At 33.2% G+C, this 1,153,433-nt stretch overlaps 18 protein-coding genes and 1 long non-coding RNA gene across 21 annotated transcripts; 8 read left to right on the top strand and 11 right to left on the bottom strand.

The window, feature by feature from the left end:
• Positions 1-246,523: 246,523 nt before the first annotated feature.
• On the bottom strand, positions 246,524-365,738 carry LOC147078735 (uncharacterized). 2 transcript variants are annotated; one of them, XM_085960408.1, is made up of 6 exons: positions 365,402-365,738; positions 331,532-331,762; positions 306,258-306,386; positions 298,842-298,956; positions 255,089-255,264; positions 246,524-246,939 (listed from the first exon to the last, which is right to left on the bottom strand). In XM_085960408.1, exons 1-6 carry the CDS (start codon positions 365,478-365,480, stop codon positions 246,839-246,841), a joined length of 831 nt encoding a protein of 276 aa, XP_085816534.1. In that variant the 5' UTR covers positions 365,481-365,738; the 3' UTR covers positions 246,524-246,838. The 2 variants fall into 2 exon arrangements, with proteins under 2 accessions (XP_085816534.1, XP_085816535.1); XM_085960409.1 differs by lacking the exon at positions 246,524-246,939 and adding an exon at positions 250,432-250,647.
• On the top strand, positions 280,280-1,149,731 carry LOC147078717 (uncharacterized). The gene is made up of 3 exons (XM_085960503.1): positions 280,280-281,343; positions 1,145,635-1,146,943; positions 1,149,553-1,149,731. Exons 2-3 carry the CDS (start codon positions 1,145,974-1,145,976, stop codon positions 1,149,729-1,149,731), a joined length of 1,149 nt encoding a protein of 382 aa, XP_085816629.1. The 5' UTR covers positions 280,280-281,343; positions 1,145,635-1,145,973.
• Positions 377,461-399,494, bottom strand: Sec6 (Exocyst complex component Sec6). The gene is made up of 11 exons (XM_085960398.1): positions 399,313-399,494; positions 395,608-395,756; positions 391,118-391,313; positions 389,798-390,052; positions 388,752-389,033; positions 384,572-384,754; positions 383,533-383,691; positions 382,340-382,447; positions 381,979-382,158; positions 379,862-380,254; positions 377,461-377,775 (listed from the first exon to the last, which is right to left on the bottom strand). The coding sequence occupies exons 1-11, from the start codon at positions 399,394-399,396 to the stop codon at positions 377,527-377,529; spliced, it is 2,238 nt and encodes a 745-aa protein (XP_085816524.1). The 5' UTR covers positions 399,397-399,494; the 3' UTR covers positions 377,461-377,526.
• Positions 402,493-420,465, bottom strand: LOC147078733 (odorant receptor Or1-like). Its single transcript, XM_085957660.1, has 8 exons — positions 420,116-420,465; positions 416,202-416,342; positions 414,301-414,469; positions 411,087-411,286; positions 408,750-408,849; positions 407,384-407,488; positions 405,893-406,048; positions 402,493-402,549 (listed from the first exon to the last, which is right to left on the bottom strand). The coding sequence occupies exons 1-8, from the start codon at positions 420,463-420,465 to the stop codon at positions 402,493-402,495; spliced, it is 1,278 nt and encodes a 425-aa protein (XP_085813786.1).
• Positions 430,481-455,207, top strand: LOC147078732 (endoplasmic reticulum disulfide reductase DNAJC10-like). The gene is made up of 17 exons (XM_085960397.1): positions 430,481-430,619; positions 431,375-431,456; positions 433,546-433,717; positions 435,519-435,732; positions 439,382-439,494; positions 439,996-440,091; positions 440,411-440,620; positions 441,863-442,072; positions 443,378-443,504; positions 444,382-444,594; positions 445,594-445,700; positions 446,999-447,164; positions 448,169-448,308; positions 448,452-448,588; positions 449,991-450,110; positions 451,047-451,134; positions 453,110-455,207. Coding segments are annotated over exons 2-17 (2,352 nt in total). The 5' UTR covers positions 430,481-430,619; positions 431,375-431,454; the 3' UTR covers positions 453,347-455,207.
• Positions 460,010-467,678, bottom strand: LOC147078731 (uncharacterized). The gene is made up of 6 exons (XM_085960396.1): positions 467,460-467,678; positions 466,707-466,862; positions 466,074-466,125; positions 465,726-465,987; positions 464,159-464,396; positions 460,010-460,611 (listed from the first exon to the last, which is right to left on the bottom strand). Exons 1-5 carry the CDS (start codon positions 467,580-467,582, stop codon positions 464,234-464,236), a joined length of 756 nt encoding a protein of 251 aa, XP_085816522.1. The 5' UTR covers positions 467,583-467,678; the 3' UTR covers positions 460,010-460,611; positions 464,159-464,233.
• CPT2 (Carnitine palmitoyltransferase 2) lies at positions 476,836-491,056 on the top strand. Its single transcript, XM_085960404.1, has 9 exons — positions 476,836-476,905; positions 478,321-478,932; positions 479,372-479,550; positions 481,655-481,925; positions 484,772-484,968; positions 485,958-486,127; positions 487,728-487,841; positions 489,226-489,530; positions 490,524-491,056. Exons 2-9 carry the CDS (start codon positions 478,328-478,330, stop codon positions 490,648-490,650), a joined length of 1,968 nt encoding a protein of 655 aa, XP_085816530.1. The 5' UTR covers positions 476,836-476,905; positions 478,321-478,327; the 3' UTR covers positions 490,651-491,056.
• LOC147078729 (uncharacterized) lies at positions 508,127-519,743 on the top strand. The gene is made up of 5 exons (XM_085960394.1): positions 508,127-508,259; positions 508,573-508,718; positions 511,830-512,213; positions 512,767-512,921; positions 514,259-519,743. The coding sequence occupies exons 2-5, from the start codon at positions 508,596-508,598 to the stop codon at positions 514,401-514,403; spliced, it is 807 nt and encodes a 268-aa protein (XP_085816520.1). The 5' UTR covers positions 508,127-508,259; positions 508,573-508,595; the 3' UTR covers positions 514,404-519,743.
• Positions 519,895-529,542, bottom strand: GABPI (zinc finger DHHC-type palmitoyltransferase GABPI). The gene is made up of 6 exons (XM_085960393.1): positions 529,135-529,542; positions 525,607-525,855; positions 522,788-522,856; positions 522,502-522,678; positions 521,772-521,875; positions 519,895-520,031 (listed from the first exon to the last, which is right to left on the bottom strand). The coding sequence occupies exons 1-6, from the start codon at positions 529,338-529,340 to the stop codon at positions 519,952-519,954; spliced, it is 885 nt and encodes a 294-aa protein (XP_085816519.1). The 5' UTR covers positions 529,341-529,542; the 3' UTR covers positions 519,895-519,951.
• Cap-D3 (Chromosome associated protein D3) lies at positions 605,713-646,807 on the bottom strand. Of its 2 annotated transcripts, none has more exons than XM_085960402.1 (17): positions 645,952-646,807; positions 643,538-643,698; positions 640,966-641,085; positions 640,115-640,258; positions 636,757-637,017; positions 635,577-635,723; positions 633,826-633,978; positions 632,463-632,638; positions 628,543-628,693; positions 627,710-627,901; positions 625,766-625,982; positions 624,798-624,984; positions 615,439-615,791; positions 614,423-614,505; positions 612,569-612,754; positions 611,692-611,829; positions 605,713-607,464 (listed from the first exon to the last, which is right to left on the bottom strand). In XM_085960402.1, the coding sequence occupies exons 1-17, from the start codon at positions 646,589-646,591 to the stop codon at positions 607,384-607,386; spliced, it is 3,390 nt and encodes a 1,129-aa protein (XP_085816528.1). In that variant the 5' UTR covers positions 646,592-646,807; the 3' UTR covers positions 605,713-607,383. The 2 variants fall into 2 exon arrangements, with proteins under 2 accessions (XP_085816528.1, XP_085816529.1); XM_085960403.1 differs by having other exon boundaries at positions 643,538-643,694; positions 645,948-646,731.
• Positions 662,195-682,082, top strand: Cpr97Eb (Cuticular protein 97Eb). Its single transcript, XM_085960392.1, has 3 exons — positions 662,195-662,355; positions 666,221-666,491; positions 680,098-682,082. Exons 1-3 carry the CDS (start codon positions 662,341-662,343, stop codon positions 680,712-680,714), a joined length of 903 nt encoding a protein of 300 aa, XP_085816518.1. The 5' UTR covers positions 662,195-662,340; the 3' UTR covers positions 680,715-682,082.
• LOC147078725 (uncharacterized) lies at positions 703,873-724,843 on the top strand. Its single transcript, XM_085960391.1, has 6 exons — positions 703,873-703,918; positions 705,244-705,401; positions 713,211-713,334; positions 718,650-718,781; positions 720,770-720,922; positions 724,067-724,843. Exons 1-6 carry the CDS (start codon positions 703,898-703,900, stop codon positions 724,601-724,603), a joined length of 1,125 nt encoding a protein of 374 aa, XP_085816517.1. The 5' UTR covers positions 703,873-703,897; the 3' UTR covers positions 724,604-724,843.
• Positions 731,793-735,238, bottom strand: LOC147078724 (uncharacterized). Its single transcript, XM_085957649.1, has 2 exons — positions 735,180-735,238; positions 731,793-734,283 (listed from the first exon to the last, which is right to left on the bottom strand). The coding sequence occupies exons 1-2, from the start codon at positions 735,198-735,200 to the stop codon at positions 731,908-731,910; spliced, it is 2,397 nt and encodes a 798-aa protein (XP_085813775.1). The 5' UTR covers positions 735,201-735,238; the 3' UTR covers positions 731,793-731,907.
• LOC147078723 (uncharacterized) lies at positions 795,088-844,938 on the bottom strand. Its single transcript, XM_085960390.1, has 2 exons — positions 844,775-844,938; positions 795,088-798,100 (listed from the first exon to the last, which is right to left on the bottom strand). The coding sequence occupies exons 1-2, from the start codon at positions 844,793-844,795 to the stop codon at positions 796,649-796,651; spliced, it is 1,473 nt and encodes a 490-aa protein (XP_085816516.1). The 5' UTR covers positions 844,796-844,938; the 3' UTR covers positions 795,088-796,648.
• Positions 898,627-907,088, top strand: Tbp (TATA binding protein). The gene is made up of 4 exons (XM_085960405.1): positions 898,627-899,019; positions 903,856-903,992; positions 905,239-905,482; positions 906,647-907,088. The coding sequence occupies exons 1-4, from the start codon at positions 898,762-898,764 to the stop codon at positions 906,920-906,922; spliced, it is 915 nt and encodes a 304-aa protein (XP_085816531.1). The 5' UTR covers positions 898,627-898,761; the 3' UTR covers positions 906,923-907,088.
• LOC147078721 (uncharacterized) lies at positions 930,947-940,684 on the bottom strand. Its single transcript, XM_085960407.1, has 5 exons — positions 940,594-940,684; positions 940,409-940,466; positions 940,001-940,134; positions 939,641-939,811; positions 930,947-931,593 (listed from the first exon to the last, which is right to left on the bottom strand). Exons 1-5 carry the CDS (start codon positions 940,606-940,608, stop codon positions 931,075-931,077), a joined length of 897 nt encoding a protein of 298 aa, XP_085816533.1. The 5' UTR covers positions 940,609-940,684; the 3' UTR covers positions 930,947-931,074.
• eIF3k (eukaryotic translation initiation factor 3 subunit k) lies at positions 944,795-948,763 on the top strand. Its single transcript, XM_085960410.1, has 4 exons — positions 944,795-944,865; positions 945,021-945,240; positions 947,151-947,370; positions 948,533-948,763. The coding sequence occupies exons 1-4, from the start codon at positions 944,813-944,815 to the stop codon at positions 948,685-948,687; spliced, it is 648 nt and encodes a 215-aa protein (XP_085816536.1). The 5' UTR covers positions 944,795-944,812; the 3' UTR covers positions 948,688-948,763.
• LOC147078719 (uncharacterized) lies at positions 959,950-971,556 on the bottom strand. The gene is made up of 2 exons (XM_085960504.1): positions 971,480-971,556; positions 959,950-960,697 (listed from the first exon to the last, which is right to left on the bottom strand). The coding sequence occupies exons 1-2, from the start codon at positions 971,554-971,556 to the stop codon at positions 959,950-959,952; spliced, it is 825 nt and encodes a 274-aa protein (XP_085816630.1).
• Positions 1,136,478-1,139,689, bottom strand: LOC147078718 (uncharacterized). The gene is made up of 2 exons (XR_015071892.1): positions 1,139,513-1,139,689; positions 1,136,478-1,137,657 (listed from the first exon to the last, which is right to left on the bottom strand). It is a non-coding gene; the product is annotated as an uncharacterized LOC147078718 (long non-coding RNA).
• Positions 1,149,732-1,153,433: the final 3,702 nt, after the last annotated feature.

The following is a 1,153,433-nucleotide window of genomic DNA, read 5'->3' as shown; positions in this document are numbered from 1 at the left end:
AATTTTTAGTGAAACGTTTGTCGACTCGCGTTAATTTACGGCTATCTTATTTTTTCAAAAAAAGAAGATTATTTTTAGTAGCATTTAAGTATTTTCTTTTACTACTAACTGTGCTTTCTCTAAAGGTTCTGTATTAATTTTTTTTTTCTAATTATATTTTATTTATTTACATATCGTCATCTTACTATAAAATCTCGAAAGTCTCTTTGAGAAGAATGTTGAGGGGAAGGAAAAACCTAATACAAACAATATTTTAAATTCCTCTCTAATCGATGTGAACACTGGTTGTGAAATACGAGGTTTTAATTCCATGTTTGAAACCACAAGACCTACGAGTTTTTAAAATGTGTCGATAGATGGATAGCATACTAGTCTAGAGAACCGAGGCTTTGATATGATTTAAAATGTTTTTTTCTTTAAATTTTGACGAACAATCTTCATTTTTCCATAATATCGGACTTGCGAGGTCTTTTAGGAGGACTTACGAGGTCTTAATAGTAAATAAACATTATTAAATGATGTGAATTAATCGTTGAATAAAAAAATCGGTGTGTGTATACTTATGTACGCGCGTTAGAAGTTATACTTCTTTGGCGTAACAAAATAAAATAATCGCACACCGCTTTAGTCAAAATTCAAATATTGAAACAGTTAGAAAATAGTTTTCACATAAACTAAATATGTAATACCAAACAAAAGTAACGTACATATCACACTTAAAAATATTAAGCTTAGTTTTGACAGCTTATCACATATTAAATGGAGTAGGTACAATTCACAACGCGAAAGAATATTTTTCACCAAGCAAAATAATCCATACTCCTTATTCTATGGTCACTATGATCACATCATTGCGCGAGACGTCATGTTTCAGATCTGTCAAATAATAAAGTATGATATAAGATAGAATTGAGGTTTTAATAGCCCCATATCAATAAAAACTAGAATGAAGGAGGGCCGCTTATTGGAGGGCCGCTGGTTTATTTCTAGACACTTTAACTTATATCACTAAATAAATTATTTAATTTTTTCCCGTTGTTTTTATTTTATTTTGATCAACAATCATAAATTCGTTTCCTAGGCAACGGAACAATTCTTCGTACATATAATAATAAATTCACTGCCTAGGTAACGAAATAATTCTAAACTAAAATATTATACTGTACCTATAATCGTCACGATTGCACTATCATACTGTGGCGTAAAGGCAGTGCGTTCGGCTGATAGCCGAACAATCGGTAATTCGAATCCAATCGAGTGGGTTTTTTTCGTGTGGTAAAATAAATTATGTGTTACATGTCACACGCCAAAAATACACTCTGATCTGATTTTCCAAATGTGCCTAAAGAAATATAACTTCAAAAAATAGTTAATAATTAAAAAAAAAAATTATTGTTGATGTGATGATAAAAATATATAATTCCAGTTGCATTCGGTAACAGTGTCAGAGCACCAGCCTTTATCCAGCCGATGAATAAAGAATTAGTAACTGAAAGAATTGAGCGCCCGTAAAATTAATTGCATTTTAACATTTGAATACTGCGCCGTCCGTGTCTTAATGAATTCACCTTTGTTATGGTACAGGAGCTCTTTATGGGCGAACCTTCCCTTAAAAATGTATTCAGAGCAAGGATGCGTCGGTGCTGGGGTAACCGTAATTTTACACCGCGCGAGCTACATTTAGAATTCATATTTTTTGTGCGTCCTTTGCGACAAAAATGGCAATTTTATTGTTTCTATTTATATAGAGTAAGAGTAAGAAACGCAGATATTCTACTCTGTTGGTTATTTCCAGGACATCTGCTAGTTTTCGTTTAAAATTCGAATTATTTTATTTAAATTGATATTAAAATGATTCAAAATTATATCTGAAATATTAAATTCAAATACACAGCTCGAACCAATACAGTGTATTTTTATTCGCAAATTTAGATTCTCTTCGCTAATAATAGTTAGGTATGTTACCACGATTGACGTATTATTATTAGGACCAAGTATGTGAAAAATATGACACTGTCATCTCCCTCCATTTTCGAAAGTAAAAAGATGCTGTCACTTTTTTTTCCGTCTGGGTTCGGGACTTGGAGGTGGACAAATAACACACCGGAATTGTGGTCAGAAACGACGAGTTTTATTTGTGTTAATATCTACTAGGTTACTACATTTTATACACTTTTTTTACGGAGGAAGAAATGTATATGAGATAACGATTTGGCTGTTTGCAGCGTTCTGTCGCGCCAAAAAAAACCGCCGCTTACGAAGCGATACCAGTGTGGCGTTGCAAATATAAAATTTTGCCGCCAACCATGTACAACGTTGCCGAATTATTATTATTTATTTTCGTAATCAACCCTTACTATTTGTCGGCTTGGTATCGATTAGAGCTTCTCCAGATTCACAGAGACATCTCCAAATGGGGACCATTTGGGAGTGTATCAACACCTACAAAAATTTAGTCTGCTAAAATCATTCTACATATATATTTTTCTTATTCTTTCATAATAAACAGATAGGTAAATAAATAAAAAAGTGAAGGAAAAAATAATTGCGTTAATCTGTATTACTTTCTTTTAAGGCGAAGTCTTTACCTACCAGCGCATCTATTCTATACACAACACTGCTTTTGGCCGCCACGGCAGCTATCTAGGGTAGGTTTGTATTGAAGGATTAGCACTTATTGTAACAATTGCAATAAGTTAGCCGTCTAAATAGTCAAAAATGTATATCTCGCTCTAAAATTTAACAATGCCAAGTGTTGTTAAAACATACCACTTATTGTAACAATATTACAACTAACTTATTGTAATTGCTACAATAAGTGCTAATACTTCGATAAAAACCTACCCTAGATAGCTGCCGTAGCGGCCGAAAGCAGTCTTGTGTATGGAATTAATAGATACGCCGAGGCACCTAGCGGGAAAATACGAAGCTTGCAATTTGAGACATTTTTCTGATAATTTACAAGTTCAACTATATTCATTAATAAATATGTATCTGAAAACTTTAAAAAGAAATATATTTTTTATTTAAGCCAAAGATAAACTTACAGTTTTAAAAAAATGTTATAAAATGTGAATTTGTCAAAGGACACCATCTTATTATTACATATATTTTATGGCCATATTTATTATTAAAATTTAGTTTATTAAGTTTTCTATGCTGTAGGTACCTTTTTTTCTAATGTTGACTAATATTTGACTAATTCATAGTTTTAATATTTTTTATACCTATTAAAAAAAACATCGATTTTTATAAAAATATAAATATGTATAACTTGAAATCCAATTTATTTATATCTAATTGAGCTTCAATATTGAGAACATATCTAAATAAGACGATGGCGTAGAAGAGTTGATAATAATTATAAAAGTCGCACTTTAACAAAATATAGGACTATTGTATGAAATATTTTTTTGTAATTATTCATCTTAATTATCTAAGTAATAATATCACGCTGTTTTTTTGCAATCAATCTATTAAGAATAATAAAATTGATAGCTTTGTCTTTTCGCAGGTATTCTTCTTCTTCTTATTGTGCCATCCTCTAGCGGAGGTCGGCCACCATCAAGGCGATCTTATATTTATCGTCTGCTACCCGGAACAGTTCGGTTGAGCTGCACTCGTACCAATCACGGAGGTTCTTAAGCCACGAAATGCAGCGCCGTCCTCTGCTACGCTTCCCATTGATCTTTCCTTGAATGACAAGTTGGGGAATGCTGTATTTTTGTCCTCTCATAATGTGACCGAGGTATTGTAGTTTCCTGGTTTGGTACTACGTAGAACTTCTCGGTCCTTCCCCATTCGATTGAGAACTTCAACATTTGTCACCCGGTCAGTCCAAGGAATTTTGAGGATGCGTCTATACAGCCACATCTCGAAAGCTTCAAGTCTCCGTGACATCTCTTGGTTTAGCGTCCATATTTCCATACCATAGAAAAGAATTGAGAGCACATAACAACGTACCATACGCAGTCTCAGACCTAGGTTAAGATCTCGATTGCTAAGGAGGCGTCTCATTTTGAGGAAGGCGCTCCTTGCGATCTCAATTCTAGTTTTTATTTCCTGAGACTGGTCCCATTTCTCATTGACCCATGTACCTAAATATTTATAATGGGTCACACGTTCGATTGGTTCGCTGTTAATGACAATATTTGTGTTGGTGTCTGGTGTCGCTGTTTTTGATACTAGTAATAGTTTTGTTTTCTTGAGGTTCATTTTTAAACCATAAGAATTACTGACCTCATTAACCTTTTCACCAGTTGATGTAAACTCTTTAAACTATCAGCAATCAGCACAGTATCATCGGCATATCGTTTATTGTTAATATGTTTGCCATAACCATAATACCCACCGATTCACCTTGTAAGGCTTCCTTGAAAATAGCTTCCGAGTACATGTTAAATAGCAAAGGTGACAATATACAACCCTGTCTTACACCAAGACAAATTTTTACCTCTCCACTGATTTCGTTTTCAATCTTTATATTCGCTGTTTGATTCTAATATAAGTTAGCTATCAGTTGAATATCTCTTGCATCGATACCTTTCTACTGTAAGAGTTCGAGAAGTTTAGGATGTCTAACAGTATCGAATGCTTTCTCGTAATCGATGAAACACATATAAACATCAACATTAACATCTAGGCATCTTTGCACTAGAACATTCAAGCTGAAGAGTGCTTCGCGAGTGCTCAAACCACTTCTGAAGCCAAATTGTGTGTCATCCATGTCTTCTTCGCATTTTCGAAAAATCCTATTATGGATGATTTTTAATAAGACTTTTAACATGTGGCGCATCAAACTTATTGTTCTAAACTTTCTGCACTCCTTTGCATTCGCTTTTTTTGGTAGAGTGATGAATGTCGATTTTAACCAATCATCGGGAATTATGCCCGTTTCGTAAATTTTATTAAACAAATAACGAGAATTTCTTATTGAACTTCTTCTAATAATTTTATCATTTCGTTGTAAATATTATCAGGGCCGACAGCTTTACCATTTTTAGAATTTCGTATTGCGTTTATTATTTCTGGCTTGTTCACATTCATTAAAAGTACAGCCAATAGGTCCCCTATCATCATCAAACAGATTTTCGATATATGTCTTCCAACGAGTCAGCTTCTTTTCTATATCTAATATAATACACCCATCTTCGTCTTTCAAGATAGTTGATGAACTCTCCACTTTTACCTTTACCAATCTTTGCGTTGAAATCTCCTATAATTAAGGTAACTTCATTATCTTTCGTCGATTTTAGAATTTCATTTATCTGTTGATAGAATTCTTCTATAAAATCGTCATCTTTGTCGGCAGTTGGAGCGTACATTAGATATAAAAGATACAATTAGGTACATTAGATATAAAAGATGTAGTTAGGTATAATTAGATATAAAATTTTATCTATTATTAGTATACAAACAATATTTAAAAATACTTTTTTCAGATATTATAGTACATATTTAGGTTGGTATAAGAAAGATATAGATACGACATTTTTAATGACACGCCAAGATTTCACGAAATTGAATATGACAGTGTGTGTTTCTAATCCCTCCATTTCTATTATGACATCAAAACTAATATGGTTCCGTTACGAGCTTTACTTACATGTTCGCTGTTCGTAACAGTCAATGTATGTAATAATTGAGACGGTGAGCATTGAAGTGCACTAGCAGACAAGTTAGGTTCAAAGTTTAATATGGTATTGTAAATTCTACATACCTAACTGTTTTCCATATTCAGTAAATGAGTTATTATTTTTAAATAATAAATTTTTATTAGTCCAATAAACAACTTGATGCGTAAAATTTATCAATTTGAAGATTTAGCTTTCGACTTTTCACATATAAATTATTTATATATTTAGGGATCGATGTGGAAGAAGGTAATGAGCTGATAAAGGCAGCAGTAGTGGAGATGGATGTAAATATTCATTGTGCCGATGTAGAGTATAGAGATTTACCAATGGTCGGAGTAAAGATTAACGGTGTAGAATAATCGGGGTGAGCTCGTGCTCAGATCGAGCAGCGATCTGGAGCGACGACTATCAATTTACTGTTAAGTAGGTGACTGTGTTGAGTGTCAAGTCAGGAGTGAGTATGTTGAGTGACGGACTCGACTGGAGTAGTGCGTCGAGTGACGGACTCGAGGTGAGTGGTGATGAGTTATGAATCGACCTCGCTATTTATACAAACAAAATCAATACATTACAAGAGATATTGTGGCAATTAAATAAATCATTATAGACTATTTTTTACAGAGTTTTCTCGTCTTCCACAAAGCCTGGAGACATTTAAGTTCCTCAACGTTTTCAAAGACATCTGCAAGTCGTGGCTCTACTTTGTGTCTCTCAAATTTAAGGCATTATAGTACTATATTGTGTGCAATGTCTTCCTAAATATCACATTCATCGCAGAGCTGCAAATTGCTTCTCCCCATAAGGACGTCATTTTTTCCCATTGTGTATCCTGATCATAGTATCAATATCAATTTGACCACATTATTAAAAGTATAAAATCTTTGAATTAAGTTATAAAGCTAGTTGCTTGTCCTTGACAGAATTTTAAATTGGCTGATCAAATTACTCTAAGATTATATTAAAATGTTTAGGTGCTTTTACAGATGCGGGCGATAATATTGTGAAATGTACTACACATGGAAACTATATTTACTATAATGACTACAGATTATTTAGGCTTAGCTCCAAAACATACACGACATTATTTATTTTGACCTTTACACAGCATTTGGGCCTTTAATAAAATTTAATAAAAAATATATTGTATGTTTTTAGAACAATAAAATGGTGCTATTTTCATACTGAAGAAAGATTTACATAATAAATTATATAAGCATTTGTATTTCATATAATCAATCGATTGATATGATTCGATAACACCTCCTAACATATTATTATATGCTGCCTCGATACAAATTTTAGTCTCAATTTGCTTTCTATATTGCAATTTTATGTAACTGAGGCTTTCTTAGTTTTATTTGTAATATACAATTATTAACTAATAGGAATCGGACATGTGACCTACTGTTCAGTAGCTCAATATGACAAACGATATAGCGAAGTAATCGCATATTTTTAATAAGGAAACATATCTTTCCGTCGTATATTGACCTTGAGGCTATCCATAATATCGACATTTTGAAAAATGTGATGTACATGTCCGGTCAAGGGTAGAAAGAAGACTAATTTGACAAATGATTCACGAAGGAAAACCTTAGCGACAAGTAGATATCTTCGAACGGAAAATAAATTCGTTTGAAGTTCACAAAAAAATACCATAAATCAAAAATGTATTCCGTTTTCCTCCTCGTATTATGGTGAATCTATAATAAGATTTCCGCTGAGCTGAAATGTTTTCGACTGTTTTACGATGGTCCAAATAAAAATGTCTTCAGAGCAAATTAGGTAAATTCTATATTTTTCTTTCCCCTATCTTTCACATAATACATATAAAGTAGGCATACATGTTTGCTCCATCTAAGGCCAAATATATTTGTTATAACTGACGTTGGTATTATATTATATTTTTACGTATTTGATGTTATGACTTAAGGGCCCACGTGCCGTATAAAGGTCGAAAATTAAGAATTTGGGGCATATTTTTAGGAATTTCATACATTCAACTTAATTTTTTTTTTACATACCGTGAACATTATAAATTTAAGATGTTCATAACATGTCATTTAAAAACAAAGAAACAGTGTAAAGAAGAAATAAATATATGCAGTATCACAAATACAGTATGAAAAGTAAAGTAAAAAATACAAAAATTGTAATATATTATTATAATATGTATAAAAAAAATATTTACTAAGTGGCACTGTCACCTCTCAACAAAATATAGTATTATTAATTTTCTATAATACTATTTTGTATATCATACTCACTCACTCATCGAGTATATTACGCGACGCACTACTATTGTCGAGTCCTTCACTCGACATAGTCAACCGTCATTCTACTCGAATCAAGTCTCACAGTTATCAGTTATCAGTTACCGATTCACTGCGGAGCGTTTAATTACTTTTTATTTACCACATTTAAATAACATGATAATTATATCTAATGGCTATAATCAATCTTTTGATCACATCGATCTCACCGGTACATCATTACCCGCGATTATATTTTCTCTTTATTGAAGTATTATTGTATTTATAGTATTCTTGTATCGATCAATAAATTCTCCTCCAAACATCCACGCAACAACGATTTTCTATCTCCTCTACATCATTTACTGCCAAAGTGGTGACCCCGACGTAATACCTAGCATGATAGATACCGCCAAACTTTAATATATAATTAACTATTTCTTTTATTCAACGAATAATTCACAATATAGCCAATAGAGAAAATCTTTTTTGAAAAAAGTAAGACACCCGGCAGGATCAAACATGCGTCTTTTAGGTATCGCACCTTGTGCATTACCACTATGCTAAATAGTTCAAATCTGTCGCAATTAAGCATGGCAGTCAGTAGCATAGTGGCAATGCACAGGGCGCGATACGCAAGAGTATTTTCAGAATTATGTATGTTTAATATATTAAGCGTCGGCCTATAGCGTCGTGAGACCCAGGTTCGAATCCTGGGTCTGGCAAGTACACGTATTGTTTTTCAATTGTTGTGTATGAGTCAGAGTATGGACCTAAAAAGTTGAGCAAGTGGCTGATATCCATTTCTCGTAAAAACAAAATCTGTTAATACAATCCTCTACTCTGTGGAGGCACATATGATCCTGTTAGAATCGGACATGGTCGGAAAAAAATATATGAAGTCTACTTAACTATTATTTTCGGTAATAAATCAATTTACTTAGGTACTTTTCTCAGGGAGTTTTTACCACTGCTAAGCAATGTAAGTATGAATTTACTTAATAGGTCTGTATAGTGTAGTTATAAAATCGTGGTTGCCTTAGTGCTTTATATAGTATATAAAATAAGGGATGTCGAGCCTTCGCCCCACGGGTGCATTAAAAATATCCTTTGTCTCAAGGATAAAGTGTTTTTGCGGGACATTTGTCGTTGGAAAGTTTGAAACGTGTCTCGGCACTGTCCTTCCAAATAGCCGAGTCTCTTTTCTTTTCTTTTCCTTTTTTTTTCTTCTTTTCTTTCTCTTTTTAGCGGGATGTGAGTCATCAACTTTTTACGTTATAGCGCTCGTCGCATTGTTTAATAATGAAAGAAAAAGAGACATTATTATTCAACATAATATTATATTATCTAAACAATATTAACCTTTTACGTAAGTAATAATATTGTGTTAAAAAATCTTACACGGCGTTACCATACTAGTTTTAAAATATGAACAAACTATGAACGTTTTGATACGCCAACGTATGTTATATTATTTATTCTACCTCACCTACCGGAATTGTTTTCAAATGCCATTTCATAACGTGCTACACTCGCACCAGTGACTAAGGTTGCCTGTTGAAGGTATGTAGGCTATGGTATATAACTGAAAAAATGTACTATGACAACTATATTTTACAGTAGATACCTACTTGAAATTGATTTTTTTTTATCTTCAGTATTTTACTGAATAAAAAATATAATTGGTGGCGCTTTTAGCAGTGGACTGCAATTTCAACCAGGATCCCAGACACTGACCTTTTTATTTTGGGGGGGGGGGGTGGCGCACGCTGGAACCGGTTCAGAATTTCATTCTCACGATTTCACTTGGTTTTGGAATAAATGATGATGAAAAGTTCAGGATGGATGATAGACACGATGTTCGCTCAAACCGTATCAGATTTAGCGCAACGAAGGTCAAACATATGCGTTTGGAGTCACTCTGTGGTTCATGACGGCTAAGCTATTACAAGCCCGCATACGATAGCGTTCTTGATGCCACTCGAGCTAACTAAATGTTATTCACAATCACGACCGATTCATGACCCGTAACCGCTGGTTGCCTGGTCTTGTGACAATAACAAAGGATTTGGAAGTAGGTGGGAAAAAGGAATGAGGACTAGCATAATTGGCCCAACCAACAATATTTGACTTTTTATAATAGAATTTATACGAAAAAAGACGATATACACTAAAATAGATATTTAAAAAAGGGTAAAAACCCAACCGCTTCAACCACAATTCGAACTTGCTTCCCGAAACAAACCGGTTTGCGCGGGTAAACTTGTGGTAAAGCATGATCGTCTAGCCGGTGCTTTAGGCTTTATACAACAAGCCTCAAGTCACGTAATAGAATGTTACTGATTTTGACATTGTGTGTATGTTTTTTTATATAATACGTGTGTAATTATTATTTGTGTGTGTTATGTGGGTGATATTGTACTAAATTATTTAAAGATTTATATGATTGTGTTGATTTCTGCCTACGTATTAGTTCCAATACTATAATAATAATGTCCGTCTAGCCGGCAGTCAATTTATAATACATTCCTACATATTATAAGACAACTGATATCATTAGAAAATCATATTATTTATTTTTTGAATATGAAATAATCAAGTTATAGGCATTAAAAATATTTTATTTATTTATTTGATTATTTGAGAGAAACATATAAAATTGTGTAAGACAGAGCGAAACAGGCAGAAAACGTATTTAAAACACGTTTCAACGCAAATTCTAAATTTAAAAATCAGAGGAAACGTTTATTTTAATCTCGTATTTTTTCAAATTTGATTTTTTTCTAGGTTTTCACGTTATGTAGGTATGTTCAATATATGCAATGATATATTCTCAAAATCTTGTGAATTATTCATTTTGAATAAAAGAAATAGTTTATTGAAAATAGTTAGCAAGTTCATGTAGCCGTTATACCTTAAATATTGGGTTAATATTCCTTGATTTAATACACGAAAGCCGATAGTCAATAATAACGCAATTTGATAGACATTTCATAATAGCCTACTAGTTTAAATTATCGTTATTGGATAAGAGTCTCGTAGCATAATTTGTTACTGCACAGATTGGCGCGACACCAATGGTTATACGGGTTCAATCCCGTCGAGTTTCGTGTATTTTTTAAATTAGATTTTTTCTAGTGTATGTATCTGAAGTGTTTTCAAGTTATGTATGATTAACTTCTAAGTTTAAAATATTAATTGTCTTGTAAAATAACACTTTTATGACATATAACACTTCTCCCTTTGACCACGGATATTATATAATTTTATAAATACAAGAGCAAAATAATATTACATTATAAAACGAATGAATGTTTGCATGAATCTTATTACGAGATCGAGTTTACTTAAATAGTTTCTCGCGAAGAAATCTCGAGCAATTCATATCTTGCTAGTTGATAACACAATATATTTGAGTGCTTATTAGTGACTTCCTCATACTTTGTAACTAACTGCGAGCATCCTCTTTTCTCGCACTGGGAAAGGAAACTTTCGCTAATTGAAAATAATAGACGAAGTTCGCTGAAGTACGTAGTGAAGTAAGTTCGTAGAATGAGCTTTAAGAATACGAGAAAAGTTGATTTATAGTAGGTTCTCATGATATCGCCGTTTCCCTGTGGAGTAGTCGGACACACTCGGATATATGGAGCCTACTTTATCAGGATTTTGATTTATGTACTGGATACGCGTCTCTCGTTTTTGTCTTACTAAGGATCACTCAGTCATGATACCGTTCCTAATGTAATTGTTATTAAATAAGTTTCTGAAATAATAATATGGACCATTAGCGAATCTTTAAATTAAATGGAATTATTATCGTTCAGAAAACAACAATTTTAGTTAAGAGAAAACTTTAGTGAAACGTAAAAAATCGCAAATGAATATAACAAAATATAGTACATTTGAATCTGTGATTAATTGCTAAATAATTTTTCGAATTTTCTTTATATATATACAGTATAACCCCTATTTTACGTTTTTTAAGGGACTGAAGAAAAAAAACCTAATTGGAGGGAAAATGTAAAAGGGGGGTATTGAAAAAAAAGAACATGTTTCTAAAAAAATAACGTTTTATTAAAAAACAACATTCAATTAAAAATTTTGTTGAAAATTTTTTTATTTTTTATTAAAAAATCATGTATATTAGTTTGTTGCGTTTTTGTTTTTTTGTTATGTAAAGACCAATCACCGTGCGCCATTCTAAAGACACGGAGTTTTCCCTCCAAACACCTTACGCCGTTCGAATGTCACGACCCAATCATTGTCAAGCGCACGTAACTAATATTTCCGACGTAAATCGCGGGAAAGAAAAACGTAAATGCGGGTATTAAATGTACTGAAATCCATCGGTACTGAAAAAATTACACGCAATTGCCGGGAAAACATGAATTCCAGGCACGTAAAAACGAGGTTATACTGTATATAAAAAATATGTATGTGGAAGGCATGGTATAATAATGATGATTGTGCAAACATTAGTGTTCGCTATATTTTTATACGATGTCGAGTCATGGACCCTGAAGGCACAGGAGCGGAAGGCAATTGATGCCTTCGAGATGTGGTGTTGACGCCGAATTCTTCGTATTTCTTGAACAGAGCACAGGACTAACCTATCAATCACCGAGAGACTGCTGATAAAGGAATGACTCTCGATAATATGTCTGACATGCATTCTGCATTTTTTGGACATATTGTCCGGCGCGGACAGGACAGCCTGGACAGACTGGTGATTTTGGGTGGCCTTCAGGGAAGGCAAAGCAGAGGAAAAGCGTCGGCGCACTGGAGCAACAAAGTGATGGTGGTGACTAAAGGCACCATTCATTCTGCCCTGAGAAAGTCTTGGTCACTCAAAGGATGACAAAATTCAAAGGTGGTCATGATCGTCAGCCACGAGGGTATGACCAAGAAGAAGATCAAAGATTCAGAGGTTTTTAATACTTTTCATACTTAGGTATATCTATTTATTTTTTATTTTTTACATTACTATTTAAAATATGTCAGCTATAAATAAATTGCTAAATGATTGCCTATGGGCTGGAAACTAGATATATACAGTCTGAAAGCTGTGCACGTTTTTTATAATATACTAGCTGAAGTACCCGGCTTCGCACAGGGTCGCTTCGAGGTTATTATTTTTTTAATATTAAAATATCTGTGTTATACAATATGGCAATATGAAAATAATTCTAATAGGAGTAAAGGTCAAACAAAAGACCACTAAATTAAAATCGAATCCAAAATATGCAAACGTTATTAATGTTATTAATATGTAGTAAAAAAAAAATCAAAATTGCATGGAACAAACAAACGACAAACGTTGTATTTTATATAATACTAATTTAGAAACCTTCGCAGGATTGCGCACAACAACTGACAAAAGTTTCATCGCAATCGGATGACTGGTATAGGAACGCATACGAATAGAAGAAGAAGATGATTATCTAATTCAGAAATCTTCGTGGGCATGCGCACGACAACTCACCAAAGTTTCATTGTGAATAGAAGAAGATAAAATAGAAGAAGAAGAAGAAGATGGTTATTCTAATTCAGAAACCTTCGCGGGGCTTGGCACAATTATTGACGAAAGTTTTAATGCAATCGGATGAATGGAATAGAAACGCATACGAATAGAAGAATATAAAATAAAAGAAGAAGATGGTTGTACTAATTCAGAAAACTTTACGGGTGTTACCACAACAACTGATGAAAATTTCATCGCAATCGGATGAATGGTATAGGAACCATACGAATAAAAGAAGATATAATGAAGAAGTAGTAGAAGAAGATGGTTTTTCTAATTCAGAAACCTTTGCGGGTGTGCGTACAATAACTGACGAAAGTTTCGTCGCAATCAGATGAATGCTATAGGAACCATACGAATAAAAGAAAATATAATGATGAAGAAGAAGTAGATGATGATTTTTCTAATTCAGAAACCTTTGCGGATGTGTATAAAATCACTTTCCAAAATTGCATCGCAATCGGATGAATGGTATAGTAACGCATACGGGACACATAGAAAGACAGACAGACAGACAGGCATGCATACAGACAGACATTCATTTATATATATAAGATATAGCCTATACTCTTCGCGGAAGTGCAAGCAATAAGTTAACAAAGTTTTATCGCAATCGAATGAACGGTATGGCAGCGCATACAATACGAACAAACAAACAAACAAATATTAATTTTTATATATTAGATTGGTCGATTAGTTCGTGAGTTATACCCAAACAAACATACAAATACCGAGCATTATTATTAGTGTTTATATATTATTATCAATAGCCATCATTCCAAAAAACATTAAATAAACAATAATATGTTTACTCGTAATGTATTTTTCCCAGATTTGTTGAAATTGATTGAAAAAGTAAGTTAGTACTAAATAAATTATAATTGTTAAACCGCGCAATTTAAAACGATCTTTTGGCAAAACTCGAAACGATTGTGAAAAGAAAACAAATAATTTACAACATTGTTTCATAATATTAACCGACTGTTTATTCTGTAAAAGTTTGTTTCGTATAACTTTTCGAATTGTGGTAAAATGCGCGAAATTTACAAAGAACGATAATGTGTACAAGAAATCAGATTTCTTTGTTGAAAAGTATTTATATTTAAATATTATTACAGCTTTGTGGATCTGCGGTCAAAGCTACCAGTAAATTTCCGGCAATAAGAGTGAGTAATTTTAAGAATAACATTAAAGAGATGTCCCAACTTCAACATCAAGTTTAAAATGTCGATTAAGGGGATTTCTATCGTTTGTTCACTGTATAAGCAAAATCGTTTACCTTCCCGTGAAAGCATATTATAAGCACTTCATAATTTTTCAACACATGGTAAATTTAATGATCCTATTATTCTAGTAATCTTTTTCTAATTATTTATAATTTGCAAGATATTATGTAACCTTTTCAAACAGACGGTCACAAGACCAAACATTCATTCTCTTGAAGCTCGTAGGTCACTTCTGCTCTTAAAGCATTTTTCCCTGCTCTCACGTGGTATAGTTTCCAGTCACGATATTATAGAAAATTTGAGTTTTTATGCACCCGTCAATTACAAGCGTGGTCACAGCCATGTCCTATTTTGGGTGAAAGCTGTTTCCTCGTGTCAGACTCACCAGGCACCAATAGCGAGGGCTATGCGGCTGGTCAATGCACTCCCTAGAGATGTAGACATTTTTAGCGATGCATTATGTATAAAATTCTATTTTATTATTTAATTTGTATTTTTTTGTTTTTATTTTATTTCTTTTGTATAAAATTATTTTTTGCATTGTTATTTTTCTTTCCTTGTTTTTTTCTCTAGTTGATATACTTGTATTTTTTATTCTAAATGTCATGTTGTGAACGACTTGAATTAATACTTTGTTATGTGCGCAACGTGTCTTTTTTAAATAAATAAAAGTAATAATTTAATAATATTTTTAGAGATATGAATTTTATAAATGAAATATCTAACATAGTACGAAAACGAATAAAAAAATAATCCTTCCACTTTTTTCAAATCTTCGCCCTTCGAAATCGTGGTCTGACAAAATTCACGTGTTGTTTTTCAATATCTGTTTTGACCTAGCGAGAGCTTGGATTTTACAGGTTTGAACAAGTGACAAAATCTATATGTAATAATATCTCGTAAAAATAATCTGTTAGGATCTTATTTGTAAGGCTGCCGAGATGCACACGGGATTGTACAACCAATTAAAAACATAGAAATAGTTTCCCCACTAGATTTAGCGTAATTTGATAATGTTTGAATAAAATTCTACATGAGACAAAATATTATTTGTTATTATTTATTCTTTCGCTGTTATAATGGACAGGCTAGACGGCAGCGAATTGCCTCCGCGCTATAGTTTGTGCAAACTACCTTACAGTGCTTTTCGGTTTGCGCTAGCTACCGTTTTCCCGTCCATACATACGGGCTTCCCGATACAAACCGGTTTGCGCAGGTAGGTAAAGCACGAGCGTCTAGCCGGCGCTTACGAATCATTTAATATTAATGCATTAATTAATACAAATATTTACTCAAAATCGGTGTAATTAGCGGCATTATATTGCACAAATTTTCATCACGCCAGATACTTTTTAGAACATAATAATATTATGTAATATATGTCACATTTTTTAAATAATTTTATTTTGTAGGCATAAAAATATACGTAACAAAAACCAAAATCATGTTTAACTGCTTTGCTCATAGGAAAAGACCTTCTCTATAACATTTACCTTGAACAGGTGAAGAATTATATATGTATATCTGGGACTACACCACAATGTGGTGTACCTACCTATATTAATTAAATATTATGCAGTACCTATTCCACATTATTTAATAACAATCATAACCGCTTTCATCCGTTGCAATCGGACTTCTATTACTAATTGACACAAATAATGCTAGATTGACTTTCGTGGGAAAGTATTAAAATAATACCGTGCCTACTATTCGAAATATTATAAAATACTATAACTACCCTGAACAATCCGGATTTTAGGATTCATATTCCGGTATCATTAATTGGTTTTATGCAAACTGGTGGAGTTCTCAATATCTTGAACAGTCTGATATGTAGGATTTTCTTCTCCGTCAGTACATCTAAAAAAATCAAGCAGTGGAATATTCTGACCTCAGAGTAATAATATAAGGAGAGTGGTTATTGTTCGGTAAAATTAAGCCGTGTCTTTTCCGTACAACTCATGGTAGATCCTCAATTTTATTATTATTAACTTAACTATGAAACATCTATCAAATTTAAACACCACATAGTTAACCACTAACTTTATGTTTAACACAAAAACAGTAAATTTCAACAACATATGCTCACAGTTTTAAAATGAAGTCATTCGAATCAAAGGTCAGTGCCTGGCATCCTGTTTAAATCGCCACCCTAAATCCACAAGTATCCTTCAAAATTACAGTCCACAAAAGCTTATCCACAATATTTACCGGCGACGAGCAAAAAAATATTTAATTCAGCCGTTCTATCTTACTCAAACGCATATTGCACAAGCTAAAGAAAACATTTGGCAGCGCTGGTGGGGACCTATTTCTTTTGTTATTTTTACAAAAATCATTATTAAAAATATGGTCGCTTAATACGAGTAAACAGAAATCCAGAGAAAAGAACAACAGAAATGGGAAAGCGACAATCACGGTTCATAAGCGATCACTAAGTCCGAATCACTTCGCCAACAAGCCGTATTTTTATTCTCGCATCGCAGAATCTCAAACATAACAAGATGTTGGATATTTCGTTCGGTTCGAGTGTTTGCGCAAAAATAAAATAAAGAAAAGTCAAAGAAAGGGCAGGTTCAGTCGAGTGAATACTTTGAAATGCATGTGAAGTATGTTATTATTGTATACCCTCACTTTGTATTGTGTTTAAAAATAAGTCATTTAATTTTTCTTATATTTTAAAATGATTCATCATCATCAGCCTGAATCTATCCTCTGCTGGATGAAGGCCTCTTCAAGTTGCTTCCACTTCTCTCGGTCCTGTGCATTGCGTTGCCACGTACTTCCGCAGAACTTTATCATTTCATCGATCCAGCGGCCTCTAGGTCTACCTTGTGGACGTTTTGTACTTCTTGGATACCACTGGATGACTAGATTTGTCCAACGATTGTCTCTTCTTCGAGCTATGTGTCCAGCCCATCTCCATTTAAGGCTTTTAATAAACTTTATTACATCGCAAACCCTTGTCTGCTTCCTTATCCACTCATTCCTCTTTTTGTCCTTTCGCGTTATGCCCAGCATGCACCTCTCCATACCACGTTGTGCTACTCTAAGTTTCTGGATCTCTCTTTTACTTAGGGCCCATGTTTCACACGCATATGTCATCACGGGAAGCACACACTGGTTGAACACTTTGCGCTTTAGGCACAGTGGAAGGTCACTTTTGAAGACATTATTCAGGCGGCCAAAAGCACTCCAGCCTAGCTTTACTCTGCGAACAATTTCATCAAATATACATCCATCTATAGATACTTGTTGTCCCAGATAGATGTAGCTTTTCACCTGTTCGAGCTGAGTGCCATTGATGAGGATCTCTTTTTGGCCTGCAAAGCAGTTGAACATGACTTTCGTCTTTGTTACATTTATTTTCAAACCTACTTTGTTGCTTACTTCAGCGAGTTCCTGCATTCTGCTTTGGAGGTCTTCTGAGTCTGGCGAGAAAATTACTATGTCATCGGCAAAGCGCAGATGACTCAGGTATTCTCCATTTATGGGGATCCCTTTGTCATTCCAGTCAAGTTGCCTGAATAAGTCTTCAAGGGTAGCTGTAAATAGTTTAGGTGAGATTGTATCACCTTGTCGGACTCCTTTGCTGATAGGAAATCTGCGCGATGGTTTATGGAGATTTACAGATGCTGTTGCGCTACTGTATATATTATTGAAAATATTTATATAGCGTCCAGGGATTCCTTGTTTTCTGAGTGCGTCGAGTATTGAACATTTCTTTATCGAATCAAACGCCTTCTCATAGTCTATAAAACCCATGCATAGTGGCAGTTTGTATTCCTGGTACCGCTCTATGATTTCTCTGACGACTTGGATATGGTCCATAGTGCTGTATCCTCCTCTAAATCCGGCTTGTTCTCTCGGTTGGTTCTCGTCTAGTACATTTTGCAGACGGTTTGAGAGAATTTTTGTGAACGTCTTGTAGAGAATAGGGAGTAGACTTATTGGACGATAATTTGCTAGGTCTTCTCTGTCACCTTTTTTGTGAATAATGACAATGCTGGCATTTTTCCATACCTCTGGGACATCCTCTTTGCATATGCAGGCTGTGAACAATTGTGCAAGTACTTCATTTGCATCCTTTCCTGCTTTTTTGAGGATATCTATCGTTAAACCGTCTTCCCCGGGGGCTTTCCCACTTTTCATGTAATTTAAAGCATGGGTTACTTCCCAGGATGTAATTTCGGGAGTATGGTCTTCCGAATTTCCATTTCTCTGAAGATCTAAGTCTATAGTCGTATTGTCAGTGTCATCACTGTAGAGATCGCTGTAGAACTCTTCAACTCGGCTTAACAAGTGTTCCCAATTTCTGACGATAGAACCATCTTTTGCTTTTAGTGCTGTGATTTGACGTTTTCCTATCGACAAGCATTGCTTGTTTTTGTTTAGACTTCTGCCTGCTTTCACAATTGCTTGTATGAGGTTTACATTGAATTTACGAAGGTCTTCTCTAATCTTCCTTCGGAGGGTTTTGCAAAGTGATGAAAACTCCATATCGTTTTGTGCCTGTCTATCGCTCTTGGTTTTCCTTCTCTGCTCCATAAGATTCAATGTTGCCTTCGAAAGCTTGGTGGAAAGTGTAACTTCTGAGTTTTTTACGCCTATTTTTTCTGCACATTGTAGAATAATATTCGTTATATCCTCCGCGTTGGATAGGGAAACGGTTTCGTTCTCATCTAAGAAAGCCGATAGTGCATTTTTGAGTTCATTTTGGAATTCAGTATTGTTCTGCAGGTATACGCGAGCATTTGACTTCTTCTGCAGTTTGGATCTTTCTGATTTGACGTTCAATCTTATCTTACATCTCACCATCCGGTGATCACTGCCGGTGTTAAACTGATTGATCACTTTACAGTTTAAAAATGTATATTTTCTGTCAGTGAGGATGTAATCGATTTCGCTGGTCCTTCCTGTCGGGCTTCTCCACGTCCATTTACGTGTAGGTTTATGTTGAAAAAAGGAATTCATGATGTGAAGATTGTTGGTTTCAGCAAACTCCACAAGCATGTCCCCTCTACCATCCCTTGAGCCATGTCCGAAATGTCCGACCGCTACGTCATCTCTTTGGTATGATCCAATACGTGCATTGAAATCTCCCATTATGATGTTGAAGTGGCATTTACTTTTATTTTTCAAGGATGTTATTTCCTCGTAAAACTCTTCCACTTTTTCATCAGGATAACTCTGTGTCGGAGCATATACTTGCAAAATCTGAATGCGGTACCTAGCATTGATTTTAAGTATCACGCTTGCGACCCTGTCAGAAATGCAGTTGAACTCGACTATGCGGTCCCTCCAGGCTTTGTTGACAACAAATCCAACACCGCTCGTGCGTCCTTCATCGGTTCCTTTGGAGTACAGCACATGTCCGCTTTGTAAAGTAATAATACTCTCACCTTTACGCCTTACTTCGCTGAGTCCGACAACATCCCAGTGGATATTCCGGAGCTCTTCTTGAAACTCTACAAGTTTGGCATCGCTGGACAATGTTCTTGCGTTATATGTAGCAATGGTCATCTGTTGGCAGCCTTTTCCGGGTCTCCGGGGATTTTTAGCACCCTCTGCCTTCCTTCGCTGATCGCTGCCGTGATCAGTATCAGGTTGGCCTCCGGAGAATGAGGGCCGGGTTCTAGAAGTTTTTGTTTTCATATGAAGGTTTTGGACATAACACACCACGCTGTCCAGACGGGTTGGTGTGTGGTTTTTCTGTCTGGGTGATCCTTCCCGTAGCCAAAGGTCTCTCGTTTTAAGGCGCCAGAGTTTCGCCTTGCACTCTTCTCTATTAGCTACAGATAGTATGTTGCGTTATACAGCACATTATCTGCATTGCCCGGGGGACGCCACGCGGAGGCTAGAGATAGGATTTGCTGACTTTCTTGGACAGTGGCGTCTCAACATTTTTTAGAAGTATACCTATTGGCATCGGTATACATCATTGAGGCCATAGTCATAGACTCGATTAGAGTAAAAAGTATATTTTTTTTAATATCAATCATATTATAAAAAAACTAAATATACATAATTTGAAAATATCTCATACATAATATACACACAAGAAAAAATCGTTTTGTAGAAGAAAAAAAAATACGACAACCGACGGGATTTGAACAGTTTTACAAAATTTCGATTTTTTTCTAGTATGTAGGTATATTATGCATGAGATGTTTTAAAATTATGTATATACCTACAGTATATATAATATAGAATGTTACATTCTGAATCTTGTGTCTTATTTGTTGAATAAAAGAAATAGTTTACTAAAATTGTTATTAGCAAGTCTAAGTACGTTAGAAAAATTAAATAATGGAGTAATCCGCGACGTCGGTTAGTAATTAAGGTATTAATTGATACCTACCTTAATTTAATATACTAAAACCGTTAGCCAACCTTATAACGCAATTCGATAAGCATTTCATGTAAAACATACTGGCGCGAATCCAGCAGATACAGGTTCGAGTTCCGTCGGGTGTCGTATTTTTTTCTACCAAACGATTTTTTCTAGAGTGTATAATATATATGCATGAGATGTTTTCAAAACTATGTATATTCAATATAATTATACAATGTTACATTATGAAATCTTGTGTCTTATTCGTTTTATAATAGGTTATTAATAGTTTATTATAAAAAACATTTATACCTTGACTATAATAAACTGACGTTTCGTAACCATATAGTTATCATTTTTACAAATGCTGTGCTTTGTCTTGCGTACTTCCCGGGTCTTCTCGGACAATACTGTATTAAAGATTCTTTCGCTCGAAGCCAGCTTCAGAATGGGTCGATTTTTTGGGCCCCACATTAGTTGAAGTTTGGCATTATGGTGGAGCGAGTTCAAAAGAATTTTTTAAGACTGTTTTACTTGGCTGCTATCCTTGGATTATCCAACTGACTTTCTCTTAGGCACGCCAACATACTGTAGTCTAAACGCTAGAAAATATCATATCTGGCCACATATTATTTTTTTCCGACTTATAGGTGGTTAAAATGAAAACTCTGTTATTATTGGTAGTATTGACCTGTGTGTCCGTGATATCTTAAATCTATCTTAAAAATCAGGAGTGTCAGTTGTTTATTCTGTCGGGGTGCAAAATTAGCCTATCGTCGATGATGTCAATTGGGAGGCCAATATCTCTGTTCAACCAAATCGCTTCGGATATTGATACATTCCTCCTGCGCAAAAGGCATAAAAAGCAAGTGACGTTTAAAGCCCTGCATCGTGCGTGCACCGCACGGCTTCTTGCAGTGTGCTCCGCGACTAGTGGTTTTGCTTTACGGTATTGGGTCATGCGACCTTACGAAGGTTCAGAGCAGTCATATACAGATCTTGGATAATAGCGACGGATACTGGGTGTTTACGGAAGGATAAGAGAGCGGACCAAGCTGCCTCTCATCACGATGAGATGCGACGATGTAACGTTGGATCTAGTTGTCATGTGCTGAGCATTACTCAAGAGAATTTCAACTTAGCTTGCCTGTTTTTCAAGATACCACATTCCAACATCTTGAACGGTCGCTATATACCTCAATAGTGTGTACGGCAGAGCTACTCTATGCTAGCATGACCAGAGAATATGCAAGAAGACTGGTGGGTTCTTTCTCTACAGGGATTCTTGGAGGCGCCGTTTGGTGTCCCATATGCAACAACCCCTCATCAACGACCCTCGTAGTCAAGTGCGTAAGGCGCTGGACTTTCATCCAGGGGCCCCGAGTTAGATCTTGGTGAGGTCACAATATATTTATCTGATTTTCTCAAAGCCTGTGTATTTGTGATTGTTTCTCTTTTATTAGTTAATACATTACTGGAATTGAACCCCATGACCTGATGTAGTATTAAAAAAGAAACAAATGATAAACTAAGGGAACGGACATGGTTGAAGAAGAGGAATAAATAAGTAATTTTGTCATTAATGATATTCTTGTTTGACAATAATACCACAAGTACCTATATTCCCGTCGAATATAATCATTATTTTTTTGAGTTTTACTTTTTTTATTAGAGGTTTTTGCCTTTGATATCAACCAACATAGGTACCAAAAGTTTTCATTTAAATATTGAAAAAACAAAATCGATTATCGTATGTAAATTTATAAAATTCGTTATCACTTTGTATCTTTCACTCTGGAAAATTGTTACTTTTTCTGCTCTTTTATGGATTTTATACGTATTTATCGTAATAATATGGAAACATTTATAGAACTTTTTCTGTATTTTGTAATCGTTTAGAAATTAAGTTAGTGAAATAGTATTAATTACAATACGAAAATACTATTTTTTTTATCCACGAAATATTTTCGAAATTTAGCAGTGGAAGCTAGTTTGCTGAGGAGCAACATGTCCTTCAAAGAATTAAAAAACATTTCTCTAAAATAACTCTATATTTGCCAGTGGCGAAGGCTTGAGGTAGGCTGTTAAGATTCGACGTAAATTGTGCTCACTAAACTTTGTCAGTCATACTTATTTGTTTTCGTTGAACTAAGAATACAATTTGCAGATGGTGACAGTTAGGTTTTTAAATTCAATTAAATCCTGCCTAAACCAAAGTATAATAACTTAGGAATGCTATGGACGATCCGAAAAAAACAGTGCACACTTTTTCAATGATATTTAATTGTGTTCGTTAAATTATGAATATATATTACAGGTGGTGTTGGTTAGTTTTTTTTAAATTCATTAAGCCATGCCTATACCAAACCGTAATCGATAAAAAATATTCTTCTATATATAAAACATCTAAAATTATGTATGATTGAATGGTATAATTTTAGATATTTTATAGATAAACGCATATTTTTTTTACAGTTATCTATTGATGCTTGGATTGGGCAGGGTTTAATTGAATTTTAAAAACTAACAAACACTATCTACACATTGTAGTCTTAGTTAAATGAAAACAAATACGTTTGACTGACGCAGTTTAGTGTTCACAATTTATGTCAGATCTTTAGTGCCTACTTACACCCTTTGCCACTGACACTTGCACTAAAAATGTAGCAACACGAAAGTTTTGATAAAAACGTTTCTTTGAGATTTAGCACACCAAAAATGATTACTGGGAACATCACAACGATTGCATAAATTATTACATTCGTGCAATTTCGTCGATGTAGTTATGTAGCGACTGGCAGTCTGAACGAAAATAATAAAATATTACCAATATGAAATTTTTATTATTCGCTCAAATAAACTTTAATTTAATCTTGTATTCATTTTCAGCATAATGGCAGCCTCCAAAACCTTTTTCGATGATAGACTGGCTTAATGTGTTTTGGTAATCTTTCAACCCCTAACAAAAAAAATCTGTCTTATTTTTAAATTGAACAGAATCCACAATCGGCAGAAAACATGCCAATTATGTAAAGACCTGTTTATATGTCTCAGTATCAGATCAGTACTACCGACATGGATATATTCTAGGAAAATCGGCCGAATCCGTATCCAATCATAAATATGATCGGTTAATTTTTTTTTACGTCTTATTATAGTTTAATTGTCAGTTTGTATGCCTATATTTATTACCGGCATAATATTTTTTCCAGGTGTCAAAAATCTAATATATAAAAATTAATATTTGTTTGTTTGTTCGTATTTTATGCGCTGCCGTACCGTTCATCTGATTGCGATAAAACTTTGTCAACGTATTGCTTGCACTTGAGCAAAGGTTATAGGCTATATCTTATATATAAAAATGAATGTCTGTCTGTCCCGTATGCGTTCCTATAACATTCATCCGATTGCGATGAAATTTTGGTGAGTTGTTGTGTGCACACCCGCAAAGGTTTCTGAATAATTATAAAAACCATCTTCTTCTTCTTCTCTTTCATTATATCTTTTTTTATTCGTATGGTTTCAATACCATTCATCCGATTGTGATGAAACTTTGGTGAGTTGTTGTGTGCACACCCGCGAAGATTTCTAAATCAGTATTATATAAAATATAAACTTTGTTGTTTGTTTGTTCCATCCAATTTTGATTTTTTTTACTACATATTAATATTATTAATAACGTTTGCATATTTTGGATTCGATTTTAATTTAGTGTTCTTTTCTTTGACCTCCTATTAGAATTAGTTTCATTATTATTTTACACAGATAAAAAAGATAATTACAAATGATTTTTTTTAAATATCTAAGATAAATGTATCCACGAAGCGACCCTGTGCGAAGCCGAGTACTTCAGCTTGTAATATATAAAAAAAAGTATTTTTCAACTTTTCTCAATTTTCCTACCTAATTTTTGTGAATGACAACACTCTGACTCTGCAGTATAATATACTAATGGTGCATACATTTTGATACCTCATTTTAATAAAGAAACAAATCAAATTTTAAAGATTTTGAGTTAATAAGGCCATTCGATATAGAAAAGTCTTTATAATTCAGCAAAAAAAAGAGTCAAAAATTTCTTCAATCTGTCATAAAATAGAATAACTCTTTCTGAGATTAATCAGTATTGCCGTTATATTATACTGAAATTTACTGGTTAATTCCTTATTAAACCTTACAATTTCATTGTACATTGCTGAATTTTACTAAAATAAATATAAAAATCCTACACTTTCGTCAAAACCAAAGCTTTAAAATTAAAATGAGAATTTCTGCAAACAATTCAAACGTCATTTATCTTGCAACAATGTTTTTTGAATTGTTCTCTTATTGAACTATGGTATCGATTTGAATTACTTCTTTAAACTGTGATAACTCAAAACTAATATACTCCACAACCAGTCAGAATCAGAGTGATGAGTTATTTGAGACAATTTTAATAAACGAATACCATTTGTGTGAAAAAAACTGGTTTTGTTTATTGTGACGATAAACTATTTCTAATGTTTCGATTTTGATAATATAATCCAATGTTCCTATTACGCAGGATTTCGCGGTATGGAGGATGATAAATCGGATACCAACCAGAGTAAAGGCCATATTCCATTGGCAGACGCACAGACCCAACCCGATCCAACGATCGACGCCAACCGTTGTCGCTAGCTATTTGCAATTACACACAACGATTCAATCTCGTTGGTCCTTGATTTGATTGGTTAAAATAATACTAGTGTTGCTATTATTAAAAATATAGGTTGAGTGAAAACTAGATATTTCTTAGATTGGTGGCTACACTGAACGCATTCCCGCGCAATTTTACGTCAACAAAACTGAGCTGTCAGCTGTCAAACCTAGCGAGCATCAGATCTGTTAAAATTTATGCGGCCGTTTGACATTTATAGAAAGTTTGTATACTTATTGTTAATTTACATCATGAATAACTGGGCGAGCTTGAATCTCCAAACCAATTGAGTAATTCGAATATCGAAATCGAATAATCCAAAGACTAATTTATTGTAGCAAGTATGGCTATATTTCAACTGGCTCAGGCGGTCAGGACTCGCCGTAAACGAAAACACTTGGTCAAAAGTTGGCTAACTGAAGAACAGCGTGATCGCCATTGAATATGGCGGATTTTTTTACGTTCCACACTATATCTTTGGCGTGTATTTATTCGACGAGGACTGTGTCCTCGGTGATACTCCATATATATTTTTTAAGTTTTCGCCATCTTGTAGTTGTTCAGTTGAAATCGACCAGTAGAATAAAATGAACGACCGTTTGCATGACTCAGGCGCATATTCGGCTATTTTCGTACGCTTTCGGCAATCTTCGCTTGATAATGAAAGGATCGCACGACGGATAATAGAAAATTTTCCACTTTCGACCCGATCGCTCACGATCCTTGAAAACCATAGAGAATAGAGTTTGACAGTCGTGGCAGACGATCGGGCCAGACGCAATCTGCCAATGGAATATGGGCTTAACTGAACCAAAAAAAACACGTATATGTGGGAATACTCCGATGATCTTTGCTGCGAATGTTCGCTGTCGGTTCATTGTATCCAGATGCAAGATCGACAATATGTTTAAAGCCAACGAGGTGACCATTACAGTAACCAAAGAGTTGTTGGTAAGAGTCTAGGTGAATATCTTGGACGGATACGATAAAAGATGTAGATAACATATTATTATGTACAAATACAAAAAAAAAACCTCCAAAAAAATTTACCGATTGGTACTTGGTGGCCCTTTCAGCAGTGGACTGTAATAATTTGAAGGTAATGCTGGTTGATTCCGGATCTAGGGGGGTTTAACAGGATACCAAACACTTACCTTTTATGATGCTGATGATGATGGCTTCGTGGTCTGGTTGCACTATCGCTCGCGTGGTATTGTTTGTTGGGTTACCCGGTGCGCGGCACTTGATGGTAGACTGTTGATGGATGATTATATATGAGCTTGATGAATGATGATGAAAGGTTGTATGAATGGTGAGAGCCAGTATCACGGCTTGCCAGGTATTCAGAAGTAACGCTTGGACGACGGTCACACTACATCAACCTGACCTGGCCGTGGCTCACGAACAACTTTTGAATCAGTGTATAATATATTGAATTAATCAATAAACAGTGGTTAAGCGAGGACAGGCCAATACGCACCAGCTGTCTTGAGCTAACTGAGCTTAACTTTCAACACTGTCGATCATGATCCGTGACTGGTAGTTTTGTGACACAATAATTGGGGATTTGAGGTTGGTGGAAAGAAAGGATGAATGAAAATATAAATGGCCCAACCAGTACTTGAAGTGGCATCCATCGTAACTAAAGTGGATATTTGTTCAGTAATAGCGTCGTCACACATTAACAATAAAATGAATACAATAAGTAACAAAATAATTATATAAAAAAACATAACGGATACTGATCATAAACTGAAACGTATAAATAAACCTCTATGTAAAAGTGTATGGAGACTACAGCTAGATAAGCACTGAACTGTGACGTCAGTGCTGTGTATAAAATGCACCTAAAGGTTTAAAGAAATGGAAAACGCCGTCCGATTGCTCTAAGCCGCCGCCATGCCAGGGGCCACAATAAAAGTAAGACATCCGATTTCTTCAGCATGACTTCCTGGCTGCTACATCAGAATCTCCGCCTCGTCTCCTTTTTGCTTCTGCTAAGCCTCACCTTTTGTTTATCCTGAGCTGCCTCGTCTTTGGGCGGATATACAGGCAGCGATTTTCCTCGTTCGCCGGAAGGAGTGAGATAAAGAAAAGTCTGCAGCAATCCGTTTTGTGCGTTGTGCCGCTTCTTGTTCAGTGGCGGACATAATAATTTATCCAACAAGAAATAAGTACTACAAAAAATGGTGCAATTAATTTAAATACTGATTAATAAACTATTAAGACGTATTGCAAATGTAGTTTTATCATTACAAAATTACGAAATATAAAGTTAAATTGCACTTATACAACGTCATTATTAAGTGTCATTGTACTATGGGTATTTTTCTTAGAAAAACCTTTGTTTAGACGAATTTTTGAGTGTTTTTTTTAAATTAAATCATGGTTTAGGTACGCTGTTTAGTTTGGAAAACATATATTATATGTAAATAAAATTCACAAATAATATTATCAATGTCCCAGTATTGAACAGTAACAACTCAAAAACGTAGTTTTGAGATAATTATGTTTTAATATTTTAATATTTTACAATACACAAGATTTGACAAATTTTAAAAGCAAACATGTCAGAATATATCTATTTGAAATTGAAACGTATGGTCAGTTTTAAATGGAAACAATTCGAAATGGATCTGCACAAAACTGGTTTTGTTTGAAAGTTTGTAAAATTTCATATTGGTTTTTTGTCTCTCAAGGTATCTAACTTTTTTTTTGATTTATTTCTATACAAAACAGGAAAGAGCTCGTTTTTAGTAATATTTTGATACCAAAATTATGGCGTTGTTGTATATATTACGGGTGTCCTGTAGTAAAAAGTATTATTCTAATTATTTGTCTCCATAATCTGATATATTATATCTTGGATGTCTTACAAAGGGATTTCTTAAATATTTTTTTACTATAAATGATTGTTAATAACCACTTACGCAACGTATGGGGCAGTGGCGAGAGGTGAACGTAGGCTGTTAAGATTCTACATAAATAATAGTGCACACTTAACTTTTTTGTCATACCTACTTACTTATTTGTTTTCTACCACTAAACTAACAAACACTGTGTACACACTATGGTCTTAGTTCAATGAAAACGAATACTTTTAACTGATTAAAATATATAGTATGCACCATTTATGTCGAATCTTAACAGCCTACCTCCGCCTTTCCGCACTAGTATCAGGTCCGTGCTCTGGCTCTAAATACACATATGACTTTGTCAGACTTGGGATCCGACCCGAACACCCACAACTCCGTACATCGTTAGTTAATACTTGCTTAAATAATTATCTCAAGTATCACTGTAAATTGTTTGTGAAAATGTATAGTGGAAACAAAATACAAAATAGTCTTATTATTATGACGTACTTATTTTACTCTCTAGAATCTCTTATTAAACAGCATTTTAAAACTAAAATATTAGAGAACGTTCTTAATATATATTTTTTAATCTAGATTCTTGCATTTGATCTTAATATAAATTAAAGTACGTAAGGCAGATAAGTTATTCTTTTACGAATATGATTAACTATAAGAAATAATGTAATAAACAATTAGTAAAATCCTAGAAAATATCTTCGCAGAGTGTGATTCACACACGTCATGTTTTTCGTTTGCTAAGTGAGGGTTCTGACCACTCACTCTGCTATCTATTAAAATATTACTTTAATAATTGCTACCATCTTTGTAAATTAATGTACGAAATTTAAAATACTAATTGATAGATTTAATAAAAATGCTACAGTCTTAAATCTTAGTTAGTTACGAGTAATAATAATTATTGGCAAGTAAAATTTTCATTTTGTACTTCGTGGCTCATGAACCTCCGTAATAATTGTTACGAGTGTGGTTTTTTCTGAACTGTTTCAGGTAGACGATAAGGTGAATTTTGCAAATGGTGGCCGACATTAGACAGGGGATGGCACAAGAAGAAAAACATGTACAAGGACTTCAAAACAGAGTTAATAACCAATGCACCTGCTATACCGAATAAAAAATGAATACCGGTTTTTCGGTATTTCATTTTAAATACTTACCGGTATTCGTGAAAAATATTTTTTCTCAAGGTCGAGAACTTTTCCGCTCATAATGATTAATTCCATTTAGAAACCAAAGTCGAGAAATCTTTTTTTCGCTCAAGGCAAATTTCATCATAAAACCCGAAAACTTTTTTTAAACGTCCAAACCAAAGTTAAAAAAATATCTGGTGGATTTTTTGTTACCTAGCATTTTGTCAGATGAGTCAGTTTATTAATTTTTTCTGCTTTCTTAATATCGAAAATACCGATATTTTGACAAATTTAAACCGGTATTTCGGTATCGATTAATAACGGAATACCGGTTTTTGGAATAACGGTATTGCAATCCCTAAATTTAATGTATCAACATAAATAGTCCAAACACTTGAGGTAATACATTATATTATATTAATACAGTTTTTAGATTTGCTGTATTTTTTATCTAAAGAAACATTTTTTTCTAACCAAATAATATCTTTTTAGTATGAATGTAAAATAGTAGTATCGAATCTTAGTTTTAGTTTGATTACAGTATTGTTTGTGTTCAAACTAAGTGTTTTTCCATTATTTTTTTTTTCTAATCAACTCCAACATTATTCGATTCTTCATTATAGAGCAGTGGTTCTCACATGTGGCCGCACAATTGTCATTGACAGTTCTATGAAAACGTCTGGTGGCCACACCAAATTTCACCTTTGTTGTGATTGACACAAATGCGTGAAATTTTATACTGGCAGAAATGTCAGAAACTGACTATTTCACACATGATCTCATCACAAGAACACAATATTATAGATCATTTGAGCATGGAAAGAAATTTAAGACAAGTCATGTGTATGCCACCAATTTTATAGTTTAATAAATATATTTTTTTAAATATTATTCTGTAAAGCGCTGGTGGCCGCACATGAGAACCACTGTAATATAGATTATAATAATACTACAGTATATTTGATAATTGCAGTAAAATAAAATTGTTTTAAGCCCACTGTATAAATGAAGAGATAAAATAACATTTATTACTACTTTACTTTACTCACTCAATTATAAAACAATGTTTCTGTCAAATATTATAATATTTTGACGTGTATCTGTCCATTTCAAGACTACCACTGTCAAAAAGACAAACCTTATCGAATAGGTAATGCCTTTGAGTGTTTCAGCGAGATAAAAATGCTGCAACGGTGCCCGTGTCATATTTAACCGTTTAAAGTCAGCGGATTAGTCCTCAGGCAAGAAACGTTAAGACCTCTAATTAATTATCAACTCAGTCTTTGTGTCATACTGCTGAAATATTTCAGAGGAAAAGGGAAACAGTTGACAGTATTAACCGTCGGAGGTCTTTCTTTTCTGAGAATGTTTTTTTTATGTATAATATAATATAATGCGTGGACATTTTCTTTTTACATTGGCACGTGTCCGTGAGTAGGTACACGTGTTATATTTTAACATTATCATGATTATGGTAAAACTTCTGTTATGATTTATTTTTAAAAATACCAAAATAATCCTTCAACTAAATAGTAGTTAATGACTCGCAGTACACACAGCTGGTTGTCTTTCAATAATAGTCAAAACATCAATTTTATATTGGAATGAGACTTTAAACAATGGGGTGACTTTGAAATCGGGACATATCAAACGTAAGTGACATTCACAATGAGACATGTTCGCTTCAGACAATTACGTAAGCCACTATTTATATGTATTAATAGTATATACCAGTAGTGGCGAACCTGTGGTACGTGAGACGGGTTGACAAGGTGCGCGTATGTTTTATTTTGAAAAGAAAAAAAAATACTTACAATAATAATAAATGACATATCGCATTGTATAATAAAAAGCAGGCAAATACTCTTCAAGAATAAGCATTACGTTTAATGTAAATTTATAATTACATAGGTCGGTCCTTAAACTTAATGCGTCACATATAATATTATCAAACTAGCCTCATCAGGCGGCGGGGAAAGCCGCACTGCGAACCTCTGATTTTGATCGATTTACAATGCTTGAGACCACTCTAGTGAGAGAACTACAGTAACAAACGATTTCATTTCTATCCACAATAATGGCTGTAGAAAGAAAACGAAAAAGTGTGTAGAAAGTGTAGAAAAAAAAGAAACAAAAATTTGGTGGAGCTAGTACCCAGTAGTAATTTTATCAGTTTCAAAATTGGTGGACCAAAATGTATGGCGCAATTGAGAGTGGTAAACCTATATTTGTGCTATGTTCTGTGAGTGGTGTTTAGAACATCATCATTTTTAATGAAATTCTTAATAACCATTCTTCTCCCCCATGAAAAACTAATCGACACGTCAGACAGTCGAAAAATAATGTTTGTGAAATTTTGGCAAGCGTATGTAAAAAGGTTCGCCAACCCTGGTATATGCATATATAAGTGGTGTAGATCATTAATTATTACATTAATCATTGCGGAGAAATCGAATTACAGAAAAGTTAATTTATCTCTGAACGATAAACAGTGGACACGCCCAGTTTTGATCGTTAACTACTTAGTAGTTAGATATTTCATATTAGAAGCGTTATAAAATTCAACATTTATATATACTCTCTCAAAGAATATTTTAAGAGAATAGCCAGAAGAAAGATAAAAAAACATGTTGTCCTTGTATTATGTAAGTATGTATGTATGTATACATATTATTATTATTATTTGATGCTCTGTAGAAATAAAACTATTTTTTGTTCGAACCTTGAAGAAAGAATTTACGACTCGTGTAATAAAAGTGATGTCCCATTTGTTGACTTGACATTTGTAAATACTAGATATTCTGTCAGTCAGAGAATGTTCTCTAAAACAAAAAGAAAGATTGCCGTGAAAAATATTCATCTTGTTTAGTTTGATAGATGTTTTTCTTATAAGAAGGATCATTTCAAATAATATGGAAAACGTGGGCGAATAGTTTCATAGATAATACTTAAATTTCAAATCTTTTTAATAAATTTGCATACAACTAAAAAAAATATGAAACACTCGAGTTCTTTTTACGGTATATTATAATATAAAATCAATGTCGATTTTTGTTCAATTTTCTGTTAAAAGAATTAATAAATTGATTGCAATTAATTAACACCATTAATTCCCAATATTACGATACCATTGTTCCCAGAATGGACGATTTTACACCATCTGAGTGTAGTATTTTTATTGTTTATAATCACTAATTATCTATTTTTAGGTTTTGACAATTATTTATATTATAATAATATGCTTATCGAGTGTGTTATTATTGACAAGGTAGGGGGTTTTTTACAAACACTTCAACTATTCATAATTTGTTTGATCTATATTTTTTATAGTGATCCTTGACTTAATAGGTAGGTGATAAAGTTTTTCCCACCGAAACTAGTCAGGCTTGTTAGAATCACACTGCAGAATACACACTCCCAGGTGAAGGTGAATGGCCAACTGACGGAGGGCTTTGAAGTATCTCGGGGTCTTAAGCAAAGAGACAGATTGGCTCCCATGCTGTTCAACTTAGCCCTCGAATCCGCTATCAGAAAGTCTCAAGTGTACAGGAGCAGCACTATATTAAGCAGACCGAGCCAACTGGTTGGTTATGCAGACGACCTCAACATGATGGGCAGATCCATACAGATTGTGAAGAAAAAATTTGACCACCTCCAAAGGGCCGCACTAGAGATTGGCTTAAGAGTAAATGAAAACAAAACTAAAGTCATGGTACAAAGCCGACAAAATCAGAGTAGGCTGGGCCAAAGTTCCAGTTTTGGAAACCATCAATTTGAGGTTGTCAACCGGTTCACATACCTGGGTTCAAATATTACAAAAGGGAACGAGGAACTGGAAGAAATGAAAGCCCGTATAACCGCTGCGAATAAATCGTACGTCCCATTGCTGCCCATATTGAAATCCAGAAATGTCTACAGAAAAACTAAGACCCGGCTCTATAAAACCGTCATACGAACAGTCGTTGCATACGGGTGCGAGCCATGGACGCAAAATGTGAAAGCAGCTGAAACGGTGGATTGCTTTGAGAGAATGATCCTGAGGCGGATAGACGGACCCATGAATGATGGTGGGGAGTGGAGAAGTAGGTACAACACGGAACTATACCGCTTATACCAAGATTCAAAACTCTCTACCTTCATAAAACTCCAGAGGCTAAACTGGGTAGGCCATGTCCAGCGCGGATACCTGAGTCACGGATACCGAAGAAGATCCTCGAAGGAAACCCAGGGGAAAAGGCCAGTAGGAAAGCCACGCATACGATGGGGTGACGACATCACAAAAAATGCCAACCAGCTGCTAAAAATCATGAACTGGAAAAAATTGTGGAGGACCGTTCCGGCTGGAGGCCGGCGGTGGAGGAGGCCAGGACTCGACTTGAGCTGTAGCGCCATCGGAAAAGAAGAAGATACAGTGTTTAACTACTTTATTGTATTGATTTGTTATGTAAGTTAATTGTATTCGTTTTCAGAGTATATTTGCCTTTTGGTGAGTGTACATAGTGCCCGAAGATGCCGAAAGGCGAAACCAGGATCACAAAAAACGACTGAAATGACAAAACTTAAATTTAATCCATTATAATTTGAATTTATTTTGTTCACATTCTTTCACCTCAAATCGAACACTTCTTCTAACATCACCCACCTGATACTTTAAAGACGTTTCGTGACGTATTCTGGTATCGATTTAATTCTTTCCTACGTGCGAATTTTTGCTATCAATGTTGGAGAAGTTTCAGTGTCAAAAATAACCACTGTTGAGTTAATTCGTAAGTGGGTAATTTTATTTATCTCAATAATAATTAATATTTTTGTCGGAATGAATTAGAAAATGTTAGCGTTATCGCTGCGTTACGTGGGTTGCCCACAAATGGGTAGAAAGCTATTGCACTTCTTCCCTAAAATTACGCTAAATACAAACGGTGTTTTGCCAACTTCCACTTCCGGCAGATTAAATATGCAAGTGCTGCTTTTATATGCTATCAAACGTTCAAAGCTCCGACACCAGAGCGTCGCGATGCCGAACAAGTATCGTGTGAAGCCAAAGCTCCGACGGATGTACTTTCCGATGTTTGTTGAGTGTCAACAAAGAATAATTCATGTAATTTATATGTTCAACTTAGACTCTGCTAACAATTGAAGCGCATTTGCAACCATTAAAACTTGGTTTAGAATTAATGAAACGTCCATTTTAGATTTACAAATAGCATACAACAAAGGTAATTAGCTGGTAAAGATATCATTCATCATCATTTACAAATATTTTGATTTAAAATGCATTTAACATTTTTTTTTTATTCAACGGATAAAGACTAACCTAACCTAACATTACATTACATTCTTAAATATTGTGAATTATTTGTTGAATAAACAAAATAGTTTTTAAATATTATTCCTAGACTAAAATTTGATAAGATCCTGACGTCGGCTAGGAATAAAGGTAAGTACCTACCTTAGGAGGATTAGACAAATGCAAGACAATCAGTTAATAAAAATAATCAGCGCCGCTGAACACAATAATGGATCATTTGAAAATAAACCTTATGTACAGAATATTAGAAACATGTCATAATATAACACTGAAGTCTATTTACTCGACTTGGTTACCATTGCACGTGTAAGCAGTGGCTGCTTGTGGATATTATATCTCGGGGTGATGCGGTTGATTAAAAATAAAAATAAATGATTATTTGGATTATATTTTACTATTGACATCAAAATTATTAAAATGTTTTTATTTCAATATAAAATTGATTATTCTGTCTGTTTTCCTTGAAAGAAGGTCTATCACCTTTTAGTAGCTCTCGACATCTGTCGCGACTCGCGCCGCGCGTCGCTACTATCTCAGAGCCGCTGTCCCGACAACGTTCACAACAAGAAAATACTGTCTAAGCGGCAGTACCAGACTAAGCTCTGAGCTCCCGCTCCCCGCGCCCCGCCTTCACATATTCGAGCATATTCTAACGAAAGTGGTACTGCGTGAAATAACGCGATGCATCACTGTAATCGCGGTTATGATAATTATTATTGGATGTATCGGTGCCCGGGCAAGCTTAACACGCTTAAATAATATTGATATTTGCTTGGGGGTGCTGCAGTACCGCAGTGCACATGGACGAGCCGTGACCGCCGTGTAAGTATCCGTTAAATTCTCAGCGACTCAATTTATTGAATATACATAATTTGAAAACATCTCATGCATACACACACTAGAACAAAACTTTTTGTAGAAAAAATACGACACCTGAAATCCGCTGGATTCGCGCCAGTGTGCTTTTCCGATTAAGTTATTAAGTGATTAATCCTACTTAATTACAACGATTTTAACAAGTAGGTAGTTGTTACATGAAATGCTTATCGTAATGCACGAGATGTTTTCAAATTATGTATGTTCAATATAAAGAATGTTATAATATTATGTTATAATACTAATATTGTGCCTTATTTGTTGTATAAAAAGAAATTGCATATTAAAAAAACTCAATTTATTATTAACTATACAATTTTAAAATCTACCAAGTAAATGCTATCTCAATTAATAAAATATCTTACTTAGACGACAGAAAGATGTGCTTTTGACGCACGTATTCATTCTTAGCCAAAACTGTTAGTAGAAAGGCTTACACAAAGGTACAAAGCGGGTGTGCATGCTTTATGGTACAATTGATAACAATCCATCCCCTGCGATCATATTCAAAGTAAAATCAGCCCTTTCGCATCCACCACCCGAAATTAATTGTTAAGTCTACCCTGCATCTCCAGCGTGCTGAATGGATTATTTAAGTTGACTCATGAGAATAGAGTGTTGAATTTTCAAATACTTACCCTTCTTCTTTGGCTAGGCATAGAATCGTTACGATTTCATTGTTTTTGTAAAGCACACATTGACGCAGCCAAGTTAAGCGCTTGCCGAAAGCTCACAAGCCCGAAATGAGTTTGAATGTACCTATACTTCGTTTTGAAAGGTGCCTAATTGTTCAACCGTTTTAGAAGTTTAAACTAATATAAAATTTTACCTATAAATTGTAATGTTGACATGAATTTCATAGTTTCCAAATAAGTTGCTACTGTAATAGTGGGAGAGACTTATAATAATACTAATATACATGGTAAGGTTTTAATCTTCGCCCCAAGGTAGAGCATAATAATATAGGCTTGGGTTGATTTTTTGGCTTCCATATTAGTTGAAGTACGGCTTCGATTTGGGAGTCATAATATATTCGTTGAAATAGTAGGAACAACGAAATTTACAAAACGCGTGACGTATATACACAATGATGGTTGCAATTATGTTGCTCAAATGGTTGATAATTACTGTTGGCAGCCGCATAGATACTAACGCTGGGCTAAGAGATACCCATGCTTGTGTGTATGTGATAGTTTTATGCTAATTCATATTATTTTTTGTGAATATGGAATAACACAAAGCACACATAACTATGTAATTATATCAATTAGTTATATCATCAATATCCACAAATATTGAAGATTTTGGAAGGCGAATCTTGGATTACCAAACCCAACTCCTATCGAATGGTACAGAATACTCATTAACTAGAATATATGTTACACGAGTTTTAAGATTGCCTAAAACACTAACAAAAACTACACAAAATTGTTTGTAAAAATAAGTGTAATAAAGACTTGTTTATTACTGAACTTTATTTAAAAAATATAAATAAATGTAATGTTTTTCATAATAATTCCCGAACCGGAGTGCCATTTTTCCATTAGACGGATCGTTAATACGTCCAGTACTCAAAACACGCCTGGCGTGTGGCCATTAGATACATATACATTCACTGCTGACCAGTTAATTACTACATTTAATTATCATGATAATTGCTACACGCCAGGCGTGTCTTGAGCACTTACCGAGTTATGGTAAATAACTGGTCGGCAGTGAATGGGTTTGTGTCGAGGATTTCACGAACTGGAGCCGCGCGTCGATGCGTTTCGATCCATTTCGAGCGCTGAATTCATGGTACCAGGCTTTAGAGTTTAGATATTATGTTAATTAAGTTTAATGATGCAATTGCTAATAATAGTAAGAAATCCATTGTGTTAATTCCACAGAACAGAAAATTATTTGTGAGTTCCCTGGTTTATTCACATTTCCATATTTTAATATTTAAAAAAATATAATATGTCCAAATTACAACTGCTACATATTATATTATATTTTGTTGAAATTCAAAAATTACACTCACCTACATAAACTAAAAGACTTCGGGATTATATTCCATTTTGGTATTCAATGGACATGAATAATTTTTAGCATTAGTGGAGTCCAGACTATTTGCATTATTTCTAAGTGCGAAATTATGCAGGTTAGCCGGGTACTATCCCAACAGAATAGAACAGAGCCAGACTCGGGCGTGAGATTCGCCTAGACGAGGAATAATTGAATAAGTTTGATGAGATACATGCCCCACTGTGATCCCCATACAAATAATATGAACAAAATTGAAACAAAGTAACCAATTTTTCTATGAATAAATTCTTACTTAATTTCCCCGTCTGAAATAATTAATTTGTTCATGTTTTTACAATTCGTGGGGTTGCTGCCAAAAGTTGGTAAGTCGATAATTTAAAGAATTATAGTTTTTCGCACCATATTATAGTAAATAAATATCGAAAGTATAGTACTTTTGGCGTATTTTGAATGACAAATTAAATATGTTCATCTGAAATGGATGTCAGCCACTTGCTCAAACTATTAGGTCCACACTCCGACGTGGCTTAAGCGTCGGCCTATAGTGTCGTGGGTCCCAGGTTCGAATCCTGGGTCTGACGAATACACAATACATATTGTTTTTCAATTTGTGTATGAGTCGGAGTATGAATGGACCTAACTTATTATTTATAAAAATATATTTTGTTATTCCATCTATTATCATAAATATATGAAGTTTTAGTCTCGGTGCAACAGTCATTATCGTAATATCACTCAACATAAATCTTTCTGGCGTATTATTTATACGAGTACCAAGCCCACTAGGGATTGCAATATCGGTATTCCAGGATTTATCGATACCGAAATACCGGTTCAAATTCAAAAAATTCAAATCACCTGTACAAATTTTCAAATGCCAACAGAATTTTATGAAGGTACTTAGATACATTGCATGTACATCTAACATCAATGTGTTTTTTACCTGTATTTATGGATAGATACTTCCAATTTTTCCATATGTTTTAAAGAATATCGAAAAAAATTTAAAATACCGAAAAACCCGTATTGACATTTTCATTCGGTATTGCAATCAATCAATCAATTCAATCTTTTAAGTCAATTAACCCTTCATTGATACATAGCAATTAAAATAAGTTAATGGTGGGCAATTTGTAAGTAATTGAGAACGTTGAAAAACTAAACTCTGTTGTCACAAAACATAAGACGTTTTACAAAGTGAACGAAAACCTAACCACAGAAAACTTACATAACAGAACCCATAGTTAATGTAGTGTATTATATCCAAGCACCCCATATGAGAAATGTAACTACCTAGGTGAGGCTTTAGTCCAGTAATTCCTCAACATAGGCTGATGATTTAACAGTTATTTATGCAAATGAGCCGGTTAGATTTGTAGTAAATACTCATAAAGAACGTACCAGTAAAAATTGACATTCGAGGTCAAATTTTATATTCGACCTTTATTCAACAATATAGTGTTGATTCTATTAATTATGTATATATTATTATTTAGAAATGGGACATAATAATTCCATTAAGGGTTTCTGACATTGAATTATAATTTAGGAAAATAAATGTAATGTTCTGAATTATTCATATTAAAATACGTTTTTTATTTAATTTGTAAATTCTACAGCTATCCAGAGCTTACACATTTTAGCTAGTAAAACAAACGTTTATTTTTACCATTATAATGGATTGTCACTACGTAAACACCATTTCTGTTTTAATTAATACTGTCGAAATCACATCCACCATTAGTTCCCCACATACCACAAGTATCTACCATTAGACCAAAATTATGATGGATAGTAGGTATTAGATATTTTTTATTCAACAAACGAGATTAGACATAAATAATTTGGAAACAACCCTAAAACATACTTCTTTTCAGAGCGTTGGAGCGGAGCTCGGAGCAGGAGTACGGAGCAGGAGCACAGAGCAGGGGAGCAATGAGGTTTTATTCGGAGCACCGTATATTTGAATTGCTCCACTGCTCCGGATGTTTTTACTATTATTAAATTTTCTCACATATCGATATGGATGTCGACTTTGGAAAGGAAAAAGGGCGTAATCCACATAAATCAAATTTTACAGGAGGCACAAAATCGTTTTTGTTATGGCTTTCGCTCAAAGTTAAAATACAAAATAGACATAACCTTGAAGTGCATGTTAATTAATAATTTGGTTTATATATCCCTAATTTGATATTAATGATTGAGTTAAGTAAAAAAAATCAAAAAAATTATGGTTAAGTCGTTTTTCCCACGTCACTTCCTTCTTTTTTTTTTAAATTTCTAGCTAAATTTAGATAATAAATCGGCATTTGCAGCACACATCATTTGGACACATTATGTATTTAGTTATTATGCAATAAAACCTATTTTGAAAAAACTGAGGGCAACGCCCTTTTTTTTTTTACAGTCGATATGCTATTTTATAATACGTCCACTGCATATATTAGATAACTGATAAGAGCATCATGCATCATTCTCCAAATCAGTAATAAGTGGATTCGAATCCTGAGACTCAATAAAATTCGTTTAGTTTTCATATCCTGAACTTTAACCTAGGCTATAATTTACACTATGTTAAATCTTGTATTGTGTTTCATCCCCGCACTGGAAAAATGGTAATGGACCATTTACCCTTTTATTCAATTTAATTTTCTAAGAAGAATTTCGAGTTGTTGTAACTTATATTAAAATATATTTCAATATACCCGAGTTTCTCGAAGCAACTCCTACGGGATTTCTTATACATAATCTATCTCAATATATAACGATTTTCATTTGTAGTTGACATAGACATATTGCCTACGTAGGGTTCAATTTTTGAAAGCCTTTGTTTTTTTAGCATAAAGCCAATAAGGAAGTGTAAAGACACTGGCATGCAGCCTTCAGACTTTACAGCTGCTAAAACAAAGCCTTGCCAGTCCGAAACGGAGCTTTAAGTTTTCACGACCATCATTTCAGCATGAAAAATTATCTGTAAACACAGTACTTTAAGTTGCCCGAGTTTAAAATCGCGAGAAACATGAAAACGGACAGTTTATAATTCGTTTAAAGCTTTATTTGGGTTACTACACTATACAGTATAATTGTGTATTTTCTTCTTCATAAAATACGTACTAAAAACAAACTGGTTTTTTTCAACGTCCATTCAAACCTAAACAATAAAAAACCGCTACGGCTATGTCTATTAAAATATTCAACGGCACGGTTTAATACGTGCTAACCTCAAATAAACTAAGACGTAGGTATTTATGTTAAAAATGTTTTTAAAAGCGACTGCATCGTTATCAGTGATTTTATATACATAGTTCTAGATTAAGGCGATTCTAAAATTTCTAATTTATTCAGCCATTTTTTAAACTTACACACTACTTATTACAAACACCTTCTTGGCTGCACGGCGACTTCGGTATTGGGTAACTGCTCCAGAGACATTTCCACTCATAAAAAATAGTGATGTTTTACTTGTCCATAATACCAGCGCATCTATTCTATACACGAGACTGCTTTCGGCCGCTATCTAGGGTAGGTTTGTATTGAAGCATTAGCACTTATTGTAACAATTACAATAAGTTAGCCGTCTTAACAGTCAAAACTGTCTATCTCACTCTAAAATTTAGCATAGTCAAGAGAGGTACTATTAAAACATAGCACTTATTGTAACAATCACAACTAACTTATTGTAATTGTTACAATAAGTCCTAATACTTTAGTGGGATAATTAATTTCAATGTCCATTCATTCATATTTTTTAAATAGATTCTCACGTCCACCACATTCCGATATTTAACTGGGCAGGCCGGTTATTGCGACTTAGTTTCCACGAGTGCTGATTACGTCAAATTCAGTATGTTTTTGGCACCATGCGGCCAGAATGGATGTATCATGTACGCCATTCACAACCATACTAAGAAACTTCCAGCTCCACTTTGAAGGGCGATTCTCGTTTATTATGTCACAGAGTACGCTCAAGTATTTATTTGCTCTGGAAACATTCCTAAGGCTTAATGCAGGAGTTTATATATATTAGCTAAATATATATAGCCAAAAATTAATTGCATGTATTTTTTTCCAATGAAATTTACATAACTATACATAACATAACATAGAAAACTACATAAATATTATATATTTGACAAATAAATATTACTTCTATTTTTCCAACAATTTCTAGCCAATTGATGAAGAGAAGTATTAATGAAGTTTTAAATATTTTTAGAAAAAATATTATGCAATTATGTTTTTATTAATATATTATATAAATTTTAATGTGTGTGAATGTTGTACGCAAACAATATACAATAAAAAAGAATGGCAATTTAATAAGTGGTATCATTAGAATTTAATTTTTTCAACCAATTTTTAACAGTTAAAAAAGCATGTAGAATTTCCTATTTCTCCTTTCTTTCTTTTTCCATGATTTTAAATTGTATGCCTCCCTTTTTAAGTATCTGCATATGGATATATTTGTAAACCGATTTGATTCGGAATCCCTGCCTTAAGACATGCATTGATGACATTTTATAAAAAGTAATTTATGATAGAAATACAAAATGAAAATTAATCTTGATATTATTTAATAACAGTGTTTATAAAATTTATAAAATAAACAAAAGAAACCCACAATTAAATAATTACAAGATGAAAAGAGCGTTTTATATACCTACAACGTTTTTAAATTTTCTGTTGAATTATTATGCTCAATATGCAATAAACAAACACAAATATAGAATACTGAAATGTCATTTTGACATTTCATTTTGATTTCCATAGTAACGCACGTATATATTAATAATTTAGTTGCTAGGACCACCCCTTTAGCAACCAATAACTTTTTACGGATTTTTCTGAAATAACTTTCCATATAAAACAGAATTAACTGAAAATGAATTCAATTCTGCTTAAAGATGGCTAAAAGTATTAAAATAATGCATTGGCATCGTGTTCTAATATATTCTAAAAGTTTCAAATGTCTAGCTAGTCGGGAAGTTAGTTAGAAATCGATTGCAAGATTTGTACTGGACAAACAACCACCGGACATAGCTAATAAAAACGTCGTAAAATATTTGAAACGCATTGGTTATATTTTCATATTGCATTAGTGCGTGATAAGCCTGTTATGAGAAGACAGTTTTTATCCAGTAAAAATGTTGACTGCAACCACGTAGGTAATTAACAAATTTTGAATTTTTAATTTTTCTAAATTTTTCTTTGGAAACCATGCCATATGGAGTGACAAAACTTTAAGGGTGAAGATGTGCGTGTTGATGCTGGTGATGATGCCGGATGATGTGAAAAGCGATGAATGAAGACTTGTAGTTACCGGATAAGATGGCGAGCTTAATTTTCGGATTGACAAATACAGTTTACATAGATACAATAAAGTCAATTATATAAAAAAAACTAGTGACATAATATGTAGCTCGAGACTTGGCGATACTCAGTGACTGTTACACGATCAATATAAAAGCGAATTGAGAAATTCATTCAATCGTGATAGCCTATGTATTGAACTCTTCGCAATTGAATAATGCTGATACTGAGTATCCCATGCCTTCGATGAGAAGTACATTTTAACATAATTAATATTACTGAAGAGTAAACGTTCTTATTTGCTATTGGTAATTAGATTGTTGATCGCCAAATACTTATTGAGCAGCAGAAAAGATTCACGAGCAGCACAATAGTGAAAAGCAAGTATACTTTCAAGAAATATACTTAAAAATTGTTTTTTTGGAGAATTATTGGACGAAAAATACTTGAGCTATTAAAACTTAAGATGTGACAATATTTTTTTAATATTTTCTTTTCATTTATTATTAGGTCACCTGGTTCAGTGGTTCAAACTCGTTAGTCAAAAGAGCCAAATATCAACAGTACAACAATTGAGATTTCTTTTGAGAGCCAAATTTCTTAAACTTTAACTAAATAGGTAGGTACACTGTTTATTAACTTAATAAACTTTTAAGTCCTAATTAAACTATAGGCACACTGAATAAAACTTGATACCATACTTAATAATGATCTTATTTATAAATAAAAGGGATTTCAAGCTATACACATTTATATTTTTATAAAAATCGATGTTTTTTAAATAAATATAAAATATATCAAAACTATGAATTAGATTTTAATAATAAATATGATCATAAAATATATGTAATAATAAGATGGGGTCCTGTGACAAATTCACATTCTATAACATTTTTTTTACAATCGTAAGTTTATCTTTCACTTAACATTAAAAAAAATCTTTTTAATGTTTAAATTACAAGCTTCGTATTGTTCTGCTAGGTGCCTCTGGTAGGTAAAGATATCGCCTTAAGCTGATTTAGATGAGACGTAGCGTCTACCATGAAATATTTTTTTTGGATCCACTGATCATCCGTTAGTTTTGGATAGTGAACATTTTTCTCAAGGTTGGTTTAATTTCTGTTAATAAGAAAGCGAAACGTTTTAAAACGTTTCCTCTTGATAACCAACGTGCTTTGTTATGCAGCAGAAGATCTGCGTACCTAGAGCCGAATGCAGAATCTAAGAAATCGTTCCTAAGGATAAGTCGCCGAAAAGGATGACTTAACTTAGGTAAAGATATCCATAATTTAAGTTATTTTAAAGAAGCACCAGGTCACTGATATTAAAATATATAATAATATACAAATAAATTATCACGAACATGTATCAACTTACCTATGAAACGTAATACCATCTTCTTGCTTATCAGTACGGCTACCATATTTTAATACAACACACAGAACCATCTTTCCTACTTAATTAACTAAAAATATTTACCACTGACTTTATGTTTAACACAAAAAATACCAATTTAGCAACACGAGCTACGACGCTACGTGAAGCGATTCACCGCAATTTGTCAGCGATACTTTTGGAAACTAACTAAAACATATGTAGACCTTTTATCTTACTCTAGCGCGTGTCGCAGAGATTATAAGGGTGCCGAATACTTTCTCACTCGCACTCATGCATCGTTTTTGTTCAGGCCTTGGTCTGCACACAAAGCGCTTCTAGATGAATGATGCAATGGTAAGCAAGTATCTCGTGATTATTTTTTTTTAAATACAGGTAACTTTATGCTTCGAGAAGGTAGGTACTTTCGTGACGTTCATACGCACCTGCACGTGGTCATTTATTTCAGAGCCGCACTCAAGGGTCCAAAGAGCCGCGGTTTGCCGACCACTGATATAGTTCAATAAATTTCTCAATGTTCTATATTTTATCACAAAAATTAAAATAATAATTAATGTAATAAAACTATGATGCATGTTTTTTTTCACTTTTATACTTAGAAAGTTTTTCAAGTCTACGGTAGGTACATTTTAAATGTTGTCACATCATAGAATAACAGCTACAACTGAAATAAAGGCGTCGGAAAAACTTCTTCTGAAGACAATCTAAAATAAACTTGTATTTTTTTCCTAATGGTTTCAGATAATGGACTCATATCTGAGAAGATGTGAATAATGATAGGACATTTAAATCGTAGTCCATAAAATCTACCCTAATGTCTAGCATAGTATTATACCACAATATAGTATATTCATTATATTGTTTTGTAGGTACGCACTGCCAAAAAATCATTTCCGTTTCAACGTACAAAAACACACACAGCATTATGAAAATATAACTTTCCCTCTGATTAGTTTTAATAGCTTCATACTGTGGTGTAGCACCGTAGGTAAATCGTAGAGGGGCTGCGATGGCGTAGCAAGCCTCCCAGGTGGCCTCGAGACCTCCGGGAGCTTTAAGGCCCACGCGGTCGGGTGAGCTTAATTAAAATATTGCGCTGAAATATGTCATACATAAGCTCGCATGTATATGTACGTACACATTATATAAGTTTGCATCTAGTCATAGTTTGTACAGGTATACTGCGCGTCGGGGGTGAATATTACATGCGAAATTATGCAAATGGCTCCACATCGGATAATTCTTTTATTTTATTACCCATTGTGCTGTAAAGGAAACAATGAGTTTAACGTGCAAACAACCTGAATAGATACGCCAATTAAACTTTAAGAAGTTATTTGTTTCAAAATGATTTTTTAATACAAAAATTATTATTAGTATTAAACAACAACACAAGTTTTTTATTAACAGTGAACCCAGTGACGTCCCGTAGGTGTAGGCAGATTGAGCATCGCTTGGGGGCGGCAGTTACTCGAAGGGCGGCAAATCGAGGAGAACCATTTGGTATATATAGAAATAGCTTCATAAAGTTAGTAATAACGGAAAAATCTTTCCATTAAAAAATCAGCTTACTGATAATATAGTCTATTGAAGCAGAGAGGCATTTAAATTAGATTTGGATGACATAATTACTGACTTTGCAAAAAAAAAGGCCAGGATTTTTTATTTTATTTTAATCGTTGAGTGCTGATGAGTGTTGAGACTATTATTAAAATAGTGTATTTATGATTAAAAGTTGGTTTATATTAAATAAATACCAAGAAAAAATATTTTGTTTACATGTACAAGGTCACAGGTGGTGAAAATGGTCTGAAAATAATAAATAATGTATTGCTAAATGGTACAAAACAAATGTGTCAGAAATATCAACCAAATAGGACCTTAGATTGGTGATTTGGGTAAATGTCTATCTTGATTATATTATATTTATTCCCCTTTTATATGTAAATTTAATTTTGTATGTTTTAGTGGTATATAATTTGATAGTAATGTACATTTATTATACAATACATTTCTTAGATATTGTAGTAATTAAATGATGTAAAAAAATACTGTATAAAAATAGGGCGGCATTTTGGCGCTGCCTAGTGGCGGCATTTTATCTAGGGACGTCACTGAGTGAACCAATTGAACGTGTGACCTAATGAGAAATAGAACCAGTCTCGTGAAATTAAAATTAGAATTTAGATCACACGAAGTGTTCTCAAAATGAGATGCCTCCTTAGCGATCGATACCTTAACCTAGGTCTGAGACTGCGTATGGTACGTTGTTATTTTCTCTCAATTCTTTTTTATGATATTGAAGTACGAACGCTAAAAGAGATGTCACGGAGAATTAAGGCTTTAAAGATGTGCCTGTATAGACGCATCCTCAAAATTCTTTGGGTGACAAATGTTGAAGTTCTCAATCGAATGAGAAAGAACGGAGAAATTCTGCGTAGTCCAATTACCAGGAAACTACAGTACCTCGGCCACATTATGAGAGGACAAAAGTACAGCTTTCCCCGAATTGTCTTCCAAGGAAAGATCAACGGTTATTAGTGTAGCAGACGATGACGCCCCATTTCGTGGCTAAAGAACATCCGTGATTAGTACGAGTACAGATCCACTGAACTGTTTCAGATAACATATGAAAAAGCTAAGATCGCCCTGATGATGGCCGACCTCCGCTAGGGGATGGCACGATAAGAAGATATACATATTAAAATGACCAGATTCTCCATTTCTCTCAATATTTTCGGGATATTGGCCATTTTATTAATACAATCAATATTAATAATTTATATAATCAAAATATTAAACATACATGTACGTAAGTACAGTCGAATTTAAATACTGTAAAAATTGTTTGTCAAACAAGAAATGATTCTTCTTTTAACCTTACTAATACGGCAAAAAGGACCTCTGGGAGAAATCTAATTATCATAAACAAAGTATAGTTTTTAATAATGATATTCCTATATTGTTGCGCTTTTCATAATGGACTGTATTTTTGTGACGGAATGATTGTGATGGTGGATGTGGATGCTAGGGGGGAGGGTTACGTTAGGATGCCAGGCACTGACCTTTTATGATGTTGATGATCTTTCTTTGTGGTCTGGTTGCACTAGCATTCGTGCGATATTGTTTAATGAGTTACGCGGTGCGCTTGACGGTACACTTTTGATGAATGATAAATGAGGTGAATAATAAGAGCCGGTATCACGGCTTTACAGATATTCGAAAGTATCACATGGACAAGCGTCACACTATATGAAACTGACCCGGCCGTGATCCACGAATAACTTCTGAATCAGTCTGTATATACGAATTAATCAATAAACGGCGGTTTGGCTATAACAAGCCTACACGCACTTGTTGTCTTGAAGTAACTTGGGGTAACTCACGTTATTTAATCACAGTCGACTGATGACCCGTAACTGCTGGTCACCCTGACTTGCGACAATATCTGGGGATTTGAGGTAGGTGAGAAAAAGCGACCATAATTATTGGCCCAACGTTTTGCTTATATTCTAATTATTATGCTGAAATTGCCTCCTGATCGGTGGAATTTCAAGTAGATACTTCATTTTAAACTTAAATATAAAAAATAATTCACATGAATTATATATACGGGTTTATAGCTGAGAGGCTAAAGCACTCACCCAGAAAGCGAAAAAGCTTGAGTTCCAATCAGTCCAAAGTATGTTTCTGAGGTTTTTCAAAATTGGGTTTTTTCTATAATAAAGAATCTAACATTGTTAAAACACTGTTTATAATATATTCAGTATTGAATAAAAAAGATCTTTTTTATTTACCTTTAAGATTTAAAATGATGAATATTCGCGCTCATTTATTAATATCCGTTCTGATATAATAATTAGTTAGTGGTACCACCTGCTTTGTTAAGGAGGATTCGCGGCAAAAAGTTAATAAGAGCGATTCCTTCAAAACTTACCTCAGCCTGTTTCTAGGCCATAGACACTAAGGAAGGCCATAGATAGTAAACAAGGTCTACCTTTGTCTAAGTACGTGCGCCAAGTGCCACCTACGTTTTGAAGCATACCATATTAAATATTCATATTCGGGACACGTTTTTTATTAAATAATATGTCACACTTGTTACTCTGAGACAAAATTGCTCTAGAAAAGATGTTGCGTGATAATATTTTGTTGTCATAATGTATGTAAAGCTTTAAATATTTATGTTGTTATGTAAACATATACAGAGCGTTCGGCTAGAAATTCCGCCCACGACCAATTACAAGAATAACCATTTTTTGAAACTACGATCTTTTATGTGTCTTGATATCCCGGACGCGTCTTGCCAAACTCTACTAAGGCAGAGACAATTTTCGTCCCTATATCGATGTAGCTTTGATAATATGATTTTATTATTGGGAAAGAAATGAGTATTTTTTTTAGAATAAATAATATGATTATCTAAGTCGTTACTTAATCACATTTAAAAGAGTGTTAAAAATATTAACTTAATTAATTATTATTATTATTAATTATGATAAGTCTATACTTATTATATTATTAGTATAGACTTACCATTATCGGTTTTGAAGAACGACATAGGCACAGCGAGCATTTTTTACTCAACTAAGGGTTATTTAAATCGCTCTCCAGTAGGTATGCGTATACTGGAATTTGTGAAACGAGATTCGGTCAGCGAAAAATAGATGCCATAGCTTTCTTAATTTGTGTATACTCAGGTGTCACTATGCAATATAGCGTATTTGATTTAATTAATTATTTTAATACCGCGTAATCATCATTATGATAGGACTTGAGTGACCCGGTCTGCGAAAAGTAGACGCCAGAGCTTTCTTAATCTGTACATAGGTGTCACCGTGAAATAGGGCGTATTTAATTTACTTAATTAGGTACTTTAATACCGCATAATCATCTTTATGTTATTACATAATTTTTATAACCATTGCTTTATTTATTTGTATAATAATAATAAATATCTTTATAAAATAGCGACGGCTGTAGATGAATAAAATAAATAATTAAATATTTAATAAGCACTTCATCTAATCATGTAATGAAGTAGTTATATATTATTATGTCCAATAACACAAATATCTAACGTGGATGTGGAGATGATCCCTACGAACCCTTAAAGTAGAGCCGCTCGTGTACCCTCATATGCCACTTGTACTTATTTGATTAGCAGCATTTTTTTATTACTGTAAATAATTTTGAAAATAGATATAGAGAGCCAAGCGAACGTACTTATATATATAAAACGACCGTAACATTGTTCAATACATTGGACGCTGAAGACGCGCCCAGCCCGTAACGATTAGGTGGCCATTCGATATAATTAGCATGCTATTTAAATGTGGTAATTTAAAAGTAATTATCTAGTCAGCAGTCAATGTGTGGTGACTACACAAATGCTAGGTATATTAATTGCTATGTTAGCATTTCCGAAAATATGCAATGACTGCCACCTATTAGTCATTCGGTTTATTTATGTCGTATAGGTAATAGTTATTCGCGTAAAATTATACTATACAGTTTTAAAAGATTTTTAATTTAAATAACAATGCTAAAGTGTAGTGTTATTGGCTGTAAAGCATCAAGCAACCAAACTGACAACATATAGATACGGTTTGTGTACGAATACGTTTAACGGAATCACTTCACAAAACGACGTCTATGCACGGGTTTCCGAGCTTTCACGGGTATATTTTTTTGCTACCCATCAGGCAGCTTTCTGTGAGCTTAACATTTTAATTATTAAACTACCAAGAAAGATACTCCTACACGCGAAATAAATTAATCTTATATTATATTATAAATAATATACAAAATCTTCACGCAGTACAAAGGCAGTAATGAAACTTAGCAAGTATCTATGTGAGTATTATTAATATTACAATATTATTTATGCCACGTCTGTGGTATATTTACTTTGATATATCAACTAATAAGAAAAATCTCAGTAACTTCTTTATACCTAATAATACATGCATATGATGACATTTTATAAAAAGCAATTTATGATACAAAATGAAAATTAATCTTGATATTTAATAACAGTATTTCTACAACGTTTTTAAATTTTCTATTGAATTGTTATGCTCAATATGCTCAAACTTGTACTTGATATGAAGTAAAAAAAAAACAAACAAACAAACAAATATAGAATACTGAAATGTCATTTTGCCATTTCATGTTGATTTCCATAGTAACGTACGAATATATTAATAATTTAGTTGCTAGAACCACCCCCTTAGCAACCAATAATAGTTTTTTTTACTTTTTACGGATTTTTCTGAAATAACTTTCCATGCAAAACAGAATTAACTGAAAATGAATTCAATTCTGCTTAAAGATGGCTAAAAGTGTTAAAAGAATGCATTGGCATTGTGTTCTGGTATATTCTAAAAGTTTCAAATGTCTAGCTAGTCGGGAAGTTATTTTAAAATCGATTGCAAAATTTGTACTGGACAAAGAACCACCGGACAATCAAGAATACGAGCTAATAAAAACGTTGTAAAATTGGACTGAGTGAAATTTGAACTCACACATTTCACTTCCCGTGTGAGTACTTTTATCTATTAGCTATCTATCAATCTATCCTTATTGCGAATGCTTCGATACTGCATTATTTCATTGGGTGTATTAACTTGCATCAAAAATGGCTACCAAATCTGATACTTTAAAATTATGTAGGCCCATATTTTCAACAAACAGAATCTTACCAGGGCTCGAAATGGACCGGAGCGCACCGGAGCGCCGTTCCTGTTCCTGAAACCGGTAAAATTATCGCTCCGTCTCGTGGAAAAACGAACGTCTGAGCTAGATAGGCCATATAATTGAAAATCTAACATACTTATTTTTATGAAATACACAAAAAAATTGATAACTATGTCTTCTAACTATGCTAACTATGTATTGTTCTTCAGAAAACTGTCGTGCGCTCCGGTTCGTAAATTTTCCCATTTCGAGCGCTGAATCTTACTAATATATATATATATATATATGATATATTGGGGTTGTACATTACATGACGTCACGCACTAAGGGAGGGGGGGGGGGAAAGGTCTAATATAATTTGATGATTTGTGATGAGGGGATTAGAGGGCTGTAGAAAATTTAGCTTCACAATGCCAATAAAATATAAACTATTTTTTCCTGAAAATAAGCAATGTATTTCTGGAGACATTGTACTGAAATTAAATATTTAAAAAAAAAGTGTTTTTTAATGAGGGGGTGTTAAAAGGGTGACCTTATTTAGACAGAGAATCAAAAATTTTCTGATGAAGTCAGACGAAGAGGAATTTAAATGTATCGAAAATCGTGTGACATTGAAAAAAAAATAGTTAATAATGTAAATTGATGGTTACTTATTTTAAAAGGTTACATGTAAGTTGTACGTATGCAGTTCATCGTCGGACACTTATTCGTGCGCCGCAGTACGTGAAACATGAGTTCGTATAACATTTTATCAAATGGCGAGTTCTTTGTTGAACATTTCACCGTGGAATACATTTGTACATGTCTTACAAAATGCGGCGATAATTTGCAAATAGTACTGTTCCAATTAGATTAACCCTAACATAACCTAACCTAACCTAACCTAGTAGAGACATCTCATAAAATCCGCCACATGTTGTAGCATACATACAAATATACTACACGGTGAAATGTTCAACGAAGAACTCGTCATTTGATTAAATGTTACACGAACTCATATTTTACGTACAGCGGCGCACGAATAAGTTAGTGTCCTGCGGTGAACTGTTTACGTACAGATTTCCGGATACGATTTTAAAATAGATTCACTGGATTGATGTTTTTTCTGTTTTTTTAGTAGGTTATGTTTCTGATGTACCTATGTTTTTTAAACAGATATAATTTCTATAATAAATAATCTAGCATTCTAAAATTTTGTGTATATTCATTAGGTATTGAATAAAATAAATAATACATCAAATCACATATTCGGTATCAGTGATCACTTAAGGCTATACTTTAGCTGGGGCACGGTCTAAAACGATCGTGACTACGCGACGCGAAGATTGTGCAAATGACGCATGCAGAACAAAACATAATGTGTCATAAAAAGTCAACCTGCGTCCATTTAATGTTATGTTTATTATTCTACTACTAATAATAATAATATATTCATTGACATGTTTTCTTTTTGACATGTAACGTTTTTTAGTCATCTTTACACGATTTAAGAATTAATTCCCCCGTCGCCATCACAAACCAAATTGACGTGTTCACAGCTCGACTTTCGCTCTCCGATTGCCAGCCAGTCCGAAATTTCGTCGCATCTATAGTTATTATTTGCCGTTTCACTGAAGTACCGTCTTAACGTAACGTAGGTACAACATTACGGTCATTCTCATAACCGTGGGATCGCCGAACCTATATCCGTGGAAAGAACCATAAAACAGAAAGAAATTTTCCTATATTTTACCTAGCAGCGTATAAATAATTTTTATTCCTACAAATGACAATTAGTATTATAATACAATAACAGGTAATTAATTATCAGCAATGTATTTTAAAAATTACCTTTAGAACAAACATTTAATATATTCACCTATTGTTATTTTAGCGGACATTAAATTATATAAATAATATTAAATAATAAGAAAGCTAAAATTATTATTTAGCCACTTTACTGCCCTACTAAATTTCAAAGGCATCCTATACCTGGATGGAAACAATAATACCCCTATTAGTTATTAAGTCACAAGGCATTTTAATATGCTTTAAATTGTGTATTCAAATTATTAAGGGTTTCGTAAAATAAAAGAAAAGTAAAATCACACGTACTCTTGTCTACTCATTATATTTTGTGTCTTTCCACGTTATGCCCAATATGCCCATTTCGCTATTCCACTTTGAGCTATTCGTCATTTTTTGATTTCTCTCACAATAATCTCTTACCATGTTTCATATTATACATAACCATCATCAGCCGGGGACGATCCACTGCTGGATCAAGGCCTCCTCTAGCTGCCTCTGCTCTTGTCGGTCTCTAGTTCTTCACTGCTACATATATTCACAGAACTTTATGAGTTCATCTATGCAGCGGGTTTTAGGGTATTTATGTGGTGGTTTAGTGCCCCCTGTGTACCATTTTATGACGGCATTTTCTCAGCGGTTGTCCGTACACTCATCGAGTGACATGTATTGCTATTTCATTATTGCTTTCGACTTCTATCACATTGCGTACTCTTGTCTGCGTCATTATCTTTTGTGGTCTTTCCGCGTTATGCTCAACATGCACGTATCGTGATGCCAGGTAGCGTTACTAGTATTTTTTTGATTTTTCTTATATTAAGAGCTCATTTTTCACAATGAGACGTGAATAAATTTCATGAAATAATATATTTTCTTAAAATAATTAGAGTAAACCGTCATACGCACAGTCGTTGCATACGCGTGCGAGTCATGGACGCTAAATATGAAAACAGCTGAAATGGTGGACTGCTTTGTGAGAAAGATCCTGAGGCGGATATACGGACCCATGAAGAATGATGGTGGGGAGTGGAGAATTAGGTACAACATGGAATTATACCGCTTATTATACCAAGATTCAAAACTCTCCATCTTCATAAAACTCCAGATGCTAAACTGGGCAGGCCATGTCCAGCACATGCCTGAGTCACGGATACCGAAGAAGATCCTCGAAGGACACCCAGAGGAAAGCCAGTGGGAAAGCCACGAACACGATGGGGTAATAACGTTACAAAAGATGTCAACCACCTGCTAAAAATCAGGAACTGGAAAATACGTGCGGAGGACCGTACCGGCTGGAGGACGGCGATGGATGAGGCCAGGGCTCGACTTGAGCTGTAGCGCCATCGAAGAAGAAGAATTAGAGTATTATTTTAATACAAAAAAAATAATTCTTAACAAAGCATTTTAATGATGACTACTTAAACTCAATTATATTATTATTTATATATTCATATCTGTTCTAGTCTGTACAGCAAGATGTATAACGCTCAATCGTGATATTTCTTTTTAAATTCATTTTTTGCTCTGCTTAAAGCTATTAATATTCTACGCTTTAACAGGTTTCTTGTATAAAAAAAGCATAACTCGAGATAAGTATTTTATTCATCTCACTGTCTTGGCATTCTCTCGAATGACATCCTACTTATTATCGGCATCTCTTGATTTTATTTAAAGGCATAAATCTAATAATAATTTCAGAATTTCTTCGCATTCGATTCCTTCGCAGGTGACCTAAATCATTTTTAACCGTTAATTTAAAAATCAGACGTCATTTTTTTTAATATGTCTAATTTCTCACTTTGAAAAGATCGTGACATATCTATTGAGGATACCGTAAAATATTGATGAAATTATATGAAAGCCATCATATCATAAAAGCATCAAAAGAATACTAACAATATATAAAATCTTTGAAGATGGTTTTAACCAGAGATTCTGAAGAAAATCTTCTTCTTTAATATAAATATAGTCTAATTAAGAATTAGATAAGGCGTATGGATAAATTATCTCCTAACCATTTTGCATTGAAGATTTATTTGCGGTAAGTTCACTGCAATGACTTGACAAGACATAACACCTTCTTAACCTTCCCTCTTTTTGATTGTTCCTTCGTTACTAAGGATTATGACTACCTTTGAATGTTGTCTTCTTTTGAGCGACTAAGATTTTCCATCCCTCCCGATTAAGGATTCCAATCCCGAGATCCCGAGCTATTTTCGATACCTATGAATCCCGGGATTGGTAAACATAATCCTGAAGATTTCGGGATTGATTTTTTTATTAATTTTTATGGATAATAAAATGAAAACGAAAATAAATCAGAAAACATATTTATAATAACAAATAACAAAATTAGAAATAAACTAAGTTTGATTTATACCCATATGTAAGTTTCCGATTCATTATATTTTTTCACATAAACTAATAAAAATGAGAAAGATTGGAAAAAACAATGCTTCGCACTTTTAACAAAGTAATTCCACCATGATCTCATACGTTTTACGGCAGTTTCATATTTGGCTGACTTTTTAGATTTATGAAGCGGAAAGGCCATACACCACTATTTTAAATCTCGCTAACCCATTCATTAAGTATTTACTATCAGAAACAGCAATCTCATATTAAATTCACATTAATATTTATATTACAATATTATTTACTCCATAAAACTTATGTATTTTAAAGATTGAACGTACACAATATTAACAATAAAAATGTCTTAAATAAAATAAATTATTTATACTAAATTTATTTTTGACCAATTAATCAATATTATTTGTAAATATAAAAAAATATATTAACTATGGAAAAAAAATGCCAATCCCGAGATTGTCAAATTGTAATCCCGAAATCCCGGGATCAGAATTTCGGCTCGGGATTGGATTCCCTTCTCCCGATTATCTGTTTCTATCACACACTTGCACACTTTTTCAGTCATACTTATTTGTTTTCGTTGAATTAAGAATACATATTATTACTGATAGCTATTAGATTAGCTCTACTTTACTCTTAGATTAGATTAGCTCTACTTAAACCAAAAATATTCTTCAATCTATAAAATATGTAAAATTACGTATGGTTTAAGAGCATAATTTTAAATATTTTACTGATGAAAAACGAATATTTTTTTTAGTGTCATCTACCATGGCTTGAAATTATTAGGCAGGGTTTAATTTAATTTAAAAAAAAAACAAACACTCTCTACACATTGTAGTCTCAATTCAATAAAAACAAATACGTTAGACTGACAATGTTTAGTGTGCACTATTTATGTCAGATCTTATTATCCTACCCCCACCCTTCGCCACTGGAAGCAATAATGATAAAATAATAAATACAAACATTATGAAATACTTAGAAGTAAGTCGAATAATCTAAGTAGACCTTATTTTAATAAATTATAAAACAGCGTCCACCAAACTCATCCTCACGTAGGTGGAATATATCAATAACCGAAGCGATTTTATTGGGCACAATTAATTTCTCCCCGCCCCATTGCTATGACCTGCCTGCCTATCAACCTGCCACTGGTAATGCCAATTGGGAGGGCGATAACTATGTTCAACGAAATTCCTTCGGGTGTTGATATAATATTTCACTTGCGTGAGGGTGAGTTTAGATGGACGCTATTTTATAAATTCTTAAAATAGGGTCTCCTTAGCAAACTCGCTTTCATTTCATCAGCATCACATTGCAGTCAGTTTCATCAGCATCACAAAAAGGTTTGTATTTTGCAATAATTGACCCTAAGACAAAATCCTTGTTCGTACCTACACGTCATTGTCGTCGTAATAACATCACGAAGGAAAGATATAATAATCCTGCATGTTCGCTTTCTCTCGGTTAGCTTATTGCGAAGACTAGCAATAAAAATATAACACCTCAGTTTTTATTGCAATCGCACATTACGGATAAGTGCACTTTGCGGTGATGTGATATCGGATAGTGCAGCGAAGCCAACGCGAGATGGCGACGCCCTCCCGACTGAAAGCGACGCCATCTAGCGGCGAGCCCGCTCCCGACACCTGTTGTCTCTCAGCTAAGGAAAATAATCTTTTGTGCATGAAAATAATCTGTCACGATCGCCAACTGTATCTCTATATATATAAAAATCTCGTGTCACGATGTTTGTGGTCGCACTCCTCCGAAATAGCTCGACCGATTTTTATGATTTTTTTTATGTATCTCTATATACGAGTATATAAAAATCTCGTCTCACGATGTTTGTGGTCGCACTCCTCCGAAATGGCTCGACCGATTTTTATGATTTTTTTTATGTATATTTGTTAGGTATGAGAATAGGTCAACAAGTATATTTTATACCGCTAGGTGATTAGGGTATCTCTATCCAGAAAAAATTTTCTTTTATTTTTTTGACATTTTTTTTTTGTATTTTTTTTATCATTTGGCATCAGAAAATACATATAACTCCAAATTTTAGAAATCAACAACGACAATTGGAACGGAGCCAAGCGCGCCGGTTCGTAGTTAACACGCGCAGAGCAAATGACCGACAACGCCAACAAGTACATCGAACATTAACATCCGCTTCGTTCCTTCATCTCGCATTCGAGTACGAGCCAGATATTGCATATTCCGCTCATCCGAAAGTGCTGATTGGTGCTATGGACAAAGAATGTCTCCATTGTCATGCGCTCAAATTCAAACATGAGTCAGCCGGGATGTGTTGCACATCAGGAAAAGTGCAACTACCAGAAATTGAGATACCACCAGAACCATTGAACGGCTTGCTCATCGGCACGGTTCCAGATTCAAACCTGTTCCTAAAGTCCATTCGCACATTCAATTCATGTTTCCAAATGACTTCGTTCGGAGCAACAGAAATAGTTCATAATACTCCGGCAAATGGTCAACAATTCCATTCTACATTCAAAATCAAAGGCCAGGTATACCACAAAGTAGGCTCATTGCTGCCAATGCCAAACGAACCACATATTTTTTTTACAAATCTACTTCATGGACGGTGAGGACATCAATCGTGTGGATTCACGTTGTGGCTACAATAACCTCAATTCGCCTAATGCCAGGCGTATCGTCGGCGAACTGGACGCCCTATTGAATGAGCACAATGAATTATTGAAATTCTTCAAACCACACATGCACGAATTGCAAAGTGACAATCACGCTATTGTCATCAATTCTGATAAAACATCAGCTGGAGAGCACGTGCGTCGATTCAATGCACCTGTTTTTTACGACATTGCTGGAATCATGGTTGGTGACCGCACATCGACGCGAGAATTCGTGATTCTAAGAAGAAACAATAATCTGGAGTTCATCGCTGACACACACCGTTCATACGACGCTCTCCAATATCGCTAATTTTCTGGTAGGGACAAGACGGATATTGCATAAACATTAAACAACGAGATCTTGTCACAGGTAATTCACTCATTATGAACATCATTACTCATTTTGAATTGAGAAAATGAATGGTTGGTGTTTTTTTTTATCGGCGGTCATCGCCTACAGCGCTCCATTCCTCTTTCTGTCATAGATCCCATCCCCACACACGTACGATACATTCGTTATTTTTTATTTAACAACCAAAATATTTACTAGAAATAATTTATATGGCAGAACAACGTTTGCCGGGTCAGCTAGTAATATTATATTATTCCAATTTTGATTTAAATTTGCATTTGTTCGATTTATAATATTCATTGTTTTTAAAGTTTAAAAGTTTAAAAGAAACAATATTAATTTATCTTCTTCATTTTGAATTTAGAATTTCTAATAGATTTTCAGGAATGTAAAAATTATCTCTAAATATGTTTTTTATTCTGCGATAGTAGAGTTATATAATGTTGAAACATGTTACGGTGTATGAAACCGCATTCGGAATTATGTTTCTATAGATAATACCCATTAATCCTGAAAATTCACAGAGCGAACGCCCATGTTAAATACATATAGGTAATATTATAATGTTTTTGAAGCAACATTGTTTTTGTTAATTCTAATTTGATTGACTCATTATATTGACAGCTGGTTCGGGTTATAATAGTCGACCATTCCAAAGAAGGGTTTATATCATCGACATAAACGTGAGTGCAATTATTATTAATATATGAAATATCTACATAATATGCTTAAAAAAACATAATCATTGATTAGAAACGCCAGGAAGGTTTTTTTAGCTTAATATCCTCCCCCTTCTTTTCACGTATATTCCTCCTAAACCTGACTCGTCTTATCATACTACGCTCTGACGTGTCAGCCACTATATAAGTCGTACTGTATTATTTTTATTATTATTAATTTTCATGTTCTCACCAAAATCACCAGTAAATCTGCGGTCTTCATGCTCAAATCTCAAGACTGATGTGGTGTTTCATTATGCTGTGTATCGTGCGGTATACTTCTTTCATAACACAATCAAGGTAGATAATAATATATAACATTATATTATATTTTTAACAATTTAATATGTGTGGACGTGGACGGTCAAATAAAAAATTGTTTTAATTATTGTACTTTTACATTACATAATAAGTAACTTACTTTCTCTTCTTCTGTCAGCAATTAAGTATTTTTTAAATCTACTTCACGGCTACTCTTTACAATAATTGTATTCCTAATTTGTATCATATTATGTGTTGTGGCGCATTGGCCAATTCATATTCAAACAATATTCCAGTAATTATCTCTACTCCTTTGGATTTCAAAAAAACTTGTACGCTGTCGTGGCTACTTGCCTAAACTGTACTCACCCGTTCAGTAAGCCAATCGATGATAAATATTTGACAAAATTATATATATCATGAACTTACGTGATAACTTAGGCAAACGCTATTAGGTATACTTAGACAGATTTGATCATTTTAATTATTTATAAACTAGATTTCTAAAGGATTCTGATTTTAATTTGTATGGAAAAAATTGACCCTTCAATGCTTAGACTAGTAAGTGAAAGACATTATTTTTTTAAACCCCTTAACGTTTGATTTAATACGTTGAAAAAAAACTCTCCCCTGACTTCGGTGGGTTGACGATAAATTATCACAGGAGTTTATTATGAATTAGTAAAAGGCAAAGTTTTGTACACGTTTTTCACGGCTGTCCATTCAGAATGGCGCTCTGGCCAGCTGTTTTGTCTGAGCTTTTTCGGTGATTATTTTATTCAACTGAGCTTTTTCGCACTGCAGTACTGACGCTGAAAACTCCGTAAGTTTTAATTAATGACGTTTTGCAACTGAGTAAGTTTAAATTATATAAAAAAAACTCTAATTGTACATATACAGAAAATTAAAATTAACATTAACGGCCCACGTGCGCCTTTAGGTCAAAATGGAGTTTATAGTTCAAACCATTAGTAAAATGGTTTACTATTTAAATAATAGAAATATTTACGATAAAAAAATATATTTATAATCTCTGTGATCCCTAATTAGGCAATGGGCACGATTACCACATTTTAACGAAAAACGATTTTTTTCGGTTCGGTACATGTATGTACTTACTTAAATATGACTATATTTTAAGACATTAGATCGAGAGGCTTAAAAGAATATTATTTTATGTAATAAAAATACTTTATGCAGTCATCAAATGCTTAAAATATATATAAAGGAAAATAAGGCTTCGAAATTATATAAATAGATTATCTACAACATTTAAGGAATGTCCAGGCTTATGCTCTGAAAATACCATAAAAGCTCCATTTTGACCTACATGGCGCATGTGGGCCCTTAACCAGTTAAATAATTAATAATACAACGTTAACCAATTAAATAGAGTCACATAATCATTTGTACATCTTTTCTTTTGACCATGTCCGATCTTAATAGGATCATAATAATATGGGCCTCCACAGAGTGAAGGTTTATATTATTTTTACGAGAAATGGACGCTAACGACTCGCTCAACCTATTAGGTTCATACTATGACTCCAAACACAAATTGAAAAACAATATGTGTATTTGTCAGACCCTGGATTCGAACCTGGTACCCACGATATTATAAGCCGACGCTTAAGCCGCTCGGCCATCGTGGGGCATGTATATACTGTACATAACGGAACACTTAAAATTTAGGAAATAAAAACGAACGGTAGGCTAAATAGCATCATTATCATCATTATCGAAACTGCAAACTAGCTTCCTCCTTTGCTGTAGCCTCGGAGGTGCTATACTTTTCTACAAAGTGCAACCACCGCAGTCTAGATTTTCCAACTCTCCCATGGTCTGTGGAAGAGGATTTCATTTTGTGGTTGGGTGTTTTACATTCGTGAAGAACATACCCAATGGACTCACCACACTTTTTTGTTTGAGACGTTAGGGGATCATCGCATAACGCGTATAATTCGTGGTTGTAGATTAATAATAAATTTAAAACCACATTTTTGTTCATGTTGAAGGCAAATATTCATCACCGTAATTTAAATGGCACTTTACTCGGTTAAAATCAAATGCCGCCTATTCAACGCTTGCATTCTGATAGTGTTGCTTTGCGGTAGCAAGTCATGTCACTTTACGAACACTCTACGCAACTGAGCTTCGAGAACAGATGTTTGCTGCGGTTTACTGGGAATATGACTTTGAGACAAATAAGGAGTTAAGAGAGTGGTCCAAGCAGCTTCTCATCACACATTGATGGAGCGTATGAGTGTAGTAAAAGTACAAATTTATAAACCGTATACTTCTACCTAATAGTAAAAAATATTCGTAACGAGCAATACTCGAACCTGCACCAATGTGCTTTACCGATATTTACAATCATTAATACAAATCACGCCGATATTTATAACTAACTACGCGTCCAAAGTATTTACGTAATATCGCTACTTAATGGTACTTACACTTTTTCGAGATGGCATCAGGATCTTTATTTTAAATATTTTAACAAAAAATAACAATTTTTATTTTAAATAACCTTACTTGCAAAATCATAACGCTGTCAATAAATTAAAACATTGTTCGTATGCGTTCTAAATTATTAACATAATAATATTATGTAAATAAAGTTTACTACATTCATAGTCTTGTATAGTATTTGTTTTTCTTATGTGTTTTTTTTAATGTTTACCTACTCCAAGTATTGAAGAAAACGTTTTATATATATAATGGAGGCGAAACATATGAATAGACTTTTTTCTTTTATCTTGCATACGAAAATAGCACTTATGACAAACTGAAACTTGCTTCAGCAACTTTGATAGAAATACCACATAAGGCCAACTAAAAGAAGATTTAACATATTTGTAATTACTTTATGTGAGAACAATATTGATTTTAAAATAATAATATACAATGATATTGTAATATTTTAAGAAATTTACGCCTTTTGTTAATTACTTAATACCTTGACAGAAGTCAAGCAGTTATTTGAATATGTTTTAAAAACTTTAAAAGAATATTTTATGAAGCAATAAAGTTTACATCAAACACCAATTTTTCTACGAAATAGAAAAAAAAACGACGCCGTAATTGGAAAAGTATCCACAAAAAAGCCTGCAATTTAACGATCATTAATTTCCCTCCACATCCCTTTAGAATAAATTGCCAGCCAGGGCCGGTCTTAGATTGACCGAGGCCCGCAAGGGTGGACATGCTCAGCGTAGGTCAAAATGGTGTTTTTATGGTATTTTCAGAGCATAACCCTGGACATTCCTTAAACGTTGTTGAAAATCTATTTACATAATTTTGAAGCCTTATTATCCTTTATATTTACGAGTATTTTAAACATTCGATGACTGCATAAAGTATTTTTATTACATAAAATAGTATTCTTTTAAACCTCTCGCTCTAATGTTTTAGAATATAGTCATATTTCAGTACGTCCATGTGAAGTGGTGCTAAGATTTTTTATATTTATTAATTTTTGAAAGCATTTATTAAACATTAGTAAAATTTGTGTCGCCATTATTATAGTGAAATATTTACAATAAAAAATTATATTGATAATCTCTGTGATCCCAAATTTTACAAGAATTAGGCATTATATTATTCAAAAAATGGGCAAGATTTACACATTTAAAGATACTGATTATAAGCTATGTCTTTGACCATTCAAATGTGATAAACATTCTATGAATAATGTTTGCTTTATAATAATTATTGACCTAATAATAAGGTAGTATTTTTTTGAAATACACCATTTCTATTGGCATTTCCCAGTGGCTAAGCTAAAACATACGACCATAGCCATACATTGACAAACGATAAATGAAGTAGGGAGTAAGATCATGTTAACACATGACACGAAACAAATTTATGTATGAATTAAAACAAACACAACAGGTACTAAGTATGTTCTTATTCCACTCAGTGTATTAATAATCATGATCGGTTTCATCCGCTTCAAAGGGAGTCATCAACTGATACAAAATATACAATAATACCGATATGTATAAGTGCTAACTATATGCAAAAAAAGGCTTAATAATTTATAAATCATCATCATCAGCCTGAATCTATCCACTGCTAGATGAAGGCCTCTTTAAGCTGTTTCAACTTCTCTCGGTTCTGTGCGTTGCGCTGCCACGTACTTTCACAAAACTTTATCATTCCATCGATCCAGCGGCCTCTAGGTCTACCTTGCGGACGTTTTGTACCTCTTGGATACCACTGGATGACTAGATTTGTCCAACGATTGTCTCTTCTTCGAGTTATGTGTCCAACCCATCTCCATTTGAGGCTTTTAATGAACTCTATTACATCGCAAACCCTTGTCTGCTTCTGTCGGCTGAGGATAATTTATAAATACATAACAGAAATTACACTTTCAGATTCCTAAATAAACGAGTCTAAAACTGAATTGCTCAAGACATTTTTTTCTTTTGACCATGTCCGATTCTAATAGGATCATAAAATAGGCCTCTATATGGTGGAGGTTTGTATTAACATATTTTTGTTTTTACGAGAAATGGATGTTAGCCACATGCTCAATATATTAGGTCCATATTCTGACTTTAAACACGTATTGAAAAACAATATGTATATTTGCCAGACCTAGGATTCGAACATGGGACCCACGACATTATAAGCCGACGTTTATGCCGCTTGGCCATCGTGGGCGTCAAGACATTAAATATAGCATATATTCAAATGGATTTCAGTTTTGAACTATTCGATTTCGGTAGTTTTTTGCGACTCGGGTTTCGCCTTTTGGCATCTTCAGGAACTACATGCACTCATCAATGGTAAATGAGCACTGACAACTAATACAGTTAATTCTCGCTAATATAATAAATTAATAAGTACAACAATAAGAGTAAAAACCTTATTACCTAACTACTAAGTAAAGAATCAATAGTATAAAAAAACAAATTATGAATAATTGAGTCGCTTAGAATCATAACTCACATATTCCAAAAATCAAGTTTTGAGATAATCGCTAAAAACCAACAGAGCACTATTTTTTGTAATTAGAAGAACAGTATTGAACTCCCTAGAATATTAATGAGTGAGAGAATCGAATAACTTTTTTTTTTAAAAATATATATACCTAATACTCCTAACGTTGCAGACATACAGCATACTATGAGAAACAGAGCTCCCCGATTGGTTAGGAAGGCGTTGGTGACAAAACTCTATTCTTTGAAATATACAACATATTACACCAACAATGAACTTTGTCAACGATTTTCACATGGTTTAAATTGACTTTTAATACTCAACTATTTTTCGGTATATAGATTAATTCATTTAGAATCACTTGGCATATTTAACTAAAAAATGACAAAATTGCAATATGTGAGTTATGATTCTAAGCGACTCAATTGCAGTGTTTGTAAAAACCCGTATCTAATAGATAATTTATTAGATACCTACTGCATAAATCGTCATTATTGGAAACAATGGCACTAGGTAGCATTATATTCACACTGTTATTCTACCAAAAGTCAAACAAACATTTTCACCGCGTACTCCCACTGTCGAGGTCCCTACATATTACATTCTCTAATTGGGCCCCGCATTCTCTAGTAGCGGCCCTGATGCCAGCGGATCACAAAAGTTTAGTAACCTCAAAGTTAAACCGAGCGACAAATCATACAGCTACTGGTGCAATATTCAGTCAACGGGAGGGAAAAAAATATAATAAATAACCACGTGTATCCTTTTAAATTACCTGTGCCGCGGATCGCTTCAAAGGACCACGTGCCTACTTATATTTGTACTCGTATCCCATGCCTTGTTACATGTGAAAAATTGCCTTTACGCTTGAAAAAAGGGCTCTTTCGGGAATAACAGCATTTTTCAGGTGTTTATGTTTTATTTCTTCAGCTTTTTATGCTTTAAAGATGTGGCTTGACTCCTAAAAGAAATTCTTGAAACGAAATGTTACTAAAATTTAGTCCACTTTAATGATGACTTTCTTATTATTATTGATTTTAATATAACCTTGTGTGCATTTTCAAGGTAATAAATAAACTATTTTTTAATAGTTCACAAGACTTGAAAAATTTTCTTTCTGAATATACAATACACATAATTTACTTATATGTGCCATTTTATGTATTAACAAGAATAATTATTTTTTGGTTACTTGACTCTGCATGACTATCTTCACAGTAATCGAGTCGAACTGTTTTGTTCTCTTGGCTCTTTTGAATTAAGTTGCTCCAAAATGACTTAATGTATCCGGAGGACTACTTTTTACTGATATAATCTCTCTCGAATATATTTTTTATAACTGTATCTAATATTTGATTTTGTTTTGTTTTTTGTATCCACCTGCTATTGAGACCATCATATATTCTTATTGTGCTTATTTTTCTGTGATTGTATTGGTTAACCGTTATACATATATATCTATATATATATATATATATATATATATATATATATATATATACCTCTATATATGATTTTTTTATATCTATATTTCAGAAATTAATTTAAGCTGCTTTAAAATTGAAACATATAAACACAATGTAGATAGCTACCGATGAATGAGTATCTTTATTTATAAATTAGTGTTCACAAGCATAGTGAACTAAGTCCATTCTAGTTATGTTTGAGTAAGCTAAATTTAAACATAATATTTGAGTATTTCTTATTCTGTAAGGGTATGAGCGGCTAGACGCCTTTTGGTTTGCCTGCGCGGTATAGTTTGTGCAAATAATGTGGAACACTTTTCAGTTTGCGCGAGCTACAGTTTTCCCGTCCGTTTCCACGGGCTTCCCGATACAAACCGGGTTGCGCAGGTAACAATATGAACCGACTGCAAATAGTCAACTGCAGAGATTTGAGGACAATGATGTCAACATATAGGTATTGAACCTGATTTAAACTAACTATTTGTAAAATACCATAGTGTAATTTTCTTGACATTTAAACTAGATTTTTGAAATTGGAAAGCTAAATAAATATTTTGGTGACATTTTAAAATAATAATTACAATTTTATTTAAGAGTTAGATTTTTCTAAAATAATATTATTATTTTTTAAATACGGCTGCGAAAGTAAACCAAAAATATTGGGAAACTATGATTTAGAGTATTTAGACAAGTATTTAAATAAGTATTTATATTGATAAACAAATTTTAAACTCAACAGGTAGAGTGATTATTATGCACCTGTAATAATTATTATATACAGAATCCAAAACAAGAGGTTAAAAACTCAAGTCCAGCGGCTTAATCGCGGTCTTTTGAATCGAAACACAACGGAATAGTCAAGTTTATCGTGTTGTGTCTGGAACAAATTTGATTGTAATTAGTAACACTGAATCAGTTAAGAGAACTCACCAGACACTGAAAAGTTATGATGCCATTGATCGCGGCGAAAGTTTGTGAATACTTGGTTGAATACATGAATACAAAAACAAAAATTGCAGACTTGACGTCAATTTACGGTTTAAAAATAATTTTATTGTTTTTTAGTTTACACAAAATTTAAAATATATAATTTATTATGTTCATAATATTTAGATTATAAGTGTAGGAAATATTTTTTTCCAAAGCATTAGTAAAGTTATTTACATTAATTTACTGATTACCGCCAGTGACGTCCACTTCGGGTAGGTAAATCATATCGTATTATTAAGGGGCAGTACATTAAAAAGAGACGTCAAATTAAACATGGAATCCAAATATTGCCTATAACTTTTAAGAGTAGATTCCGTGGAGACGTTAAATTTTTCGCCTGCAGCGCTAACATTCCTTCAATATCTGCGGGTGTACTATATCAACATTTTATGAATTTAATTGCACATTATGTTAACACATTATGGACACAGCCCTCGGTGATTAAAGTAATCACGAAGATACGCTTCACGTGGCTGGGACATGACGTGTTCTGGATGCCACCAGAGAGTGTGACACTACGTACCCTCGTGGCACAACCTCAAGGTTACATCGTGACCACCATAATCGGCCCTTACATTCACTGCAGCGGTGCTACAATGCTGAATGTCTGGCGTGAGAGTTGGACTGAGGGAAGTGGCACTAACTAATTGTTCTATGGTGAATTCGCAGCCAAGCTGCATGGTTTTCGTTTGATAGAACATGGGCCGGAATGCACATGTGGGCACGACCATCAAGCCGCTGAACATGTCCTCTAGGACTGCCCGTTGATGGGCTCCGACCGAGCGGAGCTGTTTGCCAGGGTTCGTCCACACGCAGGCCCGATTGGCCACACCGACTTGATATCAACCAAGGCCAACTTTGAGGCATTTGGAAAATTTGCTGCGTAGTAATATGGAGGACGGAATAATTCCGATCCCTCCTTAGATTCGTCGCTTTCAACTTCTGACTCCTCTATTTCGGCAGAGTTTCAGTACACGGGTACAGAGGACACGTCATGTCATTAAAGATGAATGACGGCAGAGCAAGTCAAGATTCTTTTTATTTTCTAAAACTCTTTCTTTAAGCACTAAGGTGCATGGTTGCTACATCAGTCCCGTGCAGCATCGCTTCGGGACAAGGAAGTGTGGCACTAAAATCTTTTCATTCTGACACGTTTATAGCGTAATGGAAGGCGGCTGTGCACAAACCGCGGCTGCATTATACATGGCGGGTGGAGATGGGGAAACTCAAATCATCGTCCTTGTCCTTCCCCAATGGCAACATGGTAAAGAAATTGTAGTAGTATGTTAATTGCAGAACTAATGGAAGTAATACAGAGGATAATGAAATTACATGCGATTTTACTTTAAATTACATGAGATAGTTCCGAGTGACAATTTTAATACTATGTAGGAGTTCTTCGAGATTTTACAAAATTCTCGAAGGGTTCCGCCAACCAATGTTGAATTTCACTGGTATAAGCGTGCAAATTTTATTTCGAGTTACAATGGAACAACCAAATAATACAGTGTAATGAAGTTGCGCATATTTTTAATCTTCTTAAAAATCAATGAAAACGGTTTGGCTGTACTACCTTAAAATAAATGAAGCTTTTCTCTGTCGCCTGTGAATAATATTTTGACTACAATGAATTATGCTTACATTTCATTTCGTTTCGTTTCTCTAACGAAATAATCTTGCACTGTGAAGGATTTCGAATTGACCAATTTTCATAAAGGGTCATTCATCCATCACGCAATTCGGATTTATATTTTGGGGGAAATTATTAAATTTATGACTTGCACGTGTGGCTATATTTGTTTGATTCTTTTCTAAGCTAAAAGCTATGATGGCATTCAAGATATTATTAATTTTAATAAATTACTTAATAAAATATAATACTGTACATATTTATAAATAGATTCTTTTTAATCATTATAATATAATGAAAAAACAAAAGAATGGCGATTGATTAGTTTGAAAGCTTTTTTAAAATTAGAATTTGTGGCGTTTCCCGCAATACTTTTTGTGCCATATATCTCCGGGTGATATTATAATATAGATTAAATTATCTATCTAATAAAACCGCTTTAATTCTTTGTATAAGATGAACAAACCTTAGCACCTATTTTTTCAAAATACATAATTATTATGCAGAAGAACTCACTGCCCAATTATGTAACTTCACCGGCTACAAGCCTGTGATTATTGTTACTTTTGACTTTGTCTCTACAGCCCGGGGTGATTTCTGGCTGTCTTCGACATTACGTACCATCATCTCTTAATCTTTTTCTTTGATTGCCTCTTGTATCTATACAACAAAAGTCTGGATAGTCTACTCCGTACAGCATGGTCCCTACATCCTAAAGCGGGCCCTCAACACTATGCGTAAGGTTAAGGGTAGTAATATGTTCTACAGTAGTGTTCTCCAAATGGATTCCTCGAAACCCCTGAGTTCCGCAAGTTAAAATTAGGGATGTTCCGTGTGTATTTAGCGATTTTTGTATTTTTAATAATTAAATCCACTTGAATTATTGAGTTGTAGGCACTCGTCATCATATTATGGCGTACTTACTGATCGCGACCCACTTGTTGTGGTAACTAACTAATTTGCGACCCTTCGCCATATTGGGTAAAAAGCCATTTTATATTAGTGAGAATCAATTATCATATCACATCACATTACATTGCATAGCCACATATTTTTCAGTATAAATTTATTAGTATTAATAGCGCCGCAGGCGACCTTTTTTACTATTAGACCAAATGTGTGGTGTGTGTTTATCTCACTTGACCCCTTCTTAACCCGGGCCCCCAGGCTAGAGCCCTGTCAGCCCCCTCCCCTTGTGGGGGCCATGCCGTACAACCACCGCACCATTATTCCTCCAGCTCTTCTGACGTTAAACTGTATACCGTATGTAAATCGTATGTTATGTTAAATTCTTACTGGAGTGACGATAGTCAATTAGGTATTATAAACCAAATCAACGAGCGCAAAATAAAAAGGTGCTTTTTTGTCCGATCCTTATAAGATCATATGGGCCTCCACAGAGTGGAGGTTTGTATGAACAGATTTTGTTTTTACGAGAAATGGATGTCAGTCACTTGCTCAACCTATTAGGTCCATACTCTGACTCATACATAAATTGAAAAACAATATGTGTACTTGTCAGACCCAGGATTCGAACCTGGGACCCACGACGTTATAAGCCGATGTTTAAGCCACGTGGCTGTCGTGGTAGCTATACTAAATAACAAGTAATTGTAACAATAATTGTCAAATTTTATTGTTATATAAACTTTTTTCATTAATTTAACATGGTTGCTATAAAGGTTAATAGTTATTACGTCACAAATAAATACTATCATAATTCCATGATCATATTACATTATGCATTCCACTACGAGGGGGGTCCTGTAGCATCTCTATCAACTTAATCATTACACAGGCGCATTACACACACATACACAACTCCAAATCAATATATAAACGGAATTCAAATATGTTCACACATGTTTCACTGATAATCTACCTACAACCAATCCCACATAGTCATTGAAAAAACAAACAAAAATTTCACCCTGAGTTTAAATCCAGACCCTCCTGATTTCGAAATCACAATATAGACACTATCAATAATTGTAATAAATGGGCGCAACTATATTAAAAAATATGTTACGCAAAACGTATTTTTTATATATGGAATATCATTTCCTTTTATAACATGATATAACAGCGTTATTAAATATTTTCCATTGCTAAACCCTGTTGAGTCACATTACTTGCAACACGGTTAGTTCTATATTATTATTGTCGATGGCAGCAAATCAAAAGCACACAAAGGATCATTCCACATTGCGCGGGGGAAAACGATTCCAGTTCAGAATTTTAAATTCAAATTGCGAACATCACACAATAATTTATTCGATATGGCAATAAAAACCCCCGTTCACAGGATACATCTGTTCTGGAATCAGATATTGTCTTTTTATTTATTTATTCTTACTCACAGTTAAAACAGCAGAACTCTGGAATATTTCACAGATAACCGTATTTCAATGCGCAATTGGGTTCCGTGGCTGGGGTGAATTATTGGTTATCTTTCCATAGATCTACCGTTATTTTAGTTATAAATTTACCAAGAAATGAAAATGTTATGAAAAATGTATTGCATAAATTACTCTTATGTGTGCAATTTTATTTTCAAATATATTTCATATTAATGTCCCCATTTTCAACAAGATCCAGTGACCTGATGTTGTATGGCTGTATAATGAATAAAATTTCATCATTTATATATTTATTTGACTATAAGTGGTGCATTCACTATATTATAATAACAATTTATATAGTTTCAATAATTATAAATTAAGAACAATAAAAAAATACAGGACATAATTATAAAATACTAGCTGAAGTACCCGGCTTCGCATAGGATCGCTTCGTGGTTATATTTATCTTAAATATTTAAAAAATAATAAGAGGTAGGTAATTATTTTTTTAGTATTAAAATATCTGTGTAATACAATATGGCAATATGAAAATAATTCTAATAGGAGTAAAGGTCAAACAAAAGAACACTAAATTAAAATCGAATCCAAAATATGCAAACGTTATTAATGTTATTAATATGCAGTAAAAAACCACAATTGGATGAAACAAACAAACAACAAACTTTGTATTTTATATAATACTAATTTATAAACCTTTGCAGGTGTGCGCACAACTTCTGACAAAAGTTTCATCGCAATCGGATGAATGGTATAGGAACCATACGAATAAAAGAAAATAGAAAGAAGAAGAAGAAGAAGATGATGATTTTTCTAATTCAGAAACCTTTGCGGGTCTGCATACAACCACTTACCAAAATTTCATCGCAATCGGATGAATGGTATAGGAACGCATACGGGACAGACAGACAGACATCCATTTTTATATATTAGTATAGCCTATACTCTTCGCGCAAGTGCAAGCAATAAGTTGACAAAGTGTTATCGCAATCGGATTACAATTGTAAAAAGATTAAAGGCAAATTTAATATCTCAACACAAAAAAAAATATTTTCTGCTCTGCTTGATTACTTGAATGGAAGTATTGAACATGTCAATATATGGAATAAAAGAAAATGAATGGTATAGAAATTCTTCTGTATGTATTCACATTGAATATCAGACCAGTAAAATTGAGTTTATCTAATAAACAGAATTTAACATATAATCATTATAATCATCGGTAGCGAAAAAAGTCAAAGTGTATCACAGATTTATCCATGGACTTCCTCAATCTCCTGATATATTATCGTCTGGCAGTTTTTTATTACCATATATTAAAACATTATCATCATTGATAGAGCATCCAATACAGAGCGAAAATTTTGATCCCGGGATTTCGAGAATACAATTTGACGATTCCGGGATTCCGAGACTGATCCCGGGATTGGTATTTTTTTCAATAGTTAACATAATTTTTTTATTTATGCAAATAACTTTGATAAAATCGGGGAAAAAATCTAGTATAATTTTAATACTGTGTGCTTACGTTAAATCTTGGAAATGCATAGGTTTAATGGAGTAAATAATATTGTAATATTATTAATAGAATTATATTATTTAAGAAAAGATAACAAATACAAAAATATAAGTTCAATTAAAATAAAAAATAACATGTGTCACTATTCATTCGTCGATGTGCTTGTATTAAATTCAATGAGAAAATTTAAACACACATTCATAAGATTCGGCGTAAAAACAAGTGCGTGCCTGCACGTCGTCCTTGGCACTGACGGTCAGAAACCGTTCGCGTGCTAGCACGTCAGTGGCGTCTAACTGAATAAACGGATTTATTATTTTTTCTGGTGTTGTTACGATTTAATATGGCAGTAAAAATGGTTATTTTTATTATCCGTGAGAATCCAGCGATTCCCCCTGTATGTGACATGTGCAGATACATACATGTCACTAACATAAGGATTTTGTACAAAAATCAATTGATTGTAATAATTGATAAAAAAATCAATCCCAAAAGTTTCAGGATTGTGTTTACCAATCCCGGGATTCACAGGTATCTAAAATTGTCCGAGATCCCGTGATTGGATTCCCTAGTTAATGATGAGGAAATTATTTACATCATGATATATTATGTTGATATTATTGATACATTCAGAATCGAATATAAATCTCATATCTCTATCATATCATATTTTTAATCAACAGTAATGCAACAACATAAAAAAAAGTTCTCATATACGTCAATGAAATCTCGCACCCTTGTTCTTATTTCAAACGTATTTTAAGCTTGATCCAAAGTATTCCTAAACAGCTGTCATAGTATATCGATTCAATGATTATATTGTGTTACTTTTAACTTTCTGATTAATAATCTCCATGAATGTGTGTTAGTTATTAAAAAGCTTGTTTTATCCATTTATTCGGCTTACTGGTAATAAACCTTGCTGTTAATACATTATATTTAATTACTAAGTTAAATAAAGCTCGAGCGCTTTCAATAAGCAGTACGATTCAACAACGTTAAACTTTATCTATATAATTAATATTTTTTGTTATATATTTTTTTTTAAACTTTTCTTTACGTAGTTGTTCTGTAATATTAATACAAACAACGTTGATTTCCGTTACCAAAATTATATTAAATAATTTATCTATTATGTTTGCAGTTAAACACGATTTTCAATCCTGAAATTAATACCGGCATAAATAATTAAGGACGCGATATTATTATTTCTCGTATTAAATTTGCAAACTTGCAAGAAGATACACAGAGATATTGTGAGTCGTAAAAGCCTCCCCTCCCATCTACAATTTCCACCCTCTTATATGTGAATTTGAAGTGAGGCACATAATACATTTAGCGACCCTCTTAACTGCGAATGCAAATATCAGACAAACCAACTGACAATCAACGCCTGAAACTATCTACATAGATTAATCCAATTTCGTGTACTGAATTTACCCTCCACTGCAAGGCTCCGGTACGGAAACAGTATAATACAACCATAATAATACGCAATATAATATAATTACAAAAGGAAAAATATTTTTTTTTCTTCATTGCAAAAACTGAAAAATATGTAAGTAATAAGGTTTTATTTAATTAGTCATAAACAAATTGATTTAACCATTGTCGATAATGAATGTAATAGCATGACTTAATCAAGGCTCGGTTAATTTAATAAATTTCAAATGTTCCGCCATTTGTGGACAGTACGCAAAAACGCCAATAGAGGCAGTTAAAGCGGCGAATAAATACTTGTAAGTGAATCGTAGTGCTAGAGTCTCTCGTCCACGAGATAGTTAGATAACTGATAAAATGCCCAGATTAATAATACAGAAATACGAAAGCCAATCGCCATAAACTAAGACTTAGAAGGCTGTTTTAGTCTTCAAATGTTGCCAATATTGAATGCGCGTTTGTTTTACGTGACATACTTTTTTGCATAGTAGTTATAATACAGACCTAGGTAAGTATTGAAAATAACATATTTTTAACACGTGATTATGTTAATCCCACATTGTTCCACACCTTATAATCATACCTACCTTCTTACAGCCACACTCAGAAGTAAACTTCTTTTTATGTCAAGGTTAATGAAATTGTAATTTTCCCTCTCCAAGCCTCCATAGTTTTTGACTACAAATAATATCATAATTGTGTCATAATCATATATGTAGTACATATAGATGTAATGTTAAGTTATAATATGAATATGTATAGCATGAGCATGCATCCATCCTGATTAGTGATTATTGATAATCATGTCACCTATGCTATGTCAAAGTGGAATAATAAAAAGAAAATTATTGTTAAGTATAGAACGCCCACGATGGCCGAGCGGTTACCGCATCGGCTTATAATGTCGTGGATTTCTGGTGCGAATCCCAGGTTTGGAAAAATCATATATTGTTTTCCAATGTGCGTTTAGCCCCATTCATTGATTTGGAGTTTTCTTGTTACCCGTTCAATGTTTCCATATAGCGGATAAATACACGATGCAAACTATATCATCTGGAAATGTCCTAAAATGTGTACGGAAAGGGAAGAGCTTAGCACGTATTGTAACAATTACAATTAGCTGGTATTAATTGTTGCAATAAATGCTATATTTTAACGGCATGCCCCTTGGCTGTGCTAAAATTTAGAGCATGAGCGATAGAGAGAGAGCGAGAGGGAGACAGTTTCGACTGATTAAACGGCTAACTGATTGTTAAAATTATACTATTTCAATACAAAATGTATGTACTAAATACTAACACATTATCACGTTAGCACGTTAGCGGTCGATAGTCGCCTTTTGTATAGAATAGACCTGCTGGTCGCCAATTTTGTTGCATTTAGAAAATTTGCGACGTCATATTTCCAACATGAAGATCTCTTCACTTAGATTGTTTGGCAGTTTTGTATTAGCTTTTGTTACTTACTACAATTTTTTATTTTACCTCTACCTGATCCTCTCTTCCATGAGTAATCTTAATTTATAGTCGTGTAAATTCATTCAAAGTACATTTGACAAGACTTGGTAACTGCTCCTAATAATTTCCTGGTCATAAAATTATGCTTTACACTAAACGTTGGGTCTATTGATACGCCCGATTAAGACTTAGTGTAGTTTGGTGGGGCCTTAACTTTAATGACTGATTGACAGAAGTTATGTAAAAAATTTAACTTGCGAGCAGAACCGATTAAGAGCAGGTGTGGTGCGGAGTGGTCTGGTTTGGTGGTCCATTACTACAATTATCCATCCACACTTCAATTATCTAATAGGTTGAGCTAGTGACTATTTCTCATAAAAACAAAAACAAATCTATGTAGGCTGATATGATATTTTTAGGATCGAATATGTAAAAACTGTAGTTAAGGGGGGACATGCTCGTCGAAGGTCAAAATTGAGTTTTTATTGTATTTTCAAACCATGATCCTGGACTCACATGTTCAAACACGCACGTCAATATAATTTTACTCCCTACTTCAATTATAGTTTATCAATTTATGGCTACGGCCGTATGTTGTAGCTTAACCACTGGGGAATGACAAAAGAAATGGCGTATTTCAAAAAAACACTACCTTATTCTTAGGTCAATAATTATTATAAAGCAATCATTATTCATAAGATGTTTATCACACTTGAATGGTCAAAGACCTAGCTTATAATAAGTATCTTTAGAATTATCTTCAAATGTGTTAATCTTGCCGATTTTTTGAATAATAAAATGCCTAATTCTTGTCAAATTTGGGATCACAGAGATTATCAATATAATTTTTTATCGTGAATATTTTACAAAAATTATCTCGTAATAAATTATACTAATGGTTTTATAAATGCGTTTAAAAATTAATAAATGTAAAAAATCTTAACACCACTGCACAGTTATGTACCGAAATATGACTATATTCTAAAACATTAGAGCGAGAGGTTTCAAAGAATACTATTTTATGTAACTAAAATACTTTATGCAGTCATCAAATGTTTAAAATAACTATAAAGGATAATAAGGCTTCAAAATAAAATAAATCGATTATCTACAACGTTTAAGGTATGTCCAGGATCATGGTTTGAAAATACAATTAAAACTCAATTTTGACCTACGACGAGCACGTGGGCCGTTAAAATATTATCACTATAAGTATGTGTACTAATTTAACTTCGACTTATGGGCAGATATTTTTTGATGATAGGCATTAGCTTTTTTATGGTAAGCCAGTACGCGTGACGGTTTACTATTCAAAAAACCCATACATTGTTGCTAAAAAGCTCTTTGTAATTAAAGTTGTATTAACCTTGTACGAGAATAATCAATAATATTAATTTTGTGAAATAGCAAGCGTTTGCAAGGTGGCTCTATAAAAATGGTTGACTCACGCAAACAATGGAGGATGCATTTGCACATATTGTGTTTGAATTATACACCTACATTCATGAAAGCTGAATTATTTAAAAGTTTTTTTTTATAATAAATAAACCTTTAAGGAAAAAAATTATTTTAACATAATATAAATTAGATATTTATTTAGGTGTTATTAATACCATAGTATACGCTGGTACAGAAGAATATCTTTGAAATAGTCATGAGAGGTATTTTTTTTAATTATGGACAGTGATGTTAAATTTATAAAATCAATTGACCAAGCCCTAAAAGAGAAATATGTTGAAAAATAAAATTATTTTGTTCCAATAAAAGTTTAGTTTACTTGATTTGTAATCAACACTCAAACTACTCTCGTTTTGACCTCCAAAAACCTTACGAAATACTAAACAACAAAAAAAAAAACACAAGAACACTACACAAAATATTTAATTCTGGCCATAAAGAAAATTAAAGATATAAATGAAGGAACATAATTGACTACACATCAATGTTACTAACTCTCTCAACCACCTTGTACGAAAAAATAAGGGCATAGTTATTTTAAAAAAAATCGGTGTGTGTAATTATGTACGCACGTTAAAAGTTATACTTCTTTGGCGTAACAAAACAAAATAAGCTATTACCTGAGTATATTAATATTACAGTGGGTTAGGTTAATGAAAACGTACGCGATTCATATATGTCTCATATAGCACATTGTATTGGACCAAAACTCATCTTTGCCATACTGCGGTTATAATCGATTCAGAAGTGCCCATGATGAATTAATATAAAATCAAATTTTAATATATTTTTTGAATTATTTACCAACTCAACATTCACAGAATTTATTTATTTATTGATATATAATTTTACTCATAAATAAGACTTACATAAATATAGCCTCAAATCTTGTTACACAATCTTTACACTGAAAAATAAATATACACTCAAATATAAATAAAGTTTTATGAATATAAATTAACAGTGTAGAATGTTGTATTGAACGACTAACTAAATGACACTATGCGCATGCGCATGTACCCCTGAAACCGAAATGAATATAATCATAATAATAAATTATGTATTGCATCGGCGCACGCAACTTCGTCACACGCCAAAAACTACCCTCATATAATATATAATAATATTAATAATAACCTGGTAGTTATGGGTATACAACCAGACACGTATTATTTTCTTTCAATGACACTGCAGCACAAAGCGAACCTTGTAATTCCTGACTTGGATATTTATTGAAAAATTACAAATTAATCACGGTTACTAAGTTATATTAGTTCATTCTTCATAAGCAGGCTTTAAGCGCATGCAATAAATCATTACTCACCTGTCTCTGAGAGGTCTAAATTCACTGGTGTGTATGGTATGGTCGGCTAACTGTCGAGGTATGCATTTAAATGTTCACGGGGATTAGCGAGAGGGGGGAGGGGGTAATGGCGGCAATTAACCCGACGCCGTGACGCGCTCTGGATAATTTAGCCGAACCAAACGGCGCGGGCGGCGGCGACCCCGAATGTAACGAATATACAGCGCCGCGCTGAAAGTCACTCAAACTACGAGGCCCTGCACAACAGACTACATTCATTTAAAATCAACTTTGTCTCGTTTTTTTAGGCGGTAGAGTGAATCAATCTGGTGTGTCATGAATAAACGACACAGCCGACTTGAATAAAAAAAGCATACGGATAGACTTGAACCACCAACGCTTCGATCTGCAGTCGAAATCTCTACCACTAAACGCTTTACCAATTAGGTACGCCCCTAAAGAGTGAATACTTTTAGAAAGCAATAAGTAGGTACTATAATTTGAAAATATCTCTTGCATATATACCCACTAGGAAAAAAAAATAGAAAAAAATACGACACCCGACAGGACTTGAATCTGTAACCGCTGGATTCGCGCCAATGTGTCCGTTGGTGATTAAAGAATGAATTGATTACCTTAATTTAATAAACAAAAACTAATAGCCAACATTATAACGCAATTCGATAAGTATTTCATGTAACAAGAACGACTGGTTAAAATTGTCGTAATTAAGTAGGATGCCCATAGCCTAATTGAAAAAGCACACTGGCGCAAATCCGGCGGTTACATGTTGAAGTCCCATCTGATGTCGTATTTTTCTCTAAATAGATATTTTCTAGTGAATATAATAATATGCATGAGATGTTTGCAAATTATGTATGTTAAATATATAGAATGTTATATTCTCAAATATTGTGCCTTATTCATTGAATAAAAGAAATTTTTATAATTTCACATTTTCAAGAAGCTTCACTTCTATCGTTCATAAACACTCCGTTGTACACGTTGCACAATTTGTATCTTCTCAAAGATGCATTATGTTATTAATTTTAAAAAAATCGGTGTGTGTACTTATGTACGCGTGTTAGAAGTTATACTTCTTTGGCGTAAAAAAACAAAAACAAAACTTGTGATAACATAGATTCTTCGACTAGCTCTTAATTATGTTGTTAAATTACACACTCAAGAAAAAGGACCGCTTATTGGAACGCCGTTGGTTTATTTCTATACACTTTAACTTATATTACTAAATTATATACTTATGTATTGTTGTTTTTATTTTTAAAGTAACAACTGCCACTATGACGTTTAATAGTTTGTTTACGTAAGGAATTGCAAATGATCGACAATAATAAATTCGTTGCTTAGGCAACGGAACAATTCTAAACTATAATACTATACTATTTATACTGTATAATCGTTACGATTGGAGTATCATACAGTGGCGTAAAGGTAGTGCGTTCGGCTGATAACCGAACAATCGGTGGTTCAAATCCAATCGAGTGCGTTTATTTTTTTGTGAAAAAATCAATTATGTGTTACATGTCACACGCCAAAAATACACTCTGATCTGATTTTCTAAACGCACATAAAGAAGTAGGTATAACTTCAACAAGGTTTCCAAAAAATACATCATTATTTTTTACACCATAATAGGTCACAAAATCAAAAATTACAGCATACATAATTATGTCTACTGACTTTAATGGCAATCAAACCCGAAACCCTCGATGTGAAAAGTTAATGCTTTACGATTTGGACTAAATCAGAATATACAAAGTATTTGCAGATTTTATCGATGTCTAAAATATAACAAATTGAGTAAATATTGAAATATATTTTTAATCTTTTAAGCTTTGGCACGAAACAAGACAGAATCGCAGGAGCACTGGAGGGCAAGTTTTGAACGAAGTATCATAAAATATGAAAACCTGCTTGAAAACTCGAAATAGCTTCAAAAGTAAGAATAGGTAGTGCTTCGAACGGTGTCCAATAATGCAACGACAATATTGAGCGGACATTTATGGTTGCGTAAGAGTTTGCATTATATTTTTGTCTATGATCACATGACAACCAATGACAGTTCGAGATAACATGTGAACAAGAAAATAACGCCAACAATGTCATATAAATTTATAGTAACTTTAAGTATTAGAGTTAATCTTGGCAATAAGGCGTAGGTCAAAATGGAGCTTTTATGGTATTTTCATATCATAACCCTGGGCATTCCTTAAACGTTGTGGATAATCTATTTATATAATTTTGAAGCCTTATTATCCTTTATATTTATTTTAAACATTTGATGACTGCATAAAGTATTTTTATTACATAAAATATTATTCTTATAAACCTCTCGCTCTAATGTTTTAGAATATAGTCATTTCAGTACATCCATGTGCAGTGGTGTTAAGAATTTTTAGGTTTATTAATTTTTAAATGCATTTACAAAACCATTAGTAAAATTAATGTTAACATTATATTGTAACATATTTACAATATATTATATTTTATAATCTTTGTGTTCCCAAATTTGACAAGAATTAGGCATTTTATTATTCAAAAAACTAATTATCTTTTTTGCAGATTCCCTTTCAAGATTTTTTTCAGTGTCCTTCAATTCCAATTCGCCATCGGAATTGGAATTGTGTTTGCTCATTGTATCCGTATTAACGAAATATGACATAAGCTTGTGACATACAATTCATATTCTAACACTTATAATTATTATGATTTACAATTAATAATGATTATGACGGCGAATCATTTATGATAACCTAAGTTCTTTCTCGGTGCTACGAAATTTGACCTTCTTAACAAATGTATATTCCTATCCCTCTCCCTTTTCATATAGATTATAGAACAGTGGTAGCGAACCTATGGCACGCGAAATGATTTTTCATGGGACGCGTTTGAAGTGAAAAAAATACCTATAATAATAATAAATGACAGATCGCATATATAAAAAATAGTAGGCAAATACTATTCAAGAATAAGCATTACGTTTAATGTAAACATATAATTTCACAGGTCTGTTCTTAGGGCCGTATGTATGAGATTCCCAAGCTATTCAACCGATTTTCCACCATATAGCGTATAGCACTGTTTGTGACGTAAGCAATCTGACGTCACACGTCATTCAAAATGGCTGCTTCATCTGTCACTTTCAAATGTAATTTTAATAATGCATTCATTACAACAAAGCTTTAAGCGTTAAGTTTGCTTGAGGCCCTCGTTCATTTTGTAGACTCTGTAAAAACATTTTCGAACTTTAAAAACAGTTTCTAGTCGTGCTGTTTACAAAATACGTATATTTTGATCCATAGTATATAATCTAGATAGTAGGCAGCTGATACAATACTCTCGTATTTCGCTTACATAAAAAAACGCAGTATTTCTCATGGAGAGATAATATGGATTTACGTAAGATTACGATAAAATACCTCCGCTAAACGACCGCAAAGATAGGTACCTACTGCTGTATCTGGCATTAAAATATGCAATTGGAAGAATTGGAAGCATTCTGCATTCTTTCAAAATATTATGGTACCTACCTACCTAGTTAATAATTGTAAGATAACTGTAACAAAAGTCTCAAACACACTGGTAACATCAATAGTGTCATACGGTGATTGGTATACATGATATTATTATGCAGAGATCATTACATATAATTATCTAAATCAATTTTCATTTCTTTCATTTATCCTTGTTCCGTTTTGACATCTCATAATAGAAGTGATTGAAGTAAAGTTAGTCATAATATAACTATATGTATTGCCACCAAATGGAAATGTTTACTGGGAATACTCTATCCTTTCCTACATTATAATTATAAAATAAATGTGATAAAATAACTGATAAATTATTTAAAGTTCATAATAATTATTAAATTTATATGGTACCGTTCGCACACTTTCAGACACATTTACAATTTCAACATTTTAAATTAATGATCGGGAAATGAAATTTTATAAGTTTGCCATTATATGGACGCCATGACACATTATGACGTCACATCGTGACGTCGCTAAACAACGGATTACATTTGCACTCATGCATACAAATGAGCAGTATTTAGCCTATAAATTATTTGGGAATCTCATGCATACGACCCTTAGGTTTTATGCATCACATATAATAATATTATCGTATTAAACTCATAAGGCGGCGGGGGATGCCGCGCCGCGAGCCTCTATTTTTGATCGATTTACAATGCTTGAGACCATTGCAGCGAGAGAATGCCTCATCTGATCGGAGAAACTCTGGTGTCAATTTGTGCATAATATATAACCAAACTAATCAATAGGTATATTAACAAACATTTTCATTTCTACCCACAAAAAATGATTGCACCAAATAAGAAACAAAAACTTGGTGAAGCTGGTAGTAGTAATTATTATGGCAGACAGTTTCAAAATGGTGGACCGAAATGTATGGGATAATAATTGAAAACAGTGATCTAAAACATCATTTTTTAACAAACCGAACTAATTTTTCGTTATAACTGCTCGACACTCAGACAGTTTTTTGACACACGTACGTAAAAAGGTTCGCCAACCCTTTTATATAGTAAGAAGTAGCCAAATATTTTTTGTGACTTTGGGATCCATACCAGGCAACTAATAACCTATTAATAATTATTATTCTTCAAGATTTCATTGTCAATAATACTTCTCTAATACAATCAACAAGGTACTATAAAAATAATATAATGTATGAATAAACTTCGCACCTACACATTCGTTTAGTGCGATCCCTGAAGTGAGCTTGTCTTTTAATGTAAACGATCATAAACAAGAACCTAATCCTTGCAGTTTCTGCTTCACAAACTACCCCAGCAACACTTTATTTGTTCAGCTGCATTAAATTACCATCAATTTCAAGAACTTACAACCGTTTATCTCAGAACGAGTAAATAGCCAAATAGCATGTTAATTTAATGTGAATTATTAGTATACACACTTTACAAAACCAAAAATATTTTATTAGTAACCTACTATAAACATAATAGTAAGCCCAACTGTTATGTTGCAGTAGCCAAGACTCATTCATTATTAAGCGATTATTTAGCATTTCTCTTTAAATTAATTAAAATAAAACACAATCTTTGATAATAATTCTACTTAGTTTAATAATAACCAGGATCAGTTTCATCTGCTTTCAAATTACGTTCTGAAATAATACAAAATACATAGACAACATATTTGGTTAACAAATTTTAGAGTCAACATTATTTATTGAAGATATAGGCCAATCGGACTAACGTTCTACCAGCTGCAAGCAGTAGCGAAGGATGGAGGTAGGCTGTTAAGATTAGCCATAAATAGTACACATTAAACTATGTTAGTTATAGGTATTTTTTTTTATTAAACTAAGACTACAGTTTACAGCTGTTGTTAGTTTTAAAAAAAATCAATTAAACCCTGCCTAAACTAAACCATAATGTATAAATGTGACGCATGAAGTCTAAGGACCGACCTATGCAATTATATATTTAAATTAAACGTAATGCTTGTTCATGAAGAGTATTTGTCCGCTATTTGTATACAATGCGATCTGTCATTTTATTATTATAGGTATTATTTTTATCTTCAAACGCCATAGGTTCGTCACCCCTGCCATACTGAGTGTGGTATAACAGATTAGAGATCTCGAGTGTGGAAAATATGGGATAAACTTAAACACGTGTTAAAGAATGTACTATTTTTAATATGTAGTTACGTCTGGAGCATTTTAGTTTATGACGATATAACGTGCTTTCAAACTTTGAGAACAGTCGATGCGGTTTTTTTCATTTGTTTTGTAGCGATCAGGCCATAAAGAACCCTGCTTCAGAACTTTGGTCCATGGTGATGGCTTTTACATTTCTATTTTTGAATGAGCTGTTCTGTGATATAATCATATTATGTAAGCACCTACTTTGAATGCATAAAATTAATATTAATATTCCAATAACAGTTATGAAAAATTCAATAAATTATCACTTAATAAGAAGCCAATTAAAAGTCATTACGAAAATAAACCTCTGATTCTTAAAAAAATATATACACAACTTCAATGAATATGTATTACTAACCATATAAATAATTCTAAGATTAACAAGTTTTATTTATAATATCTTTAATTGACAGTTAACACCGTTAAAGAAAACAAAGCTTTTAATTATCATTATCAAATACCTATGCCATTTATCTTCTAAAGGCGATGTATAAATATGGCGGCATACCTGACCTATCTTCCGTAATAATATTTTTGTAGACGTAACCAAAGAACTTTTAAAATGTACATATTATTATATTGTATGGAGTAGATACTCGTAGTATTTTATTCTCACCTTCACAAAGCTCCTGATATCTACGTAATTACACATTTTATTTTTTTCAATCCTATGCGAAAATATACAAAGAGAATGGATGAGTATGTCATTATAATAATATAGGATTGTATTTTAAATTACTAACAAGTGATACATTATTCAAGTAAAAATATGAAAATACAAAGGCGTTAAATGCAAATGTATATAATATGACAAGTACATAGCATACAGTCGCGGTCAGTCACCTAACTGTCATGTAGAATATACGTTTAGCATAGAGGTATTATTAATTTAAATATACATACGTCAGTGTCAAAGACCATTTACTTAGCATTTACAAATTTACAAATATTTTTAATTGTGAGCATTTAATAATATAATACCCGAATAAAATATTCGTGCAGATTAATTAATTGTAGTTTTATGACACATTCAATAAATTTAGTTGTAATTATAATAAATTCATACCTACCTAATAGAAAACGAATAGCTTTTTAAATGTATATAACGTGAAGGATAGCGCTCGATATGTAAAATTTGATGAACCGGAGCGCTCGGTAATTAAATTTTATATTATGTTATATAAAAATAAGCGTGTTCATTTTTTATTATATTCCTATCTAGCTAAGACAGTCAAATGAAATAATAGTCGTAGAATGAAAGATTAAGACATGAAAATATTGTTACCACTGAAGACGAAACACGTGCTCTATGATACTTCATAAAAAATATTTGTTTACTATGGACTCCAACAAATTTCGTATTCAACTTCTAATAACTATATGTAGAATAAGTTATTTAAATTACTTTTTAATGATAAATTCATGAACCAGAACGCAATATCTATTTTTTCCATAAGAATGAGCGATAATCTCTCAGATATAATGGACCAAAGCTATACTCCGGTGTACTCTGCACCATTTTAAGCCTTGCGTGAAGCCTAACGAAGGAACAAAAAAAGGCTATTCGAGTATTAAAAAACAAAATTTTCCGAATACCTAGACCAGTTGAAGGAAACCAAAGGTGGCGTATCCGTACGAATGCTGAACATTTTACTGCCAATATAGTTAACATCTTGAGGGTGCGAAAACCCTCCATATGTTTATTAAAGAGCTCCAGTAGGTATACGATACCTTGGCCGACTGGAAAGAAAAAAGTGGGATAAAGATGTTTGAAGGACAATTTTGCAATGGGCTATTAATTGACCTGAACGGTCTCTATTGACAGCTTCAGTAAGTAAGTATTGAATAGTATTGATTAAAATTAGTAGCATCGACTATATACTATAAAAAATGTATAGGTACCTAATATAAAATTGTTATCTTTGTCGCTAATTATTGATAAAGTGTTTTATTGTGTATGTATAATATGGAATTATCAAACGATAATGAGGTCTCGAAGACAACAGTAATGATTAACTGCTTCGTTGACCCAAAAGCGATCCTCATCAATGGCATTCAATTCGAGCGCGTGAACGCATGCGTGTCTCGGAAACAAATGTCTATTGACGATATGTGACGAGATTGCTCGCAGAACTATACTGGAATATATCGTGTTTAAGCGCCTGAATCGTGTAATCGAAATGACCTCGCATTGTACCTAAAGTGTAAAGTGACTGACCAAGAGTAGACCTTACATAGGCCACTATGTTAAAGGTACCATACTTAAATACAAAAGCCGATAGCCAATAGTAGCTCAATTTAGAAAGCCATTCAGAGAGTATTATAAGAGCCATTAGTTAAAATGTGTTGTAATTAAGTATGATACCTTTAGCACGGTGGTCAATGTGCGTGGGCGCGAAGCCCGAGAGATGCAGTTTCGATTCCTGCGGGGTTCTTACTTTTTTCAAAAAGATTTATTCTATTGGTTATATTATATTTTCTCAGAAGTGTTTTCAAAATTATGTATGTTACATATTATTATTCGGAGTCGATTCAGATTTAATCTGACGGTGATAATATTTTTATGTGTATAATGTAACTGAAATCAAGTATTAAATTCAGTTAACACAACACGACAGTTCAATAGCAACTACATTACTATCCTGTAACATATCCACAGTCTTGTAAACAGCATAGAGATAATGAAACATCATTAACGATACTATCACTCTGCCGTCCAGCCATCTGGTATACTTTTCAATTATTTCAACTTAAATTAGTTTTTGTAAATGAATTAATATACATATTTTTATATTATTCTATTGCAATAAAAACAACAATTATACGAGTTAAATCATCGTCAATAGCATATTCATCTGACTGAAAGGAGATAATTTGGAAAGTCAGAAGTAGTATTTGAGGTTAGTTAAAAGCTACCCGGTCGGAGCTTTTGCTCTACGAAAGCTAACGAGGCGGTAAAGAATATCGCGCAATTAGATCCATTAAAAGTTAAGGCGCACCACTCAACGGTCGACCGGCCAACTACCCAAATTAACATTCTTAACACTCTCGGTCGAGTCAAAGAGTCATTTAAATAGTCTTTATCGACCCTCATCATTTTTTTCTAAAGCGATTAGTAGTAAACACTTTATTACGTATTCAGAATAATTACAACTCATTTCGAAAGCTGCTAGACTGAGAAAAAATGCCACTACCAACTACAGCATACGAATAAAAAATAAATGAAAATCAATTTTAAACTAAGTACCTACACTTATGAAATATATATATACCTATATACTAGCGCCTTTATTATATTGCACCTGCTGCAAGTATGTATCGCGATAGGATATTTGAGTTGTTGTTACGTTGGTTATTATATGCATCTAGACCAGTGGTTCTCATGTGCGGCCCTGGTGGCCACCAGAAGATTTTTCTGCGGCCAGTATTTAATTTAATTAACTAGACTAACGTTAAATATGCATTATTGGAAATGAGTCATAACCAAGTAGTACTTAAAAAGCAATTTAATAATAACACCGTTGACAAATATAGGTCCAAGTTATACGTTGACCAAGAATCATGTCAATTCAAAGAATTGGCAACAATAATTGCTTTAATAATATTGTCGATTTTTCCTACTACTGTATACTGTGAAAAATCATTCAGTGTAATGAACTGCATAAAAAACAAATATCGAAGCCAGTTGACAGGTGTAAACTTGGAAGCAGCCATGCGGCTCGTATTGGAAAAAAGGGGAATAGAGGAATTTCCATTTGCATTATTTTTAAATAAATTGATATGTACTGAAATGTTCAAATGTCTTTTATTAAACAATGGACTTGTATATAAATGAACTGATCCATTTTTTTAGTAAATAAAATTTAGCTTTAATTTTTTCAATCACAACAAAAGTGAAATTCGGTGCGGCCACCAGACGTTTCCATAGAACTGTCAATGTCAATTGTGCGGCCACAGTTATATTTCACGTGAGAACCACTGATCTAGACATAGAGTAAGCAAGGTAATATTCAATAATCCATTCCCGATATATTTCACTCGCGTTGGGTACACTGGAATAACGACTCAGATACTATTGGTCGCGTAGCAGCTAGACGCCTCAGGCCGTAGTCCGGATGGACGCCGCAGAAATGGATTTTTTTTTGAACGCGCAAAAATATTAGTAAATTATTGTGTGCACATTTCGCTTTCTATAATATTAAAGAAAATGTAACCATATTAACATGACCACTATCTTTAAACATCAGTGCAGTGTTTCCAGATCGTGGAAAATTTTAGGAGTAGAAAACAGAAATAGTGAAAGGAAAATATTATTAATTGAATTGGCGTTTATGTAATAAACTCCTTTAGATTTAAAAGAAAGTTATTTTTGTTAATTCTAATTTAAATTACAGATGAATGAACAAAAATAACTTTGATAAATAACTTAAATTACCAAATCATGCGGAGGACGATTCTTTTTATGATTACGATAAAAATTAATGTATAATTGCTTTAAAATATACCTACAACAACATTTTTTTTGTATTTCTTTATTGATTATTTCTCAAATGTGTCTGTGTATTCATACTTTATGTTAAAAATCCCTATTTTTCACTTGAATGGTGCTATGATTTTTATACCAACAAAAAAATCGTGGCCCTTTGAATATAATATTCAGTGTTAGGGGGAGTACATTTAAAAATGTATATTATGGGTTATTTAATCCATATCATTTATATATATATATATATATTATTCATGGTAACCGAACGCAGGTAATCGGGGAGTATGTTTAAAAGTATGCATATAGCATAAGTTTGGTATCATGACTACCACGTATGGGGCGCATTTATTGTTACAGTCCCAGGCGAAAATACATCTTGCTACACCTCTGGGCACTATCATACTAAGAATGCTTCTTACAGCCAAGAAATACTGCAGAATGCAACTAAGTGAAAAATATGTTTCAATCATTTGATTGATACAAGCGTCGTTGTTTGATAAAATGCACATGGCGACAATTAAGCTCGGTATAACAACCTTCTCTGAGCTTAAAAGCTCTCGGGCTGCCCGCATTATACTCATTGCAGCGATAAAATGAAACAATGAACTTTTATGACAACGATACTTTTCAAACTGGCGTAGCAATGCACACAAGTGTATCACTCTCTCTCATACAAACCACTCCACGAGACCGCTTTTCCATTAATGAGAAAACGTTTTTAATAACGCTGAAAAAGTGACATGCAATAATAATAACTGTACTGTGTGCCTCCCCCTATCGACTGCATACATCTGGTCTAAATGTAATTTAAATAACGCTTTCCAGCGACCTGTTTTCATTATTTATTTATGTTCCACGTATATGCAAATTAATTGTTTTAATTTCTGTAATGATTCCTGAATTTCAGTTAGTACTGATGTGCAATTAATAAAAATACTTGAATATCGATAATATGACCAATGGCAATTATTTTTTAATGTAATAGCAAAGTACTTATAAATTAATAAATTATTAGTTTTATTTTTTATTACAGGTAATATAGTACGTATTTTACTAACTATCAACAATGTTACCAATCGATACCAATCCATTGTAAAAATACCATTAAAATTTTATATATGACCCGTTTTATAAAATTATATTATATGATAGTATGTTAATAATTATGTATCTAATATGAGTCTATAAATAATTTCCTGCGGATCTATTCTATACAATATATATACATACTATAGGTTTCTATCGGCAGCTTTCGAGGGTAGTTTTTCATTTTTTGAATCGAAGTATTAGCACTAATTGTAACAATTACATTTTAATATAGTTGTTAATTAGAGCGAGGTAGACAGTTTTGACTGTTTAGACGACTAACTTATTGTAATTGTTACAATAAGTGCTAATACTTCGATACAACAAATGAAAAACTGCCCTCGATAGATAGCTGCCTATAGCGGCCAGTAATAGCAGTCTTATCTATAGGATATATGCGCTGATCTAGATTTCCCTCTGATTAGCGAGGGGCAAAACATCGAGAGCGTCGACAGCTTCAAATACCTTGGGGCAGACATCACTGGAGATGGCGTTTGCAGAGAGAGCTTCTTAATCCGAATGGGAATGGCTGGAGCAACATTCAACTCGATACGGAGTGTCACGATGGACTCACGATGGTACACGGTCAAAACCAAATGCCGCATATTCGACGCTTGCCTTCTGACGTTGCTGCTTTACGGGTAGCGAATCATGACACCTTACAAAGTCTCATAGCTATACTGACCTTCTAAAACTGATGTTTACGACGGATACTGGGTGTGCGGGTAGTATGACCTAAGGGACATTTTTAATCTTCCCTCTGAGGCAGACGAAATAGCTCCGGATTTATTTATTAAAAGTGGAATAAGTACTAAAAAGAATTGGGTTTTATTATATTATTAAATCAATAATATACCTACACATAATGGAAAGGTACTTGGAGAAATATAATAAAAAAAAATATCAAAAAATCAAAATATAGGTAGCTCTTTTTGAAACCAATAGCCCCAATTACTAGTAATATAAACAAAACTCAGTATCGTACAACGTTTAGTATTTTGGTATTTTTAATGTAACAAAAAAGCTCTAATCTAAAAAGGATAATTAATATTTTGAGATGAAGTATTATAGAACTATGCTCAGAATCTCCTGGACTCCTAGGTATAACAACTAATCCATCATTAGAGATAAAAGGGAAAAATCTTTCAACCATCTGTTAGAAATAAAATCTTCAGTTAATTAATAGTGACCACTAGAGAGTTTGAACAGACTGGTCATTGTTGACAGCATAAATAGAAAAAGAAAAGAATTTTTTCTCCAATCAAATCATAAATGCGACCAAATCTTTATTGGTCTCCGCAATTGGCTCAGCTGAGTCCACGGAGAATTTTATGCAGAATAGGATTTATGTACTAATACCACGTAATTCTTAATAATAAGGCAATAACTGTGAGAGAAAAATTACTAATAATTTCTTTAGTAAAAATCCTTTTCAAGATAATATAATATGCTAATTCAACAAACAAAAAGTTTAATACACTGCCACACTACACATTAATAAGTAGTTTTCTGTCCATAGATAGTACACCAAAAAGAGGTTAGACAATATCACATCGTAAAATAGTAGACAATATTAGACACGTTTCGTTTTCTTCTGGGTGTGCTATCAATGCAATCCTTGTCCAACCGAAGAATGTTTGCTCTTTTAATGCATTTTTTTTACTTCTTTGTGGGTTCATTTACAATCTGTCTATACGTTAAAGTACCCATCGATTTTTATTTTCCCGCCAATATCACTCGTAACTCTGCGGGCTTTGTGATACCCCGTCGCAGGGTGGATGAAATGTTTCATGATGATCTGTACTGTGCGATTAGCCTTTTTGTAAACTTACTATAATCTTCTTCTTTCGTGTTTTATATTACTTGTTATTAGTAATTAAACCTTATTTTAATTTATATTCTCATAGTGTTTATAATTTTATATTTTATTACATATTATGGCGCATTGGCTGTATAATACTCTTTTAATAGTAAATGTAAATATTTTAAATATATTGATAGTCAAATTAACAATAGTACAATACATGTAATCTCGTAAGGAAGTCAGCATTAAATTTGGTACACCGTTTAATTAATTCTAGGTGGGTGCTATAATTAGATAAAGACAAATGAATTATCAATAATACCGGAACCGAGTTAACTAGTCAAAGCATGTATGTCGCGTCAGGCCATAGACGAGTTAACTCGTGCATTTTTGTAAACGCCATACTGAATATAAACTGTTTGTGCATATTTTCTTAATAATATTTATCATTTTAGTATGAAAATAATCACGACAAACTCGAAAAACATGTTGGTTTGGTAAGTTTTCAGAAATATTTATCATTCTATTCCTATTTCATATTTTTAATGGTTTTATTTTATTCCAAAAATAGCTGGCCTACAATAGTGTCAACCTAGTACAAATTGGCTGGCAGTGATAAGGTGATGCGAGTAGCTTTTTCCAATCCTTAATCAAACTTAAATTGATTGATTTTACACAATTTGAACATTACAAATTTATAACATCATGCTTACAACATCACATGAAAAATAAAAAAAATGGTTAGGTTATTTATTGCCAATACTTAAATAAAGGATAGCCTAAAACACATAAAAAAATTAAAATAAAATGAGTATATTTTAAGAATTATTTATGAAACATGTTGGCGTCGGGTACGGGTGTAGGCTGTCTGCTACAAAATCCGCTCGCCGCCTTAGTATCGTAGATAAAGACGTACTTTTTCTACACAGTCAAATCATCGTTGTCCAGTTATCTTAACTCTCATTTTCTCTTCTGGTCCATTGAAAAGGATCCATTCGATTTGTTACGTGTCTTCCATCTTTGGACCATATGTACATCGGGATTGCCCTACTTTGACAAATAATTCAATATAATTATTATTATAGATACTTATAAGAAATATTCAGATATTTATATTTTAAAATACTGTCATATTGTGAATATAATGTGACGGCAATGTAATTTATTATCACAGTAATATAGTGAACTAAATAAGAAGTTGATAGGTATCTCTAAGTACTTACTGAATATTCTTCGAGTAGTTACTACATCTGGACACGTATCTACCAGTAGCGAAGGGTAGAGGTAGGCTGTTAAGATCGGCCATAAATAGTGCACATTACACTTTATTAGTCATACATATTTGTTTTTATTGAACTAAGACTACAATTTACAGATGGTGTTGGTTAGTTTTTAAAAATTAATTAAACACTGCCTAACCAAACCATAATATAATGTTGACTTTCACGGTTTTTTTTTATCGTAATAGATTTTTGGGTTTCCACCGCGTGTACTTTCTCCTTCTTTTCTCGACGTTTCGGGCTCGTTGAATGAATCGAGATGATATGTTTTATGATGAAGGATGGATGGAAGAAAGAATGAAAACGTCGAGGAAAGAAGGAGAAAATATACATGGTGGAAACCCAAAAATCTATTACGACAAACCATAATAGTTTTGGTATACTGTGGGCGATACGACAAAATTGTGCACACTTTTTCATTCATACTTATTTGTTTTTGTTAAATATTAAGAATACGTTTATTATTACAGGTGTTGATAGTTAGTTTTTTAAATTCGTTACGCCCTGCCTACACCAAACCATATTAGATAAAAAATATTATTCTGGCTATAAATATCCAAAGTTATGTATGATTGAATTGCACAATTTTAGATAGATATTTTATTGATAGATGAGTATTTTTTTACTAACATTTATTATGGCTTAGTTTCACAGGGTTTAATTGAATTTTAAAAACTAACCAATGCTATCTGCATATTGTAGTCATAGTTCAATGAAAACAAATACGTATATTCCTCCACCCTTCACCACTGGTAACTACTATTATATTTACTGAGCTGAAAGTAAATTCATAATTGACCACACATTGAAATGTCTGCATTTTTTCTGACATATATTCCGATATACCCCCAAAACAACATTGTAATGTATCTTTGTACGTTACAACTTTAGAAAATAATTCAAAAAAGGGTAAAACAAAAATTAGACTCAGTCATTGGAGCGTGTTCACAAAGTCGAGAGTCAATCCCATTTGTAGAATGGACTCGCTCAAATTCGTTTTTCCTTAACCCGCCATGCATAATAATACCGATGGAAACTGTTTTTTTCTCATTTTGATTGAAAGCCCGTCTGTAGTGCAGCTCATATTGCTAGCTAACCATACAAGAAGTGAGCTTTATCAAAAATTATTATAATATACCAAATAGACGTATGATATTTTGTTGTTTGGTGTGTAGATCCAACATCTATTAATTTTGTGCAGAAGATTGCGCCGTGTGTGTGATGTGATATATTTTCGGGGCACAATTGAAATAAGACACAGCGTTGATTTTCTTGGGTTTATATTGTAGCACTACATTTTAGATTATAGATGTTTGATGCACGGCATTAAATAATAGTGCCACATTGGTATTGATGTTATGTTACATAAGATTTACATTATGATTTTAATTGTATTGGATATTCACTGAGTTGCGCGTGAATATTAGACTGTACAGTTCTACCCCGGGTATGCAACTAGGGATTCCAATCCCGGGCTATTTTTGATACCTATGAATGCCGGGATTGATAAACATAATCCCGGGATTTCGGGATTGATTTTTTTATCAATTTTTATGGAAAATAAAATAAAAGCGAAAATATAACAGAAAAAATACTTTAAATAAAAAATAACTACATTAGAAATAAACTGAGTTTGAATGAAGTTTGATTTATACCCATGTGTAGGTAGCCGATTCATTTTATTTTTTCACATAGATTATTAAAAATGAGAAAGGTTTCAAAAAAACAATGCTTCGCACTTTTAACAAAGTAATTCCACCATGATATCATACGTTTTACGGCAGTTTCATATTTGGCTGACTAATTAGATTTATGAAGCGGAAAGGCCATAAGTACGCCATGATTATTTGTTTTACTATTTTAAATCTCGCTAATCCATTCATTATGTCTTTACTATCAGAAACAGCAATCTCATATTAAATTCACAATATTATTTACTCCATTAAACTTGTGTATTTCCAAGATTGAACGTATACAATATAAATGTCTTAAATAGAATAAATTATACTAGATTTATTTTTGACCGATTTTATCAATGTTATTTGTAAATATAAAAAAATTATATTAACAATGGAAAAAAATGCCAATCCCGGGACCAGTCCCGGGATCCCGGGATTGTCAAATTGTAATCCCGAAATCCCGGGATCAGAATTTTGGCTCGGGATTGGATTCCCTATATGCAACTGATTTGTTAACTCTCATTTCCGCTTAGTATTATTGTCTGTATTATACAAATGACCACAGACAATAACACGTCGGTTTTAGAGTTGGGTAAACCTCTGCAACTCCACATGATTTGTAAAAAAAGATTAATTTAATTTAATTATAGTTAGGTAACTTATTAATTAATTAATATATTCTAGTAATATCATTAATAATTTTAATACGATATAATATAGTACAAAATTTTGATCACCATAGATTATCTTTTTAATGTGAGCTTTATTATTGTCATTGAATTGAAAAGAATCAAGGTCCAATAACATTATATTATTTTTTGTTGTTCATGCATACAGCATTCGGAGGCTTTTCCGACTTGCTATATCGGCAAATTCAACAAGTTCATCCGACGTAAGTGGAAGGAAAATTCAAAGAACCGAAAGCCTTTATCCAGCAGTGAATCGATCCCATCCTCAATCTTTACTTACCGCCAGTGGTAATATCGTCGTTTCAATGTTATAGCTTTGGAGTGCACATTTTAACATCGCCCATACCTGTGGGTAGAGTTGGGTATTTCCCGAGAAAATCTCAATCTCGAGATTCGGGATTTACAGAAAAGAATTCTCGAGAATTCCCGAGATATCGAGAAAATTTCAAAAAACTTGTAAAAAATCCTAAAATCAGTGTAAAAACAGATAAAAAAATATGATTTTTTTTTAAATTGAATTAAGACGACAGAAATAGAAGTAGGAAAACAAAAACCATGTGTTTTTGGAGTTAGCTCCAAAAACACATGGAAAAATAAAATGTGGATTCTAATCCGCATCCCATGACACCGTTAGCCAATATATTACCCCTCGGTTATCGTGTGTGTTAATTTTAATGCATGCTTTAATAATGGAAACAACTATTCGTAACTCTGTTTTCATTCACCATTCTATATAAACGTGTAACCATAGATCAAGAGTGGACTCATATAACGCACAAGCCCCCATTTACCGTATACTACTTACAATCACATAAATTCTATAATGGGAAAATAGGAAAATCTGTTGGTTTTATTAAGCACGTAGACCATAATATGCATGTATATTATAACAAATAAATAAGTAATGAAAATTTTTACTTATTATTGGAAGCTTTGTAGAGACTTATGCTAGAAACACATTACCATCACGTCCCGTAGATTATATGCTATCATCATCATCAGGGGCGTGACAGCCTGGTGTGGGTCCTGGCCTCCTCCAGCAGCTCTCTCTACCTGTCCCTATCCAGTGTGGCCGCTTTCCAATTCGGTAACCTCAGAATACGGCAGTCACTGGCAGCTCCATCCAACCAGCGAATCTGTGGTCTGCCTTTTCTTCTACGCCCTATTGGATTGCTGGACATCACTCTCTTTGCCGGTTCATTGTCATTCATACGGTGCACATGACCTAGCCATCGCAGTCTCCCAATCTTAATTGATTGAACTGCGCTGCAATCTTCGTACAGCCCGTAGAGCTCAGTATTATATCTTCTCCTCCAATTGGTGCCGTCCTTGATCGGTCCATATATACGACGGAGAATTTTTCTTTCAAAGATTTTCAGGGCTCGTTCATTTCGCAGAGTTAATGTCCAGGCTTCCGACGCGTAGGTGAGCACTGGCTTTACAAGTAGTGTCTTGTAAAGTGTGCTTTTAGTTCGGCGAGATAGTGTGGGGGACTTAAAATGTCTTAACAGGCCAAAGTAGCATTTATTCGCAGACATGATTCTCTTGTTGATTTCTTCTGTAATATCATTATGTCGAGTTACAAGAGATCCAAGATATATGAAACTGTCGACCGTATCAAACTTGTATGCACCAATATCTAACTTTTGTGGGCCTTCTCGTGGTGTGACATAGACTGGCATGTATTTAGTTTTTTAGCGCCAATTCTGATATGGCAATGATGTCGATATCATCGGCATACGCCAGCAGCTGCACAGTTTATGTGCTATAACTGTCAGAATATTTAATAATAAAAACTGACAACCTACAAAAACCCAAAATGGGCCCAATAGCTGGTTGAACTGACTTGAACAGCTCTTTCCTTTCCGTACACATTTTAGGACATTCCAAGAGGATGTGGTTTGCATCCTCTATTTCTCCGCCATATGAACATGTTGAATGAGTAAGAAGACCGAGCTCGAAGAGCCTGCCAGCGAAGCCAAAATGTACAGTCAAGAATTCACTAGTATAATGTTCTGGAGTCAGAGCGAATATCTCCATTCGCCATTTGATATTTGGAAGAAAACATATATGTGTGCCTGTCTTTGGTGGATCCAGTGTCACTAGATGGATAGTAAAGTGAGTTAGAATAATTCTGCATTCAGCTGACGAGTTATTATCGCAAAGGTTTAAAACACACACTATTGGTGCAAGTAAATCCATGCACGTATACAGGCGCTATTATAAACAGTATACGTCATATTATTCATTGTTATACATAATTAAATTGCATGATTTAAAATTAAAAAAAATCTAAATGTCACCAAACCAAATCCCAGTTAAGTAGCGTGTCATATTATTTTATCAACGCTGTATATTATTTGAATAAAATATCGAGGGAAAATCCTAATATTTATTTACTTCTGTCGTATCTAGAGCAAAGCTTTAAGTGCTTTAAAAGTTGACGTGGCACACGCCATTCGTTTGATAAGCTAACAAATGTTTAAAACAACCGGCTGCATGAAAGGGATTATCCACCAGCAATGAGAAGTTATGCATTTTACTTGCAAACACTACCATACTAAATGTACCGAGAGTAATCGTAATCATACGTTTGACTTTTCTTCTACACTTTATTACACAGGCGAAGTATTTCTTTTTATTATTTTTTTTCTCATATTAGCACTTATGTACATATAGCTATACATAAGTGCTAATACGGTGACAATGCATTATTTTACAATTTCTGGCGGTCTGGTGGTTCAAACATGTGATCTTTTAGCAATAATACGTTCCTCCAAAAAAAACTAAAAATAATAATATGTTCGTTAGTAAACTACTAAATGCTATCGACTTAATAGAATTTAAATCAGAGGGTTAGATCGGGTCGTTTTTTGAATTGCTCAGCTCCAGCTCCGCTCCAGGGTCTGCTCCGCTCCGGGTAAAAAGTTTTAATAGGTACTATATTTATTATAAAATATAAAAACAGTAATTTTTAAATAAGGTTTATTATTCGTCCTTTTCATTTTTAATTCTATTAAACAAAATTCCGACAGCAAATTGTATTTCATTATATGCCTCTTCTGTCAAAAAAGTGAGGTTGTTTATCACTCGGCAGTGTTACCGAATTTCAAATAATTCAATTGTTCCAAACTGTCAAATATAATATTTCCATTGGATTTTACGACGAAAATTTAATAGTAAAAAAAAAACATCCGGTGCAGTGGAGCAGTACAAATTTTAGGTGCTTTGGCTCGGATCCTGGTCTGGGTAAAACCCCATTGTTCCACTGCTCCGTGCCCCTGCTCCGAGCTCCGCTCCAACGCTCTGATTTAAATTTAAATTAAATTAGCAATAGTATTTCTATTTGCGTCATTTTTTGTAACCTGTGTTTCGCCTTTCAGCATCTTCAGGCATTATACGCAGTCACTAATGCTAAATGCATACTAACAAAGAATATTTATATTATCTTATAATATATAATATGTAAAATATGAGGTACCAAGGCCATCTGTAGTACTTGCATTTGTATACATATTAACGAAGAGCTCATAGCCCTTCATCATGGGTCTGAAGGAAGAACGAAAAAAAAAATAACAGGGAAAAATAGGGCTTACACAGTAGCTTCTCCTTCGAATTGATGGAGTCAACAATGCAAAATATTTTATGATTCTTGTCGCTTTACAGGAAGCCAGCGGCAAACAAATTTAAAAAATTGCCGATATACTGGATTATTTGATAGGTTTTCATTCTTGAATTCATGAATTTTGCCAAAAACAGCTATGAAAATTTAACACGATTCCCGCCTGGCTTTCTGTAAACTGACTTCTATTTTATTTTTAAATCTCTGCTTATAGAGAGGGAACTAAATGAGCCTCTCTTTTGTCTCCTACTGTAAAAAAATCAGTTATTGTAAAAAAAGCCGTAGTAAATAATACATTAGATACTCACTATTAATTCATTCATGAAGTGCATTATAGTGTCAAAACCCATAAACAATGGAACTGGGTAAAAATTACCTAATGAGAAACGTCACTAAATATGCGTACCTATTATATATAAAATAAACAATGGTATAATCCATAATCGATAAACTGAATTCATCAGCTGTGGCACAATATATCTGACTTTAAGAAGACATATTAGTTAAACATGTGTACTTACTGGCTACAGTATGCAATAATTAGTATCGTACCTAATTTATAACACCGCGTCACTATATTCTGAATATATCTATATGATAATTTATTATAACACACCACTGTCTAAGTGTCGATTGCTATTAGGTTTTAGAACGGTAGAAATAATCGACATAAAAAACAAACGACGGTAAGATTTGAAAAAAAGAATCAAAAGAACGCCACATTTTTAGAGCAGTATTGCCAACTCAAAAACTGTCATAGACAAAGTGTCACCAACACTAGTTATTTTCGTCTGTTATAATCGTGTACAGCGGGTCTAGGACGATTTGGCACCGGACAACTGGACGCCACGGAATTCGAAAATAAATAGACGTTAGGTACTTATAGGTACCTACTTTAAAAAAAAATATTCAATATTATTATTTATACTTCAATGATTATATTATGATTTAATATCTGGTAAGAATGTAAATATGCAGACGTAAACAATGATTTAATCGTGGATATCTTTAAGTTCCAATGAAAAAAGAGTTTTTTATTTTATATATAGCCTTAGGCAATACATTATGTTAAGAGTAAAATGAATTCAAACTACTAAGTAGTAGATAGAAACTGATTAAAATACCTCGTCTATACGTGTATACGACAGTGCGGCGCCCAATTGTCCTCCAAAAGGAGGGGAGGTTTTCGGATGTGTGGTACCTCGCTGATGATGTAGATGCTGATTTACCGTCTCACTTCTTCTTCGGGGACATATTGACACTTTTTTGGGTTCTGGGGCGTGTAGTCAAAATTTATAGTCACACCAATAGATGGCGCCAATAATTATATGGGGCATGCTCTTGTATGGAACTTACGAATCGTGTATTAGGCTTTAGAGATTACAATATTGCATTAGTTACAGACCTACAAACTTATCTGTAGAATGGCCAAAAATGGAACTACGAATTACCATAGGACACCATTTTGAAAAGTCATTCGAATGTCAGATTCTGTCCAGTTGCGAGTCTTGATTGGGTAGTTTTCGACTGTGGCTCCCTCATCCATTCTTTAGATAAGTTTTTAGGTCTGTATATTTATTTGTCAAGAGAATAAATACTTAGCATAATAGCGCCTGTTGTACACGTGCATGGAATTCCTATCGGCAATCGTGCTTATGTTAAACTATCATGACAATAACTGTTTACACGTAAAAGTGCTGACTGTCTCTCCAATCTCATTCTTCAAGAGTAAGCGAGACGCGAGGTTGTCATTTTATACTACTATCTGACAGGTCGTATTGAAAATCGGTTAAGCTCAAAATGAGAAGTTCGTTTTTTTACTGACATGTTCGCCCCTATCGCTCTACTGCGCAGGCACAGATCGAAAATAATCTTACTTGCGCGTAATAAATCATCATAATTCGGAAGCTTCCGAACTTCTTTAATTTATGCACGCAATCTTGCCAATATGTTTCCCCATACACTTTGTTACTAAACACAGTACATCCATGCACGTGTAAACGGGGTATAAGAAACAAACTAAGGTAAGATTTGAAAAACAGAAACAAAAGAGCGTCACATTCTGTAGTGCAGTATTGCCAACTTTAAAACTATTATATACACAGCGGAAATATTTTTTCATCAACACTATTATTTTCATCTATTATAATCGAGTAGTACCTTCGTGAAAATTGCTTAGAATATTGTACGAAACAATAAAAATGATAATATTAGTCAATTGAATATCCTACATCTTGTGAATTTTTGTTGTATTTTAACACAAGGAAACTATTTATATATTGGAAATCATTAAGTTTTTAGCGGAATCTAAATTAAGTTTTCGTCGGCAGGCCATGTAGAGCAGATGTCACTTCGACGATGGAATGATCGGCGTCGCTTTCGCCGTCGAGACGCCTCAAACGAACTCTTGCACAGAGACAATATATTATGCATGTGTTCCTACTACTAGACTTAGAATATGTGGCGATTTTCTAACATAGAGACGTCTTATATTATTACTAAACTTATATTGACTTCATCTGTGATCTGTGTAGAACAATTATTTTTTATTCAATGAATAAATACATACGATTTGAGAATGTGGCATCCATTAAATTGAACATGCATGATTCGGAATACCTCAGATACATACGTCATATATATTTGTTATATAACCATCATTAAAAGTCACAAAAGATTGTCTCGAATAATAACGAAATTTCAGAAATATCTCGAATGCATTGTTATTGGTAAATTCAGTAGTGATCAAGTATGATGCTGGTGGTTCAAATGGTAGAGCACATAAAATCCGAAATTCAATAACCATATCCTGACCGGTAAATTGTACATATTATTATGCGTTTTTAGCCATTTCAATTTTTCAATTTCAATTTATTTATTTTTACATATTGTGGACATTACAAATTATAAGTTTAAGACGTTCACAACATGACATAAAAAAGAGGTAGAATATATCAACACCCGAAGCAATTTCGTTGAAAATAGTTATCGCCCTCCCAATTGGCATTACCAGTGGCAGGTTGGTTCTGCACCTTGGGAGAATAAACAACTGATGTTCTCTATTTCTAAGATAGTTATCAGGGACACACAGGTCAACACTGCCCAGAATGGCAGAGTTCTCATTTATACCTCGTATATGTCGAAAAAAATACATAGCTAAATAAAGATTTCTTCTAAATTGCAAACTACAGTATGTAAGCATGCCTAAGAGAAAGTCAGTTGGATAAAGCCACGGATAGTATCCGTACAACCTCAAATAAAGGAGTCTCAAGAATTTCTTCTGAACCCTCTCCACCATAAGGCCATACTTCAACTGATGCGGTGCCCAAACAATAGACCCACTCTCAAGTCTGCTTCGAACTAAAGAATTAAATAAAAGTTTTAATACCGTAACATCCGAAAAGACCCGGGAAGTACGCATGACGAAGCCCAACATTTTAAGCGCCTTGTTACAAATGGTAACTTTATGGCTAATAAATGTCAGTTTACTCTCAAACGTAATGCCAAGATCCCTTACAGATGAAATTCGTGACAGAACTCTGCCATGCATCGAGTATTGGAAAAACAACACTTTTGAGGCTCTGGTAAACGACAAAAGATTGCATTTATCAATATTGAATTCTAGTTTGTTACGCCTGCCCCAATCTAATATATTATCTATATCAAGTTGGAGCTGACGACAATCGTCCAAGGTGACAACTTCCAAAAAGAGTTTCAAGTCATCAGCGAACAACAAAAACATAGCATTTTTTATTACCAATGCTATGTCATTTATAAAAATCGTGAACAGCAACGGCCCTAAGTTTGAGCCCTGAGGGACACCAGAAAATGTGTTAAAGGTCTGTGACTGATAAAGGCCGTACGATATGTATTGTTGACGGTTCCTAAAATAACTCCCGAATAGCTTCAAAAATCGATCAGACAATCCAATAAGTTGGAGTTTTTCCATCAGGACATCATGATCGACTTTGTCAAATGCTTTCGAGAAGTCATTGTAAGAACAGTCAACCTGGTGACCTCTATCCAGGGCCGATGACACATAATTGGTAAATACCATCAGGTTAGTTTCCGTTGATCGGCCTGCTCTAAATACTTGCTGTTCATTTATTATAAATGACTCAATTTTTGGAGAAATCATGTTGTGCATGATCATCTCAAGAACTTTTGCTGGTGCAGAGAGAACAGCTACCGGCCTGTAATTTTCCACCGATGACTCTGTACCACTCTTATGGATTGGAGTAACCTTCGACATCTTCCACGTTTCCGGAAAGATACCTGTCTCCATTGTAAGATTATAAATATATGCAAGTGGGCCTTTGACAAAATCAACACACCCCTTTAAAAAAAATGTAGGGACGTTATCAGGTCCCAAAAAGTGAGTATTTTTTAGTTTTTTCGAACAGCTTGCCTCACTCTCAAGCGATAAAGGCTAAACATTTCATAGTCGCGTTGACCATGTTCAGCCTTCCAAGCTTTGTGATAGCAATGCTTGATCTGAATGTCCCCAATAATCTCTCGAGAAAACCACCTCGGGTATCGCCTTCCACCACGACATGGCGACTTCCTTGAAAAACATTCATCAAACACATTATATACAGTATTATAAAAGAATTGTACCGCCTCATTTACATCACAAATCCCGAGCAACTCACTCCAATCTACTTCACTCATTAATGAGTAAAGTAGCTCGAAGTTTCCACCTTCAAACTTCCATCCCCTGCACCGATCGGTTTCATGTGAGGGTATGTCAGTTCGCAGCGGGCGAATCGACCGAAACCTGAGCACAAAAACCAAAGTTGGATGATAGTCATCCTCCCGTACAAGAGGGGACATCCATCGGGAAACTGACAAATTGATGTTGCTGAATACCCTATCCAGAAGCCCATTACTAGAGTTAGAAATATCATTGTACTGAGAAAATCCAAAAACAGCGCACATAAATTCCAGGTCACTATTGACCCTTTCACCGTTGCGCGCTGAAGTTAGATTAAAGTCTCCCAACACAATAATACTTCTGTCTCTAATCAAGTTGACACTAGATAGCATATTCCCAACAAAACATTTATACACCTCCACGTCACTGGCTGGAGGAAAATATACAACACAAACGTAAATAGTGACTCCATCACAGGTTAGTTTCACCCAAAGGTCCTCATTTGGAGTCTCTAAAGCATGGACACGTTCGGCCTTCAACCCCTCCATGCTTCTAACCCCCAAAAGACAGCCTCCACCCTGCCTGTGGCCTGCGCCGGAATCTCGATCCCTCCTAAAGACTAAGTACTCACTTCCAAAATATTCGCGATTAAAAACACTGTCATTAAGCCATGTTTCAGTTAACCCTATGACATCATAGTCGTCAGCCAAAACATTTCTCAAAAAATCGACAGCTTTTGTCTTTAAGCCACGTACATTTTGGTAGTAGAACAATAATTGCCTTGGGCAATTATTATTTTCATTGTTAAGTCAGCTGGTTGGGAGCCGTGGTGTTTCAATTTTTGACACCCATTCTTTAATGAATGAGTAACGTGGCCAATTATCAGGCTTTAGAATCAACGTACTCAGTTTAACAGACATACCATAGTTCACCATGAGATATTGTATCGGAAACTGACAGCCATATAGCATTGAGATCAAATTCATGTCTAAATAAAACACTTCAAAAATACGTAATAAAAATGACCGAAACACATGAGAAAGACAGAAGAAAATTGTCATGTAAGTAAGTTAGAAATACAATTAAATTATCGTATTTATCCGAATCCCGAATCTCGGGATCCAGGGCTCCCAGACAATTTTTGATACATATGAATCCCGGGATTAGTAAGCATAATCCTGAAACTTTCAGGATTGATTTTTTTATCAATCATAATCAATTGACATGCGTACAAAATCAGTATGTTAGTGACGTGTGTGTACCTGCACATGTCACATATCACAGGGGGAATCGCCGGATGCTCACGGGTGATAAATAAGCACGTTCTGCTGCCATACGCAATCGTAACAACATCAGAAAAATAATAAATCCGTTTATCAAGATAGACGTCATGGACGTGCAGATACGCACTTATTTCTACGTCAAATTTTATGAATGTATGTTTTAATTTTCTTATTGAATTTATTTAATAATTAATAATTAATACAACATCTACGAATGAATAGCAATTATTATTAGAATCTCGGAATGTTTGTGAATTTTATAATGTATTGTATTTATTGTCAACACAATATGTTATTTTTTATTTTCATTGAACTTGTATTTGTTATCTTTTTTTGAATAAATAAATAAAACTGATTTACTCTCACATTAATATTTATATTTCAATATTATTTACTCGATTAAATTTATGTATTTATAAGATTAAACGTTCACAATTTTAACAATAAATATCTTAAATAGTAGGTATAAATTGGACTACAATTTTTTTACCAATTTTATCAATGCTATGTATATGTATAAAAATGTATATTAACTTTAAAATAACTATTTATTTTATTCAACGAATAATTCATAAAATTTAAGAATGTAGGTACCATTCTTATTATTGAACATACATAATTTTGAAAAGCACATCTGAGAAAATATATTATAACTAATAGGAAAAATCTTTTTGAAAAAAGTAAGACACCCAGCAGGAATCGAACCTGCATCTCTGAGGTTTACACCCTGTGTGCATAGAATTATTCGTTGAATATAAGAAATGGTTAATTAAAAATTATTAGCAAGTTCGAGTTAGTTACAGCATAAAATATTGGAGAGATCCGTGACATCGGTTAGTAATTAAAGTAGTATGTACCTACTTTGATTTAATAAACAAAAACCGATTGCTAATAGCAGCTTGATTTGGAAGAGCTCTGATGAGCGGGTATTAAAGGCTAGTAGTTAAAATTTGTCGTAATTAGTATGTCACCAAGAGATGCAGGTTCGATTCCTCCCGGGTGTCTTACTTTTTTCAAAAAGATTTTTTCTATTCGTTATAATATATTTTCTCAGAAGTGTTTTGCAAAATTATGTATGTATACTAACTATTGAAAAAAAATGCCAATTCCGGGATCGTCAAATTGTAATCCCGAAATCCCGGGATCAAAATTTTGGTTCGGGTTTGGATTCCCTACTCGTACCATTTCTGATGTCCTGTTTTTTATTAGTAAAGTTCTTACCACTCCAACCCGCGCTTCGCCCTCGGATATATAACCACAGAGGGAATATGTTCATATGTTAAACATTACTCAGTTCTCACAGTTCGGATGGGTGCAATCTTTTATTCACACGAATAACGTAGAGACTTGCCCGTGACCCCTTGTCATGCAAATACACTCCAGAATCGCTACTCAAAAATCTCGAGTCAGAGAATACAAAAAGATTGCAAAAGATGTTGCAATGGGGAAGATATTGACTGAGCGGAAGTACGGCCGCGGTGAATGAATAAATTTTACATGAATACGTTTGATTTTCATTCCCATATTGTATAACCTAATATGCAGGTTATTTTAAATAATGCAACTTCTTGTCAGCCATTTTGATTCTTCATTTCCGAATATATTATTTCAGACGTCATCAAACTTCGGCACACGTTTTTACGCGCGTGCTGTCCATTAGAAATATTGAAATGAAAAAACAGTAATATTTTTTCAGTTAGTGCTTATTATAATAATATATTACCTAAAAAAACACTGTAATACAACTGTAGAGGTTTACTCAACTCTACAACTGACGCTATGCTCATTTATATAGCATAGACAATAATTCGAACAGGAAAATGACAGTCGATAAAATAGTTGCATTTTAGCCTTTCAACAATGTAGTCAATTTACGTGCGCAACTCCGCGTAATATTAAATCTAAATTCAAATTATAATATAAACCTTCTAACTCAGCATAATATAACAATGTGATTGTTAACTAGTCCTTTATTAGTGCCGTGTTTATCCCAACTTTAATTCTACAATATAAAACCATGAAAATATCAACACCGTGTATTATTCAACTGTGTCCCGAATATACCATATCTTGCACATCCAACGCAACCTTCCAGACCAGATATTAATAACATCGGGGACTAATAAACATCTACATTACCCCCGATACAACTACGGAAGACGGAAAGATTCTGATAATGACTCTTTCGATTGAAAAAAAATACTCGAATCTGATAATGGTGAGAAAATATTTGATGCTATTAGTTTCAAAGTCAGTAACCTCCAAATTTCGCCGTTTTAAGATATTCGCAAAAAACCATTTCAGAGGTAAATTTCAAAAGTAGTCAACTCAAAAAATATGCTAGATCACTTATCGAAAGTGTTTCACAAAATTTAATTTTCAGAAATTGCCAAATTCAACATTAAAACGTTTAAACAGCCTACTAAATATTGGACTCTTTTTTGATGGTAGACAAATCCGGTATGTTTATTTTCAAACAGCATCAAATCTATTTCAACCAATCACGTCATTACAAAGCCAAGTGGCATCTTGCTGAATGTCATACATTATGAAAGTGATCAGAGATCAGATCAGATCAGCGATTGTTTTTTGCTAATAAATACAAACGTTTTAGGAAGGAGAAATGAAACAATTGTATTTTCTCACTTTGTCAAATAGTGGATTTTACCAAATTTGAAGACTACTTTCTGATTTAGGACCACTAAAATACTTATTATCTTTATTTCAAGGTAGTACCTATATAATTAGGAAAAGCGAATAGCGAATTAAAATGTCTATAATATCATTAAAATACGAAATCATGTATACCGTAAGTCGTGATATATGAAAAATAGCGCCAGGTTAATATGAAAGACTTTGTAATTAACATCAAGTTAACATATATTTTACCAGCAAACGAAACTGGATTGCATATTTCATGAGTACCTACGATTAAAAAGTACTTACAGAGTTGGAACCAAAAAAATATAAAAAAATCGGTGTGTGTACTTATGTACGCGCGTTAGAAGTTGTACTTCTCTAGCGTAATAAAACAAAAAATAGCAAAACAAAATATTATTGCAGAATGTACCTACTTTGGAAGAAAAAAATCTCAAAACTTAAGTTTGAAAAATTTAGCAAACCGCTATTTCAACCATCTTTTATTAAACAGATGACTGTACAACTATTTCGTTAACAATAATAATTTATCTCAAATCAAAAGTAAAGCATAACCTATGTCCCGATTTAATGGTTTAACTGAAACGTGATATTGGCTTTTGTGATGAAACATAATAATTATTATTGTCTTCAATTATTATAAACCGCTAATAAATAAATTGACATGGGATATATGTCAAATATTATCATAAACTGTAAAAATGTGTATTTTTTTATGAAGTGTCTAAATATTGTAAATTTACAACATACCATTATTTGAATTATTTACCAAATCCAAATTCACAAAATTTATTTATTTATTGATATATAATTTTACTCATAAATAAAAGTTGCAACATTCAGTCTATGTCATACGCCAAATTAATGCGTTACAAAAAGGAAAAATGGAGTTTACCGACTTTGAAATTAGTAGCCTCATTGTCAATTTGCGTGTGCCGTGGGACGAAACACTTTGAATACCACTGCAATAATACAAATAAAATGTCGTTTAGTATTATGATATAAGCTGTTAAAAGTAATATCTTCATTATTATGTAGATTTCATTACATATAAAAATGATTAACACGCGCGAAAATTCGGCAACACATTTCAACAATGAAAATATTTCATACTATTATGTCGCTGAAAGTCAAGTAATGTAGTATGTAATAATAATACATTAATTTCCTGATATACTGCGAGAGCCCTGAAAAATCACCAGGGCCTGAAACCATTAAAAGCATAAGCAATTAAAACTTTTACACAATAAAAACAAAGTATCAGGAAAAATACACACAAAGGCATAAATAAAATTTACATATTTATGAGAATTGCCAGTCATATCATGAACGCATAAGCGACAAAAACATAAAATAGGATAAAACAACAAACACAACCATTACTGTCCTTTGATAATATTCATATTCGCAACAATTTTTCATAATTTGCATACAGAATGTAAGACCAATAAAGTTTCCTTTTTCTTCGTATAACGGATTACAGTTTGCCTTTACGAAAAACTGTTTCTTATAAGAAACGCAAATTTAACAGACAGGAATTGTTAATAATGTTGACTTCTCAAAGGAATTTTTTGCATACAATATATCAGTCAATAAAACTACAATATCATACCGCACATATTTTATATACAATATTAAAAAAAAAGTTTATTAAATTATTAGCAAGAGTGCAAGTACGTTATAATTAAAATTTGGAGAGACCCGAACGTCGGTTAGTAATTAAGGTACTCAATTATTGATACCTTGATTTAAAACACAAAGCTGATAGCCCAAAAATTTTATCAATACTTCAAGATATAATTATTTCGTTGTAATTAAATATGAATAGCTTGCTTAATTGGTAAAAAAACATTGGTACAAATCCATCGTATCGTAACTTCAAAGGTTTTTTTTATTAACTTTACTGAAACTGTAACCATTATCGGTACAAACAAAGAGAATAGAGAGGGCCGAATTTACCACAGGGCTAAAGGGGCTATAGCACAGGGCCCTCAAATCGCTTCAGGAGATGAAAGCTGCAAAATAAATTGAAATAATACCATATATTATTAAAATAATTCGGCCAAACAGATACAATCGTTTGTGGGCGAATCAATTCATAATATTATAATATTGAGGAAATGTCATGTTTCATTTCACTTTTCTTTTTACGATTAATATACTTATTAAAAAAAATGTATTAACGATATTTATACGTGGTGAACATCTAGTTATAACCCATTTTATTAATTGTCATGAATTACGACAAAGTAAACGCTGAAAAAATACAGATGCTCAAAAAGTAATAGTTTTTCATAATTTTCAAACCACCGTATTTAAAATGAACATCAATACATTAGAGGCGATTTTTAAATTCTTCATTCCCTCAATAATAATATAGCCTTGATTGGGCCAATTATGGTGACCCCCATTCCTATATTTTCCTCCTAACTCAAACCCTCAGTATTGTCGCAAGTCCAGGCGCAACGCAGTTACGAGTTAGTAGTGATCGATTATTAATATGACAATGTCAATCATTCATCAACCGTGCGCTCATAAACACATACAACCCAAACTATTTTTGACCATCAAGTGCCGCGCACCGGGTGACTCAATAAATAATACCGCGCAAGTGCAATCAGACTACGGAGCAAGATCATCTACAGCATAAAAGGTCAGTGCCTGGCATTCTAATATAACCCCCCCCCTCCCCCACCATCCACATCCGTCATCACAATAAATCAATTACAGTCCACTATGAAAAGCGCGACCAAGTCTGTTGAATAATTTATAAGTAGTAGAAATACATACAAATATCTACAGTGATAACATTTTAAAGTCTAATAATTACTCCCCACTTCTCACGGTTTTCCCATTAAAAACACCTACCCCCAGTGCTGTCCTTAGGTTAAATGCCACATCCTACCATTGTTTTATTTAAAATTTTATAAATCCATTTAAAATTCATTTGTATTATTCTTTTTCAGCTATAAGTTTTCATCAATAATTCAAATCAATTGTGAAACGTAGTTATATTTTAATTTATTCAGTAATTTACCGCCCCTAAGCAATGGATGACCTGCCTTATCCTTTAGGACGTCGCTAGCCACCCCCTCTACTGAATTAGGTACAACTTTCAAATTTACCAACTAGCACTTTATCACATAATTTCGTAAATTCCTATGCTCATACTTTACAAACTGCACCGTGTAAGCGAAAGGCGTGTCGTAAAAGAATTTTCATTCATAATGAATAACAAGTTAAGTAATAAATACATTTTATATAAAATGTTTTTTATTATCTTTTCAATATTCAATTATGGCAAGTAGTCTTTCAACAGGCTATAGCAGTGATTCCCAACCGCTCCGCGAGTAAAAAGTTGAGTTTGTCAGGGTTTATAATAATATCCCATCATAGTTATTAGGTAGGTACTGAACTAAAGCAAAATCCACAATGGAATAGCTATAAGAAGGAACAAAAGTTACTAATATGTCGTGCGCAAGACATTCTAAGAGAATCATTACGAATAATACCTACAAACTTTTGATGGTAGATTGACTACGTAGAGATTATATATTTTTTTAAATAATTGTTTATGTTTTAAGCGCTAATGTTCACATAAATTTTATTCATAATTTATAGATTTTTCATGCATATACAAATGATTAACGGCCCACATACTCGTCGTAGGTCAAAATTGAGTTTTTATTGTATTTTCAGACGATGATCCTGGACACTCCTTAAACGTTGTAGATAATCTATTTATATAATTTTGAAGCCTTATTATCCTTAATATAATAATAAGGCTTCAACATTATATAAATAGATTATCTACAACGTTTAAGAAGTGTCCAGGATCATGGTTTGAAAATACAATAAAAACTCAATTTTGACCTACGACAAGCATGTCCCTCCTTAAGATATTAACATAGAAATTGCAGTAAGTGTGTAATAAATTTAGATAACATATAAATAGTAAGGATCGCCATTTTAAGTCTGCTTAAGTATGTCACTGCCTACTCCCTTAGCACGGCTATTTTATGGGGTCCCGAAAAAACCGCCCGAACCAAAACCGCCCAGACATTGCCGCCAGAACAATTTAGAAATGAGATAATTTTATTTGTACAAAATATATTATATTTTAGATAGGTACACAAATAAAATAAAAACATACGAAAAAAATATAAATTATTTAAAATTAAATTTCAATATTATGTAGGTATGTGCAGGTAAAGCTGGTGATTTGAAGTTAATACTCGACGAACAGCTGCAACGGATTAAATCTCAAATTACAGTGATTATCGTAAGTATATAAATTTCTATCGATACGCAATTCGGAAGAACCAAAAAACCACTTGTCTTACCTATATTATATTTTTTGCGGGCGGTTTTGTCTAGGCGGATTTTTCCGGGCGGTATTGACGAGCACTGGTACGGGCGCATTTGGTTTGGCGGCAATGTCTGGGTGGCAATCCGGGTGGTTTTGTCGGGGTGCCCTATTTTATACTTTATCACCCTGGACCTTCATCTTGTGTATCATCCAAGTAAAAGTTCCGCAAAATTTTTAAAAAAATTTTAAGGGTCCCACCAAACAAAAAAGAAATGGTTAACAACCACCAATATATACTGACAACACAAGATAATTTTTTGCAACATGTAGCAATTTAAAGGGCCGTTAAAAATAATATAAGACCGACAATATTTCTTACAGCGCAAAGTCTATTCACGTATTCTCTTTAACCATTATTCACTCCCTTGTTCCTCTGTGATTAGCATTCTGCGGGAAAAAACAAAGCTATTTTTTGTCTGCTCGAGACCACTGGCGCATTATTTTATTATTATAACAACGAAGTTACTCTCTTGTAAAGCTTGAATAAGCCTCTATTGCCAACTATATTTTTGAAATAATAACATTAAGCAAGAGGGTGTGTTTTGGCTTTTTTGAGTTATGACGTGAATATAATATCAGGAACCAACCTTCACTTTACACCAAAGCTACTATATCCTCTATTTTTAGAAAGATTTAGTTCCAGTCCGGTCATATAAAGATTTCGATAAGTATTGTGTTATTATGAAAAATGAAGTAATCCAAATCAAAACATAAATCTTGTGGATTATTCGTTGAATAAAAAAAAATGTTAATTAAAAATTATTAGCAAGTTCAAGTAAGTTACAACACAAAATATCTCGTGACGTCGATTTGTAATCAATGTAATACCTACTTTGATTTAAAGTACAAAAGCCGATAGCCAAATGTAGCGCAATTGTGAAAATCGCTTCTTCTTCTTCTTTCTTTCTTTTACTTTTTTTTTCTTAGGGTATTAAAAGAGCCATAAGTTAAAATTCGTCACAATTAAGTACGGCGCCTTTAGCATTGTGGTCAATGTGCACGGGAGCGAAACCCGAGAGATGCAAGTTCGATTCCTGCGGGGTGTCTTACTTTTTTCAAAAACATTTTTTCTATTGGTTATAATACATTTTCTTAGAAGTGTTTTCATAATTATGTATGTTCAAAACACAAAAGTTTATTATCACAAAAAAGTTTGTAATATTTAGTTAAGGTTGAAAAAAAAAATGGTTTAATAAAAATTGTTAGCAACTTCAACTAGACGTTATGACTAAAATATTTGGCGATAGCCGGGCATCAGTTAGTAATTAAGGTAATTAATATTCCTTGCTTTAATACACAAAAACCGATAGTCAATAATAACGCAATTTGATAGGAGGCTCGTAGCATAATTGGTTACTGCACGGGTTCAAAGCCCGTCGAGCATCGTATTTTTTTTTCAAATATGTTTTTTTCTAGTGGGTATATATCTGAGGTGTTTTCAAGTTATATGTGTTTGATAAATTAATTGGACGCAAAAACGTGTATAGTGAGTTATAGGTAAATATGTAAAAGTATTGAGAACATAAACGATATACAAACTGGTAGTAGGTACCTAGAGCTTTTTAGTTGCCATATGGAAAAGTATTGCTTGTGCAAATCACACAGTGTATGCTCTTTACGAATTAAAAAAAAATATTGTACACTATATAGGACACACGATTGTTTCACGAATACATCAGTTGCAAAACAAATATAATTACCTACCTATTTTTGAATTTTCTGGATCCTTTATGGGTAAAGTATTACCAAAAACATTACCTACTACATTAAAAAACTAAAAAAATCGGGTTCAGTGTTCTCAGAATTCGCATCACACGGTCCGTTCTCAGTTCTGTGGGTCTATTGTATGCACAAGGCAGCTATCAACGGTAGTTTATCATAATATTTACGTATTGAGGTGGTTAATTGTTACAATAAGTTAACAATGTAAAATTCTAAACTTAACTATCAAAAAATGTTATGTTTTAACAGCCCCTCTATTGGCTGTGAACGGTTCGTCTTAGGTAAGCGCGTTCGGCGGCGCGTTGAGCGGCGCGCGCAACTCAAACGTAATAACCGTATAAACGTATAACCAAAAAAAGACTTTGTCTACGAACATTTTCACACACAGTTTAACATTTGAGTTGCGCTCGCCGCTCAACGCTTCGCCGACTTCGCCCACGTAAGACGCCCAGTTAACGTTTAGAACAAAATAGACAGTTTAAACGGCTAACTTATTGTAATAATTATAACCCTCAATACATAAATATGATAAACTACCTTCAATAGCCGCGTTGTGTATAGAATAGACCCACTAGTGCCAAAATAATGAAAAAATGATAGTGTTGCATTTTCAGCTATACATTGAAGAAAGAAAGTCTGTGGAAAATTTATCACTGACAAAAATTATTTTTTTTTACCAATTATTATCTGTTTACTTCATGGTTGCTGCATTTTTCATGAATCGACAAAAAGAAAAATCTATCCGATACCAACAATTACTGATGTTTTCTTAAGTGTACTAACATACCTACTGTTGTTTAGAAGTTATACCCTGTTTACACGTGTGTGGATTTACCGTTGACAGTACGTAAAGTATTATCGTGGTCATAAGAATTAATTCCACGTGTGAACACGTATTATCGTGTAAGTTGCAAGATTGCATGCTTCAAAAATCAAAAAATGGATCAAAAAGTTATGCAGTTTCTGAACTTTCACGCGACAGTTGGAACTTGTGCGATGTCTGCGCAGTGGAACAATAGTGGCGAACCTGCCAAGAAAAATTAACTACACCGGTTAATTTTCATAACCTGTCAAATAGCACCATAAAGTGACAACAACGCATCTCGCTTACGTTTATAATATAATGACTAATGAGATTGGCAAGACAGTCAAGATTTTACGTGTTAATAGTTATTATCGCGATAGTTTGATTTACACACTTCCGGTGACAGTAAATAACATGTGTCAATAATAACTAAACCGTTTTCGCCAGTGCACCAATGGCATCAGGTGATAGACGGATTTATAACTTTCTAGCTACTGATTGACTTTAAATTGCGTTCGATTCCCAGTGGTCAGTTATGGATACCTAACATGATAGACAAATAAAATATTATATTATGACTATTGAAATTTATGACTAATTGGATGAATATTAATTTTATAGGCACCTGGGACCTATCGGAGCAATTTCTTTAAGAAAACTAATAGCACACAGCTGGTGAACATAAGATCAGAAAATGAAAATCGATCAATGTAAAATAGCGTGCCCGCGGGCGCAAGTATACCCACAACACAATTTGATTGCTGCATGTGTTGGAAAATAAATAATATGATGTTTTAAATATAAAAATCTTACTTTCGTATTCAATATTGAATTTAACAAATAGGATCAACGGTAAGCGTAGTAGAGGACAACGCCGCATTTCATGGTTTAAGAACATCAGTGATTAGTATGAGTCCAGCTCCACTGAACTGTTCCGGGTAGCAGATGACAAAGCTATGATCACCCTGATGGTGGCTGACCTCCGCTAGGGGATGACACAATAAGAAGACGAAAGTATATTAAATATATATAGTTATTGGCATTTTATAACACATAAGCTGTTAGAGTATATGCTTCATAACTTTGCACTCGGGTTATATGATGAAAATTATATACTAACCTAATAAATTCTAAATAATTACAAAATAAAAAGAACTTTTTATATGCCACGTTTTTAAATTTTCTGTTGAATCATATAAACTTGACAATTCTATGTATTAATAAAAACTTTTGATTGTACTTGATATAAATACTGAATAAATATAGAATACAGAAATGTCATTTTGACATTTCATATTGATTTCCATTGTAACGCACGTTATATTAATAATTTAGTTGCTAGGGCGCACTTAGCAACCAATAATAGTGAGTAGTAAATATTACTTTTAACGATTTTTTTCCGAAACATACAAAAGAGAATTAACTGAAAATGAATTCAATTCTGCTTAAAGATGGCCAAAAGTATTAAAAGAATGCATTGTCGTCATGTACTGATATATTCTAAAAGTTTCAATTGTCTCGCTAGTCGGGTAGTTAGTTAAAAATCTTGGACAAACAAGAAAAATATTGTACTGCACAAGAAAAAAAATTGTACCGGACAAACAAGAATACGAGCTAATAAAAATGTGGTAAAACATATATTTTATATGTATTATCTATTTATTTATTTTTTACTACATATTATTTTAATATAGGTAAATATCATTTGATTTAATTTTATGCGAGATAATCAGGCAAAGAGGCATAATATTAGTGTAGTAAAATGTGCAAAAAAGTGCAAAAGTTATAAAACGTATACTCTAATTGAGGTTTCATAGCGATGTCTGAGTACAAGTACAAAATTATAGGTGCCAAAGTGAAATAAACAAAACACTATCCTCAAGTTAATAACGAAGTTATGGAAAAACAACTTCCCTAGAATTATCATCTTATTTCCCAGATATTCTTGTAAATTAAGATAAAAGCTCGTTTTTTATTATACGTTTCTGTTTTATACAATAAATAATTACAAGATAAAAAGAACTTTTTATATACAGAGTTTTTAAATTTTCTGTTGAATCATATAAACTAGACTTGCTAGCTTAAACGATCAAAAAAACATTGTACTTGATAGAAATAATACTGAAATGTCATTTTGACATTCATATTGACCCCAGACTCCTAGCAACCAATAATGGTGTCGAAATAACTTTTCATACAAAACAGAATTAACTGAAAATGATTTCAATTCTACTTTAAGATGGCTAAAAGTATTAAAAAAATGCAACAGCATCGTGTTGTTCTGATATATTCTAAAAGTTTCAACTGTCTAGCTAGTCAGGAAGTTAGTTTGCAAGATTTGTACCGGACAAAAAAACCACCGCACAAATAAGAATACGAGCTAATAAAAACGTTGTAAAAACCGGCCTGTGGCGCAATTTTACATTATTCTTATTCAATTATTCAATCATTAAAAAACTGTGCTTGCTCGATCAAAAACCAAACATTTAATTGTTATGCGTAAAATTGTACGAAAATATTTCCATTCATCCAAAATTACTGAAGTTTCATTGGGGACATGACGTAACATCCACTCTCTTTTTGATGATATAATAAATATTATGTGCCCCTTATCAAAAATCAGTAGATAATAGATGAAAACAAAAAAAACAAATGAATCATTAATAAATAAATTAAGAATGAAGGGGGGGGTATAGATCGAACCGGTTGTTGAAAATTTAAAATCCCACCACTGGTAGGTACCATCGACATCAAACAACCAAGTATTACAATTACTTTGAACGTTACTTATCTGTATTTTATAGGTAAGAATCAAATTTAATATTGTACCCAAGTTTAATTTTACGGCTACCCTGTTAACCCGTAACTCTATATCCACGAAAGGCAAACGATTTAACTGCTTCGACAGAGTTTATTTCATTATAGGCAAATATTAGTTAAGTATACCTTGAAGTTAAATCGATAATTATGTTTGTTTTTCACCGACGTAATGTTATTTTCCCCTTCGATTCCCGGAACAACCCCCCAGCAGTTTGCGGTATTCTTGGTGCTTAGCCCTAACAAACCCTTGGCTATAAACCACATATGACGTGCTCGGGGTGGAGCGCCATACTATAATAATTATAATATATAGATAAATATTAGAATCGAGAATTTATTATTCAGTATTTCATAACACTAAATTGGCATATGGCAAAATTATTATTATATTATAATATTCTATTGGATATTATTTAACATACATATAATAAATATGCATTTATTTTTTATGCAGGCACTATATAGTATTGTGGCGATCAACCAGTCCTGTGAGAACCAAACTATGTCAGCAAAATCCATGACATACGAATCTATCGCGATAATATTATTTAATTATTTTTATATACATTTTTCAGAGGCCGTCAGCGATATCGGTTAGTGCCTTCTCAATGAGAAACGTGGACGGCGAAAAATAAGATCCGTTTATTACATTCAAATTTCTCACGAATCTCATTACCAATTGCAAATAAAAACTTTTATCTTATATTTAATAGGTAAGTTTTTCTCATCGAAGGTATGGGATACTCAGTGTAAGCATTATTCAATCGTGAGGAGTTCAATAAATAGACGAATGAATAAATATCTGACTCCGCATTTTATCTTAGTAGAGAATTGTCTCTCTGTATCATCGCGCCTCGGACTAAAAATATATACATCGCTGTTATTTTCTAACATTGTATCAATATATCACCTTATTAATTGTGTCAATCAATCAAATAAACACGCAACTGCTCTCAACAATCATACTTCAGTTCATCACTCATCTCCTCATCATACATTACTATCATCCACGGACTTCCAAAGTGTTTCCAAAAGATTCCCAAAAAAGTATCTACATAGAAACATATGATTTTTAAAAAATATTAATTTTCACAGAACTCTCTGGTATTGGTAATGGTATTAAATTAACATTTCGCCGTTGTTTTCACGTGAACAAAGAATGAAGATGAAATTTATCATTTCACAATAATTAATAATTGAGTCATACCTACCTACAACAAAAAATACTATCTAATATATAAAAATCAATATTTGTTTGTTTGTTTGTTCGTATTTTATGCGCTGCTATACCGTTCATCCGATTGCGATGAAAGTTTGTCAAATTATTGCTTGCTTGCACTTTCACGAAGAGTATAGGCTATATCTTATATATAAAAATGTCTGTCTGTCTGTCTGTCTGGTAGTCTGTCTGCCTGTCTGTCCCGTATGCGTTCCTATACCATTCATCCGATTGCGATGAAATTTTGGTAAGTGGTTCTATGCAGACCCACAAAGGTTTCTGAATTAGAAAAATCATCATCTTCTTCTTCTTCTTCATTCTATTATCTTTTATTCGTATGACTCCTATACCATTCATTCGATTGCGATGAAACTTTCGCCAGTTGTTGTACGCATACCTGCGAAGGTTTCTGAATTAGAAAAACCATCTTCGTCTTCTTCTGCAGCATTATATCTTCTTTCATTCGTATGGTTCCTATACCATTCATCCGATTACGATGAAACCTTCGTCAGTGTTGCGGTAACACCCGCAAAGGTTTCTGATTTAGTACAACTATCTTCTTCTTCTTCATTATATCTTCTTTTATTCGTATGGTTCTTATACCATTCATCCGATTGCAATGAAACTTTGGTAAGTTGTCGTGCGCATGCCCACAAAGATTTCTGAATTAGAAACTCATCATCTTCTTCCATTCGTATGCGTTCCTATACCATTCATCCGATTGCGATGAAACTTTTGTTAGTTGTTGTGCGCATACCTGCAAAGGTTTCTAAATTAGTATTATATAAAATACAAAGTTTGTTGTTTGTTTGTTCCATCCAATTTTGATTTTTTTTACTACATATTAATAACATTAATATCGTTTTCATATTATTTTGGATTCGATTTTAATTTAGTGTTCTTTTGTTTGACCTTTACTCCTATTAGAATTATTTTCATATTGCCATATTGCATTACACAGATATTTTAATACTAAAAAAATAATTACCTCTATTATATTTTTTAAATATATAAGATAAATATAACCACGAAGCGACCCTGTGCGAAGCCGGGTACTTCAGCTAGTAGGTAATAAATTTGGTCATCACTTAAATTTTGTATGTAACATTGATTATAATATTATAATTACTAAGATATAATAAGGTATAACAGGCCACCGTGTTGATAATAAACCAAATCTGGTGGAATATTCTCACTATTTTATCAAACGCTTTAAGCTGTCGGCACTATTGAAAAATTCTAGATTCAACACCATAAACCAGATGTTAATTTTGAAATCTAGATGGCAATCCAAAAATGCGAAAGCCTCTTTCTCGAGCTATACATGCAAAACAAAAGTTTTATGCACATACGCAAGATTCCATGTTACTCTTGCGACTTTCAATATACTGCAGAAAACTTTGCTTTTGCATTACAGTTTGAAATAATTAATTATTTAACATTTTGTCGACAACATACTGATTTAACAAAGTTTTAAATTTAATTTCCGTGTAATATGATGCTACTGCGTTCCAAGCTAATGCGCAGACACTTGAAATTCATTCTGTAACAAAACACTAATAATACCAGTGTTGCTATACTATAAATAACTAAATAAACTTGGTGCATATTCCAAGAAATGAGAAGAACGCTGGGCTCATTTGAATGGAGCGTACTGCATGGTATTTTTGTCAAGCAATTTCAATGACAAACGTGCAGATGGAAATATTTCAAAGATATTATATAAATATTGTTCCACAATCTCCACACCATTTTAGGCCACGTTAAATGGATAATTAATATCAACTCCACCCTTGATGTCAAATATCCGCACACCTCGTGGGGGTTTTGTAAAAACCAACATCGTGGTCTGTGCATATAATAGCAAACAAGCGCGATTTGCAATCATATTGCATACCTATCTAAATATAATAAATTATTAATTTTTAATCTAATAATAAAAAAACACCAAATAAACATAAGGTAATTTTTCATATTAAGTAAAATTTTACTGAACGTTATTTAAAAATAAACGCTTATGATTTTTAAATCGTTTTTTGTGTAGTTTTCCAGTGCGTTTTTTTTTAAATAAAAGCTTTCAAATAATATGTACCTTTATAAAAATTGAAAAATAAAAAGGAAAATGCTTTATGTATATTATTAGAATTTAATCGAATACAGTTTGATCGAATTTTTTATATTTCTCGATAAATGTCAAATGTAAAAATAAATTATTACTTGGTAAGTAAGTATAATAAAAATCTTCGAGTGCAAATAAATTTTATTTTCATAAAATCATTAGAGTGGTTGAATTGGCCATTACAGAAATGAAATAGTGTCCTCTGTATATTGCTTGATCTATGTTTCTAACACGCTCTACTTAGATGGTTAAGTCTTGATTATACGTACCTTTATAAACAGGTACTAAAGATTTTTTTTAAATATTAACCTTAATAGCAGTTCAAAATACACCGTCTTCCCAAATCCTTAAAAATAGCATTTTCTTTAACACGTGAAAATTTATAGCTTTTTACAGCCTCACCCATAAGGCCAGGGCTCGAAATGGAACGGAACGCACTGGAGCGCCGTTCCGGCTCGTGAAATTTGTAAAATTATCGCTCCGTCTTCGTGGAAAAAATATGTTGACCGTCTGAGCTAGATGTGCCATAGAATAGAAAATCTGACACACTTATTTTCATAAAATACACATACGATTTGATGACTATGTAAATATCTTCAGAAAATTTGTCGAGCGCTCCGGTTCGTAAACTTTTCCATTTCGAGCGCTGCATAAGGCAAACCACTTATTCTTGTGTTCCCTGGTACCAACGTCATAATAATTATCATAAGCGTCCGATAACCCAGGTTGGGTCCTAGCTTCCTCCAAAAATATCCTTCATCACCCCCTATCCTGGGCCAGTGTCATCCAGGTATCTGTCTACACCTACCACTCTAGCATTTTTGTTGACACCCTTTGTACCAACGTTTATAATATTAATTTCAGTGTGTGTACCAACTGAACTTGAGTGCCTGTATTTGAGAGCATCATTTTTGGCACTGCAAACTTAGACAGTACTTGGGTTTGTTTCGAAGTTCTTGGTATATGGTGCTAATTAGAGGTGGGAAACTGGTCGATTTTGAAGACTAAGTATACTTACTACCAGTATAAAAAAATACTTAGTATCGAAACTTGTTCCAAAATACTTACTAGTATTTAGAATACTATATAGACCGTTTGGCGTGCGTATGAGACATAAGTCTTATACTCAACGGAACTAAAACCAACTCCATATTAGTATTTGAAATATCGGCTTCAATAGAATCGCTAAAAATACACTGTACTAGGCTTTTTTAAATGTCCCATTTATTATAAAATTTTAAACATATTTTAAATTTATGAGTTGTTTTTCTGAAAGGTTATAGTGTTATTCTTGTTAACAAAAATGAATAACAGTGATTTTTTTTTTAAATTTTAAACATGTTTTGAGCCAAGCCATACAATCATACAATCAAATGCATAGACTAAAAATTTAAAATATACTATTGTTTTCATGTACTATCTCGCTCGGGCTCATTTAATCTTAATAGTGTTGAAAGACTACCAACTGGCGAGCGACTCGCCATGATGTCATCACAAGTTTTTTGGAACAAGTTTATTGGGCCACACATACCGAGTATGGGTAGTTTCTTCCGAGACTTGAGTACACAAACTGGTGACAGTATTTTCAACCACCTCTAGTGCTAATGCGCGGGCAAGATGATAGAAAGGTAAGATCAACAATCAGTATGTAGGTACATGTTTTAATCGCTTGAAAGCACTTAACTCCGAATTTATGAACTAATTGACATATTAATCGCATACGACAAGTTATAATTAATTTAAGTTTAAATCTAATCTTTACTTACTAAACGTTGTGTTTTTTCTTAATGTGTTTTAATTAAGGATGAAGACCGAAGTCCGTTCTAACCCTCAATCATCCTGAACGCTTAACAAATACCTCAAATTGCGTTATCAATACAGCCTATCTATATGAACGTCTATTTTTGCATGATATTAATTCAAACCATGGAAATAGTGTTGGGTTCATTTGAGCCGAGCGTGCTGCGTAGTATCTTCGGACCCATCAATGACACACGGGGTGCAGAAAAATATACAACTACACGCTGTACGCTTTGTACGGGGCCCGTACATCGTATATTCCTTCAGATCGAGCCGCATCAGATGGATAAGCCACGTATATAGGATAGACGACTGATGCATGACAAAGAAACTGACATTCGGAATACCAAAAGGGAAACGAAGACCCGGTCGACCTTGTACAAGATGGAGGATATTGTTTCGAGTTGGATTTTAAGATATTAGGCATCCTTAACTGGAGGGTTATAATACTAGGAAGAAGATGATGATATTAATTGCAGTTTATTGCAAGATATTATCTTTCTTTAAATGCGCAAATATAAGATAATATGCTCGGATTAAGGATGTTATATGGCCCTCCACAGAATGGAGATTGTTTTTGCAAGAAATTAATGTCATCACTTCTTCAACTTATTAGGTCCACACGCTGACTTCAAACACACATTGAAAAATAACATGAGAATTTTCCAGACCCGGAATTCGAATCCGGAACCCACTACATTTTAAGCCTTTAAGCTTAAGCGATATCATAGATAATTGTTATAATGTTATGTATCTTTATTGCTTATTATAACTATTTTTGCTTGGTTTTTGTGTATAATATTTAGAACCACTATTTAGAAATAATGATATGCATTACTCATGTATGCTACTATTTAGTTATGACGCACTGGTGTGATGATAATATGATATCAACCAAGGCCAACTTAATGGCATTTGAAAAGTTTGCTGCGCCGTATGGAGGACGGAATATTTCGGATCCCTCCTTAGATTCATCACTTTTCCTGACTACTCTGCATCGGCAAAGTTATCGGCTAAGGGTCGTATGCATGAGATTCCCAAATACTTTATAGGCTAAATACTGCTCATTTGTATGCATGAGTGCAAATGTAATCCGTTGTTTAGCGATGTCACGATGTGACGTTATAATGTGTCATGGCGTCCATATAATGGTAAACTTATAAAATTTCATTCCCCGATCATTAATTTAAAAATTTTAAACTGTAAATGTGTCTGAAAGTGTGCGAACGGAACCATATAAATTTAATAATAATTTTTTTTTTTTTTCGACCATGTCCGATCCTGATAGGATCATATGGGCCTCCACAGAGTGGAGGTTTGTATTGACAGATTTTGTTTTTTACGAGAAATGGATGTCAGCCACTTGCTCAACCTATTAGGTCCATACCCTGACACACACAAATTGAAAAACAATATGTGTACTTGCCAGACCCAGGATTCGAACCTGGGACCCACGGCTTTATAGTCCAACGCTTTTCAGTTATTTTATCATATTTATTTTATAATTCTACTGTACGAAAAGATAGAGTATTCCTAGTAAACATTTCCATTTGGTGGCAATACAGACAGTTATATTATGACTAACTTCACTTCAATCACTATTGATGTTACTAGTGTATTTGAGACTTTTGCTACAGTTATCTTACAATTAACTAGGTAGTATGAATAATGCAGAATGCTTCCAAGCTTCTCAAGCAAAAGTTTGTTGTTATGAATGCATTATTAAAATGACATTTGAAAGTGACAGATGAAGCAGCCATTTTGAATGACGTATGACGTCTGATTGCTTACGTCACAAACAGTGATATACGCTATATGGTGGAAAATCGGTTAAATAGCTAATAAAAAAATTGGGAATCTCATACATACGGCCCTAAGACACTTTATTTTTAAACTCTTTCTTTAAGCATCAAGGTGCATTGTTGCTACGTTAGTATCGTGCAGCTTCGTTTCGGGATAAATAAGTGTGGCACTAAAATCTTTTCATTCACATATTTATAGCGTCATGGAAGGCGGCCGTGCACAAATCGTGACTGCATATACATACCGGATGGAGATGGGATAACTCAAATCATTGATGTTAGTTAAGATAATTTTATGGCGATATCTCTGCATCTGACCTTAAATTTTAAAGAGTTACTTACCCATCCAATGCCGTGTAACTCCGGCAGCGCTCCCTATGAATCCACCGCAATAAAGCACATATGACGCACATACTCGTATGTTAGAGGGGCGCAGGGGAAAGAGAGACGGTTAAATAAAAACCACTTTGAAATGTGGAATCGGGGAGGCTAGAGACCGATGAGACCGCTCTGCCATTTCTGCACGTCTCTTTATTTTTTTGATTGCGCATCTGTATTCATATGAATCCTCTGAGACCTTGGTGCGAACAAAAAAACGCGATGGCAATTAATTAACTCCCTAATAATTTGGCCATGTACTCATGACTCGAAGAATGAACATTTACGCGGATATAATAAAATATTTGCTGAAGAGAATATTCCGTATTAAAAAAAAGACAAAACAAACATCGCTGTATAATGTAGTGATAACTCCTACTAGCTGGATCCAGTATTGGGATGCTCAGCAGACTTTCATTTATTTGGAATTTCAGTGGAGATACTTGGATCACATACCTAATTATTTAGCAGTAAAATTAAAGAAAATACGGGACTTGAAATTAGATACATCTGCGCAGAGCAGTGCTTTATTATCATTTATTCAACAATTGTATGATATTATTATATCAAAAAAAAAATGGTTTATTAAAATTATTAGCAACTCTAAGTGCTTTATAAAAATTAAATAATGGAGTAATCCTCGACGTCAGTTAATAATTAAGGAATTAATAATTGATACCCACCTTAATTTAATATACTAAAACCGATAGCCAACATTATAACGCAATTCAATAAGCATTTCATGACTACTAGTTAAAATTGTCGTAATTAACTAAGATGCCCGTAGTTTAATTGGAATGATATACTGGCGCGAATCGAGCAGATACAGATCCCGTCAGGTGTCGTATTTTTGTCTACAAAAATATTTTTTCTTGTGTGTATATGCATGAAATTTTTTCAAATTATGGATTTTAAACATGAAATGAAAAATGAAAACGTTATTTTTCATCACCTCTAAATTCCTCCGCTTACCTGTAATCAAATCAAAATAAAATTTTATTTATTTTACATACCTATAGTGAACAAATTATAAATTTAAGACGTTCACAACATAACATTTACAAAATAAATGGTATCAAAACAGTATATATTATATACAAATAAATATATGCAGTAGAAAGAGTAGATACAAAACAAGGTAGTACTAACACCAAATGAGCTAAGTAGACCATATTTTAAGAATTTTTAAATCTATGACCACCTACGCATCCTCACGTAGGTGGAATATGTCAACATCCAAAGCGATTTAGTAGAACAGAGTTATTGCCCTCCCAATTGGAATTACCAATGGGATCTTAGTTCTGCAGCTTGGGATAACAAACAACTGATGCCCCCGATTTCTAAGATAGCGACACACAAATATCAATACTGCCAAGAATGGCAGAGTTCTCATTTATATGGCGTATAAGTAATGCACGTCTGGCAGACCTGTCTACATTATGTAACGCACGGGTTTCCAACCTATGGGTCGCGACCCTAAGTGGGGTCGCCGGCTGAAATAGTAAACATAAAAAATATTGATTTTGAACGAAATTGCACCCATGCATTGCATAGTGTGACAAGGGCCAAACAATAAAATTGGCATTTTGTGTTAGTGTTGGGAAAGTATTTCTCTTATCCGTAATTACGAGGTATTTTATTTTCTGGATTATCTGCTGATAGTTGACGGAGATACTTATTTTACAAGGTTCCAACTAGGAATTGCAATACCGAATGAAAATACCAATATCGGTAAATTGATATTTCCTATTGAATTCCAGTAGTAATACCATATTATATGGAAAAATTCTGCCAATAGATATATATGTATAATTATTTCATCATTAAATATTCGCCACTAGGGCAGGTTACTAATAATTATACAAACGAATAGTATTTAACAGCGAATTCAGATACACCTAAAAATATACCTGACAACTTTTAAAACCCGCGAGTGACCAGCGAAAATATTTGGATAAATTTATAATCAGGGAAGTAGGTACCTACTTATAATGTAAATATATTTCGCAAATCTGCACGTGTCATTTCTGGTCAACAAGGACGTCGAAGGGCAACGGAAGTAAACCAGGCAACGCGTAATCCGACAAAAAATACAGACCTGTTAAACCTACGTTAATTTTAATACATTTTTTTCCACTTTCAATACCGAATACATCGATATTGTTTGATTTTTAAAACCGGTATTGCAATCTCTTGTTTCAACTGAATCGGTTCATTTTTAAAGTTGGTATTACACATCCAATTCACACACGTTAGACGCAATCACAGAATATTTATAACGTATAATATAATTTATAATATTTAACTAATATTTTTAGCGAATTTTGATGCTGGTTAAACGACAATTTCAACCATTGTATTAAATACGTCCTAAGTTAAAATTATATTTTAATAAAAAATCTATTTTGCTTTTTTACAATTTATCAAGTCGTGTGTCACTTTGCTTTTATAAAATGGGTTCACGATTCGAAAAAGGTTGGGAATGTGTGCTCTAACGCAAGCAATCAATAATTAAATAATACTAAAAGGAAACATTACCACAATACTATGAATGGAAACTTCTCTTGTAAACTTTATCTCTATTAAAATGATATCAATAATTTTAATTAAAACCAATTCAGTGCCCCAGGTGCGTGTAAAATATCATTGACACCCTATGTTGCTAAGTAATGAAATAATAAATTTACTGTAAAGATATTGTACGTGATTAACGCCCCTGTAAAAATCATTGTATACTGTCCAATAAATCAAAGCTCCCCCTGAATTGATATTTGATAGGGGGGGCTTTGTTGTGTAATTCTTTTCAAAATATCGATTGAATGTGTGAGTGATAATGACTGTTACATCATAATCATCGACTGTTTCATAGAATACCTACCTTACTGCCTTTTATATTTTTATACCAGATACTCTTACTTCACATTATGATAATATTCTACTACAGTACTCTCTCAGTAATCCGCCACCCTAAAATCCAGACAAGTGTACAATTAGTGAAAGCGGCGGATTATTTATAGTGCATACATAAAAATATGGTAAAAATTAAAACATGTATTTCGTGAAAATAGCTTTTTGAGAAATTTTTACTAGCAAATAACAGTTTTATCTATAATCAAAATCAAGTATTTACTAAATTATACATATTTATAAACTAAGTTTATTAACTATATATTAAACCAGGGGAGGGCAAACTTTTTGGATGGAGGGCCAAATTCAAGAATTGAAAATGAACGGCGGTCCGCAAGTTAAATACCATTTTTAGATATACACTATTTATTATCACGAAAAATAAACATTTAAAAAAAATTGATGAGAAGAATGAAACTGTTGCTTATTTTTTTTAATTCAGGTGTTAATTTTGTAGTTGATATTCTCAAAACTGCTTGTAAATGGGCATCGGCGATATTTGATCGTATAGAATTTTTATTGAGGTTCATGATCGAAAATGTTTGTTCACATTATATAAATTGATCCAAAAATAACGAACATTTTTCTTGCATAATCTTTAAGTTGGTCGAATTTGTCTGAATTAAGGGCATTGTAAAATTTGGAGATTTTTTCACGACGATGCAATTCTCTTAAATCAGTGTCATACTGCTGATCAATAATCTCAAGTTGTAGCTTTGTCGGTACACTATCAATATCTATTGAAATCGATGTTCAACGTAGAAAATAGTGGTTACATAGTGTGAGACGAGACGCAAGGAAGACGTACTGAGATAATACATTTACGAAATAACAAACTCTTCAAATTTTTCATTTATTGTCAATATTTTTTAAAAAATTATAAAAAAAGTTATTCGTAATCAGAAGTACAATTAATGATGGCGGGCCGCAAAAAAATACCCGGCGGGCCGCAGTTTGCCCTCCCCTGTATTAAACAGTAAATTACTTGACACAACCAGTTGTTCAGTGAGGCAGATATTCTTGAATGGCTTAGGATTCCTGGCTTTCCCTATGACCAAAAGCTTTAATTTGTGTGTCCCGGTTGCTTTGAAGCACGGCATAATTGTGATATGGTCCTTGGGCACTTTCCTCCCTGGTACATTACTTTCTTTGCGATGAACGTACGTTTTACGAAGGAGAAATTTCCAAAATAAACCCGTCTCATCTTCGTTGTATTTTTATACGCGGCGGACCACTGAATTTGACAATCGAATACCAGCGAATTATTGAGCTTGATTTAGGGCTTTCAATTAGTAAAAATAACGGCGGATGATAGTAGTTGTCGGATAATCGAGAGGCGGATTACTGAGAGTATACTCTACTACTTCTTCATGTTCGATCCGTAGAAGGTCATATGGGCCTCCACAGAGTGGAGGTTTTATTAAGAGATCTTTTGTTTTTACGAGAAATGGATATTAGCCACTACTTGCTTAACCTAAGCTAACTTGACCTATAAGGTCCATACCCTGACTCCAAACGTAAATTGAAAAACAATAGTTTTGCTAGATTTCAGAATCAGCCTAGTCTACCTTTAGGTATTTTTGACCTTTTTGTGAATTTCTGAAGAACTACTGCTTTCTAACATTTCTGAATTATCGAAATGTGAAACTTATTAATTTTAAATATTCTATACTCGAAATAATATAAACTTTCACCCTTGTGACTGTGTACTTAAGAAAACAAAAAGCTGTTTTATTCCTATTCATCTGTTATGGACTTGGCTGATTTTGAAATCTAGCGACACAATATGTGTATTTGCCAGACTTAGGATTCAAACCTGGGACTCACGATATTATTCGTAGACACCTAAGCCGCTCGGCCATCGTGAGGCCAATAGCGGAACTTAAAGGTCAATACATTTTTTACATAATATATAAATTGGACTATTTGTATTATTTAACGATTTATCTATGGTCAATAGAGATTGTTACATTCTCAAATATTGTGAATTATTAGTTGAACAAAAAAATATTTTATTATATTTTTTTTGCAATGATTGGTTTTTAAACTTTCGCTGAAGCTATTAGGCATATGCCAATGCTCTGTTTTAAAATACAAATTGAAATAACGACAAATCAATTTTATAATGGTGAACCATTTCAACGAACTGTTATGTCCCTCAGAGAGGAGGCAAAGGAAAGAGGTAGCATGGGTTGACAAGAACCTGATGTGGTTTGATGGTGTTATCCTTTCTTCGACTCCTTACCAACGACTGGACTTCTGTGCAACTCCTGAGTAGTATTCACAGCTGTTGCACAGACCGTCGTCTTGAAGGTAATTGTCAGGTAATTTACCTTCAAGGATGTATTTAGACTAGATAGCGAGAATATAATTGGAAAACAATAACATTTCACGAAAGTTTATTCAACCAAAATGCAAGTAGATAATACATTGGACAGATATACGCTATACAAAGATTTAAAAATAATAGACAAGGGCGCGAGGTGCGTATCACTTTTTATGCATCTTTTGGTGATAACATTTTAATTAGTTTATTGACGTCTTGTGTGTGAGAACCGGCGTAGGTTCATAGTCGAATGACTGTCTGACGCCTTTACACGTATGTTTATCAAGTTAGAATATTCTGTAGGTACCTACTGCAGTATATTACATGTCTATTGTTTATTAACCCTTATAAACTTGCAAAGTTTGGTAGGTATAACATACTAGTATAACAAAACGATTCACGAATTGAGAATTGTGTGTTTGACCTACTACTCCACTGCAGACGATTAACCATCAACCAACCCCTGTAAATGAAAAAAATATAATATATTAAATTCTACATTAGACATAATAATTAAATTGAAGAGACCGACAACCGATAGTAATTGTATAACGGAAAAGCAGCCACAACGCGAACAGCGGCTTAATCGTATCTAATTGCGCGTATAATAAATCACAGTTCCCCACAATAATTAACAATACTTTATTGGGGGATTTAGTTGTAATGTTGTGTCAAAAAGGGGTCCTGACTTCATGCAAACAAGACGATCGGGGAGCCAGAGGTGGAGAGAGACGGCGTCATATCCCAAGGTGAGTTCCGCAATATTTTCTTTTCTCTGTTCCCCCTTTCCTAACATTACATTTTATTGGCTGGGCCTCACCATTTCTCCGACCAATACTTAAGATGATCTATTTTTCTTCGACTTGAAAGGGTTATCAAAATAAAGAAAATTTATAAATTTAGAAAATAAGAATTTTGATATTTCCATTATTTGTATTATATTATTATATTACACACACCAATCTTCATCATATTAACATAATTGGTTCTACAGCCCGAAAAGTTATATTTAGATGCACGTCGCGTACTATCACACGACGTTACAGTAAGCTGCCGCTATGGAACAACAGTGTGTAATTTCGTGATGTTAAAAATGTTATCACACCGATGCTCCCATCCCGTAGCACATTTTGAACCTTTAAACGAACACTGTCAGTTTAAAATCTGCCGAAATCACCACAACAACAATGAGGTCACCTCACGTTGTACTGCACTGCATCAACACCTGCATGACTCAATACTCAATGAATGTTTTTTATTATTTTCTACATGCCTACACATTTTTGATTCATATCAAAATCACCTGTTTTTTTTGTTTTTAGCGGTTGGCACAATGTATTTTCTATAAGAATGTTGTCTATTATATATTATGGTCTGCAGGTTGGTTTCTGTTCAAAATATTATCTATGGATATAATATCGCAAGTAATATTAACGTACGCACACATTGAAACTGCTAAAATTAATTGAAATTAGCATGAATAATAATTCAAAATACAAATACATTAGAGTTTTCACTCTCGATAATTGAATTTACAGAGGTGCTTAGCGTTTAAAATATTCTGCAAAATGACTAAACCATAAACTAAAGTTTTCGCGAAAGTATTATGCATTTTTTTTACAAGAAATTGATGTTAGCTACTTACTCAACATTTTTTTAATATAAAATAATGGAAACACAGATATAAACTATATTATTATTTATGAAAATATATATCATATCATAGGAAATGCAGAACGCAAAATGTTTCAATTTCTCTAAAGAACGGATCAATTACAAACTTCATTGAAAATTTACTGATTATATTAATTATCTGTGGTAGAGTGCTAAAGGGTCCAATGTCAGAATTATCGATTGTTGACAATAATGCAATTTAAAGTTTTTGTTATTTAAAAAATATTTTTTTTTTTGTGAAATTAAACGAAGAACTTTATACTTATATAATTTATAAATATTACGTTTGAATCTATGTGATAAGTTGTGAGCATTTTTTATTTCTTATATTTTAAAATTTATACATTTAAAAAAAATAGAATTGACATTGGACGTTTTGGTATACATCTAGTTATTGATGGGACAGTAAATAAATAAAACTAAAAGGTCAAATGTTAATAAAAATGCTATATGAAAAGGAAAATTAAAACTAAATGTGATTTTTATATTATATTTCTATTAAAATTCGGACATCTTCTGAGCAACCGGAAAGTCCTTCATCCCACCGGATAAAAATTAGAGATATTATATAATTATTACACGTGTTATTAAAAGAATCATTTGAAAAAGTGCTCTAACCACAGACATCTGATGTACCTACACAAATATGGCTTTATTCTCAATTTTATCATTATAACGTTTACAATCAGTGGCGGCTCGTGGATAAGATATTTGGGGGTGCTGCGGTTGAATAAAAATAAAAATAAATGTTTATTTGGATTATATTTTACTATTAACATCAAAATTAAATATAAATAATTAATTATATTAATTATTAAAATAAAGAACTTTCCATAAATTGCTTGCAGAAATAAATTTTAATAATGTTAATAAATCATTATAGCTATATTTCTTTCCTCGCTGTGGCGCGCGTGCTCATGTGCGACGCAGAAACGGTGAAATATTGAAATCGAACTGTCTGACCGGCAGTACCGATTAGGCTTCCAGCTGCGAGCACCACTCTCCGCGCCCCACCTTCGCCCACTCGAGAATATTCTATTGAAATCGGTACTGTGCAAAATCAAATACCTACCGCGGTGCATGATAATATTATTGAACATTGGATGTATCGGTGCGCGGGCGAGCTTATTACACGCTTAAATAAAATTGATATTTTCATATTATAGTCTACATAAATTTATGTATATTATAATTATACATTTTTTTCAATTTGCTTGGTGGTGCTGCAGTTTCGCAGTGCATATGGACGAGCCGCCACTGTACAATAATTATATTTTATGTAGTCGTTAAATGTAAATTAATTTCTAAGGTGATAAAAGACAAGGTATCATAATGACATATTATACGCTTTTCCTACAAAGCCTACATATTATTAAGACTAAACTCGCAAAGACGTTTTTGAATTATAATTGCCTCGGACAAGATCTTACCACGTAACACTGCGGTGAATCTACCGCAGTCACTTTAAAATTAAAATTATACCCAGGTAATATTGAAAAGTTTTCCCACTTGGAGCGGCGTTCCTCGTGTGGCACCCCTTACTTTCCCAGCGACACATGTGAACATTTAAACCATCCGGCAAAGTGGATTCTTAGATACCTCCGCGGGAATGTTTTATTACGCTTCCATCGGAGGTAACATGCTGAAATGTTATCATGTATGCATACTGAAGGGGATGTGCATTATACACTCTTTTATCAACGTTAGTTTTTAGATTTGCTGCATACCTTGCAATATCCGTTATATGTAAGTTGAACGTATGCAGTTCATCGTGGGACACTTCTTCGTGCGCCGCAGTACGTGAAACATGAGTTCGTATATCATTTAACCGAGGAATACATTTGTACATATCTTACAAAATGCGGCGATAGTTTGCAAATAGTACTGTTCCAATTAGATTAAGGCTATAAATACCTCAGTTGAGGCATGGTCTAAAAAGATCGTGGCTAGGCGATGCGCGGATTGCGGGTCGCGTGTGCAAATGACGCATGCAGACCGAAATATAATTTCTCATATAAATCCAACATGCGTCCATTTAATGTTCTATTAGTAACAATAATAATATATTCATTGACATGTTTTCTTTTTAAAGTAAATGGGTAACGTTTTTAGTCATCTTTACACGATTTAAGAATTAATACCCCCGTCGCCATCACGAAACAAAATGACTTATTGACACCTCGACGTTCGCTCACAGACTGCCAGCGAGTCCGAAATTTCGTCGCGCCTATAGTTTAAAATTATTTACCGTTTCATTGAAGTATCGCCTTAACCCTAACCTAACCTAACCTAACCTAGTAAAGACATCTCCACATGTTGTAGCATACGTACAAATATACTCCACGGTGAAATATTCAACGAAGAACTCGTCATTTGATTAAATGTTACACGAACTCATGTTTCACGTACTGCAGCGCACGAATAAGTATCCTGCGGTGAACTGTTTACGTACAAATTTGCGGATAGGTGCAATATCAGACTTCACTTGATTCATATTTATACCTGTTGAAAGATTATTTGATATTATAAAAGTATAAAAAGTGTATAATATACACTTTTATTATTATTTATCACACTATTAATTATATAATCTCTATATATATAAAAATCTCGTGTCACGATGTTTGTGGTCGAACTCCTCCGAAATGGCTCGACCGATTTTTATGAATTTTTTTATCTATGTTTGTTAGGTATGAGAATAGGTCAACAAGTATATTTCATATCGCTAAGTGATTAGGGTATCTCTATCCAGAAAAATTTTCTTTTATTTTTTTTGACAATTTTTTTTTTGTTTTTTTTTTATTATTTGGCATAAAAAATACCTATAACCCCAAATTTTCACCCTCCTACCCCCACCCTCCCATTTTTTATTCGTGAATTTATTATTTTTGTATGAACAAATTTAACCGTCGTTCGTATTTCAAACAGAACTAAATTATTTATGTTGTTGAATGACAGATGGCGCTACGTTCGAGAAGAATTCAAGAAAAGCGTCGCGTCATTTTGACATTTCATTCGGCATACCACAACGCAGTGCGTGAAAAATTTTGTACGATTTATTTTATTTATCTATTTTTATGTGTGTGTATTACAGTGCACAATACCAGCAAGTCGCAAGGGGGACAATTTGGGCCGTCGAACGAATAAAGCAACAAACATGCGAAATAGTAGAGCAGAAAGAACAGACGAACAAATCCAACAAGATAACAAAAACGTGCGTGTAAGCATGTTGCAATTGCGTGCATCTTAATCACAAGAGGCACGAGCTGAACGAAATCAACAATGACAATTGGAACGGAGCCAAGCGCGCCGGTTTGTAGTTAACACACGCAGAGCAAATGACTGACAACGCCAACAAGTACATCGAACATTTACATCCGCTTCGTTCCTTCGTCTCGCATTCGAGTACGAGCCAGATATTGAATATTCCGCTCATCCGAAAGTGCTGATTGGTGCTATGGACAAAGAATGTCCCCATCGTCACGCGCTCAAATTCAAACATGAGTCAGCCGGGATGTGTTGCGCATCAGGAAAAGTGCAACTACCAGAAATTGAGATACCATCAGAACCATTGAACGGCTTGCTCATCGGCACGGTTCCAGATTCAAACCTGATCCTGAAGTCCATTCGCACATTCAATTCATGCTTCTAAATGACTTAGTCCGGAGCAACAGAAATAGTTCACAATACTGCGGCAAATGGTCAACAATTCCATTCTACGCTCAAAATCAAAGGCCAAGTATACCACAAAGTAGGCTCATTGCTGCCAATGCCAAACGAACTACATACATTTTTACAAATCTACTTCATGGGCGCGGCGGTGAGGACATCAATCATGTGGATGCACGTTGCGGCTACAATAGCCTCAATTCGCCTAATGCCAGGCGCATCGTCGGCGAACTGGACGCCCTATTGAATGAGCACAATGAATTATTGAATATCTTCAAAGCACACATGCACGAATTGCAAAGTGACAATCACGCTATTGTCATCAATCCTGATAAAATACCAGCTGGAGAGCACGTACGTCGATTCAATGCGACTGTTGTTGATGACATTGCTGTAATCATGGTTGGCGACCGCACATCGACGCGAGAAATCGTGATTCGAAGAAGAAACAATAATCTGGAGTTCATCGCTGACACACACCGTTCATACGACGCTCTCCAATATCCGCTAATTTTCTGGAAGGGACAAGACGGATATTGCATAAACATTAAACAACGAGATCCTGTCCCAGGTAATTCATTCATTATGAACATCATTACTCATTTTGAATTGAGAAAATGAATGGTTGATGTTTTTTTGTTTTTATCGGCGGTCATCGTCTACAACGCTCTATTCCTCTTTCTGTCATAGATCCCATCCTCCCCACATACTTACGATACATTCGTTATTTTTTATTTAACTACCAAGATATTCACTAGAAATAATTTATATGGCAGAACAACGTTTGCCGGGTCAGCTAGTTATATTATAATATAATATATCGTCGCCATAGAATGTCACGGTCCACACAATCATAAAGCTGAGAAATCGGGGCGCTAAGGTTTTGTGTGACAAAAACAAAAAAGCTAACATTTATTATTATTGAACTTTTTTTGTTTTTAAAGATAGAACGGTGAAACTTTGAATATATCATTATCATCATCAGCCTGAATCTATCCACTACTAGATGAAGGCCTCTTCAATCTGCTTCCACTATTCTCGTACTTCCACAAAACTTTATCATTTCATCGATCCAGCGGCCTCGAGGTCTACCTTGTGGACGTTTTGTACCTCTTGGATACCACTGGATGACTAAATTTGTCCAACTCTAAATTTATACTTTATAATTATTATCTCTCTATTATTTTGAATGAATAACTAAAAAATATAATATATTTTAGAAGTTATGTGTGTTTCTCTTGACCTATATTGAAATGTATAGTTGGTATACATGTGTGGTAGTCAAGAAAGTTTGATGGCTCAAATCCATTGACCACACCATCTTTAATGATTTTAAAATGCTTTTGTGTACTCAACTCATTTTCGCCAAAATTTTGATTTGACTCCCTTAACATCTACGGCAACACGCGGCGTTGGTCGAATGGTAACTGGCTAATTGGGATGTGTTTGGGAGAAATAAATAAATTGGGAAGGTTTATGTTTGGGAATTTTTGGTGGGAGTTTTGCAACAATAATTGGCGCAAACACTTATACTTATTAAAAAAAAGAAAATAATATTAGGTTATGTTATGTATTATTAGGAGAGAATAAACCATTATTTACATTTCATATGTCAGTAGTCCATGGCTAATCCCTCTATTCCTATGAATTTGACACCCACTCATCCGTATTTAGTTAAATCCAATTTACCATGGTCCAAGGTTTTGAAGGTTTCCATGGCTCTCTTTATTATTTAATGACCCAACCTAAAGGGAACAAAGCGCGCCAACATTCCTCAAATATTGAACACGCGTTTTGTTTACGTAACAAAAATTAATGCATAATTATTGTTGAAAATAATATATTATTCTTTAACACAATATATTTGAGTTTACCCCATATTTCCGTAACCTGTTATACTACACCAGCGCATCTATTCTATACAAAATACTGCTTTCGGCCGCTACGGCTGCTATCTAAGGTAGGTTTGTTTCGAAGTATTAGCACTTATTGTAACAATATTACGATAAATTAGTTGTAATGGTTACAATAAGTGCTATGTTTTAATAGCACCTCTCTTGGGTTTGCTAAATTTTAGAGCGAGATAAACAGTTTTTACTGTTTAGACGGTGAACTTATTGTAATTGTTACAATAATTGCTAATACTTCGATACAAAAAATTAAAAACTACACTCGATAACTGCCGATAGCGGCCTATTATAGCAGTCTTGTGTATAGAATAGATGCGCTGGTAGGATAAGACAGTTGTCATTAATTTAATGTTCCCTGTAGGTAGAAACCATACTTTCGTTTAAAAACGTTAAAGTCATAATTTAAACTAAAGCTATTTTACTAGGAAAATTCAAAAAATATATGGAACGTAAAAATAATAATACAGCCTTATCCCGTTTTAGATACAGCGCTGTATCCATGAATGCTCCCACCGTTGCATGTTTTCCTAGCACGAATGATACTCGACGGGTGGAATCACATCGCTACGCGGCACACTTTTCTTTTGTATTCATTGAAAGATTAATGAGTCGCAGAAGGGGGGGCTCAGGAGTATTGTCGGGGGGGCAGGAGAGCTGTAAAAAAGTGAATCGGTGTAGTAGGTAGCTGGAAAAAAGGAATGAACGATGGCGCGAAATGTTGCCAGTCATTATTGGGAAATTTTATTTCTATTGAATATTATGTTTTGCATATTTTCTAATTTATTTTCAGTTAATAAAACTCATTCCATAAATACTAATTATAATTCTACATCTCCGAAAACCTTTAAACAAAATTTATAATGTAAAAAATTCTTGAATCTTGTGAATTATTAGTCGTTGAATAAAAAAAATGTTTATTAAATAAATTATTAGCAGGTGCAAGTACGTTATAACAAAAATGTGGAGAGATCCTGACATCGGTTAGTAATTAGAGTAAATTATTATTAATTTTATTGAAAATACAAAGCCAATTGCCAAAGCAATAACGGAATTTAGAAAGCATTTCAGTGAGAAATTGTAAGAAACACTACTTAATTACAACGTTTTTCTTAGCTCGTATTATTATTTGTCCGGTACAAATCTTGTAATCGATTGTTAACTAACTTCCCGACTAGCTAGACATTTGAAACTTTTAGAATATATCAGAACACGATGCAAATGCATTTTTTAATACTTTTAGCCATCTTTAAGTGGAATTGAATTCATTTTCAGTTAATTCTGTTTTGTATAAAAAGTTATTTCGACACCATTATTGGTTGCTAAGCGGACTGTCCTAGCAACTAAATTATTAATATATACGTGAGTTACTATGGAAATTAAAATGAAATGTCAATATGACATTTCAGTATTCTATGATCGTTTAAATTAGTCAAGTCAAGTTTATATGATTCAACAGAAAATTTAAAAACGTTGTATAATATAAAAAAGTTATATTTATCTTGTAATTATTTTATCATAATTACATAGGATACACATAGCTTAGCGGTCAGTGCACATTTAAATCCCTGGGTGTCGTACCGTCAAATCGGGTAATTCTGCCTAGTTTCACTATCACATTTTGTTAATTTATTTTCAATCTTCGTTTTTTGTACTAGAGATTAATTAAAATATAGTTTTATTTGTTGCATACACTTACTACTGTGGTCCTTAATTGTTAAAACAATAGATTTAAATTATATTGAATTCATTTTATTAGATTCAAAATTTAGGCAAGATTACCTCATACTTGGGGTAGAATTGCCTGCATTTAAAAAAAAACTTTCTTCTTGTGGTTATAATAATATATTTGTCACAGGTATTTTCAAAGTATGTTAAGTACAGTAGTATTTAATTGACCTATGAACGGTACTATTATAAGTATTTTTGCCACCCCAGCCACGTAGGAGAGCAATTATTAAATATGATTTGAATATTACTACAGTACTTGAATATTGCGCATTCAGCTCAGTAGGGTAGGGTTGCGCCTTCGTAAGGTAAAAGAATTATTAATACCTAGTAATATTGGCTGCTCGTTCAAAGTGAAACTAAAATATTATTATGTTTTTAAATAAAAATTACATTTCACCCCTTGTGAATCGGGGTAAAACATGTAAGATTGATATAGGGGAGCTTTCGGGCTTGAGTCTTTGGACAAAAAATCGACGAACATAAATGTGTAACGGATTAAAACGTCGGGCATTTTGTTTTCTTTCGTTTGATATATGAGTACGTATTGTTTGAAGTGATTCATTTTGACGATAAGTATGTACATGAAGAACAGAATCAAATCATTTTAATATGAGTATCGTATAGGAAATATAGGTAATAAATTGTTAATTGTATAATTATAATCAGGGCTTCAAACCGTTATTTTTATTTTATTTCGGTTTTCGTTCGGGTTCAAGTAAAAATCTATATATCGGTTCGGTTCCGGTTTTCGGTTCAGCTCCGAGTGATTAAATTTTAATTGTTTTTATTTGTATTAGAAATTTATTTTCTACCAGTTTATGGTACTTTTATGATATCCCGGCGCCAAGCTCCAAAAATAATGGTTATATTGCAGCCAAGGCCTAAACAAAAACGAACCATAAGTGTGAATGAGAAAGCATTCAGCACGCTTATATCTCCGCAATATGCGTTAGATTAAGATAGAATCTCTACGGCTGAATTAAATATTTTTTGGAAACGATTTGAATGATTACATTAATTTAAAAACTACGAGCAAGTGTTGCTGAAATGTATTGTTTTTCTTTTAAATAATATAAAGTTAGTGGTAATTATTTTTAGTTACTTTAGTAAACGATATGTTTAACTATGTTGTGTTTAAGTTAATAATAGGTAATATTGAATTGAGGTTCTAATTTCCGTTATACGCGAGAAACACGGCTTCATTTTGCCGAACAATAACCACTTTTTATATTATACTCTGAGGTTGCAGCGCACGGCTGTAGCCATTAATTTTGAAAATAATATATTATAAATTATGAGAATTATGTCGAGATGTATCACACGATCGTGAACGATTTCTTTGCGCCTTAAATTTGACATTCATATTTCAAATGATAACAACAGCATTTATTTCGTATATATATATGTAATATGCTGATAGAATTTGTGTTTCTGTCAATGAATATAGCGTTGACAACTGAAATTAGGGAGTAAGGGCCGTTTCACACGAGACATCAGTGTCTCGAGACGCTGCATTTACACATAAATGAATGGGTCAGATCAGTGCATTCAGACGGAGACACTAGTAATATGTCGCGTTCATTTATTTGTATATGCAGTGACGTCCCGTAGGGGTAGGCAGATTGAGCGTGGCTTGGGGGCAGCAGTTACTCGAAGGATGGAAAATCGAGGAGAATTGGAATACATATAAATAGCTACCGAATAACGAAAACACCTTTCCATTAAAAAATTCAGCTCACTGGTTTTGTCGGGTTTGCGATATCTAGTTTACTTCCGTTGCCTTTCAACGTAAACGGTGACTAGAAACGACACGTCCAGATTTGCGAATAATTACAGTCTGATATTTTGTTAGTAATGTATCCATACAATACATTTCTTAGAATCTCAGATATTGGACTCATGAAATAATGATAAAAATACTGTATAAAAAATGGGTCGGCATTTTGGCGCTGCCTAGGGGCGGCATTTTATCTAAGGACGTCACTATGTATATGCAGTGTCTAGAGATACCGGTATCCAGACACAAGTGTCTTGTGTGATACGGCTGTACGGTGTTTGAAGATGTGCCTACCGAACTGAAATCTCATCTCTTGATTATATCCACTGCAACGAGCCCAAAACGTCGAGGAAACAAGGAAAATCTATTAAGATATAAAAAAAACCTCAAAAAAGTCTCAAATATAACTGAAAAAACAGATTTTTTCGGTTCGGTTCCGGTTTTCGTTCCGACAAAAATAATGGTTTTTCCGGTTTTCGGTTCAGTTCCCGTTCGAAGCCCTAATAATTATAATACTATTATTAATTTAAAAATCCCACCTAAAATCAAAACGTATTTAATTTCGATTAGATAAGTAATTATAAATATTCTTAACTCAATAAACTGTCTAAATCTTTAATAATGGTTAGGACCGATTATTTTCATTATTCAATGTCTGTTAGAAATCCGCTAGAATACGTCTTGACCAACGGAATATTTCAATTAATTTAATACAACACTCGAAAGTTTCCAGGGTACTAACTCTAACCAAAACAGTCCGTAACGAAAGTTGTTCTCAGTATAAGACTTTAGAAATTATTAGAAGCTCGAATAGGTACTTAATTATTCTAGGAAATCGTAGACGGTAGCTTAATCATTTTAAACATTGTAATAATATTCCTTACACTAAGATGCACAATAGACTGTTGTAATACAAACAATTTAAGGTTGTCTTAAGCATAGTTTTGACAATCAAATAATTTAATTATTCTATGGCTACAGGCTGGAAGTTTTCAAGACGTTAGCGTTAACGGTCTACTAAGAAAATTTTCTGGGATGATGACGTCATTAATTAGTAGAATTTAAAACAAGTTGATAACCCAAGATATAGTTACCACCAAATGCAGAATAGCTGCATATTGTTTCGACCATACAATATTATATTCCGAAATTATAACATATCGGGGATCACTAAACTTATCAAAAATCGATACTTTTATGGTTGAAATCTTTAAAATCTACATTTTTATATTTGTAATTTCACAGAATATGTAATTAATTATCTATAACTAGAGTTGGGTTTCGGGAATTTCCCGACTGGAATTCTCGGGAAATATTCGATATTTTCCATCTCGAATCTCGAGAATTGAAATTTTAAACATTTCGGGAAATCCCGGATCTCGAGAATCTTTTCTCGGGATTCGGAATTTCTTTATTATCAAATATTAATTGAAAAAAAACCGTTATATATATGAAGAAAGCGGACAGAAAACACAAAACGTTCAAGGACTGATCGCGGCATTTAACACAATTAAGCCAACGTCGACTCAACATGAGCGCAATTTTTGGAACATCAGGGAATTTTGTGTCTCAAAATCATATGCGATTGTCTGACGCAGCGATTGACAGTCTGTGTTTTTTGAAATACTATTTTAATAAGTAATGTTTTGAATTATTTTTGTTTTCCTACTTCAATTTTGTTTGTCTTCTTAAATAAATAAAAAAAAACATATCTTTTTGGAATTTGTCTGTTTTACACTGATTTTAGGATTTTTACAGGTTTTTTTTTAAATTCGCCGATTTCTCGAGAATTCTTTTCTGGAAATCCAGAATGTCGAGATTGAGATTTTCTCTGGAAATACCCAAATCTATCTATAACTAAATGATTTTATCGTAATTGATTTTTTGGATTTTCACCGCGTAAACTTATTCCTTCTTTCCTCGACGTTTGGGGTTCGTTGCAGAGGCCACTCTCAAGAAATGTGTTATGAATATACATAACTTGAAAATACCACTAGAGAAAATCATATTTGAAAAAAATACGATGCTCGACGGGATTTGAACCCGTATAACCACTGGTATCACGCCAACTGTGCAAGTTATGTATGTTCAATATATGGATTGTTACATTTTCAAAACCTTGTGAATTATTCGTTGAATAAAAGAAATTGTTTATTAAAGATATATTATGATTCAATTTTCAATTATATAAAGGTATAATATGACGCACCAACGCCAAACGCCTTTTATTCTCGTCATTTGTAGTACTTGCGTTTGTATAACTATTAACGAAAGGCTCATGGTCCTTCGTCGTGGATCATGGGGAAGAAAGAAAAAAAATAGGGTAAAATAAGGATTACACAGTGGTTTCTCCTTAGAATTGATAGTCAGCACTGCAAAGTCGAATATAATGCGGTCAGCTGTTAATATTAAATTTAATGAGCATCTTTCGTCTCATATTACAATTTTTACAATATTAAAAAATCTTACAAAGAGATAACTAAACTGCAGTTCAATAAGTATCACTACGATTGAAATTCACAGTTTCGTGCCGCAGCCTGAATACAGTGGGCCTTGGGTATAGTCTAACAAGGAGTGAAAAATAAGTATTTACACCAAAATATGTGTAAAGAAAGTTTTGTTTAATTTAATTTTATTGTCAAAAAGAAAAATGTATTTCACGCATGATATTTTCATGATAACTGTACATTTTACAACGTTTTTATTAGGTCGTATTCTTGTTTGTCCGGTGGTTGTTTATCCAGTACAAATCTTGCGATCGATTTTTAACTAACTTCCCGACTAGATACACATTTGAAATTTTTGAATATATCAGAACACGATGCCAATGCATTCTTTTAATACTTGTTTAGCCATCTTTAAGTAGAATTGAATCCATTTTCAATTAATTCTGTTTTGTATGAAAAGTTATTTCGTAAGAAATCCGTAAAAAGTAAAAACTATCATTGGTTGCTAGAGGTCTGGGGTCCTAGCAACTAAATTATTAATATATACGTGCGTTACTATGGAAATCAATATGAAATGTCAAAATGACATTTCAGTATTCTATATTTATTCATTACATATTTCTACCAAGTACATTTTTTTTTGATCGTTTAAGCTAGTCAAGTCAAGTTTATATGATTCAACAGAAAATTTTAAAACGTTGTATATAAAAAGTTATGTTTATCTTGTAATTATTTTATCTATAGTTACCAATTTAATTATAATATATAATATTTTATATAATATAATTATTAATAATTAATACTTCCTTTATACAAATGTTGCATAGTATATAGTAGTACGTGGCATAAAAAATTATTTGAATAATAAAACATTCTATTCTTTGAAAAACTTCTTTTGTGATCTCAACAACTAACAAGCTGGTAAACAATTATCGCATATTCCACAAAGCACAGCTTTTACAATAGAAAACGATAAAAATATAAACAAAACCTACATTGAAAAGTCTTCCAATTATGATTTTCCGAAGGCATTCAAACGTCATCTCTACATAAAAGTGTTCACAGGTAGGCGAGATTTGCAAACCAAAGATAAATAACTGTTCACGTTGGAATAACAAAGAAATAACTGGTCGTTATCGAGCAGTGGTATGCCAAGGAGTTAAAATACATATATCATACGAATTTAGATTTAGTTGAGATGTTGTAGATTATTCGATTATTTCTTGAGTTTTTATCTCATTTGGGCGGCATTTATTACTATGTCAACCTATTACGATTCGTTCAACCATGCTTAAACCTTATATGAATAGTTTTAATTAAACGATCGTACAGATTCGCATATAATTGTAACTATCTTAAATTTAATCAGATGTTTTATTTTTTTTAAATAAAACGGGAAGAGTCTCTTCATCCGGATTCAAAAAAATTGCTATCAGGCTTTTCTTTAACGAACTGGCAAATAAACACTAAGTAACATACTGAACTGTATCTTGGCTTTGACTCGTTTGAAGATTTGATCAAAATAGGGGATAGGGAATTTTATAACAGTTATGCTCTTAATGTAGCATTTACCTTAGGCCCATTCTACATGAGTAGATGAAAAGTCGCAGGTTACCGGCCACCGACTACCACTTAATTTCGCAATCTATACGTGGCCAGCAGATTACACATGATACAACCGGTGTAGCGATACAGCCTCCTGAGACGTTCTGACCAACACCACCTCTCCAAACGTACTCACTTTTCTAAATCGTTCCCTTGATCCTTACAGCGCGAACGCCACAGCTGTTGTGTCCTGATTAGGGTGCCATTAGATATAATTACCATGTTATTTAAATGTGGTAACTAAAAAGTAATTAAATGCTCTGCAGTGAATCGGTTAAAACAAACTCATTACGTGGGTTATATTAAGTTGTGGAGAATTGGGTACAATGATTTGATGTACTGCCCGCATTAGGATTCTAATATTCCCACTTTCATAAAACTCCTGAGGCTGAATTAAACACGCCAAGTACAGTACAACCCATAGATCCGGGTGCTAAAAACGGTCCGTGCTGAGATCCCAGGAGGATGGAGGCCAGAAATACACGGACTTAATGAGGGGATAAATAGCAACGGCAGAACCTTTCTCAACGCAGAAGGTCGCGCTGGCTAGAGAATATAATGAGGGAATAAAAATAAACATAACCATACGCCGAAGTATCAATATATTTTACAGCCATTGGAAATTGTTATTAATTGCTTCATAATAAATAGTTTAAAAAAAATAATTTCTCTCAAACGCGTTTACATACAACAGTCTAAAACGACGATGAACATTTTAACTTATCTTTTTATATCGTAGACTTGTAGAGTAGATGTAAATTATCACTGTTTTCATTATGGTACTTATTTTTATTCATATCTTTCGGCTCATGTTGTGAAAATCTTGGACTTATATGTATGTAAATACATAAATTATTTAATATTGAAAAAGCTAAGTTTTCTTTGTAGCAGGATACATAATAATATATTCCAACTCGCGATTCCCCAGATCGTGCACGTCAATGGAGTAGCAAGGTAAAACAGAAGTGATGGCGCCCGTTAGGTCCTTCCCCCGGGGGGCTGTTTGTGATGCGAGCACTCCTTTGATGGTGCAAAACCAACAGCTAACAATACAGCCCTCCAAGGCTCCTCGATGCACCGGTTGCGCTACTGAATGCACTTGTGACATGCCACTGCAGATTTCGGTGAGCTTTATTGAATATTTTTCTAGTATTTTAGATAAAAACTGTCCTAAATATAGTTTTTGTAAGTATTATTTAAATCTTGCCTGTTAAAAAGGACACATTTTTTTAAAACCTCAGAAAAATATATTTTTTTCCGACCATGTCCGATCCTAATAGGATCATAATTATGGGCCTCCACAGAGTAGAGGTTTGTACGAGAAATTAATGTCAGCCACTTGCTCAACCTATTAGGTCCATACCCTGACTCACACACAAATTGAAAAACAATAAGTATACTTGCTAGACCCAGGATTCACACCTGGGACTCACGAAAATATAAAGAAATATATATATAAAAGAAAAATATATATTAGCGGAAAAAATTACACGACCTGAACAATGTTTCGGATGCTATTGTCAATGAAGAATGCTTATCTATTTGGCATACGCCAAAGGAATATTCTCAATTCACTCAATACCAATAATTATATTTAATATTTGCGCTCGAACCTAATTGCGCACGCCTTTAAGGGTGTTTGCCACAAATTATTCGAGAACATTGAACCTCGCACTAATAATTAAATATTAGTTTATAATAAGCAATTGAAGTATTGCAAATCATTTCACAGTTGAACTGTAATTTGAAGTTATTGTTACAAGTGATAATAAATCTGACAATATACTGGAAAATGAAGCTTTTTATTATTTCCGACTGTAATGCTTCAATTACACTATACACGGCGACAAATTTAGTCTATGGTTTCATCATTTTGCAGAATATTTTGAACGATCACTATATCTGTAAATTCAATGATCGAGAATGCCAACTCTATGTATTAGTATCATGCTGATTTCAATTAATTTAATAGATAATATTTTGAACAAAACCCAACCTTCACACTATAGATAATAGACAACGTTCTTATAGAAAATACATAGTGCCAACCGCTAAAAACAAAAAACACTCGATTTTGACATGAGTCGAAAATGTGTAGGCATGTAGAAAATGATAAAAAATGTTCATTGAGTCAAGCGGGTGTCGGTGCAGCGCGGTACGCGTGAGGTGACCTCATTGTTGTTCTAGTGATTTCGGCAAATTTTGCTAACTAACAATGTTCGTATAAAGCAGGGATGTCAACCTGGTTCCTACCACCCACTAGCAGGCGTTCCAGCTTTCATGGTAGGCGGTAGGGGATAAATAAAAAAATAGATTTAACTACAGTAAGTTGTTGTATAAAAAAATATTCTGCCAAACTTAGCGAAAGTCTGACATAAAGCATTTGGTAAGTAATTATTATTATATGCTTTAATTTGCTGTAGCTGTGCTTTATAAATTTTACAAAGTAAAGTTACTTCCCTACTTTATAACGTTATAAATCACCATTACTGTAGAACCGGTGGGCGGTTAGACAATTTTACTACTAATAGAGATACAAAAGTGGGCGGTAGGTGTAAAAAAGTTTACTACCCCTGGTTTAAAAGTTCAAAATGTGGATGGAAGCATCAATCTGATAACAGTAACACGCTTTTTTCCCGTAGCGGCAGCTTACTGTGACGTCACGTGATAGTACGCGACGTGCATCATTATATATTTGACGCTTTACTCTAACAATGTTAAATGTTCGAGAACAATACGCTCCAAAGACAAAAGAAAATAATGGCATTTAAAAAGTTTATAGACTGTTACCGAAAATATGATACTTTCTTACACCTTTGTCATAATAATGTACAATAACGTGAGTCTCGAGACAGTATCGTGTCATGAAGTAAGACACGAACATGTTTCAGCCTCGATCTGAAATATTCGTCGCGACCGTACCACCTCTCTAGGAGACACGGATTTAAGGCTAACTTCTGGAGTTACTACCCCTCGCGTCGTCTGCGTACGGGTACTCCCTACGAGTGCCTCCTAGTTATGATTGTTTCCGCTTTGCTCTAAAGACATCAAAGCTTTTTAAGGCTTTATCCGAAGAAAGGCTTTGCGGCAGATGCGCCCTCTGTTGTAAGCTTTGCTGTGAAAAAAAATGTGTATTCCACCGACCCCACTCGCGCATATATGCTTCTCCCTCGAGATGCCTCAGAAATATTTACATGAAAACGAAATTTCAAACGCGGTACGCATTCCTTCTTACTCCAATCATTTATACGCGGCTGGTTCTTATCTGCCCACTAACTCTTTGCGAAGTTTAGATATTAGTTGTAAAATAATAAAATCCAACATAAAATCTTTTTTTAATTCGTAATAATATTTTGACATTTTGTTACAAGTCTGTTTACGGGAAGCCAGGCGGGAACCACGCTAATGTTCATAGCCGATTTTGGGAAAATTCATAAATTATTCAAGAATGAAAACCTAACCTAACCGAACAAATAGTCCAGTATATCGGCTATTTTCAAAATTTGTTTGCCGCTGGCTTCCCTTAAACCAGGGGTCGGTAGTTTATCAAGTGAGAAGAGCCAAATTGTCAAGGAAACATGATAACAAAGGTACCAGAGAGCCGCATATATGTAATATACCTACATTATGTATATGGATATGGATTTTTAGGGGGGGAAAGTTCAAGATTTTTTATAAAAAAAAATGATTAGAACGGTGTCCATGCATCGCTTTTTTACTATACCTGGCAAATAGCTACTTATGTTTAATTGGATATATAAGTTTATTTTTTATTTGGTTCATAGATGACAATATTTGTTCACATATATGTAGAGCCAAAGATTGTGAGAATACCAAAATCTAGTTTTTTTAACGTGTTATATTATGTTTCAGGCAAACTATTCCACATTGTATCAAATATTATAGTTTCTATTTTAGGCCGTTGTTTTATAGCTGCTGTCGACTTGTGCTGAGAAATCAAATTGGATCTCTTTCTTTCGAGTTCTGCCAAGCGGCTGGTCAGATCTGTGAATTTGTTGCTTGACAGATCCTTGCTTTTTTAATCTATTAACTGCATCTGGAGTGAACCAGAATATGTGTAGAGTAAAGAGTGGTAGAGAGTATGCCGTACGAGTCTAAGTTTGTTCGGCGGCTCCATCTCATAAAAGTTATAAGGCTGCTTGAGATGATGTGAAATTGGAGCTTATGTCTGAAGAGCCGCAACCGTATATGCAAAGAGCCGCTTATGGCTACATCTGCCTTAAAACAACAAGAACCCATATTTTTTTTAAATAACATTAAATAATAATATTATATTCTTATTAAATTTTTAACTTGGTGAAATGGCTAAAAAACAACGATGATGTGTCTGACAGTTCTATAGTTGGCAACACTGCTTAAAAATATATTAATTCGCTCTTTTGTTTTTTTTTAATCTTATACCTTCTTTTGTTTCATACATAATATATCGATTTTTCCTTTTCCTGACAGTGACAAAATTATACACGTAACAAAACGTAATCTTGTAATCTATCTAGCTTAATAAAAGCAAATTGATTATTAATATTCCTAAATATGGTAACAGAACGTCGCGAAACGTAAGTTCTATAGGAAAACATCTCAAAATAATTTGTTCTAAGATAATGGCGTTTGAAATTTTTACACAAATTCTCATTTCAATGATAAAGCCTTGATTTTTTCGCAATGAAATTTTAGAGTTTAACAAATAATCAACACAGACATTTTTGTTTATAATTGAATTATCGATTAATCCAAGAAAGTGTTATCCGATTTTATGACACATTGAAAATATTTTAGATATTTTTTTTATTGAATTATAAAGAAAATACCTTTCTATATCTAATGGCAGGTTCTTGAAAATCTTGAAATTTTGAGTTGTTTCCCTATAGAACTAGGGTATCGCGTCGTTCACTAAATAGTGACAAATAATACAAATTTGACAATTTCCAGATAGGTATCCAAGTTTTATAAGCGCTTTCGCTTAGTCACTTTACAATTTACTTATTTTAATGAAAAATACCAAATTTATCATAAATTTAGCAAAGACCACATAATGTTCACATTAGATAATATGACTATTAAAAAAATACATAATTGAGATAAATTTAATTTCAAAATTATATTTTCATTTAAATTAAATTATTATAATATAAAATTGAAAAATTGTAAATTGGAAATTGTGATCAATCAAATTTCTCCAGACATTTATATTTACCAATGTATACATCTATATGTGGAAAAATAAAAAAAAATATTCATAAACGAACTGCCCATAAACAACCGGGTCTATCTGAGTTGTTTTATACAGATTTTATTATTTTACATATAAACAGAGACTTCTTTAGATTAATCTTTAAGTAATGTGGTTGAAAAATGAACTCCATTTACATTTGAATTGTTCTGTTAACGTTTCTACTTTAATATTATTATGAGAGGAGTCTCCTGGTCGGTATAAATCGACGAAGCCGATTTCATTATAATAAGTGAACAAAACAAATAAAAATAGCGTTGCTGTCATTCGCACTATGCACTGAATAAATATCTATAATTCAATTATAGTTGAAAATTATATATTTTGGTATTTCGTTAATATAATAGGGAACTGTTTGCAAACTAAGTAAAGATTTATTGGATGATTTTAGAAGGCATTCTCGCTATTTGGATGACTCTTCATTGATATGGGATTAAGCGATTTTAGGTAATCATTTTTCTATTTTACATTAGGCACGTTCTTAAATTAAAGATGCCAGTTTAGTTCCTAATAATTATCAATAATTTTGATATTTTTCTGTAAGTCCTTGGACGGGATTTCCACCTAGGTTATAATAAAATCATTATTTTGTCTTCTTTTCCGCGTGCCATCTTCTATCGGGGGTCAGCCACCAATGTATGCTACAAAGAACAATTGGATAATCAATTCAGCGGGTATATTCTATACACAAGGCGACTATCGACCGCTAAAGTGATAGTATTTATTATATATTATGTATTGAGGTTATTGTTACAATAAGTTAGCCGTCTAATCAGTCAAAACTGTCTATCTCGCTCTAAATTTTATCACAGCCAAGAGAGGTGCTGTTAAAATAATATAGCACTTATTGCAACAATTACAAACAAAGTATTGTAAGTGTTACAATAAGTGCTAATACTTTGATACAAACCTACCCTAGCCTTGTGTAACTATAGAATAGACCCACAGTTGCCGTTTAATTGTCACAACATTTATAATTTATTATTTTTTTGTAGTCGTTATGTACAATCCGTTTAGCAAAGTAACACCGTACAAAACGACATACCAGTTGTTATTCGTGAGACGCCTTATAATCGTAAACAATTTCGCTTTGACAGCATCACAAGGAAGACTGACGGACATATGAACAAAAAAATTTACACTGACACGTTACTACTAAATAACGTAGAATGTATAATATTATTACTATCGACCGAAGGTACTTGATGGAATTGGAATTTAAATTCAAATGGATTTAAGTTTTGTACTACTCTATTTGAGTCGTTTTTTGCGACCCGGGTTTCGCCTTTAGGCATCTTCAGGCGCTGTGTACAGTCGCTAAAAAATGGACGATTTTAGACCTCTTGGGTGTAGTATTTGTTATTATTTACAATTCGGTTTGACGATTTATTATACGCTTATCGAGTGTATTGATGAGGTATGTGGTTTTTTACAAACACGTCATAATTTTTTTGTTATATATTTTTTTATTGGATCCTTGACTTAATAAGTAGGGCAGGGGTCGGCAAACCTCGGCTCGCCAGCCACATTCGGCTCTTTGGGTATTGGAGTGCGGCTCTTTGCCAAATTCCCAATTCCCAATTTTTGCAAAATTCACAATTTTATTATATATTTATATTATTTAGAATTACATTATCGCGAGACTAATTTTTCCTCCGTGATAGTTGATGCAAGAAGTTATGATTGTTGTTGTTTTAAATCCGCCATTGTAAAAGTCGACAAATTAATTTTTTCTCCATTTTATATTGATACGAGCACTTTTGAAATACAATTTTATTAGTGGTTTGAACAAGCAAAGAGTTATGGAGCTTCAAATTTGTAGGTCTTGCCACCAAAATTGAGGATTTGGAGAGACAAAAATGCAATTTAATTTCACAACACAAGTGGAGCGCTCTAAAAGATCTACATAAGGTAGATACTACGATTTTTCATAAATGGAATAGCTTTGCTAACTCATATTCGGTCTATATAATATGTATGTGAACAATCATTTTCAAACATGAACAATATAAATAGCATTTAGAGAAGCCAAATAACCGATGAGAATTCGGAGTCGCGCCTGAAATTAAAATGTACAAGTTACATACCAAACATACAGAAACTCTCCAAATAAATGCAAGGATGGTCATTATTATTCACATTAGTTTTAAGGAATGCGTGAAAATTGTATCTAATTCATATTCTGTCAAAATTATATTTATAATTTCAACAATAAAAATGTACGTTAGTTTTATTCGGGAAATCTTCTTCGCTTAATAAATCAACAATTATAAAATGTAAATAATTCATTTAAATAAATCATACTTATAAAAATATACGTATGGCTCTCGAATTTTTTTTTAACCGTTGTGCCACTCATATTTGGCTCCTTTAGACCAAAAGTTTGCCGACTCCTGAGGTAGGTGATAAGTTTTTACCTACTTTATTGTATTGATTTATAATATAAGTTAGAGTTAGTAGTGTTAGTTGTCAGTCTGTGCTTGCCTTTTAGTGAGTATACACATTGCCTGAAAATGCTGAAAGGCGAAACCCGGGTCGCAAAAAACGACTCGAATGGAATAGTACAACACTTAAATCCATTAGTAGTAAGTATACGTAAAAAATATTTTATAACAAGTATTACTTTTTACTCTGTGTATTTTAATATTTCAATACTTAATCAATTTACAAATAATACAACGGATATATTAAATTTTATTATATGGCAACTCCCACACAGCCGTTCGCAGTGATTTATAATGTACTGATCAAACATTCCCGGAGTATGTATCTACATACATATTTAATTCATAAAATATTGCCAATAATGTCGCGATGGCTACGTACGAGCATTTCTGGCTTCGTCTTTATGGAACCACCATTACGGTCGGAGTTGAGTGGCAACATAAAATGAGTCGATAAACATTTATGACAAAAAATATTCTTCGATAGTATTAAAAGCCTTTAAAACTCACTTTTATACCTCTACAAGAAAATCGTTAAACGGACCACGAGTTTCGAAATCAATACCATTAGCTGGTAAGTGTCGAGTTGTTAAAACATGATATTAAAAATATTAGACATTTTGTGAATCCCTTCAACCTATACTTTCAAAAAGGTCTCTCCAAGTTGTTTCAATTCCTCTCATAATTCCGGGCATAAGAGGAGGCGACCAGATAAGTGATATAAACACACATCACAAATTATCTCTAATAGTACAAAAATTCGCCTGCGGTGCTATTTTACTTCAATAATATTATTATTTAATGTTATATGGTTGTACGATACAATTTTTTATTGTGTATTTATTACTCGACAACTCCATAATTCAAATGGATATATTAAAATATATAATAAAAAAAACACTAAAAATACACATCAATTTTACCGCGTACACCATTTGGAACACGCTACTGTAGAGCGTGACACTGCCTTTATCTTTAACGATAGGTAGGGGGGCCCGCTTCAGAATGTGGGGGCCATGTATCTGACATACCTAAAGTTTCTCACTATGGACGTTATACGGCAATCCTGCCCTCGACTAATAATTAATGCCATTAATATTGCGAGAAAAATATATGGATACTCTGTTGTATTAATCTTCGGTCGTAACATTAATAAGTAATCGTTAGAAAGCATTACATATTAATACACCTACCCACTTCATTCTTACGAAAAAGAAATAGTCTTATTCTAAGAGTACCTTTTTCACGTCTATCCGAAGTTAGTCAAAATCCAAAATGAAATAGGATACAATATGACTTGGTCCTTTAGTGCTCTCTAGATTGCCCGGAGGTGTATCCTTCGATATATCTGGACTGACGCACTTATTTTTCAATCACCGCACAATCCACTCAGCCGGCCCTAACCTCTCCCTGGGCCGCCATCCTCACTCCGCCGCTGATCGCTGCTTCCAGAGCTGTATCCGCGATTTATTTGGTCAATAAATGGGGGATAAAAATAAACACACTTATTTGTTATCCCAATAATAATGCATCAGTAAGGGATGAAAATTATTACATTACATTAATATATTGAATAATTAAGTTTTTTTACATAAAATGCTACTGGCTTTTATGACATGACATGTGGTTACATGTAAATTGTACGTAAAACATTTCACCGCGGCACAGTTCGCCGTCAGCTGTCCGGTATACGGTCTCCAATTTTATTAGTTTCAATACGAAAATTCATTTTTCATAGCAGATTTTGGCAAAATTCATAAATTTAAGAATGAAAACCTAACCTAACCTAACAAATAATCCAATATATCGGCTATTTTCAAAATTTGTTTGCTGCTGGCTTCTTGTAAAGTGTAAACCGACATGAAATGTATTTCATTTAGACATGAATTTTATGTCGACCCAAAGAGGTTTGACGGTCTTTAATATACGGCCATATTTTTCCGATACAGCATTTCACGGTGAAGTGTAATACGGCGAACTGCATACGTAGAAGTTTCCGGATACAATTACATATACGGTATTTTCGTCCCTAATTAGATTGTGTTTTTTTTTCACAAACAAGTTTAGTAACTCTTTTTTAAAGAATATATCTTAAGTGTAATTCCAACATGTAAATTCAGCTGCTATTTTTTTCAGGTGTGTGGAATAGAATTTCTTGCCTACCTCTATTCCATAAATAGATTTTAATAATTTTATTGTCTTCTTTAGTAATATTAACTATATACACCTACCACGTGGAAATTTTTTGTTTTTTATTAATACCTACATCAACCACTCGAATTATAATTTTTGCCTAGTGGCTTTCTCATTGTTGTACCTAGTATAACCTAACCAAAAGAGGTGTAGGGAGGTCAATACCCTACCATCCACATGACTCGGCAGAAAACCATTAATTTATAATTACAATGTATCTTGCAACATAATATTGTTGAAATAGCAAAATAAGCGATATATGTAAATCAATCAATTTTTAACAGAAAGCTAATTTAGCAAAATAATTCAACAATTATATTAATCAATTATTTATAATTTACAAAACGATTTATCATGCACAAAAATTGTTTATATGAAAATCTATCTTGCTTAATTAATTAAAAAGTGCATAATTGTCAAAATTAAAATCAATTATTTATAAACGAGCCATGCATTACACAACAAACCACGATTATCAAAATATTCAAGTAGTGATAACAGCATTTTCTATTGTATCGAATCACTATAAAAATACTAATTACATGAAATCAATATGTCAGTCAGTTATCAAAGATTTAACCGTAAGGTTATCGTTCTGCTCCGCCCGATCGACTTCGCAATTCGTCAGAACGCATAATCGTAATTTCACCCATCTAAATTATAATCTGTAAATGTACCTGTAATAATTAAATTAATGTTTATTTGGAAGGGTAAATAAAACCAGGGTTCATTTAATTTACGCATCACTCTTCTTATTATTGGAGTCAAACAAACCTACCCTGCCTGTTCCTTATTCCATCTCACTTCCTCAGAGGAAAGGTTAAAATAGTATTCAAGTTTTTTTATTAAATTATCTTTTTTATTCAACGTATATTCATCCCAATTAGATAAGATGCACATAGCTTAGTTAGTAGACCACATGTGCGAAAATCCCGTTGGGCGTCGTATTATAGTAAGATGTTTTCTCATCATCATCAGGGGTGCGACAACCCGGTGTGGGTCCTGGCCTCATCCAACAGCTCCTTACACCTGTCCCTATCCAGTGTGACCGCTTTCCAATTCGGTACCCCCAGAATACGGCAGTCACTGGCAGCTCCATCCAACCAGTGAATCTTTGGCCTGCCTCTTCTTCTACGCCCAATTGGATTTCTGGACATCACTATCTTTGCCGGTTCTAACTAAACTAAACAAAACAAACCAGAAGAGGAAAGGTTACAATAGTATTCAAGTTTTTTGTTAAATTATCTTTTTTATTCAACGTATATTCATCCCAATTAGATAGGATGCACATAGCTTAGTTAGTAGACCACATGTGCGCGAATCCCGTTGAGCGTCGTATTATAGGAAGATGTTTTCTAGTGGAAATATATTTTACATTGTGTTTTCAAATTATCTATAAGGTTTTTATTTTATTTTAGGTAATGAAAGTGGCATAGCAGTAAAGCATCTTTCTCGTGTTTGTCCAAGTCCACTTCTTGGGTGTAGGGATTGCAATGCCGGTATCTCAAAACCGGTTTTTTTTTTGGTATTAAGTAAGCACACTCATTTTACGTTTTTGAAAATGAATTATAAGTTATATGCTGCTAAAATGCAAATATGAATTGAAATAATAAAAAAAAATATCCATCAAATATAATATTAACTATATACCTAATATTATTTTTAAATAGAAAACATGTGTGGCAAATGTTCAATTATTCTATAAATATTTATATTTACAATAATGTTGAATTTATGAAGCTTTTCCCGCATCCGGACTTATTTGCACTTCATAAACTAGCCTTTTTGAGGACTTAAGCTAAAATTATCAATATATTAAAATTACTTGTAAAAATTACCAGTTCTACAATACCTACATGTTTTTAAATGTCAACATAATAATTGTAGACAGCGCTCGAAATATAAAAGTTTACGAACCAGAGCGCTCGATATTTTCTGAAAATATTAACATAGTTATCAAATCTTATGTGTATTTTATAAAAATAAGCGTGTTATTATTTTTATTATTTGGCTTATCTAGCTCAGACGGTCAATTTTTTTAAACTATGTTCACGAACCGGAACGGCGCTCAGATCCATTTCGAGTCCTGATTGTAGATATATAGACTTTTGCTATAAAATAATATTTTACAGAGATTTTAATAGCTATATTATTTACTGATAAGTACCTCTGTTTTTTTTTATATTTTTACGAATACCGGTACCTATTCAATAATAAATGCCGAAAAACTTGTATTGAAATTTTTATTCGGTATTGCAATCCCTAATTGGGTGAAATATATGGATACCACACGGTGCTTTCAAAAAATCAGTAACTACCGATCGTCTTGGCAGAATCACAATATGAACCATTTTTAACGATCTTCTGAGATACCAGAATTTTCTTTACCAGAGTATAATATATGGTATTTAGTAACGCTGTCTATCATGCGGTTAAGCCTTATTGCGAATGGTGTACTTTTTCGAATAATTTAATTTTTGTGCAACTAATAAATGGGTTAAGTTTTAATTGCATTGTTAATAATTGAGGTATTGTACTTTTAATGTATTATTAATTAATCATCTCCTTTTTTGTCTCCAAATCTTTTTTTTTGAAATAGGTACTGTATATTGTTATAGCACACTGATCAAACAACTGCAATGCAGTGAAATTTTAAGAAATAAATTTGTAGCCTGTTAAATAAATAAAAATAATTGTACTATGAAATGATAAAGTTTAATAAAACTTCTGTTAAAATTTTAATACTTCAGTGACAATTTTTTACTCTTCAATTCCAAGCAACGCCTTTTCCATAGTATCACATTCAAAACACGTAGAATATTGTGTGTATTTTTTTTCCTTTCGCAAACTAGAAGCAAAATATTGTTTGACATTCAACATGCAAAATGTCAGTAATCTACATAAATGAATGGCCTCATAAAACACAATTCATTTGAAGCATTAAAACTATTGATTTAATGTTAATAGAGATCAGTGTTGTCATTTTACTAATAAACGTCGAAATAAATTAGCATTTTGTTAATGAGTATTCGATGCGAAGGCAACATTGTGCACAGTTAATAGGGTGACCAAATAATGTGATTTCATTTCACAATAAAGCTTTCCGATAAACTTACTGACCATTCAAATCACAATTGTTTATATAAATACACTTTATTCATATTCATTTTCAAACATGTTGAAGAAAATATTTTTCTATGGAAAGCTTAAACATAATATTATTAAGATATTAAGCAAATTACAAATTATTCTTTAATTGAGTCAGCATTCATATGATAGAATTCTATTTTACAAAACAATAATATAAACGATATTAAGTTGTACAGGAAATTAATTTTAAGTCGACAGCTGTTTCAGTTGTAAGACCATTATCAAGACTAAAAATAAACGACTTGTCTACGCTTAAGTATGAATCTCACAAAATGTGACGGAATGATCTCTCTACCTCAACCTGGGACTATTCAAGAATAATAAATACAATACATAGTACAAAGGAGTTCATACAAATTGTGAAAAAAATGAGGAAATGAGAAAATGGCACTTTTTATATGGAACAATGCAATAGAAGGGTTTACATGAAGTTGTTACATGAAATACTTATCAAATTGCGTTATGTAACAACTACTAGTTAAAATCGTCGTAGTTATCTAAGGCGGCTGTAGTTTAATGGTAAAAAATACTAACGCGAATCCAGCAGATACACGTTCAAGTCCCGTCGGTCGTCGTATTTTTTTTCAACAAAAACGATTTTTTTCTAGTATGTAATATGCATGAGATGTTTTCAAATTATGTATATTAAGTAGGTATATAGAATCTTACATTCTGAAATCTTGTGTGTTATTCGTTGAATAAAAAAATAGTTTATTAAAAGTTGTAGGATAAATAAATGTGTGTTTCATCATTTTGTTAGTATCGGTTTTTCATCGAACGTATGTTTAATGAAATTAATGTTGCTGTGCTGGTACAGTAATAACAGGGAACGTTTATTGGCACCTTCCACACTTGTTTACACGCATGATGTAAAATAAATCTTATCATAACATTATGTGTGAAAATACGAAAATAGAATACACTATAGGTATATTATATATCTACATACAACAACAGACTATATGTAAGCAATTTATTGATTTTTAGATACGAGGATATCATAAACTTCCTTTACTATATGGGATCATCTTTTTCATTTGTTTATAAACAACGCATATACCATAAAATATTAATATAATAATTATAATTAATGACAATAATATCATATCACATACATAATCGCATTATAATAAAATTAATTAATAATTAAATAATATTATTAAACTATTTCTTTTATTAAACGAATAAGGTACAAGATTTCAGAATGTTATAGATTATTGCTGCCGATGAAAGAGAACTCACAGAGCTGTTACACCGGGTAGAGGAAGAGAGTCGCAAATACGGCCTCCTTATTAATAGGAATAAGACCAAGTTAATGGTTGTCGATCGGGCCAACCTTCTACCAACACCAAGTACACTCCAAAACCTCTAAACAGTCGACGAGTTTGTATATCTGGGATCGACCATCAGTGGAAAGGGCGGATGCGAAGCGGAAATAAGAAGGCGCACACAGATTGCAAAAAATTCGATACCACGCCTTACCACTATATGGAAGGATCGGGGAATTTCGATTGCCACAAAAATGATACTTGTGCAAACATTAGTGTTCTCGATATTTCTATACGGAGTCGAGTCGTGGACCCTGAAGGCAAGAGAACGGAAGGCAATTGATGCCTTTGAGATGTGGTGTTGGCGCCAAACGCTTCGCATTTCTTGGACGGGCACAGGATGAACCAGTCAATCATCCAGAGACTGAAGATAAAGGAACGGCTCTCGACGATATGTCTGAGAAGAATTCTGCAGTTTTTTAGACATATCGTCAGACGCGGACCGGACAACCTGGAGAGACTGGTAGTTTTGGGTAGCCACCAGGGAAGGCGAAGCAGAGGAAGAGCGTCTGCGCGATGGAGCGACCAAGTGAAAGAGCTGACTGGGGGCACCATCCATTCTGCCCTGAGAAAAGCGGAAGATCGAAAAGGATGGAAAGTCTTCGTCGCTCAAAGGATGGGGAAATTTAAATGTGGTCACGATCCTCAGCCATGAGTGCACGACCAAGAAGAGATACATTATTTGAAAACACAGGTATCAAATTACTAGTTAAAAAATACAAAAAATACAAAAAACATTACGTAACATAATACATATATAACAGAAAACATAATTTGCTATAATGGTTGAATGCCTGAACGGATGTATTGAACATGTTTATAGACAAACAATCACATTCCCTTTCACATTGGCCCAAACAATACGAATATTGGAAATCTTTGATGCGTGTTGAAACACTGACACTGTGTATATAGACGCCAAACATTTACCAGCCATAGACCACACGACGCGTATGCCACCCTCTTCACAATGGTGGCCACCACGTGATCACATACATTCGCCGGACCATTTTGAAGAGCCAGTATTACAGAGAGAACGAATCGTTGTTATTGAATAATGCATTGAAAAGTTTGATTTATGAAAATCGAGATGAAATGTGTAACCATTTTTCATACGGACTCGAAACTGGACCATACTCAAGAGCTAAGGGTAGTCGGTGATTAAATCAACCATAGAGTCAATTGAAGTCAATTTCAAATTTCATAAACGTCCTCCACGAATCTCTTTCTTGAGCTCTTTCTCCTTCTCTAGCCGGTCACGCTCAGCCTCTCTGTATCCCTCCTGACGTCTTCCACTCATCTTACCTGAGGCTTTGGGAATGACCCAGAGGCCTAGTGCGTATTCTCGTTAATTTAAAAAAATATATGGAAAGCTCTAAATCTATTGCATTTAACAATAATACGATCTGCCCAGCTTTCATTTATTGTTCGAAGAGCTTATTAGCATTAGTGCGCATGCACCATCTTTGAAATTTTCCAAAAAAAATATGTACAACTTTATTTCCGAATAACATCGCCTTCTATTGATTCTTTATCAAGGTTATTAGCTTTCATACACAGGCAGATCTCATGGTTTCACTACCGATTGCAATACCGGTATTTCAAAACCGGTATCTCAGTATTTTTCGATACCAAAATACCGGTTTTAAAAATCAGACAATACTGAAATATAACAAGACTACATTTTTGTCGGATTACGCGATGTCTAGTTTACTTCCGTTGCCATTAGACGTGTAAGTATAAAAAAGTGCAATAAACTTATAAAACATTAGGTGTAATTGTCTGTGGGGTACATATACATCTAAGAACACTTCTTTATGTAAATTTATTGAATGATATTTCGAAGACGAAAGTACCAATCATTCAACTATTAAGTATTTGTAAACATCAACACCAGTACCTTATCTTACCTTTACCTATTTTTAAAGGTTTACATATTATAATATGTACGTATTTAAGAGATTTTTTTATCTATTTATTGGTAGATAATTTTTTCGTATATTTCACGAATAACGGTACTATTACTTACCGGTATTCAATAGTAAATACCGAAATACTGGTATTGGTATTTTTATTCGGTATTACGATCCCTAGTTTCACTGTTATACAGTACAATTAATACCTGGGATCATGTTTAATGGTTTCCGCAGTCTACCGATAAGTTCTAGGTTAAATTATTCTTTCCGGAGATATTGGTTGCTTAGTAATATGTACAAAAGAACTTACTAACTAATACTAAATAACAAGTAAGCATTTTTAAATGCAAACCAATTAAATTATCATTGTTTTTTTTATAAAATAACATGGCTACATTAACAAAATTGACTGTCCTTTCCTATATTAGTAATAGATGGCCCAGACAATATTTCCCAATTACAAAGCATGCTAAACTGGCATTAACCATGTTATTTAGTGAATATTAATATTTCGCGATTGTCAAAGCAAATTTTGATTACGTTCCAGTATAAACTATACGCCGAAATGACAGTTTGGTACTTTTAACAATGCCTATCAGAAATATCAGTCAATTATTTATTGGCTTCAAATTATCAAAACTAATAATAATTTATTAATATTAATATATTTTATCAAAACAGCAGTTTCAATAATAATTAACAATAATGAATATATATATTATTTATTTGAAACATAATTTTAATACAGATTTTTCCGAACACGCCAGTGGAATACTATATTATTATGCACGTTAACGTGATAATTTCAATATCAATTAATTTGACATGACATGAAACATTATAAAGAAAAAAAGTAATAAAAACGATATAAATGAAAATATACAAAGAGAACATAATATAAACATACAAAAGCAGTACGTACACAACAGCAGAAGTACACTGAGTTTGTTAAGAAGACCATATTTTAAGAATTTATAAAATATCGTCCACCTAAACTCACCCTCACGCAAGACGCAAGTGGAATATATCAACACCCGAAGCAATTTGGTTGAATATAGTTATCGCCCTCCCAAGGCAAACAACAAAAATACGTTGTTCTATGATAACGCTGTTTGAAAATTTTGCACAAATTCTCATTTCAATGTTAAAGCTTTGATTTGCGGCACATTTATGTAAAGCACAATTCACAGTTTAACAAATAATCAATCCAGACATTCCCGTTCATAAAGAAAAGACCATTCTATATCAAATGGCTATTCAACTCAAAACCTTGAAATTTTGAGTTGTTTCGCTATAGAATATAGAAGTTGGGTATCGAAATATATTAGAGTAGATAGGATTCAATGATTTTTACAACGTTTTTCTAAGGTCGTATTCTTATTTGTCCGGTGGTTGTTTGTCCGGTACAAATCTTGCAATCGATTTTTACTAACTTCCCGACTAGCTAGACATTTGAAACTTTTCGAATATATCAGAACACGATGCCAATGCATTTTTATAATACTTTTAGCCATATTTAAGTAGAATTGAATTCATTTTTAGTTAATTCTGTTTTGTATGAAAAGTTATTTCGATACCATTATTGGTTGCTAGGGGGTCCTAGCAACTAAAATATTATAAATAATATATAGTGCGTTACTATGGAAATTAATATGAAATGATATTTTATTATTCAGTATTTCAAGTACAAATTTTTTTGATCGTTTAAGCTAGTCAAGTCAAGTCAAGTTTATATGATTCAACAGAAAATTTAAAGACGTTGTATATAAGTTCTTTTTATCTTGTAATTAATAAACTCTTTTGGCTGGCGGAACCGCTGAAGCATTTTCTAAATTCTAATTGATTTAAATTTTGTTCTCTTTCAAATTGATTCACTTTATAATGTACAATCTCTATAATTTTATACTTATCAAGAATATTTTTAAGATTTCTTATTATTTTCTTGATTAATTATTCTATGCTATTTGTACATTTTCCATTGGTAAGTGTGAATACATAGTGTAATATGATGCTGAATGGCGAAACTCGGGTTGAGAAAAAAAGCAATACAACTTGTAAAAATATAATATCTTAATTAATTAGATTTTTTTACAACAGAATCAGAGACTGCAAAGTTGTGGCATGAAAATAAAATATACTTTTAAATTTTGTCTAATCCATAATGTAGCAATTAATTATTTTGTAGGTGGGTATTTTGGTTTCAATATTTGGTTGCAGTAAAAGTTTTTGAGGGAATACTGCACCATGTCATTTGAATGTGTAAAACTTTTCAGATGTAAACAGCACTATGTAAAGAAAACATCATTTATTTTGGGAAACAAGTGCATTTTCTTTTAAATTTTCCTTGAATATCGTAGAAAAATACCTCAAGTATGACTAAATCAAGTATCATAACAAGTAGTATAAGAGAACCATTGGTATTCTATCAAAAACTTCATGAAAAAACTTTAAACAGCCATTGTGAAAAAGTGCGATTTTTGACATAGTGTAGTTTACCTCCCACGTACAAACTTTCAAATAAGTATACAAATTACGAATATGTAAAGAAAAAATGTAAACGGAGAAAATCGGTAGGTCTGTAGCCGGAGGACATCTTGGTTGACGAAAGATACTTAAATAAGGTACCCACTGTGACACAAGGGTTTATGTTAGTTTACGGCGAATAGCAGGAAACTCTATATGATTTCGACTCGAGGGGGTTGGTAATTGATAATAAGTACCTACTTCGTTTACGGTCAGAGCCTACCAAACACATTTATTTCCGTACTAACGCCCACGAAGGCCAATGCGGCTCAGGCGTCGCCTTATAATGCTTATAATGTCTTGGGTACCAGGTTCGAATCCTGGGTCTGGCAAATATACAATATTATATTGTTTTAAATTTGTATTTGGAGAATGGGCGTAATAGGTTAAGCAGGTGGCTAACATCAATTTATTGTAAAAACAACAATCTTTTAATACAAACCTCATTATATGGAAACCCATATTATGATCTTACTAAGAATGGAAATGGTCAAAAAAAAGGACAATTCACATTTATAAGATAATCAAACACGGTTATGGAATTTATTTTTAAAGGGGCTCGAGATGACAACATAATCTTTCACCTAAAAAAAAACAAGCTTGAGGAAGTTTTAAGTGGAATGCTTGTTCGTGTTAACATGGACTCAGGACAACTGATTTTTCACCCCTTCTCAGGTATATGAACTCGAAATGCATATGTCATTCACTTTTTCCATAAGGCATTGTCTTGTTAAAACGTTGTGAGTTTTAAACAAAAATAAAACTAACTCTGATTCATCAATAAAATATTTTTCAAATTCTGTTAATATTAACAACCATCATCTATAATTATTGAGAAATTCGCTGTCTTAAAATAAAGGCTAGTTAGTACATTATATACATCATTTCAAATCGAAAGTTATGTATTTTTCCATTAAGTGTATTTCTGAAGTCTTATTGTTAATACAATAAATATATATTTACCGTCAATTTTCCATTGAAAAACTGACAGTAAATTTAAATTAAATCTACCTATCTAAATGTTTCAACGTTATTATTTTATCAATCTCAATTTTAGGAAAAATCTTTTATGTAGAATTTTCCACCATAACTATATTTGTTTGTTTGTGAATCAACATTTAACACACCTCATATAATTTCAGGTAATTTTAAGAGCCTTCATTTCCCCTCTCCTCTCTTGTTTGTAGGCTGTTTATCATTTTTCTTTTTTCATTTTCCTGCCTAAATAATGTGTTTCATTTACAAACGAATTCCGCTCATGGCAACTAAACATATTTCAAGCCCAAAAAGCTGACTTTTAACACAGTGAATTCTAACAATATTATTTTTATGTTCATTTTGTGTTGTATTTAGACACACGTTACCTTTGTGGTGGATAATTGTTACGATACAAGTAATTTGATGGTTAAATTGCGCGTAAAATGTTATTTATTTAAAATATTTTCTGCATAATTCAATTCAATTTTTTTAACATATTGTGGACATTACAAATTATAAGTTTAAGACGTTCACAACATGACATTTAGAAACAAAGAAATATAAAACAGTATTACATAAAAAAAGAAATAGATCAGTATAGAGATAGATAGTAAGTTATTAAACAGTAGAAATGTGTACATACAAAAAATATAAATTAAATCTCACTCTACATCATATCAACACCCGAAGAAATGTCGTTGAACATAGTTATCGCCCTCCCAATTGGCATTACCAGTGGCAGGTTGGCTCTGCACCTTGGGAGAATAAACAACTGATGTTCTTTATTTCTAAGATAATTATCAGGGACACACAGGTCAACACTGCCCAGAATAGCAGAGTTCTCATTATAACCATTAAGTACAATATCTCCAACACCCTATATAGAACTACTGCTAGATGATGGACTCCCTTATCTCCTTCCAATCTTCTCGATCCCTAGTTGTTCTCTGTCACATACTTCCACCAAACTGTATGAGTTAGTTGATCTAGCGAATTTTGCTAGTGTGGTATTTTTTTTATTAAATTACAAATTCTTAACTGAGGTTTACTTAGTTATACAACATGATATCTGCATACCGTAATCTTTCGACTTCCAGTTACTTTTCACCAGACAGGCAGAGTAGCGAAACGAGATTTCAATGTGAGAGAAATAGTGGTGGCGTTTTCACAGTTTCGTTGTTCCTGCTTCACAAACACGTTACTACTGTCATATATAGGGATTCCAATACCGGGATCCCGAACTATTTTCGATACCTATGAATCCCGGGATTGATAAACATAATCCCAAAACTTTCGGGATTGATTTTTTATCAATTTTTATGGAAAATAAAATAAAAACTAAAATATAACAGAAAAAAATACTTTTAATAACAAATAACTACATTAGAAATAAACTGAGTATGAATGAAGTTTGATTTATACACATGTTTAAGTTGCCGATTCATTTTATTTTTTCACATAAATTAATAAAAATGAGAAAGATTGGAAAAAACAATGCTTCGCACTATTAACAAAGTAATTCCATCATGATCTGATACGTTTTACGGCAGTTTCATAATATTTGGCTGACTAATTAGATTTATGAAGCGGAAAGGCCATAAGTACACCATGATTTGCTTTACTATTTGAAATCTCGCTAACCCAATCATTTAGTCTTTATTACTCTCAGAAACAGCAATCTCATATTAAATTCACATTATTATTTATATTACAATATTATTTAATCCATTAAACTTATGTATTTCCAAAATTGAACAGATACAATATTAACAATAAATGTCTTAAATAGTATAAATTATACTAGATTTATTTTTGACCGATGTTATCAATGTTATTTGTAAATATAAAATTTTTATATTAACAATGGAAAAAAATGCCAATCCCGGGATTGTCAAATTGTAATCCCGAAATCTCGGGATCAGAATTTTGGCTCGGGATTGGATTCCCTGGTAATATACTTAAGGATTGCAATACCGTTATTTCAAAACCGGTATCACAGTATTTTTTTTATACCAAAATACCGGTTTTAAAAATCAGACAATTCTGTATATTGAAAGTGGAAATAAAATGTATAAATTACCATAAAAAAATTACCAGAACTATATTTTGTTTGCCGGATTACGCGATTTCTGGTTTACTTCTGTTGCCCTTCGACTTCCTTGTTGACCAGCAATAACACGTGCAGATTTTAAAAATACATTTGCATTAAATGCAGGTACCTACTTCCGTAATTTTAAATTAATCCAAATATTTTCCCGAGTCGCTCGCTGGTTTTGGAAGTTGTCAGATGTATTTTTAAGTAGATATATCTAAAATCGTGGTTAAATACTGTTCGTTTGTATAATCATGAAGAAAGTGCCAATAGTTCGACTACTTTCTTCTTTTGACCATGTCCGATCCTAATAGGATCAGTGGGTCTATTTTATACTTATCGAACACTAAATTGATAAATAGTATCAAACTTAGGGTAGGTTTGTATCAAAATATTAGCACTTATTGTAACAATTACACGAAGCCGGTTTTTATTGTTGCAATAAGTGCGATATTTTAACAGCAGCAAGATAGGTGCTGTTAAAATATAGCACTTATTGCAACAATAAAAACCGGCTTCGTGTAATTGTTACAATAAGTGCTAATATTTTGATACAAACCTACCCTAAGTTTGATAATATTTTTCACTTTATCACTTTAGCGGTCGATAAGCATAGAATAGACCCACATATGGGCCTCCACAGAGTAGAGGTTTGTATTAACAGATTTTGTTTTTTTACGAGAAATGGATGTCAGCCACTTGCTCAACCTATTAGGTCCATACCCTGACACACACAAATTGAAAAACAATATGTGTACTTGCCAGCCCCAGGATTTGAACCTGGGACCCACGGCCTTATAGTCCAGCGCTTAAGCCGCGCGGCCACCGTGGGTGTTAATTGATACTTTGTGCTATATTGATACGACTACTAGGTATTTGTAAACATCAGCATCTCTTAAAAGTTTACATATAAAATATATTAAGTATATACCAACCTATTTAAATATTTTTGCTATACAATATTTATATTAATCATGTAGTATTTTTTGTATTATAATATTTATTTTTAGTATCAACAATTAATAGCTACAACATAATATATTCTAGAAAATACTTTTATAATGAAATGGATAATAATAAAAATAGTCTGTAGTAAAACAAATATAGTATAGAAAGTCTGCATAATTAATGGAGGGCCGATTCTGAGTTGTTAAAGAAAATAAGAGAAGAAAAACAATCGGATGTTTTCTTTTCACAGACAAAACATAGAAAAACGCAAAAATCCATCGATAAAAAGTCCATTTATTATTTTCGCCCGAACAAACGGCTCGAAGCCAGCCTTTGTTATTTCAATAATTCTCATCAATTCAGATCGTTTCATTTTTGTTTCAATGAAAAAGTGGTTTTTCTTTTCAATGTTCTATTATTTCAATTATAATGCATTTTCAGTACACTAAACGCTACGTACCTAAAGGTGGAGGTAGGTTGCTAAGATCCGCCATAAATAGTGCACATTCTTCTTTGTTAGTATTGCGTATTTGTTTTTATTGAACTGAGATTACAATTTACAGATGGAGTTGGTTAGTTTTTTTAAATTCAATTTATTAAAACCTGCGAAAACCATGCCTTAATAAATAATTGTCAAAAAATACTCATCTATCTATAAAATATCTAAAATTATGCGATCGAATCATACATAAGTTTGGATATTTTATATATATAATAATATTTAGTTTTGTTTAGGTAGGGCTTAATGAATTTAAAAAATGAACCAACAATATGTGTAATTGTATCCAACAAAAACCATTATTATGTAATAAAAAAGTATGCACAATTTTTTCGTTTCACCCAAAATACACCAAATTTATTATGGTTTGGTTTAGGCAGGGTTTCATTGATTTTTAAAAACTAACCAACGCCGTCTGTAAATTGTAGTCTTAGTTCAATAAAAACAATTAATACATATAGCTAACAAAGTTTAATGTGCACTGTTTATGAGGGATCTTAATAGCCTACCTCCACCCTTCGCTACTAGTACCTTTACATATTTTAAAAATATACTAAGTACAAAAAAAATTGACACAGAAATACGTACGAAATATTTTGTGTTTTAAACATATAGTGATATCAATTAACGTAATAAATGGCTAAATCAAGCATCAAACATCCTATTATCGACAGAATTAGGCATACACATATAATATTAACTCGCTATCATGTTTGTCAATTCAAAACCAAACGATTGAAAAATGCTTGATCAGTATCCTTGTCCGACACAACACAACAAAATAATACTATGAACACGTACCTACATCCCATTGTCACTTGTCACTTCATCTGCTTAGTGACCTCTATCACATCGCGTACTATTGCCTGCTTCCTTATCCATTGGTTATTTTGTGGTCATTTTGCGTTATTCCCGACATGCACCTTTCTCTACCACGATGTGCTACTCGTAATTTTTTGGATTTCTCTTACATTAAGGGCCATATTTCACATGCATATGTGAGCAAAATGGGCCCCACAAGGGGGTGGCTGACAGGGCTCTAGCCTGGGGGCCCAGCGTCACGAGTAGACCAGATAACTGAGATAAACACGGACCACAAATTTGCTCTAATAGTAAAAGCGCTCTTTTATGTCAATATTATTAATAATCAAAAATATTTGGTTGTACGATGCAATATTTAACTGTTTGCTGATACTCGACAACTCCATAATTCTAATAGATTTATATTAAAAATACAAAAAATCACTAAAAATACACCTTAATTTTACCGCGTACGCGTATACCATTTGGAAAACTCTACTACAATGCGTCACACTGCCTTTACCCTTAGCGATAGGTAGGGGGACCACCAAACATCCTAGTCTGGAGGCCCGCTTCAGGATATGGGTACCATGGTGAGCACACATCGGTCGAAGACTTTACGCTTACGAGATAATGGGATGAAAAGCGATCCTCATCTATGGTTATAAAATCGAGTGAGTCAACAACTACGTTTATATTCGACAACAAATTTAATGACAATTAATTGATAGCTAGTATAACCAAAATTGGAATACAGTGCATTTTAAGTACCTGAAACTATAATTTATTTTCAAATGTGACTTCCTACTATTGTGCTTTAGTTGTAATAACATACAATAAAATGTAGTAGTTACTTATTCCACATTATTTAATAAAGATCAAGAACAGTTTCGTCCACTTTAATTAGACATTATCAACTGAATTTGAACTTGAAATTGAACCAAACGAAACCGGTCTTGATCAGAGGCGTGGGAAAGAGATTTTCTTAAGATTGGCCAAGAATACTGTATTGAATTACAGTAACTACTGGAGAAGTTGTTACTGTAATTTGGTTCAAAAGAAGAAGATGCAATATATATTAAAAAAAATCATAATACAATTCATTCAAGATTTTACGACACTACATGCACGTATATAATGTCCGTGTCAACACCTAAGTATACTTTCGTAAAATTATATATTATGCGACTATAAACAGATACTTAGAACCTATAAATAAATGTCTCCTGTATAGAAAAAGTGTACCTACAATGAAGTCTTTACTATGTAAAGCAAAAACTTTAAGTTTTCTATTGATCTTCACACAGCGTGAATGACAAATTGCAGACACGCTTCAAAACTACAACTTTATGCTGAAACTTATGATTTATTTATGAAACTAAAATAAAAAACTGCTGAAAAACGGAGGTGATAGTTTTCAAAACTCATCTAGACAAAGAATATTTTTGCAAGCCATCAAAATCATCGAGAGAAAACTTTCAATCAATATGCCATTTTTTGCGATTGCGATGCAGCGAACATAGATTCAAATTCTTAGAAAAAAATTTCATCAAGTAAAATAAAAAGCTGCGAAAAGTTTGCAAATTACCGAAAGCTTTAGAAAGCTTGCAGCTACATCAGAGCTTTTCGTGCCGCCTGAGAATTTAGTATTGTTTCATATAAATGTGAGGTGTTAATTATTAATTACGTAAAATATGATTATTTTATTGAATATCAAGTAAAAAATATCAAGGGACATTATTTTAATTCTTTGGTACCAACGTATTGAAAGTATTGGGTAAGGTGCCTAAGGTAAAATGCTTTGCTGGACACGCATGACTACGTGCAACAAATGCTTTGAAAAAATCTCATCGTGACTTCCTGACATCCTGGAAGGCTGCTAAATACCACTCATGGTATGTATACTAATATATGTGTCGCTAGATTTCAAACTCAGCCAAGTACATAATAGATGATTAGGAGAAAAACAGCTTTTTGTTTTCTCAAATATAGTCACAAGGGTGAAAGTTTATATTATTTCGAGTATAAAATATTTAAAATTAATAAATTCCACATATTGATAATGCAGAAATGTCAGAAAGCAGTAGTTCTTTAGCAATTCACAAAAAATTCCAAAAATACCTAAAGGTGGACTTGGCTGATTTTGAAATGTAGTGACACATGTAATGAAGTTACGGAATGCTGGCATAGAGAATACGTATGAGACTTAAAAACTATCAATATATTTTACCTTAAAATTAGACATGGAAAATTATTGGCAATTAATACCTTCGAAATGTGGTGTTGGCGCTAAATGCTTCGCATTTCTTGGATAAAACACAGGACGAACCAGTCAATCATCCAGAGACTTCAGATAAAGCCCTCTACAATATGTCTGGGACATATTCTTCAGTTTTTGGGCATAAAGCAGCCATGTCTGATTTTTAAGAAACTCTATATTTTATGTAATTATTTTAAAATTGCTTACTTCATAATAAACAACCTCAGATTCGCTTGAGATACCACGCAAATCGCTGCTGATGAAAGAGAACTCACAGAGCAACTAGGGTAGAGGGAGAGATTCGCAAATACGGCCTCCTTATTAATAGGAATAATACAAAGTTAATGATATTAATAATATCAACCGATTCCATTTGAGTCGTTTTTTGCAAGCCGCGTTTCGCCTTTCGGGGTCTTCAGGCGCAGTGTACACTCACCAAAGGCAAACATACGCTGACAACGGACACTCTTAAGTCTAGGTTATATAATAAATCAATACAATAAAGTAGGTAAAAAATCCACTACCTACCTATCAAGCCAAGGGTTAACAATAAAAAAAATATACAAAAAACAAATTATGAATAGTTGAAGTAATTAGTAAAAACCCATATCTGATTAATAACAATACACTCAATAAGCATACTTTAATAAATCGTCAAAGCCTAATAATAGATCATTAGTACTTATAAACAATAAAAATACTACACTCAAAAGGTGTAAATCGTCAATTCTAGGAACAATGGTAACGTATTGGAAATTAATGGAGTTAACTAATGAGATACTGGTCTTTAAAAGTCATTAGTTAAACAACCAATACTCAATATACTCCTATCTAGTAGGTACCTACTTTTACATTATATATTTTTTTAAATAATATCATTTTTTTTTTAGTATACATAATATAAACTCAAAAGCCCTGAGAGAAGTAGAGGATCGAGAGGGATGGAAAGCTTTGATTGCTCAAAAGATGACAACATTTCAAGGTGCTCATGATCCTCAGCCGTACGGGATCGACCAAGAAGGAAAAAAATATAAATGATATAAGTATTTCGGTCACTACAACCTTGAACACTTGAACCAAGAACGAAAATTTTATCTAACAATCCAATATGATGCTGAAAAATAAGTAGAGAAAAAATCAAGAATATCACGAGTTTTCGGGAATATCGAAAAACTTTAAGCCAAGCCGCGGAGAAAGCTGCCAATGGTCAAAAATCAGTTAGGACATAGTACCTACTCGGTCATGAAGTCTCAATAAAGCGGACTAAACTATACTAAATTTAAAATGATCAATTCACAATCGATGCTATGTAGTTTGTGTTTCAGAAAAGCTTCTAAACGAAGCTTTGAATGATGTGATTATTCCGTCAAGTTGTTGCGTACGTTTGCAGCTTTCAAAGGTTACTTTTACGTATAAAGCTTTGACAACATGTTTGCCTTGCATCACTTCTGCTGAGGTTGCTCCAATGATATTCAATCTATCAAAATACAGTATCGCCAAAATAATGCGGGCTATAATTGTCTCGTATAGAACATTGTGTAGCTACCGCACTTTTTGCTGGTGTATTTTATCGCTAACGTCAGCACTCGCCGTGTGGCAAACAGTAAAAAATGAGCAAAATTCGGGGGAAAAACACAACGCATTCGTTCGATGGATGCATTATTAATTACTCTACCCTTTGACTGAGCACCAAATTCGAGCTGCATTCAATGACAGCTTTTAGTGTACTCCATTTTCTGTGAGTTCAGTCATTGTTTGAAACAAATTACTGTCAGCAGTAAACATACCATTGTTTATAAACTTTGTATCTGAACTGTAGCAGAACTGTAGTTACTTTTTTACTATTCTGGCTACATATGATAGTAGAAACAAATCTAAAATTAATTAATAATTAATATAATATATATATATATTTAAAAACAATATTCACTGTAAATAATTATATAATAATACCTATAATAAGGCTTACCATAATTATGAAACTCTAAACTGGGACAGGAACGAAGGGAATGGGCGACTGGACTCCGGACAATTGGACGCCGCACTGTCGTATACACGTATACAGAAAGTAGACGAGGTATTTTAATCAGTTTCTATCTACTACTTAGTAGTTTTAATTCATTTTACTCTTAACATACTGTATTATTTATTGCGGATTGAAAATTACCATGCCTAAGGCTTTATATAAAATAAAAAACTCTTTTTTTCGTTGGAACTTAAACATATGCACGATTAAATCATTATTTACGTCTGCATATTTACATTCTTACCAACTATTAAATCATAATATAACCATTTAAATATAAATAATCATATTAAATATTTTTTTAAGTACCTATAAGTACCTAACGTCTATTTATTTTCGAATTCCGTGGCGTCCAGTTGTTCCGGTGCCAAATCGTCCTGGACCCTTTTTGTGGGGATCGATGAGTTGGAGGTGATGAGGTGATAAAGGCAGCAGTAGTGGAGATGGATTTAGTGTTTATTATGTTAATGAAGAGTTACAAAGGATTCCAATGGTAGGAGTAAATATTAACGGTGCAGAGTAATCACGGTGAGCTCGTGTCAAGTGACGAGTCAGAAGTCGGTGCTCGAGAGAGGAATGTCGAATGACGAGTGTCGAAAGCAAGTGACTGAGTCGAGTGACTGGACTCGGGTGGAGTAACGAGTTATATATCGTCCTCGCTATTTATACACATGAAATCAATACATTACAAGAGTCATTGTCGCGATTAAATAAATTATAATAGACACTGTTGATCAAGGTTATGATTGTGGAAACTGCTGACAATCGCTTCCGTTACTCCGATTTGTTTTGAAAACAAAACAATGAATATCGAAGTATGTCACGCTTGTAATGCTAGGTGGTATGATTACGACATTTTCATAGAAGCTACCCCTATATAAGAAATGGGTAGTACTGATTACTAAGCTTTGATTGCATCTAATTTGTTGACAAAGAATTCTCGTATATAGGTACTACGTAAATGGAAATTTACTGCGAACACATACATATGAATAATTTACTTACAAAGTTTTACAATAAATTCTCACTATTTTAGCAGAAACCTTGAAACCGTGGCATTGTTATTAAATAATATTATGATATATCGGTTAATAAACATTGTACGTTCGTGTTCATTAAAGGTAGGTAGAGACCAAAATCAAAGTGCCGCGTTAAAAATAGGTTTTGTACTTGAGTGATATCGGTCGTTTGAGTTAGCCATTGTTTTCATTTAAAACCGCAGTATTTTTATGTTTGTTTATTTATTTATATTTTCCCACGGACCACCGCAGCACGTATAAAATGAAAGTAATTGCTTCATAAAGGAAAGTTAACGAAAATTAATATTTTCCGTCGACAGCGAAGTGAGCGCTTAAACACTCTTTTATGCTCTGGCTGCGTTAATAATAGTGCTTTTGGAAAACGTGTATATTAATTCGAAATAAAAAGGCAGTAATAATGAAAACGTAACATGTTGCAGTAAAAATATGGCACGCATTTTTTTTCGATCACGTAACGTGTTAGTTAGTAAGCTCGCTACAGAAACTAAACAGTGGCGTAGATAAAATGCTGAAATATAAAAATAGTGTAACCTTAATATAATACCTACAAACTAGGGAATCTAATCCCGAGCCAAAATTTTGATTCCGGGATTTCGGGATTACAATTTGACGATGTTTTTTTATTTATACACATAGCATTGATAAAATCGGTCAAAAATGTCATGTCAAAAGACATTTAATTTTAATATTGTGTACTTTCAATCTTGGAAATACATGGGTTTAATGGAGTAAATAATATTGTAATAGGTAGATATAGATAATAATGTGAAAGTATTTTTATTTACGTATTTAAGAAAAGATAACATTCATAAAATTCGGCGTAGAAAGAAGTGCCTGCCTGCACGTTCGTGGCACTGGTGGTTGGGCGCAGTTCGCGTGCCAGAACGTCAGTGGCGTCTAGTTGGTTAAATGAACGAATTTATTATTTTTCTGATGTTCTTACGATTGCGTATAACAACAAAAAATGGTTATTTATTATCCGTGAGCATCCGGCGATTCCCCTGTGACACATTTCACTAACATAATTTTATACACATACTAATTGATTGTGAAAAAATCAATCCCGAAGGTTTCGGAAGTATGTTTACTAATCCCGGGATTCATAGGTATCTAAAATTGTCCGGGATTCGGAATCGCGGGATTGGATTCCCGACTATATACCATCCACTCGGCAGAGACCCTCGAAGCGAGATTTTAATTCGAAAGGGTTGCCTATATCAAAATTAAATATTCTGATATTGATATATTCCACTTACGTGAGGTGAATGTAGGTGGACGTTGTTTTATAAGTTTTTAAAATCGGGTCTATCAACATAAATCACTCAGTGTGCTTCCATGTACTTTAATTTTTATTAATTATTATTGTATTATTTACTCATATCACCCAGTATTTTTATTGGAAAATTGTTAATACCTACTTTATTTCATGTCGTGAACACTTTGAATTTATAATTTGTCATGTTCATTATTTATAAAATAAAATAAATACATTTAAATATAAACGGTGCCATCTTCGGCATTTGCTTTGACGTCAAAAAAATCACATGTGGTATTATCGTATATCATACTGATTCTATGATATCTGTTAAAATTTTATATATCTTCATTAAGACAAGTGTATAAGCATTTGACATCAGGACTACGTACGGGTGGCTGCCATCCGGTTGTAAGCTGAAAATTACGTCCCACCCCCCATCCCAAAATAAAAAAAAATCATCAAAACATGTACTTATATGATAAAAAAACTAATGCAATGTATTAAGTACTTATTAATTAATATGTTTAAATAACTAAATCGAACACAATTTATAAATAATAAAATATTCACGAAATGAATTGCGTCGCATGCGACTTTTTTACTATACGTAAAACAAACTTGTGATCCGTTATGACTTATTTTCTGGCGGCTAGTCATATCAAAATAATATGTTTGCAAAAACATTTTATTTAATATACTATCACACTGATCCATCCTATTGAGTCTTTGAAAGAATGCTTTCCTGCTATTATTAATTATGTTCGGTGATTTTAAACGCCTAAACAAGAATATAGGTAATATTTTACATGTCGCTTTAACTCTTCGATTTGCTGCTCGGCCGTAAATGCCAGTAATCCAATCCAAACCAAACGGCAGTAGATCACATACATATTATGAACTTCATATATTTCATAATAAGATTCAGTTTATGTAATTGAATAAAATATAATTTTAATAAAATCATTTAAGTTTTTCGGAATTTTGTCGCCCGGGTGTTTCGCACCCCTAACACCCACTGACTGTATCCGTTTATACACCGCTTATACGCTCATAAACTTTAATTACATAAATGTACATGAACAGAAAAATCATATTATATGGCACACAGTTCAAAATCACATGCGGTTTCAGTCTATGAATGACCTCTTACATTCGATTATAATCCGAACGAATCATCACTTGTAAACTCAGTCAATAAAAAAACAGTTTGAATGCGTTATTGTCTTTACACACGAAGAAAATTTCAACTAGGTACCTACTTGTAAGCATATAAATTAACACAGTATGGAGAAATCCCATTGGAATGAGATGTTTATTCATTGACATGCAATATAGAGCCCCAAAACTTGTGTGAGGTGAAGTTGTGAGGTATCGATTTTTACCCATTTTGTTTAATACGCATAAAATTGTAAGTCTGAAGAAGTGCCATGATAATTTTATTTTTATGAGATTTTTTCTCATTCAAAAATGCATTAATATCGATTGTTGTGATTTCTTTATACATTTAAAGAAGTTAATACCATAGTTCATTAAATCATAACAACGAAAAATATTTCAACTTCAAACAGCTTTATTGTAAAATAAACTTTTCAGGAAAACGACTTTATGCATCGATTTGTTGTATTAATTTCATTTTTTACTCCCATATCTTCTAACGTCCCTCTTGAGTTTTTTAGTATTTTCTATAAGCTTAATAATCATCCTTCACTTTGAGAACCACTGGGTATAATTAATAAAGATGACGGTGAAATTAAAATAATACGTAAAATAATTATGATATTATCTAAAAAAATGTATTTAACTAAAGTTTTTTTCAGTTTTCAAAAACGTGCTTAAATAATAATTGTCGTATAATGGAGTTAGTACTTACCTGTGACGGTTACTCCAGCCGTGATATTTTTGAGTGAAATATATGAAAATCATTGTCGGGTATGATATGCATTAAATAATGACATATGCATTAAATGGTTTTTCCATACGTACATTTATTTTCACAATATGTCAATTAGGTTTCCGAATGCAGACTCTAGTTTATACGGCAAATAAAACTGCTGGACAGATTCGTATGTAAATAATAAAAAATGTATAAGCTAAGTAATAATCATGTCATATTCTTTCAGTTATTTTTGTCATTGCGGTCATACATTATTTATTTTGTTTTTTTTTAATTAAGAAAATATTACGATTACTTTGACAACATTATAGTATTAATAATTACAAGATAACAAGAACTTTTTATATACAACGTTTTTAAATTTTCTGTTGAATCATATAAACTTGACTTGACTAGCTTAAACGATCAAAAAAAATGTATTTGATAGAAATAATACTGAAGTGTCATTTTGATATTTTATATTGATTTCCATAGTAACGCACGTATATATTAATAATTTAGTTACTAGAACCACCCCCTTAGCGACCAATATTAATGGATTTGATTACGGATTTCTTCCGAAATAACTTTTCATACAAAACAGAATTAACTGAAAATGAATTCAATTCTACTTAAAGATGGCTAAAAGTATTAAAATAATGCATTGGCATCGTGTTCTGATATATTCTAAATGTTTCAACTGTCTAGATCAGGGGGGGGCAAACTTTTTGGATGGAGGGCCAAATTCAAGAATTCAAAATGAGCGGCGGGCCGCAAGTAAAATACCATTTTTAGATATACACTATTTATTATCACGACAAATAAACATTACAAAGAAATTAATGAGAAGAATGAAACTGTTGTACATTTTTTCAAATTCAGGTGATAATTTTGTAGTTGATATTCTCAACACTGCTTGCAAATGGGCATCGGAGATATTTGATCGTTAAGATTTTTTATTGAGGTTCATGATCGAAAATGTTTGTTCACATATATAGGTTGATCCAAAAATAACGAACATTTTTCTTGCATAATCTTTAAGTTGGTCGAATTTGTCTGAATTAAGGGCATTGTAAAATTTGGAGATTTCTTCACGACGATGCATTTCTCTTAAATCAGTGTCACACTGCAGATCAATAATCTCAAGTTGTAGCTCTGTCGGTACACTATCAATATCTATTGAAAATGGACCGCGTACTATTATTGCTAAACTTGTCTCAATTTTTCGGAAGTCACCAAATCTTTGTCAAAAATCGTCATTCAGAGCTTTAATGATTTTACCATATTCTTCAAATTTATATTCTGGTATATTCAGCAACTTCAAAGTTGGAAAGTGGTCCACGTTATTATTCGATATTTATCGAAGGAATATCTTGAGTTTTAATTGAAATCCATTCAAACTTTTTACCGTATCATGGGCACATATTTTTTTTCCTTGCAACGCGTCACGATGTTCAACGTAGAAAATAGTGGTTACATAGTGTGAGACGAGACGCAAGGAAGACGTACTGAGATAATACATTTACGAAGCAACAAATTCTTCAAATTTAAATCTATTTCAATATTTAAGTCAATATTTTTTAAAAATTATAAAAAAGTTATTCGTAATCAGAAGTACAATTAATGATGGCGGGCCGCAAAAAAATACCCGGCGGGCCACATGCGGTCCGTGGGCCGCAGTTTGCCCACCCTGGTCTAGATAGTCGGGAAATTAGTTAAAAATCGATTTCAAGATTTGTACTGGATAAACAACCACCGGACAAATGAGAATACGACCTAATAAAAACGTTGTAAAAATACAACACAATATATTAGTAGGTAAGTATGTACTTATGACACACCAAATAATAAAGATTATTATTATTTTTTCATTTTTATAATGATTTATGTTGTTGTTTTTATTTAATAAAACGCAATTTTTTTTATAGTACTTATGAATTGACCATGAATTGACAGTTAACAAAATAAAAGAAAAAAAATGATTTATGTGGTAAGTATGTCATTTTGTAGGTACACCCACTTGGTAAAATGGTTTTTTGGTACACGTTTTTATTTTATTTATTTTTTTACTTATATTTACATATTTTCTTGTTAAAAATATATGAAAAATTAGTGTTACTTTACAATCATGTTGTAATTTTATAATTAATTGGATGTTTTGATATTCTTTTTATCAATAAACTAAACACTATGTCAACCTGTACACCTTAAATAAAATTTAAGATAAAAGTTCTTTATAAAGTTAGTGGATATACCCTCTCTTTCTGGCATGATTAGCGGATTCTCAGTGTTCACTGTTTGAATATTTAGAATCTATTTTTTTTTTCGATCGTTCTGAAGATGAATAATAATTATTAACAGTTGTCGACATAAATAACTCAAATTATGTAAAATTAGATAGGTAACAAAAACCGTATTTCGAAACCATCCAATTATTTTGTTATAATACACAATAAATGCTTTATTTTCTTAAATCTTTTCTTCGAATAAATTGTGAAGTCTCAGAACTGAACAATGCTCTAAAATAATAATGCAATTGACTGTTTCCTTATTTCCTCGCAGATGAATACAAATTACGTCTTAAATATAAAATGCCACTTGGAATATTTGAATGCCTGCAAGTAGACAGCTTAGATAGAATGCATTTAGAACAGTGAAGTGTACTTGCATTCAAAATTATACTGGAATTAAAATGTAAATAATAAGGTATTACTTACAAGTTGATTGTTTAGTTCTAAAGTTTAGGTCAGTCATTCACAACGTGGGTTTAGCGAGTTGTGCCAAGGGCTATGCGAAAATCATAAAATCATATGATTTAATTAAACTTGAAACTATTTTGATAATGGGGTAATCACAAGGTTTAACCTGGCCTATTTTAGAACAGTATAATTTTTTAAAATTTAAGGTTTAATATTGCGCTATAGTTATTATTGGAAGCGAGAGTTATACGTCGGATGGACATTTTTGTAGCAATAAACAGTGGCGGCTCGACGACTTTCTAGGTGGTGGGGTTTAGCCATTAATTTACTTGTTCATATTATTCATTATTTACCTAGCTAGTATATTAATGAGAAAATAAGTCATTTTTTAGAATAAATAATATGATTATCTGAGTCGTTCCTTAATCACATCTAAAAAGCAAGCTTAAAAATATTAACTTGGTTAATAATAATAATTTTTATAGACTTACCATTATCAGTTTTGAATAACGACTTACAGCGAGCATTTTTTACTAACCTAGGGATCATTTGATTGCTCCCCAGTATGCGTATATTAACGCTAATGCATTCACTTCCTTTGTAGAACGAGATGTGTACCGCGGCGACGGGATTAGAGTGAGTGATCCCCAGCCAGCGAAATATAGACGCCATAGCTATCTTAATTTGTTCATAGGTGTCATCGTGAAATAGGGTGTATTTAATGTACTTAATTAATTATTTTAATATAGCGAAATCATCATTATATTGTTATTACATAATTTACAATCATTGCGTTATTTATTTGTATAATCTTTCATTATTATTATCCTAAGAGATTTTGGAAAACTCACTAACGGCTCATTTAAGCGACATTTTATTGTTATTTTTACATCTTCACTTCAAAATGTGCGCTACCGATTCATCTACCGTTTGAATTGACCACATTTCACAAATTTTCAATGATTTTACAGGTACTTGACGTTTATATCCGATATTTTCTTACACACCGTATACGATCGCCATATTTACTGTCCACGCCTGTCAGAATGACGTCTTTGTCGCTTAAGACCTTCTAATCCTTTATTTGACAAACGAATTCGATTATTTTTATTCAAATATCGTAATGTAGGCATTGGCGCACTTTTTTCCGGTGAAAAAACCATAATTTTGGTACAATTTTATACGTATAATATCTTTTGACAGCGGGGTACGCCACTGACGGCCATTTCATAGATAATGTGATATTCCAAATTTGATTTTTTTTAAATAATTTGTGGCTGTTCACCCACTATTTTTGTTATTGAATAATTACCTAGGCTACTAATTTCCATACTAAAAAAGTTGCCATTGCAAACAATGAAAGAAATTAATACGAATTGTTATAGTTATCAAAATGTGTGATATTGTATAATATCTACCTATTTTTTTCGTCCCTATCATCATCAATCTTGACCTATACACTGCTGGATGAAGGCCTCCTCAGCCTTATTCTACTCCTTACTTACACATGAATTGTTATATTTATCAAAATCAGTGATATAATATTATTATCTACCTATCTATATATAATGCCATTATTATCACGAGCCTCAATAAATCCACTGCTGGATGAAGGCCTCTCTACGTTGATTGTATTCTTGACAGTATTTAATTTCTAATGTTATTTATCTACATATTCATATCGTCATCATAATCATCATCATCATCATCATCATCAACTAGGATCAATCCACTACTGGATGAAGGGTTCCGCAACCTGATTCTACTACTATCGGTTTAACGAATTTGTGATATTATACCTATTTCTATCATTCTTATATCATCGACCTGAACCAATCCACTGCTGGATAATGGCCTCCCTAGCCCAGTTCTACTCCTTTCTGTCATATGAAATGCTGTATTTATCAAAATCGGTGATATTATATTTAAAAACATATTCATATCGTCATCATCATCATCAACCAGGATCCATCCACTGCTTAATAAAGACCTCCCTAGCCTGATTCTACTCCTTTTGTCATATGAATGTATGTATTTATCAAAATCTGTGATATTATATGTATCTACACATTCATATCGTCATCATCATCATCATCATTATCATATATCTGAACCAATCCACTGCTTAATAAAGACCCACTTAGCCTAATTCTCCTCCTTTCTGTCATATGAATTTTTGTATTTATCAAAATCGGTGATATTATATTTATCTACATATTCATATCGTCATCATCATCATCGACCTGAACCAATCCACTGCTTAATAAAGACCTCCCTAGCCAGATTCTACTCCTTTCTGTATTTATCAAAATCGGTGATATTATATTTATTTAAATATTCATATCGTCATCAGCATCATCAACCAGGATCCATCCACTGCTTAATAAAGACCTCCCTAGCTTCATTCTACTCCTTTTGTCATATGAATGTATGTATTTATCAAAATCTGTGATATTATATGTATCTACACATTCATATCGTCATCATCATCATCATCATTATCAAATACCTGAACCAATCCACTGCTTAATAAAGACCCCCTTAGCCTAATTCTCCTCCTTTCTGTCATATGAATTTCTGTATTTATCAAAATCGGTGATATTATATTTATCTACATATTCATATCGTCATCATCATCATCATCATCGACCTGAACCAATCCACTGCTTAATAAAGACCTCCCTAGCCAGATTCTACTCCTTTCTGTCATATGAATTGCTGTATTTATCAAAATCGGTGATATTATATTTATCTACATATTCATATCGTCATCGTCATCATCATTCACCTGAACCAATCCACTACTTAAAGACCTCCTTAGCCTGATTCTACTCCTTTCTGTCATATGCATTGCTGTATTTATCAAAATCGGTGATATTATATTTATCTACATATTCATATGGTCATTATCATTATCATCATCATTGACCTGAACCAATCCACTGCTTAATAAAGACCCCCTTAGCCAGATTCTACTCCTTTCTGTCATATGAATTGCTGTATTTATCAAAATCGGTGATATTATATTTATCTACATATTCATATCGTCATCATCATCATCATCGACCTAAACCAATCTACTGCTTAATAAAGACCTCCCTAGCTTGATTCTACTCCTTTCTGTCATATGAATTGCTGTATTTATCAAAATCGGTGATATTATATTTATTTATATATTCATATCGTCATTATCATCATTATCATCATCATCATCATCGACCTGAACCAATCCACTGCTTAATAAAAACCTCCCTAGCCAGATTCTACTCCTTTCTGTCATATGAATTTCTGTATTTATCAAAATCGGTGATATTATATTTATTTACATATTGATATCGTCATCATCATCATCATTGACCTGAACCAATCCACTACTTAAAGACGTCCTTAGCCTGATTCTACTCCTTTCTGTCATATGCATTGCTGTATTTATCAAAATCGGTGATATTATATTTATCTACATATTCATATGGTCATTATCATTATCATCATCATTGACCTGAACCAATCCACTGCTTAATAAAGACCTCCCTAGCCAGATTCTACTCCTTTCTGTGATATGAATTTCTTTATTTATCAAAATCGGTGATATTACATTTATCTACATATTCATATCGTCATCATCATCAACCAGGATTAATTCAGGGTTCCGCAACCTGATTCTACTACTATATTATACCTATTTCTATCGTCCTTATCATCATTGACCTGAACCCATCTACTGCTGGATAAAGGCCTCCCATGCCTGATTCTACTCCTTTCTGTCATTTGAATTGCTGTATTTATCAAAATCGGTGATATTATATTATGTCTATTTATATTTCCATTATCATTATATTAAAATCCAACACCAAGTCACTATGACGAAAAGCTGTCTGCAAGACCTAGCGAGACAGACTGGCGAGAGCCAGCTGGCTCAGCTAGTAATAATTAATATCTCTAATTGCGACGGGTTTAAATGGATAAAATAAATTAAATAGTTGTATTAATCACGTAATTAAGAATCTAGCTATATTAAGACTAGGGAATCCAATCCCGAGCCAAAATTCTGATCCCGGGATTTCGGGATTACAATTTGACAATCCCGGGATTCCATTCCATTGTCCATCCAATTCCATTGTTAATATAAAATTTTTATATTTACAAATAACATTGATAAAATCGGTCAAAAATAAATCTAGTATAATTTATACTATTTAAGACATTTATTGTTATTATTGTATACGTTCAATCTTGGAAATACACAAGTTTAATGGAGTAAATAATATTGTAATATAAATAATAATGTGAATTTAATATGAGATTGCTGTTTCTGATAGTAAAGACACAATGAATGGATTAGCGAGATTTAAAATAGTAAAGCAAATAATCATGGCGTACTTATGGCCTTTCCGCATCATAAATCAAATTAGTCAGCCAAATATGAAACTGCTGTAAAACGTATGATATCATGGTAGAATTACTTTGTTAAAAGTGCGAAGCATTGTTTTTTCCAATCTTTCTCATTTTTAATAATTCATGTGAAAAAATAAAATGAATCGACAACCTACACATGGGTATAAATCAAACTTCATTCAAACTCAGTTTATTTCTAATGTAGTTATTTTTTATTAAAAGTATTTTTTCCGTTCTATTTTCGCTTTTATTTTATTTTCCATAAAAATTGATAAAAAAATCAATCCCGAAATCCCGGGATTATGTTATTTGGATATAGATTTGGATATATATTATATTGGATGATAGCTCGGGATCCCTAATTAAGACAATGATAAAAATATCGGACGTGTATTTTTAATATTATAACGATGTGGGGATAGTCCCTATTACGAACCCTTGGTAGAGCCACTTCTGGCAACAAGGAATGAAAGAATACCCATCATACAAAAAAGGTTTGGAACTTCTGGTCTAAGTATCGAGTTAGAAATGGCAATACTTTTAGTTACCACCTTTCTCATGAATTTTTCGCATATTTACAATTAATTTTGACATTTTACGTAAATCAATCAGTATACATTACTACAAAACGCCATAGAATCTATATAATATAACAGGGATGGCGAACCTATGGCACGCGTGCCACCAGTTATACGCGAGATGATTTTGCATGGCACGCGAATGTTTTATTTTGAAGAGAAAAGATATATTACTATTTTATATTATATATTTAAAAAATATATTTTTTTTTTAAAGTTTTACAAATAAATACTTATATACTTACGTAAGTAGGTACTTACTTATATATAATATTAAAAAATAATGACGACATAGCCATCCATATTTTCTTCGGTTTTTCATATTATGTTTAGGTACCAATCGATGCGGAAACGGAAACGACGAAATACATCCATAAATAATGACAAATCGCATTGTATAAAAAATTGCAGGTAAATCATTTTGAAGAATAATTATTACGTTTTGTGTAAATATACGATTGCATCGGTTGGTTCTTAAGAACAGGGAATTAAAAATAAAAATACACAATCAACAAACCTTATGAAATTAATTATCGGCAGTCACTCAAATATAATAACTGCTCGTTATTTTACCTCAAACATAATATCTAAAAATGGAAAACCGCTCATTGATTGAGAATATTATATGAAAGAAGAGTGGTTTAAATGCTTAATGATATCTTTGAGTGATTTGGAAACAAGAAAAAAAATATTCAAAGAATAAAAGATATGCCTTCGGCTAGAAATACGGTGAAAGATAGAAAATCAATAACTCAATTGTAATTTTAAAACCTTAGAACTCTTCAAAACTAATTTTTAACTAAAGAAAAAATTTCGCTATAAAAAAAACTGCTTGGCACGTCAGACAGTCGAATAATATTATTTGGGAAATTTTGGCACGCGTACGTAAAAAAGGTTCGCCATCCCTGTAATATGATATTTCGTTAATGTCTAGCTAACTTCATGAATGCCCAAAATAGACAGTGGTAAATGTACTATTTAAGTGCATAAAGGCGACTACAGTTTCGAGAGCGAAAAACGTCGCACTATTTTTTAACTTGGCCAAAAAATGTTCAAAAAACTTCTTTTCATTGGATTCGGTGTTGGCTATCGATAAATAATTCATGATTAATATTTTAAATCAATAATTTATTAAAAAATTTTCGACCATGTCCGATCCTGGTAGGATCATATGGGCCTCCACAGAGTAGAGGTTTGTATTAACAGATTTTGTTTTTTACGAGAAATGGATGTCAGACACTTGCTCAACCTATTAGGTCCATAACCTGACAGACACAAATTGAAAAACAATATATGTACTTGCCAGACCCAGGATTCGAACCTAGGACCCACGGCGGTATAGTCCAACGCTTAAGCCACGCGGCCACCGTGGGTGTAAAAATTTAGCACTTATTAAATATATCCACACGACACTTCTAGTTTACATTAATTATTAGTCCTTATTGAAGAATCCATAGAAATCCAAACAGGTAATGTAGTCGCTGTTTTAGATAGTCTTGAGGTATCCAGGGGACCGGAGGATATTTTATATACTTGGGGAAACCTAGTATATCAACAGGCTTATAATTATTGGTTTTTGGTGTATACATATATTATATAAATGTACTTATATCGTTTAATGTTACATCTTTTATTTTGTTTTACTCGTTTATTATTACAATTGTTTACCTATATACTAATTTTTATTATTATTATTAAATTTTGTACTATCCCATTTATGTCGTTTTTTGTGACCCTGGTTTCTTGGTTCTCTTGACCTTTTCACCAACTTCAGGTACTATGTGCACTCACCAATGGCAAATGCATACTGACAAAAATTTAAATCCATTAGAATTTAAATTCAGATTCCATCAAGTACTTCGGTTGGTACTGTTGGTAGTACCTACATATTAATATTATAACGATCCTTGTCAAAAGGTTAAAAAAATGATTATTTATATAATAATATTAATCATAAAAAAAAAATTCAACATGTTTCAAATTAATATGGTCGTAATATGTACATACATCTAATGTACCTACTGTAAACTAAAGATTTTAGGTCAACTTATTAAAACACAACAGACGATCGACCGAGATTTATTAGAGAGGGTGAGTTTGGATTGATGTATTCTAAAACTGAATTTATCACATAGTGGACTTTTGAGTATACTATTATAAGGTGACATATTATTATATTGCTATAGAATGGGCGACAAGGACATCGCCATCCGGTAACAAATATTATTGGTTAACTATTTCTTTTATTCAACGAATAATTCACAAGATTTAAGAATGTACCATTCTAATTATTGAACATACATATATTATATTTTCTCAGAAATTTTTTCAAAATTATGTATGTTCAATAATTAGAATGATACATTCTTAAATCTTGTGAATTATTCGTTGAATAAAAGAAATAGTTAATTAAAAATTATTACCAAGTTCAAGTAAGTTACATCATAAAAATATTGGTGAAAGCCGTGACATCGGTTAGTAATTAAAGTAGTAGGTACTTACTTTGATTTAATAAACAAAAACCGATTGCCAAAGTAGCTGGATTTCGAAGAGCGCTGATGAGCAGGTATTAAAAAGGCCAATAGTTAAAGTTTGTCGCAATTAGTACGTCGCCTTGTAGGGTAGAGGATAATGCGTGGACGGGGCGTAAACCCAAGAGATGCTGGTTCGATTCCAGCTGGGTGGCTTACTTTTTTTTTTTAATTTTTCTATAGGTTATAATGTATTTTCTTAGAAGTGTTTTTCAAAATTATGTATGTTAAATATTATTGGGTTGATAATAAAAATGGCACTTTTGAAAATTACCTCCTGATTTAACTGATAATCAACAGGTTAACTTTGCTGATCATAAACCAATATCTATAATGTCAATAGGCCGATAGTAAAATATAATGGAAATCGTTATAAAAACTGCATTACAATATTAAATATACCCATTTATTCACTGCATGCTTTTTATTAGCTATAAAGTTATTTTTCATTTTATGGCATGATAGTATTATTACCACAACAGATGGGGTAGATACTTACATTTTTTTCTGAATGAATAAAAATTTATAATCGTAATGGACAATAAATTTAGATTTTTATTGGTTTACTCACAGTGTTATTGGTTTTGATAATAGGTTCTCATATTAAAATATTTGCAAAAAGAATTTTCTCTCAAGTAATATCTACTAGGATTTAGGTTAATAAATAACCATATTTAATTCTGTCCCATTATACTGGCTAGACGAAGTTTCAAATAGGCTGGATTATCTGACTAAATTGCGTATGAATTTATATATTCAGCTACTAATTTAGAAGACATAATACATGCATCAAAATAATATATTAAAGTGTCCACGGCTAACCAGTAGCATTCGAAGCCGTTTGTTACGATTTTGAATCTCCATGATACACAATGCCTATGTAACGTTGCCAATTTAACGTTTTTCTTGCCTGATCTAACATTTTTCGATAGGCAACTGGCTTGTGGCGTTTTCACTATCGTTTTTAATGTATTTAACACATTTAAAGATACTTCTAAAGATACTGATTATAAGCTATGTCTTTGACTATTCAAAGATTTAAGGTTTAAAAGGTTTAAAAGAATACTATTTTATGTAATAAAAATACTTTATGCAGTCATCAAATTTTAATGTTTAAAATAAATATAAAGGATAATAAGGCTTTCCAAATTATATAAATAGATTATCTACAACGTTTAAGGAATGTCCAGGGTTATGATCTCAAAATACCATAAAAGCTCCATTTTGACCTATGCTGAGCATGTGGGCCGTTAAGAGATTATCATTTTGGCAAATTTTGGCATTCTTATTTTTTCAATTCAATTGAATTTATTTTTCAACATATTGTGGACATTTCAAATTATAAGTTTAAGACTTCCACAACATGACATGAAACATTATTATAAAGAAGAAAGAAAAAGAAATGTAATGAAAACGATAATATAAAAACACAAAAGCAGTGAAAATACAATTATACATCTATAGAAGTTCAAAGAATTACGCCGAGTTTGCTAAGGATACTCTATTTTAAGAATTTATAAAATAGCATCTACCTAAACCCACCCTCACGTAAGTGGAATATATTAACACCCGAAGAAATTTGGTTGAACATAGTTATCACCCTCCCAATTGGCATTACCAGTGGCAGGTTGGTTCTGCACCTTGGGAGAATAAACAACTGATGCTCTCTATTTCTAAGATAGTTATCAGTGCATCTATTATATACACAAGACTGATTTCGGCCGCTATCTAAGGTAGGAAAGTATCCAAGTATTAGCACTTATTGTAACAATTACAATAAGTTAGTCGTAATTGTTACAATAAGTGCTGTGTTTTAACAGCACCTCTCTTGGCTGTGTAAATTTTAGAGCCAGGACAGTTTTGACAGTTCAGACGGCTAACTTATTGTAATTGTTACAATAAGTGCTAATATTTCGATTCTTTCCTACCATAGTTAGCTGATGTAGCGGCCGAAAGCAGTCTTGTGTATATAATAGATGCGCAGGGACACTATTGCCTATTTTGGTTGTTCAACTACTGGAGTCAAGCTAATAATATTAACAGAATCAAATTATTTACTACGGTTAGTAAGTTATATTACTCGTATCTTTTCCGTTTCCTTTCTACATTGTTATTAAGAGACTTCATTTGTTCTAAATTTGAAACGTCAGAATGAACTATAGACAACAAGAGCACGTGGCGGCTCTTGTTCGAAAAGCGCGCGCGTTTTTCGTTCGAAAGCTCGCCCTTTAAAAGAGAGCCTTCTTAATTGTTTAACCGCCCATGCCGGGCATTATAATCTCGTTGAAAATGAAAAGTTGGTACGGCCTTTCACAGCGACCCGGCGCACTCTCCTTACCCCTTTCCACGGCCGATGACTAATGAAGGTACGTCACCGCCTCTGAAGATAATCTATGGTCCTAGTGGAACACACAATTTTAATTTTCAAGAATTAATGATGGCAGTGCGATGACGTCACGCTTGCTGTTTCGTTTTTTTTTTAATTTAATTTTTCAGAGACCTATTTTTATTCGAGATCACGCTGATTACTTTATGAGGTATATTTAAACTCAGCGTATAATAAATATTGTTTCTCGAATTCGCTCTAAAATGAGCATACCTATTAAATATTACTACTTCAATCCCGGGATTTTGAGATCAGTATTTCCAGCTCCGGTACCGGGATTAGTGAATAGGATTTTTGATAAAACAATATACCTACAGATATTCTTAAATTTCGTACACAGGGTTGCCAGATTTACAAAATCACAGATCGGGACATTCATTATTTCGAACGAAGTTAAAGAATTAGGCATAAATTAAGAAAAAAATGCATAATTTTAATTAAATTATAATAAATGTACATAAGTACCTACATTATGTATTATTACAGAAGAGAACATAATATTATAAAAAAATAATCACATAATAATTCGCAGGAATCACAGTTATTAAAATATATTGATTAGATACAATAAAATTACAGGAATAACAAATTGATTTAAGTGCAAAATTTAAACAGTTTTATTAAAAGAATTTTTCCGGGCTTTTAACTTGTTTCAAAATATGTTCGCCATCTTTGCTCGATAATTTTTTTTAAAGTCATTACAATAATTGTAATCTCGCTGATGGTTTGAAATTTTATTCATAAAAGGTGTTACGCCTGGTTGTAAAAAAACATTACGTGAGCCTTCTTAACTATGTAAATTTTTGTACATATTATACAACTTTTGTTAAGTCGGGATTTTCAGAGGCACTGAGAGACTCGGGATTTGTCTGTTGAACTCGAGAAAATCCCGCTCAAATAGGGACGTCTGGCAACCCTGCTCGTACACGACTAAGTGCATATCGTCAGCTGAATGCAGAACTATTCTAACTTACATATGAAATTTTTGAGGAGAGAGTTTTTTGAAACAACTTACTGAAATTATTTATTATCTTTATGGATAAATGGATGCATCATATTTTAGTAGGATTATTGATGAAAAAATGGTGCATACACTTGTCCATATGAATAATAAATAACTGAAGTAAGACTGTTTCAAAAAACTCTTCTACAAAATATTTCAAATGTGAGTTAGAATAGTTCTGTATTCAGCTGACGATATGGTGAGAGGCAATCGTCAACTCAACATCAAGACTAATGTATAGTATGTATAATGTGTAGTGTATGTACTCCCACACTTTCGCCGTTCCATGCCCACAGTCCACTCATATCGACAGCCACCACCCATAACGACGGTCGGTCGGTGCAACTCGAAACGACGGCCGATAGGTGAGCAAAACCACATTCAGCTCGTGCAGGTCGTGTACTGTCTGGGAATAGAGAGAGAAGAATCGGAGTAAAATAATTGTAGTACTGCTGCAGGAGTAATAGGCGTGGTAAGGTACGCATGGAGGCGAGAGGGGATCATTGTACATCAATAACATCTAGTGGCTATCCCACCGACAGGCCCTCGTCGTGGGTGGTGGCTCTTAGAACCAATAAATGTATTTATAAAATTATACAGTATTGGTTGGCTTGGATAAATTTCATAAACGTTTAATCCCTAACAATTATCCGTATCTAAATAACGCTCACGATAGCCGAGCGGCTTACGCGTCGATTCATAATGTCGTGGATCTCAGGTTCGATTCCCAGGTCTGGCAAATACACATATTGTGTTTGGAGTCAGAGAATGAACCTAATAGGTTGAGCAAGTGTTTAACATCCATTTCTCGTAAAAACAAACCTTTCCTATCATTATGTAGAGAACGATAGTATCATAGTGGTGCAGTGCGTAATGCGCTGGCCTTTAATCAGGGAGCTCCGATTCGATCCCGGTAAGGAAACAATATATTGAGGTATATAATTTACCCAAAGTCTGCGTGTTTCACTTCTATTACTAAATACACTATTATAAAACTCTTCTGTCATTGGGCCGTTGTAGTGTTAAAATAATAAAAGAAAAGAAAGAATAAAAAAAACCTACTCTGAAAATTCCTGGTTTTTCTGAAAAGAAAAATATTAGATTAGGTAGGTACCTACTATACCTACCTACATAACACGTATTAAACTTTACCTTCGTGGACTTCTTATTTCAATAAAATTGGTTTTATCGACAGCTGTCAAATCCAGGTATACTTTTTACTTTATACTGTCTTCTGCTAAAATAGCTTTTTTTATATAAATAAAAACAAACAACATTACATTTACAAATGATAACGTCATGAATAATGGATGTCTATATCAAGTAAATAATTTTTTACATTTTCGAAAACACTTGTTGATTGCCAACGCGTTGAGAAGTTTGTAGTATTTCCAGGAAGTGAAATGTTTACCCACACTTCCAGTATCATTTTCAAGGGGGTGGTTTTTGAAATAATAATTTCCCTTGTGGAATCGGAGGCATATTTGAAAAAGCGACATAATAATCATGCTCGTGCAAAAGCCTTGGAAAAACGTAGCAATCCAAAATAATTTATAATATCTATTGATGGAAATTTTAGCATAACCAGTTTGAAATGTTTACGTACAATATCAATTAATTAGATATTATGCTAATCGACCCTTTTTATTTATATGAAAATGAAGCCTTACAAGGTGAATCGGTGGGTATTTTGGTTAATAGGCAATGACATTATTAATCGACGCACTCAATACAGTAGCTAGCAAGTAAATTCGCGCATTCGCATGTATAGGTAGACGTCACGCAATTTCCATTATGCGATATCACGCATCGGGAATTTATAGCAATATCACCTTTATTGTAATGGCGTTAGAGTAGTGTTTTTAATGTCAATGTTCATTTGAGCGAACCCGTTTGAACCGAACCATTCGGCAGACCCAACAAAAAGCATCAGGAATTTATAGCAATATCACCTTTATTGTAATGGCGTTAGAACAGATTATGCCATTCGGCAGACCCGACAATAAAGTGAGTGTCATTTTCTTTTCCATATGATTCGTCCATATTAATGTCATTGTTAATGGGCAACATATTAAAAATATACGATATGCCGATGATCTGTGCTGATTGCTGATAAGTTAAAATAGTTTATATCAACTGGTAGAAAAGGTTAAGGGCCCGCTGAAGAGCCCGCCGTTCAAATATAATTCAGTATAAAAAGGACCTCGGCGTCGTAACTACGTCAATTTAAATCGATCTTTTCGCAAAAATCACTAATCATCGGAGATTTTATTTCAAGAAATATTATTATTATTACTGATAATTTCTGCCGCGCGGAGAATTATTATTATTTTATGAACACCTGCGAGATGAAGCCGATCAGAAAACAGGGCTGTCAAAATAATATTAAGCATTCATATTTTTTAAATGTTAATTTCATCATGGTTTTTAATCAAACCTGTGCAAGTACGTACTGATAACTTGGGTGGATTTTGTAGCAAACATACTATTGATATATATACGGGTATATTATTATTATAACCCAATTCAAATTGAACATAGGTTGATACTCAAATAAATAACCCCAGGTCCATGCCACTACGTGAACCACAGTGGATATTAAGCCATTTCCACACTGGCAACCTCATTAAATTTTACGATACTTACCATAATTGCTTAAGAAATTTTACAATAATTATCGTAAAATCTAACGAGGTTGCCAGCAAATTAACTTGTTGCCAGTGTGGACCCGGCATTAGATGCACAAAACTTAAATAATATATATTATAAATAAAAATTTAAAATTATAAATATATATTATGATTTATGTCTTCGACAGCCCTGATGAAATAAATGTGAAATATGAGTCGGATCAGTCACAGAGCAAATTTATTAACACAAACAACTTTGACACGACCTTTTTATATTAACTAGTAGACCAGATATTATGGACCACATGTTAGAAAATCATATTTTCAATTCTCAAGGCCAATTCTGTAGAACGTCCTCTTAATGAGGTCTATTACTAGTATCAAAAATAGCGACACCAGACACCAACACAAATTTTGTCATTAACAACGAACCAATCGAACGTGTGACCCATTATAAATATTTAGGTACATGGGACAATGAGAAATTGGACCACTCTCAAGAAATAAAAACTATAATTGAGACCGCAAGGAGCGCCTTTCTCAAAATGAGATGCCTCCTTAGCAATTGAGATCTTAACTTAGGTCTGAGACTGCGTATGGTACGTTGTTATGTTCTCTCAATTCTTTTCTATGGTATGGAAGTATGGACGCTATACCAAGAGATGTCACGGAGACTTGAAGCTTTTGAGATGTGGCTGTATAGGCGCATCCTCAAAATTCCATGGACTGACTGGGTGACAAATGTTGAAGTTCTCAATCGAATGGGGAAGACCGATAAGTTCTACGTAGTATAAAAACCAGGAAACTACAGTACCTCGGCCACATTATGAGAGGACAAAAGTACAGCATAACCCAACTTGTCATTCAAGGAAAGATCAGCGGTAAGCGTAGCAGAGGACGGCGCCGCATTTCATGGCTTAAGAACCTCAGTGATTGGTACGAGTGCAGCTCCACTAAACTGTTCCGGGTAGCAGACGATAAAGATAAGATCACCTCGATGGTGACCGACCTCCGCTAGGGGATGGCAAAATAAGAAGAAGAATAATTTGGGTATGGTCCCAATATTTAAGCTCGATTTGATATAAATAAAAATGATTTCAAGTAATACACATTTATATTTTTATAAAAATCGATGTTTTTTTAAAATAAATATAATACAAATTAAAACTATGAATTAGTCAAAAATCTGTATGAGAAAAAAATTAAAACTTATTAAAATAAATGTTAATAATAAATATGACCATAAAATAATATAATGTAATAATAACGTAACTGTTTACGAAAATATGTAACAAATAACAAATTCACTTTTTTTTTTACAATTATTGTAAGTTTATCTTTGACTTATAACAAAAAAATATTTTTCTTTTTAATGTTTTCAGATACATATTTATTAATTACTACAGTTGAAATTGTAAATTATCAAAAAATGTCTCAAATTGCGAGCTTCGTATTTTTCAATGTTCAATGTGTCCAATGCGTAGACAGAGAGAGAGAATGTGTATGTGTGTGTGCTGTGTTGTGTTGCGCTGCGCTGCGTTACAGACAGACAGATAAATCAAGACAAATAAATAATGTAATTAGTACCCAGTGAAGTATCGATGTATTTTTGATATCCTAACGCATGATGAAAAAACCACAAAACCTAAAACATTTATGCATCAAAAATGAAAAGGCACAATAACCATTCGAAATAATACTTTCCCATTAAATATGTATTATTATGTTTATTACTCGTAAGTGGCTCGGACTTTTGATCGAATCAATAGATAGAAGAAAAAAAACTCACCCCGACTTTTACTAAAGACCCGCAGTCAAACACAATAGAAACTTTTGCGTACAAATTCACAGGGGTACAGTATTTATAACGTAACAGTCGCTTCGGTTAACATTTTCGTATTTTGGGTATTCCCCTATTTTGATGAATAAATACACATTTCACTCCAAAAAGTGTGAGTAAAAACAAACATGACTAATGGAAGCCCCTCTCTCCTTTCTCTTGATCGTATCACCTATTTCGAAGGCGATATCACATAATGTGATAACACGAAAATAACAATAGACTTGAATATATTTTCTCACTTTTTCTATGTAGCACTGCAAATTATTAATTATCACCTAATTCAAAACAACTAGAAAAGAATCGTGTGCAGATTAATTGGAAGAACTTTTAATGAATACAGCAATCTTCAGTATAGTAGATAGAACCTTGATATAACAGACTTCGGATATAACGAACAAAACATCTGGTCAAAATGTGAAAATTGTTAAAAACATCCTGTTAATGCTATACATGTTTATATCAATCATACCACGCTTCTCGAGTTCGTTACTTGACACAGTCACCTGCTTAACAGTAGATTGGTAGTCATCGGAAACCAGATCACGGCTCGGTCTGAGCACCTACCTCACTGCGATAACTCCACACCGTTATCTTACTCCGACCATTGTAACTCTCTCTTCTCTGCATCAAGACAACAAGTATCTACCTCCATTTCCACTACTGCTGCATCAATCAACTCGGCCGCCTACCTCCTCACACCTTCGCCAAATATTTAAATCTAAGTGTCAGCGCTTGTAAAAAATACTCTACGCGCCATGACAATCATGTCATATCTCTCGCAATTCAAGTCATAATGCTATCCTGCTCATAGACTGAACGTAGCAATGACGTTTGCAACGCTAGCCGCTAATTCACACAGCTGCACAGTAGTTTAATTTGTTTACTCGAACTGAATGGACGCATGTATTACTCCACTCAATAAGGTTACAATGGTTAGAAGTAGATAAGGTGACCCAGGGTATTATATCATGACTGAATAACAGATGAAAAGTAATGATCTTGGAAAATGAGGATGGAAATGAAGATATCGAGGAAGAAGAAACAACACGGCCAAAACATAGTTATCAGTGACAAGGTTACATCTCGATGATCTAATAACATTTACTGATTATTCATCAGGTAAAGAAATTCAACTATATCACATGCCTTTTCGTAATTTCAGAGAGTTGGTTTTAAAAAACAGCAAACATAACTTGATTCTTTGTTCAAAGCAGGATTACCGAAACCAAACATTAACATCATTCCACAACGGGTGTGTCTGGATATATTATCATCCGAAGACGAAAAAACAGGATTTTGTTTGTGTTTTTATAATAACGGACTTTCGGCTTAAACGGACACGCCCTCACCCGCATTAATCCGTTATATCGAAGTTCTACTGTACTGAGAATAAAAATCTGAAAACTTTATAACATAATATTATAGGTGAGTCTCGTGGTGCAATGCGCAAGGCGCTGGCCTTCCACCCGAGAGTTCTGGCTTCGACCCGGTGAGGACACAATATTTATGTGTTTTCTCAAAACCTTATTGTTTGTGATTGTTCAAAATTACTAACAACCACCTTGTACGAAAAAGCAAGGACATGGTTATTAACAATTTAAAAAATATATAAGTATATAATATTATAGTAGGATACAATAACTTTGTTGGTTATTATCACCTAACGTTTTAATACTCTATGCTATAATAACATAAAAGGATGTTTGAGTTGACATCGATACATTTAGCGAGGCTGCAGTACTGAAGAGCTTTTCACGCTCCTCGCCAAAGGAAGTTGTATAAAATTACTTTATAAAAGGAATTCAAGTGGCGGCCTATTCCAGGGGTTATTTGCCATGTTTGGATAACTCAATAAAGGCTAATATTCTCTCGATCACGTGTGTTAGTGGGAGAAGCTGAATTTTCAGAAATAATATTCTTTTCATTCGTCAAGGGTAAAATGAATTACGTGTTCTATTTTGAATACAATATATCAATGTGGGTTTATTTATTGAGAATCTGTCAGACGTTTCATAAATTTTCAGAATGTATATTTATTTATTCCATAGGAAAACATACAAAATAATAATATACACTTTACGTAATTGATGAATAATAAATACATATTAAGTACCTTCTACAAAATACATACATTTAGTTTAATAATTACTAATTACATAGGATTAAATTATTCTACTCTTTACTTAAATTGGTAGTTATATTATCGTGAAGACCATGATATTGGTAATTTTGCGGTGTTAAAGTAATAATATATACGTATGGTGCTAAACACACGTTTAGTGTAACACGTAGTCCGTGTCTGGAGCAGTAGTTTATCATATTTATGTATTGTTACAATAAATTAGACGTCTAAACTGTCAAAACTGTCTATTTCGCTCTAAAAGTTAACACAGCCGAGAGTGGCGCTGTTAAAACATAGCACTTTTTGACAGTTCAGACAGTTAACTTATTGTAAAAATTAACCGCCTCAATACATAAATATGATAAACTACCCTCGATAGCGGCCCATAGCGGCCGATAGCAATATTGTGTATAGAATAGATTTTTACATGTCCGATCCTAATAAGATAATAATATGGGCCTCTACATTTTACAGGAATTTAAACATTTACATCCTTAATGACCAGAAAAGTTGCCACCGATCCGAATAGCATGGAGAATTTAGGGGGCGGTCCTGTCCATGTTTTTATGTTCAAAATACATTATACGAGGGTAGGTCAATAAGTCCTTAGAAAAGCCGACAGGTGGCGCGACTAGTACTGTAAGCGGTTTGTTTTCATGCAGCGGCACTACCGATTCAGTATGCTGCGAAGTTTCAATCAGATTGGTCGGGTTGTTGTGTGTTTCTCGTACATTTAAAAAAAAAATTGCTTGTGGAAAATGGAAAAATGGAAAATGGAGAAAATTGAGGTTAGAGCTGTTATTAAACATTTTAATATAAAAGGGTTAACAGCAAAGGAAATAAAAAATGAGTTGGATTTAGTTCACGGCATATCTGCTCCTTCACTTGCAACTATTTATAACTGGTTAAATGAATTTAAACGTGGTCGTACATCAACAAAGGATGAACCACGCTCAGGACGTCCTGTAGAGGTGACTACACCAGAAATGATCAATAAAATCCACGATATGGTGTTAAGTGACCGAAGATTAAAGTTGAGTGAGATAATTGAGGTTACAGGGATCTCAAAAGGTAGCGTCATTTCTATTTTACATGACAAATTGGGCATGAAAAATATTTCTGCAAGATGGGTGCCGCGTTTGCTCACAGTCGACAATAAACGCAATAGGGTGGTGGCCTCTAAAGCCCTGTTGTCGCTCATGCAACACAATCCGGATGAATTTTTTTGTCGCTTTGTGACTGTAGATGAAACATGGATACACCACTATACTCCCGAGACGAAAGAACAGTCAAAGCAGTGGATTGCGAAGGCAAACCATGTCCAAAGAAGGCGAAAACCGTAAAATCAGCTGGTAAGGTTATGGCTACTGTATTTTGGGATGCACGTGAAATTATTTTCGTTGACTATTTGGAAAAAGGAAAAAAAATAACAGGGGATTATTATGCATCTTTATTGGACCAGCTAAAAAACAAAATTGAAGAAAAACGGCCTCATTTAAACAGGAAAAAAATCCTCTTTCATCAGGACAATGCCCGTGTTCACACATGTTTACGATCAATGGCTAAAATTGAAGAATTGAAGTTCGAATTGGTCGACCACCCACCGTATTCGCCAGATTTAGCCCCCAGTGACTTTTTCCTTTTCCCAAACTTAAAAAAATGGCTAAGTGGACAACGTTTTTTTTTCAAATGAAGAAGTCATCGATCGGACAAATGCTTATTTTGAGGACCTTCCGAAAACTTATTTTTCTGACGGTTTAAAAAATATTGAGAAACGTCTAACCAAGTGTATTGAGCTCCAAGGAGATTATGTTGAGAAATAAAAAAAAAATACAGAAATAAAAACTGTTTTAATGCTTTTTTCTAAGGAATTATTGACCCACCCTCGTATAACCCGATTTATAATTCTTCTTCTATCAATTCCGTCCATAAGTTGGGGCATATAAACAGCACGCCCTGTAGCTCGCCAATCTTCTTGCTTTTTCCCAGGCCCTTAGCTCGCCGTATACAGTATTTAGCGGCCTTTCAGAACGCTGGAAACCAGTTGGCTTGAAGAACAGGCTAGTTAGGTAGAAACTCTTGTAACGCAGTATATCGCCGAGCCAGGGTCAACGTCGCTTCTTCACTCCCGATGTGATGAGTGGTTTCTTGCTTCTATCTTCTCGTTACTTCTAAATTCATACCAGCATACGCCCAATATCCGCCATAACATCGACTATCGAATCTCAGTATACGGTTGCTCTGAGCCATCTATGGCTCTAAAAGTTTGGGAAATATTCTCCGGTATAATACCTACAATCAATTTGATTGAAATATTTGTATAGTTTTTTATTAATTGATTTAATTAAAATCATTACAAATCGTCGCCATGCTTATTACTTACTCACAGTGCTATTAAGATAATATAAATAGTTCATTCGTAAAAAAAATGTGGAAGAATAAAAATACGGGTTAAAATACATACATGATGAAATTTCTATATTTCTGGTGAAAATAATTACAAAATATTAATTAACGGCCCACATGCTCAGCTTAGGTCAAAATGGAGCTTTTATGGTATTTTCAGAGCATAACCCTGGTCATTCCTTAAACATTGTAGATAATCTATTTATATAATTTTGAAGCCTTATTATCCTTTATATTTATTTTAAAGATTTGATGACTGCATAAAGCATTTTTATTACATAAAATAGTATTCTTTTAAACCTCTCGCTCTAATGTTTTAGAATATAGTCATATTTCAGTACGTCCATGTGCAGTGGTGTTAAGATTTTTCAAATTTATTAATTTTTAAACGCATTTACAAAACCATTAGTAAAATTAATGGTAACATTATATAGTGACATATGTACGATAAAAAATTATATTTTACAATCTTTTTGATCCCAAATTTGGCAATAATTAGGCATTTTATTATTCAAAAATGGGTACGATTAACACATTTGAAGATAATTCTAAAGAGACTGATTATAAACTATGTTTTTGACCATTCAAATGTGATAAACATCCTACGAATAATGATTGTTTTATAATAATTATTAACCCAAGATTAAGGTAGTATTTGTTTGAAATACGCCATTTCTATTGGCATTTCCCAGTGGTTAAGCTACAATATACGGCCGTAGCTATAAATTGACAAACGATAAATGAAGTAGGGAGTATGATTTGAGAAACCAGCTGACCGCAATGTCTAAGGACTACGAGATATTTTGATGAGCAAGCATTCGATTTTTATGTCATTGCCTGTAATACAAACGCTGATGCTAGATGAAGCAATAATTAATAGTTACTTATTGATTTTACGTTGTCAAAATTCATGCTGACCCGGTAAAGGTAAAAAATAATAAATTACACAATTTTCTTATCACGATACAGGAAATGTAAAAACTTTTGTGGTTAATAAAATATTTACCGACCCAGAAGAAAATAAGATAAATAAATTTCTTTACAGATTTTAATATTTTTTTTAAACACTTTTTATAATAATCATGCTTATAGTCGTACCAGTAATTAAAAAAAACTACCCTTTTCGAGTACAGAGAATCCAGAATTGGCTTTTATTGGCTGGCTAAAACAAACTATGTATAGTAAAACAAAAAAACTACGGGAATAAAAGAAAACGGTTAGGCATTATAAAAATATATGAACATTGTGATGTAAATTCTATTATTTATTGGTAAACATAAGTCCACTTTATATTATGTATATTACGAGTCGGTTATTTTAATTAATAAACTGCTGTGTTTATTTAACAAACCGTGTAAATAAATAATTGTAAATTGTAAAAAATAAATAATAAATAAAAAGTGGCGAAGGGTGGAGGTAGGCTGTTAAGATTCGACATAAATAATGCACTCTAAATTTTGTCAGTCAAATTTATTTGTTTTCATTGAACTAAGAATACAATTTACGGATGGTGCTGGTTAGTTTTTTTTTAATTCTTTAAGACCTGCCTAAACCAAACCATAATCGATAAAAAAAACTTTTATCTACTATGGCTTGGATTAGGCAGGGTTAATTGATTTTTAAAAACTAACACACACTGTCGACACATTGCAGTCTTCGTTCAATGAAAACAAATATATTTGACAGACAAAGTTCAGTATGCACTATTCGTGTCGCATATTAACAGCCTACCTCCACCCTTCGCCACTCTCATTTATAATGTCAAAGATATTATTTCTTTTTGTTATAATAATAGAAATTATCTAACGATAGCTTAAAGATTGTTTTAAAAAGAGACTTGTTGACTGATAATAAAACTTGACATACGAATGAATCGGAAAAAATATAACTTTTTATAGGATTAATCGTAATCAAAACTGACAACATTTTTTTCATTAAAAAACATTCATAAACAAAAAATTTCAACACTATTTTTCGTATAATATCATCATTCATCACTAATTAAGGGATGGGAAGGTTTGAATTTGGATTATGAATACTAATCCCGACATCTGTGGATCATATTTTTTTCCCGCAATTACAATCCCAAAATTGTCACCATATTGGTTCCACCCTTCGCCACTCTCATTTATAATGTCAAAGATATTATTCCTTTTTGTTATAATAATAGAAATTATCTAACGATAGCTTAAAGATTGTTTTAAAAAGAGACTTGTTGACTGATAATAAAACTTGACATACGAATGAATCGGAAAAAATATAACTTTTTATAGGATTAATCGTAATCAAAACTGACAACATTTTTTTCATTAAAAAACATTCATAAACAAAAAATTTCAACACTATTTTTCGTATAATATCATCATTCATCACTAATTAAGGGATGGGAAGGTTTGAATTTGGATTATGAATACTAATCCCGACATCTGTGGATCATATTTTTTTCCCGCAATTACAATCCCAAAATTGTCACCATATTGGTTCATGTGTGCAAAATTTCAAAGTCTCTCTAGAGTGGAAAGAAAACCGTCGGCATTTTAACGAAATGATTCCAAAGAAATAAGATATAGTTAAGATTAAGGGATGAGTAATTAAAATAATTAATTATCAACATTAAGTTTGTATAATAGTACTGGTACTTATGTGATTATTATAATATATTATATGTATGAGAAACACACACGGAAATAGAAAGACCAACACCTGAATCTTTCAAGTAGCCAACACCATATTTGAAACGATGAACAATTTCATATATCTGGGATCCTCGATCAGAATTTTTTGGATGAAAGAAAGACCATGAGGTAAGTACTTAATAATAAATTAAAATAAACATTTTTTATTCAACGAATTTCACAAGATTTAAGAATGTATCATTAATTTATTGAACATACATAATTTGAAACCACTTATGAGAAATATATGACTAATAGACAAAATCTTGGCCCCTAGTAGGATTCAAACCTACGCCTCTCAAGATTCGCGCCCATTTGAACTGACCACTATGATATGCATGTCTTATCTAACTGCGACAAATTTAACTTGGTTACTTTTTTACAATACTCTCTAAAGCTATTTTAAATTAGGTACCTACCTTAATTACTAACCGGTGTCAGGATTATTCCAAATTTTTATTATAACGTACTTGCACGTGCTAATAATTTAACAAACTATTTTTTCATTCAACGAAAATTGACAAGATATAACGTAACATTCTTTTATAGAATAAACATGATTTGAAAACACTTCTGATAAATATATAGCTACTGCGCTATGGTCAGTGCAGGCGTAGGTTCTAATCCTGCTGGGTGTCGTATTTTTTTCTAAAAGATTTTTTTAGTTACATAATATTTTTTCACATAATATTATGTAAGTATGTTCAATAATATATTAGACATTAATACATGCATAATATCATGTAAAATTCACGATGAAAAATGTTGCGAATTCTCCAAAATTACGAGTCAATTGCTAACTACAGTGAAAAATTTGTGAACATTTTTCACTATTTACTGTTATTTATTAATTACAATAAAGTTAAATTCTGAATTCTCTGCTACAAACGATAACATTAAATTTACAATAATAACCTTTTATGGTACCTACCTAGCTAATAATATAATATGTTATGTCATGAATTCTTCGATGAAGAAATATAGGGCATAATAATATCATATACATCTGTTTTATAAAGTCTACAGATCGTCTATACTTAGCTCTCAAAGACACCACGAGTTATTTTAATTTTAAGCCGGCCCTTATATGGTACATCTCAGATTATTGTACAATGTAGCATGTATGGCCGAGTCACACACGTGTAGGGATTGCAATACCGAATGAAAATGTCAATACCGGTTTTTCGGTATTTCTTATTGAATACCGGTATTTCTTAAAAATTAAAAAAAACAGAAGTCGGTACCTACTTATCAATAAAAATATAGCTTTAAAATCTTTTAAAAATATTATTTTACAGCAAAAACCTACATTTATTATGTTGGCATTTAAAAATATGTATTGATCTTAATTGTAGAACTAGTGATTCTTTACAAATCATTTGAATATATTGATAATTTTAACTAAATCCCTCAAAAGTTCATCAAGTACAAATAAGTCCGGCTGCAGGAAAAGCTTCTTAAATTCAATGCTTGTACAGTCATCAATAATTATAGAATAATTGAACATTTTTGTCATGGATGTTTTCTATTTCGAAATAATATTATGATAATTCATCGCGACAATTACTTCGGTAGGTATATAAATATATTTGATGAAATTGGTTTTATTATTTTCCACCTTTATTGGATTCACTCAATATATTTTCATTTTGGCAGCACATGACTTATAATTCATTTTCAAAAACATAAACGAGTGTGCTTTCTTAATATCGAAAATTCCAGTATTTTGGATTTTTAAAACCGGTATTTCGGTATTGATAAATACTGGTTTTGAAGTACCGGTATTGCAATCCCTACACACGGGACGACCGCTTTACTGACATTTCAGAAACCAGGTGGCAGAAGAAATATTAAATGGTGACGCATAAGGTGGATGTATAATGTTGAGCACGGCCTCAAGATACCGGGGGTAGAAAAGAATGATTAGGAGCGGATTCTGGAGGCGACCGTGATACACAATAATATGTTATTTAGCTACTAACTGTCAACGCAATAATGAATTAACATCGCTTCACGATAACCAATATTGTCTTTATTTGCTGTCACAAATAACGAATTGTACGTATGTGATTTGGTTGAATATGAATTTTTATCATATTTTGTTTTTTTTTAACTCACCCTGTTCATAATATTATATACGAGCACATATGAGAAAATCGTGGAAGTAAACTTCTTTAGAATTTGAAACATAGGGAAAGTTTTCAGCTCAAACGTGAAATTCGTGAAGAGATTAACTTTCACATTGTAGAGCCATATTTTCCTATTTTATACGCGAAAATAATATGAAAGAAAAACAGAAAGTCTTTAGAATTTACAGAAAATATCGTTATATAATACAAAAATTTACAATGCTTTTGGTATTAAAATTGCTGTGGTAATTTTTAAACTACACTATAGTAAGTATGACAATGAAAATTGACTGCACACAACGAATTTGCAATACAAGAGGGAGTAATGATACGTAATGTTAGTGATAGGAATCATGTTCCCCACAAGGGGAGGGGGCTGACTGGGCTTTAGCCTAGGGGCCAGAGCTTAGGAGGGCCCAAGCGTGGTGGGTCGACCAGTTAAGTGAGATAAACACACACCCTAATGTGTGAAAATAAGTCGTCCGCGGCGCTATTTCACGTATTTTTAGTGTGTTAAATGACTAGTAAAAGAGGATATTTCGTCTTTTCAATTCTAAGCTATCCTAAACGCCAATTTTTTTAAATACGTTTTTTTACATCAATTGATTCTCTGTGAAATTTCCAAAATTTCTGTATACACCTAAATGCATAGGATTATACTGAATTTAAGAAACAATTATTTTCCTGCCATTTCTTAAGTATCCTAAGTGACATTATTTGCCAATGTATTGAATTTTTCATAAATTTGAAATTGGAAAAAATTCCCCAAAATTTATTGTAATTTGAAACACAAAAAGATATTTTTTAATATTTCGATATTACAGAACTAAATCGAATTAAGTATAGGTTCATAATTTCTAAATTTCGCTTTCCTGCACATTTTATGATTTGGCGTTTAGGATAGTTCAGAATTGAATAGACGATTTATTCAAAATGGCGAAAGGTGGTATAACTACATATTTCCGATAAAACTGTCGCGATTAGTGCTTCATAATTAATATGACGTTGAGTGCTGACAACTCAATAACTCGAGTGGATTTATTTAAAAATATAAAAATCGTTAAAAATACATGAAATACTCTTAATTTTACCGCGGAATACCATTTGGGGAACACTACTGTGAACATCATACTACCCTTAACCTTAGCTATAGGTAGGATGACCTGCCAATCATCATGGCCATGGGTCCGCTCCAGGATCATAGGAACTAAATCTTATATCTTAAGGCTATACCTCAGTTGAGGCATGGTCTAAAAATATCGTGGGTAGGCGATGCGCGGATTGCGGGTCGCAGGTGCAAATGACGCATGCCGAACGAAATATAATTTGTCATATAAATCCAACATCCGTCCATTTAATGTTCTGTTTATTGTTTCCTCTGGGATTGCCCGCTTATGGAACTCGAACGAGCGGAGCTGTTTGCCAGGGTCCGTCCTCACACAAGCCCAATTGGCCATGGAGATCTGATAGCAACCGAGGCCAACTTTGCGGCATTCGAGAAATTTGCAGCGTCGTATGGGGAGCGGGATAGTCCCGACTCTTCTGTAGACTCATCCATTTCAATTCGTGACACTCAGTATGCGGGTACACAAAGCGCTTAACGTCAGCGGATAGCAAAGCCAGTCCAAAAAAAAAATCTTTCTTAACTTTATTCTTTAAGCACTACGGTGCATGGTTGCAGCATCAGTCCCGTGCGGCTCCGTCTTGGGACGGAATGAGCACTTAAAATCACTTCTTTCAGACACGTTTAAAGCGTCATAGAAAGCGGCCATGCATATCCACGGCTGTGCATATATGACGGGTGGTGGTGGGAACTTTAACGTATGTTCTATTAGTAACAATAATAATATATTCATTTTCATGTTTTCGTTTTAAGTTAAGTAAATGTGTAACGTTTATAGTCATCTTTACACGATTTAAGAATTAATACCCCCGTCGCCATCACGAAACAAATCGACGTATTCACACCTCGACGTTCGCTCTCCAATTGCCAGCGAGTCCAAAATTTCGTCGCGCCTATAGTTGAAAATTATTTGCCGTTTCACTGAAGTATCGTCTTAACGCCATCTATACGTCGTGTCAGTAATGATAAAGTTGGTGGCTTCATTTTAGATGTTTTCATCATTGCACTGATATTAGGTTTAATTTGCTAATTTTCGTGAGTCTTAAGCGTCAATTACATTGAGCTTCTTCACGAGCTATTTGTTGGTGAATTTAAAAGCGGGCGATTCATCTACTGCGATTTGATGATTACACACAAACTTTCCATTCGCTGAGAAGCCACAAACCAGCGACTATTTTGACAGAACGTAGTTCGTTTTTTTAACGGGAGGTTGCTACTGCGCTCTACTGCGCAGACGCAGTAGGCCCACACGCCGGCATGTAGCATGTAAAGTTGACCGGTTTTAAACTTTTATCGGTAGAGTGTTTACAACCTGTTTGTTAGCTTGTTCTATGATTACACTGGGCGACTTTACAGGCAGATTATAAATTCGCCAACAAACAGCTCGTAAAGAAGCTCAATGTAATTGACGCATTAGGTAAGACTTGGGAGAGCTTTCATCAGGACATTTAAAGAAGAGAGGTTCGAGTCCTACTTAATTGGCCTTTTTTCAAGTTTATTTTTACTAATTTATTGTATTAGTTTCTAAGACAATTTAACTATATCCTGTAGGTACCAATTATAGATAGGAAATATATTGCAGAATACTGATATCATATTGAAATATAATAAAATCAAATCAAATCAAATAAAATAAAATAAATTCGATGACACCGCAGAAATTCTAAATCGATGCGATAAAATTTCGAAACGATCCAATCAAATTGTCAGGCAGGAAGGGGGTGGAAGAAATTCATAACGATTTGTTTGAAAACATATCCTCTCGATTTGTAAGAATCCCGGAGCTTTCTCCTGATCCACTAGATTGCAACAGGATATAAGCAGTTGTACCACGTGATTATTTATTGATCTTCGGGTGGAAATGACCTACGGGTTAAGCCTTCAATCTTTCGCGTCCCCTTTTTACCCTTTTGCAGCATCCTGAAATATTTAAACCTTAATAATAAAAGGCGGATTTGCAATTTACGGACGAAAAATTCAAATTTGTAGGCCTGATCTTGTTATTTTGCTTGTTAGCTCTTTGTTTATAAATATATGTAGCTGTACTCAACCATTTTACAACGTTTTTCTTAGCTCGTATTCTTATTTGTCCGGTGGTTCATTGTCCGGTACAAATCTTGCAATCGATTTTTAACTAACTTCCCGACTAGCTCTAGACATTTGAAACTTTTAGAATATATGAGAACACGATGCCAATGCATTTTTTAATACTTTTAGCCATCTTTAAGTATAATTGAATTCATTTTCAGTTAATTCTGTTTTGTATTAAAAGTTATTTCGACACCATTATTGGTTGCTAAGCGGATGATCCTAGCAACTAAAATATGAATATATACGTGCGTTACTATGGAAATCAATATGAATGTCAAAATGACATTTCAGTATTATTTCTATCAAGTACAATTTTTTTTGATCTTTAAGCTAGTCAAGTCAAGTTTATATGATGCAACAGAAAATTTAAAAACCTTGTATATAAAAAGTTCTTTTTATCTTGTAATTATTCTCTACTAATTCAAGATATATTCAAATCAAATAAATTACGTATAGTTTTCATAACTTTTTTATGAAAACTATCATCATGCTTGTAATACGTGTTTAGCTTTATTATTACAAGTATTTTGGTTTACGTCCGCGCTAGTAAAAACATATTTTTCGCGACACCCAACTACGCCAGTAGTCTAGAGGCAGAGCGCAGAAGCTTCTATAGTCACGTGGCCACACTAAAAAATACATCATATTATTGTGTAAAGTTACAGTTAACAAAAAATGTGACACTATCATTTTAGAGTAATCAATCATTCAATATAGGTCCAGCCAATAAAAATATATTCTACGTTAAACATCACCATCAAATTCGATAATCTACAATAATAAAGATTCAAAAACATTTAAAATTCGAACACTGCCAGTAGTTTTGAATCATCAAAGTTTACCTAACCATATTTTTACGTACCATATTATTAATGGGGGTCCGTTCGGCAGCGTACCTTTGTCAGGAGGCTATAGTAGGGCAGTTTCCAATAATCAAAAGTCCTAGAGGAGAATAATCGTGTAATTTAAAAATTAAGATAGCTAAAGCACTGTGATTACAAGACACGAGTATTCTAGCAGGTATAGCTGATAAATCTCAGTGAAGATTTGAATTTATACTGCAAAGCAGCTTATCCTATTATGGCTCTCTCTCTCTCGATTTTGTCAATATCTCGGGACAGTAGGCTTCTTCCTTCTTCCGTATCGACTCGCTGATTGTGAGGTTATGTGAGTTATATCTTTCTGGATATGTGGCCAATAGCTAAACTTTTTGGAGACATACTTTATAGACACGGTCTTTCGGATTATAATTTCATAACGGAGATATTCTTTCTCTATTTTGACCTTGAAACTCTTAGCATCCACCTCCGACACCACATGCCTTACGTCACAAAAACGAGAACTGTATTATAAACGCTATATGCACACATGAAAATCATAACAAATATAGAACCTTCTACCCATTTTGACGGCCAAATTTATGTTTAAATCATATGTCATCGATGACAATAACGGCAACTGACATGGGTTATGCCATGGAGAAGTGGATCTTGTACCTGTATCAGAATAAAAAGGACTCCAATATTCCCACATTAGAACAGTGAAGCTGAACATATCATTTTTTAACAAAAACAGAAAATTGCCAAGCAGTGATGTACTAACAGTACATAAATTAGCACATAAATTACACAAAAATTAAAATTTACCAATTTATGGAAGAATGAAAATGTTTAAAATGATAAAGAATTAAATGAATTAGTAATGATTTTGGTTATTTAGCTGTATTGCCCGATGTCGCTAATTATTACAGTTAGCAGCTAACTGAATTTTTAATAGTAAAAATAAATCCGTGGGTAAATCTGAATGTTTAAGTGAAAGTTTTTACTAAAATCGAAAGCCTTGGGCGGACGGGAAGATTGATTTCGTTAATATAATTAAATTAATAATATTTTATAATGTATGTTAGGCGTGGTACTCGCATGTTAAGTACACATTAATTAAAAATGTATATACAATATAATGTATACACCAATTAAAAATAATAAAAAGTCTGAACATAAACCTTTATTATAATATTAGTCCGATTCGATTTTTTACAGAGTCCTCATTTACGACGAAATTACAGTCTCTTGCCGTGTCCTGAAAAGACGCAAAAAGATCATCGAGCAACCATTACATGGTGTGCAAAAATTAAGAGCGCACATATATACTAAGAAAAAGAAGTAGAAGTATTTTTTGGTCTCCTATGTAGTCGTTTTACCAGCGATGAATTTTAACATATTCCGCATTAGCGCATTTCAAAAATTCATGTTTGAATTGAACAGTTCAATTTTGTTTATATTCAGATTAGCTTCATATAGTATAATACCGTTATCAGTGCATACAAGTTTGATACGGTCGACAGTTTTATATACCTTGGTTTTCTTGTAACTTGACATAATGATATTACAGAAGAAATCAACAAGAGAATCATGTCTGCGAATAAATGCTACTTTGGCCTGTTAAGACATTTTAAGTCCCGCATACTATCTCGCCGAACTAAAAGCACTCCTTATAGACACCTATAAAGCCAGTGCTCACCTACGCATCGGAAACCTGGACATTAACTATGCGAAATGAACGAGCACTGAACATTTTTGAAAGAAAAATTCTCCGCCGTATATTTGGACCGATCAGGGACGGCACCAATTGGAGGAGAAGATATAATGCTGAGCTCTACGGGCTATACGAAGATCGCAGCGCAGGTCAATCAACTGAGATTGGGAGACTGCGATGGTTAGGTCATGTGCACTGTATGAATGACAATGAACCGGCAAAGAGTGATGTCCGGCAATTCAATAGGGCGTAGAAGAAGAGGCAGGCCAAAGATTCGCTGGTTGGATGGAGTGACTGCCGTGTTCTAGGGGTACCGAATTGGAAAGCGGCCACACTGGATAGGGACAGGTGGAGGGAGCTGTTGGAGGACGCCAAGACCCCCACCGGGTTGTCGCGCCCGTAATGATGATGAGTATAATACCGTAACAAGTATCGTTTCACACAATAAAATTTGCGAACGATCAATAGCACCTCTATAATATAATACGGTGGCTTACATAAAGGCGCATCAGTTTAAGAAAACTTTGACTTAGGGTCTAGGGTTTTAATGTTTTTAATAGGTATGTTTCGATGGTCATTTATTATTGTATTATAATCAACTTAATGTTTTAAGATTTCGATGCATGCTTTTCGAGAAGAGTATAATAATGTCCTGACCTGAACGGCCATTACTGAAATAGCTGGATGCTCAACCAAAGTAACTAGAAATCGGCGATACTGGCTCGTCCGGAAAGGTGAAAATTTTATGATATAGTTAAGATAGTTAAGCTTGTAGTGGTAAAAACACGATGATTGTTTCGAAAATCGTATATTTTAGTGGAGTTTTATAACCACATTTAAGTAATATTTTTTTAGCTAAGGGATGAACGTCACTGTACCAAAACAAGTCGGCCCGGATTCCGAACGCTTTCATTAAATTTCCCACAAGCTAAAAGTACCTCACGGCGTTCCTAAATCCAATTTTAACATTCTACATTCAGTTTTTTTCTTCGTCTCTTTGCGAAATCCTTCGTGCTTACTCACTAAAATGCGCTTAATACACTTTGCATAAAAATCGGATTGTCGATTGAAACGTTACATCGGCAGTACCTGGCCATTTGCTTTCCTATTTCATTCGGAAGAAGATTACATTAGTTTAGTCTCCCCTAAACTGTGAGTTCCAGGTAACAGCCAACCTAAGAATATTTTTCAAACTATAGAGACTTAACTACACGTCATAATAATGAACAGATGTCCCTATATGACCGCACGATGTAAATTTGTAATAATAACCATAACAATACACAATATAGTTTTGTACTATTCCATTTGAGTATTAGATGGAATGGTACAAAAACGGAATATGCAAATGGAATAGTACCTACAAAACTTAAATCCATTAGAATGTAAATTCGAATTTCATCAAGTAGGTACCTTCGGTCGATAGTATTAATATTATATATTATATATACTTTTGTATATTATTTCTGATATGTACTTAATTACACGAAGCAAACGGACATCAGTGTTCTATCAAAGTTCTCATATCTGTCAAATCTCATTATACGTATGTTTCTTCTAAAATCCGTTTATCGTCAGCCTGAATCTATCCACTGCTGGATGAGAGCCTCTCCAAGCTGATTCCACTTCTCTCAGTCCTGTGTGTTGCGTTGCCACAAACTTCCGTAGAACTTGCAGACGTTTGTACCTCTTGGATACCACTGGATGACTAAATTTGTCCAACGATTATCCTTTCTTGGAGCTATGTGTCCAGCTTATTTCTATTTGAGGTTTTTAGCAAACTCTATTACATCGTAAACCCTTGTTTGTTCCCTTATTCACTCATTCCTATTTTTGTCCTGTCGCGTTATGCCCAGCATGCACCTCTCCATACCACGTTGTGCTACTCTAAGCTACACAAAAATGATAAATCTGGTACAAATCGACATTGTTGAATGAATCAATCAATAAAGCATATCGGCGATGTGACGAATATATAATTATGATAACCTACCCCAGTCGCGCACACAAGGGGAGGTTATTTAGGTTAATTGAATATTATTCGTCAGGACCTGAAGATTGTAACCAGGATAATTTCGCTTTCGAATAGCGTATAAACGGGCTGGCCCCACTCCTCTCAGCATTCGACACGCAAGACCTTTAGCCATTAGATTAGAAGACCCGTGGCAATCATGATCTAATGCAGCCAGGGCTTCGAACCGGAACTGAACGGAAAACCGTTATTTTTGTCGGAACGTAAACCGGAACCGGAAAAAGAATATCGTTTTTTCGGTTCGGTACATGTTCAAACACGCGCGTTAAAATGGTCTTACTCCCCAGTTGTCGTAGGCGCAACACGTCTTACATCTTGGGTCTTGAACAATACAATATACCGTCAGAATGCATTGTGAGGCGCTGGGCGTACACTTTGAATACCACAATACCACTGCCGTAGCATAATATACAATATTTTTTTTATATAAAAACTATGAATATATTAAATATATTTTTTTAACTGCATCCAAACGAATTCATAGGTTTAATACATACAGTCGTATCGCCAACTTAGTGAGGTCACAGGGGAAATGATTTTCAAAGTTTTGAGAGATACTGCATTAGCCGATGCTCAAATAAAACGGATATTAAAGTTTTCAAACTGAGTAGTTAAGTACTTATCAGGCGCTCTGCCAAACGCGTAGAGCTGCCTCGGAGCCGGTGTAGCGCCGTAGAAGCGTAGAGGGTGCTACGCCGAGAAACTTGCGTCGGATGTATTTCGGAGATTTATAAAGACAAACTATTTACGAAATAATATGCCAAGTTTAAATGACTTAAATAATCTGCATTGTGTTTTCTGCTGGATTATAAATACACACTGACAATATACTCTTGCAATTATAGTATCATCATCAATGTTGTTCAAAAATACTTTTATTTAGGTATATTTGATAGACATTGGACTTGATGGCAACACCAAACCATATTACATAGTCTTAATCGGGCATAACACGGACCCTACATTTTAATGTGGAGCATCAGCAATTTGTATAACTGGGAATATCTTAGAAGCAGTTACCCAATACTGAGGCTACCGCACACTCAAATATGCTTTGACTGAATTTATATAGTGTTATATAACATACATAATTTTGAAAACACTTTAATATTTTATAATCAGTAGAAAAAATCTTTTTTGAAAAGAAAAAGGAATCGAACCTGCATTACTTGGGCATCGCTGCCACGCACATAAACAACTATGCTGAAGGAGTATTTAATTGCGACAAATTTTAACTAATGGCTTTTAATATTCACTGAAGCGCTTTCCAAATTGAGCTACTATTGGCGATCGGCTTTTGTATTTTAAATCAATGTAGGTATTACTTTAATTACTAACCGACGTCACGGATCACTCCAAGATTTCTTCAAGAGAGTCATTCTTAAATATTGTGAATTATTATTCGTTGAATATAAAAATTAGTTAACTAAAAACTAACGTTGATAAAAGAATTTATAATGCACTCCAAGATTTTTTGTTGTTGTAACTTGCTTGAACTTGTTCAATAATTAGAATTTTACATTCTTAAATAGTTAATTATTTAGTATATGACTAAAATTAGTATGTATAGAAGAGAAGTATTAACAATAACAAAACTTACTTTTGTGGCGATCGGTTTAGATGGCTCGGTGGACCCTGTGAGTATCTAAGTGAAGTAACTTGATCAACCTTTCCCTATCTGTACACATTTCAGGATATTTCCAGAGGAGGTAATCCTTCAGCTTTGTTCCTTGTATCTTATAATAATATATTATCATTAAATTCATTTATTTTTGTTAAGTCTCCGTGCCAGTATCTCCATAGCACTTTTTATTAAATTACGTATTTCATTAAACTCTGTTAAAGCTCACTTGAGAGCGTGGACTTGACCCTAAGACTTGGGTATCTGCTCTTGAGACATTCCCTAACGCAATGACATCCCTAGACAAAATGTCGCCCTTGGGCAGCGCCAAAATGCCGCCCCATTTATTATACAGCATATTTTATCATCCTTTCATGTCTCCAATAACTAATAAATGTGTTGTGTAAAACATACAAAATTATATTTAGATAGGTATAGACACTTTAGACACTTACCCAAATCATCAGAGTCTACAGTTCTATTTGTTCTGGCACATTTGGTTTGTACCATTTAGCAATGTATACACAGATTTATTATTTTCACATGATTGTTACTAAGCTATTATTGTGCCACATGTAAAGAAAATAATTTATATATTATTATACTAAATGATTCTACTCGATTTGCCTCCCTTCGAGTAACTGCCGTCCCCAAGCGAAGCTCATTCTGCCTACCCCCACGGGACGTCACTGCCTTAACGGCCCACGTGCTCGTCGTAGGTTCAAACACGCACGTTAACATAATTTTACTCCCTACTTTAATTATAGTTTGTCAATTTATGGCTACGGCCGTATGTTGTAACTTAACCACTAGGGAATGACAAAAGAAATGGCGTATTTCAAAAAAACACTACCTTATTCTTAGGTCAATAATTATTATAAAGCAATCATTATTCATAAGATGTTTATCACACTTGAATGATCAAAGATATAGCTTATAATAAGTATCTTTAGAATCATCTTCAAATGTGTTAATCTTGCCGATTTTTTGAATAATAAAATGCCTAATTCTTGTCAAATTTGGGATCACAGAGATTATCAATATAATTTTTTATCGTGAATATTTTACAAAAATTATCTCGTAATAAATTATACTAATGGTTTCATAAATGCGTTTAAAAATTAATAAACGTAAAAAATCTTAACACCACTGCACAGTTATGTACCGAAATATGACTATATTCTTATACATTAGAGCGAGAGGTTTAAAAGAATACTATTTTATGTAACAAAAATACTTTATGCAGTCATCAAATGTTTAAAATAACTATAAAGGATAATAAGGCTTCAAAATTATATAAATAGATTATCTACAACGTTTAAGAAGTGTCCAGGATCATGGTTTTAAAATACAATAAAAACTCAATTTTGACCTTCGACGAGCATGTCCCCCCTTAAGGTATTGCTTCGTGGTACGCTTAATTAAAAGACCGGGTGTGGTGCGAGGCGAGTTGGTTTTGAGGGTCCATATTTGTGTTATCATCCTGTTTTCCTCTGCCACACGCACATTTCGGGCAGGTGACAAGTCCATTCTCATAAGGTTTTCTATCGAAACGACTATGTGCATTTATGCATTTGTGCATTATGATTTGATAAATGATTCGGAGCCAAAGTGGTTATCTCCATTCGCCATTTAATATTCTGAAAGAACAAATAATATGTGTATATAATATGACTACCCTTGATTTAGGCGTCCCACTTTTCATGCCAGGTCTTTAACGCCAAATCCAGCATCATTAGACGGATTGCCCGTTTTCTGATGGACAGTTTTTCGGTGTAAGATGAGAGAAGTTCCTTCACGATGACGAATTCATATTAATATTATATCGTCACTGTTCTGGCAAAAGACACTAATTCGAAAAAATTACATATTGAGTTAGTTATACCAAAATGTTCCTTATTTCAAACTTTACCGTCTGGAACCCTTCTTAATAAATAAACAGTCTTTATTTTAAAGTCATCCTTTTTACGATTACTTAATAAACTCACATGATAGACCATTTCAAACATTTTAACAACTTCAAAGTCAAATTACCCAAAACTAGTATTCTCCAGTTAGTGTGTTCTGCCAGAACAGAGACGATATTATCTAGACATACATATTAATGCTGAAATCTAAAAAATGCATTGGAATATGTAATTATATTTTATTAATTTTTTAATACCAGAGTATTAGGAAAACACGAGTGATTCTATTATGTGGTTTATTTTTAGTATTTGCTGGTTTAACGTTAAAAGTCTGAAGTTGTTTTTATTTTATTTTCTGTCTCCAATAGAGAGATAAGAATCAAATTCTCTACTTGATTGAACCGATTAAATGAAAATCATTTATACTTTTAAAACTACATTGCTTAATTCCTATACTTTTCTTTTATATTTCTAACCAAAAATTGTAGAAGTTGTTTCATTTGGTAAAATGCATAGAGATGGGTAGCTACCTTCTAGAAGTGATTATGAAAAGAAAACTTTTTCACTAGTCTGGCTTAAGACAATTCAAGAGTCCAACAACTTTCTTTATCATAGAATTTTAGTTTTAACTACTGAAAGTCAAATTGGAAAGCGTATAAATTCTATAATATATTTATCATTTAAAATCTAATAAGGTTTTAATCTAATTACAACAGTGTATAGGTATAGACCGTCATGCTTAATAATATTATGTATTAACTTGGTTATTGTTTGCAACTTGAAGATCCTGCTCATTTTCTTAATCCCGCAATCTCGGAATTTCAAATGTTGGATTCTCGAGATTATGCTGTATATGATTTTTGATAAAATCTGTTTTAACACGGCAGTTAGTTTAAAAATAAATACACATACTTTTTATAGAAATTACAGCCAGCGGTACATTATCAATCAGGATATCGCTAGTAAATGTAAAATTTCTAGGTTTTTTTTTTTGAAAATGCTCATTCATATTGTGGCAAGGCTACAAAGGCATGCGGTGACTTTTACTTTTAGGAATAATGTTGTAAGAACTACATATAGGTATATCTACTGGCAGGCTGTCAGCGAAGTAGTATATAGTATTGTGAAATTATAGCTATGCAATATTTTAAATTTACAATAAATTCACATTCCTAATATGAATAATATAGAAAAGATTTTTTCGATTGGTCATAATATATTTTCAGAAGTGTTTTTAAAATTATGTTTGTTCAATAATTAGAATGTTACATTATTAAATCTTGTGAATTATTCGTTGAATAAAAGAAAAACTTAATTAAAAATTATTAGTAAGTTCAAGTAAGTTACAACAAAAAATCTTGGAGTGATCTGTGACGTCGGTTAATAATTAAAGTAAAACCTACTTTGATTTAACATTCAAAAGCCGATCGCTAATAGTAGCTCAATTTGGAAAACGTTTCAGAGAGTATTAAAAGATATTAGTGTTAATTGTCATTTAATTATGACTCCTTTAGCATAGTAGTCTATGTGCGACGGCGCGATACCCGAGAGATGCAGGTTCGATCCTGTCTTACTTTTTTCAAAAAGATTGTTTTTATTAGTTATTATAATATATTTTTTCATGAGTATTTTCAAAATTATCTATGTTCAATAATCAATATAGAAGAGCTTAAAAAGGTATTGTTAAGTAAATTGCACATATATTCACCACACCTCAGTGAGTATCAAACACAAAATGTTAATTTTGGATAAAATTTAACTTGTTTTTTGTCCAATTCCGGGATTTAAATAAAACTAATCCTGCTTTTTCTTTTATGTCCAGAATTTTAATAATTAATGTTGAGTTCCTGTAAAAACTCTATTCCTCGATATTGATTTTACATGTTAAACAATCTGTTCTGAATAAAATCAAAAATAAAAATATTGCCGAAATAAAAATATCTGCCGATAACATCATTTTCATTTTTATAGAAACCAGAACCAGGGAACAGAATGGCATCAAAATGCCAAGTACTTATTTCGTACATAATTGGGATGTTATAAAAAATAATGGTTTTTTAATGTCTTTATAGAGACACATTTATTATATTATATAAGTATTAAGTTTAATTAATACACATTTTCTACGTCATACCTATTTTATAAATAAAAAACAGCTTAAAAAGAAAATATGTTTAATTACATAGGTTAATCTATATCCAGAATAATATAACATGTACCTTATCGATAATCATAATATATTATTCTGTAGTTAAAATACAATGCTTCGATCCAAATACATACGTATATTATATGTATATATATATTATAGTGTGGCCTCAATGGATTATGGTATAATATAATAGAGTTAAATTATTTGATTACGCAGGAGCGGATTGCGAAAAAAAATACTGAACAAATATATTGGAAATCGTAAACAACAAACGACATTGGTTGAGCTTTTTAAGTGGACTGTAATTATCTTAAGGAAAGATGAAGAGGTCGGATCTAGTGGTGGGGGCGATGGAACAGAATGGCAGACACTGACCGTTGTGATGATGTTTGATGATTCCGTGGTCTGGTTTCAACTGTCACTCGCACGGTATTGTTGTTTTGGGTCACCCGGTTCGTACACTCACGCAATTTGTGACACAATTTTATGGATTATATGTGAGGGTGTATGAATGATGATGATAGATTCTGAATGAGTCTGTATCTATTGAGTCAATCACTTAAGCGACGGAAAGCTATTATAAGCCCGCTCACACCCGCTATCGATATGCAACTGCATGTTCTTTGTAACACCGTCTCTCATGACCCGTAATTGCTTATTGATTGTCTGGTGACAATAACACTGGGGATTAGGAGGTGGGTGAGGAGATAAGGATTGGAATGGGAACATAAATGGCCCAACTAGACATTAAGACATTAAGACATTGTCACTGTCCACTGTCATAATTAAATTTAAATCCTGGGGTCTTTTTTTAAACAATAAATCTAAAATTCAAAAACATAAATGTGATGGACTATTAGATGTTTTGGGATTTTGCTTATACTATTGTTTAGAATTCACATTAGCTTGTTTCGATTAAGATTTCTTAACTAAGTGAATTTAATTTTTTTATTTTATCAAATGAATAGATATCTAAACCAAATATAATTACATATCAGAGAAACCCTAGAAAAAATACAGAGTGGGATTCAAACACACATCTTACACTTTCTAAGCGAAGGCTATATAATAATAAGTTACCAACCCACCTGTATACATTGTAATTTTAATTTTTTTTTCGTTCTATTTACTAATAGTACGTCAAACTCCGCCACCAACTTTGATGATTACGTTAATTAAAATGATGTTTATAGCTGGCATCAGAAGTTATCCGAAATTTGTTTACAACGTCCATGCACTTTTTTACTATCGACTATTTCTATTTTTCCCAGGGGGGGGCGAAACATTTTGCTAGCATGCTGTTGGCATGGTAAAAATTACCGCATTTCCAATCGATCTGTGCTTCGGTCTTAGTTTTATTAAAGAGCTCGCGAACATTTGGTGAGTTTTTTTTTCAACATTTTTTTTTAAGTTAACAGACTGTTATAATAAATTATATTCTTTTTAGTTATATTGTATTATGCCTATATGTTTACATTTATAAATATTGTAAACTTGGGTCGGAAAATTAGACAATTTCCCAAAGTCTCATGCTACCAATCCGCCCCTGATTACGAGTACTTACTTGGGTACTTACATATTTTTTGCAAACCATAAAGAATGGCAACAAAAGTATATTGCAGACATCATTATTGTGAAAGTAAAGACGTTGAAAAAAAAATGTGAAAGGGAAGAAAAGCAACGTCCATTTTTTATTTACGCAGTTTCAAATGTCACGATAATCAGACTGTGTATTTATAATTTACATTTTTTTAGGTCAGCTGGAAAAGCTTTACGAGTATCTCCTTATAAAATTAGAAACAGTAATGCAGGTTTTTTTTATGAATGAATAATTTTATTCACTCATTTCTAGCCTGTGTTAAGAAGGATTCAAAGATTATGAGTTAATTGTGTTTAAAAATTGAAACGCCATTCATACACAAAGTAGTATTTCCTGTATCAAAGACACGAAAACCATACAAATCTGCCATTGATGTAAAAAAAAAAGTAAATTACATAAGCAGTGCATATCATATTCCTCCATAGAGTAAAAGTTATATTAACAGACTTTTATAAGAAATCATTGTTAACCATTTGCTCAATCCATTAGATCCTTGCACTGAATCAAAAATATATCGAAATAAGTAGGTACTTACGTATTTTATGTATCCAGCCGTGGAATCATATCATGATACACGGCTTCAGAGATTGTTGAAAATTAATATTATAATTAATATATAATTAATATATTTTTCCTTATATATTACATAACTACATAATAATTATATGAAGAGCCTTTCATTACATATAATTTTGCAGTCTACTTTCGTAATTTCCGTTAGATGGTACGTGATATTATAATATATGAAATTGTATATAGGTACAAAAAAGGTACAGTGAGCTAAAAAATAATATTTTCGACAAATCTTAATTTTACACGCCCTTAATACTACCACATGGCTGAACCGTAACGTGTGGGTGCCGAGTTCGAATCCTAGATCGACAATTTTAAATAATAGTGGTTTTATGGTATTTAAGTGGCTAACATCTATTTTTCATCAAAACGAAAATTTGTTAAATCACCAGTCTCTGAAGACCCATATCATGATCCTGTCAGGATCGAATCGATCGATCTGTTATACAACCTCCCAAGTTTCAGAATATATTATACCTACCTACCATACTCTGCAAGTTAATAAAGGTTAATAAACAACAGCCATGTAATAAGATGCAATACCTACAGAATTACTCTAACTTGATAAACACGTGTGTGGGGCATCAGACCGTCATAGCACCATGGACCCACACCGGATATCACACACAAAACGTCAATAAACTAATTAAAATGATATCACCAAAAATGTATAAAAAGGGACACGCACCTCGCGTCCTTTGTCCATTATTTTTAATTCTTTGTGATGCATATATGCGTATATCTGTATTATTTGTACTTGCATGTCCGTTGAACAAACTTTAATGTTTTAACTTTCGTAAAAGCTTATTGTTTCTTGATCATCTTCTCTCCATTTAGTCTAAATACATCCTTACAATTACCTTCAAGACAACGGCTTTTAAACGTAACAGCTGTGAATATTACTCAGGAGTTGTACAGAAGCCCAGTCTTTAGTAAAGAGACTAAGGAAGGATAACATCATCACACCACATCAGGTTCCTGTCAACCCAAGCCACCTGTTTACCTTGCCTTCTTCCCTGAGGGACATAAAAGATCGATGTAATGTAATAACAATTATTGACTTAACGCTCGATGGTTTTAGGAATTCTCTCTTTTATTGCACATGTTTGCACACAGGTGCTCAATAAGTGAATTGACTCTACAATAGATAATTTACATACAAATGTGAATTTGACAGATACTCAAGCCAAGAAACTCTGTCACAACGCCACCGCATGCGCTAAAGGTAAAGAGTAACCAACAATAATTACAAAATCAGAATAAATATATATTAAAGTTTGAATGTTAATGAATATACAAATATAGATATCTCTTATTAGTATGCAAGTGCTAAAATCCGCTCTAAGTACTGAGCAATCTCCAATGAGATTCAGAATAGGTTGCGCGTCGTATTCCTTCATCTACAATATAACGTTAACACGACCGAAACACTAATTCCGAGACACACATACCACGACAGTTGAACATTACTCCGCTTCACGGGAATTAATTGAATCGTGGGAATCCATGGTGAAATTTGCAGTGCAGTGCACAATACCATACTCGTAGGTACCTAATTCATTTTTTTTACTTTGTCCGGGTGAAATACTGAGATAAAAGTAGATAAATACGCATATTGACGAAATAAACAGTTTTTTTCCAAAACGTTAGAATAGGCATCAATTTGTCTATTTATATCAGAGGTAGTCAACCTGTTCCCAGCTTTCATGGTAGGCGGTAGGGGTTTTAAAAACATTTTCATTATATTTTGTTTGATCCTCCACAAAAATCGAGCCAGATATCCAGTATTTAGTTTTGCAGCATCAACCTCAGGGATCTCATTAATAATTTAATTAATTAAATGTAATTTTATCAGACTTCATGCTTCTATGTATGCAAAGTATAAATAAAAAGATAGATTTAACTACAGTAAGTTGTTTAATAAATATTTATTCTGCCAAACTTGGCGAAAGTCTAACATAAAATATTTGGTAAGTAATTATTATTATATGATTTAACTTGCTGTAACACTATTTTATATATTTTATAAATTAAAGTTACTTCCCTACTTTATAAATCACCATTACTGTGGAACCGGTAGGCGGTTAGACATTTTTACTACTCACATAGATACAAAAGTGGGCGGTAGGTATGAAAAGGTTGCCTATCCCTGATTTATATGAATATCCAGCTAGTGCCTTTAGACAATTAGGTACGACAACGATTGGATATAAACGTGTACTCTACCCATATCTCACCTTAGCACTCTTCTGACCAATTTAAATACTTGTGATGAATTGCGTTATTTTTTATATATATTATCTTTATTTTCTTTTATCGTGTGAACTGTCAATTCCTGGTGGAAATGCATTGTACCTATATATAAAATAAAATATTGTCTCTGACTTCGACATTGTCAATGTCCCTTTGAAGAGAACGAAGCCGGTCCTGACTAATAAAAAGACGTGGAACTAGTACTTACTACATATTGTATTTTATTTCATTAATAATAGGTATTCTATTAAACTTTTTAGAACCTTTTGAGACATGTCCCAGCCACGCGAAGTTCCCTGCGTGATTACTTCAATCACCGAAGGCTGTAAACAGTGTAAACTGTAATGTTTTTGACGTGGTCTTACCAATGTACCCGTACGATTCGGCGGAGACTCAACGGAGCTAAAAACCGAGATCTTTGAAGCTTAGTAAGATGCCACGTCTCACAACCACACAGCAGCACACACGCATTGAACAAAATTCGCACCGTGAGTGTAAAACCAAGGTATGTGCAAATTACATGGTTTGGAGATATAAGGGTTTGAAGTTTTCATTTGGTCAGGATAAATAGAGTTTCTAAAATAAAACCATAATATTTGGTGTATGTGTACATTATGACATGTTCTTTTATTTGTTTTTTTTTATAAATCCATCAAAATTACAAGTTTTAGCAGTTGCTATGGTTTTACACTTTCATGACGCATAGAAAATGTTGATATTTTGCAGTTGCCTGAATTTTGTTGAAATGTGTTGTAGAATACGTCTGGATGCATTATCAAAGTCTAAACACTGAATCATTTCAATAATAATTGCCTGCTATCACAACAATAAAAACAATGCCACGTTGCATACACCAAAAGAATGCGTCTCATGCTCGGGTTTCACAATTAGTCATAGATAATGTAAAACCGAATCATGTGCAGATACTATGGTTTTACATTAACAATGGAAGTAAATCTTTGTATTGTAAAACCTAAATATCTGTCTTTTTTTAAGACAATTATTAAGTTTGCAGTGACTTCACTTTTACATTATCAAGTTCATGACTTTTGCAGTTGTTTTGCATTTAAGACTCGAAATTGAAAAATTTGCACTTGCTATGGTTTTACACTCACGGTGCGATTAATGATATTTGGTCTTCACAGAATACAGCCTTTACATCCATGCGACTCGAAGTTGGGTGAATGCAGATCCCTCCACCCCCATGCGCATTCCAAGTTCACTGAAAAGACTGCCATCATCAGCAACTGTGGCACCTAAGTATTTGAACATGGTCACCAACTCGAAGGGCAGCGTCAAACCCGCATACAAAACAATTAAAATATTATTTAATAATTCGCTCCTTCAGGACGTAAGAATGTAGGTCTAAAGCGCAAAATATATTATGGTGCATGTCGCGGACTAGCACGTGACGTCACAGTAAGCTGCCGCTACTGGAAAAAATGTATGATATCGTTTTTCTTGGTGTTTAAAATTTTATCAGACAGATGGTCCCATCCCGTAGCACATTTTGAACGTTTAAACGAACATTGCCAATTTTCAAAATCTGCCGAAATCACCAAAACAACAATCTCACTCTGAACCGCACTGCATCGATACCTGCATAACGTTTTGAACGTTTTTATCATTTTCTAGATGTCTACACTTTTTCGAATCATGTCAAAATCACGTTTTTTTTAGTGATTGGCACTATGTATTTTCTATAAGAATATTGTCTATTATCTATGGTCTGCAGATTGGGTTCTGTTCAAAATATTATCTCTGGATATAATATTGCAGGTAATTTTAACGTACGGACACGTAGAAATTATTAAAATTAATTGAAATTAGCATGAATAATTAATAATAATTCGAAATACTAATACATTAGAATTGGCACTCTCTATAATTGAATTTAGGGAGGTGGTGATCGTTCAAAATATTCTGCAAAATGACGAAACCATAGACTAAATTTGTCGCCGTGACAGCGTGACAGTGACGCGACATGCATCTCAATTTGATCACAACTTAATGAATGGATAGAATCTAGGGGCGGCAGGTTATATGAAAGTATGGTGAAGCAGGCAAGTATGGTGAAAAAGTATGGTGAGACAGGCTCGTAATCAATTTCCACGTTAACATTATAATTATATGGGTACGTTATAATGACCAAAGTAAATCCTTCGTGATGCCCTGCATTTTTTTTATCGCGTCGCTATTTCTCGTAAGTTGTCGGCTATTGTTGTCCTGCTTCATTCAGTTGTATGAGAAAACTGATTCCTTGCCCCTCTTTTTATTTAATACCTCTATGGATAGAATGATAGCGAGATAGCGTCCAAGTATAGATTTTTAAACATTTTTTTCTATTGCCTGATTAATTGATATTAGCGCCTCTCCGTAAATTTGTCTAGATACGTCTCTGAACCGCAACCCAATCTGTATGCCATGTAGTATCAAGCGTGTGCCATCTTATCAAGTCTAATCAGATGCCACTTATTCCGTACGAGTTACCTTGGATTGTCACCGAGTATTTAGCGGCATTCGCGATGACTTCCAGCTACCATTTTGGATTTCCGCGCATCACAAATGTATCTAATTATTGTGATTCCGTATTATTATGCCGGCAGTATTTACGCGGGAAAGCCTTGGTGTCAATGTTCCTGTTCAGTGATTAGCGAATTCACGATTCAAATTTGGAACGAAAACAGAACAGGCGGGCAAATGGGTTTATAATAGGAATAAACACAATAATAAACATACCTACAATTAATAATAGTATATTGTTCACGCGTTGTGAACGTAACTTACTCCACAGTAAAATTACTTCCATTTTTTTTCTTTAATTACAAAAATAATAACATGTTGTAAATAAATACGTTGAAAAACACTTATTATGTAATATTATAGTAAGTAGTAATTCCCAATAGGGGTGCAACAAAAATTTACAAAAACTGACAAAAATGTACATCTTGAAACCAATTTTATTATAGCCTAAAACAGTTAAGTATGACCTATTTTTAAACAATTAATCATTTTTTAATTTTTACTTTGGTTAATGAAACATAGCGTTATATATTATATTATTGAAATGGTGAGAGATTTCATTGTGGATTAAGGATTTTAACGAGCAATGAATGTCACCTGGTGGCTCTCGTGGTACAGTGGGTAAGGCGTTGGCCTTCCACCCGAGAGTTCTGGGTTCGATTCCCGGTCATGACAAAAACATATTTATGTGTTTTTCTCAAAGCCTGGGTGTTTGTGATTGTTCAAAATTTCTAACAACCACCTTGTACGAAAAAACAAGGACATGGTTATTAATAGACTTTAAAAAAAATGGATGTCACCTACTTGCTCAGCCTATTGGCCCCATGCTCTGAGGACTAACATCTGAATATTCCTGGCCCGAAATTGGAATTCGAGACACATGACTTCATAAGCGGAAGCGTTACCACTCGTCCATCGCAGGTGCATGACTATAACTAGTTCAATAATTTAATTATAGTTAGATTGTTCTGAGAATGCATTGATAGCTCGTAACAACTTTCAACACCAATAACTCTAAAACTGTACAACTAACAACTTTATTTACAAAGGTATTAATCCTCATATTTCATATCAATTCATATAAAGAGAAATATCCTGCATTTTACAAACATGCGCTAATGATGACTTCGCTATTTGGAAACACTTATACGTGTGAACAGCTTTTTAGTCGGATGAAGCATATCAAATCCCGAGTGAGAACACGAATCACTGATGTGCATTTGGAAAACTGTTTGCGTGTATATAGGAACAACCTCACTCGATATCGATATTGATGCACTTAGTTCTGCCACACAAAATGAAACTTCTCACAAAAAGAAACTTTGTCAGTCATACGTATTTGTTTTTATTAAGACCACAATAATTTACAGGTACTGTTGGTTAGTTTTTAATCTTTTTTTTTGCATGAAGTATATGAATACTAAAAGAAGTGTTTTTTAATTGATTATCTGATGAAATAAAGCTGATATTCTGTTTAATAAACTTTTATGCGAAACCAAGCCATAATAGATAAAAGTCAAAAAATAGTCGTCTGTCTATAAAATATCTAAAATTATGCAATTAAATCATACATAACTTTGGATATTTTATAGATAAAATAATATTTTGTATCTTGTAGTTTGGCTTAGGCAGGGCTTAATGAATTTTAAAAAAAAACTAACCAACACCATCTGTAATATTATTCTTCTTCTTCTTCTTTGCCCATATCCGCCCCTTAACTGGAGCATATGGACACCACGCGGCGCCTCCAAGAATCCCTGTCGCTCGCCAGTCTTCTTGCTTCGTTCCAGGTCAAACCAGCATCCCGTAGCTCCGCCGTATACACTCTGTAGATTGTATTTAGCGGCCTTCCAGGACGCCGGAATCCGGTCGGCTTGAAGAACAGGCAAGCCAGGTTAAAGTTCTCTTCTGGCATCCGCAGCACGTGGCCGAGCCAGGTCCAACGTCGCCTCTTCACTTTCAGCGTGATGAGAGGCTGCTTGGTACGTTCTCTTATCTCCTCGTTGCTCTTAAAGTCATACCACCGCACACCCAGTATTCGTCGCAAACATCTGTTTTCGAAGCTCAGTATACGGTTGCTCTGAGCCTTCGTATATATTATTATGTATTATTTATATATATATATATTTATATATATATATATTTATTATGTATATTATTATGCATAATATTATTATGTATTCTTAATTCAACTAAAACAAATAAGTATCACTGAAAAAGTGTGCACTATTTTGTCGATTAGCCCATAGTATACTAGCATTATCTGTAAATTGTATTCTTAGTTCAATGACAACAAAATAAGTATGAATTAAAAAGTGTGCAAAATTTTGTCGTATCGCCCAAAATATACCAAAACTATTATGGTTTGGTTTAGGCATTTTTAAAAAACTAACCAACACCATCTGTAAATTATTGTAGTCTTAATAAATACAAATACGTATGACTGACAAAGTTTAATGTGCACTATTTATGGCGGATCGTAACAGCCTAACTCCACCCTTCGCTACTGATATATTATAATATATATAATAATATCTCTTATTTGATAACCCTGATTACCGTTTACTATAAGTTCCATCATAAATAAAGTACTTAGGTAGTCTACGTGTATAATATGCCTGTTTTAATAAGTATTCTTTTGAAAAAACAAACGTTTTACTAAGGCACAGAACAAACGAGAGATAAAATAATTTATGCATAACCTTAGTTATTAAAATTTAAAATACTTTCATAGTCTTGTCTCGTTTTTTATCTTTAACGAGTATATTTAAAAATTGTTTAAAAGTATTGATAACACAGATAATACACTCATCTAGTCGCCGGCCGCCTCTTCGATGAAAGTAGAAAAAAAAATGAAAACACCTCCAAATTTACTTTCCTGGCATAATGAAGTTTAAAATTGAATTTCGTCGTTTCTAAAAATTCATTTTAAACTTCGAAAAGAAAATTAATTCATCCAAAACCCAAATTACGGAAAACAAACGACGTTAAATTTTCTTTCACACTACAGCATGCTGAAATATAAATCGATGTTTTTTTTTTCGTTTAATCCAACAAAGATTTTTCGTTTTCTGCGTAAGTTCGTTAGAACACAACTAGGGAATCCAATCCCGAGCCAAAATTCTGATCCCGGGATTTCGGGATTACAACTTGACAATCCCGGGATTGGCATTTTTTCCATTGTTAATATAAAATTTTTATATTTACAAATAACATTGATAAAATCGGTCAAAAATAAATCTAGTATAATTTATTCTATTTAAGACATGTATTGTTAATATTGTATAGTTCAATCTTGGAAATACATAAGTTTAATGGAGTTAATAATATTGTAATATAAATAATAATGTGAATTTAATATGAGATTGCTGTTTCTGATAGTAAAGACTTAATGAATGGGTTAGCGAGATTTAAAATAGTAAAGCACATCATGGTGTACCTATGCCCTATGGCCTTTCCGCTTCATAAATCTAATTAGTCAGCCAAATATGAAACTGCCGTAAAACGTATGAGATCATGGTGGAACTACTTTGTGAATAGTGCGAAGCATTGTTTTTTCCAATCTTTCTCATTTTTATTAATTTATGTGAAAAAATAAAATGAATAGGCAACTTACATATGGGTATAAATCAAACTTCATTCAAACTCAGTTTATTTCTAATGTAGTTATTTTTTATTAAAAGTATTTTTTCTGTTATATTTTCGTTTTTATTTTATTTTCCATAAAAATTAATAAAAAAATCAATCCCGAAAGTTTCGCGAATATGTTTATCAATCCCGGGATTCATATGTATCGAAAATGGCTCGGGATCCCGGGATTCGGGATCCCGGCAACAACTATAGGCAACGTGACTTCAAATTACTTTACTAATCGTATAGATTCGTTAGGTATCGAATTTATATATCTCAGGAACGAAAACGTATTACTCACCTACGTTCATAAAAATATAATTTACTTGTTAAACCAAAGGTCGGAGCGGACCCTTTTTTGAGTTGCTCCGCTCCAGCTCCGCTCCAGGACTTAATATTTCCTCCAGCTCTGCTTCAGAGTCTGCTCCGATCCGGGTAAAAAGTTTTAAATGGTATTAAATGTAAATACTTATACAAATGTAAAAAAAAGAAGTAGTTTTGAAATAAGGTATATTATTTGTCCTTTTCATTATTAATTATATTAAACAAAATTCTGACAGCAAATTGTCTTTCATTATCTGTCAAAAGAGTGAGGTTATTTATCATTCGGCGGTGTCAGTGACGTCCCGTGGGGTTAGGCAGATTGAGCGTCGCTTGGGGGCGGCAGTTACTTGAAGGGCGGCAAACCGAGGAAAATCATTTGGTATATATAGAAATAACTACGTAAACTGAATACTTAACAACGAAACTATCGTTCCTTTTAAAAATTCAGCTCACTGGTTGGAAACAAAATGTATAAATTAGCTTAAAGGGTTTAACGGGACTTTAATTTTTGTCAGTTTCGCGATGTCTAGTGTACCTTGCCCTTTTCCCTTACCGTTGCCCTTCGACGTCCTTGATGACCAGAAACGACACAAGCACGGATATTAAAAAAATGGGGCGGCATTTTGTCTAGGGACGTGTTGCCGTATTTCAAATAATTTCGGTGTTGCAAGGTGTCATAATATATAATATTTTCATTCGATTTTATACTTAACTAACTTTAACTTATTTTATACTTTAATACTTAAGACGATACTTCAGTGAAACGGCAAATAATTTTCAACTATAGGCGCGACGAAATTTTGGACTCCCTGGCAATCGGAGAGCGAACGTCGAGGTGTGAATATGTCAATTTGTTTCGTGATGGCGACGGGGGTATTAATTCTTAAATCGTGTAAAGATGACCAAAAACGTTACCCATTTACTTGAAAAAGAAAACATGTCAATGAATATATCATTATTGTTACTAATAGAACAATAAACAGAACATTAAATGGACGCATGTTGGATTTATATGACAAATTATATTTCGTTCGGCAGGCGTCGTTTGCACAATCTTCGCGTCGCGTAGTCACGATCGTTTTAGACCGTGCCCCAGCTGAGGTATGAGGTATAGCCTTAATAAAAAAAAAACATCCGGAGAATATACATAAACATACTAAAAATATTATCGATGCTCTGGTTCCGCTCCAGCTCCAGCTCCGGCTAAAACCCAATTGCTCCACTACTCCGTGCTCCTGCTCCAAGCTCCGCTTCAATGCTGTGTTAAGCCATTACTTTAACGTTCAAAGGATTCAATAATCTATACGCACTTCGATCAAATTTTTGTACTTATAGATTACCATGCGCCATCTAACGGAAATTATTAAAGCAGGTCATAAAACAATATAGAGCGAGGAGCTTTTGTATTTAGAGCTTTACAAATTAAATATATTTTATCTACGCCATTATATCACAGTATGTATAATATTGTTTGTAAATAAAAAAAATTCTGACACTATTTATCGCAAGTAATGACGCGTGATCTCTTGGTGTATTGTTTTAAAATAATATGTACATACTAATAATACAACATTTAAAATGGTATGACATTAACTGTCCAAACTACATTCATATTTACAGGTGGAGTGGGGTTATCTTACCTACCTTAAGCTTATGGGTGTCCATCGGCAGGAGTTTGCAAACAATTCTATAATTAATTTTAATTGTTTACCGAGAAGGTATAATATTATGTCGGTCTGTTCAGGGATTTGTGGTTGTCTTATAGAATATAATATGTTTTCAAAATACCATTCTCTTCCCTGTGTATTTTTACCTATGATGAAGACGTGTCTATAGAATGTTATATGACAACCACTTGTGGGTGCAACATGTCGCAGGGAAGATGGCTTTTACAAAAAATACTTGAAGAGATGAATAATGAGTGCGATGAATTTGCTGGTATCCCACTAAAATTCAACGAGGTGCATTAAGGTAAACGGGGGAACAAACGCGCATCACTCCGAAAAGAAGAAAATATAAAAGGGAACGTTCACGCTGCGTGCTTCACATTCTCCGTAATTAGCTCTCAGACTACGGTTCAATACTTATCGTCGTCCTCGCGAATACCTTACCTCGCCCCTTTGCTTCCATTGTGGTACAACTGCATTTTCCCGCAATCATTAGTCATATTATACAGAAACTCTATGCAATGAGCACCAGGCCTGCGAATTGTACGAGGAGCCTTACTCGTAGTACAGAAACAACATTATACCTCTCAGGACTATGTGGAATTATATATTTTCTCTAGGCACTTTATAAACTTACCCATGATCTCACTTACTCACTTTTACCTAAACCACTTTGCCAAAGTCTCATGAATTGCGTAAAACCATTAAATTCTGTATGCCAGTTTAACTTTTTTCGGGCAGTCTAGAACAGATCTTCCCAACTAGAGTGCTGCTAGCGATAGGAAAAGTTTCAATAAATATTTTCTCAAAGAAGAAACCGTACAATTTTAATTCAAAATATAATATTGAGCTGTCTGAATTCTGGTTGACTGTTAGTTGAAACCTTTAATTATTCGGGTTATGATTTTATTTCACGGTGATAGATAATGATAAAACACATAATTTATTAACAGAGGCTGGAATCCGGTTAAACGTATTTATATTATTTATCAATACGATAAATAATATAAATACGGGTTCGAAGGATGGTTACATATGTATCATAGTCTACAAAACGATAAATGGTGGGAGCTATTTTTTTTAATCTTTACTTACTTTATAGGTACATGTTTTTCATTACTCGTTAATTTTTGTCGTTCAATATTGTGTTAACTTGAACGAAGTTAAAGTCCTTTCTACTTTTAATTATTCAACAAGTTACCTCGGCAAGTAACCAAGGTGATAACAGCCTGTATCGGTACGTCAAAGTTGTCTCAACTTGCACACATTGCATGAGTTTGTTATAATAATTTGTATAAGACGTTTAGTATGCTTTTTCAGCAATATTTCTTTTATTTCGTCACTTAAAATATCATTAATTACAAGAGCGTTCGAGCGAAACTCGGAGCAGGAGCACGGAGCAGGGGAGCAATGGGGTTTTACCCGGAGCAAGAGTGGAGCCGGAGCACGAAGAATTCCTTGAGCTCCACTCCTCCGTTTTTTATTAAATTTCATTAAAACACTGGAATTATTTGAAATACGGCTACAATGCCAAGTGATAAATAACCTCACTTTGACAGAAGATGCAGATAATGAAAGACGATTTGCTGTTGGTTTGTTAAATAATGAAAAGGACGAATAATAAACCTTATTTCAAATATACTTATTTTTTTTTGTTTTTCTAACATGTGTGTATACACCATATTATAATACCTATTAAATTATTTTTGTTTACCCGGAGCGGAGCAGACCATGGAGCGGAGCTGGAGCAAGTAAAGTCCTGTTTCGATCATTTAACACCATCTTGATTTTAAACAATCGATTCAACTTAAATCGATACGTGGGTACATTCTTTTCGATTTCTAGTTTAACATTGCAACGCAAAATTGCACTACCATTAATTGCTACCACATACCTCTGTGAGTACTAGTACTAGTTGCTCTATCAAGCATCGATACAGCCATAAAAAGTGTATTCTACTATCAAACTTGCTTTTGTATACAGCTGACTAATTCGTGGCTAACTTCATACTGTCGTGCGCTTTCGTAACGGTGTGCGCGCGCAGCTCTCAACATCACTATCTACCAAACGCACCAAAAGAAGAATAACCAAAAAAATCTTACGGAGATTACATTTTCCAAATATAATATGAAAATGAAAAATGAGTGACACGAAGAAGGTTGGAAACCACTAGTGTACAGGAATCGTTAGGAAAGAAACGTGATCCTTTACATCGACACTTGACGGAGGAGAAACGTAGTTTCGGCTCACTTTTCTTTTTACTCATTATGTGGCCGATTACTGGTGAACAAAGAATTTTCTCGCAAGCCTCCCCTCCTTAAAAAACCCCCCAACAATTGTTATTCACAGTGACGGGGGAAATAGAAAATATAAAAGAATTTTTTTTCTGAGAAAATTGTTTTAATGCGTGTATATTATATAATATTGTGTTATTTGTTAAGGTGACGCATCAGTGAAACGCCAAATAATTTTCAACTGTACGCGCGACGAAATTTTGGACTCGCTGCCATTCAGTGAGAGAATGTTGACCCAGGAACACGTCACTTTGCTGCGTGATGGCGACTGGTCAATTAATTCTAAAATCGTGTAAAGATGACTAAAAACGTTACCCATTTACTTTAAAAAGAAAACATGTCAATGAATATATTATTATTGTTACTAATAGAACAATAAACAGAACATAAAATGGACGTATGTTGGATTTATATGACAAATAATATTTCGTTTGACAGGCGTCATTTTCACCCGCCACCCGCAATCCGCGCATCGCCTAGCAACGATCTTTTTAGACCGTGCCTCAACTAATGCATGGCCTTAAGGGGGGACATGCTCGTCGTAGGTCAAAATTGAGTTTTTATTGTATTTTCAAACCATGATCCTGGACACTCCTTAAACGTTGTAGATAATCTATTTATATAATTTTGAAGCCTAATTATTCTTCATATTTATTTTAAACATTTGATGACTGCATAAAGTATTTTTATTACATAAAATAGTATTCTTTTAAACCTCTCGCTCTAATGTTTTAGAATATAGTCATATTTCGGTACATAACTGTGCAGTAGTGTTAAGATTTTTTGCATTTATTAATTTTTAAAAGTATTTATAAAACCATTAGTATAATTTATCACTAGATAATTTTTGTAAAATATTCACGATAAAAAATTATATTGATAATCTCTGTGATCCCAAATTTGACAAGAATTAGGCATTTTATTATTCAAAAAATCGGCAAGATTAACACATTTGAAGATGATTCTAAAGATACTTTTTATAAGCTATGTCTTTGAACATTCAAGTGTGATAAACATCTTATGAATAATGATTGTTTTATAATAATTATTGACCTAAGAATAAGGTAGTGTTTTTTTGAAATACGCCATTTCTTTTGTCATTCCCCAGTAGTTAAGCTACAACATACGGCCGTAGCCATAAATTGACAAACTATGTTATAGTTATGTACCGAAATATGACTATATTCTAAAACATTAGAGCGAGAGGTTTAAAAGAATACTATTTTATGTAACAAAAATACTTTATGCAGTCATCAAATGTTTAAAATAACTATAAAGGATAATAAAGCTTCAAAATTATATAAATAGATTATCTACAACGTTTAAGGAGTTTCCAGGATCATGGTTTGAAAATACAATAAAAACTCAATTTTGACCTTCGACGAGCATGTCCCCCCTTAAGCTGTTAAGTATTGAAATGTGAGATCGCAGGGCCATGTTTAATTTAATAATGTTTATGTTTTTGTTTTTATTAATATTTTTCTTCGCAGCTCAAGTGTGAAGTGTCAACCAGAAATTATATCATGAAAAGTTTTCAGACGAATTTGATAATATCTTAATAATAATAATAATAACAATTATTCATTATTTTTTAGCTTATGAAAAGGTCTCGGTTTTTTTACTTTTAATGTCTCTGCCTTGGTAACATTTTGCTGTACAGGTATGTGTTAAACGTTCAACAATTGAACCTAAAGATATTGGTAAGTATTAACTTACAAACTTTACCCTGATAACATTATAACATCAGCAATACAAACTTTTATTAATAATGTAAATGAAAAATTACCTTTCCGTGGTCGGATCAGGTCCAATCAAATATCATTTGATTTAACATTGAACATGTTTTACTCGTGATCTCCAACGCAAAAGCGTCACGAGAAATAACTAGACGTGTAGCCCGCCCGCGGCTCGCGCCCCGCCCCGATTACCTACGCTCGCCGATTATTTTCACGTTCAGTCAGTAGCCTACATTCTGTGCGACGTATTGTTCGTCTGTTATTATTACTTTAGTTTTATTATTGTAATTACATAATTTTCATAAAGTAAAATTCTTTTAATCCTTTGGATTCAGCTACTTTGACAAAAAAAAATGTTTCAAATTTGGACAACCAGCATTCAGAGAATCAGTAGGCAAAGCATGTTCCATGTTTAATAATAATTATCAATTATATTTTTGATTTTCTTAACATTATGTATGGGTCCATTTTTCACCTGTATGCCTAAGCACTGGTATCACACACTGATTGAAAACTTTTCGCTTACAATGGTAGGTCACTTTTGAAGATAATATTCAGGCAACCAAATGCGCCCCTTTCTATTCCGGGTCTATAAGCAATCTCGTCATACAATTGACAGTTGTTATTGAAATTTATATTATGTAGTTATTGACCCTCTAGATTTGGGTGCCATTCATGAGGATTAATTTTGATAAAGTAGAGCTGTTAATTATTAGGTTTTTCTTCATCTTTTGTCATTGAGAGGTAGATATTATTTAATATGTGGTAGGTATATATAAAATCAGCAGAATGTTAATTTTTAAACATATCCAGGCAATATTCAAGCGTTTGTAGTCGTTTTAGTCAATTTGCGATGTTGAAAACGCTAGATATAAAGCCACATGCCAGATATTATGTTGTTGTATGCTATAAATACTCACAATCATAATAATGCTAAACTAACATCAACAAGAAACACTATATTATATTTATAACGTAACACTATATTGAAACATAACACGGTAAGCCAGGTATAATAATAATATTTTATTTGACGTATTGTTTAATAACGATATGATCTTAAGACGCCACTGGGTGATTTGAAGAATGAACTCTTCCAGCCATTCTTTAATGAAGCAAGTTCTTTCAAAGGATTGCTGGCATAATGCTCGCCGAAGGATCAATCATTGAATCCGGCTCAGTATAATAAAAGAATAGTAACAACTCATTTCGGTTCGAACACAATTATTTACAAAACGCTGAACTTTTAATTTGAAATCAAATAAATCTTTTCTGTTTCGTGAACCGTGAATTCCTTTTACAATAATTACGTCTAGAGATGCTCGAAATACAATAATATATTTTTTTATAAGAATATAGATAAACAGAACATGAAAAACCTCTTTGGGATGTGTGTAGGTATGTAATAGGTACATATCAGTGGCGTGCAATTCATTGCAACGCATATCCTCACCCAAATACTACAACTAGACAACTCTGATTTGGACATTGTTGGGAAAATGAAATTTAAACTTTTCTTGATTAACATACCTAAATCTAAGGTACATACTTAAATAATATTTAAAATAAATTGGAAAACAGTGACGTCCCGTGGGGGTAGGCAGATTGAGCGTCGCTTGGGGGCGGCAGTTACTCGAAGAGCGGCAAATCGACGACCTAAACTTAGTTACGACGAAAATATCTTTCCATTAACAAAATCAGCTCACTGGTTTTGTCAGGTTTGCGATATCTAGTTTACTTCCGATTCTCTTCGACGTCCTTGGTAACCAGAAACGACACGCGCAGATTTTCAAATAATAATGTCTGATATTTAGTTAGTAATGTATCCATACAACACATTTCTTAGATATTGGACTCATGAAAGGATGATAAAAATAGTGTATAAACTAATGAGGCGGCATTTTGGCGCTGCCTAGGGGCGGCATTTTATTTAGGGACGTGACTGCTTGTCTAATTGCGAACAATTAAATAATGTTTAATTGAACATACATAAATTTGAAAAACACTACTGAGAAAATATATTATAACCAATAGAAAAAATCTTTTTGAAAAAAGTAAGACACCCGACAGGTATCGAATCTGCGTCTCTTGTGTTTACGCCCCGTGCGTATTGTCCACAGTCCTACTAGGTGACATACTAATTACGACAAATTTTAACTATTAGCCTTTATAATACCAGCTCATCAGCGTTCTTCCAAATCATGTCAATAATTAGAATGGTACATACTTAAATCTTGTGAATAGTTCGTTGAATAAAATAAATAGTTAATTAAAAAGTAAAAAAGTAAAAATCGTCAGATAGCTAAATCAGATGTGTTAGTTGTCCCTGACGTTCGACATGTATTATGTAACATTGTATCTACGTAGATATCATTGACGTTTGTATAAATAAATCAGTTAATGACTTATAAATTCACGAGTGTCATTTTTTTTTCTTATTTGATGTCAATATTCAGAGCGCGGCTCAAGAATACTAGAGGTCAAAAATATAAATCCTTAAAATTTAAATGCCGACATATTACTTGTTACATTTTCTGCTTAAACTCTCGAGTTAAGGCGATATATCAGTGAAACGGCAAACAATAAACAGAACGTTAAATGCACGCATGTTGGATTTATATGACAAATTATATTTCGTTCGGGATGCGTCACTTGCACCCGCGACCCGCAATCCACGCATCGCCTAGCCACGATCTTTTTAGACCATGCCTCAACTGAGGTATAGCCTTAATTATGTTGCGGAAAAACCAATTAGGTAGAAAAAAATCGGAAGCTAAAATAATGTGGCCACGACTGTGGTTTTAGATGATTTTTTTTTGCTTCCAAAAAACCAAACTAATGTCATAACATGGGTTGCGGCTCAAATAGGTGAGAAACTCTATATTAGTGAAACATTTATATTTTTTTTTGATCATGTCCGATAAGATCGTATGGGCCTCCACGGAGTGGAGGTTTGTATAAACACATTTTGTTTTTACGAGAAAATGTGTTAGCCACTTACCCAAACTATTAGGTCTCAGACTCAGACTCAAACATAAATTAACAAACAATAAGGATGTGTATTTGCCAGACCCTAGATTCGAATCTGGTACCTACGACATTATAGCTGACACTTAAGCCGCTCACCCATCGTGGAAACAATAGTGTAATTTAACCATTGAAACAATCACAGGAATACTTGTATATTAAAAGAGTCAGTGTTGTCACCTCATCTGGAATCGAATCCGGAGCTTCGGAATATGATGCCAGTACCTTACTCATTGGACTACGAGAGTTGCATTACATGGCATACGCTAGAGATTTACAGAATGTTTGACTTGGCACCCAATATTTGGAAATTTACATGTATTTAGTAATTCCAGTCAATCTTGTTATGTGCCATTCAAATTACGTAACTATAGAGAGCCAACATTCCAGTAGCTTCGACTGTGGCTGGAAACAATAACGCACCCCCAGTAAAATACTGTAGTAAGTCAAAAATTGGCATTTTGCAGGAGAGCCATTTGAAGTTTCAAATATTCTTTGTAAATACAGGAAAAATCTGAATGTAAAAATTATTACTCATTTTTATGGAAAAACATGATCTATTTTCAACTGTATTCATCATTTTTCTCTAAAACATATACAAACGGAGATATTTGAATATTTCTGAGTTACGACTGTATTTTATTAGGATATTTGACAATTTCATGTTAAAATTTGAATCAACTCAATACTTTCTATGTAAATTTCCCTACCATCACTCTAATAATTTCAACTAATTTGTTGGGCACTGTAAAGGAAGGTTTTCAAAATATTAAGTTATGGTACAATCTTTAAAGATTTATTGAAAAAAAAAAGAAAAATACAATTATTAGTTCAAAACAACAAAAAAATACTTAATTATTTAATTTAATGGGAAAATAAAATTTTTACATACGATTTTTAATTTTTAAACATCACTTGGAAGAGAAGCAAAAAATCATAATAAAATTCACGATGTTTAGCGGTGCAGAGGAAAGCAAATCCTTCTTTTTAATTGTCGTTATTTTTGGCCACTCTTGATATGCTTTGGATATATTGAGACCATCCATTGGTAACGGTTTGCCTATTTGCTGTTGTCAAACATTCAATTTCCTACATTCTTCATGATAACTGGTTTTAAAAAAAATAATGTATGGATAGTCTCTGTCTACTTTTATAACTTTAATCTTCTGCCACAAAACTTTTTCTCCATTTTCATCCGTGTTGTAATTTTTACCGATTTCATCTGCTAGTTTTTTCATGTTGAGAAAATTATTTGTCGTCATGGGTTTAACTATGTATGGTTGTCCTGTTTTCTTACTTGTTTGTACAATGGTAATCATTTGGCTGGGCACAAATATTGGTCCACTTTTTAGAGCCCTGGTTTTCTGCTGCTCAATTGTAGAATGGACGATATCGCCTTCATTTTGTTTATGCCCGGTGACCAAAAACTTATGAGAGATCGTTGTATTTTTTTGTGAATTCCCGGTGGCATATAAATACATTGCAGCAATGTATTTATTTTTATTCTGCCCGGCACAATTGTCACTGTAAAAAATAAAATGCTCATTGTGGTGATATTTTTTACATGCATTGTAATCGAGTACACAGCTACCAATTTTATTGGATCCTCATGCAGCTTGACTCTCGTCCCACATGTATCAGTTTGCAATATTTTCAGTGATATTATAGACTGTACGATTGTACATTGCCAAACTTTCGTTTATAATAGAAATTTGACACATTTCCGCAAGGAAGCGGTAAAACAGCCTGCAAATCATATACAGCTACATTAATGACGCTATTTTGGCCATTAGTTCGGGACTCTGCTACGTCTTTGATCTTTTCATCCCTTGCCTCTTTTTTCCAGGTTGATGTGTCTCATATTTTTCTTGAAGTTGTTTTTTTTCATCTGGTGGTGAAGAATTATTGTATAGGTCGCATTCAACTCACAAATCTTTTTTTAGGCTTAAAGAAGCCAATATTAAATTCGTCATTAAATATAGATGCGTATAATAGTGTTCTTTTCCAAATGGCATATTGCTGTCAGCTTGTTGTTTTTTGTATAACCGATACATTTCAGCAATTGTTAATTTACCATCTAAATACAATTTGGACGTCTGTGCACGCAAATAATGTTACTCGATCACTGGGAAAGACTTAATGTGAGCTCTTATATCATTTTTTTAAACAACACTAATTTTTTTGTGATTTTTGTGATCTCTTTGTTCTGGAATTGGCGTTCCGGAAAGAAGATCTCTTGTTTTCCATGCAGTAAAGCAGTACCTTTCACTCACCCCAAATGTGTTGATAAAGTATTTTTTGCATACTTCTTGTATTTTACTTCCATTTAATTGTTGATAACAAAAATTGTTGCCTCTGCTGCTTCCAGTTTTTTTTGTTTGAATACTTTAGAACAATAATATCCATGCAATTAGTGAGAAAATTACGCTGTATCTCAAGATTTTCCTGTAGTAACAGAGTTACAACAGTATTTTTTTGAAAAGTATTGTTTTAGTTTTTTAGAAAGCTTCTTGTAAAATACTGTCGTAACTTAGTTACAACACTATTTTATTATCTATTCAACAGTTTTCGGAAAGTAATGTACTGTATTAAGTACTTTCTCTCCGACACTATTTGAGTTTGAGATACGATAGTATTTTATTAAAATAGCAAAAAAAAATACGAATCCATAACTCGAAAACGCCCATTTCAGACTTACGACAGTATTTTACTGGGAGTGCGAAAGTTCATTGTTTTACATGTTAAATCATGTTTCATTTTTGGTTTCTTGCATCATCAATATTATTCCTGCCTAGTGTATAATTTAAGTTAAATAATTTAAGCCAAGGAGGATCCTAAGAATCGATAATTTTGTACACATTGCACTACCCGCTATTTTTATTTTTTCAAATGGGACGAACCGTTCTACGACCGTGCCGATGGCATGGTACAATTATTGCATTTTCAATCAATCCCTGATTTGGTCTTGGTTTTATTGAAGAACTCAGAACAATTTTTGGTGGGTTACCTATAAGAAAAAAAATTAAAACCTCAATAAAATAAATTGACCACTAATATCGCCTGGCAACATCGACATTATATATCTTGGTATTCTTGGTGACCCCTAAAACCTATTCCAATTGTCAGAATGCGTTCCGCATATTATGTATACGACAAGTCTATGGGATCCTGCACTATATTCAACTGAATGTTCATTTTGAGCTTAGCTAACAAGTGTCAACAAACTATCACAAACATACAATCGACCATTGTACGATTGATACCCAAGCACGAATCAAATCGCGAAAATACCTTTCAATAAAATTCTTCCGTTATCATTTAAAGTTCTAGATTTTTTTTGCTCATAGTAAATGGATATGAACGTCATTGTAGTTATTGATTGGTATATTTTTATATTATAATCAATGACATTTGACACATTTGGTTAGTTTGATTAGTTGCAAAAAACACCACCGGAGCGCAATCATTTATTTTGACCATAGATAATATACGTACGTTTTGACCAATGCATGAGCATTTGACACATTTAGTTTAGTTGCAAAAAATACCACCGTAGCGCTACTATCTAATTTGTCCAATGCATGAACTAGGCAGAAATATTACTGCCGAATTCACGCACTCGCCAGATATTTTGTCTAATTCATGAATAAGGCAATGGGCTTGCATTTTTCATTATTTAGGCAAAATTTTGCCCATTTCATGTAATAGTCAATTTCGCACATTCGGCGTAACATATGCAACAACTTGCTCTTGAGACATTTTTGCCTGTTATCGCGAGACATGGTGTCCAATCCTGATGTCCTAAGAATTTTAATTTACAACATGCGCATGTCAATTACCAACGTGGTCGCAGCCATGATCTATTCTGGGTCGGAACCGTTTCATTGTGTCAAGCCTATTGGTACCATTAGCGAGGGGTGCAAGACTAGTTAATGCGCTCCCCAAAGACATAGACATTTTCAGTGACATGCTATGTATTTAGTTTCCGAAATTTTATTTTTCTGTATAAAATTGTACTTAATGTTTTTTTTCTTATACTTATACTAATATATTATTTTATTCTCTCTTGTGAGGGAAATATTTATTTTTTATATTGTAAAATCTCATGTTGTGAACGTCTTGAATTTAGATTTGTTATGTCCACAACGTCGTGTTCTTTTAAACAAATAAATGAATAAACAACATTCCAAATGGCTTACTCGTAGTTAGTATGAAAATTAATAGACCTGCACCTTTATTCCATTATATCTACCCACCGCGAGTGGGCTATTATTAACACTTGTTAATACCTTAGTTACTGTTGGCAATTACCTCGAGTAACCAATGTAATAACAACTCAATAATCCCGGCGCAATATACTCTACTCGTGGTGGGTAGGTACAATGGAATAAAGGAGCAAGGGTCCCTTTTCTGTTTCACTTTTTTTTTAAGAAAAAATAACAGAGAAAAATATATATATATATTATACACTACAAAAGGCCTTGAGGCTCCATGTCAGCAGTGTAGTGAAACAGTGGTGCTGTAGTATAAACGAAACAATCACATAAACACCCAGGTTTTGAGAAAACAATATAAATATATTGTGAGTTTGTGACCCAACCAGGATCGAACCCGGAGCCTGCGGGTGGGAGTTCAGTACCTCACGCATTGGACTACGAGAGTAATCTTCATAATATTATGTTTTGACTCCGTGTGTATACCAGAGGGTTTTATTCGATATTATTGGAATTCTGGTTTTTGCAGAGACTTACCTACCCCTCCCTACGAGACTGGATTCTTAGGTGTAGCTTTAATAAAAACCAAATATAAATACAACGGAAAATGGGGGTAGCTGTGAGTAGTTTGATTCCATGACTTGTGAAACTGTGAATCAACACCACACACTCTTACAATAATATACATGGGTTTGGGTCGAAATCCCGAAAGCCAAAATCCCGAATGCTGAAATCCCGTTTTCCACAAAAAATGGTTTTTCGTCTCTCTTGTAAAATTTGCGCAATTCAAGATAAGTGTTAAGATTGCGCAATTATTACTGTTTATATTTTTTATTTTTCGGGATTTCGGCCTTCGGGATTCCGGCCATTCGGGATTTCAGCATTCGGGATTTTGGCCTTCGGGATTTCGTCCGGCACCCAACATACATGAATTATACTTATTCTAACAAAATTAACATTTGGATTAATTGTCAATGAACTGAAGATACTAAGTATACTATTTTATTGTCCCTGTACGTAGGTTGGTGTGATTTATTGTAAGTGGTATCCAATTATTTGTTTCGAGCCGGAGAGATAAACTGGAATAGAAAATCCGTACGTTTCCATTTAAGTAAAAAACGAAATTATTTAATTTTAATAAAAACCGATTATCATTTTATGTGGAAACAAGTTACAGTCCAATATTCATCAATAAATAAACGAATATCGAACAAAAACAATAAGAGGATTTTGTTTTCTACCTCACCTTAACCCACTTACCTCACGATACGGCATTTATCTCAGAGATCACATAATGGGATATGCTACATTATAACAATCACAAATGAAATGTCAACGTATCTTTTTATTATTTGATATTAGGTACTTATAAAAAATACATTTTGTATATTGACTGAGTATCATTTTCAGAATTTATTATATTTTTTTTAGATAACCCATTACTTTTTATCTGCATTTAAGTATATATACGTGAATGTGTATAATTATATATTATGAAGAAATACTTGTATAATTACTGTGATGTTCCTCTCTTTTATGGCAGTTTTATAACCAAGAGTTTCCTTCAATTTACTAAAGAATAATATAAGTTTTACTCTGTATTTTATGTAAAAATTCGTTGTAAGATTATGACAAATATTTTACCTACTGAGAGTGATCTGACTAAATTCCTGAAAGGCAAACCGCAGGTATCTGCTTCTAATACAAAAGCCAATCGCCTTGAGAGATGGGGGTGGACGTTCTACTCATCCATAACTCTTCAGTCTTGACTCTTTAAAATCTGTAATCTGAATTGTTTGGATTCGGCCATCTGCTTATTGCTGAGGACACTCGAACGTCTCTGTTAGATCAGGTAATTTAATCTTCTTCTTTTTCTAACTTATTCGTTAGACTACTTGAATATTGTTAGCTATGTAAGCTGTAATAATATTATCTTGCTCCTAAAATTTCAAATAAAAAGCGTTCTCCGCTAATTCTTAATTACTGGAGACGCCCTGCACCACATCCAGATATATTATGTTATTTTAATTGTATGTGTTTTTTAGCCCCATCGTCGACTCACAACCGTCTAATATCAGTGGTTTATATAGAGGTGTGTGACAATGTGCAAACAATACTCACGTTACGTTCATTCCTCTCCTCTCCCGGAAATCTTAACATATTGAAACATCATAGCACGCTGCGCCTAATCCTTCCGCTGCCCTCTGTATGTACTAATAAACTTTTATTCAAGAGATTCAGTGTTCAGTTTGTTGTAATTCATGATAATTTAAAAATGTGTATATATTAGGTACTTGGTAGTCACCGCATATATAAATATTTTATGACGTATATTTCACTCACGTAGTCTTTATAAAGGATGTATGTGTTACCGCTGTCAATATTTGTATTATATATTTATTCATAGGAATTTTAAACCATAGTATACCTACTTAATTCGCGTAATGAAAAAATAAAGAATTTGTATTTTTCTCGGTGTACATAGTTATATTATTAATTATGTAATATAAAATCAAACGTTAAATTTTGGAATTCGTACTTGATAAACCTTTTCTTTTTTAACACAATAGTGAATAGGCCATGAGGCTTAATATCAGTAGGTACATTGAAGCCGTAGTAGTAGCATTGAAGTTAATGGCCCCACCAAAACGCACCGCCCCGCACCACACCCAGTCTTAATCGGGCGTATCACGGGACCGTACGTTTGGTTGTGAAACATCATTTTTTTTATGACTGGGAATGTCTCAGGAGAAGTTGCCCAAGACTAACGTCGCCATGCACTCAAATGAGCTTCGACTGAATTTACATGACTTTAAGTTAAGGACCCATGAGAGAGATGAGCACGTAGAGGCAATATTAAATTTTTTAGTAAGTAACAAATATTAAAGCTAATACAAAATTGAGGAACATTCTAAGTGAAGAGACCTCCACGTTGGCAGTAGGACGCCGCAAATTTTCTAAATGCAATAAAATTGGCCCTTGTGGCGACCAGGTCTGATGGTCCGATAGGCCCAACAGCTGGTGGAACCGACTTGAGCAGCTCTTCACTTTCTGTACATATTTTAGGACATTCCCAGAGGATGTGGTTTGCATCCTGTATTTCTCCGCCACATGGACATGTTGAACGGGTAAGACCAAAGCTCACAGAGCCTGCCAGCGATGTCACCATATCCAGTCAAGAATTGACTGTTGTAATGATCTGGAGTCAAAGTAGTTATCTCCATTCGCAATTTGATATTTAGTAGTAGCAGTGAAACAGTCACATAAATACCATGACTTTAAGAAATGTAATCGCACAGGTAATCGAAGCAGAACGCCCGCATGAGATGCCAGTGCCTTATGCATTGGACAACAGGGGACGCCAAGCTTGCTGTGAGCAGAATACATCGTGTCATATGTTTCGTATATGTGGTGAATACCAAGTTACATTATTATATAGTTTGTAAATATCTTTTTGGTTGCAGTTTGAATTTTTCTATTATTGAACATACTTGTATAATTAAAAAAAAAACCTCAGTTACTCGTATATACCAAATTAAGTACTCAAAAATACTTTGAAAAAATTATGACGTCCGACAGATCTTGAACCCGTATCCACTGGATTCGCGCGAACGTGCTTTACCATTGCACATGCACAGCTCCACTGAATGATTTCGGGCGACAGATGATAAGGCAAAGATTGCCTCGATGGTGGCCGGCAGATATCGTGGGGTTACTTCGAAAAGTTGGTATGTCTCGTAATTATGTTATGGAGTGATTGCAATTTGAAAATTTGACATGTCCTATTAAATCAGACATAATACTAATTTACCTTGTGCATGTACTATATATCGGATGACCTTGAACCTTTTTTCTGGTATAAGTACATATTGATATAATACTATACTACTTACCAAGTTTTTTGCAGCAACCCCACATATCAGTGGCGAAGACTCCATACTAGGCGATTATTTAAAGCCTACCTTCTTAAGAAAAATATTTTTTAATTTTATATTGACATATTAAATAATATAATCACATAATAATATATCCATTATGCCCAACGACATCTATCGTATAATTGTCATAATAATTTTACAATCTTTTCCACTATTTCAATAAGCACCATTTATGGCATGTCTCGAAGGTTTAAAAAATAAGCGACATCTCGTTTCGCTTCACATATTGTATGGATTACGTTCGCGTGAATCGAAAACTTTTTTTATATGAAGTTTGTTTCTCATAATTTCAAGACGGCGGCGGCGGCCCATATAAATTGGTAAGCTATTTAAGGAGCGCTTACATTTTACGTAAGTGCACATTTATTCAAAATAATTTATAAGATAATTTAAAAAAATAATATCTAGGGATTCAATCACATATAAATAAATATTGGTTGTTGTTAAAAATAATAAATAATTTATCTCGTGCTTTTTATTTGTCAGTTAGGTTATTCATAGACTAAGACAATTTATTCAGCCAATTATGTAAGTTGAAATCTGATATTGTATCTAAGTCTGTGTTTTAAATATAGTTAAATTGTCTAGTTCCGGGTTAAATTATAAATTGTTATGGAACAGATTCACAACAACAGATATTTTCAATATATTTTGAGCGTAGCGTTTATATTTAAGAAAATACATAATTTAAATTAATTGCTTAATTTTCAGTGAGCTTTTGAAATTTCTTTGGTTTTTGTGTACCTACCTATTCATCAGTAGTTATGTCGGATTATCTTCTTATTTCCCGTAAATACAACGAACAAGTGTGCTTTCTCCACAGCCTACCTGTTTCCAAAAGTCACCCTTCGCCACTACCACGTATATATATATATATATATATATATATATATATCTGAGGTGTTTTTCAAAGTATGTATGGTCAACATAAAGAATGTTAAGATTCTAAAATCTTGTGAAATTATGCGTTGTTTATGTTTAACACCGGAAACTTTAAGGCTGTATGTGCCAGAAATTATGAAAACGGTTTTATTTAAGAAATGGAATCGAAAGGCCAATGTCCTACAGAAGGGTAAAAGTGCCAATGATGCCCGGAAATAATTCTTAAAATTTCCAGAAGATGGCGTTGGTTGTATAAACTGTATGGTTGATGTATTTTTAAATTCCCTCTACCTTTTTTTGAAAATGGCACTTACAGCCTTTTAAGTGTCCGGTGTTCGTTTGTTTTTTAAAATTTTTATATTGTTTCGTAATAAATGAGATAGGGATGGGATTATTATACTCTCAGTTTTTATTTTGCGAATATTTGTTACAAATAGATGCGTATTTAACACATGATATATTATTTACAATAAAATACTTTGTTAAGTAGACCAAATATCACAGCGGTTAATAAAAATATTTATTCAATGCATATATATATTGTACATATATACACGTAATTCGTATCCGTAATTTGAAAAACATTCTTCAGACATTTGATAGAAAATTTAATAGACAAACATTTTTTTAATTTTATTTACAAAATATTATTTTATTTAAAATAACAATAAACAGGTGTTACAGCTTATTCATTTAGATGACTTATTCGATGTGTAGTATAAAGTAGCCTAACATTGTCGTGACTAGAGTGAAGAGAACATACTGGAATCTGTTTCTACTCTTTATCTCACTGCCTCCGCTTCCTGTAAAATAACAACATTATTAATATATGTGTAATAATAGTCGATTACATTTATACAAACCATAAACAACTCAACGGATAATATTGTTATTAAAGTCTGAACACACTTGAGAGGCGGCGATTAGGGTCATCAAAAATGTATATAGGTATACTTTATGACCAATACTTCGATATTTTTCTTCCGATAGAATACCAATATAGATACTTTTTCCCCAGTTAGGATAAGTATTAAAATGCCTAAAAATATTAATTGCTGTAATACAGTTTTACAAAAATTAAATTCGATTTTAAAATATATATTCTTTTATATCATTATCTTGGTGAGAATTTAAATAATATGCACACGTAAATAATGATTTAATTGTGCATAATGTGTTTAAATTCCAACGAGAAGAGAGTACTTTTATTTTTATATAAGTAAATCCTCAGGCATGATAATTCTCAATCTGCAATAAAAAACATTATGTTAAGATCAAAATGAATTAAAACTACTAAGTAATCGATAGTAACTGATTATAATTCCTCGTCTAATTTATGTATAAAATCGTAACTAACGTATATTTATTTAATTCGACAGTGCGGGGTCCAATTGTCCTAACGTCCAGTTGGCATATTTGGCGTAAAATTATAGTATAATTACTATGTAGTTTATCAAACAAATTTAGGTGAAAACAAAATCACCTATTCTGATTTTATAATACCATGTTTGGCAACACTAGTACGAACAATGTAATTAATTTTATAAATGAGAAAAGAGGTAAGTCAAATGTGTCTCTTTTTTGTAAGTAGTATAATATTATCTCTATACTCTTATATAGATATCTAAAGAAAAATTAATATGGAAATTATCTCCTTGTTTCTTATTATAAAATTGATTACAATAATAATTGTTTCAATGTATTTTTGTCTCGTCACTTTTTCCTTTGTCAGATATATAAAAATTTAAAAAAATATGCAATACTTTTACGTCGTATTAATCCGATACCATTAAATTAGTAGGAACGTAATAAATATTGCCAGAAACTACGCAGTAAGTGCCTACTTTTATATCATTTATATTCTTGTGGGCAGTGATAATGTTGTCACTGTATTTCAATTCCATACTATACATTTGAAATTACTTGCCACCGCACCACTCAAGTGTGCCTAGATCTGTATCCCGATACGGTCACTCTGCTTGCCTTATCCGATCAACAGAGACCAAAATTTGAAATGTCGCAACTTAATATTCAAATAGTGAAAAATACAAATTGTTTAATTAAGTATTAGAGCGAGACGTTAAAAGTATTAGAATCATAAGTAAAAAGTGAATCAACTTTACCGGTCAAGCAGTAATTTAAAACTAAAATAATAATATTGTAATGTTGTCAAAATCACGATAGAATATTTTTAGGGATCTTTTATAAATAATATCAACTATCCTATTGTATCGATTAAAAGACGAACTTTTTTCTTATGTATTTGTCCATTTATAATAATTGTGATATTATGTAATATTATACCAACTATTTTTTATTGACACTGTTGTATTATTTTACGAAAATTTATTTTAAATCTACTATTGGTATTTAAAAATAAGAGTACGTCTTATAATCAATACAATACGGTAACACCGATTAAAACATGTTTATTATATTATAATATATTACTTCACTACAATATGCATAGGTACAGTACACTTATATTATTATATGAATTGAATTAGTGAAAATAATTGATAAAATAGTAGGTGGGGGGATATCATAATTTAAGTTTAAAAAATATAATTTCAAGTCGCAATAAAAGCGCAACAACTTACTATAAACTTTAAAATTGTGTTGACGCTTTTACTGTATTAATTTCTTGGCGGAAAAACGTGGTGGTTGCAAAAATAGAATAAAAACAACACAAATATAATTATTATTATTATATTGTTTCAATAAAAATAATCCAGAATATGTACCACTTATTTTATATAATTTTATTACGATCAACACTGGTTTCGCCATATTCCCAGCACAATCAGTTCCGATGATTATTGAATTATGTGGACTGAGTAGGTAGGTACTAAATAATATTGTTTTTTTTTATTTATTTCAATAAATATTATATCTTTAGAGTAATAATAATTAGCAGATAAGTTACACGATTAAATTGATACTTAATTAGGTTTTTTTTATATATTGTTATGTATACTTATTAACTTATAATACCAGTGGGTCTATTCTATGCTTATCGACCGCTAAAGTGATAAAGTGAAAAATATTATCAAACTTAGGGTAGGTTTGTATCAAAATATTAGCACTTATTGTAACAATTACACGAAGCCGGTTTTTATTGTTGCAATAAGTGCTATATTTTAACAGCACCTATCTTGCTGCTGTTAAAATATCGCACTTATTGCAACAATAAAAACCGGCTTCGTGTAATTGTTACAATAAGTGCTAATATTTTGATACAACCTACCCTAAGTTTGATACTATTTATCAATTTAGTGTTCGATAAGTATAGAATAGACCCACAGGAAAGGTTTTGTAACTTATCATTCGTTCTGTCACTAATAATTATAAGAGATACTGTTGAAAGATGAAATTGGTATTAATATTCTATAAATGTGGAAAAGTTACTAAAAAATTAAATATTCAACGTATATAATAATTGTGTAACTATTTTATTTTAGACAAAGATTTTCCAAAGTTTATTCTAACAAGACGAGGTAGTAGTAGTATTTTATGTACTCGTATATATAACAGGGCTTCGAAGCGTTATTTTTTTTTCGTTTCGGTTTTCGTTGTGGTTCAATCAAGTTAGAAAATATATATCGGTTCGGTTCCAGTTTTCATTCCGAAAAAAAATTACGGTTTTTCCAGTTTTCGGGTTTTGGTTCAATTTAATTTTAAATGTTTTTATTTGTATTAAAAGTTTATTTTTACCATAATTTAATGTTATGTGACTTGTATGATAGCCCGACCCCACGCTCCGAAACCATTGGTTATGCTGCAACGCATATTTTTTTTTAATAATATACCTATTATTAATTATCAGAATTATGTCGAGATGCGTCACGACAACTGAAGTGGGTAGTAATTTCATGTTAACGTGCGTGTTTGAACATATACCGGTTCCGGTTTTCGGTCTGACGATATCGGTAACGTTTATATAATGGTAACGGATAACGATAACTGAAAATAACGGTTTTTTTCCGGTTATCGGTTTTTGAATTAGTTCTGGTTCGAAGCCCTGATATAGCAACATTATCTGTATTGGATTTCACAGAATTATTATTAATAATTATTTACTACAGTGTGTTGTCGTAGATATATAATATATTTTCTCTGATAATCTGTAAAATCCTACTATATTTTAAGGTGATATGAAAAACAGAAGATACCACCCATTAAGCCTTTTGACATATTTCCACATAAATAAATATCCTTCAATTACTTTCTTCGTCTTCAACATGTACTTACCAGTATAACTAGATATTATTGTATTAGGCACTAATATATAATTTTAATAATTATAATTATGTTATTCTCTTTTTGAGGGCTATTGTTAGAAAATACGGATAATTTTATAGCGAAGAGGCATTCATATTACAGTTTGACAGCGGGATTAGAAGCTTTTGAATAATGGAGGTGTTAGGATTATTGGTGGTGGAACTTGCCTTGACTATGGACTTCCAAAGCATTGTCGACAGCGGCTGTCAACTGGGCTGTGGGCATCACTCCTGTCGGCAGCATGCAGCACGCACAAAAGTTAATTTCTTTTTAAGTTCAACATTTTTATTTTATAATTACAAAACTCTCCCCTCTAGGCCCAGCATGATTAATTAATTGCGCTTACACTTTCCATGCCACTGTCAGCAATAAAATTATTTTTTGTTAGAAAACGAAATACAACATCTATGTTAATAAACTGTGAAAATAAATTAAAATGAGCGTAAAATAGTGGCACAATTCAATTTTAACCAATATATTTGCTACAACATTTTAAAATAATAGATAATTCAACATATGAACACAATGATATGCGGCTTACTAAAGCGCCGGCTAGACGGTATAGTTTGTGCAAACTACTTTTACAGCACTTTTCGGTTTGCGCGAGCTACAGTTTTCCCGTCAATACACACGGGCTTCCCGATACAAACCGGTTTGAGCAGGTAGCCTTGTGGTAAAGCATGAGCGTCTAGCTGGCGCTTAAAGAATATAAGTCAATACAATTTGAGAGCATGTTTTAGAACTGCAAAGTTAGAACATAATATTATACTTTTACACCAAACGGTACAGTTTAAAGCCATTACGAAAATATCAAACCAAAGTTGGACAGTACAAAATAAAACCCTCAAATTGTGTGAACAATAATTTAATATAATAATATATAATTTTATAATATTTTTTAACTATGTCAGTTAAGTAGTAATGATTACCTTTATGTCTCTTGAAAGGTAATCATGTTTGACATATTACTATACTCTTTTGCCGGCGCATCATAGAATTTATATAATAAATAATTATGTATAATAAAAATTTACTAGATTGATTAATTGTGAATAAAAAAGGGGGACAAACAATTTTATCAGAATAATCGTTATTGTAATTTGAACGAATAAATTTGCAAAGCTTACCACTTACTTACTAGAAGTGCTAAGTGATCCACTATTATTAATATATTTTTATATATAATTCTTTTCCTGTCAGTGTGGTTTCAATCTATAAATTTCCAACGCATTCAATCAAAGTAGGTAAGATATTAAGATAATAATGTAGATAGTTTTTTTTTAATAGTACAATCAATCCGGGGAGTAAGTTCCATTTACTTTGGTGATTTGAGAATCAACATAAGTGAAATTAACGGTCTTTTGAAGTCTTAGTTTCAGATATTTTCAAAACAAAAAAATAATAATGCAATATATAATATTAAAAATTAAAAATTAAATAATAAAGGCTAATGATCAAATCAGCTTCAAGCCACTTAGTATTTCAGATTGATTAATAATGTCAGAACTTAAAAGCTCCACGATTTATTTGCGACGGCCATACTGAGATTAACAAAATGCGTCGTATTAATGTTACAAGCGTATAAAAAGTTTTTTATACAATCATTTTTTGGATGAAAAGTTATTTTATATCATAATTAATAACAGTATGCAAGTCAGTAAAGCAAGAAAGTAGCGGCCTGTAATTCTCATTAGCCCTGTCCACATACGGGCATTCGTTCGTTTCACGAATTCATCACAATGCATGCGTCGTCTACGCGGCATACCTCAATTGGTTTCGAAAATAAATGGCCGTTGCTTCTGATGAAAGTACTAGCGCATGCAAATCTGACCCCCTTGGATTTTTGTTCAACACTCCAGCAACTTCGTATTATTTCGAGAAGATTCTGGTGGTTCCTGGTGTTACTAGTCTATGGTGGTCACAATATTTATTTTAGTCACTCCAAGTCTATAGTAATAGTCGATCAAATTGGATAGTTGAATTATTATTTACGAATAATTGTCGAAAAAGTTGATGTAATCAGTATATCAGTATTTATTTTGACAGATGACGTTTATTAATTCATGTAAGAAAACTTATTATTTATCATTCGTGTAATGAAAAATACACTTACGTATATTATCTAATGACTGACCATAGACTAGAACGACCTAGACGAAATGAAAGCTTTGATGAACCATGTAGAGTGTAGACAGCGAAACGAATGCCACTACTTGACGCATGTGCAAAACTTCTCAGTGTAAAACCAGAATTTGAAAATTGAAGCGAAGGTGGATGATGAACTGATTAGATGAGGACTTGACTTAACTAGGTATTTGTTTTTACTTAGTATAGTAGTTCAATTCTTGCAATGTTACTAACTTATATTATATTAAAAAATAATATATAATATTTCACAGTGGCGAAGGGTGAAGGTAAGCTGTTAAGATCTTACATAAATAGTGCACACTAAAGTTTATCAGTCATACGTATTTGTTTTAATTGCTATATAATTGACTAATTGCTAAACTTACTGACTAATAATACGAGCGATAAAATAAAGCTCCGGATCACCATCGCCAAAAGGTGCTATTTTGGTCTCCAAAAGCTTCTAAATAGCAAAGCACTCTCAAGGAAGACCAAAACAGCCTTATATAAAACTTTCCTGCGCCCGGTATTAACTTATGGAATGCTGGGCACTCAGCAAACAGGATGATAGAAAATGCATGGAAAGCCGGAGGATACACCGATGAGGCAGGCTATGTACGCAACCCTCGATGGCAAGAAACCTGGACGGCGCTTCGTCGAAGTTTTTGAAGGAGGCCAAGACCCACCAAGGATTGTAGTACCATAAATGATGATGATGACGTATATGTTTTCATTGAACTAAGACCACAAATTGCAGATAGTGTTGATTAGTTTTTAAAATTCAATTAAACTCTGCTTAAACCAAGACATAATAGAGAGTCAAAAAATATTCGCATATCTACAAAATATCTAAAATTTTGCCATAAGTATGACTAAAAAAGTGAGCACAATTATTGTCGGAGAGCCCATAGCATATCCAAACTATTATGGTTTAGTTTAGGCAGGGTTTAATTAAATTTTACAAGCTAACCAACATCATTTGCAATTTGTATTCTTAGCTCAATGAAAACAAATAAGTATTACTGATAAAGTTTAGTGTGCACTATTTTATGTAATTTCATAATAATTTGTAAATGTACCATTCTCTTTTTTTACGTTTCATTTTAATTTATAATACTGGACTGTCTTTTTTTAAATATCTTCAAATTATGAATAAACAAGAATAAAGAAAAGATGCAGAAAAACTCATCACAAGACATAAATTCGGAGCTAAATCAGAAGATTTATAAATGTCCAAATTTTATTAAAACGTTTTAGGCTAATTTGTCTTCCAAATTAAATATTTATTTTTCAGAAAGTGACAACACTTATTACATTCATTATCTACTCAGATAAACTCGAAAAAATTAAGACTGTTAAACAAAATATCTTATAAAGATGGATATTTTTTTTTGTATAAAGAGAAAATTATGCAATGATAAAACAAAATGATTAATGATTGAAAATAGCGGAAATCCCAGCCCACGTAATGGTTGTATTATGTTCACAGAATCACAGAACGTTTTCAAGATGTTTATTTAAATTATTTATAAGATAACTTCCTACTTTTTTTTCAGATTATCTACATAACTTTTTAGAAAAAATATTGTTTGATATAATTAAGAACATCACATCAACCAAAAAAAAATATATAGTCAGTCATATAGAAAAATTAAGTTAATTTCAAATTCTATTAAAGTATTTTTGGACTACGTAGGAAAGTATAATATATAAAGTATTTTTTTTTTATTATTTTCCTGTTTGTCAGTTTTAAAGCTCACACGCACGCTTTTAAAACCTTCAATTTAAACAAGGAAAAAATAATTATCAATTGAGAAATAATATATTGATAGATGTATCATGCATTAATAAGAAGAGCCCTTACAAACTGGCGTTGTTTAAAGCGGCACACAGCGCAGCTAACGCTGGCATACGCGTGAGTCTGGAATAATAACGCCACTTTTTTATTGTTTTTAGAAATGGCAACACTTTTTCCAGCTACAGCCAATTTGACAGCTGACAGCTGATTTGTGCTCAGTTTGGTTTGCCATTTCACCATGAATACACCAGCACAACACTTGCAAATTATTGTACAAATTTGTTATTTTATGAAACGAAATGAAACGAAAATTGAACTTCAAGATTGCGCTTTCTTTGAGTCAGCCGCGCCCATGTACCCGAAATCATATTTAAACACTAATGGCACAAAATTATCTTTCCAATAAAGCCAATACCATGGCCATTATCACGATTTGTATAATATGTTGTATTTCATTTTATACGACATCTAAAACCCCATCCTTCAAGTATGCCGTGTGACCGTACGCCTCTAAAAAAAACATCAGTTCGTGAGGGTTTCTAAGAAATACCACTTGAGTAACATTGTACTGATACTTTGCAATGACTTCCTGTATTAATTATTTTTTTCTTTCAAGGTTTTAATCAATTGACTTACACATAGTAAAAAACGTTAAATAACAAATTGAATACTATAATACACTATGGTGTGCGTGAAAATTCAAGAAACCAAAATTTATTGTAACCTGTGATTAATAATATACAAACCTGGGTAATAGATGGTCTGTTTTCTGGCAGAGTAATTAGCTTGTGGCACCCTCATCTCGCAAACGAACTCCTCGGGGTCTGCTAGATCATCGTCTCGGACTACGACGGATCCTATAACGTCAAACAGCCCCTCCGCGCCCGCCGACACCTCCGTTTTTACATCCTTAATTGCCTTCCTGTGAGTAAAGTGATATTGTTATATTTTTACATTGTTTACACTGCTCAATAATCAATAAATATACTCAATCAGGCAATAACACTAAAGCGTACTGTAACGTGTTGACGTTAAGAGGAAACTTGAGTCACTTTCTCGCATAGCAACCACCGAATGAATAAAACAAACTATTAATCTTTTGAAAGATATTATATTTCTATAAATACCGATAAGCCAAATATCTTATCGAATTTTGGTCTAGTTAGCAAAATATGTAGATTTTTTTTTAAAACCATGTCAAACGATATATCGAAAGTTTGCAGCGAAATATTGAAGAAATTGTAATAGTATTTTATTGTAATAATAATGTGTATAGTATGTTTTTTATTTAAAAAATAGAAACACTTCCGGTTTTATTATTTGTTCAGAATTCACAGAGATTAATCAACAACAACAGAGAATACTTCAAACGTTACACGAAAACAGATTAACAAGATAAGATGACTCGCTCGACCAAATAACCAGATGAACTTGCCAAAGGATTAGTTCAGTTCAGGTAGGTATCACATTTGATAACTATAAACCATACATATCGGTTATCACTATAACTGAATCTTGATATATTACATGAAATACATGAAATGTAATCAGTCAGAAAAGTTATATACACATTAAAAGGTAAGGAGGTTGACACCATGCATTTAAGGATTAATAATGATAAGAACCGAATTTGTCCGCTTCATTGGGACATTCCCAACGGTTAAAAATATTCCATTGAAGTGGACGAAACCGGTTCTGATCATTTCTGAATTTTGTTGAATAAGTACTACCGACATACCTATCGATTTTTTTTATTTCATGCAAACTGTTTACCACAATGAATTCAAAATAATATAATCAATAAAATATCGCTACAATCGGAACTCGCAACTCGGCCTTGATATCAGTAGCGAAGAGTAGAGGTAGGCTGTTAAGATGCGACATAAATAATCAACATTAAACGTTGTTAGTCATACGTATTTGTTTTTATTGAACTAAGACTACAATTTACAGATGGTGTTGGTTAGTTTAAAAAAAAATTAAACCCTGCCTAAACCAAACCATAATAGTTGTTGTATACTTTGCGGTGATACGATACAGTTGTGCATACTTTTTTCATTCATACTTATTGGTTTTCGTTGGATTAAGAACACATATTGCACTTATTATTGTTGGTTCATTTTTTTTAATTCATAACCCTGCCTAAAACCAAACTATATTGATAAAAAATATGTTTCTATCTATAAAATATCCAAAATTATGTATGATTTACTGGCATAATTTTAGATATTTTTTTTAACTAAGTATTATAAATTATGGCTTGGTTTCGCAGGGTTTAATTGAATTTAAAAAACTAACCAACACCATCAGTAAATTATTGTAAGTTCAACGAAAACAAATACGACTAAGTTGAGTGTACACTATTTATGCCAGATCTTAACAGCCTACCTTCACCCTTCGCCACTGCTTGATATTAATACTAATATAATATGTGTATTTTCGTGAAATAAAATTATATTTTTTTACAGCGAAAACCACTTAAATCTTATAATAACGGAGCACTCCAATAATTTTTGTATAGCACCTATTCAAAATCGCATGTCGAATCAAATACAATATAATTCCTGAGTACTTCACGTGAGATTTCTCGGTTCGTTCTTAATAAAAAAAAATATCGACAATAATAATTTTCGCACTCGTCCAAAACGGTGTGTTTTTTCTGCTAGTCGTCGACTGAAAGAAGAAGAAGAAAAACCTTCTCGGGCGTATAAACACGACTCAACACATTTCTCTTGTTCATTTACACATTTCCACTTTGGCCTCATGAATATTTGAATTCCATTGCAAAAAAAGGTCGAAGGTTTTTTTCTGCGAAAATCCAGAACATTTCAAGCCATTTGCCAAGATACGAGTTTTTATTCGAGGCATCTGTTGATAAATACCGCTCATTTAAAATAATACATTCTTTTGAGAGAAGTGTAAGTATGTAAAATATTTCATAAAAACTATGTATATCAATCTGACGTTGGTGGAAAATAAACAATTTAATGAATAATACAACATCACAAAGAACGTAAACACAAAAAGGTTTATTGAATGCTATTTATATCTATGACTTCTACCCCGTCGACCCCGGTTCATAATAATGGGATCCTTAAACTTAGCTAGAGGATACAATAAAATAATTTCTGGTAACAAATTGATACATTTCAAATGTGGTGTTGGTACCGAATAGGGAATCCAATCCCGAGCCAAAATTTTGTTCCCGAGATTTTGGGATTACAATTTGACGACTCCGGGATTGGCGTTTTTTCGATAGTATATTTACGATAGAATTATTATTTTTTTATTCATACAAATAGCATTGATAAAATCGGTAAAAATGTCTAGTATAATTTATACTATTTAAGACATTTTTTAATGTTAATATTGTGTACGTTCAATCTTGGAAATACATGGGTTTAATGGAGTAAATAATATTGTAATAGGTAGATATAGATAATAATGTGAAACTAAAACAGTTTTTTTTATTATTTATTTAAGAAAAGATAACATTCATAAAATTCGGCGTAGAAACAGGTGCCTGCCTGCACGTCCGTGGCACTGGCGGTTAGACGCCGTTCGCGTGCCAGCACGTCAGTGACGTCTAGCTGGTTAAATGAACGAATTTATTATTTTTCTGATGTTCTTACGATTGCGTATGACCACAAAAAATGGTTATTTATTATCCGTGAGCATCCGGCGATTACCCCTGTGACATATGCAGGTATATACACTTCACTAACATAATACACATACTTATTGATTTTGATTGATAAAAAATCAATCCCGAAGGTTTCGAAATTATGTTTACTAATCCCGGGATTCATAGGTATCGAAAATGGTCCGGGATCCCGGGATTGGATTTCCTAGTACCGAATACTTCTAACTCCTTGAGAATATAATACAATATGACAAACCAATCAATCGTCCATTAACACGCTCGGTACCGCAAACGAGAATCCTCGTTATATCAATAATTACGCTGAGTACCGCACGCGAGGATCCTCGTTTTGTTGCGCGTTTTTAAATAAATATGTTTACTGTGACATCTATGTATTTTCAACTAAAACATTTGACATATCCTGTTAGATTATAAAATTCAGTACCGACTGGTATAGATAAAATATCGATATCTGTTTTACCTTCAGTGATATTATTAAATAAAAATCACAATTTTATTATTATGAGACGCCATTTTTGATCATTCTCTCGTGTGACTTTACCGAATTATGTACTAATTTTGAAGACGAAAATTACAGTAATAAGCAATAAAAGGATTCAATAAGGTAAGAGAAATAATTTATCTATGATATTTTATATAAATATTTATGGTTCCTGGCAATATAAATTAATTTTACATGTTTCTTCATTCACGTAACTTTACTGTCAAAATTTCCGAATGCAAAGTTTGAATGTTCTCATTATTTACCAATCCCTTAATAATGTGCCGATTTATTACTTTATAAGCTTAGAATATTGAATTAATATGAATAATCTATATAATTATATGTGTTTAAACGAGTATTTAGTTGATTTCACGTATTTTTCCAACATTCAAAATTTGTTGACTAATGGCGATTTCGTTGTTGTTCATAGGTGTTCCAAACCAACCGATTTGCCTCCAGAGGACAAAAATGACATAAATAAGCAAAAAAAAGATTGAATAAGGTAAGATAAATAATTTATCTATGATATTTTATATGTTTATTGATGGTTTCTAGCAATTTAAATTAATTTTACGTGTTTATTCGTACACGATACTTTACTGTCAAAATTTCCGAATGCAAAGTTTGAATGTTCGCATTATTTGCCAAATACTTGATAATGTGCCGATATATTACTTTATAAGCCTAAAATATTGAATTATTATAAATATTCTATATAATTATATGTGTTTGAACGAGTATTTAGTTAATTCCACGTGTTTTCCCAACATTCAAAATTCGTTTACTAATGGCGATTTTTTTGTTGTTTACAACTAATGCAAACCAACCGATTTGCCACATTATATACGTCACAAGGTAATAATTTATACGCAAAATATAATTTATATAAGATAATCGAACATTTTGATAAAGCCACATGTTTCCCAAGAATTAAATTCTGTTTACTAATGTGGAATTTTGTTTTGATTCCAGCCTATTATCACTCATTGAAATAGAGGCATTTGGAACAGACGACTCTGAGCAGGATTATGCATTCGAGTTATTATATGACTCTGATTGAGATGTTCTACTGGATGCCACCACCGATGTCGCAGACATCACCGATTTCACCGCCGGCCACTCGAGCAACTTTAAGGACGACTTCAACGGTTTCATTGACCGCATTGCAGAGGTGCTAGATGAAACCAGTATGGTGTCAGGAGTCGACACGTCCGAGGACCTACTCCCTGGCCCATCTCGGACAGAAACCAGAGGTCGAGCGGGTCGACGGCGTGGAAGAGGAAGTAGAAGCGGTCGTCCCAGAGGCAGCCGAGGAGGACATGCGAGGTTTAGTGCCAGTGTTACTGAACCGTGGTCAACAGAAGACTACACTCCAGCACCTGGACCGTTTACTGCTGACCCAAGTGTAAAAGTGAATGTTGACGTTCAATCAGTTCATTGATTATTGAAAAATGTAACCCTAGTCGTAAGTTAGAATTTAAAGATTTTTTAGTAGAGTATTCAATTTCTTTAATGTCTATTGGTACCGATGTCTCGTCTTCTCTGGCTCTGAGGCGTCATGTGACGCTAGATTCGCCTGTAAGATTATCTGGAGACATGTCCAGACATACCTTACAGGCGATTCTAGTGACGCGGAAAAAGCATATCCAACAAGGCTATGCAAGGTATGTGCCAAAGATTAAAAAAAGGGGCGAGACTCGGTACGTGTGTAAAGAGTGTGATGTTCCTCTTCACAAAGGCATCTGCTGGCAGAAATATCACACTATTCGTAATTATTAAACTGCTTTTGATTGTTCCTGAAAGTTTTATTTAAATATTCCCACAAATAAGCCAATAAACCAAGATTATATCATTTACTAGAAAAAACCAATTTCACTCAAATTTGTCCGGGAATAGGGGTAAACTTTATAAAAACCTGCCGGGGTTGAAAGTGTTAAAAATAAAACTGCCAACACGTAGCAAAAAAAGAGAATCGGCATACTAAAATGACTAAATGAGAAATCTTAATGCTGATAGTTTTCTCTTTTACATGAGAAAAGCAAAGGACCAAGAGTAATGAAAAGTGAAGATGGCTACATTTCGAATTGGTTGCGATCAACGCTCCTCTAATTTTACTATTATGTGTCCAGATCATATACTTATCTGACCAGTAAATTGTTCATTTTTGTGTAGATAAATGAACTCGTCTAATTGGATAAACAAAATGTATTATTTATAATGAAATACATCATTGACACATATTAAATCTATAAAGCTACATCTTGACTTTTTATTTAGTGTAGTGGTTCCCAAACTGTGTTCGATATTGCGCTAAATGGAAATTAGCATATTATAGATTTGGCAAAACTGGTAGAGTGAGTCGTGATTACATTGAAGTCTGGCAATTTGGCTAGATTACAATTGAATGGTAGACTATCGTGTTGCGGTGCATAAGGGCGCTGGCCTAACATCCGGGAGCTCCGGTTTCGATTTCATGTGGGGTCAGAACTCAGAATATATAATTATATTAATGTGATTTTCACAAAGCATGGGTATTTGTGATTGATTCACTTCTATTACTAAATACACTACTGTTTCACTACACTACTGCCATTGGTCCTCTTAGCCTATTGTAGTGTTATAAAGAATATATATTTTTAACTAATACCTAATAGTAAGCTAAATACCTACATACTTATTTTTATTTTTGGCAGTAATTATAGTCACTCGATTGTAATAGTATCGCCCGCATCTGTCGAAACCCCAAACGTTTCCACATATAATTTTAAATCCATAATTATTATTATTGAATTTAAGGATATTGCCAGGATGAACACCTTGAATTTGTTATCAATGGATGATGTGTTTTATTAATTATTAAATACATTGACCATTTTGAAAACGAAATATACTCGACTTGAACCGGAACCAAAACATTCACAACATTAATGTAATATAAGTGCCTGTGCCAAAGTAGAATTATTTGAATAATTCCTATATGTACTAAAAATTTAAAGAATCGTAAAATTCTTGCTCCACATTCTTTGGCCCAATACAATTAAAACTGACAATCAGCGTTGCCAATTTAGCATTTTTTGCCAGATCTAGAATTTTTCGATAGGCATCTAGCTTGCAAAAAAACGCATCTGGCTTGTGGCGTTTATCTAGCGTTTTTTGATGCCTCCAACAGTTTTAAATGTGTTGATTATTAAAATACGAGTGTATGTGTTAAAAGGTATTAGTTTTCATTCGCATCAAATTTCTATCAGATACTTAATGCAGGTAGGTCGGTACCTATTTTAGTGAGAAATAAAACACGATGAAACAGTTCAATGCATTATTAAATTTAATCTTTTTGTATCTTATTCCGAATCTCTACGTATATAAAATAATAATTTAACAATAATTATTCATCCAAAAAGTATGTTCTTTAATTCTCTATGTCTGTCCTACAAGATAGAAGTTCTCGTATTCAAACATGAAACGAAACTTGAACGCCGTTGATACAATATAGGTATTTGTTGTCAATTTAGAAATATATTTCTCTTAAAATGTGTGGTTGTTACACGTAGCGACATTTTTTCGATCTTTGCACTTTTTTTCGATACGCGAAAGCTATTCTGCCTTTCTAAGGAAGAAGGCAGTAACTGACTCTCACACACTTTCGAGATAAATGACATAATGTGTTTTTTTTTCTTATATACAGTGAATTAATAAAAAGCGGTGATAGTTTTTATTAGCATGATGTTAAAATACAAATAAAGTAATAATAAACAAGCAGTAACTGCAATAAATAGGTGCAATTACTGGCTTTTTGCTAAGAAATTTGTATTATTTCAGCAGATGTCCATTTTTCACTAAGAATTTTAACGGTATTTTAGTGATAATACTGATTTTAAAGTGAACAGAATATATAGCTTTCAAAATTACCTAACGGATGGCATTCATAACTCAATTTCACAAATTTCGCGAGTTACTGCCTTCTTCCTAGAAAGGGCAGTATTGGCTTCGTTATTGGTAGAATAAATTAATTTACTTACTTGAAATTTTATATCAAAATCTAGCGTTTTTTTCCTATCAAATAGCTTGTTTTTATTCCCCGTCTAGCATGTTTTTGTCAATGACAGTAAAATTGGCAACACTGCTGACAATACAAGCTTTTATTTTTTAAATCTAATCGAATAAACGTCAAAAAATGTGTCTGCTCAAACCATTGCGAGGATGGTAACATTGTTAAATTGCATGTGTTTAACGATATATTCAATATTAGAATTATTAATGTATAATTAAATATTAATTCGCCTAATATCCGTGCGACCATAATAAATAGGAATCATTAATTTATTCGATGTATACTCGACAACCACCACCACCACTGCCATATTTGCTCAATCAAAGTCGATATGTCGACAGGGTTCAGTCAATATCTGGATTGAGAATCAACACGTCATATTTTTTGTGTTTTATGAATAAATATTCGTATTTCCCCACTCACATAGTAGCGAGCTGCCAATAACAAAAAAAACAGAAACACTTGTGGTAAATACAATATAGACAATATACGCCAAAATATAACCATACAGAATATGAGAACGTTTTTGAACGCCAACTTTATAGTACCTACGTCTTGTATCTTCTTCAAATCTAAGAAATCATAAAAAGATTTTTATACGCTAATTTACACATTAATGAAAATAAAAGGGTTAGGTATAGTTAACTCGTCACCAGTTGACAATGACCTTTCGAAATGAAAGCAAGAAGTCCAGATTGATATTAAACAAATTTTATTAATACAATATATTTCTACTAAGTCTGTCTAAATCAAGATCAACGTGCATTTTAAATTGTGAAATATGTTGAAAAAAAAAAACTATCATAAATATGTAATCGTCATAGATGTCTCATTACACCAATATTGACTAAATATGGTGGGTATAATATTATTAGATATGCTGTTGTATTTATATTCAATTTTGAATGAATGAAAAAGTCACGACCTTATGCTGATCACAGAACAGGACCTATTTTTAGAACGAACACGAAAAAACCCTTTAGTTCATGTTTTTTCATCTATATTGTACTTTAATATCTCGGAAAGTAGATCGACGATACCCATTGTTTTATAATGCAATATAATATGTTGATTCGGCCGCGAGGAACTGATTAGCAAACAATAATTCAGCTCGATATTATCATTACTACTAAAAATATAACGTTTTTTTATACACTACGTTTGAAGCATCGTGATTGTCACCAATATTAGATTGTGGTCATTTTGGATGTATCAAAAATTCATCATTATAGTACAGAATAAGTAAATAAGACATAAAATGAAAAGGACAGATATTTACACTTTCACATTTTTTTTTCAAATATTTCACGGCTAATATCTCGAAAATTAAATCGACGACAACAATGTTTTTTACATTTCCATTTGGATTCGACAACTAAGAACTTACTAGTTAAAAATAATTCAGTTAGATAGCATCACTAACAAAAATGTTACTAAAAATTAAAACCATAGAATGTAGGTATTGTTACAATATTAGCACCTGGGTACCGAATTTTAAACCTGTAATTACATGGGAAATTACAAAAAAAAACTTTGACAGTTTTAAGACACGTTATAAAAACATAACAATATAATGGGACCCAGGTGAAGTTAATATCAAATTGGGAAAAGATAAACTGACTTTTTACTTACTTAATAAAATATTTTCTAATTTTTTGATAGTCTTATAATGAAAGTTCTGTTTAAAAATTGCATGTATTTTTAAGTGGTACGAAAATGAGGAGGAAGAAAAAGCAACCCGCAAACAACATTGCATTTTAAAAAGCGTCTTTACCGCTAAAATATTAATTTCGTTTTATTGTGTTGGTTTACTTTTTTGGCTTCTCTTTTATTCATATTTTTTCTGTTTGCAGTCGTTTTGTTTAGTACTTGAAAAGAAAGGTTCACGATGTTTTCGTGTAATAACTTTTTTTTTACTCTTTTTTCTTTTTTATTAAAAATAAGCAGACATTTTTTTTCATAATTTTCTTGTAATTTAATTATGGAATGAAACAAATTCGTGAAAATCTGCAATTTCGTAGTTGAAAGGGCCTAATTTGTTGTCCTTTGTCAATTAAAAAAGAGCAGGAATCAGAATAAATCTTTTCAACTGTAAATATTATATATTACAAAAAGTGCATTATTTTCTTTATACAACCACCAACAAAGCAGAGATTGCCACGTCTATTATAATGTTTGAGACTTTCACTGTTGTTTTTTATCATAATAGATTCTTGGCTTTCCACCGCGTGTACTTCTTCCTTATTCCTCAAAGTTTCGGGATCGTTGCGGAGGCCATTATCAAGAGATATTGTGATAATTGTTAACAGAGGAATTTTCCTGTCAGAGTTCTTTTAAATCAACACTTTTTTTTATTCAAATAACTAATACAGATTTCTTATGCCGTTGGCAACAAGTTACTGGCAACCTCATTGATGAAGAGTGGAGTGAAGAATTTTATAATATTGCAAATACATAAATTATCGTGACACAACTGAATATACATTAGAAGAAAAAATGGTAAACGTCGGTTTACAGGAAGCCAGGCGGGAACCGCGCCAATTTTCATAGCCGATTTAGGCAAAATTCATAAATTCAAGAATGAAAACCAAACCTAACCTAACCTAACACATAATCCAGTATATTGGCTATTTTCAAAATTGGTTTGCCGCTGGCTTCCTGTGCAAAACGACAAGAACCGAAAAAAATATAAAAATATTTACACAAAATGGCGCTTGATCTCATAACCCAGCTGCTTATTATTAGGAAATTAATTATCCGTGGTTAGTTAGTACATCGGTAGTTTATGTTTAGGTATACAGTAAAATCCGGGCACTGTGGATTACGATATGCGTTTTTCTATTAGTCTTCTAATAATAATTCTAATTAGTCGAAAAACACGTAATCCGGTCTGGACACTTTTCTCCCATCTGAAATAACTGAATTAACTGCAATTAATGGATTACTGCCAAAAGTTGTTAAGTCTCGAAATTATGACGTTATTATTGAGTAGGTAAATGTAATTTGAAGTTTGACATGCCGTCTAAAATCAGACAGAATGCTTATTTCTTTGTGCTTTATGTGCATGTTCTATAATATATTTCTATATTATATCGGGTGACCTTAATTTTTTGCATAATCCGTTGTTAAGACTAAATACCAAAATTAATGACTTACTAACTTTTGGTAGCAACCTCATGAATTCGTACTTATATTACACGTAACCAGGGCTCGAAATGGACCGGAACGCACCGGAGCGCCGTTCCTGTTCGTGAAATCGGTAAAATTATCGCTCCGCCTCGTGGAATAAATAATTTGACCGTCTTAGCTGGATAGACCATATAATAGAAAATCTAACACACTTATTTTTATGGAAAAAAACACATAAACTTTACTATGTAAAAATCTCCAGAAAACTGTCGAGCGCTCCGGTTCGTAAATTTTTCCATTTCCAGCGCTGCACGTAACCTTATTTGGCATTACATCAAAACATATTTCGATCTGAGGTTCTCTCGCTAATAGTATTTTTAACATGCTATATAAGCATGTTGCGTGGTGTCTATATTTATAAAAAAATAAAACTAGAGTTTAGTACAGTCGTCCCTCTTCAATTCGGTGTAGGAATAATATATTAATTTACTTCAGCGGTACTGTTACTATTTTCAATGAAAATTTTATAATAATTAATAACAATAAACAACATTAAATTATTTATTTCTAAGTATAAAAAAAATTAATAGAAAATAGTTGCCTAGGCCCTACATGTAATTGACAGATTATTTACTTTGCATCAGTGAGTGGTTGGACACGCGATTTCACAATACATTTCGGGACACAAAAGGACTTCTCGTGATATTTCAAAATGTCATTATGACAGGGTTTACGAAGTAAAAATACTACACACATTACTGCGTATTATCAATCATAGTTTAGCGTCAATTTAATAAAAATATCGTAAGTGCCATTACTTCCATAAGTAGCCATAAGAATTAATAATCTTATAAATTATCCTATTTATTTTAGTATTTAGTAAAAAAAAAAAAAAAAAACAGTTAGAACCCAAAACTTCCCAATCGGTGTTTCCGGAAGTATGCCAAAATATTTTATTCCGTACAGTGAAATTCACGACTGACATGGCAAACATTAAAATTATTATTTAGTGTTAAGTTATCTGTAGAAGGTATTGACACGTCGCATAATATTATGTTTTAATATTGAATGACAAAGGGAATTACGAGAAGTCGCAACAAGCACTAACCTAAACATTTAAAAATCGAAATTTGAAAAACCTCAAAAACACGTATATTAAAAAAATCGACAAAACAAGTTGGACAAAGTGGGATTTGAAGTCACGTCTTTCTCTTTCCGGGTCCAGCTTTTTTATATGTATATTTCAGAGGTTTTTCAAAATTATGTTATTTCTATAATAAAGAATCAAAAATTCTTAAAACTTTGTGTATTGAATAAAAAATGATAATTAAAAATTTTGTTTTCACAATCACATGTGACGATTTTTTAAATTTACATTCTGCATAATATTTAAATTTGTTTATTTTTTGTTTGCTAAACTTTTACCATCACTGTGGTTCCCAGGTTCGCAACCTTTTTTAGTTGGCGGAACCCGTGAACCGTTTCGTGAATTATTGAGGAACACCCACCCACAACAACGATAAGCGGCACATATTTCGCATATTGAATTAGGTATAGAAGAATGATAAGTAGATCGCTGTGAACGTTTTGATGTATCGAAAAGGTTTATCCTTCACTCCTAGATGATGCTGTAAGGTTTTGAAAACTGCTTAATCCAAGAACAGCGATAAGCAGAACAAAGATGGCGGATGTTAGTGGTGTGAGTTTCTTATCTAGTGGCATAAATCAATTAAATTAATACAGAAAAATGAAGATTCTATGAAGTATGTTTTCTTAACTTATTAATAATATTATCAATAAATAAAAACTATTATTTTATTAAAAAATATTTGGTTAAACGTTTTTCTTCATTCCTCAGATTTATTAAAATGTGTCCCTTATCGTTTTTCGGGGGGTGCCCATCAATTGTGTAATTTTTATGATATCCTATTACAACGAATCAGCATTACAAGGAATTTCGTGTGAAATATATACACAAAATATGATATTTAATACTTTAATAGTTTAAAAAAACTAATAATTACTAACAAACCGCCATCTCGTTTATTGATTAACAGCGTGAATGCATGCATTGGTGGACGACTTTTCTCAGACTGCTTGATGGCATAAAAAGATGGTGATCGTACATAATATTTTTCTGTATAAAATTGTCGTGGGTCGTGGGTCCCAGGTTAGAATCCTGGGTCTGGCAAGTACACATATTGTTTTTCAAGTTATGTATGAGTCAGAGTATGGACCGAATAGGTTGAGCAAGTGGCTGACATCCATTTCTCGTAAAAACAAAATCTGTTAATACAAACCTCCACTCTGTGCCCGTCCATAATTATGATTCTATGAGGATCGAACATGGTCGGTTTTTATTTTTTATTACTTATTAAGTATCATTATTTTATATAGTCTCTTCTTCTTTCTGTTGTGTATGTCTTGAATTTAGATTTGTTATGTCCACAATGTTTTGTTTTCTTAAATAAACAAATATTCTTCCGTGTGGCGCGAAAATTTTATAATTTCAATAGTATACCTACCGTGACACAACAAGGGTTTAGAAACACTGCCCTAGGCCTAAACCTCGTTTTTTGATTATTTACTTTGCCACAGTGAGCAGTAGGAATAAAATTGTGCCTGCGTCGACCCAGTACTAAACTGGACACGCGATTTCACAATACATTTCAGGCCACAAAGGGACCTCTCATATTCCGATAGCGACCACATTTATTATTTCGACGGGCCGAAATAAAAAGCATACATTTGTCGATTTGGTCCTTAACAATTATTAGCTGGCACGTTATTGTGTGCCAAAGATCGACATTAGTGAGTATATTACTACTACGCTACTACGAATAGGCGTTGGACTTTTTTGATTGTTAGATTAAGCAAATTAAATATCTAAAGATGACGATTAATATTTACTGATAAGTGTAAATAGGCCATTATAAATTTCTTTAGAAACTGATTAAAAATTTAGGGAAATAAAGTGGTGCTTATGATAATAATAGTAAGTGTGTCTACTCGAAGAGTGATATTTCTTTTAAAATATTTATTTCAACTTCTGGGTTCATTTGAAATAACTTCTATACTAGCAAGTGTTCATTTTCAAAGTCCCGCTAATGTCATTCGTAGCTCTATGACTTCATTCCACCCCACTGCAGTACGGATGTGACGTTTCATGATACTGAATCAGCGATGTGCAAACCTCGCGTAAAAGCAGTGTTGACAACCGTACTATAATAATTAATTATAGTATTTGTAGATACGAGTACTATAATTTTGGTCCGCGTACTATGTACGATATTAAAAAGGTGTAGTACGCCTAAAATACTATAATTTTGAATATCAGAGAAATATGTATTTTTTATCTTGAATATTTAATTTCGTCATTACAAATTACGCCAAAAGTACTAACAAATTCGATATTTTCGTATTATAATTTCGTAATAGAAGAAAATCTGGCATTCTGTAGGGGAAAAAAGCCGTTGACTTTAATTAAAAATGAAATTTCTTGAATTCGCCGGTAAATATTTTAGTCGGAAGAGGTACATGCCTAAATAAAAAATCAAAATCAATTTTTATAGCAGGCATAACTACAAAACTAGACCCAGAGATGGCGCTGCCCATTGACTAGACATCGGAAGCGCTATGTAGACAAATTAGGATTTAACTTTATTTACAGCGGCATAATTTCGAAAAGAGACCCATAGATAGCGCCGCCCATTGACTGGACGTCGCAAGCACTATGTAGACGGATTAAGATTTAACTCTATGTTGACTCCAAAATTGAGATCTCTCACAGCCAGTCAGTTTAGTCTGATTAGCTTTGACCCTTTTGATCATACAGGTCCTCTATTTTGAGATTAAACATCTTACACTATCAAGATTCATTTCTAGTGATAAGTGTGGTATCTAGTTTTCAAATGTGATACCCACCTGAACTGAACTAACCCTTTGGCAAGTTCAGACTCACTCTCGCAGATCTAGTTCGCGGCGAACGACAAATGTAGTTCGCCTGGCAGCGTGTCCTCACACCCTCGTTTTTCCTATACTGCGAGAACTAGACGAACTGCATAAGGGCCAGATGACACGGGATCGATTAGTTCGCTGGCTATAGATTCGTTTAAAAGGATTCGAACGTTCACGAACGACGCATGTCTAAAGTTCATCTGGTTATTTGGTCGAGCGAGTCATCTTATCATGTTAATCTATTGTCGTGTACCGTCTGAAGTATTTTCTGTTATTGTTGATTAATCTCTGTGAACTCGGAATAAATATTAAAACAGGAAGTGTTTCTATTTTATATCTTAAACATACTGGCGACCAACGTTGGCCCAAAGTGTTTCTAAGTTATAAACAAATAAAACCATCCTATATTTTTTTATATTTCTTCCATTTGGGATGGAAAATTTGGGCTGGCACACATGAGTCAACAGGCAACCACTCTTGGCGTTGCCACGAGTATAATCAATAGAATATTGTATTAATATTAACATAAATGGTAAATACCTAAGTGGACCACTAATACGTATTGCAAAATTTAATAATAAGTACATGAACTAAAAGCTCCATACAATATTCACGGGGACAAATACAATTACTATTCTCATATTACAACAATTTTCGACCGTTATGTTTTGGCGGTTCAATAATAATTAATAACTGTGTTGTTAGTATCAGAATACTACGTAATACTGATCGATTCTCAATAATTTTGCAAAATAATTAATATTTGTGGTGAGTGTAACAAGAGAGAAAATTCAATGTGTTGTAATAAATATATTTCAAACAACAACAAGTAGGTTAAATGTTTTATTCAACTATTTCATATAGATACGCCATAAATCGGATATTCAACTGGACATTTAATTACATTTGGCGACTGCTATAGCTAAACTACACGAGCAGACAATATGACGACGACCCGATCGAGAAATGTGACTATAATAATGTTTCATCGATTCACGAGCGAATAAAAAAATCTATATGTAATACTCGATCTAACAAGACGATATAATAATTATGTAGTACCGAGAAGGAGCGAAAATATTCGAAGAAGGTATTGATTCCGTATTCAACAGCAGTCAATGTTGTTCTACTTATTTACATAACTTATAAAGTTATAACAATACTTATTATTGTTATGTACAGGACTTTATTAATTAATTGAAATTACAAAACTAATCGGAAATAAACATTTGCATACAGTATAATATGAATATGGCAGATGCAATCATCAACTTCGTTCAAACTAGAACGTAATAGTACACACGCACGTTCTTGCTCGATGGTTTTACGCTGATTCCAACATGTCTCAACGTGTGTACCATCTGGCTCGATGGTTTTTTGTTCGACATCGAACAAATTGCGCTATCCGAAAAAGATTGAAGGTCCGTAATTCTTGCGCGATGTAATTTGAGTGAGAGAGTGAGGACGCACCGGCAAGGCTAGTGTGGCCTCGCTCTCACTCGTGTCGTTGTCGTGGCGGTGCGACGATGGCCTCACAGCGTCTTGTGACGAGTTGCTCGACTGTGTGGATGCAACGACGAGCAAGCTTCCAAGTCAACATGTGTACCTACTAGGCTTAATTTTTCATATCAATTATAGTTCACGAATCGTTCTGGGTCTTATGAGTCACGAAAAACAAAATATTCCCACGCCCCCTTCACTTTACGAGTTATTTCCCCATATCTTAGTCGGCGATTGTTGCTGTCTTCTGTTGTATATGCGCATTGAAGATGATGTATGACTGACTCACATGTTTCAAGTCAGTCGGACATGAACGACGCATGATTAGTTCAAACATAATTATTTCTAATAGCTTGCAGACACATTGAAAATAAGAAAATACGTGCGTAGAGATTGTTCTTTGTAGCCGTCAACTATTCCAAAATATATGTATAGTTTAATTAATTATATTAGCGTGTCTTGAACCAACCACATTAAGAATAATATCCAATTGGTACCTAAAGCGTTACGTATATTTTATATTTAAAGTTAACGATTGCTCGCGATAGTCGGTGTCTGCCTGTATAATTAGAGCTTTAGACATTATGCGAACAGGAAAAAGAGCAAATTGTAAAAAAAACCAACAAAGGTTTACAAAGGACAAGACACATCGCTTACATTATGTAAGACAATGAGTGTTTGACAAATTTATTCACCCTTAAGATATTGCAAGACAAAAGTTACCCCAAGGCCTAGTAGAGCAGGGAAGGAGGAAATAAAACAATACACGGAAGGGCGAAGGAGATATCTCCGAGTTTTACGAAAGTAGTTTGGGGAGACTTTTATCTGAAGACAAATCGAATCATTTTACAAAATAATATTAGGTGTCTACATACTCTTATTTTTTTAAGAGCTGAGTATTGAACGAACGCAATTGCATCAATGACTTCAAAGTAAAACATATTATTACAAAATCTACAGAACTGTTTTCAACATTGTGTAAACGCTGTTATATTCTCAGATGATCTTTTAATAGTATTCTAAGGAGAACTATTAATATTTAATGCTTTTAGTATGTAAGGAGGAAAGGTCAGGCCAAAACATTGAAGAGAAATACGTTCCTATGAAAATAGTAACAACATTGTATACATAATACGTATACATACACCACGCCCATGAGATACCTATATACAATTCATTACTAATAGTAACAAAATACCAATAATTTTTCATAAAAAGCAGTTAAGAATAATATGATTCTACCCTGTTTCACATATAAAAAGTGTAATACGTGTAGCACAAAATGAGGCTGTCCGTTTCAAAGTAGATTACCTCCATATTCCACCATTTTGTCTTTCAAAATAAACGCAAAAAACCATTAAGCAAATAATCGAATATAATATTTTCTTTTTGCAAACATATTATAAATATAAAAAGTAAACAATAATATACAGTCAACCTCCGGATTAATTATATTTAACTAACAAACGGATCTGTATTTGATATTTTATGATACGCATATGATGGAAAAGTACTTGTAGAATCAGAATTAAGAAAAATAGTAAAACTAGAGGTTACCGACTTTGAAACTATAGCACTCAAATATAGTGAAGTGTGACTGATCTTAAATATTTTTTACTTACCTATATTGTGGTAATTGGTAATAAATTGTACTTGTTTAATACTCAGTACCCTTAATTAATTTATATCCAGTTATTAACGCTTAATAGTCATATTATTTACAGATAAACTAAAATATAAGAAAGCGCTGAGCCCATTCGCTTATATCTATGTCATGACGTGATATCAAATAATTACAAAATAAAAAGTTTAATATACCACGTTTTTAAATTTTCTCATATAAACTATCATATAAACTTGACAATTCTATGTATTAATAATTTAGGACAAATAAGACAATTGTCAACAAATCATTTTTTTGCTATTATGCAACAAACAAACAAAATATAGAATACTGAAATGTCATTTTGATTTCCATAGTAACGCACGTAGGTATATATCGTCGTTGCACAAAAAAAAACTCCGATGTGCAAAAATCTTGTTTTGAGATAAAGACAAAAAACAGTTTTAAAAAATCAAGAGAATGATTTTTAATTTAATAGTACTGCAGTTTATCGGAGTAATATTAATTACACTATTTCAGTTGTTAAAATGATCGATAATGTTTATCAGTTTTACAATAAAAGAAATAACATGTTTACACTGTCACATAGGAGGTAAGTGTTGCACAATTTTGGCACATTGGAGATATTTATTATGCGTTGTTATTTTTGTTTTGAGATAAAGACAAAAAACAGTTTTAAAAAATCATTTTTAATTTAATAGTACTGCAGTTTATCGGAGTAATATTAATTACACGATTTCAGTTGTTAAAATAATCGATAATGCTCATCAGTTTTACAATAAAAGAAATAACATGTTTCCACTGTCACATAGGAGGTAAGTGTTACACAGTTTTGGCACATTGGAGATATTTATTATGCGTTGTCATCGTTGTACAACACTTTATACCATAACTTTATAAGAAGAATCAATGAGAAAATTGAAAAAAGCCAAACTATTTTTTTTAAATTGTATTACATTATCCTTATTTATTCGATAATTTGGAAAGGCTCATTGTTAGCGGAAATATCGAGGGTCAACACGGGAGAGGGAAGTCGCCAACAAGATGGTCCGACCAAGTGTAGGACACTACGCGGCTTTTAATACCTTCAACTATGCAAAGCGCAGGGATCGCTGAAGGGATATTACTAGGACATTTCCAAAGAGTCACGATCTTAAACAATGAGGGATACGAAAACGAAGAATGTGTTACCTATTCAAAATTATTGTTCTCGTTGCTAAAATTGAATAGATACTAAAAGAAAAATTGAAAATGTGAATTTGAATATTAAAAGAAAAAATCTAATATTAACGGAATACTGGAAATTATCTATTTTTTGTTATCTGGCTTATATGTTAGTCTGTCATAAAGGATGTGATGGTTTCTATCAATTACATCCTTCAACTCTTGAAGGTGCTTATATTTTGATTCAGATATGGATAGTGGCTCAGTATACAACGCAGGTGACTCAACAATTCAGAGTAATTGAGTTTAAATAAAATATCTCCACTCGGTAGATATTTTAAGCCACGAATGTCAACAACTGCTGGATCACCAACTTTCATTCCTGGGCGAAGTGAAGATAGATTTGTTTTTAAATCGTCATATTTTTTGAAACAATCGTAATGTGTAGAATTATGAGTATGGCTAATGTGTAGTATGGCTGACTAGGCCGAGCTAAATGCATTCTCGCAATGTAATCGGAAGGTGAGGTAAAGTTGAATGCACAGCGTCTGCCTCCATTATAGTGTGCCCTTTTCTAGATACAACTGTTCTATCACTTTATTGTGGGATTTTGCGAAATCGCTCAATGCACTCCCAAGAACCTTGTTCCTATTTTGATAGTTACAACCATCCGACATCATTACAATTTCTTCGTATTCGTTGGACAATTTCCTTAAAACTGCAGACTCAAAAATGCAAGATGTGAATTCGTTACATTACCATCTGCTTCATGCCAAGCATAAAGAATTACATCTGCATCATTTAACTGATAGATGGTAAAGTTGTGAAGTTGAAGTTTTTGTTTGTACCTAATATGCGGATGACGCTAATATCTTCGGACATAGCAAAACACTTTACAAATCCATGGTGATAAATATTCTTTTGCTGTTGGCACATTCTTTGGCTTCACCTTTGGCAATACGACGTTCTTCCTTTTTCTTTATGTGTAATTCATAATCTTCTTCGTTTACATTGCCGAGCTTGAATCCGAAATATAAATTACACTGGTCTTTTCTAGGCCTGTGGATTGAAATTTTTTCTTCATGTAGTATTTTACTAAAAACATTTCGATTAACGACGTCAAGATTATTCTCCAAACACCATTCTTTATATATGTTATGCATATGCAGAATGGATATAAAATTTGACTCCACATACTTTCTATTGGAAGAAGCTCTATAATAGTGGCTGGGTATTAAAGGCATTAGATTGAGCCATTTCCTGACGTCCTTGATTTTATCTTGTCGATGTCCCTTGGTAAATGATACTTCATTATACAATGCTTGGAGTACTGTTTTCTATATAGTTATTTGGAAGACATATTACTTATATCATTATGTTTTGTCCATCTTTTATAAATATCTTCTTTTATGCCAAGTGTGTTAAGGAAAAAAATCCGACACACTTTGTATTTTTCTCCTTTTTCGTTTGGAAGGTAATTGTCGTGCACATCCTGTTTTTTTTTTGCACAAGGATGATGACGTATCCTTCGTTTTTTTTATATTTCCAGTGCCTACAAGACCTTGGAAATACGAATTTTTTTCGGGCCATGATTTAATAGCCCAAAAGAATTTAAATATTTTTTTACGCTGTTCGTTAGAAATATTTCCGCAAAGTAAAGAATATTTACTTTTAGGTGTGATCATAATACGACGACAACGGCCCATAAGCCTTCTTCACGGTATATCTTTTGTTTTTTTTTCCCTTCTACAACTTTCTGTCCGGTATACGATTTTTCGAGAAGTCTTTTCGTTTGGTTTTTCTTTACTTTAATGTCCAAATTAAGCATTAAAACAAAAAGAAGGACGACGAAATTGATGAATAATACATGTAAATCATAAAAATAACTTACTTCAAAGTATATCTGCAATAATATCTAGAATAACAGCGTATTTATATCACGAATAACACTCATTTAGCAACTGACAGTTTGCCGGCGCAATGTTAGCGTATAACTCATTAGCTCCAATGTGCCGAGTGCGTGCACAACTATACCTCCAATGTGATAAGTCAGCACATCGGAGATTTATCCACTTTTAAATATGAGACCCATCACATTAGAGGTTTAGTTTTTCGAAAATAACTTTAAACCAAAAAGCGATATCACATTGGAGGTTCTTGTCAACGATGCAGAAAAAATCGTAGAATATTTTTGCATCAAAAACCAATTTTCGTAAAAATGGCACATTGGAGGTTTTTTTTGTGCAACGACGATATTAATAATTTAGTTGCTAGGACCAATAATAGTGGATTGGATTACGGATTTCTTCCGAAATAACTTTTCATACAAAACAGAATTAACTGAAAATTATTTCAATTCTACTTAAAGATAGCTAAAAGTATTAAAAGAATGCATTGGCATAGTGTTCTGATATATTCTAAAATGTTCAAATGTCTAGCTAGTCGGAAAGCTAGTTAAAAATCGATTGCAAGATTTGTACTGGATAAACAAACGTGGTAAAATGGATTTAATACGGAAAATTGATCAAGCGGACAAATTGACTACGATCGACATATTATTTAAATTTCATGATTTTTTTCAACCATAGACTTATTTACTCTGTGCATTATCTAAGAATAAATAAAATGAAAAATATGTTCGTATAACTCATTTAATTGGCTTATAAAAGTAGGTCAATACAGATTTTATCATTTTTTATGTCATAGTGATTATTAATAATATTCTTCAATACCACCAGCGAGTTGGTAAATAGTTTTTGATTAATATTATGTTTGTGAATATATCGGGGTAATAAAAAATCGGTTTTGGTACCGACGATTATGGTTGCCAAGTATTTCTGAGAGAAATCCGGGAAATGGTGTTTATTAACTTTTCATGGTAAATAAAAAAAACACCCGTTTTATTAATCAATCAAAATCGAGAGAGGTCTATCCAGCTATATTTTTTTTCCAGTCCAAGCATCTTTTCACCGTAAGTATTTTTTCATTCTGAATTAATGACCGAGACCTTTGTACCAATTTTGTCTTGTGTTTCAATCGGGATCCCAGATCGTGGCTTTCTGAGATAATTCTGACCAAACCGGGATGGTTAGCAATGTTAGCATCCTTGAAGACGATATTGTGTTGCATGAACATTTTTACTATTTTTTGAAGTTATACTTCTTTCGGCGTGTTTGGGAAATCAGATCAGAGTGTATTTTTGGCGTCTGACATGGAACACATAATTTATTTTTTCAAACGAAAAAAAACGCACTCGATTGGATTCGAACCACCGATTGTTCGATTATCAGCAGAACGCACTACCTTTACGCCAAAGTATGATACTGCAATCGTGACGATTATACAGTATAATATTATAGTTTAGAATTGTTTCATTGCCTAGGCAGCGAATTTATTATTGTCGGCCATTTGCAATTCCTTACGTAAACAAACGATTAAACGTCAGTGACAGTTGGTACTTTAAAAATAAAAACAACGAGAAACCATTATATAATTTAGTAATATAAGTTAAAGTATATAGAAATAAACCAACGGGGTTCCAATAAGCGGTCCTTTTTCTTGAGTGTGTAATTTAACAAGATAATGAAGAGCTAGTCAAAGAATCTAGTTTATCACAAGTTTTGTCTTTGTTTTGTTACGCCAAAGAAGTATAACTTCTAACGCGCGTACATAAGTACACACACCGATTTTTTTATTAAATGAATAATTCACAAGACTTAAGAATGTAACATTCTTTTTATTGAACATATATAATTTTGAAAACACTTCTGAGAAAATATTGTATATTATAAATTATTGCTATATTATCACGTTATGGAGAACAAAAATAATTTCCATGTAGTAAAAAACGTAATTACGCCTAATATATATTTTTGTTCAGTATTTAGTAGACATAATATTAGGTATGCTTTATGGATTATGGACTCAAATTGCTACGATTTACGCTGATTCTAATATAGAAATTATTTTTCTTATATTATTATATAATATTTGGTGTAAAATAGCTTCCAAAGCTCGCTATTTATACGTATTTTTGTTCAGTATTCAGTATATATATTTATGCTTTATGGATTATGGACTCAAAGTGCTACAATTTACGCAGATTCTTATAAAGAAATTATTTTTCCTATATTATATAATATTTTGTGTAAAATCGCTTCCAAGGCTGGCAATTTACGACGTTTTCTTAATATAGATTAATTTTCCTAATAGTCGTAAAAACATTTTTTTTCCTAATGTGCCTATTTTTTATTTGTGTAATCCGTAGGACGTAGACGTAAAAAAAACAGACGAGGAGAACAGCGTGATATTAAGGCCAGGAGAGATTTGTTTCTCGCCACCTTTTCCTCCCCTCTTGTTGAATAAATCAAATTGAATAAAACACTTGATTGTTTAACGAAATTCCTCGAAAAATTTCGGTCCGTAATGTTTCATGAAACAAAAAAAAATTAAGTGCCATACAATTGTAGGCGATGGTAGCGACAAGCGATTTTTACCCCAGTTTAAAAGCTGCGAACGCAACTACCAGCTTTTACGATGGCCAAGAGCTACCCTAGTGTTTTAAAAACACCCCTTTGTGTCAATAAATTACGTAATGAATCTACATTGCAGTTAATAGTTTTTACATAGTCAAATACATATTTTTACGGTGGAAAAATTAAGAGCGAACATAAGTGAAAGGGCAAATAATTTTCAACAGTATGTGGAACGAAATTTCGCAGTCGTCGTCAATCGGAGACTAACAGTCGAGGTGTGAGCACGTCAATTTGTTTTGTGATGGCGTCGGAGGAATATATTCTTAAATCGTGTAAAGATGACTAAAAAACGTGCCGCATGTACTTGAAAAAGAAAACATGTCAATGAATATACTATTATTATTACGAATATAATAATAAACATAACATTAAAAGGACGCATTTTGAATTTTTTTGACAAATCATATTTCGTTCGGCTCGCGTCATTTGCACAATCCGCGCATCGCTTAATCACGATCTTTTTAGACCATGCCTCAGCTGAAGTATAGCCCTAACATAACCTACAAAACACGATGTGTTTGTTTGTGTTATATAATACACTTATATGTTTTGTATTATAATTGGTTGAAGTGTTGTCCTACAGACTACACCCACGATGGCCGCGCGGATTAAGCGTCGATCTATAGCGTCGTGGGTCCCAGGTTCGAATCCTGGGTCTGGCAAGTACACATATTGTTTTTCAATTTGTGTATGAGTCAGAGTATGGACCTAATAGGTTGAGCAAGTGGCTGACATCCATTTCTCGTAAAAACTAAATCTGTTAATACAAACTTCTACTCTGTGGAGGCCCAATCTTATTAGGAACGGACATGATCGGAAAATTTTGATGTATCAAGTTAAAAAAGTTTTACTTCAATAAAACAAAATAATTACATATTACAATGCTTATTAGGTAGCAGTAAATAAACAAAAATAATTACAAGATAAAAAGAACTATTTATATACAACGTTTTTAAATTTTCTGTCCAATTATTATGCTCAATATGCTCAAACTTGTACATGATATGAAGTAAATAAAAACAAACAAATATAGAATACTGAAATGTCATTTTGATTTCCATAGTAACGCACGTATATATTAATAATTTAGTTGCTAGGACCACCCCCTAGCAACCAATAATAGTGGATTGGATTACAGATTTCTTCCGAAATAACTTATCATACAAAACAGAATTAATTGAAAATAAATTTAATTCTACTTAAAAATGGCTAAAAGTATTAAAAGAATGTAGGTGTATTGGCATCGTGTTCTGATGTATTCTAAAAGTTTCGAATGTCTAGCTAGTCGGGAAGTTAGTTAAAAATCGATTGCAAGATTTATATTGGATAAACAACCACCGGACAAATAAGAATAAACGAAGAATAGAAGAAACGTTGTAAAATACTTCATTACCTACCTATACGGCACAAAAGACATGACCTATATTAGATGAGTGTCTGAATGGAGGTATTGACCATATAGTGCAGGATCCCATAGACTTTTCGTATACATAATATGCGGAACGCATTCTGACAATTGGAATAGGTTCTAGGGGTCACAAAGATATATAATGTCGATGTTGCCAGACGATATTAGTGGTCAATTTTTTTTTATTGAGGTTTTAATTTTTTTTTCTTATAACCCACCAAAAATTGTTCTGTTCTTCAATAAAACCAATACGGGATCAGGGATTGATTGAAAATGCAATAATTGTACCATGCCATCGGCATGGTCGTAGAACGGTCCGTCCCGTTTGAAAAAATAAAAATAGCGGGTAGTGAAATGTGTTCAAAATTATCGATTCTTAGGACCCTTCTTGGCTTAAATTATTTTATTTAGTAGCATTTTTGTATATAATCACCTAAATTGGTTTCTTTACTATATCTATGCATATGACATTCGTTTTAGTATTATGGTTAATCCAGAAACAGTGTAGGTTGCATATATAGGTAGGTGAATAAATGAAATAACGATAACCACTAACCACACTAAGTACCTACACATTTATTAAAAATAAAGAAACAAGAAGTCAAGTGTTCAAACTGCTTTAGGTATCATGATCACAGTTTTTACAAACAATACTTACACATTTGCACAATGATATTCGTGTCAAAGCCGATTTCTTATAACTACGTGATAATGTACGGCAGTCAGAATTACATTTGCATGGTTTAACCAAATAATTTGGCAGAGGTTCATTCGTCATTTGTCTTGGATACAAATTATTTTCTCATAATTGTTAGAAGTTGTAGGAAATCAATAGGCTCAATAGTGGATCAGATGAGCTTTTCCATAAATAAACTTGTGCTGAAGCCCTTAAACAGTGTAAGTGCTTATAATATCTAAGCCTTGGAGATTGTCCCTTAGTGTATGTAGTAGGTATGTGGTGGATTAATTGCAAAGATTTTTTTGTGAGCCCTCAAAATAAATTACAGCTTGTTAAATGTATTTGCAAAAATGCTCCCACATTTGCAAAAATCAACGGAAAAAGTGAGCTGTACATTGTGGTGGATTTGACGACCCCACACAATGGTTTAAATTGCAGGGATCAATTTTCACTGACGCCATTGATTTAAAATCAAAATCATTTAGAAGCAGACTCTGGAGTCTAGAATGTTCTGTCATATATTTCATGCTGTAAAAATGCAAAATTTGGAGATTATCACAGTCCCGATACAGATGTTTTAATTTTAGGCATTCATTTCTGGAATAAACTTGCAACGATTGGTTGCCATGGATTATGGTTTGAGGGATCTCAGAAGAAATTCCATGTTTTAGAATGCCATTTGGCAGCTGAATCTCTTGGCGAAAATATTTGTAATATTATACCAGCATTACATTGTTTAACCGGCTGCGACACCACTAGTGACTGCATATGTACAAAGAAACAAGCTTTAACCATCTCGTCTACGAGTTTTGTTCAGGAGGCACTTTCAGCTTTAGGAAATGGTTTATTGGAGACCACAAAAGTTTCAAGACCTGGAAAAAGTTTGCACTTACTTATTATATAAACAAAAACCAATAGCGAATGAGCTTCGGCATAAATTTATTTCCCAAAATATTGAATTTAGTTTAAATTTGTCAAGAGTGATATGCACATATGATTCATTGTATTTACACTGTTTAAAGCCTTCAGCATAAGTTTATTTACGGGAAAGCTCATATGTTCCACTATTTGAGCCTCTTGATGTCCTACAACTTGAATATGAGTTACTAGAAAATAATTCGTATCCAAGACAAATGACGAATGAACCTGTACCAAATTATTTAATTAAACCATGCAAATGTAATTCTAACTGCCGTACATTATCACGTAGTTATAAGAAATCGGCTTTGACATGTATATCATTGTGCAAATGTGTAAGTAGTGTTTGTAAAAACTGTTATCATGATACTTAAAGGAGTTTGAACACTTGACTTGTTGTTTCTTTTTTTTTAATAAATGTGTAGGTACTTAGTGTGGTTAGTGGTTATCGTTATTTCATTTATTCACCTACCTATATATGCAACCTACACTGTTTCTGGATTAACCATAATACTAAAACGAATGTCATATGCATAGATATAGTAAAGAAACCAATTTAGGTGATTATATACAAAAATGCTACTAAATAAAATAATTTAAGCCAAGAAGGGTCCTAAGAATCGATAATTTTGAACACATTTCACTACCCGCTATTTTTATTTTTTCAAACGGGACGGACCGTTCTACGACCATGCCGATGGCATGGTACAATTATTGCATTTTCAATCAATCCCTGATCCCGTATTGGTTTTATTGAAGAACAGAACAATTTTTGGTGGGTTATAAGAAAAAAAATTAAAACCTCAATAAAAAAAAGTTGACAACTAATATCGCCTGGCAACATCGACATTATATATCTTGGTGACCCCTAAAACCTATTCCAATTGTCAGAATGCGTTCCGCATATTATGTATACGACAAGTCTATGGGATCCTGCACTAATATCGATCGACGAACTATTTGAGATAGAAAAGAATGCTTTACATTTAAAAGTTTTATTTATGCAAGTCACCGTGAAACGGGTCACAACGTTTCGTATGTCGCGTGGGGACACGTAACTATACCATAGGTACCTACGAGTCGACCGACCTCTTAACATTAATGAAATATTCAAATGTGTGTCATTGACCGCTAATATTTTGTCCGGCTGATATATCTATGTATTTACATGTTACATGTACCTACCTTATGTTATTTGCAAGAAGAATATTCCGACAGCAATCGTAGCTGATTCTCATTGATTGAATACAAACTAAATCCCCTCTACATTCCAACATAGAGCATAATGGATCTCTACAATGTGGAAATAATACTATGATAAATTGATAACAAAATATTATTTAATTTTATAACAAATTAGCGGTTATTAGCCATTATCTAAACCTCTTGCATATACAACATACATCATAGTTCATAATACTCGTAACACACAATTTACGTGACCTTACTATTTAAACCTCGTAAGTCTGTTTGAGAAGAATGTTATGGGGAAGGAAAAACTTAATAAAAACTATATTTAAAACACCTCTATGATCGATGAATCTGCCAACACTAACAATAATTGTGAAATACGAGGTTTTAATTCCATGTTTGAAACCACGAGAGTTTTTAAAATTTGTCGATAGATGGGACAGCAAACTAGTCTAGATAAGCGAGATTTTGATATTTTGATTTTGATTTTAGTATGTTTTTTTGTTTAAATTTTGTCGTACAAACTTCATTTTTTCATAATATCGGACTTACGTGATCTTAATAGTAAGGTAACCGTTATTGATTTAAAAAAAACAGCCTACGAATGTCTGCCATTATAACACAAACGGAACTACGGTCTTTTTTTTTTTTTAAATACGTATATTCATGGTACTTTAATTGTCATATTACAGGTGAACGCGCCATACATTGAAGGTATCTTATTAACCATTATTTAAAGTAACACAAATATTTATATAACCCAATTATTGTAATGTTAAATATGATAACACGTAATGTGCAATCATTGCTTAGAAGAAAGTACGTTCAGAGATCCAAAAATCTCTAATGAACAAAAGACATTCTTAATATTTTTCCAACTCTTGAAATTTTTTTATACATTTTTTTTATAAATTTGTTCCAGGTCATAAAGCAAAAAATTCGCCTGTGGCGTAATTTTTTTCAGTATTTTTTTACATTCCAAAATAATTGTACTTGTATGATAACTACGTAAGTTCAAGTTTATGTGCGGTCAAAAATTCTTAATAAAATAAAACTATTCGAAAAATTGCTTTAGTATGTTATGATATAGGGGTGGGGCGTCATAATTTGAAGTTCCGCTATTGCATAATATAAAGCTCAATTTTCGTGGCATATTACTAACGAAAATGTATGTAATCAGTACAATGGTATGTATACCTACAATGGGAAAGAATGATACATAAGAAAATAATATATTAAATCATCGGAATATAATATCGTATAGGTAAAGCAATGTTTCCAAAATTGCAAGTTAATTACAAACTCCCATAGAAAGTTAACTGAATATATTCAGCTAGGTACTTTTATATGAGGTTAAGTGAACATTAAACTATATGTAGAAAGGTATAAGTAACGTTTTGTGCAATAGCACCTTGTCCTGGTTCAGATTTCCCCTTGATTAGCGACGGGCAAAACATCGAATGTATCAAGTGCTGAGGTTAAAATTCCTTGGAGTACAAATCGTGGTAGATGGCATTCTGCAAAGAGAACTCACAAGAGCTCGAATGGCTGGGGCAATAGTCAACTCGATGCGGCGTGTCTGGGACTCACGGCAAAACCAAATGTCGCCTATTCAAGGCTTGCTCAAGATAAGGTCGAAGAAGAAGGAAGAGAAATGTGGTCAGTCAGTAGCATATATTTAATATTTTTTTTTTCATTCTGACTTAAGGCAACGAGGAGATAAAAGAACGAACCAATTAGTCTCTCATCACGTAGGGTGAAAAGGCGACATTGGACTTCAACAATTGGGGAAAAGAACTGCAACCTGGCTTGCCTATTCTTCAAGCTTACCGGCGTCCTAGAAAGCCGCTAAATACTATCTATACAGTGTAAACGGCGGAGCTACGGTATGCCGGTATGACCTGGAACGAAGCAAGGAGACGGTTCATTCTGAAGGTGCTGCTTAACGGTAGTGAATCATTGAGCCTCACGAAGGCTCGAGCAACCGTATACTGAGCTTCGAGAATAGATGTTTGTGACGGATACTGGGTGTGCGGTGGTATGACTTTATAGGAGTAACGAGTAGATAAGAGAATGCACCAAGCAGCGTGATGAGAGTGAAGAGGCGACGCTGTACCTGACACGGCTACGTACTGAGGGTGCCAGAAGAAAACCTCAACCTGACTTGCCTGTTCTTCAAGCCAACAAGATTCCGGAGTTCTGGAAGGCCACTAAATACTATCTTCAGAGTGTCGGCGGAGCTACGGTATGCTGGCATGACCTGGGATGACGGAAGAAGACTGGCGAACGACAGGGATTCTTTGAGGCGTCGTGGGGTGACAATATGCTCCCGCTAAGGGGCGGACATGGACGAAGAAGAAGAATAGGTATAGCGCGCGTGTCAAGAAACGAATACTTTAATACCATGGATATTTGATAACATTTAGTTAATTGGTAGTAATTAACGTAAGCATTGATGTAATTACGCGCGAGTAAGTTCGCTTTCGGCTATTATTGACATAATGAAAAATAATTATAAGATAAAAAGAACTTTTTATATACCACGTTTTTAAATTTTCTGTTTAATCATATAAACTTGACAATTCTATGTATTAATAAAAACTTTTTATTGTACTTGATAGAAATACTGAATAAATATAGAATACTGAAATGTCATTTTGACATTTCATATTGATTTCCATAGTTACGCACGTATATATTAATAATTTAGTGGCCCCCCTTACAATAGTAGTAGGACCCCCTTAGCAACCAACAACAATAACTTTCCTTACAAAACAGAATTAACTGAAAATGAATTCAATTCTGCTTAAAAATGGCTAAAAGTATTAAAAGAATGCATTGTCGTCGTGTTCTGATATATTCTAAAAGTTTCAAATGTCTAGCTAGTCGGGAAGTTAGTTAAAAATCTTCAATCGTCCAATACAAATCTTGGACAAACAAGAAAACATTTATACTTTACACACAAGAAAAAATGTGTACCGGACAAACAAGAGTACGAGCTAATAAAAACGTGGTAATGATAGGGAACCATCGAGCCATCAATATCTTTTATACAAAGTTTATCGGTTGTTTAGGCTTAAATCAAACCCCTGCCATACAATAAAATCTTCATTTACAACTTTTATGTATCAATAACAGAATATTTTTTTTTATTCAATTGTCGTAAAACTAGTAGGTATTATAAGATACGAGGGTGGGTCAATAATTCCTTAGAAAAAAGCATTAAAACAGTTTTTATTTTTGTATTTTTTTTTATTTCTCAACATAATCTCCTTGGAGCTCAATACATTTGGTTAGACGTTTCTCAATATTTTTTAAACCGTCAGAAAAATAAGTTTTCGGAAGGTCCTCAAAATAAGCATTTGTCCGATTGATGACTTCTTCATTTGAAAAAAAAACGTTGTCCACTTAGCCATTGTTTTAAGTTTGGGAAAAGGAAAAAGTCACTGGGGGCTAAATCTGGCGAATACGGTGGGTGGTCGACCAATTTGAACTTCAATTCTTCAATTTTAGCCATTGATCGTAAACATGTGTGAACACGGGCATTGTCCTGATGAAAGAGGATTTTTTCCTGTTTAAATGAGGCCGTTTTTCTTCAATTTTGTTTTTTAGCTGGTCCAATAAAGATGCATAATAATCCCCTGCTATTTTTTTTCCTTTTTCCAAATAGTCAACGAAAATAATTTCACGTGCATCCCAAAATACAGTAGCCATAACCTTACCAGCTGATTTTACGGTTTTCGCCTTCTTTGGACATGGTTTGCCTTCGCAATCCACTGCTTTGACTGTTCTTTCGTCTCGGGAGTATAGTGGTGTATCCATGTTTCATCTACAGTCACAAAGCGACGAAAAAATTCATCCGGATTGCGTTGCATGAGCGACAACAGGGCTTTAGAGGCCACCACCCTATTGCGTTTATTGTCGACTGTGAGCAAACGCGGCACCCATCTTGCAGAAATATTTTTCATGCCCAATTTGTCATGTAAAATAGAAATGACGCTACCTTTTGAGATCCCTGTAACCTCAATTATCTCACTCAACTTTAATCTTTGGTCACTTAACACCATATCGTGGATTTTATTGATCATTTCTGGTGTAGTCACCTCTACAGGACGTCCTGAGCGTGGTTCATCCTTTGTTGATGTACGACCACGTTTAAATTCATTTAACCAGTTATAAATAGTTGCAAGTGAAGGAGCAGATATGCCGTGAACTAAATCCAACTCATTTTTTATTTCCTTTGCTGTTAACACTTTTATATTAAAATGTTTAATAACAGCTCTAAACTCAATTTTCTCCATTTTCCATTTTTCCATTTTCCACAAGCAAATTTTTTTTTTAAATGTACGAGAAACACACAACAACCCGACCAATCTGATTGAAACTTCGCAGCATACTGAATCGGTATTGCCGCTGCATGAAAACAAACCGCTTACAGTACTAGTCGCGCCACCTGTCGGCTTTTCTAAGGACTTATTGACCCACCCTCGTATTTCAAAAAAGGGCAATGTCAATCAAACGCAGACGTTTAGCCGATAATCGAACCTTACAAAACGTCACATAAAACAAAAATTTCGGCTTCATTTACCGCATGTTATGGATATGGGACATCAGCTGTCCATCTCTTTGAGGGTCACTAGCTTCCACTGCGGAGCAATAAAAATAAACCCTGCCATAACGGTCACGCCATTGCTAATCGGAAAACCGACGAATTATTGCGTTCAGGGCTTTCCACTAATGCGGAGTCCACCCACGAAGGCTTTCTAATGAAGCTATTTGGCAATTGTGAAGCCGACACAATAAAGGGAAAACTTTCCGCCTGATTAGGAATGCGATAGTTAGCGTAATTGATGTGTGGGGTCGTAAACAAATAAATGTTTTTGGATCAATGCGGCTTACATGACTGCGCTATTGTGCTTTCCTTCGAAGGGGCCGTGGTTAACCGCAAGTAGTGATGCCCTACAATCAACTACCAGTTCTTTAGAACGGATTAATAAAATTAAATTAACCAAACCGGAGGTGTTTGCCAGGGTCCGTCCACATGGGCCCGATTGGCCACGACGACTTGATATCAACCAAGGCCAACTTTGAGGCATTTGAAAAATTTGCTGCGTCATAATATGGAGGACGGAATAATTCTGATCCCTCCTTAGATTCGTCACTTTCAACTCCTGACTCCTTTGTTTCGGCAGAGTTTCAGTACACGGGTACAGAGGACACTTCATGTCATTAACGATAAATGACTGCAGAGCAAGTCAAAATTCTTTTTATTTTCTAAAACTCTTTCTTTAAGCACTAAAGTGCATGGTTGCTACATCAGTCCCATGCAGCATCGCTTCAGGACAAGGAAGTGTTGCACTAAAATCTTTTCATTCTGTCACGTTTATAGCGTCATGGAAGGCGGCCGTGCATAAACCGCGGCTGCATATACATGGCAGAAGATGGAGAAACTCAAATCATAGTTAATATTTACTGAATAAATGACTTTCGTAAAAAAGTGCACACTTGATCAACTTTGAACGAGATTGAGGGACAATCTCTCAAACTGAGAGGTGGGACATTGGTTATACCTGCAGCTTTATTCATTTATCATGATTGTATCTACAGTAAATTTTATCTTAAAAGGCGATAAATATGTTCAATGAAATTGCTACGGGTGTTGATATATTACACTTGCGTGAGGTGAGTTTAGGGCGTTTAGGTGGACGCTATTTTATAAATTCTTAAATTAGGGTCTCCTTAGAAAATTCGGTGTATTTCTTTGAACTTCTATAGATGTATAATTGTATTTTCACTGCCTTTGTATGATTATATTATGTTCTCTTTTTATATTTTCATTTTTGTCGTTTTTATTACAATTCTTCTTTATAATATTTCTTGTCGTGCTATGAACGTCTTAAATTTATTATTTGTAATGTCCACAATGTATATATATATTATTGAAAATTGAATTGAAATTTATTCCACTTATCCACATATTCACAAGGTTTTCGCGAATGATTTCACGGGCGGGATCTCTCGAATGCGGAAAATTTGACAGCATTTATTCGTATGTATTTACTGTAAATAGTATATAGAAATTGTATTCATTTACATTTTGAATATGTTTAAAAAATAATTACTATTCCACACAATTTGTTTCATAGAAGTTTCGTTCGATTTTAAACTAAGATGCTAGAATGCTAGATCAAAGAATATGTTTTTAATCTGTAAATGAATATATTATTATATTCTGAATTTACCAGAGAACACGACATTTTCTAAAGATTCGACTGACAATGAAATGCAGATAATGTGGAGCACTCAAATTTCAAAAGTATAATATCATTAAAATATAATGTCTAGCGAGCCGGTTGATAGTTTTTGCGCAGGACAACACTGTCACTATGGGAGTTTAAATCATATTTATAGCATTCATGACGTACGCATACATCGTTTGTAATAAATAACACTTGAATTATGTTATACTAAAAGTGTTTTTCACAACAACTTCACTGTAACCGCACTATGTAGATATAGGTACGATTGTAAACATTTTGCGAGCTATTATTTGCTGGTATTGAACTACGGTAATTCAATAACCAATCAATCTATTTACAAGTGGTTTAATAGACCCGCGAAAATAGTACGCGTTCACCGGTGTATGGAACATATTTTAGTGTAAACATAAATAGGTAGTCCCTATTAGAACAAATAGCCCTACATACATCAATCCATATTAAATGAAAGTTTAGACATGAACATGTTTATATTAAATTTAAGCACATACGTTCTCTGTGGTGGACATGGCCCCCACATCTTGAAGCGGTCCCCTAGTCCAGGGGTCGGCAGTTTGTCAAGTAAGAAGAGCCAAATTGTCAAGAAAACAGAATAACAAAGGTACCAGAGAGCCGCATATATTATGTAATATACATTAGTATGTATCTCTTGTAACTCGACATAATGATATTACAGAAGAAATCAACAAGAGAATCATGTCTGCGAATAAATACTACTTTGGCCTGTTAAGACATACGCATGTCCGCATACTATCTCGCCGAACGAAAAGCACTCTTTACAAGACACTTGTAAAACCAGTGCTCACCTACGCATCAGAAACCTGGACATTAACTCTGCGAAATGAACGAGCCCTGAACATCTTTGAAAGAAAAATTCAGAGTCTGGATTCAGGTTCAAAATCAGAGATGGCACCAATTGGAGGAGAAGATATAATGCTGAGCTCTACAGGCTGTACGAATATTGCAGCGCAGTTCAATCAATTAAGATTGGGAGACTGCGATGGCTAAGTCATGTGCATCGTATGAATGACAATGAACCGGCAAAGAGAGTGATGTCCAGCAATCCAATAGGGCGTAGAAGAAGAGGGGGGCCAAAGATTCGCTGGTTGGATGGAGCTGCCAGTGACTGCCGTATTCTGGGGGTACCGAATTGGAAAGCGGCCACACTGGATAGGGACAGGTGGAGGTAGCTGTTGGAGGAGGCCAGGACCCACACCGGGTTGTCGCGCCCCTGATGATGATGATGATCATTAGTATTAGTATATTAGTATATATGGATTTTTAGGAGAAAAAAGGTTCAAGATTTTTTATTAAAAAAATAAATAGATCGGCGTTGATGCATCGCTTTTGATAGCTTTACTATATGTATCTGGCAAATAGCTACTTATTTTTAATTGAATATGTACATGATTGTAAATTTTCATCCGTTATTCTGCTTCTAAGTTTATTTTTTATTTGGTTCATAGATAAGAATGTTTGTTCGCATATATATTATACTCATACATAGAGCCAAAGATTGTGAAAATATCAAAAGCTAGTTTTTTTAACACTTCATAATATGTTTCAGGAAAACTATTCCATGTATCAAAAATATTATTGTTTCTATTTTAAGCAGTTGTTTTATAGCTAATTGTAATTTTTAAATGTAATTTTTGTAGCGATGTGTCTTCATGCGGAACGTTTTTTAGTCATCTTTACACGATTTAAGAATATATTCCTCCGACGCCACCACAAAACAAATTGACGTGCTCACACCTTCTGTCAGTCTCGATTGGCGACGACTGCGAAATTTCGTTCCACATACTGTTGAAAATTATTTGCCGTATCACTTATGTACGTTCTTAACTTTACTTCTAAAGCTTACATATTATGTATTACTAATATTACATAAAACATTTTAAAAGTTCATCAAACCTACTATGCTGCAATACCACACACCATGGTAAAATCACTTACATATAATACATTTTAGTATTAAAAGCTTCTAGATAATAGGTACATAATATGTAAATAATACTTTTAAATTTATCCATCATGTTTTTAAATAGAATTGATAATATCAGATTATATTTACCTATTTAATTTAACAAAACATAAATAAAGGGCGAAAGGGCATTTTCAGTCTGCATAAAGGCGTATCCGTACGTCACTATAATGTTGGCAAAGTAAATGATGTTGTTAAAATTGAGAATGGGCATGGAAAACTGCCACTCAAAATAGTTACACTTATAACTAAAAACCATAATGTCTTATATCTTCTTATAAGATCTTCAAAAATCTACACCCAGTCTACGTTTTATGAAAGGGTAGTGGGTAATGTACCTATTCATCACGTCATTACGCCCAAAAATAGTCAACATAATAAGTTACATACGCCGTTTTGTTTTGACATTGATTGAATACAGTGTTGCTAACCGTACTATAAGTTATAGTGGTTTTACAATAATTTTGGTCTGTGTTACCATATGGCATATAGGTACGGTATTTTAAAAAAGGGTATATAGTACTCCTAAAATACTATAATTTTCAATATTTCAAACAGACCATTTGATTATTTGAGGAAACACAGATGTTTCACAGTAATAAAATTTCACGACACGTGGTTATGTTATAACCATGGCAGGGGGCTGCCAGGGCTCTATCCCAGAGGCCCAGCGTGGCAGATTGACCAGCTAAGTGACAAACACACACCACATATTCGCTCTGATGGTAAAAAAAGTCGCCTGCGCATTTTACTTAAAAAATATTAAAATTCTAATGGATTTAAGTTTTGTACTATTCGTTTTTTCTAAGTCGTTTTTTGCGACTCGGGTTTCGCCTTTCAGCATCTTCGGGCGCCGTGTACACTCGCCAAAGGCAAACACACACAAAAATCGCAGTGTTGCTTATTATTAACATATGCTTACGGTGCAGTACTAGCGTATAGACTTATAGAGTATAATTATATTATAAAGTGTTAAAAAGCATTTTCAATTAATTTACAGATTAACCGCAAGGTATAAAGATGCCATCCATTCTGCCCTGAGAGAAGCGGAAGATCGAGAAGGATGGAAAGTTTTGGTCGCTCAAAGGATGGCGAAATTCACATGTGGTCACGATCCTCAGCCATGAGTGTACGACCAAGAAGATAAAGATGTATAGTGTCAAATTTGAAATATTTTGAAAATGATATATCTCGGAAAATGTCAATTTCTACAAGAATATACGCTCGATTCGATAAATCGAAGTTAAAGTGTTAAAAAATCAAAAAAGTGGCGTTTGGATAATAAATTAGTGATATCCAATACACGGTCAATCGAACAAAAAATTGGAACATTATGGATGAGGAAGACCCATAAGCTAAGCGTCGCTGTTTGACAAATGAACGAGTTCAGCAATGGCGGGCTCGGAAAAGTCAGGAGACTCTATAAAGACTGTTGTATTCAGAGAGGTTTTACAATAATTTAGTCGAATTGCGATTTAAATTAAAATGAATTATGTTGCAGAACTAAACCACATCCAAGAGTTTTGACAGGTGATACTGCCACCTGGTATTTTTTCCTAGTTATAAAATAATAATTACAAATGCTGTTTTTGTTTCTTTCATGCTAAATGCCGTTTAATAAAACATTGAAGTTAATCCCTCCAAGCCAAAACCCGCCCCTCACCACACTCGGTCTTAATTGAGCGTATCACGGGACCCTACAGTGGCAATGTGAAGCATCTAGTTCAATTTTGCCTGGGAATTCCCTGAAAGAAATTACCCAAGACTGAGGTTGCTACGCTCAAAGTGAGCTCTGACTTGAGTTTAACGATTTTACTCTCATGCAAGGTGCCAGGAAGAGAGCACATGGAAATTACAAAAAGAAAATGAATTTAAGGTATATATAAAAAAGAAAACGAAGCTAATCATACGGACAGCAAAGACGCTGCAAATTTTTTAAATGCAAGATAATTGGCCTTAATAGCAACCAAATCGGACGGCCCGATGCGCCCAACAGCTGATTAGACCGACCTGAGCATCTCCTCCCGTTTGAAGCACATACTCAGACATTCCCATAGGATGTGGTTGGCATCCTGTATTTCCCCTCCGCATGGACATGTCGGACGGCTTGCAAGTCCAAGCTCAAAGAGATTGCCAGCGAACCACCGTGGCCAATCACAAATTGACTGGTGTGATGGTCAGAAGTCAAATATTTGATTATCTCCAATCGCCATTTGACGTCTGGAAAAAACATATAAGTGTGTCGACCCTTGGTAGATTCATTCTACCGTCGCTGCCAGGTCTTCCACGCCGCGCCAAGTGTTCAAATACGTAGTCAGCTTTGACGTGGTTACTTTTTCAGCAACGAGCCAAGGAGGCGGGGCAAAGATAAATGTTCATCTAATGCGTGGGCTAGACGGCAGCAACTTGCCTGCGCGGTATAGTTTGTGGAAAAAATACGGAACAAGCAGGTCGCGCTTTTCGGTTTGCGCGAGCTACAGTTTTCCCGTCCACACACACGGGCTTCCCGATACACACCGGTTTGCGCAGGTAAGCTTATGGGGCCCCTGATTAAATCCGCTTCGCCATTTAGGTATTACATAAAATAATATAATCACATAGGTATTACATAAACGAGGTACTTAATATTAGCCATATAATTGCTGTTTAGATTATGAAATATTAGGTTAGTTGTCCTCTTTGATTTGATGAAACTGTATGATTTTGATTTCTGTAAAAGCTATACATATTTTGTATCAGACGCAGAATAATTGTGTGTCGTATTAAATATTAAGAAGTAAACTTAAATATTTTCTTCGCCAGTTTTATAATAGATTAAAAATGAATGTATAAATGTTGAAAAATATTCATTAATAATTAAAGCATCCAAGTTAAAATTTAAAAAAAGCTTTTAAATAAAACGACACCATTTGCAACAGACACGCTGCGTGTGTATCACCAATTTAAAATGTTTGTTTTAAATCAAACGCCGATCTACAGTTATTTTTAATTGTTACCAATACATCATGATGGCGCTTGTACATTTTTGCGTAATGTCATGCAAAAATGTGTTCTCGGGTATGATAAAATATCAAACAGATTTTTCTGGACATTAGCCAGTGCTAAATCCACCCACCCGCCGCCATGGACCAGTTTTAATTAAACTCATATGTTTATATCTGAAAAGTTTGATTCGAAACGAGAACACTATTATTTTATCTGAACTCATTTTGAAACATATTTATTTTCAAATTCACATATAGAAAATTAATTGTAAATATTCCCGATATAATATTATGTCCACCTGTGGGTCTATTCTATGCTTATCGACCGCTAAAGTGATAAAGTGAAAAATATTATCAAACTTAGGGTAGGTTTGTATCAAAATATTAGCACTTATTGTAACAATTACACGAAGCCGGTTTTTATTGTTGCAATAAGTGCTATATTTTAACAGCACATATCTTGCTGCTGTTAAAATATCGCACTTATTGCAACAATAAAAACCGGCTTCGTGTAATTGTTACAATAAGTGCTAATATTTTGATACAAACCTACCCTAAGTTTGATACTATTTATCAATTTAGTGTTCGATAAGTATAGAATAGACCCACTGGAGGGCCATATCGTATTATTATTAATATCACTATTATTTATGACATAGTAAATGGAGAATATTGCGAATCTAGTAAAATGTTGTATTTACATAATTATAACTACCTAATGAAAATTCGATAGCCATGAAGAATAAACATCCCACATGTTGATTTTGATGATATGCCCGATTTGTGTATTTTTAATCACCACGCCAGTGATTCTCAACAGGATTCCGTGGTACCCCGGGGCTCCTCGAACAAAGATTATAAATTGAAACAAATTGGGTTATTAATGAGTGAAAATGGGTTTAACGTGACTTATTTTTAAATACATATGTTCACGTTTAAAGTAAAAATAGAGGAATCTAGTTGTCAGTAATGTTCACCCCCTACTACGCACTGTTAATTTTATTTCTATCAAAACATTTAAAATGTCCACGAAAACATAAGATTTACAGCACAGAAATGATTTATTACAATACTGTTTATTCTAATATAACATATTTATTGGCTTGCCCAATAACTTTTGAAAAAAGCGGTAGGCATATTAAAAACCCCGGTAGGGGAATCATTGTTTTCCATATTGTCAATATGCCTATTTTCTTTAATGAAATAAATATGAAAATATTTTTCTGGTGAGTAATCAGCTCCAAATTATGTTTTTAAATATTAATTTTTCGCCTTTCATATAATGATAATACATTAACCCTTATAATACTTATTATATTATCATAATGCCTAAATCCTCCAATCGACAGAGTTGGGAATATAATTATATTATTGTAATTGTAAATGAGTCAAGGCTCTATGATGCACAGCGAAACAAAGAAAAAGAAAGTTACCGTTATCTGTTTCTGGGCGGACGAAGGGTCGAGAGTAGGTACGGTCAGTCGGTTACCTACCCTTGAGCCTCTTACGTCGCCTCTAAATACGATTTGCTACCTTTTTCGCGCCAAAGCGTGCGTTTACAAATGTTGTTAGTAATTAACTGTTACTCGTCAAGCGAAATATACTTAATGTCCCTGAATCAGAGATTTTAATAAGTGGAAAAGTGTAAATCAACACCCTACGTAAACCCCTACCCCTCACTACATATAGTTTAAGGTTTCAACCGTACGAAAAAAAATCTAATGGTAAAAATCCGAATCGGCAACAATTTCACGCTCTTTTCACTGACTTACGGTTTATGCACGGTTTTTTTTACTATTACTTTACTTTACTTTAACTGTGTATATTGATTGTAGCATGCATTATATTAATACCATTATTAAATTTAGGATATTATTATTTCTTGACATTGAATTGGTATAGGTTTTCGTTTTGCATGCTTTGACAGTAAAGTTGTAGTCACGGAAATCAATTAAACTATGCGAGAAAGTTTTAAATGTTTTTTTTTTCAAAAAACGCGATGCTAAAATTCACAGACATGAGAAGCAATAACTCTTGTATATAAAAAGAAACACGGCATTGAGCAGATTTAAAACCTCTAAAAATCGACAATTTGTTTTAAGCTCTGTATTCTAGTTCAGCGCCCGTCAACCAATGCCACGGGTGCCACTAGCTGGCACGCGAAAGGATTTTTGGTGGCACGCCACAAAATTATGATTTATTAAAATATTCGGTACTATAAAAACTGTAATCGTAATATTATGTGATGATACACTGGTCGCCGTTTCACGAACCGATGATTGCGGGAATTGAAGAAAATTCGGAAATGTGCATAAAATCATAAACTTCAAACTATGAACCAAATATTGAGGTTTTAGCTTCCAAAATTGAACCTCAAGGGAGTCACTAATGTTTAAATATTGTAATTTTATGATGTTTTATGTAACGTGTATTATTACCCCACGGTGGCCGCGCGGCTTAAGCGTTGGACTATCACGCCGTGGGTCCCAGGTTCGAATCCTGGGTCTGGCAAGTACACATATTGTTTTTCAATTTGTGTCTGTCAGGGTATGGACCTAATAGGCTGAGCAAGTGGCTGAAATCCATTTCTCGTAAAAAACAAAATCTGTTAATTCAAACCTCTACTCTGTGGAGGCCCATATGATCGGACATGGTCGAAAGAAGAAAGAAAGTATTATTATAGTCAAATAAATTTGTCTTACAATAGATTTACTAGTTTTATTTCAGTGGCACGCCGAGTGTCCAGTACCTACTTTGAATTACCTGTTTTGTGGCACGCCAATGCATCTGGGTTGCCGACCGCTGTTCTAGTTTATCAAAATAATTGAAGATCTTGGCATAAAAACAGCAAATGTCACAAAACACTTTTTTTTCAGGAGAGGGTAAAAACATAATATCTTGGTTGTCAAGAAAAATTTTATTAATTGAACAATGAGGAATTATAGAGAAACCTTATATGCACTATATGAATGTAAAAAATTTATTAAATTTATTTTGGTTAAATAGATATTTAAAAAAGAATGAGTGTGACATTTGCTGTTTTTACACAATTTATGGACATTTGTTGTTTTTATTGCAAAATTGAAAAGATCGAAATGTAAATAGTATGACTAAAACTATAATTTTATTAAATAAAATAAAGAAAATATATTTCTGTTATTTTTTAATCATAATACAACTTTTAATAAGGTTTGAACATATTATTTACCTATTAACAAACGATTTCAATGTATGTAAAAACTCAAGAATTAAATATTTAAAAAAATGTTTTAATTATGTGCGGGTTAATATTGATTAGCTTCATATTATTATTATTGATTTAATTTAATAAAATACTTTTTTTATTATCTACTTATTCCACTTTAAATAAATAAATGTGGACCGGTTTCGTCCGCCTCTGTTTTTCTGCCAACTGTTTTCAACAGTTGAAAATGTCCCTCTAAGGCGGACGAAACCTATCCAGATTTATTTATTAAAAGTGGAATAAGTACTAAAAAAATGTGTTTTATTAAATTAAATCATTAACACAATGGATTTCCACCATGAATTGATAGTTAACACGATAAAAGAAAACCGATTAGCTTCGTCTGACACCTTCACTATCAGCAAATTAAACGATGCATTTATTGGGTTTTGTAAATATTTAGCTCATAATACTAATAATATATATTTTTTAGCTCCTTTCAATGGAATTAATCCACCATTGTGTTGTTTTAAATGCAATCGTGACTTGCATTTGATTTTTCTTCACTACATTAAATCTATCCCACAGCCCAGAGAGAAACTGAAATGTTCGCAAAGCACTTCTCCCTTACTATCCTGGTCTATTCTGTACATTATAACTAGCCTACAAATTTTTACCGAAAAATGCCAAAGTTTGAACCTATATTTGATATTAAAAAAATCTCTTTTCCGGTATTTTTAGATTTTATAATGAAGGGCCTAGAATTTTCCTTATTGCATCCAATACCACCCTATTCAACTGATCTGAACTATCAACTAAACAATAATGAAAGTCACCGTTTTGGCAAAAACGTTGCTTGGTGTTGTTAATTTTTCTCTTTCGAGACGTTTCAGATGTCTATGCTAGTAATATCCATGATAAAATATTAAAAAAATCATAAGAAAACGTTTTTAAAAGCAATAATTAAAAGAATCAAGGATAATTTGACAGCTCAGACACTAACTTGTATGGAATGTATACTAACATTATTAACGCCGCCTGGTGATAAAAGTGTAGAACTACTGGACCTTTGCTGTTTTTACACAAAAATGCCTGGACTATTGCTGTTTTTAGAAAAGTGGCATATTTTGGAGAGCAGATTTGAGGGACTTAGGATTTTTTTAAAAAATATATCTTTGCACAGTTGTGTGTAATCATACACAGGGAATATAGAAATGCAATAAAATGAAAATGAAAAAAAGTGGACATTTGATGTTTTTATGCCAAGATCTTCAATTTCGTCATCAAAGACGTTGTTGAAAACCATATATATACACAGACGGTGGCTAAACTTATGAAAGTGAAGCGGAAAAAATGTTTTACTAATTAGATACTACTTACAAAATACAATATTATATTATGCCATATCGAGCAGGAATTATGATTAACCAATGTCTAACCATTGATAAGCATGTAACCACCAAAGCGTAACACATTAAAATTAGATTTATATTGAAAATATTAGAGAGTTTTTATAAACCTCATAAATGCACTTTTCAGGAAGTAGTAAAAACCGTCTTCTTTTAGTTTTAAGTTCTTATTTCAAAAAAAAAAAAAAACTCTATACAACATGATAACGATTCCTCCTGGTCGACAGCGGGTTAACAAAAAATTTCCGTTGTATGGACACAATTTAAAAGGTATTTTAAAGGGTTTTTTTAAAAATGAACCTGATGGGATTCATAACCGTTGGTTTATCATAAAATTGAGATTAATTTGAACTTACGATTGAGAAATGATCGATATAGTAGGCTGTGGAAAGACGTTCTCCGCAAAGCATACCAACTTGACGGAATCTGCATCTTTCTTCTCCTGGCGCAACTGAAAGTTCTTTCCGGGAGCTGGCAAATGAAATAAACAAATATTAAAATAATTAGGGAAGCTTTAATGCTTACAACATAATAATAAATAATTGTTACAATAAGTGCTAATACTTTAATACAAACCCACCCTAAGTTTGATAATATTTATCACTTTATCACTATATATCGATAAGTATAGAATAGACCCACAGGAGAGGGGCTGTTAAAATATAGCACGTTTTGTCAGTTTATACGGTTAACTTAATGTAACAATTATTAACCGCATCAATACATAAATTTGATAAACTACCATCGATAGCCGCCGATAGCAGCTAATATTAGCCTTGTGTATCGAATAGATGTAACATTCGTCATATTATATTAAGTATGCTGAATTGTTTTAATGATAAATTTTATATAAACACAAAATTAATAAATAATTATCGATATTAATACTCTCGAGTCTCGACCGAAGGTACTTGATGGAATTTGAATTTAAATTGACACTGTCAGTGTGTGTTTGCCTTTAGTGACTATACACTGCGCCTAAAGATGCAGAAAGGCGAAACCCGGGTAGCAAAAAACGACTCAAATGAAATAGTACAAAACTTAAATACATTAGAATTTAAATAATTTTCGTTTTAGCGTTTGGATTTTGAGTTTTAGAAAGAAAAAAATCTTCTTGGCTGACTGGTGGACATAATAATACAAGCTTCAATTGGTATTTTCACCTTAGGTTTTAAAATTGATAGGAGTTGAGAGAAAACAACCATTTAAGAGACACAATAAGCAAGGAAACGTGCAGAGGTACATAATATTCAATTTATAATCTATTATTTCTGGTTTTTCGGTTTCGTTTTTTATAAATAATAATAATTCTTTCATGTCATACTTTAATTATTAATATTTATGTGTTTTTAGAGATTAAAATATTAAAAATGAATTCCTTGTTTTACATACTCTCACAGGTTGAACGTGGGCCATACTTTTAAAAGAATCCGTCGAATCCTGTTATAAAACATAAACTGTCTTTAATAAACTAACGAGATTAATAATTTATTTATTTTTATAAAATTATACCGATAATTATTTATAGACACATAATTGACAGACATTGTACAATGACGGTGGGAAACTATCGATATTTTATTCTCACCAGGACAATAACAATGGATGGTAAATGTCATAAATTAATAAGATTAATTTATTTATATTTATAAAATTATACCGATAATTATTTATTAACACATAATTGACAGACATTGTACAATGATGCCGATGGGAAACTATCGACATTTTATTCTCACCAGGACAATGATGGCAAATGTCATTATCGACATCATTCTGTCAACAGATATGGCACCAGAAAAAATTCACAGTATTGTTTATTTTGATTCTTGGTATTGTAATGCATTGTAAGTCAGTAGCTTCCTTCATGTTCACCTAGATCAGTGATCGCGAACCTATTGCAGGCGTGCCACTAGTGGCTCATAAGATGATTTTTCATGACACGCAAATGTTTTATGTTGGAAGACAGAAAAAAAAGATGTCCAGGTAAATATTAATAAGTCCGGAAGTATGATAGGTACGTATTAAAAAATAAATTATGACATAGCCATGCGTGTTGTCTTCGGCTTTTAATAATATTTACCAATCGATCCATAAATGACAGATCACATTGTATAAAAAATTACCAGGCAGAAACTCTTCGATAATAAACATTACGTTCAATTTAAATTACATAGGTCAGTCCTTGGGTTTTATGCATCACATAATATTATCGTACTGACCTCATCAGGCAACTGGAGAAGCCGCACCGCGATCCTCTGATTTTGATCGATTTACAATCATTTTACAATGCTTGAGACCACTGTAGCGATAGGATGCCTCATCTGACCGGAGCGATTCTCAGGTCAATTTGTTAAGGTTATTAAGGAACCAATATGTAATACCAAAATACTCGATAACTCAATTATAATTTTTGAACTTTTTTAATACTATTTTTCCCAATGCGAGCAGTTTTTCACGTCAACAGTCTAAAATGATATTTGGGAAATTTTGGCATGCGTACTGAAAAAGGTTCGCCAACCCTGACCTAGATAATATGTGTTTGGAAGCACTCTACCATTTCTTCATTTGCCCAATTGCTACCCAAGAGTAAATATTTTGGTTATGCGTGACTCGTGTTCCTATATGCATAACCTAGCCATATATGGCATCCTAATCTGATGATATGAACGATGCTTCCGTACAACGTGACCATTCTTACCGTATGTCATTAATAAGTCATCGGCCCGTTACATACTGTAAGGAAAATTACGTTTTTGAAATAGTTTTGGATGTTTCACTAGTAATATTACATCAATCGATTTCAAATTGTATCAAGTGTTTGCACAACATCTTCTACATAATAATATTTGAATTTAATTTATAAATTCTTACATGTGCCATTGTGGGTTATTTCCAAGGCATACTTAATTACTTGATTACCTGACCATCAAAATTGTAAAAAGTAGGTACCTATGTTACCAGATGCTACTTTTAAAGCATCAGCTTAGTATTTTGTTAAAAATTGCCAACTTAGCGTTTTTTTCCAGATCTATATTTTAGGTCTAGGACGATTTGCCGCCGGACAATTGGGCGACACGCAATCGAATGAAATTTCAAAATAAATACACGTTCGTGAATTATAGGTAGGTAATTTTAAAATATATATTATTTAATATTGGTTATTATTTATATTTAAATCATTATAATATTATTTAATACTTGGTGGGAATTTAAATATGCACACGTAAATAATTGCAATGAGAAGAGAGTTATTTTATTGTTATATAAAGCCTCGGTTAAAACTTAATTTAAAGTACTAGACAGAAACTGATTAAAATTCCTTGTCTACTTTCTGTATAGAATCGTAACAAACGTCTTTTTATTTCAGTCGACTGTGCGGCGCCCAATTGTCCTGGCACCCATTTGATTCCATTTTTTTTTGAATTGACACCTACCTTAAAAAATGGCGTTAACTAGCATATTTCGTCACCGCGTTCAGTTTAAAATGTCTCATTTAATAAGTAGAATATTGGAACATAGTTGTTTGGACATCAATGTGCTGACCTGTTGTAAGTAAAATTTCATATAAGAACATTGTTTTTTTCATTCAAAAGATTTTTGTTTTTACGATAACTGAATATTAGCTACTTCTTCAATCTATTGTATACATATTCTGGGACCAAACACATGCTGAAAAAACGACATATGAATTTTCCAGACTCGGGATCTGAACCTGACATTCACAACTTGATAAGCCGATACGTTATCGTTCTTCCATACAGGCGGCGTCCCAAGCAACATATTATTAATTATTGTGAAAAGAATACTTATAAACTTATAAATAAAGACTTCTTTTAAAATGATTGTATGAATATTTTTTAACCGAAAATCTAGCATTTTGAATTACCTTGTCTGATATACTTTAATCAATGACACTTGGCAACACTAATTTTGAAACCCTTTACTATTAGGTGCAAGGCCCCCACAAGGGGAGGGCTAACAGGGCTCTAGCCTGGGGGCCCGGGCTCAGGAAAGGCCCGGCGTGGCCAGCCGACCAGATAAGTGAGATAAACACAGATCACAAATTTGCTCTAATAGTAAAAAGTCGCATGCGGCGCTATTTAGATATGATATTAATAATTAAAACTATTTGGTTGTACGATGCAATTTTTACTGTGTGCCGATACTCGACAACTCCATCATTCAAATAGATGTAGGTACTCGTACATATTAAAAATATAAAATATCGCTGAAAATATACTATTTGGATAACGCTACTGCAGCGCGTCACACTGACTTAACCCTTCGCGATAGGTAGGGAGGCCCGCTTCAGGATGTGGGGGCCATGAATAGGTGCCATGCTTTTTTTCAAATTACGTATTTACCGATAATTTGTTTTAATTTAACTTTCTGAGTGCCTTCTGCGAATCACTCTGTAATGCGAGTCGAGAATCGTATTTCTACGTAGGTATTAAATAATCCGATAATAGAAGTAAATTGAATAAACATAAAATAAGAGAGAGTAAATAAAATTATCCAACAAATAATGTGACCGAAAATGTCTGTCACATATCAACTGGCTACTAATCGTAAGTATAATGGAGCTGAAACAATAAACGTCAACTAAAATCAATGAACCTCGTAAATAATTCAATTGTGTCTACATCAGCAGGGCAGCATAAACCATTACTTAATGCCTTACTGAAACCGATAATAATAATAAAATAAACAGTTATTTACGGGGTTTTTGTAAAATATTCCATAGACAAATATCTGTACATTAGGGATGTATGATTAAAATCGATTCCTTGTCTATTACGATTTATAGTCTCGAGGCATACATAGCTTAAACATTATATGTTTTTCTATAAAAGCATGCTTTTGATGGCAATCCCAAGCGACAAAGCCCACCAAAAGAAGCGGATCGGGGCGCTCGTGGCTAAAGTGCGTAAAGCAACACATTCACGCCCGACATCACATATCGCATCCCGCGTTACACCTCTTCGCCTATAATATTATTGTCTATTTGACATAGGCGCAGGGGTCATTTTTAGATAAAAGAAAATTTTAAAGATTGTAAGTCTTTTCAAACAATGATGTTTGTGATAAAGTTTATCATAGATTGTGCATTGAAAAAAAACCACAGACTAGAGTATACTACCACAACAAAATACTGATACGGCCTAAGAATGTAGATAAGAATCAGAATGCTGGATCATCAGCAACTGGTCTGAAAACGGTCATTTGGTTTTCAAACGAAATATACCGAAAGCTAATTTGTGTGAAGACGAAGCATAGCGCATATATCATAACCTCCAGTGGCGAAGACTCCATACTAGGCGATTATTTAAAGCCTACCTTCTTAAGAAAAATATTTTTTAATTGCATATTGACATATTTATATACTTAATCACTTCATTATTTTATGTTATATAACAATAATTTATTTTGCCAACGAGATCGCATATGTAGGAATGTATTACAGTATTACACAGTTAACAAAACAACTGCAAAGGTATTAAAAAAAACCACAGCGCGCCGCGCCGTAAATTAAATAATAAACGCCGCGCCGCGACTTCTCGGTAAATAAATTTCCGATTATGTTTGGAATAATTCTGAGTTTTTTTCGTATGGACTTTACGTCTCGTAACCTCAGCAAGTCTGCTGATTTGTACGAAATGAGGCAAGCTCCTTTCGCAGAGCCTAAAACATTCGCGCATAATATTGTTGTCACGACTGCGCACTTTGTCCAAAATCATTAATAATTAGATAATTAAAATAATAATTTCAACGGCGTTTAATCGAATATTAATAAATAAGTAAGTATAGATTGTTTTTAAAAATAAAAATAAATTTTATCTAATGATTTTTGATGCGTATACATGTTTTGAAAAATACGTAATTTAAACACATCGCTCATTTTTATGTCGTCAATGAGTTTTTGAAGTTTCATTGAATTAGTGTGTCGTTATCATTTATTAGTGTGTGCCTATTCATTAGTAGTAAATATCGTACTATTCTCGTAAGTATACCTGACAAGTGTGCTCTTTTTATCATATCTCCACAGCCTACCTCTTTCCAAAAGTTACCCTTCGCCACTGGTAGGTACGCTCACTATTCAGCACCATAACAAATTATGTTTAAACTGAAAATCGATCAAATCGGACGGTAATTAAAAAACAATATCTTTGTGTGTTTATAGTGTCAAATGAACAATAATTTCACATCAAAGAAAATATATTCAACGTCAATTTATAGTTTAGAATAATTATTAAGGCCTCCATAAAATTAGAAGGGGTGTCGTAAAAATTTACCCTTAGCTATTCACCTTATTATATCATCGATATGCCACCGGAAGTGAATCGAAATAGTCGTTTTTGTTTATTTCCTTAAATGAGCCTTTTAGAGTATTTGAGCATAAAATTAATAATTATAATAACGTACTTATGAATGAGTTTTTCCTAGGCTCACAATAGAAAGCCATAAACAAATTTTCGCGCCAAAATTCAGTAGAACGGTTACGTAGCTGTCAAAAATCAAAATATTCCTAATATTGATTGAAATAAATATTTACCCAGATTTGTTTTGCGTTATTATTAAGTCACATGCCATGGAGCCTCATTACATGCATAAATATTATGTTTGCTTCATTGAGCTGGAGTCCCATATATTTGGCAGCTCTGTCCAATGCGATAAATTCCCCCTTTAGTAGGTACTGGTTCCGATTTCGCTTCTATAATCACATCATGGAATACCCAATAAGTTGCATGGCTGTATTGTATATCACACAATTTTAAATCTTCTTGTATATCAAAAAATATCACCTTTGTTGTTTGGATTTGAGAGTCTCTGGTGACGTTTTTCAGTCATATTTTGAAGACAGGCATTGACATCACCGTGTCTGAGACCATCGTAGGTACGTTGCATACCATAGAGCAGGGTTGGTGAAGCTTTTTACGTACGCATGCCAAAATTTTCCAAATATTATTTTTCTACTGTCTGACGTGCCGAGCAGTTAGTTATGGGGGAAAAATAGTTTTTAAAATTCTATTAAAAATGATGATATTTTAGATATCACTCACAAAGCATGGCACACATATAACTTCATCACATTTTTCAATTACGCCATACATTTCAGTCCACCAATTTTGAAACTGTCTGCCAGAATTACTACTACTAGCTTCACCAAATTTTCGATTCTTATTTGGTGCAGTCTTTTTTGTGGTTAGAAATGATTTTTTTGTTAATGTATTACTTAGTTTAGTTATTTACGCACTAATTGACACTAGAATTGCTCCGATTAAATGAGGCATTCTCTCGCTACAGTGGTCTTAAGCACTGTAAATCGATAGAAATTAGAGTTTCGCGGCGCGGGATTCCCCGCCGCCTGATGATGCTAGTGCGATACTGTTATACGTGACGCATAAAGTCTAAGGACTGACTTATGCAATTATATATTTAAATTAAACGTAATGCTTATTCTTCAAGAGTATTAGTGCTATTCTTTATATAATGCGATCCGTCATTTATAGGTTTTTTCTCTATTTAAACGTGTGCCGTGCAAAATCATCTCGCGTGCCATAGATTCGCCAACACTGCCATAGAGTTTCATTTCAATCCTCACCTGGCATTCCATTATTACCATCGATATTATAACCAAACTTATTAGTTTATTGGGGATACGAAGTTCGCGAGTTTTGGAATGGAATTCAAAATAACTTATCTAGGTACATACATATTATTATTATGTGGGTGTAAAAACTATGAATAGTAGAAAGATAAAAACTTACTAAAAACAAGCATTGTTTTTGATTTGTCATCTTCATCTAAATATGTAGAAACGACACAGGAATAAACTCCTGACATGTTGGCACCTGGCTTCAGGATTTTCAGCGCTCTGTGTGACTGGAGAGGATCCTCTAAAACAGAAAAAAAAATACATTATTATTAATCACAATATATTGATTGAGTTTACATGTATCTTCAAGTGAAGTGAAAATTACAGGTTTTTTATCATTTACCCAATGGGCGTGTATTCAAAATTTATGGTTGACACGCACATTTCAAATATGATCTTTCCAAATCCAAATACGATTGAAATCTAAAGATAATAACCGACTTTACGTAATTATAAAAAAAATGTTTTGAATGAAAGGGGATTTAATTATTCACATTTATGACAGCTTTTTATGCAAAGTTTTTTATCGGTCGTCCAACCGTTGAGACAGAAAATTATAAAGTGGAAACTACGAGTAGGTACCTACAATGAAACGAAATAAAGCAGACACATTTTCGCATATCAAACGTCCAACAAATAAAGCGAAATATAAATATTTCGAAAAATACATAATACATGTCTGTGATAGAAGTTAAATATTTATTCAAATTTTCGCTTAGTTATCAAATATAATGTTCGGAGGTTTTTAAAAGTCATCTCAAACGAAATCTAAAATAAAAAGTTTTCGTTAACGTATTGAAGAATTAAAACCTGTAGTAATGATATTAACTATTTATATATTATATTATTATCCTGGGTCTGGCAAATACACATGTTGTTTTTTCAATTGGTGTATGGGTCTGAGTATGAACCTAATAGATTGAGCAAGTGGCTGACATCCATTTCTCGTAAAAACAAAATACTAACCTCCACTCTGTAGTGTCCCATATGATCTTATTAGGATCGGACATGGTCGAAAAAATATATAAATTATATATTCATTATAATACTAGAGGTATTATTAATTGAAACATCACAGCCACCACCATTCGCTAATTAAGCAGTCTAAGGAAGCCAGCCAAAGTAACAACAAGGCTTTCTATATTATCTGTTTTATTCGTTTGACTAAAGGATTGACAAATTTCTAAAACAATATTGAATAACTCTACGCTTGCACTCGAAAATGAATTATTACAATCAATAATTTTCCCGGCACGAAAGTTTAATTTATATCTAGTCTACACAAACACCAAAAATGATTATTTAAAGCTTCATAGCGATTGCATAAATTATCGAACAAGCTAACATGTTCGATGATTACACTGGGCGACTTTACAGGCAGATTATAAATTCGCCAACAAACAGCTCGTAAAGAAGCTCAATGTAATTGACGCATTAGTCATAATAATTATTGGTCCCTGATCCAAATGTACCTACTTATGATTAGTGCATTTGCGCTAGGGACCAATTATGTATTTCGCGTCTAGTAAACTTGACAGACAGAAATGGCATAATATTATAAATAAAGAGATTTGGTTAGAGAGACTGTTATATTTAAATATTTTGTAATTCTGAAACTGGAACATTTTAAATTGACTCGATCGTTTAAATTGCAATTTTCTTGTAGTAGGTATTGCCTTTCAATAATATTATTATTTATCTGAAACTACAGAAGTTAAAAATATATTTAAGGATTATATAATATTTTTTACTAATAATTTAATATCTAAGCTATGATATATGAATCATCGAGTTTCAAAAACAATTCTGGACGATTTTTTACGAAAATGACCTTTGGATGCCATTTTATTCATTACCTTAAAATCTATCTAGTTATCCGGGTCAGAGTTTCAAATTGCTTAAATCTCGTGAGGAAATCATTTTAAATATTTGGGTCACTTACAAAAACCACTCCGTATGCGAACTGAGTTTCAAAAAGCATTTAAAATGATATCGGCCAATCAGGAGTCGCGATTCATACAAAAATGCAATATGGCCGCAGTACTGAATCTACACAAGGTGAGGTAAATCGCTCTAGTTTGCTGTTGATATTTTGCGGTTTCAAGCCGTCCGACATGTCCATGCGGAGGGGAAATACAAGATGCCAACCACATCTTATGGGAGTGTCTGAGTATGTGCTCCGAACGGGAGGAAATGCTCAGGTCGGTCCAACCAGCTGTTGGACCCATCGGCCCATCCGACCTGGTTGCTACTAAGTCCAATTATCTTGCTTTCAAAAAATTTGCGGCGTCTTACTACGGGCGTGAAGATCTCTTCACATAAATTTTGCTGCCTGTATGATTAGCTTCGTTCTTTAATTTAAAAAACAAGTAGGTTCATTTTCTTTTTAGTAATTTCCATGTGCTTTTTCTCTCTCTGGCACTTTGCATTAGAGTAAACTCAGTAAACTCAGTCAGAGCTCACTTTGAGCGTAGCAATCTAAGTCTTGGGCATCTTCTCCCAGGACACTCCCAGGCCAATTCTTAGATGCTTCACATCACCAATTGACGGATCCCGTGATACTCTCGATTAAGACCGAGGGTAGTACGGGACGGGTTTGGTGGAGGGTTGATATTTTGCGGTTTCAATCGTATATAATGGATGATTATTTGATAAGTGTTACGAATTCTCTTCCTGGAACCTCAAGGAAGCGTTCAAGTAACCGAGATGCATGGAAACGCAGCATGCAATGCAAAGAGAGGTAAACACAATTTGACACTTCAATCCGTGTTATCGCGGCATTTTTAGTGAATAATCCATAGGCGTCCTTGACTTTTTTCATTGAGTTAAGATACTTTAATTTTTCGTGTTATTTTATGACCTACAAAAAGAAACCATTTTATTCCCGCCTGATTTAGCCTAGCATATGTGAAAACTCCCAAACGTTTTTTGCCAAAAAATCATCGATTTAGTTCTTTTTAAATAAATAATTCTTTACAATGTCTTAAAAATTTTGAAACTTATATGAAACGTATAATTAAATTAAATTTCAAATATTATTGGTGTTTAATTTCATAAAATGCATAAAAGTAATCGAAACGAATTTATATTCTTTAAAATCACATGACGCGCCACTGGAATTTTACCAAAGTGAGTAACAAAAACCACTCTGTTCTTAACATTGATATATCAATGGTTCTTAAAGGTGAGATGCAAAAGCCACTCTATTCGACAATGAGTTTCAAAAACCACTCTGCACAGTATTTAAACGAATATATTTTATGTTACATGTTATCTGCATACAAATTAAAAAGTTATATCACATTTAGTAATACATTTGAAGACAGTTACAAAAAAAGAATACATTTAATGCTTCATGTGTATGTACCACAACCGTTTTTCGTGATTTACTCGAAACTTGAAAAACCTTCCAGAGTAGTTTTTGAAACTCGATGATTCATATTTAGTCTACTTAGCTTATTTAGTGTACGATTATTCCATTTACATTTCTGGTTACGCTGTTTTTTGTATGGTGTTAATTAATAAATACTACTAAATGATATTGTGAACTTTTTGAATTTAAAATTTGTCGAGTTCAATATACGTTAAATTAAATAAATATACTTTTTTGTAGGTACCTTGTAAATTTGAATAGAATTTAAAATTGTATAAATATAATATAGGCGAATTTTTTTTAATTGAGAAAATCTTTTTCATTCAAAAATACATGTGAGTTACTCTTGTATGATAGCTATTTGTGGAAGATAAAAACACCCTTATGGTGTGAACTTTATTAAACTTTTAATTCATGAAGCACATGTGTTTGGGTGAGGCGAATATAAAATAATTCCGTGTAATTGCATTTCCACAAATAACGTTTCTCTCTGTCATGTATTTATGGCACATAGGCCATTTCACGCTTTAACTACACAACACACACCTGTATTTATTTGATTTGTGTTTGTATATCACCAGGGGTGTATCAGTATTACCTTGTGACAGTTGTTACATCAGCACCATGATTATAAATACCGCGACTTTAGTTTTTAATGGAGAAATCAACAATTTAGTCATTCACACATAGAAATGCATACTCGTACGTTACATATTTAGAATTCTTTTGCTATAAACTTTTCCTGCATTTCTTACAGCTGACATAGCTCTAGCCATGGGATCCGGGCTCAGGAAGGGCCCGCCGTGGCGAGTCGACCAGATAATTGAGATAAACACACATCACAAATTTGCTATAATAGTAAAAAAGTCGCCTGCTGCGCTATTTTCCTTCAATAATGTTATTATTTAAAATTATGTGGTTGTACGATACAATTTTTAATTGTGTATCGATACTCGACAACTCCATAATTCAAATGTATTAAAAATTAAAATATACAAAAAAACACTAATTAACATACACATTAATTTATCCGCGTACACCATTTGGAAAACGCTACTTAAGAGCGTCACATTGCCTTTATCTTTAGCGAAAGGTAGGGGGGGGGCGCCAAAGATCCTAGCCTGGGGGCCCGCTTCAGGATGTAGGGGCCATGATTTCTTTAATATTAAAAATCTATATTGTGATATTACATTATTTTTTTACCATGCATAAAGAATAAGTTTATTGCGAATTAGTCGTATGTATAAAAAACAGTATGTGTCCATCGACTTATACATGTTTCGGTTGATATCTAAAAGGTTAAGGAATAATTGTGTATAACCTGAGGCGTCTACGCGTGGTAGGTACTCAACTTTACAGATTCGACCCATACTTCAGTGTAGTTATGTGAAATAAGTCAGTTAAAGTGTAACTTCATATAATATGACATAAATCGTTCTGATTGATTAAGTCATTTGAGTCAGGAAATTCAAAATTTCTTCACACCTTCAACGTACAAGTCGCTTCCTATCCATAGCATTACACCGAATCATCGAGAACAAAATTTCTCTTCTTCTCGACTGTCCAGGACCACATCTATCCTACTCATTTCTTACATAAATAACGCTAGCTGGATGGATTTCGAAGCTGTTCAGCTATGAGTCATTCATGATGAATTCAATTTAAAAATGGTGTCCAACTGGCTTACTTGCAGCCTCATTACAGACCTACAAACTTATCTGAAGAATGGATGGGGGAAACAGTCGAAAACTACCCAATCAAGACTCGTAACTGGACAGAATCTGTTATTCGAATTACGTTTCCAAAATGGCGTCCATATAGTAGTTCGTAGAATCACACGATTAGAGTCCGTCGTATACGAACTATAGATGAGTCGTTCATGAACAACTGACTTGAAACATGCGAGTCAGGTGCTGCCCGTGAAACAGACGTACACCGACTTTTCTCACTACACTATGTTTCCATCCAGCCAACGTATTTCGTCAACACTCTGAAGACAGGAGCAAGTCATTGGGTACTTTGTGAACACTGTGAAAGCAGAAGCAAGTCCGAGCGTGAACGCGTTCAATGAGAATTTTTGTTATTCGTGACTCGAATGACCTAATCAGTACAAAAGAGTCATGAAATATAATTAACGCAAAGACTTACGTTTTTATTTGAATGACTTATTTCCCATGACAAATACGAACTATGCATAGTATATACTCGATAGTGTGCTAAATTACTCAGTACCTACGGACATAATTTACACATTCATTCGGCACCCTGTCATTCCACCTTGGCCCTACGAGTCGTCCTGCGTTCATTGCCGAGCCAGACAATGTGTTTGAGGATAGCGTTAAATGGATCACTAATCTAACTTAACCACGCATTTTCTGAACACCTATTCACGAATCGAATAAGCTTTTATTGCACACCCAGTGGGGTCAATTACTGAAATGTGGGCCTATTGTCACATTTTGCTATATTCGTACCTACATAATATATAATACTATGCGTTTGTACGAACCTGGCAGCAGATACATTATTCATCGCGTTCTACAAAAAAGGTACATCATAAACTAGGTATCTAATCTAGTGTTTCCCATATGAGTTTGGTTAGAATGAGTTTTATAAAATTTGATATAAACAAAATTTTCCAATCACTTTTAAATTATGTTCGATTAAAGCGACCAACGTTAGAACCTGCCATTCGACATGCGACCATCCGGTTTATTATCAAGAATGCCCATCCATACCTGGACCATATAATATATTCTTGCTACTTATGCTATTATTCAACTCCTATGAATTTAAAAACACATTCTTCTTTGTGGAGGTTGAAAAGCTCCAAATTATATCATATACACTATTCGGATACTTTTAGTATGATGCCATATTATATCATATGCAGCATTTTTCTCTCAGATACACATCATGCACACACTCAGCGGCTAATGAAAGTGGAACACGCCGTCGCGTAGGACTTCTCCTAAAAACTGACTGAGAAAACTAAGGAAATTAAATAAGTACACAATGGCTTTTTTGCAATAACAATTTCTCGGATATCGATACAGTCCACTAAAGTGAGAGCGAACGCAAATAAAAGCCGTTTTATTAATTCCTAAACTAGAGATCTAGACTTAGATAAACTTTCACTTGATATAAATACTTTATTATATTTCTTAATATAGTTTATTTATATTTCAAATTTATATTCAGAGGCGGTGCAATATCTAAATAGTAATACGCAGTTCAGTGATTGCCAACCAAAATTTCGTTAGAATTCGCAAATCACAAAAAAGCTTCCGACAAAAACTGCAACACCGCAATACTTTCAATTGGAAAAAAGCTTGAATAGTGAATGTTTCCGCGTGACCGATTAATAAGCCCATTTTGAATGTTGCGGTGTTTTAAAATATTTGCGTGTTGTGTATTATTTAATTATACAAAAAAATATTTGTATTAGTAAAATTATTAACACATCCCAATCGTTACTTAACTATTGGTAAGCCTGATCCATAGTGAAAATTTTCGACATTGTTTTACCCTGTCGAATCTAATATGAATCAGCTAAGTAGGGGATCTCCTAAATTTCATATAATTATCAAAAAAGGCTGGGAATCACTTAGTAATGTAGTTAATTATGAATTTTATTTATTATGTACACATTTGAGATGTTATTTCAAATAAAGTTACTAAAGAAATAATGTGCTATAAAGAATGTTGGATCTTTCGGAAGTGCGATGGTGTAAAGAACAGGCAGGGTTGACTCCCAATAAAACTCAGAATTTGGTGCGTGAATGAAATGAACCCTGGTTTTATTACCTCCTTCCAAATAAATATTAATTTAATTATTACAGGTAAGTTTACAGATTATAATTTAGATGATTGAAATCACGAGCATGCGTTCTGATTCATTACGAGCTCGACCGGGCAAAGCAAACGATAACCTTACGGCTAAATCTTTGGTAACGGTAAGTGTTTTATACTGATTCGATACAATAGAAAATGCTGCTATCAACTACTTGAATATTTTTGATAATCATGCTTATGAGGTTTATTGTGCAATGCATGATTCGTTTCGTAAATTATAAACAATTGATTTTTAATTTGAACAATTATTCAGTTTTCATAATTGCTCAAGATTGATTTTTATACAAACAACTTTTGTGCATATCGTGGTAAACTTAATAACTTAAATAATTTACGATATTATTGATTAAATGAATTATTATATTATTTTGCTAAATTAGCTTTCTGTTGAAATTTGATTGATTCACATAAATCGCTTGTTTTGCAATTTTAACTTAATTATTATGTTGCAAGATAAATTGAAGTTATAAATTAATGGTTTCCTGCCAAGTCATGTTGGATGGTAGGGTATTCACCCTACAGATCCTTAAATCTTGTGCACATGGCACAATAACAAAGTAAAGACGACGTCTACATAGTATGTAGCGATAGCATGAAAAGGCGCCTTTACTCGAACATATGCAAAACATAGATAACTCTGGATGTTGTCACATTTTCTCTGACATTATTACAGACGACATTTTTATGTGGAAAGGCACTAAGTATTATTTTATATCAATGGCTGCGACCTATGTTCGAAATTTCATTCAGAATCAATCATTACGATATTCATTGAAAGATACCCACACATACTTACACAAAATGTAATAAATTTGCTATAGATATCTCATATAAAAACATTCGCCTCATAAATTCATTGTAAAGGAGATTGTTTAATATAATAATGATAGATAACAAGAGTATAATAACTAATAAATTTCATTCAGGGATATTGCGGTCTCGCTGTCATGTCGGGTCAATTTTTATCCGGCCTCTGGGACTTTTGGTAAATCCCCACAGGGTCGATTCCATCCCTGTACGCCGTGCGTCCAAATTACCATCCATCAATAAATAAAGGCCGGACTGGGAATACTTTCGTACATGTGCACGTACCTACAACCAAACTGTCGGCGAATTTTTTTACATAGTATTATGAAGCCAGTAACAAGGGTCTGCATGAAGTCGGGATTTCCCCCGATTTCTTAATCCTTAATCCCAAAATTTCCGAATTGATAATGCTAAAATCTAAAAGTTTCTATACATATTTTTTAATTAAAAATAGCGCCTTTCTTTACGAATTTAAAGAATCATTTTCTAGATTTTTTTAAATCAGGAAAAGTATTTATAATTTCATATTACTCGTATATATTACAAAAAGCATTGACTTATATTTTCAATAAAACGCAATATTTTTTTGCAGTACTTATTCCACTTTTTTCTTTTTTTTTCAATTGAAAATGTCCCTCTGAGGCGGACTTATACCGGTCCTAATTTATAGATTAAAAAAGGAATAAGTACTACAAAAAAAAATGGTTTTATTAAATCAAACAATAATACAATGCAGTTCCACCATGAATTGACAGTTAACAAAATAAAAGAAATGATATTTTTAAATAAATCATAGGTCGATTTATCCCATAGAATATATTTTTATTGACTATGTCCGATCCTCATAAGATCATATGGGCCTCCACAGAGTGTAGGTTTGTATTAACAGATTTTTGTTTTCCCGAGAAATGGATGTTAGCCACTTGCGCAACCTAATAGATCCATACTCTGACTCAAACACAAATTGAAAAACAGTGTGTATTTAGCAGACCCAGAATAGGTTAATAAGATACAAATGCGAATGACAGTCGCCATAGATCAAGAATTTGGCGGCAGTTTTGGTTTATATCTTAATGACGGGAAAACCATTCAACACAATAAATACAGAGACACCGAATGAATGTCCTCAAACATTACCAATATTGAACGTGAATTGCGTTTACGTGACAAACTTTAAAAGTGCTTTCGAATCAGTTTTGCTGTCCGATCAGTCTCCGTTTCCGTCGAGGTGTCAATTAAACTGACGTGTAAATGCAAAATTGAAGCGGCTGACTGAAACCGAAACGGAGACGAGACAGGGTGTGTTTTCCATCAGTTATCGTATCCGTTTTTAGAGTTGCCAGTTAAATTGACGCGTAAATTATTATTTTATGTATATTTATTTTTCATATTACTTTTCTAATTTCAATTTAAATATTATTATTTCTTCAAATTTAATATAGATACTGCATAATACCAACCAATATGTTATGTTTAGAAAATTATTATAAAAATAATTAAAAGGCAAAAAGAACTTTTTATATACCACGTTTTTAAATTCTCTGTTGAATCATATATAAACTTGACAATTCTATGTATTAAGGCTATACCTCAGCTGAGGCATGGTCTAAAAAGATCGTGACTGGGCGATGCGCGGATTGCGGGTCGCGGGTGCAAATGACGCGAACCGAACGAAATATAATTTGTCATAAAAATTCAACATGCATCCTTTTTATGTTATGTTTATTATTATAATCGTAATAATAAAAGTATATTCATTGACATGTTTTCTTTTTAAAGTACATGCGGAACGTTTTTAAGTCATCTTTACACGATTTAAGAATATATTCTGACGACTCCATCACAAAAGAAATTGACGTGCGAACAGGTCGACTATTCCTCTCCGAATGGCAACGCGCCTCAACGCGGCCGAAATTTCGATCCACAGTGTTGAAAATTATTTTCCGTTTCACTTATGTACGCCCTTAATAAATACTTTTTTTGTACTTGATAGAAATACTGAATAAATATAGAATACTGAAATGTCATTTTGACATTTCAGCATTTCAGTGACTTGTATGCAAAGTATTAATAAAAAGATAGATTTAGCTACAGTAAAGTTTTATTCTGTCACACTTAGCGAAAATCTGAAATAAAGTATTTGGTAAGTAATTATTATTGTGGCACAGCCTCAAGGGTTCCGTCGCCGTGGCCGGCCCTCCCTCACCCTGCAGCGGTGCTACAAGAGCGACCTACGCGCTGCAGGTCTGACATGGCGGGAGGCGCAAGAGTTGGCGATGGACCGAGGGAAGTGGTACCAACTTGTGCTTGCCCTATGCCCCAACGTTGGAACGTGACAGGGTGGAAGAAGAAGAATTATTATTATATGCTTTAACTTGATTGTAACTCTAAAGTAAACTCACTTCCCTTCTTTATAAATCACCATTACTGTGGAACCGGTGGGCGGTTAGAAAATTTTACTACTAACAGAGATACAAAAGTGGGCGGTAGGTATAAAAAGTTTGACTACCCCTGCAGTGTAGAGTGTGTAAAAAAGATTCACTTAAAAAAAACTTCGAAATTTAATTCGTTTCATCCAATCCCGAAAATATAAAATTCAGTCCGGGATTAGGTACAATCTCTTGTCCTAACCATGCCGTGCGTAGATTCATAAATTATAGGCCTGTAACAGACGACGCAATAGTTGTACGACTGATTGTCGTACAGGTCCGCATAGGCTTTCCATGTGTAAGCTTTTCCGAGTAATGTTAATAAATCAAATGAAAGCATAAATTGATTTTATCTGTGACAGAAATGACAAAGCAAAGCAGTGTTGTAGCTTCGAAATATTTTTACGAGATGGCAGTGTGCTAACACGTAACGGTTCGTGTTTTCGCCCATGTCTATCAAATGCCTGAAAAATATCCGATTATATCTTCATATTTATTTTCTGCATAAATTTGCTGTCGAAATAGAGTTTGAATATTATATTGTTTGTCATACGAAATAAAAATAGTATAAGTATTTTCTTTTAATAGATATTTAGGGAACAAATTTTTAGAAAGCAGTATAAACGGATATCATTAATAGGTTATTATTTTCATTAGACAGATACTAGACAAACATGGAAATACAATATTTCAAAAAAACAGATTTTTAAATATTCTATGGTATTATGAACCATTAACGCTTCAAATAGTGTAGGGAGAGGGTTGGAGAGGCCATTTTTTGAGTTTCTCCACTCACGGACATAATACTCGCTCCAGCTCTGCTCCAGGGTCTGCTCCGCTCCGGATAAAAAGTTTTTATAGGGACCTATTATATGTTAAAAAATTAAAAAACAATTAGTTTTTAAATAAGGTTTGTTATTCGTTTTTTTCATCATTAATTAACAAAATTTCCTACAGCAAATCTCTTGCATTATCTGCCTCTTCTATCAAAAGAGTGAGGTTATTTATTGACCGTATTTCAAATAATTGCAGTGTTGCTAAGTGTCAAATGTAATATTTTCATTGGATTTTAGGACGAAAATTTAATAATAAATAAACATTCGGAACAGTGGAGCACTACAAATTTTCGATGCTCCGGGTAAAATCCCATTGCTCCACTGATCCGTGCTCCTGCTCCGAGCTCCGCCCCAACCCTCTGATTGTAGATTATAATGTCGGAGGTCTTTTATCATTACATATTTGTTTCGAATAATTCACAAGATTTGAACATACATAACTTGAAAACACCTCGGATATATACCTACCAGAGATAATCACATATAGAGTCTACTGTTTAAATTATCGCAATTAATACTTTGGACGCGGAAGACGCACACGGTGCGTAATGACCAGGCGGCCGATCGATGTAATTAACGTGCATTTTAAAGGGGGCAATTAAAATCTCATTAAGTCTTCAGCAGCGAAAGCGTTAAGTAGGAGGCCCGTAGCTTAATTGGTTAAAGCATATTGCGGCTATACCAGTGGATATACGATATATTTCCATGGGCAGAAATCATAAGTTTAGTGTGGCACACAGTTCTAAACCGCATACGGTTTCAGTCTATGGATGGCCGCTTACCCCCGTTTCAGACGGGACACGGGACACCGGTGTCGCGCTCGTATATAATAAGGAGGCCGTTGTATTCTAATAAAGGGGCCTTTAAATTATGTTTATGAACGCCCAAAGCTAATGAGTCAACGCATAATTTCGCGATATAAATTAGAACATAAAACTGGCTGCGGTCATAAAAGCATGTGTATCGGCGGCTTGAGAATGTAGCGGCCGACGGAAAAGTGTACCGGACATGCTTTGACTTATTAGCTCGAGGCGTTCATAAACATAATACAAAGGCCCTTTTATTCGAATACAAAGGCCTCCTTATTATAATATACGAGAGCAACACCGGTGGCCCGTCTGAAACGGGCCTTAGTCTAATTTTCATTCAATCTTAAATCTCAATTAATTTACGACTAATAAATCGAACTTAACTTTATATAATTTAGTTTGTCAGCGTTATCTTAACGTTTCTCTTACTGTGTTAATAAATTCCGTTCCGCAGTTGCATTGCAATACCGTACTAGTTTAATGAGAGGTATTATAGTATTTTCAAATGAAACTGCCGAATTTTGCAACACACTACATACATTTATAATTATTTCTTCTTTAGCATAAGCTCCTTGTTGTGTCGATGATTTTAAGAATAGTTCAAATGGGAGATGAACTCAAATATAAAAATAATAATAAAACAATGTAACGTGACTGGACTGAACATCACAGAACGGAAAAGGTTAAAACAATGCTCGTGCAATTCACAAGTCATTCAAAACTGGTGTCATTCTTCACATTTAAAATGCGCATGTAGTTTGCTATTATTCTATAATTGAATCAAAATAATAGTTAGAAATTCATTGTAGGAACATCCAATTTTCTTCGTCAATAATATAACATAACTATCAAATTGAAAAACAATCATGACATAATGTATAAAAACCATTTTTGACTTGCTATGAAAAAGAAAGTTTACGGTTCCTGAATATGTCAGGCGATCTTTTAATGGATATTATAATTTTCGACCATTTTAGTCCAAATGTAAAAATAATAATGTTTACTTTCAACAACCCCTCCCTTCTCAAGAATGCCTCCATAAAATATATCGGCCCTTCCTACATAAACGCGAAAGATATACATAAACCTGATCGTAGTAGGTACTAGTTATCGCTGATACTTCGAATAAAATCGTTGAACTGTTTGCGGTAAATGATCGTTTTAATCTAAACAATCGATCATTTCTATTTAACGCAAACAGTATTCCCATAACACTATATATTATATTGTCGACTTTACATTAAACCAAAATCCAACAATACAACATACCCGAGAGATGCAGGTTCAAATTCCTGCGGGGCTTACTTTATTCAAAAAGATTTTTTCTATTGGTTATAATATAATATTTTCTCAGAAGTGTTTTCAATATTATGTATGTTCAATAATTAGAATGTTACATTCTTACATCTTGTGAAGTATTCGTTGAATAAAAGAAGTAATTAATTTAAAATTATTAGCAAGTTTAAGGAAGCTACAACACTAAAATATCTTGGAGTGATCCGTGACGTCGGTTAGTAATTAAAGTAATACCTACTTTGATTTAAAATACAAAAGCCGATAGCCAATAGTAGCTCAATTTAGAAACCGCTCCAGAGAGTATTATAAGAGCTATTAGTTAATAATATGTCGTCGCTGTAGGTTGGTTTGTCGAATAGACCAAAATATCAAATGTTCAGAAGGGGAAAAACAAATTTCATTATCATATATTTAAATACATGGAAGTATTTAAATTGTTATTTTTACAGCATATGAATACTGTATTCATTACAAAGTAATTTAACGAAAAGGATGGTTCTGGTCCATTTAGATACAAAAAAATCATTCTGAATTAAAAGGTCGATTTCGACGAAAACGGATATTCGACAAACCAATCCTATTTATAGCGACGATGTGTCGTAATTAAGTATGGTACCTTTAGCATAGTGGTATATGATCGTGAAAGTGAAACCCGAGAGATGCAGGCTCGAATCCTGCGAGGTGGGGGTGGGGTGTCTTACTTTTTTCACAAAGATTTGTTCTATTGGTTATAAATGTTATAATATTTAATTAAGTGTTTTCAAAAATTATATGTGTGCAATACAACATACATTAAAATAGTTTTTAATTTACGTATATCACAAATAATCTATTACAAAAATTAATGCGTTCTTCAGTCCTTATACGGAATGAGAAAGGGCTCATAAAAAATGCTTCGAAAGTAACCAACTACAACTGTCGGCCAGGTAGTTCCTGCCACGTGTCATTTGTTGATTCAGGTGTTCATCACTAATTGTTATTATTCTATATCCGGTCCGAAGATTTTTATCTCCAATTGTTTATTTGTTCGGTTTTATTCATTTATAGGTATACATTTTTTTCTGATGTCGAAAATAATATTCCAAAAACTATTTTCATTGGCCGTAAATCGAAAATAACTATGTCCGATCCAAAGAAGACCATAAATATAGGCCTCCACAGAGTGTACGTTTGATTTAACAGGTTTTTATTTTTGCGAGAAATGGATGTTAGCCACTTGCTCAACTATTCGGTCTAATACACTAGACTAGTGTTTCCCACGGTGGGGCGTACGCCCCACCGGTGGGGCATGACGCCTCAGAGGTGGGGCACCACGTTTCAGAGATACACGTTTCACATATAAACGGGAATACTCATCGGTCATACAAAAAAATGCCTGAGATGTACAAAATTGAAATAAACGCAAATTGTATGTATAATAGAATGAAACCCATTACAATTTCAATAATTATCTAAAAACACAAACTGTGCAGGAGTATAATTGTATTGTGGTATTTTGCAAATTTTTCTTTTTTTGCATTTTTAATGCATACATTTTTGCATACTGGCAATACTGATTATCGAAGTTTGACAGCTACTTCATAATAATATTATGGCTACAGGTTTGGCCAAGGCCCTGTATTATTTTAGCAAAATGAGTGAACAACCAAAATCAAAAATAAAAAAAACGTCAGTATTCGGAGGAATTTTTAAAATTTGGTTCTATACCTGCTGTGCACGACGAATGCCTACCTTTTTGTCTGCTGTGTGAAAAATCCTTTACCAATAAAACAATGAAACGAGGTCATCTTGAAGCGCATTTGAAGTCAAAACATAGTACTCATATCAATTCAGGTATTATTTTATTTCGAAATCTTAAGGAAAAATTTGGAAAACGTGCAACATTAACAAATCTATTTTCTGCCTAAACTGCAAACGTCGATCGTAGTCTTGAGGCTAGTTACCAAATTTCATTGCTCATCGCTAAATGTGGAAAAAAACCATACTATAGTAGAGGATCTAATCAAGCCATCAATATCAGCATTTCTTAAAACAGTTTTACAACAAGATGACAAACTCGTGAGGGCGATGCCGCTCAGCAACACTACCGTTTGCAGAAGAATAGACAAATTGAGTGAAAACGTTGAAATACAGCTAGTTGAAAAGCTGAAAACACGGAAATTTTCACTACAAATGGATGAATCTACTTTAAGAGACAGTGAAGTCGTGTTGCTAGCTTACGTAAGATATATTGATAGTGGGATATTTGCTCGATTGGATATAACTAATAGAGGGGACCTAAGACTGAAATTAACTAAGTTATATCCGGACATAAAATTTTCAAAAAAAGATGCCGGTGGGGCATTTGACGTTTGAAAAGGCTACGGTGGGGCATGGCATGAAGAAGGCTGGGAAACACTGCTCTAGACTCAAAAACGTACATTGAAAAATAATATGCGTATATGCCAGACCCAGCATTCGAACCTGGGACCCACGGTATTATAAGCCAACGCGTTAGCCGCAGGGCTTCGAATCATTTTTTTTTTCGTTCGGTTCAGGTTATTGTTTCGAAAAAAATAACGATTTTTACGGTTTTCTAAAAAATGTATTTTCTACCATTAGTTAGAACATTTTATGGTACTTATATAATATAATATATATTATTATAATACCCAGGTGCCACGCTCCGAAACCAATGGTTATGATGCACCCCGCACGGCCGTAGCCCTAATTTAAAAAAAAAAATTATATTATAAATTATAAGAATTATGTCGAGATACATCACGAAAACTGAAGTGGGATCATGTCAACGCGTGTATGTGAACATGTACCGAATCTAAAAAACTGATATTTCGGTTGGATTCCGGTTTTCGTTCCGACAAAAATCATGGCTTTTCCGGTTTTCGGTTCAGTTCCGGTTCGAAGGCCCCTGGTTAGCCGCTCTACCAGCCGTATATCGAAGTTTCACCGTAATTATTAATTTTAAGACCATTATAACAGAAAACCTTATAGTGCACAAAAAATTTGTGAAACATTTTAGCAAATTTGTCATTACTGGTAAACGTACCAGAATATCTTAATATTTCTTCTACAGAGTTAACATTCAAATTTGCTCAACAAATTTCTTGAACGACATTGTATCTGCCAATACATACTAAATATTAGTAATGCAGTTCATACATCATTTTAATGTTATTGGCAAGAAAACAAAAGTCATTAGACAAAACACGTAAATATTTAATGTTTTAGTGTAGGGTATCTACTGTGCCAAAATTGAATACATATTATTATGTTAACTCGTTTGTTGTGAATCTGTAGTCAGTCAAGGTTTAAACTATATGGGTACTATCTAACTAAACTATATTCACGCTTGGGAGAGGTTTTCTGGCAAAAGTTACGTCTCAAGAGATATAAACCAATAAGAAATCCCGCAAGTTTGCATTAAGTTTGCATACAAAATAATAATTAATGTACACTAGTTAAAGTAACTGACTTCTCACTGCGTCGCTTCGTTGAAGAATAATATGATATTATTTACGTTCAGTAATTATGAGGCTTCATTAAAATATGTCAGGAGAAAAAATACACCAAAAAATATAGGGTTTAGCTGTACGCCAGGGTTGGCGAACCTTTTTACGTCCGCGTGCCTAAATTTCCCAAATAATATTTTTTCGACTGTCTGCCGTGCCAAGCAGTTTTTTAAGTTTTCTAAAAAAATAGTTTTTGAGAATTCTATTTAAATAACTTAAAAATTACATTGATATTCTATCTTTCTTCGTATTTCTAGCCGAAGGCATTTCTTTTATTCTTTAAATATTTTGTTCCTTGTTTTCGAAATTCTCAAAGAGTTCGTGGAAGCATTTAAACCACTTTTCTATCATATTATATTCTCTATCACTGAACGGTTTTCCAATTTTAGAAATTATGTTACAGGCAAAATAACAAGCAGTTATTATATTTGAATGATTGCCGATAATTAATTTCATAAGGTGTGTTGATTGAATATTTTTATTTTTAATTACCCGATCATAAGAACCGACCTATTCAATTGTATTTACATTAAGCATAATGATTATTCTTGAAAAGGATTTGCCTGCTATTTTTTATACAATGCGATTTGTCATTTATACATGAATCTTGACTTTTCCGTTTGCGCATCGATTGGTAAACATAATATGAAAAACCAAAGAAAATACGCAAGGCTATGTCGTCATTATTTTTTAGTATTATATTATATAAGTAAGTAGGTAAGTAGGTACTCCTATATTTATTTGTATTTATAAAAATCAAGATAAAAGTATATAAAAATCATTTTTTTAAATATAAGTACTTATATATAAAATAGTACTTAATATCTTTTCTCTTCAAAATGAAACATTCGCGTGCCATGCAAAATCATCTCGCGTGTCACTAGTGACACGCGTGCCATAGGTTCGCCATCCCTGCTCTACGCCTTTCTCTAGTAATCAGTGTTGCCAACTATCGTTGACAAAAATATGCCGGACGAGGTACGAAAACAAGTTATTCTGCAAGAAAAAACGCTAGATTTTATGAAAATAAAATTGCAATTAAATTTACTTATTCTACCAAGAACGAAGTCAATACCTGACCTTCGCATATCGAAAAAAAGGGCAAAAATCACAAAAATGTCTTTAGGTACGTGTAAAGTCAACAGATTTAAAAAATACTAGCAAATACCATCGTATAGAATAGTATAGAATATAGATAATATGAAAGTATAATATTATATCAGTCTCACGGCCTGAATATAATCGGCCTTGGACATAATAGGTACTATTATAAAAATCTATCTAGACAGCATTTGGACTGAAACTTTTCTGTGTCATTTTTAATACCGTCGCACGAGAAAGAGGAAAAAACTTACATTTTCATATACATCATAATATGAATATGTAAGCTGTTTTCTTTATATTTTATTTTCAATATTCAAATTACTTCATTCACTTATTTTTATTTCTCCTGTAATGCTCCCATTCGCTGAACGAACCGTTAAAGAAATTTTCCCAAAGTCAAAACACGAAATCGTGGTTCATGTACGTTTTGGTATATTTGTTTATATTATGGCCATACAAAATATCTAAGCTTGCTCAACTGTCAAAAACACTCGTCATGGCTTTGGAACATGCCGGCAAATGTTGTAGGAAAATTTCCAACATGGGATATATGAGGATACAACAATAAATTGATTTCTAAACCCACAAAAGGCAACGAAAATTTTGTATTAGATATTAATAAAATGACATTTCATCTTCAAGTAGTTTTAATAAAGTATTGATTTTATGTCAGAGCCGAAAACTTAATAGGTACCTCACTAAACAGGAGAAAATGCTTAACTGAATACAATTATTATTTTTTTAATATTAAGTTACTAGGAAAACAAAACAATTGCGGTTTATATATACCCTTTAAATTTATAACTTTTCATTATGTTGTCAAGTTTATTAACTTTGCTAGCTGTTTCAAGGACTACATGTAAATTGTATGTATTAAATTTCGCCGTACCACAGTTCACCGTAAGCTGTATTGGCGGAAAGAGATAGCCGTATATGATCGACATTAAAAACGCGTTGTTTGTGGATTACCTGTGGACACCTTATCACTGCCAGTCAATTTTTACCAAGTGGACACTCGTAGGCTAGCTATTTTTTAGAATAAATTAAATCCCTTAAAAAATATGAAATAGGAACATTATGATAGATATTTGTGAAAATTTACCAAAATAATATAAACAATTCTGTGATTTCGCTTGAACTTTATAATATGTTCATATTATGGTACGCGTGTAGCCAAAGCAAACAAACAGAACGAATTAATGCGACACTTAACACGGCAAAGCTAACGAACCCGCATTAAACAAAACATGCTTATTGTCACAATAACGTCCAATGGATACCGCATTAATAATCGACAAACTTTGATAAATCCCTTTGAACCGGCTTACATAAAAAATATCCAATGTGTCGTTCAACAGTAATGACTCACTCAAATGAGTGACATCTCTTACCCGGGAAATCCTTGACGAAGAGAGAGACTGGTTTTACATGTGAGTCTTCGCCACAGGATTTAATATACCTATTGAAAGAAAAACAATTAACAGAAAGTATCCAACGCCAATCCAATGTCGATCACATCCTCTGGAAGTGTCCCCATATGTCGGTTGAAAGGGAAGTGCTTCTCAAGTCGATCCGACCCTCAGTTGGACCGGTCGGCCATTGCGACTTGGTATGTACGAGGGAAAATTTCTCAGCTTTTAAAAGGTTTGCTGCATTTTACGGCGAGCGAGGTCTTTTCTCATCGAGAATTGACCGTATTACAGTATATCGAAGAAGAGATCACACACACTAGTGCACGCCAACCAAGGTCTTGGAAAGTTGCTCCTGGGACAGTTTCGGCACAAATTTTAAGAGCACCTAACGTTCGTTACACCATGGTATACGCCTGCATAACGGGTGTGGAGACGTGGAGGGTGGTAGAGGGAAAAGCAAGTATCCAACGCAAAACAATGAAATTATACTAAATATTAATATTACATTAATTTTTATATGTACCTACCTATCGATATTATTATGTTAAGCATTGTGACGAGACGAAATTGTACGTACGCTATAGTTCAGAAGGGACCTGAGTAAGTGACGGTAACAAAAGCAATAATAATATTACATTATGTATTTGTCTTGATTTATCTGTCTGTAACGTATGAGCTCTCTCTCTGGCGCACGTAAATTTTCATAAAAAATAATCTGCATCTTTATTGCGCGATCGCATAAATAGAAACACCCACGTTGTATCCCTTTCATGTGCACTAAGTCCCGTCTATGCATTTCTCTCACACGCTTCATAACCCGTTCAATGTATTAAAATTCCGTTATTTTTATTAATAAATTGGCGACGGGGAATTAATTCTTAAATCGTGTAAAAATTACTAAGAAACGTTACCCATTTACTTGAAAAAGAAAACATGTCAATGACTATATTATTATTATTAGTAATAAAACAATAAACATGACATTAAATGGACGCATGTTGACTTTTTATGACAAATTATATTTTGTTCTGCACGCGTCAATTGCACAATCTTCGCGTCGCGTAGTCACGATCGTTTTAGACCATGCCCAAAGTATAGCCTTAAGTGATGTCTATTGAAATATTTTTTTCCGAAAATTTATAAATTTCCTCCAGAACCTCTTTTAGGTCTTTTTGACAAAAAAATACTGATCCAGGCTTAAATAAAGATTTATAATAATTCTCACTGTTTTACAACTGTCAATAATTAACACAATGTTAATTATGTCTCTTCAATTTTTTTCCATGTGTGTAAACATGAATAAGATCATTAAGTTCAGTGCACAACTGAAAAGGATCAACACATTCTAGGATCAACGATTCAAGAGTGACTAAAGAGATTGCACGTACTTTCGATCATTCCGAATTAATCACTAAATCGTGAGAGCTTTTGTTAAAATATTTTTTGTATCTAAATAAATAATTCTTACGGTCATAGTTTTGAATTTAGAAAGGGGTGATCAAAAAAACCAGTTGTCCCAGGTCTCACTTTTTCTCTGAAAGACTCTGCGTATATAATATACGGGGTGTGTGCACATACTCGTATATCTAACTACTGCCTGTTATTAATTGGAAGGTAATATTAATATAGGTAATATAACAGTTCTTATCAAAAGATTAGTTAAGTTTTACTTAATAGGGTAAACCGAACTTTTTTGAAAATCATATGAGTAATTACATTACCTGTTATACAGTCTGGAAACAATATTTTTGGCGGTAGAACACCGGTAATGGAAAAATAATATATTATTAATATCCGTCTAATTCAGACTACTTAGCGTTGACTAACATAATAAATTCACATGTTACCTGCTCGGTAAGTTTTGTCAATTCACAAACACACTTCGGCAGCATTAAAGCATCATTAATTATTAAAATGCAGATGGGGAACGCAAAGGTTAACGATACAAGTAAAATCACTTCAAATTTTTAATTAAACGCGTACAATATGAACGCGTTTGCCATCTGCAAAATTTATTATTACCGTAACTAGGGCGTTTTTTTATGCTGAGAACACAGTAAAAAAATAATGAAATCATAATCTATATTTGTTACAGTGATGTAAAAGTTATACTGTCTTCACCAGGGATGTCAATAAGGTCGATCGCCAAATATATTCAATTTATTTTTTCATAATTTGGAAGTATAATAGGATTATATTTACTATACAAATTATTAATATTATTACAATAAAACAGATAGCAGTAATATAATTATAATATATTTGGTAGCACTACTGTCATCTATTTTACAACGTTTTTATTAGGTCGTATTCTTGTTTTCCGGTGGTTGTTTATCCAGGACAAATCTTGCAATCGATTTTTAACTAACTTCCCGACTAGCTAGATATTTGAAACTTTTAGAATATATCAGAACACGATGCCAAAGCATTCGTTTAATACTTTTAGCCATCTTTAAGTAGAATTGAATTCATTTTCAGTTAATTCTGTTTTGTATGAAAAGTTATTTCGGAAGAAATCTGTAAAAAATAAAACACTTATTATTGGTTGCATGGGGTCTGGGGACCTAGCAATTAAATTATTAATATATACGTGCGTTACTGTGGAAATCAAAATTACATTTCAGTGTTATTTCTATCAAGTGCAAATTTTTTTGATCGTTTAAGCTAGTCAAGTCAAGTATATGATTCAACAGAAAATTTAAAAACGTTGTATATAAAAAGTTCTTTTTATCTTGTAATTATTTATATTTAATATGTATGTATATCATTACTTAGGGCAGTGGCTCATTTCGTAGGAGTGATTTCTAAGAGGATATCACTTCAAACTGGCAAACAAAATTGACATATTTGTTAAGCCATTAGTCATTATTTGTCTGAATAATTATCGATTTGTAATAATTTATTATAAAATTGTAGACACTTTACAAAGTAGGGATCTATTTTTATATGTAATGTATCATTACGTAGGGCAGTTACTCATTTCGTTGGAGTGGTTTCTAAGAGGATATCACTACAAACTGTAAAGCAAAATTACATATTTGTTGAGCCATTAGTCATTATTTGTCTGAATAATTTTCGATTTGTAATAATTTATTATAAAATTGTAGACACTTTACAAAGTAGGGATCTATTTTTATATGTAATGTATCATTACGTAGGGCAGTTACTCATTTCGTTGGAGTGGTTTCTAAGAGGATATCACTACAAACTGTAAAGCAAAATTACATATTTGTTAAGCCATTAGTCATTATTTGTCTGAATAATTGTCGATTTGTAATAATTTATTACAAAATTGTAGACACTTTACAAAGTAGGGATCTATTTTTATATTTAATATATTATCATTACGTAGGGCAGTTACTCATTTCCTTGGAATGGTTACTAAGAGGATATCACTACAAACTGTAAAGCAAAATTAAAATGTTTTTTAAGCCATTACTCATTATTTGTTTGAATAATAATTGTCGATTTGTAATAATTTATTACAAAATTGTAGACACTTTACAAAGTAGGGATCTATTTTTATATGTAATGTATCATTACGTAGGGCAGTTACTCATTTCGTTGGAGTGGTTTCTAAGAGGATATCACTACAAACTATAAAGCAAAATTACATATTTGTTAAGCCATTAGTCATTATTTGTCTGAATAATTATCGATTTGTAATAATTTATTATAAAATTGTAGACACTTTACAAAGTAGGGATCTATTTTTATATGTAATGTATCATTACGTAGGGCAGTTACTCATTTCGTTGGAGTGGTTTCTAAGAGGATATCACTACAAACTGTAAAGCAAAATTACATATTTGTTAAGCCATTAGTCATTATTTGTCTGAATAATTGTCGATTTGTAATAATTTATTACAAAATTGTAGACACTTTACAAAGTAGGGATCTATTTTTATATTTAATATAATATTATCATTACGTAGGGTAGGTAGTTACTCATTTCCTTGGAATGGTTACTAAGAGGATATCACTACAAACTGTAAAGCAAAATTAAAATGTTTTTTAAGCCATTAGTCATTATTTGTCTGAATAATAATTGTCGATTTGAAATAAATTATTATAAAATTGTAGACACCTCCTTACAATATAGGGATAAATAATTCAAGCTTAGTAGTATTCGGAAGCTCAAAATACAATATAGGTATGTATTCAAAATAAAATAACTACAAAGTTGTAGTTATGTAATAAAAAAAATCTATGTACAACCCTTTATTTAATTATTTTAGTAAGATTCTATTTTGGTTTAAAAATATATCTATTATATACTATACTTATATAAATATATATTATATATATATATAGATGTCCTTAATTTCAGAAAAAGTAGATCGCGGAGGATTTTTCTTCTCGAAAATAGATCTTATGTAAAATTTAGTTGACACCCCTGGTCTACACACTGGTAGGATCTATTCCTATCCCAACTAAGGAACACAATAGTATATCTTCCTAATATCTCTGGATCCAAGACAACTTGCGTAACAGATGTATTCTATGTTAAAAAACGGTAACTCGACATTAGGCGAATCTTAAGATGCTATCCACATATTTTCACCCTTCGCGACCACGAATTATTGAAAATATTTTGCATAATAATGACAACTCGCGGAGTTATCTAATTGACTCGGCCAAAAGAAATAATGTTTAAAAACGTTATTTTTGACGTTTGAGAACATATCGCGTAGAATATGACATATTTGTTGCATTTATTCATGATTTAGGAGTTACGTTAAAATAGATCAGCTGGTGACATAATATAACTATTACTGAGAAAAATCAACATCATATAAACTCTTTGTCAACGACAAAAAATTGATAATCGAAAAAGTAGTGACACTCCACAGAAAAATGCATTGTTCATGCAAAATAAACTTCTAATCTAAAACAGTATTAGTTATATTGCAAAAATGTCTACGCTAGAAAGCTTCAGTTGACAGCTTATGAAAAAAAAATAGCTACGCATCTAATTCTTCAACTTTCTGGAAAGCGAGTGTCTTCTGCGTTTCGTGTACATCGCAAATGAAAAGGGTACATAGATCCAAAATTATCAAATTAGAAAAAACATTGGGAGCTTAATTAGGTATTAATATTTTATAATACATCGATGCAATACCTGTTTTTTTAAATTTAATAACGTTATAATATTAATACTATCGACAAAAGGTACTTGATGGAATTTAAATTTGACACTGACAGTGTGTATTTTCCTTTTATTTGGTTAGTGCACATAGTGCCTGAAGATGCCGAAAGGCGAAACCCGGGTCGCAAAAAAACGACTCAAATGGAATAGTACAAAACTTAAATCCATTCGAATTTAATAACGTTATATTTTGCATGTTTATTTTTAAAAGAAACAACGAATTCTTTCGTTGACATAAAAAAATTAATAAGGTTAATATAATAGTATCTTGTTTCAATTTATTTTGAATTTAAGTATATTATTGAGAATATAAACAAATACTAGTATGTATACAATTTATAGGTAATAGTTACAAGTAAATTAAACATTTATTTTCATTTAAAAATGCTACATCATTAATTATTAACATCGTCAACGAAAAATATATGCGTTTAAAATATTTATCTTCTAACGTTTTAGGATTTGGAAACCGCAACAATATCGATTTGGATATTTTAATCACGTGAGTGCTAAAAAATATGTATTTATTTTTATCCCTACATACTTAAAATAAATACTTTCAACTATGTATCGAATGTATTATTTTATTTGTTTTAAAGATTGTGAGGCTTCGATTTTTTCAAGATTTCATACAGGGACGGTCCTGTGATATGGGATTGACGTTGAAAAGAATCTTTGAAATACCGAGGATCAAATAAATTAAGAATTGATAAACCGACATTGATTTATTCCTGCCATCGAAAATAAATAATAGTGATGTATAATTGTTATCTAAATTTATTAAATAAATAACACTTGTATACTTACGAGAAGCCTTATATTCGAGGTCCAGTTTTCCCTTGAATATACCCATATCTTGGGGTTTTAGTGGAGGAATCCATTGATATACAGGATTGCTCTTTTCTTTGAAAAACCACTTAATGACTAGTCCACTACTGTTTTTAAGCGTGTATTCGCAATCCAGCACCACAGACTCCTGACCCCCTAACTCCACCAGCGGTGGAACTACGAGCCTCTTTATTTGGACGGCAGCACAGCCTGAAAGGAGAAGAAAAAAAAGTGTTAAAGATAAAATGATATATAAGATATTATATATATAAAGAGGTCGCAAATTGGGGAATCAACAACTTTTGAGAGTAGGTTCAATAAAGATGACACATGTTTCGCCTGCGACACTAACATATTATCTACTAACTGTATGGGGATAAACAAGTCAATCCGTGTCAGCATATTGATTGGCGGTATTAAATAACTGACCGCAATTATAAATCCCTAATATCCATTTCCCGTAATTTCCAATTATGGCAAACTCAGTAAATAGCTGACTGCAATGATAACGCATATCCGTTTTCCACATAGCTATATCCGATGACGCAAACATATAAAATAGCTGACTCAATTATAATAGTTATTTCCTAAATATAATTTTTAGATATTGTTTTGACTGTGAGTACCTACGTCAATAAATAGCGTATCATAATTCTTTGGACATGTCACTCGAATATAAGTTCCCGGTCTGTTAGTATCTCAGTCTATATATCGCTCCGCACAACATCTCATCCTACCGAGATTCGGACCTCGGAATATAAGATTATAAGTAAATGTTAAATTTCTAAAATTACATGTAGTTTTAAATATGTATTTAATCCTACGTATTTGATAAATAATAGTTAAAAACTATTCCTCGTAAACAAGGATATAATGTTATTTATACAACGTCCACTCTGTCTATGGAGGCCTTCGGAAAATTGTATTTTTTTTAACTTACTACTTTCATATATGTAGCATTATTTTAAGTTTAATGTTAATAATACGTAGCACGATTTTTCATGTTAGGTATAAGTAGATTTTTATCATATAGAACGTGTCTCTAGAGTGTTTTGTTTTTCCAAAACTCCAAATTATATTGGTGGTACTACACAATAATACTCTAATCGTGTCACGTTAATTTGACATATTGTCAACCTGTAATTACTTCACTTAATTTAATTAGCTCAGCAGTTAATGCGATTAACATTTAAAGTAGTGGATAGTTACCTAACTGTGGATATTACTATTATTAGTTTTTAACATCGTTCTATCTTGTTTTTATATTATGCGGGAAGTGGTTGTAAATAATTGTCTGAACCCAAATTTATATATTGGTAATAGAGGGAATGTAAGAAAAATATATTAAACAAGTACATGATCTAGATTCAGACTTTAGATATAGATAACTATAAAATTATGTTAACGCGCGTGATTGAACATGTACCTAACCGATTTTTTTTAAACGGTACATGTTCAAACACGCGCGTTAACATCATTTTAATCCCTACTTCAATTATAGTTTGTCAATTTATGGCTACGGCCGAATGTTGTAGCTTAACCACTGGGGAATGCCAAAAGAAATGGCGTATTTCAAAAAAACACTACCTCATTCTTAGGTCAATAATTATTATAAAGCAATCATTATTCGTAGGATGTTTATTTTATCACACTTGAATAGTCAAAGACATAGCTTATAATGAGTATATTTAGAATTATCTTCAAATGTGTTAATCTTGCTCATTTTTTGAATAATAAAAAGCCTAATTCTTGTCAAATTTGGGATCACAGAGATTATCAATATATTTTTTTATCGTAAATATTTCACTATAATTATGTCGATATAAATTATACTGATGGTTTTATAAATGCGTTTAAAAATTAATAAACGTAAAAAATCTTAACACCACTGCACATGTATGTACTGAAATATCGATACCCTAGTTCTATAGGGAAATAACTCAAAATACCTTGTTCCAAGATAATGGCTTTTGAAAATTTTGAACAAATTTTCATTTCGATGTTAAAGCCTTGATTTTTGAAGTAAATGTATTTATTTTTTTATTTGGTTCAAATGAACTTAGCAATGCAAAATGAAATGTTACAGTTTAACAAATAATTAACTCAGACATTCCCGTTAATATTTGAATTAATGATTAATCCCAAAAACGGTTTTTCGAGTTTTTGACCCGTTGAATAGATTTTTAAATTTTTTTTTATTGAATTATGAAGATACAACCGTTCTACATTGAATGGCATTATTAACTCAAAACCTTGAAATTTTGACTTGTTTCCCTATAGAACTAGGGTATCGATATGACTATATTCTAAAACATTAGAGCGAGAGGTTTAAAAGAATACTATTTTATGTATTTATGTAATAAAAATACTTTATGCAGTCATCAAATGTTTATAATAAATATAAAGGATAATAAGGCTTCAAAATTATATAAATAGATTATCTACAACGTTTAAGGTATGTCCAGGATCATATTTTGAAAATAGAAAAAAAGCTCAATTTTGACCCACGCTGAGCACGTCCGCCCCTAAACCTTTTAAAACAGAATGTGCAACTATGTATTTTTTTTTTATAAATAATTAATATTAGTTAATTATTTTACGTGACAGGGTTGGAGACGGCCTTTTATCTTTGAGAGGGTAGTCTTGTAGAGAATCAATGTTGCTGTTAAATAAAATGTGATACAGAGGCTGAGATATAATGAGGACCTATATGTATTTACTTTATGGGGACAAAACGAGCATGTGGCAAATAATAATGCAAAGACTACGACGCATCGAGAAGGTACTGGTGAAGCTACCAGAATGCCGGGCTATGTACGCTGAGATGAATAAACCGTGCTACAGGTAATTTGAAGAAGATCAAGTCAAAACAAAGTGGTAACACGAGATCGTCCGGGATGTATAAAGATTCTGGACGACTCCAAGACTCCCGATAGAATGTAAAGTCGTTAATGACGTTAATTTAATTAATGTACGTATTTTTCATTAAATTTGGTGCATTGGCAAAACCCCGTAGTGGAACCATATTTTTGCTGAACAGCTAAATAAATAAATTTGCGATTTCATTTGATTTACGCGAGCTTAACCTTTGAGTTATCTCAGTTGACAATGGTGCCATTAATACGGTATACCTAGGGTAACCATATTATTTAAGGGGAGATATTGAGGACTTTATTACGATTAACCCTGTGAGTAGAATTAAACTATTGGTATTTCTAAGCGGCCAGTTGTATTTCTTAACGTACCTATAACTACGTATTTGTATTCGACAATCCGGGTCGGTCACCTATCACATAAAAAAGATGTTAAAAAAAGTGTTACATTATAACCTTAAATATTTAACCATTATAACTTTTGGACGAATAAACATGGCAAAACTAAAATATTACACTGTGTAAACAAATAAGTGCACTGACAGAAAACCTCACTAACTGGTCAGAACCGCAAGATCGGTAAAACGGGTGTGAGAAAATAGGCCTCGACAACTGTGTTCGCGCAGCCATTTTATGTAAACACAACTCTCGTGATATCTCAACTAGATCGAACGTTTACATTAAATCATTCATTATTCAATAAACAAAACAATAAAAGAAACGATTCCCTTCGATAATTTCGCTCTGAACACACTCACTGGCTAAACACTGAAACTTTTTTTTTTGGTGTGAGAGTTTTTTAAAACTTCCCTGGGCTGCCAATCGTAGTTTTTGCTTGGAATTATTTGTTAGAGTTTTTTCAAACTGTCAATCGAAAGTTTCCCTAACAAATCAGATGTAAAAGAGATTTTTTCTACTTGTCAACGTAATATAAATAATAAGGATAAACGTGTTTTTAATAGAAAATAAATCTATTGGTCACCATGCGAAAATACGGTACTGTCCTCTACAATAGAGGACAATAATAATGTCTACCGTAAGTATAGTTAACTATGTAAAGTATAGTGTACACCAGTGGTGGCGAACCTATGGCATACGGAATAATTTTGCATGGCACGCGAAATTTTTATTTTGAAGAGAGAAAAAAACCTATAATAATAATAAATGACAGGTATAAAAAATAGCCGGCAAATACTCTTCAACAATAAGCATTACTTTTAATATAAATACATATTTGCATAGATCGGTTCTTAGACTTTATGCATCACATATAATATTACCACACTAACCTCATCAGGCGACGGGGGATGCCGCCCCGCGAACCTCTAATTTTGATCGATTTACAATGCTTGAGACCACTGTAGCGAGAGAATGCCTGATCTGATCGGAGCAATTCTCGTGTCAATTTGTGCGATAAGAACCAAACTAATTACCTAATAAATTTAGAAACAATTTAAATTACCCACAAAAATGACTGCACCAAATAAGAAATAAAAACTTGGTGAAGCTAGTAGTAGTAATTCTAGCAGATCGATTCAAAATTGGTGGACCGAAATGTATGGCGTAATTGAAAAAAGTAATAAAGCTAATGTGTGTTATATTCCGTGAGTGGTATTTAGAACATTATCATTTTTAATTTTTAAAAACTATTTTTTCCTCATGAAAAACTGCTCGGCACCTCAGACAGTTGAAAAATAATATTTGGGAAAATTTGGCACGCGTACATTAAAAGGATCGCCAAACCCTGGTGTATACAATATATCGTTTTATTGATCCAATACCTACTTCAAAATCATATCCGTTCTAAGTCTACTTTTTTACCTAAGCTCTCACAAAACTGCCTCGATCATGCCTCGACCGTATTTTGGCAAAAGCTTCAAAAACATTTACGAAGCCTTTTCGCTAAGCTTTCCGGAGCCTATTACATTTATATACGAAACAACCTTCTGGTGAAACTTTAAGTTGGAAATTTGTTCCGACACGACTCGATTTACTCCAATAAAAGCCAAGTATTGTACCTGTCCGCGTATCAATGGGGGTGAATTTTGGATATTTTGCTGTATTTCCATATAAATTAGGAAAGTTGTTGTTAATTGGATACTACGCGAAGATACATAATTCAAGTGAATAATTTGTTTATTTTCCACTTTGTAAGTATTTGAATCTTGCATTCTAACTTCTCGATTTGTATATAAAACCGAAAACAGAACTGGTAAATTAGTCTTAGCGTGAAAATAAAGATAGGTAAGAGTAGCGTAATATTTTTTTACTTATATACTTCAGAAACATAACATATAAACCTTTAAAAAAAAACAATTATATATATACATATAGGTATATATCGAAAGAGACTTCAACCTACAACGGCTATGACCAGAGAACTCAGAAATAATGGGAACTGAAATACCTAACGTGTGTGGAAGAATACGGGATAAACACGTTAAACACGTGTCAAGAATACGTCATACGTCGAATACTAACAACTGCTCTCGGTTAATGCACTGAGGCTCATTTAATATTGGTGTATTGAAGGTTGCAACACACTATTGCGTGTCTATAATGCGTGGTTCAATTTCGTAGGACACTCACACGTTCAAAATCATGTGTCAAAATGTACAGTATTGGGATATAGCCTATCGAAATTCTATTTATCCATCTGTTCTGTGGCTACGACCGTCTCAAGCCCGGCGTTATGCTTTACCAAACCGAAATTTAAATATCGCATCATAGTAGGTATTGTTACGATCATATAATAAAAATAACGTCATATAAGTGCGAAACACAGTCGCTATACACCAAGACTTTGAAGACAGATTTGGCTTATGGCTTAATGACCGTTCAATGCCCTCAAATATCACTAATATTGAATGCGCGTCTCGTTTACGTGACTCATACAGTCCACTCAAATTAACAATGATCATTACATAAACTAAAAAGTAAATTTAGTACTTGCTAAAAGCTCACTATGCGAGCGAAAACTCGCGTGGTGAATACCAAGTGATGAACGCATTTTATAAATCGTATATTATGTAGGTAAGTAGATACTTAGTTTAAACTCTCCAACCGAATCAAATAATGCACTTAACTTCTCATTACTATGCATAAGTATTTCCGCTACCAAAATGTTTAAATGAATATACAATGAAAGCTTCCGAGAGCTTTTTATTATTCATTAGTATTTCTAACAAATTAAAATGCACATATGATTAAAATACTCTCAGGCCGGAATAAATAAAACTAATTTGCCGAGATTGATAAATTACTTGCCAGAAAACATTTTTATTTTAATATACCTACTTACATAATTAGTTTTCATAATTAAATTACTTGAGACAGAATATAGAATATTTTTTAATGTAAGATTATTTTTATTGAAAATTAATACAATATAATGAAGGGATGCCATATCAGTGGATACCAGAAAACCTGGACTGGAATGAGGCCATAAAAAAAATGTGCTAAAGCAAGTGGATAGATTTTCACCATAGGGCATCCCTACAAAAGGAGAAATGAAGTAAGTCCATTCTACCATCCCCACAGTTGGTACCCTGGTTTGTAGTCTCATTTTAAGAGAAATGAGCTTCAGCTGATACTGAGGCTAAGAACAGGTCACACAATGGGTAAACTATTTGATGTCCTCGTGGGAAGAAGCGATTCGCAGCTCTGCGATGAATCTGTTGTTTTGGAGGATATTGTACACATAGCTGTAGAGTGCCCCAAAATATGAACGACATAGAGTACAGCTGCGAATTGCGGATATCTTTGAAAATGTCCACGCAAAATTATAAAAATTCAAAATGCTTCGCAAAATTGTAAAGTTCTTTAATAGAATTGGAGTGAGGACCTGATCGGTGGATCCCTTTCTAGAAGATAAGAGGCAATATGAAAGCTAGTACCAGGCAACGCCTCGGTAAAATCATAAAAAAAACCCTGAGGGACAGTCATATTATAAAAACTATAGGAAAAGATTCATTCCAACGATTTGATATATTTTAAAGGGTATTTGTCATTGTTTCTGGATGGGAGACCATCGTATTTAAATAGACAAATTAATAAAATACTTCTTCCACGACCGCTATTTTTATAAATAATATATTTACATCTTATTGTTTGATAAATATCTCTGCGCATGCGCCAATCCAAGACAATAATTTACTATTAAACATTTGTTTTTTTACTTTATTCTTTAGTGGTTTATACTTTAATATTAATTAAATGTAAAATACAATGTTTTGACATTGTTGCGAAAACGATAGCAGAGCAGCATTCATAATTACTAATTGTGACTTGTCATCTGTCAAGGGTGTTTGCTACCTGGAATTCCACTCTGCTATAAATATCCCAACCAAGATCGCATTCAAGATGCAATAGATAAACTCCAAACTCCAATATAGTCAGGCCGCGGCATGATAATATAAATTTCTATCGTAGTGCTAGTTGAATTCGCAGTTGAACAATAACTAGCACTACCATCAAAACTCGAAATTGTGCCGCGGCCAGAATATAAACTAGTAATTCGTACTTAGAAGTTAGAACTGTGGTTACGTAAATTGCAAAATATGTTGATAAGAATTTATTTATACCTCCAAAAATCATAGTTTCTTTACGCGCCATGGCTATAAAACGATGGCCACGTGGCTTAATTCTATAACATCGCGGTTCCCATTTTCAAATCCTGGGTCTGGCAAGTACACGTATTGTTTTTTGTTTTTAATTTATGTATGAGTCACAGTACGGACCCAATAGGTTGAGCAAGTGGCTGACATCCATTTCTCGTAAAAACAAATCTATTAATATCGTACTCAACTCTGTGGAGGCCCATATGGTCTTATTAGGATCGAACATAGTCAAAAAAAATTTTTTTAATTACTTTGTCAATAAACAATACATACATACTAACTTAATAGTGTTTTCCATAAAATCAACTAATACTAAATAATATTATAATGAGAGCTATGAATAACAATTCCGTTAAAATGTTTTGCTTGAGGACTACTTACCTAGTAAATAATATCTAAATAATTGTATCTACATTATACTCACTGTCATACCCATCAAAATTGATAAATTATAATCCACTTGGTGTGATCATAGCCACAAAAATCAATTCGAAAAGTGATAGTGTATATTATTTTTTTTTGTTTTGTTAAAATAACACAATGATACCACCCCCAAGGCGTTCCGAATTTCACACCGTGAATAATAAACACGTGCCACAACTGAAGGGTAGGTGAATTTCTGATACCCGCAAACTTGAAATAGAAATATGAGCTTGGTGAATAATTTTCTAGGAAATGTTTATTACAATTCAACATATTTTTCCTAACCTTCCACAAAACCAGGCCGCAGTTACGCTATCAAAATCTAAATATTGAATCTATACAGCCTATGTAAATAAATAAACATTACATAACAAAACACAGGTTTTGAAACAATGTTTAGTAAATAATATACAGTGTTCTATCGTAAAAAAAAATATTTGAAAAACAATTCAATACCATTAGATTTTGAAACTGAAATTAATGTGTCACCACAGAACAGATTAATAAGATAGAAATGCGAAAGATAGCCAGCGATGGCTTACCTTTTAATGTCCATCTGCCTTATTATTGATATTATTAAGGCGTATTATAAGATTTGATTGCATTTGATGTAGGTACCTATATTTTACTATGACATACACTCATTTTAAATTCTAAATTAACCTAATGATTTCGGACCGTTTTTCGAGTAGGTATTTCATTGTATATTTGGATAATAATATTATATTATACTTAACGGGACCGTCCCATTTTAAGGTAGCCTATCCCGTTGTCCCCAAGCACAGTTTCGGGACGCCGAAATGTCCCGTTTTCGGAAAGAGAGCAACCACGGTAACAATTTTAAAAAAAGGCGCGAAAAATCAAAAAATCGATTAAAAAAACACAGTTGCAAGTCGCAGTAATTTCTTCTTAAAAAGCAATGTTAATTACCAAAATAAATTGTAAGAAGTCCTGCCAAGAATTACATTCTTATTTGAAATCAAAACCAAATAATATGTACTTTGTTCAATTACATATTTCCATATTGTGATCATTCATATTCTTTTCATTAATAAATAAAAATTAGTAAGAAATATGCGTTTTCTTGAATACAAATACTATTACCTAAAAATTAGTAGATGTCCCGTTTTGAGGGAAAAAATAAATGCTCATGTTAATTATACTACATACTATGTTTATACATTGACATATAAGCGTATCCACACGTTCCACCGATAAATAAAGTTCAAAATCAAAACAGCAAACTATAATAATTAATTATCATTGTCGGCTCAAATATTGCGTCAAGGTCCGGAAGGGGTGATTTCGGACAAAGGTCGTCAAATTAACCCCACAGAGCAAGCTGAGATATATAAATATATTATAATATATAATGAAAGCGTAAGAATAATTATTTTATTAATTAAAACTTCATGCGAAACGCTTTGTCACGTCACACGGACTAACAGTATTGTACCGAAAAGTGTTTTACAAACTCTGTTATACTCAATTAAACAAAAAACAATACTTATCTAAGTACATACAAAAAACTTACTTAGTTTACTAATTAAGTTTTGAGATGATCACGTTTTAATATCTGTACCTCAGAGGCAGACGGATGCAACTCCGTTTTTGGGGAAAATGAGTTTTTTTTAAGAATCGTCATGCTAAAGGCTTTATCTATTAGTGGCAGAGAGATGAAAGTCTTAGTCCAAGATATGCATAGAATAAAGATGCAAGTGCCAAACCTACCTTAGAGGCAGAAGGATGCAAATCCAATAATCCACTAAAATAAAATTCTCTCAAACCGTCTGCAATATGTACTAGACGAGAACCAGCCAGGAAAACGAGCTTTAGAGGAGGATACAGCACTATGGACCATATTATCCAAGTCATCAGAGAAATCAGAGCGGTAACAGGAATACAAGCTGCCGCTATAGAAAGCGTTCGATTCTATAAAGAAATTTTTAATACTCGATGCACTCAGAAATCGAGGAATCCCCGGGCGCTATATAAATATTTTCAATAATATATTATACAGTAGCGCAACAACATCTCTATAAACCATCGCGCATTTCCTATCAGCAAAGGAGTCCGACAAGGTGATACAATCTCACCTAAACTATTTACAGCTACATTTGAAGACTTATTTAGACAACTTGACTGGAATGACACGGGTCCCCATAAATGGAGAATACGTGAGTCATCTACGCTTTGCCGATAACAATAAATAGTAGTTTGCAAGACTCAGAAGGCTTCCAAAGCAGAATGCAGTAACTCGCTGGAGTAAGCAACAAAGTAGGCTTGAAAATAAATGTGTCAAAGAATAAAGTCATGTTAAACTGCTTTGCGGGCCAAAAAGAGATCCTCATCAATGGCATTCAGCTCGAACAGGTGAAAAACTACATCTATCTGGCACAATAAGTGTCTATAGATGGATGTTTATTTGATGAAATCGTTCGCAGAGTAAAGCTAGACTGGAGTGCTTTTGGCCGCCTGAATAATTTCTTCGAAAATGCCTAAAGTGCAAAGTGTTCAACCAGTGTGTACTTCCCGTAACCACATGCGTGTGAAACATTGAGCCTAAGTAAAAGAGAGATCCAGAAACTTAGAGTAGCACAACGTGGTATGGAAAGATGCATGCTGGGCATAACGCAAAAGGACAAAAAAAGGAATGAGTGGATAAGGGAACAGACAAGGATTAATGATGTGATAGAGTTTGCTAAAAACCTCAAATGGAAATGGGCTGGAACATGGCTCGAAGAAAGGACAATCGTTGGACAAATTTAGTCATCCAGTGGTATATCCAAGAGGTAAAAAACATCCGCAAGGTAGACCTAGAGGCCGCTGGATCGATGAAATGATAAAGTTCTGCGGAAAAACTTGGCAACGCAACGCACAGGAACGAGAGAAGTGGAATCAGCTTGGAGATTAGCGAGGCCTTCATCCAGCAGTGAATAGATTCAGGCTGGTGATGATGATGATGACATAATAACAATTTTAAAAAAAATGTGTTTTGCTTTGTTATATTTATACCTATAATTTTTTTTAACTTATAAATTGTTTTATTTTGGCTAGGTAAATAAGATGCAAATCCACATTAACAAAATATCTTTAGAGGCAGAAGGATGCAAATCCACACTACGTTTTTTATTTTATTTTTTTTAGATATAAAATTGTATTATATTTATTTCTTTCTTACATATTCCAGAAGTACTTTAATTGAATTAGAATAAAAAAAATTATGATCATTCTATGTATATTTTCTTAGAAGTTATGAGTATTCGTTTAAAATAAAAATTGTTTTTTGGCTCTCCTGAACAATTGGGTATTTGGATTTGCATCCGTCTGCCTCTGAGGTACAGATATATTATCTTGGTTGTGTTGCAGTATGACCTAATGAACTAAGGTTAACTTATCAATCTTATCATTATCATTAATATACGTAAATCATAATATAGGGTTATCAAATTAATACGAACGTCATAGCAGTAATTTTTTTCTCTGTATTGTATTGTTATGTGTTCATCATGGAAAGATACACAGTTCTACAGCGTATACAAATTGATAAAATTTATTACAACAATAATGAATGAATCTTTCTTTTATTCAATGAATAATTCACAAGATTTTGAGAATGTAACATTCCATCTATTGAACATAGATAACTTGAAAACACCTCAGATATAATATACCCACTAGAAAAAATCATATTTGAAAAAAATACGCAACTCGGCGGGATTAAAGGTTAATGCACAGATTGGCGCGGCACCAATGGTTATACGGGTTCAAATCCCGTCGAGTTTCGTATTTTTTTTTCAAATATGATTTTTTTCATGTAGCCATTCATACTTTCATGAATCTATTTGAGCTACGTTTCAGGTATTACGTGAAATTTATGGTCAAAATAATCAACATACAGAGCTTACTATTCGTAACTTTTAATTGGAAAACTCGGCTCAAATGGTAATCTTTGTGATGTTAAGAATCCAAACTGTCAAAAACGTAAACGTACTGCTGCAAATATCGACGTTGTGAATAAAGTGTGGATGAAAATCCAGAACAATCAATTACACGTCGTTCTCGAGAATTGGACTTTTTGTGGCACTGCATGGAATATTCTTCAGAAATATTTGCATTTAAAGGTGTATAAAATACAATTGACACAAGAACGTAAACCAAATGACCATTTTGGTATGTCGAAATTTAGCCGATTAGACTTAGAGCAACTTAAAACAGACCCATTATTTCATGAAAAAATCATCTTCTGCGATGAAGCTCATTGTTGGTTAAATGGTTTCGTAAGTAACCACAGTTGTTACATTTAGAGTAATTAAAACCCACATGCTCTTCTTGAAACACTTTTAGATCCACAAAAAATAACAGTTTGGTGTAATATATAGATACATAATAAATAACGCAAAAAACAATAGGTAGAAGTTGCCACTCTATAACTTTGCACCCTGGCTCTAGAATGACCATGGAAACCATAAAAATATATCTTTTACATAGTAGGTATATTATTTATTTATTATTACGTATATGAATACAAGTAAATATTATTTGGTCTAATTAACTTTATGCTGTGTGTATTTTATACACAAAGCGAATCACTATAGGTAGTAAAAAGTCCAAAATTATGAAGAGTATAGGTACTCTATCTACTTGTTAAAAGTTTGCAAGTGCGCAAATAGTGTTGTTTTTTTAACATTGGATGTGTAAATATAATAGTAAACTTATGTTTTTTTTCTTCCACTGCACAACAGATGTTTTAATTCGCGTTCGCGAAAATATATTTTGCTAAAATGTGATGAGTATCCGGAATTTTATATTGCCGAAGTCTATTCCTGGTACGCTAAAATAAACGTATGAAACTATCTAGTAGGTATCTAGTGACTTCACGGCATAAAATACTGCTCATAGATTCGTACAAAAATACATTCACGAGGTAGGTTCAGTTTTTTTACCATTTTGTGTTCCATTCGAAACAAAATTTTGAATTTCCAATTTTATTATAACGTCAAGATTATTATGGAAATATGTATATATTTGACTTTTTATGATATTCATTCTAAAATGTTAATTATTAATGTAGGACATCAACAATAATATAAATTATATTGGATTCTACCGATTGAATTATTAAGCCGCATCTAGACCAGTGGTTCCACAGAAAACTAAGACCCGGCTCAATAAAACCGTCATACGCACAGTCGATGCATACGGGTGCAAGTCATGGACGCTAAATGTGAAAGCAGCTGAAATGGTGGATTGCTTTGAGAGAAAGATCCTGAGGCGGATATACAGACCTATGAATGATGGTGGGGATTGGAGAATTAGGTACAACACGGAACTATACCGCTTATACCAAGATTCAAAACTCTCCACCTTCATAAAACTCCAGAGGCTAAACTGGGCAGGCCATGTCCAGCGCATGCCTGAGTCACGGATACCGAAGAAGATCCTCGAAGGAAACCCAGGGGGGAAAACACCAGTGGGAAAGCCACGCACACGATGGGTTAACAACATTACAAAATATGCCAACCAGCTGCTAAAAATCATGAACTGGAAAAGACATGCGGAGGACCGTTCCGGCTGGAGGACGGCGGTGGAGGAGGCCAGGGCTGGACTTGAGCTGTAGCGCCATCGAAGAAGAAGACCAGTGGTTCTCATGTGCGGCCACCAGCACTTTACATAATAATATTTCAAAATTTTATTTATTATTTATTCTCGTGGCAGAAGTTGAAAATAATAATTATTCTTTTTTATCTTCTTTTGGCGATTCTTCTAAATTTAAATTAAAACTTAAAATAACGAGTGTCGTCAATCTCTAAATCTGGAACTTGATATTATAAGGTTCAAAGAATTGATTTTTTTTAACTTTTTCTTTCGTAACTTTGCCTTTTCAGATGTAATATTTTTTTAACTAAGGGGCGTCTAAACCTGACAGCGTCTCAGATCTCCACGTACCTAAAGTATTTGAAAGTAGGTTTCGTGTTTATTCTCTAATTCTCAGTCAACAATGATGAGTTTTGTTGCACCTGTATGTTTAAAATACCTAGCCGAAAATATATACTTAATAAAATAAGTAGATGTACCTGAATGAATTCGCATACAATTTGAGGCTAAAAATAAAAGTGGACAGCATTGTAAGTCTGCCGAAGTGCGGCACTTTGCCTGGGGACGACACTATAAAGATGGGTTTATAGCCAGAAAAAAGCTGTCACCATAAAACATGAATTAACAAAATAATATTATATAATGTTTAAAACCAAGTAAATGACAAATCAATTAGTAGGTACATCAACTTAAAAGTAAACATAATAATGGATTTAATGTGTTTAATGATTTCATTTTTTTGTACAGCCAAATCTTTAAAAAGCTCTCAGAGTTTACAAAATCAATTTATATTCATAACATACAATAGATACTCTAATCTTTTACCCAATCGCGTTGTGATAAAATGGTTAAATCCAATCCCACGTACAATGTTCACTCAGTAGTCAGTAAATGGTTGGTTTAGCTAGTAACATAGGTACTATGTATTTCTTTTTCAATACAGATTATTTAGCTTCTATGAATCTGGGCAAAATAATATCGATAGTATAAGCCAAAGGTCGAAAGTGACAATTGGCACATTCACGTGAGAGTAATTTGAAATAAGAATTGTATTGATGTGTTGTTGCTAAGCCAAAAAAGAATCGCTTAAGGCTTGTTTACACTGACTTAGTAGTTACTAATCATTAGTACTCTCGCTAGTCACACCAGACACTAAGCTACTTAAAACGTTGAGTAGATTTAAATTGAATTGACAAGTAAAAATATATTATTAGCACCATAGTAAATCCGATATATTTGTCACTAAACACTAGTTGTGGTGGGGTGGTTTATGCATTGCGACAAGATGCGAGAACGAGAGGAGTTATAGTGGGGATATGTACGAATAGAGTTGGGTATTCCCCAAGAAAATCTCAATCTCGAGATTCGGGATTTCCAGAAATGAATTCTCGAGATATCGGGAAATTTAAAAAAAGCTGTAAAAAATCCTAAAATCAATGTAAAAACAGACAAATTCCAAAAAAAATATGATTTTTTTTTATTTATGTAAGAAGACACACAGAGGTAGGAAAACAAAAATAATTCAAAACATTACTGTCTTATTAAAATAGAATTTCAAAAAACACAGACTCAATCGCTGCGTCTGACAATCGCGTACGTTTTTGAGACACAAAATTCCCTGACGTTGAAAAATTGCGCTCATTTTGAGTCGAAGTTGGCTTAATTGTGTTAAATACCCCGATCAGTCTGTGAACGTTTTATGTTTACTGTCTACCTTTTTGATATAGAAAAATCGTTTTTCAATTAATATTTGATAACAAGGAAATCCCGATTCCCGAGAAAAGATTCTCGAGATCCGGGATTTCCCGAAATGTTAAAAATTTCAATTCTTGAGATTCGGGATTGAAAATCTCGAAAGTTTCTCGAGAATTCCCGTCGGGAAATTCCCAAAACCCAACTCTACAAACGAATGCACTCGCACACGCATTTTAACTAATGTTTACTAGTATTCGGTCTGTATTAGTCGAATAGCGAGTACTAATAATTAGTACTTAGCGGACTTAGCCCGTGTAAATAAGCCTTAAGGGACATGTTAACGAAAATTAGTTATTTATGGGGTCTATTGTTTTTAACGTCATCTTCGGTATCCTAAAGTGTGTCAGCAAGACTTATTCCATGACAATGATACTTATAATATATAATATGTATATATATATATATATATTATTTTTTGGTAGGGTAGTGAAAGTTCTACGAAGATTCTGGATAATTGCGCGAAATAAATAATCTAATACTCGAGAATCAATTAATATTATTTAATTCTCGAATCTCGATAGGTAGTCGAAAAAATCGAGATATCAAACATTATCTTTCTACGCACAAATGTTTTTAGAGTTGGTCGTCAATATACAAGATAATATGTATAGGCAATCCTAAGGCCCATTATAGAGGCCGTGGTACGAAACTATATACGTCGATAGTAGTGCTATTCATACTTCGAATGCAAAATAGTAAACTGTTTGTAGAGAATAATAATTGTTGCATATTGAAATAAATGGTAATAATTTTAATGAAATATTATACAATCGAAATCAATAACTAGCCCTAGCATAGTAATTCACATTCGGTGCTACGATCTGAATATTGTCGGCGTTGACACAACCATAATATGAGTTTGTATATAATCAGAACAAAAAAATAATACAAGTGACAATGAAAAATTTTAAGAATCGTTTTTGAAAATTATTGAGCTTTGGCACAGCAAAATATGATGTACTCGTGTAATAAAAGCTCTGACATTTTAAATACCAAACGTAAAATGAACATTCCGCTGATTGGGGAGTACTGAATAATATTATGTACTATTGAAAGAGCTCACGTTAATAGGGAAAATCGTATGTGATTAAGATTTACTCAAATGACCGTAAAGCGTATAATCGACTTACAGTTTGGCTTCCAAAGACATTAAATTCAATCCACCGTACAGTTTATTTTAGTGGATTAAGTAAATATGGCTCAAGGTTTATTACTATTAGCATTTTGTCAGACCTATAAATGACAATCGCTCCGGAAAATATCTGTGCCAGGGTTTTTCAACCGCTAGACGCAAACTAATATAAGACCGTTTCGTCATCATCAATAATACCAATCGAATACATTTATTCATAATATTATTACGTCAGTGTTTACCTCCAAACTTTTTCATTTCACGGCGCCCTAAATATTTTGTTTGTAAAATTTATAGCACGTGTCGTTTGCGTGCTTTGTTGAATGTCATGACATGTATACATTGCTTTAAAAGTCATGCCTGTTTTCGTGCGCAATGTCTGAAATAAAGAAAGAGCAGTTTAATTATTTGTATCGTTTGAAGAAAACAGTCACTAAAGCGCGAATCGAATTGAGGTGCATGTCGTCTACTAACTGTCACGCTGTCGTGGCGACAAATTTAGTCTATGGTTTCGTCAGTTTGCAGAATAATTTTAACGGTCATCAGCTCTGTAAATTCACTGAAGAATGACACTGATGAAGAGTGCCAACTATAATGTACTAATACATTTATTTGATACATGGATATAATATTGCAAGTAATATTAACGTACGCACACGTAGAAACTGTAAAAATTAGTTGAAATTAGCATGAACAATTAATAATAATTCAAAATACTAATACATTAGAGTTGGCACAGTCTATAATTGAATTTTGAGAGGTGGTGATCGTTCAAAATATTCTGCAAAATGACGAAACCATAGACTAAATTCGTCGCCGTGACAGCGTGACATGCATCTCAATTTGATCACAACTTAACACTCTATCGATTAAGCTTTGTCTATGTGCGCGGGACTAAATGCAACTTCTGATTTGGGAATATATTGGTCACTGGTGTCACAACGAATGTCAATGTGCATTGCACCTTAGCGTTGAGATACCTACGTCATTTCATTACTCCATAGCACGTTCTCATCCCACCTAATCACAATTAATTCGTTACCTACAATAAAGCTGAAAGCAATACTAATCATTATTTTAGTAACTAATCTCTTTCACCTTTAAGTATCTATACTAATTACATGAAAAATCCAGTCGAGATTTCCCAAGACACTACCCTGTAGGCGTTGCGAATAATTTCTCCTTTTACAGCATTAGGTTTTGTGTCAATCAATACAAAGGTTAGTATATCCCTCAGGAAAAACTTCTTTCCAATTAGAAAAGAAGGATATAATCGAAATACTGAATGAGGCACGATTTTCCCAATGTAGGGATATAATTAATGAAGGTACCTACACACTTAGTATCATATTATTATAATTAATTTAGCTTTCTGTTGGGATTAGCTCTAGGATAAGTCGTTACTTAATTAGACCTATAGCCAGTAGCGGATTAAGGAACATAATATACCTACGGGGTTCGGGAATTTACCTGCTGCCAAAAAACTGAGAGTGAGCCAATATTATCGAATATACCGAATAATATTATTTCAAATTATAGTTTTCTTCAGTACCTACCTACATAGTTAAATTATTTAGATAATTAAATAATATGATAATGCCATTTATTCTTATACAATTCACCTGAAAGGAAAATGAATACAATAATATAATACCAGCGCTTGAAATGGAAAATTTCACGAACCGGAACTTAGTTATCTAAAATTATGTGTATTTTATAAAAATAACTGTTGAACGTACATAATTTTGAAAAACACTTCTGAGAAAATATATTATAACCAATAGAAAAAATCTTTTAGAAAAAAGTAAGACACCCAGCTTCAAAAAGATTTTTTCTATTGGTTATAATATATTTTCTCAGAAGTGTTTTTCAAGTTATGTATGTTCAATAATTAGAATGGTACATTCTTAAATATTGTGAATTATTCGTTGAATAAAAGAAACAGTTAATTAAAAAATAACTGTTAATTTTTTTTTGTTATATGGCCTATTTAGCTCTGACAGTCAAATTATTTTTACCACGAGACGGAGCGATAATTTTGGGGGTCTTATGAACCGAAACGGCGCTCCGGTACGCTCCGGTCCATTTCAAGCCCTGTAACAGCCCTCACAGTACATTGGCACCTTGAAACAACATGTTTTTAAAAACTGTTTTTAAATCTTGTTTATTGTTCATGAATATTGATAGATCAACTTTGTCATACTCATAATAGTACTATCTCTACTCATACTGTCATACTAGTTCCACGTGTGAAAAAAATGGCGGTTTAAATTGTGTGGAGGCCCAAGGTGGTGACTGGTTTGGAGGCCCTCTATAACCCTACAATATAATATAGCATAAAAATATATTACTTATTTTTATTTTGTATAAAATAAAATTACGAAGTTAGATTTATTGCATTCAATTATTTTGTATGAACACAGATAACCATAAGTACCTACCTACATAGTTAGCTATTTATGAATACGTATGTTTATTTGCATTTCTTGCAGGTTTAGGGGTCCCCTTGCAAAATTCGGCCTGTGCGATAAGTTACTACTAAGTGCTAAAAATACAGTATCTACCTAATAAAGTTGTACCCACATACTAAAAATGTATACCTACGTAAAAGTATCAAATTGTGAAGAATGCTCGTATATTGTATCTTGTATCCATGTAAGTACAAGGTTTACCAAAATTTTAACGAAGCGAGCACTCTGCGTATGAAGAAAAATCAACACTGAAGTATTCCCATTCTATGTAATTTTTATTAAATTTTACTTTAGAGGTGTCTTAACTACTGACTACACTATAATTATTATAACCCACATAATGTATGTATATAATATATACAAATCGAACAGTAGCGAAGGGTGGAGATAAGCTGTTAAGATCAGACATAAATAGTGCACACGAAACTTTCGTTAGTCATACGTATTTGTTTTTATTGAACCTACAGATGGTGTTGGTTAGTTTTTAAAAAATAATTAAACCCTGTCTGACCACGCCATAATAATTTTGGTATATTTTGGGCGATACGACAAAATTGTGCACACTTTTTTATTCATACTACTTATTTGTTTTCGTTGGATTAAGAATACATATTAACACAAATAGTTGGCTCATTTTATTGAATTCATTAAATATCAAACTATAATAGATCTATAAACTATTAAAGTTATGTATGATTAAATTGCATATTTTAGATATTTTATAGATAGAAGAGTATTTTTTACTATTATCTATTAATTATGGCTTGGTTTTCACAGGGTTTAAATGGATTTCAAAAACTAACCAACACCACCTGTAAATTATAGTCTTATTTCAATGAAAACAAATACATATGACTGACAAAGTTTAGTGTGCACTATTTATGGCGGATCTTAACAGCCTACCTCCCCTCCACCCTTCGCCACTGCAAATCGATCACGTTGATACAGTTATTGGATACCATATATTATTTGTAGGAAGTTGTTGCATAGTAGTTTTGCCGCCCTGGGTCCCAATAAGTATTAGTCTGCCACTGTCCATACATTACACAACCTATATTTTTGTGTTCTGATAAATATTCCGTCGTATTTTTGTCGATTCAGGATATTATTACGAAAAATGGAATACGGTAGATTAATGAAAGCAATATTGTTTACGATAAATACTTTGAAAGATTGTAAAATGCTGGAGTTTATTTATTTATACAAACGTACGTGGCGCAAAAAAATTATAGGAACTGATCGCAACGATCACTGCCGGGAATATCGCACATGTGTTGCAGGCGCCATTTTTGTTTTCCATTTCCCGGCATGTAGATTCGAATTTTAATTTTAAATCCGGGCGTCATGTCATATTTTTTGTTTTGTCATTTCAATGTTGCTAGTATAAAAAAAACATCACCGTTCTTCGATTTGAATGAACGTTTGAAATTCGAATTGTTAATCAAAATCTATAGGTATTATTTAGTTTTTAAATTTCAGACGCCTAATATATTTTGACACATCATTCTAAGCATGCGAATAAAATATAAATGTCAATTAATTTATTACTAGAATAAAATAATAATTTTAAATAAGAAGGAACTATTTATTTTAATATGGAAAACACTCTGTACCTACAAGTAATATTCAAATTTTGCTCATATTATAAATAATATTTTATACATAATTGCAAATGAATATAGCGTTGTTGTGTACGCACCAAAAATAGTTATAAACTGAATTAATTACACATGAATATCATATTTTTGAAGCATTGAAAATATATTAGAAGGTTGTATAGAAGACATCCTATTTCTAAAAATCCAATATTATTACGTTAACATTTTATGTATATCACAGCGCAATTTACAATGCATTACTTATACTATTAATTCATCTCCCACCCACCAAGATAAAATTAGTGATGGTAGATAATATGTACCAAATAGGGGCCATACATTCTAACATTTTTAACAGTATATCCATACAAACATAAGTCACCGCAGGCCATTGATACATATTATTATTATTAATATTATGTATAATAGAGTATAATATGCTTCATAACTTTGCACTCCGGCACTAGGATGAAAATGTTGTACTTAATAATATAGTATTCTAAAAATATGTTTTTACACTTATTATCTGTATATATATTTGTTACTACATATTATAATACAAGTAAATGTCATTTGATATAATATTGCATGTGAGGTAATCAGGCAAAGAGGCGTATTAGTATAGTAAAAAGTACAAAAAAGTGCAAAAAAGTGCAATGTTATAAAACGTATACTCTACCCATTGATGCTAACCATTATAAACTAATATTATATAAATCTCAATCATCAATAGGTAATATACAAACATTGAATGATTTTAATGAATGGACGACGAAAGAATGAGATGAGTAAAATATTCAATTTTTCGTCTGACTGAGATTTATATGGAACGTTGCAATCGTCTTTCAAACTGAAATCAAAAACCCTTTCTTACACAGCAGATGACGGAACGTAATATCTCATATTAAAAGGACATGCGATTGACGCATATCACATCACCCGTTGTAATGTTTATTTTTCGACGGACGGATTTAGACTTCCGTCTTGCTCCATTAACGAAACTGAAAAAACGCAGCGGGGGAGCAGTCTAATTGTTCATCTCGGCTTTTAAAACGTAAAGTGCCATGGACCTCCGCTACGAACGAGGATACAATAACAATAATATAAAACATTGTGTTTATATTCTGTGTGTACTTAGTAATATCAATAAACTATTTTCAGAATGAGAAAGGGGAGTACCCAGTATACTAGAACTTGCTGGTACTAAATACCGTCATTAAATTAAACTGAAAATGTTATCAGTGCCATCACTTTGATGGTTAACCGCCAATTATTGGTGAAGTTTCGTATTAATTAAAATGAGACACAATATAATATAGGTACTACTAAATATGTAAGTACAACATTTACGATCAAAATAGGATTAGGCGGCGTTCCAACACGTTCCTCAGACAGGGTTGCAAGATTTCCAAAATCTCAGATCGGGACTTTTATTATTTCGAACGATCAAAAAAAATCGGTGTGTGTACTTATGTACGCGCGTTAGAAGTTATACTTCTTTGGCGTAACAAAACAAAATAAGCCGTTACCTGAGTCTATTAATATTACAGTGGATTAGGTTGATGAAAACGTACGCGATTTATCTGTGTCTCATATAGCACATGATAATTGTAATTTAATTATTGTATTGAACCAAAACTCATCAGTGCCATACAGCGATTATAATCGATTCAGAAGTGCCCATGATGAATTAATAAAAAATCTAATTTCAATATATTTTTTGAATTATTTACTTACCAACAAAATTTATTTTTTCATTGATATATAATTTTACTCATAAATATTACTTACATAAATATAGCCTCAAATCTTGATACACAATCTTTACAATGAAAAATAAATACACTCCAATATAAATAAACTTTTATGAATATAAATTAACAGTGTAGAAATATTGGTTATGTTTACAACACGTGCTGTTTACTTGGTTGTATTGAACAACTAACTAACGGTACCCTCGAGACCGAAATGAATATAATCATAATAATAAATTGTGTTGCATCGGCGCGCGCAACTTCGTCACACGCCAAAAATACACTCCTTTTAACCTCCTACACATACTTTTCCCAAACGCGCCAAAAGAAGTATAACTCCAAAAAAGGGATTAAGAAAGAAATTAAGAGAAAATACATCATTTTAATTACTTAAATTATAATATATGTAAATAATTACATATGTATACAAAAGAGAACATATTAAATTAGTCACATAATAATCCGCAGGAATCACAGTTATTAAAATATATTGATTAGATACAATTACAGGAACTACATTTTGATTGAAGTGCAAAAAATTATACAATCATTTTGCAGCAGTTTTATTAAAAGTATTTTTCCGAACTTTTAGCTAGACAGCTTCAAATTTTATTCATAAAAGGTCTGTCTATAAAAATTAAGCATGCCTCTTTAACTGTACATTTTTGTACATATTATACAACTTTTGTTAAGTCGGGATTTTCAGAGGCAATCCGGGACTCGGGATTTGTCTGTTGAAATCGGGACAATCCCACTCAAATACGGACGTCTGCCAACCCTATCCTCATAATAGAGCAGTGGTGGCGAACCTATGGCACGCGTTTGAAGAGAAAGAAAAACCTATAATAATAATAAATGACAGATCAGAAGAATAAGCATTACGTTTAATGTAAATTTATAGTTGGTTAGGTCGGTCCTTAAGTCTTTATGCGTCCCATTTAATATCATCGCAATTAACCTCATCAGGCGGTGGGGGATGCTGTAGCGCGAACCTCTAATTTTGGTCTATTTACAATGCTTGAGACCACTGTAGCGAGGGAATGCCTCATCTGATCGGAGAAATTCTAGTGTCAATTTGTGCGTAAATAAATAACCAAACTAATTAATACATTAACAAATTGACTGCTGACTACAAGATAATTACAAATTATTTACCACATCTAAGTAGCATGCTAATTATATCTAATGGCCATCTAATGGTTATAGTTGATAGTCAAGCTTATTATTCCCATCGCGCCCTATCGGCGCCAATTTGGCGCCGGTGTTACTGGATGCACGACATGATGAAAATCAAAAATTTTAATCATATTTTGATTTTTTTAAAGTTGAAATTACTTAATAATAGAAATCTATTTTTATTTAAATTTGTCAAAATAATGATCAGTTTGCTAGGTATGAGGTGTTTGAGACAGTAATAAACATAAAATGGCCCTCCATCTTCTAAATATCTTGAAGAGTATTATATTTAGCTTCAGTTTTAGTATATCTTTCTTTTATTATTTACTTCTATCATGGAATTTTTATCTATGTCATTTTGTATAAAAAAGGCTAAAAAAACCCAAAAAACTTTATTTGACATGTTTTTTTCATTCCACTTATACACAAAGTTTACTTAAAATGTAAATACGTAATAGAAAATTCAAAACCTATAAATATTTAAAAGATTTATTTGAATTGAATGAATAATACATGATTTATATCAATTTTAGTAATCAGTGTGCCTTTTTAAGTGATCCTGAAAAATTAATTCAGTCTGCAATGGGTTAACGTAATTCTACTTCACGAATATGACGTGTTATTTTTTTTTTTGTAATTCAGATAAAACGTAGTCAATACATATAAATAACTCGCTTGAATCATAGACGTGATAGCTTAAATGCTAGCGCACTCACCGTAAAGTCAAAGATGTGAGTTCACGACCCACTCAGAACATTTTTTTCTACGATTTTTAGGTGTACCTATCTAAGATGGTGTTGAAAGCATCGATTCACCATATAGGATAGGCAATGCAATGTATTTATATAAATGTTTATACTACTTTTTAACAGATTTTATACAATGTTCATTTGTTTAGAGTAGTTTAGACAGATGTAACTCGATGTCATTGAACTGAAATAAAGAGCCGAGGAAGCCAGGGCGGCTTTTACACGACTGAGAAACATAATATTATGGAAGCAACGGTCTATACCTGGGACTCGGAATGAGACTAATAGTAGGATATTATCTTTTTTCGGTCATACTACGAGCAGCATCAACTCTCACAGAAAAAAGCTCAAAAAATTTTAATCTTTCAGAATGTGGATATACAAACTCATGCTCCGTATCAGTTGTGAAAACATAGTTATGAATATCGAAAAATAAAAGGATAGCATAAATAATCAGAGAAATAAAAACCAGATATTTGATATATTACTTTGGCCATTTCCGGTAACCGACGCCCTACGGCCTACAAGAAGAATCTAAAGTTTGTCACACTCCATCCCGTTCATACAGCGTAAAGATAGCCAAAATCATTGCTGAGATGGCATATGGGACAGAAAAAAGATATTATTCCTTGGTCTGGAATGGACATAAATTCTATAAACATTACTTTAATTAAGTAAAATGAACACACTATAATATTATTATAGTAGGTGATTAATCCATAAATGTAGTATATTAATAATCAGGGAACACAAAAACAATTAAGGAGTTGGGTTACCTTCTGAATGAGGCTGAAACAAGGTTTAATTCTTGAGTATGGAGAAATATGGGATAAACCAACTTAAGCATGTAGGTTATTAAAGAATGGGTACATATTATGTTACTTTAATAATGACTTATGTTTCCATAATATTATGCAGTTTATCACTTAAACGACACGCGTATTCTATATTGGTGATATTTGAGGACATTCCGGAGGCTTTGTATTTTTTGGGTTTTATATCTTGACCGTCATAAGCATATTCTTGGTCTATGCCATATGGCTAAAGGCAACCATTTCCATTTTTAACCTATTCCTTGATAATAATTATCAAGGTTGGTTTCGTCCACTTCAATGAGACATTGTGAACTGGTTTGTCAACAAAACAAGTTTTTAGAACGTTTTATTTAGTCATTGTCCATATTATCTTCAATAAATGATTTCTGTTTTTTTAATTTATTAACTGTAAGATTGTATCAGTTGACAATGTCCCTCTGAAGCGGACGAAACCGGTCCTGATGATTAATTAGTAAACTAATAGCTATTGTGTTTTATTTTAATTAATGCAATGTCTATCAAACAAGAACATTAAAGAAGAAAAATATTGCTTTTATAAACATACATTTATTTGAAAACACCCCAGATATACACACACCTACTAGAAAAAATCATTCAAAAAATCACCCGATAGTACTCAAACCCGTATCCACTGGATTCGCTCTCATGTGCTTTACCAATTGAGCCATATCCGTCCTATCTAATTACGACGAAATTAGCTAGTACTGTCGAACAAGAACTTCTTGTCCACGTGTTAAAACTGTGAACTAACATTCCCTTCCAGTACAGCTAATCACACTTCACAATCACAATCACACGCCCCCAAATTTATCATTTCAATTTACGTAATTTGAAGCTTTGTATAATAAAAATATGTCTAAAGCGATCAGTGCATCTATTCTATACACAAGACTGCTATCGACAGCTATCGATGGTAGTTTTTCATATTTTTGTGTCGAAGTATTTTCACTTATTGTATGTGTTAACAGCACCTCTCTTGGCTGTGCTAAATTTTAGAGCGAGATAGATAGTTTTGACTGTTTATACGGCTAACTTATTGTAACAATTATAATACTTCGATACAAACATATGAAAAAATACCCCCGATAGCTGCCGATAGCAGTCTTGTGTATAGAATAGATGAGCATGAGTGATATTAGAATTATTATTAGTAAACTTTTGACTTATTGCGAAGAAGAAAGTAGTAGCATCTAAAAGGAGAGTCGATACATTATTTAAACACGTCTCTAGCACGCGTTGTCGCCATGACGGGTACGTCAATAGAAGTCTGATACATGCGATTACAGCGACTTCCTGTTATCGCCAATTTCTTGTTGTCGGACAATAAATAGTTCATACAATTTTTGTATGAACATAGATTTAATGTTTCATAAAGAATGTTACATTTCCAAATATTGCGAATTATCGTTAAGGTGACGCATCAGTGAAACGCCAAATAATTTTCAACTGTACGCGCGACGAAATTTTGGACTCGCTGCCATTCACTGAGAGAATGTTGACCCGGGAACACGTCACTTTGCTGCGTGATGGCGACGGGTCAATTAATTCTAAAATCGTGTAAAGATGACTAAAAACGTTACCCATTTACTTTAAAAAGAAAACATGTCAATGAATATATTATTATTGTTACTAATAGAACAATAAACAGAACATAAAATGGACGTATGTTGGATTTATATGACAATTAATATTTCGTTTGACAGGCGTCATTTTCACCCGCCACCCGCAATCCGCGCATCGCCTAGCGACGATCTTTTTAGACCGTGCCTCAACTAATGCATGGCCTTAAATAAATCGTCACTGTTCTGGCAGAAGACACTAATTCGAAAAAATGACATATTGAATTAGTTATACCAAAATGTTCCTTATTTCAAACTTTGCCGTCTGGAAACCTTCTTAATAAATAAACATTCTTTATTTTAAAGTCATCCTTTTTACGATTACTTAATAAACTCACATGACAGATGTGATCATTTCAAACATTTTAACAACTTCAAAGTCAAATTACTCAAAACTAGTATTCTTCAGTTAGTGTGTTCTGCCAGAACAGAGACGAAATGAAATGGTTATTGCTTTTGTAGATTAATACCGTGAAGTAATATTATAATCCTTTACAAAGTGTTATACACTTTACTAAACATACCCATCTATATACAATCAAAATATTATATGAGTAATAATATGTTTGGCGACTCAACAATGCAATCAACTTTGACCCTACTCACCCTGTTATAATTCATGTAATAATAACTTGCCCACATCCGCGCGCCTCACCTACGAAATCAAGTTGCCTAGAGCTTTGAGTGGGTGCCGCAAAAACTATGGTAAGTTTACACTTGCACAGATACGTGTAAGCCGGAGCGCACACAGAAAACTGATTTGGAGGGTCAATTTTGAAAAAATCTCCGTAATATATTTTGTTGATTTTTAATGCGGGTTAATAAAAAATTTAGCACTAATATTATCATAATAGTAATTTTCTCGCAAGACTCAGAATACCTCCAAAGCAGAATGCAGGAACTCGCTGAAGTAAGCAACAAATTAGGTTTGAAAATAAATGTAACAAAGACGAAAGTCATGTTCAACTGCTTTGCGGGCCAAAAAGAGATCCTCGTCAATGGCACTCAGCTCGAACAGGTGAAAAGCTGCATCTATCTGGGACAACAAGAAGTGTCTATAGATGGATGCATATTTGATGAAATTGTTCGCAGAGTAAAGCTAGGCTGGAGTGCTTTTGGCCGCCTGAATAATGTCTTCAAAAGTGACCTACCACTGTGCCTAAAGCGCAAAGTGTTCAACCAGTGTGTGCTTCCTGTGATCACATATGCGTGTGAAACATGACCCTAAGTAAAAGAGAGATCCAGATAATATATAAAATTCTAAAATTATGCCATAAGACCATGCATTATTTTATTTGTATTGATTATGGTTTGGTTAGTCAGGGCTTAATGTATTTAAAAAAAAAAACTAACCAACACCATCTGTAATATTATGTTAATATTGTATTATTAATTCAACGAAAACAAATAAGTGTGACTGAAAAACTATGCATTATTTTTGGCGGATCGCCCAAAGCATACCTAAACTATTATGGTTTGGTTTAGGCAGGGTTTAATTGATTGTTAAAAACTAACCATCACCACCTGCAATAATTTGTATTTTTAGTTCAATGAAAGTATGACTGACCAAGTGTTTGGTGTGTACTATATTTATGTCAGATCCAGCCGAGTTCCACCCTTCGCCACTGTTCTATACATATAGCATTAAGAGGGATGCAGAAAGACTGAGTGTGGCCGACTGGAGGGAGATAAATAGATCAGGTTAGAGATTCCTGGAGGACGATTGTGCAATGTGTCAGCTATAGACTCAAATAGTCTGTGGCACTAGCTTAAGGAAGTAAGTATTCTGTATTTTTTTCGTTTCGATCTCTCTCTCAAAACATTTCATTTTCAATACGTTTCAATTTGATATACCTATTGAAAAAGAAGCACTGTCTTTCATAGATAATCTCGATTATGACTGAAAAGATAATCTCGCAAAAAATACTGTGGAACCATTTGAAAAGGCCATCATCAGCGTATTTTGAGGTATTACCATCGTATTAAAATCAAACATGTTACATATGAGGTTTCTTTAATTAACTTTTCTAAATTTTACGGTAACATGAAAAAATTATATTATTGTGAGCTTTCAAGTGTTCAACGCTTTTTCTTATCGAATGATGAAGTAAAATATGATTAGGTATCAAGTATATTAGTATTACTAGTACTTATCCATTATTTTCATCGAGTTTGCTTATTCAATTTTGCATGTTTTTAATATCGATTGTTTATTTATTGTAATATAAAAATAATGATGATATCTTTTCGTAATATTTTAAAAGGCAGACTTTAAATTCTTATTTTTTACGAACAGATTCAACAAGTCAGTTCGCACCCGCAAAACATGTTCGTTTACTCGTGCAAAAACTAACAAAAGAGAAAATAAAATTCTGTGCTGGTTAAAATAGTCACGAGATATATTTTAAACAGTGTTTATCTTAAAATAAATAATGGTATACTTAAGAACATTTAAATCAGGAAAAAAAGATCACTGATTTATTAGTCTGTGAAAACTATAATTTCTACAGGTACGTTTGATTAAAATTTAAGCATTATTGGTGCATGACGTGAGCATTTTGACATATCCAATGAGGTTTGAAATTTTGTCTCTGCCGCCAACCGAAATGCCCATCCATATAGGTACGCAAAAATCATACAACCAAATTTAATATCCGTTTTGACCGCCGTCACGTTAAAACTGTCTAATAGCGACATAATATTGCATTACGCAAATCGTTAGAATCATTCATAAATTTTAAAAAAACTATGCGAAATAAAACAAAAGCCTATCGAAATTGATATTTTGAATCTTTGTATGGATAAGTAGATAATCAACGTCGTACAGTCCTACAAACTTAAATATAGAACGATCAAAAATGGAACTACGGACTATCATATGGTCGCCATGTTGAAAACGTCATTCGAATGTCAGATTCTAGAAGTCCAGCTGCGAGTCGTGATTGGGTAGTTTTTCGAATGTTTGTAGGTCTGTACATCTATTGCAATTTTACTTGTTGTCTGTGCTAAAGAAAAATTCTTGCTTTATTAGAGAAAACAAATTAAAATTAATGTTTCTTATAACAACATTTACCTATTTAATCTGTTTTTTTTAATATTTACGTACCCTGGATAAAATGAAGATTAAGTAAAAAAAAAAACGTTTTAGCTGTCCACCGATATAACCACTAAACATTAAGTCACTCCCACAGGCATACCTCATCGACTGGCTTCTATACTTCGGCAGTATGATAAGATAAGAGAGGCATGCATTTTGCTCATTATATTACCCTGTAATCGTTGTAATACACATTTATACAAAAAATCATTTCACACTATGTATGTGTTTTCTCACAGCAATTGTCCTGATTTCTTAAAACTCATTTATTAAGTAGATACTATAATATCGTTACGTATTCTTACGATAATCTTAGGATTTTTTGGTAACCCCACAATATTTCGAGAGCATTCATTTTATTAGATTACTACTTACTATGTACTTGTAATAGCGTAACTAGAAGTATTGGGCAAATGCAAAAACCATACAAGAACCCATTAATTTTTTTTTTTAAATCGCTTTTAGCTTTCCTTAAAAAAACAAATTTCCTTACAGTTTATTTTAAACTATATTTTGCGTGAATGGTACAATACTATAAATAAAGTAATAAAAATCGTTTACAATTATTATCAGACTGAGATTTAGGGCCTTTTTAGCTAGGCCCTAAAACTATGAATACCCACTCTTCCAATAAGCTAGCTACAACCTGCCTACTGATTGCTTGCGTGAGAGTCCGCACTAGTAGAAAGACATTGCATATTATAATAATTACCACATAATTACCGATTATAAAACAATCCATTTAATTAGGGTATGTGCATAATTTATACTTAATTTACATAAAATTACATGATTAAAATGTCTCATCGTAGATTTATATGTAACATGTGTATATTTATTAATTTAACTAGCGATTACGTGTGTAGAACTCCATTATAATGGTTTTAAAAATAACGTATTTTGTTATTTTGTTAATTATACGATATTTGAGTTAATAGGTACGTATTTATAATGAAGTGATTATGTACCGAACTTCTGAAGAATCCTAAGATGACTTAGAATTACAGATTATAATAATAATCACAGGCCACGGCATATAGATTGAATATTATTTTTTTTGTAAATTTAGGGTGGTAATACATATTATTATGTTTTAAAGTATTATTTAATAGATACCTAAATACTAATATATTGTTTAACATCATAATATTATATTTAATAATATGTCTTAAACGTAAAAAATTTAAACATGGATTTTTATGATTTTTATTTTGTTCTTTATTTAAAAATCAAAAAAAAGAACACCTGTCGTTTCACTGTGAAAATACACAATACATACACAGTTAAAACAAAGGGGTAAAGAAACTATAACCAAGCCCCTTATAAATAAACGGGGGTCGTGGGGCCTGATAAATAAATAGTTGAGCGATATTACTCGATATCGTTTTTGTAATCCGAGGCCTTTTGAAACCAAAAACCTTACACATACTACCGTAGCTCTAAAATAAGTAGGTTGTGTTAGGCATAAGGCATAAAGCCCATCAAGACGGACGAGCGGGCGCAGTCGGCGTAAGAAGCGTATATTCATAACCATAATCACACGCCTCTTGCCGCGCATTACCCTTCACTTATGTAATAAGGGGCCCAAGAAGCACAAAATAATTATTATTACAGCGTCTTTCATAACAAAGCAATAAAAATATTATATTATTTCTCCGGGCTTGTAATTAAATATCGGACACGCAATAACTAAACAAAGCGTACACTGTTCTTAATAATGGCTTCTCGCCCGTCTTATCGACGACGCTTCGAGGAGCGTGATTTTGCTTAGTGTGTTCAATGAATGGACTCCATTGTATTTTCGTTAAATCGTATCGCTGAGAAGCGAAAAACGGTGACTCATGCGGCACGCGGGCACAAGGCGTCGTCAAATCCAATGTGCGCTGGCGTATTTGATTACGTTGTATTTTCGATGATTTACGCGCCACTTGTGAAATTTTGCGCGAAACCTACTCGCTCCGTTAAGTGGGTTTTACGCCTTAGGTTTTGGTTTGGTTTTAGGTCTCAGAACACATTAAAAACGATGTCGATTTGGAGTACTATAACTTTACCCAACTTAATTGGTAAATATTGATTACGGTGGCGAAGGAAGGAGGTAGACTAGATCCGACAAAATTGTGCACACCTTAGTCAGTCAAACGTAGAATTTGTTTTCATTGAACTAAGACTACAATGTGTAGATGGTATTTGATAGTTTTTAAAATTCAATTAAACCCTGCCTAAAAACAACCATAATAGTTTAGGTATGCTATGGCGATCCGATAAAAAATAGCGCACACTTTTTCAGTCATACTTAATTGTTTTCATTGAATTAAGAATACATATTACAGGGTTACTTTTTTTTAAATTCATTAAGCCCTGTCTAAAACAAAAAAACTAAATAATTTTCTATCTATAAAATATTTAAAATGATGTATGTTTTAATGGCATAATTTTAGATATTTTATAGATAAACGAATACTTTTGACTATTATCTACTATCGCTAGGATTAGGCAGAGTATAATTATTGAATTTTAAAAACTAACAAACACTATCTACACATTGTAGTATTAGTTCAATGAAAACATATACATTTGATCGACAAAGTTGAGTGTACACAATTTATGGCGGATCTTAACAGCCTACCTCCACCCTTCGCCACTGATTGATTATACTTATTCACTTTTCTTAATATCAATGGAGCTTAAAATGTTAAATGCATTAGATTTTGATTAAATAACAAGTACTTAAGTATTTTACTTGTTTTAGAAAAAAGGCATAGGAACCAAAAAAAAATCTTTTAATTATTGTAAGTACCTTTTTGGAGACCTGACCCGGCACTGTAACTCTGTATTAATAATATTATAATATACCTACTTATCGCTTTTCTTCTTCGACCATGTCCGATCCTAATAAGATCATTATTATGGACTTCCACAAAGTGGATGTTTGTATTGACAGATTTTGTTTTTATGAGAAATGGATGTCAGCCACTTACTCAACCTATTAGGTCCATACTCTGACTCATACACAAATTGAAAAACAATATTATGTGTGCTTGCCAGACCCAGGATTCTAACCTGGGACCCATGACGCTATAAGGATAAGCCGACGGTCTCATAAATAAACCATAATAATTATAAGAATATAATCGCGAACAGATAAATCGGAATGTGTATAAGCTCATTCACCTGCGATACAAAATATTTCAAAACAAAAATTAAAGTACGAAAAAAATAATTTGTTTGGCTGTTATCCATTATTATTATCGCTTGTGGTTCAGTACTTTTCTTCAGGTCGTTGGCGCAGTTGCACATGTTTCGTAATACAGATAATAACGCAGCGCAAAATCAGTGTTTATGAATCAACAAAAAAAATGTAATATATAAAATTAGACGTTCACATCATTCGTATTTTCATACTCCGCCATTCCCCAAATATTACTCTCTCCTTGGACCACGGCCAGAATGTTAGCAGTGTGAAGTAACTCCATTGGCAATGTTTATATTTAGATCCGCCATGTCCAGTCGGGGAACATGTGGTTCATAAAAATCGAGATTGTATAAAAAAAAATTAAAAAAAACTATCAATAACTTTTATCAAACTATTTTTAAATTTTCCAAGTCCAAGAAACTACAGAATATTATTCAGGATACGTTGTGTTAAATTTAAAGTCGTGACTTACGTCGCTTAAATATATATATTTTTTTTTTATATGGGTTAGTCACGAATTTAGTATGTATTATAGTAATTACTGCTATTAGAAAAAAATACTTACCTACTACAATAAAATTAACGTATTATTTAAACTTTTGACTTCAGTGTCATTCAAATAATAATATATACTTACCAGATAATCATTGGAAAACGCGATCTGAATAGGCCGGACATATATTTTAATTATTATGGTGTTGTGTAATATTGCCGTTTTCGATATCGTTTCGATAAGTTTATAAAAACAATATACTTTTATTTATATGTAAATATAGTGTAAAAATCATTTTCAAAACTGTCTAAAAATGTGTAAAATTACCGATTTTAATAGGTAGGTACCTAAAAAAAGTTTTAAAATAGTATAGGAACTTTTACGGAAAACTTGATTTTAGTATTTTAATAAGTTTGAAACATGTTTAAAACTGATAAATGTTAATAAGTAATTGATAACAAACCTGATAAAAAGGTCCCCACGATCGTAATCAACAGTAAAAAATGACACCAACTCATCGCTAACATTTTTCCTGGTCCCATTATACACGTCCTACACCAACATCGGAAAACTCAAAGTCAAAAACCACCAAAAACAATATCCAAGCGCACCATAAACAATAAATTAAAAATAAACAAGAGCAGAGCGCACTCCTATTTTCGTAAAGTCCTTGTCACTCTCATCGCCGTGTTTTGGCGGATGTGTCAAGTTCGAAATTTGAATTTGCGACGTCGAATTTGATACAGTGAGCGCGGGAAAGCGCCGGCATGAACTACCCTCGCGGACGCCTATCTGAGACTGACGTCGCGGACGGAACGCCAACGGATCGGCGCCGCGACGGCCCCTACTCTAGCGGCGGATCGCTCGGCGCTCGCGAAAAACCAACTTTCAGACGGTTCGGAATTAATGACGCAACCCGCACCGCAGCAAATATAGCGGAGGAGAGCGTATGAAGAAAAATCAACAGGTCTACGTTCGGCGATAGAATGGGCGTTACTTTATCCTTTCCCCACATGTCTGCGCAAATATTTTAAGTTTATTTTTTTGCTCTCCGCAACATTTTGACATGTTTTATATTATCCCATTCTTCGTCGATTCTCTCAGATTATTTATCTCTCAAAAAACATAGGTATAAAAAACTAATACTAATTTCTTGCGATTGACTGATAAATTCTTTATCATAGTTTCTTTAACCTATTGTAACCACTCAGAGATGTCGCATCATTATGTGTAATCGTTAATAACTCGTAATGAAAACAAATACAATATGACTGACACAGTTTCCGACCATGTTCGATCCTAATATTATGATCATATGGGCCTCCACATAGTGGAAGTTTGTATTAACAGATTTTGTTTTTACGAGAAATATTTGTCAGCCACTTGCTCAACCTATTAGGTCTCATACTCTGGCTCACACCCAAACTCGAATTGAAAAAAAATATGTGTACTTATCAGATCCAGGATTCGAACCTCGAACCAACGACGCCATAGGCCGACGCTTAAGCCGCGTGGCCATCGTGGGTGTAATTTAATGTGCACTATATTTATGTCGGATCTTAACAGCCTAACTCCACCCTTCACCACTGTTATAAAGTATGGCCAACATGTCTATATTAAAACAATTTTTGGTCGACCGGGGCCATATTTGTAATTTTACAACATCGCGTAGGTATGCCCTGGCATCTACGTAGATTGACAGACTTGACACACATTGAGCATGTTGAATAAAATTGTAACGAAGAAATAAGACCAAACCTAACATAATTAGTAGTATTAATGCGTATACAAATTAATATTAAATGGTCATTAAAGATCTCAAGATAAATAGGTACCTATGGATAATCAGGATAAGCATTTTCAAAAACAATTCGATTTAAATTTTATATTTGTCTTGTACCTACACGCATTTATTTTCGATGTGTGTTTTTTGCATAAAGTGTCATGACTTCAAAACGGAATCGCTGTTCTCCTTCCTGCGAATTTATCTAATCAGTAATCACTAATGCTAGGTATCAGTAAAAATGTCTCACTTGGGAAAGATAAAGATATTCTCATGCACAATTAGTTGGATATTTTTGTACAACAATATTCAGCAAAGTCAATACAAATTGTGTGATAACAAGCTAAAAAGGTTCACCATAGTATCTGCAGACCAACATACAATTGTATAAAAACATTTTAAATGTTTTAATGCAAATGTCAAGGTTTTTTGTAGGTACCACCAGGATGGAAAACATGTTCAAATAAATGCACTTACAATCAATCAAAAGTGAACATATTTGCGAAAATATGTTTAGTACCTATTTCATTATTGATTAAAAGTGAAATAGTACTACAAAAACAAATGCGTTTTATTAAATTAAACAACAATACAATGCAGTTCCACCATGAATTGACAGTTAACAAAATTAAAGAAAAAAAAGTTTAGTATTTCGCTCCAAGTAGAGACACTTGGTATTGTGAAGTGCAGTTTTAATTAAAACGCGCATTTTTTGACGATACCAACGTTTGCAGGTTTGAGTTTTAAACAAAATTTAATGTTTATGTATGGGACCAAAGCTTTTCAACCGAATATAGTATATAATAAATTATTTGTGTGCAGATCTATGCTGGACTTTGGGAATATGACCTTCAACATTTTATAATAAATGTAGATATCCCGTGGGTCAGTGTTCCCCAAACTTTCGACATTTGTGTACCCCTTCTATAATTTTCGTAACACTGAGTCAAAAAAAAATGCATATACTTTAATAATAATCAAAATATGTTTATTTTTTGCTTTTTAGCACATAAACAAAATAATAATAATCGAAAAATAAAATTCATTCATAATAAAATAAATAAAAGTTACATTATAAATTAATAACTTTCATTATAATCAATTAGAAGGATGAAATTGTTTCTGTTGAGACGACAGATCATCGTAATTTGGTTCCCTGGTTATTAATTTTAATCTGAGATGCGGTTCCATATTCAAAAGCCTGTTCTTTTTTTTACTTAATGTCTACAAATGCTGAAAAAGCAACTTCACAAAATATACCTATATGAAGTTGGCAAAGGCAAGATGTATTTCAGGACTTTCTCTGTTTAAACTGGATACACATATTGCATTTGCAACCAGAATGATGTTAAAGTACACTCCTTGTTTTTATTTTTCAAGAATCCGTCTGAGGCTAATTCCAATAAATGCTCTTCTTCCGCATACGATAAACCTTCTAGCATGAATATTTTATTAATGCTTGTTGAACCAGGCGCAGCCAAAGCCCGGTGCAGCGCGTCCCCCCACCAAACTCTTCCCGTACCCCAGGAGGTACGCGTACCACACTTTGGTAAACACTGCCGTGGGTATATATTGTTATCATTACTATTTAATCATCCTTTCAGAAATAGATTCACTCCTCTGAAACTAGAACCCGTCGTTCAAAATGGTTGGTCAATGACTGCACGATATTATATTTTCAGAATAACAAAAAACAGTGTCAAATTTCTACAATTCCAGCATTATCAATTATCACTAGTGCCCTAAACATTAACTAGTGCAAAGTAATAAAATGAAGTCAAATCGTTAAAATGTTTATTTGATGTCTTCCGATGAATCACAGAATTGTACTCGGGTAATAAATAATTAACTCAGTGACGCCGTCACAGCAGTTAAATAATTGTAAAAATATGTATACAAAAAATAAGCACAATGCAAGTTACTGTTTGCTGCAATAAATTAGAATTGGTAGGTATACATTTTTTTGTACTTTGGAGTTAGTCACTGTATATTTTTTAATACTATCGACAAATTTACGCATACTACAGGGCCTAATTGGTGTAATCATTGGAATATCTTTTGATACAATAATATAATATTAGTAATTAGGGTATTCTCCGATTCTGCATAGCTTTAATGATTATTTTACTATTCCGAGAAAATTAGTGGTACAAAAAATTAGCAACATCAAAGGTAATCAAGATCATGTCAAATTCAAAAAATGCAGCGGTAGAAGAATTGCTTCCAGCACCGCGATTTCCTAACTGTCGACTCATGTGGCACCAGACGACATGACGTAATTGTGACGTCAGCCAATACACGCTCGAGGCATGCCGCCCAGCCCACAGTGCTCACCGTAGATATTATTACGATGAAACACCTATATGTGTATGGTGACAATGAATAGCGCCGCTGTCTGAGTAGCGTTATTTTCTCGAATGCTATTATCACTCCGGTAGTACGTCACAATGATGTCATATGAGGTCATGTCGACCGGGCAGCTGGCACTCGCAAGTTCTAAGATAGGGCCCCTGATAAGAAAAAGTCAGACAAAACTGTCGGACAAAACTTTCGAACAAAACTGTCGGGAAAACTTTCGTAAAAAACTGTCGAACAAACTGCCGGACAAAACTGTCGGAGAAAACTGCCGTATAATACGAAGATAGCCGAATTAATCAATAAATACTAATTTTTGTCGCTGACACGTTTGTAACAAACATTTTACCTGCCTTTTCTGGCCAATTCTGCGAACTTGTGAGGTGAAGTGTATTTCGTATTTCTTCCGGCAGGTTCGCCACTATAGTAAGTTCTACTGCGCGCGCCGTCATGCAATTACAATTATTGGGTAAAAATTCAGAAGCTTCTGAACATTTTTGATCCATACATACAATCTTACAACTTGCGCGATAATACGTGTTTACACGTGCAGTTTCTTGTTTGGGCGCGATATTACGTACTGTCAGCACGTGTAAACGGGGTATAGCATTATTACGATTAGACCTACCAAAACATTATTAGATGACGGAAAATAACGGAAGAGATTTATTTGGTTATACGAGTACAAATCACTATATCACCTATTGCTACTTTCAAATAGTATCATTCTTCTATTTTTTTTTCATTAAACCTCTGTTACCGTGGGTTGAATATCATTATAACTATTAGAAACAGCAGCCCAAATCAACAATAGTGTTTCTAGACCAAACTAGATTCGAATATTATTTCGTTAGAGCATTTCATATGTCTATAGATTCGCAAAGTTATTGTATGTCTAGTTTTAATATGTTTTGAGAAAATCGATTGAAAATCCTACACGAAATGGACATGGCCGAGTCAATGTTATCTTAACATACTTTTGATAATAACTTATTATTTGGACATACAATATTTTTACAGCATAAAGCATTTTATTAATCCATCAAGTTGCTACTCACAGGGCTGATGTACTGGAATTTTTGCTCTGTCATGCAACTAATCATCTCTTCGCTTCATTAATATTAGTATTATTATATACCTAACATTGATTTAAGATAGACAAACTCATCAGCCGGATGACCACAAAACACGACTGCAATACATCAGAATTGTCGTTGTTATTTTGTTGGCATTTACAAAACTCAATATGTAACTTAATACATATATTATAAACTTAACGTTAACACGGCTCTCATGGTGCAATACGTAAGGCGCTGGCTTGTCATCCGGGAGCTCCAGGTTGGATCCCCGGTTAGGACACAATATACCTATTATTTATGTGATTTTCTCAAAGCCTGGGTATATGTGATTCTTTCACTTATTTGACTAAATACACTACTGTTAAACTATAATATTGTCATTGGGCCCCTAGGCCTGCTGTGGTATTAAAAGAATATTAAATATAAAAAGAATGTAATGGACGGCATATCAAACACAGGAAATGTTTTAGCAGCACTTTCACAGATGCTGCTCTTCCGGTTTTCCATTCGTTTAGGGCGTTTAGGCTCAAGATACATAGACATAGCGTTGTTTTGCAGCATTGCGACATCACTGTCCCGGCTTTATGCGCGAAAGAGAATTGCAACATTGCTGGCAGTTTTGATTTATGGCCATGCAGCCGAGAAGATTTTATGTGTGCGACGGGGCTAAATTTATCGAACGCGACACTACACTATGTACATTTCTGAGCTGTAGCGGCGAATGTCGTTGCCGCGTGTAGTGGTCGACTAGCCCAATATCACTACGTACCTATTATATCATTATAATAAATAATAATAATATATTGTAGTAAATTACCTGTATATATTACATACATAATATATTTTATGGGTAAGTTATCAATGTAAGTTAAAAATTAGTAAAATTAAAACCCGTTTCATCATATTATTGTGAATATTAAAATACCTAGATGATGTAGGACTAATTCTAATAAAACAGTAAAAAGTAATATTCGCAACTGATTTAAGCCGTAGTTGCATACTGTAATAAATTGAATGTGCAATACCAACAGTGCCCACAGCGGATTCATGACTTCCGGGAAAGCCTGGCACTTCATTCGGCTGATTCATTTCATTCCAACCCTTAGTATTTCCTATTGACAGAGATTCTATCAATATGTACTCAAACTCCATAGATAATAATTTAGTTTAACTGACCTAATTTTATTAATTTCATATTATATACTTCGCCATTAAAAGATATAATATTTTCATGTTGTAATATTATCCGATTAATTAATATTTTATGTATCTAATTGTTTTTTTTTTACTAGAATTAAATCAGTAGTAACAGTGGCGGGCTTAGGAACCTTGAAGCCAAAGGTATTGACTGATTTTGAAGCCCCCAGGATAAAATATTAAATTAAAACCATAAAATCCAACTACCAAAATACCTAGTAAAATGGGTACATGTAAATTGTACGTAAAACATGTTCACCGTGGTACAATTCGCCGTTTCTATCAATCTCTTTCCGATAAGAAAACTCACGGCGAACTGTGCCACGGTGAAAATATATTTTACGTACAATTTACATGTATTTAAGAGTATACTTCAGTGAAACGGCAAATAATTTTCAACTATAGGTGCGACGAAAATTTGGACTCGCTGCCAATCGGAGATTAGTCGAGCTGTAAACACGTCAATTTGTTTTGTGATGGCGTCGGGGGAATCTTAATCACTTAAATCGTGTAAAGATGACTAAAAAACCCATTTACTTGAAAAAGAAAACATGTCAATGAATATAATTATTATTATTATTACTAATAGAACAATAAACATAACATTAAATGGACCCATGTTGAATTTTTATGACAAATTATGTTTTGTTCTGCACGCGCTTTTGCACCATCTTTGCGTCGCGTAGTCACGTTCGATTTAGTTTAGACCGTGCCCCAGCTGAAGTATAGCCTTAACCGTTCTTTAGACACCTCTGTGACCTAAAGAAACATCAATTTTTCTTAATAACTTCCTCATCAATAAATGGAAAAATTCCGTTTTTTCAATCTCCGTTGTGAACTTAATTAATCATCAAATTTAATGTTGTTTATTAATATGACCTAATGCAGTATGATCTTCCATCAGAACGTATCAACCAGCACAAATTTCCGACCATATCCGATCCTAAACAGATTTTGGTTTTTAGGAGAAATGGATGTCAGCCACTTGCTCAACCTATGAGGTCCATACTCTGACTCATACATAAATTGAAAAACAACATGTGTAGGTACGAGTACTTGCCAGACCCAGCATTCTCACCAGGGCCATCGTGGGCCCAGCATAAATACCTTACTATAATTTTATATTAGATTGTAAGGCCCTAATTAGTGTATATATAAACTCAGCGTTCATATACCTACCTATCGTTCTGTGTATTGTTCAATCATCAATTTGGTGTAAGTTTTCACTGCAATATAAAAGCGTACTAGTTAAATATTTTTTCGACGATAAACGATAACCCTCACTTGTCAGCTGATAGTATTTTGTATTAGATAAAAATCACAGAGGGCCCCCGCGGTCATGTAACAGTGCAACTTGACCTCACAATAATTCACATTTGTCTACAATGCTTAAGTGACAGTAAAAATATTATTTATATTGATGACATCCGGAGCACACAATAGAAGACGTGACGAATACTCTTGTATGAACTACATACTAGTTAAGTGAAACAAGTCAACAGACGGGAGATAAATAAATTTAATATTAAGATAACAGATCAGATGTAATTCGAGCACTGTTGTTTTAAAATCTGTTAACAATTGAACATGGGGCGTGTGGGCAAGCAGCAAACAACTTTATTTCTTCGGAAACCCTTCATTTATCCCCACACCAGTGTTGCGATCTTTTTGTCACCGAATTATAGGTAGTACCTACGCGGTCCAAGAAATAATTATTGTACGCCTTATCGTCAGCTGTTGAAAATGTACAGGATACCTATTTCAGAAATTTCGAGGCCTTTTTTATTTAGGTAAGTACGTCTTGCAGTGGCGCACCCAGAGGGGGGGCAAGAGGCTCTGACACCCCCCAAACATGAAAATTATCAGAATGATTTTAAACATTGAAATTGAAAGCCAATAAACTATACCTTTGGGCTTAGACAAATAAAAACACGGCAAAAAAATGATTTGTAATAATTCTCCAGCACCCTTTTTTGAAAAATTTCTTAGATTTTAATTTCTAACACAAAAATTTCGAAACACTAATGTCAGGTTTTTTTTAGAAAACCAATCCCTAATGGAACTGTCAAAAAATTCTCGGTGTTCACCCAAATTCCGGAGTGGTGTAGGTCATGGCTGGGGAGGGCTGACAGGGCTCTAGCCTGGGGGCCCAGGCTGTGGGGGGCCCGGCGTGTCGGGTTGACCAGATAAGTGAGATGAACACACATCATAAATTAGCTTTAATAGTAAAAAAAGTCGCCTGCGGCGCTATTATACTTCATGGCCATATTAACATTTTCAATTACTTATATAATTGTACAATATATTCTTTTGATTATTATGCAGCTAACAGCTCCATTATTAAAGTGGATGTATTAAAAATCGCCAATAATTCACTGTATAAGTACCCTTAATTTGAACTAAAACACAATTTGAAAAACGTTAATGTAGTGTTTCACACTGTCTTTAATCTTAGCAGTAGGTAGGGGGCTCGCCAAATATCCTAGCCTGATGGCCCGTTTCAGGATATGGGGACCATGGTATAGGTACACCGAGTGCAATAGACAAAAGACCAATAAACGAACGAGATACGATACAATAAACGAGAAATTAGGCTGTGAAGAAGAAAAAGAGCCTATGGGACTAATTTACATTCTCCTCCTTGCCCCCCCCCCCCCCCCCAATATTAAATCCTGGGTGCACCACTGACGTCTTGTAACCAATAATGTCTGTGCGGCGAATTCAATAAATTTCATTTTAAACCGGTCAAAGGCTTTGTTTACCTCCACTTTTTTCTTGGTTCGCCAATTTTTCTTCTATTGCAAAATTATAGTACTTTGCACCAATTTATAGTACGGAAATATAGGAATTTTAGTGTTTTTTGCGTCTTGTTACATACTATTGTTATGTTTGTCAGAAGTCATCATCAATTGCTATTATTAAAATAATTTGATATTGAATTGATATTGACATTATTAATTATGTTTAATTTCAATAAGGAAGACTTATTTTTGGCTTTAAAATCACTACCTACTTTTAATGGTAGTAGACCGCCGCAGGGTTTGAAATGAGCCGGAACGCACCGGAGCGCCGTTCCGGTTCATAAGATCCTCAAAATTATCGCTCCGTCTCGTGGAAAAAAATAATTTGACTGTCAGAGTTAGATAGGCCTTATAAAAAGTCGAACATACTTATTTTTATAAAATACATTAAATAAAATTAGATAACTAGGTTAATATTTTTGTAAAATTATCGAGCGCTCCGGTTCATAAAATTTTCGATTTCAAGCGCTGTTTGAGACTAATAATTATTGTATTTAAACAATGATCAAAAGTATAGTTTATTTATTGCAGTCAGGAATGTAATATGAGCTGTTTTGTCTGTGCTTTTTATAACGGCGTTTTTAGCGTAGTTATTTTTATGGCGCATGTTATTGTTATATCTCTGACGTATTACATTACCATTTAATCAAAAATATGACTATTTATGTTTGTAAAGTATGTGAAATAATAATCCTCACGACCAGGACTCGAAACGGAGCGAGTTACGATTCACGAAATCCCAAAAATAGCGCTCTGTCTCGTGGACAAATTATTATTTTTTTAACAACCATTTTTATAAAATACATTATACATTAAATTAGATAAATACTATGTTAAATTATTTAGCGTTCCGGTTCGTATAGATTTCCATTTCGAGCGCTGGACCGCCGCCAATAATTTCAAATGCATGTCGCCCGTAGTGATTCAAAGTTTGGCCACCCCTATCTTTATAATATAATTAGGTACTTACCATATATTATAAAATGGGTACATAATACTCAACAACCACAGATAATAGGTCAACTCCAGTTGTGTGTTTGTAGAATTTCAATTCGGTGTGTGTGATCTACAATGAGAAAATTGTAAGACTTTATTTTTTACCATGTTTTTATTAGCTCGTATTCTTGTTTGTCCCGTACAGATTTTTTCTTGTTTGTCCAAGATTTTTAACTAACTTCCCGACTAGCTAGACATTTGAAACTTTTAGAATATATCAGATCACGACGGGAATCCATTTTTTAATACTTTTGGCCATCTTTAAGCAGAATTGAATTCATTATAAGTTCATTCTGTTTTGTATGTTTCGGAAAAAATTCGTTAAAAAGTAATATTTACTAGGTACTCACTATTGTTGGTTGCTAAGGGGGTCCTAGCAACTAAATTATTAATATATACGTGCGTTACTATGGAAATCAATATGAAATGTCAAAATGACATTTCGGTAGGTATTCTATATTTATTAATACATAGAATTGTCAAGTTTATATGATTCAACAGAAAATTTAAAAACGTGGTACTTATGTAAAAGGTTCTTTTTATCTTGTAATTATTTTTAATTTAATCGTGTGGTATTTTTATCAATTTATCATCATTCTTGGCTCTACGAGTCGTCATACCGTGTCAGTGATGCCAACCGTACTATAATTATAGTACAATACCTACTATCATTTTTTTAATTCCGCGAAAAATGTAAAATACTATAATTGTACGCCAAATATACCAAAATACTATAATTTTAAAAGATTAAAGACGAAAAATGTTCCTGTGCTATATATTTTTCAGAAATACTAGAATTTTTACGCCTTAGTACTATAATCAGCATATAAAAAGATGGCAACACTGTGCCGTGTCCATTGGCAACAAATTGCTGGCAACAGCTGGCAACCTCATTAAATTTTACGATAATTTCTTAAGAAATCTCTCCATCTCCATCTTCTCCATCACCAAGGCCGATTTCTGTTTACGGTTTGTGATGTTTGGGATTTACGCCCGCAAGAAATCATCGTATGAAAATGTAATTTTTAAAATGTTAAAAAACTTTTTAAATAATATGTACACTTCTTGCTTCACTTTTTCGTTCGCAAAATGATATAGGTAAGTAGGTATCATTTTCAACATTTCACATTTTACAACATTGGTATAAATGAGCAGGTGAGAAGCAAAAGAGCGTCTCTCCTTTTTTTGAAATACACAATTTATATCAAATAACTTTTTTATTTTTCATTTAAACAATGGTTAAGGTAGTACACTCAAATAATATTAATTAATAAAATTGATAATGTAGGTACCTACCTAAAATCCCTCAAAACTCTGCTTCTATTTATATGTGCATATGTGATGGAGAGAAGCTCTTTTGCTTTTGATCTATTAAGTTATGGATAATAATGCAATTAAAATCGATTTACAGTTTCAATTTTCTTTGTATCAAATAAAAATAATTGTCATAGTTTTCCATAAAAATTAGAATAAAAGTTACTATTACCTACATTTATTTATATTTTCTCGGGGAAATTTCAATTTGATTTAGAAAGAAAATTGAAATCAATCAGCTTTAAGATGATTTTTATAGTTTTACTATCAAATTTTTATTACTTGAATCAAATCGATTCCATGAATCGAACATCCCTACTTTATTTCAATTGTGTCCCGTAGGAGATCTGTGATCTTGACCTCCTCCAGATACTTTCTCCCAGACGATCCGGTGCTGATGTTAAGCCAGGTCCTTCATGAATCAGTCAGTTCAAGTCCGAGGCTGCTTCTGATTGGTTTTGTAACGAGCTTTACGGGAAGAGGTTGTTAGTTCCACGCCCAATCCCCAAGACATTTCTCCCTCTTCCGTTAGCCCTGACCGCCTATGTACTTAGGTTGGTTATCCAATCTCTAGGATTCAGGTACATGTGGAGGTAGGAATTGGTTTAGAGAAGCTGGGTATATTTTATTATAACAACTGGTATTTCATTATTATAAAAGTTCGCACAATGTCGGTCTACAACACTTGTAGTGTACATATATTTCTTCGTGCATTTCAATCATATGTGCAGCATCCAGATGTCCGGTATCCAGTAGTCCTGATACTCCTGATATCCAAACAGTATTTTTTTCAAAAAGTCTCATCTTTCAATTCAATTTCAATTTCTCTATGTCTTTGGTTGTTTTTCGGAAACTTAGAACAGCAGAGGACCAAGAGGGGAGGGGTAATGAGTCTTGATCGCACAGAAAATGGCTGCATTTCAGAGGGGTCACAATCCTGAACGATGAGGACGACCGAGATAAGTGGAAAGGGAAAAAAAACTAACAATTCAATATTATAATTAATTTCTTTAATAGATAAATATTAACATAAACAATATACCACTAAATTTTACATAATTCGTTACAAAGTGAAATGAGAGAGCATTCTATCGCTAAATACGATCTGCTTGAATATGCTGTTTGCTTGTGGCTGGCGAGTTCCTTTAGTTGTGCTAACAATATATGTGACGAGTTCCTTAATGTCTCCACGTGGAATATCTCCTCTCAGACTCAGGAGTCGAATGAGATGGTCTTCAGTTATTTCAGGGCACTTATCAAGAAGTTTGTGCAAATCCAGAGACAGCATGTCAATGTCCAAGCATTTTAGAACCTAAAAAATTTCAATAAACATTACATCCACAGTGGCCTGGATAAATGTAAAATACTTAACTATGAATTATTCAAAAATCTTAGTATCGGTTTCAAAGTCGGTTTGCTCCATTCATACTTTTTTCGATATTTTTATTAATTCTAATATTGTAATTACTTTTCCATCGTAGAATAATAAAATGTTAAATTCAGCTACAGAGTTGTTAGCAAAATAGTATTAAACCGGAAAGTTGAATGCCAAGTCGGTTATATACATCAACCGCCATTTTTTTTAAATTCTTCAACCAACATTAAACATGATTTTTTATTAATTTTAATGACGTTAAAAACATTTATTTCACGATTCACTTTTTCTAATCGTTTACCTCTAATGTTTCAAAAAAGAAAATATTGCATTTACAGTCGTCTAGATGTGCATGACAGATTTTGCGATTTCATCAAAATGACAGAATATGGAGTTAACTGACTTTAAAACTAATAGCCTAATATTATGGTCTTCAAAAGAATTTATTAACTGACATTTTAATGATAAAAATAACCATATAATACAGCAGTGGCGATGGGTGGAAGTAGGCTGTTAAGATCCGACATAAATAGTACACAATAAGCTCTGTCAGTCCAACGTATCTGTTTTCATTGAACAAAGACTAGAATGTGTAGATTGTGTTTGCTAGTTTTTAAAATTCAATTAAATTCTGCCTAATCCAGGTACATAATAGTCAAAAAAAATTTGTTTATAAAATATCTAAAATTATGTATGGTTTGATGGCATAATTTTAAATATTTTATAGATAGAAGAATATTTTTTATCAATTATAGTTTGGTTTACGCAGGGCTAAAGAATTTTGAAAAACTAATAAACACCATCTGTAATAATATGTACTTATTCTTAATTCAACGAAAACAAATAAATATGACTGAACTACTGTTTTTGTCAGATCGCCCATAGCATACCAAAACTATTGTGGTTTGGCTAGGCAGGGTTTAATTGAATTTTAAAAGCTAACCAGCACCATCTGCAAATTGTATTCTTAGTTCAATGAAAACAAATATGTATGACTGACAAAGTTTGTGTGCACTATTTATGTCGAATCTTAACAGCCTACCTGCACCCCTCGCTACTGAAATTCAGTGTACTAATAAATATCGGATGTTTAATGAATGCAATTGTAAGAGATTTTTTTATTGAAGTTTATCTTTGAATTAAATTTTTTTTATTTTTGTTTTTAATGTCTACATTAATACTTTGGACGCGGAAGACGCACACGGTGCGTAATGACCAGGCGGCCGATCGATGTAATTAACGTGCATTTTAAAGGGGGCAATTAAAATCTCATTATCTATTCAGCAGCGAAAGCATTAAAGAAAATATTTTAAAATGTATATTTCAGAAAAGTAAATTAAATTGCATTTGTTGTATTCTAACACTAAACACAGCTAGTAACATTATGCTCCCCCTCAGTGGCGAAGGGTGGAGGTAGGCTATTAAGATCCAACATAAATAGTGCACGCTAAACTTTGTCAGTCATACGTATGTATGTTTTCATTGAATTAAAACTACAATTTACAGATGGTGTTGGTTAGTTTTTTAAATTCAATTAATCCCTGGGAAACCAAGCCATAATCAATAATAGTCAAAAAATATTTGTCTAGGTATCTATAAAATTTTGCTATTAAATCATAGAATTTTGGATATTCTATGGATAGAATAATATTTTTTATTTATTATGGTTTGGCTTAGGCAGGTCCTAATGAATTTTAAAAAACTAACCAAAAACATGTGTAATATTATATATTTTTTATTCAATGAAAATAAATAAGTATGAATGAAAAAGTGTGCACTATTTTGTCGGATCGCCAATAGCATACGAAAACTATTATGATTTGGTTTAGGCAGGGCTTAATTGAATTTTAGAAACTAACAATCACCATTTGTAAATTGTAGTCGTAGTTCAATAAAAACAAATACCTACGTATAACTGACTGAAATTTAATGTGTACTGTTTATGTCGAATCTTAACAGCCTACCTCCACTCTTTGCCACTGCTCATCCTTAAAAAATGGATTATATCTCATCCAGAACTCACCTCTGCTAACATATTAATAATCTCAAAAGGCCACTCAATGTTGCTGACTTCCGGTGCAATCCTCAGGAAAAGTGCCTTCATCTGACTTGCTTCTCGTGTTATTTTATTGGCGGCAACCTGACTCTCCTCGGCAGTTTTAAAAACCATTTTCTTCATGAGCATGGCGGTGATGTATCTTTTGGAGACAAGGTTTAAAGCTTCGGTAATAACATAGTCAAAGTTTTTGGGAGTTAGATGATTGTAATCTTGGAAATAGTCTTCTAATGTGACACAAATTGTGTCGACTGGAATAGACGACTGTGCCCATTTTACTGTGAAGAGGTCTTCAAAATGTTGCTCAAGATCCAAGAATGATTCTTCCAAAAGGAATCTCACTGCTTCGTTACGTAGACTCTGAAAATATAAAATCAGTTAGGTAAAGTGTTCCACAATATACACTTCTTGAGTGTATGGCCACCACATCAGACCAACCATACAAAACTCTGATTTAAATTTTAGTTTTACAGATTATTTATTACAGAACAATCAATTAAAAATTATATTTTTTTTTCAAAAAAAATCATATTGCAGTTAACCGACCGCTTCTCACCAAGATTTCAAAATCTTATTTATTTTTAACATATTGCGAGTGGAGAACTACAAGGTTCTAAGTGTTTGTCCTTGACGAAACAAAAGTAACAATGTGGCAGCTTAGAATACTACTTCATTGTTGAGTTTGTTTTTCCAAAAACGAACACTTAGAACCTTGTAGTATTAGGCTCGGGATATAGTGAACATTACAAGACATTCACAACATGACATTCAGAAACAATGAAATATTATTAAAACAGTAGGTATTACATAAAAAAAAAATAGATCAGTATTAAGTTATTAAACAGTAGAAAAGTGTACATACAAAAAATTATAAATTAGAAACAAGAAAGTTCACCAAATGAGCTAAGCAGACCCTATTTTAGGAATTTATAAAATAATGTCCACCTATACTCATTCGCACGTAGGTGGAATATGTCAATATCTTTGAGTTTTTGCCCTCCCAATTAGCATTACCGATGGCAGGTTAGTTCTGCACCTTGGGAAAACAAACAGCTGATGCTCTCGATTTCTAAGATAGTTATCAGGGACACACAGGTCAATACTACCAAGAATGGCAAAATTCTCATTTTCAAGATGAATGCGCCACATGGAAAAATTGTATCATGAAAGAAAATGTGATGAGGTTTAGTTTTTTTTTTTTTTTTTATTAAACACCACAACAGACCGTGAAGCCCAATAATAGTGGTAAAACTCCCAGGCTTGAGGAATTTACATATTAGATTATGTAAATATATTTTGACCTCACCGGGAATCGAACCCAGAACTCTGGGATGGAAGGCCAGCACCTTATGCACTACACCTACTTGATGGAATTTGAATTTAAATTCTAATTGATTTAAATTTTGTACTATTCCATTTGACTTCAACTAAAGTTTGACTAACATAGATAGATGATTAGTTTTCTATCCGCCGTCCGAACAGGTTACATGTAAATTATACATAAAACATTTCACCGTGGCACAGTTCGCTGTGAGCTTTCTTATCGGAAAGAGGTGACGTTTACTATACGGTCTCCAATTTTACAATTATTGAACATTAATTCAATTTTCATAGCTGATTTTGACAAAATTCATGAATTCAAGAATGAAAACCTAACCTAACCTAACAAATAATACAGTATATCAGCTATTTTCAAAATTTGTTTGCTGCTAGCTTCCTGTATAGTGAAAACCGACAAGAAACATGTTTTATTTAGACATGAAATTCATGTCAGTACTATACGACCCAAAAAGGTTGGACGGTCTTTAATATACGGCCAAATATTTCCGATACAACATATCATGGTGAAGTGTGATATGGCGAACTGCATACGTACAGGACACGGTCCTAACATCCATACAGTCCACTCATATTTACAACCACTAAAATAAACCCAATGCAATTGATAATAAAAAAATTTAGTGTCATATAAAATAAATCAATAAATCAGTTTTCTTGCTGTCCCGAATAATGCTAATTCTGTAGATTGGACATATTGCCAGAATGCCTACGATATGTTAGTTTTCAATTACATAGCTGCTTACCGCAAAAGTGTTGAGCAAAGCCTCAACTTTGGCATCAGCTCCGGCATGATGTTCACCCCTCGGCCAGTATCTTCGTTCCGTTTGCCTCGCTAAATCTTGCATTTGCTGGCAGTTATTGACCACAGTGATAATATGCTGAGTGAAATACGGAGCATGGCTTCGATCCTTGAAATGTTTACTCTAGGAAAAATGAACCAATTTTAATACAATTATTTTTGTAAGATTAATAAATAGCAATAAGGTAATTTCAAATTATTATTGTATATGCCATGACAAACATGTGAAGAAGAGTTGGAAGGAGACCGCAGTTACAGTGTCCATAAATCGGAAGAAGGAGAAGTGTTTATGTATGTTTATATACCTTGAACTGTATGATAGCATCACGGTACATCTGGCCGTACCTCGTAACCTGATCAATACTTAGCAAGAGTGCTTTAAATGTCAACTGCTTACTAATTGTTGTGGTGACCTGCAATTAATATTAACAGTGATATTATATTACATGTAGTAAGATTAAAACACAATCTGTTGTTTGCCAATAAGCTTATAGAATTAAGTGCCTCATGCATAGTAATACTTCGACTTATGCATTAATCATTCGATGTTCGGATAAATAAGAAATAATAAATATGTAGCCATAACAACAAACAAGTTGAAACTGAAGTAACAGTTGCTATCAAATAATTACGTTTTTTAAGAATCCAGATATATAGTTTCGGACGACTCAAGATTCAATTGACAACTGATTATCTAAGCAAACACCATGACTGGTGACATGACACATTTGACAATAAGAATGAATAATTTGGAAGCATTTAATCATTAAATCAATAGCGAATTTTGTGAATAATATTAATGAACACCTCTGTGGTACCATTTCAATAAAAAATAATAACAGCGCTGGGGAAACTTTATTCAATTAACCAATGATACAGCAACTATTAAATTATTTAAAGATTATAAACATACCACATAAGCGTAAAGATCAATATTTTTAGCAGAAAATGTAGTTAGAGCGACACCAGCCGAAAATAATGACGGTAAGAATAATTAAATTACCAATCGCAATCTGCATAATTTCAAGGTTAAGTTGTTCCAATAAAACTATCAATTTATAATTTTTCAATTTATATTCATTAATTTTCATACTACATATTACTATTGTATATATCAATTTAAATATTTTTTATAACTTACAGAAAAGCATGATTTTTAAAATACCAACATTTTTAATCACAGAAAGCGAAATTGCCATGTTAATCACTGTTTTGTTATCTGTCATTCCATTTTGATCTATGCATAATGTTCTTAGTTAGTTGGTTTTACATAATGTAGACACTCTATTCATCAGGTAAGTACTTTAAAAAATATCATTCAAACAGAAATTAAAATAAACTTGGAAGACACCACTACAATGCATAATGGGGTCTAAATAATATTATATTATGTTATTATCTCCCCATCATATTGGACTTTGCAACAACATAGAACAAAATCTATTTTAGCGAGCTACCTTGATAAATGGTGTAATAATTATGTGAGAACTTTTCTAACCTGCAAATTCTGATCAATCATCTGAAACACGATGATTGGAGCGTGTGTATGGAAAGCGGACGTGTGTGGCTCTTGCTCCGGCGGACCACCCGCAGCCCAGTCTACCTGTTCCGATGCCACCGTTTTCTCCATCCACTCCATGCAGTTGCTCTCCATTCGCTGAAATATTCAATCATCTATTATTATCATCAACACCGCAATATAATATGAGTCTTCGCCATCTTCAACAAACATCTCTAATTCCCGATGTACACTGCAAACATCCTTCACTGCCTAAACCTAAAAGATACTGTGTCTATTTGTATATAGTCAGTATACAGTTTGAATATATTGCCAACATGGCCCCCACATTCCAAAGCGGGCCTCCAGGCCAGGATATTTGGCAAACCACCTACCCATCGCTAAGGTTCAAGGCAGTGTGATGCTCTACAGTAGCATTTTCCAAATATTAAATTAAGGGTAGGTATTCAGTGTATTTTTAAAGATTTTTTAACACATACACTTGAATTATGGAGTTCTCCAGTATTGACATACAATAATCAAAAATTGCATTGCTTTTTTTTACTATTAGAGCAAATTTGTAATGTGTGTATCTCACTTTTCTGGTCGACCCCCCATGATTGCCAATACCAAAAAAAAAGGTTCACAAAGAATTGAGCACCATGGACAATAAAACTCAACAGATGATGAGATGAGAGAAAATTATATCGATAATAATTCTTAAATTTGAATATTATTTTAAATCTTCTTTTAACTGAAGCAATGATTTTTGACAGCTACGAAAATCGCATTGTCGCGAGTAATCGTAAACGAAAAAATTATATTGTATTAATTAATGATGGAGAATTTTTTTACCATTTCTTTAATTAGGTACTGAATTCTTCAGTAATATTGAATAATAAATAATAGTTTATTGAATACACTTGTGAATTTGTCTACAGATACAATTATTTATTGTGGCTGATTGTGTAGTTATAATATATTATACATGTTGATAATATATCACGATGCTGAAATGGTTAAATTAATTGATATTTACCTGAAGATATTGATCTTGCATTTCATTTAACAATTGGTCCGTCAGCAACGGGTCGAAACCAGATAAATCAATGTTCAATTCGGGATGTGACATCATTTCAGGTCCAGGATATGTGTTCAAAATCCAAGAGAGCAATGAAACATATTCATTGCCTTCAACTCCATTCATTATTACTTCCGTCAACTGAAATCAAAAGATGAGGAAAATATTCATATTATATATACTTTCCATCGAGACGTTCAGTGTACAGCCAAAGTTCGCGGTTGTCTTGTCAGCCGCGAAGGACGGATTAAAGGAACTCTAAACAAATAAATTGTAGCAGAAGAGAACTTTATCTAAGTCCATGTACATAATACAGATGCAAAGTTAACAGTGCCAGACACTATGAGGTGAGATATGCTCAGTCCGGGAAGTTATGCTAGTGTACTGCTCAGTGAGATCGGTTCAGTCCGAGGCACGATGATAGAGTGCACTACTATGATCACTACTCTGGTATTGATACTGACGCTGAACTCCCATTAATTTTTATGACTCGCTATTTACGCCCGTTTACAGTTGCAAATTCGCGGCGTTGCTAACCAGGTTTTGTTGATGACCCTCATCGAGGTACCTATGTCACATTTGCAGAATGTGCTAACTGTAGATGAGGCAATTATGTGACTATTTTGGAAACAATGTAGGCGACTTGCGAAGAGAAGAATCGAACTTTTAATGCAGAATGATTTTTTGTATCTAAATGGAACAGAACCATCCTTTTCTTTAAATTACTTTGTAATGAATACAGCATTCATACGCTGTAAAAACAACAATTTAAAAACTTCCATGTATTTAAATATAGGATAATGAAATTTGTCTTTCGTCTCCTGAACATTTGACATTTGGTCTATTGGACAAACCAATCCTACAGCCATTGGCGGCCTTAGGCCCGAAAAACTGGTAGGTCAATTTTGAATATATTATTTCAATTTGCCTTTTCGTTGTATACTTAAAAGACGTATTGCAAATTGACTTTTAATACATTATATAATAAGTGCTAGAAATTGTTATAGGTGGGTACCTACTTACCCTTCAAAAAATGTCCATTTTTCATAACGCCAACCCATCGTTAACCGAAATTGCACACAACGCGTTATAATTTTTTGTAAATTAAGTCCACTTTTCTTTCTTTACTTTTTGAAAAATCATCAATCACACGATTATAAAAATTGTCTATTTTTCCCACATATTTTTTTTCAATACTGAGCATTGCAAGAGCGGTCAGTCTATCTTGGCCCATCGTATTGCGTAGAAAGGTTTTTATTCTTTTGAGAGTGGAAAAACATCTTTCACTTTCAACTGTTGTCATTGGTATGACGCAAATAAATTGGAGAACTTTGATCGACTCGGAAAATGTTTCATTGAAATTATTGCTGAGTAAAAAATGTAGAAGAGAAACTGCACTATTAGCGCCATGCAAATCATCTCGTTGATAAAACACCAATAATTCATTTTTTAACTTGGTTATGTTTATTTCTTCTAACTGTTTTACCAAATTTACTTGACTTGTGGGAAAATTATTTTTAAAATCAGCGTAATTTTCTTTATTGAACAAATCGGATATAATGAGATGATCGTTGGATGTGAATCGTGCTTCTATTTCCACTATAATTGTATCACAGACTTCAATTGCTACTGCGTTGCTATTGTCATCTATCCGTCTCTTTTTATGGTCACCCGTTGCACAGCTGGAATTCGGATTAGTGCTAGCTTCATTTCTGATTTCGGAAATATATTTTTTAAAATTATCGATGTATGTTTTTATCTTAATAGCGTCTAAGTTTCTTTTTTGCATTTGTTTAAATAAAATTTGACAATGAGGCATTATTTTGTGAAAAAAAGTTAACCAATAAATAAAAGTGTTTTTTTCCAAATTATTTATTAAGTTTTGGGCTTGACTTAGGGTATTGGTGTCATTTTCTCTGTCCAGTATTGAATTTAAGCACTGTAAAATGTCTTCTCGGTACAAAAAAACTGTCTCCACACATTTAGCATTGAAGCACCATCTAGTTGGAGCTGCTTTCGGTAGACGCACTTTGACGAATTCATCTAATATTTTCGTTCTTTTTGGTGATCTCGAAAAAAAGACAGAAAATGATTGGACGGTGGCAAAAAAAACTTTCAGACCAGTGGTTATGGTGGATGCTTTTTGCATAACTAAATTAAATTGGTGAGCATAACAATGGATGTACTGTGCTAGTGGAAAAGTTTCGCGGACTCTCGTCTGAACTCCTCCAGTTTTTCCACTCATTATTGCCGCTCCGTCGTAGCTTTGCGCTATTAGCTGTCGAGGATGAATTTCCAAGATTCTCAGCTCTTTTAAAATTTCTTCTGTTAATCCTGTTGCCGTGCACACCTCTGGATTTACAAACTTCCAAAATCTTTCACATACTATATTGTCTTTTAAATATCTAACAACGAAAACCATTTGCGTTTTTGTAGAGCTGTCTGTCGTTTCGTCAACTTGAATAGCTACGTAATTAGATTTTTTTATGTCACATCTAATTTCTTCTTGAGTGACTTTTAATATTGAATCTAGCAATTCGTTTTGGATAGTCTTCGAAATTCCTTTGAATGAAGTTGACCTTTCTAAATGCTCCTTCATAACAATATCTATTTCCTGCATGAAATTTATTAATCCACGAAATATACCAGGATTATCAGACTCTTTAGACTCATCATGGCCTCGTAAGGCCAGCTCAAACGATCCGCAAAATTGAATACACTTTAAAATTTTTGTTAAAATTAAACGATTTTTATCGACAGTTTCATTGTGATCAGCAATCGATCTGCGGTATGCACTATCTAACTGAATTCGGATGTCTGTTGTTCCTAATAAAACAAAACTCATAGAATTATTTATGTGTGCTGTTGACTTGCTATGCTTTTTTATTTTTTCTTTAAGATGTTTTAGATCACCAACACCAAATTCTGTCCATTGCTTTTCATTTTTGCAATCAAAAATTAAACAATGAAAACAAAAAAATAAATTCCTTTCATTGCAACCACATATCCATTCACAAAAATGATAGCTTTTCTTGTTGAAATATCTGTTAACATCTTTGCTTTTCTCTTTTGTTGTTTGAATTATTTTCATATCCGGCATGTACCTGCCTAATATCTTCGCTTGTAGACGTTTATCATAGTTAAATGTCCCATTCTTTATTTCGTTTAAAATATAATCCACTGAATTAGACATTTTGTGTCAGTTCAAACAAATAAACCGTCGTGAATTCCACAAAACTTCACGAAAATGTAATAAATCACTAAAAACCAAACTTTGTGTGTAAATTCGTATAATAACTACACCAAAAACTATTTAAATACGTTTAAAAAAACCAAAAGACATTCGCCGAAACTTGTCAACTGTCAGAACAAAATACAGTATACAATAATTTTCGGCGTGGCAGAAGCATGGGACTCCATAATTCAGTCGACTTTATCATTCTGTTTCGCAAAATTAGCTGAAAATATGTTTTGTTTCACACTCGGACAATGGGCGAGACGCCTCTAATGCACGGATCTTTGGAACTCAAAGCGTCGAATATTGAATTTATCTTTCTCTGTCTAATGTATGAGAAATGAGAGAGAAAATTTTATAAAAATATTAATTTTGGGTCAAGAATTGAATTGTCCGGCAATTGGCGGGGAATTCTCGCCTATCGAGAATACAAAACAAAAACAAGCGTACGCCTTATAATTTCAAATCCACCGATTATTATTATATATGACATTGTAGATATTATTAATATTATTCTGTCGATTGTAAGGTATTTATTTTGGGAGGTCATTGACTAATTGACCTAATTAGGGAGCCGCGCATGCCTACAGCGACGATACATCAGGGAAGCCCTCCAATCGAAAAATGTTGCAGATTATTAAACAGTTATCTATGTTCAGTTATAAAATATAGAATCTGAACCTTACTATCTCTTCGTCAAATGAGCAATAAAGCTTTCAACATTCTGGAAGGCACTAAACAACATAATGGTACATTTTCAGCAGAATAACGGTATAGTCACAGATACTGATATGAAATAATAATATGTACTAGTAAGATAAGTATGTAACAGAGATTGTTCGAAATGCTGGGTGGTGGTCAGATCCTCAAAAGTAAGTATGTATGACAAAATAAAACGCTTACACAAGTGGACAAACAGCTGTGGTACATTTGGGTGTACTTGTTCACTATATCGTAATGTGGCGGGAAGCATGGAACACATAGGGTCTTCACAACCCTAAGGTCCTCGAGTATCAACTGCCTTGTGAGTTCCAAATATCGCACCAGCCACATCTTATTGTCTTCCCTTTCGTCCACTCTGGTGCCTTCGATGCGTGTCGCTACAGAGCATTCTAGGACATCGAATGCCTTCTTTCGCCAGTTCTTTGGTCTACCCGGAGGCATGAATCCACTCTGTTTTTCTTGCTGTCGAAAAGAAAACAAACCAAATAAATTTTACAATCATATTCATGCGAAGGAAGTTAGTTACAATAAATAAAATTTTATTCACCCATGGTCAGCAAACAATCAATTAAATTAATAATTTTAAAGAAAAAAAATATATCTTAACGTTTAATATAAAATATCAATATTATTCCCCTCACTGGGATCTCCACCTTGTCGTGGTGATAGGGCTTGAGTTTTTTGGTGACTCTAAAAGCTATGCTGGCAGTAGTTTAACTGGATGGCTGCCAATGACGTCTTAAGATGCGAACTTTTCCGTTAACGGAACGGCGCTCATACAAAAATGATATCTTAGGACGTCCCGCTTTAAACGGGATTTTACTAATGTAAATCAATTATTTTAAACATACAAATATGTTGAACACACAACGACATATATTGGGATTATCGTCACATACCCAGAATTGAAACAGAATTCGTTTTTACCACTTGAAATGTAAATTGATTTTAATTTTTTATTTTTGCAATAAAATTCACGGCGTGCAAGGTACCGTCATACATACACCTACCGGCAGTAAAAAGGATAACTACCAAAAGGGTTTCCCAAGCCAGACAAACCAAAGACGAGGAAACAGACCAAGAGAAACCCAGAGCACATTTTGTATCTATCATAATATTATATATATTATAAGAGATAAAATTGAGATAGATAAATAGAGATAAAATTGTGGGTGTGTCACTTCACAGTACATACTATGTGATAAAATTTTAGGTGCGTTAGGTACCTGGAGTGCAAGTTGATCACGCTTCTCTTCTCTCTCAATCAATCTGAGTGCGGTGACAATAACAGTCGGTTCCTTTCTAACTGTATTCAAAGTCCTTCCGAGAATCAGCCTAATTTGCTTATCCAATAAATTTGATAAGGTCTCCACATCCTCAAAGTATGCTTTCAGCATGATTTTATCATGATTCGACTGATTCGGCAACTTGTGAAGTTCGTAAAGAAGATCGTCTCTTGAATTTTCCAAGTCTGTCAGACACTGAAATAATACAGTATTATTAAAAAACCAAAAATATAATTAGATTGACATAATACCTATGTAAAAATTCACTTTTTGAATCACGAATTTTGAAACATGTGTTTTAATGTATTTGGTTTTTCGATTGTCACTACATGTCCTTCCTTCTTCCTTTAAGGGATAATTTACCGAGTGTCAGGCGTATAAATGCAAACACCGCCCTAGTAAAAAAGGATTTGGTTTAGCTGGCTTTAGACTAAAAAGGAGGTAAAAGTTTACTATTTTAGTTGTGCAGTGACATCAATTTTATTGGTGAAAATAATAAATGACAGCTCGAGCGGTAATGCAGTTTACTGCATTTTCATTTGTTTTAAAACAAATGAGTCACGCTTTCACTTTTTATTATTTTCATATTTTGTTTTGAAACAAATGAGTCACTTTTTCACTTGTTCCTTTTGATTCCATGGATTCCATCATTAAACAATGATTAAACATGAACTGGTAATTAAAAATAGTTGTGTCTTTATTTTTTGTGAATATTCTTCCGCACAATAAAAGTTTTAATTAGTAGTAACTCAATAAGTTGAGTTCCGATTAGAGATACACAATCAAACATTGGATATTGCTGAAAAAACCGGAGTCATAATGTTTTTAAATCTAGTTTGTCTCTATTTCCAAGATTCCGATGTATTTCGATGGTTCCCTTTACTAAATGCAAAAAATATCCATTATTCCGGCCAAGTATCTTGGTTTCAACCTGAGAAATATTGAGTAAAGAAGAAAGGAAGGACACACGGTGTAATCCAAAAACTAAATATGACAAAAATGGAATTTTGTGAGGTAAAAATTGTAGAGAATTTTGAATTGTAGCTAATTTCGAATTATGGCAGATGGAAATAATGATTTTTTTTATTCAACGTATATTATATATAGGTAAATCACTATACAACGGCACCATGGGTATGGCAGAAGCGATTTGGGGTTGTAGTGGTATTGTTTGCTAGCATTGAAATGGACGTTGTGGCAAACAACACCAATACACTTGCGAATCGGCTATGGTCCCACTGTAGAATGATTTGCCCGTACCTGATGAGCATGCAAGAGTTTCCCTTCACTTATCCATTGCTTGGTCTTCTCTACACTCTCGGGAACTGTAAATATGTGTTTTAAACTGTCCATTGCGGTGACATATTGAGAGTGCCTCATGTTTTCTTCCCTCACAGCTTGTAAGGAACCGCACAAGGAGGCTACTGAACCGAGACCACCTTCGAGAGAATCGAGCCTATAAGCAATATAACATTCATTGATTTAGGCATGATAATAAAGTTATTATTCACTAATTTTTAAATCAATAATTTGTTTGTTTACATTTCAAGAAAATTATGAATTACTAGCTGACCCGGCAAACGTTGTTCTGCCATATAAATTATTTATAGTCAGGGCTCGAAATGAACCGGAACGCACCAGAGCGCCGTTCCTATTCGTGAAATCGGTAAAATTTTCGCTCCGTCTCGTGGAATAGATAATTTGACCGTCTGAGCTGGATAGTCCATATAATAGAAAATCTAACACTTATTTTTATGAAAAAAACACATAAACTTTGATAACTTTACTATGTAAAAATCTCCAGAAAACTGTCGAGCGCTCCGGTTCGTAAATTTTTCCATTTAGAGCGATGTTTCTAGTGAATATTTTGGTTGTTAAATAAAAAATAACGAATGTATCGTAAGTGTGTGGGGATGGGATCTATGACAGAAAGAGGAATAGAGCGCTGTAGACGATGACCGCCGATAAAAACAAAAAAACATCAACCATTCATTTTCTCAATTCAAAATTAGTAATGATGTTCATAATGAATGAATGACCTGTGACAGGATCTCGTTGTTTAATGTTTATGCAATATCCGTCTTGTCCCTTCCAAAAAATTAGCGGATATTGGAGAGCGTCGTATGAACGGTGTGTGTCAGCGATGAACTCCAGATTATTGTTTCTTCTTCGAATCACGATTTCTCGCGTCGATGTGCGGTCGCCAAACCATGATTCCAGCAATGTCGTCAACAACAGTCGCATTGAATCGACGTACGTGCTCTCCAGCTGGTGTTTTATCAGCATTGATGACAATAGCGTGATTGTCACTTTGCAATTCGTGCATGTGTACTTTGAAGAATTTCAATAATTCATGGTGCTCATTCAACAGGGCGTCCAGTTCGCCGACGATGCGCCTGGTATTAGGCGAATTGAGGCTATTGTAGCCGCAACGTGCATCCACATGATTGATGTCCTCACCGCCGCACCCATGAAGTAGATTTGTAAAAATGTATGTGGTTCATTTGGCATTGGCAGCAATGAGCCTATTTTGTGGTATACTTGGCCTTTGATTAATGTAGAATAGAATTGTTGACCATTTGCCGCAGTATTGTGAACTATTTCTGTTGCTCTGGACGAAGTCATTTGGAAGCATGAATTGAATGTGCGAATGGACTTCAGGAACAGGTTTGAATCTGGAACCGTGCCGATGAGCAAGCCGTTCAATGGTTCTGGTGGTATCTCAATTTCTGGTAGTTGCACTTTTCCTGATGCGCAACACATCCCGGCTGACTCATGTTTGAATTTGAGTGCATGACAATGGGGATATTCTTTGTTCATAGCACCAATCAGCACTTTCGGATGAGCGGAATATTCAATATCTGGCTCGTACTCGAATGCGAGACGAAGGAACGAAGCGGATGTAAATGTTCGATGTACTTGTTGGCGTTGTCGGTCATTTGGTCATCTCTGCGTGTGTTAACTACAAACCGGCGCGTTTGGATCCGTTCCAATTGTCGTTGTTGATTTCGTTCAGCTCGTGCCTCTTGTGATTGAGATGCACGCAATTGCGACATGCTTACACGCACGTTTTTGTTATCTTGTTGGATTTGTTCGTCTGTTTTTTATGCTCTACTATTTCTCATGTTTGTTGCTTTATTCATTCGACGGCCCAAATGGCCCCCCTTGCATCTTGCTGGCATTGTGCACTGTAATACACGCACATAAAAATAGATAAATTAAAATAAATCGTACAAAATTTTGCACGCACTGCGTTGTGATATGCCGAATGAAATGTCAAAATGACGCGACGCTTTTCTTGAATTTTTCTCGGACGTAGCGCCATCTGTCATTCAACAACATAAATAATTTCGTTCTGTTTGAAATACGAACGACGGTTAAATTTGTTCATACAAAAATAATAAAATCGCGATTAAAAAATGAGAGGGTGGGGGTAGGAGAGTGAAAATTTGGGGTTATAGGTATTTTTTTATGCCAAATAATAAAAAAAATACAAAAAAAAAATTGTCAAAAAAATAAATGAAAATTTTTCTGGATAGAGATACCCTAATCACCTAGTGGTATGAAATATACTTGTTGACCTATTCTCATACCTAACAAATATACATAAAAAAAAAACATAAAAATCGGTTGAGCCATTTCGGAGGAGTTCGACCACAAACATCGTGACACGAGATTTTTATATATATAGAGATTTATTCAAGACATTTACATAAACCGTGAGTATTTGGAGAACAATATACCAAGCAAATTAAACAGACATCATATTAATAATATGTAAAACAAAGTGTTTCTAATATCACCCTTGATTTAGTGGAATATAATATCAATACTTATCTAATTTAGTTGAACCCATTTTATTGTGCTGTCATAAATGGCAGCTACACCTTGAGTAAACAAATAACTGATACCTCCCCTACGATTAGGGATACACAATGTATTATATTGATGGCATGTTGAAATGATAACTAAGATGTGCAAAAAATATTTATAGATATTTCTGTATAATCAAAAAACAAATCACATTTGATTGACCGAGAATAAAATAGATTGAATTTTCTCGAAATCGACACGAAAGTTGTTAAAGAAACCTTCTTATATAAAGATGGAGCCTAAATGAATGAAATTGAAGCAAAAAAATGACCTCAAGTCCACTAATTAAGTTGGCTACAAGTATCTTTGCATGGCAGGTACATTTGCAGAGAGCTTCACACTACACTGCTATAGTTATGTGTAAATTGTATGTATTATATTTTGCCGTAACACAGTTTACCGTGAGCTGTCTTACCGGAAAAAAATTCCCATATAGCATCGAGATAAAAAAAAAAATTGATAATAACGCTGTCATTATAATTAGATATTTGATAGGTACGGTACGACTTGATACGAGAACCCACCAGAATTTTTTATAAATTATACGATATTATGATTGCATTTTTAATTTACTTACCGACCTATTTTTTCTGTCTTTCCTTTGTATTTCGGTAATATTTATGACATATTTTTAAGTGGTTTATTTAGGATAAGGAATTCATATCAATATTTTATACGGTCATCTATTTCCGATAAAACATCTCACGATGAACTGTGTTACTTCAAAAGCAAACTGCATACGTACAAAGTTCCGGACACGCACTACTATGGCATTTATTTGCCATATAAAAAAAACAAACTGTCACGATGAGTAGATAAGCAGCCAATAATACCACATTTCAGCATTATTTTTTGGTTGAAAAATCCTATAAAATTTATGTAAGAACTTTTATAACTGCACTCGAGTAAGTACTCACTATAAAAATAATAATTACAGGATAAAAAGAACTTTTTATATACGCTTTTGAATTTTCTGTTGAATTATTATGCTCAATATGCTCAAACTTGTACTTGATATGAAGTAAATAAAAAACAAACAAACAAATATAGAATACTGAAATGTCATTTTGATTTCCATAGTAACGCACGTATATATTAATAATTTAGTTGCTAGGACCACCCCCTTAGCAACCAATAATAGTCTTTTACTTTTAAGGGATTTTTCTGAAATAACTTTCCATACAAAACCGAATTAACTGAAAATGAATTCAATTCTGCTTAAAGATGGCTAAAAGTATTAAAAGAATGCATTGGCATCATATTCTGATATATTCTAAAAGTTTCAAATGTCTAGCTAGTCGGGAAGTTAGTTAAAAATCGATTGCAAGATTTGTACTGGACAAACAAGAATACGAGCTAATAGAAACGTTGTAAAAATGGCAGCCATTGCAGTGACTAAGAAAATTGGAATGGTAACTGACCGATGTTAATATTTGGAGGGTTTATTAACTTATCCATACACATGTGTTTATAAAATAATTTCAAATGTACATGACTGAGGGGTGTATTTTCAAAGTGAACTTATTCCACAACTTGCCAAAATTTAAAGAACATTTTAAACAAGTATTTTTTGTATAGAAGAACCTAATAGCATTCAATCCAGTAGAAAAATCAACTCCAAAATCGGTGTTAGTTACAAAAGTAACTTATTCCAACAGGCAATAACAAAAGCACTGTAACACCGTAAACAGTTTGTGGTAACAGCAGTAAGTGGAACAAGTTCACTTTGAAAATATACCCCTTAACTGATATAACATATTATAAGGCCCCTTCTATTTATAGTCCAAATTCTTTTGACAGAGTTTTATCCTCGGTAATTCATTTAACACTTGTGACAAACTCTCCTAAGTGAATATTGTAATATATATACCACATACTTGACTCTTATATCCTTAATATCATCCAAGCATTCATTCAGTTGATTTAGTCCAACACGAACACCGTCCAATTGACTTTGCATGGCCGATTTTAGCTGAGCGTCAACCGCAGCTTTTTTGTGAGATATCCGCCTTTTATATTGCTCAATCTGGAATATAAACGTGTAAGGGGTAAAGCTGAGGTTGGCAACACGAAACTCTTGAAATTAAATTCGCATTGTTTTTTACATCACCTGTTTTGCTTTATAAAAAATTGAAAACCTGTTTTGAAAGTATCTGATATCTATATTATTATGTGCCGTAAGCAATTTTCAAATTCTGTATTATGGTAATAAGGTTACCAACCTCTGCCGGTAACGGTTATTAAGTAGGTTTGATCCTCGGTTGAATCAGATGACATTGCAACTCAGTTTCTATAGTTCCTCTCTACGCTCACAACACATGTAGTGGAGAAGAAAAAAACAATTTTCCTAATTTGATTTTTCTCAACTATTACAATGTGCCCATTTATGAAATCATGGGATTCAGCTTTGAGGCCCAGGTTTGACAAATTCACATGTTTTTCAATGTGTATTTGGATCCTTAGCATGGACCTGATAATTCAATTCAGATTGCCAATAATATTATGAAACTGTTAGTTTCTAAAATGAAAACCTACTTATTTCTGGGTTACAGTAAGATGTGTTAAGTTTTGATTTTGTTTTCAGATATAAAAAGACCAAGGTCTCAAAAACAACGCGAAATACTGTATATATATAGTATATATCGTCGCCGTGCTTGCGAAATCCGCTACTTATATAAAAAAAATACAACTTTTCAGAAGAAGGAAAAAAACTGATTTACTCTACAATGTCTCGCATTTTTTACAAAGCAAATTGAAAATTAGATTCTTATGTCGGATTCGGTATAAATGTCAGCACTAAATACTCTAGTCGTAATATTTTTTTTGTGGGTAAAAGGCACATAGCTGGTTTTATTTGGGTCTTTAAATCTGTTTTGTAGGAGGGGGCACCACATAGCGGATTTTGCAACGGGTTAGAAATGATAATTGCATAATTTGATTATATAACCATTATGCGTAAAATATCTTTAATCAAGCCAATAGGTCTGTTTTGGACAAACCTTTATCTTTTCCAGCCAAAAGTTGACAAATAAATAAGTAATTATCAAGTGAAGGAGAAATAAAAATATGCAGAGTAGGATGAATAAATAATTAAACAAATTTATTACACGTGACGTTTTATTTATTGAAAGAAGATAAAAAGTAGTAATTAGTACTACAAACCAAACATTATTCTTAACGGCCCACATGCTCAGCGTACGTCAAAATGGAGCTTTTATGCTATTTTTAAAGCATGATCCTGGACATTCCTTAAACGTTGTAGATAATCTATTTACATAATTTTGAAGCCTTATTATCCTTTATATTTATTTTAAACATTTGATGACTGCATAAAGTATTTTTATTGCATAAAATAGTATTCTTTTGAACCTCTCGCTCTAATGTTTTAGAATATAGTCATATTTCAGTACGTCCATGTGAAGTGGTGTTAAGATTTTTTATATATATTAATTTTTGAAAGCATTTATAAAACCATTAGTAAAATTTTTGTTGACATTATTATGGTGAAATATTTACAATAAAAAATTATATTGATAATCTCTGTGATCCCAAATTTGACAAGAATTAAGCATTTTATTATTCAAAAAATGGGCAAGATTTACACATTTAAAGATAATTTTAAAGATACTGATTATAAGCTATGTCTTTGACCATTCAAATGTGATAAACATTCTACGAATAATGTTTCAAATCAAATCAAATTTATTTATTTTACATATAATGAACATAACAAATTATAAATTCAAAGCGTTCACGACATGACATAAAATAAGTGTTAATAATTTTTAAAAATAAAAATACAGAGAATAAGTAATAAAATAAGAAAATAAATAAAATAAGTAACAAAATAAAAGTATTATGGTAAAAGAAATGATAATCTCGATGCAAATATAACTTTAAGGATTGTAATTGCGCAAACATAGACTTGTCAATTTTTTTCGGTTCTGTGTATATTGGTAGATTGTGGATAAATCCAGCTTCCTCCTTTGAGACAGTAGTGTCCAGTTATCGATATGTCGGAGTTTGTACATAACCTCCCCGTGTTTGTGCCGCAACCTCTGATCTGTAGGATACTGTAGGATCTCCAACTTTTTTGCCATGGGGGGTGTATAATAAATCTTAAAAAATTATAATCTAGCTTCTTAATAACGTAAGGTTTGGATGGTCTAGCTCAGTGCTTCTCAAACTTTTTCATACCACGGGCCCCTAAATCAGAAAAAAAAATCCAATTCTCCCCTCCCCAAAACTTTTAGTCTTTAGTGACCAACAGTGCTTTAACATTAATTATTATTATAGGTACTTCAAATTTATTACAGCTACAGCCTACAAAAAAAATTTTATGAGAGGGCGGTTATTGCATATTGTACATAATAAATCAATATCCGGTAAAATCTTTGAAATGCTAATTCGCAGGGTTTGCTCCAAAGTTTCCGTTGAAAGACACGACCTGTGTTTATTTTTTGTTGCCAGTTATGATGGAAATGCTGTTTCGTATAGGTAAGTATGTTGTCGCAAAAGGAATTATGATTAACAATGCTGCTTTTGAGATTGACGGATATTCTTGTTGTTATTAAATTCGAATTCAAGGGAATTATCCGACCTAATACCAACCAATTCTTCTTGAGCTGCCTACGTAATATGATCATATTTTAAGGATTTAGTGTTCTTATGCAATTATACTTTTGGTATTCATTTAAGTTTGGGAAATATATGTTGAAAAATCGTTGTGATTCGACAATGTGATCAAGTATAACACTTTTAATTGAAGTCGAGAGTGATATTTCATTGGTGGTAAGACACTCTCATTCAAGCATGAAAACATATCAGTGCATCCTTGATTTTTATACCTTTTGACAACGAAGAAAGTTTTTTTAGAAAGTTTGATTTCAGAATTAAAATGTTGATATTTTATCCCTGAAGAGACAGATTCAATTCATTTACTAATCCGCCAAATATGAAGCAAAACATACCATCAACTCTAAATAATCAACTATGTGCACTAGTGTCAGTGCAAACTCCATCATGTGTCACTAACAGGTGCAATAGTAAGTTTTTTCCTATAAGTAGTTCAAAATGCTGTATGAGAACTTCATTAAGAGTATTTTGCAAGCCACTTTTTTAAATCAAAATACATAGCTTGTTTTAACTTTTTCTAAACTAGCTTTGATATTAGAAAACGGGTTTTACAGGCCCATCTGTCGCTTCTCGTTCTATCACACAGCGTTAAATTACCGATCTTCGCAAAAAAATGTTTGTCGGATTTTGCAGGCGCAACGACAATATATACATACCTACTAATATAGTTATTATATTCGAATAAGACATAATAAATGGTAAAATGGTTAACAATATCGTTTTCTGATCGAGATCTTTGGAGACCAAGCACCAAACCAAACCAAAACCTAACACAACTGTAACCCAAAAATACGTTTGGTTTTAAACCACTATGACGATATGGAGTACTATAAAATTATCCAAATTAGTAGTACTACTCACATAAAAACTGTTTTCAAATTAAAGTACCTAATTATGTACTACTTCTTTCGGCGACCATCGTAATGTATCTAAATTGTTGATAATACCTTTTCGAGTTGCCCTGGACGCTGCATCATATTCACGACCATTTTTAGTGCGGCTTCTTTGGCCTCTTTTTCAATTTGTTCCATGTTTTTTTCATGTAATATTATAAGACCAACAAAATTTATAGAAAAATATTTGCTTGAAAATCTACTATCTGTCAAAGTGACACAAAATCATAGACAATAAATTAGTTTAACGCCCCTTCAAACATAGACAATAACCCAGGTCGGGAAACAGTGTTGCTATCTTTTTATAATGCTGGTTATAATACAAAGATGTAAACATGTAATGTTCTTGTTTTTAAACCTTCAAAATTATAATATTATTGGCATATTTGACGTATAATTATAGTACAATATAGTATTGAAATTTTTTCCCGGAATCATTCGGTTGGCAGCACTGACGTGTTTAACCAAAATCTTTAAAAAGTTTTTCTTTTACAAAACCCATGGTTTTTCATGCACTAGCACCTTCATCAGAAAAATCGTGCATTTTGAAACCGGTTGCATAGACTGCGATGCGTTCATCTCAGGACTCGAAATGGTCGGAGCACACCGAAACGCCGTTCCGGGTCATAGAATCTCCAAAATTATCGCTCCGTCTCGCGATAAAATTAACTTGACCATCAGAGCTAAATAGGCCAATCACTAAAAGGCGAACACACTTGTTTTTATAAAATAAGTACACATAAAATTAGATAACTATGTAAATTTTTTTCGTAAAATTTCCATTTCGAGCGCTGGTTCATCTAAAATTTTAAGTGCTTGGCCAGAGTGAACGCGCGTGAAGTAGCACGTGAAACTCAAACCTATACGTTATACGGCTATAACTATGTTATTTAACGAATTTAAAAAATATTATAAAACCTATGTCGAAAATTGTTTATTTGTAATGTAATATTTTCATCTTGGTATATTTTATCACTAATACTGATGCGTTCAAAAGCTGTAATAATCCGTATGTTAATTTATCGTCCCTGTATATTAAATACCTCATATATGGTGATTTTGACGAAAATGAGTTATTGACCCACGTGAAGAGCATTGTTTCTCTTCCATCTGTGTAACCTATATCACTTTGTGGAAAGACTAAATTAAAAAAAAAAATCGATATTAAATTAATTCTATGTGAGAGCATCTGAATTCAAGTACCGTTTATTAATCCTATGTGAGCATCCGCCGCAATATAAGGTAGAAGTTTTATGTGAGGTAACCGGAAAATCCCTTCCAAGACCTGATGAAAATGAAACCAGCATTAATGATAACTTATTACATACTTTGTTGGTTGTATGTAGCATCACATTCAATTCACTTAAATTGTTAATTAATCAACTCCCAAAATAATGGTAGGTCAGTATTGAAATAATCATAATATGTGAATACGTCGTATTTTCATATTATGATTCAACGTAGGTATGTATAATAATTATTAATCCTATCTGAAAATATGATTATCCAATTTTAATTTATGATTACCTAGGATCTATCCACAAAAAATGTTAAAAATATTATAAATGTAAAAATATATAATTTTTACGGCTATTTTTAACACAGTTTTTTTCGATTAGCTCAAAATATGACTCAACCACATAGGAGGTATTTAATATACAGTGACGTTATGACGCTTTTGTACATAATATGACATGTAATCTACCGATAAATTTTCAAAGCAAATCGGTAGCGTCTTTATTATCAGCCGTCAAAGCAGATAGCATTAAAAATAATTAATTAATTTCCACTGTGGGTCATGTAGGTATATACAGTGGCGGCTGGACGACTTTATGGGTGGCGGGGTTTAGCCATTAATTATTAAGCATACCTACCCACTTTATCATATTATACATTATGTATCAAGCTATTTAATATGATGATTGTTATTAATGGGTAATTTTATATGTTAAATAATACATTTTTAGAATAAATTATATCATTATCTGAGTCATTACTCAATCACACTAAGCAAGCTGTTTTTACTCACTTCGGGGTTATTCAAATTGCTCCCCAGTCGGCGCGTACTGACGCTAATCTAATGCATTCGAATCCTTTGTATAACGAGATATGTACCGCGGAGACCGGATGGTACACGAATCATCCCGGTCAACGAGAAATAGACATCATAGCTTTCTTATTTTGTAAATAGGTACTAATTATTTATTGCCGCGGGAATCCGACATGATATTATTACATACCATTAATCATATAATTAAGTATGTAGGTATATTATGTCCAATAATAAAAAAAACATTAAATATGTATTTTGACATAATAGGAATGTGGGGATGATCCCTACAAACCCCTAAAGTAGAGCTACCCCTGGGTATATACATATAATAAAAAATAAGAACAGTTTCATTTTAGTATTTTATTTTCATATGTAGGTATGTGTACTTAGATGTTGATTGATAAATTGTATAACTTGACGTAACAAGCATTGATTTTTTAAGTTAAGTACTTAAAAACCTAAGAACTATATTTTACCTACAGATATGTAGGTATACTTTGTAATGAATATTTAATTTTTTTATAAATATGTAAATATATAGACAACTTGCAATTATTATTTTTATTATTATTGGCCCGATAATAGCCCGGTGTTGGCTACCTATTAAAATACTTCCTATTCTACCGAAGCCATCATCCATTCGGCTCCGACAATGGTGCAACGTTCATTTTGTCTACATATTTTCCCACCCAGCAGAGGCTTTGTTCGCGATATTCAACACATCATGGACACTGTGATACTAGACACAACAGGTTGTAATTAAATCAGCGCCGCCATACATACCTACTCGACTTTCACAGAATAGACCAATAATCTTTCTAAATTCTTTACGCTCAAAAACCATCAGTTTCCTTCTCGAATGCAATTTTCGCGAGAATGTGAGATTAGTTTATTAATTTCTCGAGAAATGTCTTTATCTTAATCCGACCCAAAATTGTCTGCAGGCAGAATCCATTTTCGATCAAATTCGAGAACTTTTCTAACCAAAAAATATTTGACCATCAAAATGTTAAAAATTCCGTTTTGATTCAAAATTGAGAGCTTGTTTTAAACTTTGGCTTACAATATTTCTAACTAGTGTGTATGTAATTTCTTTTTGAGGTGCTTTACATATAATATCATTAGAGTAAGTATATATATAAAATAAGTATCTATGTGTGTATCATCATTGATCTTAAATTTTATTTTGCATTAAGTTGTTGAAGTACAGCGAAATACGAATATGATGATCGCAACAGCTGAAACAAAAGAAAAGTCTTATTATACATAATGGAAATATTATTTTAGTGGTTGGTAAGCACTTAAAAGAAGAGGGAAGAATTAATTAAATTATTGTAAATTTGAATTATTAAATTCTAATTGAATCCACGAGAACCCCAACAGAGAGCACTTACAGAAAATTATCTGACTCGAGAAGCTGACAAACATTAAATTAGACCATGGAACACAGATTTTTAACTTATTTTATTGATGTGGGATTCCTTCAATATGTGTCATGGTTATGTGTTTTGGGATAAAAATAAACTGCGGTATATTAAATGAGCATATTATATGGACACCCCATTGATTTTTTTTAACCAGTAGATATATTATAATATTGTCATGAAGTCAGGGCTCGAAATGGACCGGAGCGCAACGGAGCGCTGTTCCGGTTCGTAAAAATCCCAAAAATTATCGCTCCGTCTCGTGGAAATATTAATTTGACCGTATAAGCTACTTATGCCATATAATAAAAATTCTAACACACTTATTTTTTATAAGATACCTGATGCACATTCAATTAGATAACTATTTTACTATTTTCGTAAAATTATCGGGCGCTCCGGTTCGTAAAATAATTCATTTCGAGCGCTGCATGAAGTATGTAAAAAAAAACATATTTCATCCATCTATTGTATAATGATGTCACACCCTAGAAGAGGTCTGATGGATTGTGACGAAGGGGATAGGAGTGGTTGTAGAAATTAAATGTGACCACAAAAACAGTGGAGTAGATATTATAGAAATATTGGGCCTACGAAAAATCATACTCGAACTGTATCATTTTGTGTTACTGTGACTGTGATTTTGTTTGAATATTTCTATGCTGTTTGTGCATGGATCTTCTTCGTTGTCTTCCCTTCCTTGGCGAGACTTTGTATCACTAACTGATACTCCAAACCATGGCCCCCACAAGGGGGAGGGTCTGACAGGGCTCTAGCCTGGGGGCCCGGGCTTAGAGGAGCCCGGCGTGGCAAGACGATCAGTTAAATGAGAAAAACACACACCACAAATTTGCTCTAATAGTAAGTGCGGCGCTATTTTCCTTAATAATTATTAACATTTTAAAATATGTGTCTGTGCGATGTAATTCGATGTGGAGCGGAGAATTTTGTTTTACAATTATTTTATGTGTGTTTCCTGGTTCCATGTTACTTGGCTACTACAACATGAGGTCGCTATCAGTGCTTCATAATATGCTGTGTGCCGATCAACTGGATTTATTTAAAAATCGGTAATAATACACGGAATACCCTTAACTCTGGGGTTCCGTGGAAACCACTTGGGGAACGCTACTGTAAAAAATCGCTGGGAGCCCGCTTTAGGATCTGGGGGCCATGCTCCAAATCGACGAACTTAACGCTCACACAACGACCTTCTTCTCGTGTTGGTACTCGTGTCCGGAAACTTGTAGGTACGTATGCAGTTCGCCGTATCACACTTCACCGTGAAATGTTTAATCGGAAATATATGGCCGTATATTAAAGACCGTCCAACCTCTTTGGGTCGTATAGTACTGACATAAAATTCATGTCTAACACGGTTCTTGTCGGTTTACACTCTACGAGAAGCCAGCAGCAAACAAGTTTTGAAAATAGCCGATATACTGGTTTATTTGTTAGGTTAGGTTTTCATTCTTGAATTTTGCCATAATCAGCTATGAAAATTGAATTAATATTCATATTGAATAATATAATAAAATTGGAGACCGTATAGTATAGTATCTCTTTCCGATATAAACCTCACGGTGAACTGTGCCACGGTGAAATGTTTTATGTACAATTATTTACATGTAACCGTTGGTACTTTGAATGTCAGAATCGCACTGAGTTGAAATTATGCGTACCTATCACCCCAAAATATGTCACAACATGTAGGTACATATGGACTTATTTCAGTGTTGCCATATTTTGAAAGTGGAATTATAGTACAGTGCCTTCAAAATTATAGTATTTAGGCAAAAAATATAGTACGCGTTGAGTGACCAATAATTTACTGCATTTTCAAAAAATTAAACGTGGGGTAATTAACGTCTCGTTTTTTAGACAAAATTCAAATGTTAAATGTGGTTTCCAAACTTTATGTTACTACGCTTCCCTTTTAAAAAATCGAATCTAGGCGCCTCCTCCCCCCTTATTTCATTAAATAATACAGACACCTTTTTAAAATAGTCAACAATGTACCTACTTACGAATACAAAAATGGAAAAAAAATAAACAAGGTTTTACTACTTATATTACATTAATTTTTGACGAATGTGCTTGTTTATTAGCACAATCAATTTCAATTGTAGGCAATCCAAATTCATCTTCGTTCATTGATAAATCGATTCTATCATGTACCCCACATCCTGAAGTGGACCACGGGTCAGGATGTTTCAACCACATCAGCGCCTTTTTTGCTATTAATAAAATAATGTGAAAAGTGCATTAGCAAACTAACCAAGAACTCAGTAAATAGATTTTGGTTTGCTTCAATATACCTGGCGTAGAAATCATTTAAAAGTGGAGACATGGCGAACTTTTTTTTTGTCATTTTGATTTCCTAACCTCCAATTTTATATGAATGCCTTCACTTTGTCGTTTCAAATCAATGAATGCATTATTGGTTCTTGGATTGATTTATTCACTCTTTTTTTTTTTTAAATTTCAACTAAATAGACTAGTTTAACAACAAAATTATCGTTCCTAAACAAATTTGCCTCAAAAATCAAGCAAACCAACCTTTTATAGGACTGTTTTTTGTGTAGTTTATAACTAGAGGCCGTTTTATAAATTATGCATTTGCAAACTGCAAACCTGTGGCTACATTAATTGTGTTTAACTTTTCGTGCCTCCCTTTGCAACAGTCCGCGCCTCCCAGCTTGGAAATAGCTGTGTTAAGTAATTAACGTCACCTTTTTTAGACATGGGGATTATTTTTTTTGCTTCTCACGAATTATTTGGGCGTTGTTCTTCTTCTATTGGCAACTTTTTTTCCGATTTCTCAAAATTATAGTATTTTAGGCGTACTATACCTGTTTTATATCGTACATAGTACGCAGACGAAAATTATAGTACAAATACTATAATTATAGTACGGTTGGCAGCACTGACTTGTTTTAAAGCGTTTTTTTTCATACTGTATTGTATACAATGTATTCAATACAGTATGAAAAAAATATCGCTATAAAATATGAACATAAACAGAAAATAACATTCGTAGTTAAATGAATGATTACGCGGTAAGCTCAATGTCTCCTAATACAATTCGTTGAATCTCCGTATTATCGTTTGCAATGAATACCTAATTAATAAACTATAATGAAAATAAATGTTTTACTGCGACATATGTTTGTAACGATAATGGAAAGAAATGGCCAGCTCTAGTGATTATCGGCTGCTTCAATCTTTCCATAAAAATCAATAATGTTGTATGGAACGGCCTTTTTCGATCAATCCATGGCGATTTATAAGCTGCTTCCACTAATCCACCGCTCTGAAAAAAATAATATTCGATTAAATAATACATTATTTCATAATCATTAGAATATCGGTGATGCAGTGACGTTCGTGGAGGTAGGCAGGTCATGCGATGCATAGGGGAGGAAAAGAAACGAATACAATTAATATTAGGTAAGTATAACGTTTAAGAGAAGTCACGTTTTTTCATATAAAGCAGACGATGCGGTTGCCCCGTTAGAAATTAAATCAAAGCATATAAAATCCTGACAATATAACTATTTTTGTATTGTACCTATCCATGACAGCAGAACAAATCAAGATTCATTTTTATTTTCTGAACTCTTTCTTTAAGTAGGTACTAAGATGCATGGTTGCTACACCAGCCAGTCCCGTGCAGCTTCGTTTCGGGACAAGGAAGTATGACACCAAAGTAATTTCATTCTGAGACGTTTATAGCGTCATGGAAGGCGGCCGTGCATAAATCGCGACTGCATAATATACAACACGGGCGGAGATGGGGTAACTCAAATCATTGTAGTCATTATAATACATAATGTAATGGGGGTATATCGCCAAACATATCAGCGCTACATAACAGACCTCCACGTAACTAAAACCATCACGGTTTCAGAGTAACTTTAATAGAAATGATCTAATTCTCAGTAAGTATTTGGTATGTATGTCAATTTAAAGTTGTTTGGTGTATTGATTGTATATTTAAGGTAGCCGAAAATAAATAATAAAATAAGTATGATGGTACCTAACGAAACGAAAAATGAAGGGGGTGCATTCTAAGGCGGTACTTTGCCTAGGGACGTCACTGCGGTGATGTCAATAATGATAGTAATTTATTGTACCGACATGTGTACTTATATTTTATTGTAAGTAAATTGTGAATTGGACTGTCTAATATTTTTAGGTGTGGGTGGTTTACTCATTCGTTTTCCAGTTTACATTGTTTTAACTTGAACTATTTACTATTTTAGTAATAAAACTATTATAGCTCACGATGTGTTAGTCGGTACATAGGTAGGTATGAAGGTATGTAAGTATATATTATGAAATGGTAAATTCGATAGATAAATATCGGATACAAATAGTTCTCAAAGTTGTAGATAATGTTGACGTCTATCTTTTTTGCTTAGTCAAGCTCAGGCATAAATTAATTTGAATGTAAAAATAATATACCTACCTATACAATACAATATACATATTTATGTGATTTTCTCAAAGCCTGGTTGTTTGTGATTGTTCAAAATTACTAACAACCACCTTGCACGAAAAAGCAAGGACATGGTTATTAATAATTCAAAAAAAAAGTATACCTACTCGTACAAAAATAATTAATTTATAAACAATATGAACTTACAATAAACGAAATATCATTTCCTATCCGGCAGATAAAAAATAACTGTGCAAGCATTGCTATTAGGTAAGATATTTTTGTAACAAATCTGAAGCTCGCTGGATTGACCTAAAATAAATAAATAATTATAATATTAGGTATGTAGGTAGGTATGTAGTTACTTTCAAAACAAACAGAAAGCTTGGAAGATGAGATCTAGATATGGGTGAAAATATATGACACATCATTTCTGTAGGTACCTACATATACGGTTGGACCCGAAGATATGGTTTATTTATTTTGAGAATTTAAGATTACGCTAGTATTTACAACATAATATAATATGATTACACCAGTAGTTATTACAGGGGGTGGCATATCTCTCCTGCCTTAGGTATTTTACAACAGAATACAAATTTCACAGGATATTGCATTTTATTTATTTATTTATTTAAGAAAACAAAATAATGTGGACATAACAAATCAAAATTAAGCACGTCCACAACATGAGATTTACATTATAACAATTAATATTACCATCAAAAGAGAGAAGAAGAAAAAATAAAAAAAACATAAACGATTTTATACAGTAAAATAATGTTTCAAATGGTTTCAAAAACAAAATGCACAGCGCAGCACATCATTGAAAATGTATATGTCTTTAGGGATAGATGTCTTTAGACTAGTATTGCACCCCTCGCTAATGGTGCCTGATAGGCTTGACTCGAAGAAACAGTTCTGACCCAGAATAGGTCATGGCTGCGACCGCGTAGGTAATTGACGAGTTTGCAAAAATATTGGCGACCCAAGGCTGTATCGTGTTATGGACTTGACTGCCTCTCCCAGTTTTTTTCGTACCTTCTCCCCAAACTGGCAAAAGAAAAATTAAAGCAGCCTTTATTAGGCCACGTTAAGCCCGTACATAATAATGCATTGGTTTATAAGCCTCACATATATTATGCATTATACCTAGGGATTCCAATCCCGGGATCCCGAACTATTTACGATACACATGAATCCCGGGATTGCTAAACATAATCCCGAAACTTCAGAGAAAAGTGAGTTTTATTGTCAATGGTCACGTTTTATAAAAAGTACGGAAAAAATAAGGCCGCCACTATCACGTGTTAACGTATCTCTCAGATCATAGCTAAAAAGAAGAAACCTTATAAAAAAGATGGAGAAATGATAAAAGAGACATTTTTAGAGGCAGCAGAATCATTATTTTCGACATTCAAAAACAAATTAGATATAATATCTGCAATTAAATCAAACCAGCTTTCTGCCAATGCAATAATGACACGTCATACCAAGGCACGAGTAGATACTATCTATTGAAAGGAATGAAGAAATGAAGATAATACAAAGTCCTACTAATTAGCATGCATACCAAAGTTATTTGCAATCCTGTTATGCAGATTATTCCAACGCTAGCTGCGAATTGCGCTAATATTCCAAAATGAAAATTGTCTTCGACGAGTCCAACAAAGCTGAAATGGAAAAAAATATTATTATAGGTAGGTACTACTTACTTACACTTACGGTAGTTGAATTGGTAGAGCCGCCGTCTATGAAGCAGTGGGTCGGTGGTTTGATCCCATGGCTGGATAAAAAAGCATGTTGATTCAATGGGTTGGTGGAATGATCAACCATTCTTGTTTAAACCATACCTCCCAGTGTGTAGACGCCCATATAGTCTGCTCAGAAGCGACAATGGTAACTTACTTGTTTCTAAATAATAACTAATATTAATAATTTTAATCGAACCTTCAACATGAAACTGACAAAATATTGACGGCAATTAAATATTTTTGCCAAATACGTGACCGGAAACTTGTACGAATGCAGTTCGCCGTATTACACTTCACCGTGAAATATTGTATCGGAAATATATGGCCGTATATTAAAGACCGTCCAACCTCTTTGGATCGTATAGTACTGACACTACTGACATAAAATTCATGTCTAAAAAAATACGGTTCTTATCTGTTTACACTTTACAGGAAGCCAGCAGCAAACAAAATTTGAAATATGTAGCCGATATACTGGTTTATTTGTTAGGTTAGGTTAAGTTTTCATTCTTGAATTCATGAATTATGAAAATGAAATTAATGTTCATATTGAATCGGCCGTATACGGCCATCTCTTTCCAATAAGAAAGCTCATGGCGAACTGTGCTACGGTGAAATGTTTTACGTACAATTTTACATGTAACCTTCTGGAACCAGTCATCGATTTTGTCATACATAATTACCGAAGCGAGATTTAACAATAAAAATAGAGGTTGGTATATTACTATTGTGGCTCCTGAACGAAGCATATGAGTGAAAGCAAAAACATATTATAAAAATTAGTATTGATAGAGGCCTCCACAAGGTGGATGTTATCTTGATAGACACGGAGGGGTGTTTACCATTCGGTCACCCATTGGCTTCCTCCCATAAATAAACACAGATGTGTAAGTAAACAATATGTGAAATTGCCAAACGCATAATTAGGACCCTCAACCCACAGATTCAGAGACAAATTCATTACCGATAAACACTAAACTTCAATGGTAGTGCTACTTATGGCTCATACTGCGAATGCAATGTGATAATCTGTTTGAAGGAATTGATGATTGTTACACATTGAAATAAATACTAAAAATTTGAACGACAAATGTAATTATTGCGAAAAGAATACGGCATTGCATTCGAAGATAATCAATAACTAGCACTACCATCGTATCAGTACCATGGCCCGTATATAGACGGCCTTGGCTTGCCTAGTAAAATAAATCTGACCTACTCAAGCGCGTGGCTTCGTTTTTTTTATATTGTCCCAATATCAAAATAATATGATATCATTAGAACAGAAATAAGTACAAGATAAAAAGAACTTTTTATATACTTACCTACAACGTTTTTAATTTTTTTGTTGAATTATTATGCTCAATATGCTCAAACTTGTACTTGATAAAAAAACAAACAATTAATATAGAATGTTGAAATGTCATTTTGACATTTCATTTTGATTTCCATAGTATCGCACGTATATATTAATAATTTAGCAGCTACGACAACCCCCTTAGCAACCAATAATACTCTTTTACTTTTTACAGATTTTTCTGAAATAACTTTCCATACAAAACAGAATTAACTGAAAATGAATTCAATTCTGCTTAAAGATGGCTAAAAGTATTAAAAGAATGCATTGGCATCGTGTTCTAATAATATATTCTAAAAGTTTCAAATGTCTAGCTAGTCGGGAAGTTAGTTAAAAATCGATTCCAAGATTTTTACCGGACAAACAAGAATACGAGCTAATAAAAACGTTGTAAAATAAACGGGATTTAAAAACATAATATCTCACTGCGAGCTGTGACTTGTCTAAGGCGTCAAAATTAATTTTTTGATGCCATCATGACCATGAGTGAGTCTAGGGCTGTCAAAAAACTATATTTTATTTAGATTCCTATACGATTTATTTCAGAAGAAATCCCTCGCGGACATGCATCATTTTGATACCGTTACTTGCAAGTATCCATACATTCTTTCGATAATTCAACCTGACAGCCCTATTTATGACTTATTTATTTGAATCCAGACTGGTGCCAGTGAGTCGGAGTCTGTGTGCTTGATATTAATTAATTATAACAACAATAGGGACTGACACCGATCCATCGGGAAAACAGTGATAAAAAGAATAAGTAAGTAAAATATAATAAAATATAGTCCTTTTTTACCTTACGATATGTTGATGGTGGCAAATGCACTGGATTAATCGTTTACCAATTATTTCATCAATTTTCGTTTTATTAAATAAAGTTTGCCCACCAAAAAAATCTTCGTTATTAGTTGATTGAGCTTTGCTTATCACGTGGGATTTTTTGAAAAATGTATCATCATTTTCGGGAAACATCTCCTCTTTTGCGTAGACTTCGATCTGTGTTTATAAAAAAAAATCAAGTGTTAATATTAGAAGGACAGTGTTGTAATAAATCATAAGAATAAAAATCTAAATTGAATTGCTGAAAGCAGATTGTAAAACATAGGCTTGTCGGTAGACACGCTATGGAGTCCAGATAACGATAATAAAATTTTAGTAGCCATCTACCTAATAGTTTACATACTATCCACCTATTGCTTTCCGATAGATTGCGAAATACTCCAGTGTTAATATTTATAAACCCTACTAATATTGAACAAACATAATATTATTAATCAATGGATTTATAGTTATACGAAACATGGTGAGTAAAGACTTTTATAATATGTTAATATAATATGTTAATAAGCGTGTCATGTATATGAAATTTAACAATCAGTCAGATCAATGACTTTACATAGGTAGCAGTGGCGAAGGGTGGAGGTAGGCTGTTAAGAACCGACATAAATATTGCACACTACACTTTGTTAGTCATACTTATTTGTTTTCATTGAACTAATAATACAATTTGCAGATGGTGCTGGTTAGTTTTTAAAATTCAATTAAACCCTGCCTAAACAAAACTATAATAGTTTAGGTACACTATGGGAGATCCAACCAAAATAGTGCACACTTCTTCAGCCATACTTATTTATTTTCGTTGAATTAAGTATACAATTATTTATTATTACATATGGTGATGGAAAGATTTTTTTTAAATTCATTTAGCCTGTCTAACCAAACCATAATCGATAAAAAATATTATTCTATCTATAAAATATATATGGTTTAATTGTATAATTGTAGATATGTTATAGATATGTTATAGATAAACGAATATTTTTCAACTATTATCTACCATGGCTTGGATTAGGCAGGATTTAATTGAATTTTAAAAACTAATAAACGCTATCTACACATTGTAGTCTTAGTTCAATGAGAACAAATATGCTAGATTGACAAAGTTTCATGTGCACTATTTATGTCGGTTCTTAACAGCCTGCCTCCACCCTTCGCCACTGATATGTAGCTATATTATATGGAAATATTAAGTTCCCTACGTTTAGGGGCACTCGGAGTTTTCAAAATAATACTAGAAGGAAACATAGATTAAGAACTAAGGCACATAGCACTGCAGTTATAGAGCGTCGACGCAGGTCCTAGCTTGATTTTAATTAGATGCATTTGTAATCAAATAAAACCTGCGTCAACACACCCGAACTGCAGTACCGTGTGTCTTCGCCCTAAGTTAAATCCCTAAGCCCTAAGCCCCAAGCAAACCAAATTGTTCCCTGAGATAAGTCCATACCTACTAAGAGCCCTTGCACCAGCGCTCGAAATGGAAAAGTTTACGAACCGGAGCGCTCGACAGTTTTCTGAAGATATTTAAATAGTTATCAAATAGTATGTGTATTTCATAAAAATAAGTGTTTTGGATTTTCTATTATATGACCTATCTAGCTCAGACGATCAAATTATGTTTTCGGTTTATGAACGGCGCTCCGGTGCGCTCCGGTCCATTTCGAGCCCTGCCTTGCACATTGACGTTTTTTAGAAGCGCAAAAAACGCTGGGCTTCGTATTCATCTCACTACTTCTATTATACATTTAGATGTGACGCACACATTCCCGAAGAAAAAGTAACGCCACTTTTTGGGCTAACGCGTATGCTGGCGTTTGCTGTCATTTTGGTAAATTGAATTACATCGCGCTATATTAAATTACTGTTGAACGTACATGACATATTTATTATCAATTGTGAGCCTCGCAAATAAATTAATTGACGAGGTGACAGTATTTTGGAGATTGCTATGAATAAAAACAATCATTCACATAACTCCGTTGGTCAACATAGATTATTTTCACTACCTTTAATGTCAATATCAGGGGGCTGACAGGGCTCTAGCCTGGGAGCCCAGGCTTAGGAGGGGCCTGGCGTGGCGGGTCGACCACTTAAGTGAGATTAACACCCACCAGAAATTCGCTCTAATAGTAAAAATGTCCCCTGCGGCGCTATGTCACGAGTAGATCTTTATTTTATAATTAGTTTTAGTGTGTTCCCTGACTAATAAAAATGACTATTTATCCAATATGGCGAAGAATCGCATGTTACTTGGCTATCACAAAAGGGGGTCGCGATCAGTGCTTCAAGTGACAATTCAAGTGGATTTATTAAAAAATCTCGAAAAATGCACGAAAACCTGGAGTTCCTGTTTTAGAACATTACACTGCCGTTAACTTTAGCGATAAGTTGGGTGGAGCCGCCAAACATCGTGGCTTGAGGGCCCGCTTCAAAATGTGGGGGCATGGTCAATGTAGTCAGAATTGTTGAATTTATTGTACTCAGAAATTTTTTTGTTGCTCTATGCTCTTTGTAATATATATACCTCACGGGTATAGTATATATTATTATACCTTCCGTTTGGGAGTAAACACGGTGAAAAAATATTGGCAGTCACCTACGTCTTACATATTATCAATATATAGGCTCGCATACAGATAAATAGTTGGGGGGTCCATTTTCAAAAATATTCATAATATTGCATCGATTTTTAAGGTCTGGCTGCTAGCAGATGGCAATGATAACTACATTAGCCATTCTGCCTATTAGATACTCATAGATTCTCGTCGCTTCAACCGCGTAATACCGCCAGATACATTCGTCAAACCCTCCCTTATATGCGCGCCTGCCAATATATCGTAACCTGGGAACACATAAATAATGGGAACTGAAATACATAACGGGTAACGGAGTAACAGACAACCGATCACGAGTGTGGAAGACTATGGGATAAACTTAAACACGTGTCAAGAATACGTCATTCCTTCGTTCTGACAAATGCTCTCAGTTTATGTACTGAGGCTCGTTCAATATTGGTGTATTTGAAGGTTGCAATATTGTGTGTTCATTTCCGTAGGACACTCGCACATTCAAAACCCTGCGTTAAAATGTAGTGTATTGGGGGGCATAGCATATCGGAATTCTATTTATTAATCTGTTCTGTGATCGTAACTGTTAATTAATATACAAACATTGATGAGATTGTCCTTAAGAATTTCAATTTCGGCACATCCAAGAGCAGTCATAGCGGTCGACAGTCTGTCAATACTGACATTTATTAAAGCACTGAACCAGATGCCTGCAATTTGGTAAAAATAAAGAAGTTCGTAGTATGGCGTGGTTTTCTCCGGCAGAGGATACCTAAAAGTGTTTAAAATATGGGTGGGAATTAATGGCACATCGCGTTCAAAGTCAAAATTCACATCAACAAAAAATATTCAAACATTTAAAAAATAGTTTTCACATAAATTAAACAATACCAAACAAAAGTGACGTATCGCATTTCAAAAATATAGGTGAACTTAGTTAGACATAGAAAAAGGAGGAAATTCACAAAGCGAAATAATATTTTCATCAATGGTCGGCTATGGCCACAAAATATTTCAGATCTATCTGATATTACTGTAGAAATGGTCGTTTTAACAATACTATTTAGAACTCGTGTTAAAATATTAATTCAACCGCAAAAAGGGCAATATATATTTTCCGTCGATACATCTATTCATTTTTTAATGTTATCCCGTTTACATGTGCATGGATTTAATGTTGACAGTAAGAAAATGTATGGGTAAACACAAATACAATTGAGGTGCAGTTGGCAAGATTGCATGCATGAATCAAAAAGTTTGGAAGCTTCTGAATTTTCATGCGACAGTAGGATTTTTACGATCTACAGCTGCGCAGTAGAACGATAGTGGCGAACCTGCCTGCAAAAAAACGAACTTTGAACGAATTTCCAGGTTGACCGATTTTCACTCCCTGTCAAATAGTACGTAATAGTACCATAACATGACAACATTGCGTCTCACTCACTCTTAACCCATTGCAGACAGAGTTATTTTTTCAGGATCACTTAAAAAGGCACACTGATTACTAAAATTGATATAACTCATGTATTATTCATTCAATTCAAATAAATCTTTTAAATATTTATAGGTTTTGAATCTCTCTATTAAGTATTTACATTTTAAGTAAACTTCGTGAATAAGTGGAATGAAAAAAACATGTCAAATATAGTTTTTTGGTTTTTTTTTATTCAAAATGACATAGATAAAAAGTCCATGATAGAAGTTAATAATAAAAGGAAGATATACTAAAACTAGAGCTAAATATAATACTCTTCAAGATATTTAGAAGATGGAGGGCCATTTTATGTTTATTACTGTATCAAACACCTCATACCTAGCGTACCTACTGATCATTATTTTGACAAATTTAAATAAAAATCGATTTTATAAATCAAATATTTCTTAAAAAATATATGTGACTGTATATAACTAACACCATAAAATGATAGCTACATCTATTATTAAGTAATTTCAACTTTTAAAAAAATCAAAAAATGATTATTTTTTTTTGATTTTCATCATGTCCTGCATTCTAAACAAATTGGCGTCGATAGGGCGCGATGGGAATGAATTGAATGAATTGGAGGGACATTCAGCACTTTGATGTTTAACACTTATTGTCACGATAGTTTAAAATACGCACTATTGCTGCCAGTAAATCCATGCAAAAGTTCAAGTAAGTTACAACAAAAAATCTTGGAGTGACCTGTGACGTCGGTTAGTAATTAAAGTAATACCTACATACTTTGATTTAAAATACAAAAGCCGATCGCCAATAGTAGCTCAGTTTAGAAAGCACTTCAGTGAGTATTAAAAAAGCCATTAGTTAAAATTTGTCACAATTAAGTATGACTCCTTTGGTATAGTGGTCTATGTGCGTGGGCGAAATACCCGAGAGAAGCAGGTTCGATCCTGCGGGGTGTATTGCTTTTTTCAAAAAGATTTTTTTCTATTGGTTGTTTTCAAAATTATATAATATGTTTAAAATTAAATAAGTTTTATATCACGACATTGCAAATTGTTACCATGCTTTAAATGGAAGAACTCGTTCTTCGGGGGCTGCGTCGATCAGAGGAAAAATTGCCCAAAGCGCTATCGTAAATGTAGACATGGCAATGAAAAGGAAAAACTCACCAACCTGAGCAAATGAGCTTTTGGTTACAATGCTGAAACAAAAGTATCAAGATAATTAGTTACCTATCTAAATGGAACGTAGAGGTGTGCATTTCAGATAAGGTGAATGGTCGCCAACTAGATGCACCCAGATAACCTAGATTCTCCGACTAGCTCGTAAGAAAACGGGCCGCTTATTGAAACACCGTTGGTTTATTTCTATATATTTTAACTTATATTACTAAATTATATAATTATTTATCGTTGTTTTTATTTTTAAAGTAACCACTATAACGTTTAATAGTTTGTTTACATAAGGAACTGCAAATGACCGACAATAATAAATTCGCTTCCTAGGCAACGGAACATTTCTAAACTACCTATAATATTATACTGTATAATCGTCACGATTGCAGTATCATACTGTGGCGTAAAGGTAGTACGTTCGACTGATAATCGAACAATCGGTGGTTCGAATCCAATCGAGTGCGTTTATTTTTGTGTGAAAAAATAAATTATGTGTTACATGTCACACGCCAAAAATACACTCTGATCTGATTTTCCAAACGCGCCTTAAGAAGTATAACTTCAAAAATCCCATTTAAAGTCAAAATACAATTTTATAAAATATACACTCGTTCATGGATTCCATCGTAATAAAAGATGGTTATATTTATAACTACAATTTAGTTTCTTACGTTTTCTCTAATGCAATGAAAATACGTTTCAATAGTTGACGGATATCTAAGTGTATTTTATATTTATTTAAAAAAACATCGATTTTTCTAAAACATGTCTATACCTATATTGAAATCCTTTTTATTTATACCGAATATAATTTTGGCATGATCACAACACAATATTGAAGCTCGGTTAGGTACATAAAAAAGGATTTCAAGTTATGCACATTTTAATTTTTTTGGAAAAATCGATGTTTTGTAAAACTGTTTGAATACGAGAATAATATTTAATTAATTTTTATTGATAAACATAACCATAAAATATTAGGTATGTGATAATAACATGGAATTTAACGAATTCACATTTTATAACGTTTTTTTAAATTGTATGTTAATCTTTTAAATATTAAATATTTTTATGTTTTTAGATTAGTTTCCTATTTTTTCAATAGTTGCCTCTGGTAGCGAAGGATTCACCTTAAACTGTAACGTGGTATTTGTGTAGGCGACATGTTGACTATACCTGACTATGACTATGACCATGGCTCCCACAAGGGGGGGGCTGACAGGGCTCTAGCCTGGGGGCCCGGGCTCATGAAGGGCCCGGCGTGACGAGTTGACCAGATAAGTGAGATAAACACAGATCACAAATTTGCTCTAATAGTAAAAAAAAAAGTGGCGCTATTTCACATCAATGATATTAATAATTAAAAAATTTGGTAGTACGATGCAATTTTTAACTGTGTGCTGATACTCAACAACTCTATATTTGAAATGGATGTAGGTGGGTACATATTAAAAATAGAAAAAAATCGCTAGAAATACACCTAATTTTACCGCGTACACCATTTGGAAAACGCTACTGCAGTGCGTCACACTGCCTTTACACTTAGCGATAGGTAGGGGGGCCGCCAAACAACTTAGCCTGGGAGCCCGCTTCAGGATGTGGGGGCCATGACTATGACTATGGTGGATGGTAGGTTATTTATCACTTGCTAGATATTTTTATGTTTTATTGCTATAAATGTCAGTCTATCAGTAATAAAAATAGTATAGCAATTAATTATCTCAATCACATTTATGAGATACCTGCTCATTAGTCAATTACTTAAAGCTTTTAAAAAGCATACCAATGCTTGACGATTGTAATAGCTTTCACAAAATTGGTCATTAATAAGTGCATTGAACTTTAATATTCCTGTTGGTATAGGTATACAAATATAGTTTTAACGTTCGATTAACTTAATCGATTTTGTATTTAAATATTCACTTGAGAATGCATACAATATTTTTTATCATTAATCAACTCGTCATAGAAATGTATCATGAATTACGTAGGGACCTAAGTTTGAAGGGGTCAAAAGACAATACCCGGATCGCAAAAATCTATACTTATTACTTAATTATTTAATAATACAAAAATTATATTAATTTCAATTTGTAGGTATCTACCATAAATCGATAGGATTTTATAACTAAAGTTTGTAGAGCGTCGATTTTCCAATTATTAATATTATAATAATTACAAATAATAAAACCTATCTACCTAACTATAGTTAGGTTTCAATAGGTACTTATACCTTATTTAGCTATATATGTACACACTACACCCACAGCCTGGGGGGCCGGGCGGTGAGAAAAACACACACCACAATTTTGCTCAAAGGTAAAAAAAGGGTACTGTTCGGTTAAAGCGGATACAGCGGAAAACGCATTTTGAAAATAGCCGATAAACTAGATTATTTGTTAGTTTGGGTTAGTTTAGGTTAGGTTAGGTTAGGTTAGGTTTGGTTAGGTTAACCTAACAAATAATCCAGTTTATCGGCTATTTTCAAAATGCGTTTTCCGCTGTATCCGCTTTAACCGAAGAGTACCAAAAAAAGTTGCCTGCGATAATTAACATTTAGAAATATGTGATATTGATATAATTAAATGATAATTCACATGTAGAATTTTATTGTATAATTATTTTTAATGTGTTTACTTACTTATAAAATGGGTATTCATCCAATATTAGTGCTTCATAATATTATAATGTAGAGTGCCGACAGCTCAATAAACCGACTGGATTTGTTTAAAAATCGCTAAAATTACACGAAATACCCATAACGAGAAATCGAGCTTCAATATTGTAATCATACCAAAATTAGAATTTATTCTAAGGATTTCAAGTTATGCACATTTTTATGTCTAGAAAAATCAATGTTTTTGTAAAATAATAATTATAAAATACCTACATGAAACTATGTTTACATAACCATAAAATAATATACTTATATATTTCTTTTTCTATATTCTCTTCTCTCTTGTGAGGGTAATGTTTGACTTATAATGTAAATCTCATGTTGTGTACGTCTTGAATTTAGATTTGTTATGTCCATAATGTTTTGTATTCTTAAATAAATAAATAAATAAATAATGTGTAATAATGGGATTCACATTCAAAAACTTTTTTAACGTTTTTAGATAGGTACGTATTGATTAATTAAAACAGTTTGAAATGAAAATAATCAATAAACTGTCTTAAATTGCATGTTTCATGTTTTTGATTCTTCGTAGCATTGATTTTAAGAAGAAAATGACCTTCGAAATCATGGCCTCCATATCCTGAAGCGAGCCCCCAGGCCACGATGTTTGGTGGGCCCCCCGACCTATCGCTAAGGTTAAGGGCAGTGTAATGTTCTACAGTAGTGTTTCCCAAATGACATACCGCGGAACTCCAGTGTTCCGTGTAAAATAAAGGGTATAACGTATATTTTTAGTGATTTTTGGTATTTTTTAAATAAATCCGCTTCAATTGTCGGTACTCAGCAACATATTTGGAAGTACTGATGGCGACCCACTTTTGTGATAGCCAAGTAGTAACATGTGACCCTTCGCAATGTTGGATAAATAATCATTTTTATTAGTCAGGAAACACACTAAAAGTAATTATAAAATAAAATTCTACCCGTCTAATATTTTTTTTACTATTGGAGCAAATTTGTGGTGTGTGTTTATCTCGCTAAGCTAGCTTTCTAAGCCCGGGCCCCCAGGCTAGACCCCTGTCAGTCCCCCTTTGTGAAAAACAAGAAAAGGAAATGAAAATATATCATGAAAAAATTGAATGGGAAAATATTTTGTTATATAAGTGAATAATTACTTACGACCAGTGAAAAGGCTTTTGGGGAAGAAAATGTTCACTATCCATAAATGCCGTTAGATATCTGACCCCGGGTCTTTTCCAAGTGAATAGTATAATTTTAACACACAGAGTCGCTTGGGTCAGTAATAGAAATGATGCTTCAGCAATCTTCTCAATGTCCCCAAATACGTTTATCATGTAAATAATTTGGAATATCGCATACAAATATTGTGTAAAAGTTATCACAAAAAACGAGTAAATAAAATAAAGATCTGGTCGAGTTTTTTGATTCCACAAACCGAATACATTTAGAACGATCAATGGATATTTTAAATATTTTTCTGTCAGTTTCAACTTTGGTGAGGTGTCCATACTTGAAGCTTTTCTACCCCGTTGGTCGTATGTAAAAACCTTTCAAAGTTTATTTAGACACTACTGTATAAATAGATAACGTGGTAGGTTTAAGTATTAGTAAACCTCAGTGACGGGGAATGGATACCTACTTTAAATAGTGGTCAAATAAATGTAAACACATTCACTGTATGGATGCACACTTTTTTTTTCTTATAACAGGTATGTCCCACGATGGCTGCGCGGCTTAAGCGTCGACCTATAGCGTCGTGGGTGTCAGGTTCCGAATCTTGGGTCTGGCAAGTACACAGTATATTGTTTTTTTTTAATTTGTGTAGAGTCAGAGTGTGGATCTAATAGGTTGAGCATGTGGCTGACATCCATTTCTCGTTAAGGCCCATATGATCTCATTAGGACCTGACATGGTCGAAAAAAATGGTTAATAAAAGAATGATATCTTCTTATGTCTATCGATTGTTTATTGAATACAAACTATTTATTTTAAGAAGATGGTGTGTGTGGCAAGTACCTACATGAGACAGGAAAGTTAAACTTTTTGTTTTTCTCTCCCATCCTCGGACGCGTAGATTAAAAGTGCCAGCCATAGTTAATTGCATATATTTCTAAGTGTTCTAATTTTCTTAATTGATAAAAAAATAATGATTAAAAATAAAAAATAGTAATAATAAAAATATCCTAAAACGGATATTTTTTTAAATTAACGTTTTTTAAATGCCATCTGTTAATACCATCACAAGCTAATAGTTTTGATAAAAAACATAATTATAGTTTTTTGGTTTGCGTCTACAATAATAGTTGTGTTCTATGTAGATTACAAAACATCACAAATCCGATGGCCGGAATGACGCAATTGGCAACATGCACGCTTGCTAATCGAAAAATGTTTATATCTATTCTTTCCACAGGCTGCCTTTGATTTATTTTTCATTTGTCGAGTAAATCATGAGAGTTTGTGTCACACATTTTCATGGGAATTTTCGTTTAACGTGCGAAAAAGTGTACACTTAAAAAAACAGGCAATATTGACAGGTACCTACAAGTGTATGTTTAAAGCTTTAATTTGATAATGATTTTCAATGTCTCTCCCCCTTCAAACTACAATTTTGAGAGATCTAGGTCTAGGAATAAAATTTATAGTGGAACGATAATTTAACCCTGAACTTGCGCAGGTTCTGATTTATTCTAGTGCGCACGAATTACATTGGTCGAATTTAATCATTGATACCATATTTTTTTCGACTGCTCTTACATGGAGCATTTGCATCATTTTCTCTCGCTCGGCATTGCTCCAACTACGTGGTATTTTCTGTGAATACTATAGAACTACACACTTATGTGGTACCTAAGTGTATAGCTATGTATATAAATTACCCCCCACTGATGATGATGCTGATGATGAATACTCATACCTCATATAATAATTAGTTGGTATTCTATATCCTCCAATAATAGTGTTATTTAAATCATAAAAAACGAAAATATAAAACATTTATAAAAAATCTCGTACGCCATTGACTTCAAATTAACTAGGTACCCAATCAATGCGGTTATACTAATTGAAGATAATTGTTTGAGTCAACATTCACTTAAATATTTTCAAATTGCCAAACGATTTAGGAGAATTAAAATAATCTTCTTCAAATTATAAGTGAAAACCGAAGGAAATCATTTTCACGATTCAAGGTAAAGGATACAGAGCCGTACTTCGTATTGTGGGCGATAAAATAAATGCTAATAATACGAGTGCTGCAAACACACGAGGCGCTCGTTGAATGGGGCGCTCAAATTATTAATTTAACAGCTGCAAAACTTTATTTTACATAAAAATAAGTCTAAAAACTAAAATCATACGATAGTATGAATAAATTATCATTATGCCTAACTAATTGAATCGATAGATACGATTATGATATCAGAATACGTAGATTTATAATATACTAGCAGTATGACCCGGCGCTACCCGGGAGTGGAATGGTTTATTATTTGAAAATAAAATTTCTAAATTTAATACGTAGAGTGGAAAGGATTGAATTTGAAAAAGTAAAAAAATATAATATTAGAGATTTTTATTAATAAATTTAAATATCTTAAAAAGTAGTACATAAGTAGGTACATATTCAATTTATTATTTTAAGGCTTTTCTATATAATAATATAAATATCCATCCATATTATAAATATCCTATCCATCATTCCAGGGCTTTTCGATATACTTACAATATATTTGTGGCTTTTCCATTTGCTGCCAAAATATATAGATTTATACTACTCCGGCGAATTAGTAATTCTAATAACACAATTATTTACATCTAACTTTGCCATTTTGATTTCCGATCGAGCGGAAATAAACGCCAATATTTTTAAATGTAGGTACATATTCTAGCGACATTTTCAATAAAAAATGGGGGTTGCAGCATTAACTTCCGCTTTTCAAGGCCCTGTACGCGGCGGCCTTTTCCGCAAAAACCGTTAAACTGTCCCCGAGGTGCAACGGGTTAAATCTGAAATTCGAGATCCCGACCACGCGCTCCGGCTCGTCGGCTGCTGTCTACTGTCGAAATCTGACTGCGCGTGTGGATTTGTATAAAGAAAAACCAAAGAACGGTACAAACATAATATGTACATCCAAATATATTCTTCAAATTATAGTCATCATCATCAGCCTGAATCTATCCACTGCTGGATGAAGGCCTCTTCATGCTGCTTCCACTTCTCTCGGTCCTGTTTATTGCGTTTCCACGTACTTCCGCAGAACTTTATCATTTCATCGATTCAGCGGCCTCTAGGTCTACCTTGCGGACGTTTTCTACTTCTTGGATACCACTGGATGACTAGATTTGTCCAAAGATTGACTCTTCTTCGAGCTATGTGTCCAGCCCATCTATTACATCGCAAAACCTTGTCTGCTTCCTTATCCACTCATTCCTCTTTTTGTCCTTTCGCGTTATGCCCAGCATGCACCTCTCCATACCGCGTTGTGCTACTCTAAGTTTCTGGATCTCTCTTATACTTATGTTCCATGTTTCACACGCATGTGATTACGGGAAGCACACACTGGTTGAACACTTTGCGATTTAGGCACAGTGGAAGATCACTTTTGTAGACATTATTCAGGCGGCCAAAAGCACTCCAACCTAGTTTTACTCTCCGAACAATGTCATCAAATATAAATCCATCTATAGACACTAATGGCTTGTTGTCCCAGATAGATATAGCTTTTCACCTGTTAGAGCTGAGTGCCATTGATGAGGATCTCTTTTTGGCCCGCAAAGCAGTTGAACACAAAGAGATGAGTCCAATCTCTTTGGTTGAACATGACTTTCGTCTTTGTTACAGTGCTCGAAATGGAAAATTTCACGAACAGGAACGCTGTATAATTTTCCGAAACTAAGTACTTATGCTAATCCTTTCTTTACGTACGTACGTACTTTTGATATAAAAATGCAACAATAAACTTTAAACTTCTTACGTGTATCTATATTGGGCAGGTTGGTAAGGATTGTCAGCGCCGCAGGCGAAATAATCTTTTTTTAACAAAGTATACCGTCAAAAATTGTATTATTCTTTATTTTTACTTTATCTACCACTATAACCAGTGCATGATACCTCTACCACCACTCGTCACTGATTATAACTTACTGTCTCATTTGGGATAGATAAGTTTGTAATTAATTAGTCATAATAAACAACATATCCACATAAGTACCTTATAGATTCAAATTAAAAAAATATTTACGTACTTATAGAAAATTTTACAAATTCCATTTAAATACGAGCACAGAATATCAAACATCAAGAAATAGTATTAAAACAGTGTTTAAAAAATAAAGAAATAGTATTAGAAAAAACAGTAAGTGCCTACCTATACCAAGAATTTATAAAATAGCGTTCACATAAACTCGTTCTCACGCAGGTGGAATATACGATTATCCGAAGCGATTTGGTTGAACATAGTTATTTCCTGCCCAATTATCATTAGCAATTAGTGCACCTTGGCAGAACAAACAACTTAGATTATCAAGAAAGTTATAAAATAATCTAATATATAAAAATTAATATTTGTGTGTTTGTTTGTTCGTATTGAATGCGCAGCCATACCGTTCATCCGATTGCGATAAAACTTTGTAAACTTATTGCTTGCACTTGCGCGAAGAGTATAGGCTATACTAATATATAAAAATGAATGTCTATCTGTCTGTATGTCTGTCTGTCTGTGTGTCTATCCCGTATGCGTTCCTATACCATTCATCCGATTGCGATGAAATTTTGGTAAGTGGTTGTATGCACACCCATAAAGGTTTCTGAATTAGAAAAATCATCATCTTCTTCTTCTTCTTCTTCTTCTTCTATTCTATATTTTTCTATTCGAATGGTTCCTATACCATTCATCCGATTGCAATGAAATTTTGGTAAGTGGTTGTATGCACACCCATGAAGGTTTCTGAATTAGAAAAATCATCATTTTCTTCTTCTTCTTCATTCTATCTTCATTTATTCGTATGGTTCCTGTACCATTCATCCGATTGCGATGAAACCTTCGTCAGTTGTTGTGTTAACACCCGCAAAGGTTTCTGAAATAGTACAACCATCTTCTTCTTTTTCTCTTTCTTCTTCTTCTTCATTCTATCTTCTTTTATTCGTATGGTCCCTATACCATTCATCCGATTGCAATGAAACCTTCGTCAGTTTTTGTGGTAACACCCGCAATGGTTTTTGAATTAGTACAACCATCTTCTTCTTCTTCTATTCTATATTTTTCTATTCGTATGCGTTCCTATTCCATTCATCCGATTGCAATAAAATTTTCGTCAGTAATTGTGCCAACACCCGCGAAGGTTTCTGAATTAGTACAACCATCTTCTTCTTCTTCTTCATCATTCTATCTTCTTTTATTCGTATGGTCCCTATACCATTCATCCGATTGCGATGAAACCTTCGTCAGTTGTTGTGGTAACACCCGCAATGGTTTTGAATTAGTACAACTATCTTCTTCTTCTTCTTCTTCTTCTTCTATTCTATATTCTTCTATTCGTATGCGTTTCTATTCCATTCATCCGATTGCAATAAAAATTTCGTCAGTAATTGTGCCAACACCCGCGAAGGTTTCTGAATTAGTACAACCATCTTCTTCTTCTATTCTATCTTCTTCTATTTGTATGCGTTCCTATACCATTCATCCGATTGCAATGAAACTTTGGTGAGTTGTCGTGCGCACGCCTGCGAAGGTTTCTGAATTAGTACAACCATCATTTTCTTCTTCTATTCGAATGCGTACCTACACCATTCATCCGATTGCAATGAAACTTTGGTGAGTTGTCGTGCGCATGCCCACAAAGATTTCTGAATTAGAAAATCATCTTCTACTTCTATTCGTATGCGTTCCTATACCATTCATCCGATTGCAATGACATTTTGATCAAGTGTTGTGCCCTTGCACGCAAAGGTTTCCGAATTAGTACAATCATCTTTTTCTTCTTCTATTTGTATGCGTTCTTATGCCATTAATCCGATTGTGATGAAATTTTGACCAGTTGTTGTGCGCACGCCCGCAAAGGTTTCTGAATTAGTACAACCATCTTTTCTTCTTCTATTTGTATGCGTTCTTATGCCATTCATCCGATTATGATGAAATTTTGACCAGTTGTTGTGCGCACGCCCGCGAAGGTTTTTGAATTAGTACAACCATCTTCTTCTTCTTCTATTCGTATGCGTTCCTATACCATTAATCCGATTGCAATGAAACTTTGGTGAGTTGTCATGCGCATGCCCGCAAAGATTTCTGATTTAGAAAATCATCTTCTTCTACTATTCGTATGCGTTCCTATACCATTCATCCGATTGCGATGAAACTTTTGTCAGTTGTTGTGCGCACACCTGCGAAGGTGAAGGCGAAGGTGAAGGAAAATTATATAAAATACAAAGTTTGTTTTTGTTTGTTCCATCTAATTTTGTTTTGTTTTTTTTTTACTACATATTAATAACATTAATAACGTTTTCATATTTTGGATTCGATTTTACTTTAGTGTTCTTATGTTTGACCTTTACTCCTATTAGAATTATTTTCATATTGCCATATTGTATTACACAGATATTTTAATATTAAAAAAATAATTACCTTTTATTATTTTTCAAATATCTAAGATAAATATAACCACGAAGCGACCCTGTGCGAAGCCGGGTACTTCAGCTAGTATATAATAAAATCAATACTAAGTACCAATAATGGCAGAGTTCTCATTTGTACTGGGTAGATATAAGTTGGAAAAAGTACGTAGCCTAAATACCTAGCTCTCTTTTTAACTTTCAGAATACAGTATGTAAGCATACGTCTTGAGAAATCAATCGGATAAAACCATGGATAGTATCCACTATCCACACAGCTTTAAAGGATTCTCAAAGATTTATTTTGAACCTTCTCCACTATAAGGGGCATAAGGCCGTACCTACATCTAATAAAAGTTTCAAGTCATCCAAACAACGTAAACATAGCATTATTTGTAATTAAATTACCAATGGTGTGTCATTTTCATTTATATAAGATAAAACATGACGGAAGGTGAAACTCAGGTTGCTAAGCGCGATTCTTATAGAATAATATAAAATTGTCATTAATTAGTACCTACTATATTCAACATTATAAGGACTAATATTGTATTGTATGCATGTTATGTTACAATGGTGATGCTTTGGTTACCATTATTGTAATATAAATCTACCACCGTATTTATTTAATAATCTATGACTAACACCACCTAAGATAATTAGATGTCCGCACTGGACACATAGGTACCTAATTTGTTAGTACCTACTTATTCTAAACGATTCAATCTATGTTGTTTGTCCTTCCCTACTCACATTATTATTGCCATGGAAATGATAATAGGTACCTACCTACAATACAGATATTATGATAGTCGTACATTTTTATTAAAGGATATTCCTATATTTTTTTTAAACAAATTTACAAACAAAAATTAAGTAAAAGTTCTCTCCACACTACCTATGTATTATTTCTATTATTTTTAAAGTCACAAGCTACAATGGCCCAAACACATTTTTGTAGAAAAAATCAATCATTATTCATTGTGAAAATTGGGGTTTACGACATAAATACATAAATATTTTTTTAACACAAGTCAAGTTGTTGAGATGATAATAATTATTGAATCACAGAACAGATGTTGCCACTGTATTGTCCACCGGAAAGAATTCCTAATGTTTTAGCAGATTTACACGAAGTACCTACTACGTAATTAAGCCTTCATTATTTTTATAAATATCCACAAAATTATCAAATTGTGCGTGTGGCCAGAATTATCTTAAATCAGTTTGGATACCAGCGACAATAGTATATAGGTATATATGTAATAATATAATTATGTAAAAATGGCGAATTTGTATCCCACAGGAAAGTACTTATTAAAAACGATAATTGTAAGGGTGATTATCCACTTAGTGTTACGAAGAAAAAGCGAATTTAACATAATAGACTTTTTAAAATATTATATTATAAAGCCTATTATAAGGAAAGTATTCATCCACAGGTAATTAATAAATAAATGTCAAAGGTTAAAAATTCTCCTCCTGTAATAGTATTTTGGTAAATTCGCCATTTTTACAATACACCGACGATATAAAGGTATTCGTATCGCCTGCTGAGAATTTTAACTAACGTTTAAGAGATTAAATTGTTATTAAAAAATATGTTCAACACAAAGTTAAAATTAAAACACAAAACTTACCAGAAGCAACAAAATTCACTTACAAAAAAGTATACTCATCATGACCTATGGCAAATAAATGAATGAATGTAGTAGTTATATCACAAGATTTATTGTACTATAGTCGCAATTCAACAATAATGTAAATTACAAAACAAATGTAAACATCGTAAAAAGAGGGGTTTACGACACGTCATAAGCTTTTTTTAACAAAAGTTAATTGTTGAGATGAATACCATCTGTTGCCACTTCAATGGTTATTGGAGTGAATTCCTAATGTAATGTAATGTGGTTTTAGCAGATTTACACGAATTACCTACTACTTTATTATACCTTCATTATTTTTATAAATAACCACTCAATATCATTTTTTAAATGATCAAATTGTGTAGGTATGTGGCCAGCGTTACGTTACCTGCGACAAAATATTTTTCAATAGTTTCGGTTAACACGTTTCGCCTGATGACATTTTTGACCAACTTTTAGAACAATTTTTTATTAAAAAATCAAGTTAAACACACAGTTAAAATTAAAACACAAAACTTACTAGAATGTAGCAAAAAAAACACCAAACTAATAATATAAACAATTTTGTTTAGAAACGTATTTATATCTTAAATAATACAAAATATTTTAAAAGGCAACTAATAGGAATATTATAGCGGATTGCACGAGTCAAATTATCAAACTTTTTTGTACTAATTTAACCATCGAAAACACAATTCATTCACCCGAAAATAAATGGCGAAGTAATAATTTTTGTCACTCCGAATAAAATAATATAATAAATTAGTAGGTAAGTAAATTAACAATGCGTAGGTCAAAGGCAAGATTGTATTGAGATTTGAAATGTTTCATCCTTTAGAAAGTATTAAACAATGTATACTTTATTTTTTAAGAGTTTTCAAATAGTGTCAGCAAGGCACATTTTTTTGGGTAATAAAGTAATTTACGCTTGAAGCTGGTTGTTTCTTGTTATTTAGACAATGCATTTAGGCCTGGACATATCGACACAAAATAATAAGGTTGAAAGAAATTTAGGGATGTCATAATTTTTATTTTTAACCCTTGCACACCAGGCATAACATAACTTCGTTAATTTTTAATTTTGAGAAAAACTTTAAAAGATACATTCATATATAATTATCTCAATCTAACGAACCGCAACGCAATTTTAAATGAATCCACGAGCCGGAACGGTATATTTTGGAATTCCACGAACCACAACGGCGCTCCGGTGCGTTCCTGTCCATTCCGAGCGCTGCTTTGTTACATTTATTTTCAAACCTACTTTGTTGCTTACTTCAGCGAGTTCCTGCATTCTGCTTTGGAGGTCTTCTGAGTCTTGCGAGAAAATTACTATGTCATCGGCAAAGCGCAGATGACTCAGGTATTCTCCATTTATGGGGATCCCTTTGTCATTCCAGTCAAATTGCCTGAATAAGTCTTCAAGGGTAGCTGTAAATAGTTTAGGTGAGATTGTATCACCTTGTCGGACTCCTTTGTTGATAGAAAATCTGCGCTATGATTTATGGAGATTAACAGATGCTGTTGCGCTATTATATAATATTATTGAAAATATTTATATAGCGCCCAGGGATTCCTTGTTTTCTGAGTGCTTCGAGTATTGAACATTTCTTTATCGAATCAAACGCCTTCTCATAGTCTATAAACCCCAATCTATAAAACTCAATTATAGTACCGATAGTAAATTATAGTATAGATTATTTTTACACAATATTCATAAAAATATGCAATGTTAGACGTTTCTCTGTTAATTGCAACATTTTTACACACGCATCACTCATGGCGTAGCTCGGTAATAATTAGTTAATTTTCACTAGTGAATAAAATGCAATACACTACGTCTACCAAGAATATTATTTTTGTATTTATTATAGTTATCGGTAATTTGATCGAAATTAATTCTTCATAAGTTTACATTAGTTTACTTCCTAAAACCCCGCTTACCCCTTAGCAAAGCACTATTTTACTTTATCTGGTCTACGCAATATTTTGTTCCTTGTTCAAGTTTAGCGCGCCAAATCAGTGTGAAAAGAGATTGGACTAAATCTCTTTGGTGTGAAAGCTTTTTTCAAAAATGGTGGTGGTCGATAGGAATTAATACACACTATTAATTTCGTGTTCACTGAAATTGATGTTTTAATGATACTATTAACTGAAAAAAAAATATTGCAGTAAAATTGATAAACAAATTAGGTATATTTTAAAAATTCACAGCATCCGACTGACGTGTTACATTATGCCATCTATGGGCTTTTCTATTAGTCTATTGCTCTGCTCTGCGACGGCGACGGCGATCTGCGTGCATGTGTGTTTTGTGCATCTGTGAACTGTCAAACTATTTACTGTCAAAACTCAAGGATTCCTGTTATTTTTCAATTTATAAATTGTGTTAATCATGCAGACGTAGGTTTGTAATCATCCTTTCGATTGCTCTATTTAAGTTTAATTCAGTCTGTACGTATTCTTTGTTGTATAACCAAACTAAACAATACGAATACACTGAATGTTTATAAAAAAAATAATGAAGCATTCTTCCGGCTTCGATTTGAATTTAGATAAGCAAGTTAAAACGATCGTGCCAAATTATGTATTATTAAATAAATACATATAGGAGTTAACTTTTTAAATATAAGCTATCATTTATGTCTAAAAAACAGTTTTTTATCGCAGTGAAAGGTATCAAGAATCTATCAAATCTTTTGATGATTTATTCATAGATTAAACAATTTTTTTTCTAACTTTTAATGATTAATATATTATACTGAATCGTCATATCAATATCTAAAACATCTGGCTGACTGTAATATTAGTAGTTCGATTGTAAATTTATTTTATACAATAGGCAAATGTATTCTCGATTGAATAAACATTTGCTTTCAAATATTAAATGCTCAAGAAAAAAAAAAATCCTAAGTATAGTATGTCATGTAAAGCTCAGCTATTTAAATGGCCTTCAGTTTTATAACTATTTTAGAAGGACGAACTTTCACTAGTATTAAATTTAATGTGTCACCTTTTATAGAAATAATCTTTAAATTATTTAAAAAAAATATATGCCAAACACAATTATTATGTATTGCCTAATGAGAATATTATTGACAGTCCTGCCCACATTTAAAATTATTTACTGCAATAAGTAACTATATTATTATTTTTTTGCAGATATTTTACATCAGCAATTAAATCTACAATAAAAAATTCATCAGACTGATTAACTTGATCTTCATAGATAATAATTAAATATGTAAGTAAATATTATTTATTATTTATTCCCACATTCACTTCTTGAAAGTTTAACTACTATGTGCATCTAATTTTAACTTTTTATTAATTAAAATAAAACACAACATGGTGTCTATTCTATACACAAGGCGACTATCGACCGCTAAAGTAATAATGTGATAGTATTTATTACAAATTTGTATTGAGGTATTATAATTGTTACAATAAGTTAGCCGTCTAAACAGTCAAAACTGTCTATCTCGCTATAAATTATATCACGGCCAAGAGAGGTGCTGTTAAAATATAGCACTTATTGCAACAATTACAACCAACTTATTGTAATTGTTACAATAAGTGCTAATACTTTGATACAAACCTACACTAGTTAGCCGTCGTATTTATCACTTTATCACTTAAGCGGTCGATAAGTACCTATAGAATAAAGTGCGAAAATTATTAGTTTAAGTGTCATGGCCGCCGTCGTGGCGCTGCGATATGTTATGAAAGGCTTGTCAGTATCGTAGTTATCGAAACGGCCACGGTTCACGTTAAACTTGTCGCAGTTTAGATGGAGTACTTATTTCACATATTTTAATAATCTGGTTTCATCCACTTCAATGGGAAAATGACAACCGATGAAACAGACGAAACTGGTTCTGATCATTAAGATATCGACTGTTTAATCTGCGAACCGCGAATTTTTTTTTTTTACAAATAAGCTACAATATGAATTAATACTCTATTTTAGCTTCCCTATTTATATATAAAGAAAATTTATTTAAAGAGAGGAGTTTTTCCATTTGCAATATTGGAAATTTGGCACCTGCATGCAGTTGGCTGTTTTGTTTGAAGAACGATAACGTATTTATTTATAGGTTTAGGAGTTTGAAATTTTGTGTGAGCATGGAAAACATGCTTTATAATGAAATGCCATCAAAAATTTCATTTTTGGTGAAAAGTGCAGTTAGCTGGTTTGCAGATTAAACAGTCGATATGTCGAATACATATTGTGTTTTATTTTAATCAATGCTATGCCCTTCCACCAAGAATATTGTCAATTCACACCATTAAAGAAATAAATCTTTTTATAATTATATATATATATAGGCTTTGATTGCGACCCACTGTAATATTACATTTCTCATTTTTCTCACGCTATTTGTCTCTCTCTCTAATTCTGTTGAAGAACTTTACGATTTTTTTGGAGCCCCCAATAACAGTGTGCATTTTCAAATTTTGTTTCTTAATTAATATATTACCCATTCAATTAATTTGTAAAATATCACATATATTTAGAGAGCATGATGGTATGGTTTATTTTCAACCTGGATTTTGGTTGACGTCCACTTCATGCACAATATAATAATACACCTCCAGAATGATGGTATCCTAGCGTACTTTTTACAAAGATCGGTGGCTAATCATTTGCTCAATCCCTTATTAGGAAGTGGAAAGTAGTCTTAATCTCTCATAAGATGATATTATGATATGATTCTCATATGATTTATAAAAGTTTTCGACACTTCTACGCTATATCTCCACTTCCGATTCTAGATTATAGGTTGTGAGTTTTTATGTCCCACGTCAAATTAGACACGACAGACAGCGAAAACTAAACATCACAGTGCACTCAAAAGTTGATAAATCGGTGGCGTCTTTATAATGCAGAAATACCAAGCTTTGATGAGTATGATAATACTTTGATGAGGCTGTCATTGTACTAAAAATGATAATTCGATAATAAATTTCATAAAACATTTACTTTTAAATAGCAAAAACTTGTTTCTAACGTGTCATACTGCTACATCTTTCCATGCACTGATAAGTAGTGGGCGAAACACCTTCCTCTAAATTAGTGTAAAATGTTCACGTTCCCACACTATTTTTCAATGCGTCTTTGTTTTCCCCAATAGGTTGAATGGATGATTAGCAACCATTACTCATTTAAAAAATTCTAAACATAACCTCCACTGTGCAAAACCACATATTATGTTTATTCTTAACGAAGAAATAGTTTCCTCTTTACATACATCAAGTATATATTCTAATGTTCCTAGCAATTTAATATTTTCTGAGATCAATCGCTAATTAGGTGTTTTAATTTATTTCAGGCTCAATTTATCATTTATCCATTTGGTATTTTGCGTAATCTATTTACCATGTGGTTTGTTAGCTGATGAAGATTTTTATAAACTGCTCGGCATCGAGAAAGATGCAGACCTGCGAGAAATACGGAGAGCATTCAAGAAACTCGCCGTGGTCCACCATCCAGATAAAAATCCGGTAATACAGCCTTCATTTCTATTTATAAATTCTCAATATACAATTCACTTGACACCATGAATACACTGTTAATAATAATTAGCTTATTTTATTGTTTCTAAATGGACAAAAGTCCCTCGCATATTGTAGAACTCAAATTTATTTATTTACATATTATAGAGAACTTCACAAATTATAATTTTAAGACATTCAGAACATGACACTGTACTTTGATATCTACATCGATCAAATCCTTACTTAATGCATTTAGAAGTCAAGCTACATATAAAACAAAAAGGTACGTATAACAATTCATCGTTTGAATGCAGAACTATCCTATGTCTCATATTTTACAGAAGAATTCTTTGAAGTTTAGTTGAAAACCATCTCAAAGTAAAATGGATCTATATTATCAACATAATTTGAACATTCAACTAACAAACTTACTAGGCACCCTTTGTGGTCCATTGCTTAAGGCACTGGATTCTCATTTTGGGGTTCCAGGTTTCCGGTGGGGTCATAATATATTTATGTGATTTTCTCAAACCCTGGGTGTTCATGTGATCATTTTACTTCTACTAGTACATTACTATCATTCGCCCTCATGTACTATTGTAATGTAAAAAAGAATATATATGTACAGGTGGTTCTCATTATCCGAGGGTAATTGGGACCGAAAAAAATACCTCTTAAAACGAATCTGAGAAAAACAGGGTCCAAAATTACTTAGTAAATGGGTTTAATTGGGGCACGTTTAGAAAAGAAAAAGACACGTGAGCAAGACAAAAATAGCATAGGAGTGTGGGATTGAAAGATTGAAAGTGACAGTTGATGACTTGTGTTTTTTACGTGTCTTTATAGTTTTTTTACATTTTTCTGCAAATTTGTAACTGCGGGGACTCGGATAATGAGGACCTCCTGTATATTACTTATATATTTTTTGTAATATAAAATATAAAAAGTTTGTTACTCAAATGAAGATCTATTGTGAGTCATATTTTACGGAAGAGTTAAACAGTCATATTCTAATTTAATCACCATCGGCCTATAACGTAGTGTGCCCCAGGTTAGAATCTTGGGTCTGGCAAGTACACATATTATTTTTCAATTTGTGTTTGAGTCAGAGTATGTTCCTAATATGTTGAGCAAGTGGCTAACATCCATTTCTCGTAAAAACAAAAATCTGCTAGTACAAATATATTCTGCCCATAATATATTATGATCTTATTAGGATCGAACATGGTAAAAAAATATAATATGTATCCATTTTTCCTACTTGGATAGCTTTTGATTAAACACGATTGTGGCAAATGCATACATACACAATATTTATAAAAACTTAAAAAAAAAATTACGCTAATTTCATGAAAACTTTATTTATTCATGAATTCATAACACTGTTTAATTAGAAAGCATTTTTCAATAACTATGTAATAAAAACATAGCCATACTATTATAATGTGACATGAATGAAAAAATGACATACCTACTGGATATAGTTTTATGATTAAAATTTTTTATTCTTGACCCATTTTTTCTGGTAAGTGTGTAGACTGTAGGTCATTCAATAATTTTATTATTTGTGTTCAATGATAAGGTTTCCCCATTTCATACAATTAAAAAATATACATATTTGAGTAGTCACTGATAATGTCTTTATCGTGAAATATTATAATCATTGTAATTACATGCTGTAAATTGTTATAATAATTTTAATATAAACAACTATTTACATAATAAAGATTAAGTTGCAATTGATTCGATCCCATTAATGCAATCAAACTGTGTATAATTATTGTATCTCTTCAATTTCAATTTATAGGATGATCTAGATGCTCACAATAATTTTGTAAAATTAGCTGAGGCTTACGAAATACTAAAAGATCCAACGAAGAGAAGAGATTATGATCTTTACGGGAAGAAGAAGTTCCAGAATCAATCTCCTCCGCAGTATCATAGTTATTCATATTACAGAGATCAATTTGGAATTTATGATGATGATCCTCTTATAGCAACACTAGGAAACGATGACTTTGGTAAGAGACATTTTCAGCAGTTAAAATTACTTTATATCACAGATTTGTTACGCCAATTAAGTGTTTATCTGCTATAAGCACGCTTTATATGACCACGACTGCCAGGCCAGCCATACAAAAATAGCGTATGCAGGCGGTCGACTTTAAAATTACAAACCTATAGAAATAGTTTTAATGTGCCCGAAGTAAGACAACTTGTATGAGTATTTTGCTCTATGATCTAAAATACACATCGTGAGCCTAATACTACAAGGTTCTAAGTGTTCGTCCTTGAAAAAACAAACCCAACAAAGAAGTAGTATTCTAAGCTGCCTCATTGTTACTTTTGTTTCCCCAAGGACAAACACTTAGAACCTTGTAGTTCTCCACTCGCGACATGTCTACTTTAATACTTTGGACGCTGAAGACGCACCTGGCGCGTAATGACCAGGCGGCCGATCAATGTAATTAACGTGCATTTTAAAGGTGGTAATTAAAAAATCATTATCTAGTCAGCAGCGAATGAGTTAAAGGAGGCTGTGATCTACTATCCAATATCAAAACTGGCAGTGATCTACCAGACTCTCTCATTGTTTTTCTTCAAATTGAATAAACGTATTATATTTGGCTGAGACCACTGGAACCCTTACAAATTACACAACACTTGTCTTTGAGTGTCACAAAAAAATACTCAATGTTCCATTAGTCATGGAAATAATATGTTTTGGCATATATTGCACTCGTCAAACTATTGGCTTACTGTAAAAGGAGCCTACTGTGTGACTGTAAATGGAAACTACACCTCAGTTTAAAGCACGGGGATTCACCTCTTCTCTTTCTCTCACTCATGCAACAGGCCCAAGTGATACATGTCGTCATGCAAGCTTCTTCGTGGTTTATTCAAAATTGACTTTCACCTAAGCTGCAAAATACAAATAGGAATGGTTAATACCTCCTTTTCAAAATCTCAATAAAATCATATTATATTACAACTAAACGTACACGCTTTTTCATTTTCACGTCTCAATTCCTGTGAGTCTATGGTGCGATCAACCAAAATTCATTCAGTAATCGTTGCTTTTGACATACCTGACCTAAAATATTAAAGATATCCAGACAGCTTTTGGAATGATGATGAAATAGCAATGATAGATTACGAAAATTTCTCATTAAATTAACCCATCATTTGATGTTCACAATGCATCGTTATTGAAGAGAAAAATCACAGCCTGCTTGATACTTCTATAGTTAATACTTGTGATATAGATAACTTTAAGTCGGCTCGCACATCAGAATTCGCCTCATGCGCCGCATGTCGAAACTGTCGATGTGACGTCATCGTTATCATCATAACACATGCTGTCAAATGGAGCTTCGCAGATTGGTCGAATGCAACTGAACAACAAATGCGACAGGTCGACTATCGACTCTTCTAACATGTTGGATATCGCGAGAGCCGAGAACATGCCAGACCGCGCCTGCGCAAAGCGCTCGATGCAGCCATTTTTAAATCTAGATGTCAGTGCGCGCCCGCTGGTCACTGGGTGCTTGATGAGTTTTGCTGCGATAAACGATCTACTGTGCATGGATATTATGCCTAATAATTGACGGATGAATCCAATATTTTCGCCTTCTGCTTAAAATTCTGCGGTACCAATACATATTAACCCTTTATAGGGCAAAGTATTTTTTCCTTCATTTCAAACCGATCTCTATCATTTTGCATCAGATATTTAATATCTTTAAACAATTTCAATATAAAAATTAAAAATATCTATCAGAAATTTGGAAAAACTATAATTTATGATGGTTTTTTATCAACCAGTGCCCATTCAGGTGTTTTTTTTTTTGATTTTATAATATATTTTTATGATATATAAAACAAATAAACAGGTTGTACATATTATTTATTTAATCATAAGAAAAGTTACAATTCAATTTTTATTTTTTTTACACCCATTTACGTAATACTTTTCGTAAAAGATGGTATGCAAAGCGGTTGATGCACTAAGGTTGATATTTCCATATTTAGTGTATGACTTATAGCTCATAAATGAGGTGGTCGATAAATAAACCGTTCTTGACCTTTGCCCTATAAAGGGTTAATCGCTGTTTCAGCGTCCGATGACATATTTGCGTAATGGGGCTGGCCAGCATACTTATTATTTTGACGTTTTGAGACGTGAGTATCGATAGAGACGCTATGTACATGTCACGTGCTAGAGTGTTTCGTGTGGCTCGGAACTCGGTCGCGTCGAAGGAGGCGAGTTTTGATATGAGAGTTGCCTAAAATAAAAAAGTTGACATCTATAAATTCAATTATTTATTCTCTGAGAATATTCAAATGAGATCCTAGATGAAGATAATGTAAGCGGGTTGCTTTGAATCGCTGCAACCGAAGGGCCAGCGATTGGCTGTGAAAGAAATAGTAATATATGAGAAGGAAAATGAAAAAATAGCAATAGTGACACATTTTGTGAACATTATATTCCCGATAAAATTTTCTCTACATTTCCAACTTGCTGAATAAACTTGTTTCATGTATTGTTTGAATAAAAGATTTTTAATATTTACTAACATAGCATGATTGTTTCAAGTCACATTCATAAATATTTACTTGAAATTATATTTTAAGAGCTGTTAATTTATTACCGTAACATCAGGTGTTTTATAATGTGTCATAAGCAATGCAAACGTAGATAAGGTATAAGTTAACTTTGATAATATGTAGTAAATTCTGCTTTAAAAAATTTTTGCACGCAGCCATTAACAATTTTTAAATTAATTTTAGAAGTTAAAAGAAATGTTACTTTTTTCCTCTATGATATAATTTGTCTAGGGTTTGCAATCTCGGAATCCTGAATCCCGGGATTCCACTTTATTATTTCTTCATCCTGAAATTCCAAAATTGATAATGTTAGAATCTTATGATTAGCTTTCACATGATTTTTATACAAAATAACCAATTTTTTAATGAACCAAAGTTGTATAACATAAGGAAAAATTTTCCTCATTAAGTATTTTAATTATATTGATAGCACTTTTAGCAGTGGACTGTAATTTGAAGGTGATTTGGTGGATTACGGATCTAGAACGGGAGGTTTACACATGATGCCAGACACTGACGTTTATGTTGAGGGGGCTGGCGCGCGATGGAAGCAGTTCGGTGTTCCCGCATCGGTAAACCTACGGTACACTTTGATGGATGATATAGACGCGACGTTCACTCAAACCGTAACAGATTTAGTGCGATGAAAGTCGAACAGATACGTTTTGAGTCACTCGGTAGTTAACGACGGCTAACCTATCAGCAAGCTTGCAACACTTCCGATTTCTGGATATCACTTGAGTTAACTGAATGTTATTTGCAATCACAGTCGATTCATGACCTGTAACTGCCGGTCACTTGTGACAATAATAAATAAGGGTATGAGGTAAGGTGGGGAAATCAGGAATGACGGCCACCATATTTGGCCCAACCAATATTATTGTCATAATGATAATAAAAAAAACTTTATGTTTTTAATATTTTTCATTGACAAAAAGTCATACTTATTCATATTTGAAACAGTAAAAAATTGCCAATATTAATAATTCTACCAAACCCGGGATAAAACATTTTGTCCAGGATTGGAGTTGCTAAAAATCACACACTATTTTTTCTTTTCAGAAAGCAGTGTTGAAGACAGTGTCTGGTTCATAAACTTCTATTCACCATTCTGCAGTCACTGTCACCACTTGGCACCAGAATGGAGAAAATTATCTGAACTTCTTGAGGGTGTTGTGAGTAGCATTTCTTTGTGTAAAAGGAATAGTGAAACAAGTCTAAAATCACTACTTTTTAGGAGAGCCAAAACGTCTTATCTGTGTGAAATTAACACTAATTCAGCGTCATTGATTCGACTTGTCCTCCTTCTCCTTTATGCATCATGGTTAATTTGGAAGATATAACTCTTTTTCAGACTTGTTTTCCTTTTGATTTTATAAGAGGGAAACTATTATGAGGTATACTTTTGTCAGAAAGTCTAGACATGAAAATATTAATGACTCACAAAAACTGGTGACTTATCCAATTATGTATGTCCAATTTATTGTGATAACTGGTTTATGAGCTAATAAAAATGAGTATATTGTTGTACTAATCCGAAAATACGATTTGATTCAAGACTACCTTGAAATGCAAAAATGTCATTTACCGCAATTAATAATTGTTTTGAAATGATATATATATATTTTTATGTTAGAATACTTACTCAAATAAATAATATGATACACGTTTCTCAGGTCAAAATAGGAGCTGTCAATTGCGAAGATGACAGAAATCTTTGCTGGAGGCTACAAATACAGCAATATCCCACGCTTCTATTTTACAATGAAAAGGTATGTCCTTAAGTAATTTACTTCGATATATTTACTGCTTTTAGGATTTAATATAAATGCATGTATATATTTTTTAAATGTATCATTATAATAATAATAATCAAATAATCTCCAAACCACTACTGTATTTTGGTGACGTGAATATTCAGTTTTGACAGCCAATTTCGAGTGGTTCCCTAACTCTACTGGTTTGTCGCTTAAATCTCAGTTTCCCTGAACAACGCACATATGCATTTAAAATGTATATTAGCATACTTGTGATATTAATTTTTGGCAATCCAAGCAAGTATACCCGTAACTAATCTATCTTTTTGTAAAGGCATCTATGAATGATGGAATGGAATATGAAGGAAATACACAGGCTGACGCCATGGAGAGGTTTACAATGCATCACCTATCAAAATTATACACTATCCCCGATATAGATGAGAATATTGATCCGGAAAAATCGCCATGGCTTCTTTTCTTGTGTGCTCCGAATGAACCTTGCCCAGATAAGAATACCAGGATAAAAGTTGCGGCAGTTTTGGTAAGTGGTCATTTTAGAACTACATATTAACAAACGACAAGCTGATGGTAAATCTTTTGAATAACTTTAGAAAGAAATTGGATTGAAACCCACGTCATTCCCCGTCCGGGTGAGCGCTTTTATCCATTAAGTCATTGATCTTTCATCCCTCATTCCTATAATAACTGCGCTATCGGAAATATTTCAAAATCCAGCCGAGGAAAGGCAACCAACTTTGTAATTTAAATCAAAGTAAGATATGTATCACATATGTACCTACTATGTAACATGATTTATAGCTGGTTCCAAGACTTATCCAAATTTAGTTATGATGTCCTTTCACTTGATAATAATTATTAATTAAATTGTTTTATTCAATACTTCATGTACACACGTTTTGAGAATGTAAGATTCTTTTTATTGAAAATACTAAAAATGTTGACAAAAACCTTCATCTGTAGAGGAGCATAAATGTTGAAATTGAAGCAAAAGAGTACCTCTGATCTACTGACTTGTTGTGGTTCATTTGAAGAGAACATCTCACTTCTACTATTATGACATTCCACTATAATTTCACATTCCCCTGTTACTGATTATGATTCTATGTGCAGTATTGCCAAAATACCCCTTGAATACGTATTATAGTGAGATTGGATAGAGTATAATTAAGTTCGACTCAAATTGACATTTCACACATTTCACATATTGCCATATCAAAGTAGATATTTGAATATAAACTTCTGAACCTGTTGTAAGATACTCCCTCTTTTTATGTAGGTGAATAATCATGTAAAACACCGAGAAATGTATTTATGTAGGTTTTGTATACAAAGCAACAGACTTCAAACCAGAACGCGAGCCACTATTTTATTTTTAGAGTTGCCAATAGAAGAAGAAAATAATGGACTCATGCCTGCCGATTCTTAAGACGAAATGCATATAATAAGACTTGCTATTTGGAGTCCAACTACTTTGGAAAATACGTAATTTTGAAAAACTACTGAAACATACTCATTAGAAAAAATTTTGAAACGTAAATTTACTGTGTATGATTCAAACTCATATCATTCACTGTCTGTTCAGTTTTCTCATCCACTAAGGAAACGATTTGTTGATTAGAAAAAATCCTAAAGTTATTTTATTCAGAAATATTGTAATAAATATCGTCACATTATGCCACTGTATATTTATATGTAATCATTTTTTGGTGACTTCTATTGATAAGACCCTGAATGTATAATGAAACTAAATTTGACCTTACAGCGGGGTCTGGTGACGGTTGGTTTCACAGATGACGAAAAAGTCATCTCCAAATTGTCCGGTGACGAATCGTCCAAAATAATATTCTGGCAAGAAAACGAAAGTGGATCACCGATGATGCAGCCAATTGACGGTGATGAATATGGAGACATTGCGGATCAAGTTCTCAATCTATTGCCCGAAGCTCGGAAACTTGATCAAGAAGGGTTCCAAGTAAGTCAAAACCGAGGTTGTATTATATGTATCACATATTTCAGTATAGACAAAAAATGTCTGTATTGAATATGTAAATATTTACATTGTATTGTAAATATTTTTTTTCTGATAGGTATTAAACACTTGAACAAATAAAGACTAGTGGTAGTTGATTCTTAAATTTAGATACATAATGCCAAAGCCATTAAAAGAACCCTTCTCTAGAATACGAAGACATAATATATGAAAGATAAATTAGAAAAAAGACAATTAAAGCAGTGATTATATTAGCTGCAAGTCATTTCACATTGCAGATTAATTTGAAGCAAACTTCATACTATTAATTTTGTTTATTCAGTACTGTATACCAGCGGTGAAGGGTGGACATAGGCTGTTAAGATCCGACATAAAAATGTGCACACTAAACTTTATCAGTCAAATGTATTTGTTTTCATTGAGCTACAATTAAATAAAACCCTGCCTAATCGAAGCCACTAAATAATAGTGAAAAAATATTTAGATATCCAAAAGTATGCCATTAAACCATACATCATTTTAGATATTTTATAAATAGAAGAATATTTTTTTATCGATTATGGTTTGGTTTAGGCAGGGCTTAATAAATTTAAAAAACTAACCCAACACCATCTGTAATATTATGTATTCTTAATTCAACGAAAACAAATAAGTATGCAAAAGTGGGCACTATTGTGTCGGATCGCCCACAGCACACCTAAACTATTATGGTTTAATTGAATTTTAAAAACTAAATAGCATCATCTGCAAATTGTATTCTTAGTTCAATGAAAACAAATAATTATGACTGACAAAGTTTAGTGTGCACTATTTATGTTGAATCTTAACAGCCTTACCTCCAACCCGTTGGTAACCCCAACCTCCAACCCCACTGCTTGATAACCTCCAACCCGCGAGACGCGAGAACTTCACATTTTTTCACTGTCCCAGGTGACTTATATGCTTGTAATATGAGGTTCAAGTCTCACTTGGTCTACCCTTTTTTATAAAAGGTATGTTGTCTAAGGTATTTCTAGCTAAAACCGCAAGCATGTCAACACAGTGTTAGATTCACTTAATCATTCAATTCAATGAATTATAATAATAATATGATAAACCTAACAATTTGAATTTATTATAAATTGAACTTTAACGCGAAACTGGGTTACGAGTAGTAAATTTATCACCATCACTATACTAAAATACCGTGGCATTGGCATGAAGTATTAACACAAAAAGTTATCCCTTTAATGTTGGTTCAAACCTTTTTTGCACAATGCGTCATACGTACTTTCTGATTATTTTTAGGATGCTAGAACACAGTTGAGAATAGGCGCTGAAACACCATGGCTACTTTGCTTTACATTGGGAATGGATACCCAAAAAACAGTCATATTGAAAAAACTTAATGGACTACTTGACGGATTTAATATAGGTTAGAAATTTCAACTGCATATTAAATAGTGTAAACGATGATGCTCATTGTGTAGCTTGTTGCAATATCAAAAGTGAAGATGTTACAGTAGATTTATCTTTTTCGATATTGAGACTGTGTTGTCTATTCTCTTTTCTTGCTCGACATTTCAGACTCGCTACAGAGGCCATTCTTAAAAAATAATGTGTTTTACCTCTGTCTGTTGAAATAATGTTGTGACTACTTGACCGTGCACATTGCTCATAGTAATAAGGCTTGGTCTAGTATCCAGGGTTGCCCTCGGCGGTTGAGCACTGTACATTTTTGCTACATGGCCCACCCATCGGAGATGTAGAGATCCAGGTTATGCCGAATACGCCATTGTTCTCCTTCTAGTATAGGCTCATATATCCTATGAAGCACTTTCTTCTTAAACATATTGAGTGCATGCTCATCGGCCTTGGTGAGAATTCAGAGAATTCAACACTTCGACCTGTAAGTCAGTATTGGTCGGATTTGTGTCTTCTGTCTATTGACTCTGCCTAACCAGGAGATTTGGCTATCTTCAGTTTCGTTGTTGGCGACATTATTTGAATATCACTGGATAATTGTATTTTTTGAAGCCACTCTCACAACCGGCATTAATACAATATTTAAGTGTCATCTTGAAAAGTAGATTGATGACACCCAGGTTTTTTACATTCATAAATGGAAAATGGAGGAATCTTTTAGTAAAGATTTCTAATCGATAGGATCATTTACAACAGTAATTTTTTGAAGAACTTTGAATCGAGACCTCATGCTTGGAGTACCCGACTGCCACCAATAAATACATCGAATGGTTTTTATTAAAATAATTGCATGTGTTTATTAAATTGATTAATTTTTGTCTCAAAAGGTGAAGTGAACTGCGCCAAAAGCAGTGACCTTTGTGCATCACTTCATATCTCACGTTATCCCACATGGGCCATATTGAAAAAAGGCGGAGCATTCGAAGTGCACAATGGAAGATCATCACTTCACACCATCGAGAAATTCGCTCGTGAAACACATGCTGCCACCAATTTGCACGCTCTATCGCCTCAAGATTTAAACAGAATTATGGCGGAAGGTGAGAAAAATGTTGGATTATAACCGGACAAATCGAACTACTAAAATAAGAGATTTTTTATTACACGATTTGATAACAATTTTTTTATTATGGTCAATCGGTAACTATAGAAAAATATTCTCTCCATTGACAACATTCCATACAATGTTTTTATTTAAAAATTAAAATGCCTGGCTGCTGGTTTTGGTTACATATTTACGATTTTATGTGATTGTTCATTTTATTTAAAAAAAACGGAACTGTTCGGTTATCAGGAATACAGCGGAAAACACATTTTGAAAATAGCCGATAAACTGGATTATTTCTTAGGTTAACCTAAGCAAACCTAACCAAACCTAACCTAACCTAACCCTACCTAACCTAACCTAAACTAACCCAAACTAACAAATAATCCAGTATATTGGGTATTTTCAAAATGTGTTTTCCGCTGTATTCCTGATAACCGAACAGTAGCAAAAAATCTTTTAAGCTTGTATCCTATGGCATTTTTATCTTAGTGCAGTCAGTTTTCAATTATTATATCTTTCAGAACTAATTCACCATATAAGTATATCGTCGTTCAGCATGCAATGCCGCGTTAGCGACCATTTTACCGAAATGTATGTTTTGACGCCATTCGTTTCAAAATATAAATCTCCACGTATGTCCATTCATAGAATGCTGGATATTTGTTTAAATTGACGTTTTAATAGGCATTTTGTAACACCGCATATGTGATTTGCAAGGCAACACCGCGAATGTGTCGCGCGTTTTTTCTTTCTCCTGCACAATTTTGTTTTTGTCGCTAAAGCGGTATTGTGTGCCGAACGATGATATTTATTAAAAAAAAAAAACACCTGAAATTCCTGGTCATAAGTCGACTGATTACATTAAGGGTTTGAAATAATCAATTGCATTTTCTTGAGTCTTTTTTACTTAGGATACATTGGCTCAGGTACAGATATTCAAAATCAACATAAATACGTAATTAAAAATAGAGTAATTTATTGTTTTTGACAGGAACGCCATGGATTGTTGGATGGCTTTTAACAGGTTGCCCACCTTGCAAAAAGATGTTGCCAGCTTTGAGAAAAGCGAGTAATTACTTTACACCAGATGTAATTCAGGTAAATCAATAGATAACTGTGAAACCATTATATTACCTCCTTTTATTATTATCGTTTCCTCTCTTGAAAAGAGCATATCGTCGATGAAACTAGAAAATTGTGTAACTCCAAAAACACTACTCTACGGGAGAGACAAAAAACATTATGGTTTCCTATACAAATATATGGTTACGGATTTAAATCATTTAACCATGATTTAACAATGTTACAATTTGTTTGGAATTACATCATTTGCAAGACGGGTAGATAACTAGACCACATTCAAAGTCAATTTTCGATTAAAACGGAGTTACACATTTTTCTAGTTTCACCGATGATATGGGGTTTTATGGAAAAGAGGTATAACTACAGGTTTTTTTTACGAGGATTGGTACATTTACCCAACGCATTGAGTATATATTATACTGTATCAAAAACATGTAATTTTTACCAGACATGCGATTGAAATCCTACCCATGGTTTCAGAGGTGGTTGCTTTACGAATTATACTGAATAATCCAGTTCCATTTCCAGGGGGGCAATTTGGAATCACTTGTAATTTCCTATCTATAATAATATGGTATATTTTTTTATCTATGGAAATGGCCGTCATTCGATCGCTGGTTGAATTGTGGAAATATGCTGCAAGTCGTGAAATTATACTATTTCAATATAACCATAAAAAACCTCATCATAGTTTGTCTGTCTGAGTTATTTATGATAAGTTAAAATGTATTTACTTAGTAAAAAGCAGAGCATCTGTCATATTCTTTTTCGCTTACTTTGACATCAATATAGTATTCACTGCTATAGGTTTTACAGCATATAGCGCGGGGTCTCCGAATACTTTCTCGCTCGCACATCGGACGTCACCTACAGTCAGCGCGAACGTCCCCACCACCGCGCGTCCCCGCTATCTGGCGTCCCCCACCGAAGCGCACCGGCGTTATCACCTGGACGGCAAGGAAGGGGCCGCCTAGTTTGCTATATAAGGCAATGCACGGCCTTGAACAATCAGTTAACTTTGGGCCGGACTTGGCCCTGACTCAGCTTAGCATAGTAGTCTTGCTTGCTCTGACAACGGTATACACGGTTAGCCGTGACTCTATCAGAGTGCAGTGAGCTATTGTGGTGAGCGAGGCACAAGCTCAGGTTTCGCCATAGTTCCACCGTCAACATCACAACGAACTCTTTACAAATTTATTAAGGAAGTCCCTGAATTTACCCTTATAAGCATAGATTTATATTTTAGCTGGATCACAAACGTCAGTTTTCAAATTGTCAATTAATTTTACACATAAAACAATCTTTCTTTCTAGTTTGGAACCGTGGATTGTGCAATCCATTCACATGTATGCTCTCGCTACAATGTACACAGTTACCCGACAACGGTAATATACAATGCGAGTACTGTGAACACATTTCAAGGAGAATCCAACGAGCAGGCAATCGTAGAATTCATTAGGATGATGAAATCTAATTATGGTAATTAAAAATCATTATTTTATTTGAATATAATGTCACTGGACGCACTTGCACAAATAAATAACCTTAGGTAACTAGAAGAAGAGATAAATTTCAATTTAAAACCATTCAAGAATCCAAATGTCATACGTATTCTTGAATATGGGTCTATTATCTGGAGTCCTTATGAAGTTTCATACAAGTTTATTTTAGAGCGCGTCCAGAAGAAATTTCTTCGATATCTTTATTTTGAGACATTTAACTATTACTTTTCGACTGCCTTTCTATAAGGCATGCTCACTTTTCACTCTCTTGAATCTCGTAGGTCACTTCTGCTGTTGAAACATTTTTGCCTGCTATCACGAGGGATGGTTTCCAATCCTGGCATCCTAAAGAATTTAAATATATATGCACCTGTCAATTACCTATGTGGTACCAGCCATGACCTATTCTTGGTTATAACAGTGTTTCCTTGAGTCAAACCTATCAGGCACCATTAACAAGGGGTACAAGACTAATCAATGTGCTCCCTAAAGACATAGACATTTTCAATGATGTACTTTGCATTTTGTTTTTGAAACTTTATTTTATTGTATAAAATTGTTTTTTTTTCTTCTCGTGAGAGTAATATTTGTTATAATGTAAATCTCATGTTTTGAACATCTTGAATTTTGATTTGTTATGTCATGTTTACTTAAATAAATAAATGTCTTTAAAGTTGTTGCTAATGAAATATCTTGATGACTTATCTGTTTTTGGAAATAGAACACCTCAAATAATTATAACCAAATGATGTACTGTACTTACTTTAATAATAATCAGGATGGATTTTACAAGTAGGTTTTAAAAAAGCAACTCCACTCCACTTTGACAAAATTGTGGGTTAGGATTATTCATTTTGAGGGTAGTATAACTGAGGATTCTATTTATGGTACTGTAATAACCTCTAAGAATCGATCATTTTTATTGTCGAATATATCTCAAAATATCAGTCATGAAATATAATATGTTATTTTTTTTTTTAGTGAAGACACTGAATATGAATAATTTCCAAGAGGAACTTGGGAATAAGGCTGAATCTCATTTGTATGTAGTGGAATTTTATGCGCCATGGTGCGGTCCTTGTCAAAAACTTCAACCTGAATGGCGGAAGATGGCAGAAAAGGTTAGTCAATTATGTTCATTTATTCATACATACTAATTTCAAATTGACAGCATATTAACATAAGTCAGGAGTGACTGTGGTGATGAACAAAAAATATATGTATTACATGCAATCAGTTGGTTTATTTGTTGAATTATTTTTAGCTTTCACATTTGAAAAAAGTATTCGTCGGTGCGGTGAATTGCGAATTGCAAGTGGAACTCTGTTCTCAACAAGGAATAAGATCCTATCCAACCATAAGACTCTACCCAACAGGATCTCGAGGGCTCAATACGATGGCGTAAGTTTAATATTATATTTTAATAGCGTCTGTACACGTGCATGGATTTACTTGCACCAATAGTGTGTATTTTAAACTATCGCAATAATAACTGTTTACACGTAAAAGTGCTGACTGTCTCTCCAATCTTATTGTTGTCATTTTATGGTGCTATTTAACAGATTCAGACAGGTTCGTAGATAATCGATAAAATATTCTGTGCAGTGTAGTTCGTATTTCTTCCGGCAGGTTCGCCACTATCGTTCTATTGTGCATGCGCACCCACCATGCAAGAGTCAATTATTGCAGGAAAATTCAGAATTCTATTCTCTAATTCTATTGGATTCCCCACCCGCCTCCCATAACAGTATTATTGTAGCACTACAATGGGCCATGAGGCCCATTGACACTAGTGTAGTGAAACAGTTTGTTCTCAGTCTTTTATTCAGTTAACATACAAGCAAGCGGTTGTCTCGTCTTCCATGCAAATTCTAATTATGTGCAAATTATGATCTGGCTCAAATTCTATGTTATAAATTCCCTTTTCTGATTTCTTTTGCAGCTCATAATGAACTTACATCTGCTTATGTAGGAAATGTAATATATTACAGAAATAAAAATCATAAATCGAATAGTTATCCAAGTTATTATTGATACATGCATACGCCTATCAATGTTCCCTGTAAGGTGTGCGCGCGCACACCTACCAAAATGTGTCTGCACACATATTTTCATCCCCTTTGCCAGATTTTAGTTTTACTCGAATGCATGAAACCATCACTTGCACAATTCTTCGACTCATTTCTCGGAAGGCGAAGGTCAAGTGCGACTAACGCGGGCATGCAAGTGATATTTTACGTAAAGTGGGATCACTATATCCGTCCCATTCTATCGCGTGCCAAAGTATACAAAAAGAAGATACGTATTTTAGTGTTTATCAATGACCACCCATGTGCCGGGTCCTCTATATTTCTTAGTCTTTGACGTCATGTTTCAACTTGCAAAAAACATTGTCGGTAGGCACAGTCTCATAGTAGTCTTTATTGTGAAAGCGTCACAGTTCTTACAATATTTTTTAAACGGTAAAATGTTCATGCCAAAAAGCAGTGTTTTTTACTTAATAAATACCTTAAAAGTAAAGTTTTAATGAAAAATTGTATGTGTGTGTTTGTGGGGGGGAGGGTTGTAAATTTTCCGTACCGGAGGACACCAACCCTAGTTATGCCACTGCTCAGATGCATTGATTATCCGCACACGCAATAGAAAAATTAGAGGGAACGTTGATGCCTATGTAGTTTGACAATCAATATAAGGATGCTTTGTGACTTATAACAGCCTGACATCTTTATGTATCTCACCAATTAAGAATATTTTTTATAAAATAATAACATTAATGTGATAATATGTAATTATATATTTTCAGAATATATTCCAGCCATAATAGAGACTCAACCTCTTTACACAAATGGGTACTTTCATTCATACCATCATCGATTGTCAATCTCAATAGCAACAACTACAGAACTAGTCTTCTCTCCAAAAGGTTAGTAATTATATATCTAAAATAAAAATTAGTAATGTTAAGTATATTCAACTCTCTATGATGTAGAATATGTTTTGGTGTGCTGTGATCTTTATCGGTGAGTTACGGCTTCGAATCTTGCTAACTGCATTCAACAATGGAAACTTAAGCGCGAACTATATTATGGTGCATGTTGTCTACAATCACGTGACATCACAATAAGCTGCCGCTACGGGAAAAAGTGTGTAATGTCGTTTAAAATGTTATCAGCCTGATACTCCCATCCCGTAGCATATTTTGAACCTTTAAATGAACATTGTCAGTTAGCAAAATCTGCCGAAATCACCAAAACAACAATGAGGTCACCTCACGTTGAACTGCACTGCATCGACACCTGCATGACTCAATGAACGTTTTTATAATCTTCTACATGCCTACACTTTTCGACTGTCATATCAAATCACGTTTTTTTGTTTTTAGCGGTTGGCACTATGTATTATCTATAAGAATGTTTCTATTATCTATGGTCTGCAGGTTGGGTTCTGTTCAAAATATTATCTATGAATATAATAATTTTAACATACACACACGTAGAAGCTGTTAAAATTAATTGAAATCAGCATGAATAATAATTCAAAATACTAATACATTAGAGTTGGCACTATCCATCATTGAATTTACAGAGGTGGAGGTCATTCAAAATATTCTGCAAAATGACGAAACCATAAACTAAATTTGTCGCCGTGACAGCGTGATAGTCCGCGACATGCACCATAATATATTTCGCGCTCGCGTCTCCAAATACTTATCGGACCAGACGGTTTAGTATCAAAAACTTTTGATCGGTCAAAGTCATAAGACATAAGTCTTAAGACATCTTAGTAGGGAAACTTTAATATGTTTGTCTCCTAATATTGCTCATTCTGTGACATATTTTCAATAATTTACTTTTTTCAGAGAGGATCGTACATGGGTCATCATGTATTTCGCACCGTGGTGTGGATTCTGTCACCAATTTGAACCAGAGTTCGTAACCGCTATACAGGTTTGTTAATACAGACATTTTAAAAATATATTCATGAAAAATCTAATCATAAAATGGAATTACTTGTGACCACGGTTATTTGTTATCTTTGTCGGTATTTGGATTGTGGTTGAGTTCATTCTTCTTCTTTCTTCCTCTTCATTTCAGGCTCATTCTCAAAAGATAATAACACTAGATATAATAAGTGTATTGTTAGGTGTACGAATCTTAATATTGCTCAAAGAAATGTGTATATCAAAAAAATTGGAACCCTAACAATATTAATTGGAACCTCAGTTTATGACATCAGATAAAGCTACCGGCTTTTTCAGCAAAGTCCAATGTCCGGTCTGGCAAAACAGGTCTCCATTTTAGACATCGTCGCTGTCACCTAACCATGACATTTTTCGACACACTATTCTCTGACCAGTGTTCACATTCGTACACCAAACTGTATACCTACTTTTATACATTGTTTCTTGAGAATGGCCTCTGCAATAAGCCTGGAATGTCGAAGAAGAAATGAAAATAAAAAACACATGGTGAAAACTCAAATAGTAATAAAGATATAAATGAATGATTAATTACAATGCATCAATTTGAAGGAATTACTTTAAAATACAGTAATACCCCGAGTTACACGGTTCTTGATCCGAAACTTCAGACCCAGCTCCACCAGAAAAGCACATGACAATTGCAACCTCGACAGAAGCTCTCAGCTCATTTGAAAAGGCCTTAAAAATTTTAGGAAACATAGACACCGAATCATCTATAGCAGTGCTCCGCAACCTTTTCTCACCCACGGCACACCAAAGGTCTTCCCAGAATTCCGCGGCACACCATACGTTAAACAATTTATACACCAAAACATGGACCCCACATCCTGAAGGGGGTCCCCCTACCTATCGCTAAGGTTAAAGACAGTGTGATACTCTAAAATAGCGTTTTTCAAATGGTGTTCGAGGTAAAATTAATGGTACTGATTCATGTATGTATAGAAATTGTATTTATTAATACATCCACTTGAGTTATGATTGGTTGTCGGATTAAGAATAATTATTTGATGAGTAGTGACATAATAATAATAATAAATTTTATCCTACAACCGCATGTTTTAAAATATTAATAGTGGCGTAGTAAAATAGCGCCGCAGGCGACTTTTTTTACTATAAGCGCAAATTTGTAATTTGTGTTCAAATATGCTTTTATTTGTGTTCAAAGGTACTCAAATATATTACCAGCCATGTACGTAAAAAAATTTGGGAGCAAAGCACCGCGGCGCACCTTGCATCGTCTCGCGGCACACCGGTTGCGGAGCACTGATCTATAGCCATCGACATCAAAATAACTTTTTTATGTTTCATATTAATATGTACAAAATCTGTATTTATTTTATATGGAAAGTTGTATGTACCCCAACTTACGCGCATTCGACTTTTCGTCGGACCCACCTATCATGTAACTTCAGGGTACTAATGGAAAAGAAGTGGCCATATGAAAATGAACCAATTTTCCTTATGTACAAATTGTACCATAAAAAAAAAGATTGATGCCTTTGAGATGTGGTGTTGGAGGCACATGCTAGTCTTCCAAGGACAGCAAACGGGATGAATATTTCCATCTTGAAAAAAAATATATGTGAAAGAGCAGTTCTCGTAAGGTATGTCTCCAAAGGGTTCCGTACCTTCAGCTATGTAGACAGTGGAATGCAGGGATTGTTGGAGACACATAACTAGAATATTTAAAAGGAGTTACGATCCTCAACAGTACGGGATATGAAAACGAAGAAGAATTTAATATGTTAAAATATTTTCAGTTTCACCGCAACTTGTGGTTTTAACGATTTTTCGGGGTTCGATACCATGCTCACAGCAAGCACAATTTCCACGTCACAAACCAAAATATGATATTCTACACACAATGTGTTCATGAATGCCATATAATTTTTATTCTAGTTTAAAATAATCTAACTTGATGGTTTTTATATTTTTTCCAGAAACTAGAAGATATAGTTGTAGGCGGTAAAGTAGACTGTCAAAGGGACGGAGCGCTATGCCAAGAAGAAAATATAGGAAGCTATCCAACTGTTAAACTCTTTCAGAGGATCGACGGCGTCACCAAGATGTCAGGCGGGATCACGATTGAGGGCTACACGCAAGATGCGCTGTACTCTGAAATAAGAGCACACGCTGCGAACGCCTACATCACACCAATAGATCATGATGAACTATAAATTTTGGATAGAATAATAGAATTTAATATAAAACAATATTGTGAAATTTACGGCTATCTCGCTTACTAATTATTAAAACACATTAATTTAATTAGGAATAATCCGTGGATAATACAAATATTATCTATTTTTTTTTATAAACTGACAATAACAAAATCTCAAAACCCCATATGATGCCTACAATGTATATGATATTTAAAATTTTTTGTATATACTCTTAAATGAATGTTTGAGGTCTGATGTATTTATTTATTTTGTGAATGACTGTAGATTCAGATAGTCGTTTAAAACAAATGTTAGAAACTAATATAAAAAAAATATCGGTATGTGTACTTATGTACGCGCGTTAGAAGTTATATTTCTTTGGGGTAACAAAACGAAAACAAAACTTGTGATAACCTGGATTCTTCGACTAGCTCTTAATTATCTTGTTAAATTACACACTCAAGAAAAAGGACCGCTTATTGGAACGCCGTTGGTTTATTTCTATACACTTTAACTTATATTACTAAATTATATAATGGTTTCTCATTGCTTTTATTTTTAAAGTACCAAATGCCAATCTGACATATAATTGTTTGTTTATGTAAGGAATTAGAAATGGCCCAACGGAACTATTCTTCGTACATATAATAATAAATTCGCTGCCTAGGCAATGGAATAAACTATAATATTATACTGTATAATCGTCACGATTGCATTATCATACCGTGGCGTAAAAGCAGTGCGTTCGGCTGATAACCGAACAATCGTGGTTCGAATCCAATCAAGTGCGATTTTTTTCGTGTGAAAAAATAAATTATGTGTTACATGTCACACGCCAAAAATACACTCTGATCTGATTTTCCAAACGCGCCTAAAGAAGTGTAACTTCAAAAACCCTTATCTGTCAACTGTATATTGATTTTGGTTATCAAGATATTATCCTTTTACAGTAGAACCTCGATATAACGGACTTCGGATATAACAGACAAAATATCCGGCCAAATGTGAAAATTGTTAAAAACATCCTGTTAATGTTATACATGGTTAAATCCAAGTGTCACCGCTTGTTTGCGCATGATAATCATGTGACACGTATCGCCGTCTCTGCTGTAGACTGAATGTATCACTGACGTTTGCAACACTGGCCGCTAATTCACACAGCTGCACAATAGTTTAATTTGTTTACTGGAAGCGAATGGATGCATTTATTACTTAAATCAATAAGTTTACAATGGATGGAAGTAGATGAAGGTGACTCTGGGTATCACAACATCACTGAAAGTGAAAATAGTTTTGGAAAATGAGGATGGAAGTGAATATAGCGAGAAAGAAGAAACAACACGCCCAAAAACAAGATCGCATCTTGACGATCTAACATTTATTGACTATTCGTCATATAATGAAATTCAACTAGATTACCAAAAGCAACTGCGTCAACATCGAACATTAACATCACTCCACAACGGTTGTGTCTGGAGATATCATCCGAATACGAATAAACGGGATTTTGTTTGCGTTTTTATATAACGGAATTTCGCTTTTAACGGACATCCCCTCACCCACATTGATCCATTATATTGAGATTCTACTGTACTGCAATAAACCATTCATAGGTTTATTTATAATGAATTAAATTTATTAGTGATTTTTAATATGTTTTGTAAAAGTATGATTATTCAATATCAGGAGACCAATAAATTGTCATCATTAGTATGGAGATCATTCCCATAAATCAAATATATATAATATGGTTGTAATGGTAGAGAATGAAATGTTTATATTATTTTTCACTGATTTAATTTTAATGAGATACCTACTAAGTACCTATGTATTTATTAGATAATTCTCTGTGCAAAAGGAAAAAAGAGGTAAGCATAAAAAATAAATATAAAATGAGTTTGTGCATGCCAAATTAATTATGATGCAACTATGCGTAAAATGAAAAAAGGTTCACTCAGTTTGGATGCGGTAATGGAAGCGGTTGGGTGACTGATGACGAATTTTATGACTTTATCCAACACTTTATTCAACATGTGAAATCATCAGGAACCACTGGATTTATTATTGTTGGATAACCATTCGTCATATTTGGCGATTAAAACAGTTGAACTTGCTAAAAAATTGGGTGATTATACTCTCGTATCCACTCCATTGCACGCATAAACTGCAGCCACTAGACATGTCCGTGAATGGCACACGCTGCATGGCTTTGCAGCAATCCCGGAAAAACGATCACGATTTACGACATACCTCAATTAGTAGCGACGGGTTTGCCATTGGCAATGACACCGACAAATATATCGAATGGTTTTAGAAGAATAGGCATTTACCCGTACAATAATCACATTTTTACTGAAGACGACAAGTCTCCATCTGAATCACAGCCGACAACAGAGACAAATGCCGAGTTACAATTTCCAGAACTGGAAATAAATGTACCTTCACCAGCTTTTGAGGTGGAGATAGCCTCTCTGTTAATACGATCGCGATCGCCCGTCACTGTATCAACTAATTAAGACTCATCGAAACAAAGAAAATCGAGAGCCAAATGTTGAAATACCATCTACCTCCAAATTAGTAAGTTCCACACGGAAACAAATATTTTCAAGTATGAAACTTAGTAAAGATTACCAAAACTAAATCTTTGGCTCTCCTGAAAAGTAATAATTTTTAGACTTGTCTTTTTGCACACAGAATTATATTGGAATTAGACAGGTTTAAATCCGATGGATGTTTCAAATCCTATGGCTGCATCAAATTAACGTGTTGTTTTTTTCGATGTATTGGTGCAGCGAAAGCATGGCCCGATTAATTCTCATCCTAATGGATAACAAACATTTCTTGTAAAAATAATCGTGTTAATATAAATCTCTTAAATCTATTTCTAAATTATGGTGCTGTGTAAAATACCGTCAAAAAAGTATCAGTAACATTTTTCTGTTTGCTTTGTTATAACTCAAAACTACTGGACCAATAATGGTGAAACTTGCACAGCTTTTCGACTACATTGCTAAGTACCAATTTAGTAAAATTTCAACTTGAAATCTCAAAAGGTTCCGATGTTACAAGACAACAGTTTTAGAAAATAACGCACTTGCCACCATTTATCACTGGTAGGTAAAGTTGTCGATTGCTCTGACTCAGACGGATATTATACTGACAGCATTAAATGGATTGGATGGGTCGAGATATGTGAGCGTAAATCCAACCGTTATCTAATTGATTTGAAAAAACTTATCCACTTTTTACATTGGTATTTCATGTGAATGAAGTCGAGAGGTGTCGCTAGTTAATTAAATTCTGACAAAACTTTTATTGAAATGTTTTATTTCAAGATTTTTTTATTAATTATTTTTAACCAACTGGCAACAATAGATAATATTATGTTTTTTATGTAGGTAATTTTATTTCATACATGCCGTTTTATGCTTCTCAATGTCATATTATTTTGTCTAATGCTGCAGTAAAATCCGCTTTTAATAATATTATTTTTTGATCCCAGTGCTTTTATTAATATTGTACATTTGGTAAGTGATAATGTTTTCGTCATTAGTATTATTTATATATATATACCTATATATATATATAATGCATTGATGTTTGCAAAAAAAATAACAAAATGTAATTCCTCGAATGACGTAACTATTTACTAATTCCAAAGATTTATTGTTAAGATTCTTACGAGTTTTTTATAAAAAATTTTCATTAAAAATACATGTGATATTGTTATTCATTTATTTTCTTTAAAAATAATACAAAAGACATTGAAATAAATACTCTTATACAACAAACTGATGTATTTTTATTCATTACTGTATTTCATAATTCATTCAGTTGAGTTCAACCAAATTGCTACAGATATCGATATATTCCACTAAGCTCACCCAATGTACTTTCTTATACTTATACTACACAGTGGTGTAATGGTAAATAAAAAAGTCATGGAGCACTGATTGTACTCATAAATAGTTTTTTGATTATTCTGTATAGTTTTGCAGAAAGATTTTAGAGATCCAACAACGATATACAACTATTATTACTTTCTTCTTGGATTCTCGGAGTTGGGCCCACGATTATCTATATAAATTATTTTTTTTAACATATGAGATGTCTAATTACAAAAAGCGACAGGTCCACAATTCGATATTTGCGGGAAACGTTTTTATGTTTCAAGCTTCAATTATTTGTTTTAACGTGAGTATTTTTTCCTTTGTATTCTATGTAGGCAATATAGGCAAAATAAAATTGGACGTAGCGCTACTTGTACCTCACTTTTTAATTTATTCCACATAAGGCGTATATTTCCGTAACACTGTCATCAGTTTACCGGATGCTACAGCATGGGAGACGCCATTTACAATATTGAACGTTCCCTTATTGGTTGACTTAAACACGCGCGAAATCAACCATGCTTTAAATAATATGAAACACGGACATGGCGCTTTTTGTAATAAATCGAGACTTAAAATATTTTTTTTCGTAGGGTCAATACATATTGTGTAACATTATACAAAGAATATGTGCGTATTTTTTTCTCGATTTTGACCAAATTGCCGGCCACAGACGGACAGTTCTCGTAACAGGTTGAACATGCCAGTTAATAACTATACAGTTATCTTTGGTAGATAATCTGCGGCGCCCATAGACGGACACTTTTCGACCTTTCAGATATGTGCCATGTTCAAACTGCCAGCGACCCCCCACTCCCGTGTTTTTGAAAAACTGTTGGAATTTCAACTAGCCGAAAGTTCTCGTTTGACGTTAGATGCTGGTAACGTAAAGTAGGAGTAGCTGGCGCGATTTGGCGGCAAATTTTGACAGTTCTGTCATAGTTCGTTCGTAAGAAGTATATTATTTTTGTTGCGTGTTAGTTCTTTTGCGAGATACTCATATTATATAATTACGAATATTGTGGTGTCAACTAGGTACCGCAAACAATATTTTCCACTACTTAAATGTAAATAAAAAAATAAAATGTAAACTTGATGTAAAATAAATCTAGACAAAAGAAATATGTACTTACGTAAATTTAGTATTAAGTTAATGTTATAATATGTACCAAATTAATAGATATTATTCAAAACCAATAAGTAAATTGTTTTGGTGATTGAATAAAACATATTACACAAATTTAATGTATATAACCCTGATTTAAATAAAACAATACGTATGTATTTTATCTTAATTAAATTTTATTAAAACAACAATAAGTATACTATGAATAATTTATTCAAAATAAAAGAATCTGGACATATATTTACACAAACAATAAATTGTAATCATAATAAATCTAACAAAGTAAAAATATTCGTAGATCAATCGTTCGTTCAAGTATACCCTACTTAAAACTAATTTAACACATGGTACCCCTGTGTATGATCTCGGCGAACATAACCTCCATAGTTTTTGACACTTGATCTGCCACAGACAATAACTGTACGTATATGGGCACGTCTGTTGACAGTTCGACAGATTTAAATGGGGTAGTTAAACTGATCTGTGGTGTGTCCACTAACGTACAGTTATTGAACAGTTATTGTCTGTGCCATGTTCAAACTGCTACGAGAACTGTCCGTCTATGGCCGCCTAATGTGGACTTATCGCTTTTTGGAATTAGACGCCTCATATAATACATAAAAGTCAACTAAATTAAATAATTATTACTGCAATAGTCAGTATTGTATAATTCTAATTCATTTAAGTTTATTTCTTTTTCATTTGAATCGTCTTGTAATCCAAGTTTCACCTTCAGGCCTACATATGTTTTTATTGACACTGGCGATAATTTTGCGTGGACTGTATTTGAGGAAGTTGGAGTTTTGTGGATTCAGGGAAGTAGTCCAGGCACTAAACGAGACCGATAAACGAGAAATTAGACTGTGTTGTGTTGAGTAGGTTTGTGTATAAGTTAAATGCACTAATACTTTTTTTGTCCATTTTCAATTAATATTTTGGAACCGCAATATTAAAAAACTAAAAATCGACGATAAACATTCGGCAAAAAGAACGACTACACCCACTAGTCAGTGGTAGAGTAAGTCAAAAGAACATTTTTTTTCAGTGGAATTCGGCATAAATATTGTAGCTCTCTAGACCAAGCGGGTAGCACAGCCAATAATATTTGAGTAATGTTTTAGTATACTAGGCGCACATGTCCAGCATGGTCGCTGTTAGTCACTTCCAATCTGCCAGTTACCGCTAAGTTAAGCCAACGGTTACCGCCACTATGCCTTCAGTTTAATAAAAACTAGGAGAAACTGTACAAATATACCGCCGTGTATTGTGAAAATATGTAAAAATAATTATATGAAGAAGAAAAAGAGCCTATGGGACTAATTTACATTCTCCTCCTTGGGCCCCACCAATATTAAATCCTGGGTGCGCCACTGATTATGTTTATCACTCTTGCAATGAGTCACCCTGTCCTTGTTTCTGCTAATTGTTTATGATTGAGTTTTGGCGCGGCGGTCGTCGAATTGTAACTGCCGGACATAAATGATTGGGAAGGTATGATGGAAATGTTTGGTAACAATATTGACGAAATCATATGCGGATTATTAGTATGTTCCGTTGCCTAATTTTCTAAGAAGTTTCCAAAGCTTAATAATATACATGACATTTTACTGTGTTTGTTTAGTGTATAAATGTACAAAATTTCCAATGCTTTTCATAGGAATAATATATTTTCACAATCTTTAATGATTAGGTTAATTTAGTGTATAAGTAACTACATTCTGCGTCAGTAGTATGTTTACCATTGGTGAATGTGGAGTCCCTGAAGATGCTAAAACGCGTAACTTGGATTGCAAATGATTCAAATGGAAAAGTACAAAGTGAAAATCAATTAGAATTGTGTAAATATTAAACATTATTGTATATCACTTTCGGTATGCTGAAATATTGAATCCAAATATTTTCTAAATTCATTATTTGTTTTGATATTATTTGGAAGTATTTTAGATGCAAAACTCTGAAGTTCCATGACTGACATTGTTTGATAACGTTCGTGCATACTTTTTAAATTGGTCACTTTGGGTTTCGTCAAGTCCCTCGGTTTGTCATGCCTGAGTCGGTGCCTCTTCATTTCAGATATGTTCACAAAACCGTGCGTACAATCCGGAAAGTCACATTTGAATTCTTTTTCACCCGTGTGCCGTTTGAAATGATTCGACAAGTGGTAGGACGTCACGAAAGATTTACTGCACATCGTACATGCATACGGTCGCTCTCCAGTGTGAGTCCGTAGATGTTTCTTTAATGCATGTGAAACTGAAAAGGCCCTGAAACATACAATAAAATTATTAAACAATGATTTCCCAAGTGGGTGCTTCTGCCCCCACAGGTTGCACTAGAAAAATCCAGGGAGGCCTGGAAAGCAAGGGACATTAGGGGAACACTAGGTTACTCAAAACAATAACTCTTGCTTTCCACCTTTATGCATCATTTTATGGAATTGGGCCTATTCTTAAAAAAGGACAAATTAACATAACATTCATTTTTTTGTCCAGTGGGTCAATTCTATACTTATCGACCGCCAAAGTGATAAATATTATCAAACTTAGGGTAGGTTTGTATTAAAGTATTATTTATTTACACTTATTGTAACAGTGCTATATTTTAACAGCACCTCTCTTGGCTGTGATAAAATTTAGAGCGATATAGACAGTTTTGATAGTTTACAGCTAACTTATTGTAACAATTATAATACCTCAATACAAATATGAAATAAATACTATCACTTTAGCGGTCGATAGTCGCCTTGTGTATAGAATAGACTCGCAGATATGTTTTTAAGTGGGCAAACCAAAGAATTTTGAATATTAGTAGAAGGAGCCTTATAAGTTTCTTCTGTTATGACATTTGAAATTAATTAGCAAGCGCGAAGCACGGCTAAGTCGGTAAACTCTACAATTATTTTATTCACACAATATGGCGGCCATTTTTTAACAAAATGATAATGCCAAAGTGTATTATAACTGGCTTCTTATCTGCTCATCGTAACATATTGTTTTTTATACGTCCTGCAAATTGGCAAATAAATGTCATAACGAACGTTACGATCCGGTGACGCCTACGTGGCGTCCTCACATAGGCATATCTTTACTGTGAAAAATAAATATGAAATTTAATATTTGGTTGCAAGATCTATCGACAGATGGTTGAATGACATGTGCAAGAAGTAAAAGCATGATGGAAAAAAAATATTTCGGGGTTTTTACAGAGATGGCGGACGTAATACCATTCAGTATTTTTTTGTACCTATACCATTTTTTTTATTAGTTACAAGCCCATTTCTAGACGGGTGAATCACGAGACGTAAACAAAAAAGGTAATAAACACTCGAATGTTATATTCCAGTGTCGTCACTTCAACTTCGAAATTTAATTGTCGACCCTTTTCAGTGGTAGTCTACCATTTATGAACCTGCATTCTTTTTTTTTTTAATGAACGCGATTTTTAGCTATGAAATTGCATCATATTTGATAATTTGTCTTTAATGGTTTACTACCCATGAAACATCCACCATGCTTCATCATCCATGATAGAAATCTTAACTTGAAAATGAGAACAGTTATAAATGTGAACTTGTATCGCGTTGTCATTTTCGTTCGCTTTTTTCGGGAGATTATTGCTTGTGTAACTGCATAAATAATAGCTATTATTATATTGCACTAATTTCATTGAAAAAATAATTAATCTAAGTATATTTTAGCTAGGATATATATTTTTTATGAGTTTTATCTCCAAAAAAACTTTTTAAAATGGAGGACCATTCGTTTTTAAACAGAGGAAAACTATGCGGATTGTATGTCAGATATTCCCAGTGACTGAAGATATCGGAGATTTTAGTGTAATTTTCAATCACAATCAAATATTTCCGGGGATTTCCGCAACTAATAAACGTTTAAGAAGAAAGTGTAAAGTGTGTTCCTCACATAAACTTCGAAAAGAAACTATTTACATGTTCAAAGAGTGCAACTAATAAACGTTTAAGAAGAAAGTGTAAAGTGTGTTCCTCACATAAACTTCGAAAAGAAACTATTTACATGTTCAAAGAGTGTAAAGTACCTCTACATCTACATATTGGTAATTGGTTTTCTTCGTATAATTTAAAAAAAAGTGTATTAGTTGTTAGTTCATTTTACATTCATAGTTTTATAAACTATTTCAAATAATTTCAGCTTTAGTGTGATAATAATTATTTCGTGCCTAGCCAGTTATCTAAAGGTATTATCCATAAGATTGAGTGTTGATTCAAATATTTTTGTGGAATGTAGATGTTTGTTTTACAATCCTATTGCTCATAGATTTTGTTATATGAATTTTTTACGCACGCCTCTGCACTGTTATTGGATTGTCTCGATTCCTACAATAATACCAAATTTTAATAAGCGGTGGGAATGTATATGCGTGCATTTTATTTATTTGAATTTACTCGAAAATATGCACGCCACTGCACTGCCTTTATCGGCTAGGCCATAAAACCAATAAATCACTAGTAAGTGTTAGTTCGGGAATGAATGTGCATTTATTTTTAAACACTTCACAGTTTGTGTGAAGTCTTTGTTATTTTATTATATTTGATAATCAGAGATATGAGTAGCTAGCGCTAAAAATGAATTGATACGTATTCTATAGCGGTGTAAAACATTTTGTATTTGAATATTTTATTATATTTTTTAATTAAAAAATAATATATTGTGATGCTTCATATCAATAGGCTGTTTCCTTTACATTATATTTAACAAATTGAACTAATCTAATAACATATAATAAATAATATACGAAAATTTACAAATTATATACTTTACCTTTATGGAACGCGGGCCAGAGGTTGACAAGTGTTGAATAAATGACACAATTTGATGCATTGATATATTTTAAGTATTTTCTGAAAATTTTATTGAAATATATCAATAGGTTCAAAAGTTATATCATTTTTAACTTCGCGATCGAAATTTGTTGATTTTCATTATAAAATACCGGATATTGGCGTAGGTTCTTCGCGAAAATTCGCGGACCGTATAGTGTTAAGGGGGGACATGCTCAGCGTAGGTCAAAATGGAGCTTTTGTTCTATTTTCAAAGCATGATCCTGGACATACCTTAAACGTTGTAGATAATCTATTTATATAATTTTGAAGCCTTATTATCCTTTATATTTATTTTAAACATTTGATGACTGCATAAAGTATTTTTATTACATAAAATAGTATTCTTTTAAACCTCTCGCTCTAATGTTTTAGAATATAGTCATATTTCAGTACATAAATGTGCAGTAGTGGTAAGATTTTTTACATTTATTAATTTTTAAACGCATTTATAAACCATCAGTATAATTTATATCGACATTATTATAGTGAAATATTTACGATAAAAAATTATATTGATAATCTCTGTGATCCCAAATTTGACAAGAATTAGGCATTTTATTATTCAAAAAATGTGCAAGATTAACACATTTGAAGATAATTCTAAAGATACTCATTATAAGCTGTCTTTGACCATTCAAGTGTGATAAACATCCTACGAATAATGATTGCTTTATAATAATTATTGACCTAAGAATGAGGTAGTGTTTTTTTGAAATACGCCATTTCTTTTGGCATTCCCCAGTGGTTAAGCTACAACATGCGGCCGTAGCCATAAATTGACAAACTACAATTGAAGTAGGGAGTAATATGATGTTAACGCGCGTGTTTGAACATGTACCTAACCGAAAAAAAAAAAAATTTTTAAGCTTGAGACTTGTTTGACTACTTGGTGGTATTTCATTGCACATTTCATTCATCCTTGCGGTACCGATATGTCCATCGTCCCTCATTACCCAGTCTTCCTGACATTCGACCGTCATCGATAGCATCTAGTCTGTAGAACTATTGAGGAGTAAGAAGTCAAGTAGTTAATCATACCTTCGATTGCAGATATTGCAGAGATATGGCTTGTCACCGGAATGCACTCTCTCATGATCCAAGAGATTTCCCAAGTACAGGAATGTCTTTCCACAAGTTGTGCACATATGATTTCGAGTTTTATCCCGCTCATTGGATGTTTCCGTGTCATTTCTAGAAAATTAACTTTCAATGTAGTCATATCAGAACTGTAAAACTAATCAAATCATTTATTGAAAATACTTGTAGCAGCCTCAGAAAAATCCTGGATGGAGTGAGATTTGAACGCACAATTATCACAGAATTGCATTTGCATTTTGTGTGTTCGAATCCCACTCAGTTGTATATATGAAGCGCCTAGTTTCAAAACCTCCTACAACGATTTTAGGTAGTTTTGAGGAAAATGAGAAAAACTCATATCTATTAAATCTGTGAACTTTATGTATTTATTATTTAATTCGTATATTCTAAAGAGCATTTTGGCTTCTCCATTGTAGACTGGTATTTGAAAAGCACACCCAACCATATTAGCAGATTTTGAAATTTACCTTCATTTTTGATCATGCGTATTGACGGTTTTTGGCATTTTTTAAAGTTCAATCTTTGGCCATCATATAGGTAACAAAAATATCCATCTAAATACATATCTAACTCAAAATTTTTCAAAAACTGTTTTAGGGGGATTTGAAACTAGGCGCTTCATATTATGACAACTTATGTATTTTCAATAAAAATAATGCTTCATTATTAACTCTTGCTTATATTCAGTATTGAACAAAAAAATTAAGGAAACATGATTTGTAATAATTTATTATTTCACTGTATTCACTCTAGGCAACCATCAACTACAAAAATATGCCAAATGGCATAAAAAAATCTAGTTACAGACCCACAAACTTATCTGGAGAATGACCAAAAATGGAACTACGAACTACCATAGGACGCTATATTGAAAAACGTCATTCGAATGTCAGATTTTGCCAGTTACGAGTTGTGATTGGGTAGTTTTCGACAGTGGCTCCCCCATCTCATTCTCCAGATAAGTTTGTAGGTTTGTAGCTAGTTGGGAGACAAAATTTTAGATGGACTTTCATGAGTTTGAGATTAGTAAAATCTGTCCAGATTCATAGTTGACACATTTTAAATGTTCTTTTAGATCGCTTTCTGCAAAAAAAATTCTCCGCGAATTAATGTCGGCGTAATATGAAACCGGAATATCAATTTATGATGTAATAGTCCTGCGTTTAGGATTAATTTTTAGGTATTTTTAAGCTCCTGTTATACGTTGTACGACAGCGATAAGCTAGATGCATATTCATAGCAAGAAAATTGCTAACTTGGCAACGCTGTTCTAGACAGAGCATATTAATTCCCACAGTGCAGAAATATAATCTTTTATTTTAAATATTGATTGTTTATTCTACATCGACCAACCAAAGGAATAACCACTACATGAATCCAATATTTTTAAGTAAATAAAATATAATATGTGTGTTTACTTACTCCTGCAATGACATATTTTTTGATGTAGCCATTTCATTTATTAGAGTTTTCTTTTTAACCTTATCTCTAGGAAGATTTTTTTTTCTATTTTCAAACACATTTATGTTTTGTTTGGTTGTAAGATTTTCATTTTTAACAGACTTTTTGTGCTTCATTTTCGGATTTGCCACTTTCTTCGTCAGATTTGTTTTAGATTTTCTATGTTTAACATTCTCTTTTTTTATGTCTATGGCTTCATTTTCGATGGCCTCAAACTTTATATCTGAAAAAATCAATACAAAAGGTATAAAACAATCATTTATTTATCTACTTAATTATGAATAATTGTTTAAAAATTAAATTACTCACCGCTTTTCGATAATTCATTAGAGATGCTTTCTTCATTATCAATACAATGGTCCTAAAAATAATATCAATTAGTTTTTATTTTTGATAAAGAAAATATATACACATTCCGTGCTAAGAACACGCCTGGCGTGTGGCCATTAGATACATATACTTTCACTGCTGACCAGTTAACCATATTTAATTATCATGCTACACGCCAGGCGTGTCTTTAGCACTGACTGAGTTGTGGTAATTAGCTAGTCAGCAGAAATGAGTATATGGGGTAGATTTGGATAATCTGCTGTGACGTGTCCATATTCGAGAAGTCTATATTTGGAGCCTTTGTAGATTTTTTTAAAATAACATGGAGAAAGTTACGAGTTTAAGTATTCTCACCTTTGTCTATAACAGTTTTTTATCCAAATTTTTGTGTTTCAGTAAAATATATTTAACATTAACGCAAATAAAAGGATCTTACCAATCCATTGGTATGGTCTTAAGATGATTCGTTAGTTGAATAGTAGCCATTCAGCTTTGTCAATTTCTTGGAATTGGTCTAAATTCTATGTCAAACTATTTACTTACTTAGTAGATTTTCTGTATAGAACCTGTTTATTTAAATTAATCTGAAGGCTTAATGTAAACAAAACTCACATCATTCCATTGATGCTCAATTTTAATTGGACACTGCAAGATTTTTTTCAATTTCGCTTCTGATACTTCACATTTTGTACGAAATTTATAAGCAACCTCTAATTCTGATAAACAAATACAACAGATGTTTGGTGGAAGTCCATCATCGCAATTCACCTGCAGAAATGTATAAAACATAGGTATGGTTATTGAGTATATGCCAGAGTTAAAATGTGTTTTAACAGTGCGGTAAGTAAGTACTAAGAATATTTATTTATTTTTATTTTATTTTGACCATGTCCGATCCTAATAGGATCATATGGGCCTCCACAGAGTAGAGGTTTGTATTAACAGATTTTGTTTTTTACGAGAAATTGATGTCAGCCACTTGCTCAACCTATTAGGTCCATACCCTGACTCACACACAAAATGGAAAACAATATGTGTACTTGCCAGACCCAGGATTCGAACCTGGGACCCACGGCGTGATAGTCCAACGCTTAAGCCGCGCGGCCACCGTGGGCGTTAAGAATATTTAACAATATAAAAAACAGCCAAAGCATAATTAATAAGGTAAAGATACAATAGTCTATAATATATTGTTTTTGTGGTTAAGGTGTTTTGAAACCAAAACCTAACATAATCTACACGACAATACGGAGTATTGCATCATTAGCATTAAAAATCGATAAACATGAACCTGACAAAAAGTTAGTAATCCAATGAATCCAATTAATAACAATACTTGATAATAAATAACATTTAGATACTAACCAATAACGAAGAACAAGCCATAAGACGTACACTTATGGTCAATTCATTGGGAGATATGACAGTAAAAACATTAATATTCCCTTTATTCAGGCATACTCGACATAAGGACTGAATATTCTCCATTATCTTATAATAACATTAAATTTAATAAATTATACAATAATAACAAAAAATAAAAATACGTCAACTTGACAGTTACATCGGGGTCATAGATAATATCTGTACCTCAGAGGCCAGTGTTGCCATATTTTGAAAGTGGAATTATAGTACAGAGCCTCCAAAATTATAGTATTTGGGGATAAAATATAGTACGCGTTGTCATCTGTTGAAAATGAAAATTTTCACAATTTTTCATGGTCGGCTTGTTTTTTTTAGGAAAAATATTTCTTCGCGGGCCGCAGGTTCCCAATTTTTCATGGTCGGCTCGTTTTTTTTAGGAAAGATATTTCGTCGCGGGCCGCACAGATTTCCAAATTTTCGAAGACCACTCGATTGCGAAAATGCAAAATTATAGTACTTTTATATGAAATTATAGTACGATTTTCAAAATTATAGTATTTTGGGCGTACTATACATATTTTATATCGTACATAGTACGCGGACCAAAATTATAGTACAAATACTATAATTATAGTACGGTTGGCAACACTGTCAGAGGCAGACGGATGCAAATGCCAAATACCCAATTGTTCAGGAGAGCCAAAAAACAATTTTTATTTTAAACGAATAATCATAACTTCTAAGAAAATATACATATAATGATCATTATTTTTTTATTCTAATTCAATTAAAGTACTTCTGAAATATGTAAGAAAGGAATAAATATAATACAATTTTATATCTAAAAAAATAAAATAAAAAACGTAGTGTGGATTTGCATCCTTCTGCCTCTAAAGATATTTTGTTAAATGTGGATTTGTATCTTATTTACTTAGCCAAAATAAAACAAATTATAAGCTAAAAAAATTTATAGGTATAAATATAACAAAGCAAAACACATTTTTTTTTTAATTTTATTATGTATTCATCCTCATCACCAGCCTGAATCTATTCACTGCTGAATGAAGTTGATTCCACTTCTCTCGTCCCTGTGCGTTGCGTTGCCAAGTTTTTCCGCAGAACTTTATCATTTCATCGATCCAGCGGCCTCTAGATCTACCTTGCGGATGTTTTGTACCTCTTGGATACCACTGGATGAATAAATTTGTCCAACGATTGTTCTTTCTTCGACCTATGTGTCCAGCCCATTTCCATTTGAGGTTTTTAGCAAACTCTATCACATCATTAATCCTTGTCTGTTCCCTTATCCACTCATTCTTCTTTTTGTCCGTTTGTGTTATGCCCAGCATGCACCTTTCCATGCCACGTTATGCTACTCCAAGTTTCTGGAACTCTCTTTTACTTAGGGTCCATGTTTCACACGCATGTGATTACGGAAAGTACACACTGGTTGAACACTTTGCACTTTAGGCACAGTGGGAGGTCATTTTTGAAGAAATTATTCAGGCGGCCAAAAGCACTCCAGCCTAGCTTTACTTTGCGAACAATTTCATCAAACATACATCCATCTATAGACACTTGTTGTGCCAGATAGATGTAGTTTTTCACCTGTTCGAGCTGAATGCCATTGATGAAGATCTCTTTTTGGCCCGCAAAGCAGTTGAACATGACTTTCTTCTTTGACACATTTATTTTCAAGCCTACTTTGTTGTTTACTCCAGCGAGTTCCTGCATTCTGCTTTGGAAGTCTTCTGAGTCTTGCAAACTACTATTTATTGTCATCGGGAAAGCGCAGATGACTCACGTATTCTCCATTTATGGGGGCCCGCGTCATTCCAGTCAAGTTCTCTAAATAAGTCTTCAACTGTAGCTGTAAATAGTTTAGGTGAGATTGTATCACCTTGTCGGACTCCTTTGCTGATAGGAAATGCGCGATGGTTTATGGAGATGTTGTTGCGCTACTGTATATATTATTGAAAAATTTATATAGCGCCCGGGGATTCCTTGATTTCTGAGTGCATCGAGTATTGAAAATTTCTTTATGGCATCGAACCCTTTCTCATAGTCTATAAAACCCATGGATAGCGGCAGCTTGTATTCCTGTTACCGCTCTGATTTCTCTGATGACTTGGATATGGTCCATAGTGCTGTATCCTCCTCTAAAGCTCGTTCTCCTGGCTGGTTCTCGTCTAGTACATATTGCAGACAGTTTGAGAGAATTTTATCTTAGTGGATTATTGGATTTGTATCCTTCTGCCTCTAAGGTAGGTATGGCACTTGCATCTTTATTCTATGCAGATCTTGGACTAGCACTTTCATCTCTCCCTCTAATAAATAAAGCCTTCAGCATGATGATTCTTAAAAAAAATCATTTTCCCCAAAAATGGAGTTGCATCCGTCTGCCTCTGAGGTACAGATATTGAGGTGTCACTGTCACATAGAGATAGACAATAATACTCTTTATTCATAGATAATAGCGGCCTTTAGCCAGCTCACACATCACAACTCGCCTCGTGTGCCTGACCGCCATAAATCAAAACTTCCGAGAACGGGCAGCCGGTGTTCCATGATACAACCTCGCACATCTGCCTAGCGATATTGACATTCGCCGCATCGCGGCTGCTCCGAACGCGGCGACAGTCTGGAGAGAAATGGCCGATTGTGTGGCTGTGCGCATGCGCGGAGTCGATATTGGCCGATGTCGACATGCAGGCTCTGGCCAACGCAACTCGACGCATGAGGCAGCGTCGCAGCGTCGCAGTTGCATCGGCCAATCTGCAAAGCTCCATTTGATTACGTTTGTTTCTTGGTTTACGATGACGTCACATCGACGAATTCGTCGTAAGACGCATGCGGCGAGTTCTAATGTGCGAGCCCTCTTACACACACATTCTTTACCCCAAGCTCAGGAGCGTACGCGCCGGAACCCGTTATTGAGCGCGTAATATCACACGTGTCAGATGTCTGCTGCTACAATAATTTACATGTTAACTATATCCTGCGCGATAACGCAACGTTTTGCGCATGTTTTGAGGAGCGCGCGCCGGGATTGAGCGTCTAAGGCATAAAGCCCATTGACGCAGCGAGTGCGGCGCTCGCGCAAAATTTCTACAAGTGGCGCCGTAAATCATCAAAAATACAACGTAATCAAATACGCCAGCGCCCACTGGACTTAACGATGCCTTGCGCGCCGCCTGCCGCATGAGTCACCGTTTTTCGCTTCTCGGCGATACGATTTAATGAAAAAACAAAGAAGTCCATTCATTGAACACGGCTACCAAAATTACGCTGCTTGAGGCCTCGTCGATCGACGGGCCAAAAGCAATTATTTAATAACAGAGAACCCATTGTTTTATTTTATTCCGTGTCATTATATTTCGCTGGTTGAATAATGTCGTCGTAAATATTTATTACAAGCCCCGAAATAATATTATATTTTTATTGCTTTGTTATGAGAGACGCTGTAAAAATAATTGTTTTGTGCTGCTTGGGCCGCTTATTACATAGGTGAAGGGTAATGCGCGGCGAGAGACGTGTGATTATGGTTATGAATACGCCGACTTCGCCCGCTCGACGCGTTCTGTGGGCACCATCGCTAAGTGCTCGGCCGTAGTGATATGGCGGGCGCAGCGCGGCTGCGTCTTGTGAAACTCAAACGTATAACCGAGTGTATTATGCCCCAAAAAAGACACTATCTACGAACATTTCACACACGGTTATATGGTTCACGCCGCGTCGCCTCGCGCGACCCTACGTTCTTATCACGTATATATTCTCACGTTCATTACGGCGTGATCGTGTAAGTTGTTGGAGCGTACAACAATTCAACGGTTTTAGTAAGAGTGTGTGTGCGTGTGTTATTTTGACGCACTGCATTTTGACATTTAACTCAAACACAGTGTCGTAAACAAACCATTATTGATATAAAACAAGTCAATCAAATCCTTCCGCACACAACATAACCAAAATATAATGAGTGAACAAGTATATTAATATAATAACATAGCTTAGTTTTATACATGAAGGCATCTGTACACATTTAATTTGTACACTATAAATGGATATACAAACAATAAATATTATACTAGCTGAGCTTGACGTACAGGCGCAAGTACCTACAAGTTTAAGTCAAAACAAAAAACAACAAGTCTGGGTTAAAGACTATAGACGGTGTTTTGGTCACCTACCCTTAATTCGTGAATTACGTCAAAACTATCGCAATGATTTTAAAAATTATTTAAGAATGAACAGTAGTTCATCATTTGATTACATATTTATCCTCATATTTGACATGTTTGCCGTTGGAAGCTCTTGGTCCTTCGAGCAGTGACGTCCCTAGACAAAATGCCGCCCAATTTTTTTTATCATCCTTTCATTACTACAATATCTAAGAAATGTGTTATATGAAGAATGGCCCCCGCATCCTGAAGCGGGCCCCCAGGCTAGGATCTTTGGCGGCCCCCCTACCTATCGCTAAGGATAAAGGCAGTGCGATGCTCTACAGTAATGTTTTCCAAATGGTGTACGCATTAAAATTAATTAATTTGTGTATATTTAAGTAGTGTTTTTTCGTATAATTTAATACATACATTTGAATTATGGAGTTTTTGAGTATCGCTACACAATTATAAATTGTATTGTACAACCACATAATTTTCAATAAGAATATTATTGAAGGAAAATAGCGCCCCAGGCGACTATTTTTGCTATTAGAGCAAATTTGTGATATATGTTTATCTCACTTATCAAGCCCGGGCCCCAGGCAAGAGCCCTGTCAGCCCCCCCGTGGGGGCCATGGTGTGGATACATTACTAACAAAATATATACCTAATACTAAGCTGAAACATACAAAATTAAATTTAGATATTAATAAATAAATAAGCGAATAAATTTAATATAATATTAGTTAGACACTAACCCAAATCACCAGAGTCTGAAATGCTATTTGGTTGATATGTCTGACACATTTGGTTTGTATCATTTAGTAATACCTACACAGAAGTATTATTTTCAAATAATTTTTTTCTATGCTATTATTGTACCCTAAAACATGTACACAAAATAATTTTCCTTATTATTTATTTAATATAAACCTACTTTTAATCATAAATACACTATTAATTAATAGTCTCAACACTCAACCGTTGATGATTGAAATAAACCACAAATCCAAAACGACTTAAAAGAAGGTATTGTTATTCACAGCACGATAAATATGATATAATCTAGGTAGGTACTGTTACACCCCCGAATGGTCCCCATTTGGGGATGTCTCTGTGTATCTGGAGAGGCCCGAGTCGGTATCAAATCCAACAAATAGTAAGGGTTGATTGCGAAAATAATTAAACAATGTTAAATATCTGACCGGCAACATTGTTTGAATGCCGTTAAAAAAATACGAACGGCAACGCCGCATTTGTACCGCTCGTACGCGACGGTTTGTTTTAGCGAGAGAAGCATTTTTGACAGCAACGCAGTAAGCATGAGTGTTAACCTCGCTATCCGTCAAAATTAAATTGAAACGAATTTGTATAAAAATGTAACCATTTAGAATATATTAACGTAAATATACCTTACCGTTTCCAACACAATTCCGGTGTGTTATTTGTTCACCTCCAAGTCCCGAATCCAGACGAAAATCCATACAACAAAGCAAAGTGACAGCATGTTTTCACTTTCGAAAATGGAGGGAAATGAAAAGTGACCCCGTCAACGTGGGGCTACGCTTCTTGATTTTGATCGTCTGGAATCAAGAAGCAGGTGAAATTTCTTTCACCCGGACACACACCCTGAGATTCAAACACTGGAAAAGGAAACGGCGAGGAAGATATATCCAGAGGCTTGCCCTCTGGTGGCGCTCAATATAATCGATAGTTATAAGCAGTAGAAAGAGGGTGCTGCCAAAGCCAAGCCAGCGAAGAAAGGAGCAGAATCACCCGGATTGCGAAGTCAGGGCTCCCGATGTACTCAAGCAAAGCAGCCAAGCAGCATCCTCAGCCATAACGTCATAGATTAGTTAGTTCTAAGTGTTTTGTGTTCGGAAGCGATGTTTTAATTAAATTATTTCAGTGCTCGAAGTGGAAAATTTTACAACCCGGAGCGGTTGTATGAGGCGGAATGGCGTTCCGGTCCATTTCGGGCCCTGGTATTTTAACAATTATTTTATAAACTCTAAAGTCATTTTAAGTGTAAACAAGTTATAATCGTATTTTATTAGTTAAATATCAATGTAGTGCGTGTAATTCGATAGCCACGGCAGGGCAAGCGAGCAAAAAGGGGTCGAGTAGTACGCCGGTATGCATTTTCGTGAAGGATTGTTCGATTTTCGGACGGTCGCTGTTGGGAAGGCTGGGTGCGACGTCCTCTCTCAGCACCCACCCGTACGGTAGACCCGGGGAACCACGAAGCGGCGTAGTGCTGACATCCGAGTCTCTCCGGTGGCCGACGGTCTGAGGGTGTTGAGAGGGCTGGGCGCGACGCCCTCTTCTCTCAACAGCCTTATGGTAGGCCCGGGAACCGCGAACCACTATGCTACTAGTGCTGACATCCGAGTTTCTCCGGCCGCCGATGTACCGGGAGGGCTTCGATCCTTCAACCTATAGAGTTGCAACCACCCCTTATCAAGCCGCCGCACTGTCCAGTTACATGCGCTATCGTAATCAGCCCTTAGTCGGCCCGATCCCGATTCGGGCCTTTCTGGAGAGGTGCGTTTGTTACACCCCCGAATGGTCCCCATTTAGGTAATGTCTCTGTGTATCTGGAGAGGCCCGAGTTGGTATCAAACCAACAAATAGTAAGGGTTGATTGCGAAAATAATTAAATAATATTAAATATCTGACCGGCAACATTGTCTGAATGCCTTTACAAAAAAATATGAACGGCAACGCCGCATTTGTACCGCTCGTAAGCGGCCGTTTGTTTTAGCGTGGGAGAAGCATTTTTGACAGCAACGCAGTAAGCAGTGTTAACCTCGCTATCCGCCAAAATTAAATTGAAAAGAATTTGTATAAAAATGTAACCATTAGATAATATTAAACGTAAAAACATCACGCCGTTTCCAACACAATTCCGGTGTGTTATTATTTGTCCACCTCCAAGTCCTGAATCCAGACGAAAATCCATACCAAGAAACAAAGAGACAGCGTGCTTCCCACTTTCGAAGATGGAGGGAGATGAGAGTACCTACTCGTGTACATTTTTATTACAATTAGCTGGTATTTAACGTAAATACCTATTATATGCACGAATACTAATTGATTATATCAAATGTCAATGGATTAATAATCATTATGAATATCTATTTTGCAATAGATACATCCGGCAACTTTTAAATCTCGCGAGTGACTGGCAAAAATATTTGGATAAATTAAAAAATACGGAAGTGTGTACCTACCTACAAATCTCGACCATAATTTTTCTTGTTTCGTTACCAACTTGAAATCTATATAATATTATTTTATTTGAATACCTTCGTCGTCAATCGTCGCTCATTCGGCGCCAACTATGGCGCGACATAATTGGCTTTTGCGCAGTATACCTGCATAATATCACTGTTATGAAAGGAACTCTTTAATCTGAGTAAATGACATTATATTATTATGACTGATTTATTATGGTTTTTTGGTGTTTTACATTTATCATAATATTCATAATGTGTCTAGGTGCCAAAAGCGTCGTTAAAAATATTTTTTTTTGGCATTTGTATACGAAACCGAGCAGTCAAAAATAAAATAAAAAATCACTGGCAGAGCGTGGTGACATCATACTAAAATCGCCGCGAGTACCTACTGGGTAATAATAATAAAAACATCTCCAACGCTCTGGTTATAATATGCTATAACCAGAGCGTTTAGGTAGCTAAGTTTAGTTTAGTAATAACTAAGTTTAGGTAGCTATTTCTATATAATACCAAATGATTCTCCTCGATTTACCGCCCTTCGAGTATCTGTCGCCCTCAAGCGACGCTCAATCTGCCTACACCCACGGGACGTCACTGCCTTCGTGAAGAGCAGCAGATCGTTATACAATATCACAATGATGGCTCATATATCTACTTCATCTCTTCCGCTACCGATACGTCGACTTTCATCTACTTTTTTTTTTAACTCTTTCCGAAAAGAACCCCTAAGGCTTTGAATTTTTTTACTACAAAGTCTCTAATAGCCTCGGGAAATCCTCTCTTTGAAGAAATTAATTATTTTTGCATACGTCACATCGCGTAAATTTCTATTTTCATAGGCCGCCGATTTGATTCTCCACAAACATGGGAATATTTTATAAGGTCACATTCAGGCACATTATTGCAGAAAGCCATTTAAATGACTTGCACCATATTATTACTATTTTATAGTGACCAATAAAATTATGCAAATCAAAAAGATAGCCTAGACCAGTGCTCCGCAACCGGTGTGCCGCGGTGCAATAGCCAAATTTACGTACATGGCTTGTAATATATTTGAGCACCTGGATGAACTTAATAAAACAGAGCAAGATCAGAATGAAAATATATTGAGGTGCTCTGATAAATTAGAAAAATTCAAAAATTTTGGCAGAATGAGTTAAGACAAGGATCTCTACAAATGTTCCAAAGGAACTACCAGACCACCATTGAAAACAAGCAATTAATTATGGATCTGTCTCAAAAACATTTAACTTTGCTGCAAAAGAAATTTCATCATTACTTTCATACAATCAATGCGACTGGATACGAAACCCTTTTGCAACCAATGCCAAGAATTCTATAGAGGCGCTTTTCCTATAAATTCGAGAGGAATTTGTTGAATTGATAAACGACGGGACGCTAAAACTGAACTTCGCCGATGTTTCATTGGCTATTTTCTGGATTTCGGTTACCTAATAAAAAAATCCTCGGATTTCCGACAAGGCTATCGCAGTTCAGCTCTCATTTTCGAGTCAAAAAAAGTCACCTGCGGCGCTATTTTACTACGTTACCTACTGTTAATATTTTAAAACATTGTCGGATACAATTCATTAATATTGTGTCAATACTTGACAAATAATATTATTCCTAACCCGACAACTAACCATAATTATATTTATATAATATAACCATACAAAAAATCGCTAAACATAAAATCAATACCATTAATTTTACCTCGAACACTATTTGAAAAACGCTATTTTACAGTATCACACTATCTTTAACCTTAGCGATAGGTAGGGGGGGGCATGTTTTGGTGTATAAATTGTTTGATTTAAGTGTGTCGCGGAATTCTGGAAAGACCTTTGGTGTGCTGTGGGTGGGAAAAGGTTGCGGGGCACTGGCCTAGACTAATAGTAGTAAGTAAAATAAAATAGGAAAGTCATTTTTTTAACTTGGCAATATTAATGAGTGGTCAACAAGTAGCAAATTTTTGTTTTTGACGTTTGTAATTTCTAGTATTAGCTCAGCTGTCAACTTTTGTGAAACTTTTACCGAAACCGAAGTAAATATTAATGTTAATATTTTGAAAATTTAGTATATGCATGTGTATTCTTAATATTTATGTGTAACAGGACTTCAATAATAAATAACTCTTTCGATATCCGTCATAAAATTGTATAGTCGGCAGTAGGTTTTAAAAATATAAATTATCTGATTCCGAAGTTCACTCTCTGCATAAAATTATCGTGACAGTGTGTACAAAACATTGAGACGAACCCTTGTCGTTTACCAGCCTTCAATTGTGTTGTGTCCTTAATGAGTCATTAAAATACGAATAGGTAACAAAATAAGTCGAACCTGTTCATTACATACCTACCTATTTGAGATGAAAGTAATAAAATAATCTAAACCACCACCGACCTAAGTATAGATTAAAAAAATGATTAGACAACCAAGATATAATATGTAAAATTGTTTGAGCATATTGTGGCTAATAAAACATATATTTTGTTGCATTCTCTGTAAAAAAAAATATGCATGGAGGATACATACATAATAATAATATTATTATGTATTCTATATCCTATACTAGGAACATATTATGGGAAAATGTAGCCGTGTTTTTTGCGTATAACTCACGGTAGAACCTCAATCTTATTATTATTAACTTAACTATGAAACATTATACCATCATGTTACTTCTCAGTACAGCTACTAAATTTAAACACAACATAGTTAAGTAACCATATTTTCTACTAAATTAACTAAAAATAATTACCACTAACTTTATATTTAACACAAAAACAATAAATTTCAGCAACGCATGCTCACAGTTTTTAAATGAATGTAGTCATTCAAATCAATATTTACTGGCGTCATTTACAAAAAATATTTCATTATTAATCTAACGCATATTGCAGAGATATACTTATGCGTGCCGAATGCTTTCTCACTCGCACTTATGTGTTCGTTTTTGTTCAGGCCTTGAGTTATTCACATAAATGTCATCCAGATCTTCCGATTTGATTAGATAATATGATAATATAGTATAATATATTAGTTGTACATTTTATGTATTCTCATGTATCTTTCAACTTTTTTACGAGTAAAGGTCATTAGTCACTCACTCAACAACATGCAATATCGATTCTGACATGCGATTCAAACATGTAAGTAAATTAGCATGAAGTTCGGTAGTTTTGACATAAAATAAGTCATAGTCAGAGCGGTACCGAGTGCGAGCAAGTGTTGGAATAAGCTTGTTGTAAGTGAAGTTAGAAACTGTAGAAACTGTAACAAAAATCAAATTCGCCTGTGTAATCGTGCGCATTAGAATAAGTCTTTAAATTGTTCCAGTATAATGTACATAAGTAGTAGTTCAAGGAATTTGGATGTTTTCAAATACTTATTATTACTTTCGGAGGATTTTAAATTTATTTTCTTATGTGTAGTTTTAAAAGTAAATTTATATTTCAGCTTTGAGATGTTGACTTTGAAGAATACATTAAAAATAAAGTCCATCAAAAATGAATCGTGGCCGAAATACTTTAGTGCCAAATCAACTGTACAATCACCTGAATATCAATATATGCAGCGCAGTAAACTACCGATGCTGCATTTCCAAAAATCTCTCCCTCGCCTGCCAATACCACTCTTAAAAAAATCCTGCCAGAGATATCTTGCAGCCCAACGCCCTCTGTTGATAGAAGAATCCTACAGGCATGTCGAATCGCAAGCCAACAGTTTCGAACACGGAATAGGAAAGGAACTCGATAGTCTATTGAGGACAAAGGACAAACAGAATAAACACACCAGCTACATTTCGAAGATATGGTTCGAAATGTACTTGAGTGATCGTGTTCCGCTTCCCATAAACTACAATCCTTTGATTGTGTTCAATAAGAATATGACAATTGAAGGAAATAATCAACTATTGGCTGCGTCTAATTACTTGGTGTCTTCATTGCGTTTTATGATGTCGCTGAGGGCAGAAATTCTTGAGCCAGAAGTATATCATCTGAATCCGAAAAAGAGTGATAACGATACTTTCCGTAAAGTGACAGGATTCCTACCTTCAGCACTATCTTGGTAATATACATACACTAATATCTTGCTTTACAGCCGAGATAGGTTCCTAGAAAGTCGGCCATATAAAGACTCACTTTTTTCCATACAAATCCATACAGTATCCTTAGGATTCAATTTTAGAAAGAAATTAAAAAGTCTTGTTGAAATTGCATTTTATTTATTCCAAAATAACATACATATCCAATCATCAGGTCAATTTTATTTGAAATAGTTTATTCGTTGCTTGAACATGCCAAGTGCCTGCAGAAAAAACAGTAAGTAAAAAAATGTGATTTTATTATACCATTCAATAGAACTACAAAACCTGATACATAAAAACTGAACAAGTCAAATTTAAGACTTTCAATGTCACCTACAAAATCTTTGATTTGTGTAACTGATAAATTTATTCTTCTCGAGTGTTGTTTTGATGAATCATTACAATAGATGTTTTTTGCAGGTATGGAGCATACGCGTATAAAGCATTTCCATTGGATATGAGCCAATACTCTGGATTGTTTGGTTCGAGTCGCATTCCAGAGTTGGGAATGGACAGAATTGTAAATGATCCAAAAAGCAAACACATTTTAGTTCAAAGGAGGGGATACTTTTATTCATTTGACATTGTTGATAAAGATGGTAACTATATTATTTATTTACCATATACTAATAATATTGTATTTAGCAGTAATAATTATTTCTACCATGCTTAGATTAACGAAATTTTGAATATATTAATATTAATATGGGACATTTGCAGTCATAAAATGAATACATGTATTAAATAAGGCTCTAAGTACCAAAAAGTAATATTGCCTGTAGTTACAAAATAACGAGTCATTGCAGTAAAATTTCATGAACCAGACCTTTTGAAAAATGTAGTTTTACAATGTGAAGCAATCACGGCAGCTTCTATAATTTTAGGTATTAAGAACTCGCAAGTGTCAACACACATTGTCAGCTATTTTATATTTAATGCCGTTGACCACTGCAGTGCTACTTACACCATTATAAATAAAACACGCCAACGGACTTACAACGTCGACAGCTTTAATTATTTTGCTGTATTTTTTTGACTTGCTTGAGGCACTTAGACTATAGTTGAAGTTATTGGCGTTGGTATATAGAACATTTTTCTATAAAAACGTCAGTTTTTATTATTTTGGTACTTAGCGCCTTAATTAATACATGTATTCAAATTAACTCAATCAATATTTTTTTAAATGAAATAACTTTTCATACCTTAGGTTTTCATATTACTATAATAGTCCAATGCATTTTTATAGATAAACCTGATCTTTGGCATTTTAAATAGGTACAGCCGAAGTGCTGTTTTTAAGATAATGGCTGCTTCAAAATTTATTCAGTCACCCCTAGATTACAAAATGTGCGGAGAAAATTTCATTGTTCTATGATTTGATTGATTTTAAGCTTGCATAATATGTATTTTATGATGCTGAATTGTTATTAAACTTGACATTTTGTAATTTGGAAGCCTATAAAATACCAAAATGGTGGCCAAAATTTAAATTTTCTATAATTACCATCCTACTTGATTGATTTTCAGTTTAGACAAGTTATACTCTTAATAACAGATTGTTTGGCACATGTTGCTATCTATATTATTCTCTTTAGTGGGCATATCCATAGCATGTATTTTTACAGTGGTTTAAGGTCGTACCTCAGTTGAGGCACGGTCTAAAAAGATTGTGGCTAGGCGATGCGCGGATTGCGGGTCGCGGGTGCAAATGACGCATGCCAAACGAAATATAATTTGTCATATAAATCCAACATACGTCCATTTTATGTTCTGTTTATTGTTCTATTAGTAACAATAATAATATATTCATTGACATGTTTTCTTTTTAAAGTAAATGGGTAACGTTTTTAGTCATCTTTACATGATTTAAGAATTAATACGCCCGTCGCCATTACGAAACAAAGCGACGTGTTTCCAGCTCGACACTCTCTCTCAGGATGCGAGCGAGTCCAAAATTTCGTCGCGCCTATAATTGAAAATTATTTGCCGTTTCACTGATGTATCACCTTAAATGGGCTGCTTAATAAGTACCCATATTTTAAAATCATTAAGTTCAATTATTATAAATCGTCGATAAGATAGAAAAACCTCGTATCGAAAAACGTTCAAGAGGATGAAAAAACAGTTTTACTCAAAATTTTCTTTAAGAACATAATCAAAGTTGTTTTAGAAGATAATTAATTAATCAAGTGGGGCATTTTGTACAGTGATTTTACATTTACAGATTACATTTTGTACAGATTTGGTTTGTGGCTTATAGATTTGCAGTATTTAACTTAGAAAATGAGTTACGAATTTTTGTTATTCCAATGTAAGATTTTTATTGAGTAACGAGATTTCAGTGTTTATAATAAATATAGATATATTTTATTATCTTCGAAAAGAAAACACATTTTGGACATTTGATTTATTTAATAATCTTTAAAAAGGATAAAGAAACAATAATGAAACAATAAAATAATAATTCAAATTTTAAAAACTTATATTAAGTAAGATAGTTTGAGATACGAGTATTACAACTTATAGAAAAATAGAATTTGCTTTAAAATTGGCTATAAAATAAGTAAAAAAACCCAATATCGTAAAATTTCAGTTACGATGTTTTCATATCTTATTTGAATTTTTAATCTAAGAATACATTATGTACCTACCTACATACACATCAGCTATTAATATGGAAGACAAATATTGTAATATTTGCAGGCAACCTCATCACTCCTACCCAGATTGTGTCACGTTTAAAATATATTTTAAACGATCAAAGGCCACAGGCAGAATACCCTGTTGGCATTTTGACAACGCAAGATCGCGATGTTTGGGCTTCACAGCGGCATCACTTGTCACACACAGGCAATGAGAGGGTCATGAAGTTGATCGACACTGCCGTATTTAATCTGGTCTTGGACGATGAAGTACTCGGCGATGACAAATACAAAACAATGAGAAGTTATTTACACGGCGATGGAAACAACAGGTTGGTTTAATTTTTGATTGTTTTTAGCGAATTCGTAACTGATAACTGAACCAGAAAATATATTACGGAGAGTTGAGGCCTTCCATATGTGTCTGTATTAGAGGTGAGTTAGAAATACCGTCACCAGTTTGTGTACTTAAGTCTCGGCATGCTACTACACATACTCAGTACGTGTGGCTCAATAAACTTGTTTGAAGCTCGAACGCATGCGATGAGATCATCGCCGCCACTCGCTAGTTGGTAGGTACTGTTGGTAGACTTTCAATAAATGTGCGCGAGCGAGATTGCATAATACACGTATGTCGAGCCGTGATATACTCAACTGTCATTGGCGTCATTGCTCTCTCTTTCTTCCCAGTTGTAAAGTTGGTATAGTGCAGGACAGAAATGGTGACAAGTTCGTTTTATAGTAATAATATGGAGTTGATTTTAGTTCCAGTTGAGTATGAGACTGATAAGTATTTACGCGTCTATCTGGTTTCGCCATGTCAAGTTTGTCGATCTTTTAATGTTATAATTGGAACTTAATTTGGAATTCAAATTTTATGTGTGATGGTGTAAATGGATAATAATTATATAAACTATTTGTGTAAAAATGGCTTCTAAAAAGCACTGACACATATGAATACGTGTATTAATTAAGGCGCTAAGTACCAAAAACAAAAAAACTGACATTTTTATAGAAAAGTGTTCTACATACTAACGCTAATAACTTCAACTATGGTCTAAGTGCCTCAAGCAAGTCAAAAAAATACAGCAAAATATTTAAACCTGTCGACGTTGTAAGTCCGTTGGCCTGTTTTATTTATAATGGTGTAAATAGCACTACAGTGGTCAACCTCATTCAATATAAAATGGCTGACGATGGTGTGTTGATACTTGCGAGTTCTTAATACCTAAAATTATAGAAGCTGCCGTAATTGCTTCAAACTGTAAAACTACATTTTTCAAAAGGTCTGCTTCATGAAATTTTACTGCAATGACTCGGTATTTTGTAACTACAGGCAATACTACTTTTTGGTACTTAGAGCCTTAATTAATACACGTATTCATATAATATCCCAAATACTAGTAAGTATTTTGGAACAAGTTTCGATACTAAGTATTTTTTTATACTGGTAGTAAGTATACTTCAAAATTGACCAGTTTTTCCACCTCTAGTCTGTATTAATGTGTACTCAAAATCTTATGGATTGACAGGATGATTAATGTAAATGTCCTCAAATTAATGGGAAACAACCGAGAAGTCCTGCATAGTATTAAAACTATACATCCACCAGTATAAATTGTCCGCTGAGTGAGGGTGCCACATGTGACCATTTGACATATCATTCAAAACTTTTTATACTGTGTTGAGCTTAGTTCCAAATTCGAACACCTGACGATTTATGATGGTATATCTATAGAAAACTACTGTACCTCGGGCCCATTTTGAGAACACTTGAGTACAGTATTTGCCAGATAATTATACAAGAAAAGATTTATTATATGGGTTAAAGGAAAGTACCGCAATTTGAAATAGGTCTGTGGTTTTGTTGTAATCAAAATTTGCTAATTTATGACTAAACATGTTTATTGAAAAGTTAATAATATGTTACCAGTTTTTATCTATAAAGGAAATTAAATGTCAAAAAATAAAATGTTGATAATAAGTTTGCATTTTCGATTAGTTTCTTTTCCCAAATCAGCATTCCACAGCTGGGAAGCATGATATAAATTGAATTCAAATGGCGTTATCTATCACCTCAAAAATGTGGATGGTCATTTCAATCTCACGAATTTATAAAAATATTGCTTGTTATGGTTGATGGCAAAGAAGTCAATAATTATAAAAATGGTTTACACAATTTGTCTCAAATTTTCCCCTGTGTGAAATCTCAAAAAGATGACCACCCCCACCGTTGATCGTTCTACAAAAACTAATAATAAATAGTAATCCTCCGTTTACACATGTTTACACTGTTGACATTAAGTATTATCGCGGCCATAACAAGAAAATGTATGGGTAAACATGTATTATCCTGCAGTTGCAAGCTTGCATGCATGAATCAAAAAAGTTTGGAAGCTTCTGAGTTTTCATGCGACAGTAGGGATTTTTTCGATCTGCGCCTGCACAGTAGAACGATAGTGGCGAACCTGCCGGCAAAAAAACGAACTTTACTCATTTTGGGTTTAACCAATTATTACTACCTGTCGAATAGTACTATAAAATGACAACATCGCGTCTCGCTTACTCTTGAAGAATGAGATTGGAAAGACACTCAGCACTTTTACGTGTAAACAGTTATTGTCACTATAGTTTAAAATACGCACTATTGCTGCCAGTAAATCCATGCACGCACGTGTACAGGCACTACAAATTTGTAACGATGATGGAAAACTTTCTTTTGAAATAAACATAGTATCGTTTGGGTGGAGATGGGGCAGGGAAATACGTCGCAAATTAACCGAGACAATGTAGATACCTAAAGGAAAACAACAATTTTTTTACAAAAAGACTAGTTAGTTGATATTTGACAACTGAAATAATACCATAAATCATGATATCACTTAATTTTATGGCAGTTTTTGTTGATTTGAAATGGTTGACTTGCAAAATATCCTTGTATCACTGTGTGGTGATCATCACCATTGAAAATTTTCTTCATATGGACTGTGTAGATATCCCAACCAACCATATTATAGTTTTTATGTCCAGTAATCATCAAAATTTTATATTTTGAATGATGTATTCTACCATATCTGTGATCTTTCATCAATGTATTCATTTAGGCATCGTAATAGTTTAGAAATTTTTTGAAAAATTGATGAGATACATATTTGTGTAAACTTAATATTGTTTTTAGGTGGTTCGACAAGTCTTTCAGTTTGATTGTGAGCGGTGACGGAGTAGGTGGCCTTAACTTTGAACACTCTTGGGGAGACGGTGTTGCCGTCTTAAGATACTTCCAAGACATTTATAAGGAAACTACTACAAAACCCCTGATCGATGCCTCCACACCTGCTAATGAAGATGGATTGGATAGCATTGTTCATAGACTAGGTTTAATATTATATTATTTCATTTGTTTTTATGTTATTTGCAGTCAATCGCTTCGATAAATATTGATTTTGATGTGTTTTTAACGGGAACTTATAATCGAGTGACATGTCCAATCAATTATGACTCGCTATTTATTGACCGGCACACTATGGAATAATATGTTGAAATGATTATGCAATAAATTGTGCATCCGCAATCTCATAATATTGCGAAATCATATTATATATACTGACCGTAGAATCATCTATGAAAATGAATATTAATAAATAATATTATAATTGAGATCTGGGTCTCAGGAATCCGATGACAGCCACAAATTCATCAATGAGACCTCTACTATCTTAGTCATACATAGGGTTTGCGATCCCGGAATCTCTCTTAATTTATTAACAGGAAATTCATTTTTATATTATTTTTGTCCATAAAAAAACCAATCCCAAGGAAAATATTTCGTAGAGGATTATAGTGTCAAACCTTTACATGAAAAATTGATATTTTCCGGCCAATCGTTGAATACTTTTTAGACAGACCTTGTAGAAATGTAGGTATATTAATTTTATTAGTCTATATTTTTTCAGTATATTATTTAGTAGTTTGCGACCTCTAGAAAATACCTCATGACTGATAGGAGGATGCGACCCATGGGTTGGAAACCTGTGATAATATAGACAAATAAATAATCATGTTGGCTAGTTTATAAGTTCTTATTTATGGCCATGCTTGTAATAATTAAATAAAGGATCCATTGATTAAGTAATAAAAAAAATAATTCCTACATTATAATAATAAATTATGTTAATACTGTTGACTGAGGGTACTTGCTGTAATTTGAATTTAAATTCTAATTGGTAATAGTTTTTTTACTATTCTGTAGAGATCGATTTAGCGACCCCTGTTTTGCCATTTGGTTTATTCACGTTTTAAGATAAATCCCACATTAATCAAAATAATAATAATATGCACTTATTGTTTTATCTCTTTCCTCGTAGATTTCAACTTGGATGAAAAGCTCAAAGAAAATATATCGATGGCTAAAAAAACTTACAACGAATGGTGTTCCTCTCTCGGAATAGATTATTTGATTTTTGATGGCCTCGGTAAACAGTCATGTAAAAATTATAAAGTCAGCCCTGATTCTATAATGCAGCTTGGCTTTCAGGTAATTAAATAATTACATATATCCAAATTTGAAACAAATATGTTAGAAAACCTTTCCTACTAGACGAAGCCTAAATATATGAAAATGAGGAAAAGGACTCATGGACTAAGGACTAATAATTGTAGATTCATTATCGCATGCATCTGTCAAAAATTGCAAGCATTTCAACACAATTTTAAATTCAGTCAAATGGTCAATTCTGCATGTTATTAAATGTGCAACTCTTGCCAAGATAAATCCTAAAATTTGTATTTGTTAAAAATGGATGTTATTTTTTTATTAATTTCTACATACATGACCATTTCGAAAATGAAACATGAAATATAATTTCTATCGCAACCAAAACATTGCCTGTTAAAATACAGACCGACAAAAATTGCATATGTCATATGTTTCGCTGAGTTTCAAAACCCGCTATAACACTTTTTCATTATGTTGAGAAAATCAATAAAAACTTTTTGAACTAAAAAGGTTTTTGAATGTTTCAGTAGTGTTATAGCGGGATTTGATAGACACATTGATTTTGTTTCATAAATGACAGTTAATCATAGCGGATTTTGAAAGAGGCGATAAAATTTTCATGTAGAGATTTTAATAATGAATCCAACGATATATATATCTTAATTATTTCAAAAAAGTGTTATAGCGGGTTTTGAAACTCAGCGACCATATATCGTCACCTTACTATTAAGACCTTGTAAGTCCGATATTATGGAAAAGTTTGTTCGACAAAATTTAAACAAAAAAACATTTTAAATCATCAAAATCTCCGTTCTCTATACTAGTATGCTGTCTATCTACCATCTATCGACAAATTTTAAAAACTCGTAAGTCTCGTTTCAAACATGGAATTAAAACCTCGTATTTCACAACCAGTGTTAGCAGATTCATCGATTAGAGAGGTGTTTAAAATATTGTTTTTATTACATTTTTTCCTTCCCCTCAACATTCTTCTAAAACAGACTTACGAGGTTTTAATAGTAAGGTGACGATATACTGCCCAACAACAAGAAATCGGCGATAACAGGAAGTCGTTGTAGTAGTATATAGAACACTTCTCAGTAACGTACCTCTCATGGCAGCAACGCGTACTAGAGGCGTGTTTCGATAATGTACGGCTCTCTTTTTAGATTCTTTTTCTTCTTTGCCATAAACCAAAAGTTTACTAATAATAATTCTAACATCACCCCTGATCGTTTCAAATTATGTAAATTGATTGATCCATACAACGCGGGAGCGTAAAATGGAATGATACAATTTGGGGGCATTTCTCATTTGAAAACGGAAGTGCGATTAGCTGTACTGAAGGGGATTGTTAGTTCACAGTTTTAACATGTGGACAAGAAGTTATTGTTTGACAATATATTGAAACGTCAACTGCCGAAGTGCCACCTTAAAAAATATTATTTTTGTGGCTACCAATTCAAATCAACACAAAAAATGTTCCAGACATACTAACAAGTGCAATACATAATACTAAAAGTTTATAAGGCTACCACTAGTCTCCAAGCTGTATGTTTTGAACTATCTAATGAGAATGGATGAAAGTAAAATGTACAGATAGTGTCTGATAGTAATTTGTATGTTTAAATAATTCTAGGCTGCCCACCATCTTTTAAAAGGGAAATATGTAGGAACATATGAGTCCTGTAGTACAGCAGCATTTAAACACGGCAGAACTGAAACTATGCGACCGTGTACCATGGAAACAAAGGTAATTAATTTAGAAGTTCTTCCAAACTCATCAACTAATAATACATTCTTGTACAAATAGCTCAAGAATAATAATTACATATTAGATACTTTCCTCTGCAATAAATAATGATACGTAATTCATGGCCGCCACATCCTGAACCGGGCCCCCAGGCCAGGATCTTTAGCGGGCCTCCCTACCTCTCGCTAGGATTAAAGATAATATGACAGTTTACAGTAGCGTTTTCCAAATGGTGTTCCTGGTAAAATTATGGGTATTCTATTACTATATTCTACTATTAGAGCAAATTTGTGATGTGTCTTTATCTCACTTATCTGGTCGATCCGCCACGCCGGGCCTCCCTTGAGCCCTGGCCCCCAGGCTAGAGCCCTATCATCCCTTGTGGGGGCTATGACGTAATTACACAAAATGTACTAAAACATATTTGATAAATTTTCAGAAATTTCAGTCTTCAATTATCACTTCACGAACTATGTAATATTGTTGCCTTTTTTGCTAAACGCTTGTGAATAATAATAAAATCTTTGAAATCTTGCAAAAAATATTGTGGAGAATTGTGCTCTTTTTCTAAATGAAAGTTGAACAGGTACTCAAAACAACCATGTTGGAAATTTTATAGACAATATAACTTTGTACGTTATTTCATAATGTATAATACCTTTCATCATCGTCATCAGCCTGAACTATCCACTGCTGGATGAAGGCCTCTCCAAGCTGATTCCACTTCTCTCAGTACTGTGTCACTTAACCATTTCATCGATCCAGCGGCCTCTAGGTCTACCTTGCAGACGTTTTGTACCTCTTGGGTACCACTGGATGACTAGATTTATCCAGCGGTTGTCCCTTCTTTGAGCTATGTCTCCAGCCCATTTTCATTTAAGGTTTTTAGCGAACTCTATTACATCGCAAACCCTTGTCTGTTTTCTTATCCAATCATTCCACTTTTTGTCCTTTCCCGGAATGCCCAGCATGCACCTCTACATACCATGCTGTGCTACTCTAAGTTTCTGGATTTCTCTTTTACTTAAGGTCCATGTTTCACACGCATATGTGATATGTGACACCGGTTGAACACTTTGCGCTTTAGGCATAGTGGCAGGTCATTTTTGAAGACTTGTTGTCCCAGATAGATGTAGTTTTTCACTTGTTCGAGCTGAGTGCCATTGATGAGGATCTCTTTTTGGCTCGCAAAGCAGTTGAACATGACTTTCGTCATTGTTACATTTATTTTCAAGCCTACTTTGTTGCTTACTTCAGCGAGCTCCTGCATTCCTGCATTCCATTGAAGGAACCTTTAGTGACCTGAAAATGATGTTTTTTGTGGGTTTGTATCTTCTTGCGAAACTATATCACACTAGTTTAATAATTGAATTGTTTCTTGCAGGCGTTTTGTGATGCACTCCACTCAGCTTCTCCGCCCCACATCACCCAGTTAGCGTCCATGATAAGGAAATGCTCCGCGAAGCATGGTGAATTAACCAAAGATGCTGCCATGGGCCAGGGCTTTGACAGGCACTTCTTTGCTTTGAAGAAAATCGCCGAGCACAAAGGCATCCCTCTGCCTGGCATATTCGGTGATATGGAATACAAAATGCTCAATACTTCCATTTTAAGCACCAGCACCCTGTCGTCTCCGGCTGTCATGGCTGGTGGCTTTGGTCCAGTTGTATCGAATGGTCTTGGCATCGGGTAAATATTATGTATTACTTTGCAATTAACAAAGTTAATTTGTTAATTCACCAATTATAATATACCTCATAAAAAATATTATTTGTATAAAATCCTACTTACAATAATTGATAGATTTATGCTTTTCATTACCTCGTATCCTGTTTCTAGTTTGTTGTAAGATTACTTTTGTAAATCATTGGCATCATGTATTACGAATAGTTTTCACTAGGCATTACCATGTTTTATCAATGGGTTTAGGTTTTTATTACCTTTAATAATGCTACTCTGCAAATATACCAATATTGCGTTTATTTGAATTCCAAATGGATTAACTCAAAAGTGATAAATCGCTAAGTTCCCTCAGAATCCGCATGGGAATGGCCGCGCCTGCATTCAACCAACTAAGAGTCGCGTGGAGGTTAACATTGTACTCTGAGAACCAAAGTCTCCTTGATCAATGTGTGCATTCACCTGTGTTCCTGTATGACTGTCAGACATGGCATCTTACCAAGGATGCCGCGACACCTCAAACCCTTGTGGCACAGATTCTATCGCCGTGGGCGACCCTTCCTCACTTTGTTGCAGTGCTATAAAATCAATTTACATACATCAGTAAACAGACAGTAGCAGTAGTAATGGGTGGCTCTAAATAACCTTTCCGTCATCTATTTTTTTATTTACTTACTACACCCTTTCAAGCCTCAGAGTTGGGGTATAAAGTAATTACAAGATTTCACCACTTCCACGTCTTGCGCCTCCCGCCATGTGAGACCTGCAGAGCGTAGATTACTTTTGTATCATCGCAGCAAAGTGAAGGATTGTCAGCCATTGTGACGTAACCCACAAGGTTATGCTACAAGGGTACGGAGTGTTGCACTCTTTAACGGCATCCGGAACACATGTCCCAACCACGTGAAGCATCTCCTTGTGAAAACTTTTCTATTTAGTCCCGTCTACTTAACTGTAAATTCTTTTCTTTCATTAGTAACTAAATGAGCTTCTTTATTTTAGATATTCAGTTATGGATAATGCCCTAGGCACCGTGGTAACAAGCTACCCTACACACTACAATGGAGCGGAATTCGTTGCCGCCTTGCAGAAATCTTATGAGGATATTAACACGATATTGAAGGCATGAAGTGAAAAAATTATACATAATTCATACCCCAATGTGTGCCTTGAAAACATGTGATTCGATAAATAACCGTATGTGGGCTGTATATTAATCTCACTTAGTATTTTATAAATAAGCAGCCGCACTATTTAAAGTAAACACAATATGTAGTATTATTTTTTTACGATCGCCACTTTCAAAGAGTAAAAAATTTGTATTTTTATAATGTATAAGGTGTGAAATGAGCTATTAAACGAGGCGTCTATTCCCTAAAACCGACAAGTCCATATATGTTCAAAATATAATAAAAAATATGTACATATTCTATTTATAATTTCACACAATAAGAAATGTTTAACAACTTAATGACTTCTTGTATGGATTAATCAAAATGATCACTTATATTAGTAAAAATATTTTGTGTTGTTAAGCAATTGTAGGCCTTATTTATTATACAATTTATTGTCACGGAAAAATCAAGTCTGTCACAGGTAAAACAAGTGTGGAATTTGCAAGATCTCCATTCAAACTTTCTTTGAAAACTTATTAAATGAATCTCCCATACATTAAATTCAACAATTATTGTATTTATTACCTCTCATTGTGGCAACACAAACACTGCTTTTCTTTGACTTTTGAAGTGCGAAATATATTATGGTGCATGTCGTGTACTATCATGTGACGTCACAGTAAGCTGCCGCTACAGGGAAAAAGTGTGTAATGTCGTTTTCCTTGGTGTTTAAAATGTTATCAGACTGATGCTCCCATCTTGTAGCACATTTTGAACCTTTAAACGAATATTGTCAGTTAGTAAAATCTGCCGAAATCACCAGAACAATAATGAGGTCACCTCACGTTGTACTGCACTGCATCGACACCTGCATGATGTTTTGACATGATTCGAAAAAGTGTAGACATGTAGAAAATGATAACGTTCACGTGACAGTACGCGACGTGCAGCATAATATAATCACAACTTTAGTTGCTTTGTTAACAATTATCAGTTATTATTTGATTAATTACAAATAATTAATCAAATAATACAATGTAGTTCCACATTGAATTGACAGTTAACACTATAAAAGAAATTATCGAAATATGTCAAATCGCGTGTTTTTTGTTTTTAGCGGTTGGCACTTGTGTATTTTCTATAAGAATGTTGTCTATTATCTATGGTCTGCGGGTTGGTTCTGTTCAAATTATTATTGAATTTACAGACTCATTACCAGGTTACTCCATCATTGAATTTAGAGATCGTGTTCGTTCAAAATATTCTGCAAAATGACGAAACCGTAATGTACTAAATTTGTCGCCGTGACAGCGTGATAGTACGCAACATGCATCTCAATATAATACAACTTTATCGGTATTTGAAGATAGACATCTCGTATTATAATATTATACTGTGTACATAATTGAACAACTTTTACAGAATTTGCAGATCAAACGAGATTTCTAAAATAAATCAGTTTGGCTACTGACAGTTAAACATTCAATTTAAATAAAAAAAATATTACTTGTCAAAAATAAAGATCCATGATTCTTTAAAAGAGTTATTTAGGTACCAAGTTAATTATTTGTCATTAAATTATTTTTTGAAAACGGAATGTAACCATATAGCATTATTTTTATTGAAAATAGATAGCCTCGGAAACATACAGGTCGGAAGACCAAGTGAAATTCTGAATACACATCTTTTGCTTTCCAGGTGAGTGCTGTTAATCAATTAAGTTACCATTCATGTATCCTTTAATCCTATCCTTCTCTTCAATCTTACCCGAATAAATTTTAATAACTGAGGCGTCTAATTCCAAAAAGCGATAAGTCCACAATTAGTCAAAATCGAGAAAAAAATACGCACGTATTCTTTGTATAATTTTACACAATATGTATTGATCTATAAATTCCAAAACGCGACATAACCCTACGAAAAAAAATATTTTAAGTCTCGATTTATTACAAAAAGCGCCAAGTTCGTGTTTCATATTATTTAAAGCGTGGTTAATTTCGCGCGTGTTTAAGTCAACCAATAAGGGAACGTTTAATATTGAAAAGGGCGTCTCCCATGCTGTAGCATCTGGTAAACTCATGACAGTGCCACGGAAATATGTGCCTTATGCGGAGTAAATTAAAAAGTGAGGTACAAATAGCGCTACGTCCAATTTTATTTTGCCTATATCGGCTGAAACAAATTGCCATTTGGTTCTAATTTCGACATAAAATACAACGGAAAAAATAGAGTCATGTTAAAACAAATAATTGAAGCTTGAAACATAAAAACGCTGTTTCCTGAAAATATTGAATTGTGGACTTGTCGCTTTTTGTAATTAGACGCCTCAACTATACTAACTGAAGTGTTTTAAATTACATCACAATATGGCGAGCATCTTTGTAATATAAATCAACCAGTGCGTAAGGCGCTGGCCTTCCACCTGAGAGTTCTGGGTTCGATTCCCGGTGAGGACACAATATGTATGTGATTTTCTCAAAGCCTGGGTGTTTGTGATTGTTTAAAACTACTAACAACCGCCCTGTACAAAAAAGCAAGGACATGGTTAATGATAATTCTAAAAAAACTGACTTCACTGTATAATTTTTTTTGAATAAAAATGATTTTAAAATATTATCAAGGACATCAATAATAATAATTTGGAGTAATCCTGACGCCATCTATAAATGAATTATTAATATTATCTTGATTTAAATTACAAAGATGGTAGCCATTTCTTGGTGGAATATAAAACACCTTAGGTCAGTGATGTACAAAACGCGGTCCAAAATAACGAGTACTTCAAAATTTTTCATTGAATATGACAAAATTCTAATTTCTTATTAAGCTCTATCATGCAAAGACATTATATGTACGTAATACAGAGTGGAGAGTGATTGGAGTAGCTGATATATTTAACTATTAAATTTAAAATAATAAAATATATGTCTTGTCTAGTATAAATTATAATAATATATCATTATTTTTAAAACACTTACTCCAATGTTAAAAATTATAAAATGGATAAATTGGCTCTTCCTTCGAATAAGTTGTGCACCACTGCCTTAGATAGTGTTGTTATTAGGAATTAATTACTGTGTTCATCCGAATGATATTTGGTTCCAAGTTTTTTTCTAGGATATTTTTGTTTCTATGATTTAAAACTATGTATTGCGTACTCAATTTCTGAAATACGTTGCTTAATTTTTAATTGTGTAATACGGTTTAATTAATTTAATGCATAACGGATTTAAGTAAATGTACAGTCATCTAAATCTAATAAGTATTAAAATGTGAGGGTAAATCCTCCATTATAAAATTGCAATATTATTTTTTGAGTCTGAATTTTTAAAGGCCCAATACAGTGATCAGCACACTTTATATATAGCAAGAACTTTAAAAAACTACTCTTGTGATTAATTGTTTTTAATTTTCAGCTGTTTTTTTAGTTGCAGGCAGTGTTGCCTGATGGGTCAGGATAAGAAGAAAATAAGATTTATTAAATCTGCTATGTATATTGGTTAAAATGTCACTTTTTACATATATTTTTTTAATAACACCTGTGAGATTGTAACAATTTGCACGCTTTAAAGGCTACTTATCCCATCTTTTATCAAGTGAAATAGTTGATTTTCGTATTATATTTTATCAATCAACTGATATTTTTGAAATTTAAAAATCTGAATTTTGAAAATGTCATCAGGCAACACTGGTTGCAGCGCACAGTTTGAATACCACTATCCTATGCAATTGACAATTTTGTGATCACCGGTCTAATAGTTATTTATTGGTTTTTTTCAATGACATATTTACACAGTTGAAACATAATATTTAAAAACAACTCATATTTATTTATAAAAATAAAAAAATTAATATTTTTTAAGTAGGTTAAGTGTGTGTATTAAACGCTTTATTTTTATGTAATTTTTATATTTGATACTGAAATAAAAACATATACTTGACTGTTTCATGAAGATTTTTATTGTTATTTAATACCCTGGTCGAAACATGCATTCATTTAACAACATAATCAAATAAAATGATTAAAAATTTGGTTTTTGTCATTCTTTATTTTATTTTCGCTAGTGCAGGAATAGTCATTATTTTCTTGAGCAATTTACTTCTTGCCTTATCATCATGACAAGAAACTGCTAATTGAAGAAATTCTTGAAGAGTTCCATTATTTTGCGCAACAGGATCGTTTAGCAGGAAGATTAGTGCAACCTGTAATCGGTCAACAATATTATTAAAGAATTGAACACAATGTTGCTAAACATAGAATATTATTGACTGCTTTTCGATAAAAGCATTTTACAATTATGATAGTAAGAAAAAAATAAAAAACCTTTGTTTTACAGTGTTACATAATTGAAGCAATAATTTTATGTATTTAAGAAAATCTGTGATTTTGGTTTGTTTGCAGGAATCTTTTAATGATTTTCTAATATCAGTTTGAATTTTCCTAAGAGCTGTTATATCGTTTTATACACCGTATCGTGCACGGATAATCGGGAGTTTACTGTATGGGGATAAACAACTCAATCCGTGTCAGCATATTGATCGGCGATATTAAATATCCATTTCCCGTAGTGTCCAATTATGGCAAACTCAGTAAATAGCTGACTGCAATTATTATTTCCACGATATCCATATTTTCACATAGTCAGCTATATCCGATGATGCAAACTCCATATAGTAGCTGACTCAATTATAATAATTATTTCCTAAATATTCTTTTGAATATATTATTTTGATTGTGAGTACGTCCAATAAATAGTAGAGCATTATTCATTGGACATGTCACTCGAATATAAGTTGCCGGTCTGCTAGTATCTCAGTCTCTGTAAATGAATGTAAATGAAAATATGAAAACACCAATTAGGTAAATACTTAAGACACTTAACTAGTGTCATAAACGTAAATTGACAGTTTTAAGAAAATTTTTGATGATATTTTAGCTCGGTATATCCGATAAGGAGCACGTTATAAAAGTGAATAAATGTATGGAGAAAATCATAAACTAAAATGTCAACGAATGTTTACTGATAACATCCGAGATCTCGCTATATCCGTGATCGTAATAACCGAGCTCGACTGTATCTCAATCGCAATTTAATCAATGAATTATGTGCCGAAACTGGTACTTACATTAAAAACAATTTGCGTGTACAATACGTCCTTCTTTGGTTCTTCAATGTACGCTATTAACAATTTGCAAACATGGCGCCATCTGTGTTTTGCTACAGCTTCTTTTATCAAGCTGACATAATAAATAGTAAGTTTGTCCAGTATTAGTGAATAGTCATTGTTTATAGATGTATAACTGCAAAAAGTTTTCACGTGTTTTGTAGGTCCATTCAATATATCAATGGCATTTCTCTAAAAAGATAACATTTATTTTACTATTTAATAAATCGTCAAACTGGCATGGAGCACATTTGGGCACTGGAATAGTTTTTTCAAAAGTGACTTCCAATCTCCCATTGTGCCTAAAACGTAAAGTATTCAATTAACGTGCAATACCATTGGTCGTCGTCATGTATGCATGTGAAACCAAGGCCCAATACTTATAGTCAGCCGTGGCATTGAATTTAAGTTCTGATGGTAGTGCTAGTTATTAATTATCTTCAAAGGCAATGCGGTAACCTCTCCGCAGTAAATAAAGATTTTCGATTAAATATTTAATTCAAATCAATAATTAACATATTATCACCATTTATTTCAATATGAATCAATTATCATTTTCTATATACAGTTTACCATATTGCATTCATTTTAACCCTTTCGCTGCGAGCCATTTTCGCGGGAATTTATTTTCAGTCAACTGATCTGTTAAAACGGTCACTACAGCTAAAACAGATCGATTCCAAAATTAAAAAATAGATTACTAGATGAACTATATATCAGTTATTCCAAATGCACCAAGAAATAAACTATATTCGTTACATTCTCACTAAAATAAATCGAAGAAAGTGAAGACGCTAAAAATTATCCAAGCTTTGACCGCGCGTTCAAAATGGCGGCCGTCCAGTCTTCACATACATGGTTTCTACACATACTACCGAGCAATTCGACGCGTTTGTATTTGTTATACACAGGGCTGTGTTGAATACATGCTGCCGTGTAGTTGGTTACGGTCTATGACAGATATATTACTAAATCACTTGTGGAATAATCAGTGGGTTATCGCTTATCGCATTTAGTAAGTCGTAAACTCAAATTTTATTACCGTTTCAAATTCTGAACCTATATTTATTTTCGTCACCATAAAATAATGTTGTCATCCACTTATTCATTAGGATGTTTTGGAGAATAAAACACTAAAAATAATTACCGCACTGCTAAAATACTATTATAATATAATTTATGAGGCGCCATCGGCTTTTTAATTGTACAAAGGGCCTGTCGAATAATCGCCAGGCATGTGAACAGAGCTAACACAGTTTCGTGGCACATAAAAAATATAAATTATTACCCATTATAATAATGTAAATATCAAACATGAAACAATGAACAAAGCCAAACAACTGGAGAGCTGTGCATCGATAAAATATTTTCCAGCATTATTTCTTCGATAATATTATGTGGTAGTGACATTTTGGCGGGTGAAATAATTATTTCACATATATTTATAATGACAAAAAATACTAAAAACAAATCTTCAATATGTTTCTTTCGAGATCACAAATCACTAAGAAAAAATACATAACACTAACGTAATCATAATAATTAATTAAAAGGTAAATAAAAATATTATCGATGCACACTTTTCGATGCATGACCAATGTTTTGTTTTGATAACCCTGGTGACGCATCTAGTACACCCGTCTTCGCAATGGCGCGCGATTCAAACAACTGAATAACGAGTGTTCTTTTCAAAAATATATTTCCTTGTGTTTTACTTGACATTTTTATGATCTGTTGCCTGATATGTCTACCTAAAGGTTTGAACTAATTTTTAAAGCATATTATCCACAAGTGTCTCTTCTAGTTTGGTCAAAAATACGAGATAAAGTCTATGGCATGTTTACATGCCATACGCAGTCTAAGGGTTAAGTATAAGCAATAACTACTAGTACTATGATTGAAATATACAGTTTTGAGCCATGGCTTGACTATAGTGGGAATTAAATGTATTAGAAATTAAAAAACTAAAGTAGCACATGACATGGAAAAATGCATGTCGGGCATAACGCGAAAAACCACAAAAGAAACCAATGGATAAGGAGAAAGAACAAGAGTAGGAATACAATGTGATTGATGTCGCCAAGCTAATGAAATGCCAATGGGCCCGACATGTCGCTCGGTGAGTGGATAACTGCTGGACAAATGCTGTCATATACTGGTACCCAAGGGGCACTAAAAATGACTGTAAACTTGATGAATTGACAAACTAATAAAGTTCATTGGATGTATGTGGCAGCAAAGATAGGGACCAAGAAGAGAAAAAGTCTTCATTCAGCAGTGGATCGACAATCTGATAATAATGATGATCAACATAAATAACAGTGAGATTATCACATGAAATGGTAAAGCCCCAGGGGAATGTGGGTGAACTATCGACATACTGAAAGGGGCAAAAAGAACCATGACGACAATGTCAATATGGCTGCTTATAGTCTATGAGATCACCGGGGTTCCAGCGGCTAGCTCAGGGGTCCATCGAACCCCGGATTCACAAAAAAAAAAAAATTCAAACGGTTGGAGTATAAATAAAACACGGTCTTTCGTGTTCGTGACGTGGTCTTATATTTTCTTATCCTTTTTAGTTTCACAAATTTATATCTGGGTTTTTACGATTATAGTCGCAGGTCCTATCCTATCGGAAAGGGGACGCTTACTAATTTTTTTTTCTTTTTCAAACTTCGCGTACCCACGCCATTCCACAAAAAGGACTCTCGTGATTGGCCAAATTTTATCGCGTGATGTTTTTTGATTTCACGAATCACGAGGACCACCCTGGCGCAGGCGCGTCGAAATTAGGACGTTGCCGACAAGCGCGGCAAAATTTATTATTTTTGAATCCTTATATTTAGTCTTAAAATTATCTCTTTCATCCATCATCATTTTTACTTTTTAAATTAAAAAAAATACTTACGTGGTTGAGCAAGGAATCAGATTAGATGTTTTATGAAGCCGTTTCTAGAGGTCAGGGTTACGTTTCGACTTGAGCTACTAAATGATTATTTTACACCGGGAGAAGCCCGCCTGTAACAGGGGTGTATCATTCGCCCCATCTGGATTAAAGTCGAAAGGTACGCCCTGATCTCATCGGCCACCCATCCAATTCCTTGTTCATCCGTTAAATACATGGCATGATAACAGTTTATATAAAAAAATTCAACTACAATCTAACTATTCTAACAAAAAAAAAAACAACTAACTTTACGTATTGTTTCTATATTTATTTTAATTACTATTTTCCTGCTCAAAGCAATGCTCGTGAATAAGTCAGAGTTTGATTTATTTTCCTTTCTTATTATCATTTGTCATAATTTATTATTATTTTATTTTTCTCCTGTAATGTCGTGCGTTTATTTTGTTTTTGTAATGTTTTTGTTATTCTTCTCGTTCTTTTATACTAGTCAGCGGAGGGGTCGTGGAGCTGCAGTCTTCGACTCTTGTGCTGTCCAGTTTTTTTGTATTCCGAGAGGCTACATTTGTAGACGTTAGGCCCTCGTTCGGAATTATTATTTCGTGTTATGTTTTTCTTCTTCTGGTGCAATAGGAGCGTACCTCGTTTGGCGTCGTCTGCCTTTGCAACCAGGGCGTGGTAGTGGCGTTACTATTGAGCCAGGCTCGTTCCGAGCAGCGGATATCTTTCTGTGGAAAGTTTTCCACTGATCTGCTGGTCTCTGGAGTATCACCTCATAGATGGACAGGTACTGTGTCTCCATCTGTTCCTATTACTGCGGGCAAGGCATCGTATAGCGGTACAACGGCTAGGCTCGCTGACGGCGGCACGGCTTTCTCACAGGTACTAGGATGGATTTTCACAATAAGTATCTTTTCCCCTTTCTTTTCTTTGTAGATGGTTACACTTCGGAAGTACCTCTTGTTGTTTCACGATATCTTTCAGGCGTCACGTCCCTAGTCTCTCCATGAACCTGCGCGAGAAAGGAGAGTGCGCACTCTCCACACCATCAAGCTTTGGTATCATGAATTTTCGGCTACGCTGCCTTTGGATGCGCTTACTTCGAGAGGTGGCTCCCTTTGTGCTTCCAAATTGTCTTCATCTGTATTTATTCTTTTTCTTTCTTTAGTAATTTATTCGTTCATTAGACTTCCTGTACTTTAAATTTATTCGAATTTACTTTATTAATTACTCCTACCCCATGCATTAAATAGCTACTAATTTTATATAAAATCTTCCCATTGTACTTATGGTACTTACTATCACTTTTAATATTTTACCCTAATACCCATAATTATTTTGCAACATTGTATTGACTGCATAAATCACATTGATATTAAAAATTGAAATATTCCACCCTCTCATTATATTTATTTCTGAATCAGTACACTTAAAACTGTGTAATTAACTTTATTTTTAGTGAAACCCATTTTATTTAAAAAAAAATTGTTGTTTCGTTTTACGCGCCCGACATCCTATTCCAAGGCGCGCCGCGCCGATTTGCGGTGCCTCTCACGTTTTATTATTATTATTATTTTTTCATTATTGAAACCCCGTTGAGAAATTTACGGCTTATTGACTCATTTTTTTTTTATCACAAGCATACAATCTCTACTTTCATCCTCTTATACCTAATTTTAACTTATTATTAAAATTTAACATAACAACTTTCGTCGAGTGATGCCTTATTATTCCCGTTCCGTTTTCGCTGTGTTAAATTTACGATTGGTAATTTGTAAAGAAATAATAGTGACGGTCGTATACTATTTTCTTCGTTTCTCTTTGGATTCAAATTATTAACACGGCGTAACTTTGAAACAGGTTTCGCGCTACTGTAGAATATCCTCTTTCCCGTTTATAAAATTGTTTGCGATTTTCAATGTTAATGTTTTCGAATTCATTCATATTTACTTTATTTGAACGGAAAGAATTGGCGTCACTTTGCGAAGCGTTATTTTTAAAACTAGAATGTACATTTTTCGTACTAATGAACTTAAGATTACAAGGCTCAGAAAGTTTGTCCTTAATTAACTTTATATCCGTAATTAGAAGAATTTCCGGATGTTTTATTCGTATAATCTACACATTTCACTTCCAACAGGAACTCGGCGTTCACCCTTGACTCGAGGGTTGGCGACTGGTCCTGCTTCATCTCCTCGTGGTCGAGCCTGCGCCCGCACAGCTTCTTTGATTCCTCTCAGCTTGCGCGCCTTCTCAGCCCTCTTTTGAGGCTCCCTGGCCTCCCGTTTCCTTTTTCTCTCCTCACCGAATATCCCGTGGTCGAATAGGGTACACAACATGTTAGTGATACCCTAGGAAAATCGGCATTTTGCTCGCCGTTTTTCGTCGCGAGTGGGCCGTGGCCTCTACGAGCCCTCCTCGCTGGATACCGTCGATGATGTGTCTGGTCTCTATAGGTGGGATTTGTGCAGCCATTCGTCGTACTGGAGACGCGCTAGTGCTACGGTCTCCAGCACGACGCTAGGCGCGGTCAGCTCCGTATGTGGACTGTCTTCGAACACCAGAAGAGGGCTCTCCCGGTTTGATGTTGGAGACAGCACTTCTTCTTTGATAAGGGTCACGTCGGAGTCCACTTTTTAGTTAACCATTTCTTGGTTGTTCCGGCTCCTGGATCATAAACTTTTATTTAGCGTTCGCGGGCGTAAATTTTATTTCACGGGTCCGGAAGAATCCATGCGATTCTTCGAGCTTCACGTTGCCAAGGCGCCATTGAGATCCCCGGGGTTCCAGCGGCTAGCTCAGGAGTCCATCGAACCCCGGATTCACAAAAAAAAAAAAATTCAAACGGTTGGAGTATAAATAAAACACGGTCTTTCGTGTTCGTGACGTGGTCTTATATTTTCTTATCCTTTTTAGTTTCACAAATTTATATCTGGGTTTTTAAGATTATAGTCGCAGGTCCTATCCTATCGGAAAGGGGACGCTTACTAATTTTTTTTTCTTTTTCAAACTTCGCGTACCCACGCCATTCCACAAAAAGGACTCTCGTGATTGGCCAAATTTTATCGCGTGATGTTTTTTGATTTCACGAATCACGAGGACCACCCTGGCGCAGGCGCGTCGAAATTTGGACGTTGCCGACAAGCGCGGCAAATTTATTATTTTTGAATCCTTATATTTAGTCTTAAAATTATCTCTTTCATCCATCATCATTTTTACTTTTTAAATTAAAAAAAATACTTACGTGGTTGAGCAAGGAATCAGATTAGATGTTTTATGAAGCCGTTTCTAGAGGTCAGGGTTACGTTTCGACTTGAGCTACTAAATGATTATTTTACACCGGGAGAAGCCCGCCTGTAACAGGGGTGTATCATCTACTTACAAAAGTTACGTGTCCATGAAAAGTGAAAGAATGACGATCATGTCTGTTACAAAAAAGGTAACAGAGACAACCTAAAATATTATCAGTTCATCGTTCTGCTATTAATCTGTACAATGTACATATAATAAAAATTCGGTAAACGTGCCGCAGATGCCGTCATGAGATTTTATTACTTTATTTTTAGACCAAACCAAACCTAACCTAACCTACCCCAACCTAATATCACCTAATATAATCTTAGTTTGTGATAACGATGCATCAAAATGTATGAAAATTTCAAATTTTAAATTAACAATTATTGGATCGAAAAGCCTATGCGCCGACAGAAAATGGTATTTATTATAATTGTCTACATGGAATAAACTGTATTCGTAAAAAAAAATATGATAAAAGCTCGTGACGGCATCTGCGGCACAATTACCAAAAATTCCACCGAAACCTAATAATTACTGTGTTGTTTTATCTATATTATGATCGGGGCAATCATATTATTTCCGCTGTAATCAATTAATAGCTGAGACACTAAATCTAAAATACTAACATTATCATAAGAAAAACCATTCTGAACATAAAAAATACCAACCAATTCATCAAAATTTGCAATCGTAGAGTGAATACCCGACTTTGGGAGACGTTTTTTGCGTTTACTAATTGATTTAGGCATCAAAATAATCGGATGTTAAATTCGTGGCCGTGCTATAACACCTTTTAGGTTAAATATTGATAACAACAATTGCAGTGATAATAGTTCAAATAAAACATTTATCGGTCATCCAATCATTGATATATTAATAATAAATGGTGTTTGTTAATGCATTCAACTATCATTGTTACATTCGGGAACAAAAAGTTGACTCAAAATGCCTTTTCCGCCATCTCGACACATTGTTATAATATATCTTGAATCTTGAATGTCAACAAATGTCATTTGTCAAAACGAAAACGAACTATTTATTATCTATGGTTATAATTCACACGGGCACTGGTAATGCCAGCTAAAAAAATTTGACGTAAATATTTGTATGGCAATAATTTTTACGAAATCGTGAATTTTACAGTCTTCAATCTTTTCGTGAATTACCTAACTAGAAAACATATTACAAAAAAAGCAGCGAAATTTATTTTTATCTTCTATATACCTACCTAGGATTTTATTGGAAAATAAATCATATACCATAGACAGGAAACATTTTATGGATCATTTTTCAATTTTATTAGTTGCTAGGATACCTTCTCAATGTTATTTTAATATGTATAAAAAATAGAATATCGACCAAATAGCAAAGTGTAAATAATCAGAAATAAAGGTGAATAAATAAAAATATCCGGCTGCTTAGAAAAGTCAAATGAAGGAATAGGTACCTAGTCAAATGCAGCAAATAGCAGCTGACTCTACACGCAAAATTTAATAATAATTAAAATTTCAGTTCAATATGTTGTTTTTTTGCTGAATGCTCATGAACAAAAATAAACTATTATTGAAGGAAGATACATGATTTTTACAAACCTCAAAAACATACTGATTAGAAAAAAGTGAAACTGAGTGGGACTCAAACTCACCACTATCCGGGTAAGTGCTCTAACCTTTAATCTGTAATAAAAAATCCAACATTCTGAAATTTTGTATTGAATAAAAAAATAAGGTAAATGTGCCGCAGATGCCCGCAAGAGCTTTTATAACATTCTTTTTAGACCAAACCCAACCTAATATAATCTTAGTGTGTGATAATGATGCATCGAAATGTATGAAAATTTCAAATTTTATTGACAATTATTATTGGATCGAAAAGCATTTGCGCCGACAGAAAAGGGTATTTAATATAATTGTCTACATGGAATAAACTCTTTCAGTAAAAAAAATATTATAAAAGCTCATGGGGGCATCTGTGGCATAATTACCAAAAATAACATTTTTTCTTATATTGAAGGTTTTTAAATTATATTAATAATTCATGAAATAGAACTTCTCTTTGAGGCTTTTGACTGCTCCGCTGCTTTCCGCTGGACGATTCATTCTCCCATCTCCCTTTTCCGCTTCTATAAGTATTTTTGTAATTTTGAGAGCTAAACTGGGTTATTTGAAAAGTGCACACTTTTCATTCGATGCAAAAAATGAAATTGCAGTTTTTCGACCTTCATTTGTTTATTTAGTGAATATTGGTACCTACTTAACCGGTTACTATAAAACGTGATGTGCAAGACCGTTTTGAGACATTCGGAAGACACAGGCACTTTTATTTATAAAGGGCTTTGTGCCTGAATTTTTAATACCTAGATATAATACGTGTCCAGAACCAGTACCTACATATTATGCAGTTCCCCATGAGCTGTTGTATTGGAAACAGACAGCCGTATAGCATTTAAATCAAATCATGTCTAATAAAACACTTAAAAATACCAGAGCTCGAAATGGACCGAAGCGCACCGGAGCGCCGTTCCGGTTCATGAATACCCAAAATTATCGCTCCATCTCGTGGACAAGTTAATTTGACCATCTGAGCTAGATAGGCCATATAACAAAAAATCGAGTACAGTTATTTTTATAAAATATACATAAACTAGAAAATTCTGTTAATATTTGCGGAAAATTATTTAGCGCTCCGGTTCTTAACATTTTCCATTTCGAGCGCTGAAAAATACACAATCAAAACCAAAGGAATAGACAAAAGAAAATAGGTAGGTAATAAATTAGAAATATTATCTTATCATATTTATGTATGTGGAATTCTGAATGATTCAATTGTGGTTTAGCAAGACAAGTACCTACTAGAGGTGAGTTGGAGATACTGTCACCAATTTGCGTACTCAAGTATTGGATGAAACTACCCATACTCAGTACGTGTTGCCCAATAAACTTGTTCCAAAAAACTTGCAACAACAAACATCGCGAGTCGCTGGCTAGTTGGTAAACTTTCAATAGTATTGACATTAAATGCGCGCGAGCAAGATAGCATTTGAATACAATTATATTTTAAATTATTAGTCTATGCATGTGAATGACATCATCTTATATAATATGAACAATAGGTCATAAATTTTCTGTAGCAGTATATTCCCTCGGAAATGTTGTGAGGTGAAGGCAGTTTAAAATAAAACAATCATTGTTATTCATTTTATGTTCAAGAATATTATAACATAACATAAACACAACTCATAAATTTAAAATGTTTTTAAAATTTTATAATAAATGGGCATTTCGTAAGGCCCAGCTCAGTGTATTTTTTTTTCAAACACTAATATGGAGTTAAGTTTTAGTTCCAGTTGAGTATGAGACTTATGTTGCATACGCACGCCAAACGCTCTATATAGTATTCCAAATACTAGTAAGTATTTTGGAACAAGTTTTGATACCAAGTATTTTTTTATACTGGTAGTAAGTATACTTAGTCTTCAAAATCAACCAGTTTTCCCACCTCTAGTACCTATAATGAGCAACGTGTCTTTTTATGATCTCAATACTATACGACTAGGTATCTGTTTCCGGTATGACAGCACACAGTGAACTGTAATACGGCAAACTGAATATGTTTTACATGACTGTAATCCATAATAGTGAAGATGTTGAGAAACGCAATGACATAAACTGTTTTTTATCATTTTCATCATTCAAATGTGTTTTCTATATTATTAAAGTCTGTAATTTTTATTACTTTTAATTTTTAGTATGTATTTTTTTGTCATAAATTAGAATTGAGATGTTCATAATAAATGACAAAATAAGTGGTTATAATAATTATGTAAGCAAGTTAAATAAAAATATTTAGTAAACAATATCCTTAGAAGAGAGATAAAAAAACATGATTAATACAATTTTAAAAACAAAATACAGAGCACATTACTGAAAATGTCGATGTCTCCGGGGAGCACATTAACTAGTTTTGCACCCCTGTATAATGATGCCTGATATGCTTGACACGAGGAAACAGTTTTGACCCAGAAGAGGTAATTGATAGGCGTATATACTGTCGAACAAGAACTTCTTGGCCATGTACTAAAACTGTGAACTAACAATCCCCTCCAGTGCAGCCAATCGCACGTCCGTTTTCCAATGAGGAACACCCCCAAATTCATCATTTCATTTTACGCTTCCGTGGTGTACGGATATGTCAATTGAAGTAATTTGAAGCTTTTTACTATAAAAATATGTCTAGAACGATCAGGAGTGATATTCGAATTATTATTAGAAAACTTTTGATTTACTGCGAAGTAGAAAGGAAGTTGCATCGAAGAGAGCCGATACATTATTTAAACACGCCTCTAGCACGCATTGCCGCCATGACAGGTACGTCACTAGAAGTCTTCTACATGCGACTACAGCGACTTCCTGTTACCGCCGATTTATTTTTGACGGACAATAGATTCAAATTATTTATGACATCAAGATTGGATTATAAAGAGCAGGCAAAAATGTCTAAAAAGCAGAAGTGACTTACGAGCTTCATGAGAGTCAATTGTTTGTAGACCCTAAGAACTCTGCCTACTCGTCCATTGTATAAAACAAAAATGATATGTATTGTAATTAAAATTTAGTTCTTTGCGTCAAATAAAACTGTTGAACTTTTTGAATAGGTAAACCATAAACGGTTTCAGCGTTCAAAAATATATTATGAAAATAAATTAATGCAGTCATCGCACATTTTCAAAATGGACGGATACAATGATGCGAGAATTGTAATCTTAGCTAAATATTTTAATATCTGGCAAAAATTTATGAAAGAAGAAAAATATTCGAAGGATATAGCATCAAAGAATGAAAAAATTAACAATTTTTTGGAAATATTAATTCAACAAAAGAAAGATTTAAGGAAAAGCGAACGCAATGCAAAAAATATTCTCAATGACAGTCGCAGTGGTTCTGATACATCATCACTGGAGAAAGATCAAAATAAGCTGGACAACAATAAAAACACACCGGTGAATATCGCCGGAAGTTACCATTACCATTACAGGTATCTATAATATAGTTGTAACTTTACCCTTTACTTCTTTCACCCTGTCACGACCCAACATTGGGGGATAGCGTAAGCACAAGTTCGCGCCACTTCCCTCGGTCCATCGCCAATTCTTGCGCCTCCCCCCATGCCTGACCTGCAGCGCGTATATCGCTGTAGCACCGCTGCAGGGTGAGGGCCGGCATAGGTGACGGAACATTTGAGGCTGTGGCACAAGGGTACGAAGTGTCGCACTCTCCGGCGGCATCCGGAAAACACGTGTCCCAGCCACGTAAAGCGTCTTTTCGTAATTACCTCAATTACCGAAGGCTGCTGTGTCCGCTCATAAACTCGAGTGTTTGTAATGCGGCCGTCTCTAATCACATAAAAATACCATGGTGCTTTCAAACAAGTCGAATTTTAAAAATCCAGCCAGCAAATATAATTCGTTAATAAGTAAGCTTTCACAGCTAAGGGGACGGCATTTGTTTCCCTATTAATATTTTAACTCCCGGTCAAAATTTTGAACTCCCAACTTAAATTTTTTTTTATGAAGAAAGAAATTTTTAAAAAAACATTCAAAATGTGGTACCTATTTGTAGTATAATTATATGTAAAATTTGAGAATACCTATCTTCAAAGTCTTAATAAGAATATTCAGGACCATTATCTTGAAAAATACATTGAAAATTAGCTTGTTAGCATCATGGGAGATGTAGTAGGTACTAGACAATATTGACAGGAGAATAAAATGGGCTGAGTATTTTGCTGTTTTGCAATTTTATTATTATAGTTAGCAAAGCTAAGGATTTAAATTGTCAAAAATTATATCCAGAGACCACGTACACAATCTCAAAATGCGCCTCGTATTTGGTAAGACCGGTTTGATTGTGACGTCACATTTTCTAAAACTTCTAAAAATCACCACTACACGATTATATTTAGGGATGATCTTTGATTAAATAAAAATTGAAAGTGTCAAGATATTCGTAGATTGTGTTAAAATATTAATAAACAGATTTCAGGCACAGAAAAACATAATCGCTTTACAAAAAACCCAATTGGAACAACAAAAGAGATTCATAGAAGAGTTAAAACTAAAAAGGATTGTTGAAGATGCAAGTCTCGGAGGCGAAGTCATCAAAGAAATCAGGCAATCATTAATTCAATGTGACAAGACGATTAAGCCTAAGCTTAAAATTATTATCGGGGATGACCCTGCTGAATCGAACTCTGGTAATAATAATACTTACTATTTGACTTAGTTACGTATTGTTTTATAAATTCTATCATATCCTATGGGATCTGTAAAGAATGTCATGTTTTTGTGAGCCACACACTACTTCTAATTTTCTTGTATAATGTAGGCACAATATTTCCCAATACCTGGGTAATTAACTATATTCAGGTGTGTCAATTAATTGAACATTTGCTATTGGCGAGTGTTGTGCATAGTGCCTGGACATGGCAAAATGTAAAACCCGAATCTCTCAAATGTGAAAATACAAAACTTTATTAAATTAGAATTAAAACTGATTTATTGACATAGACAAATTTCTGGAGCTACATTGCATGAAGGTGCCGAGATTTCTGCAAAGAATGGAGCAACGGGCTAGAGAGAGAGAAGAAAAAAGAGCCGTCGTAAGAGAGAGAAGGAGACAAATGGAAATGGAGAGGGAGCGAATGAAAGAGCAAGTTCGTAATTATAATCATTTTAATGTTTCAAGATTGTATAAGGCCAATGGTTAAGTGGGAATATAATTTGATTAATAAACTCTTTCTTTTAGATTAATACACACTACTATATTACTATATTATTTTAACTAATTCAATTTTTCATAATGCAAAATGAATACTGAATAATGACTTTTTACTGGTAACAATATGGGGTTTTTTAAAACCATTCGCAATTGTGAATAATGGAGCTACAAGAGTCATTTGTTAAATACATTATAAGGAATTCTATTACAAATAAGTAGATATCAATAATTGAGCCGTTGCCCGGAATAATGTTGTATCCAACAAAATTGTCAATGTTGAGTTATTGATGGAATAATGTTGGGCATGTTTTTATGCATCGTTTAAGGTAGGTAGTATGGCAAAGAAAAAATATTTAGGCTTGTGGCAGCATTTTAAAGTTATTAGTTTGTGGAAGAACGTTGTATATGCTATTGTCAAAATGGCGTCGCCGTCCGTCAATATCACGGAGCGTGGTATAATTCACTTGAATAAAGAAAGAAAGCGGACATCTAATGTTTTAAACTGGACAAATATCAAAGCTAGGAAGCTGAAGGATGTAGAAAAAGAGTATTTATCCAGAAAAAATATTATTAAGCCTGCAATTTACCCGTCGAAACAGTTTTGTGGAATAATGTTGTATACCATTTGACAGTTCTGTTGATCTCATGAATAAAATTATTACGTTCGACATATTATTAATATGTCGAACGTTAATCGATTGTATTCGATTGATTTATACATATTGTTATTGGAAATGTTGTTTGATAATAATGCTGGCATTGTAGTGCTCTATATATATTGTAACTTAATCTAATACCGTTTCAATTTTTTTAATCGTTCCTAGTTCTATTTTGCAAGGTCTCGTTGGTGCCAAAAAAAAAATAATCCGGGATGTATTCTCGATTTTAATATCAAGTCAAATATTCAATTAGCATTCAGGTTACTGAATCACAATGGACAAAGTCATCATCTCGTCTCATGTATTGAGAGTCGAATGTCGGACGCTATGTTCAGAAAGCAGACGAAGATAATTCTAAGCTCAAAGACCTGAGACCTCAATGACATGTGTGAATTCATGTTAGATGAGCATGCTGCCTTTTTTAAGACACTATTGAATGAAGCAGAATGAATAAAATACATTTTGCGGAATAATGTTGTATGTGAAATTTTCATATACAACATTTTTCCACTAATTTACTATATTTTTTTTTAATAAATCCAAATTTAATTGCTTTTCTTCACCACTTGACATTTAAAACTCTTAATAATTGTATGTTTATTGTATTTAAAATATAAAATGTAACAAAACATAACTGGTTTAATTTTTTCCATTTTTCTCAAAACAAGAATATTGTTGGATACAACGTTATTCCGGGCAAAGGCTCAATTGTAGATTGTAATAAGAGGTACACACATCAGTCATTTATTGTATCAGTGACTGGTATAGAAATGATCAATTGGGTCAATTGAGGTACTGAGGATTGAACTAATACAAGTGGATCAGTGACCAAGTTGATACATTGAATTCAAAGTAAAATAATATGCTATTATATTAATACTTTCGACCGAAGGTACTTGATGGAATTTGAATTTAAATTCTAATGGATTCAAGCTCTGTACTATTCCATTTAAGATAATGAAAATAAAATAAATGGAATAGTACAGAGCTTGAATCCATTAGAATTTAAAATAATATGCCATTGTAAATTCTGCATAATTACGATTAGCAATTTTTAAGAGATATTGTTCTCAAATGATTCTTTAGGAAAAACTATCGATACTTCATATTTATTAATGTCTAAAGTCAAGCAAAAACAATCAAATTATATATGGTTACTATAAACATAATAATGACATTTTATACACCACATCAATTGGATGGTATCTTTTCCAACAAAGCAGTTACATGCTTGAATCCAGTTTCATGTATAAATAGATAAGTGGCAGTGTGAAAACTGGTCATAATTCATTCTTTAATGTCAATTATTGTACTTATTTAATCCTCATTACTTCAATTTTGTAATAAATGGTTCAATGGTAGAAAAATCGACAAACACCGAGAAAGAGATGGGATCCTTTCTTCTGATATTAACCAATTTAATATTTGATAAACTGTAAAATGTGTCCACATTGGAGGACTGTTCGAATGACCGCCCTCAAAGCCGTGGGTTGGAGATTGAAATTCCATTTTTGGCTCAAATTGACATATTGATTTTTCTATGTGTGTTTGGATCCGAAGTAAGGACACAGCGGGTTGAGATAATACTTAACCATACCTCATAAAGTCTGTTGATATAATCTACGCTCTGTGTACTATGTTTTGAAATAAAGCAGTATTTCACCTGTTAGACTTTTATAATTATTTAGGTACTGATAGAAAAAATCACCGACGAATAGTTCATCGATAACTATTGGGGGTCGTTCATAAATGACATAATCAATGTTGTATATTTTTGTCATATTTCGTCACAAAATTATCCCACTTAAGTCACATTTTTAAAAACCCGCCCCCCCCCATCTCATTCGTTGTCAAATATATTTTTTTGTTGACTTCAGAGTATCATTATCATGGAATATTCACAAACAAATAAGTATCCGTGGGGTTACTGCCAAAAGTTGGTATGTCTCTAAATCATGTTATGGAGTAATTGCAATTTGTAGTTTGATATGCCCTCTAAAATAAGACATGCTGATTTCTTTGTGCTTTTTCTATATATCAGACGATCCTGATTTTTTTTTCACTAGCATACATATTTATATAATATATAGACACATAATGCGTTGTTAACTCTAAATACCTAAATTATTGACTTACCAACTTTTGGCAACAACGCCACGATATATATTATTGGTTGTGTGATGTCACATTTTCTACAACTGCACTATCACCTTCGTTTTAATATACCAGACTCCATTCCCTTCCTTCTGTGGAATCAAGTTCATATATGGACGACCCCTTAGGCATTAATTTATCTAAGAGATGGACAATATTTTACTATATTCTGGGTATGCTATGCCAGTGTTGTAATATAATATTTGAATTGAGTCAAGAGTTTAATTCTACAGATGCAAATTGCCCGGCAACTACTAGACCAAGACGAGAGGAATAAAAAATTGAAGGAGTTTAAAGAGAAGAGAAAACAGGAACAATTAATAGCAATTAGAAATCAACAGATGCGCGAAAGGATAAGGGGGTTGATGGTGGTGGCAGATTTACACTACGAGAAGAAATTAATGCTAAAATATGGGATTCAGGCGTGGATTTTATTTGTCAAAAAAACTAAAGATGACTTTAGCCTTGCCGTCAGACATAATACTTTAAATCTCATCAAGAGACATTTCATCGGATGGCATAAGTATACCGAAGATGTTATCGATGACCGAAACGAAAGAGCCGACAGCATGTGCAATTTTAAATTGATGAGATGGGTATACAAAGAGTGGAAAGCGGTAAATAAATTATTACATTTTATGAATATAATATACTGTGGATTGGGGGCTTATTACATATTATATTTAAATATAAGGCCAAAATAATTTTTCATATTGAAACAAATTCATTTGTCAACACTGACACGATGAGCATAGAAACAACCCTCATAGTATTATAATATGACTCGTTTGCAACGGGTTTTAATGATTGTTGGTTTACATTTAAAAATATTTAACTACTTCTTAGATTGTAAAAGTAGATTCAAATGATTATAACTAGAGGTGCGCGGCGGTCGCGCACCTGTTGCGATGTGAGTATTGCCGGTGTATTAGCTGTTCAAATTGCAGCACTTCAAATTATAGTTGTCGATTATTACCTATTAATTCAATGAGAAAAGATTTCTGTTGACTAAAAACATTTAAATTTTCTGACATTTAATCTCACTATAAGGTCTATTTTTTCATATTAATTACGTTGTTGGTTTTATTTTCTACGTGGAATTTAGATTTATCTATCTACTAAGTACATTAATGTATACAATATAATACCATTTTAATTTATTTTCCTTAGGATCATACATTAATGGTGAATAAAAGACAGGTGGCCGAAGATTGGTATGATCTACGTGTGACCGAGAGATTGTTTGTCCTATGGCGATCAAACACATTAAAAATAAAACTTATGAGAAAATGGCAATGGGACGTGGCTGTGGAACATCATAAGAGGTAAACAGATAATATTTATACACAATATACCTAAAATAATTTCAAATAAAAATTAGACTTAACGAGTACCATTTACATTCGGCGTTCTGGAACCAGACTGTAATATATCAAGATTCATAGTTTTGAGATAATTAAATCCAAAGATTATTATGCCACTAAACCAGGGGTTCAAAAACTTTTTCGTCAAATCGACAATTTTGAAATCAAAAATATTTGGTGGGCCGCCCCAGCCCTGCCCTTTCTTTTGTAAATATTTTCTGTTAAAAAACATAAGGCAAAAAATTATTTCATTGTGTAAACTTATATTTTTAAGTAAAATACATTATTATTACTCTTATTAATAAACTAAAAATAATATTTAAATTTTTTCACCATGTGATTTATGCAATTGTTTGTTTGAAACTAAATCTTGCAATCTAGGCTCAAATTTTGTGGTGTGAGTACGCAAAACAGAATGATGCGATATGTAAATTTTGATAGAAAATGTATTTTCACAAATATAGGTACTTCCAAATAAAGAAGCCATTTGATGAGCATGTTTAACTATATTTGGATATACCCCAAGAGAAAGTCAATTTAAAAATTGAAAGATAATTCATTTTTAATGTAATTTTTAATATTCGATATGAACAATAAAAAATAATACAGATTTAACATAAATCACGGGACGCATCAAAAAGCAACGCGGGACACACTTTGTGAACCCCTGCACTAAACCGTGCCATGAATAGAGTATTTTAGATGTAGACATAATTTAGTAAAATATAGTAATATATGTATAGAAGTAGCAAGTTAACCTTATCACTGCCAGCCAATTTTTACCAGGTGGACACTTGTAGGCCAGCTATTTTTGGAATAAAATAAATCCTTTAAAAAATATGAAATAGGAACATAATAATAAATATTTTTGAAAACTTACCAAATCAACATGTTTCTCAAGTTTATCATGAATGTTTTCACACTAAAATCAAGAATATTGTTTGGAAAATTTATACACGAACAGTTAATTCAGAAGTTACGACGTTTACAAGAACCCGCGAGTTAACTCGTCCGTGGCACTGATCAGGTTAACCTAACAGTAATAAGTTTAGAACCACAGCTAAACTGTAGTAAATATTTTACTATACTCTATTCCAGTACATACTTGTAATTTCATTAGTGGTAACACTACACATGTTTATGTGAATAACATCAGAATAAAATTTTAATACGACAGATTTACTCCTGGATAGAGGATTGAATAGTGATAAAAGTTGTAAAGTTTCTTCAAAATTTGAGATATTACAGTCTGGTTTAAACAATCACAATTAAAACTATATTATGTTGATTTATTCAAGCCGATTGAAATGGCGAGTCATTGGATACTGGCAAACATTACCGACTATCGTTAAACTAGAAAGAGAGCATGAAGCTAGGAAACAGAGATGGCGCATGAAAGTGCAGCAAGTTTTACCGGACTATATACCGCGTCAAATGGACTAATGATGAAAACGATATATAATATGACAAGAAAATAGGTACCTATACAATTATATGTGTAATTAATAAACTGTTTGACAGATTATTACACAATATTTTCATAAAATCTATTTGTACTTAATTAAGTAACATTTTTTTTTAATATCTAAATATATTATGACAACAATAGAAAACTTACAGATATAATATTGTGAAAATAATATAATACATAACTACATCGAATTATTTATACAAGTAATATTATAAGTTTTTTTGATTTAAGCAAAGCTAACGTGTATGCCACACAAAAACTGCTCACTCATTGTATAATCTTTGAATTATGACATTTTTTAAATCAATATTTATTTATATGTTTAATAATTAAAGCGAATCTGTCAATTGGATAATATAAAGCTCAACTGAATTAAGCTTCATTTTTTGTGAAATCAAGTTACTGATGGATTCAAAAAAAATACAAACAAATTCTACACCTGTCAGTTAAGGGAAAAAGAAGTAACCAGAAGTCAATATTTTTTTAAATAAAATTTACATTAGATGTGCGTCTCTCATAGTCCAATGCGTAAGGCGCCGGATTATCTGGGATCTTTGAGTTCGATTCCCGGTGACATCACAATACATCCATGTGATTTTATAAAAGGTTGGACGGGCTATCGATACAATACCGGCATTGGCCCTCATGGCCTGTTGTGTTGAAAAAAGAAAGAAAACGTTTTTGAATATTATGATTAATTCATTGATTTACAAAATGTGCGATAGCTCGGTGGGTCTAATTCTTATTCTCGATTTACATAATGTTTTCCTAGTGTGCCACAATCATCTCTTGAAGACTAACAAAAGTCTTCTAAGAACAAATACGTTATTTGTTAACAATAATATTATCATAGTCATAAGAAATCACAGGCTGTACAAGTTAAATAATAACACTTTCAGTGTAACAAATTTTTTACAGAAATAATTGTCTATGGTCGCAAGAACTTTTGAAAATCTATTATAATATTCTTAGAAAGTAATATAATGTAAACAAGTAAAAAAAAAATACATAGTTATGATTATAAAAAGGCAATATTGTAAAATAATTATGAAGTATCTTGAAGTGATGTATATTTATTAAGAATAAAATTAATATAAAAATAACTTAATTGAGTATTCAATTATTCATCCTACTCATACGATGAAACGGTGGGGAATAGAATTTAACTGTGCTGTATTATCTGCCTCAATAGATCAGCGGCCACACCTAGGCTTTGCAGAAATAACTTACATACGTGTTATTTTCAACTTCGATATTTATATCATTATCATCAGCCGGGGTCAATCCACTGCTGGATGAAGGCCTCCCCAAGCTTTCTCCAACTTTCTCGGTCCTGTGTCGTTCGCTGCCACGTATTTCCGCCGAACTTTACCAGTTCGTCAATCCAGTGACTTTTAGGGCGACCCTGTGGCCGTTTCGTGCCCATTGGGTACCACTGGATGACGGCATTTGTTCAGCGGTCGTCTTTTCGGCGAGCAATGTGCCCCGCCCATCTCCATTTCAGCTGTTTGGCAATGTCTATTACATCGCGTACTCTTGTCTGCTTCCTAACCCATTCGTTTCTCTTACGGTCCTTTCGCGTAATGCCCAACATACACCTCTCCATGCCTCGCTGTGTGACTCTTAGCCTTTGGACATCTCTCGTGTTGAGGGTCCAAGTCTCGCAGCCATATGTGAGCACGGGCAGCACACATTGGTTGAACACCCTACGCTTAAGACATAATGGTAGGTCACTCTTGAAGATATATACTATATAATAATTGAACAATAGAAATGCAGAAATCAGTTTCTGTAGAACAGTTTTAGGCATAACTCATAAGATAACATCTATTGCTGACTTGTCGCTTTTCACACAACAAGGAGGCAAACAGAGATGCAGCAGTTTTCGTCCTAGAGTAGCGCAATGGTTACCAAATGTGTTGCACGAGATGTAATTAATTCCGCACAGTGTGGTTGAGCCGTTAATGTATTATGTGGAAATTAAAAATAAACAGTCTGCAACATTATTAACTACGTAATTTCATATTTGTACAATCAATTAAATCACTGAACTATTTTCATATTAATACTACTAAACTAGATTTTGGTGGTGCATACATAATAATATGTATTTTACAAATATGCAACAACTCTTAACCCGTGTCCGGAAACTTGTACGTATGCAGTTCGCCGTATCACACTTCACCGTGAAATGTTGTATCCGAAATATACGGCCGTATATTAAAGACCGTCCAACCTCTTTGAGGATTCTGACATAAAATTCATGTCTAAATAAAACACGGTTCTTGTCGGTTTAAACTTTACAGGAAGCCAGCAGCAAATAAATTTTGAAAATAACCTATATACTGGATTATTTGTTAGGCTAGGTTAGGTTTTCATTCTTGAATTAATTAATTTTGCCAAAATCAGATATGAAAATTGAATTAATGTTCATATTCAATCTAATAAAATTGGAGACCGTATAGCAGCGGTGCCCAACCTGTAGCTCGCGTAACGTTTTAATGTGGCTCGCGTATTCAGATTAAGTATTAAGCGCGCAGTGTATGTAAAAAATCAGCAAAAATTGCTACTCACTGTGGCAACACCTCGGCAATCACCACTGGCGAAAGGGCGAGAGTAATAGTGAGTATATTAGTCTATGGGCGAGACGAAGCGCGTTTTGACACAATTGACAAATTATATTTATCATAATATAGTTACCCTAATAATTATGTCTGAATATGAGCCAGAGAAAAAGAAAAAATGGGCATTGTTTGATTTGCGATTGAACAGTTGCTATTGGAAAAAAGTGCAAGGTCACTCGTAGAATAGAAGCAATCTCAGAAAATATCAAATTACAGAGAAAAAAGATTTAGAAAAATGCGGTTTTTTAAGTTTATAATGTGATGAATCAACATCTGCAATTTTTTCAAAAAATATCATCGCCCTGTGTGTAGCTCGCCTAAAATTTTTAAATTCTTAATTTGCTCAAGATAGACTAAAGGTTGGGCACCACTGGCGTATAGTATACGGTCATCTCTTTCCAATGGAAAGCTTACGGCGAACTGTGCCACAGTGAAATGTTTTACTTACAATTTACATGTAACCCTCTTAACTAGCAAGGAATACATTATTTTTTATTTAAAAACATTATTGTGTAAATTAATGTCATATGACTACAGACACAAAACATGCAACACTTAAACAAAATTAATAATCTTATAAGAATATCAGCCATGTTGCATGCAACAGAATGTTAATATTGGTAGCCAAGCATTTCAAACGCTAATACACTGATACCGCACTACACGGCCGCTATTGGATTTAATGGCGCAAATTTGATTTATGCCCCGATTTTTTTCTAGAGGTATATAGCTAAAAAAAATGTATTCAACATCAAAAATAATTGGACCAGATGCAGAATAACAAATCATGATGACCTGCATTATAAAATTCAACAGACGATACGTGGAATAAACTGCTCGGTTAGTTAGCCTCCAAGAGTTTATCAAAAGCATTTTCCCATATCGAACAAGGAATGAGAATCCTTTTGCCATTTTTTTTTCAAAAGTTCGACCTAATCCTCCAGAAATTGTATGGAAATAAATGATTCATTATACGGCAGTGGTGAAGGGTGGAGGCAGGCTGTTAAGATCCGACATAAACTGTGCACACAATACTTTGTCAGTCATATGTATTTATTTTCATTGGACTAAGACTACAGTTTACAGATGGTGTTGGTTAGTTTTTAAAATTCAGTTAAACCCTGTGAAAACCATGCCATACTAGATAATAGTAAAAAAATACTTGTATATCTATAAAATATCAAAAAATATGTCATTAAATCATACATATTTATAGATAGAATAATATTTTTTATCTATTATGGTTTGCTTAGGCAGCACTTATGATTTTTATTAAATTAACCAATGACATGTGTAATATGTATTCTTAATTCAACGAAAACGAACAAACATGAACGAAAAATTGTGCACAATTTTGTCTGATCGCCCAAAGCATACCAAAACTATTTTGGTATAAAAACAAATAGTTATGACTGATATAGTTTAATGTTCACTATTTATATCGGATCCTAACAGCTTACCTCCACCCTTCGCCACTGTTATACGGTGTATCACCAACTTTCTAGAAATGTATCTCAGCTGTGAAGCGTGGTATTAGTGTACTATTTTATTATTATTAGTAAAAGAAATAGATTGATTAAATAAGATTGTGATTACTGGTATAAGTTTGCTCACAATATATTATATCAGCGATGCACAACCTTTTATCAATAGGGCCGGTAAAATGTATCAATTTCTAATTGTTAGCACCGGGCATAAGTGTCGTGGATAATGAATTATGTAATATTCTCTGCAGAGTATTACTATTTTTAATTAAATAGGTACATATTAGAATTGACGGATTAAAGCATTTTACATCATTTCAGTCCTAGTCTTATCTAGTCTAGATCAGTGTTCTTCAACCGTTCCGCACAAATTTATTAACGGTCCGCAAAAGCTTTCACCGTGCTATCAACCGGCTATATCGTTACACGATTCGGGAATGAAAAGCACTAGATGTAATGCCGGGAGAATTTTTGAATGCTACTGATATTAACCAGAAAGTCATATTCAACATCATAAGCCAACATTTATAAGCGTTAGCAGAAAACTTTTCCTTGAAAATTAAAATCTACGTAAAGGCAGACCTCTAGCCTCAGGATTAATAATCCCTTTTTGGAAGATATTAAATCATGCGCACTTAATCCTCGTGAAAAAGAAAAGCTGATCAAGCAATCTTCTGATGTCACTCTGCTGTCCAGACATAAAATGCAACCATTGTCTCATTTATGGATATCCCTTGATAAAGAATATCATCTCTGAATTATAAAGATCAGATTATTGGTAATTTTTTCGACATAGATGAAAAGAATTTTTCATCTATGTCAGTAATAAAAACCAAACAAAGAAATCGAATGGATGTTAATGCAGCTCTTCGTCTCTAAGAAACAATGCTGCAACCAGGTATATCAAATTTGCTTACAAAAAAGCAGCAGCAGATGTGGCACTAACCAAAAGTTGTAATTGTAAAACATAAGATTTAATAAATAAAATTCTATCTATAATGGTTATTATTTCTGGTTAATACATATTCCGCTTCATAGCTCCGCGAAATATTTCTCCTATTTTCACCGGGCAGCGGGTGTTAAAAGGTTGAAGAACACTGGTCTAGATAACTATTAGGATTTGCTAGGATTTTTTTGCATATTTAATTTACTCGGCGGGCCACAATAAATGGCCCGTTTGTGGAATGTGCACCACTGTTGCAGCTGATCTTGATAATATAATAAATAAATAATAATAATTATATAATATAGGTACATTATCTACATGAATGAGGGACTAATATAATCCAACAAAAAAATCTAAAAATATAATCTCGAAATGCTATTTTTTGGTATACCCCCAGTAATAGTAAATCTCTACCTAGAAGAGTGCATTGAATTATTACATGTTAGACAGGTAGTAATACATATTTTTATATAGCTCTAAAATGGAATGACCGTAGTAAATTGTTCTGCCATCCTTTCAATGACGAAAGGTAAGTCCATCGATGACCTGTTGAGAATATAAGGCAAAAATTAATTGACATACTACCTTGCTAAATTTAACCATACCTCTCTCATTAAGTTCGTACCCTTTTTGTTGTATATACAGATGGCAACATTTGACTATGCAAAGCCAAAATGGCGTTAGTAATGATTTTCACATTGATTGGCACGGTGACAAATTTAGTCTACTTTAGGCAGACTCATTTTGAGGTTAACCGATTTTCATAACCTTCACATAGTACCATAAAATGACAACATCGCATCTCGCTTACTCTTGAAGAATGAAGGCGAGACAATCTGCACTTTTACATGTAAATAGTTATTATCGCGATAGTTTAAAATACACACCATTGCTGTAAGTAAATCGATACACGTGTACAGGCGCTATTATCTTATTTACTCATATAATATTTTACAATACATAATGAATCTCTTGACAATGTCCCATTGAAGTGGATGAAACCGGTCCTGATGATAATTAAAGTATGTGGAATAAAAACTGTGTATTGTGTTTTATTTTAATTAATAGAATAATTTTCCACCAAAAATTGACAGTTATATTATAATATGCATTAAGTTTAATTTGCCACATTCAACTCATATTTGCATTTTGAAGGTCATTCTACATGGGCAGGTAAAATGCCGCGGTTCACTCGCTACTAACTGTGCCACGAACAAAACCATAATTAGCCAGTCCACACGTGTTGTGGGAGGAGGCGTTCGGAAAGTGAGCAACGTCTCGGCACGTGATTGCGAGTAGTTGTCCCAGTGCATCGGATGCGTCATGCGTGATCAGTCACAGTATTTGTGTTTTGCGCTCAGATTAAATAAACAAATGAATTGTTTCTATATGAAAATGTTACAAAATAGTCTGCCATAAAAAATAATCCGATTCAAGGAGTAAATGCAGAATATGTTATCATGCTATTTCTTCATAATGGTTGATTTGTCACATACTCTGCCAGTCAATGTGATTTGTTCGTCTTTCACCAACCACATTTCGACGGTCACGTATAGTTTGCAAAATTTAGAGGCGGTTGGTAGCCGGTAAACCGTGGCCATGGCCCCCAAAGAAGGGCTGACAGGGCTCTAGCCAGGGGGCCCGGACTTAAAAGGGGCCCAGCGTGGCGGATTGACCAGCCAAGTGAGATAAACACACATAAAAAAATAGCAATAATAGTAAAAAATGTTGCCTGTGTATTTTAACGTTAAGCATGGGTACAAACATTTAAAAATATGTGTTTATGCGATTGCAAATTTTTTATTATTGTTGGTCGATATTCGATAACTCCATAATTCAAGTGGGTGCATTAAAAAATACACCGAATACCCTTAATTGTACGTCGAACACCATTTGGAATACTGCCTTTAATTAACTTTGGCGATAGGTAAGGGGGGCCGCCAAAGATTCCAGCCTGGGAGCCCGCTTCAGGATATGGGGGCCATGACCGTGGCATTTTTACCTGCTAATGTAGAATAGTCTTAAGACTTATCTCCCCATTCTTTCGTACACAAATTTGCTAAAAAATAAAGCTCTTTGAATAATGTTCTAGGATTAGTCTCAAACAGCGACAAGTATCTAAATTCGTAGAATGAGAATGAAAAAACAAAGTTATATTCAAGTCTAATTGAGTTGGTATGACCAAAGACAATGTTCCATTTTTGATCGTTCATACTCTCCTGGATTGCACACAATTTTATCATTTGATTTGGTTTAGATAAAAATATAAACAGTATTATTCCATACCTGTCAGTCCACTTGCCTTCACTATAATTCTCTTTATTAAAAAGAGCAGCATAATCGATCCAATCGCAAGACTGTAGAGACCACAGACAAAACACATAGCAATACTGAAAATAAAACAATTATAATTTAGAATCAAAAATACAATAGAACGGGGTGTAATTGATCGATTAAAGTATTATTATAATAATTTCCCTGTTTTAACACTATTTCTATAGCTCAATATAGTATTATCTAAAACTATTATTATCCTAAGACATTTTGGAAAACGCACTAATTTTTCATTTAATACATTGGATGCGTAACGATTAGGTGGCCATTAGATATAATTATATGATTAGCATGCTATTTAAATGTGGTAATTAAAAAGTGATTATCCACACTTTATTGATATTTTTACATCTTCACTTTGATCTGAGCGCAACCGAATTATCTACCGATTGATTTGGACACATTTCAGAATTGTCCCATGATTTTACAGGTACGTGATGTTTATATCCAATATTTCCTTACATACTGTATATGTTCGCTATATTTGCTATTCACGTCTAACAAAATGACATTTTTGTCACTTACGACCTTCTAATCCTTTTTCCAAATTTGAAACAATTTGATTTTGTTTTAAATACTTCTTTACGGCTACGTCACCCTTTCAGAGTGGTAATTATCTTAAAAGAGCTTAAGAGGCAGCTGGCTCTTCTAGTATATTGTAATTATGATAATTATCACATACCTAGCCTCATAATATACATCGCTGCAGTCATCGGGCAGTAAAATAGTCTTGTATAAGATAAAAGGATGACAAACTGTCGTCAGCGTAAGATTGGATCCATAAAACAGTGCAGACATTCCAAGGAATATTCCCCACAGAAAATAGCGTTTGTTGTTCGATCCGATACAACAATCCAGCCTACAAAAACATACAATAGAATTTATATGAGTAAGAATTTAAGATGGACAGTGTCTAGAATTACAGCATTCCGATAAAATAATATAATATCTTCTATTGAGTTGCTTACCAGATAGAATGACATTCTCTATTGGGTATGTTTGCTTGGCATTGATGACAGAATGTTTGGGAGTCATCGCTGAAAAATAATTATAATTAATATATTATATAAGACAGTTGGGGACCACCTTTTGGACCTTGCGGACCACTAAACTAAAAATCTTGAATCCCGCGGGACCACTACCACGTATTTTTTCCGTTTTTATGTCAATATAATGATAAAAGAATTATAATAAATAAACTAATTAACACACATAATCTTGTGAGGGTAATGTTTGACTTATAATGTAAATCTCATGTTGTGTACGTCTTGAATTTAGATTTGTTATGTCCACAATGTTTTGTATTCTTAAATAAATAAATTACGAAGAATGCAAAAAAACACATTTTAAATTTCATTTTATTAAAAAAGAATCAATACAATTATTACAATAATATTAATTCTACATCGACATAGAGGTGTATAAAAGATTATTTACAGGTAACAGAAAGATAATTAGAGTGGCCTTTGTTGCTGCTTGTTTGAAACAAGCTGTTGGATATTTGGTTCCAATGACGTTACTGCAACACGGAGAGCCGTTTGTATTTCAAGCCGACTGCGGTACTTGGTTTTAATTGCCGTAACTGATGAGAATGCCTTTCACAAAATATGTAGTTGTAAATGGAATCAAAATTTTTAAGGCCTTTTCACTCAACACTCGGTACTTACTCATTTTTAACAGAAAGCCAAAAATGAGATTTTGATACAGACGAGTGGAATTTACTTTTGAGACCTTCGCCGGATGATAGATCAATTAGAATTTCTTTTTATTTTATACCCAAATTACAATTATCGATTTTCACCGTATCCACGTATTTTCGTGTCTGGGATCCTCTTCCTTTGTATAATAACGACAAAATAAATATTATAAGAATACACATACTGAAACTTTTTAATAAATACGAAAATTGCAAATATATTCAAATTACTCTGCAGACCACCAAAATTCTCTCACGGACTACCGGTTGGGGAACGCTGATATAAGATATGTACCAAAACATTAAGAAAATTTTTGATTAAAGATTCAGTTTATATTTAGGCCATCCGCTCACACAGAAACTAAAATCTGACAAACTGGTTGGTGATAGAACTCATAAACTAGCCAGTGACTGATGCTTTGCACCAACGCTAGTGAAACCTAATAACCTCAAACTGTCAAACCCATTGTCTTTCCCAGTGACGTCCCGTGGGGGTAGGCAGATTGAGCGTCGCTTGGGGACGGAAAATCGAGGGGAATTATTAGGTATATATAGAAATTAGTAATAACGGAAATATCTTTCCATTAAAAAATTCAGTTCACTGCATGAAAATCAAATATATTTATTAACATAGAAGGTTTAACAGGACTGTAATTTTTTTGTCGGGTTTGCGATGTCTAGTTTACTTCCGTTGTCCTTGGACGAAACGTCCATGATGACCAGCAGTGGCACGTGCAGATTTGCGAATTATATTTGAATTATAGGTAGGTAGTATCTACATACTTACCTAATTAATTTATCCAAATATTTTTGCCAGTCACTCGCGAGTTTTGAAAGTTGTCAGGTGTATTTTTTAAATGTATCTGAAACCGTAGACTCGCAATACTGTCTATTGAAGTAGAGATGACATTTAAATTAGATTTAGTGGTGTATATTTTGTCAGTAATGTATCCATACAACACATTTTTTAGATATTTGAGTCATGAAAAGATGATAAAAAATGGGGCGGCATTTGGCGCTGCCTAGGGGTGGCATTTTGTCTAGGGACGTCACTGGTCTTTCCTACTTCATTCTAAGCTTTTTCCGTAATATCTTTACGGGAATATTCTGACAGTCAGTAACACTCATATTATATTGTAATATTCTAACATAATATATATTATAAATTATTATGTGATTATAATATTATAAAGAAAGTGGATTATAAATGGACAATATTGCAATTAATATCTTTTAATTTAATATCCGCCACCGATAACAAAGTTAAGATGCCTGTAAATGAATGACTTTGAACATATAAAAAAGCAAACAGTTGAAATTTGACTCGTTCGTAAAGATTCACTTGTAAATCAATAATAATTAAAGTTGTTGATTTAGCTCAACTTGCTAGATAAAAATCATAACCAATTAATGCAGTGGTTTTGTGAATATTTTCTTTTTGACTTTAGTTTCAAAAACAGTAAAAATATTTTAAATTTGGGTATGCATGTTTTCCATCCAAAAAATATGATGTGGTACCTCTGTCATTTCTTGTTCCTACAACATTAACATACATGTTAAAAATAAACGAAATCTGTCAAGATAACATGAGATACCAGGGGCGATACTTTGATTGTCAACATTTTACATTTCTCATTAATTAATTATTATGAAATGCAATCTTTTGTGTCATAAGCCTTTACACATGTGTGAATTTACTGCTGGCATTATGTATTGTCACAACTGTAAAAATAAAAGGCAATAATGTGAACATTTACTGTCGTGCAATTTGTCGCGAATTTTCACGCGATAGTGGCAAGTCGCGTGTCATACTCGCAAAATCGCATCAACAAACACGTCTCGCTTACACTTGAACAATGAGATTGGCGGGGCAACCAACATTTTTGTGTGTAAATCGTTATTGTCTCAAAAGTTTAATTTGCACGCTATGCATGCTGATAGTAAATCCACGCACGTAAACCGGGGTGGGTTATCATTTACAAATTATAGGTATGTACTTAGTTAAAATTTGTTAGAGATCTAAATATATATTTGAATGGCCCCGATTGGTGTTGCGTGTAGTGGTTGAATCTGATACTTAATTTGACTTACGTTAATAATGTCTGAATGTCATCAGAATTAGATGCCTCAACGTCGTTCATATAAGACGACTTGGTAGGTGTCCCCATCTGGTGTGCTTTAGTTTTTGCATTATACAAACAGATAATGCTCCCCATTGCCAAAATGACGAGCAGAAAATTTTCTTCAGGCAGAATTTCGAGGAGTTTTATTACGTAGATATTGAACACTACCAGCAGCCAAAGCACTGATGAGACCAGCCACATGATGAAGAAATGGGACCTGAATGAAATACATAACGTAAGTAGAATTTTGGAATTGTATGTAATGAATCTTGAGGAAGATGATGCTAGTTGTTAGTCAATCCAACGAAAAGTGATTTAAGCCGCCAAGGTTACTTCTAACGAGTGGAGGTGGGTGCAGGGAACTCAGAAATAATGGGAACTTAAATACCTGGGTAAGGACTTTCCTCGGCAACCAATCTCGAGTAAGAAAGAATACAGAATAAATTTAAACACGTGTCAAGAATACGTCATACGTCGAATACTGATAACTGCTCTCGGTTTATGCATTGACGCTCATTTAATATTGGTGTATTACACACACGTACACGCACGTCGATAATGTGTGGTTCATTTGCGTAGGACACTCACACATTCAAAACCCTGCATCAAAATTTACTGTATTGTTATATAGCTTATCAGAATTCTATTTATTATCTGTTCTATGGGTGGGTGGGTAGCAGTGCGAATAGTTTTCTTGAAAAAATTATTTAATTAAAATCTTCATTATTTCTATATCAATACAATTATTATTGAACAATTTACTAGAAATATTGATAATTTAACAAAACAATCAATATTTAGAATGGACAAATATCTCCAACGCAAACTACTCTGAAAAGTTGTTTATATTAACATCTCTTTCCTGGAGTCTATCGTACATGCTTAAAAGCGTATCCGGAAATTTGTACGTAAACAGTTCACCGCAGGACAGTTATTCGTGCACCGCAGTACGTGAAACATTTGTTTGTGTAACATTTAATCAAATGACGAGTTCTTCGTTGAACATTTCACCGTAGAGTATATTTGTACGTATGCTACAACATGTGGTGAATTTTATGAGATGTCTTTACTAGGTTAGGTTAGGGTTAGTCTAATTGGAACAGTACTATTTGCAAACTATCGCCGCATTTTGTAAGATACGTACAAATGTATTCCACGGTGAAATGTTCAACGAAGAACTCGTCATTTGATAAAATGTTATACGAACTCATGTTTCACGTACTGCGGCGCATGAATAAGTGTCCCACGATGAACTGCATACGTACAACTTACATGTAACCCCTTAAAAGTACAGTACAACTTCGACTAATACGGGTGAAGGAATATTCAGACACACATGCTGTGGAGTGACATTAATGTTGGATGTCGAAGCGCTTGCTTTCGGTAATCCTGCTTTGAAAGAAGAATCAAGCTTTGTTTGCACTTTTGAAGTCTGCTGTTTTTTTATAATCAAATCTAAAATTACGAAAATGTGTGTGATATAGTTGAACTTCATTATCTGACGAATAGTCAATAAATGTTATTAGATCGTCAAGATGCAAACTTATCACCGATAACTTTGTTTTTAAACGTGTTGTTTCTTCTTCCTCACTATATTTACTTGCATCCCCATTTTCCAAAATCATAACTTCATCTGCTAATTTACTTTCAGTCGTAATGTGATACCCAGGGTCACCTTTATCTACTTCTAACCATTGTAAACTGATTGATTTGAATAATAAATGCATCCATTCACTTCGAGTAAACAAATTAAACTGCTGTGCAGCTGTGTGAATTAGCGGCCAGTTGCAAATGTCAGTGATACGTTCAGTTTAGAGCATGACGGCATTATGATTTGAATTCGAGAGCGAGAGGTATGACGTGATTATCATGTGGAGAACATTGTTTAAAAGCGGTGACACTTGAATTTAAATATGTATAACATTAACAGCATGTTTTAAACAATTTTCATATTTGTCTGCCTGCCTCACCTAACCATAATAGTTTAGGTATGCTATGGGCAATCCGACAAAAATAGTGCACGCTTTTCCAGACACACCTAAGTACTTATCTATTTTCGTTGAATTAAGAATACCTATTACAGATGGTGTTGGTTAGTTTTTTAAAATTCATTAAGCACTGCCAAACCAAACCATAATAGATAAAAAATATTAAGTATTCTATCTATAAAATATCTAAAATTATGTATGATATAATTGCAATCTGTAGTATGTGCAAATTGTAGTATTTATTAGTATAATGAAAACAAATACCTATGACTGACAAAGTTTAGTGTGCACTGTTTATGTCGGATCTTAACAGCCTACCTCCACCCTTCGCCACTGATGGCCACCCATTTGGATAAAATTAATTAATAATTATGAAGTACATAATGTTGATAATAATAATTTACCATGCATTCCATAAGAAAGTATGACCTGTTTAAATATATTGGTACAAGTCGGTTATCCTGGATACAGCGGCAAACACATTTTGATAATAGTCGATGTACTGGATAATTTGTTAGGATAACCTAACCTAACCAAACTTAACCTAACCAAGGCATGAACAAAAACGATGCATAAGTGCGAGTGAGAAAGTATTCGGCACCCTTATAATCTCTGCGACACGCACTAGAGTAAGATAAAAGGTTTACAGATTTGGGAGATGGTTTGCTCGGTGTAGTCGCCAAATCTTACCTCATGGCTTAATTATGCGCGTCGATAACCGTGTTGCTAAAATTGCTATTTTTGTGTTAAACATAAAGTCAGTGGTAAATATTTTTAGTTAATTAAGTAGAAAAGATAATTCTGTGTGTTGTATTAAAATGTGGAAGCTGTACTGATAAGCAAGAAGATGGTATTACGTTTCAAAGGTAAGTTGATACATGTTCGTGATAATTTATTTGTATATTATTATATATTTTAATATCAAGTGACCGTGTTTCTTTAAAATAACTTAAATTATGAATATTTTTACCTAATGGTTGCATTTTGACCGCTTAAAAATACTATATAATGTAAAAAAATAGAAAAATATATTTTAATTCTGAGCGTCTAATGCGAGCACTTTGGACGAGCACTAGCGAAATGGTCTATGGTCTCGAACATTTGAATACGAATGCGTTCGCTCGCCCACAAACCAAACGCACGGCACGCAGCTTCATTTAGCAATGCAATGGGTGGCGTCTAGATGTATCTATAGTCTAAGAACCTAACCTAAACTAACCCAAACTAACAAATAATGCAGTATATCGGCTATTTTCAAAATGTGTTTGCCACTGTATCCAGGATAAACGTATAGAACCAATATATTTTACGTAATATAATATTATGAAGTAACTAGCTTTAGTATGTACATACCATTTATTTATTTCAATATATCCATTAAGACCATTTGGATTGGTTTATATTTACATTAATATGTGATTGCAATAGCTAAAACAAACAGGTTCAAAAACCAGATAATTAGAGAAGTAATTTTTGAATGAGAGAAGAATGACATGCTCATGGGTTACCTTGGTTGGGCTTGTAAAAGGCACCTTCGTAAATATAAAATCATAAATATCAATATGAAAAATACTGCAAGGGTCCAATAAAGGGAGAAAGATGCTGTATATATTGATATTGGTACAATCACGAATGGCAGGACAGCATCTACAGATATTTTTGAAGAATTCCCCCGCAAAGGAATTCTCAGCAGTTTATTCATCGAAGATACCATTTTTGATATGGTACGGGATATTACCCAGAAGCAGAAATAAATATTCGTTCGATTTTTTTATACATAATGTCACATTTTACAATATACACTATATTATTATTATTATCTACATGACGTTCACGGTAAATTATCAAAATAGGAGATAACGACCGGCGATAATCGAAACTTTTGTCTGACATAAAATGTCAAATTAAATAACCTAATTCTCCGAATGTAAACAGTAGTGTTGCCATCTTTTTGTCACCGAATTATAGTACGCGTCCTAGAAATTATAGTAGGTATTTTCGCAAAAATTACAGTACCTACGCTATGTCATATTATTATTAGGTATTCTGTTGAAAATGTACAGCACTTATGATTTTCACAAAAAAAAAACGAATTTTATAAATTCTGATGCCTTTTTTATTTAAGTACCTAGGTAAGTACCTCTCCTGACTAAAAATGCTTACCGGCGAATTTAATAAATTTCATTAGGTACCTACTGATGTCAAAGGCTTTTTTATATTTTTTTTCTTGGTTCGCCTAATTTTTTTCTATTGTAAAATTATAGTACGTTGCACCAATTTATAGTACGGAAATATCGAATTTTTTTACTGATTCAAAATTATAGAATTTTTGGCGTACCTACCTGCGTACGTACGCGCACCAAAATTATTATAGTACAAAATATTATACTTATAGTACTGTTGGCAACACTGAAACAGTTTAACTTATTTATATGGCTGTTCTAACATAAATAAAAGCAATGCGAATGCTATTGGATAGAGTCAGTGTTGCCATCTTTTTATATGCAGATTATAGTACTAAGGCAAAGAGATTGGACTTTTCTTTCTCTTTGTACTAAGGCGTAAAAATTATAGTATTTCTGAAAAATATATAGTACAGGAACATTTTTCGTCTTGAATCCTTTAAGCTTATAGTATTTTGGTATATTTGGCGTAAAATTATAGTATTTTACATTTTTCACGGAATTAAAATTGTGTATTGTACTATAATTATTATGGTACGTATGGCATAACTGGATAGAGTTGTGGATACAATATCATACCTATATTAATTAGGTACCTACTAGTAATAATTATTATTCAGCATTTTTTCTGAAATAAAACAGTGTAAGTGATTTCCCTCGATTATAATTGTCAATATGGACATTCCAAAATTATGAATACAGTAAAGTACCTACCTACCTATTCACCATTTTCGAGTAACAACATTAAAAAATACAATTTTCTTCTCCTTCGGTCATATCCGCCCCCAAGTTGGAGCTTATGGACACCACGTGGCGCCTACAAGAATCCCTGTCCTTCGCCAGTCTTCTTGCTTCGTTCCAGGTCAAACCAGAATCCATCACATTTTCTTACAAGGATCATATTATTTTATAGTTTTAGAATTAGCAAATATTGCAATATTGGTTTCACTTTACTAGTCTGTTTACTGTCAAAATATTGTTGCACCTTTTCTACTTTAATAGGTACCTATATATTTTTATAAAGATGCACCAATAGGACCATGCCCCCCACATCCTAAAGCGTCTTTGGCGGGCCCCCCTACCTATCGCTAATTTTAATGGCATCTGTGATGCTCGACACAAGCCTTTTCAAAATTGTGTTAGAGGTAAAAAGTAAGGGCCTTCTGTGTATTTTAAGCGTTTTTTTTGTAGTTTTGATACATCTACTTGAATTATGGAGATGTCAAGTATCAACACAAAACTTGCACCGCACAACCTCATGTCGTGTAATAACGCTGCAGGCTGTGACTTTTTTTATGATTAGAGAAAATTCGCGATGTGTGTTTATCTCACATGCATTGGCGGCTCTATGCTCGATGATTTGGTAGGTCAGTTTTATATTATTTTAATTTGCCTTTTCGTTGTACACTTAAAAGACGTATAGCAAATTGGCTTTTTATACATTATAAAAGAAGTGATATAAATTATTAGATAGTTAGATTAAAAAGATAGATACCTACTTAACCTTAAAAAAAATGTCTATTTTCACATCAAACAATCAAAAATATTTAATAAAAACTCCGTAGCTTTTTCATTAAACTATCACTATCAGAAAAAGTGTTGTGTACTGTTATGAAATGGCGGGATCATGTATATATAAACACTTTTTATATTTCCACTGATTTTATTAGAAGGTAACTTTTACGATTAATATAGCAGATTACATTTTAAAGGGTAACTTTTATACAATGGTTTAACTGTTTAATACAATGAATGCAGTCGATGCGTTTTAGTCAAAGGTTGTATTTAAACTAAACTAAAAAGCTATTTTTGGTTGAGTACTATAATATTACAAAACAAACAATGACATTGCATAATATGAAACTTTCAGACAACAATAGGAAGTTTGAAATAATAAAAATATAAAAAATAATACGGTTGAAACCATGCTTGGTAGGTAATATAATACATGCTCATGCTTAGTAGGTAATATAATACATGCTCGATGAAATCGCGAGGCAATAATAATTAATAACAGAACAACGTTTTATACCTGTTTCCTTTAACACACTGAAAAATGTATTGTTATCTCTTTCTGGGACAATGACGAAAATCTTGCCTATGCAGCGTAAAAACAAATTTAAAAAAAGACTGGCGAAATGTGTGTTTTCTCCATTTCACATATGGAAAATGAGAGAGAAAGAGAAATAGGTAGAAATATTTTATTCCGGCATATTTCCAAATGCCCAAATTATAGCGACCGAGCGGATTCCTTTTGTTTGAATTTTATACACACAGTTCGTTCGTCCGTGTGCGTCTCGCCTTGACGTGTTAGCCGATAATTATTATAATACATTGTACCTACATCTTAGATTATAACCTACATAGATTGTAAGATGTTTATTTTTGGAGGGTCATTGACCAATTGACCTAATGGACCAGCCGCTTTTGCTCACATGTCTGATCTACCCGCCACGCCGGACCTCCCTAAACCCGGGCCCCTAGGCTAGAGCCCTGTCAGCCCCCCCCTTGCGGTGGGCCATGTATAGGACATTGTAGCAAATATAACTAGACAACATAAGCATGGCATTTTTGAAGTTCGGGTGGGTTCACAAGATTTCGGTCAGTTATGAAACAGCAGCCCGTATTACACGTTAAATTTTTCCGGCCATGTCCGATCCTAATAAGATCATATGTGCCTCCACAGAGTAGAGGTTTGTATTAACAGATTTTGTTTTTTACGAGAAATGGATGTCGGTCACTTGCTCAACCTATTAGGTCCATACCCTGACTCACACAAAAATTGAAAAACAATATGTGTACTTGCCAGACCCAGGATTCGAACCTGAGACCCACGGCGTGATAGTCCAACGCTTAAGCCAATTAATTATTATTAAATTACTTACAATATAAATCGTGCATTACTATGACATCTTATCTGATTCACTGTTCTGTTCTGAAAATAATAATCATCGCTGTCATCTAACAGGCGTATGCATATAACAGCAAACTGCGTTCAAGCTATTTACTGCAAATTTGCATGCATAAACCTAAATGTATCTGACGGATAGTGACGTCACGTCGCGGACGTAATACGCGTCATGCCATGGATAATGTTACCTAATTTTAAATTTAAATTTCCCGAAAATTAATTTAAAATTTTGAAATTGTGAATCGGTGTAAAAATGTGCAAACGGTACCATATAAATTTAATAATTATAAATAAATAATTATCATGACCTTTAAATAATTTATTTTTTATAAAATCATATTTATTTCATACATTATACACATATGTGTAACTTTTTGCAGGTCACTTCTCACCATCGGGAATATCGCGTTTCGAACGACATCTTTCGAAAATCGAAACTTGTTTCGAAATTCCACCGCACTATACCTTGAGTATGGGTTGTCCATATCTCTGATGTATCTTTTTTGCAGTCGCAAGCGTCTCCTCCTTTCTGTTTCACACACATTTTCGCAATAATTTATAAAACCTACGAAGGTTTCAAGCCTCCTACTAAACGTTTGTTGTGATGAAGTCATTGTGTATTAAAGTGACACTGACAGCTCGCGCAGATCGCCGCCATTTTAAGTTTGGTGCGCATTTCTGTGCGCATCTCGTGACGTATGCATTTTTTATAGTTTCCTTAATCGGCCGATAAACGGCTTACTACGTTGAACGCAGTTCAAATGTATATGAATACGGCAGTAACTCCGCACCAATGTTTATTATCAAGTTTTCCATATGTGTGTCTATTCCAAAATCACTTGCCCTATAAAATCGCATCTGCATCGTTAAGTACCGTACTTATAATACGAGAAAAACAATTTAATAATAGCTGACACTGCACTGCTTACATGCACCATAGCAATATATTGCGGTACAAAAGCGATTTCTTAAGCACGTCTATTTTAAAGCTTTCCGTTATGATTTATCTAATTCTATTTCGACCACTGCAACTTTTATGTTACCATCTTTGGAAAGTCGACGTTCTATATCTGATCAATGTTTTCTTTTTGAAATTATCAATGGTTTTGTTGACTCGCCAAACCTACTCGAAAGGGTGGGTTTCCATTGTCCATCAAGATTTACGCGAAACCAAACTTTGTACCATATCAGTCTTAGCAGTTCTAATTATGCACAAAACTCTTTTATTCGGCGCTCTTGTTTAAATTATAATATGTATTTCTCCACCGTTGATCTTTTTAATAACTCACCTGTTTCATTTAAACACGCTATCTCCAAAATTTTGTATAAATAGATATATATATATTTTTTTTGTATACCTATACTTTAATTATTCATTATTCTTCCTCATTTTTCTCATGTAATTTCTTTATATTTATGTTATTCTTACTCTCTATCTTGTTGGGCTTAACTATATTATAATGTATAGATGGAAACTTTGATGGTTGCAATAACTTTTCATTATTATATTTTAATTTTTTGTAATCAATATGTAACTGTTTGTTTCCTTAATAAATAAAATAAAATAAAAATACCAAGTACGTCTAATATTACGGGGTGGAATCACAAAAACCCCAAGCTTAACAACCCATATTTTAATATGAAAGACAACTGATATATTTGTTCAGCTCTGGGATATGAAATCTGAATGACAACCATTTGATACGAAAGTCCGCACTGAACCTCCATATATTAAAATCATCAATAAAATTATCATTTTGTGCTTAGTAGATTAGCTTACATCAGATAACTGGTGATATCACCACATCTTTGACAGTGCGGAGCATTAGATTTGAAGTTGAAGACTGAAACCAAATAAATTGGTATATACGACGGCCTTCGCAGTCCAATGTATAAGGCACTGATGAGAATGGACTTATGGACATTTATCCAAGTCTACATGTTTCTGTGATTGTTTCACTACTGCATATTACATTAATGTCATTGGGCCTCATGGAATATTGTACATTATACTAAAAAGAGGAAGGCAGTGTAGAATTCAAGGAAGCAAAGACCGCCGAAGTAACGAAATTTATAAATAAAACTGCACAAATTTGTGTTAGCTGACGGCAATACCCAATATTTTCCTCTTACATACATGTTAAAAACGGAGTCACGATAAATGCCAAGAAAAAAAAAACAGGTGTGTTGAGCAGGTATGACAGAAGTTTTTTTTGGTCTCCATTTTTTAATGGTGCATTAGAAATACTCTTACAATCATCATGCTGCTCCAACATAATTGAAAATTGTGTTGACAAAGTTTTATCTAGTATAAATCGGTCATTTGTTTTGAAATTGTTGAAATTTTGAAAGCGACATGAGCGTTGAGCAATTTACATGGTTGGCCGGCCAACTTAAAATGATCCACCTTATTCATAATATCAAATAGTGTGCCTACTAAATGTTTTTTAAAAAAAAATCACATTTACAATGGCTTTACTGTCAAACTGAAAAGTTGATGATTCAAGGCCAACTATGAACATTTTTGTTTTTCAATTTTCGAATTGACTAAGATGGTTTTTCCTTGTACGGGTGGATTCACTCTATTGAGGATAACATTGATAAATAAAAAAAGAAAATAAATTAAGTTCATTATATTTATTGAGGAAGGGTACAATATACATAATATAATAAACAAATAATAAAGATTAATAAACAGTCAATCAAAGCTTATAACATTATAAATGTGACGTTAAAAAACAAACGTGGCCATCTCCAGTCAATGACTTTTTTGAGATTTTTGGTTGGTATGATTGCTTGTGTTGTTTTATATAATATTATTTAGTTAAGACATGGCTATCTCCTCAATTTCTGCTTCAAAAATTCAAATAAAAGATGTGATTTTTTTCAAACTTAGTCATATCCATTGATTTTTTATATCAAACGTGGTCACATTCGTCTTGGCCAATAACGACGTAGCACTTTTTCAAAATGGCCAATCATGTCGTGGCATTTTATCAAGATGACTCCCATCAGCAAAAAGTTTTCTCTGTGTATACGATGTGCTCTTCAAGTTTTTAAGCGAAATAATTGTCAAAGAATGGAAAATAATCCAAATAAAGTTTGAAATAGTGTCTCCAGATAATGCACGAAAGTTAACCAGATCAAATTATACCATTAAACGTTCAAAGAAGTCTGAAAAACGGTAAGTAAATTTTGATTTTCAAACGTTTTACGACAGTTAGCATTTTAGAACCTCAGGGCTGTGCCTTGGCTGTTCATATTTTATGTTCAGTTTTAAAGCTGCATAATATCGTGTAAACTGGTTCAGTCATCTTTATTTTTTTTATATATTTTTATTCAAAAATATTGTTATGTTTGTTTAGTTACCTTTAATTCTAATATCATAAAACTCAAAATAAATTCATAAACCCAATTATAATTTTCAAATTATGAAGTGTTAGTTGTAAATATGAAATAAGTTATACATTTATAATGTTGTTTTTTTCGGGTGCCGGTCGAAATCCCGAAGGGCCGAAATCCCGAATGCCGAAATCCTGAAAGCCGAAATCCCGAATGGCCGGAAGCCCAAAGGCCGAAATCCCGAAAAATAAAAAAATATAAACAGTAATAGTTTTCAACCAGCGGCACCCCAATAGGCGGCGCTTTTTCTAGAGTGTGTAATTTAACAAGATAATTGGAATAGTTATATAAAAAACTATTATTGATTATGGAATGATGCAACAAAATAATTTTCAACCAGCGGTACCCCAATAGGCGGCGCTTTTTCTAGAGTGTGTAATTTAACAAGATAATTAGAATAGTTATATAAAAAACTATTATTAATTATGGAATGATGCAACAAAATAATTTTCAACCAGCGGTACCCCAATAGGCGGCGCATTTTCTTGAGTAAGTAATTTAACAAGATAATTAAAATAGTTATTTAAAAACTATTATTTATTATGGAATGAAGCAACAAAATAATTTTCAACCAGCGGCACCCCAATACGCGGCGCTTTTCCTCGATTGCATAATTTAACAAGATAATTAAAATGGTTATATAAAAACTATTATTAATTATGGAATGAAGCCAGAAAATAATTTTCAACCAGCGGCACCCCAAAAGGCGGCGCTTTTTCTCGATTGTATAATTTAACTAGATAATTAAAATAGTTATATAAAAACTATTATTAATTATGGAATGAAAATTATTTTCTTGCTTCATTCCATAATTAATAATAGTTTTTATATAACTATTTTAATTATCTTGTTAAATTACACACTCTAGAAAAAGAGCCGCCTATTGGGGTACCGCTGGTTGAAAATTATTTTTTTGCTTCATTCCATAATTAGTAATAGTTTTTATATAACTATTTTAATTATCTTGTTAAATTACACACTCTAGAAAAAGCGCCGCTTATTGGGGTACTACTGGTTAAAAAATATTTTTTGCTTCATTCTATAATTAACAATAGTTTTTAATACTACTATTTTCATTATCTAGTTAAATTATACAATCGAGAAAAAGCGCCGCCTTTTGGGGTGCCGCTGGTTGAAAATTATTTTGTTGCTTGATTCCATAAATATTAATAGTTTTTATTATAACTATTTTAATTATCTTGTTAAATTACACACTCTAGATAAAGCGCCGCCTATTAGGGTACCGCTGGTTGAAAATTATTTTTTTGCTTCATTCTATAATTAATAATAGTTTTTAATACTACTATTTTAATTATCTAGTTAAATTATACAATCGAGAAAAAGCGTCCCCTTTTGGGGTGCCGCTGGTTGAAAATTATTTTGTTGCTTCATTCCATAATTAATAATAGTTTTTAATACTACTATTTTAATTATCTAGATTAATTATACAATCGAGAAAAAGCGCCGCCTATTGGGGAACCGCTGGTTGAAAATTAATACTGTTTATATATTTTTATTTTTCGGGATTTCGGCCTTCGGGATTCCGGCCATTTGGGATTTCGGCCATTCGGGATTTTGACATTCGGGATTTCGTCCGGCACCCATTTTAACACAACCCTGTTTGTAAGAATACAAAACAAACCGATCGAATACAAAACAAAACTGTCTATCTCCAATAGTATTTATGTCAAATCCAGATGATACAAAACAAACATAGCCATCTCCAACATAAAATCGTAAATATCTTGTTTATTAAGGATCCGCGATTATTGAGCATTGTTTAAATCGTATTCTTTAAATAAAATATAATCATAAATTAGGAAATTATTAACTCACGGGTTCAAATTAACCACAAAAACAAAAAAGTTGATTTACTCAGTTTCACATGTGATGGAGATGACCACGTTTGTTTTTTAGCGTCACAAATAAAGAACATAATTTCTAGATTTTTGAAAATACCATAGGAAGTTTTTCGTACACAAATTGTAATAGAATCATTTAAATCAGTATTATTTTACTCACATAATGCATGTTATATAATTACAAATTTACAACATGTTGAATATTATGACCGTTAGATTGGAGTAGAGTATAAGGTTTATAACTTTGCACTTTTTACGTCGCATAAAATTAGATCAAATGATATCACTTGTATTAATATACTGTAGTAATAAATAAATAAATAGATAATACATGTAAAAAAACATTTTTAGAATAATATTACAATTCATCCTAGAGCTAGAGTGCAAAATAATGAAGCATATACTCTACATATTGTTTATTTTACAGCCTCGTAGGGTTATCGAACAAAAGGGAGGACAAACGCCACCCCCACTGTCGACCAATATTATTCAGTGAAGAGTATCGGGAGAAAACAATGATAGTCACATTTGTGTTTTGAGTTAAGTATGCAATGTGTTGGCCAAATATATATATATTTTCATTGTGCATTAATAGACTTGTTGAAAACCATAATGCCGGTGCTACATTGGCACGCAAGTCAGACGATTTACAGTCTTCGGACTTTTTTTTCGCGTGGAGCACATCACATCACATTATCTATATCTATGCCGACGGACGACAGCGCCATCATTCTTTTACTGTCATTCGAAGTGTTCGGACATCGCAAACAACAATGGTAGATCTACGAGTACACTCGAAAAGTTTCTTGGAAGATTTTATTAGTTGTTTTAAAGACAACCCGTCGTTGTGGAAGACGACCAGCCCACTTTACAAAAGTCGTGATGCCAAGTCGATGGCGTATGCAGATCTTTTGGAGATATTAATCAAGGTAGAGCCGCAGGCAAGGGTCGACGATGTCAAAAAGAAAATACAGACATTGAGGTCTTGTTACAGAAAGGAGAGAAATAAAGTAAGGACATCATATCGACGCGGAGCCGGAACAGACGCAGTATATGTACCCAAACTGTGGTACTATAAAAATTTGGAGTTCTTGAACGACCAAATGGAAGGTACGTGGGAATGCTTTAAAGCTATTTATTATACACGTGCAGATTATGAAATTGTCGTAGCTCTGAAAGTGACATCGCATTAGGTTAGCTACTATTAAGCAATTAAAACATACAGCTATGAATCATTTCTAGTCACAATAAAATTACTTATTCTTTGCTGAGGTAGGTAATAAATAATAATATATAGGTACGATCATGGCGATGGAAGCGCGGCTTAAGCGTTGGCCTATTGAGTCGTGGTCGGGTCCCAGGTTCGAATCCTGGATCTGACAAGTACACATATTGAATTTCAATTTGTGTATGAGTCAGAGTATGGACCTAATAGGTTAAGCAAGTGGCTGACATCCATTTCTCGTAAAAACAAAATCTGTCAATACAAACCTCCACTCTGTGGAAGTCCATATTATGATCCTATTAGGAAGAAGAAAAGAAATGATCATGAAATCAAAAATCGCTCGAGTTAGGTTCCCTCGGAGACAATCAATAAATCGTCAATTATCAATTAAAATTAATGGTACAGTTTGGTTACGAGGAATACAGCGGAAAACACATTTTGAAAATACCCGATATACTGGATTACACCAATTATACCAATATAAATAATCATATCAATATTAACCTTATGAAGGAATGGGTACTTAGGGGAGAGATAATACTTTCTTGCCATGTGACAGCCCCGGTAGTATTAAAATATTTTTCGAAATCTCGCGCTTTCTTAGCATTGGCAGTCGAGTTCCGATTAGTCGTTGCTTCCAAAGGCGCTAAGGTGTCCTGTGACCTCAGTCCGAGCTCTATTAAAGCTGTCTCAGGATTTTCCCTATCAAGGTCATGAGAAGGAGTATAAGTATGTGTTGATTTGCAACGAAGAAAGTTGTGCAGCACACAGCAAGCTAATACAACTGTATTGATATTTTCAATTTTCATGTTTATTGGAGCATGAAAAATGCGGAATCTAGCAGCTAAAATGCCAAAAACATTTTCTATAATTCGCCTGGCTCTGCATGTCTGATAATTATATATTCTTTTACTGTGATTTAATTGCCTTTGTGAATACGGTTTTAAGAAATCGTTACATAATGTAAAGGCTTCATCGCCAATATAAACAAATGGCAGTGCATCAGAATTAGCAGTAGGTTTTTTTGGTGCAGGTATTTTTAATCTGTTTTCGTCTAAACGTTTGAAAAAATTAGATTTTCTCAGTACACCTCCATCAGAAATACGTCCATTTGTTCCAACATTAACATAAATAAATTCATAATTAGCATTTGCAATCGCCATCAAGAATATTTGTAATTATAACATGCAATGGCACGATTGCAATGTGTTTCCCATCAACTGCGCCCAGGCAATTTGGAAATTGCCATTTACTATTAAATTCTTCTGCAATTGTCTCCATTTCTTCATGCGTATCAGGGAATTGTAACAAAAAATAATCAATATTTTATTTACAGATAGAATATACGCCTTCAACATCCACGTTGTCGACTACTCCAAGGTTGAATCTCAATAGAGCACCAGAACCCCCATCGTTCAAATGAAAAAAATCGAATGATAGCGCCCACAAAGTGTTAGAATTAATCACTGACAAACTAAGCAAGACTGAAGATGAATTTGATGTTTTTGGCAAAATGATAGCCATGAAACTATGAACGATGTCACAGGGACAAAGATTGCTGGCCGAGAAGCTGATGAATGAAGTTGCCTTTATGGGACAAACTGACAAAATAACGCCAGCAACTACTGTTCATACTCAACCAGTTTATCGTATATTAAGCAAAAATGTACAAAAGCCGGTATAATAAATTAATATTTTTGTGTGAATAAATATCTTATAAAAATATTTGTTTTTTATGCCTATAAACCTTAAGGCTTAAGCGATACAACAAATGGTAAGTACCTATTTGAGATATGTTAGCATACCTATATTATTATGTGGCCTCGTTTAGAAATCAAATTCCATGCTTGCTTTTCGAAGAATATGACTAGTATTACAATACATCCAACAGTAATAATTAAGTAGCTTGCTTACAGCCTATATGGAGTCCCGGCTAGGTACAGAATTTTGATGGTCTATTGAATATTTAGCATGTCAACGATGGCCTTATTTGTGACTCAATATATATATACCTATCTCAAATGCATCTTGTCTGTCATTCTTATGCCGTTGCCGTCCATGATTTATATAGGTAAAACAATCCACTAAACGTTCACTTTATAAGACCAACCGATGTCTACCTGTTAATAATATATTTGTAAATTTGCCCAACTTTATTAGATGACATATAATATAATACACACCTTGAAATATTCTCCTTTCAAAACGTCAATGATGACTTGGCAAGTTTCAGGAATTACCTTGCCCAGAGTTTGTCTTCCAATCGCAGTTCTATAATGTAAGTCAGTGAACGTTCCGCCGGCAGCCAAAAATCGCAGGGTTGCACATAATCTATCATGAGGAGAAATAGCTTCCCTCATAATAGTATTTTTTTTTTAATGAATGGGGAGACCAAATTATGGGGTTCCATGTATATATCCTCCGACATTCGCAAATAATTGCGCATAACGCAATTCTCTTATGAAATTGGTGTGGGATAATGTTGTTCTTTTCCTTATCCAATGTTTCACCCAGTATTTGTGTACCCTTTGCTTCGTTATTAGATTACCTGCTACCCAATAACCCAAAAAATCAAAACGTCGGTATCATTAAACGCCATCACGATTTAACTGTCAAATTTACGTATATTATCTATGCTGTCAAAGTCGACTGTTTTACTCGTCATATTAATAATATACCACGTTTCGTTGAACGTCCGTTAGCCAGTAGCAGAACGTAGAAAAATCTGAAGACCTATTGTCCTCGGACTTTCGGCTCGCCAATGGAGCGCTGGCATAAGAGGTCCAAGTAAATGTTGATACAAAATTATCAGTATGGGAGAAAATAATAAATGTCCAACTGGCGTATGCATATAACAGCAAACTGCATTCAAGCTATTTACTGCAAATTTGCATGCATAAACCTAATTTGAATCTTTTGAATAGAGACATCACGTCGCTGACGTAATACGCGTCATGCCGTGGCTAATGTTACCAACTTTTAAATTTAAATTTCCCAATAATTAATTTAAAATTTTGAAATTGTGAATAGGTGTAAAAATGTGCAAACGGTACCATATAAATTTAATAATTATCATGAACTTTAAATAATTTATTTGTTATAAAATCATGTTTATTTTATACTTCTTAATGCACAAAATGATAAAGTATACCCAGTAAATATTTCCATAATATCGTCGGTCCCTATTAAGAAAGTCGGATCTGCAAAATGTTATTTTTCAGTACGAGCAATCAAAGATCTTTCATCAAATATCCTTTGTGACCTATTGCTTGCCATAACAAATAAAAATACGGGTTATAGAAACTTCTAAACGTTTATAAAAACATCCATCTGTCCGGTGAACATAGCAGCAACTGTCAGATCCAACGCATCTTGTTCACCCACGCCCAGCCAACAATGTCGGTTGGTAAGAACCGACATTGTTATTCGGACACTCTCGGTAGATCCGTCATTTTTAACTTGAGTATCTTGAAATTATTCAAACAAACAAAAAAAAACTGTGATTGTGGTATAAATGTTTAAAGTGTTTAAATAACTTTTACGTAATAATCCGAAAATGACAAAATTTCAGATCCGACTTTTTTAATAGGGACCGACAATATGGCAATACAGCTTCGCGGACTCATTGACAATATAACATACATCTCCATCGATCCACGATCTGTATACATGTTTACAAGCATTTAGCACCATCATGAATCCGATTATAGCACAACGGCACGGTTCAAGTCTCCTACTATATTACATACATCTCCATCGATCCACGATCTGTATACATGTTTACAAGCATTTAGCATCATCATGAATCCGATTATAGCACAACGGCACGTTTCAAGTCTCCTACTAAACGCTTGTTGTGATGAACTCATTTTAGACGTATATTAAAGTGACACTGACAGCTCGCGCAGATCGCCGCCATTTTAAGTTTGGTGCGCATTCCTGTACGCATCTTCGTGACGTATGTATTTTTTAAAGTTTTCTTATTTGGCTGATAAACCGCTTACTGCGTTGAATGCGGTTCAAAAGTGTATGAATACGGCAGCAAGCCAGTATGGGAGAGAAGAATTTATGTCAATGTATGTTCTTCTTCTTTCTACACGTTTCTATTTTTATCTCACACACTTGTTGTTGCTTGTCAGTATCACTTTTGATATTGAACAGTGCGCACGTGTCTATTATGTTTGTTATCAATAAAAATGAGTTCTAAAAAATGTGCAAAAATGGGACGAATATATGAAGAAAATGAGACTTTGTAATTGTAAACGTTTGTGGTGCACTAATAAAGTGAGTGACATGAATCGTAAACATATATAGGACAATTTAATTCATTGCAATTGCATGATGAACAAAATTCACATTTATGTTCACTTATATCTATCTGTAAATACTATACAAAGGCAAAGACCCAGACAAGAAGAAAGCGAAGCCAAGTACCATGACTCATCGTTTAGCTATATTGTGAGGATTAAAGAACCTGACCTGACCTTGATGAGACCTTTTTAAAGCTGTGCATAGAATAACTGGTCAAAAATTGCAATATTTGCAAAAATAAGTAAACCAAGTAAAACAAAGTAGAAATCAAGGCCTGAACGTTAATCAACAGTAAGTGAGAAAGCATATGGCACCTGAAGTTACCCATGAGGATATCACCCTTCGGTAGCCTGCTGACTGAACCGTCAACATACGGTGTCAATTTCAGCTGGATGACAGAACCTCACCGCGAATCTATATCATAACCATCCGATAACGGATAACCACCCGATAGCGGATCTATTGTGCGGTGTGGGGAGATATGATGAATGTGTGGCAGCGGAGATGGCAACACCGGCGACAGGTGTGTATTGTAGGAGCAGACAACCAAATCAATTCTGATTATCACTATTATATACAATCAAATATAAAGACATTGAGCATTAGAACGATTATTCTGAAAATTTAAATATAGTGCGGACAGAACGCGAAATGACATCATAACCATGTACATGTAACTACTGCATATACATAATTGTCATGCATAAGCTTCCCCCGTAGCGGATACACCGCCAGATTGAACGTGTGGTTCGAGGCGGCTCGCCAACTCGTGAAGGCTATCCAATTCGACTGACCGCTCGCCAAATGACTGCTATGTCCGTACTCGTGCCCGCCATGAATGTGACTCAGCTCGAAACGATAGCGGATCGACTGTGTGCTGCGGGGAGGTATGATGAATGGGTGGCAGCGGAGATGGCACCACCGGCGACCAGCAGACAATGATGGAGCTCAGAATCATATCAACGATGAAAACGACCGATTACGGTTATTGCTATTGTATACAATCAAATATAAAGACATTGAGCATTAGAACAATTATTCTAAAAATGAAATTATAGCGCGGGCACCTTCGAATACGCCTTTCTATTTCACTCATCAGACGTCGCATACAGCAGCATTCATGCGCTCCCACTACAGTGCGCAGATGGCAGAGAAGGGGTCGCCAAATTCCCGATCGGCACGCACACGGAGGACATTACCAACGATCTTCTTCGAAGAGGCCTCCCGATCATCAGCGTCCGGAGGATGACGCGGGGCAGGAGCCGGCATCCAATGCCCCTTGTCCTGGTCAAACTCCTGGACAACGACAGAGAGAGGCTGATTCACTCACTAAAACACGCACTTCACCGCAACATCACCATAGAAACACCGAGGAAGAGTATTATCATCACACACCGCACCCCAAACCAAGGCATCATGTCGACGATAATCCAGACGCAAACCGAAGTTATCCCAGACATATCGAAACTTCACAAGGAGACCTCCACGGAAGTGGAAGTCAACTCCGCCGTTGCTGAACGCCCCCATTCACCAATCGGAGTTCACAAACCACAAGAAGTGAACACCGCCGTCAGCCCGACACCGGAAACGGTTCTTCCTGAGTCCCCGCACTCAGAACCTGTCAAAACTCCTGACCCTGAAACCGATTCCGAATCAGAACCCGAGATCGATCTAGATACAGAAAAAATCATGATGAATCTCGCAGGGGAAATGCTGAAAATTATGAAACCAAGCTTCCTGGACCCAAACAAAGAAACCACCCTTATGTTTGAAGAACTCGAAAAGAGCTACAACTCCTACATGCTCAACAACTTACCTGAACAGCCCGACGATCCGCAGGAGACCAGCACCCCTGCATCGCCAATACCCGACCAACCAAAAAAGAAAAAGACGCCAAAACCAGACAAAGAGGAAGAGTACCGCCGAGGGACCAACCAACGCGCCTACTTCCTAAAGAAAAAATAAGGCCCTCCGATCCACACGCCAGAACCAAGACCTAAGCCCATCCCTGCCAACTGCCAAGAAGCAGAGCTCCGAGCGGCGATACTCGGAGCTCTTCCAGGCATTGGCGAAGACCTGAAGTGAAGAAGACTAGCCAGAAGAATCAAGAAGCATGCGAAGAAATCGATGGACGCCTGCGTAAAGTTTGCTTTACTATTAAACTCATCCAGACCAACTCACTGAGACCACCAACCCGGCCTCGCTCGGTCGCGAAGCCACCGAGGCCGGGCCTCACCACCAACAATCAAGCTTCCACCCCAGATAGGCACTTGATACAACGGGAGTAGACGCTAAAAACCGTCCTGGCATCCCAAATTGATAAGCTCATACCCTAAGTAAGTAAGTCAGTAATCGGTCGGTCTGGATTGGCTTCGTCAAGTAATTCACCTAGTTCACTACAGTAGTCTTGCTTGCACTCTGAAAACGGATACACGGTTAGCCGTAGTTCCAGTCTAAATTACCTCGAACTTATTAAACTCGCCCATATAAAATTATTGTATTGTTACCGTGTTACTATCAAATATACCGTATACTCTTCGAGACACCCACGACTTATCATTTATAAATAGAGATAGGAAGAGTTCCAACCCCTTATAAAATGAATTATCGACTAATGTGACTTGTAAGCCTCACAGCATAAAACAACTTGTTAATTCGGAATAGCAGCAAGATAACTTTATTAATAAGTACAATTAGCCAAATCCAATAACAGGATGATCGTTTAAATCTCGCAGCATAAACATTAAACAATGACATTAGTAAATTCGTTATAAATTATCAAAAACTTAAATCAGCAATTTAAACCATAGCAGCCATTTAATCCTCACAGCCAGCACATCTTCCAGAGATCTTGCAGCATACGATTGTATAGATATTTTTAATATGAATAGCGCCAGCAGGATAACAAACAGCTACCGTGAGAATTCTCATGTGAATGCTATCAAGGTCGTCACATGGGCACTTCATATACAACCTTACAGGGTCTCCAATACCAATTACGCAAGTAATTATGAATCAAACTTTTACAGCATCTTGACATACATGGCAGCCTGGATCCTGTAAGGGTGTTATATCCCGCTCGCTTGTTGTAGGGAGCGATATTAACAAAAATTATGATTATAAAGTTTTCTTTCTTCCACGATGAAACCATTTCAATTTTTAATAAGATTCAAAATCCTATCTTTACTCTAAATCCTAGATCTGAGACTCCAACAGAATTAGTTGTGCAACACCCAGAAATAAAACAAGGTATAATACCAAATATGAGAATTCTTCCAGATGTATATTTATCACATGCTCTTACTTCAGTGCGTCCAGGAAATAAAATATACGCCACTATCATTAACAGCAGCGAAAAGCCAGTAAACATTTTATCAAACCAAATTACTCTCGAACCATTTGATGAACATGAAAGGTTTCTATTTTATACTAACACTTCAATCAACGATCCTTCTCGTAACCAACGGGTTGAGAAAGAATTACGGCTATCTCATCAAAACAATGAAGCTGATTCAATCATATCATTATGTCATGAGTATAATAATATATTCAATTAGATGGTGACCAATTAACTTATACTAATTCAACGCACCATAAAATACCTGTAACATCTCAATCCCAATATACACTAAATCCAGAAGTACATAAAATAGAAGTCCAAAATCAAATAGATAAAATTAATGCTTTCACAGAACATTATAGAACATTCTACTTCAACGTGGTCCTCACCACTTTGGATTGTACCTAAAAAGGACGATTCCTCAGATAAAAAGAAATGGAGAGTTGTAATAGATTATAGGAAACTCAATGACGTCACGATCAATGATAGTTATCCAATAGCTAATATTTCAGAAATCTTACATCAATTAGGTAATTCAAAATATTTTACGCTTGACTTAGCATCCGGTTATCATCAAATTCCCATATCACCTGAAGATGCAGATAAAACCGCTTTCTCTACAAATCAAGGACACTTTCGATTTTCAAGAATGAGTTTTGGTTTAAAATCGGCACCGGCATGTTTCCAAAGGCTTTTATGAACAATGTGTTAACCGGTTTACGAGGAATTAAATGCTTTGTATATTTGGATGATATTGTCATATATGCAGATTACAGATTGCAGAAATGTCTGTTGTGAATGAGGATGAGGAACAAGTGTTTCCTCAACAACCATTGCACGAGCAAAGTGAAACGCCACAGACTAATATCTTTGGTCACAAACGAAAAAAACTGAGTGATGTCAATAATAGTTTTATAAACTATTTGAATGCAAAGGCCGCTAAAGCCACGACTTCAAATGATGAGCAACGGCAGAAAAATGTTTCTGTTGAACCTGTTGCCTGAAGTCGAGGAGTTGCGTGATGTACAAATGAAAATGTTCAAGCGGAGGGTTCTTAATATTTTAATTGATGAAATAGCAGAAACAGCCACGAACACTTCCCGAAATTTGTTTTGTTCGTCGAAAGCCCAAACACCACCTCCGCTGCCAGATTATTTTTGCATGCAAGGTGAGGACCCATTGACCGCACATATATATTGTGAAATTGGTGACCAAGTCACGCACAAATAGTGCTGGTGGAGAAAGACCTTTTTATTTCTATGTAACATTATTTTAAAACAATATGAATATGTTAAATTAAGCATTTATTTTTGTACCTTTTTATTAAGCCGTGTTGACACGGTCCAAGTACGATGCAAAGTACACTTGGACCGAGCGCCATCCAAGTGCACTCGTACGGGACATCTTTATACAAATTACTCCAATCAGTCCTATCCAAGCTACTTCGACCGCATTCGGCATTCATTCACTTGCGGACTGACACCCGTCGCGAGCAGTCGCATAATAAGCGCTCCGATACCCGTCCAGACCAACTCAATATATACTCAACTAACTAACATACTCAATAAAATCTACAAGATACCCGTAGAAATCCGACATCTAAGCAAATTACCTATTTGCTACCATCGCTGCAAGTGACCAGACGACCAATTCACTGACTTCACAACGGAGCAGATCAATACCGAAATCACCAGACTCGCAAAATACAAACCGACCAGGGTACGAGACCTCTTGACGCTCCACTTCCTGCTCTTGACGGCATATCAAGAGGAAGCCGAGGCAGCTCTCCTTGCCGTTCCACCCACCCGACCACATACCAGGAACAACAACGCTAGATCGAACACGCCACGAATAACATCACACACATGGACCAACTGGAGCATGAAACCCTATTACCGAACACCTTCAATCACGCCCATCAAGGAAGCAGACCCCGTCACACACACAAGGCACGAGGACGACCGAATATCCGTTGTTATCAGGGGCTTCCCGATCGGCATCAACACGGAAGACATCACCAATGACTTACTACGCAGAGGCTTCCTGATCGTCAGCATCCGGAGGATGATCCGGGGCAGGAGTCAACATCCGATGCCTCTTGTCCTGGTCAAACTCCTGGACAATGACAGAGGGAGGCAGATCTACACACTACATCACGCATTACACCGCAGACTAAGCATCGAAACACCGAGGAGGAGGCCAACACACACTACAGCCCAAATCGACTCAACTTTACAACAACTCAAACCCAAACCGACATATCACCAACGGTGATTCCCAAGCCCCGCCTGGACAACACTGCGCAAGAAGAAACAAACAACCTAGACGATACAGATCGTCAAACGGAGACTCTCACAGACGATGCCATCAGCATTTCCTACGCCGAACTCACACCCACACCGACCAGATCAACAACAGCGTCACCATCCGAACACCAAACACCAGAGATTCCCCGGAAAATGACGATTCTGACATCCAGATAACCGAACCTGACAAGACCATAAGCGAAAAGTCTGAAATAGAGTTAACCAGTGAGCTACAATTCCAACAACTCCGCCAAGAGCTGGTGAGACTTAAGACCACAGGCGAAAACGAACAAGCAGCTAATGTTCAAATAAAATCAACAACGAAACTCATGCTGACCGTTTTTAAGACCGATAAAGAATACGCAGTTAAACTCTACTGAGACTTTCGCCAACTAATCAAGGATTACCTCCCAAAACTCGACAATGACGACCTATTAAACCGAAACCGACACCGAATACCGAGATAGAAGATACACCAACTAAGCCAGACTCGGATCCAGAACAACCTTTCTCCAAACAGAAAAATAAGAGGCGGAGAAGGAAGAATAGACGATAAAACGCGAATCCAAACGGACGGCCGGGGAAGAACGAAGAAAGAAGAGTGAAGAATGCCGACGAATATTAAAATTAAAATCATCTGAAACTACAACACTTGAATCTGGAGGAAACAGCCTCTCCCAGTCCTCATCAAGAATCGGGAACAAGAATAATCGCCACGTAGAAGCAGTCAAAACCTACATTCCAGACATAAGAACAAGATAAAGGGGATGTGGGACTAGCCCGGGTGCCCTGAATCCGAGGATTATCACAAGTCAAGACTTGGACCGCATCCTACTCAACCAAGTGTACTTGGATCCTACTTGGACCGTGTCAACACGGCTTTAAACATTGTTTTCAAACATTATGACTACCTACCTATATTAAATTAAGCATTTATTTTTGTACCTTTTTATTAAACATTGTTTTCAAACATTATGACTACCTACATATAAGTTAAATTAAGCATTTATTTTTGTAAATTATGTAATAAAATTAAAAATTAAATTTATGTAATAATATGTTTTATTCAATCACCAAAACAATTTACTTATTGGTTTTGTATATTATATATTTGGTACAGACATATTTTGACATTAGCTTAATACTAAATTTACGTACCTACAATTTATTTTACATCAACAATAAAGTATAACTTTGCTGACCATCGTATTTTTGTTACATCCAAAATTTATTTATTTTTATTACTATTGCCATTTTTCGTCTTTCATCGTAAGAGCAACTTAAAATACTGGCAACTGGCAGTACTGACACGCCACACTCTGCAACAACGTACATAAAAGATAAACACACATAGCTTTGAGCATTATTTTATTAAAAAGATCTGATCGTTTCACGCCAAACGTTTTCCTAGCCGACTTTATTGAGATATATAAAGCGCATCCTGCCCTCTGGAAAATTAAGTCGGCAGATTACGTAAATAGAAATCTGAAAGCTATAGGGTATGATGCGCTTTTAATGCATTGCAGACATGCAAACCCCACGTGTGACAAAGAATATGTTCTTAAAAAGATATTGGGTAGTAGTGGAAAATATTGTTTGCGGTACCTAGTTGACACTTCACAATATTCGTAATTGTATAATATGAGTAGCAAAAGAACTAATATGCAACAAAAATAATATACTTCTTATCGAACGAACTTAGAAAGATTATGAGAGAACTGTCAAAATTAGCCGCCAAATTGAAAAATTGCATAGATGTCGCGCCAAGAGCGCACAGCTACTCCTACTTTACGACACAAGTTTTACAAAAACACGGGAGTGGGGGGTCGCTGGCAGTTTGAACCTGGAAGGTCGAAAACTGTCTGTCTAGGAGCGCAGTAGATATATCTACCAAAGATAACTGTATGGCCACCATTACGTATTAACTGGCATGTTCAACCTGTTACTCAAACTGTACATGTATGGGGAGCTATTGTCGCTGAATACGCGCGGGTTAATAATATTCAGACAGCATTTAAAAACAATGTCCCAGGCCCAGACTGGTTCATTAACTTCCGGAAACGACATCGATTGTCTATTCAAAAAGCACAGCCTGTTGAAAAATGACAAATGATCCATTCGTCATTTTAGAATATTTCGATTTACTAAAAAGTACTTTAAAAGATTTAAATCTTTTTAAAAGCCCCCAATTCATATGGAACTTGGATCCATCTAGAACAAAAGTAGTTGGAGAAATAAACAAACCTTGTGCAAGGACAACCCACGGGAGTGGAATGGAAAACATCACCGTATTGACAGGTGCAAGCGCCAGCGGCAAGAAGTTGCCGCCTTTGTTTGTATGTAAAGGCAAATTTGTTTGGGATCAATGGATGGCTGAACTAGACAGTGCTGATTATGATTTTGATTTATCATATGCAGCCAGTACTAAGGGGTGGATGGAGACAGACATTTTCAATAATTATCTAGAAAAAGTTCTCATCCCAAATCTGGACGAAGAGCGACCGCTCCTTCTTATTTATGATTGTCACTCAACTCACATCGACGTAAGAGTTGTGGAGCCGGCAATCCGAAACCGTGTCACGATTCTTAAACTACCGCCACACATCACATTTGTTGCAACTTCTTGATACAGCAGTATTCAAGTCGTTCAAAACAATATGAGATGCCAAACTGGTAAAATGGCAGCATCGAAATCTTGGCACAAAAATGCCAAAGAAAGTTTTCGCACAAGCGCTGGCTGATACTTGGCAACAAACTAACCCCGATATAATCAGACGTGGATTTGAAAAAGCTGGGATTTATTCTTTTAATGTACAAGTGATACACGTGGACAAGTATGATCCAGATGCATACAAAAGATACCAAAAAAGATAGCAGAAGCACATCTCGCCGCCCACACACAACCGAATCCTAAAAAACCAAAGTCGATAAAAGAAATATGTATTTTCCACCGTCAACTTCCAATAACTGCTCTTGAAAAGTCAAACACCTTGCTGTCTCAAATATCAAATTCCGACATCCAGACATTGCGTTTTGTGGCAATACAGCCATCCCGAATACCTAAATGTTTACAGAATTCCAAGCCCATACAAAGTCAAACACAACAATTGTCAAAAATAAATATAATCTCAAACATAATCATCAAAGAAGCATTTTTCTATTACTATACAAACAAACAACACCGAATTTCTTATTAAATTACTTTTATCATAAATATACATTCTTGCATAACAAGTACAACGTCCTAAAACTCTCCTTTGTTATTCACATCGAATTGCCACGACATGCCGAAATGCAACCGCTGCAAAGGTCCCCATCTTACAACGGCATGCACTCATACAAGACAGACCAAAGAATACTGTGAGTCTACTGTTCTACCATCCATAACATCTCGGACTGAGAAAGGAGCTGTGGTCCATATACCTAAGTATATGGACATTGGTCTTCAAATGTGTTCTGTGGTTTATAAACACAAGACTGTTTATTGCACATGGTTGAAAATAGCTCAACCTTAAACACTTCCATCTGATCTGGATCCAACTTTAGGATATAGACCAAAGAAAACAGACGACCAACTAATCAACTGACTACTGCACTGCCACTCAGCAGTAGCATAACCGGCCTGAAAACACAAGAAACATAGATCATTCCACTACAGCAACACAGGAGCATAAACATGCCGCCACTGCTAAAATAATTAAACTAAATACCGAGATGAAAGGATATCACACCGAGATGAAGTCATACCTTGATAGCCTCCTCAGAGAGATCAAAGAATCCTTTACCAAAGCCAAGGATTTAAAAAAAAACCCCAAGAAAATGAAGAATGAATTCTTTCACATGATTCCCAGACAATTAGACCTCTCCAATCTCGAAGACCACGATTATGAACAAGACCTCTCCAACCTTGAAGAAGACTCTGAATATGTACACGACCCACCTCAAAGCGACAACTAACTATACGATACGAATCCCAACAGGAAAACCAGCAATATCCGCTAAAGTACCAATATCCTCAAGGACACCTCAACGTGCAGCGAAAAGGAAGGAACAAACTAACCAACCCATCGACGGCATGGTGCTCAACGAGGAAGAATAGCACCGCGCCCCACCACCATCGCAACACACCATCATCAAATATAAATTTTAAATTGGATCGGTTTCTGACAGAATCAACCATCAGAAACCGAACTTAAATGTAAATTCATCACAAAACTCGTCACACAGCCCAACTACAACAGATGAAGAGGATAAGGGTTTTTAACCCAGGTGCCTCATACCCGAGTATTATCAAAAGTAATGTGGACATATAATTTAGGAATACAAGACGAGATCATTGATAAGGGATACATGTATATTTGGAGCGAAAACCAAGCTTTCAGAGGTCCGCAAGAAATAGGATCATGTTTAAAAAAAACACATTGAAGAGCATATCCCATCTTGTCCTTTATAGTGACAGTTGAGGACAAAACGGAAATATCAAAATGTCTTTATTTCTCACTCATATTCTGGAACAGATCTAAAAACAGTTAAAAACCAAAAGATTTTTGTTCCTGGACACAGTTTATCCACATGCAATCAGAATTTTTCTGTAACAGAAAATGCTAAGCGTTTCCTCCGGAAATTTTCATTCTGGATCATTGGTAAGATGTTAAAAGGCATTAAGAAAGACATCTCCATTCATAGTGACCAATATGTAGGCATGCCATTTCAAAAGCACGAAGAACCTCGAAGACAATATAATCAATCGGAAGATTGCTGTTGACGGAGAGAAGATACGATGGCTTAAAACATGCTGGATAAAGTTCTGATCAAATTGAGGTGCATGTCGTGTACTATCACTTAAAAGTCACGGCGATAAATTTAGTCTATGGTTTCGTCATTTCGCAGAATATTTTGAATGTTCACTATCTCTATAAATTCGATGATGGAAAATAGTAGCTCAACTAGCTCTTCAGATTAGGATGAGATCGAAACTGTGGTTGCTTTTACAATTATCGACGAACAAAATAAAAAAAAGCTAAGAGAGAATGGGTTCATAGTATAAATAGAAAACGAAAAGAATTGGGAGAATTCAAGAATTAAGGTATGATCTGAAGCGGTTTCATATTTATTTCAGAATGACCAAGGAACAATTTTTTACACGGACTTGTTGAAGGTAAGGAAGGGTTCAAAAAACAAACCACCTAACTTCGAGAAGCTATTAGTAGTGAAGAAAGATTAGCTGTTTGCTTAAGCTACATATTATGTAGTAAATAACATAATAAATATTTAACATGTAAGCGTGAGGCCCGGCACCAAAATTATTTTTGATTGTTGGCGAGCATATAGCCAAATCGAGGCAAATGGGTTTCAACACGAAACTGCAAACCACCGTTATAATTTCGTCGACCCAATAACGCTGGCCAATACTCAGCAGGTAGAGCGTATGTGAGGCTCTGCCAAATGGAGAAACAAAAAGAGAAGAGGTACCAGTAGAAACTTCCTGGACTCCTATTTAGCAAAATTCATGTGAAGAATGAAATTAGATGAACGCGATCCGTTTGATGCCATACTAGAAGATATAGTAACCTTTTGGCAAACATAAACAGGTAATGTAATACATTTTTTATGTTATGTTGTGCAAACTAACGAAACTAAAAGAAAGACTAACAGAAAACGCAACATCTCTTGGCATTCATAAAAACCAAAATACTCCCCGGAAACTTGAATTACTTCCAAGAAGCCCACCCAAGTGCTGATAACCAAAATTTACAGATAGCCAGTAATGGTAATAAAACTGCATCGACAAGCGTAACACAACACGAATGTCTATTGCAACCCGACACAGATGACTCGAGTAAATTCACATCTCACGAAGATACGCAAAATAACAACCCAAATTCCACAACGGAATCCAGTTCAGCCTCAGAAGACTCAATACCAGAGGGCTCTACACAAGCAGACTACCCAGCTCAGTCCGAAGGAGAGAGAGACCGAACCTTACAGCACCTATCCAGACAGACTCTGCTGAAGAAGATCTGACCCAAGAGGACTTAGCCTCAGAGGATCTAACACAAGAGGGCTCTACACAAAAGGTTGAATGCCCAATGCAGCCCAAAGACGAACTAAACTTTACGGAACCTCCCACATAAGACTTAGATATGCAAAACAACATCCTAAGAATAATAAGAGATATATACGATTCCAGAGATCTGCGAATTAAATACCTCCAAGATCTATCTGCTCATACCGACCCATTCGGCGTGCAAATCGCCTGAAACATCGTTAAAGTCATTGAAAAGCACTTCCCTCAGACCTGGACCCACCATCAGACCCTGGCACAGACGCACCATCAGACCCAGACCTACCCTCAGAGCCCGGCACATCACAGACCAACATCGCAAAAGCATCGGAGGCAGAACCGCAAACATGGATGAAAAGGAAAACAAAAACAATCCAAAAAAGAAGAGGGCCGAAAGCGACGAGGGCTGACTGTGCCGAGGCAAATCCCCAGCAGGCAGAGCTCATAGAACAAAACCGACAGAAGAGTATGCACGCATACTTTCTAAAAAAACCCCAGATAATTACCCCAAGTAAGAAATCCGAACAGACAAACATGAAGAGGATGAGGAGAATGAAGAAGAACAGCAGTGCTGCTAAGGAAAGCCCTGAAGAAGAACGCGACGCAGACAGAATCGTCGAACCGCCGTGTACGCACGCAAACTTAAAAAAAAAAAAAAAATTATCCAGATCTTCATCTTTTCCTCGGTTTGGTCGCGAAGCCACCGAATCAATCTCAAGAAAGAAACTGAAAAACATCCTACAGATAGAAACCAGATATGACGGGGATACAGGCCAAAGTTAGCCTAGGCGCCCCAAGAACGCTTATTATAATTGCTGATCTCAAAGGCAATTGATGCCTTTGAGATGTGGTGTTGGCGCCATTTGTGGCATCGTTGATGCTTCGTATTTCTTGGACGGACAGGAAGAACCAGTCAATCATCCGGAGACTGAAGATAAAATAATGGCTCTCGACAATATGCCTGAGAATTCTGCAGTTTTTTGGACATCAGGCGCGGACCAGACAACCTGGAGAGACTGGTAGTTTTGGGTGGCCTCCAGGGAAGGCGAACCAGAGGAAGAGCGTCTGCGCGTTGGAGCGACCAAATGAAAGAGCTGACTGGGGGCACCATCCATTCTGCTCTGAGAGAAGCGGAAGATCGAGAAGGATGGAAAATGGCGAAATTCAAATGTGGTCACGATCCCGAGATCACGAGATATTTCCCGCCTTTACATAGAGTTTACAGCTTACATAATTTCCACTAAAAAGCATTTTTACGCTAACTTTATGCATTTTAGTGGTGCAATGTGTGTTATAAACAACATAACACGAGTGTAAAATTTGGGGGGAAAGATTCCGAGACGTCTCAAATCTTAAGCAGCACGCGTCTAAACATTCAGGTTGTCATGATATGCGTGAACGTGAGAATTATTCCTATTGTCTAAATTCTCACGAGGGCAACACTTCATGGGCCGACGCACAAATACACGGCAAAGTTGGTGCAACTGCTAGCGAATAGACCGGGACGAAGAGGTGGGGGTTGGCGAAGCGGATACGGAGGACTCGCTCTCTCAACTTCCAACTGCGGTGACAAACAGACGTGTGTCTAGGAAGGCACGCCAGTCGGCGTGCGGGCGTGGGCCCACCATTGTGTTTTGATAAACTAGTAGTGAAATAAGGACGGACTTGGATACATTAAAATTACTTATATACCAAAGACTGATTGTGAATAACACACCATTGATTAGGAATAAGAAGTAGGTATCTCTTTTAATTTTCAACATTTTCACTCTTGATTTTCACCCAATAATAATTTTTACAAGTTATCTTATGTTTTATTAAAAAAAACTTGCATACCTCCCATATGTTTAAAATCACGAAAAATGATATTTGTATTTCAAATTTTAAGGTTTTTATTTATGTACATACATTCTTGCAACTAAAACTACAAAGCGTATTTTTGATGTTTTAAAAAACAATCCGGAACTCTCAAAAATCAGTTTTTACTGCCTCCTGAACAATTGCGTTTTTGACACATGGGAGATTTACTAAACCACAATATATCAACAAAAATAAGCGACTTAAACGAAAATCGCTACCTCAGTATATTGAAAAATCTATCGACACACTTAAGTCTGTAAAAGACCAAGTATTAGGAATAGTAAAATATTTACTAAGCTACAATATATCAACAGACATAAGCTACTTCAAATCACAACCTACACATCCATTCCCAGCTCTCTTGTCGTATTCACCTGTGCCTCCACCTCCAGCCTCCACCGCAGCTTGAATGACTTAACTACTTTGATTTCATTTGTTCATTGTACATTGCAAAACATGAAAGTTCTACTCCAGACATACCAGAACAGTCGAATAATGAAATATTTACTAAGCCACAATATATCAACAAAAATAAATGACTTAGACAAAAATCGCTACCTCAGCGTATTGAAAAGTCTATCGACACACCTAAGTCTATGAAAGACCAAGTATTTAACAGTAAAGAAACAGAAGACGAATTCTCTTATTTTGCGAAAAATATTGCCAGCCAGCTCAGACGACTGCCTGTCATGGATGCTCTTGATATTCAATCAGACATATTACATGACGAAAAAGACAGTACGTCGAATGAAGATGGAGAAAGATTCTTCTTCATCAAGTAGTGTAGCAGAATATACAATTGAAATTCCAGAACAATATGGATTCTCCGCTTCGGAGACAACTATTTTGTATAGGAACTTATTATTATTATTAATTTACATAATGGATAACTACCTGGCGAGTGTGAATCTCCAAGCGAATCAGTTAAGATTGATTGTAGCGAGTACGGATATATGTCAACTTGCTAAGGCGAATAGAAGGTCTGGCCGTAAACGAAAATACTGGGTTAATGGTTGGCTTAGTGAAGACCAGCGCGATCGGCATGGTTTTCGTAACCATCAGCTCATTAGTATACTATTAAAGAACCAGTGGTGGCGCACTCGATTTAAACTAGCAAAAAAAACGTAACGAAAGCAATAAAAACTAACGGCTCATATTATCTTTTTGTAAACAAAAAGACTAATATAAAAAGACACAAAATAAACATCCACCTCAGAGCGACATTAGTTACAGACCCTTACACACAAAACACAAGTTGCCTTGATTCGTTTGTTTATTCTCTAATAATATTATTAAGTTACACCTATTTAAAAGTGTAATCGAGTACTTTGAATTAATAAAATAAAATCAGTCGACCAATGGATCTCTGATCCTTTAGCCGACCCCTTTTTAAAAAGTCTCTAGCACCTTTAAATATAACGGATAAATTTTGGTAGCAGCAGTGATATTGCTCAACATTAACTGTTCAACAAATCCGAAAAGCGATAGCAGTAGTAGTAGTAAAGAAAATGTAATAAACGTTTTGCCTAACGTAGATCTGAGTATTCTAATTAAATTCATTGAACCTTTCGATGGTAATAGAGATAAGTTAGAATCGTTAATCGCAAATTGTGAACACGCTTTGGTATTAGCCAGCGAGGATCAAAAGAAAATTCTGTTTGATTATATCCTCAGTCAAATTAAAGGAAAAGCTCACTCATCATGTTCCCATACGGTAATAAATAGTTTTGTGCAGGTCAGGGAGATAGTATTACGAAATTATGGAGAAAAGGTACATTACGCCCAATTGTCATTAGAATTACAATTATGTAGACACACTGAAGTGAAAACGTCACTGAGTTCATTAATAAAATCGAGCTTCGAGTTAATGATTACATTAAATCCATCAACCAAAACAGTAGAAACGAACTTCGAGCGGGAGAGATCGAAAATATTTAAAAAATAGGACTTCAGCTGTTTACGTTCGGACTGACATCTCAATCGGTAGCTATTCTAGTGCAGGCTCAACATCCCAAAACACTTAATGAAGCGTTCAAAATAGCATTAGAATAGGAAAGAATTCAATCAATGGTAGAAAAGAGAAACAGAAATACTCTTACACTGTAAAAAATTAAATTATGATCACAACACTTAACACGCTATAATAATAATGATAGGAAACTAAACTTCCAACGGAAAATTCACACGGTAGAAGCCAGAAGCAGCAATAATAATCATAACAATTATAATATTGGAAATAAGAATTCTAGATATTATAATAATAGCGCCAACAACGGCAAGTCAAACACAGACCAAATGAAAAACACTCATCCAAGAGATCAAGTTATTAAAGTCTGTAGCTTTTGCAAAACATCGGGACATCTTTACAACAAATGTTGGAAAAGAAAGTCTGTAGATACAAATAGGTCACACGATAAGCAATCGCAAAATGTGAACCATTTAAACGGGTTAATGTCTGTCGGGGGACGAGTCAACCGGTCAGACTAGAAAGGGACCCAAATATTATTTACCATCTAAACCCTTGCACCATGCGTCATATCAAACTACAAAAAAGACGTAGTAGCGATTTTACAACTACAGTAGAACCTCGGTAATTTGAACGCCGTTAAATCGAAATTCGCCCTAAAACGAATATGATATAATATTTGAATATATTTCAAATATACGATAGGCCTATTAATATCCTGATATCGGGCCTGTCATTAGTTGAAAAGGCGAAATCGTTAGCAAATCATATGAATATTCTCGATTTTAAGGCGTCATCCGGTTGGTAAACTCGATTTAAAAATGATTCAACATTGTTTGGTTGGCTGTGTGTGGCGATGCTCTGAAGGTCGACGAGACAGAGGTCGCAAATTGGTTGCAAACCAATAAACATATCATTGATGGATATAAGCCAAGAGTCATATATAATATGGATTTTGTTACCAGACCGGACGTTGGCAATAAAAGGTGAAAAATGCCACGGAGGCAAAAGAAGTCAGGAGAGACTGACTGTTGTATTGTGTACAAATATGGACGGATCTTAAAAAACCAAACCAACTATAATTGGCAAATATAACCAAACCGTGATGTTTTAAAGTTGTTCATATAGATAACTTATCAATACACTATGAGTATAATACAAAAGCGTGGATGACCAGAGATATTTTTAAATCATTTGTGATACGACTAGAAAGATGGCCTGAATCGGAAAATTTTATTACTACTCGACAACTGTACAGCTCACTTTGTGCCCGAGCTAAATACGCCAAATGTAGAGTTTTTATTTTTGCCTCCAAATACTACTAGTATTTTACAGCCACTTGACATGGGCATAATATATAGTTTAAAGTGTAATTTTCGAAAACAATTAATAAACTCATGTATTATCCAATTAAATAGGGGCTGCTCCCAGAATAATTTGTGGAAGTGGACAGTTTTGGACGCATGTCGACCGCCTGGTACTCAGTCACCAGAGAGACGATTTCAAATTGTTTCAAGAAATCCGGAATATCGTGCCACCCGCTCGATCCAATTCCGGAAGTTGAGGAATCGATACCAGAATATGTGTTGTTAAACCCGGCTAATTTCTATGATTTCGTTTAGTGTGACAGGTTGGTGACATCTGCTGTGCATGAAGCGGGGACCGCGGCAGTTGCGATAGAGCGTGAAGATGTAGTCGATGACGCAATGAAGAATTCGGAAGATGAAGGTGATGCCGATGAAACGCCTCCTTTGCCTCTGTTGTCGAAAGTTGAATTATTCAACGCTCTTGAAATTATACAGAAGCACGTGTAGGAGACATCAAATATGCGGAAACATAAATAAAATAGTTGCGACCAATTTGCTAGACAGTATTTGATAAGCGAAAGTGAAAAAAATCATATAAAGAGACAAGGAAAATTGTGGACTACTTTAAGGCCCACCGCGCATGAACGGTTTATTATCGTACGATCAACAAACGAGGAGTTGTAACCATCGTATTGCAATGCAAACCCCGCGCATGGACGATCGAGCGAACGGCCGAGTTGAAAATCTGTGTTCAGACACAAAATGTTAGACCGATCCGAAGCGGCCGGTGCTCAATGGGCAACGCTTTCAAAAGCGCACGCATGGAATATTGTTTCGCCGGCCGAGTGCACTCACACAAGCGCACCAAGTGACGCATATGAACCGCTACGAAACCACAATATGCAAGCTTCATCGATGCATATCAGCATTCGTCGTTCTGTGCACGTGCCTACTGGCTGTCCCATTTTTCTGTTTCTTGCATTATAGTTTAATAATATATATCTACCTACACTCATGTTTTAAAATAGTTTGATGATATATTAAAAAAGTTATCACAATCCAGTATTTGTTTCTGCAATCAAATGAGAGCAGGCGCATAGAGGATCGTACTATTATTTTAGTTGCCCGAGCAGAGTTGAACAAAGTGATACGTCAGATTATTACGTCCCAAAATGGAAGACATTGATTCAGAAAAATTAATTATATTGGTAGAAGTGCAACCCACGCTTTACGATAAAAAGAATAAATCATACAGTGACCGTAGCATTAAACAAAAGATATGGATGGAGATTAGTGAAATTTTGATCACAGGATGGGCGGAACTGACACAAAATGAAAAAACACAGATGGGTATGTACGCCTTTTATCTTTATTTATTTATATTAAATACATGTTAATGCAGGATCACTTAAAAAGGCACACTGAATGGTATAACTTAGAGTTATGGTATGGTATAACTTAAGTTAAGAAACGTAAGTACCAATTTTTTGATCTGCTACTTTTTCTTATACCGACTATCAATGAAAGACCTACTGCTAGCAATGTTTCGCAAGGAAATAAATTCACCGATAGTGAGTTATGTCGAATCGCCAAACGCAATAGCTCCATCTACTCCTACAAACACTCCTCATAGTTATGCAGAGCGGACAGTCCCCAGAACCAAACTAAAAACATGTATGAAGGAAGACTTTTGCAGATCCTCAAAAACAAAAATAAAGAGGGAATGGATGAGGACACTCATTACCTGCTATCGTTAGTACCATCATTCCAGAGAATGATCAATTCTCAGAAATTAAAAGCAAAGATGCAGGTTTTACAAGTTATTACCGACATTGAAAGTCAAGGAATCCAATATCCATGACTTTTGCATATCCTCAAAAATAAAAATAAAGAGGGAATGGATGAGGACACTCATTACCTGCTATCGTTAGTACCATCATTCCAGAGAATGATTAATTCTCAGAAATTAAAAGCAAAGATGCAGGTTTTACAAGTTATTACCGACATTGAAAATCAAGGAATCCAATATCCATGACTTTTGCAAATCGTCAACAATAAAAAGGGAATGGATGAGGACACTCATTACCTGCTATCGTTAGTACCATCATTCTAGAGAATGATTAATTCTCAGAAATTAAAAGCAAAGATGCAGGTTTTACAAGTTATTACCGACATTGAAAGTCAAGGAATCCAATATCCATGACTTTTGCAAATCCTCAAAAATAAAAAGGGAATGGATGAGGACACTCATTACCTGCTATCGTTAGTACCATCATTCCAGAGAATGATTAATTCTCAGAAATTAAAAGCAAAGATGCAGGTTTTACAAGTTATTACCGACATTGAAAGTCAAGGAATCCAATATCCATGACTTTTGCATATCCTCAAAAATAAAAATAAAGAGGGAATGGATGAGGACACTCATTACCTGCTATCGTTAGTACCATCATTCCAGAGAATGATTAATTCTCAGAAATTAAAAGCAAAGATGCAGGTTTTACAAGTTATTACCGACATTGAAAGTCAAGGAATCCAATATCCATGACTTTTGCAAATCGTCAACAATAAAAAGGGAATGGATGAGGACACTCATTACCTGCTATCGTTAGTACCATCATTCTAGAGAATGATTAATTCTCAGAAATTAAAAGCAAAGATGCAGGTTTTACAAGTTATTACCGACATTGAAAGTCAAGGAATCCAATATCCATGACTTTTGCAAATCCTCAAAAATAAAAAGGGAATGGATGAGGACACTCATTACCTGCTATCGTTAGTACCATCATTCCAGAGAATGATTAATTCTCAGAAATTAAAAGCAAAGATGCAGGTTTTACAAGTTATTACCGACATTGAAAGTCAAGGAATCCAATATCCATCTATGCAGTCATCTCCTGCGTCATATCTTTGAAATCCATATCATGATTTTCCTCGATATGACTCCCCAACATCCAGATCACCGTAATCGTCTAGTGTGTTATCAGAAAATTATGACCATACATATGTTGGCGAAAGAGTGCCACGCAACCTCTACGAAATCCATTTTGAGTTTTGACGTTTGTTATCGCGTCCGCAATTCTTCGATGCACACGCATACCAAGCGATGGGTGCGCATTGCCCCCGATATAAATCGGGCTATGCGCGCTCAAACATCGCGGCCAGTAATAAATTGGATCATGCGCGAGTAAACCAACGATTGTCCGAATGCGACCGGCCGGTTATGTAATCGTCCATGCGCGGTAGGCCTAAGTGATTTATTTTAAGTGTTTTATTGTGTACCTATTTAATTATAATTGTCATGTTGCACAATGTGCTCATAAAAAATTATTGCGGGTTTGTTTAATTACCTACTTTCAATGAATCTTTTCGATAACAAACTATCTACTTATTATGTTTTTTTTTACTGTTTAATATTGTTTGTCCCATTAAAAATATTATCATGACTAGCAATACACAATAATATGTAATGTTAGTCTATGGTACTGATAAACGGTAAATAGATGGCGACTTTGTTTTGATATTTTTTTTAATCAGAATTTCTTCTGTGCAAACACTAGCTTACATGGAATTAGTGTTTTTATTATATTTTACGTGTTTTGTATGTAACTTAACCACAATATGGCTATCAATGTAAAATACACATACAAGTTATCGTTTCATTAAATGTTTTATAATTCATTTTAATAGGTTGTGATTAATTTGGGTTCTGCATAAATAAACACAATGAATTTCAATACTAAATGCCACTCTTATTTCGCCTACCAAAACTGCACCTGCATGTGAGATATTTGGGGTTTTCACGCGTTTTTTCGAAAATCTCGATTTATAGCGAATTTTGCTAATTTGAAATCAAAATTTCAGGGTCCCTTGGATTTCCAACTACCGAGGTTCTATTGTATAAATATAATCGCAGTCGAAGTGGATGGTTCGACAGCACAACCTTTGAGGACGGGGTTAAAACAATAGCCTATGAATGCTGCAAAGGGTAAAACTGGCAAAAAAATTATGATAGGGGACAATTTATCTTCCCACTTTTCAATTGATTTGATTAAATGGTGCAAAGATTATGATATTTTCTTTGTTTGTCTGCCACCAAATTCCGCACATATTACGCAACCGCTGGATGTATCCTTTTTCAGACCAATGAAAATAGCATGGAAAGGACTGTTAGAAGAGTGGAAAATGACGGATGGAAGAAAAGAGGCCAGCATCCCTAAAGGACACTTTCCTCGGTTGGTAAAAAACTACATTATGAAACAATTTCATTAAATGCAGAACAAAATATTATTTCTGGATTTTATAAAACCGGTATTTCCCCAATTGATCGTAGGGAAGTTTTATTCCGGCTACCAGGCTATGAAGAACCCCAAAATGAACACAAGAAGACTGTGGATGAATCTGTAATACATATTCTAAAAGAAATGCGATATCCTGATCACGCAAATTAATCTCAAAAAAAGAATAATAAATTAGCTATCAAAGCGGATAGTACAGAAAATATTGAATTATAAAATCAAAATAGCAATAATTTAGACACACCTTTCCCTATAATCGAAAAAAAATATTAAAACAAAAGATAAAGGGCCTGGAAAGAGGTCTAAATTACCCCTAAATGAGACAAGTGACAACATAAAACCCAATAAGGTTGTCATGATTTCTGATGTGGGCGGAAAATGTATAAACGATCATAGTACAACCGCTGATCTTAATGAATTGGCCCATGAGGAACTGGCTGTTAGCCAAACAATTGAAATTGATGATATCGTAGAATTGGTAAATGAAGAACCAGCCATGAATAGAGGGCAGCCATCTACTTCTCTTTCAAATGCTAAATTAATGTTATGCCAAAATGAATGCTGCATCTGCCAAATGAAAAAATACAGAGGCATTGACTGGGTAAAGTCCGCTCTACGAAAATCAAATCCTAACTTCTTGTGCGGTAGATTGCTCCCATTGCTGTACAAGTGCTTTTTTCAAGACGTAACTACAGCGGATGCAGTGTAACCCCAAATCACGTAAACAAACAATATTGTAATTATGAATATTATAATAATCATCTATAAAACATTCCATAACATTTCATCTCTGCTTCCAGTACACAGCTTACCCACATCTCAACCTATCTGCTGACCCATGGGCAAACAATAGAAATACTGCAAACCGTAACAGGTAGTCGGCCAACTTGCCTGCACTTCGGGTCGACACATTCGGGACCGGCTTACGCTCTGTACGTGCGCTCAATTTATCACGCGCCAACTCATTCTACCCCGGACAACACTTCTGTTTCTTAGTACTGGTTGCGCGAGTTCAGTATTCACACGATTTCGAATGAGTATCTACTTACTCGTAACTGGCCCAAGGGAATACCAGACCTGGACTAGTACGAGCGGAGGAGTGTGATAAGAAACAAACCTAAGTTATTTTTTTCCCATAAGTAAACAGGTACAATCAAATAATTGAAGGGGTAAATTTCCCCCCCTTCCGCCCCCGCTGGTTAATTAAAGTTTCTTAAAAATTCTCTAAAACTCTACTGAGATGAAGAAGGCACCACTACCTTCAGTGCAGAAACCTCTTCAAATACCCCATCTCATAAAACCCCCATGTTAGAGTCATAACCCCTACTGATACACCCCTGTTACAGGCGGGCTTCTCCCGGTGTAAAATAATCATTTAGTAGCTATAAGTCGAAACGTAACCCTGACCTCTAGAAACGGCTTCATAAAACATCTAATCTGATTCCTTGCTCAACCACGTAAGTATTTTTTAATCATAAGTAAAGGCCTTCGTCCGGTGTGTGAAAATCGCATATTGGGCGGAGGTGTAATTAAGATAAATTTAATTTGATTTAAAAAGTATAAATGATGATGGATGAAAGCGATAATTTTAAGAATAAATATAAGTATTCAAATATAATAAATTTTGCCGCGCATTGTGCGTGAAATCCTCGCGCGCCGGCGCCAGGGTCAGGCTCGTGATTCGCCGAATCAAAGATCATGCGATCAGATTTGGCCAATCGCGAGAGTCCTTTTTGCTGGACGGCGTAGGTACGAGGAATTTAAAAAGAAAGAAAAAAGAGGTTAGTAAGCGTCCCCTTTCCGACATATACGGACCTGCGTAACTAATTGTAAAAACCTAAACATGTAAAGAAAGTGTAAAATATAAGCTAATACCAAGTTACACGAGACAGACGTGGTTTTATTTAATTCCACCCCCAAATATATCGTACTTTTTTTTGTGAATCCGGGGTTCGATGGACACCTGAGCTAGCCGCTGGAACCCCGGGTTTCTCAATGGCGCCCTGGCAATATGAGGCTCGGAAAACGCATGGTTTTCCCGACATCACACCCTGCTCAGCTCTAAAAATCTAATTAAAGTGTTCTACATCTAGACCATAGAACAACTGGTAACTATCGAGTTCCAGGCGCCTGAAGTACCTAGGACCATGTACCAGGGAAACCAAGGACATGGCCATGAGCGCCCTAGAACTCCTGGAAATGTGAGGCCAGGCGGGTGGCACAACAATGCCACCTGCACGAAATGGTACGGAGTATCCGACCGGAAGTAAAATGGAAGAAGAAGAGAGACATGGAGGAGGCGCCGCGAGCTGGTGGTCATCTTGGAGCAAGAAGAAGACACTGGATCCTGTGGATGCCCCCCTACCATGGATCTTCGAAGGAGCGGGTGCAAAAGACGTGAATTTAGTGGAAATAGTGAATGTTTTTCACTTGCGGTCTAGCACCCGTCGCGAGCAGTCGCCTTTCCGTGCGCTCCGACTCCAGCTGAGATATTCAACCGAATCAAGACCTTCAATCTACCCGCAGATCCAGCCGACATAGCAAATACCTACTTTGCTACATCCTGCCAAACAGCAACAAAGTTACCTACTTTTTGCCGCTACCTGCCGAACCGAACCGCAAAGAATTACCTACTTTTGCCGCCGCCTGCCGACCAGCAAAGTATTACCTACTTTTTTGCCGCTACCTGCCGACCGAGCAAATTACCCATTTTGCTTACCACCGCAAGCAATTCCGATCATCCGCCACGACAAGATGGAGCATATACAAATTGAAATATGCAGACTCGCCGCATTCAGGCCGACCAAACTGAGGGACCTCATGACGCTGCACTTCCTGCTCTTGACGGCATATCAAGAGCAGGCCCAGTCGGCGGTACCCGCAGACCCTCCCGCCCGCCCTCCTCCTACCTGGAGGAAAAACATCAACCCGCCAAGACGTCCATCACCGCATACCTGGACAAGGATCACATCACAACAGCGCGCCGATCAAGGAGGCACACCCAGCCACTCATTCAGGACACGATATCGACCATCTATCGGTCGTTATCAGGGGCTTCCAGATCGGCACGCACACGGAGGACATCACTAACGATCTTCTTCGGAGAGGCCTCCCGATCATCAGCGTCCGGAGAATGACGCGGGGCAGGGGCCGGCATCCAATGCCCCTTGTCCTGGTCAAACTCCTGGACAATGACAGAGGGAGGCAAATCCACGCACTGAAACACGCACTTCACCGAAGCATCACAATCGAAACACCGAGGAAGATCATCACCACCACCGCCATCCCTCACCGCAACACAAACCAAGGCAATGCAACGACGTCTTCCCAGACCCAGACACAAGCATTAATCCCAGACGTTCGACTTCACAAGGAGACCTCGACGGAAGTTGATGTCTCCTTCGCTCAGGCCGAACCCGGAACCCCGGAAACACAACCGGCCGCAACCACAACACCCGAGACCCCGACTCCCGATGAACTCATAGAAAAGACATCGGACGACCCCGAAACCGACTCTGAATCAGAAGACGAGAACGACCAACTGTCCGATCAGAGTGACAACGACCACTCACAAGATGACTTACCTGATGAACCTCAGCAGACCATCAGCCGGAAGTCCCCGGAAACAGCACGAACCAAGTCCCCCGTTTCCGACCCTGGACCACCAAAACTGGTCTATACCGAGGAAAGGGACAAGCTGATCAACAGACTCCATAAAGAAAAACTCGACTCCGAACATAAACGCTCAATCCGCGAAGGAATCCAAGACCTCCTAAACCGCACCGAACACTCCGAAAGCATCCTAAGATCCGACCTCATAGAAACTGAAGGACTCAGAAAACAGCAGTACTGCAAGGATGATGAAAAAACACACTTCTTCCTGGGCGAATTCTCAGAGGCACTGAACCACCGCCTAAACGAATCAAGCAAGACTTCAGATGTACCAATTCCCGACCAAGACTCCGAAAATGAATACCAGCCGACAGACTACAACGAGATAGTGTACAAGCTCGACGTAACAGAACACACTGCCCTCTCGTCAAAAAACGCTACACCACAACACGATGCAACCAACAACCGTCCAGACCCTGCATCACCGATACCCGACCAAAAACCAAAGAAAAAGAAAAATAAGAAGACAAAGACGCCCAAAACAGACAAAGATTACTGCCGAGAGACCACTCAACGCGCCTACTTCTTGAAAAAGAAGTAAGCCTCCAGACCACACGCAAGAATCAGGACCCAGCCCAACCCTGCCAACCGCCAAGAAGCAGAGCTCCGAGCGGCGATACTCGGAGCTCTTCCAGGCTATGGCAACGACCGGAAACGAAGAAAACGAGCCAAAGCAGCAAGAGGTGTGCGAAGAATTCGACGGACGCCTGCGTGAAGTTTGCTTTACTTTTTAATCATCATCCAGATCATCTCACTGAGATCTCCAACCCGGCCTCGCTCGGTCGCGAAGCCACCGAGGCCGGGTCCCTTCAACTAACAACAATCAAGCGCCCGCACAGATAGGCACTAGATATTGCGGGAGTAGACGCTTAAAAAACCGTCCTGGCATCCCTCATGAATACGCTTATATCCTAAGTAGTAGTGAATGTTTAAGTGTGAACTCTCGTCAAGCACAAACTAAGTTTTATTATTAGTATATAAAAGATGCATCAAACGCAAAGCAAAGTTGATTTAGAATAATTTTAGATACGTAATGAAATGCCGTCCGCAAAAGTAACAAAAAAAAAAAAAATACACGCCGTCGATTCGTACAACGGCCAGTGGCGTGGAGTAAATGTAAATCCGCGCGGTAAAAGAGTACCTCGACGCTCGAAAATATTAAATTCAAAACCAATTATAACGCCGTCGGTAAGACGGAATACAACGAATCAACTTTGCTCGGCGAGCTGATTGGTTATAAGAAATATTGTTTAAAAATATATATATACATATATAATAATGTGTGAAAGGATGTACGTTTGTGAAATTATTCGTAACTATTTCTTTCGGAGTCGACACTGGCGAGATTACCAAAGAATCCTCAAATCTAAAATAAATGATAACGCCTCGCATATCATTATAAAAAAATATAAATACAGTATTATAATACCCTTCAGGACTTTTATAATTTTTGTTTAATACTGAAAAAGAAATAGATGATATGTATTGTAATAATCGTGTGAACAAAAAGCGAAGCTGCCAACGTTCATTATTAAATAATGTGAAAAATAAATGTTAATAATAAAACGTGAGAGGCCCCGCAAATCGGCGCGGCGCGCCTTTGGCGAGAAGGAATCGGATGACATGTCGACTAAACGCGATAACGCCGGGATCGGGCGCGAAAAACATAAAAAACCGTCTGGACTAGAAACTTTGAGACGCGCGGCAGAAAATCGAGTCGCATACGCGCGTAAAACGAAATAACAATTTTTTTAAAATAAAACGGGTTTTGCTAGTAAATAAATATAATGAGAGGGTGAAATATTTAAATTTTTAATATCAATGTGATTTATACAGTCAATACAATGTTGCAAAATAACTATGGGTATTAGGGTAAAATATTAAAAGTGATAGGAAGTACCATAAGTACAATGGGAAGATTTTATATAAAATTAGTAGCTATTTAATGTATGGGGTAGGAGTAATTAATAAAGTAAATTCGAATAAATTTAAAGTACAGGAAGTCTAATGAACGAATAAATTACTAAAGAAAGAAAAAGAATAAATACAGATGAAGACAATTTGGAAGCACAAAGGGAGCCACCTCTCGAAGTAAGCGCATCCAAAGGCAGCGTAGCCGAAAATTCATGATACCAAAGCTTGATGGTGTGGAGAGTGCGCACTCTCCTTTCTCGCGCAGGTTCATGGAGAGACTAGGGACGTGACGCCTGAAAGATATCGTGAAACAACAAGAGGTACCTCCGAAGTGTAACCATCTATAAAAAAAAGAAAGGGAAAAGGATACTTATTGTGAAAATCCATCCTAGTACCTGTGAGAAAGCCGTGCCGCCGTCAACGAGCCTGGCCGTTGTACCGCTATACGATGCCTTGCCCGCAGTAATAGGAACAGATGGAGACACAGTACCTGTCCATCTATGAGGTGATACTCCAGAGACCAGCAGATCAGTGGAAAACTTTCCACAGAAAGATATCCGCTGCTCGGAACGAGCCTGGCTCAATAGTAACGCCACTACCACGCCCTGGTTGCAAAGGCAGACGACGCCAAACGAGGTACGCTCCTATTGCACCAGAAGAAGAAAAACGTAACACGAAATAATAATTCCGAACGAGGGCCAAACGTCTACAAATGTAGCCTCTCGGAATACAAAAAAACTGGACAGCCCAAGAGTCGAAGACTATAGCTCCACGACCCCTCCGCTGACTAGTATAAAAGAACGAGAAGAATAACAAAAACATTACGAAAACAAAATAAATGCATGACATTACAGGAAAAAAATAAAATAATAATAAATTATGACAAATGATAATAAGAAAGGAAAATAAATCAAACTCTGACTTATTCAGGAGCATTGCTTTGAGCAGGAAAATAGTAATTAAAATAAATATAGAAACAATACGTAAAGTTAGTTGTGTAGAGTTTTTTTTTTTTTTTTTTTTTGAATAGTTAGATTGTAGTTGAATTTTTTTATAAACTGTTATCATGCCATGTACTTAACGGATGAACAAGGAATTGGATGGTTGGCCGATGAGATCAGGGCGTACCTTTCGACTTTAATCCAGATGGGGCGAATTGATACACCCTTGTTACAGGCGGGCTTCTCCCGGTGTAAAATAATCATTTAGTAGCTATAAGTCGAAACGTAACCCTGACCTCTAGAAACGGCTTCATAAAACATCTAATCTGATTCCTTGCTCAACCACGTAAGTATTTTTTAATCATAAGTAAAGGCCTTCGTCCGGTGTGTGAAAATCGCATATTGGGCGGAGGTGTAATTAAGATAAATTTAATTTGATTTAAAAAGTATAAATGATGATGGATGAAAGCGATAATTTTAAGACTAAATATAAGTATTCAAATATAATAAATTTTGCCGCGCATTGTGCGTGAAATCCTCGCGCGCCGGTGCCAGGGTCAGGCTCGTGATTCGCCGAATCAAAGATCATGCGATCAGATTTGGCCAATCGCGAGAGTCCTTTTTGCTGGACGGCGTAGGTACGAGGAATTTAAAAAGAAAGAAAAAAGAGGTTAGTAAGCGTCCCCTTTCCGACATATACGGACCTGCGTAACTAATTGTAAAAACCTAAACATGTAAAGAAAGTGTAAAATATAAGCTAATACCAAGTTACACGAGACAGACGTGGTTTTATTTAATTCCACCCCCAAATATATCGTACTTTTTTTTTGTGAATCCGGGGTTCGATGGACAGCTGAGCTAGCCGCTGGAACCCCGGGGATCTCACTACTATCCCTTCCGAGATCTCTACCCCCCCCTAATGAGGACAACTTCAATAGCCTCTCCCAGGATATGGAGACGGAATTTCCGGAACTCCAAATTCCCTTTCAAGTGGCAGTGAGTCACTACAAAGCCCCCAAAACGGCCGCTTTCGATTTTTCCTACATTCGTTCGAACAGCGAATAACTTTAATGCATTAAACCCGGAGGAAATACTCCCAACTGTTCCACCAAAACACCCCCCTCTACTGCAAACCCTCCCAAAGTTCGCAAAACCTGAATTCCCTGTCATTCACTCAGAAATGGGAGCAAATCATAAGACGGTAATAGACCGTCTTAATACTTTTTTTGGTGAAAACAAATCGAAATCAAAGCTCTACACAAGAAATAAATCAAGGCGATTCTGAATATTTTCATCCTTCCAATGCAGAAAATTTAGATGAGCCTTTTTATGCATCGGAAGTCCCTATCCATGAGGCTCCGCTCCACGAAATGATGCTAATTCCGAAAATAGAAAAAAGAAGGAAAACGAGGAGTGCAGACCCAATGGATAAGGTACTTCAATATCTGAAAAAAAAACCGAACAAAAAACAAAAATGGATGACGTAGATCTCTTCTTTTTGAGCTACGCTAAAACTTAAAAAAAAAGAAAATTTCCAAGTAGAATGCAAACTACGTTGAAACTGGAAATAGTGACATTATTTGCCCGGTTCGAAAATCAACAATATACAGATACTGACACTGAATAATGGAATACACCGGACTGTCCTCTCTCTGTCTCAAAATGGATGAGACAGAGGATACTTTTCTTGGCGAAAAGTTTGAAGACTGTCTTTCCGACGAACCGAGTGACGCCGCAGACGATATCAATGACGTTCACGAAGATAACAGTGATGATGAAGACAGTGATGTACCAATGTCACGCATTTATCATCATCTGAGGAAGACGATAACCCTGTTACAACATTGGTCAGAATTTGATCCTCCTAGAAATTTGCCTGATTTCGAAGAAGTTTTTCCTCGAAACCAATTGAGCGTAGGGGATGTTGCATCCCTATTTATAGATGATTTATTTGATACAATAGCCAAGGAGACAAATTCATATCGTGAAAAAAATCATCATAACTCTACGAGGTCACCTCACCCACGCAAATGGAAAGACGCAGGTAACTATCCGATAGCTAAAAAAATGGTTTGGCTAAGTCCTTATTATGGCGTTAGTTCGGAAGAATACTGTTGGCGACTATTGGTCCACGAATCCTAGGATAGAGACCCCATATTTGTAGCACACATATCTGCAGCGCGTACATATATTGCTTTTGTAGCACCGCTGCAGGTTGGGGGAGGAGTCGGCGACAGAACCCTTGAGATTGTACCGCAACCACGTGAACCGTCTCTTCGTGAATACTGTTAGTAATATATTTATACCGAATGGGACCGACCGAAAATGTAGCCATCGTAATTAAGGCTCTGTGCTTAATAACTACCATTTTAAGGTATCGATGTAATCATTACATTAATCATGCCGAAACTTTCCAAAGATACACAACCAGAGTGTTGTGAGATGTTCCAAATAATTATACATGTTCCATAAAGAATGCAACAATCTGTCTTGTATAAATATAGTTTTATTAAATAATAATTCATTGAAAGTGTCAATATTATCTCTTGTTATAATTTTGTATGTACCTAATAAGAATAAATTAAAAGTCTGTATCATTCAACCTGCATCAAACAAACGAAATGGGACGGTTTGGTTTGGGACCGTTTGGTAAATGTCCACTTTTCTGACAACTAATTAGTGTTGCCAGTGCTTAAAATTAATTCAATAATTTATTTCCATAAAACGGCAACTCCTACGTCACAACACCAAACAAAACAAAAACGAATTTTGACACTTCAACCGGCAGTCCTTCAGCGCGTCCGAATAATAATTATTGTACAATACTACAACGAATTAACGCGATCAAACAGAAATTGAGACGAAGTTTACGCAGATTAAAAATGGAACACGGTAAGTTATTTAAGACTATTTAAAACAAATACCAAAGTGTTTTACCCACATGTATAGAAGTCAGTTCTGCGGAACTGTCATTGTAGTAATAATAAATAGTTTGGTAAAATAAAATTAGGCTTGGTCGCGGTTTTACAGATATCTTTGACTAATACTATATCGATGTATATCTCTTACTCGTCCAAGATAATCAATATTCATGAGTGAGATGTTATGGACACCACGTGGATTTCTTGCAGCATCTCGTTCCCTATTAAACATAGCATGGGTTGGTGTTTACAAAGTGCTTGGTATTTTCACAACCTTAAAATACGCAGAATCGATTTTCACACACTGTCTGTCCTTATAAAAGTGACAACCATGAATGTCTCAAACATTATAGTTAATACTCGCAAAATTTCAGCTGCCTAATAAATAACATTACAAAATATTCAGTTTCCACAGCAATGATAAACAATCTACCCTATTTTGCTTTCATGTATAAAACACATTTTTGAATGGCTACCTTCATACTGATTATTAATGTGTATACATTTTGTTTCAGAAATACCTTTGTGCGGAGCCAGGGTTGCGTATTGGAGTTCCGAAGCTACGGAGGCGTTCCTCGCTCTCTATAAGGAGTTGAAGGACCAAATCGGAAGTTTTAATATGAAGTCTAAAAAAAGTTTGTGGGATGAAATTTCCCGCAAAATGATAGGCTATGGGTTCGAGTTTACATTGGCTCAATGTGAGAACAGGTGGAGGGTCCTTGAGCGTAGTTATAAAAATTATAAAGATAAGGTGAACAGAACTGGTGAGGGTCGACAGACCTTCCAGTTTCTAAACGAAATGGATGATATATTTTACCGTCGGCAGAACATATATCCGGTGATGGCGATGTCCTCGGACACAATTGTGGGGTTAGATGTGTCGTCAGATTTCCTACATATAGTTGTATTTGTCCGACACAATAAAGTGTCACATAATGTTCCTTTGCTATTTTATATTTTAAAATAATATTTTTATTAACATCAAGTGTTTAGTTTTGATGTGTTATAGTTTTTGTGATAGTTAAGTTTCCATTGTGCAATTGACAATCATAATTATGCTTGTGATCATTTGAGCCGCGTTGACACGGTCCAAGTACACACGGACCGAGTGTCATCCAAGCGCACTCGTATGAGACAGCTTCATACAAATTACTCCTATCCAAGCTAACTTGGACGAGTAGGACGCGGTCCGAATAGCTTGGATAGGAATAATTAGTATAAAGCTGTCTCATACGAATGCGCTTGGATAGCACTCGGTCCAAGTGTACTTGGACCGTGTCAACGCGGCTTTACCAACTAATTTTTTATATTTCCTATGTATGGTTGTATTTGTCCGACATAGTAATGTGTCACATAATGTTCCTTTGCTATTTTATATTTAAAAATAATATTTCCATTAACATCAAGTGTTTACATTTGATCTGTGTTATGGTTTTTGTGATAGTTAAGATTTGCAGAAATGCAGAAGGTATTGAAACCGATAAAAGTACACCAAAACAAAAAACACAGATTTGTCATGGACATCAAGTGACGAAAGCGAAGATAATATGCAAGACTATATTAATGATTTGCTCGGCGACGAGGAAAACGATCCTTCAATTAATATGCTTAATATATCAATGTTTGCTCAGTTTGATGATACTGCAGTTGCATCTAATTCAGAAATGTTAGAGATTGGAAAATGGATTGTAGTACAATTTGCTACAAAAAAAACTGTGAAACATTTTGTCGGAGTTATAATAAAACTTGAGCAAGATGACAGAATTCTGACAAAGTTTGATCGAAAACTTAGGATGATTAAAAAGAAAACGAAACTATGTTTTTATTTCCAAGAGTAGAAGACATTTACGAAGTGAAAGAAGAGGATGTCATCTGCATATTGCCTCAACCATCAACTGGACGAAGAGGCGAAATAATTTTCAAAACAATCTCTGGTTACAATATTCAGTAGGTACCTAGTCATGCAATTTCAAATATTGCAATTCGAAATAGTTAAGTTAGAATAAATAGTTTTGTAAGTAAGCACTTCAACTTGAATTGTAAGTACAGTAAAAACGAAAGAATGATTCGAAAATGAGACCCAAAACGTTACTAGAGATTTAATGTTTTTGTGAATTAATTATTATTTTTTCTTTTATATCTTACTCTCTATTTGTATCCACATTTTATTTTTGCTGATTGTTATTTAATTTTGTAATAATATGAAAATAATCATGTTAGGTATATATAATTGCATCAACTGTTTGTTAATGCTCACTGTTTCGAGCTAAAAAAATAATTCTAATGGATTCAAGCTCTGTACTATTCCATTTAAGTCATTTTTTGCGACCCGGGTTTCGCCTTTCGGCATCTTCAGGCGTCGTGTACACTAGTGTAGGCGAAACCCGGGTCGCAAAAAACGACTTAAATGGAATAGTACAGAGCTTGAATCCATTAGAATTTAAATTCCATCAAGTACCTTCGGTCGAAAGTATTAATATTAAAAAAATAATGTTTTACCCTGTTAATTCTTGGTGAAGCTATTATAACATTTCAAATTTAACTCATTCTTTCGTACACTTATTCTCACGCCGCACACAATCGACAAACCTCTTTATCGTTTTGATTTTACTGTAAGTGCTTACGTCTTTGTCATGTAAGTACTGACTATTTTTAGGGTTACTCTGCATTCCTGTATTGTGTACTTTGTATTATATTTGTGCTCTTTCGAGATGAATAAAATTATAAGTTAATCTTCAAAACCCTTTGATTGATTTACCTACCACTCCTGTTGGTGAGATAACCACATTAAATAATTAAGTACCTACCTAATAAAAAACGTCATTTTTGTTTCGGGACATCACTAGCTATACATACATTAGTATGACACACTTACCCCAAAAAAAATGATAAGAGATCATTTTTGTTGAAAATCTATATAAAAGTTTTAATTTAAGAATCAATATCCATTAAATGATATATTACCTTTCTATGCATGTAATACGTTATGGTTTTGAAGATCTTTTGGAATAATGGTGAATTTAGTTACACTTACCCCAATATTGGGGTAAGTGTAACAAACTGACTAGTAATCAAAAAATATTAAAATGTCATATTATAGTAAGATATACAGTGAGTTACAGTGTACATATTAATTGTAATGATATTGTAGATCATATGGTAAAGTTACTGTTTAAAACATACCTATTCATCATGAACCAGGTTGAAATTCATCTCATTAAATTCTATGTCACACTTACCCCGACTCACTTTACATTAATTATTTATATATGTACAGGCGGACCTCGACTTTCGAACGTTCGACTTTCGCACAATTCGCTATTTCGCACATTAAAAAAAAATCTTTTAAACATCGCGCTGTAGGGTAAAGATATCCTCCTCTAGCTCACTCACAAGCAAGTGCATTTCTTGCATCACTTTGCTTGTGAGCTAGCTAGGATAGGTTAAGTCTTGAGCAAGAGCACGTCATGCAGGCTTGTTGTTTTGTGTGTTTTGCTAATTTGATTCATTTGAAATATATCACCCCAAAGATTTATAAACAGGGTCTAGGACGATTTGGCACCGCGAACTGGCCTCCGGTAATTGGCCGCCGGTACAATCGGACGCCGGCCCAATTGGACGCCGACCCAATTCGACGCCGACCCAACTGGCCTCCGGGAGATTGGACGCCGCACAGTTGAATTAAATGCGCAAAGGAATAGACGTACGTTACGATTTGTTGGAGTAAATAAGCAAGTCAGTTTAATATGCTTCTATCTTCTCAGTAGTCGTACCTTATACATTTCGCGCTTGACACATTTTTAATATAGATTGAGAAAAATTATTATGCCTTATGATGTTTATTAAAAGAAAATAATTCTTCCCTCGCTAAAACTTAAAGATGTGCATAATCAATTAATTTATTGTCTATACATGGGTACTTATTTATATTTACAACAAATATTAAAAAGAATGTTAGATGTTAGAATGAAAATTACATTATATTTCAGCGTTTTATCGACTTAATATTATAATAAAGCTTAAACATGTATATTATTATGCATAAATGCGTATTTTAAGATAGTATGAAATTACAAACAAAATATTAAGTAAGTTATCTGCTAAGTATAAATGTTTTAGTAGTTTGATTGATAAACTACTTAGGTACTGGGTGCCAGACGAAATCTCGAAGGCCGAAATCCCGAAAGCCTAAATCCTGAAAGCCGAAATCCCGAATATCGAAATCCCGAACGCTGAAATCCCGAATGGCCGGAATCCCGAAGGCCGAAATCCCGAAAAATAAAAAAAATACAAACATCAATAATTGCGCAATTTTTGCAAGAGACACAAAAACTCATTTTTTGTGGAAATATAAAAAAAATGTAAAATACAAACATCAATAATTGCGCAATCGTGAATTGCGCAATTTTTCTAAGATGCACAAAATCCATTCGTTCTACAAAATGGTCTCTCCTGAAAAAATTGCGCAATCAGAAAAACCCATTTTCTGAAAAAATGGGATTTGTCTCTCTTACAAAAATTGCGCTCACGATTGCGCAATTATTGATGTTTGTATTTTACATTTTTTATATTTCCACAAAAAATGGGTTTTTGTCTCTCTTGCAAAAATTGCGCAATTATTGATGTTTGTATTTTTTCATTTTTCGGGATTTCGGCCATTCGGGATTTCAGCATTCGGGATTTCGGCCTTCGGGATTTCGTCCGGCACCCAGTACCTAAGTAGTTTATCAATCAAACTACTGAAACATTTATACTTAGCAGATAACTTACTTAATATTTTGTTTGTAATTTCATACTATCTTAAAATACGCATTTATGCATAATAATATACATATTTAAGCTTTATTATAATATTAAGTCGATAAAACGCTGAAATATAATGTAATTTTCATTCTAACATCTAACATTATTTTAAATATTTGTTGTAAATATAAATAAGTACCCATGTATAGACAATAAATTAATTGATTATGCACATCTTTAAGTTTTAGCGAGGGAAGAATTATTTTCTTTTAATAAACATCATAAGGCATAATAATTTTTCTCAATCTATATTAAAAATGTGTCAAGCGCGAAATGTATAAGGTACGACTACTGAGAAGATAGAAGCATATTAAACTGACTTGCTTATTTACTCCAACAAATCGTAACGTACGTCTATTCCTTTGCGCATTTAATTCAACTGTGCGGCGTCCAATCTCCCGGAGGCCAGTTGGGTCGGCGTCGAATTGGGTCGGCGTCCAATTGGGCCGGCGTCCGATTGTACCGGCGGCCAATTACCGGAGGCCAATCGGCGGAGGCCAGTTCGCGGTGCCAAATCGTCCCATTCCCTTATAAACAAGAGTGAGAAACAGAAAAACTGCAGTGTTGATACGAACAAAGAGAAATCAAGGACTTATAAACTTCACATGACGTTCGCATAGTTATGGATGAAATGGAAAAAATATTTGTCATCATGGATCGACGACCAACATCAAAAAGATGTCCCTCTGAATATTTCAATTATTCAAGCGAAGGCTCTTAGTTTGCACAAAGATTGGAAGGCTAGATTAAAAGAAGATTCGAACACGATTTTTCAAGCAAGTAACGGTTGGTTTATATTAAATTCACTGGAGAATCGGCTGATGCGGATAAAGATGTTGCAAAAGAATTTATTTCCTCATTATCCAAAATTATTGAAGATGGAGAATATTCCTCTAGCCAAATATTTAATGTAGATGACACAGGTTTATTTTGGAAAAAAATGCCTAGTCGTACATTCTTATCTAAGGAAGAATCAGTTGCCCCTGGGCATAAACATTCTAAAAACCGATTGACATTGCTTCTTGGTGGAAACATGGCTGGTGATTTAAAATTGATGCCAATGTTAATTTATCAACCAGAAAATCCTAGAGCATTGAAAGGCAAGGATAAAGAATTGCTTCCAGTAATCAAATAAAAAAGCCTGGGTTTACTGCGTTAATATTAAAAGATTGGTTCACTTTACATTTCGTGCCAGCAGTTAAGCAATATTGTAAAGTTAATGATTTACCATTTAAAATAAGAAAAAGAAGAGTGGCAAACAATTAACTCTTGATAACTTTTTAAGGGAAACACCCGCAACCCCCACTTAAACATGTCTCTTATTAAACATCTTATATTTACTTGATAAATAAATATTTCAAAATACGCACAATTTAATTTTTTTTTTACTTCCCTCTACTTTCGAACATTCAACATTCGCACACCTTTTCAGGAACCAGTTATGTGCGAAAGTCGAGGTCCTCCTGTATATTATTATTTTTACTATTAGTGTAAATGCAGAATCAGATAAAAATTTAATATTGTCAATTTATTGTAGTATGTAATGTAAACAAGACCATAAAATTTATTGCCAGCGCTCCATTGGCGAGCCAAAAGTCCGAGGACAATAAGTCGTCCGATTTGTCTATGCTCTGATACTGATCAACGAACGAATAAAAAAGTCGAGTTGTCAAAAGTCAAATATTGCGATTATCGGAATGTCTTCCGATAATCCTAAAATTTTGTGTTATTTATATGTAGACTTGCATAAAATAATATAACAGTAAAAATAACACAAATGTTTTCTTTTATGAATTTCATAAATACAAATAAATAAAATAATTGATATTCTTCTCTCATTTTCTAATGTGTGAATTAACAAATTAATCAATAAAAATGTTTAAAACAATAACAATTTTTTTTCGTTCCGACAATTAATGACAAATCGAATTTACGTAGTGATTGACGGACGAATTCTGGCAACTCGTAGAGTAAAATATCAAACATGTTTGAAATCCAACGAGAATTTTCAATAGCCTGGCGACACTGTTTGTTTGTTTACTAGCTAACCGTTCTTGTCCTACGCACTCCTTACAATTTCAAATTCTTTCTTTCCTTTTACCATCCTGCTAGCGACATGTCGTGTTATCAATTATTTTGATTGCTGAGTAAAATACTTGGATATACTACATAATATCACGTGGCAATATATTTCATATTCAAGCACGTGGCAAGTTGAGTGCGATACTAATTCGAGCACCAATTCATTACCCATCGAAGCATTGTCTACTACAAAGAGGTATGTACAATTAATTTTGATTCAATTATCAATTAATACCACAGTATAGCAAACTTACGCTACAAAATAATGTTCCTATATTTTCCATAATTGCCCGATGGATGTTTTAAGTGAATGTGATCGCCACTAATGTGTTGTCTTTCACTCTCTTTTGTCGTTATCCCATTAACTGAAGGAATGTAGCACGTATGTGCCGTTTATAATGCAGTTATTGCACCTAATTCAATTTTATACAGAGAATGGAATATTAATAATGGTATAGGGAAGTACAAATAATATACATACACCTGACAGCTGATTACAAAAATTTAGTGGTGGCGGTGGCCTACCTCTAAAATGGGTGAAAATCACACACCTACTACTTGATGTATAGAATTTCTTATAGTAAACTGTTTTCGTAATGATACAAACATTACAATGCACACCTATATGGTAATTTTTAGCCATGTAAATACCCGCCATGTTTACATGTCAATACGCCAGAAACATACTTTTATCATATCACATGAGCTCAAGCGATGGCAGGAAAGCTCATGCATGACATTTGGTAAAAAAAAATGTACAGTGTTGCTTTACTTAGTGGGTATTTAAAAGTCTCAGAACCAAACTATCACCACATCACCATCGTCACGTATGATAGTAATATTTTTTTTTAATTTATGTAAGTTTCTGACATATTCATCAAAATTTGATACATCGAGACATACCTAATATTATTATTTTTTTCTTTTATTTTCAGTTTGTACACCTTCAAGAATGGAAGCGTACTTGGAGATGTATGTGTCCGATGACTCATTGGAAGATGTCGCCCTGAATCCGGCGTTGAACAGTGTTAATCGAAGAAGGAAAAGGGAGAGAACTTGGGAGATGACGACAGTATATAAATCAAAGGAAGATGCTGAGAACTCAGTAAAAGAAGAGAGTATTTGGAGCTTCCACTACAGGAATAAAACTAACCAAGGAACTAAAATATATTTCCGCTGTAAGGCAGTTAAAAAAAGGGCTCAGCAATGTGATGCTGCAATTTATTTATTTTTTGACTGTAAGAGTGATGATGTCTATCTATTTAAAACAACTGATCCCCATTCACATGATAATGCTGAAGAGTTGGCCCCTGTAAGGTTGTCGAATGACGTCAAATTGGAAGTTAAAGCTCTATTTGATTTAAAAGTAAAGCCTAAACGAATGATGCAGATACTTATGGAAAAAGGATTCCATCTAAAGAAAACACAATTAGCAAATTACCTGGTACGATTAAAAAAGGATGTGTATGGACCAAGTCAAATCAGTCTTGGAGAACTAGAGCAGTGGTGTTTGGACCATGCAACAATACCGGAATGCGAGGATTCGGCGTACGTTGTCGCACACCGGATAAAATATGCCGGTGCAGATGATTCATCTGAATTTGGTATATACATATCGACGAATCGCCTTTTGAAAAATGCGATTCTAGCAAAAAATATCCATGTGGATGCCACGTATAAATTAGTGTGGGAAGGCATGCCTGTCTTGATAGTAGGGTGCACGGATTCCGATCAGCACTTTAATGTCACTGGCATGGCAGTCTGTTCTCATAAGCAAACGGCGGATTTTAAATTTATTTTCCAAGCCCTGGTCACTGGTGTGGGTAATGTTAATGAAGTGATTGACCCGAATTATCTCGTGTCAGATGCGTCGAGTGCTATACGCAATGCGTTTAGAGACATATTTGGTTCTAATAAATCGCAGATAATGTGTTGGGTCCACATGCGCCGAAATACTCTGAAAAAAGTTGAGTCCTTGGTTGATACACGATATAGGGTGGAGGTGATGGCAGATATAGACACGCTGCAGTTGGCGCCTTCGAAGAAAGTATTTGAAAGTGCAGTGCCGCTCTTCACAAAGAAGTGGAATGATATGGGTCAAATAAATTTTGTTACCTATATTAATTCGCAATGGCTGACAACGCACCAGAATTGGTACGAAGGCTTTGCTGAGCGAACTCTATCCACCAACAATGCACTGGAGGCATTCAATTTAAATATCAAACGAGAAGAAACTTTCCGAGAAAGGTTGCCCGTAGCGCGATTTCTTGAATTGAGCCTTCAGACAACTGAAAAATGGTAGAAAGACTATTTTCTGGGAACAAAAATATTCCACTCCAGCACAATTGGGCTAAAACACTGGACGGACGCATTTTTTTTTTTTTAAAAAAAAAAATAAAATCTTCATCGCAGGATATTGTCCAGTATTTCTGTCCGTCGGCTGGAGCGACACAGGCGACATCAGAAGAGATTTCTGGTGTTACCGATATGTTATGGACTACATTCGAAGAGTTCCGGAAACTGGCATTTAAGGTGTGGGTCGTTGAAGTGCCCATTGGGGAAGATTGGATGAATGGGAGATGCACTTGCCCAACATATTTTAAAGAGTATGTTTGCAAACATTTAATTGGTTTGGCTATACACCTAAAATATGCGAAACCTCCACCAGCTGAAAACAAATCCCCATTGGAAAAAAAAGACAAAGAGGAAGGGCAAAATTAGCAACCCGGGCGCCTTTAGTGGATTAATAGCATTGAAAAGTTTTTAGTTGTGTAGTATTAAATTATTATAAGTTTTTATGTTATCGTTAGACTGTAAATAATTTGTTCCCATTGTTTATTCGAGGGATGTGTATCCAAGATTATCATTTTCAACCATTCACATTGGTCGTCTTTAGTAATAGGTTGTATGTAATTGAAGGACAAGATTTTTATGTTATCGTTTGACTGTAAATAATTTGTTTCCCATTGTTTATTCGAGGGATGTGTATTCTAGATTATCATTTTCAATCATTTATATCGGTCGTTTTTAGTAATAGGTTGTATGTAATTGATACGTAATTGAAGGAAACGTCTTATTCTGTCATATGTTTGTTACCATTGATTATTATTGTGAATTTATGAACATAAGAAATATATTTATTGTAAACAACTGAAGTCTGTCTTATTATTTAATTCTGATATTGAAAATAATATGTAATAAACACTATACAAGTCTGAAGTATGTCTTGCTATTATTGCAAAGTTGAAAATGTATATAATAGACACTACAATTGTATTTAACTCCGCAGTGAAGTAGAGATTAAGGGTTTGAATCTCACAAGGTAAGGTTACATATATCTTTGAAGTGCGATTAGATCAAGAGTGTATGCCTAACAGCTACCTACAACTGATGGTTCAGAATGTGCAGTTAAGTTACAGCTGATAGTTAAAATGAAATAGTATCTTAAAGGCACTAGAAGCTTGCTCAGGAGACTCACATTGCATCATTTAGCCATTTTATAGATACACAAATGCCGCTACACTAAATGGGCGTAAGGCATGAAATAATAGAGAAATACTATTCTAATAGTACAATCTGTTCTGGAGAGCCAGATAGAAAGAATAATACTATCCTACAAAATTTATCATAATAAGGAAGCTACTAAATAAGTTATTTCTGTAAAAGAAAAAATCTGTCCAAAATAGATTTTATTCTGACAAATTGATATAAATACTTAGCATTAATTATTTAAATAATTCCCTATAATAATTTAAATACTTCTATTGTTTTATTATAATACTTACCAATAATCATTTTTTACTTGCTGTTCATATTAAATAGTTCCCACCTTTTTAATAAAATACTTGCTTGATTTTTTATTAAAATACTTGCTCTTAATGCATATATATATACTTACCCAATAATTTGAAGCCTTAAATTAATTATATAATAAATATTAAATAAAAAATAACCAATTATTATTCGTATAAATCGAAGTTTATTTTTGTTTACTCAAAATATTTTGAAATTCATACATATTCCCGCCAGCTGTGGGCGAATCGGCGATTAGTTATTATTATTATACATCTACCGTTATAGCGATGACGCATCGGCGTCGCGAGTAACAGGCACACACAGCTGAGTTCGTTTTATTCGTTATCAACTCACGGCCGCGCACCGCGTGCAGTACATATTATCATACAAAATTATCGATACAATAGAAAACAAATAAACGTGTGTATTCGTAATACCCGTATATTTATATTACATAGCAGTTAGTTTCGTTGTTTTTATATGTGGCTACAGACATTTTTTTTATATTGTATACCTGTGTTTATTGTTTCGGACTGGCGTTTTTCTCGTATTTTACTTATTTACGACATTTATTTACCGATAGTGTTTCGGACTGGCGTTTTTGTGACTTGTGTTTTTCTCGTGTGTTCTCATTTACGACATTTGTTTATCGATAGTGTTTCGGACTGGCGTTCTTGAGACTGTGTTTTTCTCGTATTTTGTTTATTTACGACATTAATTTAGTGTTATTAACTCAAGACAGACTTTATTATTTTATATTTGCAACAATGGCTGATGTAGTTAAAAAAACATATAAGGCTCTTAGGATCGCCGAAAAAATGAATTTGATTCGTGATGTCGACAATAAAGTTGACAGCAAAGGAAAGCTGGCAATTAAATACGGCATACCGAACTCATCGTTATCCACCATCTTGAAAAATCGGGAAAAAGTAGAAATGGCATTTCACCAATTCAAGATGAATGGTGATAATTTTCGATTGCGACACGCGAGTCATGAAGAATCAGAGTCAAAGCTATTTGAATATTTTTCAAATATACGATCGGCTAATATTCCGATATCGGGCCCGTTATCAGTTGAAAAGGCGAAATCGTTAGCCAATCATATGAATATTGTCGATTTTAAGGCGTCATCCGGTTGGTTGACTCGATTTAAAAAACGTTTCAACATTGTATGTTTGGCTGTGTGTGGCGATGCTCAGAAGGTCGACAAGACAGAGGTCTCAAATTGGTTGCAGACCAACAAACATATCATTGATGGATATCAGCAAAGAGACATATATAATATGGATGAGTCAGGTGTTTTTTATAATTTGTTACCAGACCGGACGTTGGCTATAAAAGGCGAAAAATGCCACGGAGGCAAAAAGAAGTAAGGAGAGACTGACAGTAACGCCTGGAAAAAAACGCCGTGGAAAAAATAAGATTGCATTGGACAGTATGGACTTATGTACCATACGTCAAAAAGTGCAGGAGTTTTATACTGTCCGCAAACAAGTTCCGACGCTGCGAACCTTACTAGTTTCTTTAAGAGAGTGCATGGACTTTCAAGGAAGCAAAGAATTTTTACGGCGATGGTTACATAAGCTAGGGTTTAAATTTAAAAAAAGCCTTTCTAAAAGAAATGTTATCATAGAGAGACACGACATAGTTGCGTGGAGAGGTAGATATCTCAACACTATGCGAAATAATCGACTTGGTGAAAATCGTCCTGTGTTCTATGTAGATGAAACATACGTGCACGCATCCTATGTTATGAATAAATGTTGGCATAGTGATGATATTAGAGGAGTTTTGAAACCGGAATCCGCTGGTCCTCGATTATGCATAATACATGCTGGGAGTGAAAATGGGTTTATTAATAATGGATTGGTAGTATTTAAATCAAAATCAAAATCTGGAGACTACCATGACGATATGAATACAACTAATTTTAAACAATGGGTGGAAACACGCCTTGTTCCAAACATTCCCACAAATTCTATAATAGTTATCGATAATGCCCCTTACCATAGCGTTAAAATAAATAAACCGCCAACTATGGCCAATAAAAAAAGTGTTATGAAAGAATGGCTGAAAGAAAATAATATTATATTCGAAGAAAATATGGTTAAAACTAAATTAAAAGAAATAATTGATAGAAATAAACCACCACCAAAGTATTTATTCGACGAATTGATCAAAGAAAAAGGCTCAACAGTAGTTCGTCTACCACCATACCACTGTGATCTTAACCTGATAGCTGCCCGTAACGTAACGTTTACGTCATGCACAGCGGCGATTCAGGCGCCCGTACCGTACGATATACGCCGAGCCGTTCTACGCGCTTGTATGAGTCAAATATTTATTTATTTAATTTTAAAACGTGTAACTACATTTCTGATCAGACCTTGCAAGCAAAAAACATTTGTACGGCGCATACATCGCGAGAATAAGGGAATTTCCCGAGAGGCCAAATCAGGGTTAGCTCAAAATTCCCCTGCACACTGGGATATCTTGTACAATAGGCAGTTGGTATGATTCGATAGTGATGAGTCAGTTGTCGCCGGAATATCATTTAGTCGGGATGCTAATTCGGAATGCTTTCTTATTCAGATTTGCGTTATAATTGGAATGTTTTCAATGTTTTTACATTGAAATTTAATTTCTATTGAGTGACCAAGTGTTTTTATTTATATTTCATATACAATTTGCGTATAAAAAAGTGTTATATTTACGAGTTTTGTTTTAGATTTTACCTACTAAACTTGAATGAAAAGAAAGATTTTCGATGTTTTTAGATAGAAATTGACAAAGAACTAAGTGTTGTGACTATTTTTCATTTGTATTTCGGATTCGATTTGCGTATACAAAGTGTTTTATTTACGAGTTTAGTTTTACAAATTTTATTATTCAAAATGGATGAGATCGACGAAGTTGGTGAAATCGATAACCTTATCGAAACAGTTGAATCTGAAGACGATGGAAGTGATGATTCGGATGTCGAACTTGAGGAAACTTTGGAAGTCGATGAAAGTGAAATTATCACACCGGAATCCACTGAAAGACCGACATTTGAGTGGAAATCGGATATGTTTGAGCCACGCGCATTTTCCTTCGATGCTAACGTTTCGGGATGCAAAGCTGATAATTTGACTTCGGATGCACTCGAAATGGACTATTTCAAATGTTTCATCGATATTTCTTTTGTTGAAATGTTAGTCCGAGAGACCAACAGACAATTTGTATTTGCCACAAAAAATATCACAGTTTTGAGTGATCGTCTACGGCGATGGGTAGACTGCACAATTGATGATATGTACACATTTTTGGGGCTGTGTATGCTAATGTCAAGGAATTCACGGAATAAAATATCTGAACACTGGTCTATCCACAGATTGTTATTTTCACCATGTTATTCCGAAACCATGTCCAGGAATCGTTTCGAACTGATGCATCGAATGTTGCATTTTTGTGACAATGAAACGCAGGTTCCCGGAGATCGACTATATAAAATTAGACAGGTCCTGAAGGAACTGAAAATTTCTTTCAAGCAGTACATGTGTCCATATCAGAACATATGTATTGATGAGAGTCTTCTCCTTTTCAAAGGCAGACTTTTATTCCGCCAATTCATCAGGACGAAGGCTAGTCGTTTCGGAATAAAAATTTTTGTAATGGCTGATTGCAAAACTGGTTTTGTCTTAGATGTAATCATTTATACCGGAAAACAAACTGAAATTGAGAAAAATAATTACATCGGTATATCGGGCAACGTGGTGGTAACGATGCTTGGACCATACTTGGAACTAGGGCATACATTGTACATTGACAACTGGTACAGCAGCCCAACGTTATTCAAGTATCTTTATGATCACCGGACGAATGCCTGTGGAACCGTAAGGAGAAACAGAATTGGGATGCCCAAATTTACTAAGAAATTGAAAAAAGGGGAAACCGATACATTCCATACTGACGAAATTATGGCTTTGGCGTGGAAGGATAAAAAGGATGTTACAATGTTGTCCACAATTCACAACAATACTTTCAAACCTACTGGAAAAGTAGACTATAAGACTAAAATTCCGATTTCCAAGCCGGAATGCATTGTTGATTACAATAAAAACATGGGTGCTGTGGATCGTAGTGATATGATAATTTCTTCTGTAAATTCGACAAGAAAAACTGTCAAATGGTACAAAAAACTTTTTTTCCATTTGATAGATTTATCTCTGCTGAATGCCCATGTATTGTTCCAACAAAAAACTGGAAAAAAACAACCGCTGGGTGAATTTCAATTGAAAGTCATCGGACAACTGATCGAAAAACATAAGTTAGAACCAAAAACTCTTTTGAAGCGAAAAGCACCCTTACCCTCTAGGCTAACAGAAAGACATTTTTTGGGTAAAATACCACCTACTAACAATAAAATTAATGCGGCAAGAAGATGTTATGTATGTGCCAATACAAAAAATCAGAAAAGACGGAAAGAAACTAGGTATTTGTGCAAGCAGTGCGACATTGCTCTGTGTTTTGAACCGTGCTTCGAAATTTTCCATACACAAGAAAGTTTTTAGTGATTTTAATGTGTTTAGTATACTTCTTAGTGCTATAAGTATTTATGGTGACATTTTACAAAAATACTATAAAATTTATTTTTCAAAATACTTATATTAAAAAAAAAAAAAAAAAATCAACTAATTCTTGTAAGTGCAGTGTTGTGACAACCCTACCATACCTGAAAATTTTCAGACATTTTCACGAAATTGTGTATGAAAAACTTTTTCGCCGAACTTCAATTGAGGTCTCATATATGTAAGTGCATTATATTGGACTTTTCACTATTCTTTTAATTTTTTTATAATATAATTAATTCCTGGGCCCTGGGGAGTATACCTAGTACTTTCAGCTGGGCTGTTAAAAGGTTAACCCAATAGAATTTATGTGGTCACTTGTGAAAAGAAGAATTGCAAGTAATAATGTTGATTGCCGAGCAGCTGACATGCAGAGGCTAACAGAAGATGCTTTTGGAACGATAACACTGGACGATTGGAAAAAACAATGTGAACACACAATACATTTGGAAGAGGATTATATGATAAAAGATAGATGTTGTGAGACTATGAGTGACCAAAGTTTAGTTTTTAGTGTCAATTTTGATAGCAGTAGTGAAAGTGAATAAATTAGTATCGAGTGATGATGAAGCCAATATGTCTGGTGTAGAATACCTCACATGATGATTGGTTTAATCAATTTTTAATGTCGTGTCCTTGGAAATGTACTTTTAAAAGTTGTGTTGACGACCTTACATATGATGTTATAAATTATTTTAATCTTATTTGTATTTACGGTTAGTTAATTAGTTGTCCTCTTGTATTTTTAAACCGATAAGTAGGTACATATTGTTTTAAAGTTTATAATGTTAGGTGGATATAATTTAATTTATAGAAAATTATTTTCACAGTAGGTATGTGTTTCTACAACAATTTTACTAAAAATACGATATAAAAGACGTCATTTGTAAATTATAAAAAAATGTGATTAGGTCATCAATATAATATTGAATATGTTATATCTTTCACTTCTACTTATTTAGTCATAATTTGTGTTATCCTCCTAATGTTAATATTTTATAATTTATTGTGTATTGTACAAATTTATCTTGCTTATGATGATGTTAAAATTTATAGGGATAGTTTTTAAAAAATATGAAAACAAGGGTAACTTATGTAGTTAGCGTTAAACTTTACTGACGATTTAATAAGAAATTAGAAAAAATTGACATAACATTGTTTGACTATCATGTAGCCGTAAATGTAAAATAACGTTATCTCAAAAAAAAAAAAACAACACTTTTTTGTAGATAACGTTGTCTGACTTTAAGCACTCGAAATTATGTTGGGGTTATGCCAGCGCTCCATTGGCGAGCCAAAAGTCCGAGGACAATAAGTCTTCAGATTTTTCTACGTTCTGCTATTGTCTAACGGACGTTCAACGAAACGAGGTATATTATTAATATGACGAGTAAAACAGTCGACTTTGACAGCATAGATAATATACGTAAATTTGACAGTTAAATCGTGATGGCGTTTAATGATACCGACGTTTTGTGTTTTTTGGGGTATTGGGTGGCAGATAATCTAATAACGAAGCAAAGGGTACACAAATACTGGGTGAAACATTGGATAAGGAAAAGAACAACATTATCCCACACCAATTTAATAAGAGAATTGCGTTTGCAACCCAGTGATTTCCGCAATTATTTGCGAATGTCGGAGGATATATACACGGAACTGCATAATTTGGTCTGTACATTCATTAAAAAAAAAATACTATTATGAGGGACGCTATTTCTCCTCACGATAGATTATGTGCAACCCTGCGATTTTTGGCTGCTGGCGGAACGTTCACTGACTTACATTATAGAACTGCGATTGGAAGACAAACTCTGGGCAAGATAATTCCTGAAACTTGCCAAGTCATCATTGACTTTTTGAAAGGAGAATATTTCAAAGTGATTGAGGTGATGAGATTACGCGACCGGCGAGTCAGGCGTTAGTATGTGTTTGTATGGTAAAAAATATTCGTCAGCGTGTTACAAATGAACACATACACATGTAGCATATCACATACGGTCATTACAATACGTCAACAAAGTCGGGCGTTTCGCGCGGTTTCATAACAAATCAAGATAAAGGTGCATTCACACTGTTGGTCGTAATATTATTTAGAGCTCTTTTTTATAAACTTATTTACGGTTCGTTACAAACATAAACATTGAGCAGTGAACATTTTACATTGTTTTTTACTCTTTATCATTATACAAAGTCTGCTAATGATTTTTTTTATTTCTTATCAAAATGGACGGTCCTTCAAATTCTAAAAGAGCAGGGGTTGAAGATGACAATAGTGACAGTGAATCTATTGACATTGGTGATGATAGTGACTTTGAATTCGAGGTACATAGTGAATCGGAAACAGACTCAGGAAGTGATGATGGAGGGATTAGACTGGCAGGGTTGCCACCCGATCGCACTTCAATATCGGGACAGGATGAATTTCAGATCAGTGAAACACCTGAATTATTACGACCATCAACTTCTGGATCCACACAATGGTCGAGTACGCGAAAACAGGCTAAAAATATACCATTTTTAGGAATTCCGGGTGTAAAAACTGACATCCCAAGCAAGGATCCTATGGATATTTTCAACGTTTTATTCAATAATGACCTTTATAATTTGGTTATAAGTGAGTCAAACGCTTACGCAGTAGAGGTGCTGGCGAAAGGCGAAGGAGAAAAAAGCAGAATAACTCGTTGGAAAGATATTACTGTGGAAGAGTTCCGTGTTTGGCTAGGGCTTTTGTATGGGCACCATCCGCATAAATAGGATAAATGATTACTGGAAAACAGATAAGCTGTTCAATATCAAAATGTTTTCGAAGTATATGTCTAGAGATAGGTTTTTATTGATAATGCGTGCATTACATTTCAATAAGGATATAGAAAATAGTTCTACATTGGATAAAGTGAAGCCGCTGATAGATTTTTTCTACCAAAGAATGGACACTATTTATGCACCTCAAACAAATTTATCTATTGATGAATCTCTCATGCTGTGGAGAGGCAGATTGATTATTCATCAATACATCAAGGGCAAAAAGGCCAAATACGGGATAAAATTATACATACTGGCGAAATCGAATGGCCTGGCTTTGAAAATGATAGTTTATGGTGGCGCCGCTTGGCGTAATTTAATAGCGTAGAACTAACAGAATCTAAGCTAAATGAAGACACGTATGTAACTGGAACACTGAGAAGCAACAGAAAAGGCAACTCGGTAGATGTTTGCAAATAAAAAACTAAAAACTGGATAATCGATTCGTCAATATACAGAGCACGGAGTCTGTATTACGAAGTGGAAGGATAGAAGAGAAGTTCTATCAATATCTTCAGAATTTGACGGCAAACTTACAGAAATAACAAATCGCTTCGGGAAACGGCTTACAAAACCAAAAATGATAGTGGAGTACAATAAGTTTATCGGTGGCATACCATCCAAGGGAAGACACTTCGGTGGTATAAAAAACTCAGAATACGTATTTTTCAATGTTGCTAAATTCTTATTATTCATACCGAGAAACTTGTGATAAAAAAAGCTACATTTTATTTTAGGCTAGCCGTTATCAAAAAATTGTTGCTTTCTACTACACCGTTGAGTTCTACTCTACCACGTAAAATATATTTACCCATTTTATTAGAAAAAGGGAATAATGGACAAACAAAAAGGTGTAAATATCGTTTGGATACTCTCAATAAACGCTGCGATTCCATTTATTGCTGCCCAGATTGTTCCGGAAATCCCGGATTTTGTCTTGACCCATAAATATAAGTAGTGTGAATAATAACTCTTATAAAGCTAATTGAATATAAACATGGTGTAATTTCATTGATTTTTCTAATACATAAGTAGTGTTATAATATAATAAATACATCGATAATGTTAGAAAACCTATAAAAAAAAAAAACAAATGTAAAAAAATGAGTGAAAACAATGTGAATGTAAACAATGTGAATGCAAGATAAGATTAGCCTGCATTGAGACGCCATCACTTCCAGTATAAAGTAAAAAATAATAAAATGTAAGTTATGTGTAAACGCAGCTTTAGCGGGCTCTCAGACGGGATACCGGTGTTGAGCCACCGGCGTGGCTCGATTCCGCATTTACACATAACTAAATGGGAGCGTTCAGACAGAAGACACCCGTATCGCACTTTTTTTAAGCCACCTGCGTGGCTAAGATTCCGCATTTACACATAACTAAATGGGAGCGTTCAGACGGAAGATACCCGTGTTTACGAGAATCGCACACTTTTCCTTTGCCCGCCACAATGTCAAGCCGCTTGAACTTATTATTATTTCCGCAGCGCGGTTTATATACCATTTTTTATTCATTCCCTCGGCCGAAACTCCGGCAATCGTAATAATAATCTCCTATATATTATTATCCTACAGCTGTGCCCGTTTTTGCGAGCGATTGTGTGACTTATTCGTCATGTCCAATAGGTTTAAATGAAAAATTCAGTAGAGAAACGTTCTTTATTCAAGTATAAAAGTATGGAATTTGATAAATTTCGTTGTCTTTTAGGGTTTTTTAGGGTTATTTTGACTGTTTTACAATAGATTTTCGATCGGCACGTGACTTTTTTTACAACACATATTAATTAGGGAATTTATTTTTTCGATGTGTTTGCAACACTGAAAATATTATATTTCAAAATGGCGGCTACTCCGTCAATCGTAATGACAATATGATAAATAATGCCTTTGTATTAGAAACAAGAGATGTTTATTTAGGTTTTGGTGACTTTTCGAAACGAATACTACTCTCAATCAAGTGATTTGGCGAATTGTTTATGTTTTAGTGAATTTTTAATCCGGATATTATTCTCAATCAAGCGATTTGGTGCGATCTTAATTAACATAATATTACGCTTTCAGTAGAGGTTAAATAAAACTACCTAATACATGTGTACCTATATTATATTAAAACACTATACTTATCCTAATAATACATTCAATCGTTTGAAGTTGTTATTAGATAATATAAAATTATAATATTAGATTCATATTACCGGCGAAGTATACCATGTCACATCAATCTGACAGCTGTATGTTTATGATGTGTCACCGTCACCATTCTAATTTAAGTTGTGAAGCAAATACCTATTGTGTATCTACTGTTGATGAAGTTATACGACAGGTAAGTGCATATGCTCCTGATTTAAAACATCATTCTGGTTTTCTGGTCATTATGACATTATTTTAGTGCAACACTTGACGTATATTATTTACGGTCACATTCATATCTGATATTATATTTTTAGACCGTGAAAAACAATATATTATGTATTTGTCAGGTCCACGACATTATAAGCCGACATGTTAGCCACTCAGTCATTGTGGGTTTCAAAAACCTGAATCAATCCAAACCTTCATCAAACTGTTCAAGCAAAGTAATTCCATTCCTTTCGTACACAAATTATGTTATCAAATTTGTGATAATATTTACCTAGGTACCTATTCAAATCATTATTATAATCACCATCATCCTCGATCAATCTACTGTTAGATGAAGTTCTCTCCAACCTAATTCTATTTATCTGGTAATATAGTAATTACGGTGAGTACGTAGATATGTATATATTAATGTATAACGATGGTATTTGAATTTAAATTGTAATGGATTTCATATATAACATATTTTGTGATAGGTACGTTGTCTTGACTTTCAAATTATTAAGTTATTTAAAATAATAGTATTATGCACTATTCTGCTCACGTTTTTCAATTATGTTTGATAGTACCGATCAGTGTTACATTTTTCAAACTGTTTGAAATTGGACCCACTGAAGTAAATTTATTTATTATAAGTATTGAGGTCAATTATTCTCTTTCCCCAATTATGAAATGTGGTGTTAAAACTAACTATTTTCACTCTCCAGGTTAGTTTTGGTTTGGTCTAAAAAGAAAGTTGTAAAATCTCATGTCCACCTCTGCGGCACATTTACTACAGATTTTTTTATGTTTACGATAAATGGATGTTAGCCACTCGGTTAACCTATTATGTCCATACTGGTACAGTTCGGTTATGAGGAATACAGCGAAAAACACATTTTGAAAATAGCTGATATACTGGATTATTTGTTAGGTTAACCTAACCAAACCTAACATATCGGCTATTTTCAAAATGTGTTTTCCTCTGAATACCTCATAACAGAACTGTACCGCAGAATCTTATTAATTGCATTTTTTGACATTTATCCGACTGTCATTTATTTTATCAGCTTTACAATAATTCACAATAACAAACATAGACTAAAATATTTTTATTCGAACTTTTATATTCAAAGACAACGTAAACATAATTATTTTTAGGGAGGTAAATTATTAAAAATGACATTTACTATATGTAATTATTACACAACGTATATAATATTATTTCATTTTATATTGTAAATATTTTATTACATAATATTAGTAAAATGCATGCGTGCGTATAAGCAAATAAAATAGTGAATTATGATAATTTCATACCCTAATCACACTATGAGTCGTCTACGTCGTATTATCCATTATTTCCATTCGCGTGGTTATATAGAAGAATTAATATGTATCACTATGCTTATTCGCATTCCACTACTGGATGAAGGTTGTATCAATAATCCTATTGGTCATATGAACTGCTATATCTATTAAAATTGGTGATATTAAAATTTACCTACCCATTTATATCGTCATTATTATCATGAACCAGGATCAATCCACTGCTCGATGAAGGCCTCTCAAAACTAATTCCATTCCTGTTTCATATATACATTGCTGCATTTATCAAATATTTCAATATAATATATTCATTTCATCGTTATCATCATTAGACCAGGTCAATCCACTGCTGGATGAAGGCTTCTCTAAGCCGATTCTACTCTTTTTGGTCCTATGAATAATCGCTATATAATATACATAATCTACCTATTTATAATGCCATTATCATAATCAGTTTATATCAATACACTGCTGGACGAATTCTTTTCCAACCTAATAATTACTTCCTCTCAGATCTATATGTTTCTTCTTTTATCAACATTTGTTTCGATATGAACGTCCCGCAGCGTGAAACATATTATCGCTAAAATTTTAATTCAATTTTTTTTTTTTTTAAATATTCTATGGCTGCAACCATTTTTTTAGACAATGAAACAAAATAACTTAATAGTTTAAATTTATTTTTTATATGGCTAACCTTCTTCTATTACATTATATTCAATCGCAATCAAATTGTCAGGTATTATGCTAGGTCTAGCAGCCTGGGATGGTATCAGATGACATCCTGAAGGCCAAAATCCATAATAGACTATACATATGACGCTAAATTTATATCGACAGTAACGACTTGCAAATTGTAAAAGTAACAAATCAGCGACATGCCAAACGGCGCCGTCTCTGCATACTTCACAATTTTATTAAAATCCAATATCATTTCATTAGGACGCCAAGCTGTCAGCAAGACCTAGCGAGACAGACTGGCGAGAGCCAGCTGGCTCAGCTAGTAATAATTAATACAAAGACCGCTTTGATGCGATGCAACGTCTGCAATTATTTATTTGTAAAATCGAATTTATCATTGACAAATAATTAATATTAATAGGCATGTTTTTTAGCTAAATATGAATTTCGTCAAAATAAAATGCATAAATAAAAATATTTTTTTGTACTGACCAAGATTCTGAAAAAAAAAAATTAATATTAGGGTAAGAGGTAAGAGCTACTATTATGGGCCAGCTACTATTATGGGCCAGCTTCAATTATTGGCCACTTGCAGATAAAATCTAGTTTTTTAAGATATTAAATCAACATTGCCATCTGTTCAGTTATTAAGAAATCTCGTCAATTGTTCCTCCGTTGGTAAAACAGATAATTGTTACTTTAGCATTATAAAACAACCTCAAAACCGCATTTTTATCCGACAGTTCGAGCGAAACCGTGAAATAAGTGCGATTTGTTGTAAATTGTACAAGGACATGACTTCTGTTAAAAGGTATGTTAAACATTTAATACGAGGGTGGGTCAATAAGTCCTTAGAAAAGCCGACAGGTGGCGTGACTAGTACTGTAAGCGGTTTGTTTTCATGCAGCGGCACTACCGATTCAGTATGCTGCGAAGTTTCAATCAGATTGGTCGGGTTGTTGTGTGTTTCTCGTACATTTAAAAAAAAAAATTTGCTTGTTTACAAAAATGGAGAAAATTGAGTTTAGAGCTGTTATTAAACATTTTAATATAAAAGGGTTAACAGCAAAGGAAATAAAAAATGAGTTGGATTTAGTTCACGGCATATCTGCTCCTTCACTTGCAGCTATTTATAACTGGTTAAATGAATTTAAACGTGGTCGTACATCAACAAAGGATGAACCACGCTCAGGACGTCCTGTAGAGGTGACTACACCAGAAATGATCAATAAAATCCACGATATGGTGTTAAGTGACCGAAGATTAAAGTTGAGTGAGATAATTGAGGTTACAGGGATCTCAAAAGGTAGCGTCATTTCTATTTTACATGACAAATTGGGCATGAAAAAAATTTCTGCAAGATGGGTGCCGCGTTTGCTCACAGTCGACAATAAACGCAATAGGGTGGTGGCCTCTAAAGCCCTGTTGTCGCTCATGCAACGCAATCCGGATGAATTTTTTCGTCGCTTTGTGACTGTAGATGAAACATGGATACACCACTATACTCCCGAGACGAAAGAACAGTCAAAGCAGTGGATTGCGAAAGGCGAACCATGTCCAAAGAAGGCGAAAACCGTAAAATCAGCTGGTAAGGTTATGGCTACTGTATTTTGGGATGCACGTGGAATTATTTTCGTTGACTATTTGGAAAAAGGAAAAACAATAACAGGTGATTACTATGCATCTTTATTGGACCAGCTAAAAAACAAAATTGAAGAAAAACGGCCTCATTTAAACAGGAAAAAAATCCTCTTTCATCAGGACAATGCCCGTGTTCACACATGTTTACGATCAATGGCTAAAATTGAAGAATTGAAGTTGGAATTGGTCGACCACCCACCGTATTTGCCAGATTTAGCCCCCAGTGACTTTTTCCTTTTCCCAAACTTAAAAAAATGGCTAAGTGGACAACGTTTTTTTTCAAATGAAGAAGTCATCGATCGGACAAATGCTTATTTTGAGGACCTTCCGAAAACTTATTTTTCTGACGGTTTAAAAAAAATTGAGAAACGTCTAACCAAGTGTATTGAGCTCCAAGAAGATTATGTTGAGAAATAAAAAAAAAATACAAAAATAAAAACTGTTTTAATGCTTTTTTCTAAGGAATTATTGACCCACCCTCGTATCATACAAAATACTAATCCAATTGACAAGTATCTATGTATTTGGTTTATGTATATATCATTAGACATATATTTTGGAAAAAATAGGTGGGTAGGTATATTATGATGGTGGCCAATAACTGATTCCAAAATACGTCGATTTTCCTTTATCGGCCGGCCTTGCTAATAATAGAATATGTGACTAATTAGTAAAGTATTACATTTATTTTTATTAGTTGAATAGTGTTTTAACAGTATTATTAATCATCTTTGTTTTTATTATATTTCTCCGACATTCGTAGATAAATGTTGGTCACCTGGCCCATAATTGTAGTTTTGATGGCCGATAATAGAAACTTTTTTCTTGATTGTTCCAGAATAAAAATGCATCAAAATAAACGAATGAAATATAGTCAATAGAGTATATGAAAGACCATAGTGAAGAGTCTTTGCGTTCAGTAACAAGAAGATTTGAAATACCAAGAAGCACACTAAAATTCCTTCCGCAAAAATCCTCTACTGAAAAGTTATGTATGCTGTTCCTACTGTGAGAAAACTTCAATGATTCTCATTTATCCTTTATGCTACGTCAAGATGTTTGTTAACTTCTATCAGGGAGGTATAATATTTCTTTTAAATTTTTAAAATCAATTTCCAACAAGCTTTACGTATTTAATTAAATATGCCTATCTCACTGTAACTCAATGTGAATATGTTCTCTGTATTTTTAAGTAATATGTTACGTATGTCTAATAAAATGACGATAAAGTTGCATTAAGTACTTGATTGAACACTTAATAATGATGTGTGATCACAATATTACATAAACTGTTTTTTAATTTTTGTTTAAATAATGTTATTACAGCAATTTCGGGGTGGCCAATAATTGCATTTTTTGGTGGCCAATAATTGAAAAAAGTGGCCAATAATTGTAGATTTGCCTTTTTTTTGATTATTTTTTTTATGATGTAAAATATATTTTTTTAAATGTTCTGATAATTGATTATTATAAATAAATAAAATAATTAAACAAATAATATTTTTAGATATTAGATTAGATATATTAGATTTTATAGATGCCTTATCCATTAAATCTAAAATATAAACATAAATATATACTATATTAGCAGGTATATACTACGGCGCTCGTAGTTTAATTGGTAAAACATACCGGTGCGAATCTAGCAGATACGGGTTCATGTCACATCGAGTGTCGTATTTTTTTCTACAAAACGATTTTTTTCTAGTGTGTGCATGAGATGTTTTCAAATTATGTATAAGCATACTATTGTTTACTTTTTGTATTTAGTTATCAAGCGATATTGATAAATGATAACTTAAAACCGGCCATCCTATAAATTTTTTTTGGGGTCAAACTATATTGCAACAATTTTTAATTAAAAAATAGTTAATAATTTATGGAAACTATGTTTTTCAGAAAAATAAGTTGTAAGATGTAGTAGGTACGATGAAATATGAAATAAAAAATATTGATGTGGTTATCAGTGGCGCACTCATGATTTAATATTTGGGGGGGCCCAAGGAGGAGAATGTAAATTAGTCCCATAGGCTCTTTTTCTTCTTCATATAATTATGTTAACATATTTTCACAATACACGGTGGAATATTTGTATAGTTTCTCCCCTAGTTTTTATTAAATTGGAGGCATAACGGCGGTAACCGTTGAGCGTGTCATCAGCGACTGGCGGATTGGAAGTGACTAACAGCGACCATGGACCTGGACATATGCGCCTAGTATGCTAAAACATTACTCAAATATTATCGACTGTCCTACCCGCTTGGTCTAGACAGCTAGAATATTTATGCCTAATTCCACTGAAAAAAAATATTCTTCAGATTTACATCAATACTGACTGTAGTGGGTGTAGTCGTTCTTTTCGCCGAATGTTTATCGTCGATTTTTGGTTTTTTAATATTGAGGTTCCAAAATATTAATTGAAAGTGGACAAAAAAAGTATTAGTGCATTTGAGTCGCTTAGAATCATAACTCACATTTTGCAATTTTGTCTTTTTTGAGTTAAATATGCCAAGTGATTCTAAATGCAGTAATCTATATACAGAACATAGTTGGGTATCAAAAGTCACTTTAAACTATGTGAAAATCGTTGACAATGTTTCAAATTCAAAATTCACTGTTGGAGTCAAAACTCACATAATTCAAAGAATAATGTGACTTTTGACTCCAAGGCCTTTCTAACCAATCAGAGAGCTCTATTCCTCAAAGTGTCATGGCGGATTTCGCATCTCAAAAAGAAGTTGCTGTTCAATTGTGTAGTCATTGTGTTTGATAATTTCGGCGTTATTTGTTAAAAGTTAACTAAAAATAATATGGAATTATTCAATATGGATATGAGTGTATCCCCAGTCAGAGATGGAGTCGTATGGAAGTGAGGAAAGTACATGAAACTGGAAGAAAAATAAAGCCAAGACTGACAGGTCATTACCAAAATGTGATATTGGATTTCCATTGATAATAACTTTGTCTGTTAACTGTTTTGTCATTGCTTATACCTTCTGTATAAAATATAAAGTTTAATAATTATTCTTAGCAGTCTCAATACCTTAATTAAGCTTTTTAAAGAATTTGTCATTGGCTGTTGCCAGCCAATTTGCTCTGGATCTATATGCTCTATTGTTTGACATCACATGACTCACATGAGTTTGTAAAAATTGTTTTCAACTAGTGTACACATTTGAATGAAGTTATAATATTGTGTTAAAATAATTTGGTATGTATTATTAGTTATTTTATTACTTTGCACAATGACACTGTCAAATAAATTCAGCTCATTGCTTTAATGATATATTAATTATAACCATGAAAAGATTCCATTGAGTTATCAAAATAAACTTTACAATGAGTGAGACTTATTTTTTCCAAGATCTAATTATATTTTAGTAGGTATCTACGTATTCCTTTTGTTCCACAATAAAGGGCAAATACTTCCAAGGGTTTATTAAGTTGGTTTGTTTTATCTTGGTTTCAGATACAAGGCGAGTGGAATGCCTTTAAATCCCTTATGTACACACCAGAAAGGAGCCAATCATTGCAAATCGTTGTCAATCAGAAGAATGCAAGAATCTGATCATACAAAAATGTAATATCAATAAAATTCAGTGTGTGGAGTCACATTAGGACGATGATCTAATATTATTTAGAATACAATAATTTATAATTACTGCCAATAATTATGTAAGAACAAAATAAAATATGACAGAATGTCCTACAATAATTAGTTTGATTCAAAAATCCAATCATTCCTACCAAATTTGTATAAAAAGTATGATGCATCCACAATCTACATGTATTAATATTTGTGTAGATTGGAATCAAAACTCACATTATTCCTATACCTTGGGGTCATAACTCACATATTCACAAAGCTGGTGTCAAAACTCACATTATAAAAATTTAAATCGACTCACTCACTCATTAATATTCAAGGGAGTTCAATACTTTTCTTCTAATTACAAAAAATAGTGCTCTGGTGGTTTTTTGCGATTATCTCAAAACTTGATTTTTGGAATATGTGAGTTATGATTCTAAGCGACTCATTTAACTTATACACAAACCTACTCACACAACATAGCCTAATTTCTTGTTTATCGGTCTTTTGTCTATTGCACTCGGTGTACCTACACCATGGCCCCCACATCCTGAAACGGGCCCTCAGGCTAGTGAATTATTGGCGATTTTTAATACATCTACTCTAATACTGGAGCTGTCAAGTATCAATACATAATAATCAGAAACTAAACGATATTGCACAATTATAAAAATGTTCATGGCCATGAAGTATAATAGTGCCGCAGGCGACTTTTTTTACTAATAAAGCCAATTCATGATGTGTATTTATCTCACTTATCTGGTCAACCCGACACGCTGGGTCCCCCACAGCCCGGGCCCCCAGGCTAGAGCCCTGTCAGCCCTCCCCAGCCATGACCTACACCACTCCGGAATTTGGGTGGACACCGAGGATTTTTTGACAGTTCCATTAAAGATTGGGTTTCTAAAAAAACCAGACATTAGTGTTTCGAAATTTTTGTGTTAGAAATTAAAATCTAAGAAATTTTTCTAAAAACGGTGCTGGAGAATAACAAATCATTTTTTTGCCGTGTTTTATAAATTTTATAAAATAACAAGTACATATGTGAGAACTTACTACCAATAGTAGTTACTTAGATGCTTCCCAGTAGTTTTAAAATAAATCACAGATAAATGATCTTTTGATGATTATGCCATTGTATTAATTTATTAGTAAATTGGAATTTATCGATGACAATTCTAAACACAATAATAATAGGAATATTTTTGAGCTAAATCCGTAATAACTAATAAGTTACGTAATCATATTATTATGAATTTTGATCGTTTAGCCGGTAGTGAATAATTATTGGCGTTGTATATTCCGATATAATATATACCATATAATAATAAGTAATAATATGTATGTTTCTACGACATTTCTCAGTGACAGAATGATAAATATTGTTTTTAAAAAAAATGTATTCAGTTGAAAATGTCTCTCTGAGGCGGATGAAACCGGTCCTAATTTATTGATTAAAAGTGGAATAAGTACTACAAAGAAAAATGCGTATTTTCTCCAACAATTTATGATAACAACGATCATCATATATGTTCATTGTGGTCCCGATAGGTACCTACCTACGCAAAAACTAAATTCATAATTATTAAAAAACGTAGGTATTCTAAACCCTTTGTATAAATAGTTCACTATATAACCAATAAATTTTATTGGTCAAAGCTCCAAAAATAAAGTCTTTGAGAGTTTGCCCTATGTAATATAATAATAATGTGTTTTTTTATGAGCTACTGTAATAATAATGTGTTTTTTGTTAGTTGAAATGCCGCGAATATGATGAGTCATCCAGATGCAAAACTTGCTAACCGTGTTTGAACAGATTTTTGGCAAAATGATAAAAAACTAATTTTGACACTACTAGACACTTCTTTTATTTAGAAAATTAAAAAAAAATATTTCGTTGCTACACAAAAGTATTTTATAATCAGGCTTTAAAATAAATAGATATTATGGTTGAAAATCTGAAGATTACACGTTTTGCACCCTAACTGCAAACATGACAGGGCTTCTTGTAAATATTATGTTCGGTTGCAAATCCTATCATCTTCATCCTTTTTATCCAAAATAATATCTTTTTTGCTAAAAGTCTAATAATGCTATCGTTTTGTTAATATTAACAAGCATTGATGAATGATAAAATACAATTGATATACACATGTAGAAAATGATTGTTTTATTACAAAATTTTAATAGTTGACATTGCTTGTTTGATCATTGTTCGACGACGTGTTGTGAGTCACGCATCCGGTAGATGCGGCGTGTGTTGCTCGTGTCCTTCGAGTTAAATAGTCAACTGACGTTTTCAATTAAACACTTCTAAATATTTCATATTTTTGATGAGGTTTTCGGGTTTTGAAACTTGCGATTTTTTCAGCATCTTATAATGTTCATGATAATTAATGTGTATGCAGTGAATGTGTTAAATATCAAAAAACTTGAAAAGAATTGTTAATTAATTAAAATGAATGGAGTATTTAGATACCTCTCCTTACCGGTCACCTGCGGCACAATAACAAAAATTTCATTTGCTATTATTGTGTGCTATGTGTGAACAATCAATAAACATGAAAGCATTTTAAGAAGCCAAATAACTAATGAGTGTTTTTATTTACCGTCATCACTAATTCAAAATAAAAATCTTCTTTTCAGTCTATATATGGAGATATCGGAAGAATTTATCAGTTCACCATCTCCAGAACAAAACAGCGAGTGTCGGCATCTCTGGCTCTGCAGTTCCAACAGTTTTATAAAATTTTAAGTATGAGATGAAAATTGCCAGATTCCATCCACTTAATGGGTGCATTTATTGTACACATATTCGAATTAAAAAGCCATCCACATGGACATTGTTGGACCGCTACCGCAGTCGAGTGGGTACGAATACCACGGCGGTGAATCGATTCACACGATGGTCAGTGGCATACCCACTAACGAACACAGTTGTAAAAACATTTAATTGAACAAGGAATATATGCATAGATTTGGAGTACCAAGCAAAATGATCAAGGATCCCAATTCGAATTAAAATTATTTCAAGGATTCCACTGAGTACACAAAACAGCATACAATCCAAGAGGAAACGGCATGGTGGAGAGATTTCACAGACAGCTAAAAGTATCACTCCAAGCCAGACGTATCACAACACATTGATCGGAAGAACTACCAATCATTCCCTTAGGTTTATGAACAACAGTAAAGGATGATTTACAATGTAGCCCAGCAAAACTGGTTTAAGGACAGATAAAGACAGACAGACAGTTTAAAAACCTACTTTACAAACTTTGCTGATATCCAAGATGACACTTTTAAATGTTTATATAGTCTTGAAATAGAATTACATAACAAAAAAACAAAAATGCAACAAACTATACATGATTTTTTCAATAAAAATTTTAATTGAATGTTGTAAAACGTAAAATAGGGGTTATACTGTATATATATTACCTTTGTAGAATAAGTAATTTTTGATGTTTTAATCCGGCCGCCGCGTAAGTTTCAATATGAAAGAAGCCCGGTCTGCGGTACGGTTTCTCTAAATGCTATGCTTCGCTGCATTATGATAAATACGGAAATTAAAAATAGCTGGTAGAACTGTTATCATGCCTAGATACATAAGGTTCGAAGTGCCACACTAAAAAATAGAATCGATTGTTGAATTTAGCTGTGTTTACTTCAATGAAATCATTGATAGTCCTTTGTATTGAAAAATCACGGAGCCATGTTTGATGACGTAGACACGCTTGTGCGCCCATAAAAATTAATAAATCACTCACTATAATATTTTACTCATGTTAGAAACACTTAAAAATGCCATTAAAAATATTGAAAATAATAGCTTTTATGTGTGTGTAGCATATTATTACATGTTTTATGGTTCGCGTAAAGTTGAGTCCACACTGGTTGAAATATTATAATAATTTCTTTTGTTATTTTTTGAGTGAAATTCGGATTATTACTAGATTAAACTTTTCAGTTTTATTGAGCATTGTGTTATGTTAGTGATTGTCGTTTTATGTTTTATAAAAAAACAATATTTATTTTGTAAAATCAGCGTAATTCGTGAGGTTTTAAAATTTTATAAACATTAAATTGCATGCAAAGATAATATGTAATATAGTTGAAAAGTCAATATTCCATGATTTATATTTTATATTATGTTGTATACCCGTGTGTTTTTTTTTATACTTACGTTTATTTATACGTTTTATATATTCCTTCATAGTAATTCGTAATTTATTGGTAAAACTCGCAATCGTCCTAACTAAAATATAATATATTATATTTTTCATTCCGTGTGGACGCATCTTTACAAATATTTAGGACTTTCAATAATGAGCTCTATTTAGGACTTTTAAACAATTGGGGAGACACATGACCATGAGTAATAAAAATAAATAAGTTCAAGTCCATATTTAGAAATATTTCGACGACACATTATTGTTTTCGGTTCGGTTTTTTTGTTGTCTTTTATTCCCGCAAACATGGTGTTGTAAAAATCGCGGTGTATATTCAACTTTACACGGTAAATCACTCGGCGCACACTCAAGTCGAATGAAAATATTTTGTATGCCTAGTGCGCAGGCGCTGTAAAATACCGCGTAGATTTGAACTGATGCAATCGTACCGGCGAATCTCAATAGATCGAGAGGGTTCGAAAGATCGATGATTATGAAATTAAAACAACATATTTTTGACAAAGTTATATAGGTGGAAGTAGGCGGATGGATCGGGCGCGTTATCCACAGGTCAAGGTTTGCGTATCTGATTGCTATACGGTCGCCCATGTGTTACGTACTAGCCGTATCCTACTGGAATACGGTCGCCAGGAAAGGGTTAAGATAAGTCTGCCAAAATTTTCAATGACTGAAATGTTGTGAATAATATTAGTTGACAGTGAAATATTAATAAAAAGTATTTCGTCACCGTAGATGTCAACTGAGCCAAGCCACAAATTTGGTGAAAATGAGTAAATTACACAAAAGCATTTTAAAATCATCAAAGATGCAGTGCCACTTGTGGATGTTTTCTGGATTTAAGCCACAAAATTCTCTTGACTACATTTTTGTACATTTCAATATTCAGTGGTCAAGAAAATATAACACACATAAGTTCTAAGATCCAATTTTTTTTAGTTATTTGTACAAAATAATAAAAAGATAATATCACAAAGTATATTCTATGTTGAAAGTTTTACCATTATATCTTTAAAAACAAAAAGGTTCAATAAAAAAATGTTACTTTTTTGTCACACAAAATCTTTGAGTGCCTGTTTCTCAGCATTATGATGTTGTGGACCGACTCCCTTGACATCTACGGCGACGATTTAAGAGTAAATTTGGCCAAGGGAGTTGTCGTGCTCTCCTGCTCCACCCTTGACTTGAAAAACTCCCGGAATGTTTTTCAATGGGGCATGATAACTCAGTGGCAAAACTTCCTCGATAAGAAGGCGTCGAAACAGTCGAGATTCTCAGGCTGTTCTGTCTACCTTCTGTGTCACCAGGATGGTCAGCCATTTTACCGAGACACATTTTTATTATAGTGGCCGTCCACTCCGCAGACTTGCCGTGTTAAAAGGAGAACGTGCCGCTCTATTCATGGAGCAGCTGTCACTCGGCAGGTGAGCTGTCTTCCTGCAGGTGCTTGATTTCCAAGAGGGTCTCGCTGTCCGCATCAAACACTTCTTCCACCTGAAATCAACAATGGACACACATCTTTGAGACTTTTTTACTCGAGGTCTTATGGATTCTTTGTGGTTTTATTGAACTGACCTTTTCTCAGGCATACAGTAAAACCTCGTTAATAAGAACACTGATAATTCGAAATTCACTGTAAATCAAAATTTTCGCGAAAAAAAAGTCCCTTCAACATTCTTCTTCTTCTTTGACCATATCCGCCCCTCTTGAGCATATGGACACCACGTGGTGCCTCGAAGAAACCCTGTCGCTCGCCAGTCTTCTTGCTTTGTTCCAGGTCAAACCAGCATCCGCCGTATACACTCTGTAGATTGTATTTAGTGGCCTTCCAGGACGCCGGAATCCGGTCGACTTGAAGAACAGGCAAGCCAGATTGAAGTTCTCTTCTGGCATCCACAGCACGTGGCCGAGCCAGGTCCAACGTCGCCTCTTCACTTTCAGCGTGATGAGAGGTTGCTTGGTGCGTTCTCTTATCTCCTCGTTGCTCCTAAAGTCATACCACCACCGCACACCCAGAATTCGTCGCAAACATTTGTTTTCGAAGCTCAGTATACGGTTGCTTTGAGCCTTCGTAAGGTGCCATGATTCGTTACCGCAAAGCAGCACTGTCAGAATGCAAGCGTCGAATAGGCGGCATTTGGTTGTGACTGAGTACAATCGTAAGTCCCCGACATTCCGCATCGAGTTGAATGTTGCTCCAGCCATTCCCATTCAGATAGCAAGCGCTTCTGGATCTGGATCAGGACAGGTGCTATTACACAAGACGCTGGTTTTCTTCGCGTTGATTTTCAAAGCAACGCGAGAGGAGTTGTTATGCAACCTGTCGATTGTCTCTTGAATGCCCTCGATTGAGTTGTCGAATAGGACAGCGTCATCGGCGTATTCCAGGTCGCATAGCATCACCGTGGGGGTAACAGGCATGCCTCGGTCGGGTGGTATTGACTTCCGTAGTATGAAGTCAAAGAGAATGATAAAGAGATACGGTGCAAGGACACAGCCCTGTCTGACTCCGGTCGTGACCCTGAACCATTCCATGACAGTGTCTCCAATTCTGACATAGCATTCGCTATTCTCATACAGGCTTTTGATTATGGCAATGATCTTGTGAGGGATCCCGTATGCTCCCAGTATCATCCAGAGGGAAGGGCGGTGCGGACTGTCGAAAACCTTCTCATAATCCACAAAGCAGCAAGCCATCGGACTGTTCAGCTCATGGCTCTGCTGGAGAAGACATCGAAGGTTGTGGATTTGGTCTGCACACACTCGACCAGGTAGGTTGGTTTTTCCTGAGGACGTGCATTATTGGATCCCTTATTCTCACCAAGAGGATGTTTGCCAAAATCTTTCCCAGAACACTGAGTAATTCACAGCTTAGAGGGTCACCTTTTTTATGAAGTGTGATGATTTCACTGTTCACCCAGTCCCTTGGACAGCGCTCTTCTTCCCACACCTTTGTCATCAGATGAAACATAGGGTACAGGATTGCGCTCAGGCTGTACTTGAGGAATTCAGGATGAATCCCGTCTCCCCCCGGTGCCTTTCCGTTCTAGAGCCTTTTCACAGCCGATTTTATCTCGGTGTGCGTGGGCGGGCAATCGGAAATGTCGGGTCACTCGGGGAATGTCCAAAAGTAAAACTTCCGCAGATATGTCAACGGGATCCAAAGAGGGTGGGCGGTTCAGCACTCCGCAGAAATGATTTTTCCAAATCTTCTTGACGCATTCTGCGTCAGACTCTATTGCTCCACTGGGACCACAAATGGCTCCGGGAGTCGGTGGTCGCCTGCCGCAGACTTCACGGGTGATTCGGAAGAGTTTCTAGGTGTCATTTCTGCTTGCTGTCTCCTCTGCCGCTTCATAAAATTGCGCTTGTCCAACCGCACGGATCGTTTTGACTACCCTGTCTTGGGTCTGGTAGTCAGTCCGGCGGTCCTCGGTTCAGTCGGGGTCTGTCTCCTCGTCTCTCAGGGCTTTCAGCCTGGCTCGTTATCCAATTTCAACGCACGTTTCATCATACATCCACTTTGGCTGCTCACTCCTTCTGGTACCAAGGACGGTACGGGCCGACGACACAATCGCACTCTTTATTAGGCTCCAGTCTGCCTCAATGAGGTCGGATTCAGATTTGTGCCGCTCGTAGATACGATCTACACTATCTCGTACAGCAGTTTCGAAGTCGATCCGAATTCTGCCACGTCGGAGCTTTTCACTGTCAATTCGTTCACGCTTTGGAGGCCTCGCCTGGCGACTGAGTTTTACTCGGATGTTTCCAATGAGTAACTCATGATCGCTATGGATATCGGCGCCTCTGTAAGTACGCACGTCGAGAAGTTCCTTTCGGTGCTTCAAGCTGTACAAGAAGTGGTCAATCTGCGTCCTAGTGTGTCCATCAGGATACGTGAATGTCTTTGTGGGGAAAAACAGTGCCTCCGATGGCGAGCTCGTTCAGAGTGGCGAATTTTATGAGCCGCTCACCATTATTGTTGGTGTCACCGAGGCCGTGTCGTCCCATCACCGGGTCTGCTCCTACTCTCGCATTATAATCCCCCATTACAATCACGGGGTCTCTTCGGGGGATGGCGGAGACTGCTGCGTGGAGAGAATTGTAGAAGGCATCGTTTATCTGCGCGTCGGCATCCTTAGTGGGGGCGTAGCACTGAAAGATGGTCAAGGAGGTACCAGGCGTCTTGAAGGAGGCACGTATCAGTCTCTCTGAGATTGGTTCCCATTTCACGAGGCAACGGGCCGCTCTCTTTGACATCGATACTGCCACTCCCTGGTGATGATATTGCTCCTGACCTGAGTAGACAATAGAGTAACCCTCAATCAACTTTCTCCCGGCTCCTTTCCAGCGCACTTTGCTCAGCCCTAGGATGTCCACACCGTAGGTGTGCAGGTCCTTTCCGGGGGTGCGCAGGATGCGAACATTATATGTCCCAATGCGCATACTCGAGTTGTTAGAGAGGATTACTCTACCTGTTTCATTGTCCATTTCCATGCAAGGTCGTCGTTTTACAGAGCCGGTTGTCGTCCGAGGCTGCTGTGAAGGTGTTGTGTTAATCTGTTTCGTTTAAGGAGGCAAGGTGATTAGCCCAGCGCTCCTGAGGCCTGTGCCACGAGGGCCCCGAGGGTCGGCTCGACCGCGTTTTTCTGTCGGGGATTTCCTTCCCTTAGCCAGAAGGCCAGTTTTATGGCGCCGGTCACTCGCCCTTGACCCCCTGCTGTTAGCTACAGCTTACGCTGCATTGCCATGAGGTCGCCACGGGGAGGCCAGCAGATGGGACTTGCTGGCAGTTTGGCATTTCCCAACTTTTGCTATGATCACATCCACTGGCGTCAATGTGTCCACTTGGGGCCGACCAGCCGTTGACACCCACTCCCTTCAACATTATTTTAATATAAAACCATACCTTTAATTCAAAATCAAAATTTAAAATTTTAATATTTTTCCCCCATACATTTCAAATTTCGTAATTCGATTTTTTTTTCGATTTTCGGTGCCTTGGAATTTGTATTAACGAGGTTTTACTGTGTGTATGTTCATGGAGAGAAATCATAAGTTTAGCACATGGTTCAAACCACATGTGGTTTCAGTCTATGGATGGCCTTTAGATTTGCAGCAAATTTCAATTCAACCATGCGTGTATTAACGGTGTTTTACTGTATGTGTTGATGTTAAATAGTGAATATTATAAGTAAAAATTAACACTATACTCGAACAATTTAACCTTGAACATGCGCAGATGCGATTTCTTCTAGTGCATGAATTATACAGGGTGAATTTGATTATTATTAGGGTTTCCATTCCTGATTCCACTTACATCCAGTCTATTGGATCACTTTCTCTCGTTCGAGAGGTCGCGGGGTCTGTGTCAGTAGGCAACTACTCTTGATTTGGTCTGTTCATCTTCTCGTCCTCTTTGACCCAACCAAATATCACAAGTTTTCCCTATGGGCCCCAATGACCAAAATATTTGAGTCCAGAGAAGGCAAAACTCGAATCTGGAGTGTGCTGATTATTGAGTTGTTGGTACTCTCGTATTGAGACCCTCAGCACCACATTTCAGAAGCGGCTTTCTTTTGCCTTTACAATCAGATTGTAACCATATAAAGCGTTAGTCTTAAAAATATAACTATAGATAATAGATGTCTTGAGATGAAAATAATATATCAAAGAGGCATATAGCTAGCTTGTTTTCTGTAAAATGGGGAATCATCTCACCTCTATCTTGTATTCCCTGAAGAGATCACAGCTGTAGGTGATCAGTTCAGGGAGGAGGGCCATCTCAGAAGTTTTCCAGTGGCGGTACACCCGCAACACTATCGGCACCACTGTTTCCGCCACGTTCAATCGCATTTTCTGGAAACCGAGACACTTTTAATGCGGACAGCATTCACCTTTGCCGAGTGGAAATTTTAGACATCCAATCAAACATATAATGATAGCGGTCACATGTCGTCCGCATTCAATTATTACCACTAGACTCATACCAATTTGCTATTTATGAACCTAATGCAATGATTCTACATATTATGATTTTATATTCCTATTGTGTATGTGTGGCTGTAAAAAGGTACAATCAAGTATGCCCCACCGGGGGGAGGGGCAATTTGAATGTTTTGGGGAGCAATGTGCAAATCGTTATATTTGTTACATTTTTTTGTGGAAAAACGCATTTTCGAAAAAAAAAATTTGATATTGCAACCCTGACTTTTTGAACAATTTGATATTTGAGGGTTACGCCAATTGGCCTGTACAGTGACGATATTATAGTAATTCAATCTGTGACTTTACCGATTTCACCAGGACATATCATTTCCTTAATAAAATAACTTAAAACAGATATGTTAATATATGAAGCCTATGGTGTCTTTCGATTAATGAGGTCATCGTCGGAAGCGTATTGACCTGGGTGAGTTTTAACATACTTCAGTTCCAATCTAAGTGACTGATCAGGTAGCCAAGGACCAAGTCACAAGGCACTGCTACTGCTATTTAGTTTTAGAAAGAATAATATGTTCCCCGTTGTCTTTCTGATTAAAGTTACTGTCGAATCAGACAAATCGACGCGGCTGTCCTTAAATAGATATATGCGAACCTTTGAAATGTTTGTGAGAGCAACCCTGGGGGCGGCGTCGTCGTCTTGGGAACTGGCAGCGATGGAAGTGGGCGGCCGCGCAGCTTTGCGTACACACACCAAACAGTCCCTCAACACCTCCTGTCCATCCTGACCTGCTCCTGCCTCCACGTTGCTCACAGCTTCTACTTCGCGACATAGCTTCATCTGTATTCATCAAAAAAATATAAATGAAGTGTATAACTAATGCGTGCAAAACATACACCCTTGATGTTAGAGACCACAAAAGAGATCAATGGACAAAGAAGCAAACAGTACATTGATACCGAAAAATGGTAATGTTGCTTGATGAATGAATATGGCATTAGATCAGAGATAGCGAACCCATGTCAGTAAGCGACACAGGACCATTTCTGTTTGACACATGGGCAATATTCAATAGTTTAGTAGTTTTTTTATATTTATTTATTTTATCAAAACCTACTGAAATTTTTAAATTAACCTTATCTGACAACACTGACATCTTTTAAATAATATTTTTTATCAATAATATACCAGTAGCAATATGTTCATGAATACACAAAGAATGTCATTGCAGAACATACAGTAAAACCTCGTTAGTAAGAACACTGATAATTCGAAATTTTCCCGAAAAAAAAGTCCCTTGAACATTATTTTCATATAAAACCATATCTTTAATTCGAATTTCGTAATTCGAAATGATTTCAGAGTCCTGGCATATAAAAATATTCAATAAATCGTAATAAAGTACAGTATTTCATGAGCCTGTCATTGAAAATAGTGAGACTTTTTTTAAAACATCAAAAATCTACTTATTTTATGAAGGTAAGAAAAATAATCTTGACATTTTATAACTTAATTCGGTAGGCACATCTATGATCGGAAACGAAATTAATGAAAATCAAAAAAAATTTTAATATTTTTCCCCCATACATTTCATATTTCGAATTTTTTTTCAATTTCGGTCCCATGGAATTTGTATTAACGAGGTTTTACTGTACTTTTAAAAGAATGGAACCAAGGCCTGAACAAAAACGATGCATAAGTGCGAGTGAGAAAGTATTCGGCAACCTCATAATCTCTGCGACACGCATGTGATGTGGGAGATGGTTTGCTACGGTGTAGCCGCCAAATCTTACCTTATTGCTTAACTAAGCGTCGATAACTGTGTTGCTAAAATTGCTATTTTTTGTGTTAAACATAAAGTCAGTGGTAAATATTTTTAGTTAATTAAGTAGAAAAGATGGTTCTGTGTGTTGTATTAAAATGTGGTAGCCGTACTGATAAGCAAGAAGATGGTATTACGTTTCATAGGTAAGTTGATACATGTTCGTGATAATATATTATTATATATTTTAATATCAAGTGACCGTGTTTCTTTAAAATAACTTAAATTATGGATATTTTTACCTAATGGTTGCATTTTGACAAAATACTATATAACGTAAAAAAATAGAAAAATATATTTTAATTCTGAGCGTCTAGTGCGAGCACTAGCGAAATGGTCTATGGTCTCGAACATTTGAATACGAATGCGTTCGCTCGCCCACAAACCAAACGCATGGGACGCAGCTTAATTTAGCAATGCAATGGGTGGCGTCTAGATGTATCTATAGTATAAGAATGGAACTCTTTACCAGATACATTCAAATCAATGGAAAAACCGCAAACCGCTATTTGGCCATTTTTGGGTTTTTGTAAAACATTAGTAAAAGTAAAACATTGCATTGGTAGGCAATGGTTCGACTGAAACATGTCTTCAAAACACATTATCTTCGAAAAGTCTTCAATTACTCAGTATTAAATTAATGGTAATGTTACCACTATCAAAATATATATATTTAATACTGGTACCTGTGTGTTGAGACGTTGTATATCCGTCATGTGGGAGAGCATTATGTCGTATATGGCAAGACGTGATGCTCGCTTTTCTTCACCTGTAACAACAATCAGGGTTAATGAATGGCATGCCAGTTGGTTACTTTTGGGACTCGACAATGCACAGCCTGGAGATGGTGACCATCTTTGTAGGATTTCAAATTTATTTTTGTAGTATAATCATGTAGTACCTATGTGTAGTAATACACTGCGTTGGGCTTATGAATATGCACAAATGAATCGAGTTTGTGTTGCGACACGTCCAAAATTAATAAGAATCAAATTTTGTAACAGTTAATAAAAATAATTGGCAGGTGTCGAAAAGATTTATAGTGGTTTTTTTTTTAAACCTACAATTTCAAACATACACACATACCTACGTAATAGAGATATCATAGAACTTATATGTATTGTAGGTTTTTTTTTTAAACCTACAAACATACCTACGTAATAGAGATATCATAGAACTTATATGTATTGTATGTTGGCATGGCTCTCACAAGGGGGGGGGGGGGGGGGTGAAGTGGCGGGTTGACCAGCTAAGTGAGATTATCACATATCACAAATTTACTGTGGCGCTACTTTACTTCAGATCTGTTAAATATTTTTAAAATGTAATTGTGCGTTGCAATTTTATGTGATATGGTTGATATACTTAAATGATAATTTCCTTGTAGAATTTGGGAATCACTATTGTAGAGTATAACACTGCATTTAACCTTAGCGTTACGTAGGTGAGACTGCCGAAAATCCCGGCCTGTTGGTAGGTAGGTATATTATTTTATTATTAAAATATACTGTTCAAAAGAGGAAAACATGGTTGAGTTTCCCAGAAAATACGGTGAAATAGTCTGTTCTTATGACAGATGTGGCATTACCAGATTTAAAAAAAAAAACATTACAAAATGTTGCATCTTGTGTTGCGACACCATCTCTGTGGGCGATCATTTTTCTGTTAAAGAGGAATAAAAAAATGCAGAATTATAGCACACCTCGCAGGGTGAAAAGCTCTCTTTCCTCATCAGAGACGTTGAACTTGGCATAGGCGGGGTGGTCAGCATAGCCATTATAGTAGAAGATGGCCTCGACGAAATTGTGGTAGAGGGCAGCGGCATTCTTGCGCACCAAACAACGCAGCACAAAATAGCTGGCCACGTCACGCACACGCTCGTCGGGATCACGTAACAGAGATAGATAGTGGAAGAAGAGAGCGCCGCGTAGTCGCAGAAAATCACCCACCAGCAGCTGAGTCACCAGTTGCACGGCTGTACGCCGCACTGCTACACTACGACTTCCCAGGCATGCGCACACACCTGACAGCAGGGGCTCCACTATTGATGTAAACCTGCACACACCCAAATAGCATAATATAATATTCAACACTAATTTTTATTAATTGCTCAGAACGATCAAGACGATGATCGGTGACACAATTGGCGTTGTTACGTTTAAAGGCTAAAAAGGGGTCGGCCAAAAGATCAAAGATCGATTGATGTTCAAACACGCGCGATAAGGTGATGTCTCTAGGTAAAGTTGTTATCGAAAAATAGCTAGAAAAGTTTATTAATCGGTAAATATATATTCAAAAGTAATGAGAAAAATAAAATAAAAAATTAAAAAGTATCGTGGAGTTCTATATACCAAAAATACGTGTCAAATTCGGTACATTTATATCGGGTGGCAAGAATGAATGACGTAAGTTTTATTATCAAAATTACGATAAAAATGTACGTAAATCTATTACCTGGGGAAACGCTAAACGGAAATTGGAATTTATTATATCCTTTTTTTTTTTTTTTTAAATTTAAAAATCATCGATTTAGAGGTTAGAAAGCATGTAATTAAAATCGAAAAATCTCGGTTTAGACGCAATTAATCACGAAAAACTCTTAGCGTTTCTGTTAAAAATATTATTTATTAATTTTTACGGGAGTTATTTAAATTTAATCTTGTATATTAACGAATCGATAGAAATCGAAACCACAATAATTGCCCAAATTGACAATACTCAACCGATGCTTAGCTGTCCGGTGCTGCCACTGTGGAATTATTTCGAAACAATACCTACGTATACAAAATACACACACATACCACAACATGACGTTGAAAATGAAACTCACACATAGACAAGACAAAATAACATTTTTCTGTCGTTCATCGTGCAAAAATCAGTTTATGGATAAAACTTCGAGGCGAAATTGCCATATGAATAAAAATAACTTAATAATTAAAATTACAATATTTACTTAATATACGTAGGAACCTGCCTATATTGAAAATTTGAAACTGAAAATTATTTGCAATTAGTATTTGCTTAAACAACAACTTTTTAAACTATTATTTCTGTATTTATGAAAAAAATAATCAAAAAATAAACAACTCGCATTTTGACATATCGTCGTTGCGCCTGCAAAATCCGACAAACATTTTTTTGCGAAAATTGGTATTTTACGCTATGTGATAGAACAACACACAGCGGATAAGCCTGTAAAACCCGTTTTCTAATATCAAAGCTAGTTTAGAAAAATTCAAAACAAGCTATGTATTTTCATTTAAAAAATGGCTTCAAAATACTCTATGAAGAGTCCGTTCACATATCGCATTTTAAACTAAAGGAAAAAAACTTACTATTGCGCCTGTTAATGACACATACCGGAGTTTGCGTGCCGAGTCTTGCTTCAAAACGCGCGTTTTATGGTCAGTCTTGTTGTGATTTGCAGCCAGGGAACTCATATCTTTTCTGTGCTTGCAGCACTAGTGCATTATAGTTGATTATTTACGTTCGCCGAAAAATAATATTTAAGCTATAAAAACAGTGTGAATTTACACAGAACCGAAAAAAATTGACAAGTCTAAGTTTGAAAAATTACAATCCCTAAAGTTATCTATGCATCGAGATTATCATTTCTTTTACGATAATCTCAAATACTAATTTTGTTAATAACTTAGGTACCTACCTACTTACCTTTTTTTATTTTTTAAAAATATAACAATAGCTATAAGAATAAATAAGAATAAAGTTTAGTTTACTAGTAGGTAGGCATTATGACTGTTTATTAATAGGCATTATTAAGAGGTTGATTTGTTTTGTTAAAATGTTAAGGTGATTATTATGTATCTTGTGTTGCTTAAGAATATTACTTGGTTTGTAATACTAGTTACCATTTTTTTCTTATTTCGATAAATAAAACGTCATTTGTCAAATTTGTTTAATTATTTATCCATCCTACTCTGAACACATATTTTTATTCCCCCTTCACTTGATAATTACTTATTTATATGTCAAATTTTGGTTGGGAAGATAAAGGTTTGTTCAAAACAGACTATTGGCTTTGTTAAAGATGTTTTACGCATAAAGTCAAACATCATTAAATTATGGAATTATCATTGTAAAAACCCGGTGTAAAATGCGCTGTCTAAAATACACGTACTTACAATCCGCTAAGTGCTGCCCCAACCACAAAGCGGATTAAAAGACCCAAATAAAATCAGCTATGTGTCTTTCAGCCACAAAAAAAAATATTACGACCAAAGTGCTAAATATTGTATTATAAAATATCATTTATACTGAATCCGAAGTAGGGATCTAATTTTCGGTTTACTTACTTTGAAAAAAACGTGAGTCATTGTTGAATAAATCAGTTTTTTCCTTCTCCTGAACAGTTGTGTTTTTTTACATAGCGGATTTTGCAAGCGCGGCGACGATATGGTATCATTCGTGCTGGTCGATCGGTCTGGTCGAGTTTATAATAATTAATTTATTATCATCTTCTTTATTTGGCTATTATTATTATTAATATTGTTTGAAAACAGGAATGAATTCAGTCATCAGTAACATTTTTGTCAAGTAAGTAAACTTTTCAGTGTATAATAATATTATCATACATCAATGACAAACTATGTCACGCAGTTTTGATTGTCAAACGTTCAAAAAATATTTGAAAGAGTTAAATAAACTGTATTTTCAATCACCATCATAAGCATTTATCATCAATATATATTATTTTAGGCGAAGACTCATCGTTTTCGTAAAATTATAAATACTTTACGTCAGTTTGAGGTTATGTTTATGACAAAGCAATTCGTTATGTTGAATGTTCAGTAGGTACCTATGTAATATAATTTATTTTTAAAATGAGAACATAATATTATGTACTTTTGTAATGAAATTGGATTTGAGAGTGTGTACTTTCCTGCTTTGTTTTTTGATAATCAAAAGTAAGTGTGACAGAAGAGTGAGAGAGAGAGGTAGGTACCTACCTATCTTATCTCCATACCAGTAGTAATGCAATTATAGGTACAACAAGTAAACATTGATCTAATATTTTATTTAATATTTTCAGATGCCTCGGCGATGTGCTGCTACGTGATGAAAATCTAACTATGTACGATAGTTTTTTTAAGAAAAACCCGGTGCTATCTACATTTCGTTTTCCCATGGACGGTGACATGAAAAGTGTCGTCAAGCAGCAGTTCCTTCAATATTCGATAACCTGCCATCGTACAGCAGTATAATATACTATTTATTATGTAGGTAGGTAATGGTTATTCTGTTAGATAGTGAAATACCTACCTACTCAGTGCAAACTACAAGTGTTAAAAAATCCAAGTCCTGCGTCAATGACATTGAACTACTTTACAAGGTGTTTGTTGACAAATTTAAAAGCGGGCGATTCAGCTACTGCGATTGTGATGATGACACACAAAACTTTCCATTCGCTGAGAAGCCACAAGCCAGCGACTATTTTGACAGAACGTAGTTGCAGATCATAGACAATAGATAATATACGCAAAAAAGTATAGATAATATATACAAGCTAGCGAGTTGAAATCATAATATTGTATTGTTGTTTACTTTTATCGGGCTTTAGCGCTATGAAATGGAATAAGTAAAATGCTTGCCGAATAATGTTTCTATTTTAAAACGTCAAAACGGTAAATGTCAAAATGAGTTGTTTGTTTTTTTACCGGGACGTCACTACCATCGCTCTACTGCGCTCTACCGGCTGTCAACTTTTCTCGGTAGATTGTTTATAATCTGCTTGTTAGCTTGTTCGATGACACTGGGCGAGTTTACGAGCAGATTGTAAATTCGCTATAAAATAACTAGTGGAACTTTTTTATATTATAATAAGTGAAGGTAATTCCATAAACAACGTTTTTTGTGTAATTGAATTTGATCAAATTATATACCTACAATATTATATTATATACCTACTATTATGTAGTGGTTATTTTGGTTTCTTTGGCAATTCTTCTAAAATATATTCTTACAATTGCCAGATTTGTGATATTAAAAAGTATTTGTAATCTACGTGTGTTTCAATATTATTTCCTTTGGCCCTATATTGGCCTTTTGTATTCTAAATTTATATTCAAAATGAAAAAAGAAGTTGGCAAGTATAAATTGATTTCAAACTTTTCTTTTGAATCATAAAAATGTCAATACGATATAATAAAATATTGTACTTATTTAAAAAAATAATAATTATTTGAATAGGTATATATATAATAATATTATAGTAGAATATATCGTCTCTGTTCTGGCAGAACACACTAACTGGAGAATACTAGTTTTGAGTAATTTGACTTTGAAGTTGTTAAAAAGTTTGAAATAATGGTCTACTATGTGAGTTTATTAAGTAATCGTAAAAAGGATGATTTTAAAATAAAGACTGTTTATTTATTAAGAAGGTTTCCAGACGGTAAAGTTTGAAATAAGGAACATTTTGGTACTAACTCAATATGTCATTTTTTCGAATTAGTGTCTTCTGCCAGAACAGTGACGATATTATATTCTTATAATATATATATGAATTTTTGTCTAGCGATTTTTTTCATCTGGCAATTTAATCATACTTGCAACTTATTATGGTAACTTACTGCCATCTGCTTGGAATTGACCAAAGTTTTAGTAACAGATTTTTAGAAATTCATGGTAGATGCCTTTAAATATAAATAGATGGCGTAAAAGTCACATTATAATATGTGTTATTTAGGCCAAAGACATCGCCTTAACATGATCTTACTCCCTACTTCAGTTATAGTTTGTCAATTTATGGCTACGGCCGTATGTTGTAGCTTAACCACTGGGAAATGCCAAAAGAAATGTTGTATTTAAAAAAAAATACTACCTTATTCTTAGTTCAATATTTATTATAAAACAATCATTATTCGTAGGATGTTTATCACACTTGAATGGTCAAAGATATAGCTTATAATCAGTATCTTCAGAATTATCTTCAAATGTGTTAATCTTGCCCATTTTTGAATAATAAAATTCCTAATTCTTGTCAAATTTGGTATCACAGAGATTATCAATATTATTTTTTATCGTAAATATTTCACTATAATAATGTCGACATAAATTTTACTAATGGTTTTATAAATGCGTTTAAAAATTAATAAATCTAAAAAATCTTAACACCACTGCACATGGATGTACTGAATTATGACTATATTCTAAAACATTAGATCGAGAGGTTTAAAAGAATACTATTTTATGTAATAAAAATACTTTATGCAGTCATCAAATGTTTAAAATAAATATAAAGGATAATAAGGCTTCAAAATTATATAAATAGATTATCTACAACGTTTAAGAAATGTCCAGGATCATGCTTTGTAAATACCGAGAAAAAAGCTCCATTTTGACCTACGCGGAGCACGTGGGCTGTTAAATAAAATTTCAATTCATATTCCATCTAGTACGTGGGTGGCCAACCTTTTCAGCAGTCGGGCCAGATTCTAAAAATGAGATTTCCTACCGGGCCGCAAAACCGATTTTTTTTATAATACAAAACAAAAAAGAAATATATATTATATATATTAACCGCCCGACCTCTTTGAACGTACGCGATACGCGCTCTGTGACGTAGCCCTGGCGCGCTAACCCGTATCACGTTCGCGCTTTAGAAAAAAATACATCTCGATGTCTACAAAACGAACGTGATACGCTTATGGGTTTATACATACATACAATTCACATACTCAGTTAATTCTTCAAGGTTAGTCGACGCGTGCGGTCGTTTGGAGACATTTCGTAAGGTTCATTCAACTTAGTACTACGAGTCAGGGGCGCGGTACATGCGTTTTAGTGCGTAATTATTTTGAAGCGCGTTTTTTGTTTCCTGTACAGTTTTACTTGTTTTTTGTATGAATAATGACATTTATTTTTATGTGAATACTATACTGACTTACTTTTTGTGTGTGTATATTGATATTTATTTTTTATTGGTGACTTTGAACCCATTTATTTTACCAGTGAACTTTTTTAGTCAGTAAAACATGTCTAGTGAGAGTGAATATGAGAATATTAGCACCTCCGGGAGTGATACCACAATAGATGACAACTCTTCGTCTTCGCAAGACGATGTAAGCGATGTCGAAGAAGACATTCCTACAAGTTCTCAGGAGTGGGTTGACATAAATCCGGAAAACGACATTTCGCAGCAGCCGTTTCAATTTACGGAAAAATCTGGCGTTCCCGAATTTATGAACAACTATAAGGAGGAATTCGAATTCTTCAATTTCTTCTTTGATGAAAATCTTTTGAAGTTGATCGTGGAGCAAACTAACATATTTGCTGAGCAATTTATCAGTACAACACCACATTCATCCAGCAGCCTCATAAGTTTATGGCATCCGACTACAGAAAATGAAATGAGAATCTTTTTTGTCATAATTTTAGTCCAAAGCATAGTAAAGAAACCAGAAGAAAAAATGTATTGGTCTAAAAATCCTGTATTTATTACGCCATTTTTTGCTCGAACACTGTCATATAGGAGATTTATACTGATAAAAAAGTTTCTTCACTTTAGTAATAATTCCGAATATGATGAATCTTCACACCCCAATCCCAAACTAAATAAAATTTGGCCTGTCTATCAATATCTTCAAACAAAATTCCAGGAAGGTTACATACCAGAAAAAAATGTAGCAATTGACGAGAGCCTTATGCTGTACAAGGGGAAACTAGGGTGGATACAATACATACCCCTCAAAAGATCCAGATTTGGTATAAAAACATATATGCTGTGCGAATCGTCGTCTGGATACATATGGTCCACAATAATCTACACTGGAAAAAATACTCTCTTTGATCAACAATATCGAAACCTCCCTGTTACATCCCAAGTAGTTATGAGCCTAATGAAACCATTGCTGAACAAGGGCTACTGTCTTACCACGGACAATTTTTATACATCGCCGGAATTAGCCGAGATACTCACTTCAAATAAAACTGACACATACGGGACTCTAAGATTTAGGCGTAAAGGTGTACCAAAAAATATTTCATTTCCAAAGAAGGTAACTAGAGGGTATACTAAAGCCTACAGAAAAGGAAAGTTGATGGTGATGAGATGGAGGGACAAAAAGGATGTATTTTTCCTTTCCACTATCCATAGTTGCACCATGATAGATGTAGGCCAGGGTAAACAACGTCCTACTGTGGCAAATGACTACAATTTTACTATGGGAGGCGTTGACCGCGTTGATCAACATTTGGCAATCTGCCCTGTTACGCGGAAACAGGGTAAGAAATATTACAAAAAAATGTTTTTCCATTTGCTCGAACAAGCTTTGTGGAACGCATTTGTTTTATATAAAAAGAACGGGGGAAAAGGAAGTAATTCGAAATTTAGGGTGAAAGTAATTCATCAATACTTAGAAAAATATCACTCGCCAGAATTTTCAGCGAAAGGAGGAAGACCATCCACAACTCCAAACCCATTACGTCTTACTGAGAGACATTTTATTGATACAATCCCGCCAACGCAAAGTAAAGCAAATGCAACGAAACGCTGTATTGTTTGCTGTTCCAAAACGGATGATAAAGGGAAAAAAGTGAGGAGAGAAACGAGATATTATTGCCCCGACTGTAATGTGGGCCTGTGTATCCCATGCTTCAAGATATATCACACTAAGAAAAATTTTTAAAATATTCTATACTGTATCATCAGCCGGGTCAATCCACTGCATCATGAAGGCCTCCCCAAGCTTCTTCCAACTCTCTCGGTCCTGTGTCGTTATCAATCAAACATGAAATACTGAAATAAAATCCCACCCAAAGCAAAGAACCACCCACCAAAATAAGAAATAAACCCAAAAAAAAAATCGCTGCCACGTATTTCCGCCGAATTTTATCAGTTCGTCAATCCAGCGGCTTTTAGGGCGATCCTATGGCCATTTCGTGCCCTTTGGGTACCACTGGATGACGGCATTTGTCCAGCGCCCGTCCTTTCGGCGAGCAATGTGCCCCGCCCATCTCCATTTCAACTGTTTGGAGACGTCTATTATATCGCGTACTCCTGTCTGCTTCCTAACCCAGGTGAGGTTCTTTTCTCTATATATATATTTCTATAAACCCTTATACGTATAATTTTTACAAAAGTAATATATTATTTTCAAAATATTTTTATTACTACACTACAAGTTTACAACCCCTGATGTAACACACTAAGGAAAAATAAAATATATGCTTCATATATTTCTGTAATCCCTTTTATGTATAATTTTTACACAAATAAAATAATATTTTCAATTTGCGAAATTAGCACATCTAGCGGTAGCATTTGATATTATTTTTATTTTCTCATTGCTCCACGGGCCACAAGTTGACACCAAGCGGGCCACATGCGGCCCGCGGCGATTAATTTAGCTATGGGATAATGGCGATTAGCAATGGCAACATTGGCAATGGAAAATCAATTGTGCTCATGAAACTACACAATGTCCTGTCTACAAAAGATTGACAAAAACCAAAAAGTCTATACTACTATTCTATAAATTCTGATCAACCAAGTTAATTCAAAATATTTAATGTCCAATAGTAGTTTATGAAAAAAAAAATATTTTATATTATGAGAAAAGATGTGACAGCATATGACAAGAATTTTCTTATAATTTTTTTAGGCTCAGGCACTTTTCTCATTCAACACATTCGCGGACACATGTTAGTGATGACACAAAATTTTTGTTTTTTAAATTATCGATTTAAATGTAAGATATGACACTATCTAGTGGAAATTTGTTCGCACCGTGACACATAGTATCACGTTCTGTCATATCTCGACAAAATATGACATTTAAAGACATCATGTCCACTAATGTGTTAAGATACATGTTTTGATTGCTGACTAGATAATTACTTTTTAATTACCATATTTAAATAGCATGCTGATTATATCGAATGGCCACCTAATCGTTACGCGCTAGGCGCGTCTTTAGCGTCCAATGTATTAAAATCTATCATTGGGTGCGTAGAGGCTGCTTATTCACTTAATTATTTTTGCAGTATAAAAATTAACTATACCATGATATACTAGTGTTTGACGTAACATAAACTGACCTGGTGCATAGATCAGTGAGGACACACATGGAGTTGACCCGCATGGGAAGGGTGGCATGGGGGGCGGCTAATAGACGAGCGCAGAGCGGTGCGACCCGCACCGCTGTCGCACGCTCCCGAAGGCTGAGTTTACCAAGAGAAACCACGGCGCTTGCCACTCGCGCATTGATCTCCTCTACACTGTCACCTGCAAGACACATTGTAATAGATATTGCTTGAGATTTTCATGATTGGTGTTGTTGTATTTGGTTCTTGTGCTATCGCTGTCACCATGTGTTCTTCCTCCATTTTTAATCGTCGTTTGCTCATTGCAGATGACCTTCCCACAAGATAATGTAGTTAAGTCCATTAATATACACATATCGAGGGTTAAGAAACGAGATCTCATAAGTGACGAAATAACAACCTACACACCATGTATTTCATATCACAAATCAATATTCATCTGTTTATCTGTATTGAGATTCTATATACAGTAAAACCTCGTTAATACGAATTCAACGGGACCGAAAATCGCAAAAAAAATTCGAATGACAAAAGAAATGGCGTATTTCAAAAAAACACTACCTTATTCTTAGGTCAATAATTATTATAAAGCAATCATTATTCGTAGGATGTTTATCACACTTGAATGGTCAAAGACATAGCTTATAATTAGTATCTTTAGAATTATCTTCAAATGTGTTAATCTGACCGATTTTTTGAATAATAAAATACATTCCATATTTATTTTCGTTAATCGATTTTTTTTGGGTTTTCAGTACCATGGAATTCGTATTAACGAGGTTTTACTGTAAAATCTTTCAAGGGTTGCTACAGCTAATAATTAATTTCACGCTGGAGATTTATGTATGGTAAGTTAACACTTAATGTGTGCTTTGGCATTTAACTTAGGGTGAATTGAGATAAAAACCCCACGCCAGTCGCATCATGATGCAAATTATGTGGTAGAATGCAATATTGCCAACCTGACGTAGGCGGGCAGTCGAAGGAGTTAATGATGCGAATTAAGGCGTCCACCGTGTCAGGGTGTGGTCGGCGCTGAGCCACCAGAGCCACGTCTGCCACCTCTAGAATGGCTTGATTCTTCAAACGTCTTCCCCCTCCTTCTCCCTCAATTCCGATGCCTGCTTCTTCTTCCTTTTCTTTCAGGAGATCACTGGCCCAGTCCGGGATATGTGTACGCTAGAGATTCATTGAATTAATTATTCTACAATCAAACCGTCACGTCTTCAACGTCTTAGCTCTCAAATGAAAATGTAATGTACGGAAGTCGGATTTATAAATATGTATGTAATATATTCCGCAGCCATGACATAAAGTTAAGTCTATACTTATAGAGTGATAGGGACACTAGAGTCAAAATGCTGAAGCCAACATTGAAAAACCTATCTATGGGGATGGGAGTCTTCATAATATATGTATGAAAATAAAGCTGATAATGATGTTGCTAATACTAAAAGTAAGATGTCTATATTAATAAGTGACATGACACATAATTGAATGGAGTGAGAAGTAAAGGGGTGGGGTATAGAAAAGTATGTGAAAGGAGAGAAGCCCAATTTTTGAACGAAGCTGAAAGTGTTTAAATTCGCATTTAAGTATTTATTGTGATTTTGTAATACAGAAACAGGATATTGGAGACGTAACTAGGCTCTTTGAATTAATTAGCTACGTACTTAACAATGAATCATTTAATAATGCAACGTTAATGGATAAGTACTGATTAAATATGATGTCATTACCATATTTTAGGTAATCGAAACCATTGGCAGATATGTTAATTTCTAGATTGGAAGATTTAACGCCACCTCCAACTAGATTATCGGTATTAAGCATCGAAACTAAGGTGAATGGTGACAGTTAAATATAACATTTTTCGCGCGGTAAATTCAGCTGTTATGTGAGCATAGACAAAAATATAATGCAAACTCTTAAGGCTCATACGCACTTGCAGGCCGCGGCGGTTAACCGTGAGTCGCGGTTGTATTCGCGGTTATCCGCAAGGCGGCTGACCACTGGGACAGCGGTTACGTTAGCGGCTAGCCGCAGTCAGTTTCAAAATGAATGTGACTTATCTTGGAGTTCTGTTAGCTAGCTCAGGATGTTTGAGAACCCAGATAGGTCCAATTATAAATAATTGTCTGTACAGTTTTGGAACTAGGACACTTGAAGGAGGGGCGAATCAACTGAGAATGGTTATAAAATAAAACTTATCGGAGATTTAAATGTTTTATTCCACTCTTTGTTTGTTAGTACCTACTCACTTAATATTAATTTCAGAAATAAAATATTTGGGTGTTCATTTAGGAACCACTGCTTTACTATAATTCTTCTCGTTTATTAGTAGTAATTTAATATATTTTTTTTAAAATTAATTAAATTTAATATTCGGCACATTTCAGGTCCCATAATATGCTAGGTCGTTTTTCTACATCGTGTATAAATTTTTCCATGTCTAAATCCATAATATTGGAATAAGTTTTTAACAAAAGAGTGGTCAACTGCCATCTAACCATCTACTGCGTAGCGCTCCGCGGTGCGGTAGACCGCGGGCGGGCCGCGCTGTGCATGACAACTGCCGAGATGTAGTGCGTATGGTGTAAGCACTTTTCATACAAAAAATGAGTGGCGGCCTGCCGCAAGTGCGTATGGGCTCTTACGCGATCATAAAATGTACTTCATACTTCATTTGAAGCTGGGTCTAGGGTTTTCTACTACGTGTGACACTGCTTCATTCAAAAATCAGGCTTCAGGGGATTCAAAATTCACAGTACTGTATGCATTAAATTAGCCGCTAATCATTCTCATTGTGGGTTCATCTGCATTAAAATTGATTCTATAAGATTTAAAAAATGCTTCACACTAGTATAAGCCAAAATATTATACTGTAGTTGGCGGGTCACACTCACCGATAAATCATCCCACTTGGAGAGTTTGACGCAGAGCTGAACGAGATGTTTGACAGCAGGCGCAGGCAGACGGCCCGAGCGCAGGCCGGCGAGGAGGGAGGCTCGCAGGGCTGACGCTCTGTCCGCGTCGAGGTAAGCGCTCCACTCGCCCAACACTTCCAACACCAGCAGAAGCACCCGCCAGTCTTCGCCCTGCAATACACTTCAGGTCAGTGACAGTTGGGAATGCACCACTGAACATTATAGCTATGGCCATTGTATTACAGCCCGTTTACAGGTGCATGGATTTATTGGCAGCAGTACATATTGTCACGACCATAATGAAAATTGCAAATGTAAACACGTATTATCGTGCAAATTGCAAGACTGCATGCATGGATCATAAAAGTTTATAGCTACTATAAACTTTTATGATCCTCGCTACGAACCTGTCGGAAAAAAGTATGAACTACACCGTGCAGAACATTTTGAAGTTACCTATTTTCACAACCTATCTAACCCTGTCAAATAGCAACATACAATGACAACAAATGCGTTTGCTTACGCTTGAATAATGATATTGGTGAGACGGTAAGCACTTTTGTGTGTAAACAGTTATTATCGTGATACACCATTGTTGCCAGTAAATTCATGCATGTGTCCAGACACTATATTAGTCTCCAATCAACAGTTTTCGAGCCTGATGCATAAATAACATTTTAGCGAACATGTACGTATATACCATAAACTGCATTGTGAAATCTCACGTATATTTTTTTACATAATATCATAGACCAGTGAAGAAGAAGAAATTTAATATGTTATTATAGAGTGCAAAGTAAGTGGAGACTAACCGCCGGTTGTGAGAATGAGTCGTTGAAGTAGTCGAGAACAAAGTTGACACGCGGCATTGCGATGTGTCGAGCCACACACGAGAGCAACATCCAACAGCATAAGTTGTACTCCGTGCCCACGTGCGTCAGCAGTATCTCCACCAGATGATTGCTGAAATAACATGCGAAATAAATAATATGAACACGACAGATGCTGTTTCGTCATAGAAAATGCGGGTGGAGGTAAGTAATATAATATCATATAATACACATTATCGCAGTGTGATATTGTTTCTAGCAATTAGAAGGCTGGGAATCAAAAGTTTCTTAGATATGAATGATTTGTCTTTTGGCAAGAGTGTTGATTCTTGGAAATTCCAACTCTCATGATTGTGTTTTTAAATACTACAGTAAAACTTCGTTAATCCGACTGCCGCGACTGTATTCCAGCAAAACGCAAACCTTGACCTGTGGATAACGCAAGAAATATTTTTAATACGGCACTGAGAATTTTATTAAAATAATTACAAGATAAAAAGAACTTTTTATATACATTTTTAAATTTTCTGTTGAATCATATAAATTTGACTTGACTAGCTTAAACGATCAAAAAAAAATTGTACTTGATAGAAATAATACTGAAATGTCATATTGATTTCCATAGTTAAGTATAGTCTAGCTAGTCGGGAAGTTAGTTAAAAATCGATTGCAAGATTTGTACCGGACAAACAACCACCGGACAAATAAGAATAGGAGCTAAGTAAAACGTTGTAAAATAGCCCGATCCATCCGCCTACTCCCACCTATATAACTTTGTCAAAAATATGTTGTATTAATTTCATAAACATCGATCTTTCGAACCCTCTCAATCTATTTAGATTCGCCGGTACGATTGCATCAGTTCAAATCTACGCGGTATTTTTCAGCGGCTGCGCAGTAGGTATACAAAATATTTTCATTCGAGTTGAGTGTGCGCCGAGGAATTTACCGTGTAACGTTGAATATTCACCGCGATCTTTATAACATCATGTTTGCGGGAATACGAAAAAGACAACCAAAAAACCGAACCGAAAACAGAAATGTGTCGAAATATTTTTAAAAATGTAGGTACTTGAACTTGTGTTCTGGATTATGTCATTTATTACTCATGTGTCACCCCAATTGTTTCAAAGTCATAAATCGATCTTATTATTGAAAGTCTTAACCCTTTTACTCCCATGGGGCCGATATTTCGGCCCACCATACCTATGCGAAAACTCCATCTGGGCCGATCCATCGGCCGAAAGTTTGGAACCAAATTTACGATTTATTCCAAATTTTTTCCCGTCATATTTCGTCTCATGTAGACGAAGCATTATATTCACTGTGTGTTAAGCATTATATTCACTGTGTGTTGGGTGGTGAGTAACATTTATTTTATTGTCGGCATTGTTTATAATTATGCCATACCCTAATAACTCACAAGTCATAATTGCTCTGCTGTCGAACTTGAGACCAAAGAGGGTCATAAAAATAATAAAACATTATTTTTATGACACATTTTAAATTCTGATATTTCTTTTAGTTGTTTTATGATTTATATATCACATTACAAAATGAATTTTGTAATTTTTGAACTAACAATGGATGCCACTGTATTTTTGGTAAGATGGTGAAAAAATACATGAATATAAATATTATTATAAATGATTTAGTGCTTTGAGACTTATTTTTTGAAATTACTTCATTCCATATCAGTTAGTCGTCGATACTGTATCGAATTCTCTTGCGATTTCGTGAATTGAATAATATTCTTGAATACCTTGACACTATACGATTTTTTTTGATTACTTTATAAAAATTCTATTTCATAGAGAAAAAATAATGTTTATTTTTTTTTCTGTTACTACATAAGGATAGATTATATTATAAAATTTGATATATCAATTATAAATAAAAAAATGTTGTCACACTTGTTTTGTTGTTCAAACATAGTTTTATCCATTCATTTCTAAATAAATATTGATACATTATTTTTTTCTTTTGTTTTATTGATGTAAACTATCAATATTATTACTTATTATTGCTTTATACACCATTGAGAACACACAAAAAAAGTTTCAAATTTTTAAAACATGTGTAGAATTAGTTATTTAAAAAAAACTAAATCGACGATTTTTTGTCAAAAAACGCTTGGTAGTTTTCGCATATGCTAGGCTAAATCAGCTGGGAGTAAAAGAGTTAAATATGTGGTAAAGATGCGTCCACACGGAATGAAAAAATATATATTATTATATTTTAGTTTAGACGATTGCAAGTTTTACAAATAAGTTACAGTAAAACTTCGTTAATACGAATTCCATGGGACCGAAAATCGAAAAAAAATTCGAATTACGAATCATGAAATGTATGGGGGAAAAATATTAAAATTTTGAATTTTGTTTCCGATCATAGATGTGCCTACCGAATTGGGTCATAAAATGTCAGGATTATTTGTATTACCTTCTTAAAATAAGTAATTTTTGATTTTTTAAGTAAAGTCTGTCACAATTTTCAATGACTGGCTCATGAAATAGTGTACTTTATTACGATTTATTGAATATTTTTGTATGCCAGGGACTCTGATTTCGAATTACGAAATTCTAATTAAAGGTATGGTTTTATATGAAAATAATGTTCAATGGACTTTTTTTTCGCGAAATTTCGAATTACGGCGAATTTAGAATTATCAGTGTTCTTACTAACGAGGTTTTACTGTATAATTGTGCTTATTTCATTGACAGTTCTCTAGTGGTGGTCCTACTTATTATTTTTCATCTGAAATTTGTATCCCAAGAGTAGTTTAAAGAAAATAAGTAAGTATGAAAATATGAAGAAATTAACCCTTGGTATGGGCATTTTCAGACTACTGTTGACCATCGGCAGCTCCTCTAATACCATGCAAGTGCAACGCCTGCATTTTTGAACACATCGCTTAACTTTTCATTGTTATTCATACGTGTATCACTCACTTCGCGAAGTAGAACATGTAGCAGTATTGTTAACAATTCTCCGTTCATGAGCGCAAAGCGATTGCGTCCAAATAGATTTTCAGTTTGCACAGGATAACAATGAGGTCATTATATACTGCTTAAACGGTGGCCGAATGTTCCTGTAATGACGTTTTGTGTAGAATTTTTTACACACTTTTAGATCGGCGCACGAAACGAAGGACTCTAGAAACAAAAACGCCAGTTTCTGTTTTATAACAATGTTGGGGAGTTAATTTTTAATATTTTTACAGTTAACTTATTTAATGAATCGCCAACAGTTTGCGAAAAGACAAACCTGCCGCGTTTATTTCTGAACCACTCAAATTCATTCAAAATAATAAAAAAACACATCAGTGGTTATTTATTTGGCTAACGCGCTAAAGCATTGTTCACTCAGAGCGTAAGCCATAAACTGTAACATTTATATTTCTTTATTGATATTAAATTATTCTTGCTGTTCAAATCTTTTTTGAGAATTAGTATAAATAAACAAAAACATATTTAATTTACCTTCTGAGAAGTCGGTAAGAGAACACGGTAGCCTTCGGTGATTGACATAATCATGAAAAGACGCTTTACGACCTTACATGGCTAGGACACGTCGTACCCTTATGGCACAGCCTCAAGGGTTCCGTCGCCATGGCCGGCCCTCACTCACCCTGCAGTGGTGCCACAAAAGCGACCTACGTGATGCAGGTCTGACATGGCGGGAGGCGCAAGAGTTGGCGATGGACCAAGGGAAGTGGCGCGAACTTGTGCTTGCCCTATGCTCCAATGCTGGGTCGTGACAGGGTGAAAGAAGATCTTCTCTTTATAGAAGGTAAACCATTGCGCGCGCACTACCAGAAAATGCTATTCTGAAGACCACAGGCCGCCACTGCTGTTGACTATGTTTCTGGATATTAAAATAGAAATTTAAGCAACCAAAACCTTAGAATCCTGGAATCGGCAGCCAACATAGTGCAGGCTCTGGCGAGATGCCTTCGCATGTTGGCACGCACCACGGCCGACAGGAGCGCCCACGGACCGCGCTTCATCCCCTCCACATGTTCGTCTATTGAAGTCACTATCAGGGTTTTTATATTCTCTACCACTAACTCTTGGACCTATAAAAAAAAGAATTCATTGACAATTTGATACGATCATCGATGACTCCACACGGGTCGTATTTCGCAAAAAATCGGTTACAGATAGGGAAACTTACACAATCCTTATGTATTGTGTGTGCAAGCTGCATAGAATAGATAGAATGTTTTATTTTAGTCATTCAGAATGAACATTCTACATAATTTAATCGCAAAAAGCATACAAATAATTGTGTCCTAACAAAAATAATTAAATTTCAATAACTGTTTAAAATACAGTTCTACTAAAGAATGAAGTTGCTTTTTTAGGATAATATTTCACCAAATTGAGAATCAAAGTTAGTACTCACTCCCTACCAAATGTTCATCTGTTGATCTGTATCGAGATTTTATGTATTTCATGTTTCAAAATACGCTTTCACCCAGCTTGTTGCTGCCAAATAGAGGTATAAATCCTTCAGTATAATATGATCTAACTCAATGATACTCAACCTTTTTTTTTCTTAGGGCCAAATACATATATATATTTGTAAAGTAACGCGGGCCGCATCACTACTGATGTGACGAAAAAAATCATGAAACCCCCCTTTTTTACAAAACATTTTTGAGATTTTAAAAATTATGCGTGTTTTTTAGCAATAGCAACACTCTTATACCAGATCTGATGTGGACCATAATGACAATCCTCTTCGGGTGTCACTACCTGTGCGTCAAAGTCGAAACGAATCTCAAGATATACGAAATTCCTGATAATAAATGTGTTTCGGGCCGTAGGTTGAGTATCGCTGATCTAACTGGACATAATCATCGCTTGGGATACTTTTGTAGAATTCTGTTAGATTCATCTCTCGAAGCGCTGCCAAATTATAACTGTGTCACAGTAGAGAAAACTTTGCAGCATGCGAATGCGACACTATACAGGCGCCACATTCGATCTTTCGCAAAGTCGGCCATTCCATTATAGCGCTGACTTTGATATTTTAAAGAATTCAAAAATGTAAAATTCATTCTTCACTTCTAGGCCGTACAAAAAGAGGTGGAGCTGGATATGATTCGTGGGCCATAATTTGCCGACACCTGTGTTAAATCATAATCATTGCATTGTCCACTAATCTTCAATGTTATTAAACAGCTTTCGCAGACGCAAATAATTAGTGGTTTCTAGTTTTCTGATTTACTAAAAATGTCTCAGGGAATAAGAAGCAAACCTTTGTTTCAGGATCGGAGAGCTGGTGCATGGGGCCTGATAACCAAGCGTCCATGACACAGTTTGTGTGATAGCGTTGCGCCAGACGTGAGAGGCAAGTCACCGCTCCACAGCGCACCAGCACGCTCGTGTCACGACACAAACTCACCAGCATCTGTGTAGGATAAATCGAGTTTAATTACTACTTTAAAATGTTTATTGATATGCGTTATGACTAAAACATTGTACAGTGAAACCCCGATTCTACGGTTTTCAAGGGACCCTAAAAAAAGAATGATAGATGCAGGAAACGATAAATGAGGGATATATATACACCCGATCCTCTTTTTGCACGGTTTAAAAAAAGTATTATTTTTTATTATCTTTTATTTACACGGATTTTTTTGCTTTAACACGGTTTAAAAAACTAAAAAGAATAAAAATACGCATGTATGTACATAGTTATCAAAAAATTGCATTGCAATGGACTGCACGCCGCATACATAATGTGTTGTCATCCGATGCCACCCAGATATACATACGTACATACATGGCGACACTAGTCAGTCACTTCGGGATCAATACGGGAGACGCGCCGCGTACTTCAGCGTCAGCATCATTAAATATTTCCAGCGATGAGAGTGACTCGACTTATAAAAATTCGTGATACGAGATGTGAGGCAAACAAAGCGACACGACTGAAAGTTCTGTATGTATCATAAACAATTCTACGAAAGTGAAATGAAATATATTGAACAAAAACGGTCAATCGGGATAATATTTGTGACGGGACCATGATATTTAGACGATAGATCGAGGAAAACGATAAATCAGGGAACAGTTAATGCGGGATTTTTTAACATTGTTCTTATGGATGTTTGGCGGGACTTTCAAAAATGAACGATCCGTGCGGGAAAACGATTTATGCGAGAACGGTAGATCGGGGTTCCACTGTATTTCCATGTTTCCCCCCTTTTTTCTTGTTCCATTTTGACTTAGGTATCAATGGGTTTATAGTCTATTCTATACACAACGCAGCTGTCGATGGTAGTTTATCATATTTATGTATTGAGGCAGTTAATTGTTACAATAAGTTAACCTCATACCTCAATACATAATATGATAAACTACCGTCGATAGCCGACTTGTGTATAGAATGACCCATAGAAAGTACTAAAATGTTTCTTCTTTTAATGCTAGAAATACCTGTAAGTCGATGTAATAAACCGAAAGGTACGCTGGATTGATGAAATATTAAGGTTCGTTGAAATTGCATGGTAGTGAAGAACAAGGGACCTAGAAGACTGATGATACAAACAATCAAAGGATTGTTTTCTTTAGTTTAGTAATATAAGTCGAAAAAACGAGAAGACAGCTAAATGCCAACATTAATTTCTCCAATATGGTAAAACCGTTTAACTTATACTTACAAGATAATATTATATAGTATACATTTTTTGTGTAAAATAAACAATATTTATTTCATCTCAGAATAAAATTTCCATACGGATACGGTTAGAGAAATATTACCCAAAAATCGTTTTGGCTGCCATTTTACTAAGATGGCGTTGTTTACCCAAGGGTGCCAGAGTGTTTACTACCCTGACAGATCAGTCAAAAGACCTTTATCCCTCGACAATACCAGGTCATGCCACATTAACATGGGCTGGCGACCAGACTATAATTATTAACTACACATTGTTAAATAGAAGATCGCTCGACGGCTAAATCATTTGTGTTATGATATAATTTGTGTTGGGCAAAATATTGTACCTCCAAGTTGTCCTTGGTGAGAAGTTGCACATTGCTGTCTAAAAGATTGTGCAGAAGTGTCATGGCGGTTCTCCGTACGGTCACTCGCTCGTCCCTCATCCTGCGTCTCACCAACTCCACCAGAGGACCCTCGCTCTCTAATACTTCCTGCGAAATAGCATTACATTAATAACACTCCTCCGTTCCGCTGAGATAATGATGCAAATGAATGTAGAATTTTAAGTTATTTATAATTTATTCAATGATAAGTCAATGTTTTATTAAATGTATTATAGAATCAAATATTTTTTTCTAGAATTTATTGTTATTTTAATTTAGCATGGGAATATTTAGCTTTGTTTCTTATTGTACTACATCAGTCTTTCTCAAAGTGGGCGATAACCACTCCTTGCGGGTGCTGGAGGCTTTCAGGGGGGCAGTAGAAGGCTCAAAAAAAATAAGGGGGCATTAAGGAAATCTAGAGGGGCGACGGCAGACAAATTCTATCTATAAAAATTCGACAGAATCATAATACATACATACATACAAAAAATTTCAGTTGATCGCGGCGATTTACGGTTCTTTTTAAGTGAATTCGAGCCTGATATTAACAAACTCGTCTTTTTTCAGATTATTGTAGGATGTTTATTATGATATTTAGCATATATATTTTAAATAGCTTTTTATAAAATCCCCTGTTGATCATAGATGTAGGTTTTGTATAACCCTACAACTGACATGTTATTGTCTATGGTCATTTACAGACCACATACAATAACGCAACGGAAAAGACAGTTGTCATTGAGCTTTCCTAAAATGTAGTTGACACGCACCGCGCGTCCGTGTCTCTTTTTAATATCTAAATTCTAAAATATAATTTAAACCTTTACACACAAACAAGAATTAATATAACGTATTTCGTTGTGCTGTGTTACCAAACTTTATTGCCATAACTAAGAAAATACCAACTCGTGTTTCCATTCATCATTGCCTGAAGATGTCATAGACACACGACGCAACCATCAGAACACATACGTAACATCGGGGACAAGATAAAAACAATTAAACACCCCCTCGATATAGAATTTCACTTATTGTGACAGTGTCAAAAACATGTTCCCAGCAATCAATGTGGGGGAAAGTTACCTGTAGGTTGGGTGATGTATTCATAAGTCTCAATATAATATTGATGAAAGCATACTTTGAGTGTATCGTCGAGAGCTGCCCCTTGAGGGGGTGATGTGCAGAAGACGAGCACAGTCATGGCTTTGGTGCGGACAGCTCCTGAAACGTCCTCGCACCTCTCCAATGCCACTCGCACCAGATCCTCATGCGCCACCGTCTGCATCTGCGCCGGCACCGCCACAGCACCCTCTCTCCCTTCCTCTGCCTCTTCTCCCATCAATGTGGTGTCTTCCTCTAGACTCCGCTCCGCCCCCATCACCAAGCAACCGATCACTTCCTGCAAAACACTCATGTAATGAATGTGTTGAAGATTCCACAATCGAGTTATTTGCATACTTACTAGGATTTCAAGCCCGGCAATAGGTATGTAAATTGAAAAAAAATGTAATATTATTGTTCATGTACGTGCCACGATCATGCAGAGATATTTCTGACTATGAACGAATCATTTCAGTTCTGCTTGTTGAAGGTTAGGGATTGCAATACCGAATGAAAATACTAATACCGGTATTCGTGAAATATATGGAAAAACAGAAGTATCCACCAATAAAATATAAAAATCTCTTTAAAATATTAATATTTTATAGCAAAAATATATACCTACTTAGCATAATTATAATATACATATAATATTATGTAAACTGTTAAAATTGGCGAAGGTATGATAATAATATAGCGGTGGTGAAAGATTGGACGTAGACTGCTAAGATCTGACATAAATAGTGCACACTAAACTTTGTTAGTCTTACATATTTGTTATCATTGAACTGCCTACAATTTTCAGATAGTTTTCGTAAGTTTTAAAAATTCAATTAAACCCTACCAAGCCATAATAGATAATAGGCAAAAATATTCATCTATCTATAAAATATCTAAAATTATGCCATTAAATCATACATCATTTTGAATAAGTATTATTATTTAATAAATATAGAAGAATAATTTTTATCTATAGTCGTTTGATTTAGGCAGGGCTTAATGATTTAAAAAAAAACTAACTAACACCATCTGTAATATTATGTATTCTCAATTCGACGAAAACAAATAAATATGACTGAAAAAGTGTGCAATATTTTTGTGGGATCGCACATAGCATACCTAAACAATAATTACAGTTTGGTTTAGGCAGGGTTTAAATGAATTTTAAAAACTAACCAGCACCGCCTGCAAATTGTATTCTTGGTTCAGTGAAAAAGAATAAGTACGACTGAAATGTTTAGTGTACACTATTTATGTTGGATCTTAACAGCCTACCTTCACCCTTCGCCACTGTAATATGGTAGAGATGCTGATGTTTCCCAATACCTAGTAGTTGAACCATTGGCATTTTCTTCTTCGAATGATATTTCAATAAACTTATATTACAAATTAGTGTTCTTCACTGATAATTCCATATAATTTATTAGTTTTTGCTATTTTACTCATAGAAATTTCTTTACTTTTTATCCCGTAAGAAGTAAAACCAAATACAATATTGCTTATTTTGAAACAAAAAAGGAACAGTATTTAACCACGATTTCAGATTCATCTTAAAATACACCTCACGTAACACTCGTGAGCAAAATAATAGTTGGATAAATTTAAAATTAGGGAAGTATTGTCCGGCAACTTCATCTTGGCTACGTGGCAAATCTGTGAACTACAATCCCATCCAGTACAGCTAATCGAACTTCCGGTTTCAAATTAGGAACGCCCCCAAATTATTCATTGCATTTTTGACACTTCGTATTGGACGCATTTGAAGCTTTTTATATTCAAAAGATGTCTAAAACAATACGAAATGATGTTTGAATTATTATCAGTAAACTTTTGATTTATTGCGAAGAAGAAAAAGAGTCGTATTTAAAAGGCGAGCCTATACAACACTTTCAACAAGCCCATTTTACGGGTTCCTGTCATGTCAGGTATGTCAAAATTCAGTGTTGTAATACTAGAAATATTTCCCCAAATAATGGAAATTATGTTTGTATATTAAAAAGTTATGTGTATCGTAATCTATTTTATTAATATTTTTAGACGTATAATAATTAAGTATAAATGATCATTAGTTAGTTAATGAATTGTCCTTGTATTTTTAAACCGATAAGTAGGTAGGTAGGTACATATTGTTTTAAAATTTATGTAAGGTGGATATAATTTAATTTATAGAAAATTATTTTCACAGTATGTGTTTCTACAACAATTTTACTAAAAATACTATATAAAGACATCATTTGTAAATTATAAAACATGTGATTGGGTCATCAATATAATATTGAATATGTTATATCTTTCACTTCTACTTTTTTGGTCATAATTTGTGTTCTAGTTATTTAATTAATAAATACCTGCAGCAATATTATCAGTTAATGTGGGTTCAATGATACATTTCCTTCCAAATTCAATAATTACGCTGTATTAATTAACCTAATATTATAGTAATAATTAAGAGGTGAAATTATTTGAAAAAAAATTCTATTGATATTTATTGAACAATAATTAGACTTATAAATTAATGTACTTATAAACTTACTGAGAATAGAATTGATATAAACTTAAAACCTAATTTCGCGGGATATGTTTTCTCAAAAAATGACAACACTGTGAAATATTCTATTCGCGACAAGGGCGACTTCCTGTTGTCGCCTAAATAATGTTGTCGTACAGTAGGTACCTACTATAATGCAAAAATTTATTTCAAAATCTGCACGTGTCTTTGCTGGTCAAGGACATCAAAAGGCAACCGGATGTAAGCCAGACTGCGTAACCCGACAAAAAATTACAGTCCTGCTAAGCCTGTTATGTTAATTAATACATATTGTTTCCAATTTCAATATCGAATGTATCGGCATTGTCTGATTTTTAAAACCGGTATTTCGGTATCGAAAAATACTGGAATACCAGTTTTACAATCCCTATTGAAGGTGTGTATGAGCGAGAAGTATGCATAGAGACACCGCATTACGGTAAGGTTCGATAACTTTAGCATAAAACAAAGACATACATATACAGAAGGATACTGTGCGAAGAAATAGGCTTGATATAAGTACATTCAACAATAACGATAATGAAATTAGCCCTGTTTGTTTAATTTCTGCGCACGAGAAGAAAGCACATCAGCGCATATTCCTGGTTAAATGATTCTATATAGAATATTGTCAGGCATAGGCGAGTTTAGACATGAGAAAATGGAATTATAGAAAGTAAATGCTGGCTCAGTTATAAAATTCCATTGTACAAATGAGTCGGTCACCTTAACCACACCACAGCTATAAACTATTTCTGTTATCAATCGGAAGGATAAATCTGATTACTTTTTATATATTATGTTACATTTATTTTAAGTACAAGAACATGTTAAATCAATGGTATTATTGTAATTAAAAAAAACTCACGAGAGCCAAGAGTCTCAGGTTGGGTTTGGCATTCCTGGACAGCTTCACAATCCATTTGAGAGAGTCGGTGTACGGCTGAAGAGGCAACGAGGCGAGTAATTCCACCACCAACTTCACCCGCCGCCCTCTGTTTTCCCCGCGCTCCTGTATCCACCAAATACACACAATGTAATAATTCAGACTCTTATAGTTGAAATATATGATTTTTATTTTATTTTATATCGTAGGGGGGGGGGCTTAAAATCTGTCGATACCTCGGGCCTCCAACTCGCTAAACCTGCCACTGAGTTTAACTATAATATTTTAAGCATAGAGACATACATAATACAGGTGACTTTAACCCCACAATTATCCGATAGTGAAACGGTAGTTTTATTAGTTAATTTAATATATTGCAATCCTCATATAATAAATAATTCGTTGACAAATAATCGTAAGCACTCGCTCGGAGTACGATAAATGCGGATCATCACTCACTCAGAAATCGGACATCAATCGGTCCAATATTTTCTTCAATGATATTTCTAAGAAGTCCTAAATTTTAAGCTCTAAGCTAAGCAGCGTTGCCAAATCTAACATTTTTCGCTTGCAAAAAACGCATCTGGCTTGTGGCATTTTTACTACCGTTTTTATGCCTCCAACAGCTTTAAATGTGTTGAAAAAACGCTAGATATTTAGTTTATTTATTTTCAGACCCACTAGTGGTCGTCTGTCAAGAAAGCAGGGAACCTTTTGTATAAGGGTTTTCTTAAATCAAGCATGTATTTGCCTTCGTTTTTATTCAGGTCAATATGATATTGACAACGATAAACCACAGATAGCGGCAAAGAGAAGTGAAAAGATGAATTTACCATTCCTTCGGGATTGTAGCAGAGATGTTGAATGAGGCAAGAGAATCCTGGTACAGCAGCCGCCCCGTACTTCTGGAGCAAGACTTTGCAGTACGAAACCCCCGCATCGTGCCATACCTCCTGCACAACACAAAATTATAATTTATACTTGAGGGATCTCTCACTTACATATTAGCATATTTTAGAAAATTTTAAAGTGGTAGGCTTAGGTGGCGTTTAATTGAATTTTAAAAACTAACCTTTGTATTATTAGTTCAATGAAAACAAATTAGTATGACAGACTTATGATAGGTATATGTAAATATACGTTTAGTGTGCACTACTTATGTCAGATCTCTACACCATACCTTCACCCTTTGCCACTAGGATACCACTCAAATAACATTGTCGGTAGGGGCTCGTAAAGATCGAACGAATAAAAGCTTTCTTTCTTAAGGTACTTTTAAATGATCAGTTTTGCTGTCTAATCAGTCTCCGTTTCAGTTAAACTGACGTGTAAATGCAAAACTGAAGCGGTCAAATGAAACCAAAACGAGACAGGATGGGTTTCGATCAGTTATAGTATACGTTTATAGAGTCGCTAGTTAAATTGACGTGTAAATTACTATGTTGCCGTATTTTTCATACTACTTTTCTAATTTTGGTTAAAATATTATTAATTCTTCAAGTATAGGTACTGCATTATACCAACCAATATGTTTACAAAGTTATTATTAATTGTCAACTGAGACTGAACGAATAACTAAACTGATCGTCTAAATACACCGCCGTTGCAAAACTGAACAGACTGAAACGGAAACCTCGACTGAACGGACAACAGAACTGACGTCTAAAAGGACCTTTACGTTCTATTCGACACATCACACATATTAGATTGCATCATAATTAATTCAATCATTTCTTTTGTGAATACAATTATGCTTCAAATACATTATCATCACATTATGTGCTGTCACAGTAAGCTCCCGCTACTGGAAAAGAATGTGTAGGTAATGTCGTTTTTCTTGGTATTTAAGATGATATTATCAGACTGATGCTCCCATCCTGTAGCACATTTTGGACCTTTTAAAGAACAATGTCACCTCACGTGTATCGCGCTACATCATGGACCGCACTAGTCAGTGAACATTTTTTCTATTGTCTGCAGGTCTACGCATTTACGACTCGCGTTGTTCTTTGTTTTTAGTGGTTTTCTCTGTGAATTTGCTATTAAATTCTTATCTATGTCTGCTTTTTATGTCTATTATCTATGGTGGCCTGGTTGGGTTCTGTTCAAAATAATATTATCTATGGATGCAATAACCCAAGTTATTTTAACATACGCACACGTAGAAACTTAAAATTGAAATTATCATGAATAATGAATAATTCAAAATACTAATACATTAGAGTTGGGACTCTCCATCACTGAAATTATGGAGATAGTGTCATTCAAAATATTCTGCGGGATGACGAAACCAAGACTAAATTTGTCGCCGTGACAGCACATAACGTGACGACAATGTATTTGAAGCATTAAAGATATTTCAACGTAAGAATGTTAATATAAGTTTTCATTGATTAATAAGGTCAATGACATTCACTGCACAAGATGAATTTACAGTTTATTGAAATGATCGTTATTCATTTTATTTAATTTGAAGAAAATAATTGATGAGGTTATTTATCATACAATATGTAGAAGGGCCTAATGAAGTGAAAAAACATTTTAAGGAGTGATATTTATTATGAATGGCCGAGAATTTACAACCATTGCTATAGTGGAACGATTGTATCTTGGCTACGGTTTTATGGCGCTGTATGCAGTTGGCAAGATTTTAGCAGGGCCATAAAAATACACCTGAAAGTGCAGAGGGAAATGTAGTTCCGCAGTTCGCCGCTAACACGTCCATAGTCATTTATTTATTTAGAAAAAACATATTGAGTACATAACAAATAATTAATTCAAGACGTTCACAATGATGATAACATTTAAAATGAAAAGAACAGGTGAATCAAGTTAGTAGAGAAAAAGAACAAGAAAATAAAATAGAATTTTAAAAACTACATGGAATATCATTCAGTAAAAATGTGTATGTCTGTAGGTAGTGCATTGGCCAGCCGCACAGCCCTCGCTTGATAAACCTGACAAGAGGAAACAGTTTTCATCCCAAAGAGGTCAGAGCATTTAAATGACAGGTGCATATGAATTAAAATTTTCCAGAATATCAGGATTGGAAACTATACCACGTGAGAGCAGGGAAAAATGTTTAAAGAGCAGAAGTGACCTACGAGCTTCAAAAGAATGAATGAAAATACTCATTTGAGAAATTATGAAAAGGAAAATAGTTATATAGATTAAAATAAATATGTCGAAAAAATTTCTTTCAGACATGCTCTAAACAAGCTTATACGAAACCTCGTAAGGACTCCAGATAATGGACCGATATTCAAGAATACTCCATACTAACACATAGAGTGTAAACATTTAGATTCTTGAATGTCTTGGTTTGTCTCATGATGAATCCTAGAAGCTTGCTTGCACGTAGAGCTGTAGAAGTGGTTAGTGAAAAGATAATCAGGGATCTGTTACCTTAGCCTTTTTTGTGGAGCCCCCGAGTGCCGTGAACTTGGGCAGCAGAAATTTGAAAACGAGACTGATAACTTCTTCATTGCCTTCATTCTCTCCCTCCGAAATGAGGACATCGATACACATGTGAGCTTGCTGTTTCAATTTACGGATCAGCTCTCTGTCTGTGAATAGCAAAAAAACACCAAGTTAATAGCACCATATTATAATTATTTATTATTTTAAATGAAGTTTACATCGTATGTAGTATTGAAAGGTAGATTAGCGAATACGTTAAGACCGGCCACACGCTCATGCTTAACCGCGAGCCGGTTTGCGCAGACAACACCGTGCGTGTGGACGGGAAAACGGAAGCATGCGCAAACCGAAAAGTGCGGGCTGCGTAAAATTCGACTTGCTTGAAATTTTGGACTGTGCAAACTCGGTTTGTGCGGTTAAACTTGTTCGTATGGACGGTATAGAAATTGCTGCCGAAAATCTCAAATCCCTATAATATGCTCTTCCAGTAGCTAAAAACCTCAAAATACATGTCAATCGTTCATGAGATATAGATTCACGCATCACTGTGCTTTGTCGGTCAATTAGAGGCGTGACCAAAAGTAACTCATTATATGCATTTTCATCCATTCTTAAATAATTCCGCCAGTCAGCTGGATCTTCTCTTAAATCTTTGAGTAAATTTATATGCGAGTGTATGTTTCTTCTCAATAGCCATTGTTTGGCCCACTTGGATCTGCAGGATTTATTTCTCTTTTTTTTTAACCAATCAACAATAGAAAAACGCTTGTGACAAAAACAAATTGTCACTTGACAACATTGCTGCGATTCCGAAAAACAGTATTTTCACGACAACGACTTCTGTCGTAACTCGTAATGAGGTCTGCGCAGACTTACTTGTGCCGTGTGGCCATGTGAGTGTTCCGTATTTTTTGCACAAACTAAACCGCACAGGCAAGTCGCTGCCCCGGCGCATTATACACAACCCAAAAGATAAATCAATATTTGCTTCCATTACTCAGTACCCACAAAATTCACCATTTATCACTCCTACTGTTCTCTAATGCTCTATGGTTCCGTGTCCGGAAACTTATACGTATGCAGTTTGCCGTATCACACTTCACCGTGAAATGTTGAAAATCAGAAATAGGTATATGGCCGTATATTAAAGAACGTCCAACATCTTTGTGTCGTGTACTGACATAAAATTCATCTCTAAATAAAACACGGTTCTTGTCGGTTAACACTTTACAGCAAGCCAGCAGCAAACAAATTTTGAAAATAACCGATATACTGGATTATTTGTTAGGTTGGGTTAGGTTTTCATTTTTGAATTTTGTCAAAATCAACTTCGAAAATTGAATTAATGTTCATATTGAATCTAATAAAATTGGAGACCATATAGTATACAGTCATCTCTTTCCGATAAGAAAGCTCACGGCGAACTGTGCCACGGTGAAATGTTGTGAATTAAATGCACAAGGACTGAACTGACCTAACCTGTATACCTATATACGAACATACATTCACAATTCGAATGATCTTTTACTGCACATTCAATGTGGACCTCCGCGTGAAAAAGAAGCATGCCTTGAAGTAGAAGAAATTTCGGTACAAGATATTCATTTAGTTGGGTTCTTGCAAGGGACCAGGCAATTATCATCCCGTACTGCATGAAATAGGTTTTAAAGCCTAAAGACCGCTAATTATGTTATACCCATGAGGAAACAGGTGCTTAGAAGCCTGTTGTATCCCTCCCACTTTCTATTATTTCATGTTAAAATTATCGGGCATTACTAGATGCCAATGAGAATAGATCATTCGACATCGAATGACATTAACTTAAAACCTTGAAATTTTGAGTTGTTTCCCTATAGAACTGGGACAAAACAATCGATATGCGAAAACAAAGATCCAGTCATTTGTATCAGAACATATTATTAAATGTTCATTAATATAATAGGTACTTATGTAATGTTCAGAAAATAAGTTGATTTGTATACTTGTAAAGAGTTTGTATACAATATACAATGTTCACTGAAGTGATGCATCTTGGTCTGGACAAGCATGAGAGTAGGTACCTATACATATTTAACAATAATGTGTTGAGCTTAGTTGCAAATTGAATGATGTTGGTACATGTATACCAAAAGTGATTTGAAGTTAAGTTAAGAGCAGCGTAGAGAAAGTTTTGAAATGTATAATTAATGCGTGTATTATTAGGCAGCTCTCATGGTGCAGTGCGTACGGCGCTGGTCTTCCACCCGGGAGCTCCGGGTTCGACCCGGTGAGGTCAACAATATATTTTACATAAACTAATATGTAAAATCTTCAAACCTGGGAGTTTTGCCACTGTAATTGGGCTTCACAGACTGTTGTGGTGTTTAATAAAGAAACAAATAAAATAATATTACACTTGCCAATTTTTAATCGATAATTGAAAACTCTGGCGTCGGCAGTAAAGTCGACAAGGCATGCGACGGTTTCTTCTAAAACTTGTTCTGCAGGTTGCAGCAGGGCTCTATCCACAAGAACGCACAGATCATTCAGTAAGCTTTTAATCTGCTTGTTCACCAAGTCAATGTCACGCGCGTCACCCATCTCCTCTTCTTCCATCCGGCACAACTTGAAGCAGCCCAAACAGCAGAGGAATAACTGGGCATGGAAGACGCCGTACACGTTGCTTCCGGGCACAATCAACATGCTGATGTAAGTGCGCGCCGCCAGGATGGACCGGGTCCGGCTCTCTTCACTTGTAGGATCCTTCTGGCCGCGTTGTAGAAGGTGAAAGATCAGCGCAGACAATTTTTTGTGCTCGAAAATGTTCACCATGTTACGCCATGTCCTGTCTGTCGCCGAGTCCTCATCTCCCACCCGCCATGTTTTCAGAACTTTGACGAGGTCGTACAACGCTTGGCAAATGTCGGCGTTGTCTAGCACGGCCACGTAGTCCGCCGGAAGATCGACGTTCTCGATGAACTCTCCATTCCAGATGTCCCGTACCCAATTTGCGTCCAACTCCGCCAGGTTCAAGGGCTCAATCAGAGACTCCAAATCCATTTTTACGATCGAGACTCACGAAGTAAAACAGGGGAAATTTCTCGCCACGAGATATCAACTGCTGATTACATGATTAATGCAGAACTCGCTTTCGCCATAATATAAGTCGATTCCGTTCCTGAATTTTGATAATGATACATTTCTAGTGACATCAACTTGTTGCAATATTATCAAACACAAATTTTAACGCATGGCAGGAAGTGAAGAAACATCATAGAGAAAGATAAAATATGCTCATGAGCCAGTGTTGCCATCTTTTCAAAGTGAATTATAGTACAGAGCCTCCAAAATTATAGTATTTGAGGAAAAAATATAGTACGCGTCGTCATCTGTTAAAAATATATAGGTTTTTTGTTTCTCAGAAAAAAAAACGGAGAATTTGAGAAACTCCAAGACCCGTTTTTATTAAGGTACCTCTTTCGACCAAAACTGCTTATCGAAGAATTCAATAAATTTCATTTTAAGTAAGGGATTTTTTTACGTTTTTTGAGCAATTTTTTCCAAGTTTTCCAGGTTCTCCAAAATTTCATATTATATTGCGAAATTATAGTACTCTGCACTAATTTATCGAACGAAAATATTGAAATTTTAGTACTTTTTACATATTTTTTCCGATATTCAAAATTAAAGTATTTTGGGCGTACTATACGGGTTTTATATCGTACATAGTACGCGGACCAACATTATAGTACAAATACTATAATTATAGTACGGTTGGCAACACTGTCATGATCTCATAACAATATTGGCGTCGATCCCGCGCAAATGAAAAACACAGGCTACAAACTGATCTGGAGAATGGCTAAAAATAGAACTACGAACTCCTATAGGACGCCATATTGAAAAACGTCATTTGAACGTCAGATTTTTCCAGTTACGAGTCGTGATTGGGTAGTTTTCGACAGTGGCTCTCCCATTTCATTATCCAGATAAGTTTGTAGGTATACCTGATTATATCATAGACCAGGGTCGGCAAAACTTTTTGGATGGAGGGCCAAATTCAAGAATTCAAAATGAGCGGCGGGCCGCAAGTAAAATACCATTTTTAGATATACACTATTTATTATCACGAAAAATAAACATTACAAAAAAATTAATGAGAATAATGAAACGGTTGTACATTTTTTTAAATTCAGGTGTTAATTTTGTAGTTGATATTTTCAAAACTGCTTGTAAACGGACATCGAAGATATTTGATCGTAAAGAATTTGTATTGGGGTTCATGATCGAAAATGTTTGTTCACATATATAGGTTGATCCAAAAATAACGAACATTTTTCTTGCATAATTTTTAAGTTGGTCGAATTTGTCTGAATTAAGGGCATTGTAAAATTTGGAGATTTCTTCACGACGATGCAATTCTCTTAAATCAGTGTCGCACTGCAGATCAATAATTTCAAGTTGTAGCTCTGTCGGTACATATATAATCTTTTGTCAATATTTTTTAAAAATTTATAAAAAAGTTATTCGTAATCAGAAGTACAATATTAATGATGGCGGGCCGCAAAAAAATACCCGGCGGGCCGCAGTTTGCCCCCCCCCCCCTGCCATAGACTGTGAGTACTGTGACCAGTGCTGCCAAGTGAAAATTAGAAATTTCAGTAGAATATGGGAAAAAAATTCAGTAGATTCGACAAAATATCAGTAGATTTCTGTTTCTCAATTTAGACAAGAAAAATTTCGCCGCGGTCCGCAGGTTCCCTATTTTTCATAGTCGGCTCGTTTTTCTTAGAAGAAATATTTCGCCGCGGGCCGCAGGATGTCAATTTTTCGTAGTCAGCTCGTTTTTTTAGGAGAAAAGTTTCGCCACGGGCCGCAAGTTCCCAAATTTTCAAAGACGGCTCGTTTTTTCCCAATGGTGGGAATTTTGTGGAACGAAGAAATATCAGTAGATTTCATAAAATATCAGTAGATGCAGTAGATTCAGTATATTGCCAAGAATATCAAAAAATATCAGTAGATCTGCTGAAATTTCAGTAGACATGGAAACACTGACTGTGACAATAAACAAACAGAGAACGGAATAAATAAAAACCATTTACTAAAAATGGCGTTGCTGTGCTTTTCTTGCCAGAATAGTATTTTTGAGTAGGTACCTACCTACCTATTCGTCTATCTATACTCTTATAAGTTTGCAAAAAACGCATCTGGCATAACATTTTTCACAATGCGTCCAGCTTTAAAATCTTTATAAAAACGCTGAATTTGTTTATAAATAGATTGATCAAGTATGTAGGTATACCTATCTATTATGCCGGCGCTCCATTGGCACGCAAGTCAGACGATTTCCAATCTTCGGACTTTTTTTTCGCGCGGAGCACCCCAGATCTGCGGACTTTAATAGGTTCGTTTCTTATCTATGTGACACCTAGAACCTATTTCAATTGTCAGAATGCGTTCCGCATATTATGTATACGAAAATTCTATGGGAGCCTGGTCTAATGCATCAAATATTGAAAAAAAATAATAGGCAAGTACCTACTTGCTTTTAATAGAAGAACAAAATAACACGCGAATTTTACCCAGGTGATGAAATTTGAGCCCAGCTCTAATTATCACTAGCACAGTAGTTTTAAGGTCAGCGTACAAGTGTCAAAGTAATATTTTTATTCATAAATTCACATAATTATTATTGTGTGTGATAGTTAAACTGAAAGTATCTTAGCACGTGTGAATACTGCGTAGGTATATCGATCATTAATGTTGTGACATTGAAAGCTTGGACACACCTTACGAGACCTTGCCCAGGGCTATTAAAATACACCTGAGTGTCTGATCTTAAATAAATTTGTTACTTGGATTGAAGTAGGTAATTGAACTTCATGCCATTTAATTGAAAATAATTTCTTTAAGAAATTAGATTCCTAAAATATTACGCTACATACAAATATAGATTAATTACTTTTTTTAGATTACACAAGATTTAAGAATGTAACATTCTAATTATTGAACATACATAATTTTGAAAACACTTCTGAGAAAATACGTTATAACCAATAGAAAAATCTTTTTGCAAAAAGTAAGACACCCCGCAGGAATCGAACCTGCATCTCTCGTGACGTCGGTTAGTAATTAAAGTAATACATACTTTGATTTAAAATACAAAAGCCGATAGCCAATAGTAGCTCAATTTAGAAAGCGCTTCAGAGAGTACCTACTATAAGAGCCATTAGTGAAAACTTGTCATAATTAGGTATGGTACCTTTAGCATAGTGGTATATGTGCGTGGGCGCGATACCCGAGAGATGCAGGTTCGATCCTGCGGGGTGTCTTACTTTTTTCAAAAAGATTTTTTTCTATTGGTTATAATGTATGTTCTCAGAAGTGTTTTCAAAATTATGTACCTATGTTCAATATAGGTAATATCAGATATTAATTATGCTGTCTTTTATAACTAAATAAAACACTATAATTAGAATATAAAATGGCAATATTTACTTTTATGCCTACAATACCAACGCCGAGTAATTAAAACCCTCAAAAAATTGTGGGTTGTCTAGATTCAAAACCAAATAAGTGTGTCGGTATAGGGAAAACGTTTTACAGAGTCAGCGTTGTACGGCAAAAGTGCTTCGTTTTATATTGGTATTGTTTGAGTGTATGCATGAACGCTTGTAATAAAACCCTAATTAGCACGGTCTGCAATTATTAGATTATTACCTTATCACCAATTGGTTAGATTTGCAGTGGAGGGGCGTAAAGGGCAGACTTTCTATTGATATTGAGATTCGATGGTAATAAACGATGGTCGTCTACAGTGTGTTTATATTGCTGATTGTTATCGTTATGTATATTCTGTACTGAGACTGCCTCCTTATCACCTCGACTTAAATCCCATAATATATTATGGTCTGTTGTTAAAGGTTATGTAGGAAGGAACAATGTTGAAATGACAATGGCATCTTTAGATGGATTGGTGGTCTACGGTCATGACGTGGAAAGAAGAGAACGTAGTTTTATGGATTATGACATAAGAAAGGATGAATTGACCACTGAGTTTATAATCCACACCGAAGATACCTCTGACTGTCTAAAAGGACTGGACTATACCAGTGGCGAAGGGTGGAGGTAGGCTGATCCGACATAAATAGTGCACAATAAACTTTCTCAGCCAAACGTATTTGTTTCCATTGAACTAATACTACAATGTATAGATAGTGTTTGTAAGTTTTTAAATTCAATTAAACTTTGCCTAATCCAAGCCATAGTAGAAAGTAGTCAAAAAATATTCGTTTATTTATAAAATATCTTAAATTATGCCAATATATAACTTTAGATATTTTATAGATAGAAGAATATTTTTTATCGATTATGGTTTGGATAGGCAGAGCTTAGTAAATTTAAATAAACTAACCAGCACCATATGTAATATGCATTCTTAATTCAACGAAAACAAATAAGTATGACTGAAAACGTGTGCACTATTTTTTTCGGATTGCTCATTAGTGCCTAAACTATGACAGTTTTGTTTAGGCAGGGCTTCATTAAATTTTAAAAAGTAACCATCATCAACTGCAAATTGTATTCTTAGTTCAATGAAATCAAATAAGAATGACTGACAACGTTTAGTGTGCACTATTTATGACGAATATTAACAGCCTACCTCCACCCCTCGCCACTGGTAGGTACGTATCATTGTAGATATTCCAGTTATATTATGTGATAAACCTACCGACAGATAGGACCCTAGAATAAGTATTAATTATACTACTTTATTATGTAAAGAAAGTTGTCTGCATTGTACTTATAATAGGTCGTATACTCTCACTAAGTAAGGAATGTAGTGTTTTGTTGGCGGGGATTATTTAATCAAAACTATTAGCGAATCGATTTATTTCTACAACCAATATTGTCGCCAGGTCTTGGAATGGATCCTCGTGAAATGCGCTCTGGTTGGAGAATTATTAAGAAAATAATAAATTAATAATTTACTCCACATCAGGGCTTGAAATGGACCGGAACGCACGGAAGCGCAGCTTCTGTCTCGTGGAAAAATTAAATATTGCATTACGGCTTGTGAATCATTCTTCTTTTCTTTTTTTTTCTTTTCTATAGACTGCTAATAGTTAAATATAATTATGTAAATATTTCGGTAACATATCAAGCGCTCCGGTTTGTAAAATCTTCCATTTCGAGCGCTGCTCTACATAATTTTTATTTAAGTTTAATTTGAGATTTGTCAGATGCATTGGTAAAAAAATATCTATAATATGTCATCAATCCCTAGTTCTACAAGCAATAATGATGTTTTGTGTTACTTTGATAATATATGGATTTGTAACGCGATTTCAATTTATATTCAATCTCTGCTTTCAATGAACAAACTTTGTTTTTATCGGTTATTCTCGTTGAACAAACATGGTCGTTTGTTAAAGTTTCTGACTTTAAAAATAGTAATGAACATAATGGAATTTTAGTGTGCTCTTTTTAAAATAAAATAAAATAATAATACAACGTTTTTAAATTTTATGTTGAATCATATAAACTTGACTTGATTAGCCAAAACGATCAAAAAAATTGTACTTGATAGAAATAATACTGGAATGTTATTTTGACATTCATATTGATTTCCATGGTAACGCATGTATATATTAATAATTTAGTTGCTAGGACCCCAGACCCCTAGCAACCAATAATAGTGGATTAGATTACGGATTTCTTCCGAAATAACTTTTCATACATAACAGAATTAACTGAAAATGAATTAAAATATACTAAAAGATGGCTAAAAGTATTAAATGCATTGCATTGGCATCGTGTTCTGATATCAAATGTCTAGCTAGTCGGGAAGTTAGTTAAAAATCGATTGCAAGATTTGTACTGGATAAACAACCACCGTAAAAGTAAAGCAAGTAAAAATACCCGTTAATCGTGAGTTCTTTTGTGAATATGTTGGTTTGAGAATATGTATATTGTATGCACATTAATAAAATTAACTAATTAAAAATCGTAAATCATACATATATTTACATGTAAAAACGGTGACGGATAAGAAGACCATACACTGCGTATAGGTGACAGAAAAAAGAAAAGAGAATAACACAATTTTGATGTATATTCCGTAGAAATGATGTTTTTTAAACCGAGAAATTCACCTAGGTACCTAATATTTAGTAACAGGCTTAGCGGAAATTTAAAGACTGTTATTATATTTGTTCGTACATATATTACAAAAAAATATTTTCGGAAAATTATCGAGCGCTCCGGTTCATTTTTCACTTCGAGCGCTGATTGTCATAAAATGGTGCCAACGTCAACCATATTATTGTATCGGCAGTAAAATGAGACAAATTAAATTTGCGTCAAAGATGTTAAAGAAAGTCTTTTATAGTTCTAACACTTTGGTTTAAGTACATTTTATTATGTAGTGCAACGATGGTTTGTTTAAGTAGAATGTTCATCGTGATAATATTCTTTCTTCTATATTCTTTTTAACACTACAATAGCCCGTGAGGCCCAATGACAGTATTGTAGTAAAACGCTAGTTAAGTGAAACAATCACAAATATCTAGAAAATCACATAAATATATTGAGACCTTACCGGGAATCGAACCCAACGCCGCCGGAAGGCCGGTGGACTGCGAGGCTCGCCAGGTAATATCAGGTAGGCTCTATTATTAAATTGGAAATATTTTAAAATCTTGATGTGATGGGCTAAGATATACAAATAATTTTTGAAAATTGTGTAGTAATAAAAAAGGGTTCAACATGTACTTACTTAACCGAAAAAAAAAATATTTTTTTAAAAACGGTACATGTTCAAACACGCGCGTTACCATGATCTTACTCCCTGCCTTATTTATCGTTTGTTAATTTATGGCTACGGCCGTATGTTGTAGCTTAACCACTGGGAAATGCCAATAGAAATGGCTTATTTCAAAAAAAATCTTAGGTCAATAATTATTATAAAGCAATCATTATTCATAGGATGCTTATCACATTTGAATGGCCAAAGACATAGCTTATAATCAGTATATATTTTTTTATCGTAAATATGTTACTATATAATGTTAACATTAATTTTACTAATGGTTTTGTAAATGTGTTTAAAAATCTTAACACCACTGCACATGGATGTACTGAAATATGACTATATTCTAAAACATTAAAGCGAGAGGTTTAAAAGAATACTATTTTATGTAATAAAAATACTTTATGCAGTCATCAAATGTTTAAAATAAATATAAATGATGATAAGGCTTCAATATTATATAAATAGATTATCTACAACGTTTAAGGAATGTCCAGGGTTATGCTCTGAAAATATCATAAAAGCTCCATTTGACCTACGCTGAGCATGTGGGCCCTTAATCCACACATGGTTTCCTCTCCTTGTTGATTGATAACAATATTTTGAATGAAAGCCCGGGAAATATTAAGCACTGGTTCACATGAACCAGCGTGAACTGGCAGAATTCCATCACTGCTTACAATTTTACGTCGTCTTATGGGAATAAGCATTTTTCTTGTGTCATTTCAGATTCCATTGTAACACTCAACATACAAAAACTTTGACGAATAGTTAATATTATGTAGATATTATAATAATATTAAGGCATTATAGAATGTTCACTGTTCCGTAATGTTTTAGGCATTAACGCAAAAATGTCAATGTTACAAATAATTAAAAAAATACTTTTTGTTTATTTTTTAATTGAAGGTTGTGTGAAAACGCAATAATATTGAAGCTACAAATGTTATGAAATGAATGGTGTGTTAACCGTCATATGATTATAGAGTATGTTATGATGATGTGTTAACCTGAGCGGAACGGATTATGAATTTAATATAGGTACGTCTTATATCAGATACGTACGTGTGAAAATTGGTTTAACACATAATTGCCCGCATACTATAGCATACAATAATAATATATTTAACCATCGGCAGCCCTACCCCAATTTTTAATTGGTACCAATTGAAAATGACCATTAAGATAGAAACGGTTTTGTGTTATAATTGAAAATTGTGGAAGAACTACAAAAAATAAAATATATCTTTCATACCTATTAAAATGTTTGTTGTTTTATGATATACATTATATACCTAACAATAATATATAAGCCAATAACTTTGATTTAAAAATTATCGCATAATTATCTATCAGAAATTAAAAGTGATCTCTAAAATGAGAGTGATTTTCATTTTTGAGAAAATGACTCCGGCGGTATACTTAGCTCGGAACAATTAATGAAGTATACAATTATGTATAAAAGGATCCACTTTAGCCTAGAGGGCTTGAAATGGAAAATTTTACCAATCGGAGCGGTCGATAATTTTAGGAAAATATTAACCTAGTTATCTAATTTGATGTGTATTTTATAAAAATAAGTGTGTTAGGTTTTTTGTTATATGGGCTATTTAGCTCTGTTAGTCAAATTATTTTTTCCACTAGACGCAGCGATACTTTTGGGGATCTTATGAACCGTAACGGAGCTTATTTATATGCGCTCCGATCCATTTCGAGCTCTGCGAATAGGCTTTTCCCAAAGGACAATTTTAAGATATTGAGCCGAGAAAAATCAATGTTTTAATATAATAATTATTACCGTTATTTTATTAGTTTTCAGTTTCGTCATGTATTTTGTGGTGCTGAATATTAATTTGAAGATAAACTAGACATGTTGCATTTGAATGGCCAAAATTTAACTTTTATATATTTTCCGTCTGGTTTGAATGATTTTTAGTTTATAAATACATTGTATTCTACTTAGCATATTGCTATTACTATAAATAATCGATATTATCCATTATATTACGCAATATCTGAATATTTAGCAGCTGAATTCATAGTGCTATAGCAATAATGCTGATATATTTTCTTCTAAGAGACTAATTAGTGATGTCCCGTGGGGACAGGCAGAGTATACACGGCATGGGGGTAGCAGTTATTCGAAGGGCGGAGAATTCAAGAAAGTATGGATTATCGAAGATTTTTTCGATCAATAAATTTTGTTTACTCTTTTTAATGGTATGCGGTCAACTAAATATTGAGAGACATTCCAAATTCCTTAGATATACATCAATAATGAGTCTATTTTTTTGCTCAGACGCAAATGTTACTCTGGTAAATGACAGAAGAATAAAACAATACTTTATTGATATGCAAAAGACTCAAAAATGTCTAAATGCCGATGATATTGCATTGAAAAACTAATTTGGGTCGTTTCAATAAAATGGGGGAGAGTTGGTTTCAGTTTGTCCAAGGGCGGTACTTTGTCTAAGGTCGTTACTGGGAGTAATTTATTTATTTAAGAAAACAAAACATTGTGGACATAACAAATCTAAATTCAAGACATACACAATATGAGATTTACATTATAACACATATTACCCTCACAATAGAGGAGAAGAGAATATAAAATAATAATAATAATAAAAAAATAAAGTTAAAATAAAAACATACTTAAGTACAATTTTCTATCTCTATCTTCTATCTACGTCTTTGGGGAGCGCATTGGCTAGTCGTGCACCTCTCGCTAATGGTGCCTGATAGGCTTGACACGAGGAAACGGTTCCGATCCACAACACATCATGGCTGCGACCACGTAGGTAATTGATATGCGCATGTAAATTCACATTCATTAGGACACCAGGATTGGAAACCATCCCTCTCGATAACAGGTGAAAGTGTTTCAAGAGCAGAAGAGACCTACGAGATTTAAGAGAGTGAAAAATAAGCATGCCTTGTAGAAAGGCAGTCGGAAAATAATCATTTGACGAATTATCGAGGAATATATATATGAGAAGAAAAATAATCACGGATTAATGAGAAAATACATGTGTGCAATTTTACTTTCAACGAAGAATACTAAATTGGAAAATCAAGAATATATTATAATGAAATTGAAATGAATTAAAATAGTATTGTTAATCATTAATATTATTTTGTAACTATGGCTTTTATGGAGTTAAACACAACTTTGAATTTAGCGTGTCCCAAAAATATGGTGTTGTTGCCTTGGTGTCATCTTTATAGCGTTACGTTTCTCAAAAGATAATAGTTTATTTACTGCAACGAGGACACACACAAATTAAATGATAAATGTGGGTTATAATAATAATTATCGACATTATGAAACATAGTTTTTGTTAAATTATTAGGGAAGTATGAACTATAATTACATATTGTTTGAATGTGGAAACTATACATGCTATTTTCCACTAGGTCTATATTGCACATGGTGATCCAATGTAATAGTGGAAATACTCAATTGAGAATTATACCCCGTTTACACGTGCATGAATGTACTGTGCACAGTAAGAAAATGTATGGGAAAACATGTATTATCCTGCAGTTGGCAAGATTGCGCGCATAAGTCAAACACGATTGGAAGATTCCAAAATGTGATGATTTATTGCGCGCAAGTAAGATTATTTTCGATCTGCGCCTGCGCAGTAGAGCGATAGGGACGCGAACATGCCGGTATAATAACGAACTACTCATTTAGAGCTTAACCAATTTTCAATACGACAGTAGTGTAAAATGACAACCTCGCGTCTCGCTTACTCTTGAATAATGAAATTGGAGAGACAGTCAGCACTTTTACGTGTAAACAGTTATTGTCATGATAGTTTAAAATAAGCACGATTGCCGACAGTAATTCCATGCACGTGTACGGGCACTATAAAGGGTTAATAATAGAATCGTACTAGTATAATATTATGTTACATAGTAATTTTATTATTCAAATAAGACACGACATTCCGGAATATAGATGTCCAAAAATTTTGAGTTGCACAATATGGCATGAATGTACATGTTAGTAGTGACGCATAAAACCTCAGAAGAAACTATTATGTAACCCCCGTTTCATACGCAGCGAAATATATTCGCCGACGTATATTATATGAAAAATGGTCCCGCGACTTTATATCGCGCGATAATATTCGGTGCGTGTGAAACGGGGATAATGAAACAAACAAGAGCAGGTACGTAATTTAATGTAGGTATGTCACGAAACTGATGAAATGTCAATGGGTTGGAATGTTGTTCGGTATGTGGATAATCGAAGAAAATATGCCGTCATCCAATGGTTCCCAAGAGTAAATGGCCGTAGTCATGCTGGATCGACCATTTAATTAAATTCAAAAAATGACAAGCCAAATGGTACCTAATATCGGAGAGCATTGCTATTATAAATTATTAATGGTATTACCCTTTTCTGCTTTCTTTTTCTGTCCAGAATCGAGATATTTTTTTAAAATATTCTGAGTGGTTTCTTCACCAAAACAAAAATCCCTCCAGAATCCAACACGAGAACCATTTTTTTTTTGCTTTTCTTATATAACATAATATAATAATTTCTCACCGGTACAAGGTGCAATGTGTCCTTAGGAGCTGTCTGTAAACAAACGTGTCCGTCGGTGGGCATGTTGTTCAATCGGGATTCGAGACAAGTACTTATTTTCCGGCATAATCCCGTTTATAATATCTAATTCTTTAGTGTGGCTGCAGAATTTCCTCACATGTCACAAGTAGCATACGAGGTATCGAGATTGTACCTACTTCGTTATAATAACGTTAGTCCCGATATCATAATGTTTATACGAAGCTTGCTTATTGTATGTGATATGAGTTGGTATAAGGTTGATTGAAAACAGTGTTTGATATTCAACATATATATTTTGACTGACTATACATTTTTATAACAAGGATTTCAAGTTATACACATTTATATTTTTTATAAAAATCTATGTTTTTTAAAATAGATATAAAAAATATTAAAACTATGAATTAGTCAAATATCTCTTAGGTGATGCTTAGAAAACTTAATAAACTAAATTTTAATAATAAATATGACCATAAAATATATGTAATAATAGGGTGCGGTCCGATACAACAAATTCACATTTTATTACATTTTTTATAATTATAAGTTTGTCTTTGACTTAAAATAAAAAATATTTTTCTTTTTAATGTTTTCAGATACATATTTATTCATTAATATAGTTGAAATTGTAAATTATCAAAAAAATATCTCAAATTGCAAGCTTCGTATTTTTCCGCTAGGTGCCTCTTTAAAAAAGGCTCAGTGAATACTTCGCCGAGAAGAAGACCGAGTGTGGTGCGGGACGGGTTTCGGTGGAGGGTGCTTAACTTCAATGTCTATGTATTTTTGTTTTTGATGGAAAATATTGTTCATATTATACGGGTGGTCATATGCTTTAGAAAAAAACTTACATGATATTAAGGTACATATTATAAAGTATGCTAATCATGGCCCCTACATCCTGAAGCGGGCCCCCAGGCCAGGATGTTTGTCGGCACGCCTACCTATCGCCAAGGTTAAGGACAATTTGATGTTCTACAGTAGAGTTCCCCAAATTGTATTCCGCGAAACCCCACGGTTCTGAGAGGTAATTAAGGTCCATGTACATTTTTTGCGATGTTTTTTTCTATTTTACGATAAATCCACTTGAATTATTGAGTTCTCAGCACTCGATATCTTACTATAAAACACTGATTACAACCCCCTTTTATGGTAGCCAAGTAACATGCGACCATTCGCTATATTTGATAAATAGCTATTTATATAAGTCAGGAAAAACACATTATAAAATAAAAATCTACATGTGAATTATCATTTAATTATATCAATCAATAGCAGCTCATCAAATTAGATCGCACAGCCGCATATTTTAAAATGTCAATATGTTTTAGTAAAATAGTGCCGCAGGCAACTTTTATTACTGTAGTGTGTACAAATTTGTAGTGTCTGTATATCTCACTTAACTGGTCGACCCCCACACCGGCCCCCCCTAAGCCTGGGCCCAGTGACGTCCCGTGGGGGTAGGCAGATTGATCGTCGCTTGGGGGCGGCAGTTACTCGAAGGGCGGCAAATCGAGGTGAATCATTTGGAACATATAGAAATAGCTACCTTAACTTATTTAGTGCTGACAACGCGATTGGCGCGCTTGTGCATTAGTTGGCCATTAGATATAATTAACATGATATTTAAATGTGGTAATTAATTAGTAATTACCTGGTCAGCAGTAAATGTGATAACTTAGTAATAACGTTAATATCTTTTCATTAACAAATTCAGCTCACTGGTTTTTTCGGGTTCGCGATATCTGGTTTACTGCCGATGCCCTACGACGTCCTCGATGACCAGAAACGACACGGGCAGATTTGCGAATAATTAGTCGGATATTTTGTTAGTAATGGATCCATACAGAACATTTCTTAGATACTGCACTCAAAGAAGGGATGATAAAAATACTGTATAAAAAATGAGGCGGCATTTTGGCGCTGCCTAGGGGCGGCATTTTATCTAGGGACGTCACTGCCTGGGCCCCCAGGTTAGAGACCTGTCAGCTCCACCAAAATGCTAATCTTCTCAATGCGAGAGTTTTTGAGTACCTATACTTCAATCGGAAAATGATCATAAAATAAATAGCTAGGTGTATTAAAAATATCTAATTAATAGACGAATGAAATCCTTTTAATGATAGGTAATTTAAAAAATTAGTAGGACAGTTAACAAATTAACAATTTAAAAGGAATTTAACACATTTTAAAATCCCTAAAAATATACAATAATTAATATAGTTTCTTTATAATTATTTAGAGCTATTTAATGAATGTTTTCTACTAAGTATGGTCAATTAAAGAAATATGGTTAATAAAGTTTAGTAATAAACAAAACACGAGTTGTATATTTTTATATTTGGTGAATATTACTGTAGTCAATTTTACAAAAATATCATGAATTACCACCAAGTAAAGGATGCTTTGAGTTTCTCATCATAAAATTAATAATTACAACATAAAAAGAACTTTTTATATATTTACCACGTTTTAAATTTTCTGTTGAATCATATAAACTTGACAATGCTATGTATTAATAAATACTTTTTTTTTGTACTTGCTACGGAATAAATTTAGAATACTGAAATGTCATTTTGACATTTCATATTGATTTCCATAGTAACGCACGTATATATTAATAATTTAGTTACTAGGATCCCCTTAGCAACCAATAATAGTGATTTACTTTTTACGATTTTTTTCCAAAATACCTTTCCATACAAAACAAAATTAATTCAATTCTGTTTAAAGATGGCTAAAAGTATTAAAAGAATGCATTGTCATCGTGTTATGAAAGTTTCAAATGTCTAGCTAGTCGGGAAGTTAGTTAAAAATCAATTGCAAGATTTGTATTGGACAAACAAGAAACATAAATAAATACGAGCTAATAAAAACGTGGTAAAAATGAATCGGTTGAATAGATCCAAATAAATTAACTAATTATTCAAATTAATTACATATTATGTACGTATGTTAATACATATTTATTAATTTCAGCACTTGTACCAATTTCACTAACCGAATTGCGGTCTACAAATTAACCACGTGCTAATTTGTATATGTTTTCATAATCACTATTAGACAATGCAATTTTTGATATATTGAAATATATAATTTTCATTACTGGCATATTAATGTATTATTAGATCATACCGGAACGACTTGAAATCGTTTTGAGGTGCCAGTATGCAGTGTGTGCCTTTGATACAATGGATGATTCACGGACAAGTTGTCATCGGAAATAAAGAGGAAATAGTATTGTAATTGATTACATTTTGACCCTTAAAAGCTTTATTATAAGTACTTATTTATCTAATATAACGTTTGAGGCTTTCACGGTTGTTTTTTTTATCGTAGTAGATTTTTGGGTTTCGTTTTCAAGAAACGGTCGCAAGTTTGGTAACTGACTTTTTGTGGTTTGAATCAATATACTAATAATAATATGTAGTTAGCGTCAAGATCTCTTCATATTTTAGTATTAACGTACTTGAACTTGTTAACACTATATGGCCGGCAACCGATGGATGTAGCTTTGAGTCTTGTCGGGTGCCATCACAGAACAGATAATAAATAGAATACCGATAGGCTAAATTCAATACGCCGCATATTGATGCAGTGTTTTGAATGTATGTGTGTCCTACGAAAAATGAAGCACGCATTATGCACGTGGAATAATGCGTGTAATAAAATGCATAAACCGATAGCAGTTTTCAGTATTCGACGTAAAACGTATTCTTGGCACGTGTGTAAGTTTAGCCCGGGTTTTTCCTTACTCGAGTCGGTTACCTGTTATCGCCTTACCCGTTATGTATTTCAGTTCCCATTATCTCTGAGTTCCCTGGGTGCCATATGTGTTTTCATGATTTTTTCTATATTGATCTATTATATTTGACAATAAACGTAGTTTTCAGTTAAAAATAACAATTATTGGCAAATCTTAAAAATATAAGATTAATTTATTATTATTCAAATAACTACTTATAACATTTATGTTTTCCCTGTCCGTAAGCGTTATCAGACGATTCTTGACAAGTATATTAATTTTAATGTTAGTAGGCGAACCCCTTTTGAATAAATAACTAACATAGGCTGGATATACTTATTGGTTTTATAGAACCAGAATCTATTAATAGTATCGGTGACGAATTGTTGTTATTCTCCATTGGGCAGGGTCCTGGGCTCCGCTACGAATGCTAATGCCGCGATTCCACCGCCCGTAGATCAATATACGTGCACAATAATACTTCCTAACCGCTCTTATAAATAAGGCTTCGCCCGCTGGACACTGGATTGTTCAGGTGAATAAGTCGCACGAGCTTAACGTTACGCTACCGAGCAAACAGCATTAATTAGTTTTGAATTATTTTTATTCGAAATACGAGTTTTCGCGAAATAAACGACATTGTGAGAAAGCTTTTTGTGTTTATCAAAACAATGAAGACGATCCAAGTAAGTTTTCACCTTTACATTTTTTTTATAACAGTGACAGGTGTTTGTTTGTTTGTTTATAAACAAAAATAATATTTTGATTGTATGCAGACAAATATGATGTAATTAATAACATATTCATATATATTTTGAGGGTCTGAGAAGTTGACATCAGAAACATACGTATTGGGATTTTTTTTTTTTGAGTGGAACTTGGAATTAACAACTATCCGTCCGAGGTATTATACCGAATTCCGTCAATATTAGCTACCACCTTTTTAATTTTTGTATATTGTCTCTAAAGTGTTTCAAATTAAGTATATGTGTTCAATAACGTATGCTACATTCGTAAATCTTGTATTTTATTAATAGAATAAAAAATTGCTTACTTAATTAATATTATAAATAATCTACTTAAGTAACTACTAAAAAAATTATATTTATTTGTTGTTTTACGCAAAAATAAAATAATAGGTAAATTTATTTATTTTTATAAATATTAATACAATAATTTTTATAGTTAATCATAGAAATTGAAATTCGAACCGATAATAATATAAGTAATTTACAAAAATTAAGAAATATTGTAATTAAATATATCGTGCCATTTTGATTTTATCCTAAAAACTATGAATAACAATATTAAATTATTAACAACGAAATAATTTATTTGTGACATTAGACATGTTAGGTGTAACAAAATGCGTAGTTTGAATTTAGAAAGGATTTTATGTAGAATATTTTTTACACCGTCATAATTTATCACTAGGTAGCCATATAATTCAAAAAAAGAATATTCCAGAATGTCTTCCATGTTAGAGGTTAAAAAACTTTGACATTTCACTTTCAAACCCTTTAACGGTACCTACTTCACTTTCCAATAATTGAAGCATATGTATGTACTCACAATAACAATTTAGTTCCTTTCATAATATAATGACGAAATAGTTTCTTTGTTTTGCATAAGTATTTTGTTTGTACACAAAGAAAAACCTAGTATAAACGAGAGTCTATTATAAAGCCTTCGAGCTGTTTAGTGACATAATAATTACAGATAGTTCCAAGTCAATGATTGGCATTCCGATCTATGCTGTCGATGTAATCCATTTATTATTCTTCGCCCGATTTTATCGCGTAGTTTTACTTTTTACCAATAAGGAAAGGTATCATTATAAACATTCCACTTGCAATCCTTATCATTATGTATTTCAAAATAGATTGATCTAAATCTCTTACGTTTAAATTTGGAATGTTTTAAAATAGATTGAAATCAGTGACTCTCAAAATATAGTTTTATAGAGAAATTATTTTACGCATCGTATATGTACATAGGTACTGTTTACGTGTAATGTTACAAAATATAATTAATTATACTCAGTATTTTGTAAATGAATACGAATAATTTACATTAAAATCTATATTTTAATGAGTCTGTTTATGACTATCAAAGTATTGTAACATATTTTATTACACACAATAAAACATATTTTTATTGATTATCTTACACACATTAGTATGTAGGTACTTGCATCATAAATATTTATTTAACCATTCTTACTCATAGTTTATTCTATTTATTATAACATTTTTTGGTAAATAATAATGTAGAATTGCGTAACTTTGTACAAAATATAGACAGAAAAAACCAAGACTGTCTAATATACTATCAGATCATTAAAAAAGTTCAATCGTTTTTAAATAGTGTTAACAATAGTATTTATACTGATTAGGTGGAATATAACACTATCTATATACTTAGGAAAATTTGTGATCAGATATTACATTTACACATAAATCGCATAAATTCTAGTTGTTATATTTATGTAATCAATCGGTGATTATTTAAATTTTGTTTATTTATTCATCTCAGGTGAAATTTAGAATAACTTTAGATTTACTTTTATATAAATACCTATGTAGGTACGTATTTGATTTAAAAAAAGAAAACATTTACCTCTAATTCTAAGTCGTTAATTTGTTATTACACTCTTGTACGTACTGTAGCAATCATTGATAGCAATATAAACTGCTATCGACGCGTGCTAGAAATACTCATTATAACACTAATTTAATAGTCACGGTAAGTTGTATCGTATACTTATAAAAGCTTCCTACTAAAGTTTGAGCAGCGATTTAAATTATTGCTTTGTACGCTTTGAGTAAGCTTGTATACATAAGACAATAATGTATTTGATTGTGTACATAGATATTTTGAAGTGTCCATATGACAGAAACCTGTTATTATTATTGGAATGCGCTCAGTGAAGGTGAAGGAATTATTTAAATCAATTTAATAATACAGAGGAAACCTACCTTTATCTGGACCGTTCGTAGATGTTTGCAGTAATATTATATCATATTAATGTTGGCTTACAATAAAAATAACTTAATTCATTAAACTTATTCCTGAATGTAATTGAACATATTTATTTAAATAAGCCAAAAGAATCGGGTAATGTAATCAATAAAATAAATTGACATTAGCATTTCTAAAATGGCCACGAGTTTCTGAAAATTTTAAATTGGTGGTGTTGTAGAAATGAAACAATGTTATTTGCATAATCACTCCAGTTTTCCTGTCATGATGGGTTGAACACATATAATTATTACAGTCATTATCAAATTAATAATATGTTGTGTTGAAGTACATTAAAAAGAGATATACCTACATTGAATTTCAGGTGACCAGAAAAATAAAAAAATGTTCAATTGTTTGCGATTTTGTTTTTAAATCAACAATAATTTATGTAACCGATAAAGATATTTTTGTATTATATTGTAATACCTATCAGCTACCACTAAATATATTTTAAATGAATTAAATTGTCTGATTAATATCTTCTATAAAACGGAAGTATTTATTGAAAAAAATCGTTTCATTGTTATTTAAAATTGTCAGGATATAAAATAATAAAAGACAAAGGAATATAATGCAGTTATGTAATTCCTTTTGTATCGGTATTGAAAGTAAATTACGAGTTCAACTTCAAATAGGTACACTAAATAACGAAATGGTAGCACTTAATTTATTTTATATAGCAATATTATTATTAGTTTACAGACATAAATACTTACTTCTATAACTTGATAACTGACCGTTAGGAATGTTAGGAATTTAGTTGTGTAAAAAGGGTCGATAAATAATTAGACAATTCGCCTTGAATGCTTTGGTTAACGTTACTTGCATGCAGAATTATTGTTTACATATCTATGCTATAATAATTAATCTTAATCAATCGCCAATCAAAATAAAAACTGAACATTGTAGTAAATATGATAATTATTAACCTATAGGAATAATAGATCCATGAAAATTAATGGAATATACTAATAATTATTTGCTGATTATTCAATAATTAACTGACAGTATTACATGTTATGTAATTGAATTCTAAGGGCAGTGTAGCAGTGTTTTATGCATGCCCCCCACAAAGGGGGCTGACATGGCTCAAGCCTGGGGGCCCGAGTTCAGGGGAGCCCAGTGTGGCAGGTTGACCAAATAAGTGAAATAAACACATATCACAAATTTGCTCTAATAGTAAAAAAAAGTCGCGGCGCTATTTCCTTTCAAGACTATAATCATTAAAAAATATGATGTTATGTGATGCATTTTTTTTTATTATTCTAGGTATATCAATACTCGACAACTTCATAATTTAAGTGGATTCAAGTATTAAAACTAATAAAAATCGCTAAAAAGAATACCCTTAATTTTACCTCGAACATCGAAATCGTTACGAAAGTTTCTTATAAACTTATTCGTAGAATAGGTATTTAAGAGCAAGTGTTTGATGTAAAACTAGGCATTTTTAAAACATACTGGAATAAAGTATTGAAAATCGGTAGTATGCCCTGATTTAATATGCTTATTGTTTTATTTTTGCAGTTTACATTTTTGGCGCTATGCCTGGCCTGTGGCGCAAGTGCGCAGCTCCAGCAGAAGGCTCGTGAACCAGTGCCGATCCTGAAGCAGATCAGCAAGCAGAACGACGATGGCTCATACAGTTTTGGCTACGAAGCTGGAGATGGTTCATACAAAATCGAGACCAAGTATCCCGATGGAGAGGTCCAAGGAAAGTACGGATACGTCGATGACTCAGGGAAGCTCAGGGAAGTGGAATACGGCGCGAGCAGCAAGGGGGGATTCAGACCTCAAGGTTAGTCCTAATCAATTCGAATTCTATTGTATCTACTTACAAATTGTTTCAGTAGCGAGTTCTAATCATTATTCTTTGTTTGATTGTCTATGGTAAAAAAATATTGGCTTATCCGAGATAACTGTCGCTGATAGGTAGGTATGTCAAATTCTAAATACGATACATACAATACTATTTTTTTTTAATCTCGATGGCTACTCGTTACTTCCGTAAACTAGATAGCTACGATTACTATTTGTATTTTAACGATTTTACTTATATTTTAACTTGATATAGGGTAAAATAATTCTTTTCAGTTTTATAAAATAATCGAAATTCTTCTCTGATAATTTTTTTAAAACCATGTCAGATCTTAGAAGATCGTATGGGCCTTCACATATTGGAGGTTGTATCAACAGATTATTGTTTTTATGACAAATTAATGTTAACCACTTGCTCAGTCTATTAATATTAAGTCCATATTTTGGATCCAAACACACAACATGTGAATTTTTGATAGACCCGAGTTTTTTACCCGGGAACCCACGATTTTATAGGTCGACACGTTAGCCACTCGACTAATATCGTATATATTTGGATCCCATCTACAAACTCGATTAATTCGAAATACAACAAAGTTAAAGGTGAAAAAAATGTGAAAGGTTGGCAACTCTTTTCCAATACAGGAAGCAGTAGGTACCAAAGGCACAAAAATAATATATTTTTTCGACCGATTAAAAGGTTATTTTTTTAGACATTGTACATACTATTTTGTGACCAGGCAAAAATGCGTCGCAGGCGATTTTTTTCTGCACACAGAACATATAAAAAATACGAAATTTACCAGAGATAAGCAGAAAATTAAAGGAAAATATAATATATTTTTAGTTTCTTCCAAAATAATTTGTCAATTTTTAAAAAAATATGACTTATCTATTATAGATATACTTAGTATGTACTTTAAATTGATTCGAAAAGGCTGAAGGTAAGTTCAACGGGTTCAAGTGATTTAGAATGTTAACAGAATCTTATTATTATAATATGATTTAAAAATTTCATAGCGTAATTTCATTTTATTTTATTTCAAATTTAAAAAGTAACACGCAAATCAGTGAAAATTGAGCGCATAATGTTTTGTACATAATGTGTATAAAATCAAAAGTTCCCACAGCGCATTATCATGATTGTAATATTCGTAATATTTAATTACGTGCAGTTTATAAAATAAAAACTACGAATGTATCCCAAGTAAACGCGAAATGAAATAATGATTGTTTTGTGCTGAAATGATTGTTTAAACATTTTCATAATCAAATTAGAAAACAAAACAACGCGTTTATTTTTTTCGTTATTTAAGACTTTAGCTTGCATACATTTTAATATAGAAATATCAATGTGACTTAGGTACTTTGTCAAGATCAACTTTCTAAAAAATAAGTTTAAATTAGTTTACTGTGATCGATTGATATCAAAATGACGTTATTAATAAAATATTTTGAATATTAAGTGAATGCGGAAGCCGCACCAAACGAATGGAACTGTATCAAACTGATTCATAAAATTCCATTGAAGGATGTTAAAATTAATTAAGTCCATATATTATATATTTATTACAAACCTTCTCCTTTAAAAGTGATCTAATTTTAACTGGCAGCCTTTGGGTTTTCAAACCGCAAGCATCTTATTTTTTTAGATCATATTTTCATTGTGGCGTGATGTTGAATTGAATTAATTTAGATTAAGCTATAAAAACAACCTCATCTATTGAACATACATAATTTTGAAAACACTTCTGAGAAAATATATTATAACCATTAGAAAAAAATCTTTTTAGAAAAATGTAAGACACCCAGAGGAATCGAACCGGCATCTCTCGGGCTTCGCGCTCATGCACATATACCATTATGCTATAGGCGCCATACTTAATTGCGACAAATTTTAAGTAATGGCTCTTAATACTCTTTGAAGTGCTTTCCAAAGTGGTTTAATATAATATGGCCAAGGTTACTGCAGAGATGCAGGTTCGATTCTTGCTTACTTTCTTACTTTTTTCAAAAATTAAGTTTTTCTATTGGTTATAATATATTTTCTCGTTTTCAAAATTATGTATGTTCAAAATAGTAAACATCAATTTGAAATAAATACATTATTGTGTGTTACTTATTAATTGTGGCACTTGTTTCATATAGTTGTAGACATTATCAATACATTTATTTATTACAATATTTTATCTAGCATGTCAAGAATTATTTTTTAAATGAAGGTTTCATAAGTTTGTTTGATGCATTTTTAATCGTTAAGAAAATTACAAACGAAAATAATTACCAATAATAATTATTTAAGTATATTTTGAGACTTGTTTCGTTTTTTGGTTAGTTATTTCACTTGAAATCGAGTACTTACTATTTACCTTAGCATTGGGTACAAAAAAAAACAATTTAGCAGGTGGTTAATTTTTTTCATAGCCTTGTATCGTTTTCATTGATTATGTATCCAATTGTTGTGGAGATACCTAAGAGGCACTAAGTTGTTTTTGCATCATTTCCGTCAATTCATTACGGAATTGACAAACGATACGTAATGCGATCTTAGGACAAAAAAATATCGGACCAGTTTTAATAATAACAATAATTAATATAAATTTATTAACACATTAATATTTAAGAAGGAACAACAGCCCCCGCGAATTATTATAAATTATAACGATTTAGTTTAACCTTACAAAGAAGGTCGCCAGGAATTGAATGATTATTGTAAATCATTTGACATTAGAAATTAATTATTGTAGCACCCAATTTGAACATTCATTTCAAAATATATAGAATTCTTCAAAAATTTATCATTCACATGTGCTGATGAGTCATGCAATAGTCAACTTGTTATACTGCAGATAAACCTTGTTCTACTATACAAGATTCTCTTTCAACGTCGTTGGTTATATAATAGTATACATTTGGTATTACGTGTTTAATTTACAATTGGTTCGTAGTGTTTTCGGTTTTTACTGTAATTATTTTTGTATTTTATATATTTATTTTGATTTATAAAGAAAATAATAAACTGGGCCAATCTTCTTCTATACTTGTGCCATTTTCTATGAATAGTTGACAGTCAAGTGCATCTTCAATAAAAAGGATGTAAAGTTATACATATATTACTGCCCACGATAGCCGCGTGGCTTAAGTGCCGGTCTATAGTGTCGAGGGTCCTAGGTTCGAATCCTGGGTCTGGCAAGTACACATATTGTTTTTCAATTTGTGTATGAGTCAGAGTATGGACCTAATAGGTTGAGCAAGTGGCTGACATCCATTTCTCGTAAAAATAAAATCTGTTAATACACACCTCCACGCTGTGGGGGCCCATATGATCATATTAGGATCGGACATGGTCGAAAGAAAAAAAAGAAAGAAAGTTATACACATTTATATTTTTGTAAAAATTGATGTTTTTTGAAATAAATATAAAAAATATTAAAACTATGAATTAGTCAAAAATCTCTACGACAAAACATAGAAAACTTAATAAACTAGATTTATAATATTAATACTATCGACAGAGGATACTTGATGGAATTTGAATTTAAATTCTAATGGATTTAAGTTTTGTACTGTTCCTACTACTACCCAAATGTAATAGTACAAAACTTAAATCCATTAGAATTTAAACTAAATTTAATTTTTGGGCATCATGCCCTACTGTAGTCTTAAAAAATCTTTTTAGAATATGGTTACTAAATAATAATATGACAGAGTTATGGACCTAATAGGTTAAGCAAGTGGCCAACATACATTTCTCGTAATACAAATCTCTACTCTGTGGAGGACAGGGTTGCCAGACGTCCCTATTTGAGCGGGATTGTCCCTAATGAGTCCCGCATTGCTACTGAAAATCCCGACTTGTATAATATGTACAAAAATGTACGCATATAGTTATGAATAAAATTTGAAACTGTCAGCGAGATTACAATAATTGTAGTGACTTCAGAAAATTTTTATCGAGCAAAGATGGCGAACATGTTTTGAAACAAGCTAAAAGCTCGGGAAAATACTTTTTATAAAATTGTCACGATTGTTTAAATTTTTGCACTTAAATCAAAATGTAATTCTTGTAATAATAATTGTATATAATAAATATATTTTAATAACAGTGATTCCTGCGGATTATTATGGACTATTTTTATGATGTTCTCTTCTGTATACATATTATGTACTTATTTATATATGTTATAATTTAATTAAATTTATGTATTATGTAATAATGAATGTCCCGATCTGTGATTTTGGAAATCTGGCAATCCTAATGGAGGCCCATGTTATGATCTTTTTCGGACATGGTAAAAAGAAAACAGAAAGAAAACAATATTTAAACCGTTGAAAGTATTAAAGAATTAGCGCTGGTGTTTTTTATAATCGGCTCAATGTTACGTAGCTACTAAAGCACCAAACAGCCTACTGGATTTTTCAAGCTACGAAAAATTTTCCTACTAGTGAAATAATATGAATCGCATAATAATATGATTAACAAAAAAACCGCCTTGGATTTGTAGTCAATTTTGGCCTCTGAAATGAGACAGTTTTTCATATCTTATTATTAAAATAAAAATTCGTTATAATAAATATTAATTAGAGCATTATAGACTACTAAAATCCAAGGTGTTATAATTATTATTTTGGAATCTACATTTTAAATTATTTATAAGTTTTTATAAGGTTGTAAGGTGGAGTAATAATTCCTTGTGGGTTTGGTTAGGAATGTGTCCAAGGCTTATGGCATGCCTTAAGGCACTATTTTTTATTATGTTTTAATCAATTATTAATAGTATTGATAAATATTTATAAATTATGTTTGCCTTGATCTGCAAAACGTCATCGAACTGTTCAGTAACTAGGAAGAGTAGACATTGCATACTTTGTTTTATTCATATACAACATTTAGATTAATGACTTGCTTGGTTGCCAATTAAAAAAAATCAAATAGTCAATATCATTGTTTACTAATTTTATTAATAGCTAAAAAAAATATAGATGATTGTTTTAAATTAATATTAATGTAGTGGATATCATAACTAAAAAGAAATAAGAGACATTTTAAATAATGTTGAGACTAGGGATTGCAATACCGAATGAAAATATCTATACCGATATTTCGGTGTTTTTATTGCATACATGTATCCATTAAAACATCTAGAAAAAAAGAGAAGTATACAGATAATAAATACAAACATCTGTTTAAAACAATGATATTAGATATTTTTAGGAAAAGTATTTAAGTACCTACATAATAAACTTAATATTATTTGACAATAAGTATTATTAAAATTCAAAAAATTTTTTTTTACATGTAAGTGGTGAATATTACGAATTATAAATCTAAGACGTTCACAACATGGCATTTAAAAAAAAACAAAGAAATAGTATTAAAAGAGAATAAAGAACAGAGAATTATAATATCCACTACCAGTATAATAAAAACAGTATAAAGAGTAAATAGGTATAGAAATTATAACGTAGATACAAGGAAGTACACCGAATTAGCTAAGTGGGCCCTATTATTATATTTTGCTTTAACGCATACTATGCGAAAGGTGATAAAATTTAATCCTACATGGATATTTTTGAGATTTTGCTATCGGCTGCTATCGGCGGCTGATGTAGTTTATCATATTTATGTATTGAGATATTATAATTATTACAATAAGTTAACTTCAATTGTTACAATAAGTGCTATGTTTTAACAGCACCTTGCTTGGCTGTGTTAACTTTTAGAGCGAGATAGACAGTTTTGGCAGCGTAGGCGGCTAACTTATTGCAAAAATTATAATACCTCAAATACATAAATATTATACAATACCCTCGATAGCGGCCGATAGCGGCCGATAGCAGTCTTGTGTATAGAATAGATGCGCTGAATTCGAATCGGATATGCCCGATTTCACAAGCAGACACGTCATAATATCCGTGTCCGTAAATTTGTACGTATGCAGTTCGCCGTATCACACTTCACCGTGAAATGTTGTATCGGAAATATTATATGGTCGTATATTAAACACCGCCCAACCTTTTTGGGCCGTTATAGTACTGAGATAAAAAAAATAGCCGATATACTCGATTATGTGTTAGGTTAGGTTAGGTTAAGTTATGTTAATTATGTTAGGTTAGGTTAGGATCTAATAAAATTAGAACATTATTGTCTGCAATGCTACACGAACAGTGCGTATTTTTTCATCTATATCGTATAAGAAAGCTCACGGTGAACTGTGCTACGGTGAAATGTAATGCGTACAATTTCCATGTAACCATTCTATAAACAAGACTGCTACCGGCCGCTATCGATGGCTATCGATGGTAGTTTATCATATTTATGTACTGTGGTTTTATAATTGTTACAATAAGCTAGTTGTAATTGTTACAATAAGTGCTATGTTTTAACAGCACCTCTTTGGACCGTGGTAAATTTTAGAGCGAGATACAGTTTTGACAGTTTAGACAGCTAATTTATTGCAACAATTATAATATCTCAATACATACATGTTATAAACTACCCTCTATAGCGGCTGGTAGCATCCTTGTGTATAGAATAGATGCGCTGGATTCGAATCCGATATCCCCTATTTAACAAGCACACGTCAAAACTTCTCGCTCATTGCGGGCACACTGTATTAGATACCTAGTTATAAAATATTGTATTTACATTCGCTTTCATATTATGTAGAGAGTTATTTCGTTAAAGTAGTTCATCACCGATTAGATACATTAACAACCATAGAGAATATTGGTATATAAAATAAATTATTCCGATTGCATTTCCAGATTAGATCACGTATGTGAAATTTATCATCGTCTTGTGAATCATAAATAAATTGATAATAATATTGCAAATCCGCTTGGCATAGACACGTAAATCAAATTAAATCTTGACAATGATTGTGAGTGGGAAGAACAAGTAACTGGCCTTATACTTAATGCTATTGTAGATATTACAAACACAAAGCTTTTGTACATCGATTGGTTAATAGTTTCATAATAATAATACTATTATAATTGATCTATTAACTGAGGCTATACTTTTAATGTTGGTGGAGGTTGGAAACGTTTATCTGACATACAGTTTTGTTTGTTATCGAAATGCCTAATTTAGGTTTTTAAATTTTATATCAACTTCACTTAAGCTCGACATAATATGGTAAATGTGCCGCAGAGGTGTCCATAAGATTTTACAACTATCTTTTTAGACCAAACCAAACCTAATCTAACCTTATATAACCTAACCTAATCTAACCTACCCCAACCCAATATTACCTCATATAATCTTAGTTTGTGATAATGGTGCATCAAAATGTATGAAAATTTCAAACGTTCAATTAACGATTATTGGATAGAAAAGCCGATGCGCCGACAGAAAAAGGTATTTATTGTAATTGTCTACATGTAATAAAATGTTTTCGTAAAAAAAATATAAAAGCTCATAGCCACCTTTGCGGCACAATTACCCGTAATATCGGCATGTATGTTTAAAAAATTATCGTTTATTGTCCTTTATTATTTTTTATTTTTGCTATAAGATTATTATTTCTACTATCTTGATTTACTTGTTCTTTTCATTCTAAATGACAAGTTGTGAACGTCTTAAATTAATAATTTGTTATGTAGGTACTCATAACGTTTTGTAAAAATAAATATTAATAATAATCAGCCGGGGTCGTTTATCATGGCAATCTTATTTATCACACGATGTATCCAACTAATAATCTATGATTTTACATATTTAACAATATTTAAGTCGACATGGTAGCAGAATATAGCAATAATGATATAAAAAGGCATGGTCGCGAAATTTAATTATGCACTCTTATAAATTGCAGCTAGAGTTCGTTTTTTTTTCGTTTCACGTGTCACGATTAGGAATGACAACAACACTGATTTAGTCGGGATCGTACCGTAAAAAGGACTCTATCCTAGGATTCGGGGTGACCTTTTAACGTGAGTTAAACGTCCCGACGTTTAATGTGGTGGAATTTGAAACAGAACTAACCCAATTTTCTTTGTACAAGTTACAACGAAACGTGGATATGAAAAAGTTTAAAAAAGATATTGGCTTGACTTCTGTCAAAGTTGGTAACAATAGTTACAATAATAATGAAAATGTTTTCACCTATATGTCAACGAATCGGTCATTTATGAGGACTTATTTATTTTGCAGATTATGTTTCCGATTAATAAGGAAATGTTTTTTTGTTGTAATTAGATAAGTACAATTTAATACGTCATTAATAATGCAATGGAAATGAAAATAAGTAAATTGAACCATTATTTTTATTTAACGAATAATACACACGATTTTATAAAGCTGAATTCTTAATTCAAAATATCTTTGAAATTAAATTGAAACCGTAGACTCGCAATATTGTCAATTGAAGCAGAGATGGCATTTAAATTAGATTTATTGGTATATAATATAAGTAATGTATCCATACAACACATTTCTTAGATATTGGAGTAATGAAAGGATGATATTATAAAATGTAAAGTCCTGTATAAAAAAAAATGTGGCGGCATTTTGGCACTGCCTTGGGGTGGCATTTTGTCTAGGGACATCACTGATGTTATCGTTTTAAAATTGTGTTAAATCCTCGTGCTTCAATTTCTCGGTGAATATAATTATAAAGAAATCACAATACAAGACAATATTTTTATCACTATTAGCCAGTATAAATACCATTAGCAAAAACAATCATTAAATGAGAGTGTTTTTATAGCTCTCCGGTACCACTAAGGTGACATTGATTTAACCGATGTAGGTACCAGTTTGGAAAAAAAGAATAATAATATACAATAGGTGTAACTGTCATAAACACTTTTGAAATATTTTTGAATCACTTTAGCAAATATTTATTTCAGTTACTGCTTATTTTCCATTTGAAAACCCCTTTGCAATATATTTTTTTTTAATGTTCGGTACATTAGTAATACTTTTTTCAACGTAAACTATTTAAAATATATTTAGTTTAAAAAAACATCGTGCCCCCGACATTGTTTCATTCGACCTTCAACGAGTGGTGATTGCCAAAAAAGTTTTTTCTTTCTTTCCTTAAAGAACGGTAGTGTGTATATACGTTTAATGATAATCGAATTAATTGATTTATGAAGTTGCAATAGATAATCTATATCTAGTTGGAAATTGCTGAATAAAAATATAATAAAAGAACTTTAACCATTAACCATTAACCACAGACATAAAAAAAGTGTTATTTATATGCGGTCGCTTGCAATAAATTCGTATATTTTGATTCCACGCGAAGTGATTTGTGACTGTATTGAATTTGGATTATACTAGTTAATAATTTATTAGGCTTCGTAGAAAAAGGATGAAAATAATGTTTGATATGTAGTTACTATTAAATGTACCTACTTTCGACTACGTTTTAAATAAATAAATAAATGTCAATACTTTGAACAAAGTTCAGATACAATTGAATTTATTACAAATACTACGATGTTATTTAGTCATTAATAACTATAAAAAGACAAGTTAAATATATGAAAATTTAAGATCTAATATTATTAAATACTTATATGTAACATACGTTAGGATTTTGATAATTAACTGTTCAATATCGGACATTATTTTTTATACAAATAAAACATTGAAACTCAAAAAGACCTTTGCATAGGTTAGGCATGGTTTAATTTCAAACTAAACAAAAAAATACGTTCAAATAGTTGATTTCTGATTTTAAAAACTATCCTTTTCAAAAGTTATTGAAAAAAAAATTTCATTATTAAAATTTTTTGACTTATAAGAATGTAAATTTTAATCATATATATTGGAAAACATCCTTCTTTTACTTATAATATGTATATGGATTTTTTATATATGGAAGTGAAACTGAAAAGGGTTATACATGCTAATAATTAAATTAACTGTAGATAAGCAATTTTGCATTGCAGATCCATTTGTCGTAGACATCACACGTGTACTTTGAGATTTATTTGTCAATTTGCTAGTATATTATTTGTGTGAAACGTGTAAATATTAAATATCTCATAAATTTGATTTTTGTTGTCATAAAATGATGAATTTTAACTGGAAAACTGAAATTTCGAAAATTGGTGAGTTATGGTAATTGTAAGAAAATTAACAAAATTGGAGTACTGATTCGGTACCTAACTACAAATAATTGCAAGATAAAAAGAACTTTTTTATACCACGTTTTAAAATTTTCTGTTGAACCATATAAACTTGACAATTCTGTGTATTAATAAAAACTTGATAGAAATACTGAATAAATATTATAGAATAGAGAAATGTCATTATGACATTTCATATTGATTTCCATAGTAACGCACGTAAATATTAATAATTTAGATGCTAGGATCCACTTAGCAACCAATAATAGTGGGTAGTAAATATTACTTTTAACGATTTTTTTCCGAAACATGCAAAACAGAATTAACTGAAAATGAATTCAATTCTGCTTAAAGATGGCCAAAAGTATTAAAAGAATGCATTGTCATCGTGTTCTGATATATTCTAAAAGTTTCAAAGGTCCAGCTAGTCGGGAAGTTAGTTAAAAACCTTGGACAAACAAGAAAAAAATTGTTCTGGACAAGAAAAAATCTGTAACGGGCAAACAAAAATACGAGCTAATAAAAACGTAGTAAAATAGAACCTATTATTAAAATCTCCTAAAACTATTTGATTATACCGTCATGTAGATTCGTTATCACTAATTTAATTATATATTATTTTATATTATAATATATTATGCAAGATGTAACGTTCTTCATTGAAAAAATATATAGTACTAGCGAGTACCCGGCATGCGTTGCAATGCCAGTCAAAGACAGAAATTGTTTGTGGTTTTAATTCTGCTTATTGAAGTGCTTCTGGATACACAATATTTTTTGTTTGTTCGCCTGGTGCGTACACAAATAAATCAGAAGGTTTTCCAACGCGTGAGCAGGCCACATACAGCTGTCCATGTGAGAAGCATCAATCGGATGAATGGTATAGGAACGAATACGAATAGAAGAAAATAGAATAGAGGAACAAGGACATGATTGTACTAATTCAGAAACCTTCGCGGGCGTATGGACAACAACTGACCAAAGTCTCATCGCAATCGGATGAATGGTATAGGAACGCATACGGGACAGACAAACAAACATTCGTTTTTATATATATAGATAAAACTATAGATATAAAAAATAAATAATATAAAATAGCGAAAACCGCGCGTGAAAACGTTCTAATTCCAATTGTTCCAACTACGTTTCTAAGGTTTTTACAAGATTTCAGCCCTCAAAGGTCTCTCCCAATGTAAATATTTATTAGCATGTAAGTGAAGCTTTCTCACACTAGTTTAACTAGTGTAAGTAGTGAGTGGTGTACTAAGTATGTGATATTGTTTTTTGTTTCATGCTTTTCCTACAATGGTCGAGAAGAAATTACCGGGGAAAGTATTGACTCCATAAATTAGGTGCTTAGAAAACCGTGTAACAATTTTTTTCATATGTAATCCCTGAGATACATTGACGCTCATCTAAAAACCACATGACAGTATGCAGATTTATCATTATTGATTACAATAATATGTTATTGTTTCCAACAATACAATGCTATAATTTTGATGATAGTTTAGCTAGTATGAATGACCGCGTGTTCAATGTTTTCTATTATTTAGCTTACGAAATAGCCCAAGCCTTGATTGATCAAAAGTAATAATCATTGTCACTTTTTGCGCTGCATTCCTCGATTGCGGTCTGGTTTCCTAACGCCTGAACAACAGTTCAAATAATTGCAACCTTGAAATGTTTATCGGTGCAGGCAAAAGTCGTTGATTATATATTATTATATATATCATAGGTGTAATGTTTTGTAAACGACAAGGTAGTATGCTGTTACATACACTTACGTATGTGATATTTTTGACAGGTATATGACATTGAATTTATTAAATAGTCGAATAACTAAATGGCTGTAATTATTATTTTATAAATCATGAACATCAAGATTAAAAATAAATTATTTCATTCACATCACTAATTTAGTTTTATGAAAAATTATAACATATAGAAAAAAAGTAAAATACTATTACTTAATAACAAACCGTCCTTTCAGCTGTTCTAACTGGTTTTCGGGGTAATTTATTAATTTTGTGTTAATCAAGCTTTAAGATTAATTTTGGTATATAAATTATAGTATAATTCCGGGTAGCAAAGGTTAATACTGATTTATAAAATATGACAGATCAAAACTATCACTTCTGTGATAACTGGCAGCAAAAAAGGTGATTTATTTCCTACACCAAGTAGAAACAGGGTGCCGAAATATAAACCGACTAATGAAATCTACCTTTCTATAGACCAAACATTTGTAGATAATATAATGTTAGTGATATAAAATCTATTGTATTTTTATTTGTACCAAGGTACGGTGGCCGAGCGGCTTCTGCGTCTGTTTATAATGTCGTGGGTATCAGGTTCGAATTCGGGGTCTGACAAATACATCATACATTGTTTGTCAATTTGTGTTTGGAGTCAGAGTATCGACCTAATTGGTTGAGCAAGTGGTTAACATCTATTTCCCATATTATGATCCTGTTAGGATCGGACATGGTAAAAATACCATTTTATAAATATATAATTGACTATAACCATAATAATACACATATATGTAGAGATCTCTCAAGTCACAACAATAAATCTAATCAGTTTAAAACAGTGTTACCTCTTAGTGGAAAGACTTGATATGAATTTAAAAAAATAAAGGACTTATTCCACGAATATATTATTATTTTGATTATTTTATAAAAAGTAAATTTAAGATATACCCAACTTCAAGTAGGTTATGATCTACTTACTATCTAGTATAAAACTGTCAGTAATATACAACACTCTCCAGCTGTCATTATAAAACTTGAACAAACGTATATTTAGCTGACCTAATGGTAACAATACTAATTAAAGTTGCTTCCACAAAACCTTTAAAGTTCGTTATTACTACTTATGGTTACTAATTATAACCAATTCATGATATAGGTACCTTTTGAAATAATTGTATCAAAACTATGACACACATGTACATTTATACAACTTATTAATAAAATTATACGAACAACTAGACAGTTATTTACATGTCATTATATTGAGATTGGCGTCAAACTATTATTTTACTATGCAAAGAGTCTACTGCGCGACGGTAAGGGTAAACTACGCCTCACTTTAAAAATGGTGAATTCCTATGACCATAATCCATCCCACGATCAACTGGATCGCAGTCGACGCGTTAGGCATGTCGCAGTTTATTCAATTTATGGCATAGAAATTATACCTTGTTAGATTAGGTTCCCGTTGGAACTAATTAAAATTTTTAATCTTATGTATATAAATTTAATAATACCATAAAATTCCAATTGCCATATTTCACGATGTACACGCATTAAGTGTTATTTTTTCTATTTTATTTAGACTGCCGGTCATAAATTTAAGCTTAATTAGTGAAGTTTCTATTTTTATTTCATTTAAAAGTTTTATTATACCTATGTCCTTTTTATAGTCATTTGACACTAATTATTCATTCTTTGTGTAATACTATTTCTAAATAAATGTATTTTTTTTATTTACAGGAAATGACATCAACGTCCCTCCCCCAACTCTCTCAAACGAAGTGAGACCTGGTCCTCTTGCCGATGGAGAAGAAGACGACGGTCAATACAGAGAAGACCCCAGTATCTACGACACCAAGGAATACAAAAATTCTCTTCCAGCCCAAAGAGCCCCAGCCCGCAGACCTGCCTTCAAATCTATCCAGCAGCCAGCACAATCATACCAGCCAGTCCAGCAAACTCAGACTTACCAACAGGCACCCCAAAACTACTACCAACAACCGGCACAGCCTGCCAGACAGACGTTCAAGTTCCAGAACTCACCTTTCCAAGGCTTCAACAATTATCAACAGCCTGAACAATCTTCTGACTACGAAGAACCAGCTCAGCAAACCTTCTCCGGATTCCAACAACCATTGTACCAGTCATACCAACAGCCTGCCAGAAATACTTTCCAGAGCTATCAACAACCGCAACAAACACAGCAGGTCCAACAGCCTCAACAGAGGCCACAGTTTTCTTCTTATAGCCAGACTCCTTATTCTTCAAATTACGTATCTACATACAATGGACATCCTTCAGTGAAGAACTTCGATATCGGAACTGGCTCATACAGCATTAACTACTCAGGAAGATGAAAACCTTAAATGCCTCAATCTTATGTCATCATGTAAATAGTTACGTTTAATTTCTAGTATTAAGTACATACCAGTCTGATAAAGTAGATCAAACGCCTGGAGGCAATTGGAAGAACTAGTGTAATTTTGTACAGAATTAAAACGTTATCAAAGTATTTGATTGTGTAAGTTTTTTTTCTTTTTGATAGCAAGATTTTATTTAAACTATGTGGTCGAGTAGCCGTAATGAATATTCATATGTATGTATTGTTATATAATTTTATATATTTTGAAAGTGGCTCGATGATTAAAATAAACGTTAAATATCTGCGTGTGTTTTGATTTGTCAGAAATGTTGACCGTGGGTAGGGCGAGGCGGTAGCCGCTTGTAAATCGATACGTGCTATAACCCTGCTTGTTATACCGTATCTCATTAGCGGACTTTCAAAAGTAGAAATTCGATGATGCAAGGGTTAAGCAACGAGAAAAACGGTGCTAGAATTAGCAATTACAACCATTTTCGAAAAAAACAAATGTCGGAGTTATTTAATAATTACTCCTTTTCAACGATGACACACAAGTACGTGAAACAGAGGCTAAATTATTCATGATTGGGTAATAATGTTTCCCACACACAAACTTGGTCTGGTTTAATTCAGTTTACAAAATAGCATGGTTAAATTATGTAAAACAACGAAATTATTGCCGTAAAAATAATTAGCATTGCAATTTTTTAAGGAGTTGTAATTAATTCCACCAATTATTGTCATGTTTAATTCAAAATTTATACATATCGTCTGGAAAATAAAAGCAATATAATTATTTAACTGTTTTAATTAATATTATAACTGTACATGAGAAAATAACACTTATTAATAACCATGAACGTTAATGGACTTAAGGTTTTCGGAATTCAGCTTTCTACTAAGAATACACTCAAAATATAAATTATTAAATAAAAGATACGTAGGTAGTTAACTCATTTATGGTAAAACAAACTGAAGGGATACTGGTTCTGAGGTACAGATTTATATTTTGTGGGTTATGTAGGTACCGATACCAAATATCTAATTGGACACTTAATATCATTACTGCTTTTAAATTAATGTTTTTAAAAACATTCAGTATTTTTAAAATCAGTATTTGGCCTGTAATAGTGGTTGTAACCATTTTCGGACAGTTACATTCGCAGATAGATTTAAAAAAAGCTATCATCCACTCAGTGGTATTAAAGAAAATGTGATAAAATATTAATATTGTAGGTATATTGAGCACTTTGTTTCATCATAATTTAAGGAATATGGAGTTTCCTTTATTTTCCTTCTGATTCATTCGAGATTACACCAAATTGAATCATTTAACATCAGTAAGTAAATTAATCACGCACTGAAAAAAATAACACGCGTTATTTTGTGTTCAACCGTGGGATCAAACACGCCACCGTGGGGGCATTTTAATGGCACATTAGTGGATTTGTCTTTTTATCCATTCCCGAGCAATGCAGAAATCATGTAAATTACTATATCGTGTACAAGCAGTCTTAAGGGAATGACTATAATAATATGCAGCTGATGATAATATATTAATATTAATTTTCAATACCTTTCGATTGAGCTTTGTTGCCTGATCTGAAGTCAAATTTATCTAAAGTTTAGTCTCTTTGAGATCTTGATAATAATAATAATACAATACTTTAGAAAATTGTATTTTTTAAATTATTATGATCTTATTTTTATGTTTTAATTATTACTCACCGTCACAGATCGGCTACGTGCTAGTCTATTTGACTTTTTTTGTTATCTAATGATTTTATTCACGTGATGCATCTACCTCATTGTCGTAAACGTTTGTTATACTTCATTATGGTTACATGTAAATTATACGTAAAACCTTTCACCGTGGAATAGTTCCCCGTGAGCTTTCTATCGGAAAGAGATGGCAGTATACTATTAATTTTATTAGATTCAATATGAACAATTTTCATAGCTGATTTTGGAAAAAATCTTGAATTCAAGAATGAAAACCGAACCTAATCTGACAAATAATATATTATATCGGCTATTTTCAAAAATTGTTTGCCGCTGGCTTCCTGTAAAGTGCAAACCGACAAGAACCGTGATTTATTTAGACATGAATTTTATGTTAGTACTATACGACCCAAAGAGGTTGGACGGTCTTTAATATTCGGCCATATATTTCCGATGCAACATTTCACGGTGAAGTGTGATACGACGAAGTGTATACCTATAAGTTTTCCGACACGCTTCATTATACCTAATTAGATATATTGTTATTCAAAGTAGTTTGGTGTCACTATGAATCAGTCATTGATTGTATTGTTTAGTTACAGAAGTTAAAATGTCTGTTGCAAATGAATGTAGTTACAAATTAAACCCACTTGCATACAAGGTCCTTGCAGTACAAGTTTAATCAGTAAAGAATGGATCGATTGCATGGAAACAAAAGATATGCTACTTACATATTACATTAAAGTAAATACAATAAAATAGTTCATTATTTAACATTAGCATATCGTTAAAAACAAATCGATTCTTGTCAGGACACAATCAACGTTGTGAACGTAATAATTATAAAACTCGCTCACTGTTTCTTTATCTAGCTTGGGGTTAGTGATAGTGATAAATAAATAAATATTGAAATTAAAAAAAATGAAAACGGCTACAGTCACGGAATAATTTCAAGGACACCGGCACAAACGAGTTACAGAAATGTCTGCAAATTATTTGGTTCAGCATTCTTGCGAATGGGACAGTGAAGTTGCGTAAAAGTCGTTCGTTGGCTTTTATAAGCACAACACTTCGCATGCAATTATCGTTAATTCATTCGGAATTATCTTAAAGCTTGAGTGAGTAATACCAAGGTATACGCCCACTATAATGCAAGACAATGAAGATATACAGTTGAGCTTATTAATCAAGAAACATGCAACTATTATAATAACCTGGGAACACAACTTTGCCATCTTAAAATAAATGAAGTTAAGTCCATATTAGATGATTAGAAAATAAAATATACTAAATATTAACGATCTTTTTTGGCGGTGTTAACACTCACTGCAGTGGCAAAGGATGGAGGTAAGCTGTTAAGATCCACCATAAATAGTGCATACTTAACTTTGTCAGTCATGCGTATTTGTTTTCATTTAAATAAGTCTACAATTTATAGATGGTGTTGGTTAGTTTTTAAAATGCAATTAAACCATGCGAAAACCAAGCCATAATAGACAATAGTCAAAAAATACTCGTCTATCTATAAAATATCTAAAATTATGCAATTAATTCATACATAACTTTGGATATTTTATAGATAGAATAATATTTTTTATCTATTATAGTTTGCTTTAGGCAAGGCTTAAAGAATTAAAAAAAATGAACCAACAATATATTATGTAATACGTATTCTTAATCCAAATAAGAATGAATGAAAAAGTCTGCAAAATTTTGTCGTATCGCCCAAAATATACCAAAACTATTATGGTTTGGTTTAGGGAGGGTTTAATTGATTTTAAAAACTAATCAACACCATCTGTAAATTGTAGTCTTATTTCAATAAAAACATATATACGAATGACTGAAAAGGTTAAGTGTGCACTATTTATGGCGGATATTGACAGCCTACCTCAACCCTTCGCTATCGGTTCACAAAAATATATTTTTTATTAAATCATAATATTACCCTACACTCCCCATATAATAAAAACAAGATAACTGGCTTTAATAAGATTTAGATAATTAAAAATAAGGCCATGAATTAGCAATAAGCTTAAAAAGCCTATAATATGAATGACACACACACAAAATGAATGAAATTCAAGAATTGAAGCATTTCTTTGAACAAATCTTCACTTCAGGTCTTCAGGTCAAAAATGCAGCTGTTTCGGTTTTGATGAAACCATCATTAATATCACGGTTTTTTATGGTATTGCAAATTTAATGCTGTTTTAGGGGTATAAAATTCTTGTTAATAAAGTTAGATAGATGCAAAAACCAGCTGGACATTTGTCGCTTTCAGATTCCTATGAAGCATTGAGATTTCTTTTGAAATTGATGTAGGTATACTTTTTTTTGAGGCTCATTACCAACTCCAAAAAGTTTCACGTTTACCCTGGTAATTTACTTCTACCCTATATTTTGAGTTATATACATGATTATAATATTTGAAAATTAAACTACTAAATCGACATAAATGTATCAAAATCCGGTTCTACCATTAGAAGAAAAAATATATTGCAAATACCCAACAGTAATATTTTACCCTTCTATCCGGAGCTCTTTTCCTGTAATTGTAGAGTTGGTATTTTTCACCACGTATAGCGTGCTCTAAATTACAATTTATCCTCTTTGGAGTTTAGCTGATTTTTCATTATCTGTAATAATATATTGTTTTTATAAATCTTGTCTTTTCAAGATATTTTATCCACACTCAAAACTCGAAACACTGAATGTATGTATGTGTTTAACATTTTTTACAACATACAGAGGGATTGTGAAAAAAACAATGACATTAGATTATAAAATGTGACGTATTTTAATATCATGTCATTCTAGTATATAATATTATGAACCAGATGGAGTCGATCTAGGTAGGTAAGGTATCAACGAAATAAATGATTATTTTTTTAGTAATAAAGGAAATTCGTTCACTATAAAAACAGTAATTATCATCATCATCAACCGGGGCCGATTGTTTATCATGATGAAGGTCTCCTATAGCTACCATACACTCTTATAGGTTTCTACAACTAGTGTGTATATTTGGTGAAATTTCTATGTTCATCGATCCGGGGTGTGGTCGTTGAGTGTATTTTTGATACCACTATATGACTACATTAATTTGTTCAGGGGTTGTCAACTAGGCATGTCATCAGCTATGCGATATTCATCATTAAATATATAGGAATAATATATTAGAATGTAACTGATTATAAAGAACATAATTGGCTATTTTTTGTATTATTATAAAAAGTAATTAATTTGGATTCCGATCTGATCATAATTTATTAAATTAATTTTATGAGAATTTACTAATACCTAAAACCACGATTGCCGAGCGGCCTATAACGTCGTGGGTCCCAGGTTCGAATCCTGGTCTAGTAAATACACATTTTGTTTTTTTCAATTTTTGTTTGAGTCAGAGTTTGGACCTAATAGGTTGGGCAAGTGGCTAACATCCATTTCTAGTAAAAAGTAAAAACAACTCTGTTAATACAAACCTCCAGTCCGTGAAGGCCCATATGATTTTATTAGGATCGGACATGGTTAAACAAACAAACAAAACCAGTATGCACATTAAAGTTATTGAAATTTTCCATTTGCAGTATTGGCACAGCAGTTTTAACACCAATTTCGAAACATTTTATTGAATTCTTAATGAAACGATGCTTTTTGCTTGAGCATTATGAATATAATACATTTCCGTTCTCACGAATAAAACACATTTTTAAATAAATATTAACGACAACATTAAAATATGTAAGAGTTGCGAATATGGGAAACTATAACAATCTTATCTTGCCTACATCCCATTAAATTAGATCGTTAACAGATTTCATCAGATTTGACTAGTTTGGACATCTGGTTTTTAGACTATTGTCATCATGTGAAATGGAAGAAGTGATTAATGAAGTTGCTATTACCAAATTAACGCAGATAGCGCAAGTATGCTAATCATATATAAAATTATTTTTTTTTATCCGAAGAAGATATTTACTTAACTATATAAACTTATTGAAAAAAATGTAAGAACACTAACATACAACTTATATAAAAACAAATAACTATATTATGTAGATAGTTTCTTAATTTCTCTCAAAGATTTCCATGGTCTCGCGGTAAAAGTGCTTAAGTCTGTTTGGTTGCAACTGAGATAATCGGTTTTAAAATACATCACAGCTTTCAAAATAATCTTGCTTAGAAGTAAATTGATTTATCTTTTATTTTTATTTATTTTATATTATTTATAATATATGATTAAGTTTTTGATATTGTGTTATACTCATTGTTTTGAATATGTAATTTTAATTACAGTTAAAAATGATTTTCACAATTTAAGCTCTTTCTACAAATTAAAATATATATTTATTTTGTTTACATAATATTGTGTCAAATCTATGATACACAAAACAGAACAATTCTTTACACACATTGCCATTAAAATCTTAATTTTGTAAAAACGCAACTTAAGAATACCCTGCGACCATGAATTTAGTGGACACTTAGAAAATAAAAGACGGACAAGATTTATGTAAAGAAAATATTTAAAAATAACGATAATTCTGTCTTGTTTTACTTAAGATGGTAAATTTCCATACGAATTAGACGTTTTTGCTCAAATTTTATTTTGGGAACAAAGGAAGTACCTATTTTGAAAATTAAAGGTGATGTATTGCACATCATTGGTTCATTGAATTTCGAATCCTGAATTGTATTATTAGTATAGCAGGCTACGTCTGTTATACGATGTGTGGCTAGTCAGCATCACTTTTTTTGTTGATATAGTCAAACTCCAATGCAAATACCTACATACTACACAATTTTTTGTGTTGTTGTGAAAAGTCTAACAACACAAAAACATGACTACGAACCACGACAGCTAAAAGTGACTATCTTCCCATCATAACAGTTAAGTATAATGTGGATGGATCGGGGAATTTCAATTGCCATGAAAATGATGCTTATGTAAACATTAGTGTTCTTTATACTTTTATACGGTGTCATGGATAATTGATGCCTTTAACATGTATCATTGGCGCCGCATGCTTTCTATTCATTGGACAGGACACAGGACGAACCAATCATCCAGAGACTACAGAAAAGGAATGTTATGTGCCATTCAAATTTGTAACTGTTAGTGAGTCAGCCAGTGGATTCGACTGGCTGAAACAATGAGTTCATTATTATTTTTACATGTTAAATCTTGTTCATTTCTTAAGTTTGTTGCATCATCTTTATTGTTCCTTTCTAGTAGTATTCCAGTATATAAAACACTCTTCAGCCGGACTTCTAACAAGAAACACACATTGTACCTAGTAATATTCAACCTTATATTAGTATACCAGTAAAAAGATGTTATATGATTTTGTGTTATAAATCGGAAATAAAAGGACAACATTAAATACAATAATAATATCTTTTAATAATTCCAACCCATAACAGGAACGACAGTTCAGTTGGGACCGGAAAACCTGGTGAAGCTTTTGTTTTTGTGAAACAAGTGAAGGAGCTTACTGGGAGTAGCCTTCACAATGCCTTGAGAGAAGCAGACGATTGAGTAGGGTGGAAAGTATTGGTTGCTCAAAAGATAACAAAATTTCATGGTGATAACGATCCTCATCCATGCGGGAAAGACCAAGAAGAGAGAAGATGTATTGTTTCTTTAATAAATAAAATATGAGTAGGTATTACAAATTATTAATTTAAGACTGTCATATATATAAAAAGTTATTAGTAAATAAAAGAAGTGTTGTCAACGCTAATAACATATAATAACATAGAGCTAATACGTTGAGCAAATGGCTGACATCCATTTCTCGTAAAAACAAAATCTGTTAATACAAACCTATACTCTCTGGAGGTCCACATGATCTTATTAGGATCGGATAAGGTCGAATATAATAATAGTATATAACATATGTCAACGAAGAATGCCATGGGAGGTTTTCGGCCAGCGGTGAATTGACTCCAGTTGGTGATGATGTATATATGAAAACAAAATACAAAGCGCTGAACTAACAATGTATGCTTCTTTAGATAGCGCATTGATCAGTATCGTAACCCTTGTTACTGGTGGCTGATATGCCTAACACGAATATACGGTTTTTATTCAGAAGCAGCGATGTAATGGTTGGATTGGTGCATTAAAATATATTTAGTACCTAATGCATTCAGTGTATGTAATAGGCGCGCAAGACCAATAATAACTGAAGAGAAAGAAAGAGAAGACATTTGCTTCCTTATCCTATAATTATATGAATATTAAAATTTTCTCTTTGATTCCATGTTGAAGAAATCATTCTTCTGCCAGACGGAGCCTTTTGTGGTTTCACTTGTTGAAAATTTTGTGAAGTAATAGCGCGTGTATACTTGCACCAATAATGTGTATTTTAAACTATCGCGATAATAATTATTTACACATAAAAGTGCTGACTGTCTCGTCAATTTCATTCTTCAAGAGTAAGCGAGACGCGATGTTATATTTATTTGATACTATTTTACAGGTAGTGAAAATCGGCTAACCTCAAAATGAGTCTCTGCGCGGTGCAGTTCGTTTTTTTATCGGCAGCTTCACTACTATAGTTCTAATGCGCAGGCGCAGATATTGCGCGGTCTAATTGTCGCATGAAAATTCAGAAGCTTCTGAACTTTTCTGATTCATACATGTAATCTTGCAATTTGCATTATAATACGTGTTTACACGTGCATTTTTTTGTTATGACGGCGATAATACGTACTGTAAGCAGTAAATCCATGCACGTGTAAACGGGGTATAAGTGTCAGTTCGTCATAATTTTTATATACGAGTGGGTATATATTTTAATTATTATACCCAGATTGTAGAAAAATTATGAAACCAAGAGTCCATTTTTGCTTCACTTTCATAATACTTATGTTTAGGCTCCATCTCTATAATAGAAGAACGGTTTTTTCAACATTTAGCTACGTATTTTTTTCGACTTATACGAGGTATAAATGAGAACTCTGCCATTCTGGGCAGTGTTGACCTGTGTGTCCCTGATAACTATCTTAGAAATAGAGAACATCAGTTGTTTATTCTCCCAAGGTGCAGAACCAACCTGCCACTGGTAATGTCAATTGGGAGGGCGATAACTATGTTCAACGAAATTGCTTCGGGTGTTGATATATTCCACCTACGTGAGGATGAGTATAGGTGGACGTTATTTTATAAATTTTTAAAATAGGGTCTGCTTAGTATAATTAATATTTTTGTATGTACATATTTCTACTGTTTAATAACATACTATCTATCTCTTTTTTTATGTCATGTTGTGAACGTCTTAAACTTATAATTTGTAATGTCCACAATATGTAAAAATAAATAAATTGAATTGAATTGAAATTGAAATTGAATTGAACATATTTGCTATGAGTAGTTCTTATTTCACCAATTCAAAATATAGATTAAGGTTGTATCGTCATACTCGTACATTATTCATTATTCATGTCAAAATATAATATGTGTAAACTGCAAAGCCATACACCTTGACATTATGAGAAAAAAACCTGAATATTTCAATCGGATAATATGTCAGAGATTGCCCTAGGGGTGGGCTACCCAGGCTCCTACACATATTGCCAAAAATTAAATCATAACACAATTTGCCAACCTCTTATTATTCAATTGCAAATAATAAAGAACAGTCAATTTGTGAGCAATAATTTCAGCACATTGATTGACAGATTTATTTATCTTTTTAATTTGATACGAATGATATTAATGTATTTTAGATTGACCATTGAAGTAACTGGACAATAAACTGTAGATATGTTTGTTCAATTATATAAAATAAATAAGGTACGTGGTACAGATATATTTTAGAGCATTATTAATTTAGTTAAAGTTAAGGAGTATAATTATCATTCAATAATATATATATATATTATATGTATGTATATAATATAATATGTGTGTATATAATCAGGGATAACTTGGATTCGTACTGTTATGTCCCTCAAGCAAGGAATCAAGAGACTAACAGAAATTCCTGGAGACACTTAGTGATGTTGATATGCTCCAGTTAGAAAGCGAATGTGGAAGAAAAACGACATCAATGTCAGATTTTATTGAACTGTTGATTCTAGAATATTCAATCGTTGGTGCGCGTTAGTTATGACTGTTATAAAATGAAATGCATTGATGTCGTTATGAAAAATATTTTATTCCTCAGGGTCAAAAAGTAATGTGCTGGCATCCGTATTGATATGCTCCACTAAAAGGCGGGAATTACGAATATCGAATACTTGCTGTACAGGTAAAATGCGATCATTAGCCGCCACGGTTCAAGTCGTAATGGTATATAAGAGTTACTCAATGCATCGCGTTGGCTGAGGTAGATCACTTCATTATGGAATTCCGCTCATGAATAGCAGGTCTGCAGAATATGGAGAATAAATATTTAAATAATGATAATATGAGACTTCACCGAGTGGAAGTTATATTAAGGGGTGAGGTATAGTTATTTGTCTAATCAATTGGATCCTTGATGTGAATCAAACACACATTGGTATGACATACAATTTTGCCATACTTAGGTATGATTCTACGAACTTCCACGACTTCAGAGACTAGTCTAAGTGAAATTTCTTTAGCCGCTGTAGCGTTAATTCACTGAAGAAAAAAATATTAAACATGGAACATGCTTTGCCTACTGATTCTCTGAATGCTGGTTGTCCAAATTCGAAAGAAAAATTATTTGTCAAAGTAACCGAATCCAAAGGATTCAAACAATTTTACTTTTCTGAAAATTATGTAATTACAATAATAAAACTAAAGAAGTAATAATAATAGACAGATAATACGTCGCACAGAATGTAGGCTACTGAACGTAAAATTAAAATAATCGGCGCGCGTAAGTAATCGGGACGGGGCGCGGGCTGTGCGTCTATAGTTATTCTACGTCTATTTTTTTCGTAATGCTTTTGCGTCGGAGATCATGAGAAAAACATGTTCCATGTTAAAAGTAATGTGAGACCTCAGAGTAATAATATAAAGAGAATGTGTACCTACTGTTCGGTAAAATAAAGTCGTGTTTCTTGCGTATAACGCATAGTAAAACCTCGTTTTAATCATTATTAATTTAACTGTGAACCATCATGTTGCTTCTCAGTACAGCTACCAAATTTGAACACAACATAGTTAACCATGTTTTCTACTAAATTAACTATAAATAATTACCACTAATTTTATATTTAACACAAAAACAATAAATTTCAGCAATACGTGCTCGCAGTTTTTAATGAACGGAGTCATTCAAACCAATATTTACTGGCGTCGTGTACAAGAAATATTTAATTCAGCCGTAGAAATTCTATCTTAATCTAACGCATATTGTGGAGATATAAGCGTGCCAAATGCTTTGTCACTCGCACTTATGGTTCGTTTTTGTTCAGGCCTTGTGTGGGATCAAAATACTTTACAAAGTATCAGAGCAGCATGATGTGCGAGAAGGTGTTCAATTATTTTGAGGTAAACTAACATAATAAAAATAATTTTCGAAACACGTGAAATGAATTTTTCTGTCAGATGAAAGAATTGATTACAACACAAATTCTCATAAATTTATAATGTAAATTTTTATTCGGTGCGAGAAGAAGACGATTTTCTAGTCTTTAAAGAAGGTACATAAAAGATTTTTTTGAATATTTAAATTTGATTTATTGATACTCCCGCGATGGCCGCGCGGCTTAAGCGTTGTCCTATTGCGTCGTGGGTCTCAGGTTCGAATCCTGGGTCTGACAAGTACACATATTGTTTTTCAATTTGTGTGTGAGGCAGAGTATGGACCCAATAGGTTGAGCAAGTGGCTGACATCTATTTCTCGTAAAAACAAAATCTCACGCTGAGGAGGCCCATATATCTTATTAGGATCGGGCATGGGGTGGATTATTGATTCTCTGTGATTTTTTTCATTCTTTAAAACATTTCAAATGATAATTTGAAAGTTAACGATTATTTTTAATTTTGATTTTCAAGCCCGGGCATGACGCTGACAATTTAGGTTGTAATGTTAGTTGTAGCTTATTTTTCGAATGCAATATAGTAATACATTAATTAATTTGAATGAAATATTCAATCAAAAATTGTCATTTATCTCGGACAGGTAACCGCGTTGCATTCGAAGAACTAACACTACATTATTGTAACTACCAATTCAGTGCCTTGGCATGACTATATCCTGGTGCAAACCCGTGTATGAATTTTAGAGACACTACTGCAATCACTCCATGAAACGGAGTATATCCGTCTGGTTCTCGCAAGGTGTGGTCAGGAAGGCCTTGCGCATAGTCGAGCCACGGCATAGCGACGGTGACGCCCGCCTATCGGTACTAAGGACGACAACTGGTGATGACGCCTTCAGCACCGGAAAAGTCGTTTTCCTCGCTGTGAAAATAGACTATAATTATTGTTGAGTACAGGAAATCAATAACGGAGACATTTTGGCAGGCGCAGATATGTAGATCTATCACTGATAATGTTAATTATATTTACAACATATTTCCATTATAATATTAATCTTTAACTCGGATAATAACTCGTCCATCATTAAATATGAAGGTAAAGCTAACGTCAATTATTGCTAAAACAAAGTGAAATGTATAATACCGTTTTAATTTTAATTTTAAATAATGGCGGGCCAGCAATTGATCCGTTAACATATAAAAGTTAACATTTTTTATATATGTGCATTATAGCTATAAATCTAAGCTATTTTTCTAGAAAGTCAAGTAATTAATGTATTTTATTTATTTTGAACAGAGGATTTCTTAGAATAAACATAATTCGAAAACATCGCATGCATATACATACTAGAAAAAATCATTTTGTAAAAAAAAAATACGACACCCGATAGGACTTGAACCTCTATCTGCTGGATTCGCGCCAGTATGCTTTTCCAATTAAGCTACGAGCATCTTAATGAATTACAACGATTTCAACTAGTAGTAATTACATGAAATGCTTATAGAATTGCGTTATAACGTTGGCTATCAGTATAAGTATATTAAATTAAGGTGCCTGGGTGAATTAATTCCTCTTACTATCCGACGTCGCGGATCACTCCATTATTTAGTTTTTAAAACGTACTTAGACTTGCTAATAATTTAAGAAATTATTTCTTTTAATCAACGAATAAGACACAGGATTAAAGAATGTAACATTTTATATATTGAATATACATAATTTGAAAACATCTCATGCATATACACACTAGAAAATATCATTTTGTAGAAAAAAATACGACACCTGATGGGACTTGAACCTGTATCTGCTGTATATGCATGAGATGTTTTCAAATGATGTATATTCAGTATATATAATGTTAAATTCTCAAATATTGCGTCTTATTCGTTGAATAAAGTTGAGTAAATTGATTAGTATCAATATCATTATTGTTGCATATTTTTACTAGTTAGAAACCGGTCTAGGTTAATATAAAAAAGTGGAACTAATACTAAATATTGTAATGGATTTAAGTTTTGTACTATTCTAATCAATATTCCAATATACAATACACAAAAACCGATAATCAACAATAACGCAATTTGATAAGCATTAATTCATGTATGAACTAATAGTTTAAATTGTAGCAATTAGATAGGACGCTCGTACTATAATTGTTTAATACAACAGTTGGCGCGATACCAGTGGTTATACAGGTTGAAACCCCGTCGAGCTTTGAATTTTTTCAAATATATTATATTTCATAAATAAATATATTTCTAGTGGGTATATATGTGAGATGTGAATTTATGTATGTACACCCACGATGGCCGCGCGGCCTAAGCGTTGTCCTATTGCGTCGTGGGTCTTAGGTTCGAATCCTGGGTCTGACAAGTACACATATTGTTTTTAAATTTGTGTATGAGTCAGAGTATGGACCTAATAGGTTAAGCAAGTGGCTGACATCCATTTCTCGTAAAAAAAAACAAAATCTGTCAATACAAACCTCCACTGTGTAGAGGCCCATATGATCCTATTAGGATCGGACATGGTCGAAAGAAGAAGTATGTTCAAGAAATATATATTATTATGTAGGTATACACACTAATTACAATGATATAGTTTACCTATTACTGTGAGTATTGAGTTATCGTAGAATGAAAACATTAAAAAAGTAATTAAAAGCCTTAATCGTTGGTTGTTGATGTGTTAATGCAACTTAAATGAGAGAAAATACTGTTCGGTTTCAATAATAATATGGAACACGGCGGCCTGTCGTGAAATACAGGCCAACCAATTCTAGTCGTTGATTTTTTTATGAATATAAAAATGTCGCTATCAATAATTATTACAAATGCTCACTCACTCCATAATGCATGATATTTTCTAGCTCATTTAGAAGGTAAAACATTCGAAAGAAAACTGTAGCATATTATTATTTTTAACAACATGTTTGTATGATTGTTTACAGATAAAACAACTATTATTTCTTCTGATGCTACAGTCAAGTTTGAGTATCGTTCCGTACCCTGGCAGTATACTGAAGAAACGTTCAAAAGTATCCATCCATCTTATACGTCGTCGGGAAATAATACCTCTTTGGCCATCTGGTATCCGAAATGTCAATTGTTTAATTTTTTATACGTAATGTATTCATCCCATGTATATAGTTCAAACATTTTAAGGATATATGGATCATTGCTTAATTCATATTGTTCTTTGTTGATAGAAGATACCATCGAGTAATCTCCGTTCAGACGTTTCCAACAAAGACAATGTTCACATTCTCATAATTGAATTGTTTTTAAAATCATCTCTTTAATTATTTTATGGTTATATTTATGGTGATTGCCAACAATGGTCAAGCGGTAATGTGCCGGTTTATATTGTCATGCGTCGAGGGTTCGAATCCCGGATCTGGAAAAATTAACATGTTGTTTTTTATCGTGTCCGGAAACTTGTACGTATGCAGTTCGCCGTTTCACACTTCACCGTGAAATATTGTACCGTAAATATATAGCCTTGTATAAAAGACCGTCCAATCTCTTTGGGTCGTATAGTACTGACATAAAATTCATGTCTAAATAAAACACGGTTTTGTCAGTTTCAATTTTACAGGAAGCCAAATAGAAAATAGCCTATATACTGGATTATTTGTTAGGTTACATTAGATTAGGTTTTCATTCAAGAATAATTCATGAATTTTGCCAAAATCGCCTATGAAAATTGAATTAATTTTCATATTGAATCTAATAAAATTGGAGACCGTATAGTATACGGTCAACTCTTTCCGTTAGAAAGTTCACAACGAACTGTGCCATGGTGAAATGTTTTACGTACAATTTACATGTAACCGTTTTTTATAGGTTGTGCAAGTGGCTAAATGCGATTTCTCGTAAAAACAAAAATCTGTTAATACAACCTCCACTCTGTCAAGGCCCATACGATCATTTTAGGGCCGAACATGGTGATGTAACGTAATTTAATAGTAAGTAATAGATAAACAAACTTTGCTGATGATGTAATTTATTTAAAATGGTTGTAAACTCGAGTCATTTATAATATAAGCCAAAGGATCGCCCTAAATCTCGCAGGATCTATAAACTCATCAAGCTTGGTTGATATACGTGGCAGTGAAGAGCGAGGGACCAATAAGAGTGGAATGAGCTAAGGAAGCCCTTCATCAAACATTGGATTGATTCTAGTTGATAATAGTGATGAATATCGCACTATGTGTAGTAGTTTTTTTTTTTAAATCAGCTTAAGCCAAATCCAATTATACAATTTAATGTTTATTTAGTTTTCGTTAAGGCTTTAAAAAATAAACTCAACATCGGCACACTTCTATCAGAAATGATAATCAGGGGAAAAAATGGAAGTGAGTCACTTACAGGGTGTGACTATAAGAAGATTCAATTTTTCATCATGGGGAAATATAGGATAATCTTAAAAAAAGTTTTGAAAAATAATATTGTTATTTTCAAAATTTACGAAAATATTCATTAAAGTTTATCAAGTAAACGAAACGCGCATTCAATATTGGTAATTATCAGAACATCGGGCGCGCTTTGCAATTCTCGCATTTATGGTATGAGCGTTATTAAGTTATATGTAAAATGTGCCTTAAAAGTCTCGATTTAATATGATGACTATGTTTCTTATGTATGTACGTATGTATGTTTTTGTTTTGTGATGGTTACCTAGTTTTGAATAGTTGCTCTCGAGACATAATATAAACTGCAAAAACCTCTTGTCACCTAATGTTCTGTGATCTTGTGATACCCCTCTTTAAGACCAGGTATAGTACGGGGCAGTGGCGAAGAGTGGAGGTAGGCTGTGAAGATCCGACGTAAATAGAACACACTAAATTTTATCAGTCATACTACTTCAATTATTTGTTTTCATTGAACTAATATGTAATCCTTCTTAATGCTACCATTTTAAATGTATTATTTAATTACATAATTTCAGATGTTTTATCGATAAAGGAATATTTTTATCTAGATATTATGGTTTTGTTTAGGCAGGGCATAATTAAAATTTGAAAACTAACCTACACCCTGTGCAATTTAGTAGTTTTATAGTAGTCAATTAAAACAAAATAACTATGATTGACAAAGTTTAATGTGTACTATTTTTGTAAAATCTCCACAATCTACTTTTACCCTTCGTTACAGATACAGGGTGGATTACATTGCTGTATAAATATTTAATCTAGTTTTATTTCACACGAATCATTGAAACCTTGACATATTAGAAGATTAGTGACACTATTAAAGTCCATTGCATTCCAGAAATAACTTCTTCAAATGTTAAATCAATAATGATTGAATTAAATAATTTAATTGGACTTGTAATAATATTTAAGGACAATAACATACGGCGACTCCATCCGGATTCGAGACCGGTAATTCTGGTAGGACTGTCCAATATGTCATGATTCAACTGTCAAATACCAACCACCTTTAGCCTTTTATATTGCAAAGGACCTTGAAACCTTTGTAGTGGGTTATATTGATTAGTTAGTCACACTTGTGGAAAAAAATCTCATCGGAATTTGTAGACGCGTTTGTGGTTCAGATGAAGGAATGACCAGATTACACAAAGCACTTTCGCTATGCCTTGAGGCTCTGCGGAGGCCTTGAAAATTAGACTACCTTATTGTTCGTACAAGGTGACCGGAAAAGTATACTACTCTACAAAAAAAAGGAAGTCACTTTTTTATAATATTTAAAAAATTCTACGCGAAGTACCCATCGGCTAATACAGTTTATTGAACAGCTATTATCAGTTCAAGAAAGTAATATTGATTCAAAGATATTTTTGTAAAGTTAAATAACTAAAACATATTTCATCAGTTTGAATAGAAGTTGCTTATGATCTGGGCCGAATTTTTACTTAAAGCGGTTCACTTGGTCTAATACTTATTAGTGGCCCCAAAAACAGAACGTATTAAAATATATTTTTTTATATTATACCTTCATGTTCTACTGACAATAACTAATATTTGCTTAATCGTAATTTTTGTTACGCATGCTCAGGAACAACTGAGATAAATTACAATATACCTATTCGATTGGTCCAAGTTTGACAGTATTGTTGGATATTATATTTTGTTGAAATTGCTTTCAATAATTTATATTATTTTTTTTAATTATAATAATAATTTAATTATAAGTTAATATTATAGTGAATACCCATATAATCCACTTTTTCAAGCGTCACATGAAGGCGACGGCATGCTATATGTCTACGTTTTCAATTTATTTTTTGGGCTCCGGGGCTCCTCTCTATTTGAGGACTATAGCCCCTTTAGCCCCACAGTAAATCCGGTCTTGATTATAATTTTAAGGTTACCAAATTAATTTTCGTATTAAAGAGTTGGCAGAAAAGTGGGACACCTTCACCAAAAGCAGGCTTGAGTGTGTGGCTATCGGCTTTCGGCAACTGCTTCTGAGACTTTCCCAATCATAAAAAAATCCTGATTACTTGACATCCAAAAGTATGGTCTTGTGATATGATTTGAGTTACCTCATCTCCAACCACCATATATATGCAGTGGCGATTTGTGCACGGCCACCTTTCATGACGCTATAAACGTATGACAATGAAAAGATTTAAATGCCATATTTCCTTATTCCAAAACAATGCTGAACGAGACTGATGCAGCAACCATGCAGCTTGGTGCTTAAAGAAAGAGTTTAGAAAATAAAAAGAATCTTGACTTGCTCTGTAGTCATTTATCTTTAGTGAAATGAAATGTCCAGGTAGCTAGCTGTGTACTGAAACTCTACTAAAACAGATGATATATGCTCAAATGAACTTTAATGAATGAATGACACAAAAAGTCATAAAGAACGTTTACAAGCTCCTGCAATATTCTGCAATATTATGTATGAGTTAATTGTATAATTTAAGATATTTAATTTTTTGTCGCAGGGTTTAATTGAATTTTGAAAACTAACCAACACTGTCTGTAAATTGTAGTATTATTTCAATGAAAACTAATACGATGACTGCCAAAGTTTAGTGTGCACTGTGTATGGCTGATAAACAGGCTATCTCCACTTTTCGCCACTAGTACCGATATGTCTGGGGTTCCGTGCATTCACATATAAATATTATAAAAATATATTTTAACAATTTTAACGTTGAATTTCATGAAGAATAATAGCTCTTAGGTCACTCTGTAAATCTATTCACTATCGCTGGATACAGTATATATTAATATGTGTGACACCACTGTCAATGTAATTGGATATACTGGTTATAAAAAACTGGATCGCTTTTAAATAGCAGGCGTTACCAGAAGAATATGAAATTAAAGATATTGCGTGTGTGGTTCTTGGCATATTACTTTTCAAAGACGATGGTAAATCACAATTACACACATGTAACATGGTAATATGGACGTAGAAAAAAGCAAACGGTAAGCATAATCAAATTAAATTTATTTATCCCATTAATAAATGCAAATAATATACAGAACTAATAGAATTTTAATTATTATCATCAATATTCTATCATAATACTCCTAAGGAATATAATTATTAACATAGGTATTAGCGATAGTCAGCTACTTAGTGAAATTGATGTATAGAATGAAGAAATAGATTTTAAATCAATGAGATAAACAACGGCTAAATGAAGGCACACGCTTCTTTACCCTTACCTTACCTCACCATTCCACCGTTGCTTTCAATGCAATCGGATAACTTTACTTGGTCGTAATGAATTTTCGTAAGTAAGCTGAATGGACAACGTTTAGATATAGGCGTGCGGCTTTCTATACATACCTCACCTCTCCATTCCACTACTGCTAACGGACTACTTTACCTACTCGTGATAAACTGTTGCAAATCCATTGTTTTACAACAATTATTGAGAATATATGCGTTCGCTAAACCCATATTTCACCTCACCACTCCACCGCCGTAAGTGTCGATAGATTTTTTACTTGTAACGTCAGCACTTTTCTACTATTTTTTTGGTTTGTTACATTTTATAATCTAAGCCAAAAAGCATTCAAGACGCCATGGCGAAAATGAGCTATTTAGAAAAATGGGTTATTTAGAATGTCATCTTTAGCGTCGTTTCAAACATGAGTCAGTAGGAGTTATTCCGTGACGAAGTTACAATTTTATCATAATAGTTAGTGAATAATGTATAGCAAAACCAATAAAATTATTTTTTCAAATTACTCTATTGTAAAGTTAAAGATGAAATTATATACAAACGCTCTTGGAGCATTATCGAATACATATGAAAGGAATGTAAATATACTAGAAAAATATTCAAATTAATTCAGATTAAGTTAAATAAACAGATGGAGTATTTATTTATATAGTTTTCCAGATAATTTAGGTCAATTAAAAAATAATTACAAGATAAAAAGAACTTTTTATATACAACGTTTTTAAATTTTCTGTTGAATCATATAAACTTGACTTGACTAGCTTAAACGATCAAAAAAATTTGTATTTGATAGAAATAATACTGAAATGTCATTTTGACATGTCATATTGATTTCCATAGTAACGCACGTATATATTAATAATTTAGTTGCTAGGACCCCAGACCCCTAGCAACCAATAATGGTGTCGAAATAACTTTTCATACAAATCAGAATTAACTGAAAATGAATTCAATTCCACTTAAAGATGGCTAAAAGTATTAAAAAATGCAATGGCATCGTGTTCTGATATATTCTAAAAGTTTCAAATGTCTAGCTGGTCGGGAAGTTAGTTGAAAATCGATTGCAAGATTTGTACCGGACAAAGAACCACCGGACAAATAAGAATACGAGCTAAAAAAAAAGGTTGTAAAATGACAATGCTGGACATAGTTTAATATCTGCTATAATATTCAGTTTTTCAAAAGGGATGAATATTCTACGACCGTGCCAATTGCATGGAAAAAGATACCGCATTTTAAATCAATCTATACTCCAGATTTTTATATTATGAAATATATTATAGGTACAACTAGTTTTGCAAAACGGTGATGATACCTACTTCTTATTATAATTTATATTAAATTTATCAAACGATATATAAATGTTCATCAATAACGTAATAATATAATACATACTGTATATTATAAGATTATCTACTATAAGACGAATTTAAATCTGTAAAATAATGTTCTCAGTATTAGTAAATTTTTGTGAAAATTAATTTTGCTTTAAAACGTTTTGTTTTGATTACGCCTTACTTAAATACTACTATCTTCGATAATATAAAGATATTGCTATACTAAATTATCAAATAAATCTCAGAGCACGTATCTAATGTTATCTATAAAATAATCAACAATGTGAAATTACCAGCAGGTAATTAAATCATTAGTTTTAGTAACATTTTCAGTATTAATTCATATATTATTTGTCTTCAGCTTTATCTAAAAATGTTTTTTTAAATCCCTAAGTAGCTATAAAACAGATAATGACATAAATATTTTAATATAAACTAGATCACCTCTATAAATAAGGTTTGGTTTTTGAGTTCAAAGACTCTGAAATCGATACCTACTCCAAGAAATAAATTGCATGACAGCGTTAAATTGAAATCTTTTATAATATTATATTCAAGCGTAGGTGGTATATATCTATTTATTCGCAGAAAAACCTGATTGAGTCTATAAAATTATTAAAACAAAATTAATGTTTTTTTTAATGAATAATATAACAATGTATTCGGATATATTCCATTCCTTTCGATCCTGAACGTTACGATTTCACGTAAGTACTTAGCTATTTTGTCAATCCAACGGTCCTTAGATCTATCTTTTAGAGGTTTTTTACGTCTTGCACACTACTAGGATTCACCAACGATTATCATCTATGTATCCAAGCTAATCCCATTCAGTGCCCTCTAATATATCGCACAGCTTTATTGGTTCCCTTATCTGATCATTTAATTTGTTGTCTTTTTGGATAATGCACAGCGTGCACATCTCCATGTCAAACTATGCCATTTTAAGATTTTTGATTTTTATTTCGCACAAATATATACAATGTGATTTAAGGAAATACTTTATTTCACACTAATACATACTGTTTGATTACGTTAGTACAGATACATTGATTGAACACTGCGTTTAAGGCATAATGTGAGGTCACATTGTTCCAATGGCCAAAAGTACTGTAGTCTAGCTTTTTTCTATGAACGATTTTATCAAATATACATCTAACTATTCACAATTTTGGTCACAATTAAATATAGTTCTGTAACAAAGCAATTAAACGTATTTTACGTCTTTGTTATATATATTTATTAATTAAATAACAGTAGATATATAATAAACACTCCGAACATATAAGTTACGGTACGAGAAAATTCTTCTCTAAACCACAAACGTAAGATGATATTAAGAATTAGGTCTGACCAGTAAGTCATAAACATATTATTGAATAGCCATTGAATAAGTATAAAAAATAAAGTCATTAACCTGCCCTGCAAATGTAATTGTTGCTAATGTCATTGCAAACGATTTCCTTTATTTGTTTCCACCCGGATTACGACTCAGATATTTATATCAAACAAATTCGTTGCAAGTTGTTTATCATTGATCGGGTATAGGATAAATCTAGGTGCTTTTCAGTTATGAACTAAATATTAAATAATTGGCATTGAAGTGTGATTATTTATTATAATACTTTAATTAACCTGGTTCATAATACCGCACCAACGCATCTGCAAAATTTTCAATATTCAAAACTGCAAAAGTCGTGAACTTGATAATGTAAAAGTGAAGTAACTGAAAGAACATGCAATATAATGTAGATATAAACCAAATATTATGGTTTTTTTCAGAAACTCTATTTTTTCTTCTAACAAAACGAAGACTTCAAACCCTAATATATCCAAAATATGTCTTTTGCAGATGCCTTGTTTTACACTCACGGTGCGATATGTAATTATAATAAGTAAAATATGATTGATCTTCACTTTTTATTAGGATGCATGGGGATAAGTCATATTATTTAAAAACCTTTCTTAAAAGACGTATAGAAGTATGATTTATATATTTTTGCACCATATTGGTTGCGTAAATCAATAAAAAAAATCCCCATAAATAAACGAGTTATAGTGGCAATACTGTTAATACAGGAGCTTCGCAATAGATCGGAAATGTCTGTCCGTGCAAGTTTATACTGTTATTTATAATAAAGATTTTTTCACATTAAATAACAAATGATTTAGAAACTGAAAACGTTATTAAAATATACGATAATTCACTTAAAATAGATCGAAGGTTGGTACACCCATATTTTTCTAGAAAATAATAATGATCAGTATAATAAACTACAAGTGTACTATAATAAAACTATTATAGTACACTGTCTTTATTTAATAAATTATATAATAGTTTAAAATTACTTATTTAGGTAACTAAAGAGATATAATAATACGCCTAAAAGCTTATAATATTACAAAAAATGCTTCAATTACAATATGATAGTTGATAAAGGATAAACGCGATTTTATTTTATTTACAATGTAATATTTTTTAATATAAATATGCATACTAAACTTAGAATACTGTATTATTTTCAGTTAATTCAATGTTTATTTAGTGTTAATCTTTATATTGGTAAAACCTTGAAATAGCTTTTTTCTGAGAGAAATTTTTATTTGTGGTGAATACCAAATAAAAGATACATTTTAAAAATTGTGAATATATTACTATGAAGGCAACGTTTCATGTCTTTCTTATACTCGATAACGTTGTGAACTTTAAATGGTGGTTGATTGTAAATGACTGACTTTCGAATGACGAAACATATATACAATTTAATTATGTAAATAATTAAAAAAAAAAGTGTCAAAATAAATTAGATATGAGAAAAAAGTAGTTTTTAAAGAACAATTGATTTCAAGTCCTTATTTATAGGTAAATGTTATACGTCAAAGTGAAAGGGATAATCTGATTATAGGAACAAAGTTGGTCAGTATAAAACGCGTCGGTTGCATTCGGACTTACTGATAATAGTTTTCGCGTCCACCATGATTGGTTTTATAATACTGGTTAGTTTTATAATAATAATACCACTACAAAGTGCTTTGTTCTGCAATACTACATTATATACCAACATAAAAATATTTGTGTCTCACCGTTACAACACAATCAGCTTTGTTTTATCTCGAATTACACATTATCATCTGTGATATGCCCTACCAATCGGATTATTGTCCTGGTTTACATTACAAAATTGTTTCATCTGTGAAATGCCCTTCTCGATATTGTGTCGAGAATTTAACTATTTTGTGTTTGGTGAATCAATTATGTTAATGATGTGTGACAAAGTGATTTTTATTTCAAGTGTTTTGCCTTTACTAATGAATAATTGATGTGTTTCACGATTCAATGCAAATGAAGCCGTAGTAATGATATGACAGTTATTTATCATTATTTTATTGAGAATATGAAATGTGTTTTCATTTCAAAATTAACATAATATATAATGTGTAATGTGAAAATCAGGCACTGAGATTTAAATCAAAAAGCATATTATAAAAACGATTTAAATGCATTATAAATACTTTTATATTTACATTCATTTATTTGTAATTATAATTAATTTAAATCAATATCGCTAGATAGCAATAGATAGTATTTAATCAAGAATAGTTTAGAAGAAAGAAAGATTAAGTTTTTTTTTAAAATCAAAGGGATGTCAAGTATTAAACTATATGGCTCCAAAGCTTTTTTTTATCAATAATTAAAGCGCATTTTTATTCAATAGCAATTAAAATTCGAGCTTAGCGTGAAATAAAGCTTAAAATTCGATTATCATTATCGAACAAAATTGCCATTGTTAAAAAAAAAACATAAAACATAATGACATAATTAGTTAAACACTGTGACATTATTAAATTGAAATTACATTTAAATTATAATTTATCAAATGATTCTAATATTCCATCGAAACAGTTGTAGCGACTTAGGTTTTATCTTTTGATATCTCTAGCCGATATGCATTTTTATATATACCATATGTATATAGAGCGTAAAAATAGCGAAAGGTGAAACCTGGATCAATAGTATATAAATCTCACCCTTTTGAAATAACAGCAATACTTAGAAAAAAGCATTATCTTTCAATTTTATATGATAAAATATTTTATTTCAGATTATATCTATCGTTACTGTGTACGATTTGTTTTTTTTGTTAATTTCCTGGTAACTCGTTTTCACAAAAAATAGGCTTTGTTCAGTAGGTACTTGGTAGAGCTATATACTACCTAACTTTTCATTGTATGACACACCTTTCTCAAGTTTAGATAGAAAGACATAATGTATGCAATATATTCTTTAAATACATAGTTAATCACATGACGTTCAATTTCAGGGTCTCGCAAGTTGTTCCCTGCTGGTTCCAGGGTACGCCCAGGAGTACAGAGAACCACGTCCATCAAGAACGTCGTACGCACGTTCTGACGATGATGGAGTCTCTTATGCTAAACAAGAAGTCACAACACCAATTCCAATCTTGAAACAAATTGACAAGTAAGACTACATGTAACATGTAACATATAATATAAATTATTAATGAGTACCTACGAACAATTTTATTTTATCTTCAAACGCTATTCTTATACAGTCAGTTATAAGTAGGGATTCCAATCCCGGGATCCCGAGCTATTTTTGATACCTATGAATCCCGGGATTGATAAACATAATCCCTAAACTTTCGGGATTGATTTTTATCGATTTTTATGGAAAATAAAATAAAAACGAAAATATAACAGAAAAAATTCTTTTAATAACAAATAACTACATTAGAAATAAACTGAGTTTGAATGAAATTTGATTTATACCCATGTGTAAGTTGCCTATTCATTTTATTTTATCACATAAATTAATAAAAATGAGAAAGATTGGAAAAAAACAATGCTTAGCACTATAAGTAATTCCACCATGATCTCATACGGTTTACGACAGCTGACTAATTAGGTTTATGAAGCGGGAAGGCCATAAGTACGCCATGATTTGCTTTGCTATTTTAAATCTCGCTAACCCATTCATTAAATCTTTACTATCAGAAATAGCAATCTCATATTAAATTCACATTATTGTTTATATTACAATATTATTTACTCCATTATACTTGTGTATTTCCAAGACTGAACGTATACAATATTAAAAATAAATGTCTTAAATAGTATAAATTATACTAGATTTATTTTTGACCGATTTTATCAATGTTATTTGTAAATATAAAAATTGTATATTAACTATGGAAAAAATACCAATCCCGGGACCAGTCCTGAGATCCCGGGATTGTCAAATTATAATCCCAGGATCAGAATTTTGGCTGGATTCCCTAGTTATAAGTGACATACATTATATTTTACGGAGTATTTACGTATTTATAATTATTCAGAAAAAATATTATTATTTTGTTCATAATAGCGTTATAATTTTGAACTATCACTATCACTATCACTAGTACTCACAATTAAATTAAAATATCGTTTTTTGGGTAAAAATAATATTTGATTTGTTATACATATCCCGTGCATCACTTATCGAACCAACGAGCATGTGATGCCTGTACATTATTACCTCACCTGATATCCCCATGTCCAAACCGTTCGTGCATTTATTATACAACTTGTGACTCCAAGCTATTTGTAGTTTACGTCTAGCCGTCGTAATGTGTGGAAATCATAAGCAGGAAAAAATCTAAAAATTACCATATAAGTAAATTTACATTGCATGTGGTATTCAACACAAAAATGATTACGACACGTGTTTCATCTATACAGTAAACTTTTTAATTTATTTACGACTGATAATTACTACCTACTTGTAACTTAGAAATGTGTCAGATGTCATTTTCTCGGGTAGCATAACTCTTTTCTTCCCTCCCCATAGGATTGTCATGGTTTTAAAATATATTACATTACATCTCCATATTCAATTCAAAACTGTCGTATGGGCCTCCACTGAGTGGAGGCTATGTTAACAGATTTTCGTTTTACGAGAAACGGATGTTAGCCTATTTGCCATACAGATATTGAAAACAAAATGTGAAGTTTGTCAGATCCGAGATTCGAACCCGGGACCCACGATATTGTAAGCCGACACGTTACCGCTCGGCCATAATTTGCGATTAATATATACTTATAGTTACTTGATAAAGTTAACTGTTTAATTATAGTAAAATCACCCATTAACATTACACAGATGCGCACCCGTACGCAGAAAGTAGGTCGATAGAATATGATTGTTATTTGTTATTATTTAAAGGCTTTGTTCATATCGCTCCTGTTGTACCACCTTATCTCACCTTGGCACGCCTATTATGTAGTAGGTAGAGATTACGCCACTCGTATTCTTTATTTGAAATAATAAAATGAAAATACAATACAAACACTCATCAAGTTGTCAATTTACTGGTATTAAAAGATAAGACACACAAAACTAGATAATTCTTTCTATTTTTGATAGAGGCATTTACAATAAATATAAAACACAATATTTAAATTTAAGCTAAATGGTTCTAATTAAATAAACAAAATATTTAAGATGTTTTAAACGAATTAAAAATCTAATTAGTTGGATATTGGATACACAAATGTGGTAAATTTTGCAATATCCCCAATATTTATTACTCTTGTAATATCTAGTTACTTGCCAATATCCGTCAAAAATGTTACGTAAGCTCATTTCGCTGTATCGATAGACTGTTTTGAAATGCCAATATTTATAATTGGCATAATTGACCTGATTGAGTTGACAAGTAGCACTTTCCTTATGGTTTAAAATATCCCATCATGCACCCACCTCTTTTTAAATTTACTTCAGCTTTTATATTGCACTAATATTAAATATATTATATACAGTGACGTTCATAGCAAAAATATTAATATTTATTTAGAATATTTAGAAAAAACAATCACAATAATTCATATAATAATTATTTATTATATACCATACATATGTAATAACGATTCGTTAAAATAGGATAATAATCTTGGTTATAAACAGAAGTTTATATTAACAATATTAATTTTTCTGTAGATATCAATTAAACCCCACAAAACACTTAAGAAATCTTCCTCAAGTCAATAATAATAATATGTTCATTAGACTCGCTCTATGGAAGCTTTGAGGTTTGGTGCTTTACCGTGCGTTGAAATAATTAGCTAATAATAATACGCATATTACGTTTGACGCAAAGTAACAACGATTTTGTTTATTGAGAACTGTCGTCGACTTTGAGAGAAAATAAAATTATAAAACAATCATTTGTAAACCTAAAAGGTTTTAGTATTCGTTTAAACATTCAAGTCATTTGTATTGTTGTATGTAGGCACACGATGCAGCTCACTATAGTACCCACAAGGCACAATTAATAGCCAACACGAATGTCATTGTCGCCTTTCTCCTTGCATTGTTCGATATAACATTTTATGAATGTAAAAAATAGAACACTGTATTATTTGAAAGCACCTTCAGTATTTTATTATTTATAGATGCTCGCATCCTGAACAAGAGACAGAGCTTTCGTTCGAAAATGGTCAAGGCAGAAAACGTAATTCATAAAACAAACAAATTATCTCTCAATATGACATATTGCAATTGTCAAGTATAACATATTGCATTGATGTCTAAACATTTTCCTGCTAAGGGTTATTTTCATAATATAGAATAATAACACCCATAGTCAACGTCATTTCCTAACCCTTAAAAATATCAATTTAATGCTATGAATTTGTATTCGAAAGTATTTTATTTATTGTGTAGGTATTATGTTAATCATAAACGAACAAATTTACGCCGCAAGTAACTTTTGAAAATATAATTCTGATTTATTCAATATCATTCAAGGTTACCTTCAAATAGCTTCATGATAATAATCTGTCATCAATATTGAAATGTGTATTTAAAATTAGTTTCGTCTAAGGCAGTGACTATGCAATTCATGTTGGACAAAAGTTTCATATAAAAATATACATATAGGGTCACCTTTAAATTACGTAATGACATAAGGGGAGAAGGGGGTGTGATTTAATTTGATGATTTGTGTGGAACGTGACGATTAACAAAATATAAACATATTATTAATTAACTATTTTTTATTCAAGGAATAATTCACAAGATTTAATAATGTATCATTCTAATTATTGAACATACATAATTTTAAAAACACTTATGAGAAAATATATTATGACCAATAGAAAAAATCTTTTAAAAAAAAAAGTAAGACCCCATGTATGTTCAATAATTAGAATGTTACATTCTTAAATCTTGTGAATTATTCGTTGAATAAAAAATAGCTATTTAAAAATTATTAGCAAGTTCAAGTAAGCTACAAACAAAAAATCTTGGAGTGATCCGTGACGTCGGATAGTAATTAAAGTAATACCTAATTTGATTTAAAATACAAAAGCCGATTGCCAATAGTAGCTCAATTTGGAAAACACTTCAGTGAGTATTAAAAAGACAATAGTTAAAGTTTGTCGTAATTAAGTATGACTCCTTTAGCATAGTGGACTATGTACGTGGGCGCGATACCCAAGAGATGCAGGTTTGATTCCTGCGGGGTGTTTTTCTATTGATTATAATGTATTTTCACAGAAGTGTTTTCAAAATTATGTATGTTCAATAAACATATTAGTTTATAGAGAAGAGGGCTCAAAATTAATGATTACATTTATGGACTACCCCATGGAAAGCTATTTTAACTTTTTTTATTACTTGTGTTGTGAATAAGTCCCTACATAAGAATAGATTGGAGTTGTATGGAAAGTACTAGGTTTTTACACCATAATTTGATCTTATCTATATTGCATAATATCAATATTAAAAACGTGGGTTCGTTTTTCAAACACGTTACAAAGTAAATGTGAATAGCTTCTACTTACAGCAATTACTTATGAAATTTAATTAGACCCACTAATTAAATACAAATATACCTACATAGCCATGTACCTTGTTTTGTAATCCAATATTAAATTTAAAAAAAAATTAACGGCCTACATCAAACAAAAATTTGTTTTTTATATAATAGAAAAGACTATTTTCAATGTGTGAGCGCTATTTGTAAATAATAAAACTAATATTTTGAAAATTATCAAGAATTTTTATCAATAATTATTATTTGTCCTCAAAAATGCTGTGTGTGTATCTATTTAGTGTATATATATTTTAAGTTGTCTTTAATAGGAGACACGATCATATTTTTAATTTAAAAAAACTATGCTCAGCTCAATTAATTTACCTAATATGATTAATCACTACCCAAAAAAATAATGTTTTGCCAGTGGGTGGATATTAATGACGATATTGTCATTGGTAAAATTAGAACAATGGTTGCAATTTCATACAGTTATTTTCAAACTTTTTAGAATTTGGTACCCTTTACATCTATAAAATTCTCGATTATTATTTTCACTCTACGTTTGATAAGATAAGCATGATATTATAATATGGTGTACAGAGATATTCTTTTTCTTTTAGTAAAGAAATACAAGAATTATTGATAGTATTATAATATCTTGAATATTTAAAAAAAAAATTGAGTTGACATTGTTAATAAATCCTCTGCTATTCTATACCCACCTCAAAACCGAATTAAATAAACACACTTTGCGATTGAATTAATTAGGTATTGAAAGATTGTCCTGCCATGTGATGTGGGAATCATAAGAATGTCTTCAAGTTATCTTTAGTGGAGACTGGAGGCTAAATCATTGTAGCCAGTCGTGTCACTGGATGGACGAACATGCGCAAATGATGCCATTTGCCCACCATCCATTTCCCGGTATTTCCAACGAACATGGTTGCCAGAGAATATTGAAAGAATTCGTTAGAGTTACATTTACAAACAGGTTATTTTCAGTATGTTTAAAGTTTGAATTTTGCTGAATTTTGCACTGTGCACTTAAGTCATGGCACTAAAAAATCGCAATCCCATTAGCAATAATATAGTCTAGCACGTGGGGGTACTCCAATCTAGGGAGCTGAAATTTATGCATTAATGTAACCCTCAACCTCTTTATTGACGAAAACAATTATTAGCGCTTTGCCTTTTGGCTAAATGTCTTAATTTCTATCTTTATTTGTTTATTAGATCTAGCTAGACTCTGCCTATGCTTGTCTTATTATCATATATCTACAATTAATATATAAAATTAAAGCTAAATAAATATTAAATCAAACTTAATATAAACATAACAGGTAAATAAAATAAAAATCTACCTACTTCTTAATGAGGTTAATGGCCATATTCCTGCCAAATTTTAGCTCCCTACTCTTCAGATCTGTCACGCTCATACATTTTTATACGACTATATTAAACTAAAAGCATTTGAAAATAAATATTTTCCCGAATGTGGTCCTTTTGTATATACATTGAATCACAGGTCATTTTACTTTTTAGAAGCCTCACCATTTCCAATAAATCTAACAAATAATTATTATAGTTTATTGAGTGGTTATTATCATAATATAAACGCTTATTTTTCTTTTGTTCAATAAATAACATATTTACTAATATAGAATTCATTCATTTATAAATAAAACGTGTCTTTGAATATTTCAATATGTTGCCATATATTACAACTTTGCTGATTTACGTGTGAGATAAAAAAAAACCACTACCACGTCATAATACGATAATCTGACATACTTGTATTTTAAGCTCGTGATACAGATACATAAGTAATAAATGTATCAAGTTTTTTTCTTAAGTTTATCTGTGCGATGTTGTTTTTTGAAAAATAAAACTTCCTCAAAACTACGAGTACAATCTAATAAATTCTGCGGACCAATGACAATAAATTACGTGATCGTATGTTTCCTTCTCGAATCTTTTAATATTTACGTAGTTGTTACAATTTAATAGCACGCATATGAATGCTATATATATATATAATAACAAAAAGAGTTATTGGTAAATAGGCAAATAGAATCTCAAGCTGAATTAATTAAATTGTTTTTTTAAATTTAGTAATGTAACATGTATCATTTAAAATATTTTAATTGCTGTCTTTTCAAGGTATTGGTCAACCGTTATATTTTATTTAAATTATGTCAGCCTTATAATGAAAATGGGCAAATAAATAATTTACAATGTTTATAATTCTGCAAATACATCAATAACATGATGGAATAATAATATATCGTATTAATTAAAATAGTGAAGAGAAATGAGCTTAAGTGGATAGTGGGGCTAAGAACATGACATGCAATGGGTAAACGAAACTCTTCGATGAATGTGATGTTTTGGAGGACATTGTTCATATAGCAGTACACTGTCTAAAATATGAATGACACAGAGTACAACTCTGAATTGCGGATATCTTTGAGAATGTCGATGAATTGAAAGGTGCCCTGGCGGTTTGTAGGATCGAAGAGCTTGGCAGAATTGTAAAGTTCTTTAACAGAATTGGAGTGAGGGCCTGATCGGCGGATCCTCTTCTAGATGAAAAGAGGCGATATGATAGCGAGTCGCAGTCAAAAGCTTCGGTAAAATCATAAAAAAAATTAAATACTAGGTTGATGCTTATTAACCATTTCATTCATAATTTAATAGTGATCAGGACTGGTTGAGTTCACTTAAAAATGTGATGATTTTATGAGGACAGTATACAATTTTCCATATTTCAAATGACAATATTGTTCACCTTTTCATTCCATCCCTTATTGGAGGTCAAGTACCATTGAGGTAACCTTTTATTTGTTATAGTTTGTTGGAACTGCTTTTGGAGGTTGTTATGTTCTCTGCTACGTTAACTGCTCATTTTATCGTAGACAATGATATTGGGGAATGCTGTATTTTTGTCTTCTCATAATATGACCAAAGTACTGTAGTTTTATAGTTTTGATATTATGCAGAACTTTTCGATGGTTTTCCATTTGTATGACGGCGTCAATATTTGAGAACATGTATGTACAGCTAAATTTTGAAAGCGTTAGATAATTAACATCATTTTGAAAAATCTAATTTGCAGGATTATATGAGATTAATACATATATTTTGGTAGTATAATTATAACTAGATAGGTAGAGTTGCCACTTCACAACTTTGAATTCTGGCTCTAGGATGAAAATGATGTTACATATATTATCTATTCATTTATTTATTACTACATATATTAATACAAAAAAGTAAAAGTTATAAAGCGTATACTCTACACTAAATACGCTGAATTTGACTAAAGGAAATATACGTAAGACGAAAATCTTAAGTTCAGATACATATGTGTGTACCTATGTTTTTCTGTATAAGAGCCGTTATGTCTAGTCTAGTTTTTTTAAATGTCACTAAGCATTTGGTTTTAATTAAACTCCTTTCGTTTTCAGGCACAATGACGACGGGTCCTACACGTACGGATTCGAGGCCGCAGATGGATCCTTCAAGATCGAAACCAAAGAGGCGAACGGCGAGGTTAGAGGGAAATATGGCTACACTGACGCCAATGGAAAGGTAATCAATTATTACACACTGCAGCGGTTGCATATAGGATTAATATAATATTGCTATACATATATTTTTATTGTAACACGGTATAAAAATAATATGGTTATATACTATAATTATGTGCCAACATATATTGTGTTTATTTAGAATCAGACGTATTTTTTTAATAAAAGTTCATTAATTCTCCAGAAGAAAATATTGTTTTCTATAAAGTATTAGCTGGTTTAGATTTAGTAACAAAACATGATTCCGTGAATAATATATTTTTCAAAAGATTTAATTCAATTCAATCTAGTTAATTAAACATCATTTTACCAGCATCGATTATGTAACTTATTCGATGTGATTGATGCTGTTGGGTGACTTAAATAAATAAATAAAAATCATTACTAGAAATTATAATATATATCTATAACATGAAACATTACCAACAGTATAGTAATACATACACATATAATATATTACGAGTATATTTATACAAAATGAACATATACTCAATTTGAAGAATTCATAAAAATAACTTTCTTCTACGCAACTGAAATATAACGATATTTGAAGCGATTTAGTGGAATACAGTTATTGTCTTTCCAATTGGTATTATCAACTGTAAGTTAGCTCTGTACCTTGCAAGAATAAACAACTGCTTCTCTAGATTTCGATTTCTTAAATAATACAAAGATAATGTAGATACTAGTAAACAGTAAATTACCATTTTTATTTTGGTATTAAATCATTTATCATTAGCTGTAAATACTTTTAATACTTTTGCACTCCCAAGTAGAGTATAATACGAGTACCATAACGTGGAGATTCCATAATTTAAATAATTAATAAGATTATTTAACATTTTTTAAACTCTTTTGTATTCAAAAGTAACCAAATATATTAATATTTAATATTTTTACTTTGGATAATACTTAGGGAAAGAAATCACTATGATCCCAAAGGTCCCGTTCTTACCCAAATATATTATATTTTAAAAAAAATACGTGTAAAATTCTTAAACTAGCTAATATGTATTCTTGGTTGATATTGATAAATACTAAGTTCAGCAGATATTAGGGGGTGTAAATAAACAAATTAAGCATATTGCAATATTTCACCTGTTTTTTCGGTAAACCCTATACATTGGTACTTTAGAGGCCGATCACAGAGCAATATATCCAATCTAATCACCGAACTAATGACAAACTTCCTACTTTGTCAATCGTGGTCTATTGAAGATTGATTTTTCCTGTATCGTTTCTGTGCAATGGGATGCAATTATTATAAAACTCAATTTATTTTTATTTCAACGGATTGCTGTACAAATTAGCTCTTGTTCAAATTCGTTTTGATTGATTTATGATTTTATTTAGGCATAGCTATTTTGTCAATATAATATGTTATATTTATATCAATATTTTCAAAGTTGCATCAATAATATATACCACTTAACTTATGGTATTTACATTTTTTGACTAGTTATATAAGTTATGATTTAAAAATAATATTAACCAATACAGTGGAATGCAACATATCGAATACAATAAGTCATTAATTGGGTTTGTATATGACTTATTTTAATTCTATTAACTGTCAATAATTATTATTATTGGAATACTGGTATATAAAATATGGTAAATAAATATTATTTATAATAAATATATTACCACTATGTATAGGTCCTGGACAGAGAATAAAATGATTATTTAATTTAAAGGATACACATAGATTATATTAACCTATTATTTTACTACTGAATTCAAGTTTATTAGTTGACTTTTATTGATTAAATCAAACACCTGTTGTCAACTTTATTAAATTTTAGGAAAACCTACTATACGTTAAACATATAATATTAGATAAGGTTTTACGTACATATATTATGTTAAAATTATATTGAAAATTACAAACTCGAAGTGTTTGAAATTATTCTAAATACATATTTATCTAAATGCACTCTACTAAACAGTAATCTGATTTGATTAATAAAAGCTTTCGTATTGAACTGAGTAAATGGGTAATAGAAAGGGAAAATTAACTGTTACGATTTGTATGGAAATGGTGTTTTACAAACAGGTGGCACCAGTTATTGATAAAATCTCGATAATGTGCCCGACAATTTTAATCAGAAATCGACAATCTTTTTTTGAACTCAAAAATATGCAACTGAATGAGAATTTCAATCCGTTTGTTTGAATAACTTTGTATCTATGTATCTGTGTGAAAATTACTAATTCATTCATCAGTTTCAATTAGATCTTTTTTTCTTGTACATAATTATACATAAATATACTTCATGGCTCATTTGATGTATTCAAGATACACTTTTATTTCCCTTTAATACACAGATATATCTTTTTAAATAATTTACATCATTTATATTATAGAAGGACGGGTGTCACAACTAAGAAATGGTTTGAAGAGTACAAACTGTAAAATAATATAACTATTTTGGCACATGATCGATGGTTAAATAAAATATATATTTGTATGTGTTATACTATAGTACTTATCACAAAAAGAATATTAAAGGTCGACTAAAGGTTTACTAAAAACTTTTTACGTAGGTACTACATAATGATTTATGAAAGGACTTTAGATATCCGACTTTATATGATATAAATTAGTTAGCTGTTTTTTATTATAGAGTATATATTTTTTACCAATAAATCTGATGACTACATTCATAATTAACTTTAATACAAAAACGGACACCCGATCTTTGACTTTTATGTACAGACTTATATTATTTTTACCGAATAAACAAAGATAATATAAGTCCGCCGTCTGGTTTTAAAATAACAGTCACGTCTCGCTATTTTTTGAAATAGTTCATTCAATATACAAAGTACTTTCATGTATTATAATACAGTTACTTTTGTTGTGTGATGGTTTTGAATAATATTCATCATAAAAAATCATCTTAAAAAATGAAGACGTGAATATGAAAGTAGTTTTTGAAAACATGAATTTATCAATGAAGTTAAACAGTTTGTTACCAATACGGCAGGCTGCATAATAAATAACTTGTAATTTGGTCCAGTTTACACATATTGCACCAGTATTATTTAACAAACTGGTATTATGACACAATATCATTTTAAGGAATGTCAACATTTATCGTGTTATAATTTTAACACCCCATATTTTATATTATATTATTCTGCAATATCTTTAAACTGTCTAAATCAAGTATGTCCAACGCGGGATGGGTTGTAGTCGATCGTACTATAAGTATATATGAAATATATGAAAAATTATGTGTATTAATATGATTTCATTGGGTTTTGAAAATATGGAAGCCTTAACCATAACCATAACCATCTATATATATTTATAAATCGAGCTTCAAAGTTGGGACCATACTTAAATAATATTTGATATAAATAAAAAGGATTTCAAGCTCTACACATTTATATTTTTATAAAATTGATGATTTTTAAAATAAATATAAAAAATATTAAAACTATGAATTAGTCAAAAATTTCTACGATAAAATATAGAAAACTTAATAAACTAATTTTTAATAATAAATATGACATAATGTGTAATAATATGAAAATAATATGTAATAATAAGATGAGATCCTTTAACAAATTCACAGTTTACAACATTTTTTACCATAAGAATTATTGTAAGTTTATCTTTGACTTAAGGGGGGACATGCTCGTCGAAGGTCAAAATTGAGTTTTTATTGTATTTTCAAACCATGATCCTGGACACTCCTTAAACGTTGTAGATGATCTATTTATAGAATTTTGAAGCCTTATTATCCTTTATAGTTATTTTAAACATTTGATGACTGCATGAAGTATTTTTGTTACATAAAATAGTATTCTTTTAAACCTCTCGCTCTAATATTTTAGAATATAGTCATATTTCGGTACATAACTGTGCAGTGGTGTTAAGATTTTTTACATTTATTAATTTTTAAACGCATTTATAAAACCATTAGCATAATTTATTACGAGATAATTTTTGTAAAATATTCATGATAAAAAATTATATTGATAATCTCTGTGATCCCAAATTTGACAAGAATTAGGCATTTTATTATTCAAAAAATCGGCAAGATTAACACATTTGAAGATAATTATAAAGATACTTATTATAAGCTATGTCTTTGACCATTCAAGTGTGATAAACATCTTATGAATAATGATTGCTTTATAATAATTATTGACCTAAGAATAAGGTAGTGTTTTTTTGAAATACGCCATTTCTTTTGTCATTCCCCAGTGGTTAAGCTACAACATACGGCCGTAGCCATAAATTGACAAACTATAATTGAAGTAGGGAGTAAAATGATATTGACGCGCGTGTTTGAACATGTACCGTTTAAAAAAAAATAAAAAAAAAATCGGTTAGGTTCATGTTCAAACACGCGCGTTAACATAAATTTACTCCCTACTTTAATTATAGTTTGTCATTTTATGGCTACGCCCGTATGTTGTAGCTTAACCACTAGGGAATGACAAAAGAAATGGCGTATTTCAAAAAAACACTACCTTATTCTTAGGTCAATAATTATTATAAAGCAATCATTATTCATAAGATTTTTATCACACTTGAATGGTCAAAGACATAGCTTATAATAAATATCTTTAGAATTATCTTCAAATGTGTTAATCTTGCCGATTTTTTGAATAATAAAATGCCTAATTCTTGTCAAATTTGGGATCACAGAGATTATCAAAATAATTTTTTATCGTGAATATTTTACAAAAATTATCCCGTAATTAATTACACTAATGGTTTTATAAATGCATTTAAAAATTAATAAACGTAAAAAATCTTAACACCACTGCACAGTTATGTACCGAAATATGACTATATTCTAAAACATTAGAGCGAGAGGTTTAAAAGAATACTATTTTATGTAACAAAAATACTTCATGCAGTCATCAAATGCTTAAAATAACTATAAAGGATAATAAGGCTTTAAAATTATATAAATAGATCATCTACAACGTTTAAGGAGTGTCCAGGATCATGGTTTGAAAATACAATAAAAACTCAATTTTGACCTTCGACGAGCATGTCCCCCCTTAAAATAAAAATATTTTTCTTTTTAATGTTTTCAAATACATATTTATTAATTAATACAGTTTAAATTGTAAATTATCAAAAAAATGACTCAAATTGCAAGCTTCGTATTTTTCCGCTAGATGCCTCTGGTAGGTAGAGAGAGGTATCGCCTTAAGTTAAGGAATGCAAATGAAAAAGTGCGGTAGATTACTGCCTACTTTAAAGTGAACGTGCCTGTGATATATACCAATTAATACGTATTATTGAATGAATATAAAATATTAATATGACATTTTCATTGATTCCAGCTCCATGTTGTCGAGTATGGTGCAAACAGATTTGGATTCCAGCCTTCCGGTGAAGGAATTGAAGTTCCTCCAGTAAATTTGTCTATTGAGCCAGAAGAAGAAATTGAAGAGCCAGCACCTCGTGATATCAAGGTATTTTTTTATATTATAGTAAATAATGAAATCACTATTACAAAGCTTTTAAAGAAGTGATGGAAAAATGAGTTTCGTACGGTGTTTTAAAAATCGGCACATTATAATTATATTATTTTTATATACATGTGTGGGCTGTTTTATAGTCGTATTAAAAAATACTAATATTAACATAATGCTATTTTGAAGACATACTATTCAATAATTTGTATGGCAAAACAGTAATTTTATTATGTGCAGAGTTGCCACTTCATAACTTTCCACCCCGTTTCTAAAATGACGAAAAAAATATATTCTAAAATTTTTTTTTTTACATATAAATGTATTATCTATTTATTTATTTACACATACAAGGGAAATCGTTTGATCTTATTTTATGCGAGGTAATCAGGGAAAGACGCGTATCAGTATATAAAGCATATACTATATAATTATACCACAGTATTTCGCTAAAAATAGCAATAGAGTCTTTATAATTTTGTAATTTGTAAAGTAATGTCATAAAAAAAATCATGGAATTAAAATAAATCTAGTTTTCTCCTTCGATTAATACATTTTATACTGTTAAAGTAAGTACTTATTTATATACATTCTGATAACAATTACCAACATTTTTAGATATACAGAATAACATACTATGATATCATATACGTGGAATACATTCTATAAACTCATAAAACAACTTTTATATTACTGAATACTGATATAATAAATCAATATTATTTATATAGATACTTATTTAATTGGCCTCCAATTGATATATTGGATAATCTACATTATATGGGAGAAATAAATTCAATAAATAAAAATAAGCAGTTCTATGAAACTTGCTGCATGGCATGAAAACCCACACGATTAAAATAACGAATTTTTAATAGTGACAATTTTTATACGTGGGAAAATTTTTATCTGTAAAGTAAAAGTTGTAAATATTTTTAAACTATCTGAATCATTTTATACGGAATGTTTTTTTGAATAACGTATCTGCTTGTGACAGTTTTATAATCAATTTTTTAATCTTATAAAAAATTAAGTAAGTATAATAAATAAATTATAGGTAATTTATAAAATATATTTTTATATTATACATTTAGTACGATAATATTATTCATCGCCCACTCAAAAATGTTATCGAAATAGTTTGATACATTTACATTATTTAATAACTTGAATGCATTAATATCACGCACGTAGTTCATATAAATATACACGGATGTCGCTATTTTGATTATGATTTATATTATAGCTTAATATTTAATGTATATTTTTTTAAATCTGTATTAAATTTTATCTTTAGATTTTTTTAATGAATATAAATAATTAAAATATAAATTAATAATATTTTAATGTTTCTTCCATGTAATTCAATAATGATCCGGATTTCGTCGGCTTCAATAGGACATTCTGGGATAATTTATTATATTCTTTTGAAGTGAACGAAACTGGTCTTGATCATAAATAAATAGTGTTAAATATTTTATTATATTTTAGTTGATACAATTTATTTCCACCAATAATTGACAGATATATTTTAAGACATGAATCTAATTTAACTGAATTATTTATTCACCAAAGTAAGTATTTCATATTTTTAGATTTACAGTCTTGTCTTTTTAAATGTGAATTAACTTTACAAAATATTTATTGGGCCTTCGTTCATAACTATAGAAGAGTAACGTAAACCAATGAAATAAATAAATATATATGAAAAACCTCCCCCAATTCTACAATAATTATTCTAATACACTTACTATTAAAATATCATTATAGATAATTTGGAACAAATCATCTCACTTAGGATTATTGTCATTTTTATTTTTCAGGCATAGATTTTTATTAGAAAATTTTATCCACACATAAGTTTAATAAAACGAAGACAACTATAGTATATTGATTAATTATATTATTATTGAAGGCTATTAATTGATGTATTACAGTAAATAAATATATAATATACCTACCTGATGGAGTATTTTTATGATTTTCAGCCTAAGCTGTCCCGTCGCCCTCAGGCCCAAATAATTCAAAATTGGGAGCAAGACCTCGCCGCCAGAGCGCCTGCCCAGGCCCCCGCACAAGCTCGTGCCCCAGCTGCAGCTCCTCACATCATCTACAACACGGCCCCAGCAGTACCAAAACGCGTAAGCAAATCTTTATATTCGTCGTACTCATTTCATAATGCAATAAAATGGATGAATATCGCGAAAATAATATGGACCAATCAAATCTATTTTACAGAGTAGGTATAAATTTATTGAGAGTAGTTTGCTTAATTTATTACTGGAAGGGTTTTCAATACTTTCATAATGAATACTGATAGAAATTCATTAAAAATATATCAAGAAGACGCCCTATTTTTTGTCAGTGCCGTCAACTTTTCCGGCCAAAAATAAATATGTGGTGTATTAGTTGTTATTATTACACTTTTGTCGGATGATTCAGTAGTTTTAGACACCTATATATATTTTTTTAATTTTTATAATTTCTTAATACCAAAAATACCAGTATTTAAAAATTTTAAATCTGATATTTCGGTATCGATGAATTTCGAGATGCATTTTTTCAGAATACCGATATTGCAATCCCTTGGAATCCCCAAACAGTGGTCGATAAGAAGAAAATCTATGTCTTTAAATAAGTATTTAATTTAAACAATACAAAATAGGTACATTAACATCAGAGAGGCGGCTCTCGTGGTGCAGTGCGCAAGGCGCTTGTCTTCCACCCGAGAGTTCTGGGTTCGATCCCGGTCAGAACACAATATCTATGTGTTTTTCTCAAAGCCTGGATGTTGTTGTTCAAAATTACAACAAACCACCTTGTACGAAAAAGCAAGGGCATGGTTATTAATAATTCAAAAAAAAATTAACATTAGAGAAAACTTAGAAAATGTCTAAAATATCTAAATTTCTAAAAAAAATCTATATGTAATAATAAATGGAAAATATCAACTAGGGTATGTTTCATAATAGACTTAATGACAGTCTAAGGAATTTTGAGGATATGTCTATTATACACACATAATGATATGATATTTCCTGGTTTAATTTATCAATATTGATATTTATATCATATTATTTTAATATAAATAGCATTTTGGTACCATTGAAAGATTCAGAAGAATTAACTGTGGGTTTATAACAATAATAAATATAATAATGAGTAGGTATTCCTGGATAATAAATAATATTAAATCAAATTAGTGTTCAGATTAGAATTTAATACGTCTTAAGATGTTTACTTGACGCTCTGATAGTTAAATATTCTAATAAGTTCATTCATAAAACTATAATTTAAATTGTTACTTACCTAACTACTTTGAGTTGAAGGTTATATTATTATTATATAAAAATGAATACACACATCATATTATTATTACCTATGTTATAATTAATAATAATTAATATGGGTAATTAAACGTTCTAAAAAAATTGTTTACTAAATTAAAACAAAAACATTTTCTATGATTTTATAAGTGTAAAGATAATCAGGACTATTTTTAAATACTAAAATATATATTTTTAATTATTAAAGTGACGCACCTTTAAACAATAAGAAAATTCCCACCAATGATTATTTTAATAAATCAGATTCTTTCGGATTGATTATTTTGGCTGCCTGGGATTTTTTAAACACTTGGCAATTATTGTTATTTGCTGAAAACGTGTAGTTATCCATTGCATGGAATATAACAATGAGATATAAGATTTTATCGACTTGTTCACTATTTTAATGGGATAGATATTTCGTTCACATCAAATATAACTTCTCAGAAGCCAGTTAGTCTTCTATTGATAATAAAATTTAAAAATAATTAATCGTATTCTGAATGCTATTACATTAATAACAATTCAAAATATTACGTAATTTAATGAAGATACAATCCATATCAGTATACGGAAATAAATACAATAATTGCGTGAGAACTATATAAAAAAACATCTTTAATAATTATAATTTAATGCGGGGAAATCCGCAATAAAAATTTCTTAAGTATCTATTTCTTTATATTATAATGAAAGTTCTTTACTTGAATATTATGAAAATATTACACAAATATAGACCTATCAGAACCTATCCACCCATCAGAACACATTGTGATTCTTTAAGAAATATATAATATACTAACAGTATTGCGAAAATTTAATTTTAGCTCTTAGTACATTTTAGTATCTAATTATAGGTCACAAATAATATTAATATGTAAATATCTTATAGATTAAATTAATATGAATTTATGTAAGAATACAAAACATTGTGGACATAACAAATTAAAATTCTGGACGTTCATAACATGAGATTTACATTATAACAAATATTACTCTCACAAGAGAGAAGAAGAATATAATAAATAAATAAAAAAAAACATAAACAATTTTATACAACAAAATACAGTTTCAAAAACAATATACAAAGTACATCATTGAAAATGCATTTTGGGAGCGCATTTACTAGTCTTGCACCCCTCGCTAATGGTGCCTGATAGGCTTGACTTGACGAAACAGTTCTGACCCAGAATAAGTCATGGCTGCGACCACGTAGGTAATTGACAAGCGCAAATAAATTTTAATTCTTTAGAAGGCCAGGTTTATAAACCTTCCCTCGTGATAGCAGGTAAAAATATTTCAAGAGCAGAAGTGACCTACGAGATTCAAGAGAGTGTGTTTATAAATGTCACTCATCTTTGAGTACATAACTATATTAATTGTTTTCAATTATTATTATTTTAGTTAAAGAAAATAACAGCGCACATATTTTTTGCTTGATATATTTTTTTAAATCACCAAATGAAAATGTTATACTTACTGATAAAATCGGTCATGGTTTATTATTAACTGTGGAAAACTACAACATTATATATTTAATATAACAATGGATAACAAGTAATAATTATGTTGTTTTTCTATTTAATATTAGATGCTATAATCAAAAAAATATTTTTTAATTTTAAGCTTCAAGTAAATAAATATGTGAAATTCAATACTGTACCGAGCTAATATTCTTTGTCAGTACAGTACCTACAAATAACGAATCATATCTATAGTATTTATACAGCCAATTATGTAGTTTTTCACAATGGGTTTAGGTACCTAATATATATATCTATCTATTTCCTCGAAAACTGATATAAATCGTCGTTTTCATTTATGATTCATTTATGATTTTGACAATTTTTTTCAAAAATAAAACCAGATTTTCTTATAGATTAATTTGACAATTGTCAATATTTATTTATTCGTCATAATTGAATACACATATTAATTTTTTAAATCTTTAATTTTTAGCCCGCCTTCTTCGCTGGAGCTCAGCCAGTTGCTCAAGTACAACCCGAAGAATCTTACGACTATGAAGAGCCAGCAGCACAGGCCAGACCAGCGCAGGCATACAAACAGCCAGCCCAGTATTCAGCACCAGCTCCCCAACGCCCTCGTCCTCAGCCAATCCAATTCGCCCAGCCCCAACCTGCTGCGAGACCCCAACAGCAACAATACGCCCCTGCTCCTCTGTACCGTCAAGATACACAGCTGATTCAAGCCCAGAGCAGACCAGCGCCCAGACCAGCGCCTAGACCAGTTCAATTTGAACGCCCCGCTGAAAACCAACAATTCTTCCGCCCTGAACCAGCGAGAGCACAGCTTAGCAGATTCACTGACACCGAAGCATACACTCAACCGCAAGCTCAACCCCAACCTAAGGCTTATACCGCTCCAAGACCAGCGCCTAAAGCCAGAGGAGGTTTCCTTGATCAGCTCGAAGAACAGTTCTCTCTTCCCGAGAACTCTGCTAACCCCACTCATTCTATCTCATTCGGATTCTACTAAGTAAAACCTTGAATGGAGGCGTGTATATTATTTTCCAACTTGAAAATGTGATAGTGAGTATTTCTGTGAATATTGTTCCTTGGTAATTATTATAATAAATTTATTTTATTATACCCAAACAGTTTTTTAATTCACGACCTTACCACTAGAGAATTTTCTTGGAGGTGGCTAAGATCTACATTAGGGTGTAGTGCCGATGATAAAGGAATGATCTTACTTATAATAAATCAGTGATTTTATAAGAAAAAAATCTTTTATATGTACTCTACACTTAATACACAACAATAACGCAATTTAAGGGCGGACGTGCTTAGCGTGGGTCAAAATGGAGCTTTTTTCTATTTTAAAAGTATGATCCTGGACATTCCTTAAAAATCCGTTGTAGATAATCTATTTATATAATTTTGAAGCCTTATTATCCTTTACATTTATTTTAAACATTTGATGACTGTATAAAGTATTTTTATTATAATATAAAATAGTATTCTTTTAAACCTCTCGCTCTAATGTTTTTGAATATAGTCATATTTCAGTATATAAATGTGCAGTGGTGTTAAGATATTTTACATTTATTAATTTTTAAACGCATTTATAAAACCATTAGTATAATTTATGTCGACATTATTATAGTGAAATATGTACGATAAAAAATTATATTGATAATCTCTGTGATCCCAAATTTTACAAGAATTAGGCATTTTATTATTCAAAAAATGGGCAAGATTAACACATTTGAAGATAATTCTAAAGATACTGATTATAATCTATGTCTTTGATCATTCAAGTGTGATAAACATCCTATGAATAATGATTGCTTTATAATAATTATTGACCTAAGAATAAGGTAGTGTTTTTTTGAAATACGCCATTTCTTTTGGCATTCCCCAGTGGTTAAGCTACAACATACGGCCGTAGCCATAAATTGACAAACTATAATTGAAGTAGGGAGTAAAATGATGTTAACGCGCGTGTTTGAACATGTACCTAACCGTTTTTTTTAAACGGTATGTATGACCGACTAGTTTAAATTGTCGTAATTAGATAAGAGGCTCGTAGCATAATTGGTTATTGCACAGTTGGCGCGATACCAGTGGTTATACAGGTTCAAATGCCATCGAGCAACGTATTTTTATATTTATTTATTATATAAGCTAAAATCTCTAACGTCATGCTTCATGTTTGCATATTTACAGTGTATACACTGTATGTAGAGTCTTTAAATGCGGTACACAGGTAATGATGCGAAGACAATAAATTATATTCAAATTTACGGGCGGTATGGTACTCCAAATACGGGATCTCTACACAATGTTCTAACTTATAACCTACCATACAACAACAAAACCAACAACAAACCAATGTTGTCGATCTGAAACGTTCACTAATAGATTCTTTACCAGTATTTTAGACAATCAGAACGGTTAGAAATGAAAGATAGTAAAACTTAAACATTGTATTATCATCGATTGGCATGGGGTAGAGTCCAATTAGTTTTATTTTTTTTATTTTACCACGTTTTTCTTAGCTCGTATTCTTGTTTGTCCGGAGGTTGTTTATCCAGTACAAATCTTGGAATCGATTTTTAACTAACTTCCCGGCTAGCAAGACATTTGAAACTTTTAGAATATATCAGAACACGATGCCAATGTATTCTTTTAATACTTTTAGCCATCTTTAAGTGGAATTGAATTCATTTTCAGTTAATTCTGTTTTGTATGAAAAGTTATTTCGGAAGAAATCCGTAATCCAATCCACTATTATTGGTCCTAGCAACTAAATTATTAATATATTCGTGCGTTACTATGGAAATCAAAATGACATTTCAGTATTCTATATTTGTTTGTTTGTTGCAAAATAGCAAAAAAATGATTTGTTGACAATTGCCGTATTTGTCCTAAATTATAAATACATAGGATTGTCAAGTTCTTTTTATCTTGTAATTATTTTTAATAATAATTGATTCTACAGAAATAATATCAGGATAAACGTTAATTTGGGGAAAAAATATTTCATTGAATACTAAAAATAATACAATACAAATTCCGTTACGATTGAGTTATTCAAATACTATTATTTTTTAAACAATATATTATGTAAATCTTGGTTCAGACACGGCGGATTCTGCGCAGATGCATACCGTGCGGTCTAATCCGCGCGGAGCCAATTTGTACTAGCATCTATATACTATTTTCTATTGAATGCCAATAGGGTGTTCAAATGAGTATATTATCTATGATGGAAACCGTGCGGTACGGACGTGTGATAACGGAGCAATTGAACACAGAATTGTCTAGTGGAATCTTCGGGCACTATTTATACCAACCTTTGTATACATACATTACATAATATACGTATACGAACTTCCATTTTTAGGGAATTTTATGCTTTTTAGATTTAGTTTCGTAGGCTTAAAACTAATAAACGACCATTTATAGATTAATAAAAAAATAGCACATAGGTACATTACAGTGTAATGATGATTCTTTCAATTTGATCCGACATTCAAAATTGATTCTTTAAACTTTTTCTTAACTGAATTATAATACACACAGTTCTTTTGTTGTAGTTTCTCTATTGAACTAGGGTAGATATAGCTATGGCATGGAAGTATACAACTGACCTCTATATTTTATATTGTTTATAATAATTATAGATACTTAATGTCAATTTTTTATGATTGCTTATTAAATTTAGTTATTTTAGTGTACAAACAATACTGCCATTATAAGGAAGAAGGTAGTAACTGACTCTCACACACTTTCGAGATAAATGACATAATGTATAATGACATAATCTTAAACTTTAGTACTGTGAATTAATAAAAAACGGTGGTAATTTTTATTAGTAGGATGTTAAAATACAAACAAAGTAATAATAAACAAGCAGTAACTGCAATGAATAGGTGCAATTGCTGCCATTTTGCTAAAAAAATGTATTATTTTAGAAGATGGCTATTTTTCACTAAGGATTTCTACGGTATTGTAGTGATAATACTGATTTTAAAGCGAACAGAATATATAGCTTTCAAAATTACCTAACGAATGGCATTCATAACTCAATTTCACAAATTTTGCGAGTTACTGCCGTCTTCCTTATACGGGCAGAATAACAGACTTTGATCTTTTTAAATTGTTTACGTTCAAGAGGAAGTTTTATATGGAGTACCTAATACCTGTAAATATGCTGAAAGATGAAACTCGGGCTGCTAAAACCAGCTTATATGAACTTGCGTGTCCGGAAATTTGTATTGAATTAGTTTGCCGTAAAATATTGAGATAAAATTCATGTCTAAATAAAACACTAAAAGAATAAAATAATAAAAACTATCGGAATACTTGGGAAAGATACAAAAATACGTAAATTAGTAATACAATCATTTCATAGATATTTGTATTATATTCTGGTAAGTGGTCGTATTATCAAGGTATACCTATCAAATCTATATATTTATAAAAGTAAAAATATGTTTAATTGATTTTCTTTTTCTACTTAGCCCCAACTGACATCCAGGTGTGTTTCTTCAAATTACCATGTTGTATGCAGATTCGGCTATTTTAATTTTGAAGAATGTAATTATTGTTAATGTTAGTATATCTATAATTGATGTAAGACTCTTATTATTCAAAAATGAACCTTTACTCATACCTACCATCAGTCGATAGTAGACAAATAATAATTTATATAGATAATATATCATTATTTCCGTAACTCTATATTACGATTATTTATATTTAAAGTAGTATTTTGGTGTTTTTTTCATATTAATTATTAAGTATTTAAACACTTAATATGGGTAGGTACTAACTCAATTCATATAACGTGGTAAATATTCGTTAGTGCGTTTGTCTTGATAGTATTATCATAATTGAGTGTTTCACAAGTATAGAGAACCAAGTCCATTCTGGTTATTTTTGAGTAAGCTAGGTTCAAACATAATATTTGAGTATTTATAATTCAGTAAGTAATTCAATTCTGAAGTGTTATTTTGAGTACATTTAAGTAATTATGTAAGGGAAACCATAACAGAATAAGAAATGCTCAAAAATTATGTTTGAACCTAACTTACTCTAAAATAACCAGAATGGACTTAGTTCACTATGCTTGTGAACCACTCATATTATCTATTTTTTATTTTAAGATAAAGTATTTTAAGTATGCAAATATTTTTTCGTCCGAAAAAGATGTAATATGGTATTTTGGTTTAAATATTAGATAGGTACCTATCTGCCATAATATTATAATACTTATAGAAGAAAAATACTCCAATTACAGTTAAGACATTTCAATAAATACGATACTTCTCGATAGACCAATTTTATTGCCAGTGTATACTTACCCGAAATTTAAAATACGAATACATAATAATTGAAATCACGATTGAGTTCAAAAAGTGTTCCAGGTCAAACAAGAATACTCTTATTTAACATTTTCGTTTTATAACTCAATGAAAATTCGTAAATATCACACAGGCTTGAACAATATGATACTCGTACAACAATCTTTACATTAAAATTAAAAGCATATTATTAATAAGCGTTTCCATTGTAAAGAAAAAAAAATGGAAACTGAAAGTTCCACATAGCGGAAAACAATGTGATTGAAACGTAACATTATCAAATGACGAAATCGCTCACAATGGAGACACATATTTTAGTTGGCAAACCATTTTTTCTCAACGTACGGTTGGGTGGTGTGAACTAAGTACTCGCTTACTATGAGATATTGTGCAAATGACTGGGAACCTGGCTCATAAGGTGAACTTTTCATTTCAGATAATGAGATCAGAGCGAAAAGATAAAACTGTACAATTCTCACGGTCGTCGGGGTGCATGCATGGAAATGTCTTCAATACGATTGAAAATGGCAAAAAACGCTTTCAGTTTCCGTCATTTATACGTGATAATCTTGCATACTGCAACGTAGTATTAGAATTATGTAAAATTGCATGTTACTCATTTATATGACAACGAGAAAACTTTCCATTACAAGAATAATAATATGCTTCTCGTAAATTGTTCGGTAAATGATATATTATCATGTATTATTTGACTTTTTTGCATTCTTAGATCATGTCTTGTCATCACTGTCATAGTTTAATTTATATTAATATTGCACGTAACTTTAATCTCGCATAATTCACAAAAACAATAAAAATATCCCAAAGCTAGAATTGTGGAGTCATTAAAAAAGGCTTTGCGCCGATTAGATTCAATAAAAATCACTTTAAAAAGACTCCATATTATTCTAAACTACCATTAATCATGACTTTGACTACACCCAGCTCAAAACAATCATTAAAAATCAATAAATCACCAATCGTTCCAAAAGATTCAGCATTTATGGTATATGTGGTGAATACCAAGTGATAGAAACATTGTATATTAAATTATAATATTCAAAACAATCTCAAACTAAATTTTCAATTGATTTCAATTAGTTGTCTAAGCTCTAAATAATAAGTAATCAAAACATCTTACTAAGAGACTTACAATGAAAAAAAGATTATGTAGAAAAATATAATACAAATCATGAAATAATAAAATAATCGCAGTTCACATTCGTAAGGAGATGTGTGCGTAGTAGATTGTATTTTTTTTAGTGTATAATTGATTTTGCAACATTTTAGAAACCTAAAATTAGTAATAAATTAGTAAAGTATTATAGTGATTTTAAAATCAAATGTTTTTTATTAATTTTACGATACTTGAGTATTTATTATTGACAGCTGTTTCTTGATATAAACTCATCTTCTGAATCATCCGAACTTCGATAATATAATATTAGCTTAGTGTCGTTCTTAAGATAGGTTTATGATCCAAATCATTTGATCAAATATCATAGAATTAACATTTTTTTAAAACAATTATTATAATGGAGTTCTACCACGAAAACAAATTTAATTTATTAAAAGGCACAGCGCTCCGAATACAAAAATAAATATAATATTATTGATCTAATATTGTCATTTGTTTTACCTAAATAATAATATGTACTTCTGGTATGTAATAATATCATCATAGGTAGTAATAATTGACTTCTAAGTTCAAATTATAATTGTGTGTGAATGTAATTTATTTAACCAATAATTTAAAAAATACTTTTGTTATGAGAATTTTGTGATTTTCCCATGACGACTTTTTAATTTCGTTTGGTAATAAAATTAACCAGAATCGCCTACGCAAATATTGTGACGACATGTAAATTTAATTGGATATGCTAACTCTAATATTTTATTGTTTTTATGAGAAGACAACATGAGAACAATCAATTTTAATAATGTTTGTATACTAAATAAAATGTTTGCCTGTACATAATAAATAGCAACAATCTACTTTTGTAAATTATAATTATATCCGTCTTTTAAAGTATTATCCATCAAAATCACTAGCAATGATTTTGACGGATAATGCTTCATAGATTGGTAAATTTATTATTTTTAATATTTAGTCAAATTATGTGAAAGATAGTTATTATTTAAAGATATGCTAAAATTTCTGAACCTATCCATTTAATAATCCCAAATAATGATAGTATTTCACGTAGAGATAGTGATCAAGAAATTTCGTCTCGAAAATTTCGAGAATTCTCATTTCTTGAGAAGTAATGAACAAAAAAACTTAAATGAATATTCTCATGAGGACCTCAGCATTGATTCTAAACGGATTTTCTTAAATTTTTCGTTATTTTTAAGAAATGAAAAAAAAAGGCAAGAAGAGGTAATTTCATAAAATATGATTTTCTCGAAAATCTTGAGAAATCAAAAACACCAATGACGAATTCTTGTAAAAACAAATATTCTTGACTTTGAGAACTCTCGAGTATCGAGATATCATAAGCTCTAATTTTATTTTATGGCTCGATTTACATAATAATGTTAGTATAATATTAAGAAATTAATGTTTCTAATGAGAAATATAAATGGCGCAATTATCATAAATTGACAAAAGACCTCATATAATATATATTATATCTACGGCGACGATATATTATTGGTATTTTTGTTATAAACAAATATCATTGAAAATATGAATATTTTCAATAGATTTTCACATGTTTTGGGTATATTATGTACGAGTGTAATATACCTATTTAATGTAGGTATAGGGTAAAAATAATATTAGGTATGAATAAAAACAAAATTATTACATATTTTGAAACTGAGAATAAAATAAAAATGCAGGGTGTCTTACTTACCTATTTTATTGATGAATATTCTAGTGTTACCAGTTTGTACAGTGGTAAATTATGTTTTCACATGATAATAATATATTACAGGTGTTGTGTGTTAACAAATCTAATAGTACTTATGCAACATTTTCAGTTTTCATAGATCTGTCATTTCTTTTTATTTGATTTTCTTTGGTTTCCGTTTCCTCGCCTAAAATTTGGACATTCCTAACCTTCTTCCTGTATTCCGGAGCCGATGTCGTCATGGCGGTTTGCGGTTCCGATGGCATGGCTGCAAAATCTGGGTGGATTGCCAGCATCAACATCTTCAACAGCAGGGCTTCGCGCACGTCTGGTGGTAGATATTCAACTTGGTCTTCGTTATCTACAGGAGTTGTAGGATCTTCGTACCTTGGATCGAATACTCTTGGACGATAGAAACGCCTTCTCGGAATATATCTTTGACTTTCATATGGGATAGCTGGGTTAAATGTGGATATGTCGTTTCTGTATCCATCATCTTGTGGTCGATAATCATTCCTTTCTGGATACTGATTTTGTTGATTTGGATATTGCTGCTGTTGATATTGTTGTGGGTATGTATTTTGGGTGTAAGGAGATGGCCGAACAAAATTATTGTATGGGCGTCCTTCAGCAAATTGTGGATTGTATGCCGCCGATCTTGGACCATAAACAGATTTTGGATTTTGTCTGTATTCTGGATCAAATAATGGACCTTGTTGTGGATATCCATTATTTTGATACGGTGGTCCAGGTGCATTAAAATCTTCACGAATATCCATGATTGCTTGAAGTCTGTTTTGTCTTATCAACAACTGTTGCAGTAGTCGTTTCAAATCTTTAGTGCTGACTGGAGCTGATATTGGTCTGAACCCATTAATAGGTGGTGGAAGTCTCTGAGGAATTATGTTATCGTCTCTTCCTTGGTAAGGATTAAAAATTTGAAATCTTCCATTTTGCATGTTACCTTGGTGAACAGGTATAGCGATAATATTCTGTTTGTTATCTTGATTTCCATCGACAGGTGCGTTACCGTCTTGAACATTGTTTGGATTCTGGATGGGTATTAAATTTGCTGGAATTAATTGGGGACCATGTTGTCTGATAAACTGGCCGTTTTCATCAACTTGAATATTTGGATTATACCTAAATAAAATTCTTTGATTACCAATTGGTATTGGTGATCCTGGGTTATCTCTTAAGAATTCTCTCGTCCGGAATTGTGTGACTGGTACACTTGTTGGGTAATGTTTTATAAATGGTCGTTCCAGTACACGTTGTTCAAGATTATTAGATGAAACAGGAACTTGAATAATGGGAACTGGGTTTGCAGTAACATAGCTGTCATCATCAATTTTATTTGTTGTCGCTTCTAATGTAGTTTCTTGTTGGTCTTCGTGCACTTGCGGAGAACTTGTAGAAAACTTTTCATTCAATTTTTGCCGTGCAGCAAGAATTGTATGAATTGGAACCAATCTTGGTCTACCTGTGGTGGTTGTGAACAAAGGAGGTCTGGCAGTTCCTACAGAGATACCTCCTCCATAAACATCAGTAGTGTCATCACCGGGAGATTGTTGCAATGAATACATTTGTTCATGTTCATAATTTGGTTGACTTAATTGTCTTCTGAATGTATTTGCTCTGATAGGTTTACTGGCGTCCTTTGCTCTGTCAATAGTTTTATCATAGACAATTGTTGTTCTGGTATAACTCGGAGTCGTTGAAGATGTGTCATTATTAGAATCAACAGTTATTCTTGAACCAATTTGTCTGTATATTTTAGGCTCAGTAATTGGAGTATTGGAAGGTAATTGTACTGGTTTTGAATCAGGCGAATTTCTGGGTGTAAATATTGGAAATTGTTTTGCATTTTTTACATCTGCATCTGAAGAGTTTTGTGAAAGATAATTTCCCGTAACTACTCTATAAGATTCAGTAGTTGTAACTGGCGTATGACTAACAGCACTGATGGGTCTTCTACGTGGTATTGCTTGTATGACAGTTGCTCGTGTTGGATTACTGCTCGTCTTTGGGTATATCAAAGTCGGAGTAGGCCTTCTTGTTGTTGTGGTTCCAGCTGTTCTATTAAATCGTATCACTGGTTGTATTATTGGTGGATGAATTGAAGAAAGTAAGGGAGTTTGAGTACTATTACTTGTAGAATACGACACTCGTTTAATCTCTCCATCTCCGTCAACGTATCCAAATGTTCCTTTGATGTTTCCTTGTACATCTCTGCTTTCTATTTTGAATGTTCCATCTCCTGCCTCGTATCCCACTGTGTATGATCCATCTTCGTTGAGTCGTCGGATTTGTTTAACTATTTCTACTTTCTTTGGATCTGCCGTCTCCGACGCCAGTAAATCTTTGGTTGAATTATTGTTTGGTTCGGTAACTGTCGTGTTGACTGTTGTCTGTTCCATTTGTGTCTCTTCTGCAGCTATTCCCAGTAGTGGAATGCAGATTAATAGGAAAATCAACCATGTTGATTTCTGAAAAAAAAGAAAAAAAAATGCATTATATACTGGAAAATACTTTTGTTTTTTTAAAGGTGAAATATACATACTTAGTAAAGTAGCATTGGGTTGGCCAAGTTAATAGAAGGGATACTCAACAAGTATAAAGATGGACACCCCAAATGAAACATCAAAGAATTGAAAGACCCCCTACTAGATTTTAATGTGGAAATCAAAGGACCAGACCCAGTGAAGGGAGTTGAGAGAGGTTTATATACATCAGATGACGTTTACCAAAAAACGAAGAAGTAGAAGTATGAAGAGAGCGATTGATTTCTAATAGATATCTAGGTTTGTTTCTTCAAATACTTCCTAGATTTTATATTTAAGGTGTTATCGATTAATAACTCAATGCATGTAACATAGCAGAGAATCACGTTATATGTAATAATAATATAACCACGTTGGTTATAATTATAGTCGCATATAAATTTAATAGCGTAGGTATATATTTAAGTTTTCATATTGTCGGTTATAATCCTTTGAAAAGTTTTCCTTGATTTTTCACCGTACTATTTAAATGGTTCCTGGATAGTTTAATATATCTTGTTTCACATTAGATCCACAGTGAAAACTCAATAAAAAAACGAGCACAGTATAAAATGTATGTATATGGTATAATAAAGATTGTAATGTCACACAGGTAAAGATGGGAACGTTTACGACATCGCAATTATGCCATCAAAGTTGACTATAATTAGCCACAAAAAACGACGCTAAAAATTAACGAGAACAACAAAATCATATTCCGAGAATAATAACAACACAACACAAATCCGTTTCGCAAACACAGATGACATTCGAGCGTAGCACGAATCGCAATTAAAACAAACAAACATACAGCAAGTGTAAGTGCACTCAAAAATACCCACCTCAATGTGAGCACTCATCATAACATCGGACTACATGAAAAGAGATCAAAATGAAAACTAAGCGAGGCCCCGCCCCCGGGTTCCCTATATAGCTTGGGCCCCCTTCTTGGTGCCTGCGCCCTGTACTGCGCCGACCTTCGCTCCGTGGTTCTCCCGGCACAATAGGCATGTTAGGACATTGTGGGAACTCAGGCCGCCTACGCGTGGGATCCGCTGTCTTGCGCAACCGGCCATTATTATTTTTGGTCTACGTTCTCATGTCGACTATGTGCCACTTAAGACTTTGGTGAAACACATTTTGACGCAGGTCAAAGTTGCCAACTGCATTGTTTATCTACTTTTTGCACAGGTGCGTATCTAGACTGCCTTTTTAGCTACGTACGTATCGCTCAACTAAACTCTATACAGAAAAATGACGATTTTAACTTATATTTTAATAATCACATCACTATCAATTCGTAATAATATTATGTATGCATAATATCTAGAGTTGTAACATTTTAAAATGATTGTAATTAATGTAATAATTAATAAATAACTACGTATTGTATGGATTTCCTGTTGGACAAGGTTTACATATTTTTAAAACACAAATAATAAACTATATTATTCATAGGTTGTGAGAGCAATTTAAATCTTACACAGATAAAATAAGCTTGATATTATTTTAGAAGCGAAATAGTATAAAAAAATCAATAACTATAGTAAATATAAAACAAATCAGATAGTATGATAGTTTAGATATTGGTTTAAAATCAACATTTAATCAAAAATCAATTAAAAAATATTTTCAAGATTTTAAATTTTAATAGTATTTTTTATACTTATTTACTCATTTAAAAATAAATAATTGTAAAGGTCAGGACGTTCACAAAATGACATTTAAATATAAAAGAAATGGTTATAATTAATTGAGATAAAAATACATGGCAAATATAAGAAGTGAGAAGAAAAATATATAAATAATAACGAATAATAAAGTAAATTTTTAGAAATTGATTAGTCCTTGCATGATAAGCGTGGTAAAAGGAAGCAGTTTTGATCCAGAAGAGGTCATGGCCGCAAACTTCTTCAAAATTTCAGGACTGTAAACCATCCCTTGTGAGAGTAAGCAAAAATGCGTTAAGCAGAAGTTACACACGAGCTTCAAGAAAATGAAAACCGAGCATGCTTTGGAGAAAGGCAGTCGGAAAATAAATCGTTTAAAGAGTTTTTGAAAGCAATCTAATTATATGTGATGTGTTGTTATACGTTAAATCGCATTGTTTATAAATCATTCTGTAAAAAGCCATATTTGTATATTATTGGTTGAGGGAAATAATTATAAATAAATGTCACTTAGCAAGCTCCGAATAATTAATCTGAGGACATTATGCGCACTGGTATATTAATGGATCAACCTATTAATGACTCAGTAAACGGTCTTATTTTGATTGGTATTAAACGGTAAACAGATGTTAATCTTATTTATATATGATTTGGGACGTATATTCCGAAATGCCGATAAGTCCATATATGGAGAAATTAAAACAAACAACCTACAAATTTTGTTACTTCTAAAATCCAAGGAAAACATCCAAAAATAATTGTTATAACTTAATGATTTGCGGAAACAGATTATTTAAAACGATAAATACATTATTGCAATAAAATGGGTTATCGATTAATTAATATGAGTAACTATTTTTAATTTCAAAATAAAATTTGTGGACTTATCAGTATTTGGAAATATACACCTCATTTATTCAGTCACATTTTGTATAGCAAATTTTGGGCATTTTTCGTCTAAATCCATTACTGTTCCTAAGTAACTTAGTATTTGGCTTATTTTGCAACTAAAATTAGATCTCGCTGCAGCGATATTGTGAATTTTATGAATGTTTGTGCACTTCACAACTTTAAAAGCTATAAAATAAAACAAATTGTAAAAATAATATAATAATAGGTGCCTCAATTTAACATTGTATTTCAAACTAAAAAAAAGTAGTGACTTTTTCAGAGGAAATAAATTAAGTTGAATAATCGCAAATAAATTATGAAAAGGTTAAAATTTGCATAAAAAACAAACTTTGGAACCAATAAATTAAAATCCGCGTTATATGCGTTTATTGGGCTGAAATATTTCAAGATTACATTTAAAAACGTGTGATATCAAGTATAGTGGCAGTAAGAGAAAAATCAATGATATTATACGAAAACAAAAAAAAGCAGATTTGAAAATAAAAATAAAAGAGCGTTATATCCTTCAGAACAGTATTGCCATATACCTATATAGCTATGTATCATAGACTATACAATGTGTTTTTATCAAAGAATTATTATTATTGTTGTTATTATTATTATTATTATATTGTTGAGTTTATAAAAACCGAAAACCTTCAGGATACGATATTCAAAAGCTTAAAATTGAAAGCTGCAAAATAAGCTTAAAAACTGATTTTCTGAACAAATATCATGTCAATTTCTGATGAAAAATGTCTTTTGATTGAGGTAAGTATGATAATACGTATTATAGTTCAATGCTTTCACTTCAAATCCACAATTCCACTCTGTGTAGGCTCATAATATGATCTTATTAGGATCGGACATGTTCGGAAAAAATAGCGTCTTATGGGTCCTCTGCAAAGTGAGATTGTATTAACAATTTTTACGTCAAATGGATATTCGCCACTTGGCTCAACCGGGCCATACTGCGACTCTAAACACTCATTGAAAAATAACATGTACATTTTGTCAGACCCAAAATTCACGTCATTAAAAGCTTACACGTTATAGCTCGGTCATAGTGGGAACCGCAACATAATAAAGACATGAACGCCATAGTTGCCATAAATTATGATGATTAGGTGTACCTACATTTTTATCTCTTTTTTTAAATAATGAAATGTGAATAATCACACTCAAATATCTTTTAGCAGAGCCATTTTTTATGAATGCTCTTGTATTCTTGAGACGCTGCATCCACTAGTAAGTCAATGATATAAAGACTAAAAATACCTCATATATTATTAAAGGTAACAATAACAAAAAAACTTTTTTACAGACGAATAAAATGAAAGTTTTTTTATGTAGGTATCTTGTTAACTAGCTTGTCTTGCCAACTAGCTTGCTTGTCATATCGGGTGTTCCTGATTCGTTTCGGGTTGAGGTTGATATACTATGCTATTTTCTCAAGCCTGCGTATTTCTGTGAATGTTTACATACTACTACCATACTACTGCAATTGGCCCTCGTGGTGTGTTATAGTATGAACATGGTGAATTGTGATGATGATGAATTGAATTGAAACATGATCGAAAAAATGTTTTGAGATGTCTTCTATCGATCAGAACCTTTCAAATTCGACTTTCTCAAAACATACAAAAACTGTCCATATTATGTTTAAAAAAAACTTGTATTGTGTGCTTTATTAAATATTACATAATAAAAACTATTGATGATAATCGAAATGATTTTTATTTTAACTCATCTGGGTATTCTTTACACCCGTCAAATCTTGCATTAACTTTTATATTAGGCGAAGAAAATGTGTGGGTAGGTACTGTACTAACAAAATGAGCTCGAATTAATTACTCCGCTCTAACATGGGATTAAAATATAACGAAATATGTATGACGAAAATGACTTTGCTTTGTTTTATTAACCGAGATGCTGTACCTACTCTACTTATTTATAATTAATCACATTGAAAGTAACTAAAATTCCTTCAGACAATTTTAATTGAAAAAAATGTTGGGAAAGAAATATTAATTAGATGAAGCCTTAAACTACATAGTTCTAATCTTTTTGGTTTGAGATAATTATTTATTATCAGTGACGTCCCTCGGTAAGGTGACGACACTATTAAGGATACTAAATATGATGCCCCTTTTAATTATCAATTTCAAAATATCTGAAAAATCATTTTAAATACCTACATAACTATTTTATTATTTATTTTCGAGTCAATTTCAAACACCAAAAATCATTAAATTGATTTAGAATGTACGTTTTATAACTTTGCACTTTTTTGCACTTCTTACTACACCGATACGGCTCTTTGCCTGATAACCTCGCATAAAATTAGGTTAAATGATATTAAATTATTGTACTAATATATTTAGTAATAAATAAATAAATAAATAATATACGAGGGTGGGTCAATAAGTCCTTAGAAAAGCCGACAGGTGGCGCGACTAGTACTGTAAGCGGTTTGTTTTCATGCAGCGGCACTACCGATTCAGTATGCTGCGAAGTTTCAATCAGATTAGTCGGGTTGTTGTGTGTTTCTCGTACATTTAAAAAAAAATTTGCTTGTGGAAAATGGAAAAATGGAAAATGGAGTAAATTGAGTTTAGAGCTGTTATTAAACATTTTAATATAAAAGGGTTAACAACAAAGGAAATAAAAAATGAGTTGGATTTAGTTCACGGCATATCTGCTCCTTCACTTGCAACTATCTATAACTGGTTAAATGAATTTAAACGTGGTCGTACATCAACAAAGGATGAACCACGCTCAGGACGTCCTGTAGAGGTGACTACACCAGAAATGATCAATAAAATCTACGATATGGTGTTAAGTGACCGAAGATTAAAGTTGAGTGAGATAATTGAGGTTACAGGGATCTCAAAATGTAGCGTCATTTCTATTTTACATGACAAATTGGGCATGAAAAAAGTTTCTGCAAGATGGGTGCCGCGTTTGCTCACAGTCGACAATAAACGCAATAGGGTGGTGGCCTCTAAAGCCCTGTTGTCGCTCATGCAACGCAATCCGGATGAATTTTTTCGTCGCTTTGTGACTGTAGATAAAACATGGATACACCACTATACTCCCGAGACAAAAGAACAGTCAAAGCAGTGGATTGCGAAAGGCGAACCATGTCCAAAGAAGGCGAAAACCGTAAAATCAGCTGGTAAGGTTATGGCTACTGTATTTTGGGATGCACGTGGAATTATTTTCGTTGACTATTTGGAAAAAGGAAAAACAGTAACCGGGGATTATTATGCATCTTTATTGGACCAGCTAAAAAACAAAATTGAAGAAAAACGGCCTCATTTAAACAGGAAAAAAATCCTCTTTCATCAGGACAATGCCCGTGTTCACACATGTTTACGATCAATGGCTAAAATTGAAGAATTGAAGTTCGAATTGGTCGACCACCCACCGTATTCGCCAGATTTAGCCCCCAGTGACTTTTTCCTTTTCCCAAACTTAAAAAAATGGCTAAGTGGACAACGTTTTTTTTCAAATGAAGAAGTCATCGATCGGACAAATGCTTATTTTGAGGACCTTCCGAAAACTTATTTTTCTGACGGTTTAAAAAAAATGAGAAACGTCTAACCAAGTGTATTGAGCTCCAAGGAGATTATGTTGAGAAATAAAAAAAAATACAAAAATAAAAACTGTTTTAATGCTTTTTTCTAAGGAATTATTGACCCACCCTCGTATGTAAAAAAAATATTTTTAGAATATATTACTTCATTATCATCCTAGAGCCGGAGTGCAAAGTTATGAAGCGTACACGCTACATACCTACCATCTACTGAGAATTGGAACATTTCCACGAAATCTACTCTCAAACTTTGGTGGTTTTAGGTAGGTACGTGAGGGTGGCGAGGGGTGAAGGTAGGCTATTAAGATACGACATAAATAGTGCACACTATACTTTGTCAGTGATACTTATTTATTTTCATTGAATTAAGAATACAACATTTTTGCAGGTAGATGATGTTGGTTAGTTTTTTAAATTTAATTAAACTCTGCCTAAAACCAAACGGTAATAGTTTAGGTATGCTATGGGCGATCCGACAAAAATTATGCATACTTTTTCAATTAAACTTATTTGTTTACGTTGAATTAAGAATGCATATTACAGATGGTGATGGTTAGATTTTTTTAAAACCTAAAAACCCTCCTTACCAAACCATATTCGATAAAAAATATTATTCTATCTATAAAAAATGAATATTTTTTACTATTAACTATTATATACTATCGCTTGGATTAGGCAGGGTTTAATTGAATTTTAAAAAACTTACAAATACTATCTATAGTCTATACATTATATTCTTAGTTCAATGAGAACAAATACGTTCGACCGACAAAGTTTAGTGTGCACTATTTATGTCGGATCCTAACTACCTACTTAGGTAGGCAAGCAGTACTTTTGGCAACTATTGAGGATTGTAGCTCCTTTATTTTCTAGTAATGTCTCTCCTGCAAAGTCTGTATTCCATTGTATGCGTACCTTAAGATATTCAGGGGCTTTATATTCTTGTGTTTATTGGGTTGATTCTCATTAAGAAATAAGCCAAAACTACCACCTAAGTCTTGGTCTATGGTGACTGGCGGTTGCATTATTTTTATTTTATTAATCCATTTTGTGAGTAAAACAATGAAAAAAATGATAATGGTAAATGATAATATCCATTTTAATGCCACAGTAAAGACACAATGCTTTATTTTAAATATACTAAATTAAACCAAGTACCTAATTTGCATTTATTTATAATAATATTAATTATTTAATAAAAAGTTAAATAAACGGATTTATTTATTCGTGTTTACATAATTAAACAAGCCACCCGCAGTTTGATATATATTCACAATTACATTAAATTGTATAAGTCTTTTTGTTTATATAAATTGAACGCATGCATGAGAAAAATATTTGAAAAAAAATTTCCAATCTTTGTTATACAAAGGTGGAATCATCTAATGTGAAGGCGTTTCGTAATATTATTATTGAAACGAAAAGTTATGATGTGGGATGACTTTCCGCGCCACTTCCGTTTCGATTGTTTACAATGGATGACGTTTCATTAAATTCAATCTCATTAAAATCATTACGATTACGGTTAACGCGTAACAATTGCTGTTGTGTTGATGAATTATGTCCCTTCTGAGGCGTCAAATAATGTGAATCATAACGTAACATCGCTGTGACGTTGTTTTCTTCACGCCAGGGCTTGACAACATTATGATCTATATGTTATACGTATGCAGTTGACCGTATCACAATTTATCATGAGATCTTGTATTGGTTACGGATGGCCGTATACTTATTATTAAGATAAAATTCATGTCTAAATAAAACACTTAAAATACGTAATAAAACGACCGTAATACAAGGGAAAGACAGATGAAAATAGGTATGTAAGTAAATTAGAAATACAATAATTATATCGTATATCTTGAAGATTGGGTAAAGCCAGCAGAGCATAATATCCCACCCGAAGCCAGTTTCGGGTACCGTTAATGGCTGAGAATCATGGTGAAGTGGGGGCTCTCCGATGACCAAACCGGCAAGTGCGGTGAAAAACAAAGCATGGGACACCTATTTTCATGCCAGGCTTGCCCAGTAAGCTGCAATTTCGACGAGATCCTACAAACCGAGGAAAATGGTGTTGTCTTCGACAACTACTGGAGCGACACATTGCAGCTATTGAAGACCCGACACGACGAAGAAGAAGTATATTTTTCGATACTATTCAGGTAGAACACGTGTTAAACAATATACTATTATGTTCAATAATTACGGCTGTATTATAATATGCAATAAAGTTTGTCACGTAATCGAAACGCGCATTAAATATTTTCTGTTAGTTGGCATGGTCTATGTCCATTGGGTTTTGTGGACTAAAGTAATAAAATGAATCCTGCTTAAAACATTAGTATATGGTGCTATGATGCAGGCGGTGAAAAAGAGCACACGAAACTATATAGAATAATATAATAATTGGCGGTTTCAATAAAAATATATTTATTTCTACATGTTTTTTTTAAAGTATAATAAAGACTTTTTGGTAGTTAAGTATGTGATGGTTCGGTCATTTAGAAAGGTCAAGCATGCTTATAAATGGATAATTTATAATTGGCAGATGAGAAGATAAAAATGACATTTCCCAAAATGTTTCACACAGGAAATCGAATCGCTTAAAATATAATAGAATCTGAATCTGATTCTTATAAAACCAAACTAATGAAACTACAATATGTAGAGATAAATGCTGATCCGGCGATCTGATCAAGTTCTACGAAAGTATGTTATAGTAAAAAAAATGGGATATAGTAAGAATAGAAGCAGTTACGTATTCATCGTTGGTAGTGAGAAAGCCGGAGTTGATGATAATAATTATGATTTAGGAACATATTATTTACTAAGCGAAGAGGTCATAACGTGATAGTTGTCAACCGCTTCCCAAATATCATAACTAGAACTGTTCGCGGCAACATAATGAAACAACGAGAACAATTAGGCATGTTATTTATTTTGCAATCCGGGTAATAATGAGAATGCTAGACAGAGAAACAATTTATCATTCTAAAAGATTTACTACTAAATGATAGAATGAGATGGAAACAATCGCTGAATATTATTATAAGTATGTAGTAAGTAGGTACTTTATAAAAAAAAATCATTCATGATAGTCTGCAACAAGACCATTGTTGTACGCGACAGAATGAAAACGCAACTAAACAGTAGTCAGATACCAATGGCTCATTTATATTAAAATAATGAATATAATAATATAACAATATAATATTCACGATACTTCAGTGAAACGGCAAATAATTGTCAACTATAGGCGCGAATTTTGGACTCGCCGGCATTCGGAGAGCGAAAGTCGAGGTGCGAAAAAGTCAATTTGTTTCGTGATGGCGACGGGGGTATTAATTCTTAAATCGTGTAAAGATGACTAAAAACGTTACCAATTTACTTGAAAAAGAAAACATGTCAATGAATATATTATTATTGTTACTAATAGAGCATACGTTAAAGTGCCCACCACCACCCGTCATATATGCACAACCGTGGATATGCACGGCCGCTTTCTATGACGCTTAGAACAATAAACAGATCATTAAATGGACGCATTTTGGATTGATATGACAAATTATATTTCGTTCGGCATGCGTCATTTGCACCCGCGACCCGCAATCCACGCATCGCCTAGCCACGATCTTTTTATACCATGCCTCAACTGAGGTATAGCCTTAACATAATGGTGTATTTATTTATTGTTACGAATTAATTATGAATAGGTATTTGTAATTTGATTATTTATATATTGTGTATATTTGATACATTACTATTGGCCGTTAATTCGGAGGGTGGAGCGGACCCTTTTTTGAGTTGCTACACTCTACTTCCGCTCCAGGGTCTCCTGAGTTCTTGGTAAAAAGTTTTAATATGTATTATATGTATTCAAATGTTAATTTTTTTTAAAAATAAATAGTTTTGAAATAAGGTTTATTGTTCGTCCCTTTTGATAATTTTGAAAATCGGCAGCAAATCGTCTTTCATTATCTGCTTCTTCTGTCAAAAAAGTGAGGTTATTTATCACTCGGCAGTTCCAAATTCCAAATAATTCCAGTGTTGCAAAGTATAAAATATAATATTTTCATTGGATTTTAGGACGAAAATTGAATAATAAAAAAAACATCCGGAGCAGTAGAGCACTACAAATTTTCGGTGCTCTGGTTCCGTTCCTGATTCGGGTAAAACCCCATTGCTCCACTGCTTCGTGCTCTTGCTCCAGTGCTCTATTGTACTTACATATTGAAGTACTGTTTTGCTTACTTTCTTACTTAACCCATTCACATACGTAACGCAGATTTCGAATGGGTTTACTTTTACAAATAAAATGTTTGCCAAGAATCTACCCTATTTGACTCTTATACATAAGCATATAATAATATATAAGTAGCCTACATGGGCTTAAATTAAAAATTAGATTATTATATTATATTAACGGTGATCGCTAATAGATTCAATATATTTTAAAACTCCTTTATTTTAAAGAATCATCGATTTTTTTTTCATTTTGTTTCTTAATAATAAAAAGAAAGAAGTCTTTACCACAGAACAGATTAATAATTAATATAAATGTAAAATCCATCGCCATGGACTAAATTTTTGAAGCAGGGTAGTTTATGGCCTGAACGCCATAAAACCGAATTAAAATATTTACAAGATAAAAAGAACGTTTTATATTCAACGTTTTTAAATTGTCTGTTGAATCATATAAACTTGACTTGATTAGCTTAAGCGATCAAAAAAATTTGTACTTGATAGAAATACTGAAGAAACATTGAATACTGAAATGTCATTTTTACATTTCATATTGATTTACATAGTAACGCACGTATATATTAATAATTTAGTTGCTAGGACCCCAGACCCCAGGCATCCAATAAGTGTTTTACTTTTTACGGATTTCTCCCGAAATAACTTTTCATACAAAACAGAATTAACTGAAAATGAATTCAATTCTAATTAAAGGTGGCTAAAAGTATTAAAATAATGCATTGGCATCGTGTTATGATATATTCTAAAAGTTTAAAATGTCTATCTAGTCGCGAAGTTAGTTAAAAATCGATTGCAAGATTTGTACTGGATAAACAACCACCGAACAAACAAGAATACGACCTAATAAAAACGTTGTAAAAATCGCGTCGACTGTTCACAAAGATTGAAAGCACGTTACATTAACGAGACAAACTAAAATGCATATTATAATACAGACTTAATTATTAAAAATAACATATTATTTAACACGTGTTCAAGTTTATCCCATATTTTTCCACACTCGAGATCTATAGTTTGTCATACCACACTCGGTAGAGTAAGCCAGTTCCCATTAATTTTGTGATCCCTGGTCTTTACCCTTTTCCGTGATGTACTTATCTATTTTATCAAAAATTAGATATTGAGTCACTTACAGAGGTTATTTAGCCAAGATACCATGTTTTTAAATACCTACACATCTGTTTCTTCTACATTAGTACTCATAGTGATGTAGGGTCCCGTGATAGGTACTCCCGATTAATATATGGTATGGTGAGGAGTTGTTGTAGTTTGGTAAGGTAATTAACATCAATGTATTCATACGTCATATCAATGCTTGATTGTGAATTTGAGTAAATCGTCTTTTTATATACCAATAAGTTTTCTGCGTTTGGTAGTAGCTATACCGAAGTTATCTTGGCATACTGGCTAAAACCTTTTATTGATGACGTGATCAAACTAGGATATTCTCATTGATCGCCGATATAGCCACAAAAAGTCGGCATATTTATTTCATTATATGCCTACGGGGATTATTATATTTTTATCTTCTAATTTTACATCATTAACTTTATTGTTTACTCCCACTCTAAAAAATAAACCATATTTTTTAAAAGTTTATTCTTACTGTGTATTATTAAAAAGATATTATATAATTTCTTTAAATGGACTAAGAAAACGTTAAAAATAATAATAATCAAAGTTACTTTATTTTCAAGGATAATTTAAAAATAAATTGTTTCCCAATAAGGTTAACAATAGGCGTTATGGTTTTCAAAATGTGCATAAATCATCATGATCGCTCCTATAAATTAAGCAATAAAAAGATTAGTGGATAAGTGGTTCAAGAATCAAACACTTAATTTTTGTTACTTTATAAATGGCGATGAATCATCTCTATTTTGATGCCCGCCCACAGTATCAGAAACGATCAGTTAAAATGTTGGCCGCCTCTGCCTTAGTGTGTTGCGCAACGCGTGCGAATTCGTTTTTAAATGTTTGCGGCATCTATGCGCCACTATCAGAACAATCAATGTGAGTTATTAAACGCTTTCGATTTCAATATTCTACAAACGCACACGAATTAGCCAATGTGTGCTACTAGTGCTTTCGTATGCATGTGAGACATATAGAGAAAAGCAAAAACTACGAATAGCGCAACGTTACAGAAAAGTGCGTTTTGGCTATTATTTATTAAAAAACATTGTTAACATAACAAAATTATTAATTCAAGACGTCCACAACATGAAATTTTAATTTTAAAAAGTAATCTTATCACAATTAATGAACAATCTGGCTGTAGCTACAAATCAGGTGTTCATAGCAAGTATCTGATCATGGGGAAGATACATGGAAAAGTGGTTGGGGTCTGCCGTGGAGGCAACGAAGCTGTGGACGTTATAAACTCCGTAACGAGTTGGATTCGGTCAGCGCAGGTTTCATAGAGTTTCAAGAGTATGCAGTGCACAGCAGCTGTAGTTGTAACTGTTGGTTGTGGTTAGTTGTCAACAAAGATTAAATTGTCTGCACATCATACAGATTCATTTCTGGTAAAGTTTTCACCTGCACTCGGAGAATAATGTACCAAGGCTGCGCTGAGACAGAAACAGATGGCATTAGTGTTTATACAATGCGATATCTTGCTTAGATTACTTACTAACGCACCCAATGGTATTTGCGATGTTGTGTAATTTTAATCTAAATATTAATGGGTTTCTTATGTTTTCGGAAATCCTCACCAACGGGCCCCGATCCTTCACGTGGTCCAGTGGAAGGTGTATAACAGTAATAAGATTCGATGGATATTAATCTTCAGAGATGTTTATTCGTCATGTCTCAATTTAAAGTTACATTGTGTAAAAATAAAAGGGAAAGAACTTAGGAGAGTTCGATCCGCAGTAATACAACTCGGAGAGCAGAGCTGAGTTAAGTTTGAACAAGATGAATGATATAAGAATCATTTACAACAGTACTTATAAATATGAAATAGTAAGTAAGTAAGTAATATTAGTGACACTTAGTTCATTTACAAGGGTTTATATGTGTGTAGTAACACAACTAGATAGGGTGGATAAATTGGGGTTGATCAATAATATAATATTGAGTAGGTACATTGTAATAGTCTAAGCTTAATCACACCAATCGAATATTCTTAACAAGAGTACATAATTAGGAACATAGGGCATGGCCCCGACATCCTGAAGCGGGCCCCCAGGCTAGGATGATTGGCGGGCCCCCCTACCTATCTCTAAGGGTAAAGTCAGTGTGACGCGCTGCAGTAGCGTTATACAAATATTGTATTTCTAGCGATTTTTTTTAATATTTTTAATACGAGTGTGTACGAGTACATCCATTTGAATTATAGAGTTGTCGAGTATCGGCACATAGTAAAAAATTGCATCGTATAACCAAATAGTTTTATTATTAATATCATTCAAGTAAAATAGCGCCGCATGCGAGTTTTTTTTACTATTAGAGCAAATTTGTGATCTGTGTTTATCTCACTTATCTGGTCGGCACGTCACGCCGGGCCCTTTCTGAGCCCGGTCCCCCAGGCTAGAGCCCTGTCAGCCCCCCCTTATGGGGGCCATGACATAGGGTGTCGATGAATTAAATAAAAGAAAAAATATTGTCATTGAGGAGATATCATAGAGAGGGGAGTTACGGATACATAACAGGTTTATTCATAAAATATATATTTTTAGAACAAACATAAAACACAAATACTAGGTACTTTTATATTAGTGCGGCCCTGACGTCCGAAGGTCTCGGAGCTCGATAAATAAATTGAAAAAGTGCAGTTGACATATTTCTCAATAACATAATCAAATAAGTATGTACAATTGAGGGGAAATCAAATAATATAATCTTGAGGAAATCTGGTGTTGCATTTGAGTTTTTCTTTTTAGAACGTGACATGCGTAACAGAAATTACAATTAATCAAATATGTCTAGGTATAAGACAAAAAAAACCTTTTTTTAAATTATGTTTTAATAAGTTGAGTTTCTTTGAGTACCCACAAAGTATTATGTCAGGGCCTCTTAAGGCTATACTTCAGCTGGGGCAAGGTCTCAAACAATCGTGACTACGCGACGCGAAGATTGTGCTAATAACGCGTCCAGAACAAAACATAATTTGTCATAAAAAGTCAACATGCGTCCATTTAATGTTATGTTTATTGTTCTATTACTAATAAAAATAATATATTCATTGACATGTTTCCTTTTTCAAGTAAATAGGTAACGTTCTTTAGTCATATTTACGCGATTTAAGAATTAATTACTCCGTCGCCATCACAAAACAAATTGACGTGTTCACAGCTCTACTTTCGCTCTCCGACTGCCAGCCAGTCCGAAATTTCGTCGCACCTATAGTTGAAAATAATTATTTGCCGTTTCACTGAAGTACCGTCTTAATAGAAACTTACTACTTAAAGTACAGTTTGGACTATGATACAAAAGAGGCTATTTAATAACAACATCATTGCCCCCCACAAGGGAAGGGCTGACAGGGCTCTAGCCTGGGGGCCCGGCGTGGCGTGTCGACCAGATAAATGAGATAAACACACATCACAAATTTGCTCTAATAGTAAAAAAGTCGCCTGCGGCGCTATTTACTTTTTAATAATGATTTAAAATGTGTGTTGATACGATGCAATTTTTAATTGTGTATCAATGCTTGACAACTCAAGTGGATTTAAGTACTAAATAATTACAAGATAAAAAGAACTTTGTATATACAACGTATTTAAATTTTCTGTTGAATCATATAAACTTGACTTGACTAGCTTAAACGATCAAAAAAAATTGTACTTGTTAAAAATAATACTGAAATGTCAATTTGACATGTCATATTAATTTCCATGGTAACGCACGTATATATTAATAATTTAGTTGCTAGGACCCCAGATCCCTAGCAACCAATAATGGTGTCGAAATAACTTTTCATACAAAACAGAATTAACTGAAAATGAATTCAATTCTACTTAAATATGGCTAAAAGTGTTAAAAAAATGCATTGGCATCGTGTTCTGATATATTCTAAAAGTTTAAAATGTCTAGCTTGTCAGGAAGTTAGTTAAAAGTCGAATGCAAGATTTGTACTGGATAAACAACCACCGGACAAACAAGAATACGACCTAATAAAAATGTTGTAAAAATCGCGTCGACTGTTCCCAAAGATTGAAAGCACGTTACATTAACGAGACAAACTAAAATGCATATTATAATACAGACTTAATTATTAAAAATATCATATAAAAGAACCACCGGACAAATAAGAATACGAGATAATAAAAACGTTGTAAAATACACTAAATATCCATAATTTTACCGTGAACACCATTTGGAAAATGCTAATGTAAAGCGTCACACTGCCTTTAACCATAGCGATAGGTAAAGGGCCCGACAAAAATCCTAGCCTGAGGGCCTGTTTCAACATGTGGGGCACAGGAGCAACAAATCCGAGAAGTTAAAAATATCGTAGGAAAACATACATAATAATATTATATTATTTGACTATTATTCTACCAATTATTATATCTGAAAATGAAATAGACACTTTATAATTTTGCAGAAAAAGTGGTTTGATAATTATTAGGTGTTACGAACATTAAAAATGAATTTATAAGATAAATACATCGTAAATATGAAAATAGTTCCGCATAATTATTTATTATAACGGAGAGCAAAATTCAAGTTTCATCAACAAATTTATCAATGAATCAAGGCCAACAAAAAAAACTGTTTTCAATAGATTATTTTCAGTCAATTAATCTCAGATTTATACAAGTTGGGATACAAAGTGTGGGTTTATCAAATGTTAAGTATGGTACCCACTTTGTTTCCCAACGTAATACTAGTGTAAAGTAGCTTAGTTTCAAAACAAAGACCATAAGTCATAAGAGGCTGTCATTAGGCGTCGATGTGTTGGTAAAACAACATATATTATGATCTTGATTGTTGTACCACAATGCATAATATATGTAGGTAAAATAATGGTAAAAGTGGGCGACTTATTATGCTGCGGTGTGTTTTGCGTATAGGCACAGATAGATCGTTGACCGCGTGGGAATACGATAATATAACGCAAGTCGATCCGCCAGTGATGAAAAACTGGCAAAACGTGAGACAACTATGTACTTTTTTTACCGCCAAAATTTTGGCTGGAATTGATTTCTCATTTTTTTTTATATGAAAGCATAGCAATGCTGGATATTATTTGATTTAGCTGATATGTTACTAGCAACAATGAAACTGCATAGGTAAAAGTTAGACCAAAACGAAAGGGTGTAATGATGTGATAAATTAAAAAATATATACATATAAGGCATCGAATAACAAAAACCGATACGTCCACATACTTAGAATCTTTTACAAAATACGTTCATATTCTACGTGAAATTTTGTGTTAATTGTTTATATCTATATAACGTCTAAAATACCCCAAAATCACACGAAAAAAATGTTTGAAAACCTAACGAGTATTTAAAGTGATATAAATATAATATGTTATCCGTCGATGTTTTATAAATGAGGGTTAAGGGCCCACATGCCCCACGTAGGTCAAAATGGAGATTTTATGGTATTTTCAGAGCATAAGCCTGGACATTCCTTTAACATTGTAGATAATCTATTTATATACTTTCGAAGCTTTATTATCCTTTATATTTATTTTAAACATTTGATGACTGCATAAAGTATTTTTATTATATATAATAGTATTATTTTAAACCTCTCGATAATGTTTTAGAATATAGTCATATTTCAGTACATCCATGTGCAGTGGTGTTAAGATTTTTTTGGTTTATTAATTTTTAAACGCATTTATGAAACGATTAGTAAAATTTATGTTGAAATTATTATTATGAAAATTTTACGATAAAAAAATATATTTATAATCTCTGTGATCCCAAATTTGACAAGAATTGGGCATTTTATTATTAAAAAAATGGGCACGATTAACACGTTTTAAGATAATTCTAAAGATACTGATTATAAGCTATGTCTTTGACCATACAAATGTGATAAAACATTCCACGAATAATGATTGTTTTATAATAATTACTGACCTAAGAATAAGATAGTATTTTTTTGAAATACGCCATTTCTATTGGCATTTCCCCGTGGTTAAGCTACAGCATACGGCCGTAGCCATAAATTGACAAACGTTAAATGAACTAGGGAGTAAGATCATGCTAACGCGCGTGTTTGAACATGTATCTAACCGAAAAAAAATGATTGTTTTCACGTAAAATTAATTCATTGTGACGCATATGTCGACCCTACCGGAGTGAGTCATATACTCTTCGAGAAATTTACGCTACTATAATAGTATCGTTCAAAAAATGTCCGTATACACAAATAAGTGTGTGGGCTAATAATATCATTGGTGGGCATGCGCATTGGGTGCATCGCGTCGATACGTATATTGCGCATACGTCACAATGACATCATTTTTCGAGTGCCTTCAATGTCCCGAGTTACAGCATAGCAGACTCATCATCACATCATACCAAGGAAGAAGAATAACATTATATCGAATTCCAAATATTTTAAATCAAATTAAATACTGACAGAAAAGGTTGACCACGAAAGTGTATAATATATTATGCAGCACCGTATTTTATTCATAAATTCAAATTTTTAGCATATGAAACCATAATAGACGGATGAGTAGCAGTTCGTTTAGTTTTAGATCGATGCTCTGTCAATTATCCGTACTATATACGTGATTTATTTTGTTCCATATTATAATATTATTATAAAAGAAACCACAGTGTAATTAAGTAAGTATTAATAAAGGATTGTTGACTTCACTAAAATTCGATTAATCCGGATAGAAAATAACGAAATAATATATTTTTATTATCAAATTAATATTTATTGTAAATAACATAATATTTCTGGCATATTTTCCCACAGAGATCAGATTGTGAATGTTCTGATTAGCTTGGCATGTATGCGGTAAAATCCTCTGTTTAAATTGGATTTTTAAATTTTTGTTATAATTTTAAAAACTTTCAGTTACTCACAAAATAAATACCTTATAATATAGATGTAGATGAATAATAGTTAAAAACAGTTGTCAACATGTCTACATTTAACTATAAAGTTAAATAAAATGTTTAATCATTGTCGTTCAAAGAAATAGATTAAATAAGTGTTACCACAATTACAAAAAATAAATATTAGTACCTAAGCATAGTTTAATATTTGTCTTTTCACGTACCATTTCTTTGAAAGTCAGCCATCATTTTGACGAATCCATAACAAAAACAAACTGCTCGAAACAGGAAAATATTCAGGTTTATTTTAGAACAAGACTATTTTTCTTCTAATGTGAATTTGTTAGCTTCAGGAATTCCTTACTCTTGAACTCGTTATATTATATACCTAATATACGATAGAATTGAATCGAATTGTCTATTTTCCTTAGGGCTTTTATAGTGTATTCTTAATCACTTAAAATTTTTGTTATAACGTATTTGCACTTCCTAATAATTTATAAACTATTACGAATAATTCACAAGACTTGAGAATAAAATATTCTTTTATTGAACATACATAATTTGAAAACATTTCCGAGAAATATATTAGGTACCATAAGAAAAAAATCTTTTTGAAAAAGAATACACTGAGCACGTTCGTATTTGCGTTCCCCAGGATTCGCACCCATGTCCTCTGACCACTATGTTATACGTCATGTCCTATCTAATTACGATAAAGTTAACTAATACTTTTACAATACTCTCGAAACACGTTCTATATAGCGTTACTAATTGGCAATTGGCTTTTATATTATTAAATCAAAGTATTAAATTATCTTAATTACTAACCGGTGTCAGGATCGCTCCACATTTTTGTTACGTTCTTTTACTATAAAAAAACATTTGATAACTTCTTCGTAATCAGATAGGACACGCATAGCTTAGTGGTTAGCGCATATGGGCGTGAATCCCCGGGAGGTTCAAATTCTGTTCGGCTTTTTTTGAGAACTGTATTAATAATATTAATTGGTAATAATTTAAAAATTATAAATCTATAATTTTCGTATGCCTATTCAATTCATATATGTACTTTAACTAAGCAATAAATTACAATATTCCGTATTAGTAACATATTATGATATACGATGTTTTGTTCAATAATTCAATATAATTTTGTCGAAATAATGATGTCAACAGTAATATATTATCATTTTTATGATTTATTTGACAAAAAACATGATTTTGTGTACGCATAATGTTATTCTAAAATAATATTTTTCCTACGCATTTCTGTATCAAGGCACTATTGTTCATAAATAAATTGAATATATTTTTAAGTAGTAATAAAAAACAAACACTTATGATATGTGGATAAAAAAATAAGCTACATCATCTAATGACCTCTTACGTCAGGTTATAAAAGGAAAATGATTTAGAATAATATAATACTATTTTTTTACTACGACTGATTGTATAAGCAAAAAGTATGTATACATATTATTTGAAAGGATTATTTTTGTCAACCCCTTTCGTTACGTGACGCCCTTAGTAGCCAAGTAACCTGCGACTACCTGATGCATTAGCATTATAACTTTGCTATGATTGAATGTGAATTAATTAGTCATCATGACATTTCATTATGTATATATTTTATTAATTCTATAATATTTAAAGATTTATTTTATTTACATTGACAACTGTTTCGAGCTTTGAAGCTCTGTTAAGAATACGAGAATGTAAAACAAAGAAGATAAAAAAGAAAAAGTTACGGTGATATTTTGGTATATGGTAAAACATTAATATATTATTAGAGATTTTGGAGGTTGAATGACTGCCTGATAGAGGTATTCACTAGTTATTTTTATTCATTTCGGCCCTTAATATCTAGCTACCTCCTAATTTTAGTGAAAATAATCATTGTTATGAGCCAATAGGTTTAAGGGTAGAAATTATGTGGAAAGACAACAATAGAAAACATTGAACATCGAGATATACAAGAAAAAATTCATGGTGTAGGTAATAGATGTCAAATCAGTTTTGTTATATACGTTTTATAGAGTTTTCCACACTGAGATCTAAAATTTCTCGTCCCTCAATGTCCAAGACGTTGGAGATATGATATGACTGTCCCAGTATAGGGAAGTGTATTGTAAGTTGGTTAGCAACCTTCGATATAAGACGGCACCGAAATTGAAGAATTGAAGGAAATATGAAACATGAAAAAAAATGGTGCCTCTTATATTTTCATGAAACAAATTTGGAAGAAAATTGTACGAAAATTTTACTTTTTATCAGAATTTAAGAGTGGTTGGTGACCCCCTAGGGTCTAGAATTAGCAACACGACCCATGGGTATATTGAAATTTAGGGGAGGACGATTCTAGGGGAGGCATATTTGTTAAAAAGTGGCTTAACTCTAGCGTAACAAAAAAGTTCCACAATACTTGTAGAATAGTATTTGATACCTAATATAATTGAAGACAGGAAAAGCTAATGCTAAACTAAAACTAATTATTATTTTAATAATTATTTAATATTCACAAATGCCTACTACAGTTTTTTTTAATATAATATGTGTAATATACATATAGGTATATTCTTTTTAATACTACAATAGGTTACGAGGTCACTGACAGTAATGTAGTGAAACAGTAGTACAGTAGTAGAAGCGAAACCATTACATAAAAACATAAACGTGAGAAAACTACATAAATATATTTTGAATTCACCGGGTGTCAAATCCGGTATCGCTGTGTCAGCCCAGTGCTTTACGCACTGAATCTTGAGGGCAGCCTTATTAGTAATATTATTACCATTATAAATTGGAAATTTGGTTGCCTTTCTATTGAGGGAATTTGAGATACCTCGAATAACATGCGTGTATTGATTTGAATGAGCCATAAAAGAATCGATAGGTTAATGGATAAGAGTAGCCTCCTGGACAGTGAAACTCATTTTTATTCGACGTTTTCTAATATATTGTATGTTTTAATATCACATATTTTCATGGTAATAATATGCATAAATTACTATGAGTGTTATAGTAGCAGTCAATCGGTACGTATTAAAAACTGAAAATGGGTAAATAAATGTAGTTGATAATTTAAAAATGACATTATTCGTTGTTATGCAGCTGTCTTTCTTAAGGTAAATAAAAAGCAGTTTACGTTTAAAACAATGACATTTAAAAAATAATACAAATATAACAATTTGACATGCGTAATATTGTTTTATTTTTCATAGCGACTCATAAAAAATAAAATTACGTCTGTGTTGGAATAGTTTTTCATATTGTCTCGAGACAATGAATGAAAAGTGTTTTGCAATTTTTCATTTTGTTTTAGTTTTGAGCAAAATTGACTCAACGTTTTATCTGGATCAGGGATTTGATAATGCACATAGCTCGCAGTACGACTTATACGCAAGGCCGACCGAAATGGTTAGTTTTTCTCAGCAATCATAATTGTTAAGATCATTAATTTTTCGACCAAATAATTACCATAGACGAATTCAACTCTTTTTTTCTCTATGCGCGATACGCTTCATTAAAAAATACAATAAAAAAAATCTTATATGGCTATCCATAAATCGTATTTTTTTTACAATAAAACCCACTAAAATTAAATAAACTATTTTTGAGGGTATTTCAGAATAAGACTTATTTTTGACAAACTGCCATTTTAGTATTTTTGATTAATATGTGTGTTTTACATAAAATATCTAACCTATGTTTTCAATTAATTGGCTTGTCTGCCAAATAAACATTTCTCCCACGTTAGTACCAGAGAATTAAAAAAACGCTCAAAAAAAATTAACATGATAATCAATAATTATTTATAAAATATCAATAAAAATCAATTTCATTGAGCGATAATATAATTTATCAAAAAATCGTATAGCTTTAATAAAAAAATACTATATAATATTATATGTATATGATTACAAAATAAAACCATTATAAATGAAGAGAGTAGGTATCTACCCATATTTACAATTAAATTATTGTTATTAAGTCTTTACTAGGTATCTCTTCTAAGTGGCAAATGCTAATAATTTACTCAAAATAAGAATATGTATTTAGTTAGGTTAGAATCAAAAATCAAATTTTCTAAAAAGAAAATACTATATCACTAATCAATGGAACTCCAAAAAATAATGATTCCCTGTGAAGATAAATGATTAAGATTGTTGATTAACATTCTTGTATTAACCCTTAAATGTGTATTTTACTTTTCTAATCGACTACATTAATATTTAATATTAGTATAAATTAGCAATATCATCTATTTATAAACACTAAACTATGTCACAATTTGTTCACTGCAGAGAACTGCAAGTTTTAAATATAGTTTCATTCATACAAAAAACTTTAATAATAATACAGTTTGTTGCTGAAAGCCAACACCATGCAATTAAGGGTTAGAGTATATTCTTCATAGCGTTGCACTTCGGTTTTAGGATGAAAATGATGTAATATGTTATATATATTTTTACATATATTATCTATATATTCATTTATTACTATACATATTAATGCAAGGCAATATCATCTGATCTAATTTTATGCGAGGTAATTGGGCAAAGAGGCATATCAGTATAGCAAAGATTACTAAAAAGTGCAAAGTTATAAAACGTATTCTCCAATAAATACAAAGCTCTTAAAGTGTCCTTATTGTGATGGAAAATCCGCCATGATAGTATGAGAAATAAAACGTAATCATCAGTAACAGAACAGAACCTCACTCAATCATGATCTATGGAAATGATTTTTACATTATTTTAAGTCATTTTTGATATCCAATATTTTTATGTTAGATTGATGCGTTTAGAATCATTTAGCATATTTTACTAAAAGATTTTGCTTGCAGGTTGTATTCTATTCTATTACATTCTTTTATCGTGGGGTGACTGCAAAAAGTTGGTAAGTTTCGAAATCATGTTATGGAGCAATTGTAATTTGAAAGTTTGACATGTCCTCTAAAATCAGGAATAATGCTAATTTATTTATGCTCTATGTACCCACATGTTTTATAATATATAAATCGAATGATCTTCATTTTTATTCTTGTATACATATTTATATATAGACATGTAATCCGTTGCTAACTCTAAATAGCTAAATTATTGGCTTTCGGCAGCTACCCTACATTATATTCGTTTACGCGTATTTTGTGACAAAATATTAAGACAGTATGTCTATATGCTGTCTTATCTATAATATACAGAAAATAAAACGTGACGTGGTAAAGATATAATATGTATATTGGGTGTAATGTGCAGGATCAAATATTTTAAAAAATTGGTAAGAGAGCAAACAAAAGTATTGTACATAACACAGACCTCGAAATCAAAATCTAACCTTCAGTAGATGGCAGGAAATTTAGGGCGCCCATAATCAATGAGATAATCAAAGAAGTACAGGGCATCGAAAGATTTAGATTTTAAAACCGAGGAAAATGGAGACAGCATGGATTATTATTATTTTAGAAACAATTCTCAAGAAACTTAAATTCTTCCTTACCACGGTGCACGAGTGCATGAATATAGACACAATACCTTCTCGTCGGTATATCAAAATGGCACCCAATTAGCACGACATCGACCAACAAGCGCGAAATTATTATTTTATTGTTTTAGCTGTCATAAAAGAAAGTTGTAGTTATTCATTTCAAGGACAGTAATAAATATTTAGACAAGCAATTTTTAATACACTGTATATACAGATTTTGTTTATTTATTTAAAGAAAATGTAGTATATTAGTATAATATTACAAACACGTTTATTATAAATATGATAAAAGTATTATTATTATTAATAATAATAATATATATTTACTATTTTTGCCGAGTAAAATTACATTATATAATTAATTACAAGATAAAAAGAACTTCTTGTATACAACGTTTTTAATTTTTTTTGTTGAATTATTATGCTCAATATGCTCAAACTTGTACTTGATATGAAGTAAATAAAAAACAAACAAACAAACAAATATAAAATACTGAAATGTCATTTTGACATTTCATTTTGATTTCCATAGTAACGCACGTATATATTAATAATTTAGTTGCTAGGACCACCCCTTTAGCAACCAATAATTGTCTTTTACTTTTTACGGATTTTTCTGAAATAACTTTCCATAACAAACAGAATTAACTGAAAATGAATTCAATTCTGCTTAAAGATGGCTAAAAGTATTAAAAGAATACATTGGCATCGTGTTCTGGTATATTCTAAAAGTTTCAAATGTCTAGCTAGTCGGGTAGTTAAACATCGATTGCAAGATTTGTACTGGACAAACAACCACCGGACAAACAAGAATACGAGCTAATAAAAACGTTGTAAAAAATAAAAGTAACCATAGCGTACCTATGATCATCAGCTATTCAATCAATCCATCTTGTGTTTATCCTTGATCCTGCAAACATTTTTATTTTTTTTTTAAATTTGATCGGATATTATGTTCATTACTCCAGATTGTTCGGTTTTTATCGAGGCCATATAAAGTCAGAAAGTGGCACGAAATGGTGAGTTAAGATGGTAGTGTTAGTTATTGCGTAACTTAAAATAGAATGTGTTAACATGCTTGCAGTAAGTGAATATTTTAGATTTCTATTTTGTTCATATTACCACTTTTATATATGAAACAATCATCTGTTTACCATATCGACTGCTTAATTTGTAAACCGGCTAATATAACGTAAGAAATATTATATTTAACTATCGAGCCGAATTTAACAATTTTATTCCAAAAATACACTTTTTACAAAGAAGCTGCACTATGAATTAATACACTATATAAAGCTTCCCTTATTCCCTTATTCCCTGCCGAAGTTGTTCCATTTACGATATTGGAAATTTGGCACCTGCAGTTGACTGTTTTGAGTAAATAACGATAACGCATTTATTTATAGGTTTAGGAGTTTGAATTTTAGAAAACATTCTTTATAACAAAATACAATCAAAATCTTATTTTTGGTCAAAGGTGCAGTTAGTTGGTTTGCAGATTACGGAGTCGATATTGCATTAAAGTATAAGTAATAACTAGCACTACAACTGACATTCGCAGTTTCATACCGCAGCCTTAATAATATATAGTGGGCCTTGGCTACTACTTACTTAATAATTGTGATAGATACGACTTTTATAAAAGTAATATTTACTTCATAATAATGAATAATAATATGTACAGTCCATCAAATTGAGCCGTTTTAGATGGCTTAGCTATGTACACAAGATGTACGAGTCTTGCATGACAAAGAAACTGACATTCGGGAAACCGACCTCGTACAAGATGTAGGTACTCGTACGTACGGGATGGCGTGGATTTAAAGACTTTGGGTATCCGACGCTGGAGGGAAGCGATTTTATACAGACCTAGATGAAGGCATGATGGTATTTAAAAAAGTATATATGTACAGTGCGTAAGGCGCTGGCCTTCCATCGCGGAGTTCTGGGTTCGATTCCCGGTGAGGTCAAAATATATTTACATAATCTAATATGTAAATTCCTCAAGCCTGGGAGTTTAACCACTATTATTGGGCTTCACGGCCTGTTGTGGTGTTTAATAAAGAAACAAATAGTAATAATAATTAAGCTAAAAAAATCTGTCAAGTAAAACAGAAACTCAATTAAAAAAAACATACCATACACATATTATTTGCAATACATTTACTACGTACCTTGTGAACTTTCTGATATTTTTAAACGTTTCCCATTAGTGTTATCTTGTTTTCAATTAATATTGATCTTAAAAGATTCAATAATAACTTCCTGCTCTTACAACTAACCTTAAAAAAATAACATGTCAGCCGGATATTATTTGCAAAAAAATATAATAGAGTTGCCCTTTAATGACATTTTTGCAAGTAAAATTTTTATCATACTCGCCCCATATAATGTATAGTAGTTACTACTGACGTATCTACGTATATAATATAATCTAATATACTAAAATTTATATTACATAATTATTATACAACTCTTTGACTTTTGACGAGACTTTGACGATGACTTTTAATGAATATTATAAAGTTTAATGTTGAGTATTATAAACGAGATGTAAAGCTGACAGATAGATTAAAATGTATTAAACATACGTAGGTTGGGAACACTTCAGATTTAATACCTACTAGGAAAAATCACATTTGAAAAACTACTATGCTCGACGGGATTTGAACCCGTCTATCCACTGGTATCGCGCCAATATGCTTTAACTAATTAAGGTACGAGCCTCATACCTAATTGGAATAGGAAAACCGATAGTCAATAATAACGCAATTTGAAAAGCATTTCACTAGCTTAAATTATCACAATTAGGTATGAGGCTCGTACCTTAATTGGTTAAAGCATATTGGCGCGATACCAGGGGATGGATATACTGGTTGAAAATCCCTCGAACATCGTATTTTTTTCAAATGTGATTTTTTCTAGTGGGTGTGTTTTAAAGTTATGTATGTTCGATATGTGGAATGTAACATTCTCAAATCTTATGAATTATTCGTTGATTGAAAGAAATGGTATATTAAAATGTATTATTTAAATATTTTATTAAGTATATTATACAGTCTCACAGATATTATCTTTATAGGAATTACCTTAAGAATTGATCTTAAACTCCATGATATTGACTTTAAAATATTCACCTATTAGGAAATTCAATTATGTCCAATAAGCTTTTTAAATATTAGAATATATTGCCTTAAATGACCGTACCACTAAATATTTTTTTTTTTAATTTTTTCGATACATAAAGATAGTGTTGTTTATTTTGAATGAACATAAAACTATTTATATTAAATGTGTACATATGTTTTTTAACTAAGTCCTATCCTAAAACTGACCTCCACAGAAAGAGTAAAGGTTGTTTTAACAGATTTTTGTTTTTACGAGAAATACATGTTAGCCAGATTCATATTTTGACTCCAAACATACGTCATGTAAAACAATATAATATGTACTTGCCAAACCCACAATTCGACCATAAGATCCACCCCCTCAGCTATCGTGGGCATCTTAATTATAAAATATTAGTGAAATACCAAAAATACTAATGTTAAATTAAAGATTTCATTTATATAATTTAAAAACAATATTTTTTTTAAATTATACACAATTATCGGGAGTACAAACATTATGTAGAATTAACAAAAATAATGTCTCTTAACCTATATAATAGAGTTATACTACGTAAATGAAATGTTAAATAATTATAGTAATATTTTGGTGGAAAACTACCTTATGGAAATTATTATAATCAAACAGATTCAATATTAAATTACCTTTATAAAATTTCATAATTATCATCACCATTTTTGTCCACGTAACATACTCGTACCTACATAATAATATAATAATACATTACTTTGAGACTTTGCGCAACGTAGCATGGAAAGGTGCATGTCGGGCATAACGCGTAAGGGCTGCAGAAGAAACCAATGGATAAGGAAGCAAACAAGAGTGAGAGATGTGATAGAGGTCACCAAATTAATGAAATGGCGGTGGGCCGGACATATCGCACGGCGAACGGACAACCGCTGGAGGAATACAGTCATTCAGTGGTACCCGAGGAGCACTAAGCGGCCACAGGGGCGCCCCAAAACCCGCTGGATTGGTGAACTTGTCAGGTTTGGTGGAAGTACGTGGCAGAGAAAAGCAAGTAACCGAGAAGACTGGAGGGAGCTGGGGGAGGGCTTCATTCAGCTTGGATCGACCCCAGCTGAAAATATACATTACTTACTTTGATAATATGATACTTCGTTTTTATGGATTAAAAACATAATTTCCTAACCAAATTTTTGTGTGTACCAACTCTACATTATTGCATATTCAATAAAATGTTGTAAAATATTTTAATGAACTAAAAATATACAATGATTCAATAAAGAAGCAAACATTTGTAACGTTTTGCTTAATACTGGAACAAAAATCTCATTAAACAACATAATACATACAACACAATGTGTGATATTTTGGCGCGACATAATTAAATGCCCAGCACGTGTTGTTCTGCAATATTACCTGTGTGTTTCGTATAACAGCAACTGTTTGTTTACACCTGAGATACTAACTGTGACAATTTTTGTTTGCAATACCTGGTAGGTACACTTACGAAAGTATGCAATTTTTGCACATAATTTAATACTGATTTTCAGGTCAATGGGTAAAGCAACAGACGAATAATAATGTAGTCAACACGTACACGTTTTTAAAACGTAGTGTAAATTTAATGATTCAAGTCATTGGACTTTATTGTACGTACATGCTTCGCTTTCGATTTTTGTATTAATATCTACGTCCTTAAATGAGAACATTAGTGAAGTGAGTGACCAAAAATGAAAGAACATTCAAATGCATTTATGTTAAAATTAAATATTGAATACGGGAGAAAGAATTTTGCAAAGAGATCTCGCTAACTCAATAAGTAGTGTCTGGGACTCACGACTGTACTCGGAACTCAGAAATATTCGGAACTGAAATACCTAACGGGTAAGGAATAGCTGGTGACCGATTTCGAATAAGGAATAATCCGGGATAAACTTAAATACGTGTCAAGAATACGTCATACGTCGAATACTGACAACTGCTCTAAGTTTATGCACTGACGCTCATTTAATATTTATTGCACATACTATTGCACGTGCATAATGCGTGTATCATTTTCGTAGGACACTCACACATTTAAAACCCTGCTAAACTAAAATGTAGTGTATTGAATATCGTCTTTGATTTTCTACAAGCACGTATCTCAAAAAACACAAATTTTCAAGAGAGGCAAATAACAACTTTATCCTCTCAGTTTTTAATTAAGAAATAAATTTTTCTTCTATAAAATATCCATTTAGATACACATATTTTCATGAAAAAATGTTATGTTTCTTCAATTTATCGCACAATACTTTCAACCGATCAGTCATATTGTCGGAGATACGAGAATGCGTTGCAAATTTACTGTGAAAATTACTGCAGTAAACACGTATCTTGACTTACGAGAAAGAGCTTCAGTACAATCATCTGTCGGAGTTCAGTATTCTGTATACTCACAAACACGTAACTCAAGATACGAATTTATAATATTTATAAAAGTATTTTATTGTGATACAAGTTTTTGTTATTGCTTAAATATATTATGTTGTAAAGTATGTTTTGAGATACGTGTTAGTGGAATATGTGCATATTCAAATTCTGAATTCATTACTCAAAACTGACAAAAATTGAGATACGTGTTTGTAGAAATTTAGCGACGATAATGCCTATCGTAATTTTATTTATTATCCGTTCTGTGGTTAAAACAAAATGCCGCCCAATCGACGCCTGCATTATGACGTTGCTGTTTAACGAAAGCGAATTGTTTCAACTTACGAAGGTTCAGAGCAACCATACACTGAGCTTCGAGAACAGATGTTTGCGATGGATACTGGGTGTATGGTATCACTTTAGAAGTAACGAGAAGATCAAATCAAATCAAATCAAATTTATTTATTTTACATTATAATGAACATAACAAATTATAAATTCAAAGCGTTCACGACATGACATAAAATAAGTGTTAATAAATTTAAAAATAAAAATACAGAGACTAAGTAATAAAATAAGAAATAAAATAAGTAACAAAATAAAAGTAGATGGAAGCACACAGAGTGAACTTTGATAGACCCTATCTTAAAAACTTATAAAACAACGTCCACCTAACTTCACCCTCACGTAAGTGGAATATATCAATATCCGCAGCGATTTCATTAAACATGGTTACTGCCCTCCCAATTGGCATTACTAATGGCAGGTTAGTTCTGAACCGTGGGAGAACAAACAACGGATGCTCTCGATTCCTAAGGTAATTATCAGAGACACACAAGCCAACACCACCAAGAATGGCAGAGTTCACATTTACGCCGCGTATAAGTCTGAAAAAATATGTAGCTAAATAAAGATCCCTTCTAAATTTTAAGCTACAGTATGTAAGCATCCCTAAGAGAAAATCAGTCGGATAGAGCCACGGATAATATCCATACAGCCGAAAGTAAAGGAGTCTTAAAAATTTCTTTTGGACTCTCTCCACCATAAGGCCGTACTTCAACTGATGCGGGGCCCAAATGATAGACCCACTCTCAAGTCTGCTTCTAACTAAGGAGTTATAGAGAATTTTTAGTACCGTAACATCCGAAAAGACCCGGGAAGTACGCAAGACAAAGCCCAACATCTTTAGCGCCTTTTTACAAATGGTATCTATATGACCACTAAACGTCAGTTTACCGTCAAACGTAATTCCAAGATCTCTTACAGATGATATTCGCTAGAGAACTCTGCCATGCATCGAGTACTGGAAAAACAATACTCGTGAGGCTTTAGTAAACGATAAAACATTGCATTTATCAATATTGAAGTCCAGTTTGTTACGCCTGCCCCAATCTAATATATTATCTATATCACGTTGGAGTTGACGACAATCGTCCAAGGTGACAACTTCCATGAAGAGTTTCAAGTCGTCAGCAAACAACAAAAACATAGCATTTTAAATTACCAATGCTATGTAATTTATAAAAATCGTGAACAGCAATGGCCCTAAGTTTGAGCCCTGGGGGACATCAAAAAATGTGTAAAAGGTCTGTGACTGATAAAGGCCGTACGAAACGTATTGTTGACGGTTCCTAAAATAACTCCCGAATAGCTTCAAAAATCGATCCGACAATCCAATAAGTTACCCAATAAGTTATCCAATAAGACAACGAACTAAGCAGATTGTAGAGGTGATGTTGAACCTGGCTCGGCCACATGCTGCAGATCCCAGAAGAGAACTTTAACCTGGCTAGACTATTCTTCAAGTCAACTGGATTCCAAAGTCCTGGAAGACCACTAAATACTATCTATATAGTATATACGGCGGAGCTGGAGGGGTCGTGTGGTGTCCATATGGTAAAGCAAAGTAGCGGATATGGCCAAAGAGTTATAAAAAGTTATCGTACATTGAGAGGTTTATTTAAAACTTACTTTGTCGCAATAATATTTACCTACCTACTTATTTATATGGTTTTTTTTAAATTTTAATTCATGCATTTCAATATTCATCAATTCAAGACACTATTAATTAAAATATTAAGGCAATGTTTTCTCCTTTACGCAATTGGATAAGATCCGCCAAATTGACAGAAAGTATCTCTGTGTCAACATTTTATAGTATATTTCACTAAAACATATCACTAAAACTGCTCTAAAAGAGGATCGGGACACTTAAAAAGGGATTGTTTGATTAGATTCAGTGTTTTTTTTTTCAATTTAAATCTCATGTTAATATGAACGTTCTGAATTCGAATTTGCTATGTTCACATTGTTTTGTTTTTTAATCAATAAATAAATAATCAGAGAAGAGAAAGCAGTGATTGAACTATGTAATATAAATACATCATTCCTAAGGTTAAACCGGTGTGTGTAGCTATATGTAACCAAAATCTAGATTAGATTATCTCCTATATATTATTATCCTAAGAGATTTTGGAAAATACACCAACAGCTCATTTAAGCGACATTTTATTGTTATTTTTATATCTTCACTTCGAAATGTGCGCTACCGATTCATCTACCGATTGAATTGAACACATTTCAGAAATTTTCCATGATTTTACATGTACGTGACGTTTATATCCGATATTTTCTTACACACCGTATGCAATCGCCATATTTACTGTTTACACCTCGCAGAATGACGTCTACGTCGCTTAAGACCTTCTAATCCTTTATTTGACAAACAGATTCGATTATTTTTATTCAAATATCGTAATGTAGGCATTGGCGCACTTTTTTCCGGTGAAAAAACCATAATTTTGGTACAATTTACTACGTAAATAAAAATCTAACAGGCACGTCCGCCACTGGTGTTCCAAATTTGATTCTTTTTAAATAACATTTTACGGCTGTCACGTTTACAGGTTTGCAACAATGTAGTACTAATATACTTTTGAGTGCGATATTTATATTAAAATGCATTTTGACAGACAATTCCTAATCGGTCCAGTGATACACATACTTTATTTAATTTAATCATGTTTCCGAGAGATATTAAATGCGAATTATTTCACAATATCGACTCAAAAATTAAATAAGTACCCATAACCTCAAAATAAATGTAACGTCATCATAATGTATACACACAATATAGTGTTCTTTTTTTTGTTTTTTAGAGTATGGCTATAAATAATATTTTTTTGAACCAATGAAAATTATTTAAAGCCTGGATATAAATATAATTCAAAATTAAAATTCATTTTTGACAAACATCGGATCGACTGATACACATACTTTATTTGATTTAATCATGTTCCCGAGAGATATTAAATGCGAATTAATTCATAACATCGTCTCAAAAATTAAATAGGTACCCATAACCTCAAAATAAATGTAACGTCATCATAAAAATGTATACACACATAGTGTTCTTTTTTTTTAAGTATGGCTATAAATACTATTTTTTTTGAACCAATATACATATTCATATCGTCATCATCATCATCATCATCAACCAGGATCAATCCACTGCTGGATGAAGGGTTCCGCAATCTCTATTCTACTACTATCGGTTTAACGAATTTGTGATATTATACCTATTTCTATCGTCTTTATCATCATCGACCTGAACCAATCCACTGCTGGATAAAGGGCTCCCTAGCCTAAGAGGCCATCCATGGACTGAAACCGAATGCGGTTTAGATCCGTGTGCCATACTAAACTTATGATTTTTGTTCATGAAAATATATTTTCACTAAATTTGTAAGTGTATGGTATAAACGGATATGATCAGATGCTTATAATATAATTTGTGGAAATAAATTTCCAAGACCAGAAAAGATAAGCTTAGTATGGCAGACGGTTTGAAACCGCATTCGGCTTCAGTCCATGGATGGCCTATAATTCTACTCCTTTCCGTCATATGAATTGCTGTATTAATCAAAATCGCTGATATTATATTTATATACATATTCATATCGTCATCATCATCATCATCATCATCATCAACCAGGATCAATCCACTGTTGGATGAAGGGTTCCGCAACCTCTATTCTACTACTATCAGTTTAACGAATTTGTGATATTATACCTAAGTCTACCGTCTTTATCATCATCGACCTGAACCAATCCACTGCTGGGTAAAGGCCTCCCTAGCCTAATTCTACTCCTTTCTGTCATTTGAATTGCTATATTTATCAAAATCGGTTATATTATATTTATCTACATATTCATATCGTCATCATCATCATCATCAACCAGGATCAATCCACTGCTGGATGAAGGGTTCCGCAACCTGATTCTACTACTATCGGTTTAACAAATTTCTGATATTATACCTATTTCTATCGTCCTTATCATCATCGACCTGAACCCATCCACTGCTGGATAAAGGCATCTTTAGCCTGATTCTACTCCTTTCTGTCATTTGAATGGCTGTATTTATCAAAATCGGTGATTTTATATTATATATATTTATAATGCCATTATCATCATGAGCCTGAATCAATCCACTGGTGGATGAAGGCCTCTCTAAGTTATTTGTATTTTTGTCGGTCATATGAATTGCTATATTTATCAAAATTGCTGATATTATATTTACCCATTCATAATATCGTCATTATCATCATCATCTGGATTAATCCACTGCTGGATGAAGGCCTCTAAGCTTATTCCATACCTTTGGGTCTTATAAATTACTATTCTAATCAGAATTGATTTATTCCTTTCAGATGTATACATTGCTTCATTATTTATCAACATTTCTTTCGATATGAATGTCCCGCACCAACATTGAAACAAAATAATGTTAAAATTAATTTTTTACATTGCTTATGTACCTTCTTCTATTCTAAATGGGCCCCGCGGGAGATTAATATTCACGTTATATTGGATCGCTATTTTCATGATAATCACATATTGCTTTGTATTCGAGCGGTTCAGATGTATAATTTATCATATTTAAATGCACGTGATTTAACGAAACATTCATATTACCTATACACATATTATATCAAAATGTCAGTGGTAGCAATCGGTGATTGCCAGCTGTTTTGCTAGACCTAGCAGCCTGAGGTGGTATCAGGCAACATTCTGAAGGACAGACTCCGGACTAAACAACGCGGATGACCTCAAATTTGTATTGGCAGTGACAATGGAAAACTATGGCGTCGTCTATGCATTCTTCACAATAATTGTATTCAAATCCAACACCATGTCATTAGGATGCCAAGCTGTCTGCAAGACCTAGCGAGACAGACTGGCGAGAGCCAGCTGGCTCAGCTAGTATTTATATAGTTACCACAATAATTGTGAAGGTATACTTTTGGTTTCTATAGAAACGGCAATCTACGCCATATGTTAATATATCGACTTAAGTCTTTACTAAACAAAATAATTCTATTCTGCCGTGTGTAATATTATTAATTTGGGATTCAAACATGTATCTCAATTTAATACATACCAATAAATAGCACCATGGGGTCCGGCACACGATATTGCATGATTATGTAGAATTTATTATTTAAAACAATTTAATTTTAATGTTCAAATAGATATTTAGTGAATTATTTCTATAACATGATAATTTTCTTTTATTTTTTAATTAATAATGCTAAACATTTACTCTAGCACATGACGTTAAGCTAGGAACAAAAAATAGTAATACAATTGATAAGAAGAAACTGTTTTTTATTAAATTTTGTTACTATGCGTGTGTTCATGTAATAAAAATATTTTATCAGAAAAGTACAACTTAAGATAATATTTTCTTTAAATTATTACTCTTATTCTACGCAGCTATTCTAACATATCACATACACGTAATAAATATATCAGATTTATCACCTTACGTATTCAGATGGTTAATTATGTAAATAAGTTAAAAGTCTGGACTGTCAAAAAATGCTATCTATTAACAGTCTCTTGGCTATGTTAACTTTTAGAGCAAGATAGAGTACGTCAATTTTACACATTGAAAATTGAGATGCAAGATCCGACTGTTTTGAAATATGATTACGTCACGGTCGCCGTCTTAATTTATAGTTCCCCGCGAGCTGTCAAAAAATATCGAGTGGCTAGTAGCAGCTAGTAGTAACATATTAATATTATATTTGTTCTACTGCAATTACATTTGTGCTGCAATCGCAATGACATGACTAATAAAATTGTAGGTTATGTTGTTATGTTGTATGTAACATACTCAACGATTTGAATGTCTTCGCACTCACTGAAAAGAGAAAAATTTTACCCCACTTATGATGTTACGTATTACGGTATGTCTGCAGCGTATACAGCTTTAAGATTTAAGAATATTTGGTATTAATTATCTATTTAATTATGCAATTTTAATAAGATATCAGAAATAATTTCAATCAACCTCAGCAACATATCCAAAAGAAATCCTTGAAAAGAAATGGAATAGGCTTGAACCCACATCAATTCAAATTCCAGGTGATGTGTATTAACTATTAAGTTATATAATAATTACTAATTACACAGAACATTTATAGTAGCTATTCATTTAGGGTGTAATTTTAATTCCGTTAATATCAGTGACCACCTTTTGTTAACAACATAGTAATGCAAGTACGTACTCTTCTGCAACATCTTCTTGGCTACGCTTCTAGGCGCTGTTGTCGACTAAATGGGAGGAGCTTGTTAGTTTATAATATAAAAATGGAAGGAGCATGTTCGTTCACAGTTTTAACACGTAGCCAAGAAGATGTTGCTGATGAGTAAAACTAAAATTTGGAAACATCCGTACACCATCTTGGAATCAATATTAGTACTACCATGTAATACAAACCTTACCATAGTAGTACATTGATTTGTTTTAAAGCTTGGTCTATATTTATCTTTAAACACGGATACACGATCTACATAAAACAAGATGGTTGATACATTATAAGATGAAAAATCATTCTGTGAAATCTTTATAGCTTTTAAATTCTGCAAATAAAAAAACTATTTACTATAGCATTGTCAACATAAAGTTCAGAGCCCGTATTGTAAATCAATCTGACGCCACGGCAAACCTGATGGATTTTTTAGAGTGATCTTCAACATTTTTTGTATAGATCCTTAAAATTTGGATAATTCGTGCATACTCATCTGATATAGTTTTGGTCGAAGGGAAATAATAGAACACATTTTCGTTTGACATCTGATTTAGTATCGGGAAAAAGCCACAAGGCGAGATTTAAATTTGGCGTTAGGTAAGTTATAAATAAAAGTTACTATTATTGACTTGTTATAAAATATGATTTAAAGATTATATGGGTCAAAATGACCTATTCACTCCAACCATATGATTACATTGTACTTACTACCTTTTTATACTCTTTTGGAATGGGTTAACCTTGGTCGGATTCAAATTTTCAAATTAAAAAAAAAATTAACACAGTGAACATTACAAATTATTAATTTAAGACGTTTACAACATGACATAGAAGAAAATAAATATTAATATTATATTAAAAAAAGAAATAGATCAGCATTAAACAAAAGAAAAGTGTAAATATAAAAAATATATAAATTAGATACAAGGAAGTACACCGAATGAGCTAAGCAAATTCTATTTTAAGAATTTATAAAACAATGCACACTTAAACTCATACTCACGCAGGTGGAATATATCAATATCCGAACTGATTTGGTTGAACAGAGTTATTGCCCTCCCAATTGGCATTACCAATGGCAGGTTAGTTCTGCGCCTTGGGAAAACAAACAACGAATGATTACCACACTCCTGAACTTGGTCATTTTGGGTGTTTTCAATCAAAATATGAATAAAAACACATATGAGGATTATGTAGTAGGTACCTAGAATTACTGAAAATAGACCGCGAAAAATATAAAGGTTTAATCAAATTAATACATTAGTTCACATCCCTTACTGATGAACTAACATGTAGGTCACAAGCTTATTCACCAGGTACCTACTAACATATTATATTATACAGTTGTTTTGTTCTACCCATGGCGCGAATATGTAACCAAATCAAATCAAAATACTATTGTTTTACTAATAGTTCACATTAAAATCTTACAACCTTAACACATTGACTACTGACTAGATAATTACTTTTTAATTACCACATTTAAATAGCATGTTAATTATATCGAATGTCTACCTTAATCGTTACGCACTGGGCGCGTCTTTAGCGTCCAATGTATTAATACTTCAACCATTAAAAGGAAATAAGTTGTACCCATTTTTTGCAAATTCTATTATAACAACGTACACAATTTCGCAGAACCTTGGTTGAGAGTCACTGGCTTAGATTGTTGCTCTTTTAAAAAAGATTTATTGTTAAAACATAACACATGTAGCTGATAATAATCAGTTTGCCATAATAAAAAAAATCAATTGAAAAATAGTACCTAGATACGAGAAGTGTATTAATATTAAAAAAAAATAGTAGAAGTCAGACACCGTGAGAAAATGAAATATTTTACGGTGAGCCTGAAATGCATAATAGGGATATATGCAATTGTTTTATTTTTATGAAAGTAAAGTATTTTTAAGTAACGTTAAAAGTTCAAAATATTAGTGACTGATACAAAATAGTCCTGACCACCTTTTCTTGGTAATTATTGTAGTTACAGTGGCGTAGAACGTCCTATTATTTAGAAAAGGTGGAAGATTTGTAGTTCCTTAAATGTCCACAATATTATATCACCCAGTATTTATAGTCATGCTGTGGCAAAGATATTTTTTCAGTAAGTACTTAGAAATGAAGAAGTATAGCTTCATAGCGAGTTATTGAAGCTTACAAAACAGACATTTCGATATCTCACTTATATTGGTAAACAACTCAAAATACCATGTTCTAAAATAATGGCGTTTGAAAATTTTACACAGATTCTCATTTCGATGTTAAAGTCTTGACTTTTGAAGTAAATGTGTTTATTTTTTATTTAGTTCAAATCAATGACATTAATATGGACGAAGCATCTAGAAAATAAAATGACACTCACTTTGTGTCGGGTCTGCCGGATGGCGAAATTCATATTTTAATATCGCTCAAATGAATATTCTGCTTGCAAGCGGTCTGGCGACACCGCTGGGTCTGCCCATACAAAATTTTTGACTGTCAGGTTTCGACTCCACCGTTATTATTGTGTTACAAAATGCCAATGTGCCTAGTTAAAAATTTAAAAAAAAATCTATTAACACTCCAAGAAAGATGGGATATCACTTTTCATGTGTTAGTATTATTTATTATTTATAAAATGCCATTTTAAGATAATGTTTATTCAATGCAATTGAATGACAGAAACCATTGGAGAGTCGCCTGTGATGCGCTGGGCTCACTTGCGTCTAATCTCCGAGAAGTCGTAAGTAACCGAGAATCTGTTTCTAACGCAATGAGTCATGACACTAATACGCCATTACAATAAAGGTTATATTACTATAAATTCTCGAAGCTTGTATCGCATAATGGAAACGGATACGTCATATGGTCACGTGACATCTACCTATACATCTGTGAATGACTTTCATGCACAATTTCTCGTGCGCGCCGGTATGAAGTTAGTTGTCCATTTAATATGTCATTGGTTCAAATGAAGTTGGCAATGCACAATGAAATTTTACAGTATTATTGAACATTTAAAATAGTTTTTTGTCTATTATGTTTAAATTGCCGCAGAAAAGTGATCAGAAATCAGTGACTGATTTTTCTACTGCGAAAGCTTCAAGGTTCATGATGTCATGGAGGGTTGAAACTTTTGAAATGAGGCTGTATAGACATGTCATCAAAATTACTTGAACTGACTGGGCGATAAATGTTGACGTTCTCAATCGAACGGCAAAAGACCGAGATGATCTACATAGTTAGGATCAAAATCAGAATACAACAGTACCTCGGCCACATTATAAGAAAATAAAAAGACGGCATTATCCTATGAAATATCTACGAGAGGAGAGGATACGACGACGCCTATTTCATTGTTTAGGAATCCGTGCAGCTCCATTGAACTATTACGAATAGCAGATGGGAGGGCAAAAATCAGCCTGATGGTTATTGACCTTAGGGTTTGGCACGTTACAAATAATATAATATTATCCTTCTCTACTATTGTACACAGAAGGTAGTTCAGATCGGTTTTAGTAAATACACTATCTTCTGATATGATATTATGCAAACCGAAACTATTATTGCCTGTTTGAATTTTAACTTTGTATCCCCTTTACGCGTGCATGGATTTTCTGGCGGCAGTACGTATTATCGCGACTGTAACAATAAAATGCAAACGTATACATTTATTATCGTGAAAGCTGGAAGACTGTATGTATGGATCAAAAAAGCTTGTAAATTTTCACGCGATAGTTGCAACTCGCATGACATATGCGCTTGCACAGTAGAACGACAGTGGCGAACCTGCCGTAAAAATTCGCGCAGTGAATCAATTTTGACAACCTGTCAAACAGCACTACGCCAGGGAACTCAGAAATAAAGGGAACGGGCGTGGAGTAACAGGCAACCAATCACGCGTGTGAAAGAATATGGGATAAACTTAAACACGTGTAAAGAATACACTTGTCCTTTGGTCTGACAACTGCTCTCAGTTTATGCATTGACGCTCATTCAATATTGGTGTATTTGAAGGTTGAAACACACACAATTGTCTATAATGTGTGTTTCATTTTCGTAGGACACTCACATATTCAAAACCCTGCATCAAAATGTAGTCTATTGAGGAGTAGCCTATCGGAAGTTTATTTATTAATCTGTTCTGTGCACTAAGTAATGATAACAACGTGTCTCGCTTACGCTTGAAGAATGAGATTAGCAAGACAGTCATTTTGGTGTAAATGTTATTGTCGCGATAATTTAAATATTTTTTTAACATATTGTGGACATTACAAATTATAAGTTTAAGACGTTCACAACACGACATGAAAAATTATTATAAAGACGAAAGAAAAAGAAAAGTAATAAAAGGGATAAAAATGAAAATATAAAAAGAGGACATAATATAAACAAACAAAAGCAGTGAAAATTCAATTATACATATTATATGAGTTCAAAGAAGTACACCGAGTTTGCTAAAGAGCTATTTTAAGAATTTATAAAATAGCGTCCACCTAAATGCACCTCACGCAAGTGGAATATATCAACACCCGAAGCAATTTGGTTGAACATAGTTATCGCCCTCCCAATTGGCATTACCAGTGGCAGGTTGGCTCTGCACCTTGAAAGAATGAACAACTGATGCTCCCTATTTCTAAAATAGTTATCAGGGACACACAGGTCAACAATACCCAGAATGGTAGAGTTCTCATTTATACCTCGTATCAGTCGAAAAAATGCATAGCTAAATAAAGATTTCTTCTCTTCTTCCTTAATTTACACGCTATTACTGGCAATAAATCCGTGCACGTGTACAGGCGCTCTTAGTTTGTATTTGGATCGTTATGAGTAAAAATGTATAGGTAGTGTAAAAAAGCTGTCAATATCTTAAATTAACAGTGGAAAATTTTGTTGTATAATCATTATGTACATAAGTTAAAAAATGGGTGTTTAGTGGGTACACTTCTGACGAAGCGATACATTGTTACTCACAAACAATGCAAAAGAAAAATGTGTTCGTCAAGAAAGGACAGCTGAGTATTTCCCACAGAGTTGATTAGCTTTCATACAATCTGGCCGGATATGGCACAGCTGGCGTCGGCCGCACTAAACGAGTTGGCGCTGCGATCGGTTCCGCCTCAGTAGATCGCAAGGTCACTTTGACCACTGTCTCAAGGTGACTGATGCTAACTTATTGGGCAGAACTAACGAAAATATAATACCTCGAAATCTTGCATGGGAAAAATTAACTATAGTAGATGGGTAAACTGTCATATTATACGTATCTAATTATACAATTTTAAAATTGTTATTGTTTCTAACTAACTAAATATGCTTAAGGCTGTCCAATAATAGCGAAATGATTCATAATACGCGATCAACGCAAATGCAGGAATGCAAGAATTTAGACAATCGTTATGATGTTTCATTTAATAATCATTGTTGGTATATTTAATATAAACTATGCATATTTTGTGATCACTTGATTGAATCGATTAAAAAAATGTTTTTCGAGTGCAAGCGTACAGTTTTTTTAGTAAGTATATTTTTTTATATTTGAGTTTGAGAGAAAAAAAGTTTGAGGTAATTTTAAGTTGTGTGGAAGACTGTGTAATTAAGTCATTATTGTAGCAAAGAAGAAAATATTCAGGCAATATTCAGTTAATTTCTAAATGAACAAAAAGGCCATATATTATTACGGTCTTCTTTTTTCAATATTTCAACTAAAACTTTAGATATTTCGTTTTACATGGCTTTTGAAAATCTCTTGAGACATATTATATATCTTTTAAAGAGTTCATAGCTTGTTGTATTCATTAGAAATTTTATCTAAATAATAGAAATAAATTCTCAAAACAATACCTATGATTTTTTGTATTTCACTAATGTTTCCACTTGAATATTTTATAGTGCCGATCAAAATCCACTGAATCAAATGACATTCTTTGGTTTTCCTAACAATCACTGAAGTTGTTCCAGTTTGAGGTAAGTGCCATTTGTGTATGCGTTTTTCTTAAGGCGAAGTCTTCACTGAGCCTTTTTTAAAGAGGCACCTAGCGGAAAAATACGAAGCTTGCAATTTGAGACATTTTTTTGATAATTTACAATTTCAACTATATTAATGAATAAATATGTATCTAAAAACATTAAAAATAAAAATATTTTTTATTTTAAGTCAAAGACAAACTTACAATTGTAAAAAATGTAATAAAATGTGAATTTGTTCTATCGATCCGCACCCTATTATTACATGTATTTTATGGTCATATTTATTATTAAAATTTAGTTTATTAAGTTTTCTAAGCATCACCCAAGCGATTTTTGACAAATTCATAGTTTTAATATTTTTTATATCTATTTTAAAAAACATCGATTTTTATAAAAAATATAAATGTGTATAACTTGAAATCCTTTTTATTTATATTAATATAAATATTTTATTTATATTTATAAAAATAATTGATTTGATATAAATAAAAAGGATTTCAAGTTATACACATTTATATTTTTTATAAAAATCGATGTTTTTTAAAATAGATATAAAAAATATTAAAACTATGAATTTGTCAAAAATCGCTTAGGTGATGCTTAGAAAAATTAATAAACTAAATATTAATAATAAATATGACCATAAAATATATGTAATAATAGGGTGCGGACCGATAGAACAAATTCACATTTTATTACATTTTTTTAAATTGTAAGTTTGTCTTTGACTTAAAATAACAAATATTTTTATTTTTAATGTTTTCAAATACATATTTATACATTATTACAGTTGAAATTGTAAATTATCAAAAAAATGTCTCAAATTGCAAGCTTCGTATTTTTCCGCTAGGTGCCTCTTTAAAAAAGGCTCAATGAAGACTTCGCCTTAATACACTCTCTCATTAATTCAGAGTTTGTTTGAAAATTAATGATCTCAGAAGTCTTTTTTGTCTTACTTTCATACGTTTAGCTTTCATTTATATTCAAGAGTATTTTGTCAATGTATTTGGTTAGGTTAAATTTAGTTTGCAACTTTCTACCCCTATGTATAGAAAATATTTGATATTAAGTAATAATTTGTTATAACGGAACTAATGGATTTCTTTCGCACATTTTTGATGTCTTTAATTGTCGAAATTTTCTACAACTACCCGAATAATTTTGTTTCACTATAAATAACATTAAATAATATGTATTGGAGTGCATCCTTTAAATTTAAAAAAATCTGAGTTAACAACAAATTACATAAGTTATACTAGTGGATATATTAATTTCTGAATAATTCTATACCATGAAGTGAATAAATAAGTTCTTAAAGGAATCCTGGAATAATTATAATATTATCATCTGTGATCAATTGTGCGCGTGTCTAATTTGGATTTTGACATTTTGACATTTAGAATCTTAATTATCGAGATTTTGACATGTCACGATTTTGACTAATGTTAAATATTTTGAAGTTATCTTAGGACGCATTACGTTTGTACGTCACTTATTAAATCAGATAAAAGGGAATAAATAATATACTCCCATGTCATGTATTTTAATTTAAAAAATATAATACATAATATCACAATCATTATACTATTCACGAGGATATTTTTTATTAATTATTATTATTATTACCGACTATTCATTGTTATAATATCATATTTAAAAAAATATATATTCACTCATGCCAACATCATAATATTATGACTTATTTATATTCTTATAACTTTAGTGTGACGCGAAACTAATTAAAATGTATGTGTGAAGTTATATTATATTCAATATCTTTGTATCATTTATATAAGTAAACACATATAACGAAAAGTAATAGTGTAAAATAGTTTTTCAAATTATAAATATTGTAATTATTTTTAATAATTGACACATATAACTTACAGCGCTCGAAATTTAATTATTCAATGATAATAATTGTATTGTACATAGTAACTGAATATCTGGGGTTTGCATGTCATAAATATATATTTTTATCATGAGTTTCGTATTAAACTTAATATATAAAGTAAGTGAATTAAATTACTTCTAAATAATTCATGAACCGGAAAGCAATATTTATATTTTCCACGAGACGGAGCAATAATTTTGACCCAGTTTTTATAATGATTTGCAGTGGTTATATAATTATATTTTTAAATGATGTATTATACATATATATATAAAATAAAAATACATTGATTTATTAATAGTCAAAAATATTTGCTAGATAACTTGTATATTATGCATAATATCTACTCATTTGAATAAAATGTTTTGCACCAATGAATTAGTACTGAAATGACATTTTGGGTGAATACTATGTCACGTTTCAGGGATAGTGCGAATTTACTTATTTCAAACTTGTAAGTGCAATTCATCATAGTTTTGTTCTGCAATGATGATTATCAAAATAGGTTAAAAAAAAAAAACTTAGTTAAATCATTAAGTGTTGTATATTATATAGTTATAATGAGAGATGCATAATGGGAATACCGGGGCATAGGAATCGAAAAATAAATAGATGGCTAAAAGAGTAAACAGTTCATTTCATGGTAGGCCAAATCGCTCCAAGAACAGATTATCATCAGACAAATCTCATAATCCAGTGGTTCCAAACAGATAATAAATATCTAAGAGCAGCGTTTGAAATAGAAAATTTTACGAACCGGAGCGCTCGATAATTTTACGAAAATATTAACCTAGATATCTAATTAAATGTGTATTTTATAAAAATAAGTTTGTTATGTTTTTTGTTGTATGGCCTATTTAGCTCAGACGGTAAACTTATTTTTTTCCACAAGATGGAGCGATAATTTTGGGGATCTTATGAACCGAAACGGCGCTCCGGTGCGCTCCGATTCATTTCAAGCCCTGTCTTAGATGTGATTGAGAGTCCGTTGAATTAATAACGACCGACTGAGGATCGACCATCCAGAAGTGGATCAAGAGTGGATAGTAAAAAGTTTGTAATTTTCTTCCATGTTATTAAAGACTGTTTTACAAAGTTGGGGTTCTGTGTTCCATCGATAAATATCAGTCATTTCAAGTTGCGTTGAATTGTATTTCAGAATGTTTAGTAGGGAAAATATGTTATCAATAAAATAATTTATCAGCTGTTCTATGACTTTTACTATGAGTATACTGGGTAATTTTAGACTAGCATCCGGTCAGCAGACACCCTTGGCGCATTGCTGCTTAATTGTAGAAATGATAATATTATAAATTTTTATTATCAAATGTAAAATAAAAATCCAACAATTAAATGCTGATTATAATAATTTGATCAGCTCTTAATATCTTCATTATATGACGATAAGCCAAATCGACGAACGATAACGAGGATTATTGAAGTAGATAGTATGCAATTATTGCTCTAACTATCATATAAAACTATGAGTAAATTGTATTTTGAGCATAATAATGCAGTGTAAATTATGTTAATTCTTGAATTAAAAAAAATATTTTCATTCAGATGCAGACAGTATTCTCATTATAATACATTCATCTAATAATGTCAGAGGATTTCCTCTTCTAATAGCTCTGACTACTGTGACAAAATGCGTAGAATCGTTAAGGGCATCAGTACTGTTCCAGTCATTGGAGGTCATGACCCTCCACAGCGGAGAATCACGACAGAAGAAAACGCTACATAATTATGCATTATTTATAATATTAATGTATAATTATAATTGTATTATATAATGTCATTCTGATTATTACATTATTAGTGTGCACATTTGCATGTAGTATTTGAATTGTTTATAATAGTATAACAGCAATTATAGCCCGCGACTTTATCCGTGTTAAAAACGGAAATAAAATATAGACAGATGTACAAAACGAAGAAATATACTGGGTTGATCCAGGCAGAGTCTTTCGACAATATTAAGTGCATCTGTATCACACTTGACTACGAGCTAGAGTGAGTTTGCGTGATCGACAATGGTTAGATGTGGGCGCTCACTTCTCTGCCCACTCCATCGCTGCTATCTGATCACTTTACCTAATCGTGATGAATTGTTGCAACTTTACTGCGTTATTTTTTAGAAGTTTATATTATTTACGTTTGGAACTTTTTGGATATTGAGATGAAATTACTAAATTGGTACTGACAATGTGGTTTATAAGTTTTGCACGTTTTATATTAGTTTTTGGTGATTGTTGAGTTATAAAGAAACAAACCGACAACAAAAAGCTATATTTGGTGCATGAGTAGGTACTTCATGAGTATTTGTAGCTCTGAAGTAGGTATTACGATCCTATTAAGAAAGACATTATTACATCACTTTCGACCATGTCCGATCCTAATAGGATCATATGCCTCCACATAGTAGAGGTTTGTATTAACAGATTTTGTTTTTACGAGAAATGGATGTCAGCCACTTGCTCAACCTATTAGGTCCATACCTTGACAGACACAAAATGAAAAACAATATGTGTACTTGCCAGACCCAGGATTCGAACCTGGAACCTGGGCGTTCAATTTTTAACAAGTTTCTATAATTAAATCAAATTTAGTGATAAATGTAGAATATTGTGGCTTTACTTAAACTATATTGTAATCGCATAATAATATATAAACGAAAGTATACGTTTTGAAAATCATGTAGCTCAATGTCATTTAGAAAATATTTAGTATATTATTCAGCTGTGGATAGTTATTTATTTGATATAGACAGACAATAATAATCAGTCAATCACCTTCCAGTCAAAGGGTGCGGTACAGTGATTTTTATGTGAGAAAACTTGATTGAAGCAACCCACACGATAACCAACCCAATGTTTACATTAAATTGATTTGAGGTGATTCATATATCATATTGAAAAGTCATTATATTACCTGCTGTGTGGCTACCTACGATAATATTTTATATTAATTTATGTATCGATTACCCTTACGTTTAGTGTTTAACAAATAATATATCTTGCATAGGGAATCCAATCCCGACCCAAAATTCTGATCCCGGGATTTCGGGATTACAATTTGACATTCCCAAGATTGGCTTTTTTTCCATTGTTAATATAAAAAAAAATATATTTACAGATAACATTGATAAAATCGATCAAAAATAAATCTAGTATAATTTATACTATTTAAGATATTTATTGTTAATATTGTATACGTTCAATCTTGGAAATACATAAGTTTAATGGAGTAAATAATATTGTAATATAAATAATAATGTGAATATAATATGAAATTGCAGTTTCTGATAGTAAAGACTTAATGAATGGGTTAGCGAGATTTAAAATAGTAAAGCAAATCATGGTGTACTTATGGCCTTTTCGTTTAATAAATCTAATTAGTCAGCTAAATATGAAACTGCCGTAAAACGTATGAGATCATGGTGGAATTACTTTGTTATTAAAAAATAAAATGAATCGGCAACTTACACATGGGAATAAATCAAACTTCATTCAAACTCAGTTTATTTCTAATGCAGTTATTTGTTATTAAAAGTATTTTTTCTGTTATATTTTCATTTTTATTTTATTTTCCATAAAAATTGATAAAAAAATCAATCCCGAAAGGTTCGGGATTATGTTTATCAGTCCCGGGATTCATAGGCATCGAAAATAGCTCGGAATCCCGGGATATGAATCCCTAATCTTGAGTATATTACTGGTTAAAAAAATGAAAGAAAAAAAAACAAATGAGGCGTATGGCGTATACGACGTAACCTTTTCGAAGAAAAATATGTCTCCATCTTTGTTATACCTATACACCGATAGACGAGCTGTGCAGCAAGAATTGATAACACCCAGCTACCAAAAGACATTCTGGATAGCAAACCAGATGGTTACAACCACAGAATAGATTAATAAATATAATTCAGGTAGGCTATACCCCAACACATGTGTGAGTGTTCAACAACAATGAAACACACATTATAGACGTGCAATAGTGTGCATTGCAACCTTCAAATACTTACATCAATATTGAAAGAGCATCAGTCTATAAACTGAGAGCATTTCTCAGAACGAAACACATGCTTAGAATGACGTATTCTTGGCACGTGTTAAAGTTTATCTCATATTATTTTACACTCGAAATTGGTTGCCTGTTACTCCACACGCGTTAGATAATTTCAGTTTCCATTAATTCTGTGTTCCCTGGTGACAACACACTGATGATGAAAAGAAACAATACTATTGAATAGTCTTTATAACGGTGATATAATCGAAGTAGCTATCAATTAAAAAATAAAGTTTAATTATGTCATTAAATATTATACTATTCTTGACATTTTAATATGTTCTTTAGTTCTCACTCTACGTTAAATTAAATCACCATTTTATTATTACATGGGAAGTAAACACTGGATGCAAGACGTCTACATAGTGTGTTATCCTACCAGAGTAAATACACGAGCTACTCATCTGTTAATTATGCTTCAAATATTACTTACTTGGCAGAGACCTGATAATAAAAAAGTCGTTGGTGATTTGAAGTTGGTGGTGAAGTCTAGTCTATGACAGGATATGGATTGGATTTCGGTTGCCAACCTATAATTAAAGACTACGCCGTAAAATATTGTTGCATAGTGTAATTTTTTTATCAAATTTTTTTAAAGACGAGTTTAGAAGTACATCAGTATTTCTGCTTCAAGAATTAAAATATGGACTTCTACAGTGCGAATATCTTTATAAAAATTGGTTTGTTTGACTAATCTAATCAAGAGAACATGTTCTCAGCTGCGATATTCAAGCCCAATGCTCATAAATCAAGAAATAAGCATTTTTAATTCTGCTTCACGTCAGATGGTGAACACAAGACCTTTATTAATGGTAAAAATATAAATAAGTTCTCTTAATTTAGTTTCTATATTATAATGAAATTCTACGATGTTCATGCCAATTAATTTAAATATAAGTCTTGTCCTTCGACACGGTTAGAAATTGCTTTAATTTTTAACAGACAGCTACCTTCCAGATGATTTGCATATAGTTGGTACTTAATTCAAATAAAAATTTACAATGCATGGCACTGAATTTTAAATGAAAGCATACGGACAGCAATTTATCAATTTCATTTTTCAATTGCAGATTTCTATTGTTCTTTTGAATTTACATATCATGTAGTGCTGCAGATCGCCCAATTTCGTATTACGTCTTATACAAACAATAAAGGACATAACGTCACTATAATTATGCGTCATGTAAAATGCATTTTAACAGTTCTATGGAAGTGTAAGTAGGGCAGTTCTAGTGAAAAAGTTTTACATTTTTCCATGTAGGTGCAAGAAATTGATCCGTTGAATAATTAGTTTTAACATAATACTACATTCACATATTTACACTTTATTTTATCGATATCGACTACTTAATCTGCAAACCAGCTAACTACACGTCTGACCAAAAATAAAATTTTGATAGCATTTTGTTATATAGCATGTTTTTATACTCACACAAAATTTCAAACTCCTAAACATATAAATAAATGTGTTATCGTTCTTCACACAAAACAACCAACTGCAGGTACCAAATTTTCAATATCGTAAATGAAACAACTCCGCTCTTTATATAAATTATCTTTATATATAAAAGGGAAGCTAAACTAGTGTATTAATTTACAGTGCAGCTAATTTGTAAAAAAAAAATATAGTGTATAGTTAAATTATTAAGTTTTTTCTCCTTCCTGAACAATTTATCCAAATGGAGTTAGCAGGTTTGTAGATTAAGCAGTCGATGTGTTGATATTTGAAAGACACAATATTAATTAGAGTCACAAACAAACGTGGTGTATGGTATCACGGAACAATTATCGAAATATATATACGAGGAATTAATTTATAAACCTAACGTAATAAAAAGCATACCTACATAATTCAGAAACCTCTCTGGCAGGATTTGAACCCACATCCATCGGATTCCAGCCAATGTTCATAACCAATTGAGCCACTGCGTTCTATCTAATAATTATGAAAAAAAATAATAGACACGAATCTGAAGAGTTTATCAAATTTTGATAATATTGACGACTAGCTTTTATGGTTTCAAGCAAGGTACCAATAATCCCCTTGATTAGATACCATTACTAGGTCAGAATCTCTCTAAATATTAGTCTTAATTAAGGATTCCAATCCCGGGATCCCGAGGTATTTTCGATACCTATGAATCCCGGGATTGATAAACATAATCCCGAAACTTTCGGGATTGATTTTTTTTATCAATTTTTATGGAAAATAAAATAAAAACGAAAATATAACAGAAAAAATACTTTTAATAACAAATAACTACATTAGAAATAAACTGAGTTTGAATGAAGTTTGATTTATACCCATGTGTAAGTTGCCGATTCATTTTACCTTTTCACGTAAATTAATAAAAATGAGAAAGATTGGAAAAAAACAATGCTTCGCACATTTAACAAAGTAATTCCACCATGATCTCATACGTTTTATGGCAGTTACATATTTGGCTGACTAATTAGATTTATGAAGTGGAAAGGCCATAAGTACACCATAATTATTTGCTTTACTATTTTAAATCTCGCTAATCCATTCATTAAGTCTTTACTATCAGAAACAGAAATCTCATATTAAATTCACATTATTATTTATATTACGATATTATTTACTCCATTAAACTTATGTATTTCCAAGATTGAACTTAGATATACAATATTAACAATAAATTTAATGTCTTAAATAGTATAAATTATACTAGATTTATTTTTGACGGATTTTATCAATGTTATTTGTATATATATTTTTTTTATATTAACAATGGAAAAAAATGCCAAGCCCGGAATTGTCAAATTGTAATCCCGGGATCAGAATTTTGGCTCGGGATTGGATTCCCTAGTCTTAATGTACTTGCACTTGCTAATAATTTAATATACTATTTTTAATTAAACTAATAATAAACAATATTTATGAATGTAACACTATTGAACGCATTCGCTGCTGAATAGATAATGAAATTTTAATTGTCCCCTTTAAAATGCACTTTAATTACATCGATCGGCCGCCTGGTCATTACGCCCCGTGTGCGTCTTCCGCATCCAAAGTATTAATGAACATACATAATTCTGAAACACATTAAAAACATACGTACTTAAAGAAGTTTCTTTTCTAATAGGTAGGTATATCTCACGTGTTTCCAAATTACGCTTGTTCAATGATTGTTTTTTTACCATGTCCGATCTTAATAGGATCATAATATGGGCATCCACAGAGTGGAGGTTTGTAGTAACAGATTTTTTTTACGAGAAGTGGATGTTAGTCACTTACTCAACCTATTAGGTCCATATTCTAACTCCAAACAAAAATTGAAAACAATATGTGTATTAAACAATATAACATTTTTAAATCTTGTGAATTATTCGTTAATTAAAACACGTCTTCCTGAGCTGGTCATGTCTAACGAAATGAATTTGATCGAATAGTCAGTATATGAGTAACTTTTCGCCGTTTGTGATCGATCATCATTGTTAGAACGTTTACAATATAAAATTGATTTATTTAAGTACTATAATTGTACACATACTTTTATATATCTGTAAATAGTCCTATTTTTATTCTAATAAATCAATACAAAATAAATTATAGTTATTACATGGGGTTGTTCTACTGTTGTATGATCGTCTATTACTAGTATCGACCACCTTCGTGGCCGCAGGTTTTCACAGAACATAATTTATTATTATTAAAGTAGCCCTGTGATTGTAAATAATATTTGGGTGACTGTAATAAATGAAAATATCAACCAATCTAATCTAAGCTGAGAAATCATCAACTGGCGAATCAATTAAATCTTAAATAAACTCACCGAAATCCTTCACCTAAATACAATAAAGTCGTTAAAATAATTCTCATCCAAATTATTGCAACACCACAGAAAAGAATAAATACAAAGAACCTGACTTCAATGGTCACTTTTGATTCCCACTAAATGAGCCTAAAATTCCCACTGTATGTATTCATTAGAGTACAATTAACACAATAATTCGTACTTTTTGTCACATTTATCCGGCTTATTGTTAAATGATTGTCTCTGTGTGACGAATATAATTAGTTGTCAGGGATACAAAGTATATTGATTTTGTTATAATCTACATACATGTAAATTTGACCGAGTTTCAAGATTTAAGCTAGAAAATTTCCATTCAGGAAGCGAGCGTACTAGTGTTTGTCCACGGGTAAATAAATAACTATCATACCCACACTTGAGTGAAGCATGTGTGGAGATGAGGATGTAAAGAAAGGATTATGAAGTCTCTGGTAGTTTATTTTCGAACTGATAAGTACAGTTTACATAGGTACAATAAATTCAACAATATAAGATATTAAAACTAATTAGATGTGTAGTCCGAGGCTTGGGTACTGAGTGACTGTTATACGAAAAAGATAAAAGCTGTGTGATGTATTCATTCAATCGTGTTAGCCTATTTATTAAAATACTCACGATTAAATAATGCTGATACTGAGTATCCCATGCCCTCGATGAGAACTGTGTTTTAAATAAATTACTTACAATTAGAGTGACCTACCATTATGTCTTAAGCGTAGGGTGTTCAACCAATGTGTGCTACCCGTGCTCACGTATGGCTGCGAGACGTGGACCCTCAACACGAGAGATGTCCAAAGGCTAAGAGTCACACAGCGAGGCATGGAGAGGTGCATGTTGGGCATCACGCGAAAGGACCGTAAGAGAAACGAATGGGTTAGGAAGCAGACAAGAGTACGCGATGTAATAGACGTTCCCAAACAGCTGAAATGGAGATGGGCGGGGCACAGGCCTTCATCCAGCAGTGGATTGACCCCGGCTGATGATGATGACTTACAATTTAAAAAAAATCATAAATGAGGCGGTCAGAGCAGAAGTGGTGTAACCCACAAAATGTCTAAACGGAGTTAACCATTGGAAGTGGTACCCTATTAACTCTGGAACTTCTCACAATGGTTAACACCGTTTAGACATTTTCGTGAGTTACGACACTTCTGCTCTGACCACCTCAAATGAAAATCATAAATTAGGAAAAAATAATACAATAATGTGTTTTTGAAAAGTGACTCAATTTTTAGTGGAAAAACATAATAATTAGAATAAAATAACGTGGTATGTAATATTATTGTCCACTTAAAATTATAGAATGATCAATGGATAATGTTTTTATTAGCAATGATAATAATATTAAGTATTATAATTTTGTAAAATGGAATTCTAAATATATCTAAGTATCGATAGAAATTGAATGTATGATGATTGGTTTTTAGCGATACAGGTTTTGCACTTTTATACCTATGTCATAGTTTTTTTTTCGACCATGTCCGATCCTAATTGGATCATTTATGGGCCTCCACAGAGTAGAGGTTTGTATTAACAGATTTTGTTTTAGATGGTGTCATAGTTTATCACATACAATTGATAAAGATTATCGAGGGTATACTGACAGAACGCATTAACTCAGTTTTTGCTGTTTTTCTGTTTTAAATGCCAAAATGTATACAATTTTACGCTCTATGTCCTGGTAAAACGCACAAAGGCATAGGATATAATGGTGAGAAAATAGAAACATTATTAAATCATATTGTTATTTTTTTTTTATTCTGATAGAAAGCATGATAATGACCTAATGCGTTCTGCGTATACAAAATATAGGACTTGTAACACGTCGTATATTGTGTTTGCCATAAAGGTTAGTCTTTATAATGTAGAAAAAATGTTTTTAAATCATAAAAAAATCTACGTGGGAGAACGCTTTGAAAAAAAAATTAAAGTCCATTTTGCGACTACCTCAGAACTTGTTTTATGAGCTACTGCTTTCTGTCAGTATACCCTCGTTATTATCTATTATCGTGTATTTATACTTAAAATGAAAACTGGTCCTCATGGAATATGAATTTTCCATGAATTATAATTTAATTAATAGTATATAAAATTATATGGAATGTGTACCATATAGTATTATGTTTTATTTCCATTAATACATTGTTTTTTCGCCATAAATAAATTAACAGTTAAAGTAAATAATTAATAATGAATGTAAATAATTTTATATGACATTATGTTTATTACTTGAAAGAATCCGTAATAAACCAATACTGTTGAAAGAGCTCAGAGAGAGTAAAGTGAAAATGTAATACTATTACAATAATTTATTTATGTCCGTATAATTTAGTGTGTAGTTGATAGTAATTTTCTTTAGGTAAGTAACAGAAATCTCTTCAAGAATGGCGTGCAAATAAGTTGTATTTTAACCACAGTCTTGTAAATTATTACATTATAATGCATGGCGTTCATCACCTATGTAAATCACGTGCCGAGTTGTGTATAAATTAATATTATTATCGACATATATATAGTATTTTATATCGGAAGATCTTTTCCTTAATACTGATGTTGTCATTATTTTCAATAAAAATATTCTCACATTGTATTTTAAAAACGTTCAAAAACTAAGAGTAACAGAGTCCTTAGCTATATAATTTTATTGATATCGTTAAAATGAACGCCAATGTATTTATAGTTTTGCTTTCCAATATAATGCTTATACCATCATAATATTTGTTTTGATATAATTACATGATTAAACTGACTATCTACATATAATTATATATTTTAAAATCATAATGGGTATTTTGACATGTAAGTATGAACAATTTGTTGTTACGTCAGATATTTAAAATTCAAAATGCATTTTATTTTTAGTGAATACTCGATGACGCATTTTAAAAACGTACTATTAATTGCTCTTATTTACATTAGGCGCTGAAAGACATTTAATTGGTACATTTATTTAAACAATAAATTAAATAAGTACCTGTAATTAATAATTATAATTTCAATGTCTTATCAACATACCATACCATATTTTCTCCCATAGGAAGCAGCTAGTGTGAAAGAATTGGTGGGATATTATAATTATTTAACAATGATAGTACTATAAATAAATAAATAAAGATAGCATCTTTAGTTAACATCAATACAAGTATAATTCAGTGATGAAGGGTGGAGGTAGGCTGTTAAAATCTGACATAAATAGTGCATACTAAACTTTCTCAGTCAAACGTATTTGTTTTCATTTAACTACGACTACAATATTTAGATAGTGTTTGTTAGTTTTTAAAATTCAATTAAACCCTGCATATCCAAGCTACAGTAGATAATAGTAAAAAATATTCGTTTATCTATAAAAAATCTAAAATTATGCCATTAAACCATTCATAATTTTAGTTATTTAATAGATAGAACAATATTTTTTATCGATTATGATTTGGGCAGGGTTTTTAAATTTTAAAAACACTAACCAACACCATCTGTAATAATATGTATTCTTAATACAGCGTAAACAGATAAGTATAATTGAAAAAAGTATGCACTATTTTTGTCGGATCGCCCATAGCATACCTAAACTATTACGATTTGGATTAGGAAAGGTTTAATTGGTTTTTAATAACTAACCAGCATCATCTGTAAATATAATTATATTACTTTTAATCTATTAATCACTATCATTTCACTATTAATCTCGAATTTTTACAGCCTACCTCCACTCCTCGCCTCTTTTATAATTAATATAACGTTATAATTATCGAATTGAATAGTTATTATAAATATATAGGCACATACAAAGGTACGTACTTGTATTTTGTATATAAATACGTGGTTAATTTATAGGCAGAGTAATTATTAATACCTATTAATAATTTTATAATCGTATTCTGATTCTAATATTGAAATGTTACTAATACACATCGTGACTATATTTTAATTTTCTTTAAATAATACTAAGTTCTTATTAAAGATATAAAAATGCAGAGAAACTTCAGTGTTTTTAGCGACACCTGTGTTAAACATTCTGTACACGAAACTGTGATTTTACGTTTGCAGGTTTCTTTCTTTACCCACCGTTTGGCTCTCTTCTACGTGTTGGCTACGATACGCTATTACAACGCATTTAAAATGGACCTGAGTTTCGAAGTCGGCAGGTGAAAATGATTTAAATGTATAACGACAAGTTTGTATAATATAGTACACATTAATGAAAGTTTTACGAATGTATTCGCCAGTCAAATAACCATCTGGTCATGGTGTTTTCACCAAGAACTGACGAAGAGAGCAGAACCATGAATATATTAAAATAATACGCGCGTACCTAAATAATCTTACGTAGTTGTATTTAAAAAGTGAAATTTAAAGTAAGTTTAATATACATATTAATTATATCACATTTTAATTATTTTAATTTTATTCACTACTAGATCACTAGAATTGTTGCATAATACAAAAAAATACCACATACAAATCTACCTTATTTAAAATTGTAAATATCACTTTAAAAAAAAAAACATTTAGCCTTATAAGTTATCAATTATCTATACTAAATTAAATTTTGTTATTAATATAGTATATTTTGGTTCAACTATATTTCTGTACCTCAGAGATTTCATCAGAGATAAGTTAAGTAAGGAATGTAAACAAGGACATAATGCAACGACTCTCGGCATTATATTTAAGATGCATTCTGCATTTTTAGAAATACTATTTGGCGTGGAGTAGAAAACTTGGAGAAACTGGTGGTTTTGGATAGCGTCCAGGAAAGGTAAGGCAGATGAAGAACATCGCCGCGCAAACGGCGAACAAATGAAGGAACTTATTGGAAGTAGTCTTCACTTTGCTCTAAAATAAGCAGAAAGATCGAATATAACTCTATTTCAGGGTGGTCACGATCTTCAGCCATATGGAAACGACCGAAAATAAAAGTTTTTGTTTGACAATATTATTTCATAGTTGATTCATTGACTAATATTTATTTTATAACAAAAAACTGAACTAACTAAAACCACGATGTCGTATATATATATTAATTATTAATATTAAGCGTATACAAAAGTTTAAATTGCATTTTTTCAAAAGATTTTTTTTTTGATTTACACTAGTTTAGTTTTCACGGACAGTAATTATAATATCATAAAATCGGAAATCGTCAGCCATATTTAACTGTATCGTAAAATAACAACGTTGTATTTCACAGTTAATTAAGGATATTATGTCCATTTATTTTATCTATAGGCAGGTATGTCAAATAAAATGACCAATAAAATAATATTAACGTATCACAGTTTTTATATTGCCATATGATAAATCTAAATTGCGGTATCATATTATTATACTTAAATGTAAATGCAGATATAATATCAATTCGTTTGTCAAACCAATTCGTAATGGAAAACGACTTTAATGACGGTAATAGATAATTATTGTAGTTACATATTAGAAAATTATTATAAGTAATAAAAAAGGATTAATTTTATAATATGTTTCAATATAAATCTAATTTACTAATGCACTTACCATTTTAACCGCAAATCAAACGCACTTTTCTCCCCGGGACATGATTTCACACAGTGAAAGGCTCTATACATAGCTTCAATCTTTATGCCATTTGCAATATAAATAGTTAAGTAGTGTCTATCTGGTTATAATGTATATGGCCTAAGCGGGATATTGACTGTCCGCGGCTTACTTTCACTTGCCCATCGTAAGTTATATAGGTACAGTAAGATGTTGCATTTTTCAATATTTGCACCAGCCACTTAAATCTGTGATTGAAAATAATTCCGCTTATTTTATAACTTCTCGATTTAAATACTTACTATTATATAACTATTTTTTTTTCTTTTATTTTTATTGAATAAAAATGGTTATTTTATTAATACATACATTCGATCTTGGTTATTACGATCACGAAAATAGCGAGGAAACATTCGTTGACATTTTAGTTTATGATTTACTCCATACATTTATTAACTGTATATACCGAGCAAAACTGTTAATATGTCGAAAGTTTAAAAACAACATGTTCGACCCTAAGCAATAAAATCTGACCGGGACGTTAACTAGACCGATACCGCCGGGATCAGATTACGTTTATGACAGTAGTTAAGTGTCTAAGTACCTAATTGGTGTTTTCGCCGACAACATTGAAGCGGTATCCACGCATATGGTTGAAATTGCATGTAAAAATCCAAGCTTTGTGAAGTTAGTAGGTACCTAGGTTATGAACGCCATGCTTGTTTCGGGGATTTTTACGATGGTTTTCAGATTTTTTTTGTTATATGCTTAAATAGAACATGGCGCAAAAAATGTTGTATAACGATATAACGAGTATTGCTTATAACGAGCAAATTCAGTCGGTCCCATCTTCCTTGTAATAACCAAGCTCGACTGTACGTACCTAATCTAAAGCATTAATAAAAATTGCCTCAGTAAATATTGTATACCATCAAAAAATATATTGAATATCTAATTTGAGTTTTTTTTAATCCAAAATAATATATTTGATAGCTCATCTTTAAATGCCTGCTTAATATTGCAGAGTAGAAATACTTACGCTTCTTCTGTTGGATAATTTACTATTAATATTTTTCTTCCTTTATATTATATCCTTTAAACGATTATACTTACAACCTTATTCCGATTTGGATATAAACCGCTTTTCTACTCCCACTGCATAATGTCCTGCATTCACGATCGCCATCTTCTCCAAATTTTTCTCCTTCCGCCAATATTTCATATTATTGTCATCATTTCATATCATACACATGTGGCATTATATAATATGTACCTTGGCATATTAACACATCTATTCGAGGACTCTTGAAACAAAGATGGCAGTTTCCATTTTTGAAAAATGTTAGGAAGTCAATAAAAATGTAATTTCTTTTTATATCCATATTTTCTAAAAATTATAGTATAAGATATTATACATTAATAGTATACAGACAACATTTAAAAATAGTTGTTTCATAAATTATATATATTAGAAAGATATAAGACACTTTTAATGATTCGTCAACAATTTATGAAAATGGAAACAGCCTTTTGTTTATAAGCCGCTCATTAGTAGTTTGAATTTTTGTATGATACCAACATCTCAGATCGAATCATTGTTTTATTATTATATATATTTGTGGTGTCACCATTTCAGGCAGTCCATTTTGGACCTCGGCACAGGTAACACGCCCATTTTATAAGTCATACAAAGTAGTCCTGCATTGTATCTCATACGTTGATAAATCAACATTTTATATATATATTATTATGATCAAGTCAAATAAAAAGATATTAATAATTTACACGTATTTTACTGGTGACCTATCAAATATATCCCACATATTAAATTAGCTCTCAGGGCTCTCCTACTATATTATCGACTTTATTAAATGGACTGAAAAAAATAATTCCTCAATATATATATATATGTTATAAACCTATTAAACGTTGTGTACAAATGGCATATTTATAAGTTTAAACTATTTTATATTAAACGAAATTTTATTTATATATTTTTCGACCTTGCATAGTATTTATTTGAAACCAATACAAAAAATAGCAGTATATTATGTATCCAATGATAATTATAATATATTACTATTTAATACGTACCACCAGCAGGTACCAACATTACCATCAGTCAGTAAATATAAATACATAATATATGTATAAACAATAGTACTTATGTTTACTTCTAGTGAAGTTTTATATTTTAATTATGTAGTCAAAAAATAATCCGCTAAATTAGTTAGCAAAAACCTTAGTATTTTTTGTAGCAGTAAAGACATTTAATTGTATTTTATAATATGCACGCTCCAATTTTCATATCCTGTTGACATAATGAAAAAAAGTAGTTTACAACTATAAAAAAAAATAACATTGGTAGCAGATATTGACTCAGCTGGTGCTAGTTCTGTTTCGGTCAACAACAACAAAAACTATAACTATCTACTTATTAATATAATTGACTTTTTTCACATATTAGAATGTTATAAACTTTTATTTATTGAATAAAAAATATAAATGCTAAAAAACCTTCAAGTAAAGAGAGGATAAATGGAATTATATGTATACTTATCCTAAATGTTACCACCATGAAAAATTATGCCACGCGATATTTTTAATGGTGTCCTCGGGCAATTTTTATTATATTATTAAATTGTAAGTTTTATTCACAATAATTATTATCGATTGTTAACAGATTAAATGTTATTTAAATGAAGCCGATAATGACTGGTTGGGTCAATTTGATGTCCTAGAATTAGACACGATTTTGTAAAGATGTGACCTACATAGAGGAGATAATACTATAAAATTTCTTTGTTTATCAGATTTCATGAGAAAAACGGTATTTTTTTTTACATAAAATAATAGAATGTTAATTTGATTCGTCTCAGAATCTTGTTCATTCTATATTTTGAGGTCAAAAATCATGGACATTTTCTAATATTTTTTTTGTAAAATTCAAGGAAATAAAAACAATTGAACCGAATTGATTTTTAATGATGTCTGTATTTTATGCAAAGATTGGTATTTACAACCATGTCTCAAATATTTATAACAATACCTCTATTATATTACAGAGATTTGAGATTAAATATGTGCTAATTAGTTGTTTTTTGAAAATAAATATTGTTAATAAGCATGAACTTGCAAATGCGATTTTGCCATTAATTAAAAATGTATATTTGAATCCCACCTTATATTATTGAAGTATAAAATATTGACAAATAACCAAATAATAAATATTGATTGATATTACTTTAATATAATTTGAAATATTTATTGGCAATGCGCATATAAACTAAATGTTTAAAACTGATTGTCTTTCGTGAAAACATTCTCGATTTATAATAATTATTATGCATTGCAAATAAAATTTGTGTACTGTAGATAAAAAAATAAAAATAAACATTAGAAGGTTTAGACTATGAAGGCTCAGTTTAATGTGTACTTACCTGCTTTAGTCATTCTTTACGTTCTAAGAAATACCTACTATAAAAACATTTTTCTTTATTTAATTTTTTGTTAAATGATTTTTTTCTTGTAAATTATTCATCACTCATTTCCTAACTAACAATTAGTAAAAAACGACTTTAATCAGGCCACGAGGGCATTAATTATAGTACCTGGTGAAACCATCACAGAAACACACAAGCTTGACAAAATCACATAAACGTATTGTGATTTCACCAAGAATCGAACCAAGAACCCCTGATATGAGAAACCAATGCCTTACACAATGAATTGCGAAGGAATCATCATGAGATTTGGTTTCTCTTTACGATGCATTGCCATATTTATCTTGAATTATACTCTCCCATTATTTCATATTAATAGAACTTTACTGTAAAATCAATTAATGGAATTAATTATTTTGCATACTATAATCAGTACCAGTTTCCTCCATTTCAAACGATCCGTTGGGAATGTATGTTTGAAGCGAACGAAACCGGTCCTGATAATTATTTATTAATTATAAGGTTAATTTAAATACATACTACGTATTGCATATTATTTGAATGTATCATTTATATACCAATATCACATATTATATTAATTGAATTCAATCTTTAAACTTGGTTAATTTAAAACTAATAAATAGCATTTACAACAATTAATTAGAACTGTGATAATGAATTACTATCGTTAGATACCTACTTGATTCTTTTCATAGGTGTGTTATATTATATACCTATGCATATTACGTTGAATAACTTCTGTGTGTATTTTATGTTTTATTTTAAATTAGGGGTGACCCAAAAAATGTATACACATTTTAACTGTAAATATCTGTTTCAATGAAAACGGTCTTGAGTATAATTAAATAGGTACTAATAAAATTACAACGAAATTTTTTGTTATTTATGTTAATAAACATTATATTATTAAGGTTCATTTTAAATAAAATAAAATTAAACTGTGTATACATTTTGTTGCGACACTGTAGTGTTTTTTTTGTGTTATTATGTAAAGGAACAAAAAGTAAATACAATAAAAAATAAAAATGCTTATATTTTTACAAGCTTACTGACTATATTTAGCGTTTTTACAAAAATGACTGTTGCACAACGCATACGCCATGATTATTTTCTGTACATTCATGCATACACAAAATTCACATTTACTTAACTTAAAACAATCATCTCGAAAGTACTTCGACACGATAATAATAATATATTCACATCATATTTGCATACGAAAAGGTAAAAAGAAAATAAATATTCATATAATGGTACTATGATCATTATGATGCTACATAAAGTAAAATGGCTTTGGCAAAAAAAATAATAACAAGTCGTTTTACCTCACAACATCGAACGCATCTTTAAAAATATGATATAAATAATATGTGAATACAGTGAAATGAATTATAATAATCATTATGGTAAACAGGTAATTAATAATGTCTGGTCGTTTGAGTATTTTACTAATACTCTATGGTGCTGTATTAAAACAGAAGATAATTATAAGAAAAATAATTTCGCACTATTTCTCAATCGAAGATTCATCGACTGGAGAGAATAAATGTTTTTTTTTAATCGTAATTGTTCGTTTTTCGATGTGCACTCTCACACCACGTAAATATATTTAATACTGGATGCCGTGTCCACGAAGGAAAGCATCGATTGGGCCTGCCTGTTGTTGGTCGCGCCCTGGAGCAACATAATAGAACTGTTGTTGTTGTTGTGCTTGCTGTGGAGGAGGTGCAAGAGCCGCGCGAGCAGCTTGTCTATCTTGCTGTAACTGACTGCGCTGTAATTGCTGTTGCTGGGCGAATAGCTGCTGGGAATTCTGGTACTGCAACTCAGACTGTTGTCTCTGGTAAAGCTCTTGTGGATTACGCAGAATTTGTGGTGGTCCAGGATGTTGAAGGCGGTGTCTGTATAGAGGCTGGGGGCTGAATCCTTGTGGCTGCTGTTGAATCTGAAGCTGTCCTGGAGAAGGCTGGACTGAACGATGATTTAAAGTAAACTCTCCACCGTTTTGAGGAAGACTTTGATATAATTGAGCATTGTATTGATTATTAGATGGATCAAATACTAACTGAGTTGAATAAATTGGATTTCCGGTGGAAGAAATAGGCTCTCCAGCTTTCGATTTGGTTTTGTAAGTTGCAGGTGTTGATGAAACGATTTGGTTTTCTTGTTGGAATTTAGCGAATTCAGCTGCAAAATCGATATGCCCAGCTGGTCTTTGTGAAGTTACATACGGTGATGGAGTAGGCTGGATGGATGATGGGGCAGCGCTGCTGTAGTGAATCTGAGGTCTCTGAGTTATCTGTTGTAGTTGAGGACGTTGGGTAATCTGAAGCAGTTGTGGGCGGAAAGTTGTGGCAGGGAGTTGGGGACGAGGAGTGATGGCAATCGGTGTCGGAGGTGGTCTTGCAATACGCACGCGAGGAATTTCTTCTTCCTCTTCTTCGTTGCCATGTTGACGGTATGCATTTTGGAAAACAGTGGTAGTTGGACGTGCAGTTGTATGGATTGGTCTTGCTGGTCTTACTGGGTAATTAGCAGGCTCATCAGAAGCTTCGTTAGATTCATCTTTCCTGATTTCTTCTTCATCTTCGCTCGGAGCATTGGGATCACAAGGATTTCCTGACACATATGTGAACTCACGTTTGTTACCATCGGGGTCAACGTATCCATACTTTCCTCTGACCACACAATCTGTTCCTCTAGTTTCTTCTTTGAAACTTCCATCAGCAGCTTCGTAACCGAAAGTGAATGATCCATCATCGTTTACTTTGTTATAGTTTCGGATTGTTTGTACGGGTGGGACTTTTGATGATTCTTTTGTTCTTGGTGATTTTGGTGCGGATGGACGGATATAGTTATCGGCTCTTGCTGCTTGGCGTCCGTATAATGAGAGTTCATCAACTGGCGAGACTAAGACTAAATCTTCTTCGCCAGCGCGAGGTTCTGCTTCGTAGTATTGGAGTTCGTCATCAAGAACTGGTGCTGGGCGTGGTCGAAGTCTGATCCGCCTTCCTTGTGCATTTACTGTCGTCGCGATTGCGCATATGAAGACAGCGAGGCACTGTAATGAAAGATAAAATAAATATTAGAAAACTTCAATTAGTCATTTACTACATATTATTGATAAGTGAGTAGATTCAGTGAATGCTCGATTATTGTTATTAAGTGACGAATTAGAATTTAGAAACTAATTTAAATTTGAAATATTAGAATATCAATATAATGTATGCAGAGCTGAATTTATACTTGAAGGAGATAATACTTATTCAGGGGCCTACAAAACTCATACTATTAGAGAGTATTTAAAATATTTTTTTCATAATATATATTTGTTTAATTGTTTACACGTGCTCTAGTTTTTGTGCTAGTGCTAGTGCTTCTAGTAATTGATGAATATAATAATTTATTAACTATTTTTTTTTATTCAAACGAATAGTTCACAAGATTTAAGAATGTAACATTATTTTTATTGAACATACATAATTTGAAAACACTTCTTAGAAATATATAACTAATAGAAAAAATCTTCTTTTGCGACAATAAGATACATATAGCATAGTGGTCAATGCACGTAGGCGTGAAGCCCGACTGACGCAGGTTTGAATCCTGCTGGATATCGTATTTAAAAAAATATATATTGGTTATATATTTCTAAGAAGTGTTTTCAGATTATGTATATCGAATTTAATATTAACAAGGATTGCGTATAATACGCCTAAGAATTGTAAATTGTATTACAATTAATTTCAATAATGGAATTTGATGGATTTTTTAAATTATTTTTCTGGGTTTCGGGCATCTATTAATGATTAAATACATTGAGTGGATCAATTTACTCATAAGAATTTCTCATTAAAACTATGTGAAGATATCTAGACGATATGAAGATACATATACATAATATGCTCTATCTTGGGGTGGAGTAATTGTTTATATGTTTTTAGTTTTAGGCTATCTTTACAATCCGATGTGAATGTCTCCAGAGGAAGTTTCTTCATACATGTTAAATAAGAAATGGTGATTAGATATTCGTCTAACTTATTTAGATTAATTTGCCAGACGCAGGTCTTTAGTCCACAATTCACGGCATCAGAATCTAATATTTTTGTACTCATTACGAGGTAATGAATGTTCTTTAAATAATCCATTTTTTTTACTCAGTTTACTCTGCTTTAATCATTGCGTTCTTGGTCAATATTTTAAATAAAAACACTCCCTCTACATTTTTACTAAGGTAGCTAAAAAGTGTAAATTCTTTTTACTTAAAATATTCATCGAGAAGGTGATTTGAAGTATATTATGTATATATATTGCTTGAAACTTAACTCGAATTCAAAGACAATTTTGTTTTTAAATCGATCATACAGAATGAATGCTTATATAAGATTAACATTTTAAATTGGTTTTTCATACTATCGATTCAGGTTATTTTGAAATAACTTAAACGACCAACAATACTATTATATTGCGTGTGATTTTATTGAAAAAATATTCTGAACAAAAATATTCGTCACACAAAACTTTTCTTCAAGTGAAAGCTTTGTAGATTGACATGGCAAATTATTCAATACGTGTCAGCTATTTTCCAAATATAAAAAAAAAGTCTGAATGGCATTGAAGCCAGTATAAGCGTAACAGTTTTTGATAAACAAATTCTCATGCACGTAATTATTTTAAAGCTGGTGCATTGACCCTCAGTGAAGCTGGTAGTTATTTTATTATTGAAAACCGTTAAAAAAGAGACTCAGTGAAAACTAACTTGTGATAGAAAAGTGCTAGTTGTGATGCGTCATGCGTTTACTGCGATATTTAACTGCATCTCCTATGATTGACTCGAGAGAGAGATTTTCGAAACGGAGCCATTAGAAATTGTGAAATTAGTCGATTTAAAATGTGCATATAGGAAATTATTAATCGACATTTTATTAGAGGCTTCATTTTCAATACCTATAATATATTGTAAAGGCATCGAACATTTACGCCAACTTGTAAGTTTCTTGCGGTGTTTTTTGTCATATTTGTAACAATGAATTCTAAATGTCATGTTATGAACGTCTTCAATTAATAATGTCTTTTTTTTTAATAAATAAATTCAAAATTGGCAATACTTTAAAATTGTGCTTTAATAATTAAGATCAAGTCAATGGTTATCGATCGGACTAATTTTAAAAAGGCGAAAGATAAAGTAGAAATAGGAAACTACTTATATAGATTGCGAAAAACGCGATGACACGTTTTAATATTATAAATGGAAGGATGGAGGAATTTAATCACCACGAAAACGATGTAAACATTAGTGTATGGTATTAAGTCGTGGACTCTGAAGGCGAGGAAACGGAAGGTAATCATTGATGCCTTCAAAATATGGTATTTGCATCGAATGCTTCGTATTTTTTGGACAGAGACCAGAGTACAAGATAAACCAGTCGATCATCTAGGGACTCCAGATAAAAGAACGGCTCCTAACAGTGGATATATAACACGGAGAGACAGATGATTTTTCGTAGGCTTTAAGGAAATCAAAGAAAAGAAATAGCGTAGACGCACTAGACCGACCGGGTGAAAGAGCTTACTTGGGCAGGCTTCATTTTGGCCCGAGAAAAGCAGAGGACTGTGAGAGGTGGCTAATCCTACTCGTACTGCATTTCAGGGTGGGCATGATCCTTATTCAAGAGGGAATGAATGAGAAGAAGAGAACTGTACACATGAGTATGGGCAGCTTAAAGAGGGTACAATATATGTAGAGGATATCCATTATCAAAGGGTTTCTTCTCTTTGGGTACATATTAGCTAAATAATCGTTAAATTATACATATTTTATTAAACATAATTAGCTAAAAAATAAATCTGTGCCGATCGTTCATTTTTAACAAAAGTAAAGAGATATTTATATTTGATTTATAAGTATTATCTTCAGCGTCCGAATATTGCTTCAGCAAGATTCATTCTGTGACGATATTACAATCATTTTTTAGCAGTATGGTCAGTGAAAAATATATTATGACGAAACTAAAAAAATATTTTTTTTCAAATTAAGTTTTAAAAAATATTAGGTTTTTATGAGAATATGTAGCAGTGAAGAGATATAGATCAATAATAGTAGGATTACCCAAAAGAACTGTCATCTAAGTAGATTAAACCCGGTAAATGATGACGATAAAGATATAAATAAATAATTTGTTGCCATTGTTCATACTATTCTTATATGTCTAGTAAATCTATATTATTTATTTCATATGTGGTTTAAACGAATAAAGTTATTAAGTACCTATGTAGTTTATCTTGTTAACGTGGTAAATATCAAAATATCATGTTTAATTTTTTGTTAATATTCTATTTTAATTATATGTTACGGATCTGTTATTATTAATTAAAAACTAATTAATCTTTTTAGATGATGTTTAATGAAAGCTAGAAACTAATTGTTTTTATTTTGCCTTGTTGATAATAATTTATGTATTTATTATTATATTGATTGGGATATTACGCATTTAGAAACATTTCAATGCTGGCAATGTCAAATATCTTTGACTAAGCACACTAATACATGTCGCTATGGTTACGTGCATATCAATATTTTGAAATTTCATCACTCGGTCAACACGAATTTCTCAAAATAACTAGTTATGTTGTTTCTATTTCACTGGCGATCAATGACAAGCCAATCTTATAAAAAAATAACACTTAAACTCAATAAGGCTTCAAGAATGACAGTTCATGGTCGGAATATATTAAAAAATAATAGGTAGGTATAATATTGTTATGTTGATCAAGTGTATACGCTGCACGATTAAGTAGGTGTATTATGCATTGCAATAATGAAAACACTATCTCGTATTAATTATTTTGTTTACGTCTATAATAAAAATGATAAATGTGTATGTTCTTGAAGATGTTATTGGTGGTATATATGAGAACTTATAAGACAATACTTCGGCCAAATTATGGAAGGAAAAAAATACCTACAGCATTCCTCAACTTAACTCAACTATTCAAGGAAAGTACGGGGCTCGAAATGACCGGAGCACACCGGAGTGCCGTTCCAGTTCGTGGAAAAAATAATTCTACCATTAATTTGAGCTAGGCAGGCTATGTAATAGAAAATCTAACACACTTGTTTTTATAAAACGCACAGAGAATTAGATAACTATGTTAATATAGAATAAACGAGCACTCCAGTTCGTAAAATTCGCCATTTCGAGCGCTGAAATCAACTCTAGCGAACTGTTAAGGGTCGCAGATGATAGAGAAAAGATTTATGATACTTACATAAGGTTTTTAGAAATTTTGAGATTTTATTAAATTGAAAAAACAAAATTTTGAAAAATATGAACAGCATACCTACCAGAAAACAAAAATCTAAAAATAATTGGATTGAGTGGGATTTGAACTTCACATCTTTAACTATCGCGTGAGAAATGATGTGAGTGACATAGCGTGAGATGTGAGGTTCGAATTCTATTCGGTCAACCTTTTTCATAGGTATACTGTTGAGATTTTTTTTTTAATTTTACGACAATATAGTTTTTTTTTCCTTAAATTCTTCTTAAAGACTTCTCGAAAATAACGCCCCAAGTAAAGTGGTTAGGTAGCATCGGTGGAATGGTGATGTGAGGTACAAGTAGACGTGCGCATCTTGATCCAACCGTTGTCTATCATATCGATTAACTGATTATTTAGATTTTAGATTGTGATCAAACGTAAGCCGAATTCATTAAAAAGAAAACGAAAAGTTTCCCTTCCGTCTCGTATAATCATCACAAAAACACAAAAATAATAAAAATGTTTTGTATTTGAAATCAAAATATATTGTTTAATATGTGCTAAAAGTAAAGCCTGATTTGCAAAAAAATAAAAACCAATAAGTATGGCAGAGAAAATGGCAGATATCGATAATGTGTTTTTTTTACTTTCTCCGAAACATGGCATTACGTATTATTAGCCTGGCATTACTTTACAATGTTATTTTAAGCGTTTACTTTTAAACATGTGTACTTACTTTCGTTTTAAACAAAACATAATCTGATTTTTTCATTCGAAGCAAATTATGATTAATTATATTCAACTAAGATCAACAACACAGAACGTGTTTGCGATTTTTTTTTGTTGTTGCTTGAAATATATTCACGACATTAATGATTCTTTATACAAAATAAAAAAAAGTAAACATTTCAATTATTAATTTAAAATTAATCGCAATGTCAGTTTACATTAGATCGGTATACGACTCTAATATTACATAACATACAATTAAATAATGCATTTTGAATAATAGCTTTGGATTAAATGGAAAGTGAATACAGTCAGTAAATTTCATTGTGGTGAGTTGAAATATGGTAAATGTATAGACATTAAATAATACACCAGTAGTGACAATTAAATAATAATGACAAATTGTTTGATTGCATTTTGTCGAATTTTATATGGCTATAGAATGTCACTCCAGAAATTATCACAGACGACAGCTTTGAAAATAGATGGTTGATGCTTTGAATTTGGTCACCGGAGTACTTTCATTTCTTAGTCTATTGAAGGTAATTCATTCTCAGTACTCGAAACAGGATCAGACAACGAGAATACTCTGCTTGCCTTATCTGTTTTTTGAGACCCTAAAAACCTTCCCCTGGATATTACTAATATTAGAAGTCAGAATAAGTTATATTAAAATGAATAAATGGAATGATTTGGAGCTTAAATATGCTGAAAGACAATCGCAGGTCAATGTGAAGTATCTTAAGCCGATATTACTTATAGGAATTATTTGATTAGGTAATGGAAATCTTATGGACAGCGGCATGTTTTTATTTTAATTTTATCAGTAGAATCATCGACGTACTAATCTTAACTAATGTGTCAACAAACCCAAACTTTGTTTTATTATATTTTGGTTTTTAGTTAAGTCGTTTGTATCTTTGATACCTACCATCAATGATTGTCATTTTTTATATTAGGTATAATAAAGATGTTAATTCTGTGAATCATGGGTGTTCGATTATTCAAATAGAATTTGATTGACAACGCGAACACCGCACAATGACAAGTTGGCCATGAAAGTTGTCTGTATTTTCATCTCATCTTCACCACACACGCTTCTCGTACGCAATCTCATCGCGCAAGCCGTAATTAACCTGTCAGCTGACAGCTGGCAAAAGGCAGACGACCGCCAGACGAGCCTCCATCCGTTTCACCGGTCGAAACGAAAGTGAGAGATGATTCAGATGATCGCGGAGCAGGAATATTTTTCATCATCGCCTTGAACTTGAACGTCGGTGGACCGGTCGCGCTATCTACTGGAGCATTACCGTAATTGATTTATTCTAAATTTGAATTTTACAGGTTTGCCAGATCGCATCGAATAAACTTTGCATCTATTATTTTGACAGTTTATTGCTCTCAATTATTAGCATTTTTATTATGATATTTGTTTTTATTAAGAATACAGTCCATACTGTTATGTCACAATAAACTATAAACTGCAGGTAATGTCTAGTGTCAATGAAAGATTGGTAAATGTGCCGCAGAGGTGGACATGAGATTTTAAAACTTTCTTTTTAGACCAAACCTAACTTAATATAATCTACCCCAACCTAATATTACATCATAAAATCTTAGTTTGTGATAATGGTGTATCAGAATGTATGAAAAATTTAAATTTTTAATTAACGATTATTGGATCGAAAAGCCGATGCTCCGGCAGAAAAAGGTATTTATTATAATTGAAATGGAATAAACTGTTTTCTTAAAAAAAATTATAAAAGCTCATGGCCTCCTTTGCGGTGCAGTGCTGGTATATTAATAATTGTATTTTTTCCATTTCACATATTTCATTATGGTCATGTTTATAAACATACCACATTATCGTGAGGTTCAATAGTTTTTTTACGAAACAAGACATATTCGAAGGGGCGCTGAGTGAGAAAAATTGATTCTTGATGTAAGTATAATCGACAATAATGTTAATAAGAATAGCAACCGTAACAAAAATCACATTAGCTCCACCTAATTCCTGCGTCTGAGAAGAAGTCAGATCTGCGCATATTAATAGTTATAATGGTATACTACAGCACATATTTACCAAGTATCTGAATTTTGTTTGCTTATAATAAATGCCGAAAATAAAAGTCAATAAATAAGGATTATTGTTAAAAACATCGCAAATATTTTACAAACGGCGAAATAGAAATCTTTTTATGTCTCTAACTTAAAATTGAAGATATTTTCAGTATTTTTATGCTATGCCTTAATAGACGTTGGGATATATTATAAACAATTTGTTGAAGATACATTATTCACTGTCCATTTAGTTAGTTATAAAACTAATACTTATTTGTACTAGTATTGTCTTGATCCATTATTTCGAGATCTAAATGAAAAATCGATAGAATATCGTGTTTGAGTCAGAAATTCAACTGAAAACGAACTTCATCAATAAAACATTTAAATATCCTTCGATGAATCACTTAGTTACGTAAAATAATTACGAATAGGTAGGTAATTAAATTATTTTTATCTCAATATAAATCAATTTCATATTCGATATTTGAATAATTCATTAATTGAATTGGCATTTACGTGGTAGGTAAAACTCAAATATCGCAGAATCAATAGAAAACTTTGTTTTTAAAACTATTAAATATAGATATTATTATATTTTTTAATATTAGTATTTATTAATTCGATAAAATATATTCTGTACGTGAATGCCTTAAGGCGTTTCCGGCGAATGACCTAAAATCACCCAGTTATTTAAATGAATAAAAATACCGATGATATATAAATAATTATTAGTTCATTTTTAATCCAGCATTTATTATTTATTAATGAATGTTACCAGTAAAAAAAAGATTTGCTCAATAAATCTTTTGCTGTTGTTTTGAACAAACTTTCAATATTTATTATAGGTACGATGTTTTGATAATATTAAATTATTGTCGAGACATAGCATTCTATAAGCGAAAAAAGAGAATACAGTTCTAAATTTAAATATCACGCCTTTTTATGTTGTGGCAACACCTCGCGCGCATTCTGAATTTAAAACGCATTAAGTATAAAATACGTATCGGCCGAATGTTATGGCCAATGGGCAATGGCTAACTGGCCGGTTAAACTTGCCCAATTTTTGCCGCGCTTTCGTTTTTGTCGTTATGAATTTGATTAGGCAGGTGTGTTGCGCAACAGAGGTATTGTGTCAGAGCAGACATGATATTATTATTATCGAGCAGCGCTTTCCTTCCGCGGTCGACTTTTGTGCCCTAAGGCAGTACCACATACCGGTGCTTTCTCACGTAATACATTATTTGCTTTGCGAACGTTTTCAAACAAATGATCCGACATATTATCTGTCATTAATTCAAACGGCGTACTGTAAACAAAAGAACATTAATAATTCGAATCCTTATTTTGAAATCATTCGAAATTTAAAAATAGTAATAAACCAAAATTAATTTATTTCATTGAATATATTATTTTAATTAGTTACTAGGTACTTCTACTAACATTGACTTATCGGTCTTACTCACACAATTTGAATTACATCGTATGTAATCAAAGACATTTCACTATGTAATATATATTAAGGTGACGCATCAGTGAAACGCCAAATAATGTTCAACTGTACGCGCGACGAAAATTTGTACTTGCTTCGCATTCATTGAGAAAACGTGGAGTCGGACGCACGTCACTTTGCTGCGTGATGGCGACGGGCCAATTAATTCTAAAATCGTGTAAAGATGACTAAAAACTTTACCCATTTACTTTAAAAAGCAAACATGTCAATGAATATATTATTATTGATACTAATAGAATAATAAACAGAACATAAAATGGACGTATGTTGGATTTATATGAGAAATAATATTTCGTTTGACAGGCGTCATTTTCACCCGCGACCCGCAATCCGCACATCGCCTAGCAACGATCTTTTTAGACCGTGCCTCAACTAATGCATGGCCTTAACTGATTCAAAAGTATATTATGGTATTACCATCTACTTGTAATGTTTGGTGGACATACTATACAAAGTGCGCCAATTAGGCCCAACGTCAAAATTCTAGAAAAAAGAAAAAATGTAGTAGGATTTAAATTCTAAGCATTCGTTGTCTATTCTTTAAGTTACCGACCCGGCTATGAATCATATGAGAATCATATCCTTACAACTACGTCATCCAATACGTTTCAAACTCCAGAAAATAGGTTTTTAATTGATCATGATAAGTATATTACTAACATGATTATAGATGGCGTCAAGTGTTAACCAATGGTAATAATTATTATAAAAAAATACAATATTGAATACAAGATTCAACAATGTTGATTTTTTTCTAATATGTATGTTTCTTAGGTTTTCAAAATTATCTATTTTAATTATTAATAATTATCTAATATTATTTTATCTTGTGTTTACCTATTGAGAACTGATTATTAAAATAATAATTTAATGAATAAGTAATGTCTGATTTTTACTTTACTAAAGTTTCATAAAAATAAAAATTGCCTACTTTTTACTGCATTATCAGCGTTGAAATTTAATAAAAATTATTGGTTTACTTTTAATGTCACTAATACATTATATTAATTATACTGTCACTAATGCTTAATACATTACATACATATATTACCTGATTATTATTTAAGTGTAGTATATTTTATTGCACGCCACTGATTCATTTGTTGGAAAGTAAAACGTCTAGAATATATCCGAGTATTTCCCAACGTTTGTTTATATTGTTAAATTAATAACCACAGTACTTATAATGGATTATAAATATTGAAATTATCTGTTATCTTTAAATCTGACATTTACAAAGTCAATGGCTTTAAAAGAAACTGTCAAAAAATATAGCACTGACAGAACAATGGTGTTTTTTTATTTGCTATTTATGTATTTATTATAGAAAGCTTTATTCATTGTAGTAATTTTATTATGATATTTACAGCTGAAACTGTGACAAATATTTGACAATCAAATTAAAATTAATATTTGTTTTGATTATTTTTCCTCGAAATAATAACGCTTTAAAACTTTGTAAATACTTACGTACCACGTGATAAAATATCTCTCAAAAAACAGTACCCTCAAAATTATTCGGCTAACACTTTTTATTTCAAATATACTACTTATATATTGAAGCGCATAGTTTCAAAAGCCCCTAAACGATTTTGGGTAGTTTTGAAAAAATGAGAAAAACTCATATCTATTAAATCTGTCAACTTTATGTATTTATTTTTTAATTCGTTACATTCTAAAGAGTATTTCGTCATTCCATTTTAGGGGTATTTGAAAAGCACGCCCAACCATTTTAGCGGGTTTTGAAATTTACTCTAATTTTTGATCATACGTATTGACGGTTTTTGGCGTTTTTAAGTTCAATCTTTGGCCACCACATAGATAACAAAAATATCCATCTAATATATCTGACTCAAAAATTTTCAAAAACTGAGCCCTTCAATTATGTCTACTTGTACTTTGTTAAGAATCATTTGGATAAAATGTGATAATATAATACAATATCTTTCAAAAAATATCGTATATCCTACTCAATCCTTTCATATGCATCCCACCTAGGGTACATATTTATTCTTCAAGGGTATGAAATCGCCAAAGAATATTCTCAACATTAAATTGACGAATTAATTATACGTGATCGATAACTAATTTTAATGTGTATAATTACTTTTCTAATCGATACCATATTTTTATATTATTATAAATTAGCAGTGGCATATGTGAATAAAAACTACAACTATTTTGCCAGCACACATTGTTCACTACAGAGAACTGTAAGTTTTTAAATAAAATTTTATTCACGAAAAAAATAAAATAACACACTTTGTTGCTGAAACGGAACACCAGATAATTAAGCATAAATATAACTAGGTAAGGCTTGAATTCAAATAGCGGATTATATTGTAACAAATTGTATCAATATGTGTCTCAAATTGTGTTGTTTGTAAACGTAATATTTAGGTAACGCAGAAAGAAAAAAAGTTAACCTAAAAAGTATTTCATACGTTATTTTAATGGATTGTTTAGTTAATCAGGTTAATTTTCTGTTGCAAACTCCGCGAAAATTAATATAAAAATTGTTCATTTTATTGCTTTGAAATTTAATGAGCGAGACAAACTATATTGTTGATTTTAGGATGTTGTCTACTTAAGACTGGCCACTAATGCAAATGCTTAAAATTTATTGGATAATAATTAGCTAACGTTATGCAAACAGGAATCAGTCATAAAAAACCATTTGAGTACGGGAATTTTTGGTTTTTTTATGTTTTTTCATATTTAAAGCAGATCCAGTCCAATTTACGATTATAAATTCACAATATCAGAAAAATATAAAACTTTTAATTTACGAAATCACTTTTGATAATTTTTCTTTTTATGCGAGAACCAATCAACGCTAGATCCATTGAGCATTCATCCTCTACTGTCACATATAAATGCTTAAATTGAGTAATATTAATAATGAATAATGTTCATATCGCATTCCATACTTTAAACCTCATCCATTGCCTTAATTTGAGTAGAATGGGGCGTAGTTTCTTACTGCATAAGTCTAACCAATTTATTAGTCTTAATATCTTAGGTCCCGGGTTCGAATCTCGGGTTTGACAAATTCACATATTATTTGTCAATGTGTATTTTATACTCAGATAATATTCATTTCACGTAAAAATAAAAATCTGTTAATACAACATCCACTCTGTGGATTGCCATAATATTATGATCATTTTAAGATCGAACATGGTTTTGTATTTAAAAATTTAGTTGTAATAGATACTTATTTATACAAATTCACATTTAACCTTTTGACTCTACATCATCATAATTTATTTAAAACGTTCTAAAAAATAATATTTTTTTTAAACTGCTATAATTATATAAGCAGAACAATGCAGCTTTAGGCATGTTGTTCGATACCAAAATAATATTTACTGGCCATTCCAATAATATTTCGGCCATTGTTTATATAATAATAAATAGCCAGACCTAAATGAATTATAAATACCGTGTTTAAAATAATATATCCACTTGCAGATTTTTTAATGACTTGCATGTTTTACGCTTGATTTTATGGCGTGCTGTCTCTTTCTGGCGAAAGTTTCAGTACGAAAAAAATATTGTTACAAAACAATGGTTGATTTTTTAATTGGGTCAAGACTGTATTTGTAAAAAAATAACAATATCATAATATTATTTATTCCCATGAGATTAAACGATAAAACAATGTATCCATAGTAGCAGTTACTGGCAGTGCATTTTCTCAGAAAAAGCGATCGGCAAGCTAAAATTTTCGGACGTCATCAACTCTATGTACCTAAAGCTTTTAATTTTTGTGAATTTCGATTTCAGTGAATATTTATTAATATGTTTTTCTTCGCCGTAATCTCACTCTTTAGGATCGTAATCCCAATGATTTGGCCGTAGGGCAGCCTTAGGATCTCTTTTCCGTCCTCTACAACCTTCAATCTGACAAAATACTATGAGTTTTTTGGAAGATTCAACTTTCTACCAAAACTAAAACCAATTTGAATATTTAAATCTATTGTTATGAGTATGTATGTACATAAATAAAATTGACATTTTATTATTAACAAATTCTGTACATAAAACGAATTATTTTAACAAATCTATTTAAATATATACAGAGAAAAAAATGAAGATCCAAAGACTACGTTGAGTTCATATTTAATGAAATAATTTACCCAAAGTACTTTAAGATCTGTTACATATATATTAGAAACAAGAAAAGGCAGTTCAGTTAATCGAAAATAAAATTCTCTGAAAATTACAGTCTAAATAAAAACAAAGGTAATGCATACGCTGTAACAAGTAATTTTTATGAAAAATATTCATTATCATGATTGTATAAATACTCAATTTGAGTCAGTAACATTGTTAGATGCGATGGATCTAAAACATTCCATTGGGTTTATAAAGAAAAAGGAAAAAACTCGGGCTCTGGGCTATTCTCGGAGGAGATGAGTGTGATTGACTAGAGAGAGAGAGAGAGAGAGAGCTTGGGATTAAGATACTGGAATATGATCGTGCAGTCAGCCATGGACCTGGAAGATCTCTGCAGTGCCAGTTTATTAACTATATTATATATATATATATATACATAATCTATTCATTCTTAAAGAAATCCATACAAATATATTTTGGTATTTAAATAATGTATGTAAATTTTGCAGTGGCTTTGTCAATTTAAAAAATAATAGCTTTTTTATTTATTTTTAAATGACAAGAATTTGCTTTCGAATAGTTCTTCTATTGAGATGTTCAATACTTCCGTTAAGGCACACAAGCTCTGCAGTAATTATTGTTTTTTTTTCTTACCTATCTTTTCAACTTGTTTTTCATAATATTATAATAAACTGATTTGATTGTATTATGGTTAATTTAATAATAAATTGTATATTATGGTTCATTATATTATTTTACTTGACTGTAATAATGTATTATTTTTATTCTGTGTGCTTTTGTGCTATTTTAAATATTTTCTTCCATGCGCAGTTTATAAATAAAATAAATATAACAGGTACGACTGACTTGTTTTGATATAACATAGTCGCTTGTTTATATAATATTATTATTTTGTTTTGACTACAGTACGAGTGATTCATAAATTTTATTTTATTATTGTCATTCATTTGTAAAAAAAAATATACAACTAACAGTGATAAAAACGATCACTTACCACTGTTTGAAACGTCAAAATCGGAGGCAAACCATTCTGAAGACATTTCAATAAAACGTTTCACCAATAGTGTATTGTCTACTAGAAAGATCTCAAAAGATCATTATAATATTAAAGTTGAAGAGATCGAGCAAAAATGTCGTGATAAAACTGCAGAAAATACAGACAAAATTATCAATATACTTTATCTGAAACACTTCCGTTGTCATTATACTATTTCCTATTTATAAAAGCTAAACGTCTGTCGATTTGAATGCAGACAGTTGCGAAACTAAATATCTCAATAAGTGCCACTTAATCCGAATGGCTACAGAATATGTATTTTTGTATTTCATGACTTATTGTTATGTAATATCAAATTATTAGTTCAGTATTAATGAGTGGTACGTGCATGTCAAACTGTATATACCAGGGTTGGCGAACCTTTTTACGTACGCGTGCCAAAATTTCCCAAATATTATTTTTCAACTGTCTGACGTGCTGAGTGATTATGGGGAAAAAATAGTTTTTAAAATTTCTATTTAAAAAAAATGATGATATTCTAGGTACCACTCACAAAACATAGCACACATATAGCTGTATCACTTTTGCTAATTCAATTACGCCATACGTTTCGGTCCACCAATCTTGAAACTATCTGCCAGAATAATATTACTACTACTAGCTTCACCAAGTTTTCGTTTCTTATTTATGGGTAGAAATTAAATTGTTTGTTAATGTATTAGTTATTTTAGCTATTTACTCCCAAATTCATACCAGAATTACTCCGATCAGATGCGGCATTATCTCACAACTGGGGTCTCAAGCATTGTAAATCAATCAAAATTAGAAGTTCATGGCGCGGCATCCCCCGCCACCTGATGTGGTTAGTGCGATAATATTATATAAGACGCATGAAGTCTAAAGACCGACGTATGCAATTATATATTTAAATTAATTGTAATGCTTATTCTTGAAAGAGTATTTGCCTGCTATTTTATATATACAATGCAATCTGTCATTTATATAAAGAAGGTATTTTTTTTCTCTTCAAACACGTGCCACAGGTTTGCTGCTACTAGTATATTCACTGCAGTTTGCAACGACATTATACCAAGACGTTTTTATTTTTCATTCCTCAATGCAAATATTTTTTTTATTGAATACTCACGTTGCGGTAGTATTTCTTGTTATTGTCATATAATCGATATAATTTGATGACATAATAAAATGATAACTGTATGTACTAGATTTATAATTTTATTCATCTAATACGATAAACAGCGTCGTTATAATCGAAATTTTGAATACATATTTTTTGTACTATTTATAAATACTTTTGGTATAACTAAATTATAATAATGCATGAAAAACAAACTGATTTACCTCTTATCTTGCTCTATAATTTTACGTGTCCAGAAATTTTTACACTACACTGTGAAATGTTCTATCGGAAATATAATATGGTCGTATATTAAAGACCATCCAACGTCTTTGGGTCATATAACTACTGAGATAAAATCCATGTTTAAATAAAACGCGGTTCTTGACAGTTTACAGGAAGCCAGTGGCAAACAAATTTTGAAAATAGCCGATATTCTGGATTATTTGTTAGGTTAGGTTAGGATCTAATAAAATGTGAACATTATTGTCTGCAATGCTACACGAACAACGCGTATTTTTTCATCTTGGTGCTATAGAGATAACCAAATAGTATACGGTTATCTCTTTCCGATAAGAAAGTTAACGGCAAACTGTGCTACGGTGAAAATTAATACGTACAATTTACATGTAACCATAATTGTTAACAGCTGTTTCGTGATGTGAACCCACTATCAAAATGAAACACACAACTATAGTCAAACCGTTTAACAATTAATTTGAGTAATTATTAAAACAATACATTTTTACAAGCATCATTTTTATATAGTTATACCTACAAATACCTATTGAAAATAATAATATATATGTATCATTTTAAATAAGATTCGATAGCTCAGTAGGTTAAAAAGAAAGGATTCGGACTGGGCAAGATGGTCCGATACACTATGATATAAACAATGTCGGCGATAGCGACCATAAATTTTTACCTTACGCATGTGACGTTATTAAAATGGATGCCGTTTTTAGTACGTAACAAGAAATAATTAAGAATTCTTCCTATAGTTTTTATGAATGAAAATGTTGCCAATAACAACCGGTATTGGATAGCCTGCTCATCTGTTGATATCTCGGAAAATGTTTAAAAATACGAAAAGTTTCTAAAGAAAGTGAATCCGTGAAATTTATTATATTATTGATTATATTTTATTATTGAAAATTTTGGATATAAATCCGTTGCATAAAAAACAGAAGAAAAGCGAAAGGGGTTATCGTGTCTACTTTTAATTGACTCGACAGTAGAAATGAAAAAGGACGTAACCCACACAAATCAAATTTTACAGGAGGCACAAAAACGTTTTTTTTAATAGTTTTTGGTCAAAGGTAAAATACAAAATAGAGTAAACCGTGAAGTGTATGATAATTATTAATAATTTGGTTTTTATATCCTTAACCTGATATTAATTATTGAGTTAATTAAAAGAATACCAAAAAATAATACGATGGTTAAGTTGTTTTTCCCATTTCACTTACTTTTTTTTTGATAATAAAACGGCATTTGCAGGTTTCATACTTTGGACACAACGTGTATTTAGCTGTGTACAATGTTATTATCCAATAAAATCTATTTTGAAAAAACTGAGGGTTGCTTCCTTTTTCTTTTCTAAAGTCGGTATGGTTTACAATATAAACTTTATTTGTAGTACTTAAATAAAACTCTTCTTTTGAGCGTGACTGAAACTTAACTTGACAGTAGATCAATTGATGATTGTAATAGTGTTGATATGATCTTTTAAAATGAAATGTTAATACAAATGCATACAAGATTCTTTTGTAAGATTATGTCCTTCAGTTTCTGCTGCCTACTTAAATCCGCTTTCATATTCTAATAAAACAGTCAATCATTGGATAAGGTTGACTCACGATTATGTAGGTACCTTCTTAAGAAGTCATACGTTTTTTTTAGAAAACTTGACCCTGAATCATTAACGTCGATTGAATATGATTCCGTTTGAAGTAGAATGACGTAAAAAATTAGCGTTAAATTATTTTCAAATTGATTATGTAGAAAAAATAATGACATTCTATTTTAAAATAGTTTTAAAACACTAATCACGCATGATCAACTTTTGCTGTAATATTATCATCAAGTTAGTGTGTCATTCTAAGACTAGGCGTAAAAATACATTTAGAATTAACGCTACCGGCATAATGGAACTAATTGATTAACTTGTATAAACTATCATTTTCTTCTTCTTGTTGTTCTCTATTGAACTGAAGGTGAAGCTTATAGATATAAATCTTCTTGTGTATTCTCAGGGCGTGCACCAAAAGTCTACATCAATTTAAATTCATTCATAAAAAATGTCGTCATTCTAATTATATTTCTTTTAATTTAAAATAACAAAGCCTTCTATAATAATATACTTATGTTAATTTAACTGGTCTACATAGCTATTCATAATCAGTTGTTAAGACATTGAATTCTGTAGTACTATTTAGCAGTATTCCATGACGATGGAATCCTGTTATTTTGACGAAAGGGTAGGCCAGAATGAAAGTTTCTTCGTGCATCTATAGGACGTAGCTGATGTGGCTGTACCAACGTCGCATTTTAACATTGAATGTGATAAGAAGCTGCATGGCCTGGTTTGCTATTTCCTCGTTACTGATAAATGCACATTAAGTATATAATGAAAAAATATTGACTGTAGAAAGGCAAAAAGATTTAACCCACAGTTTTTTTGAAAACTGGTTTCATTAGATAATAATATTGTACACGACGTTTGGGTCCAAAGGATGTAAGTTGAAAATAATGCCGAATTTTATATTCAGCTTGTATTGTTGTTTAAAAAGAGGAAAAAGTGCGAAAAAAGACTTAACTATTATTAATTAATATCAGATTAAAGAAATAAAACACTAGATTATTGATCATAATGCCCTTCAAGTTAATATCTATTTTATATTTTGTAGTAAGTCATCATGTCTTGCCAACGTAAAGCAGCACTGACAGCTCTCCCAATATTTCACCTGTCGCTAAGTAGTAAGAAATCTGGATCGAGACAGGTATTATTTACATATAATGACACTAACTATTGTTATCGCAAGCTCTGAATACTTACAAAAAATATTATTTATTCATGTAATTTAGCAAACTAACACAGTGCTCTTTTAACATATTAAATGCAATATAATTCATTTAAATTATAGCCTTCGTTATATTACAAAACAAATTATTTATAACTAATGCTTAAAATACCGAGAAACAAAAATATAAAACTCAGTTTTATGGATATTTCATTAACTAACAAGTTTTTTAAATTATTATTTTAAACCAATTAAACAAGTTTTTATTTTGATTTAATTTAATGATTTGTAATATTTCTTCGTTAACTATCTTAGATTGATATAATTTCAACGATGAATTTCTTTCATAATTAATAAAATTAAGTCAGTTAGTTGTTTGCACAATTTAGTTTGGCAGTGTTGTAATATATCAGCGTCATACTTTATGATAATATAATTATTTGGTATTATATTAATTATGAATAATTCCTTACATAGTAGAGCGTTGGTTTCATTTCTCTGTCACTGTAACAGGGTCAAGTTAATAAAATCAACCCACATACCTTTCCTAAAATATAGTATTCTGCTAATATAAAAAAAAATGTTACACTGAAAAATGATAGTTCTAAATCACACTTGGTTATGTTATCACATGTTTTATTATATGAATCATCGTATCCCAATATTTCACATTACGGAATAATTTTTACGAAAAAGTTATTCTCTTTAATTTTAATGAATTTAAGTTTTGTACTACTCCATTTTAGTCGTTTTTGTGACCAGGGTTTCGCCTTTTGGCATCTTTAAGCACTATATGCACTCGCCAAAAGAGAAATATACACCGACAACGAATACAGTTAACATTAATACAATAAAGTAGGTAAAAACTTTATCACCTACCTATTAAGTCAAGGATACCTATTAGGCCTATCCTGTGTATATTTGTCTTTTGGTGAGTGCACATAGTGCCTGAAGATGCCGAAAGGCGAAACCCGGGTACAAAAAACGACTCAAATGGAATAGTATAAAACTTAAATTCATTAGAATTTAAATTCAAATTCCATCAAGTACCTTCGATCGATAGTATTAATATTCTCTTTAATATCATTAATTGTGAACGTTTATTGGACGTGTATATCAATTAAAATAAAGCATACTGCATAGTATTTCATTGATAGTATGAAACATCTAAACTGGTTTCATTCACTAAAATGTACGAAACTAATGATAGAAGTCAGTTGACAAATGTCCGAATATCCATTTGAGTGAGTGAAGAAAGTGGTAAATAATATTGTGAACAGCTCCCTAATTTACCAGAAGATACCGAAAGCTAAACCCGGGTCGCAAAAAATGACTCAAATGGAATAGTACAAAATTTAAATTAATTAGAATTTACCATAATACATATTTTATTTATTTTAAATTATGTGTAACGTATGAAATAAAACATAAAAATGTGTAAGAAAGAGCGAGACAGAGAGAAAATGTATAAACGCAAGTTCTACATTTGAAAAATCGTTTATTTTCGAGTCGTGAAAGAAAACAAACGATACTCTCATAATATTTTGACAGATGCTTACTGTGCGGTAATAGCATATCGAGTGATTGGAGTAGGTATCAAAAAAAATGTGTTTTATCCAAGATATTTAAGGCTAATTGTCCTAGGGGTAGAGTGCTGTAACCTACTTAACCAACATACTCAATCAATCAAAAAATGGAAATGTTACGGATGAGGAAGAACCATCAGCTAAGCGTCGCAGGTCAACAAATGAACGAGTTCGGCGACGGGGTGGCCGGAAAAGTCGGGAGACTTTACAAAGACTCGACCACGCTAATGCTGCAACTCATAGACAAATAATTGAGTCTGAAACACTAGAACGAAGACAGTAAGACGGACATACACTTGCACAATATGAGAGAGAAGAATATAGGGAGGAGACGTATGAGATTGATGACAGGTGATACTGCCACCTGGTAATATGTTTAAATATTATTATAATTTACAGATAGAATATCAAAATTTGCTGTCATCCGTATATACGAGCGTATATTTATTTTGTGTTTTTTTCTTCATAATTAGTCGCCCACGATAGCCGAGCAGCTTACGCGTCAGCTTATAATATTGTAAGTCCCAGGTACGAATCGTGAATCTGGCAAAAACACATATTGATTTTCAATTCGCGCACTTAGAATGTTCGGCAGCTTGTATTAGCTTTTGTACTTACTACAAATTTTAATATTGCCTCTACGTGCTTCTTTTTTTCATGGATACTCTTAACTTAAAGTCATGTAAATTCAGTCACAGCACATTTGAGTGCATGGTGACCTTAGTCTTAGGTAACTGCTCCTAAGACATTCCGAGTCATAAAAAATTATGCTTCACAACAAACGTAGGATCCCGCGTTACGCCCGATTAATATCGGGTTTGGTTTGCTGGAGCCATTAACTTCAATGTGCTTGGAGTCAGATTATCGACCTAATAGCTCGGTTGAGCAAGTTGCCAATATCCTTTTCTCGTAAAAACAAAAAAAAAATATATTAATACAATCCTCCACTCTGTGGAGTCCCATCATTAATTGATCTTATTAGGATTGGACATGGTCAAAAATAAATATAATTGTATCAATTTTTACCACGTTTTTATTAGCTCGTATTCTTGTTTGTCCGGTACAGATTTTTTAAGCAGAATTGAATTCATTTTCATTTAATTCTGTTTTGTATGTTTCGGAAAAAATCGTTAAAAGTAATATTTACTACGCACTATCATTGGTTGCTAAGGGGGTCCTAGCAACTAAATTATTAATATATACGTGCGTTACTATGGAAATCAATATGAAATGTCAAAATGACATTTCTGTATTCTATATTTATTTTATTCAGTATTTCTATCAAGTACCTACAATAAAAAGTTTTTATTAATACATATAATTGTCAAGTTTATATGATTCAACAGAAAATTTAAAAACGTGGTACACAAAAAGTTCTTTTTATCTTGTAATTATTATATTATCAACTTTATATTATAGAAGAGATAAAATGACAAATTGATCTCTATGGTTAGAAAGGAGTTATACATTTCGGCCGTGCGTTTTATTTTTAAATGGCAACAGAGAGATTTGTTTAAATCTCAGTTAATATTGTATCTTTTAAATTCACATTTCACAATACTATAAAAAAAACACTTCGCAACGTTTAAATGAAATATCAATCGAGACGTGTCGGACATAATATTACAAATTAGCTGCCCATTGACAGTATACCATAAAACTCACAAATAAATGACGTAGACGTAACAATGCAGAGGTATAATAGTAATATATTAAAAGTTACCTCACACCTCGTAAATGACTAACTAATGACATATTGTTGGATGTAGGACATTTGGAACCATTTGTAATACCGCCGTGGTTGTTCACAAAATATCTGGAAATCCTCAGGCTAAAGATTACGCAAATATCATGGCCGCGCCTTTGATCTACATTAAGGAAAAGCTCTGATAATTACGATTACGTGGTAGGAATTTTACTTACTTGAAGTCACATGACTTGGAGCGATATTTCAACTAGTGAAAACGTTACACACACGAACGTGCATACGTGTTACGCAATAAAGAGGTATTTTGTTTATATCCCACATGAGTAATTTATAATTAGTTCACCAGTCAAGCGAACGAAATTTGAAGGCGAGTAGCCGTCTTGTGTTTTTTTTTTTGGAATATATGTATGCTAATTTGTATTCGAATTTCGAACGTTATTAATCGCATATCTCACCTTTGCATTCATATATATAGAAGTTATCATTACAGCCAGATGTAATGACTGTAATGAGCTTTTTTTTCATTTCTAATTAAATAATTTCGCACACATAACAAGGTGTGAATCGTTTTAAAAAAATCAACATACCGATTGCGAATACGCTTTTGACTGGAAGCTAATAAATAGTAGGTAACAACTTTTTTTATGATGTAATTTTATTGTTTATGTAGTAAAATTTACATATTATATAAATAAACGTATAATTTAAGCAGTATAAATACACAACATTATAAAAACTGTATCATATGTAACGCATTTTATATTCCAAATCTACATTTTTCCATTTCAACACAATTAATATACTGTAAAAAAACGTCCGTGAATATATCACTCAACATAATATTATATATATATATATATATATATATATGATATTATTACATTTTACTTGGAAAAAATATAGGTTTTTCCGTACTTTAAAGCATTCTATCCGAATTGATTTATGCATAATAATATGTATATGATTTTATCTATATTATTTGGCCGTAAATTTCTACATTGTTATTTAAGATATTGTACGTAAATCTGCGACTAGTTTATTCATTTACAGTAAAATCCCACACGAAATCTGTCTATAATAAATCATTAAAATGCTAGTTAAAAAACATTTCCTTGAATATCTCAATTTGTATCATATTTTAATATAATTTATTAATATACAAATAATATGTGTAAAGTAAAAATTGTAAAGCATGTATCTTTATTTTCATGTAAATATTTAATATTATTAGGTACCTACATGTTGGGCATAATGTGAAACGACCACAAAATAAACAAATGGACAAAGAGGTAAAAATGGTCATGCTGTAATGCAGACTAATATTAATAACCCAAAGCTCACTAACCCATCACAGGGCCACCATTAAATAATATGGATTAAGTGGTTGCGAAGAAATATGAACTAAGAAGAATGAAGGCTTTCATTCAGCAGTGGATCTATATCGGCTGATGAAAATATTATAAAAAATACTAAACTTGCAGGAATAATTATTGAAGTGTTTATGTTAATGTTTATTTTGTACCATGGCCATCGCCCATTTTTTTCATCTTTATAATATGGTCCAAAAAAAATGAATTCCAGCGAATTTATTACAATAAACCCTTATAAGTTTATTAATATGCTTCCACTAATCATGCAGCATATAATATATACTATGCAACCTCTTTGAGTAAATGACAAGTTACCTATGGTAATTTTAGAGTATTTTTTTACACGTTATCATAGAAAGCACAAACGTCTATCTACTTAAAAAAACAATACAGTAAAAGCAAAAGAATCATTTATTATTGACTCTTGTCTCTGAAGAGGTTTTTTGTTGATTTTTCCATTTGTACATGATATACAGTTTGACTATAACAATAGTTATTGAGAATTAAATTACAATGTAATTATCTGGAAAGTGTTTAGTGTGGGCGATTCGGTAGCCAAAGCAAAATTAATAGTTTGTATGTTAGTGGATACATGGTTTGTATACCTATATTTGTTTTCACATTTCAATACAAATGTCTGTGATTATTCATTAAAATATTCTATAAATATTTGATTCGATATCTGCATATATTCTGCTGAATTTAACGTGAATTATTACGATTCAATTCTATATTGAAAAGCCATTTGATTATTTTATCTCTTACCCAATCGATTCATGATAGCTTGTTTCGAATTTTTAATCATCACCGCGAATCATCTAGCCATATAAAGTTTAAAACTACACGGATTCGGCAAATCCATAAATTTGACATAACAATAAAAATAATTTATGGAATTGACTATTTCGGTGAACATAAAATTATGTTGAAATTTGATTGAAATGTTTTACAGTTTTTTTTATATAAATGCAGACAAAAAGAGTGACCCATTAATCTGTATTTGAAATTAATTGCAGCTAATTTAAATTGATGCCCACGGTGGCCGCGCGGCTTAAGCGTTGGACTATCACGCCGTAGGTCCCAGGTTCCAATCCTGGGTCTGGCAAGTACACATGTTGTTTTTCAATTTGTGTGTGAGTCAGGGTATTGACCTAATAAGTTGAGCAAGTGGCTGACATCCATTTCTCGTAAAAAACAAAATCTGTTAATACAAACATCTACTCTGCGGAGGCCCATATGATCCTATTAGGATCGGACATGGTCAAAAAAAAATTATATAATATAAAATACAAAGTATATTTGTCGAAATCCCAACTCATTTTTATGCTTCGGATACATTAAGACTAAATAAAAAGTATCTGATCAACATAATATTATGTGATAAGATTTTCAATTCGACTAACGTTTCTCTAGTACAGTGTCTGCCAAATTTGTTTACTTCACGGCACACTGGTGAATGGGATTTATTCCGCGGCACACCAACCAAAAATGCATTAAAAAAGGAAATGTACATGAAATGTACCTTATTAATATGAATAAAGGAAATCATAATGGAGGTAACATTTTTTTTAACATTTTAATATTTTATCAACATATCGCACATTTATTTCTAAAGTGTCACAACTGAAAAAGCGGCATTTTGAGAAAAAAGCCAAAAACTGTTTCTGAGCTATGTAGAAGAATATTTGCAAAATAAATAGTAAGTATTTCCAAATGTAATGGACACTAAGAAACATTGATCAAATGTCATTTTTGAATATTTCGAGTCATAAGCCTTGAAAATCCCTCTTTTTGAGATGTGATGATTTTGATCTTCAGTAAACTCACAAAAGACCGAATTATTTTGAGTTGTGACACCTTTGATTTTTATTTGTATCAGCTAAAATGACAGAATTTGAAATAAAACATTTTTTTTCATACTTCTACCAACAAAAATGTCTTAACTCTAAATGTTGCGTCTAAAAGCTCTACGTTAAACTAATACAGTTTTAAACTTTACTTAACACCACGGGGTTTGAAACAACAAGAATGACACATGCGCCATCTGCCCGACTATTTCTGAAGGTAAATTACTACGCTTTTGTTGAGTCATAGAGAAACATTTCGCAAACTCGTCCATAGTGATAACTAAAAAACACTGCTATTTGAGTTGTGTCACTTTTGAAATACATGTGCGATATATATATATATATATATATATATACAGGTGGTAATAATTTGATTAGTGAGAAGGATGCAATTGATTTTTAAATATATTTCTGTCAAAACGCGGCTATAAATTAGATAAACAAACACGTCACTCCTCATCTAGGTACCATCTGCCACCGCTCTCGGTTTTTTTTTTAATTTCATTTCCATGAGCGCTGAAAAACTAAATTCGCAAAGATACAACGATCCAAACGGCAACAGAGATTTAGATGTTGAATTTATTTAAAATTGAAGAAAATTTAAATGAATAGGCATCATTTAAAATGAACAGTTTTGTGGTTTCTTCCTTCATGGCACACTCTAAGATTTTTTGCGGCACACATTTTGGCAGACACTGCTCTAGTAGTCCATACGTGTAAGCTTCGTATTGTAGAGAATGTTTTATGCAATGTCTTTGGTTTCTACACAGTTCACCTCACTAATAATTAAAGGCTAGCATTGCTTGCGGACGTAGTGTACAGACAAATGCAAGATGGTGGACAACACTTGGAGTTCCGCAACGTGCCCGACATTAGGTAAGTATAGCCTCTATTCCACGTAATACGTTGCCATTTGCGAGGCGCACAGGCGGTCGGACGAGAGGCCGTTCTCGGTACAGCGAACACATCACGACCTGACTCTGTCGCAATGCACTGCAGCTGGGAACTAACCGAACTCACTTGAGCATACATGGGAGAAATTTTCTCGGAACACTGCCGTTTGCGTCTAGTGCATATTAAGCTACGCGCTTTTCGATTGCGTATAATGGGGTCATTATTAAAGTACCTAATTACTTAATATTGATTTCTGATATTGAATGACAGTTAGGATTTGGTAGGAATCTATAATAAAGTTACTATCTGCAATAGGTCGTTGCTATAGTACCTAGTACCTACTTAATTCATCAGTTTGAAGATATTCTTGTGAGTGAGTCAATTATTATTTGAGTCTTAAGGTTTTGGAGCCATTTTGGAGATTTTCTTACTTGAGAAGGTATAGATACTAATTACTAACTGACATTATCTTGGACATGATCACATATTATTGTAGTTTATAACCCAAGAAGAGATGGTTAATTATTTTTGGCTTTATTATTTAAACCTTTAGGTATTTCATTTTTATCAGATGAACAAAATGCAGAATGCTTAAAATATAAAACTCCATTAATTTCTATTGTTCCTAGAATGAACGATTTTACATCTCTAGAGTGTAGTATTTTTATTGTTTATTATTTATTTATTAATGAACTATTAGGTTTGATGATTTATTATACGCTTATCGTGTGTATTATTATTGATAAGGTATGGGGTTTTTACAAACAATTCATATTTTGTTTCATATATTTCTTTTATTGGATCCTTGACTTAATAGGTAGGTGATAAGTTTTTACCTAATTTATTGTATTAATTTGTTATATAACTAAGAGTTAATATTGTACGTTGTGAGTGTGTTTTCCTTTTGGTGAATGTAAACAGTGCCTGAAGATGTCGAAAGGCGAAACCCGGGTCGCAAAAACGACTCAAATGGAATAGTACAAAACTTAAAATTAAAAATAATAGTTCATACATATAAATAAGTGTTTGAATAATTGAATCATTGAATTCCTTCCACATAATTAGTATTTCGTAGTGCAGAAGGTGTCTATTGAAGGTAGGTTGGCTGTGACAGCCATATTTACAGAAATTTTGTTCATCTGTATTTCACTGAAAATTATTATTCACGAAAAAATTAATTCAAATTAAAAAAAGTAATTCCCAACCGCGATTCTAACTCGGGCTATAAAATTCTACTGTCACGATAGTTGAGCATTTTGACCGCTAGACCATTTGCCATGAAATCCAGTGCGCTTAAATTAAAGTATATAATATTATTAAAAAAAACATCCCTATAAGCTCAAATATCTACAGAATCAGGTCACGTGATAGTATGACACTAGTTTTCACATTGTGCATGTGTATTTTTTGCAATATCTTTACTATTGCTTTAGCCATTTCAGTTTAGTAAATAAAGAATGAATTATAAATAGTTCTTTGTATAAAAATGGATGCATTCAATACAGTGTTATTTATTTACAATTATTGCATCTAACAGTGACGTTTGTGCTCTCCGTCGTATACTTATAAAAGTCACCATATATCTTTGAATGTATATCCATATGGTTGCATTTCTGCAGTACCTTCGATACTATGTTTGCGTCAAGATCAATTTTTCAATTCGTCAAGCTCTGGCTGCAGTGTTACAGTTATTTTGTATCATTTTGATATCCATTATAATACGTCGTGATATTTAACAATGTATCAGGCGTGCAAGAAGTTTACAATATTTTATTCGTGATACTAAAGAAGTACTTACGAGGTTTATAGATAGTCAAGACCTATTCATAAGTCAAAAATCGTGATTTAGATTGACTTATAATATTGTACATATTAACTAAAGCAAAGTGCGTAAGTGTATTAAAATTGCTGTTTTATATATCCGCCATTCATCTACTAAATGTTTAATGTAACAATAATAACCCACTCACAGAAAATTTTAACATATTATTTAAACGTTAATGTTTTGAGATATACACTATCGACAATTTTTATATCTCTTTTGTAGTAGCCCAGTACCTAATTCATTTGACATTTTTTCTTGTTAAAACTTTACTATAATAGTTATTTGATAAATCTGTTGTTTTAAGTTGTTGACAACTGTTTTGGGTTCTGAGAACATCATTAAATATTCAGACTTATAGCGCCTTTACACGTGCATGGGTTTACTGGCGGCAATAGTGAGTATTTTAAACTATCGTGACAATAACTGTTTACACGTAATAGTGCTGACTGTCTCTCCAATTCATTCTTTAAGAGTGAGCGAGACGCGATGTTGTCATTTTATGGTACTATTTCATACTATTTGAAAGGTAGTAAAAATCGGTAAACCTGAAAATTCGCTCGAAGCTCGTTTTTTTTACCGGCAGGTTCGCTACTATCGTCCTACTGCGCAGGCATAGATCGAAAAAATCCCTACTGTCGCATGAAAATTTAGAAGCTTCCAAACTTTTTTGATTCATGAATGCAATATTGCCAACTGCAGGATAATACATGGTTACCAATACATTTTCTTGTTATCGACACGATAATACTTACTGTCCACAGTATATACGATCGCGGAAATAGCAACAAAAATGCACTGAATTCTCACGAGACAATTGGACTGTGCGATATAATATATTATGCCTGTGATAGTGGCGAACCTGCCGGGGAAAAAACGAACAACAGCGCACAGACACTCATTTTGAGGTTAACTGATTTTCATGACCTGTCAACTCGCACCATACAATGACAATATTGCGTCTCGTTTACTCTTAAAGAATGATATTGGCGATACAGTCAGCACTTCTTCCTTGTAAACAGTCACGATAGTTTAAAATACACAATATTGTTGCAAGTAAATCCATGCACGTACTGTTAAGGGTTACCATTTCTCGACACTGTAAATTTACCAATATAATATTACCAACATCTAACCACTTTCAGGATCTCTTATAATAAGATAATAATATTCCTTTTACCCATAATGACCCATTGAACAATATCGTTTAGTCACAAATTACATAGGTACTTATATAATATACATCTACTCAATATTTCCTATTTATAATTACAGTACCCTTTCAAGTCAAAATAATAATCATTGAATCAGACATATAGGTAAATACATTGTTGTAAAAAACAAACAAATGCAGATTTAATGATCATTTTTTTCCCATCATTCTTTGATCGTATTATGTTGGTATAAGTTTCCTCATTACTATAATTCCACAGTATTATTAATTATCACAAAAGACAAACAAAAAATAATATTATTTAATCAGTTGAACTTTAACTTATCTAAAAAAATGATTTATTTGTTTTATAAATTATTATGCAAATTTTGTTGTTCGTAAAAAAACAATTTTCCGACAACGAAAGCTGTCACTACTTATTTCAATGCACAAGGTCAGTGTGTATTCTTCTACTGATGTGTTATGATTTTTTTACTTGTTTTTATATACTGTCCAGTAAATAATGACAAAATAATAATAATATATTAGTACAGCTTCTAGAAAAAATGAATAGGTATACATTTCTTATAAACATTCATTCTAAGAGTTTTATACGTTATATCTCTTAAAATATCAGAGCTTCTCAACCGGTGTACGACGAAAATACTATAGCGTATCTAAAATAAAATTCCAGCGTCTACTCTACGTCATAAAATTCAATTCATATGGCGCGATGACATGGGCATTCAAATTATTTATTAAAAAATGTGTACCAACCACACGATAAGTCATCATCAATATATCGAGTCATCTATATATTACGCCACATTTTAATTCACCGTTTAATTCATTGAAAATGGCCGATTTCAGTACCTAATAAAAGAGTTATTATTTTGTTTCTTTTACTTCATATTTATAAGACCTCCCCTATCATCTTCATTATAAATCAATACATTAAATGAAACCTACTTCCCCTGCTTAGAGCGTGATATCATATATCGACGACTCCTAAGCTTATTCTGTGGAAAAATATGTTAACAATAGCTGTCTTTAAATGTTAAGTCTGTTTCTTAATAAATTCTAGGGTTGGAAGTAGAGTAGTGTTGTATTAATATGGCTACATATTATGATAATGCTTGAGGAGACGCTCCATTTTTATTACAACGTTTTTATTAGGTCGTACTCTTATTTGTCCTCGTACTCGTATATGATTCAACAGAAAATTTAAAAACGTTGTATGTAAAAAGTTCTTTTTATCTTGTAATTATTTTAATAAAACCGATATTCAGATGTTTATATGAATTTGAAATTCAGATACTTATCTGAATTGTAAAATCAGAGTTTCCGTCTGTTAGCAATAAAGATACTTTTACATACTTATTTATTATTATTAATAAAACGCATTTTTTGTACTTATTCAACCTTGTACTTATACCGTCCAACCTCTTTAGGTCGTATAGTACTGACATAAAATTCATATATAAATAAAACATGGTTCTTATCAGTTTACACTTTACAGGAAGCCAGAAGCAAACAAATTTTGAAAATAGCCGATATACTGGATCATTTGTTAGGTTAGGTTAGGTTTTCATTCTTTAATTCTTGAATTTTGTCAAAATCAGCTATGAAAATTGAATTAATTTTCATATTGAATCTGATAAAATTGGAGACGGGTCATCTCTTTCCGATAAGAAAGCTAACGGCGAACTGTGCCACGGTGAAATGTTTTTCGTACAATTTACATGTAACTAATTTATTCTTATCTGTATTCTTCAAGAAACGAAAAAGTTGTTGAAGCACTGTCTTGAGCATCGATTGAAAGTAAACAGAACTACAAATATGTAAAGGTTACGGAGATAAATTGAAATAAGCCAAGATGAAATCAATATTAATTCGCTGCGTGTTATTTATTTACGATCAGCCACTTAATAATGAATGCCAATTGTTTAGATAAAATAAAATGTTTGGCATTTTGGTTGAATTTATTGCCCATTTTGTTGAGGTTATCGTTATGATTCTATTTACAACCAATAATAATGCTGACGCACGGTAATTGCGTTAGGTCAATATCGAACATCATAATAATTTTTCCATCAGGAAATGATTTAGGAAAAATAATTTAATTTGTACCTACATCATATTTTAATTAATATTATTATATCACCATTTAAACCTAAATTTTGGTACTTACTCGGGTTGGGTGGATAATATTTTATATAATTACAAATTATGACCTTCGAAAATATAAAAAAAAGTAATTGTTTGTAATTTTTGTTTTATTTTCTTATTGCTATACAACCGTCCCATTCGAATGTTTTTTTTTTTAATTTCGTGAATAGTCCAGTCAATGTAAAATTTTCAGTTGTACTTTTGGTTGTATTATTTATGTTGTATATTCATGAAATGTTTATTTTTACAATAAATGTTTTACCTGTAAATAATTCCCCTAAAAAGAGGCTTTCCGTATACGTAGCACTATGGTTTCCAGTATGTGATACTGCAATGACTTTGAAAAAACTAAGGCCAATTTAAAATGTTTAGCCGTCTTAAAAAAAACGCACAGTGTTTCACAGTGAATTAGAAAATAATTTAACAGAATCACCATTCAGTAAATTTAAAGTTAAAATTCAAAATCGGTTTACATATTATGCAGAAATTATTTTACGGTGAATTGCAGGATACCAATCACATAGTCTGGGATTGTCTTCTAAGATGATCCGTCCTTCAATTAGACCAATTGGCTATTGCGACTTGGGACTGGGCATTAGTAATATGTACAACATGACGTTGTCTCTCATTTTGGATAGTTATTTCCAGGTAAGGGGGTATTTTGATTTAATATGACTGGACTATAAATGGAACTCTTAGGATAATGATTGGGTTACTATAATGGTTTATTGATTATCTTTTGTGGATACACATAAGATTACAAATAAATAATAACACAAATTATGCTATCATTATGTGTGTTAAACAGTTTAATTTATAGATTTTTTAAATTTTTAATATAAATTTTTAAAAACTGATTCAGACAAATTCAAATCGACGAGATAAGTTCTATGTTAGTACGAGGCATTTCATCGCATATTACCGAGAGAAACGGAACCATCCAGGCTAATAATAATAATAATAATAATAATAATGTATTCTACTATTTGTGACAAGTATTGAAGGGTCTCATTAACACCATAAGGTTAACTAGATATTAAAAATATCGGGGTTACTTGAAAACATTGCGGAAATCATCATATACGTATAAAAGAATTTCCACTTTAATGCTTCCTAAATGTCACAAGTGATTATTCTCAATGAGTAAAAAGATCTTCTAAATATCGCATTATGTTTCAATGTCACCATGTATTTGGTTTCGCATGAGAATTGGACTTGCGCCCTTTTTGCTCGAGGCCTTAATAACAACTATCTCGCCAATACCAAGCGTGGGAAAATCGAGTCGAGTTTATATGTAATATATACATTTATTTATATATAAGAAGATCTAGAGAGGTAGCGAATCAATACTTCTCTTTATATTACATACATGTGAGATTGCAGTAATTAAAACAATATATTAAATAAATTGCCAATATAATACTCTCTGTTTCAATTAAATATAAAAATAATTGCATGCAATTATTTGTTTAAAATATCAATCCTTCCTTTTCTATACAACTTTGTGTTGATTCTAATATCTGATAAATACAATAAAACTATATCATCATCATTAGCTTGAATCTATCCATTGCTGGATGAAGGCCTCTCCAAACTGATTCCACTTCTCTCGGTCCTGTGCGTTGCGTTGCCACGTACTTCCGCAGAATTTTATCATTTCATCGATCCAGTGGCCTCTAGGTCTACTTTGCGGACGTTTTGTACCTCTTGGATACCACTGGATGACTAAACTTATCTAACGATTGTTCTTTCTTCGAGCTATATACATATATATGTCTGGAAATAAATTCACTAATATCTTATGTAAAAAAAAATGTTAAGCACACGGAATTTCAATATATTTATTATTGATTGATCTCTTGAAGACAAAAGCATTAATAATGAGAAAATATATTAAAACCAATAGAAAAAATCTTTTTGAAAAAAGACACCCCGCAGGAATCGAACCTGCATCTCTCGGGTTTTGCGCCCACGCACATAGACCATTATATTATAAAGGTACCATACTTAATTAGGGAATGGGACGACTGGCCTCCGGACAATTGGACGCCGCACTGTCGTAGACACGTGTAGACGAGGTATTTTAATCAGTTTCTATCTACTACTTAGTAGTTTTAATTCATTTTACTCTTAACATAGTGTAATCTTTATCGCCGATTGAGAATTACCATGCCTAAGGCTTTATATAACATAATAAACTCTTTTTTCGTTGGAACTTAAACATATGCACTATTAAATCATTGTTTACGTCTGCATATTTACATTCTTACCAACTATTAAATCATAATATAATCATTGAAGTATAAATAATAATATTGAATATTTTTTTTAAAGTACCTATAAGTACCTAACGTCTATTTATTTTCGAATTCCGTGGCGTCCAGTTGTCCGGTGCCAAATCGTCCTAGACCACTTAATTACGACAAATTTTAAAATAAAACAAAAAGTATATATGTTAAATAATTAGTATGTTACATTCTTAAATCTTGTGAATTATTCGTTGAATAAAAAAAGTAATTAATTTTAATATAACATTTAGCTCTACGAATATGCAGATAAAATTTATATAGTAGCAAAATCTAATCCACCCTGGATCTGGTAAATGAAGTCAAGAAAGCATTTTATTACATGCCTGCGATTATTCATGACCAATGGCTACGAACTTGAGAACATCAACAAATTATCATATATGGGATCACGCATTACTTAAAATTATATTAGCTAAGAAGTAGAAGAATTACACTGTCAAATAAATGCTACTACGGTTTACAGAGACACATTAAGTCAAGATTTGTATTGAAGAAAACTAAAATTTATTTATTTGAAACCAGCAGATAGGTATATCACCTAACTAAAAAATCAATAAAAATGTGATAAATAATATGATATGTCGTATTCAGGCAGTTAATTATCCCAGAAAGTTAACTGCCAGACGTGATGTATTTTAATACGGCCGATCAGACCGCGTTAACAGCGAGCTGTCAAATGTCGTTAAATAGCACAATAAACACGTCTTTATTCTAATCGGATACATTTGGAATCAAGTAAGACGTGTTATCTGTGCCAACAATTATTGTAGATAACCACCTCTTTGTGGAAACGCTCTGATCGATATAAGGATATAAAGGCCCAATACACCGGCGAGTTACATGACCTCACAATAAAAAATAAACAAAAACCATAAATCATATCATTTTACTAAAAATAATTATTAACGAGAATAATCATAATTTATTAGTTATTTATTTTTGTGTACAAGTACATATCCGTTTCAGTGATTATGTTATGGGTCTCTTTGCTGCTATTTGAAGGGACTTTGTTTGATTTATTAATTGTATGACTAGTTTGAACTGTGTCGAGACCCCTTTTTGAATTTTCTAGCGAATTGATTGCGTTACTTGCGTCAAATAAAATGGTAGCTGCACCTTCAATCACCCAAGATTCTCCTCAATATACGTGAAGTAAAATGAGCATTTCGAGATGTAGATTGAGCAGGATGGACTGTCTAGAAAAATACAAGGTATCCCTAAGGCTGCGGTAGTGATATGAGGTTTTAGAAGATAGAGCAGAGTGGAGATGTGGAGATATTTAGTGGAGTTGGGCAAGAGCCATTAATATGGTTATAGCTGTAGTTGCGATAGTGATGACCTATATAATATTTTAAGTCGCGTAGGCCGTAGACAAGGCGTAGAGGCTCAAAACATATTGTTATAGAAACAGGACTGTACATATGTATCTATTTATATAAGTTTATCATTAGGAAGGTATGTTATTATAATTTAAAATTATAATTGGATGTTAACTGCACCAATTTATTAGAATATTTCTCAATACTGGCATTTTAATTACCTACATATTAGAAATTAACATGTTACACTCTAAATTTCAGTGATGCACATGTTAGCATCGCCGTTGCGTGAAGTACATTCACCCAGACTGTGTTTTAATATTAATTTACATAAGCCGAAAAAATGCGGTATGTTTCGGCAGAAAATCGCATCCAATTAAAACGCCGATATGTGCATTTCTACAAGAATGATTGACCGGAAAGCGATTTTGTATTATCATCACGCGATCCACTTTCGTTGCACGCCAATCCGCATTTTATGTTTCGGCGATGGTGTGTATGTTGCGTGAAATAGTTAAAAAGTGAACAATGTTTGTATCAGGCACAGTAAATACCTCGTTACTTCAGTATTACGGAGTTAATTCCAGTTACTGTTAAGCACCAGGAAGTATTATTTTAATTAAATGATTCAATAATCATACATTGTGAAGGCTGTTATGTTATTATATCGTTTGTTAGGTTCATCATAGACCGTAAACATCAGAAAAAATAAACGGCTATTATATTGTGTGAATGTGGTATGACATAATTTTATTATTTGACAGCAAAAAACCACAGACAATAAACTATGTCTGAAAAAATTAAAATACTACAAAAGAATAATTGAAACTAGACGTTTTTTGGGCATTACATATAATAATATAACTAGTTATTGTTTTATATTTTTTAATATGTTTGTGTTTGGGCTGATACTTAAAAACAACAATAAAACTGTATAAACGAGCTATAATACAATATGTTAAAAATAATTACATTTCTATAGATATACAATCATAAATTGTCAGGTTTTTGAATTTAGAACTAAGCTCATCACAGTATAAAAAGTTTATGTAAAATATTAGCATGTGGCATCCTCACTCAGCGAATTGCTTATCCTGGTGGATATATAATAAAATATAAGTATATCAAAAACTTACTTTATTTCGGGACTGACAAAACAGACAGTCGAAATTTTCTAAACACTGAAATATTTTTACAAATTAAATCGAATATTACGATTATAATCTCAGATCAGAATAATATAATGAATATAAATATAAAATAGTGATAAACACCACGTATACAATGGCCGAGTGGCTTACGCGTCGGTCTATAATGGCATGGGTCCCAGGTTCAAATCCTGGATCTGGTAAATATGCATATTCTTGTTTTTCAACTTGTTTTATTACTTGTATACTTATAATAGGTTGAGAAGTGGCTAACATCAATTTCTCATAAAAACCAAAAAATCTGTTAATACAAACCTCCACCCTGCGGAGGCCCATTATTAGGATCGGACATGGTAAGGAACCATATTTGAGTATCAGAAAACCTCCGAATATTATTAAAATATACGGTCAACACGTTATCACCGGTGTACCAAATTTCAAGTCTTTAAGTATACAGGGAATTGGAAAATAAGCCATTGACAGTTTTTATTGCATTTAGGCGAAGTTTCTTACGTAAGCTAACGACATAGCTACCTACTAATATTACAGATATACTTATAACCACGCGTACATGAAGTTCTTTAACATTCTGTAAATAAATTGCCACCATCTTTGTGTTAGTCTTCTTCCGGCGAGCAAAATACGTGTATTCGATGTGTTGAAGGCTAACCACGTATGAACGATTATTTATTTGAATGATTGTACCGATAGTATGGCTGTTTTTTATATCGATTTTTTTTAAGTCCAAATCAATCCAAGGAATATATTTTGGAAGTTTTTGTAGGTTATGTTTCTGCAATTGCGATATTATTTTTGCAGCAGTGTTGATGTGTAGAAGCAACTGTTTCGCTTGATATAGTCTATTTCCAAAAGCATCGATAATATAAACCGATCGATGAATGCAGAAAGGTTATTCTCAGCATTGCAACACAGCACACTGATTGTGATTGACCGCAAAAGCCTTGAAAATGGCTCTCACTCTTCACTCTCACGATCTGTGTGTTTTGTTTTATTGCCACACGGCGTTTTGCATTATCTTGCTTGAAAAAAAAAGCGGAGATCTTATATGATTAATAGATCCGACGTATATTCCCAACATCTCATGCAAGTTAGCCGAAACACACGTTGAAAGGTGAAGGCAACAACTATGTAGAGATGTTCTCGAGTGGATCGCGCTGGCTTGTAGGAAATGGCTCAAGCCGAACCGGTTAATAAATGTATCCTTTTATAATTATGATAGTAAGCAATTAAGCTATAATCTTTAGGAAATATGTAATTAACAATTATGTTTGTACACCGGTGACTAATATTTATATCCTCAAACAAATGGAAAATAACCAAAAAATTATGTGTGGTAGTAAAATTAAAAAACTAAAATACGTCGACCACATTATAAAAAGACAAAATTATAGCATTTCCTAACTCGTTCTCTATGGAAATATTAACTGTATTTATGTATAAGAAGAAACGGCTGCATTTTGTGGTTTAAGAATCATCTTTGATAATGTAACATACATAATTTGGAGATACCTCAGAAACATAACTATTAGAAAAAATCTTAAAAAATATAACATGACGACGGACAGGACACAGAATTGTATTCATCATATCTCGGCCGATGTGAAAGACACATTCTAATATTTATATTTCTGAGTTTCCAACTTATGTACGTATATTATTAAAGTTTTATTCTGTTCGTTACTTATTAGGAAAATGTTTAACGATTATTGAATGATGTATGGTAATAATATTATGTATTTATTTAAAAAAAAAATACGTTGAGTACATAACAAATTATCAATTTAAGAAGTTCACAACATGTCATTTAAAATAAAGGGTACAAGTAAATCAAATTAGTAGAGAAAAAAACAAACCAAAAATAATTTTATGGTAAAAGATATAAAATAAGTAAAAACAACAATAATTCAAGAAAAACACAAATTAAACAATAAAATAGGGTTTAAAAATACTAGTTGGGCACGGCTCCTTGGCCTCCTTAAGCCATTAGTAAAATTATTTCCATTGTCTCGAAAAGTAGAGCAACGACATTCATGTGTTTTCTTACGTTTCTATATGAAAACGAACCACGGGGAATCTTTCAGCAAAGGTTTCAGATCGTTAATTTTTTTGGTAAAAATTAGGTGAAAGCTGTTTCCTCATGTCAGCCTCACCAGGCATCAATAGCGAGGACTATGCGGCTGGTCACTCCCTAGAGATATGGACATTTTTAGTGATGCAATATGTATTTTGTTTTTAAAATCCTATTTTATTGTTTTATTTGTATTTTTCTTGAATTATTGTTGTTTTTTTTATTTTAATACTTTTGCTATAAAATTATTTTTTGGTTTATTTTTTTCCCTAATAATGTTTGATTTAACTGTACTTTTTATTCTAAATGTCATGGTGTGAACGTCTTGAATTAATAATTTGTTATGTAGGTACTCAATGAGTCTTTTCTTAAATAAATAATTAACATAAAGTTAGTTTTTTAAAGAACACTAAATGAAATATATGAATGAATACTGGATAACCTCCAATTGTAGTAAAATTGTCACCGCATTAGCGTAAGAAATTTCAAGTGTCTAGGTAAACGGGAAATAGGCGAAAATTGAACGTATGTAGATACTTCATAAAAACTTAACAGAAAAATGTTGCTGATTTTAGCTTATTTTTTGTATTATAGAAGTTGATTTCGTAAAAGTTGACGTATTCAATCGAGCCTGTTGATAGTATTTGACATCATCACTACAATACGGTATCGCTACATACTTCGATTATTATTAAGTTTTTTTATGTCGTATTCGTTGTTTTAATCGATATTTAACAATGTAGGAAGCGAAACACTACTCGTGCGAATTTACCAGTTTAGTATTTTGACTTTTTACGGTATATTACATCGAATAGTTACGAGAAACCAGTCCGGCGGTGCAATGTGCGATGAAAATAACTAAAAGATTTTTAATAATGTTCAATACTAGAAATATTTTCTCGGCATTGCCTTACACGTAGCTGTGTGGTCAATTTGATCGGATTCTGATAACTCGGTGATCAATTAAAATATCTGTCCCACAAAACGATACAACTTGCTGTATATGTATAACGATTTATAGAGAAAGTGATTACGTATAAATACATTAATATACATGACAAGTTTCACTGTATCATAACAAGAGTGCGAGATAACTTTGGACTAATTACTTAGCTGACGATTATAAAGCCTTTAAATATTCTTATGTCACACAACAAGACATAAACATATCGATCAGTAATTATTTATAGAGTATTTTCAAACAGTTTGCTCTGTTATATAAAGTTTTGTAATTATTGCTTTAACACATTGAATATAGAGCTCTGAATTATTTATCTTGAATTGAAACATTATAATATAACTATACAATAATGTGTTGATTTTAAATTGATAATAAAAGTTTTGTATATAGGATTATGTCATTGATGACCTGAGTTTGGCCTTTTGACATCTTCAAACCTGTATAGTATATACAGATGTATTGATGCCACACTAACTAGCCTACAAGTCGTGTATTGAATTGTATTATTTATATGATTATAAATTGGTTCATTTAACTGGCGTTTACGTAATGAACTCTAATACAATGATTTTGTATTATAATATAATAATTATTATATATTACTAATTTAAAATTTCTTTATTCAACTCGCGTTATAAAAGAAGAAAGGTTTCAAGCTATTATTTATTTATTATACTTATATAAGTACCTATATTATAAACTGTGCTTTTAAGATAAATTTGTATATAATTTAATTTTAGGGCAATCGACTTTCAAAAAAAGGTGTCAGACTGCAGATAATACCTAGCATTTTTGAAAGGGTGCCATTGAAAGTGGTCTACAGATCCGTGTGTGAAGATTATACACAGCGAGCAGTATACAGCTTTAAACTGTATGCATTGTTAAGTTTTTCCTCTATTGTTTCACATCTATTAGGCAGGATATTCCTTAAAAATGCCAAACACTTAATAATTCATATGGTTTTATGTAGAAATACCTGAAAGAAAATAGAGAGTTGAGAGACCAAACGAGGAGATGGGGATATAGCATTTTTGATGCTTTTAGTCAATGAAGGAAAATTGAAACTCTCCCTACAATCGGCCAGGACTCACATCGGATTATAGTGCCAATTGTGGCAAGTTGGGGAATAATGAATTCTACGAAGTCATCCCGAAAATCACTGGCAACACAAAATCAACGCGAGCGCCATGCAGCAACCACATCTAGAATTACTTCCTTCTTTGTTTTTGGATCTAGCTTTCGATTTATTTTCAACTGTCACGTCTTTATATATTCACACATTTAACTTCTAAATGGTGTGAGAATTTAAGAGAATAATTAACGTTATTAAATGTTTGAACCCAATATCCACGCCTTATTATTAATATTAAAAAAATCACACGATCCACGAGTACTGTATTGATTGCATAATGAGTAAAAATATTATCCATTGTATATGAAATTTCAGCCACAAAAAGAAATGAGTCGGATCTGATTTTATAAAGGTCATTTGGTACCAGCATTTTACATACCAAAAAAAAACTCGGGGTCATAGTTGTACAATTTACGGGTCATAAAATGCAAGAAACAATCTGAAAATTGATCACTTGTTAATTATTTCGTTCGAAATTGAGACATTCGATGTTGCGTCACATGGCACGGTGGTACAGACTGATTTTATTTCGTATATTGAATACTAGAATAAGGTTAACCAAACACAATATACAATTGAAGATGTCATATTTAGATGTAGGTAAATAAATGATTGAAAACGAAAATACGTAGTAAAATAATTCATATGATTTTTTTTCAAAGCATGTTTAATCCAAAGCAAGAACCCAATAGATGGGGCGAATAGCTACAAATTATTATTCTTAAGAAAAAGAGAATAATATGTTAATACGACTTCTAGTTAGGGTTAAAAATACTATCTTCCAACGAAGCACAGAGTTTGCTGTATTAATGATACAGTGGTTTAGGTTTTAAACCACACTGTTAGTGAAAATAACATTTGAGTAGCTTGATATCAGAGTAGGTCAAACGCCATTTACAAAATTTTACAGGAGACTCATAAACATGTGTGAAAAGTAACATACATTTCGTTAAATATGGCGTTTGGCCTACATTGATATCAAGCTACTCATTTATGTTATTTTGTTAATCATGAACGTGTGTATTTGAATCCAGATATTTGTAATGTTTATTATTTTAAATGAAAGTTATATAAAGTATAAAAAAGTATATAAAGTACCATATAGTTTATGGCCATTCCTTGTAAAAAAGCTTTTAAATATATATATATAGTTTTTGACAATCGTTGTCTCCGTAAAAATTTGTCTTCACTCTCGAGATTTGGTATCATGCAATAGGAATCATGACCCCTCGCTCGGTTATTAAATCGAGGTAAAAGCTTTACAAATTATACTTTCCTCATTTATTTTTGTTTGAAGAGCTTCCACACAGAATCAACATTTTATATTTAGAATTAGCTAAAAAGTTATTAAACTACCTAATGGTATCATTAAATTATGAAATGTTTTATTAGGTACAACTTCAAGCATTAAGATACCATAAATTATTAGAGAGACTAAAATGCTTACTAAGTCACACATCAATCTATATTAGATACTAAATCCGATAGTAATACAGTAGCATACAAATCTAGAGCATAGACCTATTGAAAGCGCGGTACGTTTTACCATGTCATTGGCACGGTTCTACGACGGTTCGTTCTTTTTTAAAATATTAAAACAGTAGATAGTTTATATTCCATGGGAACCTATTTAGTGATATGCCTGTGTAGAAAACTTAATGCATTTATGTTAGCATCAAAATAATATATATCGTGGGGTTACTGCACTGCCAAAAGTTGGTAAGTCTAGAGTAATAATTGCAATTTGAAAGTTTGACATGTCCTCTAAAATCAGGCACAATGCTAATAGTTTATTTGTGCTTGATGTGCATGTGCATGTGCATTGGATGACCTTGAATTTTTTTCTAGCATATTTATATTTATATATAGACACATAATCCGTTGATAACTCTAAATACTTAAATTAATTATTGACTTAACAACTTTTGGCAGCATGTTATATGAGTAAGTTAATACTTGATACGGTAAGGTACTGACTTTAGTCACTGAGTGAAATTATGTTGTTGTGCAAGAGTCAGAAGAGCTTTTTTATTTCACAAGTTTTATTAGAATACTTAACAAAATAACAATCATTTATTAATTAAGTAATAATTTACTTCCTGTTAATGTTTTAAAGTAATAATTGTTTTTATTACTGAGCAATGCAGCTATTTAAAAGCCGTTACGCCTGTGAATGAAATATGCATGAGTCTTACGCACAATAATTGTGTAAAATTGCGTCACAAAATAACATTTTATCGTTGCTTTAATTATGTATAAATATTCTCCGATTGACTATTGTGGTGCCATATATAATGTGAAAACATATGCAACATTCATCGGGTAGGCGTATATTGTAATAGCGAGCGCCATAATCTATAAATTCGAATTGAAAATGAAAATATAAAACTTCGCTCGCAATGTGGGTTAGGCATTGTATGTGTTTTTTTTTCTCATTATGATTGCCGCAGAGTGTCTTATTTACAAGGCCAGAATGTATAAGTTCTGCGGGAAAACGCATTAATAAGCATGGCTAATTGCAGGCAAACTTAACTTTTGCTTCAAGTTAATTGCTTTATTGCACAAGGAAATGGGACAGTGTAAAACAATAATTATTTTTCTGCTAAGATGTTCCACTTAAGACTCAAAATAAAGATTGCACATAATTTCATTAAAATAGCTTAGGAACTAATTTAAAACTCAATAATTGAACTATTTTTTACACACAAGATAATAAAACGTATTATTCTTTAGAATAGATATCGTCACCTTACTATTAAAACCCCGTAAGTCTGTTTAAGAAGAATGTAGAGGGGAAGGAAAAAACGTATCAAAAACACCTCTCTAATCGATGAATCTCCTATCGCTGGCTGTGAAATACGAGGTTTTAATTCTATGTTTGAAACCACAGCACATACAAGTTTTTGAAATTTGTTGATATATGGAAAGCATACTAGTCTAGACTCTAGAGAACCGAGGTTTTAATATGATGGAGAAAAAAAAATTTTGTTTAAATTTTGTCGAACATACTTCATTTTTCCATAATATCGGACTTACGAGGTCTTATAGTAAGGTGACGATATATACATGAAACAATATCAAATTGAGAAATAACTATTAGATTGTTTTTAAAGAAATATTTGAAATGGTCATGAACCCACATCTATTTGCAGTCCAGGTGGTATGTTTTATTAATTAAACTAAAAGTGCAATCACGATATTTTCTAACCAATTTTTATATATCAATTTTTGTTATGTTGGCGATCATGATCATAATTCGTAATTCAAATTAAGCTGGTAACAATACTAACTTTGTATCTAATCTCTCAAAATGTTAGCGTACTTGCACTTGCAAAATATATTTTTTTAATTAAATGATTTTTCGAATAATTAACACAAAACATTTAAGAATGTACCTAACATTCTTTTTTTAACATACGAATTACAATTTTCTCTCTAATCTAATCGGTATATTATTTATGATATTGTTTCAAATTATGTATTTATTATGTTTTAAATATTTTTGTAAGGATGAAGGTATTAGTTGCTAAGTCAGTTAGTCAGTTAGTCATTTTTTTTATTTTTTGGATATTTCATCACGTTTGTTTTTTATAGATAATTGTATCCAAAAATATTTTATAGAGCATTGCTATCTAAATTTGATGTATCGAATTTTTCAAAAGTTGTTAAGTTTCGAAATCGTGTTATGGAGTAATTTCAATTTGAAGTTTGATATTCCCTCTAAAATCAGGCTTTATTCTAATTTATTTGTGGTTTATGTGCATGTTCTATTATATCGGACGACCTTGAATTTTTTCCTAGCATATTTATATATCGACTTACCAACTTTTGGCAACAACCCCACAGACTATATATAAAATTAAGAATTCAATTGAGAACTATCCTGAAATTTGAATAGCGTCCCTTAAAATAGTTATTTATTCGAGTTATGATTATTGTAACATTATACTGCATTAGTTTAGTCACTATTATAATATAAAGGTCATTTTGCTAGTAAAACTTGTATTAAAATTGAAAGTTAGTTGCAGTCAGTAACAACCATCAGCTGATTGATATTAATGCATTATTTGACTCATAACAAAACATGATTCTCCAATAAATATTGTAATATGATGTTTTAATTATTTCCGAGTTTAATGTTTAATAAAATGTTTATTACTACTTCTAGCTTTTTGTATGAAAGGCATTTTTTGTGAATTTCTCCGAATGTAACTAACACTCTCAATTAATAATTTATTTAACTGGCTATTAATTCAATACGTTATATTATTATTAAACGTATCCGCATTTTTGTTAAATATACTTATTTATCATGATTAACGGCATTCATAATTACAAAATAATAATAGTTTAAAATATTATTCTTTAGGTATTATAGACACGAGATTTGGTATTAAAAATATTAAGTGTGACCCCGAGTCTATATTATTTATTAATTTGTATTTTTTCTAGACATTGAAAGATATATAAAAAAAATACTATAAAATATTCAGGCGTGTTATATTGCGTGGCAATTTATATCTGACTCAAAAGTGATTCTCACCAATAGCATTAAAATCAACGGGTTAACAAGTTCGACTATATCGAACAACAAATCGATGCCTAATTTCCAGGTTGTTCTATGTAACTTTCAGTAAAATTTCCAGGAGAGTAATTTGAAAGATTACATTGAAATAATTGCACAACCAATATATATAATAAAAACTGTGTTCTGCATATAAAAAATAACTTATTGTCAACATTATCGACAAATCCGTTAATATATTTTGTTATTCTGACTAATAGGTTAAACAAAGTTCTGGAAATAGAACAAAATGGCAAATAAATAAAAAGTCATTTTGCTTAAAAATGTTATATATAACAACCTGGAAATCAGGCAGCGAAATGTCTGTAGACGAAGGAGGTACCTATATATTAATATGTTGATATGGCTTAATAGGGCGCCTAAATACTATCTTCAAATGTGATCTCTCATTGTGGCTTTTCAGGAAATTAGAAGATAGCACAATAGGGGCACAATAATATGCTGGATAAACCACAAAATTAACCAATGGATTATGAAGCAGGTATACATAGTACTCAATAGGGGTTGATAAAATGTGACTGAGCTGAATATTATAATGGGTAAGTACTGGAAAATGCAGTCAAGGGGCACTAAATTACTACTTGGCCAGTGAAGTCCCGTGACGGTAAGCAGGTCATGCGTCGCATAGGTGCGGCACATTACAAAGGCTAGCGAATGAAGTGACAAATACAAATATAAAAATTTTTAGTAATATTAAATTTATTACGCATAAGAAGTTCTATAAGGGGTTTATCACACAAGTAATTTTTTCACAAGGGTGCCTCCAAACCGGTCAATACTACAGACCTCCATTTACTTAAAAAAACTATTATTTGAGAGAAGTTTTCGTGGAAGTACTCCATTTTTCAGTAAATGGCATGTATGTTAATTTAAGATTTTTGGTATATTTGTCTGTTTAAGATAGCCAAAAATAAATATTAAAATATATATGTAGGTACATAACAAACTTGTAGTCAATTTTAAACTAAACATATAAAGGGCCTGCATTCTAAGCTTGCTTTAGTGACGTCACTGTACAGGGCTTTCCTAAAATCTGATGCGATTTCATTAAGTTTGATGTAAGTACGTGGGTAGCGAAAAACTAGTGATCGTAATGCATGGAAGAGATATGTTAGGCTTTATAAAAATAAGAAAGAGAGTGTCGATAATTATGAATTGGTTTTAAATTATTACTATTAAATAAACGTTTGACGAATCAATATTGGTCAATCGATGAAAGTTTACGCGGTATTCCATAAGCTCAATTACTGTAATTAAACTTTAGTAGAATACCAGGTGTAGAATGAGTACGGTTATATTGCGGTTGAGTTTGAAATGAAAAGTGTTATTGGCTTTCACTCATTTGAGTGTTTTAATATGCAGATATGGTTTCTTAACACGACACTTTTGACAGCACGTCATGTCAAATAACGGACATCGAATACAAAGAATAAGAAAATAGTTGCGAAAAACCAGATTATGTTAATTTAATATTTGCGAGCAAAAGACACTGATAGATATTCCGCGCTATCAATCTACGAATCTCGTTTATATTTAAATTTCTTCATCGCATTTTTAACTAATTTTTAGCGATATGTATTAATTTTTAGATAATCGATGTTGAAGATTGAATCTAAATATTATATTATGCAATGTTGGTATTTTCAGTAGATTAGAATTTTGGCTACTGAAGAATTAATCCAAATGAAAAATTATTGTAATGTCTACTTAAAGACAGGCCAAAATACATTTCTGCTAACTGCAATTTAAATGAGTAGTTTTTTTTATTCAATAAGTTAGAAATGGGGTGAAATTATTGGTTACTCATTTGTAAATACTCTTCTAAAAGATGTGCTGATTTTTCGAAACAGTTGTCTTATCAATTAGCGTGCCTAATAATTTTATTGATTTTGGTTTTAACATTAACATGATAATTAAGTTTCATTATCAATATGAAACAGTAACTTAAAAATCGCTGCATATGTTTATAATAACTGTAATCGTTATATATTAATGAAGATTTTGTTATAGACCGAAATAGCTGTCAATATAATTAACTCGAAATTGTACAATTATCAAAAACTTTCTTTAAAACAATTATTTTCCGGTTAAAATGATATTATATTCGATATACTGTAACGTCGCGAATAAGTCTTATAAACACGGGTTATATACTGCCGTTTCATATATTATACATGTATATGTTAAGTTACGGTTAATTTCATTTCAACGTGTGATAGTTCACATCCTGTTTTTCAATATATATTTGACATCACAGCTGGGATCTAATATTTTAAGTAAGGCTAACTATCCATGAGACGGCCAAGATCCACATCGGATCGTAGAGCCAATCAACAACGTCTGATGCACGAAGAAGCCGGAAGGCGAAACCTTGGTTGTATGTAACGAATCATACAGTTTAAATTTTCGCTAAAATATATTTTTATTGTTAAAATATCAAAGTGAATTGAAGGTCTAAAAATACGTCGTAGTATTGTTTAGAAAATGGTATAGGAATAATTAATTAAATTAAGGGTGATTTTGAGGAAGTTATGTTATAATTATGATTAGGTACCAGCACTTTCCATTTCAATGCTATATTGTAAAAGAAAAAGCTTTATTAGATAGTCAACTAATATAAATAGTGAATGTGTTTACAAACTTTTTATACTCTAAAGAGGTCAACTGAGTATCTAGTTGTGAAAAAGGGTGTTTGTGAATAGCACAGTATAATAAATCACGTAGCAAGTTATAAGTGAAACTTGTTATATTACAAAAGGAAATCATTACTTACAACTACTCTGATCACTGACATCTTGCTTGGCACTGTACTATTTCACAGAACAAGTAACACCACTATCCGCGTTCAAGAAAACCTCTTGTGGAACAATGCAAAAACCCGTAAAGATACAAATTGACTTTGTCACTCGCGCTGTGAACTGAGTATAGACGGAGAATGACCGCGCAACGTTCTGGCAGTCTCTTTATACGTGGTCCCCTCGCTCCCCGTCCCGCCGTTTTACCCAAGAAATCTGACACACCATTAAAATATATATCGTATAGTGTACAGTTCCGAATAATAAACACCGGTGATTTGCAATTAAAGAGACACCCGCATATTAACGAGATCACACATGTTTCACTGCGACATGAACGCCACTTTCATGGCAGTGCCAATGGCTTCTACAAGATCCGATTCCATGACTTATGTAGTAATTTCCCAATATTTCCATATCGTCACCTTACTATTAAGACCTCGTAAGTCCGATATTATGGAAAAATTAAGTTTTTTTTCGTCCCCTTAGAATAGAACAATAATTTTTTGTAAAAATATTTTTATTGTACTAAAAAATTCCTTTTTTTATTCTCTATATAGAGTCAGAACAAGCGTATCTGAATTATAAACATAAAAAAGTTATCAGCCTAGATCATTTCAAGCTTAACTTCAATCTTAAAAACATTTTGGAACAAAATTAACTTATCTGTCGTTATCTGACAAAATATGTAACAGAATATAATTTTTAATGTATTTTTTCACATAAGCAATGGTTTTAACTAATGCATTATCGTATATTTAAACCAATATTCTTATATTTACAGTTTTTAAATTAATGACAAAAAAAGTTTAAAAGTGCTCTCCTGTAAAATGTCAAAAAATCAGTTAGGCTTGTTCTGTTCTAATGGCAATGTTTGTTCAACAAAATTTAAACAAAAAAATATTTTAAACCATATCGAAACCTCGGTTCTATAGACTAGTATGCTGTCCATTTATCAACAAATTGTAAAAACTCGTAGGTCTCGTGGTTTCAAAAATGGAATTAAAACCTCGTATTTCACAACCAGTGTTAGCAGATTCATCGATTAGAAAGGTGTTTAAAATATTGTTTTTATTACGTTTTTTCCTTTCCCTTAATATTTTTCTAAAACAGACTTACGAGGTTTTACTAGTAAGGTGACGATGTAGTTATTTATCGTCTTCTTCTTATGGACTATCTTATCTCGAAGACAACCAAATTGCAGTACACCTCCCTATCGCGAGCCAGTAGTATCCCCACCACAACGCCTTGGCCGTTGAGACACTTACGGAGAGAATCTGCTTATAATATCTACGCTCATGCTGCCCTCTACCTTTCCCAGCATTATAAGCTAGAATAAATTATTATACATCTCGTTGCAGAAAATATCTTTAAAGCCACTTAAAACCTCTTCATATGTAGTGTCCCTCTTTCTTGACATCGGTAGGTCATTGAAACTCAGGGCAAGGGTGTATTAGGTGGCCCTCGTAGTGTGTAAGGCGCTGGTTTTTGACGTATATATATATATATAAATTTTATATTATAATTAACCTTCGAAATGTGGTGTTGGCGCGAACCGGACCGGATACCGGACGAACCAGTCAATCATTCAGATGATTAAGATAAAGAATTAGCTGTCTACAGCACATATAAAATAAATTCTGCAGTTTTTTTGGACAGATTGTTCGTCTGATAATCTGGAGAGATTGGTGGTTTTTGGTAGCATCCGGGGAAAGCGAAGTAGACGTAGACCGCCTAGGTGCCGGAGCGACCAAGTGAAGAAGATTACTGTGGCAACCTTTTTTTACTCTGAGAGAACCTGAGGACCGTTAGTGATGGAGAGTCTTGCTCGCACAGAATATGGATGCTTTTTCGGGTAGTCACGATCCTTAGCCATGAGAAAATGATTGAGAAGAGAACTTTACATAGGGTGGAAAGATAAACAGTGCGCAACTTGGTAGTATCTTTTCGTGATACGTGTACTTAACTAACCCCGTGTTAAAAATGTGACCTCAAAAGTTACTATTATCATCGTAGGATGGCTAGGTAAAATCACAAATTGTAGGAAATAGCAGTCTATATATATATACATTTATGGGAAGGCTTGGACTTTTGTGGTATGCGAAGGGTATGGTGTAATGTGAATACTATCTTTGAGTAAGTAAAAAAAAAGTAGGCGATTTATGTTAATAGACGTTTTACGGCGAATTGATGTTGATCGTTTTCCTCAACCTATTGGGCCTTTGATTTGGATTACATTATTATTGAAAAACAATATGAAATTTTTATAATAGACATTTAGAACTTACCACCCAGAAAACCTAGAAATTTCCGAAAATATCGTTAGTGGATACTGGATGACCGATACTTTTCTGTACATATTCCAAGTTATATTAGTAAAGTTGTAGAAATATGATTATTCCTTGATTGATTGTGAACCCTCTTAGTACCTATATTATGATGCACCGAAATGTTTTTCTTCTCAATGTGTATCAACATGTCGATTGGTGAGTATACAACCATTGAAAAACAGCGCTGTGACACTATAGTATCTACAAACATAGCTATAAACATATCACATTAATGTGAAGTTTGATAGTTTTGACAGAAAATATTACGTAGTTAAAGCGGCGCCAAGCGAGAGAAAACGATGCTATAGGCTTCATGTAAGAGCAGTCGGAAATAATAACGGTAACAATAAGTATGTAATTTATGCGCAGTAGAAGAAAAATCAATCTGCGCATGGTTAAGTTGTTTCATTATGTAGTCACTTCCCCTCCATAGGTTATTCGACAAAACATTTATAGACCTAAAAATGTGTTACTATATTATTTGAAAGCATTTATAAGTAATTTATTATTTATAGATGTTCTCATCGTGAAAGAGATAATATATATTAAATTCATTTCAATAGGTGACATGCTATAAAAATTTACTATATACGACCACAGGGCTGTCCTAAAACCTCTTGATATGCAGGGTCATCATATCAGGTTTACCGAGTGTACGTATGTAGAGGTTTTGTATATAACCATACAACCGACATGTTTTTGTCTATGGTAATTTATAGACCATAGACAATAACGCAACGGAAAAGGAACAGTTGTCATTGAGCCTTTCTAGGACACAGTAAGTTGTCACCGCACCGTTCCGAAATGTAGTCGCGCAGCTCGTCCGTTTCTCTTGCAAACCTAATTCAAAACTTAAATTAACCAATATTAATATAATGTAATTATTCTATAGTGCCGTGTAATAACTACAAAATATCTTTGCCATAATACAAATCATCAAAAATACCAACATGTGTCTCTCTTAATCACTGCAGAAATATATGTCACACACACACACACACACACACACTCAAGCAACCTTCAGAGCTTTAAACTTAACATCGGGTATAAGAAAACATCATGGTCTTTCCCCCGATACGTATTAGCGAAGAACTATGGAGTTATATATGAACGAGCTAAGGGAAACCTTCATCCAGCAGTAGATCTTTCATGAGAATGCTTCATTTTTTTAAATAACTAAAACCATGGCCCCCACAACGGGGGGGCTGACAGGGCTCTAGCCTAGGGGCCCTGGCTCAGGGGGGTCCGGCGGTTCAATCAGATATGTGAGATAAACACACATTACAAAATTTTCTCTAATAGTAAAAAAGGCGCTATCTATTTCACGAAAGGATTATTAACATTTAAAAATGAAGTTGTAATATGCAATCTTTGATTGTCTTGTGTTAATACTCGACAACTCCATAATTCAAGTAGATGTATAAAAACTACAAAAAATCGGTAAAAATAAACCGGAGGCTCTTACTTTTACCTCTAACACAAGTTTAGAGATGTTTTTGTTGTGCGTCACACATACCATTTAACTTAGCGATAGGTAGGGGGACCCGCCAAAGCTCCTGGCCGGGGGCCCGCTTTTGGATGTGGGGGCCATGACTAAAACTAACATGTGTATATTATATATTATGTATTAGCCTCTATGTTAGTGTCATTCCATGCACAACCATTAAAATCATACATATTTATAGAAATGTAAATACATACAGAGATGCAGGCTGTACAAATTTAATTGAAATACCTACATACGGGGTGATAGTTGCGTCCTTCAATCATTTTCTTTGGGGAGAACATTACGTAAAAATAATTACAAGATAAAAAGAACTTTTTATATACAACGTTTTTAAATTTTCTGTTGAATCATAATATAAACATGACTTGACTAGCTTAAACGATAAAAAAAATTTGTATTTGATAGAAATAATACTTAAATGTCATTTTGACATGTCATATTGATTTCCATAGTAACGAACGTATATATTAATAGTTTAGTTGCTAGGACCCACTTAGCAACCAATAATAGTTTTACTTTTTACGGATTTCTTCCGAAATAACTTTTCATACAAAACATAATTAACTGAAAATGAAATCAATTCTACTTAAAGATGGCTAAAAGTATTTAAAAATGCATTGGCATCGTGTTCTGATATATTCTAAAAGTTTCAAATGTCTAGCTAGTCGGGAAGTTAGTTAAAAATCGATTGCAAGATTTGTACCAGACAAACAACCACCGGACAAATAAGAATACGAGCTAAGAAAAACGTTGTAATAATAAATGGACAGCGACTGCTAACCACCTTACAAATAAAAAAATATTTTGTATCCTTAAATACTTCTCCTACGTTAATAATAATATAATTACTAGTACTTCCATTTAAAACTAAAATATTATTTTAATATGCCAGAAATCAAATATAATTCAAATTAATAAGCACGTATACTATAAAATTATTTGAGATCATGGTAAGATAAGTAGGCAGATACCTATATAAAAAAAACATTGCGCACTATTTATAGGAAACTGTATATTTTGTATAATATTTAAAATAAACTAGTGCTACATAATTTATAAAGACTCTTCATTTGTTACTATTATTAAGTCCTGATTATTAAGGAAATATAAATTGATAATTGTTTTAATAGCTATCGGGGGTGTAAGCAATAAATAGTGCGTTCCCATGTAACGTATCGGAGAAGGCTATATTTGGAAAATATGAGTAAAACTAGAATAGGTACCTCGCGTCAATATAAAATGTTTCTCTGACTTGTCTATATTAGCATAAAAGGCAACCTTTTGACCGCAAAATTTGCGAATTTACATACATATTCAAAAACCCCATCTACTAATAATATTAATATTGAAAAAAAAAATAATGACTAAAACAACACTAAAGTTTAATATTGTATAATTACTGAATGAATGGAAAAAAACTTGTTTAAATCTCAAATTATTCGTAACCCCCTAGCCACGCAAAATCACAATATTGAAAATGATTTACATAAGTTTAAATAAACATATTAGGAAAAAAAATCTTGATAAAAAATACCACGCCGGGCGGGACTCGAACCCACATCCATCGGGTTTCGGCCAATGTGCTTTATCAATAGAGCCATCTGCGTCTTACCTATCGACAAATTTAACTATTTCCTAGTCATACAACTGGAGCGTTTAACAAATTTCGCTTTTATTATATTAATTTGCTTATTTTTTCTCCAAATTTTAGTCTTGCACGTTAGCTACTTGTACTTGCCAATAATGTAATAAACTATTCTTCTATTCAAAGAATATTTCACAAGATCTGAGAATGTAACAGTCTTTATTGAACAAACATCATTTGAAAACACCTAATAAACATACCAAAATCTTTTTTAAAAAAATTCGTCGCCGGATGGGACTCGAATTCGCATCCGCATTACCAATTGAACCTCATGCGATTTAATGATAACAAATTATTTATTTTTAAACAAAAATAGGTGCATTTTGATTTTGTCGCGAAACGTTGTATATAGCCTTGATAGACGTGACCTTGTCCTAAACCATTACATTCTTAAACTAGATCAAACACACATTGAATAAACAAAGATTTTTTTTTCGAATCTCGTGATCGAATCCGCGACCCACGGCTTAATACACATCTGTTTTGCCAGCTCAGCTAATTATTAAACAACAAAAAAAACACATGATTAAAATTTCATCAGATATGTTCACCAATAGAAACAACATATCGTCTCTGTTCTGGCAGAACACACTAACTGGAGAATACTAATTTTGAGTAATTTGACTTTGAAGTTGTTAAAATGTTTGAAATGGTCTATCATGTGAGTTTATTAAGTAATCGTAAAAAGGATGACTTTAAAATAAAGACTGTTTATTTATTAAGAAGGTTTCCAGACGGTAAAGTTTGAAATAAGGAACATTTTGGTATAACTAACTCAATATGTTATTTTTTCGAATTAGTGTCTTCTGCCAGAACAGTGACGATATTATCATTATCTACTTAAGTCCGGTAAGAGTCGTAAGTATGACTATTTAATTGTTAATATTTTTTCAGTTACCCGTTGGTTACCTCCCTCGAAAAGGCAATCTTCGCCACAGATATAGTCAGACCAAATACGCTCCTTACCAGCCAACCTTTTCACTTTCATCGCAAAGCATCGTAATGTGACATTGCGTATACAAAATAACATTATCTAATCGAGTTGACCAAATTAACGGCTTCGTTAATGATAATCAGAGGCGTAACGTGAGCAATATTATTATAATAATTACACGTACATAGGTGGTACTTAAACACAATTTCTTAATCCGAGGAAAGTTTTCCTTTTGCATATTTCATAGAACCGTTGTGTCACCAAATATAGTTAGGTATATACTAAAATATAATTAAGCTACGTCTTGTACCATTTTTATTGAACGAACATTTTTCAATATTTCACAAATTAATATTCATCTATTGAACATACATAACTCGAAAACACCTCAGATATATAACCACTAGAAAAAAATATATTTGTGAAAAATACGAAACTCGACGGGATTTGAACCTGTATAACCATTGGTGTCACCGTTTTATTTGGCGAGAGCCGGGCGTCGGTTAGTAATGAAGGTAATTAATATTCCTTCATTTAATACACAAAAATCAAGAGTCAATAGTAACGCAATTTGATAAGCATTACATATTGTATGACCTACTAGTTTAAATTTTCGTCATTAGATAAAAGGCTTGTAGCATAATTGGTTAATGCATGGATTGGCGCGACACCAATGGTTATAGGTACAGCTTGAAATTCCGTCGAGTTTCGTATTTTGTTTTCAAATATATTTTTTTCTAGTAGGTATTATATATCTGAGCTGTTTTCAAGTTATGTTGGTATGTTCAATACATGGAATTCATTTGAATATAAGAAATGGTTTATTAATATTCATCTTATGTATTGCGTTAAATCTATCATTTTTCAAAAGCTCAATACTACGTCTTATGAAAAGCTAAAAAGCTTGCTTAAAACCTCAATAATATGTTACCTTTCTATACTTCTCTTTACACAAGTACACAAAAGCTGTTTATTTTTCTTTTACACTCACATATATTATATGGTCGAAGAATCGAAACGCAATAATTATCTCTATGCCTTAATCGATATTAATTTATTATAACATGCATTGCGAATATATTGCAAAATAGAGGGCCCCCAAAAAGGAGAAACATTCCCTCGTTCCCCTCTTCTAAATTATAAATACAAGTTTGTAGTAGTATTATACTTTACAATCTACAATTTCTATTCTACAAAATGTATATGATTCAAACAGCAAATTTCATACTCCAAAGTTAAGTATTTTTATTCGTTATAATATGTGAATACATCTCAACGCAAATTATAAATAGAGTTTGGCTAGAAACGAAAATAGAAAATATCCTACAGTTAAATAATCATTAGTCTTATAAACATTATTCAGATGCGACTTTCATATAATTACGCTCAATCGTCATAGAATACAATACATTTTTTAACAATCTTTCGTTACGATTAGAGGTTGTGATCGAGGAATCCCGTCTCGAGAATTCTCTAAAAGTAGTCAGAAAAGCTGAATCTCGAAAAAACAATTTTACAAAATTTTAAATAAAATAACGCCCAGAATTTTAAAGAAATTGCTGGAAAAATTGCTCGACTTTTATTCTGAACTTTCTTAAATATTTAAGTAACTTTTTTTAAAGAAGAAAAACCTGCAGAATTCTCAGATCTCAAGTAATGAAAAAAGCTGAGAAATCCCAAGCTCTAGTTACAATATTATAATATATTATTACGCCAACAAAGTGAAGTTTCAATAATAATATTATGGTTCACTTACCTAAAGTTGTATTTTTTACATTAAGGCGTATTAATGAGTATAATTTACACCAAGTTTCCTTAATAATACTAGAGGAAATAAAATATCAATGTCAGATTGCGAAGAACAAATATACAAAAAAATTAAACACACAATTTCAAATATTTCAAACAACAGAGTATTTTTTTCTATCGTTACCACTGATGCGTAAAGTTTTTTCTCGATTGTTAAGAGATTGTCTGTTTCACTCTTGAACAAAATTATATTGAAATATGAGAACTCAGTTGATAGGAATGGACATTATTAATAATAGTTTAATCGGTTGTTCCTGGACCGAAGTTGAAAGTATTATGAATTAAAGATTGTATCATAAACATTTTGTTGAATTAAAAAATCTAATTGAAACTCGACTTATATAATGAGAACTCTGCCATTCTGGGCAATGTTGACCTGTGTGTCCCTGATAACTATCTTAGAAATAGAGACCATCAGTTGTTTATTCTCCCAAGGTGCATAACCAACCTGCCACTGGTAATGCCAGTTGGGAGGGCGATAACTATGTTCAACGAAATTGCTTCGGGTGTTGATATATTCCACCTACGTGAAGATGAGTATAGGTGGATGTTGTTTTATAAATTCTTAAAATAGGGTATGCTTAACTCATCCGGTGTACTTCCTTGTACCTATCTGATTTATATTTTTTGTATTTACACATTTCTACTGTTTAATAACATACTATCTATCTCTTTTTTTCTTCTTTCGATCATGTCCGATCCTAATAGGATCATAGGGGCCTCCACAGAGTAGAGGTTTGTATTGACAGATTTTTTTTTTTACGAGAAATGTATGTCAGCCACTTGCTCAACCTATTAGGTCCATACCCTGACACACACAAATTGAAAAACAATATGCGTACTTGCCAGACCCAGGATTCGAACCTGGGACCCACGGCATTCTAGTCCAACGCTTAAGCTCCACTCTATTCTTATCTATCTCTTTTTTATGTAATACTGTTTTATATTTCTTTGTTTCTAAATGTCATGTTGTGAACGTCTTAAATTTATAATTTGTAATGTACACAATATGTTAAAAATAAATAAATTGAATTAAAACGAATTATATTTAATACTACAATATTGTATAATTGAAATATCGTTAATGTATGTTTAACGATAATACAAAATATATTTTATAATACTAATATAAATAGATGTCGCCTTTCTGTATAACCATTTTAACAAGAAGCATTGCAGGCATGTCCGACTTCAAGAAGGCAGTAATCTACAATCCAGCAATAATACTGGCAATGATCTACTCTCCTATTGTCATTCTTCAACTCAAATGAAAGTATTATATTTGGCTGAGAACACAACGTGTTTAAAAATTAAATAAAAATACATATCTTTCTACTATCACAGAGACCCATTGTACTCATCGTCAAACTATTCTACTACTGTACAAAGAGTCTATTGCGCAACGGTAGAGGGAATGTATACCTTAGTTTAAAGTGTGGTGATTTATATATTCTCTTTCTCTCACTCATGTGGCAGGCCGTAAGTGATGCAATACTATATCCGAATCAATCGATACGACGAGGTCACGCGCGCTTACCTTAGCCCAGTCGCACATTGAAAATCGTCTCGACTGGGTTAACAGTCATAAATCAAAACTGAGCGTAACATGCAACTTTCTTATGTGCATATAGGCAAGGCCGTGTGAAGAAAGTGACGTCACACGGCAAGCCGAAATGAATGACGAAGTGCGACTCTAGCTGTTTTTTTCAAACTAAAAGATTGCAATCATGCATTATGCGGCGGTAGATTTGATTTAGTTACACGTAGGGAATCCAATCCCGAGCCAAAATTCTGATCCCGGGATTTCGGGATTACAATTATTTGACAATCCCAGGATCCCGGGACCAGTCCCGGGATTGGCATTTTTTCCATTGCTAATATAAAATTTTTATATTTACAAATAACATTGATAAAATCGGTCAAAAATAAATCTAGTATAATTTATAGTATTTAAGACATATATTGTTAATATTGTATACGTTCAATCTTGGAAATACATAAGTTTAATGGAGTAAATAATATTGTAATATGAATAATAATGTAAATTAAATATGAGATTGCTGTTTCTGATAGTAAAGACTTAATGAATGGGTTAGCGAGATTCAAAATAGTAAAGCAAATCATGATGTACTTATGGCCTTTCCGCTTCATAAATCTTATTAGTCAGCCAAATATGAAACTGCCGTAAAACGTACGAGATCATGGTGGAATTACTTTGTTAATAATAGTGCGAAGCACTATTTTTTCCAATCTTTCTCATTTTTATTAATTTATGTAAAAAAATAAAATGAATCGGCATCTTACACATGGGTAAAAATCAAACTTCATTCAAACTCAGTTTATTTATATTAAAAGTTATTAAAGTATTTTTTCTGTTATATTTTCGTTTTTATTTTATTTTCCATAAAAATTGATAAAAAAGGCAATCCCGAAAGTTTCGGGATTATGTTTATCAATCCCGGAATTCATAGGTATCGAAAATAGCTTGGGATCCCGGGATTGAAATCCCTATGTATAAGTAGTGTAACAGTAGAGTGAAATAATCACAGAAATATCCAGGCTTTGACAAAAATACATAAATATATTATGACCTCAACGGGAATCGAATCCGGAGCCACCGTATAAGAACCTGTCAATGCCTTACGCATTGGACTACGATGGACTATGATCGAATGAATATATTTTTTGAAAATAATAAAAGTATTTTTATTTACATCCTAGTTCCGGTATACACGTGTATTTGAACGCATATATAGAAAGTATTAAAACAGTTTTCCGTTATTTTAACATGAAAGCGATATAAATTTCCATTTATTACAATACAAAAAATACGAACACGAAATCTTTTGAAGCTATCTCTATTAATAATTTATTTATAATAATTAAATATTTCAATTATTATACTTTCTATTTATTATGTAAGTCAGTTATCAGGTGGCCACCACACTACGCACTTTTTTAACTTTTTAATTTACCGGTTTGATAAAACGGAAATATAATTCTCAATAAAAACCAAATTAATGGATTATAATATATTCTAATCAATTAAATTACTGAATATTTGTCAACAAGTTGTAGGAGACTGTATTAATGCTATATATAAACACGATAGATACTTAATTGGGGCAAAAAAACACGGAAATAAGATGCCGAATCGAACAGGCAAGAAACGTGTACAACAAGATGAACCAAATCTTATGCGCCAGTGGCTGATTTAGTGGCGCGGAGGCCCAAAGCTCTGTCCCACAGCCCAAAAACTGTTTTTACGAGAGAAAAAAACATTTTAATTTTAATTTTCTCATGAGTGTCTTATCAATCAGTATTATTCAGGGCTCGAAATGGACCGGAACGCCATTCCGGTTCACGAAATCGGAAAAATTATCGCTCCATCTCGTGTATAAATTAATTTGACCGTCTGTATATGCCATATAACAAAGAATCTAACATTACTTATTTTGATAAAATTTACATATAATTAGCTAATGATATAAACATTTTCGGAATATTATCAAGCGTACCGGTTCGTAAAGTTTTCCATTTCCAGTGCTGATTATTACATATAGGTACCTAATTGCCAAATGATGCAATTAAATGATAATATAAGTCAACCCTTCAAAGCTTAGTAACAAACAGTTAGGATAATGAAACCTGCAACCATTGTATTATTATTATTATACTAATAACATTTTCACAAATATTGTTCTTTTTTCAACATTATATTAATTAAATATTTCTACATTACGCGTACACATTTAACAAGCATAAGAAGTACATATATATTTTATGTACCTACATACGTATTTATTATATTATTTTTTTCACCTTGCAAATGTTTACTGTTGATAACAGAAATTTAGAATATTTAAACAATTTTGAACGCCCCTTTGGAAAATTTATGAACAAGTGCGACATAATATATTTCATATAAAACCGCCCCTGTATGCTCCTGTAATTTTAATTTTAATTTACAACAGAAAACGCAAAATTTATATGTTATTTTCCATATTAAAACTCGTGAAATTTCAAGTACTTATATAATTATTAAGTTCGTATTAATGTCCAATTTTTAAATGGTTGTATCTTATATAAATGCTACTAATTATTTTTTTTAAATTCATACAAATTACCACTTCGGAAAAGTTTATTGATAAAAACTCTGTGGATCGGTTTGACAATTTAGATTAATTAATTTTCGTACAAATCACATGTCGGTTTTTGTTTTAATTCTCTCTGTGGTTTTGCTTAAAGTTGAATTCGTTTGCTATGTGTAATACGTATTGTATAATATATCATAATATATTGATAGTGGGTATTTAGGTTATTTTATATAGTACTGTGCTACTACCATATCATCAAGTAAAGCAATATCGAAATGTATTGCAATATATGTTTCGTATCCGCTAATTATTTTAAACACATATTAAATTATTTAAAAGATTGCATTAATGGTAATAAAATAAACACACGCTGACCTTTCGTATACTGTAACATAAGCGCCGGTGTGTTATTTAGTTATTAAAACAAAAAATTATATATTCAAGAAAAAAGAATAATGGTGATAGGCGATAGCGTTCAATGAAGGCTGACCACACGTCCCTCTTTGAACAGGATGATTTCGATTCTAAGCGGTGTTCCCATTGTCCAATCAGATTGGTAAAACTATTGATTTTATTCAAAGTTTAAAGATTTTTGGGTACAGTTCGGTTATGAGTAATACAGCGGCAAACACGTTTTGAAAATAGCCGATATATTGGATTATTTGCTGGGTTAACCTAACAAAACCTAACCTAACCTAACCTAAATTAACCCAAACTAACAAATAATCCAGTATATCGGTTATTTTCAAAATGTGTTTTCCGCTGTATTCCTCATAACCGAACAGTACCAAAATATTTTCGCATTTTATATACATCTGCGGCAAACTTCACTATATCGTGGGTTACTGCTAAAAGTTGGTAATTATTGAAATCATGTTATGGAGTAATTGCGATTTACAATTTGATATTCCCTCTAAAATCAGCCATAATGCTCATTTCTTTGTGCTTAATGTGCGTGTTCTATCGGATGAGCTTGATTTTTTCCTAGCATACATATTTTTATATATAGACACATAATCCGTTGTTAACTCTAAATTCCTAATTTATCGACTTACCAACTTTTGGCAGCAACCCCACTATATATTGAACATGCATAATTTGAAAACATCTCATGCATATACATACTAGAAAAAATATGACACCCGACGGGACTTGAGCCTGTATCCGCTGGATTTGTGCCAGTGTGCTTTTCCAATTAAGCTACGGGTATCCTACTTAATTACGACGATTTTAACCAGTTGTTGTTACATGAAATGTTTATCGAATTGCGTTATAAAATATTGTCTTATTCATTAAATAAAAAAAATAGTTTATTAATCATCTCATCTGTCAAACATTGCAAGCATTTTACCACAATATTAGATTCCTTTAATTTGTTAATCCAATAAATAATTCAATGTTAAACAAATTATAAAGATAAATCCAGAATCTTATTTATTAGTATTCACCACATAATGTACTTTCATTTTATAAATTATCATGAATGCACACCAAATAAACTCTCAATCTATTAAGGCTATCCTCAGTTGAGGCATGGTCTAAAAAGATCGTGGCTAGACGATGCGCGGATGCAAATGAAGCATGCCGAACGAAATATAATTTGTCATATATATCCAACATGCGTCCATTTAATTTTTTGTTTATTGTTATATTAGTATCTTTCAATTCGTGATACTCAGTGTGCGGGTACACAAAACACTTAACGTCAGCGGACAGCAGAGCCAGTCCAAAAAACAAAAAAAAAATCTTGGTGCAGCCCGTGCGGCTCCGTCTCGGGACGGAATGAGCACTTAAAATCACTTCTTTCAGACACGTTTAAAGCGTCATAGAAAGCGACCGTGCATATCCACGGCTGTGCATATATGACGGGTGGTGGTGGGAACTTTAACGAATGTTCTATTAGTAACAATAATAATAATATATTCATTGCCATGTTTTCTTTATAAAGTAAATGGGTAACGTTTTTAGTCATCTTTACACGATTTAAAAACTAATACCCCCGACGCCATCACGAAATAAATTGACGTATTCAAACCTCGACGTTCGCTCTCAGAATGCCAGCGAGTCCAAAAATTCGTCGCGCCTATAGTTGAAAATTACTTGCCGTTTCACTGATGTATCGTCTTAAAAACCTGAATCTTATATTTGTTGTCAATGGATGGTATTGTTTTATTAATTTACTACACACAATCATTGCTCATTTAGAAAATGAAACATGTGCGACTTGCATCATAACTAAAGCATTCATATTATAATAGAAATTTTATGTTAGTTTGTAACTGCTTGTGAACGAACGAATTGCGTCAATTTTTGTACATAGATTGGTAGAGAAATACACGGAATCACCAGTATTTAGAAAACTTTCATAAAAATAGCGTAAGTATATAATAACTAAAAGGCTGCCGAAAATGAAAGTAATAAACAAGATTTTATTGCCGCTAATTTTTAATTCGCCAGCATATAAACTAAAGAATATTAATTTTACCATAGCTACTAGTTCAAGCATACTCTAGTCTAAACTATTGAGGAATCGCCAACAAAGTCGTAATAGAAAATGTATTTAAGGTAGGTACTCTCTATTTCCGCTATCATAGGCGCTTTAAAAAGTCCATTTTAGGTTAAAATATTTACCTACCATGTCCTTCGTTCTACAATCCTCTTACAGTGCCAAAACAGGAATATTATAACATCAATCAGATAATACAGTAATATTTCATACTTGTATAACATCCTATATGAACCTTCTTACTACTATATGGAAGGATCAAAAAATTTCAATTTCCACGGAAATTATGCTTGTGGAAACAGTCGTGTTCTCCATATTTTTGTGAGGTGTCGAGTCATGAATCCTGAAGACAAAGGAGCGGAAGGCAATTGATGTGCTGGCATCAAATGCTTCGTATTTCTTGGACAGAGCACAAGACGAATCAGTCAATCATCCATTCTCTCGACAATATTATATTTGAGATGCATTTTGAAGTTTTTGGACATATCGTTCGGCGTGGATCGAATAACCTGGAGAGTCTGGTGGTTTTGAATCACTTACAGGAAAGGCGAAGCAGAGGAAGAGCGTTGGAGTGACCAAGTGAAGGATCTTTCTGGAGGCAGATTTCACTCTGCTCTGCTCTCTCTCTTGAACCAGAGGTCAAAATGGGTGGAAAGTCTTGATTTCAAGGTGGTCATAATTCTCAGCCGTGAGAAAATGACCAAGAAGAGATTATATCCTACTAGAATATTGTATTGTAGTTTCATTTTATTTTCTGCATATTACGGCTATACTTCAGCTGGGGCACGGTCTAATACGATCGTGACTACGCGACGCGAAGATTGTGCAAACGACGCGTGCAGAATAAAATATAATTTGTCATAAAAATTCAACATGCGTCCATTTAATGTTATGTTTATTATTATATTAGTAACAATAATAATAATGATAATAATAATATATTCATTGACATGTTTTCTTTTTCAAGTAAATGGGTAACGTTTTTTAGTAATCTTTATACGATTTAAGAATTAATTCCCCCGACGCCATCAAAAAACAAATTGACGTGTTCACAGCTCGACTATCGCTCTCCGTTTGGTAACGAGTCCGAAATTTCGTCGCACCTATAGTTGAAAATTATTTGCCGTTTCACTGAAGTATGCTCTTAATTTTATTTAACATATTATTTTTCTATTGTGTTTGCTTGTATAAGTGTTTTGCATCATTGATGGGTGATATTGTCTTCCCAACAGCCATTGAAAGAAAAAGTAGAGTGGTAAATTAATGTCAAAACTGCAATAGAATAGGTGCCGACTATACGTAGTCCCGTTTTAATCTCACAAAAATATGGTATATCTAGTTAGTGTACATCAACGGAACATTTTCCTCCGGCTAGCGAGACGGGAAATATGTTAAAGTATTGTATGATTATGTTGCATCTCTTTCACGCCGTTAATATAACAATAAAACTATATTGTGTGAAAGTGAAACGATTAACTAGTGTTGTCTCAGAAAACGTTGAATAGGTTTCGTCGGGTTACGTCCAAAAGTATCTAAGTAATCTATACCCATTGGAATAACCTTGGAGGCTTCAAAGAAAGGCTTCGATCTACATTTTGATACAAACCCTGACCTGCTTGACCTATTCGGACTCTTGCTTGGAAAAAGTCAACTCATGATAATAATGCGTACATTAACTACGATGAAATTTCATTTTTCCTGATTAAAATAGTTGTTTAAAAAATATGTACTAATTACATTATAAACGCTATATTATTTCCTGTATGAACATGAATTTAAAACCTTTTTTATTTATTACTTTAATATATTTTACCAAGTTTTTTACCACGTTTATATAAGCTCGTATTCTTGTTTGTCCAGTACATTTTTTTCTTGTTTGTCCAATACAAATCTTGTTTTAACTAACTTTCATGTAACGTGCTTTCAATCTTTGGGAACAGTCGACGCGATTTTTATAACGTTTTTATTAGGTCGTATTCTTGTTTTCCGGTGGTTGTTTATCCATTACAAATCTTGCAATCGATTTTTAACTAACTTCCCGACTAGCTAGGCATTTGAAACTTTTAGAATATTATCAGAACACGATGACAATGCATTCTTTTAATACTTTTAGCCATCTTTAAGCAGAATTGAATACATTTTCAGTTAATTCTATTTTGTATGGAAAATTATTTCGGAAAAAATTCGTAAACAGTAAAATACTATTATTGGTTGCTAAGGGGGTCCTAGCAACTAAATTATTAATATATACGTGCGTTACTGTGGAAATCAATATGAAATGTCAAAATAACATTTCAGTATTCTATATTTATTCAGTATTTCGATCAAGTACAAAAAAGTATTTATTAATACATAGAATAATTGTCAAGTTTATATGATTCAACAGAAAATTTAAAAACGTGGTATATAAAAAGTTATTTTTATCGTGTAATTATCTTGTTGTCAGAATGAAAGAGATTTTAGTTATGCGATTTTCAAAACTAATTAATCATCTTTGTTTTCTAATTAGTGATTCTCTGCAATTACTAAAGGTTGTAATTGACGTCTTTCTATGTATTGTTATAACTAGGGCCCGGATTTATATGCTAGTGCATGTTTTGTTAGGGTATGAGTATGCAGAGCTATGAGAGTTGCACAGAAATCCGTTTTGAAAGACGCAGAATCCAAAAATTATTTTTTATTGTGCATATAAATGCACATTTGAGACGTAAGAGCATATTTGAGACATTAGTGCATATTTCATAAATAAATGCATATTTTAGAGCTTTTGAATGTATATTTTTTTTTTTTTTAATATTTTATCGAAATATAACTAAGTTAGGAAGGAAGATAGTTTAGATGCACTTGCATTTTTAATGCCATCTCCGAGCTGTTGATTTATCAGTGGAAAAGTGAAGTCAACTCGGGCACTATTATTTAAAGTTTGCCCAAGTGGAGGTTGAGAGGTAGTTTTCCGCATATAAACAAAATACTGACAGATACCTACCTATGCGGAAAAATTTAATGCCAGAGCATAATATTGAAAAAAATAATGTAATTTTTTTTCGGGCAAAAAACAGAAAATAGTATTTAGGAATAGTTAAGTGTGTCGTTTTTGTTTTTTAAGTTATGTTTGGTTTACATTGCATTTATTATTCAATTATTTGTAGGTACTTGTGAAATAACTATTTTGAAAATTGTAATTGTTTAACTTTATATTCGTTGTTTGTGTTTTTTGTTCTGATATCGTATTATGTTGAAAAATTATTAACTAGTTGTTCGATTATTTGTCAGTAATATTGGGTAAAGTGGGTATTTACAATTTATTCCCACAAAAAATGTCTATTTTTAATTGCATATTTCTTCGGTTTTAGTGCATATTTTATTGATTTTAAGTGCATACGTGCATGCATATAACCATGTTTTTTGTTGCATACAAATCCGGGCCCTAGTTATTACACCGTAGCTTTATGCATTTGTCTTTGTATTAATCTGTCCACTATTTCTTATCAATTACCAAGTAATTAAATTAGTTTGATAAAGATTTTCTTTATCGCACCATTGTTCTTATCAATCTAAAGGTCTGAAATGCAATGCCTCTTTATCGCCTTCTTTCTTAAATCTTCTTTCTAACGGTTGTTGTTTTATATCCACTTTTCTTATCAAACTAACGTCTGAGAATGCAATGGGTAATATTAATAAAATTTGTTTTATATAATATTATAATCAAAATAGCTTTTCAAATTAGTATTAACTCAATCTTAAAAAAGGACGTATCGACTGCATTCAATCACTATATTATCAAATCAGACCATTAACAAGTTATTGTCCATACCACAATCTATTATAATATATTATATTACATTCTAATAAAGCCAGTTTAAATATAAAAGGTGTTTATATTAAGTTGATCCCACCGTTCCATAATAGTATCACTTTCCTTGGACATTGAAGACATTGTGTTTGCCATCATACACCCTCATAACCACTGTCTTAATTCCATATCCATCATTGCTATCTCCTCCCTGCTATCTCACTCTTATCAATCATGTTTACCGGTAAATCTTTCTAAATAGTATATACTGTGATATTTTTATAACACACGTCATTTTCATTTCCTAATTTATCAATTTATACCAGATAACCGATTTATCAAATATTTTTGGTCATACATAATATGTATTTATGTTATATACTTATAAATATATTGATATTTTAAAGAGATTCAGTGATTACTAATTGATGCGTGTTTATCGTTTGGCATTCATCATAAATATTATGTATTATTTTATTATCATGGTGAGATTTTTTACATATTATTTGTACTGACATTTACGTTTGAGTTATGTGATGTTATAATAAAATTATTGTCAATAGTCAATTTATTAGTTCTGATGTGGTAGTCATTCACTATTTGAGTCAGAAGACACTATAGTTGTGATTATATTGAGATGCATGTCGCATACTGTCACGGCGACAAATTTGGTATATGGATTCGTCATTTTGCAGAATAGGAACACTATCTTTGTAAATTCAATGATGGAGTAACCTAGTAATGAATCTTTGTATATTCAATAATATTTTGAACAGAACCAAACGCGCAGACCGTAGATAATAGACAACATTCTTATATAAAATACATAGTGCTAACCGCAAAAAACATGCGATTTTGACATGATTCGAAAATGTGTAGGCATGTAGAAAATGATAAAAAAACGTTCATGAGTCATGCAGTTGTCGATGCAGTGCAGTACAACGTGAGGTGACCTCAATGTTGTTCTGGTGATTTCGGCAGGTTATGGTAACTGACAATCTTCGTTTAAAGGTTCAAAATGTGCTACAGGATAGGAGCATCACTCTGATAACTTGTTAAGCGGCAGCTTACTGTGACGTCACGTGATAGTAAACGACATGCACCATATTTCGCGCTTAATTGATAATAAAATACTTGAATTTAATGTAAACTAAATAGATACATACTTCGTAGCTAGCATTAAATCTATATGAAAGTATGACAAACTATTGGGTAAAATGACATGAGTATATCGATAAAAATCATTTGTAAAAATTGAAAGTATATTTCAATAAAATTATTTTTAATCAACAGTTTTTTAAAGGTTAAGCATAATTTTCTGTCTTCCTTATATTAATGTAAAATTGACATTTCAGTAACAATTATTTTGCCTGTACCTACCAATCATTAATTTAATAAGCTATAATAATAAAATGCTATTTTTAATATTAATATATACCCAAAATTTAGCTTTGATAAATTAAATATTCTCATTTTTACTATGCAGAAAGGCGGGATTATTAGAAAAAATAAATAGCACATTATAATTGGTTAACAGTGTATCTCCGAGAAGGCACAGAACAATATTGGTTAAAATACTTGGAAAAGTGAAAGAATCTTTCTCTTAAATGAGCGATTGTTTTATAGACAATACACACATAAATAATAATCATTGACTATTTACTATAGTTGCACTTGAAAAATATTCATTAGAGCGTGTTTGAATCTCCAACATAATAATAATAATCTACCTATGCAGTGTATGTATTAAAAACTTATGAAATCAATGAAGTCAGAATAACACAATATTTTTGTTGAATTTTTTCAAATAATAAATAAAATAAATTCTTTTTTTAAATAAACAATACAACTATCATATATCTTTCTAATTATCATTATCCCAACACTTTCCGAATATACAGTATTTATTTAACTAACCAGTAACTAGTATTTTTAAATAGGCAACTAACTTGCAAAATTTGCATCTGGCGTATGGCGCTATAGGCTTCTAGCATTTTTCGACACCACAAAAAGCTTAAAACTTCTCATCATAAAGCTACAATATTATTCCAGATTTTTTTACCTTGTTTTTTGTACCTTATAATATCTAATAAATAAAATAATTAATCTTATATACAAAATGACGAATTAACTATATATCTGCATTAATTTAAAAAATATGACTTAATGTATTAGTAATGAAACAAAAAACTCTTCTTCGATCTTTGCTTTTATTAAAACAATTTAAAAAATTATTATGACAATTTTTAACTGTTATTTTCAAGACACTTTGAAGTATGAGAAAATCTAGCATGTTTTTCTGAAATATCTTTTCATATCCATATGCCTTATCTGGCATATTTTTGTGAATGACAGTTGGTAAACACTGCTCCCAACTCAAAAAATATGCATTTCTCTACATTATATATATATCAATATTCAACAACACTAAAAAATGTCCTTCAATCGCTAATGAGTATGTGAGTGGCCTAGAGTCATAACTCACATTTTGCAATTTTGTCATTTTGGAGTTAAATATATTAAGTGATTGTAAAGGCATTAATCTAATAATAGTAAAGAAAAATAGTTAGGTATCAAAAGTCACTTTAAGCCATCTAAAAATCGTTGATAAAGTTGACTGTTGGAGTCATAACTCGCAGTTATCAATGAATAATGAGTTCTGTCACCAAGGCCTTTCTAACTAATCAGTGAGCTCTATTTCTCATAGTGTACTGTGTGTCTGCAGCCTTATGAGTATTATATATATTAAAGAAATAATGTAAATCGACTCACTCGCTCATTAATATTCAAGGAAATTCAATACTTTTCTTGTAATTACAAAAGTGCTCTGGTGGTTTTTTGCGATTATCTCAAAACTCGATTTTTGGAATATGTGAGTTATGAGTGTTATGACTAACCAAACGTTTGATAGGCTCCCTATCCATTAGAACAAACATGTTGGTATATCTTTATCTTTCGGCGTCGTCTACGATTAAAGGCTGGCGACCAAATTGCAATCCACATCCCTATCCTTGGCCAGTCATATCGAATCACTAACCCCTTGAACATTAAACCACTTACAACGGTTGTGCAGCCAATAAGATCACATTTTGCACACACCTCTGATACCCTATTTAAAATCCGTGTATGAAGAAATGAATTATTGAAAGTTTTTTTTTTATAAATTTACCTGCATTTTACCACCAATGATTTTATAGGAAATTCATTTGTAGTGCATTGGTGTTTCAAGGTGTAATACATCAATATTGTGATTGGTTGTCAATCAATTTTGCCCGTAGATTGGTTATCAAAAAAGTATTTTATCGACATACTTTTTTTAATTAATATAGCACTTACCTTTTGTACGCCTTTAAAGGGTATTTCCAATTACGGACAGGAAATGCATTTATAGTACATCCAACCCATTAATAATCGCAGCGTGTGAAAACTAAAATAGCTCCCGTAAACGTACCTGCTCATATATATTTGGATCTGATCACTCATATAATTTGAATTATTTCATATATATTGATTAAATTATATAGATGGACATTTTAAGCTAATGAACTCGTTTTTGACTAAATGTCCCTCTGAGGCGCACGAAACCGGTCCAGTTCTATTTAATATAAATTAATTGTGTTTTATTTAAATTAATAATATTAGCGACGAAGGGGCGACTTTATTCCCTCCTGCCTTACAAGACAATTAAAATTGAAGGGATTTCATTGTGTCAACATCTAACTATGACGCGAGAATTCGATCAGGTCCAATGAGGCACCTAGCCAGCGATCAAGGGTTCTTTGGTAGTATCGTGTCCATGCCTCTCCCGATATTTGTTTTGTGTACTGTCCAAACTGGCGACAGAGTTCATTTTTAACTAAAATTCACCAACCCTTGATTACACCATCAATTTTATTAATCGGTGTATAATATCCCGTTTACACGTGCATGAATTAACTGCTGAAAGTACGCATTATCGTGGCCATAACAAGAAATTGCTCGTTCAAGTTGCAAAATAATTGCGTGCATATTCAAAAAAAAGTCAGAAGCTTCTGAATTTTCACGCGATAGTTGGAACTAACATCACGTTTTCGCATGCGCATGCGCAGTAGAACGATAGTGGTGAACCTGCCGGAAAAATTACGAATTTTCCTTTTATTCACCAATTTTCACAACCTATCAAATTGCACCATACAATAACTACAACGTGTCTCGCTTACGCTTGAAGAATGAGATTCGCGAAACAGTTACCACTATAAAGCCGCATTTAGACCAAGCGAGCGAATTTTTGTTCTCCCCCCACTCCAACGAAATTCTCTTGCTTTTTGTTGAGCGAGCACAAGAATTTCGCTGGAGTGATATGAGCGAAGAAAAAACATTCGCTCGCTTGGTCTAAATGCGGCTTTATGTGAAAACAGTTATTATCGCGATAGTTTAATTTACACACGATTGGTGCCAGTAAATTCATGCATGTGTACAGGCGCTATAAGTAGGGCTCGAAATGAACCGGAGCGCCGTTCTGATTCAAACAATGCCCAAAATTATACTTAGTTATTTTTTCGTAAAATTATCGAGCGGTCCGGTTCGTAAAATTATCTATTTCGAGCGCTGACTATAAGTGTCACTATAATGGTACCTAGTGACAGTAGTTACTACGATTTTATGACTCATGTTACAATAAACTTTATTTTATTTGAGTCATATAATAGTACAAATAAAATAGAGAGTGATAGAGTTTAAAATATAATCGATGGTAAGATAAGACGTTACAAAGTGCTACAAAATATGAATAAAGGATCACAGCCGGACATTCATTCAGCAACGAGGTCAAATTTTCTGTACACAGCTGAGCACAATTTTATTTATCGCTGTTTTTTTAACAACAATTAAATCACGAGAAATGTGCTGTAATTTTTCATCGACTAGACGTAAATAACAAATTACTGTATTCTCGAATGATTTCTATGAGCATAATGTTTATTACACCTATAATAATAGTTAATAATTGCACACACTACAGTGAGATTGCACAGATTAATCATTATTCATTATTCGCTCGGTTTATTTATAATATACCATAAATTGTATCTGAAGTGAATTATACGATTCTGCTTGTTAATGAACTTATATAATATAATTATTTGGAAAATATCTGACGGAAGTATCGATTTTAAAGGAATTTAATATCAACTATGTTGCTATGCGTCAGTGATTTTTGGAATTGTATCAAGGATAATACAATATGTAATGTTTTGTTGTGCACATTCTCTTTGTGCGTAATATTTCAGTACCTTGAATATATGTATTAACATTTCTCATCATATTGTGACTAAATTTAATTTAATGTACTATTTTAGATGGAAACTCTAATTGGATATTTATAATGAAGATACTGATTGGGTATTAAATTGTTTCCTCTAAGCCAGGGGTAGTCAACCTGGTCCATACCGTCCACTAGTGGGCGTTCCAGCTTTCATGGTGGACGGTAGGGGTTTACAAAACAAGCATCAGCCTTAGGGATATCATCAATAATTTAATTAGTTAAATGTAATATATGCAAAGTATCAATAAAAATATAAATTTAGCTACAGTAAGTAGTTTTATAAAGATTCATTCTGACAAACTTAGCGAAAGTCTGACATAAAGTATTTGGTAAGTAATTATTATTATATGCTTAAATTTGCTGTAACTCTGCTTTATAAATTTTATAAAGTAAAGTTACTTCCCTACTTTATAAATTACCATTACTGTGGAACCGGTGGGCGATTAGAAAATTTTACTACCTACTAACAGAGATACAAAAGTGGGCGGTAGGTATAAAAAGGTTGACTACTCTTGCTGTAAACAGTAAAAAAAACAGTATCAAATTTCTGAATAATATTAAATAATATGTTACATTTGCATATACTGTGACTGGTGAGTGATGGAGATTCTTGGAGGCGCCATGCGATGCAGTGTTCGAAATGGACCGGAACGCACCGGAGCGCCGCTAGACGATCAGTAGACGTTGTGTAAAGATATTATTATTAACGTACTTGTCTGTTAATGTAATAAATAGTAAAATAAGTAAATAAGTTTTTACCTAATAAATTGTAAGACAATTTGAAACTAAAAATCAAAGGGGGCGGCATTCTAAGTCTGCTCAAGGGCGGCACTTAGTGAGACGTCACTGTTGAACACTCTATGAAATACAAAGTTTATGTTATATTTTGATAAATGGTGGTATGTAATGAGTATCATTTTATGTACTTTACAAATATTGAACAAATGATTTGGTCCATTCAGAGATCGTAAGTACCCTTATTAAGCAATTAAATTGTTAACTTGTGATTATTGTTTTTATTAGAAGCATTCTCTAACATTCAGTGGTGCAATTCAGCTGGTTCAATGGAACCGGTTGTTAAATTAGGTCACGGTTCGCGAACCGATAGGTCGCATCGAGAAAGACATATAAAAAATAATGTGCATCTTTTTAATTGCCGCATATCAACGTCGTTGGAAAATCTATTTAGAACTAATAATCCTGAGGCTGCCGATTTGAAGGCATTCATCCACTGTACAAAAATACGAGGGTGGGTCAATAAGTCCTTAGAAAAAAGCATTAAAACAGTTTTTTTTTTTGTATTTTTTTTTTATTTCTCAACATAATCTCCTTGGAGCTCAATACACTTGGTTAGATGTTTCTCAATTTTTTTTAAACCGTCAGAAAAATAAGTTTTCGGAAGGTCCTCAAAATAAGCATTTGTCCGATCGATGACTTCTTCATTTGAAAAAAAAACGTTGTCCACTTAGCCATTTTTTAAGTTTGGGAAAAGGAAAAAGTCACTGGGGGCTAAATCTGGCGAATACGGTGGGTGGTCGACCAATTCGAGCTTCAATTCTTCAATTTTAGCCATTGATCGTAAACATGTGTGAACACGGGCATTGTCCTGATGAAAGAGGATTTTTTTCCTGTTTAAATGAGGCCGTTTTTCTTCAATTTTGTTTTTTAGCTGGTCCAATAAAGATGCATAATAATCCCCTGTTATTGTTTTTCCTTTTTCCAAATAGTCAACGAAAATAATTCCACGTGCATCCCAAAATACAGTAGCCATAACCTTACCAGCTGATTTTACGGTTTTCGCCTTCTTTGGACATGGTTCGCCTTTCGCAATCCACTGCTTTGACTGTTCTTTCGTCTCGGGAGTATAGTGGTGTATCCATGTTTCATCTACAGTCACAAAGCGACGAAAAAATTCATCCGGATTGCGTTGCATGAGCGACAACAGGGCTTTAGAGGCCACCACCCTATTGCGTTTATTGTCGACTGTGAGCAAACGCGGCACCCATCTTGCAGAAATTTTTTTCATGCCCAATTTGTCATGTAAAATAGAAATGACGCTACCTTTTGAGATCCCTGTAACCTCAATTATCTCACTCAACTTTAATCTTCGGTCACTTAACACCATATCGTGGATTTTATTGATCATTTCTGGTGTAGTCACCTCTACAGGACGTCCTGAGCGTGGTTCATCCTTTGTTGATGTACGACCACGTTTAAATTCATTTAACCAGTTATAAATAGTTGCAAGTGAAGGAGCAGATGTGCCGTGAACTAAATCCAACTCATTTTTTATTTCCTTTGCTGTTAACCCTTTTATATTAAAATGTTTAATAACAGCTCTAAACTCAATTTTCTCCATTTTTGTAAACAAGCAAATTTTTTTTTAAATGTACGAGAAACACACAACAACCCGACCGATCTGATTGAAACTTCGCAGCATACTGAATCGGTAGTGCCGCTGCATGAAAACAAACCGCTTACAGTACTAGTCGCGCCACCTGTCGGCTTTTCTAAGGACTTATTGACCCACCCTCGTACCATCGAACATAAACCCCCGTCAATAACCAACAGGACAATAACCCCTGTATAAATACCCCTCCAACCCCCCCGTATATAAAAATATCGCTGATAAAAACTCCCATATTAAAAATGTCGGTAGATTAAATTAAATATAATCATAATAAGAAATTAACTGAGAACTTTTTGTATTAGAAATTCATGAAATAATGCCACACGTTTCTGGTGGTGAACGTTTGTATTTTGTTTCATAAATATTATTTGACGGAGTATAATAAATAAAATAAATATTAAACTAATTAAAAAATTTTGAAGTAGATTTCACTAATTTTTTAATTAATTTTTCTCCCTCTATATCTCTAAAATGTGCATTTTAGATGTTAGTATAATTCTCGACAATATGTTTGAGACACATTTTGCAGTTTTTGGATATATTAAACGGCGCGGAATGAATGACTTGGAGAGACTGGCAGTTTTGGGTAGCCTCCAGGGAAGACGAAGCATGTCGACGCGGTGGAGCGACAAAGTGAAGGTAATAGGCTACTGGAGGTAGCCTTCAATATGTGAGGGGTGAAAAGTGTTGGACGCTCAGAAGATGAAAATGACGGAATTTCAAGGTGGTCACGATCCTCAGCTACGAGGGAACGACCAAGAAGAGATAATTTGACATTAATGTTGAATTCATTTAAAAAGTATTTGTATCCTTTATGTGTTGTCAATGCAATTTTATTTAAAAGTTTTTGTTTTTTATTACGGGGGAGGATGTGATTCAAAAGGTTATTAATTTCAATAATTATTAGGTCGCTGATTATAGTTCGAATTATTGGAACTTTAGGGAGGTCTTCGATGAAGTATTTCCCAAAATACTTAAATTAGTTAAAACGGACACATATTATGTAGGTATTTCAATCTAATAGATATCCTTGTAATTATGATTTCGTATAAATTTTATATAAAACTTTAACCTTGTCTTAAAATATCTTATACTGTAATAATATAACCACTGCTAGCAATCAAAAGAGTTTTATTTATGTAAATTAATTATTTTTCAGTTATTAAAATTCCACAACTCATTAATTTTGCCTAATCACAGTCAAAATATAGCATTTATAAACGTTATTTGTTTTTGTATTCGATAGAGTATACCCATAAATATCACAAGTTTAATTGCTAATATTATATTTTTATTGTTTGTTTGTTCCAGTGACATTTTTTTAGTAAAAGTGAATTTATTGACTGCGGAAGACTTCTATGGTTTCATAAAATGAAAAATAAAAATTAATTGGGCATTATCTAAATTGTAATTATCGCTTCTAGACAATGGGATAAAAAGTTTCGGTACGACAATGGAAGAAACTATTAACAACTACTCATCTTGATGTGGCTCTTGGAAAAATATTTTAGGCAGCTGATGTTATCGATAAAAATATTTGATAAGACAATCATATTACTATTTTGAAATGCTTTAAAATAATATAACGTTCTGTTACCACATAACGAAATGTCTTCTTAAAATAACTTGTAATAACATGTACCTAACCGATTTTTTTTTAAACGGTACATGTTCAAATACGCGCGTTAACATCATTTACTCCCTACTTCAACTATAGTTTGTCAATTTATGGCTACGGCCGTATGTTGTAGCTCAACTACTGGGGAATGCCAAAAGAAATGGCGTATTTCAAAAAAACACTACCTTATTCTTAGGTCAATAATTATTATAAAGCAATCATTATTCGTAAGATGTTTATCTCACTTAAATGGTCAAAGACATAGCTTATAATGAGTATCTTTTGAATTATCTTCAAATGTGTTAATCTTGCCCATTTTTTGAATAATAAAATGCCCAATTCTTGTCAAATTTGGGATCACAGAGATTATCAATATAATTTTTTATCGTCAATATTTCACTATAATAATGTCGATATAAATTATACTGATGGTTTTATAAATGCGTTTAAAAATTAATAAATGTAAAAAATCTTAACACCACTGCACAGTTATGTACTGAAATATGACTATATTCTAAAACATTAGAGCGAGAGGTTTAAAAGAATACTATTTTATGTAATAAAAATACTTAATGCAGTCATTAAATGTTTAAAATAAATATAAAGGATAATAAGGCTTCAAAATTATATAAAAAGATTATCTACAACGTTTAAGGTATGTCCAGGATCATGCTTTGAAAATAGAAAAAAGCTCCATTGTGACCCACGCTGAGCACGTCCGCCCTTAACATGTAGGCAAGAAGATCTTGTTTGACAGTAGTAAGTAAATTCAGTGTGGTCAAGCTTGTATTTTATACATGAATCCTCCGTATGAAACCGCTCTAATATTAAATAAGAAAATCTAATATTAAGTATGAAATTTTCATACAATGCTAATGATGCCTGCGACGCAATTTTACGATTAATTAACTATATTTGCTCGATCAAAAAGGAAACAAGTAGTAAGGTTCATTGTGGAAATATATGTTTTGATTACAAACATGCTCCTGATCAAAAACCACTTGGGAACACCTAATAAACGGCTTTGAGATAGTTTATATATTTTCTTGTGCGCATGTGAAAACCCAAAACCAAAGTTATCAGTTGGAATATTTGTAATTTGTGTAGTAGGAACACAAAGATTACAATACTTATGGTGATTTCAGTGTTTTTTTGGTGCGGTTGAGATGGTAGTAATAAAATAATTAATATTCCGTACTCTCTTATATTGACAAATGGCGGTTTGTTTTAACGTTTTTATTATGTGTAAAGTACATAATGTATATCAAACTTATAGAGTTATTTTCGTTTTTTTATGGTTGTTTATAAAATTACAATTTTGGAGGCGGCCGTTCAGCCATTACTCTACCGCGGGTGTAAATGTAATAAGCACTCTGAAACAATATCCAAATTAAATGTTTCGCCATTTTTCAAAGTCCCGTTTACATTTTCAATATTATATCGATAGCGAATGATAGCCTTCAACAGAGATTTTTTTTTACGTAACTTCCGTTTGAATTTTGATAACTCTTCTTATGAAATATGGTATTTTAATATCTGCAACAAAGTTGCTAATCTTTAGACCAGTGCTTTCTTTAATAGTTTTTATTTTTGCAAATTAATTCTGTTGTAATTAGCAGTTATTCTTCATTTTGTCTTAGTGTTTTTCTATCGAATATTGGTAAACAATTTGCAGTAGATATGTCTTCTTATCCCGAACCAGTCGTACCATATCATCAAAACCTTGGACATTGAGCCCTTCAAGCTGGTTGCATAATCAAGAGAATCTGATTTTAGGTACGCCTCTACTGTTCTTTAGGTCTCCCTGCGTTATAAATTAAATATCGCATTCCGGAAAATAAGAAAACAGTACGCATCTTTTCTGTAATTGGTGGTAAGTATAAGTTCAAGAAAATGGCAGAAGTCAGAAATTTGGTGCTTGAAGCGGATGCTGAGAATTTTAGCAACGTATCAAAGACTCCATAATCAGCAAACTCCAGACTAGAGATAATATATTTATTTATTTTTGTAATATAACCCGCAGATAAGGTGACAACATGGAAACACCTATGATATTGTGTCAGATTGAAGGTTGGATAGGGCGAGGAAGAGCTCACACTAGATTGACAGACCATATCAAGAGTGCCACAGTTTTCACATTTGATAAAGGCCCTGCGCACGCCGCTGAATGCTGACAGGGATGGAGAAGAGACTGTGAAGAATGCTGTCAGATATCTATGTCACAATCGTGAAGTCCTGACAACGAAGAGATCTTGGGTGTATAGACAATAAATTTATTGACCGTGCGGACAATTGGCCATGTTCAATTTTAATTTCCGGATATTTACCGTGTATGAATGTATCCTCTGCTGTAATTACTATAATTGACTATAACCTCGAATTATTCCAAATTATAATAGAGAATCTATACTATTAAAAGCTATTTGTACTCAATACACAATAATTATTGTTCTTTAATACCACCGTGACTATAAATTTTCTTCAATACCACAGTGGGTAGATAATAGTTGTTTGAATAAGGACTCATTTCTATCATCCAATAGTCCAGGTACCTGTGGGTCTATTCTATACTTATCGACCGCTAAAGTGATAAAGTGATAAATATTATCAAACTTAGGGTAGGTTTGTATCAAAATATTAGCACTTATTGTAACAATTAAACGAAGTTGGTTTTTATTGTTGCAATTAGTGCTATATTTTAACAGCACCTATCTTGCTGCTGTTAAAATATCGCACTTATTGGAACAATAAAAACCAACTTCGTGTAATTGTTACAATAAGTGCTAATATTTTGATACAAACCTACCCTAAGTTTGATACTATTTATCACTTTAGTGTTCGATAAGTATAGAATAGACCCACTGGTACAGGTATCTTAGGTTATTGCCTCGCCAAGTACCAGAGATGAGCGTGTCGCGCTCCTGATCAGAAGGTTACGGTTTCACAGCTTGATTAAATTCACACATTTTTCATTCAAATAAAACGTTATCTAGATTATATTATACAGCGAATGGCGATCAATTTTTTTTTAAGTGTGTGAAGATATTTCAATACTTCAGAGATCGACGGCACGGTCTGTTTTGGAGCGAAAACGGTGTTAATACTTTTTCTTATATATTATTTTTAATTATATTAGGTAGGTAGGTATTTGTATCCATGACATAATTATAATAATTTTGTCTGAACCAATTTTTTAGCCAAAATACAGCATATTAATTGATAAATAGACTATTTATTTCCATTATAGGCGATAATAATTTAAAAAAAAAACTCGACAAATCTATTTTTGATCGTAATAAACATTTAAAATATGTACAGCAGTTTTTGCAATAGTATTATAAAAACCTACAGCATTATTATTAAATAATATTAAAAGTCACTGTGCTTTAATCATAATTTATTTGGTTAATTGATTTGGTTGCATATCTACCTACTATCATTTCCTTTATAATAACGAAATACCAACTCATATTAAATGACGTACAGCCTTTGTAAAAAGTCCATATCCGCGGTTCTTTACCAGTGCTACAAGAGGTAGCTAGTGAGTATTGGTACGTAGAAAATTTATACGGTATAAAGGAATTTTCACTAAATTTGTAAAACAGTATCTACCAGTTCTAACGATTATTAGGAATTCCACATAATCCTCACCTCGAACATTATATTGCTTCCGTTCGACTTGATACCTGATAAATATGGTGGAGTACATATATGAATTTACGTGTGAGATCATACTATGAATTAAATCTAAACTCATTCATATTATGAGCTACGGAAAGACTCATTTTGTTGACAATGTAATGAAAATAATTATTATGTAGTCAATAAACAAAAATGGTTGATAAAAGAATGTCACTTTAAGCTCAGTGCATCTATTCTATACACAAGGCAGCTATAGGTGAGTATCGAGGGGAGTTTATCATATTTATATATTGAGATGGTTAATCATTGTTACAATAAGTTAGCCGTCTAAAGTGTCAAAATAGACTATCTCATTCTAAAAGATAACACAGCCAAGAGAGGTAGGTACTGTTAAAACGTGGCACTTTTTGACAGTTCAGACGGTTAACTTATTATAACATTCAACCGCCTCAATACATAAATTTGATAAACTACCCTCGATAGCCGCCTGTTGCAGGGCTGGCGAACCTTTTTACGTACGCGTGCCAAAATTTTCCAAAAAATATTTTTTGACTATCTGACGTGCCGAGCAGTTTTTCGAGTATTTCGATCAGGAAAAAAAATAAAAAAAATAGAATTCTTGTATAATACCTACTTAGTTTGGTTCTTTACCCACACATTGACACCAAAATTTCTCGGATCAGATGAGGCATCCTCTCCGCGTTGCGGCTTCCTCCGCCGCCTGATGAGGTCAGTGCTATAATATTATTATCTATGACGCATAAAACCTAAGGACCGATCTATGCAATTTAAATTAATTATAATGCTTATTCTTAAAGAGTATCTGCCTGTTATTTTTTATACAATGCGATCCGTTATTTATGCATGAATTTTGTCGTTTCCGTTTGCGCATCGATTGATAAATATTATTAAAAACCAAAGAAAATACGCATTTTTAATAAAATCATATGATATAATCATATTTACGTATTTGTAAAACTTTTTGTAAAAAAAAAATATTTTTAAATTATATCTTTTTTTTCTCTTCAACATAATACATTCGCGTGCCATACAAAATAATCTCGCGTGCCATAGGTTCGCCATCCCTGGCTTATTGTATAGAATAGATGCGCAGGTATTATATCAAGCTGTGGTCCATAATTGATATACACAAAATTGAGTTTTAGAAACGATGTTAAATTGTAGCATGTATTCTATAAATATAAACAGAGGGGGAGCAATGTGTTTTTGCGCCTCTTACATAATGAATAACTTGTACCCTATGCATACGTATTTATATACTACCTATAAAAATTAAGTTCACCTGCGTTCGTTTACCTATCATTAATAAATTACTTATAAGTGTTTTATAATAATTAATGTCAACGATGATTTTTCTTTAATATTTTGGGTAATTTAAAATGAGCACACAACATTTTTCTGAAAAACATTTCTTTCACAAATTATCACTAGTTCTTGACATACGAAAAGTGTTTTTTTTTTTTAAATCTTTTTTTAATTCTTGCATGATCAGCGAAACTCCACTCCAACGACGCCACCCGGACTGCGCCCGAGGTAGCTATCTCACCCGCCTACCCCTTGCTACGCTACTGTAAATAGATATATTCTTATATTGATGGCCTAATGTTATTATCCCGTAATTAAATTTTCACAAATTGTGCAGGAAGCTAAAAAAATAAATATTATTTAATATCCCGTAGCTGACAGTAGTAAAGCAAAGCACATAACGCCTAATATAATGATAACATCCAATAAAATGTGACATACCTATATATAAAGTAGGGATTGAAATACCGGTATTCCAGTATTTATCAATACCGAAATACCGGTTTTAAAAATCCAAAATACCGGAATTTTCGGTAATAAGAAAGCACACTCGTTTACGTCTTTTGAAAATTAATTATAAGTTATGTGCTGCTGGCAAATATATTGAGTGAATCCAACAGAGGTGAAAAATAATAAAACAAATTTCATCAAATATATTTATATAAGTAATTGTCCAGATGAATTATCATAATATTATTTCGAAATAGAAAACATCCACGACAAAAATGTTCAATTATTCTATAAGGGTTGAATTTAAGAAGCTTTTCTTGCAGCCGGACTTATTTGCACTTGATGAACTTTTGAGGGCTTAATTAAAATTATCAGTATATTCAAATTATTTGTAAAAAATCACTAGTTCTACAATTATGACCAATACATATTTTTTAATGTCAACATAATAAATGTAGGTAGGTATGTAGGTTTTTGCTATAAAATAATATTTTAAAAATATTTTATTAGCTATATTTATTGATTAGCATATACTTCTGTTTTTTTTTTTATGTTTAAGAAATACCGAAAATCGGTATTGATATTTTCATTCGGTATTGTAATCCCTAATATAAAGACAATAATCCAAATTTGTTATATTACTGTTTTACCTTTTAAATAATTCGAAAGCGACATTTTGAAGCTGAATTCAACACACCTCATGCAACACGCTTGGCAGCTTAGAGGCAAGATACTGGCTATAACAGGTTTATTCCTGCAATTTTCAGATACGGGAAATTACTAAAATGGCTGTACCATGGGCAGTATTTTTGTTGGTTTTAGTATTTAAATCAAAAAGTCATTTTCGTGTCATATGTCAGATACGGGCTATTGACATTAGATCATCGATATAAAATACATTTTTATGGTACTGACATAGGTATTTGAATTTGGTGGTGGTGGTGAGTATGCATATATGAAAATGTTGTGAACTGCTGGTCAATATAAACGGAATGGCGTAATGAATTATTGAACATATCTCAAAATCACTTAAATAAAATTATATCATTCAAAAACTCAACCAGCGGAAATTTGATACAGACTGCGATATGAAAATTAGTAGCATTTATGAAATCAGTTTTTTCTTTTAAAACCATCACTCACCAAAGCACTTACAACGTGTAATCATTGATCTTGATTTTTTTAATAACCTTTGAATAAAAACCTTTTAAAATATTTATCACGCCACAGAATGTATGAATGAAAAATCAGCTGTATGACCAGTTTACATTAAATTGCCATTTTACTAAGTGAAAAAATCACATGGAAAAAACTGAATACAACCAAGCCTTCAATAAAAACATTTGCATCCGGTACTTGTTCGACAACCTCTCATGAAGCTACTCTTAAACTGAAGGACACCTAAGTTAATTTACTAACTGATACACCATAAAACTTTGAAATATATTAGTAATGCCCACAAATAAATTATAAAATATTGCTTATCAGATAGAAGCTTTTATTCGTTATTTTTTCTTGGTAACAATGGCTGATTATTATGAATTACCATTTGAAGTAGCCTGTCGTATTTTGTAGTCATTTTTTGATAGGTATATCCGCATTTCAATTTGATACATTACAGATTCTTTATGTTTCTCGATTTTCTATGAACAATCACGGGTAATGATAATGGTTTTGTATTTACTTACTAGTATCATAGACAGAATCGTGCAAAATTTTCTTTAATGTGTTTTTTTTATAAATAAAATTACATTGGCATAATATTGTAGAGAAATACCGTAATATTAATAATCGAATATACATAATGTGTTTATTTTATTATAAGTCGATTTGAATCTTTCCGAAAATGGATTAGAGAATGTTGAATATCATTGAAATGAAGATATTATTGAGAATGGTCTTTAAAGATAAATGTATGGAAATATAAAACGCGACGAGGAGAAAAGACACAAATTATGACTGTATGGTGTATAATAATGCTCCGTTTATCATCTCATAATAAATACGAAAGTAGGCTGACTCCTTTGAATAAGTTATATCGACTAGTTAATCTGCAAACCAGTTAACTCCACTTTTGATCAAAAATGAGATTTTGATGACATTATGTTATAAAGCGTGTTTTCTATGCTCACACAAAATTTCAAACTTCGAAACTTATAAATAAATGCGTTATCGTTGATACAGCAGGTTTTAGGATGTTTATGTGGTCGTATAGTGGCCCTTGGTTACCACTATATGACTGCATTTGTTCAGCGAATGTCAACTCACCGAACGACATTGCCATTTCATCTGCTTGGTGACCTTTATCACCTCGCAGTACATTCTGTATAATACATATTATTTCACTGTCTTCATTATAAGTATTGCTTAATTTTCTCTATAATATTATGTTTTCAACGTCTTGAACTTAAACTTTGCAATTTTTAATACGTAGAAAGACATACAGCACCACTATAACACATGCAGTGAATGGAGCTTTAGGCAGATACAGAGGATTAAATATGATTTCTGGAGGCAGCGAACTCCTACAGTAGGTACCTATAAAGAGATGTTTATTTTTTTATTCATACTATGAACAGTGATAAATGAAAATTTAGAAACTAACATTTACTGATTGTACGTTTAAAAACACAATTGGATTAGATTAGAGTAACATGGAAGCGTTTCCAAAAATTCTCGTGGGAAATGAATTCAAACTCAAAATTATTTCACGTATATTCTATTCGATAATAAAACTACAAAGAAGATTTTCCTTTGATAATGTTACAAATATGGTAATTTTCATATATGTTTGTATTCGTACTTAAGCACTATAACAATTAACCAGGTGTATGCTAAATTAGTAATGAAACTAAGTATTTATGAAATTATAATAATGTGTGTCTTATTTCTAACTAAATATATGTATAAGAAACACCTAGTTATCACCATGAAACAACAGGAGCCGACAACACAGAGTTCAACAATAGAAACTACACGTTTTGCTAAAAAAAATAAGTTGTATGAAATAATTGGCGTATTAAATAGAAGAATGCATTAACATTAAAATATCACCACATTTATTACGGTTCCATGAATAAACAGAACGTGAAGAAACAAAACGGTGCAGCGCTCGAAATGGAATATTCTACGAACCGGAGCGTTCAATAATTTTACGAAAATATTAACATAGTTATCTAATTGATGTGGATTTTATAAAAATAAGTGTGTTAGATTTTTACATTATATGGGAAATCTAGCTGAGACGGTGAAATTGATATATCCACGAGACGGAGCGATAATTTTGGAGATTTTACGAACCGGAACGGCGCTCCGGTGCGCTCCGGTCCATTTCGAGCCCTGGAACGGTGACAAAACAGTAGGTACATGAAAAAACAGAACAGTGATAAATATAACTATGACCTTTCAGGAAAAATATATTATTTAATATTGAAATTGTTGTATAGATTTTTAATAACACAGGTTTTCAATGCGCCGTAAAAAACAAAATATATAATCTCTGTATTCCTAATCGCTGGAAAGTCTCAATTAAGCAGGACTCGACTATATATTGCCGGCAAGCTAGGTATAGCTCGTCTTAACCAATCTAATATTATGTTCAAAATGCTTGGGTACAACGAAATAATGAGTTTAATAATTCTGTGAAGTTGTGCATGATTATCAAAATCGAGCAGATAAATTGAGGTTTTACGCCGAATGGCCAATATGCAGTGATTATATAATATATTAAATATTTATATATATATTTCGTTAATGAACTTAAGCTTTATAAGTATCTAATTAATAAATAGATACAGCGCTCGAAATGGAAAAAAAAATCGACAGTTTTCTGAAGATTTTTACATAGTAAAGTTATCAAAGTTTATGTGTTTTTTTTTTCATAAAATTAAGTGTGTTAAATTTTCTATTATATGGCCTATCCAGCTCAGACGGTCAAATTATTTATTCCACGAGACGGAGCGATAATTTTACCGATTTCACGAACAGTAACAGCGCTCCGGCGCGTTCCGGTCCATTTCGAGCCCTGAATAGATACCTTTGACAAAAATGAATCCTTTATTTTCCCCCTGGCTGTTCTGTTTTGTCACTGTTCTGTTTTGTCAGCGTTTTGTTTCTTCTTATTCTGTTTATTCATGTTCTGTTTTATCATGTTCTGTGTTGTCCGGTTACGATTTTATTACAATATCTATTTCAATATAAGCAAACAATAACAATACAATTACCAATCGTCATGTATAAAAACAATATAGTCGTAAAAAAATAATGTAGGTATGACCAAAAAATTTGTAAATTATTCTTCTATAGGGGCACTTATAAATACCAATATTAGGGAAAATATTTCACGTAAATCAGTATTAATATGACTGGACTATATTTTTGTGCGTATCAAAACCCTTAGCATAATATATTATATAGTTCGTATCGTGTTTCAAAGGTTATATTACTTGATTCTAAAAAGGTTGTTGATCTAAAGGAGCGAAAATTTGTCAATAAAATATGTATTAAAAATCTATTTTAATGTAGAAAAAATACGCATTTATATTTTATATTACCTGTTCACATACTATAATCGCTATAATTAAATCTAATTTCGCGCTGTTCTTTATATAATGGAGATACACGAATCTCAGATAAAGTGGGTTTATAATTAAATCATTGTCGATTTTGTTTTTCTCGGCCATATTAAGCTGTGAAGATTGCAAAGTCATTGGTAGAGCTGGACTTACGGATTATGTGCCCAATGTGTGATATAAAATATATAATATATAATAGCGATATATTATAAATATTCTAAAAATTTGTTGTTGAGCAGATAGATATTCCAGAGCTACAGAGTATTTTATCATAAAATGAATATATACATTTGTTTTTTAAGAAGTTTAATAATAATAGTGCCATTTTAAGTAGTCCTAAGAAAACCTTCTATAAAGACGTAGAAATAATTGCGAAGAATATTTGGAACAATTTTAGAAAATGGAACTTACAGAAGAAACATTAACAATGAGCTGGATATTCTAATGCAGGCCTCGGCAAACTACGGGCCTCGGGCCGCATGCGGCCCGTCAAGTATTTTTGTGGGGCCCGCGAGGTTACACACTTTATTTTCTTTCTTCTCATTAAATTGTTGGCTATTAGATAATCATATCGTCACTGTACAGGCCAATTGCCGTAACCATCACTTTTCACCAAAGTGACATTTTGATGGTAATGGATGGTAATTGCATACCTACTCTTGAAACGAACTGGCCAAGTATCATAAATCCTAAAAAAAATTCATATCAAAATAATTCAAAACTATTTTTAAGCCATTTGTAACTTGACAAAAAATATTCCAACCTGGAATGAAGCCATAAATTGACAAACGATAAATGAAGTAGGGAGTAAGATCATGGTAACGCGCGTGTTTGAACATGTACCGTTTTTAAAAAAATATTTTTTTTTCAGTTAGGTACATGTTCAAATACGCACGTTAACATGATCTTACTCCCTACTTCATTTATCGTTTGTAAATTTATGTGCTACGGCTGCATGTTGTAGCTTAACCACTGGGGAATGCCAATAAAAATGGCGTATTTCAAAAAAATACTACCTTATTCTTAGGTCAATAATTATTATAAAGCAAACATTATTCGTAGAATGTTTATCACATTTGAATGGTCAAAAACATAGCTTATAATCAGTATCTTTAGAATTATCTTAAAGTGTGTACCCATTTTTTGAATAATAAAATGCCTAATTCATGTCAAATTTGGGATCACAGAAATTATCAATATAATTTTGTATAGTAAATATTTTATCATACTCGTAATAATGTCGAGATAAATTTTACTAATGGTTTTATAAAAATGCTTTTAAAAATTAATAAATATAAAAAATCTTAACACTACTGCACATGAATGTACTGAAATATGACTATATTCTAAAACATTAGAGCGAGAGGTTTAAAAGAATACTATTTTATGTAATAAAAATACTTTATGCAGTCATCAACTGTTTAAAATAAATATACAGGATAATAAGGCTTCAAAATTATATAAATAGATTATCTACAACGTTTAAGGAATGTCCATGGTTATGCTCTGAAAATAGCATAAAACCTCCATTTTGACCTACGCTGAGCATGTGGGCCGTTAAAAGCAACTCAAAATACGTAAATCGAATTTATTTACTATTTCTACATAAAAATATGTATACATAAAAATACATAGTTTTCGATTTAAATTAAATTTAGCATAGAGAAATAAAAATATGATTTAGCCGAGGATGAAGCACGCGGTGCGTCTCTCGTATCGAACCCGAAGTGACTGACTAGTGGCGCCATGTATGTACGTATGCATGTCTTGGCGGCATCGGGTGACAACATAATATGTTATAATATACATTTATTATGTATAAGTGGTTCATTGCAATGCAATTTTTTGATAAATATGTACATACATACGTAGTTTTATTCTTTTTAGTTTTTATAAACCGTGTTAAAGCAAAACTATCAGTGTAAATAAAAAATTATCGGTACTTTTTTTAAACTGTGTTATTTCGAAACGTGCAAAAAGAGGATCGGGTGTATATATATTAATTAATTTCTAATAATTTATATGATGGGGAAAAAACATGGTAATATATTGACATTATATTCCTACTAAGTCTACATGCTTAACTCATCAAAGATACCCCAAATTCTTTAATAGGTACCTTTACATGTTACGAGTACGTGTGTTTTGTTTAGCTGTATTCAACATGAATCCCGCTCTGTCTTTAAAACTATCGAAATCGATTCGAATAAAGAAGTGAAAATATAAAAATCATTGTTGCCAGAGTATACTGGTAATAAAAAAATATTACACCGAAAGATTCTCTCTTTATTAACAACACTGACCATGATTTTAAAAATAAAGTTTTCTCAAATAATATCTACAACAATGTGTCAGAATATATTCCTAATTTATTTAATTACAAATGCATATAATTCAGTAGTTAACCTGTATGATTTAAAATTATTTTCTCCTACGAGGTGAATGACTTTTATTAAGCCCATGATAAAAATAATATTGAATTCCAAGTACTAAACCTTGTCCAAATCATGTCTTTACAAGTAACTAATTGATTTAATAATGTTATATTATCAGCATTGAGAAGAAAAGTTAATCTAATTTTAATGGAAATAATCACGGTAGAACTGCATTACATTACTACGATAGCAATCGACTAATTTTATATACTATAACAGATACTATGTTGTTTTTCTAAATTATAATACGTAGGTAAATCAGCAGCTGCTTAAATGCAGATGGTTCTCTATAAATGTATTGGGAAACAAGTCTCTCAGTATTTGTGCTGACTGCTGATGAATAAATCATGTTCTATTTGGACACAATCTTCAATATTAAGGTAATCTGATAGTGACAGGTCAGAAAAATGCGGTGGGTGTGCCATGTTATCACTTAAACTGCCTTAGTTTTTGGACTGTACTTAAGGCTATACCTCAGCTGAGGCATGGACTAAAAAGATTGTGACTAAGTGATGCGCGGATTGCGGGTCGCGGGTGCAAATGACACAAGCCGAACGAAATATAATTTGTCATAAAAGTTCAACATGCGTCCTTTTTATGTTATGTTTATTATTATATTCGTAATAATAATAGTATATTCATTGACATGTTTTCTTTTCCAAGTACATGCGGAACGTCCTTTAGTCATCTTTACACGATTTAAAAATATAATATTCATCCGACTCCATCACAAAAGAAATGACGTGCGAACAGGTCAACTAAAACTCTCCGAATGGCAACGCGGCCAAAATTTTGTTCCACATCCTTAAAATACCAAACTATTTAGGGGTGATCTAATTAGTATTTAGATTTTCATGTTATCATTGTACACAAGTATATAAAATAAATAACTTCAGGTGACTACTTTTATCATTAGGACTACAAGCATATTTAAGTCTTCTCCAATTCAATGAATAATTTCCATTTCTTCTCCATGGTATATGGTACTTACGGTATCACTTTCTATAAATCCAAATACCTTAATTTAGGACTTTCAACACTCACAAAGGAGAGTACTCCGGGAAAAATAGGTCTGGAGAAAAGACGAATAATACTACTAAAAATAATCTAATGAAATGGTTTCAGAAGAACACAACCTTATTATTACGGTCAGGTATCAAAGGGAGATGACTTTGATGCTTTCCAACCTTCGTAGATGCGATTAAAAAAGAAGAAGATGATCACTTTTCTTTCCGATATTGATATGTTTTGTAGGTGGATGGGTGCCTACTAACAGATCATATTATGTGTATTCATCATCACCTGACACACTTACGATCCACTGATGGATGATTGAATGAAAGCCTCTCTTTGCTACCTCCATTTTTTTTCAATTTTTAGTCTTCTGTTTTTATTATACATTCATTATGACTGATTTTCCTTTTTTTTAATCATACAGAACGATAAAACAAGTCGCGTTTCCTTTATGTCACCTAAATTTTTTCCAATGTTTAACTCTCACTGTCAAACAAATGGTTTCAATTTATTTAACTATCAAAAAAATATACATAAAATCTTCACAACGCTTGGCTCTACAACCCTTGGCAGGAGTTGATCTCCTCTAGAAACTTTCTCCATCACGAACTATCTAGCGTAGATGCTTTCCAATTATTTTGGCCGGGCAGTTTTCAACCCTTTTTTACGCAGTCCTGTCACCCCATTTTTGACTGCCCAGTTCTTTTTTAACCTCATAAGATACATACATAGCCTGGCATGCTATTAATAGCTCTATCAGTATTAAAAATATATGACCAAACCAGTTCAATGTACAATCTTTGTCAGAGTCCCAAAGATTTTTCTCATAGTTCGGTTTTGTTAAGTTTTTTTATTAATTAATTTAAAGCTTATTAGTAACGTCATACTGATAATGATAAATAAATATTTATCTCATACTGTAAGTATAGTATTACACATAAAATAATATGCGTTTAGGCACGTCAAATTATGTTAATGGGATTTATGATATAAGTAAGATATCATCTATTATAACATAAGTTTATAATATTATAAAGAAGGTACTTACTAACAAAATATACAATCTGATAAATTTAAGCATGATGCTGGAAGCCTTGCCTAATCATATTCAGCAAAGGTCAGACCGGAAAATGAAAACAATGTCGAATAGAATAACCTATACCTAAATTCTTTTCCGCAAATCACGCATGTGAGAAAGTTTATTATGTTTTTTTAAAAACTGCGCCGAATTTCACAAGCTCTCACTTTTCATGAAAACTGACGAATTTCTTTTTTAATTAATGGACGTAACGACGTTTCGCCATATTGTATTATAGTTACTTCCACCGTATGAATATGCAACCTGCCATGTAATTATTACGGGGAAAATGTTAATGTGTGCATTCCTATCTGATTGCGAGTATCATTTTAAAATATAATATTATTATTATATCTGACAATCTAACCTCATATCCGTAGCCAACCGTATCAAGATACATTATAGTGTTGCTTGTTTAAAAAATGATCGCGATTTAATCTCACAGTGTTTTAAAATTACATTATTTTTAATTATTATAAATAATATACTCACATTTGAATAGTTCCAATGGGTGCCTTAAAATGAAACGAAAATTGATGCTTCTTTTTAAATAAATGGAAATCACGAAGTCATATATTATGAATTATGTCAATCAGCCATTTATTTTACAACTTTTTTGAAAATTTTATTTTACAACGTTTTTTTTAGCTCGTATTCTTATTTGTCCGGTGGTTGTTTGTCCGGTACAAAACTTCCCGACTAGCTAGACATTTGAAACTTTTAGAATATATCAGAACACGATGCCAATGCATTTTTAATACGTTTAGCCATCTTTAAGTAGAATTGATTTCATTTTCAGTTAATTCTGTTTTGTATGAAAAGTTATTTCGACACCATTATTGGTTGCTAAGTGGGTCCTAGCAATTAAATTATTAATATTAATATATTATACGTGCGTTACTATGGAAATCAATATGACATTTCAGTATTATTTCTATGAAGTACAGTTTTTTTTATCGTTTAAGCTAGTCAAGTCAAGTTTATATGATTCAACAGAAAATTTAAAAACATTGTATATAAAAGCTCTTTTTATCTTGTAATTATTTATTATTTTTAATGATACCATAAATAATTTTCTAAGACCTACTAAGACCCGGCTCTATAAAAGCGTCATACGCTCGGTCGTTGCATACGGGTGCGAGTCATGGACGCTAAATATGAAAGCAGCTGAAATGGTGGATTGTTTTGAGAGAAAGATCCTGAGGCGGATATACGGACCCATGAATGATGGTGGGCAGTGGAGAATTATGTACAACACGGAACTATACCGCTAATACCAAGATTCAAAACTCTCCACCTTCATAAAACTCCAGAGGCTAAGCTGGGCAGGCCATGATACCGAAGAAGATCCTCGAAGGAATCCCAGGGGGGGAAAGGTCAGTGGGAAAACCACTCACACAATGGGGTAATAGCGTTATAAGAGATGCCAACCAGCTGCTAAAAATCAAGAACTGGAAAAGACGTGCGGAGGACCGTACCGACTGCTCGACTTGAGCTGTAGCGACATCGAAGAAGAAGAATTTGTTTGTATTTTAAAAATTAGAGTAAATTTATATTATTGCAGTCATATTTATATACATATAGTATATTATACAAATATAGGCTATACTAGTCGTGTCAAACATTAAGCAGGCTGTGATCTACTATACACTATCAAAACTGACAGTGATCTATCGCACTCTCTCAACGCCGTTCTTCAACTTTAACAAAATAATTATATTTCTATGATATTATAACAAATTAAACAACAATTCTCTTTCACTGTCGCAAAGAATTACTCAGTTTCCGATTCGTCGTAAACTTGGGAGTTATGGACTTCTTTTGGGCCCTCATTGCACTCAACGTAAAAATATTATCGTACTGTGTAAAGAGTCTACTGTTTGACGGTAAAGTAAAACTACGCCACAGTTTAAAGCGTGGGGATTCAGATGTTCTCTTACTCCCACTCCTGCGGAGGCAGGCAATGATGCAATATGAAGCAAGGAAATACAAATATGAATCATATTACAATGCAACTGAACGTATACACTTTATACATTTTACGACTCAATTCCTGTGTACCTATAGTGGAACGAATTAAAAATTATCCCGTGTTCGACGCGTTGAACATGCAGGGGATATATTACTTGCATTTGTTTCGGTATATCCACTGTTTGATTAGGACTATCTCTAACTACATCCACCCCTTTCAGTTCTTATACATGTATTTCCTACGACTGCCTACCCCCCCCCCCATTGACAGGACATCACTACCAATAACTACTAATTTAATCAATCGATCGATCCGGTTAGTTTCAAATTTTTCCAACAATTATCCAGTCTGAGAGTAGGTACTTATATCATTTTATAATATCTACTTCATATCAAGGCACTATTTCACTTACAAATTCTTAATATTATAGTCGGGGAACACAACATTATTGGTAACTAAAATACCTAACGGGTGTGGAGTAACAGGTAACCGACCTCAAGTGTGGAAGAATATGGGATTAACGTGTCATTAATACGTCATTCATGCACTCATGTTCATGTCATGCTCATTCAATATTGGTGTTTTTGAAGGTGACAGCACGTCTATAATTTGAGTTTCATTTTCGTTGGACTCTCACACATTCAAAACTCTGCTTCAAAATGTAGTGTGTTGTTGTAGGCTTCTCCAAGCTGATTCCACTTCTCTCGGTCCTGTGCGTTGCGTTGCCACGCACTTTCACAGAACTTTAGCATTTCATCGATCCAGCGGCCTCTAGGTGTACCATGCGGACGTTTTGTACCTCTTGGGTACCACTGGATGGCTAGATTTTTTCAACGAGTGACCTTTCTTCGAGCTATGTGTACAGCCCATTTCCATTTGAAGTTTTTAGCGAACTTTATTACATTGCAAACCCTTCTTTATTTCCTTATCCACTCATTCCTCTTATTCGTGTAGGTGTAGGTAGTGTTACACACATGATTATTGGGCCTCTCTCGATAGTCTAAATTACGTGTAACCATGTCACCTGACCTCTAGTCAACAACGGACGTATGTACGTCCAAAATTCCTTGATTAACTGTCAAAATATTCAACATGTACTTAGCACGTAAGAATTGTAGCTAAGTATAATAATAGTATGTCAGAGAAGAATGTGATTTGCCGAATAAAAGAGACGAAAGCCAAAAGAATTTAATAATAAGATAAGAATAATAAGGAGTATGTAAGGGAAGGATGGCAATACTGTTCGATAGAAAGAAGTCAGTCTAGGGTCGCCATTTTAAAGAGTGAGCATCGGCCCTCACGACTCGGAGAAAAAAAAAACAAATACATAATCGAGCATGGAAATGAAAAATGGGATACGGAGTGAAAGGTCATAAATTAACAGTTGTGAACGATAATAATTATTAATAACGAAACTAAAATTAAGAGCATAAAACATTTGGAAGTGTAACTAACTAACCTAAGAATATAAATCGACCAAAATATAACGAGTTTCATTTAATCCTACCATGAAACCGATAGCAATTTAATTAATTTTTGTGAATCCCGGGTTCCTACCAACATTCAGAGCTAGCCACAGGACCCAGGATATATCAGTAGGTATAGCCTATCTGAATTCTATTTATTAATCTGTTCTGTGTGGTGGACCCCATTCAATCTTTATACACACATATCCTCCGACTACCCCCATGGACAAGCTATCACTACCAAAACTACTCAAATGGAATAGTACAAAACTTAAATACATTACAATTTACTTAATCCATCGATTGATCGTGCGAGTTTCAGATTTTACCAGAAATTATCCTACCTGAGAGTAGGAACTTATATAATTTTATAATATCCACGTGACACGTCATACGTAGGCACTATTTCACTTAGAAAATCGTAGTATCATAGTAGACATGTCACATGCAAAATTGCAATAATAACCCTTATTGTAATTTAATTCATAAGAACTGGTTAAAATTAATTCAAATAAATTATTAACCATGAGAGAACATCAAGAGGAAAACATAGAGGCTGGCCATGATGTGGACATATACCTATACATATTAGTATATGTCTAGAGAACCGTCGTGCGGTTGGTCATGCGCATCTATGCTACGAGTATATTATATTATAAGACTGCTATCGGCCGCTATAGCCGGCTATCGAGGGTAGTTTTTCATATTTTTGTATTGAAGTATTATAATTTTTACAATAAGTTAGTTGTAATTGTTACAATATGGGTTATGTTATAACAAGACCTCTCATAACTGTGCTAACTTTTAGAGCGAGATAGACATTTATGAATGTATAGACGGCCAACTTATTGTAACAATTATAATACTTCAATACAAAAAAATGATAAACTACCCTTAGCGGCCGATAGCAGTCTTGTGTATAGAATAGATGCTATGGAGCTGAATGCCCTGTTACGTCAAATTAAGTAAGTATCTACTTATGTAGCAATTATATTACTGTAGTTTTTTAATGATATACTTAATAATAATAAAATACAGTGATAAATTGTTTGCATGATTTTTTTTTAAATTCGAGAATCACTCGAAAGTTCGCATGTAACACCATCTGATTCAGAGCATTGAAATGAAATTTACTGCCAAGATCATTTTTTTGCAACAAAGTCATGATTTGTATAATTTTTATATTTTCCAATGTTAATGAGAACAAAAAGTTAATATTCGTCTCTATATAATTTGCCGCTGACTTACCGCAGGTTTCGTGTACAAAAACTGGCATGGCCCACTTGGCATACTTAGTTATTAATAAAAAGCATAAATTTAATAAAAACACGTATTATTTTAAGTTGCATTTTACTTTCTATCAGTGCTCGATATGGACTAGAGTGGACTGTAGCGCAGTCGAGACTTATCGGGGGAAAATTTTCAAATTGTTTCCCAATTATGAAAATAGTTAAATCCATTTACTTTAGATATTTTTTCTAAAAGTTTAATACTAACCTTGTTCCATCCTGCATGGTAAAAAAATAATAATGATGAAATGTCGTAAACCCCTATTTCTAAAAGTGATTATGACGTTTTGTGTGTTTACTAAAAAGATATTTTTTATGCCATTTCAATAATATTTCTAATAAAGTTTGGTTTTCTATGGGGCGTTCCTCGTAGAAAACTAAGTCTCTTCATCAACGCGTGCTAACCAAACATGAATGCACTGTGATATTAGTTGTTATATAATTATTAATATAAATTCTAATCCATGATAGTTTTGTACCATAACATAGGATTTGGTAATATATTGTATGTTATTACTAAATAAACTAATTAAATGATTGTAAATTCTATTTTATTGTTTAATTTGTATTTTTTTCTCTACCTTGTTTTTTCTCTAGTTGATTTACTTGTACTTTTTATTCTAAATATCATGTTGTGAGCGTCTTGAATTAATAATTTGTTATGTGCCCAATGTGTCTTTTTTAAATAAATACATTATTTAGAAGTACAAAGCAGTAACGTCCCGTGGCAGTAGGGAAACTATAAACTGCTTATATGCGGTAGATAAAGGCAGATGAGAGAATGATACAATTGTAGACAGTAAGCTGAAAAGCTTTGCCTTCCCAAATTTTCTGTAAGCAACTATCGAAGAACTAAAGATCGAGCACACTTCTGTTGTAAAAATATTGCGTGTTCCGGTTTGTAGTGTTTTATATTTCAAGCACTGTTTACATACTATCAGTTTTTTACAATACGGAACGTGTTGATTTTTATTCGCAATTCGATTATTTATTATTGAAATCATATTGTTTTATTATTAAAATGCTGAATTTTATTTCTAGCATTGGCCTGGATTTAGGCACCATAATATGGGTAAAAGCTTAGACTATAGATACATCGGTAAAAGGGGTATTACCCAGATGCTTCAGAACATTATAAGCAATGAAATTATTAAATGAAAAGATTTTTTTTTCATTATTTGGTTTATTGACATTGTAATGTCCCAGGGCTCCATGAAGGGTGAATCCCTGGGTGAAATAAATTACTTTGAATAAAAATAAATAATGGTTGTTTTCTTTTATTATTATATTACTTATCATAACTAACAACTAATGGCTTGGTGGTATCCAGAAAGACTCAGTATACCTACTTAGTAGATTATAAAATTTGTAAAAAAAAAATAGCATATGACAGGATATATCGAACAACAGTACCAATCTAATATTATTATTTTTGCAAACACCTATTTAATACATATTTAACAGTTTAGCCATGAAAGGTTTACGAATTACATGTTAATTAATCACTTTTAGTCAGCAGCCACGGCACTGTCCTGACAATAACCTATAAAACCAAAATGCATTGTAAAATCGTGCTTCTTTAAATGTAATTAAATTTTATTGAATCCACGATGATGTTATTCTTTGCTGTAGGTATTTATGATTTTAGAAAATTCGCAAATATATCTTCCATACAGAGAAACTTAATTGTCCTTTGTTTAAGATTAACCTTTGCAATTATGAGAAAACGAGATACCCATTAATTTTTTCACATCGTAATCAAAGAAGCTCTCGTTTTTTCAACAATTTCTACTTACAAACTAAATTCATTATTTTAAAAGATTACAATATTATCATCATTCATCATAAATAATATTATCACATTATCATAAATACCTGCCTGTAACTCAATCAAATTAGGCTTCGATTTTACACTATATAGCATTATTAATATGAATTGTCATTCTGTAGAAAATGACGTAGGGATATTATTATTAGGTAGTGATAAACCACCACACTTCTGGTCTAGCTCAGTTTCGGTTTTTTTTAAGGTGTGTATCATTAATTGTTCTGTTGTAATTAGCAGCTGTCACTTTTATTTTATTGTCCGGTTTTTGGAACTGGGGGTGAACAAATAACACACCGGAATTGTTTTGGAAGTGGCCAGGTATATTTAAGTTAATATTATATAATAGATACATTTATAATAATTTATTTTACGGAGGAGACAAATTCGCGCATTTACTTTTACTTTTACAACGGTCATAATTTACGGCATTGCCGGCTCGGCTCTGTTATTATTATTTATTTTCGTAATCAGCGCTTTACTATTTGTTGGATTTGATACCGATTCGGGCCTCTCCAGATACACAGAGACATCCCCAAAAGGGGTCCATACGGGGGTGCCATAGTAGGTATGCTAAAGATGTGATTAAATTTCAGTAATGCGAAAATCGCAGTGGTGTTTTCACTTATGCGATCAGAATCTGGAAACAGAAACAACAAAGAGATTCGACCGCTTGCTAAGGTACTCACATTTCTAGAAGTTCGCACAATTGCGCAATTCTTGACTACTAACTGTTATACGTTTTCTTGAAATTACCCATAAAATCGTACAACACTTACTCATGGATTTAGTTCATTTATTTTTAGAGCTCTATGGCCCCTGCTAACTTGCTTACTAAAAGAGTCCAGCTTCCCGGGTCTTAGCCATATGGTAAATCTGGCCCTGTGACGTGCACCGACCCATTGAATTAGGTGCTTATTACAAAATTAGTCTGCTACGGTAATAATAGGATGCAGCGACACAATATGGTTTAAATACCACTGGCAGGGTTGAAAATGCGGATAGGAATGAGGAGTAAATATAAATCGTCAGCTGAATGCAGAACTTAACTCACATTTGAAATATTTTGCAGAAGAGTTTTTTGAAACAGCCTATTTCAGTTATTTATCATTTTTTATATAGAATTAGTGTATGCACCATTTATTTCATCAATAATCCTACTAAAATATATCCATAAAAATAATAAATAATTTCAGTGCCTAGGTAAATTGTTTCAAAAAACTCTCTCCTCAAAAATTTCAAATGTTAGTTAGAATAATAGTTCTGCATTCAGCTAACGAATGGTTTTCTATGAAAAGGTACTAGGTGTCCACCGAATTAATTCAGTAGATATACAAAAATTGGATCACTGGACCATGTGGGTTCTGCGAACTCTAGAACGGGTGTTCAAGAGATTTATTGGTTTATCTATCACGCACGATACTCGAGAAATCTGATCTGTCAAGCCAGAAAACAAAATGTTCATTTATTATGAGTTACTACAGGTAGGTGTCTCTATTATAATGTTTCAATAATTTATCATAAAGGTGCGGTCGCTAAGCATTTTAGTGTCAAGACACACAATAATTTTAAATTGGGTCAGGGTGGGTATTGTGAAAATACCATAAAGCCTCATAAAGCACACACATATCAATACATCATGACACATGGAATAATATGTTTTTGTTGAAGTATCACCTACCTACTAACATCATGTCTACCAGTGGTGTAGTGATAGATAAAATAGAACAGGGAGCTAAACATTTTTTAATCAGTATAATATATAATGTGTATTATCGTCATAAAGAAATTATAAAGCAGGGATAATATGCAATTAATTATTTCTATAGAACAACTAACGCACACAGCCTCCATTTTCACGAAACGAAATTTCTGAAACTAACTAGGTACATAGGTACTTACCTAGTGTATCTTTCAAAATATCTAGTAGGTCTAAATTATAGAGTATAGAACATGCACATAAAGCACAAAGAAATTAGTATTATGCCTGATTTTAGAGGGCATGTCAAACTTCAAATTGCAAATTACTCCATAACATGAATTCGAGACTTACCAACTTTTGGCAGTAATCCCACGAATAAACTATATAATATGTATGTACAACTCCCAATAGCTTTTCATCCTACTTCCAGTGTACTCATAGAACTTACGATTCATAGATACTTACTTATTTCATCATACATTAATTTTCATTGCATTACTTACCTATCCCGATTTTCTCAAGAAAACCCCCGTCCAGAATCCAAGTCGAAAGCTTTCTTTTAGCTTTTTTTTCCAAAAATCCTGTAGGTACTATGGGTTGTTCCTCCGTTAATAATATTCTGTTCAGAATCCATCTCGAGACCTTTCTTAGCTTTTCTCTCTATTTATTTCGTGCCGACAACTTTTCAGCTTTCTACTATCCCTTACTGATTATCCATTCAGATTCTTTTAGGTTCCTGACTTTTTTTGACTTTTCTTACCTACTTACAGTCTTCGTACAGTTCTGAGTTCCTGATCAAGTAAAAATCTGATCAGTGCCCTTTGAAATTCCAGGGCATTTGCATCATTTTGTTAAGGATCAACCAGGATCCGGGAAGTGTATAATTTATTGTTATTCAAAATGTCCGCGCCACTGTTGTTGGTCGTTGTTAGTAATATTATATTGTCATAACTAAAAAAGTGGCGGGGGGATACATAAAAAATTAAATCACTAACATTGCTTTAAGTATTAAAGAACTAAAAAAAATTATAAGTTAACTTGCAATAATATAATAAATATTATCATGTGCGTATTAAATCGCATGTACCTACATATAATTATGTATGATTATGATCTCAAAAAATATTAGATCAAAAGATACTTACATAATATTTTTTAAATAAAACATTGATGAAATCGTCAAAAATATATTTTTAAAGAAAATATAAAATTGTTTGGGTACGTGCACACGCTCAATTGGCGAGCCAAAAGTTTACCTTGTCCACGCTCTGCTACTGACCAACGGACGACCAATGAACGAGTAAAACCGCCGATTGTGTTGTACATGTATAATAATAATATACAACACACAGAAAACATATAGACACAATGACAGTAGTGTATTTAGTAATCAGGCTTTGAGAAAATCACATAAATAGGTATATTGTGTCCTCACTGGGATCGAACCCGGAGCTCCCGGATGAAAGGCCAGCGCCTTACGCACTGTACCACGAGAGCTGTGATAGTAAAACATAGACTCTATTTATTATTGTTATATAAAATAATGTATATAAAAGATTAAATAAATGAAATCTCCGCATAAAATAACAGAGGAGTGAAGAGAATAGGTTCAAAAGAATTTTATAAGTTATACCCAAGGCTCGAAATAGACCGGAGCACATCAGAGCGCCGTTCCTATTCACAAAATTCCCAAAATTATCGCTGTCTTACGGAAAAATTAATTTAACCGTCTGAGGTAGATAAGCCATATTATTACAATGAATCCAACACACTTATTTTTATAAAATACACATAAAATTAGATAACTACCTACCTATGTATTTATAATAAATTATTTATCTATGTACTTAAATATTATTTTAGTAAAATTATCGAGCGCTCCGGTTCGTAAAATTTTCCATTTTAACCGCTGGTTGTACTACCTAATAATAAATTAATTGGGTTGATCTCTGTTTTTTATTTTCGAATATCTAAAATAATTAATAGAACAATCACGACCTTCTTAGTACTTGTATTAATGGTACGTAGTTCGAAATATGGTTGAACAATGTTAAAGGGAAAATTATTATTCTTGAACTTCTAAATCTTTTGAAATCCTACCACAGAACAGATTAATACGATAGAAAATACAAAGGCAGTCGCAAAAGAGCAAGAGTGCGATGCAGAACCATCTGGATTAACTTGACAATAAACATCATCCAGAGTTACTAATTTAGCTCGACTTTTTAGGTGTCTTCACCGTATTTTAAATGGCTTCGTTCTGGGAAACTGTTTTTTTCAGTCAATTTACTACCTGCTATAATATTATGACGTATTATTATTATTATTATCTATATGAATATTGTCGGCGACGCAATCTAAGTAGCCAATAATAGCATTTTTAAGATAGGCGCGTATTTTAGAGAGATTAATACAAAACCCTCTGGAAAGTCCTCAAATAACCAATATTGGGTACCTACTAATTGCATCGTTTCCGTATTAAACTTTACTGCACATAATTTAGGTAGGTACCTATCTTTTCAAATTTTTCCATATTTTCTCCATACTGGAAAATAATTATACCATCTTACTAAGTACCACACGTAGATAGTTACGCATTTCTCATTATGTTTGTTTTCCTTGAATCCAACAGACTTCAATGTAGGGTGCTTAACGCTTTCGCTGCTGAAGAGATAATGAGATTTTAATTGCCCCCTTTAAAATGCACGTTAATTACATCGATCGGCCGCCTGGTCATTACGCACCGTGTGCGTCTTCCGCGTCCAAAGTATTAATGCGAAAAAAATTGTACGATGACTTTAAATCGTATGACTTGCATGCCAATGAAGCAGGGGCAGTAGATCCTCTGGAACGTGTGGACCTAGTGCAGAGAATTTAATGATTTGCATAATGATTATTTATGAATATTAATTTAAAAACTAGCCGGATTTAATAACGTCTTCTGTACTGTTATTTTAATTCTATAGTCATTCTTGGCGTCCGTTAGTAGATATTTGAGAAAATAAAATAAGTAGCACTATTTTCTCACATGGCAACATATTTAGTTTGTTTATTGGTGGCCATAGACTTATAGACAACCATAGACTAATATTGTTGCTGGCTTTTTGACACTTTGACAGGTATTCGTTTTACCAACACAGATTCTGGGGCAACGTATAATGTTTTCTGTATTGAACGTCTTTTAACTTACATTAGTTACGTTTTACACTTTTAGTATTGTTTTCATATCTTAAGCTTCATAATGGATATGCTCCCTAGTCCTGGGTTCTCAATTCCCAGTATCGGAACACCTCTCCATCAGCCAGAGGAAGATCAACAGATTCTACCGAATGCCTTGCAACAGCAGATGCCTCCGTTGGCCCCCATGGGCGCTTCGCCCAGCATGGGGGTCTTCGGATCCGCCATGCCTTCCCTGATGGCGACGACGCCTCAACGGCCAATGCATACATATGCCCCCTCATTTGCTACACCACAGAGTATGATGCAGCCTCAAACACCAGTAAGTAATAACATTGCAAATATTTTTCTGTACCTAGATCAGGGAAACCTATATTTCTTGGCAGATAATTTGATTTGGTAAAGATATAGCTTCATCGTCAAAAATCAACTTGAAAAACCTCCCATATTTCACATTTTGGTGCTTGTGACTGGTCGTCCGCCGTCTTTGGCTGTCAGTCGCTATTGTTGAATTCAGCTATCTTTTTGTCATCGAATTATAGTACGCGGTCCAAGTAATGATGTGTATTTTGGCAAAAATTATAGGACGTGTTGAAAATGTAAAAATATGCTAACCAGCGAATTAAATTAATTCCATTTTTCCATTTGACCTAACCTAGCCTAACCGGCGAATTTAATTAATTCCATTTTTGAAAATTGTGGTATTTTTGACGTACTATACTTTTTTAATAGTACGCGGACCAAAATGTACTATAATTATAGTTCGGTTGGCAACACTGCGTTCACTCCACCCCACATTTTTAATGAAATATTTGAAAACTAAACACCAACATGGCCGATGGCACTAGTGAATTTTTCTATAAACAATCTTGCCCTAGTGTCCTAACACTACTTGATGAAACCCAGAAATATAGAAAAACGTATGGTGCAAAGTCCACCACTTGTTAGTCTTGCGCAATAGGTTTGTTTGTTTCTGGGTTACGTTATGTTTTAGTTCTCGGTTAGAAAATGTCAATAGATAAATTCCAGCAATCGCCATTGTTTCACTTAGTTCTGCCATCGATAGATTAAATTGAATTGATAGATTGACTTAAAACATAAACTGGTTGGTCCAATGTGAATTCTACATTTAAAAATGTGAATTATGGACTGTTTTTTAAGGTTTTTCTTTGATGACATGGTGTACTATATCTTTACCTTTGATTCTTCTTCAGCTTGTAAATGCCTACTGTTATCTACTTGTTGCCTCTCCCATTTGCATCCACTGTGTCCAGTTCTATGATTTCCGCATCCAATTAAGTCCGTCCGACGGCACTTCTGATATCAACCGTCCACCTAGTTGAATGAAGACCTTTAATTGTAATATCATTCGATACCTTTCTTCCTCGCCCGTCATCCCGTCTGCTGATGTAGTTGATACATTGCTAGTTAAATCTTGCATAGCAATAGATGATGGTTACAAGTTTTGTTTGCTAATAGATATCTTCATTCCTGATTAATTTTTTATTATCGATTGTTCCATCAATTATTGTGCCACTAGTAACTTGTGTACTAGACCAGCTGTTAAGGTTCGTGTCTCTGATCCATGAGCACACATTCTCGAAGTTACATTGTGTCTGGAACATATCAAAGAGTTTCTGGATACGTAAAAAGAAACCTATTAAGCATCTACTTATGTATAACTCATATCTGCATGTGTAATGTCAACTACAGATGAAATGTGTATACCTTCTAAAAGCCTGACGTTTTGTACCACAGTTGAAACATTCAGTCTACCTAACAGCAGTGGCGAAGGGTGGAGGTAGGCTGTTATGATTCGCTATAAATAGTGCACACTAAACTTTTTTAGTCATATGTATTTGTTTTTATTGAACTAAGACTACAATTTACAGATGGTGTTAGTTAGTTTTTAAAAATCAACTAAACCCTGCCTAAACGAAACCATAATAGTTTTAGTCTAATTTGGGCAATACGACAAAATTGTGCACACTTTTTCATTCATAGTTATTTGTTTTTGTTGGATTAAAAATACATATTGCACATATTCTTGGTTATTTTTTTAAAATTCATTAAGCCCTGCCTAAACCAAACTATAATATATATAAAATATTATTCTATTTATAAAATATTCAAAGTTATGTATGATTTAATTGCATAATTTTAGATATTTTATAGATATACATGTATTTTTTGACTATTATCTATTATGGCTTGGTTTCTCAGGGTTTAATTGAATTTTAAAAACTAACCAACATTATCTGTAAATTGTAGTCTTATTTCAACGAAAACAAATATCTATGTCTGAAAAAGTTTAATGTGCACTGTTTATGGCGGATCTTAACAGCCTACCTCCACCCTTCGCCACTGCCTAACAGTGATACTTCTTATTACTTACTTACCTAATTTTATTAAGTTTTCAACATTTTACTTAGTTCGTTTGTTTATGAATTTTTCTTAGACATTTTTTAGGCTTGCCGAGTGCATTAACAGTAGGAATCTAATGTGTCTAATATGGTATTTCCAAACACTTAAAATTTCCAACACTAATTTTTATACCTTATTCTTTACTTAGTTTACCTAAGGTTTTTGTTCTTTTATTGTATTAATTTGTTATCAAATTGAGCCCTATGTCAGTGAGTAACGTGCAGTGGCGGATCAAGTCATGTAGAGGCCCTGAGTGGTAAAAATTTCGGGGCCCCCAAATTCAAGTTGGAAAAAAAAAAGTTTTATACATAGAAACTCTCATTAATTTATTAACATAAAATATAACAAAGGTAATAGAAATAAAATAAAAAAAAACATATTTTTTAAATAAATTTTCGTCTTGCTTTATTTCTTGCAAATTCGTCAATTATTTTGGCAGTGTCAATTCGGTTTAAAATTTTTTAACTTATATTTAAATAGATTTGATAAAGATTTTTTTAGACTTTTTTCGCTTTTCTGCACCACTTTGATATCTCTTCATTTTTTTACTGTGAAGGAAAAAGTATTTATTTGGAAAAATGTTAAGAACGTATACCGTGTTTTGCCGAAAATAAGACATCTATAGAAAATAACCACATCCTAGCGTGAGAAAATGGATTTGGCGAAAATTCAGAATGGAATGCAGAATATGGGCAGCTTTGATGATGGAAGATGACATGACTCTTTTTGAATAAATTTATATACAAATATTATATGTAAAATAATATATTTTACGTAAGTAAATTAAATTTTGCTTTTTATGGAGAAATCGGTTAAAACCGAAAATATAGCAATTTAACCTTTTCTTTGCTGAAGAGATCGTATGTACATACTATCTCAATCCTTGCAAGCCACCAATGCGGATAAGATCGCTCGATCTCAATAACTCCGTCGTGTTTATTTACATAATATGACGGATAACGACATTTTCGTTCAGTCCCTCTAACAATAATGATACTTTTTTTACCATTTATTTTTAATTGGAAAATTTCATATAATACAAATAACTAGCATATTTTCTGCATTTAAAAAAATGAATTTTAAATCACGATTGTTTATATGTACATAATATACTAAAATATAAAATAGGATGCACTTACAATATTTTCTTGCGTCGAGAATATAATTAAAATTGGGAATAACATATAATATATTTAATATTACGACATTTCTAACATTTGTAGTCTTTCTGCTTTATTCCTGTAGTTTAATTTATATATTTTACATTATATTAATACCAATGATGTGACTGAAATAGCCATTACATTATTATTCCTTAAGTCGTATGAAATGTTAGTGTGTTGTTAGTGTGTACTACGTATGATTAATTAATAATATATACAGTTGAAACAATCAATCCTTTATAAAATGAATAAAATAGACAATATCTACATAGATATTATGTACTTTTAACTTCTTAACATTAGATAATTGTAGTGCCTGTTGTAACCTATTGCTATTTATAAATACCGTTGATAAAAAGGTTCATAATATTGTTTAAAGATAAATTAATAAGAACAGGAATACACATAATTTTATTGTAATACAGTATACTCAACCTACGGCAATATAATTTAATTATTAAATCAGTCTCATTGTAATAATACAATATATTATAACACGTATGGAATAAACAAGAAAGACAAAATAAAGTAGGTAAAATGGTGTCATATTTTATTATTGTCGATTGTTTGTTACGGATCAATGTATTTTTTTTTCAATTCAATCTAATTGGAACAAAATTCTTACAAATAATTACCAAATAGCATATAATAATACTTTTTGAAGCAAATTTCATTTAATCTCAATGCACTTACAGTCATCTTAGCCATATGTAATCGGTGCAGATGTTTTTTGCTATATTGTATTTGTGGAAATGCTATTTGCGCACATTGTGGTTTCACTGCAAGAATTTGAAGAATTATATATTTGCCAATCCTGATATCATTTAGTAATTATTCATATACTTACATAAAGCATAATATTTCTTTTTTGTGATACAAACTTAGGAATGGTGCCGCAGATGACCGCATGATCTTTTATATTTATAACTTTTTTTTAGACCAACCCCAACCTAACCTAACCTACCTTTACCTACCTTACCTTTTAATTACCACATTTAAATAACACGTTAATTATATCTAATGGCCAATTACTCCAAACGCGCCAGTCGCGGTGTTAGCACTAAATGAGTAAATATTCAACAGTAAATCACTTGACACAACCAGTTGTTCAGTAAGGCAGCTATTCTTGAATGGCTTAGGATTCCTGGTTTTCCCTTGACCAAAAGCTTCACTTTGTGTCCCGGTTGCATTGGAGCACGGCATAATTGTGATGCGGTCCTTGGGTACTTTCCTCCCTGGTACATTACTTTCTTCGCGATGAACGTACATTTTACGAAGGAGAAGTTTCCAAAAACCCGTCTCATCTGCGTTGTATAATCGAATACCGTCGAATTATAGAGCTTAACTAGTAAAAATAACAACGTATTATATTAGTTGTCGGATAATCGAGCGGTGGATTACTGAGAGTGTACTTTACTATTTTTAGTATATATTTATTTTTTGTATTCTTAATGACACTGAAAATATATTACTGACATTACTAATAAAGATGCCTTAGATGTGTAAAATTAAAAATTTATTTATAATATGAAAGTTTTTGTTATCGAAATATGTCTTTTTGTGTATTACAGCAAAACCTCATGTCCCCCATGGTTGGCCCCGGGAGTATGGCCGTATCAAATTCCATAAATCAAATAAGTGGTCCCGCCACTCCAATGACTCCGATGACTCCACATTCTGCAGACCCCGGTATATTACCGCAGTTGCAGTGAGTAGTTGATCATATTGTATTCGTTTACTATTTTACAACGTTAATGTGGGCATCAAGATAGCATTTACAATTATTTATTTTTTACCATTTCTGCTACTAAGCAGAGTGTATAGGCATCTTAATGTTATGTAAACCCTTCAAAGGGATCAGATACACACATTGAAAGACAATATCGTCGTTGAAAATAGCAAACTGTGTAACTCCAAAAACACTACTTTGCAGGAGAGACAAAAAACATTATGGTTTCGTGTAAAAATATATGGTTATGGAGTTAAATCATCCATGATTTTACAATGTTACAATTTTTTTAGAATTACATCATTTGCAAGACGGCCACTAGATGGAATTTAAAGTCAATTTTCAATTAAAACAGATTTACATATTTCTCTAATTTCAACGACGATATGTGATATTTGCTAGATATGAGTATCAGACAGGCAAATAAAATTTTACAAAAGTACTTTTTTTTCCCGAACATGTCCGATTCTAATAAGATCATATGGGCCTCCACAGAGTGAAGGGCTGTATTAACACATTTTTTGTTAATATATCAAAAGTATTATAGTAAATACCACAAACATTGTTGTTTAATTGTTATGCATTACGGTAAATCGATAAATGAGGTTTGAACATTTTCGCTGCACCCATAGAGATGCCAATAACTAAAATTGTACAAACTCCACTTTCAGTATGGACTCACTGCACTTTAGTGATATAATATCTCCATACCAAAGAGCCGACAGCTCATTGTCTGAATATTGCCTAATACCAATATAGGCCAAATAATGAACGACTCCGATTGCCTTGTGAAATGTCACAAATTATGTACGCGTTTTAGAATAATCGTTCTAATCCTCAATGTCTTTACATTTGGTTGTATATAATAGTAATATGTAACAGTAATAATTCACTTTGTGTTCATCGCGGTCGGTCTTGTATCAGGTTGTTGATTTTGGTTGCTATGGTTTTCTACTCTTATATTTTGTTATATTGTGTTGCCATTCTGCTGCCAATTTAGCTAAAGATCTAATCAATGACTGTAACACTACTATTGTAACACAAGCACTACCATGTTACTTCCAAAATACCTACTTCTTTTTTGATGACTACAATTCAATTAACTTAATAATCAAAACTTGTTTAATCTTTAATCAACAATGTTTTGATAAGTTTGTGGTCCACATTGAAAATTTATAAAGGTTCTCTGTCATGTTTAATAATAAATTTCTGTTTTTATTTTCAGGAACATTGTTTCAACTGTAAATTTAAGTTGCAAATTAGATTTAAAGAAAATTGCCTTACATGCTCGTAATGCTGAGTATAATCCAAAACGATTCGCTGCCGTCATTATGAGAATCCGTGAGCCGAGGACGACAGCTTTAATATTTTCGTCCGGAAAAATGGTGTGCACAGGAGCCAAGAGTGAAGAAGATTCAAGATTAGCGGCTAGGAAATATGCTAGAATTATTCAAAAACTTGGTTTCATTGTAAGAATATTGATATATTTTATCATTAGTTTAATATGTAATTCTTTTTAGGTTTTCAAACAAAGTTTTTTTATTAATTATTCTAAAATTTTTGAGCTGTCAATACTTACTGACAGCTACATACATATTTGGGGCTAATAAAAAGTTATGGGCCAGAAACTGTTATTTACACAGGACAGATCTTCCTAAACTTAACATAGCCAACCTTCTATATTTCACTATAATTTTTACTAGCAATATTCTGCATGTGAAAATTCCACACAGAAAATTGCGCACATAGAAAAATATTCACATATTAAAATTTTATTTTTTAATCTTGGATGCCCGAACACGGAAGTGATAAATAATATAATGAAACCGAGGCAAGTGTAACTTGAAGCATATACCTATTGCTAAGGTTAAGGGCAGTGTGATGTTCTACACTTTAGTGTTCCCTAAATGGTATCCCCAACAGAACCCAAGGGTTCCGCAAAGTAAAATCAAGGTTGTTCTGTATATAGTCTTAGGGGTTTTTTGTATATTTATATAAATCTACTTGAATTATTGAGTTGCTAGCACTCGGCATTCTATTATGAAGCACTGAACGCGACCTTCTTTCGTGGTACTGAAGTAACATCAGACCCTTCAAATAATTACAATAAATTTCTACACATGAATTAGGTATCGTTTAATTATATCAACCATCATATCACATTGAATTGTATCATATAGCCACACATTTCTAAATGTTAATATTCTATAAGTAAAATAGCGCCGCAACTTTTTTTATTATCAGCAAATTTGTGGCGTGTGTTTATCTCACTTATCTGGTTGACCTGCCACACCTGTTCCCCAGACTAGAGCCCTGTCAGCCCCCCGCTTTGGGGGCCATGGTTGTGGTATTAGTAGCTCGCAATCCCCAGTTAATTACTGATTTCAGTATTGTATTCACATATCCGAGCAGCAAAAAATTAATTTGATCAATGTACATATTCAATTTTCACAAAGCTTATTAATTATTTCTCAGACAGGTCAAAGAAAATTGTTGGAGGAAGTCAGGAGCCACTACGAAGTTTCTTGTTCGTGTTGATGATAATGAACCACTCTGACATTGTATTAATTTTTTTTTTGCTTCCACTGTACTTAATAAACTAAATGGTCTTTAATATGATTTTTTTCTTTCAGGCAAAGTTTCTTGACTTCAAAATACAGAACATGGTGGGCAGTTGCGATGTTAAGTTTCCGATTCGACTGGAAGGACTTGTTTTAACTCACGGTCAGTTCAGTTCGTACGAGCCAGAATTATTTCCCGGTTTAATTTACCGAATGGTGAAACCTAGAATTGTTTTACTTATATTTGTCTCCGGTAAAGTTGTATTGACCGGAGCCAAAGTGCGTCAAGAGATTTACGAGGCGTTTGACAACATTTATCCAATTCTGAAGAGTTTCAAAAAACAGTGAAGAAAGAATATAAATTAAATACACACCTACGCCATAGTTATTGAACTGATGATTTTTGAAGTATTTTGTGATGAAATGTCAACAAATTTTCAAGGTTCTTATTTTTATAAACACTTAATATTAAATTTTTTTACAAAATAAAGAAAATAAAAGTGATATTGTTTTATTTGTAATGTATTATTTACCATGACCAATAATTCTATTTATACATAATATGAAAACACCTCAGATAGGTACATACTAATATATATCTACTAGAAAAAAATATGACACCCTGACGGACTTGAACATATATTAGATTTGCGCCAATGTGCTTTACCAATTGAGCTTTGGTGTCCTCTCTAATTATGACGAAATTAACTAGCAGTTTTTACATAAATTTTTGTGTTTTAAATGAAGGTATCAATTAAGTGCCTTAACTTTAATTACTTAATCGATTGATATTTATTTTGCCGTATTACAGTTCATCGTAAGCTGTCGTACTATATCTGATAACAACGCTGTCATTATTATCAGATATTTGATACTTATGACTAGGCTTACCATATATCCCGGTTTTACACATTGATCTCGGCGTCCCGGCTGTTGTTCCGCGTATGAATGATTGTCAATAATAAATTGTTGTGAAAGTATATAAATATTTTCATATCTACACAGTTCGAGTAACTCAATTGAAGGAATTCTGCGAATTTGTATATAAAAAAATAGTTCAGCATGGAAGTACCAGATTTCTTTCTCTGTTGCCGGCAGTCGAAAGAATTTTAAATATATTCGAAGGACTGAAGTCATATTTTCTTTCTCAAGAGAACAGTCCAGGTGCATTGCGAGACTTTTTTGAAAGTGAATTATATTTTTGGTTAGTGCAGTTAGACAGCTGAGTAATTTTAACAAGACTACCCATGGAAAAAAGTCAAGCAAGCGCCACAGACATTGTTTTGTAACTAAGAAAATTAAAATCTAATCTTCAGGAAAGAATGGATAGTAAGTAACTTTGTCCCGCTAGGAACGAAACAGTTGTTCAGAAACTGTGGGAAAATAGTTTCGGTGGCGCTGAGATCATTGCGTGGGTTGGACTTCATCATGTACTGGAATAGGACGAGATTGAACGATCTGCTGAAGCTATAAACATTGCACATAGATTCAGTTCAGATGATCGACAAAAAAATAATACTGACAGTCAATTTGATGAGATGTCAGTCGCAAAAACTTTTCTTGCATCAAAAAATGATAAGTGTAGTTCAACGACGACCCAAATCAAGTATGTTGACAAGACGTGGGTCCAATTATTCAAACATTTTCAAGAGCAACACAACACATCGATGTACCCAATCTAGTAAAAGTTATTCAATACATTTTGTGTCTACCAGAAACGTCCGCAGCCTTGGAGCGTGTTTTCTCGATCATGAAACACATTTGGTCGGATGACCGAGGCCGCATGCAGGAGTCTACGGTACGGGCGTTACTGTACTGCAAATTGAACTTCGGCATTACGTGCAACTTTTTTTATGAGAAAATTTAATTAATAAAAATGAAGTGCTGAAAAAAGTTCATTCCAGTGAGAAGTATACGACAGTTACAATAAATAAACAAAATAATTTAAATTTCTGCTGCAGCAGAAAACATCTGCATTCTTCTTTTGTACTTAAGATATACTTTTAATATTAAAACAATTTTCGGTGGTTAAATTTATTTCTGTCCTATCTCCCATTCCTGTCCCGGTTTAGAGTTTCATAATTATTATGGTAAACCTAATTTTATGACCTATTTTCAAATCATTCAGAATTTTATATAAATATATAGGTACCTACCTACGATACGATTATATTTCCAATTTATTTTCCTAGATAGGTAAGTATTTTCTTCTATTTTTCCCTCGTTTTCCAATGGTTTTTATTGTGTAGGTATTTGTATTTTATTTAGACTGCAAGAAAGACAGCGATCTCAATACTATACAGGCATCAGAGTTAGCACTATAAATAGAAGGAGTCTTACATACTATTTTCTGTTATGACATTTGAAATTTCATTGCAAATGCAGAAGTATGGTTAAATTGGTAAACTCGTAAAATATTAAGATCGCTTAGTTGACATTTCAATTTTCAATTCAAGTACGCAACGGCAACCATTTTTTGTTTATTGTGATTACTTACTTGAGTGCGGTGCGAAACGGTTTTACAGAGTGGAGTATTAACCTTTTTACTGCCGGTAGGTCACGGTAGGTGTATGTATGGCGGTACCTTGCACGCCACAAATTTTATTGCAAAAATAAAAAATTAAAATCAATTCACGTTTTAAGTGGTAAAAACGAATTCTGTTTCAATTCTGAGTATGTGACGATATTCCCAATATATGTCGTTGTGTGTTCAACATATTTGTATGTTTAAAATAATTGATTTACGTTAAACGTTTACGTAAAATCCCCCTTAAAGCAGGACGTCCAAAGAAGTCATTTTTGTATGAGCGGCGCTCCGTTCACGGAAAAGTTCGCGTCTTAAAACGTCATTGGCAGCCATCCGGTTATTGGGTCCTTATCTACTCATTATGATGGATTATATTTTTATATGCCTTACAAATTGGCAAATAAATATCATTGCAGTGCCTACCTAGTTCTTTGCATATGAACTTGCAATGCAAAGTGGTCCTTTTTTACTTAAATTTCATACATTTAAGCTCAATCTTTATTTAATTTAATCTTTAATCTGATATAAATAAAAAGGATTTCAAGGATTTTTATAAAAATTGATGTTTTTTAAAATAAATATAAAAAATATTAAAACTATGAATTAGTCAAAAATCTAAGCCGTAAAAAATTGAAAATTTAAACTAAATTTTAATAATACATATAACCATAAAAATAATGTAATAATAACGTAATCTATGCCATAAATATGTAACAAATAAATAAGTTTATCTTTGACTTAAAAAAAAAAATCTTTTTAATGTTTTCAGTTACATATTTATTAATTAATACAGTTGAAATTGTAAATTATCAAAAAAAAAATCTCAAATTGCAAGCTTCGTATTTTTCCGCTAGGTTCGTTGTTGGCATAAGGATCCCCCTTAAATGAATATGTACATCATATGAAAACAATAATAAATTATAACGATAATAAAATTCAAGGAAATACGTAAAATTTAAATTTATTTCAAAATATTAGAAAACAAGATTCAACATATTACAAATATACATAAGTAGGTGAAAATATCAAATTACAAATACAATGGTACTTCAAAATCAAAACTATGATTCTGATACTCTATGTTAATAATAGGATATCTTTCAATATGATTTCCCTTGTTGGGTAGGTATTTTAGTGTTGTGTTTGTTTGGTTACTTCGTGTAGTCTGTATGATTAGCCATGGCGTCAAGATGATTATAGCCTAGCCAAGAGCATAGCATAGCCAAGATGATTTCGGAAACAGAGAACGGTTCGGCCACCGACTGTGGATTTTATCAAAACTATTATTGTGTGTAGCTACTCTAGTGGTTTCAAAATATTGGGTGTTGTACATTCTCACAATCATTTCTTATTTTTAAAATATTTGAATATTCTGTGAAATACGAAAGCAATAAAAAAATGATTGTTTCAATATACTTTGGAATTTTATTTCTTCCTGGCTCTAATGTTTTATATACACTGATTATACAATCAGTAATGTTATTTACAAATAGACACTATCTATATATCGCACCTTCGCAACTAAACCGCCACAAGTCCAAATTTACGTGTTTTGAGTTAATTACTACGTTTAATTGTCTATCATTCATAGTATATGTACCGAAAATTTCATATCTCTAAGTCATCAAATTGAAGTCAAAACTTCATTCAATATCTAAACATATTTCAAAAACACAGTACAAAAATGCGAAAGGTAAAAACTTCAAAGCTGATTTTCTCTGTTTGATGTTTTTTGCGTGCGATATGTAATACAGTATAACCTCGTTTTTACGTGCCCGGAATTCACGTTTTCCCGGCAATTGCGTGTATTTTTTTCAGTCCCGATGTATTTCAGTACATTTAATACCCGCATTTACGTTTTTCTTTCCCGCGATTTACGTCGGAAATATTCAAAATATGCGAGTTACGCGCGCTTGACAATGATTGGGTCGTGACATTCGAACGATTTTTCAATAAAAATTTTATTTGAATGTTGTTTTTTAAAACGTTATTTTTTTAGAAACATAAAATTTAAATGTTCTTTTTTTCAATACCCCCCTTTTACATTTTCCCTCCAATTAGGTTTTTTTCTTCAGTCCCTTAAAAAACGTAAAATAGGGGTTATACTGTATATGTTATTTACAAATAGACAAAATCAATAAATTTAATATACAGTTGTCCCGAGTGATCGACGATAGTCGGACGTCTTCACTAACGAGTTAGCGAGTGTTTACAAATAATAATCAATTAAGCGTGCGGACGTAATAATATAATTGTTACAAAGTTGTTTACAGTTAAGACGTGTCTTTTGACACGAAAATATGAGAAAAATGTCTCTGACTACAGGGGCGCTTACTCTAAACCAAATAATTACAAGTTAAAAAGAACTTTTTATATACAACGTTTTTAAATTTTCTGTTGAATCATATAAACTTGACTTGACTAGCTTAAACGATCAAAAAATTTGTACTTGATAGAAATACTGAATAATGAAATGTCATTTCATATTGATTTCCATAGTAACGCACGTATATATTATTTAATAATTTAGTTGCTAGGACCCCTAGCAACCAATAATGGTATCGAAATAACTTTTCATATAAAACAGAATTAACTAAAAATGAATTCAATTCTACTTAAAGATGGCTAAAAGTATTAAAAAAATGTATTCTAAAAGTTTCAAATGTCTAGCTAGTCGGGAAGTTAGTTAAAAATCGATTGCAAGATTTGTACCGGACAAATAAGAATACGACCTAAGAAAAACGTTGTAAAAAATACAACGTCGCCAGCAATGGAACACCAAAACGAAACCCAACAAACAATGTCGTATGCATCAGTTGCACAAAAAATGCAATTTCCGAAGAAGGAGCAAGCCATCGTTCTAAATGCTATCGATGGCATCTCCATATGAGAATACATACTATCAATCGGGAATAAAGTGGGTCCATGTCATATAAGATATGTATCTAGGATTTCCCAGGGAAGAGTATTATATACTTGAGTAGTCAAGAGCAAGCAGATAAATTAACAGAAAATCAAGAAACAGTTAAAATTGGAAACCACATACTAGAAATCAGACCGCTGATCAGTGGCGGCTCCTCTAACACCATGCATGTGCGCTGCACTGCTTTTTCCTAAACATCACTCAATGCGCAACAATGCTATTCATAAGTCATCACTCGTTTACCGTAATTTAATCCATGTAAATTTATACCAAAAGCATGTACTCAGTGAACAGTCACTTGAAATCGAGCGCTCGTGGTCAACGCACAAATATGGATCTTAGTTTGCCGTTCATATTACATTGGGTAATAACAGTTCAAACCGATACGTGAAACTAATAAACATGTCATAAAAACACAAGATTTTATTGCTTTCTGGGACGCCGACCAGTTCACAAAATTCGACACAGAAAAAAAAACAGTAGGAATACGCGGAAAAATGTAGTAACTGAGATTTAGCAGGATTGATAAAAAATTGTTTTTTTTTATTTAAATCTCATATAAATTCATTGGAAATAGGCTGATATTGAATACAAATCAACATAAATATTATGGTTACGACCCTTAAATCGTTATATATTTGCAAATATTTGAATATAATTTATATAAAAATAATATCTGAGTTACCATGTTCTTTTAGCAAGTGAGTGAACATGATGTCATATGCTTAACAATACTTGACTCGCGCTAAGTTTCATTGCCGACGCAATTTTTTAGACTTTATTTTATTTTGTAGACGAAGGGTCTGGCGCCTTGTCGTCAATAATTCAATATCCTGCGTCGAAAAACACGTATTACGTAAATACGTATTGATACCAGATAAAGGTATCCCCCGGGATACTACCGCAGCTGACCGAAACATCGGTTTTCCCAAAAGGACACCTCAGCCTACCTCCGCCCTAAACTTGTTTTTATTCAATTCATTTCAGTCAAATAGCCATTTCAAATACCATTTAGATGACAACATTTTTTTTGCCATAAGTTCTCTCTGGGTACGAACTATGGCAATACAGAAACCGGATGGCCGCAACCGCCGCCATCAGAGAGAGAGTTCCGCGGAAGGATAGAGACGTCCACTGACGCGTGGGTGGACAATAAAACCGGCCGGCTGGAGCCGTCTCGCCCTCTTTTCCGCTAGTCCGTCGCCCCGAAAGATCCTTGCCGAACCTCGCCATGTCCCGCCATCTTGTGTTATCTATTAGTACGCCGCGAGTTGCCGATACTGCCGTGTGCGCCATCTTGTCGAGTAGATATTATCGCAGTACGCCGTGAGTTGTGGATATCGCCGCGTCCGCCATCTTGTCAAGTTATCTATAACGGTACGCCGCGAGTTGGCCATACCGCCGTATCCGCCATCTTGTGAGATTGACATCGTGCAGTTCTCCGCCGAGTTCCCTTGAGCCTGCGCCCCGCCGGCATCACGTGCCTGTCACCTCGTGGCCCCGAGTCTGCGCCCCGTGCTGCTGCCTCGTGCCCTCGGGAGTCTGCGCCCCGTGCTTGCCGCTTGGCCGCCGAGTCTGCCCCCCCGTGCTGCTGCCTCGTGCCCCTCGGGAGTCTGCGCCCCTCGCTGTCCACAAGGTCTGCGCCCCGTGCTTACCGCGCCTGCACCCCGCCGGCACCACGTGCCTGTCCCCTCGTGACCACCGAGTCTGCCCCCCGTGCTGCTGCCTCGTGCCCTCGGGAGTCTGCGCCCCATGCTTGCCGCGTGGTCACCGAGCCTGCGCCCCAGCCGGCACCACGTGCTTGTCGCCTCGTGCCCCGGAGTCTACGCCTCGTGCTAGCCCTCTTAATCTCATATATATCAGCATGTATTTCTACTAATAAACGCCGACCTTACAATACGTGTTTCAGTCTCCTGCCCCTCACTCTTGGCCTAAGCCCAGTGTCACGGCCCGCCGAATTCGTCTCACCAACGAAAAGCCGGTGACAGTATATACGTAAAACAAACGATAGTTATATTGTATATATTATTTTTTTTATATGTTCTTGAAAAATTATTGCAGTTCACTGTTCAGTTTAGTTTCTGCTGCCACGATCTGATCACGTTCTGTTTATCACTTTATTTCGATAATTTTCTTCGTAAAAAGAAATTATGAATAATATATGATTGTTTAATCAGTGAAGTGTGTGTTTTAAAATGATGTCGATAAATGTAGACTATATTAAACATAACAAGAGTTCCTTCAAAGAAAGAATCAAAATAAAAAAGGCTGGTCCACCGAAGCCTGAATTAAATATTAAAAAAATATGTGGATTAAAACAAAAAGTTTTTACACGTTCTTTTCGAAAGGAAATGTATGACAAGGCTTTATGGTTATGTGGTTGTGAGAGATTGAATACATTTTTTTGTTTTCCTTGTCTAATTTTTGGAGGAGATTATAACTGGATAGAGAAAGGTGTCGATGATTTAACACACTTTGGCGAGAAGGTTAAAAAACATGATTTTTCACAGAAACATCTGGATAATATAATAAATTTATCGATTTTGGGTTCGGTTGATATAAGACAACAATTGGATTCTGCGTATCGTGCTGAAACTAAACAATTTAATAAAAATGTTGAAAACAATCGGTATATTTTATCAAAGTTAATTGACTGTAAAATTTTGTGGTGCATTTGAATTAGCTCTACGCGATTGTTATGCGCCATTCAAAATTGTAACTGTTAGTGAGTCAGCAGTGGATTCGACCGGCTGAAACAATGAGTTCATTGTTTCTTTTACATGTTAAATCTTGTTCATTTCTTAAGTTTGTTGCATCATCTTTATTGTTCCTTTCTATTAGTATTCCAATATATAAAACACTCTTCAGTCGGACTTCTCACAAGAAAGACATATTGTACCTAGTAATATTCAACCTTATATTAGTATACCAGTAATAAATATGTTATGTGATTTTGTGTTATTAACCGGAAATAAAGGACAACATTAAATTAAATTAATAATATCTTTTAATAATTCCAACCCATAACATAAAATTGGTGTCAGGAAGTGTGGATAAAGCTAAATAACGTGAAATAAATTAACGGTGAATTCAAATTCTTTAAAAATAGCAAGAATCCTAAAAATAAAACACATAATAATATTACGTATAAACTAATTGTTTTTTTTAAAGTACATCGTTGTGAAAAACGAACGGAAATTAAAAATCTATTTAATAATATAAAGTTGTATATTCTCCTAAATCTTCAAAATCATTAAATCAAGAATCTTCTATATCTTCAAATCTACAAGAGAAGTCCAACAAACTCCTGTCTCCAAGAGTCTTCAAATTCCTGAATTCGACGAATAATCTCCAATTCTTCAAACTCCAATCTCGAATTCATCAAAATCAAAACTCCAATCTCGAATTCGTCAAACTCAAATCTCGAATTCTTCAAGCTCCAACTCCAATTCTACAAACTCAAATCTTCAATTCTTCGAACTCCAATCTCGAATTCTTCAAGCTCCAACTCCAATTCTTCAAGCTCCAGCTTCAAATGCTTCAAGCTACAGCTTCATATTCTTCCAGCGTCCATCAGATCTACAAGTCTTCAAATCTTCAAAACATAATCTCCGAGTGTCAAGTGCTTAGTGTCTGTAACAGTGACAGTGTAAAGTGTAGGTATTTATTCTCCACAACAGAACGGTAAATTAATTATTCTTCATTTATATGAAAATTATCAATCACTACAATAATACAATGTCGTCACTAAGTTTAGATACCCTGATGAAATTTATTTCAACCTTCGATGGAGAAAAGAAAAATCTTTATCCATTTCTTAATGACTGTGATACAGCTTTTGAGATATGTCCGAATGAATTAAAACCCGTCCTGTTAAAATACATGATTCACTGCGTAGTAGGTAACGCCAAATATACAATTTCAAATTATAAATTTGAATCTTATGAAAATTTCAAATCTTTCCTAAACACTACTTACGGTGAAAATAAACATACGTCTCAATTAGAATTAGAACTCAGAAATTGCAAACAGAATTATAAAGAACCTATTATCAAATTTATTCAGCGTGTAGAAAATTGCAGAAATAACCTCATCAACGCAATTAGACTTAAACACAAGGATGACGACGTGTTAATTGGTCGCATTAAACAAATCGAGGATAGCGCTCTTAATACTTTCATGCTAGGAATCCATCCTCAAACGTCTATGGTAGTTCGATTGTCTAAACCAACAACATTAACAGAAGCAGCAAACGTGGCTATAGACGAGGATAAGATTTTAAACGATTTCAAAGATATGCACATAAACTCTAAAAATAATTATCATAATCAGTCGCATCATTTCAATTACAATAAACAAAACATAAATCAGTTCAAAACTTCAGTAAATAAAGTGTGCAGATATTGCAAAAAATCAGGACACTTAATCGAAGAGTGCAGAAAACAACAGTACAATAATCGTTTTAAAAATATTTCAAATCCTTCTCAGCTTCAAACTAATCAAACAAATCCAAATGCTACTTTCCATCAATCTCCACAAAATTCGCAAAATTCACAAAATTCTACAAATTCAAAAAAATCTCATAACTCGCAAAATTCTCAAAATTATCAACTTCCAGCACTCCAGGAGACCTGCCTTCTCCCGGTCCGTGCAAAGCATTCAGGCAGAATATTTTCATTAGAACCAAATACAGTGTATGTTGAATTTCCATACACAGAGAAAAAAAATCTAAAATTGTTGATTGATACAGGCGCCGACATTTCATTAGTAAAAATAAGTTCCCTAGATGGAAACGAACTTGTTAATGAAACTGAACTTGTCATGCTCAAAAGTATCGATAACTCTCCAAATCCAGTAAAAACTATCAGAACAGTTAATATAACATTTCCTTTAAAATGTATGCAACTTCATCATACTATCCATGTCATTTCAAACCATGTCACTAATATTCCTTTCGACGGATTACTAGGTCATGACTTTTTCGTCAATAATAATGCAAAGATTGACTATGAAACAAATACATTACATATTCACGATGAAATTATTCCTATATTCAATAAATTCAATCCTATTTATACTTTAAAGCCTAGATCTAAAACCCTTATAGAATTAGTTGTACGAAATCCTGAAATTAACGAAGGTGTTATACCAAATATCCAAATACTTCCAGACGTATACTTATCACGTACTCTTACAAAGGTACTTCCAGGAAATAAAGTATATGCTACAATCGTCAACAGCAGTATTAAGTCAGTCAATATCTTATCAAATAAAATAACTCTGGAACCATTTAATAAACACGAAAGTTTCGTTGATTTTACAAACTCAAATACTAACGCTTTGTCTCAAATTGACAATCAAAGTAATGTTCTCATAAATAATTCTTCAGCGTGTAATCCTTCGTATTCATACAATGACTTCATCGAGAAACAAAATGAAAATGTCAATGTCAACTTGAATGAAACCGACGAATCTCTTACAAATCAAAAACAATCGATTGCACACTGTATTTCGAATGATAAATCAATATCCAAAGAAATAGCTTCAGAAATAAGTACGATAATTAACCTTAATCATAATGAAATTCCACAAATACTTAAAGAATATCATGAGTCTCCCATAAACGAACATTCCGGATATCACAGAACCTTAAATCGCGTACGTCTAAAATACAAATGGACGAATATGAAAAAAGACATCAAAGATTACATTAAACAATGTGAATCTTGTCAGAAAAATAAAATCACTCGACAGAACCTTAAACAGACCTCAAGAACAGTTAAAATCGGTGATAAAATATATTTAACCAATAACGCCTCTAAAATAAATAAATCAAAAAAATTATCTCCTAACTTCCAAGGACCTTACGAAATTGTCAAGGCTAACAGTCCGTTAAATGTTACAATTAAGGTTCAGAATAGGTTAGTTAAGGTTCACACAAATAGAATTAAGCAAGCTAATTTAGATCCCTCACAATAAATAATCTCATTCAAAGGTTTATGTTATTATTTATATTATTATATTATGTACTACTTAATATTAAGAATTTTATTGTTTTTCTAAATCTAAAAAAATATATATATATATATAATATGTAATATGACTTCAGTTGTTCTAAATCTATTTGTCACACATCACAATCTATTGTTCACAACAAAATCTAATTTTCAAAAACCAATGTACTAATATGATTATAATTTCTTTTAACCAAAGTCATGGTAAAAATTGTGTACCATGAGTTTATTCTTTTGAAGGGAGATGTTATGTGCCATTCAAAATTGTAACTGTTAGTGAGTCAGCAGTGGATTCGACCGGCTGAAACAATGAGTTCTTTGTTTCTTTTACATGTTAAATCTTGTTCATTTCTTAAGTTTGTTGCATCATCTTTATTGTTCCTTTCTATTAGTATTCCAATATATAAAGCACTCTTCAGTCGGACTTCTCACAAGAAAGACATATTGTACCTAGTAATATTCAACCTTATATTAGTATACCAGTAATAAATATGTTATGTGATTTTGTGTTATTAACCGGAAATAAAGGACAACATTAAATTAAATTAATAATATCTTTTAATAATTCCAACCCATAACACGATCACGATGAAACTGAAGACTCGTTAAATCGAGGTGTATTCCGTGGACTGATTGATTTTGTTGCTGAGATTGACACTGTAATGCAGACTCATTTGAAAGAATCTACTGTTTTTAAGGGAACGTCAAAAACAATACAAAATGATATTTTAGATTCGATTTTTGAAGTCTATCGGGATGAGGTGAAGAACCAAATCTCTGAATCTGAATTTTTGTCAATACAAGCTGATGAGACTACAGATGTGTCAACGGTAATGCAAATGGTATTAATAATTCGTTATGAATGGAAGGAAATGTTTATGAGCGCTTTTGGAAATATTTAACACCAAAATCACACTGTGCTGAAGATTTATCAGCAGCAATTTTAGAAGAATTGACATATTTAAATATTTCTCCAAATAAATTAATCGCGCAGTGCTACGATGTGCATCAGTAATGAGCGGGAAAATCAACGGTGTGCAATCCAAAATAAGAGAAAGATTTCCTCATACACACTATGTACACTGTTATGCACATCAACTAAATTTAATAATTGAAAAAAGTGTAACAAAACACAAGCCAGTGCAGAATTTTTTTGCCAATCTACAAGCGTTTTCCAAATTTTTTTCACGGTTCCCAAAACGAGTAAAATTTCTATCTGAGATCGTGAAGAAAAAAATTCCATCAGCCCCACAAACGAGGTGGAATTTAAACATTAAAACTGTTGACACCGTTTACATATATTACGAACCACTTAAGGATTGTATGGAACCAATATTAAACAGTGAAAATGATAGCAATACAATAAATCAAGCAGGTATGCTTCTGCGGTATCTCACAGATGAACATTTTATGTTTTGGCTATCATTTTTTCGGCGGATAATGCCTCATTGTGACATTTTATTTAAACAATTACAATCTCGAAACTTAGACTCCGTATTGATAAAACGTTTTATTTGCGATTTTGAAGTGCCTGTTAATAATGTTAAAAGTTCCCTTGAAAGTTTATCCGAGCCTCCCAGTAAAAGAATAAACAATATAGAAATGTGTAAAGATGTGTGTGATTTAATATTAGTCCAAATGAAAGATAGGCTAGAATATAATAAACATTTGCTAGCGGCGAAACTTTTTTATTGTGAACATTTTGAAGGATACAGGGTTAATTTTCCTGAGAATGATTTTAAAATGACCCTGGAATCATATGACTTTTTGGATAAATTTAAACTTAAACACGAATTATCAGTAATTTACAATAGGAACGATTTTAAAAACGCGGATGGTGCTATAGCTATTTTACAATTGTTTTATAATAATAATTTAATGACATCATTTTCCCAATGTACTAAACTTTTAAAAATCATTTGTACAATTCCGATGACATCTGTGGAAAGTGAAAGGTGTTTCTCAACTTTCAAAAGAATTAAATCGTTTTTAAGAAATACCATGAACCAGGACAGACGTAATTGTCTATATCTGTGTTAAGCATCGAGAAAAAACTTTTACAATCAGTTCCAGACTTTAATGAGAAAGTGATTGAGGTGTTCGCTAAGCAGAAACAACGCCGAATTGATCTTCTTTTTAAATAAGGTAAGAAAGTTTTTAGTGCACCCCCTATGAAAACAATTTTGGTAACCACCGGCCGCCACTGCCGCTGATCTCCAAATCAAAGAGGATAATAATATCGAATGTGTGTCCTATAATCCCACACAGCGTTTTGGAATCAAAACTCAATGAATTAAACATAAAAACTACATCGCGTATCACAAGCATCAGAGCTGATATCAACGAACCAGGTTATGCACATATGTTAAGTTTCCGGAGACAGGTTTATGTAAACCCAGAAGACGCAATAAAACTGCCAGAGTCAATGCAAATAAATTTTGATAATACCGTATACTGGATTTACTTTTCCACCGAAAAACTGACATGTTGATACCAGATGAAGATATCCCCCGGGATACCACCGCAACGCAGCTGACCAAAGCATCGGTTTTCCCAAAAAGACACCTCAGCCTATCTCCACCCTAAACTGTCCAGCCACGCAATTCCTTTCATTGTTTTTTATTCAAGTAGAATTAAATTAACCATCATTCATCCTCATGCAGAAGCGACAGCTGGCCCCTATCTTGCGACCTGGAGCAAGATCGGAAGACTTGGCCGAAGGGTTCTATGCCCTGATGACGGGTCGTGACCAGGCCCGAGTGGACCGCCGCCCGTGGACCACCTTGGAAGAACTCCTGGCCATCGCCGCACAACTCCGGCCGCACGCAATGCCGGTACTTGACCTAGCGCCGGTCAACCGAAAGCCGGCTCCCGCAAAAGCAACCGGTTGTTGCAAAGGCAGCGACTGCCCCTGCCAGTAGGGCAACGGCCGAGGAAGCCAACAACCCCGTGACGACAGCCATCGCTCGCCGAAATTTAACCCAAGTCCCCCCAACCTTAATGATGACTCCGCCACCTCCCAACCAAACCCTCAAGCCTTCACGGGAGCCTCAACCAACACTCCGACGGGGGAAGCAGAGACGGGCCGCGGTCAGCCCGAACGCACCCGCGACGACAGTGGCCCCAGCACACGCGGTTTAAATCACCGTGGGGGTGGTGGCCATAACTCATCGGGGGAGCGAAGGAGGGTAATCAGAGACGCCACCGGCCAACGCCAATGTTGGCATTGTCCCGGCTTTCACGAAAACCAGGACTGCGAATACAGGCCGAGGAATCCCCGCGAGTCAGAATGAAGAGCCCTCGCGGCCCCCGCGTTCTCCGCAAAGCTCACGGAGACGACCGAGGTAGCCACGATGCGGGCACTCGAGGAACAAGGCCAGGTTATGGCAAGAGGCCCCTCACTAGACAAAGTGCCCAATACCATTTACCTCATCGCAAGGCCCGGTTATGGCAAGAGGCCCCTCACTAGACAAAGTGCCCAATACCATTTACCTTTATGAACATTCTTCAAATGCCACGTGTGATAATTTTAAGGGACATTCATCAAATGCCAGTTGTTATAATCTTACCATTACCGCCGATCCTGGCCATGTCAATGACGTTTCAGGTGACCAGTACGATGGAGCGAGAAGGCCAAGCGGTCTGCAGAACAATGCGGCCGTCCATGACATGACTTCCGCGGTAATTTTCAGCGCATGGGAGTCGCGAGGTGCCAGTCCAACCGGGAGTCACCTGCTGAAGATACCCCTCCGGATCAGCGGATGCCCGACGGCATTGGAAGCCATCGTGGATAGCGGCGCCACGCACACCTTGGTGCGAAGTGCACTCATCTGCCCGCCACTCGTCCCAAACGGACCACCGCTATCGCTCACTGCCACCGGAGGTCACACCCTGCCAACTCGAGGTGAAGTCATCGTACATGGACATCTTCGCGACGATCCCCTTGAGGTACGTGCACTCGCCTTAGACAGCCTTCACGTTGATATCCTTCTTGGCCTGGATTGGCTGGACGCAGAAGAAGTAGTCATCGACATGAAACACCGCTGTCTTCACTACGGAGTCATCAAACGTCAGACTGAGCGTTTTTCTTACATATATTATATTCACCTACTTAAAGTCCAATCTGGACTTGGAATATTTCCAACTTTTGTCACTATAAAATACCTACGGCACTTAACATTTTTCATCTTATTTTTAGTTATTTTCACTAATTACTGCTCGGCCATTCTTCTTTGAGGTGTGCCATACCCTCAATTGAGCACCCTGACCATTTTTTGTCAGGGACCATTTTTGGACCGCGGGCCCAAACTTGACCTCCCCTGACCGGAGGTCAAGGGACCCCATCCAGACCCCGGCTCCCGAGTTTGACACCCCTGCCTGAGCCTACCCACTCACCAACTCCCACTTCTACTCCAATAAAGTGTTAAACACTGACACTGATAACTCGTCAATTTACCGACCGTGTCACCAATATTGACCACTTACTAGACTTATTACTGCTCACTACTAATACTAGCCGGAGCCTTGCGCCATGCAACGCATCCCACCACTTCCTCGGGAAGGTCCTGATCCTCCCATTACCCCATCCCTACTGGCGTCCACATCTGGCCATGCTCCGATCTCAATATCTCGCTCGGCAAAGAACAAGACACGTTCCCCCAAATCACCCGGAAGAAAATCACAGCCAACATCACCCCGGACACAATTAATGAACCAGAGCCAAAGAAAAACAAAACTAAAAACCACCAACCCGATCCGCGAGATCTAGACGAAGCCTCCTCCTCCTCCTCTTCCTCAATCTCAGGCGAGGATTACGAGGAGGCCGGCAATTATGGAGACATACGCACTGACCAATACGACCCCATTTACCAGGAAGTATCCGCTAACATGAACGATCTGATTGTGGCTTTCAGAAGAAAACAGGCTGAAGCTAAGGAGCGAATCAGCAACGCACTCCTTAACCTGTCGGAAGCACAAGGCCGACTCAACCTCGCTATGTCCAAACTCGAGAAGAAAGCCATTGCTCTGGAAGCCAAAAACAGACATTTGGAGGGGCTTCTAAAGAATAGGACGATCGGTCTCAAGATACAGAAGAAGGCCATCTCGGACCTACATACCCTAACAAAAACGCTTAAAACTATCCAACATAATGCGCCAAACTACATTGCGACATCTTCTCCAGCGACCACATCATGGGCCACAGCCCTCGGCCGGAAGAGTCGCCCCCACATCGCCTCCTCTGTCCCTCAAGTTCCCGCTCCCGGCAATACAAACAGCCAATTTCTGTCACTATTACCTCTCGCCCCCAGACCGGGCGTTCTTTTCTCCCCGACCGGCTCTGGGGAGAAGAAATCGGACACCACTAAGGAGATCCTCAAGATCCTCAAGTCGAACCCCAGGTCTCTTGGGGTCCAAATAACCGGAATCCGAAATGTAAGGAACGGGGGCGTTATTGTTCACCCCCGTTCTGAAGACGAGGCCAAGGCTCTCGTAAAAGCCATGGAGACCTCGGAGGTTGCCCTACGAGCCGAGCTCGCCGGGAAAAAGCAGCCTCGCTTAATCATTTTCTATTTACCGTCGACATTAACAGAACTTCAACCCCCGGAAGCTATATTCACCTCCACCAAGGAGCAGACAGGCCTGCCAGAATCCGCATATATGCACATCAGGCTAAGCCACAAAGCTGGGCCTAGAACAGGCAGATGCCACTTTGTGGTTTTCGCCCCGGCGGCCATCTGGTCTGCTCTTTTGGCTGAAGACAGGCTGTATATGGTGTGGGAATCCCCCTGAGGGACTACGTTGGGGTAGTCAAATGTAATATATGCCACCTCTACGGTCACATGGCCAAAGCGTGTACGACCAAGACCCCGACATGCAGCCACTGCGCCATCTCCGGCCACGACCGGGAGGACTGCCCCAATAAAGGGAACCCACCCAAATGCGTGGCTTGCCACAAGCCTAAACAGCCGTCAGACCATGCCACCGGCAGTCTCGAGTGCCCAGCAAGGTTGAACGTCAACCTGAGCGACGCAAAGCGGCGAAGAAGTTGATTGAGACTATGCAGGCCGCGGGCATGTCTCTGGCGCTGGTACAGGAACCGTACCACTGGGGCTCTGAAAAGGGCCCCAAGGTCACTGAAAAGGGACTCGGGTGCGCGGGCCTTGTCGTCAGTGACAGATGTGCATTCGCTCTTGACTTCAGCCTGCGTATTTGCTCTTGACCCCCGCTTTCGCGTGCTGTCGCTCTCGCACCTGTAAACTGAGCTAGTCGCGTGCGCAGACATGAGCTTTCCCGGAGGGGGCAGCGTGGTGGTTATCTCCACCTACTTCAGCTTTAAGAGCACAAAGGAACATGTGGCATCAGTGCTTGACGGCATCCTACACGCAGTTGATGGCAGGGATGTCATCATCCGTGCAGATGCCACCTCGCAATCCCCCCTCTGGGCGCCCGTGGATATCCCCCTGTGCGACGCAGACGTCATCGAGGAGCTGGTGCACCAGCACAACCAGGTCGTCCTCAACGACCCCAACAGCATGCCGTCTTTTGTGTCGCACGCAAACCGCGGAAGCACCCACATCGACATCACCCTGGCCACTGAGTTCGTCGCGAGACGGGTCAGCGGCTGGAGAGTCCATGAGAGCGCTTCCATGAGTGATCACCGGTTGATCACTTTTGAGCTGGCCGCTGACTCCTCGCACGATGGCGTCTCTGGCGTATCCCCACCCCCGCCTACGCGATTTAGATTGCGCGACGGGAATTGGGATAAGTTTGAAGAGGTGCTTTCCAAAAAACTTGACAGGACATCTAGAACCCGTTTTCCGGACCTACACTCGGCCGCCTCACGACTGACTGCAGACATCACCGGATCAGCCGAAGCTTCACTCGGACGCTGCAAGCCCAAGCCACTAAGCCAGTCGCCGTGGTGGACGCAGCATGTTTCGCGCCTGCGTGACCTTTTCAGAAAAGCACGCAAGGCCCATCAACGTGCACGCCTGCGCATGCAACCACCTGCCTCCATCGATCCCCTTGCAACCATGGCCAAATCCACCAGAATGGAATACAAGAAAGCAATCACTCAAGCCAAGAAAGACTACTGGCGTAACTTCGTCACCATCGAGGGAGGTTCGGACCCCTGGGGTCCTCCATACCGCGCATTGAGGCTGGGACTCAGACCGACGAGCCTCTTGTGCCGAGAAACCGGGTGGCGGATTCACCAGTACTGAGTCTGAAACGGCTGCGGTCCTACTCGAGGATCTCATCCCCCTGGATGATGAATCCAGGGATGATGACGCCATGAGGATGGCCCACTTCGAGGCTTCTCTTCCCATCGACACGGATCATCGTTGCCTTCCGAACAGGAGATCAACCACATCGTACGCACGTTGATTGCTGGCAAGGCCCCAGGCCCGGACTGCATTGACAATTTACTTGTCAAACACACATGGGCCATCGCCGCGCCAGAGATTACAGCCACCTTCAGTGACTGCATCAGGAGCGGTACGTTCCCCGACTGGTGGAAGAGCGGCTTACTTAAGGTAATCCCCAAAGCTGGCAGCCGAGAACCGTCAAGCCCCAAAGCCTACCGCCCTCTAACACTTCTGCTCGCTCTGGGCAAAGTGCTGGAGAAGCTACTGTGCCGCAGGATTGAAGCCCACCTGGAGACACACTCGCCGCTTTCCAATAAGCAATTTGGATTCAGAAGAGGCAAGTCAACAGTCGACGCCATAAGGAATGTGATTGCCATTGCTGAAAATTCCCGCCGTAAATACGTCCTAGGAGTTTTCCTGGACATTGCAGGTGCGTTTGATAGTGCGTCCTGGCCTCTTATACTTCAAAAGCTCCGGCTGAAGAGACTACCAGGAAATTTTTTCGCGTCAATTCAAAGTTATTTCACCAATAGATCGATCGAGTTTCGAGTTGGATCAACTACAATAGAGAGAAACACCAGCATGGGATGTCCCCAGGGCTCAGTCCTCGGACCCCATCTCTGGAACGTACTCTTCAACGATCTCCTTAGAATTCCGCTTCCAACCGACTGTACTGTCATCGCCTACGCAGACGATGCCCTGCTGCTGGTCCAGGCCGACAGCAGGGCGAAGATTGAGAGCACCGTTGGCGAAGCCTTAGCATCAATTGAGGCTTGGGGTAGATTAACTAGACTATCCAACTTCTTCTATCCGACTTCCAAGACAGAAGCCATTGTCCTCAAAGGACCGAGACGACTTAGCTGTTCGAGACCACCCACAGTCCGATTCGGCGACACGAGAGTGAAAGTGTCGAAGATCATCACCGATCTAGGCGTCAAAATGGACACAATGTTAAATTTCCAACACCATGCCGAAACCCAAGTCCACAAGGCTGGGGTGGCCTTCCAGAGGGTCGGCCGCATGGCTGGTGAAGGATGGGGCTTAAAAGTAAGGGCGCTGAAGATCGCCTACGGCGCCAACGCTTGGTGCCCGCGCATTCCCAAAAGTGTCAAACTTAGAATCTCTCTTTTAAGAGGACAGCGCATCGCTCTTCTGTCCATTACCAAGACCGACCGTACTACCTCAACTGACGCGCTCCCGGTTCTGACCGGCATTCTTCCACTTGACCTCAACATTCAGGTCAGCGGGCTTCAATATTGCTCCTCAAGGGCGAGGAGGCCAACGTTGGTGATTTTCACCTCGTCCCCCCCCTCGGCTAGCTGGTGAAGGAGTGGCATTATTGGAGCGCAGAATTAGACTCATCTCGCTCGATGCGGCCATTAAGACCTGGCAGCGAAAGTGGGACGAATCGACCAAGGGCCGGCACACATATACGTTTTTTCCAGACATACAGTGGCGAATGGAGATAACCAAATATCTGACTCCAGACCATTACACCAGTCAATTTGTGACTGGTCATGGTGGATTCGCTGGCAAGCTCTTCGAGCTTGGACTTGTAAGCCGTACGACATGTCCATGCGGAGGGGAAATACAGGATGCCAACCACATTCTATGGGAGTGTCTAAGTATGTGCTCCGAACGGGAGGAAATGCTCAGGTCGGTCCAACCAGCTGTTGGACCCATCGGCCCGTCCGACCTGGTTGCTACTAAGGCCAATTATCTTGCTTTCAAAAAATTTGCGGCGTCTTACTACGGGCGTGAAGATCTCTTCACATAAATTTTGCTGCCTGTATGATTAGCTTCGTTCTTTGATTTAATAAACAAGTAGCTTCACTTTCTTTTTAGTAATTTTCATGTGCTTTTTCTCTCCCTGGCACTTTGCATTAGAGTAAACTCAGTCAGAGCTCACTTTGAGCGTAGCAACCTAAGTCTTGGGCATCTTCTCCCAGGACACTCCCAGGCCAATTCTTAGATGCTTCACATCACCAATTGACGGGTCCTGTGATACTCTCGATTAAGACCGAGGGTGGTACGGGGCGGGTTTGGTGGAGGGAATTTAATTTCATTGTCAAATCTCTTATATATATCAGTCAATTATGTATTATTATTAATAAACGTCGACCTAACAATCCGTGTGTTTCAGTCTCCTGCCCCTCACTCTTGGCCTAAGCCCAGTGTCACGGCCCGCCAAATTCGTCTCACCAACGAAAGGCCGGTGACAATGTTTTATATGCAAAGAAGAGTGCCATCCGGCCAAATATTCTAAAACGACTGGAAATAATGAACCTCACACTGTACAATTGCCTGACTCTCTCAATTTACCAAAGGTGTTAACCTCTCTTTCGTTAGAAAGAGAAAATACGCTTCATGAGGATGAACTTGCCACAGATGTGGAGTCGGACAGCTCTATTATCAACGAGGCTCCGCCAATCGGTTCAAAAAGGCCGTTGACCAGTTCAACTGACAGCAGTGCAGACTTTGATTTTGAAGATACAGTGAAAAGGAATGCAATCACACGCATTCCTGCACTCCAACAAAAACCCAAAAAATCCAAACATGTATCCACTGAGGACACAAATGAACTGTTGCTACCTGCCAAGGAACATGTTGAAAGTAACCATCATAGATTTCCCATGAACTATGAAACCTTACTCAATTTCCTTGTGAAAACACATGGAAATCACAATACTGAAATAATTGTAAATGAATTCACTACGGATATAGAAGCTCTAAATAACATGCTCACGGAAATTTACAGTTATTTAAAAGAAAAGCCGCATAACAAGAATTAAGAAAAGACTATGTAATCCACAATTGAAAGCCTCTAGTGAAGATGTTAGTTCGCTGGATGGACGAGAGGAATAATACTCAAAAACATAATGCACAATTCCAGCAACAAAGATAGCCAATTTACTCAAGCTGATAAACGTATTGTTTTCTGGAATACAAGAAGTATTCTTAATAGACTAGAGGAGCTTAGAGAGATGCTGAAGGAAATTGACATATTTATAGGCGTGGCAACATGGTTAAACGACACCATTTCTCACATGGTTATTAACTTTCCAGGTTTTATGGTGCTTCGGTGAGACAGAACGTATGCCAGAGGGGGAGGTATAATTTTCATTATTAGAAATACTATAGCTTACAAAGCTATTAATAACCTCATCATTCCGAACATATCTACTGAAGTTTTGGGCATTACATTGACTAACCTTAAAGATAAAATTAATATCATTGCAGTTTATAGGCCCCCTAGCAATAGCGGAAATAATACAGATTTGTTGCTTCAGGAATGGGATCAAGTTTTTAGCAATACCCTATTGGATGATAAAACCATATTGGTAGGAGACTTCAATGCCCACGTCGCGTGGAATTGCAATAGAAATGATATTAATGGTTCTAGAATCATCTACACTTCAGCTGATTATGACTTAATTTTAATAAATAATAATACTAAAACCCGTATTGATCTGCGACGAGGTACAAAATCAAATATTGATTTAGCTTTTGCTTCTCCTAATCTTCTACAACAGATTGTATTAAATATAGATGAAGACCCCTGGGGGTCGGATCACCATCCAGTGCTTATTAACTTATCTGTACAAAGAGCAATTTATTTCAAAAAGACTTTCAAGTTGCAGACCAAAAAAACCAATTGGGTTAAATTTAAAAATACCATGGTGGAAAATATTAATGAATTCAGATCAGATTCTTTTCTTAGCTCAAGTTCAGTCTCGCAGTATAAATTCCTCATTAAAAAAATCACACAAGCAGTCAAAGACTGCACCCCCAAAAAAAGGGAAAAATCCCCAATTTCACCATAGCAATCCAGTAGAATGGTGAGATTCAGAGTGTGATAAGGTAAAGAGAAAAAGAAAAGCTGCCTAAAAAAATGGGAATTTACCGTAGATTTTAAAGACTTAATTGAATACAAAAAGAATGCTGCCATAGCTAAAAAAACCTTTAAAAAGAAAAAGAGAAACTGTTTTCGAAAATTTGCAGAGACCATCAATTAAGCGAAAAATTTAAAAATCAAATGGATAAAAATTAGACTCGATAGTATTGAACAAAATATGCAAAAGAGAAAATTGAAGCTGCTCTTGAAAAACTATGCCCACCGTGGGTTCCAAGTAACCCTAACATTTTCCCTGTTACCAAAAATAACACGCTATTCGACACTCACTTTAGTTTCATAGAATTCAACATAGCATTAAATTCTCGTCAACTTAATTCCGCACCTGGAACGGACGGGATAACGTGTTAAGTTATTGATATGCTTCCCACTCCAATAAAACATATATTTCTTGACATTTTTAACCTCATGTTTCATAGCATGGAATTCCCTGACTAATGGAAAAGCATATTTATACATTTTATTAATAAACCTAATTCGGATAGCTTAAGACCTATTGCACTGACCTCATGTGTCTGCAAAATCTTAGAAATCATGGTTGCAAATAGATTTCGCTGATGGCTGGAAAGAGAAAGAACTATCCCAGATACACAAACCGGATTCAGGAAAGGTTTTTCCTAATATATCCTCCTAATATATCCTATAACCTAACAAATGTTGCAATGTACATTGAAGAATCGTTTAAAGATAAAAAAACATACGCTAGGTATTTTTTTGGACGTGATTGGAGCCTTCAATAACATTCAATCAGATATTCTCGTTGAAATATTGGCACAAATAGGGTGCCCCATTAAACTCGTTAAATTCTGTTTTTTTCTTATCTACGAGAGATTAATCTACCAATTCAAACATAGACCTCCCAAGGACACTATATAAAGGCGTTCCTCAACGAGTTTAAGTCCACTATTTTACATTATATACGTTAGCCACATTGTTCGCAATATACCGAAAGCTATAACAGTCTCCCAATTTGCGGATATATCTTTGTTCCCTAAAACTAAAGACCCCAATCAGAATAAAAATATAATGGAATGTGCACTAGAAACAATTAAAAATAATCTATTTAAACTGGGTTTGGATCTATCTCCGGAGAGTGAACAAAAATGTAATTCTGTATTATTAATAATGTAACTATTTATGTCTGTAGTTAAAAAAAGTGTATGTATACTTTTGTAAACCATTGTAAAGCAGAATAACCTTCCATTCAGAGAAGAGCTCAATTGCTACCAAATAAAGAAAAAAGAAGAAAAAAATTAATATAGATTTGCATAAAATTTGCAAATTTTCAAAATACCAATAATAACAAACAAGATACACTATGAAAGACATCACAGATGCAGACACTCATAAATACTCACTAAATAATTCCATTTCAATAAATCATTGCATTCAAACAGAAGTAAACAAATAATTATTGGTTTAAGGCATTCAAAGTTATGGAAATGTAAGAATATTGACATGAATGTATACCTACTTTGAAATGGAATTCTTTTGGTATTTACATAAAAAAAATGTTGACAAATATAAAATAATGTTTCACAGTTGCTTATAAACAGGTGAAAACATGCATGGTTTAAAATGTTACAAGTGAACAAACGTAAAATCGCTATATAAATTAAATCTGATAAAAGATGGGATCACTTATATTGAGATACATGATGCTGTAAACTCTTATTTTATATTTGGCTCAACACGGTAATAATTATGATTCAGTGAAACCCCCGAAATAGCGACAACCACCCCCCCAAAGGAGTGATTACGGTGCATTGCCCAGATTGTCGATTTTTGCACTGAGCAATAACATTTGTGTGCTCAACTCTGACCTGGTAGCAACGTTGAGTGCCACAATCTCTGACCTGAGCGCAGCAATGTTGTGGGCTAGCAACTCTAGGATGGTATTCACCAGGGGCACCGGACCCATCGTCTGCGTTGCCACAGAATTTTGGGACAACGGGAGCCGGACTCGGACAGTGCGGGCTCTCACTGTTGCTGGGACGACAGCACTGCCTTCACGCGTAACAGTATGGGCTCCTCTGAAGGCAGCACTGTCTTCCTGTGCAACAATTCCAGCTGTCACCCGTGGTGTCGCAGAGATTGCACATTCGGGGGTTTCCATCATCATGTCTGCATCTGATGATGTCTCGGAATATGTCATACTACATGTTGACTCCGGCTGGTCTTCTGTTTTTGAAGGAGGAGTTGCGGGGTGCACTCTCTGCATGCTGTTGCCGGGGTACTCAACGGCACCAATATGTGCCAAAACATCACGAGGTATCTGTGAATTAAATGTAATCATCATAAGTCAAAGATATAGAAAGACTGGAGAGGGAACACGCCTTCATTTATGTACTAAAAAATACGAATCGGAGAAAGACAGTTGGTAATGTTGGTATTCTGGAGCTAGTACTTCAAGTTCGTGTGGTAAAACAACATGGTGGATATAATATTGTTATTCTCTCGATGTTGAAAGAAGTAAGATATTTTCGTCGACATTTTAAGTAAAAAAACCATGGCCTCTTGCAGTGTAATAGGATGCAAAGCCAAGAGAAATTCCGGCGTATCTTTTCACAGGTATTTATAATAATAATATTACATTTTTCTCTACGTTTATTGACAAATAAGTGTTGTATTACTATACGTTATTATTCGGTAAAAAAATGTTTATTAATGGAAGAATACAAATGAGTAACAGCATTTCGGAACAATATGCATACTATTAATTATTTATACATTGATAGTTTTTCCTAAAAGATCTTTTACAATAACAATTCACACTTTTACATCAAACGTCAAATGGTTGTTTATTGCGAAAAATCCAGGGCCGTATGCATAATATTATTTTGAACCCAAAATATACGATGTGTTTTTCAAAGTAAAAACTGTTAGTGCTAGTTAATGACATTCTTTATTTACATAGATTTTATATTTCATTTCAGAGTTAAATATATTTTTAAGAATACCAAACAAAAAATTGTATTTATATGAAGTATGTAATGCCGGCGCTCCATTGGCACGCAAGTCAGACGATTTACAGTCTTCGGACTTTTTTTTCGCGTGGAGCACCCCAGGTCTGCGGACTTTTTAATCCGCAGACCAGGCTCGTTGGATTTCAAACATGTTTGATATTTTACTCGCCGAGCCGCTGAAATTCGTACGTTCACCACGCTTTACCGTCACATTATTTATATCTATGCCGACGGACGACAGCGCCATCATTATTTTACTGTCATTCAAAGTGTTCGGACATCTCACATCGATAACAACAATGGTAGATCTACGAGTGCATTCGAAAAGTTTCTTGGAAGATTTTATTAATTGTTTTAAAGACAACCCATCGTTGTGGAAGACGACCAGCCCACTATACAAGAATCGTGATGCCAAGTCCTTGGCGTATGCGGAACTTTTGGAGATTTTAATCAAGGTGGAGCCGCAGGCAAGGGTCGACGATGTTAAAAAGAAAATACAGACATTGAGGTCGGGTTACAGAAAGGAGAGAAATAAAGTAAGGACATCATATCGAAACGGAGCCGGCACAGACGCAGTTTATCTACCCAAACTGTGGTACTATAAAAATTTGGAGTTCTTGAACGACCAAATGGAAGGTACGTAGGAATGCTTTAAAGCTATTTATTATACACGTGCAGATTATGAAATTGTCGTACCTAGCTCTGAAAGTGACATCGCATTAGATTAGCTACTATTAAGCAATTAAAACATACAGCTATGAATCATTTCTAGTCACAATAAAATTATTTATTCTTTGCTGAGGTAGGTAAGAAATAATAATATATAGGTACGATCATGGCGGTGGAAGCGCGGCTTATTGAGTCGTGGTCGGGTCCCAGGTTCAAATCCTGGGTCTGACAAGTACACATTGAATTTCAATTTGTGTATGAGTCAGAGTATGGACCTAATATGTTGAGCAAGTGGCTGACATCCATTTCTCGTAAAAACAAAATCTGTCAATACAAACCTCCACTCCGTGGAGGTCCATATTATGATCGGACATGGTCGAAAGAAGAAGAAAAGAAATGATCATAAAATCAAAAATCGCTCGAGTTAGGTTCCTTCAGAGACAATCAATAAATCGTCAATCATCAATCAAAATTAATGGTACAGTTTGGTTATGAGGAATACAGCGGAAAACACATTTTGAAAATACCCGATATACTGGATTACACCAATTATACCAATATCAATATTAACCGTATGAAGGAATGGGTACTTAGGGGAGAGATAATAAAAAACAAGTTTGAGTATTATGTTGTATTTTAACAATTTACATTTTGTTTTACAGAATCGAGCTCAATATCCAGCATGATGGACGATTTGGAAAACATGTCTCCTGATGAGAGTTACTCCAACTCGTTAAACAACGAAGATTGTATTGAGGTAAAACATTTTAACTAAATTGTTACATTGGTTTAATTTATCTATTGCTTATCATACTTTCTTGCCATGTGACAGCCCCGGTAGTATTAAAATATTTTTCGAAATCTCCTCGCGCTTTCTTAGCATTGGCAGTCGAGTTCCGATTAGTCGTTGCTTCCAAAGGCGCTAAGGTGTCCTGTGACCTCAGTCCGAGCTCTATTAAACCTGTCTCAGGATTTTCCCTATCAAGGTCATGAGAAGGAGTATAAGTATGTGTTGATTTGCGACGAAGAAAGTTGTGCAGCACACAGCAAGTTAATACAACTGTATTGATATTTTCAATTTTCATGTTTATTGGAGCTTGAAAAATGCGGAATCTAGCAGCTAAAATGCCAAAAACATTTTCTATAATTCGCCTGGCTCTGCATGTCCGATAATTATATATTCTTTTACTGTGATTTAATTGCCTTTGTGAATACGGCTTTATGAAATCGTTACGTAATGCAAAGGCTTCATCGCCAATATAAACAAATGGCAGTGCATCAGAATTAGCAGTAGGTTTTTTTGGTGCAGGTATTTTTAATCTGCCTTCGTCTAAACGTTTGAAAAAATCAGATTTTCTCAGTACGCCTCCATCAGAAATACGTCCATTTGTTCCAACATCAACATAAATAAATTCATAATTAGCATTTGCAATCGCCATCAAAACAATGCTGTGGAAATGTTTGTAATTATAAAAGTGGGAGCCGGCGCCTGCAGGTGGCACGATTGCAATGTGTTTCCCATCAACTGCGCCCAGGCAATTTGGAAATTGCCATTTACTATTAAATTCTTCTGCAATCGTCTCCATTTCTTCGTGCGTATCAGGGAACTGCAACAAAAAATAATCAACATTTTATTTACAGATAGAATATTCGCCTTCAACATCCACGTTGTCGACTACTCTAAGGTCGAATCTCAATAGAGCACCAGAACCCCCATCGTTCAAACGAAAAAAATCGAATGATAGCGCCAACAAAGTGTTAGAATTAATCACCGACAAACTAAGCAAGACTGAAGATGAATTTGATGTTTTTGGCAAAATGATGGCCATGAAACTACGATCGATGTCACAGGGACAAAGATTGCTGGCCGAGAAGCTGATGCATGAAGTTGCCTTTATGGGACAAAGTGACAAAATAATGCCAGCAACTACTGTTCATACTCAACCAGTTTATCGTATATTAAGCAAAAATGTACAAAAGCCGGTATAATAAATTAATGTTTTTTGTATAAATAAATATCTTGTAAAAATATTTGTTTTTTTGTTTGTTTTTATGCCTATAAACCTTAGCTTAAGCGATACAACAAATGGTAAGTATTTGAGCTATGTTAGCAAACCTATATTATTATGTGGCCTCATTTAGAAATCAAATTCCATGCTTGCTTTTCGAAGAATATGACTAGTATTACAATACATTCAACAGGAATAATTAAGCAGCTTGCTTACAGCCTATATGGAGAGTCCTGGCTAGGTACAGCATTCTAATGGTCTATTGAATATTTAGCATGTCAACGATGGCCTTATTTGTGACTATATATATACCTATCTCAAATGCATCTTGTCTGCCATTCTTATGATGTTGCCGTCTATGATTTATATAGGTAAAACAATCCACTAAACGTTCACTTTATAAGACCAACCAATGTCTACTTGTTAATGATATATTTGTAAATTTGCCCAACTTTATTAGATGACGTATAATATAATACACACCTTGAAATATTCTCCTTTCAAAACGTCAATGATGACTTGGCAAGTTTCGGGAATTATCTTGCCCAGAGTTTGTCTTCCAATCGCAGTTCTATAATGCAAGTCAGTGAATGTTCCGCCGGCAGCCAAAAATCGCAGGGTTGCACATAATCTATCATGAGGAGAAATAGCTTCCCTCATCATAGTATTTTTTTTTTTAATAAATGGGGAGACCAAATTATACAGTTCTGTGTATACATCCTCCGACATTCGCAAATAATTGCGGAAATCGCTCGGTTGCAAACGCAATTCTCGTATTAAATTAGTGTGGGATAATGTCGTTCGTTTCCTTATCCAATGTTTCACCCAGTATTTGTGTACCCTTTGCTTCGTTATTACATTATCTGCCACCCAATAACCCAAAAAACATAAAACGTCGGTATCATTTAACGCCATCACGATTTAACTGTCAGATATACGTATATTATCTATGCTGTCAAAGTCGACTGTTTTACTCGTCAAATTAATTATATACTCGTTTCGTTGAACGTCTGTTGGCCAGTAGCAGAACGTAGAAAAATCTGAAGACTTATTGTCGTCGGACTTTTGGCTCGCCAATGGAGCGCTGGCATAATGGAGTATATGTAGCAATTTTATAATGTTATATAAATTAAATTATTTCAGATTTCCGAAAAATGAAGTTCTTCGGAAATTGTGGATTGATGCAGTCGGGCGGGAGAGCTGGGTGCCATCCAAATATTCATTACTGTGTGGGAAGCATTTCTCGGAAAGTGATTTCATCAGAGGCGGTCACATTATCCGGCTGAAAGAGTCTTCAATACCATCGATATTTTATATTAATGTACTTCAGGTGCGGTTAACACTTTGTGCATTTTACTATAGTTTAATGAAATGATATCTTTATAACAACTTGCCTAAAGTTCCTTTTGAAAATTTTGCAAATAAAATTCATGTATTTCTTTCAGTCAATGCCGAAGGTTCACAACCCGCCAACACTGGAAAAGATGGATGTTGACGTTACCTCTGATGATACATCGAAAAATAGCGCTCTACCAGCAACTTCATTTGGTTCTCCCTGTACACCTCGACGGTTTATGTTAAAGCGTAAAGTTTCTTTATTAAGATCAAAAGTAAAAAATCTTCGTCAAAAAAATCGTCGACAGGCATTAAAAATCACTAGTTTAGATAATATTATTCGAGAATTAGAAAAAAAGGGAAATATTCTAGGTGAAAGCATTGAATTGTTGTCTTCGATGAACGATCCCAACAAAGATTTTTTAATAAGATACTTAACCAAGTCTCAAGAAAGTCCGGTTAACAAAAAGTATTCTGCGGAACTTCGGAAATTTGCCATTACATTACATTGTTATTCGCCTGCAGCTTATAGATATGTACAGCAAATTTTCAACACGTGTTTGCCGCATGAAAAAACACTTTCGAAATGGTATAGACAAGTTAATTGCGATCCAGGATTTACACAGGAGTCGATCGAAGCTGTTATGCTCAAATCTGATAATAGCACTCATCCTCTTGTTTGTTCCCTGATAATGGATGAGATGAGTGTCAGAAAACAGTTAGAACGAGTTGGTGATAAAGAAATGGGATACGTTAACTTTGGTGCTAATTTTGAAGGAGATCAAAAACCCCTTGCACGTGAGATACTAACTTTTATGGTTGTTTGTGTCAACGAGTCATGGAAACTTCCACTTGGATATTTTCCAATCAATGGGATTTCCGGGGAACAGAAGGGAGTTTTAGTAAAACAATGCCCTCAAATTTTAAAGGAATGCAATGTACATGTAATATCTTTAACGTTTGATGGTGCACCTGCTAATATTACAATGGCAAACAGTTGGGTTGTTGTTTCGATGAAGAAAATTTTGTACCATATTTTGTTTTTGATAACCAAAAAATAGTTGTTATTTTAGATCCTTGTCATATGATTAAACTTATTCGAAATGCTTTGGGGGATAGAAAACTTATAATAGATTCAAATGGGGGACTTATTAAATGGGATTTAATTGTTAATTTACAAATATTACAAAGCAGTGAGGGGCTTCACCTAGCAAATAAATTTTTAAAAAACGCACGTAGAATACACTAAACAAAAAATGAAAGTTCGATTGGCTGTTCAGTTGTTATAGCTGATGCTATAGAATTCTGTGGTTATCAACTAGAGCTGCCAGAGTTTGCTAATTGTGAACCGACAGTAAAATTCATTATACATATGAATAAACTTTTTGATATATTTAATTCCAGAAGTAATAATAATTGTTCGGGGAAGTGGAAAAAGCCGGTATGTTCTGAGAATTACCCTGCTATTTCTTCATTTCTCTCTGAAGTATATGTTTACATTGGAGGTCTTAAATTTATAAATGGGAAAAGGGTCATTAATAGCAACAAAAAAACAGGTTTCTTAGGATTTCAATGTTGTATAAAAAGTTTAGAATTTTTATATCGTAATACAATAACTTCACAACTTTCTAATTTAACTTATTTAACTATGTATAAGTTTTCGCAGGATCACATAGAAATATTTTTTGGACAAATACGTGCGCAAGGTGGGTATAACAACAACCTAACAGTTCGTCAATTTAGATCAGCTTATAAAAAAATATTGATTAATGCTGAACTCAAGGCTTCTTTCACCGGTAATTGCATTCCTTTTAAATCACATATCAATTCTGAATTGCTCTAGCAACCCTATCAGCATAATCAACTCTTCATCATCTAGGGCTAGAATATGCGATGATGGGGACATAAATTCCAGTTCCGGAGATATTGATTTTGACGATATTCTTGATTCAATTTATATAAGCAACTATGTCGACGAAGTCGTAACATATATTGCCGGATTCGTTGTCAGGCATTTGCGGAAAATGGTTAAGTGTGAAAAGTGTCTGTCAGCGATCACAGGTGTCAGGGAGAATCTCATGGAGTCGTTGATCGTTGCGAAAGATAGAGGTGGCTTAGTGTAACCCTCAATGGATGTAATTTCCATTTGTACACGCAGTGAAAAAATCTTTAGAGAAGCCCTGCATCAAAGCGGAGGCATTCGTATGCATCCAAAATTTAATTTAGAATATTTAAATAATAAACTTTTAAAATATTTTGTTAATAGCAACTGTATTTTTAGAGAATTAGATAATCACATGTATGATACTTCGCCATTAACAAACCATGTCACAAATTTAATGAAACTAGTTTCAAAAAAATATTTAGAAATAAGATATCATTATTTAGCGAAAAATGCAGAGCAACCAATCAACCATATTAGACAATATTTTAATAGATTAATTATACTTAGGAATCAATAGTTTTTCAAAATATTATTTTCTCAACGCTGACTTTCATACATTATATTTCAAATAAAACCATTTTCGTTTTAAATAATCGATTTTTTTGTATGAATTCATATTATATATGCAGGGCTTCTCTGATAATAATATTATGTTAAATAGATAAAATATTGTAATTAACTATATAATCAAATTTTCAACATACCTACCTGTATTTTGTGTCTAATAGATTTATATAACCAAGTAATTTTATACACAATATGTCAAAAACGAACCCATGTTATATTTTTATTTCATAAAATATTTTCAAAATACACATGTGTAAATAGGTAGGTAATATAATAAACTTTTTTTTTGTTTGTAATTAAGTAACTGTAAATATTTGTGTTTTTTATTTAACCGTTTTATCTAAACAAAAATGCTATGTTATTTTATATAGAACAATATGTAAAAACAAGACCATATTTCTTATTCCAATATTTAACCATTTGCTATTTAACTGATTTGTGTATAATTTTTCATAATATTATTGTGTTTTTTGTGTTATTAAAAATAAAATACTTACATCCATTTGCATTATTTTTTCTTACCCAGAATCCTAATAAAGTTTTTATTGCGGGAACTTTTTATAATGAAAATATGTTTATCATAAATTGGTTGTAAGCTTGTGTTGATAAAAAAAAATACTCAGTGGGGCGTTTTTTTGTCCGAGTATGGCCCATTTGCAGCAAAGTGTACCTAATTTCAGAGAGGTAGAACTTTCAATCACAAAACGAGTACACACTTACATTTGTGTGCTACCTCTGGGGGAGGAGTCCAATCTCTTTGTCATAAGTAAACATGCGATGGATGAATCCTTTTATACTGTTAATCAATATAGAATTTTATGAATGACCTACCCTAGAGACACTCCTTTGTCCACCTTGCTCACCAGTGATCGTGATTGGCTGTATAAGAGCCAAAACTCGCTCCTGAAGAGCAGACAGCCGGATTCTAGAGGGCCGGCCTCCTTTCTGCCTCTGGGAAATGATGATTTCGACTTTTTTGGCCCGCTTCATGTCTTGCCATACCTGTAAACAATAATAATTTTAATTTTTCAATTTCAACAATTTTACTGACAATTTAGTTCCAAGACGTGGTTTAATTTATGAAAAGAGCTGTAGTAGATAGTTTGTAAAATAATATTAAGTAGGTTGTTGACACAGTATATTATATTCAATAATAATTTCTTCCGATACTAGCAATAAATAGTACATCACCTTTTTCCACTGTTGGTGCGTTTTAGTGGTACCCCCACAAGCATTCAATTCTTCCGTGACCCCTCTCCATAGCCTCTCCATGTCGATGCAGGAGAGCTGGCTGGAAAGCCTTCCTCCGACAAGTTCAGGATGCCCTAAAGAAAATAGGGTAATTTTATAGTATTCCATATCGTCATTGCGGTTAAGGTAGGTAGTTTGGGTTTCAGTAGGTTGTGTCAGGTTATGGTTTGGTTTTTAGTCTCAAAAAAGTAATAATAATGATACAGGCTATAAATCTCGATGAACTGTGTAGCTACCACATGTTGGCATAATTTTTGTAGGGTGCATTCATTACGAGTAGGTATACGAGATATGTTTAAAATGTAGGTAGGTAGGTAGTTATCCAAAATGAATAAAAATGTTACTTACTTTCCATGAAATCTATCAAATGTTCCGTCTGAACTCTGTTGGCTATCGACATTCTAACCTGCAAAGGAATAATTACACTTTTAGTAATGTAGACTGTAATGATAGTTTAACATATGAGTGGAAAACACCTTATTATTAAATGTGTTCAATAACACAATACAACTGAAATAAAAATGTTCACTTACCGAAGTATTTTGCATAATATGTAGATAGTAGATAAAGTATTTTACTCAATATATCTTTTCGCGCGGTAAATCGTAAACAGCTGTCATATGAGCATAGACAAAAATATAATGCATATAACTCACATATTGCAATTTTGTCGTTTTTTAGTTAAATATGCCAAGTGATTCTAATGCCGGCGCTCCATTGGCACGCAAGTCAGACGATTTACAGTCTTCGGACTTTTTTTTCGCGTGGAGCACCCCAGGTCTGCGGACTTTTTAATCCGTGCCAATGGAGCGCCGGCATGTATATGCTAATGCATCAAATACACTCTATGACGATCGGTCATATATATGTCGAAAAACCCGTTTCTTATGTTGGCGTCCTGTGTCACAGGGTGTCACAGGGTGTCACAGAGTGTATGTTCACCAAAGAGATTCAATCTCTTTGATGTTCACAGAGTCATGTTCTGTTTTGTCGTGTTCTGTTTTGTCACCGAACCCAAACTGAGTTATTATTAATGATTAAGGTATCGAAAACGTCTCTAGTCCACGCCATGCAAACTAATTCTTAGCGTGGATTTCACTGCTTTAGACAGAGCGCGGAGCCACCACATGGGAAAGAGAATCTCATGCTCTGCACCACAAAGTGGTGCAGCGCTCGAAATGGAAGATTTTACGAACCGGAACGCTTGATAATTTTTCGAAAATATTAATTACGTTACGTTACGAAATATTAATTATTTCAAAGTGGTACTGAAATGTTCGCAAAGCACTTCTCCCGTACTAGCCTGGTCTATTCTGTACATTATAACTAGCCTACAAATTTTTACCGAAAAATGCCAAAGTTTTAACCTATATTTGATATTAAAAAAATCTTTTTTTCCGGTCTCTTTAGATTTTATAATGAAGGGCCAAGAATTTTCCTTATTGCATCCAATACCATCTTATTCAACTGAACTGAACTATCAACTGAACAATAATGAAAGTCACCGTTTTGGTAAAAACGTTGCTTGGTTTTGTTAATTTTTCTGTTTCAAGACGTATCAGATGTCTATGCTAGTAATATCCATGATAAAATATTTAAAAATTATAAGAAAACGTTATAAAAAGCAATAATTAAACGTATCAAGGATAATTTGACAGCTCAGACACTAAATTGTATGGAATGTATACTGACATTACTAACGCCGCCTGGTGATAAAAGTGTAGAACTACTGGACCTTTCCTATTTTCATACAAAAATGCTTGGACTATTGCGGTTTTTAGAAAAGTGGCATATTTTTGAGAGCAGATTTGAGGGACTTATGATTTTTTTTTATATATCTTTGCACAGTTGTATGTAATCATACACAGGGAATATAGAAATGCAATAAAATGAAAATGGAAAAAAGTGGACATTTGATGTTTTTATGCCAAGATCTTCAATTTTTTTTGGTGTACCTATAAGTTCATTTCCTACATTCATAAGCATATTTATACTATATATTTTAACGTTTTGGTTGCATGTTTGGATCTTTTTCTCATTCGTCTCAATCGGGAAGGGGGTGAATAGGAGCGGTGGAGAAATAGAGACAGAGATTACACTATATGTAGACAAATTTATATTTAAATAACGATGATTGTTTATTAATTTTTTTTGTATTCTTTTCCAGAACCTTTCATCACATTATATACTAGATAAAATGCCACATGTCTATAAGCTAGATCCTCGAGGAAAAATGTACACAAAACACAATGAAGAAATTCTGCAGCAAGCGATCCAATTTTTTTCGCAAATAAATCTGTCTCCAATAGGTTAATATCGAATAAAAACCTAGTATTATGTACCTACCTATCTACTCTCTAATTTATATCATCAAATTCATCAATTCCCTACTCACCCCTCTTGTCATCTATTCAACACAAAGCTGGGTAAATAGAGACAAAATATTTTTTTAAATTTAAAACCTTACATACAGTACACTAGAGGTGGGAAAACTGGTCGATTTTGAAGACTAAGTATACTTACTACCAGTATTAAAAAATACTTAGTATCGAAACTTGTTCCAAAATACTTACTAGTATTTGAAATATCGGCTATAATAGAATCGTTAAAAATACATCCGCTTTTCGGAAAGTCCCATTTTCGAGACAGGTATAGCTGGAACTATGGCACTAGTCACTCCTGTTTCAGTAGAAAATACTGGAGCATTAAAAGCACTGGTTTCATTTATCTGTAAAGCATTTTCATTTACAGGTGGAGCTATATTTTGCCTGGCAAATTCAATATGAATAGTTGGGTGCTTGCGCTGTAAAAGTTTCTTCAAATTTGACATTGACTTGTATGAATTTTTTATTTTACAAACATTACAGATGGCATAATTTGTAACTATTTCTTTGGAACGATTCCACACGAAACTTAACCTTTTAGTAGCCATTTTTACACAAATTGTTTATTAAGTATAATATAATTATTATCCATTTATACAATCACGCATACAATTTGAATTCAGTTTATGTTTATAAGTTCCAATTATAACACTAAAAAATCGAGAAACTCGACGTGACAAAACCAGATAAACGCATAGTCAGTTAGCGTTATCAGAACTTCGCTATTCCGGCTTGCGACTGACGTCAACTCGATGTAAATGTCTTACTCAACTGAAACTAAAACTAAAACCAGTCGCATACTAAACATACGCGAGTCGCGACGCCGAGGTGTGATGATTTCATACGTAGCAAGACTACGAACTATCTAGCGGACGGCGAGATCATATACCATATTGCGTCGAACTACGGAACTCGATAAAGTCTCATACTCAACTGAAACTTAAAACTCTTAAAACTAAAACTAAGGCGAACTCAAATAGTATACTATAAAACGAGTGACCATTTCTGTCCTTCACTATACCAACTTTACAACAGAGGAGAAAGGGAGAACAATGACAGTTGAGTATAATATCACGGCTAGACATACGTGTATCATGATATCTCGCTCGCGCGCATTTAATATCAATAGCGTTGAAAGTCAACCAGCATTACGCGAGTCACTTCGATGACATCATCGAATGCGTTCGAATTCGAACATCTAATACGTTTCAAGTTTCTTGAAACAAGTTTATTGGGCCACAAATACTTAGTATGGATAGTTTCATCCGAAACTTAAGTACAAAAACTGGTGACAGTATTTCCAACTCACCTCTACAGTATACCATTTTGGTACTGTTCGGTTATACCGGAGGCAGCGGAAAAGGCATTTTGAAAATAGCCGATAAACTGGATTATTTGTTAGGTTAACCTAACCAAACCTAACCTAACCTAACCTAACCTAACCTAACCCAACCTATAATCCAGTTTATCGGCTATTTTCAAAATGCGTTTTCCGCTGCCTCCGGTATAACCGAACAGTACCACCATTTTTTTGTCAGAATCAGGTAGAAGGGCATTCGAAACAAATCGTTACCTTACTTTGAAAAGGTTCTAATTTCACTTAACCATGTTTTGAGCTATGAGCGTTTGAAATTTGGAATGGTCATATTTTCAATATAAAAAGACATGTAGATAGAACTCCGGCATACTGCTAATTCCCATATTTGACAATTAATAGGTGACTCTGAAATGAACGTATATGAATGGTTAATGGAACCTGTTCACATCAAAAAGTCATTTTAGGCCAAAATGTCAGTTAGAACCCTTTTAAAGTAAGGTAACGAAATGTTAAATTAATGATGTTTACAAAAATCATCTTAATTAACTAACACCACTGTCTCAAAGCATCAATCCCGTCTCTATTCCCCCAAAGTACGGTACTTGTGGCAATAAGTTCATTCTTTGAGGTAACGAAAATATTTTTGTATAATAATTCATAGTTTTATATATATTTTTTATTTAATATAAAAAACATTGATTTACTTAAAAAATGTTGTATAGATGACTTGATTTTTTTTTATTTATTTCGAATCTAGTTACGGTATCTGTGGTCAATTTAATTATGCGATTTAAACCATTAATAAACTATCAATTAAAGTGAAATCATGCACATATTTCTTAGTACCTACAAACATTTTTACTATTTTTTTGTTATTAAATTTGACAATCTGCAAACATCACGCAACGTGTTTTTTCTTTCTTGGTCGTTCGTGTATAGACAAGGGATCATCAATACTCTATTTTAAGTGGGAATTATTATTTCAGTCAGCATTTATATCCTGGCAACCCAACAAGTGCGACAAGAAACGTCAGTCATTTCAGCAACAAAATGGCGGAAGCTATGAAACAAACTGTTTCCTTGATGCTTAAAGGCATCGACAGGTCGGTATTTACTATAATTTAATAAGCCTCTACAATACCTCGTGATGAGCTGATTTAGAAATTGTAATATGTACAAAATCCGGGTGCTATAAGCTGCCGTGCGATAACATAACAACTCCTAACCTTTCAATATTTACCATGTGTTTCGTTTTCAGGTACAATCCGGAGAATTTACCGACGTTACAACGATATGTCGAGATCCAGTCTCGCGAAAACTCGTACGACTTGGAGGCCAATCTAACTGTTTTGAAGTTGTACCAATTCAACCCGCCAATGTTTAATTTGGACATCGCCTGTCAAATTCTATTGAAAGCTCTGACCAACTTTCCTCATACAGACTTCACTCTCTGCAAGTGCCTGCTGCCGGAACCTCACGTATGTTTCAATTTTATTTTAACAATACCTTAATGGTGTGTTAAAGGTGTTAAAGCAAACAAACAAAATCTCAAAATTGATCGCCTTTTGAGTGAAACATTTGATATGAAAGTTATACTATCAAAGAGATATGTAGATGCGATTGCAAAAGGTTGACATTACAAAATATTGTAATGAGCTGCTTTGTTTTTGATTCATAATAACTTACTACCATTCAAATTGTGATCAATCACAATTGACATTGTCAAATAGTCAATTTTATTTAATTACATACGTTTGTGCATCATTCTCTTGTTTAAAATGCTAAATAACCATTGTCTATGCTCGCCGCAATGCTACATTATCGGGATCAAATCGTATTAACGTAAAGGCAGCTTGCGTTGTTTCAATACTTTAAAAAAATCACGTATGACAGTTAATGGCGGCATGCGATGGCGGAGAACCAGTCAGTAGTGCCAAAATCAACACTAGGACCTTATGCTAAACAGATTAAGATTATAATTATCAGACAATTATATTATTATAATGTACCTAATGCTATATTTTCAAAGACCGCAGACTGTAAACATTTTGGTACAAACCTGTATTATGACATCTCTAAAATATCAGTTGAAACAAAATTCATGAAATTTGTAGGCATATTGAAATCAACTGCAAATATGATAAAATGTTTTAAGATGGTTCAGATAGATGTCAGTACATATGTGTTCTATTTTTAAATTATTTAATTAGACGGAATAATCAGGTACAAACGAAATATGCGAGATGTCTTGGGGCGGCCGTGGATTATTAAATGAGATATCTCACTGATCCGGTTAATAACCGTATACAATATAATGTGTGATAAAGTTGTGGTAAATATACAGTACTCCATATCATAGAAAAAACCTAAAAAAACAGTTTATAATTCACATTTTTAAATATAGAAATCATAATAAATATAATTAATATAATAACACACCAGTTTACGTGATATAAAACAAAAAAAAATCATTATCAATAATAGACATGATTCAATTCAATCTATCAATGACAGAACCAATTGAAACAATGTTGTTTGATGGAACCAATCCGTTCACATATTCTAATCGAGATTAGACAACCTACTGTAACCCAGAAAAAAACAAAAACTTATGGGGCAACGCCAACAATGGAGCAAGGTTATGGAAAAAACCATCTACTGCCATTGGATTTTTCAATGCCACAAATATCTAGCCCGATGGGCCCAACAGCCGGTTGGACCAATTTTAGTATCTCTTTCCTTTCGGAGCACATTCTTGGACATTCCGAGAGGATGTGGTTTGCATTCTGTAGTTCTCAGCCACATGGACATGCCGGTCGGCTGACAAGTCCTAACCCAAAGAGCTTGGCAGCGAATCCACCGTGCCCAGTCAAGAATTGACTGGTGCGATGGTCAGGAGTCAAACTGGTTACCTCCAATCGCCATTGAACATTAGGAAATAGCAAATGTGTGTGTCTGTACTTGGTGCAGGCATCCCGCGTTCGCTGCCTGGTCTTTGACGCCGCATCCAGCATCATTTGACGTATTGTCTGCTTCCTCAGTGATACAGTGCACTGTAATACAATTATAAATTATTGTACTTAATTACCATTAATCCTTTCCACAGGGATGGTACACCTGTTGTACACTATGTATAATTAGCATGTTTTTTAAATGCGGTAATCAAATAGTAATTAAATGCTCCGCTGTCAACAAGTTACTAATGACATAATTCGACCTATCGATGACAGAAGCAAATATGACAATGGCGGCCGACATTAGTTTTTACAGTCATTTCTGTCTGGAGGGCCTTTTTAATAATAGAAATTTAGCTTTTACAAAAAATGTGCCCGCTAGAATGAATTCGCAGGAAAGTTTACTGCAATGAGATAATCTTGATTTATTTCAGTCAGAAGAAGAAACCATAAGCCAGATTAAATATCTGGCCGATATTTTGGAGCAGTGCGACTTCGCCCAGTTCTGGAACAGAGTCCACCAGATGCCGGAGCTGTGCAACAAAATCGCCGGCTTCCACGACTCAATCAGGAAGTTCGTGTGCCACGTTGTCGGCATCACATTCCAGACCATAGATAAACCTAATTTGGCTAATCTTTTGGGAGGAATTGACGGTATGAAACCAATCGCTTTGTGAATTTTATAATAGTTAACATTCATTCAATTTTAATTTGTGAAATAATAAACCTTATGGATTAAATATTTGGGCTATTATTGACAAGCTCGTATAGATACTCTCATTGCAAATAATATAGCCAGTGAATGAGAAAATTACACTATGTAGAACTAACGGATCCTATGAAATTGTTACATATTTTCATTGGAAATAGTTATGTCGAATTGCCAATATTTATATTATAGGCTTCATGGAATTAATTAATTACAACATAGAAATAGATGCTTATATGCCAATTTCAATTATTTTTCTTGTGTAGAATTAATTAGCTAATAAAAAATAGGTATATTATTCTTCAATTCAATATTTATGGTAATTGTTTTTTGTATTTCAAGTGTAAATGTTTGAATATAATGTTCGTTTCTTTTCTTTATCATAATGTATTTTCAAATTAAAAAATATGCCCATTTTAATTATCTTATCAACCTTTAGATGCCTTATGCACTGTTGGGTGGTTCCGGCAGCCAGTGGCGAAGGCTGCCTGTTGAAGGAATGTTGTAGTGACTGAAAAAAGTCCTCAAACAGCTATATTTATGAGAATTTGAATTTTATTTCATCTTCAATATTTTACTGATAAAATTTACTGAACATATTGTATTTTTCTTTTCAAAAATAGATTTAAAAAAAAATCACTAAAATAAATATTTACAACCTTTATTGAGTCAAGCTTCTTCCCAATACACCGCTAGGACAGAATCCGCCACATGCAAAATAATATTTGTGTACAAAAATTACATCAGTGTAAAAAGATCAAAATTTACAAAGTTAAAACTATATCACATGGGCGATACATATTAAGATATGATTACATACATTTGTTTTCACATATGGATATTTCTGGTAAAAATGATAGGCTCAAATACCTACAGCCTCCGGGCACAAGATAGTATGACATGATTAGAAGTTGTCATTGAGAATTCTTGAGAAATTGTGAATATTTTGTATTCTCGTTTCATGATAATATTTTATAGAGAAATTTTCGAAATTCCTGTTTCTCGAGAGACTGTTTTCACTCAAGAAGTCAATATATTTTCGATGCCAAAATGTCAGTACATACACATCGATCAACTGTTGGCATAATTTTTATTCGATTGTTTCAGATCCTACTCTAAAGCACTGGGTGAAGAAGTACGGTTGGAGAGATGACGGCGATCTAATCTTCATCGCTTCTCAGGATGAAAACATCAAAACTAAAAATATTACAGAAAAGATTGATTTCGATAATTTAGCACCGTTGATGGCATCATGCCTTTAATTTTTTTTGTTTAATTTTATGATGAATTCAAATTTTTTGTAATAAATACCAACAAAATAAAAGCGAAATAAGAATATCTCTGTGTATTTTTCCTTGTACAGTAAAACCTCGTTAATAAGAACAAGGATAATTCGAAATTCGCCGTAATTCGAAATTTTCGCAAAAAAAAGTACCTTGAAATATAAAAATATTCAATAAATCATAATAAAGTACACTATTTCATGAGCCAGTCATTGAAAATTGTGATAGACTTTTCTTAAAACATCATAAATTACTTACTTATTTTAAGAAGGTATTAAAAGTAATCCTGACATTTTACGACCCATTAAACACACACGGAACCGGAAATTTGATAGGCACATCTATGATCGTAAACAATATTGATGAAAATCAAAAAAAAAAATTTTTAATATTTCCCCCCCCATACATTTCATAATTCGTAATTCGATTTTCGGTCCCGTGGAATTTGTATTAACGAGGTTTTACTGTAGTGTTCTTTAGTTACTACCTACTAATTAAAACTTAAATTGTGTGGAAGAATATTCATGTTTAATTGAATCAATAGGAACAAGTGAAAAAGTGTCTCATTTGTTCGAAACAAATGAAAATAATAAAAAGTGAAAGCAAGACTCTTTGTTTTTAAATCAAATGAAAATGCAGTAAACTGCATTACCGCTAGGGCTGTCATTTATTATTTTCGCCAATTGATGTCACTATATGCATAAATTTTTCACAAAAACTAAAATAGAAATAAAAGTATTTTTTATTTATGCAAAAAACTCTTATTAAAATCGAACTCAAATCTAATCAGAACTAAATGTGGAATATATTAATATCAATCTTTCAAATTTGTAAAACTTCTGCCATAGATAGATACTATTATTATTATACAACTTGGGCACATACATACCTCGATATCTGAGCTATTTATGTTAACAGCTGGTTTGGTTAAAATCTTAAATATTTTCAAATATATGGTAGTTACTGTGGAACCACAATACCTACATAACCAGGGGCGGATCAAGTCAAGTGGAGGCCCTGAGCGGTAAAAATTTCGGGGCCCCCAAATTCAAGCTAGAAAAATAAAAGTTTTATACATAGGATCTCTCATTAATTTATTAACATAAAATATAACAAAGGTAAAAAAAAGATATTTTTTAAATAAATTTTAGTCTCTTTATTTCTTGCAAATTCGTCAATTATTTTGGCAGTGACAATTCGGTTTAAAATTTCTTGCTCTATACCTATACAAAATGGCCAAACTATTTAATCTTTCTTCTCCCACAGTACTTCTCAAATATTTTTTTACATGCTTGTTTTCTTTAAGAAATATTAAAAAAATGGTCAAATTCATCTTCAAAAGTACAAACGTCAATGTCCTCTTTGTAAATATCCATCAATACAAATTATTAAAATACTGGAGATGTTCGCGGTAAGTGTTTACCGATTGAAATATGTCGCTGGACATGAATGGACCCACCACTATCTTTATTCTATATTCTAATGCCGGGAGACCTATAGTGAGTCAATTTTTCTCGGTTATTGCTGAACCAACATTCACACAATGTCAGGAAAAATGATTAAATTCGGTGCATTTTTTTATTGTACGGAAACTAAGACTTAAGTAGCGAGACCATAATAAAGTAAACGATGAACTGCACCCAAACACAGAAATTATCAAAATCCGTCTGTAAAACAATTCTTTATAGACATTTCAAGATCTGGGTGCCCCTTGGTACCTCGGGGCCCCACGCGGCCGCTTAGTCCGCTTACCGCTAGACCCGCCCCTGTACATTTTTATAAGAACAATTATTTAGTGTAATAAAATATGACTATCAGAATTTACAAGATAGAAGTTTAGTAGGACAGATTTTTATATTATCATGTGTTGTGACATTATTTAACAAATGCATATTTCTGAATTAATACATATCTTTGGGTCTATTCTATACTCTTCGACCACTAAAGTGATAAAGTGATAAATATTATCAGACTTAGGGTAGGTTTGTATCAAAGTATTAGCACTTATTGTAACAATTAAAATAAGTTGGTTGTAATTGTTACAATAAGCGCTAATACAAGTTTATAATATAAGTTTGACAATATTTATCACTTTAGTGGTCGATAAGTATAGAATAGACCCACTGGTATCTCAAATGATGGAATGGTTCTCGGGGCGCGCCAATCAGGGGTGGCAAAATAACCGAAAAACACATTTTAACCTAATTTTATAATATAATTGAATTTTATATTTATACATATATAAATATAAAATTCAATTAGATATATTATTATAAAAAGAGGCCCAGGGCTCCCTGCACCTCAAGGTGGAGGGGGGGGTTTTCCATTTCAAAAATTTATCCTTAATTTATTATTGCTTAGGACGGGGTTAAAACAACTGATACCAGGTACCACTGACTTCCGCATTAACCCGTCTACTACTTGTAGCTTCTCGTTACTTCAACCGCGTACCCCCGTGCTTTTTGCGGTAGATACATACCCCATACCCAGACACTCCACACTTTGAGTCTAACGATAAATATCGGACCTGTAGCTATAATTACGGGTTCTTACCTATGAATCATTGCAATCAGTCGCATGAATATGCGTAGCCTAACAGTACCTAATAATGAAATTATTAGGATTACTAGTGTCCGTTTGTGTTGTCTGCGCTGTCTTGTCTTTTAGACATGCCATGTCAGAATATTCAAGCAAACATTGGAGGACCCAGATGGATGAATTTTACGGGTCTTCCACTGACACAGGTCTTGCGTGTCGTAGAATGTTGAGCGGAGTGGGTCAACCAGTTGAGAGGGCTTTTTGACAGGAAAATCATCCTCAGTTATGATATCCTGACATCGCATTTTTTTGTTCCTGAGCTCGGACCTCTTGTGTACCTACGCGCCTGTTCGCCACTGATAAATGAAGCGCCTAGTTTCAAAAGCCCCTAAAACGATTTTAGGTAGTTATGAGAAAAACGATTTTAGGTAGTTTTGAGAAAAATGAGAAAAACTCATATCTATTAAATTTGTGAACTTTATGTACATATTTCTGTTTTAATTCGTTAAATTCTTATGAGTATTTTGGCTTAACATTTTAAAGCTGCGTTGACACGATCCAAGTTGACTTGGACCGAGCGCACACGTACGAGACAGCTTCATACTAATTACTCATATCCAAGCTAACTCAGATGAGTAGGACACGGTCCGAGTAGCTAGGATAGGAGTACCTAATTAGTATGAAGCTGTCTCGTACGAGTGCGCTCGGTCCAAGTCAACTTGGATCGTGTCAAAGCGGCTTAAGGGGGGACATGCTCGTCGTAGGTCAAAATTGAGTTTTTATTGTATTTTCAAACCATGATCCTGGACACTCCTTAAACGTTGTAGATAATTTATTTATATAATTTTGAAGCCTTATTATCCCTCATATTTATTGTAAACATTTGATGACTGCATAAAGTATTTTTGTTACATAAAATAGTATTCTTTTAAACCTCTCGCTCTAATGTTTTAGAATATAGTCATATTTCGGTACATACTGTGCAGTGGTGTTAAAATTTTTTACATTTATTAATTTTTAAACGCATTTATAAAACCATTATTATAATTTATGACGAGATAATTTTTATAAAATATTCAAGATAAAAAATTATATTGTTAATCTCTGTGATCCCAAATTTGACAAGAATTAGGCATTTTATTATTCAAAAATCGGCAAGATTAACACATTTGAAGATAATTCTAAAGATACTTATTATAAGCTATGTCTTTGACCATTCAAGTGTGATAAACATCCTACGAATAATGATTGCTTTATAATAATTATTGACCTAAGGATAAGGTAGTGTTTTTTTGAAATACGCCATTTCTTTTGGCATTCCCCAGTGGTTAAGCTACAACATACGGCCGTAGCCATAAATTGACAAACTATAATTAAAGTAGGGAGTAAAATTATGTTAACGCGCGTGTTTGAACATGTACCTAACCGATTTTTTAAAAAAAAATTTTTTAAACGGTACATGTTCAACACGCGCGTCAATTTATGGCTACGGCCGTATGTTGTAGCTTAACCACTGGGGAATGACAAAAGAAATGGCGTATGTCAAAAAAATACTACCTTATTCTTAGGTCAATAATTATTATAAAGCAATCATTATTTATAAGATGTTTATCACACTTGAATGGTCAAAGATATAGCTTATAATAAGTATCTTTAGAATCATCTTCAAATGTGTTATTCTTGCCGATTTTTTGAAAAATAAAATACCTAATTCTTGTCAAATTTGGGATCACAGAGATTATCAATATAATTTTTTATCGTGAATATTTTACAAAAATTATCTCGTCATAAATCATACTAATGGTTTTATAAATGCGTTTAAAAATTAATAAATGTAAAAAATCTTAGCACCACTGCACAGTTAATGTACCGAAATATGACTATATTCTAAAACATTAGAGCGAGAGGTTTAAAAGAATACTATTTTATGTAACAAAAATACTTTATGCAGTCATCAAATGTTTAAAATAACTATAAAGGATAATAAGGCTTCAATATTATATAAATAGATTATCTACAACGTTTAAGGAGTGTCCAGGATCATGGTTTGAAAATACAATAAAAACTCAATTTTGACCTACGACGAGCATGTGGGTCGTTAAGGGGCGGCTGAAGAGCTCCGTATTCAAATATAATTTAGTATGAAATCGACCTCGGCGTCGTACGCACGTTAATTTAAATCGATCTTTTGGCAAAAATCACTAATCATCGGAGATTTTATTTAAAAAAAAAACATTATTATTAGTATTATTACTATTGTCGACCTTCTACATTATTATTATTGTGGACAATCTTACATTATTATTTGATAAACACCACCTGCACGTGTCCGCTGATCAGAAAACAGGGCTGTCAAAATAATATAATATTTGTAAAATGTTAATTTCATCATAGTTTTTAATCAAACCTGTGCAAGTACATACTGATAACTTGGGTGGATATCGTGGCAAACATACTATTGATATATCTACGGGTATATTATTATTATAACCCAATTCAAATTGAACATAGGTTGATACTCAAATACTATTATAGTATCTTTATGATTTCGAGAAAATAATACGATGGAATATATTATATAATCCATTTTGGTTGCCAGTTTTTACTGCGATGAATCACTGTGTTCCTTACTGTCTTTTTTATTCGTAGGTTTGTTTACTATGTACACCGAGAAATTTCCATTAATAATATCGGAAATGAGTTGGAATATAATGCAACCAAAACTGGAAAAATTCTATTATGGGTGTTTACTTTTTGAATTAGTTGACCCCAGAAAAACAGGTACATGCCACTACGTGAACCACAGTGGATATTATGCCGGGTCCAAATTGGCAACATGTTGCCGGCAACCTCGTTAAATTTTACGATAAGTATGATAATTATCGTAAAAATTTTTAAGCCATTATGATAATTATCGTAAAATTTATCGAGGTTGTCGCGCGACATTGTTTTGCGCCAGTGTGGACCCGGCATTAGATGCACAAAACTTAAATAAAATATATTATAAATTAAATTTAAAAAGTACAATATAATTAATTGCGTCGGCAGCCCTGTCAGACACTTTTTCTAGCGACAGTCATTTTTTATATGCCCGCCAGTCCGATGGATTAATAAAAAAATAATGTGTCTAGTGACTGTATGTTAATAATTATTTTTAGGCACTCTTAATATAATATATAATTTCGCCCATTGGCTTTACCTACCACTTGTTTCACTAGTATAAAAGTGAAGTTGCGCAGGCAATAAAAAGTCACTTTCTTTTTATAGGCAGACAGTAAATTCTACGTTTTAAAAAATATGCATTAGAATTAAACAATACCTATTATTTTTAATATGTAGGTCCTAAACATTACAAATAAGCACTATTCATTAGTAATGTTTTTTGGATAGCACATGAAATAAAAATGTAGGTTGATATGTATGTCAACATCCTTCGTATGTTTAGTTGTCGGACAATTTCAGGTTAAAAAGTTATTAATATATTATTAAGTTTATATCGTGGCCAACACATAATCAAAAAAGTTATCATATCCATCATATCAGTTGCAATACTTCCCACCAAAGAACTGATAAACATATTGAATTTAGTAACATTAAATGTTATTAGTAAATTTATTAAAAAATAAATTTTATTAGAAAGTACTATTTTTTGGTCACCCCATAGCTTCACTTCACAAGCTTCACTTGTAGGGAGTTTATTGAGACAAACATTAGCGGCAACCTTTTTATATTAACTAGTAGACCAGTTATTATGGACCACATGTAAAAAAATCATATTTTCAATTCTCAAGGCCGATTCTGTAGAGCGTCCTCTTAAGGGTATTTGAAAAGCACACCCAACCATGTTAGCCGGTTTTTAAATTTACCCTAATTTTTGATCATACATAATATTGACAGTTTTTGGCCTTTTTTAAAGTTCAACCTTTCGCCATCATATAAGTAACAAAAATATCCATCTAAATACATAATATTATCTAACTAAAAAAAAATCTAAAACAGTTTTAGGGGGATTTGAAACTAGGCGCTTCAAATACTTATTTGAATAAAAATATTAAAAACGTATCACATTGATGAACTAGAAATTTAATAATTACAAGATAAAAAGAACTTTTATATACCTACCACGTTTTTAAATTTTCTGTTGAATCATATAAACTTGACAATTCTATGTATTAATAAAAACTTTATATTGTACTTGATAAAAATACTGAATACATATAGAATACAGACATGTCATTTTGACATTTCATATTGATTTCCATAGTAACGCACGTATATATTCATAATTTAGTTGCTAGGACCTCCTTAGCAACCGAAAATAATAACTTTCCATACAAAACAGAATTATCTGAAAATGAATTTAATTCTGCATAAAAATGGCTAAAAGTATTAAAAGAATGCATTGTCGTCGTGTTCTGATATATTCTAAAAGTTTCAAATGTCTAGCTAGTCGGGAAGTTAGTTAAAAATCTTCAATCGTCCAATACAAATTTTGAACAAACAAGAAAAAATCTGTACCGGACAAACAAGAATACGAGCTAATAAAAACGTTGTAAGAAAATGATAAGAGCATCGAATTAAATTTACGAATAGTTCATGTTTACCGCCAAAAGCAATAAGGGAAATAATATTATTATTAAGTTTAGATAGTTTAGTATTTTCATATTTGGATCGAATGATTGAATGAGTGTTCTCTATTTCACGGCTGACACGCATGCGAATGACAACAATAGCCCCGAGTGATAGTCCTTTTAGTCGCTTTCCAGATGATATAAACCAAAAGGTTTCCCTACCTCCAGGGCCGCATTGAACAGGATGGTAAATAAACGGGCGACATGGCAAAATATGGCCTATTTATTATGAATACTGTCAAATTATTTCTATTAAACATAACTTATTGGATTCTAATAAGAAACTAATGGGTTTCATATTATATAGATCACACAAAAATATTTTACGTTATAAAATCTGAATGTTAAAGGAAAGGGGTAATCTAAAATCATTACTTTTCAGGAGAGTCCTTTGTATGTGAATTACTGTTTTTCATTTATGGATATGTAGCGATCATGCTACTCTGCATTAAATTAGTGTCACACTTTAATATGTAGGTTTTGTTATTAAAACAAAACATTAGTAATAATACCTAATTGTCAGAGTTTCCTCAATCATAACTAGACCAGCGCATTTATTCTATACACAAGACTGCTTTCGGCCCGCTACGGTATCTATCTAGGGTAGGAAAGTATCTAAGTATAAACACTTATTGTAACAATTACACAAAGTTAGCCGTCTAAACAGTCAAAACTGACTATCTCGCTCTGATATTTATGGCCAAGAGAGGTGTTGTTAAAACATATCACTTATTGTAACAATTACAACTAACGTATTGTAATTGTTACAATAAGTGCTAATCTTTCGATAGTTTCCTACCCTAGATAGCTGTTATAGCAGCCGAAAGCAGTCATGTGTATAGAATAGATGCGCAGTAGTGTTTGTTTTGATTGAGAATTACGACAATATCACTGGTAATATTACATTAATTTATAAATAAGAAGAACAATCTATGAACTAACACTCCACTCATCGAGTCCGTCACTAGACATAGGATCTGCTATTGACACGAGTTCTTCGCTCGACATCCGTTATTCCACTCGAATCAAGTCTCTCAGTGCATACTTAAAATTAATCTTTCGAGCATATCGATCTCACCAGTATAGTATTACCTCGCGATTATAATCTCACGTCACCCTTATTATCGTATTCAATGTATTCTTATATGAATCAATAAACCCTTCATTTAAACTCCAAAGTGGTGATATTGCCAAAGTGGTAACGCGGTATACCTATGCAGTAAGTCTCATTTTCCAGGTGGTAATGGTATTGGGGGGGCCATTTCGAAAATTTACCCATAATAATTTATTATTGATTTTTTAAGGGAGGGACAAACCAGACCGGAAACCTACCCTCCCTCTTCCTTGTGTGCACGACTGTAGTTTTAATTGTTTTAAAGATTTCTCCCCAATTTTTCATTATCAACCCAGGACAGCGTTTGGATACACTAATTTCTAGATGGACACATAAAAATATAATGACTATTCGCTATAAAATCACATTTTATAATATAGGTACCTATCTAATACTATTATTTTAACATTCAAGAATGTAACTTGGTGTACTAAAAATCCTAATCAAATAGAATATTATGGATATCTTTTGAATCGAATAAAAACTCAAATAGAAAGTTTTACTGAATACCTAAAAATGCGAGTGAAACGAAGCATTATTCCCATGTATAACTGATATTCTCCACGAAAAAGAGGCTGGTATTTAAATGTGTGAGTCGCATTTGCATTAGGTTTGAGAAACAATGCTGTAGATACTGTTAATGAATAAGAACTCGGATATAGTAAAAATAAACAAAACGTATCGAATAATTTATTCGTTTAATATCTATAGTTGTTTAAATTTAACATCGACTCTAACAAATACCTAGACAATCATTATTTTTTGTTACGATTCGCTATTATTTCCTGTGTATCGAGCGGTAAATAACTTGATGTAATAAAGTCAAAATAAATCAACAAAAATTATCGGTGAGACATTTTATATTATTGGCAGCTGACAATGGAGAAAGTTTCATGACACTTTACTAGACAGTGCGATAAAAATTATGCTACATAACACTGTTTTACCAGTCAATTTAATAAATAATTTGAATTGTAAAATGAAATTGAACCAGCTTGGTTCAGGTATCTCAATAAAAAATGTTAAAATATTTTTATATTAAAAGTAAATACGTAATAATTATGATTTTTATTATTATCATAGATACAATAACTATGATAAAACTGGTAGTTAAAGACAGAAGCGAAATGTGAGTGAACTAAACCTAATATTTATAACATATTACATGCCTAAGTGGGGATTAAATCCCTCTCGTCTATTTGAGTGCGGAGAAATTCAAACCACTGAGCATGCTGTTGAGACCTGCGCCCTGTATGTCTTCCCTGGATGATTCTCTGTCATCTACCACGTTGATTGAAACGCGCTGGCATGGATCGGGGCTTTACCGGTGCCTCTGTAGTGCTGTTGCCAATCTGTACCTACTTGTGTCAATGTACTTATATTTTGACAACCTGTCGCTATACGAATGAATAAATAATTGCTATTAAGCACACATTAACATGACATGGGAGAGGTCCGTTTAGAAAAAAAAACCGTAATATATTAAATACTTACCTAATAATTTATAAACAATATCTATATAATAACGAGGTATTACTGGTGACATTCCCCATGCCCAGACACTCGACGATTTAATTACAAATATAATTCACGATTGTCAGATGCTCACATTTTAGTCGCTCTCACGGTTATCGTATGCCCGTGGAATGTCAGTCCTTATTAGGACAGCTTATGTCCGTTTGAGTTATCGGCGCCGCGCTGTCCCGTGGAAATATTAAAAGCAAACATTTATTTAAATATTATCGCAGTAAGTAATATGCCATTTACTATTCAGTGAGACCAATATGCTAGGTACATTATAATTTACATTGCTGCATTGTATACCTACTCGCAGAATGTCACAACAGTAGGTATGTCACCTAAAAAATATTTAATACAGCTAAATATTTTCTGAATGACTATATTCTTGGATAAATTTCTTTTGGTGGTAATTTGTATGACCCATCCGTGGGAGTCCACCAAATTTAACTAATGTGGAGATACCTATATTCTTCTTGGAGGAGATTATATAGCTCCGGGCTATGTTGTATTTACATTAGTTTTAATATAATAATTGTATGGAGTAATTCCTCGGTGCGGTCCGTTTTGGCATTCAGCGAGGGGTTGAGATTTGATATCAATTCGAAGATGAGGGGGCCTTCGCTAGCCATATTATTCCCCATTCTGTTAAACACTTCACACTAATTGAGTAGTCGGAGTACTGAGTCAAGAGAGTGGCCCACCCCAATTATTTGTTTACTTACTTATATGGCTTTATTGTCTGACACCACAAAAGATACCAATCATATTATTCGGGAGAGTTTTCTTCTTTTCAGATAAGAAAGATGAATAAAACATTTTATTTATTTTCCCCCGTGATAAAAGTGAGTGCGAATATGATTTTATTTTTTTATGCAAATTAAACTTTTGATGTTATAAGAAGCCTGGAATTAATTCATGAATTTAACCATAGACAAATGAGATGTTAACTTAGTATTTAACTTTATATTGATGTAATTAATTCCCAATTGACTACTACTACTAGTACGGATTATATTTTGCTTAATGTGTGAACTTTAAACTATTTTGACAGCAATGATATTGTGTGTGTAATATATATTTTTTAACAATACTTTACAATATGAGTGTGTTATGATCAAAATCTGATTGAACTCTTTTTTTGTACAATCATAATTGAATTGTCTTTATTGATGTGATATTAGATTTTCCATGATTCAAGTGTTATTTGATTAGTGATTCGATTAGTGATTCAAGTTTGCAAAATAATTTGAATGTTGAAAGGTGTAAAGTATGTATTGAAAGATTGATTTAATTTATATTTTTTTATTTAAATTCTCGTAAATAAAAACAGTTGCATTCAAAACAATAACAATGAAAAAATAAATCAACAAAATTTATAACAACAAAAACGGAAGTCAGAGATAATATTGTGGGGAAAGGCTACAGCTGCAACATAGATTAGTGCTTGCCGTGGCTGAAACCGTACTCCTTGCCGCCGGAATGTCCTCCCTTCTTTCCGTAATCGGAGTGGTGGGCGTGGTGCTCTTCGTGGCCATGGTGTCCCTTGTGTCCCTTGTGATCCTCGTCGTAGTGCCCCTTGTCGTGGTGTCCCTTCTTTCCGTAATGATCATCATGGTATCCAGACTTGTGATGTCCTCCCTTCTTGTGTCCTCCGGATTTCTTTCCGTGATGTCCGTGGAAGTGTCCATGCTTTCCGTGATGTCCTCCCTTGTGGTGGTCATCGTAGAACTTGTGCTGCTTGTGGTATTCGTCTTTGTGGGACTTGTGGTGGTATCCTGTAGTCTTGGATCCCTTCTTGTGTCCTTTCTTCTCTCCGAACTTGCCGGCCTTGTGTCCTTTCTTGGCTTCGTGATGAGCGCCATAATGGTCAGCTTCATCGTGGTGTTTCTTCTTGTGTCCACCGTGTTCACCGTAGTGCCCTGCGTGGTGTTCCTTGCCATGGTGGCCGTGTTCTCCTTTTTCGTGGTGATGACCGGATTTGTATCCCTTATCACCCTTCTTTCCGTGTTTGGAATGGTGATGAGCGTGATGCTCATGTCCACCGCCAGATTCGTGCTTGTGCGACTTGTGAGAAGCCGCTGCGACGAGGTCTCCAGATTCAGCTTCCTGTTCTTCGCGGGCGCTGCAGGCTGCTATTATATAGCAGCCCACCACCAGAGTCACCAGCCATATCAACCGCATGTTCCTGAAATTCACACATAATAATTAGATCACATTAAAAAATAGCAAACAGTTAAACTATGCATCAATCGATGGCTGATCGGCTTTAGAAAAAAAAATAAGACAAATGAATAGATTGTTTTAATTAGAAAAGACTTGTCAATAAAATAATTATTGTAATAATTGATGATGATCCTTAAAGTATTCAAGCAAACTGTCAATTTTAAATAAAAACTTGTAATTTTTTGACGATTTGATGGCACCCTTTAATTATTATTATAATCCACAGAACAATATATTCAGATAGTCAGTTTTAATGGTGATGCACTGTTTGATAAAGCACTGATTAACTATTATTAAATTGCTTTTATGAAAAGCAGATAATTAAATGGAAAAGCACCTACAAAGTCACTTTTGCTCTCAGGTGTATGATGGAATTGGGAGTTGGTAGTGAACTGACTTCTCTCCATTCACGGGGCACTATTTATATCGGTACTTTCTTCTATGTAAACCACAACATCGAATAGTATTGAAATTTGTTGTACTTGTTTCGTTCGTTTTTTGCAACTTCTCACTGTTGTGTGTTTTTTTATTATTTTTATGGCCCAATGGATCGGCATCGTCAGTTGTGACGACAGCAAAGACTTTACATTTTACAAGTTTGTCACACTTTTCATTTTATTTAGTAATTGGCCGTAACTACGCTCAGACTAAACCAAATACAAAATTATTAAGTAAATGTTAAATATGGATTAGTATTCAATTACCAAGTCATTGTTCTTTTGTATAGTAAATCAAAACTATTTATCTAATAATTCCTATTTCAGAGGGAAATTGAATCTACGTACCTCATTCAGATTTTCACAATTAACATTAACAATAATACAATATTTCAGTTTTAGTTCATTATATTATTTAATTAGTCGATTAATATAACGCATTTTTGAAACTCCGCATGATATTACATGTGAAATCGTAAAAGACTTGAAAATTCATGGAAAATACAAAAAAAAAAAAAAAATATTTTTATTGAAAGAAAAGTCAAAACTAAAGTTTTCTGAATTGTAGAATTTAAACCATTGTATTTTGATTGTAGAAAGGAAAAAGGAATTCATTCTCAATTTCTTTTTTTGTGTTAAATGTCAATACATGGTGGAAATGCATTGCATTATTGATTAATTTAATAAAACGCAATTTTTTATAGTACTTTTTCCACTTTTATTATTATTAAAATGTCCTATATTATAATAATAAAAATGGAATAAGTACTAAAATGTTTGCGTTTTATTAAATTAATCAATAATTACCGTCAGTTTTTCAAAATTGGTTTTATTGGGTAACATAACATCGAACAGGACTAAATACACGCTGTGTTCAAATGATGTTAGCTACAAATGCCAAATTATTATCCGAATTTAGCTTGTAATTGAAGGGTGAATTACAAAAACAACATAATAATATGTCGGTTTTTTTCATATTTGAGATTTAGATGTCATTTTGTATTTAAAAATGTTGTCTATATCGTCACTGTTCTGGCAGAAGACACTAATTCGAAAAAATGACATATTGAGTTAGTTATACCAAAATGTTCCTTATTTCAAACTTTACCGTCTAGAAATTGAAAAATAAGCATATTATTATATTGTGTAGTATCACATCAAAAAAAAAAAATCATACCTACCTCACAATGATGAGATTCTATTACGTTTGTTTGCTCTCATGTAAAATTTTCAGTTGACATATTATGTTCTTTTTTTAATCCACCCTTCATTTTTTTTTAAAGTAAAATAGGAAAAAAGATTTAACTATAATTTGATTGGGTTTTCTTTAATTACCTCAATAATAAATAAATCAGATTGGTAAGATAAAAGACCAAAATAATTAACTTCATTCACTTAAGGTTTATATATTGTATAATTTATTATAACTTTGATCGAAAACAATAACAAAGTGCCTTCTGTATAATTCGTTTTTCCTTTTAACAGTCGATTTATAAGTAGGAATATAAAATAATATAACTATCGTTTTATTGTACCTACTATTAAAGTGAGTTCTTAAAAATCTCAAAAAATAGGCTGGTAGGTAGGTTAACATTGTTAACAAGGTAAACAACTTATATCACTCAGTAATAGCACTTAAAATAATACACAGTTTTTATTCGCACATAATTTATTAATGATCATTATTTGTATTCCATCCTTAATTTTGCCACCCCCTAAGTACTAACCAACGGACAATCTGTTTACCCACACGGGATAAAACTTTACTCTATACCTAGTATATAATAATATGTGTCATGATGGCTATGCGTGGTATTTATTTATAATCATTAATAAATTACAGAACCTTGGTAGATGTTTTACATATACAGCCAAAAATGTATTTTGTCTGGCTGAAACTAATCTTAATAAAATCATTTATGGGGTAATCATTAGAGATGCCAACATTGTACTACCCTGCGACCATATTTTACACAACGTGAATAATTAGCGTCGTAGAAAAATAAAAATAATGAAACTATATTTTTAATAAATTTAATATTGTGTAGTAAAAAACGATTGGAACTCTGTATTTCACAGTTTAGAAAGTTCCTTAGACGATTTATTAGATCCTTCTTCTAATTGTGCCATCCACTAGCGGAGGTCGGCCACCATCAAGGCGATCTTATCTTTGTCGTTTGCTACCCGGAACAGTTCGGCGGAGCTGCACCCGTACCAATCATGGAGGTTCTTAAGCCACGAAATGCGGCGCCGTCCTCTGCTACGCTTCCCATTGATGTTTCCTTGAATGACAAGTTGGGGAATGCTGTATTTGTGTCCTCTCATAATGTGGCCGAGGCACAGTAGTTTCCTGGTTTTTATACGTATACGACTACGTATTAGATTATGTATCGTATTAATGAATATTTTCGTTTAGTAAAAAATGTTATTAAAAGTATATTATGTTATTACCTTAAACAATGTGTCGTATTTGACAAGATTTTATATAAAAATCATATTATATTTTCTGGGAGATTTTTTTACGTGTTGTAATTCGTATTTGTTTAGTAATTTTGTGATCTACAGAAAACTATTTGGAAATATCTATTTTAAATATGAGATATCTTATAAAATACGTATAAATTTTCTTTTCGCTATACAACTGGTAGTTTTCTTTGCTAACAGTAAGTGGTAGGCTCGGTATGCAGAATGACGTATACGCACGTCAATACTTACCTATCCAATAGTGACAAAAACTTATTTACGTGGCTGACAGTAAAAGTTCTCAATAATAATTATTATGCTTCGTTTAATATCAATAATATGATTTAACTTCTGACAGTAAAAAAATAACTTCTGATAGTAAAAAAATGTGGCCACACATCAAATGGAATTTTTCTAAAAAAAATATTATTGCAAACCTAACCGGATATAAAAACCACAAAAATTGGCTTTTTATTTCGGTAATTTTATTGAAAATATAAAAATGAGCCGGTTGATTCTTTTGTTTTAGGAAATACACATCGGCTGGAAAGAATTTTATGTAATAATTTAACATTATGCCAGAATACAGAATACTAAGTATTGACCAAAAATTAAAAAAAAAAAACATTTTTTATGAGCTGGCTTTGTCGAGTGTGAAACTGATGCACGTGTCTAAAGCCACTGTGTACCTATATAAAAATCAAATCGGTATAATGAAAAGAAAATAATATTATATATTAAACATAATTTTATTGTTTCATTGACATTTTAAAGTTGCCTACCTGATAACCTATAGAGACCACGTTGTATACTAAAATTAAATCTCATTAATTTGAAAAATAATATGTGGATAATTAATTAGATTCAAATTGAATCAGTATATTTTTTCGTTTCGTATAGCTAACTAAATTTGATATCTGTATTTCACACGAACACAGTCGCAGGCAATCAAGTTTTTTTTTTATAATAATTTATTATTATCCACTAATTAATATTAAACAAATCATATAATTTCAAATATTTCATACATTTTCATGACCAATTTAATAATAATATATTTATTAGGTACTGATAAACAATATTTAATTTATCATTGGAACCTGAGCATATCGAAAAGTATTGACAAAAAATGATACCTAGAAATGTACATGCGGCGGGCTCTTACCCAGGGGTCGGCAATATTTTGAAAATCAAATTTAATCCGATTACCTACAAGATATTAAAACAGTAGTATTTATTGCGTTACTAAATTTAAGTAAGCCAAAATAAGTGTTAACATGTATATTATGTATATATCATGTATATTTTATAAAAATAATTGCAAGATAAAAAGAACTTTTTATATACCTACCACGTTTTTAAATTTTCTGTTGAATCATATAAACTTGACAATTCTATGTATTAATAAATACTTTTTTTTTGTACTTCATAGAAATACTGAATAACTATAGAATACTGAAATGTCATTTTGACATTTCATATTGATTTCCATAGTAACGCCCTTAGCAACCAATACTAGTGTTTTACTTTCCGAAATAACTTTCCACAGAAAACAGAATTAACTGAAAATGAATTCAATTCTGTTTAAAGATGGCTAAAAGTATTAAAAGAATGCATTGTCGTCGTGTTCTGATATATTCTAAAAGTTTCAAATGTCTAGCTAGTCGGGAAGCTAGTTAAAAATCTTCAATCGTCCAATAAAAATCTTGGACAAACAAGAAAAAATTTGTACTGGATAAACAAGAATACGAGCTAATAAAAACGTGATAATAAATGTGTTAGATTTGTTGTTAAATGGTATATCTAGCTCAGACGTCAAATATTTTTTTTCTACGAGATAGATCAATAATTTTGCCGATTTCATGAACCGGAACGGCGCTTCAGTGAGTGCCCTCCGGTCTATATTGAGCCCTGATTTTTTTGTAAATGGCCTTAGTCTATAGAAGGCAGTGGCATCTATGGTGTAGCTACTTTAAAGTTAGATAATAATTATGTCTTTACCGCTGAGACATTTCAACCTATAGGTATTGGATTGTTGGTCATCACATCTTTTTGTTGAGAATACTGGAATAAGTACCTATTTCATAATAAGATTAAGAGCAGCGCTCGATATGGACCGGAACGCAGCTCGTCAAAAAATATATAGGTTGTGGTTCGTAAATTATTAGGAAAATAATTCAATTCATTAATTTATATTAAATTTTCAATATTTTTGGGGTCACCTATTTGTACCGTATCGTCATTCCTATTGCAAAATTTTATATCTGCAAAATCCCAAGTTTTCAGGGGAGTATAAAAACAGTTTACAAAATGTATTGCACTTGAATCAATTCAAAAAAAGTTTTCATAATTTCAATGAAAATGCAATTTTTGTAAATTGTGTTATTTTGCATGTGTGTAAAGGCGATTTTTGCGGTTTTAATGACACAAAAATGTCAAAAACAAATAAACAATAAACAAAAAAAATTGCAATTGAAACGACAATACGTTATTACTAAATTCATTAAGAGATGAAAGTTTTCAAATCCAATATAGCTCCAACTGTAAAAATCTTAGTTTATTAATTATAATATTAGTCTTTGTGTAAATCTATATTCTTATATAGTTCGGCGAGTGGACAACTGCTGGACAAATGCCGTCATACAGTGGCACCCAAGGGGTACTAAACACCCACAAAGGCACCCTACAACCCACTGAATAGACGAACTCGTAAAGTTTGGTGGACGTACGTGGGCAGTAAAGAACTAGCGATCGAGACAAGTGGAGGAAGCTGGAGGAGGCCTTCATCCATCATTGGATTGACCTCGGTTGATGATGATTATGAATTAATTAAACGATATTAAATTAATAGTAGGTACCTAGTGATGTCCTGTTGGACTAGGCTTGCTATTAAGGTCAATTATCTTGAATTTAAAAAAAATGCGGCGTCTTACTGCGGGCGTGAAGATCTCTTCACATAATTTATGCTGTCCGTATGATTAGCTTCATTATTTTGTTTTATATACACTAGAATCATTTTTATTGTCATAATTTCCCTGTGCTCTTCTCTCCCTGGCACTTTGCATTAGAAAGTAACTTTAAACTCTGTCAGAGCTCACTTTGAGCGTAGCAACCTTAGTCTTGGGTATCTCCTCCTAGGGCATTCCCGGCCTAAAACTTAACTAGATGCTTCACATCGCCAATGTAGGGCCACGTGATTCTCGCTCACTCGATTAAGACTGGGTGTGGTGCGTGGCGGGTTTTGGTTTGGAGGGATTAACTTCAATGTTGGGCTAGGCAGGTCATCTACTGCTTATGGATGACAGATAAAATAAGAAAAGAAAATAATACAATTTATATTAGTATATTATGTAGAAATGAGATTCTTTTAGCTTGTGGCATTGGCAGGCTTTATCTACCGGATCTTCCGTGGATATGTATATTAGAAGTTTAAAAACTGTCATTGTCCGGCTATCGGTATGTCGCAAAAAATACACTTTAATATTTTTGGTACATTCCGACAACAAGATCTCGTCGATTTCCGGAAGTCGCTGTAGTCGCATATGGAAGATTTCTCAGTGACATACCTGTCATGGCGGCAACGCGTGTTTAAATAATGTATCGGCTCTCTTTTTAGATGCGACTCCTTCTCTTCTTCGCAATAAACTAAAAGTTTACCAATAGTAAATTTAATATCACCCCTTATCGTTATTTGTATTATAAAAAGCATCAAATTACGTAAATTGACAGATCCGTACACCACGAAAGCGTAAAATGAAATGATACGTTTAGGGGCGTTCCTCATTTGAGACGGAAGTACGATTAACTGCATAGGAGGGGCTTGTTAGTTCACAGCTTTAAACACGTAGACAAGAAGTTCTTGTTCGAAAATAAGTTATAGAAAGCTCCAGTTCGTAAAGCTTTTCATTTCGGCCGCTGATTAAGAAGTAATATGAGATTAATTAAAGTTTTATTTTGATAACTTGCGAACCACTGAGATTAGTAATAAAAAATGACGATGACAAAATCATCCGTCAGCCAGTCAACCATCGTCGGTTTCAGCTGGTGATATTTCATCGTCACAATGCCGGCTGAGTATGGTCACAGAGTATTGGCTTGGCCGGTTGGCACGAGAGTAGAGACATTGTTCGTTATGCAATGGGCCACTGTTTTTTCCCTTGCCTCGACCGTTTCACGAAATAATGGCAATCGCTCGATTTGGCACGCCCCAATCCGAAATTTAATTTTTCCGCCGAACGCTGCTAACTTAATACCTTTCTTGTGCAATCGTGCAAACATAAAGATAATGAATAACGTCGCCTCGCGCAATTGACTGCCGATCGCCATTGAAGATTCATCATTAATTTTGATATAAAAGTACTGAATATTGCATGTAAACATTGAAAATTATATGTTGCACTCTTCTTCTTGGTCGTACGCTCATGGCTGAGGATCGTGACCACTTTTTAATTACCAAGTTTTATTAGCTCATATTCTTGTTTGTCCAATACAAATCTTGCAATCGATTTTAACTAACTTCCCGACTAGATAGACATTTGAAACTTTTAGAATATATCAGAACACGATGACAATGCATTCTTTAATACTTTTAGCCATCTTTAAGCAGAATTGAATTCATTTTCAGTTAATTCTGTTTTGTATGGAAAGTTATTTCGGAAAAAATTCGTAGTAAAAGTAAAACTCTTTTAAAGACTATTAAAAAAAACTCTATTAAAGAAAAGTAAAACTCTATTATTGGTTGCTAAGGGGATCCTAGCAACTAAATTATTAATATATACTTGCGTTACTATGGAAATCAATATGAAATGTCAAAATGACATTTCAGTATTCTATATCTATTCAGTAATTCTATCAAGTACAAAAAAAGTATTTATTAATACATAGAAAATCAAGTTTAAATGATTCAACAGAAAATTTAAAAACGTGGTATATAAAAAGTTCTTTTTATCTTGTAATTATTTTGCCATCATTTGAGCGACCAAGACTTTCCAGCCTTCTCGATATTCCGCTTCTCTCAGGGCAGAATGAAAGCTGCCTCAGTCAGCTTTTTCACTTGGTCGCTCTAGCGCGTAGACGCTCTTCTTATGCTTCGCCTTCCCTGGATGCCACCCAAAAGCACAAATCTCTCCAGGTTGTCCGGTCCGCGCCGGACAATATGTCCAAAAAACTGCAGAATTCACCTTAGACATATTGTCGAGAGCCGTTCCTTTATCTGCAGTCTCTGGACGATTGACTGATTCGTCCTGTGCTCCGTCCAAGAAATATGAATCATTCAGCGCCAACACCACACCTCAAATGCATCAATTGCAAAATGTTAATGGCCCTCTGGATACTTGTACGTAGAGTCTGTATTTTATAAGCTGGCATTCACATCACGTCGTTCGCGGACAGAGAACATTGTGCTATCGCGTTCGACTGTTGCAAGTTTTCAATGGGAGGGAACGAGAGGGAAAGCAGTGCTGAATGTTGAAGCGGGAGGGAAACCGCACGCCAGCTTATAGAAGACAGACTCTATGTAGTTCGTCGTATTATACTTCTCCGTGAAATGTTGTATCGGAAATATACGGCCGTATATTAAAGACCGTTCGCCAATGTGGCGGAGAAATACAGGAAGAAAACCACATCCTCTGGGAATGTCCTAAAATGTCCTAAAGGCCAATTTTATTGCATTTAGAAAATTTGCGGCGTCATACTGTCAACGTGAAGATCTCTTCATGTTGATAATTATTTTTTTACTTAGGTACCTACTACAATTTTTCGTATTGCCTCTATGTGCTCATCTCTCCAGTGCATGGCGACCTTAGTTTTAGGTAACTACTCTTGACACATTCCCAGTCATAAAAATGATGCTTCACACAAACGTAGGGGCCCGATTAAGACCAGGTGTGGTTTGGTGGGACCATTAACTTCAATAGACCGTCCAACCTCTTTGGGTCGTATAGTCCTACTGACATAAAATTCATGTATAAATAAAACACGGTTCTTGTCGGTTTACACTTTACAGGAAGCCAGCAGTAAACAAATTTAAAAAATAGCCGACATACTAAATTATTTGTCAGGTTAGGTTAGGTTTTCATTCTTGAATTCATGAATATTGCCAAAATCAGATATGAAAATTGAATTCATGTTCATATTAAATCTACAAAAATTGGAGACCGAATAGTACACGGTCATCTCTTTCCGATAAGAAAGCTCACGGCGAACTGTGCCACGGTGAATTGTTTTACGTACAATTTACACGTAACCCCAAAATACACCCGCCCCGCACCACGCACGGTCTTAATCAAGCGATCACGGAACTCTACGTTTGGGTGTGAAGCATTTAATTTTTATGACAAGGAATGTGTCAGAAGCACTTACCCAAGACTGAAGTCTATATGTGCCAAATGTGCTATGACTGAAATTAAAAATATGAGTTTAAAGTACGAGTACCCATGGGAAAGAGTACGTATTAATACAAAATTGACAAACAATTTAAATGAAGCGATCTTCACGTTGGCGGTATGACACCACATATTTTCTAAATGCAACAAAATTGGCTTTTACAGCCACCAGATTGGACGGTCCGATGGGTCCAACAGATGTTTGAACCGATTTGAGGAGCTCGTCCCTTTCTTTTCATCTTGTATTTCTCCGCCACATAGACATGTTGAACGGGTAATAAGACCAAGCTCATAGAGTCTGCCAGCGAAGCCACTATCTCCAGTCAAGAATTGACTGGTGTAATGATTTGGAGTCAAACGGTTATATCCTTTTGCCATTTGATATTTGGAAAAAAACATAATAATATATGTTTGCCTGTCTTTCGCAGAGGTAACCAGTCATCTATAAACTACAGATAAAGGCACAGCTCTCAACAGTATGTTTGAGACGAATTCTGCAGTTCTTTGCACACATTGTTCAGCGCGGATCGGATAACCTGAATATAATGGTTGTTTAGAGTAGCCTCCAGGGTAGGCGAAGCAAAAGAAGAGCGTTGGAGCGCTGAAGCGACTGAGTGAATGAACTTAATGGGGACAGTCTTCATTTTGCCCTGAGAGAAGCAGAGGATCAATGCATACGAACCATCGGCGTCAACACCACATTTCGAAAGCATCAATTGCCTTCCGTTCCCTTGCCTTCAGGGTCTATGACTCGATACCGCACTAAAATGTTTGCACAATCGTAATTTTCGTGGCATTTGAAACTCCCCGATTCTTCCAAATAGTAAGATTATGTGTAAATTGTACGTATTACATTTCACCGTAGCACAGTTCGCCGTGAGCTTTCGTATATCTCTATAGCACTGAGATCAGAAAAATATGCGTTGTTCGTGGAGTATTGCAGACAATAATGTTCCTTAAAGATTATAGAGGTTGGCCGGTCTTTAATATACGACCATATATTTCCGATAGGTACCTACAACATTTCACGGTGAAATGTGATACGGCGAACTGCATACGTACAAATTTCCGGACACGTATAAGGCGTGTCATTCGCATTTTTCCCGATCTGTGTGCACTTTCTTATTTCTGCATCACATCCGCCTTTTCCACTAATGGTCGATCCCAGATGAACAAACTCATTCACTGTTTTTTAGCGTATAAGTACTTACTACAGGTAGACGGTTAGTCGGGTTAACCCGATCGATAACCATTAACTTGGTCTTATTCCTATTAATAAGAAGGTCGTATTTGCGACTCTCTTCCTATACCTGGAGTAGCACTTCTGAGAGTTCTATATCATCAGCAGTGATTAGCATGGTATCGTAGTATATTCTAGTAGATATTATAAAAATACATTTTAACAGAAATTTTGTAGGTCTCCATTATGCTAGGACACTAACCCATCCTAATGTGGCCCACCTTTGCCGCTGCTGGATGCGGGGCTGGATGTACGTGGACGTAAATAAGAAGCCGATTAGGGCGCAGACACACGGCATTGCAATCGATGTGCGTAGGCGAACGTCAACGTAGGTTTTATTTGATTCCAATTGCATCCGATTAGAATCACCAATTGGATAAAACAAAATCAATCCGTGTAATTGCAGCCTTCAGACGGCAAATAATTTTCAACTATAGGTGCGACGAAATTTTGGACTCGCTGGCATTCGGAGAGAGAACGTCGAGCTGGGGACACGTCAATTTGTTTCGTGATGGTGACGGGGTATTAAATCTTAAATTGTGTAAAGATGACTAAAAACGTTACCCATTTACTTGAAAAAGAAAACATATCAATGAATATATTATTATTGTTACTAATAGAACAATAAACAGAACATAAAATGTTGGATTTATATGACAAATTATATTTCGTTCGGCATGCGTCATTTGCACCCGCGACCCGCAATCCGCGCATCGCCTAGCCACGATCTTTTAAGACCATGCCTCAACTGAGGTATAGCCTTAAGGTTTACTTACACTATCTTTATTTTGTTTTCTTGTCATGTTTTTTTTATATAAATAATTGTTTACTTCCCTTAATATTTATTATAATTCTATGCAGAATTATACCGATTTACCAATGACATGATTTGACTTGAATGATTTACCCACTTAAGTCAAATTTAAAACTGTGGTAAATACCATTTATATTTCTTAATATTGCAATTTATTCCAATTAATTTATCAGTTAGGTGTTTTTTTCTTCTATTTCGTCGACTGTAAATGAATATCGCTATGGAATTTTAGTGAACATAAAAAAGGCTTTCATCACGATTTTCAAGTTGACTGACAAAAAGACGTACAAATTTAATAAAAGTCATTTTATTTCACTGTAATTTAAATTCGAATGCATATAATATAATGCATTTCATTTCGGAAGCTTCTCTTGACAACGTCCATTATTCTTTGCCCAGTTTATTTGTTTTTGTTGCAATTGACTGTTAGAAAATACCATAATTTTATTATTTTATATATTCGTTGATATTTAAACAGGTCGTAACTACCTAAGTCAAGAAAACAATATTAAGCTTATAACCATAGACTATAGATACATCTAGACGCCACCCGTTGCATTGCTAAATGAAGCCGCGTGCCTTGCGTTTGGTTTGTGGGCGAGCGAACGCATTCATCTACAAATGTTCGAGACCATATACCATTTCGCTAGTGCTCGCCCAAAGTGCTCGCACTAGACGCTCAGAATTAAAATATAATTTTCTATTTTTTTACGTTATATAGTATTTTTAAGCGGTCAAAATGCAACCATTAGGTAAAGATATCCATAATTTAAGTTATTTTAAAGAAACACTAGGTCAGTGATATTAAAATATATAATAAAATACAAATAAATTATCACGAACATGTATCAACTTACCTATGAAACGTAATACCATCTTCTTGCTTATCAGTACGGCTACCACATTTTAAGACAACACACAGAACCATCTTTTCTACTTAATTAACTAAAAATATTTATCATTGACTTTATGTTTAACACAAAAAATATCAATTTTAGCAACTCGAGCTCGCAAGTTATCAACGCTATGTGAAGCGTTTCGCTTCGATTTGATGGCGATACTTTTGGGAACTAGCTCACAGATATATATACCTTTTATCTTACTCTAGCGCGTGTCGCAGAGATTGTAAGGGTGCCGAATACTTTCTCACTCGCACTCATGCATCGTTTTTGTTCAGGCCTTGCTTATAACATAAAAGTAAGCAAAACATATTATGTATACACAGCATAAGAATCATATATCAGCAAATAGTTGAACCACAGAACAGATAATAAATAGAATTCCGATAGGCTATTATACCAATAGAGTAAATGTGTGAGTGTCCTACGAAAATTAGCCGTGGGTAATACACCAATATTACATGAGCGTCAATGCATAAATCAAGAGCAGTTGTCAGTATTTGACTTATGACGTATTCTTGACACGTGTTTAAATTTATCCCGTATTCTTCGTTACTCAAGATCGATTGCCTGCTTCTTTTTACCCGTTAGGTATTTCAGTTCCCATTATTTCTGAGTTACCTGAGTTTAACACAATATCTAAATCACTATTGTAAATACGTCATTTGTCAAACTGGCCACGTATTGACTGTAAGAAATTAGTAACCTATGTTAACTTTCAATAAGAAATATTGATATACCTACACATACATAAAAAGTAATTTAAAATGTATTCATTTTATACACCATGATATTACTATTATAGCATGACGCGCATTCATTAAACATCATTTCAATCCTAAGAAAATATACTATACTATATAATATATTATATATATAGGTACTTTAATAAATATAAGTTTTATTCCATTATCTTTACTAAATCGCTCTCAGCACCACAGTGGAAATGTTGCAGGATTAAAATACGATGAGTCAAGGCTCGAATCTCAGTAAGTAGGTACATCAAAGAATTGACTACGTTTAAAAATGAATACCTACGCACACTGAGTATTTGGATCTACGACATACATTCTTCTGAAGATCTACATAAACTCATTCATAATAATTACATATCTGAATTGGAGTTGAGCGGTTAACAAATACTATCTCAATATATGCTATTCAAATACACAGTTTGTAACGTACAAAAAAATTACTAAAATACATATCCAAATCGTTACTAAAAGTTGATAAAATTTGTCGGAGTAACTGTAATAATTTGATTGTTAAAAATACGTTGCTAGGCAAAATTAGTAGTGCTGTCATGCAGTTAATTCGAACTGGATCATGCGAGCTGGTTGTTAAAAAGGCACCATTTTGCAAACTTAATAAAAAACCTCTTTGTACATTTTTTCCATTTTCACTGATGTGTTATAAAATCTCTTCAACAAGTAGTCAAAATCCACACCGGATTGTAAAAACAATTAAAAAATATATTTGCGCACATTCTTGAAAATGCAATTTGATTATTTATATTTACATAAACTTGCATACCTTATTATTTTTCTTTATATGAATATTACCCTCATTGACTTGTACTTGGGCATTTTCGCCAAAGTTTGTACATGTTTGAAATTTGGGTAATATTATTTTTTCACTCAAATTAACCATTTTTATATAGCTAGCAGATTCCTTGTTCTATTGCTGAATTGGTGATAGCAATTTTTCAGCAAAATATTGATTAATACAATATTTATATCATTTTTATTATGAAATTGGGCATAATAAGTTTCCGTTCCGTGACTACGAAACTTAGCTTTTAAAACATGAATGAAACACTTTTTATCACTTAAAAGAGCTCTATTAGATTAAAAAAACCATACACTTCAAAATAAAACTACAAATAGTCAAAAAATATTATTGAATTTTAATTCTTGGGCACATTTCGTTCCCCTCCGTTACCCTATGTCTATAATGGCAGAGCATTTTTCCTTTAGTATTTGAAAAAACCAATCAATGTTCGTTCTGCTATTTTTTTAAAGACAATAATCACTTTTACTAAATTTTATTGGAAAAATAAATAAGTTTCGTTATTTAATAATCAAATGAAAAATAGTTAACGTTCAACTTTTTTGGGGACATTTTCGGAATGGAACGAAATGGTAACGGAGTGTAATTTGTAAAGCTTAAGTTACATGTTACCATAAAAACAAATTTTTGTTTTATGAAATTTATTTGAATTTTTTGATAGACAGATAAATATTCAACGTGCGTCAAAATAACAAAACAAATCAAACTTAATCACTAAAATAGACATATTTTATAATAAATTTCACAATACTTGTAAAATAAGGTAGGTAATAATTTTGACACACTATACATTACCATAACTTTATTTGGCATTTATATTATTTGTAACTCAGATAAAAAATATTTTTAAGCAAATTAACAATATATGAAAAAAAAAATCAGCAAGGGATTCAGACGCGAGTTCCTAGCGCGGCACGGAGTATATAACTTTTACGAAAATAATTATAGTCAAACTCGGTTATTACGATCTCTGACATAGCGAGATCTCGGATGTAATAACGAAACATTTGTTGACAATTGGTTTATGATTTTCGCCATACATTTAATTCTTTCACTGTTATAACGAGCAACTTATCGGATATACCGAGCTAAAATACTGTTAATGTGTCGACCGTTTTAAAACATTTCGACCCTAAGCAATAAAATCCGATTGGACAGGATGCCGCCGGGGTCGGATTACGTTTATGACACTAGTAAAGTGTCTAAGTACCTACCTTATTGGTGTTTCACCGACAATAATAAAAAAGTATCCACGCATATGGTTGAAAAATCCAAGGTTTGTGAAGTCCGTAGGTACCTACCAGCGTTAATTACAATAAACAACTTCTTTTGTAGTTTATGAATGCCATGCTCGTTTCGGGGATTTTTACGATGGTTTCCAAATTTTTTATTTTCGGCTTTTTGTGTAATGTGACATGCTCATTTAAAAATACCTATTCTCTGATATAACGAGTAACGCTTATAACAAGCAAATTCAGTCGGTCCCATCTTCCTCGTAATAACCAAGTTCGACTTTATGTTGTCTTGAAATTTAATTGTATTCATCAACATAAAATGTAGCTATACAGGTTGATTGTAATCAAGACGTACTTTTCTGACATTTCGTGAATACCTACAGTTCTAGGTATTAAATCTAATCGAGAGTACACATTTCTGTTAAACGTGACAAAAAAATACTTTTTCATACATTTTTATAAATTTCTATGCCTAAAATGTATGGAGAAGTTTTAAAATTTTGGTGGCGTATAACAGAAAGAGTATGACAGAGCCAGTGCCTGTCTCGCAATTATTTCAGTCTGGTGTTTTTTCTTTTCCTTCTGTTGTTTTTTTTTATCTCCATACTTTTATGTGCGCTATTTTTGCGTATTCAGACATATCACATACTTTTTTAATCTTTATTATATTATTATATTATAGTCAGGTTATTTTTTATATTTTTTAATGAAAATATTTTTGTTTTTCATACGAACAGACAAAATAATTTTTTTTATAATCTATGAAGAACTAAACACACACTGTAAACCCAACTTTATGCATGCCATTTCGTTACTTTTACATTCCACATATACGTTACCACCAATATAGTTTCGGAGTGGAAGTAACGGATTCTGTTTCAGAAGTGTTTGAAGCCAAAATTTAGCTTAGTTTTATTGTTAAACCTGCGATATGTTTTATTATATCTGTAGTATGAAAGATAAGCTCCATATGTGTAGTATGTGAAATAGAAATATGTGTTTTCTTACCTTATAAATCGTGGTAACAGTAGTGGAACTTCTTAAATGACCAACCCAGAAAGCAACCTGTTCCGATAGCGATACCGACACACACCAACAATTTAAAGTGTACATGGCGATCAGTGTTATACAAAAATGTTGCTACATTAAAAAAAAACATATTTATAGTGAAAAATTTTCGCCTTCATGCTAAAATCGTGGTAACGGAATGTGGAGTTCCACTTTTTCAAATATCCTGGGACACACTTTAAACGTGATTTTTTTTCAATATTGGTACAAATTTACGAAAAAACTATATATTTTCCAAAAATATATAATGTAAGCTGTTGAAAACACTACGAATTTAATTTTACACACTCAAAATTAATGACGAAATCAGACTTTGTTTATTTGAATTTATGGGTGGGACATGGTAAAAACGCACTACCTTTCGATCTAAATAATCAATTAAAAATATATACAGGTCAGATAGTTGTATTTAACTGATTGAATAGAGTAAATTAATAAATTTGCATGTTAAAAGTACATAACTTTCCAACATTTTATAATATAATAACTATGAAAAAATCAATCAAAGTCATGGGACATGCCAAAAACGCAATGTACAAACTTTGGCGAAAATGCCCACTTACACGATACAACTTATATAGAAATTCTCAATGGCTGAGACATTCGCAGTATAATGTAGGTGAATTAATACGTCAATTTGTAATACATAATATATTTAAATATAGGTAACACCCACGGTGGCCGCACGGCTTAAGCGTTGGACTACCACGCCGTGGGTCCCAGGTTCGAATCCTGGTCTGGCAAGTACACATTGTTTTTCAGTTTGTGTGTGAGTCAGAGTATGGACCTAATAGGTTGAGCAAGTGGCTGACATCCATTTCTCGTAAAAACAAAATCTGTTAATACAAACCTCTACTCTGTGGAGGCCCATATGATCCTATTAGGATCGGACATGGTCGGAAAAAAAATAGATAGAATAATTGATTTATAACCATACATGTACCTACGCAGAACAGAATCAAGGGTTGTGCGAGCGAAGCAGTCGCCCCAGGCGTAGCTCGGGTAGGGGCGCAGAAGTTGAGTTTCGTTGAACGTGCAAGAATAAAAGTGAACGGAAAATTTCATTGTAAGATGACCGAATTATGGGGGAATACGTCATCTAATGATTATGATAAACAGGTATGTCTTATCGAAAAAAAATCGCCTGTGGAGAAAAACTTTTTGTTTATTTTCTTTAAAAAAAATGTGTTGTCCACTGTTTAGTCTTTCATATGAGGAATTAAATTATGTAATGTTGAAAATTTATTATTTTCCTTTCTAATCAAGTATATGAAAAGTTTTAGGGGGGTTTTATCTTTGGAAATAGTTTGATTGGTTATTAAATCCGTATTATTCAATTATGTTAATGGCAACCAGGCACTATGGAACTTAGTAACTATTTAAAGGTTATAAGTGTGCATCTCCAAAGTTTTGTATTACGTAAGGAGCAGGGGTCAAAATGGCCGGAGCGCCGTTCTGGTTCGTGAAAGCGGTAAAATTATCGGTCCGTCTCATGGAAAACATAATTTGACAGTCTAAGCTAGATAGACCATATAACAAAAAAATCTAACACACTTATCTTTATAAAATACACATAAAATTTGATAACTATGTTAATATCTTCAGGAAAATTCGAGCACTCCGGTTCGTAAACTTTCCTATTTCAATCGCTGGTAAGGAGAGCATTTTTCGTTACTGCCACGGCCGCTAAAACATCTTGCTACGCTCCTGTACCTATGATATAAATTGTATTTTGTATCATTTTAGAGGACACTGATGTACACGTCAGCTACTGCTTATTCAGAACAACAATTTTCGTAATATGAGAGGTCTAATAACAAAAACCAATATGTCCACAATTCAATATAAATGGGAAATTACGTTTTTGTGCGTCAAGGGGTTGGTTTTAACTATTTATTTGTTAAACTGGATCACTATGCATATTATATTAGCGATTAACTCCCCCTTTTCTTATGATTTTGGAGCGATATAGAAGTTATAGAGTATAGACCATTACAATATATTGTGTGAATTTGCACATATAATATGGACGTATTTTTTTATAGACTGACCAAATGTGGACGCATGATATATTATGTCAAGCATTAGAGTGAATTTTAAATTCACACCAATATTGTTATGTAGGTATAATTAATTTTACAACCTCATTCAAACTATTTACGAAAGAATAAAATTAATATGAGTACACCCAGATTTTAATTAGCTGGTTTGTTAACGAGGGATCATTAATTTTTCAGTTACTACCTGTATTAGTTAGTCAATTATTACCACTTAAATTAACAAAAAAATTGACTTAGTAAAAGATTTTATAATTGAAAACTGTCATTCATTGAATAAATAGTGTTTCCTAATAGGTGTACATAATTCGTACACACTCCTTAGTTAGAAGCAGACTTGAGAGTGGATCTATCGTTTGGGCCCCGCATCAGTTGAAGTACGGTCTTATGGTGGAGAGAGTCCAAAAGAAATTTTTAAGACTCCTTTACTTTCGGCTGTATGGATATTATCCGTGGCTCTATCCGACTGATTTTCGCTTAGGGATGCTTACATACTGTAGCTTAAAATTTAGAAGGGATCTTTATTTAGCTACATATTTTTTCAGACTTATACGAGGCGTAAATGTGAACTCTGCCATTCTTGGTGGTGTTGGGTTGTGTGTCTCTGATAATTACCTTAGGAATCGAGGGCATCCGTTATCTGTTCTCCCACGGTGCAGAACTAACCTGTCATTAATAATGCCAATTGGGAGGGCAATAACCATGTTTAATGAAATCGCTTCGGATATTGATATATTCCACTAACGTGAGGAGTGAATTTAGGTGGACGTTGTTTTATAAGGTTTTAAGATAGGGTCTATCAAAGTTCACTCTGTGTGCTTCCATCTATTTTTATTTTTTTATTTCTTTTATTATTTTCTTCCTTATTTTATTACTTATTGTATTATTAACTCACACGTCTCTATTATTATTTTAAAAAATTATTAACACTTATTTTATGTCATGTCGTATTAGTGTGTCGTATTATTATGTTGATAATTTGTATTGTATTAGTGTGTCCTAAAACCTGGTCCGTGATCACTCACTTTAAATTAAACATTTATAAAGAACCGTTTGTTGAGAAATTGCAATACCAGCATTGCGCATTGGGCAACATTTTGACCACATTCAATTGTGTTGAACCAAGTTTAATGTAGTATCATAGATTTGTAACGTGTCCGTGATATTGAAATTGCCAAGCAGGTAGTTGGGTTGAGTTAGGTGTCTATGGAAAATTAGATTTATCACGACATATTATTGGTTTTAAAATGATATCGCGAAATAATAGCACAGCTGAATCTATTTTAGGAAGTTAGCAAACGCTGCATAGAAAAATTAGTGTTGAAACATTTTGCGACATTTTGAACAGAAGGTTTTAAATCAATATATTTTTAATAAATAAATAAATTTCATTGACGGTCAAAGAGAATGGTTTTGTTATTTTGATATTACAACTAACAATTTTCTACATTTTTTTGCCTACACTGTATAATATAAAAAATATAAACTATAATCTGCAACGTTTTTCATTCAATTTTTACCTATTTCCAGGGCTCTAAATGGACCGGTGCGCCGTTCTGGTTCATGAAATCCCTAAAATTATCGCTCCGTCTCGTGGAAAAATTATTTAGACTGTTTGATCTAGATGGTTGGTGCGGGGTGCGTGGTGCGGGGCGGGTGTACTTTATTATGTAAATTGTGCGTAAAACATTTCACCGTGGCACAGTTTGCCGTGAGCTTTCTATCTGAAAGAGATGACCGTATACTATACGGTCTCTAGTTTTATTAGATTCCATATGAACATTAATTCAATTTTCATAGCTGATTTAGGCAAAATTCATGAATTCAAGAATGAAAACCTAACCTAACAAATAATCCAATAAGTATATCGGCTATTTGCAACAAAAAAAAACATTTCAAGCGCTGCAGGCTATTTCCCGTATACCCCGACACTTAAAATTTGATACAGATATGTTATAGACTGTGACAATACATTGGGGGGGGGGAGTTCAATAAAAAATATGATTATCGCGATCTACTTTTCGAGATAATTTAACATAATTAATGTTGCAATATCGTCGTTTGGGGGCCACTGATGAGATTCACAGAGTGGAGTCCTACAAGTATTTGAACACTTGAAGGATAGAAGATTATTTTCGGTGGGGATTACGTGGCTGGGGAATTTAAATCAGTAGGATGTCTATGAAGAAAATTAATACTGACGTATAAATTTACTTTAAAAAATTGTTGATGGCAATATTTTTGTTGTATCATGTGACCCAACGATTGCGCGAAGCCCTGTTTAATTTAAGAAACGCAGGTTTAGACAATACGTAACAATTCAAATTTTAACAATTTATTTTTCATAAAAATAACCTTGAAATTTTTAATGATTCTTAAAATAATTCTATAAAGAGAGTTCACAATGAAGTCAAATTAAATTATTTTTAGATTCCGTGTAGGTAAGAGTATTTTTGTTTAGCAAACATTTTTAATCAACTTAGAAACAAATTTTAAGACTAAACATTTATTTAATTAATTATGTATATTAGTTTGAAGTTATTATTATTAAATATGTAATAAAGGGTGTACATGAAAACTTTTTCAAACAATTTTGTTGTTTCCTTGGAAGGAATGATGTAAGTGCTCTAAGCCCAGTCGCACATTGAAAATCGTCTCGACTGGGATAATAGCAATGACATTAATATGGACGAAGCATCTGGAAAAAAAAATGACACTCACTTTTTTGTCGGGTCTGCCGAATGGCATAATCTGTTCTAACGCCATTACAATAAAGGTGATATTGCTATAAATTCCCGATGCTTTTTGTCGGATCTGCCGAATGGCATTATTCATATTTTAATAACAATATCGTTCGCTCAAATGAACATTGACACTAGAAACACTGTTCTAACGCCATTACAATAAAGGTGATATTGCTATAAATTCCCGATGAGTGATATCGCATAATGGAAATTGCAAAATTTTGTCACGTGACGTCTACCTATACATGTGCGAATGTCGCTATGCGCGAATTTACTTGCTAGCTACTATACTGAGTGCGTTGTCCATTAATAATGTCATGTGTCAGTGACGTCACACGGCAAGTCAAATTGAATGACGAAGTGCGACATTTCGGGATTATATCTGAGCTGCATGTCAAGTGAAAATAGTTGCATGTGATTTCAGTTGTTTTTTTCAAATTAAAAGGTTGCAATCATATGGTATGCGTCAGTAGATTTAGTTACATGTGTTTTGTGAATGCCAAAAAAATCACATCGATATATTCGACGTGTTGCAGTTGAGACGAGGTTAGATGTGAGAGCCGGCTAAAGGCTGCCGCTAGAGCTTCCGCTACGTGCATGGTTTCAATCACGTTTGAATCAACGCTAGATTTTCTAGTTTTTTTTTTAACTTTTAAAAGAAATATTATACTTATTTACGAATATGAATTATTATGTATAACAATACTCTCCTGTGCCCGAACCCCTCCACACTGCGGGTTCTTGCGAAATGTTACTAATAGAATTCCGGGTAGCTGATTAAATATTATAAAATTTAAAACTCTACCCAATCCAATTGATATTATTATTTTAAAATATGTTGTAAATGTCATTACGGATTATTATGAATGACATTTACGATAAACCTACTTCATTTTAATTATATTATTAACGATAATACTCTCAGTTTACTATAACACAAAGCAAATAAATATCTAGTATAAAAATAATAGAAAAATATATTTCTGCATTTTTCAAGTATTGTTTACCACATTTCATTCATGCAAAGTAAACGTTTAAAATGTATCAAATAACTGACAGTCAAAATACGGACAATTTAATAATGTAAACATCCCAAACCTATTATACTATTATAGTTTAATACAAGTCATCCATATAAACTGTTTAATGTAATTATAAATAAAATAAAATATTGACTAATAAATAACAAGAAACGACGCATTTACTGGAATGATCTTCATTATTTATGCAGTAGATGCTCTACCTATTCTAGAAGTTCCGGTGGTTAAATCGTGTCCGGAAACTTGTACGTATGCAGTTTGCCATAACACACTTCACCGTGAAATGTTGTATGGGAAATATATGGCCGTATATTGAAGACCGTCCAACCTCTTTGGGTCTTATAGTGCTGACATAAAATTCATGAAGTATAAATAAAACACGGTTCTTGTCGGTTTACACTTTACAGGAAGCCAGCAGCAAACAAATTTTGAAAATAGCCGATATACTAGATTATTTGTTAGGTAAGGTTAGGTTTTCAATCTTGAATTCATGAATTTTGACAAAATCAGCTATGAAAATTGAATTAATGTTTATATTGAATCTAATAAAATTGGAGACCGTATAGTAGACGGTCATCTGTTTCCGATAAGAAAGCTCACGATGTACTGTGCCACGGTGAAATGTTTTACGTACAATTTACATGTAACCGTTATAAAATATTGATAAACACGCGCACCAGTTGAGGGTTCAAGAACTTATTTATATCTTAACTATTCTTTGAATGGAAATATTTTAATTTAAAAAAATCAAACTAGGCGCCATCTGGGAATCAGAGTTAGTACACATATCGTTGATTCCTTGATTTTAAAATGTCAAAATATTGTCGCCAATATTAACGTAATTAGCAAATTGTATGTGTACATGGGTACAACCTCATTCGGCATAGTATTTTGTTCCATTAATTATTCCAAATTATGTAGTAACAATATTTTTATTTAAATGTGACACGAATACCAGATTTTATAAAATTCAATAAGTATACCATTATTTGTTATTTACAATTCCCACCAGCGTCGAGATTCATAACGGTTAATAAACGCAACATCCGACCCGTTGATTATTGTCAAAGTCGATTATTGTAAGCAGTTGGAGCATGGCTCCTAGCAGATTTGAATAGGTACGTATTCAATGTCTATTGCCCAATGTCCACTAACCAAAGAGTGCATCCACATAGCATATCCGCTTGAAGACAGCGTGTAAATATACACTCCGAGAAGTTAGTAGTCGGCAAACACTATTGTCGAATTTGCCGTTACAGCTGATTTCATATTCGTGACAGGTGTGCTTTGTAACTGGACCTCAGGTAGCCATAAGTTTACTATTGATAAAATGATTATTATTGACTTATAATTTGAAGAAGTTTTGCTGTTGTAGTAAGGATTCAAAGCAGTCGCAGAACTAAATTGCGCAATAAATATATACATCATAAAAATGGTAAACGGATATGATAAAACAGAATGGTGACATAACAGAACATGAAAACCAGAACAGCCATTGGAAAAATAAAACATTCATTTTTGTGGTAGATGTATAAATATTTATTAATTAAATACTACAAAATATAAAATATCTTCTTCTATTTTTAATATATAAAAATCAATATTTGTTTGTTTGTTTGTTCGTATTTTATACGCTTCCATACCGTTCATCCGATTGCGATAAAACTTTGTCAACTTATTGCCTGCACTTGCGTGAAGAGTATAGGCTATATCTTATATATAAAAATGAATGTCTGTCTGTCTGTTTGTCTGTCTGTCTGTCTGTCCCGTATGCGTTCCTATACCATTCATCCGATTGCGATGAAATTTTGGCAAGTGGTTGTATGCACACCTGCGAAGGTTTCTGAATTAGAAAAACCATCTTCTTCATTATATCTTCTTTTATTCGTATGGTTCCTATATCATTCATCCGATTGCGATGAAACCTTCGTCAGTTGTTGTGATAACACCCGCAAAGGTTTCTGAATTAGTACAACCACCTCCTTCTTCTTCTTCTTCTTCATTCTATCTTCTTTTATTCGTATGGTTCCTATACCATTCATCCGATTGCAATGAAACCTTCGTCAGTTGTTGTGGTAACACCCGCAAAGGTTTCTGAATTAGTACAACCATCTTCTTCTATTCTATATTCTTCTATTCGTATGCGTTTCTATACCATTCATCCGATTGCAATGAAATTTTGATCAAGTGTTGTGCTCACACCCGCAAAGGTTTCTGAATTGAAAGACGTACATCGTGTAGCTCCCGGGTCTTTTGTGCTTTAAAAATCGAAAAGTCATCCGATTTTGAAAAAAAAAGGTTTCTCTGTTTTGGCTCATGAATGTCAACCTGGTGATACAAAACTTTTCCGAGAGATTCCTCCGGAAAGCCGTAAAGCCGGAAAATCTTTTTGAATGTTAGTTTTTTGATAAAGTGTCGCGAGAAAGTGTTTCAGAAAAGTCGGTTTTTGCTCCCAGGCGTCGACGGGAGCCCCCTTGCATTCGAAGTCGTCGGAAAGTTTTCGGAAAATCTCAAGGTTCTTCGTGAATCGAGTGAAAACCATTTTTTTTTGTCTTTTTTGTGCTATTTGTGACATTGTGAAGGCCCCCTTTGGGCTATAGTGATAAATTGTTTGTGGGATACAGGCGTATGTGCCCTCAACGTTTTGGTGTTTGTCCGAAGAAATTCGGTTCAGACCAACCGATTCTAGCTCCAAAAAACCATAATTTGTATTGTACCATTCCCCGAACACGTGCAAATTATTCATGTTTTGATTTGAACGATTTCCAGACCTTTCTCGAATGATCTGGAAGAATCGAATTTCGAAATCCGCATAGCAATTACACTTAACTGCAAATCCTTCTAGAAGTTTCTCGAAACTACTGGACGAAATCGAAAACTTCGAGGGACTTTTTTATTAATAATATTACTTGCATATATATTTTAAGTTTAAATTTAATTTAGATTATTTTATTGAATTGAATATTATCATTTACCTAGTTTCTTTAATAAAGAATATATATTTTATATATATTTTTTAGAAATATTTTTTAATTTTTTTTTTTTATAATTCTAAAAAAGGATTTTTTAAATAGTTTTTTAATATTTTTTTTAGATAACATTTTTTTTTTTTTCTTTAAATATTTTTTTCAATAATTTGAAAAAATATATAAATTTTTTTTAAAATTTTAAATTTTTTTTTTTTTTTTTTACTTTTTCTTTTACTTTAGTCATTTACTTATGCCACTAATCTTATATATATATATATATTATATAATAAGCTTCTCCACAGCAACTCCACAAGAAAAGCAACGGCATGGGAAAACCTGCAGTCGATCCGCCCCCGGGAGGGGATAAGCCAATAGTTCCCGAGGACTGGTACAATACGCAATCCGACCCCTCCTCCGAGGACTCTGACACAGATGCAGTGCTTGACACCACCAAATCCGAAAAGGAAACGGTGAGAACTAGGGCGGAGGCTGCCACAAAGGCGAAAATCCTTGCTCGAAAGGCTGCGGATCTGAAAGCGGAAAAAATCCTAGCGGAAGCTGCCGTGAAAGCCAAAGCATCCGAACGCCAAGCGGCCACAGAAAGAAAAGAGAGGGAAGAGGCGGCAGCCACCAAGGCCAACAAGAAGGTCAAAAAGGTCAGGAAGGAAAGACGTTCCCTGGCTGAGGAAATACCACAGGACTCCGAGGAAACCCCGAGGCCAAACGCCAAGAATCCAAAGAGCGTTGCCCCTCCCGGGGATAGGATAGCCGACTCGGATGTTACGGACTCACAAAACGGGGCTACTAAGGTTGCTCAAGCAATCCAAAGAGTGAAAGAATTACTCTCCGGCGACGGAAATATCCCCGCATCGACAATTAAGGCGATAACAATGGAACTGGAGGCAGTCGTCGCGGAGACTTGGTCTCTCGCAATCAAGCTTGAATCCAGCAAAGCCATACTGGAAGATCGTGCCTCCTACATAAACGCGGTTGCCGCTGCCACTGGTGACGCAGTCAGTGAAGGAACCAAGTATTCTTGGAGCGACGTCACTCGAAAAGGCGCCAAGCCGGTCAGACAGACTTCTCCGGAATGGCCAATTGTGCCACCAACAACCGCCGCAAGGCCCGGCGTGTTCTTTTTTCCTACACAAGAAGGAATGGAGTCTCCGGCCACTAAAGAAGTCGTCAAGAAAGCCATCGTGCCCGCGGAACTAAAAGTCCAAATAACGGGCTTGAGAATGGTACGTGGAGGTGGGGTAATCATTCACCCCAGAACCGAGGAAGAGGCCAAACGACTGGCCGCCGCTCCTGGTCTAAAGGAGGCCGGTCTCCGGGCTGAAATCGCAGGAAAAAGGCTCCCGCGGATAATTGTATTCAACGTGCCGGTCAAGACGACGGAGGACGACCTTAAGGAAGCCATTAAGGCCAACACTCAAGAGGTCACGGGTCTCCCCTCGGAGGCATACCGCCATGTTAAACTGAGCCACAGGGCAGGCCCCAGAATCGGAAAATGTCACATGGTGATATCGGTCCCGGCAAAGGTGAGGGAAGCGCTCATCAATGACGGGCGCATATATATGGGATGGGAATCCTTCCCAACCAAAGACTTTTGTGGCGTCGTCAAGTGCACAAGGTGTCACTTATACGGCCACATGGCAAAGAATTGTTCGGCGAGAAGCGCCACATGCGGCCATTGCACCGAGGAAGGACACGATAGGGCTGAATGCCCTAATATTAAGGCCCCCGGAAAGTGCCCGGCCTGCGCCAGGCACAAGAAGCCGCATCAACATGCAGCGATCGACCCTGATTGCCCAGCGCGCAAGTACGCAATGGCACAGGAGCGGAACCGAACGGATTATTCGATTCAATGATTCGGTTCGGTCAGTTAAATGCGGGCAAAGGGAAGGCTATAACGGCGGAGCTGATCAAGACGGTTCGGGAAATGGACATCGATTTGGTCCTGGTGCAGGAGCCTTACTCCTACGGCCCCAACCTGGGTTTCAGTGGGGGTCGGGTAATGCACCACGGCCTGGGGTCCATGGCCTGCATCTTCGTTGCGAATCCTACCCTAGTGGTGCTACACCTTGCCCACTTGTCGAGCGAACTCTTTGCCGTAGCGGAGGTCTCCGACCGATCGGGGAACTCCATTGTGGTGGTCTCTTCTTACTTTAAATTCAGCGTAAACATCCTGAAATGCGTCGAGCAGCTCGATAAAATTCTGGTTGCATGCCGCGGCAAACAGATTATAGTGGGAGCGGACGTCAACGTTCAATCATGGCTGTGGGCCCCCCGGGGGCCGCGGTCTGGCCGGGACAATCCGGCGCCCCTCGAGGAACTCGTGGCAACTCACGACCTGACGGTGCTGAATAACTCTAATGGTCCAGCCACATTCTCTACCAACAATGGGGAATCTCACATTGATGTCACTTTGATATCCAATGGTTCTGCCGGACGCGTCGTGAACTGGACTGTCCATTTGGAAGCGTCAGCAAGCGACCACCGTCTGATCACGTTCGCCTACAGGACCGAGAGGGGCCACGCGTCTCTCGCTCCACTTGTGAGCGAGTCACTGCCGAGGCGTTTCAGGACCAAGGGAACCGACTGGGTACGTTTTGACCGCGAGTTTGCTGATGGTCTGGACAGGATGGCCTCGCGCCCTCCGCCAAAGGACATGCACGCTGCGGCTGAGGACCTCACGAATCTCATTATTGAAAAAGCGGAGGGCACTATCGGAAGGACGACCCCGAGACCGCCGAACCTCGCACCCTGGTGGAAGCCGAGACTGACAAGACTGAGAGACACGATGAGGAGGGCCAGAAGGGCCTTACAAGCAGCGCGAAGATCGCTGGAGGGGCCGCTGCACGCGGACCATCCGCTTGCGGTCACCTACAGGACCACTAGACTCAAGTTCAAAAAGGCAATCAGTAAGGCTAAGAAGGTGCACTGGAGAGAGTTCGTCACTGAAATGGGTGGCAATGATCCGTGGGGCCCCCCCTTCCGCGTGATGAAGCTGGGCTTACGGCCCGGAAAAGTCATGTCGGCGGTACGGCGCCCCGACGGATCGTTCACCAATAGCTCTGAAGAGTCCGCCACAGTCCTGTTGGATGCTCTTATCCCGCAGGACAACGAGTCGCTCGACATTGACAACGACCGATTTCAGCAGCTTCGCGTCTATGCGCTGCTCCCCTTAAACACTCCGCGATCCGCAGCCACTACCATGTCCGAGCTAGGGATCCTGTTTGCCAGCCTCCCGATTGGCAAAGCCCCGGGGCTTGACTGCATAGATAACGCGCTAGCGAGAAGGGCGTGGTCTCTTGCCTCACACGAGATCACGCAACTCTACAAAGAATGCATGAGTAGTGGCATATTCCCCGACTGCTGGAAAAAGGGTCATCTCACGGTGATCCCCAAAGCCGGCAGTCGCCCTCCTTGTGACCCGAAAGCGTATAGACCGATTACGCTCCTTCCCGTCTTCGGGAAGATATTGGAAAGATTGATAAACAGCAGGATTGAGTCCCACCTGTCGGAAAACTGTCCAATCTCGCAAAGACAATTTGGGTTTAGACCCGGAAAGTCCACCGAGGATGCGATTCGCTTTGTGATCGATTCTGTGGAGAGCTCTGGCAAGGACCTCGTTGCCGGGATTTTTCTCGACATAGCGGGCGCGTTTGATACTGCGTGGTGGCCCTTGGTTCTGGCAAAGCTTAGGCTGAAACAGATCCCCGGGGACCTCTTTGCCTTAGTTCAAAGCTACTTCAGCAATAGGGAGATAACCTACGACTCCGGCCCCAGCCTGATTCACAGGAGGACCACCATGGGGTGTCCTCAGGGCTCCGTCCTGGGACCCCTTCTGTGGAACATTCTGTTTGACGACGTTCTGTCCCTGCCACTGCCTCCGGGCTGCACGCTCGTTGCGTACGCCGACGACTTGCTCCTGCTTGTTGGGGCGACCAGCCGACCGGCACTTGAGCGTGCAGCCACGGACGCCTTGGGCAGAATCCTTAATTGGGGGTTGCTGAACAAGCTGACCTTTGCCCCGAGCAAAACGGAAGCTGTCCTCCTCAGGGGTAGTTCTCGGGTCAACATAACTCGACGGCCGCCCACGGTTCGTTTTGGCCAGACCTCAGTGCGTTTCTCCGAAAGGGTTACGTATCTGGGAGTAATTCTTGATGACAAGCTGTCTTTCGTTCACCACGCCAAGACGGCCGTCTCTAAGGCCAATTCGGCCTATCAGAGAATGGCCCGAATGGCGGGCAGCAATTGGGGACTTAAGCCTAGAGCCCTTAAGGTTGCATACGGCGCAATTTTCATGGGAATTGCCGGTTACGCCTCCAGCATTTGGCATTCTCGAGTAAACTCCTTAACTCTCGTGAGACGCGCACTATTAAGCGGGCAGCGACTTGCGCTGATCTCGCTTACCAAAGCCTACCGCACAACTTCTACTGACGCGCTTGCCGTACTCGCGGGGGTGCTACCCCTCGATCTGCACGTCCAAGTCAGAGGATCGATCACCCTCCTCTTGAGGGGGATCAGCACAATACTCGCCGGTGTCCATCTGACACCACCGCAGAGATCCGAGGACGTTCCTTACAGGAAGACTGTAAGTGACATTGTGTACAAGACCGCATTTGCGGCATGGCAGGCGAGGTGGACCGCCTCCCCCAAGGGGCGGCACACTTACCGTTTTTTTCCAGACGTATTCTGCAGGCACCAAACTAGAAGACTCCAACCTTCGCACTGGATTAGCCAGTTCCTCACCGGCCATGGCAACTTCGCCGCCAGACTCCACGAGTTTGGCTTGATAATAGATGGGCCGGGTTGTACCTGCGGGCATGACCACCAAGATGTTGAACACATCCTCTGGGATTGCCCGCTTATGGAATTCGAACGAGCGGAGCTGTTTGCCAGGGTCCGTCCTCACACGGGCCCAATTGGTCATGGAGATCTGGTAGCAACCGAGGCCAACTTTGCGGCATTTGAGAAATTTGCAGCGTCGTATGGGGAGCGGGATAGTCCCGACTCTTCTGTAGACTCATCCATTTCAATTCGTGACACTCAGTATGCGGGTACACAAAGCGCTTAACGTTAGCGGACAGCAGAGCCAGTCCAAAAACAAACATTTTCTTTCTTAACTTTCTTCTTTCAGCACTACGGTGCATGGTTGCAGCATCAGTCCCGTGCGGCTCCGTCTCGGGACGGAATGAGCACTTAAAATCACTTCTTTCAGACACGTTTAAAGCGTCATAGAAAGCGGCCGTGCATATCCACGGTTGTGCATATATGACGGGTGGTGGTGGGCACTTTAACGTATATCCTTCTTCTTTTCTTCTTTTCTATCTTCTTCTATTCGTACCTGCGAAGGTTTCTGAATTAGTATTATATAAAATACAAAGTTTGTTGTTTATTTGTTCCATCCAATTTTGATTTTTTTTTACTACATATTAATAACATTAATAACGTTTTCATATTTTGGATTCGATTTTAATTTATTGTTCTTTTGTTTGACCTTTACTCCTATTAGAATTATTTTCATATTGCCATATTGTATTACACAGATATTTTAATATTAAAAAAATAATTACCTCTTATTCTTTTTTAAATATCTAAGATAAATATAACCACGAAGCGACCCTGTGCGAAGCCGGGTACTTCAGCTAGTATTATATAAATATTTAATATATATTACAACCACTGCATGTTGGCCATTCAGTGTAAAAACCTAATTTTTTTCTTTTTGATTTTGATAATCATGCTCTACTATTGCCACTCGATTACTAAGGGTCGCATACTTTTTTTTAATTTCAAGGTGACCTGTATGAGCATCGACTTATAATAATCGCTGACGAGCTATATCTCCATAGGTTCCAAATGCTTGGGTGACTACAATGAAACAATGAATTTAAGGCGTTGTGAAAACCTTCAAACCAATTTAGTTAGGACATCTTTCAGCAGCAGCCTCAAAATAATTCCATATTCTTATTGGAAAGAGAGGCGGTCTTCCTTTTTTATCTCTACATTATTATTAAACTCATTATTTCGTTGTACCTAGTCACCCAAGCATTTTTAACATTTTTCTTGGTCGTACACTCATGGATGAGGATCGTGAATACTTTTAAATTTTGTCATTCTTTGAGCGACCAAGACTTTCCATCTCTCTCGATCTTCCGCTTCTCTCAGGGCAGAATGAATGGTGCCCCAGTCAGCTCCTTCACTTGGTCGCTCCAGCGTGCATACGCTCTTCCTCTGTTTCGCCATCCCTAGAGGCCAACCAAAATCACCAGTCTCTCCAGGTTTTCCGGTCTACGCCGGACAATATGTAAAAAAAACTGTAGAATGCGTCTCAGAGATATTGTCGAAAGCCGTTCCTTTATCTGCAGTCTCTGGATAGTCAGGTTAATAGATTTTCAGGTTTATGTTGTGTTCTGTCCAAGAAATACGAAGCATTCGGCGCCTACACCACATCTCGAAGGCATCAATTGCCTTTCGTCCTTCCTACAGACACTTGAAGGCGATAATGAATACATTATGAAGGGTTTTAATATTGCAATGTGGAAGGCAACGGGAAACCACCACATTAAAATCCCAGGAAAAATTATCTTCAAATGTGTTAATCGTGCCCATTTTTTGAATAATAAAATGCTTAATTCTTGTCAAATTTGGGATCACAGAGATTATGCATATAATTTTTTATCGTAAATATAACACTATAATAATGTCAACTTAAATTTTACTAATGGTTTTATAAATTCGTTTAAAAATTAATAAATCTAAAAAATCTTAACACCACTGCACATAGATGTACTGAAATATGACTATATTCTAAAGATCGAGAGGTTTAAAAGAATACTATTTTATGTAATAAAAATACTTTAAGCAGTCATCAAAAATGTTTAAAATAAATATAAAGGATAATGAGGCTTCAATATTATATAAATAGATTATCTACAACGTTTAAGGAATATCCAGGCTTATTACGCTTATTAGGCTTATTACGCTCTGAAAACACCATAAAATCTTCATTTAGACCTACGTGGCGCATAAAAAATATTATTCTATCTAAAAATTATTCAAAATTATGTAGGTATGATTTAATTGCATGATTTTGGATATTTTATAGATAGACGAGTATTTTTTTACTATTATCATATATGGCTTGGTTTCGCAGGATTTAATCGATTTTTAAAAACTAACTTACACCATCTACAAATTGTAGACCTAATTCAATAAAAACAAATACATACGACTGACAAAGTTTAATGTGCACTGTTTATGTCGGATCTTAACAGCCTACAGTGGCGGCTCGTCGACTTTCTAAGTGGTGGGATTTAGTCATTAATTATCAAATATATGTACAAGTATGTACCTACCTACATTATCATATGATTATAGGTAGTTACATTATAAACGAAGCTAGTAACTATATATAATAATAATAATATGATTTTATTAATGAGGAAATGAGTAATTTTTCAGAGTCGTTACTTAATCACATCTAAAAATCATGCTTAAAAATATAAACTTAATTATTAATAATAATTATTATTGATTTACCATCATCAGTTTTGAACAACAACATACAACGAGCGTTTTTACTCACCTATGGGGTCCTTCTATGCGGTCCCTAGTATGCGTATAATAACGCTAATGCATTCACATACTTTGTAGAAGGAGATTTGTATCGCAGCAACGGGATGGGACTGAGTGACCCCGATCAGCGAAAAATAGACGCCATAGCTTTCTTAACTTGTACATAGGTGTCACCGTGAAATATAGCGTATTTAATTTAATAGATTATTTTAATACCGCGTAATCATTATTATGTTATTACATAATATACAATTATTGCTTTATTTATTTATATAATAAAAATAAACATCTCTCTAAAATTGCGAGGGGTGTAGATAGATGAAATAAATTTAATAATTCATTTAATCATTTACTTAAGTATGTAGGTATATTATGACAATGATAAAAAATTCGGACATTTTTTACGCACTCTCCCCATGATAACGATGTAGGGATGGTCCCTATGAACCCTTAAGGTAGAGCCGCCCCTGACAGCCTAACTACACCCTTCGCCACTGTTTGCCAGAATGTTTTCATACATACCTACTGACGAAGCGACTACATCACTACACAGTCTACAGATTATTCAGGATTAGCTCGTAATAAAAATATTTAAACATCTAACATGCATATTATCTATATATCTACCCCCACCGATATTCAGAGTGGGCATATATGTACATTGTCAGTATCGCAGGCGAAAAAAAAATCCTTCCAATGAAATCTATTTCGCATTCATTTATTTTGCTGTTCCCTTATATATTATAATGTGCCACCCTTATGCGGTGTATGACCTGCCAATCCTTACGTGATGTCACAGTACAGCTTACGTCATTTATAATGTAATTATGATACATACGTGAGATATTATTCAAAGCTTCCCTCTTTTCTGTATACTTCTTCTCTTTAAATATTAATTGAAGTAGAGTGCCATGTTCTAATGTTAATTGATTACACAAGAGGCCAAATTTATGCCAAGGGCGAAAAAATGTTTAAAGAGAGGCTTTATGAAATATTCGAAATTAGATATAATTTTCAGAAAGCTCTAAGTGAGATTATGTAAGTCAAAGTAGGCAGGTAACACAACAACGCGATAAAGAGAAGCAATGCACGTGCATCTACTTAATGAAAATGTAAAATGTAGGAATATCAAAAGAAAAATAAATAACATGAAATAAAGGGAAAACTGACGATATTTTTTATGTAAGCTAATAAGGAAGTTCTAGTTAATTACCTTTGAAACGTTGTGATAAAATATGAAAAACAAAAACGAATTAAAAAACAAGTAAATATTTTTTTTTGTTCTTAAGACAATTAACACGTAAAAATTTAAATTGTGTAATTTATTTTGTTTGCTTCCGTTTGTTACAATTCAATTTATTCTGTGTGCGTGAGGAAAAGGGAGATGTCTTACAATTTGGAAAATGTTTGAATATACCAAACCACAATGCATATCATAATATATTATACGAGTCCGTCATTGTACATAGGTACCTACATTTCACACAGAAACATAAAAAATCATACACCAAAGCTCAACCTTCATTTGGGTCTCTGCAGTAGTGTTATTAGACACAATTCCCCTTTTCTTTCGAACCAAAAGTATTATAATATGCCTATTGAACAAAAAAAGTAGAGTTAGTTTCTGGAAACTTGTAAATATGCAGTTAGTGGTATCTCAGTTCACCGTGAGATATTGTATCTGAAATAGATGAACGTATAGTATTGAGATAAAATTCATGTCTAAATAAAACACTTAAAAATACGCAATAAAAACCACCGGAATACAATGAAAAGACAGAAAAAAGTAAGTAAGTAAGTAAGAAATACAATCTTATCATATCATCATCATTAGCCTGAATCTATCCACTGCTGGATGAAGGCCTCTTTAAGCTGCTTCCACTTCTCTCAGTCCTGTACATTGCGTTGCCACGTACTTCCGCAGAACTTTATCATTTCATCGATCCAGCGGCCTCTAGGTCTAACTTGCGGACGTTTTGTTCTTCTTGGATACCACTGGATGACTTGATTTGTCCAACGATTGTCTCTTCTTCGAGCTATGTGTCCAGCCCATCTCCATTTAAGGCTTTTAATAAACTCTATTACATCGTAAACCCTTGTTTGCTTCCTTACACACTCGTTCCTCTTTTTGTCCTTTCGCGTTATGCCCAGCATGCACCTCTCCATACCACGTTGTGCTACTCTAAGTTTCTGGATCTCTCTTTTACTTAGGGTCCATGTTTCACACGCATGTGTGATCACGGGAAGCACACACTGGTTGAACACTTTCCGCTTTAAGCACAGTGGAAGGTCACTTTTGAAGACATTATTCTGGCGGCCAAAAGCACTCCAGCCTAGCTTTACTCTGCGAACAATTTCATCAAAAAATATACATCCATCTATAGACACTTGTCCCAGATAGATGCAGCTTTTCACCTGTTCGAGCTGAGTGCCATTGGTGTGGATCTCTTTTTGGCCTGCAAAGCAGTTGAGCATGACTTTCGTTTTTGCTACATTTATTTTCAAACCTACTTTGTTGCTTACTTCAGTGAGCTCCTGCATTCTGCTTTGGAAGTCTTCTGAGTCTTGCGAGAAAATTACTATGTCATCGGCAAAGCGCAGATGACTCAGGTATTCTCCATGTATGGGGATCCCTTTGTCATTCCAGTCAAGTTGCCTGAATAAGGCTTCAAGGATAGTTGTAAATAGTTTAGGTGAAATTGTATCACCTTGTCGGACTCCTTTGCTGATAGGAAATCTGCGCGGTGGTTTATGGAGATTGACAGATGCTGTTGCGCTACTGTATATATTATTGAAAATATTTATATAGCGCTCAGGGTTTCCTTGTTATCTGAGTGCGTCGAGTATTGAACATTTCTTTATCGTATCGAACGCCTTCTCATAGTCTATAAAACCCATGCATATTGGCAGTTTGTATTCCTGGCACCGCTCTATGATTTCTCTGACGACTTGGATATGGTCCATAGTGCTGTATCCTCCTCTAAATCCGGCTTGTTCTCTCGGTTGGTTCTCGTCTAGTACATTTTGCAGACGGTTTGAGAGAATTTTTGTGAACGTCTTGTAGAGAATAGGGAGTAGACTTATTGGACGATAATTTGCTAGGTCTTCTCTGTCACCTTTTTTGTGAAGAATGACAATGCTGTCATTTTTCCATGCCTCTGGTACATCTTCTTTGCGTATGCAGGCTGTGAACAATTGTGCAAGCAATAATTTATTTACGTCCTTTCCCGCTTTTTTGAGGATATCTATCGTTAGACCGTCTTCCCCCGGGGCTTTCCCACTTTTCATGTAATTTAAAGCATGGGTTACTTCCCAGAATGTCCGGAGACTCCGGGTTAAACTTACACACGTGTCAAGAATACGTTTTACGTCGAATACTGAAAACTGCTATCGGTTTATGCATTTACGCTCATTTAATGTTGGTGTATTACACACACTATTGCACATGCATAATGCGTGCTTCATTTTCGTAGGACACTCACACATTCAAAACCCGGCCTCAACATGCGGCGTATTGAATATAGCCTATCGGTATTCTATTTATTATCTGTTCTGTGGGGGTAATTCAAATAAAATCAATTCGTTTATCGAAGTAATACGGGATAAAGTAACATAAACTAGTTGTTGTTCATGAAATGGCTCGTAATCGTAAAAAAAATCACAAGGGCGACTGAAGGACCTGCCCCGACCTAGCCGAAAGTAATCAGACATGTCCAATCAACAACGCGCCGCGCGATATTTAATAGTTTAATAAAAATCTTGACATTATTTGGGTCCTGTCTGAAAACGTATTCTACTTTAATAATTACAATATATAAAGATCTTTTTATATACTTTCCACGTTTTTAAATTTTATGTTAAACTTGACAATTCTATGTATTAATAATTTAGGACAAATAAGGCAATAATTGTCAACAAATCATTTTTTTGCTATTTTGCAACAAACAAAAAAAAAATATAGAATACTGAAATGTCATTTTGATTTCCATAGTAACGCACGTATATATTAATAATTTAGTTGCTAGGGCCACCCCCTTAGCAACCAATAATAGTGGATTGGATTACGGATTTCTTCCGAAATAACTTTTCATACAAAACAGAATTAACTGAAAATGAATTCAATTCTACTTAAAGATGGCTAAAAGTATTAAAAGAATGCATTGGCATCGTGTTCTGATATATTCTAAAAGTTTCAAATGTCTAGCTAGTCGGGAAGTTAGTTAAAAATCGATTGCGAGATTTGTACTGGATAAACAACCACCGGAAAAACAAGAATAAGAGCTAAGAAAAACGTGGTAAAAAATACCCAATAGTGCTTTCGTCCTATAGAACATTTTCAACTGGTGACAAAAGTCACGTTATTATATATTTTATTCATGGCGAAATTGTTAATATACATGCGAGTTATTATTATCAAGTTCCATTAATATTCGCGACCATCTTTTGTAATTATTTTGAATTAAGACATTAACCATATTAACTTTATTCATAGATGAGGTCAGTATCTCTCAAAATATTAGTCGTAAAGCACGTTTTGTTGAACGACGATAAAAGAACAGTTTAATTTAACAAATAAAATAAAATAAATTATTTATTTTAGGTACCTATTTATGGAAATAGGTTTCTAAGGTATGCTATTGGGAATCAAGTTTGCATAGGTGCATCTTATGGAATGGTAAACAGAAGTGTTCAGTGTTACCTCTTGAAATGTTCGCCATAGAATTATTTATTTATTGTCGATAAAAGATTTCGAGTCTGTTAACATTGATTTGAGGGTTATTTGAACCGCGTGCTATTTGTATGTACCTAAGTCGTATTGTAAATTGTATTCTTCTCATGCCAGTGGCGTGCTATCTCACATCAGATGCACGGCAATTAGCTACATAAATACACCTAAAATTTAATTTATACAAAACAGACTGAGACAATAAAATACTAGGTTTGATCTAGTTAATTTGTTTGAAAAAAAATAAACAGTAGGTAATATATAGCGGTTTTCACGTTGGCTTATAATATCATGGGTCCCGGGTTAGAACCTCGGGTCTGAAATATACACATGTTGTTTTACTGTGGAGGCCCATATCGTGGAGTTGCTACCAAAAGTTGGGAAGCCGATAATTTAGGTATTTAGAGTTAACAATGTATATATATGTAAATATGTATGCTAGAAAAAAAATCAAGGTCATCCGATATATAGACATGTACATGAAGCATAAAGAAATTAGCATTATACCTGATTTAAGAGGGCATGTCAAACATTCAAACTGCAATTAGGTAAGAGCTACTATTATGGGCCAGCTACAATTATTGGCCACTTGCAGATAAAATCTATTTTTTAAGATATTAAATCAACATTGCCGTCTGTTAACTTATTAAGAAATATCGTCAATTGTTCCTCCGTTGGTAAAACAGATAACTGTTACTTTTAGCATTACAAAAAAACCTCAAAACCGCATTTTTATCTGACAGTTCGAGCGAAACCGTGAAATAAGTGAGATTTGTTGTTAATTGTACAAGGACATGACTTCTGTTAAAAGGTATGTTAAACATTTAATATTATATAAAATACTAATCCAATTGACAAAAGTATATTGTTTTTAATCTATGTATATACCATTAGATATATATTTTGGAAAAAATAGGTGCGTAGGTATATTATGATGGTGGCCAATAACTGATTCCAAAATACGTCGATTTTCCTTTATCGGCCGGTCTGGCTAATAATAGAATATGTGACTAATTAGTAAATTATAACATTTATTTTTATTAGTTGAATAGTGTTTTAACAGTATTATTAATCATCTTTGTTTTTATTATATTTCTCCGACATTCGTAGATAAATGTTGGCCACTTGGCCCATAATTGTAGTTTTGATGGCCGATAATAGAAACTTTTTCTTGATTGTTCCAGAATAAAAATGCATCAAAATAAACGAATGAAATATAGTCAACAACGGAAGAATAAAAGAAGCAATAGAGTATATGAAATACCATAGTGAAGAGTCTTTGCGTTCAGTAACAAGAAGCAGGCTGAAATTCAAAACTAAAATTCCTTCCGCAAAAATCCTCTACTGAAAAGTTTTGTATGCTGTTCCGACTGTGGGAAAACTTCAATGATTCTCATTTATCCTCTATGCTACGTCAATATGTTTGTTAACTTCTATTAGGTAGGTATAAGATTTCTTCTGAATTTTTGAAATCAATTTCCAACAAGCTCTACGTATTTAATTAAATATACATCTCTCACTGTAACTCAATGTGTTCTTTGTATTTTTAAGTAATATGTTACGTATGTCTACTAAAATGACGATAAAGTTGCATTAAGTACTTGTTTGAACACTTAATAATGATGTGTGATCATAATATTACATAAACTGTTTTTTAATTTTTGTTTAAATAATGTTATTACAGCAATTTTGGGGTGGCCAATAATTGCATCTTTTGGTGACCAATAATTGAAAAAAGTGGCCAATAATTGTAGATTTCTGCCTTTTTCTTTGATTATTTTTTTTATGATGAAAAATATATTTTTTTAAATGTTCTGATAATTGGTTATTATAAACAAATAAACAATTTAACAAATTATATTTTTTTATTTTACCTTCCTAATGAAATGTGTCCACAAAAAATTAACAAAGTTAAAAAAATCCTTAACTGGCCAATAATTATAGCTCTTCCCCTAGGTACTCCATAGCATGATTTCGAGAATTATCAACTTTTGGCAGTAACCCCACGAATGGTCTTCTTAGGATTGGACATGGTTTTAAAAAAAATCTATCTTAATAAATACTAATGAGTTGCAAGTCTGATCATTACTGCAAATGCACACTCTCCAGCATCTGACAGAGATCACAAGCATTTTAACAAATATATTATATAAGTATTTAAAATTATAATTAATTAAAAAAAAAAATTAACTCCATAATATACATCAAATATAATTTATGAATAAAATTGCTAAGGTATACCTACCCTGAAACGTGGTTTCGTGTTATTTTTATTAATAAAATTTCGAAATTTGAATTAAAATGTACCTATATACGACTTGTATTATAACCAAAAGCCTGATTGTTATATACAATGAAGACTGAATAAATAATAGATAAGTAGCAAAACTCAACAAGCAGCTTCTTTAAAGAAATAACCACAAAATCACAAACATTATATGATTGAGGTTTTATATCTGAAAAATATACTTTTATTTTAAAAACAGCCGTAAGTAGCCGCGACTGTCATGGACTACGTACATACGCCCACAAGGGGGCGTTATCGCCCACTTTGAGAAAGACTGGTCTACACCCTTTGCTAAAAAATACCTATCTTGGATAATATACCTAATTAATTTCCATTAGTTAAATATTTAAAATCTTTTTTTATAAATTTAATATAATCTTTACGCCAATGAATTCTTTCCATATGAGAGTAAGTTGTATTGAGACGTCTCATATTGAAAGAGAGAGATTTAGCGGAAAGCATAGAATAAAATTGAAACCGTTCAAGAATAACCATTATGGTGGGTACAGTGAGAAATTGTTCATGCATGATAAAAATCGGACACACCTGAATAATCGAATAATGTGGGTTTATATATTATAAAATACTTACATAGATCTTTACGATATCCATTCGCTGGCGGCTCCAAAAAAACTTACCACATCATCCCGGTTGAGGTTCTAGAATTCTTATGCATGTCAGCCAATGACATAATGTCATTGATGTCAGCAGAATTTTCGCGTATGTCAAACAGTTCTACGAAGCTCATCTTTGGTACTGGATCGTTCCAGATAACAAAATAATCTGGAGGAGGCTTATAATAGCCACCAAGGGTTGCGGTGCCAAACGTCATCATCATGAGGTCATCACTTTTACATTCCGTACGGCGTACACGATTGGTCAAATAAAGACTAATTATCTAACTACTAAATAACGCTATAAGGCAGGGGGGGGCAAACTGCGGCCCGCGGGCCGCATGTGGCCCGCCGGGTATTTTTTTGCGGCCCGCTACCATTAATTGTACTTCTGATTACGAATAACTTTTTTATAATTTTTTAAAAAATATTGACAATAGATTAAAATTTGAAGAATTTGTTGTTTCGTAAATGTATTATCTCAGTACGTCTTCCTTGCGTCTCGTCTCACACTATGTAACCACTATTTTCTACGTTGGACATCGATTTCAATAGATATTGATAGTGTGCCGACAGAGCTGCAACTTGAGATTATTTATTGATCTGCAGTGTGACACTGATTTAAGATAATTGCATCGTCGTGAAGAAATCTCCAAATTTTACAATGCCCTTAATTCAGACAAATTCGACCAACTTAAAGATTATGCAAGAAAAATGATCGTTACTTTTGGATCAACCTATATAATATGAACAAACATTTTCGATCATGAACCTAATATAAAAATTCTTTACGATCAAATATCTCCGATGCCCAATTACAAGCAGTTTTGAGAATATCAACTTCAAAATTAACACCTGAATTTTAAAAAATGTTCAAAAATGTACAACAGTTTCATTCTTCTCATTATTTTTTTTGTAATGTTTATTTTTTGTGATAATAAATAGTGTATATCTAAAAAATAGTATTTTACTTGCGGCTCGCCGCTCATTTTGAATTCTTGAATTTGGCCCTCCTTCCAAAAAGTTTGCCCCCCCCTGCTATAGGGGTTATTAAGTGGTGAATAATACATTATTAATTAAAGTAGTTTCAAATTGCGTTTGTAAGTATATTTGTTAGCAAAAAAAATACACATACATCATCCACTGATGATTAGAGCATGTCCACTTAACCTACTTTCAAACATCGCGGTCAGATACGTGGTGGTCAAAGGAGCTAGTAGGTTTGGAGGTCACTTGCAAAAAAAATATCTGTGCGATAAACCGCTATTCGGTAATACAAAACAAAAATAGAATATGTTGTGAGGATTTTTTTATGGTTTTCGGAAACCCATCACCGCTTTCAAAGGTTGTAATATTCGTATTCGTTCCTACATTTGCTACCTTTTATAATGTGCCGCTCTTAAACATCGCATGGCCTGCCTACCCCCACGAATCGTCACTGAACATATATGGCTTACATGTGAACCGCTTATGTAATAATAACATGTGTCGTATTACGATATATTACCATGCTCTACTTTTTAGTTAGGTACATATTATAAAACCGATATGTGAAATATTTCGCTGACAACAAATAATAGTTGCAAATAATCTTTCAAAACGCCTTTACACTATTGAGAAAATTAATAAGATATAACAAAGTACCTGTGCAATAAAAAGCAAACTTCTTATAAACATGTTCCAATTCAATTTGTTACAAATAATACAATATCTTGTAATAAAATGTATGGAAAAGTAATCTTCGTCGCCTAATTTTTTCAATCGTATATTATAATATTCAGTCTGCTTTCTATCAATAAAATAAATAATGAAAATGTCAAAAACAAATGCTTTGATATATTTATTATATTGTTAGGGAAATCATTTCGCTTGATATGGCAACAAAAAAACTCTTTCTGGCGACATCAATAAAATATATTATATTTTGTAATGTATATGTATGAATGTTATGGTTTCCGGATTCAAAGATAATATAAGTACCTAGATATTATTATATTTTATTATTATTGTTCTACCTTTAAAACAGACTGTGTTTTTAGGAAAACTACACAAGAAAAGCAGTATTAAAGCAATCAGTTAAAAAAATCTTAGTTTTAAGACAATATTAATAATTATTAATATAGGTAATCTACCAATCTACACTTTTTACCGTTCATAAATTATTTCGAGATAATATAAATCAATTAATCGCTTTGGAAGTAGTCAATGTAATGTTTTTGAAATAATAAAAAGGGGTCACTTCTTTCACTGCCTTCCGCGCGGCTACAGAGTCTAAACAAGTACATATTTTTTATGCGAAATGCAATTATTCAGTTTTTAACAAGTACCTACCAATGCTGTCACAAGATGGAAACCCCTTGGCGTCTTTTATCGTATTTAAAGGCGACTGTGTGATTCGTTCAGTCATTTCGTGTTTTAATGTCAATTAATGCAGTTGAAATTGTGTTGAATCTAAATTATTGCGAATATACCAGTAGCGAAAGGTGGAGGCAGGCTGTTAAAATCCGGCATAAATAGTGCAAATTAAACTTTGATAGTCATACGTATTTGTTTTTATTGAACTAAGACTACAATTTACAGATGGTTTTGGTTAGTTTTTAAAAATCAATTAAACCCTGTCTAAGCAAAACCATAATAGTTTTGATATACTTAGGGTGATACAACAAAATTCTGCGCACTTTTTCATTCATATTTATTTGTTTTCGTTGGATTAATAATAATTTATATTACACAAAATATTGTTGGTTCATTTTATTAAATTCATTAAACCCTGCCTTAACCAAACTATCATACTCGTAGATAAAAAAATATTATTCTAACGATAAAATTTACAAAGTTATGTATGATTTGATTGCATAATTGTAGATATTTTATAGATAAACGGGTATTTTTTGACTATTGTCTATTATGGCTTGATTTTGCAGGGTTTAATTGAATTTTAAAATCTAACCAACACCATCTATAAAATGTGTCTTATTTCAATGAAAAAAAATACTCATGGCTGACAAAGTTTAGTGTGCACTATTTATTGCGTACATTAAAAGCCTACCTCCACCCTTCACCACTGGAACATACTTAGTTTCTGTATAATTTTACAAATTTATTAATCAGTTATTGAATTTCGATAGCATTATGTAAACATATTAATTAACGAGATACTTATATTAGAGTTTAATTGAAAATTGTAGATTACATATTATTTTTGGTTAAAAAGGCGGTTTACGGCGCGTGTTTAAATTGATGACAGCAAAAGAACCTTAAATTAAATTGTCATTACATACTCTGTTGATATTCATTAGCGGTCTTCCAGGATGCTGGAATCCAGTTGGCCTGAAGAACAGGCAAGCCATGTTGAAGTTTTATTCTGGCATCCGTAGTGCGATTTCCTCGTTACTCCTAAAGCCATACCACCATCGCGCACCCAGTATCCGTCGTAAATATCAGATGTTCCTCATCAGACCTCCTACTTACATATAAGGCCGGAAATGCAAAATGGTACTTTTCAGTAGTATGATTTTAATAAATTTTAATGACACAACGTTAATTTTTAATGCTAAAACCGTATTTTTTAGATGATTGATATATTATATTGATTGAATTTTTGTTATTTTTCGATTATCATTGTTGTATTAACTTTAAAATTATTTAATAAAAGGCAATCAAGTCAAAATAGCCAAAAACGCAGTTACAGCCTTTTACGTAGGATGTGTCGAGAATCTGATCTCGAAACTCAGTATACAGTTGCTCTGAGCCTTCAAGGTGTTATGATTCGCTACCGTAAAACAGCACCGTCAGAATGCAAACTTAAGAGGATTTTCTTACAATATTTTATGATTATATAATAGGTAGGTAGTGCCTAATTTTATTTTTTAAATTGTTAGTAGGTACCTACTTAAGAATAAAATAGATATCTCTTAGAATGTATGTGTGTATCAGTTGAGAATGTTGTAACAAAGTGGTTAGCGTTGGCCTATTGCATCGTAGGTCCCAGATTCGAATCCTGGGTCTGGCAAGTACACATTATTGTTCTTCGATTTGTGTATGATTCCTCGTAAAAAAAACAAAAATCTGTCAATACAAACCTCCACTCTATGGAGACCCAATTATGATCTTTTTAGGATCGAACACGGTCAAAAAAAATGATATAGGTACTTATTAATTGTGTTTTATTTTAATTAATAAAATGTCTTTCGAAAAAAAATAATGGTGACATTAATACCTTAAAAAGTAATTGAAATCTTGTCGTTCTGATAATGGAATCATAGCTGAAAATAGTGTTCATCTTGCGAAATTCATACTAAAGGTTATTAGTAAAAAAAACCAAAAAAAATCGGAGCTGGAGCAATAATTATCAAGTTCCGGAGCGGAGCAACTGAAAAAGAGTCCGCTGCGACCCTCTGGTAACGCCTACGATGGCCAAGCAGGTAACGCATCGGCTTATGATGTCATGGGTACCGGGTTCGAATCCTGCGTTTGGAAATAAATACAGATATTATTCTTCAATGTGTGTTTGGAGTCAGAGTATGCACATAATAGGCTGAGCAAGTGGCTAACATAAATTTCTGATAAAAACCAAAATCTTTTAATACAACCTCCACTCCAGGTCCATAGATATTATCTTAGGATCGGTCATGGTTATAAAAAAAAGTTTTACCTATTCGAAAATTAAGTTGTTTTAAATTTTAGATCGGTTTTTTCAAAACATTAAATTTGCTACACTTCAAGATTTTAAATATCAAAATCTAAAACCATTTTATGATACAAAATGAAATTTAAAAAAAAATACACAATAATGAATTTATTCCATTTTATTCAACTTTCATCTACCGCCAAGATCTATAATATTTTTCTTAAATATTTTCGGCTGGAGTTTACATACAAATAATAATGCTTTAAGTCCGAGATAATTCATTCGGAACGAACCGAGAGTAAACACCGTTCAGATAATATGTATATTCGGTAAGTAGAATAGCATAATGAACTCCTGTTCAAACACTTTCAATGTAAATTATCACTCGGGCCATCGGTCGGGGGGTTCGTGGCGAATCCACATATTTTAAGCTGTAAGCTTCGGTTATGTATGTGAGCTTTTAGCCATGTGAGTTAGTAGGTATCTATCTTGCTAATACCGAGATTAAATAAGACCAACCTAGTCCAATTCAAACCAGTGTCGGATTAAGATATGGACTTCTGGAACTACAGCCAAAGGGACTCTGCCGGGTAGAGGTCGTACAATATTATTTAATATTTTCTTCCTCTGAGAAATAACCCCTTGTTTGAAAATATCAGTAGCTAAGGATGGGGTGGAGGTAGGCTGTTAAGATCCACCATAAATAGTGCACATTACACTTTGTTAGTCATACGTATTTGTTTTTATTGAACTTAAACTACAATTTACAGATGGTGTTGGTTAGTTTTTAAATATCAATAAAGCCCTGCCTAAACTAAACCATATTCATTAAGCCCTGCCTAAACCAAACAATAATATTATTCTATCTATAAATTATCCAAAGTTATATATTATTTAATGGCATAATTTTAGATATTTTATAGATGGGCGAGTATTTTACAACGTTTTTATTAGCTCGTATTCTTATTTGTCCGGTGGTTGTTTGTCTGGTACAAATCTTGCAATCGATTTTTAACTAACTTTCCGACTAGCTAGACATTTGAAACTTTTAGATTATATCAGAACACGATGCCAATGCATTCTTTTAATACTTTTAGCCATCTTTAAGTAGAATTGAATTCATTTTCAGTTAATTCTGTTTTGTATGAAAAGTTATTTTGGAATAAAACCGTAATCCAATCCACTCTTATTGGTTGCTAAGTGGGTGGTTCTAGCAACTAAATTATTAATATATACGTGCGTTACTATGGAAATCAAAATTACATTTCAGTATTCTATATTTGTTTGTTTGTTTGTTTCTTATTTACTTCATATCAAGTACAAGTTTGAGCATATTGAGCATAATAATTCAACAGAAAATTTAAAAACGTTGTATATAAAAAGTTATTTTTATCTTTTAATTATTTTGACTATTACTCAATGGCTTGGTTTTCGCAGGTTTAATTGAATTTTAAAAACTAACCATCACTATCTATAAATTATTGTAGTATTATTTCAATGAAACAAATATACATGACTGAGAAAGTTTAATGTCCAGTATTTGTGGTGTGTAACAGCCTACCTCCACTCTTTGCCACTGAAGAATATAAATAGCACATTATTATGTATAATAATAATAAGAAGGCATTCACCCAATACAATTTGGGTAAAATAAAGAAAAATATTTATCCACCAAAAAATAAAATTATATAATGAATCATATAAAAAAGGCTTTAAATTCATTTAATGAAAATTTTATGTCGGTATTGGAATATTCATATTATTGATTATCACAATAATCACTCTAAATGAATAGACCAGACTACGTCCACGATGGCTGAATGGTTTATACGTCGGCTTATAATACCTAGGCTCAAATTCTGGGTCTGAAAAATACCTATATTGTTTTTTAATGTGTGTTTGGAGTCTGAGAATGGACCTATTAGGTTGAGCAAGAGACTTATATCTATTTCTCGTAAAAAAATCTGTCATTACACACCTCCACTCTGAGGCCCATATAATACTATTAGGATCGGATATGAACAAAAAATAAGATGAAATTAATAGAGATCAAACTATTCAAATAAGCAAAGACCAAAATAATTCATGGTTACATGTTTTTTATATCGAAATTTGACGAGTCTATATCATTTCATTTCACAGGATTAGGTAGCAGCAGTTTTATGTATACGAAGAAGCTAAATGCGCTTAATGGTTTGAGGCACCCTTGTTTAAATTCCATGTGTGATAAACTGCGGCAATGTGGTTGCGTGTATTTGAGTTTGTGCATTTTTTAACTCATATTGTGAACAATATGCATCTTTTAATAAGTTGTCACTTTCTGAAGAAGCAAACGCCCTATTTGGTTTATAGAAAACTAACACTGTGCCATAAAGGCTTGGCGAAAAGCCGCAATGCAGAATAAAGTTCATTATTTATATTTTATAGACAATAATATTGGCAATCCAAAATTTGTGTCTAAAAATTAAACTATTCTAAAACACCGAGCGGAGCTGTTTGTCAGGGTCCCGTCCACACACGGGCCCGATTGGCCACGCTGACTTGATATCAACCAAGGCCAACTTTGAGGCATTCGAAAAATTTGCTGCGTCATATGGAGGACGAAATAATTCCGATCCCTCCTTAGATTCATCACTTTCAATTCCTGATTCCTCTGTTTCGGCAGAGTTTCAGTACACGGGTACAGAGGACACTTGATGTCATTAAAGATAAATGACGGCATAGCAAGTCAAGATTCTTTTATTTGATTTTTGATTTTCTGAAACTCTTTCTTTAAGCACTAAGGTGCATGGTTGCTACATCAGTCCCGTGCAGCAACGCTTCAGGACAAGGAAGTGTGGCACTAAAATCTTTTCATTCTGACACGTTTATATCGTCATGGAAGGCGGCCGTGCACAAACCGCGGCTGCATATACATTGCAGGTAGAGATGGGGAAACTCAAATCATTGTATTCTAAAACTATCAAAAAAACTGATTTTTATCGCACATTGAGTAAAATTATAAAATCAATTTAAATGCTGATTGTTAATAATATATCAACAGTGATAATATAGTTTTATAGATTTGTTTTATTTTCCTTTTTTTTCATATTGAACATATTACTATTATCTGCAGCCTAGGGGCATACAAAGTCTTAACCCTGCCCTGTTCCCAACGGGCGTGCCCCAGATAACTACAACTAAACCCCTAAATGTGTTTGTTTGCGCACTATATTATTTATATTTATAGAATGTAGCCTACGTAGAACGGAAATGGTTTACGAGATTTAAAATTAGAACGCGTTTATGCATTTTACTTATATAGAAAATAGATCAGTCATTAAACAACGAAAACCCTTGAAATATTTTAAATGAACTGATAAAAATTCAGCCAATCAGAGCCTCAAAATATAGAAAGACTGACAACATGTCTACTCCTTAATATCTAGTTATCTCTCGACCTGTATGGAATAATCTGGTGATTTTGAATGGCCAAGTGAAGGATATTACTGGAGATAGCCTTCGTCCTGAGGGAAGAGGATTTCATAAGGGTTAGTTGATCGTAGAGAGTCTTGATCACCGAAAAGATGAATGTATCCCACTAAATGATAATAATCGTCAGCCACGAGAGAACAACCGAATAGAGATATAAAAAATTCAACAGTCAACATTAGATATTCTTATTATTGACGTTACGTTGATGACATACATATTTACGAAAAATAAAACACTAGAAACTTATAAAAGTGGGTACACTGAAATAAAGTCCTAAAACTCGGGTTTTGTTTATATTTTCAAAAATTTAAGTTAGATATATTTTAGGGTTACATGTAAATTGTACGTAAAACGTTTCTCCGTGGCACAGTTCGCCGTGAAAGAGATGACCTGTCTCCAATTTTATTAGATTCACTATGCACGTTAATTCAATTTTGATGGCTGATTTTGGCAAAATTCATGAATTCAAAAATCAAAACCTAACCAAACCTAACAAATAATCCAGTATAACGGCTATTTTCAAATTTTGTTTGCTGCTGGCTTCCTGTAAAGTGTAAAGTAAACCGATAAGAATCGTGTTTTATTTAGACATGAATTTTATGTCAGTACTATACGACCCAAGGAGGTTGGACGGTCTTTAATATACGGCCATATATTTCCGATACAACATTTCACGGTGAAGTGTGATGCGGTGAACCAAATACGTATCGTAGTTTCCGGAAATGATATTTTAGTTTACCCATCATCCCATGTGTTGGCTGTTAAGCAGATCGCCGATAAAATATTGTTTTTTGATAATTTTTGTAAACTATTTAATTGTTTAAAAAAAATATAAACAATTATCTTGATCAGAATTTGGCATCATACCTAATAATTTTTCTTTGGACAATTTTGGGGGCTTCTTTAGAGAGTTGTGATTTTAGCTTCAACATGACGTATTCGAGATATATAAAAGAAAACTTCATAAGCACATATTATGCAATGATAAAAAATATTACTAGTTTTATTTAAGTATTAGGAAATATATATTTTTTTAATGTTGTAGAGATTTGATACTATAATATTATAGAATGATTGGAAGCATAAATAATAAAGTATATGTACTTGCTTAAGGCACTTTTAGTCTTATCATAATTATTGTGTGTCTCTACGTAGACCCATAGGCAGCCTTAATTCACATTTTTGTCAACATTTTGATTGTGATGTTTTTTACTCAAGGTGTTTCGTTTTACAAAGTACTCATTAAACAGATTCATATTAGGCATGTTTTCACGATTTAAAAAGTACTAGGTACCTACATATTATGTAATAATATATTTTCACTGTTTTTACATATTAATTATGTTGGCAACATTTTTTTATTTATTCATTTACAATAATTATTATATTTATAGCAATACCGGAGATTCAATTGAGAATGTGCTAAGAATAAAACCGGTTTTGTTATATTACATAATTGTAGAAATAAATAACTATGGACAATTAAATTACCATAATTAAGTCTTTGTTATTTCTAATTATTATTTTTATAAATAGCTCTCAGGGCCTAATATCATTCTAAGCAAAAAACTCCAGTAGGTAATGCGTATTGTTAAATTAGGTTAATTAAATCGTAACCATAATAATTATAGTTAATGTGTTTTATTTTATTTACTAATAATAGAAAGTACAATGACATAGGTACATAATAAGCAAATATTAGCCTTTTAGGGTAGGTACTTAATCCTAAAATTCTAAGCATTTTTAATAAGTAGATTGTACAATTTAAAATACAAAAGTAGGTAGGTACGTAACAATCCATCAGAAAGTTAAAGGGTATTTAAATAAACTCAATTGTAGCAATAGTTTTAACGCTACCATACATAAGTTTATTTAAATTTAAAAAAAGGATTTTATATTGTATGTTAGTGTTTTTCTGTACCTCGTATATTTTTATTCCATTCGAAAATACAGAAAGCTTATTTTTAATATCAAAGTTATTATCCCATTTGATATGCAGATCAGGCAAGGACTGAAAAAAATGTCGTTGGAAAATTATTGTAAATCTTTATTTGCGCTTGTACCTATGTACGAACAAGCTATTTATCGCGCATGTGTGACTGTACCTATTTAAGTTTATCATGTTGGTACTACGTCCATATAGAATACTAGGAATATGCAAATATGTAATAACATGTCGCCATAAGAGAGATAAAACTGGCGTAGTTGAGCTCAAATTACATTGACCGACAGTTTTTCATAATCGTCCCTAATCGTGAAAAATCACTTTTGAGTCGTTCCCTGGAGCTGTGGCCGAATTGAAACAATTCCTATTTTTGGGTACAATTCACCCGGTGATCATGTCGTAGATTGCCGAGAACGTACGAAAATATCAGATTTAACCTTGAGCTTTCGAGTATGGCCACGTGTGGCGTGTCTTTTCTTGCGATTGATAACACAAATTTAACGTTAACATAATGAAGGCTGCTTGACTTAATTCATTATTTCAATAGATAATAATACCTACCACAATACAAAAATAATATTTAAACAAATACAATCAGCAACTTGTTACTTGTCTAAATGTTTCCATTCATATTTAAAATAACAATATATGAGGGAAGATTGTTTAGTGTAGCCATCAAGTTGACCAATATATATATTATATTGACTTACTATAACAATTATAACACTAGCAACGATGTGTAGAGTACCTATACGTTTTATAAATTTACACTTTTTACTGCACTGTTACGCGTCTTTTCCTGATTACCTCGCATAAAGTTAGATAACATGATATGCACTTGTATTAATATGTATCTAGTAATAGATAAATACATTTCTACTTTATTAAGTAATGTAAAATGTTAGAATATAATTAAGTACATTATTTTCATCCTAGAGCCGAAGTGCAAAGTTAAGTGGTAATTCTATATCATGAACCAATAAAATCAAGCGCTAATACCTATGATCGAGGCGTTAGGTAGCTGAATCGTTCCGTGTACCTAATTGCTATTTAAAATCGGTCATTGATCACGATGATTGTTGCATCTGATTGGATCTACTGGTCTGTTGGTGTAGTAGGCCTTTAAGAAATCGATTAAAAATGTGTGATAAAAATGAAACGACATAATAATATATCAATTTCTGTATGGAACAATGTGTAAATTGAAAATTATTTAGGTAAAATCTAATAATAGGAAAGTATAGCCAAAGATATTATTAACGGTTATATAATTAAATAACAGTGACAGCAATAGTTTTTTTTCTGTATGGATTCACCGTAATACCTTATCGAGATATCCTGCCAGTTTTATATACCATTTATGTAGTTTAATCCACGTCGGAAACAAGCCTTAGAGAATGGACAATACGGGTAACCCCGGACCTGAGCTTGATCCTAATCCCGCCTGATGGATTTGACAGTGTTCATTCACCACTCAGCAAGCCACCCATTGCTCGGAGCTCGTTGCTAACGTCATGGATCATGGCGAATTATTAATCCCGAAATTGCGAGGGAAAATCGTTCGATGTAAGAATTTGAATTTAAAAAATTACACTTTTTGTTTCTGTTTAAATATTCTCAAGGTATTTATTTTTTGACAACTGACAACATTGATTGATGATACACATAATTATATCATAATAGTAGGTACTTGATCGAAGAACGTTCGATTTTTTTAAAGTAGGGTAAGGTAGGTATCTACATAATTAAATAACATCTCGATTTAATGTTATGTTATTAAAAAACTTAAGACCACAGAACAGATAATAAATAGAATACCGATTGGCTATATTCAATACGCCGCATGGTGAAGCAGGCTTTTCAATGTGTAAGTTTCCTACGAAAATGAAACACGCATTATGCACGTGCAATAGTGTGTGTAATACACCAACATTAAATGAGCGTAAATGCATACACCGAGAGCAGTTTTTAGTATTCGACGTAAAACGTATTCTTAACACGTGTGTAAGTTTAACCCGGATTCTTCCTCACTCGAGTCGGTTACCCGCTTCGCCTTACCCGTTGTGTATTTCAGCTCCCATTATTTCTGAGTTCCCTGCTTAAGACCAACAAGCTTATTCATATCTATTATGTATAACCCCGTCAAATGTATTTAGGTACATATTATAGCTTATTATATTTTATCTTAATAAGAGGTGGTGATTTCTCGAAATAAGAATTAAGGAATAAAAAATTCTCGAGCATTCTTGAGAATAACTTTTTATATTTTCATGAGTAAGAATCTAATATAAGTATTATAATTATTATAAATTATATAAAATTTTATGCTATGAATTATTATTAGGTTATATTTTGTTCGGCCTCTGCGCCAGGAATATATTATAGATGGCCACCATTTTAATCTTTTATCCTTTGAGCAACTGTACTGTACTTACCTAAATCGGTCGGTAGGTATAAACTTAACGAATTTTATTTTTATTATGCTTCTTTAATCTTTAAATTCGCTCGAATTAAAATAAAATAATAAATTGTTCCTCGTAGGTAAATTCAAAAAAAATGTTACCTAACGATTTTATTGTTAGACCAATTTATTATAATATTGTGTACATATTTTAATTTTCTAGCATTCCGTTTTGCAAAATTTATTTCAAAGGAAACAAACCCATAAAAATATTTCACTGGAAAGTAGGTCCAAGTATTGTTATTGTTTTGTTGGCTGAATATAATTTCAGTTTTAGGCACAATATTATTATTATATAAGTGAACAAAAACATATTGTTCTAAATTTGAATGTTTGAATGGAGACATTTAAAACAATCACAGTAGGTATAAAGATTATTTAACAAAATATATTATTTACTTTATTAATTTATATGGGCGTAAAATGTTTTTTATTATATTTTTATCTAAGCCGATATATTATTACCTATATGAAAATTAATGTTACAAATGAGCTTAACACCATGTTCGCAAATCTCAACATATGTTTGGTTTCTTTCATGTTGGCATAGACAACTTATTACGTTTTCTGTGTCGACAATAAGCTTTCTTCGATTATTATAGTTGGTAGTCGAGAGTCGTATAGGCATTAAATATAATCAGATTTGCCCTATTTTCACATATTAGCGAGAAAGATACTTTAAGCGCTTGGCGAAGCCGTATATTTATAAACCCTTTTAGAAGGTTGAAATAAATGATTTTTGTATTGAAACTTAAAAAATATAGTAGAATAGATATATTGTAGAGATAGAGATACGGTAGAACTATGAGAATAGGATATTATTTCATAGAGATAGAGTTATGGTGGAAGTGGTGGAACCATGGTCGACTCTGAAGACTAACGCTATATATATATTTTTTAATTTCATGAACGTTTAAATTTGTATAGTTTTCAACAAATATAGATTATGTGAATAACAGATTGTGTTAAAAGTCTGTTTAAATAACTATCTACTTAGTACCTACACTCTTATATATCTCAGTATCTCGTAATAGATACAATAAATAAATTATTTTTACAACGTTTTTATTAGCTCGTATTCTTATTTGTCCGGTGGTTGTTTATCCAGTACAAATCTTGCAATCGATTTTTAACTAACTTCCCGACTAGCTAGACATTTGAAACTTTTAGAATATATCATAACACGATGCCAGTGCATTCTTTTAATACTTTTAGCCATCTTTAAGTAGAATTGAATTCATTTTCAGTTAATTCTGTTTTGTATGAAAAGTTATTTCGGAAGAAATCCGTAATCCAATCCACTATTATTGGTTGCTAACTGGGTGGTCCTAGAAACTAAATTATTAATATATACGTGTGTTACTATGGAAATCAAAATGACATTTCAGTATTCTATATTTGTTTGTTTTTATTTAATTCATATCAAGTACAAGTTTGAGCATAATAATTGAACAGAAAATTTAAAAACGTTTTATATAAAAAGTTCATTTTATCTTGTAATTATTTATAATTTATTTAACTGTTCGCTTTACGATGGCTAATACTTAGTGTAATATGTAACTCATTCAACGGGTTGTAAGCTCTTAATTAATTGTAAAAAAATGTAATGGACTCTAATATTTGTGATGAAATAAAGTGGCCAAAACACATGTTATATTTTTAAATATCATAGTGATTAATTGTATTCAATACCGCAATGAATATATGCAATATTTTTAATAAGATTGTGAATCTCAATGCGGTACGAACGACAGATGGCAGGGATTTATATGATTCACCTACAACAGCAGGTACCTATTTTACAATCGACAATAATTGTATTATTGGAATAATTTTGTTTTGAAACAATAAGCATGGCACATCAGGATGATTCCCACGGGAAACTGGCTGCATGTGACAGAATACCGCTGTACAGAACGCAGTGTGGCTTAACGAGGGTCTCATCCGGCAATAGATAAAGGAATATTATCGTAGTACAAGTGCCAATCTAATTACACATTTTGTCTTGATTTTCTGCCAGTTGGTCTGTCTGTAACAACGCAATGCAGTCAATGACATTGAATGCAGTACACATGCATACTCTGGACCAGACCAGTCGCATTGCACTTCATAGATGGCAAAATCGGTCCTGCGTGGTAGCTCTGTCATGCGACTGTCACTCTGGATGAAACTCACGTAACATACAACAGCTTTATCGAAATAGATACCTGCCAATAAAATATATTGGTATTCAAATCGACTTGTTCTTTAGCTATGAATACTCTTATCCTATTTTGCAGTGGCGAAGGGTGGAAGTAGGTTGTTAAGATCTAACACAAATAATGCACACTAAACGTTGTCAGTCAACCGTATTTTTTTATTGCAATAAAACTACAATATGAAGATAGTGTTTGTTATTTTTTTTTTAAATAAGTACAATTTACAATTAAACCTTGCCTATTTCAAGCCACAGGAGATAATGGTCAAACAATACTATTTATTTATAAAATATGCCATTAAACCATTCATAATTTTAGATATTTTATATTTAAAGGAATATTTTTTATTAATTATGGCTTGGTTAGGCAAGGTTTAATGAATTAAAAAAAAATACCAACACCATCTGTAATCTATATTCTTAATCCAACGAAAATAAATAAGTGTGCATTATTTTTGTCGAATCGCCCATAGCATACCTAAACTATTATGTTTCGGTTTAAGCAGGGCTTTATTGAATTTTAAAAACTTACTAGCACCATCTGCAAATTGTATTCTTAGTTCAATGAAAACCAATAAGTATGACTTACAAAGTTTAGTACCTATGCACTGTTTATGTCGAATCTTAACAGCCTACCTCCACCCCTCGCCACTGTTATTAGATAATATTGCTTTATTTATGATACTAATATAACAATAATGTTAGATAAATAGTACAATAACGTTAGAAAGGATACAATATGACCATTGATAAAAAAAACACATAATATCTAGTCATTTAAGGGTTGTAATGACCGGAGTATTTTCACATGATTTTCCATGTTATGAAAATGTTGTAAGATACGCGATATCTTGTTAAAATTGAATCCGATTATGCGATTTATTCTTTGCCTTGAAAACTAGGCAAGTCTGTCAAGGTCACATATGTCTGGAATACTTTTCCGAGCTTTATGTACTTACTTGAATGTCTCTTTTAAATCAATAATTTAACTTAGCTCGTCGTTTTTGTATATTTTATAACTGTATTGGGCCACTAGACTATCGTGTCCGGAAACTTGTACGTATGCAGTTCGCCGTATCACACTTCACCGTGAAATGTTGTATCGGAAATATATGGTCGTAATATTATATTAAGGCTATACCTCAGTTGAGGCATGGTCTAAAAAGATCGTGGATAGCCGATGCGCGGATTGTGCAAATGACGCGTGCCGAACGAAATATAATTTGTCATATAAATCCAACATGCGTCCATTTAATGTTCAGTAATATATTCATTGATATGTTTTCGTTTTCAAGTAAATGGTTAACGTTTTTTAGTCATCTTTACACGATTTAAGAATTAATACCCCCGTCGCCATCACGAAACAAATTGACGTGTTCACAGCTCGACTTTCGCTCTCCGATTGCCAGCGAGTCCAAAATTTCGTCGCACCTATATTTGAAAATTATTTGCCGTTTCACTGAAGTATGCTCTTAATATATATTATATTTAAGACCGTCCAACCTATTTGAGTCGTATAGTACTGACATAAATTTCATGTCTAAATAAAACACGGTTCTTGTCGGTTTACACTTTAGAGGAAGCTAGCAGCAAATAATTTTTGAAAAAGCCGATATACTGGATTATTTGTTAGGTTAGGTTAGGTTTTCATTCTAGAATTAATTCATGAATTTTGCAAAAATTAGCTATGAAAATTGAATTGATGTTGATATTGAATCTAATAAAATTGGAGACCGTATAGTATACGGTCATCTATATACGATAAGAAAGCTTTACGGCGAACTGTGCCACGGTGAAATGTTTTACGTACAATTTACATGTAACCCTAGACTATGGTAATATAGTATAAAAGTATGCACTATTTTTGTCGGATCGCCCATAGCATTTCTACCCAAATTATTATGGTTTGTTTAGGCAGAATTTAATTAAATTTTAAAAAATAACTAGCACATTTTGCAAATTACTTCAATGAAAACAAATAAGTAAGTATGACTGACAAAGTTTAGTGTTCACTATTTATGTCGAATCTTAACAGCCTACCTCCACCTCTCGACACTGATAAATAAACAATAATCATTTTGTGATTTTGCTAAATCCATAAATTCGTGATAATTAAATACCTACTTAGGTAGGTAGGTATACTCAATAGTATCTACAGAATTAAATATATTTGTATCTTACCTAACCTAACCTAACCTAACCTAACCTAACCTATGGTAAGCATAATTTTATTTAGATGAAAATAGTTATACAGTGTATTGTGGGTGTAGGAAAAATAAAATATAAATACCCTTATAAACTTCTACGTAAATAATTGTCTACGTTGATAACACTTTCGTTGTATTGATTTAATTCTTCCCGAAGTATCCATATCAAATATAATTTTCTTATATTCTTCTACTGGTAATGCATTTTCTTTATAGCATTTACATTACAGATCTCTAGTTCCTTTGTGGCCGAGCTTTTCACTGTCCTTTTTCCGTCTCGCACCAGGCTGCGGTGCGGGGGGTAGGGGGCAGCGTATCATCTGCTCGCGGGGCCACCAATGAGAGGGCGCACATCTGGAGGGGTGGGGCGCCGCCGGTTTCGATTGGCGGACGCCCCTAGGGTAATTGAACTGCTGGGAGTGCATCGGGCCAGAGGGTGATAGATAAACGGGACGGAATGTATTTGAGATTGTCACTCGGAGTGTAGACGCCAACCATATTAATGTCACCGAGGGGGTGCGATGTTTGGAATTTATATCTCAAATTAGCAACCCTCCCTCGGGTTGAATATACCGGCTTTATTTGAATGTCAAACAAATTGGAGGGTGAATTAGGGGAAAACAAAAGAGTGACTTGTATTACTATTATTTATATGTACTTACTTATCTTCATTTTTTATTAAAATAAGTATCTATTACCTAGGTACAATAAATGTACACATGGGTGCGAATCCCAGGGGGTTCCCGTTCGAATCCTGCTAGATGTAGATTTTTTCTATTGCTTATAGATATCTATATTTCTCAGAACTATTTTCAAATTATGTACCTACATATTTACAATTAATTAATATATATCTAATTAGAAGGCCGTGCATTGGTAGATACAAAGGTATTGAATGTAGATATATATATACAATATTTTTTTTTATCTAAGTACATACGTACGTATGCCTTTAACCACCTGTGAGTAGGCACTACATAAATATTTAAATTCTGTAAGTACTTATATAATATAACATTATTCTAGGTATTCAATGTGTGTTTGATCTAGAGTTTCGCCCAAATGTTTTGGGCTAATGGCTAACAACTATTCTTTGTAAAGTAAGCCATTAACATCACCTCAACGGTGTGGAAGACCATGCGATTCTCTTATGATCGAAAATGATAATTTATTTTATTGTTATTGTGTCGTTAAAATATGAATTAAATTTCACAATAAAATATTCTGAAAAATATATACATTGGTAGGTACTTAAATTACATACAAACCAGTGACGGTTTATGGTAGCTCGACAGGTTGAGAATGGTTAAGCGCTGATAGGTCTGGAGACCACCTTGTGAATTTTTTGACTATTTAATTAACCTTCATTGGCTAGGTACTATAATACAGCAATATGTAGTTATATTCACAAGATCTTTGGTAGGTAGGTAGGTACCTATATTTTGGTTATTTTTGTACTTAGCTTGTGAAAAATATGCACGTGTTTAAGATTTTGGTACTTCCTGACAAGCTTCGTGGAAACCCGCCACTGGTGGGCGGTGGGTACCTTACTACATCTTGTTACACCTCTGAAAAATTGTAATATTAATTATTCACATTCCTTCTTTTGTTTAGTCCCCTCAAAGTATCACATCACGGTACGCCACTGTGGGTAGGTAGGTAGGTACATATTTTCATCATTATCATTATCATCACCCGAGATCAATCCACAACTTAATTAAGGCCTTCCCTACGACCTTTCACTCTTCTAGGTCCTTAGTTATTCGTGCATCCACCGAATTTTATGATTTCATCTATCCAGTTGGTTTTACGGCACCCCTGTGATGTCCAGCCCGTTACTATTTCATCTGTTTAACAACCTCTATCACATCGCGAACAATCATCCATTGGTTTCTTTCGTGGTCTTTTTGCGTTGTGCCCAACATACACTTTTCCGCGGCGGCTCACGTGGTGCAGTGGGTAAGGCGCTGGCCTTCCACCCGAGAGTTCTGGGTTCGATTCCCGGTCATGACAAAAACATTTATGTGTTTTTCTCAAAGCCTGGGTGTTTGTGATTGTTCAAAAATTACTAACAACCACCTTGTACGAAAAAGTAAGTACATAGTTATTAAGGGGGTACATTCTCAGCGTTGGTCAAAATGGAGCTTTTGTTATATTTTCAAAGCATGATCCTGGACATACCTTAAACGTTATAGATAATCTATTTATATAATTTTGAAGCCTTATTATCTTTTATATTTATTTTAAACATTTCATGACTGCATAAAGTATTTTTATTACATAAAATAGTATTCTTTTAAACCTCTCGCTCTAATGTTTTAGAATATAGTCATATTTCAGTACATAAATGTGCAGTGGTGTTACGATTTTTTACATTTATTAATTTTTAAACGCATTTATAAAACCATCAGTATAATTTATGTCGACATAATTATAGTGAAATATTTACGATAAAAAATTATATTGATAATCTCTGTGATCCCAAATTTGACAAGAATTAGGCATTTTATTATTTAAAAAATGGGCAAGATTAACACATTTGAAGATAATTCTAAAGATATTAATTATAAGCTATGTCTTTGACCATTCAAGTGTGATAAACATCTTACGAATAATGATTGCTTTATAACAATTATTGACCTAAGAATAAGGTAGTGTTTTTTTGAAATACGCCATTTCTTTTGGCATTCCTCAGTGGTTAAGCTACAACATACGGCCGTAGCCATAAATTGAGAAATTAAATTGAAGTAGGGAGTAAAATGATGTTAACGCGCGTGTTTGAACATGTATCGTTTAAAAAAAATCGATTCGGTTTCCTTTCCATCTAACTACCTATGTATCCAAATTAATTAAAATATTTTCCCACTTATAAACCTACACCTAAATGTATATTATTTTTGTCACTTTGTAGACACTTAGGTACTACAGAACAGATTAATAATGTATTTCTGACACCTACCTAAATACTTAAGTAACTACCACAAACTTTAAACAATAATATTATATTAATTATTATATATTTAATCTATGATTTGAATATAACAGTACCTACATAAGAACAGTTATTAACAGTATAGTAAAGTTATTTTTTGTTTGTACCTATATTCGGGATACAGGTGACCACTATTATATTCGTGGGAATTCTCATTAATACTAAGGTAATTAATATGTAGAGACTAGATATCCATTTTTAGTCAATAATCTATTATGCCACGTTAAATTTATACAGTAAAGTTAAATAATGTAGGTCATGTTGTGTATGGTACCAGCTGGGCAAACATTTGAGCCTCAGAAAGATAGATATACAGTTTGTTAGAGTAGATTCATTATTATAATAATATGTATTGAAATTACATTAGAATATAACTGATATGATTTTTATAATACTATAAATCTGTAGACGAAGAATTTTGTGTCGTACGTGAATTAAAAGTCATTTAAATACAGGTATTTATCATAATATAAAATAAAGGTAGGTATATATTGTATATATACATATCATGAATAATTATGAATAGGCACTATTTGTGTTCACAAGTAGGTAATAAGTTATGTTCTAATCAGGAAAATAGATAGCAATCAAAAATTTTGGTTCTCCTAATTAAAAAAGTAAATTAGGTGAACTGAGTAATAAATACCTAATGTGTAAATATTTAATTGTCAATTAATGAGTGTTCTGCATTTTTTTTCATAACAGAGGAAAACGTATTTGAATATATTTACAGCTACTCATAATACTGAAAGTTCCATAGTGACATAGGTACAGTGAAATATTAAAAAATAGGTTTATATACATTTTGAATATTACTTGTAAGTAGTTACCAGTGGCAAAACGTGGAGGTAGGCTGTTAAGATCCGATATAAATAGTGCACACTAAACTTTGTCAATCGTACTTATTTGTTTTCATTGAATTAAGAATACAATTTTCAGATGGTGCTGGTTAGTTTGTAAAAATCAGTTTAACCCTACCTAAATCAAACTATTATTGTTTATGACAGTTTAAAGTGACAGTACCTACCTACCTATACCTAATACGATTTTTTTCGTGGTGAGTCAACCAACTTCTTCTTAAATCGATATTTTACTCAACGTATATAATACAGTAGTATAGAAATATAATAATACAGTACCTCCCTCTTATTGACAGAATAAGCAATGATAGTTTTTTTTTTTACCAAGTAGTCAGTGATAATAATATTACTAAAAAAATAAATATTTGTAGATAACAATAAAAAAATGATTTATACCTATCTTAAAATATTATAAACCAATTTGTCGCATGGCATAAGTTGGAAAAGTAAATAGGTTTTGTATTCTATGCCTAAGTCGCAATCTGTTGCAATCGTTAAGATTTTTTTTTGTAATTCGTTCATTTGAAAGAGTTTTGGATCAGCTTAGATATTTACTCGTAGGTATTAGACGCACACGATGCCTCGGGGTAAAAAAGTATCTACCGAACTAAGTAGATAGGTACCATTATTATATATAAAGCCACCTACCTACGCATAGATGACAATTGACAATGTATGAAATGCTTTGTATCAGGTATAGGTAAAACACTCGACAGAGACATTGTTGTACACTAAAATGGCTTCGCATCTGTATTGGTATTATTTGTGTGTATGCATTAAGGCCTGTAAGATATAGGTAACGCCAAATTAATACATGTGCTATGCTTTGTAAGGAGGTAGTTTCTATATCTAATTTAAAAATCTTAGACCATTATTAATTATAGAAATCACGTTTATATCATTACTACAGATTTTGATACTTGTCTATCACTCTACAATAATATAATTATATATTTTTATATTAGGTATAATAACTAATATTAATTTACATATATGGCATCTTACTGAGCTTCAAAGGTGTCGGTTTTTGAGCTTTGAGAATAGATGTCTCCGCCGAATCTTAGGGATAGGTACCTACATTGGTACGACCGCGTTACAAACACCCGCTTTCGTGAGCAGACACAGCAGCCTTCGGTGATTTACGTAATCACGAAGATACGTTTTACAGGGGTGGGACATGAGTTCCGGATGCCGCCAAAGAGTGCGATACTTCCTACCCTTGTGGTACAGCCTCTTTTAAATCTTCTTTAAATGGATTGCGTTATCTATCATATGTCAAAGAAAATCGCCACTGAATATGCATAAATGGAATTCTTCGTAAGTGTATATATTATAATGATATAAATGCGTTTGCAATAAATTCTTACCTGTGATCACTTATGGAAATAAATAAATAATGTTTATTGTGTTGCGCCTACAATAGGCCACCCGTTCAGCATCTCCAAGGAATTGGTTCATCGATTCTTACTTCCTTAGCGGATAAATCAGTCCCCTATTTGGATTAACATTTAATAGTCTCTGAACTAATATACACTTTGGTTTTGGGGGTGAGTTTATATCAAAGGTCTACCCGAAAGTGGTTATTAGTTAAAGAAATTAAATTAATATTGGTGAGTAATTAATAACTAGTAGGAAAGAGTAGTAAGTAATCAATATAATAGTATTATGGTACTAAGTGTTATTATGAAATCCTAATATTTACGTTGTTATTTATATTACATATATTTGTAACCAGTGGCGGCTCGACGACTTTCTAGATGGTGGGGTTTAGCCATTTATTATTAAATATACAATCCTACCCACTTTCTCACATTATATACCAAGATACCTACTTATAATAATATGATATAATATAATGAGAAAATGAGTAATTTTTCAAAATAAATAAAATGATTATCTAAGTCGTCACTTAATCACAAAATTAAAAGCGTGCTTAAAATATTAACTTAATTAATACCATGGGGTCATTTGATTCGCTCCCCAGTATGATAAAATAAATTAAATAGTTAATTTAATCATGTTATTAAGTACCTATGTATATTATGACAGTGATACAATATCGAACGTGTATTTTTGACATAACGACGTGGGGATGGTCCCTACGAACCCTTAAGGTAGAGCCGCACCTGTTTGTAACAGTTATAGGTACCTACAAATAGTGGAGGTAAACGTATTTGTTTTTATTGAACTAAGACTACAATGTGTATAAATAATATAGTGTTTGTTAGTTTTTATAATTCCATTTAACTCTGCCTTACTCAAGCCATAGTATCTAATCTAGATAAAGTACAAAAATATTCGTTTATCAATAAATAAATAGGTAGGTAATTATAAATTATTCTATAAAAATTATATTAAGTATAAAAATTGTACGTATGTATATAGTTGACCGTACCAAAGTTCACTGTGAGATATTATATCGATAGTCGCATGGCATTGAGATCAAAATCATGTTTAAATAAAACACATAAAAATACGTCATAAAAAACCACCGGAATACAAGGGAAAGGCAGAAGAAAGTAGGTAAGTAAATTAGAAATACAATTATATCGTATAGGTATATTTATATATAATAATATATTATAAATAAAAGCATAAAACGCTGGGCTGCATATAAACCAGTCAAAAACTAAGTATATGGTCAGCACACGCGATCAGGTACCGCTGCAGAATATAGACATAGGACAGCATGCATATGAAGGGGTGGACAAGTTCACGTATCTCGGATCCAGCCTAAATACCCAAAATAAGATAGCAGAGGAGATAAAAATCCGCCTTATCTCCGGGAACAAATGCTGGCATGCCTGCAAGCGACTGGTGGGTCGAAAATTCTAGGCCGAAGAAGTAAACTTCTAATTTATAAAACAATTATAAGGCCAGTGGTCACTTATGGCTGTGAGACTTGGTGCTTAACTCAAAACGAGGAAAACAAATTAGCTGTCTTCGAGCGCAAAATACTCTGCAAAATCTTTGGACCCACGCTGGAAAATGGGAACTACAGAATAAAAATGAACCACGAGTTGGAAGAGCTGATTGAACAGCAAATAATTATAAGATACTGTAAGTCCCAAAGACTACGATGGACGGGACATGTGGAGAGAATGCCTGAAGTTAGAGCGTCAAGGATCATGACAAAGTGGCTACCCCAACGGAAGAGACCCAGAGGCCGTCCAAGAATGAGATGGGCTGACGCCGTAGAAGTGGACTGGCTTCATATAGGAAGACCCGGTAACTGAAGAAGTATGGCGAGAGACCGGAGTGAGTGGAAAGCGGTTGTGGAGGAGGCCAAATCCCACCCCGGGATGTAGCGCCGTGGAAGAAGAAGAAGAAGGTATATTTATATAAAATTCTGAATGTAAAAAGTATGAATGTAAGAACTAAAAGTAAGTTGGTAGTACCTAGGTGCCTGTAAATATCAAGTCGTATTTATCGAATATCAAATTAATGTTCTTATTCAATCTAATATAATTCGAATATTACTTACTGCCTGCAATGCTCCATGAACAACGTATCATTTTTTGATCTCAACGCTTTACGGTAATCTCTTTCTGGTACGGCGGCTCAAGGTGAGCTGTAATACGGCGAAATATAATACGAGTGGTTTACAAATCACAACCATAGTGAACGAAGTCCATTCTGGTTATTTTAGTGCAAGCTAGGTTCGAACATAATATTTGAGTAGAGTATATTATGCTTCATAACTTTGCACTCTGGCTCTAGGATGAAAATGATGTAATATATTCTAAAATTGTTTTTTTTACATTATCACACATTATCTATTTATTTATTTATAACTATAGTATATTAATAAAAGTGAAAGTCATTTGCTCTAATTTTATGTGACGTAAAAAGTGCAAAGTTATAAAACGTATACTCTACATATTTCTTATTCTGTAAGGGTATGATTACCCTTACTTCAGAATTGAAATCATACCCCTTACAGAGTTAGAAATAGGTACTCAAATTTTATGTTTGAACCTAGCTGACTCAAAAATAACTGTGATTGACTTGGTTCACTATGGTTGTGGAACACCCAATTACGTACAATTTATATGAAGATGCACCTAACTCGCTTTGTTATAAGATAATAATTTAGAATAGGTCATTTATGGGTCCACGTTACCATAAAATAACTGTGCAGATTGATGGAAATATTTCGAGACATTTCGATAAAGTAAAGTAGACTAAACTTCCCGCCAGGCTGTGTATACAATCTGCTTGTGTAGTGGGAGTGTGTAGTCCGCCCTATTCATTCTTTATTCTAACGTAAACGTGCAAAAAACGGGGAAAGCTTTTTATTTTTATTTCGAATAAAAAACTAGTTCTGGTTCCATTCTATTTGTATTACTCTTTGATCCATTTGTGCTTTTGTTGTAATACAACCGTTCACAAAGACCATTCGGGAATAGGTAAGTACAGTATGACGGCGGCTGGAAATGGTGTTCCAGTTGGGATATAATAAAAATGAAATTATTGAGCTTTTATGTACTCTACGCATTAAAAAAAAAGAGCTTTTTATGGATAATTTCTGTATAGAATTCAAGAAAATCGCATCGAAGCTTTCATGATTATTTGTTTGGAAGCATCTATATTGTGTCTGCGCATCTATTATATACACAAAACTACTATTGGCCGCTACGGCAACTATCTAGGGTAGGTTTTTATCGAAGTATTAGCACTTATTGTAATAATTACAATAAGTTAGCCGACTGTCTAAACAGTCAAAACTGTCTATCTCCTTCTAAAATTTACCACAACCAAAAGAGGTAGGTACATCTAAAACATAGCACTTATTGTAACAATTATAACTAACTTCAATGTTCATAAGTGCTAATACTTCGATACAAACCTACCCAAGATAGCTGCCTTAGCGGCCGAAAGCAGTCTTGTGTATATAATAGATGCGCTGATTGAGAGATTGACGATTGAATTAACCCAATAACAGATTAATAAGATAGGAACGTAAAAGTCAGTCACCATGGATCAAGTCTTCGAAGTCAGTTGTTGTAGGTATATTATTAAATGACGGTCAGTCCATAAAATGCAAGAAATGTGTAAAACACCTGCAGAATGTCTCAAATATTACCAATTTAAACACGCGTTTTGTTAACGTGGCCAACTTTAATACGAACCTATAATGGAACAGATGTAACTATTAAATACCTATAACGTGTTTTAGTTTATCTTTATCCGAATTTCTCCACAATAGAAAATACCCTCTTACAATCTCACCCAGAAGACAACCCACTTTCCTGCAATTAACTAATAAAATAAAATAAAAAAAGTATGTTTATAGAGAGGTATATTAACCGGTTAAGTGCCCAAAGCGTCTTTGGACGCCCTAATTACACCAATTCTTATGTTAATTACTATCAATTAACTAATTGCGGCATAGAAAAGATTAAACATGTGTATTCGGTTTTATGGGCCACATAAAACATGATGCATCCCAAATTTAATTTAATTAACTAGCTATGCCAAAATATTAGATAGCAGTTAATATTTTACGCACACGATGGCTAAGTGACTTACGCGTTGGCTTATAATCTTGTGAGTCTCAGGTTCTAATTTCCAAATACACATAATATTGTTTTTCAATTTGTGTTTGGAGCCAGAGTATGGGACTAATAAGTGGCTAACGTCCATTTCTCGTAAAAGCAAAAATCTGTTAATACAACCTTCTACTCTGTGAGATAATGTTATGATCCTATTAGGATCGGACATGGTCAAAAAAGAAGAATTAGTAATAATTATTTCATTTAAAAATCTACCTAATAGCTAATTATAAGTAATGGCTTATATTAGATAAAATATCTGGTATAAAAAATTACATGTTTAAGAAAAAAATTGTTACATCGGTCGCTACCTACTTTCTGCTTACCTACCTATTTATATTTTTTCCATAAGTATAGGTAAATGAAATTTCCATTTAAAAACAATAATTATATAGATACATCTACTTGAAATAAAATACTGATATATTAGGTATGTAGGTATGTTTGATACTAAGATACTGAGAGAGGGAGATAGAGAGAGCTCGGGATGGAGAACCTGAATTGCCATGAATCTGAATGTATGGAGTGCTAGATTAACTAACCGTGTTGAATAATTCCTTTTTTATGAATAATAAGTATATCGTGTAGGTAAAATGACACTTTTAATTTTAACAAGTTTTTTTACTATAATTTTATTGGTGGATAGACATTGAGAAATAAAATATCAAAAATATAGCAGTATAGCAATGAAGTGAGTATCAACACAGTCAATTAAAAAAAATAGTATGACTGACAATGCATTATATTTGTCGGATATCCATAGCCTAGCCTAGCCCCAACCTTCGCCACTGTAGTATAGGTACAATTTCCACAGTTTCATCTTACCATTTATATAGTATACTTCATAAAAAATGTGAAAATCTACTAAATATATGTAGGTAGGTACCTAAATAAACATACCTCTATAAAAAAACCTAATAATACTAATTGTTTTATAATAGAATATACTTATCTATAATAATAGGATACCGAGATGATAAGTATTATCCAGTTTCGTGTCCCTACTAGGCAGACAAAAAATTGTGATCGTTTTCACATTGATTTTTTATCTAAAGCCAATTTATCTGATTATTTTTAAATATCAATAAATAATTCTCTTTCTAATAATTATTCTATTGGCATGTTCAATACCTCCGTTCAAGAAATAAAGTTTTTCAATAAAAAAAAAAATATTGTGTCTACTTAACATTTCATAATTTGAAATGCTGTTTTTATGTTATGTTACTTTTTTCTTTTATTTGAAATATATTATATTGTATTTTGTTGTTTTTGTTATATTATAAGTAGGTACCTACCTACATGACAGTAATATTTATGAATTAGATATTATTATTATTATTAAGTGTGCTCTGCTTTACGAATCTATTTTATTTATTTTGTTTGATAGGCGTTTATAAATAATTAAATAAATATTTAATGTACCCAAATGCTAACGTATTTAATTTGTAAATGTATGTAAAATAAACTCTGATCTACTTAGATACGTAGCACACAATTTACAAAACAATTTGTACTTAAAGAACAAATCAACCCTTATCATTGTGCTCAAGTTAAGTCACGGGTGATATGCAACGCTTCACAATAAAAACGATATCACCTCTCCTTTGACACTCTCTCGCCCTCGCCTAGCAATCCATCATTGGAGTCGTTCGCCTTCTACGTTCGTAGCACAGTGTCCTCGCAGGCCCCGCCCTGTTACACTTTGGGGGGATGAAATGCGATAGGAGAGGCTCTCGCCGCCGCCCCGTGTGAGGGTGAGGCAGGGTGTGATCGCGGGGTACTCCATCCACCACGCGCTCAGTACAGCTCAGTTATCCACGGGAAATTACCGAAACAAATCCCCTAAGCGATGGACACGGCTGTGTCAACGAGTTTGTAATACGTAACGCCTTGTTGCAGTGATATAATCGTTCAAGCTTTCTCAATCGTTTTCTGTTTGTCTGTTTGGTTAATATCGGCGGTGTTTCAAAGTGAGATAAAACTATCAATATTGGTGGAAAAACTATATTATATTTGGTGGATTGTGGTGTATTGTGAACGTCACGTTAACGGTTTAAATAACTATTATTACGAAACAAAAGAAATTGCATTTCTACATAACTGTATATTAAGCCTGCCAACAAAAAAAAAAAAAAAACATAACAAAACACAATTTTCATTATATGCGAGTTATATATTATTTATTATGTGTATTTATGAAGGCCATATTTATAAACACTCATGCAATGGTAGTGAGTAATTTAAATATCATATTGTTATTAATTATTGAAGTGAATTAGTCGAAAATTATTAGAGAAAAAGAGTGTGAAAATAAACTGTTGATTAACTTTTAAAACAAATGATTGTGGTTTATATATGTATATAGGCATTATAATATATATATATATATATATATATCCTAGATAAGGTACTAATAATCATGTTCTACTTAGACAATATTATTATGAAACATTTAATTCTGTACAGTCATAATGTCGTGAAAAATAAAAGCTCAAGTTGATTGTATTGACACCAATCGCCAACCCTTGTGAAAGAAAAACATACTGTTTTATAATTAATATTCCTAAGTGCTTTATTAGGCTTAAAATATACTGGCCTTCGCATGCGTTCATCATCAGGCTTCTTGGACGGTACGAAGCTTTCCGTTAAGCTGGAGCCTCTGAGCTGGTCTGACAGGTCAGGAGTAGAAGCGGGCAGTGGAGTGGGCGTTGGTAGCGGTGAATCAAGAGGGATGCAGACCTCAGGGGGAGGCGCGTGGAGGGCGAGAGGGGCGCCAGGGTCTGCTTTCACGATAGACAGTCTGCTGGCTCCAAGACCTCCCCGACCACCATTTGCTCCTCCGGCACTTAGGTTACACCAGATCGCTGCCGCCGCTTCTGGCTTTCATGCGGCGCATGACTTTTTTGGTAAGAAATAATGGTACCTATTTCACGATTGGCAACGTTATACTGTTACTAAAAAACTATTGATGTTTACCTATATAATTAAATTAATGTAATAATCATGTGTCCAGGTAGGTTCAGATTAAATCCATGACACGTATAATTAGTATACGTACTTAACTTAAGATATAGATCGAATTCATAACACCAAGAAATGTAATACCTTTATAATACACTGGGGTGGGCGGCTCTCGTGGTGCAGTGGGTAAGGCGCTGGCCTTCCACCTGAGAATTCTGGGTTCCATTCCCGGTCATGACATAAACATTTATGTGTTTTTCTCAAAGCCTGGGTGTTTGTGATTGTTCAAAATTACTAACAACCACCTTGTACGAAAAAGCAAGGACATGGTTATTAATAATTCTAAAAAGAAAAATACACTGGGGTGAATATATTCATACACATCTAAAACTAACATTAATTAGACACATATTCATTTTATGAATGAATAAAATCAAATAATGTAAAACCTTAGAAACATGTAGGTATATGAAAAAACATCCTCGAAAAAGTATAGTGAACCGACTGGGATTCTAGCAGGGAACTAATGATGAATAGAAATAATGGGAACTGAAATACACAACGGGTAAGGCGATAGCAGGTAACCGACTCGAGTAAGGAAGAATTCGGGTTAAACTTACACTCGTGTTAAAAATACGTTTTACGTCGAATACTAAAAACTGCTCTCGGTTTATGTATTTACGCTCATTTAATGTTGGTGTATTACACACACTATTGCACGTGCATAATGCGTGCGTCATTTTTGTAGGACATTCACACATTCAAAAGCCTGCTTCACCATGCGGCGTATTGAATATTGCCTATCGGTATTCTATTTATCATCTGTTCTGTGGATTTTGGCTTACATATTTAACTATCCGGGTGAGTAAGTACCTACTTTTATTCTTCGACCAATGGATCCGCTTATGACTCATTAAAATTAATAATTACAAGATAAAAAGAACTTTTTATATACAACGTTTTTAAATTTTCTGTTGAATTATAATGCTCAATATGCTCAAACTTGTGCTTGATATGAAGTAAATAAAAACAAACAAACAAATATAGAATACTGAAATGTCATTTTGATATTTAATTTTGATTTCCATAGTAACGCACGTATATATTAATAATTTAGTCGCTAGGACCACCCCCTTAGCAACCAATAATAGTCTTTTACTTTTTACGAATTTTTCTGAAATAACTTTCCATACAAAACAGAATGAACTGAAAATGAATTCAATTCTGCTTAAAGATGGCTAAAAGTATTAAAATAATGCATTGGCATCGTGTTCTGGTATATTCTAAAAGTTTCAAATGTCTAGCTAGTCGGGAAGTTAGTTAAAATTCGATTGCAAGATTTGTACTGTTACAACTGGACGTTGTAAAAATAGAACGTATCCAGACTGTGAAATAGAAGGGTTTGAAACCTAATACGTCCATTTTTTCTATTATGTGTTTCTAAAGTTTTTCAAAATTATGTATTTTCAATAATAATAATCTAACATTTTTAAAACTTGTGTAGGTACCTACCTATACCTATTTACAATTGAATAATACTATTTTTCTAGCTAACCCCAAAATAATATAATTATTTAAATATAAGGTACCCAAATCGTATCATTGAAATCATTGTAGTCGGTAGTTTTCTATACTTACCTAATATCTATCATCATATACGGCTTAATTATTATATTTGTCTATCATCGTCATATTAAATTTGTTACTACAACCCATGGCGGGTCTTGGCTTCCTCGATATTGTTTTAAATTCTGGAGGATACAATGCCGCCGCTTTGACTAAGCATCTCTGAATTTCCCATATTATTGTCCAGCTACTCAGTCTTAGCAGCCATACAGATCTTTTCTGATGATCTGTACATAGCCTACATTGCAGGTAACTTTGACATTTTATGCATGTAGCCGATCCAGAACAGTCTAAGTATATTTCAAATTCATAATTATATGCCACGTCACACGTAATATTTGTTTGCCACATAAAGTGTGTAATTACAGCCCATGATTGAATCTTGAACTCTAAAATATGCTACTTATCAATAATTTATTGTTCTGTAGAGCTACGTTATTATTCATTGGACTATTGAGCAAAAGAAAATGCATATTATAATGTCACATATTTATTTCGATATATTATGGCTACCAAAATTTTGAATTCACGACTGGAAAGCATAATAAACATACGTATTGTCTATGTAGACTTGACTAGACTATCATTAGTTAGACATTACATTACTACGTATTTAAATAAATTAATATGAGATAGGGTTTCTCAACCCTTTTGAGTCTAATATTCTTGTGAAAAATAACAATCAGACATATAATTTACACAATGGGTTTATATTAAAAATAACTATACCCAATATATTTTTTATGAACTTTATATTGGATTTTTTAATTATAATAAAGTGATACATGAAAACTAGCAAGCTTTTTTGAATGTCTGGTAAGAATGTCGATAATCGAAGATCACGTCTATTCACTGTATTAAGTCAGTCACGAGATTATAAAAGCAGGTGAATAAGGTGATTTAATCCAGATTCAATTAAAAAATAGAAGACATGGGATAATTTAATGATTTTATTCGTAATTCACGAACCGGAACACAATTTCCATTTTGTTCATGAGACTGGAGATAAAGCAATAGTATTGAAGATTTCACGGTCCGCTCCAGTCTATTTCGAATATCGAAATTAGCGTGTAGTTGAAAATTCTGTGGAATTCATTATTTTTTGCATGGTTTTGAGTGAACAATCTGGTCTTACAAACTATCCATTTTTATTTTAATACTGTAGTAGAGCAACGTGTACATAACGACTACATAGTCATAACCCAATATCAGGAATCAAAAATGATGTACAAAATAATTGTAATAAAAATGTCACCTTCTTTCCACATAATTTTAGGCCTAATAAGGCATATTATTAGGAAGACTTTCGATAAAGAAGACAACCGCAGCAAACAAATTTGCAGTATGTACCCAAATTACCCTCTGTCGAATGCAAAGTTTAAAGAGAGTACTTACCTACCTACCTATATTGGTTGGTCCTCAAGTTTGAATGTTGAATTGAAATGGAAAATTTGAGCAAAGAGTGTCAAATGTCGAAAAATAAGCTATAGTAATTTTTAAAATATCGAAGATATTTTACTTGGAAGCAGCTAGTCCCAACAAAATTGAAAAATATCTACCCCATTTTACCCCTAGCTACTTTTAGATCAGTACCTAATATTACAAAAATACTAAGAAGTTGTATAAACTATTTTTTTTTTCATTTATTATCTACTGAATTAATTACAACATTTAAGAATGTGAGATTGTTATTGGTATTGAAAATACACAATTTTGAAAACTTTAGAAACGTGCAGGAAAAAAACCTAGTAAAAGTTGGACTGAGTGCGATTTGAACTTATACGTTTCACTGCCGTGTGAATACTCTTATCCCAAGAGCTATCGATCTGCCTTTGACTCATGTAAATAAATTGTACATAAAAACTAAGCTATCCTATGTGTTCCATGTTTTGCCAATGAAAGGAAACCAGTTTTGTGATTAAATAAAATTACATACATATTACTAAAAAAGCATCAAGTTTTAATCAAATTTATTTGCACTTCCGAATAATTATTATATGACAAGTTTGAAGCCCTATTCGTGATTTCTTTAAGATAAGACGTCGGTACTTTCTAACAAAGTGACCGCATCTTCCGCATAGTGAGAAATCGCCACTGTTTTCAAAAGTTGGAATGGTAGTGGTCTTTCGTTAAGTTGCCGCCCCTAAGCAGTGCATAGCCTAACGGGACTGCTGCTCGCCTGTTGAGTTGGCCTGGCGCCTGGCGTATCTACGTAAGTTAATTAGGTACTATACTGGTTTTGAATAAAAGCATTGTTAAATTAAAGTAATCAACTAGATAAAGCTTTTAAACTTTTTAAAGCTTTTAAAGCTCACTATCTATGTGAGCGAAATACGTATCTTAAAGCAATTTCAAATATTATGGTGAACACGCAGTGATAAACTTATTTTTTTCAATTAACATTCATTTCTACAAAGTTTACGCTGAATCTAATATTGAAAATAAGCTGTAATATTTATCTATCCACTTATTCAAAATAAAGCTAAGTAGAAAAGTTTCTAAAATCAATATTAAATATCGATTCGTTACCAAATTTAAATCAATAAACAATTCATGCAGAACGAGATAAATTTGATAAGTATTAATAATTAGGCCGATATCCATAATGTAAAAGCTCCTAATATTCCTCCGCCCGGTGGGGTGGCCATTCGATCCATCCCCGTCGGGAAAGAATAATCTTTTATGCGTAGAAGCGAATCATTCAACCGTCAAAATATTATTCTAAAAAATAAAGAATAACATTAGCGTAAGCGGTTAGCGCGGTTGTCAGGGGTGAGGGGGGCCTACGAGGGGCCGGAGGGGGGAGGGTCTAGGGTAAACATCGGGTGGATAAAAGAAAACTTATGCCTGGGTGGAGATTCCGTCCTGTTCTCCCTGTGAAATGCGTGGCAGTTATCATCAACCGTTGAATATTTTAAAACGAACTATTAATAATATAATAGAGGCCTACATACTTAAGGCCATTTTCCTCGTTCGTTTCACAATTTCGTATATTATACATAATTATATTATGTCATTAAAACTCTCTTACACTTGTTTTTACAATTTATAATCAGTAGCGTTTTTTTATGTAGGTGATCTACGCAGATGACGCAATCGATTTGCCTGACTAAAAAAAATAAATAATATTAAGTAGGTATCCAAAGAACAACAAAATCCCTGCAATTTACATTAAAGTAGTATATAACATAACCACCCAAATATATAGATACGTACTTGCACACAAAAAATCTTATTTTTAAACTATAGGTTATAATATTTGATACCCACGATGGGAGCGCGGCTTAAGCGTCGGCGTATAACGTCATGGGTCCTGGGTCTGGCTTGTACACATATTGTTGAATTTATACTTCTTTTGGCGAGTTTGGGAAATCAGGTCAGAGTGTATTTTTGGCGTGTGACATGTAACACATAATTTATTTTTTCACACGAAAAAAAACGTAGGATTCGAATCACCGATTGTTCGGTTATCAGCCGAACGCACTACCTTTACGCCACAGTATGATACTGCAATCGTGACGATTATACAGTATAATATTATAGTTTTGAATTGTTCCGTTGCCTAGGCGGCGAATTTATTATTGTCGGCCATTTGCAATTCCTTACGTAAACAAACTATTAAACGTCAGAGTGACAGTTGGTACTTTAAAAATAAAAGCAACGATAAACCATTATATAATTTAGTAATATAAGTTAAAGTGTATAGAAATAAACCAACGGCGTTCCAATAAGCGGTCCTTTTTCTTAAGTGTATAATTTAACAAGATAATTAAGAGCTAGTGGAAGAATCTAGTTTAACACAAGTTTTTTTTTTTTTTTGTTACGCCAAAGAAGTATAACTTCTAACGCGCGCACACAAGTACACACACCGATTTTTTTAATGTTATATAATCAATCAGTCAGTGCTTCGAGCCTTCAAGTCCTTAAACCTGTCACTGTTTATAATTATCCATGTAACTTTCCCAAATCCACGACAAACAGCTACTTATAAAACTGTTTACTAAAAAAATGATACACGAGTAATTATAATTATAAATACTAAAAAAAATATGTTGATAACGTAGCATGTTAAAATAACTCGCTAAAAAATGTATACCTAGGGTTAATATATAATAATATAATTAGGTACCTACTTGGTATAAGTATAATTATTGTAATTACACCTAAAAGATATCGCTAATACGGTAAAAATTTGGAATAACGGCCGCAACACCTATTCTAAAAATAATTTATATAAATCTAAAACTAAAAACGTGGAAATTATTATCAATAATAATATTTTGGTTATCCGATGTCATATACACACTCCGTTTAACATAGAGACAAAATGGCAATATTATTAAATACATAACCGTCTAAAATGTATTGAAAAAATGTTATTACACGAAGAAATAGTGGTTTTATATTATTAATCTAGCCTTAGAAACATGCGATCACAATAATATATAATAGCGACAGATGACACTACATCTCTCAAAACTGTAGTATCGTATGTCGCTGGGTCCAATAAGCTAGTTTTAACGTTTTAAAAATATGTGTCTGTTGAAATATTGGCTGTACGTATTGCATCGATTATAACATATTTGTTTCGAGAAATGAACAGTGCATTCATAATTATTGCAAATTCATATCTTTACACATATACAAAAATTATTAAATTATGTTCGTCATGCATTGAGGTACGTTTCATTCGGTGGTAGTCCATATTAGCACCATTTCTTCGAAAGCGACAATCATGCCTAGTCACTAAAAAAATATTTGCTAGTGCAAGTCTTTCTTTTTCCAATTAACAATATTGTTTGTTTGTTGTTTTGTGATTGACATATTATATATAAATTGCACAAATAATCATGTTGTCAATATGCGATAAGGTAAAAATTATATGTGCGCGGTATTGCCGTAAACAGGACGTTCCCTCAGCAATAATTCAATATCATCACATGAAAGTGGACACAATAGCTGAGTAAGTCAAAGACATGAACGAATATTTGAAATAATCATCGATATTATAGTGTATGTAGAGTTTATTTTCTATTCGACATCTTCATATTTTTCTCTCTAGTGCTTAATTCTATGCGGAGATTAGCCTTCAATTAATAGTACTTGCCTCTATCAAGGTCTTTAAATACAACTCAATACTATCACTTCTGGCCCCCCAAATTATCAGTTTATTTATCATCCGTGACTCGTCCATCCCGTATATAATATGATTCAATCATCTGAATCCCTCCAGCTATAACCTTATATTTTCGCGAGTTTCTTATGAGCAGGACCAGTTCATTAGTAGGTCAAAGGTGAAAGGCCGCATAATAAGAAGCCATCCACAGACTCGTATGCGGTTTAGAACCGTGTTCCATATGATTTCTGTTCTTATGATTTCTGTTCATGGAAATATATTTTCACTAAGTATATTATAAGCATCTGATCGTATCCGTTTATGTTTATACAATATACCTACTATTTATACCCTGTTCATCCAAAATTTTCGAATGTGATTTTACACCGGATGGCATGCGAAACGTATAATTGCGTTCATGGAGATTTTGTATATAAGCATCTCGCCGAATCCGAGCACAGAATGCCCCGCTACCACAAGTTTAGCGAACCGATTGCAAAATTTGCCAGAGTCGATGTTTGACAGATTGCAACTGACAGCCCGCGTTTGTTGATAATTGTTATAGGTACTTGTCTTCTTCCGTATTGCATTATGATTCAGTGAATTATTTTGATTATTGTCTAATAGTATTATCTATTTTACAATTGATCCTATAATTGGTCCATTTTATTCAATCATGACTGCTTTATTTATACTAAACTTTGCTTTCGTAGATGAAGCTAATCTACAATGCCGTAAATTTCGTAAAAAAGACGACGCTTTCGAATTCAAGAGTTTCGTTAGTAAATACACATCAGACGCAGATTCATGAAAATCTAATAAATATAATATTATATTTTTAACAACTCAATTCACATGACTGTGCTGGAATCGATTTATGCATAATAGTTATAATTAGGGAATCCAATCCTGAGCCAAAATTGTGATCCCGGGATTTCGGGATTACAATTTGACAATCCCGGGATCCCGGGACTGGTCCCGGGATTGACATTTTTTCCATTGTTAATATAAAATTTTTATGTTTACAAATAACATTGATAAAATCGGTCAAAAATAAATCTAGTATAATTTATACTATTTAAGACATTTATTGTTAATATTGTATACGTTCAATCTTGGAAATACGCAATTTTAATAATAATGTGAATTTAATATTAGATTGCTGTTTCTGATAGTAAAGACTTAATGAATGTATTAGCGAGATTTAAAATAGTAAAGCAAATAATCATGGCGTACTTATGCCCTTTCCGCTTCATAAATCTAATTAGTCAGACAAATATGAAACTGCCGTAAAACGTATGATATCATGGTGGAATTACTTTGTTAAAAGTGCGAAGTATTGTTTTTTTTCCAATCTTTCCAATTTTAATAATTTATGTGAAAAAATAAAATGAATCGGCAACCTACACATGGGTATAAATCAAACTTCATTCAAACTCATTTTATTTCTAATGTAGTTATTTTTTATTAAAAGTATTTTTTCTGTTATATTTTCGCTTTCATTTTATTTTTCATAAAAATTGATAAAAAATCAATCCCGAAATCCCGGGATTATGTTAATAAATCCCGGGATTCATAGGTATCGAAAATAGCTCGGGATCCCTAGTTATAATATATACTCTTATAAACTATCTTTTAATGAACAGACATCATACGTTTAGTATGGCACACGGTTCTATACCGCATACGGTTTCAGTCTATGGATGGCCTCTAAATGTACAGTTGGATTTATAAATGGATTTCCCCCATAAAGGTTGGCGTTAACTGAATCATATGTATACTCAGGCGAGAGATTTTCTACAATCTATTGATTCCTTAAGACAGCTATACACCGCAGTATTAAGACTGATATACTCGCACGGGCAGGAGCGGGTGTTTGCACAAAACCATTTGTTCTGTGGATTTGTTTTTCCGGGAGGAATAACAGAACGCTCTTTTTAAAACGAGAGATTTTTTAAACCGAGATGTGAAGGATTATTCTCTATATGGTTCTCCTACAACACAACGTCTAAATATAATAATATAGGTACCCATTAAATACAAACATATACATACAGATATATTTTTATATAATTGATATCCAGAATGATAATAATGTGTAATAAATATTTTTTTAAAACTACTTCTGAACATAGTAAGTATTATCTAATTAAATTACTACTACGAAAATTATTAAATACATTTTCAAGAATTCATTATTAGGATTGCTTTGTACACAATATGTATAGGTCGATGTATAAAAGTTATATATATATATATTATTATAATATAGCGCAGTGGCGAAGGGAGGGGAGGGGGTAGGCTATTAGATCTGACATAAATAGTGCAGACTAAACTTTGTCAGTAAAACGCATTTATTTTCATTAAACCAATACTAAAATCTGTAGATAGTATCTATTAGTTTTTAAAACTAAATTAAAGCCTGTCTAATCCAAGATTAGTATAGAAATAGATAATAGTAAAAAAATAAATGCTGCTAAATCATACATATTTTTAGATATTTTATATATAAAAAAATATTTTTTATCGATTGTGGTTTGGTTTAGCAGGGTTTAATAAATTTTGTATTCTTAATTCAACGAAAACATTTAAATATGACTGAAAAAGTCTGCAATATTTTTGTCGGACCGCCCATAGCATACCTAAACTATTATTCCCTGCTTTAGCCTAAAAAGATCTCGATAACGGTATCTGTATTTCAGCGCTATAAAGCCTTAAGTCAAATTTTAACGAAATTACTTATGTACAGATTGTGTAACTTAATTATCATATTATGTAATGCCAAATTCACACTTTGAGTTCATTCAGAATAGAAACCCCTTAAAAATAAAGCCGTTTTTCTTTCATTAATAATATTGAAAGGAAACAGCATTAAAGGTAACATTAAAGAAAAGAAAATGCATTAAAAATCTTAAGTTGTGTTTTTAGAAAGATCTTTTTGGAGATAAGATAATATTGATGTGATTCAGAACTGAATTTGTATGTTTGTTTTTTCTATATTTCATTTTTGAGTATGGTTATTTAATGGTAAAATGGTTTTATTTGCGTATGAAAATGAATAAATGTTTAAATAAAACGGAGAAAAATTTGCGAAAATTAGAGGAAATTGATGAAGTATTAATTTTCTTCGAAACACTTTCGGCTTGCTAAGCTAAGGAGATTTCCAAAGATTAGCAAACCCATTTTGAATGATTAATATGTACAATCTCGCAAGCGATCGTTTTGATTGAACGAAAGGGTTTACTGAAAAATTGATTTCGCTGAAAACACAAAGCCCACCCTAATATCCCGGAGAAGTTCTGTATTTTCCTTCCGGAAATACTTTGTTCAGAGAAACAATCCGAAGATTTTCGATATGAATAAATCAGACAATTTGTAAAATGTTTTGAAATATTATATTCGATATAAAGAATATTTAAATTGTCAAAAGTAATGTTCCTATGTACATTTTCTTCTCTAAAGCTATCAGAATCAATTTTTTATATACCTAACGCTACGTGGATCTTGGTCACATCCCAAGTAGATTTATTTTGAGGAAAAATAGTTGTTGCTCATTCGCATATTACGATCATGCATTGTATCCAAATAAATTGAAAAATAATATGAATTTACATATCAATATTCCATTTCAACAAGGAAACAACTCAAATTTCATGATGTATAGTAAGTTAATAATGCTATTCGACGTATAACTGTCTTCTTCTTATAATTCAGCAAAAAAGTTAAAAAATTCTTCAATGTGTCATTAAATCGAATAATCCTTAATCATTAATTCAGTTATATCCTGGAATTTTTGGATTAATTCCTTATTAAATTATAAAATTTCATTCTGCATTGCTTAATTCCACTAAACTAAATATAAAAAATAATCCTAAAAATCAAGGCTTTAAAATTATCTTGCATTATCTTAAATTATCGCCATTATCTTGGAACAAAGTTTTTTTTTAATTCGTTTCCCTATTGAAATACGGTATCGATATGTAAATTTACCTCAAATATAAATATATAGCTCTAAGAAAAGCAACATGTACCAAAGACTAGATATATAGCTCAAATAATGGATAATAAATGGAGAAAATATACTTATTCAGCTGTGAAAGATGTAGAAACCCTCCGAACCGTAGTTCTAGAGATAGCTGTATCCATGAAAGGGTTCAACAAAGTTGTGCGGATATATTATGTGGAAATGCAGAATATAGGACTGAGAGGATGAAAGTCAGATTGGAATGGCACCCATCCAGTAGTTTTTAAGTTAAGGCTGAAGATGATGACTGAAGCTACTTCTTGAAATGGCGGGTATTAAATTGTATTGTCAAGAAGTCATACTTAGATAGGTTTACCGTTTTGATGTGCATTAATAATTAAAATAGTTGAACCAAAACACCCAAGAGTAGTGATGTTAAAGCTGTTTACAGTGGTAAACCAATAAAATATTGATAAATACTTCAAATAATAGTATGGTGTATCATTTTTTTTTTTTAATTCAACAATATAATAATGTTTGATATTTCAATTTATATATTTGAGAGAAATATTGTATGTTTTTGCATATCGGCATTAAAATTACTGCTGTACGACACGTGTCCTCAATATTTTAAAATTCATGCTCTTGTAAAAAGGGGGAAATTACAGAAAATTGATATATCCTTATAATTTAAAAAAAAATCATTACATAGGATTTTGATAATTAATTATTGTAGGCAATATATATTATTTATATAATAATGTTGAAAATTCACTACGACATAATATTATATGTCGCCCAGCAAATCATCTTTAAAATAACATGGTTTATGCTCTCATCTGAAAATATGTAGACACACAACATTATTATAATAATATATCGTACCTTATTGTCCTTATTTATTTAATATAATATATGATACAACGGTAAAATTGTGCATACGAAATAATATTAAAATACTAGATAAAACAAAATACAATTTATCGTTAAATTTGAAATAATAAAAATAAATAAGTATTTCACTGCCTGAACATGTTAGTTAATAGAAGAACTATTTGAATAAGTATTTAAGAATTAAGAAAATAAACATGAAAAAAATAGATAATTTTCAAGTATTAGAAATATATTGCACTATTTACTGATATAAAACTAAATTCTTTACGTTATGTCATTGTTTAACAAAAAATGTTATTATGCCTGGTGGTGTATTTTACCCAGATATAAAGTAATAATGACTATGATTATTAATTTAACATACATATTTTGAATCACGTTATTGTTTTTTAAGTTTAATAATATGTTCATTGCTTAAGTAATATATGTATTTAAAATCCCTTATAGTGACTTATATAGCATAGAATTATTTTGGCGGGTCGGTGAGAGCTTAAATATTCGAAGGAAGCTTATTGGAGGTATTTTCATCACAAAAGCTCGCTTCGATATTTTTACGTTTCGTGCTTTTATTTGAAAGCTTTTTCCATTTCGATTCACCGCTGCTTATTGAACTTATTGAAAATAGGATGATGTAGCGGTATACAAATATTATTATGAAAATGCCTTAAAAGTGTTAGAGAATATAAAGCATAACCTTATAAATATTTAAATAGTATCATAAACCATCATCGTCATCATTCAATATAAACTTGTAGGTATGGGCTTTGACTGTAGTGGCGGTTTTTTACGAAGCAAATGAGGCTCTCGATTTGTCAAAAAGTATGAAAATCTAATCTAAAATATGTCTAAAAAATCTTGGAAACATAACTACTACTGTATTTTGTGACAATCAATAATTGTGGTTTATCTTATATGTGGATAAAAAGTCCTTGAAGAGGCCTCCAAGCCGCACATTTAGAAATTATTGCCATTTTAGATTGACTTTCTAGCATTCTTCGCAAATTATTCCCTTCCAGAATTAACAGCATCATTGCTTCTACGACAAGAATTCTCCATATACATATTAAGTCTATCTGAATTTAATATTAATTATTGTTATCAGTTGCTTTGTTGATTATGTGTTCATGCCACAGTCTTGATTTTCGGTGCGGCAAAAGACCACAATATCATAGCATATTTCGATGTCGTTGTTTTGAATATAAATAATGTTTTACATAATAAGTAGGTACGTAAATCAGAACATTACTTCGCTAGATTACCTATGTTGAATTTCTTAAATCAATCATAGATAAGTATAATTATGTTGTATGTATACAGTGACATCCCTAGGCAAACTGCCGCCCTTAAGCACTATTTATAATGTCATCCTAATTTATTATTGTCTGAAAATTCGTTATTTAGGTACCTATAAGGTACCTATCTATTTTATTACGTACTTTCGGCTATTATAAATGGAGAAATGCGGTAAAAATCTTTAAATTGACATATAAAATATCAACTGAGTAGATTCTACTGAGATCAGAGTGTTTCCACAAAACCTACTCTCAAATAATGGTAGTTTTAGATACGTGGAGATCTGACAGTAGCTCTGACAGGTTAGGGTGAACCTTTGTGAATGTTTTACTTGTGCAATAAGCCACCAGTTATGTTGTTTGGATTTCTTGTACTATTTTATATTTTTTATACCAAAACGTCGATACTTTTAACGAAGCGACCGCATCGTCTGCTTCGTTGAAAACTGCTACTGGTCTCAAAAGTTATAATATATGTATTCATGCCTTTATTCACCATCATTATGAAATGCAAAACCTGTATAAATACTTCCATGGGACATCACAAATGTTGTATAAGACGTGCAAAATATAACACAGAAGGAAACGTGGTATATGTGCCTCAGAGGTGGTCATGAGATATTACAACTTTCTTTTTAGACCAAACCAAACCTAACCTAACCTAACATAACCGAACCTAATTTAATCTACCCCAACTTAATATTATCTCATATATAATCTTAGTTTGTGATAATGGTGCATCAAAATTTCAAGTTTTCAATTAATGATTATTGGATCGAAAAACCGATGCACCGACAAAAAAATACAATTTTCTACATGGAATCGGAGCTCATGGCTACCTCTGCGGCACGATTACAGAAAACGTTTGTTCAATGTACTGATTTAACCGTCCACGAGAAGTGACAAAATGATGAAGTGTAGAACAAAGAAAGGAAAATTTCCAAAAATCACTTATGTGGTTTTACCTGTGAAATGTCAATAAAAATGACCAATGATAATTAATAGAGCATTAGAATAAATCAATAAATAAGATTAAACTAGTTATAATTTTATTCAAATTTAAATTGGATATTAGTGTAGCTGTCAATTCATTAAACTCTCTGCGAAATATTTTACGTCATGTAGATAAATAAGTAGAGTTTTTAATATTATCGATTTACAAAATGAAAACATACTTATTTCCCTACTTATAAAACGGAACAAATCACACTTCGAATGTAACTATGAGTGAGTAGGTAGAAAATATAATGCTTAAACTCGTGTGTTGAAATGATTTTCCTTTCATTTCGCATTCTTTAGCAGTCAGAAAAATAAAGTATTATCTTGTCAATTCTTGCACCGCATGGCTGGCAACATTCGCGGGGGGCGCACATATTGTTATTTTAAAAGCGTCATACGTGATTTATACATAATATTTTCAAAAATATAATTTAAAACCTTTTACAATGTCTAATTAATTGACAAATTATCAAATAACAGATCAGACAATTAATGCACTAGTGTCGAAGGGTTTTCGTTATCAGCCTTGAAGCAAATAATTATAAATTAAATCATTTCAAAAATACTTTTTTCTATGCCGTTAAATCATATTTACTGTTGGATATTTAAAAAATATTTTTTGTCGTTTTTCTTCAGTAAGTAAGTAATATATTTTTTTTAAACTATTAACATTATATTCCATTTTCTTAATTCTACGATATTATCATACGTTGACATTATTAATATTATTATTATTATTGTCTTCATAAGTTTCGTAAGCAGTGGTGTAAGTAGGGGTGAGCGAACATGGCAGCCGCCCTGGGCGCAACTCATATAGGGGCGCAGAAGTGGAGTTTATAAACTGTATGGAAATATTATCTTAAAATTACTAATACCAATTACTATTATGTGGGTCTATTCTATGCTTATCGACCGCTAAAGTGATAAAGTGAAAAATATTATCAAACTTAGGGTAGGTTTGTATCAAAATATTAGCACTTATTGTAACAATTACACGAAGCCGGTTTTTATTGTTGCAATAAGTGCTATATTTTAACAGCACCTATCTTGCTGCTGTTAAAATATCGCACTTATTGCAACAATAAAAACCGGCTTCGTGTAATTGTTACAATAAGTGCTAATATTTTGATACAAACCTACCCTAAGTTTGATACTATTTATCAATTTAGTGTTCGATAAGTATAGAATAGACCCACTGGAAGAACTAACCTTTTTATGAATAAAATAACAAGTAAATATGCTTTATCGTAAAAAATTGCAGTATTTACTTAATATCTTCAAAAAGTTGTTCAATTACTTAGTCTTGCGTCTGGTTAATTATTATGTCCTGTTGAAAATTCGACGTTTCAAAAAATCAGGGATCTTGATTTTTTTAGTTTTAGTACACACAATTACCTACTTATGCACAATGATTCTCATAGCATTACCTGCTTTAAAATTTACTTTTCACCACTCATGATTAATAACCTAAAATAATGAATAACAATAAGTAGGCCAGATCGTTGCAATTTTTGTTGTAATTACAAAGAATTTCCTTTAGTTGGGTACTGATTTACTTCATGAGAGTGTATTATCATTGCAGCAGCTGTCGCATACCCTGGCTTATACGGAGGTTACGTCCAAGCCGTGGCCGCTGGTCTCCAAGCACATCCCCTGGGTCCTCCGCCAAAACGCAAGAGAAGACACCGCACCATCTTTACGGAGGAGCAGTTGGAACAGTTAGAAGCCACCTTTGACAGAACCCATTATCCTGATGTCGTGCTTAGAGAACAGCTGGCGCTCAAAGTTGACCTTAAGGAAGAACGAGTTGAGGTTAGTTGATTTAAAATGTAATTATTTCAGAAAAGAATATACCGAAGTTGATAAAAAATTATGAGTGTACGTATGTGGAGTGCACAACGGCTGAAGATACATTTTTGTGTTTGTTCTTTAGTCTCAGATACCTAGGCCCACTATACTGCCCTTCCAAGGAAGAAGGCAGTAACTGACTCTCACACACTTTCGAGATACTACACCCTCAATGTGTTTTTTTTAAATTCCAGTACTGTGAATTAATAAAAAAAGGTGATATTTTTATTAGTATGATGGTAAAATACAAACAAGCAGTAAATGCAATAAAAATAACTGCCTTTTTGCTAAGAAATCTGTATCATTTTAGCAGATTTCCATTTTTTCACTAAGGATTTTAACGGTATTTTAGTGATAATACTGATTTTAAAGTGAACAGAATATAATATATAGCTTTCAAAATTAGCTAACGGATGGCATTCATAACTAAATTTTACAAATTTTGCGAGTTACTGCCTTCTTCCGTAGAAGGGCAGTATATTCATGCAGGAAACTGTACATTTTGATAACGATGCTAGTTATTGCTTATACTTTTAATGCAATATGGTAAACTGTTTGCATACTATGATGATAATTTCATATTTAAATTCGTTAATTACTATAAACGAAATACGCATTTAAAAATCAAGTTTTACTGCGAACACCGCATTGCATTCGAAGCTAAGCAATAATTAGCACTACGATCGGAAATTATCATTTAGTTGCGCGGCCTTGTCAGATACCCTATCATCTACTTATAAGAGTTTTAATTTCCGTAAGAAAGCAATCATACGTTTCTTTTTGCGAGGCTGTTTAGATCGTTGTGTGGTTAATTTCTCCATAATTGAGTCGGCGAAACTAAACAGTCAACAAAACATTATGCAGCATAGCACAACGTCTGAGTAGGTACGTCACGCATGTGGTCAAAAAATTCGACAGTATAATATGGGGATCCTTTCTTAACTTCCTTCTTTAAGCACTACGGTGCATGGTTCCAGCGTCAGTCCCGTGCGGCTCCGTCTCGGGACGGAATGAGCACTTAAAATCACTTCTTTCAGACACGTTTCTAGTGTCATGGAAGGCGAATGTGCTTACCCATGGCTGTAGATACATGACGGGTGGTGGTGGGAACCTAGGTAGTATAATATTGGGGTCGTCAGTTTTTTGTGTCAGATGTCAGGCATTAAACATAATTGGATGCAACTCTACCGCGCGTAAACAAATAGTTTCAGTTCAAATTTTTTTTTTCTATTTAGATAGAGTCTTTACATATTAAGGTAATTTGATATTAATAATGTAACAAGTGGATAAATGGGCCTCCATGGGTCCCCAAGGAGCCAGGACTACGGGAACTTGCGCAACGGTGACCTGACAAAACAGAACAGTGACCGAGTTAAGTTTATTTGAGGCTTTCTAGCGATTAGTAATGCATAAATTAGGTATATAATTTGATTTATTATGGCGTATTGAAAATTTGTGCTATTAAAAATCTATCAACATAATAGAGATAGGACAATTTCAATATTAAATTAATATTTTTCCTGAAAGGTCATAGTTATATTTATCGTTGTTCTATTTTGTCACTATTCTGTTTTATCACTGTTCTGTTTTGTCATGGAACCTGCGCAACACCTATCGTTTCGCTATTAATGTAAAACTTATAAATTCAACAAAAAAATCCATGTTGTTGCTTATGTTATTAATTAAATAAATAAAATATAAATCTATTAATCACGAAATAAATGCGATAATTTTTAATAATTACAAATAAAATCTTTCGGATAAGTGGATTTGAGTACCTAAACAAAAATATCAAATATATTATGAAGCATCAGTATGTTATTGTGAGGAAATCACGTGTGGGTGTTGAGCGAATTCAGAGAATGGAAAAATGGGGAACGGCCTTATGAGGCTTCCGAAAATAACAAAAACCGTATTTTGTATAGACATCTTTACTTGATTCCCGTGCGGTGTATGATACAGGCTTTCAAGGCCTAATAATAATAATAGAAAGCATCGATTTTTATTTTTAGATAAGCAAATATCACATGATCGTTTTCTTCAACCATAAACGTTTATTTTTATTACATACTAAGTAACAAATTGATAACATAATTCCCGTAAATTTGACTAATATAATTTATAATGAACAGTAGAAGTTATACTTCTTTGGCGTAACAAAACAAAAACAAAACTTGACATGATAACCTAGACTCTTCGACTAGCTCTTAATAATCTTGTTAAATTACACACTCAAGAAAAAGGGCCGCTTATCGGAGCGCCGTTGGTTTATTTCTATACACTTTAACTTATATTACTAAATTATATAATTATTTCTCGTTGTTTTTATTTTTAAAGTAACAACTGTCACTCTGACGTTTAAGCGTTTGTTAACGTAAGGAATTGCAAATGGCTGAAAATAATAAATTAGTTGCCTAGGCAACGGAACAATTCAACTATCAAACTTGCGTTTGTGTACAGCTGACTGATTCGCAGCTAACTTCATACTGTCACGAGCTTTCGTAACGGTGTGCACGCGCAGCTCTCAATTTCACTCTCTACCAAACGCCCCAAAAGAAGTATATCTTCAAAAATCAGTTTGCAATTAATGAATATGTATATTATTCTGTTATCTGTATAGTCCAGTCAATCTGTACTTTTTGGTTGCAAAAGGTGGGGTAGAAGATTTTTTCCCCCTACTTGTATATATGATAATGAGTAAGAAAAAAACGAGTTTGCCAATTTGGATGACTTCGGCACAACTTTTGGGGGGCAAAAAACCGCAAAATTTTGGGATTTTTTTTGGTTTTTCGCTAATATCTCAAAAATGGTCGGTCGTAGCAAAAATATTGTCATTTACAACTTTAAAGCTTATTAAATTTTATAAAATTTTTATAAGATACATTTTTTTTTATCTCTGACCGTTTATGAGATATTTGCTGTTAAAAACAGTATACATGTATTCGAAAACACGTGTTTTAGTAAAAATCAAACTTTAACGAGAAGAAATACCATTTTAAACTTAAGATCTTACAAATAAACAGTTTGGGTTTACAAACTAGACTTTATGGTCAATGGGCCAATGTTCCAGATGGTGCGTGGGGGGAGGGGTGGTATTTAAAAACCGGTATTCCAGTATTTATCAATACTGACATACCGGTTTTAAAAATCCAAAATACCGGAATTTTCGTTATTAAAAACCACACTCGTTTAAGTTTTTGAAAATGAATTGAATGTTATTTCTACATTACTTTGTACTGTATTGCCTATTAAATTTAGTGAATAAGTTATGTGCTGCTAAAATGCAAATATATTCACTTAACCCAACACAGTTGAAATAGTAATAAAAAATAATCCATCAAATATACCTATTTAAAAAATTGTCGCGATAAATTAACATAATATTATTTCGAAATAGAAAACAACCGTGACAAATTTCCAATTTTATTATTCTATAATAAAATTATTGATGACTATACAAGCGTTGAATTGAAGAAGCATTTCCGGCAAACGCACTTATTTGCACGTTTTACTGAACTAGCCTTTTTGAGGGTTTAGTTAAAATTATCAATTTATTCAAATTATTTGTAAAAATCACCAATTTTATTCTACAATATTATCATTAATACATATTTTCAATCTCAACACTAGTAAATGTAGGTAGGTAGGTTTTTGCTATAAAATAATGTGTAAAAGATTTAAATAACTATATTTACTGATAAGTACTTTTTATGTTTCAACGAATACCGGTATTAATATCGGTATTGATATTTGCATTCGGTATTGCAATCCCTAGTAAGTAATGTGATAGATAGTACAGGACGAAAAATAATTTGTCAATACAGTAAGAGAAAGGTTAATAAAACCTGCTATTCTAGCTAGTTCATTTTAGTTTATGTATAAATATAATTTTTATTGATACCTACTACCATGAAACATAACAATGTATAATATTATGTAAATGTGGGTTGGATAAGACTCTACGTCTTATAAGAAGAAAAACAACTTCAAATACATTTTGAGAAGGGTAAAAAAAATCATAATAAATTTGTGTTTATTCTCCTGAGCCAGGAAAATCTCTCATATATGCCAATATTACCACGCTACCTTCAACAAACAGTGAGATAATCATAATGCGTCGCCGGTAAGCCGACTTACGTGAAACATTCGCCTCTCTTTTACCTTTGTAATCAAGCAAACTCATGGCTTATCTTTTCCCAACATGTTATTTAATTTAGATAATTCACCTTTGAATCCGTTAAAGGCGTAGAAAATGTTGATGTGAATGTGCAAAGGGCGAGCGGTTGTTAAGGCCAGATAAAGGGTGCAGGGCCGGTGCAAAGGATTACGAATCTAACTATGTATACCTACTGACAATAAGTAAAATTCTAATTGATTTAAGTTTCATACTATTCCATTTCAGTCGTTTTTTGCGACCAGGGTTTCGCTGAGTCGCCGGGTTTACTAACACTTCAACTATTCATAATTTGTTTGTTGTATTTTTTTATTGTTGACCCTTGACTTGATAGGTAGGTAATGGAGTTTTTATCTACTTTATTGTATTGATCTATTATATAAGCTAGAGTTAAGAGTGTTCGTTGTCAGTGTATGTTTGCCTTTGGTGAGTGTACACAGCGCCTGAAGATGCCGAAATGCGAAACCCGGGTCGCAAAAAACGACTCAAATAGAATAGTATAAAACTTAAAAACATTAGAATTTAAATTAAAATTCCATCAAGTACCTTCGGTTGATAGTATTAATATTTTTTTATGTCATTAGAACAATTATTCAATCATTAAATGACATTATTTAACTAAAATAACGGTACTGGAAGCAATTTTAGTTAGTATAGGATAAGTATAATACCACTACTGGCACCTGTAAATTAATGTATTTAATACCTTGATTATGTTAACTTAATATTGTTGAACAATGCAAGATGTAAAAACTACTAGTTAATTTCGTCGTAATTAGATAGAACTCATGTGGCTTATTTGATAAAGCATATTGGCGTAAATCTAGCGTCGTTTGTTTAGAGGTGTTTTAAAATGATATATTGACATGATCAAATCCGAAAAAAAATGTTTATTAAATAGGTAATCGTTTCATACAGGTAATAGGCATATAAAATTGCAAATACTTAATATTTTTGAATATAAAATTCTCAGTCCAACCCTTTTGCGGAGCACAATTATTATTATTTAGTAACAGAATAGTTTTAAAGCCAGGCCTGGCAGGGGGTGACCTATAACACCCCTTAAGCGCGGCTCGCGGCAACGCATTATTTTGCTTTAGCTATCATATAGCCTTTCGCAGAGATTTACACCCTGCTCCACCCTCTTCTTTTTATTCAATCAGTTTAATGCTATTTTATAAGAAATTACTTTTCTGTATTTGACGATTTAAACGTACAATATTTTAGGATAATACCAACCTAACATTTTTCAAAATTTACACGAAGTAATCTTTGAGTTATGGAATTATCTTATGCGCGATTATTACATTTGAATAATTACAAGATAAAAAGAACTTTTTATATACCACGTTTTTAAATTTTCTGTCTAATCATATAAACTTGACAATTATATGTATTAATAGATTTTTTTTATTGTAGGTACTTGATAGAAATACTGAATAAATATTATAGAATACAGAAATGTAATTTTGACATTTCATATTGATTTCCATAGTAACGCAAGTATATATTAATAATTTAGTTGCTAGGACCCCCTTAGCAACCAACAATAATAACTTTCCATACAAATCAGAATTAACTGAAAATGAATTCAATTCTGCTTAAAAATGGCTAAAAGTATTAAAAGAATGCATTATCGTCGTGTTCTGATATATTCTAAAAGTTTCAAATGTCTAGCTAGTCGGGAAGTTAGTTAAAAATCTTGGACAAACAAGAAAAAATCTGTACCATGTAGTCTATGCTACATTGGTCAATCTGGCAGGTCAATAAAAACTCGTTTTGAAGAGCACCTCCGGTCTTTTAGGAATGGTAAAACTGATTCTCAGTTTGCTAAACATTTGATATCAAACTCGCATAGCATCAGTAACAATGAAACGCCACAATGTTTGCATATATGTAATAAAGGTCTAAAATTAAATTTACTTGAACAGTTGGAAATTAATCGCGAATTATCCAAAAGTAATCACATAATTAATGAAAATTTGGTAATGTATTCGTCGCCACTATTAAATATAATCTAAGCACACGATTAAGACAATTATACTAATAATATTTTAATTGATTAATAATGTCAATAAATAACCATCGAACACTGTAATTTTGATAAATTTTGAAAATTTCGATATCCATTTTTTTTTAAAAAACCCACTTAGGGTTTTCAAAGTATTAATAATATTACAATTAATAATAATGTAAAAATTCATAATATTGCTGGAACGAATAAGAAAATGTATTCTGTCTCTATCTATACACGTATAGTATTTAAGCAAAGGCAAACGGCCTATCTGAATAGTCTTGATAATGGTGTTACAACCGAAATAGCTATCGACAAACCTTTTAAAAAAAAAACCTGTAGAATTTAATATTAATTATATTTTCATTTCTTGTATCTTGGTTATAAGCAGAGCCTATCAGCTTCCAGAGAATGGAGGTTATATTAATATACCTACATTGAAAAAATAACATAATACTTTTTGCCAGACGCGGTAATAAGCCCACGGCTACGGATTTAAAGGCGGTCACGATCAAAAAATATGATATGTAGATACAATAATTAGTTATGTTAAGTCTTTTCATGCTATTCTTACAATTTCGTGAACGAACGATTTCATTTTATTAATTATTCTGAAAATAGTGTTATGTTATAACAGTGATTGGACATTGCACCATAATAGATACACAGTAAAAATATATGGTTTAGTACCTATGAATATTATTATTTAGTTACCATTTAAAAAAAAAAAAATCGGTGAGGTACATGTTCAAACACGCGCGTTAACATGATCTTACTCCCTACTTCAGTTTTAGTTTGTCAATTTATGGCTACGGCCGTATGTTGTAGCTTAACCACTGGGGAATGCCAAAAGAAATTGCGTATTTCAAAAAAACACTACCTTATTCTTAGGTCAATAATTATTATAAAGCAATCATTATTCGTAAGATGTTTATCACACTTGAATGGTCAAAGACATAGCTTATAATCAGTATCTTTAGAATTATCTTCAAATGTGTAAATCTTGCCCATTTTTTGAATAATAAAATGCCTAATTCTTGTCAAACTTGGGATCACAGAGATTATCAATATAATTTTTTATCGTAAATATTTCACTATAATAATGTCGATATAAATTATTCTGATGGTTTTATAAATGCGTTTAAAAATTAATAAATGTAAAAAATTGTAACACCACTGCACATTTATGTACTGAAATATGACTATATTCTAAAACATTAGAGCATGAGGTTTAAAAGAATACTATTTTATGTAATAAAAATAAAGGATAATAAGTTTTCAAAATTATATAAATAGATTATCTACAACGTTTAAGGAATGTCCAGGATCATGCTTTGAAAATGCAATAAAAGCTCCATTTTGACCTACGCTGAGCATGTCTCCCTTAAGTTAAATGCCTTTTTTTCAAATCACCTGTTTAAATATTATATACATACTGACAAATATAAATAATAATATGGATGTTTTCTACAGAAGAAAAAGAATGACGACGTAATAATAACATTATAAGCGATGGTTAACGGACTGCCTACGCAAAGCTCAAGACTGGAGTGGTCTCGCGTCCTAACCCAACATGCCTCCAGTGTGCGTAATCCTTGTAATTCTTTAAAATTCCACGGATGATGGTCAAGAGCCCTTCGACTTATTGGTTCTTGGGCCTCATCGTTGACATTCTGATATTCTTATAAAGTATAAACCAAGGGTTGTCTCAATATTCCAGTCATTAGCCGTATATCTACTATTGGACTGAAACACCTCTATGTTGTACCTATTTGATAGGGTTTGTAAAACTCATTTAGTGCTAACACTGCGACTGGCGCGTTTGGAGTCATTGGCTATTAGATATAATTAACGTGCTATTTAAATGTGGTAATTAAAAGGTAATTAAAAGGTTAGCAGTGATTGTGTTAAGCGAGTTGCCATTTTTTTCTTTATTATGAGCTGTCAATACCCCTGTAGTATAGCAGTTTACTTTTATAAGACTAAAAAAAATATCTGAAACGTCAGTTATATGCCCTCATCCATGGTCGTATGTACCTATACGTTTTTTAGCATATTTAAAAATTTATAATATTAAGTAACAGTATTATAAGCTTAAATATATATTTTTTATAAAATATCTAAGCAATAGACGTAGTATTGGTTAGGTTGTGTGAAAACTTTAAAAGAAGGTTGGTACCTTATAAAAATAGATATATGTAGTAATTATTCCACTCAGCATTAAATTAGTAACACACTTTAATATGTAGGTTTTGTTGTTAAAACAAAATATTAGAACAATAATAATTGTCAGCGTTACCTCAATCATAACTAGATCAGTAGTGTTTGTTTTGATTGGTAATTACAACAATAATATATATATTGTAATATATGTACTGCATTAATATAAATAAGAAGGCCAATCTATGAATCTTCACTCAACTCATCGAGTCCGTCACGTGACGTGCTGCTATTGTCACTAATTCTTCACTCGACATAGTACAACTGTTATTCTACTCGAGTCAAGTCTCTCAGTGCATTCATATAATTAATCTCTTGAATATCGATCTCACCAGTATATCATTAACCGCGATATTAATAATTTATACCGACGTGAAACGACGATCATCTCACTTCATCAACATATAAATGTATAATATATGTTTTTCTTGATGTATATTTTCGTATTTTTGTATTAAAATTTTAAAAAGTTGTCCATTTAGTTTGGAATGAGAGTCGAAATATTTTGATGTAAGCAATGTAGTTTTTTATTCCTTAAGTACAAAATAATAGGTGGCAAGTTATACTTTATATAAAAGTTTTTCAAATTCTCGAGGTACTCTGGTTGGAAATCACTACAACAATGAATATCAAGGTTCAATCAATACTACAATACCCCGATTTATTATATGTTTTTGTGTATTTAAAATTCGTATGCATTATTTACATAATATAATACAATAATGATAGTTACCTGGTTAATAGCAGACTATACCTATTTATAAAATAAAAACTTTGCGTATCTAAAATATCGTGAAAGTATAACAGAAAACATGTATCAATTAAATTAATGAATAGAATACCTACACGAAATAAAAACAAAATATCATAACATAAATTTTCTGCTCTTAATATCATTTATCAATCTATTTATTTAAAATATTGAAGAAAAAACTTTAGCATACAATAAATATTAATTTGTATCGCAATATAACAATGGATTTGTTTTGCCCAACTATCAGTTAAATAATATAATTATTATCTACATACAATCGAACTTGGTTATTACGATCACGGAAATAGCGAGATCTCGGATGTAATGAGGAAACGTTCATTGACATTTTAGTTAATGATTTTCTCCATACATTTATTCACTTTATAACGAGCTACTTCTTGGATATACCGAGTAAAACTGTAAATGTGTCAATCGTTTATAAACAACATTTTCGACCCTAAGCAATAAAATCCGACCGGGCAGTTAACTCGACCGATGCCGCCGCAATCGGATTACGTTTAGTGTCTAAGTATCTTTGGTGTTTTTGCCGACAACTTTGGAAAAGTATCCACGCATATGGTTGAAATTGCATGTAAAAAATATAAGCTTTGTCAAGTCAGTAGATACCTACCAGCGTTCATTAAAATAAACAACTTCTTTTGTAGTTTATGAATGACTTGCTTGTTTTGGGGATTTTACCATGGTTTTCAGATTTTTTATGTTCTATGCTTAAATAGAACGTGGCGCGAAAAAAGTTATCACGAGTAATGCTTAAAACGAGCAAATTCAGTCCGTCCCATCTTCCTAGTAATAACCAAGTTCAACCTTAGACTATAGATACAGTACTTATTTTTATGGTATGTAGAAATTATTTAAATTAAATATACTTACCCAATTTTATTATCAGTTTAATAAAAAAAAAATGGTTTTGTGATTCGTTTCATGACCATGGCGTTTATTTAATTTTTTAAAATATCGATTTTCCCTCAGTATATTCAATCTCACAAGACAAATAAAACTTTGTCTTGTCCACTAAAGTTCGCAAGTGGGTGCACTTCCAGGGTTAGGTAGCGTATACACGACAGTGACGTTACATGTGAGGGTGTGTTTTGATTAAGATACGCTTTCCCAATGTCATTATCATACTTTTCAATTTTAATATGTGAAAGCAAGAACTTACAATTATATTGAAATGGTCAAATTAATTAGTAAATTACAAAAATATAATTAACTGGTAAAATAATAATATAAATACAGTATGACACAAAAATACAGCTTTATTAGTAAGTTTGTACCAATATTAATCGCACTGTATCTAGTGAAATACTAAACAATATGCGTTTCATTGAACATAAATAATTAATTGAAAACATTTCTGAGAAAATATAATATAACGAATAGAAAAAATCTTTTTTTGAATCTTGGAGTTGATCCGTGACATCGGTTAGTAATTAAGATAGATAAGATAATTCAATTTCGAAAGCGCTTCAGAGATTATTGTAAGAGCCATTAGTTAAAATTTGTCGCAATTAAATAAGATACCTATAGCGTTGTGGTCAATGTGCGTGGGCGCGAATTCCGAGAGACGCAGGTTCGATTCCTGCTGCGTGTCGTATGTTTTTCAAAAAAATATTTTTATATTCAATATATATTTTCTCAGAAGTGTTTTATTGTTTTATATTGCTCATATAATAATAAGTATTTGCTAATTTGTATATAACCTGATCCATTCTTATAACACATGTAGTATATAGTTATGTAGTATATTTAGATTGTGTGTACTCTCTTGGGTAATCATTTTTTGAGCAAAACATCTTTTGGCGCAGTAGTGTAAAATTGAGAAAAATTTCATATACCAATATAATAAATACAACTCAGTTTATGTAATTGAATAACATATAGTATAATATGTCCCTGCGCGATATTGTAGGCCGATGCATATTTTTTCTCTTATTTTTAAAAATCAATAATATATTTTCTTTTTATATATTTATTTATGCATAGTATAATTTGAGTTTTTACCAATATATTATTTTGGTAGCGTTTTCTCGAAAGTTCCATTTTATGACAATATACTAACTTGTGCTTGTACCTGGACGATATTAAATAATTAATAGGTATATAGATTGTGAATATTATTAATATATTATAGTATTACAGTAAGTATTACAAAGAACAGCCAATTTTGAGAATATACGCGTTTGAACTATCCACCTAAGAATTTCTGGCATTCAGTTCTAAATACATATAATTTTAATTCTTCCCCGTACCTAAATAGTCGAATGTCACTGTATTTTAGGTCTGAGAGCAGCCCACGGTAGCTCGCCATGGTGTTTGCTAAGCAAGCACATCACCGCACTCCAACTATCAAGAGTGCAAGCTGCAGTCCGCTTTGGGCGATGCACTGTCATTTTTGTTTGCACTACTGAATATTAGATCATCTTCAGGTACAAAGTAAAAGAATCCGTTTACCTTGACGACATAATATTGCATAGAACTTAGTATCTCACTAAAACCACTTCTACTCGCCAAGATAAAAAAGCTCGTTCAGTTTTAATAAATTATCACGCTAGTTTAGTTCCTTTATGACAATCCCATCCAAGAATATACGAAAAAATAGTATTTAAATTCATGTTAATAAATAATTATTAGGAAATTTATACTGGAATCTATATCCTTGCTGAAAAAGATTGCCTAACCGAAGTTACCTTATAAATTTGGTACCTAATCTCATCATAATTTTTTACCACTGCCAAGGAAAACGTTTTGCTATTATAAAAGTATCATTTTCACATTTAATTATAATTAATGAAGTAGGTATTTTGATGACTTCAGAATGTATTCTAAAACTTTCCAATAAATCTTTTCCGTGCTTTGAAAAATGTACCTTATTGTTTTAAGGAACCACGTATAATTTAATTAATACCTATTTTTCAAAACGTAATGCAAATGACAGCAACATTATTTTAAGTTGTTTTGTTATTCTGCGGGCCCGTGAACATTTCAGGCTAAAAAAAAACGTAAAATGTAAAATTATATCCAAACTCTTGACATTTTAATCATATTTATTAATCCACTGCCGGTTGAATTCCTCTCAATGCTTATTTCTATTAGGTCAAACGCATTGGGTTGCCATGTATGTCCGCATAACATAAGTATTTCTTGATGCCGGCGACCTCTACGAATATAATATCTCGTATGTCGCAAAATCCTAATTAGTTTTAAAGTGCATCATTAACTTTAAAAGGATGATTATCACTGCATCATAGTTACAAGTTAGATTGGAGTGATTGGACGAAAAGAAACAATATATTTTGTGACTATAATCATTAATTAATTAATTAATTAATTAATAGATTAATTCTATTACGTTTATATATCTAATAGTATTTAACATTACTATCAGATTTAGTTTAAACTTTTATTAGGTACATATATTTTATTACAACATTTTTATTAGCTCGTATTCTTATTTGTCCGGTGGTTGTTTATCCGGTACAAATCTTGCAATCGATTTTTAACTAACTTTCCGACTAGCTAGACATTTGAAACTTTTAGAATATATTAAAACACAATGCCAGTGCATTCTTTCAATACTTTTAGCCATCTTTAAGTAGAATTGAATTCATGTTCAGTGAATTCTGTTTTGTTTGAAAAGTTATTTTGGAAGAAATCTGTAATCCAATCCACTATTATTGGTTGCTAAGTGGGTGGTCCTAGCAACTAAATTATTAATATATACGTGCGTTACTATGGAAATCAAAATGACATTTCAGTATTTCTATATTTGTTTGTTTGTTTGTTTTTTATTTACTTCATATATCAAGTACAAGTTTGAGCATATTGAGCATAATAATTCAATAGAAAATTTTAAAACGTTGTATATAAAAAGTTCGTTTTATCTTGTAATTATTTTATTTATTTATAATAATTTATATAAAAGACAAGAAAGTATAAAATTGACCTTACATTTTAAAGTATTATTCTCTGTATTAAATATTCATATGTTTATAATTAGGTACCTACCGATTTTATTTATGTAATTTTTCGTCGTTATGTTTTATCTCCAGTGGCGTCACATAACAGCCCTTGAAAAAGGGTTCTGCCACTGCACAATGTACGTGTGTGGTCTTCCTCTTGTCAAAAAGTTACATGTTAAGTGGATATCTTTAAGAAGAATATTCAAGTACCTACCTACTTATATGATATTATATAATACAACTTAGGTATTAAATTACGATTAAGCATTTATCTAATAATTATATACTAATTTTATTGAATCAATATTTTTTTCACTATCACAAAAAATACGGTTTTATACTATACTAATGCGTTGTCTGGGCCAAATAAATTAATTAGATATTAAAGTAGCACCGCAGGCAAATTTTTTTTTGTACGTTATTTGGGTACAGTTCGGTTATGAGGAATACAGCGGAAAACACATTTTGAAACGCTATTTCACGTCAATCATAAGTACATTTATTTGAATATGTAATTATGCGATGAAATTTTTGATTATTGTTCAATATTCGATAACTCAATAATTTCAAGTGGGTGCATTCAAAAATACAAAAACAATCGCTAAAAATATACTGCATACCCTTAATTTTACGTCGAACACCATTTAGAATACGCAATACGTAACTGTACATCGTCACACTGCCTGTAGTATATCGGGTATTTTCAAAATGTGTTTTCCGCTGTATTCCTCATAACCGAACTGTACCGTTATTTGCTGTCATTACTTTTACAGTACCGTACTTCGTTCCGTGTAGAAACTAACGTATGGGGATATATGAAAAAGGGCCTTCGTAAGCGAACCTGCCTTTATACATCCGGGTTTGTCAAGCTCTGCTACCTAGTTCTAATTTAATTATTTTTTTAATGTGGTTAAAAAATGCACATACATTGCAATATGGTCATTATTGAAAATCTGCGCCCACGACTTTGCAGTCTTATTTTCCTATTCTGTAAACGCATATAAAGGCTTTCAGAACCAGATGTGATTGTAAAAATACATAATATGGTATCTGTACCTATTTTTCAACGAGGAAGATTATTGCAGAATTTTGTAAATGTCATTGATACACTCTATTAAAGTGTCCACTTTAACATTGAGATTTTTTATGCGAAAAAGTATTATCAACGATTCGTAATATATTTTTTAAGTTTTCTCGAGTGCCCGTCGATGATTATAGTATATTTCGATATTTATGTTTATATATTTATATGTAACTATTCCAAATTCAAAACGCATTATTTCGATATCCAATCATTTCATACAAGATTTAAAAAATAAAGGAACGTCCCATCATATGTCACCTGCATAATATTTACTCATTTTCTACAAGTTTCAAAAAAACTAATACCTATTCCATCTTCTGTCACTTGCACACACACTATGTTGATATGACAATTTATTTTCTAATGTCAGATAGTGCCATTTTTAAAACTAATTTTTGTTTATTGATTACTATGATATTTAAAATCTATCGCAATAAATTGGGTGCGCTGTAAATTTTAAAAATGTATTTTCTATGTCTACTTAGGTATGATAACTTTTCATTCTGTTTTTTTCCAAGCTTAAATCAAAATTGCACATAGAGTCGGCAAATTAAACAAACTGTTTCAAAGAAATTTAAATGCACTGCAGCACAATACTACACAATAATTATATCAAAGTGATTGGACCTATTTACCTGCAGGCATGTGATGTGATAGATTGATTTCAGTATATATCTAAGAATTGTCATCTAACAAAAATGCGTAAGCTAAATGTTATTAACTTATTTACAAATTATTTTTTAACATATGCCTATATATGATTTCACTTTTATGGAATATTAAAACTAAATTTTAAATTAAATTTTTCATTTAAAAATAGCAATTCTCATGCCACACCGCGTTTGCTCTCGTAGGGAAGTTTCAGGAAAGCGGACAAAAAGAGGAATGGGTGGATAAGAAAACAGACAAGGGTTTGCGATATAATAGAGTTCGCTAAAGGCCTCAAATGAAAATGGGCTAGACATATAGCTCGAAGAATGGATAATCGTTGGACAAATCTAGTCATCCATTGGTACCCAAGAGGTATAAAACGTCCGCAAGGTAGATCTAGAGGCTGCTGGATCGATGGCATGATAAAGTTCTGCGGAATTACGTGGCAATGCAACGCACAGGGCCGAGAGAAGTGAAATCAGCTTGAAGAGGCCTTCATCCAGCACTGGATAGATACATGATGATGTTGTCATTTTTTGTATCAGGTTTAAATATATGTATATTTTAAATTAATATGAATCAAACCGGCGATATTGTTATTAAACCGGATATAAAATCGTATAATACATATAACATTTTTTTTTCATTAATCCTGTACGAGTTGTTCAAACAGTTGTGATGATTAATCCAACCCTGACCTATCCAGCGTGGTACGGTGGTTGGTTAAACACACACACATACACCGTACATGCTCGCGTTCAACACACCGTTGTTAAACATATTACCGTCAAAACTTTACTCTCCCATCATATTTGTTTTAGCAAAATTGAAAAATGCATTATTAAAAGGCTTTTGTTTAGAAATAGACTTACCGAGTGGTCCGCCCTACGTTAACCACAACTCTCTATATGCACTTGTTTAACTGGGAAATACTGTGTACAAAATCGCGGATTTATTAATTAGATTATACCCATAAAACAACGATCGCGTATGGCGGATAATATTTATAAAGAAAATAATTTAAATTTGAATTGCTCCCAATCAATACAAACCTATGTTTTCTCTTGCTGCACATACTGATTCGTGCCACACGGGGGTGTAGTATATGCACGTGTCCGGAAATTTGTACGTATGCAGTTCGCCGTATCACACTTACACCGTGAAATGTTGTATCAGAAATATATGGTCGTATACTAAAAACTGTCCAACCTCTTTGGTCGTATAATACTGAAATAAAAGTTATGTCTAAATAAAACATGGTTTTTGTCAGTTTACAGGAAGCCAGCGGCAAATAAATTTTGAAAATAACCTATATACTGGATTATTTGTTAGGTTTGGTTAGATTACGTTAGGTTTTTTCTAGATGCCTTTACTATCGAGGTTTTTTTAAGGACTTTGGCATGCAAACTACTATACTTGATGCTAGTCAAATGAAAATTGTGCCGGCTGAGAAATATGCCTTATTGAAAACCATTCGTCTACCCGCATCGGGTATTGGTAATTTACATTCGGCCAGGGCCTATGAAAAACGCCTGGCAAAAACCCTGGAAAATTCTTTGTAGTGCAAGGTGGTGGTTAGGTTAGGTTAGGGTTTCATTCTTGAATTCATGAATTTTGCCAAAATCAGCTATTGAAATTGGCGCGGTTATAAAAACTACCGAAATACAAGTGAAAGACCCTAGAAAATAGTTATATAATTCAATTTAAAATACAGAACAGTGCGTTTTTTTCCATCTCGGTGATATAGAGATGACCGTATAGTGTACAGTCTCCTCCACCACGTGGAGGCTTATATTATTATGATCTTCTTAGAATCGAACATGGTAATGTGTTATGTAAACCTCTGAAATCTGCATTAACTATTGATTCCCATACAAGGAAAATTGTAATAAGGCGTCACCTACAATCGGCAGAACATCAACATTGAAATTACAGACCGCTCCCTTTTCCAACTTAGGGTTCACCCTTCTACAGCACACATCGCACAAAAAGAAAGCTGATTAGGTGCTTCGGATAAATTTTCTGTAAGCAAAATTACGATGGCTTGGATGGCAGGAAGGTTTTGTAGGAATGAAGCTTAAAATAATATTATTGTAATATCGTAGGTTCATCATTTGATCCCGGCTAAGCGACCTATAATTTGATTCACAGACTAATAATGGCAGAGACGTGACTTTTCTACGTCTAAAATAGTATTATTAAAAAATAATATTATTAAAGCTAAAAAATTTTCAATTATTTATTTCTTTTATTCCACGAATATTCACAAGATTTTAAGAATGTAGCATTCTAATTATTTAACATAATTCTGAAAACACTCATTAGAAAATATTGTTAATAGAAAAAAATCTTTTTTGAAAAAAGTGAGACACGGCAGGAATCGAATCTGCGTCTCTTGGGTAACGCGCTCTGTGCATTACCACTACGCTACGACTGCCATGCTTAATTGCGACAATTTTAACTATTGACTATTTTAATACCTCGTCATAAGCGCTCTTCAAATTGAGTTACGGTAGGCGTTGTTTTTGTATTCTAAATTAAAGTATTTATTACTTTAATTACCATCCGACGTCACGGATCACTCCGATATTTTATGTTGTAACTTACTTGAACTTTCTAATAATTTTAATTAACTACTTATTTTATTCAACGAATAATTCTTGAGATTTTAAGAATGTACCATTCTAATTATTGAACATACATAATTCTGAAAAATAAAAATAAAAAAGTAAATTAAGTGAACAAAATATAACAAAGATTTTGATTTAATATTAGGTACATTTTAGATTTACAAACATTTCTTTGGGGACGTATGAAGTCTTTCCGTGTGGAAATATTGCGGTAATATTATTTTCTTTTTTTTTTGTTGTAAATTCTAACTTATTTGTAATCCACTTTGCAAATCTTTATACGAAAAATCAAACAATTCGAAATGAATTAAAACCTTTCATACACCCACATCCGACCAACATTTTCCTCACAGATTTCCTTATACTATTGTACAATCTTTATTATTTTGATTTCTGTTCAATAATGTTATTCCGTCTCTAGTTAAATTACAGCTTCACTTTCCGAGAAATCCGACGCAGTGGTTAAAAACATTAAACACGTCATGAACTAATTACTTAATTAACTAATAATTACAAGATAAAAAGAACTTTTTATATACAACGTTTTTAAATTTTCTGTTGAATTATTATGCTCAATATGCTTAAACTTGTACTTGATATGAAGTAAATAAAAAACAAACAAACAAATATAGAATACTGAAAAGTCATTTTGACATTTCATTTTGATTTCCAAAGTAACGCACGTCTATATTAAAAATTTAGTTGCTAGGACCACCATCTTAGCAACCAATAATAGTCTTTTACTTTTTACGGATTTTTCTGAAATAACTTTTCATACAAAACAGAATTAACTGAAAATGAATTCAATTCTGCTTAAAGATGCCTAAAAGTATTAAAATAATGCATTGGCATCGTGTTCTGATATATTCTAAAAGTTTAAAATGTCTAGCTAGTCGGGAAGTTGGCTAAAAATCGATTGCAAGATTTGTACTGGACAAACAACCACCGGATAAACAAGAATACGAGTTAATAAAAACGTTGTAAAAATGATACTCGACATACTGCACATAATATTAAAATACATAAATTGGAAATATTTATTGTTATGTGAATGCGTCCCTACGATGATTACATTATTTTCCAACAAAACCTATTGGCTTCTGGGTCTAGAGCAGTAGTTCTCACGTGAAATGTAACTGTGGCCGCACAATTGACATTGACAGTTCTATGGAAATGTCTGCTGGTCGCATCAAATTTCATCTTTGTCGTGATTGAAAAAATTAAAGCTAACTTTAGACAAGTCCATTTAATAAAAGACATTTTAGTACATATCTATTTATTTAAAAATAATGGAAATTCTTTAATACTCCTTTTTTCTAATGCGAGGCGCATGGCTGCTTCCATGTTTACATTTATCAACTGGCTTTGATATTGGTTTTTTATGAAGTAAGATTACATTGAATGATCTTTCACAGTATACAATAGTAGAAAAAATTTACAAAATTAATACAGCAATTATTGCCAATTCTTTGAATTGACTTGATTCTTGGTCAACGTATAACTTCGACCAAAATGTTTTAACCGTGGTTGTATTAACATGGTTTTTAAGTACTTGGTCATGACTCATTTCCAATAACGCATATTTAACGTTAGCCCAGTTAATTAAAATAAATACTAAAAATGTTGTTGGTGGCCGCAGCAAAATCCTCTGGTGGCCGCACATGAGAACCACTGGTCTAGAGTATGTATTGTCAATAAAAATAATAAGATTATATAAAGTGATTATTCATTTTCAAAATAATTTCTTCCTTATAAAAACCCGTAAACCTCGACACACGGTTTCAAATTGACACATTTTGTCATTATGCATTTATTTTTCAGGGAAACACGATTTTTAATTATTCCTTTCGCTTTTTAATAAGCGATTGCCTAATGTAATTTTTCCTGGACTATATTTTAGCATTTCTTTTAATACATTCATTGACACATTTTGTCATTTATTATACGTTTCTTTTTCAGAGAAACGCGAATTTTAATTCTTTCTTTCATTTAATTGGCATTAGTTTGTCTAATGTTTTTACTGGACCACATTTTAGTAAGTATTTATTTTAATACATACATTGATATTTGACGAACATAATTGAATTCATCTCACTTTACAATTTAACTTCGGAAACATGAGATTAAAATTTTATAAAAGACATAATATATAATATAATATACTATGCATTCTCACGTATAGTAATTACGCAAACTATAATAGGTATTTTCCTTCAATATTGATTGATTATAGTAACGTTTATTACTTGAACACTATAATAATATAAATGTGTGATTTACACATTATAATAACGTAAAAGTCTATCATCATAAGATTAAATTTTAATATGAAGCTTGATAAAATACAGTTATAAATTAATATAAATATCTAAAATCAGACATAATGTTAATTTCTTTATGCTTTATGTACATGTTCTGTAGGTATATCAGATGCTTTGATTTTTTTTTCTTGAATACATATTTTCATATGGACACAATCAGTTGTTAACTCTAAATACTTAAATTAATATCAACTTACAAACTTTTGGCAGCAACCCCATGAATAGCAATGTGATACCAGTCTAAATAATATCAAAATTTTAATTATTGAAGTGCGTGACGTTAATGATTAGTAATTTATTGAATATTTTTTTCCAATTAGCGATAAGCCGATTAGCCAAGGTATAAAACTGTAGTCTACGCAGATTTATCTCAGTAAGATATCTGATCGTGTAAGCAGGCCTTAAAATTGCATATTTCGTTAATATGTTAGTAAGATTTTAGTTATTAATGTAAAATTTCTGACACGTAGTTGTACCTTTTGCGACAACCCTGCATAAGACCCACACTACTGTGAGTAGGGATTGCAATACCGGTATTTCAAAACCAGTATTCCAGTAATTATCAATACCGAAATACCGGTTTTAAAAACCTAAAATACCAGAAAGTCTTAACACAATGCTTACGGGCCCTTTTAATTAATTTTGTAATTAACGTGTTAATTTTTGAACGCATTTGAAAAGTAATTAGCAAAAACACAATTTTGTGCGGCCCGTAAGCTATGGGTTAAGAAAGCACATTCGTTAACGTGTTTAAAAATGAATTGATGTAATTTCTTTATTACTTTGTACTATTTTGCTTATTAAAATGAGTGTATAAGTTATGTGCTACTAAAATGCAAATATATTAACTGAATCGAGGTGAATAATAAAACAAAATCCATCAAATAAATTAATTATAAAATTCTTACGATGAATTATTAACATAGTTTTATTTGGAGATATAAAAAATTCGTCACAAAATGTTCAATCATACACAAACAACGTACAAACGTTGAATTTAAGAACCTTTTTCTGCAACCAGACTTATTTTCACTTGATAAACAGGCCTTTCGGAAGACTTTAGTTAAAATTATCAATGTATTCAAATTATTCGTAGAAATCATCAGTTCTACAATATTATGATCAATACATATTTTTAAATGTCAATATAATAAATGTAGGTAAATAGGTTTTTGGTACAAAATAATGTTTGAAAGAGATTTTAATATCTATATATACTAATAAATACTTCTGCCTTTTAATATATTTTAACGAATACCGGTTTAATGCCGATATTCAATAACAAATACCGAAAAACCGGTATTGATATTTTCATTCGATATTGCAATCCCTAACTGTGAGCTCTATTTTCATTTCAGTTGAATTTCCCTTCGTCTAGATGTAATGTTGTTGGATCGACTCCCGCCGATTCTATTTAAAACAAACGTGCCGGATACGGACGAGTTTGCTACTTTGCGGGACTTCCAACGTATGCCAGATTTTCGCATATCGGATTGTTGAATTAAATATTCCGGCTCGCTACTGAGTACACCGTAGTACACGTTATATAATATAATACCTAATGCGCCAGAGAATAATGTGTGTAGCTCCATAGAAATTATTCCGAATTCCGATAAAGTTGGAACAATCCAGACATTGTAGAAAACTTTTTTTATTTACGATTTGCTAAAGCTCTACAATATTAGGTACTTATGTTTATTTTTTTTTTTCCAAAATTTTACACTACATTTGGAGATAGATAATAATATAAGCTTTCACTTCAATAAATATACAAACGTATCGCGTATAAATAAAAAATCACGTACATAACTATATATTATTTAAGGCCATTAGAATTGGATATTCCTATTTTACAATATAGAAATATGCTGATATCATGGAAGTAAAAAATAATGTAGGCATAAGAGGGTTACGGCTTCATATAGTTTCTTAGAAAAAGAGGCCTTATATCTTTTTTTGTTGTTGTGAAACCATGATATCTCTATATATATAAAAATCTCGTGTCACGATGTTTGTGGTCGAACTCCTCCGAAATGGCTCGACCGATTTTTATGATTTTTTTTATGTATATTTGTTAGGTATGAGAATAGGTCAACAAGTATATTTCATACCGCTGGGTGATAAGGGTATCTCTATCCAGAAAATTTTTCTTTTATTTTTTTGACATTTTTTTTTGTATTTTTTTTATTATTTGGCATAAAAAATTACCTTTAATCTCAAATTTTCACTTTCCTACCCCCATCCTCCCATTTTTTAATCGCGATTTTATTATTTTTGTATGAACAAATTTAACCGTCGTTCGTATTTCAAACAGAACGAAATTATTTATGTTGATGAATGACAGATGGCACTACGTCCGAGAAGAATTCAAGAGAAGCGTTGCGTCATTTTGACATTTCATTCGGCAAATCACAACGCAGTGCGTGCAAAATTTTGTACGATTTATTTTTATTTATCTATTTTATGTGCGTGTATTACAGTGCACAATGCCAGCAAGACGCAAGGGGGGCCATTTGGGCCGTCGAACGAATAAAGCAACAAACATGCGAAATAGTAGAGTAGAAAGAACAGACGAACAAATCCAACAAGATAACAAAAACGTGCGTGTAAGCATGTTGCAATTGCGTGCATCTCAATCACAAGAGGCACAAGCTGAACGAAATCAACAACGACAATTGGAACGGAGCCAAGCGCGCCGGTTCGTAGTAAACACACGCAGAGCAAACGACCGACAACGCCAACAAGTACATCGAACATTTACATCCGCTTCGTTCCTTCGTCTCGCATTCGAGTACGAGCCTGATATTGAATATTCCGCTCATCCAAAAGTGCTGATTGATGCTATGGACAAAGAATGTCCCCATTGTCATGCGCTAAAATTCAAACATGAGTCAGCCGGGATGTGTTGCGCATCAGGAAAAGTGCAACTACCAGAAATTGAGATACCACCAGAACCATTGAACAGCTTACTCATTGGCACGGTTCCAGATTCAAACCTGTTCCTGAAGTCCATTCGCACATTCAATTCATGCTTCCAAATGACTTCGTCCGGAGCAACAGAAATAGTTCACAATACTGCGGAAAATGGTCAACAATTCCATTCTACGTTCAAAATCAAAGGTCAAGTATACCACAAGGCTCATTGCTGCTAATGCCAAACGAACCACATACATTTTTACAAATCTACTTCATGAGTGCGGCGGTGAGGACATCATTCATGTGGATGCACGTTGCGGCTACAATAGCCTCAATTCGGCTAATGCCAGGCGCATCGTCGGCGAACTGGACGCCCTGTTGAATGAGCACAATGAATTATTGAAATTCTTCAAAGCACACATGCACGAATCGCAAAGTGACAATCACGCTATTGTCATCAATCCTGATAAAACACCAGCTGGAGAGCACGTACATCGATTCAATGCGACTGTTGTTGACGACATTGCTGGAATCATGGTTGGCGACCGCACATCGACGCGAGAAATCGTGATTCGAAGAAGAAACAATAATCTGGAGTTCATCGCTGACACACACCGTTCATACGACGCTCTCCAATATCCGCTAATTTTCTGGAAGGGACAAGACGGATATTGCATAAACATTAAACAACGAGATCCTGTCACAGGTAATTCATTCATTATGAACATCATTACTCATTTTGAATTGAGAAAATGAATGGTTGATGTTTTTTTGTTTTTATCGGCGGTCATCGTCTACAGTGCTCTATTCCTCTTTCTGTCATAGATCCCATCCCCACACACTTACGATACATTCGTTACTTTTTATTTAACAACCAAAATATTCACTAGAAATAATTTATATGGCAGAACAACGTTTGCCTGGTCAGCTAGTAGGTATATAATATAATAGAACATACTTTTATTAATATTTATAGTTTTAAAAACATTGAAATATTTTATGGATATATTCGTGTACTTACTTCACAAGTCCATGGTGGTTTTTTCTTATTGATCGTATAATATATGATTATTTATCATATCGGTTGATAGATTTTGTGTTTATTGGCGAGGTTGATATAGATGAGGCCAAGATGCACATTATGTCACTAATCACAATTTTTCGGATAACAATTAGCGTTTAGTATTTAGAGTGTGTGATGGTTGCCATATTTTGTAACAAGGCTACATAATGTATTAAAAAATCTTTATAATTCCTTAGTTACAAGCAGGCTTGAGAGTGGCTCTATTGTCTGGGGCCCTCCACATTCCGTGGGCTAAGCAAGCCATGCTTTGCATAGGAGCAGCAAGTTAAGGAATGAATACTATCATTATTACAATTTTTGAAAGTAGTGGCGGTTTTCTTTGGCGGACATCTTTGTTTAAAGAAATCACAAACGGCTTTACAAACTCGTGAGTACCATAGACTTCCATGTACCTAAATCCATCGCTGTTTGAGAATAGGTTTTGTAGAAATGCTCGAATCTTCAGTAGATAATACGTAAATATTTTTTTTTCAAGATTTTTGTTGCTTTTGTCAGTTTAAGATAGTAAAATAGATAAGGATTTATCTAAAAAAATCATATAATTTGAGACAAAAGATGATTGGGGATAGGATTCTAATGGTATCACTTTGTCTAGTAATGTCACTAGGACTAGACGCACGTTCTTAAAACGGTGGAGAGAATATAAAAGACATTTTTTAAACTCATTCACTTTAAGCTGTACGGATATTATCCATAACTCTATCAGATCGACTTTATTTTAGGTATGCTTGTATTCTGTTTTCAAAAGTTTTTCCAACTTATACGGTGTGTAAAATAAATGGAAGCAATGTCATTCTTTATATTGTCTCCTTGATAATAATTATGTTAGAAATCGGGAGCATCTATTGTTTTTTCTCCCAGGTGTAGAACTAACCTGTCATTGATAATGCCAATTGAGAGGGCAATAACTGTGTTCAATAAAATCACTTTGGATATTAAAATACTCCAGTTACGTGAGGGTGAGTTTAGGTGAACGTTGTTTTTAAGATAGGGTGTACTTAGTTCACTCGCAGTGCTTCCATGTACTTTTTTACTCATATATTATACATATGTTATGTGATGAACGCTTTTGAATTATAATTTATCAGTACGCTGAAACTCTGAATCTATCAATTGCGGTACCCGGCGTAAATTTTAAAAACATCTGCATTACATACATGGTAAAGTAAGCGAAACACGTGTCATATAACATATCTCAAAATATGCTTATGACGGATATCATTAAATAGCATAATATATTATATTTCTGATTTTAGTTATTTAATACAACAGTTGAGTTAGTACGTAATTTATTAAGATTATATTGTACGAGAATATTCAATCGAGTGTTAATTAAACATTTCATGATGTGACATAATATTTACATTCAAGAATTCTGTCTTCATGACAATTTTCATTGTTGGGATAAGCTGTTGAATTCAGTAAAATACTTGGGTAAGAAAAGGGTTATTTAGGTTTAAATCTACTAAAAGCGGGGAATTATTGATGAAGTGTTTAACCTTTCTGCTCCCTCTTAAATTGCCCTTACATTTTTAATGGCAATGCATTCAAAATTATGAAATATTTTTGGTGTTTATACAACGAAAACATTATCATCCGACAAAAACCATTATCTGATATAATACAACATAATATATTCATGACTTAAATCAGTGGAAGCTTGAAAAAACGTACTATACGTACTATACGTCGTATACCTAGTTCAAATCCCGTTTGATGGATAAAATCACTCATTATTTTTCAGTGTGTTTTTTTCCGTAGTAAAGGCATATTTTTTTGACGTTACCTTTATAATAAAAAGTAGTTGAACTAATAGTATGTAGAAAAATCTTATAAAAAGAAGTCATTTATCTAAAATTCTAATGATGGCAGTATTAAGATAATGGGATCATCCCATAACAATAAATGCGGTACTTTAAAAATGTTAATATAAAAGTTTTAACGTTTAATTCAAGATATACTTTCCATAATTTAAAATTATTTTATATATTGTCTTCAAATTTTCATTTTCTTGGCAATAGAATTCTCTCGGTTTGAATAAAATTGAGGAAATATCAAATGGACATATTTTTTATACTAGTCTGCAGTGGCAAAGGGCGGAGGTAGGCTATTAAGGTCTGACGAAAATAGTGCACACCACACTTTGTCAGCAAAAGGGATCACCCATATCATACCTAAACTATTATAGTTTGTTTTTTTTCGACCATGTCCGATCCTAATAAGATCATATGGGCCTTCACAGAGTAGAAGTTTGTAATTACATATTTTGTTTTTGCGAGAAATGGATGTCAGCCACTAGTTTGGTCTCGGCAGAGTTTATTTGAATTTAAAAAAATAACCGGCACCATCTGTAAAATGTATTCTTAGTTCAATGAAAACAAATAAGTATGATTGACAAGGTTTAGTGTGCACTGTTTATGTCAAATATTAACAGCCTACCTACACCCTTCGCTACTGCTAGACTGTTTCGCATTAATTTAGTTTAATAGAATGCAAAAAATATGAAAATTTCGTTATTATAACCATAATAATATGAAGTTTTTTTTAAATTACCTACGTGAAAATTTCAATCTAAGATTTGACATTTTAGGGGCTCATGGGTCAACCGTTTGTTTTCTGAAGTTGTAAAGGTCAAATCAGATTTGCGGATTTTCATGCCTAAGTTGCACAGTCGAAGATCAGTAACAATTAGGACCCCGATCACCATGTGTTCTCGGTAATCGTCGAACCAACTGTAACCCTCAATCGTCAATTGATATATGCGACAAATAGGAATTATTTTATTTTGACCACGATCCAAAATGATATTTCATGTGAGGGCGATCGGGGCTGACAATCGGTTTGAAAGTTTGCCAATGTAATTTGAGCTTAAATAAACTACCACTGAAATATAAATACCAACGAAATTCATCGTAATTTCGTAAATATTCCAACAGTTTAATCAGTTATATCCCTTAAGTGAAATAATAATGTCGATAAATTGTATCAGATTTCAATACATTACAACATAATACCTTCAAAATTATAAGCGGCGTCGTATGTATATAAATTTCCGATAATTTGTTTAAGTCTTCAATATATTGAAATTTGAATCCACTTTAGAAAATTTTTAAGTATTCTTTGAGCTTTTACAGTAAGTACCTAGGCTTATTTTTTTTTGTGATTTTACCGAGACTTTGACTGCGACTCGCTGTCATATTGCCTCATCTCTTCTAGAAGGGGATCCGTCGATCAGGTCCTCACTCCTATTTTGTTAAATAACTTTACAATTTTGCCTAGCTCTTTCATCTTACCCACAGCCAGGACACCCGTCAATTCGTCGACATTCTCATAGATATCCGTATTTTGCAGCTGTACTCTGTGAAGTTCATATTAAGGGCATTGTAGTGCTATACGTACAATGTCCTCTAAAACATGACATTCATCGCAGAGTTGCGATTTGCTTCTTCCCATGAGGACATCAAATTTTTTGCCCATTGTGTGCCCTGTTCTTAGCCTCAGTATTAACTTAAGCTCATTCCTCGTCAAAGGAGACTCTACAAACCAGGGCACCTCTCGTGGTGATGGAAGAATAGTCTTACTCCATTTCCCCATTTCTAATGATGCCCTATGATGAAAATCTATCCACATACTTTGGCCAATTTTCTTTATAGCCTCATTTCAATCCAGGTTTTATGGTATCCACTGATATGGTACCCTTGAATGGCCAGCTTCCTTTGCCAGATCATCCGCCCTTTCATTGCCTTCAATACCCATGTGCGATGGGATCCATTGAAGGCATAGATACTTATTATTTCTATAATGCTGATTTTAATTACCTACAAAATAACAATTAATATTATCATAACCATGAAGCGTTATAATTCAGCTATGAATAATAAATTATATCAAGGAACAAAATACTTAAGTAGAAAAGACACACAAAAGATAATTTGTTCACAATAATTTATTAGAATAGTTCGGATGATAATATTGTGGGGAGTCTACGATAAATTTCCAAGGCGAACTGTCTGGTAACATTATAATGCTAACCCTACTATTCAACCCTTGCAAGGATGGCGGAATACAATAATTCATTGCTCATTTACCCACGCAATCAAAATAAACATTTGACTTTATTCTGCGGCAGCTGTTGTGTGTTCACTGCTCCTCTCGGGAAACAGCGAAATCTCAGCGTTTACTTATACAATCGTAATATATTATAAAATATTATAGCATAATAGGGGTGTTCGATTCATGAAAAATGATTGATTCGTGTTTATGTAAGCTATATATTTTTTCCAAAACAATACTGGAAAATGGTAAAGTAGATAAAACTGATTCATAATATTATCGCTTTTTAAGAAAAATGGAAAAACCATTTTTTCGTAAATTCTTACTTTTTCGACACAATCAATTAATTTAATTATTAATATTTGATTAATTAATCAATTGATGATTATGTACTGTGACGTCCCTAGACAAAGGTGCCACCCTTAGGACGATGTCTTTACCTATCAGAGGCACTTAGCGGAAAAATACGAAGCTTGCTTGCAATTTGAGACATTTTTTTTTTGATAATTTACAATTTCAACTGTATTAATTAATACATATTTATCTGAAAACATTATTACGAAAAATATGTTCCCATCTTATTATTACATTTATTTTATGGTCATATTTATTATTAAAATTTAGTTTATTAAGTTTTCTATTCTGTACTTAAGATATTTTTGACTAATTCATAAATTTTATATCTGGATGGATGTACGTAGGGATTGCAATGCCGAATGAATATATCAATGCCGGTATTTCTTATTGAATACTGGTATTCTTAAAAACATATTATAGTACAAATAATTACAAGATAAAAAGAACTTTTTATATACCACGTTTTTAAATTTTCTGTTGAATCATATAAATTTGACAATTCTATGTATTAATAAAAACTTTTTATTGTACTTGATAGAAATACTGAAGAAATATAGAATACTGAAATGTCATTTTGACATTTCATATTGATTTCCATAGTAACGCACGTATATATTAATGTACAAAACAGAATTAACTGAAAATGAATTCAATTCTGCTTAAAGATGGCCAAAAGTATTAAAAGAATGCATTGTCGTATTCTAAAAGTTTCAAATGTCTAGCTAGTCGGAAAGTTAGTTAAAAATCTTCAATCGTCCAATACAAATCTTGGACTAATAAAAACGTGGTAAAAAGACCTATCAATAAATGTAGCAACCTAAAGAATGTACTAATTTTTACAAATACTATAAGTCCAGGTACCTTTATGCTTCATAACTTTGCACTCCAGCTCTAGGATGAAAACGATGTAATATATTCTAAAAATATTTTTTTTACATACATTAGGTAGATATTATCTATTTCTTTATTTATATTATATTAATACAAGTGAATATCATTTGATCTAATTTTATGCGACGTAATCGGGCAAATAGACGTTTCAGTGTAGTAAAAAGTACAAAAAAGTGCAAAGTTATAAAACGTTTACTCTACAGGAAAATCTCTCTCAATTCAACGTTTGTTGGATGTACTCTCAACGTTGGATCATTAGTTATAGAATAATAAAATTTGAAATATTTGCCACGAATGTTTTCTTTTTCAAAAATTTGTTAATTCATTGCGACAATTCTATAAGTATGTTTGTCTTATTTTTATATATACATTTTTTTAATTTCACACAATATATTTGCGTTTTGGCAGCTTATAACTTATACACTAAATTTAATATGCAATATAGTAGGTAGTAAATAATGAAAAAATAACATTAAATTCATTTTCAAAAACGTAAACGTGTATACTTTCTTAATACCCAAAAAATACCGGTATTTTGAGTTTTTGAAACCGATATTTCGGTACCTATCGATAAAAAATTAAATACCGGGTTCGAATTACCGAAAATCATCCAGCAGTGAATCAACCCGGCTGATGATGACTAACACATACAGAAAAAATTGACAGTTTGTATGATATTTAGTGATCTCAGTCATCCCCTTTTGCTTCATTTTACCACGTTTTTATTAGCTCGTATTCTTGTTTGTCCGGTGGTTGTTAATCGCCCTCCCGACTAGCTAGACATTTGAAACTTTTAGAATATATCAGAACACGATGCCAATGCATTCTTTTAATTCTTTTAGCCATCTTTAAGTATAATTGAATTCATTTTCAGTTAATTCTGTTTTGTATGAAAAGTTTTTTCGGAAGAAATCCGTAATCCAATCCATTACTATTGGTTGCTAAGGGGGTGGTCCTAGCAACGAAATTATCAATATATACGTGCGTTACTATGGAAATCAAAATGACATTTCAGTATTCTATATTTGTTTGTTTGTTGCAAAATAGCATAAAAATGATTTGTTGACAATTGCCTTATTTGTCCTAAATGATTAATACATAGAATTGTCAAGTTTATATGATTCATCAGAAAATTTAAAAACGTGGTATATTAACAGTTCTTTTTATCTTGTAATTATTTATATGAAGCTTCATCTTTATGCAAGAAAGTTTTCTTCTTCATGTTTGGTAGCCTATCTATATAGTATTTTCTTTTATTAAAATATCACATTTACAAGCTAATCAAAGTTTTATGAAACAATCATAGTATCATTGGTGAACTTTACACAGCATTATTTCACGTCTCAAAGCAATTTGCTAGAGCGCACATTTTATTCGTATCTCAAAATGTTACATCAATTTTATGAACGAAGCCGTGAAAAGCTTTTGTGAACAGGGTTCGTTGCGCCACCTCGCTACTATGAGATAGAAATTCAATTTGAAAGAATATTTCAAATTTTTCAAATGCGAAATGTTTGGCTTTATGAGGAAAATTTAATAATGATATGAGATCCGCAAATAGGAATTTTGAATATGAGAAAAGTAATAAGACACACTAATATTTATTGCGCGACGAATTTTATAAATATCTTCAACTTTCAATATTACAAATACGTACCCAGAGCAGTTTTGAACAAGGGGTTTCATCATAGTCATAAAAGCCTGGATTAATCCACTATTATATAAATACCTCTCCAGTGAATTCCATCCATTTAGATTCTGTGTATATTATGCACTTCCACGGAACTTAGCTATCTAGTAAAACTATATATCGTAGTGTTTTTCAACCTTTTTTGGTCCATGGCCCTCTTTTCAGTTAGTTCTCGGGGATTTTTTAAAAGTAATACCACAAATTGTATCGTTTATATTAAAAATACAAAATTGAACTGCAACCATGCTAATAATATATTACTGTTTTAATGAAATTAATTGTAATCTTTGTGACTGATGCAAACTAGCAAAGTATTTTAATATTTGGTTACAATGTTGTCAGCGACAAATTAAGTTGGCCTCTATTCACGACATCAATACGAGTTTTTGAGACCCAATCGTTAACCCAACTATATCCAGATTCAACAAAGGGAAATTCAAACAGAATAAATTAGCCCTCTTCTAGAGCTGTAGAAATGTACCCCGCTGGCTCAATATCGGAAGTTTTTACCTCTATAACTCTGGATGACTAGATATTCACAGCGATTTTCATAATATAAATGGTAATATACTCATTCACTCACTCCAAATCATCAATTCGCTACTGGAGGTTGTATTGAGAGGAAATGATCACTTGCTCAACAACACATTGAAATACAAGGTGTGAGTTTGACGGTAACCGGAAAAAACAGAACATGAAGAAACAGATCAGTGACTAAACAGAACAGCGAGAACATGATTTAAACCCAAGAACCATGACATTATCATCCAACACGTTACTGGTTGGCCATCACTGATGGGTCAGTGTATATCTTTTATTCTTTAGTTATCATCATCATCATCAGCCGGGGTCAATCCACTGCTGGATGAAGGCCTCCCCAAGCTTTCTCCAACTCTCTCGGTCCTGTGTCGTTCGCTGCCACGTATTTCCGCCGAATTTTACCAGTTCGTCAATCCAGCGGCTTTTAGGGCGACCCTGTCGCCGTTTCGTACCCCTTGGGTACCACTGGATGACAGCATTTGTCCAGCGGCCGTCCTTTCGGCGAGCAATGTGCCCCGCCCATCTCCATTTCAGCTGTTTGGCAACGTCTATTACATCGCGTACTCTTGTCTGCTTCCTAACCCATTCGTTCCTCTTACGGTCCTTTCGCGTGATGCCCAACATGCACCTCTCCATGCCTCGCTGTGTGACTCTTAGCCTTTGGACATCTCTCGTGTTGAGGTTCCACGTCTCGCAGCCATACGTGAGCACGGGTAGCACACATTGGTTGAACACCCTACGCTTAAGACATCATGGTAGGTCACTCTTGAAGATAATATTCAGACGTCCGAAAGCACTCCATCCCAGCTTTGTTCTTCGAGCAATTTCATCGTGCATGCTTCCGTCTATGGACACTGCTGTCCGAGATAGACGTAGCTGCTGACTTGCTCGAGTTGGGTGCCAGAAATACAGATAATCGCAGGGTCCGAAAAACAGTTCCTCATCTTTAGTTCGAAGCAGACTTGAGAGTGGGTCTATTGTTTGGGCACCGCATCAGTTGAAGTATGGCCTTAATGGTGGAGAGGGTTCAGAAGAAATGCTTGAGACTCCTTTACTTGAGGTTGTATGGATACTATCCGTGGCTTTATCCAACTGACTTTCTCTTAGGCATGCTTACATACTGCAGTCTGCAATTTAGAAGAAATCTTTATTTAGCCATGTATTTTTTTCGACATATACGAGGTATAAATGAGAACTCTGCCATTATGTGCAGTGTTGACCTGTGTGTCCCTGATAACTATCTTAGAAATAGAGAGCATCAGTTGTTTATTCTCCCAAGGTGCAGAACCAACCTGCCACTGGTAATGCTAATTGGGATGGCGATAACTATGTTCAACGAAATTGCTACAGGTGTTGATATATTCCACCTACGTGAGGATGAGTATAGGTGGACGTTGTTTGATAAATTCTTAAAATAGGGTCTGCTTTACTGATCCGGTGGTGTACTTCCTTGTACCTATATAATTTATATTTTTTGTATTTACACATTTCTACTGTTTAATAACTTACTATCTATCTCTATACTGATATACCTCTTTTTTATGTAATACTGTTTTATTATTATTTCTTTGTTTCTAAATGTCATGTTGTGAACGTGTTAAACTTATAATTTGTAATGTCCATAATATGTTAAAAATAAATAAATTAAATTGAATTGAATCTATTCAAGTTATATATTATTATATATGAAACTTCACTTAAAATAATGTGTGATTTATTAGTTTTGGCTCCGTCAAGATTCAATAAAAAAAACATGATATTATATTGGTATACATGGAAAAGAATTATTATTATAACATGTACATGTAGTGTTAAGTAAAAACGTCAACCGATGAATCAAATTATTAAATTATAGCAATGGTTACTAAAAAGAAACCAGTACCTACTGCACATAATATGTATGATGGGTTATATTTTGTACCTAATTTCTAAAAGTCAATTTTTCTTTGTAGAAAATTAGAAACAGAATGACGATAGTAACCTGATACGAGCATTGATTATCGTAAGAGGTTTTACATGAATTTTATTTTATATATTTTTGAAGATATTACATTTATATATTAAAAGAAGAAACAGAAGTCTCTTCCAAAATAACTAGTATTTTTATACACTAAACATTGGGTATAATTTGCCTCTCGCTTTTGTAAAATTTACCTGCAATGTAAGATAATAAGCAATCTTCTTTGTCGCTTTGCAAAAAAACAAATAAAAGATTTTTACCTTTGTAGAATATCTTCCGTATTTGAAAGGGCGAGAAAACCAGTGCGTCGCGAGCCGAATTATATAATATAACTTTCAAAAAATATTATTGACTTATATTTCAAATATATTTTTTATTTTCAGTATCAAACACAAGAACAGTTTGTTTCCTATAACGTTTAAGTATGCAGCACTATCTCCGTAATCACAAATGTATATTTGTGAAAATATTGTAGTCGATATTATTAAAGAAAACATATTCGGTCCTAAGCGGTGCATAGGAGGTCTCCACTAAGCAAAGAGACTTTATATGTAGAATGATTGTTAGCCATTCACCCAAGCTATTGAGTCGAAATACTGGATCAAACACGCATTAAAAAAACAGCATGCAAATTCAAACGCAAACCGCGCTTCATAGTCTGCCACTCTAGCAACTCAGCTATCTCAAAATATATAGGTACAACTTATATGTTTCACTACACTACTAACTGTCATTGGGCCTCATGGCCTCTTGTAGTGTTAAAAACAATAATAGTTTTGAAACAAAATATTTTTGTTAATTCTACTTTAATTGAGTCATTCACGTTGACAGCAGCTTAGGGCTATAAATCCGCCTTATAATGGAGTTCTACCACGTAAACGCCATTTCCATTAGTTAATTAATTAAAAAGAATATACTATATGTTTACAATCCTGTTGAAAATACAAAAACATCATTCTGAATACTTTATTTAGGCGAGTTCACAATAGATTTTTTCAAAGCCTGGGTATTTGATTGTTTCACTTCTACTACTACATTACTGTTTCACTACTCTTGTGTCATTGGGCCTCATGCCTCGTTAGTATTTAAAAGAATATCACACACTATTATTATGTTTTTTTGATTTTTTTTTCTTCTTCTCTCTTGTGAGAGTAATATTAATAGTTATAATTTAAATCTCATGTTTTGAACGTCCTGAATTTTGATTTGTTATGTCCACAGTGTTTTGTTTTCTTAAATAAATAACGAGCAAAAAGAAAAAATAGTATTTTCACGTTAAAATGTTGCCGATTCCTCGATTTATGTTATTCAGGTGTAGCATTAAAGTTTCCTTTTTCATCTCGAGAGAGCAGTCTCCGTAAAAATAAAGCGGAGAAAATTCTCAAAGCGAATCGCTAGGAAAAACTCGAGGAAGTAAAATCAAACGAAGTGCTTCTGAAATAAATACTTCGCGTAGATTGTTGAATTTCTAATTACTTTTGGATGAGATGAGCCAGGAAGTATTTGGTCGATACTCTTTCACGATTTTATTCGACGGTAATACGGTTGACGGACTAATTTCGAGTAATTAATATTATTTTACTTATCTTCCCTCGATTCAATTGAGCCCAAATCTGTTGATTGATAAAGCTAATTATTTTGAAGTAAGTAATTTTCGACCTATTATTTTGGTGGAAATATAAAGGGTGACATTATTTTTTTATTACAACGTTTTTATTAGCTTGTATTCTTGTTTGTCCAGTGGTTGTTTGTCCAGTAAAAATCCTGCAATCGATTTTTAACTTACTTCCCGACTAGCTAGATATTTGAAACTTTTAGAATATATCAGAACACGATGCCAATTCATTCTTTAAATACTTTTAGCCATCTTTAAGCAGAATTGAATTCATTTTCAGTTAATTCTGTTTTGTATGGAAAGTAATTTCAGAAAAATCCGTAAAAAGTAAAAGACTATTATTGGTTGCTAAGAGGGTAGTCCTAGCAACTAAATTATTAATATATACGTGCGTTACTATGGAAATCAAAATGAAATGTCAAAATTACATTTCAGTATTCTATATTTGTTTGTTTGTTTGTTTTTATTTACTTCATATCAAGTACAAGTATGAGCATATTGAGCATAATAATCCAACAGAAAATTTAAAAACGTTTTCTATAAAAGTTCTTTTTATCTTGTAATTATTTAATGTTTTTTTCGTTATCCACTAATTTAACGGAAATAATTTTTTATTAAACTTTTTTTTTAAATATATACTTAAGTACCTATACTTATATTATTTTTAACACTACAATTAGGTATGTTACTTAATTATAGTAAACGTATTACGCAGTAGAAGTAAAACAATGAAAAACCCAGGCTTTGATAAAATTACATACTTAAATAAATATTGTGACCTCACCGAGCATCGAACCCAGAACCGCTTACCCGCGGATGAAAGACAAGTGCATTACGCACTGGACTACGAAGGCCGCCATATTGACTTCCTAAATTTTGCACTACCAGTAAGTAAATTAATCATTTATAAAATATTATACCAATATAATTCACAAGATTTTAAGAATGTACTGGTAAATCTTGTGAATTATTCGTTGAATAAAGGAAATGGTTAATAAAAATTATTAACAAGTTCAAGTAAATTACAACAGAAAATATTGAGTGATTCATGATGTCGGTTAGTATATATTGGTTTAGTTTAGTTTAGTAATACTTTAATTTAGAATACAAAAACCGATCTCCTACCATAACTCAATTTGGAGAGCGCTTATGAGCAGGTATTAAAAAGGCAAATAGTTAAAGTTTGTCGCAGTTAAGCATGGTAGTGGTAGCATAGTGGTAATGCACAGGGCAAGATACCCAAGAGACGCAGGTTCGATCATGCCGGGTGTCTTTTCTATTGGCTATATTTTCTCATTTATGTATGTTCAATATTTATATTATACGTTACCAAAATCAACCCCGCTAAGCATATATGCCTTCGTAAATGATTTTAAGCTAGGAATATTAGGGCGTCATTTCCCAACCCATTTGATCAAATACACGATGAAATAATAGTTTATGAAATAGGTATCAATTAAATTATATATTATATTATATAGAGTAGAATTATTATTTTATTTATCTATACAAATGTATCATGATTGTCTGGAACTACCGGTAATGGTCAAAAACAAGATAAGGTGCACGTATATGTCACTATCACCATAGTGATACATATCACCCGCGCGTTTTGAGTCCACGTTAGTACCGTGTGATCGCACAGAGGGCGGGCAGCGGCCTGTGAACGCATTTGATATTTCCGCCATGACTTCCATAAAGGACGTCACTTTGAATTCATCAACATGATAAACAGATCACCGATCAAAGTCTTTGTGACGTAATGAGGTACCGGCGTCGGCGTCCCGGCGCCCTTTTGTGTCACGTGACGCCGGATTCAGGTGATCTTCCCCCCGACGTACGAAGTTAATGCTTGCTTGACTTTATGATAATTTGATACACCTTTAATAGATACATTGATACGACTGCTACAAATTGAAATAAATTTGTAACATGCACATACTAAGTGATGACTAATTATTAACTCTTTAAACTTTTCATTTCTGCAACAACAACAAAATATAGTTATAACCATTCTAAATAGTCATAAAATAAAAGATCACTAAAGGCTGGTTTGGACTGGTCGAGTAATTTAGTCGATTGGCGAGTAATTTAGTAATTAAACGTGTATGAACAGTCAAATTTATCGAGTAATTTAGTAAAATCATTTAGTCGAGTCGATCTATTTTATCCCATTTTTTCGGTGATTAGCGACCCCCACCACCTCTCATTGAATATTAAACAAACCTCGAGACAAGTCTGAACAAGTTATGTTTAGTCAAGTTCATTAGTTATTGTAGATTTTCTTCCTCCAATTATTCCTCTAATATAATATAACGTTATTACCTTATTTTTTTTAATTATAAAAATTTCAATAAAAAGAATTTTAAGTATATTGTGAATTACCTGTTGAATAAAAAAAATAGTTCATTTTTGCTTTGTTACGTTGTTTGTGCTCTATTCATTTTGACTCGTCACATAATGATGTACTGTGTTCGGACACTTTTCAGTTACTAAATCACTCACCACTCGACTAAATCACTCAACCAGTCCGAACCAGCCTTAACTGAGGAGTTTTTTTTTTACGATTCAATTGGATATGTATGATTATGATCAGAGAATATGATAAAAAAAATTAAATACTTACGTTTAAAATGTAAATCACACATTATTTAAAATTCCTCAATATTTTTCAACTAAATATACATCACATCCAATAATAAATTTGAATCCTTGTCAATTCCTAGTAATTCACAGTTAATATTTATAATAACTTGATTTAAAAATTACAAAATAACACATTCGTCAATATTGAAGAATTTTAAACTAAGTAGGTACACCAGTCATGGATGATTTTTAGACAAATATTATTTCTGAGGTTACTTCAAATTAATTATGTATTTTTCTTTAATCTTTAATATAAAAAAATATCCGATTGAGTATTACCTATTTGTGATTAAAAAATGATTTCGTGGGAATGAAAACTATAGTGTTTATTTAGTATTTTTATTATTTTATTTGTTTACAAATGGCGTATACCTACACCTTAAAATACATTTTTACAGTTAAGTTAAAACTAGTTATACTTATCTAAACAGTAAAAAATACATACTATAATAAAAATAAAATAACACACTTAGTTAAAGTAATTTTTCTTTTTGTATATTGAGGTAATTTTATGCTATATATTACATAATATTATTTCGAATACAAATGTATTATGTAATTACAATGTACCTACAATCGGAGTAAATTTAATAAATATAGTTCAATATTATTTAATAACAATATTGTATACTATATATTATTATATATTTAGTTAACTATCAATTCATGGTGGAACTACATTGTATTATTGATTAATTTAATAAAACGCAATTTTTTTAGTACTTATTCCAATTTTATTATTTAATAAATCTGCACCGGTTTCGATCGCCTCAGAGGGACATTTTCAACTCCGGTCCAGATTTATTAAATAATAAAAGTGGAATAAGTACTAAAAAAATTGCATTTCATTATATTAATCAATAATAATTGTATATTATTGTACCATGTGGAAGTGTTTTAAATCATAACAAAAGTAATAAACAAATGGTTATGAGTATACCGTTTTATTATGACTACGTTCAGGTCCTTTTCCGTTATATGGGAAAGTGGTAGGTGCTGTGTTATAATATTTATACGTCGAAATGCACATTATCTGCATTCATAGCAAAGTTTCCGTCCTGAAGGAAAGACATTGGTCCAATAGTGGAAGCGTCTGCGTGGGGCGGCGCCGGCGGACGTCTGGGCGTGGCGCCATCAATGGGCGCCGCGACGCTGTAATTAAGCTTCCCGTTGCGCGCTGAATTTTTCATCCGACGGGAAACAATGAAAATGTTGTGATTCTAAACAATATTCAACACAGACGTTGCCGCAGTATTTTACACTTATTTGCTCTTATGTTTATTGAATTTCTTCCGGTTAATACTGACTGTACTAAGCGTACAATGAATTAAATAATTAATAATGAGTTATGGAAGGTTATTAATTAACTTTATAGTTTTAAAATACTGCTGACTAAAGCAATAAATATTAGACATATTATGAAAATAAAAAAATGTGTGCATACGGATGTCTAGTTTTTAGAGTAACCGTCTATGAAGCCGTTTGTCGTAACAACCATTTCTTGGATAAAAAACATATGAATGTAGTTCAAACGTTATGGAACCCATTTGATCTTTTTAGGAATGCAGATGATATATTATTTTATAATTCATATAAATTACTGTTGAAAATTTGTTTTCAAGCGGACAGAACCGGTTCTGATGTCCGTTATATGAAGTCGTTATATTAAGTTTTATATATTATTCTGTTATATTTTGACTGTTTTTTTTTTTAAATAATCTTATTTTATAAATTTATAGTGTTAGGTATTGCATTTTTTATAATAAAAAATAAACATTATTTGCGTGTATAAGAATTGTTCAGATATTTAAATAAAACATAGCGGTTCTAATTATACACAAAACTCTTTTATTCGGCGCTCTTGTTTAAATTATAGTATGTATTTCTCCACCATTGATCCTTTTAATAATTCACCTGTTTCATTTAAACGCGCTATTTCCATTTTTTTTTATAAATAGATATATAAATATGTATATTTATATTTTTTTTATGTTACTTTTTTTGTATATAATTTAATTATTCATTATTCTTCCTCATTTTTCTCATGTAATTTCTTTATATTTATGTTATCATTACTCCCTATCTTGTTAGGCTTAACTATATTATAATGTATACATGGAAACTTTGCTGGTTGCAATAACTTTTCAATACGTAACTGTTTGTTTCCTTAATAAATATAAAAAAACATATTGCAATAAATTTTTCCAATATCTGGGCAATTCTTTACTTACGATTAATGCCTTTTGATGATTTTTAATATATTAATTTAGTATATGTATATACAGTAAATTATTATAATCTTTGTCAGTTGTAATAGGGATATTTTTAATGTTGCCTATTTTAATATTTATTATGCTAAAAAGCAAAACCCAGGTTGCTAAAATAATTCCGATTGAATAAAAGTATAACACATAAATTAATTACAATTTAAATTCCAACTGCCCTCAGTCGATGTTATTAATTTTCTGTTTTGGTTCAATTGGATGAAGGCACTTCAATCATCTGATTAATCGAATGGTTTATTGATCAACTTTTAAGTATTTTAATATTGGTAACTTCTGAATACTACCCGACACTTCTGAATCATAATCTGTCATTCGAGCGACTTAGTTATAGATAATAATTATACTTAATAAGTGGTTCTCCCTTTGGTCTCGGTCATTACGTATATTATTTCTATCATTTTCCCTTTAGATATCAATACATTTGTTTATTTTTAAGATCCCTGTGCGTTATGCCCAACATGCATCTCTCCATACCACGTTGTGTTACTCACTATAATATAATACGAGTATAATGTTAGAAAATATAATTTTATACTTTTCATAAAAATTACTAAGATCAGTAAAATAAATAGATACCTATATAATATATATATATATATATATATATAATAATATTTATTGTCGCCATTGATAGTGCAATAATTATTATGTAGGTAGATGCTTAATTCATTTATACAATTTCCCTTAAAAATACAAAATGTACCAAACTTCCCTTATTTCTGTGGGAACCCCTGATTCCCCAATTTCACCCCTCTAGTGCGAATCATTTATAAGGGGTATGAAGGGGTAGTAACTGGCAGTCAATCTGATGCCCAAATATTGTTGCGTATCTTTCATTTAATTAAATCAAATCATTCTGATTAGAGGGGTGCAATGTTTTATATAAAGTTACGAAAAATACTCGTTACTGTCAGCACTGAATTGAAATGTAATTCAATGGGATAATGTAAATCCTTTTGATTACGTATGTATTTTTTTATAAACGGCGCATGTACCTTGATACTCCTAATAACACAATGCTAAATAACAGTACAAAATCGGTACCGTACGATAATAATAAAAAATTACAATAAAATAAAATAGACAAGACAATGAAAATAAACAATGTATAAAATAAATTATGATTTAAAAAAAAAACATTACTAAAATAAATATTTAATATTATAAAAAAGATAAGTAAAAGAAAGTTGAGTAGATATTCATAGGACGTGTTGAACATGTAAATAGACGAAATATTAGAAAGATGATGAAAAATGAATGGACATATGTGATTTATAGAAATCTAGTTAAAATACGATCACAATAATGTATGAGTAAGTTGAAAAGGGTATGTAAGCATATATGAATCGATTTTTTGTTGTCTCAAAGTACCTACTGAAAAAAGCTTATTTTTTTTCGACCATGTCCGATCCTAATAACCCTATATGGGCCTCGAAATACTGGTGGTTTGTATTGACAGATTTAGTTTTTACCAGAAACGGATGTTAGCCACTTGCTCAACGTATTGGGTCAATACTTTGACTCCAAATACAAATTGAAAAACAATATGTTTTTATAAGACCCAGAATTTGAGCCTGGGACACACAACATTACAAGCCGACGTGTAAGCCACTCGGCCATCGTGGGCGTTTATTTAACATGGTAATGAACTACCAATATTACATACATTAAAAATTAATATTTTTATTTACTAATTATATTATGTACATAGTCAGGTAGATACCTAATTGGTATAGGTACTTATTTTGTTTCATAATAATTCAAATATTTTTAAATGATTATTTAATAAACATACTTACCTTTATATATATATATTAATATAGTTTCAAATCAAACGTTTACAACAGAAAAAACAAGACCATCGACTGTTATTTTCATGCAATTCTTACATTTCTGAGGAGCAGAACTAACCTGCCATTGGTGATGCCAATTGGGATAGAAATAACTCTGTTCAACCAAATCACTTCGAATGTTATAAATTATATTTTTTATATTTTTTTTTTTACAATTTTTGTACCTACCTTTTATTTTACTTTTCATACTGTTTTTTTGATACTACATAGGTATATCTATTTCTTCTTTACACTCGTCAGCTGAATGTAAAACTATTCTAGCTCACATTTGAAATATTTTGCAGAAGAGTGTTTTGAAACAGCCTACTTCAGTTATTTATTATTTATATGGACAAGTATATGTACCATTTTTTTCATCAATAATCCTACTAAAATATGATGCATCCAATTATCCATAAAAATAATAAATATTTTCAGTAAGTTGTTTCAAAAAACTCTCTCCTCAAAAATTTCAAATGTAAGTTAGAATAGTTCTGCATTTAGCTTTCGCACTGTTTCCTTGTTTTTAAATTTCATGTTGTGAACGTCTTAAATTTATAATTTGTAATGTCCACGGTATGTAAAAAAAAAAAAATGAATTTGAATTGAAAATTTACAGTTTCTGGTGATGTATATGGCAAGCTGTTCGCAGGGCGCTTAGTTTTTCCATATACCAATAATATTCTTTATGACGTTACTGCCGTCTTCATTATATTTTCACTATCAAATATCAATGTCGTTTGTAATTGTCCAGACTATATTTTTTAGATGCCAATATTTGTAAACTAAATATAAATAAATGTATATATACATATTTTTTGGCACTAAGCATATTTTTATTTAAGTCAAGATGAATGTTAATTACTACTTGATATTAAGTTTAGGCATGTGATATTTTCAATGAAAGCGCAAAGTAATCGCTTAGTAAGTAGTCTCCGTTGCTGATACACAGTCATATCGCCAAATTAAGCATCCATTTACGCCTCCCAACAAAATGAAAGCAAAATATTTATCTTTCAGCATAATATGGGCAGTTTAAATAAGTGGGTGGGGTTGCGGATCCTGAGAGGATTTCCAAAAGGGAAGCGTTTGTTGTTTTATCCATTCGTTCATATTTATACAATCACTGGCATGCGGTTTGAATAAAATGCGTAAGAGATAAATAAAAAATCTCTACATTATTAAGATTTAGAAAAAAAAATGCTGAACTCTTGAAAAACAAGATTATATTTATAATACCAAGAAAATGATTGCATTTGCCTTCGTTTACTAATGTTTATCCACGATTTCCTTTGTTATTGTGATTAAATTACCATCAATATCCGTAACTATAATGTTTAACTTAACATACATATTATTTAACATTATATTATTCTAATAGTAAGTTATACAGAACTATTTCATGATGATAAATAGCAGAGCATTGGAGCGGAGCTCGGAGCAGGAGCACGAAGCAGTGGAGCAATGAGGTTCTACCGGGAGCACCAACAATTTGTAGTGCTCCATTGCTCCGGATGTTTTTTTAATAATTCAATTTTCATCCCGAAATCCAATGAAAATAATATATTTGACATATTGCAACACTTGAATTATTTGAAATATGGCAACTCTGCCGAGTGATAAATAACCACACTTTTTGTGGACTTTTTGAAAGGACGAATAATAAAACTTATTTCAAAACTACTTATTATTTTAACATGTGTATACATATAATACCTATTAAAACTTTTTACCCGGAGTGAAGCAGACCATAGAGCGGAGCTGGAGCAAGTATTAGGTCCCGGAGCGAAGCTCCTTAGTACCATTTTTTGAGTTGCTCCGCTCCAACCCTCTGATAAATAGTATTCGATCGGAGGGAGAAGTAACCTATTCTATCATAGAATTTTTTAGGCAAAAGTTTGCCCCAGTCTGATGAATTGAAGTAAATAATGGTATTGTTGTATTGTTTGGTTCAGCGGAGGATAGGTATTGCAGATGAGATACGGTAGTAATTATTCGTGATGATGGAAGAGGCAAGATTTTATTTACCGTTTCAAATACCTAACTACAATTGTACAATCGATGCAATATTAATAATTATAACGGTAGTTTGGTGCGATTTGTCTTTGACGGAAACTTGCGATCGAGTGAGATGTCCAATCTTTTTTTTCTACCTTTTCTTTTGACTGAGACCTTCTGAGGTCTGAGAGGTAGACCTCGGTTTCCTGACTTATATTTCTAGAGTTGGGTCATGTGAGTACATTAATGCCCTTTCCCACATGTTATCGAGCTAAGTATTGTGCTGTTGAATTTACATTTTATGGGTCCAACAAACAAAAAGTTCATCCTTTAGCGAGATGTTCGGCTTGAAATTAAGGTCTTGTGTGGATAATTTTTGTTCGCCTAGTCCCTAGAAGGTATACGCCGTTTCATATTTTCCACAAGTTTAGCCCTCACCTGTGCTTTGAGCCCGAGTCTCATTCTGATGTACCTTCTAAAGTTACCTAGTTTAACTCTTAGGGCTTCCAAACATTCTTTTACCTCAACTGCTAAACCCTGGAAGTGATCCCGCGGAGTTAGAGTACTGCCGGCCGCATCCGCTGTGAAAGAGGTACCTGTAATTGAGTAGGGAGGGGGTGGATCATCAGGATTTGGAGAGTCAGGAGAGTCACCACCATATTTGGCCTAGCAATAATTTAAAAAAAATCCACTTCAAATTTGTTAGTTATGCACTTAATGAAAGTTTTATTAAAATAGTCCATGTGTAGGTAGGTACGTTCCATATGTCATAATATATAAAAGTACTGATCATGGAAATTTGTATAATTCCACAACATAATTACTTTAGTATTAAATAAATAATGTTATACATTTTGTTAAAAATAATAATATTTCTACCAATATTAATTAAATGAAAAAATAACTGACTAATGATTATTGCGGATTATTATATATTTATAATCGATTGAACGCAGCCCGTCGTTGTAATATGCGTTTGAATTATTAAAATAAAAGCTCAAATCGCGGAAATAGCTTTTAATCTACGTCCAAAAATATAACAAATAAAAAATTTAAATGTCAAATATAAAAAGAATGCAAAAAGTAAGCTTTTTTATATATTTAGGTGGTTGTCAATAAATTCGTACACATGTGAAATTAATAATCAGGCTGTAGTAATATTATAAACATTATTTAACGTGGAATAAACTCAAAAACACACGTATTGGAAAATTCACTTTGATTTCCCGTAGACTGGTAGAAGCTTACCGTAGAAGTACCTGAGCTTTTATCGTAGCAAATTCGTAGAAATAAAGCTTATTCAACTTTGTGGTTTTTAGTATAACAGACTGAAAGTATTATGCATCCATATATTACTAGTATACAAACTTAGTTCACACTTGTATCTGCATTTTATAATGGTAAAGGGTGGAGGTAGACTACTAAGATTCGACAAAAATAATGCACATTAAGCTTTGTCAGTCATACTTATTTGTTTTCATTGAACTAAGAATATATACAATTTTCAGATTGTGCTGGATAGTATGCAGTATTCCATTAAACCCTGACTAACCAAACTATAATAGTTTAGGTATGCTATGGGTGATCCGACAAAATATTGGACACTTTTCAGTAATACTTATTCGTTTTAGTTGAATTGATAATACATAATAATATTATATGTGGTGTTGGTTAGTTTTTTAAAAATTCATTAACCCCTGCTGAAACCAAACCAATATCGATAAAAAATATTCTTATAATATCTATAAAATATCTAAAATGATGTATGGTTTAATATATAATAATTTAAATATATTTTGACTATTATCTATTATGGCTTGATTTTCGCAGGGTTTAATTGGATTTCAAAAACTAATCAGAACCATCCGCAATATGTATTCTCAGTTCAACGAAGACACATAATTATTTTATTTATTCAACGAATAATTCACAAGATTTAAGAATGTAACATTATAATCATTGAACATACATAATTTTGAGAAAACTTCTGAGAAATATATATTATAACCAATAGAAAAAATCTTTTTGAAAAAAAGTAAGACACCCGACAGGAATCTTATCTGCATCTCTCTGTTTACAAAAAAATCTTATTTGGCGTAACAAAACAAAAAAACTCATATTCGCCATACAGCGGTTATAATCGATTCAGAAGTGCCCATGATTAATTAATAAATAATCACATTTTATTGGCGTGTTATTATGATTATATTCATTTCGGTCCCAAGGGTATTTTATTGATATATGCACCATTAGCAATAATATTATGTATGCGAATAAATAATATTATTGCAGAATGTATTCCTACTTTGGAAGAAAAAAATCTCAAAACCTGTGTTTTTTTTTAAATTTAGCCAACCGCTATTTCGACCATCTTTGCTTAAACAGATGACTGTACAACTATTTTCGTTAACAATAATAATTTATTACAAATCAAAAGTAAAACATAGCATATTCAATGGTTTAACTGAAACGTGATATTGGCTTTTGTGATGAAGCATAATAATTATTATTGTCTTCAATTATTATAAACCGCTAATAAATAAATTGACATGGGATATGCGACAAATATTATCCTAAACTGTAAAAATATGTATTTTTGTGTATGAAGTATCTAAATATTGTAAATTTTCAACAAACCAATGTTTGAATTATTTTCAACTCAACATTCACAACATTTATTTATTTATTGATATAAAATTTTACTCATAAATAATACTTACATAAATATAGCCTCCAATCTTAATAAATAATCATAATAAAAGTAATATTATTTGGAACACCCGAACGTCGCCGCGCAAAATAAATTATGTTGCATCACCGCGGAAAACTTTCGTCCCACGTCCCACGCCAAATTATTGCGTTATATTTGCGCGCGTCACACGCCAAAAATACACTCTGGTCTGTTTTCCCAAACGCGCCTAAAGAAGTATAACTTCAATAAGTATGACTGGTAAAGTTTAGTGTGTACTATTTATGTCGGATCTTAACAGCCTACCTTCAGTCTTCGCCAGTGGATATACGCACAATATTATATTTTGTAATGTATTATTTTTACTAAAAATACATAAACTGAAGAATGCCACATTCGCATTTGAACGTACGTAATTGAGAATATCCACATTGGAGAAAATCCGCAAAGAATATAGGTACTTACTTGTGATATTTCAGTGGCTAGAATCTGAGCACTCGTCAGGTAAACGAAAGATAGTTGTTAGTTGATAATGATTAACTTCATATGTACCGAAATCTTTTCGGCAATGTTGTAAAAGTATTGGATTCTGAAAATCTCTTTCTTGAGTCTTGAGGCAATTGCAACACATTGTGACTTTAAGCTCTTCCCAGCTGTTACGTAAATGTTTCACTTGAGCATTAGTTACAACAGCTGTGGGCTGAAACTAAATTAATCTCCACTCAGACCTTTGTTAACGTGCAAAGTTTGCGTTATACAACTTCTTGATCCCAATATGACTCCAGCTTTGTCTTAAAAGTTATTCTTGCCAACAGGACCGGTGGTATTGGTTTAGTATATTAACTAACTGCGAATTATTAATTTAAATTACGAATTATCAACAAAGATTAAGTACTTAGCTTGTAAGCAATTACAATTATAATAATACTGTAATTTTCAATTGTACGTAAATAATAATTTTAAATGTATATAACTAGATATACGACATAAAGAAATATATCTACCTAATATGCAGAAAAATCGTAAAAAAATTACGAATCGAGTGATATTAAGCAGTAAGCTAGTGATACAGGTTCTACGTCCCTTCTACGTCTATACTGTTTCAGTGACTAAAAAACCAAATACTTATCAATGATATTGACATATCGCACCCCTAGTTTTAGAGTATGACAAGTCAAAAAACAGCATTCTGAGATAATTGGATTCAAAGATTCAAACCCACTCAACTAAATCTAAAAATGTATGTACCAAACCGATTTTCTTGCTCAATGTGTATCAGGGCTTGTATTTTTGTATGAAATTATTATTATATTGAAAAATCATACAGAAAACATATTTTTAGTAGTATTTTTGAAATGTCATAGTCTAAAATTGGACTATTTTGATAAATTTTGAAATAACGTATCATGCACACAATACAAACTAATATGAAACAACATAAAATCTCTTCAATATATTATGCATATCAAGTAAAATAATAAACAAAATGGTTATTTGAAATTTTTATTTCATAATAAAATAACTGGAACAAATAAACCATCATACCTACCAAATTTTTTAAATATATAATTGTATAAGATTATGATTACCTATTCAAGATTCTTGCATTATGTAATGAAAATTATTATATAGTTTAGAATTAATCATAGTAATTTCCATCACTCTCTTCGTTAACCAAGTCATTTCTTGCCACTTGCCGTTGTTGTTCACGATTTTTATAAATGACATAGCATTGGTAATACAAAATACTATGTTTTTGTTGTTCGCTGATGACTTAAAACTCTTTTTGGAAGTTGTCACCTTGGACGATTGTCGTCAGCTCCAACTTGATATAGATAATATATTAGATTGGGGCAGGCGTAACAAACTAGAATTCAATATTGATAAATGCAATCTTTTGTCGTTTACCAGAGCCTCAAAAGTGTTGTTTTTCCAATACTCAATGCATGGCAGAGTTCTGTCACGAATATCATCTGTAAGGGATCTTGGCATTACGTTTGAGAGTAAACTGACATTTATTAGCCATATAGTTACCATTTGTAACAAGGCGCTTAAAATGTTGGGCTTCGTCATGCGTACTTCCCGGGTCTTTTCGGATGTTACGGTATTAAAACTTTTATTTAATTCTTTAGTTCGAAGCAGACTTGAGAGTGGGTCTATTGTTTAGGCACCGCATCAGTTGAAGTATGGCCTTATGGTGGAGAGGGTTCAGAAGAAATTCTTGAGACTCCTTTATTTGAGGTTGTACGGATACTATCCGTGGCTTTATCCAACTGACTTTCTCTTAGGCATGCTTACATACTGCAGTTTGCAATTTAGAAGAAATCTTTATTTAGCTATGTATTTTTTTCGACTTATACGAGGTATAAATGAGAACTCTGCCATTCTGGGCAGTGTTGACCTGTGTGTCCCTGATAACTATCTTAGAAATAGAGAACATCAGTTGTTTATTCTCCCAAGGTGCAGAACCAACCTGCCACTGATAATGCCAATTGGGAGGGCGATAACTATGTTCAACGAAATTGCTTCGGGTGTTGATATATTCCACCTACGTGAGGATGAGTATAGGTGGACGTTATTTTAAAAAATTTTAAAATAGGGTCTGCTTAACTCATCCGGTGTATTTCCATGTACCTATATAATTAATATTTTTGTATGTATATATTTGTTTAATAACATATTATCTATCTCTTTTTTTATGTCATGTTGTGAACGTCTTAAACTTATAATTTGTAATGTCCACAATATGTAAAAATAAATAAATTGAATTGAATTGAATTGAATCTTGCTTTTTCTGCATGGTTATTCCTGGTGGCTCATTATAAGCTTTCTGTAACATTATCATATTCATGGGATCCGGACTACCCGTCATGCGATGACTTAAGTATATTAATTTCCTTGTAGGAAGAATCATTAAAATTAAATTTAATTAAAAAAAAACTATACGGTGATTCTTTTTTCAAATGCATGACTTTCATTGCTTGCCATGTTACCTTCGTACCTACGATAGTTATAACATAATTTTGTCCCAGCTCATCGAACAGCAATTTCTGGCCAATTATATCATCAGTTGCCATTGCATTAACTCTATAAGGTTCACCATTCTTTTGAGCCATGGCTATGATGGGTATCCATTGAGCTGGTATGAAAACTGGAGCACTTTTAGCATTCTCTTTTTTTCCTTTTCAATGAGTGAGTGCATCGCAATCCCCTGATTGTGTGTGTGACCCGTGATCAAATATTTCTGCGTTATAGACTTTATATTTTCTGTTTCCAATAATAAATACAACGCAACTAAATATTTATTCTTATTTTGTAGACAAAACATCGTTGCACATCGTAGCACAGTTATCGGACCAAAATTTCAAGTTCTTATTAAGAATTCTCTTTTCAAGTAATGGTATATAAATACAACTACCAATTTCATTAGAACCTCTTTTAGCAGTCACTTCTTTCCAAATACAAGAAAACCCCCTTTCTCAGCAATATCAAAGATAGTGAAATATGTTGTAAATTTTCTGGCGTAATAGAAGTTTGAGACTTCACCACAGGGTTATGAAAGAATTGCTTGCAAATCGAAGTATGAAACTATCATATCTGGATCACGGATAGCTCCATTTTTCACTTCCTTTTTTTCTCTTCTCGTGCTTTTTCTTTATTTGGGATATGATCATTGAACAAAATTAATTGTTTTGCTTTTTGTGTATCATTTAAATTTGCATATGCTGTGCTGATCATTGATCTTTTTTTGACTGAAAGCGCCCAATATTAAATTCTGTATTAAAGATCTTAGAATACTGAGATAACTTCACGAAAGGTCGATCATTTTGTTGGCACTTTCCTTTGTATAGCCTATAGTGTTGCTAAATTTAAAGCGCCATCAATAAATTGTCTGGTAGTTAGTCTGTTGTAAGCGTCGGACTATAGCGTCGTGGGTCATAGGTGCAAATCCTGGGTCTGGCAAGTACACATATTGTTTTTCAATTTGTGTGTGAGTCAGAGGATGGACCTAATAGGTTGAGCAACTGGCTGACATCCATATCACGTAAAAAACAAAAATCTGTTAATACAAACCTCCACACCGTAAAGGCCCATATGTTCTTATTAGATCGGACATGGTTGGAGGTTTGAGTTCTCAGGAAGTGGGATTCTACCCTAGGAATGCAATTGATGTGAACTCTAACATATTGTTTTAATTCGGTATCAATTTTCTTATGATTTTCATGTGTTCCTCTGAGATTCTTTTCTATGATTCCATCACTGTTTGTTTCATTTATTACTGTATTTATCAACAAACTACTGTCAAATTGTCAATGTTTTCAGAATGGCCAGTCACCAGTGTGACCACAACACAAGTTTTATTTACTTTGTCCATTACTGACCTATGATAATTCGAGATGTCATAGTCTTAAACTTTGTTAAACTTGAACTTAAAATTTGAATCCTAATTTAAGACTATAACAACTCAAAATAGCATAGTCTTTAAATATCACACAATACTATTTGTAAAAATTAGAGACTAATCTTTCTGTCCTGTATTTCCGTAGAATTTATTTAGACTTGTGATAGTCTTTGAACAGATAAATAATGATATTTTCAACCTTTCTGCATCATTAACTCAAAATGTCAATTTTTTGACTTGTAATAGTTTAAAACTAGGGGTGCGATATCTTCGATTACGTCAAATATTAATGTGACGGGTATTTTTCTAAATGGACTTAATACCATTTATACGAAATCGTAAACATGAACTAATATTTTTTACTCCCAATATGCCTTCTTCTGCATGCCTCCGCGATGATCCGCCTCGTCTATATTATATACAAAGCGCGGGTGATCGAATTTAGGGGGTGAGTGAAAAATCTAACATTTTTTTTAGATTATAAAATTAAAATAAAATCAATAATTAATAATTAATTTTGACCACCACCCTTTACCGAGATTTATCTTTCCAACCTTTCGCTTTCTAATGTCAACATGAATTGCCTTAAAATAATACTTACATATTAAAAAAAGAATGCACTAATTACAAAATAATTGCCGACCTATAGAAATTTAAGTAGGTATAGTTTGATATTTTTTATTTATTGAATAATGTAATTTTATTAAAAAAAAAGATATCAAACATATTATTTTCAATAATTTTCTATTTCTATCGTAACTGAGCATTGTCATGACATGTTTGATAATCTCTTAATATTTTTATATTCCTACAATACATTAAATCTTTGGATTCGTTCAGTAATTATTTAGTAAATTGGATTTTTTAATCGAATTAAACTTTTGAGATTCTGATAAACTGGTGTAAATTCAGTCCTGAACATTAAGTTAAAGCAAAGTTTATGACAATGATACATTGTTACCCACTCACACACGCCACTGCAAGAGCACGAACTTTTAGTATTTATTTATAATACAGTTCACAATCAGTGACGTCCCCAGGCAAAATGTCGCCATTTTAAGCAGACTCAAAACGCCACCCCTTATCATTTTTAGCGTTAAATTGTATATAAATTTATTGGGTAGATACATTATAATAATATATTGTATTATTTTTTTTTTTTATGAAAAATCATACCTACCTATATTTATTTATCTAAATTAAACGAAACACACTCATATACACACACGTTATACTTAATTCTAATTATTACCTAAATTTTTCACGCATTAGAAAGAACTGCGTCCAAACAATGCATTACCAGCCTATCTACACGAGACGTCGTCGCTTATAGAAAATATATTATCATAAATCTTACTAATTTACTTCACCGTATTACCCCGGGAGCTGAGTATCAACCCATGTACAATGTTTCCTTCGGCTCATCGCCACACTGCAATTTGCGCGCGTCGACGTATTTATTACTTGTTCCAAACGCATCCGATTAGAATATTATTTTTTTATCAAATTTGAGATACTAATCGGATGCATTTGGAATCAAGTAAGGTCTGCATCAACGCACGTTAACTGCAGTGTCGTGTATCTGAGCCACAGAACACATCAATAAATATAATTCAGACAGGTTATACCCCAATTACTTACATTTTAAGTAGGGTTTTGATATGTGAGTATCCTACGAAAATGAAACACACATGATACACGTGCAACAGTGTATGTTGCTACCGTCAAATACAACAATATTGAATGAGCGTCAGTGCATAAACCGAGAGCAGTTGTCAGAACGTAGGACAAGCTTAGAATGACGTATTTTTTACACGTGTTTAAGTTTATCTCATATTGCACACTCGAGATCGGTTGCCTGTTACTCCACACCCGTTAGGTATTTCAGTTCCCAATAATTCTGTGTTCCTGATCTGAGCCCTTAGGCAGAATGGAATTGTCATAGATCGGTTCTTCGCTTTGTTCTAGTAGCTTTTTCTTCCATAAAGTGTGGCCTATGTTTTCTATTTTTTGCCTCGATACTCATACACAATATAATTTATTAAAATTTTTTATTAATATTTATTTATTAGAATTGTTTTAAATCGGCTTCTTGTTCCATCTTTGGGCGTATGAATACCACGCGGTGCCTCTTGCGTTTTCCTAAGTCATGCCAGGATAGCATAGCCATATATGTCCTGTCAATAGTTAGATATTACATGACGTAAAAGATTGTCAATAAATTCCGTATCCGGAAACTTGTACGTATGCAGTTGGCCGTATCACACTAATCCGTATCACCGTGAAATGTTGAATCGGAAATATATGGTCGTTTATTAAAGACCGTCCAACCTCTTTGGGTCTGTACTGACATAAAAATCATGTCTAAATAAAACACGGTTCTTGTCGGCTTACACTTTACAGGACGCCAACAGCAAACAAATTTTGAAAATAGCCGATATACTGGATTATTTGTTAGGTAAGGATAGGTTTTCATTCTTGAATTCATGAATTTTGCCAAAATCGGCTATGAAAATTGAAAAAATGTTCATATTTGATCTAATAAAATTGGAGACCGTATAGTATACGGTCGTCTCTTTCCGGTAAAAAGCTCACGGCGAATTGTGCTACGGTGAAATGTTTTACGTACAATTTACATGTAACCAAGAAATTTGGCACTGTATCCATATATAGAAGATATAAATCACAGCTAAAAAATATTTTAATAAATATCTATGTCGTATGTCAAAAACAGCACTTTCTGGAAAACGCAATATATTTTTTTTCAGCTGCTTGATGTTTATCGATTTTTCCCTTTTTGCGGTTTCTGTTATGAAAGGTGAATATTATTTTTGGGTACATACAAACCTTATCATTTTATTCAAATTGTATATATAACACACTGGCTCTGAGGTATTACTTCGTTGCGTACTTGATAAAGTTTACAATGTTAACAAAATTTATTTCAAATATAAATAAAACAATTTCATATTTGACGATAACATAATCTTGAATTAACTCCAAGTAAATGCGGAATTCATTGAAGTGTAGAAGGGTGGAGGTAGACTGGTAAGATCCGACATAAATGTTGCACATAGTCAATCAAACGCATTTGTTTTAATTGAACTAAGACGACAATTTACATATGGTTCTGGTTAGTTTTTAAAACTCAATTAAACCCTGCCTAACCAAAACATAGTAGTTTATGTATGATAAGGGGGATCCGACAAAAATAATGCACACTTTTTTAGTCATACTTATTCGTTTTAGTTGAATTAATAATACATAATAATATTATAGATGGCGTTGGTTAGTTGTTTTTTTCCATTCATTAAGCCCTGCCTAAACCAAAACAAAATCGATAAAAAATATTCTTCTATCTATACAATAAGTATATAAAATTATTTATGGTTTAATGGAATTATTTTAGATATTTCATTGATAAACGAATATTTTTTGACTATTAACTAATATGGCTAATAAGCTAACAAATACTATTCACACATTGTAGTATAAGTTCAATGAAAACCAATACGTTTGACTGACGAAGTTTAGGGTGCAATATATTTATGTCGGATTTTAACATCCTACCTCCACCCTTCGCCACTGATTCATTGAAACGAAAGGATTAATTTTATTATTTCACCTGTACAGGGGGAAGCAGAAGAAGTTTGCCATTTTTATTATTAAAAACTTAAATCGAATTAAAAACTTACGTGATTTACAAAAACAAATAGGTATAGATATATTTCTGATATGTGTTTAATACTTTTCAATGTGAATTAGCGATCTTAGAAGTAAAACTCTAAGGTACGAAATTATTATCTTTTTAAATTCATGATTTAATCAACATAGCTATAGTTATAATTTTACATGTATATGTTTTACCGCTCGCCGTGACAGTAAAATAAAATTCTATGCACCAAATTCGAGTGTATCGCAAAATGTTACCGTGATACTCATTTTATTACATTTTTTCACAACATCGCGACGAGCACGGTGGCCGAGCGGTCTAAGGCTGCAGTAATTGTATAAAAATTGAATTGAAGTTCTGTTGGCGTGGGTACGAATCCAACTTCCGACAAATATTTTATTACTAATATATGTATTTCTTAAATTATTAATTTATATTTTTAACTTTAGTAAGACAAATATACGTTAAAATATAAGTTATTAAGTGAATACCAGTCTAAACAAATTGACGATAAAAAATATTCTTCCATTTATAAAATATCTAAAATTGCGTATGGTTTAATGGCATAATTTTAGATATTTAATAAATAAATGAATATTTTTTGACTATTATCTAATATGACTTGGATTTAGGGTTTAATTTAATTTTAAAAAGTAACACACACTATCTACATCAGTGTTCGGTACCCTTTTGAGAGACTGGGTAAAAAACCAATTTTGAAAAAAATATTTGGTTATTGGGTACCTCCGCTAAATGTGAGTACATTGGAATGTGGATATGTCTCTTCAATCGCTTTCAGATATATATATGTTCCAATGTACTTCCGTGTAGCGGAGGTACTCATCATCAGGCAACTGATTCTTAGTTCAATGTGCTATGGTTAGGCGAGTTTCAGGATGTGTTGGGTTCTCATAAAGCATTTTTATATAGATTCAGTGAATATCTACGAACGAACAGATGAGTATCCATATATATATATAAAAAATAATGATTTTATAATTTATTTGTCTTTGAAAACATTGATCCCGAGTTTCGATTGTTTGTTAATACCTTTTCTCTATTTTACATAATATTATTATAATTTTGATTTAAAATATAAGATTTGCTGCACGTCGTGTATGTTGAGCGTTGGGGCGTACCTATGTTAATAATCTTTGTACTTACTTGACAAAGTATGCACAATGAAATGCTTGTTCCTGACATCAATGGCTAAGGTTCAATTCGTTATTCACTGACACTTCAATATTTAATTGGTGTTGATCTTTGGAATAATGCTCTGATATTATGCCTAAGCGCTCCTAACCCGTTTAATTTTGTTTCCTAAATGATTACAGTGCCTAGTCAAATTATTGCATTACTGCTGGGTAGGTACATGCCCTACACTGATTAAAATCTTATAGTTAACAGTTCAATAACACTATTAAAATGATAAATTATTACACCTAGGTACTTTTATGTAAATCCCGGGTAGCGAAATTTTTGCCAGAGGGTATAAAACAGGTCCCGAAATGGACCGGAACAGACATAAATGGACATTTTTTTTTTATTGAATATACATAATTTTGAAAACAGTTGGATTTTTATTGAAAATCCTTAAATCTTGTGAATTATTGCTGGATAAAAAATAGTTAGTTAAAATATTTTGGTAAGCAGGTATAGCTGTTTTAATTTTACAACGTTTTTCTTAGCTCGTATTCTTATTTGTCCGGTGGTTTTTTGTCCGGTACAAATCTTGCAATCGATTTTTAACTAGCTTCCCGACTTGCTAGACATTTGAAACTTTTAGAATATATCAGAAAACGATGCCAATGCATTTGAATTCATTTTCAGTTAATTTTGTTTTGTATGAAAAGTTATTTCGACACCATTATTGGTTGCTAGGGGAGGGGTTTGGGGTCCTATATGACATGTCAAAATGACATTTCAGTATTATTTCTATCAACTACAAATTTTTTTGATCGTTTAAGCTAGTCAAGTCAAGTTTATATGTTTCAACAAGAAAATTAAAAAGGTTGTACTTATATAAAAAAGTCTTTTTATCTTGTAATTATTTACACTGATCATTTGCACTGTGTTACTTATTATTTTTTGCTTAGAAAGCCGCAAAAGGATAGCTTTAAATAAATAAAACATACTAAATATGAGGCAATAGTATTTTTATTAAAGATATTTTTACAAAAATATCAAATGAAGTCTATCTCAACTAATAAAGGAAATGGGTACCTGTTTATTTACGTACAAAAGCAAATATTTCATTTTATTCGTATTAAATGTATATATATAACCTATGTAATACTTATATTATTATGTCATTGATTGGGATTTCAATGCATTTTTTTTAAACTACGATGTTATTTGAAAATTCATTGTATTGTTATAATATGGAAAGTCACCCTCAGCGTTGCTCTACCGCAGGCAGCCACTTGGCCAGTAATTGAGTACGCAACTAAGTGTTTCACCCCTTCGCACTAATTTTTCGCCCCTTCTATTTGCACTGTTTACATATTTAAGTGAACATTAATGTTTTCTCTGTTGCCTGATGATTCAAATTGCAGGGCAGGCCCTGGATTTTTTTATGAATGTTGATATTCAATCAGTGGTGTAGTAGCAAAGTTGCTTTTACATACAATTTTTATAAAAAGTTTCGGTTATATTTTTTAGATTTAGAGAATAGTACATTGTATTCTATTTGCTATATTATATTGACTGAGGGACCGCCGTTGCGTCCCTTCTATTTGACAGTCATGTATTAAGGCTATACCTCAGCTGAGGCATGGTCTGAAAAGATCGTGACTAGGCGATGCGCAGATTGAGCAAATGACGCCAGCCGAACGCAACTCAATTTGTCATAAAAATTCAACATGCGTCCTTTTAATGTTATGTTTATTATTATATTCGTAATGATAATAGTATATTCATTTACATGTTTTCTTTTTCAAGTACTTACATGCGGAACGTTTTTTAGTCATCTTTACACGATTTAAGAATATATTCCTCCGACGCCATCACAAAACAAATTGACGTGCTCACAGGTCGACTATCGCTCTCCGACTGGCAACGCGGCCAAAATTACGTCCCACATACTGTTGAAAAATATTTGCCGTTTCACTTATGTACGATCTTAATAAATGGTACCGACCCATGGAGTCCTGCATCACCATCCCTTAAATTTTAACCATTTTAGATTTGATCTCATGGTGCCGTGATATTTTTAATTATAGTTTTTATAGGTTGATATTATCAATTTCAATTGATTTTCTTAAAAATAAATACATTAAAACAAATGAAAGCCACAAAATAAGTTTAAAATTAAATGCTTCGAAGATAAAAGTATACAACAATAAACTTCTTTGCCAAACCAAATGTATATCTCATAAACTGCACTGGCGGCCCTCGTAGTCCAGTTCGTAAGACACAGGCATCTGATCCGGGTTGGATTCCCGGTAAGGTCACAATACGTTTTTGTTATTGTTTCACTCCTATAACATAATTAGTCATTTTCTAATGAAATTTTTAAATGAATAATCGAGCGGGTCAATAACTATTCCCAGCCAGCGTCAACATAAATGAAATTTGATAAATGCTGCAATCGTATGACTATTATCAATTTACCCCTTCATAATTAGGTAGGCTATAGGTGGGTAAATTAGTCAAACACATTGGCGGAAATCCGAGTCCTGAAGGGGACCATTTTCAAAATTTTTTTAATATGCATAACTTTTCAAAAGTTTTTCCGAATAATATATGTTCAATAAAAAATGTTACATTCTTAAATATTCTGAATAATTATACGTTGAATATTTTTTATCAGAGTTTATCTTTTATTTATTATAATAATATATGTATATTAATAAAAAAATATATAATATATTCTATGATTCTCTAATATGTATGTCACTGAGGTTATTTCAGGTTATGTATCCTCAATATAAAATGTTTGCATTCCTAAATAATATTATATATTCAATACTTATTGAGAAAACAATGATAAGATATAACGATAAATTAATATTACTGGAAAAAGATTATTATTTATGTTCTTTTTATTCCAGTATCTATGTACAAACAATATTCTTATATTATATAGTTTTAATTAATACACATATTATGATAAAAGCATTCATTATAAATATATTAATAAATGAACATTAACCTCGACTATAAAATATTACTGATTTTCTATTTAAAATGTGTGAGAGAGTGATTTTATTATTTCTTTTTCAATGCTCATTTTAAAGTCCCAATTTAATTATAAGGGCATTTTCTAATAACATAATATACGCCAGTGTATTTTTATTGGGATGATAGATACTATATAAAAATCACGTTCTAACGAAAGCAATGAACACTCAGATACCAAAAATCATAAGCCCGACTGAATATTTTTAAGCGTGCGCCACTGCTTTTACGGGAGGAAATTTATATAGGAAGACATATTATTATTCTGTGATATTGTAATACGATACTTACGTTCAAATTTTATTGTGGATAAAATTTATTGTATGTATAGGAAGCTAAACGATTTTCTATTTGTATAGGTGTTTATATATTGTATTATTTGTCATTTTTTTAAAATCAATTAGTCCTTACTCAAACTGACCAATAGACCTAGTCACTAGACCCTAAATCCTCAAATTTTGTGATTGAATTCAAGCAAGTATCGTGATAATATTATTATGTCATTCAACTGAGTATCAGCTTAATTTTATACTGCGGTCTATTCTTAACAGTTATCACTTTAGCACGTTTCCGTTATTTTCATTAGTCCAAATTAACACGGAAGGCATTCAAGAGTCAAGACACTAAGAATTATCGGCGGCTATCGATAAGACCTAATACAAGCGGATAGGGCCAAACACAAGAATTTTGTATTGACACGTCAGACATATCAACATAACCTACAATTTTACTACTACTTTTTCTACAATTAGTCATGCCATTCCGATTGTAGCACAAATTGTAATTGCAGTAAAAAAACATTATGTTACTACTAACTACAGCCAATCGATATTTGACAGCGCGCGGGGAACTATACATTAAGACTGTGGCTGTGATGTAATCATGTTTCAAAACAGTTGGATCTTGCATCTCAATTCTCAATATGTAAAATTGACGTACTCTGTCTCGCTCTACAAGTTAATACAGTCAAGAGAGTAGATAGCACTTTTTGACATTTCAGACGATTAAATTATTTCCATAATTAACCGCCTGAATACGTAAAGTGATAAATGTAATAATACACGTATTTATCGCAATTAGATCTTTTTGGGTATTAAGTGATATGTCAGAATAGGCCTGCTGAGCGGTTTTTGCACATATCTACTTTATTTGCCCGCCGAACCCTGATTCTGGTTGGTTTTCTAAGGCTGTGACATTACCAATAGTCAGGTACATAAAATGTGTTGATGTGGTGTACTTGAACAATATAATAATTTTAGATCCCGCTGAACTATTTTTCAAACAAGCGGGAATAAATGAACATGTTTTTTTTTATTAATGATGTAATGGTGCCATTTATTTTTTGGTGTTAGAATTTGGTTGTATTAGCTGCAATTCGTAAGAAGAAAATTTAAAATGACACTACTATGAATATAAATAATATAATAAATCAATATTTATAGAAGACTGCAATGTTTCAAGTGTGGTTGTGTATTCATAATTTGTGTATCTATATTAATTTGTACATATCTACGCTCCAACCCCCGTTTTAGCACTTATCATTCAAGGAAAGGTGTCTGATAAGCGAGGCTTGTCAGGATAATAACATACTCTCTCAAAAATCTTGACTGATTTGAGCCAGCACTCCATTCAGTCAAACAAACGGCAGTCCATCAAAATCATAGCTGGTGACCGATAACAGATACGTCAGAGAAAGAAGATATTATGTTTGTCAATCTATAATCTGCAGTGACGTCCCTAGATAAAATGCCGCCTGTAAGCAGCGCCAATATGCCACCTCATTTTTTCATACATTATTTTTATCATCCTTTCATGACTCCAATATCTAAGAAATGTATTGTATGGATAAATTACTAACAAAATAACAGACTAATAAGGACGTCGAAGGGCAACGGAAGTAAATTAGACATCGCGAACCCGACAAAACCACTGAGCTGAAATTTTTAATGGAAAGATATTTTCGTTATTGCTAAGTTTAGGTAGTTATTTCTATATATTCCAAATGATTTTCCTCGATTCGCCGCCCTTCGAGTAACTACCGCCCCCAAGCGATGCTCAATCTGTCTACCCCCACGGGACTGATAATATGTGCCACCTTTGCGTTTAATTATAAACAACGCAAATATGACACTGTACATTTAGGTATTCACCAAGTTTACAGGTAGTTGTTGAAAAATTGAAAAAAAATATGTATCGACAAAAACATTTAAAATAGTATCATAGGCAAAACGTTGTTGTTGCAGTTCAAAAGAATATCATAAACAATTTATATTCTTCATAGTTTAACAACAGCGACATAATAATAAACACATATGCGGCTTATCTGTGAAAGAGTAACACAGAAGGAATATTCTATTGATTTTTAAATCCATATTTGGATTTATATAATTCTTCTATTCAAAAGAGAGAGATTGAAAATATTATAACAGAGCGCCCAGATAGGCGTACCCATATGTTGATTTCTGCAACAATAAAGGTAGGTGGCTGATATAATATTATATTCAGATATTATTCAGTATCATATTTTCTTACTTACAATAAATTACAATACCTATTTTAAAATAAGGGTTAATGTGCCGCAGAGGTGGACATGAGATTTTACAAATTTCTTTTTAGACTAAACCAAACCTAACCTACCCCGACCTAATATTACCTCATATAATCTTAGTTTGTGATAATGGTGTATCAAAATGTATGAAAATTTCAAATTTTCAATTAACGATTATTGGATTGAAAAGCGAATGCGCCGACAGAAAAGGGTATTTATTAAAATTGTCTACATGGAATAAACTGTTTTCGTAAAAAAAAAAAATATAAAAGCTCGTGTCCACCTCTGCGGCACAATTATTAAAATAAGTAAGTATCATAAAAATATAACGGCGTGAGGTTTTCCTCATAAAACATCAAGTCTTTACGTCAACCCGAGCTAACCAAAGTATTATCTACCCCAGTAATTAATAGTAATGAATAATAAAATTAATATAAATACATGATCGCAATGCATTAATAATATACTAATTATAATTAATGAGATTTGTGTACAGTTATATAATTATGGGTTCAGTCCTGTTCCGGGTTTCACCTTTCGACATCTTCGGGGTCTGTGAATATATTGATTGCATTACTTTGGCTAATTAAACGATCATAAATAATATAGTTTATATAAGTATAAATCATATCGTGAGAATGTAGTAAAAAGCAAGATTCAACTTTTGACGGTATCTTTAAAAAAAATTCGCCTGCGTAGGTATAGGCAAACTTTCCTGGTCAAATAAATCTTCAGTAAATATGCATGCCTTAAGTTTAGATAGTAATATCGTATATATATCGTATGTTTGTCTAAGGTAGGCATATAACAAAAAGTCGACCACACTTTAATATTGTCAAAAAATTACAAAATATCGAACACTGGTTCGTAATATTTTCTGTTTCACTTGTTGAACGTAATAAAAAGAAAAATTATTATTCTATTTTAATTAATATTGTAAAGTGGTATTTTTACTTATGCGATGATCTAAGTAGTTTTTTTTTGCTTATGAAATGAACGTAATAATATAATCATCGCACTGCATTTGAAGACTCTGGAACCAAAAGCTGCAATTTCTATTCTCGTATTATCTTATGAAAGTCAAAAAAATATATATACTTTATTTCTTATAGGTATATATCTTCTTAACAAATTATTCTATAATTTTTGTAGGTATGCATACAAATAAAAAAATATATTTTAGAATAATTTTCCAGAAATTACACTTTGGTATATATATATTTTTTTTAGAATTATTAATAACCATGTCCTTGCTTTTTCGTACAAGGTGGTTGTTAGTAATTTTGAACAACCACAAACACCCAGGCTTTGATAAAAACACATAAATGTTTTTGTCATGACCGGGAATCGAACCCAGAACTCTCCGGTGGAAGGCCAGCGCATTACCCACTGCACCACGAGAGCCGCCTACTTTGGTATATTAAATTTAATTATAATTATATTTGAATGGAAACTACCATTTTTATTTTGCTATTTGTCGATGTGACTGCTAAATTTAAATAAATATAGGTACATATCTATCATTCACACGATTCGATGATCAGTTGCATTACAATGCAGGTACCTATTGTCAAACAAGAACTTCTTGTCTACGTGTTAAAACTGTGAACTAACAAGCCCCTCCTATACAGTTAATCGTACTTCCGTTTCATATGAGGAACGCCCCTAAATTTATCATTTCATTTTACGCTTCCGTGGTGTACGGATCTATCGATTTACGTAGTTTGATGCTTTTTATAATAAAACTATATATAAAACGATCAGGAGTGATATTAAAATTATTATTAGTAAACTGTTGGTGTATTGCGAAGAAGAAAAGGAGTCGCATCTTAAAAAAAGTGCTGATAAATTATTTAAACAAGCGTTGCCGCCATGACAGGTACGTCACTGGGAAGTCTTCCATATGCGACTACAGCGACTTCCGGTTATCGACGAGATCTTTTCGGACAGTACCTGCTACATGATATACAGATTCAATTTGGTCGAATTCGATCATTACATACACTATCACCTACCAAATGCGACAATCGCAAAAGTAAAATCAACCAATGCGATAATCGCATTGCAATATTTCAGACAAAATTCATTTGTGTGTACTTATGTACGCGCGTTAGAAGTTATACGTGCGTAACAAAACAAAATAAGCCGTTACCTGAGTCTATTAATATTACAGTGGATTAGGTTGATGAAAACGTATTCGATTCATCTGTGTCTCATACAGCACATGATAATAATTGTAATTTAATTAATGTTGTATGGACCAAAACTCATCTTTGCCATACAGCGGTTAAAATCGATTCAGAAGTGCCCACGATGAATTAAAAAAATAACAAAACAAAAAAAATATTCAACATTTATTAGGTAAGTAGGTACATAATACATTTATGATACATTAGGTATATATACAATCTTCTTATTTTAATACAGTCTTCTATTGAAGGTTGGCGACCAACCTGCAGTAGGTACACTATATATATAATACTAATATCTTGGGCCATTCGTATAGATACCCAACGCCGTGGGCATTGAAACACAAGGAGGTTGCGTAGCCATGTTAATCTTTATGTATCTACGCTTCTGCTGCCTTCTAAATCAAAGACGATTTAAAACTTCCATCTTCTGTACATGAAAAAACTCCTAAGCCGTTACCCGAGTCTATTAATATTACAGTGGATTAGGTTGATGAAAACGTACGCGATTCATCTGTGTCTTGTATTATAGATCTGATCTGTTTTCCCAAACGCGCTTAAAGAAGTATAACTTCAAAATGTAACCGGATAAAACAGAACATGACAAAACAGAACAGCCAGGGGAAAAATGAAACATTATTTTTTGTCGAATCTGTTTAGGTTAGGTTAGGTTATTGTTTCGTTGTACCTAGTCGTCCAATCATTTTGAACATATTATATTGATTAAGATGAGATATCCTAAGCTTGCCGGCAACACTATAATTATAGACTGTACGGCCACACTGTATATAATTAGATTTATTATGGCGTATTGAAAATCTGTGCTATTAAGTATCTATCAATATAATAGAAATAGGACAATTTCAATATTAAATTTATATTTTTCCTGAAAGGTCATAGTTATATTTATCGTTGTTCTGTTTTGTCATGGAACCCTTCAAAAATGTAGAATTGAATGCAATAATTGCATGCACAAAATAAAATCACTACCATTTGAATATAGATACGCATTCAATACGGGTGCGATGATTGCATAAAAAAAATCACCACTTAAGTGCGTATGAAATTTGCTATTTTAAAATATAATTATGTAATCCGTAAGGCATAAAAAGTACAAAAGATAAATACAAAATGCTAATTTTAAAAGCTGCTTTTAAAATTCAAGAATTCGTAACGTAGAAGTCACATAATCAAAAATGTGTTTTAATATTTTAATAATTTGATTTTGTATTCAAGAAGTTTACAATAGCAATTGAAAGTCTTCATGTGTTTATAGTCATATTTTTATCCCGTTGCTATTTTGGTTTCAACAATAACAAAAAAAACACGACAATAATGTAGTTATTTATACATAGGCTTAGGTAACGGATACATCTCAAATCCCATTATGGCGACTTCTACTTTCTGAAAGGATTCGGCTACTTGTTTAAAGTTAAAAATCCATTTGGGAGTTTCCCTTTACATTTTGCCGATTTTTGACACTCTCTTACGGTAGGCTTTGACGCACAGGAAAGACTTATTAAATGGCCGAATGCCTTCGAATGCAAGGTCCAACTAAAATATATAATCTGTCTAAAGTAAGTTAAAATATAATTATCGTGAGAAGTATTTTTAATTCATTTCATTCGTGGTATACCAATATTATAATGGCGAGTTACAATTTGTATGCCAAACTTAAATAAAGATATCGAATCCTCCCCCCCCCGAATCGAAAAAAACGAATTATTAGGTTGGATGAAATTAATATTACCTATTTTTAATTTTTTGTTATGATGATTGTTATGTTATAAACTGAGGAAAAACCTGCAATGCCACTGCTTCATCTGCAAACCAGCTAACTGTAATTTAAACCAAAAATGAGATTTTGATGGCATTTTGTTATAACGCATGTTTATTAAACTCCTAAACCTATATATAAATGCTTTATGGTTCTTCACACCGATACCCAACTACAGGTGGAAAATTTCCAATATCGTAAATGGAACAACTCCGCTCTTTATATGAATTTTCTTTATATATAAAAGGAAAACTAAAATAATGTTTCAATTCACAGTACCTACAGCTCATTTATAAAAAAAATAATTTTCCAATTGTATTGTCAAAAACGAAGAGACGTTTTATGTGGCTGGGACATGTGTTTCGGATGCCACCAAAGAGTGCGACAGTTCGTACCCTTGAGGCTTCCGTCGTCGTGGCCGTCCCTACCTCACCCTGCAGCGGTGCTACAAAAGCAATCTACGCGCTGCAGGTCTGGAATGGCGGGAGGCGCAAAAGTTGGCGATGGATCGAGGGAAGTGGTGCGAACTTGTGCTTGCCCTATGCCGCAACACTGGGTCGTGACGGTGAAAGAAGACAGAACAATTATTTACCCAAGTGGAGTTAGCCGGTTTGCAGATTAAACACTCGATATGGTATTTTTTATACAACTAACCAACAAAAACTTATCATCAGTTCAATAGTTTTGATTGATTAAACGAAATACATCATAAAACTTAGTAACTAAAACTATATAGTTACGTATTTATCTGTGACTTATAAATTAACTAAACGTACCTATCTATAACACCGGAAATTCATTTTTTTTTTAATTATTTAAATATAGAATACAATATTATTCAGAATATAAAATGAAGTCGTCTTAAAGTCTGGTGTAGTTTCTAAATAATAATGTAAATAACTCAATAATATATTTTTTCTTTCATCAAAATAATAAAGCGCTTATTCTTCATGAGTAAACATTACCTTCACAATAACGATTTTATCTTCAAGTCCACGTGAAAAGGTAGACTTGTATTAAATGAGACCGCCTGGTTTTGTTGGCGGTAACAAAATAATTCGTTGCTTTGTTGCAATTGTGGGGACAATGCAACATGGTTGTATTAATTCTGCAACACGCGTGTGGTCCGATCGCAACAAGATATATCTTTGGCAGACCGACAAGTGCCAGCTTTGTGATTATTGTGTGGATTGTCGAAAATATTACCCGGTGGCCAACCCTTTCTCTCTTTGATGCGGGATGAAAAGATCCTCAGTGGTGTACACACGGAAATAAAATGACAAATTGGTCTGATCCATGGTTTGTATTGTTTGCTATATTAATTACTTTTTTTTTTGGTAAATATGCCGCAGATGCCCGCATGAGTTTTTATAACTTACTTTTTAGTCCAAACCCAACCTAACCTAACCTACCTCAACCTAATATAACCTACCTAACATAATCTTAGTGTGTGATGCATCGAAATGTATGAAAGATTTAAATTGAGAATGATTGGATCGAAAACCATCTGCGCCGATAGAAAAAGGTGTTTAATATAATTTTCTACATGGAATATACTGTTTTCGTAAAAAAAAATTATAAAAGCTCATGCCGGCATCTGCAGCATAATTACTTTTTTTCCAAAAGATTTAATAGATTCCTTTCACTAAATATAAATATTGACTTAGGTACGATACGTGTTTCGATCACATGATGAGCCGTATCATATATGAGTATCGAAATTGAGGTTTGAGTTTATGTTATGTATGAAAGGGATCTCTTCTTCTTGGTCATGCACTCATGGCTGAGGATCGTGACCACATTTAAATTTCTCGATTCTCGATCTCGATCGATCTTCCGCTTCTCTCAGTGCAGAATGGATGGTGCCCCCAGTCAGCTCTTTCACTTGGTCGCTCCATCGCGCAGACGCTCTTCCTCTGCTTCGCCTTCCCTGGAGGCTACCCAAAACTACCAGTCTCTCCAGGTTGTCCGGTCCGCGCCTGACAATATGTCCAAAAACTGCAGAATTCTTCTCAGACATATCGTCGACAGCCGTTCCTTTACCTTCAGTCTCTGGATGATTGACTGGTTCATCATGTGCTCCGTCCAAGAAATGCGAAGCATTCGGCGCCAACACCACATCTCAAAGGCATCAATTGCCTTCCGTTCTCTTGCCTTCAGGGTCGACTCCGTATAGGAATATCGAGAACACTAATTTTTGCACAAGCATCATTTTTGTGGCAATCGAAATTCCCCGATCCTTCCATATAATGGTAAGGCGTGTCATCGCATTTTTTGCAATCTGTGTGCGCCTTCTTATTTCCGCTTCGCATCCGCCCTTTCCACTGATGGTCGATCCCAGATATACAAACTCGTCGACTGTTTCGAGATTTTGGAGTGTACTTGGTGTTGGCAGAAGCTTGGCCCGATAGGGATAACTATTCGTAAAATTCAAGTTATAATTGTGTAAAGGGGTGAGAAAATCGTGAGGAGTGAGTAGGCACCTACCTACTTACCTTTTCCCTTTTTCTTTTTACAATTTAATTAATTACCTTAACAATAATAATTTTAACATAATTAATACAGGTTTTTTCGACTGAAAAATTATTAGGTACAGATGTGCACACAGAAAAATGGTATGGGGCGGTCTATTTTGAAAAATTATCCATAATGATTTTATTAATGAGGGGGCGGAACCAAATCTATCTTCCGTACCTATTTACCACGCTGACTACTTGTGGCTTCTTATCTCTTCTACCGTGGACTCACGCACTTTTTAGGGTAGTTTAGGTTAGGTTAGGTAATACCCCATAAATAAACAATCCGAATTTTGAACGCCGGGCCTGCAGTTATAACTACAAGTGGTTATCAAATATGCGTGACCTAACTGCTACAATAAGCATCACAATCGTTAGTGTCCGTTTGTGCCGTCCGTGTTGGCTTGTCTGTTTGTTGTACCAGATAATTGCATCAATTCATGAATGCCATGGGAATTTATTTTCTGTAAGTGTCGTAGAATGTGTAGAGAAGTGAGGAGAAGACATTTCGAGAGCCAAATCATCCAAGCTTCAGTCACAGTGTGTTAATGATGGTGCACCTATATGTATATGGTATTATTTTTAAACGAATTATGAACGGCACTGATATCCGATTATAAAACTCGATAATTGTGAAGTTCAGTCGATCATTAATAATTAGATGCCTAATAAAGAATGAAACTGACAACAGTTATTTTTTTATTATTTTATAATAGTTTGATACATTAGGTATCAGTTATTGATATATTGGGTAGGTATATTATACTAAATCGGCGTTTCCCAAATATCGCAAACATTACTAGTTTTTGAAACTTTATATTGCGGCAATGCCCGTAGCGAAATAAATCCCACATTTATTTTTATTTAATAAAGGCATTAACAATTTTTTTGTTCAACGAATAATTCACAAGATTTAAGAATGTAAAATTATTTATTGAACATACATAATTTGATCCGACTGTCAAAACAATAACAAAATTTAGAAAGCGCTTCAATGAAAATAAAAAAAAAACACAAGTTAACTTTGTCGCAATTAGATAGGTCACACATAGCTTAGTGGTCAAGGTACATAATATGCACGAACGTGTCCGCAACTTGTACGTGCGCAGTTCGCCGTATCACACTTCATCGTAAAATGTTGTTTCGAAAATATATGGCCGTATATTAAAGTCCATCCAACTTCTTTAGGTCGCATAGTACTGACATAAAATTCATGTCTAAATAAAACACGGTTCTTGTCGTTTTACACTTTACAGGAAGCCAGCAGCAAACGAATTTTGAAAATAGCCAATATAATGGATTATTATGTTAGATTAGGATAGGTTAGGTTTTCATTTTTGAAGTGATGAATTTTGCCAAAATCAGTTATGAAAATTGAATTAATGTTCATATTGAATCTAATAAAATTGGAGACAATCGTATAGTATACGGTCATTTCTTTCCAATAAGAAAGCTCACGGCGAACTGTGCCATGCTGAAATATTTTACGTACAATTTACATGTAACCATGCACGAATACCAGGGACGCGGATTCGAAGCATGCTGGCTGTCAAAAAGATTTTTATACTTAGTGGTTACATAATATTTCTCTGAGGTGTTTTCAAATTATGTTTGTTTAATAAAGGTGGTAAAAATGTTGTTTCAAAAAAATATACATAAATCATGTTTTAAAAAAATTAAAATCCGGCTTATTTGTTTTTTTTTCTTCAAGATTTTACTAATCGATATATTATACATATGTAGTTAAATTGGCGTGAAAGTGTTAAGCGAGTTAGCGGCGTTGTTTAAGATGGCTATCGGTATATGGCGGGTTAAGGTTATGGGAAACCGTCTCTATTCGTGTGAAGCGCAGCGTGTAATGGGCAATCACCATCACCCATCCCCCTTAGGACTTCCTAGGCCGCAAAAATCTCACACACCCTACATTCTATTGTCCGGTAACAGAGATTTGGCAGGGCCAAAAATCTAATTCAAGAAAAGGGAATACTAAAAAATGGTAATGTTATTATAAAATTAGAGGATTTCGATCTTTTGTCTTTGGGAATCGTGTCGTATCAAATTAAAGCACTTTATTGTTAACACGCCCACGATGGCCGAGCGCTAACTTGTCTGTTTATAATGTTATGGGTTCCGGGTTCAAATCTCGGGTCTGGTAAATTCCATTATTGTTTTGCAATATGCGTTTGGAACCAGAGTATGGATCTAATAGGTTACGATCCATATCTTGTAAAAACAAAAATCAGTGAATACAAACTTCATCCTATGTAGGCCCATAATATGATCCCTTTTGGATCGAATATGGTGGTAACGTACAAAACATAACCGAAAACAACTGTACGAATGGAAATTGGTCGAAAGTATCAAGTCGATTCAGAAGCATTAAAATCTAATGGAATGTATCAATCAGCTTTCCCTAAGCGGCCTAAGCGATAGTTTTTAAATAAAAAAGGTAGGTACATACCTACAAACTTATCTGAAGAATGGGATATGAGAGCCACTGTTGAAAACTACCCAATCAAGACTCGTAACTGGACAAAATCTGACATTCGAATGACATTTTCAAAATGGCGTCCTATGGTAGTTCGAAGTTCCATTTGTGGCCATTGTTTAGGTAAGTTTGTAGGTCTGTACCTAATATTTATTTGAAATGCGGAATTCATTTAAAAACAAAAACGTCCCATTTTAAAAAAGGATTGAATTTTAATTAGTACGATTTTTAACGCTTTCGCTGCTGAATAGATAATGAGATTTTAATTGCCCCCTTTAAAATGCACGTTAATTACATCGATCGGCCGCCTGGTCATTATGCACCGTGTGCGTCTTCCGCGTCCAAAGTATTAATAAAGAAAATGATTCAATAATTATGTAGTATATAACCAACCGCCTGTTTCAATCCACTGCTGGATGAAGGCAACCTCAAGCTCTCTATACTCCTCTCTGTTATGTGTTCTTTGAAAATACATAATTTTGAAAACACTCATGAGAAAATATATTTTTTTGACCATATCGAAATTGAGGTTTGAGTTTATGTTATGTATGAAAGGGATCTCTTCTTCTTGGTCATGCACTCATGGCTGAGGATCGTGACCACATTTAAATTTCTCGATTCTCGATCTCGATCGATCTTCCGCTTCTCTCAGTGCAGAATGGATGGTGCCCCCAGTCAGCTCTTTCACTTGGTCGCTCCATCGCGCAGACGCTCTTCCTCTGCTTCGCCTTCCCTGGAGGCTACCCAAAACTACCAGTCTCTCCAGGTTGTCCGGTCCGCGCCTGACAATATGTCCAAAAACTGCAGAATTCTTCTCAGACATATCGTCGACAGCCGTTCCTTTACCTTCAGTCTCTGGATGATTGACTGGTTCATCATGTGCTCCGTCCAAGAAATGCAAAGCATTCGGCGCCAACACCACATCTCAAAGGCATCAATTGCCTTCCGTTCTCTTGCCTTCAGGGTCGACTCCGTATAGGAATATCGAGAACACTAATTTTTGCACAAGCATCATTTTTGTGGCAATCGAAATTCCCCGATCCTTCCATATAATGGTAAGGCGTGTCATCGCATTTTTTGCAATCTGTGTGCGCCTTCTTATTTCCGCTTCGCATCCGCCCTTTCCACTGATGGTCGATCCCAGATATACAAACTCGTCGACTGTTTCGAGATTTTGGAGTGTACTTGGTGTTGGCAGAAGCTTGGCCCGATAGGGATAACTATTCGTAAAATTCAAGTTATAATTGTGTAAAGGGGTGAGAAAATCGTGAGGAGTGAGTAGGCACCTACCTACTTACCTTTTCCCTTTTTCTTTTTACAATTTAATTAATTACCTTAACAATAATAATTTTAACATAATTAATACAGGTTTTTTCGACTGAAAAATTATTAGGTACAGATGTGCACACAGAAAAATGGTATGGGGCGGTCTATTTTGAAAAATTATCCATAATGATTTTATTAATGAGGGGGCGGAACCAAATCTATCTTCCGTACCTATTTACCACGCTGACTACTTGTGGCTTCTTATCTCTTCTACCGTGGACTCACGCACTTTTTAGGGTAGTTTAGGTTAGGTTAGGTAATACCCCATAAATAAACAATCCGAATTTTGAACGCCGGGCCTGCAGTTATAACTACAAGTGGTTATCAAATATGCGTGACCTAACTGCTACAATAAGCATCACAATCGTTAGTGTCCGTTTGTGCCGTCCGTGTTGGCTTGTCTGTTTGTTGTACCAGATAATTGCATCAATTCATGAATGCCATGGGAATTTATTTTCTGTAAGTGTCGTAGAATGTGTAGAGAAGTGAGGAGAAGACATTTCGAGAGCCAAATCATCCAAGCTTCAGTCACAGTGTGTTAATGATGGTGCACCTATATGTATATGGTATTATTTTTAAACGAATTATGAACGGCACTGATATCCGATTATAAAACTCGATAATTGTGAAGTTCAGTCGATCAATAATAATTAGATGCCTAATAAAGAATGAAACTGACAACAGTTATTTTTTTATTATTTTATAATAGTTTGATACATTAGGTATCAGTTATTGATATATTGGGTAGGTATATTATACTAAATCGGCGTTTCCCAAATATCGCAAACATTACTAGTTTTTGAAACTTTATATTGCGGCAATGCCCGTAGCGAAATAAATCCCACATTTATTTTTATTTAATAAAGGCATTAACAATTTTTTTGTTCAACGAATAATTCACAAGATTTAAGAATGTAAAATTATTTATTGAACATACATAATTTGATCCGACTGTCAAAACAATAACAAAATTTAGAAAGCGCTTCAATGAAAATAAAAAAAAAACACAAGTTAACTTTGTCGCAATTAGATAGGTCACACATAGCTTAGTGGTCAAGGTACATAATATGCACGAACGTGTCCGCAACTTGTACGTGCGCAGTTCGCCGTATCACACTTCATCGTAAAATGTTGTTTCGAAAATATATGGCCGTATATTAAAGTCCATCCAACTTCTTTAGGTCGCATAGTACTGACATAAAATTCATGTCTAAATAAAACACGGTTCTTGTCGTTTTACACTTTACAGGAAGCCAGCAGCAAACGAATTTTGAAAATAGCCAATATAATGGATTATTATGTTAGATTAGGATAGGTTAGGTTTTCATTTTTGAAGTGATGAATTTTGCCAAAATCAGTTATGAAAATTGAATTAATGTTCATATTGAATCTAATAAAATTGGAGACAATCGTATAGTATACGGTCATTTCTTTCCAATAAGAAAGCTCACGGCGAACTGTGCCATGCTGAAATATTTTACGTACAATTTACATGTAACCATGCACGAATACCAGGGACGCGGATTCGAAGCATGCTGGCTGTCAAAAAGATTTTTATACTTAGTGGTTACATAATATTTCTCTGAGGTGTTTTCAAATTATGTTTGTTTAATAAAGGTGGTAAAAATGTTGTTTCAAAAAAATATACATAAATCATGTTTTAAAAAAATTAAAATCCGGCTTATTTGTTTTTTTTTCTTCAAGATTTTACTAATCGATATATTATACATATGTAGTTAAATTGGCGTGAAAGTGTTAAGCGAGTTAGCGGCGTTGTTTAAGATGGCTATCGGTATATGGCGGGTTAAGGTTATGGGAAACCGTCTCTATTCGTGTGAAGCGCAGCGTGTAATGGGCAATCACCATCACCCATCCCCCTTAGGACTTCCTAGGCCGCAAAAATCTCACACACCCTACATTCTATTGTCCGGTAACAGAGATTTGGCAGGGCCAAAAATCTAATTCAAGAAAAGGGAATACTAAAAAATGGTAATGTTATTATAAAATTAGAGGATTTCGATCTTTTGTCTTTGGGAATCGTGTCGTATCAAATTAAAGCACTTTATTGTTAACACGCCCACGATGGCCGAGCGCTAACTTGTCTGTTTATAATGTTATGGGTTCCGGGTTCAAATCTCGGGTCTGGTAAATTCCATTATTGTTTTGCAATATGCGTTTGGAACCAGAGTATGGATCTAATAGGTTACGATCCATATCTTGTAAAAACAAAAATCAGTGAATACAAACTTCATCCTATGTAGGCCCATAATATGATCCCTTTTGGATCGAATATGGTGGTAACGTACAAAACATAACCGAAAACAACTGTACGAATGGAAATTGGTCGAAAGTATCAAGTCGATTCAGAAGCATTAAAATCTAATGGAATGTATCAATCAGCTTTCCCTAAGCGGCCTAAGCGATAGTTTTTAAATAAAAAAGGTAGGTACATACCTACAAACTTATCTGAAGAATGGGATATGAGAGCCACTGTTGAAAACTACCCAATCAAGACTCGTAACTGGACAAAATCTGACATTCGAATGACATTTTCAAAATGGCGTCCTATGGTAGTTCGAAGTTCCATTTGTGGCCATTGTTTAGGTAAGTTTGTAGGTCTGTACCTAATATTTATTTGAAATGCGGAATTCATTTAAAAACAAAAACGTCCCATTTTAAAAAAGGATTGAATTTTAATTAGTACGATTTTTAACGCTTTCGCTGCTGAATAGATAATGAGATTTTAATTGCCCCCTTTAAAATGCACGTTAATTACATCGATCGGCCGCCTGGTCATTATGCACCGTGTGCGTCTTCCGCGTCCAAAGTATTAATAAAGAAAATGATTCAATAATTATGTAGTATATAACCAACCGCCTGTTTCAATCCACTGCTGGATGAAGGCAACCTCAAGCTCTCTATACTCCTCTCTGTTATGTGTTCTTTGAAAATACATAATTTTGAAAACACTCATGAGAAAATATATTTTTTTGACCATGTCCGATCCTAATAGGATCATATGGGCATACACAGAGTGGAGGTTTGTATTAACAGATTTTATTTTTACGAGAAAATATAGCCAATAGAAAGTCTTTTTTGAAAAAAATAAGACACTGGCAGGAATCGAACCTGCGTCTCTTGGGTATCGCGCCCTGTGCATTACCACTATGCTACGACTGCCATGCTCATCTTTGTTCTTTGCTGATAATGTTGAAGAACTTTACTGGCTCATTTTTCCAGAGTACCTTGGGGCGGTCTTTCAGTAGTCTTATATTCATCGGTTACAACTGCATAACTGCATTTGTCCAGCGGCCATCCTGTCTACGAGCTATGTGGTGCATATGTTTCTGTCTTCACGCAAGACGCCTAACATGTACATCTCCATGCCACGCTGTATAACTATTAATTTCTAGATTTTCACTTATATTGATAAGTAAATTTGAATAAAAAAATAATTTAATTAAAACTCACCTGTCGATAGGTCGACTGTAATTTCCACAATTTTAAGTATGGACAGCTTAAAATCAACCCACCATGCACTGATTTCATACTAATTCATATTAATTTGCAAAAAAAAATACAACAAAATTATGTCTTGAAATTTTAATATCTGAATTAAAATCACAAAGAAAAAGTTTTTTTAATTAGTAAGGCACTTAAGTTAATTTAATTTTATTGTATTTGGTGCTCTAGTTTTGTTGTGTTGACTTCATAACATTTTCATATGAATATTTTATGAAGTATTTCAGATAATAAGCTTCGCGTGAGCTTTTGCTGCACTAATAAAACTGTCAAACACAGAGCTTTGTGTTATGCGCTGTTCTTATAACAATTCGTCAAGAAAACATATAATAATTTATATTTTCATTATATTTCTAGTGCCATAGATAATTAGACACATAGTATGACACATTTTCTATATAATAATATACACTACGAAATGGACATTATAATATAGAATTATTATAAAACAGCATCAGTACCTACGCAGTTAGGTACGTATGTAGGTACATCAGTGGCGAGGGATGGAGGTAGGCTATTAAGATTCGACATAAATAGTGCAGTCGCTTTTATCAGTCATACCTACTTATTTGTTTTCATTGATGGCTGCGCGGCTTAGGGCTTACGATTTTGACTGCTGACTAGATAATTACTTTTTAATTACCACATTTAAATAACATGCTAATTATATCGAATGGCCACCTTAATCGTTACGCGCTGGGTGCGTCTTTAGCGTTCAGTATAGGGTAGGTACTAAAATTATTAAATTTAATTAAATTCTTTAAATATTAGGTACACAAATTTTACATAACGAACCTGTCGATTCGATTTTGCAATGCCATCTATCAGAGTCTGTCAGTTGTATTTATGTGACTCATAATTCGATTAGTTTGGACATCTATACACTATCATACAGTGGCGAAGACTCTATACTAGGCGATTATTTAAAGCTTACCTTCTTAATAAAAATATTTTTAATTGCATATTATTTCATATTCTATAAAAAATTAATTTAATTTGCCAACGAAAGATTATATTATGTAGGAATGTATTATACAGATTACAGAATAATCTGCAAAGGTTTAAAAAATATACTACAGCGCACCATCTGTCTTAGCGTAAATAAAGGTCAGATTATGTGTGAAGGAATTGTGATATTTTTTCGTATGGACTTAACGTCACAGTACGTTACGTCCGTTACGTACAGTCGAAATGTATGAAATATGGTAAGCTCCTACCGCGCAAAGGTTTTATCGTGCATAATACTGTTGTCATGACTGCACTTGTCCAAAATAATTAATAATTAGATAATATATTTTTATGACGTTTAATCGCATATTAATAAATATACCGAGATAGTTTTTAAAAATAAAAATAAATTCTGATGATTTTTAATGTGTATAAATGTTTTGGAAAATATGTAATTTAAACTCATCGCCCAATTTTATGTTGTCAGTGAGTTTTTGAACTTTAATTGAATTAGTGTGTCGTTGTAATTAGTGTGTACCTATTCATTAGTAGTAATATCGTATTATCTTCTCGTAAGAATACTTGACAAGTGTGCTAATTTTCTCAGATCTCCACAGCCTACCCCTTTCCAAAAGTAACCTATCGCCACTGCTATCATACCTATATATATTACTATTATACTATACCCCGATATATATATCAATTCTCGGTTGAAGCGGCTCTCGTGGTTTAGTGCGTAAAGCGCTGGCCTTCCACCCGAGAGTTCTAGGTTCGATTCCCGGTGAGGACACAATTTTTGTGTGTTTTTCTCAAAGCCTGGGTATTTGTGATTGTTCAAAATTACTAACAACCACATTGTACTATCTCGGTTGAAAGACATTGTATTAAGTTAAAATAAAATAAAATTAAGTAGCGATTACTTCAATAACATACCTACATATTTTAATAAAAATTTAGACCGGTTTCCTATGGACAGAAAGACATTGTCAATAATTTATGACATCATTATTTTATCAATCAAATAATTTTATGACATTCCACGCATGCAAATATATTATCTAACTACCTACCTATACTCCAATCAAATGTTTTCCTGATACTGGACTAAAACAATTATTCACATTTTTTTAATTTTTGTTTAAAATCAAAAAAAGAGAAACAATTAAATATTTACAAATTATTACAAAATTCTATATGTTTAATATTAGAACTATTTAAAAATTTACCGTCGACAAATTGTTTGTCCCTTAGTCGATTCTGGCATAAACTCGTATCGGTTCTATTATACCTATTGTATTAAAAGCTTTTGAATGTCAACCATTCGGTGACTTTTAATATATGGTGGGGGCGACGATGAAAGATCCCGCGTATTTGCATTTTAATTGAGTGGAATTGGAACAATACCCCTCTAAAGTGGCCAGTTCAATTCCCACAGATCACCAAAAAAGATAAACTCTCACAATGATCTCACATTTGATTGAGATTTTTTTTGTATTTGATTAAATCGGAAATTTTTATGCGTTTAACTATTGAGCTACGACGCACCGTACAAGTCAGTAAATTGACACACTAAAAGTCATTTGCGTAAAAATCTCTTTAAACTCTTGCAGTACCCTACATACAATACTATTTGAGAATTGATGGTTTATGGCGTTTACGCCGTACTTACCGGTGATATAAATTAATCGTTTTAATATTTTTTTTAATTATTCTGAAAAAAATAGTATTTTCCACAAATTGTATTAACGTCGCTTACCACTTTTTGATGTAACTTAATTTTTTCGAGCTTTAACAAAGTTAATTCAAGTTCAATATTTGTCTTATTTTTTTCTGAAACATTGTTTTTGTTTACCATGGCCGATCCTAATAGGATCATATGGGCCTCCACACAGTGGAGGTTTGTATTAACAGATTTTTTTTTACGAGAAATGGATGTCAACTACTTACTCAACCTACTAGGTCCATACTCTGACTCCAAACACTAATTGAAAAACAATAAAATCTGTATTTGCCAGACCCAGGATTCGAATCTGGGATCCACGACATTATAAACTGACGCGACGATGTAATATGTACAATATTAAACATATTATTTTTACGTACCTGCCAGTAACGTCCCGTGGGGGTAGGCAAATTAAGCGTCGCTTGGGGGTGGCAGTTACTCGAAGGGCGGCAAATCGAGGAAAATTCTTTGGAATATATAGAAATAGCTACCTACCTAAACTTAGTAATAACGAAAATATCTTTCCATTAAAATATCAGCTCACTGGTTATATATATATATTCGCGATATCTAGTTTCCCTTCGACTTACTTGTTGACCAGAAACGACACGTGCAGATTTGCGAATAATTGGTCTGATATTTTATTAGTAATGTATCCATACAACACATTTCTTAAATATTGGACTCATGAAAAGATGATAAAAATACTGTAAGTATAATAATTACAAGATAAAAAGAACTTTTATATACCACGTTTTTAAATTTTCCGTTGAATCATATAAACTTGACAATTCTATGTATTAAAAAAAACTTTTTATTGTACTTGATAGAAATACTGAATAAATAGAGAAAACTGAAAAGTCATTTTGACATTTAATATTGATGTCCATAGTAACGCACGAATATATTAATAATTTTGTTGCTAGGACCCCCTTAGCAACCAACAATAAGAACTTTCCATACAAAACAGAATTAACTGAAAATGAATTCAATCTGCTTAAAAATGGCTAAAAGTATTAAAAAAATGCATTGTCGTCGTGTTCTGATATATTCTAAAAGTGTCAAATGTCTAGCTAGTTGGGAAGTTAGTTACAAATCTTCAATCGTCCAATACAAATCTTGGAAAAACAAGAAAAAATGTATACTGTATACACAAGAAATAATCTGTACCGGACAAACAAGAATACGAGCTAATAAAAACCTGGTAAAAATGAGGCGGCTTTTTGGTGCTGCCTAGAGGCGGCATTTTATCTAGGGACGTCACTGGTACCTGCCTACTCATATTTTTATAAGGATAAAATGTATTTATTTAAGATTTAAAGTATTTAGTAGGTTTCTATAATAAGGTTTCAAAGCTACACATTTAATTTGTAATGTCAAATTATTTGCTTGTGCACTTCGTCCTGAATTACTAAATATAGAATTTGATAAGATTTTATTTTACATAATATTTTTATACTCCCGCTAATTTATTATAAGTGCCATATATTAGTTTTATATGAATGAAATTTGAATATAGAATACAAATATTTATAATATTGTGATGTTGGTATACACTATACATCATAAAGTTGACTTCCGGGTAGTGAAGAAAAGTGGATTATAAACTAATATTATTATGTCAAAAATGCGCAATGAAAAGATACAAAAACTGCTGGTCATTAAAATGTTATCCCTTACAAAAATTACATAGTTTAATGTGATATTTATGTAGGTGCTTACATGAATAATTTTTCAGATAGGTACGTGAACAAAAGTCTGGTTATATCAGAATAATAATTAACTGTCTTTCAAATAATTATCGTATCTGTGAAAACGATACGCAAATTTTAACGTGATTTTAGGAACGTGGTCACGTGATGTTTTGATTGTGTTTGTTTGTAATGAAACCATTTCACATCATTATGTTTAAGAGGTAGGTATTGTTATTATTTAGAATCAATGGTTAGGTAATTGAAAACCATTTAAAATTGACATTGTATTAGTTAAGCGTGCAATAACATTGTATTGTCTAGTCTAATAATGCTAGAAATTTAAAACAACAGTTTGATTTCACAAATGAAATTACTTTAAAAAAAAGTAATTAAAATCTCCAAAGGTGCACCCTCAGTTCGATTGTTTCAAAAAAACTTTGCATAAAAGCTAAGTTACGACTCAACCTCTATTCGTTTTCGGCTGATTTAAAAGTCTATAGAATTAATTTTTATTTTTGAAATAAATCTGATACTTTGAAGCGAAGCCTTCAGAAGGTAAAGGCGCCCTTTATCAAAACAAGGCTCCTCACAAAGGGGGGGAAAGCTTTCAGGTTTGTGAGAAAGCTCGTTGCGTTTTGAGAGTCAGCTCAGGGGTCGCCGTATTCAGGCGGAGCTTTTCTAATTTATTTCGCACTTGCTAGGCTTCTGTATCCGACAGAATCTTATTAAAAGAGCGAATTAACTTCTCTTTGTATTTAACATTATCGCATTGATAACGGAAGCCAACACCAGTGGAGCAATTTAATTATTTTTACGTATGCCTATAATATTATTATTGCTTCGTGGACTTCTAAGGTTTTATGATCATTCTTTAATGCTCTGTTTCAATTAATTACTCTCGATACTCTAAAACTTATTATTGTCTAGAAAAGCCAAGTCAACAAAAAAATATACTTACCTAAGTACTTATATAAATCGTAAATTGAAGCCACGCCCTCAATCTTCTATATATCAATCTATGTTACATTTGGGCATTTTCAGATAATGAAATAAAACTATTTTGCTGAGAAGAAATTATTTATAATTAAAAGGCCTCTCCTAATAAACTCTTTAAGGGCCCACATGCCCAACGTTCAAAGGTGAAAATGGAGATTTTATGGTATTTTCAGAGCATAACCCTGGAAATTCCTTAAACGTTGTAGATAATATATTTATATAATTTTGAAGCCTTATTATCCTTTATATTTATTTTAAACGTTTGATGACTGCATAAAGTACCTATTTTTATTTCATAAATAGTATTCTTTTAAACCTCTCGATCTAATGTTTTAGAATATAGTTTAGATTTATTAATTTTTAAACGCATTTATAAAACCGTTGGTAAAAATTTATGTTAACATTATATAGTGAAATATTTACGATAAAAAATTATATTTTATAATCTCTGTGATCCCAAATTTGACAAGAATTAGGCATTTTATTGTTCAAAATTGAGCACGATTAGCACATTTGAAGATAATTTTAAAGAATTACTAATTATAAGCTATGTCTTTGACCATTCAAATGTGATAAACATCCTACGAATAATAATTGTTTTATAATAATTATAAACCTAAGAATAAGGTAGTATTTTTTTTGATATACGCCATTTCTATTGGCATTTTCCAGTGGTTAAGCTACAACATACGGCCGTAGCCATAAATTGGCAGACTATAACTGAAGTAGGGAGTAAGATCATGTTAACGCGCGTGTTTAAACGAGGAAGAACTAGTAAAGATAGTAGGATGAAAAATGATAAAATATATTCTAAAAATATGTATTTTTACATAATATATTATCCATTTATTTATTTATTACTACATATATTGATACAAGTGAATGTTATGTGATCTATTTTCATGCGAGGTAATCAGGCAAAGAGGCGTATCGGGTATGCTTACATACTACAGTCTGCAATTTAGAAGAGATCTTTATTTAGCTACGTAATTTTTTCGACTTATACGAGGTATAAATGAGAACCCTGCCATTCTGGGCAGTGTTGACCGGTGTGTCCCTGATAACTATCTTATAAATAGAGAACATCAGTTGTTTATTCTCCCAAGGTGCAGGACCATCCTGCCACTGGTAATACCAATTGGGAGGGCGATAACTATGTTCAACCAAATTGCTTAGGGTTTTGATATATTCCACTTGCGTGAGGTGAGTTTAGGTGGACGCTATTTTATGAATTATTAAAATAGGGTATTCCTTAGCAAACTCGGTGTACTTCTTTGAACTTATATATATGTATAATTGTATTTTCACTATTTTTAAGGAAAACCACAGAACACTCCACCTTCTATATGGAAGGGACACATTTATTTTTTATTACAACTAAATGTTTTTTTTTATTATTTCCAGGTGTGGTTCAAAAACCGAAGAGCAAAATGGCGGAAGCAGAAGCGGGAGGAGCAAGAGCGTCTTCGAAGAATGCAAGAAGACGTTCCACCATCACCCGCCACGGCACCAGTTCCGCTGCCTCCTTTGCAATACTCCGACGAAGACTCCTCGGATCTGGAGGTCGCATGAATCAACCATATTACCGAATATTCAACCTCTCCAAGAAATTCCGCAATGGGATGCCATGCTTGGGAATGAATTTATTTGTTAGTGATCTCAATTGGCTGCCATATATCACCATGTGTATAACAGAATTAATCAGATGTTTTATATTATGTGACATTACGTGAATAGAAATTATCTATAATTATCGAGCTTACCTATGCGGTAAACCTCATACTTACATAAAATTAATAATTTATTACACAAATCAAATCATTTAATTCATTTTTATATTGTGATTTCATATAACTCGTGCTCTGTTTAAGACTGTACATAAAAAAGGGGAGAACAAGATAAAAACGGAAACCCTCTTAACTCACCCATTAAATATAAGAATAATGGGTACTACACGTATATCCTGGATACATTTTGAAAATAGCCGATATACTGGATTATTTGTTCGGATAACCTAACCTAACCTAACCGAACCTAACTTAACCTAACCTAAACTAACCCAGACAAACAAATAATCCAGTATATCGGCTATTTTCAAAATGTGTTTGCCGCTGTATCCAGGATAAACATATAGTACCGAATAATGAAATAAAAATGATGAAATTATTAGCGCAACAACAAATTAAAACATAATAATATTATGAAAATTATAACAAATATTTTTTGGGGTTGTCAACTTTAATTTGTGTGTACTTGGCTTAAGACTTTGTTTATGATGATGCAAATAATCTGCCGTCTGCCAAAACCCATTTATAGTGACGTCAAACGTCGTGACAAACTCTTTAAGGGAAACCCAAAATGCTCCGTTCAGCATATTTTTTTATTGTACACCTACCCGAATGTTTTTTTAAACTAAATGACGTAAAACTGTTATTTAGATAATCATTCTGTTTAAATAAATAAATTTATTAAAAATGCGATCAAAAAATATTCAAATTTATAGTAATGAATGCAGTAATGCATACTTACACAAACATTTGGTTGTTTCGATTAAGATAAATTATTGCTAAAAGGCTCCAAAATATTTATCTTTACATTTGTATTTTTTATCGATTTTTCTCTCTTTAAAATATAAAATAGCCCCCTGCCCCATATCTTGAGTCTACTTGCCAACCTTCACAAAACGTCACTGCTCATTTTCAATAGTTTTGTTCATTGTTTGGTAATAATTGGGAAATCAATACAACCAACGAGATATTAAAAATGTTAAACTATTCTCACATAATACGTTTTTTATAAACTCAGTTATCAAATGAAAGAAAGCAGCGAAATAGTCGCTTCATTGTTTCACACTGAACGCGATTTATGAATATAATAAGATTCAAAGAATAAGACCCCATTCGTATCTAAAGACAACTGGTGTGACATAGTGTGTATTACACGTAATGCGGCAAATACGACAATTTGTAGTAGGTACTGTTTCTATGAGCAGGGTCGGATTTACGGCTGAAAAAACCATAGGAAAATTCATTTTGTGGGCTCAAAAAAAACCACAAAATAGTTGGTTGATTCGTGCAAAGTAGATAATTTTTGCATGTCCTAACGTTGAAATTTGTGATATTTTTTTTATCCGGTGTAATATATTTTGTGCAATTGATTACAGTATTTAAAATTAGCAGCTACTCAATTTTTAAAAGTTTATTGATCTCTAATTCATTGACACTGAAGCAGCTTCTTTCTCTAGTTCAAGATTGTCTGGACCCCTACAAATTTAAGGGTTCTGAGTTATAGCGCCTTTAGCCTTCTTGTAAATTTAGTTATGTTTATGAGGGCACTCATTTCATAAGGTTCAAATAGACTATATGACGATCGGGCACATATATGCTAAGAGCGTTTTAGTGTCTATGATCAAATCTATGCCATTCCAACATTTATACATACATATTGTATGACAGCTATGACATCGTATTTACACTCTGTGACATCCTATGACACAGGACGCCAACATAAGAAACGGGTTTTTCGACATATATATGACCAATCGTCATAGAGTGTATTTGAAGCATTACGTAACATAGGCAATTACAGTAGCATAAACAATTGTTTTTGTCTTTGCTGGTACAACATGACTATATTTCTCTATATTTTTTTTCAATTTGTTATCTATCTGATTATCCATAAACTCTTTCTATAATATACTAATATATAATATTTCTTTTTTTTTGAATATATTGAATTGAATAGCGAAATGCGTAATTATATAATCACGTCCAAGACGTCAATATATTATTTCAAATATGGTTAACCGAAAATATTATGCCAGCAATGCTTCCAGTGTGAAAACTAGCGCCTATACACGTGTATGGATTTACTAGCAACAATAGTACGCATTTTATACTATTGTGACAATAACTGTTTACATGTAAAAGTGCTGACTGTCTCTACAATTTCATTCTTCAAGAGTAAGCGAGATGCGATGTTGTCATTTTATGGTAGTATGTATTTGACAGGTCGTAAAAATCTGCCGCGGTGCAGTTCGTTTTTTCGCCGGCAGGTTCGCCACTATCGTTCTACTGCGCAGGCGAAGATCTAAAAAGTCCCAACTGTCGCATGGAAATTCAGAAGCCTCATGCATGCAATCTGGAAACTGCAGGATAATACATCTTTACACGTACATTTTCTTGTTATGGCCGTGATAATATTTACTGTCAGCAATAAATCCATGCATACGTAAAGGGGGTATACTATTGAAATAAAATTGTCGTCGTTGCTGCGTTACGTGTCTGACACGCCCTATGTATATTGTTATGAATAAAGTTGAATGATTTGGTAATTAATAATAAGGCTAATATCAAAACATGTACTTTAAGATTTACGCGAAAGTTTTGTTAAACTTATGTGAACTGTGATCCAATAATGAATGTTGGTAAGAAAAATAATTAAATGTTGCCACGTGTTCTTTAATACATATTTAATATTATGATAATAAAATAGTGTTTTAAAAAATCTTGAAAAATAATCAAGGTAGCATTAAAATTTAAATGGTAATTTAAACCTGTATAAATTAGCAATGTTAATAGCTCATAAAGCATACATGAAAACACCAAAGCCATTATCTAATTTAATCTGCAAAATCTGTTTAAAATATTAGGCTTGTAACACTGATAATAATTGAAATCATTTACACAATTTGAAATTAATAATGGAACATTATGTAAATGATTCAGTAGGTATTCAAATGGAGATGTAATTTAAATTATTAACAATTTTCATTGCTGCAGCGTAGGTATAGGTATGTTGATATGTAAACATTAAACTACAGGGTGGTTCTACCATGGCAACAAACTTTAAGAGGGTAAATGAATATAGGTACGTCAAAATAAAAATGCGTCGATATATTTAACCATTAAAGATATAAACATTTATATTAATCAAAATTAAGACATCTAGCATTCTGGGTAAATATAACAATATAAATAAGTACTTAAACGTTGTATTTTTCAAGTTTAATTTTTCAGTGAAACTTTTACCTAACGGTTACAAATGTAAATTGTACGTGAACCATTTCACCGTGGCACAGTTTACCGTGAGCTTTCTTATCGGAAAGAGATGAGCGTATACTATACGGTCTCCAATTTTATTAAATTCAATATGAATATTAATTCAATTTTCATAGCTGATTTTGGCAAAATTCATGAATTCAAGAATGAAAACCTAAGCTAACCTAACCTAACAAATAATAAAGTATATCGGCTATTTTCAAAATTAAAAAACCGACAAGAACCGTGTTTTATTTAGACGTGAATGTTATATCAGTAGGTACTATACGGCCTAAAAAGGTTGGACGTTCTTTAATATACGGGCATATATTTCCGATACAACATTTCACGGTGAAGGTGAAGTGTGATACTGCGAACTGCATACATGAGATTGAACTGTTGCATACAGTCAGGAGCTGATTGGCTCGACTTGACACCGGGAGAAATCCTGGTAGGCCGACAGGTCCTTAATGTAAATCGTTGGACATTAGATTAGATACTGGCCATTTTTTTATTATTATTTTGTATTACAACATTGATGATAGTACTGAACGTTTTCGTGTGGCTAAAATTTTACCTTTAGAACAATTTATATTAATATAATATGTATTGTGAATATTTAATTATTTGTAAATAAATAAAATGACGACTTAATGTTTGGACAATTTTCGTTAGTCACGTCTTACGTTTATAATTTATTGTGATTTGTCATCTAAATCAGTAATGAGTAATAAGTAATAAGTTAGGCCCATAAAACATTTTTATTACAATCATAATATTTAGAAGAACGATAACCATTTTGTTTTGTAACATAATTGATTTGCATAGGTATATAAGTATGTGTATGGGTACATTTGACCCCCAAATTGGTATTAAATTCTGCCCTCACGAAGAGAAAGGTTGCTCCAATTCTCACCACTGATCTACTTTGAATTATAATATTGTGTACGTACGTAAGCAGGTATCTACAATTATTAGTACCAAGGGCCGATTGGCGTGTACACAACCATTGATACATTACATTATACAGGCCATCGATACGACCTTGTCTACAGTAAACATACATACAGAATACACGTATTAATGGGTATACCTAATCATTATCACCTTGAAAACCGCATTAATCCATTAATTATTACTAGCTATTATCAGTGGCGTGTTTACTGACATAGAGTCCCGACGCACTGACTGATTTTGACGCTTTCTCCAGCACGAATATACACCAAAACTAAAACATTTTTTAATAAAATAAAAATATTACAAAATAAAAAAATGCAGGTTCTGTTATATTTTGGGAAATATCTTAAACTCAATTTGGGAGAAATACACATCTTTTTTAGATTTCGGTACAATTTAATATCTTAAATGGCCGAGCGGCTTAAGCGTCGACTTAGAATGTCGTGGGTCCCAGATGGTTCGAATCCTGGACCTAGAAAATACACATATTGATTTTCAATTCGTGTTTGTAGTCAGAGTATGGACCTAATAGGTTGAGCAAATGGGTTACATCTATTTCTCGCAAGAAAAATATTAATCTGTTAATACAACATCGACTCTGTGGAGGCCCATATTATGATATTCTAAGAATCGAACATGGTGAAGTAGTCCCTAGTAATATCTTTATGAATGATTTGAACTGGATGCCCTTTTTAAATTTTATAACGTATCCGTTACGTCATTTCCGTTAAAGAAAATCGCCCTTGGCTAATATAAATATTCTATCTTTCCCGAAGTGTAATGCCGTGGTTGAAACATCATGTAAAGCTTTAAATTATAATATTGAATTCAAATAAATTCAAACATAATTGAATTAAGTAATGAATGTAAATGTAGGAATATAAAATTCATTAAAATTGTAAATATGTCATATGTATATAAATTGATTCATATAAATGTTGTTGGTGCATATTGCTGTTTAAAATTAAGAAAATAGTTCATTAATTGTATGTGATTTTTTTTCATTGCTACCTACTAACCATAGCATACAGACGTATAACTTTTGCTTACATTTACAAACATATTAATTATATCACAATTATTAGATTACTGAATAGTCAAAGAAAATTGACTGTATACACTAAATACAATTGCATTTCATTTTGTAAAATAGTTCAAATTAAAATATTTTAGATTTTTTCGAAGTTCTATGATTAATATAACAGATTAAAAAGGGTAAATATTGTACTTGATCAAAGCAACCGTTGAACTTGCATAAAAAATGGAATCTGCTTTAACGATTTTAATAGGGAACAACAACTGGTGATGTTTCACATCTAAACGTAGAGCTACGTAATATGTCTGATTAATACCGGGTATGGTACGAGGCGGTCGGTTTTTAGAGGGGCCTAAAACATCTTTTATATATTAAATATGTATTAAATTTAATATACTAAAATGCGTATTCATATTGAAAGAGCAAATTAATATGTACAGAAATTTATTGTAAAAGTGTTTTGAGAATTTAGGCTTTTTCTTTTAATATTGAACTAATAATTTATTATTTAGGTATTGAATGTCACATGTAAATATTATGTTCACTTTTTACTTTATTGTAAATTATTAATTTGTTGTAATAACTATAAATATGTATTTTTGTATAATATAAACAGCTGTAGTTTTCGACTAAGTTTCAGTGGTTCACTGGCAAATTAAGCGGGAAAGTTTATAAACGAATTACTACGTTTGTCAGCGAGGGCTATGATTTATTATCGTACAGATCTGTTAATATTAAACATACATGCATAAAATGCCCGCTGTAACGTAGTAATCGAGTCCAGTTTTTCACCAACCACCTCGCCGATGTTGAAAGTCAGATCACACAATTATAACTTAATAGATTTCTTGGACTCAGTTACCGATCGATTGGTAATCTACATTTACGAATATAAAAATCTAGTTTAATGTTAAAAAAATGTCTCAACTCAATTCATACATCATCTACATAATTTTCTTTGAACCATAAAATATAACCAACAAAAAAAATCTCTTTTGAAAAAAATACGACACCTAGCAGGAAGAAACGAACCTGCACATCTCGGGATTCACGCTCACGCACAAGTTACAACGAAAAATCTTGGAGTGATCCGCGACGTCGGTTAGTAAGTAAGGTAATTAATACCTACTTTGATTTAAAATACAAAAGCCGATTGCCAATAGTAATTCAATTTAGAAAGAGCTTCAGAGAGTATTGTAAGAGACATTAGTTAGAATTTGTCGCAATTGTGGTCGATGTGCATAGGTGCGAATCCTGAGAGACGCAGGTTCGATTCCTGCTGGGTGTCGTATTTAAAAAAAATCTATTGGTTATATATTTTCTCATGAGTGTTTTTAAAATTATGTATGTTCAATAAAAATAATGTTACATTCTTAATTCATTGAATAAATTTTTTTTTTTTTGTCGGAAATTGATAAAAAGTATCGGATCAAATTATTTATATTCAGTTAAGTACCTATTGTATCGCTACATATTATTATGTATAGAATCCTTTATGTAGATACTTATCTATATATAGTCAGTTAAGTAATGGTTGGATACGTTTACTTAAAATTTATAACAATAATAACTAATACTTACCTTACCCATAATTAATAATTAAATATGATGTTAAAACCAGCTGTCATATTATTATTATAATAATATTAATAATGTAAATAATATATTATTGTAAGCACAACATAATCATTATAAGATTACTTAGTCAAAATTCTAGATATAATATATTGACGGCAACAAAATAAAAAGAATCGGTATAAAATAATTTGTTTTATTTCAACAATTACTTTGGGACACACCTTAGTCCTCATACCTATTTAATATTTATAGATATTATGTACAGTAATATCCAGAAATTACGATATAGATAAGTCTGACGAAAATCACTTAAGTCGGGGCACAAAATTGTATAATATAATAATTTTGTTTAATTGAAACCAAGCACTAACAAAAGGACTAATTGATGCGATAGTATCATCTGGTTCGTGGAAAACCGCCACTACTCTGAAAAGTTGTAGTATTTTGTATTCGCCGCCCTTTATAATGTGCCGCCCCTATGCAACACTTAATCTGCCTACGCACGTGTGACGTCACTGTCTTCAACGGCTCGTTTACTTAAAATGAAATGAATCACAGCCTAAAAAATATATGTGTCAATTAGTTAGACATACCTACCCAATCCATAGGCCGCGGGCTGCATGCGGTTCACAGGAGGTAGGTATAATTACCGACAATATAAAATGAAAACGAAATAAAATAAGATACTATATAGTCTTTCTTACTGTTTTGATTCAATATTTCCGAAAAAATAATTAATATTTTAGTATAATTGCGACTCCAATTTCAGTTAACATAATAACAATACCTAAAATTTTTCAAAAAACACCCACGGTAGCCGCGCGGCTTAAGCGTTGGACAATCACGCCGTGGGTCTCAGGTTCGAATCCTGGATCGGGCAAGTACACATATTGTTTTTCAATTTGTGTGAATCAGGGTATGGACCTAAGACCTATTAGGTTGAGCAAGTGGCTGACATCCATTTCTCGTAAAAAACAAAATCTGTTAATACAAACCTCTACTCTGTGGAGGCCCATATGATCCTATTAGGATCGGACATTGTCGAAAATTTTTTTTTTCAAATGGAATTTGTAGAATAATTGCAATCAAACATTTAACTCGCAAAAATTGATCATGTTTCTTGATTAAAATCTACCAATCTTCACAATCATGATGTAAGCATGCCATTACTTGTTGGCAACACTTAGGTACCTACATTAAATTTGTGAGCAACTATTTTCAAGGATGACGCATGTAAAGTTTGGAAAAAAACCACTTCTCTCAAACTGGCTGAATTTCACAAAAACAAAATCAAATATCCCACAACTCTTATGGGGTTTCTTTTAATTTTATAATAAAACATGTAAAAATTTAATTATTTTCTTATTACAAATACATTAACTACTTATATTATTATATACCTACTAGCCGATATACCCAGCGTTGCTTGAGTCGAAAATAGCTGAACACATAATGGTTACATCACCTCTAAATTTTATTTTAGGGTGCGTTATATAACAGATTTATTATTAAAAACATTTTTTTAAGTTGCGATATTGTCAATATAATACCTGAGTGTATTTATAACGGTGTGTTTACACTAATAACGGTGTAAAAAGCAATAACTTTCACAAATTTGATTCGATTTTTGTATTTTTTTAATAATTACATTACATAATATATGTATTTTTCAAATTGATATATCATTTAGAGTATTTAGACAATAGATAGAATTCAATTTTATGTTACCTACAACAATTTTTATGAGTCAGCTTTCATTCACAATTCATTTGTACATAGATTATTTAAATATGTATATATTTACATAATAATTGCATTGTAATATTTAACAGCATGCATTAAACAAACAAAAAATGATTACAATTATTAAGTGTTGACAAAAATACATGGATCATAATAAATATTATAATATATTTAAAAGTATTTAATTGAATATGTGTGTCCTTTGGTTATTTTTTAGAATGCGACTATCATTCGAATTTTAATAAATAACGTAAATTAATTAGACCGGGATAAATGAGTCGCTTAGAATCATAACTCACATATTCCAAAAATCAAGTTTTGAGATAATCGCTAAAAACCAACAGAGCACTATTTGTTGTAATAAGAAGAACAGTATTGAACTCCCTTGAATATTAATGAGTGAGAGAATCGAATAACTCTTTTAAAAAAAAATATATATACCTAATACTCCTAACGTTGCAGACATACAGCATACTATGAGAAATAGAGCTCCCCGATTGGTTAGGAAGGCGTTGGTGACAAAACTCTATTCTTTGAAATATACGACATATTACACCAACAATGAACTTTGTCAACGATTTTCACATGGTTTAAATTGACTTTTAATACTCAACTATTTTTCGGTATATAGATTAATTCATTTAGAATCACTTGGCATATTTAACTAAAAAACGACAAAATTGCAATATGTGAGTTATGATTCTAAGCGACTCAAATTATTAATCGATTTAGGATGTGTTCAATAGATTAATGATATACAGTATTATATCAACGTGAGTATTTCACCCATTTTAGCCGACACACAAGGGCTGGCAGTCGCATTCTACAAAGACAACCTTATGTTTTCCTGTGATATTTATCACAATATAGCGTAATAGTTTCCTGTGTAAGCAAGTGGGGTGGAATAAGCCAATTGAGACGAATAAGTTGATGCATATGAGAGAGGGGTATAAGAATAAGTGCTATATGCACTGTAGGGGCTGTAAGCGTAAGGGTAGCTCCACACTAGCTGGGAAGATCCACATCCCACCAGAGCCAGTAACAGTAGTACCTAAAAAACATAGTAAGTATTAATTAATGTAAAATGCCAATATATAGTTTTAATATTAGCCGAAAAACCTATGTATATCTAAATAAGCACAAGACAAAAGTACAGTATTCTCAAGGAAAGATCAATGGTAAACGTGTCATAGGATGACGTAGAAAGTCTCCATGATTGGCACTAGTGAACATTCACCAAACTGTTCCTGGTAGCAGATGATATAGCATAGATCGCCCTTATAGTAGCCGAATTCTATTAGGGGATGACACAATAAGAAGAAGTTAGGTATCCACATTATTTAAATTTAGCGGGAAGCCTCATAGTCCAATGCGCAAAACACTGGATTCATATTCATGGGCTCCGGGTCATAGAGGTCACAAAACATTTGTGTTATTTTCTCAAAGCCCGAGTGTTTCTCTGGTTATTTTACTGATATTATTTACTATAATCAGCGTTCGAAATGGAAAAGTTTACGAACCGGAGCGCTCGACAAATTTTCTGAAGATATTTACATAGTCATCAAATTGTATGTGTATTTTATGAATATAAGTTTGTCAGATTTTCTATTTTATGGCCTATCTAGCTCAGACGGTCAAAATACTTTTTCCACGAGACGGAGGGATAATTTTACAAATTTCACGAGCCGGAGCGGCGCTTCGGTGCGTTCCGTTCCATTTCGAGCCCTGACTATACTAGGTTTTCAATGAGCCTTGTGGGCTGTTGTAGTGTTAAAATAAATTAAAAACTCCTGAATAAATGAAGAAGAAAACATTTCATGTGTAAATACAACCATAATAACACATGTGGTGACTAATAGTCAGAAATATGGTGTCTGACACAAAACTAAGAAGAAAAATGTAGTCTTTAAAATATTTGAACTCACGCTATAAAATAAGTGTAGTTTACAAAATAAATATGAACCACGAGATGGACAGAAAAGCATTGATAGATTGTGTAGGTTGTAAAGACTACAATGGACATGATAAAGAATACTAGGCGACAAAATACCAAAGATCCTGACCAGGTGGATACTTCTGCGAAGGCAGCAAGAAAACCTCGAAAGAGGTGGGTTAAATTTGTACAGAAAGATTGCAATAGTATAGTAAGACATGGAAACTAGAGAATGTTGGCAGGAGAAAGGATTTAGTGGATGTCACCAAATCCCGCCCCAGGATATAGTGTCAAATTAATTTGGTTCGGACTATTCCTATTCACCATAAATATAAAACGAGCAACATGTTTCTAAACATTTTAAAGCACTGGTTTGTGAAATTTCTTTAAATCTCTAAATTTGTGAGTTTTCTTATTTTTAATGCCTAACCTAATAATATACCTAACAGCTACAATATATACCTATTTAAACACTAAATATTTCAATAATCGTCCACATTTTTGTCGTCTTATCTGGGTTAAATTATAATAATATATATTAAAGCGCTCGAAATGGAAAAGCTTACGAACCGGAGCGCTCGAAAATTTTTCTGAAGATATTTACATAGTCATCAAATCGTATGTGTATTTTATAAAAATAAGTGTGTCAGATTTTCTATTCTATGGCCTATTTAGCTCAGACGGTCAACATATTTTTTCCACGAGACGTAATTTCACGAGCCGGAACGGCGCTCCGGTGCGTTCCGTTCCATTTCGAGCCCTGAATAATATTATAAAGGCGTAGGTACCTACTACATCAATCATTCAATTCTTGGTGAATGGTTCTTGGTTCAATACAGAAATTAAAGAAAAAAAATATTTTGCGTAGGTAGATAATATATAACTTTTCTTATTATAATAGTTAAATACAAACGCACACTTATTTTTTTTTAAATTATTAAACAAAACATTAATAAACATTCTATTAACTTACCAGCTTAAACATGCTTATGGTTGTTTAAAAATATTCACAAAAAGATAAAAAAGAGTGATTAATAATAATATGCTTCAATAAATAAACTTAAATAAATACTGGCATATTTCACATGATTTCAAAAGCTTATATAGCCTCCTTGTCGCACATGACATAATATTCAATACCTATTATAGATATCGATCATAATAGACAACAAAACATAATTTTAAGTAGTCGTACACTCCTAAAAATATTAATTTGTATTGACTATTATTAAGAATAGAGGTCAAAATATACGTAGGTACTTTTGTCTATGATGCCAGCGTTTGTCAATTTTATTTACTTGTCTGTGTTTTTCTCAGTATTTTATATTCGCACAATTCAATATCCTGATTTCACAAAGTGCCGACAACATTTAAAAGATGAAATTCACACCGGAAATGGATGGTTTCACAAATGAATGACAACTACTGTCAAATGGTAGATTTTCATAATGGAAAAAAATAGTTGTCAGTCAATAGATTATTGTAGCACTAAAAGCGTGTCGACTTTGCGGTTAGATTAATTAAAAGAGTATTTTAACATAGTATACCTACTTAACAGTATTGTACATATTATTATATAATATATTAAAATATAATAGTATATAGAACTATGGTCAGATGCAATCAAAAAAAATAATCAATTTGATAAAAGGTTATAGGTAGATATCGTCTTTGCCGAGTTATGCTATTAATTGCACCCAGGGTTATGAACTATCTTAACCAGTGACGTCCCGTGGGGGTAGGCAGATTGAGCGTCGCTTGGGAGCGGCAGATACCCAAAGAGCGGCAAATCGAGGAGAATCACTAGGTGTATATAGAAATAGCTACATAAACTTGGTAATAACGGAAATATCTTTCAATTAAAAAAATCAGCTCACTGGTTGGAAACGAAATGAATTAATTAGGTACTATTAAAGTTTTAACAGGATTTTTTGTCGGGTTCGCGATGTCTAGTTTACTTCCGTTTTCCTTGGACGTCACGTTCTTGGTAAACAGCAATGACAAGTGCATACCTAATTTAAAATGTATCCAAATATGTTTGCCAGTCACTCGCGAGTTTTGGAAGTTGTCAAGTGTATTTTTAAATGTAGGTACCTATCTGAAACCGTAGACTCGCATTATTGTCTATTGAAGCAGTGATGGCGTTTAAATTTGATTTAGTTGTATATAGGTATAGTAGTAATGTATACCTACAACACATTTCTTAGATATTGGAGTTATGAAAGGATGATATAAAGACATAAACAGTAGATATTCAAAAAATGTGGCGGCATTTTGGCACTGCCTAGGGGCGGCATTTTGTCTAGGGACGTCACTGATCTTAACAACTGTTATTAAAATTCTTTCTACATTATTGATATCACATTTTCAATATTAAATGTGACGTAAATTAATATGACATTTCTTACATAATCATAACACACAGCCACGAGAGTAGGGTCGTATCCCGCAACTAGATCAAATTTACAAATTGTTTTTCAATGTGTGCGTGTTCGGATGTTATATTCTCTGATTACATAGTGATTAAATAAAGCTTTTGAAATAATGACATGGACATACATATTTAAAATGTTTTAGAAGCAGTGACATCCCTAGACAAAATGCCGCTCCTAGGCAACGCTAGAATGCCGCCTCATTTTTTATACATTATTTTTTATCATTCGTTCACGACTCCAATATCTGAGAAAGGTGTTGTATGGGGGTACATTACTAATAAAATAAATAGCACTAAATCTAATTGAAATGCTATCTCTACTTCAATGGACAATATTGCGAGTCCACGATTTCAGATACATTTAAAAATACTACACCTGACAACTTTAAAAACTCGAGAGTGACTGGCAAAAATATTTGGATAAATTAATTATGTATGTAACCTACCTATAATTGAAATATAATTCGAAAATCTGCACGTGCCATTGCTAGTCATCAAAGACGTGACGTCCAGAGACAACGGAAGTAAACTAGACATCGCGAGCCCGACAAAAAAATACAGTCCTGTTATGTAAAGATATTTCCGTTATTACTAAGTTTAGACACCTATTTCTATATAGCATACCTAATGATTCTCCTCGTTTTGCCGCCCTTCAAGTAACCGACGCCCCCAAGCGACGTTCAATCTACCTACACCCACGGAACGTCACTGTTTAGAAGCACAAGGTTGTGGCAAAAATGGTATAATATATAGTTACATATGTAAGTATAATAATTATGATATTATATTATATAATTATATAATTTTACCAAAATAGTATATAATCAGATCTGAGGTTTCATAATAGGGATCCATCCAAAAAATATTTGAATACCATGATAAAATATATTATTAGTCTCTCACCTTGCACGAGACATGAATGTCGGCCTATCGACCATTGTCTATGTCAAGCTTAAATAATAATATAATATTCTTTTAAATGGCATCATTAAAAAAACTCAGAACAAATTAGCAACAAAGACAAATAAGAGCAGATGTAATTTATGCAGAGAAGTCAGAAAACGATCGCAATGACTACATTGTATCTGAAATGTTTTTATTGACATTCAATATGCAAATTTCGTTTTCTTTTGGTAACTTATCCATTATTGTAAGCATCGTATTGTACTGAATGGTGAATATAATACATCTTCTTGCTCTTTTATTATCGTCTTAAAAGGATCATGGTCAATGATCCTTCCAGTGACTTCAGGACTCGAAATAGAAATGAGTGAAGCTCCGGTTCGTGAAATCCTCGAAACCATTGCTCCGTCTCACGGAAATTTGCGTTCTGGTTCGTGATGTAGTTATTAAAATAATATTAAATTGATTCACTTTGCATTAATTTTATATGTACGGAACTTAGGTATTGAACATATCGTAAAAAATAATATGTAGATATTATGATATGCCGTAAACTTCTATTAATATAAATAACGATGAGCTTTCGTGATAATAATTAAATATTGATATAAATGTAAATGAACGCTCGTTAATAATAAGTATTTAATTATTGTAATAAATATTATTAATTTTAATTAAGTAATGACAGCATTTTACTTTAAGATTTTTGGAAATATTGGCACTACATTAACCAATGTATTGGATGAATCTAAATAGGTGATTAAATTTCACCTGCGGCGCTGACAAACTTTCGTGTGAAATATTAAAAAAATCCTGCAGGTAAATTTGTAACATCTGTGTAAGTTCAAAAAATGAAATTGTTCATTAAAGTAACTCGGAATACATGGTTGGGCAAACTGTAATATGCTAAAAAACCAAGAATTCACGTAGGTTGTTATTTTTTAATACAATTTTGACAAATCGGTATATTGTATTTTTATTATTTATTACCCAATAATGTCCGTGTACACTGAAAGATATTTACTAGACTTTGAGAAAGTTATAGAGGTGTTTGTTAAGCAGGAACCCCGCTAAATTGATCTTTTTTTTTTTAAATAAGGTAGGTAAGTACATTTTAGTAAGTACACCCACGGTGGCCGCGTGGCTTAAGCGTTGGACTATCATGCCGTGGGTCTCAGGTTCAAAACCTGGGTCTGGCAAGTACACATATTGTTTTTCAATTTATGTGTGAGTCAGGGTATGGACATATTAGGTTGAGCAAGTGGCTGACATCCATTTCTCGTAAAAAACAAAATCTGTTAATACAAACCTCTACTCTGTGGAGGTCCATATGATCCTATTAGGATCGGACATGGTCGGAAAAAAAGTACATTTTTGTACACTCCCGCGGAAACCAATTTTTGGAACCACCGGCCGCCACTGGTAAATACATACTATAACGCCTATTATTCAGAACAGCGTGTAATGAAGCTACTATAACTAAAATTACGAAAATTCATTTACATACATCCGTAGGTACCTACTTCCCCTTTTTAAAAAAACACCGAAGTACTTAGGTACTAATTGTTTGCCTATAACCAATTAAAATTGTACACTTTTTAAACTTCTCTGAATAACAACATATTGTAACCAATAGTTCTGGTACCTACCTACATACATATTCATACTTGGAATTTTGTGAACAAAAAGTTTTCGGCGTAAAATGTAATGTTAATTAATAGCGAATATGGACAATGCATTTTTGTTATCATTTACTCGCGAGTCACGATGTGATAAAAAACATTTAAAAATTAAAACCCCTTCTATACACATTGATGTTTTTAGAAGCGCCACAAACAAAGGCTCACGGCTCGTCTTAGGTAGGCGCGTTGAGCGGCGCGCGCAACTCAAACGTATAAACGTATAACCAAAAAAAAACTTTGTCTACGAACAGTTTTACACACGGTTATACGTTTGAGTTGCGCGCGCGGCTCAATGCGCCGCCGACTTCGCCCACGTAAGACGCCCATTCACTATATACATACATTTAGAATAGATAATATTTATTATAACGGATACCAAGGCCGATACCAAAATGAAAATTTGGCGCCACTTTTCGGGGCGCACTCGCGTGCTGGCGTTTTTAGGCGTTTGTGGCGCTTCTAAAACGTGTAAAGACACTAATATGACGTATTATTTTATATTTTACCCTGTACTACGCCAATTGACAGAAATTTAATGAATATAACATATTAAAGATTACTTTTTAATAAAAGATATTTTACTAAAAAAGGTGGTTCGGCATCACCGGGAATAGAATTAGCGATGTAAAAAATTACAGTTTCGTTAGTTAGACTTCTTGTCTGTTAAGCCACCCGGAGATTGCTTGTGTGCAAAGTCCGCAAAGATAGGCCTTGTGCCCTATGTTATAACTTGTGACATGAAGTCACCCGACGACATGACGTAATTGTGACGTAAGTCATTATTATGCTGAAACACCTATTTGTGTATGGGGACAATGGATAACGCCAGTATTAGAGTAGCGTTAATTTCTCTAATGCTATTGACTCACTCCCGTAGTACGTCACAATGATGTCATATGACGTCATATCGACCGGGCGACTTCAACTCGCAAGTGACAACATAAGGCCTCTTGTCATGAGAGCATTTCTCACGAAGTAGATAGTCCTCCGGTCTCAAGTACAAACTCGTTCAAAATTCATACATTTTTTTTAAATTGTACTAAGCCTTTGTTTGCGTGTGTTAGTAGAAGATTCTTTAAACTTGGATGCAGTATATATGTATACAAATAAATATATGTGCGTGTGTATGTGAATCCTGTATTAGAGATGGGTGGCTCTGTTGCTTAGGCTAGAGAATAAAATATATACCTAGTTAGGGTTATTTAAATGAGGCTTTGAATAATCGCCTAGTATAGAGTCTTCGCCACTACCAATTATTGATCTCGTGGTAAAGTGTAAATAAAATTAGTTTTTCTATAAATTATGTTACGTGTGTTAAAAAACTCACACAATCATATCATTATTAATTGATTGTTAACATTATTATTATTATTATTATCAGTTTTAATGTCAATAATTATAAATTTTACAAATACACTTTTATGTATCGACATAATAAGGAATAAACCGTTGAATAGTCACCTGTACTTAGGTATATTAGAATAATAATTCATTTTCTTTTTTTAATGATTTTTTTTTCCATTGTCATATCACTGTAAATTATTAATGGTTTTGTGACATGTTGCAATTCAATCATAAACGAAAACATAGGTTTATATTTTTTTCATGCGACTGTCAATAATAATTTCTCACCAATTTTATTCGGTCATTCAGTGCCTTTGATTTTTTTCCATCTAGTATCGGAATGAAAATATTGCACAAAAAATCAAACAATTTGTTTCCGCTAATTGATTACAAACAAACGAACGCTAGGTTTGCCCAGTGGCGTCCGTTATTCAGTCGACTTGAAATCTAAAATATAAACACTAATAATAGTTTTAGTTATAAAGGTACGTGTTAAATGTTATTAAAAAAAAATCGGTGTGTGTACCTACTTATGTACGCGCGTTAGAAGTTATACTTCTTTGGCGTAACAAAACAAAAACAAAACTTGTGATAAACTAGATTCTTTGACTAGCTCTTAATAATTATCTTGTTAAATTACACACTCAAGAAAAAGGACCGCTTATTGGAACGCCGTTGGTTTATTTCTATACACTTTAATTAATATTACTAAATTATATAATGGTTTCTCAGTCGGAAGCCAACAGCGGTGGAGTGAGGTTGTACAACTTCGCTTGCGTATTCGGGACGCTATTCGCCTGGATACTCGCGAACGGTTATAAATACGGGATACAACAAAAATAATATTGTTTGTAAATGAATTTGACAATAAACTCAACATGTGTGGTCCCATGTGATTTTGACAATCAGTGCCAGTGCTTGAGAAAAAGTGAAAAATATTTATTGTTGCACGGATAGTGCACTTTGTGCGGGGAGTGCGTCAAACGCTGTGAAGCGAGGGGTTGTCCACACTGTTTTTTGTTCACACTGTTGCGCGAATTCCAAGACCGCGTGAACGGCAAAAGCAATAAAATGGAAAACACCACGATGGAAGTGAATGAAACCAAAAAAACGAAGAAGAAAAGAAACGATGATGAAGAGGAAGTGGTTGGAGAAAAAGAAGAAGAATGGCAGACGGTGACCTCTGGAAAAAAACCCAGAAGAGACTCTGGGGTCACTCCAAAGGGAAACCAAAACATCGTCATGATAGCGACGGGAAGTAAAATTCCATTAAAATTGAAAATAGCGCAGATGCTGCATAAGGCAGGAGTAAAAGTACAGAAAATTTACAATAAAAATTTAAAGACGTACATCCAAGTAGAAGACGAAAAAGAAGCAGATAAAGTGAAACAAGCTGGAGAACTCAAAGATCTCGGTTTTGTGACCAAAGAGAATGACTCCTGCTCTTATGGAGTAATAAGAAAAGTCGATATTGATATGGACCTCCAAGAACTGCAAATGGAAATCAAAAGTGATGCAAAAGTAATCAATCTTAAGAGGTTGACAAGAAAAGGTGATACAGGAGAGCTGACAAAGACCTCGTCAGTCAGTATTAAATTTGGGGAGAAAATATTGCCGAGAACAATTTACATATATGGAGTATCTTTTGCTGTAGAACCGTATGTATTCAGGGTTATGCAATGCTACAAATGCTGGCGATATGGGCATATCGCGAACAATTGCGGACGTACAGTAGAAACGTGCCCTAAGTGTGGTGAAAACCACAAAACCTGCGAAAAAAATGAGGAAATTACGTGCATCAATTGCAAAGGTAACCACGCGGCAAACAGCCAAAAATGCCCAAAGTGGCAAGAGGAAAAGAATTGCAAAGAAGCAATGAAAAAAATGAACATACCTTTCAAGGAAGCAAAAAAAAATATGTTAAATAATAGCTATGCTGACATATTAAAACAAAAAAAAATCGTAGGAAGAGATGAAAGCGAAACAATTCAAAAAACTAAGGAAAACAAAAAGAAAGAAGAAGCGGTGGTAGAAGCTTCAGGCTCAACAATAATATCTACAGGTAGTAGCGTAAAGCCTACAAAAAATAAGAAAAATTCAAAGGGGAAGACAGAGGTTAACGCGATGGGAGAAATTATGAAAGTCTTGCTGAAAGGGGGAGACTGGCAGCAGATCATTAAACAACTAATAATTAAAGCAGTGGACTGGGTATGCAAACAATTCAAAGAAGGACACTTAAAGGAAATTCTAGGGGAGGTTCTGGAGCAAAATGGATAATAAAAAACAAATTAGGATTTTACAATGGAATGCCAGAAGTATGAAGCAAAAAAAGGATTATATAGAACTCTACTTAATAAGACAAAAAATTTCAATAGCATTAATCTCAGAGACTTGGCTGAGGTCTGAATTAGACTATCTGAAATTCAATGATTACACGATGTATCGAAAATACAGAAGGGATGGATACGGAGGAGAGCGATTCTGGTGCATAAAACACTGGCGTCTAAAGAAGAAAGAAAGAAAGACGGAAGAGCTAGACAAAATAATTATAAAGCCATTTAACAGAATAGGAGTGAGGACCTGATCGAAGGATCCCCTTCTAGAAGAGAAGAGGCGATATGACAGCGAGTCGCAGTCAAAGCCTCGGTAAAATCACAAAAAAAAAAAAAAAAAAATAATGGTTTCTCGTTGCTTTAAGTACCAACTGTCACCTGACGTTTAATTGTTTGTTTACGTAAGGAATTGCAAATGGCCGACAATAATAAATTCGCTGCCTAGACAACGGAATAATTCTAAACTATAATATTATACTGTATAATAGTCACGATTGCAGTACCATACTGTGGTGTAAAGGTAGTTTGTTCGGCTGATAAACGAACAATCGGTGGTTCGAATCCAATCGAGTTCGTGTTTTTTGTGTGAAAAAATAAATTATGTGTTACATGTCACACGCCAAAAATACACTATGATCTGATTTCCCAAACGCGCCAAAAAAAGTGTAACTTCAAAAATGGTCTTATAAATAATAATTGGCGTCGTTTTATATTCTTTGGGCTGACCTTTATAATGCAATAAAATAGAGAATAACAAATTTACAGATTATAAGAATGAGTCGATTTATTATGAGGTTGTCGATTACGTACCTACAACCTTTAATTTTATTCATTATATTGGTGAAAATATTAGATAGCTGCCACCCATGTATGTATTGCTGTCATGGACATCTTGCGGCAGAATACAAACTACACAATTTTTAATCAATTAATAGGTACGTGTTTAAAATCATTAAAAAGATAAATAAATATTATTATATATCTTGCAATCGATTTTTAACTAACTTCCCGAGTAGCTAGACATTTGAAACTTTTAGAATATATCAGAACACGATACCAATGCATTTTTTTAATACTTTTAGCAAACTTTAAGTAGAATTGAATTCATTTTCAGTTAATTCTGTTGTATAAAAGTTATTTGGGAAGAAATCTGTAATCCAATCCACTATTATTGGTTGCTAGGAGTCTGGGGTCCTAGCAACTAAATTATTAATAAATACGTGCGTTACTATGGAAATCAATATGAAATGTGAAAATGACATTTCAGTATTATTTCTATTAAGTACAATTTTTTTTGATCGTTTAAGCTAGTCAAGTCAAGTTTATATGATTCAACAGAAAATTTAAAAACGTTGTATATAAAAAGTTCTTTTTATCTTGTAATTATTTATTAATTCATTACCTACCCATATAGAACTTTGATATGGTCACGGTAGTCATTTTCTTCAGCGGAAAAATTCAAGAGATTCCATTAAGACATCCCGCGGGGGTAGGTAGGTCATGCACTTCAGAGAGGCAGCTCATTATTTTTTTTCCCGACCATGTCGGATACTAATAGGATCATATGGGCCTCCTCATAGTGGAGGTTTGTATTAACAGATTTTGTTTTTTTTTTTACGATAAATGTATGTCAGTCACTTGCTCAACCTATTAGGTCCTACTCTGACTCATACCTACACAAATTGAAAAACAATATATTGTGTAATTTCCAGACCCAGGATTCGAACCCACGACGCAATAGGGCAGGGAATGGAGAAATCGGGGGTCTAGGATCATAAGGTCGAAACTACAAAAATGGCTGTTTTGAGTTAAATATTGCATTGTCTTGCTAGAACGCAGTTCTATCATATGTACAAAGATGAAACTCGTATGTATAGCGGTTTGACAGATATTACTTGGCGAATCTACAAATCCACATGGAATTTTAATGTCATATGGGTGAATGTCCTCTTACACCTGTGTGACTCTGACATTAATGCCGATTTATCAAAGACACTTCGACGTAAGCGGCGTTTCGCCTTTATGTCACTGACATAAAGTTTAGTTTATGGAAGTTTCGTAATTTTTAGTTTGGCGTAAGTTGTCAATTTGACTTAAGTAAACACTTGTTATCGGTTCATATTTGCATATCAACAATGTTTTGGAGAGGTAATGATTGTGGATATCTTTAAACAGAACCAACGTACAAGCATGCGAAGTAAGTAATTACTTATGTATATATAAGTTATGTTATTTCGACTCCTAACCGGTCAAATTGTTTTTAAACTGATTAAATATTTATATACTTACAGCATCATTATAAATCATGTTTTTGCAGATCGAAATACAGAATTGGAAGACGAAGAACTGAATGTTTTGAACTCAAATCATGTACCAGATAATACCCCGACTAATGATTATAATTTCAAGGAGAATAACTCTGATAAACAGTTAACCTTGATGAAATATTATAATGAATTGTTCATTTGTTCAGATATGGCTTTATCTACTAGCTGATTGTATTAAAAATACGATTTTTTTTTGTCAGACATGCATATTATCATCTTAGGAGTTACTTCGTGGTTGCAGAGCTCAAGATAATATTTTCGAGAGTTTCTCCCTGATACGTTACCAGGATGGCCAGCAAAATGACTAATGGAAAATAATGCAGAATATTCACTCATCATAAAAGACAGAATTGAACTCTATTATGTATTACGTAATTAATATTTTATATTTTTTTTAGAAAACCGAACTCAAAATATCTGTCTTTTGTATTAAAAATACTATTTCTTTTCTTAGACGTGCACATCATCCCAGAATTTACTTCGTGGTTGAATAGTGAAACAGGATTTTTTAAAGAGATTGTATTTGAGACATTACCAGGACATTCGGAACAATTATTATTGTCAGTAGAAAATATATTAGAACCTACGCATGAACCACCATTATATGCTGAATTTAACCATGGTATATACTTCAAAATATTATATTATGAAAACAGATAAAAGTGAGTTAATTCATCGATTTTCTGTAGAACAAACTCATTTACAGCATCTCAGGAATTACTACGTGTTTGAATAACTCAACCGGTTTTTTGAAAAATGTAATGGATGCCCAGAAGAAATTACAATAAGAAATGATGTCGGTGATGTCCGATAATGTTCAATTCAGAAATAAGATTGTGTTTTTGATGAGTTAAATAGTAAACGAACACGTATTGCTAAGCCGTACGAATGCAAAAGAAATAAACATATAACTAATAGACAAAACGGAATGTCATATGTTTCAGTTACAGGTAAGCAAAATGAAGGAAGTTATTTAAAGCCCAAAGACTGTTCTAAATGTCCCAGAAAGTGCAATGAGAATTTTACCGAAACAGTACGGCAGACAATGTTGAATTCATATTGGTCTTCAGGCGATATTGAAAAACAAAGACCGGATGGTGCCACAAGATGTTCATTATAAAACATAGTCGTTCCCAAAAATTCCGATAGTTAATCAAATGCTCTTTGAATCCAGGCACTCGCAAATGAAATGAGATTCCGTTCATGGGAGAATCGAAAACTAAAGCATTTGGATATAAATATCATCCATCCGCATGGTACTCTGCTGCTCAGATGGCACACAAAAAATACAATCTAACTGAGATGGATCAACCAGATTTTCTTGATTTTTCTGAATGACAAAAATGCATATAAGAAATATAGAATAAAATAAAAAAGAATAAAAATAAGAAGATTGAAGCGGATGGAGAAAGTGTTATACGATTCATACGGATTGATACGGATGGAGAAAATATGGATTTGACGAGCCATTCAAAATGCTCCAAGTCATACGAAGAGAAATCAGAATAATTGACCATTCATCTTTTCGACTCCAGCCTAAATATAACGCACCACTTTCCCTCACTGCGAAAAAGATATCAATGGGCATTATTCAGGAACAATATCATTATTTTTACAATTCTTTAAAGTTGTCAAATCTTGAAAATAATTAGGAAAACATGGATGAAGAAGATGCATAACAAAATTATGTATATAGTTAGATTTAGGAATAGAATTTGATGAAAGATATTTCGCCTATGTTTTGTATTATCTATATTGTATTATGAACAAATATTTACCAGTAACCTTATTTGAAAATATTTTGAGAGACAAAAAGGCGAATGTCTCCCATTAATTATATTTTATTTTTTTCCCATCTAACTAATGTCTAAAATGACGATATTGATGCTCTACATTACTCTTATGAATATGTTAAAATAGCTTTAATTTTTTTTTTTGTATTTTTACAGTGTGAAATTGTTTTTTTTAACAATAAAAACTATTTTACCCTATTTTCCCATTTATCTCAGTACAGTGTTTTTGTAGTTTCGCCCTTATGATCCTAGAACACCGAAATATGGGTAGTAAATGCAAATAATAACAATATTTTGTTCGACTGCTTCGTTTTTTTTTCCAAGAAAGATGTGTTTGAAAGATTTTGAAAATAATGTAGGTACCTACCTATATTATTTTCCTATTAAGGAATAAGTACCTACATCGCAGGGAAGTTGGTACTAATGAATTTTAAATATAATATTCCCAATAATCGTCTCGAGAAATGAGAATCTCTAAATTTATGTGTGTAGGCAGTAGGTGTCCACACTAATATATAGGTACCGTCAAAACTGGTAACATTGCCCTTCCATGGTAACTTTACCCAGAAGATTTAGTCGGACAAAAAAGTGATTTTACCCGACAAGGCATCTTCAAATAAAGTTGACCAAATATCTATGGCAAAATATATTTGTTTACTTACTACACTGATACCATTTTCCCCGCTAACTTCATTTAAAAGCCAAATATCCTACTCTGAAGTAAACTACTGTTTTGGTGTCCGTCTGCTATTGTTTCAAACTTTTGATTATACATCTAAACTAGTAAGTCAGGTGAGTAAAATGTTGAGTGTGTTGTAAAATATATACCTAACTGAGATCACAATTAAAATTGAATTGTTGCATTTTTTGAAGGTATAGCCTATATTCTCTTCTTGGGCAATTTTACCAATAGTTCCAAAGCACTCTGCTGGACGCCCTTTCCCGCCGAAAAAGCATGTTAGGGTTATCAAAAAACCATCCTTGTTGATGCCAACTATATTATTTTTAAGTAATAGTGCAATAATGTAGATTGGTTAGCCAATGTTTATGGATGTGTTTGCAATGAATTCGATTTTATTATTTACTTTATTTTCCGAATGGAAGTCATAACACCAGCCGTTAATAAGATGAAAAGAGAACGCAGAAAACTAGGAGCGAGACCATAAAATAACTAAAACTATGAAACGCTGTGTATTGCAACGGAACTGGTTGCAAGTAAAAAGATGACGCCCCGTGATACAGAAACACAATTATTCAGAATCCCCGTAAAACTATTCTAAATTTATAGTCAATACGACGAAAGAAATCATACATATTATTATGACAGTAATAGTTCAGAACAATCAGACGATTAAACAGAAGATGAGCTAGAGTTGTTGTTGTTGATAAAAGAGAGGAATGCTTAGTAAAAATATGCAATTCTAATAGTATTAAACCTGAGATGTATGCATTGGTAAAGTTTTTAACTGTCAAAAGCGAAAAATTCAATATGGGTCAAATTTTAAAAGTTGCCGAAAACAGTGCAACTGCAAATTTTTTAAGAAAGAAGCCAAAATACTGACACATTTTTTGGCCCAGAGATGAGAATATTTCGGTTGTTAATATAGGTACTTGACATTGTGAAAATTATGCCAGAACCTCAGATTCGGAGGGGTCTATTGAAATTTCAAGCAAACATGTCAAAATATAATTAGAATATTTTGTTATAGGACAATTTTATTGTATGATTTTCAGCTAAACTAATATAATTTTAAGTTTTTGTATGTACCCTATAATTTGTACATAATTCTTTTTTCAAAAAGGTGTACATAGGTACTTAAATAAATCTGAAAAAATAACACACTATCATTTTTATTTTTTGCTAACCCTGTGATGTTTTAGACATTTGTATGAAAAGTTTCAAAGTACCTTTGGTAACTTTACGCAAGATGGATTTTAAGAAGACCACTCTGAATTTAATGGTAATATTAGCTACCACGTAAACTAGACCCTGCACAAAATCGATTATTTTAAATAAACAGCCATAAGTCTTGAAATAGTACATTAAATAGTCGTGGGCAAAGTTACCCGAAGTTTGG

The sequence above is a fragment of the Rhyacophila brunnea genome, unplaced genomic scaffold (assembly GCF_057557595.1).
Source record: "Rhyacophila brunnea isolate RB1 unplaced genomic scaffold, BYU_Rbru_1.0 scaffold_11, whole genome shotgun sequence".
Lineage (NCBI taxonomy): Eukaryota > Metazoa > Arthropoda > Insecta > Trichoptera > Rhyacophilidae > Rhyacophila > Rhyacophila brunnea.
The sequence above is the reverse complement of the archived record's forward strand: the minus strand, read 5'-3'. Positions and strand labels throughout refer to the sequence as shown.

Coding starts and splice junctions, on each gene's coding strand:
- LOC147078723 (XM_085960390.1), bottom strand. CDS start 844,795: ATGTCAGTGATCAGAGTAGTT. Junction 798,101..844,774: donor TGTCAGTGATCAGAGTAGTT/GTAAGTAATGAT, acceptor CTTTCATTACAG/TGCCTCGCTGTCTTCATATG.
- LOC147078725 (XM_085960391.1), top strand. CDS start 703,898: ATGATTGGTTTTATAATACTG. Junction 713,335..718,649: donor ACACTGACGCCAATGGAAAG/GTAATCAATTAT, acceptor CATTGATTCCAG/CTCCATGTTGTCGAGTATGG. Junction 720,923..724,066: donor CCCCAGCAGTACCAAAACGC/GTAAGCAAATCT, acceptor TTTAATTTTTAG/CCCGCCTTCTTCGCTGGAGC.
- LOC147078729 (XM_085960394.1), top strand. CDS start 508,596: ATGAAGGTGCCGAGATTTCTGCAAAGAATGGAGCAACGGGCTAGAGAG. Junction 512,214..512,766: donor TATACAAAGAGTGGAAAGCG/GTAAATAAATTA, acceptor TATTTTCCTTAG/GATCATACATTAATGGTGAA. Junction 512,922..514,258: donor GCTGTGGAACATCATAAGAG/GTAAACAGATAA, acceptor GATTTATTCAAG/CCGATTGAAATGGCGAGTCA.
- LOC147078733 (XM_085957660.1), bottom strand. CDS start 420,465: ATGGACACCTCACCAAAGTTGAAACTGACAGAAAAATATTTAAAATAT. Junction 416,343..420,115: donor CAAAAGCCTTTTCACTGGTC/GTAAGTAATTAT, acceptor CTTTTGTTTCAG/CATTGTAACCAAAAGCTCAT. Junction 406,049..407,383: donor GAAATGATATTTCGTTTATT/GTAAGTTCATAT, acceptor TATTTTTTTCAG/AGCGGTGGATTAGTGGAAGC.
- LOC147078731 (XM_085960396.1), bottom strand. CDS start 467,582: ATGGAGAATATTCAGTCCTTATGTCGAGTATGCCTGAATAAAGGGAAT. Junction 465,988..466,073: donor TAATGAATTATCGAAAAGCG/GTGAGTAATTTA, acceptor TGATTTTTTCAG/ATATAAAGTTTGAGGCCATC. Junction 464,397..465,725: donor AAAAATATGTCATTGCAGGA/GTAAGTAAACAC, acceptor TTAATTTTCTAG/AAATGACACGGAAACATCCA.
- LOC147078732 (XM_085960397.1), top strand. Junction 445,701..446,998: donor TTACACCAGATGTAATTCAG/GTAAATCAATAG, acceptor CTTTCTTTCTAG/TTTGGAACCGTGGATTGTGC. Junction 448,309..448,451: donor GGCGGAAGATGGCAGAAAAG/GTTAGTCAATTA, acceptor AATTATTTTTAG/CTTTCACATTTGAAAAAAGT.
- LOC147078719 (XM_085960504.1), bottom strand. CDS start 971,556: ATGCCGTGTGTCTGCGCCCTAATCGGCTTCTTATTTACGTCCACGTAC. Junction 960,698..971,479: donor CGCATCCAGCAGCGGCAAAG/GTGGGCCACATT, acceptor TGTGAATTTCAG/GAACATGCGGTTGATATGGC.
- LOC147078717 (XM_085960503.1), top strand. CDS start 1,145,974: ATGGAAAACACCACGATGGAAGTGAATGAAACCAAAAAAACGAAGAAG. Junction 1,146,944..1,149,552: donor AGCGGTGGTAGAAGCTTCAG/GCTCAACAATAA, acceptor ATGTTTTTGCAG/ATCGAAATACAGAATTGGAA.
- LOC147078735 (XM_085960408.1), bottom strand. CDS start 365,480: ATGGGACCAGGAAAAATGTTAGCGATGAGTTGGTGTCATTTTTTACTG. Junction 331,763..365,401: donor CGTGGGGACCTTTTTATCAG/GTTTGTTATCAA, acceptor TTCTCCTTTCAG/GCTGTGCTGCCGTCCAAATA. Junction 255,265..298,841: donor ATATCGATCATTTCTCAATC/GTAAGTTCAAAT, acceptor CTTTACTCACAG/GAAGGCAATTAAGGATGTAA.
- Tbp (XM_085960405.1), top strand. CDS start 898,762: ATGGATATGCTCCCTAGTCCTGGGTTCTCAATTCCCAGTATCGGAACA. Junction 903,993..905,238: donor GGTATATTACCGCAGTTGCA/GTGAGTAGTTGA, acceptor TTTTATTTTCAG/GAACATTGTTTCAACTGTAA. Junction 905,483..906,646: donor TTCAAAAACTTGGTTTCATT/GTAAGAATATTG, acceptor TTTTTCTTTCAG/GCAAAGTTTCTTGACTTCAA.
- LOC147078724 (XM_085957649.1), bottom strand. CDS start 735,200: ATGATGAGTGCTCACATTGAG. Junction 734,284..735,179: donor TGATGAGTGCTCACATTGAG/GTGGGTATTTTT, acceptor CTTTTTTTTCAG/AAATCAACATGGTTGATTTT.
- eIF3k (XM_085960410.1), top strand. CDS start 944,813: ATGGCGGAAGCTATGAAACAAACTGTTTCCTTGATGCTTAAAGGCATC. Junction 945,241..947,150: donor GCCTGCTGCCGGAACCTCAC/GTATGTTTCAAT, acceptor GATTTATTTCAG/TCAGAAGAAGAAACCATAAG. Junction 947,371..948,532: donor TCTTTTGGGAGGAATTGACG/GTATGAAACCAA, acceptor CGATTGTTTCAG/ATCCTACTCTAAAGCACTGG.
- Sec6 (XM_085960398.1), bottom strand. CDS start 399,396: ATGGAACAAATTGAAAAAGAGGCCAAAGAAGCCGCACTAAAAATGGTC. Junction 391,314..395,607: donor ATTAAGGATATAAGAGTCAA/GTATGTGGTATA, acceptor TATTGCTTATAG/GCTCGATTCTCTCGAAGGTG. Junction 384,755..388,751: donor ACAGCTGTTTGTCCACTTGT/GTAAGCGTTTTA, acceptor TTTTGATTTCAG/TTGACGGAAGTAATAATGAA.
- LOC147078721 (XM_085960407.1), bottom strand. Junction 939,812..940,000: donor CGCACCAACAGTGGAAAAAG/GTGATGTACTAT, acceptor TATTGTTTACAG/GTATGGCAAGACATGAAGCG. Junction 931,594..939,640: donor GACAAAGGAGTGTCTCTAGG/GTAGGTCATTCA, acceptor TTTAATTCACAG/ATACCTCGTGATGTTTTGGC.
- Cpr97Eb (XM_085960392.1), top strand. Junction 666,492..680,097: donor GGGGGGATTCAGACCTCAAG/GTTAGTCCTAAT, acceptor TTTTATTTACAG/GAAATGACATCAACGTCCCT.
- Cap-D3 (XM_085960402.1), bottom strand. CDS start 646,591: ATGGATTTGGAGTCTCTGATTGAGCCCTTGAACCTGGCGGAGTTGGAC. Junction 625,983..627,709: donor CCAAGTGGGATGATTTATCG/GTGAGTGTGACC, acceptor ATGAATCTCTAG/CGTACACATATCCCGGACTG. Junction 611,830..612,568: donor CTCTCACAAACATTTCAAAG/GTTCGCATATAT, acceptor CTCGGTTTCCAG/AAAATGCGATTGAACGTGGC.
- GABPI (XM_085960393.1), bottom strand. CDS start 529,340: ATGGTATCTTCGATGAATAAACTGCTGAGAATTCCTTTGCGGGGGAAT. Junction 522,857..525,606: donor GACATTCAGACATTATTAAC/GTAAGTCAAATT, acceptor ATTATTTTTCAG/CGATGACTCCCAAACATTCT. Junction 522,679..522,787: donor AGAGAATGTCATTCTATCTG/GTAAGCAACTCA, acceptor ATGTTTTTGTAG/GCTGGATTGTTGTATCGGAT.
- CPT2 (XM_085960404.1), top strand. CDS start 478,328: ATGTTGACTTTGAAGAATACATTAAAAATAAAGTCCATCAAAAATGAA. Junction 479,551..481,654: donor TGACATTGTTGATAAAGATG/GTAACTATATTA, acceptor TAATATTTGCAG/GCAACCTCATCACTCCTACC. Junction 486,128..487,727: donor TAATGCAGCTTGGCTTTCAG/GTAATTAAATAA, acceptor AAATAATTCTAG/GCTGCCCACCATCTTTTAAA.